A 909,168-nucleotide genomic window follows, 5' to 3' on the forward strand; every position below is an offset into this window, starting at 1 on the left:
TTTAATGCAGTTTGTATTTGGGGAGAGTGAGGGGACCTGATTCTTTCCAGCAAAAAAAGAAATAGGGGAGACAAAAAAGGGAAGAACCCTAGGGATGTGGAAGCCAGCTGGATTGGAACTGCTCTGAAGTGGAGCTGATGGGGCTGGTCCCTTGCTGCTCCCAAAAGTTTCCAGCTAACAGAGGCCCCTCCATACACCCTGGGTGTTGCAGAAGAAGGTATGGAGGTCGCCCTACCCTCAGGAGGCTCACAGCCCAGTGAGGGGCCCTGGCTGGGAAACCAACGAAGTCAGAGCTGCAGGAGAGAGGCGTGTGGAGAGCAAAGCGGGGAGAGACCATCGCTGACACTTGTTTAAACTTTAAAACAAGAGTTAGCAGGGCGGGGAGGTCCGCGTTGAGAAAGGTCAGCTTCCGGAAGACAGGCGATGTGTTTTGGTCATCTCCAAAATTCCTGTGCTGGGCAGAAACCTTAGAATAGACTACTCTTCAAGAAATGGTGCATGGAACAGTCAAGTCCCTTATAGCTTCGCATCAACCATGGAAGACCCAGTCCCCCCTAACTTGTTGCTTCCTTGGAAACCTTTTGGCAACCTTAACAGGGACTCACCATCCCTATTATTCTTATTAATGCTTGGGAGAAGTACGAATAATAGGGATAAACCTGCCCTACACCTAGAGCTCTTGTTGGCTCTGACCAGTGGTCAAACTATTCATATTCCATTCTCACTGAGAGTGTGAGGAGAAGAAGTCAGGTGGTGCCCTGCAAACAGAGGTCAGAAGTGGTCACTCACAGTGAATCCTATGAGTCCAGGTGAGCATCCTACTGTACCTCTGGGGGAAACTGTTACATTGGTAGACCTCAGCGAGCTGCCACCTGGTGTTCACTCTTGTGTCACCCTGTAGTCCCCTCACCTTGATTCTAGAATGATGCTATGGCCAGCTTTAATCAATAAGATGTGGTGAAAGTGACGCCATGGTAATTCCAGTCCCCCCCCCACCCACCCAACCTAGAAACCAGGCAAGTTTTGCCCTCTGGGGATTCCTGTGACACCATATAGGAAATTCAGCTAATTCAGCTACCCTGCTGCAAAAATAAAATAAAATAAAATAACAAGGAGAGGCCATACAGAAAGGGAGAGGCCCTGAGATTACGCAGAGAGAGAGAGAGAGAGAGAGAGCAGCCAAGATGTCCCAGCTGAGCCCATTCTCCAATCAGTTCACTGGCTGGCTGCAGCCACACAAGCAACCATCAGCAAGACCAGCAGAAGAACCACTCAGCTAATCCCAGCCAGAGTGCAGAATGTGAGCAAACAAAACAGTTTTTATGAGTCGATCACTTTTATAATGCTTTATTATAAAACAGTAGGTACCTGGAACACCTGGTCTATGTGCTTGGCTCTTATTTCCCTAGGATAAATATCTGCCCCAGTTTCCTTAGGAATTAAGGAATTTCCAGGACACAGGACTCTTAGTGCTAACAGTGGGAAAGTTCTGAGCAAATTTGGATGAGTCCTACTTATAACACTCCAAGTAAACAGAGGTTTATTTCAGAGAGATAAAAAAAAATCCACCACTTGGTCAACATTCAATGAAAAAGGCTATGCTCAGAAACCAGGAATTTGAGTCACCTCCCTCAAACAGGGGCCTTTGGGGCTGTAATGGTTATACTGAGTGTCAACTTGATTGAATTGAAGGATACAAAGTATTGATCCTGGGTATGTCTATGAGGGTGTTGCCGAAGGAGATTAACATTTGAGTCAGTGGGCTTAGAAAGGCAGACCCACCCTTAATCTGGGTGGGCACCATCTAATCAGCTGCCAGCGTGCCTAGAATATAAGCAGGCAGAAAAATGTGAAAAGAGAGACTGGCCTGGCCTCCCAGCCTACATTTTTCTCCCGTGCTAGATGCTTCCTGCCCTCGAACATCAGACTTGAATTTCTTGTTTTGGAGTTTTGGAACTCGGACTGGCTCTCCTTGCTTCTCAGCCTGCAGACAGCCTATCGTGGGACCTTGTAATCGTGTGAGTTAATACTTAAAAACACACATATATATATGTGTTCCATCAGTTCTGTCCTTCTAGAGAACCCTGACTGATACAGGGTTCAGAATCTCAGCTCTACCTTGGGATCTTGACTATGAGGATACAAGTCTCAGAATGCTGGAATACACCAGAAGTGTTCTAGAGAATATCAATCCATAGTCACTCTTGCACTGTGAGCCCCAGAGCCACCTACACTGGTTTTAGATACAGCTCCCTCTGCAGACATCACTGCCCTCCCTCTGTCAGGCAAGGGACAGGAGTTCCGAGTACCAGATTTACTTTTTTCTGCTTCCTTAGAGCTCAAGCCCTCAGTCACCAAAGTACCAGCTTTTGTCTGTCCCGTAATTATTCCCACCCCACCCAACCACATTTTTGGAACTCAATAAATATATTTTAAAATAAAATTGCAAATTATTAATTTTTCTTATTATTCAGATGCCCAAATCTAGTTCTGTAACATAGGTGGAAAAGGGAGGCTTGTCATTTCTTAATAATTCTATTTGGAATACATGCTGAGCATATTAAAAAGTTGTTACATGCAAACTGTTATCAAAACATTTCACTCCAACAGAAAGGTAAATCGGTGTCCACTTTCAGGTTGCCAGGTGGCTCATTCTAGCCATTCTGGAATATTGACTAAGCACTTTAGCTGGTATTTAGTAGCTGTTCTGTAAATATTTGTTGGAAAATGCATGTATGCATGAGAATAGCTCATGAGCATCCATCATGCAAGATACGATGATGCCTGGCATGCTAGAGTGGGGACGTACCCACTCCTTAAGAACCCTGAGCTAGGATTCATGAATTCTTCCCCAATGTATCTTTAGAAACCTAAAACTGGCATGTTGGATTTGCACAGATGCTCACAGAGTGGATGAATCTAGTTTGCCAAACCTGATAATGCAGGTAAAAGAGACCCCTGAAACATGTGCCAATGTGTAGCTTTGTAGATCTTTATTTATTTCCATTCTTTAATAATGCTGCTGAAACAGAGGTTGTGGGGGAGTGAAGGTCCCAACTACAATGACTTTAAACATTGTTATTCCATACAGCAGAGTTTTTCTTCACACAAAATGTTATGTAAAACCCAAATATATTAATCAGATGGGCCTCTCTGGTTGCAGAAAGTGTTGGGTTCCCAGAGCCCCACCCATTAGGCCACTGTTTACTCCCCACACTCTCTAAGGGCCCTCTGCAGAACTGCAACACTACGCTGCCAAAGGAGGGGGGTCTACAGGACAAGATGATCTCAGCAGGATCATTCAACTCCAAAGTGGTAGGGCCATGCTTTCATGCATACTTCCTTCATTCTCCAACCATAGGACATGTCCACAATTTCTTGATGGCTTGTACCTCTTCCTAGTATTGGCTATCCATTTTTCTCCCCCTTCAGTCAAGGAAAAATACAATCCATCCAATCCCTATAGATTTACTGTTAATGAAAAGTAACCACAATTCTTTCTAATTTCTGGGACATGCTTAGACATCAAATTATATTCAATCTTTATTTAGGTAGGCTTCACAAAAAGTATCACAACACCAACTCCAGATTTTCATCCATACAAGGCAGAATTCCTGAGTCAATTTTCACTTCTGATTCACCTTCCTTCCAAGTTGCACTTCAAATTGGCTGATAAGTCAAAATGTGCAAAATGTGAATTATGACAGATATTGATAATGGATGGAATAGCCCCAAAATTACCACTGTATTATCACAGAACTCATTTTCCACATGTTTTAATGGCACAGAAGTTTATCTCTCTTATCTTTATATCTTGGCAGTCCAATTTAGAGCCTTAGAGAATTCTAGGACTTTGCTAACACTCATAAGAATTATAATATAACACCATATATAATGTGATTTATATGCTAAAACATATTCCAATTAGCTACAAGTTTTTTCTAATTATTGGTTTCTTTGTGTCATTGTGTAGATAATTGAAGAGACATTCCATTTAAATATTTGCAGGACCTAATTGAAATTGGGTTCTCAATCAAATTATGACTACTTGCTATACTTAGCTTTTTGTTCAAAGAATCAAATAACTTTTATTTTCTCTCACAAATGTCACTTGAAAATGGTAGTGTAAGTAGGATGTTTTTCAAAAATATATATTGACTGAGTATCTTCTGCATTTCAGGTGAAAACCATCAAAAATAGACTCAGTCATGCTTCAAATTAGGCCAAGTGTATACATTTTAGCTCCACATATATTTTTACTAAATTGTGCCTGCATGAATACTCTCTTTCTTTCCCAATTTTACCAAATAGGTTTGTTTGTCTAAAAATAACAACTTCCTAATACATTAATAATGCATCACTAATGTATCCTGAAATGCTAAATAGGAAGCAAGAGCTTTGTTTTACACAGAGTCATTGGCCACTAAAGAAAACAATGACACTGTCTTAAATTGCCTAATAACTTAAACATATTTGAATACCATCTTTGATGCTTTTATGCAAAGTAGATGCAAAACGACTCCTATACCCCAAACAAATTGCTTGTGCATCACTTAATAGCTTACAAGCCAATTGAGAGGTCAGGGAGCAAAATAAAACAGAAATTCTAATTAGCCACAACTCTTTCTGAAGAAAGAGACAAGTTCCTGCAAATATTTGATGCTATTTTCCATCCACAAATAAGCTATAAAAATTCCATGTACAATGCGAGAATCAGCACATTTGTGCTACTGAGAGCACCTTTGTAATTGCTTTTATAGCTCCAGCTTGGACAAACCCCAGCTTTGTAACAGTGAGCTACTTCAAAACCTTTTAACAAATGCTTAACTTTATCATATATTGGCAGAGACTTCTTTGGTTCAGGGAACCTATTTTTAGTTAACTTGATCCACATTTATATTTTTGTATGAATATGGCTTTCTAGATGTGCCCACCTTTGCATGGCAGCTCCTGTGCCCTCACCCGGCTGTTTTCTGCCTCCCGCCCTCCTTGAACACAAGGACTCTCCCAAAGCTGCTCCTGGAGCTGTGGCCACCAGCACAGTAGAGGGATTACCTTGCACCATGGGATCCCCCACTACAATGTGCCACCACTCAGAGCCCTTACTTCAGCAAAAGCCCCTGGGTAATGGTGAAGCCAACTCACTGCTCACCCTCATCGGGATTATGGGTATGACTCCATATGCAGGAAGCCTGGATTAATTATGGTGCTCTCCCTTGTGGTAAACAGATCCCAACTTGCTTGCAGTAGAGCCTCTTCCCTCTCCAGAGGCCACACAACCTTCTGGCTGGTCTTACATTGACACTTTCCTCACTTTCTTTACTTCTTTTCTCTAAAGGCCCCGAACACGCTGCTGCTGGGAGCCGCCTCCAGGGAGATCAGGGAGTTAGGTAGTGACGGAGGGAGGAGTTCCTATTTCTGTTACTTTCAGTGTAACTGCTACAGTTCAGCATTAAAGCTCAGGCCTAAAGAGTCTTCAGTGGGCTAATCTAGGAGGAAATCTGTTGTGGATGGAATCGCGTCCCTTAAAAAGATATGTTGAGGTCCTAACCCCAGGTACCCGTGAATATGACCTTATTTGGAAACACGGTCTTTACAGATACAAGACGTAAGTTAAGAGGAAGCCATACTGGAGTAGGGTAGTCCCTTAATCCAATATGATTGATGTCCTTAGGAGAGAAGAAATATGGATACAGACACACAGAGCAGAGAACACCATGTGTAGACAGACATAGCAGGAAGGAGGCCATGGGATGACAGAAGCAGAGATTGGCGTTATAAAGTTGCTCGCCAAGGAACACTGTGGATTGCCGTCAGCCATAGGAGCGAGGAGAAAGGGCATGGCGGTGCTGACTCCTTGATCTTGGACTTCTGGCCTCCAGAGCTGTGAATGAATAAATTTCTGTTGTTTCAAGCCAACCATTTTGTTACAGCAGGCCTGTATTAGAGAACTAATATGGAATCCAACCTGTTTCTTCTCAAAATAGGGCATCTCGGAAAATTCATCCCCCAATCCAAATGACTGACACAGATCTCCAAAAACAAGATCTTCATTAGTTGGAACAGCCTGTGTTCATCTGTTGCTCTCTTTTGAAACAATGTATTTTTTAAGTGTATTATTTGTCCATATTTTCCCTCTTAATTTAGTGGAAAAATCAGTAGCTTTCCAATAAGCCTGTTTCCAGTTGGATTCTTGGGAAGCAGAGGCTGAGATGGAGTTTGGGTACACATTGATTACAGATCAACGAGCCTGTGACAGGAAGCGGGGGAAGCAGGACTGGCAGAGGAAGAAGTCCAGTCCAGCAAGGGCTCCATCCTGAGCATTGCCAAGAGTGTCCCCATCTGGCTGATGTGGCTGAGCCTTTACACCCTGCCCACCAATCACCCCAATACATGTGGCCCAAGGAGAAGCGTGAGCACAGCTGCTGGAGCCAACCCGGAAGGCGCAGGCAGGTGGAGGTGGAGGCTGCTGCTGGCTGTTGAAGTGGCATCAGGGCAGCGGGCTAGTCCCCTTCTCTCTGTGGTTCCAGTGTAGAGCTCTGAGCCCATAGTAGACATGTGTTCCTCAGTTCTCCTCCCCAAAATAGCATCTTCTGTTTCTTCACCCTCCCATATTTTCATGCCTTGTACCTACACTGAGGTGTTTCTGAAGATATCTTAATACTGACTCAGCCATACTCTCAAAGCCCAGACTTTTACATTTGAATATGGGCCATTTGCCTCTAACTGATGAAGTTAATTATAGACACCTGTATTGTCAAGCTTCTCCACTCTACAGCTACCTGCTTCCCAATTATAAAAAATAAGAAAGAAACTCGTAAGGAGATACTTTGAGACTATGCCAATATCTTGTCTCTTGTCACACTCTCCCTCTCCCACTTGAGCATGCATCATGATTCTTGCCTAAATCTCTTTTCACTATGATGGCTTATAATCGGCGATTTTCTAAATCCATCATTGCTACTGTATCGATTAGTCAGCATTCTACTGTATGAAGAGCATTCCCCTTCTTGTCATTCATTTATTAACTTATTATTTATTATCTGGACTCACAGATTCTTATTTTATTGTTGTCTATTATTTATTTACCTTGATATTCCAATTATCCCAGATTTGGCCAGTGAAATCCCCTTAAATTTTTTTTATATATCTTCATCATTTTTGAATACTTTCTTATTTTCTTCTGGTACAATGAGATGTTCCAGGTACATCTTGTATTTTCTCTGCCCCAGCCCTTGAATAAGCACTCTTTCATGGACCCCTGGTTCCTTTGAGTAGTGAATGGTATTTAGAAACCAAGATCTGGTCTCTCAGTTTGCTTATTGCTGCAGTGTGTCATTGTTTCTAGGTTTTTCAGTGGACAACATATATATATACAAATGTGTGTATGTGTAAGTGTGTGTAAAATATGTTTATACTGATGCCTCTACTTTGAATTTGTCCAAGGTTGTTGTTTACCTTCCCCCATTATGTATTTATTTCTATCTCCCATCTTCTGTGTTGCTCTGGCCCCAACAACCTCACTATATTCACTCATTCGCTCAGTTCTACAATACCCACAAAATAGTTTCAGAATATTCATACCACTACAACAAACAAGCCTGTTAATAGTTCAAGATTTGATTACAGGTATTTCTTCAGACCAAAGCCAAAGTACTGTGCTCTAAACTTATTTGGAATATTGGCATAAAATCAGACATAAACCAATGGAATAGAATAAAGACCCCAGAAATAAACCTTTATATATATGGTCAATTGATTTTCCACAAAAGTGCCAAGATCATTCAATGGGGAAAGGACAATCTTTTCAACAAACAGTGTTGCTAAAATGATATATCCACAAGCAAATAAATGAAGTTGGGCACTTATGTTATTCCATATTCAAAAATTAACTCAAAATAGATCAGAGTCCTAAACATAAGACCAAAAACTATAAAAGTCTTAGGAGAAAATGTACGGGAAGAGCCTCATGACATTGGATTTGGCAATTATTCCTTGGATATGACACTAAAAGCACAGACAAAAGAAAAAATAGATAAATTGTACTACATCAAATTTAAATACTTTTGTGCACCAAAGGACACTATCAACAGAATGAAAATGCAAACCATGTAATCAGAAAAAATATTTGCTTATCATATATCTGATAAAGGATTAATGTCCAGAATATTTTTCAAAAAAACCCTTACAATTCAGCAACAAAAAAACCAACAACCCATTTAAAAAATGGACAAAGGACTTGAATAGACATTTCTCCAAGGAAGATATGCAAATGGCCAATAAGCACATGTAAAGATGCTCAACATCACTAATCTTTAGGAAAATACAGACCAAAACCTCAGTGAGATATCTCCTCACATCCATTAGGATGGCTACTATTAAAAAAAAATAACAAAAGAAATATAGCAAGCATTGATGAAGATATGGAGAAAGTAGAATCCTTGTTCACTGTTGGTGGGACTATAACATGGTGCAGCTGCTATAGAAAACAGTATGGCAGTTCCTCAAAATATTAAAAATAGAATTACCATATGATCCAGTAGTTTCACTTCTGAGTATATACCCAAAAGAATTTACAGTAGGGTCTCAAAGTGATATTTGTACACCCATTTTCATAGCAGCATTATTCACAATACCCAAAGGTGGAAGCAACTCTAGTGTCCATAAACTAATGAATGGATAAACAAAATGCATAATATACATGCAATGTATTTGTGTCCCCTTTACAAAGGAATGACATTCAGGTACATGCTACAATATGGATGAACCTTGAAGATATTGTGCTAAGTGAAATAAGCTTCTCATAAAAGGACAGATGCTGTATGATTCCACCCATCTAAGGTGCCTAGAATAGTCAAATTCACAGAGATAGAAAGTAGAATGGTGGTTGCCAGGTGCTGGAAGCAATGAGGAGTTGTTGTTTAATGGGTGTAGAGTTTCAGTTTTGCAAGATGAAAAGTATTTCAGACATGGATAGTTGTGATGGCCTCAGAACAATGTGGATGTACTTAGTGCCACAGCACTGTACACTTAAAAATGGTTAAAATAGATGAGCCAGGCATGGTGGTGCACACCTGTAGCCCCAGCTTCTCAGGAGGATTGCTTGAGTCCAGGAGTTTGAGACTACCCTGGATGACATAGTGAGTCCCTGTCTCTTAAAAAAGAAAAATCTTTTAATAGATACAGATTTCAAATGGTTACAATGATAAGTTTTATGTTATGCATATTTTACCACAATAAAAAGAATTTTTAACTTCATCAGGGAAGTTCCTTTACTAATTGAAAGCCATTAAGTTCACTTGTTACTGTTTGCATTTAGTTTGGGTTTTCCCCCACCATTGAAATTTTATTTCATTTTATTGGATATGTAAAGCATGCACATACAATTAAAAGTCAAAATTGTATAGAAAGTTATACTCGGAGAAACATCATTTCTTCCCCTCCCCTGCAACCCTACCCGCTCATCTCCTTCCCTAATTAGTAACCAGTTTCATTCATTTTTGTATTATCAGTCTTCTGTATCTTTTTACAAAATTATACAGATATGTGTATATTTTCTTGTTTTCTGTTCTTTTTTTTTTCACAAAAGATAGCATATTGCATATGTTCTCTTTTTTCATTTTTAAATAAATTCTGGAAACTTCTCCCTTTCAGTTCATGGAGATGTTTCTCATTTTTTAAACAAGTTAATAGTACCCCATAGTATGCATGTACCATAGTTTATTCAACCAACTATTATTTTTCTTATCTACCTTAATGCTTAAATTATCTCAGACCTGGCCAGTAAAAACAATCTTCTTTATTCTATACTTAGGTGGTTTACAGTATTTTACAATGACAATACTGCAATGAATAGCTTTTGCATATGCTTTTTCACATTGTTAAACATGTGTCTTCAGGGTATGTTCTTAGATGTGAAATCCACAGGTCAAAAAAAAATACATGCATTCGTAGTTTAGCTCAGTATTGCCAAATTCTCCTCCATGGGATAATAGCATTTTATATTTCAACCAGCAATATATGAAAGTGCCTGTTTCCCTACAATCTTGCCAATTTTGTCAAGATTTTGCATTTTTTGTCAGTATGATACGGAAAAAAAACTGAGGGAATTACAAGCTTCAAATAAATAAGAGATTATTCCCTAAATATCTAAGTTAAGAAAAGAGACTATGAAAGTTCATGACTCTTAATTTCAAAGTCTGTGTCATCTGCATCTGTAGGTCTGCTTCTGTGAATGCTTTTTTAAACTAAATTATGAATAACATTTTCCTGCTTCTTCACATATTTTATACTTTTTAAATTTTATGATACATATATCATGGACAAAAGAGAAGAGACTGAATCAAATAACATTTTTCCCAAAAACAGTACACCTTTTTTTGTCAGATAGCTAAAGTAAAGGGATGATCTCTTCTATCTCACTAGGAGTTAAGCTGGGTAGGGGATCAGTAGCAGTTTTGGCTAGTTCCAGCTCAGAAATGGTTATCTTGAGAGTGAGGTCAGGCCCATTCCTCCATCAGGGCTCTGCAAATGTTTCACCAGGATACTAAAGACTATAAGATTTCTTTCTCCTTTCCAGGTTCTCCAGGAGTTCATCTCTTTGATCTCTTCAGGATGTCATCTGGGTGGCATCTGGGGTTCTGATTTAATTAATTTGAGCTATCTTTCAGTTTCAAGTGTTTTGGAGGTGATGTCTTACTTCCCCAGACCATGATGCAGGCACAGTGAGACTAAGGGATAGCTCTAGCCACCACTAACTCAGAAAAAGTAGGAAAGAATTGTTGAATCTGGAGGGGCTAGCTTTACATATGGGGCTACGGTAGTTCAGACATTTTCCCTCAGTTAGCAGAGGAAAGTGAGGAGGTGTAGGCCATCATTTTGTCCATGCTTCTAGGAGTCCTTGCAGGGTAGTAAATTCTATATCTTGGAAGAGTGCAAATATATTATAGACTCTCCCTTACCCAGTCTTATGCTCAGAGTTCCCCTTGTCAAGCACTCAGAATCCAGCCCCACACATGCACCCCTGGCCCCTGCCAGAAGTTCTATCTGGGAATGGCAATCCTTTGTGGTATAGGACTTTTCCTCGATTTTCAGGCCTTATATTGTCTGCATTTTCAGGCTGAGACATCCTGTGACCTCTCCCTAGTGACAGGCCTAATGACAAGGGAGGAGGGAGGGAGCAGATCCTGAGTCACATCCCCACCTCACAAGGGAGAGGCCTTTGGATTGTCTTCAAGGGTCTCTTGATGGGGAAGGATGGACTCCTGAAGGCTCAGAACTTTCAGGGAAATGTATATATTTAAGGTTTTCAGTGTTCAGGGTTTTCAATGTAGATGTCTCATCCCATGTGTCAGTGTCTCTTTCTTCTGACCTTGGCATTGCAGGCCTGCATAGCTAGAAGTTTAACCTTAGGTGCTCTGCTTCTCTGATGATTAAGTCCTGGGCCCCATCTTCAGCTTTCTCTGCACTTTCACTGCAGGCCACTGCAGAGCCTCCTTGCTTCCTACAATGAAAAAATATCCTGATGTTTACATGGATCTTTCAATTGCCAGTTAACTGCTTTTAGTCTTTCCTTATCTTTTTCTAAAGTGTCAAATGAGTTTAGCAACAGGCATCTAATCCTACTGTCCTTTTTTTTTTAAGACGGAGTTTCACTCTTGTTGCCTAGGCTGGAGTGCAGTGGGGTGATCTCAGCTCACTGCAACATCTACCTCCTGGGTTCAAGCCATTCTCTTGCCTCAGCCTCCCGAGTAGCTGGGATAACAGGTGCCCACCACTATGCCTGGCTAATTTTTTTTTTTTTTTTTTTTTTTGGTATTTTTAGTAGAGACGGGGTTTCACCATGTTGGCCAGGCTGGTCTCGAACTCCTGACCACAGGTGATCCACCCACCTCGGCCTCCCAACCATTGTCTTTTTAGTTACTATTTCTCTGGGACTTCAAAGGCTGGCTGATGCGTTTCACCAGCTAGGACTTCCCCTTCTGTGTGTACCGTCAGCATTTATCACTAGTGAAAGTTTTCACAACTGGACTGTCACCTTGTGCCACAAGTTACGTGGCACTTATCACCAAGGATATAGGGTCCTCACTGCCAGCTGGGAAGAAGGCAATTGAGCTCCAAAACCCGACTTGAATATTCGCTTTGTTGGACACTCCAGGCATTAACTGCCATGGGTGAAGTTCCCCAGGCAGCAATCTCTGAGACAGAGTCTAATGGATGGAAAGCTTATTAGAAACCAACATCCGTGGAAGGGAGAGAGAAAAAGCAGATTTAGGCAGAAAGGGAAGTCAACCTGCAATGCAGACCCAATAGCCTCAACCAACCCCACAAAGAGTTCTAGAATAAAATGGCCAGTCACAATTTTCCTGGGTTGGGCCAAAATGCCTCAGTCATTGGATATGGACTGCCCCAAGAAAAGCATGACTTTGGGTGAGTTGGCTTTCTGCAGCTGAAGCAACCCCTGAAAGGATTAATAGCCCAAATCTGTCATCTGACAGCATTCCCAACCGCTGCACTAACAGGTCTTCCTTCAAGGGGTTTTTGAGGGGCACATGCATGCCACCAGACAAGACAACTACTCCCTCACATGGAAATGGCTGCTGGGCATTCCTCACTTGGAAAGAGCTTGCCCTTCTCTGCAACGTCGATCATTTAGACCTCAATGTGTTTACAGCCCTTCAATGTCGTTAGAGAAGAGGAATTTTTAGTTTATCTAACATCATTGTTTGGGCAGAAACAATGATGTTTCACAATTTCAACAGCCTAATCGGTAGTGAAACTCCTTCAGCCTATGAATTTTTAATTTCAGTTTTTCTATCTTTCTGTTCTATAATCCCATTTAATTCTTCTTTTTTTAAGTTTATTTTTCCGTGAGTTACTAGGGTACAGGTGGCATTTGGTTACATGAGTAAGTTCCTTAGTGAAGATTTGTGAGATCCTGGTGCACCCATCACCCAAGCAGTATACACTGCACCATATTTGTTGTCTTTTATCCCTCACCCTCCTCCCACTCTTCCCCCCAATTCCCCGAAGTCCATTGTATCATTCTTATGCCTTTGCGTCCTCATATCTCAGCTCCCACATATCAGTGAGAACATACGATGTTTGGTTTTCCATTCCTAAGTTACTTCACTTAGAATAATAGTCTCTAATCTCATCAGGGTCATTACAAATGCTGTTAACTCATTCCTTTTTATGGCTGAGTAGTATATCATCATATAGATATGCCACAGTTTCTTTATCCACTCGTTGATTGATGGGCATTTGGGTTGGTTCCACAATTTTGCAACTGTGAATTGTGCTGCTACAAACATGTGTGTGTATCTTTTTCAAATAATGACTTCTTCTCCTCTGGGTAGAACTTCCAGTCTGTGCTGATAGTCACCATTTTGTCATTTAATTTCTTGATTGCTTTAATCATTATTTTAACATTCTTGTCTGATCACTCTAATATTTGGATTTCCCATGCAAATATTTTCTTGTCTTTTTCCTCTCCTTTTTCCTCTTCCTTTTCTTCTCCTTTTCTTTCCTTTCCCTCCCTCCCTCCTTTTCTTCCTTTTATCCTTTTTTCTTTTCTTCCTTCCTTTTTTCTCTTTTTTTTGCATGCCAGGTTATTTTTGATTGAATATCAGACATTGCATGCAATATATTGTCAAGATGAATTGAAGCTCTAAACGATGATGTCTTACTCTGAATAAGATTTAGTGAGCAGATAGAGGAATAAAGATCTTCTTAATCCCAATAGAGATTGAGCTCATTCAAACTTTTTTTATTTTTATTTTTGTAAAGGCTGGGCAATTTATGATTTATCATCACTTAGAGTATCTATGCTTTTGGTGATCCCAACTGAATGCTCAAGGTGTTTCTTACCAGGTTTCTTCCTCTTCTGCGGGTCTGAAGTTTGATTGTTATATCCCAGCCCCATGAGACTTACAGAAGTTCTGCTTAGCCTTTTTCTCCCTAAGCTTTAGATTTATCCTCAACTTCCTAGCCTTGCCATCACCTCTTAACCAAAAAGCTTGGAGGGGAAATAATGGTACCAAATGTCAGCCTCAGCTACCTCTCTTCTCTCTGCCTTCTCAAGTACTCACTGCCTTGGTAGCTCTCTGATGCCTTCGGATGGGTGTGTGTGTGTGCTTGTGTGTGTGTGTGTGTGTGTGTGTGTGTGTATGCATGCATGTTAATCTGCTCTGCTAGTCTACACATTCTCAGCAGGAGAATTGGTCTACTACAAAATAGTCCATCATTGCCAGAAGCATGATTCCAAACTCTTGTTTTATTGAATTCATGTTTTTAGTAACTTGTTTTACAGCAAAAAGAAGCTCTGAGGAATTTCCTTCTGTTCCCTGAGTTATATTTTTATCTATATGGTGTTCTGTTTGTCTTTTGCATGAACAATTTCTTACATTAACTTATTTTTTCTCGGTATGTTTACAGGTTACTGTTCTGTTTCTTTTCATCTTAATTATGCTTCCCTGGTCCCACCCTGGCATTCTCTTTTTTCTGATATAATGTAAGTGATTTCTTGACTTTCTTCCCTTTGTATCTAGGACTAAGCTTGTTTTCTTTCCCCCAAGTCCAATTTGAGGACCGAGCAATTCATGTTCTGCCTGCTTTTTTTAATGCTGGAAAAGTGGCAGAGGGTGGGAGAAAGTTTAGGGGAGGCTCTGTGCAGTCTTCGTTTAAATGCCTCCACTTTTCACTTACTCATTCATTCAACAAATATTTTTTCAGTGTCTACTATGTACCAGGCACTTATCTAAGTACTTGAGATCCATTGAGGAACAAAACACATGAAATCCTTGTATTTGTGCCTTATATTCTAGTGAAGGAAACAGACAATACGTACGAAAACATTAGATAAGTGCCTTTGAAGGCGATGAGTGCTATAGATGCATCACAGAGAATAAAAAGGATGAAAAGTGCGGGGGAAGGAGACACTGGCAGTGGCCATTTTAATTGGATAGATAGTGTGAGTCTCACTCAAAGGTGAAATTTGACCAAAGATTTGAAGGAGGAGCCACACGGATAAATAGAGGGAAAATATTCTAAGCAGTGGGAATGGTCACCACAAAAGCCCTCAATCGGGGGATGCCTGGTGTGCTCCAGGCAGAGCATGGTGGCCTCTGGGGCTTGAGTGGAGCAACCAAGAGAGAGAATAGGACAGGGATGAATCAAGGACACAGGGCACTTCACATAGGCTGCTAGGCCATGGTGAGAACTGTGACTTTTACTATGAATGAGATGAGAAGCCAGCCTTTTCCCTCTCCTCTCTCCTCTCCTCTCCTCTCCTCTCCCCTCCCTCCCCTCCTTTCTCTCTTTCTCACTTTGTTTCTCTTTCTTTGTTTCTTGCTTTTTACATTGAGGTATAACATTCATACAGTAAAGTCCGCAGATCTTAAGTGCATACAGCTCAATGGATATTACTGATGTCAACAAATATATAGTCACCACACAGAAGTTATTGAGTGTCAGCAGCACCCCAGGAATCTCCTCATTGTTTCCTCCTGGTCAATACCTTCCCAAAGGAAATGGCTCTTCTGACTATCATGTTCAAAGATTAGATTTCTTTCTTCTGTTTTTGAACTTAATATAAATGGGACCATTCAGTATGGATTCCTTTGTGCTTCTTCCACTGAGCATCATGGCTGTGAAATGCATAATGTTTTGTGGAGCAATAGTTCTTTTTTATTAGATGAATAGCTACTCCAGAGGCTGAGACACGAGAATCGCTTGAACCCAGGAGGTGGAGGTTGCAGTGAGCTGAGCTCGCACCATTGCACTCCAGCCTGGGTGAGGGCAAAACTGTCTCAATAAAATAAAATAAAATAATAAAAATTTAAAAATGAATATTGTATGAATATATAATAATTTATCTCATCTGTTGATGAACATTTAGACTTGTTTGGAGTTGGGGCTATTGAGAATAAAAGCTGCCAGTGACACTTATATGTGTCTTTTGGCACACACGTGTGCCCACTTATGTTGGATATCTGCCAGGAGTGGAATCAAAGCTTTTCTTGAACAGAGTAGTGACATTATCTGATTTAATTTTAAAGGGATCATTTTGTTGAGCATAGACTGTAGGTAGCAAGAGTATAAACAGGGAAGCCAATTAGGCGTCATGATAGTGATGCAGGTGGCATGATAGTGATGATGGTGGCTTGGGCCAGGTGGCAGCACCAGGGGGTTACAAGTGAGGTCTTGGGCAAAAGTGAAAAGAAAGCAAAGATAAGGCTATTCACTCAGGCTGCTTCTCTCTGGGTGGAGAACATTAGTTAAAATCCACATGGTTTTGTTGATTTACCAATATGAATTTTGTGTATGGGGACAGAGGTGGAAGTAAGAGCTCAGCCTGGTGTGCTCAAGAATTTTTTGTTTCTTTCTTTGGACATTAATTTTTGAAATTTATTGAATTAGCTTATAGTCCTTTCCTGGTTTGATTACAATTGGCATTGTTTTTCTGGTTTTAACTATTTTTGCACACTCTGTTAGATACTGAGAGAAAAGAAAATGTTTAGACAAGTTTCAATTCACCATTTAAGGCTAGAACTCATCTTTTTGTTTTTTGTTTTTTAAAAAAGAATATTTTTACATCCATTAAGATGGCTATAATTTAAAAGTCAGATTACAAGTATTGGCAAGAATGTGGAAAAATTAGAACCCTCATATACTGCCAGTGGGAATGTAAAATGCTGCAGCCACTTTGGAAAATAGTCTGGCAGTTTCTTAAAGAGTTCAACACAGATTTACCATACGGCCCAGTAATTACACTTCTAGGTACATACCCAAGAGAAATGAAAACATATGACCACATGAAGACTTGGGCAGAAATAATCATAACAGCCTTGTTCATAATAGCATAAATGTGGAAATAATCCAAATATTCATCAACTGATCATTGGATAAATAAAATATGGCATATCTATGAAATGGAACATTATTCTGCCATAAAAAGGAATCAAGTACCGATTCATGCTACAACATGGATGAAGCTTGAAAGCATTAGCTAAGTGAAAGGAGCCAGACATGAAAGGCCACATATTGTATGAATCCATTGATGTGAAATGTCCACAATAGATAAAGTTAAAGAAACAAAGATTAGTGGTTGCTTAGGACTGGGGAAGCCACAAAGGGATAAGTGGAAGATAGCTAAGAGCCTTTCGGAGGTGATGAAAGTATCCTAAAATTCATGACGGTCATAGTTACACAACTTTGTGAATATACCAGTGATTTCTACACTTTAAATGGGTAAGCTGTATGGTGTGTAAATTATATCTCACTAAAGCTGTTAACAAAAGCAAAAAAAAAACATTTGTGACATATTTAATAAAGAGAAATAAAAATATAAAATGGCCTATAATCTTATCATCCATAGTTCTTTATGACATTTTAAAAAATGAAATAATAAATATACAATCATGTCATCTGCAAACAGAGACAATTTGGCTTCCTCTCTTCCTATTTGAATACCCCATATTTCTTTTTCTTCCCTGATTGTCCTGGCCAGAACTTCCAATACTTGTTGAATAGGAGTGGTGAGAGAGGGCATCCTTGTCTGTGCCGGATATCAAAGGGAATGCTTCCAGCTTTTGCCAATTCAGTATGATATTGGCTGTGGGTTTGTCATAAATAGCTCTTATTATTTTGAGGTATGTCCCATCAATACCTAGTTTATTGAGAGTTTTTAGCATGAAGGGGGGTTGAATTTTATCAAAGGCCTTTTCTGCATCTACTGAGATAATCATATGGTTTTTGTCCTTCGTTCCATTTACATGATGGATTACGTTTATTGATTTGCATATGTTGAACCAGCCTTGCATCCCAGGGATGAAGGCAAACAGAGAGCCAAACCATGAATGAACTCCCATTCACAATTACTACAAAGAGAATAAAATACCTAGGAATACAACTTACAAGGGATGTGAAGGACCTCCTCAAGGAGAACTACAAACCACTGCTCAAGGAAATAAGAGAGGACACAAACAGATGGAAAAACATTCCATGCTCATGAATAAGAAGAATCAATATTGTGAAAATGGCCTTACTTCCCAAAGTAATTTATGATTCAATGCTATCCCCATCAAGCTACTATTGACTTTCTTCACAGAACCAGAAAAAACTACTTTAAATTTCATATGGAACCAAAAAAGAGCCAGTATAGCCAAGACAATCCTAAGCAAAAAGGTCAAAGCTGGAGGCATCATGCTACCTAACTTTAAACTATACTACAAGGCTACAATAACCAAAACAGCATGGTACTGGTACCAAAACAGATATATAGACCAATGGAACAGAACAGAGGCCTCAGAAATAATGCCACACGTCTAAGACCATCAGATCTTGGACAAACCTGACAGAAACAAGAAATGGGGAAAAGATTCCCTATTTAATAAATGGTGTTGGGAAAACTGGCTAGCCATATGCAGAAAGCTGAAACTGGACCCCTTCCTTACACCTTATACAAAAAGTAACTCAAGATGGATCAAAGAGTTAAATGTAAAACTTAAAACCATAAAAACCCTAGAAGAAAACCTAGGCAATACCATTCAGGACACAGGCATGGGCAAAGACTTCATAACTAAAACACCAAAAACAATGAAACAAAAATCAAAATTGACAAATGGGATCTAATTAAACTAAAGAGCTTCGGCACAGCAAAAGAAACTACCATCAGAGTGAACAAGCAACCTACAGAATGGGAGAAATTTTTTTGCAATCTATCCATCTGACAAAGGGCTAATATCCAGAATCTACAAGGTACTTAAACAAATTTACAAGAAAAAAACAAACAACCCAATCAAAAAGTGGACAAAGGATATGAACAGATATTTGTCAAAAGAAGACATCTATGTGGCCAAAAAAATATGAAAAAAAGCTCATCATCACTGGTCATTAAGAAATGCAAATCAAAACCACAGTGAGATACCATCCCATGCCAGTTAGAATGGTGATCATTAAAAAGTCAGGAAACAACAGATGCTGGGGGGGATGTGGAGAAATGGGAATGCTTTTACACTGTTGGTGGGAATGTAAATTAGTTCAACCATTGTGGAAGACAGTGTGATGATTCCTCAAGGATCTAGAACCAGAAATATCATTTGACCCAGCAATCTCACTACTGGGTATACCCCAAAGGATAATAAATCATTCTACTATAAAGACACATGCACACGTATGATTATTGCAGCACAGTTCACAATAGCAAAGACTTGGAATCAACCCAAATGCCCATCAATGATATAGACTGGATAAAGAAAATGTGGCACACATATACTATGGAATACTATGCAGCCATAAAAAAGGATAAGTTCATGTCCTTTGCAGGGACATGGATGAAGCTGGAAACCATTATTCTCAGCCAACTAACATAGGAACAGAAAACCAAGCACCACATATTCTCACTCATAAGTGGGAGTTGAACAATGAGAACGCACGGACACAGGGAGGGGAACATCACACACTCGGGCCTGTCATGGGGGTGGGGGGCTAGGGGAGAGATAACATTAGGAGAAATACCTAATGTAGATGATGGGTTGATGGGTGCAGTAAATCACCATGGCACGTGTATATGTATGTAACAAACCTGCACATTCTGCACATGTATCCCAGAACTTAAAGTATAATAATAAATTAATAAAAATTTAAAAAGAAATTAAAAAATGAAATAATGTATTTATGTAATTAGAACAGTCCACAAATAGAGAAAGGCACAATATAGTGAGAACTTTATATTCCTTTCCTCTCCCCTCAAAGTCTTTAGAAGTAACTACTACTAAGATCTGTTTTACTTTTCTTTCAGAAGGCATTTTATATGTATGCCAGCATATACCCAGTGCACATCACCTTCATCTTCATTTACACAAAGGCTCATACTATCCACATGGCTTTGCACCTGACATGTGCCAGTTATTATTCTTTAGAGACCTTTCCATAGAGATCCACATGCAGCTTTCTCTTTTTTTCCCTTCCCACCTTCCCAGCTGGCCTCCCTCCCTCTCTTCTATCCTTTCTCATTTTCCTTCCAGAAAGAAAACTTCTGGGTTTTTTACTCTTACTTTATAGAAAGTGAAGGGGAAAAGTTTTGTTTTTAATTGTATGCTTTTTTAAATCAGAAAATTCTACTAAAACAATACCCAAGTCTGTTTCTTTAAAGTCATTTACATTTTTTGTTTTTCTTTTTTCTTGGTTTTTTTTTTGTGTGTGTGTTTGTGTTTTTTTTGGTTTGTTTGTTTTTTGTTTTTGTTTTTGAGACGGAGTTTCACTCTTTTCCCCAGGCTGGAGTGAAGTGGCGTGATCTCAGCTCACTGCAACCTCCACCCACCCGGGGTTCAAGTGATTCTTGCCTGAGCCTCCCAAGTAGCTGGGATTATAGGCACCCACCACCACAGCCGGCTAATTTTTGTATTTTTAGTAGAGACGGGGTTTCGCTATTTTGACCAGGCTGGTCTCGAACTCCTGACCTCAGGTGATCCACCCTCCTGGGCCTCCCAAAGTGCTGGGATTACAGGCATGAGCCACCATGCCTGGCATTTTTTGTTTTTTCTGATTATATAAATAATACCTTCCGGTTACAGCAAAATTAAGCAATGTGTGAACATTTAATTAACAAAGACTTATACAGTACTTACTGTGTGCCAGGCCCTCATCTAGGTCCTTTAAATATTGACTCATTTAATGAAATACTCATAACAAACCTATGAGTTAGGTCTTATAAATTTGTTTTACTAGTGGGGAAACTGAGACATGAAGAGATTAAGTAAATTTCATAGTTAAAAGGCAGCTGAGTTAGACTTCAATTCCAGCCTATCTGACTCCAGAGCTCACTCTGCTCCATGGCCTGTCTCCAGACTAAAAAGATACTAGAGACACAGAAAACTCATGTCCTGCAGTAACCACTATTGACTTTATGGTGACAATTCTTTCATAATATTTTTTGTGTATATTTATGAACAAACACATATTTTTATAAAATTAAAACATACAGCTATACAACATACATACACACATATATGTAAAATCAAGGGGCTTTTTGTGGTCATAAATTTCACAAAAATGAGATTATCTTATATATACGTACTCCTCTGCATCTTGCATTTCTAGTTTAACAGTTTCATAAAATTCCTCCAAGTCAATTAGTGTAGCTCTAGTGATGGTCTAGTACCTGCATGATATTCCTTGGTCCAATATACCTCAATTTCTTTAACCATTTCCCTGCTAATGTGTATTTACCTTGTTTCCAGGATTTGGGGGTACCACAATTACGCTGAAATAAACATCTGAGTGCATACTTCTTTTTGTATTGGTAATTTTGTATCTAGGGATTAGATTTCCAGGTGTTAGTTTCCTTTTTAAAAAAAAAAAACAGATTTTGCAGATTGCCTTCAAAAAAATTGAACAATTCACATACTCATCAACAGTGAATGAGGATCCCATTTTCCTGACAGTCTTACCAGCAATAGGTGAAAGTCCTTTGTAATTTTTGCTGATATCGTTGGTGCACAGTGGCAATTCATTGTTAGTTAATGTATTTTCTCCCTGACTACTAGGAAGCTGAAAGACTTGTTGTTGTTGTTGTTCTGCCAGGACATTTGGATTTGCTGTTCTGTGCTTGCCTGCTTATATCTCTGCCCATTTTTCTATTAATCATCTTTTTTCAGTTATAATTAATATAGTTCTTTGTACTTAATATATCCTTCAGCTATTAGATCCATTACACACTTTCCCCAATCCATTATTTGTACTTTACTTTTGTATGTCTTATATTTCACCTTTTAAAATGTCTTAATATTTATAAAAATCAAATCTGACTAATTTTTATAATAGCTTATAGGTTTCCTGCTTCATCAATCTCCAACTTGTACTTATGGTCTCCTACATTTTCTTCTAAAGTTCCATCCTTTTATTCTTTACCTTTAAGATTTTGATCCACCTGAAATTTATTTGTGTGTAAAATGAGAGGCAGGAACCAAAATTATTCTTTCCCAATACATAGCTGATTTTGCCTATATTATTTATTAAATAAACCACTGTTCTGTGATAAATTAATATATATTTATTATCTATTAAATTCTCAAAGGCTGCAGAATCTATTTTTGGGAACTGTATTCTATACAGTTCCACTTATCTTTTTGCTTACTTCTATGATAATATTATGCTGTTTTTATTACAGAGACTTCACTTCATTTTAATGTTTTCTAAGGTCCTTTTTTTCACATTTTCTTGACTATTCTTGAACATTTATTCTTCCATGTGAACTTTAAGTTTATTTAATCCAATTTAAGCACACACGTCAGTGTCCTCATTTAGATTGCATTCAATTTTTACTTAATGGGAAAATTCATATTTTCATAATATTAAATTTTCTCATTCAGGAATGTAGTGTATCTTTCTGTTTATGCATGGTTTATTTTATGTCCTCATATAGAACTGACCTCCATACACCCTTATCTGGAGCCATGAAGGGTAGGCTTGCCAGAACTTTTTCACCTAAGTCAACCCTGCAATAGGAGGACATCTCAGAGCACCTTTTGCATCTCCACGTGTTGTCCCTAATGGTAACTTGATCTTATCCCACACTTTCTTGCCTCTTAGAAGACACTTTTATCTATTCTCATCTTTCATTGTTTCTTTGATCATGTCTGCCTTTCTTGCACCAGCTCTTAATCTTCAGAATTCACTCAAATCTCTTCTTTTCATAAGGTCACCACCTTCCACTCCTCCCCAGCTCTCTCCAGTGTGTGCTGCAAGACCTGTGTGCTGCAGTTGCTCACACATCCAACTCTCCCTGGGGAGTGAATCAGCAGCCCAAGCATTGTCCTAGTGAACTGCTTCCAACAGTCCCTGACCTAGAATCACAAGAGGCTTGGGGAGTGGGGTGGCTCCGACACTGCAGGCCTCCAGAAGGACCCCTCACCGACACGTTGTTCCTGCCACTGTCCTCCAGTGTTCTCATGTGGGGTTCTAATGTGGGTCTCTGGGCCACTGTTTCCTGGGCTGCCATAGATCCTTACAGCTGCCATTTACTGCTTTCAGGATCTTGAACATTTGTCTCCCAACTTTTCTGACACTAAGTGCATCTTCTGAGTATATTCCCATTGTCACTAACATTCAGAACTTTGGCTCTTGTCAAATTGCTTCAATTTTGGATATCTGTGTCACTGGAGAAGTGAATCAAGCTAAATGAAGAATGCCCTTATTTTTTCTTCTGTGTTCTCTCTCTGCAAAGAGGAGAATGATCTTCCCCAGTATTGTGCTTTCTGAGACACACCTAGTGCATGATCCAAATGGTCCTTGATTCCAAGTAAAATGGCAAAGATCCACATGTAGCTGGATCCCACCTGTGATCACAATCTTTCTATGCTCTCAGATTCCACCTTACCTCAATGTTTGAAAAGAAAAAATTTCAGACCAAGAAGCAGCTTCTCCACTCCTGGAATCTCTGCCTTGTTCAGCCTGTCTGCCTCCACCATGTCCATCAGGGTGACCCAGAAGTCCTACAAGGTGTCCACCTCTGGCCTCCGGGCCTTCAGCAGCTGCTCTCACATGAGTGGGCCTGGTGCCCACCTCAGCTCCTTAAGCTTCTCCCGAGTGGGCAGCACCAGCTTCCGGGCTGGCCTGGGCAGAGGCTATGGTGGGGCCAGCAGCATGGGAGGCATCACTGCCGTCATGGTCAACCAGAACCTGCTGAGCCCCCTGAACCTGGAGGTGGACCCCAACATCCAGGCCATGCGCACCCAGGAGAAGGAGCAGATCAAGACCCTCAACAAGAAGTTTCCCTCCTTCATTGACAAGATACGTTTCCTGGAGCAGCAGAACAAGATGCTGGAGACCAAGGGGAGCCTCCTGCAGCAGCAGAAGATGGCTTGGAGCAACGTGGACATGTTCGAGAGCTACATCAACAACTTTATGCAGCGGCTGGAGACTCTGAGCCAGGAGAAGCCGAAGCTGGAGGCAGAGCTTGGCAACATGCAGAGGCTGGCGGAGAACTTCAAGAAAAAGTATGAGGATGAAATCAATAAGCGTACAGAGATGGAGAATGAATTTCTCCTCAGATGTGGGTGAAGCTTACATGAACAAGGTAGAGCTGGAGTCTCGCCTGGAAGCGCTGACTGAAGAGATCAGCTTCCTCAGGCAGCTGTATGAAGAAGAGATCCAGGAGCTGCAGTCCTAGATCTCGGACACGTCTGTGGTGCTGTCCATGGACAACAGCTGCTCCCTGGACATGGACAGCATCATCGCTGAGGTCAAGGCTCAGTACAAGGTGATCGCCAACCGCAGCCTGACTGAGGCTGAGAGCACGGACCAGATGAAGTATGAGGAGCTGCAGATGCTGGCTGGGAAGCGCTGGGATGACCTGGGGCGTACAAAGGCTGAGATCTCCGAGATGAACCGGAACATCAGCTGGCTCCAGGCTGAGATTGAGGGCCTCAAAGGCCAGAGGGCTTCCCTAGAGGCCGCCGTCACAGACGCAGAGCAGCCCGGGGAGCTGGCCATGAAGGGTGCCAAAGCCAAGCTGTCTGAGCTGGAGACCGCCCTGCAGCTAGCCAAGCAGGACATGGCTCAGCAGCTGCGTGAGTACAGGAACTGGCCCTGGACGCCTACAGGAAGCTGCTGGAGGGCGAGGAGAGCTGGCTGGAGTCTGGGATGCAGAACATGAGTATCCATACGAAGACCACCTGTGGCTATGCAGGTGGTCTGAGCTCTCCTACGGGCGCCTCACAAGCCCCGGCCTCAGCTACGGCCTGGGCTCCAGCTTTGGCTCTGGCGCGGGCTCCAGCTCCTTCAGCCACACCAGCTCCACCAGGGCCGTGGCTGTGAAGATCAAGACCCGCGATGGGAAGCTGGCGTCCGAGTCCTCTGACATTCTGCCCAAGTGAACAGCTGCGACAGCCCCTCCCAGCCTGCCCCTCCTGTGGCTGCCCCAGAGCCGGGGAGGGAGGCCGCTGTGCAGGGGAGCAAAGGGAACAGGAGACCCACCTGAGGCTCACCCCTAGCTCTCAGCCCACCCACGGGGGAGTTTACTGCCTGGGGACACCCTTTGCCCATGCCTCCAGCTACAAAACAATTCAACTGCTTTTTTTTTTTTTTTTTTTTGTACAAAATAAAACCTCAGCTAGCTCTTTCAAAAAAAAAAAATCAGTCCCACAAGGTCCCATCAGTCTCATTCTGCAGGCCAATGAGGATTTTCTTCATATTTTCAATGTGTTGAGAAGAATCTGCAGAATGTTAGGACATATATAGACAGATGAAAATACTCACACAAGGAGTAAGAAAACCTTCAGAGGAGGCAAATTTGCAAAGCAAGAACTGTGCCCCTCCCCAGTTCTAAGTCAACAACCACCCCATTAAGAGTCTATCTTAATTCTGGGGCTGTCAGCAGGTTTCCTTTCGCCTGCTCTTATTTGTTCATTTTATGGAACACAGTAGTCTGCCTTTTTTTTCATGTCTAAACTCATTTCCTGTTGAGAAAGTTCATAACCATGGCACAACAGTAATCATCTTGCATAAGTTACTCAGCTCCTTTCTGCTCTTGTTTCCTCATCTCCAAAATAAGAATAAAAATAATACTTCTTTTATAAGGTTGTGTTGAGGATCAAAATAGCTAATATATGTTAAACCCTTGGAACAGTTCCCGGACTATAATCACTGCTATATAAATGTTTGCCATCATCCTTCTTGGATGGTTTCAGTGCCCCTCGGTTACCTTTGCCATGACTCTTATTTATTTATTTATTTATTTTTTGAGATGGAGTCTTGCTCTGTTGCCAGGCTGGAGTGCAGTGGCGGGATCTCGGCTCACTGCAACCTCCGCCTCCTGGGTTCAAGCAATTCCCCTGCCTCAGCCTCCCGAGTAGCTGGGACTACAGGCATGTGCCACCACATCCAGCTAATTTTTTGTATTTTAGTAGAGATGGGGTTTCACCATGTTGGCCAGGATGGTCTCAATCTCCTGACCTCATGATCTGCCCACCTTCTGCTCCCAAAGTACTGGAATTACAGGCGTGAGACAGTGCGCCCAGCCCCCAGGACTCTTATTTTCTAAATCCTATTAGAACATCTTCTTTTTCTTTTTTTTAAAGTCAGGATCTCACTCTGTCATCCAGGCTGGAGGGTGGTAGCACAATCATAGCTCACTGTCACCTGCAACTCCTGGGCTCTAGTGATCCTCCCACCTCAGCCCCACTGAGTAGCTGAGACTACAGGTGCATGCCACTACATGGGGCTAATGTATTAATTTTTTTTGTAGAGATGGAATCTTGCTATGTTGCCCAGGCTGGTCTTGAACTCCTGGCTTCAAGAGATCATCCCATATCAGCCTCCCAAAGTGTTGGGATTTCAGGTGTGAGCCACTGCACCAGCCCTATTAGAACAAATTTCTAAATTATATGGGAATGTACAAAAACAAAAGATAAATCTGCCTGTAGAACCTTAAAACAGTTTCATGGTCCTCATAAGGTTCTTCATATTCAGGAGAGCGGGCATTGCAACATGTAAAGCCTATCTCGAAGAAAGAGACTTTTGCCCAAAGTCTATATAGACTAAGCCTCTGTCTACATTATGTCTTCTTCTCAAATCACCTCCTTGACTTCATATTACCATAATAATCCACATCCCATTATAAACTTTTAGCTTTTAGCCAGATAGGCTGTTTTGCAAAAGAGGAAGGCAATGGGGGGCTTTTGATGTTACTTTTCAGGAGTAGTTTTCCTTACCTTCTTCCTGTTGGGCCCCTGGGATCTTATCTGCCTTTAAGTGTTATAATAATTCCAGGTGCATTAGAGTATCCAATATGCCACTGAAATCTACCTCTCCCCTGATATTAACCATACACCAAATAAAAGCAGCACATAATAAAATCATCCACATCCCAAAATAGAAAAAGCACCCAAATTGTTTAAATTTTACATAGGGAGTAAGTTGTATCACACTCTATGCTAACCATGTTTATAACCATTTATGCTTGCACATATGTAATTTAAACAGCTATTATTGAGCATCTGCTCCATGTATGTCAGGCACTAGACTGGGCACTGGCAACATACTGGAACAATAACAGGGGTGGTTCTGTTGGGGAGGCAGCTAAGACAGACCAAACAGTGGGAGTCCCAGAGGTTTACTCAATAATCATGCTAATTAATACAAGCAAACCTTCCAACTGAGTTCAGTGTTCCAGGTAAAAAGGAATGTAATACAAAAAGCTGACCTGGGCTTGTGGGTCATGGAAAATTTCTCTGCGGAAGAGACATATGACAAATAAAGAATTGTGAAGTTACCCAAGGTAAGAGAAGAAAGAACATATCATGAAGCTAGATCAGGAAGCACAAAGGCCCTATGGTGGGAAAGAAGATGGCCAGTAAAAGATGCGTGAGTCATTCATGAGACAGGAACCACTGGCAGAAGACAGGATTTGTGGGGGAAGAGCCTCAGTTCAGTCTGGGACATGAGGTGTCTGAAATACCTTTGAGACATATCAAGGGAAAATATGAAATAGGTGGTTGGATATATACATCTGGAACTCAAAGGAAATGTCTGAGCCAAAGACATAACTAGATATAAATAGCTTACAGATAGCAGTTAAAATTAATGATCTTGGATACAGTTGCCTGGAAAGAAAGCATATAATGAAAAAAGACCACCTTGACAGACTTCACTTTTAATGGCTGAGTAGCAGATAAGCCCACCAACTAGGTTAAGAAGGAGCATCAGAGAGGTAGAAAGGACACCAGGAGAATGTGGTAGCACCCAAGGCAAGGGGAGGAAGAGCTGCAAGAAGGTGGAAGTTGTTAATAGTATTTAAGAACATTGCTGAATCATGTAGTAAAATAAGGTCTGAACATCATTGGATGTATTTGAGGACAGGGAGATCACTGTTGACTTTATCAGAGCTGGTTCAGGGCAGTGATTGTGGGAATGGGAGAGTGATGGGCCATGACATTCAGCCTTAAATAGGTTGAGGAAAGATTGGGAGTTAAGAAAGTGGAGACAAAAATTTTAGGCATCTCTTTCAAGAAATCTGGTTGTGAAGGAGAAAAGAGATATGCAGTGGTGGGATAAAAAGTGATTTGAGTAGCTGTTTGCCTGGATTGGCAACCTGAGCCGCCCCACCCTTCCCGTGCAGCGATCTGGGTGCAGAGGGGCCCTCTCCACTCCATGCCAGACAGATCTCCAGGCATTCAGACACCTGCTCACTGGAACAGCAGTCTGAGTCACCCCAATCTTCCTGTGCGGAGATCCTGGTGCAGGAGGCCCTCCCCACTCTACACCCAGGCAGAATCTCCATGCGTCTGAAGCACCTACCCTCCTGGGTTAGAAGTTTAGGCTGACCCCAATCTCCAGGCAGAGAACTCAGGGATGAGGAGGTCTTGCAGCTCCATGCCGAGGCACACCTCTGGATGCGAGGTGGCCATCCACTGGATTCTCCCTCAGTGCTGGTACTTGTGCCTGCCATCAGGGGACCTACAGGTGGACCTGCCTGGTCTGGCCCTGCCCATCTTGCTTCCTCCCCTCCACTGGGGCTGAAGAGGGAGCTCAGACCACCGTGCACTCCATGAATCAACCCATTTCCTGAGGCAAGCGAGAGCTTCTTCCAGTAAAAAAAAAAAAAATGCTATGTGGATGGGATCACATATATTCCCATCCACATAGCATTTTTTTTGAGACAGGTTTTCACTCTGTCACCCTGAGTGTAGTGGTGTGATCATGGCTTACTGCAGCCTTGACCTCCCGGGCTCAAGCAATCATCCCACCTCACTGTCCCAAGTAGCTGGGACCCACAGGCACATGCCACCATGACCAGCAATTTTTTTCATTTTTTGTAGAGACAGGGTCTCGCTATGTTGCCCAGGCTGTTCTTGAACTCCTGGACTGAAGGGATCCTACTTCCTCTGGCTCCCAAAATGCTGAGATTACAGATACGAGCCACCATGCCGGGCCACACAGCCAGCTCTTACCCATAAGCGCCATCTATTGGCTTGTAGGTCAAATTGCACAGCCCAATATAAAACCTGGTGACAGAAGAGCATAGGGCTACGCAAGCAAAGCCAAAAGACCCTACCCAGCATTCTCTACAGTCACACACCCTGGGGTGGGAAGGAAGGAAAGGGAAAGAAGAAAAAAACAATAATATTATTGGAAAAAAGGAAAGAAAAAGAAAAAATTCTACCTGCATGAAAATAGTTACTAAAATTAGAAGGGCAAGCATCTCTAGATGAAAAGGAACTAGTGCAAGAAACCTGGCAAAATCTGAATGTAGTGACAGTACCAAAGGATCACACTAGCTCCCCAGCAATAGTCCCTAACTAAAATGGAAACTCAGAAATGATAGCTAGATAGATAAATAATTCAAGGCATGGATTGCAAGTAAGCAGCAATGAGATCCAAGACAAGGTTGAAAGTCAACAAAAAGACATTTCTAAAGCAATCCAGGAAAGGAAGGAAGAGGTAAACATCTTCAAAAGAAATCAACCAGAACTTCTGGAATTGAAAAACTCACCTAAGGAATTTCAAACTACAATTGAAATCTTTATGAACAGACTGCACCAAGCAGAAGAAAGAATTTCAAAGCTTGAAGACTGATTTTTTGAACTACCCAGTTAGATAAAAATAAAGAGAAGAGAATTTTTTAAAATGAACACAGTTTTCAAGAAATATTGGATTATGTGAAGTGACCAAAATTATGAATTACTGGACATTAACAATAGATACAGAAGAGAAGAAAACAACCATGAAAACATTTGAGGCAATAATTCAAGAAAAGTTCCTAATCTTGCTAGAGAGATAGACATCCAGATACAAGAAATCTAGAGAACACATGTGAGATAGTGTACAAACTAAACATCATCAATGCATATAGTCACCAGACTGCCCAAAGTCAATGCTAAAGAAAAAAATCTTAAAGGCAGCAAAAGAAAAAGGTCAGATCACATACAAAAAGAACCCCATCAGGCTAACAGTAGACTTCTCAGAAGAAACCTTACAAGCCAGGAGAGATTGGAGGCCTATTTTCAGTATTCTTAAAGAAAAGAAATTCCAACCAAGAATTTCATATCCTGCCAAACTAAGCTCTATAAGCAAAGGAGAAATAAAATATTTTCCAGACAAGCAAGTACTAACGGAATTCATTACCAGTAGACCTTCCTTACAAGAGATCCTTCAGGAATTTCTCAACATGAGAACAAAATAATGATACCTACTACCACAAAAACACACATAGCCCACAGACCCTATAAAGCACCACACTATAGAAACTACAAGGCCACCAGTTAACAACTTCATAACAAGATCAAAACCTCACATATCAATATTAATCTTGAATGTAAATGGTCTCAATGCCCCACTTAAAAGGCACAGAGTGGCAAACTGGATTTAAAAAAATAAGACCCATTCATCTTCTGTTTTCAAGAGGCCTATCTCACATGAAATGACACTCATAGGCTCAAAGTAAAGAGTTGGAGAAAAAAATCTGTCATGCAAATGGAACACAGAAAAGAGCAGGGGTCGCTATTCTTATATCAAATAAAACAGATTTTAAACCAACAACAGTAAAAAATGACAAAGAAGGACATTGCATAATGATAAAAGATTCAATTTACAGAGGACTTAACTATCCTTAATATATATGCACCCAATATTGGAGCACGCAGATTCACGAAACAAGTACTTCTAGACCTATAAAAAGACTTGGACAGTCACACAACAATAGTGGAGGACTATCAACACCCCACTGACAGCATTGACAGACTATCAAGGCAGAAAACCAACAAAGAAACTCTGGACTTAAATTCAACACTTGACTGATTGGATCTAATAGACATCCACAGAAAACTCCACCCAACAACCTTGGAATATATATTCTTTTTATTTGCACATGGAACATACTCCAAAATCAACCACATGGTAGGTCATAAAGCAAGTCCTAATAAATTCAAATAAATCAAAATAATTCCAAACGTCCTCTCTGATCACAGTGGAATAAAACCAGAAATTAATACCAAGAAGTCTTTCAAAACCACGCAATTACATGGAAATTAAACAATTTGCTCCTAAATGACTTTGGGATAAACAAATAAAGCAGAAATAAAAAATCCTTTGAAATAAAAGAAAACAGAGACACAACATACCAAAATCTCTGGGACACAACAAAATCAGCATTAAGACAAAAGTTTATAGTGCTAAAGACCTACCTCAAAAAGTTAGAAAGATCTCAAATTAACACTCTAACATTACACCCAAAGGAACTAGAAAAACAAGGACAAACTAACTCTTACACAAGCAGAAGAAAAGACATAACTAAAACCAGAACAGAACTGAGCAACGTTGAGACCCCGAAATCCATGCACATAATCACATAACCAAATGTTTGTTCATTGAAAGGATAGATAAGATCAATTGCTGCTAGCTAGATTAGTGTAGAAATAGACAGAAGATCCAAATAAGCACAATCAGAAAGACAAAGGTGGCATACAACCAATCCCACAGAAATATAAAAGATCCTCAGAGACTATTATGAACCTAGAGAAAATGGATAAATTCCTGGAAACACACAGTCTGCCAATATTGAATCAGGAAGAAATTGAAACCCTGAATAAACCAATATTGAGTTCCAAAATTGAATCAGTAATTAAAAAAAAAAAAAACCTACCTACCCAAAAAGCCCTGGACCAGGTGGATTCACAGCCGAATTCTATCAAACATTCAAAGAGGAGTTGATACCAATCCTACTGAAAGTATTTCAAAAAATCAAGGCGGAGAGACTTCTCCCTAACTCCTTCTATGAAGCCAGCATCACTCCGATACTAAAACCTGGCAAAGACACAAGAAAAGAAAACTACAGGTCAATATCCCTGCTGAACATAGATGGAAAAAATCCTCAAAAAATTACTACCAAAGCAAATCTAGCAACACATCAAAAAATTAATTCTCTATGATCAAGTAGGCTTCATTCCTGAGATGCAAAGTTGGTGCAACATATACAAATCAATAAATGTGATTCATCACATAAACAGAACTAAAAACAAAAACCATATGATCATCACAATGTGGAAAATGTTTTTTAATAAAATTCAACATCTCTCCATGATTAAAACCCTCAAGAAACTATGCTTAGAAGCAATATATGTCAAACTAATAAGAGCCATCTATGCAAACCCACAGCCAACATCATACTGAATGAGCAAAAACTCAGACCATTTCCCCTGAGAACCAGAAAAGGATGCCCACTCTCACCACTCTTATTCAACATAGTACTAGAAGTCCTTGCCAGAGCAATGAGGCAAGAGAAAAAAATAAAAGGCATCCAAATAGGAAAAAAGTCAAACTACCTCTCTTTTCTGATGATATGGTTATATACCTGGAAAACCCTAAAGACTCTACCAAAAGTCTCCTGGAACTGATAAATGACTTAGTAAAGTTTCAGGATACAAAATCAGTGTACAAAAATCAATAGCATTTCTACATATCAATAACCTTTAAGCAGAGAGCCAAATCGGGAATGCAATCCCATTCACAATAGCTGCCGAGAGAAGGAAGGGAAGGGAAGAGAAGGGCAGGGCAGGGCAGGGCAGGGCAGGGCCTAGGAATACATCTAACCAAGGAGATGAACTACAAGTTCTACAAGGAGATCTACAAAACACTGCTGGAAGAATCATAGATGACACAAACAAATGGAAAAACTTTCCCTGCTCATGGTTTGGGAGAATCAATATGCTTAAAATGGCCATGCTGCCCAAAGCAATCTACAGATTCAATATTACTGCTATCAAGCTACCAATGTCATTTTTCATGGAGCTGGAAAAAACTATTCTAAAATTCATATGGAACCAAAAAAGAGCCAAAATAGACAAAGCAACCCTAAGCAAAAAGAACAAAGCAGTAGACATCACATTACTTGACTTCAAACTACACTGTAAGTTAACAGTCACCAAAACAGCATGGTACTTGTACGAAGACAGAAAGATAGGCCAATGGAACAGAATAGAGAACCCAGAAATAAAGCCACATACCTACAGCCATCTGATCCTTGACAAAGTCGACAAAAATAAGTAATGGGGAAAGCACTCCCTATTCAATAAATAATGCTGGGATAGCTGGCTAGCCTTATACAAAAGAAAGAAACTGCCCCCCTCTCTTTCACCAAATACAAAAACTAATTCAAGATTATTTAAAGACTTAAATGTAAGACTTCAAACTATAAGAATCCTAGAACAAAACCTAGGAAACACCTTTCTGGACATTGGCCTTGGAAAAGAATTTATAACTAGGTCCTCAAAAGTAACTACAACAAAACCAAAAGTTAACAAGTAGGACATAATTAAACTAAAGAGCTTCTAGACAGCAAAACAATCAATACAGTAAACAGACAACATATAGAATGGGGGAAAATATTCACAAGTTCTGCGTGTGACAAAGGTCTAATATCCAGAATCTATAAAGAACTTACGCAATCGAACAAGCAAAACCAAATAACCCTATTTAAAATGGACAAAAGACATGAACAGATATTCTCAAAAGAAAAAAAAAGAAAAAAAGCAGCCGGCTGGGCAAGGTGGCTCACGCCTGTAATCCCAGGACTTTGGGAGGCCGAGGTGGGTGGATCACCTGAGGTCGGGAGTTTGAGACAAGCCTGACCAACATGGGGAAACCCTGTCTCTACTAAAAATACAAAATTAGCTGGATGTAGTGGCGTATGCCTGTAATCCCAGCTACTTGGTAGGCTGAGGCAGCAGAATCGCTTGAACCCGGAAGGCGGAGGTTGCAGCGAGCGGAGATCACGCCATTGCACTCCAGCCTGGGCAACAAGAGCGAAACTCCATCCAAAAAAAAAAAAAAGAAAGAAAGAAAGAAAACAGAAAAAAAGGAAAGAAAAGCAGCCAACAAACATGAAAAAATTCTCTTCACTACTCTTCAGGGAGCTGCAAATCAATACCACAACACACCAGTCAGAATGGCTATTACTAAAAAGTTAAAAAAAACAATAGACGCTGGCAAGACTGTGGAGAAAACAGAATACTTACACACTGTTGGTGGGAATGTACAATTAGTTCAGCCACAGTGTAAAGCATTGTGGGGATTTCTCAAAGAAAAAAGAACTACCATTCAACCCAGCAATCCCATTGCTGTGTATATAGCTGAGAGAAAAGAAATCATTCAACCAAAAAGACACATTCACTTCTATGTTCATCACAGCACTCTTCGCAATAGCAAAGTCATGGAGTCAACCTAGGTGCCCATCAACAGTGGACTGGTTAAAGCAAATATGGTGCATATACGCCATGGAATACTATGCAGCCATAAAAAGGAATGAAATCATTTCCTTTGCAGAAATATGTATGCAGCTGGAAGCCATTATCCTAAGTGAATTAACATAGGAACAGAAAACCCAATGTTGCATGTTCTCACTTATAAGTGGGAGCTAAACAATGGGTACTCATGGACACAAAGCACGGAATAATAGACACTGGGGACTACTATAGAGGACGGGGAGGGAGTGGGGCAAGGGCTGAAAAAAAACTACCTATTGGACACTGTTCAGTACCTGGGTGATGGGATCAATTGTACCCCAAACCTCAGCATTATGCAGTATGTCCAGCTTGCACATGTAATGCCTTAATTTAAAATGTGAGTTGAAATTATTTTTAAAAACTAATTTGAGATTGAGAGAGGGCTTTGTTTTGCTTTACCTTTTTAATTATGAAAATAATTATATATGAAATAGCATATACAATATGCATATATATGTATGTGTATAGATAGGTGTGTGTGTGTGTGTGTGCAGTTTAAAGAATAAAAATAAATATCCATGGCTTCACATCCACCTTCAGGAAAAGAACATTACCAGAACTTTAGAATTTCTTGTGGTCCCTCGCCAATCGTATCACGCTGAAGGGAAATTATTTTTAAGATAAAAGAGATTCGAGCACATTTATATGGTAATGGGAAGCATCTAGTTGAGAAGAACTGGCTGAATATGCAGTAGATTAAAGAAAAGGATATTTGATAGTGAGGCATTATTGCAATAGCAAGAGTGAATAGGCTCTAAGGCACAGTAGGAGGTGTGGCCATGTATTAGAAGAGGTGCAGGTCTGATGAGGGGAAATTAGATAGGTTTGGTGTTAGAAAGTTCAGGAAGTTCCTTTTTGATGCTTCACAACTCTCAGTAAAATAGGAAATGGGCTCATCTGCTGAAAACAAAAAATCTTCAAGGAAAGATGGGGCGTGATTTGAAGTAGTCATTGTTGAGAGTTGGAGGATGAGTTGCTCAGAGAAGTTTAATAGTTCTGCTGACCAGTGTTGAGGGCCTATTTGAGGCTGATCATGTATTTTTTTTTTATTATACTTTAAGTTCTAGGGTACATGTGCAAAACGTGCAGGTTTGTTACATAGGTATACATGTGCCATGTTGGTTGTTGGTTTGCTGCACCCATCAACTAGTCATTTACATTAGGTATTTCTCCTAATGCTATCCCTCCCCCAGCCCCCCACCCCCCAACAGGCCAGGGTGTGTGATGTTCCCTGCCCTATTTTGGTTACTGTTTTGGTTACTGTATTCTTGTAGTCAGGTAGCGTGATGCCTCCAGCTTTGTTCTTTTGGCTTAGGATTGTCTTGGCTATACTGGCTCTTTTTTGGTTCCATATGAACTTTAAAGTAGTTTTTTCCAATTCTGTGAAGAAAGTCATTGGTAGCTTGATGGGGATGGCATTGAATCTATAAATTACCTTGGGCAGTATGGCCATTTTCACGATATTGATTCTTCCTATCCATGAGCATGGAATGTTCTTCCATTTGTTTGTGTCCTCTTTTATTTCATTGAGCACTGGTTTGTAGTTCTTCTTAAAGAGGTCCTTCACATCCCTTGTAAGTTGGATTCCTAGGTATTTTTTTCTCTTTGTAGCAATTGTGAATGGGAGTTCACTCATGATTTGGCTCTCTGTTTGTCTGTTCTTGGTGTATAGGAATGCTTGTGATTTTTGCTCACTGATTTTGTATCCTGAGACTTTGCTGAAGTTGCTTATCAGCTTAAGGAGATTTTGGGTTGAGACAATGGGGCTTTCTAAATATACAATCATGTCATCTGCCAACAGGGACAATTTGACTTCCTCTTTTCCTGATTGAATACCCTTTATTTCTTTCTCTTTCCTGATTGCCCTGGCCAGAACTTCCAACACTATGTTGAATAGGAGTGGTGAGAGAGGGCATTCTTGTCTTGTGCCGGTTTTCAAAGGGAATGCTTCCAGTTTTTGCCCATTCAGTATGATATTGGCTGTGGGTTTGTCATAAATAGCTCTTATTATTTTGATATACGTCCCTTCAATACCAAATTTATTGAGAGTTTTTAGCATGAAGGGCTGTTGAATTTTGTTGAAGGCCTTTTCTGCATCTATTGAGATAATCATGTGGTAACTGTTGTTGGTTTTGTTTATGTGATGGATTACGTTTATTGATTTGCGTATGTTAAACCAACCTTGCATCCCAGGGGTGAAGCTGACTTGATCGTGGTGGATAAGCTTTTTGATGTGCTGCTGGATTCAGTTTGCCGGTATTTTATTGAGGATTTTTGCATCAATGTTCATCAGGGATATTGGTCTAAAATTCTCTTTTTTTGTTGTGTCTCTGCCAGGCTTTGGTATCAGGATGATGCTGGCCTAATAAATGAGTTAGGGAGGATTCCTTCTTTTTCTTTTGATTGGAATAGTTTCAGAAGGAATGGTACCAGCTCCTCTTTGTACCTCTGGTAGAATTCGGCTGTGAATCCGTCTGGTCCTGGACTTTTTTTGGTTGTTAGGCTATTAATTATTGCCTCCATTTCAGAGCCTGTTATTGGTCTATTCAGAGATTCAACTTCTTCCTGGTTTAGTTTTTGTCCAGGAATTTATCCATCTTCTTCTAGATTTTCTAGTTTATTTGCATAGAGGTGTTTATAGTATTCTCTGATGGTAGTGTGTATTTCTGTGGGATCGATGGTGATATCCCCTTTATCATTTTTTATTGCACCTATTTGATTCTTCTCTCTTTTATTCTTTATTAGTCTTGCTAGCGGTCTATCAATTTTGTTGATCTTTTCAAAAAACCAGCCCCTGGATTCATTGATTTTTTGAAGGGTGTTTTGTGTCTCTATCTCCTTTAGTTCTGTATTTTAAGTGACATCAATCTGCTCTGTTGTGTGTCTTTCTCTTTCTTTCTCCAGGAATATTTGGTGATATGGTTTGGCTGTGTACCCACCTAAATATCATCTTGAATTATAGTTCCTATAATCCCCATGTGTCATGGGAGGGACCCGGTGGGAGGTTATTGAATTATAGGGGCAGGTACCCTCTTGCTGCTGTTCTTGTAATAGTGAGTGAGTTCTCACGAGATTTTCTCCCCTTTTTGCTCGGCACTTCTTCTTCCTGCCATCAAGTAAAGAAGGATGTGTTTGTTTCCCCTTCAGCCATGATCATAATTTTCCTGAGGCCTCCACAGCCATGTGGAACTGTGAGTCAATAAAACCTCTTTCCTTTATAAATTACCCAGTCTTTGGCAGTCCTTTATAGCAGGGTGAGAACAGACTGATACATTTGGCCATTTAAATGTAAGTGTAGAAAAAAAGAAACTTGGAGAGTTGCAGTTCTGCTGGACACATGAAGAAAATACTGAGGATCAAAGTAGTAGAGAATATTAGCAAGAGCTTAAAAAGAAATCCACATTATGATAGAAGGGAGAGGAACAAAAGAGAGTCACAAGACCAGAATTTCCAGTGAGGATGGAGGGTGGTCAGCCAGGAGTAGGAGGCTTGAATGAATGATTTGGAGGTAACAGAAGTTTGGATGATAACACAGCCCAAGCTGCAGTGGGAAGGATCACTCATCCTCCACTCCTGGCACTGCCTTTATTTGGAGTGGTTCTCTTTGTCCTTCATTCACCTCTACTCTGTGAGATGAAGAGCTTCTCTGATTGGTAAGCTGAGAGAAGAAGTTATTCATGAGTACCCAGTTATGTTCTCCCTTGCACTGCCCCAAGGAGCGCATTCTGATCTGCTTTGCTGACTTTCTCCTGGAGAAGCCTGTACCCATTCAGCCAGGCAAATGCATTTAATTCTAGGGCCCACTATCGGGAATCTTATTGTTGGCTGCATGGCTAATTCAGCATCTGTAATAATGATGAGAAATTCATTTCCATCTATCTTGCTCTTTCTTTATCTTATAATTCGTTCAGAACTTAATTAGAAAAGAGGAGTGTAATTATTTATGGCCCATCTTCAATCCAACACCATAATTTTTAGAGATGGAAGCTTGGGAACTGTGGAGGGGAAGGCCATTAGAAACGGAGTGATCAAAGAACAGAGAGACCGAAGTGTTAGATGAGTTCTTCCAATAGATGTTGGAGTCACTCAGGATGTGGGACTTGGGACAGAGAGGAGGGTTAGCAACCAGGTTTCACAATATTTAATCCACGGGGAGGACTGAGCATGAGATCAGGTCAAGGGTATGGTGTGAGCCAACAAAGAGCTGAATTTTGTTTTGTTTTATTTTTTTAAACTGCTCATGTCTAATGTTTGGAAATGGCAATGGGAACAAACAGGAAACCAGCTCCATGACCTATAAATGGGTCAACAGCAAAGTCATGTGGAGCATGACAGAGATGATGGCATAGTGAGATTAACAGCCACGGGAACTCAGGCTTTGGAACTGAAGGAACAACAGCAGGGCTTCCAGGCAGGGATGATTTAGTCTAAACAGTCTGAGTAGTCAGGAGTTCGCTTCCTCAGCCTGGAAACAGAAGATGAAAGGACTGATTCCCAGCAATTGCAGTCCCTACTCACATGGACCAGGATGGGGACCAACCCAAAAGCTGATAGTTTTTGTGTTCATGCACAGCTGACCCTAGAGGTTTCAGGCCTCATTCGTGTGACTTAGGGAGTTGGTCCCACAGCCTAGTGGATTGAGGTGAGCCCTGTGGCTGAAAGCTCACGACGCAGGCTATAGGCACCCCCTCCACCGCTACAGCCATCCTCACCTGTGTACCCATGCACCTAGCTAAAACAGAGTGCTGAACACCTCCAGATGCACTCTCCTTTACTAGGAAATTAAAAGAAACTTGTGGACAAGAAGACTTACCCATAAATCTTCTTAGTACCCATTACTTTTTGGTGCGATTTCGAGAAGGCTTTGCAGCCCACCACAACAGGGCTTCTATCATAAGGACTTCTAACTGAAGTTACAAAGGGAGCTGAGGAAGGCAGGCTGGTTGCAAGGTTAGTATCTTCTACCCTTTAAACAGGGAGTGAGAGTAGTATCAGGTGTGTGACAAAACAGATGTATGCAAATAAATAAAATGAATTTTTAAAAGCAAATCTCGTTTCCCTTTATGCATACCCATTCCTTCTCAGCCATGGATAACTGGATATCGATCTTGTCTTTTTCTGCTATTCTATTCTCTCCTGTTTTAAAACTTCATCTCATTGAGGTAAATATTCCATTGAAGTGAACTATTACCTCCGTGGAAGCTCCTAGCTTCCTCTCTGAAACTCCTTCCCATCCTAAGGTCTTCGCTCACCTCTTATTGACCCCACTTCCATTTCCACAGGCACTGGTGTTCCAATCTTTGGGCAGCATCAGGGAGAAGTGCCTGCTTCCATGCACTGACACACTTGGGTGGAAATGTGAGGGAGTCACACACATCTCCATTTCCATCCACATCGACTTGGCCTTGGCACTCAACTGCAGCAGTTTCCCTCAGCTCCTTCACCCTAAATGTGCCCAGCGTTGTTTTTTTTTGTGTGTGGCAGTTAGACTACTTTCAGGTACCTAGGTGGGCCCTCCTCCAGCCTCATCATTGGGTGACCCTCTGGAAACATAACCACTTCCTCCTGCATTCCAGCGCCTGGTGCGCCCTACAGCTTGAGATCACTTTGTCCGAGCAGCACGGGCTGCTGCAGATTCCATCTCTCACAAAACAAACCCCATCAAGAAGCAAATCCTCGATTGTCTTCAGACAGATTCCCCAAAAGAACACTCGGAGATGAAGAATTGGATGCACATGATTTATTAAGAAAATGCTTTCAGAAATAAAAAGGAAATAAACCAGTAGGGGAGTGAGGGTGGGGAATGGGAGGCAAAGGGGAAGAAGGCAAGCCAGGGTGAGCTTTCGGGCAGATTCGTGGGGAGGATGGCTGCAGCCTGACCCCTCAGGTGAACTTTGGAGTATAAATGAGCCTCAGAGATGCCTGGACCTGAGGCAGGGAGCAGGCAGTCTTCTTCCCAACTCCACACCCACACCCACTAGTCATTGGTAAAGGGCCATCAGGTGGGGCACCAGCTCCCAGCCACCTGGAACTCTGAGCTCCTGCAGAGAAGGCAACTCTGAGAGCATGGGGAAGTCCCCTGCAAGACGTGCAGGTGCAGACCTTTGAAAGCAGAAGAAGCCTTCCAACAATCCCAGGGGACCGACAGGGGACAGGGCAAGGGGGCAGGGCATGATGCTCTTCCCTGCCTCCAAAATCCTGTTCCCCAAACTTTTCCTCATCTTCCAACTCTTCCAGCATAGCCCCATATCTTTACCTTGACGGGCCAGCCAGCAGCTCTTCTGGTGCGTTTACCCTCCCCAGGTCCTTTCATCTCAAAACCAACCTGCTCACCATTGCCAGCTTTGTCATGTTTGTCACGTCAGTCCTTGGTTTTGTGTGTCTCGTGTGTGTCCACGTGTGGCCATGTGCACACACATGTATATGTATGAAAGCATTAGTCACAGGGGAAGAGAAAGCAGAACTCACCATTTTTTGTTTCAAATTATCAGCAATTCACATCTTCCCACAAAGCAGGAGCATTGCCTTTTTTGAAGCCCATCTATCACTCCCACTTCTTCATTGGGTGCCAGCTCATCTTAATCCACGTTGCTGGGCAGGGCCTCAGATAGAACTCACACACTCCCTTTAGGCTGCTCAAGCTTTTCCTCTGCTGTCTGTGCATCCTATCACGCCTACCACAAACTGTCCCGAACAGTTCTCAGTTTATTCCAGCCACACCCTGGATCTCCCTAGTGATGTGCTCATTTCTTTGAAAGTTGCCTTTAAGACACACCCATCACTCCTGCTCACCCCTCGAATCCTGTCATTGGTTGAGGTTGATTCAGTTGCAGTCGTGCACTGCAAAACAACATTTCAGTCAACAACAGACTGCATCTAGGACAGTGGTCCCATAAGATTATAATGGAGCTGAAAACTTCCTATTACCTAGTGATGTATTGATCCTCACCCTGGGTAGGCCTAGGCTAATGTGTGTGGACCTTCATACTTAATTTTAAAAGTTTAAAAGGTAAAAATATTTTAATAGAAAAAAGCTTAAAGAATAGTTATAAAGAAAATATTTTTGTAGAGCTTTACAATGTGTTTGTGTTTTAAGCTACATGTTATTACAAGAGTCAAGAATCAAAAAATTAAAGTTGGCCTGGTGCGGTGGCTCACCCTGTAATCCCAGCACTTTGGGAGGCTGAGGCGGGTGGATCACGAGGTCAAGAGATTGAGACCAACCTGGCCAACATGGTGAAACCCCCTCTCTACTAAAAATATCAAAATTAGCTGGGCATGGTGGCAGGCGCCTGTATCCCAGCTACTGGGGAGGCTGAGGTAGGAGAATCACTTGAACCAGGGAGGCAGAGGTTGCAGTGAGCCGAGATTGCACCACTGCACTCCAGCCTAGTGACAGAGCAAGACTCCATCTCAAAAAAAAAAAAATAATAAAGTTTATAAAGTAAGAAAGTTACAGTAAGTTAAGGTTAATCTATTAGTGAAGAAAGAGAAATATATTTTTATCAATTTAGTGTAGCCTAAATGCACAGTGTTTACAATTTGCAATTATAAATTGCAGTAATGTCCTAGGCCTTCACATGCTCTCACCACTCACTCACTGACTCCCCAGAGCAACTTCCAGTCCTGCAAGCTCCATTCGTGGTAAGTGCCCTATACAGGCGTACCGTTTTTATACTTTGTGCTTAATTTTTACTGCACTTTTTTTATCTTTAGATATGCTTAGATACACAAATGCTATTGTGTTAACAGTTGCCTATGATATTCAATACAGTAATATATTGCGCAGGTTTTCAGCCTAGGAGCAATAGGCCATACCATGTACCCAGGTGTGTAGTAGGCTACACCATCTAGGTCTGTGTAAGTGCACTCTAGGATGCTTGCACAATGACAAAATTGCCTAACAACACATTTCTCAGAACGTATTCCTGTTGTTCAGCAACACGTGACTGCAAATGTCCATTCTGAGTTAAAGGATCAGCCATAGGATTTCCCAGATCTGCCCTATTAGTCACATCCTCTCTTTCCCCATACAAACACCATGTGCCAAAATCATGTCCACAAGGGAGAGTAGCAGAACAGAAACTGAAGTGCCACTTTTGCTAATAGAGATGAGGAGGGCCAGTGTCATAAAGCATCAGCTAAAGTGTTTCTTGTGTTTCCCTGTACTCCTTATCCTTACCCATTTGGGCCACACTGAGACCTCCATTACTCCAGGGGCAGTCCTGATGTCAGAAACAGCAAAGCAAGGCATCAGATTCTTAAATAATTCTAATTTTGGAATATCTTGGGTGCCTTCTGCAGCAGGAGAAAGCCGTCTTTCTGACAACTCCTTTCTTATGATATTGGGATGTGTTTCTAGAGCCCAGATTCCTTCTGTTGTTTCTTGCTCTCTTCAAGCAGTCCCAGCTGAGTTTAAAAATTGGCCAGCTTGTCAGCTGGTCCTACTTTCTTTCTAGCAAATGTAAGGCTAACACTGGATACTGGACCAGACTGCTCTCTACTTCTTTTATTTTTGCTTTTGGAATTAAACATTTCTTTTCTTAACATAATCATCCATAATTTACCTTCTGGGGTTCTCCCCAGTATGAAATATACACGTAGAACAAGTTCTCAGTCCATTTGAGAACATCTATTTCACAAACAAATTCTACCCACTTCTGCACTTCTTCATATCTAAATGAGGTAATTTTATCTAGGAAACATCTTCCCATTACCCCATCATCTGACCCAGGCTGGGACTACATTGCTGTGCTTCACCCTGGCTTGACTTTAACTGGGCTTTTTCTCCTCTTCCCTGCCTCTCTGAGCAGCCCTGATTCCCATAAGCAAAGTGTCCAGGCACACCTACATTTTGCTTCTAGACTTTGACTTTATAATATTTACACATGAGTCAGGACAGGCTAAGCTACACTGCACATCTTAGGGACTTGCAAGATAAAGGTTATTTTTCACTCACATTGTATGTCTTTTGTGAGTTGCTTCTGTTGCATGCCATCTTCATTTTTGGACCAGCTAGTGAAGCAGCCTCCACCTGAAATATTGCCAGTTGCTGGGGCAGAGAGAAACGAGACACAGAGAATCACGTGCTGACTCTGAAAGCTTCTCTGTGAGTAACATGCATTGCATCTGCCCTTATTTCATTGGTTAGTGAAAGTCACAGGACCACTTCTGAGTTCAACTGTGTAAGACTAGAATGCTCCCACAGAAGCATCTAAGGACGAAAGTTAAAATATTTAACCTACGAGAATACAATTGATCAGAATGCACCTTGACTCAGAATGACATAGTCCTTGTATAATAAGTCCCTAGGCACCTTCATCTGTTTCTTGATAAAATAAATTCCATCACCCATAGTGACTGAAACCACAGTTTGATTCATGAAATTTTGAACACACTAAAGGGTTAAATAATCAGCAACCCCAAGTCAAGCGGATACATGAAGAGAAGGAGGAGGTAAATCCAAGACTGCACAAGCCAAATGAAGCCAAGAAGTGAGTCTCCCCACGGCTCCTTTCTTGGCTCTGCAGACACAATCTGGGGATACAGATCCAGGGCCACCTGCCTCTGTGCAACACTAATGAGCCGAAAGCCCTGAATGTCACACACTTGAGCTCCAAGGCGGATGTGTATTGTAGCTGCTTTTTGTAGTTTAATGTCCCTGTGTGCTCTCCTGGCTGAGAAACAGATTAAAGGGGAAAACAAGCTGTGATAGCAAAACAACATTCTCCCCACGGCCGCCTGAAGGCCTGTTGGAAGCTCTGCCTTGTTTTGAAGGCATTCTTAAGTGGAACTAAGAGAATCTCATTTCCCAATAATCTCATCACAGCCGCAGCCACCCATCAGCCTCCACCACTCACTGCATAGTGACAAGTGGGCCTCCCCTGAAGTACGCTGATCCTCAAGTGCTGGTTTTGCCGGTGTCCTTACTTGGCCAGGCACCAGCAAGGCAGAATTCACAACCCACTCCTCATCCTTTCTTTCTCCAGCATTCCCTCTGGAGGGGCCAAGGATCAATAACCAAACAAGGAGCATGCCAATGTCATAAACAGCTAAGCCTATCATTTATCATCTAAACAAGAATGCTTTTGAGACCAAAGAAGTTTGCTAAATTAAATGGGGTATATAAATTGAAATATTCACTGACCCTCAAATAGTTTTATGATGATAAGTTTATAAAATAGTTCTCTGAAACCTATTTTTAAAAATAAATTAATTTCTAACAAATAAAAATAACACAGTCTCATGTACATGAAATAAAATTTTTTGAAAACTTTTATATTGTTTGAGCATTTAAAATAATGTAAGCAAAATGATGATTGTTAGTACATATTCACTTACTGTAATCTGCTTCTCAGCCACATCTGTTCTCTGCCACTGATATTTTTCTAAAAAACTTATCCTTTAAAATGATTTGATTTTTTTCCAAAACTTGTTTAAGTGTGCCTTTTATGGTTAGTAAATTTAAAATTCTTCGTATGTTCACTTGACTCTTCTCTGTACACCATGATGTATATTTAAATTGAGAAAATGCTGTCTTTATATAGGCACTAAAGTGCATCATTTAATGTGCTTATTGGACATTTGTACGTCTTTTGAAGAAATGTCTACTCAATTTGCCCCATTTTTCAATTGAGTTTTGGTTGTGATTGTTGTTGAATTGTAGAAGTTCTTTATGTATTCTGGATATTAACCCCTAATTGGAAACAAAATTTGTGAATATTTTCTCCCATTCTGTGGGTTGCCTTTTTACTCTGTTGTGTCCTTTGATGCATAAAGATTCTTAAATTTGATGTAGTTTAATTTAGTTTTTCCTTTTGTTATCTGTTAAAATTAATTTTAAAAGATAAACTCTTTAAATAATAGGTATCTATGATTCTTTTAAAAGAAATTAAAATTTAGATGATGTAAAATTAGTAGATTTTACCTACAAAGCAAGGTATTGCAAAATATAATAATAGAATTTCAAAATGAAATGTTACACTCCTTTTGAGCTCTCAATGTTTAGTTTTTTCAGTTTCTCTATTGCTTTATTAAGGAAACATTTCAACAGTTTTTTGCCTGCAAATATTGTTTTCAAACTGCAGTTTTTTAAAAAAAACTTCAAATGCTGAGATTGGGGGGGCTACATTTGTTAAATATTTGGAACAAAATGCAGACAGATTTTAGATTACTTAATCACACAAACGTTCAATACCATTTGCAAGACACTACTTAATTTGATGTACAAAGTAATTCTTCAAAGGCTCAAACATTTCTAAACTTCAGTTGATGATGGGCAGCAAAGGATAAAAATCTGTATGCCTTTTCATTAGTGTTTTTAGTTTTCACTCTCAGCTTACATACACACATACAATGCAGTTCAATTGTACTGGTATATACAAAAATTTTCACAAGTAGAGATGTTATTTTGATTGCAACATGTTTGAATGCAATTGTGAATTATGTTTTTCTTAATTTAGTAAGAATTTTTTTTTACCATGAGTGCACTGCATAAAAATTTGTATTTATATTAGTACAGCAAAAGACAAATAACTTATCCCTTTCTTAGTTGAATTTCCTTGAGAAACAGACACCGAGGCTAGGATTGAGTGCACGTAGTTCATTCAGAGGTTCAGGAAACCATCAGGAGAGTGGGAAGATGACATTAGAAGTGAAGGCAGCCAGTAACAGGCTGTTCCTAAGCTAGCTAATATGGTGGGCTTAGCCTTGTAGGAAGCTCTGGGTATCGCTGTAAAACACACTATCCCAGGCAAGGGGCCAGGGAGCTGGGGCATTGATACCCCTCTTTCCTTTTAATTATTGGCTAAGAAATGCTCCTGAGGGTAGTGCCCTAAGTACTGCTGGCCTTATAGGTGTGGCAAAGTGAGTTAGAACAGCTGTGAATAGCAGTCTACTGACAAATACACATGTACCAGCTAGAGCATAAACTGAGAAGGTTTGAGCAGGGCATTCACCGACCAATTTTGCTTCAATTTTTGTTGTTGAATTTGTATCAGTCTAGATCAATCAGGAAGCAAAAAACACCCAGTAGCTTAAATAAAAGAAGTTTTATACAAGGGTCAGCAAACTGTCCACAGGCCAAAATTGGACCTGCTTTTATAAATAAAGTGTGATTGCAACACAGCCACACCCATTCATTTGCATATTGTCTATGGCTGTTTTTGTGTTACAACAGCAGCGGTGAGTAGTCATGACACAGATGTATGGCCCACGGAGTCCACAATATTTACTATTTGGCCCTTTACAGAAAAAGTTTGCCTACTCATAATTTAATACAAAGAATGAATAAGCTATGGTAGGACAATAACTATGAAGATTCAAAGAGAAATCTAAAGTGCAGAGGGAAATATATAAAAAAGAACAACTTTGGGGGGCCCCTCCCCAAGGGTAGGTTCAGAATTCATTGAAGAGGGTGTGGACAGTGGAGAGGTTGCTAGGTTGCCCAGGCCAGAGCTGGCCCACAGTGGCCAGGCAAGCAAGAACAAACGTTTATGTGCAGATGAGCCAAGGCTGGTGGGCCAGTGGGCAGAGTCTGGGTGCCACCACAGGAGCGAGGCCTGGGGCATGTCGTGTTTCAATCTGGGAGGGGGGGGGAACAGAGTCAACCCTCCAGGCCAAAGGTGAGCCAAGGCTGATGGGGGGCACACAGAGGGAATCAGGCACCCTGAGGGAAGCAGGGCACTGCTGAAGTTGCTACTGGAACTGGGAGCTGAAGTGACCACCTTGTGTGGGAATCTACTGCACTATGTGTAAGGCTTGGGTTGGGCTCCATGGCTGGCTGGATGGGATAAAGGTCAGGCAGCTCACTAGATGACCATCCCCATGTGACCACACATGTGCACATGGTTGGGGCTTAGGAAGGAGTGCAGGGAGCAGCGAGCTGGGTAGGCCACACTCTCAGTGGCTCCTGACTGCAGTGCCACTGCTTGAATTGAGGGTTGCAGAAAGCTCCTGGCAAATGCAAGAGAAAGCTGTACCTGTAGGAACCTAGCAGTGAAGAAACAGAAAAAAAAGTGCCCCATCCAGAAGTGGGTAAGTCACACTGGAACCAGGAAGGAAACCCCTTCCTCCTGCAATGTCTCTCCAGTGGTCTCTACTTACAAAGCTTAACATTGTGCCAGCCAGCAAAGGAAAACGTATACAAGGCCCAGATCTATTATCAGTGAGCAGGCAAAAATATGAATCTGGAGCTTAGAGGCAAGAAATTGACAAGAAGCAAAAAGTTGACTCTTCTTCAGTAGCTGAAAATTTAGTACTTAATTTTTCATTAAATATGTACCTTCAATATTTTAAGCAACTGATACAAATGTTTTAAATTAAACAAATATTATTAAATAATAAAATAAAAATAAAATCACTGTGCCAAAACCACACAGACTTTATTCTATGTGTTCTCTAGCAAGACTGCTCAACCTCTATTTCCTCTGCATATGTTCCACATCGCCTATTTATTTTGATGACTAGTCACCTGGAAGCCTTTGTGCATTCTGTACCCCAAAACGTGGGCCAAGGCACAGCCCACTGGCACACGGGCATCCACATAAAATACTTCTCCACCACTGCAGAGAGGGGAGGAGGAAGTTGTCATTGGCTGCTTGTAGCTGAGAACACTTTGTTTTATCTGAAAGCAGTATGTGTCATCATGAAAAAGGAGATGTAAGTAATGTTGTGTCTGTATACATATGGGGAAAGAGTAATAAGTTATCTCTGATTATTTTCACTTGTTAATATGAAAACTATGCTCACTGCACAGGCAAATCACCCATGCCTAGCTGAGATCATGGCAGCAGACAGAAATACAAAGTGCAGGTCTACCAAACCCATCCCAGCTTATTTTAATGTAACTACTAATAGCAAGACTTTAAAACAGATATATTTAGGACAAAAGATAGCCTGGTCATGTTTTAGCCAGGTCTTTCCCAGGCAAATTTGGATGAAAAGTTACCCTACTGATTCCACACTTCAAATGCTGAAAAGCTGACATGGAGATTGTAGTTTAGACCTGGATGACCACACAAGACCTCATCCACCTGTTCTCCTCCCTTGAATCTCAGAGACCCTTTTATCCAGTCCACAGAGAAAAGGGCAGGTCTGTGTTATTCACCCAGGCACAGTGTATCAGAGGAGATGCGGCAGAGCTGCAGCACTGTTCAATGCAAGAACCTAACCCAGTAGTGAAGCTTGGTCCAAAGAGTGGCTGCTTAGGTCCGATTAGATGAGATCAGCCACTCTTTCTTCCATGAGGATGAGTGAGTGGATGGATGGAGAGAGATGCAGAATTATGGGACAAAATATCCTGACATGGCACCACCTACCTCCACTCATTCACGTCTGCCTCATCCTCCTTCAGCACCCACATGCCTTACTACACATCTGGCGACAGTCCTATCTCTCCTTCCTCAAAAACGTACCTAGACTCTATTCCCATTCTTTCCATCCCTTTCCAACTGCTGTGGTTTTGCCTTTCATTTTCTCCAGCCTGAACTCCTACAACAGTTTCCTCACTTGCCACCACACTGACCACATCTGCATCCCTCTACAGATGTGGTCAGCTCCCTCTGATGACCTTGTGTTGTGGATGAGATGAAGCTCAAACTCCTTAGCCTGAAAGATAGTGGTTCCCGAAGCTGCATGTACATCCCAGTTATCTGGAGGTTGTCTTTAAAACTAAAACATGGTGGTCTCCATCTCAGGCTTCCTGAATCCCTGGAGGTACAGGAATTTAATAATGCCGTCCCTACAAGGCCCTTCACAACACAGCACCAATCTCCTTTCATCACCTCCTGCAACCCTCCATACCCTGAAGCCACATAGATTATTTTCCATTTTCCTACTGTGACATGTACTTTCATGCAGTGAGTTTTCATATTCTTTTCTGGAGTATTTTTTTTTGCCCTCTTTGCCTTTATACTTCCAGATGCTTCAACATTTAGCCCCAATAACATCCGCTCTGTGAGGTCCTTACTCATCCACTGTGAAGAGGTAGGCTCTCCTTAGTGTCTTACAGCGCCTATACTTAGCACAAACTGTATTTTTTCTTGGAGTTTTAAGGGGCCCAGAAAGTAACATCACTCTTCCTTGCTTAGTTCAAAGAGAGACACATTATTGAATTCCTGTACCTCCAGAGATTCAGTGAGCCTGAGGTGAAGACCACTATTTGTTAGTTTTAAAGATAATTCCAGATAACTTGAATGTACATTCAGTGACATCAGATGGAAATGAAAATATCAGCTTCATTACTGACAGACTGCACTCTGGAAGGTCAGATTTGTGTGTGGGCATGGGGGCTTAGTACCACACTTTTCTGTCTGAATTACACTCCCTTTAGATGGGCAGAACCTGCCTTGCTATGCTGTTTACCTGGAAGTAGAGTAGCAGAGAGCTTAACAGTAGGAATGGAGTGAGGGGAGAGAAAGAGAGGCAAAGAAGCAAGTCCATTTTTCTCTTCCAAACTCTTCATCAGATAATCCACTGTGACTGACCCCCAGTGAAGGGCTGAGGAGAGGAGAGAGGTGGAGAAAAGCCTAGCGTGGTCTGGTGGAAGTCCCTCATGGAAACATAAGAATTTTAGAATAAATGCCCCCTAAGAGTACTGTAATTATTTTTATATGATCATCTTACTCTATTTCCTAGACTTCTAGAATCCCAAAGATGGGATTTTTTCATTTCTTCTGCCTGGTACTAAATTCAATACATGTTTGTTAAATGAATGCTTAATCCTGAAGTGTTATTTAACACATTAGATTTTAAAGACAGTGATACCTCAAATTTTAAAATCAAACAGCTTCTAGTCATTTCAAATTCCCAGCAGTCTCTCTAATGTAATTACATGGTTTATTGGTTACGTTTGGACATTGTCTACAAGTGTTATTTGTGGTAGACTTTATCCCCCAGATAGCTGTGTCTTCCATCTATTTTTAGTTGCTTTCTTAATTTAAATTCAAATAGGACAAAAGCCAGGACCTGATGTCCTGCTGCTGTGTACATAGCTTAAGAATGATTTCTAAATATTTGCTACCTTTTGTAAGAGAAACAGACCTTGTGAGGCATCACATATCTAGATGGATTGGAGCCAGATGAGAAGCATATGGTCCTTATTTCCAAAATCCTTGTTTGCATTGGAGAGGGGTTGGCAGTTGAAAGCTGAAACCTCTCCTTCTGAATAACCAGATAAAGGGAAAGTGTCTGCCTACTCAAGTTGTGGAATAGCTTGGAAATCAGTAATGAAGAGAGGCCAAAACAGACCTCGGCTATTGGAGAGTAAAGTGGACAGAAAAAAGGCATTGAAACCAGAGACCTTTGGCTTGGAATGTCAGCAGGTCACTTACATCTCAGTACCAGTTTCTTCATCTTGAAGGGGAGTTAATATCACTTTTGCAAAGTTGGCTGTGATAACTGAGTGAGGCCAGGTGTGGTACCTGGCCTAGCAGACACCAGTCTCTGTCACTTATCCATTGGACTAATAGCACACCAGCATCATGGACTAGCAACTCTGCTTCTCTGTCAATGTTTGTGGAGACAGGGGTGGAGATGTTTTCTGAGCAAATTTATTTTTCAAGAACTCCTTCAGAGGCATTGCCCATATGTCCTATGGTTGATATTTTTTCATTTGTGAAAATGTAAACACACGCTTGGGCACTTTCACCATGTTACCATTGCTATACTGTTTACCTTTTTTACTTGAATGCAAGCTGTGAGTTTCAATGCTCATCTGGTCTACTTGGCTAGGATGACATTTATGCTACTTAGGAATGGTTGACATTTAGATCTTAGCAGTAACTGTTGGAACACTTCCAGGTTAATCTTGGATAATTGGTTTAAATCCAATTCTTTTTGTTTTTCCCTGAGAGGAATGATAAGAAACTATTAACAGTGATTCCTTTTGGGTGAAAGACACATGGCGGGAGAGGAGGCAGCCTCTAAGATGGCCCCCAAAGACCCCCACCTCCTAGTGTTCACCTCATTGTGCAATCCCCTCGTATCCAGTGTAGACTGGACTTACTAACTTGCCTCTAATGAACAGAATTCAGCAGAAGCAATGGATGTCACTTCCAAGATGAGGTTTTAGAAAGACTGTGACTTCCAACTTGGGTGTTTTTTTTCTTGCCTTTTCTCTCCTCTGCTCACTCAGAGGGCCTCTGATTCCCGTATTGTGAGCTGCCCTGTGCAAGACTCCTGTGGCAAGGAACCGGGGGAGGCCTGCAGGAAACCGTCTATGAGCAACCCAGGCCCTTAATCCATTGCCTGTGATGGACTAAATTCTGCCAAAAACCAAATGAGTGAGCTTGAAAGAAGACCTTCCCTTAGTCAAGCGTTTAGGTGAGACTGAAGCTCCAGTCAACAGCTTGACTGAAACCTCTGAGAGACCTCGTGCCAGAGACAACCAACTAAGCAGCAGCTAGACTTCTGACCCCGAGAACTGTGACACAATGGTGCTTTGTTATATTAAGCTGCTAAATTTGGGGGTAATTTATTGCACAGCAATAGATAACTAATAAAGGAAGAGATGATGAAAAGGGTAATAAAAAGCAGCTTTTACCTTTTATTTTATGCCTGTTTTACTGTATAAATTTTCTCATTTTATATATGTACAATATTTACTTTTTAAAATATTGTCAACAGGTGTTATTTAGGCCAGTGGATTATGGAAAATCCTGCAAATTGGCTCACTCAGTGCAAACTCCAACAGCTTCTATTGCCTTCCCGTACTACAGAAGCTAGCAAACTAACAAACAAACAAACAAACAAGCAAAAAACCCTGCATTTCCTAGACTCTCTTGAAACTGAGAACCCATATGTGACCTAGTTTTTATCAAGCAAACATACTGCTTAGGTAAAACTTAGAAAAAAATTAGCACTTAGGGATGATGGGATGTTCTAGCCAATCTGTGGGTAGAGATATTCTGCAGTAACTGTAGTGGAGGTTCTATGGTCTAGGTATAAGCTAGACTGTAGTCCTCAAAATCAAAAGTGTGAAGGGATAGTGTGAAGTGGCCATGGAGTTTCCATAAGAGCAGTTTCATAGAACTGTGTTCTATGTGGTGCCATTGTTCCTGTTTGGGCAACATCCAAGATAAGAACTTAACTCACTTAACACTTCTCCCCCCTGCTTTTCTCCTCCTTCCCAAATTTCATTTTGTTTATTTTTTTGAGAGAGTCTCACTCTGTTGCCCAGGCTGGAGGGCAGTGGCATGATCTCAGCTCACTGCAACCTCCACCTCCTGGGTTCAAGCGATTCTCCTGCCTCAGCCTCCTGAGTAGCTCGGATTACAGGTGCACGCCACCACGCCCGGCTAATTTTTGTATTTTTAGTAGAGGCAGGGTTTCACCATGTTGGCCAGGCTGGTCTCCAACTCCTGACCTCACGATCCACCCACCTCAGCCTCCCAAAGTGCCGGGGTTACAGGCGTGAGCCACTGCGCCTGGCCCCCACATTTTGAATAATTAGCATTAATTATTTATATGAATTATTATATAATTATTATAATAATTAGCATTAATTATTTAAAATGTTAAGTTAAATTTCTTTTGGTGGCTTCAAAACCGACAGTATAATGGTTACTATTTTTGTTCAACTAACTTTATCTTAACTTTCCTTAACTTCCTGTAAAACTCTACCCTCTCCTCCAACTTTCTTCAGTCTTGCTTCCACCAAGACTTTTGAGAGTGAAAGAAGGCACTATTTGTAATTACACTGGGACAAGAGGCATAATCAAATCTTATATGTTCATGCCATATAAGTAGGATCATATTCCTGTCAGTTCTCTCCACCTGTCTGAAAATACATGCTTACAATCTTTTATTAATCAAAACGTAAGATCAATAAGTTCAAATATACAGAAAAATATAGAAGTATGCAAAAATGTCGGCATGTTTAGATTCACCATATAAGTGAGATCATGTGGTATTTGTCTTTCTGTGCCTGGCTTATTTCACTTAACATAATGTCCTTCAAGTTCATCCATGTTGCTGTAAATGATGGGATTTCTTTCTTTTTTAAGGCTGAATTGTATTCCATTAAGTAAATATACCACATTTTCTAAATCTAAAAAAGTCAAACTCATAGAAGTAGAGATTAGAATGGTGATTACCAGGGGTTAGGGGTAGGAATTGGGGCGATGTTGGCTAAAGGATACAAAATTTCAGTTAGGAGGAATAAGTTCAAGAGAGCTGTCATACACTGTAGTGACTACAGTTAATAACAATGTATTGTATTCTTGAAAATCGCTAAGAGAATAGATTTTAAGTCCTCTCACCACAAAATAAGTATGTGAGATACTCGATTTAACCATTCCACAATGTATACGTATTTCAAAACATCACATTGTACACAATAAATATATGCAATTTATTATTAATTTTAAAAACAAATGGTTTAAAATGCTAACATTAGTCACTTCCATATGGTGAGATAATGGGCAATTTTTATTTCCTTCTTCCGCATATTTTTTATGCTTCCTAATTTTTGCCATTATCCATGAATTATGGATGGGGGACGGGGGGTTAAAATAATGTTTAGTCTTCTAGGCAGTGGATATTTAGGGCATTAAATCCAGGGCCTGACTCCACAGCTGAGATGCTACTTGTGGCGATCATCTTCTCCCAAGCTCCACATTTTAGCTTTGTACAGAGTGATGTCACTGTAGACCCTGAAGTGGTTCATCCTGTGGTCACGGCGTTCTGGGTCGACCAAGGCTTCTGAGTCCCACCCAATTTCCTGGTTTTCAGTCTGTGCCTCCGGGTACTTCTTCGTTGGCCCCTGGGCAGCATGGTGAATGAGATTCAGAAACCTGGCGTCTGCGGGTTCCTCCAGGTTATCATGCCAAGACATAGGCTTCCTCGTAATCCTGTGAACCTTGCGCAGGGGATTCACATGGTACTGCGTGTGGAGTTTCTGGGTTCGTAACTCTTTGAGGTACAGCTCCCGCAAGATCTGGTTCTGATGGACCTCATCTGTGACCACCCTCTCTTTCGGGTGTCCCGCCATAGCCTTGGGGCTGCTCCGTGGGTCCGGGGCTCTCTCGGCGTCCTCTTACCACTCGCTTGGCTGCGGGCCTTCTGCAGTCTCTAGGCAATGGCACCCCACTCCGTCTCCAGGCAACGGCGTTCGTATGATACCGCTCTGGCCTCTCGGAATCCAGCCTCTTTACTAGAACCGCCTCTGGATACTGCCAGGAAAAAGGCTCGCCATCAACTGGCAAACCCAGGAGATAATGAACATAAAACTAGACCTCACGTTGTCCAATCACCTCCCTCCTTGAGAACAGATTCGATGCTTTTCACTCCCCTACCTTCTCTGCCCCTGGTCCTGCAGTTTGCTCCGTGGTTACAAACCAAGTTCCACGGAGAAGCCAGTTCAAATGCAGAGGCTTGTGCAGTCTGGCTGCCCAGGCAGGAGAGGAAAGGCGCAGGCCAGGCCGAATGTTCGCTTGCCATGGTCTTGGATTCCCCGTGTCTGCCAGGTCGCTGCTGGGAATCCACAAGTCCTGGCAATTCTGGACCGCCTGGGAACTGCCCCAGTAGGAGGGAAACCATTTCTCCAGGGTGAGATTTGCAAGCCGTCAGGTCTGGTTGGGGGTGGCTGGATAGGGAGTGGGGACTAGAGTACAGGGGACTAGAAAGAAGGGCTATGAGGAGGGTGAGGGGGAAAGATAGGGGGACACCGGGAAAGGGGTGCCTGACGAACAGGGCGGCGGCACACGGACGCCCTGGTAGTAACAGAGGAAGGGCCGGGCAGGAAGTTCCTTGAGGTAGGGTACTGGGAAGGGGCGACATTAGTCAGCTTGGGCAAACGGGTAGGGCAGAAAATCGAACAACTTGGACGGCTCTGGAGAGGAGGCTGACGGCAGGAAGTTTGAGGAGTAACGGGGGGAAGGAGGGCTGGAAGACGAGAGCGGGAAGGAACAGAAAGAAAATGAGGCTGGGGTTGAGGCCGAGAAATTGGAGGTAGCTTTCTAGTCATTTTTCCAAATCAGCGCTGTAGTAACTCACTTGTCCAAACGAGTCAAAATGAGTAACTGAGATGTGCTGAGACCGACTCCAGCTTTTATCCCCTCAGGACATTCCATCACAGAATGCCTATTATGAAATGTACATTTATCTCCTTAGGTCATTTCATCACAGAATCCCTATTATGAAACGTACATTCTCCCCTTTGTTCTAGTGAGGAGGCCCCACCAATCAGAGAAAAGATCTGTTTCTTGGTTTAAGAGTGATCATGGGAAATAGCAAAGAAAAGAAATGGGGCTGTAATATTAGTCCCTGTTCTTGGGATATTACGTAGTTTTGCCCCTGGACAGGCAAAGATTGATCAAGGGGCTAACAGAGGTAGGGGCTTGGGGCCTAGGAGAGCAGTTCTGAAGCAAGAATTGGGAAAATGGGAAGTCAGTATCCTAGTCTCTTTCCCTTACTACATTGTTCAAAGCCCTTTCACATTATCTACCTCACTGCGTGAATATGCATGATTAGAGACGTTATGTTCATTTTACCAGTGAGGACACTAAAGACCACAGAGGGAAGGACCATAGGCAGGCAGTGGGTGGGTAAGCAGGCAGGACAAGAACTTGGGCCAAAAAGAGGGGGCAGGTAGGAGAGGCCACAAAATGGCACAAAGCGCTGACCAGCACCATTGCCTCCTCCTGTGTCTCTGGACAGGATCTTGGAGGGGATGTCTCAGAGAAGAGCTGTAGTTTTTGTAGCTTACCTCTTGGTCCCTGTGCTCCCTTGGTTTGATGACTTAATCTTCACTGGAACCAGACACACAGGGTCCAAGCTGGTAGGATGACTGCCCACTCCTGAGCACCTAGTGACTAGATTTGGACTTCCTTGCTCACTACCTGAGATGCCTAACTCCATCAGATGATGAAGGAAGCTGCTGCCCTCCCCTCTCTTTTGTCTGAAGTAGCAACCCTCTCTGCTGAACATTCCTGGTTTCTTTGAATGCCATTCAAATCATAGTCTCCTTTGGTCACCTATTCTCTCCTGTGCTTGTATCATCACAAGATTCTGAATTTTCTCCCTTGGCCCAACACCCTTTTCCTCCCATGCTGCATAAAACTTCCAGTTATGCTTTGGAAGTCCAGCTACATGATTTTTAGCAAACTTCCCTTTTTCCATAGACTGCTTCTTTATTGACAGTTCCTTGCCTCTCCTTATTTTAATTGTAACTTGGATTTCTCTTAAGGACATTGCTTCCTTTTTATCTCAAGTAGAAACTACTTATTCTCTCAAACTCTAAAGTACTTCAGAGTAAGAATGTGGTTTATAGAGTCTCCTCGCTCCTTCCGACTCCTTGAAAACTGCTCTGCATTATTCCTCTCTTCATACTGGAAAATCTCTTGCTCCTTATGAGTTATCTTTAAACTAGGAAAGAAAACTTACTGGGAAATAAAAAAGTAACACCTTCCTTATAATGACCTAAATGAACAAAAATGTTAATTCATAGTTCAGAAAACTTTGTCTATTCAGAAAACAAGTATGTTCTCTATTCTCACTGTGTATTAGTCTGTTCTCATGCCGCTAATAAAGATATACCTGAGACTGCGTAATTTACAAAGAAAAAGAGGTTTAACAAACTCACAGTTCCATGTGGCTGGAGAGGCCTCATAATCATGGCAAAAGGCAAAGGAGGAGCAAAGGCACATCTTACATGGTGGCAGGCAAGAGTGCATTTGCAGGGGAACTCCCCTTTATAAAACTATCAGATCTTATGAGACTTATTACCATGAGAACAGCAAAGGAAAGACCCACCCCCATGATTCAATTACCTCCCACCAGGTCCCTCCCATGACATGTGGGAATTGTGGGAGCTACAATTTAAGATAAGATTTGGGTGGGACACAGCCAAACCATATCACACTGATTGTAAACAACAGCCAATAGATTGTTTACTTTTGACCAGGTTGAGGGAAGAGTCAACATATAGTTCCATAGAGCATGTTGCAGGCAGTGAGGGAAGAGAAAGCACAGGAATTTTTGAAGATCTTTCTAAGGTCCCTTCAATTTGGAGAATAGCACTTAAGAATCTGGGGAAGCCAAGAAAAGAAAGGAGCTCAGTTCCTCACCACAGAATGACACTGGTGGCAGGATCAAGAAATAGCAGGTGCCTACATGGACTTTGCATTATGGAGACCCAGGTCCTGCAAGCAGCCTGACCCATGGCTGGCTGAGTTACTTTCCACTAAGTAGACCACAGATCTGAAGGAAATATATGTGAGGATAAAGTTACCAGAGTGCCTAGTTTTCTTCCCAATCCATCAATTATTTGAAGAACTGGGCTCAGCAGGGCTTCTCCCAAGGTGCATGAAACCTGGGAGAACCACCATGCAGGGAGCCACAGTAGAGGCCAACATGTGGATAGTTTGGTGGCTCTGCCTCAAACAGAGGACAGAACAAATGAAACAGAAACAAATATATTCTTAAAAATATTTTAGAAGAAATTTTCTCTAAAATGAAGGAAGGTAGCGATCATCTGATCAAGAAGAAAATTTACAATGGCTGGCTAATGCCACAACATTCTGGAAAACTTGCTGAACTACCAGGTTAAAGATAGCCTTATGAATGCTCCTGTCACCTATTAAGCTTAAAAACTGAGGCTGAACTCACACATCTTCTAAGTAGCATTAAATGCTGGCAGATAATGGAGCAAGTTTCAGAGGAATGCCACTTGGATGTGGTCTGCAGGCTGGCAGCTTCAGCATCACTTGGGATCTTGTTAGAATGCCAAATCCTGGACCACTATCCCGGACATACTAATTTGAATTCTCTGGAGGTGGAACTCAGAAATCAGTGTCTTAATATGCCCTCCAGGTGATTCAGATGCATGGCTAACGTATGAGAGGCACTGCTCCAAACTTTAGTAAAACAAACACATACAGCTCATGAATTTTACATCATGCTAGGTTGTCATTTGCATATGAAGGTAACAGACAGCCATCTCTTCTTTGTATAAAATCAGGAAGTATATTTCTCATGAGTATTTGAAACAGGAGGAATTGAATAAAGGAATTCAGTTTCACTGTTGACGTAAGAGCTAAGATAACAAATGACATTAAGACACTTCAAGATTAGCCCAACAGCCAGTCCCTGGGCTGTCTGGACAAAGGAGTCAGGCCAGGGGCCAGAGTTGCCTGAAGGAATCTGGAATCCTGGCAGGCCTGTCCAGTGGGGATGGAGATAGTGCTTTAGACAACGGGGAGCTGGTGCCTGAGATGCTGACTGAGATGGATTGGGAGAAAAAGACTCTGCTTCACCTTCCTCCATCCTTCCAGTTTCTTGCAGACATTCCTGTTGGCGAAATCTAGCTGAAAAATCAGCTGAGTCAAGAACCTATGGCTCAGGGCACAGCAGGGGAAGGGCAAGGAAGGACTCTGAGGGCCAGCAGGGCAGGGACTGGTACGAAGTCTATACCCAGTCTACCAAATGATAAATCAAACTAAGTCACAAATGGGGAAGGGTGTGAAAAGACCGGCAGCAGTGCCATCTTCCCAGGCTTAGGATGTGGTTGTAGAGGGCCTTGTGCTGAAACAGGCCTCAAGTGGCTTAATGCTCAGCTGTTGTCATCTGAAAATTCTTAATAATTTTTGAGGAAAGTCTCTACATTTTCATTTTGAACTGGGCCTTAAAAATTCGGTGGCCACCCCTGACTGAGACTAAACAGTAAATTATTTAAAAATAGAAAAATAATGTTCATGGTACAGAATGTAGATGTTATACCTATTTATCGAAAAGCTACATAATGTTAAAAATAACGATAACAGACACATAAAAATCCTAATATGTTCTGACGCAATCTTAAAGCTTATAGAAGGAAGTCTAAGTGGGTGAGCGCTGTCATCTTCCACAGGGAGAAGTAGATTTTGTTTTGCTTTATGAGGTTGAATGAAGATGACTTGGAATGTTCACTTTTAAGTATGTTACTTAAAGTTGAAACAAGATCAGTCTTAATAATTTTCAAATTACCACAGGGAGAAGAGTGAGATGACCTAAAAAAAAAATATATAGGCCATGTAGCAAAGATACAAACTAAGAAAGCACACTTAAACAAAATGAGAATGAAACTGTCTCTGGTAATACCTGCAAATGGTATTTACTCAAGTATTGAATCACAAAATTAAACCCAATGAGTTAATGTCTGTATGAGATACAATTAAAACGGTGCATCTTGTCGACACTAATATTAGTGTCGACAAGAGATACTCCTAAAGCAAGTGCAATCGAAATTTTAAATAAACAGATGGGCAAAATATGTCAGGGGAAACTTGCCAAAGAGTGTTACTTTGTTGATGAAAAGTGTCAAACTCTGTAAAATATTTGAAAAGATTTATTCTGAGCCAAATATGAGTAACCATGGCCTGTGACACAGCCTTCAGGAGATTCTGAGAACGTGTGCCCAAGGTGGTTGAGGTGGAGCTTGGTTTTATACATTTTAGGGAGGCATGACACATCAACCAAATACATTTAAGATATGCATTGGTTCGGTCCAGAAAGGTATAACAACTTGAAGGCAGTGTCATTAGGGGCGTCGAATATCCAAATACAGACAGTGAATCATACAGGTCTGCAGTAACCTTAATTCTTGCCTCCTCAGAAGAAAGAATTTGACTGAGAGCTTAAGGCAGAAAAAGAGACAGAGGCAAGTTTCAGAGCAGGAGTGGAAGGGGTTTTTGTTTGTTTGTTTGTTTGTTTGTTTTTTGAGATGAGTCTCGCTCTTTCGTCCAGGCTGTTGTGAAGTGGTGCGATCTCGGCTCACTGCAACCTCCGCCCGCCCCGGGTTGAAGTGATTCTCCTGCCTCAGCCTCCTGAGTAGCTGGGATTACAGGTGCCCACCACCAAGCCCTGCTAATTTTTGTATTTTTAGTAGAGACAGGGTTTTGCCATGTTGGCCAGGCTGGTCTTGAACTCCTGATCTCAGGTGATCCACCAGCCTCAGCCTCCCAAAGTTCTGGGATTAGAGACGTGAGCCACCATGCCCAGCCTGGAAGTTTATTAAAAAGATGTAGAGCACGAAAGAAAGCAAAATACACTTAGAAGAACAAGTGAGGCATTTGACCTTTGGACTTGGGGTTTTACATGCCGGCATATTTCCCGGGTCTTGCGTCCCTTTTCCCATGATTCTTCCCTTAGGGTGGGCCACCACATGTGCGGTGCCCTCCTTGTGCTCGGGAGGTGAGCACGCACAGTGTGTTTAAGAAGCTGTACAAATGCCTGCCTGAGGCTTTCTTCCCTTTTCCGGTGGAATCCCCCTGGAAGGTCATATTCCACCTTTTGTCTCTTAATTTGCACGCCCCAGCTGACTCGCCCAACTCCTGAAAGCTGCCGATTACCAGTCACAGGTGTTTCCTATCAACATAGGGAGATTGCCTTTCCCTGGTGCTGGCTGCGACCAATTATTATTTTCCAGTGACAGTTAACAACCGCCTGACCATCACCTGATGGTCACCTGACTTTCCTGGTAGGGGTGCGGGGGAAGCCCTCTCCTGCCCGACCCCATGCCTGGCTAGCTATCTCCTGTAACGAGGGGCTTCCAGGTTATACAGGTAGATTTAAAATTTTTCTGATTGGCGGCCGGGCGCGGTGGCTCACGCCTGTAATCCCAGCACTTTGGGAGGCCGAGGTGGGCGGATCACGAGGTCAGGAGATCGAGACCATCCTGGCTAACACGGTGAAACCCCGTCTCTACTAAAAACACAAAAAATTAGCCGGACGTGGTGGCGGGCGCCTGTAGTCCCAGCTACTCAGGAGGCTGAGGCAGGAGAATGGCGTGAACCCGGGAGGCAGAGCTTGCAGTGAGCCAAAATCCCGCCACTGCACTCCAGCCTGGGCAACAAAGCGAGATTCCATCTCAAAAAAAAAAAAAAAAAAAAAAAAAGTCTGATTGGCAATTGCTTGAAAGCGTTATTATCCATAGAAAGGAATGTCTGGGTTATGATAAGAGGTTGTGGAGATCAAAATTGTATCATGTAGATGAGGCCTCCACGTAGCAGGCTTCACAGACAGTGGATTGTAAATGTTTCTTATCAGACTTAGGATGTGTGTTACTGTTAATGCTGGAAGGTATAATGAGGCATGTCCAACCCCAACTTCCCATCACAGCCTGAACCAATCCTTCAGGTTAACTTGTAGACTGCCCTGGCCTAGGAGGAAGTCCATTCAAATGGTTGGGGGGCCCTTAGAATTTTATTTTTGGTTTACAACTTTATGTGGTTGAAGAGTCAAGTTCATAAGAGATTCCTAATTGTCATGAAGCCATAGCATCAAAACATCATGTGAGCAATTCTTTTCATTTATAAGCTATTCTTGAAAAAGTTTATGAAAATGTAATATGCCAAAGCTGATAAACCCTTTAAGTTACAAAGCGAATTTCATTCCAAGAGAGCTACTGTGTGGCAATATTTCTAACTACACCTTACCTTCTGGGTCTGCACCCTCCATTACAACAGCCGCTGGCCATACTTGAGCACTGCAGAGTGTCTGAGAGCATGGCCTGTCTGAAGTGAGACACGCTGTAAATGTAAAATAAATACCAGCTTTTTAAGGCTTAATATGAAAAAAATGTAAATTGCCTTATTAGTAATTTTTTATACCTATTTTATGCTGAAATGATAATGTTTCTGGATCCATTGTATTAAATAAAATATATCGCAAATTTAATTTCATGTGTGTCTTTTTAATTTTTTCTTTTTTTTTTTTTTGAGATGGAGTCTCGCTCTGCCACCCAGGCTGGAGTGCAGTGGTATGATCTCGGCTCACTGCAGCCTCCGCCTCCCAGGTTCAAGTGATTCTCCTGCCTCAGCCTCCTGAGTAGCTGGGATTACAGGCATGTGCCACCACACCTGGCCAATTTTTGTACTTTTAGTAGAGACAGGGTTTCACCATATTGCCCAGGCTGGTCTTGAACTCCTGACCTCGTGATCTGCCTGCCTCGGTCTCCCAAAGTGCTGGGATTACAGGCGTGAACCACTGTGCCCAACCATCTTTTTAATATTTTAATGTGGCCTCTAGAAAATTTAAAATTACCTGTGTGGCTTGTATTATATTCCACCAGACACTGATGTTCCAGTGTCTGGAACTATATTTATTAATATAGTTTCAATGTAGTTCATGTAGTTTCATTAATTTTGCTTTACTTTCATAATAAATGCCTGAAGGAAACTGAGGATTTGCTACTTGGTTACCTCTGATAAATTCCATCTTTATTGCATTAGAATTAATCTTATGAAAAAGCTACAGTTCTTACCATCAGCATCAACCCCTTTATGTTTAGATGTTACGATCATTTTTATAAAATAATAAAGGTGAGATCAAATTAATATTCAGATAATTTCATAAGACAAGAGAGTAATAGTATCAGAAATGAACTCTAAGCCAGGCATGGTGGCTCACATCTGTAATCTCAGCACTTTGGGAGGCAAAGGCAGGAAGACTGCTTGAGGCCAGGAGTTTGAGACCAGCCTGGGCAACACAGCGAAACCGTCTCTGCTGAAAGGAAAAAAAAAAAAGGAAGTGGACCGTTGACTGGCTGATAGGCACCCCCACCATGAAAAACAACTCAGAGAGTTTTGAGGTCAGTTTGTGTAGGAAAGTCTGAATTCAGCACATCAGAGCTGATGTAGAGGAATCAAAAGTCATTTAACAAAGTTTAACTTTTATGAAAATCAGATGTAAAGAAGTCAAGGATTATCTATAAGAATCCTGCTGAAAATATAGAATGTGACAATAATACAAGCATAGTAACATAAATCTCTTCTAGTCATTGACAGATTACACAGTAAAAAATTGTTACAGCTGAATAATGCTATATTATATATACTTACATATATAGTATTATTCATATATGTATAAATAGATACAGATAAATAGATATAAACCTATAAATATCCTATCCCTTTCTTTGAAAATATACCTCCTTTAAGAAAAATATAAACATATCTTCTGATTGGGCCCAAAGATTCAATAATGTGGAGGTGTTCCATTGTATTAGACCATTTTCACACTGCTGATAAAGACATACCCAAGACTGGGTAATTTATAAAGAAAAAGAAGGTTAATGGACTCACAGTTCCACGTGTCTGGGGAGGCTTCACAATCATGGCAGAAGGCAAAAGCCATGTCTTACATGGCGGCAGGCAAAGAGAGAATCAGAGCCAAGTGAAAGGGGTTTCCTCTTATAAAACCATCAGATCTCATGAGACTTATTCACTAAGATGAGAACAGTATCAGGGAAACCGCCCCCATGATTCAATTACTTCCCACTGGGTCCCTCCCACGACACATGGGAATTATGGGAGCTACAATTCAAGCTGAGATTTGGGTGGGGACACAGCCAAACCATATCACCCATCTTCTCAAATCTACAAACAAATTAAATGCAGTTGCAAACAAAAATACTTACTTTTGTGATTTGATCAAATAGTTTAAAAGGTCTTGTAAAATAATGTATAACTGAGAAGTGCCAGAAGACATTCTAAAAATAAAAAATAATGAGATAGGTTTGTCCTTTGCACATAGAAACACATGAAATCATAGCAATTAAAATAGTACAGGGAAAGGATTAGACAATGAATGAATCACAGAAAATTGGTATATGATAAATGATCACTTAGAATAGGTGTGGGAATTCAGTCAATAGCAAACTACTTCAGAAAAATAAAGGCTAATTCCTATCTCACTTCTTAAATCCAACAAAAATACAAAATGGATCAAAGTTTGTAGCATAAAAAAGAAAATCATATATATATTCATCTACATTACCTTGGCTTACTACTACAATTTGCATTTTGTGGCTTGTTTACGCTTATGTGTTTAATCCATCTAGTGATATCTATTTTTGTTCTTCTAGTTCTAAAATGCTTTTAATTTCTGCTATTCTCATTACTGTCTTTTTCAAACATTTCTCAACATTCTCACAGGTTTTCTTTCTAATCACTCACAGGTTTATTCTCATATATTGACTTAGAACTTGTAGAAAGCTGAAACTGGATCCCTTCCTTACACCTTATACAAAAATCAATTCAAGATGGATTAAAGACTTAAACGTTAGACCTAAAACCATAAAAACCCTAGAAGAAAACCTAGGCATTACCATTCAGGACATAGGCATGGGCAAGGACTTCATGTCTAAAACACCAAAAGCAATGGCAACAAAAGCCAAAGTTGACAAATGGGATCTAATTAAACTAAAGAGCTTCTGCACAGCAAAAGAAACTACCATCAGAGTGAACAGGCAACCTACAAAATGGGAGAAAATTTTCACAACCTACTCATCTGACAAAGGGCTAATATCCAGAATCTACAATGAACTCAAACAAATTTACAAGAAAAAAACAAACAACCCCATCAAAAAGTGGGTGAAGGACATGAACAGACACTTCTCAAAAGAAGACATTTATGCAGCCAAAAAACACATGAAAAAATGCTCACCATCACTGGCCATCAGAGAAATGCAAATCAAAATCACAATGAGATACCATCTCACACTGGTTAGAATGGCAATCATTAAAAAGTCAGGAAACAACAGGTGCTGGAGAGGATGTGGAGAAATAGGAACACTTTTACACTGTTGGTGGGACTGTAAACTAGTTCAACCATTGTGGAAGTCAGTGTGGTGATTCCTCAGGGATCTAGAACTAGAAATACCATTTGACCCAGCCATCCCATTATTGCAGAGTGTCTGAGAGTGTTTGCTTTATGAGGTTGAATGAAGATGACTTGGAATGTTCACTTTTAAGTATGTTACTTAAAGTTGAAACAAGATCAGTCTTAATAATTTTCAAATTTATAATCCCAAAGGATTATAAATCATGCTTCTACAAAGACACATGCACACGTATGTTTATTGCATTCAGGGGAACCCCAGCATAGTGGGAGAAGCACAAGTGGCTCGGAAGTTGAGTGCTGAGATCCATGCAACCCCCAAGGAGGCCTCACTCACCCAGCATCAGGGAGAGGAAGGCAGGTGTGGAGTTCGAGCAGTCACACCACCAGTGTCAGTAGCCCTGTCCCAGGATCCCAGAGCTGTCACCTTACAGCTGCAGAGAAACCAGCCCTGTATCTTTATTGCAGCATTACTCACGATAGCAAAGACTTGGAACGTTTATTGCGGCATTATTCACAATAGCAAAGACTTGGAACCAACCCAAATGTCCAACAATGATAGACTGGATTAAGAAAATGTGGCACATATACACCATGGAATACTATGCAGCCATAAAAAATGATGAGTTCATGTCCTTTGTAGGGACATGGATGAAATTGGAAATCATCATTCTCAGTAAACTATTGCAAGAACAAAAAACCAAACACCGCATATTCTCACTCATAGGTGGGAATTGAACAATGAGAACACATGGACACAGGAAAGGGAACATCACACTCTGGGGACTGTTGTGGGGTGGGGGGAGGGGGGAGGGATAGCATTGGGAGATATACCTAATGCTAGATGACGAGTTAGTGGGTGCAGCGCACCAGCATGGCACATGTATACATATGTAACTAACCTGCACATTGTGCACATGTACCCTAAAACTTAAAGTATAATAATAATAAAAAAATTAAAAGAAAAATAAAAAAAGAACTTGTTTTTATTATGTTTTAAAAGCAGTCTTTAGGGATTTTGATTGGAGTTGTGTAAAATACACAGATGAATGTGGGAAAAATTGGTACCTTTATAATTTGTCTTTCCAACCAGAAATCAGAAATATCGCTTCATTGATTCAATTATACAAGTATCTCCGTAACTTTAGTTGTTTTCTTCAATATTCGCCTTTCACATTTCTTTTTCTTTTCTTTTCTTTTCTTTTTTTTTTTTTTTTTTTTTTGAGACATTGTCTTACTCTGTCACCCAGGCTGAAATGTAGTGGTGCATTCATATCTCAATTTTTTAGAGATGGGGGCTCGATATGTTACCTAGGCTGGTCTGGAATTCCTGGCCTCAAGCAATCCTCCCGCCTCAACCACCCAAAGTGCTGGGATTTAGAGGCATGAGCCATCACACCCAGCCTCTCATTTCTTTTTTAATTTGCTTCTAGGTGTCTTACAATATAGGTTTCTATCATATTTTCTTTCTTCCCTGGAGTTTGCTTGCAAAGTTTCGACTTAATCGTGCTCCTCAGTTTTATGGTCGGATGGCTTGTCATTTTTGTGGGTTTGTCTATCCATTAGTTATTAGTTGTTGTGCCATTGGGGGTGCGTACATAGGCAGTGATCTCTTGAATGGCTGCATCAGTCTTAGTCTTCCTGGTTTCTCACTTGCAACATGCACCTTCAGGTACCCTCAAATGTCTCAGTGGTGAATTCCATGCAGGCTAGGGAACTCCTTCCTCTGCAAATTCCCCTCACTTCAGGAACTTGGCTCCTTAATTCCTAGCTGCCTTGGTAGCCCTGAACAATTTGGGCCTGCCCAAGCTGGTGAGACCGTATCAGCCTCTGGTTCATTTTGGACTCTGTTGGGCCTCTACGCCTGCAGTGTGGATTGGCAAATGCTCTGCAGGTACAAAGCTTTGGAGGAGGCCCAGCTCACCTCTGTGAGTTTCCTTTCTCTCTCCTAAGCCCTGACTACCTTGCTTGCCCTCTGATATCTCCAAACAGTTTTGTTTTGTTTTTTCATGGGAGTCCTGGAGGTGGCATTTTTTTTCCAGCTTTTAGAGTTGAGTAAGTCAGATTATCAGCCACTCTGTCAAAGCCAAACACAAGCCCATCCGACCAGCTTCTAATTGGTTAAACTACACTGCATCCTTTCACTTCAGTTCTCAACTGTGATCACATTTTTATCAAGTGGGAAATGAAAGTTAAGGAAATAAATGGTTCTAAACAGGAAACTTGGATAATGTAGTGAAGATCACATGACAAGGCAGACGTCTGTTTTCAGAATTTAAGGTTTTGAAGAATATTTCCTAATTGAAAATCTAGCTTGGTAAGGTGAGTCTCTGCCCTCATGTCCCCACCAAATCCACTTTGTTCCATGATCCTGCAGGTACCAAGACTAGGATAACAGAAAGAGGCCTCTGATAGTGAAGAAAGGGACAATCACTCTATCACATGGTAGCACACAGAAGATATGCCTAAGGCTGGTTGCAGGTGTGAAGGACCTCTGTCTATTGGGTAACCAGCTCCCTTCACTTCTCTGGATCATTCTGACTGAACCAAGTGGAGCTGACAGAAGCTGTCCTCGAGTCCCCGGGGCATGGGTGGCAGCCGGTGGGCTCCAATGAGGCCATTTGGGGGAGAGGAAGAAAGAATTGGAATGGGTTTCCCTGCTGAGTGTGATGGGGAGGCCATGTGTGATTGAGGGGATTAGCTTTATTTGGAGCTTTAGCTATTATACCTGACTGGCTTTGAGTGTGACCAGGTGGCTTCAAATAGGAACACCCTGTGTTCCGAATCAAGCCAACTCATGGGTGCATCTGATTGGCAGGCTATAATTTCCTTGAAGTCTGTTTCAGAAAGGTAGGCTTTCCACAGTGGGGAACTAGTCAAAGCTAGAAAGGGCATTCAAAAGATTTGGAGCACTTGTGAATGATAGGACTCCCCAAGAGATAGAGACACCAGGGACAGAAAGCATCAAAAAATGACTGTTTCTGATTAAAATACAAAGGAAGAAAAAGAAATCTTAAACACTTCCAGAAACAGATGAGGCAATGACGTTTATGACTCATTAAGGGATTATTCTGGGCCAAGCTGTTTAAATCCTTACCACAAGTCTTGGAGGCAGGCATTGTTATCCCCATTTTATAGGGAGAAACTGAGGTGTCAAGAGGTGAAGTGAACCGTCCCAGACCCCACAGGTTATACATGACAGGGCCAGTATAACACAAATGTCTCCGTCTGAAACCTGAGCCACTCACTGCCACTCCATACTGTCTCTCCCTTTGGGGTAGATCTCAGTGGCTGGAGAGTCTCTCTGTTCAACGTTGGTGTTGACAATCACAACAAAGTTAAGTGAGGTTTGGCAAGTGGATGTCCCGTATGTAGAAAGATTTCACTGGACATACTCTTTTTTAAAATTTTTATGACTCCAAGGGAAAATACAAATTACTTTTTAAAAGTTCAGGTATGTGGATAACTTCATTTTTGTGACAAGTGAAAGAATGCCCTGAAATTGTATATGAATGCAAATCAGTGTGGTATTTTATATCAATTACATGACAGACATGACTCACATAAATATGGAAGAAGGAGTGGCCATTTACTAGCATCCTTGTAAAATAGAAAGCAGTGTCCCTTGAACAAAATTTCATTTTACCTGGACTGTGTTTAACTAACAGCCAGCATAGGAATCACCTGGCAACGAGCCTGGGATCTTGAGATCGCAGCACTGGAACTACAGGAACTTTCTCAAGCTCTGTGGAAAAATCTGCCTGGTAAGAGCTAAAAACGTCCCATTGGTCCAATTTTAGAACTTTCCCTCTGAGTCTTTTAGAAGTAACAGAAACCCAGAGGGGAAAGCAGGGAGAAATGGAAAGAGCTGTGACCCAGAAGCGGAGAGGGGCTCCGTCAAGCCTGGGTCTGGTACTCCTTAGCTTCAGCAAGTCACGTCACCTTTCCAGCCTGTTTCCCTTTTCTGTAAAATACAAGTTAATATGACAATATAATTAATATATTAAAATATATAAAATCCCAGATTTTAATAATATGCTATTCAAATATATTAATATGCTTTTTAAATATACTAATATGCTTGTAGTGTTTCTCAAGTTCATCTCACCACATGTCCCTTGTTTTCTGAGCTCGCTGGGGGATTGATGCTCCACGGAGCGCTGCTGGGAAACGCTGGACCAGAGCCAGTTCCAAAGACTTCCTTCTGAAAATCCTAGGTTTGTTCTGCAGGTGTGGCCTAACAGCTCCATCTTTTTTGTGTTCAGAAACATTCATCCTGTGCTATCACATGCGGCATCGCCTCAGGTAAGACAAGCAGAACAGGGAGCAAAGGAAAACTTTCATTCATTAACTCAACACACATTGAGTGCCCACTAGGGTCAAGTATGAGGCCCCATCTTGGCAATGGATTTTAGAGACCACAGACAAGCAAGGGTCTGTGGAGAAGTCTTTCCATCTGTAGTTTCCAAGGAGTCCTGAGACTTGGAATCCACTGCTGTGTTTGAAGGGTTTGCGCTGGGTTGAGGAGGAGAGTTTACCTGGACTATGCTTGTACGGAGGTGTATGGCAACAACATAATATCGAGACAAAAGCAGAGCCAGAATTGCTAACCACAGGCCAAGAAAACCAATGACATATCTAGGGGAAACTGGAAATATTTACTCCCAAGTATTAACAGTGATTACCATGAAGTGTTGTAATTAGGAGCAGCTTTAAATTTTTTTTTTTTTTTTTTTTTTTACTTTTTTTTTTGGAGACAGAGTCTCGCCCTGTCACCCAGGCTGGAGTGCAATGGCGTGATCTCGGCCCACTGCAACCTCTGCCTCCCGGGTTCAAATGATCCTCTTGCCTCAGCCTCCCGACTAGCTGGGATTACAGGCACGTGCCACCACGCCAGCTATTTTTTATGTGTTTTTAGTAGAGACGGGGTTTCACCATGTTGGGCAGGCTGGTCTGGAACTCCTGAGCTTGTGATCCATCCGCCTCAGCCTCCCAAAGTGCTGGGATTACAGATGTGAGCCACCACGCCCGGCCACTTAATTTTTTTTTTTTAATGAACATGTGTAGCTTTTGTGATCAGAGGAAGATAAAACAGCTATGTTTTATCAATACCTCTATGCTTATTAAATACCTCAATGTTCTATTTTTTAAAAAATGATGGTCAAGACACCGGTCTAAGTGACAAAATCATTTCAGCCTCAGGAAGCTTCCAGGGAAAATAGGAAATAGACAAACGATTTGATATTTAGTTTTTAAATAGTATAAAAAGAGACTACAGATGAAAGATTTGGAGCTCTCACCTGAAATCTTATGGGAGTGATTATACATGGCGATGCCAAAGGGCAGGCTGCCACGGTGGACACTTAAAACAGTTTTCTCCCCAACACTGGGCATGTGCCCTAACGCGACATACGAGCTTATAAATATCTACGTTTGCATTTATAAGCTAGACAACTTTAATTACTTTTTTCAGTTATAGCTCTTTCTGTGAAGTCTTACTTCAGTTGACAGCTGAAGTCACCTCAAGTGGGAGGTGTGGCCTCATGTGCCCACTCATGGGCCACACATGCTTGGCCTTCTGACTCCGCACTAGTGTAAACCATCTACACCCTTACATTGGATCCAAGAGCCAACATTGCTCTGTTAACAGCCCACCTCTCCCAGTCTTTGGCCAATAAGCACCAGAGAGAAAGTCACAGTCTCAGAGATGGACGGGCACTGACTTGTTCTCTGACCTCATCAGGCTCCTCACACAGCCTTGCATGACAGCTTATCCTCCATTCCTTGGCAGCAGCCTGAAACCCTCAAACTTGAATACAGCGCCCAGCTCTCCTTTTCCTACTCTGTTTTTAACAAACCGCATCTTCTTCTTTTTCTCGAAGAAACGAGCAGTCTTTGGGCAGAACTCACTCACCTTCCTGCATCCCCCTCTATCAATTGGTCTGTGTCCCCCACTCTCCCCACCGGGGAAGGGACGTCTCAGCACCTCCTGTGCCTGTCCCCTGGGCCACTCCCTCTCACTCCCGTCTCTGCAGGCCCTCACTGCTTCTCTTCACTCTGTGTCTCCAGCCACTCCCTCTACTTGCCTCTTTCCTGCAAGCATTAAAGGTGCTCAAGCCTCCTCCATCTGAAACAAACTCTCCTTCAAGTCCGTGTCCTCCCCTGGTCCTTTCTTCCTTTGCCCTATTCTTTCTGTTTGAGACCTGGTGAGTTTGAAGTGACTGAGAAGGGTCACAGTGGATATATCTAGTAGGATTTGGATATGCGAGTCTGAAGTTTTGGAAGGCTACCTGGGCTAACGGCATGGAATTAGGCATGGAATTAGGGCATGGAATTAACTAGCAAACAAAAGATGATCATCAAAAATGCGAGAGTGAAGGTGATGGCCCAGGGATGTGGTTTAGAGACCAGAGGTCTAAGGTAGTGAAACCCCTCAGGTGCCACAACTTTATGAAGCTTGAAGCCACCTACCCCAGAAGAACTTTCTTAAATCTTTAAAAATTATAACAACAAATATTGAGCAATAAATATGTACCAGTCATTGTTCTAAATGCTTCATAATTTTCACAAACAACAGGTATATATTATCAATGACTTCACTTTACTGAAGAGGAAAATGTGGCTCATAAACGTTGTGTAACTTTGGAAGAGTTGCAGCTAAGCAAATAATGAAACCTGGCCAGGCATGGTGGCTCATGCCTGTAATCCCAGCACTTTTGGAGGCTAAGGCGGGCAGATCACTTGAACTTAGGAGTTAGAGACCATCCTGGGCAACATGGTGAAATCCTGTCTCTACAAAAAAAAGCAAAAAACAAAAATTAGCCAGGCGTGGTGGTGTGTGCCTGTAGTCCTAGCTACCTGGGACTATAGGCGCCTCCCTGAGCCTGGGAGGGGGAGGTTGCAGTGAGCCGAGCCACGGCACTCCAGCCTGGGTGATACAGTGTCAAAATAATAATAATAATAATAATGTCTCAAAATAATAATAATAATGAAACCCATGTCATGGCATTCTAAAATCGGCTTGTGTTCCATATTCTATAAAATAACTTCTTGACAGGGAGCAGATTAGATGATATGAGAGATCAAGAGAGTTTTTACTTAATTTGTGTGTACACATACATAGAGTTAATGATAAAAAATGCTTTATAAATAATTGCTTATAAGGATTAATTTGCCCAAGAACTTCATCAATATACAAACTATAAAGGATCATGAAATTATTTTAAAAATTATTCACAAATTTATTTAGCAACTATTTATTGAGTGTTTTCATAAGTCAGGTCTGATGCTGAATAGCACAAATATAAAGATGGGCTAGAGGCAGCCCCAGATCTCTGGGGGCTCCCTGTCTTGTGAGGGATACAGCTGTGCACATACTGACTGCAATGAGGAAAAAGCCACGAAAGAAGTCACTAGAAGACAAGCAGCCTCGTGCTTGGGCTCCAGAGTCAGGCGGATTGAGCCTTTGTTGTTTTATTCCAACAGAAAAGGAACACTAAGTCTCATTGCATTGTTGCAGAGATTACAGGGGATGGTATGCACAGACTCCCAAAGGCAATCCATGAATGGCAGTGGACACTTTAGGATGATCATGAAAATAATGGTTAGTATTATTAAGTCAGTGTAAACACAATTGTGGTTTTTGCCATTGAAAGTAATGGCAAAAACCACAATTACGTTTGCACCAACCTAATATTTACCAACTCTTCCCAGAGAGAGAGTTAAGTAAGCCTTCTTGGAAAAGGTAATGTTTAGATTGAGGCTAAAAAGTTAGAAGGAAGTTTGCCAAGCAAACTAGGAGGCTAGTTCATCCCAGACAGCAAAGACAAAATGTACAGGATGGCAAAAATGAGAAAGAACATTCCACGTACAGGGACCTCAGGCAGTCCAACTTGCTCAGAGTGCAGGGAGTTGCAGAGGGGTTGGGGAAATGGACTGACCATGAAGAAAATTGCTTAGGAATTTGGATTTTTATCCTTTAAATCAGTGAACTTCAAAGTAAAGTGCATGCCCTCCTAAAAGTTAACAAAATGATTCACTGGTTTACTGAAAGTAAGATTAGAACTTCTGTGAGTACTTCAACACATTTTTACCTTTTTAATGTTTACATTTTGCCTGTTTTAAGATGAACACACTGATTTTGCATAGCAGTACATTTATGCAATTTATAAATAAATATGCATATTTTGGGGTGAATTCTAAAAACTTTTATGCAGATAAGAGTGTGTGAACAAAAATGTAGAAAGCCACTGAGGAGTTCCAAGTGGGAAAATGATGTGAACAGTTTTGGGCTCATGGTGAATCTGTCTGAGAGTAGGGAGGAGCACAGACAGAATGTGGCAGAAAACAAAGGCAAGGCCAGCCAGGAAGTGGCTGCTATAGGCCAAGCAGTGTTTCCAAATTCCCAATAGATTAGTCTTTGGGATTTGTGAACAAAACTGTGGAACTCCCTGGAATTGTCATGAATTCCTCAAATCACAAGCTATTCTGTCATTTTCAAAACATTTTATTTACCTGTTTTTGAATAATAATGAGTAAGCATAATAATATAGGTAAATTATTTTTTCTGGGATGGGTTATACACTAAATATTTTAATTTTCTGCTAAAAACAGATATAATAATAAACAGCTTTAAAAATTGGACCAATATATTGTGACAAGATTATATATTTCAATAACATGTAAAAATGTTCTCTATCTGATAATAAAACATTATAAGCTGAGAATATTAACATGCAACAAATCGCTGTTAAAATCACTTAAAATTTTTAAAATACTGGCTGGGCACAGTGGCTCATAATCCCAGTACTTTGGGAGGCTGAGGCGGCTGGATTACCTGAGGTCAGGAGTTTGAAACCACCCTGGCAAACACGGTGAAACCCGTCTCTACTAAAAAAATACAAAAATTAGCCAGGCATGGTGGCACACACCTGTAATCCCAGCTACTCAGGAGGCTGAGGCAGGAGAATCGCTTGAACCTGGGAGGTGGAGATTGCAGTGAGCCGAGATCATGCCACTGCACTCCAACCTGAGCAACAGAGTAAGACTCCGTATCCCCACCAAAAAAAAATTTTTAAATACCATATTTAATATTTAAAAGTTATTAATTCTTAAAATGGAAATGTTAAATATACCAAACACCAATTGTCCTACTTAATAGCCTCAGTTTTTTTTTTCATGACAAACATTCCAAATGTAGAAAAAATTTCTTTCATTTCACATTGACATTGGTTAATTAAGACTGCACCAAACAGCATCTTGAAGTTGGATATTAGGGCAGTTGCTGCTTCATTTAAGTTTAATCTTTTTTAATCCAACGAAAGGATTTTTTTCATTGCAATGAAAATATTTTGTTTACTTGCCCTGATTTTGGTTTTGTTATTGAAATTTATAATTTATATTGCTTTGCTAATTCAGATTTTTTATCCATTTCTAATTTCCCAATGAAGCATTCCAAAACAATATTCATAGCTTCTTTTCTTCGCATTTCTTCTGTTAAAGTATTTATAAACAACTATAGCTTACAGCAAATGTTCAAACACTGGAAAACATCAGGAAATACAAGTGAGTAGTATTCAAATAACCTAACATTTGGATCTCCTAGCAAGGTTAACACTACTAGACAGAATCAAGTTTCAAAATTGCCAATTTAAAGACTTATTCTACATTCATAATGTATTATTTCTTGGAATCCCCCTCATAAGGTTTATGTAAAGTGAACCATAGGTATACATTTCTTAATATTTATTATGATTTGCAAGAATCCTTGCTTGCAGCAGATAGGACCATAGTACACTCTTGGAACACAGCAACTGCTACGAGCCAGACTGTTGGATTAGATGAGGATGACGTCCCTCCTCCACACTCCCATTCCCATTTCCCAAAATGTTGACCTTAACCTTTGACTCTCTTGTAGGGGTTTCCTGCTCTTAATGTCAATGGATTCCCTTGAAACAGTAATGATCTCTTTGTTGATTATTAAGCTTCAATCATCACAGAATTATAATACTTTTTTCCATTGTCTCAATTTCTTCACTGATTTTTCTCAAGATTTGCAAAAACCAATTTTGCAGTCAATCCTGAGAAAGAATTACTTCATGGGTACACTAAATCCAAGTGTAAAGTCACAAAGAACTAAGCTAGAGCAGCAGTAGTGGGTTACAGAGGAGGGGTGGATTGGGGTGTTCTTCTGAAAGTAGAGACAAGAGCCTGTAGTATCTCCTAAGGGATGTGAAGAGTGAGAGACAGAGGAGATTGTTCTAGAATGACTAAAAAAAAAAAAGATTTCTGGCTGGGTGTGGTGGCTCACACCTGTAATCCAGCACTTTGGGAGGCCGAGACGGGTGGATCACTTGAGGCCAGGAGTTTGAGACCAGCCTGGCCAACATGGCAAAACCCTGTCTCTTTTAAAAATACAAAAATTAGTTGGGAGTGGTGGTGTATGCCTGTAATCCCAGCTACTTGGGAGGCTGAGGCATAAGAATCACTTTAGCCTGGGAGACGGAGGTTGCAGTAAGCCAAGACAGTGGCACTGCACTCCAGCCTGGGTGACAGGGCGAGACTCTGTCTCTAAATAAATAAATAAATAAACAATTTCTGTACAGACAGGCCTGTCTATCGTAGGCAGTGCTAAAGGGAAATGTGATTAATTCATGTTCAGGTTTTCTATTGGCTAGGTAACCAACCATCCAAAAACTTAGTGTCTTTCATTAGGAAAATGCAAATCAAAACCACAGTGAAATACCAAATGATACCCATTAGGATTGCTATTTATAAAACAAAACAAAAAACAACCAAAAACACCCTCAGACAATAACAAGTGTTGGCAAGGATGTGGAGCAATTGGAACACTTATGCATTGCTGTGAGAATGTAAAATGGTGCAGGCAATTCCTCAAAAATTTCAAAGTAGAATTACTATAGGATGCAGTAATTCTGCTCTGGGATATACCCAAAAGAATCTAAAGCAGAGTCTTGAACAGATATTTATACACTAATGTTCACAGCAGCATTATTTATAACAGCCTAAAGATGGAAGCAACCATCAATAAATGAATGGTAAGCCAGTCACAAAAGGACAAATATTGTATGATTCCACGTACATGAGATACCTGGAGTAATCAAATTCACAGAAAGTAGAATGGTGGTTGCCAGGGACTGGAGAGAGGAGGGAATGGGGAGTTAGTGTTTAATGAGTACAGTTTCTCAATTTAGGATGAGGAAAGGGGTCGAGATGGATGGTGGTGATAATTGCACAACAGTGCAAATGAACTCAAGGCGACAGAATTGTACACTTAAAAAATAGTTTTGCCCACGATGATCCTGAGTGATGAGCAGGAATTTAACGATGCTGCTTCTGTTCCCAGTATAGAGTCTTCCCAGAGTGACAGCAGGAATGCCAAGCATGGGTCTTGTCCAGGTCTGTCCTGCTCTGGCTATGCAAGGTGGGCGAGCCACTTCCCCACTCTGGCCTTAGTTTCCTCTTCTGGTGAACAAAGGGAGAAGAGTGGAGGGTTCCCCAGGTTCCCTCAGCACTCATTTTTTCTGCTTTTCCATGGGACAGGCTACTATGAGGCTCCTGACTCACCTGGATTTGAACCCCAGACCTGCCGGCTCCCTGCTGGTGATTTTGGGAGTCACTCTCATGTGTGGTGGTTGATGCTGGCTGTCTGCTAGGGTCTTTGCTGGGGCTGTCATCTGCTCCACCTATGCAGAGCCTCCTTGGATGCAGGACCTGGGCTGTCTTAGAGCTTGAGCATCCTGGTAGAACAAGATGGAAGTGCATGATGCTTTTATGACCTAGCCTTGGTCACCTCTGCCATGTTCCAGTGGTCAAGGCAGTTATATTGTAAGAAAAACATGTGGGATATATTCTAGTAGGCCATTTACAAGTCATTCTTTTCTCTTCTATTTTCTTTATCCATGAAGGGCTTGAAGAAGTCAGAGAGAATCTGAGTCTTTCCCAGATCATAAGTTATCACAAGTGTAACACTGGAGACCATTCCTATTTTGTATGTATTTCAGTGTGCCTGTTTTATTTAAACAGCTGCTGCTGGTGGTAACACGTACATAAGACTGAAACACAGCAAAAGGACAAAGCAGCTTAGAATTTCCACAGTTGGAACAGACAGAAGACATTTGACACATCCACATCGTTCCATATGCTGAGACCCAAGACCTGCTGTCAGTAATCTCAAAATCATTGCAAAATGCTCTCTCATCCTACACCCATATCTGTGATCAGGATTCTGGAATGGACATTTTCTCCTCCCTCTTTTATTTTTATCTAACCATTTTTATAGATCTTCAGTAAATTTCTTTCAGGAAAATAAGATCACTGTTAAAATCATGATTTTGGCTGGCTGATGAAATTTTCCAGATTATCTTCTTTAAAAGACTACAGAAACATGATTTTACTTTCTCTTTTCATTTAGCTTAAAATTAAAAGTCAATTTTTTAAAATCATTGATCCTAACTACTTTTCCAGCATCCTAACACTGGTCACAAGATGCACAGATTGAGAAAATAAAATCACGCCTTCCAAAAGAAAGCCAGCCAAGTTTTGCCGCCTTCTTTAAAAAAGTACATCACCCACGAGCCTGATGAGATGGCAAATGCACAGCTTGAGTTGGTTCTAAGAAAAATGCCTCAGAAGATTCATTCTAAAAGTGTACTCTGACCTTACTAAGCAAGACTACAAAGTCACAGTGATACCTAACGACATCAAAATAGTAGCTGATATGAATATCTTCCTTTGATGTAATTAAGAAATACACCAACCAGTGACACTCAACACAGAGTTCTTTCCAGGTTAGGGTGAACTTGGAATTAAACTGTTGTTAGAAGAACTGTCAAGACAGTTTCATTTCTTACTCAAGTAAAACACTGAGGGAACAACTACAAATTAGAAGATACAAAGCCGTAAGGAATATTTGCTTCCAAGGAGAGAGTCAAAGAGATACAATCTCCTTACTAAAAGAAGGAAACTGATAACTGCAACTATAAACTATAACTGCTGATGATCCTTTTAACACTTCTTATACATTTTTTTAGTCATTCAAGTAATGTATAAATATATTCTTATAAAAAAGTATTAGTTGAGCCCAGAGGTTCAAGACCAGCATGGGCATCATGATGAGACTTTGTCTCTACAAAAACTTAAAAAATTAGCCAGGTGTGGTTGCACACACCTATAGTCCCAGCTACTTGAGAGGCTGAGGTGGGAGGATCACTTGAGCCCAGGAGGCTGAAGTTGCAGTGAACCACGATTGTACCACTGCACGATCACCCTGGGCTACAGAGTGAGACCCTGACTTATAAACAAACAAACAAACAGACAAACAAAGTATAAAGCCAAAGAAAACCTCTCTTTCCCGGTTCTTCCATCAATGCTCACCCCACTCCAGGTAACTTACTGCTGTTATTTCTATGCATTGTACACACATACCTATGCATTTACTTGATTGTATACATACCTAAAGAACATGATTGCTTTGTTTTATTGTCCATAAGTGGAACCAGCTTGCTTCCTTACACTTTACAATGTCTTGGTCCATTTTAGTACTTGCTAGAATTTCATAGCATGAATCATAGTTTATGTGGGCCTTACTGACTGATATTTACAATATCATTGGTCATGGTTTTTTGTTTTTGTTTTTTGAGATGGCGTCTAGCTCCGTCACCCAGGCTGGAGTGCAGTGACACGATCACGTCTCACTGCTGCCTCAACCTCCTGGGCTCAAGTGATCCTCCCATCTCAGCCTCCTGAGTAGCTGGGACTACAGTTGCATGTCACCATTCCTGGCTATTTTTTTTTTTTAATGTTTGTAGAGATAGGGTCTGTGTTGTCCAGGCTGGTCTTGAACTCCTGGGTTCAAGTGATCCACCTGCCTCAGCCTCTCAAGGTGCTGGGATTACAGGTGTGAGCCACTGTGCCCGGCTGTCATGCTTTTTGTGTACAAGTGTGAGAACTTCTCTAGGATACATAGTTACAAGTTGAATTACTGGAATGAGGCTATCTATATTTTTAATTTTAATTAATGTTGTCAAGTTACCTTCCAAAAAAAAAAAAAACTGTGATCAATTTACACCTCCAACCTACAGTATAGAAATGTATCTGTTCCCTGTCCCCCTGCCAACAGCCTGGCAGATTTTATTACTTTTCCCTAAGTATTAGTGAGGTTGAGCTTTTTCTATCTCTTGTTTTGCCATTTGTTTTTGCTGTACAGTGAATCGCTTCTTCCTATCTTTTGCCGATTTCTTACTTGGGTTATTTGACCCTTCTTTTCATTTTAAAAATTGATCCTAGTTGCTCAAGATATTTAGAGGAATTTCTAAAATTCTGGAAGGCAGGAAATCATATCTTCATCCTTTTGTATTCCTTTGGACTTACAACTGTGCTAACTTATTTTTGTAACATTTACAAAATTAAAGATGGGTTTTGCTTAAGCCACAACTACATACAAGATTGCAAAGTGGCAAATACACACAAAATAGGCATAGTAACTACACTAAAAGTTGATGTCTTGGAAAGGACTAGTCTAGCAATGTGTAGAAATATCTGGTCAGGGAATAAAAAAGATTTGGATACATTTTTATTAAGAAATTGGCATATCCTTTTTCATTAGAAATTCAAGCAGGAACAAGAAAAAAAAAACTGAAAGAATCTGTGTTCAAGGACAGACTCACAGATTGATTTGCACCATCAGGAAGCTCCTGGGTGAATGGACTTGAGCCCACTGGAAGGGTTTTAATTCTTGGTTGTCAAGACAACTGTATTCCAACAGACTGTGTCAGCAGAATTCTTCAACAATCCTCACCTTCCCGCTGCTTACAAAGGTCTGTTAATGTCTCCTTACTCAATAGACCAAGCTTTTGCATTGCCGTCTGATTAGGAGGCGAGAAACAGGACTCTGCTCTGAGAACAACCCCTCCATCTCCCAGAGTCACCTTCCTGCACTCCTGATGTGCCTCACTCAGCCTCCCTTCCTGCTCATTGCCCCCAATGCCCTCTTCCTCCTGCTCTGGCATCTCTACATTCCAAAAGCCTTCCTTGACCTTTCCAACCCAATCAATTTTCTATTCCAGCCCCACTAATCATTGAAGATTATGTTCACGCTCTGAAGCACTGCTGGCGAGAGGACCGATTGGTAGAGTCGTTCTGGAAGGCATGTCCCCTTCTCCGGAGTAATTTGGCAAAATGCTTCAAAACTCTTATGGGTATATCATTTGAGCTGTGAAGTTACTGTAAGGACATAATGCACTAAGATATATATAACCAAAAAGAGAATATGGGAAAAGGGGGTGGGGTAAGACGACAATGAGAGGTCTCGCCACAAGATGGTGTCTTAGTTTTTCTCTGTTTAGCTTTTACCTTGAACCAGGGCAGGAAGGAAATAATACCAAAATGTTGATAATCTTGGATATTGGGATTTGGGGTGATTTTTAGAACAATTACACTGTGCATTTTCATGTTTTCCAAATTTTCTTCAATGAAAATATAAAAATATAAATTGCTTTATGATCAGAAAACATATTAAAAACCACCAACAAATAAATTCAAACAGGAAAAAAAGAGGAGGAGGAAACGTATAGATGAAAAGAGAGTTAAGAAATATATCAACGTGACTTACTTGGCTCCAGACTTGAACAAATTAACTATAGAAAACATTTGTAAGATAATCAGGTTAATGTGACCATTGACTGGATACTTGATGACATGAAGAAATTATTGTTTAGTTATGATAATCAGATTATAGTTTTAATATTAAAAAAGAGTTCTTATCCTTTCATGATATATACCTAAATATTTGCAAATGAAATAATACTATGTGTAAGATTTGCTTCAAAATGATCTGGTGGCGTAGGGGGAGGTAGGTGAGTATAGAGGAAACAAGATTGACTACTCAAGTAGGATGGTGAGTACATGAGGATTCATGATAGTATTCTATTTTTGTATATGTTGGAAATTTTCAGTAACAAAACGTTTTAAAAGATAGTAACAATGAATAGCATACAGCCCCATGAAGCATAGCAGGAATAGGTAAGGGTGGCATTGAGGCAGGAGGCTGCGCTTGGAAATTAATTCCCCAAAAGTCAATTTATTCATATATTTCTTTGCCTCTGGCTTCTGACTGTCACTCTCCAACTTCTGGTGCCTCTCATGCTTTGCACCTCAAATTTGAAGCAATTTCATCCCCTGATTCTCAACCCTCTTGCTTCTGTCAAAGGCTTATAAATGATTTTTCTGTCTTGGCTAAGAGCCCCTTGGCTTGATGATCTGGAAAAATATTCCCCTTGGCAGGGCCTGGGGATCCCCATCCTCCCATCCTTCTCTAACTTCAGAAGAAACCCTTTCTAGACATAGTCAAGACCCACAGGATCTGCTCCCTCAGTGCTAAAAGCGTGAAATCAATGTCTCTTGTCCAGGACTTCTGGCAGTGGAATGTTTGTCCCAGCGGCTTCTCAATTCTCTTGCTATGTTGGTGTTATGGCTAATACATATCTGTGTTACCATCCAAAGGAGAATGTCCGCCTTTTAAAGGTAGGCGTTAGTTCTTCAAATATAAATATTGTGTCCAGGAATTCTTGGGCTTACCCGATGGTCTTAGTACAAGCGTAGCCATACACTGGGTACATGTTGTTCCATCATCCAGCCTAAATGACCCAAAGTTCTCATATTAATTTGCACTGATAACAGAAGTAAGCAATATGTTTTCCTTATATACATTTTTTTTAGTGTTTCATTCCTTTGAAAAATAATTACAAATCACAGATGGGATAGGAGTGAGAGCAAGATCTTTGCATCTCACTTCCTGGGCTTTGATAAATATGCTATATTACCAGCAATGTTAATCTTTAAATTGTTCATAAAGACCCATGTTTCTTGCTAAATATATTGAATTCTCCATTTATAAATATTTTTACGTGTGACTTTTTCAAAATATCTGCAGTATCAGTTTGAGTTGGACTATAGTTCTACACGTGGAGCCAAACTCCTATGGAAGATGGGCGGCCTCTTCCACAGGGCACTGTGATCAACACCAGGAAGGTCCAGGTCCCAAGGGCCTGTCTCATGCCTGGATTACCACTGACTTCATGGTCAGTGGTCTAGTCCCTCCTAAAATATTTTCCGCAGTAGCAGCCCGAATGATCTCTGCAGAATATAGGGGTTGGTAAACAGGTCTATACCGGTTAAGTGTATTAAAAAATATATTCACCGTAACTTTTCCTATTCCCAACCTCCTCTCCCCTCTCAATCTATATAGTTTGGATAGGACTGACTCCCATTTAGTGGCTTCAAGTGTCCACATGCAAACCAAGCTGGGCCAATCACAGTTAATAGAGAAAATTTTCTGGGACCATTGGAAAAGGGGCTCTTTTTCTTGTGAACTGTGCCTCAGATGGACTGTAAATGCAGTTTTAGGAAAAATCTTAGCTCAAGTCTCTTAAGGCCAATATGTCTTTTCCATTCAGGAACCTCACTATTTGTTACTGGAAAAAAATGAGATTTCCATTATTTTTGTGGCCACAAAGAAAAATTATAATCATAAAATTTCAGCTGTGGCTACTGCCAGTGACCAGGCTGCTGAGGTTATTAAAGCCATTTTTCTATCTTAAATGAATATAAGAAATTGTAGGCAGTTTGGGAAGAAAACTACAATCTAATATGTTTCCAGGGATCTTGAAGGAGCATCCTAACTATGTATTAAGGATGCACAGCCTTGAATACAGGGTCATCTAAAGGTTATGTGGCAGGGAACAAAGATATTTCAGACAGGACTGAGGTTGCTACTGAGGTGCAAGGAGGAACGTAAGCTAAAAAAGCAAGCAACAATTTAGTTTCTCTGTTGGTCTTCCATATTGGGCATCAAACAAAATGGTACCCCTTGGGAAACTGCCAATTTCATGAACACTTTTTGGATGACCATGAGGCCGAATCATTCTTCACTGTCTGGCTCTGCTTCTGGATTTGGTTAGCAAAATGATAAGATTAGAACGGGCCAGCCCTTACTTAGCAAAGTTGTGTCATCTCCCTTTGGGAGCATTTCAATCAAGAGATACATATTGATAACCCACTGTGTGCAAAGTACTTTGTTTTCCTGCTGCTTCTTTCTCCCTCTTTCCCTGCCTGCTCCCTCTTCCTCCTCCTCCACCTCCTTCTTTTTTAATATCCTTATAGCATAGGAAGGATCATGCCAGACTCTTTGGACCACCTCAGAGCCACAATGGTGACAGCACTATTCTTGGCACTTGAACAGAGAAGAAAGGGAGACTGAATGCAAATTGATTCCAAATTAGGCTTCTGTAGTGACTAAATATACTTCTCTGTCTTAGGTACTAGATTTGGGTCTGAGTTGCCTGGGGCTGATGCAGTTAACTCCACTGTTATCCTGCTAGTCAGTTGTCCTAGTCTGTTTTGTGCTTCTGTAACAGAATATCTGAAGCTGGGTAACTTATTTTAAAAGGAGGTTTATTTGGCTCACAATTCTGGTGGCTGGGAAGTTCAAGATAGGGGCAGCTGCAGCTGGTGAGGGCCTCAGGCTGCTTCAACTCATGGCAGAAAGTGGAAGGGGAGCTGGCATGTGCAAAGTAATCACATGGGGAGAGAGGAAGCAAAAGAGAGAAACTGAGGGAGCCAGACTCTTGTTAACAATCCATTCTCAAGGGAACTAATCACTTACCCATGTCGGGGGGCATTTATCTATTCATGAGGGATCTGCTCCCATCACCCAAACACCTCACACTAGGCCCCAACTCCCAACATTACCACCTGGGGGATCAAATTTCAACATGAGTTTGGGTGGGGACAAACCATATCCAAACCAATCCACAACATCAGTGAACAGATACTTGAGTGTCTTTTACATATATCCATCCCCAGACATTTAACAGAGGCACTGGGGATAGACAAATAATGGCACTCCTTACTCTTTAGGAAATAATAGTCTAATGGGAACAAAATGAATCATTAAATTATTCCAAGGGCTCAAATATCTTTGGATAACTCCAGGTTGCTATGGAGGCACTTAACAGGGAAGGTAGCCTTATCTGGAAAGGCAAAGAAGGCAATTCTGGGGAAGCAATGTTTAAACTGAAGGATGTGTAGGAATTAGCCAGAAGGCATCTAGGGGAGTGCCCTCCTTTCTTACTTGCCATCACTTTCTCCCCTAATATTAAGTTAATACCCTGTCCCTATTTATTGACGAGTATGGCCCTGACTCTAGCTGACACTATTCACAATGGAGAAGCAATATGTGAGAATGCAGCTCAAAGTCCCGGCTTAAATACTGACAAACTGCCCATCCTTGTGGTAAAACTCCTCTGGGCAACCAGTGGTTCTCCGAGGCTCCTCAGTTTGTTTATCTGGATTGTGCATGGATGGCAGGTTGTGGGTGACAACTCAACTCCAGTAAGTCAATCTTGCTTCCTCAGGCTGCACAAGGATCTCCTTTGCAGATCAAGCCCTGGCATCACCAGAGTTCAGGAGGCCCAGGCACAACTCCATCCTTCTTGCAATTCCACTTTGACCAAATTTAGTTTGAGTTGTGTTTCTGTCGCTTGCAACCAAGAGTCCTAATGCAATCATGTTACTGAAAGTTTGTATATCCAATATATATATATTTTGTATAGTATATGTTTTGAATCTAAATTTTAGGCTACGTTTTTTAATTGAAATAAAAATAAATCTTAAAGAAGCTACCTACGTAAAAATGAACTTCCAATCATGGTAATATAATTTACAAATATTTTATTAAAGCTCTTAAGAGCAGCTTTTCTAAATTTTTGGAATTAGAAATGTATGTTCTTGAGCCTTTTCACATTGTTTATAAGTAGGCAATTCTCAGTTATACATTTTGGTGCAGCCTGGCATCAAAGTATAGGAGAGAAAGCGTGGAAAGTCCTACCTGGAGAAATGATAAAGACACATGGCATTTTTGGATAGAGATCCAATGTGTGAGTGGGCTCAGGTGGGCCCCCTTGTGTTTATCAGAAGTTCAGGCAGTAGCCCTTAGGACGGAAGTGGAATTCTGTTCCTATTGCTGAGACAGAGCCCAACAGCAGAATAAGGAATTATGTTGTATTAGTTTGCTAGGACTGCCCTAAGAGAAGACCACAGACTGGGTCGTTTAAACAACCGAAATGTATATTCTTAGAGTTCTGGAGGCCAGAAGTCCAAGATCCAGGTTTGGGCAGGTTTGGCTTCTTCTGAGGGCTGTCTCCTTGGCTTGTAGAGGGCCATCTTCTTGCTGTGTTCTCACATGGTCTTTCCTTTGTGCATGGGCATGTCTGTGTCCAAATTTCCTTTTCTTTTTTTTTATTTTATTTTATGGAGACGGAGTCTCGCTCTGTCTCCCAGGCTGGAGTGCAGTGGCCCGATCTTGGCTCACTGCAACCTCCGCCTCCTGGGTTCAAGCAATTCTCCTACCTTAGCCTCCCGAGTAGCTGGGACTACAGGTGCACGCTGCCACGCCTGGCTAATTTTTTGTATTTTTAGTAGAGACGGGTTTTCACCATGTTGCCCAGGCTGGTCTGGAACTCCTGAGCTCAGGCAATCCACCCACCTCGGCCTCCCAAGGTACTAGGATTACAAGCATGAGCCACCACGCCCGGCCAAATTTCCTTTTCTTATAAGGGCACTAATCATGTTGGATTAGGGCCCACTCATATGACCTCATTTTACCATACTTACCTCTTTACAGGTCCTATCTCTAAATAGTCATCTTCTAAGGTAATGGAGTTAGGACTGCAACATATGAATTTGGGGAGGGCATAATTCAGCCCATAACACTTGTGGTAACATACTCTTATTAATTTTCCTTTTAGGAAAGAACTAGCTTGTGAGAACTAGTAATATTATCGTTGAAGAATGCATTATCAAGCAAAATAGAGAAGAAAGCTGCAAAATAGATGGGAGACACAAGTGGATCCTGCCTTGCGGGGAGGATAGAAGAAAGGACCCTGTAGTGACACTGAATTAATAAGCTAGCCAAAGATGTGGGTATTCAGACACACAACAGATGGGCATAGGATCTGCGTATAAAAATAACAGAGTGTGAGAGTAACTGATAAACCTGCTGTTTCTAGGGGGATTTAGATATGCTTACAGTGGAAAGAGGCCTTAGAGAACAACTTGGCAGCTCAGAGTTCTGTCTGCAGCAACCTGACACATGGTCACCAGCCTTGGCTCAGAGCAGAGCTCCAGGGGGCACACCCATCTGTAGATGGACATCTCCAAATGTTAGAAAGTTTTTTTTTTTTTTTGAGATGGACTTTTGCTTTGTCACCCAGGCTGGAGTGCAGTGGCGCAATCTCGACTCACTGCAACCTCTGCCTCCCGGGTTCAAGTGATTCTCCTGCCTCAGCCTCCTGAGTAGGTGGGATTACAGGCACATGCCACCATGCCCAGCTAATTTTTTGTATTTTTAGTAGAGACGGAGTTTCACCATGTTGGCCAGGCTGGTTTCGAACTCCTGACCTCAGGTGATCTGCCCACCTCAGCCTCCCAAAGCACTGGGATTACCGGCGTGAGCCTCTGCACCTGGCTGATTTTAGGAAGTTGTTTTATGTTAAACCTTTGATGCTACAACTTTCATTGATTAACCTCAGCAACTGGACTTCTGAAACTATGTGAAAAAATGCTATCTTCACTTTCCCCTTTGCATGCGACAAACTTCTAACCCTTGCACATTTAATGTCCTCAGTTTTCATGTTTTTGAAATCATGTACTATCCAATTCCTCCACTAGTTTCTTAAATTTTAAGATTTCAAATTTGATCACTCTCCTAACGACTCCTGTCTGCTTTGTCAAAATCCTTGTTTTAAAAAAATGCCCTAAGCAAAGTGTTCTCAGATGCAGAATGGAGAATGCTACTTTCTGTGAATAGGACGAATAGCCCATTAAAATGCTGCATTCAATTTTCATTTTTAGGAGTCACTGATGGTCCATATTTGTAGTCAAGTAACAGAAACCAGGCTGATTATTAATGGATTGCTGTATTAGTTACCTACTGCTGCATAACAAATTGTGCCCCCCAACTCCCAAATTTAGCAACTTCAAACATTTATCTCACACAGTTCAGAAGATGATCAGAAATCCAGGAATGGCGTAGGTAGGTGGTTCTAGCTCACAGCCTATCATGAGGATATAGTCAAGGTTTTGGCTGGGATTCCTGACTCTGAGGATTTGACAGTAACAGGAGGATCACTTCCAGGTTCACTCATATGGCTCTTGGCAGGGTGCTTCCATTGTTCACCAAATGGGTCTCTTCATTCACAACATGGCTTCTTTCAGACGGCATGATATCAAGCTGCTGTCTCATTACCTAATCTTGGAAGGGATGTTCTGTCCATTCTGCCATATTCTTTTGGTCACACAAACCAACCCTGGTAGAGGTGGGGATCAGGGGACCATCTTGGATGCTGACATTTGTGAAGCATTTGCTACGTGCTAGTTACTCTTCCTGTGCTAGCACTAGCTAAGCATTTTGCATGCATCGTCTCACCTAATGCTGTTGACATCCTCCCAAGTAGATGTTATTATCATCACCCCATTTACATGAGGCAAGCAAAGCTTAGAAATGTTAAGTAAATTGTTGCTTAGTAAGTGATAGAGCAGAGATTAAAACTTAGATCTAACTTCAGAGGAAAATGCTCCAGTTTTCTTACCCAAGGCCTCTTTTCATTTGGACTACTAACCGAGTCTCTCCTGACTCATCCTTGTATGAATAATTTTTTGAGTATAATTGCAGAATTTTGCATTTCATCTCTATTAATTGTGCCATAATTATTAAAAAATTACACAGTAATTTTCATTCTTGAGTCTGTCATTTGTGAGTTCCTTTCACCCTTACTTGTCTCATCTACAAAGTCTCTTATTTTCACACAGAACACGATGTAAATGGATCATAAACCAGGAGGCATAGATGTGTCTATAAAACCAAACACACTAAGATTAGAATAAAATCCTAGTGACAAAATGTATGCAGTTTCTAAACTGAAATGATTTGCCCTCTTTAGCCAGATTTTGTCAACAGAGATAGAAATGTGTAATTTGATGTAGCTGAGTTCACCCAGTCTTTTGAATCCATCTAAAACGGGCTCAATGCCTTTCTCCACTGGTCTTTGGGAAGACTAGTCTCTTGACATTTCTGCAAATTTTAGGGTTTTTACATTCTTCTTGTCTCTTGTGGGCCTAAATTCCTGTTTCCATTCGACTCCAGATCCTGCCTCCTGCTGTTCACTTCTTTCTACTCCTCAGGGTCCCAGATGTGGGACACAGCTAATCAGTTTTCCCTAAAAACTACTCAGAGATGACATCGTCTTTATACCAAACTTTACTGAACATTTGAGGAAGATGGAAGGGTTTAGCAGCAATGCAACATAAAATGGAATATTAGCCTTTCCTTTCTTAAAATGCCCTTTGATTGCTCAGGTTGCTTGATTGACTCTTTCCCTAAAACCCTCACCTCTCAATTCTCCTCACTTTAGAAAGCTTCACTCTTAATCCTCTATGGAACTCTAGGCTAATTCCTGCCTATCTAAAGATTCAATAATTTGCTCTGCTTAGGAGCAAGGAATTTGAGGAGGCTTTGAAGTTTTAGTGTTTCCTCTTCCTCTTCAGCCTCCATTCTGTTGAGCCACCAGTCTTTATAAGTGGAAGTGTGTAGTATAAATATTTCTTTTTTCCTCTGATATGACTTACATAATTTCCCTGAGAAGGCAGAACCAGTTTGGCTTTAAGTAACATTATTTTCCTCATTCTGTTACATGCAGTATTGCATCAATAGAACTACGCAGTGGAGACTGGATGAGATACTTCTTAGGTTGCCAGGAACAGTCATGGTTTCACTAGTTTGCTTGGAGTCATTTATTATATATATATATATATATATATATATATATATATATATATATATATATATATATATATGTATGTGTGTGTGTGTGTGTATATATATATATATATATATATATATATATATATATATATATATATATATATAAACAGAGATGGGGTTTCTCCATGTTGCCCAAGCTGGTTTCAAACTCCTGAGTTCAAGCAATCCTCTCACCCCAGCCTCCCAAAGTGCTGGGACTACAGGCATGAGCCATCGTACCAGGCCTGGAGTCATTTTTAATAATGCCCTTTATACTCTCAAAGTACTCTGATTTGGATCACAAATTATATAATCACTCTACTCAAAGAGGAGTTGATGGAATTTTGAAAATATGTCACTGACATGTCAATATCAAAGCAAAAAAGATTGAGGCTATCTGGAATAACTGGGGCAAAAAGATTAATTTTGGAAAAAAGTGTTTTAACTTGTATTAGTCCATTCTCACACGGCTGATAAAAACATACCCAAGACCGGGCAATTTACAAAAAAAAAAAAAAAAAAAGAGGTTTAATGGACTCTTGGGCATGGTGAGGAAGCAATAAAGATCAACTTGCGTGGCAAAGTCTGCATTTTCCACCATCAGAGCCATGAGGTAGTTCATCAAGTTTTCCCAGCCCAGACAGAGGTGTGGCAGGGGCTTGTCAGAAGCAGCAGGGTTACCGCAAGGACTGATGACCACAGCTGGCTGGGACTGAAGACATCCTAGAAATGATGGCAGCAGATGAAGATGCTGGCAAAGGCCGGTGGGATGATGGCATTCCAGCCAATGCCGGCCTGGACAGAGCTCCACTGAGGACCACCTGCCTCCTTCTAATTGATTCTGGGGCACAAGGAGACCATTCCTGCCACAACACCCAAACTTCAAGGCAACCTAGAAGAGAAGGGGGTGCCTAAACTAATCAAGAAAAGCCTCATTTAGCTGAGTTTACTATGAACTAAATTAAGTTTATGCCACTAGGTAGAATGTGAACTCAAGAGAAAACTTAAAAACCTATTCATTTGTAGACCTGAGTTTGTGGACTAAGATTATACTTGCTTCACAGACAACTGCAATGCAGTGTGACAAGGCAGATTGGTCCCTAGGTACTATATGAGGACAAGTGAGAGGTCTCCTACCCAGTCTGAGGATGTCAGGGTGAGCAAGGAGTCCCGTCTGAGCAGAGTATTGGAGGATGAAGGCTAGCTGCAGTACAGGGGTGAAGGGAACCACAAGTATACTCACAATGGCCAGAGTTCAGGGAGAGAAAAAGGGAGGCAGCGAAGTTAAATGCAATGGGTTGCTTAAGCCAAGCCAAAGACTGCAAGCCCTTTCACACACGGGGCACAAAGACTCCCATGGGACTGGAGAAGGGGAATGGCATGACTTTGTTTTCATTAAGAACCACGATTCTGGGTAAATGTAAAGAAAGGTCTGGAGAGTGGCCAACTCTGGAGACCTGCTTTTGCAGGCTGAGTTTCTCATTCTCGCTCCTGTCTTATCTTTACTATGAATGTTGCATTGATCCTAATGACTCCAAAACCTGTGCTGCATGAGAAAAGAAGGAACTTCATTCCAGATTTCATAAATCAGCATTTAGCTAAGAGCGCCAGGAATGGGTTACAGTTTAGTACCAAAATTGGTGGTTTTAGTAGCCTGTGTCCTGATAATAGAAACCAGAATGAACCGATGTAGTATTTAGCACATAGAAATGTCTCCCACACACATATGTATACACACGATTTAATGTTACTGAGAAAGGGCTTTAGGAGAAACTGAGTAACGTGTACACTTTTATTTACCAATGTTTACTTAAAAGTGACAACTGACACTGCTATGTGCAGCCCATGATCTGATGGTGGTGGGGCAGTGATTCCCTGGGCAGCCCAGTTCTGTGGGGTGGCTTTGTGAATTGCCTGAAAGCTCCCTTATTGTTTCTTTGATTCCCATCAATGATTTTGTAAGCCATTTAACACTTTGTAATAAATCCCTTTCTATTCTAAGAGTGGATTTTGCTTTCTATCCACTGACCAAAACAGCTCAAATAAGTATGTTTTAACAACAAAAAAATCAAATATGCACCAGTTAAGATCAGGCACTCTGAAGGCAACTGCATGGGTTTGAATTTCAGCTAGGTGTTCCACTATCAGCTACCTGACCCTGGACAAGTTACTTAACCTTTACGTGCTTCAGTTTCTTCATCCATAAAATGACGATGATGGTAATAACACCAATTTCATAGGGATACATTAATATAATTAAATAGTATAAGCAAAGTGCTTCTAATAATTCCTAACACATAGTAATTACTCAATGCATGTTTGGTTTTTAATATTAAAATACAGTAGAACCTTGAACAATGTGGGGGATGAGGTGCTGACACCCCATGCAGTCAAAAATCCACGTATAATTCCCCCAAAACCTAACTACTAATAGACTACTGTGGACTGGAAGCCTTACTGGTGACATAAATAGACCATTAACACATATTTTATATTTTATTTATATTATATGCTATATTCTTATAATAAAGCAAGCTAAAGAAAATAGTAAGAAAATCATAAGGAAAAGAAAATATATTTACTACTCATTAAGTAGAAGTGGATCATCATAAGTGTTTCATCTCTGTCGTCTTCATACTGAGTAGGCTGAGAAGGAGGAGGAAGGGGAGGGCCTGGTCTTGCCGTCTCAAGGGTGGCAGAGGCAGAAGAAAATCCATGTATAAGTGGATCCTTGCAGTTCCAACCTGTGTTGTTCAAGGGTCAACTATATATAGCTTTACATTGTAACAACAGCAAAATGAACTACAAATCTGTTGGAAACTTCTCAAAAATTCTCAAGGATGAACATAATTAAACCAGTATGAAATCCCTTTGGCTAAAAACAAAAGCAAACTAAAGTACTCCAAAATAATTTTGCACCTGGCTGTTTTACACTTCAAGAATAGCTTTCTTGGCTGGGCATGGTGACTTACGCCTGTAATCCTAACACTTCGGAAGGCCGAGGTGGGCGGATTCCTGAGCTCAGGAGTTCGAGACCAGCTTGGGCAACATGGTGAAACCTCATCTCTACCAAAGTACAAAAAATTAGCTGGGCATGGTGGTGCGTGCCTGTACTCCCACCTACTCCGGAAGCTGAGACGGGAGAATCACTTGAACCTGGGAGGCGGAGGTTGCAGTGAGCCAAGATCATGTCACTGCACTCCAGCCAAGGCAACAGAACGAGACTCCATCTCAAAAAAAAAAAAAAAAAAAAAAAAAAAAAGAATAGCTTATGAAGTGTGTACTTTGCAACTATGTTCTTCCCCAAAACGAGGGGAATGGGTTTCCTTTTTACCTATATTTTAAATTGGGCTAGTCACACATGAAAAATAATTGACTAACACTTGGATTATTTTGCCATATTTAAGCCCTTATAGGTTGATGAAAAGTAAAAAGGATTGAATATCCTTTAATAAATCACCCAATACTGTTTATTCAAAAGAAAAGACATTCTAAGGAACGAAAGCTAGTGTTTTTTATTAACGATAAAATCTATATTGTTCAGGAATTTTCCAGTGTGTTACAGCAATTTCTGAAATGATAAACGAACATATTTTATTATTTTCCTTTTAAATCAGTTACTTAAAAATGAAGACTGTTTAATTATTTTCTCCTTTTCTATAAGTAGGATTTTCTTTATGTCCAAATAGGACTTGGTAACTAGGATAATTTACCCCTGAAGCAAAATGACTTCACTGAAATTAGCAAATCCTATTGATGATCTTAAAGTAAACTTTTCTGGAAATGAGCTTGCTCAAATCATAAGTGAGGATTAATGTAAATGTAATAAACTGAATCTGTAAATTGGTAATGTTGAAAAGAAAAAACAATTGGGTAAGAACAAAACTGAAAACTAGCAGTGTAGCAGAAAGCACACTAGTCTTGGGATAAGGAAATGCTGAGAAGGCTGAGGGGTACATTCAATAATAACAAAGAGCCTTCCAGTTCTAAGTATTTGTGACTAACAACAACAAAAAAATCTGTTGTTTGCTAGAGAATTCTTAACTCTAATGTGAAGATATGTTCTGTGCATTTCCTTTGAACTTGGCCCTATGATTTCTTTTCTTTTCTTTTCTTTTTTGAGACGGAGTTTTGCTCTTGTTGCCCAGGCTGGAGTGCAATGGCGCGATCTCAGCTCACCACAACCTACGTCTCCTGGGGTCAAGTGATTCTCCTGCCTCAGCCTCCTGAGTAGCTGGGATTACAGGCATGTACCACCACGCCTGGCTAATTTGTGTTTTTAGTAGAGATGGGGTTTCTCCATGTTGGTCAGGCTGGTCTCGAACGTGCGATCTCAGGTGATCCACCTGCCAAGGCCTCCCAAAGCCCTGGGATTACGGGCGTGAGCCACCATGCCCGGCTGGCCCTGTAATTTCTTAAAGGGATCAGAAGCCCTGCTCTGAAGTTAGGCAGTCACCTCTGTGACCTCAACAACATCTCTACATTTTGCTTTCTTTATCTGTAAACCTAGGTTTATCAGATCTTCTTCCTGGCGACGCTGTGACAATTAAATGAACTGCTGCTCATGGGAATGGCTGGGTGACTTCGGTAGCTGGCATGCTGTCAGTACTCACTAGCACCCTGTCCTTTCCCCAAAAAGAAAGAAGCAGAAAGCTGTATTTGTTCCCATTTATGGGACTAAGAGATCAGGAACAATAAGGATGTGTTTTGCGCACTTTTACACTCATTAGAGGATGACCATATATCCCAAGGAAGATGAAGCCAGTAACTGTAAGACACAATTACAAGTTTGACTTTTCTCCCTCTATGATATGCTCTGTTCCATGAGGGCAATGGAGGCACCAGAGAAGGCAAGAGGAAACATCATTAGTCCGTCCTTCAGCATCAGGTGGTCCCACTGCTCCTGAGGCACCCTCAGTTTTCAGGGTCACTGGTTTCCTCCCTCCTGGCAAACTCTAGCCACAAGCGCTCAGACTCGAAGGTGTTGAACTCTCTTTTCTTCCTTACAAGGGTGCCAGAATTCTTAACTGCATTTGTTTATCCCAGTAAAAGTGAGTCCTTCACAATGAGAAGAGCTAACATTTATTCAATCAACAAATGCTGAGTGTCCGCCATGGCCAGATACTCTTTGACAGTCGTCACAGCACACAGAACATGTGATTAGTAAACATAATGGTGCAGGACATCAGCCTGCTAATGTTATTCCCAGGTGTCATCAAATGAGTGACAATTTGTACAATGTTTCATTAAATGCCTATTTAGAGGATAACCATAGTTGATGACACAGAAAAAAGCCAAACCCAGAATGCAAGAATCGTAGCCAGCAGAGCACGTGGAAACAACGTCCAAGTTGCAGGTAGCAGCTTGCAGGATAACCACAGTTGGCGACGCTTTCAGGCAGCTGGGAGAATTCTCAGTTGTCCATTTTATGGTTAAATGGTTTTACTAAGGTCTAAAAAATTCATTTCTAACTCCTAGACTTATGTTTCCATTACTATATAAAGAATGAGCCAAACAAATAAATAACAAAATATTCACTATGGACCCCAAAATTTCAAGGCATGAAGAGAGCCCCAAATTCTCTGTGAACTGCAAAGAGAAACCATTAGTACAGGAATAGATGAAGAAATTGTTTTTGAGTATAATATAAACATAAACAAATCTCTTAACAGCACGAGTGTCAACAAATGCTTTTGTTGTTGCAAAAACAGTCTCAAAAAGAGTGGTGACAAGGAGACTGACAAGGAGAAATGAGCTATTTTTTCATCTCCAAAATTGCACTTCCTGGTCCACGGTTCTTAGCACTGCAGATGTTGCAGAACTGTGCAGCAGAGTTCTAAAAATGCAATTTAAAAACACATATTTAAAAAATGATCTTCTTTTTCTACTCTCATATTCAGAAACACTAAGGTAGCGTTAGTCAGGGGGTGGAGAGGAAGTAATAGGATGGCACTCCTTTCTCTGGAGTTTATTTCTGGTTAACATAGGATTTAGTCTAGATCAGCTGTTACTCTGTGACTCCAAGGACACCCAACAGCAGAATACGTCTAATGTGACCTGGAGGAATATGACACTAAAAAAATGATAGCATCATGGAACACAAATCAGGCTGAGAAACACATAAGATACACAATGGCTCTCTACTGTTGTTGCTCATCTCTACAGCATGACAGCTGTCAACTGGGCCTGAATGAATTCCTTCAAATGGGTATGCTTTTATGTTTACTATAGTACATAGAACATTTCTAAATATTTTTACATTTGAAAACTAGATTAATTTTTGTTATGTGATATAAATCCACATTGTAATTTTTTTTTAACCCATACAGCCATAAGGATGAAGGGTTACAGTTTAAAGCACATTCCTCTAAGTGTGTTAATTTCCCTCTAGTTGATAGGTGCCAAGCTGCCAACTCACCATGCTGGGCATGGGCAGGCACTCCTTGTGGAACATGTGCCGGCAATGGAAGACCACCACGCTGAAGGGCTTAGCTGCATCTGGCGAGGAGGGCAGAGAAAGGAGGAGAACTTAATGCAACAAGCAAGATCATTTTAAACCAATCCCGACTGAAAGTCGAGTTGCAGTTTAATTTTCAGCAATAAGGTGCCTTTAGAGAATGGCTTATTTACAAAAGCATTCCTGAGGGGTGGTATGATCAGACACAAAACAGGTATTATAATCATGTTGCTATGCGATTCACAGGTTACTTGCTTAGCCTCTGTGTCACTTACCCAGACTACATTGAGGACAACTGTAGGAAAACCAGCAAGTGTATGTGCCAATGCGCCCCTAACCCCTATAATCATTATACACCACAGCTGAAGTTGAGTCTGTGGCTTCATAAAAATGCTTTGCCAGTCCACCTGCTACCTTTGCCAAGACCACACACTGACTCAGAGGCGGACCTGGGTTACAAGCCCAGGCTGTGGTGACCTTGCATTTTACTGCACTTGTGCTTGGGCAGATCCCCTCATCTGTTCCTGCTCTGTGTGGCCAGCTTATTTTTGGTAAGATTTAGTGTCATCAGCAGAGTAAATTTGGAGTTAAATCTAACTGTAGAGTGGGAATGTATGTGGTTCCTTTTTGCTGCAACACTGTCTGAAATGCTATGGAAGCTCACTTCTTCACCTGAGCCCATGCAGTTTTCAACAGAAGCACTTAAACATCCAAATCTAATTCCTCTAGAAAAGAACCTAAGTAGAACAACTTCTCATGGACTGCCCCATGAAATAATCCTTTAATCCTAAGTAAACATGAGGTCAACTAGGTCTTTTAGTACTTTGTTATGCTGAACTTATATTTGAAAAGCATTTGTTAGCATCCTAACAATGCTTTGTTAGTTTCCGCTTTTGAATTATGCAAATTTCTTCTGTCATAATAAACCTTAAGAAGGTGCTTTTCATTACAGATGAAGACATATATCTATCTGCCAAGAACTAGAAATAAACAAATGCTTATGTCTTTTAAAGACTCACAGTTCCAATTAGATGGCAGGGATTATGTATGTTTCCACTGAAATGTGAGATGACTTGGGCATGTAGAACCATATATCAGAGAAAAACACTAAAGAAAAGGGAATGCTACCTATAAATTTTTTTTCCCAGACATGTATATGGTTCTTCTACCTTGAAATTTAAATGCTGATGGTTAGTTTTCATTTTGTTTTTACCCTAGACTAGCAGTTCTAAAAGAAGGGCCCCTGAACCAGTGGCATCAACATTACCTGGGAACTTGTTAGAAATATACATTCTCAGTTCCTGCCCTGGAAGTTTGGAACCAGAGACTCTAGGGAGTCTGACTGGGTCAGCGATCTGGGTTCCAATAAGCCTGCCAGGTGACGATGACTCACCCTAGAGCTTGAGAACCTCAGCTCTAAGCAATGGCAGCACCAGCATTCCACTGAGCAGGATGGAAGCCACAACACTTCTCTCCACTGGGTTATTCTGAAAGTTATATAGTTTTATAAACGGTAGTTGGCTAATTCCAAAATTTTGATTCCACTCATCATTAAAATACATGTTTGGGATTTTTTTGGGGAAAACCTTCTTACCTGATGGAAGAATAGGGGAAAGGCACGACTCACAGATGTTCTCCTCTGTAAGAAAACACACATACTTTGGATTATGCCCTGTTTATACCTGCTTGGCCATTTCTGAAAGCAGGGCACGTGGTTCCATATGATTATTTCAATTTTACCCACCATCAACAAGAACACCTTTCATTTGAGTTCGGTGCATTTTCTTCAGTAAGGACAAAGAGTCAGCTACGAGAATCTTCTTGCAGCCTTCACGAAGCAGAATCTAATGCATACATTTTAAAAGAAAAGCCATCTTAAGTAGACTCAAATCTGAGGGGTGAAGGGACACTGTACTGGGGATTCCAAAAGCTGGCATGCTTGAAATACTCAAAAGGGGCACTCACTGATTCTCTTGCCCTCAGTACCCTCTTCCTGCCAAACCACTGCCAGGCTGACCTGGCCAGCCAGGATCCACTCATTACTCTGTGCGTCATTTCATCATTTCTTCCAACCATACACGGGCTCCTGTAGCATTTGTATAATCAAACATAAATTCCAAAGTCTGGCAAAGAAGGCCCTATATTAACTAACCCTATTGCTACTTTAGAGGGCTTCCTTATACAGATCCTCTTGGGCAGACTTTGGCTCCTACATCATGTGTTCATTCCATTCTTCAGATCTTTACCCAGAATGAAAACCTGCTATTCCAAAATCATCAATTTATTTCATAAATTAATCTATTTACTGCACAAATAAGTACTGGGTCCCTATCACGTATAGGGTACTGGGTATAGATAATAAACTAAACAGATACAATCTCTGTCTTAAATCCCCTTGAGGATGCAACCTATCTTTTTCTTTCCAAATCTAATCCAAACCATTCAGCATAGTGCTATGAATGTGGTGTGTGTGTGTGTGTGGTATTAACTGACTATAATAACCTTCAAATTTGGTGACTCCTGGGAGGGGTTTGAAAAATGACCATGAATACAAATATTCTCTCATAAGAGTCCTTTTCTTTATTCTTCATCCCAGCATTATAGCTTTTGTTTCTTTACACATTTTTCTTATTCCCCTGCAGGCTTTTTACTATTTCCTCCCTTCCTGCCTGGAGAATGACAAGAGACATCACAATGCTTTGGCAGCCTCAGAAGTCAGAAGCACACAGTGGAGGATGATGCCCATTTCTGGCTGGTACCAATGTTGTATTTCAGAACTGGAGGCACGATGGGGTCCAAGATCCTCCCCTGCTTTTAGGTGGGGACACAGCAGGGACAGGCGACACTTTACCTTTCATGTCCATTCTGTGGGGCACAGTGTGAGCTCCCACCCTTTGCTGGGTTTTCTTAGGTATTAGTAGGAAACTGAGAGGCTCCAGGAGGTGTGCATAAGCCAGATGTCATTTCATTTATTATTATTATTTTTTTTTAACCAGAACTTGTTGCTGCTTTTTCAGAGGGAGAAACTCAAGGCCTGAAGGACAGAGACGCTCTGGGGCTGTGCCTGTGGCTTCTCCCTTTGGGCCCTATGTGTCTTATCATACGCAGTTATGTGCAGTTACACATGTCACATCATAGAAGTTCACATTAACAGACAGCGCTGTCTCACCACAGCCCAGCTCTGAGGCTGAGAAGCATGTGTCTTTCACGGGCAAGTGCCACTGTTTAGAGGGGGCACTTTGGCTTTCTTCATACTGAAGTCACTCTCGACTTGACAAGCTAGATGGGCATTTTGCTTTCATAAGTTTTAAATTCATGCCACTGGGGAAGAAAAGTAAGGGAGCAGCCAACTGCAGCCCTCTATCCTCAGTGGTCCACGTGTTCCTCTGAAAATCCCAAAGAGCACTGGCTTTGGGTGAATCCAGCCGAAAGCCTTTTTCCCCTAATTATACAAAGACAAATTAATATTCAGGAAAACAAAACTAATGTCTAGATTAAAGTTCTATGCCTGCCATTTCTAGTATTGATGAACAGGAAATTACATGATTTTAGTATTCCTACATTAATTGAGAAACTGCCTATGAAGTTTTATTCTTTAAAATTCTACCAGGAATCAATTTTTTTTGGATTTTTAAAAAAATACATTAAAATTTTAACAGACTGCATTAAAACATACAGGTAGAAGAGAAAAATAACAAATACAGTAAGAAAGATAGCTAAGAAATATGGATGTCAGGAAACTTTAAATAAATTTAAAAGCAAACATATAAAGCTGCTTAGCCTCCAAGACAAAAATAAAAAACTTAAGAGTAATGGTTTCAACCACAACATCTCAGATAAAACAATTTTAAAAAATGGCTCTGACTCTCGTGGGTGCTCCAGGCCCATGGCATGAATTATATAAGAGAAAGGCAGGGCCAGCAGTCTAGACAGAGGCCACTGTGTCTACAAGCTAAAAAAGAAAACAGCAAAATATGCAAACCAGGAAGGAGCCATATCCTCAGCAGGATTACATTTTTCTAAACAGGTACAATCTGTCCGCCTGCAGATAGCATTTTCTAGGAAAATTCATTATTCAGAGGCAAACAGCCAGGAGAGGGGAAAGTACACAAATACAGCTTACTGCTATCTCCTACTTCATTTGGTCAAAATTCAAGGCTCCCAATCAGAAAAACAGGAAAACATTTTAAGTTTCATTTATATGATCCCAGGCAGGTATTTCAAAATATGAGACTATCCTCTATAGAATGTAATCATTTATTCTATAACATCTGTAATAATGTGTAGGCAATTAAAGGTGATAAGTGAAGGAAGACAGTACAAGATTATAATGTACTACAATCTACAGGTATTGCTTTCAACATCAGACATAGGACAAGGCATTATGTTGACTATGGATTCCTAGTAGCAACTCCATCAGTGACTCATGAAAAATGTGCTGTTGTTCACATTCATTTCACCCTCAAAAATTCATACTTGCAATTTCCCATGAGTGTCTTTTTTATAAAGACACTGATGGCCAAAAGTCAGATGCCACAGCAGTTGGCGTAAGCAGGTCATCCTCACCTCTTTTTGACCTTCACACTCATGATTTTGGATGACTGCTATGTTTCAAGGTCATCTTACCCAGCCTATCTTCGCAACCACAGACTATCATCACCTTCCCCATCTCCCTTCTAACTTGCAAATGTGATGTTCTTTACATACTTAGGGCACATGCACACTCTTCTGTTACTCAGGTTTCGATGACCAGAATGGCACTGAGCACTGCTGCTCTTGATCTGAGCACTATCTTTCATTATTTTGTGCTATTTTTCTTTTTAAAATATGAAATATTAAAAAAAAACTGAAAACAAAAAAAGACCCAGTCCCTACCACCTAGATTTAACAAATCTGTTGATATTTTCCCACGTGCTTCAGATCTCATTCCAGAAAATAAAGTATTACAGACACAGCTGACACTTTCTTGCCCTCTACCATTCCTGCTCCTTCTTTTCAAACACAACTCCAACTTCATTTAGTGTGTGTCCAGCTGAAATATACAGCTGGCTGGGGCTCATGTAACATAGATCTGGTCAACAAGATAAACATCAAGCCTGGGAAAGCAGCCCTTTCAAATCAAAAAGCAAAGCCTCATTAGGAAAAAACCCCTTGCTTCCCGCATGTGCCATATGAAGTGTGGATGTAAAGCCTAGTGATACGGCATCTACTTTGTCACCAAGAGGCAACAACCCTGAGGTACACTCTCCTGTTAATGCATGCTGAGGTTATGTCCAGTTTAGGGCTACTAAGGAAATCCAAAGGACATTCTTGTACAGATCTTTTTATGGAACTGATTTTCATCTCTTGAGTAAATACCTAGGAGTGAAATTCCTGGGTCATGGAGTAGGTGTATGTTTAATTTTTCAAGTAAATGACAAACAGTTTTCCAAAGTGGTTATATAGCATTTTATACTCCCACATATTAAGTTGGATATCTAATAAAAATATCTTCCCTCTTGAATAATAATCTTACTCTTAATTTTTATGTTAAGAGTTAGGACCAGTTTATTAATTTCCATGAAAAATTCTTTGGATATTTTGATTAAAATTTTATTGAACATACAGATGATTATTTTAGGGAGAACTAATAACATTTATGATATGGATGTACTTTTAACAATTAAATAAATGGTCAAGTTCAATTTGCTATTGATTTATGTATTATTTTTGCATTTGTGTTTTTAAAAAAAAGATAGGGCTATAATTTTCTCATACTGCCCTCACGTAATGCTGGTATTAGGGTTACACTAGCATTCCATAAGGAACTGAGGAACTTTTCCATTCAATTATCTGGAAAAGTAAATGTAACACAGAAGCTGCTTTTTATTTAGTTTTATTATTTTTAATTAATTTTTTTTGACAAGGTCTTGCTCTGCCACCCAGGCTGAAGTACAGTAGCATGATCAGAACTCACTGCAGCCTTGACCTCCTGCACTTAAGTGATCCTCCTGCCTCAGCCTCCCATGTAGCTGGGACCACAGGCATGAGCCATCACGCCCAGCTAATTTATGTATTTTTAGTACAGACAGGTTTTCACCATGTTGCTCAGGCTTATCTCAAACTGCTGAGCTCAAGCCATCCGTTCACCTCAGCCTCCCAAAGTGACGAGATTACAGGCATGAACCACCGTATCCAGCCAGCTATTTTTTAAAAGGATAAAACTTGTCTCTAAAACTGTCTATGGAATAAGTGCCTTTATTGTAGCTATACATTTTGACTACCAATGTAATTTAGTTAATGATTATAGGTCTATTCTATTTGCTTGAGTAAACTTTTACAACTTATTATTTTCCTAGAAAATTGTACAGTTCTTCTGAGTTTTCGAAGATATTGATATAAACTCGTATTCTTTGTTTATTTCAGGTGTTGAAAACTTAGTCTGCAAGGACTTTGTTTTTTACGGTTATGCTGGTTGTTTCCCCGTGCCTTTTTCTTAAACTTTATGGAATTTGCAAATACATTTTGTGATGTTTCCTGAAGGTTTATAGACTACAGAAGCTTATAAGCATGCAGTTTTGAAGATTATGTCCTCCTTCACACCAAAAGTAGTTTTTGTTTTCCAAAGTATGTCTAACTGGCCTTTCAAAGATCAATCATTTTTAACCCACTAAAAACTTTCTCACCTGTTTCCTCCTGTTTTACCCTGGTTTCTTATTCTCTGTGTTGGACAGCCTCTGATATCACTTTCAGAACTTAAAACTAGTTTGAAACATCTCTATGAAATATCTCTACTTGGTAAATTAAACAGCACCATTATTAACCTTTGCTTTGTAACCTATGTCTCTTATTAGAGTATCACTGACAATCGGATGGTTGTGGTAGCTCACACTTATAATCCCAGCACTTTGAGAGGCTGTGATAGGAGGATCTCTTGAGCCCAGGAGTTCAAGCCCAGCCTGGGCAACATAGTGAGACCCTGTCTCAACAAAGAATTAAAATAAAAAAAATTAGCCAGGCATAGTGGCGCATGCCTGTAGTTCCAACTACTCCAGAGGTTGAAGTGAAAGGATCACTTGAGCCCGGGAGGTCAAGGCTACAGTGAGCTGTGACTGCACCACTGCCATGCTCCAGCCTGGGCAACAAAGTAAGGCCCTGTCTCAAAACAAAACAAAAAGAATTTCACTGAGGATAAACCAGTCTTTTCTTTCCTCAACTTCATAATGGTATTAATTTTCATCTCAAAAAATACTTGTAGGCATAGCTTAGAAAGTACAATATTATCTTTCAGAGATTTATTTTCCTTACAGGACTTTCCTATATTTTTCCAAGATTATTCAAATCTAGGGGTCAATTTCTTCTTACATCCTACTCCAGGATTCTTGTTTTCTTGATATTACTTTGTTTCCTTCCATAGTTCTAAGTTTTTCTAAATTACATATTTTATCAACGTGACCTTTACTCTTCCCTTTTCGTCATTTTGAAGTCAACCAGCTATGGCTTCTATAAACAACCTGTTACATATTATATTTTGTGCTACTGTAAATTTAAATAAGAATGAATTTACAACACGACTGTTGAAAATCAACATGAGAACTTAGATTTGCCTTATCTTCCCCCTTTCTCCTTATTTCTCTGCAGTTCATCATCATTGATAATAATCCCAACCAAAAGCAAAACACCAGACCCACAGAGATTTTATAAAGCAATAAAAGAACTGTATATCAGCAAAGTTATTATGGTTCATTAGAAACAGCGGCCATGCGAAAAATGCCATCAAAAGTTGCCAAGTTTCTGAAATTTTTATTTTAAAAGATTCTTCGAACACTAAACATTTTGCTGACATTGCCTTGTTCATACTGCAATGCTTATCATTAGAACTGCAAATGACAGACAGCTACCTGGTTTTAAAAGCCCCCAATATGACACAGGGTAGACTGAGAAACTTTTCCCCTCATTTCTAATCCTTCCTTTAGGTCACAATGCTATGGGACTTGAATTCTTCTTGAAAAAGCTTTGCTTTCGGCTGGGATTCTTATAAAAATGATGAACTGCAGAGAAATACGAAGGGAAAGAGATCCTAAGGTCTTATGTTGGAGTTCAGAAACAATCTTATAAACACAATTGTATTTAAATTTCTAATAGCACAAAGTATGGATGTACCAAATTAATTTTAAAAGCTACAGCTGGTTGTCACAGGCCACCTATGTCACCTAAAAGCTGTGATAAGGCAAAACTGAAATAATTTCAAAAGGAAAACAACAAATCTCATTTGGTCTTAAAAGTTTATTTCATGAACATATAAATTCAAAAACTCTCTCTTAGAAGAAAATTAGGAGCTTATATACTGAGAGTCAAAAAGAAACCCACGTAGGCCCAAAAAAAGGTTAGTAAGAAAGAAGCCATTATTTCCTCTTATCCCATTTGGATTGCAAAATAGAGATATGGGAAATAAAGGACTATGGGGACTGCAGCAAATGCAAATTTGGGAAAATAACTTTGGAAGGCATGGAGATGTCTGAAATCAGTTTATCAGTTTGGATGAGGTATGTGTGTGTACATGTGTGTGTCTCTGTGTGTGTACATGTGTATATGTGTATGTGTGTGTGTCTGTGTGTATGGTGTGCGTAGTTTAACAAAATGGAAGTGTTAAGGCATTTTACTTCTCCCAGAAACATCAATTTAGATCATGAGCAGCATGAACAAAGGGCTGTGTCTCGCTCATCCCCAGGTCTATGAGACCAAATGGAGGCCCTGTTAGCACAGAACATACTGTCTGACACAGGAGGTACTCATGTATCTGAATAAATGTGTTTATAAGTCATCAAGTATATGGCACTTTGAAAACAACTATTCCATGAGACATTAAGGCCTCTGACAGCCCCTCTGTTAAGAAGACACCCATCAGTGTTGCTGACTTCATCTGAGAAGGGCTGTCCTGCTACCTAGCCCCGGCCAGGGTTCAATCCAAGGGGCAGTTGGGAGGAACAGGGCAGGGGAGGGAAGGGAGTCAAGGGATGGACAATTTGTCATTTTTTTTCTTTAAATAAATGTCATTTTTGAGGCAAAAGAAAAAACCGTGAAAAATAAACCCCAATTATACCTAAAAATCTAAGCTGCTTTATTAGATCCCAAAATAAATATTAAGGCTTACATTAAAATATTAAGTTAACATTAAATATGCAGCTGTATTCAATATGTAAAGAGATATTTATAAAACGCCTCTGTTAAGAACTTTAGAAACAAAAGATATTTTAGAGATCATCTAATCTCAAGGTTCTCAAATTTCAATACATAGACTAGTGCCAGACTAGGTGTGTAAGAAATATCAAGGTGGTTTAAGGACATGCTCCCTAGTCCTTCCCAAGAGAGTCTCATTCAGCAGATCTGGGCTGGGTGCCTGAAACTATGTAACGTATACAAGAATCCAGATGATACTGGTGTGCAGCCAGACTTCACAAACACTGGCTTAATCTAACTGGGAAGCCAAGCTCCAGAAAGCTGAAGTGCCTTACCAAAGTCTCAATAGGCTTGTTAATGGCAAAGCCAGAACAGGAGCCCACGTCTGCAAATACCATGTCCACCGCTCTTTAAAAGACAACAGTTGCCTATTTGTCTTCCATGCCAATTCTGTATGTGACTCTGGCATAAACTGCCAGTACAATGAATGCATCTCCAGAGACCAAATGGGCCCAGCAGTGAGAGATACACAGGATATGATGTGGAAGACCACACAACAGCACTATGTAGATAGTCCCTTTTTATCCAGAGATAACATAAATGAAGTACCTCAAGGCACTTCACAGACACTGCTAGAATAGAAAGGAGGATGAGAATCATAATTGTAAAACTGAAAGCATGAGCACCAAAAAGTTTTGGCACATATTTGTCTTATACATGGATTAAAAACAAAAGCATTCACAAATAGTTAAACCTAATTATAGGGAGTGGCAAATCTCATCTACAAAGCTTCTATCTCAAGAAAAAGAACAGTACAGGGTGGATTTTCCCTCCCTCATCAGGTGAGTTGACCTTATTTTCAATATGCAGAGATTCCACATTCGCACCACTTTTGAAAGTTGGTGGAAAAGGAAGTTGGGCAATGCCTCCCTTAGATTGGTAGCTGGGGAGAGAATTATCTATCTTTAAAAAACTAAAATAAAAACAGGCCAGGCGCGGTGGCTCACACCTGCCATGCCAGCACTTTGGGAGGCCGAGGCAGGCGGATCATGAGGTCAGGAGATGAAGACTATCCTGGCCAACATGGATAAACTGTCTCTACTAAAAATACAAAAATTAGCTGGGTATGGTGGCACGTGTCTGTAATCCCAGCTACTCAGGAGGCTGATGCAGGAGAATTGTTTGAACTAGAGAGGTGGAGTTTGCAGTGAGCTGAGATCACGCCACTGCACTCCAGCCTGGCGACAGAGCAAGACTCCGTCTCAAAAAAATAAAAATAAAAAATAAAAACAAAACTTCATAACCCTAGTCTTGGTCATAGATACAGACAAAATAAAACATAAATCAAAAGCAAGAGTAATGGCAAGCATTACCCATGAAAAGAAAACTTAAAACTGCCAAATTGTAGGAGGCAGAGCAGCACCAAGTGCACAGGCTTGGAATCCTGGCTCTACTGCATGACATGGGCAAATCATGCAACATCTTCTAGCTTCAACTTTCTCATCTGCAAAGCAGGGGCGAGGGCCTGCTGGGAGAACCACGTGGCATGATTCTGCCAAGTGTAAAAGGATACAAATATGGGGGTCGATCACCACAATAACACAAGTCCAGAGGAGTTTCCATCACAGTGGAAACTCCTGAGTGTTGTGTCCATCTTGTAAAGGCTAAGTTTCTGTAGTGATCTTTGAAAGTTTTGTAATCCTGTGACCCAAACCAGTGCCCAAAGCTGAACATCCTGCTCCAGAGAGAAATGTAGAGAAACCTAACTAGGCAGGTGTTGGCCTAAAGGCAATTCAGCTTTGTACCCAATGCCTTAGATCCAGTTAGCCTTAAGAATGTCTGCAGCCCCTAAAGCATCTAAGATGGACGTTTAATCTAGCCCCTGCTCCCTTTTATTTTTCTGGGGAAAACAGAGGTCCAAGGATGTGCAATGACTTCTTCAGGATCATCTACAACTTTCCTTAAGGGTTAGACTCACACCAGGGACTCATGAGGCTTAGCCTGGTGAGATTTCCACTGCACCATGACACCTCTTTAGAAGCAAGTTAAACATGCTTGCTATTTTCTTTTCCCAAGAGGTGTTACCCATAATGAAAAAAACTAAGACCCCACTCTAATTAGCAGATTTTTTAGAGATTACTTGTGGCTGTAAAAGGTAATGTAGTCACTGATTTAAAAAAGGCATGAGATTTAGTCAGAGGATCTGTGATCTGTGTTCAAACCCAGTTCATCACCTTCCCAGACTGGCAAATCACTTAACTTTTCTGAGAGACAACCTTCTCATCTGTAAAACAAAGATGATATTTCCTACAGAAGTGTTGTGAAGATTAAATGTTTGTCAAATAAAACCGTCAAAAGAAGTCTTTAAGAACAAAGATGCTGAAATTCTCAAGGGAAAAAAGCCTCCAACTACAAAAATGGACATAAACGCTCAACAACTACATGCTAAATTTATAATGTTTTAAAAATAGAAAATGTAAAAACATTAGAAATTTGTAGCATAAACTGGAAACTGGTCAGTTTACATAAAAACTGAAGTATAATTGATACCATATTGTTTTGGAAGTTATATCAAAATAAGTGCTATTTGTCCTTGAAATCAGGCCTAGGAACATTTAAAGCTTATGAAGTGCAATACATGCCACTTGCATCTTACTGACTTCATGAAGCTTTTAAAATTTGTGCAGTGATTACACTAACAAGGTAGCCGGGTATAAAAACATAGAAAGTTAAAGAAATTAAACACTGCTGATGTAGTTGATTATACTACTTCCTTAAACTATGTCATGTCATAGGCATCTAACAAACCTAATGATGCTAACCTTCGGTTGAAGAGAGCTGTTACATTTTAGAAAACGTGAAACTAAAAGCAGAAGAGTTACTCATTTCAAGTTTTTCCCACAACATTCTCTAACCCGCTTTTCCAATTAACAACTGGCTAATGAATGATCTCCCAAAGCAGTGCCCAAGTTTTAAATGCTGTATACTCTATTGTCAATCTCCCTTTAGAGATTCCCAATGCATACCAGCAAGAAAAGGTGCTGAGAAGCCCTGTGAGAACATTTCCCCAACATCTGACCATAGATCCCTACATTACTGAATGGTTCTTGATAGCCCCTGGGGTTACTGTCCCACCCAGCCCCATCACACACACAGTCACTTCCAGATTCCTGGAAATTGATGAACATGCAAAATTTCTCCCAAATTTTCAGATTGAATAGGGTTGCTAATTTTTTACTTTGCTAGGTGAGAGTATGTGAAAAACAACATAGTTTTATAAAATACAAAATAAAAAAAGAATAAAATAAAAACATGCAAGTGAAATCCTTCTGGAAATTGCAAAATGCTCTCTGGATAGATTTATTTTTACAGTGAACCCTAATAGGTTGCCTAGAGAAAGGAAACACATTAAGCGGTCATTAATACATTATGTAAAAAGAGCAGAAAAATATTTTAAACTCTTTATCTGTGAGGGAAAAATAATGCCTGGAATTCTTTGAACCACCTGCCCCCGGAGAGCATTTTCTGACTGCATTCTCCAACAAGATGCCTGAGCTCCAGTGGGGACTCCAGATGCAGCAGCTTCCACAGGCTCTGCTGCCTTCCCTGTTCATCTCTCCCTCACCCTCTGAGAAGCCACCCCTTGGTTGGGGGATTCACAGGCAACCACAGCTTTTTGGACCCACTAGCTAAATAATTCTGAACCTCCTTAACACATTACCGAACTACATACTTACATATCTTAAGGAAAAGCTCTAATTAAGAAAAAATATTTAGTAGCTTCTTTAGTAGATATTTTTATGTTAGGCATTCATTTTGCATCTAATAATAATTTCATTTTTATTACCAGCTGACTCAGAATGATGCAAATTTATTTATTAAAAATGAATGAACACTGAGATCACAGTGGTGCCCATGAGCTTGGTTCTCTGGAAGAATGACCTAGTCATAGGGATGCACTATGTGGTCTTGCAGTCATTGCGGAGGCTGGCGAAAAAGAAAGGCACAACTTTTAACCTAGTGCAAGCTTCTTGCACTACAGCTGAAAGGCAGAGGGATAATTATTTACTACTTCCCTTGGGGGAGGGTTGTTCAGAGACACCTAAATGACTTCTCATCAAATGTGGATTTGAAACCTAGAGCATATCCTGGCATGCCTGGGGTTGGTAAGGGTCAATGAAGTAAAGGTCATTATCAAGCTCACTCACACTCAGAGGCTTATAAGTTCTGATACTGAAAACACTTTCACCAAAGCCCAATCTGACCTTCAAAATTAGTGACTTCCCCAGGCAGGGACGTCACCTTTCTGGATTCCTAGGGCGTGGCATGAAAAGCCAGCTCCTCACCTCACCTCTCTTTGCCTATTAACCCATTCCCATATTTTTATTTCCTTCTTGACTTTCTCATTCTCCTTCCAATAACCTTTCTCCTGGGTCATCTGCAAACCTCCAAATCCCACTGGAAATATATGCCTATATATCGTTAAGCTTTTTGCGGAACAGGTAATCTACTTCTTTGGCTTAACGAATACCAATTTCTCTCCCATGAACCCAATTTCCCACAAAGCTCTCCGGAGTGAAGGCTGCATGATCTCTCACACCCCCACCCCCATCTTTAGACTTCTTCACTTTTAAAGTCGTGTTGTCCAGTTAATACTACTGTCCCCTGTGGAGAAGCTGGAGCCTGGCTTAGAGCACCTTGTTTCTTCCTCCTGGCCTTCATGTCCATTAGGATGACTCAGAAAGGCTGTGGCCTCAGTTTCTCTACTAATTCTACACAAATGACCTTTACCATCATCCCACTTTTTGAACACGTATACACCATGACTCCGCTTCAGAAACATTAATGACATCACACTCTCTGGCACAACCTCTTGTCCCTGCAGCTCTGCCATCCCTTTCATCTCTTACATCTGTTTTTGATGCCACCAATGTTCCTGCAATATCTTCTCCTTTCCACCCTGCCTCTTACCTAAGGCTGTCACCCTGAGTGCAGGCAGACCTCTACTTTGCAACCTGCATGGTGAATCCTGGCCCAATGGATCTCACATCATAATGCTCCTCAGCTAATAGCCTTTTCTTTTGGCTTTACCTGCAAAAATTGTTTCTAGGAAAGTAATTTCATCCATTATTAATAAAACCTCATTTTCAAGTAAATTAGAGGAAGAACAACAGTCCGAATTTTTAAGGAAATGTTTTAATTCAAGTTCTATAGAAGTTACCAGCATCCTGAAAAATAGTAATTGCTAGAGTCTTTTTAAGGAAAAGATTAAGATGCTTTGTAATTAGTATAATAATTTATATGAAAATAATGAGTTCCACTGTTCTTATGACAAATTCTGATTTAACAAGGATAATAAAGTTGCACTATTCTAGAAAACAGACAAAAGGTTAAATAAAATCCTATATTTTAACAGCTTTCAGGCAACAGACTACTGAATGGCTTCAAGAAAAATTATTACCTTACTGAAAAACATTTTTGTTAATTCCCTCAAACGGATACAATACTTATTCTCCCTAAAAATGTTGGGGTGGCCCGATCTAATGGCCACTATAACTGCTTTCATACTCGCCTCGATTCCATGTTATATTAACCATACAAATGTAAGAATGTCTGCTCAAAAACAAGTGAAAATTGGAGATGGCTAAAGAATCAAATAGCCTTCTTAAGGCCTTTAAGGTATTACTGGACAACGCAATTTTAAAGGTGATGTTTCTAATTACTCTATTTGAACAGTTTTCTAAATATCTGGGCCTAAATAAAATGTAACCATAAAATCGAAAGTTTTTAACTGATACCTAACATAAACCCTAGAAATATTTATCCAGTACTAAGTCAACTAATTCAGATGCTCATTTGTCCAAGAAAGGATACTTACTTGCAAATTGTAGTCTTGCAGAATTTTAACCAAGGAATCTCTCAAATTGGGGATCTCCATTCCTTCCTTAATACGGTGAATCAGTAGAATTGGGTCAACATGTGTGCCAATGTTGTTTAACAAGCCAGTAATAAATGCTACAAAATACCACATAAAACAATGAACATATAAGCAACATTATAATGCAATTTTATTTGCACATAATTTGCATATAATGCAATTTTAGATCAAAAGTAACTCAAAGAAAAAATTATTTCCTTCAAAGTAAGTGTTAAAACCATTTGAATTTCTAAACTCTTAAGAATTAATCTTCTAAACTTCCAAGAACTAACGCTCCTTAAGACATGAAGGAGAAAGTAAATAAGAACTGTTTTAAAACAGTTGAACAAATGATTACTTGCCTTCAAAATACAGTTTTTAGCATCAAATGGGTGTAAATAATATTTATTGACAACTGACTATGGCTCAGGTATCATATACACTTTCCTCAAATACTGTGCAAGGTAGGAATGCTGTGTCCCCATTTTACAGACAAGGGAAATGGGGTGTTTAATTTTTCCAGGGTCACACGGCTAATAAGTAATGTGCCCAAATTCACTCAGGCCAGCCTCAAGTTTATGATATGTTCTGCCACATCACTTTGCCTCTTGAGATCCTTAAACTACTACTTTATCTTGCTAGTTACAAGTGAGATTCTTTATATTGTCAAGAGGATAGTTATTAAAGTCAATTTCAGATTAAGGTAGTTACATGAACACAAAGACTTCCTACCAAACTTAAAAAAAAAAAAAAGGAAAGAGGAAATTTCAAATCACTACTGCTAGTTATTTTCAAAAGAGTTGGGTTTCTGTTAGGTGACTGCTTTTGTTTTTTCCTTTCCAAAATGGGAGACCCAATGCAAACAGTCAAGCTGAGGACCAACAAATACAAACTCTGGGTGTTGTACTGATAAAAATAGTGCAGGAAAGAGGCTAAATACTACAACACAAACATCCAAATATCATCAATGTCCAGAACAGTTACATGTTTCCAAAAAAGACTGGTAAGGTCTATACACTTAAACTATAAACACTCCCATATACAAGCTAAAAACAAAAAAAAACCACACCAACACAACCCAGATGACATTTATTCAATTTGCTTGCAGCAGGTAAAAATATGCCTCATGGGGACACAATTAATAAACTGTGTAGCCACCTGTTCTTCATCACATGCAGGTAATGCAAAGTGATGAGGCTCCAGGTTTTCCAGCACAGGAGGAGTATTGGAAATCATTACAACACACCTGGCCTATTTTTATTGTAGGTACGCTACCATTTTCTTAACCCAATGTATCTTGAAATAGTTTTTAATCTAGACATAACTGGTTACACTGAGAGAAAAAAAAGTTATAACCAGAGATGGCTTTTATGCTTACGTGGTTTGTCAATGGAATATAAAATCAAATCTTCCCACAGCTCTCCATCATCTTGCTCCTTGGCAAATTCGATTGCTTTATCAACATCATGTAATTCCTCCATAATCATCTTCAGGGCACTTCGGCTATTACCCATTCGGCCTTGGTGGGGTGAAGATGGGAGAAAGAGTTCATTTAAGGTATTTTAATAATTTTTTTAAAGAAATTGCATATCTCTTAATTTGTTTACATAGGTGGAAAGCTAAGACAAGGCTATTTTCTCATGTGACACCAACATTTACTGTCTATAACATAGCAAAATAAGTATCTCCTATTTACTGGATATTTACTCTGTACTGAGTACTCATTTAAGTGCCTCATATAAATGACATCATATAACCATCACTACAACCCTATGAGGCATGTTCTACTAATATTCCTCTTTTATAGAAGAGGAAATAGAAATGTTAGTAGCTTGCTAAGATCATACAGCTACTAAATAGTACACTGTGAATTTGAAGCCAGGTCTGTCATACTCTGACTTACTTTTGATAGACTTATATATATTCTGGAGGTCAATACCTTCACATGCAGATACACTTAAAATGTTTAAAGGCCCTAAAGTCATTCTGCCTCATGAGGTAGCTGTGCATACTGCTTTTCTGATACACTTTGTGCCAACTGCAAACTCAACTATCAGAGGGCTTCCTCATTTTCTTCTCTCCCACGTTCAGGGGAAGGCCTTTCAATAACCCTCATGAGATGAAAGTATTTATCAACCATGCCTTCTATTGGCTAATTGTCTTTACATACTTTGCTCACTGACCTATGGCATTTTAATAGTTTAAAGTTTTCCATGAGTTTTTAATATAGTGCATGTAAGAAAGCCTTACTCAGTGGAGGGACAACAACTGCCTGGTTGTAGGTTGTCACCCTTACCCCTGTCTCTGGGCTTGCAGGAACTAGTAAAGGATCTTGAATCCTTCCCCCTGCACACGGCCATTATCAACTGATAAAAGCTGGCTTGTGAATGAAATGATATCCCATTTGATACCCCTTCCACAGCATTTTGTGTTTCTTACAAATATTATTTCCACAGTTTATGTCTCTAAAAATGGTTAGTTATTTAAAAATGTTTACAGGATTATCAAGTTTTTATAAAATCAGACTATATGTCCCTAATAAGTCCTCTACTGCTTCTAAGACAATATGACAAAAATTTATTCCACCAAAATATTTCTTGGGGAGAACACTGTTTGGAATTAGTGAATTGATGAGCTACCTAAAATTGTGATTAGAACCCCAGGAACATGCTGAAGTAACAAAATGCAGCCCCAAAAGCACTTCTCCTAAGAAGGGCAGGTGCTATAACTGGACAGTTCTGGGTTTGTGGCTGAGCACCCATGAATCTGCATACACATAAAAGGGAATAGAGGATTTGGATTATTTTTCAACAGAGGCAAAGAGGCCAATGAGAGTGAGTGCTGTATAAGGGAAAGGCGTAAAGCGGAAAAACCCTACTGAGGTCAGCAGGGAAGTGACAATGGAGAAACACCAAATATGAATGTTATGTTATATGCTACATTATGCAATCCTCAGTACAACCCACATTGTTGTCATGCACGTGGCTCATTTTGGAAGAATGTGAAAAGATGACAAGTTTTGTTTCTTGGTATGCATGGTACAAAAATTGTGACTCATGTGGAGGTAGGAGCCAGAAGACCAGGAACACTGACACCTAGATTATATTAAAAAGCTCTCCTCCTTCTCCAAAACTATGGTATTCAATTGCATTTCCTCTAGTTATTTAGGGTGTGATTTCTAAAAGTGATTATTTATTTTCTACCAATATGATGGTAATATAAGCTGATTATAATTTTTTAGAAAATGAAAAAACTTGTCAACTCATCTACAACTTAATCTATGTTGTGAGGTATAAACTGATAAATTTTGATATGTTGATTATACATTGCCAATATGTTATTTCAACATTTATGAAACAACTCTTCCTTCTTTACTGTGCTGTGAAGTCTGTTTCATATATTAAATTATTGTAAAAATAGGCTCATATTCTGTGTTACGTTGGTCTAAAACCTATGTCCTTTCTTACACAATTTACTTCATGTTGTCATCCCATTTCTTAGTTTATGGGGACCAAAATGAATAAAAGCTACTTACTCAGAAGATAAACTGTCTCTTCTACAAAGTTTCTCTGTTGACAGATCTCAAGAGCCTTCAATTAAAGCAGGGTAAAAATGTTACTATAGGCGACCAAATAAGAACAAACAGTAATAAAGTCATTTAAACTTACACTTGAAAGAATTTTTCCACAGCTTCTTTAAAAATAAAACAAAGCAAACAAATAAAGAACACATCTCCCTAGAATAGCTGCACTCAGTTACCTCTCAGAGGTACTGGACTCTACACAATTCAATTTAAAACATATTTGAAGCTACTCAGAACATTTCATGAGCAAGAGTAGAAAACAAGACACCAAATGAAAAGAAAGGGCCTTTCCCACTAAGCTTTCTCTCTTTACACTACTTCAGGTTTCCTTACAGCACTGCTTCCTTCCAAATCTGTAGTCATTTGTTTAAGCTCTGTTTCCCTCCATTAAGATGTAAGGAATGTTGCTCATGGTTGAACTTTTCCTAGTATTGTGCATACCATAAGCTCAGGAAATATGAATTCATGCTGCATGAATGAACGAATGAATGATTGAATTTACTAGGAATATTTGTACTGCCAGATCACAGGGGCTGAAAGAGAACTCTGCTCAAGGATCTGTCAAAGGTGAGAAGGAAAAAACACTTTTGATGATCAAGAAGGATCCAAAAAGGAGCAACTATGCAGATGAGAGCATTTCCATTAGTCTTAAAAAAAAAAAAAAGACCTACTATATATTGATAAATTACTTACTAATTCTAAATTAATCAGGATACATTTACTATATTCTCTGTGCTGGGTGCTAGAGGGTCAGGTTAGATAGAGATGCAAAGATGACAATAATAAAAATGTTAGTGATGATTATAGGTAAGAGGAAAACAAAGAAGAGAATAATGGAGGAGGCTTAGTAGGAGCATTAGCAGCATGAGTCCACCCCCGGGAGCTCAGGGTCCAGGAAGTGACAGAGATGTGACAACGCATTATTCCACGATTAGAGTAACATGAACAAAGGGCCATGTGTACAGAGGAGGGACACTGAAACTGTGTGGTCCTCTTGTGAGAAGCTTCAAGGGGAAGTGGCATCTGAACCGGGTGCAGTATGATGAATGAGTGCACCTGGGAAACCTTATCTCATACCCTGCCTACAAAACTTTCTATTGCATCGCTCCACTCAGACTTAAAGCTGAGAATCTCTACCACGACTTACAAGGCATCCACAACCTAGCCCTTAATTTCTGTGCAGCTTCACCTGCCTCTGCTCACCTCTCCATTGCGTCCCCTTGCCTGAAATGCTTCCCTTACCCTGACTCTCCACTATTGGATGGCACTACCTTACGTCATGAGGTCAAGGTCACCCAAGGTGGACGAACAAGAGGAAGGAGCCCCGGTCTCTGACCCCGCGGCATGGTGCTCTCAGCAGGGCCACTCCACCAACACTTCCACGTGACAGAAAAAGAAACTGTTGCTCTGTTAAGCCACAATTATTTTGGGATTTTTATCACTCACAGTTGAATCTAATCCTAGCTAATACCGAGAAAATCTTCCTTTATTTTGATTAAAAATATGGTTTACCTATTCCTATATGGTCTTGCCTGTCAATCACCATTGTAAATGATGAAACTTTCTTACCAACTCTTCACTCTCCTGCAGTGATACTACTGCAGAGACAAAAAACATAAGTAAGAAGTTAAATAATAAAGCAAAATAGTGCAAATACATCAGAGGACACGGGATTCAAACAAAAAACCACTGAGAAGCCAACTGAGTGCCTAGATTTGTTCTGGGTGTTAAGATACAGATAGTTTATAGTTGAGTGGGACTGCCATTCACAGATAAATAGAACACTGTAATACAACTGAATAAGGAGAATGTTTAGAGAAAGATAGTCTGACTAATGATAAGCATTTATGCTGCTTAAAATAATTTATTATTAAAAGGTATCCATGAATCAATTCTGTACTTGGAAATTCACTTACACACTTTAAAATACCATTCAAGATTTCAGACAGAACCATTACCCATTTTCTTCTGCACATGAGAATGCTTAAGAACATGCTAGTCTCAAACCACAAAAGAGTTTGCAGTTTGAAGCCTCACCTGAGTTATCCAAGACAGCAGCCACTTGCTCTATGTGTCTATTTAAGTTTAAATTGATTAAAATTAAATTAAATTGAAATTCAGTTCCTTGGTAGCAATAGCCAGATTTCAAATACTCAATTGTGACATGTGGTTGGTGGCTACTATGTGGGACAGAGTAGATTATAAAACATTTCCATTGCTGTAGAATATGCCATAGAATAGCAAGGCTATAAGATCCTGTATATACTTTCAAAAAGGAAGTCATGTGGGAAGAAATGTCTGAAGGTAAGCTGAAGTTAGGAATGACACGGAATGTAAGCAGATGAGTATCACCAAGTTCAAAGATAATTTGAGTCTCTGAAATTTCAATTTCACATAATTTTAGATGTTTCATGATGAGTTTCTAACAGTATCTTAAATTATCCTCTTCTCACAAATGAGAAAATGGACTTTAGAAATCTCTAGAAATTTTGAGTAAAGTATAAAAAGAAAGCATTTAGATTCTTGAATGTTCCTGGACCATGGTGCTCCCTCTAGAGGAAACAGTAGGGAAACTAAGATTTTTAAAGTAGACACACACAACACATGCGCGCGCGTGCGCGCACACACACGCGGACAATGCAGTGAAAATAGAAGTGAAAAATCAGAATAATAATAGAACTTGAGTAAAAAATGATGCAAAAATAATATTTTAATTCTCCTCTTTCTGATTTAGTATGAAGGTAAAGAATGAAGTTAGAAAACTGAGGGTAACTAATAAGAACCTTATCAAATGTAAATTAAATAATTATTTCTACCTATCCTTGATCTCGTCATCTTTTATCCAATCTTCTCTTTAAATTTCTTTAATGAAAATCTGCAAACTTGGCATCTCTCAGCTTTATTCTTCCGAATTCAGAAATACTGCCACCTTGTGAATACTATTAGATATGAGAGCGATCACAAATTCCGGTATAAATCTGCTGAACTATAAAACTGATGATCTGCTCTTAACCACTCTAGGCACAAGCAAATCAGATTTGCAAAATGAAAACCAGTGCCTGATGACCACATCTGTAAATTACAGGACAGTTTAACAGTTAAAAAAAATAATCTTTCATGATTCTTGCAATACTAGGAAATATCTTATTTCCATTAACTTTTTAAACCTGAAAATGATTCCCCAACATAGTGGAAAAAATACAGAGCCTAAAATTAAGTCATCCAGGTTCTAAGTCTTGGTCCCTCAACTTATTAGCTCTAGACTTTAGGCTTTTTTCCAGCTCCCTAAGACTTGGCTTGTCATGTATAAAACGACTCTATCCACCTAACTGCACTTTTGTAGAGATTAAATAAAACAATATACATGAAGGCACAACATACATTATAAAGCACAAAAGAAATACAAATAATTTTTATTATCTTTAAAAATTGCTGTAGATATTATAAATTCCCACAAACTCTGTATTTCCTTTAGAACAAACAATTTCATAAAAGTTTATGATTAATTTTTGAATTTCAGAGTCGTGGTGATTTTAAATCCTGAACTCTGGCCTTTGATAACTATAACTAGGGCTTTTGATGTGACGTCAGGATCTTTCCAAAGTTTTGGGCCAAATACTATTGATTGTGGGATTTCAATCAATTCAAAATAAGGTTAACCTAGATTCTTGAAGATTTCAATCAGTTGCCAATCTGAAATCACCTCCTCTCAACAATTAGCCAATTGTTGGCAAAGGAAGACAACCAAAGGAAAGACAACCAAAATTAGAAAGATATAGTGTCTTCCCAGTAAAGGAAGACAACCAAAATTAGAAAGATATAGTGTTCTGCCAGAGGTAAATTATAAACAACAGTGGATCAATGGGTTCTGAATATGCCTTTGAAAGCTTAAACACTTCTCATTTAAAGTAGAAACAAAGAACAAAAAATCCTCTTGTACCAATAGGACTCAACAATCTCTAAATTCTAAGGAAGCAGACAGAAATTTCTTTGGGGAAAGGGAGGCTTTATAATTTCAAAGTTCTCAATTTCATATTCAGGAGAAAAAGAGATCACATTTTCTATGAGTCGCTCTTTATACAAAACAGGCAGACAGGTATTCCGTGCCCTTTACTAGCAAGCTTGGGATGCGTTTAATTGGAGAAATCCACTTTGTCATTCGCAAATTGGTACATACGATAGCTTTTCATGTCACATGTAAACATAAAAGGGATTTGTTTCTAAGATGACTGAGTATATACAGAATTCTTTCTTATTATTCTTTTTTATTTATTTAAAGAGAGTTTTGCTTTCTCGCCTAGGCCGGAGTGCACTGGTGCAATCATAGCTTACTGTAACCTCAAACTCTTGGGCTCAAGACTTCCTCCTCCCTCAGCTTCCTGAGTAGCTATGAATACTGACTGGCATGTACCACTACACTGGACTAATGTTTTTATTTTTGTAGAGACAGAGTCTTGCTATGTTCACCAGGCTGGTCTCAAACTCCTGGCCCAAAACTATTTTCCCACCCTCAGCTTCCCAAAGTGCTGGGATTAGAGGTGTGGGCTACCACACCCAACCAGAACTTACTTTAAGGAAAACGGAGTGAGAATCTTGAGTTAGTAATACTGTCATGAACCTCTCCTTTAAGACAGCTTTGGGTACCTGATAGGGTAGAGTGCTATGTTTTCTACAAATATACAGATTTCCCACAATAGGTCCTGACAAACAGATAATCTCTTATGAAGAAGTCTCAGTAACCTGAAACATGAAAACCCATTTAGGGAGTCCTAAAAATATGGATTACTACTTGATTATCTTATAATGGTCTGTTTCACCATTACCACCTCTAATCCATGCTCAAAATTCTCTTTCAGTGGGACACGAGATAAATTTTTAAAAATAACTGTGTCTAAAACATAATTGGTTTTACTATGCTTGTGCTGAGTTCTTTTACATTCAATATGTTGTTTCCAGTGGACCAGAGAGAAAAATTCTACAAGGTCTACACAAATGCTCTAAGCAAGCCATATGTGTAGGAAGCATCACATGCAGGTCTGCAACATTCTGCTGCTCCCTACTGGGTGAAGCAGGGTGTCTTCCACTGAGTACTACTAGACCCGAAAACTTTAAACCAGGTGGGCATAAAGTGTGTGAGAGATATAGAGATACTGGAACCTGGGTGGCGCCTCTGCATCTTGTGCTTAGGGAATGGGAAGGGCTGTTAATCACCCACATGTGACCTCTCTGTCTCAGAGGTCAATGGGAGACTTCAGGAGACTGCCACATCCTCTCTGAAATATACAATGTTCTCTTGAAAAGTGAGAAACAAATGAAGGAGCACTGTTCAAAGAATAAGATTCTCACTCTATTGCCAGGTTATAAAGTCCTATGTTGAGAGAAGAGGGTAGTATCTGTTTTTACTTTTAGAGTAAGATAATGAATTTCCAAATTAAGTCCTCAGAAAATGTCTTAGGGCCCCAAATATAAAATGCTAATGTCGTTTTATAAGTTAACAGGCAGGCAAGATTTTTTTCAATAATTGTGGACTTTAAAAATCCATTGAGCTAAATTGGTTCACAGTACTCCAATGCATTTAATAATCATGGGCTAAGGAAGCATACACGGAAGTTGTAAGTGTACATAAACTGTGTTATCATCCAGCTTCTTTGCACATATCTCTAATGGGTCAAATATGTTTTTTATTTTGTTGGTCCACACAGCTGACTTTCAAAAGTATCTGGCCATCCAAATTTAGTCAGACATTTGTAGATGTTAGTGGTAGATGGTATTGAGAACTGTAGGACATAATACTGTTGGCTTTTAGGCTGCCCAGTTGTTAGCACATATATAGTTAAGTACTTCAGTTTATTTTGAAACAGCAGTCTCATAAAACTTACTAGTCCTTATTTAGCCCGAACTAGGATCTTGCATGTATATAATTTATTCATTCATTCTCTCACTCATGATGCAACACACATTTAGTAAATGTCTAATGTGTGGTGGGTACTAGATTTACCAAAATGAGTAAGACAAATTCCTTGTCTTTGAAGAATTTCCAGGAGACAGAGACTAGTAAGCAGATAATTATAGTGGAATGTAGGATGTAGGAGAAACAAAGAAAAACATAGGGTAGACACTTAAAGAAGATAGGATGCAGGACCTAAGCTATGACCTCAGTTTATCAAACCTGATTCCTGACTGGAGCAACTGCTTCTGGCTTAGGACAGTCTGTGTCTCCCTCCCAGGCTCTTGACTCTGAGGTGTCACTCTGATCCTGGGAGATGGACTGAGACTTCTAATATATCATTTTTGCCTGATGGTTGATTAAGTCCTAGACCCTGGATTAAGCTGTTCTTCCAATTAAACCTGTCACAGAAATGCTTCAGCTCTTCACCAAAGTCTAATCCAATGAGATCTCCTTTTCTTGACAGAATGTCCCAGCCAAAAACCTACTTCTTTGAGAGCAACAGTCTTCCCCCTGGAAAGGGACAGATGAACAGAGATAGAAAGAGAAGAAAGACAAACAACTTACCATCAATGACAACCTCTTCATCCAAAGTGTACAAGTCGGGGAGTCTGTGCCTTACCTTTTCAAGTGGGCAATGGGTACTGTCTCGGAGAAAGGGAAGTAAGTTTGGTCGATCATATTCAGCATAAAGACTGATCTGTTTTTCATGGTAACGCTGCCCCTTATGGTGGTCTCTCTTGAAAAGCTTATGCAAATACTAAAAGGAACAAAAGATAAGCCGTGACCCATTAAAATGAGAAAAGCAATACCTGGCTAACATTGCTATTTTTAGCTCTAAACACCTCCCATGGACAGGTTGGGGGAGAAGCAGTCTTCAGGGAAAACCTCTAGGTGATGGAGAAGTGGAAAGGAAAACCCTTTGGGAGAGCAAAGGATTCCGATAATTTCTCTAGAAGGGCCCCAAAACCTGACTCTGCCACGTACCAACTGTGACCTTAGGCAAGTCACTAATCTCTCTGAGACTCAGTTTATCTACAAAAATTTTATTGAGTTACTGTGACAATTAAACGAGTTGCCATTACGAAATCACTCAGAACCAATGAACTTAGCATACACTAAGAACTACAGAAATGTTAATGACAGTAGTTGTCAATATCATCATTGGTATCTGCTTTGGCTCAGAAATAAAAAGATGAGTGGTCTTCCCAGATCATAAAAATTATTTTACACAAAAGAGGGTAGAGTCCTGGGACAAGCACATATTCTTAAAAACTCAAGTAGCGGGCACTAAACTCATTTCCATACATTCTGCATCTCCTCTTTGTTGACTCTTCAAATGAAATGCTGCCTAAACTGGTAACATCAAAAACAAAAATACAAAGTAAAAATCAAGAAGAATGCAGGTGTTCTGAAACAGTTTTCAAAACTGATTCCTTACCTTAGCTGTCTGAAAAAAAGTTAACTTCACAGGAAATCAGTAATTCACTTTCTCCTCACAGGCAAGATTAAGTCTATCAATACAGTACTCAGAAGTCAAAAAACAATTCAATGTTTAGTTAATATTAAATGTAAACAAAAACCCCACAATCTACTGAAGACAGGAAGACTTAATCACCAATCCCACGAGCATTAACACCTTGGGTTGCTGTTTCCAAGTGGATTGGTTTATAACAGACATAGAGCACCAGCCGCCCTGCAGCTGAGACTGTAAATGCGCTGATGTTTGTTATTGCTGTTGAATCTAGTCACAATGACGCCTAACCATGGACACATGCACCTTAAGAAACCAATCTTCAGGCTTCCTGTTCACTTCTTCCTAAGGCAAAACGGAGCAGTACAAGCAGTAGACTGAACTCATGTGCCAGGCAGAGGTCTGATGAACACCACCGCCAGTCCACTGGCACTGGGGTCAGTGTGTTAGCGGGGATATGTGGTGCTGTTTCCCAGAGTGCAAAAAGGACAGGGAGGCCCTGTCACATGAATGCTGAGTCAAATTTATATATATAGAAACAAGACATTGCCTGGCAGGGAAGATGAGCCATGTTAGTGTGGGCTGTGCCACCACTTCACCATTGCACTGATTACATTGTCGCACAGAGAGCTACTGCCCATAATCCTGTCTCCTGGCTTAAGTAAGTCAGAAATCACTGCTTTATAAATGAATTCCTAAGGTGGTTAGCAATGTGGAGCCTTGCTTGGGAAGCAGATAATCTTGAGATTTCCAATCATGAACAATGCAGCAGTAGCATCTGAGCAAAAGAGAAAAAAAGGTGCCTCTCATTCCCTTCCTGCAGTCTTCAAAAGCTTCAAAGCAGAAAACTGACTTTTGAAAAAAATGCTCTATTCCCTAAGCCTCCTCCTAGGGTGCAATGAGATGGGCAAAGATACAAGTGCACTTATTGTATCTGATACCCATAGTCCTACTGATATAATCCCTAAGTGTGCTAAGTTTTCTCTTGTATAACTTTTAAAGGACATAGAAAACAACTATTCCTGCTTTACTCTCATGATGATGCAATGCAGAGAATTGAAGTAGCCCCCCAAAGAAATCTAGAATAACAGGCCTTAATTACACAACCACCAATAGCACACAAGAAATATGGAATTAGCTATTGTCATGGTGAGGGACAAAAGAAATGAGACTCTGCCCTTTTATCGCTCTGTGGTCTGGATATGGAATGGTTGTCTGACATTTCCTTAGCAGGAGAACTTGGTACAGTATCTGCGGTGCCATACTGGCCTTTACTGTGATATATGCCATGGTTATATTTAATGGCAACTACAGAGGGAGAGTGCTTATTCCTAGACACAACATAACACAAAAACATTCATTATAGTTAAATATATAGTTATGTTACATATATTTATATTATAGTAATATAATAGATAGATTGGTAACTTTTTTCCATCACAATTCAATTGTGGGTCAAAATTCAACTGCCTGATCTACAATTAATCCCTGACCTTGAATTCACAGCATATGCTGCATTTTGGTAATTACAGAACATTGTTTGTGGTGAAACCTCCAACTGGAATATTAACCTCCTTGAAGAATTCACTCCAGTATCCTCCTCGCACCAATACTGAAAGGTGATTCACCCACTGGTCAATCAAAAGGGCAAAAGGAGGAGACTGCCATGCTCACCACATGCTGTAGCTCTGGTCTGTCTTCCAATTCTTCCACTACCTTTTTAATCTAGATAAAAAAGAAAAGTTTCAAGGTGGAGTCATGAGGACAGAAAGACAGCTACAAAATTATCTGATAAACTCTCTTCTTCACAGCTATAGGAGTCCCAGACGTTCATCTGGTAACACATATAAAAACAAATGACACTCACTGAAATTTTATCTTCATTGTCCAAAAGCATGTCAACAGCTTTCTGAAACATATAAGAAAAGCCACAGTCAATGAAATCCGTTATTTAAGAAGAGAAGACTAAACACAATGCAGTGTACCTACCACAGTTCACAGGTGGAAGGCTTATTTTGTATACTTAAGGAGGCCCTTGGCTTTACAATGGCTCTTATGGAAAATGACATTTGTGAAGAACTGCATTTTCAAATGCATCTCAATCTGAAGCCTATGTGTTTTGCACACTACTAAAATGGTGCTTTGCTATAACTTCCCAAATACAAAACATCTTGACTGCCCATATCCTAGCCCCCCGCCCTCCGATGTCTCGGATACCTTCACACCTTCTCATGAGACTCTCAGTAGTTATGGAGAGCATCTCTTTACCAGTATATCAAGAAAATGAGCTTTTCTTCCAGCTACTTCAACCTCGACCTAGTCTCCCTATGAGACTCCACAGACAGAAGGAGCTGGTTTTATGAGGAGAAGGGAATAAGAGTCAGAAAGAGAATGAGATACCTGAAGTTTCATAATGACATAAAGCTTTTGGACTTTCAGAATTTACTTTAGCCACTTTTATCATTCAGGAAACACAAACTAGACAGTTTATGTCAAGAGGAAGAGGGAAAGCAGCACACCAGACTGAGCCTCACACGGAACACCTGGGGGCCCTGTTCTAGACTCTGCTACGACCTAGCTGTCTGCTCCAAATGTTACTTTTGTTCTCTGAAATACGAGGGTGTTGGAGTAGATTATCCCTAAGGTCTCTTCTAACCAGAAGACTCTGATTCCTTACATCTGGATCACATTCTAGAATAGCAATTAGTTTCAGCTCATTCATCTTTTTTCCACAGGAACATATGCAAAACGAGCTCTGGAGAACAATGGAAGGGGGTGCATGAGGGGAGACTAGATATGAGGAAAATGTAATTAATTTTTACATAAGCATCTCATCCTCTGCCAGACAAGCAGAGCCTCTCTACCTGAACTTCCTTGGAGCTACGTAATTCTTCGTAAATCTGTAGTCCCTAAAGACTTGACTCAGTATTTTAAAAAGGGCTAAAGCATCTTTGAGAAAAAGACGTAGCTCTAGCTCCTATCTAAATTAAGTTTAAGTTGGTGGAGATTAATATAGCACACAATATCTCTAAATACAGTACAATATAATTGAAAAATGCATTAATCCTTTTGGAGCCTTTAGGGTTCTACTTTTAGGTTTATCTAAAATTTCAATTTTTTGAATAAGAACACTGTTTTATAAACCTCATTATTTCTGTCATGAGCACTTGTAATTAGATTTCTTTTACACACACACACACACACACACACACACACACACACAGCTTGCATCACTTTGCAAGCACCAATGTGAGCTGTGGCTGGGTCCACTCATTAGGGGGCGTAAATTTATTATTAGGTTATTCAAATTTGTCACACAATAAAATAACATTCCACATGTCCTGGACATGAGCATCACCTCAAACCAGGGGAAACCCCACATGCTGGATACGTGAACACCAAGAAATAAAATAGTAATAAGTCGGTCAAGATGGAAGTTCACTTAATTTTAAAATTCTGGAAAACAGGTTAGGAGGGATAAATGAGTCAAAGTATATACGTGGTTTGTTTCTATAAATTATATGAATTGTTTTAGCAAGAAATTACTTTATATGCGCACACACACAACTTTAAAAGTTCTCTATCAACTTTGAATTGCTTTCACAGAATAACTACATTATGAAAAGGATTCCTGAATGCCAAACAACTAGAATAACAACATCTAGCGAGGGTCAGAGTGTTCTAAAGATTGTCGGCATAAAGCCAAGTTATGTGATTCATTCACCAATCCAGCATTTGGATAGATATCTAAGTATTAAATATTTGGAATAGTAAAAATAATTGACAGTACTAAAATAAAAAGCACATTACCTCTGAATCAAAATCCATTAATAAAACAATTTTATCCTTGATAGAACTGAAAAGATTATGCTTGTGGATCAACTGAAAAACGTCTTTATGTCTTAATGTTAAGTATATTTCCAGAGCATTGCCATAGTTCTTGTCATAGGTGTACCTGGTAATACAAATTTTTTACATTAATATTCATCAACAGTTCTAATTAAAACACACACAGAGAGATCATGGTTCACAATATTAAAAATGGAAACACTCCTTTAGAGAGAAAAGTTAACTTTATTTCAAAAAATATTCCTATTTTTGAATAGGATTTAACTATACACGACCAATAAGTATTTCTTTCTCAGAACTTTGCCTCTCATGTTGCCAAAATTTAAGAAAATTCACAATATTCAAGTAATAAAAATGGTCTTTATTGGGGGTCTCAGTCTCAAAAGTTTTACAAACATCCATACAGCAAAGAAACTAGGATCCAGGATGAAGTTCTCATTTTAGTAACAGAAACATCCGTTCCAATTCTTACAAGCAGTATTCAGCTGACAAATGGCTAATATTCCAAAAGCTGATTTTAAGGGGGCTGTGTCTAACTGAAATGTGTTTTTCCATTGAAACAATGTTTTTCACATTAAGTCCCTAAGTCAGCTCTTGAGAGCTCACTGAACTGAAGCTGTACTGTTGGTCCATTACGAACGTGCTGCAGACTCTAAGGGGTATCTAACAGGACAACGTTTCCAAGAGAAAATGATTAGCATTTCAACTTAGAATGCCATAAACACAACCTCCTCTTGTGGAAAATCCAACACGTCCAGAGTTCTAGGTCATTTTGGTATACCTTTTTTGGTTTTGGGCAAAAGAAGAAAAAACAAGGGAGAGGAGTGGCCTGAGGTGATGGGGGCACTGAGGAGAGGTGGATGCAGGGATGGTCGTCTTGGCTAGACCTGCAGTATACTTCTTGTTTCCCTAGATCGAAGTACTTGAGAGCATATCTTATCTATCTCTGTATCATAAGCGTCTCGCACAAAGCCTGCATCACTGAATGTGCCCAAGAAATATGAAAAATATTAACCAAGCTGCCATTTTCTGAGCCCTGACTCAGGGTCAGGGAGTCCTCTATTATGACATCTCTTTTAAAGTTTAAAATTTTCCCATAAGGAATTGACATTTGAGAGATTAAATTAACTGACTTGAAGACCCTAGAAGAGCAGAATCCAGAGCCTTGCTCATTGGGAAACTGTTATGCTTGAGTGATCTAAAACTTGGCACCCTTTTGTTTCCTAACCACTGCCTCTCCCAAGCGCTGTGCGTTAGGGGTTCTCTTCTCTGGGAAACAGATTACATTGCAATTGTACAGTTTCACACATGTCCTTATCGCCTACTCATTTGAGGTTTATGAGAGGTTTTTACTAAGAAGGAATGTAGGAAAATGGTATAAAATACATCTTCTCCACTTGGAGTTTGCCAAATCTAAAGTATGAAAAACTTTTCAACACAGACTGATATGGAAAAAGAAACACTTAAGTATACTCACAATTCTGCCAGGGTTTTAAGTAAAGTCTTGTTCTGACTATCTTTCTTCAAATGATCCCGAACTGCTTGAACTATGACTGAATTATTATACAGATCTCCAGGCCATTCTCGGATCAATGTGGCAAAACCCTAACCAAAGGTGAAAAACAGAAAAAGAACACTCATTCAACAGAATAATAGTTGTGATATTGTGAAATATACATTTGGTCCTCCTTCTGTTTCCTGGCATATAACTCTCAAAATCCTTAGAATCTCTAAAATGATGTGTCTTCTTGTATGCTAATGAGCTGACTGGTGGCTAGCAGCCCCTAGGTAACTTAAGGATGGGGTTGGGCACAGGATAGACTGAGACAGGATTAAAGGGTTGGAACTTTTCAGCCCTACCCCCACCCCTGCCCCACAACCTCCAAGGAGGGGAGAGGGGCTGAAGGTTACACCGATCACCAATGGCCCAGTGTTTAAATCAATCATGTCTAAGTAATGAAGCTTTCATTAAAACCCAAAAGGAGTGGCTTTGGAGGGCTCCCCAAGAGCTGAACACCTGGAGGTTCCTGGAGGGTGGTGCACCCAAAGAGGACCTGGAAGCTCCATGCCTCTTCCCACATACCTTGCCCTCTGCATCTAATCCATTTGGCTGTTCATCTGTATCCTTTGCAATATTCTTTATAATAAACCAGTAAATGTAAGTAAAGTGTTCCCCTGAGTTCTATGAGCTGCTCTAGCAAATGAGTCAAATCTAAGGAGGTGGTAGTGGGAATTCCAGTTTATAGTTGACCAGTCGGAAGTACAGGTGACAGCCTATAACTTGTGATTGGTATGTCTGAAGTGGGGGCAGTCTTGTGGGCCTGAGCCCTCAGCCTGCAGGAACTGATGCTATCTTCATGTAGACAGTGTCAGAATGAACTGAATTAGAGGACATCCAGCTGGTGTCCACTGCAGAACTAATTGCTTTCTTGGTGTGTAGCGGAAAAACCCAGATATTTGGTCACAGAAGTGTTGTGTTGTGAGAGTATAGCATGAGAAACTGAGTTTGGTTTCTCCTAAATTCTCAAAACAAACCAAACAATTTAAACCATCCCTAAAAGTATTCACTTTTAGTCACATAACAGACCAAACAATTATATGATTAAAAGTTTGTTCAATAAATATTTCATCAATTTTCAGACTATGGGTCTGGGTGTGGTGAAGAGTTGCAGGGAATATTATTGTACAATAAATCTCCATTTAGCATTCCTGGGAGGCAGGTCGTGCCATCTACTTCTGTCCTTAGTTTTACGAAATGTACAACTAAGAAAGCTATCTTGTTCCTTCTATAAAGTGCATGGACAAGAGTTTAGGTTGGACTTGCCCCATCCCCATTCTGGACTAACTGTAACATTTGGATGACAGCTTTAACAGCTTACAGATATTACCCAAGTCAGCTACTTTCCCCACCACCAAGAGTCCTCTAATGCACTTAGGCCTGGGCTGCTGGGTGCAACTGGTTATGCAGTTGTGCACTGTATAGCCAGCACAACTGACCGTGGCAGTCTGCTTGGGACAGGGCTGCTCCCACAGTGAAACTGTCCAGCATTCTATATCTTTAACAAGTCACCATCTTGGTCCTCCTTCCACTTTGGCTTCTAATGCCAGTTTTATGTTGGAATTTGAGACTTTGGCTCAAGTCTTATCCCCTGGCTCTTATCCTGGCTATCTCTAGATCTCAAATTTTGTGGTTCCCCGATTTGATCCTGTTTCCGTCCCACAGCTGATTCTGGGCCAGTATCTTGCTCAGTCTCTACTCCCTGATTCCCGACTTTAGACTTCATGTTTTATAACTCAAAGTATGACAGAGCAGTTTACTTACTGATCCTTGACAATGTTTAGAACAAAAACATGTTCATAAGACAGTAAAGAGAATTAAAAACATCCACGTTATTAAATGTGAAAGGAAAATAAATTCTCAGGACCTCCAATTCACTAAGCCAAAGGGAAAGTTAAGGGAACTGAGTCATGCAAAAATTGCCTTCCTTTTGTTCCCAAACAGAGAGCTGTCATTTCACATGCTTCCTTTAGCTCATGTCAAAGCTAGATCTACTGAGCAAGAGATGAATGCATAATTGACTTTTTCCCCACTTCTCTCTTTTTACATGTAAAACGTAGATTTCCTGAGCTAATCAGAGCATCACTGGAATGTGACCAAGTGCCTCATTGCTTACTCTCCCCCTACTTATTTATTTATTTATTTTTAAAATTTGCTCCTTTGCCTCCTGCTTGCTCTTTCCCCTTTAAATTTTGAAGTCCTCAACAATCTCTTTGGAAAAAGCACAGGACACAGACCCTGTTTCTTTTCCCCAAGTATGTCCCTAACCTTGGCAAAATAAACCTTAAAGTCGATTGAGATCTGTCTCAGTCACTTTTTGGTTTATATAAAAAATAGTACATTATTACTATTAAATAACTCCATTAATACTTTAATGAACTACTGTGAATTTGTTTAAATAATACTTAGAAATGAAAACAATGTGATAGAAGCTGCTTCTGTAATGCACCAGGATTTGGTAAGAAAAGTGCAAAAGAATCAGTAATATAGTTTTCATTAAAGTTCCACCCGATTTCTACCAAAGTAGCCCCTGGAAGGATGGCAAGAGACCAGAACAAAAGACCACATATTTTCCATTTAGATTACAAACTTCTTATATATTAATATGATTGAAATTTTACTTCAGAAATTTGGGAATGGATTCAATCAGAACATTAAAATGTTTGTAGAACCAAAATAATATTTCAGATCAAGTTTCTTTCTTTTCTTCCTTCTCTGTTTCCCTTTCCTTGTCTTTCCTTCCTTGTCCTTCCTTTCTTCCCTCCCTCCCTTCCTTTTCTTTCTCTCTCTCTCCCTCTTTCTTTGTTTTTCTCTCTCTCTCTTCCTCTCTTTTTTTTTTTTTTTTTTTTTTTTTTTTTTCAGGTGGTGTTTCGCTCTGTCGCCCAGGCTGGAGTTCAGTGGCGCTATCTTGGCTCACTGCAACCTCCGCCTCCTAGGCTCAAGCAAGTCTCTCGCTTCAGCCTCCCAAATAGCTGGGACTACAGGTGCATGCCACCATGCCTGGTTAATTTTTGTATTTTTTTTTTTTTTAGTAGAGACGGGGTTTAACCATGTTGGCCAGGATGGTCTCCATCTCCTGACCTTGTGATCCGCCCGCCTCAGCCTCCCACAGCCTCCCAAAGTGCTGGGATTACAGGGGTGAGCCACCACACACAGCCTCTTTCTTTCTTTTTGTGAGAAAGGGTCCCACTCCGTCACCTAAGCTGGAGTGCAGTAGCATGATCACAGCTCACTGCAGCCTCAGCCTCTAGGGTCAAGTGATCCTCCCACCTCAGCCTCCTGAATAGCTGAGAGTACAGGCATATGTCACAGCACTCAGCTAATTTTTAGTTTTTTATAGACAGGTCTCACTATGTTACCCAGGCTGGTTTTGAACTCCTGGGCTCAAGCAATCCTCCCACCTTGGCCTCTCAAAGTGCTGGGATTACAGATGTGAGCCACCGTGACAGCCCTGTTTTCTTAAGACTATATAAGATAAAATAGTCTGTAAAGATTTCTACCCCAATACCAGCAGCTCACAGTAGCCCCTAGACCATTAATAATAATGCTCAGGGAAAGAAGAAAGTTTGGCCTCATTTTTTCTTTTCCCTATCATGCAACAGCCTCATGGTACTGCCAACTTCGAACACAAAATAAAGACAAAATAACCAGTCATCTTGTATGATAAAAGCATGATGACCCCACCATAAACTGAAATAAACATCTATCATATTTCATGTTAGGCTTCTCTCTGTTCAACTGGCTTTGTGTACCCTTGAATAAATGTGCTACCCAAGAAATATTTATAAAATCTATCTGTGGCCATTATTACTAATTAGAGGACACAGGAACAAGGGACCTGTTATGATTGAATGAGCAAAGTTATAGAAAACCTCAGTACCTATCATAATAAGTAAAAGTCTAGAAAGTACTCATGAAATGAAATGCCACAGAAATCATCCAATTTTTAACATGCTTATATGTTTGTCGTTAATATTAAACAAAGCTTAACTGTTTAACTCTGCTGGGTCGTAAATTAATAGGCAAAGCTACAGGCATATGACTAGAAACCCCATACAAAGAAGTCATGAAGCATCTTTACCTCCAATATTACTTCATGTCTTTTTAGGGAGAAAAAAATTGACAAGTCAATATTCCAGAGAAGTACAGTTTGTTTTTTGTAATCTGACCTTCAGTGCTCTGTTTAGCAACACAAAATGTCTCTCCACATAATATGTGATCAAAAGTGTTGTTAGGGAACACAGCTATTTGACTGATAATGTGACAATTTAATTCAAAATTAAATAATTAAGCTGAGAATAAGGGAAGGTAAAACATGAACTATTTATAAGAGCTTATGAAAATAAAAACAAATTATTTACAACCTCCTTAACAGTACTGACCAGACATACATCCTAAAACATTCAGGAGAAAACATCTACAATCTCTAAGGTTAAGTCATGCTTCTTTCCATCTCAATAAAAAGTGTTCCAGATATGAAATCAACAGGGTAACTTTGACGATAAAGGATTTTTAAAAGTTTCATGAAAAAATAAGAGTTCAATCATGTGCAATAACTGTAACAGAATCATAAAAACAATAAATTTTTTTAAATGCTTAAATTACATTACTTTAAAAATAGGAAAATTATAACATACTTCAGCATTTGTAAAGGAAGTTTGTACTCTTCTCCATCATTTTCACAGAACACTCATAATTCTCTTTCTTCTGGGATGATATCAAAGATGGAATAGCAGCTGCTATTGTATTTATGAAATCTACAAAATAGCACTTAGCTCTTTTTCTTTAGTTCTAGAAAGAAGGTAACTTTAAGGAATTCCTTAAAATGCACACGGACTAAGTGTTTTCACTGTCTACATAAACATGAGTTATACTGGAGTTTCTCTAGCTCAGTTTCACCTGCCACATGCAAACTACAAATCTGTTTCCTTTACAGGCATTGCTCCATTGTATTCCTTTCTAGATTTCCTAACACCTCCCATCGAGAACAAGTAAATATGACCACATCAGAACACCATACCTCATAATCACTCTCCAAAAATTCATGTAAGATCATTTCATAGATGAGTGGTTTCAGAACTGGATCACCTCTTGGCAAATAAGGACTAATAGCCTAGGTAAGGAAAAGGGAAAAAAAAGTCCATTAAAATATGAAAAAACAAAACTGCATTCCAATTATGCAGAAAACATAAAGTATATTTTTACTTTAAAAATGTGAGGGAATACAGTACTCTGAAAAAAATGTTTTGAACAGGATTTAAATGAAAACTACTTTCTAACAATAAATTATAATATATTTTCAAAAGTATATACATGTATGAATGAATTTAAAAATTGCCTAGGTTAATCTTTATCTCTCTGTTCTTCCTGATGAGTTAATAGAAATCTAAATAATAGGAGGGAGAAAGTCACAGAGATGAAAAAAGTCGACTTCTTAAGTAATCGAGGAGTACAGGTAATCTATTCATCTTTCCTTCCTTCAACTGGAGTTTACCAACCTTCACCAACTCATAATCATCTTTTGAAATTAGGAAAAATACATCTTGTGTTCTTCAGATATTTTCAGTACTGTGTTAAAAGTCAAATTTACAAATACTGTTCAATGACCCTATAATGCCCTACAATCCAATCACCACACTTTTTACTGGGGACAGACAGAGAAGGTCACCATCCCCAAGGAGCTCACAAGTCCTAGAAGAAAGATATGCAGACAATTAAACAGACAATAACTGTATTGTGTGGTAAGTGTTATAACAGAGGGGTCAGCACAGTGCTGCAGCAGCAGAGGAGAACCATGCCCACTAAAGCCCTGGGTTTCTCAGGAAAAAATAAGAGAGGGGCAGGACATCTGGCAGGGGGAATAGCATGAGCAAAGGCGTGGAGCCATGAACATGCATCTGTGTGCAGGGAGGTCAGAGGAGCCCAGAGATGCGAGATGGCGTCACTGAAGGGAGGTGAGGCTGGAGAGGAAGGGGAGGTGGGGTCTTGAGAGGAATTCTGATTTTATTCTATAGGCAGGAGGGAAGCAACAGGTATTAGGGAAGTGAGAGTCCAGACTTATTTTTTATGCAGATAACTCTGGGCTAGGGCTGCCCACAGATCTATCAGAAGGCATTTGCTATGGCTCAGGCAAAAGTTAAGGCAATGGTACCACAGGGGAAGAGAAGAGCCCCGATTGGTATTGACATGAAAAAAATGACAAGAAGTGGAGATTAAACAGAATGAGGAGGGGTGTAACATGTTCTAATCAAGAACAGTGGCTTTGAGCTAATACACTCTGGGGAATGGGTATATTGTGTATCACAAACACAGACTCAATGGAAAAGGACTGAATTTGGGAAGGAATGGATTTATATTAACTTGAATTATCATCATCAGCAGTATATACAAGGAGAAACGGCCATCACATGATATTCAAAAAAAAGGTCCAAGTTACACAGCCATTAAAGTAAACAGGGAGGCACGACTGGATAAAATCCTCCAGAAACCATCCAATAAACCCAATGAGAAGTGTAACATTTACAGGGCAGACAGGAGGAGTCACACGGTTGACAAGATGAGTAACTGGGAATTTTTAAAGCATATTTATAACTTGAAGAGAGCATTCAAAAGGTCCACAAATACTGAAAAATTTTTAAATGTTTAAAACAAATATAGGAATACTTTATTGATTGATTAGGATGTTGTGCACTAAGTTGAAAGATTTAAAAAAAGAAACATCAAAATTATTCATTAGAGCTAGGTGGTCAATTTTTTCCATCTGTCTTTCAGCAGGTAAAATATTACTTGAAAAATACAATATTATTCAGTAAATCTAAAAAAAGTCTTATGCTTTATAACCTACTGGATGAGATTACACCTATTTTCAAAAGTCATTAAAAAGAGCATGAAAACTTCATCTAAACACAGAGAGAATTGGAAAGAGATAAGTGAACACATTGTATATGTAATAAATATATAATCTTATATATTTTTTTTTACACGAGGCTTATATTTTGAAACTGTCTCTAAAAGTTTGATTTTTCTTTCCATCTGAGATAATAATCACGTCCTAAAAAAGAGCTGAGTACTATTATCTTTGTTTCCACTGCAATATTAATATACTACTTGCAGAAACTGAGAGTTAAAAATAAGGCTTTGCTTACCTTAAGCTGTCCAATTTCTTTAAATTTATAAACTTCATATTCCCAGAGTGCTGCATTTTTCCCAAGAATTTTCTGGCATTTGCTGGCAGTAAAAACATCCCAGGCAGAAAGAAAGTATATATTAAAAAAACAAAAAACAAACAGAGACAGAATAAGTAGACATTTTCCCCAGAGGTTTAGAGAAATCTCTCTTCTCAGAGTTTTGATGAATTTCTATCTCAAGTACCAACGAACATAAAGATATTACTGTTACTCATTTGGTTGCATACATAAATTAACACAACTTATAAAAGTTAATATAAAATGCTTATAAATAAAGATGAATCACTTCAGAAGACTATAACTAGGGGCTTTCCCAACTATCTGCCTGTTCTAAGTTTCCCATTTACCCAGAGGAGCACTGCTGGTTTCGGGAGACCTTTCTTGCCTTGAAGAAAACTTGTCATACCCCAAAGTGCCAGAACCTTTCTAAATGGCTTTAAATTATGCACTACAAAATCAGACTTCAGAAAACTAGAATCCTATCCTACTATATAACCTGGAGGACTGCTTATGTATGAATGAAACCTTACTTTACACATCAAAGAAACACATTTTCTTAAATAACCTCAGGAGACGAGAAGCAGGCTTGAGGGCACTCTTCCAGGACTGCCATGCAGTCATGCAGCGGGCACTGCCAGTTCCAGTGGGAACCCCTCACACAGACTTGCACACCACTACATAACATTTATGTGTTCTGCCCACCACAGACCTCTGCAACCCAGGATCCTGGGGTCTAGTCACTTCTATTTAACTGCCATCCTTAGGTTGGGAAAATTCTCTTTGAATCATAAGCAGAGGCACTTTCTTCTGGACTATCTTCCAAGGATGCTTATAAAGCAAACAGCTCTAGAAATGAGACGACACAAATAGTGTCTCCCTCCTGAGGAAAGGGAAGGTTTCTTACTGCCCAGTACAATAAAGGTAAAATGACGCCTTTAGGACAAAAGGCAGACAAGGTGATAGGGTTTGGCCGTGTCCCCACCCAAATCTCATCTTGAATTGTAGTTAACATTAATCCCCACATCATGGGAGTGACCAGATGGAGATACCTGAATCATGGGGATGGTTTCCCTCAACCTGTTTTCATGATAGTGAGTTAGTTCTCACGAGCTCTGATGGTATTATGAGGAGCTTCCCCCTTCATTGGGCTCTTGTTCTTCTCCTTCCTGCCTGCCTTGTGAAGAACGACACGTTTGCTTCCCCTTCTGCCATGACTGTAAGTTTTCTGAGGCCTCCTCAGCCATGCTGAACTGTGAGTCAACTAAACCTCTTTCCTTTATAAATTATCCAGTATCGAGTATATCTTTATTAGCAGTGTGAGAATGGACTAATACATGGGGTTCTTGGTCACTAGAAAAGATTCAGATACCCTAAGCTCAGGGGTCCTCTTCCGTATCACAACCCACTGCATGGGCAGGATCTCCATGCCCACCCTCTGTTGCATTGTGGGAATTGGGGTTTGGGGATCGGGGCAAATGTTGACACTCTATTTGACTACTATTGTTGTAGCAGTACCTTGGCTGGTACTATTGCTCACAGAGTCCTTTAGCTCTGACCTGGGAGTCTCTTGTCTTCTGCCAGCAACCAGGGAAATGACAGGCTAACTTGTTAGACTGTAAATAGGTAAAGTCTGAGATCCTTCATGGTTCTTGATACCTTTCTCATTAATAATGAGAAAAAAAATTCTCCTTCGGTAAAAATGAAATAGTTGGGAAAATAATAAACATTAAACTGATTCTGTGCTTGGAATCATTAATATTCAAAAATTATAATTTAAAAATAATATTCAAAAATTACCCTCGTTAGAAAGATGTACAAAAATAAAATGTCAACTGCAAAGAATGGCTTATTTTTACTGTTAGCAATGCTCAATTCTATTTATATTAACAAATAATTGTGAAAATGTCATCATTACCGTGCTGCTATGTCATAGTCTCCTCTCTCCACCAGGTGATTTATATATGCCAAGCCAATATCCTAGAGAAAGCCAAATGAAGAAATGTCAAAATTTAACTGAAACAACTGAAAAGTTGAGTCTCGGTTTCTGCACAGGGCATAACATTAGGGTCCTATTAGCTCTACTGACTATAACCTGTTTATACTCTTAGCTTGCTTTATGTAATTACACTTGCTTCTTAAGCATATTCATATTTAAATGTATTTATATTTTCATACATTTTAGAATTCACAGGTCAGGTCATTAAAAAAAGTAAATAATGTTAGTATTTTAAAGGCTCCTAATCTGCCCCCTTTAAGACATTTTTTCATAAAGGAGGTATTCGATATTAGAAACATGATCGAACAATTCCACACTGTTAATGTATATAAAATTGTTTCCTGTGCCTTCATCTGTAGAATGCAAGCTACCTACTTCTTCTACCCCAAGTCTGAAGAGAAGTTATAAGAAAAATGAAATAATGACTATCATACTAAAGGAAATAGGGAATATTAAAGTTGATATGAGCTCAGAAAAACCTGTGATTCAAACCCATCAGTTTACAGAAGAAATTGGGCTGAAAGCAGGGAAGTGACTGGCTTCAGAGTATTCATGTTTATTCGCTTATTCTACCTGGGTTCTGAAAGGATTTGGGGTGGCCAACATCACCAGAGGCATGGGAGGACAGCTCTTGCTTGATCTCCCCATGACTCATCTTCTCATATACTATTTGCACCTAAAAGTATTTTCACCAGAAGCTTAAGCTTGATATATATAAGAAACGTTGGGTGTTGATTTCTACTTTATGTACAAAAAGGTGCATAAGAAATACCTTCTTGGATGGCAAAAAAAAAAATGGCAGGAGCCCATTTCTTCTCTGCATGTTTGGTATGAAATTACATCATGCTAAGAGAAAAATAATCTATTCATAACTAATGTATAGGACTAATGTACAGGACATGCCCATTTCAAGAGTGAAGCAAAATACCCATCATTTTTAGTATATTAAATTTTTACTTTAATAACTACTATGTGAGAAATCATATTTCAAGTCTATAGGAACAGAAGTGAAGAAAGAGTGTCTAACTTCCTTATTTTTCTGGAAACAGATCACACGTAACAATTCTACACAGGTTCTTTCCATCAAGGTTCAGAGAAAGAATGTCTCCTTTTCAGAGTCAATCCTTCCAACCTTTCTCCTCACGTCCATGCTTCTCCACTGTGGAGCTTATCCTGCACTCCTCCTCTTCCTTTTATATCAACCTTTTATGTCAACTCTATTTTACCTCTTTTCCCTCAGCATAAGCATGTTTAAGTGCCTCTCTTACACAAAATACCCAAAAACTACCATCATCCCAGGATGCCATAGCCCCAGCTACAGCCTCAGCTACAGCCTTCACTCTCTTCCCCTTCACAGCTAACCTGATAATCTATACTCAGAACCGTACTTTATAATCTCCTATTCACTTTTCACTCCCTACAACATGTTCAGAATAAATAATACACATACAGAAAATTCACTACTTTCATATCACCAAATCCAGTGTACAACTGACCAGCTGACCTCGTCTTACCCTTCTGACCTGCTTACCTCCACTACTCAAGCATTTAATTCTCTTTACCCTGGAATTCTCTCCTCTCTCAGCTCCCATGAAATGACCTTGCTCTGGCTGTTCCAAATCTACTATGTATGCATCATCCCTTGAATGACAGCATTCCTGATGGTTCCATTCATGGTCCTCTGTTCATGACACTCACTCTAAAATGTATGAAAATATAAATACATTTAAATATGAATATGCTTAAGAAGCAAGCATAATTACATAAAGCAAGCTAAGAGTATAAACAGGTTACAGTCAGTAGTGCTAATAGGACCCTAATGTGTCCTGTGCAGAAACTGAGACTCAACTTTTCAGCCCAAATTTCTTTCCTGGGCTCCACTACGATGTCCCACAGATTCCTAAAACTAATGTGTTTAAAATAGGATTCATCATTTCTCCCAATCCTGCTTCTCCTTCCACAGGGTATCTCTATCAATCAGTAAATGGCAGCACCAAACCAGAGGCCCAAGCCCAAAGCCTGGGAGTCAGCCTAGATTTTTACTCTTATTCTTTCATCCACACAGAGTCAGTTACCACATCCCAAAGATTAAAAGTTTACTGTATCTTCCATCTATCTTCACCTCTCCAATCCTATTGATTCTGTGTAAGTCTCATGACCTTCCACCTGGATTAGGAAGCCTCCTGATTGATCTCCATCTCAGCTGGCCCTCCTCTGGCCCCATCTCCATCAGAGAATCTTTCTAACAGGGAAATCTGATGTCTGAAAGCTTAAATTGACTTCTAGATGTTCCAAGAGAGAAGCAAGCTCTTAATTACGAACGGCACTTCAGGATCTGACCTTTGCTACCTATGTAGTAAACCCCTCAACTGCTGTGTGCAGTGGCTCATGTCTATAATAGCAGCACTTTGGGAGGCCGAGGCAAGCCGATCACCTGAGGTCGGGAGTTCAAGACCAGCCTGACCAACATGGAGAAGTCCCGTCTCTACTAAAAATACAAAATTAGCCAGGTGTGGTGGCGCATGCCTGTAGTCCCAGCTACTCGGGAGGCTGAGGCAGGAGAATCGCTTGAACCCAGGAGGCAGAGGTTGCGGTGAACCAAGATTGTGCCATTGCACTCCAGCCTGGGCAACGAGAGCGAAACTCCGTCTCAAAAAAAAAAAAAAAAGCCTTCAACTGCCCACATAACCAAGCAGGCCAAGCTGTGGCACCTCTCTGCCTCTTCACATATGTTAACTACTCTAAGGGCCGGAATGCATTCTCTTCCATTTCTAGAGAATCCTTGCTTATTCTCCACAATTTTGGCTGGATTTTTTTTTTTTTTAAGATGCTCTGGTTTTCTATTCTCCTGTTATTCCTAAATTATTTTGCTTCTGCACTCTTTGACAATTCAGGCTTTCATGTGGAGTTTTACAGAGAAGTTTACGGTAGGGAAAATGTAGGCAGAAAGAATTTGTACTGAAACCCAAATAGGCATAAAAGACTGAGCTTCCAGTTTTCACCTGTAAAAAAGGGAACTCGGCTAGATGGTCTCCAAGGACCCTTCACATGTGCAGGATGTGAGTTCCTCTGCTCTCCATCTGCACATTCACTGTCACAGTTAACAAGGAAAGGGGCTTTCAGTCATTCTATTTTTCCTGAGTCCAAAATGTAATAAAAATGTATTTGATGCTCTAGATTAGTTTCCATAACAAAATCAATTGAGTCTGTTATTATGGAAACACCAAAGCAATGCAGTTTTAGGAAACCTCTCTTTTTTTGATAAATTTTGTGATAATGTGATTTTTACCTACGATTTAGGGAAACTTTCATACACATAACTAGAAAGCTCTGTATTTAAAGTGTTTTCCACAGATACAGTTTCCAAATTACCTAAAACTGCCTCCTAGCAGGTGTTCAAGTCTCTTGTTTACAAGCAGAAACTGATTTGATAAAATATTTTGATCTCATAGGTTAGGGAATTAGTTTAAAATAAATTCTCAAAAGATAGGAAAAACCTGTTCTTTTCAAATTATTTTCAGTCTCACTATAACTTATTGAAAGATAAAATTATGTTTCAAATAACAAATTGCACACTTACCAGAATCTTATGTCTTTTAATATTTTTTTGGCTAATTTCAGCTGCCATCAATGCTTCCTTTATTCCAAACATAAGGATGATTTAAAAAAAAAAAAAAGCAGAAAAGGAGGGAGGGAAAATGGGAGAAGGTGGGAGAGAAAGATATTGAGGTTATAAACACTATAGTTATTATGGTTTAGCATTCTGCACTACACGAATAAAGCTCCATTTTCCCATGGCTTTTGCTTGAAGCATTGGAATTGTTAATGCTATGGTTGAATGAACCTCACTGAATTCAAACTCAAAGGCAGTCAACCAAAATGAAGACTTCTCCCACTTCCATTTGAATTCATTTCCTCATTAGGACAATGGAATCACATTTCAGACACAAATCAAAATACAACAAAGTCTCCTAGTCTCCATACAAAAAAAGGCAGCTGTCTTCTAGATCTTTATGACATATTGATAAAGGAGCATTTTCCCTTATGTTTCAATAAAAAAGTGAACTATACGCATGTTTATGTATATCTAAAATTAAGTCTTTGAAAAATCTCTGATTTTGTTTTTATTTTGGAAAGTTTACAAATACTACTTTAACATAAATATTTAAAACATACAATTATTTCTTTGAGAAACTACTGGATTTAAAGTAACATGGTAATTACTGGGTTATGAACTAGGTATCGATACCTGGACTTTAAATAGTTTATAAATGAAAAAAAAAATTTTTTTCCAAATCCTTTCAGATGGTGACAAACTTAGTACAACAAATACGTAGACTATTTGTTGTGGATGTTGTTTTAAATTAGTATATAAGCCCATCTAAGAACGTAACTTTGTAGCTATTAAAGTTGAAAAATGGTTTTTTTCTTTTTTTTTAAGCGATATTGGGCATTATCTATTCAAATTAATCTAAGCCAAACCTCAATGAAGTGGACAACATCATTCTATCCAAACTGATAGTTCAAACCATCCTAAGTGAGTAAAAATGTGATAAGTATAAAATAAACGATTTCATTAAATCTAAATAGACACTTCTGAAATACTATCTCTAATTTCTTTGAACAAAATCAAAAAATGAAACTTCCAACAGTCTAGATCTAACTCACCTCCTCCCTCCACTCCCAACTCCTCCCCCACTTAACAGGAAAGCCAGTCAATCCATTGCAATCTTTTGGTTCCCTAATTTCTGAAGGGGGTACTAGAAAGTTATTAACTTCCTACATATTTTTGGCTTGGGAAACTCTACTTTGACTACATAAAAGATTTATTACAAAAACATTTTATCTTCTCTCTCTATGCTGTAGATGAGTCAATACTTTCAAAGAAGTAAAATCAAGGGTACTTCATATTTCTTCTTTTCAAGGAGCCAGTCAATGTGATCATCTTGGTCTCGTTCCTTGGCCACTACAACATCTCTCGGACTCACGATGTAAAAAAGTGATTCCCCTTCAGAGTATTCTGTAGGTGAGAAAAGAGAGGAACGACTTGGTGACTGAACAGCAGAAAACTTGGCAATGGTTTCAGAGGACCTGGTTAGGTTACCCAACCCAAGAGCGAACAGAAAATGTGTCTATCTTTGTTGTGTGTTTGGCTCTGCTGGAAGGTAAGTGTGGGAGACAGGGTAAAGAATGACAGAAGCGTATTTCAGTGCTTTTAAAAATATTTAAGTGTAAAAATACTTGACCAAAAAGCAAGAGAGGGAAGGAGAAGGACAGAAAGGGAGGGAATGACATACTAAAAAACTTGAAAAAAAAATAAGGTGAGTTTAAAATTCTACGTTTAATACATCAACACTCTGACTTCAGCTGAAAAAGTGTTAAAAATTCTCTATGTCTACTGCATATTAGAATTCATCTACTGTATATAAATTTTATTTGTGGCCATTTACAGCATTGTTCTACTTTTACAGAACAATTACACCCCATGGTCAGCGATAAATGTTTCCTCCTCATCAAGGTCAAGGCCACCTAAGGCATAAATGACAGATGCCCAAGCCCTAGGGACATAATCTATCATTTCAGCATGTTGTGCACAATGCCAATCTGAGGGTTTCCTGCAGAATTCAATTATAAAACCTGTTCTGAAGGGTTTCTAAGTGTGCAGGAGAGTTTGCTCTGAGCCAAATACCTAGATTGGACACTTTTCAGTTGTGAATCACAGTTGCTTTTTGCCAAGTCTAGAATATACTCTTATGTTTTTCAATGGATTAGGGTCTTCATATAAGAAAGTTTAAACATATATAGAATATTTCTTCATTTCCTTTGGCCACAATGAGAACTGAAAATATTCTCAACAAATGTCAATTGTGTTTAAAGTAGTACAGCATTCCTACAAAGCTGAACTGTTCTATTTTCATTAATATATTTTACAAGGGTATGATAACAGCCAAACACAGATGTCTCTGGTATGACTAAATATTAATGGTTCTCCCTGTATTTATGAGCAGTGACTAAGTGTATTTCTCCGTCCACTCAACAAATATTCACTGAACACCTAAAATGTGCCAGAAGTCTTTCAGGCTCTGAGCACTCAGTTACAAACAAGAAAGACAACTTCTCTGCCACCCCAGAGCGAACTTTCCTGACACATAAAATGGGAGTGATATGACAACCATGGAGCCATGCAGCTTGACATTAAATTATGTGTCACATTAAATAGTTAGGACAATAGAAAAAATACAAGAACAAAAAACAAGGGGCCCAATCCTCCCCCGGGTCCTGGTCTGAACTCTAGCCTTCCCTTTTACTATAGGAGCTTATGCAAGTTTTGCAACATCTCTGCATCCAAATGTCCTTGTTTTCAGCACACACAGTCTACGCAGGTATTCTCTTAAGATTCTTTCAGCACCTTAATTTAAATTCCATTTATTGCAAGTAGGAAGGGGGAGAAAAAAACATTAAAAAAGCATATCAGCCAGATCTTTCATATCTCCTACCTAAATGATAATCTCTACATTCATTCTCCTGAAAGCCTCTGACTGTCAAAGCATCAGAAGAGATCTCTTCACAAGTCTCAGAAAGTGGCTGGATGATGTCCAGTCTAGGCCTGGCACAGTATTCTCTTTCCTAGTGGGGGAAAAGAGAGAAACATTAATTTAAATTACATTTCTATATATCATACAAATTAATTCTAGTTAGCCATACATATTAGTTTCTTCTCACACTCCTATGAAGAAATACCCAAGACTGGGTAATTTATAAAGGAAAGAGGTTTAACTGACTCACAGTTCTGCATGGTGGGAAAGGCCTCAGGAAACTTACAATCAGAAAACATTCCAAAAATAAAATAGCAACTATAAAAGATCAACTAGTGAAGAAAAATCTATCAGATCTGTGGAGAAATTACAAATTGCTAAACTTTGAAACAACTGAAAAAAAATGGAGAAAACTGAAATATATTTAAAAATTGACCACTGTAACAATAAAAATATCAAAATCAGAATAGCAAAATAAAAAAATATTTTGAACAAAATAAAAAGAAAATCACTTCACTAGACCATAGAAAAGGCTCTTTTATATGTATAAGAAAAGCATCAGCAATGTGAATCTCATTTTATACTTTCGTTCCCTGGCCAAACAGCCCTTGCCTGTGAACTCCCTAAGAGCAGAAATCTGGTTTTGTTGATCTTGGATCTCCAGTGCCCAGCACAATTTCTAACACACATGTGCTTTATCAATGAATGAAAGAAAAGTAAAATACTAGGAGAACACCTTAATAAATTAAAGTGTACCAAGCAGATGGAATAGTACACAACCACTAAACACAATGATGGTGGCAAGTACACAGACATACGCAGGGAAAATGGAATAATGCCCATGAAAACAGGGCAATGCAGAGTAGCATGTGACTATCCCTGCAACTATGTGAAAACATGCATGTACGTGAAAGGTATCACGTGGATATCTGGGGGCTATTTGGGGGATAATACTGAATGATATAAAACAAATTGTATTCAATGTCGCTAAACCACCTTTTCAGTATGAAAAAATAAAGGGGGAAGGGAGCTTACCTCTTTGTTCCTTTTGCCTTAATTTTATGAGTTTATTCTGTGTTTAAGGATTTAAGGTGTACTTTAATGTTCTATAAAATGAGTATCTACATACACTGGCATAAACATGTTCCAGTCATCTCCAAAACCCTCGCTTCTTCTTCTGGAAAAAGTCCATTTTCTACGTGCTCTATGAGGTTGGCCTATCTTTGGCATTTATTCCCTTCAAATACTCTTTTATTAACAAAGGTTTCCTTTCTTTCTTTGCTCAGTTGTTTATTAGGCTTCTCCTTTTTCGTTTTACTGCTTCTTTATTTCTTCCAATCACATTCTCAATCTTTCCTGCATTCCTCCTCAAAAAGCATTCTATTTACTCCCCCAGGAGCCACTGCTTTTATTTTCAAAAAATAAATAAAATAATAGCAAACTGATGTCCTGCAATAGGGCTAGAAGCCAACCCTATTGATTTTAGTAGGTCTGAGTGTTCACTTAAGTCTATAGCATTTCATTGCCTAGCAACATGGGCACCCAGAGCTTCAGGTTACTATAGTGATGGCTTCCTAATGCAAGTGCTTGCTCAGAGAAACGCTCAAGAGCAGCTACCACTTCAAAACCAGGGCTCCCAGGGTTTTTCTCCCCCATTTTATTTCTTGCCATTTAAAAAAAAAAAAAGGATACAAACAAGGATAGTCCACTTGCCTACTTACTGTAAAGGACTAGAGAATCAATTACAATTTCTTCTATATACAGCATCCAAAAGAAAATCCTTTACAGTATGCTTTCCTTCTTTATGCCTTGAAGCCACCCCTATTCTTGTGCTGGCAGGACCCCTGGACTCTCATAATAAAGACAAGCTGGGAATGGGGCCGTCCTCAGCTTCAAAGGGAGACTGGGTGTGGATACCCATCCACTGGGCAATATATAAGCTTCTTCCAAAGACACGCACAACAAAATTTAGATCATCTGCTGCTTTTTATTAGCCACAGATTTTGATGTACCATTATTTGCACTGATAACTGAGATTTCACAACAATCCATTTCAAAGCCATAATCAAGCTACTTAGAATCACCAGCCCACTAGGAAGTAAACAAATATGTCTGGACCAAAGAAAATAATGAAATGCCCTTTCTGTAATTCCCTCTGACCACAGGGACCCCTGTTGTTGCTGCTGATCAAGTTCATTGCTGTCATTTCTGCTAATGCACAGTGTCAGCTTAGTTTCTTCCCCTTTCAGCAAGAGGAATCCTTCATTCCTTTTGACTAATATACCAAGAGAGGTCGAAAAAAAAGACTCTTTTTTGGCTCAGCAATAGGAACAAAGGCAGGCAATGAGTAGAGTTTCCGGAAAGTAAATATGTCAGGTCTAAAGGGTAATCTCTGCCAACCTTATTTTATAGGTCAGAAAGTTCTGCTCAGATTATAGCGTATGCTACTGATGAACAACCTGATCTGGGTGTAATGCTAAAAGTGAACCCCCACATGCCTTTGTATCTGGGGAGAAAATAATTACCGTTTTTTCTGAAATCTCCTTTACATACGAAAGTACAACAAGCTGATCACAGAGAGGTGCAAGTCCACTGATGTAGAATTCAGTTTCAAACTGAGACACTGCAAACAAAAGGGATACAGGAGTCATCATCAACAGGGGCAAACAGCAGCACACATCTGGAGGAACACAATGACTGTGAATGCTAGTGGACCCCTTTTTAAAAGCTAACGTAAAGGGGACACCGTTGAACATACTTTCATAACTCAGCACTGCAAGTGCTTCACAACGATCAATCCTGGAAACGAATATGTGGGAAAGTAGACTTGCAAATTCCCATCACAAACAAAAATGAATCCAACAATAATAGCAGCATGAATGGTCAAGGGTGACACTGTGCTTAGGTAGTTTAAAATGACATAGACTACATGAAGATGCTTTGAAACCCATAAAAAGAAATATAAACCATTATTAGTAACAGTAATAATTTTTTAAAATTCCTGAGTTCGTTTTTCTCAATTGGGGCATTATAGTAGTACAAAGGTCACAAAGAATGTTATCTGTAATTATGAAACACTATTTTGGAGAAGAGGGATATTATTTAAAGAACTTGAAGTTAAAAAAAGATGCATAAATACAGATTACTTTATGATGAAACATCAGTATTTCTTAAGTGAAATAAAGGCTAGAGAAAAATAATAAATTTCTCTTTCCTTTAAAAAAAAATCCATTTAAAATCAAGAAGACATATTGCATCACTTAAGAAGTATGTGACTTTAATTGCACTGGACCCCAAAGATCTGACAGAAAGCTCAGAAGTACACATATTATTATTATATGATTCTAATTATTAGCTGCTATAAAATATAAAAGATCATTGTTTTAAGAGACTGAGATTGGGAGTGGCTTGTTTCAGAGCAGAAGCTAACTGATACAGTAGTGGTATTACAGAGATCCTTCCAGAAATCATACTCTACACTTCACAGATTCATTTGGGAGTAAACTCTTGTTCTGACCCACCACATTTTCTAAGTTTCTTCATTCAGATCATCTCCACGGTTCTGTGGTATTAGCTGCAGATTTAGTTAACTTCCACACTCTTTTCCCAATGAGGGGACCTCAATGTATCATACTGGAACCAATACTGAATGCTGAGTAAGGAAATTTGGGTTATAACTTCCACTAAATTGAACTTGAACAAGTCATTTTAACATTTCCCAACTATAAGAGAAAGGAATGACAGTAGAAATAAAATTCATAATACAGATGAAATACTGAATTTTCCTTTGTCCCCCTCTTTCTTTCCCTTGCAGATTACTTAGTGTTCCTTGTCTCTGCTGACCTTTAATGATCCTCCTTACGCAGCTGTTATCACAATTTAATTTTCGCACCAAAATAAAATTGTGGATGACCAAAAAGATGTAATAGTTAGCAACATAAACTTATAAAAAGATAATATTTCATCTGCTTTGTCCTCAATTAAAGTACCATACAATGGAAGTCCAAGGGCAAGTGCTCTGGTCCCAGTTCTGCCAGGAACACATTTTTTCCTTAATCTCTGTGGGCTTGAACCAAATGTGTTTATCCAGATACTTAAGAATAGTTTTGGTAAAGTGGTAATTGTGATAAATGTTCACAAAAGAGCTTATATGGAGAACCACCTCAACCTCCACCACATGTGCAGAGACAGTGTTTCTAGCGTAACCAGGCTGCGGAAGGTTCTAGAGAAGCTCACAGTGCTGTGCATGCACGTGGGCGGTGAAGCAGGGAGCAGGGGAGAGCCGGAATGTACAGATGATATTAAACAGTATGGGGCCACAAAGGACCCAGTGATGAAAGAGATGGCAGTTTCACATTTTAGAAGACATATTAACAAGAGGTTTTGGTTGTCATCACTCCTGAGGTTACTAATCTCTGACTGGTAGAAATGGACTTGCATTCTGTTTTACTAAATCACATTCCATTTTTGAAATGCTACACATACAGTTCCCTTACCAGCAACTTGGGTGAAGAGCAGAGAATCAGAGATTCTCACAGAAATCACAGGCTTTGCTGTGCTTGTCTGCCACAGACACCTAAGGGAAAACGTCTCCTAATCACAAAAGAAGGGGTGGGAGAAGGAGGTATTCTCCCCACTTGGGATGCCAAATAGGCTGCCTAGTCTCACTGACAGACACTGTCAGTGTTTCTCCTAAAGGTAACCAAATATACATCAAAGGCCTTGGTTCTTGAGAATGAGCTCCAAGATACAGAACAGAGAAACTACGAAATAATCCTACCCAAATCTTTCCTCCTCTACATGCCAACTCCCCAGTCCACAATAGCTTGTATGAGTAAGACAGAAAATTTCCTGTTCTCTAATTAAGAACATGATAGAAACTCCAATGTGTTCTAAAACAAAACAAAGAAAAATTGCAGGTGCACATATCTATTTCACTTCTCAATTCCAGATGTTGTAATAAACGCTTACTTGTTAAGTACTAAACCTTGCCAAATTTTGCTAATTGAGAATTAATAATTTGGACACGGACTATATGCAGTGGCTAAATCACAAGCTGACAAAAATGTTATTCATAAAGAAAAGATGTGGTACATGAAAATAATATTGTCAAGACTTCCAGACGCACAGGTAAGCAAGTAATCAACATTTGGATAAAACTGAAACTAAATTATGTCTTTCTTTTTGTTAAAGTAATTCCCTTATACCAACAAAAATCTCTTATAGAAAACAAAATTGCAATTATAGTAATACTCAGCATGATTCTCAAATTAAGAATTCCAAAATAATGGCCATTTATCTGGTTTCGAGTACTCTCCCACTCAGCAATTCATCTCCATTAATACCCACTGGTAATGATATCATGCAAAAAAGAACTCACTTCTAATGTGAGTTGCTGATTTAGGGAAATGTCTGCAGCCATTCTGCCACAAAGTAAGACATTTTAGAATAAATGGTGGTGTCTTGTTTTTCCATTAGTCTTTACTAATGCAGCGAAACATAATTGCTTTTAGATTTAACAAGATTCTGTTTATCTTTTATAGCGATGCTGAGTCCCAGAAGGGCTGGCTGCAGACAGTGGTGTCAAAATGAACATGAAGGTATAAGGAATATTCTTCATATAGATTTAGAGAAAGAAATGTTGAATGACAATATATATTCTTGTAAAAAATGCACATAAAATATATAAAAGCTTATGGACTGACTTTGTAAAATATATTCAAGTAATTACAGACTTTATATTTCAAATTTTCAGTGGACGAATGGAAGTTTCAGTTTATTTACTTTCACTAAAATTCTATTCTATTCCACGTAAAAATGACTCTATTAATTTAAATAAAATATTTTGTTCTCCTAAAGGAGACTCAGTTTGAATACAGGTGGCTGTCAGTTCTAATACTACAGAAGCTCATTTTCAACCTGATTATCTGGAAAAGATAAATCACAAAGAAAATAAACATAAATTCTGCTAGAGAGGAAATACATGAAAACAGGGAGCAAAAGCTGGACAGGGTGTTTTTTTTTTTGGTTTTTGTTTTTTTTTTTTTGGAGTGAAAAATGCAGGCAGAGTTCCTAAAGGTAGCCACAAAAGACAGTGGCTTTACTTCAGATCAAGGTCATCTAGAAAGCCAGCTGAGGCTCAGCTCGCGGGCCCTGCAGGGAGTGCGCTATGTTCACCTAGATGATGGCCTTATACTATGGTGGGCATTACAGCTGAGGCACAGCCTTCCTCCTCCTGATGGAGGTGGAAGGACTTCTGCATTCTGCTTTATTCAGGAGGATAAAAGCATTCCTAGACATGCTAGAAATAACTCAAGAAAAAAGACAGAGATTCTAGCAGAGTAAGAAAGAGAGGTTCAAAAGGACTATATTCACAGGAAAATTCTATTCAGCAAGGTCTTCTAGATCCAGAATGAGGATGAGATGAATACGATTCTGTACACGGTCCTCATCCAAAAGGGAGGCTAGAGGCCCCTTGATTAGCTGCCCCATGGAAATATAATGTGGGCCAAAACACAAATGACATATGTAATTTAAAATTTCCCAGTAGCCACGTGCTATAGCTTGGATGTGTGGCCCTGCCCAAATCTCATGTTGAACTGTAATCCCCAGTGTTGGACGAGGGGCCTGGTGGGAAATGATTAGATCATGGGAACGGATTTCTCATGAATGGTCATTTCTCATGACTGTTTTAGCACAATCCTCTTGGTACTGTCCTCACGACAGTGAGTTCTCACAAGATCTGGTGGTTTAGAAGTGTGTGGCATCTACCCCTGCCTCTTGCTCCTGCCCTGGCCATGTGAGGTGCCTTCTCCCACTTCGTCTTCCACCATGATTTAAGTTTCCTGAGGCCTCCCCAGAAGCCAACCAGATGCCAGCATCATGCTTACTGTATAGCCTGCAGGACTGTGAGAATTAAACCTCTTTTCTTTATAAATTATCCAGTCTCAGGAATTTCTTTATAGGAATGCAAGAATGGACTACACCACGATAAAGAGTTCAAAAAAAGAGGTGAAATTTTAATAATACATAACATACCTAAAATATTATTTCAACATGTAATAATATAAAAAGTGATTAATGAGATATTTTACCTTTTATTTCTAGACTGTCTTTGGAATTCTGTATGTAGCACAAATCAATCCACACTAGCCATACCACAAAGACTTAACAGCTACAGTGGCTAATGGTTATCACATTTGACAGTGCAGGTCTAGATGCCCAAGTTTTTCGCTTTAAAGTCCAATAATTTCATTAGAACATATCTTGGTGTTGCTCATTATGGGTCACTATTTTCGGATACACAGTGTGCTATTTTAATTTATAATTTCAACTTCTGTTTCTCTGCATTTTCATGAAATTTTTCTTGACATTGTCTATAGTATTTGTCCCATTCTCTAGTTTTATTTTTTCCTCAGGGACTCTTTATTGGTAGACTGAATTATCTTTGCCTGTCTTCAGTATTTATCACTTAACCTTAATCTTTTTGTTCTTATTGCTTTGTGATTTTTACAATTTTCCTCCTGCTCCCCTTCTATTCCTCTTACCAACATTATCTTTGCATCTATTTGTTCTTGTCTTCCTTCAGGTTCAGTCTTCAATTCTGAAATGAGCTTTTATTTATTAATTCTTCCTGAAGCCTGTCACCTAATTTGAGATTTTCAAATTCTGATTTCTTACATCACTTTTTAAAGATGTCTTATAGCTCCTCTGAAACTGGAAATTACAGTTGTAATCTATTGCGTAGGTGTGTCTTTCTGGTATGTCTGCTTCTTACTCACTTTTTCTTAAAACTTATTATGGATTTAACGTTGCTTGCTTTTTAGGTGAAATGACCATTATTGAACTCTTAGAGCTCCCTCTTCTGCTGTTTCCATTTGATATGAAAAATATGGCAGATTGCTTTCTGAGATTTCCTGGCTCAGCTCCTCCCTGGTGTTATCTGGACCTGTTTCTTTTGTTTCTATTGTCCCTGTCTCATTCAGGCTTTATTCTGCTCCCAGCAGTGTCTCCTCAGTGGAGAGAGGAGGCCTGGCTGCTCCACAGTGTGAGTTGCCAGGGGTAGCTGGGCTGCCCAGCCTCTCACACCTAACTGCAGGTCCTGGGCCCAGTTCTCAGAGCAGCCTCTTGGCCTTTCCAGTGAATGCCAACTGGCTATCTTGGAGTTCCCCTGGCCTCAAGTCTGCTAGATGACCACTTGCTCCCCTCTGCTTTCTCTCACACAGATGCTGATATCACCCTGCAGCGATCAGTGTTTTATTTTCCCATTAATTTGTGTCTTGGGGCTCTCAGGACTACCTTTGTCACTAAGTTTTGTTGTAAATGTTGTCTGTGGGTTTTTGGTTTTGTGACCTAGTTGTTCTGCTTTTATGGGAGGACTAGGTAGTTTGAAAAATTATGCTGCCACTGCCACTACATTCCCAGAATCTTCTAACCACAAAATTTTCACATATTGCTGTTATACATGTTTTAATACATCAACCTTACATTGCCCAGGGCAATGGGGTCAGGGTTAGAGTCACAAATAGATCAACAGTGTCTGGCCCTCGATAGCATACACACCATCAGTTGCATAATGAATGCCATATGATTGGTATAAAAATTAACAAGAAAGAACTTTCTCATTCCTTGGGTCTCATAATCTCTGAGGGTTACAACTTAAGTCAATGAAGAGTGACTGAGGCTGGGTGCGGTGGCTCACGCCTTTAATCACAGCAATTTGGGAGGCCGAGGTGGACGGATCACTTGAGGTCAGGAGTTCGAGACCAGCCTGGCCACCATGGTAAAACCCCGCCTCTATTAAACATATAAAAATTAGCTGGCAGTGGTGACAACGTGCCTGTAGCCCCAGCTACTTGGGAGGCTGAGGCAGGAGAATCGCTTGAACCCGCGAGCACCCAGGAGGCAGAGGCTGTAGTAAGCTGAGATCCTGCCACTGCACACCAGCCTGGGTGATAGAGCGAGACTCTGCCTCAAAAAAAAAGAAAAAAGAGTAACTGAGTATCAATTACACGAGACAGTCTTCTAGATGCATCAAGATGACTAAGACCTGACCCTAACTTAAAGGAGATTGTGAGTCTGAATATTTAAAGAAATAATTAGGCCAGGTGTGGTGGCTCACGCTTGTAATCCCAGCACTTTGGGAGGCCAAGGCAGGTGGATCACAAGGTCAGGAGCTCAAGACCAGCCTGGCCAAGAAGGTGAAACCCCATCTCTACTAAAAATACAAAAATTAGCCAAGCGTGGTGGCAGGCGCCTGTAATCCCAGCTACTTGGGAGGCTGAGGCAGAGAATTGCTTGAACCTGGGAGGCAGCGATTACAGTGAGCCGAGATTGTGCCACTGTACTCCAGCCTAGGCAACAGAGCGAAACTCTGTCTCAAAAAAAAAAAGAGATAATTAAAATACCACATGCTATGTGCAAAAACAGGAACAGGTGTAAAACAAAAAATAGCACAGCGCAAGAAAATTTAGCTTCTGAGGAGGTACAGATGAGGGTGGAAACAGCAGCAATAATCATGACCATAAGCCCCTTAAGCCAGAAATGGTGTGGATAACATGAGAGAAAACAACCTCTTCGTTTCATTTAAAAAAAAAACTGTTTAAAACCCTAATGGATATTAGATTACAAAGGATAAAAATCAAAATTTGTTTAAAGTAAAAAACCATCCTCCAATAATTCCCAACTAGGTTATCTCACTTCTTATCTGTGTATTCAAACCTATGAGACAACATTAAATCAATATTTTTATTACTTGTACCTCTGTCATATATGTTTATAGATACATTTTATTGAGAAATGCAATTATAAAACATTATCAATCTCCTCGGAATCATTCAGTAAACCCTTATTTACATCTTCCCCAAATTGTCTTTAAATTACAAATTTTATAAAACACAATTTTCAGATCTTCTGATTTTAAAAGAAACCACTATTTTTCTCTCTCACTGTAACTAAATATAATACTAATATTAATAATAGCTCCCATTTAATGAACATTACTATGCTGTGAGGCAGTATGCTAAATATTTACATACAATATTGCTTTTCACCACAACCACCCTATGGTTATTTTAGAGAGGGAAGGAGGCTCAGAGGGGTTAAGTAACTTGACTAAAGTCACTTAAGTGGAAGATAAGAGAAGTAGGAATCTGAAGTCCTATTTTTCCCAACCATAAGTCACTCTAGAAAATGTAAGTCAGGGCCGGGTATGGTGGCTCACGCCTGTAATCCCAGCATGTTGGGAGGCCAAGGTGGGAGGATTTCTTGAGCCCAGTTTGATACCAGCATGGGCAACAAAAGGAGACCACATCTTTACAAAAAATTAAAAAATTAGCCAGGCATGGTGGTGCACGCCTGTAGTCCCAGCTACTTAGAAGGCTGAGGTGGGAGGATCGCTTTGGCCCAGGAGGCTGAGGTTGCAGTAAGGCGTGATTATGCCACTGCACTAAAGCCTGGGCAAAGAGCAAGACCCTATATCGAAAGAAGGAGGGGGGGAGTTAGGGGGAAGGAGGAGGGGAAGGGGAAGAATATAAGAATACAGAGATGCTTAGATTCAAAGCACACTGCAGTTGGCAAGAACAGAAGTGAGGGCTCTCTGGTGATTCTGCTGCATGCAGTCAGGGTGCCCCAGCCCCTCTCTTGAATTTGCAGTGCTGCTGCAAGGGCTAAAGCGCTGCAGTACACAGAACTTGCACTGCCTCTTTTCCCCCATTTCTTATTCCCTTATTGGTCCCCAAATGTCCATTAGCTAAATGCTACCCAGATTTCTTTATTGAAGTTAAATAAGGTGACATCCCATAGATCTTAGCTTCTATGATTCTTAAAGAAACAAACAAAAATGTGTGTCAAGCAATTTACAAATAAGAACAATTACCCTTCATTGTCTTATATTCATTTATGAAAATGCATTGAGGGCCCTTTATGATAGATAGTGTCTTATTCCCAAGAGATTCTGGCCCCTTAGTCACCAGATATTAGTATTTTATAATCAACTGGATGTAATACCCACAGACTTTTCAATAAGTTTAGACATTCTGTCAGCATGACCACTTATCACTGAAAATACATTTGGAAATAACGGCACTTCAACAGCTTCAGGCTGTGCTAAGAAGCAGACACATTAAAGTAAAACTGACTTCACAATGCTTTACATCAGCAAATTATGGAGAAGATCTGCTACATGAAGTGAAATTGAAAAGAATGGCTAATGGACAAAATAACAAAAACATTCAAATCAGACAGGAGCCGAACAGTACACACAGATAAAAAACTGCTGAAAACAAATTTAGTTTGCAATTTAATTCCGTATTTTATAATCAATATTCAGCAAACTATTGTCAATTAAATGACAACACTAAGCTGATAGGATTATCTCATCTACCAAATTTTAGTCTCCTGAAACAGCACTGATGAGGAATATTTAGTGAGTATGTTACAGCACATTGCTTAGACAAAAGAAAAGGAAAGGCATTGCCAATGACCTGCTAATCACAAGGTTCAAACCAAATGTTACACTTTATTTTATAAATATAAAACTACCTTGTTGCATCAACTAAACTTAAGCTAAACACTAAAAAATAGCAAACAAGGGCTTTTCTTCTTTTTAAAAGGGCTGAAAGAAGCATAATCTAAGTTTGGTTCCCTTTCCTTAGAAACAATTCCAAAGGTCACCCAAGGCAATCAGGTTCTATAAATTATCTAAAAATGTGGAGGAGAAGCAATGAAGAAAAGCTCTCAATCTCAGGATAAAGCAAGTGAAAATATAATTTCTAAGTCTCCAAATGAGATATTTCTCTGAACCAAAATAAAAAAACAAATCTACTGCATTTCCATTTCATCTGGCAGTTCCTAGAAAAGGTGAGCAGCTATCATCACTGATATAGAAAAAGGGTCTTCAGATTCTAGAGCATTTCTGCAGTGGTCTGTATCTGAATGTCTGGAACAAGACTCTGTAAACAAAGGCCAGGGGCTGGGTAGAGGAAACATGGGAAGCACTGTGTGACACCATGATTACAAGCAACAACTTTACGGCTAGGCACACCTAAGTGCAAAAACTGCCTTGTTTATGAATAATCTTGAGCAGGTTACCTAACCCTTCTGAACATCAGCTTCTTCACTTACACCATGGGGATAGTAGCCGCTACCCACTCGCATACTGGGAAGATTAGATGACCTTCTGTTTGCAATGTATTCAGCACTGTGCTTGGTGGTGGTTGTTATATAAGGAACAATATATATTTGTTACTTCAGGTGCTTCAGATTTCTTACCATTACTTATTATGGAGAAACTTCATTAATTCCACTCCTAACAACAAAAACCTGAGTCTACACTACTGAGCGGGGAAAGAGTTGTTACATCCCTCCCAAAAGGAGGAATGAATAGATGAACAGATACGTAATAAAGCAAATATAGTAAAATCTTAACTGCAGAATCCTGGAGGTTCTATTCACTACAAAGTTCTTTTCTTTAATGAAAATTTCATAACAAAATGTTAGAAAAAAAATTCAATGCAGAACAGATTATTACAGAAATTTATACTGAACTATCTATAACAGAACAGAAAACCATACATACCTAGATCCTCAAGTAAAAACACCTTGAAGAATGCCAGCTGTCATCATTTCTATTGAGACTCAGACTAAGAGATGAAACCACATCACTCCTGGGCACACACACACAAAGATCCCACTACTGTAACCCATATAGCTGAATCAAAATGGTAACAGGTGGATAAAGAGAGATACTTAGATCTAGGAAAGAATTATCTCACAACTCTCCTCCACTATGAAAACAGATCACCAATTTTCAGGTCACTGTTTTTTCAGTCAATTAAAAGACTGAAAAAAGAATGATGTGCTAAATTCTAAGACCACAGTATATGATCAATGAAGATACAGACAATACTGAAAGTAAAAAAGATTTCCCTTCTTTTCTCTTCCCTTTCTTCCTGACTTGTCATTCTATATAGATTCTCATATAGTTGTTTAATCTCAATTAAACAAAATTCCACATGAAATTAAGACCAAGAAGTCAATCATTAATTCCTTGCATGTAAGTCAACTACCCCTGGCAGAAAACTCCCAGAAAATGACACACAAACATTGGTTTCATTTCCCAACATCATGATGTCAGCTCTCCAACTACCATACCACAGAGATCATGGAAGACTTTGGTGAAAAGTACCAGAGGCTCAGGGAGTCCTGTGAGAATACAAGAGATGCAAGTGAAGTTAAAACATGGATGCTAGGCACAAACCATAATCTATTTTTAACAATGCAATTTGAAAGAAAATATGATGTCCCAAAAGCCCTATGTATAGAGAATCTCTTCATGTGTTGGTGATTGGCCAAGAAGCTTAATCTTCATTATATTATTATTATTTTTCATTTAACAGAATAAATCAACAGCCTATGTGATAGGAATAACTTTCGTGCTATTTTTGAGAGTCTGAGTTGTAACAGAAAGAGTTATAAACAATTGGCTTCTAAGAAATGTACAGCCATACGTATTTCTTTAATCTTAATGCCATTTTCACCTCATTTACCAAAGAACAGTGGCTCACACTATTCAGGGCTAAAGGAAATTGTAATCCAGACCTCCTAATATTTCCCTTTCTGTTATCCTACTTAAGGACTCTTATCCAAACTATTTTGCCTCCTGCTGTGGAAATGGCTTATATTCTTAAAGGTTTACTCTTAAGAGGGGAAAAAATGGTACTTAACCATTAACCATAGTAGTAAAATGTCAGTAATGTGATACTGTTAGTATCCACATATGGTCTATTTCACGTAAATTACAGTACAGATGAACCACACTGCAATAATGTGATCCCAGGGTTCTAGGCTAATAGGGCCACCACTGAGCCAGCTATCAGCAGTCACAGAGTTGGGATGAAAGTCTGCATAGTGATAATAACCATCATGGTTTAGTGAGCATCTACTGTGTGCCAAGTACCATGTTAGGCACATTTCTTATGCCATGTCTAATTCCCACACCCATCCTAAAAGATAGATATTATCACCTCCATTTAACAGGTGAGAAAAGGATGGTCAAGAAGGTTAAGTAACCTCATCAAGATCACACACTTCAGCAAACTTCCTTGCCTCCCTGGAAGCTTTCTGGTGGTTCTGTAGAGTTAGATTCTATCCATTTTTAACGCTATAGTAGTAAGATCCTGGACAAGTCATTTACCTCCTAAGCCTCAATTTCTTCATCTATAGAATAAAAAGCAAACTACCTGCACTTAAAGAGTTCCTGTGAGGATAAAGTGAGTTACTGCAGTTTATGTAAGCAGCACAATGCCCTCCACCTAGTACATGATCAATAAGTATCAGCTAAGGAAAGAAGATGACAATTGCTACATTTTTATACCTCTCTGGCAATTAAAAATATCCAAATACTAATCTCTCAGGACATTGCATTGAGATGTTGAGAGGCTTTTGTTTTTCTTTTTATTTTCTAGTAGGCAAGGAAAGAAGAAAAAGATATTGAAACAATTATCTATATAGTCTAGTCATAAATCTTGTCTCTTATCTTGGTCCTCAGTTTTTCTCAGCACTGCTACATTCTTCATATACCTACTGTCCATACACTAAGCAATCTGAACTATGTAGTTATACTCCTAAAGTTAAAAAAAAAGATTAAAACTCTACCACCAACTTCTGACTTCAAGTACAAAATAGCCCAGATTTAAATGTTATAACCACATTAGTCATGTGGGTAATGTATGTCTTTCTATTTACAGAAATACAATCATGTGCAAATAATTTATTTCAACTTCACCTTGGCAGAATAACCCATCAAATTGATATTACCCATCCACCAAGCAAATGGGCAAATGAACTTTTCAGCTGACTCATAATATGGCAATTTTTTTTCTCAGATTAATTTTTTCAAACTAAATTATAAAAGTCATGGTACATCATCCAGGGCATACTTCTCCTGAACAGCTGTTTCCCAGAGTCACTGATTCATTCAACTCAATATTAAGCACCTTCTATGTGCAAGTATTGTGCCAGGTCCTCAAGATACAAATGGTGAGCAAAAACAGACCCTGTGTGTGCTCAAAAGGAGGTGACAGTCAGGTAGAAAAGACAGAAATGTATCAAATAATCACAGGATCACTGGAACCCGTGACAAGTGCTAGAAAGGGGAGGAGGCCTGCAGTGCTGTAGTGCCTAAAATGGGAAGACCTGACTCAGTCAGGGAGGTCCAGTGGCTTTCCCAGTGCTTTCCCTGGAAAGCAACACTCTAGCCAAATACTGTGCTAGACAAGGGGAAAGAGAGGCATGGACAGGTAAAAGGTCAGTGTGGCTGCAGCACAGAGACCAAGGAGAAGCTTGGCATAAGCTACAGCTGGAGAGGTGGGTAGGGGCCAACACAGATCCCCGTGATCCACTGAGGAGTTCCATCTGCACTCTGAGAACGATGTGGAGGAACTGAAGGATGATGACAAGATCTGATCTGTATTTTGACAGCAGTGGGGACAGCAGATGACAGTAATTCACAGTGGAAGAAGATAAACCAGTTAGGAGGCTGCTGCAGGGATCCAGGCAAAAGACTATGGCAGTCTGGGTGAGATTAATGAAGACGAAAATTTTGAATGAAGTTTTACATCCACAGAAGGCAAGTGTTGGAGCCATACCTATTTCAACATATCGACTTGGCAAATCCCTCATTTCACTGGCATGCCGTTCCTTCACTGAGCACACCTGGAAAATAAGTTCGCAGGTTATTTTATTCATTTGATGGAAAATTCTTCATAACATTTTATTCAGTATATGGTATCTTTGTTAAATTAACCTTGTAGCACTGCAGATGGAGTACAATCTACCCTATGACTTAAATGACAGAAATTAATGTAAATGACATATAGCAATCACTATTTATATTCACCAACTTTATTCCTCAATAAAGCCTGATTCACATAAGTTCAGCTTTCCTGGTGAGACTGAACCTGAAGTCAAGTACTAATCCAAGTACAACTTCTGTCAGTGATCAGGGATTTTTCCTTTTTCTTTTACATAGTGTTCTTTTATAGCTGCTACCATTAACTGTAACTATGGTATGGAAAATTCTAAAATATAGAAAAACTCAAAGGGGAAAACAAGCATTAGTCATTGTTCCAGCACAAAGAGAACACCATTAATAATCTTTTTTATGAAAGCTACTTTTATTAACCTAACAATTTAATACAAGTAATTCAATATGTTATTTAAAGATTCTTCTACAACATAATTCTGTAAAGTTGTTATAATACAGTGAGCCCTCCATATCCATGGGTTTTGCATCCATGAATTCTACATTCATGGATTTAACCAAACAAGGATCAGAAATATTCAGGAAAAAAAAAAATTCTACAAAATTCCAAAAAGCAAAACTTGACCTTGCTGTACACCAACTACTTCATTAAGTCTATGCAAATGCAGTGATGTGTAGGCATTGTATCAGGTGTTATAAGTAATCTACAGATGATTTAAAGTATACAGGAGGATGTGCATAGGTTATATGCAAATACCGCATCATTTTATATATGCAAATGTTACATCATTTATATAAGCATCAGAGGAGCCCAGGATCCACAGGGGTCCTGGAACCAATTCCCCACAGGCACTGAGGGATGATTGCCTTTTATTACATGAATGTACTATACTTAATCAACCCCCTTTGGGGGCATATTTTTTTGTTTTTATATCTATTGTAAGCAATAGTGCAATCAACATACTTATATATAAAACTTTAGGACTTTTGTTTACTTAGGATAAATTCCTAGAAGTAGAATTGATACCAATGGGTACATAAACTTTTGTAAGGTTTTGTTTTTTAATATACGTAGTATACTGAGTTGCTGCCCAGCAACACTGCAGCGACTCAGTGAATGCAGAGTGCCCACTTTCCCTCAGGCGGGGCTTGAACCCATGGCTGCAGAGGTAGAAGCCTCCACATAGAAGTGACCGGCTGTCTTCTTCCTTGATTGCTTTTTGCCATTTGTCTCTTGTCCGTTTCATATAACTGCCTGTCCACTTCTCCAATTTTCTTCCCTTCTGGTAGACTTTTGAGCTTATAAGTTATCCACTCTTCTTCCCACACTTACTAGGGAAACTACTAAATCATCTAATGGCACATTCCACAATGCCAAATGGACAACTGTTTTAATGTGCTGATATAAGTACATGAGGAACAGTCTTTCAAATGGTTTGAAGTATAATAAAAAAGCAAATGTATCGGCAATATTAGTGAACACTTTTTTGGGCAGTTACTGGCAGTGCTCCTGAGTTAAGGCCTTTGTGAAATAGATATCATTATTTTCTTAAGATTATGGTGCAGTGGGGGAGACACAAAAATAAGGCACTTTACTGAAGTGTGACAGGGAAGTACAGAGCAGGGGCATCTCCTGCTAGGGCAGGAAGACTTCCTGGAAGAAGTGACATGTAAGTTGAAGCAGGAGAGACAACACAGGAGAACACGGTGATATGACAGCATAGGGCCTTCAACTGGAAGCTCAATCGGACAGAAATGAAGGGCATGGGGGAAGAAGGGGACAGAGTTGAGGCTGGAGAGTAACGGAGAGGCAGATCACAAAGAACCTTGGAAGTCATGTTTATGATCAGTTATCCTATGGGCAAGGAGGGGACTGACCTCATCTGACCTGCACTTAGATTATTCTAGCTATACTGTTTAGGATAGGTTTAGGGGGGGTAAAACCAGCACCAAAAAGACTTGACAGGAAGATGAAGTGCAGAGATTTGAGAGACATTGACAGAACTTGAGGGCTGACAGTCTTCCAACACTCAGACACCCCTGAAAGACAATGTTATTATGTTTAATCCAGAGATGAGGACACTGAGGCTCTGTGAGTGATGCCAGACTGCCTGGCCAGAGCTGGAATTCACACCAAGGCCTGACTGGTATCTCGCTGGTCATGCCACAGCTTGAGAACAAGGATGCATTGCACTACTGGTAGCTGGGCATGGCTCTACTGCACTCCTCAGCTCTGTGGTCTGGGCTCACCCAGCACCTGTCTCATAGGTAGGAAGTGGCAGGTAAAGGTGGGTGAATAGGTAAGTGCTACCTTAAGCTCATGTCTTGCATAAGCACAAATCAATGACTGTAAGAGCCCTTTACCACTGATAGGTGGGTTCTTGCCCATGAACTCTAATCTGCTTCCTCCACTTCTCCACATGGGTGGATAACAGGCATCTCTCAAGTAGACACACCTAAAACCAACTCTTGCCTTTTTCACTCTAAACATGCTTTATCAACAGTCTTTCCCATTTCAGCAAAAGGTAGTTTCACCTTCCAGTATGTTAGGTGACTGTGATCTTACACCCCACATCCAACTGTCAACAAATACTGCAGAGTCTACCATCAAAATATATCCAGGATCTGGTCATTTCTCACCAGCTGCATTACACTGACCTGAGACAACATTATTTTTTATGGAGATGACTGCGGTAGCCTAATTGGTCTCCCCTCTTGACTGCCCCTTTGCCGTTTAGCTCCACACAGCAACCAGAGATCCTTCCAAAATACAAGTTAGATCACTTAACTGACTCCACAACAGCTCAAAGCCCTGTGCTGGCTTCCTACCTCAGTCAAATTAAAAGCCAAAGACTTCTCAAGGGCCCCTGGGCTCCAACATCACCTGCTCCTCCACCACACCCTCCCCGACCCCCACTTACATCCCTCTCCTCCACATCTGCTCCACTCACTCTGACACAAACAGCTTCCTTGCTGTTCCTCAAAAGCACACCAATCACACTCCTGCTTCAAGAATTTTTGCACTCCTGCTCCTTCTGCTAACACCTCCTACCCCAGGCCCCCATAGAGCTGTATAACTTTTCTCTCCAGATCTCTGACCAAACAACATATTAGTTATTGGACAGGCCATCCCTGGACCACCCTATATTAAATGGTACCTACCCCAATCCCTTTTCCTATTATCCTGTTAAAATGTTCTCCTTTTTATTTGCCACCTTCAACATGCTATACTTACTTGTTTTTGTCCACCTTCCTCACTAGAACATAAATTTCCCAAGGGAAGGAACTCATTCATTTGTATATTTGTGTTCTGCAACACTAGAACACTGCCTGGCACACTGCAGGCACCTGGTAAACGTTTGTTGGGCAAATGAATGAATGAAGTAAATGGTAAGGTCCAATTGCACACTTTATTTTACTGTTTCTGGTTGCTTCTCCCCAACAAGATTGCTGTCCCTCTGAAGAAAGACCACGTCCTTATCTCCTCTTCCTTCAACAGAACTCACTAAGAGTCTACACTGAGAAGTGCTCAACATATAGAACTGAGTTTGAAGAAAAGGAACCTCCAATAAAATGAAATATTTGACATAAAAATTGTATAGAAGCTGGATCTTAACTTGGGCATAAAGAAAGGGTATATGTTTCCCATGGCTGCTATAACAGACTGCCACACTTGGTGGTTTAAAACAACAGAGATGTTGTTTTAAACATCTGTTACAGTTCCGCAGGCTACAAGTCTGAAATTGGGTTCACTGGGCTAAAATCAAGGTGTTGGCAAGGCTGTACTTCCTCTGGAGGCTCTAGGGGACAATCTGCTGTCTCCTCCAGCTTTCTGGTGGCTGCCACCATTCACTGACCACCTCACTCCAATTTCTGCCTCCACAGTGGTACTGCCTTCTCCTCCTCTCTTCCATGTTAGCATCTCCCTCTGCCTCCCTCTCATAAAGATAAACGTGATTGCATTTAGGGCCCACCCAGATAATGTAGGTTAATTCCCCATCTCAAGATCCTTAACTTAATCATATCTTTTGCTAAATAAAGTAATATTTACCTTTTTGTCATATAAAGAAACATTTATAGGTTCTAGGAATTAGGGCTTGCTATCCTTGGGGCCATTATTCAGCATACCAGAGAAAGAATTTCTGGGAGTAATGAGTAAACTTGTTACATATTTCTACAGGCTAATTTTCCTTGTCTTTCACCATAAGAAAAGAAAATCAGAACTTTAAAACTAACAAGCAACCTGGTCCATTTAAGGGATTTTTAAAATACTAAGAATATAAATTTATTGGATGAGTAACCACACACGTGGGACAGGGAGCCCAGGGAATCCCTTTTTCCATCCTACGATATAGGCACAGTTTCCTTCCTGTTACCCTAAATATAAATCAGGTTGTGTTCATGTAACACATGAAGAAAAAAGAACCTGAATGATAACAACATGAGGGCTGGGAGGGCCTGAAGTGTAACAATGTTTGTTTTGCTAATAACAATCATTACATTAATAATTTTCCACTTTCCCTTTCCAGAGAAGAGTACATTTTAAATAGCCACGTCCCCTTCATGACATTGCTAGAACTTTATATAATAATGACAGCTAACATTTATTAAGCAATTACATCAGATTCTATGCAAAACTCTTTACATGCATTGGCTCATTTATTTCTCCCCAAAACTTGTGATGTGAGAACAATTAGCACTACCACTTTGCAGATGAGGACAGTAAGGCTCACAGAGGATCCCAAAGGAAAATGGAGAAGCTGGACTTGATCCCAGGTCTGTCTGGCCTCAAAGCCTGAGCTCTTCCATGAGACTACTGCTGGGATACTCTCTCATGCCATTTTTATACTTCCACTAATTTTTAGTTTATTTTGTTCGAATTAAGCTGTCTATTTTTTAAAGGGAAACAACTTTTGGCTCTGAAGTATCTAATATAACAGAAGCACTAGTAGGCATAAAATAAATGTGAATGAGCTTTGGGCCCCCTTTCACAGAACAGCTAAATTTCATTTACCCAGGCGCATAAGGGTCAGATAATTAAACTTCAGAAAATATGCCCAAATCTTATTATTGATGATAAGTCTGGGTCTCTACTCTATCAAATTATTACCAAGCAGCAGGATGATTTAATTTTAACCTTCTCTCTCCACTATCAATAACTCTAATGAAGAAGTGAAGGGTCAAAGCTAAGGGAAAATGAAAAGAATAATAAAGAGAAGAAAACCTGACTAAACAACAAAACTAACCCCATGTTCTGTAAATAGCTAAGGCCAGCTGGGATGTGAGAAATTAAAAGAAGATTGAAAAAGACAGCACCATTCTCAACACGAAAAAGTTCACAAATAGTTTTACATGCCATGGAAAAGAAAGAATACATCTTAAAACTTATGCACAGGAAATAATTTGAGCATTAAATGGTAATCACGTCACAATAACATCCAAGTGAAAAGATTTGGGTCCTAGAAGCCAATCAAGACTCACAGTCCTTTGGACCACCCTCAGTGGATCTATAACAACACGGACTTATTATAAAGACAAGCAAAACCACCTTGACAGAAGTCCCCCAGCCAATAATCAGTGTCACATTGTCCTTCCAGCAGAGGCTGCAGGGATACATGTCTGGGCGAAGACTTATATCATCCCGGGGCACATTGGTGATTCTTTGCTTTGAGATGATGTCAAAAATCTTCACACCCTGGAAAATAATACAGCAGTAAGCATCCTCTACTCAGGAGGAAAGTAACAGAAAACTTATTAACAGCCCCTGCTACATACTACCAATAACCAGCACGGAGAAATATTAGCAGTGTTTACTGAGCATGCAAGGAAAATGCTCCTGCTCCACACAAACCCTGTGGGAACTAAAACCACAAGGAAACCTCCACCCTTCTTTCTGGACAAAGGAGATTTTCTTAGATGGCATGGGTGACTCAAACCCAACAGAAACATGAAATGTACAAACATCAATAGCTGCATTTCCAAACTGACAGACAAGTAACATTTCTAATTTTATCGTTCCACCATGAAAAATGAAGTTTGTTTTTTAGAAAGGCTTTGAGTCTGAAAAGCCACCTATATAAAGAAAACTACATCTGACATTTTAAAGTTCTCAAATGAAAACATCAGGCAAGCAGCTAACTAAAAATGAACCAAGAGACCACAGCTTTGTTTTACCTTCATCGTGACCCAGGAGAAGTAAGAAAAGTCCAGAATAAAAAGGTAGAGTCTAGGCAGATTTCTACCATTTAAAACTGAATAGAACCGATTTACTAAATTATACCTTGATGTTTCAAAAGATATGCCAGATGTCAAAAAGACCATTTTTAAAACTTCCTACTAGCCCCAATTCATAGCAAGTAAACTTTAAGTTAAAATGCAGCACTGAAAATTACGATCCACTTTCTTACAGACAGGTCTATACTTCTGTCTATGATTATACTGGGAGTAAAAGAGAAATCAGCAATATTCTGCACTTGTTTCATATCAACTCTTACTTGCCTTTGGCCAACAGGCAAATGATATTTTCAAGACCCATTCCCAATGCAGTCCTTCAATTATTAAGATAGCTTTTCATTTTCTTGGCTACTCTCCATGCCTCAGGTTTCTTACTCTAAAATAGATTCCAGAATATGTTGGGAATTACTATATTATGAAAGCCAAAAGCAATCTAATTTCTTTAACCTCCTAGGTATGATACCAATCGTCCTTACACCCTTTAGAAATCACCACCACAGCAAGTGGCATCTTTTCCCTTCATTACAGCCCTATCAAGTTGGCCATTCTTCTGCCACTGAACAAGCATTAGGAAGACAGAGGCATATTTTTTACCATATTATTGGCCCAAGCAATCAGATGGCCTCTCCACTTCACACTCCTTATGTTCCCTTCCCCTTCATGCAGAACAGCAGACTTCCATCTGTTCATCCAAGACCGTTCAAACAGTAGCAGCTAGGGACAAAAAGCATAAACAAAGAATCTTAGAAACTGAAAATAATGTATCAGGTTCTTTACTTACTAGTTTTACCTATCCTCGTGACCAAATAACAAACAAGTCACTCTCGACGTCTTTAATGTAGACTTACAGTAGTATGTTATTTGTACCTTGGAAAGAATTCCTAGCACATCATATTCTCCCCAGGAAGTTGTTTAAAATGGATGAGTGTTGAAGTTACTACAAGGCCAAGCCACAAGGTGGCACCAAAACACCAAGATTCATGGAAAATAATGCACATTAGTTAATCAAAAGATTTGTATCGCAAAAGTTCTTCAAATGATTGTCCGGGAACTAATTTATTTTGTAAATTGGGAAATCAAAACCTCTTTTAAGTTTTTCACTGAAAATAAGATATTAGTCACAGATTAAACTGTAATAGAAACAGTCTATGTTTTTCATTTGACTCAAATAATTGAACAATGACTTTTGAACAGTAATTCATGTCACAAAATAAAAAAACAATTGGAATTAAGCTTCTTTAGAAATTTCATAGTATCTAGGGTCTTTATTTTAACGGGAAGATTCTATCATTCAAAAAACCTGCTGGATAAATTTTAATATAAAATATAACTGGTCAAAAACCTCTACGATTAATAAAGATGTAATTCTAGGAAGTCATACATTATTAAGAACACAATAAATATTTTTCTTGACATATTCCATTTAAATCCTTTAAGAAAAGACATTTATACAGTATGTAACTTAAGGCATGCAATCCTGAAACACATGTTTATCCTTTCAAAGCAAATGCTGACAACAGATTCCATAACAGAATTACTAAAATTCCTACCACTACAAGCAATTTCAGTCTACCTTAGTATATTTTATGTCCTCTACCCACCCCAAAAGAGGCAGGGGAAACAGGTTAACAGGGGAAAGAGAGTAAATTCACATTTTATTTGTATTTCCTGTATATCTTTCTCAATAGACTAATACAGGCAGAGGAAGCACAAAATAAAATCCCTAAAATTAAATATGATGTCCATCATCACAAGTAAGCAAAGTACAGTTACTTTAAAATGCTACGACAGTTTGAAGTTGTGTGACTTCACAACTTCCACAGGGAGACTGGAGGCAGGGATTCTTCTGACCATACTTAGCCCCATCTTCCCATCAGATATATTCTCAGAGACCTTCTAACCCACCCTGTCCTCTCCTATCCCAGGTTCCAATTCAGAAGTCACTACTACCATGCCTTCCTACCCCCACAGTTAGAGGCCTTCGGGAGTGTCCCCAGACTGTGATTCAGCCTCTTCCTCCCATTTGCAGAAAACAGAGAACAGACCCCAGAAATGTAGGAAAGGGGGAGAAAGGCTGAGCATACAGTTCCTGCTACAGAGAAGATTATGCCCCACTAAAGACAGGCAGCTAAAAACAATTATTTTTATTTATTTATTTTTGAGATGGAGTCTCACTCTGTTACCCAGGCTGGAGTGCAGTGGCACCATCTCAGCTCACTGCAACCTCCACCTCCTGGGTTCTAGTGATTCTCCTGCTTCAGCCTCCCAAGTAGCTGGGATTACAGGCATGCACCACCATGTCTGGCTAATTTTTGTACTTTTAGTAGAGACGGGGTTTCACCATGTTGGCCAGACTGGTCTCGAACTCCTGACCTCAGGTGATCCACCGGTCTTGGCCTCCCGAAGTGCTGGGATTACAGGTGTGAGCAACCACGCCTGGCCACAACAATTAAACATGATGAATTGATAAGATCAAAATGTCTATCTTCTATCTGTGGCCTGGATCTGATGGAGGTGATCGTCCGAAATGGGTGAAGCACAGTGAGTGCTCAATAATCACCTGCTGGAATGAAGGGTTGGCAGGATGGCCGGGAGAACAGCAGGGTGGGACACAGCATCGAATTCCTTTCCCTCACCAATTCCCACCTAGAAATGACCAATGTAGTACTAAGAGGAGAACAGTCTGCACCTGTGTTGAAAAAGTTAAATATGCTCCAAATTTTAAGCTAAAAATTATGTAAAATATGCTAATAATAAGACTCCAGTGAAGGCCATGATTTAACTCATTCCCCCAGAAAAAGCCTGCCTGGGAAGTCAGGCAGGTACTAGAATGCCACAACACCCCCTACACTCAGTGTAATGGGGCAGGAACGAAGGGGAGTGGCCAGTCTTACTCTGAAACACAAAGGGTTGGGTCCCCAAGCATGTAGCCAGCACTGTAGCTGTCCCAGGTAGGAAGGAAAGCAGGCACTCTGACAAAAGGCAGGCACCTATGGAAAAATCCTGCATTTAAAAGAATACAAATTATCCAGGGAGTAATCCCCAACTTGTGACTCCATATGAATAACAAGACATTCAAAAAAAACAAAAGAACTTAAAAGTAAAATCTAATTCTTATCATCATAATTCTCATGTAACAACAAAATTAAGAAATTAATAACGAAGAATGAGAGAAAGAACAATACAAAACAAAAATGGTACAAAAAACATTCTCAATCTTTGGGTAAAAGAGGAATTCATATGGTAACCAGAGTACTTTGAAAATGAGAAATACTATAAACCTAAACTTTATGGGATACAATCAAAGTTGTAAAAAAAAGGAAAATCTAGATTTAAAAGTTAATAATGAACATGACATGTCGCTACACAACAAAACAAAAACATTTCATTGAGGGATACGAAAGGAGAACTCAATAAACAGAAAGGCACATTATTCATGGATAGTAAGACTCCAATTCTCACTAAAGAGCTTAAGTCTCATTAAATTAACCTATAATTTTAATGCAAGTCCAAAAAAATCCAAAGGGATTATTTCTAGAAATTCAAAAAATGCTAAAAATTCATTTTAAAAAATGAGAGAATAACAGGAATTTTTAAAAAATTAAGTAATTTAGGGGGAGGAATGGATTCATCCAGACAGATAGTAAAACATTTTATAAAATCAACACTCAAAACAATACAGCAATGTTTCTAGAATTGATAGATGAAGGAAAAAGAATGAACTGATAAAGACGAATCAAAATGATATGATCAGGCATGGGTATGTGGGGTGGGGGGTACAGTGGAGTATGTGCAGAGAAAGAGGTATCTTCAAACTACTGAACTGCGGTCTTGGACACCGTCTTTCTGGAGGATCATTTGGCATCATGGACTCAAAGCTTTTAAAAAAAATGACACCAGGAAGTTGCTACCTAGAAACTTACGCTAAGAAATGATCAGACAAGTTAGTAAAGATGCATGTAGAGCTATTTATAACAGCCAGAAATGGACTAACAACTGAGGAATGACGGAGCATAATACGATGGAGCACACACAATGAGTATGTATCCATTATTATTTTATGCATGTATCTTCATTAACAGAAAAAGCTATGAGGGCATATTAAATAAAAAAGCAGATGACAAAATAGTATTCAATACAATGTCCTTAAAATAAAATGTGAATGTGTATTCACATATATTATAAAATCTAAAAGATACATGACAAAGTAATCCTAATTCGATAAATGCGTGCTGAAATTTTATATTATTTTTATTTTATAATTATTCTGCACTAAATATATGAATTTTTTATGTTAATACATTAATGGGAATGAAAATCCATTCTCTTATTTTTACAATCAGGAAAACTTAGGGGAATAGTTAAAATGAAACAACAAAGTAATATCAAAAATTCACTGGAGATTGGGTGCAGCGGCTCATGCCTGTAATCCCAGCATTTTGGGAGGCCGAGGTGGGTGGATCACCTGAGGTCGGGAGTTTGAGACCAGCCTGGCCAACACGGTGAAACCCCGTCTCTACTAAAAATACAAAAAAATTAGCCAAGCATGGTGGCCGGCACCTGTAATCCCAGCTACTCCAGGGGGTGAGGCAGGAGAATCGCTTGAACCTAGGAGGAGGAGGTTGCAGTGAGCCAAGATTGTGCCATTGCACTCCAGCCTGGGCAACAAGAGCAAAACTCTGTCTCAAAATAAATAAATAAATAAATAAAAATTCACTGGAACTTAAAGAAGTAATGTTTGAGGCATATTGAACATGTATTAGAATGAATTTACATAAACTGTATATACTTTTCAAATAAAACATTAACTTCTTCAGAAAACTGTTAATTAAATCTTGTTGCAGTTCCTACCAAAATGCAAGCTCACTCCAATGGACCCTTTCTGTTATACTTGGTGTGCTCCGAGCTATGGGAGGAAGCAGAGGTGGCAGAACTCTGGCCTCCTTTTGCCTCCTACTCTACCTCCCAAAACAAGAAACTAAAAACTTCCAGCAGAGGGGAGGAGGCAAAGGAAGGACAGACGAATTCTGAATCCAGGCCATCTCAGGATTGAGTCCCAAAAACCTTGTGGACCCTGCTCTGACATGCAATTAAAAGAGCAAAGAAGCTTCTCCCAATGACATTTCTACAATGCAGACAGGCACATGCCATTCTATGCAACTGATGTGTGCTCAAAAATGGAGGGGGGCTAAAAATTAACCTCTGTAAATGAAACAAATTTTAACTAATTAATATTACAAGTTTTGACAGGATTCACGTTATTTTCTTATGTTTTTCAAATAGCCTAAGTCCCTATCACTTTATATTTTGTGGATGAAAAATAAGAAAATATCTGTAAATAAAGTAGGTCATCATAAACATACTAAGGAAATACTAAATAAAGTAGGTCATCATAAACATACTAAGGAAAGTCATCATTTAAGAGAATTCTTTTGTAAGTCAAATAATTTTCCCCCAATTTATTGGTTCTGTATATGTTTTATGGTCACACTGGTTTTCTCACTGCACAACTAACTATTAAATCTTGTTCACTGAGATTGGTGTGTTTACCTTGCATTTCCCCAACCAGTGCATTGGGGAAAAGGATCATATCTTATACTTTGCTAGACCCATAGGCATAATAAATATTAAATACTAAGTAGGCTATCCGAGTCTACTAGTCTTAATTCTTTCCTTCTCTGACCATACACACAATGCGTTTGCTACAGGAGGAGCTACACGATTTCCCAAAACGTTTCAGTTACTCAGCCTATCTTTACAGTTAGTAATACTCCTAAAATATTTTGAACACAATGGAATCTACTCCAATCTCAAAAATTTAAAGAACCCAATGACTAATTCACACAATCAACACAGCCTTGCTTTTAGAAAGGGCTCACTTCTATGGATCCCATATCCAGGCATGTAATGTCAGTCTATTTCCCTTTGCTGAAGGCCAGCAGATAGAATTTGTGCACAACTTGCCAAAAATTTGAAAGCTGCTTTTAAGGTTAGCCTTCCTCTATTAGGTTTAAGTAATTGCAGCTCTTTTATTTCAGAGACACGAACTGGCCACACGTTTGGCCTGAACGGTAATTTCTGAAATGTGTCTGCAGGCCTGCAGAAGGCTCTCTGGATTGCCACAGCGCCTACTTCTCCAGGCTCTCTCGCATGTGGCCTGCTTCTCTCCTTGATGTTACCTGCCTGGCCCCGTCGAACATTTATTTCTGCCTTTCCTCTCCACCCTACTTTATTCTTCACTCATGAGTCCACTTTTCCTATCCTACATAGTATAAAACCTTAAATGCCTGCTAGTAATTATGGAGTCATTTCTATATCTCTGAAACTCTCATGCAGGATTTGCTTTGATTTGACATAGAGTTTCATACAGAAGGGAGAATGGCCAAATGATCCACTCTCCATTGGCTTTTTTATCCTAATCTCTGTGAATTTCAAGCAGAAACATATTTTCTGACAAGAATGCCAAGGAAAGCTTTGCTTTGGTGATTTAAGAAAACATGAACTCCTTTTCTTACAAACATTCTATACTAATTTAACTACCTCAAAACTACCTGCCTGTACTTCACTGACATTTAATAATATCCATTTTTTCCTTCCAGTCATAAAACTGCCCACAGACCTACTGAGCACGAATGTTCTACAAAGCATTTTATGGGGTAAGCCATTGAAAAAAACTACGCTTAAAAGCAGCTGGTTAATTTATTTGGTTCATCTTCCATACCCTGTAATATTGAATTGTCATTATCACAATACTAAGAGCAATTTAAGCTCAATGGGAGCTAAGTACATAGAGAGGAAAAGCTGTTTCCAAGAGGTCTATTTTTTTGTTGGAAAAAGTATTTTAGGGCTTTATTTCCCATAAATCCACATTCTGGCAGTCAGCACTCTCAATACTTATATTTCAATATGAGCCCTCACATCCTCAGCAATATACTTTATTCTCCTCTGTTTTGTGCTGATAAATCTATCTAGTGCTTTCCTACTCTACAGAGTGGTATAAGGACATGGAGCCCAGAATCTCCCACATGTGTGGCAAGATTCTTATCAGGCTGTAATGAAGTCCCCGATTCTGGTCACCTAACGCCCATCATTACTTGTCACTCACTCTTCCCTGATGGAGTTGAAAAGAGTATCATTGGCCCTGTTTTAATCACCTTGTGATCTTTCAAGTTGATAAATCACTTGGCTCCTTCAGGCTTCCTAAATACTGACCACACTGCTAGCTTTGAGGCAGACAAGAAAGTGGGCAAGATTCAGCAGGGGCTTCAGCCGAGGGTCAAGGCTTAGATACCATGTGTGTTCCCACGGGGAGAACCAAGGGGCTTGAAGAAAACAAATATTTCACAAAGGAGGACCTGTGCTACGTCAGGAAGGTGCAGAAGATCCAGGTAATAAAATAGAGAAATAGAGAATAGTAAAACCCAGCAAATAAAACTGTCTCAATAAAAATAAACAAAGGGGATAACAATGGGAAAGTCTTGTTACAAAAGGATTTAAATATTCAAGATTAGAAAAGATCATGAGCAAAATTTTAAAAGTCAAGAAGGCAAGTGAGAAAAATATGAGTGAGTGTGGAGAAGACCTAGGATGGTGGCTGGCTACTGATGGCAAATGGGGTCTTGAACCCTGAAGGAGGCAGGAATGAATGACCAGGAACCCATATGGAGCAGGTAAGTGTCTTTGTTTTGCTTCGTGCTTAGGCTTAGTGCCAAAGTTTCAAACACGCAGCTTCTCTAAACACCACCAACAGCTCTACTGTGTCCATCAAGATAGAATATAAACATGTGGGAAGAAAAAGAGAACTTCCCAAATATATTATTTCCTTAAATTCAGTGGTTATTTTCTGAACAAGTTATAATGCTTCAATCTCCTTTATCTGAATTTAACATGTTTAAAACCAGTTCAGTATAGACAAAATGTTGGTACGACGGAAAACCTCTGTGCACAAGGGTTCCTAGAGCCCACTCAAATGCCACTTGCTTACAAACAATATTTTAGTAAACACCATTCCTATGCAACACAGACTTTTTTTTTTAACTTGTATTTTAATTTCAGGGGTTTATGTGCAGGTTTGTTATGTAGGTAAACTCGTGCCACAGGGGTTTGTTGTACAGATTATTTTGTCACCCAGGTATTAAGCCTACTATCCATTAGTTATTTTTTCTGATCCTCTCCCTTCTCCCATCCTCCATCCTCCAATAGGCCCCAGTGTGTGTTGTTCCCCTCTATGTATCCATGTGTTCTCATCATTTAGCTCCCACTTACAAATGAGAACATGTGGTATTTGGTTTTCCGTTCCTGCATTAGCAACACAGACTTTGGACATGCCCTTGCAGTTAATTCTGCGAAACCTATATAGACAGACCAATGCTCTGAAATTTAAAAAACACTGTATCAACATAAGGTAACGATCAATTCAGCAACCAAGAAATCCAAGCAAAGCTTCCATGAAAACAAAATAAGTTAAACAACGGACGTGCCATTTAGGAGCAGCTTTCTTTGCATTAAAAAACTAGAGATGACAGCTAGATAAAGATCTACCTACCCACCTATGCAGTATCTACCTACACACCTATGTGGGCTTGGCAATCAAGCCAGCATGTGAGGTAGTCCCCTATTTAGACTACTAATCTGCAATTGCTGCAAATGCAAGCACATAATTACAAGTGCGATTTCAGAAATGACTAGGACACTTTCTAAGTAATTTTACCACTTAAAAAAAATCTTCCATATGGATCCCACAGATTTAATAGAGCTGGCTGTTCATACCAAACACGTTGAGTCTGTTTTTCAGTTTGCAGCTATCTGAGGATACATTTTCCGGGCTGGGCCCAAGGTCAAACACCCTCAGCATCAGGGTAGAGATAACAGAAAAGTCATCCACTGGGTGATTAAACTTGAATTAATGTTCTCTGCAATGAACAAATATCTCTAACTTTAACTACATATAATCTCAATCACTGATGACTGGTGAAAATCCTTGCACAGTGAGTATATCAAAAAGAGATGCAAAATTGCTAAGTCTTGAATAATGCAGACAGTTACCTGAAAACACGGGTTTATGTATTTGAACAAGCCCTTCACACAATTCAAAGTAAAACAGGCCAGGCGCAGTGGCTCACGCCTGTAATCCCAGCACTTCAGGAGGCTGAGGTGGGCGGATCACAAGGTCAAGAAATGGAGATCATCCTGGCCAACATGGTGAAGCTCCGTCTCTACTAAAAATACAAAAATTAGCTGGGCGTGGTGGTGCACGCCTGTAGTCCCAGCTACTCGGGAGGCTGAGGCAGAAGAATCACTTGAACCTGGGAAGCAGAGATTGCAGTGAGCCGAGATCGCGCCACTGCACTCCAGCCTGGCAACAGAGTGAGAGTCTGTCTCAAAAAAACAAAAACAAAAACAAAGTAAAGCCCAAAAGTTGAAAAAAAAAAAAATCAGGAGACTATCTGCAGAAGAAAATGAGTCAAATGAACCCAATTTCAAGCATTATAATCCACTTTCTTACCATCTCTATGAAAAACTGGCATTAACTGGACACACTGGTCAGCATTGATAGCTTTCATGGAAGTGGCAGAACTGATGGTTTTGGGGCAGACTCACATCTACATGGTAACATATGTTCATCCTCTCTACACACTTCAGGGTCTACTCTAAAGCCTCATTTAGACTCCTATATAATGCCTCCCTGGGAACAACAATAATTATTCCAGATTTGGCCAAAATTGGAGAAAAGGCTGCAGGCTGTTCAGTAAGCAGCAATAATTTGTGCTCAAACTGACAGTAAATATCAAGTGGACAGCCTTCATTGTCCTGGCTTCTATGGTAATATTAAAAGCTGCCCTGAGCAAGGAATACAATCAGACAAATCACAAAGGAAGCTACAGAACTAGCTAATAAATAAAAATGTTCAAAATCACTAAAAATTCAAATATACTATAAAATAGAAAAATGGAGTATCTTTATATATCAGATTGGCAATGAGCATGTGGTAAAATAGGTACTCACACATAGCTGATGTAAACTGGTGTAAGTTTTCTGGAATACAATTTTACTTGGCAACACATATTAAATGCCTAAAAAATTATCATAACCTTTGATTCAGTAATTCCAATCCTAAGAATCAATGGTAGGAAAACATTCAGAGGAACAGATGAAAGGCCAAAGATTTCAAGGTTCACCACATCATGATTTATGACAGCCAAACACTGGATATAACCTAAAGGTCCAAAGACAGAAGAATGGTTAAGAAAATCAAATAGATCCATAAGATAGAATATTATGCAACTATTCAATAACACTGAGCTAAGAATAGACATCAATAATGTAGGGAATTTCATATGATGTACAGTGATAAGTTAAAACAAGATCTAAAATAATTGAGATTACTCTAAACATTCCTTTACTTTTTATTATTATAAAAATAATGCATGCTTACTACAAAAAAGTAAATAAAAGCCAATGAAGGTCAGAAAGAACATTCATAATCCTGCCCAGACACAAATATTGTTAATAATTTGGTGTACAGCCTTCCATGAATACATCTACATACATAATTTTATTTCTACAGAAAAGGATAATCAGACCATACATATATTTTAGAAAAGTACCTCAACAGAAGCAATCTAACAAATGTTGAGAATTTTATTTATTCCAACTGAGAAAGAGAAAAGCTGACAACCAGAAGCTAGCCTGGCACCCACAGCAGGGCTCTGATGTTCTCTTGATGAATATAAACAATTTCACACAAAACCAACATCAGCCGAGGCCACTCCATGACCATGAAGGACCAGGACAGAAGCAAGACCACTCCATAATCATGTCTGAATGCAAACAAGACATGAACATTTTCCAAGTCGTGGCAATGACCAAACACCTCCCACTTTGGCTAAAATGACAGACTGCTGCTTCTTTACCAGTTATGACTTTGGCTTTGGCTTAGGCTTTTCTCCTTCTAGATAAGATTTATCAAAATGCCCAGCTGTAGAATTACTCATGCTTCATGACAGCATCCAATCTAGAGCAAAGCCCTGATGCCTTAAACCTCCCCAAAATCACCTCACACCAGCCTAAATCCTACAATTCTTCTAACATCTTCCTAAAACCATATGGGGTACTCCTGGTGATCTTTGGCCGCAGGGCACTGACACAGCTAATTCACTATTGTTAGACAGCTTGTACCAATTTTCACTGTTACAAATATCAAGAAAATTGGCTGAAACTGAGTTAGAAAATTAAAAGGAAAACAAACAAACCATACAGGTCGAGGGGGATCCAAAAGGCTTAAAGACAAATAAAGGACTGTAAATTTACCCCATAGTGTTGTATGTGAATATACAAATACACTCATTTTCCTGTCAAGTCACTATTCTGACTAATGGTCTTATTAACTATATTCTACCTACACCATCCTATCTATATGCTTTTGGAAGCCTACCACCATTTCTGAAATCAAGATCCTGTGTACACACAGCACCTAACATGAAGCATGACACAAGGTTGTATTCAGGAAGCAGATTCAAACCAAATACTCCTGTGAAATGACTGTGATTTAGTTTGTACCACGACACCAACTAACAATGACTGCAATTGTGACCCCTTGCTTTATACAGCCTTCTCTTAAAGCAAAAGAGAGAAAGAGAACCTCTGTGTTAATGAATCAGCTGATGTTAAATCCCACAAGAATATCTAATGAACACCTCTGAACTGGCAATGACACTTGCAGTCCTTGCTCAAAATACTTAAGAATAAGCACAGGACTCTCCATATGCAAAAGAAGATATTATCAGCAAGGAGCAAAAGATGGTTATAAGGAAGAGAGATGGTAGTTTTAACATCAGAGTTCAGGGGAAAGCTACAATCAGTATGGAAATATATGAAAAAGTTAGCTGAACTCATTAAAGAAAAAAGTATATTTTTTAACAGGCATTTGATGGATATGAGACAATGGGAATCATAAAGGAAAATGAAGTTGCTATGGACCCAACTCTCCCACCCTGACCGCTGTAGATACCATTCAAATACTCTGGGAGTCCTACATATTGACATCAAAAAAGCAATCAGCAATGAAGAACACCTGTTTTTCCGACTGAAAATGATTTTTATTTAAGCATTATATTTCTATTTTTAGCCTCAGATAGCTTAGTATACATAGGAAAACTCACCGAAAAATACTTTAAACAGTAGAGCTATTTTATTGCTTGGTTTTTCATATCTAAAAAAATGCTTGTGAAGGTTACATTTGTGTTTTACTTCCTGCTAATCAATGGTTTTTAATCAATTTTGGTACATTGATGACAGCATGAAATACATTTCTAGGAATGAGACCACAATTTACAACACAGTACCTAGAATAAATAAAGGTATGTATTTACAATGCCTCAACGTGCAACCGTTAGATTGGTGGCTGCCTGTGGTGTAACTGTGAATTAACTAGGGAGCCTTAATTTTAATTCTTAAAAATGTTCAGACGATTCACTTGAAAACTACAATGGTAAGTAATGTGGGAAGAAGTTTCAGGTAGAAGGCTACAATCAAGCATCTGAAAACTTGCGGAAATACTATCCTAGAGATCCAAACACTGGACAGGAGACAGAGAGGAACTGCTAATGTCAAAACCCTTCTAGCCACCAAAACCCCAGCTCCAATCTGACCCAAAGATGAACAAACACACGAGGAAGCACTCCTACACTTCATGTTTAGGGATGGCAGTGGTAAGAAAAGGCTCACCGGATTATCTAGATTCTAAAAAGATTTGTAGCCAGGGGACTGGGAGCTATTGGCAGATGCTGGCCAAAAGGGCACAGACTTTCAGTTCTAAGATGAATAAATTCGGGGATCTAATGTACGCTATGGTTACTATATTTAATAATGCCATATTAAATACTTAAAATTTACCAATGGATTTTAAGTATTCTCATCCCCAAAGAAATGGTAACTATGTGAGGCAACTGATAATGTTAATTAGCTTGAACGTGGCAATCACTTCACAATAAATACTAAATACATTTGGTATATATCAAATCATCATTGTATAACTTAAATATGTATAATTTGGCTGGGCATGGTGGCTGACGCCTGTAATCCTAGCACTTTGGGAGGCCGAGGCAGGCGGATCACGAGGTCAGGAGTTTGAGACCAGCCTGGCCAACATAGTGAAACCCCGTCTCTACTAAAAATACAAAAATATATATATATGTATATTTTATATATATATATAATATAAAATTTTAATTTGTCAATTATACCTCAATAAAGCTAGAAAAAAATAAAAATGTTGATAACATGGGCAAAAGAAATAAAATTTAAAAACAATCTTAATAATAATTTTTTAAATATTTACAGTTTTATAAAAAGCTTCCCATATTGAATCCTCCCTCAAAAAGGATTCAAAATCCAATTTATTATTTGCAGACCACTGCTGGAAGCTTATAGAAGCTGGCTGACACTACCATCTCTGTCCTTCAGGTAAAATTTGCCATTTCAAATTTTCCTCATTTCATTCACTCCAGTCCTTTCCTTGTTTGCTGACTGACATTTTCCAGCTTACAAAGCAACTTGCCCCTGCGGCCAGGTCCCCTCATTCTATCCCACCGTAACGCCAAACAGCTGACTATCTGATTTCTAAAAATGAACTCCACTGCAAACAGCATCGCGACAATTTAATGATTTGTCAAAGTAGTAGAACCAGTTATTATAAAGTGTATTTCAGTGTTCAAAAGTAAAGGTCCTATGAAGCTAAAGCTTACCTGCTGACAGGGAAAGCTGGACAATTAAAAAAAAAAATCCAGACAACATTCACTTGACAGATTTATTTCTAAAATAGAAACTTCATTTGCCATGCTCCTGTATTAAAATTCTTGCTACAAAAGAAGGTTACACTTACAAAAAAAATTCATTGGTTCACGTGTTTGAAAGCTCTCTCCAATGGCACTTTTAAGAGATGTGCTTTCTCTTTTTTTTTTTTCAAGATGGAAACAAAACAGAATATGGAATAAGCTTTTTATGCTCATGTGTCAAGCACTGGAGTCCATAAATCCAGCTATGGCATTCAACTACTAAGAAGATACCTTGAAAACCTAAAATAAAAGTTTATGCCAGACAGAACTATAGCCTCCTAGTCCTAGTCCCTGGTGGATAAAGAGCTATCTCTGAACACCTAAGAAGCCAGAACTTTGAAAAGGAAATAGCTGTCAAACTACAGTTTCAGGGTTTCTTCTGTTACATTGCTATGTTCTGCAATGTATGTTGCATACTTTGAAAAGTATGTTCTAATTACTTTAATAATTTTTATAGGAATCAAAAATTGTAATAAGATTAAAGAACTATTAAATATTAATAGACATCTCTCTCAAATTTTCTTATGACTTCACGAATATCTCATAGTGGTCCTCTATTTTTCTACTTAGTTCCTCTAGTCTCTGTGCCACTTTAACCCATTGTTTGTAGAAGGTGGCATATAATTCCAACGATTTATTTGGCTGTCAGTCTAGAGATCACTGTTCTTAAGGGTTAAGAATGTCTTTATTCCACATTACACCTTCATTTGGCTAGTCTTTGCTCCAATTTTTTGAAGATTAAATTATTTCTTAAAGGCAGAAAGTCATAACCTCTCAGTTATCTGACATATGTCTTTATTCTCTTTTCCCCCTATGTGATCTGCCACCTGTTCTCAACAGAGGAGGGATCTTGATATCTATAACATGATTATTGCAAGGTTATAACCATTTGCTAAATGTTGGGCTTTTCAAAATTGTTCTGCCTAGTTTCTGCTGCTAGTTTAAAATTGCAGCTGAAAGGATTGAAGTAGCTACTGAGCCAATGTAGTTATCTCATTTTTCAAAGATATAAACCTCTATAACTCAGTTACAAAAAGAGCAGCTCCTCCTAAAAATTTGCGAACACTTTCAAAATGAAAGTGATCATTTCACAAGTCCTCCTTTCTTAATGTAACCTTCTAAATGCCTTTAGTTTTTAACATCAGATATATTTCTTAATGAAATTAGAAAAATACATCCTAAAATACCTCAACTAAATAAATCTATTTCAAAACAAACAAAACACGCTAATGTCAAAAACATGAAGCATAAATAATCTTTACAAGTACATACCACACAACATGTAGAAAAAGGAAATTCTCTGGAGATTTCTGCAAACCACACCAAGCTGATACACATTTTGAAAATCTCCATTTAACCATATGCAAACAGATCATTATAGTTTATCAAGAAAATGGTACTTTTTAGTACTTAGTAAATACATATTTACATGATAAAATTTAATGGATCCAAATAAATCAAAGTTTGTATGTTACAAGTCATTAAATTGCGGACACAGTTACATGTTTCTAAAGCCTTTAACATAAGTAAAATAAATTATAATGGCTTTTTTAAATAAATTATTCTAAATCACAAACTATTATCACACTTTTAAAAGACTTGTTTTGTCATACACACACACACACACACACACACCCCTCCATATATACAGATAGATAGATATATCTCATTCATATATATATATATCTTCTGTAGTAAGTGGAAATAATTTGCTTGTATTACCCTAGGGTGCTTTGATTGTACTGGGAATAAAAACAGGTTTTCCTTAAAGAATGATGATATATAATGGCTTTTTAAAGGGAAAGAACCCCAAACCAAAGTTTTAAGAGTAGACAGTCTTTGACTTATGATTATTTGACTTAATGATTTTTCAACTTTATGATGGTACCTATACAATGATTAAATTTTTCACTTTCAGTCTTCAATAAATTACATTATATATTCAATGCTTTATTATAAAATAGGCTTTGTGTTAAATGATTTTGCCTAACTGTAGTGTTCTGACTACAATTAAGGTAGGCTAGGCTAAGATGTGATGTTCAGTAGGTTAAGTATATCAAATGCATTTTTGACTTAACAATATTTTTAACTTACAATAGGCTTATCAGGACAACCTCAACTGTAAATTGAGGAGCATTTGTAGTTCATCTGCCATCCCATAACTAATTACAGAAAAATTAGTGGCTTTGAAACCTAAAAGGGGTACTGGCATAAAGATAGCTATATAGATTGGTAGAATTCAGAATCCAGAAATAAACCCTAACATTTATGGTTAACCAATTTTCCACAAAGGGCCCACACAATGGGAAAAGAATAGTCTTTGCAACAGTGATGCTGGGCCAACTGGATATTCACATGCAAAAGAATAAATTTGGACTCCTGTCTTACATCATACATAATGAACTCAAAATATATTGTACACCTAATTTAAGAGTAAAAAATACAAAAGTCTTAAAAGAAACAAGCATTAATCTTCATGACCTTGGAAGAGGCAACAGGCAGTGATCTCTTAGATACAACACCAATAGCACAAGTATCAAAAAAATTAAGATAAATGTGACTTTATTAAAGTTACAAACTTCTGTGCCTCAAAGGATACCATCAATAAAGTGAAAAGACAACTCATAGGCTGGGAAAAAATATTTGCGAATCATGTATCTGATAAGGAATATCTACCCAGAATTTATTTTTGAAGTTTATAACTCTATAATTAAAAAAACCCAATTAAAAAATAGGCGAAGAATCTGAATAAACATTTCTCCAAAGAAGATATGCAAATGGCCAATAAGCACAGGAAAACATGGTCAACATCATCAGTCATTAGAAGAAAGTCAAAACCACAATGAGATATCACTTAACACATACCAGAGTGATTATAATCAAAAAGAGAAAATAAAATGAATATTGGTGAGAATGTAGACAATTAAAACCCTCATATATTTCTGATGAGAATGTAAAATGGAACAATCACTTTGGGAAACGGTTTGGCAATTCTTCAAAATGTCCAACATAGAGTTACTATATGATTCAACAATTCCATACTCAAGAGAAATGAAAACACACAGCCACAAAAAGCTGTACAAAAATGTTCATAGCAGCATTATTCATAATAGCCAAAAAGTAGAAACAATCCAAATGTCAATCAAGCGACAAACGGATGAATAAAACATGATAGATCTATACAATGAAATATCATCTGGACATAAAAAGGAATGAAATACGGATACATGCCACAACATTGATGTACCTAGAAAAATAAGGAAAGAAGTTAGACACAAAGGCCATATATTACATGATTCCATTTATATGAAATATCCAGAATAGGAAAACTTATAGAGAAAGAAAATAGATTAGTGGTTGCCTAGGGATGAGAGGAGGGGAGGAAGGAAGATGGGGAGTGACTGCTAATAGGTGCAAGGTTTCTTTTTGGGGTGACGGAAGTGTTCTAAAATTAGCTTACGTTGATGGTTACACAGCACTGTAAATATATTAAAAACGACTAAACAGCACACTATCATCTGGTGAACCTCATGGTATGCAAATTATGTATCAATAAAACTATTTTAAAACAGCTAAAAAAATAATGACTTAATACCAATTACTTACACTGACATGGGTAATCACGGGATTCCTCACTTTAAAATATCATACATGTGCTTTTCTCATGCCCCATATACTAAGCCTTACATACAATACACTAAGCTCTTCAGTGTATGTTTTCTTTTAAATTATTTTAGTCCCAAATGTCTAAGTTAATAATAAAATCATTTTTAATTCAATTTTTCACCAGATGACCTTAACTGTTTTTATTTTACTCTCATGTTATATACATATAAACTTTTTTTCTGTATGCTTGGAACGAGATGTCAACAGATGCATTTTTGGAGAACTGAATAGGAAAAAAAAATTACTCTCTCATAGAAAACTGAACATAGAACAGCTTGTCAAGTAGTCAGTGACAACCAAAGAGACAAACCAAACCCCTGATGTTCTGCCTGTTCAGCATTTTTTGAATTCTACTTATCTTATTGCTTATCACAATGTCCAACTTTCTATAAATTCCAAGCTCTTCCCATGTTATCTTACCAACAATTAGATGCTAGATTACTCTGTTGTTCCTGCACTGCTCATGGATCTACTCAATGGACTCTGACCCAGACTGCTGCATGCACACTGTCCTTTCTACGGATGTCTGCAAATGATATCAAATGCTAAGTAAAAGGATGAAGAATATGTTACTGACAGTTAACCCAGACATCCTACAGGGAGACAAGACACTCATGCAGCAGAATTAATGTGGCAAACTTGATAAGACTACAGGTATCCCTTGCAGCAGAAAAGCAATTATTAAACTTCACGAATACACTGATTATTAAAGAACACAGGCCGGGCGTGGTGGCTCACGCCTGTAAGCCCAGCACTTTGGAAGGCCGAGCGGATGGATCACAAGGTCAGGAGATCAAGACCATCCTGGCTAACACAGTGAAACCCCGTCTCTACTAAAAATACAAAATATTAGCCAGGCATGGTGGCAGGCGCCTGTAGTCCCAGCTACTCGGGAGGCTGAGGGAGGAGAATGGCGTGAACCCGGCAGGCAGAGCTTGCAGCGAGCCGAGATCGCGCCACTGCACTCTAGCCTGGGCGACAGAGCAAAACTCTGTCTCAAAAAAAACAAAAACAAAAACAAAAAAACATAAACCAACACAGCAAAATCTCTCCTCCAAATCTTCAGTCCTACCACATGGACATCAACACTCATATTATCTCTGGTATGTTCTTTTATTCTAATACCTTCAAGAAATAGGGGACAACTGTAAAATCTCTAACTCTTGAAATTGGAAATTGAAAATCAAAACTGCATCAAAACATGCTAGGGAAATATTTAAACCAAAGTGATTTATCAATATTTTAAGTGTATAGCAGATTATTAAGAAGGCAGCAGACATCTTAGAACCTGACCTTCCAGCCCCGGTCAAGCAGCTCCAACCAATATCCCAATTGAACCCTCATGAGCAACCTTCAGCCAGGGCCTAACAGCTAAGCCACTCTTGAATTTTCTAAGTATGAGATAATAAATGTTTGTTGTTTTAAGTCATTTAAAACAAAAAGCAGTGACCATTCCCAGTGAGAATTAAATAAAATGTAATTCTTTATTCAGCCAGGCATGGTGGCTCATGCCTGTAATACCAACGCTTTGGGAGGCCGAGGTGGGCTGATCACCTGAAGTCAGGAGTTTGAGACCAGCCTGGCCAACATGGTAAAACCCCATCTCTACTAACAATACAAAAATCAGCTGGGTAGGGTGGTGGGCATCTGTAGTCCCAGCTACTCAGGAGGCTGAGGCAGGAGAATTCCTTCAACTCGGGAGGTGGAGGTTGCAGTGAGCCGAGATCATGCCACTGCACCCCAACTTGGGCAACAGAGCAAGACTCCGTCTCAAAAAAGAAAAAAAAGAAAAATTATTTATTCTTACTGAGTTTTTAATAAGAACACCTGGGTTTAAATTTCAGCTATGTGAACTTATGCTATTATCACTGTGATGGTTAATAACAAGTGTCAACTTGATTGGATTGAAGGATGCAAAGTATTGCTCCTGGGTGTGTCTGAGGGTGCTGCCCAAAGGAGATTAACATTTGAGTTGGTGGACTGGGAGAGGCAGACCCACCCTCAATCTGCATGGGCACAATCTAATCTAATCAGCTAATCTGGCCAGGATGGCCAGAATAAAAGCAGGCAGAAGAACGTGAAAAGACTAGACTGGCTTAGCCTCCCAGCCTACATCTTTCTCTCTTGCTGGATGTTTCCTGCCCTTGAACATCAGACTCCAAGTTCTTCAGCTTAGGACTCAGACTGGCTTCCTTGCTCCTCCGCTTGCAGAGATGGCCTATTGCGGGACCTCATTTTGTGATCTTGTGAGTTAATACTCCCCAATAAACTACTATATATATATATATATACACATATATACACACACACACATCTATCCTATTAATTCTCTCCCTCTAGAGAACCCTAATACAATCATACACAAAATTTCTTAACCCAAAAAGTGTTTAGTGAAGAAATACGAGAGGAATGTTAATGCTACTCTTTCCTGAGGCTGACAAAGACAAAGACAAGTAAGGTAGTTATTTTTTCAGGAGTGGATCAGCTGCAGACCTAAGCTAGAGAATGTGAGATTAGGTCTGTAATTCCCACTAATTAGTCCCCTGGACATTTTAACATAAGGTGAATGCAACTACAGCCTAAGAATAACAATGGGCTGTGAGATGGGGGAAGGAGGGGCTCTCTAACAGAAATCAGAACTGGCGTGATCTTGGCTTTATGTTGTGGAATGGAATCAGGATCTACCAACCTGCCACTCATTACAACGAGTCATGTAATGACCAGAAGGTTTTCCCGCCCTATCATTCTATTAACTATTGAACCAAGGGAAAATGACAGATAAGTATCATAAAACATTTAAAAGCATTCAGTAGCTGGGCCTCAAAGCAGCCATTCCATAGCTCTATACTACTACAGAAATAGCTATAGACTACTTCCTTTTCACTGGCTCCAAACCGAATAGTAAATAATATTCGGAGTTCCAGTATGGTGATAGCATTTAGTATAAAAACAGTCTTTAAAATATCTCTAAGTAATAAAAACAGAAAAAAAACTAATTTGACTTATTCTATAAGCAGACAGATTCTTTAATTTGAGAATTTACTACATCTATAAACAGAAAAATGTTAATATATGAAAGTTTTTCTCTCTTATTTCTCTTTACATTTTTTAAGAGACAGGGTCTTGCTCTTTCACCCAGGCTGGAGTGCAATGGCACAATTATAGCTCACTGCAACCTCAAACTCCTAGGTTCAAGTGATCCTCCCACCTCAGCCTCTTCAATAGCTAGGACTAGAGGCATACCACCACACGCAGCTAATTTCTTCATTTTTTTGTAGAGTCGGTCTCACTCGTTGCCCAGGCTGGTTTCAAACTCCCAGCCTCAAGTGATCCTCCCACCTTGGCCTCCCAAAATGTTGGAATCATAGGAGTGAGCCACCATTATGCCCAGTCCAATCTCTTATTTTTTAAATAGCACTGAGATAATAAAATGTGCCATGAACATGTCAGCGAAGAGTAGCCATAACTGCTCTAAAAGTTTATCAAGGCCCGCAAGAGATTTTCTACAAGGAAAAAAAAAATCGGAAAAAAAAAATCAGTAGTTTAAGTGTGCTTTTGTTATTTTTAAATGCTGCCTCTTTTTTGTGGGAGGGGCAATGTTTCAAAGCTCTAGATGTAACAGCTCTCTTATTTTCTTGTCCTATATCTACTTCAAAGAAATGTAGCAAGAGGCTGGGCGCAGTGGCTCACGCCTGTCATCCCAGGGCTTTGGGAGGCCGAGGAGAGCAGATCACCTGAGGTCAAGAGTTCAAGACCAGCCAGGCCATGTCTTTAGTAGAGACATGGCAAAACCCCAACTCTACTAAAAATACAAAAATTAGCCAGGCACGATAGTGGGCATCCGTAATCCCAGCTACTCGTGAGGCTGATGCAGGAGAACCACTTGAACCCAGGAGGCGGAGGCTGCAGTGAGCCAAGATCACGCCACTGCACTCCATCCTGGGCGACAGAGCAAGACTCCGTCTCAACAAAAAAAGCAATGTAGTGAGAAACACTGAAGCCACAACTCCCCCAAGAGATGATGATCATCAGATTTCATTACATTTGTCTTTCTCGAATTTCTCCTAATGAATAGCCAGACATAAAAACATTAAGGATAAATTACAGAGTAAGCACACAACACCCCTCAAGGCTACATATCAAGGTAGAGACACACAGCACTTACCTTCTTCCCTCCGGTCACAAACTGCTTGCAACTGGATCTCACGAAATGTGGGTGCACAGCAATAATCTACAAGAGAAACAGAACCCAACTCTGGTTTAGGAGTCATGGCCAATGCACAGAATGAAAACCCCTGACACAGTTCAAGCAGCATGATCTAAAAATTATCCTGAAACCTTGGTAGGAAGTAATATATTCAAATCATATTTTACAACAACTGATGACATCTGAGTTTTCTTCTTACGTGAAAAGATTTCTTCTCTGAAGCCAGGTCAAAGCTCAAAGAGTAGGATAAGTCAGTTCTAGTTTCTGGCTGAGGACCCCTATAAGTGGATGTCACCTGTATAGAGGCAGCAAGGGAGGTCAAGGGAGGTTGGTCAAGGTAGCAAGATGTCACAACTGTTTCTAACTGGATACAATTTACAGAAAACAAAACAAAAAAAAAAAAACAGAAAGAAGCCAACTAACTCCTTGTCCAAGATGACTCTCAATGATAGACGGCACCAAGTGGCAACGCAGCCTCCCAGACGTTTAGCCCACTTACACCAAGACCCCATCAATGGAGAGAGAACAGAGCTACAGGCCCAAAGAGCTAACCGTTCAGGACTTAGCTTTTTAGATACAACCTGTTCCCCTGATTCTCATCTGCTTCCCACTCATCCAATCTTTCTCCAGCCCCTTGCTACCCAGGTTTCTCTTAAGGTTGCTCCACCACCCTTGTTACTGTTTCCTTCATTTGCAAGGGCTTTATGATTACATAACATCATTAACATCTTGGGGAGGGGATGAAAACAAAAGCCCTCGTGGCTCCACTCAGTGCACCTCCATCTTTGGAGCTCATCTGTTGTGGCTGTAAGCTTGCATAGACTCCACCTCCTTCTCTCTTTATCCCCAAACCACCCATGAAATCACCAACTTAACTAATTTTGTGTTTTTCTAATTTAACATAGAGAATTTTTTTTAGGTAAACACACACACAAAATCTCACACAATTTTACTTCTATATACCTTCAATTAAACATATTTTATACTTGTATTAATTGACACATTTCCCTCCTACAATGGAATAGATTCCTCTTCCTACAATGTCATTTTTAAGGATTAGCATATGATCCTTCATTGCTCTAAACACTCCTACCTCCCAGGTTAGCCCTTCTTCCCTTCAACACTTTCCTAATCCATCCTCAATACCAGTAGTGAAGGATTCACACATTCTATTGTTTCACATTCTTAAACTCTCCCCCTAGCTCTCTCGTAATGCATAACTGTAGATCAGGGACTGATTCCAAACATCTCCTCTGCTCCTCAAACACATTATGTTACCCTTTTCTTCCCTTCAGATGTAAGAAAATAAAGCCATCAGGGTCATTGCCCACAAGTGCTCCTCCTTCACTGTCTAACTTGCAATAGCTAGGCTCAGTCCACTTCCTTCATGCCTGTTTCACAGGCAGAGGGTCTAGGACTCTTCCAAGATTATCTTCCCTACCTAAGCTGTTGATCTCATTGCTTAGTGCTGCTCCAAGAAGCATTCTCTTTATTTTTAATCTTTTCCTCTTCACTGGTTTTTGCCATGAACCAAAACATGGTCGGCAAAAACCTTCCCAGGACACGGCCCCTCTCTCTACCAGATGATCTCTCTTCTTTATTACTAAATTTCTTTAAAGAAGAGTCTCTGCTGATTGTTTCTACTTCCTCATCTCCAATTTATTCCTTCATGTATAGTGACCCTCCTGCTCTGAAAAGAGTCCTCAGCAAGGTCACCAGTAACTTCAAAATCACCACATAGAATGCCCTTGTTTCAGTCCTTCCCCCTATTTAATCTCCACACTGCATTCGACACTGCTGACCACTTCCTCCTTGTAGAAACCCTCTCTCCCCTGGCTTCTCTGACACCACTCTTCGGGATTCCTTACAGTCCCTCCAACTGCTTCTTCTTAGACTCCTTTGCTGTTTTTTCTTCCACAGCCTGAGTATTCAAGTTAGAGTGTTCCAGAATTTCACCATCAGTCTTCTCTTCTCACTCTACAGCTCTAAATTGGATAATATCTTTAAAAATAGCTTCACCTTATTCAACTATGGTTATCACGTTTGTGTTTAAGGGCCAATCTCCATCCTGAGGCCCATATTCATGTTTCTAAAACCTCCGTAACGTCCCCACCTGATGTACTACACTTATCTAAACTCAGGACCAAACTAGCCTAGCCATGTCCTTACTCAAACATACCCTACTGCAACTGATGGCATCCCACACCCCATCCCCAAAGCGAGAACCTGAACTGACCCTGAGCTCTTCCGTCTTTCATCACCCTCATCCAAGCCATCACTAAGGCTCGCTAAGTCTATTTAGCACAGGCTGTCCAAATAAATTTCATCCTTTCCATCTTGAACACTCACTATCATTCTTTTCATTGAGATCCTGTAATGCCCTGCCTAGAGTATTATATTAGGCTTCTAAATTGTCTTTTGTCCCCAATCACTCTCCTGTTTAAATCACCCTCCACTCTGGCAAATTCAACTTTTTAAAACATACATCAGACCCTATCTCTCCTTTACCTGCTGGTCAATAAATGTTTGAATAAACAGGTGAAAAAAATAAATGACCTCTTCCTTCAACAACTATAATAGACACCTCAACTACCATAATTTTTATCTAAAACTAGTCCTCTTGACTCTTATCTGTCCTTCAATCAATACTGTATACAGTCACCATATTAATTTTCTTAAAGCTTAGTTCAGTTTATTTACTTTGTTCTTAAATATTTAGTAATTTCTAGTTATCTACCAAATGGAGTCCAAATTCTTCAGCCTGAATGTAAAGCCAGCCCAATCTTCCTTCACATTCTCTTGTGAAATCAGTCTTTTATGTACCAAATAAATTGGACAATTTGCCATTTCCTGAACACAAGGTGAACTTTCTAGCCTCTCCATTTCTATTATGTTGTTCTTCCACATGGAAAGCCAGCTTCTCTCATCAGTCCTTCTCCATTTATTAAAGCCAAGTTAAACATCACTCCACCAATGAAGCCATCACTGACAAGAACAGCTAAAAGTGATTCCTTTCAGCTTTGGAACGCTTAATATTATTCCTACCTCTTTGAGTCTTTTACCACAGATCGTGTGTGTGTGTGCGTGCGTGTGTGTGTGTATGTGTGTGTGAGTGATCTCACTCACTATAATAAAATACCCCTGAAGACAGACTGAGATCACAGTCACAAAATACACATTCTGTCTTCTTTCACAGCATCTAAATAGTATCCAGTACATCTGAAGTGTTGAACAGACACTTACTGACAAAATTAATACAGAAGTGGTAATGTTCAAATTACTGTAATCCATATTGCCTTACTTGAGAAAACCCTTAGAAAAAGTAAAACTTGCTGAATACTTACTTTAATGGGACAGTCAAAAGTCTCGTGAAATTCTTCTCCAGAATACAGTCCAAATACCTGCACCTACAAAGAAAATGGATTGTATCAGCTCACCATGACAGCAATAGAGAAGGCTACTGAGTCAGTATGAACACATACTATCAATAAGAAAAGTAGAATATTTAATAATTTTAAGGCCCCGTGACCTCTATTAAATATCTAATGAAAACAATCCCATCAGCCACGTACGGTGGCTCACGCCTGTAATCCCAGCACTTTGAGAGGCAGAGGCCGAGGTGGGTGGATCACCTAAGGTCAGGAGTTGAAGACCACCCTGACCAATATGGTGAAACCCCATCTCTACTAAAAATATGAAAATTAGCCAGGCATGGTGGCGTGCATCTGTAGTCCCAGCTACTCAGGAGGATGATAGGAGAATTGCTTGAACCTGGGAGGCAGAGGTTGCAGAGAGCCGAGATTGCGCCACTGCACTCCAGCATGGGTGACAGAGTGAGACTCCGTCTCAAAAAAAAAAAAAAAGAAAAAGAAAAAGAAAAAAGAAAAAAGAAAATCCCATCAGGTTGAGGGTACTTTGCTGCAATTAAGCTTTCATAAGCATTCCATGGATAGAGTTCCCTTCAATCACCACAAATTGTATTAAATGCATGCCATTAAAACAATGAAACAGATTTGAACAAGTTATTACTATTCTTTTATAAACTTCCATAAGCTGTCCCTAAAGGAACTATTTTTTCATCCCTTAAAGGAAAGGGGAGATTTTTTTTTAGTGTCTCTCATATATATAAAATAAACCAACCATGTAGATCAGTGTGGTAAGAGATTAGGTGAACCACACTTCACTCACAACTTATGCTAAATCTACTGAGAATACAGAAATGAAAGATTTAAGTTCCTGCTTATCAGTGTCTCCCTTAAAGTTGTTCCAGGCTACTTTATTCATACTTAGTATATTTTCTGAGTGCTTTACTTAACAACAACAAAACAAAAACAAAACTGAAATATAAAACACATGCTATAAAAAATACAAATCATAAATTTATAGTTTGATGAATTTTTATGACACGAACATATCCGTGTAACCATCACTCTGATCAAGAAATAGAAGCCAATAAGCTCCTTTGTTTCCCTTTCCAGTAAATAACACCCTCCAACTAATCACTACCCTCAAAGCTACTGGCATGGATAAGTTGTGCTGGTGTTAGAATTTTGTAAGTAAGGAATCATATTCTATTTCACTGATTTATTTCATTCATTATTTAACATTTTCTTTGTGAGATTTAGCCACACTGTTGGATATAGTAGAGGTTGCTTCTTTGCCACTGCTGGGTATTATTTCATGTATGAATATATCACAATTCACATATCCATCTTCCATTGATGACCACTTAGGTTGTTTCCAGATTGGGGCTATCATGAATACTGCTGCTAAGAACATGCTTTGCAAATCTTTTGGTGGACTTATATACATATTCATGAAGGGTGTATACCTTGGAATGGAATTGCTGAGTCATAGGTTATGTGCATGTTCACATTTAATAGGCAAACCATTTCACAAAGTGGTTTCAAATTAATTATGCTCTCACCATGAGAAAGTTTGAATGTTTGTGTTCCCCCAAATTCATTACGTTGAAACCTAACCTCCAAAGTGATGGTTATTTATACTCTCAGCATAAGAATTCCATGAGATCTCAAATGCTTGGAGCTAACAAATAGTACTAGAGCCAATGAGAACTATTTCCCAACATTGGAATGTGTTCACTGTCTTTCTAGTCTCTAGTATAGTGGTATTATTCTTCTTTAACTTTTGTAGGAATTCACTGGTGAAGCCATCTAGGTCTCATGGCTTTGCTATGGTCTGAATGTATGTGTTCTCCCCAAATTCACTGTGTTGAAACCTAACCTCCAAGGTGATGGTATTAAGAAGTAGGGCCTTTAGTGAGTGATTAAATTATGAAGGTGGAGCCCTCATAGGTGAGATTGGTGCCCTTATAAGAAAGCTTGGGGTAACTAGCTATAGCTTGAGGTGACTAGCTAGTCCTTTTGCTCTTCTGCCTTCTGCCACACAGGGACACATAATTCATCCCTTCTGCCATGTGAAGTTACAATAACAAGGCGCCATCTTGGAAGCAAGGAGAGCAGCCCTCACCAGATGCCAAATGCTGGCACCTTGAAATCAGACTTCCCAGCCTTCAGAACTGTGAGAAATAAATTTCTGTTATTTATAAACTACCCAGTCTAAGGTATTTTGTTATGGCAACACAAATGGACTAAGATAGTTTCTTTGTGAAAAGGTTTCCAATTATAAATTCTATTTGAAAAATAAATATAGGACTACTTAAACTTTCAATTTCTTCTTATTTTAATCTTGGTAAGTTCTGAGTGGTTCATTCTTTCAAGCCCCAAGCAGGAAATTCACTTATGTTATAATTTTGGGAAATAGATTCATGCATTAAAAGTTAAAGTTTTGGGGACCATCCACTCATTTTGTAACTACTGTTTTTATATACTTGTGCCAAGTTTGTTATTTGGGTTCTACAAACAGGAGATAATATAATGTAAAACAGAAGGAATTTCATTTTTCCTGAGGCTGGCCTTGAAATGTATTCTTCACATGGCAAATACACATATGTCCCCCCCATCACCTGCTGCTCATTGTTCAGAGGGTATAAAGTCATTACTTTTATGGAAATATATAGGCATAGGATAATATAACAAACATCTTATAAAATAATGGCTAAAAAGCACAAAAGGAAAGCACTGCATTCAGGGTTTCACTTTACCTGGGGAAGTTTAACTTGATGGACCCCAACAAATCTAAGAAAATCAGGTGAAAAGAAGGAGGTTCCTGAATCATGGGAATCTTAATGGAGTGAATCAACAAATGGCCACCTTGATGAAGCTACCTCAGTATGAATACCTGCTCAACTAGCAAGCTGAACTTCTCCTAACTTAATCTATTTCTTTTCAGTACAATAAGGTCATGTACTGCATGGTCTTGTGCTAAATCTCATACTACTGCTACTAACTTACATCCCTAAATGTGTCAACATGCTTTACCTTAGTGGTTCTCAAACACACCTGTACAGTTAAAATTCCTGGAAACTAATGGCCAAATCCCACCCTGAACAAACAAACTCAAACTTTCTGGTGAGGCGAAATGATATTTTTGAAGTCTGCACAATTGGCAATGTTTTGCTGTTCCTCATTTGGTCCTCATAGCAAAACTGCTAGGTCTAAGAGCAAATACCATTATGCCTGTTGAACTGATGATTCTATAGAAAAATGACTTGCCTAAGGTCATAAAAATCATAAGCAGAAGAGTTAGAACCAGAACCCGGATTTTCTAAATCCTATTCTTCTACATGCTATCTTTATATAGGATAAACTGAAATTTGCAAAAAAGAAAGATATCTTTTTACCTAAAGTGTAAGAAGAGTAGAATAGAACAACAACAAAAAAACATTCAAAAGCCTTAAATATGTGCCAAACTGAAAAGAACATGAATATCAGACTTTGAATTAAGGACACTCTATGACAGAAATTGAAATTAAATGAAGCTGATTATTCATTCAAATGGATAAACTTCCTTCTGCCTTATAGATGGAATAAAGAAATTTTAGAAAAAAAGTGATTTCTATTATGCAGAAAAGTATATGAGATGTAAACAAATGATGCATAAGCCTGTAGAAAAAGACTGACAGATCAGTAAATGTGTGGATAAATACTGGGACTGTGGATGTAATGCTGAAAATTAAATTAGGAATTGCTGAGGATAAATGTCCCTTCAAAAATTAAAAATGCATATTGAAGGCATAAGAGTATAGTGATAAAGAGGAATAAACAAAAAAGAGAACAAAATCAAACAAGTTCATAGTAAACAGGCACCGATACACATCACTATCCTTAAGAATTCGCCAGAAGCAAAAATGTCACTGTCATACCCACAGTAGGGGCTGGAGGAGTAACTGCTGAAGGTGGCAAATCAAGAATAGAACTCTCTGGTCAGTTTCTATTACTATGTTTAACTGAGCAACATTTTCCTCAAGTGTTCTTATATTCTATTTCAATATAAAAAACATATAACTTCACGAGACAAATCTCATAAGCTTTGTCAGTATCAGCACAAGGGTGATTTGTAAAATCTTCAATGTTTTGGTTCATTTCACTACTATGACATGCCAAACTAGCTGCTCACACGTTATACTACTAAAGATAATAAAATCCAAAACAATTCTCATTTATTTCCCCTCTCTCTCCCTCTTTATTTATTTTGCCATTTTGTCTGTGAAAATCACACTTATCTGTAAAGGGAATCCCTCCGCTTTTGGGAAGAGCTCATCTGAGATAAGAATCACATAATTAAAGGTTACGAGAGAGGACCCTTTTGAAAACGGTATCTCCTGTAGTAGCCCTAACAACTACCCTGAACCTGCTAAAAAAAAATACCTAATGAAGAAAAAGAGAAAATTCCTAACAATGAGCCATAGAACCAAGCTCCTGCAAAGTCCTGGGAGAATTCTCATTAGCTACAAACCAGAGAGCCATGTGAGTACCTTAGAAGTATGTGGTACATGTTTTGTTACCCGAAATAGAGGAAACCTACCCTCATGAAACAGTAAGGGATGTAATCATTCTCCACTTTAGCATGAAACTCTATGTATTTGCCAACCAGAACACTGGGCAACAGCCCTGATGCAGAGAAATGAGGACGGAGGTGGCCAGAGTACTATATGACCTTCCCAGTTAGACTTCCCTTGTAACAGCCTCTCTCAAACTTCTGCTTCCAAACAACACATTAAAAATCAGAATAGGGTGGACATGTGAACTGTCATTATACCTCCAGTGGTAGCTAAAGGGACTCTGGCAGTCAAGATTGCTGGTTTTCATACTCTCCACCCAGGCTGACTAACAGAGACCAGAGAGTGATGACAGAAGCCTCTAGTTCCCCCCAGGGAGCTGCCTTCATTTAGTTACGGGAAACTGAGCTCATTTTAGGGTCCCTGTTGCTGAACTAAGGGGATTCTAAAATACCCAAAACAGTAACAAGGGCAAGTTAGACATTGAATCTGTTTGCTAACCCAGGTTGAGGAAGAGATCTGCCTGTTCTGGAATGGATAAACAAATCAAACAAAAACATAGCCAAGGTCTATTAAAAAAGTCCTGCAGAACATTCCAAAGATTCAAAGGGAGAAAAACCATGCTTTAAGAAATATCTTAATATTAACCAGAAACCAAAGAAAAAACTAGAAAACTGTTTGGCAACCACAACAAGAAGATCAGACCTCTAAGAACCTGGAGCAGAAAAACAGGAAGATGACGACAATGATTATAATAATAGCTCACAATTACTAAGTGATTTTTCTGTTCTAGGTTCTATTCCAAGTAATTTACATATATTAACTCATTTAATCCTCCTAATAATTAAGTAGGTACTGTTATTATCCCCATTTTACAGGGGAGGAAATGGGCTGAGGTAGAGAGAGGTATAAATAACTTAGCAGACATCACACAGCTAAGAAGTGACAGGATAATTCCACTGCTAACCACTAGACAACACCCATCTGACACTCTATGGCATATAAAAAGTAGTAATTTTTGTTTATTTATTTATTTATATTTTTATTTTCTTTTTTTGAGATGGAGTCTCACTCTGTCACCCAGGCTGGAGTGCAGTGGCGTGATCTCAGCTCACTGCAAGCTCTGCCTCCCGGATTCACACCATTCTCCTGCCTCAGCCTCCCGAGTAGCTGGGACTACAGGTGCCCGCCGCCACACCCGGCTAATTTTTTGTATTTTTAGTAGAGATGGGGTTTCACCGTGTTAGTCAGGATGGTCTCGATTTCCTGACCCCGTGATCTGCCCGCTTCGGCCTCCCAAAGTGCTGGGATTACAGGCGTGAGCCACTGCACTGGCCAAAAAGTTCTAATTTTAAAAAAATTAAATATATATCAGGCTGATATGAAAACAGAATTGGGAAAGATTTCAGACAAATTAAAAATGCAAAATGCAATAAAAATCTACTCCAGGAAGCAGTAAGACACAAAACTGACTTTGGAAGAAAAGTGAATCAGAGAAGGGAATAAACAAGTAGAGGAACTCTCCCTGACTACACAGAAATAAAAGGCTAAAAATGAGAAAGCAAAGTATATGTGTGAGACGTCACACAATATGAATGAACAATTTTCTATACAACCTATGTATTGCCAAAAGGAGGAGAAGGGTAAATAGTGCTTAATCATTCACCCTCTTGCCTTGAAAAGTTCAGGTACAATAATGGGAGACAGGAAGAGGCCAGACTGCAATGGATTAAAAATGAATGGTTAGCAATAAAAACAATTAATACATAACTGACAGCTTACCATATCCCCTGCACCTCACAACACTCCTCAGGGGCCTCCCACTGCCAAGATGGGGAGAGGGAGGCACTGCCAGGCCAGCAACATGCCCAACTTCACACACCAAGTGGGAATGCCAGCCCAGGCAGCTGGAATACAGAGCTATGCTCCTAGCCTCTAAGCGATATTGCCTTCAGCTTTATATTACTGAATTTCTTTGAAGAAATGAAAACAAATGCAACTGAGGCAATCATCAAAATTATAACCGAACTAAACTTTTCTGAAATGAAAACAATACTTCAGTGTATGGATCAAAAGGACTGACGGTACTCCAGAAAAAATTAATGAAAAGAGACCAGAACTAGACATAACTTAGCAAACTGAATTACACAGACCATTTATTACTGTTGTTGTTCTTGTTGTAATTATTATTATTAGTCCAAGTTCCAAGGCAGGACCAAAAAAAAAATTGTAAAGGTTTTAGAAAAGAACAAAAGTAGGCTGGTTTCAGACATGTCTACACAAATAAATGTCAGAAAAAAGGGAGCAACATCTCCAAAATTTTGAGAAAAAATATTCCAACCCAGAATTTTATACTATAGTTTACATATGAAAGCAACATATGCAAGAAATCCCAAAATAAACCTTGTATGTACTTATCCTAAAAGTTTTCTAGAAACATATGCCAGTAAACTGAAACTGAACACACACACACACACACGCACACATACGATATGTGTGTCTCAAAATGTAGAACTGCAGAAAAGTCATGACAAAAAAAAGATTGAAAATGAGCACCAGCTGAATAAACGGTGTAAATTTTAAACAACTGCTGGAATTATGACTTGAAAACTGAATGCAAATATCAAAGGTTATCCTTGAAATAACCCTAATAAATAATTATTTATCTAGGAACCTTAACACACTGAAGAAAGGAAAAAATACCCACAAAACCTATTTAAAGATGCATTAGATTTAGATATCTGGAATGTGTTTGTGTAATGTCTTTATATTTTTATCATCACCAACCACTTTACCAGATCATTCTATACTAGCTTCTCAATTTTCACAATACTGACTAACCCATGGTAAGGGGGTAGCTTACATGTAATTATGTGTACTAAAAGATTTACTTTCAATTCTACCAATGTTAATAAAAATACGGGAAGATTATTTCCAAAAATATATCATGGTTCCACACTAAAATAGGCAGCTATAAATTTTACCAAAATAGGAAACCAAAGGTGTTTGACAAGAAGGGTACCATGAGATAATCTGAGGTTCATCTTATCCACCAGATGGAGTAGCTAACATATTCCACTTTGGTGCATTAAATAACAATTCTTCAACATTTAAAGCTCTGAAAATTCCTAGATGAAGTATTTAGTAAAAATTCGTTTCCAATTTTTAATAAAAATGAGTACTATCTTTCAACAAATTAGTTCGGTTAAACTGATTACAGCCCAAAAGGAATTTCTCACCTTTAAGAAAACAAAATGAAGATTATCTTTCTTTACAAATACATGAACACAAAAAATGTTTCAGCGGTGTGGATAATTCTTCTCCATTTCTGCACAAACCAACTCCTCCTTCATCTCTCTCTGATAATCATGACAATCTCAGAATTTCTGAAAGTACTGTAAAATTTGACAGTGCTTTTTGAAAAGCACTAGTGTTCCAATTACTGTTTCAAAAGACTCTTTGGGCAACATTAGGCTTAGATATATAAAATGCATTCTTGTATGTCAAGAGACTTCATGTTGCTTTTTGTTAACAGATTAAATGGGTATATCTCTTTTACACCGGGTATACTGTTTTTAATTTACCCATCTTAATGGCCCACTGACTTTAGGGCACATAATAAATACAAAATTAGATTAGGAAATCTGCTTTACTCAGTAAGGAATATGTAAAGATCTATAATGATTCTTAATGCACTCTCTCAAACTGTTATTTTAGAAAAGTAGCTTAAATACACTGTGCATTAGGATTTTATCATTGCAAACCAACATTAGAAAAGATTTCCATCGACTTAAAAACAAAAAAGACATTCTTATAAGTGGAAAATCAATCACCACAACCATTAAATGTCACAGCTCAACATCAGCAAGAAGCACTGATAATTGTTAGTTATACACTGCACAAATGATGTATGTCCTTGGTCGAGGAAGTAGGCGCCAGGTTTTTAGAAAACTGTACATATATTGATTTTACATTTATTTAATGTGGCCATTGTAAGACACTTTATTCTTCTGATAAACTATGATTGCTTATCAAAAGATTCTATAATTCAAGAGAAACATTCATAACTTGTGTGTGAAAATGAAAACCACTGGCCCACAGAAATCATGCCCACAAAATCCAATTTTGTGGATTTATGGCAGAAAGACATTAAACTACTGTCTTGCAGGAACTGCAGACTAGTCACTGAAGCAGAAGTGGCACGGTAGTAATGATTAAGGTGACACGTCACCCTGCCACAGCTGTTAATCAGCTTAATACTAGTTACATTATTGACATTCTTGTAATTACTTTTCCTAAGGCACATTTGTGCAAAATATATTTTACTTCAATTATGACCAATCAGAAGCAAGTTCAATACTCAGAAAGAATAATCAAGATTGTCTTAATGCAGTTATATAGTAAGCAAGGTGCTGTTCCGATCACCTGGGGCTGGCGCCACAGAACTCTCTGCATGACCACATCTTTGCCATACCTTGCCATCCTCTGAACACACACCCATGTGCTCTCCACTTTCATCCAAGCTAATCTGATTTATCTTCACAGGACTCTAAAAAGAAAAAGACAAAAAGATGTGTAAAACTTCAGGAAAATATATATCAACAATCAATGTCTTTGCTCTTTGTAAAATAGTAAGCTCTTTGTTTTCTTCTTAAATAATGACAGTTTCCAACTATCTTACACAAAGCACAGTAGAAACTATGAGAAGAAAAGTAAGCCTACGGCAGCTACAACATGAGCTTGCAGAGTAGTTTTTAAAAAATATTTAGCCTTAAAATGGTTTGGCTTGATGATAAAATAAATGGAAATATGCAAAGTTGAATGTGGGATCTTCAACTGAAAAATATCTCAGATCAAGTAGGCAAAGGTCAGGGCAGACCAAGGCTCCCAGACCTCAAAAAGGCCACCCACTGATTGATGCTATGGAAAGACATTTTGACATGGAGGATGAGACTCCTGGCTACAAAATCCTTTCTCATCTTGATCCCTAAATCACCACATGAGCGACACCCCTGAAATGCAGTCCATGAAAAATCAGCTAGCTCCTTAAAGTTCCTAGAATGTCAGAAGAGTAAAGGTTCCTTGAAGATAGATATTTGATCCATTTTGTAGAAGAATAAACTGAAGCTCATAGCAGGGAATCAAAACAGAGAAAAGAGAGGAGCCAGGGCTACAACCTGGGAGGAGTGAAGAATACTGCACTGGCAGCAAGGAATCTACAAAGAAAGCAAAAGCTGATCTGGGAAAGCACCTAGGCCAGCATGTCTGGACTTCCGGCTGAGAAGTCTAAATGTTCAACTTCTATAGTCTTTGAATAAATTCCTTCCTCAAATTGAATATCTTCTGTTAATAGTTTACTTATTCAGATCTTGAGTTCATCAAACTACATTTTTTTAAATATCGATTTTAGTCTTGGCAAATATAAACTGCACCTACCTCTGATTGTAATTTCTTTGGCATCTGGTTGTAAGCTGCCTCAAATTATAATTTAGTAAGTGTGTGCAGCCTAGGTTTCCTGTCCAATATGGTACTGTCCACATGCAGCCTTTAAAACTGAAAGTTAAATTAAAATTCGATAAATCAGATCCTCTGCTGCACTAACACATGCCAAGTGTTCAACGACTACATGTGACTAGTACTGGAAAGCATACAGATCACAGAACATCATCACTGCAGTAAGTTCTACTGGAGAGCGTTGTTCTGTGCTCAGAAAACTGAGATCCAATAATGAAAGTAACTAAGACATCAAGCCTTCTTTACAAAGCTCTTCTTTACTGCAAGTTACACTTAGTAGATTTTCCTTCTATATACACGTTTATGTAATTTGTTCTTGGACTCTGGTATTGAAAAGCTCATGGCCTATCCTAATATTCTGTAAATCACATTATATCATTTGCAAAGACCTGGCATACACAAGATCTGTTATTCAACCCCAGAGGAAAGCAGTCAGCTAAGGCTGGTTATCTCCATCTCACAATGAGGAAAATGAGGCTTCAAGAATTTATGTGAGTGGTCTAAAGCCACAGTGCTACTAAGGGCTATGTATGTCACACAATAGCATTCCAAGTGCAAATAAACGAAGTTTCCATTACAACATGTTTCTCACTGAATGGAAACCATTTGTGCCATCACATTAGCAACATTATGGGGGAAAAAAATCATACCTCTAAGGTAAGATAATCCTTTTTCCCACGTACCTCTATTAGCAATAGAAGGGTTTTTTTTCACTTTTTTTTCTGCCAACAATCAATATTCATTGATTCATTTCCCTGACTACTAATAAACTTAACCATTTTTCTTAAGTCTATTGACCAATTAATTTGATCTTCTGTAAACTGCTTGTTCACTTCTCTTACTCATTTTTTTCTATTAACATGTTTGTTGTTTTGTCAATCTATAAGAGCTCTTTTCTATTTTTAGGGTATGAGGTATATTTATCCAGATATTGTATATACAGTCTCCTATTTTTTTGCATGATGGTTATTACTTTATTTCTTATATTTAAGTCTTTTACATTTCAGAATTCATTTTCTTTCTTTCTTTTTTTTTTTTTTTTTTTGAGACAGATTCTAGCTCTGTCACCAGGCTACAGTGCAGCGGCACAATCTCAGCTCACTGCAACCTCGCCTCCCGGGTTCAAGTGATTTTCCTGCCTCAGCCTCCCGAGTAGCTGGGATTACAGGCACGTGCCACCACGTCCAGCTAATTTTCACATAACATTCTGAGTTTTCAGTTGTGGTCTCTTTGTCCATTTCTGTATCAATTCAGCATTGATTTAATTATAGAGGGTGTACATAGTATGTTCTGATATCTAGTAAGTCTCAGTCACAACTTTTCACATTTTCTTTGGCTTTTCTCAAGTACTTATTCTTGTAAATTTTGAGATCAAATGACCCCAATGTTGCTAAACATAATGGTCCTTGTTCAATCCTAACTTACTTCACCTAATTGGAGCACGTAGCACCACTGGTAATTCCTGACTTCCATATCTCATGGTTCAGTCCTTGCACCTCTTCTTTTTTACATCTATACTCAAAACATAGTATTTTCTCCAGGCCATGGAATGACTCCTACATTTTTATCTCCAGGCAGGGCCTCTCCCTATTGCAGACCAGTATCTAAGATGGTTTCTTTTATATCTGTACTTGGATGCCTAATATGCACCTCATCTAAAACATATCCAAAACCAAGATCCCAATATTCCCTCTGGAAAGGGCTCTTCCTGATGGTTTCCCCACCTCAGTTAATGCCTTCTGCTTACCTTTTTCTAGTTGATCTGGGTAAAAACTTTCAAGCTACTTTTGATTCCTGTCTTTATGTCCACTCTATATCTAATCTTTCACAACTCCTATCACCTCTTCTGATGAAATTTATTCAGACTCGGACCACATTTCACCACCCCTACAGCTGCTATTCTGGTCCATCATTCTCATATGGATTACCCTAATGGTCTCCTAACTAGGTGACTTTCTCCTGCCCTAACTCTACTAGAAATCTATTCTCAGCAAGCCTGCACAGTGACACTATGTTAACAGGTTGATAAGAGACATTCCTTTGCTTAAAACCCTCCAATGGCCTCCTATCTCAAGAAATAAGCCAAGATTTTTACTACGACCTGACAGTCCTAAATTATCTGGCCTTTGCCCTCCCTCCAACTTCTGACCTCATCCCCTCTTCCCCTGGTTCTCTCTACTCCAGTCCTGATGACCTTTTGCTGCTTTTCCAGCCTTAAGGCCTTTCCATTTGTCCACCCTCTGCCTGGAATGCCTTTCTGCCTACTCTGTGCTGGTAATCATCTTCTCAGTGAGATCTGGCCAACCAATCTAAAAAGTCAACATTTTACCCAAACATTTCATAACTCCTCATTGCTTTTGTTTTGTCTCCTTAGCACTTGCCACTATCTTAGTGTATCTTTTACTTATTTGTTTTCAAACTCACTCACTAGAATATTAACTTCATGAGAGAATGTTCAAAGAATAAAAAATTCCAATTCAACATAAATTCTTGCAGAGAAAAAAAATAAAAAGGAAATGCTCCTCAACCCATTTTACCAGACCAGGATAACCTTATAATAATAAAACTCAATAAGAATATTAGGAGAAAGAAAAAGTACAAGTAAATCTTACCCACAAACATAAATGAAAAAATCCTAAAGAAACAATTAACAAAGCCAGCCTATAGAGAAAATCCAAGTTTATTCCAAAAATACAAAGCTGATTTAACCTATAAACGCTAATTTTCTATATTGATAAAAGAGAAAAATCATAGAATTATCTCAAGGGCTACAAAAAGTTTTTGATGAAACTCAATATCCATTCATGGTATTTAAAAAAAAAAAAAACTTTTTTAGCACACAAGGAGAAAAATTCCTCAGTCTCTTAAAGAATATCTTCTGAATGGTTAGGAAAATATTGCACTTAATGGTAAGATGTTGAGAGCTCTCCCTTTGTTATCTTTGTAATATTGAATCTTTTAATCCGCAAACATGGAACATTTCTCCATTTATTTAGGTCTTCTTCAGTATCTCTAAATAAAGTTTTATATGTTTCCCCTGAGAGGTCTTAATATTCCTTTGACAGTTTTATTCAAGGAGCAGCAATCACAGAAAGCATCCTTTCCTCATTCCTGACAAGTATTGTGTGATTCCATTTACATAACACACAAAAATAGGCAAAACCAGAGTGTGTAGGGGGAGCACACACAGGTTGTAAAATAAAACGGAGAAGTCAGAGAGTTATTACTATAAAGGTCAGTATAGTGGTTACCTCTGAGGGGAAGAGAGAACACTGTGATTAGGAAGAGTCACATGGTTTACTCTCAACAGAGTGGTAGTTTTGTGACTGTTAGCATGGTGATGATCTGTTTTACTACACGTTTTATGTAAAGTTACATTTCACAAATAAACATTAAAAATTTAAGAAGATCAAAAAGAACTGGCCCAGGAAAATGTCTGAGATCGACATCTTTAATGGGTTATTTCTTAAATTTTGAGATTTTTTTTTCATTTTTTTTCCACTTTAATTGTCAAGCTACTCAAATGTTCTCATTCTAATCTGGTCATTCATATTTTCCAAGAAAAAAAAATAGCACATTTTAAATTCATCAGTGATGAAAATATCTTTTATTTTACTTTTTGTTCGTTCACTGTTTTAATAATACTGATGATATTAATACTACTAAGAATAAATAGTAAAACTATTACTACTAAGTTAATATTTACTATACGGTCATTATACACCAGGCTCTATTCTATGAGTTTTATACATACATCATTTAATACATCAATTCTATAAGGTAGGTACTACTACTTTTCCTATTTCATATTTGCAAATATACAGATATCTTACAGGTATAAGTACTTGTGTTTCCTTTTTTTCTTTGATTATCATTATCAGGTGTTTATCAGCTGTACTAGCCTCTTTGCAGAAACTCAACAATTCACTTTATTTTAAAATTTTTCTATTTTATTAATTTCTTACTATTATTCCTTAATTTTTTCCCTTTTTACTTTAGAACAATTTTGTTCACCATCTTGTAATTTCCAGACATTAATATACTGCCTAATAATTATAATGACTCATTTGTCAGTCATATAATAAAATGCTTTTGATTTATCATTGGTCAAAAACCAAAGGACAAAAGTTAATGTGTAATTACAGTAATTATTTCCTTTTTGAGAAAAGTAACATTTTGTTTCATTTCCAAGGATGGTGATGTTGTATTTGCCCATTAATCTAGTTATTAATAAAGTCTAGTGTGGATGCATTGTGGTCTGAGAATGTGGTTTGTATAATATCTATTTTTAGAAATTTAATAATTTGTCTTTGTAAACCTAAGACATAATTTCAAAATAATTCATATTCTCTATTTTAGGCTCAAAATATGTATTTTAAAATCATGCTATTTATATTATTTAATTTCTCTATATATTTACTGTTTTCTCTTTCATCTATCAAAGACTGATTAAAAACAAGTTTCAAAAACTTCATACTCCAATTGTAGTTTTGTTCATTTATCCTTGAATTTCAAATGAATTTTGGTCCAGATACTAGATGCCCTATAATTTGGCATATCAAAGGGTACAATGATTATACTCAATCTTCCTTTTAACTTGTAAATGTAATCAATATACTATGCCTTCTGCTGGTTAATGCTCTTTTGCCCTAAATTCTAGTTTTTATCACATTTCTACTACCAACACGCTTGATTTCTGTTTGGCTTTTTACTGTGTATTTTGCTCACATTTTTATTTTTCACTTTCTCATTTTGTAAAATATGTGTCCTTCAAAGCTAAGGTTATTTTTCTTTAATCAATATAACAATATCTGATCCATTTAGCATTGGCTTAGTTACATTATTTTATAGTTTTTATGTTTCCCCATTTCATTTTTTATTATTTGCTATATTACTCAAATTCTTTTTCTTTTCTATCCAACAATTAGATGCTGTTGATCTACTTTTATCTTATTCGCAATTACCTTTAAATTATTATAAATTATACTTGATTTATGCCTCCCCAAAATCAATGCAATCACATTATTTAGTACTTAATTATTTACTACAGTCTTCCCTTCTCTGTTTCAAAGTGAAAGTATAAATATTTCCCATTTCTTGGGTCACTTTAAAGAGAATTGGAGAGAAAAGCTAGTTAATACATCAGTAAAAACTGCAGTCTTAAGCTATATTAGTTCTAAGAATGAATCCAGGAGCAGAAACTATTTTACTTTTGAGATGTCCATAATTTTTAAACTGATTTATAAGAAGTAATTATAGGTAAAGGATATTTACCCCATGTCATGCAGACTGCAAACATCTTTGTACCTTATTACACATTTTAAATTTTTATTTGGAGTGATTTTTGAAGAAATTTGAATTTTTTAGTCACCAAAATCAAACCAAGTAAACAGTCAATGTGCATAAATTGTAGGTAAACAAGAACAAGAGTTAATTTAACAAAAAAAAATGAAAACCAAAAAATAACATATTTTACCTTTGGAAACAGCAAACTTTTTAAAATAGTAGTTTTGGCAAAGAAGCACAAAAAAGGATACTCTACTCATCTTACACTGCTGATAATTCAAATTTGGAAAATGTTTCTGAAGGGTATTTGAAAATGTGTATCAAAATTACTTAAAATATACATTATCTATTATGACCAAAGAGAAGCAAAAAGATTACTATTTCACAAAGGTCTTTTCACAACAAGTTTCTTTTGTAAGATACTAAGAAATAGAAATTATCTAAATTTCTAAAAGCAAAGCATCTAAATGATAATTCTTAAAAATTAACTTAACAAAAAGGTATTATGTAGTAAGGTATTTGGCTTTGTCCAGTGAGAAGTCCAGCCCTTGCCCTTGGCTTCTGTGTAATAGACAGGAACATCTTAGGTTAAAGGCAGGGGGCTGGCCAGACCAGACATTAGGGTAGGCCTGCCATACCCAATCGTATTAGCATGGGAGCTGGACAAAGCAAAAAGACCAATCATTTAGTGGGTGGGGGCTTTGGGTCAGAGTGGTATTAGTCAACCTGGCAGCTGAGATTAACCACATGAATAACCCTCAGTCGATCATGCCTGTGTAATAGAGTCTACATAAAAATCCTGAACACTGAGGCTCAGGTGAGCTTCTCTGGTTAGCACACATCTATACCAGGAGGGTAGCACATCCTGAGGACAATGAAAGCTTTACATTTGAAACCATCCCATGCTGTAGCCTGTATGTTCTCTCTTCCTTTGGCTGATTTTTGACCTGTATCCTTTCCCTGTAATAAAGCACCATGAATATAACAGCTTTCAGTGAGTTCTGTGAGTCTCCTACCCATCAAACATGAGGGTGGTTTTGGGAATCCCCACAACTTGCAGTGTATGTCAGAAGTCTTGGGTAGATTTGGCTGTCAGGAGAACTGTGCTCTCAAATCTTGAAGTTTGGTTAACTCCAGGTTAGCCGAATATTACTATACTTACAGTATTTGTATATCACCTATGTGACTGGAAGCAGATACTCCCAAATATTAGCATTGGTTATATCTGAGTGCTAAGTTATTAATGTTTGGGTTACTCCTTTCTATGCTTTACTAGATTTCTACAAAAAAAATATTTATTTTGTTTCTAATCAGAAGATAGTTTTAATATATGGCAAGGTAGGAAATTCATTAATCTAAAAACAAAAAGAAACCAGATATCAAATATAATATTTAAAACCATGATTGCAGGAACTTACATGCATATTTTTGAGTGATAACTGAGTATCATCACTATGCACATTCCATTTCCATAACAGTTCCATAACATTTAATAAAGAACAAATAAACAAGAGGATTTCAATATTACAACTGTCAATGTTGCATGCAACTAGCCTGGCATCCATAATCCTATAAAAGAAACAAATGCCTTACGTACATCTACCATTTCTATACACTGAAAACAAAGAAACAAACAGCAACAACAGGAAAAAAAACAAACAAAAAAAAAATGGAAAGAGAGAAAGGGTACAGGATATTCCCAAACATAGAGGGAAACCTTCTAGTACAGGATTCTGCATAGCTAAAATGACTGATTTTCCTAAACCTTTTACCATAACAGCAATGAGCAGAAACCATCACATCTAAACATAAAATTTGGGGTGTGTGTTTGCAAAGATGTAATACTGGCATAAATGTGGGAAAGTGAAAGAGATGAGAGAAAAGAAGACCAGAGAAAAATGGCCTCAGCTGTATTTTCCATTAGCTACAATTTTATTACTAATGGAGACATGTTTGGAATTCTGGACAATATAAGTGAGTTTGTTCAAAAATCAATAATGTCAAGCTGACACTATAGAACATACAAAAATGTTTCCTTAATGGAATAAAAAAAGAAGTCCGAGTAAGCAGGAGGGGGCAAGGACCAGCACATACCTTCTAAATCTAAGTCCACTACAGGTGGTCTCAAGTTCTTAAATTTAAAGAAAAGGTAAAATTACCAACATGTACACCTCATGTGATAATCAATTACCTAATGTAAGATGCTTGAAATAAATACACTTAGTATGGATTATGTCAGCTCTTCAATTAGGAATAAATTCACGGTCATTTCGAAAGCTGCTTTTAATGGTGTTCTTTGTGGCAACTTCTTTTCCCCTGATACTCCTCATCATCCCACCTTAAGCTATCAGTCCCCCAACAGTGAACCCAAGAAATCAATCTCCTAATGTATAATTTGTAAGGCTCCTCTGACTAACAAATGGATAATTGATTCCTTCAAAAATGCTGCATCCCCACGGACCCAGAGAGGAATGAATAAGAAATAGAAGCCAGGATTTCATTTTTGTTCTCTCAGAGACCCACTAGTTAGCAATCTCAACATCCACATGGTTGCCTATGCAACTTCATGCTCTTTAGTCACAGTTAGCAAGCACGCCACACTTACACTCCATGTGTGAAAAGCAAACGTCTGTTCTTTCATACTTGGGAAAAGCTCATTTTACTGCTTATTTTACTCTCCACTGATGATACACCCAGGAGGGAAGCAAGACCTCCATCTGGACTTAAGAAGCCTATGAAAAACACACCTAATCGCAGGTTTTCTATACATCTACAAAACAAAACAAAACAAAAACAAGTACAAATACTTATTTTCTCACTGACTTATTTTAAAACCAGAACAGTATATTCTTTTTTTCTTTGAAACAGAGTCTCGCTCTGTCGCACAGGCTGGAGTGCAGTGGTGTGATCTCGGCTCACTGCAACCTCTGCCTGCTAACCAGCAGAAGAAGGGATTCTTCTGCCTCAGCCTCCTGAGTAGCTGGGACTACAGGCATGCACCACCACGTCCAGCTAATTTTTTTGTATTTTTAGTAGAGATGGGGTTTCACCATGTTAGCCAGGCTGGTCTCGAACTCCTGACCTCATGTGATCCTCCCGCCTCGGCCTCCCAAAGTGCTGGGATTACAGGTGTGAGCCACTGTACAGGTGTGAGCCACCGTTCTGCCCGGCCAGAACAGTATATTCTTTAACTATAAACTCTCCAATCTTTTCAGTTGCTCTAAGATTTCCTCTCCAGCACTAAACCCTTCTTTGATTCAAGATGGAGAATATATTAATCAAACAAGCAATCCTGAAGTTGGAGAACTTTCATGAAGCTCTCTTGAAAGTCTCACAATACAGGTTCAGTAAATGCAAAAGGGAAGATGGAAGGGCTCCAGCCAGTTCCCCAGGACAGCCATCCACTCAGTGCTCCGGGGCCTCCCATCACTGTCACTCCTGAGTAGCATGGCAGCTGGCTGCTGTCCACCCTTCCATCGCTAACTGCTCTCCCTAAGGTTGCCAAGAACTTCAGAGGCTGAAGCAAACGGGGAATTCTTTCAGCATTCCCATCCTTGACTGCTTTGTGACAACTGACGCTGCTGACCACTGCTTCCTTCCAACTTTCTTTTCCCTCAGCATTGACAACAACGAGCTATATAAACACTGTTGAGTAAAAAAAAGTAAACTGTTGTTATGTTTTTATTTTTTGTTATATTTTTGTTATTTATGGGCCCAACGACAAAAGCGAAATCCATCATTCTTACCTAGCACATCAGTACTCCTTCCCACCAAAAAATAGGCTATAAAAACATGAACCCATTGCACACTGTTTATGGGGAAATTATTTAATGACAGTTACTACAATATGCTTCCCCTTAGGAAAATGGGGGAGAAGACTTTAGCTCTCAAGTGAACAATCATCGCAAATATTAGGAAAGAGACTGAACAAAAATCCTACAAGAAAAAATAATGAATACACGCCTAGTCTGACTTCACAGCAATATTAAATTCTGGATATGTTATAAATGTTAAGTAAATGAAGATTTTTAAATGTTCAACATAAAAAACAGAAACAATGATTACTAAACATATAATGAAAAACTAGTTCAGAATTAAAACAAAGTAATGCAAAATAAACATTAAATGTAAAATAAAAGAGACAAAAATTAAGACGCTGAAAATTTCAGTCCCCATTAGCAAATGGAAATATCATATTAATTACCAGACAGGCTGCTGGCTTTTGCTTAAAAGTGAGAAGAGAGGACTTCCTTCATTGAAACAGTAAAACCATTTAATGTTTTCATACCGGGAACAGATAGTGAAAAGGACCAGACCCACCCACTCTCTAGTCCAGTTCACCACTCCTGTACTTGAAGTACACAAGTTTCTCAGGTGACCTAGCTCTCCTGCCCCAGAACAGCTGAGAGTTGCCACTGTGTTGGCAGCAACTCATCTTCCTTCCCCCTTTTGTTCTCATTTAAAACCAAGTTAAAATATTTACAGTTTGAGGGTTGTAGATTTTTTAATAACTACACATAGAATTGAATAAGTACCTAGGAAGAATCCAGAACCAGACTACAAAATAAAAAAGAAAGAATTTTTGGGTTACAAATACCATTTAAACTGCATCACAGTCATTCAACCAACAAAGAAGCCTGGCTGGCCAGCCTCAGATGTACTTCATTCCTCACGAGTGTGGATGTGGAAAATATATATACACATGACTCACTATTCTCTTGCTCAAGTTACCATTTTTGCCAATTGATGAGAAAAGATACTTCCAAGGAACCAATCATCCAAGGTATACAAAGGAATGGCTGCCTATTTCCTTTCATTCCCTATGTCCATTTACTAGTAGACAAGAAATGGGTCTTCTACCTGAATGACACCACCAAAATGGCTGGGGGAAGGGTCACCAAAGCTTTCTTAGCTTCAAAGTCAGTGGATGCCCTTCAGTCCCCATGGCTTTCTGGCACCTGAAACTCTACTCCACTGGCTTCCATTACACCCACTTCTCTTCATTTCCTTCCTGCCTTTCTACTCACAACTTTTGTTGTTGTTGTTGTTGTTTTGCTCTTGTTGCCCAGGCTGGAGTGCAATGGCGCAATCTTGGCCTACTGCAACCTCCATCTCCTGGGTTCAAGCAATTCTCCTGCCTCAGCCTCCCAAGTAGCTGGGATTAGAGGCATGCGCCACCACACCCAGCTAATTGTTGTATTTTTAGTAGAGATAGGGTTTCACCATGTTGGTCAGGCTGGTCTCAAACTCCTAACCTCAGGTGATCCACCCACCTTGGCCTCCCAAAGTGCTGGGATTACAGGCGTGAGCCACTGCACCCAGCCTCTACTCACTCACAACTTCTCAGTCACCCTTTCAGGTTGTAGATCCTCAGCCTGCCTCTTAAACAGCGGTATTTTCAATCCAGCTCAGGCCTCTCTTTAGAGCTGCATATTCACATTCAACAACTACTCTACAGCTCTGTGTCAAATTGTCAATTCCAGAACCAGTGCCTTCTTCTGTATTCTCAATTTCACCTAATGACTCTCAGTCCACTTAGCTATCTAAGCCAGAGTACTAAGAGTCATCCCAGAGAAATTTTTCTCCCTCATACCCCACACAAGCAATCAAAAGTCACTAAGTCCTATCCTTCTATCTCTCTTAATACCTCTCAAATCCATCCTTTTCCCACTGCTGTAGCAAATGATCTCTTAATTGACACCACTTCCCCAAACAAGCCCCACAAGCACATCCCCCGACACACGCTCGTCTTCTCCAACACCCCATTTTCCACACTGCTAATCCCAAAGTCAGTCTTCTAAAAGCAAATTACACATGTTGCTACCCTGTTTAAAGTAAATTCCTTAATATGGCTTTTAAACAGAACAACCATACATCCCAGTTTGCCCTTGTGTCTATCACTGCTGTCCAGGTATAATTATTAAGAGCTGCCCTTTCATCCTCATTCGAATAGTAAAATATATAGTCGTCCTACTGATAAAGCCATTTTTCACTGCGTGGCTCCACCTATCTCTTCAGGCTCATTTCCAGCCAGACCCAAAAGATTCACAAGATTCTAAACATCCTGGTTTTTTGAAATGTTTTCTTTAACTCTATATATTTGGCTTAGTATAGGCCATGCATAGCCTCTGTCGCCCACCACTTGGCAAATTCCAGCTCTTTCTAAAAGATTCAATGCAAGCATCACCTCCTATGGGAAGGCCCCTAACTTCCTTTCTGCAGGATGGCATACCCCTCTTGTGTGTTCCCACATCAGTCTCTATCCAAGCATTCCTGTTTCAGAACAATAACTCACTTTGCTGCTTGTCTCTGGCACTTAATTGTGAGCCCATGAGAGCAGAAATCTACTTTAAACTCAGCATCTGGCATAGAAAAGCTCGATGAAGCTCCCAAGGGAACAAGAACCACAATCATTCAGAGTCTGAGGCACATCTCATGCAATGAGAAAACAGGTAAATACATAAATAAACAAAAGCTCTATAAAAAGACAACTAAAGAGCAGAATAAAAACAGAGGCAGAGTTTTGTTAAAATGTTATTTTCTTAAAAATAAGAAAAAATTTAAAGGATGATAAAGCCTCAATTAAGTTCAATGGAAAGAGTTAACTTCTGACATGCCCCTGTTCTTTTGGGACCCAAGGTTTTCAATACTCAACTGAAAAGATTTGATCAGATTCAAGTAGCTGATGAAGAGCTGACAGTCCAGATGCGGCAATCATGTCCCCGTGACACTAATTATATTTCAGAATTAACATGAGTATGCAAAAAATGTCTTCTTATGACGTTTTAAAGATGACTCTATGCCTTTAAAACTGAATGACTGGCCGGGCGCGGTGGCTCATGCCTGTAATCCCAGCACTTTGGGAGGCCGAGGCAGGTGGATAACGAGGTCAGAAGATCGAGACCATCTTGGCTAACATGGTGAAACCCTGTTTCTACTAAAAATACAAAAAATTAGCCGGGCGCGGTGCTGGGCGCCTGTAATCCCGGCTACTCAGGAGGCTGAGGCAGGAGAATGGCACGAACCCGGGAGGCGGAGCTTTTAGTGAGCCGAGATAGCACCACTGCAGTCCGGCCTGGGTGAAAGAGTGAGACTCCGTCTCAAAAAAAAAAACAAAAAAAAAAACTGAATGACTATATTAAATTGAAGCTCTTTCAAGACAATCCAGATCTTTACAGAAGCTGCTGTTTCTACAGATAAGAAAATAACTGCCTTATCAGTAACAATTCGTTCCAACTTGAGAAATAATTAGGAAATTCAAAAGGCAGCGATTTATAAGCAGAAGGGGTAAGTGATAAAAAGTGGCATGGCCGGGTTATGTTACATTTAATATACTGCATGAAAATGTGGTTGAAATATCCTTTTATTCCAAAAACAACTACTGATTATCTACTATATATTTATACTTTTAAAAGTTCACCTCTATTTATATGTATAAGCAATGCTGCTTTCTAAGCGAAAGGTATTTATTTAAGTTACATAGTAGCTAAAAATTAGTCATACCAATATTGCTATTTTAATAATATGAAACAATTACATGTCTACTATTTGAGATGATGACTGTTATACTCCTAATACAAGAGTGCACAAATGCTCCCCAAATATCACAGTCTATTGAACTGCAGACGATTCCTTCCCAGTGATTTCAAACTAGCTGCAGTGCTTCAAGTAGCTTTATGGTTCATCAGGGCTGTGCCCTGATGCTACAAAATTAAAGTGAATAATATAAAATCATTACTTTAAGATATACAGACTGCATCATTTATATATATCTCCGTAGAGCCCTAATATTCTCTAACTTCTAACATAGACTGAAAAAACTAAATTTGTTAGGAAACTTGTTAGGAAACTTTAGCCACTTAAACTTCCATTCTAATGACCTAAAAACAAATTACTCTATTAGAATATAAACGTCCTTGATTAAACTTTAACATCTTGGAAATAATCTAAAAAAAATAAAAATCATCTGAGAATGTGAAGAACGGAAAGAAATTTTGAGGAAGAGTCATCTTGTTTGGAAAGAAAATAATTTTGCCCATCCATGTCATCCCTGTTTAACAATGGAGCTTAAATTTTCTGTATTTATGAGAATGCTTATAAATCAGTCTCTGCTTATTCATTAAAATATCCCTTCTTTTTTCCTTAACTTTTCCTCTAATCAAGAGTTTTTAACCATCTCCCCCATAAGAGCATTTATATGCTGTAAACTTATGAGACCATAGAAAATGACCATTTGCAACTTCATTTGACCCCTAAAACCCTAGGCTGCTGTGCCTACTCTGTGCCTGAGACCAACAGCCCCGTGTGCATGGCTGACAGGTAAAAGGCTCAGATATTCACCCCGCTGTTGCACCCACCAGGACGGTAGAACCTCAACAGAGGCAGGGGCACGGAACGGCCTTTCCACCTACAGAAGACTTATTAGATAGACATTGGTTTTCTAAATCCTAACAACCTTTAAAAGCACAGGGAGGATTTGAAGGGTTTGCCTCCTAAGAGGCTGGCATACTGCTGATTCCTTGAGCTGTTTTCCTTTTGTTAAACTTCATCTTCTGCCTGTGCCTGCCACAAGCCCACGGACAATGGTAGAAGCCTGGCTCGCACACAGCACCAGACAGTGACTATGTACTCAAGACAGTTATTCACAATCTGGGAAATGTTCAAAACATTACTTCAATAAAAGGAAAAAAACAGGCTTTTGGTACAAATCATCTCTTTTATTCTCATGCCAGAGACCGTGCTGGATAGCAGATACACAGTGGTACACAAAACAAATGTGAACCTTGCACTTATTGAGCTTACAAATCACTGAAATACCGTTCAAGTTTAAGATAGTCACCTTCCGGGATGCTACAAATCCTGCAGTTGTCCCGTAGGGTGAGGTGGATGAACAGCAAATCTAGAGTTGGAGCTCATTTTCCCCAGAGCTTGCAATGCCCACATCCTACTGCTACTAAGAGAAAGTTAAATTTCTCTTAACAGTTCAGATCAACACCTTGGACAAGTTGCACTGTGGTCTCCCCAAGATGTCTTGAATGGTTGTTTACAATACTAAATTTGGCAGGTAAGACAGAAAACTAATGGGACCTTTTATATAAATCAAAACCAGTCTGAGCAATGGCATAAGGAGCCAACAAAGTTTCTCTTTCTAGTATTCACACTATCAATGAAGAATTGCCAAGCACCTGCTATACACCAAACACTGCATTTGGTTCTGATACCCCTGTGAAACAATCCACTTTACTGGAATACCATTGTTAAAGAGAATAAACTTTTCTTTCCGTATATAAGTAATCTGAAATGAAAGACAACTAAATTTTCAAAATGGTGACACATAATGTGTGAAATATGATTTAAAAATTATTTGTTCTTAAACCAAGTAAATATTTTCCTTGCTTATACATATATCCAACAAAGATACAAAAGAAAGAGTGATAGAGAAAGAAAAGCAGAATGACCAAGTCACTGGATTATTGCAAGGGAATAATGCAGAACAATTCAATAACTGCACTTAACAAAAAAGCAACTAATAGTACCAAACACCCAACATGATATAAAGAGAATTTAAAAAAAATGGCCTGAATACAAGGTGTTTGTGTAGAGTCTGTGACCCCAGTACTTTGAACACAACTCTATTTTATACTTCAACACATTACATTGCAAACCATTGTTTATATGGCAAGTTCCACAAGTGACTTGACTTAAGAGCAGGGTCTGTGTTTCATTAATGTAATATCCCTAGCACATCCTTTGAGACTGTTTGCTGAAGGAGTAAGAAGCAATTACTAAATGAATACCAAACACATACTCTTCTGCATGAGTCATCAAGGGCCATGTCACAGAGAAGATGACACCGATAATTTGCGTACGCAAAGACAAGAAAGTGCATTCCAACGAGAGCCAAAGAATGAAGTCTGGATACAGTGTAGGCGCAATGCAGGGGACCACTGTTACGACAGAAAGCAGAAGTCCTGAGTGCTGCCTAGAAGAGCTGTTTTATTCCACAGGCATCAAGGAGTCAGTCGAGTGTTTTCAGGGAGGGGAATAACAAAATCCTAGCACTGCTTTGGGAAGATTACTTGGGCAGCTGTGTGAAAAAGGGATTAGGGGAGACACAAGGCAGGGAGATCAGTTGGGTTTTACTGCAATAACCCAGGTGAGATTCAATAAAGACATGAACAAGGATGATGGCAATATAAAGAACCAGCAAAGGAAAGAATGAGCTAAAAGAAGCATCAAGAGGATATACGGGGAATAATGGAGGCAGATGATGGAGGATAAAACGTCACAGAGATGGAAGAAAACACTGAGGGTAGAAGAGAACAGGCCTTCTGAAGAGATAATATTCATCAGGAGTCTGGAAACACAGTCTTTGCAACTAGGCAAAGTATGACTTTTTCTTGGGCCCAATATTTAGATTAAAAAAGAGTAGGAGACTTCACCGTGTCTGGCCCAGTAGACCACACCAAAAAAGAAACAAGGACTTAAAAAGATAAGCTGTCAAATAATCAAAAGGGCTGTCCCACTGGCAGGACTTGGCTGGGAACAGTTCAGTGCTGTCTGTGGAGCCAGAACTCTGTGGAGAAGGGACAATCCCTTCCATTCACAAAACAGACATTTTCAAACATCATACAACCAAAATGATCTGAACTATTTTAAATGATAATTTAGCCTAGAAATAAACACTGATGTTTTAGTATCCAAATGGGTTTGGTAAAAAAAAAATACAGCATCCTCTAGTAGTTGGCCATACCCTTAAGATTCCTAGTCCACAGGGCATCTATCACTACAGTTCCAGAAAACAAAATTCTTCCTTTTTTCCCAGAGAACATTCCCTAGAGAGTGTAATGAATTTTTTTTCTCTAACAGTAAGGCAACAGAAATGGGGTTGTCATCGCTGAGACTATATAACTAAAAAGGAAATTATAAGTATGTTAATATTCTGTAAAATTAAGTCTTAGATCCTTAGGCTCAGATCCTTAGGCTACCCTAATCCTAAGGATCTGCTATGCCACACCTTTGAGAACAAACTCCACTAATAAAAGCAGCTAAAGAAAGCCAAACATATAGCAGACCCATGAAGGCTGCAGAGCTTTCTGAACATCTCAGCAGGGCCCATAAATATCCCTGTTTAAGTTCTCAATATACAAGTAAATGATACCATCAATGATAAAGGAAAAATCTGTTAGGAGTAAAGGTGTGTTCTTATTTTTCTCACTTTTATTTTTGATTTAATGATAGCTGCAGCAATGCTAATGCATTCTATTTATCTAAAATCTAAACATTTGAGAGAGTAAAGCCCTTGTTTTCCACATTAGTAAAGTCACTTACCTAAAAAGGGTGGGTAGTACAAATAATTTAAATAACTGAGACCAAGTTATTAACCAAAGAGAAAATGCCTAATTTATTTTTCCAACATATGACGAAGAAAGACTACTTAACACTTCACAAATTTGACTCTACTTCCACCACAGAAATTATTGTTATAATGCTCTCCAGTGTAAAAACACTGCTTTATCAATCCCCATTAAATCATTTTCCAAGCAGTCTCTCAAAACTTTTCAAAAGAAGCATCTTACAAGCCATGTTGCAATGTTGCTACATCGAAAAGACATTTCTGAAGTCAACTCACTAGACCTGCACTGGGATCGACTTCACACACCTAATTACTCAAGCTTAATAATGTTCTTAAAATACTATTTGTGTAATGTGATAAAAGATACCCACTCCTCCCAAATAAACACAGGAGCTGAGGGATAGGGAGGCAGCAAAATGGGTGTAAGAATGGGTGTGTCGCAGAAGCTTCTCTTTTTTTCCCCTTCGTTTTTCTTTCTTTCTTCCCTACCTCCCTTTCAGTTTGCCTACCCCATATACAATTGAACATTATTAAAGCCAAACATATGAATAAATTCAAAAATAATAGTTCTTCAGGAAGTGTAGTAAACATGTTCAGTTGGACTCTTAGCTTGATCCACCTTCTGATAACGACTAATGTTTACTAAGCCTTATGTTACATATTTTACATGTATTCGTTCATATAATTCTCAAAACCATCATTGAAATCAGGTGTGATTATGATCCACACTTTACAGATGAAGAAAGTGTGGTAACACACCAAACTAATGAACGTGTGGCAGGGCTGGCTGGCTGGCGTCTGACCCCAAGCCTGGCCTGCGTGCAGTGCTGCCACCTCCAGAACCCGTCAACCATCCTTCTGCTGGACATTACCGCCCCGCCAGAGTTTCTTCTCTAATCATTATATCACCACTGCTCTTTCTACATCCAATCTGGGATAGTAGATTCCACTAATGCAATGGGGTCAAGGGCTGGACAGGAGCTAAGGAAAGAAAATGGGAAATCAGTAGGTTCAAGGGACTCATTTTCGTGTAATTTTTTTTCTGGCAAGGTAAGAACTTCAGTATCTGTCACAATATCAAGGAATAAATTCTTCTCACAGTCCAGTGAGAATTTTTTTTTCTTGAGGAAAAGTGAAGACAATGTAAAAAGCAAAACTTTAAAACTTTAGAAGGACATACAAAGAATATTGAAACAGGAAAAGTTCCCTCATCTCCTTCACAGGGCATGTGATGGGAGTGTGGCTCACTTCTTCGGTGCCCTGCTGCTCAAACCCCTAGGAGGAACATGCAGATGGGTGGGCTGTGGTGCTCCTGACCCCACGGCAGCATCTAGGGGTGAATGTTTAAGCTTCTGAAGCCCCAGTGGGGGTGTGTTACAGGATGCTCTTTTAGTTTAGCCTTCTGTAGGTGGCTTGTGTTAGTCAGCTCAATCAGACCCCCTGCTTTATAGCAAGGACAAAGGGCTTTCTGTATCCTAGGGTTTCTTGCCTTGAATCAGATCACACCTGGGCTTGGAGAATTACTGCAAGGTTTTATTGAGTGGTAGCTCTCAGCAGATGGGGGAGCCCGAAAGGAGACAGTTTTCTCCTGAAGTCTGGCCGCTCAGTAGCCCGGCCTCTCCTCCAACCTCCCAGGCCAAACTCTGTGTTGTTCTACCAGTTGATGGCCTACCAGCGTGCCGGTGTCTGCCGGTGCCTGCTGGCATGCTCTTCAACCAATGTGCTCCTCTCAACATCCCGCTTGTGTGTTCTTCTGCTGATGTGCTCCTCTGGACGTCCAGCTGCTTGTGTCTCTGCCCACTAGGGCCTCAGGGGTTTTATAGGCACAGGATGGGGTGTGGCAGGACAGGGTGGTCTTGGGAAATGCAACATTTGGGCAGGAAAACAGGAATTCCTGTCCTCACCTGGGTCCTTAGGTATAGGCCCAGGGGTGGAGCCCTAGCCAGAGACACACCCTTCCCTTCCCAGCACTTCCTTGCCCCCCTTCCATATCTTTACAACTTTGTAGAAGCAAAATACAATTTTCCCTTAGAAGACACAAAACACACAAACTGTAAATGAGAAGACTGATACATATTTACTGCATTAAAATAAAAAATTTCTGAACCTAAAACACCATAAATGGGAAACTGAAAGATAAGCCCACAGACTAGCAGACATTTGTCACTCTTCAAATAAGAAGTTGTGTCCAAACTTTCTATGCCTTCCACCCTGGAGGACAGCTCCCTATTCCCTGTCCCAGCACCAGGATCTGGTATTGATCAGACTTTTAAATGCTTTGCCAAGTTGATGGTTATAAAATGGTACCATATTGTCTTACTTCACATTTCCCTTATTATTCTGTGTTACTAAAGAAATCAAGGGTCTTTTCACATGGCTACTGGGCATTTGATGTTCTTCTGAGAAGCACCTGTTCATGTCATTTGCCCAATTTCATTCTGAGTTGTTTGGGTTTTCCTTATGGATCTGTAAGAGTTCCTTATGTAGGTAACATTTTAACAAAAATATATATACTCTTAAAACTTGGTACAAACACCTTCTAATTAAGCTTTTAAATAACTTAAAGATCAAAACGAGTGTACAAGCAAATGAAAAAAATTTCAGATTTAAAATATTGAGTGTGAAAGTCAATGTCTCCCTAAAAGCAAATCGTAGTATTTCATTTAATAATAGGAAGACTGGTAAGTATTAAATTTGACTTGGTAGCGACTTAATTCTTCTGATTTTGAGCCATCACATGAGCCACCCCTGATCAATGTTATTTCTGCTTGTAAACAATGAATTTTTTAATTACAAATCAATTTAGAACTTTACACATATACTGGCAAAGTATATAAACTAACACTTCTCAAGAGTAAACAGCCTCATTAGTAACCAGAAAAATACAAACTAAATTGATAAATTCCCATTTTCTAGAAATCTAAGTGGCAATGAATTTTCAAATAACAACAGCCAACACTGGTGATGCGATATAATGATAAACTCTCAGACTGCTGGCAGGAACATATTTTGGTATAACCTAACTGCAGGGAAATGTAGCAATCTGCAATAGAACCCTAAAAATGTTTACAGCATCTGTCCAGGTGATTTCACCTCATAGAACTTATTCAAAGGACAGAGTCAGTAACAAGATCCCCACCCCACCCAAAGATTTCACATCACTCACTATGTGTACAGGACACTGAAAAGTTGGTTCCTGGGCAACTTAAAGCAGTAACAAACCTGCTATTTTCTGTAAGAAACTCCTTCTATATAATTAGGGTAGAACTCACACACATGTCTGCCACTGAGCAATGAAAAGTGCCCTGAGTAATATATTAATTTTTTTCCACATCAGTAAAGTGAAATCAGATTTTTAGATTACCCCATAGGGCATTTAATTCTTTTCCTCTGAGATGAAACTCCAGGCAACCACTGATCTGCTTTCTTTGACTACAGATTTGTTTGCATTTTCTAGAATGTTATATAAATGCAAATGTTATAATATGTAGCCTTTTGAATCTGCCTTCTTTTACTTAACACAATAGAGCTGAGATTCATCCATGCTTAGCACGGATCAATAGTTCATTCCTTTTTATTTTGAGTTGAATGACCATTGTTTAGATATACCACATTTTGTCTCTCCATTCACCTGCAAATGGACGTATAGATTGTTTCCAGTTTGGGACTATTACAAATAAAACTGATATGCATATTCATGTAGAAATCTTTGTAGGAGTATATTTTTTCATTCTCTAAGTTTAGAAAGGGTGGAATGTATGATAGGTGTATGTTTCATGTTTTAAAATTTTGCCAAACTGTTTTCCAAAGTTGTTACACTATCGTACATCCACCAGCAGTGTATGAGAGTTCTAGTTCCTCCACATCCTAACCAATACTTGGTATGATTAGTCTTTGTAATTTTAGCCATTCTAAAGGTATATTTAGTGGTATGCATTATTCCATTTTAATTAGTTTTAATATGATTTTTTCCTTGCTATAAATTAAACTTAAAAAAAGCTAAAGTGTTAACATTTAATAGCTGCCCATGGAAATAATGAAATTCATCTTAATAGAAGTATAAAATAAAGACTGGGCAACCAAATGACAAGAATGTTGTGGAAGTATAGCCGCACCAGAACAACATGGTTCAACTTCTGGGTGACAAAGTTGTGCGTTTTCAGTTGCCATGGACCCTCAGCTCATGTAACCTGAGCATGCCCAGATGAACCAAGCATGCAACCACAGGGGGAATCTAAGAGCAGGATGAATTAAGAAGCGAACACCACCTAACAGGATCCAGGATCCAATCAGATGGAGCTCTAGCATCACCCCAAGTCAGGATCCAGTAAGATCAGACCTCCCGGCATCACCTCATTGCAAGATCCAGTCAGATCACACCTCATTATCATATGCTTATAAAACCTGACCCAGTCCCCAGCTCCGGGAGACACTGCTTTGAGAACTATCCCTGGTGTTCTCCCTACTTGTTACAAGCAATAAAATCCCTTTACTAAATACTAAATCTTACTAAATCTCCTTGGTTGTGGTCATTGGGTTGATACCTAGCCCAACAATCAAACCAACCTCTTGTGTGGGTAACAAGAACTTCATGTCTTGAGTGGCTAGATGAAAAATATCCATTAAGTATTCAACTATCCTAATATATCATGATCCTATTAAATGAAAAACATTAGAAATTATAGCCAAATAAATAAGTTCTAGAGCAGGTGAATAAAACAAAGCTACACAAACAGAAAAACAGAGCTTGTTTAAGAAAGAAGTATACACTACCATTTTGAAGTATACCCTGTCATGGTTCCCAGAGACTAAGAAGTCTATTATTAACAAAACAAACTCAAGCTTAAAATTATTTATTGTTAAACCATATGCACAGACACTCATACTTTATCCACATATCTGGTCCATGACATCCGATTTACCATCATCCTTCTGGTTCATTTAGTTCCCTAAATACTCTGAACTCCAAAGTCAGTCACCACAAAGACACTCCCTTGAAAACACTCCATTCTTTTTCCTTTGGTCCTTTGGCTAAACCTGCCAAATAATTTGCTCCTATTGCATCTCACCATCCATTCTTTCCTCTCCACTCCCCTACTCCCAAGATACTACTAGATAATTAACACAATATACATGAAGACAAGAAGTCCATGGTAAATGTTCCTCACCCTTTGGTGATTCCCTGTTTCATAAGAAGAATGTGGCCGGGTGCGGTGGCTCACGCCTGTAATCCCAGCACTTTGGGAAGCCGAGGTGGGCGGATCACAAGATCAGGAGATCAAGACCATCCTGGCTAACACAGTGAAACCCCATCTCTACTAAAAATACAAAAAATTAGCTGGGCATGGTGGCTGGCACCTGTAGTCCCAGCTACTTGGGAGGCTGAGGCAGGAGAACGGCATCAACCTGGGAGGCGGAGCTTGCAGTGAGCTGAGATTGCGCCACTGCACTCCAGCCTGGGCGACAGAGCGAGACTCCTTCTCAAAAAAAAAAAAAAAAAAAAAAAGTATCACTGTCTTAACTCCACTCTAACAACCTGGAAAATACACATTCACCTTTCCAGATTCACCTCAAATTTCACTTTCTACAGGTTCCCTGTCTCCCAACTGCAAAGGTGGAGATTCCTCCCCTAGGTCTACACCTTATTCATAATCCTTTTAAAGCTCTTACTTTGCAATAATGGCCTTGAACCCCAAAGAAAGAACCACCAGAACTGAGAGTACCCTGTACTGAAGAATGAAATCCAAAGGCTTCAGACAACTAAGCCCCAGTCTACTACCCAATTCAGAGTCATGTTCCACAAAGTTAAAATTACTTCAACCCTGACTTTGAAATATGTGAAATACCAGGGTAATTTCATTCAGTGAAGGAATATTTTCAGTTTTAGCTATTTAAGGGATATTTGCCTAAATGTAGTTACCACTGAAGGGTCAGATGTTAAAACATTCAGTAAGTATGACACTTTACTCTAAAAGAGAGAAGCATCCTTAATTCTGACCATGTTTTCTTAGCCACTTTGGTGCGTAGAAGCCATCAAAATTATCAAGTTATCTATAAATACTTAACCCACAAACTTGAGATTATTTTTTAATGCAGACAACTGGAAATATGACTTGCCTTGGCATCATTTATCAGAAGTTAGAATGATTTCCATTTAAGTAATTTTCAATTCCTTTGACACATCTCTTATCACTCAAAATACGGGGTTCAAATATAGAAAACAAGTTCTTTAAACACACAAGAATCTGAGACCTGTCAATCAGTCTTAAACAAGTATTACAGGCACTGGCACACTTGAGCCAACAATGAACCACTTTGATCATATCAAAAAGATACATGCCCTGCTTGCCAATTAATGATGCCACATCTAGAACAGCATACTACAGATGGTATTTGCTTCAGGTCGATAAGTGAGTACCATTAGACCAAGAGTAGAGCAGGGTTCTTTGTTCAAGGATACATAGCTTAAGTTTATAGATCTGCTCCAAAGATTCTTTCAATGAACAGTCACCCAACATCACACTGGCCACATTATGAATAAGCCCAAAAGAGTTAGGCTGTTTAGGTGAATAATGAATGTATGGCATCTGTATTAACTGTCAAAGAGATGGTCATGGCCATACAATTTCCTATAATGTACACACAATAATCCTGATATGGGAGAGGAAGGTATGAAAAAAACCTTGATTATCTGGAAAATAGTCTAAATATGTGAAACTGCAGATTTGGAACTATGGATTAGTTCAGCGAACTTCTATCAATTTCTTATTTCTATCAGTTCACCAGCTTTTATGTTGAGCACTGATGATGCAGAGATAAATTACACAAACTGTCCTCAGGAAATTAGCATTCTATGTGGAAAATGACATTGAGGCATATAATTGTGACAAAAGTACCGTACGTTCAAGAAGTGGAGAAAAAAAAAAAAAGCAAAGTGGAGGTAACACAAAGAAGGAGATGGTTAAGCCATGTAAAGGATAAAAAAAAAAAGTGGGCCAGGCGTGGTGGCTCACACCTGTAATCCCAGCACTTTGGCAGGCCGAGGTGGGCGGATCATGAGGTCAAGAGATCGAGACCATCCTAGCCAACATGATGAAACCCTGTCTCTACTAAAAATATGAAAACTAGCTGGGCATAGTGGCACATGCCTGTAGTCCCAGCTACTTGGGAAGGCTGAAACAGGAGAATCACTTGAACCTGGGCGGCGGAGGTTGCAGTGAGCTGAGATTGCGCCACTGCACTCCAGCCTGCTGACAGAGTGAGACTCCCTCTCAAAAAAAAAAAAAAAAAAAAAAGGTGTTTGTGAATACTAAAAATGAAATTTAAGCAGCTTAAAGGAACACTGAATCTTCACGATGATACTGTCAAAGAGAGAGGAGAGAAGGAAAATGATCATTTCTTTTGCTGAAACATGAAAAAAGAGATGGGTGATCCTCCAGACACTCATACATCAATCCAAAGCAAAGAGAAAAGAGGAGCTGATTTATATTAGAAATAAATTCTTCGCAGCCAAAGAAAGCAACAAAAGGTCAGCAATACAGTCCAAAAGATGGTCGAGTCCCAAAGTCCAGGGAGAAAAATGAAACCATCATCACTCACAGATGAGGAACCAGTCACAAAAACATGTTTTGAAACTCAGGTTAGGGAAGTGCCCTAATAAGAATGTTTCGCTACATAAGGGAGGTCTTGAATGTACAAGGAGATAAGGGTGGAAGAGTAGTGGGCATGGAATACATAACCAGAACAGCTCAAGCCCAATTTACACACTTCCTTCCCTGATACCGTTTGCATCTGGAATGATCTTTTAAAGTCTCTTTAGCTTCTAAACTTTGATGACTTTATACATTACCCATAGCAACTAGAAAATGTATGAGTATATATTAAAAACTTAAATACTGCTGAACATAAGGGTTACTTTCCAAAAGTAAGATTTAAGACTCTGATCTTATATTAGTCAGCTTGAACTGCCATAACAAAATATCATAGAGTGGCTTAAACAACAGAAATTCTCCTAGTTTTGGAGACTGGAGGTCCTCAATCTGCCAGTATGGTCACATTCTGGTGAGGGTTCTCTTCCTGGTTTGCAGACAGCCTTCCCGCTGTGTCCTTATATGGCCGGCAGGAAGGGGGAGGAAGGGAAGGTCTCTCCTGTCTCTTCTTATGTTGGCACTAATCTCATCTTGAGGACTCCACCCTCATGACCTCATCTAAATTGTTTTTAACTTGTTTTTGTTTTTAAGAGACACAGTCTTGCTCTGTCAACCAGGCTAGAGAGTGCAGTGGTGCAATTATAACTCACTGCAGCCTAGAACTCCTGGGCTCAAGTGACCCTCCTGTCGTAGCCTCCTGAGTTTACACCATGCCTGGCCCTCATCTAAATTTAATTACCCCCCAAGTCCCCAATTCTAAATACCATCACATTGAGGGTTAGGACCTCAACATATGAATTAGGAGGTGGGGAAGAATTCAGTCTACAGTAGCTCTCAGTATAAAATTTCTAATTATACATCCAATGGACAAGTGAAGGTAGAATAATACACAGGAGAACAGAGAACCAGCTCCCAGAGGCCTCCTGAAAGGTAGTAACAGAAAATCACCAGTTCCATGGTTATGTTTCAAAACAATATTATCAGCCAATATATACTTACTGGATACCAAACGGCAGCAGAGAAAAGAGAAAGGGTGGGGAAGAGGAGAGAAGTATACCAGGAGACATGGCAACTATCCTCCAAGACGTTAAATAGGAATGTGAGGCTGGTACTGACACTATGAGGGGCCACACTACAAGTGAAATAGTAGTAATATAGGAGTTTACAGGAAGGAAACACCTCAGGGCTACAATCCAGGGGAAGTACCTTGCAGAAAGAATGGAGATTCACAGAAGTGTATTCTAGAGAGAAAAGAAGTCATCAAAAGCTTAGAAACAGGCAAGCCCATGGCAATATTTAGAAGGTAGTGAGCAGATAAAAATTACTAGAGAGGGAAGAAATTAAAACTAAGATTAGAAAGGTGGGTTTCACCAAATGATCAGGGTCTGGAATGCTTAGCTAGATAGTTAGGACTTGATGTGGGAAGTAACAAAGAACTGTGAAATGTTCTCAGAGACACAATGGTTAGATGGACAGAGGTCTGGGTTTTTATCAGCACATGAACACGAAAGGTATCAGCAACTAAGGAATACAGTCCATTAGTTTAATCTCAAATCAAAAACAGGAATAGAAATACCAATAGATTCTGCTACCTGACAAGGAGAATCATCAACCCACCTCTGCCTCAAGAGTTTAATTTCAAAAATTTGATATTTATCTTAACACAAAATGGCCACTAAGCTCCTGTTTTGTTTTAATCTCCTTTTTTTGTAATCATCCATTTTATAAATATTTATATAATGTCTCTTACTATAGTGCCTTACAGCAAAACCTCATCATTTTCTATTTCTAGCAAAGAAAGAAAAACACATAAAGGTGAACAGTAGAAATTTATGTTTGATCAGCAAGTTGTTTGCTCTCTCACTAGCACACTTAAAGGAATAAATATTTAAAACACATGGCATAATGCTCCTAAATATTTAACAGAGACATGGCACAATAATTTGATCACTGCTTCAACATAAGTACCCTTAATTAACAAGTTTTAAATTAAAATGCTTAAATAAATTGGAGGCTATTAAAGAAAAAGTAACTACAGTCATGCACTACATAACAACATTTTGGTCAACAAGAGACCACATATACCCACTGTTGACTAAAAAGCCAAATTGTAAAATACTCGAAGAGATTTATTCTGAGCCAAATGTAAGGACCATGACCCATGACAAAGCCTCAAGGGGTCCTCAGAACATGTGCCCAAGGTGGTTGGGTTACAGCTTGATTTTATGTTTTAGGGTGACATAAGACATCAATCAATACATGTGAGGTATATATTGGTTTGGTCCAGAAAGGTGGGACAACTCAAAGAGGAGATGAGAGGAAAGAGGGATGGTTTACAGGTCATAGGTAGATTCAAAGATGTTCTGACTGGCAACTGGTTGAAAGAGTTAAGTTATCAGCAGAAAGAATCAGCAGAAAGGAGTACCTGGGTTACGATAAGGAGTTGTGAAGACCAAGGTTCTTACTATGTAGAAGAAGTCTTATAGGTGGCACCCTTAGAGGTAATATACGGCAAACGTTTCCTATTCAGACCTTTAAGCTACTCTCTTCAGGATCAGAAAAAGACCTGGAAAGGGAAGGGGATTCTCTACAGAATGTAAATTTTCCCCAAAAGAGACAGCTTTGCACAGCTATTTCAAAATATGCCAAAGAAATATATATTAGGGCAAAATACTTTGACTTCTTTCAGGGCTTGCTATCTGTCATGTGATGCTATATTAGAGTCAGTTTGGAATCTGGTATCTTATTTCCTTTCACACTACAAAGAGTCTGTTTTGTCAGTCTTAAGATCTGTATCTTAATGTTAATGCCGGTCAGTTGTGCCTGAATTCCAAAAAGAAGAGAATATAATGAGGCATGTCTGACTCCCCCTTCCCGTCATGGCCTGAACTAGTTTTTCACGAATCCTAAGAGGAGTCCATTCAGTAGACTGAGGAGCTTAGAACTTTATTTTTGGTTTACACCATAGACTACAGTGGTCCTATAAGACTGTAATGCTTTACAAGCTATCTTTTCCTAAACATTTAAATAAAAAAAGATTATAATGGAGCTGGAAAATTCCTAACACTCTGTGTCACTGCAGCCTAGTAACAGCACAGCACAACATGTTACTCACGTGTCTGTGATGATGCTAGTGTAAACAAACCTAGTCAGCTGCCACTCATATAAAGTCTAGCACACACAATTATGTACTACATAATACGTGATAATGACAATAAATGACTATGTTGCTGGCTTATGTATTTACTATACTATATTTCTTATTGGTATTTAGAATATATTCCTCCTACTTATAAAAAAAGAAGTTACCCATAAAACAGCCTCAGGCAGGTCCTTCTGGAGGTATCAAGAAGAAGGCATTGTTATCACAGGAGATGACAGCTCCATGTGCGTTACTACCCCTGAAGGCCTTCCAGCAGGACAAAATGTGGAGGTGGAAGACAGTGATATTGATGATCCTGGCCCTGGGTAGGCCTAGGCTAATGTGTGTGTTTGTATCTTCATTTTTAACAAAAAGTTTTAGAAGTAAAAAAGAAAAAAAAAACTAAACAGAAAAGAGCTTATAGAATAAATACATAAAGAAATATTTTGTACATCTGTACAATGTGCTTGCTTTAAGGTGTGCTATTATAAAGTCAAAAGTTTTAAAATTAAAAAGTTTATAAAGTAAAAAAGTTACAGTAAGCTAAGGCTAATGTATTAGTGGAGAAAGAAAATGTTTAAATAAATTGAGTTTAGCCTAAGTGTACAGGGTTTATAATGTCTACAGTAGTGTACACTACTGTCCTAAGCCTTCACATTCACTCACTGCTCATTCACTGACCCACCCAGAACAACTTCCAGTCCTGTAAGTTCCATTCATGATAAGTCTCCTGTACAGATGTATCATTTGTCATCTTTTATACCATATTTTTATGGTATCATTTCTATATTTAGGTATGTTTAAATGCACAAATACTTGCCATTGTGTTCCAATTGCCTATGGTATTCAGGACAATAATATGCTGTACAGGTTTGTAGTCTAGAAGCAACAGGCTATACCATACAGCCTAAGTGTACAGTAGGCTGTACCACCTAGGTCTGTGTAAGTAGAGGCTATGATGTCTGCACAATGACAAAATTGCCTAACGCCACATTTCTCAGAATGCATCCCACTGTTAAACGACGCATGATTATACTATGATTAATGTGGTTATATGGGCATAAATATCGTGGGAATTTAAAAGGAATCTAAGATTTTATAAGAATTCTGAAGTCACGTTATTTTACTCTGAGTTAAGTAAAATTGCTTTAGCAATTAAGTTTTGAGTTAACATAAAGCTATATCTAGAAATAATCTCAAAAAACCATTTATGGCCAAAGTATTTGAATTAACATATGCTGAATATTCTTTCAAATATTCTGAAATCTGAGTATTAATATACATAATAAAGTATCACTCTAGCAGTTGTCATTCTTCAGCAACAAAAGATGGCCGTATAAAACAGAATCCTGTCAACCTTCTTATGTAACTGTAGAATATACAGCCATGGGAATAACCTCAGTGTCACGATTCATTTACAAAATGATCTCTGAACAGGATGTCAACCTAGGCAATTAGGTATTATTCAATATTGAGTAGCAGAAAGGGGTTGCTTCAACAAACAAGGAAAATTTGAGCACTGCTCAAGCTCAACCAAAGACATGTACACATGTATAGGTGCTTGTGCAAGTATGTGTGTGTTACTGAGGTACAACTTATATAGAATAAAGTACAAAGATCTCAAATGATAGCTTAGTGATTTTTACATATGTAGATCATGAGAAAACCACCAAGACAGTATTTTCAGCACTCCAGAAGACTCTTCTGTGCTCCCTCCCAGGTCAAACCATTATTTGAACTCTATTGCTATAGTTTAGTTTTGCTTTTTCTTGACCACCATATAGAAGTTATCAAACAACATGAACACATTTGGGTCTGGCTTCTTTGGCTCAACATTAAGTCTATAAAATTAATCTATCAATAGGCTGTTCTTTTTAATTTGCTAAGAATGCACCACAATTATCCATTCTACTATTGACGGACATTTGAGTTAGAGGCTATTAGGAATTAAGCTATTATTAACAATCTGTTTGTGTGTGTGTGTGTGTGTGTGTGTGTGTGTGTGTGTGTGTGTGTGGACATACGCATCGCAAGCATTTTTGTTGAATATGTACTTAGGAGTGCAAACTGCCAGGTCGTTAGGCAGACATACGCTTGGCTTCAGTAGATTCTGCCAATGATCACGAAAAAGCCATGGCCTAAAGAGAACTTTCAAAAACAGACTATCACCTTCTTGAGTAAGGTAAACAAACACACAAAAATAGCACCAAACTATCTTCCTCCCTTGCCAAAAAAAGGTGCAAAGCTATAGAGAGCTTAATTTTCAAAGATGTCATATAGTCAGGACTGAAAAAAGAACTGAAGAAAGATTTAGACAAATTTATGGATGATACTATAAATTACCTGAAAGAGGATGGATGTAGGATATACTCGACATAAAACAGACATGAAAGAAGATATAACTGAAGGTTTATACTGAATAGATACAAGGACTGACTTTTGGCAATGGAACCAATGGTATATGTCCATGAACCTTAGCAAGCAAACACTGCAATTTCTATTCAATATCAAAAAGACAGAAACAGAGTGTCAGGGACTCATTTAATGGGAGTAGGAAATGTAAGAAACCACACAGTCAATCTTTTTTAAAGGTGAGGGGGCACGCACAACACCACAAAAACGACACCTGGCCCAGTACCAGGTACACATTTTAATGGATGGCAACTGAAATACCAAATGTTTTGGTCATCAAGATGCATGTCCAGTGTCCAGTGGGTAGAAGAGGGAAGGTCAAAAGTATATTCCTCTTGCCTCAAAGGGATTTGCCTGATGCATGAGTATGATTAGAGCACATAATTCCCTGTCTGTGTTGCTCCAAAGATTGTCCTCGTTCCAGGGTTCCATTTCTTTTCAGCAAAACAAGGCATCCCTTTTTCTTTCCCATACAACGTGTCAGCTTTAGAAACTGTAATCTCCTTTCTAAACTATATCAATAGATGGATATTTTGACAAGTGCTGATGCTTTCTTCAAAAAAGTAGTATTTGTCCCCTGAAATGATCACCTTTTTCATACCAAGTGGTTGTGTCATATTTACACAACCATGGAAGTTCTTGACACCTTTAAGGTACACCTTCACACCAAAATCAAGCTTCAAATTCAATAGTACCTTCATCCTCAATGATTCCAAATCACAATTAAAAAAGAAAGCCTGGTTCTTTGCTTTCAATCAATATAATCCCCTAACAGTCCAAGCAGCAAAACAGTCACATAAAATATTTTAGCTTTGTATATTTAGAAGAGAGAAACCGATCCAGCAAGGTGATCAATCAATTTTCAATTACATTTGGCATCTCAACAAGAAGACAGGGCATGTACTTACAACTGAAATTAGTCACTAAATGAGGGAGTTCATACTTTAAGGATTCCACAAACTTCCAGAGTATGTAAATTTGCACTATTATTCACTAAGAAAGCAGCATTTTTTTCTTTTAACAACAATTCACCTAGACATTCTACATTGTCACAATTTTAAAAGAATACAGGAGTATTCTAAATGCCCGAAATTAAAGCCAAATAGATGACTATAATTAAGTAAAGAATTTGCAATTAAATAGATGTATAGATTTTTACATGGAGTTTGCATATAAAAGATACCCAGTCAAAATATATAATGCATGTATCTAGACCCCTTTCTTTATAAGTTCACCTTTAAGTTTTCAGAATATATTATAAAGTTCAAATTTATACTCTTAGCACTCTGATTGAATTAATAAAGATCCTCTTTATGCTATTAAAACAAACTGGTAAACCAATATTCTAAAACACAAATACTTAACATGAAGTTTAGCTCATACATTATTTTATACAGAATACTTACTACATCAAACTTCTGAGTGATGTTCCCCTGGACATCAAGTAAATAAACCTTGCCATAATGTGTGCCCAATGCCAAAAACTGTAAGAAGAACAAAGAGGCCAGTTAATTAATTAATAATACTATTAATACACAAGTAGTAACAAAACCATTTTTAAAGACAAGATGCTTAATGCATAAATGATCTGCAATGTCTCAAAAGATATGCATGCCTTGGAGAAGGCTTGTTTCCAGCTTCTGGGAAATAACAGAACAGGGCCTATTTTATTGTGATAGTGCAAGCCAGCTGTCAGAATGACTCATGAGGACCCTCATCTACTGACAACTAATGGTGTGTATGCAGTCTATACACAATGCCTGATGGACTGAGGCAGTAAATTAAATGCAGCGGTGAAAACACGACCAACCTACAGTTGAACTCAAAGTGAGAAAAGAATGATTCAGAAACTCCCCCTAATTTATGGCAAATGTGTAAATCAGTGCTATCGCTTAAGCTGCACACATACACAAACAACAAATTATTTTTTCGAATGGAAAATCCATGCCATATTGAGAGACCGAAAATCTCAGGTGTACTTATACCATCAGTTAGCTTTAGGATGCTTCTATAAAAGTTAATATATAATGTTGAGTGTTAATGTTTATATTATCATGCAAAATAAAAACCCTTTTGTGTTATAAAATAACTGTCAAAAAATACTCATTTTATGTCGTAAGTCCTACTGTTTCTTTAATTCTCTGAACTAACCTTAAGTAAACCAGAAGAAACTTTAGGACTACCTGAAATATGACATGAGAGTTTTCTTCCTTTTTATTTATTTCAGCATTACTCAAATAGTCCAAAATTCTCTGTATTTCATTGCATGTGAGCATGCTTCATTGCAACCCATAATGAAACGCTCAAATTTACAGGCACTACTAAGTGTTTCAGTCAAGCAGCACAATCTTTAAAAAATAACCTTACAGAAAGTCAAGATTTAAAAGGATTTATCAAAATGGAATTGCTTAAAATGAAATTTCAGTTCAGGCACTTAAAATATGAAGCTACATTAAAGAGGAGTCACAAAAAGGGAAAGAAGGAGTTCATTAGAAATTCATCCCCTGCAATGCCTTTCACTCCTGCAAGGTTGCCTTTTTTCAGGAAGAAAAAAGTCCCCAGGGTAAAAAAAATCAATACTGGTTAATAAAACATCAGGTGTGCAGACATAACTAGGTATGACGATTCCGCTGCACAGGCCTGCCTGAATGCACCAGGTGCCATGACGATTAGTCATCCAGGGCAGACAGCAAGCCTGGTGAAAACACAATGCTTGGGCGCTGGAAGGGAAAGGGGAAACAGGTAATTCTGGGGGGAAATTAGTCTGAATAGTTAAACCAAACAGGAATGTTTCCTCCAAAGCAAAAGAATGTTCTAATCAGAAACAGAGAACTCAAATGATTGTAATTTTACCTCTACAGTGACACTGACAATATTTAAATAGAAAAACACCACATACGATAAGAATTGAAAACAATACTCCATTCTGAGGCTATCTGTGGTAAAAGAATGGGTCTTAAAAGCTCACTGCTCCCCAAGTATTTCACAATATTGATTCTCCTCATAAATACCGTATTTAGTTTGTTAGGAAACTAAGGGAGAAGGGAGCTTGGATCTTTAAAACGCTTTAATGCTGCCATTCTCTGACACCTCTGTAAAGGCCACTTTTGAACTTCTAATTACATTTTATTTTATGGAAGTCAGAAGTTTTATGTAATTTACCCAAGTTTTAATTCCTTCCCTTCTTTTTTCTAAATTTCTCATTTCATTCATTTAATCTTTAAAATAGAAAGAAAACATAAAATAATTATTTTGACTTTACAGTCTCATCCTAAAACTAAAACTATGTTAGAACATTTTGGAAAAAAAAGATTCAGTGATTTTTATGACAAGCTATCTTGTGTTTAGGAAAACATTTCATTATCAGATTAGATAAATTAGTGTTATCCACTTTTAGAAATATATACTCTTCAAAAAAAGTTTACTAAGCCAATTATAGTTATTTAACTACCAATATTATGGATGAGTCATATTTTCATCATTTGCTAATACTTTCCACTACTTAAAATATAACAAAAAATGCAAAATGGCCACAAATGTGACAACATAAATACAAATTCTCAAATTTTACCCACCTTCCAGCCATTAAAAGCCTTGAACTTTTGTAATTATTGAGTTTTGTTTCTTTTTTTTTTTCACCTGAATGTACTTAAAATTCAAGATGGGCAAAGAATAAATATAATTTCACTAGACCCTTTCATGTTTAATTACAGAAACTTGACTCATTTTCTATACTACCAGATTGGGCATCATCCACTAAGCACAACTGCTTTTACCTTAAACTTCATGTAAGTAACTTAAGTAACTGATAAATGTACATCCATAAAGACTGGACTTTATGTAAGGAAACAAGCAGAAAAGGTGATAAGCAGTCCTTTGGACAATGCAAAGGAAACAAGAGTAGTCCATTTTAAATCTGGTCAACTGTCTAATATCATCTACCTTCACATAGTGTTTTATAGTATTCAAAGCATTACAGCAGGGAGTGCCTTCAATTACACATGAGGAAATAAGCTCAGAAAGTTGATGAGACTTCCCTGGAAACAGTCGATGAGTAGCAGAATTAGGATCAGAATTAAAAGCTAAAACACTCAACTGGATCAGAATCCTCTTAAATAGAAACATGGACTTCAGATAAAGAGTGCATGTTCTAAAAGTTAGCATTGATTACAGTTCCCAAACATCAGGCTCTTTGGCAAAGTTGGTTTACGTACAATGTTAATGAAGTTTGACCTCTAGGCAGGCAAACTTTGTTCTCCATTTCATTCATTCACTGGTTCATTCAACAAACACACACAAAAAAAAACACTCTATAATACGCTTAGACAATGACCAAGTGTGACTTAAAAGGGTTATGGTATAATGAGGGAAACAGACATAAAAATGGATTAATTACAATTAAATTTAAAGAGAATGCTTAAAATGGAAGTATCTCTAAGACCCTATGGAACATAGTAGATGACAGCTGTGCTGAACTTTAAAAAAGAAATTAGAAAATAGACACCAAGGCAGACAGGGTAGGCTTGTAGTAAAAACCATTTTAGGCAGAGTGGCTACAACTTGCTCAAAGGCACAGAGACACATAAAATGCAGGACAAAGTCAAGAAATTATGGATGACACATCTAATTCATGCCCAGGGGAAGAGACAGGTGATAAGGTTGGAAAGGTCAGCTAATAAGAGGCATTCAAATATTTATGGAGAGATGAAAGGCAGGAAAGTAGAGGAAATCAGGGTGGGAAGGCCCAAATCATTAAGTCATCAAGAAGCCAATAAAGAATTCTAAGAAGGAGGATTACATGATCAGGTTGAGGTTTCTGGAAGATTACTTTAGTAGAATGTTATGAACAGACTAGAGTGAAAGCAAATCTGAAGGAAAATAGACAAGTTCACAGTATGTGCATTAGTTCCCAGGAAAAATAAAGAATACCTGAACAAAGAAAAGAGCTCCAGATGTGTGTGGATCAAGCAGAATGTGGTGTTGTGAATAGAAACAGCCAAGTGTTGTGGCCAGAGCACCACACTTATGGCAGAAAGTGGTTAAGACAGAAGCCAATAATAGACAGGGAGCAAGATCTTAGAGAGCCTTAGATACAACATTAACGAGCTCAGGTCTTATTTCGTAGTTGATGAAAAATCATACAAGAGTTTTAATATCTGTATTTTCAGCAGATTATTCTGGCAACCAGGTGGCAGATGGGTTTAAAGTAGAAAAATTAGAGGCACAAGAGATTCTTTTATTTACTCTGTGGAGGCAGTAGAAGATAAGAGCCTAAGCCAGAGCAAGAGTAGTAAGAAAATCACCAGGACTTAGCAAATGGCTGGGTGAAAGCAGAGGATTCATCCGTGGCTTAGGTGACAAAGGAGGTGGTGATGCCACCAAATGGGATAAAGAACAAAGATAGATCCAAGTTTAGAGGGAAATGAAAATGAATTCATTATGGACATGCTGAGGTTCAGGAAAAAAGACAACAGCAGATAAAGATGTTTAAGAGGCAACTAAGTAAATATGCATGCTATTCCAGTGAAGGTCAGTGTGCAGGTGGTCACAGAAATCCTGAGATTTAAAACCAAGATAAAGTATAAATTAAGAAGAAATGTGGATAATGGACCAAATCCTAGGAAAGCCAACACGTAAAGGAAAAGTGGAGGCAAACAAAGGAAAGTGAAAGAAACAGAAAGGAATGTCACAAATGATCAATAGGAAAAGAATGGTGTCACGATAAAGAAGTTTTGAGAAGAAAGGTGAGATCCAGAATTTAGAATCAGCAAAATGTCCATCAGCTGATGAATGGATAGACAAAACATGGCATACCTATACAATGGAATACTGTTCAGCAAAAAAAAGGAATGAAGTACTGATACATGCTACATCATGAATGAACCTCAAAATCATTACATTAAGTGAAAGAAACCAAACACAAGAGATCAAATAATGTTGACTGCATTTACATGAAATACACCAAAATAGGCAAATCTATATAGATACGAGGTAGATTTCTGGTTACTTGGAGGTAGCATTAGGTATGTTCCAATATATAGTATGCATCTCTGGGAAACAAGGGAGGAAATGTGATGAAGTGAAGAACAAAAGATTCATGAATAGGAGAAAGAAAATCTGTGGGTGGCCAGGTGTGGTGGCTCACGCCTGTAATCTCAGCACTTTGGGAGGCTGAGGCGGGTGGATCACCTGAGGTCAGAAGTTAGAGACCAGCCTGGCCAATAGGTGAAACCCTGTCTCTACTAAAAATATAAAAATTTGCCAGGTGTGGTGGCAGGTGCCTGTAATCCCAGCTACTTAGGAGGTTGAGGCAGGAGAATTGCTTGAACCTGGGAGGCGGAGGTTGCAGTGAGCCCAGATTGCGCCATTGCACTCCAGCCTGGGCAACAAGAGTGAGACTCCATCTCAAAAAAAAAAAATAAATAAATAAAAGAAAGAAAGAAAATCTCCTGTGGGTAAGAATGGGTGTGAAAAAGAGGTCAGGAATTGAGGCTGTTCATACCTGACATTTTCAATCTTCTTACATAGAAATGACATCATCCTCTAAGAAAGAAGGGACAATGGTTCAGAAGAGGGCCTGAGGACTAAAGAAACTGACAAAGGACAAATAATTCAGAACAATTTTTAGTGACAACTTTACCTAGGTGTGTGAGTCTATACCAGCACATGGCTGCACTTGTCATGAAAGCACTAATTCAGGGTTGAGAGTATGGCTGAGGGGCACAACGGGAAGACAGGGATGTATGAGAACTGAAGATGCTGGTAAGATAGAGTTAGGATAATCAATCATTTCATAGACACAGAAAAATAAAAGAAAAAGAATGAAAGGATTAGAGATCAGGACTCCATAAAGTCATATAGCTTGTGGGAAAATGAGCACAAAAGCTTGAAGTATAACAAGGGTCAACAGAGAGTGTCACAGAGGCTAAGATCCTCAAGTTCCAGTGCTGACACCATCCAAAGTGTGGCCTTATCAATGGGGAGATGAAACAGAGAAGAGGTAAGGGTCACTGGAATGAAATTTGGTTGAAGAACTACAAGGCCAATATTCAATGAGTGAAGAAAAGGGACCAGAAGTTGGAGAATGGCAGCAATGAAAAGGGGTCGATGGCATTGCAGCCAAATGGCTGGCATCTCAAAGGAGAAGGTTGCTGGTAAAACATGAGAAAGCAGGCATACATTCTAATAAAGTGTTGGGGGTACAGGACTCTATTTACAATGAAACAAAATTTGAAGTAAAAAGGAACTGGGTGGGAAGCAAGCGGGAGGATGAGGCCAACTGCTAGTAACATAGGATAAAGCCAGGAGATGGATCAGACAAGAGCAGTTTGCTTTTTGTGGAAGGAGTAAAACTTACAAGGTCACAGGGAAGAAGAGAGCAATGGGTGAAGCTCCCTGCCCCCCAATATTCTGACTATGACACAAACTGTTTTGGTCCAAGAATAGGCTAACGGTGCTATCTAGTACTTACCCTGGACTCAGAAAGTTGGTGAGAGCTTTGTTACGGCAAGGACCCAGATGTGGAATAAATTCATTCATTCGTATAAGTAATAATTTGGGGCATTTCTACTATTCATAACACCTACAATGTAATCCCTTATACTTTCCAATAATAACTTAATAAAAGAATAACTTAATAAAAGAATAACTTAAAAGCACTGAGCTTCCCATTATTTCTAATCTTAACAGGTTCCTAATTGAATCCTTATAATTTGAGGAATTAAGTGAGCGACAGAGTTGCCAAAACCCGTTTCATATAAATCTTTGACTTTGATCACTGTCTACATTCTACTTAATACAGTCTTGGAGTGTGTTGTATGTGTGTGAATGGGCGCGTACACACATATAAAATATTTGGGGTTTTTTGTTGGCAAGGAGGAAGAGAGCAGTGGCAAGGAGACAGAATCACTGTAAAAAGCCACCACCAAAAACATCAGGACTCCAAAGCACAAGCAAATTTACAATGGAAACAATTTACAGAAGAATCCTCTGAAAGTGCTATCTTACCTTGTCATGGACTGTCATGCAGCTAGCTGCATCCTTCTGAAGTATTTCAGTTACCCCATTGGAAAGCCTTTCATACTTCAGCTTGGGTTCCTCTTCGCTCTCTTCTTCCTGCACAAACGGCAAAGAAAAATGACACCCGTCAGAGATTTATTTGTTTTGAAAACCTCAAAACACACTTCTTACGAGAGAACCAGAGATGGTTCCTTCAATGATGTTAATAATTCCAACTACAGCTAAAGGTTAAAATCTTCATATTTCATCTTGCCTAGGTATATCAATTGCTGTAACTTCACTGGTAAAATAAATTCAAAAGTTGAAAACAAGAGTATACAGACTTGGTGTTATATTGTCACTAACTTTACATGTTCAACCTTACTATTTGGTACGGCTTCATAAACTATTCTTAATCCTCACAGTTATGGAATAAAGTTAGTAATCAATATTTACTATAATGGCCTTGAATTAATAAATCAAGGAGAGTTGTAAAAATTATTATAATAATGATTCAGAGTAAGATTTTATTTTACTTCAATAAGTAATAGGAAACAAAAAGTTTACATATGGAGAACTGTGATGGCATAAAACTAGCCAAAACAGAAGTTCATAAAAATAATCTACTCATTGACATTAGCTAGAGGGTGAAGACTATGGAATTACCGTGGTTTGTAGAGTCAAAAAACCATTCAAACCACCATAATTGCATAGTCTTCACCCTCCAGCTAATATTAGAGTAGCTTGAGGACATCAGTGCTCCCACCACAAATAACCAGAAAGTCTTGATGGAATATATAACAACATCTATCCAAGGCATCAAAGGGCTGCTGAGGCAACCTCAACTAGAAGGATCAAGATTCCAGGGCAGCAGAGAATTGAGCTGGCATTCTACAGCCACTTTCTTCCTGGAGGCATTTACTAATTCTGGGTGTAGGACAAGAGGCTGAGAACCCAAGCTCTGCCTGGGAAGACAGCCACTGCCGGGGGTAGGGAAAGCAGCACACCTTCTGGCACTTGCGGGGATGGAGTGACAAAACTGGAGAGAGACCTGCGGGGCTAAGATATCAGTGGAAGAGAGGCAGAGACATGAGCTTGTTACACAGCTACTTTTCCCTGTAAGACAACTGTCAATTTCTAAAGCTGCAAAGGATGAAGCTAAAAAGCTGAACAGAAAGAAAAATGCAAACCAGCTGCCTTGATGTGTTAAAAAGATAAGAATAAGAGTTCAAGAGGCATCGGGAAATTGGATCCTGGTGAATATCACAGTCTTAGTTGGAACCCCTGGTCCCCAGAGGACACAAAAACTTAACTCCCTTAGAGTTCTGACTCAGCTCAATCTTTGATTGGAGTAAGGTATATAACCCCCAACATAACTGTCTAGTGAAGGAAAGGGTGACTCCTCTTCAGAGAAAGAAAACTACTGGGGCCTCTACAATTTTTCATGTACAGTACTAAGGATTCAATAAAATATTACCAGGTATGCCATAAGACGGGACCAAATGACCAAAAATCAGGATGAAAAAAGACCATAAAAATAAACAAATGGGTGACCTAGACATTGAAGTTAGCAGGGCTTTAAAATAACTATGACTATATGTTCAAAAAAAAAAAAAAAAAAAAAAAAACAGAAAAAGACAGAAAGCTGATGAAAAGATAGAAATTTTCAACAGAATTCTAATCTGTTAAAAAAAAAAAAAAGAATCAAATGAAATTTTTTACACTGAAAATGTTAACTGAATTAAGAAGTCAATAGATGGTTTAATATAAGATTAGCAAAACAGAAGACAAAATAAGTGAAATGAGTAAAAAAAAATATCCAAAGGGAACTCCAGAGAAGAATAAATGGAAGGAAAATATGTAAAGGAATCTATGAGGCATGTAGAACACAGTGAAAAGCTCTAACATACTTTTCATTACAGTCCCAGAAGGATAAGGAAAAATGGAAAGGAACAAGAGCAACATTTAAAGAGATAACAACAGAATTTTCCAAAACTGATAAGACATCAACCTACAAACTCAAGAAGCTCTGCAATAAGCAGGATAAATATAAAGTCACACCTAAGGTGCATCATAGTAAAAAGAAAATTAGGCAAAAGAAAAACGACTTGTAGAGTAATAAGTGCTCTGCCTATGGAAGATTATAAGACTGATGAGACACACTAGGCAGAGACTGCAAACTCAAATTCTTACAGAAGTCTTCACCTGTGGGGCAAGGGATTGCATCTTCACATGGAAAGGGGTTAATCTGTGGATTAATGGAAATGATGGAGTACATCAAGCATCATGCTAGAGACTTAATATCAGATATCTCATTTCATCCTGACTTAAAAGAAAAAACAAACAAACCCTACTGAGAGTTAAGTATAATTATCCTGTTTTACAGATTTTCAGCAAAAACTGGTGATCAGAGATTTTAAGTAATTTCCTCAAGACATACAGTGGGTAGAGGAGAAGCTAAAGTTCAAATTCAGCTATGAGTGCTCTAAAGTCAATACCTTCTATAACACACTCCAAAATCTCCAAAGAAAATGATGCTACAAATCACAACAGAAGCCTATTCTAAACCTAGAAATAATTATAAACTGTGTGATCATTAGAAAATGTTTTAAAATATGTTTATTTAGCAGGTGCATTAGCTAGCTATTGTTGTGTAACAAATTATGCCAACACTTGCTGATTTACTTACTTTATTATTATTTTCTATAAAGATAGAGACTCATTATGTTGCCCAGGCTGGACTCAAACTCATAGGTTCAAGAAATCTTCTCGCCTCAGCCTTCCAAGTAGCTAAGACTACAAGCATGTGCCACACTCCTGGCCACCAAAATGTACTGATTTAAAACAACAATAAATATGTATTCGTTTACAGTTTCTAAGGGTAGGCAATTCAGAAGTGGCTTAGCTGAGTGGTTCACTGAGGACTTCTCACGGCGTTGCAGACAAGATGTCAGCTAGGGCTGTAACTATCAGAAGGCCTGACTGGGTTTAGAGGATCTGCTTCCAAGATGGCTCAATCAAATGGCTGGCAAGTTGGTCCTCACTGTTGGCAGAAGTTGCCAACACTCTTGGATCACTCACTCCGGAGGAAGCCACTTGCCATGTTCTGATCAAGCAGCCCTGTGGAGGGGTCCACGAAGCAAGAGTGATCCAAGAGGAAACAAAGTGGAAGCCCCATCCATGTTTCATATGGCCTCAGATGGAACACTGTCATTTCTACAATATCCTTTCAGTCATACGGGTCAGTCATGATTCAGTGTGGGAGGTGCAGGCACAGAGCATGAATAATAGGAGGTAAGGATCACTGGAGGCCATCATGCAGGCTATTTCGTGTCTACTGATAAGCTGTCTTAAATTCAATTCCCTTGTTATACATAAGCTATTAGCTGTTTATTTCGGATGCAAGTATTAAAAACAAAGATGATATACCTGTTATTAACTTTCCAAGAATAACTTTAAGAACTAATAGCAACAAAAGGGAAGTATATGCACAGTTATCCATAGGGCCTACACATTTCTATGAAAAGGTAGTGATCATCTACCCAACCCAAGGAGCTGTTACACCTCAAAACTGACCTGTTTTTAACAGAAAATATAAAATAGCTAATTAGCCAAGTCTAAAAAATGTGAAAAAAGAAAACTGCAAAAAACAACAGACACTTCTACTTATGTAAATACAAGCAAGAAAGAGAAATCATTACAAAGTTAATATTAAATGTAGCACAGATGATGTGTGCATTCTGAAGTAAACATGTTAAATACAAATTGAATCCTGAGTGTTAGTCTTTATAATAAGATGCCACATGTTGCTCAAGTCTGGACATCAAATGTGCATCCAATGTGAAAAGTTAATTCTAGCCTCTTGACTATTTTGCATAAAAGCACTCATCCACGGACCATTAGATAAAGTTACTGTAAATAAGGTTTCCCTGTCTTACTTATAAGTGAAAACTAAATAATTTCTCACACATAAATATACAAAAATAAATGTTTTCACAACACAGCTCAGTGAAGCATCCTTACGGGGTTTCAAAAACCATAAATAAAATGAAAACTCCAATATTAGGCATTTGATGTATCATTTCACGCTTTTCTGACGGGTATCTTTTATGTTAAGTTAAAAGTAGGGTAAAGGTGAATTTTTTAAGGTTTTTTTTTTCCTTCTTGCTGTAAACAAAGAAAATAGAAAGTGATTGAAAAATACGATTCATGGAGGTTATTCTGCTGCTGCTGACTCTATATCACACTTTAAATAAAAAACATTTAAAAGTCTAGTAGATTATAGAGTTTCTCTTTAACTAAAAAAATAATAATAATAGAAAAAAGGTTTTCATGCAGTTTGGACTTCCACGGTAAACAACCCAGTGTTAATAAAAAGCAAATCAATAATTTTTGTTAAATTTTAATAATCCTACAAACCTACAAATAAAACCATCAACAGTCTGAGTTAAGATGACAGTTAACTGCGTTTCTATGACAACCTAGTGGAATAGTACAAGTCCTGACTTGCAGCTAAGCGAAGATATGAACAGAGTGACATTTACCCATACAAGAAAAATTTGCGGCTTTCTTTTAAAAAGAATCAATTCCTCAACTCACATAGATTTTTACTAAGTGTAGAGCACTTTTAATTAAAGACAAGTCCTTTATACCATCCTACAGAATTCTAAACACTATCTGAAAATAAATGTCACATCATGGTCAATCTTACTGAGTTTTGGACTTAGGAGGAGGGAAATTACTTTTAAGGATAACAAATCAAAGCATTTAAAGACTTCTCCCTGAAAAACTGTTTAGTGATGTTGTTACAGTGTTACCATGGGGTAAATTTTCATGGAGGAAGTCCTGTTTACCTAACTTGGTCTTGTATACCAACAAGAATATTTTACATTTCTTTTCACCTAATAATTTAAAATTTGTATACAAGAAATTGATTTTTTCAGTGTTTACAACCAAAAATAATTGTGCAGAATGGGTTCTACATTTTTCATCTTGTTTAAACATATCTTTCACATATATTGGTACATTTTATATGGCATCACTGTTACAGGCCAAATGAAGACTTGAATTTTACTTTTTAAAAATGTGTGTCACATGAATTCTAGGGGTTAAGAGAAAGATCATCACATTTTCTACTGTTACTACTTACACAGAACTTAAAATGTCACCTCTGGATACCATTTCTTTATTAAAATCCATTTTGTTTTGTTTTTACAAAATAAAATGATACTCAATATACTGATTGGGGAAAGGTGAGATATCTTATAAAGCCCAAATTAGGCTGGTAGAAACCACCACCAGTGGAGCACTCCTCAACTATTCACATCTCACTCTGTGGAGATGACCTTCATCCTCTCCAGCTTCACCTGAGAAAGACCTCAGCTGAACCTCCAGGAATTTTAATAAGATGAATGGTTTAGTTGGTTTCATGTCATCAACTACATCTGACTAGGGGCAAATCCTTTTAATAAATATCCAATGTTTTAAAGCTAGATACAATAGGGAAACACTAATATCCTCAAAAGAAATTCACACACAAACACACACAAAAAAAACCTTTCATGCAGTTTGAACTTCCACAGTAAAAAACCAACTATTAATAAAAAGAAAATCGATAACCAACCCTGGGGATGAAGCTATAAAATACAGGTTTTCTTCCTCTAGAACATTCTTTCTAGAACTCTAATTACCTATGGGGAATTGAAATATCCAAAATTAGTAGTGGACCTTACAAGCTTAACATATAAAAAACAGCTATCAAAATCCTGTATCAGAACATTTGAATTTTAGGAAATTTGCATTTTAAAAAATTCTCTCTTTACAAATAATTCAATTTGTAGAAGCCCTATGACTAAAATATTTCTTTGCTATTACTATTAAGAGGAGAGAATAGAAAGATAAAACACAGTTGGTACCAAATACAAATAAATTTTTAAGAGCATAATTAAAATTAATACAATCAATCAAAACACATCTTGAGTTTCAAAAACATATAACAATATTTTAAGGAATAGTTCCAGTCACTATCACAGGATATTAACACATTAACAACACGCACAAAAGGCAACATACACAGGAGCTACATATTATTGGATATTCACATTTATTTGAAACTATAACATTATCACTAAAAGTACATGAATAATATAGGACATCTCCAAATTTGTCACATTCGTATTAAAGTTTTCCATAAAGTGTAGAAAAGATCCAAGATGAGAAAAAAGAATGCCTAAAAAAGAACCTGAAGGTAAAGTTCAAAATGAATCAAAAAGTCTTCAATCAGCTTTGTATCGCCCACCACACCTCATCCCAAGAAAGAATGCTACTTCCTTAAAAAGACAACTGTAACTATTAATACTGTATGCTATAGTTCTATTAAAGAAAGATCATTTTATTTACACACAAAGATGACTATCTGGTAGGAAAGATGGCTTTATAGATCCTTCTAAAGTGTCAAAACGTATCAAGAAAACTACATAAACAAGCTGAAAGAGTAACTTCTGGTTTCCATTAATAACACAAGGTATTATAGCTGCCTCAATGACCAAACTTTTTAAGAAAGTGACATGAAGATAATGGAATTCATCTACAATAAAACAACTGTGGTCAAAGCTCCCAGCATGCCTTTCCATCAGACTGCTGAGAGATAGGCAATTACATTCTTATATGAATGCAAAAAATGTTGTTAAATTTTCAACTTACAAGCAATATTGCTATTAAGGAAAAAATATATTAATTTTTAAAGTAGCTGAAATTAGGAGCTGATAAATGTAATCTGGATGGCATGGGTCTACTTTTTCAAACAGAAAATTCAGCATGAGTTTACTATACCCACATATTATTATTTAAAGCATAAAATACATACGGTTAAATGAGTAGTTCTCAGCCAGAGGTGATTTTTGTCCCCCAGGGACATTTATTTGGCAATGTCTAGAGTCATTTTTGTTGTCACAGTTGGGTGGGGGAAAGGTGCTACTGACATCTAGCAGGTAGAGGCCAGGGATTATGCTAAACAATTTACAATGCACAAGACACTCTCCCAGAACAAAAAATTATCCAGCCCAAAGTGCCAGTAGCCCCAAGGTTGAAAAATTCTGGATTAAATAAATTTCACAAGATAAAATATTACATTTACATTAAAATCTGTTTTCAAAGACAATTTAATAACAAAAAGAAATGTTCTCACAATGTCTTTCTAAGTGAAAGAATAGGTCATAAAACCTGCTTTGTATGATCCAAATTTTATTTAAGAAATGTATATGCATATATGGGGGGAAGATGAGAAGAATAAACACCAATATAGTAATTTCCCTAAGGTCGGTTTCTTCCTCTGTAGAATGGGGATGAAAATAGAAATCACATCACCCGGTTGCTGTAACTATTAAAGATAGCAAATAAAAAAAATCACTGTTGTGAGCTATTGCCAATATTTTCTAAATTTTCTAAAACAAACATATTTATTATAAAAACGGTTCAACATCCTCTTCAACACTTTGTATCTACTGAGCTAAGATTTTTATCTCTCAAAGCTGCTTTGCTTTACCGTAACACACTAACCAGAAAACTGAGAAGTTGAGCCCCTAATAATTGAGGAGCTCTACTTAAGATTCACAAGATATGCAGTCTTCATAAACCCTGGTCTCTCCTGTGCCCTGTAGTATTAGAATTTCATGTTCAATTCAAGGAGGAAAAAATAAGGTGAAGGTTCCCATGCCCTAAGCCACATACCATAAACAGGATCAACTCCCATCATTTAGTTTATATTGGGAAAGCGATAAGAATATATAGAAGAGGGGAAAAAATGAGAAAAGCAAATAAGCTTTTCATTTCCTTCTAGCCATATGGAATAACCTCACCAATCTTCAAGCTATGCCATTCAGGTGGACAATTTCCGCCACTAAAGCCAACATAACCCTCTTTTCCTCTCTTGCCAATATCCCTTGGTGATCACAAGATCCTCAGAAGCAGAGTTTATGCCTTTTCATTGTTCTGAACTTCACCTAACAGAACTGTGGGTACCTAATAAAGACCAGTGAAAACAAACGTATGTAGTAACAGCAGACCAGGTTTGGTAAGCAGCTTTTCTAAGACATTCTCATTTAGATTTCCACACAGGAAAATCCAAATCATAGAATATTAACCAAAGGAACCTCAGAGATCATCTAAACTATGTGTTACTTCGCAGACACAGAGAAGGAGGGGTAAAAGGGGGAGCAGGGAGGTCGAGGCACCAAACAGAAGGAAAGGGCTGGCAATTTTGAAATACCATAAACTAGAATTATAGATAAATTTATAGAAGTGGAACTATATCATCTTCTAGCAGTAGAAGCAAATAGAGGTCCTGCAAACTCAGTTGTCAGAAAAACTTACACTTATTTCTAATAAATTTATGTTGTTATACGAAAAAGGAAAATGCTGAAGCTCTTCAAATTATTTTGTTTGAGAGGAGATTAAATGCCTCTCGAGCATTTCCAATTGCACATTCCATAAGCCAAGTGCAAAGAAGCAACTTGCTAACCACCCCCACCAAAGCCTCTACCAGTTTCTCAATAATTTCCAAGAAAAATTAGATAAAGATAAAAATTCACTATAGCAGTAAGCATTAAAATGATTACCAAAATCAAGGAGAAACTGACACATTTGTTGAATCTAAATTCCTGACATATTCTGATTTGTTTCAAGAAACATAACCCACCTGAACAAAAGGTATTCAGATGATTTCTAGCTCTCCCACCAACCCTCTGTGCCCAAGACTGGGGCTGAGCTTGCCCCAGCCTCACAGAGCCGACCCCTGCCCTACCCCTTAGCTACTCTTTTCCAGAAGGAGAACTATGCTTGCAGCCTCTGCCCACTGTATCTCCAATCCTCACACATTTTAGCCCTGACCACCATCTTTCTACATCTTTCTTCCACAGGCTGAGACTCTAAACCTCTATCACCTGGGCAGTGCCCTCCATGGTCTGGGAGTCCAGCCTTAAGCAGTGCAGGACCAAAGGACCTCTAATAGCAGGAAGGTGGGCACTGCAGGGACCAGAGAAAACTAACAAAAGTAAAGCTAAAATGAATTAATAAACCAGAAAAAAAAATAGTAAGTCCAAGCATTAATACCTTTTACAGACAAATTGAATATGAGACACACAAAAAAACAGTGAGAAAATAAAAGCCATTAAAGTACTATCTATCTCATGCAGAAAGGTACATGGCTCAGGCTGTTTCAGTGGCAAGTTCTATTAAAAACCTTCAAAGAATGGAAAATTCCCAACTTATTTAAGCTGCCCCATAAGAGGCAAATATAAAAACTTCCAAATTCATTTTGATAACCATGATATCAAAACTCCCAAACAGTACACCAAAAACAACAAAAAATATACATAAAATTCTGTCATCTCATGTAGAAATTTAAATGTAGAAAGTCTAAATATCATAAATCAAACCCCGCATATATTAATAAAAAACATGTAAGATCAAATATTGCAAAAACACAAAGACTGAGTATTAGGAAATCTGACGTCATTTGATAAGTCAGAGGAAAAAGAAAACGCAGGGCCATCTTGACAGACACTGCAGACAGCATTTATAAAGTTCAACACTTGTTTCTGATCTTAAAAAAGCTTTCAGTAAATACAAAGGTTTCTTTACCGAAGAGCTAAGAATGAAGAGCCACGAATGACCATTTGAATTCAGAAGTCAACATGATATGGAGCAATGAAATAAGAGAAACATTCCCATCATCAGCAGGAAACAACGCACAGGTGCCAACAATCACTTCTGCTTTTTTCAAAACCAACTTAGAAGTTTTAGCCAAGGCAAAAGACAAGAAAATGGAAAACGTAATAAATTGATCCTAGTTGGTATGGTCTTATTTGAAGACAGTATGACTAGAAAGAACAAAACATGGCTTCTGCCAAGACAGAGAGCTGACCTGTGCTGCTGGCCTTCTACCCCCAACTCAGCCCTGAAGACATGCTAAAAATGAGAGGAAAGAGGGATTCCAGAAATTAACATGCCCAAGTAAGAAACTATGGAGGCACTGAAACGACCCACAGTGGGGAGCCAGGGGCAACAGTAAGGATGAGGGTCAAGGAAAGCTGGTAGATCCAGCGTTGACCTCTCCCCCGGGTGCCTGGTTTTGCTTCCCCATTCACTACAGAAATGGGCAGCAACAGCCCAGCCTCACAGGGGTGAGGACTGGCCGGCTGCATTCACTCCTCCATTTTCTCCCTTCCTCCTAACAAGTAGAGATGCTTGTTAGGGGCTGCTTCCTCTGTGGATTAACTCAAAGTGCACTTCATGAAGGCTCAGAAGAGTCACCTCACAAATTCCCACACTGAATCGTATTTTTGGAGGAAGTATTCAAATAACAGAAAAAAAAAAATCCAGAAGCTGCTGTAAGACAGTGGTCCCCAACCTTTTTGGCACCAGGGACTGGTTTTGTGGAAGACAATTTTTCCACCAGGGTGAGGGTGGTGGTGATGGTCTCGGTTTGGGGATGAAATTGTTCCACCTCAGATCATCAGGCATTAGATCCTCATAAGGAGTGCAACCTAGATCCTTCGCATGCACAGATCACAGTAGGGTTCATGCTTGTATGAGAATCTAATGCTGTGGCTGATCTAACAGGAGGTGGACCGCAGGCGGTAATGCTCACTCCCCCACTGCGCACATGGACCGGTGGGTTGGAGACCCCTGCTGAAATAGGTATGAGATGTAAGGACAATCAAGTATCTTAATAAAGGTCACTAATGTCATTTCTTTAAAAAAAAAAAAAAGAAAGAAAGAAAATTATCCAAAATCCTACTGAAATTCATAATCAAGAGCCAGTCACAAAACAAACTAAAATTTTTCTTTTGCCATTTCTACCATATGCAGCGCATATACACTGTACTAGTTACTTAAAACCTTGGTTACCTTGCCTTTTGTGAAAAGGAAATGATAACCTGCACCTCAGAGGACTTTTGTAAGAATTAAATGCAATAAATGTACGTAAAGCACAAAGCTTAGTATCTGGTAATACCCAGTGAATGTGAAATACTAAAAATACAGCCATGATGTGTATTACAACCCCAACTTCACACTGCAGAACTCATGGCCTCCCTTCTAAGTTACTTCCTATCACATGACCAGACCATAAAACCAAACAGTAACACTTCTTATCTAATTACCTCATTGTTTTAAGCTATTAAAAGATGAAGATACATTACTTTTTATTTTACCACATCATTTAAAAAAATTTTTTTTCACACACATTTAAGTGTGAATCTTGTTATTAGGAATGTAAAAGGAAATGCTACCCTCTCCTATTTTAGCCAAGAACCTCTCCTGGATGCCTGTAAAGACTAAAAGTAGCCCATGACAGCCCAAATCCCTCACAACTGCCCAATCACTGGTGATGGAAATGATGACAACAGACTAAACCCTTAAGCTCTCTCAGAGGTTTCCCCACTCCCATCCCTCCCTGATGCGATTCTGAGAGACGTATTTAATCTACTCAGGTCTTTGGGGAAAACAGTCATATTCTAAAGTAAAGAACTGTGATGACATGGATGCCTGTGAATCTCTGTATTTAAAAACGGCTGCACTGAAACTGAAATAGCTCATGGATGAAAGAAACCTTTGTGCTATTTAGATTTGTTATAGCATTTCTTGAGCCTGCAGAGACAGGAATGCCTTAAAGCCTTGACAGCATAGAATCAGGCCCTAATTGTCAAGTGAAATGATCATTTAAACACACTCTTGAACAATCATCAGAAAAGACACATTTTTATAAATACAGCTCCCCACAGTATTAGCAGTTTCGTCACAACCATTTTCTGTATGTTCTCCTTGCTGGATGTATTTGACTTCCAAAACTCTGAAATGCGGCCTAATGAAAAGTGTTAAGGAGACAAGGTCATTCAATCAAATTATTTACTGTATTAGTTTCCTATCATTGCTGTAAAAAAAATGTGACAAACTTAGTAGTATGAAGCGACACAAATTTGTTGTCGTACAGTGCTGTAGATTAGAAGTCTGACACAGATCTCACTGGGCTAAAATCAGGGTGTCAGTAGTGCTGCCCTCCCCTGGAAGCTGGGGGGAGAATCCCTTTCCTCTCCTTTTCCAGCTTCTGAAAGCGCCAGCATTCCTTGGCTGTGGGCCCTTCTTCCCTCTTCAAAGCTAGCAAAGGCAGGTTGAATCATTCCCACATCACAGCCTTTTCTCCTGCCTCCCTCTTCCATTTACAAAGACCCTTAGGATTATACTGGCCCTGTCCAGATAATCTCACTCTCCTACAGTCAGCTGATTAGCAACCTTAATTTTCCCTTGCTGTGTAACATGACATATTCACAGGTTCCAGGGATTAGGATGTAGACATCTTTGGGGAACCATTATTCTGCCTGTTACAGAGAATAATATAAGGATCAGAGAGGATAAAAATGATGGTGAGCAAAAGAGTTGGAAGCTCTGAGCCAAACTCAAAGCTAAATAAAAAAACTTCTCATTTGTTTGCTCCTAAATTAAATATTGATCCCTGTGAGGACACGGCATGGGATAAAACAATTCTCCGGTTGAGTCAGGAGGCGAGGAGTGGTCCTTGTTTCTGTTTGACAAAGGCCTCCTCAAAGCCCTAGTTTCACCATCTCCAAAATGAGGACACAACACCAGCTTGACATAATTGTTGAGACGATTAATAAAATCAATTCATTCATTCACTGACGAGCAGCTCTACTAGATACTGGGGCCAGGGTGCCTATCCTCACGAAAGTGCCTTGCATACATATGGACAAAAAATAATAAAATAGCAGCAGCAGCATGCTTTCTGAATACCTTTTAATGCCAGGCAAGGTGTCAAACACACATTATCTTCTTTAACAGTCACTCAACAAGTGTCCCATACAAGCATTCTAGATTGCACCATTTTGTAATACACAGTACAAGAATTTCTCAGGGCATCTCAAAGGTATTTTGCCAACTCAATCTCTCCTGAGCTCCTTCCAGTCAAGCCCCACCACCACAAGTCACCACAAGTCACCACAAGTGCTCTTAGAATCACCGGTGGCCTCACTTTTGCAGATCCAAGAGTGAATCCCTAGACCTCATCTCATTCCTCCTCTCAGCAGCATTTGACACAATGATGGTGTCCTTCATCCAGAGACGGGATCCTCCCTTGGTTTCTGGGGCACCACTCTCTCCTGGTTCTTTTCCTACCTCACTGGTTACCCTTTCTCTGTTTCCTTTGCTGATTTCCCTTCATCTACCAGATCTCTAAAATGTGGTAGCACCCCTCAGGGTCCAGGAATCAGGCCTCTTTATCTGTCCTCATGCCCTAAATGATCTCATCCAGTTTCATGGTTTTGAACACCATCTAAATGCTGAGTCACAAATTCTTACCTCCAGTCCAGACTTGAACTACTCTTCTTCAGGTCTACTAGACAATTCCACTTGGATGTCTAATTGACATCTCCAACTTAAAATATGCAAAGTAGAACTTCCAACCTACCCACCACCACTATTTTCACCCTGAGCACCAAAACTAACTCTAGCCAGAGTCCTCCCCTACCTTAGTTACAGCAACCCCATCATTCCAATTGCTCATCCTTGACTGTTCCCTTTCACTTACATGCCCACATTTTAGTCAGGAAATCTGTTGGCTATACTTTAAAAAACAAAAAGCAACTACAGCCTTCATCGCCTCTAGCCCAGAGTTTTAACAAAGCCTCCCCAATGGTCTCCCCTATTCCTACTTATCCTCCTTAGACATTTTTTAAAACAGCATCCAGAGTGATCCTACTAAAACAAAGACTCTCCAATGCTTTCCAGCTTACAGTAAAAAATAAAGACAAGGGCCAGGCACAGTGGCTCATGCCTGTAATCCCAGCACTTTGGGAGGCCGAGGCAGATGGATTACTTGAGGTCAGGAGTTTGAGACCAGCCTGGCCAACATGGTGAAACTCCATCTCTACTAAAAATACAAAAATTAGCTAGGCATGGTGGCATGCACCTGTACTCCTAGCTATTCGAGAGGCTGAGGCAGGAGAATCACTTGAACCTGGGAGGCAGAGGTTGCAGTGAGCCGAGATCGGCCGCTGCGCTCCAGCCTGGGTGACAGAGTGAGACTCCTCAAAAACAAACAAAAAATAAAAAATAAAACAACAAAGACAAGAAATTGACCTGTAGGGTCAACATTCTTAGCTGCCCATTACTTCTTGGACACCATTTCCCACCACTCTGCTCCAGCCACACTCACATCCTAGAAGACATCCAGCATGACCCTACCTCTGGGCACAGTGTTTGCTCTTCCTTTTACCTATGAGACTTTTTCCTCAAATATTTACTCAAATGTCACCTGAACAGACAGGCCTTCCCTAACCACCCAGGATAAAACAGCAACTCCTCAGACCACTCCATAGTCCCCTTAACTAGTGTTATTTCACTTGGTTTATTATATATTTAAGTTTTTTTGTTTACTGTCTCCCTCATGAAATACTTGTGTATCCTAGCATCTAGGATATAAAAGTCATCAATAAATATTTTTTGAATGAATAAAATGATCAACCAATCTTGGACTGCCTAAAATAATTTTTCTTCTAGGTAGTGAAATTATAAATTCTGCTCAAATATATATCATACCAGGGGAGTTGTTTTCATCTCTTCAATCTCTAAGAAAGGGGCGTAATAGAGATTCAAAAATCTTGCCCCCAGAAAGTTTCTACTAAGTTTCCAAACATATAATTTTTATAATATATGCTTCAAAGGGAATGTTTATCCATGCCTGAATGATGCAATAATCAGCAGAACCTGTTAATATTAATAGCTCATTAAATGAAAGAGCAAGTTTGTAAGCCAAGTGCTATGTGGAAGCTATGTGGACACTATAACCCTATGCTCCATTTTTCTCAGCAATCAATCTCATAACAGGGCACATTACCATTTTTGTTATTAGTTGCCATAAATCTGTTTATTAAAATTAATACATGTAAAGAATCAATTTAATTTTCAATAAATGATTCATAATGTTCTACCCACCAAGTGAGATAAATAAATGACTTTTGTGTGATGCATTTCCTGATTTAAAAAGCTATCTCCTGATTTCTCACAATGACTGGTTTTCATTTTAACAAAACTGAAAAAGAACTCTCTTTGTGGCTGATGCACCTAGAAATTGCATTTCATTTTAAAATTAATTTCTCATTCAACTAAATAGCATACAGGTTTATTTTAAATAATTTCAAGTATTTGTCAGTCCACTTGGTTTTATTAAAATTTACACATCTAACATATTTAAGAACTCCTAACTGGTATTTGGAAGAACTAAACCAGAACTAAATGCACATCTGTTTAGGAGGCATGCTTATTTAATAATGGTAACAAAAATTGTAAAGACAAAGGTAACACAATTTTTTTTTATTTGCTTTTTTTGTAGAGAGGAAGGATCACTATGTTACCCAGGCTGGTCTTGAACTCGTGACCTCAAGCAATCCTCCCACCTCGGCTTCCCAATGTGCTGTGATTACAAGTGTGAGCCACTGCGCCTGGCCTACACCAATTAACTGTTCTGTAACTACCTGCCTTGGCCTGGGCTCTGAGTAATACAATGCGCACACAATCTTTGCTTCAACGGAACAAACTATAGGCAGAATAAGCCTAGTTCAGCTATTTAGTTGCGTTCACAAATCAAAGGTCTCTGGAACCCTCATCTGGTACAAAGCAGACCTCAAAACACTTCACTTGCTATTTGGTGCTCTTCTCTTTCCTTAACACTCCTCTTTAGCCTGTTTTTTCCCTTCTTATTCTTCTCTCTGCTGTTCAACTGTAATCTTGAAATGTTAGGCTAATAATTTGATGCTTACATTGCAAAGTTCTTTGTACTATACTCTAAACTCTTCTGAGAAAGGTGGGATATACTTCTAAATATATAATACACCAAGAACCTATTCAGAGCGCAGGATTTTATTTTTTATTTATTTATTTTTTTGAGACGGAGTCTCACTCTGTCACCCAGGCTGGAGTGCAGTGGCACAATCTCGGCTCACGGCAGCCTCCACCTCCCAGGTTCAGGCAATTCCCCTGCCTCAGCCTCCCAAGTAGCTGGAATTACAGGCGCATGCCACTATGCCCGGCTGATTTTTTGTATTTTTAGTAGAGACGGGGTTTCACCGTATTAGCCAGGACGGTCTCGATCTCCCCACCTCATAATCCACTGAGACGCAGGATTTTTTAAAAAATACTTATCTCCATGAAGCAGAGCTGCTTTAGTCTCCAGTTCTATCACCAATGTATTCCATAGCACATTGTTTATGTTCCATAAATAGAAAAAACCCTACAGAAAATGATCACATTTCTGTATTATTAATCGCTCAATTTCCTCTTCCTGCACTACTAATTCTACTCAGAAATAAATGTTGTGTTAAGATACTACAATTTTGGAACTGTTTGTTACTTCAGCATAACCAGCCTCTCCCACCAAATATACTACCTGATAGGACTGTGGTCCATATTAAATGAGATAATCCACATAAAGGACTCAGCATAACATGAGGCATATAGGAAATATTGAAGCAATTGAGTCTTCATGATTTAAATATTGTCTTGCATTAAAATGTTTATCGTGAGATGAATCCAGTGTTGGAAATATCAAAGTAGCCATTAGAAAAATGTTTCAACAAGTAACTATAAATTCTCTTGAAGCAAGTGAAACAATAGGACATCTCAGAAAATAAATAGAATTTTTTTAAAAAAAGGAAAATTTTAGAACTAGAAAATACAATAACCAAAAGACATAACTCACTGGATGGGCTCAATAACAGTGTGGAGATGACACAAGACAGAACCACTGAATCTGAGGATAGATCAAGAGAATGTATACCCTCTGAATGAGAGAGAGAAAACCAGCTTTTTAAAACGAAGAGTCGTCACTTCCAAGATGGCCAAACAGGAACAGCTCCGGTCTACAGCTCCCAGCGAGACTGATGCAGAAGATGGGTGATTTCTGCATTTCCAACTGAGGTACCTGGTTCATCTCATTGGGACTGGTTGGACAGTGGGTGCAGCCCACAGAGGGCAAGCAGAAGCAGGGCAGGGCGTCACCTCACCCTCACAAAAGGGGTCGGGGGATTTCCCTTTCTTAGTCAATGGAAGCCATAAGTGACTGTACCTGGAGGAACGGTATACTCCTGCCCAAATACTGTGCTTTTCCCACGGTCTTTGCAACCAGCAGACCAGGAGATCCTCTCCCGTGCCTGGCTCGGCAGGTACCATGCCCATGGAGCCTTACTCGCTGCTAACGCAGCAGTCTAAGATTGACCTGGGATGCCGGAGCTTGGTGGGGGGAGGGGTGTCTGCCGTTACTGAGGCTTGAGTAGGCGGTTCTATGCTCACAGTGTAAACAAAGTGGCAGGGAAGCTCAAACTGGGCAGAGCCCACCGCAGTTCAGCAAGGCCTACTGCCTTTCTAGGTTCCACCTCTGGGGGCAGGGTATATCTGAACAAAAGGCAGCAGACAGCTTCTCCAGACTTAAATGTCCCTGCCTCACAGCTCTGAAGGGAGCAGTGGTTCTCCCAGCACGGCATTTGAGCTCCAATAACGGACAGACTGCCTCCTCAAGTGGGTCACTGACCCCTGGGTAGCCTGACTGGGAGACACCTTCCAGTAGGGGCCAACAGACACCTCATACAGGCAGGTGCCCCTCTGGGACGAAGCTTCCAGAGGAAGGATCAGGCAGCAATATTTGCTGTTCTGCAGCCTCTGCTGGTGACACCTAGGCAAACAGCATCTGGAATGGACCTCTAGCAAACTGCAACAGACCTGCAGCTGAGGGGCCTGTCTGTTAGAAGGAAAACTAACAAACAGAAAGGAATAGCATCAACATAAACAAAAAGGACATCAACACCAAAATCCCATACATAGGTCACCAACATCAAAGACCAAAGGTGGATAAAACCACAAAGATGGGGAGAAACCAGAGCAGAAAGGCAGAAAATTCTAAAAACCAAAACACCTCTTCTCCTCCAAAGGAACACAACTCCTCGCCAGCAAGGGAACAAAACTGGATGGATAACGAGTTTGACAAGTTGACCGAAGTAGGCTTCAAAGGCCGGTAATAACTAACTTCTCCAAACTAAAGCAGCACGTTCTAACCCATCACGAGGAAGCTAAAAACCTTGAAAAAAGGTTAGACGAATGGCTAACTAGAATAAACAGTGTAGAGAAGAGCTTAAATGACCTAATGGAGCTGAAAACCACAATATGAGAACTTCGTAAAGCATACACAAGCTTCAATAGCCAATTCGATCGGCTGGAAGAAAGGATATCAGTGATTGAAGATCGAATTAGTGAAACAAAGCAAGAAGACAAGATTAGAGAAAAAAGAGTGAAAAGAAACAAACAACACCTCCAAGAAATATGGGACTATGTGAAAAGACCAAATCTACGTCTGATTGGTGTACCTGAAAGTGGCGGGGATAATGGAACCAAGTTGGAAAACACTCTTCAGGGTATTATCCAGGAGAACTTCCCCAACCTAGCAAGACAGGCCAACATTCACATTCAGGAAATACAGAGAACACCACAAAGATACTCCTCGAGAAGAGCAACCCCAAGACACATAATTGTCAGATTCACCAAGGTTGAAATGAAGGAAAAAATGTTAAGGGCAGCCAGAGAGAAAGGTCAGGTCACCCACAAAGGGAGGCCTATCAGACTGACAGCAGGTCTCTCTGCAGAAACCCTACAAGCCAGAAGAGAGTGGGGGCCAATATTCAACATTCTTAAAGAAAAGAATTTTCAACCCAGAATTTCATATCCAGTCAAACTAAGCTTCATAAGTAAAGGAGAAATAAAATTCTTTACAGACAAGCAAATGCTGAGAGATTTCATCACCATCAGGCCTGCATTACAAGAGCTCCTGAAGGAAGCACTAGACGTGGATAGGAACAACTGGTACCAGCCACTGCAAAAACATGCCAAATTGTAAAGACCATCGATGCTATGAAAAAACTGTATCAATTAACGGGGGAAATAACCAGCTAGCATCATCATGACAGGATCAAATTCACACATAACAATATTAACCTTAAATGTAAACGGGCTAAATGCCCCAATTAAAAGACACAGACGCAAACTGGATAGAGTCAAGACCCATTGGTGTGCAGTATTCAGGAGACCTACCTCACATGCAAAGACACACATAGGCTCAAAATAAAGGGATGGTGGAAGATGTAGAAAGCAAATGAAAAGTGAAAAAAAAGCAGGGGTTGCAATCCTGGACTCTGATAAAACAGACTTTAAACCAACAAAGATCAAAAGAGACAAAGCAGGTATTACATAATGGTAAAGGTATCAATTCAACAAGAAGAGCTAACTATCCTAAATATATATGTACCCAATACAGGAGCACCCAGATTCATAAAGCAAGTTCTTAGAGACCTACAAAGAGACTTAGACTCCCACACAGTAATAATGGGAGACTTTAACACCCCACTGTTAATATCAGACACATCAACGAGACAGAAAATTAACAAGGATATCCAGGACTTGAACTCAGCTCTGGAGCAAGCAGACCTAATAGACATCTACAGAACTCCCCACCCCAAATCAACAGAATATACATTCTTCTCAGCACCACATTGCACTTATTCTAAAATTGACCACATAAGTGGAAATAAAACACTCCTCAGCAAATGTAAAAGAACAGAAATCACAACAAACTGTCTCTCAGACCACAAAGCAATCAAATTAGAACTCAGGATTAAGAACCTCACTCAAAACCACACAACTACATGGAAACTGAACAACCTGTTCCTGAATGACTACTGGGGAACATCACACACTGGGGCCTGTGGGGGGTGGGGGGCTAGGGGAGGGAAATCATTAGGAGAAATACCTAATGTAGGTGACAGGTTGATGGGTGCAGAAAACCACCATGGCACTTGTATACCTATGTAACAAAATTGCATGTTCTGCACATGTAACCCAGAACTTAAAGTATAATTTAAAAAAAAAAAAATGAAGAGTCTCAGGGACCTGTGAAAAAAATAATAAAAGGGCCAACATTCATGTTATTACAGTTCCACAGGGAAAGAGAGTGGGATTGAAAAAGTATTTGGAGAAAAAATGGTTGAAAACTTTCACAATTTGGTGAAGGGCATAAACCTACAGATTCCAGAAGCTGAGCAAACCCCAAATAAGACAAATAAAAGAAATTCATGCCCAAAGACCTTATAATTAAACTTGCAAACACTAAAGTTAAAAAAAAAAAAAATCTTGAAAACAGCTAGGGAAACAGCACATTTCTTACCGGAAACACCAATTCAAATGAAAATGGGTTTCTCATTTGAAATGATAGAAGCCAGAGGGAAGTGGCACAATATATCTTATGTCCTCAAAGAAAAGAATTGCCAACCACAAATGCTGTATCTGGTTAAAAAAACAAAACAAAACAAAACAAAAAAAAAAAAAAACCTTAAAACTGAAGGGAAGATAAAGATACTCTCATATTAAAAAATTTAAAAATTTAAAATAACTAAGAATTTCTCACTTGCAAGCCTATCCTTAAAGAGTGGCTAATAGGAGTTTTCCATACAGAAAGGAACAGTAGAAGATAGAAGATAACAGAAAAAAAGGCTTAGAACTTCAAAAAGGAGAAGAGAACACAGAGATGAGTGAAAACAGGGGTAAATATAATAGATTATTCTTTTCATGAGTTTCTTAAATGACATTTGATAGTTGAAGCCAAAAAATACAATACCAACTGATGTGGTGCTCAAAGTACATAAAGTAAATATTTAAACAATTGCACTTAAAAAGCAAGGAGGGTAAAGGAACTAAATGGAAGTAAGGTTTCTACACTTCACTAGAAGTGGCAAACTGTTGTGGACACCAGTAGACTGTGATAAGTTATGTATATATATTTCAATACCTAGAGCAACCACTAGGAAATTATACAAAGGAACTAAAAAATATTATAAATTAAGATGGAATCCTAAAACATGTTCAAGTAACGCACAGGAAAGAAAGGAAAGAGAAACAAGAGAAATGAAAAACGGAGGATACAAACAGAAAACCAAAAAATGGCAGACTTAAGCCTTAACATATCATTACTTTAAATGTGAGTGGTCTGCCTACAACTAGTTAAAAGACTGGCAGAGCACCAAAAAAAGCCCATTTCCAAAGGTTACGCTCTATATGGTTCTATGCATATAGTATGTATAAAACGACAAAATTATACAGATGGAGAACAGATTAGTAGTTGCCAGGAGTTGGATGTGCGGCAAGGAGTGGCTGTGACCAAAAAAAGATAGCACAGGGAACCTTGTGATGAAACTGTCCTGTATTTTCACTGCAGTGGAGTGGTGGTTACATGAATCTTCACATGATAAAACTGCACAGAACTAAGTACACACAAACTCATGCACACACACAAATGAATGCATGTAATACGGGTGAAATCCAAATAAGGTCTGTGCCTTGTATCAATATCAATTTCCTGGCGTGATATTGTACTAGAGTTACGTAAGATGTTACCCTTTGGAAAGCGGGTGAAGGATATTCAGAATATCTTTGCATTTTTCCCTTTTTTTTTTTCTTTTAGAGATAGGGTCTTGCTCTGCTGTCCAGTCTGGAGTGCAGTGGCATAATCATGGTTCAATGCAGCCTCAACCTCCTGGGCTGAAGTGATCCTCCCACCTCAGCCTCCCAAGTAACCATGTCTACAGGCAAGCTCCATCATGCCTAGTCAATTTTTAAATTTTTTGTAGAGACGGGGTCTCACTGTGTTGCCCCAGCTGGTCTCAAACTCCTGGCCTCAAGTGATCCTCCCGCCTTGACCTCCCACCTCTGTGTTATTTCTTAACTACATGTGAATATACGGTTATTTCAAAATGACTTTTTTTTAAATTTAATATCTCAAGGAAAAAAAAGTGTAGTAGAATAAAAAACAATTTTGGCTTTATATTAACAGAAAATCTTGAATACAATAAAATTGGCTAAGAAATAAACCAAATCTTTCCCCTAACTCCCTTGTTAGAGAGTTTGAGATGGGGAAGGAAAGACATACCATTTCATTCTGGGTTCCATAGCTCTGCAACCCAAACATCAATACAGAAGACACCTATAATATGTATAAAGATGAATATGTTTTGCTAAAAAAAAGTTATTTTGCTAAGTATATAAGTTATGCATATTATAGAAAATTTAGAAAATGAAGGCAGATAATGATAGTAAATAAAATTAAAAAGCACATGTCCCAGTGATAATATGGCCTTGTATGCTTTTCCTTTGTTTATATATGGATTTTGTGGGGTAGAGAGAAACCAGTATATATCCTAAATCGGGAATCAGCAAACTACAGCCTGCAGACCAAATCCAGCCAGGCATCTGTTTTTGAACAGCCCATAAACTAAGCATGATGTTTACACTTTTACACAGTTACATACATGGCAGATACACACATAATATCTGCCATATTGCCTCTGTCTGCAAAGCTTTTAAATATTTACTACCTAGAACTTTACAGAAAACGCCTGTCGACTCCTGTTCTTAATGGCATTTTTATAAAAAGCTTTTTAAATTATAAAGATAACATGAAAAAGGACATATGAATATTTTCTTTACTTAAAAATTAATGCCATTAATCAAGTTAGTGGCAGAATAACAATCCATTATATGGGTTATATGACTAAACCTTTATTAATCAATTCATTTCTGGATATTTAGCCTGTTTCCAAATTTTTGTATTATACAAAGCAAATGAATGCTCTTATAGCTAAATTTCTAAATACAGAAATGAGTATTTTTAAGGAGGTCTCACAGCTAACATTATTTCATAAATATTTTTATAATTGTTTTGTAAATAAACAGCATTATATATTTTGAGGTATAACAGGAACTTTATTAAACAATTAATATTATATATAAATTAACTATTCTCTATTCTCTGGAATAGAAAGCAATTCTGAAACTGGTATATTTTCCTACAAGTTGAACAAATCGAAATCTGTAATATTACCCAAAAATCTCATTATTATACATAGAGAAAATTCCAAAGATTTTTTTTTTTAATCCTGTCAAATTCTATAAAGGTACATAGAAGAAGAGTTTGGCCTAAAAACAGAGAGTCAAAAGGAAGTTAAAGGCAGTATAACTAGAGGTTGGAGCCTCGGAGTCAAACTACGGGATCCAAATGCATTTACCAACTGGGTAGCCTTGCAAAGTTACCGAAAACTTGAAGTCTGTGTTTTTATCTGTAAACTGGAAGTGATCATCATGGCCAAGTCACAGGGCAGATTAAGATACCTAAAGAGCATACCAAAGTGCCCAGCACTGTTTTCTATACTAAATAACTGTTCATTTTTGTAATGATCATCATTATCAGGGTAGACTTCTCACACGATACTTGTTCCATTACATCTTTGCTCCAAAGGGGGCCCAGACCTGCCTCTAACAAGCAGTAACTTGTAGGACTTAAAAAATAAAATTCCAGAAATTAATTTGATCATTTGCTTTTGTTTGAAAATATATTTAATACGGAAGCATATTACTTGTTTCAGCTTGAACAAGGCCATATAAAAGAGGTCACCAATGGATTACAAAGTACCACTTTAAAGAAAAGAATAATCTAAACATAAAGACATCAATCTTTAGGTTCAGAATTCAGGATTAGAACATCTTTTTCCTCTCACTGTTTATACTGGACTCATTTTACTGTAACAAAGCTGAACTAGACACTGGAATCTTCCTGACTCCCCATTTGGCTCGTCTCTTCCACACTATCCTATATTTCCTATTGACTGGACTCAAGAAGCATTTCCTTGGAGTCAGTTCCTCTTTGTCTTCCGCTACTGCCTTGCCCAGGCCTCTACACTCCTCCTATCTCTTATGGGGACTTCCATGAGAACCACGCAAATGGTCTTCCTGCTATCATCTCTCCTTCCAGTTCATCTGTCACCAACCCCTTCCCTACTCTCAACAATCAAACTTTTGGGTGGCTCCCCGATGGCCACAGAATCAAGTCCACACTTCCTGGTTTAATACATTAGGAGCTTCACAACCGCACCAATTTCCTTCACCAGCCTCACTGCCCCACCCTTCTACACTACAGCCACATTGAGTGCCTCATGGGTGGCTAAACATACATACATACTCTTGCATGACTCAGTCTCTGCACATACATTCCCTCCTTCCCAAAGACTCCCAGCTTCGCTGCCCAGACTCACCTCCCAAGATTCTAGGCAGACTCACTCTTGAAGACTCCAACTGAAGCCATTCCTGACCATTCATCCACTCCTCTGTGCTCCCACCTCACTCTGTTACCATTTACACAAGAGCAATCATCCCTAAGTATTGAAAAGATCTTAATGCTTCAAAATAGGAGTGAAATCCTTTTGAAGATAATGTACTTCTTTGTTATGCTCTTCAAAAATAAAACACCATCTAAGAAGTAGTCTGGCTCACAATATCAAGGTGAAATAAACAGTACACTGCATATTTTTCAAAACATCCACGCTGGAAGGACCAGTTTAGTTAGTCTCAAAATTTTGCCACAACCAATTATTACTGTAAATGCAGGACCCTTAACTATGTAGCCTATTAAATGACATACTTAACTATCTTGGTTGTAACATGATTTTGCATTTCTACTTTAACTGCAAAATATATTAAAATTCTTAAAGTTTTAAATATTGACATGTACACCACTTTCCTTTACATTAATAATACTAACTAAACAATTTCATTTCATTTGATTGTAGTTTTCAAGAGTAATGAAAAACATACGGCCAGTTTTTGGTAGACAATATTCTTTTCCCAAACATATATTAAAATAAGACCTTCAGATAAATTTAAAAGTCTTACTGATATAATATAAAAGCACAGTTTACATGAAATGCAACATTTCATAAAATGATATATAAATTGTTATATGGTTGAAAACACTACACATTATTCTTTATGGAAATGGAAATTATCCTAGCACTTGAATAAGGAAAAGGTAGAAATATATAAGGAAAATGCCTGTCCTTCAAAAAAAGTTTAACAGTTACAAAACACGAGAAGAGATGATAGAGAACGAAGAGAAATGGATGAAGGAGGAATCTCTGGTGGACTGAGTGGTGTCTCAAAATATCGCTCCTGGAACTGGAAAGTGATTCAAACTGAGTAAAAAAACTCCAAAGTCTTCAAAGGCTCAACTGCAAACAGGCTTACTACACTTACAAGGCCTAAACCTGGTCCATCAACATCCTGACTACTTTGCTGGTCCATAAACTCAGTAGAATCAGTAATATCTAGGAGAGTAACTGTTTTCATAGAGCTAGAGGCAGCGGGGGGCACGGAGGCTAGGGTTGGGGGGAAGTGGGGGAGGAATCTCTCTAAGCCCTCAGGTTGAAGCACCAAGCTGGAAAATGAGCCACCATGACAATATCTAAAATATAAACTGAAGGTCATTAATATTTAGCAAGTGCTTCCCATGTGCTAGGCTCTATATAAGATGCTTTATGAACATTAATCGTATCTATCTTCACAGCAACCATACAAGGCAAGCAACAAGACCCATTTTTCACACGAGGAAACTGAAGAATACAGGAGGTAAGTGCTATGCCCAGGTCATACAAAAAGCACAAGGTATGGCCATGATACAAATGAGGGTCCACCTCCAGTTCTTTAGCACTATCCCAAGCAGTAGGCACTGGAGGCTAGACAGCAAGAAAATGGAAAGAGCCCAGAGTTGGAACCCCTTTCTCCTCCTCATCAGCTGTAGGACATTAGGCAATCAAGCCACATTTGGGTCTCACTTTCCTCAATCTTAAAATAACTACCTTTTCCTTCCATTTATCTCCTCAGTTTGGCCAAGTCTCATTCCCTAACTTCCTAGTTTCTTTGTCCATTTCTAATATAGTTTTTAAATATCTGATTTAAGGTACTTTACTGTGGCCAGGCACGGTGGCTCACGCCTATAATCCCAACACTTTGGGAGGCTGAGGCAGGCAGATCACTTGAGGCCAGGAGTTTGACACCTGCTTGGCCAACATGGCAAAACCCCATCTCTACTAAAAACACAAAAGTGAACTGGGCGTGTTGGTGCACACCTGTAATCACAGCTACTCAGGAGCCTGAAGCATGAGAATCGCTTGAACCTGGGAGGTGGAGGTTGCAGTGAGCCGAGATCGTGCCACTGCACTCCAGTCTTGGTGACAAAGCAAGACTTTGTCTAAAAAAAAATAAAAATAAAAAAATAAAAAAAACAAACCACGTTAAGGTAGTTTATTGTATCTGCAAATGCTTGTTTATAGACATTCAACTCATGATGGAGTGTTATGTTATTGTTTTCTGCTACTGAAACCTCTGATTCTGACTTTCTTTCTTCCTATAGTAGCTTTTTATGGATGTTACTTGTCATTTCAATTCATTTTTAAATGTCTTGGATTTTCCTGGATAGCAGTAACAGACGTTACCAGGGAAGAAGGGGTGAAGCATCTGTGTGGTTTACCAGGTTTCTGCATTTTCTTTTCTAGGAGGCATCTTTTTTTGGTGAGTAGGTAAGTCTCCTGATCTGATGATGTTCTTTGTTTCTGGGCACCCTTAATTTCCTCTGCTTTGTCCTTTTCTTTCACTGCCAAGCCGCTAAGGATGCCTCCCCCATCTCTGCCAAAAGCAGCACCATCCAACTCTTGTCACCTAAAGCCCTATACACTTTCAAGCTCCTTTCTTTAAATTCTCGAAATCCACCAAGTCTCACATCTGTTCTCAGATCTCCCCACTAAGAATGGGGCCCCCTTCTCACTAAGATGATTTTTATGTGCATTCTGCCTCGGCTGGGTCTCAGCTGTACTCTCTTTATTTCTACCCAGTCTCCATCTGACTGTCAGCTCCAGCGTCAACTCCAGAGCCGACTCTGCTGGCTTTGGATGTTTATTTTCCCACTTGCACTGAAGTTTGTATTACTCCCCATTTGCTAATTATACTAGAGGCCTAGATTGTGTGTGCTTTTATTTACTCTTTGTTGAGCTGTTTAGTATTTGGAGCATGTGTGGAAAGATTTAGATTTAGGTGGCTGCCAACACCCTCCTCACCTGCAAAATGAAATTCCTCAACAGAGTTCCAGCACTGTCTGATTCTGTACCAATGATTCTAAGAACACTGGAATCTTAGTTAATTAGAGATTTCCAAAATAAGGTAACCTAAAATGCTTTTCAATACTGTATGAGAAATTAACAAATATACCCTATCTATAAGCAAACTCAGAAATGCCTTACCAGAAGCCCCACAGTAATGGAAATCCTTATTAATGAAAATGTTAGAAACCATGACTACACAATGACATAATACATAACAAGCTTGTCCAACCCATGGCCCGCAGGCCACATATGGCCTAGGATGGCTTTGAATGCAGCTCAACACAAATTCATAAACTTTCTTAAAACACTGTTTGATTTTCTGCTGCAATTTTTTTTAGCTCATCAGCTATTGTTAGTGTATTTTATGTGTGGCCCAAGACAATTCTTCTTCCAATGTGACCCGGGGAGCCAAAAGATTGGACATCCCTGATATATAATCTGTTCTCTAGAGAAATATGCATAAGTCCAACTTTTCCCTGGAAAAGCAACAAAATTCACATAAGCTTATGCAGTATCAACCCAAATGTAATAGATTATCATGGCTAGAGTCATATCAGTGTGTATTTCTAGCAGGTTATCACAGATACATTTTCATTCCTCTGAGCGAAATGAAATATTAAAAGGAAAAATGTAATTCTTCTTATGAGTCCATCTATAAAATTGATAAGCCAATTACATTATGCTTGGGCCAGGTGCAGTGACTCATGCCTATAATCCCAGCACTTTGGGAGGCCAAGGCAGGCGGATCACCTGAGGTCAAGAGTTTGAGAGCAGCCTGGCCAACATGGTGAAACCCTGTCTCTACTAAAAATACAAAAATTATCTGGGCATGGTGGTGGGCGCCTGTAATCCCAGCTACTCGGGAGGCTGAGGCTGGAGAATCACTTGAACCCAGGAGATAGAGGTTATAGTGAGCCCAGACTGCACCATTGCACTCTAGCCTAGGTGACAAGAGTGAAACTCTGTCTCAAAAAAAAAAAAAAAAAAATTTATATTATGCTTAAACATTTCTTATGCAGACTTGAAAATAAATTTTTTAAAAACTCCTTCCTTATATATTATTCTCCTTAAGAAACTATCTTTATCACAATAACCTAACAACTTTTAAAGTAGCTCCCTTTTTAAGAAGCAAACTCCAGGCCGGGCGCGGTGGCTCACGCCTGTAATCCCAGCACTTTGGGAGGCAGAGGCGGGTGGATCACAAGGTCAGGAGATCAAGACCATCCTGGCTAACACGGTGAAACCCTGCCTCTACTAAAAATACAAAAAATTAGCTGGGCGTGGCGGCGGGCGCCTGTAGTCCCAGTTACTCAGGAGGCTGAGGCAGGAGAATGGTGTGAACCTGGGAGACGGAGCCTGCAGTGAGCCGAGATGGAGCCACTACACTCCAGCCTGGGCAACAGAGCGAGACTCCGTCTCAAAAAAAAAAAAAAAAAAGAAGCAAACTCCAATTTCAATGATTCAAAAATTATACCAACAAACATGTCACATTCATTAAAAGAACAAATAAAGAATAAACATCATAAAACCTACAGTGGCTATTTTTAAAAAGCAGGTGAGGGGGATGTTAAAGTGTTGAGATAAATTTCTAAAACTTTGTATCAATTTTCCAACTGCCAACATGTTTCAAGTTAAAATATTGTTTCAGATGAAAACTTTTTGTTCCTTTTCTTATTTTTTAAGCTAATCCATTTAATCTTTTTTAAGATAGCTGGCATATTAAAAGCTCTTCCCCAAGGCTTAGTTACCTATCGCCCTGCTTTACACCCTCAGCCCCTGGGAATGTTGCATTTAGCAAAGAAGCGCAACTCAAGAGAACAACGTGGTGAGCTACAAATCCGAGGGCTCCTGAGTCACCACCTTACCTCAGACTCATCTGTAGATTCTTCAAGGGACCCAGTTTCCTATAAAGCATAGAAAAAGAAAATGGTCAGAAGAGATGATAAAAGAATAATCATTTGCAAGGGGAAAGAGTCCTCATGTTCCTACTACCACGCATCTGCCCTTTTTGGAAGAGAATCTACAACTATACTTTAGAGGACCACATGCTCTGACTTTCACATGTCTCCTGCAACTTCTCCACACCCTGGCAGGCAGATCCTGCTGCTCTCCCTCAAAGAGTTAACAGGTAAACAAATTACCCCAGGAACTTATCATCTGAGGGCCTGGAAGACTCTCTCCCTTGTTAATAATGGAAACCCATCTGGCAAAGCAGCCTCACTAATCTCAGAAGGGAAGAGGAAACTGCCATCTCATGTTATCTACAAGCCAATTTTTATACTGAAAAGTTCTTGTGCTATTAATTATCATGCTATTAATCTGGTTGAGTTAAAATGACTGTCTTGCTAAAATAGCTTTTTAAAAGAATCTCCTACAGTGGTACCTATCAGACCCTGTGTAAACAAGCTGTATAATTTACATGCACTCTTTAAACCATCACCACTAAGACAAATTCTGCCATTTAACACAGTTTCCCTCTCGCTAGACAATGAATCTTGCTGCTCTGAAGGAAACAAAGCAAAAAGGGAAAAATTGACTTGATCCTGCTAATCTCTCACCTGTCCAGTGAAAGAGAGAATCTGCTGATGCCATGCATCCTCAAAGAGGTCAGCAAAATGAAGATTTACTTAACGTACTTATAGATATCAATAGCAATAAAAGGTTACAACTAATATGCTGACACTGAATGTAAGCACTTTACAACAATCCATGAGATAAACAAAGAACAAGAAAAAAATGGGGCAAGGACATTTTAGATATAACTAATACATTTTCAAGAAAAAAATGAACATTTTAAGGAAGATCGATGCATATATTACTCAATACAAGTTGGACAGCGGGATAAATGTAAATCTAGTGTTTAAAATCATTTTAATTTCATTCATCAAAAATTAGCAAGAGCCTGACAGGTGGCAGGCACCTTCCAAAGTACAGCCTGGAGGACAACACAGTCCTTGCCTTCAAAGGCCATGGGTAAAATGGGGATATGTTCCTTGTAATTAAGAATTTTATTATACTTGTATCATTAACCACAATGAATATTAGAATCTCCTCTGTAACTCAATGCAGCCTGTTTAGCTTAATGTCAATCCAAGTCTCATAAAGTTCTTATTCATTTGAAGCTACAATAATCCACAGTAACATTTTTGTTCTTAGCACTACATAAAAAAAACAATTATTGCACTACATGATAGCTGTCCAGAGAGTTAATGACATGTATCATGTTCCACCTTCTAAAATGTTTCTCCTCTGCACTCACCATCACAGTTCCTGGTTTTAGTCCTCTTACTGTACTGATCCTTCTCTTGTGGACATAGTCCACTTTAACATTAACAATCACTATTCTGACTTCTTTACTGAACATCTATTATAAACTGCTCATTATGTTCCATTCACCACCCACAACATTATAAACTTTCCTAACACCACTGGGGTTGGAAGAGTGAGGCTTAGAGGTTGAGTTTAATGACTTCTAACATCCTTTCCATCTCTGTGAGTCGCTGAATATTATGTTATTAGCATCAGCAATACAAGGCTTTGATAACTATGCCAATAAACCACACTTAAGATTCCTATTTCCTGTATGTACAGTTCTAAAAAGACACTTGAGTACTCTTTCAGGAAAATCACATTAAACCTAAGGAAATTTTTTTTTCCTCATATAGAATCCACTCAAGTATGCACATGAGGTAAATGGGTGAATACCCCATTTATGTTCTTCATTAAAACAAAAACATCTGGGCTGGGCACAGTGGCTCACGCCCGTAATCCCAGCATTTTGGGAGGCCGAGGCAGGTGGATCACCTGAGGTAAGGAGTTCAAGACCAGACTGGCCAACATGGTGAAACCTCATCTCTAGAAAAAATGAAAAGAAAATTAGCTAGGTGTGGTGGCATGCACCTGTAGTCCCAGCTACTTGGGAGGACCACTTGAACCCGGAAGAATCACTCGAGCCCAGCAGGTCAAGGCTGCAGTGAGCTGTGATTGCGTCACTGCGTTCCAGCCTGAGGAACAGAGTAAGACACTGTCTCGATTAAAACAAAACAAAACAAAACAAAATTATCTTAAGTGAAACAACTCAGAAACAGTCAAATATGCATGTTCTTACTTATAAGTAGAAGCTAAATAATGTGTACACGTGGACAAAGAGTAGAGAATGGCAGACCACGGAGACTGGGAAGGGTAGATGATGAGAAAATTATTTAATGGATACAATATATATTATTCAGGTGACAGTGACACTAAAATCCCAGAGTTCACCACTATGCAATATATGTAACAAAATTGCACCTGTACCCATTAAATGTATGTAAATTAAAAAAGAAAAAACAGAAGTCTCCAACCAGCAATTTCAATCCAAAAACTCAAAATCAAATTACACTCTTTCTCCACACCAGAAAGCATGCAGTGCCAGAATTTGACACCGTGAGGCAGGAAGATCTGAGACCTGAATCTTCAGGGAAAACTGGGCTCTGAGAGTAGCTTCTTTGGCTATGGAATTGATGGAGAACATTTACTCTAGGAAACTCTGAGACTTGCCTTCAGCACCACTACGAACATCTCACACAGACAGGCGATCTCAAAAAAAACTTGTTTCCACAATCCTACCAAAGCAATGCATGAGTGATGTCAAGAATTAGGCTGGTCTGTTATTTCTTAGCTTCATTCATTCATCAAGCCCTCTAATTAATATGCTAGAGAGAGAAAGGCAAAGAAGACGTAAAGTAAATGTCCTCATTAAGAAATCCAAGAAGGCTGAACTTTGAGAAAGGTAACAATTTGAGAATGAGTCAGTGGTTTTCAAACTTTTTTTTTAGCTTCACACTCTCATTTAAAGAATCTAACTTCAAATCCTGAAATGTAAGTTATAAATTATGCTGTTTTCAAAGTGAAATAAGCAAGACACAAAAGGACAAATATTGCATGATTCCACTTATATAACACAGAAGTAAAACAGAGGTTACCAAAGGCAGAGGGAGGATGTAGTGGGGAGTTACTGTTAAATGGGTACAGAGTTTCAGTTTGTGATGATTAAAAGTTCTAGAGAGGCAGAGTGGTTGTCTTAGTACATTTGTGTTGCTCTAAAGGAATACCTAACTAAGGCGGGTTAATTTATAAAGAAAAGAGCGTTATTTGGCTCACGGTTCTGCAGTCTGTACCAGAAGCACGGCACCAGCATCTGCTTCTGATGAGGGCCTCAGGCTGCTTCTACTCATGGCAGTAGGTTGAAGGGTAGCTGGCATATGCAGAGATCACATGGCAAGACAGGAAGCAAAAGAGGGCAATGGGGAGGTGCCAGGCTCTTTTTAACAACCAGCTCTCTTGGGAACTAATAGAAAGAGAACTCACTATTTCAAGGATGGGACCAAGCCATCGTGAGAGATCTGCCCCCATTAGATCTCCCACCTCTAATACTGGGGAACATGAGATTTTAGGTGGACAAACATCACAACTACAGCAGTGGTGATGGTTGCACAACAATGTGAGTGTATTTAATGCCACTGAATCATACACTTAAAAATGGTTAAGGTGGGGGTGGCTCACACCTGTAATCCCAGCACTTTGGGAGGCTAAGGCAAGAGGATTGCTTAAGGCCAGGGAATTTGAGACCAGTGTGGGCAACACAGAAAGATCCTGTCTCTACAAAAAAAAATGTTTTCAACTTTTTTAATGGTTAAAATGGTAATTTTATGCTATGTGTATTTTACTATAATAAAGTGCTGTTGATCAAAGCAAAAGTGATAGGCTGGAAGATACCCAGTGACACAAATGTCTATCTGAGCCAATTCTGGGTAACGGATTGACAGTTAAACTCAGAAACATTTCATTTTACCTTTCTTTTGCAAACCAATCCCTTAAGCCCAACCACCTACCCAAACAGCTTTACTGTGTGATTTCTGTGCCTTGACATGTGGCCTCTCTAATGTACTCATCACCTGCCATCAGGATTATCTTCCCAAAGCACAGACCAGACGGCCACTGCCCTCCTCAAACAACCCTCAGTAGTGCTCCAGCCTGAAGAATAGCTTTCAGATTCCCCAGCAAAGTAGTCAAAGTCCTTCCCAGTCTGGCCCCCAACAGACCTTTAGCCTCACTCCCCACTCTCTCCACAAACCTGTGACCCTCCAGCCACACTGGAGGACCCCTCGCCGAGATATTGCTTATATCTCTGTGCCACAAGTGGCAAATCAGTGGCCTGGGGTCTGGATATGGCCTGCAGGTGTTTTGTTTGGCCTAGGTGGTGTTTTTAAAAAAGCTTCCATATAAAAACCTGTACTCCTGACTGTATGTCTACATAAGATCCACACTTCCACATACCATCAGTTGCAGCTGAGCGGTTACACCCAGGACAGAATGCACTCCACCACCCCCACCACTCCCAATTTCTGACACCAAGGCACGCCTGCTCATGTGCACCACCCCCTGCCTGCCTGAGTTTGTGCTGCCTGCTCTGCACTTTCCTCATGTCACTCCCTCCATTTAGAAGGCCCCTGGCCCCATCCTGCACTCATCCTGATGGAATGCTCTACAGGCTCAGTGGGTCTCTCAGGGATACCCCAGGGAGAGGTTGCCAGGCACTCAGCCTGAGGACATTCACTCTCTCTTCAATATCAGAGCTTGGTTTTTACGTTTCTTCCCGTACCCCTCAGCTAGCACCTAATATTAACTGCCTTGTCCTACAAGTTCTCATTTTAAATATGCTGTGGATAAACCCAAAGGCTTTGCCTTCTTTGTCTCCCAGTATCCTACTGGAAAAACATGTTGCTGGTGATGATGATGAGACAAGCTGCCAATCTAAAACAAATTCTTCCTCCTCCATATGTTGCCTTTCCCTTATGAGCAATACCAAGCATATTTTCTCCAGACTCATGTCTGAATTATTAGCTTATGAACTGTAGGACAGTTACAGAAAGGGAACTGCAGGAAGGTAGCACCTTCCAACAAATGCAGCAATTCCAACAATTCCTTGGGCTCCTAGAAGACTTCTCTCATACAGGCTTTCAACCAGCCCCCATCCCTAATCCTCCCATCAGCATAGAACCCTATGACAATGGCCTGGGAGAAGGCTTGGCCCAGCTGGCCTCAGAGGTCAGGAGTGGTGAAAAGGAAGACTGTCAGCCCAGGACAGAGAGGATCCAGGACTTGCCTGGGTTGTGAAGTCCTCAGAATTGTAAGTGCCCACATACTGTTGGGGAAGAAAAACAGAATTTGGGGGAGAAATGGTAGCCTGGGGCCTAAGGAAGGCCACTCCAAACTTTGCAGGAGGGCTCACCTGGGTCTGTGTTGCAGGAAAAAAAAGAGCAGAGACCAGGCTCCAAGAAATCATCTATCTCCATCTATGCCTGGAGGTACATGTGAACACTCACTGAGGTACTGCCACCTTCTCTGTCTTCCCAACAAACTATGCGCCCTAGCTGAGCATAATGAGAAAGAGAGTTCTGATATAGGCACTGTCTGATATAGGCACAGGAAGGAGGAAATATTTTGTGTGGTATGTATGTGATATCCCTGTTGTCACAGAGCTTCAATTTAAAAAACCTCAAAGGAGTTGTGGCCAGCTTTAGACACTCAGGGACTAGGCTGGTTGAGTAGTAAAGATGAGGACTCAGGTTACCAAGCCCATTCAGCCTACTGGGCTCAGCTACTGCACTCATCTTATTCTGCAAATGAAGAAAAATCTTGACGTGTGCCCCAGCGTGGAAAAGAGGGCAAACTTGGTAACCAGGTGACCCAGTCCCAAATCTGCCTTTGCATGAGAATCATCAAAACTCAGTTTGGGGAATTAGCTAATACCCACTAACACACTCCATCTGCACAGACTCTGATTCAGTAGGTTTAAAATAAGAGCCTGGAATCACAAGCCATTTTTAACAAAAACAAAAACAAAAAAACCATAAGGAGGCCCAGGCATCAAGAAGAAACAAAGGCAACAGGGGACTGCACAGCCATGAATGGGAAGTAGCATGAGACACAGAAGCCCCTGATCTGATGAGTGTCCTCTCTCCAAGGTGTTAATGTGGGCGCGGCGGAGGCTACTAATAATCAGCTAGTGAAGTGGCCTCTAGCCGACCAATTCAGGTGAAGATAAGTGGAAAAACTAACAAAGCAATCCGCTAGTCCAGCAAAACTAATCTGTGACTACATTTTAGTTACATGATGGGAAAGAGTGCACCCTCTAAAATCTGTCTGATTCTATACTTTTAAAACTTCTTGTTTGGGTTTTGTTTTTCCTTTAGTTAGTAGTAACACTGCCTTTAAAATATCTATCTTAGCCAAACTGTAAGAAAAGAGAATTGTGCATACGTAAGCCAAGTCCAGGTTTCGATGATTAACCTCTGTCTTATTTATACAACCATTTCAACCTAGCCACTTTAACATACTTTATATTCACAAAAGTTTTAACATACTTCATACTCACAAAAGTTTTAGAGAGTAAAATTCCCAGTTACAGGCAAGAAAATCGAAGCACTCAAATTTGTATTGATTTGATTTTTATTGTAACATAATCACATGGGGATATACATGACAAATATGACATCTAATAATCCATAAGTGATCTACAATAAGGACAGAATTCCCCTAATTTCTAAAATGCAGAAGGAGAATTCAAAGTAGAAACTCTCCTACTTGATTAAGAAATAGATGGTCTAATCGTGGAAATACTTTAATGGACCAGGGTCCAGGTTGGTTGATTAGGAAGATCAAAGGGTACCTGGGGAGCAGGCAAGAGTAAAGAAAGTATAGAATGTAACCTACATTATAGTATAGATGTAATCCACATTACATCTGAATTAATAACTTAAAAAAGGTGCAAGTAAGATAAAATAATTTCACGCAAATCCTACTAATATACAATTTGACAATTTGAAATGCTATTTTCCCCCTAATAAATTCATTTAAACACTTTACTAAACACTTAGTACCTATAAAGCACTAGCCCTGTGGAAGATACAGACATGAGTAAGTTCTTGTTCTTATTCTTGAGGACTCAGCAATCTCTAGGAGAGATAAGACAAATACACAAACAACCAGACTTCAAGCAGAATGTTATTCATAAGAAAGATATGGACAAATACTGTTGGGCATCTGTGAATATGAAGGTCAACTATAAATCGTTTTGGAGCTAAGCAAAACTGCTGGTTAGAAGATTTCCAGGCAGAATGCAGGGTATTCATTTTTTCTGTAAACTATAAAATATATATGTAGTTACTTTTGACAACTACCTTTACCATATTAGGCAAAAGCAAGAATTTCCCAGTGACTTATAAAAAAATTTTCATTCATACCTAAAAAGTGGTTTTAGTTTCAGATCCTCTGAGCTGTTTTATACCACAATAACTCAGTGCAGATGTCACTATTTTGGTTCTTCTGAAAATAAATGGGGAGGGGAGCAATCACCAAAGAAACAACACTCACGAAAGATAATGTGGAGACATTTAGTTTTGTGTTGCTAATCCTGGAGATTACTGGCATTTATGATACATGATACCAAGAAAAAAATGTATGCCAAGTTTTCTAAAAAGTTCAATAGAACAGTTATTTTCTCCATTTTTGGGGGTTTTTTTGTTGTTGTTGTTTGTTTTTGAGATGGAGTCTCCCTCTTGTCACCCAGGCTGGAGTGCAATGGCACAATCTCGGCTCACTGCAACCTCTGCCTCCTGGGTTCAAGTGATTCTCCTGCCTCAGCCTCCCGAGTAGCTGGGATTACAGGCGCCCACCACCATGCCTGACTAATTTTTTTGTATTTTTAGTAGTGACGGGGTTTCACCATGTTGGCCCGTCTGGTCTCGAACTCCTGACCTCAGGTGATCCACCCGCCTCAGCCTCCCGAAGTGCTGGGATTACAGGCATGAGCCACCGCACGCAGCCCTATTTTCTCCATTTTTATACACTTTTAGCTTTAAAAAAATGGTATAATAAAGCCCTACTACCGTCATCAGATTTCAATGGCTTCCTACTGTGAAATGCAAAAACAAATCAGAGAAAAGCCTAACCATTTTTAATCTATAAAGGATAAGATTAGGTACAATTACTTACTTTCTTTTAAAAAAAAGAACTGAACAATTTGTGAATGTGTCTTTCAGCCATTTACAACAGACTGCTGGGTTTTTTTTTGTTTGTTTTTCGTTTTTTTTTTAAACAGGGTCTTGCTCTGTTGCCCAGACTGAAGTGCAGTGGCACGATCATGGCTCACTGCTGCCCCGACCCTCTTGACTCAAGCAATCCTCCCACCTCAGCCTCCCGAGTAGCTGGGACTACACACCACCATGCCTGGCTAATTTTTGTAATTTTTGTAGAGATAGGGTTTTGCTATGTTGCCCAGGCTCGTCTCGAACTCCTGGGCTCAAACAATCGCCCCACCTTGGCCTCCCAAAGTGCTGGGATTACAGGTATGGGCCATTGTGCCTGGTCCACGACTAGTCTTTTTAAGATACTGACACCACTGGAGAGGAGAATGCCCACTCCAACTACATATTGGCTGTTAAAGCATCAAAGTGGAATGGTGGCTTGAGGGAAAATCATTAAAATGGAAAGGGCTAATTCTACTTCATAAAGTAAAAAAACTATTTAGATTTAGGTTCTTACATATATTTTAAAAAGGTAGGGTATTCTAGTGAAAAGTCATGAGCTATGGAGACAGAGGACTGGAGATTTATTATATTATAGATATAAGCCTGAGCACGTTACTCAAGTTGCCTGAATTTCAATTTGTTTATCAGTAAAAGTCAATCATTTAACACAAATTTATTAAGTAACAAGCAATATTCTAGGTATTGGACATACAGCAGTGAACAAATCCTTGTCAGGATGTTCCAAGCTCTGTGGTAAGAGGTACACAGAAATATACAGGGAAAAAAAAAAAAACAAATTTTATAATACAGTATGTCAAACGGTGATGCACATTATAGGGAAAAATAATGCAGGAAGGTTTCAAAGCATGGTCAGGGAAGGTCGCAATGAAAAAGAACACTTGGACAAAGACATGAAGGAAATGAGGAAGCCTGTAAATATCAGGGTTCCTCAAAAAGGAACAGCATGAGCAAAGAGGCCCTGAGATAGGAACCTGCCTGGCTTTTTGAAGACTAAGAGAGCCAGTACAGCTGATGCAGAGTCACAGAAGGGAAGGAGAGTAGTGGGAAAAATGAGGTCAAGAAAAGGTGGCTAAGGGCAGCTGGGTCAAGGTCCTGTGGGACAACCAGGCTACCGTAATGGCTGTGGCTTTTCCTCTGAATAAGATTAGAAGCCCCTGGAAAGTCTAGAATATCAGAGGTGTTTCACCCATGTATGAGAGTAAACATTTACCTCATAGAATTCTTTTGGGAAGACCAAATGCAATATGGAAGGGTTTTTAAAACTAGAAAATAATGTACAAATGTGAAACATTATTATATCCCTAATTTTGTATGTGTCATTTTTATATCAGACAACTTTGTTAAATTCTTCTTCTGCACTAAACAGTGGTAAATATTTCATAGGTTTTTTTCAATGGAAGAAAAAACAATGGTTTTTCTAGGAGCAACTCTCTCCATTTCTATTCCACTATATCTAAGAACATATGAAACTCAGTTTTTTGCTTTCAAATCAAACCATAAAACAAACATTTCAACATGAAATAAAGATGCACAATGTGAAAAACAATCTCACCCTTATTCAAAGGAGCAATGGCAGTCATGAAATGATATGTTCTTAATGAGTGTTTTCCTTTGAACTGCTAGAATGGAAATAGGAGTCTCTAGTGTTAGATAAGAGACTTTGTTATCTTGTTATCACAAGGACCAGCCAAACCAAATTTCTACCTAGTCAAACGTCTCAATTATTGGCATATATAAAATATATACAGAACAAATTTTCACTATGAAGTAAAAACAAATGAAGTATGTTGAAAATAGTAAAAATTATTGAACTAGGTAAATGACTCTTATGATACTAAACAGCCCATCATCAAGTCACTGTTTAGAGACAATGACTGCAACTGACAGCCCTGTTAACTTGTGAAGAAAAACAGTATCCAACTGAAATAACACTGGAAATGGAAACTTAAGTTATCTCCCCCAAGTTCTAGCCTCTTTTTTGGTCTGCTTCTCTTTTTTGTCTTTTTTATTTTACTTCGTCATTTCATAAAATGTGTGATTACCACTACTGCTATATGAAAATAATTCATATTCCCATCACCAATTTCTACCCTAAACTTCAGTGCCACGTTGCCAGTTGTTGACTGGATACTACCAGCAACAAATAATCCCATTTAATTTTTACTAAGCCCAACAGTTCTAAGTACTCTAACTTTGTGTATAAACTCCTCTCTCCATCTTAAACCACCCTCTGAGGACGGCCTTATTATTACCCCCATCTCACACTGGAAAGTTAAATAAGTAGCTCAAAGTAGCACATTGGGTAAGAAAAGGAACCAGCACTTGGACCCCAGGCATTTTTGCTCCAGAACGGATGCATTTAATCCCTGCTGCACCGCAACAGTGCTCCAGCTCTGTACCTAACTCCAATAGATACAAAACAAAACTCATCGTCTACTCTCTCCTAGTTCTTATTGTCCTACTTCAAGTGGAAAGCAACTTAAATTTCAGTCACCCGGCCTCTCTTCCTCCTCCCACAGGCAGTCAGTCCCTGAGGTAGCCGGGCCTGCCTTCATGCCAAAATTTCCCTGGGCAAAGGCCACAGGGATGGGGCCCGAGGAAAGGCAGCCCGAACGCGGGGGTGTGTCAGAGCGCTTTCCCTAGGTGCCCTCCCGGGGCTGGCATCCTCTCTGCTCCCCGAAACCAACTTTCGCCATCCCACCCCGCCCTGCCGCGGACCTGCCTTGCGCTATTCCAGCAGCTCCGCACCTCCACCCACTCCACTCCACCCTCCCCAAACAGCCCACCCTAGTCTCTATATCCCTGTGCCCTCAACTACCACCTGCACCCTTTACCTGCTCCTCTGCTTCCGCCATGGCGCCACGGGAGAGTCACCTGACAGACCCGGAAATAAGAGGAAACCACACACTTGGCCCAGGGCCTTCTGGGAAATGTAGTTTTAGCTTCATCTGAGCCTGGAAATCTCTTCTAGGGGACGGACCTGCTAGGGTTCATTTCTGCTGCCAATTCTCCAAACTCAATGGAATTCTGCTTTGAAGGATGTGAACATAACCATTGCTAATACTATAGCTTATTTTATTGTTGTTCTTGTTTCTCTAGTTATTCTAGTGTTTATTAAGCACTTACTATGTCATGCCCTGGGTTTATAGCTTTGCATAAATTATCTCATTTAATCCTCACAGCAATTCCTACTATCATCCCCATTTATAGGGGAGAATACCGTAGCTCAGAGGTCATGCAGCTAGTAAGAGGCAGAACTAGTAATAGAATTCAGCCCTGCCTGATGCCAAAGTCTCTGTGATTGCCAAATGCTGCTTACTCTAAAAGTGTTCTTGTCCTTTTTTCTCTCTCTTTTTTAAGTATATTCAGTGAATATAAAGCAGTCTTTGCAGTGGAGAGTCAGAGAAAATTTATACGCCAACAAATAATATCATTATTTTTGCTTGCTACTTTGTCTTCTCCTGTCATATGAACATTGATTTAAAAAAAATCTCTGTTGTTTAATAAATTAATTGTTAAACTTTTGTTGAGGATATTCAATAGGTAAATGTTCAAGTGAAGACACAATATGAAGTTGTCCTTGGTCAAAATCTGCACAACCACTGTATTACTTCCAGCCTTCAGAATGACTGATTCCTTCTCCATGTTTCTGAACATTATGAATTCTGTTTCTTAACCCTCAGGAATCTGCAGCACCTTGTCCAAAGACAGACATTTTACAATTTCCATTCACTGGAGTAGCTGGTGACCAGCAGAGGGCATTGCAAATGGCAGCATGTGGTGATTGCCTCAGTACCTTTTTTGACTCCCTGTGCCTCATTGACTCTGACCCAGTAGGAAGTCATGGACTCAGTACTCTGTCTGTAGCTTGCTCAACCCATGATTCCTCAATGGCCCAGAAGCCAAGGTGACATCATCTCTGAGACACCTGTCTTCTCCCCAGGGCCTAAACAGCCTTACCTCCATCTTCTTCCTCCAAGCCTTGCTGGGGTTCCTCTTCCAGTGGGCTAATCACTCAGCCGACAGGATAGACCACCCTGAGGCATTTAAATGTCTATAAGCAGCCAGGTGCAGTGGCTTTCACCTGTAATCCCAGCACTTTGGGAGGCCAAGGCAGTCAGATTTCATGAGCTCAAGAGTTTGAGACCATCCTGGACAACATGGCAAAACCCTGTCTCTACAAAAAATACCAAAAATTAGCCGGGCATAATGGTGTGCGCCTGTAGTTCCAGCTACTCAGGAGGCTGAGGTGGGGGTTAAGGCTGCAGTGAGCATTGATGGTGCCACTGCACTCCAGCCTGGGCAACAGAGTGAGACCCTATCTGAAAAAAAAGAAAAAAGAAAAAAGAAATCCATAAGCAAGCACCCAATGCCCTAAGTATAAACCTAGGGCAAGTATAAACCTAACCCAAGAGTTTCTAAAATCTCTTGCAAAGCAGCCCAGGGCCAAACATTGCTCATGATGAACTCCAGATCCCAGAAAAACTTTAATACAGACCAAAGAGACTGTGGAAGCCCTCAGTCGAGTATCCACGGGAAAGAGAAATAAAATGAGCTCTTCCACTTTTCTGACTTTCCTCACAAACTCCAATTTTCTCTTTTCTGTTATGAGTGACAGCCACCCATAAACCTCTAGGACTACAGCCTCTCCAACTGGGCAATCTCCTCTTCTATGCTGAATGGATGAGATTGGGATGAAGAAGGAAAATAAGGGATTATTACCACTGTCTTAACCACAAGGTCATTTTTGTTTTATGGTTCCATTTTATTTTGGTGAGAAGTCAAGCAGCCCAAGCAAGCAAAGCTGAAGGCCATCCACTCTGGGCCTTCCTGGCCTTTCTACTTTTCTGGAATGAGAATGTTTATTCTCTTTCTCAAGAAGGGTGTTATGGGTCTTATTAAAGATATAGCCAGACTTTATAGGTTTTCCTCTGCTCATTTAACCGTAGAAACTCTCAATTCCCCAAGTTTGTTCCGCATTCAGTATACTCTCTTGATTACAATAAAGTATTATGAGCCTCTTTCCTTTTGGAGAGACTGGAAAAGTGAAGAGACACAGGTATGGAAAGGTGAATTAGAGGAAGAAACCTACTATGAACTAGCAGGTTCGTGCTGGGACAGTGGACAGGATGAAATTCACATGTGACCTCCAAATCCCATTTGCTCATGTGAAGTGAGAGTTTGAGGCTCTCTTATCTAGGTGGTCTTGTATTCTCCAACTACTCTAAGTGTAGTCCAAAGACTACCTGGGAGCTTGTTAAAAATGAAGAATTTGGGGCCCTTTGAGAGATGTATTTAACCACAATCTGGATTTTAATAGTATCCCTCAGTCATATGCATATACTTTCAAGTTTGAGGAGTAGTCAGCCTAACAGTCACTGATTCTGTGTCAAATCACCTGCTCAGTCCACCCTCTCCCAACTTCAAGATACGGAGGTAAAGGGCTGGGCGCAGTGACTCACGCCTGTAATCCCAGCACTTTGGGAGGCCAAGGCGGGCGGATCCCCTGAGGTCAAGAGATCGAGACCATCCTGGTCAACATAGTGAAACCCCGTCTCTACTAAAAATACAAAAATTAGCCAGGCGTGGTGGTGTGCGCCTGTAATCCCAGCTACTCGGGAGGCTGAGGCAGGAGAATCGCTTGAACTCGGGAGGCGGAGGTTGCAGTGAGCCAAGATCACACTACTACACTACAGCCTGGTGACAGAGCAAGACTCTGTCTCAAAAAACAAAAACAAAAACAAAAACTAAAACTAAAACAAAAATGCAGATGGAGGTAAAGGTAAGATTCAACTTCTCATTCTCAGTCTATAGGACCTAAAATTGTTAATAGACTTCAGAAAACAGACCTAAGACCTTATATTTGTAGAGTGGCTCACTGGTTTCAAGGATCTGTCTCATATGTTTGTTTCGTAGGTCTGAAACAGTTTACTAACTCAAATTATAGCCATTTTATTCGTGACAATAGCATTATTTCATTGCTTAAACAATATGAACGGCTTTAATATTTTCCATTATTAAATAGCATTTATAAATTCAGGAAACTTGAAAAATCGGCAAAGTGGACAAAGTTAAAATAATTCACTCTTATGCCCTTGCTAATTAGGGGATGTGTTGTAGATTCTTTTCCCAATCTTCAGCTTCCATTCCTTCTTAGATTGCTACCTTTCTCAATCTACAGGTGTGACAGCTAATGACAAGCAAATTTACACCACATTACACTACTAATTCCAAGCTACAATCTTAGCCTTTATTTAATTAACTGTACCAAATAGCTAAAAGAATATTGATGTTATCTTTAGCAAATTTGGCCAGCCTCAGCTTATTTTGCAGTTTAGTTTTTCCAAAACTGTACCTACTGAAACCTGTTACCTTCTAATATTCTAAATGTCATTTTAAGATATAGCTTATTGGAAATTTCCCTGAGCAACCACATTAGATTTTCTTAATAACATTTTTCTAATTACAAAAGTACTATGTGTTCATAATAGATAACTGGAAAAATACAATAAATTATAAAATAAAATTCTAAAACCACTCATGATTTCTCCACTTAGATTATGATTGTTGGATATATGCCTTTCTTTTTTCTTCTCTTTTTTCTCTCTCTTCCTCCTTTCCCCTCTCTGTCTCTCTGTATTTATTTAAAAACTTGTCCAACAAAGATCATATTACCAAGTTTTGTCATTTTTTTTTACTTAGTCATATTTCAAGATTGTTTCCCAATAACAATCTTGTAAAATATTCTTCTAAAACATGATTTTAATAAAACATGATTTCACATTATAATTCCATCGTATGAAAAGTAATGTATATAATCATTCTATTTTGTTGTATACTTTAAGTACATCTAATTAACATCCCTGTGCATAATTCTGGAAAATGCTATAATGCAAGGTGGTATCAACTGCAGGAATAAAGATCATCCAAATGAGAAATGCCATTGAGGAGTTATTCAGAGCTTACTCTAGAAAGGGAGTCAGCCACCAGCACTTGCGCTGTGGCAGAGACTCAAACACAGGCACAAGAGTGGGAAGGTAGGAAAAGGGAAGGCTTCAGGTAGGCCCTGGTTGGAGGCTGCTGGCATGAGAAAGCTGCAGGTGGGGTAACCAGAAGTGGGGCAACCTATGTGATTGGTAGGGGTGGATATTTGGTTTTCTCTGGTTGCTCTTAGTTGGAAGTGGGAGTAAAAATTAAGGAAGTTGTCAACTACCAATAAAGTCCTGGTCATTTTAGGCTGATTGTTTCAGAGGTTATAGTTAAGGTTCCTGGATTGTTACTAGAGATGGCAGTTTTGACTGTCAGGCTAGATTCCTGGGTTTTCTATTGTGGACAATGGCTTGGTTTCCTGGGCAATTGCTGCAGCTTGCTTCAGACTGTGGGTCAGAGTTCTATTTTAATATCTGGTCTGGCCAGTGCCCCTTTATATATTCAGTCTCTCACAATTTATTCTACAGTGAGCTATATATGAGAGCTCTAAACCCTCCTACCATCAAACATTAGATATTATCATTTTTTACACATTTCATTAATTTAGCTTGGGGAAAATAGTATTAATATTTTAATTTTTGTTTTAACTGTATGTCTTTGATTTCTGATGAGGGGATGTTTTTCATAAATTTACTGGCCATTTTCAACTTTGTTCTGTCCTTTCTACTCTTGCTCTTTACCCATCTTTTGTGGGAAAGTTGATCTTTTCCCTATTTGGCTTGTAAAAGAAATGTTCAGTAGATATTTGGTTATTTGGTTTGAAGCTAGGAGGAGTCTGGTGCTGGATGTAAATAATCTGAGGTCTTCAACATATATTAGGTTGGTGCAAAAGTAATTGCAGTTTTTGCCATTACTTTTAATTGATACTTGAGGTATAGTATTGTGTAGTATTACAACCTAAGAGAGAATCTTTGGAAATACATAGATTTGAGGGAACTTTGAAGAGGTAAAGTTTAGACTCACTGTGGTGGTTCTCTTGCTAGATTCTTGTGAAATTAGTGTGCCTTGATTTGCACGAAGGGGTTTTATTGGTAAAATCAAATAGTCACTTTATTTTCCCAATTCACAGAAAGAAATCAATTGATTAATGGGTAAAATATTTTATTTAGGGTTTTCACATATGCTTTCTTGAAATCTTTGATTTTTTGCTATTGCTTAGCTATAAACAAGCACTGAGACATAAAAATACATAAAAATAGTAAATAAATCCCAACCAAAAAAATCAGAAAGAAACTATAAAGCTTGCTTTGACAACTTCTTACTTTTAAACATGTACCAGGCACCTAGCACAGTGTATGTGCATAATAGGGTCACTATAAATATTTGTTGACTGAATCAATTAATTAATTGAACATCTTTCCATTCATGGTGCTTTCTCAAACTAGACTATTTGGTGCCTTGCCACCTGAGTACGTTTCAGACCTGTTCTATGAGCAAATAAAAAGATATTGAAGATTTAGAGCAGTGAAATGACACAAAGAAAGTGGTATCTGGGACGTTTAAGTCAGCCATTGTGTGAGAGTTTGAAGGTGGGAGTGATCAAATCAGTTGGGAAGATCAGACATGACTTCAAGCAGCACATCAAGTGTTCCTTAAAGGATAGGTAAGAGGCTGATGGTAAGAGGAAAGGGAAAATATTCCAGGTAAAGGGAACAGTATAAGAAGAGACATAAAGATAGGCCGGGCGCAGTGGCTCACGCCTGTAATCCCAACACTTTGGGAGGCCGAGGCGGGCAGATCACGAGGTCAGGAGATGGAGACCATCGTGGCTAACACGGTGAAACCCCGTCTCTACTACAAAAATACAAAAAATTAGCTGGGCGTGGTGGCGGGTGCCTGTAGCCCCAGCTACTCCGGAGGCTGAGGCAGAATGGCATGAGCCTGGGAGGTGGAGCTTGCAATGAGCCAAGATGGCTGCCACTGCACTCCAACCTGGGTGACAGAGCAAGACTCCGTCTCAGAAAAAAAAAAAAAAAAAGGAAGAGACATAAAGATGTGGAATAGCATCCAAAGAGTCAGATACAAGACCAATTAGGTAGGATGGTGCTAGAGTCTGTCAATATAAATTTGTGTATAATTCCACAGGCAGTTGTAGCAGAGACTGCTAAATGCCTGCCTAATATCCATTCACTTCTACTTTATTGGTAAAAGAACTCCTAAAATATTAGGGGCAGCAATATGTTTAAATAAAAGACATTTCCTGGTCTCCATCACAGTTAGGCATGGCTATGTAATTAAGTTCTGGTCAATGACATACAAGTGGAAATGTTATGTGTGCCTTTCAGGGAAGTCTATTAAAGGGGAACAGACATCTGGGGATACCCCTTTCACCATTTCTGCCATTAGATTCTCCAGCAACCACACAGGTCCCACAAGTGACCTTGAGGATGAAAACCAAATTCTAAGGATGAAGCAGAAAGATAGGAGAAGCCTGGGTCCCTGATGACTGAAGCCAACACGCTCCTCTAAACTGCCTGCCTCCAAACTAATGTTTTGTTTTTTTTTCAAACAGGGTTTTACTCTTGTCACCAGGGCTGGAGTCCAGTGGCAGGATCTTGGCTCACTGCAACCTCCGCCTACCCGCTCAAGTGATTCTCCTGCCTTAGCCTCCCGAGTAGCTGGGACTACAGGTGTACACCACCACGCCTGGCTAATTTTTGTATTTTTAGCAGAGACGGGGTTTCACCATGTTGCTCAGGCTGGTCTTGAACTCCTGAGCTCAGGTGATCCACCCACCTCGGCCTCCCAGAATGCTGAGATTACAGGCGTGAGCCACTAAGCCCAGCCTCCAAACTCATTTTGAATAAAATAATAATCCCTTGTGTTATTGTAGCTTGCCTATCACAAGCAGACAGACTTAATACTAACTGATACAGTGGTAGGGAGCCATTGAGGAGTTTTGAGAATAGAAATGACTCAGCCAAAAGACATCACCTACTGCACCTGAGGAAATTATTATTCTTCTACTTGCCCACCTGACACAGGAGAAAGGGAGCAATCACACGCTCGTGTGTGAGAAGAACAAATTTTCAGATTATAAAAGTTTTGGAATCTTGGGACATAGGACAAGAACATTACTGCCAGGGTACCAATTTGCATTTTTTTTTCCAGTTCATTGTGATATTTAAGAGCTTGAGAATCAGATCAGGATTCAAATTTTGTGTGTGCCATTTATAATAAATCTAGGACAAGTTAACTTTTCCAAAGTCCAGTATTCTTAGCTATTAAATGGGCTAAAAGTACCTTCCAATCAGGGTTGTTGCAAAAAACAAATGAGAAAATGTAGGTCAAGTTCCTTGCCAAAGGCTGGGGCCTAGTTGTATTTATCACTGCTGTACTGCTATTTTGTTTCCTGCACTTCAGTATACACATAACGAACACTGCAGTCTCCTCTTCAGGTTCCATTTTTCATGATCCTCATTTAGAGGCACAGGACCACTCTCAAGACTTACTTGTTTTCATAAAAAGAAGAAAAGAAATTTGGGGGAATGTGCAGAGTCGCCCTTTACTCAGTCTCTCAAAGGAGACTGTGCAGTGATTATCAGAAATCTCTTATACATAAAGAAAGAGTATGGCCCAAAAATGTTAGTTTCTGTACAATTACAGAGAACGTGGAACTGTATCTTACTCATAGTGAGGTTAGAAAATGCTACCAGTTACCCTTTTCTATGCAATTTCCCATAAGTGATCGTCCTTCTAGATATGTGTGCTATCATAAGCAATATATTTGGTCTTTATCTCTGGTTCCTGGCACAGAGCACTTAAAACCTTTAGAATTTCCCAAGTGATAGGAGTATATTTTGTTATTGAATCCCTTTTTATCACACTTGAGTTTATACTAATGAGATGACTTAGGGTGGGGCTCCTATATAGCAGCAAGATGGGACTGGTCACCAGAAAGACCAATTGATTATAGGGCTGGAACTTTCAGCCCCCCAGGGAGGGGCGGGGAAGACTGGAGATTAAGTTCTATAAAAACTCTCGAAATGAGATTTGATGAGTTTCCAATTTGGTGAACACGTCCACGCAGTGGGAGCATGGAGTACCCCATGGGGACGGAAGCTGCTGTGCTCCGTACCCTTCCAGACCTTGCCCTGTGTACCTCTTCATCTGGATGTTCATTTGTATCCTTTATAATAAACTGGTAAATGTAAGTAAAGTGTCTTCCTGAGTTCTGTGAGTCATTCTAACAAGTTATGGAACCTTAGAAGGGGTTCATAGGAAGCTCCTATTTATACCTGGTTGGCCAGAAGCACAGGAGGCCCAGGACTTGCAACTGACATTTGAAGTAGGGGGCAGTTTTGTGGGACTGAGCTCTTAAGCTATAGGGTCTGTGCTAACCCCGGGTGGTTAGTATCAGAATTGAGTTAAGTTGTTGAACACCCAGCTGGTGTCCAGTGAGTCCAAGAGTTGATTGTAGGTATTGGAAAACACTCCAGAGTATGTTAATACTTCACATTTATGGATGTCTAGATGGGAAGTATTAGAAATTAATGGAGAAGGTTAATGTCTTTTTAAAAAGAAAAAGGCAATGTATAAATGGTCTGTCTGATATCACTCAGTAATGAACAAGAGTGAGAAGAGACCCTAGGAGGAATTTTGTCTTTATATTCATTGCAGTATTTTGAGGGATATTTTTCCAGATTTTTTTTCCCACAGATATGTATACAAGGGCTTCCTTTATGTGTTTTAAACATAATTTGAATCACACTCTAGAGTTCTGTGGCATTTTTAAAAAACTTATTGCCTGGGCGCGGTGGCTCACACCTGTAATCCCAGCACTTTGGAAGGCTGAGGTGGGTGGATGACGAGGTCAGGAGATTGAGACCATCCTGGCTAGCATGGTGAAACCCCATCTCTACTAAAAATACAAAAAAACTAGCCAGGTGTGGTGGTGGGCGCCTGTAGTCCCAGCTACTTGGCAGGCTGAGGTAGGAAAATGGCATGAACCCGGGAGACGGAGCTTGTAGTGAGCTGAGATCGCGCCACTGCACTCCAGCCTGGGTGACAGAGCGAGACTCCATCTCAAAAAAAAAAAAAAATCAACCAACCGAACAAATAAAAAAAACTTATTAATACATCAACAATGTAATTTCACATAATATAGAGCTACATAAGTACTTACGTTTATATAGTCTTCCATGGAGTTGATTTCTGTGATTTATGTAACCAATCCTCCTCCACTTTTCAATATTTAGGTTGCTTTCAAGTTTTCACTATTATAAACTATGCTGTGATGAACAGTGCATCTTGTGCATATCTCCAAATTATAAATATTTTCTTGGAAAAATGTATAGAAATGGAATAGCTTGGTCACTGAAACATTTGAAGTTCTCTTAAAAATTCTTTAAAAATATCAGGAAATACGTTAAAAAAAAAAAAACCTTCAGAGCTGGGCGTGGTGGCTCACGCCTATAATCCCAGCACTTGGGAAGGCAGAAGTGGGTGGATCCCCCGAGCTCAGGAGTTCGAGACCAAGGCAACATGATGAAACCCCATCTCTACTACAATACAAAAAATTAGCCAGGCATGGTGGTGCGCACCTGTAATCCCAGCTACCTGGGAGGCTGAGGCAGGAGAATCGCTTGAACCCAGGAGGCAGAGATTGCAGTAAGCTGAGATTGCCCCACTGCACTCCAGCCTAGGCGACAGAGTGAGCCCCTATCTCAAAAACAAAAACAAAAACAAAAAACTTCTTCAATACTCTAATGTGGTGATTTTGAATAATGTGGGAAATATTTTATTCATCCTTTGGATTCCTATTATATGTTTACTAAAAGAATATTTCAAAGACCATCTGTTTGAGTTTTCCCCAGACATAGAATGCTTATGTGCAATCCACTTACTGAACTTCTTTCATGTTTTTGACAGAAAAGCACAAAACTAATTTTTAACTTAAAGCATGAATTCAGTCTACTCAGAATCCAGATGTTTAGCTGTGCCAGAAAAATGTATTATTTCATAGAAAATCTTTCATTTTCAATCAAAATTTTGAAACAAAATACTTAAACACATCCTGCCATTGGATCCAAATATCATTTGTGAAACAACGTCCATTTTTCAGCAAGAGTCCAATTTCAAAGTACGTTTGTGGCGTTAAGAGCCTTCTTCTAACATAAAGACATGAAAAAATTGAAAAAGAAGAAGAGCAGAAGAAAAGAGGAAGAAGAGGAAGGGTTTGCTGCACTAAGTGAAAGCAATGGCAGTCATCAATTGTGTTCCAAAATTTAACACAACCAGTATATTAATTGATTAAATCTTAATACTTAATTTTTTACAGAAACAGTAAATTGCACCTTATTTCTGAGCCAGAAAGCTTTTACATCTATAATACAGTTGAATCTATACACGATATGGAAAATAGTACAAACTATTGCCATTGCAGTACCAGTAATAAAATAAAATATGTACCCTACAATGACCATTTCATAGTTTTGTACTTACCTGAACATTAGTTAATCACCAAACTTAATCACCATAGAGTTTTATGTTTTATATTTTATTGTGTTTCTCCTGTACTGCATTCATTTATATAAGCTAGGCTGGAATGTGACAACCTGGGGGCTCATCCACCATTGATGGCATTATTATCATAGAAAAACAACCTTAGTTACGAGCCCCTGACCCAGAAATTACGTTTTGGCTTTTTTTTTTTTTTGTGCCTAGAACTGCATGCAATGCCAAGGTTATGGCCTTTTGATTGTTGCCTTAAGGAGAAAATGGCTTTAATCATTAATAGGGAAGACTTGTCCCCCTAAGAAGGGAGCATACCCAGAAGAACCCAAGAAAGAAGAGCATCATTGTTAGACTCCTGGGTAATATTTCTAACTGGTTTGACAACTGCTGGAGAAAAATACTTATGTGGCAGTACCAGAACCCAAGGCCTAACATCTCCAGCTGATGTATCATGAACTTCTTCTCTGACACATAAACGTCTGGAAATTACTGGAGAAACTCCCCCCACCTTTACCCCAATGCCCACTCCCTCCCAAGGCCATCAGAAATGCTCTTCCTTTGATTTCTTTCCCTCACATTGCTTCCTGTAGATCCTGTGTTCTACTCCTGCTGTTCTCACAAGCTCATTCCTACTCCTTCTCCATTACCCCGCTCTAAAGACACCCTCCCACCTTTTCATTGTGCTTCAGTGCCTGTCATTCTGTGCAGATAAGTGAAAAGAAGGATGGGGAAAGGCTTTTTGATAAGATTGGGCATGGAGTAACAAAACCGTGGGCTTTCATCAGCTGATATAAATGATGGACCTCTCTTTTCTCCTGTTTTTCTCCATCCTGGGTCTGTTTATTGCAGCTGAGAAGGCCTACTAGTGCAGAAGACCTGTTCTAATCATTTATGACACATTGTAATGACAGTCTATTGGATTGTCTGCACAGCACCCATTTTTTAGGACTTGTCTCCCTACCACCCTATGCCCCCAGCCCACCACATACAAGGTACCTGCAAAGTCTTTCCACTTCCTAGATATAGTTTATTGATCTTCATCCCTTCTCTGAGATTTTTGGAATTAAGACTGAAAAAGGTCAAACTGTTTCCTGATGCTTGGACTCTATAAGGTATCCCAGGAAACTTTTTGTTCAAACAAGTTCAGATTCGTTTTCTGATGCTGTCAGAGCCTTAACTGACGTGTTCACACACACATACACATGCACACACATACAAGTTGGCTTTCTTCTCCAAGCAATTTTTATATCGTCTCTTCCCTGCCCTTTGCTTTAGTTAAGTGGGCTTCAGTAACCAGGGAAACAGTCTTGGTTTCCAGCCCTCAGAGATTAAGGAAAGGTGTCTTAGAAAAGACAGAAACAGGCTGGGTGCGGTGGCTCATGACTGTAATCCTAGCACCTTGGGAGACTGAGACAGGCAGATCACTTGCGCTCAGGAGTTTGAGACTAGCCTGAGCACCATGATGAAACCGAATCTCTACAAAAAATAAAAAACAAAATTAGCTGGGTGTGGTGGTGCATGCCTGTAGTCCCAGCTACTTGTTGGGGGAAGCTGAGGCAGGAGGATCAATTACTTAAATCCAGGAGGTCGAGGCTGCAGTGAGTTGAGAGCATGCCATTGCCCTCCAACCTGGGTGACAAAGTGAGACTGTGTCTTAAAAAAAAAAAAAAAAAAGAACAGACAGCAGCAGGGCTGAATTCCTTGCTCATTGGATGATGCGTAGAATTGCCACTCCCATCTTCCCTTGCCACATTTCTTCAGTTGCATGTGGCACTGACAAAGGCTAGGACTTTGCCATTCTTCCAATGCTAGCTGAATTCCAGCCAGCAACTGACTTTACAATGCCTTCTTTGCAAGATTTGGATGGGCAATCACAGATCAGCCAGATTCAGGGTCAGGAGCCATTTTGAAGTTCAGTTTCAAGTTAGGAAAAACTGTAATACTGAACCCCTCAAAGATACTGGCTCAAGTATCTAGTTTAAGGAGTAGGTCAGTAGAGGACTGGCCTTGGGTTCCCACTCCCTGTTGGAGGTGGGATCACTATGAAGCGGAGAGTGTTGAGAAAAACCCTGAGGCCAACCAGCCAGCCAACAAAAACCCTACCTGCAATACCCTGGGAGTATTCCTAATATAATAAGTATTATTCGAGTTAAAAGTAATACATCTCCCCATGTTTAAGTGGCATGTGGTTGGAAGATAAGGTTCTTGCTTTTTAATAGAAAGGAATAAAACACTGAAAAACCAAGACTTGAAGATGACTTTTTGCAATACAACCTTTCCGAAATAAGGCACAGTCTATTCTCAGAGCATTAAATTTCTTCTTCCTTTGAGTTCCCATTTTGTAATGGTTGGTCCTTTTCTACTAACAAACGAATGCATTACAGACTTTTCTCTTTCTAGTGATCTAAAATGTTGCTAAGTTTGCACTGTGGTCCACAATTTACAAATACTATGTAAGACTCTTATGCTAAACTGCAGGATTGAAGAAAATACTCAGACTTAAATAGTGATACTCTTTGCAGACTTGGTGTAATTTCAGTGTAATTTTATATCTGGGAAAGGATTTATTGGTAACAAGTTACAAGCTGTGCTCCAAATGCCACATTGCTGGAAATGGCTGGAAGATCAATGCCTTTAGAGCATCTACAAACCCAAAAAGTCTTTTCATCCTACAATAATGGCTCTTTTCTGTGTTTGCACACACTAAATTCTACGAATTAAGCTAGCCTCATCGAACCTCTTAGAAATCATGTCAGAGGCTGAGCGTGGTGGCTCATGCCTGTAATCCCAGCACTTTGGGAGGTCAAGGCAGGCGGATCACGAGGTCAAGAGATTGAGACCAGCCTGGCCAACACGGTGAATCCCTGTCTCTAATAAAAATACAAAAATTAGCTGGGTGTGGTGACGCACGCCTGTAGTCCCAGCTACTCGGGAGGCTGAGGCAGGAGAACCCAGGAGGCGGAGGTTGCAGTGAGCAGAGATCATGCCACTGCACTCCAGCCTGGCGATAGAGTGAGTCAAAAAAAAAAATTATGTCAGAGTGACTCCCAATTCCACTGTCAAGATCTGTGCTATCTTGTGGATATCATGTATTTCAACCAGAAAGTCTTCTCTCAACTTTAAATAGGATGAGGATTCTTTGCAAAGCAAAGAATCTTTGGCTCCCTGCTTGACATTGCCCCCACTTAGGTGTCAGGAAGCTATCCTTTACTCTGAGCATTCATGTGCACTAAAGCTGGAGGCATGTAGTTAATATTGCCATTATAAAGTCTGTTTAAATGTTTTTTCTCACTGGCTGTAGCAGGAAGGCTTCTGGGAAGACTTATTTCACCTATGCAAAAGATTATCTGGGGCAGCTATTTTTCCTGGAGGTTCCATGATTTAATTTTTGGGCCCTTTACTGGATTCTTTCATCTATGAAATGTGTCCAACATCCTAATTTACCTTTCAGAAATACTAATAATACATTATTACTATGCAATTTATTTTGAAGATTTTTCAAAAGGCATGTTTTCTCCTACTCATTTACACAGATGGTATTCATTTATTTAACAATTAGCATCTACTAAGAGTAAACACATGAATGCAAAGATTGAGAGTTCAACTAAACATACAGTGTAAGAATACTCACTAAATTCACAGAGACTCAAATTGATTGCTGCCATTGATTATTGTATATTTTTCTCTTTTATTCTCTCCTTTTTGAGGATAGATCCCAAACTGAATTAATTATCCATTCTTTAAAATCTTCTCTTGAGTTTCTTTTCTTCTTGATTGGCAGCACCTACATGCCCAAGTCAGAAAGCTGGGAGTCTTCTCAGATTTTTCTCCTTCATATATACTCCCAAATCCCAACACGTCCCCAAGTTCTGTTAATTTCACCTGTTAACTTCTTGCTCTGTACCCTTCCCTCCATTCTCACATCTTTCCTAGTTCAATGCACTATCGACCCTCATCTAGACTATTATAACAACCTCTTAACTGGTCTCTCCATCCCCATGCCTCTCCTTGTTTATTCATGCTGCATCTAGAATGATATTTTAGAAAAGATATTTGATTGTAAACTTCTCTGCCTACAATCTTTCATTGATTCTTCATTGCTGTTAGGTTAAAATACAATTGATTTATATTCACTGCCTCTCCAGCCCCATATGCCACCACACTTTCTGCCACTCTCTTCTCCAGCCACACAGAATCACTTGGCCTGCCCTAAAGGTCCAACTATCTCTAATATCTGAGGGTTTGCTTTATCTAAAAGAATCTCACTCTCCCCTCTCTGCCATCCCACTCCATACTTGATTGATAAAGCCTCAGGCTTCAGAACTGTCATCCATTATTGCCTTAACAATGGCAATAAAAATTACCTATTAAACCAAAACAAAAAGAGACAAATGAAACTACATCAAACTAAAAAGTTCCTGCATGACAAAGGAAACAGTCAACAGCTTGAATATATAACCTGCAGAATGGGAGAAAATATTTGCAAACTATTCATCTGATAAGGGATTAATATCTAGAATATACAAGGAACTAAAATCACTCAACAGTAAAATAAATAATCGCACTAAAAAGTGGGCTAAGGACATGAATAGATACTTCTCTAAAGAAGACATATAAATGGGCAACAGGTATATGAAAAAATGCTCAATATTGCTAATCATCAGGAAAATGCAAATCAAAACTACAATGCAGTATTATCTCACCCCAGTTACAAATACTATTATCAAAAAGACAAAAAGTAAATGCTGGCAAGAATGCGGAGAAAATGGAACTCATACATTGTTGGTGGGAATGTAAATTAGTATAGCCATTATGGAAAACAGAATGGAAGTTTTTCAAAAAGCTGAAACTAGAACTACCATATAATTCAGCAACTCCACTACTGGATATTTATCCAAAGGAAGGAAAGTCAGTAATCAAAGGGATACCTGCACTCCCATGCAGCACTGTTCATAATTGCCAAGATAGGGAATCATTCACAGTTTGTGTATCTAAGTGTCCATTAATGGATGAATGGGTAACAAAATGTGATAGATATACTCAATGAAATGCCATTCAGTCATAAAAAATAAAATTCTGTCATTTGCAGCAACATGGATGGAACTGGAGGACATTATGTTAAGTGAAATAAGCCAGGCACAGAAAGACAAATGTCACAGGTTCTTACTCATGTGTGCGCACTAAAAAAGTTGATCTGATGAAGGTAGAGAGTAGAAATGATGGTTCTCAGAGTCTGGGATGAGTGTATGGTGGGATGAAAAGAGTTTGCTTAATGGAGACAAACATACAGTTATATAGAAGGAGTAAGTTCCAGTGTTCAACAGCATAGTAGATGACTAGTTAACAATGATTTATTGTATTTTTTGAAAGAGCTAGAAGAGAAGAGTTGAAATGTTCCCAGCGCAAAGAAATGATAAATATTTGAGGTGATGGATATCCTAAATATCCTGATTTGAACACTACACATTGTATGCATGTATCTTATGAACATGTACAATTATTATGTATCAATAACGAATTGCCCATGAATCTCTTCTAAAGGAAATTTTCACTTTTGGTTTGTATTTGTAGTAAATTCCCTAAGATTTTAGGCAGTTCAAGCTGCCAGTGTATCTATACCTGGTGACAGTGAGACTATAACCTTTTTTTTGCCAACATAGGATGGTCCTTCTATCTTTGGAAGCTAGAGCTCTTTTAAGCCACTGGGGTATTATTCCACAGACATGTGATGATTTAACTCTGAGTTAAGCCAGTTTCTTTCTGTGACTAATATTGCCTATAACAACTTTTCCTGCTTCCAGGCTATCATTTGACAATGAAAACAACTTAATATTTTACTATATATCTTCCATAAGTAAGTTGTAAGATAACTTAAAAAAATACAAGGCAATTCTGACTCTTGGAACTAGTTTTCTTGAATCTTTGCAAATTGTTGACCTGCTTTGTGAAAGACATTCAACTCTGATGCTGCTTTCCCTACAGTTATTTTAAAGTGTTTTTTTGTTGTTGTTGTTGCTGTTTTTAGAGACAGGGTCTCACTATGTTGTCCAAGCTGGAGTCTAGTGGTGTGATCATAGCTCACTGCAGCCTTGAACCCCTGGGCTCAAGCCATCCTCCAGCATCAGCCTCCTAAGTAGCTATGACTATAGGCAGGCACCACTCTGCTCAGATTCTTACAGTCATTTGACAGAGCATGCTACTTACGTTGTTCTACAACCACTTATATGAACTGCCTTTGAGGTTCTGTTTTCTGAATGTACAGTGCCAATCTCAGAACATTCAAACTATAGGCACTTATTGTTAGGTCCCTAGGACTTTTTGTTTTATTGTTTTCATGGCCAAACTCTTTACAAAACAAATTGGCAAAAAATCATTAAATATGCAGAGCAAATTTGGATTCTTAACAGAAAAGGTTAATCACTCCAAGTGCTAAGTAGAATTAATTTTATCCTCCAAAGAATTAAAAGTACTTGAAAGTCTTACTGATAGGTAGATCATCTCAGTGTATCTGAAAGGTTTTTCTTTGTTTGTTTTGTTTTTACTTACTGCACCCCACAGTAAGAAATTTGCTCTATATCATAACCTAGATATTGACATGTATATTGAAAGAGTATACACACACACACAGAGAGACATAATTGAAACAAAATATCCATGAAATAATACTTACCTTTAGTATAAGTGATGCAAACTGACATTGCTAATTTTTTTTATTCTATTCTATTCTATACTATACTACCCTACAACATTCTAGTCACTATTCATTAAGTTGATTTCATAATCTGCAATTGGGGAACAATCTGCAATTTGAAAAGTACTGGATCATGTTTTAAAAAAAAAATACAAAAATAAGGCAAGTGAAGTAGAGTGGAGTAATTAGTTTTTTACTTTCTGGAACATTTTCGTGACGTTGTAGCCTTTAATTTCTAGGTGTTGCTGGTTGGGCTCAATCACCAGGACTTCCTACCTTCAAGGTGAGCATGTGAGCAAGTTGAACCAATTATAATACATTTCCTTTGGACACAGTAATTCTTCTGAGGACTTTTTTCTTTTCTTTTCTTTTCTTTTCTTTTCTTTTCTGTTTTGAGATGGATTCTCGCTCTGTCACCCAGGCTGGAGTGCAATGGTGTGACTTCAGCTCACTGCAACCTCTGCCTCCCGGGTTCAAGCGATTCTCCTGCCTCAGCCTCCTGAGTAGCTGGGATTACAGGTGCATGCCACCAGGCCCAGCTAATTTTTGTATTTTTACTAGAGACGGAGTTTCACCATGTTGGTCAGGCTGGTCTCGAACTCCTGACCTCGTGATCTACCCACCTCAGCCTCCCAAAGCGCTCAGATTACAGGCATGAGTCACCACGCCTGGCCCTAGGTAAGGACTTTTAACTCAAGGTGTGCTGATCAAAACTTCGTCGCTGAAATGAGCATGGAAGAGAACCTCTTTCTTCTGGGCTCACCAACCTGAAAGAATGTGAGTCTGCGCTGTTTGCCGCCACCTTCATCTTGCTTTCGTGGGGAAAGCCTGACTGAATAATGAAGCCAATCGGGACTGCTCTGCTGAGGACTGGCAAGGGAGAGAGAGAGCCCTGGGATAAATGCTTGAGCAACTGGACCAAACTGTGAAGAATTCTAAAATCATCTTTTATTTACCAGGTACATGAGACGATCTAATTTTCTTTTCTTTTCTTTTCTTTTCTTTTTTTTTTTGACAATGTCTTGCTCTGTCGCCCAGGCTAGAGTGCAATGGCTGGATCTCGGCTCACCGCAACCTCCACCTCCCAGGTTCAAGCAATTCTCCTGCCTCAGCCTCCGGAGTAGCTGGGATTACAGGCATGCGCCACCACGTCCGACTAATTTCAGTTTTCTCACTTGCCAAGTGTAAGAGTCCTGATAATACGGTAACAGAGATGGACACAGAGGGCTTGATATTTGTGACGTAAGTGAGAAGACCACATAACTGTGTCCGTACTGAAAATATTAATAAAGCCTATCTTCTGTCTCTCTTCTATCATCCCTGAGTAAATGGGCTGTTTAGTGACTTATACGACAGGATAGTATATTTTTTAAAATGTAAGTATTAATTTATATGTTCTTCCCTCTTCCTGCACCAGTTCTTTTACCCCTTGTCTTCTCCCGTGTTGTCAGCTTGGCATTCTTTACTCATTTCCTCAGGAAAGGAATGATACAGCAGAAATGCAAAGTCTTGTATTTTCATTTTCAATTGCGCAGGCGTCAGGAGAACATGAAAGAGATTTGATGAATAAAAATCTTTGTAACTCTAAGACCAGAAAGGAATCCCTAGGTTGAGGAGTATGAAGAATGGAGGGAACATGAAGTGGGAGAAAGCTGGGAGAAGCCAGAGGCAAAGCTTTCCCGTTCTGCTCCAGCTCCTGGTCCCATGAACAGAGTCCAATGCTGATGCCTAGGGACTTCCTGGCTCCATTCAGGTGAGGACCATACATCCCCTGTGCTGAGGAATTTTGTTAATTGTTTTTGCATTGAGGCTCAGTAAGAATTTTCTTGCAACAGCAGCTAGCACATCACTTGCTGAGTGTCTGGTGTCCCAGTATCTCCTCTAACCCTGGGTAGACAGCACCCACCAGGATGCACAAAAGCCCCCCGAAGTACAGTGTGAGGCCTTTGATGCACAGGAAGACATTAAAGTCCACTGCATACAGACTTAGATGAAACAAACTGTTACCAGCCAGAAATCGCTCTAGGCTAGGTAGTCATAAAAAAAACCCTATCTGACTTCTAACCCCATTCCCACCCCCAACACACACCATGACCACCACCACCTTTACTTGATTACTATACACTTTTCTAAATAGGGATTCAGTCCATTAGTACTACACTATTTTATACATTTTTGTTTCATGGCTTCTCAACAAACGTCAAACCAGTATTACTTAAGCCCAATGCTAAGTTCCCTGTCCTCATGTGACTCTCACCATGCGTCAGGCGGTGCAGAAATGCATGTAGTTCATCCCATTATATATGGTAAGTGCTGTCAGGTTCAAAGGGCTGATGGAATAGGGTTGGGCTAGGTGGCCTCTCAAGGCCCCTTCTATCATTGGAGAATTTTTATTTGTTGTTTAATAACTATTACCCTGCATTATCATAACTTTCATTCTGGTTTAGCCATAAACATTCAACCTGCAGAGTTCAGTGGAGGAGTTTTCCTATACTGTTTTCTGAAGGGTAAAATTTGGCATTAATTACAGATAAAAACCAGGTGCAGTGGCTCACACCTGTAGTCCTAGCTACTGGGAAGACTGAGGTGGGAGGATTACTTGAGCCCAGGAATTCAAGGCTGCAGTGAGCTGTGATGGTGCCACTGCACTCCAGCCTGAGTAACAGAGCAAGACCCTGTTTCAAAAACAAAACAAAACAAACCCCTAGAGTGAATGATGCACGTAAGAGCCTCTGAAAGAGCACTCCCTTAAACCTCCCCCTGTCCCCATTGACAAAATCCAACAGAAGTGTGGCGCGGGTCCCATCTGCTGCAGGTGCTCTTCACGGGATCTGACCCCTTCAATCATGGCCTTGCCAACCAGATAGCCACTTCCTTCATTACAGTTTCCACTCCAGTGCTGGTATCAATCCTCTCCTTTTCATAGAAATAGGCTGCCCTTCCTATTCCCTCCCTTTCTCCCCAAACTCCTTCAATAATTGGCACTAACCCAGAGACCCGAGGCCCCATACTCACCCTTGGACAGCCCTTGATTATGGAGCTACAGAGTGACTACGTCAGACGTCAAATCCTAATCTCTTCAGTTCAGCTCCACGCCACTAAGTGGTGCTTGAAAGAGACTGTTTAAGTACATGGCTTTGTGGTGTTTTTTTTTTTTTTCCCCTACTTCTTCTCAGTGAATCTTTCTAAAGAAATGCATTTTGAGCTAAGAGCCTCTTCCAAAGTGAAGGGTATATTTGTAGATTTCAAGGAACTAAAAACCAGGCCGCCACCTGCCAGGGTAGTTAAAATGGAGCCGAACAGCACTCCTGGGGGAGGGGCCTGTCCTGATTAAGGAAGTGACTCAGCTTCCTAATTCATTGGAGAAATGAATTTTTCAGAAAGGAAGACATACTATTTTGAAAAGATTATGTAACATTCCAAAGACATACACTTTGAAGTAGAGAATTCTAGTTGGGTGACTGCATTACAAAATAAGTTAATAATTGAAATGACCACATCTTAATAACAAGCAAAGCATTTCCCTGAACAATAGTTTTTCTACATTCTTTTCATTCTGTGGACTCAGAGAGGTCTTTTGATGGATCATAAGCCTTTTATAAACCCATGACCCAGATTTAGAAAAGCTGTAATCACCGCATGCTGACCTTTCATAATAAGCATGCTCTATCCTTCCACGCCCCCAGCCCCAGAATGAACTCTAAAGCAGAAAATTTAGATAGCAGGAACTACATGCACTAGAATTTATAACCAAAGTTTCACATAACCCTGTCACATTTTGGCAATAAATTAACTGGTGAGATGCCATATTAAGTGGAACATATTCCTGTTGATTGTCAAGGACTAGATATTGAGCTTATTTGAGTGCCTTATTGATTTATATTTGCTTTATAGCAACACCGGATGGCTCCTCTCCTTTAAGACAACAAAATTAACCTTATTCTCTTCACATATCTGGCAGCAACTTTATCACCTTAATATGTTCCAAGGTTGGCACTGAAGAGAGAATATTTAAATGGGAAGGACTGGCTGTCCAGCCCTGGCTGCCTCCCTTGGCAGAGGCCATTTTTACACATCAGTGTAGACAGTTGTCAAGCTTTCTTGGAATCCGGGTTAAAGGAAGAGATGAGTGAAAACAGGAAAGGCTGACCTGCAACCATTAATCAAGGCTCAGTTTCCAAGTTCTAATTTCCTATAGAGGAGTAGTCTTACCTTATTCCCATAGGACATTATATTAGAACACAAATGCCCAACATCAGAGTGAGAGATACAGTGTTTGGGTCTTTTCCCTGCATGATCACCGATGATAAATATAGCCATAAAAATTTCTACAAATGTATCACATTCACATATGGTTGCTTCTCAAATTCTCTTAACATCTTGTTGAGTTAGTCATGATCCTACCCCATTCCTACTTAAAATATTCTACTAACTCCCCTTCATCCACAAGATAAAATCTAAATTCTTTGGCATGTCATTGAGGTCCCTTCAAGAAGTACAATAAAAATAATTCAGGAACCAAGTTGCTCAGTGCTGTAACTTTTTATTTGTGTTCATTTCCCTTCTAGAGGAGTGGTCCTTAAGGGCACGGTTGTAGTCCTGTCTTGTTTCTGCCATTTTTCATTCACATGACTTGGGAGAAACAACTCAATGTTTCCACATAAGGAAACCCAGTTTTAGAAACAATTAGTTTTCCAAGGTTACACAGATGGAAAAGAGCAGAGATGAGATTGAGGCCCAATCTGTTTGACACCAGAATCAAGCGCCTCTCTGTTCCTGAGTCAAGTCACTGAAATTTACAGAAATTAGGATCTAGCTTATTGTTAGTTTTATGAGTCCCTCTCCAAACACAGCCTCCAGAGTTAAGCATCTGGCAGTGCATTGCTACATAATTAGCATCCCCATGTATCTTGATTAATGATCAAGTTAATGACTTTCATTTCTCAGATGAGAAAACTAAAATTCAGGGAAGTTACAAGGCCACACAGTTATAGGGATGAAATGCAGCAGAGCCAGGATTAGAACCCCAATCTTTTGATTCTTAGTCTAGTGTGCTGGCCATGCCATATACTAATCATATACTTAAAATTTATAACTGGGGAGAGATATAATTGAGAATAAAAGCATGAATATTTAAATTTTCTAAAAGAAGTTTTTTTTTTTTTTTTTTTTTTTTTTTTTTGAGACAGAGTCTTGCTCTTATTGCTCTGGCTGGAGTGCAGTGGTGTGATCTCGGCTCACTGCAACCTCCACCTCCTGGGTTCAAGTGATTCTCATGCCTCAGCCCCCCAATTAGCTGGGATTCTTGTGCCTCAGCCTCCCAAGCAGCTGAAATTACAGGCACATGCCACCTCACCTGGCTAATTTTTGTAGTTTTAGCAGACATGGGGTTTCGCCATGATGGCCAGGCTGGTCTCAAACTCCTGGCCTTAAGTGATCCACCCACCTCAGCCTCCCAAAGTGCTGGGATTACAGGCATGAGCCACCATGCCCTATCAGAGAAGAGATTTCTTGGAGAGAAATTCATCTTACTCCTCTATTGTCAGGATTGAAAAAATATCCTTTATACTTTTAAACCCACTATCATACTTTTTAAACAGGATTTTTAAATAAAATCTATGCTTCCCTGTAGATTAGTAAAGCTAGATTTTAACAGGTAAACTAGAAGGGGTTAGAATTTAAGACACTTCAGGTAAATATAAAGGAAATCTATGTTTATTGACTCAATCCTTAGGATATCAGAATGAAAATATATGTGTGTGCATGTTTGTGTATTATTCTCCTAGCCATTTTTCCTCCCTTCAATGCCCAGATCACCTACCTGAAAACATGGTGGAAAGTCCAGAATTTACAGTAGATTTCTTAGTGCTTGACTTAAGTAGAATAGAGGAAAGGCACAACCTAAAAAGCCAAGTGTGCCCTTAGCAAAAGCAAATGTATTTGTTTGGTTTTTCTGCCCACTATAATTTCAGGAACTCTTACTCATCTAACACTGAAAAAAAAATATACAGCTTTAAGCTTAAAAAAAAAAAAAAGAAAGAAAGAGAAAAGAAAGAGAATTTTCTCCTCCCCAGTGCTTGTAATACCCCATTAAAAGCTTGGGAATAAAACTTCCTTCCCTATCAATGTTGTCCTTTTCCATTAAGCAAATATTGATTTCCTCTCCTTCCTTCCCCACCTCTACCCCCCTTAGATACGGGAGTCCAAATTACCATTGGCTCTTTTTGTTTACTTCCTTCTTTGTGTACTAACAAGGCTGAGTGTTTGTGTATTGCCTGCTGCTAGGCAGCCAACAGGGGGCGCTCACTGCATATTTTGATGAGGGGAAAAACGATTGGATTCAAAATAATCTTCAGTTTTCCTTGCACTTTCAATGCAAAAGTAAAGACTATAGTTCTCACACACAAAGGTTTTGCAAATGTGTTCAGAAGCAACGTGAGGAAATGTCTAGGTCAGGGAAGGAGGCCTTAGGGAGAGCCAGTATTTATACATGGAATGGGGATTTGAAGTTCCTAGGGACTTGGGTCCCTGAATGATTTGGGTCATTGATCATCAATTACACCTAAATTTTCTGGGCTATAATGACTAAATTTATTGGGCAATTTATCAACTTCTCACTTTGTGTACTTGGACACAGACTGAATAGTCAGAAAATATGTTCTAATTTTGCTTTCCCCCCGTTACTCTGGAGCGTCTCTTAGCATTTAGTTTAGGCTGCTCCATGTATAGGATGCAGAATGGAATCCTGTATTCCCACCGACAGTTTCTCCTAAGAATAAACTTCTCGGTGTCAAAATGGCAAACGAAAATAATAATGACACTTCGGGGTATATAAAATTTTAAGAACAGTCATACATTATAAGATCAAGGAAAAGCTGGGGAGGTGTTAGAATTTTAAAGTAACTCTTATCTACTTTGATTCAGATTCGATTTCAATTGAGAAAATTCCTAAAAATAAAACAACATGTAGCCTATTCAAATATTGTTTGATTTTCATGTTTAAAAGGTCAAGCTTTAAACTTGAAAGGAGTTTAAAAAGAAGTTGTTTGAGCTCCAAACAAATGCTAGCAGAAACAAGTTATTTTGAATTATTTGCTTCTAAAGACAGATAAAAAGAGATCAGACATAACAAGCTCTCATTAGAAGAAAATATAGTATATGGCAAGCCCTGTAAAATTTATCAGGATCTAACATTAAGATATACCCAAATTCATGGGTATATATTGAGATTTTTAAAAATAGTTAATATTGCTTACTGTTGATCACACTAATAAATAAGGTTTCCTATAGAATTATTAAAGCCTTCCTTTTGATTTACACAGCAAAGACTTCAGTAACAGTGATGGCGTTGCTCATTATTCAACAAAAACCACAGGAAAAATGTGCATCTTAGAAACATATTTTGTTCTCTTTCTGAAGCCCAAACAACTTCCAGCTAAAAGACATATTTTGATTAAGATAATATTTTTCCCTAATCAATATTTTTTACCTCTGGGTTATTACTTCCTTGAAGGCTTCTCTGACTTTTTTTTTTCTTTCTAAATTAGTCCATGTAGTTTATGAGAAATCATCAGCACTGCCATACGCTGCCGTTTACATTAAATCTTTCCCTTCATATTTACTGCTGGGTGGCAGGGCTTGTCTCTAGCCTTTATGGTTTGGCATCAAATCTTGAAATGTGTATTTTATACTTAATTGGAGTGGGGATAGGAGCACAGGAGCAGAATTAACCATTAATGAAATAAGACTCCTCTCAACCAACATTCATGCTTCCAATTTGGTTGGCAACATGCCTGAACACTGCTTGGTGTGAAACCACAACCAGTGTGGCGTGCTTGTTTCAAACATGGGCCTAGAATTGTGTGGTATTAGATCTGTGTCAAATTGCTGTAAAAGTGTCTAAAGGCTTACTCTGGATTTCTGTACTTATTGCATTACATCCGGGTGGTAAGTACTTTGCAGACCAACACTGGTCTGTGGACCACACTCGAGGACCCCTGGAGTGCTCCAAAAGAGCAAAGGGAAAAGTGCTTGTCATTTGGTTTTGTGGGTCCCGCCTACCCTGCAGTGTCCTTTGTTTCCCCAAACATTCAGTGGCCGCACATCTCTACACACTTCCACCTACCTCACCCCAGCACACGTGCACGCGTGCACACACACACGGTGGTGTAAGGACTAAAATTAAGGTTCAATGTTATGTACTGCCTTGATATCTGGTAAAACTGGAACAGCTTTGACTCACTTAACCGCAAGCTCCCCTCCCCACAGAGAAGATCCCCTATTTGCCAGTAAGGTGAATCAGATGCAATTACAACACACACACGCGCGCGCACACACACACACACACAGCTCCTGGAAGAAAGGGGTTTAACCTAAGCCTGCATTCTTAGGACAATGCCTTCAATCACAGTCCTGTCCATGGACTCTTGCTCTATATATGGGTGTTTGCACTTTGAAATGGATCTCCAGGTTTAGAATCAGAAGATCTCAGATGAAAAGGCATAGCACCAAAAACGCCCTGGCATATTGTTAGCCTTCAAATAAATGTGCATTCTTTCCTGTTCCTGCAGCAGTATCATTGTGTGATCCAACATGATTTTGGATGTGTGTATTTTTGTAAAATGTTATATGTATATTTTTTAAAGGGAGGGTGGTTCTTAAAATTATGGTTAGCTAACAGTGACTGATTCATTCTGCCTCATTTTCCCACTGAAGTATCCATGAAATTAAACCAAACCAAACCAAACCAAACCAAAAAAACCCGAAGCACTGCAATTGCACTGTATGCAGGGAAAGGTTGGTGTCCCGGCAGGAGCAGGAGCTGAGATACTACGGGTGAGAAGAATCAGGCACATCTCTCCTGCCCTTTCATTCTACTCACCCTCATTTGTCTTCCATATATCCAATTTTTAAAAAATTGTTTAATTTTTAAAAAATTGTTAAATTGTAAAATTAACCATCTTAATCACTTTTAAGAATACAATTCTGGGTAGTACACTCACATTGTGTAATCAATCTCCAGAACTCTTTATCTTGCAAAATGGAAACTCTGTACCCATTAGACAATGACTCCCCCATCCCCTCATCCTCGCCCCTGGCAAACACCATTCTATTTTTTGTCTCTATGAATTACACTATTCTAGGTACCTCATGTAAGTGGAATTGTACAGTATTTGTGTTTTTTTTTTTTTTTTTGGCCTGGTGTAGCATAACACCTTTGTGGTTCATCCATGTTGTAGAAAGTGTCATAATTTATTACCTTTGCGTGTCATAATTTCTTTCCCATTGTGTGTATATACCACACTTCATTCATTTGCCAGTGGACACGTGGGTAGCTTCCACCTTTTGGCTACTATGAATAATAATGCTTCTGTGAACATCAGTGTACAAACATCTCTTCAGATCCTGCGATCCTGCTCTCAATTCTTTTTTTTTTTTTTTTATTCTTTTTTTTTTTTTTTTTTTTTTTTTGAGTCTTGCTCTGTCACCCAGGCTGGAGTGCAGTGGCACGATCTCTACTCACTGCAACCTCTGCCTCCTGGGTTCAAGCAATTCTCCTGCCTCAGACTACCAAGTAGCTGGGATTACAGAGGCGTGCCACCATGTCCAGGTAATTTTTTGTAATTTTAGTAGAGACAGGGTTTTACCATGTTGGCCAAGCTGGTCTCGAACTTTTGACCTCAGGTTATCCACCCATCTCGGCCTACCAAACTACTGGGATTACAGGCATGAGCCACTGCACCCAGCTAGATCCTGCTCTCAATTCTTTTGGGTATGCACCCAGAAGTGAAATTGGTAATGCTATTTAAAATTTTGCGAGGAACTGCCATGCTGTTTTTCATTGTCACTGCAAAATTTTACACTCCCACTAACCATGCACAAAGATTCCAATTTATCCACATCCTCACCAACACCTGTTATCTTCTGGGTTTTTGTGTGTGTGTGTGTGTGTGATGACAGTAGCCATTCTAATGGGCGTGCGGTGGTATCTCCTCGTGATTTGATTTGCATTTCCCTAATGATGATGTTGGACATTTTCTCATGTGGTCATTAGCCATTCGTATATCTTCCTTGGAGAAGTGTCTATTCAAGTCATCTGTCTATTTTTAAATTTGATTAGCTGTTATTTTTTGTTGTTGAGTTGTAGTTCTTTGTATATTCTGGATATTAATCCCTCATCAGATAGATGATTTGCAAATATTTTCTCCCATTCCATGAGTTGTCTTTTGACTCTGTTGATTGTATCCTTTGATGCATGAATAAGTTTTAAATTTTGATGCAGTTCAATTTATCTATTCTATTTTCTTTGCTTGTCTATGCTTCTGGTATTGTATCCAAGAAATCATTGCCAAATCTGATGTCATGAAGCTTTTCTCCTATGTTTTTATCGGATAGTTTCCTTGTTTTAGCTCTATGTTTATGCCTTTCATTCCTGTTGAGTTAATTTTTTATATGGTATAACATTAAAGTCCATGTTGAGTATGTTAACTATTTGGAAAATGGAGAACAAAGATCTTTATCTCTTATCTAGTACAACAAAATACAATACATTACAAGTGGAGTTAAATGAAATTTTTAACATTAAAAAATTAAATGCAATGCTGTACAGGTAAATGCAATTAATTAATCTTAGTATGGAGAAGGACTTTCTGATTATATATGCACATAAAAAGAGATATGATAGATTTGATAAAAAATAAAAATTATGTGCATCCAAAATTCTTTTTAAAAAATCCCAGAGATCTATCAGAAAGTGTTAATCTTTAAAAAGATCACTCACGAATTAGTAGGAAACCATTCCAAAGGAAAGGGGGAAAACAAAAGAGAACTTGAAATTGCCATATAAACCTACAGGGAAAAAAATGTAACATTTTGTATTCACAGAAATGTAAAGTTAAAATAACAATAAAATTGTTATATTTTGCTTGACATGTAGGAAACGGATTTTTATCATGTGAACACCCAACACCAGAATGAATTCAGGGAAAACCCTCTTGGGTATGGCTGAGGATTAAATATTGTATAGACTTAGTTTATACTCCCAGTAGGGAAGATCAGTGGCGGAACTGCATTTTAGGTGAGGAAACAAGATAGTTAAGAGTTTGCAAACACCAGCAAGGAGCAGGGCAGTAGCAAAGAACAATGTCAAGGCATGCGCGGCTGGCAGGACATGCCTCACAGTCAGGAGTCTCAAAGCAGAGAACTGCTAACTCCTCTTCATAAAACAAATCTATTCTATAATTTATTTATCTCAAACATGTGTGAGTTAGTCATAGACTCGTGTCTCAGATTATAATGATATGAATACCTGTCCATATGAAAAATGTCAGTGGTACTTAAAAAAAGTGATAATTCTTTGATCATGGGATGAGATTATAGGTGTGGGTTTTTGTTGTTGATGTTACCTCTGCCAGTACAGGCAATTCTCTTTGTAAAGTGCCTTGCACAGCATTGGATTTAATTAGATGCTAAATACGCTTTTTAGTGAAGAGAAAATTAATGATTCTACTTAGAAAAATACATGTCTTTTTGACTAGAATATATACACAAAGGTTTCAGAAAACTTGTATATGGCAATTTCTGCATTGTGTACCAGCTGCTTTAGGACTAAAATGTAGTATCTCATGTCTTTTGAAGTCAATTTTAAGATCAGTGGAACAATTTTGTATCATCTCAAAATAAAAATCAAAAACTCTTCTGTTCAGAGACTAAAAATGACATTAAAACAACAGTAGAATTACAGCTATGCCAGTCCTCTAACCACTGATTTTCCTGTTTCCATGACATAACTGTGATTCTGGCCCATTTGTTTTGTATTTAAGACTTGGCATTGGCATCTTCCTGCCTCCCTAAATAGGCATGCCTGTGAGTATAACAAATGTGACTATTTAGGACTTATATAGCTCTAATTTGTCTACCCGTGCTCATTTACATTGTCTTTACAGAAGCCTATCAGACCAGGCTCAGTTTCTGTGACAGGTATTTCAAGATAAATTATGCAAGCAAAACACATTGGCCCAAGAGCCTGTGTTTCTTCTCCATCCAAGGCTGATTCCTCACAGAGTTGGGAATTGTGTGAGATGGAAGGGACTTTCTGAGGACAGAGAGCCTTTTGGGAAACATGTAGTAAGGTCACCTCTTTTGTTGTTGTTGTTGCTTCCATAATTATTTACTCAGTAGAGTTATCTGAATGCAGTACTTGCAAACTCAAATACCCAGAGGGGTCAGGCAGTGGACAAAAGTGAATGGTGTGTCTGGAGTCAGTCACAGTGAGAACTGGAGAGGGCTGGCCTCACTGGAAGGAGCAGTTGGTGATCAGCTTTCATCCTCAGATGCCACCCCCGCTGGAATGCAGACCCTGTGTGGCCACACAGCGTTCTTATGAGAAATGTTCTGTTATTTAGACGTGAACGACTACAAAAGTAAACAACAGAAACAAAAATTGTGGGTCTTTTGTCATTAAGATGTAGCTGGTGGCTTTCCAGTGTGTGACCCTTGCTTAAAGTCATGTCAGGGTCCCTTGGCCTGAAAAGGACACAGCAGTCTGCTTAACTGTTTTCGAGAAACGATAGTACTTGATTTCTAGAGTTTTGTTCTAGGATTTGTAGCTGCGGGGAGTTTGTGTGTGCACTTTAGTCTCCTCAGTAAAATGGGGATGTTAATACCTTCCTCCCAAATTTTTGTGAGACCTCATTGAATCCATAATGTACAGACCCGACCTGTTATTTCTCTTCTCTCTTGGTGAGTACCTTAGTCACTTAGCTTCTGCCTCACTAATTGATCACATGTTCTCATTCTCTTCACTCACTGTGGTCATTCTAATCCTCTACCTTTCCTCTTGCTGTACCCCTAGTCTAGAATGTTCACCCCATCTCTTTTACCCATTCTAAATATCCAACGAGATAGAATTCACTTCCCTTTTTGCACGAAATCTCCTTGCCATATTCCCATGCTGATTTCTATAAACTTATTTCAGCATATCCCATACTGATTTGTATAAACTTATTTCATTAATTTTCCTTTTGTAATTTCAGTTCTGGGGATAAAGTAGCATTTATTGTAGCATTCATTCGATGAATAAAGCTTTTAAGCTCAAAACTAGACCATCTACCAACTTGACTATCTCAGAGTAACTCTTCTCTAGGTGTGCTGCGTGTCTGAATCAAATTTTTCTAACTAAATTTAAGACTTCTCATGAGTAGGGCTACAGTTTTGGTTCTTCTTTCAAATAGTCCATAAAGCTTAATGTTATGTTTTCATAATAATGAGCACTAAAAAATGTGGATGGAACAATTTAGATGTTTATATCTAAGGAGGAAAGGTCACTTAGAGCAGACCATCATCTGATATTTCTTCAAGCTTTATCATTCAGATCATCATGATTATCAAAAGTGTATACAAAGTAAAGCAGGCTGTTTGTGAAGGATCTTGTAATGAGTGTTTCCCTCCTTTGACAATCAAGGGTGATGTTTATCTGCTGTTGGTACCAAGATTAGGGGGTGCCAAATATGTGCTAAGTTTAGCATATCCTTAGAGTATGCATAAAAAGTAATGCAAAATTTACCCAAACTGACAATGGATCCAGGCTCACAAAATTCAATGGTAACAAGATTTAAGGTATACCTAGGTGTGGTGGCTCACGCCTATAATCCCAGAACTTTGGGAGGCTGAGGGGGGGAGGATCACTTGAGCCCAGGAATTCAAGATCAGCCTGGGCAACATAGTGAGACCTCATCTCTATAAAAAATTTAAAAAATTAGCTGATTATGGCGGTGCATGCCTGTAGTCCCAGCTACTCTGGAGGCTGAAGTGGAAGATTGCTTGAGCCCAGGAGGTCGAGACTGTAGTGAGCTATAATCATGCCACTGCACTCCAGCCTGGGTGACAGAGTGAGACCCCATCTCAGAAAACAAAAACAAAAAACCCAAAAAGAAACAAAAAAAAAGGAGGGGAGGGAGGGAGCCTGGCCATCAACTTTGTGCTCTATTGTCAATATTGCATCTCTAATGTAGAGATAAATAAGACAAAATCATATAATGTTTGTTAAACATTTGACTTACTAGCTCATTTGCTTAACACCCATGTTTACCAGGTAACTCTTATTTTGACTTATCTGTCCATTAATGTCTTTTTTAGAGCTTCTTTGGCCACATTGATGCTAGAATTTTGGCTCATATTATTTTTATTTCTCATTATAAAGCAACAAATTGACAGTTCTGGTGCCTACCTCAGTTTTCAAACACTTCAGTTTTGCAAAATAGTTTCTTGGACCTGATCACCCCTGCTTGCTGATAAGAGTGTATAATTCAGGTACTCTTCTGCAAGGCCCTGTCCTGAAATAGTCAGCCTGGCTGATTTCACTTCTATTGTGTCCATATCCAAATTTCTACATGACACACCAAAATGATGAAATGAACAAGGAGAACGCATCTTCTTTTTCTTTCTTATCACCTCAGTAACCTAGTTAGATATATGATATGCCCTAGTTATTCATTCATTCCACATTTATTAATCATGCATTATATGTCTAAACATGTAAAATGCGCTGCAGGAGCAGATGGTGACCCTACCACAGTCGAGCTCTGGCTACAAGAGAGTTTGGAACTCATCTGAATCACTTTAGTCATGTTCAACTATTAGGTTCTTTTTGGTAGATATTAGTATTCACTGAAATCAAAGCTCCTACAGAGCTTTAGCTATTCCTCCATGATCTGTTTTATTTTATTTTTATTTGTTTTTTTAGAGACGGAGTCTCGCTGTACTGACCAGGTTGGTCTTGAACTTCTGGCCTGAAGCAATCCTGCTTCCTCGACTTCCCAAAGTGCTAGGATTATGTGCATTAGCCACTGTGCCCAGTTGGATTTTATTTTATTTTTTTTTTCCTTGAGACGGAGTCTCACTCAGTCACCCAGGCTGGAGGCAGTGGTGTGATCTTGGCTCAATGCAGCCTCCTCTGCCTCTCAGGTTCCAGCAATTCTCCTGCCTCAGCCTCCTGAGTAGCTGGGACTACAGGCACCCGGCACCATGTCTGGCTAATTTTTGTATCTGTGGTAGAGATGGGGTTTCACCATATTGGCCAGGCTGATCTGATACTCCTGTCCTTGTGATCTGCCTGCCTCAGCCTCCCAAAAGTGCTGGGATTACAGGCATGAGCCATCACGCCCGGCCCTGGATATGTTTTTAAAGAAATCAAGGTCTAAGAACAAATTCTGTTACATACATACATTTATTAGACAAACATTTTTAGCAAGCAGGCACATAAACCATCACACAACTCATTCTGTGAGTTCCAGAAAGGCCTAGGTCTCGGGTCTTTTGTGCAATCTGCAAACATCTTGAATGGAGGGTTCACTGGAAGCAAGTATAGCAACAGTCCAAAAATAGAATTTAGTTTACCTAGTAATTGGCAACAGACAACCATTAGCCTTTAAAATTGGGACTGGAGTCATGTCCCAGGTGCCATCTCAAAGGCTTGCAGGTGCATACAAGTGTGGCCTATATATCTAAAGTAATTTACTCAATCCACATATCTCTAGTGCCACTTGTTTAACTAATCTAACCATTTCTAACATTCTTTACGCTAATTATCAAGTCAGTAATTTCATATACACAAAGCCATTTCAATACTCAATATGTAAATTAGCAAAGTTTCTAGTTTTGATTGAAGATAAACATATGTAGCCCCTGGATAGCTGTGGCCTTTCTGATTAAATGCTAGCTGATCTCTTTCTCAGTATAAATTTCTAATTAGGATAAGTAACAGCCCTGAAGGTGTAGATTAAAATTAATACACACATTTATTTACATCATGCTGTCTGTGTTAAAGTGTTTTTTAATGAATTATAGACATTATAACACAGAGCTGTAAAAAATACACAGATTTGTGGGGTTTTAAAAAATTTTTCTTTTTGTTTTAAGGTCCGGGGTACATGTACAGGATGTGCAGATTTGTGATGTGGGTAAATGAAGATATACACAGTTTTAGTAACATTTCCGTTTCTCCAAATAGTATTCACGCAAAAAAAACCTTCAGAAGAATGGAGTTTTGGCCCTTTCTCTGGAATGATCTGTGTTAAATATACTCCTTAATGACAACACTAGTGGGAATGAGAAAAATGTTCTTGTAAACCTACTTATTTATTTATTTTGTTTTTTATTTTCAGTTTAAGCTGTCAGACCTGGTGGAAAGTCCAAATTCCTCTTAGGGTAAAATTTTTGGTTTTGTATGGCAAATAAACTATTTGGCACTAAAAGTCGGAAGGGCATGGCCTGAAAAGTTAAGATCAAGGCCAATGAAGTTAATTATGTTGCTTTTCAAAGTAACTGGAATTTTTTCCTCTTGGTAAAAAGAGTTCTTGGGAGAATCTAAGCTGACAGTGGAAGTGGGAGGCAGAAAGGGAGGGATGGAAAAGATGTGTCATGGCTGAGGGAGGGGACCCAGGAAGATGGAGGCAAGTGAAGTTTGGAGGGAAGGACCCACAAAAAATGATCTGCAGTAGAGATGACCTTCGGATCTCAGCACAGTGATATCTAATTCTCAATTTTATGTGGTTGCCAATTCTAACCTCTCTGTATGTAATTCACTTCTGTTAGCCTAAGCCTTCAATAAAATGTCTGCTACACAGAACAGCTGTGGTTAGCGGTCCTTTGAGAAAACGAGGGAAGAGAGGTGGGGTTGGGCATGGCGTAAGGAAGTTCAGAGAGAGGACAGCAGCCCAGGTATTGACCAATAAGTACAGTGATTGAGAATCCAGAAGGAGCATAAATCCAGAATGGGAGGTGTACATGAACTGGTAACGTCCCTCTGGAAATGCCCTAAAATCTTGGGGAAGGCTTGAACTTCCTGCTGTGCATATCAGATAGACGGGTGCCATCTTATTTCACATACTAAAGGAAAGAGTGGCCCCAGGAAACTGGAAGACTTGGGGACTTCTAGACCCAGAAGCTGGTATTAAATAAAAGCAGATCCAAACCTAGAATGCATCTCTTGACATCTAGTTGATCTGTTTGTCACATTTTGTCTTAGACAACTAAGCAACTTGAACTTATAGCAGAATACTGGGAAAAGTTTCATCCAACATTGACTGTACCCAAATGCAGGAAGTTTATTCAAGGAATTTTTGTTTATTTAACCAAGAAAGTAAATTGCTTTCTTACATTGGAGGTTTACTTTTTAAAAACAGGAGCGAAATTCTTCCCATAATTAAAAATATGCTATTATTTAAAAATATTTTGATGCTAAATTACCTGATGTTTAAAGCAAGATCATAACACAAATCATAGCTGCTGAGTCTTAATGTTCTGTCCAGGACCATGGGTCTGGCACTGTGTTAAAGATATACAGAGAAAAGACAGTTGCTGCCAGGACCTCTTGCTGGCAGGAAGGTAAGTACTACTGATTTTCATGGAATTTGATTAGTCTTTATTTAATATGGGCATCCTTCCAAAAGTTAGTAAGATGGTTTCGAGATCATAAAATACATCTCCCTCTAACATGTATCTCAATAAACTTCTTTGCGCCGTGGATATTCTGGTAAGATCCAATCTTAGATTTCAATTCTGAGGAGGCCATGTTTGCCTTATAAACAAAAGTTTATTCATAACAAACCATTTTTAGGCATCTACTCCAAGGTGTTATGATTGTTCTGTAGGTCATTGATCATTTCGGACTTTCCATTGATCTTAGTTGGGTTTTAACATGTCAAAAAACACTGCACTGGGGCCGGGCGTGGTGGCTCACACCTGTAATCCCAGCACTTTAGGAGGCCGAGGCAGGTGGCAGGCAAATCATTTGAGGTCAGAAGTTCGAGACAAGCCTGGCCACCATGGTGAGACCCTGTCTCTACTAAAAATACAAACATTAGCTGAGAGTGGTGGCATGCCCCTGCAATCCCAGCTACTGAGGCAGGAGGCTGAGGGAGGAGAATCACTTGAACTCTGGAGACGGAGGCTGCAGTGAGCCGAGATCACGCCACTGTACGCCAGCTTGGGCAACAAAGTGGGAATTCATCTCAAAACAAAAACAAAAACACTACGTTGACTGTATTTGCTTATTTGTTTGTTTATAAAATTTGATTGTTTTTATCTTATAGGTACACTCAAGATTTGCTCCTACAAATTCAGCACCCACACAACATGAAAAAGGAGTAAACTGGGCCAGGCGCGGTGGCTGGCGCCTGTTATCCCAGCACTTTGGGAGGGTGAGGTGGGTGGGTCATGAAGTCAGGAGATCAAGACCACCCTGGCTAACATGGTGAAACCCTGTCTCTACTAAAAATACAAAAAATTAGCCGGGCATGGTGGTGGGCGCCTGTGGTCCCAGCTACTCAGGAGGCTGAGGCAAGAGAATGGCATGAACCCAGGAGGCGGAGCTGGCAGTGAGCTGAGATCGGGTCACTGCACTCCAGCCTGGGTGACAGAGCAAGACTCCATCTCAAAAAAAAAAAAAGGAGGAAACTGGAAGCTTGGTTGAGTTTCCAGGATGTGAATGATATAATCCAAATAATGCCAGGGAAAGTTATATCCAGTGTTGGGGTGTGATGCATGGGATATGTGTCAGTTACAAGGTGTAGGACAATTTAATACTATAAATCTGAGTAAACATTTAGTGTTGTGGCTTTTAGAACAGAAGTGGGAAGACTGGAAATTTTGAAACGATATTTGTGGATGAATATTTGAGTGGGTATGTTGAGGCAGAGGATGCAGGGGAAGATCTGCAAAGATTTCTGGGTAAAAATGTGAAGTAGCTGATTCATATTCTATTGTTCACTTATGGTTTGTTGTCTACACCATTCTTTGATGGTAATATTCTTTCTGCACCATCTGACCACCCTGGATGAATACCATTGTAGTAACGAGTGGGTTTAAGAGTCAGATTTCAAATTCAAGATCCACTACTTCCTATGTCATCTCTGTGAAAAACATGTTACCTCTTTTAGCCTCAATTCTTTTATCAGTAAAATTATCATATCAAATTGAAAATTTTGGTCGGAATTACTCTGCTTCATAGACTCTCAGATATGATTGATTATAAGACACCCATTATTTTATGTACAACTAAGGAAAAAAAAACACTGCCAGTTGAACTATAACACCATCAACTGTAAGATATATCCTGATTTCAGAGATGCTAAAATGTAAAATGTTTGAGTCAATGAGACACAACAAGTGAAATATTTAATGTCACTGTCTTGTAAGCCTTAAAGTACTATACAAACATATTACTTATTATTATTTATGCATTGAAATGTATAATAAATGAGCTCGATGGATACACAGAAATGATTGACTTTTGTCCAATTCTGACACATGAGAATGAGGAGCTATCCTTAGAAACTTGAGAGGGCAGTGACTTTAGGAAACATCACATTAAAGTTTGCCTCATAAAATCGAAAATAGATTCAAAAGATAAACCTATTCCTACTGAGCCATTATATTCCACAATGAAAATTATGTATGTTTTAGAACATAAATATCTGAGTCCTATTACTTATAAGATCGGGTCATTCTTTTATATCTCTCCCCTAGAGGAAATGGGTGAGATTCAGAGCGCCAGATTTTGCTATCTTCACCTTGAAAGTTCATCCTGAAATAAATGGTGAAATTAGTTAGCTAGCACTCAATCTTCAGGAGTGCAAAGTAAAATTCTATGTTATTTTTCATGTCCTGGACTACTGATACATCTTCCTGTGAGAAATATTCCACATCATTTGTTTTGCTAAGGGAAAGGCAAAACAAACTTTAGCATAGAACTAGAGAGGGTAAGTGGTAAGTGACTTTAGGGCCATTTAAGAACTTTTACTGGTGGTTAACTTTCATTTAAGGACTTTTCTTAGTCAAAATGTGGAGAGGAAAATAGCATACACAGAATTTTTAAAAAGAGGAAACAGAATACTCACTAAAGAGTCCCCTGATCCCTTAAATTTATGAGTACACGGCTACTTCTTAAGTATTGGAGACTGACTGATTCCATTGATAGAGTATCCAAATCTAGAATATATTTACTAACAGAGTGTAATAGAATGATACAAAGTGGTTTTTAATTTTAAAACCTCATGTACATATGCCTCTCACATATGTCAGCCAGGATATTTCTTTTATTATTATTATTAATTTTTATTTTTATTTTAAGTTCCAGGGTATGTGTGTAGGATGTGCAGGTTTGTTACATAGGTAAATGTGTGCCACGGTGGTTTGCTCCACCTATCAACTCATCACCTAGGTGTTAAGCCCAGCACGAATTAGCTATTTTTCCTAAAGCTCTCCTTCCCCTGACCCGACTGCCCTACAGGCCCCAGTGTGTATTGTTCCCCTCCCCGCGTCCATGTGTTCTCATTGTTCAGCTCCCACTTATAAGTAAGAACAAGCGGTGTTTGGTTTTCTGCTCCTGCGTTAGTTTGGTCAGCCGGGATATTTCACTGGGCGTGCACATCACCAACAGCTAAAGCGTGTTCTGAAAACCAGTCACCACAAGATTGAGGAATTCTCTAGTTACTTTTCTCTGGCTTTAACTACTACAAAGCTCCCCTTTACAACCTGGTTCATGTTGGAGGGCATAGAAAACGATCACTTTGAACATCAGACCAAGATACACAGCTCAGTCTCAAACTTTCCCTGGGGTAAAACTATGGCTTGAAGGTGGGAGCTTAAGAAAGCTTTTTTAAGCCTGGATTTTTTCATCAAAATGTTAATAGCATTAGACGTGAGATGGATAAGTGGAGGAGAATGAAGGTAGACAGGCTTTGCTATTTTGCTCTGTATTTAAAAAAAAATTCTTTACATTGAGAAATTACTGTTTATACAATTTCTTTAAAAATTAATCATTCCATGATGAGTAAGTATGGAGAAAATTAGAGAAAAAATATGTGTTGATATAACAATAGTGGATGTGTGTATACTTAATGGAACTTTAAAATGCACAAGAAAAAAACTTACATCATTGACAAATTCACAATTACTGATGGTAATTTAATAACCTTTTCATAAAAGCATAAGTATGTGACCATTACTACAGGACTGAGTGAAGGGGGACAAATGCAGAAATGAAAACAAAGGAAAAAGGATTTGTTTTAAAAAAAAAAAAGGGGTTGGGGGCTCCTTGTTTCTAGTGAGCAAAGGCAGCCCTGAGCTTCTACAGCCCTTTGTATTTATTGGGTAGAAAGAGCAGGGAGGAGGAGGTAAGGATTGGTCAGCTGCTTGATTGATCACAGGTTCACATGATTGCTAACAAGCTTCAATTGTGCCTGTAGATAATCACAAGAAACACTGCCCCTGGGGGTTGACTGCCCTCAGCATTCCTTCTGGGTGGCAGAGGCAGTTTGTCAGTTTGCCAACAACCTGCGTTCATGAGAACAGTTTGCTGTTTGCTCATATAGCCTCCAGTGGTATACTGAGTCGGTCACGACCCTCACTCTTTCGGCCTCCAACATAAGTAGACAAAAAAATTAGGAAAGATATAAAAGATTTGAATGATACTATCAACCAACTTAACCTAATTGACATTTAAAGAACACTACACTCAACAATTGAAGAATACAATTGACCCTTGAACAACAGGGGTTTGAACTACTTGGTCCACTTATACACGGATTTTTTTCAAGAAGAGTTACACTGAGTGTGCCTGCCTCTTCTGTCTCCCCTTTCACCTCTGAAACAGCAATCCCTCCTCTTCTTCTTCCTCCTCAGCTTACTCAACATGAAGTCAATGAGGATAAAGACCTTTACAATGATCCACTTCCACTTAATGAATAGTAAATACATTTTCTCTTCTTTATGATTGTCTTAATAGCATTTTCTTTCCGCTAGCATGCTTTATTGTAAGAATACAGTGTATAATACACATAACATACAAAATATGTGTAAGCTGACTATTTTATTGATAAGGCTTCTGGTCAACAGTTGACTATTAGTAGTTAAGTTTTTGGAAAGTCAAAAGTTATACACAGATTTTCAACTGTGTGAGGGATCTATGTCCCTAACCTCTGAATTATTCAAAGGTCAACTGTGCATATTACTTTCAAGTGTACATGGAATGTGTAACAAGGTAGACTATATGCTGGACTATGAAACAAGTCTGAATACATTAAAAGACTGACATCATACAAGATATGTTCTTTAACCACAACAGAATCAAATTAGAACAGAAAAACAACCAGATATCTGAAAAATCTTTAAATATTTCGGAGTTAGGTAACATACTCCAAATAATCAATGGGTCAAGGAAGAAATGCAAGGGAAATTAGAAAACATTTTGTATGAAATTGAAAACATATCAAATTTTGTGAGACGTGCAAAAAGCAGTCCTTAGAAAGTTTTTATCTCTAAATGTTTATATTGGAAAAGAAAGAAGGTTAATATCAATGATCTAAATTTCCATTTATTGAAGTTTCAAAAGAAAAGTAAAATCCAAAATAAGCAGAAAATGTGAAATAATAAAGATGATAATAATAGAATTTTTAATTAAATGGAAAATGAATAAACAATAGAAAATCTGTGAAACCAAAAGTTGGTTCTTTGAAAGGATCAAAACCCGATACATTTCTAAATAGACTCATAAAGAAAAAAAAAAGAAAACACAAATTATCAGTATCAAGAATGAAATAGAGACATGGCTACAGATCCTATAGACATTAAAAGGATCATAAGGAAATAGCATGAACATGTCAGTAAATTGGATAATTTAAATAAGTCCTTTAAAGACACAGAATACCAAAACTGACACAGGATAAAATTAATGCCGATACATTCAATCACTCGAGAGATACAAATACTGTACTCAATATAATACCTTTACTTATTCCTCAGAACTCAGCTTAAATATCCCCTCAAGAGGTCTTATTACTCCCACAATTTTAATAAAAATATTGAATGCATAAAACATTTATAAACATGTTCATGTTTATGTTAGTCTGCTCAGGCTACCATCACAAATACCACAGACTAGATGGCTTAAACAACAGACATTTATTTTTCTCAGTTCCGGAGGATAAAGGTCCATGATCAAGATTCCTGCAAATTCTATTTCTGGCAAGCACTTTCTCTCTGGCTTGTAGACAGCCAACTTCTCATTGTGTACTAACTTGGCTTTTCCTCTGTGCCTGTGCAGAGAGAGAAAGACAGAGGCAGAGAGAGAGAGAGAGAGAGAAGAGAGAGAAAGAGAGAGAGAGAGAGAAAAACACATGTTCTGATGTCCCCTCATCTTCTTATAAGGACACCAGTTCTACAGGATTAGGGCCCCATGCTTATGACTTCATTTAACCTTAATTACCTCCATAAAGGTCTTATCTCCAAATAGAGTGACACTGGGATTGGGGCTTCAACATACGAATTTTGTGAGGACACAATTCTGTTTATAACAATAGGATATAAAGAAAAATAATATAATGAGCACCTGGAAACCACCACCAAGTTTAAGGAGGAAAGCATTACCTACCTTAACTTGAAAAACCTGCCCCTACCCTTTCAGAATCTCTTCCCTTTGTATCCCCACTCAGAGCTAGCCATTATCTTGAATTTTGAATTTATCATTGTCTTCCTTCTATGTACAATACTACCACGTTTGTGCACCTAAATAATAAGATGCTATAATAAATTTTATGCAAATGGAACCATACTGTAATTTTTCCGAGACATTTCTATTGTTCAACATTATGCTCCTGAGATGCATCATTTTGTTATGTGAAACTCTAGTTAACTCATATATTTTTATTCTGTGTAACAATTTACTATTGATGGACATTTGGATTGCTTCCAGTTTCTTGTTAAAAATAGTGTTGCCATAAATATTTTTGTAAATGTCTTCTGGTGGACAAATGCAAGAATTTCTCTAGATCAAAGGTTGGCAACCTTTTTCTGTTACTGGCCAAATAGTAAATATTTTTGGCTTGAGAGCCATATGGTCTGTGTTGCAACTACTTGACTCTGCCTGTATACTGTGAAAGCAGCCGTAGACACTACATAAACAAATGGACATGTATATATTGCAATATAACAAGACTTGGGCTAGATTGAGCCCTCAGGGCACAGCTCATTGGCCCTCAGTCCAGATTATAAACCTAGGAGTAAAATGCTGAGTCATGTTTAGTGTATATCTACTTTCTACTTGAATAAATCATGCCAAGGGGTTTTCCAAAGTTGTATCAATTTATACCCCCATCTGCTTTTTAGAAGAGTTCTAGGTACCCTACATCCTTGCAAGACTTGACAATGTTAACATTTTTCCTTTTTGCTAATCTAAAGATGTGAAATGGCATCTGTGATTTAAAATACATTTCCTTGATTACTAATGATATTAAGTATCTTTTTGTAAGTTTTCTCTTTTGTGAATTATTTGTTGAAATGATATCCCCATTTTCTAGTGGGCTGTTTTTCTCACTGTCATTAATTTGAAAAAGTTATTTATATATTACAGATTTTAATTCTCTTCCAGTTGTAGTTCTGAAAATATATGTTCCCATTTTGTGGCTTGTCATTTTACTTTCTTATTGGTGAAGTTTGAGAAATGGAAGGTCACAATTTTGATATAGAATTTATCACTCATAACGATTGTTTTTTCTTCTTTGTGTTTAAACTGCCTAGTCTGATAATTAATGGAGACACCTCAGTTTTCTTTTGTTTATAATTTGCATAGGTTATGTTTGTCTGTGTTTTTATTTTCAAACTTATGTTTCTTATACATAACACAGAGCTGGAATTTGATCTTTTTAGCTAATCTGAAAATATTGTCTACTTTCCTGGATCATTTAGTCTGTTTTGCAGTAATTACAGTTATTTACATATATGGATATATTTCTATCATCGAATTTTATGCCTAATTTGATATCCTACCTTTTGGAGAAGAAATATTTAAGCTGAGACCCCAAGAACAGTAAGGAATTAGTCAGGCAAAGCTGAGGAGACAGCGTTCCAGGAAGAGGGCGTAGTGTTTACAAAGCTCTTGCAGAAAAGGTCTTGCACATTTTAGTAATTGAGCGGAAGCCTATTCAACTGGAGATTAGTGAGCAAGAGGGAGAGCTACAAGGGAAGAGTTTTCAAAACTAGTCAGGGAAAGTTTTTGAGTAGTGAACTGTTGTGGACTGAATTGTGTCCCCCGCAAAATTCATGCCAAAGCCCTAATCCCTGGTATCTCAGAATACGCCTGTTTGGAGATAGTGCCTTTAAAGAGTTCATTAAAATAAAATGCAATAATGACTGGGCCTTAATCCAATATGACTGGTATCCTTATAAGAAAAGGAAATGAGGGTGCAGACACAGAAGGGAAGACTATATGGAGACACAGAAGACGGCCACATGCAGGCTCTGAGAAGAAACTAAACCTGCCCACATTTTGATCTTGGATTTCCAGCCTTCAGAACTATGAAAAATAAATGTCTCTACCTAGCCTGTGGTACTTTGTTATGGCAATCCTAGCAAACTAATACAGAGATGTGACAAATTGTGATTTACTTTTTAAAATTTAACTTTTATTACCTTCAGGTAATCATACCAAGATTCAAATGTGTGTCAAGTAAACTTTCCAGGAGCTACACCATGTGGAGAAGTCACTGGCAGACAGTCCAAAGTGGCTTTTTAATTCTCAAATAGTAGAGGAGTACCAGATGAGAACATTTCCCTTTGCCCTTAATCATGGATGAGCTTGGTAGGAAAAATACACCTCTATGGCATTTAACCTCCTATGCTCTGGACTATCGGTTTAAAGTACATTTCACGAAGCAACAGTAGTTAGTAAAGTTACAGGACCAAGTGTTAGGTAGCTAAGTTCTAGTTGATATCTGCGGGCTGGCTTCTGTCTACAGTATTGACTTGCTCTCATATTTAAAAAGGCATCTGTGCATCACATTCTCTCTTTTGGAGGAATGGGGCTGGGTGGCCTCAAAGATTTCCTTTAAATTTAATTTTAGAGGATTCTCCTGCTTCTTTTTTTGTTTGTTTGTTTTGTTTTGTTTTGTTTTGTTTTGTTTTGTTTGAGATGGAGATTTGCTCTTGTCGCCCAAGCTGGAGTGCAATGGCGTGATCTCGGCTCACTGCAACATCCGCCTCCCAGGTTCAAGTGATTCTCCTGCCTCAGCCTCCCGAGTAGCTAGGATTACAGGAGCACACCACCACGCCCAGCTCATTTTTGTTTGTTTTTCTCTCTCTTTTTTTTTTTTTTTTTTTTGAGACAGAGTCTTGCTCTATCACCCAGGCTGGTGTGCAATGGCGTGATCTCGGCTCACTGCAAGCTCCGCCGCCTGGGTTCATGCCATTCTCCTGCCTCAGCCTCCGGAGTAGCTGGGACCACAGGCACCCGCCACCATGCCTGGCTAATTTGTTGTATTTCTAGTAGAGAGGGGGTTTCACCGTGTTAGCCAGGATGGTCTCGATCTCCTGGCCTCATGATCCGCCCACCTCGGCCTCATGTATTTTTAGTACAGATGGGGTTTCACCAGGTTGGTCAGGCTGGTCTTGAACTCCTGACCTCAGGTGATCCACCTGCCTTGGCCTCCCAAAGTGTTGGGATTACAGGCATGAGCCACCATGCCCTGCCGATTCTCCTGCTTCTTAATTTACTTTTTTACCATGCCCAACATTAAGGCTAAAAGGATTTTTGAAATTGCAAATATAAGAAATATTAACCTTCAGATACTTATACATAGTTATAGACAAATGCTATTGTCCCGGTTAGCTGTTGCAAAACTAAGATTTCTTGACATCCAATTCACTGTGTTGAACTGTTAAAATAGTCCTTCTCTTTGATGTAGTTTCAGCCTGCTGTTCACTGAGACATAATTGTGCCCATAGAGGAAGGCGCATTGGAAGTACTCATAGCAGGATATACTTAAAGGAACTCAAGTTGAATGCAATTACATTATTCAAACTGAAAATCCAGTGAGAAATTGGTTTCAGGGTTCTTTAACAAGTTGGATGTCTCATTTGGAGGAAAATGTTAATGATTTGCCATGTGTCATGAACTGTGCCTTTAATATCAATAATTGAGTAAAGTAGCAAGACAAGTCTTGGATCAGAATTTTTCAGAATAGCATCAGCAACTTCAAACACAATGTTAATCATTTGCTCTGGTTGAAACACAAGAAATAATAAAATATCAAAGGTTTTATTTTGATATATGGGTTCCCTCTAGGTACTGAGAAAGCAGTAGATATTCAGGGTTCAGAAGTAGAGAGTCAAGGGATAAAGTTAAGAACGGGTAAACAGCATGAGTTTTGGAGAGTTCAGAAGAGTGTAATATATCCAAAAGCTAAAGATTTACATATCTCAAAAAAGATCCTGGTCATAACAAGAACCAAAAACAAAAGCTAACCAGCAATAAACTTAACAAAAGTTGTGAGGAAGTTAAAACAAGAAAATTACAACATTTAAAGGAAACTTAAAAAAAAAAAGAAAAGTGAATTATGTGTGGATCTTAGTGACTGAAAATGTAATAAAGGTGTCAATTATTTGAAAATTAATGTGATTCTAACAGAAATATTAGTGACAGGATTCTGATGATTTCTATTCCCTTGGTTGTGCTTTTCAGGAGATAATACATTTTTTAAAGTGAGCCTGAAAAGGGGATTAGAATTCTAATATGTTTATTTTAAGTGCTGAAATACCTTTATATGCTGAATAGCAGGATACACCTTGCGATCTGGGAGTCCATTGTCTTTGTTGGAGATTCCAGGGCCACTGTGATACACACTTCTGGAGCTCCATTCTTACAGTTTTTGCAACTAACGCTCTCTGGAGTTGGACAGTGCACAACTTAAGCAGGGTGCTAGTCGGGGTGACTCTGCAGATTGAGAAATTTTTGTTCTTTTTTTTGTTTCCCAACTCCAAGGGAAGTCTCCTGTTCTTTCTCAAAAAACATATTTGTTTTGAATAACTAATGCCTTACCTGAGAGGTCACAACATATTAAAACTTACCCGAGAAGTCAAATAATCAAGATGTAGAAAATTCACCAGACCAAAAACAGTGTTGCCTTAAAGTTCTGAAGGTATTTCAAAGCTCTCCACTGCATTAAAGCAAAAACAGCGCAAGAAGTCAGGACGTTTCTGAACCCTAGCCAAAACTCTGTCTAAAGGGGAATTTGAGGTTGGTGTTATTGGAAAATCAGTCATTAGCTGCCCATCACTCAGCTGACTAGGAGTAACAATGATGCCAATATTGATTACAGATTGTGCTATCCAAAGGACAGATTTCGGTTTTAAGAAACTCACCAAACCATTAGCTTTTGTGAATGAATACTCCTTTACAAGAATATCCAAATAGGTAATAAAGTACAAAATATGTAACATAAGATGTGTCTAAATCTTTAGTATTGAAACATGTAAAGTGCAAAATATGTAATATTAAATATCTAAATATATAATTAATATGTAATAAAGTACAAAATTTTAGTTTTTATCTTATTAAGTTCTAAACAATGTTTCATAATTCTTTCAAATAGCAACATTGCAACTCCTATCCACATTAAGCATACCACATAGAGTTCAATGGAGGACGGGCATGTTTTCTTTGATAGAATCAGAGTTTTAACTTAGTGAACACATTATTTCCTTGATTCTGCTGGAGGAACAGAAATGGTTAGGAAGCATGTATTATCCAGAAGTATGTTTCAGTAATGTCATCATTAGAAAAATGAAAGCCTGAGTAAATGTTGTACATTAAAGGAAAAAAGAGATTTAAATCTCCCATGTCAAACTTTCCTATTGAACATTTAGATTTTTAAAAAGATAAAATTATTTTTAAGAATAAGATGTTTTGGCTGATTAATTTACTAACAAAAATGATCAATTTTCAAATTATTTAAAAATCTGTATCACAAAAATATGAGTGTATAGTTAAAAAGTCAATAGTAATGAGAAATAGCTCTTCCTTCCTGTCCTGCTCCCCAGAAGCAACAGATTTCAAACTCTTAGATTTTTCTCCTGCTATATCGCTTGCATTTTCTCTTACCATCCTAGAATAGTTACAAACCCTGATTTCTGGTTTAGCCAAACACAGGGTTTTATTATAATGACTGCATCGGTTAGGTTCCTCAGAAAAGCACCCACTTGGAGTATCTATGCACCCTGCCCCATGGAACAGCCACAGAGTCTTCTCGTTAGGTGGTCTATTCCAAGTAAGCAACTTTTCAGATCATCTAGTTAATGAGTTAGGGTAGCACATATCTAATACCTAAAGATGCCCATCAAGTATTTTGGCTCTTTTTATGAATAGGGGATGAAAGTGGCAGCAGTTTGTTCTTTACTTTGAAGGAAACATCTTGACATACCCCAGAATATTGAACACTCAAAAACTTCCGGTCACCTCTAAGATCATGTACTTCCTGAGATTTACCCACATGTGCCAGCATGCCTGTGTGTCACTGAGTCATCTAGGGTTCCTGATCCTTTCACCAACCCAAATCTTTTCAAAAAGATGTCATTAAGATAGTGGACCAGTCTGATGTCTTTGTGTGTGTGTGTATGCGTGTGTGAGAGAGAAAGAGAGAGGGTCTCGCTTCGTCACCCAGGCTGGAGTGCAGTGGTACAATCATGCCTCACTGCATCCTCAACCCCCCAGGCTCAAGTGATCCTCCCAACTCAGCCTCCCAAGTAGTGGGACTACAAGCATGTGCTGCCACACCCAGTTAATTTTATTTATTTATTTATTTAATTTATTAATTTATTTATTTATTGTAGAGATGGGGCTCTTGCTATGTTGCCTAGGCTGGTCTCAAACTCCTGGGCTCAAGCAATCCTCAGTCTGATGCGTTGTCTTGCAGGATTAAACTTGTATTTCTCTATTAATGTGAAGCATGAAATAGCACCTATATACTGTGTAGGATGATACGTGTAATATGTTTTTACTTCTTCTAAGTCTGTTGTTTTTGTTAAAATAACCAAAACTTTAAAATCCATATTATGCTTATTTCTTATCTCGTAAGTAATTACTTTTGTCATCTATATTAACAAGCTGCAATACCAGATGTCAACTGGGTTATCATTGTCCTTTAAGATTTTGTCAGAATCTCCTCTAATCTATAGAAACTCTACAGTTTTACCAAGATTTTAAAAAATCTTCTGCAGTGTGCATTCATCCAAATACCCATGGTTGAGTTATGTCTTCTGCTGAATTTTCAAAATTCATTTTACATTTCTGTCCCAGTGTTTCCCAAACATACAAAAGACTGCTTCTCCTTAATTCACCCAGCCTTCAAAGTGCCACTCACTGAGGGAGGAGTAGGTGTCATGTTTCCCGAAGTCTTGGGAGTGTAAAACTGAAAGGTGGTGGTGGGGAGGTGGGAGGTAGTGTTGGGTCCATTTCAGTGTCATAGTGGAGAACTGAAAGCATGCGCTTAAATACATGTTCTTGTGAAGCTTCAGTTCTACCAGCTCAGCTCCAACTTCTCAATGAGGGGCTCAGCCTTTCTTCTTCCCTTCCCTTCCCTCCTACTGCTCTGCTCCAGTCTTCATACTTAAATTTCTACTCACTGATAAATAACAATTGCTAATCATCATCAAGTACTAGCTATGTGTTCACTTAGGGTTTTCACAACCTATGAGGTAGGTACTATTGACCCCATTTCACAAGTGAGAAAACAGAAGTAGAGAAACTGAGTAGGCCAGGCATAAAGGCTCATGCCTGTAATCCCAGCACTTTGAGAGTCTGGGGAGGGCAGATCACAAGGTCAGGAGTTCGAGATCAGCCTGAACAACATGGCGAAACCCCATCTTTACTAAAAATACAAAAATTAGTGGCCAGGCACAGTGACTCACGCCTGTAATCCCAACACTTTGGGAGGCCAAGGCGGGCAGATCACAAGGTCAGGAGATCGAGACCATCCTGGCTAACACAGTGAAACCCCATCTCTACTAAAAATATAAAAAAGTAGCCAAGCGTGGTGGTGGGCACCTGTAGTCCCAGCTACTCGAGAGGCTGAGGCAGGAGAATGGCATGAACCCAGGAGGCTGAGCTGGCAGTGAGCCGAGATCGCGCCACTGCACTCCAGCCTGAGCGACAGAGCAAGACTCTGTCTCAAAAAAAAAAAAAAAAAAAAAAAATTATTAGCCAGTTGTGGTGGCATGTGCCTGTAGTCCCAGCTACTCAGGAGGATGAGGCAGGAGAATCACTTGAACCTGGGAGGCAGAGGCTGCAGTGAGCCGAGATCACACCACTGCACTCCAGCAGCCTGGGCGACAGAGTACGACTCCGTCTCAAAATAAAAACAAAAGCAAAATAAAACACTGAGTAAATTGTCAAAAAAGATATGTTTTATAATTGTCTTTACTTTCCATCTGAAACCGCTTATCAAAGCATTGTTCTAAACAAAAGTAGTTTCTACTTTAGGAGGACGTCTGGTGCTTGTTGGTAAAATATGACTGTTTAAATCATGCACCATGTCTATTTAGACAGCTCCCATATTTAAGAGGTTCCATTGATCTCTACTTCTTCTTTCGCAGCTCTTGGTGCCAATGCTTGAATTTCCTATCTTGGTTACTTTCAGTGAGTTGTAGAACATTTCTTTGGGTCATTTTTTTTTTTATCACGAATATAGTAATGAAATATATCCAGACACTTTACATGTCTGAGAATATCTCTCTGTTGTTCCCAGAGAAAAACACCATATTGACTGAATGCAGAGATGCTGCAGGCATTACTCTAATATCTTTTTTCATTTTGAATAAAAATCTGATGCCAATCTGAATTTAAAATACTTCCAAATATCTCAAAATTACTAATAAAGAGATGGAAAAATGAGAAAGAAATCATGTATGAAAAATTAAGGAAAGAAGTTACAAGTATCCTTGAGAAGAAAAGAAAGCAAATTGATAAGAATCAAAATGTATTAGGCTTATAAAAAAATTTAGATATAAAACTGACCTAAGATAAAAGATTAAGCACATAACCATATGCTTGGAAAAATTAGCTGGGGAGGAAAAGGAAACATCCAGCTTAGAGCCCATCATCTACCCAACTGTGGGAAAAGACCTAGAAGCCACACGCTATTTTTATTTTCAATTACTTGATGAACTTCCCAAGAGAATGGTGGCAGACTGAAGAGCTGGAGAAAAAGGAAACAGAAAGGCCACAATCGGTTTTATAGATACTGGATATAATCTCCTCAGCAAAGAAAACAACACATTAAAGAAAAGGCTAAAATGCAGTAGATCAAAAATTCCACCTAGGGGGATTTGAGCTGTGGCTGTTTTAAGTCCCAATTCTTTCCCCATATAGCCACAAACAGGTAAGTGATTAAACTCAAACACCAATATCCAGCCCCCATACTACTTTTTTTTTTTTTTTTTTTTGAGATGGAGACTCACTGTGTCACCCAGCCTGTAGTGCAATGCTGCAATCTTGGCTCACTGCAACCTCTGCATCCTGGGTTCAAGAGATTCTCCTGTCTCGGCCTCCTGAGAAGCTGGGATTATAGGCGCCCGCCACCATGCCCAGCTAATTTTTTTTTTTTTGTATTTTTAGAGTAGAGATGGGGTATTTCACCATGTTGGTCAGTTTGGTCTCGAACTCCAGACCTCAGGTAATCCGCCCATCTCAGCCTCCCAAAGTGCTGGGATTACATGCATGAGCCACCGCACCTGGCCCACACCACTCATTTTTAAAGGAAAAGATTCAATCGGTTTACAAGCAATGCAGTGTTAAAAGGGAAATTTATAGCACTAAACACACCATCAAAAAAATCAGAAAGATCAGAAATTAGCAACCTAACATCACAATTTTAAAAACTAGAGAACCAAGAGCAAACCAACCCCAAAGGTAGCAGAAGACAAGAAATAACCAAAATCAGAGTGGAACTAAAGGAGATTGAGATACAAAAAACCACTAGAGCTGGAGCTCCTCCCCAATCATTTAACAAGGCCAGCATCATCCTGATAACAAAATCTGGCAGACACACAATAAAAAAAAAAGAAAACTTCAGGCCAATATCCTTGATGAACACTGATGCAAAATTCCTAAACAAAATACTTGCAAACTGAATCCAGCAGCAGTCCACAAAGCTAATCCACTATGACCAAGTAGATTTTATCCCTGGGATGCAAGGTTAGTTTGACACATGCAAATAAATAAATGCGATTCATCACATAAGCAGAATTAAAGACAAAAATCATGTTATTTTTTTAGTAGATGCAGAATAGGCTTTTGATAAAGTTCAACATGACTTCATGATAATCACTCTCAAAAAACTAGGTGTTGAATGAATATACTTCAAAATAATAAAAGCCGTCTATAACAAACCCACAGCCAACATTATACTGAATGGACAAAAGCTGGAAGCATTTCCCTTGAAAGCCAGCACAAGACAAGAATGCCCACTCTCACCACTTCTATTCAACATAGTATTGGAAATCCTGGCCAGAGCAATCAGGCAAGAGAAAGAAATTAAGAGCATCCAAATAGGTAAAGAGGAAGTCAAACTATCCCTGTTTGTAGATGACATGAACCTATATTTTAAAAACCCCACAGTCTTGGCCCAAAAGCTCCTTTGGCTGATAAACAACTTCAGCAAAGTTTCAGGATACAAAAATAAACATACAAAAATCACTAGCATTCCTAGACACCAAAAACAGCCTAGCTGACAGCCAAATCAGGAATGCAATCCCATTACAGTTGCCACAAAAAGAATAAAATACCTAGGAATACAGCTAATCAAGGTGAAAGATTTCTATAATTAGAATAACAAAACACTGGTCAAAGAAATCAGAGATGGCAAAAACAAATGAAAAAACATTCCATGCTCATGGATAGGAAGAATCATTATTGTTAAAATGGCCATACTGCCCAAAGAAATTTACAGATTCTGTGCTATGCCTATCAAACTACCAATGACATTCTTCACAGAACTAGAAAAAAAAACTATTTTAAAATTCATATGGAACCAAAAAAGAGCCTGAATAACCAAGGCAATCCTAAGCAAAAAGAACAAAGCTAGAGGCATCATGTTACCCGACTTCAAACTGTACTAAAGGGGTACAGTAACTAGAATAGCATGATACTGGTACAAAAAGACACATAGACCAATGGAACAGAATAGAGAACCCAGAAATAAGGCCACACATTACAACCATCTGATCTTCAACAAAGCTGACAAAAAGAAGCAATCGGAAAAGGACTCCCTATTCAATAAATGCTGCTGGGATAACTGGCTAACTATATGCAGAAGATTGAAGCTGGACCCATTCCTTATGTCATATACAAAAATCAACTCAAGATAGATAAAAGACCTAAATGTAAGCCCCCAAACTATAAAATCCCTGGAAGACAACCTAGGCAATACCATTCTGGATATAGGAACTGCAGAGATTTCAAGATGAAGACGCCAAAAGCAATAGCAACCAAAGCAAAAATTGAGAAATGAATTCCAATTAAACTAAAGTGCTTCCGCACAGCAAAAGAAACTATCAACAGAGTATACAGGCAACCTACAAAATGGGGGAAAATTTTTGCAAACTATGCATCTGACAAAGGTCTAATATCAGCATCTATAAAAAACTTAAATTTACAAAAAATAACCCCATTAAGAAGTAGGCAAAGGACATGAACAGACACTTTTCTAAAGAAGACATACATGTGACCAACAAGCATATTAAAAAAGCTCAATATCACTGATCATTAGAGAAATGCAAATCAAAACCACAGTGAAATAACATCTCACACCAGTCAGAATGGTTATTATTAAAAAGTGAAAAAATAACGATGCTGGAGAGGTTGCAGAGGAAAGGGAATGCTTATGTATAAGCATTCCCATGCTGGTGGGAATGCAAATTACTGCAATCATTGTGGAAAGCAGAGTGGTGATTCCTTAAAGCGCTAGAAACAGGACTACCATTTAACCCAGCAATCCCATTACTGGGTGTACATCCAAAGGATTATAAGTCTTTCTACTGTAAAGACACATGCTCACATGTTTGTTGCAGAACTATTCACAATAGCAAACACATGGGATCAACCTAAATGCCCATCAGTGATAGACTTGATAAAGAAAATGTGATACATATATACCATGAAATACTATGCAGCATCAGTGGTAGACTTGATAAAGAAAATGTGGTACATATACACCATGAAGTACTATGCAGCCAGTAAAAAGAACAAGATCACATCCTTTGCAGAAACATGGATGGAGCTGGAGGCCATTATCCTTAGTAAACTAATGCAGGAACATAAAATCAAATACTTCATTTTTTCACTTAGAACACATACACACAAAGAGGGTAACAACAGACACTGGGGCTTACTGGAGGGTGGATGGTGGGATGAGGGAGAGGATCAAAAAAACATCACTATTAGGTACTAGCCTTAGTACCTAGGTGATGTGATAATCTGTACAACAAACCCCTGTGAACTGAATTTACCTGTATAACAAGCCTGCACATGTATCCTTGAACCTAAAATGAAAGTTAAAAAAAGAAAAATTTTAAAAAAAGAAATTAGAAAAGAGGCTGCAAAACATAGATTAAGAATATTTTTTGAAAAATAATTTTAGGCAGTACTAGTAACTTAAGGAATTTCAAAAGATATAAATTCCATGGAACAAAAATATCAAAGAATATGACAGAAAAGCAAGACATGAAAATGGAACCATTAGACCTTTGAAAAATTGAAAAGAAAAATAAAATTCATTACATTTTTTGCTTCTAATGTATTTTGCACCAAAATAAATTGAACACTTTAAATACGGCTCAAACCACACCCATTACTGTCCAATCCTTCCATACCCTAATATATCACACTATTTAATTTAATATATTTATTTTAATATATGTAATATATAATATAATATAAATTTTAATATATTTAATTTAATATATTTAATTTGATGTCATCAAATTAAATATATTTTGTTTATATTTTTAATAATATAATATATAAAATATAACATATTATATATAATAATATATAATAAATATATTTTGTTTATATTTTTATACAACAGCATTTTAAAGTTGTTTTCAAATTCACAGGCATAAGGTGTTATAAAGTGTTATGATTCTTGCATCTCTGACACTCTTCACATTTTTATCCCCGATATTATTTGTGCTTTCTCATTTTTTACATTATCATTATTGCCCAATATTGTCTATTTTATTAGTTTTGTCAAGACAACTAAGCAGCTCTTATATGCCAGGAGAGGGACATCTCTTCCTTAGAGAATAATTATAACTAATTATATATAATAGTGATTATATTATATAATATTATATATAAAATAGTGATTATATTATATATAATATTAAAAGAATGATAGAAGAGAAAATTACTATTTGGCAAGCACCACAGTCATAAATTAAAGGCAAGAATTAACTAATGCTAAAATCAATGGATAAAAGTATAACAATAGAATACTTGAATAGTCTTAGAGTCTCTCCCACAAGATATTTTTTAATTACAAGATAAAAATAGTAATTTTACATTAGAGAAACCTGGCAATTATCATTTTAACTGAGTAATTAAAATTAACATCACCAGTAATGAAATGTGTTGACATAATGTACTTGCCATTATGATCCCCTGAGAAAAGCATATTTTGTTTGTGGAATTTTTGCCAAAAATATATAACTAAACTGAGATATAAGAAATGTTAAATAAATTCAAATTGAGAGACATTCTACAATATAACAAATCAGTACTTTTCATAATTGTCAGGTTTATGAAAGACAAAGAATGACAAATGTTTCAGGTTGGAGAATGCCAAGGAAACATAACAGTTAAATCAGATGTGGAATTCTGGGGCTAGAAATAAAAACAAGAATGAGACAATTGGCAAAGTTCCAATAATGCCTATAGGTAATAGTATTGTATCCATGTTAATTTTGAAGACAGACATGGTGGCCTGTACCTGTAATTCCAGCTACTTGGGAGGCTGAGGTGGGAGGATTGCTTTGAGGTGAGTTTGAGATCAGCCTGAGCAACATAGTGCAACTGTCTCTAAAAAAATGATTTTTAAAAATCAGCTGGGCATGGTAGTGCATGCCTGTAGTCCCAGCAACTCAGGAGGCTGATGGGGGAGGATTGCTTGAACCCAGAAATTCCAGGCTGCAGTGAGCTATGATCACACCACTGTACTTTCAGCCTGGAGGACAGAATGAGACCCTGTCTCTAAATCTAAAAAAATAATAAATGAGATAAAAAGTTAGTTTTGTGGTTGCAATAATTATACTATGGTTATGTAAGATGTTAACATTAGGTGAAGCAGGTGAAGGATGTAGGGAAACTGTGATATTTTTGCAACCTTTCTGTGAGTCTGAAATTATTTCAAATAAAAACTTAAAAACACTCAAACCAAGTTATTTGATTTTGTTTCTCCCTTATGTCTGTCATTATCTTTATTATTTCCTTCCTTTTACTTTCTTTTGGTTTACTCTCTTCTTTCATTTTCTTTTTTTTTGTTGTTGTTGTTGTTTATAACTTCATCAGTTGGATATTTAGCTTATAATTTTTAATTATTTTGTTATTTCCTATAAATGCATTTGTGTTAGTTATCTATTCTTAGATAACAAATCACCCCAGAATTTATGGCTGAAAACGACATTTGGTAACCTCCCAGTTTCTGATTGTCAGGAATCTGGGCTCAGTTTAGCTGGTTTCTCAAGTTTTGTGGCTCTAAAAACCTGCAATCTGTGCCAGCCAGGGTTGCAGGCATCTCAAGTCTTGACAGGGGAAGGATCCACTTCTACACTCACTCATATGGTAATTGGGAGATTTCGGTTCTTCATGGGTTGTTGGACTGAGGGCCTCAGCTTCTTGCTGGGTCTTTGTTGGAGGCTGTGCTCAATTCCTTACCACAGGGGCCTCTACATTGGGCAGCTCACCTCCTGACAGCTTCAACAGAGTGGGCAAGGAAGAAGAGTTCGAGAGGGTACATGCAGGGTGGAAGTCAACATCTTTTATACCTTGGCCTCGGTGACATCTCATTATGTGCACCATATTCTATTAATTACAAAGAGGCAATCAGGTCCAGCTCACACTCAAGTGGAAGAGATTATGCAAGGACCCGAATATAAGGAGGTGGAATTCTGGGAAATCATTTTAGAAGTTGCTTACCATAATATTTAAGGTTATAAACGTTGACCTCTAAGCAATTTATATTAGTTGCATTTCACACATTGATTTTTCTCATGGTTAATGATCTCACTGTTAATTTTCAAACATTTTATAATTTCCAAAATAATTTTATCTTTGATTCATTCATACGTTATTTGATTTGTTTTAAATTTTCCAATATATGTTTATTTCTACTGTCAAACTTTCTGCTTTATACTTACAATGCACTCCTTTCATTTTTTTTCCTTTCTTGCCTTCTATTAAATTATACTTTATTTCCTTTTATCTCTCTATTGACTCAAGAAGTTATACTATTTATTAGTGATTACCCATAAAAATGTAACATGCATACTAGATTTCTGGAGATTATTAATATTTAAACCTTCCTTCTGAGTAATAAAAGACCTTTAAATATTTTAACCCCAATCTCCATCCCTCTCATTTTACAAATTGTTGTTATTTAGTAATTAATTCCACCTTAGTTTTATACCTCATTAATGATATCTTACTTTCTCCCTCCTCCAGCCCCTGCTTATTTAGATTTATAGACATATTTGTTAATATTGTTTCAGTTTAGGTTTTTAAAAATTGTTTTCTTTTGTTTTACTTATATTGGTTCTTGTATCCTTCAGTCTGGGTTCAACTTTCTTTTTCCTGAAGTACACCCTTTAGTAGCCCTTTCAGCAAGGCTTCTCATGTATTGGACATATGTTAGACGTCTTTTGCTATACTCCATCTTTCTTAAACTCTTTATGTAATTTTCACCCCTCTGTCTCCTTGAGCTATTCTGGTTAAAGAGTCTGAGGCTTATCTTTCAGTTCATCCACCTCTCTGCACTTCACTTTCTTTGCATAAACCTTGCTATTTAGTGATACATTGAGTTTTTATTTTGGTTATATTTTTTATTACTAAAGGATCTATTTGATTCTTTGACATTGTTCTTTTTCACTGGCTTTCTTCTTTCTTTAAGGTTTAGTACCATTTTTCATTTGTTTAATTATCATTATTATCATACTCCTTTTACAATCTTTTTAAAATCTAAAAATGTGAAGATCCTGTTTATTGTTTCTGATGACTATTCTCATTGGCAAATTATTTTATCATATTTTTTTTAATTATAAGCTCTGAGAATTCCATAGGGCAAAAATTGCAATAGTTTGCATTTGCTTCTGTCAGATGCCCCAGTAAATCATGAACTTGGATCAATTTTCATCATACAGTGTAATTGCAATGTAAACAAACAAAAAAGTAAATTCATACTTAAAACATATACTAGGAGTAGGTTTGGGTTCCAATCAATTGAGGATATGAGCAGTATAAAGGGACTTGATTCCAATTTATATCTACGAGGACCTGGAAGCCTCCATTCCTGTCTGTGCTGGGCATTAAAATCCCAGCCTCTCTTCATTACAGATTCCTAAAATCCCATCCCCCGTGTTTTTGTATTAACTTGAGTGCTTACTTTGTTGGCTTTTCTTTAAAAAAAAAATATGTTTCCCAAACATTCGCCTTTCAAATCAGACCAGGTTTGCCTTTAATATGTATTGTCAAATAATGTTATATTCCATGTGATCATACTTTTCTATGGAGTTTGAAGTGGAAACCAGCTGTCAGAATTACCTATTCAATGAAAGACCCACACATTTGCTGGGACTGGTGCTTCTCCCATTGGCAAAAGCAACTGCACAGTTACCCCCAAGTTTTTCAGATTCTGACACCTAAACGTATCTGTTAGGCACAAAAGCACCTTGTTTATCCTCAAACCCTGTAAGATCATTTGTGTTTACATAAATAACAACCTTCACAATAGGAAAGGGCTCTGTCCTGAAACACAGCTCCATAAATTGTGGGCTGGACCAAATATGCAGAAAAGCATATAGAGGAAAAGGATTCATAGATTTAAAAGATTACATGGCCAGGCGCGGCATATCACGCCTGTAATCCCAGCACTTTGGGAGGCAGAAGCAGGCAGATTACGAGGTCAGGAGTTTGAGACCAGCCTGACCAATATGGTGAAACCCCTGTCTCTACTGAAAATACAAAAATTAGACATGTGTGGTGGTGTGCACCTGTAATCCCAACTACTCAGGAGGCTGAGGCAGGAGAATCGCTTCAACCTGGGAGGTGGAAGTTGCAGTGAGCCGAGATGGTGCCATTGCACTCCAGCCTGGGAGACAGAGTGAGACTCTGTCTCGAAAAAAAATAAAAAAGAAAGAAAGAAAGAATGATTATATAATAGATGTTAAATATGTATAGCACAGAAAGAAGTTTCAAATAATACATATTTTAAATAAATGGAACAAGAAATACTCAAAGATGGAAAATGTAGCCTTCCAACAAATGAAACTTATCACAATGATTTTTATCTTGTTTTTGACTGATAAATAAGTAAAACCAAGAATGATGTTTCATTTTATGAACGATTAGATTTGTAATTCTAAGTTAAAACAAGCAAATAATCATATTAATTTTATCTTGAAATTAAATATTAATCATAGGAGAAAAGAGATACCAGAGATGGAAGTACAAAATAAAGAAGTCAAGGAAAATCTGTACTCTTACATTTTGAATTGGAAATATCAGTGTGAACTTGTGGTTTTTCCTTCCTTAAAATTATTTTTTCTGGCTTTGACCACTGAAATGACATATTATCAGTGGTTCTAAATACCATTTTTCTCTAAAAAGAACCTAGGACTGGTGTAGGAAATGAACAGAAAGATTCTGGAACATCTTGTTGGCACAAAGAGCAAGGAAGCTATCAGAGGCTAATGGGATCATGTCAAAGTACACAAGCCAGCTTGATGGGCTTCCATGGCAAAAGATGTGACAATCTGAGCATCAATGAGAATAATGATTGCAATTGTTTAAAACTCACTGAAAATATAAAAATCTATGAGTTATTAGTGATATTAAAAAAAGAATAAAAAAGAAATAAGACATAACTCATTGTTACAATATTGGAGGTTGCTAGGGCACAAACTCATTACTGTGAAAATTGATAATGAAAGGAAAAGAACTGAGCATTTATTCTGCCTTTGCAAGCACAAACTGTGTTTCACAGGAACAAATATCCTTAGTGAGTGGGTTTTCCTGTACAAAAATCGCTAATAAATTCAGAAGGAATTATGAAAAGTCACCATTTTGTAACTTATAAAAAAAAATCACTTCAGACAGTGGTCATCAATGGGCTGTAAAACTATTAGATGAAATGTCAAGGGAAATGTTTGCAATGAAGAAACAGGTTGTCAGCGCCTGAACCCCGAACTTTCTTACCTCTGTAAGTGAGAACACCAGGCTTCACGTGCTTCCTAAAGTAATGCAGTGGGAAAGTAAGGCATTACTTGAGATGAAATTTAAGCAAGCCTCTAGAGCTAACTTCCAGTCTACAGAAATACAGGAGACAGAGAAACAAGTTAAATCGTACTAAGAGAAAACCATCAGCAAAAGTCAGAACACGGAGTGAACTTAGTCTCTTCAATATTTAAAGCATAAAAAACTAAATGAAGTGGGGATTTTTAATATTACTTTATAAGAAACAAGAGATATAGGCTGGGCATAGTGGCTCACGCCTGTAATCCCAGCACTCTGGGAGGCTGAGGTGAGAGGATCACTTGAGCCAGGAGTTTGAGACCAGCCTGACCAACATGGTGAAACTTCGTCCCTATTAAAAAATAAATACAAAAATTAGCCGGGCATGATGGTAGGCACCTGTAGTCCTAGCTACTCAGGAGGCTGAGCTGGGAGGATTGCTTGAACCCAGGAGGTGGAGGCTGCACTGAGCCAAGATCGTGTCACTGTGCCGAGATTGTGCAACTGCACTCCAGCCTGGGGGACAGAGTGAGACCCTGTCAACAAAACAAAACAAAACACACACACAAAAACAAGAAACAAAAGATATAAGAAAATATAAACAATGAACCTTATTTAAATCTTAATTCAACCAAACAAACAGAAAAAGACATTTTGGATAATATATCAACTTCGAGAGTTTTAATGTGGAATGAATATTATGATACTGAATATTTGATGATATTAAAATTATTAAATGATTGCTAATATTAAGTAATAATAATTATTAATTTTTATAATGGTCTGTGGTCATGTAAGAAAATGTCCTTTATGTTTTGAAATTCATATTGAAATGTTTAGTGGTAAAAGAACATGACATCTGAGATTTGTTAAAGAACAGCAGCCAAGAAAGCCAGTGGGGGTAATAAAAAAACAAGTATGATAGTGTGAATATGGTTGAGGTTGGATGGTAATTACGCAGAGGTTCATTATATTCTCTACTTTCGTGTGTTTTTGGAACATTTCCTAACAAAAAATAACAAGAGAATGATTTATCTCACGGTAAAGTCACCAAATTTCAAAAATAAAGACTAAAACTTTTCAGATATTTTAGCATGTGAAGCAGTTTACCTGCAAAAGACTTTTCCTCTGAAACATGAAATGGCAGGAGATCATGAAGAAATGTCCACAAAGTTGAAGGAAACCTCATGTAACCCCCAAATACTTTACATAATCAGGAACAGCTCTATAGGTAAGGCAACAGAGAACACACTTTTAAATATACAGTAATTCTGAAACTGTAATAGCCTTAAACTCTTATTTGAACACATAATCCTGCCTAATTGAAGATTAATCAGAATCAGGAATCCATGAATGGGGAATTTATGTTATTGAACTGCACAAAAACTGCTAATAAATGCATGGACAGCCTGTGTCCATTTAACCCTAGAATAATTCTAAATAATTGTGCTGAGAATTTTTATAAAACATAACATAATTTTTAAAATGAATGATAGAAAAAGCTAATATTCTCTCATATCTCCCTATTTTCCTGTATAGTATTTATTACAACTAATAATTTATATATTTATTTGCAGGCTTATTTGTTTAAGATCCAATTCCATCATGAGACTACAAGCTTGTTGACAGCAGAGACCATGTTTTTAAAAATGTGCTTAATCTTCATCACAGCATGGACTCAACATTTAAAGCTGCATTTAGACTAACCCCTATTTGTTAAGTGTGGTTTTTGTGTCTTAAGGTACATTCTTGTTATCATCAGATTAATTTTCCCCTTCACTATGGGCCCAGATGAATGCCAATCTTTTTCAGTCCTGTTATTGCACTCTCTCGTCAGCATCCCTTCTTTGGATGAATCCCACCATATCTGGCTCCTTAGTGTCCCTACCAACAGCATCCATAAATTTGAATGCATTCACGAATGCTATAAGTGAAACAAAACAAGGACTCTTCAGTATTTTATTTCTGTTCTTATCATCTCTATTTGTCATGAGGGCTTCAAATTTGTATATGCTGAAGTACGCACAACTACATAGCCATGTCTCTACCAAGATGGCCACCCATTTTTAAATGTTGTTTTATAATTTATAATCTTCTTTCTAATTTAAGAACATCGTGCTTCAAAATTCGGCACTATTGTTTAAACTTCAAATTATATATATTATATTCTGGAGAGAAAAAGAAGAAGGAAAGTAGAAGAAGAAGGGAATTATGATGTGTATGGATCTACTGTTATTTCATGTGCTGTAATCAGTATTCATGAACATTTTCTCTTAATACTCAAAATAACTACCAGGTCATCAACCACCAGGTCAACCTATCCTTTGAGATTTAGTTAAAACGAACTAAAAACTCTTTTATTGTGCCTCTTGCATGGATTTGCAAAATGTCTGTGAATTCTCAGGGGTTGTCGTAGTAGACTTTCTTTCCACCCAGCATTCATTCTCCCTTTCCTAAAAGCCCCCGAACACTGCTTGTAGATTCATGTATTTCCAAGGGTCCTGCATCTGCCTCCAGCTCCTGCAGTATATTACACCGTGGAAGCTAAGCCATCCAGTGTATTCTATCCCCTTGAACACAGACCGGGAGGGTTAGGGGTGTGACCTAATCTGGTCTAAACAAAGAGAATCTTTGGATTTTGTCTGGATATTTGAAATAAAGGGCTCTCCCCTGTTTTAGATGGTATGGGTTGTGGTATGGTATAAGGCCTGGAGTTGCTGCAGCCTTTCACTACCACGAGGGGAGCCAAAACCAATGGATAGATTGAAACAGAGCAAAGGGATTCATGGAGAGATGTAGCTAGAACTCTATTTACATTATTATTATTACCATTATTATTATTATTTAAAGAGACAGGGACTTGCTCTGTCATCCAGGCTGAGTGTAGTGGCACAATTGTAGCTCACTGCAGCCTCTAACTCCTGGGCTCAAGTGAAGTGATCTTCTTGTGTTAGCCTCCCAAGCAGCTAGGACTACAGGTGTGCACCACCATGCCTGGCTATTTTTATTTTTATTTTTTGATAGAGACAGCGTTCATTAGATGTGAAAAAAACCTCTAGATCAAGCCAGACCTGAGGCCCACTAACCTCTGCACTTTTTAGTTTTGTGAGCCAGGAAATTCCCTTTGTTGTCCAAGTAAGGCTGAGTTTGGTTTTGCATTCCTTGCATGATAACAGATACTATTTTATATTGTGTCACTTCTTCAGACTTCGCCAAATATTTGAACACATTACATCTCATTTTCCATAACTCTTCTCTCAGTTTGTTACTGTTGACCCAGATGTGGGATTCAGCCTTCCTTTCCCTGAAAAAATGTCCCTCACACAAGAATTTACATGTGTAGCCGATTTTGCTGAAGGTTTGGGATTCAAAGGGTATGTACAATGCAGGGAAAAATAAACAACAGCAATATATTCAATTAACATTATATATTAGCTATTCCCAGTTGTGAGACTCTCACTGCCCTCATGGGACATGGTGGGGAATTTCTCATCCACTCCTGCACGCTCAGGCTCCAGCTGCCTGGTCTGTCTTGCTTTTCCTCCTCCTCCTCCTTCTTCTTTGTTCTCCTTGACCCATAATTTTATTTCATCTAGCTACGTCATTATTACTTTGTCTTCTTCTACCTTCCCTTTGGACCTGCCTGGCTAAGCTGTGTATCAGATATTTTCTTGAAGAAATAAAATTCGCTTTGCAAGATGATAATCTTGAATGCCATGGCTAGGTAATTAAACAATTAATATAAACTCTGTTCTCTTTAATGAATATCTTTTTTTTGCCTAGTGCTTCAACTATAGTTTTACAGTGAAATGAATGCTTAAAAATTATATATTTTAATCTTCTATGTTCTGTATAGATCTGTTTGCCAACTAACGTGGGGATTTGGTAATTACAAAATATTGTAACTGGAAGGGCATTAAAAATCCAACACCTTCATTCAGGTCCGATAGGAGTGGGTGGTAGAGATGGGAGTAGAACCAGACAGCCTTTAATTCATTTGCCTCTACTTTGTGGCATGTGATAGGGACATTTGATTTACTGGGACATAGGTTTGATGTTGATCATAGATGAGTATCCTTTAAAAAACCTTTAAAAACTTCAACAAAGTGATTTTTTTCCAACACTTCCATCCAGAAGGTATTGCATATCTCAGCTGACTCTCATATAAAATTATTGTTTTGGACATTCATCCCTAACAACCTTTGCATTTATAATATTCAATATAATACTGCCCTCAGTGTCCTCATCTATAAAATCAGGATAAAGAACACATACTTTCTAGGGCCAGGGTGAGGATTAAATGTGTTAGTATAAGCGAAGTGCTTAGAACAGTTGCATGGCAAATTGTAAATACCCTAGGATGTCTGCAACTCTCGAACTTTTTAGTCTTAGTTTCTTTACACTATTACAGAATTATTTAAGACCTCAAAAAGCCTTTGTGTTGTGGGTTATGTTTACTAATATTTACTATATTAGAAATTAAAACCAATAAATTAAAAGTTTACTTACTGATTTATTTTAAATAGCTACATAACATAAATAATTTGTTTTATGAAAAAAATTATGTTTACCACAAACAAAATATCTAGTAAAAAGAGTGGCTTTGTTTTAGATTTTTGCAAATCTCTAGTAAGTGTCTGACTTACTAGAAGATGATTGGAGTCTCATGTCTGCTTCTGCATTCAATCTGCTATGAAATTACATATCATGCAGCTTTGGGAAATGCTACTGTATGCTCTTCAGAAAATGAGAGTGAAAAAGGAAAAAATCTCATTTTAGTGTTATTTTGAAAAAGTTTTGTCCTTCCAGACCCCCTGAAAGGGCCTCATGAACCCTCAAGAGTACTCAAACTACATCTTGGGATCCTCTTCTATGTTTTCCATAATTATTATTGCTGTTATTGTTATTGATGATGATGATGATTACAAAGAAATCCAGAATAGATATAGATATGGGTTTTCCAATGTAAGAGCTGCAAGTTTTGAAGTTCTCTTGATGAATTTCGTTCTGTACAGTCATCCATTTAAAAACGTTTGTCTTTAAAATGGTGGAACTAGGTCTATGTGTTGTGAATCTATCAATATAAGGAATAAAAGGACAGTGGTATTTAGCTTTTTCAGGCATGTGAAGCTATAACCATGAAATAGAAAAAGTCCTCTAGTGTACTGTGGCTGTAAGGAAACAGAATGTGTGTCTCCACCATTGTGGAGAATTTTCATGAGAAGTTACGTGTTAACATTTGGGCTCAGACACAAAAACTACCCAAAGTACAGTAAAACCCAGGAGCATTTCAATGCCTTTTTCCAAGCATATTCAAGCAGAAGAAATATATTCTAGAAGACCTAGAAATGCATAACTATAGCCAAAACATTTCATGAAGAGGGCAAATGGAAATTAAGGAACTGGCTCCATGTGTTGGCTTTTTCTATTTTTATCCTGGGTAAAGTCCCCTGGCAGAAAGGATGACGAAGTTGGAGGTCTGATAATGCATTAGTATATTCACAGGTCTTCCTTGCCCAGAGTCAACAGGCTCTTGAACTTCTCAGCTGCTCATTTTAAAGGCAATATCTTGTCACTGTTTCTCAGGGGAAAACCAGTGCTCCCAAATTATGTTGTAGAAGAAAACTGTAAATCATAGGTCATCACGACTAACGGTGCCTTGGCTCAGCCAAGTCAAGCCCCTCTCAACTCTGTAGTCCCTGGGCTTGATGTGTGAGGTTTCCTCCCTTCTCCCCTTCTCTTTTAAAAATAATCAATCTGTTTTGGGTATTTTTCCTGTCCTCAACTTCCCTAGAAATATGAAAATAACAACAAAAGATCCCAGGTTATAGATCAGTTACACTGGTCAATGTCCTGTGGAATTAAGAGACCCCTAATGTTGCTTAAGGAAACTGATGGTGATTAAAAAGACCATTCCAGAGAAATGCTCTACAAAACTTGAAAGTAGACAAAAATGTAGTGTTGTGGGGGTAAAAATAGAAAAAGCAATGGATCATTCCAGAGGCTGATGGCAGCATATGAAATTCTAGGAAAAACTGACTTTGAAAAGAAGGGCAGAAGCAAAGCCAACTGAAGAAGGGAAAGGGCAGTCAATGAGGAGTCTTGATTAGGGTATGTTGATTCTTGTCCCCCCGTCATCTGATTCCCATGTCAGCCTCAAAAATCACGTGATGACACAGCTATGTGGTGAGTCATGCTGTAGAGAGTGCTCTGCCATGATGCTTAATGTAGGAAGAAGACTGGAGTCTAGTAAACTAGGGGTGGGAGATTTAAAATGAAAAATAAAACGAGTCAGAGGAATGGTAAGTTAGTCTTTTAAAAACCAGGAAAGGTATGTACGCAAAAGCAAGAAGTAACAGAGAAATGAAAAAAAAAAAAGAGTAAAACCGTAAACAAAAAAGCAAACAACTACAACAAAAAGAACAGGTCTCAACAGAGAGAAAGGCATGTCATATCGATTTGTATTACATCTACATGTTATGATAGCATAAGTAGAAATATACTAAGTCTAGTAAGAGTGTCTTGATGACTTTTTGAACCATCTGTTCACTTTTTTTTTTTTTTTGCTTTTGGTCCTTGGATTAAAGAAGCCTCCAGGTATGTTAGCTCTTCTCATCCCTAAACATTGCAAAACATTCATCAAAACAAAGGAAGATGGAGATGACCAACTTCTGCACTTTATCTTGATTCCCAGTCCTCCATTTATCTATCAGTGTCCTCTGTGGTTTAAGAAATCAAGGACATCGCTATCCTGAGAAGCTAGGGACTGGGATTTTGGGCAATGGTGGGACCTCTTTTGGTTTGACTTACGGTGACCTTTTGCCATCACTGCTGCCTTGCCTACAAGAGTATCTTGGAAAAGGACATATCTAGCTGCTTCGCGATCAAGGAGTGGGCTTTAGAGGGCCAGAAAATGCACAATATTATGGAAATTTGATGGGAGGTAAGAAAACAGAGAGATGATGGTAATGGTGAATATTTCACTCAAGGAGTCTCCTTTCCTAAAATGCTACTGTGGGAATGGGAATCAATATTAGTTGGCATACCCCCATTCTCTCCCATTTGTTTTCCATTAATCAAACCTTAGAAGTGTCTGCCACCCACATTGATGGAGAAACAGATGGTTTGCTCATGCTGTTTCCCTTGCCCTGAACAGGAGCTGCCCTCTGTTTATATCACAACCCAAATCTTTTCACCATCTGCATAGAGGCTTCCTCCCTTCCCCAGGAGAATTAATCTTTCCTGCCCTCCATAGACCTCCCATATGGGAAAATAACTAACACTTGCTGGGCACTTACACAGTATAGCTCAATAAGCTTTCACAAAACATTATCTCCCCAAATCCTTACACTACCCTTGAGGGATTATTATCACTGGTATAAGACACAAAATCCATGACTCAGAGAAATGGCACTTTCTCAAGGCCACACTCTCTGAGAGGTCAGGGAGGGAGTCCATCCCAACCCGAGCCCATGCATTATGGTGCCTAAAGTGTCAGCATGTTCCACCAGCTAGCATCAAACAATTCCCCCAGATAAATCTTTTAACCATTTGGTTTATTTTTATTATGTTTCTAAAGCAATCTGTGCTGTTTTGCGCTAACACCAATACAGTACTTGGCACCTAGTACAGGTTCCATAAATATGTGCGGAAGAGTGGGTGCTTCATGTGTGATAGTCACTATTGTGAATGTTACTTGACTCTGTGGTTTCATATGAAGGGGCTCCAGTTTTGGATTCAGAGCAGGTTCAAATCATATTCCTATTAATCATGAGTTGTTACCTTTTTTTTTTTTTTGAGCCTAATCTGCAAAATGGGAATAACCATCTCTGCCTCACTGAGTTGTTATTTCACATGTAACATACTGTGAAGTGTCTGACACAGTGCCTGGCTCAGCCTCCCATCAACGCTGGCTAGTAATAATTATAATTCATACAGGCCAGATGGTCATGTAAACAACTGGAATATAAGCAAAGAGTGTTGTCCCTACGCCAATCGGAACCACCATAATTTGTGGGACAGAGCTTCAAAGGAGGTCTTCGGCCTCATACTGCAGCTTGGCCAGCCTCTCCCACCCACCTCCACCCACACCCCCAGCCCCCAGCCCCATAGGAAGGCGCTTAAGAAGCTTAGATCCCAGGGGAAGTTGAGCCTCCGATCGGGTGGCAGCGCGTGGGGAACCCAGGCTGCACTACAGAGGACGCAGGACGCCAAAACCACCCCGGGGCTCACGCCATCCGCGCACCGGCTCTGCTGCCTAAGTCCGAGGACGCAGGCGGAGGGCGCGGGGCTCCCGGGCGCCCAGGAGGGCGGTGCCGCCGGGGTGCGCTCCAGGCTTGGCTGCAAACCCCCCAAGAATTAGAAAGCGGGGGCGGCTGCTCAGCGGCTGCTGCGGCCTGGGACTGCAGCTCGCCCCTCCTCCGCAACTTCCCACTGGTCCCGTCACCTGGCTTTCTGTCTAGTGTCCGCCCAGGCGGGGTCCCAAGAAGGCGATGCCAGGAGCAGTCGCGCCCCCTGCCCTCTGTGAGCCCGCAGGTTTCGGGCAAGTTTGGCTCAGTCCTTGTCGATGCTCCAGGCTCGGCTTCCCTGGCCTCCCCTTCCCTGGCCAAAGGAGATGATGGGAAGCCTGAGGTTCTGATCTGGGATAACTGCAGAAACCCCCGGGTAGGACTTCAGCGCAGACGGGACATTTAATGATGTTGAGAAGGGCCTTTCCTCAGTTAGCCCTCAGCTCCCAGGAGGGCTACCCAGTTGGTGCACGGTCTCATTTTATTTGGGGATGCTGATTTAACTGTGTGTGTGTCTGTGTCTGTGTGTGTGTGTTTGTGTGTGTGTGCGCGCGCGCTTCGGTCCTTCATTCTTTGCTCCTAAAGATTTCTTTAACAATGTTGAAAATTGTTTTGTTTTTTTTTTCTTACTTGAAGTTCCTTTTGATTAATTTTCAAGCCGTGGGTATTATGCAATAATATACATAATAGTATATATTCTGTATTAAATATTTCTCATTGCTACCCGACCTGTCATCAGTTTAGAGCCTTGAAAAAAATCTCCATTTTAATATTAACACAAGGTTTTCCCATAAATTTGTTTTGAAAAGTTAGGGAGAGTATACTAACTAATGAACTTCAGTTAAAAAGTAGGCAAATGAAAAAAAAAAAGAAAAAAAGTAGGCAAATGCGAATGTTCTTCACTGCCACAAAGCCACCAAGTTAACGGATGGTGTTTATGGGTTTGGGTTTTTGGAGAGCAACTTTACAATACCTGTAGGATTGTCTTGAAAGTCAGGTTCCGATCTTTAGCCTAAGAAGGTTAAAAAGTTGGTAAGTTATATTCTTTTCACCCTTAACAATAACTGACCCATAATGCATTAGCAATCTGTCCCTAGATTGTGAGGAATCAGATAGTTAAAATTAAATTTAGAAAGTTAAAATACTTGTCATCACATTAAAAACACATTACATCAGTTTAGATGAGCTGCAAGTAAATCATCCCTTACCTTTCAGAAGATAAAAAGTTTAGTGACTGCTATTTACACACTTTGAATATTTTATATTACAGTGGTCATCATCATTTACACGGATTATTTTCTATGTCCACTTCCAATTCACAAATATCAGGGTGTTTGTTATGTAGCAGTTCACATTTCAAGCTTCTCTGAAAAGGTGTCCTTATATAAAACAACAGAGATAACTGCATATTATCAAAAGGTCATTTAGAGATTTTAAAAATAAAATCATTAGGGACCCCTTAAGAAAAGTAGAGCAATGAACTGTAATTTTAAAAATGTATATAATAGCACAAAAATCAAAGTCTTAATGGACACTCATTTGAGATAGTTCATTTTGTTTTTGTTTTGTTTTAAACATAGATTTCTAGAGCATTAAAAACAATCCTCATAGGTTTGTTAAACCTTTAGCGGAAGATTACAGCCCATGTTTTTGTCTTTGGTGAATAGCTGTTTGTCTCACTTTATTTACTTGGTATTGGATATTTGTCAATGTCATTTCATATCTACAGAAAATTCTTACGCTCTGTGGAGGTAGTGAATGTGTGTGTGCGTGTCTGCCGGAGGTCACATGACGGTTTCATTCTATTTGGTGGAGCAGCTTGACTTTTTTTCCCCTTGCTTTTGGTGATGGTTGTGAGTGCAGAAGTTGATTGACAGATGCATGCCAGAAACCCCCATTCTCCTTTTCAAAGACAACATATGATGGATTGCTATCTCTCAGCGCAGCAGGACACGGGGACCATGCAAGCTGTAATTGGTCAGGTATGGAGTCAGCCATTTCTCAACTCCCCTTTTTTCCACAAGGGTCTCACCATATGATTCACATAATTCATATTTACAGTACCATCTTTCTATCTGTATCTTCAGCTACCTGCCAGTGTAGTGCTGAAAGTGCGAAAGGCAAAAGGCACCCATTAAATCTGACCAGGGAAACCTCAGCTTAAAACTTCAATGCGATCCTTTTAAACAAAAACTAAAACAACAACAAAAACACTGGAGAATAAATCTAATTTATAATTTGGTCTGAATGTTTCTTAAAAATCTATTTTAGAAATTTGCTTTCTTTTTGGATTTTGATCTCTGAAAGAAAGTGCGAGAAGAGAATCAAGTGTGGTTTCCTAGGTAGTAGTTAATATTTTTCTAATGCTGTTCAATATTTTTATTTTGACTGTGCTCTCTCCTTCTCTCTTTCTCTCCCTCTCTCCCTTTCTCCATATGGGAAATATAAATATATAAATACATGTGCCTTGACTTCTAACCCAGATAATGTGTGATTGAGCCCGGTAAATGTAGTAGTAGTCTTGGCTGCTGCAGAAGGGCAGGCTGCAAATTAAACACTGTCACAATCTTGAAAGGTCCAGGTGGTCTGCTCGCGCTTCCTAATGCAATCCAGCACAGCAGCTTTAATAAACAGCTCCATTTAGTGCCTCCTCCTTGTATCTAGGGAGGTGAGCTGGTCTGGGGCTGCTGTGATGAAATGCCAGAAGAATATCTCTCAGAGGCCTCACAAGCTGATTTTTAGAGCTTTCCCGCTCTGTCGTCTTTGTCTTCCAAATGGGTCAGTGAATCTTGCTCTTTCTGTTTGGTGCTTTCCGTGAAGTCAGTAGTTTATGTTTGTGTTAAAATGTTTGCGTTGTAAGCTAAATCAGAAAACGAAAAGGATCATTGTATTTTCATTTGCCTTCAGATAACTAAAGTGGTGGAAGGAAGGATAGTACCCTCCTGCAAAGGGAGGGTGATTTTTCTGACTATGATGGGGGTGGGGTAAGGAAAAAGGAAATATACATGGTTTCTTTTCTTTTTTGTAATGTATTTTTGACTAAATTTTTCTAAGTTATCTATGTTTACTTATGGATTGTTAACTCATAAACCAGACTATGGTCACGAATATTTATAAACTCCTAAAAGTTTTTTTTTTTGTACACTTTCCAATCAAGACAAGCTGGCAAGGCAATGACATAAAATTTGTTTGCTTTATGTTAATAGCATGGTGGAAAATATATCATCTTATTCTGTTTTCAACAAAATTATAGAAAAGCACTTCAGGGTTCTGAAAGCACATGGTTTATTAATACCAGCATGCTTGCTTCATAATGTATTTTTAGATGGAAAATGTCAAATACATAATACCATGTTTTCACAGGCTCACACTATTTTAAAAGAAGTAGATATTTGCTTCGACAGAGAAATATTTTTTAAAACTTTCAAGTTAATTTTTGTTCTATAAGCATATATAAAGTGAAGTCTCTAGGCAGGAGAAAATATATAAACTGATTTTATATACTCTTAATACCTGTTTCAATGTAAGTACTCACTGACGAGCAAATATATCAAATATAGCTAAAATAATTGTGGTGTAGGGAATGAAATAAATATCTGTTACAATAGATGACTTTTGCATATTGAAATAAAACTTGAGCCCCTGATCACTGTCTTGTCCTGTTTAATAAAACTTTTCTTAGGTTGCAGGTCCTGTCTTCTGTATGGCATAGTTATGGTTCTTAATACCGTGCAGAATTACTGTACTTCAATCTCTAATAAGAATAGGATTTCCTTTTTCTATATATTTCTGGTGAAAAAATCAGGAAAGTCACTTGTAGTTTGTTATTCAGTATTGTTTATTGGAAATCAATTGTAAAGGCATATACTTTTTAAAGGCTCAGGTATATACTTAAAAAAATGAATCAGGACATATTTTTACAGATAGTAGGCTTAACTTCTAATTTGTCAGGATTTAAAATTAGTTATTATTACATAGCTCTGTATTTTGTATGTACTCTTTAGTATAATTGTTAAAGGTTCCACATGTCTAAGAACTCTACAGGTTAATGACTTCTTATGAATACATTGTAAATAGTTGCATCAAAGTAGTCACATGCTTTCTGAAGGTGTTATTTCTCATAATTTGTTAAAAACGCCTCAAAATGCCAAGTCAGTAAATTACAAAAGCAATTGTGCTGAAGGTTGTAAACATTTCTGTGCTAAAATGTACAAACTAGAATGCTGATTTTTTATTTGAAATTGAAACAGTAAGTATTTAAAAGGAAAGAAGAATAGAATATTGTCCTATATGTATACCATAAAAGTCAGAAAGTCTATATTGAAACCATATCTAGAAATATAAAAAAGAAAGGTGGTATACATATTTGAAGTGGATTCATTTCAATAGTTACAGCACAGATAAGTGTATTTACTCAAATGATTACTTCTAACAATAGGGAAAAGAATGTGAAAATAATTTTTATTGCTCTGCTGTCACTCAAAACCAGAAAGGGATGGTTTATTTTTTAGCTCTTGTCTTAAATATCGTCTTATATCTACTCAGCAGGTGTGAACAAGCCCATTTAATAATGCAAATGTTTGTGTTTGTTTCTGCTCAAATACGTTTTGGAATAATTATTATTTTTGTCTTTTTTTTTTCCTGTTCTGAGTGCTGTTCCTAGATGGCTTTGGGTTGGAGGAGCAAATAACCAGTTTTCAGTCAGAATATTGAAAGATTCCCATGAAGTATGAGCTTTAGGTTTTTTCATTCACTCCTAGGATGAAATATCCACAGTTGCTTCCACTGTAGGGAAGAGTAGACTTTTCTGTTTCTGGCCATGATCCAGCTCAGGACACAGCGCTGGCTTCACAGAGTAGAAATTGCTCATATATGCCTTTCCCCTAGGATTTCTCCTCCCCCAAGCAAGCAATTAAGCAGTCTAGTACTTGGAAGAACAAACTCCCTGCCTAGTATATCAAGATGAAGAAACTTGGTTCATTCACACAATTTTTGGAAATCAAATCAGATTTCTGATAGCAATTACCTGTAGTTAGCTTCCTAACCCCTTGAAGGTAGGATGGATTGTTATTCATGGGATGATTTTCAATTCAATTCAATTACACAGTTAATCAGTTTCTGATCGTTGGTTTGATTATCATTTAGAAATGAAGACTTGCATTTCCATCTCTTATGGCCATGTTTAGTGCTTCGTTTCTTTTTTTTGCAGACCTGAGCTTGTGAGTGACAGATTAGTTCATCAGTACTGCGGACCTCCTGTTTTTGTTTTTTCTCATCTCATACAGTCGGGTCACTGTGTCCAATACTCCTTCTGGCACTGCTGTCCCCAGAGGACTTAGGCAGCCCACCATCCTGATGCACAGGCCTGAGGGTCCCTGTTGGCTTCACGTCTATAGACTGACTTTTGCAAATATTGCAGAACAGAGGATATTAAATTAGTTGTTAATAAAAACAACAGATGAACCAAATTAGATGAAAATATTTATCAAGTATATCTAAGAGTTTGCTGGGAGTGAGAGAGAGACAGCTGGATAAAGTGATCATGGATGCACTTCCAGTTGACATTGCTAAAGTACTAGTAGAAGAGAGAAGAGACCACACATTCTATATTTTAATAGCATTAGAAGTGCAGTAAAAAGCTGTTTACAATTTCCCTTACTGGTACAATGGGTCTTTTATTTTTCAAAGTACATTTCGACCATGTGAAGTGTTGTAAAGTTGTACATCAGAAAACTAATGCAAATGTCTCAGACAGTGCTCAGTATGTGTGCATGCATTTGGCTTAACAGTATCTCCATGTATGTTTTCTTATATGGAGATTTTAAAACACACAAATATTTCACCGTTATAGCATCAAAACAATTAATTTTACATAGAGGTTTGTTTATACCATCCCTTGTTCCAAAAAGTATTTAATGTAGATTTAATAATAATTTGCTTACCTAAAATATGCTCAAATTGATGTGTGATGCAAGTGGTCTAGGGAGAGGGGACACTGGCTCTCATAACACATTTGAAGATTGCCCTCTGTCAATTTAGACTGATATTCGTGCCTTACATATAAAAATGAAACACTGGGGCTAACCTAACCCTGTTTTACTCATGTGAAGCATAATTCCCATATACTCTTAAAAAAAGTCATTTTTGTGGGTGTGAATGCCTGTATTTTTGAAACTGACAGATTGCTTCAACAAATTTATGTATTTTGGGAGTGTGAAATTATTACTGCTTTAATTTTATTGAGAATACTTTTTCCCCAAGGTATTATGGATGGATGGTATACTAGAAAAAATACAGATTAATTAAGGATTATTCTTTCTTATACATACTGGTGCTAGTATTCTTTTGGTAAGTTCCAGACTGACCAAAATTGAATTTGTACTATGTATTGTTTATTGACCTAAAAAACTTCACTTAATATTTCATTCATACTTATAGGAAAGTCTTATGTTAACATTTTACATTTCACCAGATGGACTTAATTTTTATTATGTTTAGAATTTTTAAAAATTAAAGCAGACATTTAAATGGTAAAGTCAATTTTGTCCATTTAAGTAAAATTTAACAATATAGTAATACTACTATCCAATAATGTTAATACTAAACAACAATTAGATGAACTTGGGTCTTGAAACTAAATTTTCTTTTCTATCTCTAAGGTCAATTAATGAAACTCTCTGTACCATTCAATTATCATTTTCAATGCTTAAGAACTTAAAACTTTTTTATTCTTACCTCTAACATATGCAGAGAGGTGGCTGCAACTTTTAGAATACAAATGCTTACAAAAGAAAGTTTGCATGTAATAAGTTTCCTGCGTGTAAAATCTATAATATTTGTTTCAGAGGTCAGTGAAGGATGTTTCTTCACTGACCTTTTCTTTGCTATGTAAACTGCATATTACCAGTTTCAAGTATTTTTCTCTTTATTGCTTACAAAAATTGGAATATAATTAACATGTCTGCAAATACTGAAAAACTTCACTTTTCAATTGCATTGTGATATTGTACAAGCTGTTACTCTTTTCTAATGCTTGATTGAGTAGAAAATAAAGTTGGGACATAAAGTGCAAACATGAAAGGATCAGACTTGAAGAAACAATGTGCAAAAAGATAAATATTGACTTTAATTTGAACGCTAAAAGAAAATCCAAATTACACAACTTCTAAATTAATTTGTAATTTATGGCCAAATCTTTACTTGGGAGATAATAGCTGCTCTATATATAATCTCAAACCTGGATTTATGTTCTTTTTCCCTTCCCTCCCTCCCTACATCCCTTTCTTCCTTTCTGCTTTTGTTCCTGCCTCCCTCCTTTCTTTTTTTTTTTTTGTAGGTGAAATGTGTATCCAATAAAGTAAATTACCAACTCAAGTTTGCTCTGTTAGCCTATGTAAATTGCTCTGTTGAGCCATATTGTCTTAAACTGATCCAAAATTGTAATCAAGATTTGTACCAGTTTTGCTTTTTACACATTTCTTCTGCATCTCAATTTGAAGAAGCGGTTGCGAGTGAAACACTATCACTACATTTCAGTAAAGATTTATTTTTCTTTTTATTATTTTCTTGTTCTTCCCAGTTCCACAATGTGAGCCAATTGTGGTGAATATTGCTTAATTTTTACTGGAAAAATTCCTTCCTGGTTTTCTGTATGCTTGTGTTATTTTTCCACACCCCACTTATAAATGATCATATTATTGTTATTTCAGGGATAGCACTTCTCATAAACGTAAAACCATTGTATGTAAGTAATAGCAAAATAATTGAAAACATCTTTGATTATTTACATTAAAGGAAATTCTCTAGGTTTTAAAACACTTGTTTTTCAGGTTGGCTGGTCTTCAGAAAATAGCTTTTTGTTTTATCAGTAGCTTTAAAACCCCCATGGTATGAAAGATTCTTTCTTCAAAAGACAGACATTAGCTGTTGATACTTGGCACTGATTCTAGGTGAAATGCAACCCTATTCCTTTCAACAGCACTTTTTTAATTATAAGACAAAAAAAATTGAAGATCAACTGAGTATTCTCACTTTCACCTATTTTCAGCCTTCCCCCGACCCAGGAGGTACATTTTTCCCATGGGAAAAAGTACCCACATAATTTCCAGCACTTCCCTAGTCCTAGGGTCAAAGATGCAAATAAACGTGTTGACACCTTTAATGAAAAGGATATAGTCGCTCAAAAGTATTGCTCTGACATTTTGTTCTCCTTCTTCACTGCCATTTCTCCATCAGCTTTTCTTCTCTTTTCCACTGTGAACCAGAGTCAGTTTGATGAGTAATAAGTGAAAAGCGAAATCTTTGTGGGCTTCCCAGGCAGGAAAGGGCACTGGAAAGAGAGACAAGACCTCGAGCAAAACAAAGCAAAAAGGCAGCAGAAAACTCACCAATATACTTGCTTCTTTAGTTTATATTTCTAAGTTATTTTGTAAGCTTACCTCATCTCACCTAGCAATTCAAATCACACACAAAAAATACAGTGAAATAATACGTTAGCACAGGAAAACTAGAATTAAAAAACAAAGTCTAAGAAAAGGCCTCACAGTGCTTGTGCTGTACACAAATTTCAATATTAAGGAAAACTTTTCTTTAAATCTTTAGAGTTTTTACAAGAGGTTAGCCAGTGCTCCGATGCTGTGAAATAGTACTTATTATTTCTGGAGTTTAATATGATGTTGACCCTGCATATTTTATGACTTTGATTTTTGATGAATAATTTAAAACTATTTTTAGAAGAAAATATTTATCTCTAACATCTAAAAACTTAGAGAAACAGGTATATTTTTAAAAGAATACATACCTGTTAAATGGTGTTTTTAGCATTGATCAGAACTCAGGCAAATTCCTGTTCAAAAGAACAAAGCACAACATTTATAGGGAGCTTAGTTTTCAGTGCAGAATTCATATACAGATTTTTTTAAAGGAAGTAGGTTTTTGTTGAGAGTAAAAGGTAAATATTGTACCAAGACAGAAGCAAGGATACCAGAAGCCGTAATTGATACTGAGGAAATATGAGAAAAGTAGATATTTCTTAATTCTTCAGTTCTTTTCCTCCAAATTGGAAGGGCAGAATGGGCAAGAATGGAGCTGGACACACAATAGTAGGGACTATGGCACGCCAAACTTGCTTCAGACACAGCTAGTTAATTTTGTAAGTCTTAAATAATACTAGAAAACAAGCCTCTTTCAACCTTTTCTCCAAAAGGTTGAGAGTTAGGACAAATGTAAAATGCTGCTTAATGGGCACAAATAAAACAAGAACATCAAACTCATTTCACTTAGTGTCAGTCCTGATGATTCATCATTATGGTCAGGGCGAACTCTGGTCTTTGGGCCGAAACAATTTTATCCATTAAAAAAAAATCCAGAATGTTCCAGCTTGAATCTTATATCCTTAGGGTTACAATATTGAATTCCGAATCGGGAAACTTAATCTTGCAGCCAGATTTGACAAGATGCTGGTTGAATGGTGGGCAGAAGTGATGATTGTGGGATGAAATGCCCTAGGTCAGAATTTGAGAAAAATAAGAGATTTTGTGAAAGTTTGGCTGTGATATAAGAATGCCAAGTTTGAAAATTTCTCTCTGTTCATATCAGCAGATGGTGTTCCAGGGTCTTAAAAGTAAATCTCTGCTGTATTCATTTTCTCTGTTTCAATATTTCTTGAACAAAGTGAGTCTTTACACATTCTTAGGTGCATTTCTTGGTGTATTTCTAGAACTGCTAATACAAGAGGTGTTTGTAGTAATATTCAGAAGGTTTCTGGGAACGAAGGCTAATATGGCTCAAATCCCAAACAGTCCTACATTGTTCCTAGGTAATATATTAATCCTCAATTCAAGAACTAAAGTTGTGATTTCTTTTCTGAAAACTTTTTTCATTTGTAAACAAACCTATATCTAGATTCCTAGTGACGAAAGAATTTAGAGTAAAAATGAAAATGAGGCAGTCTAGCAATCTAATTCATTAACACACACGCACACTCACAGACATACTTTAAACATTTTGGGAATACTTGACTATTTAACCTCTAATAATCTAAAAATATTTTGTCTCTGTTTTCAATCTTAGTACCTGAAAAAATTATGACAGATGTTTACTTAAAATACTCCTCTCAACTTGGTTGAGAATGGAAAAATACTTTGCAACTTTTTTGTTTTTGTTTTGAGATGAGGTCTTGCCATGTTGCTGAGGCTGGCTGTGAACTCCTGGGCTCAAGAGACGCTCCCACCTCAGCCTCCTGAGTAGTACTTTGCAGCTGTTAAACATCAAGTTTGTGGTAAGAATTCGAGTACATAGTCGATTGGAAAACTGCAAACGTATGAATATTGTGGTTATTTCCTTCCAAAAACAGGGGGGCTCTTTGGTTTGCAATGTACTGCCATTTGTACTAGTGCTGAAACCTATCAACTGCAATTGCTTTCTCCCTTTCTACCTTTATTTATCAAATAGAATTTAAACAGCTAGTTCAGGCAGAGAGTGGAACATCTGAGTAAAAGTGACAGTACATGAACGCAATTCTTATATGCACGTGATTGAAGTGAGTTAATTACATGGTAGACTCCTATGAGTATTTTTGAATTTTTTACTAAAAAATTATAACAGTAATTTCTGCATATGGCAAACCATTGCAATAGCACAGAATAATATAAAGTGGAAAGTAAAGTATCCTGATTCCACTCGCCACAAATAACCACTGTTAACTATTTCTTATATATCCTTCCAGAGATTTTCTGTGCATGTATATGCAATCCTTACACAACCCAAGTAGAACTATACTATACATAGAGTTCTGCAACTTACTTTTACATATAAAAAATATTTTGAACCTCTTCTCATGTGACTATGAATAGATCTGCATCCTTCTCTGTAGTACTCCCTTTTATGGATATACAGTGATTTATTTAACCAGTTCTCTCTTGATCTAGCTTTTAAAAATAAGTTAGTCTCTGCAATCAGTCTAACAAGTAGAGAAGTTTCATTTCTCTTAACATAAAAGATTTCAGAATTTTCCAAATAGGATTTGTTTGAGCAGAAGAACTCATAAATAGTGTCTCCTGAGAGAAGGTTAAGTGTAATGTTAAAAGTGAAGAGTAGCTTTATGCCACAAGAAAAGATACTTATCATCTATATATTGAATACTCAAACCAATTAAAATAGCAATAAAGATCACAATATTTTATTTAGTAACAAAGAGGTAAGAATGACAGAGAATGGCGTAAAGAGCTGGTTCTCAGTCAGACACACTGTGACTTGAAAACCTTTATGTTTGCTCCAAGCCACCAAACTCAACTGAACAAAATGCTTGTTATTTTCTTTCATGAGCCTCAATGCTGTTTATTAAGATAATTGACATAGATGTATGTTTCCAATGCATGATTCAGTTAGTGTATCTAGATTAGTGAAAAAGAGACCAGAAGAAATTCATGGTAATTAATGTCAGTTAAATTTCTGTTTTCTGTATTTCATATTGTCAGACCAATCCTTCAACCCTGATTCATAAGTTAAATAATGCAGTCACAAGCAGGGCTAAATAAAAACATGTAATGAGACTTAGCTCTTGAATTCTACTAATTTAGGGTTCTGAGAAGGTAGACAAAGTGTACATTATTGAAATATTCCAGAGAATGTAAAAAGTTATGTTTTACGTTTCTTTTAGGATATGTCTCTGCTCGTTCTCTTTAATTACGTCACCTCACATATACTAAGAAGACAGTAACGTAGGTGGTAATGAAATCTTATATTTGAATAAAAGATGGGAGTGTGAGCTGACCATGCCATCTTTCCCTACACAGACTTCCAGAATTGAGCCTATGGAACTGTCCATTGGGTAGGTGTGTTCTTTTTCCCTCTTGTTTCTTCCTTCCAGATGCTAAGACAAGTATGCTTCATCTGTAGATTTAAAGGTAGCTGGCTTCTTTGCCTGGAGCTTAAAACGGGCTTTTAAGAACAAATTGCAGAGTATGGCTTTAATATTAATGATCTTCTTTGAACCCCACAGCTTTAGAAGTAAGTACAGATCATCATCCCCATTTTATAGAAGTGGAAGCTGGCTCAGAGAGGTTATGTGTCTTATTTGTAGCCATATTGCTAAGGAGTGGAAGAAATGAGACTTGAACTCATGTCATTTTCTAAAGTTTCACTGTTTCCCTCTGCCTGCCTTTTAGAACCACCAGGGGAAACCTTTAAAAATCTACTGATGTGAAGGACTCATTCTCAGAAATTCTGGTTCTATTTATCTGGGTGGAGCTTGGGTATTAGTATTTTTAAAAAGCTTTACAGGTGATTCTAGTGCACTCTATACCCCTATGAAAATTGAACAATGTAACCCCTCCTGCCCCCCGCCAATCATAAATCAACAGCAGAAGAGGAATGGAGGGAATGTAGTCTGGTATTCATTTCATGTATCCCTGTGTGTCTGTGTGTGTTTCAGTGGGGCTGTTGTAAACTTTCTTGAATGTCTAATGTTTAATACTATTTTTCATCCAGAAAAGGGCTAAATATTTACCCATCCAAAAAACAACAGTAGTAATAATCTACCAATAAGTGAGCACTTACTAGGTGCCAGGCACTTTGCTGGTATAATTTAATCCTCACGCCAGGTCTGTAAGGTAGGTACTGTTGTTATTTCCATTTTAGCAAGTAGAAAGCTGAGGCTAAGGACGTGGCGCAAGGCCCTGCAAGACAGTAAGTGGCAAAGTTGGAATTGGTCCGGAGAATGCTGGAGACCAGGTATAAATCCTTAATCATATGCAAAATCACACAATTGAAACATGGCCGTAACATTACCTGTGGAAAGTGTCATCTCTTTATGAAAGCTGATTTCATTACAGCAACATCTCATTTACTCCCTCCCTGACTTCCTCCTTCCTTTCCTCTTTTTCCTCCTCCTACTGTTGCCATCAATAACTGTTGTACTTGGGCTCCAAATGGTGTCCTGGAAGATGATCCTTTTGTAAAATGTAAAATGGTAGACCCGTTGGGGAGTGGAAGGGTGGAGGAGCAAATCGGTGCTCTTTGATAGCTTTCGTCAAAGAGCTGCTCCTAACTTTGAGGCTAGGAGCCACACTAGCCTCAAATAGTTGATGTCCCAATCCTCCATGAGCTATGCCTTTAGATGTGTCCGACTTCAAATACAGTGTCCCAAGTTATTTTCACAAATAAGTTTGTAAGTGCCCCATGTCACAGTCAGATGCCTTTAGACTTATAAAGTAATCTGAGTACAGAGATGTATAAATTCTCTGAATAAATAAATTATTCTTTTGTTAAATAATAATTATTTAATTGTTTAATAATTAAAACTATTCTTTTATTAAAATTATCACCTTTAGTAAATAGGGCAGCCATAAAACAAATAAGATCAAAAGCTAAGATGGTTTCATAAGTGACATAATAGAATAGATATTTGGGATTATAAAATAGCATTTGAGAGAAATCACACCTTTTCATGATCAGTTTTAATAATTTTTGCAATTTGCTTCACTTTGTTTCTCAAAGCTGGAAGAAATTTTTTAGGGATAAATTATTTGAGTGACTTTAAGAAGTGATTTGGAAATATCTGTTAAAAGTATTCTTTAACTCTCATTTCTGCATATGAGAGTTTACCTATTAATGCATATAGAGGTTATACAAATAAAATATATCCTGAGAAGTAAGATATATATATATATAGAAAGAGAGACAGAGAGAGAGTAGTAGGATATTAGGCACTGTTCTGTGTGTGTTTGTGTGTGTGTGTGTGTGTGTGTGTTTGTGTGTGTGTGTGTGTGTGGAAAATTCCCATGCGTAATTTCAGGAAAGGCTTGAAAACAGGTTCATATCTTTAAAATGCTGATGGAGTCTGAACTATTTGAGATTCATAGCCTCAGGAACTCTTTTATCTTTTGATAAATTAACATTCTGTCAATCATCTATCATCTGTATATCTATCATCTTTTAACTGATTAAGATTCTTGCCTAAATTTGAAATCAAATTCCACTTATTTGCAAGATAAGTTTGTTTTCTCCATCCATTCTTCACAAAAACTCAACAAAATTCTGGCCAAATATATGTTGGCACTTCTAAATTCATTTTTATGAAATAATTGTATTGTATCATTAAGGATTATGGTGATATGAAGTCAGAGGATTCTACCAAAAAAAGTATATCTTAACTCAAATTTTGGAAAACTTAAAAAAAATCCTGTGGTATTTCTCATATTTTGAATTCAATAAAGGGCATCTTTTATCTGGCTGTTTTCAACTAACCTTTTTCCTGTCAAATGGCATTTTAAACATTGTGGCCCTGGAGATGGAGTGGGGCTGAAAAAGAGAACTTTCTTTCTACTTAGTAGTTTGAAATGTTCACAAAATGTTATCTTATTTACATTTATGTGTTATGAGTGTAAGGCCAAATAGAGTGTACTCCTAAATATCTCCTTTCGCTTTTACAAATGATTCAGCCATGCCAGACCTCATGGATATATGGTTAGAAAACAAAATGCTGATTTGGTGAAATAAATCAACATGATCTTCAACAAAGCACTTACTGCTTTGGAACATCAGAAGGGAACATAATGCTTGGTAGAGACAGCGTTGTTCTTTTTCTTTTTTTGTCTGGAGCCTGTAATATAATATATCTTATATCTTGTACCGCCACCTCTCCACACCTGCATCCCTCCTTTCAGTGATCACTCTGAATCACAGGGAGGGGACATGGTCATTGTTCAAACAGATAAGCTGAGCCTTGATACCATCTCCTGCAAGAGCCCAGCAATGCGGGAAATTGGGTTGAATCTTTTGAGAGGGAGTAAAAGAGAGACGTGTGCTAGAATCCAACACAGTAGACAAGGATACGAGTTGGAGATTTTGTGCATTAAGATCTTGGTAGGTTTTCTCGTCTATTCACATCTCCCTTCCTTCAATATTTCTTGGTGGTTTTCTTTCTTTCTAGTTGGACCAAATCTTTATAAGAAATAGAGATTTGAAGGAAATATTGAAGACAAGAGACTATGCTGCCCCCTGGTTATTTGCTTAAAGTCAGCACATTAACTTGATACCATAGCACAAATTATGGGCTCAAATTATTAATATGTTTATGAACAAATGAGCAGAAGAGTATGTCCCTAACTTAACCAATTATTATTTATGTTTAGGAACAATTACCATTATACAATAATAAAAAGATAAATACATGCCTCATGCACTCATTTTATTCTATTAGAGTTTCAAGGGACAATAAATAAGACCCTTTCTTTAATTTCTTAGTTTGTTTTCATTTAATACTTATAAATCTCATTGAAAACCGTGGCTTTAGACCTGCAACCAAATTGGTTTGCTAGCATCTTGTGCCCTGCATTTTGATCTTGGTACAGTCTACCAGTGGAAAGTTTGGGTCTGAGGAAGAGACCCATTTACCCAGGGTTTCTGCTTCCTACTGGGAGTGGGACAAAGAGGAAAAAGATCAAATTCACATATAGGACTAGAGGCCATGAATGTCATACTCTTGTCATGCACCAATGTAATACAGAATTGCTCCTCGCATGGGTGAAAAGTATGTTCACATGAAAACCTGAGCCCAGGGGAACAGAGTGCCTCCTCCCACCTTTCTTTATCTGGACAATTCCTTCCAGCCAATTTTTTTCAGGAAAGAGTGATATTGGTGTATTATTGAGGCCATTGCCAGACTGAAAATCCAAGCAAAGGGGCTTGAATAGAATAGAATTAACGGCTCTTTGTATTTTCAGTTTAGACTGGTGCAGAGATGTTTCTTTTCCTTTCACTTCTCTCTCTCTCTCTCTCTCCCTCTCTCTCACATCTCTATCTTTATCTGTCTTTAACTGTATAACATTTTCTCTTCTCTCTCCATACCCCCTCCTTCCCTTCTCTACAATGGAATTGGCCCATAATCATCTCAGAACAGGTGAAGAGTTGAAAGCATTGCTAGAGACCACACAGGTTGTTGTTTTCTCTTCACACTCAGCATCTTACTCCTTCCCCTTATCTCCTACTTCCCATACAACTCCTAAGTCTCTCTAGAGGTATGTCCTGGCCTGTAGCGGGAGCTCAGTGGGCACTATGGAATGACTGCTTCGTTACAACTATCACTCTCCTAATTTATACCTCAGTAGAATGCTCGTCTCAAGTGGTTTTGAAGCCTCAAGTTGCCTTTGCTCCATTTGTTCCCTCTCAACATTCCTTGTCTGGGAATTTGTTTTTTGCGCTCTGCTCCTAGCTTCATTTCAGAGTGTATAAATGAGGCTATCCTTGAAAACAGTCATTTTCTATTTTCATATGATGTCTAAAAGGAAAGGGCTTCTCAGCCATGGTTCCTTATTCATACTGCATAACACGTTTAATTTAAGCAGCCACCACCATGGTATCCAGCAGATGCTTATTTTTAGGAAGTCATAATGTTGAATCTTAAAACGTGAAGAGGGGACACGAGGTTCTTTGTAACAGATCTTAAAAGACAAAGGGGAGTGGAGAATGAGGACACAGAGTTTGTGTTTCAGGAGTTTACACTGACTAGATTTTAAGTTACATGGGGACCAGATAAACAAGGCATGACCAAAGGAGCATGACTGAAAAACAGCTTATAAAGTCAATATCATTGTCTTCAGGGATTTCATGAAAATATTCTTCTATTTTTTTGCGGCAAAAACAAATCTGAACTAACGCTTTGCCACCTTTAAAACATAGTCTCTGAAATATTACTCCGGGTGGAAATATTGTGTTACTATTCACTTTAGCAATGTTTTATGCAGTACAAGTGACTGTGAATAATTTTCATTTTTCTACAGTCTGGGAAATGGATTATTCAAATCAAGTTTTAAAACTTTTAATACAAAAGGCCACAGAAGAGTATGTTAATTGGCAGCTTCATGCGTACTTACAAATTGACAAAGTTAATGAATAATAAAATATAATGAATAAAGAGATTATTTTGGTAGTACTTGGAAACAGTGACTTGAGGTTAGGATCTACTCTAGTTGGTTCTTGAATAATATTTTCTCAAAATAATGTGTAAGTAAAGTTATGTTAATGGACTATTTTTTATTTCTGTGTATAAAGATAAGCAAATAGTAATATTTGATCACTTGACATTTAATTTTTTCTTGGTTTTTCAGCTCAGTTTTCAACATAGTAGTGAAGCTTATTTATACATATACATATATTCCTATATATATTCTTTTTAATGAAATAAGTATTGCTCTTCTGTATAAGAAATTAAGGAAAAAGGAATATAGGCAAAGGTAAAAAGAAAATAAGATTTTAGACTAGATCAGTAAAAAATGCAGTGTTGATTGGTTTCATTTATTTGAATGAGTGTCATGCATAACGGTTATAATTTTCAAGTTTTAAATTAGGATTGTGTAACATTATAAAGTATAAAATGGTATCTTAAAATGTCAGAAATAATGTCTGAGACTGAAATCGGGATTTCTCAGGGGTTGCAGGTTTAAGTTTATGATTCCAGAAATAACCTAAGGGAAAATCTGTCTAGCACTTGAACTGACACTGATCAACACTGATATTTGAATTGCAGGATTTTAAACACACACACACACACACACACACACACACACACACATCAGTGGTTCATATTTGTTTTTTTAATAGTATATGGAAACCTTTTTTTTTGGTCTTTTCACAAGAAGTCAAAACTTGTGAAATGTGTAAAGTACTCCAAGTTTAATGCATCAACGTAGCATTCCGTGGAAGAAGAACATGCCTGGTGTTCTGAGTGCGTATTTCGGAGCACTGGCCTCTTGCTGGTCCAAAGGAGTAACATGTTCTCAGGGGCTTGAGTTTCTCCCTTTGGAGGCAAAATTTAGCTCAGTCATTCCTTAGTACCTTTCACAGCTGTGGGTAATATTCATTTTCTTATCTCTCCTAGAAGTGATTTTTCCACTTGGTTGAACAAACCTTTTGTCCACCTAGAATTCAAAAAGTCTGAGGCTAATAAAAAGGCGAACCCGTCAATTTTGTTAGTGCCAACTCTTCTTTGTTATTCTCAATTTTCCTATATTCATTGAGCTTTGGATAAATATCATGTCATCTCTTTCTAAAAAACATGGGAACTCCAAGCTGCAAGAGTGCTACCTGATGTGCCTGAGTGAATAAACAACCTGGAAATTGGAAACAGACAGCAGAGTGGGATGGGATGGGTGTGAGGAGTCACTCAGTTGGTCAGGAAAGCCAGGCAGAGGTTTTGCAAAACAGTGTTGTGTCATGGTGGTATAATGACTGGTACTCGGTGGGTTTCAGAGGAGGTAAGAGGAATAGGAGGGAGGCGGGAGAAACAGGGAATTGATTCTGCAGGTCCCAGAGGAGGAAGGGAAGGATAATTCTGCATGGAAGAACTAGGAAAATCCATTTGCCAGGACAAAGGTGCAAATGAGGCTTTGGGCACAGAAAAAAAGTGTCTGCCAGTTTGTTGAACCCAGGGCATGGGGGCAGAGTAGGACTAGAGGCTGACATACATGAATGCTCCTCACCATGCCCGTGACAGGGTTGGTGAGCAGAGCTGGGGAGAGGGTTGAGTCTGGAGGTGCTAATCAGTGACACTCTGAATAAAGAAGAGTTGTGTGGTCAGAGAATCCAGCTGGCTCTGTTTTGTTTTCCCCACTTCCCAGTTTTCTTTACCACTACTCTTCCCCTCCCTGGTTCCCTGGTTCAGTCCCTCCTCACTTCAGAGCTCTACTTTGCTCTCCTCACTCCTTCAGTTCCCATTCCAATTCACAATGCCCTCAATTCCAGATAAAACCTAAAAACCTGCCATTTTGTATCTTGTCATTCTGCTCACCCACCCACTAATGTGGTGAATTTAAACTTTCTACAACCTGCTGCCATCTTACTTCCCCAGTCCTTAACTTCCAAGAATCCCCATTGACAGACTGATCAACTCAGATCTTCTTATTGAAAGCTTTTCAAACATTTCCCCAGAAGAAATCCCTGGAAAGCCATGTATTGCAGAAATCCCTGGAAAGCCATGCATATTCATTATATTGACCATAGAATTTGAAACCCAATGCTTAATTTCAGAGGTGTCTTCTTCATAGCTCAATGTTCCTCCATTACTTGTGTTTTAAAAAGGGATCAAAAGTACTAAGTTGCTTTCCAGAGATTCCTTGGGAATTCATGAACATCTATCCATTCTGTGTCTTGGAGAATGATTAGAATTATACAAATCAGGACAACTTAATTAGAAAAGATATTGTTAAAGAAGCTGTCTTCCAAGAATTTGACCTCTGAAACTTGTCCTTCTCACTGGCCCACTCTCTGGCATTTGTTTCTCCTGCATCTTCAAGGCAATATTGCTAAGTGGTTAAGAGAGGACTGAAAATGACACATGTATACAAATGTAACAAATCTGCACGTTGTGCACATGTACCCTAAAACTTAAAGTATAATACAAAAAATAAATAAAATAAAATTCCCTTTGTGATGAAAAAAAAGAGAGAGGACTAAAATATTTGTTTGGCTACAGAGGGAGAAATTCCCTCAGTCCTTGTAGAATTATAAGGTCCCAATGAATAATTTTTTATTAGCTACTTGAGGCAGGGGCCATATTTTCCCACAGTCTCTAGCAAAATTCTTTATGAGCATTTGAATACCAGGCCCATCACCTTTTATAGCTTTTATACCTTGCACAACTTAGCTCCTCTGTGTTTCAGTTCTTGAACAGTGAAGCAAGAGTTATAAAAATCACTACCTCAGAGGGTTGCTGTGAGAATTACACATAAGATAATTCATGTAGAGAATGAAGCACAGTGCTTGACTCACAGAAAACACTACATGTACATGAGTTAATCTGATTATTGCCACCCATTTACTTCTTGTATCTATCCTCACATTCTTGCTTCTTCAGTACTTAAACTTTCCTTGTGGAAGAAATGGAAGTGCTCATCCATCTTTGCCTTTTGTGCAAGATATTGCTGGTCATGCTTCTTGAAGCTCCTTAGTAAGGGGCTTGGCTTTTTTTTTTTTTTTTTTTTTTAGACAGAATTTTGCTCTTGTTACCCAGGCTGGAGTGGAATGGCGCGATCTCGGCTCACTGCAACCTCCACCTCCCTGGTTCAAGCGATTCTCCTGTCTCAGCCTCCTGAGTAGCTAGGATTACAGGTGGCTGCCACTATGCCTGGCTAATTTTTGGTATTTTTAGTAAAGATGGGGTTTCACCATGTTGGCCAGGCTGGTCTCAAACTCCCGACTTGAGGTGATCTGCCCGCCTCGGCCTCCCACAGTGCTGGGATTATAGATGTGAGCCACTGCACCCAGCTGGGGCTTGGCTTTTTTGACCCTAACCTTCTACTCCCAGTTTTCTTACCTCTCTTCTATTTATTTAACTTGCTATTGCATCCTCCTTCTCTCCAGAAAGAGTCATTCCCAAGGTTTGCTCACAGGTTCTTCTCTTTCTTCAGTATTCCCATCAGCTTTAGTAACTCCAACTATTATTTCTATCTATTCTTTCATCCACTTGCAGCCTTGACCACTTTTTTAGAGCATTATCTACCTAGAAAACATCCATGACTTTCCCTTCACAAGCATCATGTTGGATGCTAAAGGCATCTTTCCTACAAATCCACTCCACCTGAAAGAATAACAGCACTTACTTTTTACTTTTACTGTGTGCCAGACTGTTCTAACAACTCTGCTTGTATATCTATTTCAACATGAAAAAGTGGCAAAGTTGAGGTTCAAGTTCAAGCAGGCTTACTCTATGTTTATACCTCTTGACTTGCTTATATCCGCAAAGGCTGACAGCCTTCCATTCACTGAATCTTGGGCCCTCAGTCACCTTGACTCCCCCCACCTTTAATGAATGGACAGAGCACATGGAATCTACCTGGGTTGAAAAATCTCTTTATCCAGTCTTGCTCCACCCTCCCTTCCAGACTTTTGTTCCTCTTGCCTGAATTATTGACATAATTCCTCTCTAGTCTTCCTGTTCCTATGTTTTCTGTACATCAGTGACCTTCACACATTTCTTTTTTTCAAACAAATTTAACTTCAGAAGCCCCAAATGTAGAGCAGAGAAAGGCAGTGGGGCTCTCACTGAAACTGGGAGAAGAACCCAGATTTCCACCTGCTCTGTGTTGACTTTGTTCACTATTGAGCCAGATTCTGGATAATTTCCTTTAGACATGGCTTGGAATGCATTCTTCCCTATTCTGAAACATGAGGTCATGCAAAGCCCCATCCTGTCTTTTCCTGGTTTGTTTTTTTTCTTTCACTCCTCCAGTTCAGACTCTACACTCTAGTCTAATTGAACTAGACTACTCACTTTTCTCAAACATCTGCAGTTTCTTTCTTCCTTATCTCTGAACTTCCACAACAATTTGTGTTTACTTAAATCTTGTCCATCCTTCTGAAGCAATAGCTCCTGCAGCAATCTTCTACCTGTCTGCCTGAACCAGCCTGGCCTCATCTGAATCCTTAGAGCACATCGTGCCTCTTTTTGGCATCCACATTCTGTTTTCTTTTAGGGGTATTATAAGCCTGTGTTCTATTTCCCCTTGATGATGACCTCTAGGGGATTACCCCCTATGTAGATATGTGTTCAGCACACAGCCTTGAACCTAGACCCACCAAACACAAACATTGGCAGATGGTGAAAAAAATTCATTCACCCAACAAATGCTTATTGAGTATTTGTTAAGCAAATTTCTTAGCCCTCCAGATACAACAAGGTCCCAGCTGTTATGGACTGATGGCACGTATGGGTATATGTAAACAAATGTGATAAGTTGCTCCTTCCCTGAAGAAGGATGAATTTTATATAGTTTTAGAATTTTTAGAGGAAAGAGATTATCAAGTCCAACAGACCCAAGACCCTTGTTTTAATTCAAAGAGATTAACTGATTTGTTCAAAGGCAGTGGCCAAACCTGGAAGAGTCCTGAGTCCTGTTCTCTGGGCACTTACATCACAACTCTCAAGCCACTTTTGACTGGTCTCTAAGCATAAGATCTTGTTGGTTTAGAAAAATGGGAAAAACAGAGAATATTCTTTGCAAAATTCTTTTTATATGTACATTTATTTTCTCCGAAGAATTTTTAAATGATCAAGTCTTTTATCTTTCCCTCCTCTATTTATCTCTCCTCAAGCCCCTTTTCAACAGTCATGTGAACAATATATGCACTTAATTATTGCTTTACTCCTCATTGCAGTTAATAAATTACCTGTGACATCTCCTAGACCTTGCAAGTTCCCAAGATTGGGGTGGTGGAGGGAATCTTCTCCCATGTTCTCTATCAGGTACATTCTAGTTTCAGCTGTCCTATGCGATTAAAGTGTACTTGAGTGAATTTTAACAAGTCAGGAAGATAGGGTTGCAGTGCTCAGGTCCCAATGAAAGGAGTTTCCCAATGAGAGAAGTTTACATCACATACAATATGATCTCATTTTTAAAAATCATACCTATATGTAGACGTACAAATATTTTGATATTTATTGAGATGTCATGGGATACATAAATGCCATTAGGAGATCTGAACAAATTTAAATAAGTATTGACATGTTCTGTAAAGTATTTTCAATGCAAGGAGAATTTTAGGAAAATTTAAGCAGTAAAGATATTCTTGGTGTTAATCACATTTTTTTTTTTTTTGAGACAGTATCTTGCTCTGTCACCCAGGATGGAGTGCAGTGGCATGATCTCGGCTCACTGCAAGCTCCGCCTCCAAGTTCAAGCAATTCTCCTGCCTAAGCCTCCCAAGTAGCTGGGACTACAGGCGCCTGCCACCACACCCGGCTAATTTTTTTTTTTTTTTTTTTTTTTATTTTCAGTAGAGACCAGGTTTTACCATGTTAGCGAGGATGGTCTCGATCTCCTAACTTCATGATCCGCCCGCCTCGGCCTCACAAAGTGCTGGGATTACAGGCGTGAGCCACTGCACCCAGCTGTTGTTAATCACATTAGTTGATATAAGGGTGAGTTGGAAGAGGGCAAGGGAAGAAAGAGTAGACCAACAATTATGCTTAATGACTCAACAGTGGAGAACATAGCAATGGGCTATGTTCTTTAGGAGTCAGATGCTGGAGTTAAGTAGAAGGCATTTTGGGATAGATCCTAATAGCATCTCCCCTATACAGGCTTCTTTACATGACATTTGAAAAATGTGGAATATACTGTTTGGCTACAGAGGGAGAAATTCCCTCAGTCCTTGTAAAACTGTAAGGTCCCACTGGATACTTTTTTATTAGCTACTGGAGGCAGGGGCCATATTTTCCCGCAGCCTGTAGCACAATTCTTTACACATAGTAGGCACTCAATAAAGATTTGTCAAGTGTATGAATGCACAGGGTTTTCATAAAGGCATGATCCAAGGCTGTTCAGGTACTCCATTTTTATCGCCATTCAGAACTTACAGCTCCCATAGCAACAATAACTTGTACCCCTCAAGCATATGTAGTATTTAGTATTTCTGTATGTGGTGTCAACTTTCATGTCATAATATACTATATGTGTAACTGGTTAAGTTACTGTTGTTGTGGGAACCATAGGCTTTTTCCCACCTAAAATAAGCCCTTGCTAGCCATCCTTGTCTATGCAGAGGTGACAACTGTACAATCTTTCCATGCCTAACTCGTCTCTCTGACCCTAGGCCTCCTGTTTGGTCGACATATCCAATGACAGGTTTACGTGCTTTTTGCAATGACAATGCTGTGCTTAATAGTCTTTTTTGCTAGTAACGCTGTGACATTAATATTTTGAAAGCCCACTTTTAGATTTATTATTGCTTTGTTGGGGCGTACCATTTAATTACATGTACATTTTGAAAAGGGGATCAATTCAACAATCAGTCTGGTTATGAGATGTTCCTAGGCACGATGGCACAGAACAAATATGTTGTCTTATCCTGTCTCATGCCACCAAAGATGAAATGTACTTGCTTTTTTCCCTAAAGTAGGTACTAAAACTTTTTATTTTCTGTTCATAATGAGAGATTTTTTAGAGGGAGCTTCTTGAAACCTGGAAAAAATTACCAGCCCTCATTTTAGTTCGTTTTGTAATTCATCTTTGTGAATGGCAAGCTAAGGAAAGTGGACAGTGGACAGTCAGGGGTCAGTTAGGGTAACTCAAGTGGAGTTAAATGCTTCTCCTCTCCAGGTGCCAGCAAGCATGTTTGGGGGGACATTGGAGCACACTGTTTAAGCAGATTGGCCTTGAGCCAGCAGATTTCTGTTTGTGTTACTTGAAGCTTATAGATATACTCTTGGGAAAATCCTCAGAATATGCGTGCTTTTCTAAATGGGAAGCCTCTTACTGTTTAACACTGATTCACTTATAAGGCTTTTACTTCTAGCGATCACTTGGACTGTCTAGTGAAGCAAATACAATATTTTTACCAATGTTTATTACACAACAGCCACTAATATCAGACTGCTCTCCACTGTCTATCTTCTGCTAAATGTTCTCTTCATTTCTTCTACATCTCCACCCTCTCCATTTTCTCAACATACCCACAGACACACACACACACACACACACACACACACACACACCCTCCCAACTTACAATGAGATATTAATCTCTCATATGCATTCATAGCCCTGGCCTCAAGACCAATTTTTGTTTCTCCCAATGCTATAAATTGGGTCACTCAAACATATTTGTTGAAATGGAACAAAAACACTCTGACATTTTGTTTATAGAGTATCTAGAAAAGATCAGGGTCAACAGAGACTTGACTTCCCACTCCTGTCCTTTTTGTATCTTCTCTGCCCCATGCAGAGGGTCTCCTGTGCACTGTTGGTCCTTCCTTATCAATCACGTGGCCTTTCCTTTTCCTTAGATCTCCCAACACCTTGGTCCTTGGCAAGCAAAAAATGACCTGCCCAGTGTTGTTTGTTCAAATAATCTGTAACTGAATTCATACCTAGGTATTAATATGTGAGTAAACATGCAGTATTTATCGTTTAAAATGAGTTTCATGGCATTACAGTATATTATCCTTAAAGATAAATTTAATGGTGGAAATTTCATATTGGGAAGATGAGAGAGATGTTTTTGAGTGAATAGTTCCTTACCTTTTAACCTGTGTGACCTATCAGGTTACTTTTCTACCTTGATGTTCTTGATTGTGCCTGCATAGTTGGTAAATAGTTTAAAATGACTTATGGGTATAGCAGCATTAAATTTCCATAATGAGATGAAATATACTAGAAAGATCATTCTTTGACACAGGCCATTTTGATTTTTTTTTTTGCATTGGGTTAGAGTTTATAAACAAAGAGTTGATAATAGGCGATATATTATTTAATTCATGTGATTTTTATCGAGTACTTGTTATGGGTCAGGCATCTATCCTGGGGATAGAAGATTACTAAGATAACTGTGGTCCCTGTTCTCACCTAGCTTGCATTGTAGACAAGCAAACAGATGAGAAACAAGTAAAAAATAAAAGGAGAATCTCAATTTGTGGTATGCACCAGAAAGGAAATGAAAATTATTACTAAGCTAGTGAATTATGATTGAGGATGGGAAATCTACTTTAGATGAGGATATGTGGGAAGACCATGTCTGAGCTCTCTCCTAAAGGTTGCATGGTCAACCTGTTGACCACGGCTGGTGCTGCCATGGGAGAAATGGTGATAATGGTGGTGGTGATGGTGATGGTGATGGTGATATGATGTTGATGGTGATGTGATGATGATATAATGGTGATGGTAATGGTGATGGTGATGTTGGTGATGGTGGTTATGTGATGGTGATAGTGATGGTGATGTAATGATGATGGTGATGGTAGTGATGTGATGATAGTCATGGTGATGTGATGATAGTCATGGTGATGTGATGATGCTGCTGATGGTGATGGGGATGATGATGTGAATGGTGATGATGATGTTGGTGATAGTGATGATGTGGTGGTGATAGTCATGGTGATGTGATTTGTTGGTGATGTTGATGGTAATGTTGATTATAAGCCACAATGGGGTTTAAAACTAACCTGTGGTAAAAATAACAGGGCTATGTCAAATGTAACTCCTTGACATGTTATCAAAGAAGACCTAGAAATAACAGACAGGATGATATTAAATAAGTTGTTTAGTCTTACCTTTGGCTTTAAACAATTTACTCTTGAATGTACACTTTGTGGCAAAGGAGCAAGCAATACTTCTAGAGTTTACGCATTTTCTTTGATAGGTAATGAATTCTAGGAGAAACAAAGTGATTACTATTACTCTGCTCTTCCTTAGGCAAAATCCAGAGATTTTGAAACCAGTTTGTTAATATAAGGTTGATTTTGCCTTGAGGTTAGTGATTTACAAGTTTTGTTGTTGTTGTTGTTGTTGTTGTTTTCGAGACAGGGTCTCACTCTGTTGCCCAAGCTGGAGTGCAGTGGCACAATCTCAGTTCACTGCAATCTTTGCCTCTAGGGTTCAAGCAATTCTCGTGCCTCAGCCTCCCAAGGGGCTGGGACTACAGGCACGTGCCGCTATGCCTGGCTAATTTTTATATTTTTAGTAGAAATGGGTTTCACCTTGTTGGCCAGGCTGGTCTCGAATCTGTGGCTTCATGTGATCCACCCACCTCAGCCTCCCAAAGTGCTGGGATTATGGGTGTGAGCCACCACACCCGGCCAGTGATTTACAAAGTATTAAGGAGAAAAATAACATTTTAGAGCAATAAACTGATTACTGACTTACTGCTTTGGTAATTTATTGATTTGATCAGTTTCTTCAAGTGACTACAAGTTGTTTTTCCCCTCCGGGGAATTTTTGAATTTTTTCTGATGCATATCTTCTTCCCGGCATTGCCCTTTCCTCTCTTCCTTTTCCTCCCTCTGCTGCCAAAATGTCCTCTGCATAGAAATATGAAGGTTTCCTTTATGATTTAGTATTAATGTTAGACTATGAAAAGAGCGTTTTAAAATTTGCTGAGTTGCTGTTAGTTATACTAAGACTCATTCATAATCTGTGGGACAGCACTTGTGGAAAGCCAACACAATTTAGTTATCTTCGTTTCCGAATCTGGAAGACTTTAATGACATGGAAAGAATCTCAGTTATTTAGTTAACCAGACAAAGCAGATTGTAGTACATTTGTACTACATGCTTCTGTTTTATAAATAATACAGAAAGATGAGATGCATATCTAAATATTTATGGATGTGTACAAAAAGCCATCAAGGACATACTAAAATGTTAATCTCTTGTAGGATATTTTGAAAACATTTTCTTTTTTTTTTCCTTTTTCTAACTTCAAAATTTAAATTCTAAAGTTCAAAGGCAAAAAGACGATTTTTGAAATAAACCACAAAAATAGTAAGTTGTTTTCACCTTTGATCTAGTAATTCTACTTTTAGGAAATACTCAGCGACCTGGATAAAGAAATTATATTAGCACTCACACACAAAAAGGAAGCATCTGATGTCTTAAAAGAAGGAAGTGATTGGGCTGGTCACGGTGGCTCATGCCTGTAATCCCAGCACTTTGGGACGCTGAGGCAGGCGATCACGAGGTCAGGAGATCGAGACCATCGGGTCTAACATGGTGAAACCCCGTCTCTACTAAAAATACAAAAAAAAAAAAAAAATTAGCTGGGCGTGGTGGCAGGCACCTGTAGTCCCAGCTACTCGGGAGGCTGAGGCAGGAGAATGGTGTGAACCTGGGAGGCAGAGCTTGCAGTGAGCCAAGATCGCGCCACTGAACTCCAGCCTGGGCGACAGAGGGAGACTCCGTTTCAAAAAAAAAAAAAGAAGGGAGTGATTAAGCATATTAAATCCATAAATCATGTGACGTTACAATTGTTTTCAAAGAAATTGACCTGGGTATATGCTTATGATATAATGTGTAATGTTAAGTGAAAAAAAATAGCTTATGTAGTATGGTTCTAATTATGTAAATTTTAAAAGTGTAGAAAAAAAGACCATAAAGAAATAACCAAACTTTCGGCAGTGATAATTTTTAGGTTTGGAGAATCATGTTTTTTTTAACTTTTCAATGAATAGACATTCCGTTTAAAATGAGATATACATATAAACGTTTATATATATTTTTCAAAGAATCAGAATAAAATCTCTGATAACAATTCATCTTGATGTTTTGGTAATAATAATTGGGAAGGCCTAGAACATATTCCTTTTCACTGTGTTCACCCAGTGCCTTAAGGAAACAAATAACAAATAAGAGCCTCCAATTTCTTGGACACTTCTTATATGCTGTTTAAACTTCACAGAAATATTTTTAAAAATCTCAAGCTTTAGGGAGTTGGATTATAAAAGTAGCCATAGCTTGGACATATTATTGTCAATATGAGTATTAGGCACATTTGATTATCAATACAGTCAACTCTACTCAGTTGGTCAGAACTGTTCAATCAGATTGATAGACAATAGAAGATTTTCCTGTTTCCTTGCATTCTGGACATTTTGAATGAGAATTTGTTCCACTAAATTGGTGCCTCTGTTAAGCTCCAGGACAAGCCCAGTGAATGAGCTGACTCAATTGTTTAGGCATCTTTGGACCTCTGAGTTAGAGGAAGAAAACTGTGGACTAGTAGTGCCTGTGCAGAGGAGGCCCTCAATAAATAAATGATGGGCACCTAAGGCACATTTAGTCTTGTCCGCACTTCATCCCACAGTTTAACCTGGAAAGTTGGTACTTTATATATGTATATTATTTACATGAATGATACTTGTCTGGGACTAAAAAGTAAAATAGGAGAAGTAGTTGTATTAACAGTAATAAAAATATACTGAAAATCAGGGCTGCCAATTATTGGTCCACCTGCTGTGCTCCGGGCCCTGCAAGAGATCCTGGCATTTGTCTTCTCGTTAATGTGATGCCGCCCTGATTTGCTATAGGACTTGCCCTTTCCTGAGGATTCTAACATGTGAAAAGACACAATGGCCAGGCTCTCAGCACATATGATGTCTAATGCCCTTCAACCCTTTCTTGTTTTTGGTCTGTGCCCTGATGGTTTTCCATCTCATCTGTGGCAGATGAGATTCAAGGTGAGAGAAAGAACAAACCCTATAAGGTAATTCTGTCACTCACCTCATCTTCATAATCTTCCCTGAGCTTCCTCTGCTGCTCACCCTGGTATTGATCGTGTCACTGGCTATAGCAGACCAAGGCAGGGGGCTGCAAACCTTTCCTCACAACCCTCGCCAGTGCGCCTGTTTCAGCTCCAAGAAGAAAAGCCTGCTGTGAAAACAATCAGTGCATTTGCTTTAGATCTAAGTGATTCCAACTAGGTCGATGCTTCATGCTGATGTGTTGAAAACATTTAAAAAATTTCTCAGAGTTTGATTTCCACGGGAACATTGTGGCATGTGTCTCAGTGTCTACAGTTGTTATTTTTCACGAATGCAGCCGACAACTGCTTCCTGCCACAGCACACAAAAGCAGTAGGAAAACGGAGGCTTTTGTCTGGATGGATATTTACTATAAATGCTTTCTGGGGAAAGGGAGAAACCTGTGTGTGTGTGTGTGTGTGTGTGTGTGTGTTTATGTTGTGTGTTGTGTTTGCGTGTGTGCGTGCAGGCATGTGTGCACGTGTATGTAGGTTGGGTTGATAGCCGCACGCTATCTTGACCTGCCGTCAAAGAGGTTTTTGTTTTAGTTTTTGTTTTTTTCACTCCTGAAGTGAGTAAGATCCAATGTTGATAGGGTATAAATGCAAGAGAATGGACTACTGTCTGGTTTGGGTTTGAGTTTTGAGATTTCCTTTGTTTTGGCACTGACTTTCCTAGACAAATAATTCATAATAATGCCAAGAGTTGCTTTATCTTCTAAAGGATCTAACAGATCTCTGCAAGTTTATGTTTATATCCAGAAACAATTGGACCTTTTCATCATATTGTGGCATGCAGCAGTAAAATGGACATTATGAAAGGGAGCTATCCTCACACGAATTCATATGTATTTAATCTCTGACAGAGATCCAGGATAATATTTAATTGTAGAATCTAAGCTAACAAGTTTTCCACCTGAAAAGTAATCTCTCTAAAGAAAAGGAATGCTGTGCCAGCATGTATGTGGTGTATTGTGGTATTGGGGGGACATGATAAGGGGTAAGGGGCCCAGTCTAACAGTGTTGGAGTCAGGGGCATGGACAAGCATCTTACACCTGATCACATTTTTAAGTCCCCATTCTAGTTAATAATACAGTTGGGCCGGGCGCGGTGGCTCACACCTGTAATCCCAGCACTTTGGGAGGCCGAGGCAGGCAGATCACCTGAGGTCAGGAGTTTGAGGCCAGCCTGGCCAACATGGTGACACCCCATCTCTACTAAAAATACAAAAATTAGCCAGGTGTGGTGGCACACACCTGTAATCCCAGCTACTCAGGAGGGTGAGGCAGGAGAATTGCTTGAACCTGGGAGGCGGAGGTTGCAGTGAGCTGAGATTGTGCCACTGCATTCCAGCCTGGGTGACAGAGCAAGACTCAGTCTCAAAAAAATAAAAAAAAATGTAGAGCCTAGAATTTGTTTTAAAAATATAGAACAATGTACCTACAAGCCACACCTTCAAAATTACTTCTTTATTTAGAGATAAAGTCAGAGAGCTGACATTAGGGCTTCTTATTTTCCCATGTAGCTCCACGGAAGATCTGTGGCTAAGTCAGAGTCAGAACCTAGTTGTTTAGTGTTCTGTCTGCCAAGTCCTGTAAAAAGCATGTGTGTCATTTCAGCTGAGTTTTCTTTGCAATGTCATCATTTAAATAAAATGTTGGGGTTTTCTTCTAGGCATGAACTCTCTTGGGTTGTGTTACCCTGTTTGCTGTTTACTGTCAAGATGCTGAAAGAATGTTCTTATAATGATCCAAGAGGAAGTGGCAAATGAGTGCTCTTCTTCAGGTATTTTGTTGATTTTTCAGAATGCCTACCAATAGGAAATTTCCACAAATTTATAATCTGTGAGTTTATTGTATAAAATCGGAGGGAAATAATTGTCATGTTTCCTTGAGTCAAATGAGTGAGATTCCCTTATGCTCTGATGTGCTGCTTCTCCAAAACGTTAGATTTATTTTATGCCAGAATTATTCCTTAATTCATAAGCTGTATCCATGGGTGGCATTACAGTTTGTTTTACTGAACACCTACATTGACTATATATCTCTTTCCTTACTGTTTACGTATTTGACCATTAGAGTTTATATTCTAAATACAAGCTGCACATAAATAATCTTTTATGGAATTTTATTTGCTATTTTTATATTTCATTTTAAAAAGGTAGATGTGGCTTTTATGGGAAAAGATACTCTAGATTTTTGAGTATTACTTGACACTTCTATTTCGAGATATCTGCAATTAGGAGGCTTAAAGTATTTTGGGGGGAAGTTGGGTCAGTAATACCCACAGTTTCCTTATGAAGAAAGTGGGAAGAAAATTTCAGTGGAATGTATTCTGTCTTGAAGGAACAGAAAACTTGAAAGGAGACCTAGGTCACTGATGATGGGTCTAGGAACAGAATTTATCTCCAGTTTTCTAATTGCTTCTTTTAAATTAGATATGTACTTTTTTTTCTTATTATACTTTAAGTTTTAGGGTACATGTGCACAATGTGCAGGTTAGTTACATATGTATACATGTGCCATGGTGGTGCGCTGCACCCACTAACTCATCATCTAGCATTAGGTATATACCCCAATGCTATCCCTCCCCACTCCCCCAACCCCACCACAGTCCCCAGAGTGTGATATTCCCCTTCCTGTGTCCATGTGATCTCATTGTTCAGTTCCCACCTATGAGTGAGAATATGCGGTGTTTGGTTTTTTGTTCTTGCGATAGTTTACTGAGAATGATGTTTTCCAATTTCATCCATGTCCCTACAAAGGACATGAACTCATCATTTTTTATGGCTGCATAGTATTCCATCGTGTATATGTGCCACATTTTCTTAATCCAGTCTATCATTGTTGGACATTTGAGTTGGTTCCAAGTCTTTGCTATTGTGAATAGTGCCGCAATAAACATACGTGTGCATGTGTCTTTATAGCAGCATGATTTATAGTCCTTTGGGTATATACCCAGTAATGGGATGGCTGGGTCAAATGGTATTTCTAGTTCTAGATCCCTGAGGAATCGCCACACTGACTTCCACAATGGTTGAACTAGTTTACAGTCCCACCAACAGTGTAAAAGTGTTCCTATTTCTCCACATCCTCTCCAGCACCTGTTGTTTCCTGACTTTTTAATGATTGCCATTCTAACTGGCGTGAGATGGTATCTCATTGTGGTTTTGATTTGCATTTCTCTGATGGCCAGTGATGATGAGCATTTTTTCATGTGTTTTTTGGCTGCATAAATATCTTCTTTTGAGAAGTGTCTGTTCATGTCCTTCGCCCACTTTTTGATGGGGTTGTTTTTTCTTGTAAATTTGTTTGAGTTCATTGTAGATTCTGGATATTTGCCCTTTGTCAGATGAGTAGGTTGCGAAAATTTTCTCCCATTTTGTAGGTTGCCTGTTCACTCTGATGGTAGTTTCTTTTGCTGTGCAGAAGCTCTTTAGTTTAATTAGATCCCATTTGTCAATTTTGGCTTTTGTTGCCATTGCTTTTGGTGTTTTAGACATGAAGCCCTTGCCCATGCCTATGTCCTGAATGGTAATGCCTAGGTTTTCTTCTAGGGTTTTTATGGTTTTAGGTCTAACGTTTAAGTCTTTAATCCATCTTGAATTGATTTTTGTATAAGGTGTAAGGAAGGGATCCAGTTTCAGCTTTCTACATATGGCTAGCCAGTTTTCCCAGCACCATTTATTAAATAGGAAATCCTTTCCCCATTGCTTGTTTTTCTCAGGTTTGTCAAAGATCAGATAGTTGTAGATATGCGGCGTTATTTCTGAGGGCTCTGTTCTGTTCCATTGATCTATATCTCTGTTTTGGTACCAGTACCATGCTGTTTTGGTTACTGTAGCCTTGTAGTATAGTTTGAAGTCAGGTAGCATGATGCCTCCAGCTTTGTTCTTTTGGCATAGGATTGACTTGGCGATGCAGGCTCTTTTTTGGTTCCATATGAACTTTAAAGTCGTTTTTTCCAATTCAGTGAAGAAAGTCATTGGTAGCTTGATGGGGATGGCATTGAATCTGTAAATTACCTTGGGCAGTATGGTCATTTTCACGATATTGATTCTTCCTACCCATGAGCATGGAATGTTCTTCCATTTGTTTGTATCCTCTTTTATTTCCTTGAGCAGTGGTTTGTAGTTCTCCTTGAAGAGGTCCTTCACATCCCTTGTAAGTTGGATTCCTAAGTATTTTATTCTCTTTGAAGCAATTGTGAATGGGAATTCACTCATGATTTGGCTCTCTGTTTGTCTGTTGTTGGTGTATAAGAATGCTTGTGATTTTGTACATTGATTTTGTATCCTGAGACTTTGCTGAAGTTGCTTATCAGCTGAAGGAGATTTTGGGCTGAGACAATGGGGTTTTCTAGATATACAATCATGTCATCTGCAAACAGGGACAATCTGACTTCTTCTTTTCCTAACTGAATACCCTTTATTTCCTTCTCCTGCCTAATTGCCCTGGCCAAAACTTCCAACACTATGTTGAATAGGAGTGGTGAGAGAGGGCATCCCTGTCTTGTGCCAGTTTTCAAAGGGAATGCTTCCAGTTTTTGCCCACTCAGTATGATATTGGCTGTGGGTTTATCATAGACAGCTCTTATTATTTTGAAATACGTCCCATCAATACCTAATTTATTGAGAGTTTTTAGCATGAAGGGTTGTTGAATTTTGTCAAAGGCTTTTTCTGCATCTATTGAGATAATCATGTGGTTTTTGTCTTTGGCTCTGTTTATATGCTGGATTACATTTATTGATTTGCATATATTGAACCAGCCTTGCATCCCAGGGATGAAGCCCACTTGATCATGGTGGATAAGCTTTTTGATGTGCTGCTGGATTCGGTTTGCCAGTATTTTATTGAGGATTTTTGCATCGATGTTCATCAAGGATACTGGTCTAAAATTCTCTTTTTTGGTTGTGTCTCTGCCAGGCTTTGGTATCAGAATGATGCTGGCCTCATAAAATGAGTTAGGGAGGATTCCCTCTTTTTCTATTGATTGGAATAGTTTCAGAAGGAATGGTACCAGTTCCTCCTTCTACCTCTGGTAGAATTCGGCTGTGAATCCATCTGGTCCTGGACTGTTTTTGGTTGGTAAGCTATTGATTATTGCCACAATTTCAGATCCTGTTATTGGTCTATTCAGAGATTCAACTTCTTCCTGGTTTAGTCTTGGGAGGGTGTATGTGTTGAGGAATTTATCCATTTCTTCTAGATTTTCTAGTTTATTTGCGTAGAGGTGTTTGTAGTATTCTCTGATGGTAGTTTGTATTTCTGTGGGATCGGTGGTGATATCCCCTTTATCATTTTTTATTGCATCTATTTGATTCTTCTCTCTTTTTTTCTTTATTAGTCTTGCTAGTGGTCTATGAATTTTGTTGATCCTTTCAAAAAACCAGCTCCTGGATTCATTAATTTTTTGAAGGGTTTTTTGTGTCTCTATTTCCTTCAGTTGTGCTCTGATTTTAGTTATTTCTTGCCTTCTGCTAGCTTTTGAATGTGTTTGCTCTTGCTTTTCTAGTTCTTTTAATTGTGATGTTAGGGTGTCAATTTTGGATCTTTCCTGCTTTCTCTTGTGGGCATTTAGTGCTATAAATTTCCCTCTACACACTGCTTTGAATGCATCCCAGAGATTCTGGTATGTTGTGTCTTTGTTCTCGTTGGTTTCAAAGAACATCTTTATTTCTGCCTTCATTTCGTTATGTACCCAGTAGTCATTCAGGAGCAGGTTGTTCAGTTTCCATGTAGTTGAGTGGTTTTGAGTGAGATTCTTAATCCTGAGTGCTAGTTTGATTGCACTGTGGTCTGAGAGATAGTTTGTTATAATCTCTGTTCTTTTACATTTGCTGAGGAGATCTTTACTTCCAAGTATGTGGTCAATTTTGGAATAGGTGTGGTGTGGTGCTGAAAAAAATGTATATTCTGTTGATTTGGGGTGGAGAGTTCTGTAGATGTCTATTAGGTCCGCTTGGTGCAGAGCTGAGTTCAATTCCTGGGTATCCTTGTTGACTTTCTGTCTCATTGATCTGTCTAATGTTGACAGTGGGGTGTTGAAGTCTCCCATTATTAATGTGTGGGAGTCTAAGTCTCTTTGTAGGTCACTCAGGACTTGCTTTATGAATCTGGGTGCTCCTGTATTGGGTGCATATATATTTAGGATAGTTAGCTCTTCTTGTTGAATTGATCCCTTTACCATTATGTAATGGCCTTCTTTGTCTCTTTTGATCTTTGTTGGTTAAAGTCTGTTTTATCAGAGACTAGGATTGCAACCCCTGCCTTTTTTTGTTTTCCATTTGCTTGGTAGATCTTCTTCCATCCTTTTATTTTGAGCCTATGTGTGTCTCTGCACGTGAGATGGGTTTCCTGAATACAGCACACTGATGGGTCTTGACTCTTTATCCAATTTGCCAGTCTGTGTCTTTTAATTGGAGCATTTAGTCCATTTACATTTAAAGTTAATATTGTTATGTGTGAATTTGATCCTGTCATTATGATGTTAGCTGGTGATTTTGCTCATTAGTTGATGCAGTTTCTTCCTAGTCTCGATGGTCTTTACATTTTGGCATGATTTTGCAGCGGCTGGTACCGGTTGTTCCTTTCCATGTTTAGTGCTTCCTTCAGGAGCTCTTGTAGGGCAGGCCTGGTGGTGACAAAATCTCTCAGCATTTGCTTGTCTGTAAAGTATTTTATTTCTCCTTCACTTATGAAGCTTAGTTTGGCTGGATATGAAATTCTGGGTTGAAAATTCTTTTCTTTAAGAATGTTGAATATTGGCCCCCACTCTCTTCTGGCTTGTAGGGTTTCTGCCGAGAGATCCGCTGTTCGTCTGATGGGCTTCCCTTTGAGGGTAACCCGACCTTTCTCTCTGGCTGCCCTTAACATTTTTTCCTTCATTTCAACTTTGGTGAAACTGACAATTATGTGTCTTGGAGTTGCTCTTCTCGAGGAGTATCTTTGTGGTGTTCTCTGTATTCCCTGAATCTGAACGTTGGCCTGCCTTGCTAGATTGGGGAAGTTCTCCTGGATAATATCCTGCAGAGTGTTTTCCAACTTGGTTCCATTCTCCCCATCACTTTCAGGTACACCAATCAGACGTAGATTTGGTCTTTTCACATAGTCCCATATTTCTTGGAGTCTTTGCTCATTTCTTTTTATTCTTTTTTCTCTAGACTTCTCTTCTCGCTTCATTTCATTCATTTCATCTTCCATTGCTGATACCCTTTCTTCCAGTTGATCACATCGGCTCCTGAGTCTTCTGCATTCTTCACGTAGTTCTCGAGCCTTGGTTTTCAGCTCCATCAGCTCCTTTAAGCACTTCTCTGTATTGGTTATTCTAGTTATACATTCTTCTAAATTTTTTTCAAAGTTTTCAACTTCTTTGCCTTTGGTTTGAATGTCCTCCCGTAGCTCAGAGTAATTTGATCGTCTGAAGCCTTCTTCTCTCAGCTCATCAAAGTCATTCTCCATCCAGCTTTGTTCCGTTGCTGGTGAGGAACTGTGTTCCTTTAGAGGAGGAGAGGCGCTCTGCATTTTAGAGTTTCCAGTTTTTCTGTTCTGTTTTTTTCCCCATCTTTGTGGTTTTATCTACTTTTGGTCTTTGATGATGATGATGTACAGATGGGTTTTTGGTGTGGATGTCCTTTCTGTTTGTTAGTTTTCCTTCTAACAGACAGGACCCTCAGCTGCAGGTCTGTTGGAATACCCTGCCGTGTGAGGTGTCAGTGTGCCCCTGCTGGGGGGTGCCTCCCAGTTAGGCTGCTCAGGGGTCAGGGGTCAGGGACCCACTTGAGGAGGCAGTCTGCCGGTTCTCAGATCTCCAGCTGCGTGCTGGGAGAACCACTGCTCTCTTCAAAGCTGTCAGACAGGGACATTTAAGTCTGCAGAGGTTACTACTGCTGTCTTTTTGTTTGTCTGTGCCCTGCCCCCAGAGGTGGAGCCTACAGAGGCAGGCAGGCCTCCTTGAGCTGTGGTGGGCTCCACCCAGTTCGAGCTTCCCGGCTGCTTTGTTTACCTAATCAAGCCTGGGCAATGGCGGGCGCCCCTCCCCCAGCCTCGCTGCCGCCTTGCAGTTTGATCTCAGACTGCTGTGCTAGCAATCAGGGAGACTCTGTGGGCGTAGGACCCTCCGAGCCAGGTGCGGGATATAATCTTGTGGTGCCACGTTTTTTAAGCCAGTCCGAAAAGCGCAATATTCGGGTGGGAGTGACCCGATTTTCCAGGTGCGTCTGTCACCCCTTTCTTTGACTCGGAAAGGGAACTCCCTGACCCCTTGCGCTTCCCAAGTGAGGCAATGCCTCGCCCTGCTTCGGCTCGCGCACGGTGCGCGCACCCACTGACCTGCGCCCACTGTCTGGAACTCCCTAGTGAGAAGAACCCGGTACCTCAGATGGAAATGCAGAAATCACCCGTCTTCTGCGTCGCTCACGCTGGGAGCTGTGGACTGGAGCTGTTCCTATGCGGCCATCTTGGCTCCTCCCTAGATAGGTACTTTTTAAAAATGGGGTGACTATTCAGAATGTCTTGTTCTGTAGAGTTTTAGACTTTTAGAATGCTGGAGATAATATAATCAATTGATTCCGGCATGATAATGATATTTTGCAGTGTTCCATAGCATAAAGAAGGCAGCATTTATGTTAAACATGGTCCCTTCCTTTCTATTAACGGCATTTGTCTATAAACACCAAGGGAGTGGAGCTGCTGTAAGTCAATGAGTGGAGGAAATAGTTGTAATATGTCATCTTTCCAACATCATTTCATTCATTTTAAAAATGAACTCCTTGGGTGTGCTGTAGAAACACTATTTTACTTTAAATATACTAGCAAGAGCCCTATTCGTAAAGAATTTATGCACTTAATTTATGTACTCAGCTTGTCAGGTTACTTTGTTTCCAGATTTTTTCCCTTCAGAGGAATGAGAGAGTCCTCATGAGTTGCAAAAAGAAAAACCATAGGCTTATAATAAGCTTTTACTGGCTCATGTGTGAAGCTTAGCCTACTATAGATTTTCCAGAAAATCAAATATGGATGTGGCGGAAATATCTTTTCTGGCTAGGAGAAGCGACTCATTATGAAACAATGAACTGTACATCTCTTGGGAGTGTCTTTGAGTAGTTACTTAAAAGCCAATGTTTAGCAGCAGAACCTTCAGAGAGGCATAACCCAATGCTGGCAGTGTAGGAAAGCAGCTTTAAATGAACATTTCCCACAGGAGATTGTTTCAGACAGGGTGTGGAAATGGCAGGTGAATGAAGGTCTCTTCCAGCTAACTGGAAAAGCATGTTTTCAGGAGAGCAGATGCTATAACTATAAAAATGAAGGTGAACATACTGAAAAAGAAGGGGATAAAATTAATTTTACAGAAATGATAACATGTTAGATGTTGTTTAGCAATTTTTAATGTTAAATCTTTCTCCTACGCCTTGGGTAATACAAAGACAACATTGTTGAGTTAGTTTTAAGAACGTCTATGTGCAAGGCAAGTCTTAATTCACCTGATAAATCCTTGTGAAATATGTGTGGAATCTTATGGATTCAGAAAAAGCTGAATTTTTTTTCATTCTTTGTCAATTTATCTTTTTTCTTTTGTCACCTCCACATGTTGCTATAGCTTAGACAGCTTAGACCTGGAAAGAAAATTGCAAGATTTTTTTTTTCCTGTTTTCTCCCCACCAGACTTCCTCCTAATGTCAAAGGTCCTGCAGATCATTCTCTCACAAATGCTGGAGAGCTCTTTTTCACAGTTGACTATACAAATACATCCTTGGTGTAATAAATGATGGCGCCTCCTACTTCTTAGTTTCCTTTTGGCAAAAGTGGAACCGTTTCCATGAAGCTGTGCCTTCCTTCTTGCTACTGCTGTTGACTCCTCTATTAGTTGGAGACAAGAGCCTTTGGGCAGAAGGATGGTACACCATAAATGATCGTCTTCCTCCTCGTGGTCTCCATTCAGATGACCACTGAGAATATTTATCATCTTGCTTATGGATTTAAAAAAATTATGTCAGTAACTCTGTTAGAATATTCTGTTTTGTTCGGGAGCAGAATTTTAAAAATATATCAATGCCTAACAATTTCTTATTCTTAGAATTTATTTCCTCTTTTAAAAAAAGATGGCTATTAATGGTATGTGTAGGTCTGATTTTATGTATATATTATATATCTGTATTATATATATCTATATTATATCTAGAGATATGGTATCTATTATATAGAGATATATCTATAAATATCTATATATAATAATAGATATAATATATATTATAATATATAATAATAGATATATATTATATAATATATTATGTATAATATATAATAGATATATATTATATGTAAATTAGATATAATATCTATTATATATAATATATAATCTAATATATATTATTATATATAGATATATTATATCTATGTTTTATATAGATATATTATATATTATTATATATATAATATATCTATGTTTTATATAGATATATCTATGTTTTATATAGATCTACATTATAGATATATCTATGTTTTATATAGATATATCTATGTTTTATATAGATCTACATTATAGATATATCTATGTTATATATAGATATATATTATATATAGATATATTATATCTATGTTATATATCTATATATTATATATATCTATGTTATATAGAGATATATAACATATAGATATATATTATATATTATATATAGATATATTATATATATTATATATGGTATATTATATATAGATATATATTATATAGGTATATATTATATATAGATATATAATATATTATATATAGATATATATAATATATTATATATAGATATATATTATATATTATATATAGATATATATTATATATTATATATAGATATATATAATATATAGATATATATTATATATTGTATATTGATATATATTATATATAGATATATATAATATATAGATATATATTATATATTATATATATTATATATAGATATATATTATATATTATATATATTATATATAATATATAGATATATATTATATCTATATTATACATTATATATCTATATTATATATTATATCTATATTATACATTATATCTATATTATATATAGATATAATATTATGTATAGATACATTATATCTATATTATATATAGATGTATATAAGATTACCTATATATAATGCAATATATACTGATTATCTATATAGAAAATACAGTATATACTATATAATAACAACTATTTATTGAATTTCCACTGTGAGCCAAGTAGGGTTCTAGTAATTTGGGATATGATATAGTAATTCCAATTCATTGGTTTAATATGTATTTATTAAGTACAGCATCCATGTGTTTGATCACTAAACTAGGACATGGGACAGAAAGGAAGACACAGTTTCTGCTCCAAAAAGCTCATAGTCCCATTAGAGAGAAAAAACAAGATGGTAAAATAAAAGCTGTAAAATCATATAAGCACTGGAGCATTTTAAAAGGTTAAAAACAATATAGCTCCCCCCCCGCTTACAGTTCAGTAGAAAAGACTCTAGCTAACCAAAGTCAAATATTTATATTTACATAAATATGAAACAGTAGTAAGTGTTACCATGGGGAGATGAATGGTATGAAAGCTCATCACACGAGACTTTGACCCTATCAGGGAAATCATCAGTGAGTATATCAGGGAGGTGAGATTGAAGGAGGAGCTGGAGTTGTGTAGGTCAAGACGGCGTTAAGCGTGCTCTCTGCAGATGGAACAGCGCATGCATAGTCCCTGCAGCTGAAAGGAATGTGGCACGTCCAGTTTAAGGGACTTGAAGAAGGCCGACAGCCACTGTGGCAGAGCACAGAGAGCAAGAGGAGTGTAAATGTGGCAGTAAGCCAGACTGTGGAGACCTTGCCGAAAATTTGGTTTGATCCAAGGAGCTCTAGGGAACCCGTGAATGTCATAAATGCCTTTGGGAGGGGAAGGCTGGAGGTGTTGCCCTCAGATGCTCCTGTATGTATAAGGTTTTACAACTTCTATTTTATCATGTTGTTTTTTCTCCCTTATGTAACTATGAGTTCCTTGGGGCAAGAACTGTGTCCTCTTCCCTATCCCATGGCCTAGCTTAGTGCCTAATAGGTGGATGCTGTACTCAATAAATACATATTATGTCAATGATTTTATATCATTTACTTATTCTTCTTGACTTTTCTTTAGCTATTAGTAAATACAGTTTTACCTAACAATGAGCAAAATATGTGCACTGGGCTGCGTGTGAACATGTTATGTAGATTTGTTAGTGATTTATGTAATCTATCTGGGATCTGTTTACTTTGTACTGCTAAATCTAATTCTACTGCTAAATCACCATCTTTAGTCGCTGTTATTGTTATGTGTATTATCACAATATTCTTCTAACTGTTCTCCTTTGTTTGCCCATGACCTATTGTCAACCCAGCAGCCGTCTTATGATAACCTAAAGCAGATTACTGTATCCCTGGCTGGAAAGCATCAGGAGGTCCCCATATCACCCAGAGTAGGAGTCACTCCGTAGAGCTGCTTCTAAGTGAACTTCCCCACCTCTCTGCCTCTCCTACCTCATCTACTACAAGCCCCCTTATCCACCCTGGGGTAGCCATACCGGGCGTTCCTGCAGTTCCTCAAACATTCCAAGCATGCTGTCATCTCAGAGGCTTTGAATTTTGTTTTCTAACCCAATTATTTGCATGACTCCTTTATATAAAACATTCCAAAATGTTTATTAAGCTCATTCCCAGATTGTGCATGCGTGTGTGTGTGTGTGTGTGTGTGTGTGTGATTTGAGTGGATTTTTTTCAGAATTATCCTATTAGTTTTCTTAATTTATTGATTCTTCTGCATTTTCATCATATTATCTCCAAATAATGTTAATTTGTATTCTTTTCCTATTAGTTATACCTCATTTCTTTTTCCGGCCTTGCTGTATTGGCTAACATCCTCAAGTCAAATGTAGCAAACTTACGGTGATAGCAGGTATCTTTGTTTTCTTCCTAGCCTATTGAAAAGTCCTTGGGATTTGTGTTAAATATAGAATTTGTCTGAACTCTTTTAGTTGCAAATGACAGAAAGCCAGATCGATCAATGGTAATGGCTCACAGAAATCTAGGGATAGAACTGTCTGCAGGCAGAGGTGATTTTTGATGTTCAAAACTTCTATCAGGGCCATGTCTCTCTGTCTCCATCTCTCACCATTATTTTCCTTTGTATACAATCATTCTCAGAAATGCTCTCTCCATGAAGTAGGAAGTAGGGAATGATTCTGATTGGTTTGCAGAGCATACAAGCCCACCCTCTAGTTACTGTGTCAGGTGTGAAGATTGGTTGTGCCGGAAGCCATGACCTGAACTTATTTGGTGACAAAACCTCACCTGAACTGACATGAAGTAAACCATTTACATTTTTTTTTTTTGGTGCAGAAATATTAATCAGCTTAATAGTCTAGAATGTGCTGGGAGTGTTAGTTAATATGTAATCTAAGTACTGCATTATCATTGTAAAATTTATAAAATTCTGAGTTCTCATTTATGTCTTGCTCCAGTGGAATCACATAGGGGATTGTGAGCCTGTATAATTAAATTTTCCATATGTATCTGTAAATTGAATCTAAAAATTTTAAAAATCCAATGTTTCCAATAATCACTATAAAACAAAATAGAATAACTCATAGGTTAAGACATATAACCTTGTATCATGAAAACAGTGCCACTAAAAGTAGAAATACAACGAGTAAAAGTTGAAAGTGGGAGGAATGGAGCAGAGCATTTTTCACTTTACATATTTTAATATAGTTTACCCTTTTCATGAAGAAGGTTCAGTTCTTTTACCTAGAAACTTACTACCTAGAATTCATTTGCTTCTTGGAAACACTCCTTCTGATTTCCCTGCCTCCTTCTTGTATTGCAGCCTTGGTTTTCCAGGACGATTGCATGACCAACTTCTTGGAATTTCCTTTCATTTTGTAGCCTTATTTGGTCCATGGTTTCTTAAACCTTATATTTTCCTCATTCCTACATCCCATTTTTGTTATTGTTGTTATTTGGTGGCATCCTCAAGTAATTCTTTAAGAAAAAATCTGTAGATGGTAAATTTTATGAGTCCCCACATGCCTGAAAATGACTTTATTTTGTCTCTACTCTTGATTGATAGCTAGAATTTTAAGTTCAAAATAATTCTCACTCAGAACTTTTGAAGGCACTGCTCTGATGTTTTCTGGCATCCAACATCACTTATGAAATGTCTGAAACCAATTTGGTCCTTCTTCCTTTGAAGATAAACATTGTAATCTCTTTGGAAGCTTTTAGGACCTTCTTTAGAATCCTTGTGTTCCGAAATTTTATAAGAATGTTCTTAGATTTTTTTTCCTCCATTTTTTTCTGCTCAACGCCATATGGAATCTTTCAAAATGAAGACTTACAGTATTCCATTTGTAGGCTTGTTTAAGCTTTGGGAAATTTCATTCACTACTCCTTTGATAAATTGCTCACATTCCTTTTCTTAGCTACCTCTTTCTAGAGCTACTAGGAGACAGATGTTGGCCTTCCTGGATTGATTGTGCTGAAATCTTTTGCATTTTCTTTCTTTTTTCTTTTTTTTTTTTTTTAAGATTCTGGAACGTTTCCTTGACTTTTCCATGTAGTGTTTCATCAATCTTTCAAATGTCAACAATTACATTTTGAATTTTCAAAAACCTTTGCTCCTTTTATCACTGCAACCTGTTCTTGTTTTGTGGATAAAATATTTTGTCAAATCTTCTTCACATCACCAATTAAAATTATTTTATGATTCCATTCTCTTCCCTGAATTATTTCTGTTTTCTCCAGCATCAGAGAATCAATGTATTCCTTTTGATTCTTTTGGGGTTTTGTTACAATTTTTCTCAGAATCTGGTAACTGTTGGTTGTCCATTTATATGCATGAATGAAGAAGTAAGATAATTATTAAATGCAGCCATCATGGATTTCCTTCGCAGCTTGCATATGTCAGGCTTCATTCTAGGAAGTGTGGAACCAGGAGCAAGTGAGCAGGTTGGGTGCACCCTCCCAGACCCCCCAAAAAAGCTAGCTCCCAATCTGGGGTCTTATCCTTCATTCTAGAAGCCAGTGCCTTTGTAGTGAGAAAGTGTTGACAAGGATCAAAGATTTCCTCAGGCAGGCCCTGATAAAATAATGTCATCTCTTTATAATGCTGCATGATGAGCTATTTAGAATGGTCCAGGAAGGGATAAATCATTTTTATCTACTAAAGATACTCAAATATCTACTTCAAGATATTGTTATACAATAATTGTATCATTCATATTGTGTTCTCAGTCCACCACTGATGTGATTTCTTTCCTTTCCAAAGTTCATGCAGAAGTATTTATTTCCAGAATTACAGCATTGAGGACAAAGTATGGGCTAAATGGTATTTCTTCTTTGGGGGATTTTTTGAGATGGTCATTGCATTGCAGTCTCATCCATGAGTCCTTTTCATTACTTTATGTGGAAATTTGAAAAGAATATGAATTTTACATCTGTAAGATACAATGTTTCCTCTTTTACTCTTTCTCCTCAATAAATCAAACTCCTTAATTGTGTTATTCAGCTACTGTCTATTTTTTATCTACTTGATCTGTCACACTCTGAAAGAGGTGTTATTGCTCTTAAGATTGCAGTTTCTGCCAATTTCTCATCGTATTTCTAAAAGTTCTTTGCCTAATGTATTTCTAGGTTAGATTTTTTTTTTTTAATGTACAGAGTTTTTGACATCTGTTTGGCAGAATGTACCTTTTATAAAAATGAAATATCCCATTTAATGCATTTTGCTTAAGCTATACTTTGATAGTAATATTGCCACCTGCTTTCCTTCTGTTTCCATTTGCCTATTGTATCTTCCAGCATTTTCAATTTTTCCTTATCATTTTTTTTAAAATGTTCTTTTAAACAGTCTCTGGCTGGGTTTTGTTTTTCTTCTCTTAACTCAATTTTGGATCCATTGTCTTTTAATGGAGAAATGTAATTCCTTCTGTTAATTATGTTAAATGATTTGCTTGCTCTTGGTTTTATTTTTACCATTAAAAGTTATATTTTAATTGATGAATAAATATTATATATTTATGGGGTACACTGTAATGTTTGGTATATGCTTACAATGTGGAATGATTAAAACCTTATCTATTTCAATTTATGTTATGTGGTTATTTTCTTTCCTTTGCTATCTTTCTTTGGAATGATCAGTTTTTATTCTTACTGCTTTGAAAGTTTTGCATGTTATTTCTTTCCTACTAGCAGATAATATTAATTTTTGTAGCAAACATACTTGGCCAATTTTTTTTCTAATGGCAAGATCGAAACTCTATTTATAGCCTTACTCCATAACCCCAGACTAAGATAAGCATTTAGTATTTATGTACTCCACCCCATTTGCCATATTTTATTGAAAGTATCTGAAATGTTAGTTCCATAATGTATTAAAAAATAAAATTATCTATTTTTTCTTTCAAGAATTCTTTCTTTGTAATTGATCTAAGTTATAAAACCATATTGTTAACAATTTCTTGAGCTTAATATTCATTTTACTATTTTTTTCCCAAAATGTTTACTACAAATTCCCTCTATTCCATTATAGTTATGTTGATTCACATCTTTCTTAAATAATTTTTACAAAAGGCACATAGATATCATATTAATTCAATCCTTTCATTTTAAAATGTATAAAAAAATGATGATTTACATGGGAATAAAATTCCAGGGAATTAGTTCATCTTGCTTAAGATTTCTAGAATTTGTACTTCATTCCTTAATGTTTGTTTAGAAACTCTTGTCTTTTGTATTGGTTCCTAAAATCTAATTCTGCTAGCCCACAGTTTTAGCATTTTTCTTTGAAGATAATATTTTCCTTCTTTTTTACTACACATATTTAGAATTTTATCTTTATTCTTGGAATCCAGAAATTTGTCAGGATATGTCAAGGGACAGGCCTTAAGAAATAATCTTATCTGGCTCTTAGGAAGACTTTAGGATACAGAGACTTGTGACTTTCTTTGGCTCAGGGAAAATATCTTTTATTATATCTCTGATTAATGCTTTCCTTCTTCTTCTCTTTTCTTTTATGATATTCACTATTTGTTACTTTCTGCATTCTTCTCTCTGGCCTAGTTAACTAGTTTGTCTTATTTCTTATTTGTCAATTGTTCATTTTTCATACTTGGCATCTCTTTTTTTGGATAAAATGCCTTCTCAAAATTCACTAAAATGAAACATATATATATGTATGCTTATTTAATTTTCTTCAGTTTCCTATATTTACTTTTATCTGTAGGTGTTATTAATTCTGATTGCTCAACCTGATTATCCCCCACCCATCATTTTCTGCAATAAAACACACAGATGTGCGCTTCAATCAGTTTTGACACTTGTATGCACCTGGGTAACAGCTACTCTAGCCAAGACATGGGACACTCCTATGGGCACAGAAAGCTCCCTAGTGCCTCAGAGGCAATGACTTTTTAAATTTTGTCATCATAATTTATATTTTCCTGTTCTAAAGCTTCTTGTAAGTGGAATCATGCAATATATATTCTTTTATGTCTTCATTCTTCACTCAGTGTAACATCTGTGATATTCATTGTTTTCACATGTATTGGGACTTTCCCCCGCTTTTTCCATCTTTTTTCTTTTTTGCTGGAGAGATAAGCCACCATGTACATCCATTCATCTCTTGTACATTTGAGTTATTTCCAGTTCTGAGCTATTATGAATAGGCTGCTATGAACATTCTTTTGCATGGACATATGGTTTCATTTCTTTGGGGTAAATACCAAGAGCAGAGTTGCTAAGTGGTAGAGTAGGTATACGTCTGACATTATAAGAAACTGTCAGTTTTCCAAGCAGTTGTACCATTTTACACACTCAACAGTAGTGTATGAGAGTCTACTTGCTCCATATCTTCACCAGCACTTAGTATGGTCAGTCTTTTTACCTTTAATCATTCTCGTAGGTGGGTAGTGGTATTTCATTGTGGCTTTATGTTGCATTTCCTTGATGACTAATGATGTTGACCACTTTTTCATATATTCATTGATACTTTGTATATCTGTGTTTTAAAAGTATTATTCAAGTTTTTTGCCTAGTTTTAAGATTAGTTTTTTAAAAATAATTGTTTTGCAGGAATTTAAAAATATGTATACTAGCCTTTATTGGATATATGTATTGTGGATATTGTTTGCCAGTCTTTAGCTTGCCTTTCCATTTTCTACACAAAGGCTTTTAAAAGAAGAAATTTTAATTTTGATAACATTCATATGCTATATTTTTCTTTTGTTGTTTGTGCTTTCAGTATCTTGGCTAAGATGCTTCCCCATTCCCTCAGTGAACATGTGGCAATGTCGCAACGTCTAGAGACATTTTTGTTTGCCACAACTTGGAGAGAGAAGACTAGGACCTAGCAGGTAGAGGCCAAGAATACATCTAAGCATCCTATAATGTACAGGACAGTCTCCCTACAATGTAGAATTATCCAGCCCCAAATGTCAACAGAGTCATGGTTGAGAAATCTTGGTTTAGAGTGATACACAAAAGTCCAAATACATTTTCCATTTTTCTTGTTGAAGTGTTCTTATCAGAAAAGCATTTCCATCTAATTTATACATTTGTAAAATCTAATGTCCTCCTATGTCACATTATAGCTACTGCTTATTGAACACGTAACTATGATACAGGTTCCATTTTATATATTTTCTATATTATTCCACTTAAGCCTGAGAAGTAGGCATTCTCTGCACTTTACAAATGGAGAAACTGAAGCCAGAAAGGAAAAAGGCCCAATGGTTGGTGAAAGAGCCAGGATTCCTGTTTAGGTCAGTGTGATAGTTTACTAACACTAAAACTTCTTTTGAGTTTATTTTAATATAAAACCTTTGCTTAGGATTGACTTGGAGATGTGGGCTCTTTTTTGGTTCCATATGAACTTTAAAGTCATTTTTTCCAATTCTGTGAAGAAAGTCATTGGTAGCTTGATGGGGATGGCATTGAATCTATAAATTACCTTGGGCAGTATGGCCATTTCCACGATATTGATTCTTCCTACCCATGAGCATGGAATGTTCCTCCATTTGTTTGTATCCTCTTTTATTTCATTGAGCAGTGGTTTGTAGTTCTCCTTGAAGAGGTCCTTCACGTCCCTTGTAAGTTGGATTCCTAAGTATTTTATTCTCTTTGAAGCAATTGTGAATGGGAGTTCACTCATGATTTGGCTCTCTGTTTGTCTGTTATTGGTGTGTAAGAATGCTTGTGATTTTTGTACATTGATTTTGTATGCTGAGACTTTGCTGAAGTTGCTTATCAGCTTAAGGAGATTTTGGGCTGAGACGATGGGGTTTTCTAGATATACAATCATGTCGTCTGCAAACAGGGACAATTTGACTTCCTCTTTTCCTAATTGAATACCCTTTATTTCCTTCTCCTGCCTAATTGCCCTGGCCAGAACTTCCAACTCTATGTCGAATAGGAGTGGTGAGAGAGGGCATCCCTGTCTTGTGCCAGTTTTCAAAGGGAATGCTTCCAGTTTTTGCCCATTCAGTATGATATTGGCTGTGGGTTTGTCATAGACAGCTCTTATTATTTTGATATACATCCCATCAATACCTAATTTATTGAGAGTTTTTAGCACCAATGATGTTGAATTTTGTCAAAGGCATTTTCTGCATCTATTGAGATAATCATGTGGTTTTTGTCTTTGGTTCTGTTTATATGCTGGATTACATTTATTGATTTGCATATATTGAACCAGCCTTGCATCCCAGGGATGAAGCCCACTTGATCATGGTGGATAAGCTTTTTGATGTGCTGCTGGATTCGTTTTGCCAGTATTTTATTGAGGATTTTTGCATCAATGTTTATCAAGGATATTAGTCTAAAATTCTCTTTTTTGGTTGTGTCTCTGTCCAGCTTTGGTATCAGGATGATGCTGGCCTCATAAAATGAGTTAGGGAGGATTCCCTCTTTTTCTATTGATTGGAATAGTTTCAGAAGGAATGGTACCAGTTCCTCCTTGTACCTCTGGTAGAATTTGGCTGTGAATCCATCTGGTCCTGGACTGTTTTTGGTTGGTAAGCTATTGATTATTGCTGCAATTTCAGATCCTGTTATTGGTCTATTCAGAGATTCAACTTCTTCCTGGTTTAGTCTTGGGAGAGTGTATGTGTCAGGGAATTTATCCATTTCTTCTAGATTTTCTAGTTTATTTGCATCAATCCTAAGCCAAAAGGACAAAGCTGGAGGCATCACGCTACCTGACTTCAGACTACACTACAAGGCTATAGTAACCAAAACAGCATGGTACTGGTACCAAAACAGAGATATAGATCAATGGAACAGAACAGAGCCCTCAGAAATAAAGCCGCATATCTACAACTATCTGTTCTTTGACAAACCTGAGAAAAACAGGCAATGGGGAAAGGATTCCCTATTTAATAAATGGTGCTGGGAAAACTGGCTAGCCATATGTAGAAAGCTGAAACTGGATCCCTTCCTTACACCTTATACAAAAATTAGTTCAAGATGGATTAAAGACTTAAATGTTAGACCTAAAACCATAAAAACCCTAAAAGAAAACCTAGGCATTACCATTCAGGACATAGGCATGGGCAAGGACTTCATGTCTAAAACACCAAAAGCAATGGCAACAAAAGCCAAAATTGACAAATCGGATCTAATTAAACTAAAGAGCTTCTGCACAGCAAAAGAAACTACCATCAGAGTGAACAGGCAACCTACAAAATGGGAGAAAATTTTCGCAACCTACTCATCTGACAAAGGGCAAATATCCAGAATCTACAATGAACTCAAACAAATTTACAAGAAAAAAACAAACAACCCCATCAAACAGTGGCCAAAGGATATGAACAGACACTTCTCAAAAGAAGATATTTATGCAGCCAAAAGACACATGAAACAATGCTCATCATCACTGGCCATCAGAGAAATGCAAATCGAAACCACAATGAGATACCATCTCATGCCAGTTAGAATGGCAATCATTAAAAAGTCAGGAAACAACAGGTGCCGGAGAGGATGTGGAGAAATAGGAACACTTTTACACTGTTGGTGGGACTGTAAACTAGTTCAACCATTGTGGAAGTCAGTGTGGCGATTCCTCAGGGATCTAGAACTAGAAATACCATTTGACCCAGCCATCCCATTACTGGGTATATACCCAAAGGACTATAAATCATGCTGCTATAAAGACACATGCACACGTATGTTTATTGCGGCACTATTCACAATAGCAAAGACTTGGAACCAACCCAAATGTCTAACAATGATAGACTGGATTAAGAAAATGTGGCACATATACACCATGGAATCCTATGCAGCCATAAAAAATGATGAGTTCATGTCCTTTGTAGGGACATGGATGAAATTGGAAATCATCATTCTCAGTAAACTATGGCAAGGACAAAAAACCAAACACCGCATGTTCTCAGTCATAGATGGGAATTGAACAATGAGAACACATGGACACAGGAAGGGGAACAACACACTCTGGGGACTGTTGTGGGGTGGGAGGAGTGGGGAGGGATAGCATTAGGAGATATACCTAATGCTAAATGACGAGTTAATGGGTGCAGCACACCAGCATGGCACATGTATACATATGTAACTAACCTGCACATTGTGCACATGTACCCTAAAACTTAAAGTGTAATAATTTTTAAAAAAACCTTTGCATTATCACTTAAATTACTTAATTTTACTTTTAATGTAAAAATATTGATAGTCCCAGAAAAGATAGGCTCCATTTGTACTATGATGATGGAGTAACCTAGGTTGGAATGCAGGGCAGTAAGAAGATGGATATTTTCATCTCCTCTTTAGAAATTGCCAAACTACATAACAGAAGTCAAGTGTCTCCTCTGATACTCAGGGATGAATTTAGGCAATTGACTGGTTTTCCCTCTATTTTTATTTTTGTTTTCTATTTGACCGTCCAACTTTCTGATGATTGAAAGTGGTATCAAGTAGGTTTTGCTTAGGATTAGTAAAAGACATAAGCAATTTTTCCTGACAGCCCAGAAAACAATATAAGTAAACTACTTATGAAGATTATAGTGTACTCCCAGGGTGTTTTGAGCAATCTGAATGAGTAATAGGAAATATATTTGTATGCTTGAGACCTTTGAAGCTTCTTTCAAATACATTGGGTACCTTTGATATTGCAACTGGATATCCTTCTGGAAACCCTCACCATTACTGTACATCAAGCAGGTGTTCTTTAAAAACACTCACTAGGCTTATGCCATCATCCAATCACACTGATGTTATGCGGTGCTTCTATAATGCAAATTAGGTTGTGGCACTGCAGTGCTCAAAACCCTATTGCCCACAAGGGCTTTTAAAAACCTGTGTCCAAGCATTAGGAGCACTGTGGTATGTCCTCAGGGATCTCCATGGAAAGGGAGGAAGGGCTGTTCCCTTTTGGTCCAAGGTCCTCCAATTCCAATCAGAGCAGCTCTGCTTTTCTGTCGTTTTATATTTTTGACTTTCAATTTCAAGGAGTTCCGTGATTAAGAATTCTTGAAATATTTTGGCATGTGGGACAATGTATAAACTTCGTAACATTGCAAAAACAACCCACTGTGAGTTGGCAGTTTGCCAATGTTGCTAATCAAATCTCCTTCTCTTCCCCCATAAACATACACCTCGTGCTCCATCTAGAAAAATGTGCAGTTCTCTGAAATATTCTGCAGGTGCATTATTATATTATACCTCCATTGCTTTGTACATTCTGGATTTTTTTAAATTTGTTTTTGCATTCCATGACATTCTTTTCTACCTGGGGTACAAGTATACTCAAATTTAAAAGAAAATGCCAATTTTTATTTCAGATGCATATACCAATTTATATTCCTACAATGCAATATTTAGGAATCTCCATTGATCCATATACTTTCCAAGACTTGGTATAACCCAATTATTAATTTTTCCAAAACTAAGTAATGTAAAATTGTATCTCATAGTTCTCTAATGGGATTTCCCTAATTATTGAGGTTAATCATTTTTTTCATATATTTATTTGACATTCCTATTTTATCTCTGTGAAAAGCCTGTTCATGTCATATTTTCTATTGTTTTTGCATATTACATATTCATTATATATTCTGAACACCAGTCTTTTGTCAGTTATGTTCATTCTAAAAATATTCTCCCTACTCATGCTTTATGTTTTTACTTTCTTTATGGTGTCTGTTGCTGGGCGGACATTTTTTAATTTTGATGCAGATGAAGTTAATTTTAAAACTATTTCATGTTTGTTTCTCTTACTATCTTGCTTATGAAATCTTAACCCATTTCAACATTTAAAAGACATACTCTTTTATATTTTTTAAACATTTAAAAATATTGCTTTGCTGTCTTAATTACTACTGCCTCATAAAGGTCCTGATATCTGGTAGGACAAGTAACCTAAAAATCTAGTTGAAATTTTGTTTTGAATGTCCTTATAACTTTTAAAAATTATTTATTTACTTATATTTGTTGATATATATTAGATGTACCTTTATATCTTTTTAATAAATTTGGGAAGAATTAACACCTGTATGCTATTAAGCGTTCTAATCCATAATCATGATATATCTTCTCATTTTTACAGGTTTTCTTTAATATCTTTCCAAAATAGTTTATACATATACATAGAAAATTTGTATAGTTCTCTTTGTACAGATATTTTTCAGGCTTATTCCTATGTAACTTGGAATATTGTAAATTTTTTTCTTTTTTTTGAAACAGGGTCTTACTCTGCCACCCAGGCTGTAGTGTACTGGCACAATCACAATTCATTGCAGCCTCAACTCCCAGGCTCAAGCAATCCTCCCACCTCAGCCTCCTGAGTAGGGATATAGGCACTATACCTATAGCTGGGACTATAGGCACAAGCCACCAGGCCTGGCTATTAATAAATAAATGTGTAGAGTCTCACTATGTTGCCCAGGCTGTTCTGGAACTCCTGGGCTCAAAGGGTCTGCCTGCCTCTGCTCCCCAAAGTGCTGGGATTATAGGTATGAGCCACTGCAACTGGCTAGATTTTCTTTTTAACACAAATTTTTCAACTTTTCATATTATTATTAAAATAGTTTTTAAAATTATCATTGCTAGTACATAGAATTGATTTTTATATATTGATCATATACCAGCCATCTTGCCAAACTTTCTAGTATTTTGTTTTATATTCTTTTGGTTTTTCTATGAAGATAATTATGTGATCTGAAAAATAACATTTTTTATTTTTCTTTCCTACTGTTGGTACTTTTACTTTTGTTTCCTATTACAGTGACTTAGATATTGAATCCAATATTTAATAAAAATAGTGATAGTGAGGTTAAGCATATTTGACTTGTTCCTCATTTTAAAGGTACTTGTCATTTTTCATTATCAAAAATAACATTTCTGGGAGGGGGGGGTGGATGATGAGAAATTATATAGTGGATCCAATACCTGTTATTTGGGTGATGGATACCCTAAAAGCCCTGACTTCACAACACCATGCATTCTACCCGTGTAACAAAATTATACTTGTATCCTATAAAATGTATACAAATAAAAAGAAAGAACAATTATGTTTTATGTAAGTTCGTTATAGAATTCCTTTAAAATGGTAAGGATATTCTATTCCTAGTTTGTTGAAAATTTTATCTTATATTTTATAATTGTCATGAAATTATTATCAAATGCTTTTTCTGTATACATTAAAATGATCACATAATTGTTCATCTTTAAATTTAATATATTAAATGGCATTTATAGATTTGAAAATATTAAGCCACTCTTGTATTTCTGGGTTAAAAGTGACTTGGTCATGATGCATTATCATTTTTATATACACTACTAGATTCTGCTTGCTAATAGGACCTTTTGCATCTTTGCTCATGAATGACATTAGCCTAGAAGTATCTTTTGTCCTATGTCCTAGTCTGGTTTGATATGAAGGTTTTACTGTCTTCATAGCTTAGGGGAAGTATTTCTTCTTTATTCTTTAAAAGGCTTTTTAAAAATTAAAATTACTTTTTGAAAGTTTCACTTGTAGAATTATCTGAGTCAATGTGTGGTGTGTGTGTTTGTATGTGAAGTCCTAAAATCATGAATTAAATGTATATAATAATGAAGAAAGATGTTCATGCATTCTATCCCTTTCTGTGTTTTTTGGAAAAGTTTTATTTTCTAGGAAATTGCCCATTTTGATCAATATTTTGCACTCAGTAGCAAACATTTTTCATTGAATTCTTTTATCTTTTCAGTATCTGTTATATTTGTAGTTATATTTCCATTTCAGTTTTTAATATAGTTTACTTGGGCATCCTCTCTTTTTGTCTAGATCACTCTTGCCTGAGATCTGATTATTTATTAGCTTTTTCAAAGGAACAATTTTTGCTAATCTCCTGTATTGAACTTTCAAAAAATACTATATATATATATATATATATATATATATATATATATATATATACACACACATACATATATTCCATTGCCCGGATGTGTAACAGTTTAGCCATTCACCTACTGAAGGACAATTTGATACTTCCAAGTTCTTGCAATTATGAATAAAGCTGCAATAAACATTAGTTTTTGTGCTGGTTGTGTGGACATACATTTTCAACTCTTTGGGGGAAATGCCAAGGAGTGTGACTGCTGGATCATATGAGAAGATTATGCTTAATTTTTAAAGAAATGTCAAACTGTCTTCCCAAAGGGACTGTACCATGTTGCATTCCCACCAATACATGAGAGCACTGTTGCTTCATATCCTCCTGCCCCCCCCAAAAAAAAATTGAACTAAACTTTATTGTTTTTAAAATATTTATTTATTTATTTAGTTTTTGAGACAGAGTCCCGCTCTGTCACCGGGCTGGAGGGCAGTGGTGTGATCTCGGCTCACCGCAACCTCCTCCTCCCGGGTTCAAGCGATTCTCCTGCCTCAGCCTCATGAGTAGCTGGGATTACAGGTGCCCACCACCGCGTCTGGCTAATTTTTGTATTTTTAGTAGAAACGGGGTTTCACCATCTTGGCCAGGCTGGTCTCGAAATCCTGACCTCGTGATCCGCCCTCCTCGGCCTCCCAAAGTGCTGGGATTACAGGCGTGAGCCACCGCGCCTGGCCAACTTTATTTTTATTAGCTCTTTCCTACTGTATTTTAGTTCATTCTGTTGTTTTTATACTAACTGTAAAGATGGATGTTTAGCTCATTAATATACTGTTATATTGATTTTAGGAAAATGATCTGTAAGCCATTTTGTTGGAAGTTTAGTACAGGACAATTATTAGGATCAGAAAAATAAATTTTTGATACTAATGCTTTTCAAATTTAGAATCCAAATTAAAACAATGTCAGTGAATACATTTCATTTTAAGGTTCCATGTGAATGTGAATATGTAACAAAACACCTACTCTATATTTCTATCCATCAGTATTTTATTTACCCACCAGCCTTCATTTCTCTTTTGAAATGTGGCTGACTTAATTCCCTCCTATCATTTAGCTTTCTTAGCATTGCACTTGCCAGCCGGGCACAGTGGCTCACACCTGTAATCCCAGCACTTTGGGAGGCCAAAGTGGGCATATTATTTGACAAGGAGTTCGAGAGCAGCCTGGTCAACATGGCAAAACCCCGTCTCTAATAAAAATAAAAAAATTTGCCAGGCATGGTGGTGCACATCTGTAGTCCCAGCTACTTGGGAGGCTGAGGTGGGAGGATATCATGAACCCGGGAGGTGGAGGCTGCAGTGAGCTGAGATCATGCCACTGTACTCCAGCCTGGGCAACAGAGGGAGACTGCCTCAAAAAAAAAAAATTGCACGTGCCTTATAATGGGTAAGACTCAGAACTCCATGAGATTTACAAGCTCTGACTTGGAGAAATTTGAATTTTTGTATGTCAATAGTTGCGTCCCACTGAATCCGACTTGTGAATCAGGAAGGATGCTACTCATTATTTCTAGATCAATGGTCTCCTTTGGATGCTTAAAGGATGGCACCTTTCTCCAAAATGTTTACAGATACCCAGAGGTCTTATTTCATTTGATACGACATAGACTTTCCTGTTGCATTTTGTTTACCAGTGGGCATTGGATGTTGGACTTTTTGTAGAAATTTGACCTTATTTCTTAGGATTCTTAACATTTTCTGGTCAGAAAACATCACAAAAACCAAATGGTGGGAGGGACTATAACCACAGTGAGTCCTTCTTCATGCCAAAAGAAATTACAGCCCACTCTCTTTTGTACCTGAATGAGTCCATTATTAGCATTATTCAATTAAAAAGAGGGAAAGGAGGCATTTTATAAAATTGTTGGCATGCAGCCGCCATCCCTGATAAGATACTAGTGGATATAATTCCTATATATGTAGACATTCAGTTGAATGAGGTTTGCACACATTGATCACACCTGTTTGCTACAATTTGCCATGCCAGTTATCTTGTTTCCCTTTTTTGCCCAAGGATGTTGTACATGAAAGTAGCGCATCCTGTGGAAGAGCTTTTTCTAACCAAAGGAGCTATCCTATTGTTAATTCTGACATAAACCTGCATAAGTAGAGAGAAATGCAGATTTCAGCCTGCCATGCTGAGAATTTGCTTTGTTTGATCTGCGTATTGCAGGACACATGATGTTCAGCATGCTCTGAGGCCCCTGAAATACCTCGCTACCACACAGGCCATATTTTTTAATAACCACTTTAACACAGAGCAGGGGAAATCTCAGCCACACACAGCTCAGGATGCTATAACCAGAGAGCCTCCTGGGAGCAGTCGGTCCACTCCTAGGCTTGTTTTCTCGTGACACACATCTTCTGTCTAAATTCTTTAGCGAGGATTCTCAGGCCTCAGCGTGGTGAGGAGTATGGACTCCCTAGCTGTGAAACAAATGGCGAATGTGTTAGTGGCCAGGGCTGGTAGTTACTCCCGTTCAGTGTCATCGAGTGTATGTGATAAAACCGGTGTCTAAAGATTTCCTTGGTCTCTGCCCAGGAGCAAAAAGAAACTTTCCTTCAAGGACTATTAACGTCACACGATTCAAAGCATATCACACCCCAGGTGTTTTTAGGCATCAAGAGAATATACACTATACATCAATGATCAGTTGCCTAAAAACAACACATATATATTAGGCTGAGGAATGCCAACAACACATCTTGTGGCTACCCGGCGAACTGATATAGTTAGGAACATATATGTGCGTTGGGCTATAATGACATTTCCTTGTATCACATCTATCAGGTTACAAGCGACTAATAATTTTCTTTTGCTAGTCACAGCCAAACATTATAATGGCACATACCATAAATCAACATCAACACGGAACATTGCTTAGCAAATATAAATGTATGTGCATTGCCGAATGATCTGAGATTACAAAAATATATCAGAAGTCAAAAGTAGCTGGTGGAGAAACGCTATGTCTTTAGTTTATTGAGATTGTTTGGAGGATCCTAATGTACTGTCACTGAAAGAATAATTTTTCCTTTACAATCTACTTAGCAAAGATTTATCGATCCTTTCCCCCTTCATAGAGAATTACTGATCCATTTTAGAAAATCAGATTTTCACACCTTTCATGAGAATGTGCCCAGCGCAGTTCTCAGGGGACTGCCCGGGAAGTTGACTTTGACGTGCAGTCCCTTGAAACTTACACACCACAGCCTAGTGTCTCATCGCTGATTTGTTGCACCAGGCAGTAACAATCTTTCATACATTTATAGAGAAATGATTGTACTGCAAGGACTTATTTTTCCGCGCTAGTGGATGTATTCAGGGTACTGTTATTTGTGTAAACAGCATTTTTCAGATGTGGTGCTTTTTCTTACTCTTTTCTTCCCTGTCTTCTCAGCTGTAATGTTATGAACAGTAAGGTAAGATAAAAGTTGCTGAAAATCGTGCTGCAAAGCCATGGGATGCCGTAGAATTTTTCAGTGTGCGTAAATAACTTTCTTCAAGCCGTACACGTCTGCCCTGCTCTCATTATGGGAGTAACCTAGGTAGCTAAGCAGCCGACATGTTATATTGAAGTATGCATCATAATGAAGGTGATTTATTATAATTAAAACTGTGTGGAGAGGAGCTTTGTGTTAGACCTATTGTTTCACAGAAGAGCTTCATAAAGAGCATTATGATTAGTTATGGATTTGGGTGAGGGATGTTGTTTACTGGGAGTTACGTGAGTATTAGTCAAAGTCTGAAGTTGCTTTTTGAGTTCTTCTGAACTGGGAAGGAAGAAACGTTCAGTAAAGGAAGAATTTTTATACTGGTAGGAGGAGAGTGTGTATGTGTTTGCATGCAAGAGTAGGAGAGAGGGGGGAGGCAGATAGAGAAGAAAATGACGTGCACCTGAAGTGTTCTCGGCAGGAGCAGTTCTAGAATACTTTATTACATATCTATGGAGACAATGGCATGGACTGTAAGTAGCTCCTGTCTCTTGATATAATAATGCACATAAAGTCGGGGTCAGATTGGGTTCGCTCTGGGCTTTGATGCTGCAGAAGGTCACTAGGGGAATCGATGGACCAAAATGAGTCCTGAGTTTCAGGCAATCAATGCGATTTTTCTATTTAAAGTGGACACTGCTGGGTGTGAATCTTGAGCTTCAAATGCGGGTTGGCTCAGCTTTTCAGGTCAAGAGTAGATTGCATTACAAATAGGTTGTTTATGATCATAATTGAGGTGATGTGGTGAATGCACAATAGGAGAGGCAGTTTGCAAATGCTGCTTTCAAGTTTGGCGCCCTGTTATTTTGGCAGCCACATTCATAGCCATTTGGTTGTGAGGGGATGCCGAGTTCTCTGTTTATTTTGCTATTTTTAATGAATCAAAAGTAAGGAAACTCTTTTAAAAATAGTTATTAAAAATAGAATATTTTAAAATATTTTCTATATTCTGTCTGTTCATCCATCTATCCATCTTCAGGTCTTTCTGATTGGAAGGTAGAGAGAAGGATTCTCTAATGTGTGTTTATATGCACAGACACACACATATGTATTATATATGTGTGTATATATATTTTTAATATTTTTAAATAATTATATTTTTTAAAGTTTTTTTTAAAGTTTGCTCTGGTTGGAAAGTGAATGTAAGATTTTTTATTATTTGCAAAGCTAGAAGAGTTCCGATTTTGTGTTGATATCTCAAGCTCTCACTCTGCAGGGGCAAGAAGATCCCTGTTTAAAAGGACAAATTACAAATGCAGTTTCCCCTCCAGAATAAAAGTTCTGGAGTTGCTGAAGGATCTTTTATGAGTTTTTCTTCATCATGTCACATTGCCACTGAGATATGCTGTATGTCATTTAGGGAAACATTACAGAGGGAAGGCACTGGCGTTTTCTGTTTGGAGGAGAAGGCGAGTGAAAAAAATGGGATTTATAAAAATATTCTGGGGAAGTCTATGAAGGACTCTTCTTTTGGTGTATCCCACAGGGGAACTGGCAGCGACAAAGACAAAAGTAACTGGCAGATTCTGCATTTTACTTAGGGTAAAACTTCACTTCTTCCTGCGAATCAGGTTTCTAACCTACGGGGGAAAATAGCTGAATGGGATTCCCAGTTATTAAAGGGCCAGGAAGCTGGAGAAATTAAGGAATATTAACCTTCCATTAAGTTGAAACACATTTGCCACTGAATTGCTACTTGGTGCTTTTTTTTTTTCTCCACTCTAAAAGATAACATTGCTCCCTAGCTTTTAATTTAAACTTAATTTAATTTGAACTTCAAGGGTTTTAATTTATTAAAAGAAGATGAGAGGAAATAAGTTGAAATCACCAGTGACCCGTGGCAGAAGGCCAAGTTCACACTGTCCGCCACAGGTCCTGGCAGCCTTTTGCATTCAAATAAACATTTTTTTTTAAACAAAGAGCTAATTGAGTATATTTGTAATAACATAAGTCACAAGTACAGTTGTACAGAGATCTAAATTTATTTGCCCAAACTGGAAAAATGCCGCCCAAAGAATATGAGGCGTGCGGGAGAGGAGAGGCGTGCTGAGAACAGGTGGAGCCTTTGCCTACAGGATACAGCTCATTTGCAAGGAGTACAGGCTGTCTCTCTGTCTGTGATGAAGGGTCTTTTTATGTAGGGCCCAGATGTAGCACTTTGGTTCACATTACCATCCTTATCCCTGAGTCTTCTTTTAATCATCTCTAGACTTTTGTGCAGCAGGAATGATTAGAGTTCTTAGCCAAACCATTTTGTGTTTGTTTATTTAATTGTAACAGTCCCCAAACAACTCAGAAATAAGCTACCGAAAATAGTCTTTTAGAATATGCTTCCATTGGGTAGCACCTTCAATCTCAGGAATCAGAAATACTATGTAAAGACCTGCAAAGTATGGAAAGAATGATTTAATTATAATTAATTGTCATGAATGATGCCATTTACATTTATTCTACATAATACTAAATACAAAATTTAACTTTTAAGGCAGGATGTTTTTTTCTTTGCTTTACCAGTGACTCTATAAGACATATGCCATTTAAAAATAAGAGGAAGGGGAAGTTTCAAGTTTTTAGTTATGATTCTTAGTTTTCAGAATAAGTTTGTTTGTGAAAGGAATACAATGCTTAAGTTTTATCTGACATAGATTTAAAAAAAAAAATCTTATGTCTTATACTCCAAGAAGGAATACCCAGCAAATGGAAAAATACATTTTATGCATATGAATTTATATGTCATTTTATATTTGACAATATTTCACATGAAATTTGAGCCTCTTATATTTATTATTCCATTTAATTCACAGTGTCCTAGTATTTTAACTTGTAGGTCCATGGTGAAATGAAAGAGTACCTGTTATTATTATTATTATTATTATTATTATTTTAAACCTTTATTTTAGGTTCAAGGGTACATGTGCAGGTTTGTTATATAGGTAAATTTCGTGTCATGGGGGTTTTGTATACAGACTATTTCATCACCCTGATACAAAGCATACTCTTACTGATTATGATTTTGAAATCTTTCTTACATAATCCTCATTTGAAAAATGAATTTGAGAGACTCAGTTGCTGTTTAAAGACCCTGAGGCCTTTTGGGGAGGGTGAATTAAGACTTCCAGTGAGATGCTTCTTCCTACAAAATCACTTTTCCCTCAGATGAGGATACTGAGGTAATGGAAAAACCCTTAATCTCCAAAGCATCCCTGAATGTGCCACCCTGAAAATTAACCTCATTTATCCCTTTCCCCAACCTTCATTTATTTTCTTTTTTGAGACCTCAGAAAAATTGAGCACATAAATTAAAGTGTCCTCTTAGCTGCTCTAACTTATGCAACCAGCATTTACTCAGCAGCACCCTGGGTCTCGGAGACCTTGGTAACATCACTGGGGTCATATTTTTACCCAGACAAACTGCTCATGAGCCATTTTTTCAACATCTTAGACCCAAACTGGCTTTTCTTTGATTTCAGAGATGAAGGTTGTCTTCTTTTTTGTCTTAATTTTTTTTGAAAAGGCATTTATTGTGGCTATTCTGAGAAAAATCTCACTTTCTAGTAACATTTGCTTTCTCCTTTGTGTCTCCAGCAACGTATTTGGCAAATAAAGAGATACAGGATCTTACTCTGTATTTATGTTTTCATTTTTTTATTTGGAGGCACCCTGTCCACGTTTCCAGTACCACAGACCAAATCATGTTTGTTGATATTTTTCAAAAACAGGTCTAGTTCTGAAGAGAGGTTTTGGTTGATTTGCTCTTGGGAGAGGTTCTTTGTGCCATCGGCCTGATTGTTTAGCACTACCATCAGTAGAGGTTAGGATACCTTTCTAGTTTTCTGAAGGCCAAGGGTCAATAAAACATCCCCCGACCATTTACCGCCCCATATTAGTTTAAGCAAGCAAGAGACATGCAATAAGCTATTTTCCAAAAATCTCTCCAAATTCAAATATATAGCAGGTTTATTTTGATGGTCTTAAAGAAAGGAGTTCTCACTGGAAACAGGTAATCTACTCAAGGGACCAGTTGAATGAATGTGTGTTGGTCACAGACCTGTTCAAGCTGTAGCTTAACTGAGCATTCAAAAATTAAGGAATAAAATGGTTTGCCAACTCTGGAGTTTCTCTCTTTTGTCATAGGATTGTTTCTTCCACTTGTAAGAACTGTCTGGAGGACTGACTCTGTCCCACCAAGATGAGGATACAAGATCACATTTTTTTTGACGTACCCTTTTCTTTGGTATACTATACTTTTCCATCATTTATGTCACCTAGTTTTCATTGTATATTAAAATTTGCATTTGTTTCAGGGGAAAATTAAGCTGACTATTTCTAAGGAATTTAAACACTCCTATGAACATTTAAGGCCTCTATTTTTAATATAAAATGGTAAATTTATTTTGCCTAAAATAAATGTATTTGAATCCCAAAAGGTTTAAGTTAGTTTTAGGAAGATAACTGATAGCAAAGACCATTTCCCAAGCACCCGCCACAACACACATACAAACAGCACTCAGATCTCTGAAAATTTAGCCTTAAGGCAATTTGAATCTTGGGGAAATATCTCCTCATTTTTCATTCTGGCTTGACTTTATTATAACCTTGGAATTAAGTGCGGTGTTTATTCTTTCTTGTGTATCCCTTTAAAAACCTCTTTAGTAATGCTGTTAAACTGCTGAAACCCTTGCCTTATCATCCATACCCACTGTAGTTCTTGCTGATATCTTAATTAACTCCTACATTCCTCTATTTAAATCTTGGCTAGTGTAGAATACGTCCCATTGGAAGCAACAGTACCTGGGCTGACTTTAGTTGTTTCTTTGTGATTTGTCTCAGGCATATGAGAGAGCTTCTTCTTACCCCAGTATCTCCTTCTGTCGACAGGGAATATTAGGTCACCACAGAGACAAAAGAAGGGGAAACTGTGGGTGTTTAATAATGAGGGAAGACAAAACTGCTTATGAAGTGCTCTTAGTTCCCAGGGAATAGGTGATATATAAATACATGGATTTAGGGCATGGATTCAAGCCAGTTTGAATTCACATAAGTTTTGTTGGACAATTGTATCACAATATTGACTCAAGTCCAGATTAGGGCCTCTAGGGTGTCCCTTTCTCTACTAATTTGTAGTTTATTGGTTCCAAGATTCCATTACTCTCTATCTGATTTTCTCGACATTTCTCTTGCTATTTTACCATGGTCAAAAGTTCTGTTTGGAAATGGCAGATACAAGAGGTTATAGAATGCTGGCTTCACATTTAATTTCCTTCATTCTTGGAGACTCACTGTGTTCTCTGTAATTTATTAAAAGAAAATGAATCAATGGTAAAAAGGGCTTATTAGTCAATTTCCATTGCAATCTGACTTTTTTTGTCATCTACATCCTCAGATGTCTACATCTTTAATTTTATGAAGTACAGGTGAGCTCCTTTATGGACGCATCAACTAATTGCATTCACTTAAAGAAAAAAAGAGACTATATTTTTTTCTTTACTCTCTCACTATAGACAATCTCCATAATTGCAAAAAGAAAAGAAAGGTAAATAATGATGCCAAGTAATTCTAATTATTTCAATGGATATTGGAACTCTATCAATTACTTAAATAACTTAGGAATGGAGGTATGTTGGATTAAGAACCATCAGCATGTGAGTTGATAGTCGCAAATAAAACAAATGGTTTGAGACACACATAATATCCGGGACTCTGGTCCTGAGATACTTCTGAATCTAGTATCCCATGAAAGGTATGTCTACAAATTTGGATTTTCAGTTTTTGAGTAATGGGCAAAGGTTAGGTGGAGAGTGCATTTGGAAATCATACTGTGAAACCAGAAGTTTGACTGGGGCTCAACTTGGTGTGATATCGGATTAGGTATAGAGCTTGATGCAATGACTTCAAATCTCTGGTGAATGCAGGTGTCTGGAATCCTGGGCTTAAGTGGGTTGTACTGAATTCCCTCACCTGCTTTTTATCAGCAGCTGTATTGACAAGATTTTCATTACTTCCTAAATGTCTGCACTGGCTTGCTTTATTTTTCCTTTTAAAGTTTATATATATTATATACATATATATGTATTATATATATGTATATATTATATACATTTATATATATATATATATAAATCCCAGATTGACTGAGTTAATCCAGATATCCAGATAACTGCACTTTACTTCTATAGCAAGCTTTACAGGGCCAATAATTTTCTTGCATGTAAAATAATGCATAGGTAGTAAAATGTACAAAAAAACATTAATTTCTTTATTTCTACTGCCATAAAAATCTATCTATATATTTTTAGAAAATCTGAGACATAAAATTTCATTACATAGAATTAACCTGAATTACATTTAATATAATGTAGTTATCCTATCTTTAAGACATATTTTGTGATCTTACCTTTAGCCAGTAATTAATGCCACTTCTAAGATAATAAACAACATTATTTCCTAAGGAAATAGTCAGAAATGGAATGAAAATTTTCTGTACAGTTAACAAATTACCCATAAAATGTAAACTTGGTTTTGAAAAAACCCAAAGCTATGTTTTCCAGAAGAAAACAACTGGAAAAAAATGTAGAAAATAGTAATAGTGGTTATTCTGAAATAGAATTCTGGGTAATTTTAATTTTCTTCCCTGTTCTTTTTTATATTTTGTATTTTTCCTATAGTAATCATTTATTATTTTTCAATGATAAAATATGTAAATCATAATTTAAGAAAAGTATTCAAGCAATAATCTTCAATGAAACAAATTCAAATATTCAAGTATGTAAATTACAACATGGTACTTTGCCTCTTGTCCCACTATGATTCTGTTCTAATTTCTGTTTACCCTTCCTGACATCTTTTCTGTGCCTCTAAACTCACACAAACGCATACACTTTCGCATACTTACATACTCAAACACATACAGACTTTTTTAAAAATGAAAATATACTCATACAGTGGTCTGTAGAATTTTTCAAGCCAATTATTAAAGGGTTGGTGCTTGAATCGAGCCATGGTTAGTGTTCACCTCATGGACATCAGCAAACACTACTCAAGGCTTCCTCCTTCAATGAGAGATGGATCCCAACACACCAGTGGTGTGTACTGTATGTTTTATTCAGCAGCTTGCTTTTCACTTAGTAATGTACCACAGGCCTTGTTCCAAGTCAGTACATATAGCTTTATCTGATTTTTTTTATGGTTGCGTGATCTTCTGTTGCATCGATGGAACCATCTCTCTATGGATAAACTTTTGTGCATTTTCCAATTTTTCACTTCACAAGTTATCCTGTAAAGAAGTATGATGCTTATATAATTGAGGTATTTGTGCAAGTCTTTCTGAAGTTCAGATTCTTAGAAGTGGAGGTTCGTTGGTCAAAAGACATGTAAATTTAAAGTTTGACTACTATTGGTAGATTGCTCTCCAAAATCATTGTTCCAGTTTATACATCAACCAATTCTCCATCTTCTGGTGATCTTTTGATTGAAATCAATCTTCTAAATTTTCTAATTTTATAGGCAAAATGATAAGTATACTTTAATTATCTGTAAGGTTAACCACTTTTTTATGTTTATTGGTCATTTGAATGTCTTTTTGATTTATTTATAGGTACCCTTTATATTATGGATACTACATTTTTGTTACATGTGTTGTAAATATTTTCTTCCAATATATTCTTTTTTATTTCCATCTTATTGATGGTTTCTTTTGTCTTATAAGAGATAAAATTTTGCCTTATGATATCTAGCTTTCATGCCAGACTTATAAAGTCTTCTCTAATCTAAGACTAGGACATTATTAGATGATATCTTTTCTTCCACATGTTTTCATGGAAAAGGAGGCTTCCATTCCCACCCAAAGACCCAAGGAGTATTGAAATGATCTCATCTACTTCTTTACTTTTCACCATGCGAGGAGGATTGGCTAATTTGACTGGTAAGAATCACAGGCATTTATTGGGCTGGATTTACAAACGTTATGGTCAGAGTGTTGAAACTGATAGTTTCCTATGACACAGCCTCTTGTCTTCTTGGATACATACTCTGAAGAATGGGCAGGAGAGCATGTGGGAGGAACAGAGGGAAAGTTGTTTTCCATGCCTACATTTTTATAGAGGTTCCATTTCAATGCCCACTGAGACTATGTAAATAAGACATCAAAGGAATCAGAGGAAAATGATCAATTAAAAATGTGAGTGGCCAAGCTGTAAAATAGAAAGAGCAAATTAAATGAATGGTGACTCCTGCAATGCTACTCCCCACTGTGGCATACATACTAGTGTTTACAGCTTCCTGGTTCATGGGAGGATTGTACTTCTCTGCCCTTTAGAAGTTAAGAGGAACCACTGAATGAGTTCTGGCCACTGGACTGTGGTGGAAAAGTGATGTATGTCACTGTATAGCCAGGACATTCAATTGGGATGGTGAGACTTTCTGCTGCAGTGATCATGGAAGGATGTGCTGAGATCCATGCCTCTGTCAGCAGGGTCTCTGAGTGACGAGAGTGAACAGAGCCCTGCTGCCAACCCATGTTTGACATGTAGCATGAACAAGAAAAAAATGCTGTTTTAAGATGCTGAGATTTTGAAGTGAAGTTGTTTGTTACTGCAGACTGACCTAGCCTATGCTGACTGTCACATTCATCAACAAACAGTGTAGACCTCACCCCAGGTGTATTCCCTTTAATGTCAGCCTCTTTAGAGGGGCTTACCTTGCACTGTCAATCTCCAAGTGGTAAATGGATCTTATCAGAGTCTGCTGGAGACCCATTGAGATGCCTGTTTGTACTTTGTTTCAGCTTTTCAGTTCTATGTGGCTGGCTAAGTCGTGCCTTCAGGGCACACTGACCTGTTTTTAACTGGGGCAGGGAGAATAGAAATCTTCTCCTTTGTCTCAGGCTGTCTCTTACACTGCATCCTCCAATCAGAGGCCTTGCCTTTGGAAGATTTGGAAACACCTGCCAGGACATGAATAACATTGGCAATTTGATCCTCACTGGGCAAGTGATTCTGGAGTGTGTGTATGTTCTCTGTAAGTTGGATCCCAGAAAGGATAATGGGGGAGTGTTAGGCTTCCTAACATCCCACAAAAGACATCCTCCTTAATTTTATTCTGGTAGAAGTTTTATATTTATATCATAGGAGTACAGTTTTAACATGCTATATTTTGCACATTATTGTGTTTAACATGACACATTTAATTCAAGCATGCAATTCTGAATTCCACCACCTTTTTATGTAAAAATGGTAAGAAAATACACTGGGAAAAAAAATGGAACTCTTAGAAATTTCACCATCTGACCTAGGAATGGACACCAATACTATAAAGTAGCAAAGACTATTTATGAGAGCAATTTTTGTGACATTATTCTCTGTCTATAAATATGTCCTCAATGCAAGAAGACCAAGGAGGGGGAAACTCCCCTGTAATACTCATTTAGGGAAGTGAAGGACTGCTTTCCAAACCAAGGCAAGTGCTGTTGCAGTAATGGGGCATCAAACAGGCAAAATTGCATGTGTTGTCAATGGCTACAGTGTAATTTTATTGATTTACAATGTTTAAAGTGAAGACATGATTTCTGGCTTATATAAGGTGTCACACTGGAGTAATTGCACACCAACTGGATTTTATGACCAGTAAAGAACATGTAATGCCCACACAGATTCCTCAGGCTGTCTAGCATTTACGGTTGTTCAGTAATCAAGGAGTTGTTATTAGCCGTTGTCTTGCTTGAATAGTCACAGAAAGAACAGATGTTACCTGGCATGGACTTGGTTTTAGCATACTTATTTAAATCCTCCAAAGGAAAACATCCTCAAGTTGCTAGCTTGGTGTAGTCTTGATCCATTCTGCCCCCTTGGTCCTCCATTGTCCAGGTTTTCAGGAATCCCATAATGCTCTCTGTTGCATGAAGGCTGCCATACCCCAGGCTCAAGTACAAAATTATTGGGAAATACATCTGTCTTTAAGCAATTCACCAGAGTCCTCAGAGGCAGTGATTCTCATGCCCCTTCATCAGAATCACCAGGTTTCCAGGCCCTATCTCAGATGCATTGAAGTAGAATCTCCTGGGCGTAGGGACTTAAAGAGTGCATTTTGAACAAACACCCTAGGGGATTCTTACGCACAGGAGAGTCTAGGAACCTGGAAGTGAAGAAAGAATGTACTTAAGCTGTGACCCATTAGAAAATTTTAAAGAACGTATGGGGTCGATTTTCATTATCATTTTGTTTTCCATTTATGAAATACCTTTATTCAGAGAAACTAAAAAATCCAAGTTTACATCCTTTTTCCAAATGATTTTCATGATGCTTTAAGACACATTACATTCAAGATTTGTTGTGCATAAGAATACATGTCCATATATTTCTACTTCTACAGGGATTATAGATATATTTTATGTAAAGATTCTTTCTGGAGCTTACCCATTCCATTTTTGACAATAAAATGTTTTGAGATATTTTGAGACAATTGTGTTTAATGAAGGAGCAGATACTGTAGCATTTTGATTTAAAATTAAAAGACGTTGTTTTTCTGAGACTGATAGATTTATAAAGCGATTTTCAAAATATTGCCACCTTCGTCATGAAATAATAAATGTTTTCTGAGACTGACCAATACTGTGATGGGATTAAATTAGAAATCCATTTCTGTTCTTACAGGTTGTTGTGGTTAGCACAGGATGTCGTTTCTCACAGGCTAAAAATTGCTGACAGAGCCCATGAATAAGTTGATAAATATGAGCATTTTTTTGCAGAAAAAACATGTTCAAGTTAGCATGCAGAAAGAAGAAAAGATATTTTTCCATATGATGTTTTATAAGAAGGCTGTGATTTTTTTTTGTAACTGGTGATTGGCTTAGCTGGGAAACATATTAAAGGGCAATTATCAGTCCTCTTTGAAGGCACAAAAGGTGATTCCTATCTGTGGTCATTCCAGGGGCATGGTTTGGTCCCTTTCTGAACCCTCACCAGATGCAAATCTTATTTGATCAATTTTGCAATGCTTCTTGTGAAAACAGACTGGCATAAGGAGTCTGTGGCCTTCTAGGTAGTGACTTCTCTGGGTACACAGGTATCCATCTCATTACAGTAATGTTCCTTGAGATTCTTTAAGGCTGTAAACCCTGTAGTTATGATATAGTACACTCCTCTATCAGTTTCCATTCCTCAGAGCAATAAGCATCGCGAATTCGCATCCCGTACCTATAGCTCGAACTGAGAAATTATCAGCACCTTAGTCAGCTTCAGGACCCACTGGGTGGGATTTTCACTCCTACCTTTACATGCCCCAAAGCATGAGAGCTTCCTATATAAAAGCCTGTGGCTAACCCAGCTTCATTCATTCCAGAGGTGTGAGGGGAGGGGTTTCCAGCAAGTTATAGCTCTTTATGCTCTCTCCCTGCCAAGATTCTAGGCACATTGCCATTCGTAGACTTTATGGGATTTTTCCAGTATCTGTTTGCCATAAACCTTCTTGATCTCTCTGACTTCCCTTCTAGTATTATTTGTATTCTCACATTGGGATGAGGCTCTTTAGCTTGTTTTTTTTTTTAATCTTTATTGAGGCATAATTTACATGCTGTACATTCACTCATTCAAAATGTACAATGTAATGATTTTTGTTAAATTTGTGAAGTTTCACAACCATCACTACAACCAGTTTTAGAACACTGTCTTCATTCCAAAATGTTTCCTTATTCCCCTCTACAGCCAGTCTCCACTCCTACCCCTACCCCAGGCAACCAAAGGTCTGCTTTCTGTCACTACAAATTGGCCTTTTCCAGACATTTTACTAATCCATTTTTATTTTCCATTTTACTTTAATTTTATCACATTTTATTTACCCATTCATAGTTGACAGACACTTGGATTGTTTCCTGTCTTTTGCTATTAAGAGTAATGTGGCTATGATCAGGCAGATACAAGTATTTGTGTAGAGATGTTTTCACTTTTCTTGGGTAGATTCTTAGAAGTGGGATTTGTGGGTCATATTGATATGTTTATGGTTCACTTTTTAGAAAACTGTTAAACAGTTTTCCAAATGGCTGTACCATTTTACATTAGCATCAGCAGGATATAACAGCTCAGGTTTCTCCACCTTCTTGCCAAAAATTGATATTGTCTATATTTTTTATTATAACTATTGTAATGGATTTATTGTGGTATCTCATTGTGGTTTAATTTGCGTTTCTCAAATTACTAAATAAGTGAGCATCCTTTCCCGTGTCTTTTAGCTATTTGTATATCTCATTTGGCGAAAGTATATTTAAATTTTTTTCTCATTTTTAAATTGAGTTGTTTGTCTTATTGAGCTGAAGAGTTTGTTATATATTCTGGATACAAGCACTTTGTCGGAAATCTGATTTTCAAATATTTTCCCCCAGTCTGTGGCTTGTCTTTTTATTTTCTTAATAGTTTAATTTGAAGTGCAAGAGTTATTCATCTTAATAATCTTTTTTAAAAAATGGGTTGTGCTTTTATTGTCACATTAAGAATTCCTTATATAACCCAAGTCACAGAGCTTTTCTTCTAGATCAGGATTTTGCATAACAGCATTCTTGCTATTTTCTTCTCGATCAGGATTTTGCAATAGCAGCATTCTTGATATGTTGAGCCAGATAATTCTTTGTCATGGGAGCCTGTCTTTTTCATTCCAGAATACATAGCAGCATCCATGGCTTTTATGCACTAGATCCATTAGCGCTTGCCTGACCCCTTCTCACTGGTTATGACAACTGAAAATGTCTCGAGACATTATCAAATGTCCCTTGGCAAGCAAATTCATCCTGATTGAGAACCACTGTTCCAGAAGTTTTATAGTTTAAACTACTAGCATTTAGGGTTATGGTCTATTTTGAGTTTATTTGTGCATGTGGTATGAGATAAAGATCTAAGTTCTTTTTTTCTTTCATATGAATATCCACTTGTCCCAGCACCATTTGTTAACAGACTGTCATTCCCCCCATTAAATTGTCTCCACATTTTTGTCAAAAATTAATTGACCAAAATTGTAAACATTTAATTCTGGAATTTCATTTTGCTCCATTAACCTATATACATACACTTACAGCAATGCCTCACTGCCTTGATTACTGTAGCTTTATAGTAAGTTTTGAAACCAGGTAGTTAGTGCAAGTCTTCCAACTTTGTTCTTCTTTTTGGAAATTATTCAGGTTATTCCAGGCTCTCTGCATTTATGTATAAATTTTATATATTGATCAATTTGTCATTTTTCACAAAAAAAGCCTATTGAAATTTTGATAGAAATTGCCATGAATCTGTATAAATAAAATTGAGGAGAATTGCCATTTTAACACTATTAGGTTTTCCAATCCATGAAAAGGGAATATGTCTCCACTTATTTCTTTACCTCCCTTTATTTCTTTCACTCAGCACTTGTAGTTTTCATTGTATAAATCTTACACTTTGTTAGATTCATCATTAGTATTTTGTTTTATGTTACTATTGTGAATGGAATTGTATTCTTGATTTGATTTTCAGATTGTTCATTACTAGTATTTGCAACGACAATAGATTTTTTGTATATTGATCTTCTATCATGCAACCTTGTAGAAGGCGTGTGGTGTGTATGTGTATATTCCTAGAACTTTCTCCATACAAGATTATGTCATCTGCAAACAAAAAAAATTGTTTTTGACCATTCTTCTTTTCCAGTGTAGATGCACTTAATATTTTTTCTGTAGACATTGAGGAAATTCTGTTTGATTCCATTTAAAATTTTTTAAAAATCATGAATGCATGTGGAATTTTGTCAACTGCCTTTTCTTTTTCTACATCTGTAAAATGGTCATGTAAGGTAATTTTTAGGTGTTAAATCAACTTTGTATTCTTAGGTAAATCCCACTTGGTTGTGGTATAAAATATGTTTAAACTGCTGATTGGTTTGGTTTGCTAATTTTTTAAAAGAATTTTTGCCTCTGTATTCTCAGGGACATTAATCTGCAATTTTATTTTTTTATGATGTCTTTGGCTGGCTTTGTTAAATAGGCCTCGTAGAATGATTTGGAAAGACTTTACTCTTTCTCTATTTTCTGAAAGAGCAATTGAAGGATTGGTATTTAAATAGTTGATAGAATTCATCAGTGAAGCTATCTAGAACTAGGAGTTTCTTTGTGGTAAGAGTTTTAAATTACGAATTCCATTGCTTTATTGGTTGTAGGTCTATACAAATTTTCTCTCTTTTTTTAAGCTTTTATCTTAGTTTCAGGGGTATGTGTGCAGTTTTGTTACATAGCTAAATTGTATGTTGTGGGGTTTGGTGTTCAGATTATTTCATCACCCAGGTAATAAGCATATTACCTGATAGGTAGTTTTTTTTTTATCTTCACCCACCTCTCACCCTGCACCCTCAAGTAGGCCCCAGTGTCTGTTGTTCCCCTCTTTGTGTCTATGTGTTCTAAGTGAGAAAATGCATTATTTGGTTTTCTGTTCCTGTGTTAGTGTCCTAAGGACAATGGCCTCCAGCTCCATATTGCTGCAATGGACATGATCTCATTCTTTTTTATGGCTGCCTAATAGTCCATGGTGTATATGTACCGTGTTTTCTTTATCCAGTCTACCGTTGATGGGCATCTAGGTTGATTCCATATCGTTGTTATTGTGAATAGTGCTGCAATGAACATACATGTGCATGTCTTTTTGATAGAAAAATTTATATTCCTTTGTGTATATACCCAATAATGGGATTGCTGGGTTTCATGGTAGTTCTAAGTTCTTTGGGAAATTACCAAACTGCTTTCCACAGTGGTTGAACTAATTTACATTCCCACCAGCAGTGTATGAGCCGTCCCTTTTTTCCACAACTTCCCAGCATCTATTTTTATGACTTTTTAATAATAGCCATTCTGACTGGTGTGAGATGGTATCTCATATCTATACAGATTTCCTATGTCTTCTTGAGTCAGTTTGCTCATTTCTGTCTTTCTAGAAATTTGTCATTTCATCTAATTTGTCAAATTTTGGGGAAAAAGTTGTTAATGTCCCTTTAGAATCCTTTTAATTTCTGTAGGGTTGGTACTGATGTTACCTCTTTTGCTCTTTATTTTGGCAATTTGTGCTTTCTTTCTTTTTATTCTTAGTTTGGCTGAAGATTTACCAATTTTGTTGATCTTTTTAAATAATCACCTTTTGGTTTCGTTATTTTCTATGTTTTTTTCTATTTCCTTGATGTTCATGTAAATCCATATTATTTCCTTTTTCTTTTTGTTTTTGGGTTTAGGTTGCTCTTATTTTTCTAGTTAGCTAAAGAGGAAGCTTGAATTATTGACTGGAGACTATTTTTCTTTTTGTAAACTATAAACTTCCTTTTAAGCACTGTTTTAAATGCATGATATACATATTTTGATTTTTTTGTTTTTAATTCAGCTCAAAATATTTTGCAATTTTCTCTCACTCATGGGTGTTAGAAGTGTGTTGTTTAATTTCCAAATATTTGGGGATTCATCAGATCTCTTTCTTTCATTGATTTCTGACTTAATTCCGTTGTAGTCATAGAACACACTTTATATTATTTCAATCCTTTAAATTTATTGAGGCTTGCTTTATAGCCTAGCATAGAGATCAGCAAATGATAGCTTGTGGTTATGCATCTTAAGTAATTACAATTTACTTTATCATAATACCAACTTAATTCTGCTCTGTTATATCTAGCAGTGTGCCCCTGAAGTAGAATTTTTATTTTAGTTATTGTACTTTTATCACCAGAATTTCCATTTGGATTTTTAAAATAATTTCTATATCTTTACTGAGGTCCTTTATTTTTTGGACTATTGTCATAATAATTTCCCTTAATTATTTACTGTTAATTTACTCTAGTTCTTTGAACATATATATAAAACTGAGTTGATGTTGTTATCTGCTAAATTTGGCATCTGAGGACACTCAGAGAAATGTCTATTCACTGCTATTTTCCTTCTTTAATATGAGTAACACTTTCCTGTTTCTTTGCATGTCTCATAATTTTTATTGAATGTGGACTATTTTAAGATGCCATATTATAGCAGCTCTTGATTCCAATTTTTTTTGTTCTGGAGGTTATTACCAATATTGTTTTAAAAATGTGTTTATATCTTTGTTTAGTAACTTGTTTGGACTAAATTTTTGAAGTTTTTTTCATCTATAGTGTGTGGACACTACTCTCTGCTTAGCACCCCTTTTCCCCCAACCCCCTTGCCACAACCTTGTTCATATTTTTAAGGCTGACTTCTTAGGAGTCCTGTTTCTGCATAACCTAATGGTCAGCCAATGATTAGTGAGAGATTGGGCCCAAACACTTCAAGCCAGCAAAATCTCCCGCTGAGTTGATGGGTCTCTATGTGGATTCAGGAAAAAGTTTATAGTTCAGACAGTTTTTAGTTCAGGCTGTTTTGCAGTTTCTGGTATCTCCTCTGCAAAACACAGAGGTTCCTGGTAAGACAGGGATATGTGAACAGCTTGGACTTCTTCCAGTCTCCCCTGTGTGTACACATCACCTCCAGTCAACCAAGGGTATCAAGTGTCTCTATGACTGTCTCATTTCCCATATTTTCCTGCTAAACTTCTGGTTGGCCCATTAGGGCCTCAACCAGGATTCAACCTCAGGTATCAAAATTTGTTGTCCTAATTCCCTTGTCTTTGATATTGTTGCTTATTGTTGACATCTCTGCTGGGGATGGGATTGTCCAACTACTGCTCCAAATCAAGTTATTTTCCTCCTACACTTAAGCTGCTATTCACCATGTGCCCTACCATCTAAGAATTACCATGAAGAAAAATCTGGGGGACAAGAAGGGGAGCAGCCCAGGCAAAAATGCCATGGATTTCCACAGTTCTCATGAAAATTTGATAGTTTTTCTTTAATAAGTGCTTATCAGTTTGCTGTAAGTGTTTGGTCAATTTCCAGGACACTGTAATGGTTGTTTCTGATACATTTGTCTAGTTTTATCATTACTGTTTGGAGAAAATATTTGGTGACTTGCTCATTCCACCAATTCATTCGCCTCTTTTTTTGTTTCCCCATAAGCTGCAGCATCTTGAATTATTCACTTAGATCCCACAGGCCACCATGCCTAGCCTATGCTTCAGGACACCTCATATAGCCTAGCCCAGTGCTCTGCAATGGGCCTTAGACATCTAGGAGAAGACAGAATTAAATATTTTTATTATTTTGAATTTTCATGCAAATGAACCTCAGATCATTGCTTAGAGTGAGTCTCTGATAGGCAGAAGTTCTACAGGCAAAGGACACCAAGGGGCAAAGCTGATCCACAAGAGTGGCATCACTGAACACAACCCATATTCCATTTTTTGCTTAAGAGCAAGTAGTAGAGCTGGCTAGTTTTCATGTGTCTTTTATTTTACAGTATATGTTTGAGTAGGTTTGGGTAGAAATTGCTGGTGAGGGCTAATGCTCGAAAATCTACTTGTTACTTTCTATGTACATAATATTCAGGGCACTGAGGTATGTGATAGGAAAACATCAGGACACTTGAGGAATGATTACATTTCCCTACTTAAGCTTTTCACATATACTCTACAGAAACATTAATCTTGAGTATGAAAAGCCAAAGCTCTAGGTGTAGGAATTGAACAATGTTTGAATAAGGCATTTAGTAATATTCTTTGAGACTTTTAGAGAAGATGTTTTTTACTCAGGTGTAGCTATTCCTTTTATTTTGATTGCCATCCTCTCCTGAAAAAGATAGATTATTCTGTTAAAACAGTTACTAGAGCATGTTCTCAGAAGCAATATGGATCTAGTGGGTGGAGAAGTGGACAGGAAGTTTATGAAAAAGTGTTTGACTCTAGATCCTTATTCAAACATAGTGTATCCATGAGTGTTTATTTTTCTAGAATCCATTTATTCTCTGCTTACTGAAGCTGAGGGTGTCCTTGTCATGCACAATACTGTGTGGTTGGGAGGCGTGTAAAGTAACTATACTTACCATTTGTGTGGCGATTCACCTGTCACGTACTCATGAACACTGAACTGGCTAGGCCCTCTTCTACCGATCACTGGCAGGTGTTGGGGGCTGACTGCTGATTATTTGGGTGTCAGTGCTGAAACACCTTCCTATCACATAGCCTATGCAACTTTGGAGAGCCTTGGAACAACAGCAGAGAATAAGCATCACATAGTGTGTCTTTCCAGTGTGACAGGAGCCATACCTAGCCAGTTTAACAACCATTATTCTTAATCTTCAGAACAACTCCATAAAGTAGATACTGCGACTGCAATATAAATATGAGAAAAACTTGGGCCCAGAGAAATGAAATGATAGTAAAATGTCATAAGGCCAGTGTATTAGTCCGTTCTCACATGGCTATGAAGAAATACATGAGACTGGGTAATTTATTAAGAATTGAAATTTAATTGACTCACAGCTCTGCATGGCTGGAGAGGCCTCAGGAAGCTTATGATCATGGCAGAAGACACCTCTTCACAGGGCAGCAGGAGAGAGAATGAATGCAAACAGGGGAAATACCAGACACTTATAAAACCATCGGATCTCATGAGAACTCACTCACTATCACAAGAACAGCATGGGAGAAACGGCCCCCATGATCCAATTACCTTCACCTGGTCCCACCTTTGACACATGGGGATTATGGGGATTACAGATTAAGGTGATATTTGGATGGGGACACAGAGCCAAACCGTATCAGCCAGTAAGTGGAGAAGAAAGGTTTGAAATTTGATATATCTAATGGCAAAGCCTATGTTTTGGTCACTATGGTGCTCTTCTTCCTTGGGCCATTCACGGAAGCATTCAGATAAAAACATTGTTATTTATTCATCCACTTGTTAATTCAGTATTTATGGGGTGCTCAGTGTGTGCCAGAACCACACTGGACCTTGGCTTTGTCCATTCTCCTAGCTCTTTCAAATCATGATTCTACTTCTAAGGTTTTCTGTTCTTTCTATTGGCTTTCAGAATTTCCTGAAGGTCAGGATCCCCAGATTAGCAGCATCAGCATCACTTGGGAACTTACTAGAAAGCACATTATCAGGCCTGCCACAGATCTACTGAATTAGAAACTTGGGCAGGGGTGTGGGGTATATTGAAGAAGTAGAATACATTCCATTTTTTCAAAGGCCTTAGTAGAGCTGATCTATGATGAAAACCCCTTTAAGATGATGGAAGAAGAAGAACTTAGTGCTCCCTTTTCAGAAATGGTCCCAAAATGAAGAAGGGAAATCCAAGAAATTTTTGCATCACAGCTTTTGCATCACATGGGCCATTTATGTTTGTTCCAGAAAGTAAGCATTCACTAGGAAAGTTACAGTGTATTCACTGTCAAATTGCCTTTTCTCATTGGATCCCTGGTAATTTTGCCCAATAAGGTACTTTCTAAAAGAGAATCCTGATAATTCTTGTCTTTTTCCTTCCTCCTTTCTTCTCTGTCTCTCTTTCCTTTTTGTTATCTTCTCCCTACTTTTCTCTTTTTTCATACATATATTAAATATGTATACACATTTGCCAACACCACCAACTTTTTTCCCCCCAGAAGATCCCTGAGGTAAAGAGTGAGTTACTTAAAATATAAAATGTTCTTTTTTTCTGAACATATGAAATGAATATTTCATCTGTGTGTTCACATGCACATTGGCATGTATAATCTGCAAGCATATGTTACAGATAATTGCCCATTTTTTTTCTATTCTTTATCATCAGTTTTACCACTCTTCTGGGGGTTTTAGAAACTTTTCCTCAGGCTGTCACGCTGTAAAAAATCGCTTTGAAGTACTAACATGTCTCTGGCCTAAGAGAAATCAGTACTGGCAAATAGAACAACAAAATGAAATTTAAAAAAAAAGACCAGCCACGGTGGCTTATGGATGTAATCCGAGCACTTTGGGAGGCAAAGGCGGGCAGATCACTTGAGGTCAGGAGTTAGAGACCAGGCTGGTCAACATAGTGAAACCCTGTCTCTACTAAAAATACAAAAATTAGCCAGGCGTGGTGGCACGTGCCTGTAGTACTAGCTACTAGGGAGGCTGAGGCAGGAGAATTGCTTGAACCTGGAGGTGGAGGTTGCAGTGAGCCGAGATCATGCCTCTACACTCTAGCCTGGGCAACAGAGCAAGACTCCATCTCCAAAAAAAAGAAAAAAAGAAAAAAGAAATTTAAAAAAATCTCTAAACACTTTAAAATGTTTATATATTTTTTAGTATCAAAACTACCACAAGGTACTTTCTGTGTCTTACATTCAGATATATGATTAGACCAATAACACCTTTTGAGAATAATAATTATTATTATCCTATTAATTAGTATGATCCAGTTCTTTATAAAAGGTTACAACATTTCTTATCAACCCTGACCCTCACAACAGTCATGGGCAGCGTAATTGCTCCTATTTTATAGATAAGACGAATAAGCCACAGGAAATTTAAGCAACTTACTCAAACCTCCCATACTAGGGTGACATTAAATAAAATGAAATAAGTGAAATCTAAAGGGGTTTGGCTTATCCTTAATCTTTTATGCCTTTAAAATAGCCATGTTTTATTTCATTTTCTGGAATTGAGGGATGGAAAGTAAATGTGAATGAATACAGGTAATGGCCCTCTAAGCATGAATACAGAGTTCAAAGAGACAAATATTAAGAGGAAGGAGTTACAATGGCTCAGAAAAGGCTTCTTTGAGGAAGGTTGCTTAAACAGACACACAAAATTTGAGTAGGAGAGAGCTGCAGCTGCAGTGGGGGTGGGGGAAGAAGGAGGAATGCTCCTACCACAGCACAGGGAAAAGATCAGAGCTTTTTGGAGACACTTAAAAAAAAAAAAAAGAGCAAGCAAACAAACAAAAAACCATGTCTCACACACTTATTCAATGAGTATGAATACGTGTGTGAGCACATGAAAAAAGCTGCAGAAGTTGAGGATAACAGGTGGAAAAGGCCAGATCATGTAATGATTACTCATTACCCTCAAGATAAGAAAAAGCCACTGAAGAGTCATAAGCAGGGTTGGAGTCTCCGGTGGGGGAGATAATTACATGATCATGTTTGCTATTTAAAAAGATCACTTTGGGTGCAGAGAGAATAGATTGGAAAGGGGCAAAAGCTGCTATCTGAAGGTGAGTTGGATTAGAAGTAGTGGATTGTAGGAACGAAGTAGACGTCAAAGTCAGAAGATAGATAGTGAGGAAAATAAATTAATTAGCCTTGGAGATTAAGTGCAGGTGGTGAGCAAGGGGAACTGGTATGTCAGTGTGTGACTCTTGATAAAGTAATAAAAGAGCTAAGCAATGCTATGATTTGTATGTCATCTTTTACAACTTTCTCTTTGGATATGAGAAAAGATGCAATGGTGGGATTTCTTCTTTCAGGGCAGATAATTTATTATTGTAATTTAAGATAGCTCATCATTGTATTCCAGCAATCCACTAGATTAAGAACACTGCCAGACTTGATCTTATAAGTCCTGTTTGCCTGAATACTAATGGGCAGATTCCGCACTTTAAAAAATCTGCTTTTATGAGTGAGAATATTAAACAAATAATGTTAATTAGGTTACTTTAACTTCCTGTTAAAGATGTTTATCCTTAAGCTCTCCAATTAGAAGCAAATAGGAATATTTTCTTCCTTCCAATCATGACTTCTTTGTTCTTTTCATTCTTTTTTTGTCTAGTTTTTTTTCATTTTGTGATCAGAGTCTGTATGTTTGAGCAAGAACAAAAGTACAAAGCAGGTAAGTAATGTTCTAGACGTTGGTAGAAGAAAATACTGAAACTGAAAATAGTAGATTCCTTCTAGATACACACAAACATAGCACAGAAAGTTTTCTTTTTTTCATCTGATAACATGACTGTGTCTTGATGTTGAGCATTCTGTTTCAATTTTTTCTGGGATGGGGTGAGGCTTTGAAACTCTAGATTCAAGTCTTATTTCTAGAAAATGTTATTAAAGCATACTTTATTATTTCCTAATTTTTTGTTCTTTTCATGTTGAATCTTTTTATTTTGGTCTAGATGACTCATCTATCAATATCTCTTTAATCTTTAAAAAAAAAAGCCATTTGGTATTTGCTTTGTTTTATTTGCATTTAATAACTGGATTGATTTTCCTCAATCCAGTTCTCAATATTTTCAGCAATTTTTATTTTCCCATATAAAATATGAATACAGGGCTGTCATCTGTATAAATTTTTATTTACTCTCTATTTCTCAATTCCAGAAAGTGAGATAAAACATGGTTATTGTGAAGGCATCAGAGAGCCAGGATAGATGTTGTATGTTGTTTCAATTTTGTTTTTATTTTTGTGACAATTTTTTAAATTTTTCCCTCTGTCAACTCCTATTTTATCTCTGTGGTCTTACTATCTTCCATGAGCTATTGAATCTTTGCTTTGTATTCTTGTTTTATAGAGGTTATTCTTTCTTTCATTAAGTTTAAAAATGTATAACAATATATTCGAACATAATGCTTTAAATTGCCTTATGGCAAACATTTTCTGGTGAATGTTCTTTTCTTGATGCATTTTCTTTTGTTGTCTCCTTCTCCATCTTTTTTATAATTTTTGTATGGATAAAGTGTTGACTTCTTTATAAAAATTATTACTCTAAAAACTCAGGACTTCCCAGAATTCAGGATTAGAACTCAACAGAAGCTCTCTCCTTGTTTCTCTCTCTTTCTCTTTTTCTCTCTCTCTCTCTGTGTGTGTGTGTGTATGTGTGTGTGTGTGTGTGTGTGTGTGTAGGTGGTGGGGATGGGGTTGCCAATGCTATGTTCTATGCCAGTAGGACATTTTTTAATAATAGAATTGTGCGTATGTGGGTATTTATTTAGACTTTGCCACTCCCAAGTCAACTGAGATCAGCACTTCCAGGTTGCTCACAAGCTGACAATACAGAATTATCTTCTTTACTCTGTCTTATCAGTGGAATGCTCCCTGAAAACATAACTTGTCTGTATGACCCTTTCTTTTCTTCTCATTGGAATCAAACGAGATTCAGAAAATATTCATTTCTCTATGAGCTGCTGCCCTCAGTTCCATTGTTAAAAAATAATGATTGTTGGTTTTGACTTGAGAATGAGCCCTTCATCTTGGAGAAGGGTGCGTTGGTAGTATTTTCTGAGCTCTGAGGTTGTGGCTTCCTCTCTCTTAAGTCTTTCCTTATCACATTAAACTTTCATTGCTTTTATGGTTCAGGGCTTCAGATGTCTTCTTGTTTTGTTGAAGATGGAATTTGTGCTTCTGTTTCTCATTCTCCTTACTACTTTTGCATGCTTTTAAAAATGGTAACTGGGAAAGGCCATTTTTATACCACCATTCTAAACCAAATATAACAATTTTTAAAAAAATTCTCTCTAAAATTTGAAAAGAAAAAGTGGTAGATCATCATTTTTTTCTGTTTAATTTACATTTCCTTTAATGCTAGTCAGTTTATTTTTGAAATCTTTTTCTATTTCTTTTTATGTCTTTTGTTTCTCATCTTCACACACTTTTATTGGTCTTTTTCAATTTGCAAAGGATGTTAAATCGTTGTATGTCTAGTTTGTTGCAGTTATTAGTGTCAGCTTTTCATTTACCTCCTAATTGTTTATAATGTTTTCAACATGTAAAAGTTCAATAGTTTTGTATTATTAATATTTTCCTTTTTTATTTCTTCCACTGCTGTATGCTTAAAAACTACATTCCTATTCCAACACTAGTTAATTTTCACATTTTAATTCTATTTTTGTAGTTTTACTTTTTTTGTTTACCTCTTTATTCTGCCTGGATATATTTTAGTGTTTAATGTGAGGTAAGGCTTTTCAGTTGACAGTTCTCCAAGTAATCATTTTCTCCTAACATCATTAATTGGAAAATCTCTGCTGTTTCCAGTGATTTGTGATATTTCTATAGTAAGTGGTTTTTACTAGTCTATTCTTCACAGAGTGAGGCCTCACATTGGGTATTGGTTTATTCCTCCAGAAGGAGTTCAATACTGTCTCCTGCTCTCTTTCTGTCCACCAGGCTCCTGGATGACCAGAAATGTTAACAAACAGAACCTGTCCACCTCTGGGGCCCTGCGGGTACCCAGTCTGTTAAGTTCTGATAAACTCAAGTTAATGTCTCTCCTGCTCCAGCTCTTAGACTTTCTCACCATTCCATAAAGCTAGAAACAGCATCTAATTCCTCCCCCCTTGTTTAAATGTACTATCTGAAAGCAGCATATTTCAGCTTGTATCCTCTTCTCCAAGTTATCTGCAGTTCTGTCATTGACTCAGTCTCCCGGGGAACAATACACTAACATCCTGGTGAGTTCTGTACTAGGAGCCAGTCAATGCCCCCGGATGAATTTGGAGAGTGAGAGGAACCCTGATGGGGGTTAGGGATGAGATTAGGAAGGAAGAAGGGAAAGATTCCAAATGATGAACCCCTGTATATCAGAAGTAGAGTTAGGTAGAGGTATGAACCAATCAGTCTCCTGCACAGTGCAGAGGGTCCCATTTTGGGAACACATTTCCATAGTGATCCTAATTCATTACCAGTCACTGATACTGCAATTGTTATACATTTCCGCTAGAATTTGGGAAATCATCTTTTTCCATCACTCTGCATTCTTGTTTCCAGTGTCTAGTCATTTTCAATCTCTTAATGGTTATTTTCACTAGACATTGGAGATGAAGAATCTATCACCATGGAAACATGGAATTACAAGTAGTAAATTTAGATGATTCTAATATTTGCAAAGTATTAGGAGAATAAATTATTCTTTACATGACTAGATACGTAAATGGGTTTATTTATTTATCAGTTTTGTATTGGAAATGTTCATTAACATTTTTATGTAATACAAATGATGGAGGGAACATCTACAAAATCTAAATTGTGGGTGATTTACACAGGGGCAGGGAGTTTTATTAATTTGCATACTCACAGCTGCTGACTACAAACCAACACCCAGAATCTTCATTTAAAAAATTATATTTATGAAAACAACCTGGATTGTATGAAGATCAAGTGTTTAATTTCTCAACAAGGTAAGAAATAGTCTCAAAGACTTGGGAAAATAAAAATGTAAAAAATAAACACCTTTTAGAAAGATGCTGTCATAGCAAATAAAGGTTCTTGGAATGCTTTTATACAATATCTTTTTGGAAAGCTGACAAAACAGCATGGAAATAATGAATCAGTATAATCATTTTTATAACGACTTCTCAGAGGTGTGCCCTATCAGCTCACGTGTTCATGTAGGAACTCAGTCGTAAGCTTCAAAGAAGAGAATTTTAAAATATTATGTTTAGAGATAAGATAATTAGGAAAGGAAAGTAATGTTGAGATCTTTTAAATTAAGTTCTTAGATAAATGTATATATACTTCTAGGAGACTCAAGAGAACAAAGAAAAGAATCAAGGGGAAAGGATTGATTGAAAAGCTTTAGAAACTTGCATGTGATATTTAAAGTGAGTGACCGGATCTCATTCACAAATGTAATACTTAAAACATGCTCAGTTTCCCAAAACCACAACGAGATACCACTTCATACCCACTAAGATGTCTGTAATTAAAAAAAAAAAAAAAGGAAAATAACAAGTGCTAGCAAGGATGTGGAGAAATTGAAACCCTCATACACTGCTAGTAGGAATGTAAAATGTTGCAGCTACTGTGGAAAACAGTTTGACAGTTCCTCAAAATGTTAAACCTATAGTTACCATATGATCAAGAAATGATATTCCTAAATCTATTTCTAAGAGAAGTGAAAACATAGGTTTGTATAAAAACTTGTATATAAATCTTCACAGAAGCATTATTCATAATAGCCAAACATGGAACTAACCCAAATACCCATCTATTGATGAACAGATAAAGAAAATGCGATATAGTCATACAATGAAATATTATTTAGTCATAGGAAAGAATGAAGTATTTATACATGCTACAACAGGGATGAACCTTGAAAACATTGTGCTAAGTTAAAGAAGCCATACAGGGGCCAGGTGCGGTGGCTCAGACCTGTAATCCCAACACTTTGGGAGGCCAAGGTGGTGGATCATGAGGTTAGGAGTTTGAGACCAGCCTGGCCAAGATGGTGAAACCCCGTCTCTACTAAAAATACAAAAATTAGCCGGGCGCGGTGGCGGGTGCCTGTAATCCCAGCTACTCGAGAGGCTGAGGCAGGAGAATCGCTTGAACCCAGGAGGCAGAGGTGGCAATGAGCCAAGATTGTGCCACTGCACTCTCGCCTGGGCAACAGAGCAAAATTCCGTCTCAAAAAAAAAAAAGAAGCCAAACAGATAAACTCATATATATTATATGATTCCATTCATATGAGATGTCCAGAATAGGTAAAGCTGTAGAGACAGAAAATCAGTAGTTTCTTAGGGCTGGGGTATGAGAAGATAATGGAGTTATAACTCAAGGTATTTTTAAGGTGTTGAAATGTTGATTCTGGTGATGGCTGCACACATTGTGAATATACTAAAAACAACTGAATTATACACTTTAAAATGGTGAATTTTGTGATGTAGTTAAAAGAAAAAAGTTCTCAATTTTCACTACAAAATATGAAGTAACTAAATATATGAAAATCTACAAAATCCCCAGATAGGTCTAACAGTCCACCTATGTATTGTCCGAGTATGAGAGAAACGTTCACTACCTTCAAGACAGATAAAATGTTGATGAAAAATGCAGCTGGTAGTCCAACAATGCTGTGTAGCTAGACGCAGAAAGTAGAAAGTTGTCCCTTTCTGTTGCTGGTTCAGAAACTCAAAAAACTCTGCACAAATAGAATGATGGTTCTCAAAGTGTTTGATCTCAGGATTCCATTACATTCTTCAAACTTATTGAAGACTGTTGGGTATGGTGCCGCATGCCTGTAGCCCCAGTTGCTTTGGAGGCTGAGGCAGGAGGATCACTTTAACACAGGAGTTCAAGGCTGTAGGGTGCTATGATTGTGCCTGTGAATAGCCACTCCATTCCAGCCTGGGCAAAATAGACACCATCACTAAGCTTAAAAAAAAAAAAAACTTATTGAAGACTGCAAAGAGCTTTCATTTACATGGGTAATATCTATTGATATTTATTAAATTATAAATACAAAGAAATCTTACCAGATTTGTATATTAATGCATGTTAAAATAAACTCATGTGTTAACATAAATATTTTTATTAAAAATTATATTTTCCAAATAAAATAATTTAGAAGACTGGTATTATTTTACATTTGACATGTAAAATAGAATGACATTTTAATAGGATTTCACAGGAGACAGTTGTGGTCTTATGTCTACTTCTTTGTTTATTCTATTATGATATGTTTATTTGGTTGAGTTTTATGAAGAAAGCAAGAAACATGCAGATATGTAGTTGGAAAAGGAAGGAGTATTTTGATAGCCTCTTAGGATAATCGTGGCTAGTCTTTGATACAGTATCAAAATCTGACTAGTGATAGTTTTTTCAAGCTTAGTTTCAAAGTAGAATTAAAAACCCATGTTAATAAACTGTTTGAACTCATTTACAATAACATCCATTGACCTATTTTGCACTTTAAATGAATCTTTTACCAATTCATAATTTTGCAATATCATGCAACTGGTCATTTGGAAATTATTGGTTCACTGTGTTTTATAGCACTTCCAAGTGTTGACATATTTTATTACACAATATAAAAAATCTTGTTTGTTAATATCACCACTTATTTTAACAGAAAAGTCTTTTTGTATTGGGAAGTTGTTAAACTTTTGGTGGTGAATATAAGTTTTCCAAAATTCTAATTTTTTTCTTTCTGAAAGCTTAAATTTTATCATCAGCAACAAATACTTTTAGTTGTTTTCTTTGAAGTGACAGGCTCGCTTCATTCATTTTTCCCCAAAAAAGTCTGCCTGTCAAATACCAAAGACTGAAAAACCAGCTTGTTGCTCTTTTCTCAAGAATGCAGCTTAAACAATTGCAAGGTGCCTCGCTTTGAAACAATCATTATATTTCAGTATGCAGCTGAGGTGCTTTTGTGCACTTTCCAGTTCATCACACAAAATATTAAGAAAAAGTACACAAGGGGTGCAATTTAAAAATTTTTTATAAATTAATATTTTCACCATTACATCAAGGACTTTTTAAAGTGAAACTGGTCTTCTCTTCTACTTTTTAATCTTAGTGTGAGTTCATGGATACTACACGTGTAGCTTGAAGCCATTATTAGGATTTATACCTAGATACCAGCAATTTGGTCCACCATTGTTTTGCATCCTGAATACAAATGTCAACACAGTGAAAAGGCAAATAATGTGTCAGTACTGTTAAAAAAATACTTATTACAATAATATTATATTACCATGAAAATAATTTTTATCCTGCAGACCTCCTCAGAGTATCTCAGAGATCTTAGAGATTTGCAAAATCATGCTTTGAGAACTGTCGAATGAGAAAATATGATACTCATGGGGTATCATATTAGGCAGTTTGAACACGATCTACCTTCCACCCACTTCTTACCTTTTATATACAGTTAGACTTTGTTATTGCCAAAAGTGACTACATAGAAAGTAGAGAGTAGAAGGCAATTGCCCATTCCATCCTGAGCTAGGAAGGTTGCCACAACAGCACCTCGTGGGCCTGGCTGCAAGTAGAGCCCTAGAATGCACACTAGTGATTGTACTTTGTCATGTGCAACATCAGAGCGTCAGGAAGAGGGGAGGAGAAGATCCAGTTTTAGTCCAGCAAAGCCATACTAGATAAAACCTTAAAAGATATATAATCATTAGTGTGACAGTGGTCATTGGAGGGAAACACTCATAGAAGGGACAAAGAAAAAATATTAGAAGATACTGGGGGGCTGGGTTCATTGACTCATGCCTGTAATCCCAGCACTTTGGGAGGCCGAGGAAGGAGGATCGCTTGAGCCCAGGAGTTTTTTGTTTGTTTGTTTGTTTGTTTGTTTTTTACCAAAAAAGAGATGGTGGAGGAGTGGGGAGAATAAGATCAGGAATTATTTTTAACAAACTCCTGTTCACTGTGGATCTGAGAAACAGACATGGCGATCAGCTTCAGTGAGCTTCTGGAATGGGGTCAAAGTCACTTATTAGCTAAGTAAATGATAGTCTGGATAGCTTTCTTCTGGTGGACAGATACACAGAAAAAAAGAATATTGGACTCATATAAAGGTGCTACAAGACAAAAAGAAACATTATTATGAATGCTCTATAATAGCAAGCCTGTAAATATGATTTACGGTAAAAATCAGAAGGTTTTAGAAAATTCTTTGGCATCCTTAAATGTGTATTTAAGAACTTAACGGATGTGGCAGCTCATGCCTGTAATCCCACCACTTGGGAGGCCAAGGCAGGAGGATTACTTGAGCCTGAGAGTTCGAGATCAGCTTGGGCAACAATTATAGCAGAAAATAGGGCTAAGAGGAAAGACAGCAGAGTGAGATGCAAAAAAAGGAGTTCCTTGAGGAAAGAAAGCATTTCAGTGACAAATCGAAATTCACATTAGAAGATGAAAGTATAGGCTTCCACTGGCAAATTAAACCAATGTGTAATGAAACACGTAAAACTCTTGCAAAACAGAGACAAAGCCACAGGAGCTTAAACGGATGAGAGAGACAATGGATATGAAGGACAGAGAATGAAGAACAATGCAAGACTTCTGGAAGACTAGAAGAAAAGAATTTAAAGCAATGTTAAATGGAGGTGGGGAATCCCTGAGAAATCAAGATTGAGAGGGTTCTCTCAGTTCTAAGAAAATCAATGAAAAGAGACCCACCCTAGAGATATCTTGGTCATTTTTTTTAAATGACAAAAAGAAACAATAATTTTATAAACATGAAGCAAGGAAAAAAAATATTATTTGTAAAAGAACAAGCAGCAGATTAGTTTCAAAACATCCCCATTTGGAAATAAATTTCAGTAGACACTTAAATAATCTCAATAGAATTTTGAGCCAAAAGTAGCAATATAACAAATTTAGTTAGTGAAGACGCCTTTAATGTGTGAAGGCAACAGAAATACATTATCAGATAAACAAGGATTCGGCTGATACACCACCCACATAATCTCTTTTAAAAAATTGCTAAAAGACAGATGAGATGAATCAAAATGAACTAAGGGAAAGGAACATCGTGAAGTAAATGGATTGCTGCTGAACTTTGAAGCCAATTAGATATGAAGCAGACTGAATAACTTAGAAATTTAGTTAAGAAATTGAATACAAATACAAAATAATATTGAAAGAAAACATTTTAGAGTATAAAATATTTTTATAATAATAGTAAATTTGATATAAAATTCTGTATTAAAGACTTAGAATGAGATGTGTGTTGGTGGTTGTATAAAGCTACAGAAACCCATTTTCTTAACACACATTTCATTGAGAAAGGGTGCTTCAATGATATCATTATATTCTCAACTATGAGAGTTGAAAATGAAAAGCTAGTAAGTGTATTTAAAATAGTAGTTACCACTTGAAGAGCTAAAAGCAGAATATAAAACTTTCAAATTTTTGGCAAAGATTAATACAAACATGCACAAATGAAACAAAAAAACAAATGAGACGCATAAAGAAACAAAAACTCCAAATGACAAATGAAGCAGAATGACAGAAAATAAAAATAAAAATTAAACTGAAAATAATAATAAAACTACAAAAACAACTGAGGTAATCAAAATAAGATCAAATATATTAATTATGGCAATAAACATGAATGTTTTAAATTTCTCTGTAAGATATGAATAGCAACTTTGCATTAAAAATATGACAGCAGACATCTTAGTTATAAGAGACACACCTAAAATAAGACATAAAACTGGTAAAAATCAGAGAAGAAGCAAATATTTGTCAGTAAAACTCAAACAAAAAAACCCAAAGTAGAATTCAGGACAAAAAGTACTAAATGATAAAAATTCCATTTCTATTGATGGGAAGATGCAATTGACATCTAATTGAAACATTACACATCAAATAACAAGACTTAAAAATACATAAAGCAGAAATTCTTAGAAAGTCAATGCGAAGTTGATTAAAAACCAGCATTGTGAGAAATATTAACTCATCGGTCAACTTTAGCTAGACCAAGGAGACACAAAGTAAATAATAACTTAAAGAATTAAAACCATAATTTCAGATGTTTAATTTATATATTAGGCTCCCTTATAAACATAGAAGATACTTTGATCTTACGTATCTGTAGATCATTTAAAAGCTGACCATAAAACAAGCCTTAATAAATTCTCCCAAAAAAGAATTCAAAAACACAGTCTCTTCCATAATCGGTTACAATTAAAAATTAATAATAGAGAACAAATTTGTAAAAACCCTCCACTAAATTTAAAACATCTCCAAAATAACTGTTGGGTCAAAGAATAAAATAACATCACAGGATGGGCTATTTATTAATTTTAAAAGTATTAAAACATGAATATGATAATTCACAAGATAGAACAAACTCATAACCTTACATTCTCTCATTATTTTTTAAACGGATAAATAAATTCACAAAAGTGTGAAAATCAAGAAGCTTAAAGACATTGGGTAGAAAGATAATGAAAATAAAAGAAGAAATCAAATTCTTTAAGTTGATAATTGTAACAGGTCTTTGAAAAAGAAAGCCAATAAAATAAATATTTGCTAAATCTAAACAACATAAAATAGGGGAAAAAAAGCATGAGTGAGATAGAAGATTTAACAATGAATATGAAGGATGTTAAAGTGATAAAATAATATAACATACAATTCCATTCGGATATACTTGAAAATCTTGTATATAGATGAATTTATAAGAAAAGATGAATGATCCAAATTGACCAATAAATAAGTAGGGTACTACTATAGTAAAATTATAAAATTATTTAAAAATCCCTCCAAGAGGAAAAAGAAAGAAAATATGTGGCTGCTAGTACAGATAATTTTACTAGTAAATAATCTCAAATTTTCAAAAGACACATATTCTTATGCTTCATAAATTATTCCAGAGATAAAAAAATATTGAAAAGGACTGGAATAATTTTATAAGCCAATTGTCTTGATATTAACCCACAACAGAGCAATTGAAAAAACTTGTAAACTAGTTTTATTTATAAAGGTATCAATGCAAAATACTCAATAAGATATTCTGAAACCCAAATTCGGCTTGACAGTTAACTCAGAATATTCCTGGATCCGAAGATGCTTTACTATTAGGAAACTTATCTGCACGATACTTTAGGTTAACTCGAAAGAAAAAAAGAAAACAACTGATAAAATACAACAGCCATTTCTGGTTTAATTTTTTTGGATGAATTGGAAGTTTCTTACCTGACAAAGCTAATCTCTCTTAAACCAACACCAAATATGCTTCAAATATCTTACTTCAGTGAAATGCAAGAAGCATTCCAATTAAAATCAAGGCTAAGACAAGAATGCCTTATATCACTATTGTTAAGTATTATTTTGCTTAGTGTTATGAGATATGAAATAGCCATAAATAGTGAAAAGGGGACATCTATTTTAATTTGATAAAAATAGGAATATATATGTGTACAGTCCTAAGAGAATCAACCGAAAACTCAATAGCTTTTCTATATAAGAGCAATGACCACATATAACTTGATTATAGAAAAAGAAATTGATTTCATTCACAATATAAACAACACATAAAATATTTGGAAATTTTAAAACAAAAATGTCTGTAGCAGGTATGGAGGAAATGACAACATCTTCCTGATAATAATAAAATAAAATTTAAATAAATAGAAGAAGCAAGTGTTGATGGTAACACTGAATATTATAAAGATGACATTTATTCCCCCCCTTTTTATTTTAGAATTTGACAAAATGATTCTAAAGTTCATCTGGGAAATAAAGAGCTGAGAATATCTAAGACGTTTTTGACAAAGAAGAATAGCATATAGATGATTTTTGCCCTATTATATAGGTTATATAATATATGTAGCATATTATGCATTATATATAGTGTATTATATAATATATAATATCATATTATTATAACATATTAATATAACAGAAATATACCATTAAAATATATGCATTATACATCATCATATATATGCATTGTATATAATTCATATATTAATATACTTATTTATAAATCATATTTAGAAATATAAAATGTATATATTATGTATATGGCATATATATACACTTAACGTATACACACATATATATGGCATTATATATCATCACACTATATATGGTTCAAAAATAGACCTGGAATTTCATTAGAACTTACTTTGACTAAAAAAAAAAAAAAGCAAGCATAATATGCCAATGGATTATTCAACTAATTATGCTCTAAAATTTGATTATTTGGGAAGACGTGAGATTTGCATTTAATGCCATATACCCATTCAAATTCCAGAGACTATAGAATTATTTTTAAACTAAAATAATAGGAAATTTAAAAATGGGTGTATATGCATGTCTTTTTGTGGACAGGGAAGTGATTTCTTTTCATAAAAGTAATAAAATAAAACATAAAGGTTAAATATGACTGGATAAAAATTTTAAAATCTTTTTTAAAAACTAACATTAATAAAAATCAAACGGAAATAACAAATTCTAGAAAAAATATTTGGGATGCATACAATTTGGAATCAGAATTACAGCTAAATTACATTTTAATTTTCACTAATCTCAATGTCATCATCAATAAAATGGGGAAAATAACAATACCAGTCTTTGTTGTTGCAAGGTGTCAAAATCAAGTATGTATTTATAGCCCAGGCAGTGTGCAACACAATAAATGTCAGTTATTACATTTTTATAATTATTGCTTTTATAAATCTATATAAAGTTCAATGAGAAAAATACTTAGACCCCCAGTGGAAAGACAGGTAAAGGATGTGAGTAATTTATAAAAGAAGAAACTTAATTAGCTAATAAACTTGAAAAATTTAACCTTGGTAATGAGATGCAAATTAAAACATTAATAAAATGCCACTTTCCATCTAATAGGTTAGAAAAAAATTTTAAGGATAATACAAAAGAGAGGCTTTCTCATACACTGAGAACATAAATTTTCCACCACCTGATCTTGAAGGCAATTTGGCAATGGTCCACGTTCTTTTAACCCGTAATTTCACTCCTGAGAATGTATTTAAAACTGTCAAAATTTTATTTTTTGTGTGACTAATTGGACACATCTTAAATCAAGAGATTGCCTGGTTTTTTGATAGCCCAGCCTTATCAATGAAAATAATTTTTACCATGCACTCTTAATATATTGATATTTATCTATGTAGTTCTTTTTATAGCATACATTTTTGCCACTAAAAAACACACACAAAATAAAATTACAAGAAGTGAAATAAGAGGAGAAATTCTAATACTTTCTCACTGTACATCAGTGCCCTGTCTCGCAACATCCCCTAACGTGCACAGGCCTCATTTTAAAGACCACTGTCCAAGACCTAGTTGGAAGCACATATTAGGCCCTTAATAAATATTTATTGAATGAAAAAGTGAATTATAAAAGCAGGATGCTAACTTGTACATGCAGTCTGATTCTAAAAACACCAAGAAAGATAACAGAGATTATATATACACCTAGTACATGCATATATATATATATATAATTTTCATAAATGTCTACAGTAAGTTCCATAATCCTAAACTAAAACTCAGGGAAAATATGGCTTTAAAAAATAAATGTAGACTGTCAAGTTGAAGAGCAATTTTGAAAGGTTAAATGATAGAGTCTGAAATATAAAGAATATGAAATAAATAGCTCAAGACTCCAAATTTTATAGCCCAGAGGACAGAATAACAGGAACTCATGAAAAGTTTTCTTCTATTTAGAAGTTACTACAAAGCTGTGTATTGCTGTGGCCTGCTTTCTTTGGAAATGCTGGGAAACTTGATAACTCTTCTTTTCTGATTCCTCAGAATATATCTTTAGGATAGGGGTTCCCACTGTTTAGCATTCATAAAAATTTTCCAAGGAACGTATTAAAAGCATAGATTGCTGAGCCCTGCCCTGTGAGATTCTTATTTAGCAGTTTGAGGAAGGATCCGGAAATCTATATTTAACCCCCTGACTCCCCTGGGGTTCTGATCCACAGGACCTGCGGATCACACATAAAAATTGTGGAGAGTGGACCAAGCATCTGCCTTCTGTACAGAATATAGAACCTCTGCGACATTGCCCACTGTGGGTTTGAGTGGCTTAGAATAGTTGACAATGGGTGGGGAGGATTGAAGTTGAGACTTAAAAAGCACAAGCTCCTTGCCAGTGTCACCACAGAGCTAAAAGCTGCATTGAGACAAGGGCTCTTAGAAGCAGCGGTCCCTAAACTGAGGTCAGTACAAACCATTAGCAGCTGAAAAGGGGCTTTTTATCATGTGAGACTAGGTCAAAAAGCCCAGAATGCCAGGGACTGAGTGTTAGAGAAGAGACTTGCTTGGGAAGGTGGAGCAGAGGGCTTTTCCGGGCTGATGCCCAGGCTGTGAGGAAGGGCTTTCATGCCCGGAGAGTCCCGCAGGTGATATTCATTTTCTGACGAGCTCAAGACCGTGCATGGTTTTTAAGTCCCACTGGGAAGTGACAGATTTTATTTTAGCTGAAGGAAATAAAATTGACCCTTGAGCAGCACAGGGGTTGGGGCATCAATCTCCTTGCAGTGCAAAATCCACATGCAACTTTTGACTCCCCAAAAACGTAACTGCCAATAGCCTACTGTTGACCAAAAGCCTTACCAATAACATAAACATTCGATTAACACTTATTTAGTATGTTATATGTATTATATACTGGATTATTACAATAAAGTAAGCTAGAAAAGAAAAGGTTATTAAGAAAATCTTAAGGAAAAGAAAATATATTTGCTATTTATTAAGTACAGGTGGATTATCATAAACGTATTCATCTTTGTCCTCTTCACTTTGAGTAGGTTGAGGAGGAGGAGGAAGGGTAGAAGCCAGTTTTGCTGTTTCAGGGGTGGCAGATGCAGGAGAAAATTCACGTATCAGTGGACCCTTGTGGTGCAGACCTGTGTAATTCAAGGGTCAGCTGTATTCAGATAAGTTAAAGTGGCTTTTTTAAGACTGCGCTGGGAGCTAGTCCAGAGTCAGGAAGAACAGACTTCAGTGATGTTAGGGACTCACTCCCTTCCTCACTGGCCACACGTGCCCAGGGAGCTTTGGTAATAATCCAATTAAGCCTGACAGGCAAGAAGGAAGCAGCCAGTACTGGTTCTGCAAAGGCAGCTAAAGCTGAGAGATGATTTATTTGATTCTCAAAAGGAATTTGGTTGATATAAAGACCGTTGTGGTAAGATAGTAAGAAAAAAATGACTTAAATTTGAATTTTCGTAAGATATGGGTTATTGAATTTTTTCCCTAGTTCTATGAGAATAACAGCTTTTTTATGGCCCAGTAAACCTTTTAAAATCTTTTATTTCTAATTCAAAATGTGTCTAGTGCTTAAACTACCAGGCATCTCCCTCCACACTTCTGCTTTTGCCTCCACACTTCTGCTTTTGCCTCCCCACAAAGCAGCCTTTTGGAAGGCACATCAGACCTTGTCATGCCTTGCCCAAAACCCTCAAGTGGTTTTCTCTCATGATTGGAATTAAATTCCACGTCCTTGCAATGGCCAAAAAATGGCCTACTAGATCTGGCCATGGGCCACTTCTCTAGCACCCATGCCCACCCACTTCTCAGCCCCACCAGCCTCCTCTCCCCAAGAGGGCACTAAACAGGCCTCCAGCGCAGGGCCTTTCCCTCCACATGGCCTTGTGATGCTCACATGCCCTTCCCCTCAGGCACTGTGGCTGTGCCCACGGGTCCCTTCACTGTGAGACCTCTCTGATCGCCTTATGTAAGTTACATACCCACACCCCTCCAGGTCACCCTATGCCCTGCTTTGTTTTTGTTCATAATACTCGTTACTACTCAACATCGTATTTACTTATTTCGCTTTTGCCTGTCTCTCCCACTGTAATTTTAGCTGCAAGAGGGCCCTGGACTTGATCTGTCTTGTTCAATGAGGTGTTCCCATCACTTAGAGGAGTGGATGGTATATAGCAGTGGTCCCCGTTTTTGGCACGAGGGACTGGTTTCATGGAAGACAATTTTTCCATAGACTGAGGACAGTTTCAGGATGATTCAAGCACATTACATATATTGTGCATTTTATTTCTTGTATTATTATTACATTGTAATATATAATGAAATAATTATATAACTCACCATAATATAGAATCAGTGGGAGCCCTGAGCTTGTTTTCCTGCAACTAGAAGGTCCCATCTTGGGGTGATGGAAGACAGTGACAGATCATCAGGCATTAGATTCTCACAAGGAATGGGCTACCGAGATCCCTCACACATGCAGTTCAAATAGGGTTTGTGCTCCTACGAGAATCTAATGCCACCAGTGATCCGACAGGAGGCAGAGCTCAGGTGGTAATGCGAGCTATGGGGAGTGGCTATAAATACAGATGAAGTTTCACTTGCTTGCCCACCGCTCTCCTCCTGCTGTGTGGCCCAGTTCCTAACAGGCCACAGACTGGTCTGTGGCCCAAGGGTTGGGGACCCTTGGCATATAGTACTCACTCAATAAGCATGTTGGATAAATAAATAACATTAAAAACACTACCAAAGCCAGGTATGGTGACTGACACCTGTAATCCCAGCACTTTGGGAAGCTGAGGTGGGAGGATCACTTGAACCCAGGAGTTCAAGACCAGCCCAGGCAACATGGTGAAACCCCATCTCTAAAGAAACACACACACACACACACACACACACACACACACACACACACACAATATCAAAGTTAAATGAGAAAAAATTTCTAACAGTCTTTGTGCAACAACAAATCAAACTGTTTTCCACTGGATTTTAAAAATGTATTCAGGGTTTAAAAGTCTATTGAGGTTGACTATTTTTATATCAAAATTTGGGCATTTATTTCCTCGTTTATCTTAACACTAATTCGGATTTTTCTGCTTATTTTAATTCAAAAGATGATTTCTTGCTGATTTACTTTAACGAAGTATTCAGCAGGCTTGATTAGAGTTTTGCTTGGCATACTAAGGAAATAAGTACTCACAAGATTGGAACACCAAGGGCAAGACTTGCAGACAGAGCTCAAATCTCACAGGGCATCAGGACAGGAACCAGCTGCATGGAGAAAGGTAGATACATGGGCCCTTGTAGTTGAGGTATGAGAGAAAGTAGGAGAACCCAGCAATATTTCATCTCTCATTTGTGTTGTGGGGAAACAGAAAACTTTTCAGGCAAAGTGCATGCCCCTGTGGAGTTATAGTGCAGAAGCTCAGTGGAGTAGCATGAAAGAGGATTGATTGTGTAATGAGGCTAAATTCCAGCCGTGGAGGATCAAGCTTTCTTGGGGCACAGGTACATCAGTTCATAGGAACAGACCTCGCTTACATATTAAAATTTGGGTAATTCAGTCAGCATTGAGTTGTTGTCTTTCTTCAATCTATGATGCATTTTTCCCTTAAACAATTTGTCTAAGCAAATTAATGTTAGCAAGTGGATATGGGATAAGCCCCTAAACCCACTTAACAGAGCCAATTGTTTATGAAGACTTCGGCTCACCTGTTTTTACATGCTTTTATGAAGGTGTCTTACTGACTTGTTAAAATGGGTCTGATTTTCCCCTTGACAACACGTTAGCCATTCTAGGTGCTTGAGGATATTAAGTCAGCAATTCTTTACAAATACGCAGGGAGAAACAGCAACTCAGATGCTTCATCTGTTCCATCCAGCAGTGCCAATCTTGAATGGCTGTGTGGAAACCTCGTTTCACTGTGTGAGCTTCAGAGTGTGAGATGGTGGGTTGTCAGTTGCCGATTATCTCCCTAAAATGAGAAACAAAGCCTAGAAAACCAGTCAAAACTCCCTGCGTGGAGCGACATGTTTATTTATTAGCAACCATGATGAGGTCAAGACAGTGCTTCCAAGAGAGGGCATTGTGTTTGTGTGTGCACATGCCTAATCTACATACATAGAACACATTGCGTAAACATGATCAGGGTGCTAAGAAAATGTTATTACTGTGAAAGTAGACAGGCACAAAGAAGATGCCGAATACAATTACTCTCTTCCCTTTGCTGATGTCTACTAGATGGTGACTTTTTTTATGGTAGCTAATGTTTCTAGATCTTTACATTTCTCATTGTCCCTAGCACAACACCTGGTACTGATGAACTGTCAATAAATATTTGTTGAATTGCATCAGTTTTGTCTTAAGTAGGCTCTGATTCAGAGCCATCCCCAATCCATGCAAACTAAAGAGGATGTAAGTAAATATTAATAAAGGCTGGCCTGGTTTTTTAATTGCCCTCAATTTCAAAGGCTAGAGATTTAAAGAAATATTTACTTAAGCCTCTGTTTATAGTTTGAATTGGAAACAAATCTGCAAAATATTTTTAATAGGAGCTAATACAGATAGCTGACGGAATGGGGAGAACCTATTAAAAAAAAAAAAAAAAAAACCTTCTAGTTCATGTTTTCCTGAGCAGCCAAATCCCCAGGAATGAGAAGATTTAGCTAATCTTTCCAATCACATTCTTCCTTCCTCCCCACCCCCATCTCCTTGGAATTATGTTATCTCTGCTCGTCTTAAAAGCTCAGAAGCCTTTTGAATTGGAGTGGCATTCAAAGGACAGTCAAGGGTCACCCTTGGAATATTAAAGGAGAGTGGATTACAAGAGAGGGAGGGACGGAGCAGCTGGCGCTGGGCGCAGCCGTGTACAGACCCAAGGCAGAGAACGAGAGGAAAACTCCATAGTATCTGGTGCTGGCCAAGAGAAAGCTGCCCAGACTGCTGGGAAGCACAGGAAGCAACGCTGGAGCAACCAAGCCACATTAGCAGTTCCCAGCGTGTGCTATTGCAGCTTGGGAACAGAGGGAAGGAAAACACTTATTGGTGAAATCAATTAGGCAGTGGCCTTTTGAACAGAAGTGGACTGGCTTATTTAGAGAATGTGGAGTTGTGAACCTTGTAGAATTAAAAGCCAGATACTGTTTTAATTCAGAGAGAAAATTCTACAGAATTTACAGCCTCCTGATAGTTACTTATTTCTTAAAATCATAAGATGTTAGGATTTATAGAGTTTCCTTCTCAAAAGACTTCTGAGTAATTTTATTTTTAAAAATCTAAATTGGCCGGGCATGGTGGCTTACGCCTGTAATCCTAGAACTTTAAGAGCCCATGACTGGCAGATTGCCTGAGCTCCAGAGTTCGAGACCAGCCAGGGCAACACAGTGAAGCCCCATCTCTACTAAAATACAAAAAATTAGCTGGGCGTAATGGCTCACACCTGTAATCCCAGCACTTTGCGAGGCTGAGGCGGGTGGATCACCTGAGGTCAGGAGTTCGAGACCTGTCTGGCCAACATAGTGACATCCCATCTCTACTAAAATACAAAAAATTAGCTGGGTGTGGTGGCAGGCGTAGTCCCAGCTACTTGGGAGGCTGAGGCAGGAGAATTGCTTGAACACGGAAGGCAGAGGTTGCAGTGAGCCGAGATCACGCCACTGCACTCCAGCCTGGACGACAGAGTGAGACTTGTCCCCCCCTCAAAAAAAAAAATCTAAATTTAAAAAATGTCTTTCTTCTTTTATCTTTTATAGATATCAATTCTTATTTTTGTTTTTCAAATGAAAGCAATAGATATTTAGTGAGAGTTTATTATGTGCCCAGCACTGTCCTAATATTTGAAGTGTGTGGATATAAAGATAGTGTATCCTTTTTAGCAGTGGTTTCTTGTTGAATTTTTTTGGTGGGATGTGGGGTGGGGAGCAGATCAGGCAGCAGATCATGAATCCCTTTAAAATCTGATGAAGGCTAAGGAGCTTCTCCACAATAAACTACACAAACAGTCACACTTTGTCGGAAGGGTCGCGGACAGCAGGGAGCAAGCAATATCAAAATTTCTTATTATTACTAAGCAGTCGGCCTGCTATGAGCACTGTTTGTGAATTATTTATTTAATCTGCTAACCCATCCATCCCATGAGGCATATACTGTTATTACCCCATTTTCCTCTCGGGAAAATGAAGGCTCAGAGAACTGTGCCCTTCAGTGAGTAGAAGGTGAACCCAACTACAGGCTCTTGGGCTCCAGTTCCCAAGCACCCACTCTGGCACCGTGGGACTGGGGTGTGGGGCTGTTCGAGGTCGCAGGTGAGGCTGGCCACAGACTGTCTGTTATAGGTCAAAAGGCATCTCTTTGGAGCTAGACCAGGAAGCACCTGGACACTTAATTGCCACATGACAGAAAATTGTCTTAGCAATTTTACCATCATTATAATGTGAACAACACATTCCCTGGTGTTGAAGTGCCCGGTCCAATGTCACAGCCCAAGAAAGCTAGACCAGGCTCCAAATGGGGAGGGCCTGGCATGGTGGGTTGGAGTTCTGGCCCAACTCAGAAACTACTCTGGAAACAGTCAAGTTTTGAGCTGGATTTTTAGGAATATTAGTCTGTCAGCAGGGGGCAGGATGGATTTTTGTATTTATTTATGGAAATCTGAAACCATAAAGAGCTGGATGGTTTTTGAAGAAAAAGTTTTTCTTCTCAACTTTGTCATCAGAACAGAAGGACAGGATTAGATGTATACACATATTTCATGTAATATTCATTTAAATAAATCTCTTCTTCTTCTAAGAAAAATCCTACCAAGAGAACACTTGTAGTAAAATCACGCTTCTAATACGCTGTGTGTTTGATGATACTGCTCCTGAAGGCCACAGGGAGGCTGGGACCACAGTTAGTGCTGTAGTAGTGCTGGCAGTGGCCAGCTTCCCTCAGTGACATGAAGATGCTTCCAGCTGAACAAGGAGACAGAGCCCAAAGGCTGAGCCCTTGGGGCGTGGTCTCTGTGCACACCTGGGTTCCCCTGGGGCTCTACTGCCTTTGCTTTGTTGGACTAATCCCCGGACTAGCTTGGTAGTAGCTCTTCTCCCATTCAACTTCAGTCCTGGGGGAAAATGAGACTTTCCTTTTCCTTTCCAGTGTAGCTATGACATTCTTCCATCTTGTCCTGTGTTACAAGTAATGCAGTCACACAAGCTGAACTCACTTCTGTTTCTGGAAGCAGCATATGGGTCAGTATGTATGTGTGTGCAGAGTCAGAGAGGTAAGATAGCTGGGTGAGGCCTCGGCTTCATATTATGTAGTTTCAGACACAGCTGAATGTATGCTGAAAATATCAACCAAAGCTAACCTTTGCTCTGAACTTCCCTTTTTCCTTTCCTTTCTCCCTTTTCTCCCTTCCCTTCCCTTCTCTTCCTTTCCTTTCCTCTCTCCTTCCTTCCATTCCTTCCTTTTCCTCCCTTCCATTCCCTCCCTTCCTTCCTTCCTTCCTATCAATCAACCAGTCAAACACACTTACTGAGAGCCTATTTTGTATCAGACATAGTGCCCAGTACTGGGAATTTCAACACATGTCTGCCTGCCAGGGACTCAAACATCTCAGCTGTAGGGTCTAACACCTAAGTGTTTTGGAAAAGTAAATCATTGATAGGTGCAGCAAACCCTCGTGGCACGCATTTACCTATGTAACAAACCTGCACGTCCTGCACATGTATCCTGGAACTTAAACTAAAAATAAATTATATTTTTAAAAAGAAAAAGAAAAAGAAAATGGTTAGCTAACAGACAAAGTATCATGATTGTTATCGCATCTGTGATGCATTGCCAATATGCAATATGGGCAGATCTGTGGAACGCTTTCCTCAAGTACACTAAAGACTCCATGTAAAATAGATGGGAGGAGCCAATATGGTCTCAAAAACTGGGAGTGGGCACTTAGGTCTTCCCCTATCTCCCTTTGAGGTCCTGGAGGCACCTCTCTAAAACCCTCAGGGCTTCTCAGAGCAGTTTTAAAATGCTGGGACTAGAGAACAGGTCTTTCCATTCTGGAAACTATCTCACTTTTGCAAAAGGTTGCAAATGTTGAGATACACACACACACACACACACACACACATTAATTAACAGTCTCTGCTAGAGTTTTTAAGATGCTAGAAAGTAAGCTCTTTTTAGGACAGAGATCAGATGTTCTCTCTTTGTAACTCCCAAGCAACTCTACATTCAAATTGCTAAATGTAAATTCACTTTAATCTGTGTTGTATTCTGATTAAATCCTGATAGCTATTTGAAGCCATCAGATTATGAAGAGTGTATGAATATAGGGTATGCGTATGCAATGTCAATACTGCTGTATAACCCCATTACCAAAAGACCAGATCTAGATGAGCCTGGATTGAACTCATATTGATGCTTTTTCATAAAGGCAGCAGAAATTGAATTGATGGTGCTATTAGGTTGTCAATACCAGTGTCTCCCTTTCTTCCCAGATAAGTATACATGAAGCATGGTTCATACAGTCATTTTAACCTCCTAGGGCCAAAGAAGCTTGTAGAGGTTCAAGGTGAGGATTCCGAGGAGGTGTGTCCAACTGTGTGCTAGATACTTTGTAGAAGTCCAGAACTGGCAAACTCCTGTCTGATTGATTGTTATGTTGTTATTTCAGTCTACAGGTTTGCATTGATGAGCGGTTTGGCTTAATTGCTTGTCTGTGTTTAAATACAGCTGCATCTGTTTTCATTATCAATTGGAGTAGGCTCTAGAGTATAAGCATAGTTAAGAGGACGTGGCATTCATGGTGGGACTTGGAGAGGGATAGAGACCCTGTGTGGATACTGACAGGAGAGGAGGACACTTATCTGAGGTTCAACAAAAAGACAAGAGACCCTTAAACTGCCCATATGTGCACACTCATTGTTAGTAATGAAATAGCATCCTGTTACACCGAAGGAAATCCTATATTTGCTGTATTATTTTTTTTCTTTCAAGATGATTCTGGACATTCACCTTAACCAAATATTCCCTAGATAAAGTATTGGGGATTAGTGGGAATAGCAAATAGTATAATTTGCCTAGGACATCCTTTTAACAGAAGCTCTAGACCTTATTTTACCGTGTAACTAGCTTGCTTGCCTCTAATACAGTGTTCATCTGACTAGGGGTCATCACCCGGTGCAGTGGGTTGTGTTGCAGATGGCCTGGGGCAACACTTGTATGCACAACTATTAGGTTATTTTTGGTAGATAATGGTAGGCCACCAAAACTACCATATGGTTAGAGATGAGTGAGGGTTTGCTACATCGTCCTCAAAGCCTTGCATTCTGGTTATGATGAAAACAAGCTCTCAGACCAAGAGCTGCCACACATTCAGATATTTATTAAACACGCTTTTATTGCCAATTATTTCCAAATAGTTTACTTGACTTGTCTGAAAGCTTAATGAAGTCATAGTTCTCTGTCATTTTAGATGAATCTAGCATACCTTGCATGAAGGTTCATTAAGGTAGATATGGCAAAGTTCTAGGAGCAAGATCTATAAGCACAGGCAAAAACACTTGCTAGACCATTAATATTCTCTGCTTGCATACAAAGGTGGGGAAGGTCTCCAAAATATTTTAGCCAATACACATATTTTGAATATGACTAATTTAACCAAATGAGAACCCATTTCTAACCTCCATTAATGCTGGTCAATAAGGTACTAATTCTACCCAAATTAATATAAATGATACTAAGCAGCAAAATGCAGGGTGAAGGAGTGGTGGTCAGTGAACTGTGTTTGTAGTGGCCACGCCTGGAATGTGGCTTTTGTGATTGAACGCTAGTATTGGAGCATGAATATCAATTAAGGCAACTGATCAAACCTGGGGCGGAGCTCACGGGTCAGCAAACTTTTTCTGTAAAGAGGTAAATGGTAAATATTTCAGGCTTTGCAGGCCATAAAGCAAAATCCAGGCTGCCCCAGAGGAACAGATATGACCTTGAGAGAGGCAGCTACTTTCAGGCAGGAGCAATTCCTGAGAAAGGACTCCTCTGCTGTGAGCCATTGAGGGGCAACATGCCTGGCTACTGGGAAATGAGTGCCTTGGTTCTAAAGGCGCCATTGCACTCCAGCCTGGCGACAGAGCAAGACTCCTTCTCAAAAAATAAAAAATAAAGGGAGGATCTGGGCAGTACCCCACAGCATCCCCTACAGCATCTATTTGAGTCTTCAACTTCAATGATTTGGTGACTCGTGCTCCAAACTGAGAGTGTGGAGAGAAAAGTAACTCCCAGTCAGTTAGATACCTTAATGTGGGAAGCGGTATTGTAGAAAATAGTCTATTTGTGTAATACTTTTATATCTTTCAAAACATATTCATACACATTATCTGTACATTATCTCACTTGAGTCTCACAATATCTTTTTTTTTTTTTTTTTTTTTTTTCCGAGACGGAGTCTCACCCTGTCACCCAGGCTGGAGTGCAGTGGTGCGATCTCAGCTCACTGCAACCTCCGCCTCCCAAGTTCAAGCGATTCTCCTGCCTTAGCCTCCCGAGTAGCTGGGATTACAGGCGCCCGCAACCACGCCCCACTAATTTTTTGTATTTTTAGTTCCACCGTGTTGGCCAGACTGGTCTCGCAGTCCTGACCTTCTGATCCGCCCGCCTAGGCCTCCCAAAGTGCTGGGATTACAGGCTTAAGCCACCGTGCCCGGCCAAGTCTCACAATATCCTTCACGGGATATAGAAAGCCACATTGGTATGGGAACCAAGATGGAAGAGAGAGCAATTCATGGTCCTGCCAGTAATTAGCGCTAAAACAAGCAATATCCATGGGGTCCCCTCTTTAGTATGCCACTGTTAAACGCAGCATTTATTTTTAATTTTGAATGTCCTGCTTGATTTTCACAGAAATCTTATATATTTTGGGATAGGATTAAAGAAAATTTCAGCCACACTAACTGCAAAATGGAGAGACACAGAGAAAGAGATAGCAGTTGGGAATGTTGAGTTGAGGAAGGAAGTGCATGCTGGGATCAATATTTGGCTGTGAAAATCTACTGTGGAGCAATCAAAGGTGTGCATGTATACGCTTTATAGTGAAGTGCATTATAATGGAAATTTTTGTCTGTTGAATATTTGCCAGAAATGTGGGATTTTCCACTTTTTTTCCAAAATAATTTTTGTTTGCAGCCCAAAAAGTGAAATTTAAAATAAAATAATCCGTTGTGGGTGAATTTATAATACTTTTAGCATCCTTCTTTGATCTTCCCAAATTTTCAAAATGTTCTACAATAAATACGTATACTTACGTCAATAAAAAACACATAAAAATAAAATATGGTCTTATTTCAGAAAGTCAAATAGAAGTTCTTATTTTAAAAAAGTCCTGAAAAGGTAAGGAAATATTGAATGATGAAAAATTAGAAATGTTTTATAACTTTTGGGAGAAATACTCATATTAAATATCATATCAAGAGCTAAACTAATTAATAATATTTGGTAATTAATAAAAGAAAGTTTGTTTTTCTTCATGACTAAGGTAATGATATTCATACTTGAAGTTACCCTTTCCCCAAACCTACCAACGCCTTGTTTCTTCCTCTTAATTCTTTTTGATTTCAATTTTTACCTCTTCTCCGTGGGAAAAACTAAACACAAAATATGACGGTGTGTTTGCATCTTAAATTGGATGTAGGTAATTTGTTTCTATCCTTTCTCCCAAGTTGAAATGTAGCATTTTGAGAGGAGGGAAAATCCAATACATTTTTTTTCTTTATAATGAATGCAATTTTTCTATTGAATTCTAGGAATAAATCTGTTGTGTATTGTATAACTTTACCATACTTGAGTGCTTCACAACCAAATGAATTGTTTCCCTGGATTTTTGAAGCCTGCCTGTGTTATTTGCATTTTCCTCAAAGCTGTTCTGATGGACTGTTTCATCATTAGTTTGCACGTACATAAAAATATGCTGGACCTCTTTCAAGCTCAGTGTAGAGAGATGTGGGTATTTCCATCATGTGGCTGCCACTGGACACGGATGCTTTGCTGAGTTAATTATCTCGCTATCTTTAGTTTCTCCGACTATAAAATGAGAATGAATATGCTTATCAAAACTCTGTTGGTTAAATTATTGAAGGTCTTTAGCCAAATTACATATTTGTTTATGTGGTATTATTTTTAGCAGCGTGGTTAAAAAAACACAAAGCCCAAGATGAATTCTCCTTCTTAATACAGTACCCCATATCTACTCTTTAAAGGCTTTATGATAGAAGTACACTGGGACATCTCTATTTAAAAATTATATGAAAGTACATCAGAAGTTAGCATATAATGACAGTATATATGGTTAGTATATAGTAAATCATATATCATATATGCTAACTACACATAAATAAACTAAGAAACATTAATTAGGTAAAAGTTGTTAGAATGTGAGAAGCACTACACAAATATGTACTTGTAGAAGTGTTTGAGTTTAGTATTATAGAATCATTAAAAATTAGTGCAGTAATTTACAGATAATCGAACCTTGCCCATTCCAGATCTATTAGATAATATAAGAGTTATAAGGCAAAGACCTCCCATGGTCAGATAATCTTGGGAAAGTGCTAGAATAAGAAAGTTAGATCGACTTCTTTCCTGGTAGACTTCCCTGCTGAGTTTTCCACATGGGTATGACTGCAGAACTCTTTCATTGTAGAGTATCTTTTGGGGCAAGTGTTTTGTGGAATGTACTTTGGGAAATATTGTTTTATTATAGCCTTTTCATTTTCTAGACAAGAAAACCAAGGCCAAAGGTGGTTAAGTGGCTTGCCATGTTTATCTAGAGGGTGAAGCTGAATGCAAGCCTGGGTATTGAACACTATCTGATGTCCTGTCTACTATACCATATTGCCCCATAGACTTCATTCAAGCAATGTCAGCCAGAGAGCTGTTTTGTTCCTACATTCTGTAGGGAAGATAATACTACACACAGTATGTCTGGGACTAGGTTATCCAGGCTTTAACACCCTTCACAGCCACTGGCTCTGGCTCATCATCCAAAATCTGGGATACCCCATGAATTACTAAGTCCATAAGCCTTGAATTTTTCACTCAACGCCTACTGGGTAAAAAAGGTGCTGACTTTTGGAGATGAATTGGCCAGGTTTGAAAATGCAGCTTTACCACTTAGCTGCGTGCCTTTGGGGCAAGAAATTTAGCCCACTGAGCCTCCGTCTCTTACCCATACAATGGGGCTAATACCTTGCATAGCTGGGGTAACATTAGATCCATCTGAGGAGACTGTCTGGTAAAGGCATTCAATAAGTGGGACCTATATTTATTCCTTCATAATGCTTGAAGGAGACAGATAATCACTGTGTAGTTTCTGATGGAGATTGCAATCCTCTCTTTGTAGGACACGGTGAAAATTTTTGTTGTGATTTTGCTAATAGAAACTACTTCTGCTTCTCCTTTTTCCACCGTCTGGTTCTTGGGTCTCTGATGGCCCCGTGAGTGTCCTGTATTGGCACATGCCACATCCTATTGCACACATGCAATACTGTTCCATGGTGGACTAGTCACTTTCTTCTGTCGGGATTGATAAATGAATTGCAAAGAAGTCTCAACATCTTCTATTGTGATAGTAACAATTTCAGAGTTTCAAGTAAGAAACTTCATCAGCTCTATTTTACTTCTCACCTGCACTAGCTACTTCTGTTCCTGTTTACCGCTGCAGAGATCCTTGTACAGGTTGAAGTTGCAGGTCTCTTACATTTCTACAAGCACCTACGTAGATGCATGTTGGAAAATCCTCTCTTCACTACGACAGAAAGGATTTCACAGACTGCTATGGCTCTTGGCAGAGAGAGAATGACTTCCAAGCCGAGTGCTACTTGAAAGAGGCACTCCCCCATCACTTATAAGTCTGTACTCACTGGTTACTGCTTGTGACACATTTTCAAATGGACCCCCCAGTGGCTGCAGCTGTGATTAAAAGCTGTCTGCTCTCTGCCTCACTAGGGGTTTGCTGTTTAACCATGTCATGCACACACACACACACACACACACACACACACACACACACACAAATATATATATGGGCTAGAGCTGCATTATGGAAAACGTAAAGTGTTTTGTAAGACAAAAAAAATTAAATGAGTACTTGAATGACAAACTCTTGGATTTTCAAAGCTCAAGTTGGTGAGAGGCACTAGTTGGGAACCTAGCCATGTATGAGGTACATAAAAGTAATTTAAGGAAGAAGAGCTAATGGTCAGTGAACATATACCATCTGCCAGTGCATGTTTTGCACACATCAGCCAGACAGAACATCTTAAAGATTTAAGTACACTTGAACTCAGCAGCTGCATTTCAGCTCGTCAGTGTGATTCGGGATTCAGTTTGACCCTTCACAAATAAGGCAAGAGTAGAATATTCTTTCTTAAGTTTACCCAGATATTCACTGGCACATTAATAATCATGTCTGTTTTATCATAAGACTGCTATTCTCAACATAAGTTTATCATTAACATTATCTTAAAAAATGCTCAGATGAGCAGTACAGTGACAGAGACTGGGTGTCTTAAAGGTATAGGTCACACCCCTTCCTCTAGATTAGAGAGACTGAGGATTCAACCTTTTAAAAAGTAAAAAGAGTGGACTAGAATGTAAGCCTGGGATCTTGACATCACATGACGAGTATACTTAGGAATGCCACGAGGTCAACCAATGAGCGTTGTTCCCTTCCCTACCCACCCACCCACCAACTGAATCAGAACTCGAACATGCATGCTTTCTTAGATATTTAGGAAAGAGATCCAGAGAAATCTTGAGAATTGTGTGTCTCTTTTCCCTTCTGCCTGCCTCCCCCATCTACCCCAAGTTTCAAGCGCTCCAAATCCCAGCAACAAGACCCAGTAAACAAAATGCAAATCTATCACTAGCAAATTCAAGCTGACAATACTGTGAATCGACCGCATTGATTACATTGATTATATTTCAAATATTTACAATATGGTGAGACAAGTCTAATTTCTTTTCTAAAGAGTTCAAGGTAGGTATCACCATTTCTGAGGGGGGAAAACAATGGAGAAATGTTTGTGGTTGCTATCTGCAATAATCTGGTGCTGACAGAGAGTAGTATTTTATTTAGTAATTAACAGTGTAAAGGGGAAAGGAGCTGTCATGTTGGTTCTTAAGCTGGGGAATGTGATGAAAGATGATATCTGCGATCTCATCCTTTCCACTTGTTTAGGATTGTCAGGATGAGAAATGTCAGCATTATGAAAGCTCGGCTCTGCTCTTGATATGATAAAACCCTTCAAAAGCCAGTCTTTCTCTCTCCCTCATCCCCCTCCTTTCTCGCTGTCTCTCTCTGCACTTGCTTTTTTATTTATCCTGTTTTGTTAGATGGCAGAAATATAATTCTTTTCTTTCTTCCTATTATAAGCCACCATTTTTGTTTTATTATATGTTTCACAACCCCTAATGCCCCACTGAAAATTACCTTGTTAAATGACAGTGTTTCAAAGCCATGAATCCTTTCCACCATTCCCTCAGAGGTTTGAAACAGTCAACAGACTGTAAAGAATAAATAATAAAAAAGTATTGATTATTTTGATGACTGTGAGATTCAATTAAGTATTAATTTTGCCCTCCAGTGGACCTATCAAGGTATTCAAAAGGGAGGATTCGGCTCAGCTAAATGCGTGCTGAGTGCTTCAGCCTTAAATAGGGAGAAAATGTGTTTACCTACAGTATTTGAAGAAGAAGTGCATTGATGCACAGAGTCCAATATTTAAGTGCTGTGTAAATTAAGCCCTGGTGACAGTGACATTGTTTTCAATGGTATGAGTATTGACTAAAGAAGTGCATTTGATGACAGCTTAAACTATTTGTATTGATTAACATTTTCATAGATTATCATGTGTCATATCAAATTCACTTTTCAAGCATGAATACATTAAAAAAAAATAAAACACAGGCATACCGCAACCAATGCAATGGTGGGACCCGGGAGCATGCCGCCCCACCTGCTTCTGTGCTGGTCACCTGTTTCCTGCTCAGGAACCATTTAGGCATGAACTTGGCAATAAATAGCTCCCAGATCTCGCAAAAAGGGCACTTCTTGCTCTCCTTTCCTTCTGCATCCGATATTGTGCCAAAACAATATTATGCATCTCAGTTTGCAAATGGAATAAAAGACTACACTTGGAAAATATTTCTGATCCTAAAATGCCCTCCTTAATGAGCTGAAGATAAAGCAGATCTAAATAATTAGGGGGGAAAGTTTGTCTTTTCTGAAGGCGATTTTTGTTTTCTTTTTCTTTAATGCTCTGGGTGTACGATGCTCTAGGTATCCGAATTATTGAACACAGTTTGTAAGTATTTTCCCAATTCCTTAAAAAAAATTTAAATCAATTTTCGTGTATTGTGTTGTGTATTATTTGCTTTAAAATGTTCATTTGATTTGGGGTCAGCTCCGGTTCCCAATCTGGGACCAGTGAAGCCAACTTCTAAGGGTGCTTATAGAATTTACATAAGAAATATCTTTTATTCCATTGAAAGCCTTTCGAGGTCTCTTTTCTCCCTATCTTTTTTCTCTGCTCTTGGGATAGGGTTTAATTGCTTCTCCCCCGGGGAGAAGGCTTCTTAAAATAGCCCGTGGTTCCTCCATAGGGTGCTCTTCCTTTTTAGTATGTTGCTGAAGTACAAACCCAGCACTTTCTTTTTTCTTACTGCATTAAAGACAGAACAAGGTGTAAAAACATTCGCACAAAAGCATATCCCACAATTAAAGCTGTGTTGGTTAGGTTGCTTTCAAAGAAGTTTTTTTTTTTTTTTTCCTCCGAAGCCTCCTGAATCTCTCACATGCTAGTTGAGCTTTAATAGGGTGGGGAGTAATGGAGAACTCATCGGATCTGTAATAGCTCTTCACTTGACTGCAGCCAGCAATAACAGCGGGAGCAGCCAGAGATAAGAGAGAGAGGAGAGAGGGAGAGTGTGTGTGGAAGAGAGAGAGAGAAGAGAGAGGGAGAGGGAGAGAGAGGACACGCACTCTAAATCTGCCACTTTTTTTTTCCTCCCCTTCACTCTTTTCGCCCATCCTAGGATCCAATGATAGCTGGACAAGTCAGTAAGCCCTTGCTGTCAGTGCGGAGTGAAATGAATGCGGAGTTGAGAGGTGAGGACAAGGCTGCTACTTCAGACAGCGAGCTGAATGAGCCCCTGCTTGCGCCTGTGGAATCAAATGACAGCGAGGACACTCCCAGCAAGCTCTTCGGTAAGTCTGTCTAGGTATTTCATTTCAGTACTACCATGTTGTCCGGAAGAGCAATCCAACCCCCCCAACCCCCCCTTTTTTTCTGTTGTTCATTCAGTTTTCCCGTAAGTACTAAAAAGGAGCATCTTGGAGGTGCTAAGCCACTGAAGCTGATTCCAGCCGGCTAGGAGGATGTCCTCCAAACTTTTACCAACAAGGAACTTATTCGCTGCCCATTTTGACTTGTCAAATATTGCTAGAGTCCCCAGGCTGGAAATTGTTTGGAAAAAAATAGAAAGTGGTAATAATAATCAGGAAATCGGTTCCATTGTGAGAATTGGTTAACATTTATTGAGTAAATATCGACTCGGTTTCAGGTTGCTTCGCAGCCTTTTGTTAAGGGGAAGGTGAGTAAAGACATTATCTATCGTCTAAAGATGGGAGAGGAGAACTGAAAAATATCAATACAAGTCGTGCTATGCCAGGTAAACAAAGGTGGACACAGGAATTGCTCTGAGAAATAACATTGTGTCATCACAATCAGAATGAATATTTCTTCTTTTTTTAAAAAGGTGATGAGGAAAGAAAACAGGTTCTCTGATTCCCTCCTCTACCCCTCTCCTTTTCCACATTGTGTTTATAGCATCATAACTAAAAGTAGAGGCAGCCCAAGACCTTTTAGGAATCTTTGTTTCATAAACAAAACAAGAACAAGCAGAGTGCCACTCCAGCAAAGACATCTGTCATTCAAACAGATGACACTCTGTAAGCCAACTCATGCAACTGTGATCTCTAATCAGAAAGGGGAGCGGGTTGTTGAGGCGCGTGCCTGAGTGATAGATGTTAATGGATGTCTCTGCTGGAGAAGCACTTTAGGGTACAGAGTGACGTTAGGTTTTCAGAACAATTGCTCCTGAAACGTTTGCTTTTAATTATTTTCAAGTGCGTGTGTGTGCACACACACATAGACATATATATACATACTAACCTGACATATATATATCAGGCAGAGTACTGCTTGGTCTCAGGTAAGAAACAGTCAAGCACCTGAACTTCAAAAAAAAAAAAAAAATCATTACATAGACTACTACTTTGTTAAGAAAGTCAGCAATTCGGCTTGAAACACAGGCTTTATTAATTAATTAATTAATTTATTTATTTATTTATTTATTTATTTATTTATTTATTTTAACCGACAGAAAGCAAGCTGCCCTGAGAGTTTGGCAACTCTAGGCTAGCGTGCTTCAACCGACAATCTTTTCCCTAATTTTAAATGCTTACTCAATCAAACATTAGAGAGATGTCACAGAGAAACTCTGCTTTTCAGATCTTCTCTGGGTACAATACTGTTTTATGCTTAACAATATACTAGATTCCAATTTCAAGAAATTTTGGTAGCATCCCTTCTTTGAAAAGCAGCAATGCCACCTCTGACATGAATTTCCAAACCTGCACATTAGAGTTTTAGCATTTTCACCCTAAAGAAATATTTTTTATAGTGTAAGTTTTTATCCATATAGGAAGAATTATGTACTAAAACCTTTACTTCAATTTTAGGAGGGTAGTGAGAAAAGTCAGATAAAATGATAAATTACAGAAAGGTAAAAGCCATGCCCATGCCCCTCTAATGTTGAGTATGCTAAGTAAGCACTTTGACTTTTAAAAAGTAATCAATTTTGAGTTCAACAAGCTACAGATAATACATTTTTGTTCCTAAACTTTGCATGCATTTAAAATAAAAGCAAATGGATTTTGTAGACTTGAGCTTGGACCTCTAACTTGTTTTCTTTCAAGTAATCCAAAAGAGGGGTGATTGATTTTTTTCATTTGTTTAGGGTTCCCAGTGTTGAACACTGTTATAGATTTGTTATGCTACGTCTTACTGATTTGCATGTGTAGAGAAAAAAGCTTCAAAATTCCAAGAGGGTCAAAGAGATTTGAATTAAAAGTTTAATGGCATTTACTAAGGATTTGTAGTTTAATGTTAAAATCATAATGGATTTTAGAAGGAATCCACTTTTCATTTTGAAATTCTCAACTTCTGAGTTTGTGTGAGAGAACACAGCAAAACCTACATCTTACATTCCTTTTGAATTCACTTAATTGTCTTTGGTCTCTAGACTGTTTTTCAAACACAATGTGAGAATTTCCCAGTTTCCAATTAGATCAAGAAGAAAGCAGTAGATTAACAGTTTTGAGAACTTGAGAAAAAATTAGAGACAATATGAGAAAGAAAGAATAGAAAGGATCAGGAGGAAGACACTCTAATATTCTCATAAGGTTTCCTTTGCAGGGGCCTGTTTTGCTCTTACTTTTTAATATTACTGGGACTTGGCCTTAGCAATTCTAGTTTACGTAACTGACTAAAACTTTCCAGAATAATTCTGTCCCAGAATTTTTAGCAACTTTGGTGACACAATTTAAGGAACTATGATTTTCTTTGATATGCATATGTTCAAGTCTGTTTTTTGTTTTTAGATGTAGTCCTGATTGTACCCTTTACTTGATAATGAAGAATTGCATTCTTCCTGAGTAGTTGACAGCATCTATGTTTTTATCTAAACAATAATTTTCTAACATACTTTCTTTCTCAAACTGTCATTCTTCTATATATACACCGTATTATTGAAAATTGGGCTTCTCTAATGAGATGGCCAGATTATGACAAATCATGTGCATCTTGATATGTTTAGTTTCATGGAGAGACATTAACCAACAACAGGAGACAAGCAGAGCTCAGGGTTTTTTTATTGTACCTGAAATTTCAGTATAAATGGATTTCTTTGAAGCCTCTTCTCCCATCTGTGTACTGTTCAAATTAGCAGTCCAGAGGACAAGTCTGTTTCCCTCACAGTATGGTACCTTCAGCCCAAAACTGCAGGAGAAGGGCTAATACTGATGCCCTCTATGGATAAACAAAGGAAATTCCAGGAACCACTGGGCCTTTTATGCCTCTCCTTAAATTGCACCTCTGCACTTAACAGCATCCAAAGGGAAACATACTGTGCAGAATGTTTCAGTGCTCTGAGCAGCTCAGAATACCAGAAGGAGAAAGGAGAAGCCATATGCCAGCCTAAGTAGAAAGTTCAGAAAAGGGCCCTTGTGTTTTATAAAGTAATTACATCAGTGGTAACGTTTTGCTTAACTTGAACAGCCATGGAAACTAAAGTACACTTAGGAGAGATGAATCCACATTTCACTGAGAAACATGTGGTTAGGTAGTTCTCTGTGATATCATTAAGTGATGCATTATTTATTCTTCTAAAGCCTGTAGGATAACTATCTCCTTTTTCAGTTCATGACTGTATTATGCTAAGCTCTGAGCTGTAAGAAACAGTATAGAGGAGAACAGGCTTGCATGTGGTTGGGGGTGGGGGATTATCAGAGAATCTGGCGCTGTGTCTCACAGGGCTTTAGCTGTGTGATCAGATGAGTGATGCTACATAGAGCCAGTCATTTAATATGTGACTAGTGATGTACATATTGGAAACCATTCTCAAAACTGGCCTTTGGCAAACAATCTTAAAGGGAAGAGGTTGCTGTGTTTCTCTAGTGACATTTATAGTACTCGTGTCAGTGTGGTGCTTCACTTTTAGTTATGCCCATCAAGAATTCAGTGTTCCACATTCAGTCAAGTTGGATGCTAAAATTCAAATGGTAGCATCAACAACTTGGTCGGGAAAATGATCACAGAAAGGATAAAAGTAATATATATCCTTGGAAAAAATATGTGTGCTAAAGTTTTCCCATGCACTCTCAGCCGAAGAAGTGAGATCTCATAAAACATGCCCTAAATATTTTCTCCCATATATATTTGAGATTTGAAAGATGATTTATTAACAGTGTTTCTCCTGGGAAAATGTTTATTGTTTGAAGTTAAACCTCATGATTTCCTTCCTTTAAGTCCCAGCTATCTTGGGTGGCTGTGTTAGTCTCGGTGGCCGGCTTCTCAGTTGTACTACATTGTGCATGAATTGGGCACACAGCTAAGAGCCTTGAGCTGAGATGGAACTGCAAAACCACGTATAAGCATTGCATCCAAAGTAAAAAATTTGTGGTTGATTTTCTCTTCTGATATTGTGCTTTCCTAGGATAAAAGAAATTGCATGCAATGATACTTGTAAGAGTGGGTATTTTCAATGCCATTTATCTGTGAGCTGTTGAAAAAGGCCTTAAAGTTGGCTCAGGGATTCCTCCATGCTATAGAATGTACTATATTGTGTATTTCTTTTCCTTTCTGTGATCTTTCTCACAGAAACATGCATTATAAGATTTTTTTCTTTCAAATTGCCATCCAGTTTGACTTGATTAGAATTTATGGCAGTAGAGTCGCTTTCAATGACAAAAGGATAAAGAACTAAATTGTCACCCCTTGAGACAGTGGTCTCTGCAGGTCAGCGTGGAGGTCATTGCAGGGCATTATGGGGACTGCACTTGGGGGTGAGGCTGCCTCATGCCCATGCATCAGTGGAGGCCTTCATTATGGGATCACTGTCTTCATTACTTTATTTAAACGTCTCTCTCCAGGCTTCAGTACCTTGGGTATTTATAATATTCTGATTAACTATTCTGGAGCCAGTAATCAGTACCAAGAGCTTAAACCCAAGAGGGATTTAGCTTGGAGGTGATGAGGTAAATTCCCTAGAGAAATGTATTTATTTAAAATATGTATCATGCTTCTATATTTTTAAAAGTTTCTATATCAATTGAAAATTTATACCCCTTTTCACCAAAGAAAGTTTTGCTAAAGAAATATTAAAAGTGTATTTTTTAAATCAACTAAATAATTTGGTAATAGATTTATGCAAAAACTGTTATTTAAAAGAAATCTGTAGAAACCTGTATTTGTGGAAGTAAGTGAGATGCATAAGGTATTTGTCAAAAATCAGTTATGGTTTAATAGTCAAACAAACCCTTGTCATGCTGCTGACTACTTGAGTGAAAAAAAAAATGCACATTTGGATACAGTTCTTCCATTTAAGAAAATCTAATGCACTGGGGTATTTTTAAAAAAATCAGTGAGAGGCTGTGTGCATTTGGACAATTTTAGTTTAGTAGATTCCCCGCCCCGCCCCAGAAAAACCACCGTAATGCTGCATTGATAAATAAATCCACTTTAAATAACATTCATTTGTAAGCTTTGAAATAAAAATAAATCCATAGAGAGAGGCACTGGTGTTCAAACTTTTCACCATATTTGTTTGTGGAGCTGCTCATTTCTAAGTGCACTTCAATGGGGGACAGTGCACAATATGTGTCAGAATCGTCAGTGGGGACCTTCCCTTGTGCCTGCCTTTGCTAGCTCTTTGCTATGCCTGGGGTGCTCAGGCCAGGCCTCTGTTTAAAGCAGGAAGTTCAATATTGCAGTGTCCAAGGATACTCCATGGTAGCACATTAGCAAGTCAAAATACTGATATGGTTTTACTTTTTTCTCCCCTTTTATTTTGATTACTGTAATTCTTATATTTTGTTGTTGTCATTAAACGGTCCTAAAAACAACAGGAAATAAGGTATTAGAAATGAGATTAATCTGTACATCATCCCTCCTTTAAATGATCCCATTTTAGTCTCTTGAATGTCTTGGATGTTTCTGACTTAAAGGTTACATGGTATTACAGTGTTTTTGTAGTTCACCCAGCCCAGTTTATGTCATAATTAATAAATAGAGGTGCATTCCAGATTCAAGCTCCCAAGGCTCAGCCCTTAAGAAGATTGCTTTCGCTCTTAATTACCTGCTTTAATTATACAGCTAGCATTCCCCTTCTCAAGAATTGACCAAATACGTTTTTCTCCCACTTCAACGTTGAGATTTCACTTGACCGTTTCAAGTGGACCTTGTTTGTTATGAGACAGCCAACAGTTAATTTGTGAGAGAACTGGCACTTTCTTTGATTGACGACCTTGCTGGTTTATATTTGGGGATTAATAATACATCAGACATTCACACATTAAAGAGAAAGTAAATGTGAAGAGGAAGGGTAGAAGGTTCAGTTCTGCTACTGGGCTGCCCTGATTATTCAGGCCTTCCCTGGGAATGCAGAGGCAATCGGAGAAGCAGGCACATTTGCCCAAATATGCACCTGGCTCCATTTAACATGTTTCTTGATTTTTTATGCTAAAGAAAAAGATAGCAAAGTGTTTATACCAAACTGGCACCCTGTCAGGGGGCAATCTGTATAAAGTTTCCCGCTGTCAGGTTAATAAATTTTTAAAAAATATCCAAAGGCAGAGGTAGCTAGAGAAAGCTCATAGTAACAGTTGCCATTCTCCAGCGGATGGGTTTCTCTTTAATATCCAGCCTGGCTCTGGAATTTTCTTGTTTGTTGTCTTCCTGGGTTCTGTACTTAGCTGGTGTTTTTGTTCAGCTTTTCTTTTATTCATGCCATTTCAGTCTTACTTTTTAAATGTTTATCTTTTTAAATTTCAAATGTCTTTTCTTTGAGAAACAAGTAAGCATAATTTGTTTTAATTTTTTATATGGTATTTTGTAGTTGAACATATACTTTGTCATGCTATGACTCTGAATGAGCTTCTAAATCTATCAACACTGGGCTTTTCTTTGGGAATACCTTCAAGTAATATTTATTCATAAAGGAGTATCTGTGCTTTGACAATATGGGGGCTTCTGATGAAGTCGATTATTAAACATGTTGATCTGATTCTTAATCTTTTCAATGTAAACTTTCACCTCCTGATTGTCAAAGTCAGATTTCATAAAAAGGAAACAAGGGTGGACTTGTTTGGAGACATCTCCTACTCTGTGCTGTGACACTTTATGAGCTATCAAAAATGGATTAAGCCCTTTTAGTGTGAATGCAGAGGTCAGAAAGAATAACATTAGATCTCTTGAGGCTAAAGAAAGTTTGTCATTCGCAGAGAAATGGAAATTAACTTTGTTTTATAAGTATTCCAGGATAATTTTTTAAAACTACCTAACCAAGATGCATACCCCCAAGATCGCTTCTTAATAATTAGCTTCCACTTTAAAAAATTTCCTAGTATGTTATATGAATGTCTATATTTTATTTGAGGATGGAAAAGAAAATCCATGCCCAAACTTCTCTTATAGTTTTTCCTTCTTAAGTGATTTTAAGGTCTTATATGTAACAAGAATATATTGTGATTTTTTTTAAATTAAAAAATTAGCTACCTGGAACAATATAACTAATAGTCAAAGCAAGTCACTATTATTGGAGGACCACACTGCCATTAAAACTATTTGAAAATATAAGGGGAAAATGATCAGATTATAATTAGAGAAACTAAGTAATATAATTATACATGAACTAAATGCTTCAGAGATTTTCTATACAAAAGACCATTTGAAAATGGGACTGTATAATGAAATCTGCATTCATTAAGATGGTTAAAAATGTTCTTAGTAAATAACCAAAATAAAACCTGTTAGTTTAGCTCACAAATGAAGTAGAATATGAAGGTATTTTTAGGATACTTATGATGTCCCAATGATAGCCAACATGAAACAGTTTCACAATTTAATGAATACGTGTATCCTGCCATATATTGTTTGGCATTAAGTAGTTTTCTTAGTGTTTCATCTTTTCCTGTAAAATAATTAGTGTTTCTTGGGATTGACTGATGTACCTTCCAAATATTTTGTATTTCTTTAATTTCATCCTATTAATGAGAAAAAAAGCATAATTATGACAGAAGTTTGTGAAAGCCAAGAAATTCATATTTAAAGACTGATATTAACACAGTGTTTTAAAATAGCAATGCAAATTTATCCATTTCCTTACCACTTCCATACTTTATTTTTGTTTCCCTATATTTTCTTTCTTAGGCACTGTGAGTGCACAGTGAAAAAAGTGTAATGCTATCTGTATAAAATATTTGTGTGTGTCTATGGTCTGCTTTTCTCCATATTTTCTTCATGCACATATAATGCTTCAAATTGTCTTACTGAATCTGTAGTATGTATGTATTTTCTCTATTATAAAACTAACAAAGACTTATTTATAATAATAAGCTTTCTTTTAGTTCATGCTATCCATCCATCATTCAAATGTACTTCTCCTGTATATTTAAAAAATAGTTCCCTGATAAATTTATCAAAATTAATAGCTTACCAAAAAAGGGAAACTAGTTATACTGTAGTATTGCTTCAGCTATACTTGGGCTAGAATCCAAGTTCCAGTGTCTTCTTCGATGCTGCTATTTACTGAGCACGGGAGACAAGAAGATTCCTCAGGATTTGCGCAGTTTAATTCAGTAAAGAAATCTGGGGTTTTTGGACAACTTGACTTATAGAAAATATATGTATTTTTAAAGCATACCAACTTACCCAAGCTAGGGAAGACTCTTGGGATCTAAATATTGGGAATCTAAATATTTGTCTATTTCTGGGATAGACATATATCACAATATAAATATTTATCCTTTTCTTTTTTTAAGTCAAAGGCATTTTATTCAATAGTTATTAAGCACAATTTTTTGTTACACATTCCTGTAAGGATTATATGCGCCTATATATCAAGGTAGAGTGAGTGATTGGTGTACAATAAAGAAATCATATTTTAAACATTTACTATTAATGTGGTATTATTAATCTCCTTTTGCAGTTCTTCATGACCACATATGTGGTGATTTGTCTTTTAATACCAATATGGCAAGATTTATTTTTACAAATTAATGATTTGGGGTGACTTCCTGCAGGAGGGAATCATCACTCTCAAAGCAGAAGAGAAGCTAAGGGGTTAATATGATTTAAAAATGCAAATATTTGAAGCTGTTTTAAAAGCATGAAAAATTATTATTGCACATGACTTTTTGCTCAAATTGACCCAGGGTAAAGGAGAATAAAAAGTCAAATGGAAACCCACATGTTCCTGTATTTAAAAATGTATACACATGGAAGTCATGTGGGGAGTGAAATGCACTTCATCAAAACTGGCATTTTTTTCAATATACCTACATCATTTCCCAAAATATTGCAAAATAGAAATGTGTCAGAAAGGACGCTTGCTATTTGCAAAAGGAGAAGCATGCAAAAAATATTGCATGAAACTCCTATTTCAACGGATCCATTTAATTAAATCCATACACTATTCTATAATCTATGAATGGGTAAATATCCAGAACAAGGATCCTCTCAGTTATGAGGGAAAACTTTCACAAACTTTTGGAAGGAACATATGTCACTGTTTTAAGTGTTGATTGGCTCATTTTATTCTGATTCCTAAGATGAAGGCAGGTTTTAGTCTTAAGCCTTACCCAAGAAATTGCTCCAATTTTCAGGTAGCCTAGTTGATTTCTTTGCTCTAGTTTGAATATTTACTTCTCCCATTAATTATATCCTGTACTCCTAGTAATTTTCTAACAAGCCAACTGGAATCTGCAGGCCATCAGAAAAGTGTTAAAAATTATGCCTCGTGTTCTAAAAGGAATTAATGTCTACAGCTGCCTGCTTACAAAAAAAGAGCTGGTCACATTGGAGATTGCTGATGGCATCGAGGTGGTTGCAGTAGCCTAGAATGGTGGCTACACGTCTTGTCATCTGTAGAGTATCAATATGTTTTTATAATGATACAATAACCTGAACCCTGTAACGGTTTATGGTCCTTTTGAGAATTCTTATGGATTCTTAGAGTGACAGAGGTCTGAGAAAAGATCTTGAAAGCTTTCACAAAATCTGGCTGGGTGACAGAAAACTAGCAGGACTGTGATTTAGCCGCTAAGAAATCCTGTTGACCAGGAACATCATTAAACTTTTAAGTTAAAACAAGAACCACAAAACAAATGGTAGATGCAAAGGGTAAGGGGTACCCAAAGTGGCAGCAAAAATTAAAACGTGCCGAAGATTCTTAGATAAAAGGCAAAATGCAGCAAGCCCATTGTTGATCTTGATCTCCTACTTAGAAATAAGCATTTTTTAATATACCATTCTGAATATTGCAATGTGTGTTGGAAATCTGTATTCATGCATTTCCTTTATGGAATCTGTCAGAACTGATTGTTGCTCTTTCATTTTCTCTGGCTATTTTTAGTCAATGATAAATAAAGAACTTGAATTTTGAATCTGGCACCAGTGAGATATAGAACCAGAAACAGCAGGAAATAACCACGATGAGTAACTTCACATCAGTATCTGCACGGAGAGCTCAGTCCTCTTAACATTTGTAATACTGCTAATTTCTATGGGCTTTTTAAAATACTTCCACATGAGCTCTCAAAACCCATAAAAGTGTGGCATGTAAAGTAAATTGTTTGTCACTTGCCGACGACCTGCCATATTTATTGTCAGGAGAAATGGACATTAGTTGGAAAAGCAGTTGTTAAAGGCCAAACAATTTTTAAAGATGGCAAAGATGCACGAGGGTTTTCCTTTTTCTAACAATGAGCCACCCCTTCAGACATCAAAAGACAAGATAATAAGACACTTCAAGCACAATTCAAGATTATATTCAACATCTAAAGGCTCATCTCTTGTCAGTTTGCATTTACTCTCCCAGGGATGTGATGCTTCTATCATCTTTCTGTCAAGAGGAGTCTGGCAGAAGAAGCGAGGGCTCTTATTTCACACACTTAGGGTTTTTTATCAAATGGCCCACACTCGTTCTGATTCAGCCAAAATGGGGGCATAATTTGAAGAAGGTCATGCACAAGTACAAAAATCTCATATTGATTTGTGTGATTAGAAGGCATTAAAATTGCACATTTACGTTAGTTGCTGAGATGTTTTGTCAGTTTATTTGGTAATACACTTTTGCAGCCTAGAAAAAAAAAATGACTTAAAATTTAAAAATAGATGGCTGAAAGCCGAAATGGTTTGTTTTAATGTGGCTATGTTTGAACGTTTAGCAAGTGAACATAAAAATAATGTAAAGCTTTTAGTTTAACAATATTTGAAATTAGCTTATATAATGAAATACTTCATGCAACATAAAAGCAAAATTGCACAACTGTGCATATCAGGTGAAACAAATATATATGTGGAATTATTTTTTAAATACTTTAAAAATTGATTTCATATCTTTAATATATAGATAAAAAGTGATGACATTTTCAATATAAATTTAATTATGAAGCTGTTTTACAATGGTTATCAAGTTTTTAACATTTTGCACTCTTTGAAATTACAGTGTCATTATATTTGTCATTTTATGCCATTCTTAGTATATATGCCCTTTTCCAGAGAGGGTACTAAAGAATAAATAAAAGGGTTATTATTATTATTATTATTCTCTGTCAAAATTCATCACATTTCCTTCTTTGCTCTCTGACAGTCACAAAGCCATACAAAGAAACATTCTATTTTGGTAGGGGCATGTTTATAGAAGTTAGAAGAACAATCTTTTCCTCTCAAAATAAAACAATTGATGAAAATAAAACCATGATATCCTGGGATCATTTCTATATTGAATCTTTGAAATTACTTTTCCTAGGAATTTTCATCAACTCTCTGTTGTCTCCACTTCTTATGTTTTTCTCCTTTGCTGTGAAGTGTTTTGAAACTGGATTTCTCACTTTTGTGCCACTTTCAAAACAAAGGAGAGGTACATATATACTGTGTAGTTACAGTGTAGAATAGAAGTGAAAACCCATAATTTGCCCTATTTATTAAATGAGTTTTTTCTATTCAATACAGTTTATGTATTCAACATGGAACAGTGAATTGATCCATTCAATAAATGTTTGTTGAGCACCTGCTCTGTGGTAGGGGCTGTGCTGTGTCCTGAGGACTCAGTAGAGAAGACACCACATAGAATTGATCACCTAGCTCACCCACTGAAAGGTATACTGAAGATGCAAAACTGAACAAGACATGGGGACCCCACCCTGAAATAGCCCACAATCAGCATCATACATTGACATTCTATTTTACTTGATCATTTCTGGTAGCTTTTTAGGCAATTTTAAGCCTTCGAAACCATACTTTTCAAGAGTTGTTTGTTGGTTAGAAACCTCATTTGAGAAAAAAACTATTATCTCCAAAAAGTAGGGAAGAAGAAAGGAGTATTAAGCGGTTTGTGACAAATGACATTAGCAATGTTTTCGTCACAGGGTTTGGTGCATATGCCGTGGAACACAATTGCTCTTCTTTAGGGATTGTCTCTTAATCATGTCCAAAAGGAGGATGAATTAGATTATTTCTTCCTGCCTGTCTTTTCTGCCTTTATTCTCCTCCCAAAATTCTTGTTTGTCTTATATATTTTTTATTTTTTTATTTTTATTTACTTACGTTTTTACATGTGTTCTCTCAGAAGCCAATACATTTTATTTATTTATTCATTCATTTATTTATTTTATTTTTATTATTTTTCTGAGACAAGGTCTTGCTCTATCACCCAGGCTGGAGTACGGTGGTATGATCATGGCTGCAGCCTCAATCTCCTGGGCTCAAGCGATCCTCCCACCTCAGCCTCCTGAGTAGCTGGTACTACAGGCGTGTACCATCACACTCAGCTAATTTTTTTTTTTTTAATTTGCAAGAGAGGGGGGGTCTCACTTTGTTGCTTAGGCTGGTCTTGAACTCCTGGCCTCAAGCTATCCTGCTACCTTGGTCTCTCAAACTGTTGGGATTACAGGCATGAGCCACTGCACCTGGCCATTGTCTTATACTATAAAGTAGTGCTTCAAGGCTCTGGAGTCAGGTTGTGTGGGCTTGAGTCCGGCTCTACCACTTTTTCACTGGCTGGGTAAGGTAATAACATGTTGAAGCTTCAGCTTCCCCATCTCTGCATGGAGGTATTGCTGGTACGCCACAGGGCAATCTTGAGCTTGAAGTGAAATGACACATGTAAAAGCCTATAGAGTACCTGGAATGTAACCAGAGCTCAATGAATATCACACGTTGTTAAGAGTTGAAAATGTACTTGCTATGTTTAGAAAGAATCTGATTAATTTTGGGCAGCAGATACCATAAAACCAACAAAAATTGTGGCCTTTGGAAGTAACCATGCTTCTCCATAAGGAAACATGAGCCCCCAAGGGTCCTCCTGATCAAAGAAAGGTTCTGGGGATCTTTGCTTCCTAATGGCAACACCCCTTCTTCAGTCTTTGCTTTCTCTTCAAGTTCATTCAGGAAAGAATTCAGACTCATAAATGGAGGTTCTACAGGGGACAATAGTTCACTCTCTTCATCTTATGGAGAGTACATAAGTGAGGTGGTGAGCAAGGATGGAACAGGGCAGTTACACATCTCACTCTTCTCTAAATTTAAAATGTTGGAAGGTGTGATTCTTTCAAATAATAGCGATTTTAAAAATAATGTTGGCCTTGAGAAGTGTTATGAAGCCAGATGTCTGTGGGCGGCAGCAAATGCCTTTCTCCCTGGTGGTGTGGTCAGATACCCTGGGGGCAGCCTGCCTTTGGGTGGAGTTCCTCCCAGGGGCATCCGCTGTCCCTCCCTCCCTCCAAGGGAATTTGCCAGCTCCAGGCCAAGCACTTCTATCTCTCTGCCTTGACCACACTGTTGCCCATGTTGGGAACAGAGCATTTGTCTCTAGTTAAATGTCCAGAGATCTTTCATAGGATGCTTTTGTGACCTAATCAGGGTAAACTACAGAAAATTTCAGAGAGAGAGAAACATTCCATTGAAGTGTTATGACGATTTTAGAAAAATGGTGCTGCAGAACGATGGTAACCTGGGTTTGAATCACCACCCTTGACCTAGGCACAAGGCTATGAGCTTATGTCTCCGTTTCCTCTTCTGAAACATGAGTGTTAAAATACCTATCTGATGGGATGTTGAAGATTATGTAAAGGAAGGCAAATAAGATGCCTGCACATGGTGGTGTTTAATAATGAAAGCCCCTTCCCCTCACTTCTTAGCCCAATGCGTATTTTTCCAAGGTCTGAGAAGTGACTTATTCTGATGGGGGTTCTCTTGGGAGCGTGGATCAGAGATTAATGATCAGCAGGGGCTCTGAACGTTAAGATCTCTTTTCTCAACGTAGCTTTCTCCATGAAAGCCAAAACTCAAGCTAGATGTAGAGAGCATAAGCTTTGCTCTGGAAGCAAGGGATTTGACTAGATTGTGGGTCTTCTCTGTCCCAGCAGAGAGCTCTTTTCTGCCCCTAAATGGAAGTGCTTCTCTCAAAAAGTTAGTTATGTGTTAGGCATGGGAACATGCCTTCAACTAGAAATTCATGGAGTCCTCATTCCTTAAGGAATTTTCATAGCCAATGTTTAATTGGAATTTTCAGATCTTCAACAATGAACCCTTTTCATATATTTTTCAAAAGGAACAAACCAAAAATAAGATGGCAACCTCAAAAAAATCTATCAGTGCCACACTTCCAAGGGTTTGAACATGCTGTGAATATTTAAGTAGCTTAAATTGACATTTGGAGCCATCATTGGGAAGAAACATGTTATAACCTTTGTTGGGAATATTTACACATTTTGGTTGAGATCCGTAAAACCTAGTTCCTCTTATATACACCAAAGTCATCAGGATCAGTAAAAGAACATCTTTCTGTTGTTGTTGTTGTTGCCATGGCAACCCCACACATTTTTAATTACATATTCATGCCCTATGCTCATTTCTTAGAAATCATTGGCACTTCTAAAACCACTCATTTAACATGTGTCGATCAATGTCAATAAATATATTGTGATATTGAAAAATATTAAATCATGGTTTCAGATTGAATTAATGTACATGTTTGTGTTAATGTTAAGTAGAAGAGACAAACTCTCTTTTAAGCCAGTGGCAATGACCATCCCCTTCATATAATGTGACAGTTTTGACTTTCCTCACTGAATTTATAGCTGTATCGCCCCTTAGATGTCCCAGATGTTACTACTGTTCCCTCTGTGGTTTTGTCATTGGGTAACCAAACTTAAATCTGTCTCCACTTGGCTGCACCCCTGAGCAGTGTCAGCGTGGAAAGAATGATGTTGGGAAAACAAATACAAGGTTGGGCTACCTCGTACACAGGAATGAAAATCCACATCTTCATTCTATGGCATGAATTGGGTCTAGCCTTCTTTACTGAGCCTGTCACCCAGCTCTGACCCGCCTTTCCACACCATTCATTTCCAACCACCATCTAGATCTTCCAATTTTTCATATTTTTATAAAAGTTAAGTGTATTCTTTTTTTTTTTTTTTTTGAGACAGAGTTTTGCTCCTGTCACCCAGGCTGGAGTGCAATGGCGCAACCTTGGTTCACTGCAGCCTCCAACTCCTGGGTTCAAGCAATTCTCCTGCCTCAGCCTCCTGAGTAGCTGGGATTACAGCCACCCGCCACCAAACCCAGCTAATTTTTGTATTTTTGGTAGAGACGGGGTTTCGCCATGTTGGCCAGGCTGGTCTCAAACTCCTGACCTCAGGTGATCCGTCCGCCTCAGCCTTCCCAAAGTGCTGGGATCATAAGCGTGAGCCGCCATGCCAGGCTGTGTATTCTTTTCATAATCAGTCCTGACTAAAAGTCAGCACTTAAGAGAAGAATTGCTTTTTCTAGGCAAGATTTTTTTTTTTTTTTTGGTACAGATTTCTCTTATATGTTCCATGGTGGTTCAAACATCTTCCTTCCTTGGGGTCCTTGAAATTTTTACGGTCTTTGACATCCCTGAGAATTTGCAGGTTGTGGGATTAGGGTGGGGAAAGGGGAGATGTCGGTCAAAGGGTAGAAAGTTTCAGTTAGGAGGAATATGTTTCAGGGACTATAGTTAATAATAGCATGGTAACTATAGTTAATAATCATGTGTTGTATATTTCAAAATTCTCAAAAGAGTATATTTTAAATGTTTGCACCACAAAGAAATAAGTATGTGGTATGATGGATGTGTTCATTTGCTTGATTTAATCATTCCACAATGTATACATATAACAAAACATCACAGTGTATTCCATAAATATATATGGTTATTATTAGTCAATTAAAAAATTTAAAACAAAATTGTAGCTTACCTTTTTAATTAAAAATATTAAAATAGGCTTCCTCACTCTAAGACTTTCTTTACAACAATTTGCTCATGAAAATGGCAATACTTTTACACTATCTTTTGGAAGGACACCTTATTTTTTGGTCTTCTGATCCTCCAGAGATGTATTTCTTTTTTCCTAACAGCTATCAGCCTTTATGAAAAAATCCACAGAATCATCAGAGCAGTACATTGTTAGCTAATAACACTTCAGTTTCAATTAGGTGAAAGGGCCAGGTGCAAATAACCATTTAATATCTTGACGTGCTGTCTAAGTCGCTTATAATGAATTTATTGAGAGGTTAATTTATTCAAAAATTAACACCTATTAAGTGTGTCCCCAGTTGCTCTTCCCCCTTTCTTGTGGTCAAAATATTCTGGCTAAGCTTTTTGATTTCCAACATTACAATGACTCTTGCCTTCTGCTGCTTTCCAACTACTTTCTCATTTTTTACAGCCTCTTTTGCAGCCATTTCCACTGTTTGCCTAGTATTATCATGACTCGTGCATTTGTCTGCCTCCTTGCTGGGTAGCTAGCCCCTAGAGGACAGACAATAGATCTTGCATATATTAAGTGCCAGATAAATGTTTTTTTAATTGAACTGCTTCTGAATTCGATGTTTCTGGACATCATCCACACTTAGCCAATATTTACTGAATATTAAGGGAAAATAGACTCTACCCACAGGAGTCTACTATCCTATCTAGGGACAGAGGTAAATATATATATATATGTTTATATATGTATGCATGTGCATATATATACACACACACATACATACAGTGATGTGTCACTTAATGACAAGAATACATTCTGAGAAATGTGTTGTTAGGCAATTTCATCATTGTGTGAATGTCATAGAGTGTACTTACGTAAATCTAGATGGTGGAGCCTACTACACACTTAGGTTTGTATGGTACAGCCTGTTGCTCCTAGGCTACAAACCTGTATAGCATGTTACTGTACAAATACTGTAGCCAATTGTAACATGTTGGTATTTGTGTGTTTAAGCATAGAAAACGTACAATACAAAATAAGATATAATCTTATGGGACCACCATGATATGTGCAGTCTGTTGTTGACCAAAACTTTGTTCTGTGGTGTAAACTGTATATATCAACAAATAATAACAAAACAAAGATAAAGTGCCTTTTCACATATCCAACAAATATTTATTGAGCACCTTGGTGCTAAGTATTGGACTAGGTGCTGAGACTATGGTGAGAAGTTAGACAGAATTGGTCCCTCCTCTCGTGGACTTCATAGGAAACTCAAATCTTAAGCAATGATTATCCAGAAATTTAATAATTTGTCATTGTGAGAAGTGTTCTAAAAGAGAAGTGACAGAAGCTAGAGGGATGAATAATGAGAGCTCATGACTTTGTTGGTAGCATCGCCTGTTGTAGTGGACACTGGGTGGACAATATGTAGATGTGACTTTGGCAAATGACTCCTCTCCCATTGGAGGGAGATGGAGTCTTGGTGGGACGATCAATCAAGACACTCCATCTTCCCCTAGACAAAGAGATGTTACATGGCCCAAAGTAGGCAATAAAGTGCTTTTTCCTGGGAAGCTAATTCTTGAACTGAGTGATCCAAAGACTGAAAAGCCATGAGGCTGTGTCTAGCTGGTGTTCCCCTAGAAAATGTCCACTGGTTTCTACCACCTTGACTCCTGGAAGAGTCTTGGTTACTATCTCTTCAGAGAAAACTAGATCTTTAGCTTTTTCCTTGAATTCTGTGATCCATCCTAAACCCTTACCACAAATTCTTTTCTCTCTGTTTCTAGTTTTTGCTTTAGTAAGCCAGGGTAGTTTTGTGTTACTTGGAGCTGGAGAACCCCTGTACTGGCAAACCCCTGTACTGGCGAACCCCTGTACTGGTATGTTCATGACCTCCAGGCTTCACTTAGATAAGACATTTTTCTAAAACTGATATTTCAAGGCTAGAACAGAGAAGGCATCCCAGGTAGGGCAAACATCATGGACAAATATACAGAGTGAAAAGAGTTATGTCCAGCTATAATTACCTAAAGGGAAGTAAAGAATTAGGGCTTCCTTATGGGAAAAGGGGTAGGACCAGGAAGAGTGTTAATGACAAATACTGAGATCTACCTTCTGAATGAGCAAAACTGGGAAAGCTAGAGCAAAACTAGATAGGCTCGAAATTCTGGAGCTGCCGCTCATTCCCCCTGCTTAGCCTGAGACACGGTGGGAGCACCTACCACCAGCTCTATGCTCCTCTGCTAATGTGTTATTTGAAGTACAGCTGATTCTTAAAGTGCAGGTGCTCTAGTTACAATTATAGGGTTGCTCCCATTATTTATTGCTGCACTAAAACCCACTCCAGAACACAGAGGTTTACATGATGACAACATTCATTTTGCTTACAAATCTTCAATTTTGGCAAGCCTGGTAGAGATAGTGCATTTCTGTCTGACTTAGTGTTAGCTGTGGCAGGTTTTGGGTGGAGGGCTAGAATCATTTGAAGTCTTGTTCTCACACGAGTCTTGTGATTGATCTGCCCGGTGGCTGGAACCTTAGCTGGGCTTGGTGGCCAGAGTAGCTGTATGTGTTTCCTCACAATGTACCTGGGATTCTTCACAATATGGTGGCTGGGTTCCCAGGGCAAGCATGGAGAGACAGGGGAGGGGGAAGGGAAGAGGCACTACATTGACTCTGGCTTTCATAAACTAGACTTTTCTAACCTAGCCTTGGAAGTCAACAGCATCATTTCCACCACTGTCTACTTATTAGAGAGTCAAGTCATTAAGGCTGTTCCATATTTGAGAAGAGGGGAATTAAACTCTACTTTTGATAAGTGTCAACAAATTAATGGACAGGTTTTATAATCACCACAAAAGTAATATTACTTCTACATATTTATTTCTTTTCTGTCTCATAAACTTAAAAGAAAGCACTTTGGAGACCGTGTCTTCTTATTAGTGAAGAGATATTTGAATGGATAAGATCTTGTTTGAAGCAGAGTTAAATGGGAGATAATGTCTGCAACATTTAGTGAGCATAGCTCAATGTCTTATAGATATGTGCATGTTTAGTTCTCCTGAAGGTTACCTTTTTTATCACTTTTATTTTCCTCACAGACATTAAGAGGTTTAGTTTAAATTTTGGAATCTGGGTTTTTACTCAATAAGCATATAAAACATGAAGTCTATCTTAGGGCATCAAGAGCAGAGGGCAGATGGAATCTAGAAGTCCACCATGTCACACTTATGATAGACCTTTGGTTATAGCAGATGAAAATAGATTTCCCAAACCTAACATATTAAGCTCAATACATTTCTCTTTGGTAATAACAGACAGAAATTTCTGTTATAATAAACCATTTCCAACTCTTTATGTCTACCACTAGACATTCTAAAAAAGGATAGGCTGAGAAAAACAAGTTGGTGTGTTTGAAGATATTTCATGTAATTGTTATTTATAAGAAGATCATCTAAGTCATAATTTTCTATAAATATTTTTAAATTAAATAAGTTCTATGTTTTAGAATTTTTTTTAACCTCAGGTTTTTTTTTTTTCCTGGTTTTATCTAAGAGACTCGCTCTTCAAGTGTCTTGAATTCTTGTAGAAGTTGATGCCACATTTCCCCATGTGTGATAATATCTATCAAGAAGTCTCAGCACAGGCAAGAATAAGTATTCTTGGTGCTTTAGATAGAAGGATATACAAATAATTTCTGGCTCTGTTGATTAAAGTGGGGGGTGGTGCAAAAGATCCCATTAAGACTCAGAATTATCTGTAGTTATTCTAAGTATGGACGTGGTAAACTAAAATGTGCTTAATTGCTATGTGTTTTTCAAATAGTGGCCAGACGAAGAAGTTTTTATTAACAGAAAAAGTCATGAACTTAGTACTGAATTCTTTTCACTATTCTAAGAATTCTAGCCTGGAATCTTGTTTTCCTGAATCAATATCCTCCAGCCCTCCAGTACCCAGGGGATACATGGAAAGCCAAGATGGAACCTAGTTGGATGCCAGCCTTCACACACAGTACAGCCAGGGATGTTCCCAAGTGGGGAGGTGGGTAGGGTACCAGAACATGTTAAGCTCAGTGCTTGTAACCACTCTCTGTAGATCATGGTGTGTGGTGCAAAGATGCAATATGAAATGCCAGTCTGCAGAACTTTTCACAAAAGCTCTTCCTTAAATCCCAATTGTAAGAATTTCATAATAAAATAGATATCCAAGTGCATCTACACACTCGGCTTTACTGTTTCCAGATGTTTATAGTGATGATGATAATGATTGCATAGACTAGCATTTTTGAAGTTTTGTCATTTACAGAAACTCCATGAGGCAGATATTTACCAGGATCTGGCTATTAGACCTAATACAGAGTTGATACCATTATGACCATTGTTGCTCTCTACTACTTGGAGACTTATGGTGGTTTCCTGTTGAACTCAGAATAAATTTCAAACACCCACAACATCCCCTCCATGTTCCAGATGATGTGTAATAATCTACAACCTAATGCTATAACTGTGCTGTAATAATCTATAGTCATGCAGTAATAAAATGGGTTTGTAGTTTGCTTTTTTCATGTTTAGTTTGTTTTTATTGAAACTATAGTATTGGACATTTTTTCTATGCAGACATATTTTGTAGCAATAGCTTAAATGATGTGAAGTATTTTGCTCATATGGGCATGCTATCATTTATTAAATTAAACTCCTATTATTGGACAGTTAGATTGTTTCCAATGTTTAAAATTGAACATTTTTGTAGATAAAACTATTTTTTCATCTTTAATCATTTTCTTAGAATAAATTAATAGAAGTAGAATTACTAAATCAGTAGGTGTTCACATTTTAAGGCCCTTCAGAAAGGATATGCAAATTTATACAACTATGAACAGTGTTTCAAGCCTGAACAGTATTTGAGACTGTCCGTTTTTTGATTCCTCACCAAATCTGATTTTTATCAGTATTTTTGGTGTTGGAAAATTTGGTACAGGAGAAATAGTATTTCTTTTACTTTGCCTGTCTTTGATTACTAATTAGGCTTGAATGCTCTTTTTGTGATTTTTGACCATTGGTAATTCTTCTGTGAATTGCCTATTTTTCACTTCTTTTGCTGGGAAATCCACCTTTTTTCTTTTTCTTTCTTTCTTTTTTTTTTTTTTTCTTTTTTTTCAAACAAGGCCTACTCTGTTGCCCAGGCTGGAGTGTAGTGTTGTGATCACAGCTCACTGCAGCCTTGACCTTCTGGGCCCAAGTAATTCTCACACCTTAGCTTCCCAAGTAGCTGGGACCACAGGCATGTGCCACTGTGCTTGGCTAATTTTTTAAATTTTTGTAGAGACAGAATCGCCCTGCATTGTCCAGGCTGGTCTCCAATTCCTGGGCTCAAATGATCCTCCCACCTAAGCCTCCCAAAGTATTGGAATTACAAGCATTAGCCACTGTGCCCACCTTCTTATTGTTTCATATGAGCTCTTCATATTAAAAAAGACACCAGTATTATTTTTTCCCATGTTTTTTCAACTTTTGTAGACTGTTAGATAAGAGCAAATAAAACATATTAACAAAAGTATGATGAGAAAAATATTTTCTTTTGAATTGGCTAGTTATCTAAAGACCAACAATTTGTTTATACGTGGCAGAATATTATAGTATTTTTGTAGTCAGGATTCTGGCAGGAAAGAGATGGCATACTTAAACTGGGTAAATGGAGGAAAGTTTAATAATGGTACTATTTACAAAATTTTCAGTAGAATGTAGGGTAACACAAGGGATAGTGGAACCACCCCCCGCCCCCTACAACACACAAGCATAAGTAATGCAGTGTCCTTATTGCCCTTGGGCCCTTGTCCTCTCTCTTTACCTGAAAGGGACCAGGGAGAAGCAGACACCCAAACCCAGAAGGAGAGAGTCAGATGAAAAAGTTCACCTCTATTGTGGGATGCAGCCATCCCCAAGAAGACTCCACCAGAAAAGAGACAAAGGAATAAATGTTCCAATTTTATTCTCTCTCCCCTTCCTTTGACAAAACCCAAGTGGAAACAGCAGAGCAAGAAAAGCCTTTGATAGAGTCCATAGAGATCAGCCTCCCAGAACACAGAGCAACGTGGAAAGGGTAGAGTGTAAATCTGTAGCAACAGATGGTTTCAACACAATGGGCTATAACTGTGATTCTGAAATTGCTCTCAATTCTCCAGCCTGGACATTAAACTGTTATTTAACATGGGATCCTCATCTGTAAGATGAGGGCGACCATAGTAACCGCCTCATCTGGTTATGCTGATAATCAAAAGAGTGAAGGGACTTGCATAGTCTTGGCATGGAGTGTCTAGATGCAGTTGTTGGGAGGAGGGAGTGTAAGGAAGTTGAAATGTTTCCCTTCAATTATTTTTTTTTTTGCTCTTTCCCTTTTTTTCTCTCCTTTGATGATCCCAATTTCTATCCTAGCCTGGGTGCTGGTTGAGATTTAACTAGGTACCAGCAGTGTAAATTACCAGGGGTCAACCCTCTTTCTTTCCTTCGACCTCAGCTGGACTGCTCATGGCAATGGCTCCCACACAGCATCCAGACAGACCTGTGTCTCTCCCTAGGGGTCTACACCTCTGATCAGTGGCCCAGGGGAGGCTCTGGGGTACCCTGTGCCACATCCCCAGAAACTTGATCATGTTCCCCCAGCCTAGGCTGGTTGTGTACACCCAGGGAATATTTCCTAGAGATATCTTCATTTGCCCAGAGAAATTATGAGATACAGTGAATGCATTCCCCAAGAGGAAGTTTTTTTTTGTTACTACACTAACCATATGAGATGAGTCTTTAGTATCTATCTACAGATTCTAGTTTTAATGTTCTCTTTCTAGATAAAACAATCATTAACCAATGAAATAAATATGTGGAGAAGTTTGTGTATGGAGTATGCAATAACAAACAGATTTATATGCACTCTTGAGATGTTTTTAGGTTATAATTTGCAACACAAAGTATATATTTTTATGAAACATTAGTAGAAGAATTTCCCAATCAAAACTAGAGGAAAAAGGTTAAGTATACAATTGTAAGCAAACAACAATAACAACAACAAAAACTTATTGGGAGTCTTTAGTTGTCTGTAAATTGGGTGCCCCAATTTTGCTGTTAATTATTAGTTTTTGGTTTTGCTTTTGTGTTTACTTTTTGAAACAGGGTCTCACTCTGTCACACAGGTTGGAGTGCAGTGGTGTGATCATGACTCACTGCAGCCTCAAACTGCTGGGCTCAAGTAATCCTCCTGTCTCAGCCTCCTGAGTAGCTGGGACTACAGACATGTGCTGCCACTGCATCTGGCTAATTTTTTGTAGAGACTTTGCTATGTTGCCCGGGCTGGTCTTGAACTCCTGGGCTCAAGCAAACTTCCAACCTCAGCCTCCCGAAGTGCTGGGATTATAGGTGTGAGTCACCACACTCAACCAGTTATTAATTTTGAATGAAGTAAGAATAATTCCATATACGATTATTACCATTTTAATACTCATATGAAAGCACCACAGTTGTATGTGCTGGGTATTAATCCAAGACACTGATGTCTCACCTGAGTTGGTCTTTGGAAAGGAATAAATTCTGCCTGATGAGTGGTAGCATAATGTGACCCTGCATCCAATGAGGCATCCTTCCATTTGCTTGATGGAGATTTTAGCTTATTCTCTTAAGTTAGTCCTGGTGTATGAGCTTATAATATTTTTATAGGATTGGTAAAAAGTATTGTTTAGTTTGATAGTATAATTTATACTGTAATTTATTGGTGGAATAAATATTAGAGCTGTATGTCTGGTATACTCATTACACAGTGGAAAATGTAAATCGTATAGGTAGCATTACTGATGAAGTTATATTGGCTTTAAATTTAGAGTGATATTTCTGATTTGAATCAATGATTCCAGAGCTCAGAGAGGCGTCTGGTAGATCGAAGTAGCTCTTGAAAAATTATGTATCTCTCTAATTCTACCATGAGTGGTGTCCTGGAGCCAGCTCATGCTGGCTTGTGAGAGATAATTGCTATATTTTTAGGAATTTTGTGAGCTAATTGTTAAATATAGCTGCTATTAAGAATTAAATTATATAATTGGCTGGGCGCGGAGGCTCACGCCTGTAATCCCAGCACTTTGGGAGGCCGAGGAGGGCGGATCACCTGAGGTCAGGAGTTTGAGACCATCCTGGCCAACACGGCGAAACCCCGTCTCTACTAAAAATACAAAAATTAGCTGGGTTTGGTGGCGGGCGGCTGTAATCCCAGCTACTCAGGAGGCTGAGGCAGGAGAATCACTTGAACCTGGGAGGTGGAGGTTGCAGTGAGCTGAGATCGCATCACTGCACTCCAGGCTGGGACAGAGCGAAACTCCGTCTCAAAAAAAAAAAAAAAAAATGAATTAAATTATATAATCTTATAATTATATGAATTATATTAAAAACAAAGCTAAAAATATGAAAACTGATCATGTTCTAAGTATTTTACTTTATTTTATTGGTTTCTATCCTCTTGAGGTTACTCACATTTATTGCATCTGCATGGTAGGAATACTACATAATGATGTGCTATTATATGTCTTTTCCCATTCCTACATTAAATTATGTCACGTTGGTAGCTTGAAATTGGCCAGGGAGAGAGTATTTACACTATGGAAATAGGCAAATGCCTTATTTATTGTTTGGTTGATTGTCTAAACTTGAGAAAAGTGACAGAGGAAATACTAATAATATAGATGAAAGTTAAAAGTGTGTTGTCTCTATAGGTATTATACTATTAATAGCACAAAGAAATTAGAAAATACTTTTACAGTAATCAAAAGATGTTATATAATTCTTCAAGGAAATCACTTACATCATTGATAAATGAGTGAAGCTCTAATATATATCTTTGTTATTTCACTTTTATCTTGTTGACATAAATGAAAATAGCAATCAACATTCACACAGAATGTTTGTCAATGGAGTGAATGACTTCTTGCTAAATCAGATAGCAATCCAACATTTATTTGAAGTCTGATTTTATAACACTATCATTGGTGATAGAATTATAAAAACTGATAGTGGATTTTGTAAGAAATAGTATGTCACAGAATTATATGTGTAAAAAATTTTAAATAAATTGTATATTTTGTTATTTTTGTAAATTGTGTTATACATTCTGTGTATCAATTTTTGATAAATGTGTATATGTGTATATATGTATACTTTTGTCCCCAGGAGGCTAGCTGTTAAACAATTACCACTACACAATTGGTTGGATATTATTAATTCTAAAAACAATTCTGGGAATGTCTGCTACTTTGGTTCCAACATATCAGTTTTAGGTTTGTGAGGCCCCACAAGGAGATGAAGTTTTACTAATAATTTTTTGACCTCAGAAACATCATGAAGGCATTTAGGCAGGATTATCATGGTAGCATCTTAGCTCCAACACCAATTTCTTTTTTTTCTTGAGAGAAATTGTTTATGAATTATTCTTAGTATTTAGATTTCTGTGGATGGTAAAACGAAAGTGAAGAGTTTTACCTTTACTCAGATTAAGAAAAATATGACCTTTTAGTTATATGACCAAAATATGACCAACCATTTTGGGTTTTGTTCTTTTTGCTGTTGTTGTTAATGGTTCTCTGCATAATTCATTCAACAAATATTAAAATAATGAATTTTCATATTTTATAGCTGCATCATAATTGTAGATACTTAAATACATTAGATATAGGTACAGATAAAAAATAGATATAGAGATATAGGCAGACAGACAAAATGACATTGCATGGTCTTCAGAGTGAAGAGCGTTCAGTTTGGACAGTGGAGAACTATAGTACATTCAGATGACCCTTGGAAGATAAAGGGTTTTACAATTATATCACGCAAGGACTGAACAATGAAACAGTCAACCTGCAGAAATGAACACTTAGAAAGCCATTGGAGGTATTTCCAATATCTGCAAATATTGGCAGATTTTTTTTTTAATGTTGGAGAAAGACTGGACTTATTCTGGGTGGTTTCAGAGGGCTTACCAAACCCCAATGGGTGGAAGCTTTAGGGAATTGAATTTGTCATGATGCAAGAAGAATTATAAAATAGCTAAAATCGTTCAAAATTAAATGTGGCCTGTTGAGAAGGTGGTGATTTCTTCATCGTTAGAAGTCCTTAGGCAGGGATGATAGTTGCTATAGATGGGATTCAGATGACCTCTGTTCTTACCCTTCCAGTTCTATAGTTCTGTAAGTACCTGACTTCTCACCTGTGTATTAAACCCAAAGCAGTAGCCAGCCCTTGTCAACGTGTCTGCACAGTTGAAAACTGGCTGAACATGTTGGTTCAGAAATTTAAGGACTGAAATTAGTCTTTTAAATATGATACAGGTAACTTAAAAGTACTACTTTTAAGTGAGCGAATTCAGGTAAAATCTCATTGGAACAAATACCCTTACAAAGAAGTGCTCGCTATAACAAAATGTTTCTGTATACTGGAAATAGCACATAGCACAAAACTTTATGATCTATTAACAGTACGTAATATATTATTGCATGCTTATACTATTGGTACTATTGCTTGATCACAGATACCCTGTTGTCCATTCTTTTTTCAATATGCTTATAACCAAAAATAAAGGCAGGGCAGAGAAGTAACATTCAAAACTGCTGTTTAAACTGAGTTGCCACTGGCAAGCTATTTCAGTTAATATCCACATGAAATTGCTTACAGCATAAGAATTGAGTGTTTTTTTTTTCTTCTACTTTTTAAAATACATCATCCCCTCTAGGGGCCAATTATAGCCCCCCAATCAGTGTTTTACTTGAGAAAGTTCATAGATCAAATGAATAAAAATGAAACTTGACTGGCACTCTGGAATATTAATTAGGCTTGGCTACGTAGCTATATAATAACTGTGTGCTGAAAGGATTTGTGTTGATTAGCAATGCTAATCAGATTTCTAAAGTTTCTGTTCCCCAGAGAAAAGATACTGCCATCTTAAGCTATTATGGATTAGATGTTTATATTTTAACCCCCTAATTAACTATTCTTGATTTTTATAAGACAGCTGAAAATTTTGAATTTTAATTGCATTTTTACAAAAAAAAAATTATTTCCAGAGACCAGAAAACTCACACGAATATCTTGATTTTATCCTTGAGTCAGCTTAGAATATAAATTCCAAAGAAACACAGTATATAAAAAGAAACATGAGAAAAACTTTTGAAGTATATCATTGTCTTGAATTTAAATTCCAAAACTATGCTCAAGGAAGGGCCTCTTGGTACCCACTTTATGAGAATGTATCACCATTGCCTGCAAAAGTCCAGGAGAAAGTGCTCTGTTTTTTTCGTTCTGTTTTATTTTATTTTTTAAGCAACAGGAAAAGAAAAGAGAAATACTCTAAGTTAAATGAATGGATAAAATTTGCTAGAACCTTAAAACAACACTGTCAGACAATCTCATCCTGGGGTCCGGGTTACTGGCTCAGAGGTTCATGGCTACAGTAATGGGACTACTACTTGGAGCAGCTCACCAAGGGAAAAACAAACTTCATGTTTTCTCCCCAAATCAAAATTAAAAGACAGAAGAATATGCAAGGAAATGACATAATCAAGGAATTAGAACATTCTCCCTCAAGTTACATAGACGAAACAGGAGCTAAAACAAACAGAGATAAAATCAGGGCTTCTAAAGATCTGGCCAGCAACCTAGTCAACTCGAAACAATCTGGAAATTTGAAGAAGTCGTTGTGATATTATTACATCTCTCTTCTTAGGTTTGTTTCTTTTTATTGCAAATTGGCTGTTTAGGGACTGGGCCTCAGAAATAGTTTATCTTTAGTTTCTGCAAACCAGGAAAATGCCTCATTTCCACAAAATCTACCCTGGACCAAAATAATTTGTGAACACATGGAGTTGCTTATAATGGAGATTCACGAGAGCACATTTGCTTCCAACATGGTGCATTGCTCTTGGTCACAAGGGCTGATGGGAGGTGAGTAAGGGTGGAGAAAAGAGCAAAAAGACATGGCCATTATTTGGGGGAAAATTCAAGGAATACCCTTCTGGCTAGGTCCATAGCATACTTTTTTAATATTTAGAAGTCAGCAGAGTGTATCTCTTAAGAAATGGTTTAACTGAACGCTAATTTGGGGCCCAGCAGGATCCTAGGCTATACGGTTTATAAAAACAAACAAACCAACCATGAATCCATGCATGTACCTATAGGTAAACATCCTGAATATTGACATGGAATTGCTAGTACTGAGATTACACACATACAAATAAACATTACAAAGGAAGATAATGAGTGAATCCAAATTTCTTTGTCATTTTTATCATTGTTAACAGCCATGTGATGGTTATGGTAGTCATGATCATCACTTTTCAACTGATAGTAAAAATCTTATCCATCTCACGGTAATTTAAATAAGAGGGAAGCTCATTCATCTCTTCTGCAGGGTTAGAGTGAGTATTTGACTGTGGGAATTTAGCATTTACCCTTCATGGGTCAATGCATAGGTGAGTCTTAAAACCCCTTTAAGTGAAGATTATTTTAATAGGAACTTCCTCCAGCCCGCTGCTTTTCAAAGGCCCAAAGCAATATTCCATATTTCTTAGAAGAAAATAAGGTCACATGTGGGGAAAGTACTGATAAACAATATCATTCACATGGAAATCACCACTTGAAGTTAATAAAAAGGTGATTTTTTTTTCTGGGTAAAAAAGAGATGAAACTGATTTTTGATGGTATTAAAGACCAGCAATTTTATTTTAAAAATTGCCATTGGTCAGGTGCCAAATTACAGTTTTTATACCATAAAAATGAAGTTGTTAAACCTTGCATGAAAAGAAGAGTATCATCTTTTAATGTTTAATAATATTTTTTGTATTGTGAGCGCTTTGCTGCTAATTGGAGAAATCATCACATGTATCTCAGCTGAAGGAGATTTTTAAATTTTATAAAAGATGCATAATATTAGTTACTCACATACATATGTGAGTACACATGCAGACAGATAGGTGAGCACATAGACATGTGTGTGTTTGCATTATATAGGCCTATATTCCTTTGATTTACATAGGTATAAATCATAGTGGTTTAGGGAGCTAAAATGCCTATTACTAGTTAAAATATATATAATTAGCAATTTATATTCTCAGTTGTGTAAAGACAAAAGTGATCTCCCCAATGTCAGGTGCGTGTGGAAAGCAAACCTTTGAGGGTTTTGGCTTTGCCTTTCATTCAGCAGATGAGAAATAGGAGATCCAGATGGATGCCCATGATCATACAGCCAGAGAAGAGAGCCAGGCCCAGCCAGGGTCTTCTGTCCTCATCTCTCTTCCAGTGATTGTGTGGAGAGATGTCAGAGATGGGACATGTAACCATATCTTTTTTCTTAACAAACTTCCATTTTTTTTCACTCTCCCATTAAATCTCAGCTTTCTTTAAAACCTTCAAAACTTATTTATTTATTTATTTTAGGTACCTTCTATTTCCATTGCTTCCTACTCCTTCTCTGCTACTTCTTTTCTGGTACTTTGGGCTCCAAACAAGGTTGACTTCTCTCAGGAGTCCCTTCTTGCTGTCCTGCCACTGTTCCCTGGGCCCAGTAGAGCCTGCTGGTCTCCTTCACATGAAGTTCCTTATGGCTTTAAAGCCAGCCCAGGTCTTGCCTACTACATAAAGACTTCTAGGATTACATGGAAATCTTAGAAGTGAGAACAGAAACTGTATTTACTGACATATTACTGAGAGCAAAGTCAAAGAAACCCCTAACTTGGGCCAGTGTGTTGGTTTTGGGGAAAGATGAGAATTGATCAAGTCAAAGCTTCCGGAGCTCAGTATCAGGCCTGGTATGTTTGTTTTTTGGATGCCGCCATTTGAAACAGGTAGAAGAAGTAGAGCATTTGGCAAAAATTAAGTGAAATAAAATCTTTTTTTTTTAAAGACATGCTCTGTTTGTATAGTATACTTATGTAGCTCTGGCAACAGCTTCTCTTTCCTGGATTACAGAAATATTTCTTTGATTATAGACTGAATTCAAATTTGAGTACTTTACTCTCATTTGCAGATTATAAAGTAAGAGATTGTTCAGAGGTTAAGTAACTCATTCACTGTCCTACAGAGGATTTGGGCAAAACCTACTCAGCAGACTCGCCTCTCCATCTGGACATTATCTTTTTATTCTCCTGCACTCAGGGCAAGCTCCAGTTAAAATTATGAAGCGAGCCGGGATGGTGGCTCACATCTGTAATTCCAGCACTTTGGGAGGCCAAGATGGAAGGATCGCTTGAGCCCAGGAGTTCAAGACCACCCTAGGCAACATAGTGAGACTCTGTCTCTATAAAAAATTTAAAAATTATCTGGGCATGGTGGCATGCACCTGTAGTCCCAACTGCTCAGGAGACTGAGGTGGGAGGATCTCTTGAGCCTAGGAGGTCGAGGCTGCAGTAAGCCGTGATCATGCCACTGTACTCCAGCCTGAGTGACAGAGTGAGACTGTGTCTCAAAGAAAAAAAATCATGAAGCAAGTTATCATTATCACTCATATAATTAACTAGTGTTTATTGAATGTTTACAAGGTGCCAGGTACTTTGCTAAGCATTTTTCATATGTAACCTCATTTAATCCCTTTGAAATAAATATTATCATTCCTGTTTTGTAGATAAGAAAATAAATAGGGAGGCTAACTGTTTAATATTATGCAGCCAATAAATGGAAGTGAGTTTTGAACTCAGGTCTCTCTGGCCCCCAAAGGCTTTCTCTTAACCACTAAACTATTTATCTGTGTAACCAGATGGCTTGGGTGTTTGATGTCTTCTAATCTACCAACCTTCTTCCTCTTCTCTATGACATTTTTGTCTCCCCTCCCTCCAGTGTTAGATATCCTGATGACCTCCCTCCTTCCAAATAAAAATCTTCAGATTTTTTTTTATTTACACCAAGATTTTTGTCTTTACACTTCCCAAGAGTAAAATTGCACATCACTTTTAAGCAAAAGAAATTTTAAAACTAAATACAGAATTTTAATCAATAAGTCAGACAGGCACTAGGAAGTTCAGGGGTATATTAGGAGCCTATCGTGATTTCTCTGAAATGACATTATGTAGTGGCACCTTCTTGTTTGTATGGTGAGTCTGAGAGAGCTCCTTTTTTGAGGTGAATTATAGCCAGAGGGACCACCTATGCAGTTGCATTTCAATCTCATACATTTTGAAAGATAGGTATGTTTCAAATGAATTCAGCAATGCATACCCAGAAAATTACTTAATAGCAAATGAATTATTGCTTCACTTGTTACATAGTAAAATCATTATGATAATAAATCTTTAGTGTGGTTGCTGAAAGCTTCAGCTTGGGGTGTCGAGCAAGGGAAGAGTAAACAACCATGCCTCACAAGGCAGTACAAACTTGAGTTACAAAATTATACTTCCTAGGGAAACCAAACCAGCTCCCATATTGATACTACTAGGGGCTAGACAAAACAAATTAAAACCAAAAATGTTAGAGTGGACTCAGAGTTAAACATGGGTGATTGAAAACATGCATTTTTCTTCACTGTCTTCTGAAACCCAATAAACATAACCATAAAGGGATCTAAAAAGACATAAACCTACGAGGACAAAGAGGAGCAGGAAAGAGATGACCCTGAACAAGACAGTTCAGCAAACTTTTGGAAGAAGGAAAATGGATGAGTAATAACTGACTTGGCTGAGTAGAGAAAGGTGAGCCCTTACTGCAGGCAGGAGGAGAAGCCGACAAGAGGGAACCAGTCCTCACAGCAGAGCCACTGGTCCCCTCAGGAACTGAGGCACCTAGTACCTCTGCACAGGAAGTGTTCAGGTACAGCTGAAAGTAAGAGGACTGGTTGAAAACCTATAAAAAGCAGTCAGAGCATGAAGATCTCTCCTGCTTCTCTCTTAGAAGGTGAGCAACTCTCCCCCACCTATCGGAGACATGAGCCTTACTGTCTGGGGAGATTGAAACAGAGAGGTTCCAGTCTCAGGGACACCCAGCCCAGCATAGGAAACCCAAAGGGCCAAAAACAAAGGCACTGAGTGAGAACTGGACCCTCACTTGGAGGGTTGGAGTTGTTGAACTCCAATGGAGTTCACCAATGGAGAAGTTGAACCCTCAGTTTCCTTCCCCTGCTCACCTTGTAGAATGCTGATAGCCATCCTTAGACTCTTATAATACCGCCTTTCCCATGTCTCCAATTAGCAGAAAATTACAGGGTTCTTCTCTGGAGAAATGAGCTGGTCCACTAGAAAAGGCCTCCAGATTTTGACATTGAGTGTTCTCCAGCAAAATGACTCCTTCTCAGCCTAATAGATCCTAAGTCAATAAATCTCACCTATGCATACAGAGCATCCAATCAGCTTTTTAGTGTCCTTCTTTTAAATAACAACTGATAGCCAAAGATTACCAGGTATTTGATGAAAGCCTTCAATATGAAAGATAGATAATAAAGAAACAGGAATGGAAGGAGGAGCTCTGGAAAAATAGAAGCAATGTATACAGCAACATAAAACTTGGAGAAAAAAAAATCCCCTCAACAACATAAGATACTACAATTGTGCAGCAGGAAAAGGATGCCACAGAGAAGAGACAAAGACCAAGAAAGAGCTCTTGGAAATTAAAAAATATGATGACTGAAATTAAAAAATCAACAGAAGGTTTAGAAGAGATAGTTGAAATCTACCAGTTGTTTTCAGGCTGTACACAGAGATCAAACAGGATAGAAAAAATTAATGAGAAAGTTAGAGGTAGAACCAGAAAATTCATTCTCTGGTTAACAGGAGTAACAGAAGAAGAACAGACAAATGAGAAAGGGAGGAATTATCAAATAAATAATACAAAAATAATTTCTCATAAACAAAGGATATGAACTGCCAGATCAAAAGGGCTAGGTAACCCACACACAACGAACATAAAAAGATCACACCAAAGTAAATGACCATGACATTTTAGAAGATTCTAATCATTTTCAGAAACAACAAAAGGGCGTATATCAGGAACTAGAGTGACATCAGTTTTCTCAATAATAACTCAACAAGTTAGAAAATGATCAAGCCATGTGTCCAGCCAATCTATGCAGCAAGTCATAGTTTTCATTCACTCATGTTCAACTTTAAACAACTGCATCTCCTATGTACTGCTTCTTGGGAAGCTCCTGGAGGATTTGCTCCAGCAAAATGAGAGGATAAACCAAGAAAGAAGGCCTGAGAGCCATACAATGAGACGGGACCCAGGAAAGAGGTGGAGGGAATTCCCAGCCACACAGGGGAGGCAAGGTCTGGACAGCAACCAATCCTGTTAGGAATAGAACCCTGGGATGCCCCTGGGAAAAGGGCACAATTAGATGCCTGACATGTTCAACAACGTTGAGGGCAATTGGCAAAGAGTTTGAAAGAAGAAATAATGATTTACAGATAGAAAATTACTAAATAGACAATTATTAATTACCAACAAACTGTCAGAAATAATTAAATATCACTGTACACTGTGTCTTAATTGTAAAAAATAAATACATAATGGTAATATAAACATCACAAATTGATTTATTCAAAGATGGTGATATAATTTGCTTTGGGAGAGAGTCAAATGGAAGGATGGTTGGAAGAGGGGAGGGGAAACGGGGTGGAGAGAATTCAGTTCTCACCCTCCAAAAGAGAAAGCTATAAATAGTGGCTAAAATAGATAATCAAGGAATAGCATGGCAAGCCTGTTATTTAGAAATACAGGCATGGAGGGGAACTAAAGAGTGAGGAAGGATTGGGCAAGATAAACAGTTTTCTCTTTAAGCATTTTACTGTTTGATTTTAAAAATGTGTTGTATTACTTTTGTAAATATTAAAAATGAATTTTAAAAACCAGACCTAAAGAATAGGTATTCTCATTTATGACCCAAAATAAATTAATAGTTGGTTTGGTTCCTTTTGCTATAATTTCTCCAGGTCAATAAGAATATATGTCATACCTGGTTCAAACATGAGACAATGCGTTAAAACAAAGGGCTTGCAATTCACAGAATTAGAAGGCACATACGATGAATTGATGTTCTTGGGGTTGGGGAACACAAGGCTCTCATTTGATGCTGTTTGAAATGAAATAAAATAAAATCCAAGCCAAGTCAAAGTGCCACAGGTAGGAAGTGATTATAAACCAGCACTTGTCTGTAAGAGTTTCACAAATATCACATCACTTAATGACCAGAAGCCTGTTAATTGTCTGGGTACCAGAGTATTGTATCAGATAAATTCAGTTCTATATTATACTTCATATATCTGATTTAAAAACATTTTTTAATAGAGGTAGGGTCTCGCTATGCTGCTCAGGCTGGTCTCAAACTCCTGGGCTCAAGCAGTCCTCTTGCTTTGGCCTCTGAAAGTGCTGGGATTATAGGTGTGAGCCACCATGTCCAGCCTGTGTATCTGATTCTAATGCTGTGTATAACTAAAATAAAAAATAATTATTTAAAGCACAGGAATAGGGCACTAACCAATGCAATGAACTATTACCTCTCTCTTTCATGAAAAGTCATACCTTTAATTAAAAGTAACCCAATACTACACATAATATATTTATTGGGAATATGTCAACCTGTTGAGCAATGAAACATACTGATTTTCATAGCTAGTCTGTAATAAAACAGCTTAAGAGAAAACATAAATTTTATAATTTATTAACAACTCAACAAGGTGATCTTTGTATTAAACATGTTTCTATTCCATTCTTCTCTATTTCATGTTTAAAATGTTGATTTCCATCCAGTGTCATGAAATCAATGTAGTAGGTTAATAACAGCATTTATTTTTTAAAATGAAATAAAATACAATATTTCAGAATATTCTGGAATGAATAGAATTGAGTAGTTGTGGCTGTAATTGGAAAAACACTGCACAATTCAATATTGCTTTCTTACTAGAAACCCTGTCCTTTATACTTTTCAAAAGCCTTGATCCTCATTGGAATCTGATACAGGAGTGCCAGGACTGGTGAGAATCACATAAACTGGAGAAATTGGTAAGCCAGCAGTATTCTTGGTGGCTCTTTCTAGTCCATTTGCAAGATTCTGCTAGGCCACTAAGCTAGTTTTTCAATACTTAAAAAATGCTTTCACTGTTACCCACGGTGAAAAAAATGTCAGCATATATCATATGTAAGTAAGGGTGATTACTGTTTTGTGAAACTTCTATTTTAGTTCTATATAACAGAGAGACAAATTGAGAGAGAGAGAGATGTTGGTATGAGAAAGGTTTAAAAAGTCACAAAAATGTCTGTTAAGACCATAATTTTGACACATGAATCTTAGTTGCAACAGTTACAAGCTGTGTAAACTCTGAAAAGTTGCTTACTCTTAGAATCTCCGTTTCCTCATCCATTAAGTGGGAATGATAATATCTTCCTCAGATGATTCTTGCCAAGATGAAATGCAATAATAATCCATGTTACATTTTTCCCAGCTCACAGTAGAGAAGGCCCTTAGTAGATGCTGGCTTTCATTACCAAATGTATTCTCCCATCCATACTTATCACTTGCCAGAATCCTTTGCCAGGTGGCACAATTAAGAATGGCAGTTTAGGAATGATTTTCCCAACTGGTTAGAAAAGATTGGTCAACATTCTCTGTCAAAGTACGTATTTCTCGTTATTATTTCTCACTCATTATCTTGTAGTAGGTACATACTATATTTGCTGTTTTCTTTTTTAATTTATTCTTTGGCCAGCATAACTTTTTTCAGAAATTTGTATATCTACCTAGGAGAAAAAGATTAATGTGTACCAACTTAGTGTATATGAGGCCATATAGAGATACTAATTATTATTTATTTATTTAGAGATGGAGTCTCACTTTGTCACCCAGGCTGGAGTGCAGTGGTGTGATCCTGGCTCACTGCAACCTCCACCTCCCGGGTTCAAGCGATTCTCCTGCCTCAGCCTCTCTAGTAGCTGAGACTAGAGGCATGTGCCATCATGCCCAGCAAACTTTTGTATTTTTAGTAGAGATGGGGTTTCACCATGCTGGCCAGGCTGGTCTCAAACTCTTGACATCAAATGATCCACCCGCATTAGCCTACTAAAGTTCTGGGATTATAGGCATGAGCCACCACACCCAGCCTACAGATAGTATTTAATAATCAGGTGTAGGTGATGATGGTGACCATTGATAATATACCCAGAGCAAGGGATGTGATGCCATTTCCATTCTCACACCTAATTTGTAATGTAATCTTAAACCTATCTTTTGGCAAATAAGCCATTTTATGAAATGTGTATATGTATTTTACAGAAGGATTCTGTACTTCCTGAAAGATGGACTACAGATTACCTTTAAGTCGTGAGCTTAACTTGTGCATTTAGAACATGGCTAATGTGTGAAATTAGCACAATTCACACACACAGTAAGAGGAGCAGCATGACTGAGTGGAAACAGCACATGCTCTTGTGCAGCCAGGCCAGCTCTCAAAAGCTAGCTTCACCACTCTCTGTGAAACTTGGACAAGTTAATCTCTAAAGAAACTCAATTTTCCCATCACCTGAATGGGCATGTTCATAGGCCACCGGTGCCAAGTAGTGTGTAAAGTATTTAGCACACAGCCTTATGCAGAATAAGCAAACACAAGTATTTTAAAAGACAGCATGAAGTGTGCATATAACAGCAGAGGGGAGGCAATCTAAGGAAGAAGGAATATTGCCTTTCCCTGATGCTCCATTTTCTGTTTTGTCTTTATTTTAGATTGACTGCTATCTTAACCTGCTTACCTGCTTGCTTATTGGGGTCCAATTTAGAGTTAAACTGGGGAGGTCATAAATATGCATGCCTATTTTTTTTTTTTTTTTTTTTGGAGATGGAATCTTACTCTGTGGTCCAGGCTGGAGTACAGTAGCGTGATCTCGGCTCTCTGCAACCTCTGCCTCCCAGGTTCAAGTGATTCTCCTGCCTCAGTCTCCCGAGTAGCTGAGATTACAGGTGCATGCCACCATGCCCAGCTAATTTTTGTATTTTTAGTAGAGACGGGGTTTTGCCATGTTGACCAGGCTGGTCTCAAACTCCTGACCTCAGCTTCCCAAAGTGCTGGGATTACAGGCATGAGCCACCGCACCCGGTGATATGGATGCCTCTTAACATGCCACCAGTTACACACTGTGTGGTTTGGGCAAGTTATTTAACTTCTCTGAGCCTCAGTTTCCTCATATATAAATACTGAACCTAAACGGTGTTAGTTATTGAGCAGACTAGAGCTGATGTGTGCAAATCAGCTGTCATGATGATTGACAAATATAGTAGGTCCTCAATCAATGCTAAATTTATGCAAATGAATTTTCGAGGCCATGGAAGCCATTGTTTCATTGCACTGTATGTAGTGTGCACTTGCTCTGCCTTGATTATCTTATGTTCCTATGGCAGTGAATACACATTCTCCATCCCCTAGGGAAAACTGAAAGGTTGGGTGCTTCTTCAGAGAAGTAGGACAATCCAAAACACAGACAGGAGTTAATAACCAAGGAATCAAACATTCAGAAAGTTGGTGAGAAATAGAACATGTGTTTGATTAGATACTTGTGAAAATTATATCTTCAATTTTCTTTGGTTTGTGCCTGAATTAAAACATCCTTTCCTAAAATATACTTCCTTACAGTCAAGCATGATTTTCCCAGATATTAGAGCATCAGTTGCTTGCTAATTTGGGGCATTTTAGAAACTATTCTGGAGCCATCTCTATTGTCCTTTATGGCTTGGCCAGGATTTAAAATACACTAACAGCACTTCTATTATCTCTTGCTCATTTTCAGGATGTCTTGGGTATTTTTAAGGCTTCTATTATGACTGCACTGCCTCATAGCAATGACTCCTCAGTTTCTTGGAGAGTTTTACCTTCCCTTGATCTGATCTTTGGTTTTTTTTTTTATTCTTTATTTTATTTACAGTTATCTTTTCTGACATTTCAACAACTTCACATATGTTAAGAAGAAAAATCAAGTAACTAGTAGTAAAATCTGTAAATTCATGATAACAAAAGTATTTGTATACATATACAGAATATAAATTGCATAGATGCAATATAAATTGCATACCACTGTGACTATACATGACTAAGAAACCAAATACATGCTTCATTGCTACATACCCTTGTTTTACCTTACTTTCCTCATCCATAGACTGGGCCTTTTTTTTTTTTTTTTGAGACAGAGTCTTGCTCTGTCACCCCGGCTGGAGTGCAATGGCGCAATCTTGGCTCACTGCAACCTCCACCTCCCGGGTTCAAGTGATTCTCCTGCCTCAACCTCCCGAGTAGCTGGGATTACAGGCGTGCACCACCACACCCGGCTAATTTTTGTATTTTTAGTAGAAACGGGGTTTCACCATGTTGGTCAAGCTGGTCTCGAACTCCTGATCTTGTGATCCACCCGCCTTGGCCTCCCAAAGTGCTGGGATTACAGGCATAAGCCACCGCACCCAGCTGGCAATTCTATTTATCTGTGCACATTTTCAGAGATGAAATTGTCCTATGAAAAGTTGTATTTGGTGATCAACAACTATATTTTTATGAAACAGCCAAATTGTATTTTGAAATAAATAAGAATAACTTCCCAGACGGTGGGAAGACTTGTTATTGTCATTATAGCTGTTTTCGCTTAGGTGACAAGAGTAGTTTCTGAGATGTATGGAAGTATTGAAGAGTTTAATTATATTATTCTCCTCCTACCGGGGGCTTAAACACTCATACTGAGCCCTCCTTTCATAGAAGCAGATTCAATAACAACAGCAATAACAACAAGCAAAACCCACCGGTGAAGACTGAGTCTTGCCACAAAACAACCACGTTTCGGGGACACAAATTATGTGCCCCACAGAACAACCCTGTTAGTGGAAGAGGTGCATCTTACAGGTTTTCCTATCTCTGTACAGCCAGCTTTTTCAGAAGTTGAGTTTGCCTTCATTTTGATTAGGACAGTTAGTTGAAGCACAGATAGATCCTTAAGCCTTTATTTTTCTCTTCTTCCGTTCTTTATATTTTCTTTGTATGTGCGTTTGTGTGTGGAGGAAGGCCAAGTTTATATTGCCTATAGGAACATTGATAAATTTGCCAAAATATGAGGGCCTTAATGTTAGATGTCCTTTAATATGTCTATGTATTATATAATTTATATAAAATATAAAATTACTACTGGGCCTTGATATAAAAATACCTACCACAATCCTTTTTTTCTTTTCCTTTTTTTAAATTGCACTTTAACTTGTATAGAAAATACTTTGATTCAGTTTGCAAATGAAACAATACGACACTGTTTGGCCTGAGATCACGGACTAGCCTGGTACTTCTCTTGAAACTTTGAACTATGTGTTTGTGAGGTGAGCATTTATGTATCTGTGGCAGTGTGTTAGCAGAAAGATTCCTATACAGCTAGAATTCAATGTTAGATGGTATTTTTAAAGCTGAAATTAGATTCTCTGCTTTGATTATTCCATTGTGGGTCCCCAGTTATATTTTAGTGTCCTTCACCCTTTCCTCCTTTATTATTTATAACCTGTACTCTTTGAGCAATGACCAGTACTAATCTGTAACCTTCTGTCCTTCTGCCTGATTCGCTGCCTTTTTTGAAACTCCAAGATTGAAGCATATATTCTCAGAGTTTCTGTTAAAAAATATATTACATTTTTTTCATATTTCTGAGCCTGAAATAAGAATCATTTCTGGATTTTCTAGTCTCATTCATTTTCAGTAGGCCAGCTTCAAAAAAGAGAGCAAGAAAGAGAGAGGAGGAAGCATAAAGAAAGCCCATTTTTGCATTTTTTGTATTTATTATCTTATAATATCTCTCACACGAACACACAAATATACTTTTGCATATACATTTGTTAAAAAAAAATATTGATTTCTAGATTAATGCACTGGGTCTTTCTCTCTTCCCTTGCCTTGCCTTTTCAAACCTCCACCTTCCATCCACAGGAGCTGGACCTAAATAATAATCAAAACAAAGAATAGCAATTCATTTGTTCTTGAGGTGCACTAAAAAGAAGTGGGGCATAAAGCAGCATTAGCAGCAAATTCCTTAAGGACCAAAGACTCCCACTGGTTCCAATCTCCTGAATGGTGCCTGTCTCTCCCATGCAGCTAATGACTGAAATGGGATCCATTGCCACCGGGAGCTTTTAATTTCTTTACATTGTTCAGGTCCCTGTGATGCAATGCAAAGTGACAGCTTCCATTCCAGTCTTGCTCATTATCAGCTCTTACACGAGACAGCAAGGACAGATGTCTTTATCTGCATGTTAGACCTAACCTTCGTCACCATGTAAGCTGAATTCAGCCTTGGCTAAGGTATAAGGTATACAGCACTGTGGGCATGCTTATAAATCATCTCATATCCAGGGGGATAGGGAAAGGAAAAGGAAAGTGGAGGCAAACTTTGGTTTGGTTAAAAGCCACCACTTGGAGGGCAGGGAACTTCTGAGGAAGGTCCAACTGTGAGAAGGGCATGCAAATTTCAGGTGTGGATTGGGAAGTGAATGAGATGTGCCTTGGTTTGTTCTGGTGTCTAGTCTTGACTGTCATATTTGGCCATGAGCACTCCGTCATTAAGTAGGATGTTGAGTCAGTCCCTGCTAGTTAAGTACGTGTTGTGAGTTTCTTTTACTTCTTCTAGAAATGGCTGCATGAACTACAGCAAAATTTGTAGATTTCTGCCATACTCAGTCTATGTTTAGAAATGAAAATAATTAAGACTGGCCTAAGATTTTCCTAAGCAGACCTCAGCCAACAAAGATGGTCCAAATTCTCGGTATATTGATGATTCAGATCTATCTCCTGAAAGCTAACACTCTCTAATGCTGCATGTGAGAAAGCTAAAACCAATAGCGTATGTAATTTGTCTTAAATGTATATGGAAATCAGAGATACACATAGATATTTACAATCCATACCAACACATGCTTATCTGCAAGGTGGCTTATTGGAATCAAATGTAAGTAGAATAATTTATTAGACCAGTGGGCTAAAGAAATAGATTAAAGACTTTAAAAGCAGTGAAATATGGTTTTGACCATCACAGCCCAGTAGAAATTAAATGCAAGCCAAGTATGTAATTTTAAACTTTCTAGTAGCCACATTAAAAAAATAACTAAAGACAAACAAGGAATTAATTTTAACAATATATTTTATTTAACCTCATATATAAAAATGCTATCATTTGAAGATGTAAATTAAATGTATTCATTAGATAAAAATGTAAAGATTATTAGTGAGATATTTTACATTCTCTTTTGTACTTGGTCTTTGAAATCCAGTATGTAGTTTACACTGATAGCATATCACACTTGAATTTGAGACGTTTTAAGTGCTCAGTAGCCACATGTGGCTTGTGGCTGCGATAATAACACAGCATAAGACAGACATGGTGACTCATAAGAAGCCATGTTTCCTTACCAAAAACGTGTCTATTTTAGAAATGATGAAGAGGATCTTGGTAGTATCTTGGCTTAGGTAGGGAATATTTATTCATTCATTTAGTCATTCAAGCAATATTCAAAGTGTATCATGTACTAGGCACTGGAGTAAAGAATGGGGACCATGTATAGAAACGAAAAAGACAAGCAAGATCTTTTCTACCAATGAGCTGACATCCTACTGGGGGAGACAGGAAGAAAGAGATAACTAATATATAATCCATCAGATGGAGACAAGGGCTATGAAGAAAAATAAAGCAGTGTGAAGAACTGGAGCGTGATGGGGGTACCATGCTAGATTAGCGGGGGCTGACAAGGTGTCACATAAGGGGACATTTGAGCTGAGCCCTGAATGAAGGGAGAGATTGAGTCACGTGGAGATGTGGGGAAAGTTTGTTTCGGGAAGCAGCTGGAAAGGCTGTGAGGCAGAAAGGTGCATTTTATATGATCCTGTAGGCCATGATTAGGATTTAAATTTACTCTAAGTAAGATGAAAAGCCAGTGGAATTTTTTTTTTTTTTTTTTTTTTTTGAGACGGAGTCTTGCTCTGTCGCCCAGGCTGGAGTGCAGTGGTGCAATCTCTGCTCACTGCAAACTCTGCCTCCCGGGTTCACGGCATTCTCCTGCCTCAGCCTCCCAAGTAGCTGGGACCACAGGTGCCCACCACCACGCCCGGCTAATTTTTTGTGTTTTAGTAGAGATGGGGTTTCACCGTGTTAGCCAGGATGGTCTCGATCCCCTGACCTCGTGATCCGCCCACCTCGGCCTCCCAAAGTGCTAGGATTACAGGTGTGAGCCACTGTGCCCGGCCGCCAGTGGAAAGTTTTGAGCTAATATGTGACAAGATCTGGATGCTTCATGGAGAAGAAGCAGCTTAGAAAATATCATGTATATGTATATGCATACTTTTATATTTTAAAAAATTTATTTCCCTTTTAACTACATCATTTCTATAAGATTAAATTCAATATTCAATTCAGTCACATTTCTGAACTCTGCTAAAACAATGCTATTATTAACCAAAAAATTAATGGTGAAATCTGCCTCCCAAATGTACAGGAGCTGAATCCTAGACATAAATTGCATGTTAGGGTGGTGCAGAGCTAGGCAGCTAGCCTGAGCATTAGCAAAATTTGGCACATGTGGATTATTACATATAAATGGGTTACCATAGATGCATATCTTAATTTTATGATTATCTGTGGGAAATATTCCTGCATAAGGATGTTTGGACTTTTTGGTGTGTAAATGCAGAATTCTAGTCTACTGTCAGTCTTTACAGAAAAGTCTGATTATTATCAGTGACGAATGTGCACAGGATGAAATTGGTGGTATTTTATTCTTATTCAATGTGTTTATTGCTAGGAAACAAGAAAGAAAACCAAAGATATCCAGTTGCTTGGATCTATGATCGCCATGTGTTCTCAGGCAGTCTGGCAGCCAGATAGAAACCATTTCTTATCTCCTATTAGAATCACAAGTTATTCCTGGTCTCCAATTTAAGTTTTCTGTAGAGTGAAGAAAGTACATTTACCTCTGAAAAGGAATTCAACTGAAATTCAGTGGGAGTATATTAGACTCTAAGAACAAATCTCTTGCTAGCATCCTTATTTAGTAAAAGACTCTCTTAATGCAGTTAGGATGAAATTCAGGATCAGGATAAGAGTGGATATTGCTTTTGGAATATCATGGTGAAAATAAACATACCTGAAATGACATGAATGCCCCTCAGGAGTTCAGACTGAGTAAACGGTGCTGGCAAAGGATTCAAAAGGGAGATTCTTTATCTTAGTAATTGGTCATTTCTTAGTGTGTTCAGAAAAATTGTCTTTTGAGTTGTGTCTGGCCATCATTTCTCTGCTTTCTTAGGAGAATGGCTTTCTCCTTGGGAATCTCAAGGTTAGCAACTCCAAAGATGTGAGTTCAAGTCCCAAGCTTCATAAGAATAGAAATTCTGCCTATCTTGTTCACTATTGCATTCTTATTGCCTAGAAAGGTGCTTAGCATATAGTAGTTGCTCTATGAATATCAGATAAAGGAAATTTGACCTAAACTGATTTAAATATACATTGTTATGTAGGAAAACCTTAAGAAGTATAACTGATTCCTCTCTTCTCACACCCTCCCAAAGCTTTGCCCTCAGCTTAACTGACAATGGACTTTTACAATTTAATTTTGAGATGATGGGCATTCTTTGGCATTTAACCCCAATGCCTGTTTGTTAATTGTGATATTATACTCAAACTGGTAACAATTTTTTTTCATGTGTCCAGGTGGCTGAGAGACAATAGATATATAGATAGATAGATAGATAGATAGATAGATAGATAGATAGATAGACTGATGGCTCCATACACATCATTTTTTAACACAATTTGAAGGATTTATCTTTCACTAGGCAACAGTTCAAACTTCAAAGGGCATTATTATAATTATTTAAAAAATTTTTTTCGGCCGGGCGCTGTGGCTCACGCCTGGGATCCCAGCACTTTGGGAGGCCGAGGCGGGCAGACCAAGAGGTCAGGAGATTGAAACCATCCTGGCTAACACGGTGTGAAATCCCGACTCTACTAAAAAATACAAAAAAATTAGCCGGGCGTGGTGGCAGGTGCCTGTAGTCCCAGCCACTTGGGAGGCTGAGGCAGGAGAATGGCATGAACCCGGGAGGTGGAGCTTGCAGCGAGCCAAAATCGTGCCACTGCACTCTAGCCTGGGCGACAGAGCGAGACTCCATCTCAAAAAAAAAAAAAAAAAAAAAAAATTTCACAGCATGCACTTAAGTAAAATACCATTTTTTTTAAAGTAAAGAAAGGGGTAGGTGTGTGTGTGTGTGTGTGTGTGTGTGTGTGTGTTTTAATGTCTTTTCCTTTCTATAGGATATTTATTAACTATAGGAAAAATTATATTTAATATCAGATGAAACAAAATGAATGAAGGTAATGAAATTCATATAATTACTCACCACCCGGAAGGCAGGAGAACACTGCAGTTACAGAATTAGAGACTTGCATTTTTCCTTAAGGATTTCAACTCTTTAAATACAGGATGCCTGATTTAGACGCACATGGGCCATCCAAATGACTTAGTTGACAGTACATGGAACAGCATCATAGCTGCAAAAAATTCACTTGAGAGAAGCTACGTAAGCACAAGCAACCTGCTGAGCTAAGTGTGCTGTGGCTTGGACTTTTATCTCCCTACACAAAAGGAAAATGAAACTACATACAGCAAATAAGGGATTCCTTCATAGATTGTGTTTTTCTTGAAAAAGAAGTTCTGCAAATATATGTGGAAAACTCACTGAATCATAATAGAGTTTATTACTCAGAAGAACACTTTTAAAAATCAGATTTTTTTTTTCAAACAGGAGGAAAATAATTTGTTTAAAAAACATCTCTTCTGGGCCATGTCCTCAAATGTGCCTGCATTTTTGGATGCTAAGTAGAGTCTGGGTGGAATTGTCAGTCACCCCAAATGAACAAGTGGTATCTGAAAAGTCACTGTTTAATGAAAAGGGTACACTTGGGATTTGGCCGCCTTGGCTGGAGGAGGAATCCGGCCTTTCGGCGTTCCCACCTGCTGCTACGGGCGCCGGGAGCCTAGTTGCTGCGTCTCACGGATGCAGGTGAACCCAGCGCTGAACCACTTTCACAGTCCAGAAAGCATGACATTCCTTGTTACCAGTGGGAGGAAAGGCTAATTGAGAAGTGTGTATAAAGGCTGTAATGAGTAGCATTTACATGTATTGATTAGAAGTAGGGCCACCGTTTCTCATTTATCACCACCAGCAGCTGTGAAATTTTCCCCACGTCGATTGGCACGGCTCAGATTCCCGCTCCTCCGGTCCTTTATTGCTTTTTTCCCCTTCCCCTCCTGAACCAGAGTGGTGATCCACCAGCTGGAATGGCCTGGTAATTACTCCAGCTCCTCCACCAGCTGCCACAATTGCCAAACTGCTGGAGTGAAAAATTCCATCCCGCATTTCCGATTTTTTACATTACCATTGCATAATCATATTTGACGAATAATTAACCTGGGTTAATACTTCAGGGAGCCATTTGCAAGTAAATTGATAAGCTGAGTGCTGTAACGGCTCACAAGGGCCGAGGACTTTGGCGGTGGCACGCTGCTGCTGGTCCTCGCTGCCATCAAGGGAGTGTTCTTTTTGACTGCCTGAACTGACCGAGGCGGCCACCCTTTAAGAAGAGCCCTTGATTCGGTCGAGTCGGAGGAGAAAAGACCCTAAATCTACGGCCATCCTGAGTGGCTGGAATCTCCTCCTTCTTAAAGAGCTAGACCCATTTTCTATATCCTGGCTGTGAAATGGGTATTTCAAGTGCCATAGCCCATGTTGAGAAATTCACTAAGTCAGGAGGTTGTGAGTTGGTATTCAGGAAATTACAACCTTTATTTTATCTTCTGATCTTTCTCCTGCACAGTGGAGAGGCTCCTTTGACTGGCTAGAGAGTGATTTGCTTCCCTTCCGATGAGAGGCATCTATTTTGTTTTATATTTTTTTTTTATGTTTTTAAATTTTTAAATGTTGTGGGTACATAGTAGGTGTGTATCTTTATGGGGTGCATAAGATGTTTTGATGCAGGCACACAATGCGTAATAATCACATCATGGAAGATGGGGTATCCATCCCCTCAAGCACTTATCCTTTGTGTTACAAACAATCCAATTATACTTTTTAGTTATTTTAAAATGTACAATTAAATTATTATTGACTATAGTCACCCTGTTATGCTATCAAATACTAGGCCATATGAGAGGCATCTGTTTTGGAAGCAAAGGAAGTGTGTGCCAGACAGAGGGAATGAGTGAAAGTAACGGATAATGACCATAGTTCCAGATCAAATGTAATTTGTCTGGTCATTTTGGAAAACTGTAAGACTACAGCAATAGAAGAGCATCACAGTTTAACCATCTGAATTCAAATTTGCTCATAATTCCATTTGTTGTGGCCAGTCAGAACACTGAATTTTTTTTCAGTTGCTTAGTTCTCATACCTTCTAATTTTTTATCTCTTCATCCATTCATTTCAGGCCATACTCTCGTTCAAGGCTAATCAGAGAGGCAAATGATGACCCTACAATTTCAGAAATAATGTTTGCATCATTTGTGGTTGAGCTTTGGCATGTGAGCGAGTGTTCCTAAAGTGGAACCAGTGTGTACCAGCCCAGCACAAAGTCAGCACTCAGCATTTGTCACCGTGTGAGGTATGGCAAGGAAGAGCAGCTCCTTTCAGACTCAACTGTAGCTCTAAGTGAAATCAATGGCCGAACAATCTAACACAATTGGTCACATATTGATAGAATTAAACACTGCTGTTAACGTGGCTTGTCATTGATCTGACAAAAATAGAGTTCAGAGTAAAAGTAGCCTGAAGCCTTTGGACTCTGTGTTTATGGAGAAGAGGTGTGGGGCGAGGAAGGGGAAGGGGAAAGGAACATGAGAATTATTTTGCTCCGCCTACTTAAGATGGATTTTTTTTTCTTCACTTACCGTACTTCACTCTGGAACACATTTTCAGGACTGCCTTTTTTCCCCCTCATTAGTGACATGGAAATGGAGACTAGTTTAAAGTTAAGATATGATGTCGAACTAACATCTGTCTCTATTAAGAACATCTCCTTGATGGTGTATGAGATTACCTCTTTGACAAAAGTCCTGTAGATTCTTGTGGACAATGAAACAAGTCAATCCCGCTCATAAAACATCACATTCTACTATGTCAGATAGTAAGTACTGCCTACAAGCAAGGACCTGCCTATCAAATATAAATTCTGAAAGTGTTTTCTGTCATTTGCATGCAATCAGATAATATTGCAAACTACCTGGGCCAGGAGAGCCTGGCCGTGTCATTCCTTGTGATGTCTCTGAGTGTTGTAGTCAGCTGTTGCTGGGGCTTCATCTGCCACAGGCACGCATGTGACTAATACGAGAATGTCCCCTTGTCAGAGAGCGGCAGCTGCTGCATGTATGTAGCCTGTGTGTTGTGGTGTGAGTCAAAAGCACCAACATCAATAGCTGTGATTTCTAAAGTGCTGTGTAAAAGAGAGCAGGGCTGTGTCAGTGTCTTATCTGCAATGAGTAGTCAAGAGAAGAGATGTGTTTCAAAAGTTGGGTCTCCTTCTTTACTAGGTTTCAAAATGATTATGGGTTCGTTGGTGAATGTACTCAAGAATTTGGATAAGAAATGTTTTTCTCTACGATGTTGCCTGTTTAGTTTCTTTAAAGCATTCTCACAATCTATAATTATCTTCTGCATTTGTTTACCAGTTTAATGTGTGTTGCTCCCAGTAGAATGTAAACTCCATGAATACAATAACATTGTCTTGTTCTCCTTAGTGTCAACCTAACACCTACCCAGGGGCACAGCCACAGCCTATGGCTTGGTAGACTGTGCACTGTACAATTCACTGTACTATGTGATATTCACATAGACCACAATGTACAGCCTGTGTAAGCTCTACATGGCAGCCCTGAGGGGCTGGAACATAGTAGAAACTCAATAAATACCTTAGAAATAAATGCATAAATTTTTTTCTTTCTGTTTTTTTAGACCGTCTCGCCCCATTGCTCAGGCTGGAGTACAGTGGCATGATCATGGCTCACTACAGCCTTGACCTCTTGGGCTCAAGGGATCCTCCCACCTCAGCCTCCTGAGTAGCTGGAACTACAGGCGTGTACCACCATGACCGGCTAATTTTTTATTTTTTGTAGAGATAGAGTTTCACTATATTGCTCTCAGGCTGGTTTCAAACTCCTGGGCTCCAGCAATCCTCCTGCCTTTGTCGTCCAAAATGCTGGTATTACAGGCATGAGCCACCAAGCCCAGCCAGATTTTTTCTGATATTATTTTTCTTATGTTACAGTGGACAGAAACTATCACTTACTTTATTGCCGAATGATGAATAACTATAAGGCAGTGGTTTTTAGCATATATGAGAATCACCTGGTAGGCTTTTAAAAGCAGGACTAGTTGTGCCCTGCCCTCAGGGGTCCCTGATTCAGTAGGTCTGGAGTGGGACCAGCAACCTTCTTAGGGGATGCTGGTGCTGCTCTTCTGGAGCCACACTTTCAGAACCATTGCTGTAAGATCCACAGATCATGATAATGATAATGGTGATGAGAGATCATGCCAGTGACAGTCTTTCTCTTCCCTTCTTCATTCTGTCTTTACATTGGAGCTCAGTTACTGTCTTGAAAGTGTGGTCTAAACTTTAATCCTGCTGCCAACTTTTGATGACTACTTGTATCTATAGCTCAAAGTCCAAATTCTTTCATGTGGTGCTTGAAGCCATCTTCCACCTTTGGAAGGCACTAGTCATTCTCCAATACCCCACTCCAATCTGTGTGCAAGCTCCAGGCAGGCTTAGACCCACGTACCCCAACTCTGGCTATATATCAGAATCACCCAAGGAGCTCTCAGAAAGTACAGATGGCTAGTCTCTGTTCCGGAGATTCTGATTTGATAGGTCCCAAATGAGTCCTGTATTTTTTAAAAGCTTCGCAAGTGCATTAAACTACCAACTTATGAGATGTGGGCAAGATACAGTCAAAGGCAAGTTCATAATTTTGTAATATTTCTTCATAAAAGAAGAATGAATAAAAATAAATGAAATAGGCAATAACCTTAAAAAGTTATGAAGAGAACAATAAAAGAAAATGTATAGACTGAAATAAAAATGAAGACGAGTAAAATTCAGTAACTTAGAGAACTAAAAACAAATAGAAGGAAAAATTCAATCCAGGAAGCAGCTCTTAAACTAACAAGACATGAGCTTCTGATAAATATATGAACAAAAATATATGCCAAGATATCTGAAAATCTGGATGAAATAGACAATTTATGTGAAAGCAGTTATGAGCATTGACTCAAAAACTTCAGAAATATCAGATATAGTCTATTAACTCAAATATTTATCAAGTACTTACTATATATCAGGCACTGACCTAGGCAGAGGGTCCAGCACTGGACAAATTAGGCAAAAATCTCAGCCATTGTGGCATTTACTTTCTGTGAACCTAAGTCTGACAGCCCACATACAGAGGGCAATAACCCAATCACATATATTGGGTTGGAAAAATGTAAGCACAAGACCAGGAAACTATATTCAAAAGTACCTTAGAATGACTACTCATCCACACTCATTCCAGGGTTATGATAGTTTAATATTTTTAACAATGCATTAATACATCAAGTCAATAAGCCTACTAATTTAAAAAATGTTTATCTCGGTGGATATTCAATAAAATTGAATATCTATTCCTGATAAAAAACCTCTTGGAACACTAACAGGAGGATACGTTCTCAACCTGATAAAGAAAATAGAAACTAAGGTCAACATCACATTTCATTGTGAAGGTATTTCCATTTAAAGCAGAGAAAAGAAATGAATTCTCACTGTCACCATTGTTATTTAGTATTGTCTGAAAGTTCCAGTAAATACAATAAACCATGAAAATAAGAATAACTATAGAAAAGGGAAGTAAAATTATGGTTCTGTGATGACAGCATGATTAGACATACCTTGGCAATCCAGGAGCACCGCTAAATAATGTTTTGAATTAATAAGCAAGTTCATCAAAAGTACAATGGCTGCAGGATAAATATACAAGAACCAATGACATTTCTATATAGCAGCAATAAACATTGTAGAATATATAGTAGCAACTACAACTATGAATTACCAAAGAATGTGTGACACCTATATGAAGAAAACCACAAAATTTTATTGAGCAATATGAAAGAATATTTGACTAAATGGAAATGTATATTGCATTCTTGCATGGGAGTACTGTAAAATAATATGATGTTACTTTTGCCCAAATTAACAATTTTCACATAATTCCAAGCAAAATATATAGGGGACTATCTGGTTGGCTTGACAAAACCTAAATAAAAAAATAAAAAATTTAAATACTGTAAAAAATTTGAAAAGTAAATTATTAGGGTGAAGGTGGAATAGAACTTACCCTACCAGATACCAAAATGTATTGTGGTGCTATAAACACTGGAACTGCAAGGTACCGTCTCAAGAACTAAAGGTCAAATCAAAGAACAGTTACAGACACTTCTGAGATAGATCCTAGGATATGTGAATGTTCCAGGCAGTGTTATTAAAATAGTATGCACCAACGTCCTGGGGTAGAAAACAGTGGGAATGTTAAAGAACTGAAGGCTGATGTGGCTGGGGTGTAAATAAGTTTAGTACACATTTGTACAGGCTTTTAAGAAGGCAATTTTAATATGCTTGTAAAATAGGCAATTTTAAATATATGATAAAGAGTGCTTTTTGTCTCAATGATTGTTCCTTAAATAATCTTAGAAGGATGTAATCCATAGTGCAGATCAGCTATTAAGAATGGAGGTAGCTGGGCATGGTAGCTCACACCTGTAATCCCAGCACTTTGGGAGGCTGAGACGGGAGGATCACTCGAGACCAAGAGTTCAAGGTCAGCCTGAGCAACATAGCAAGATCCCATCTTAAAAAAAAAAAAAGCCAGGTGTGGTGGTGTACGACTGTAGTCCTAGCTACTCAGGAGGCTGAGATGGGTCCCAGCTATGCAGGAGGCTGAGATGGGAGGATCACTTGAGCCCAGGAGGTCAAGGCTGCAGTCAGCTGCAATTGTGCCACTGCACTCCAGCCTGGGTGACAGAGTGAGACCCTGTCAAAAAAAAAAAAAAAAAAAAAGAGTGGAGATGTTCCTTACAACATTGTTAACAGAAGCACTAAAACTCAAAATAACTTAAATATTAACTATAATTTATTGTATATTATCAGAAAGCTAAAAGAGGATTTTAAATGCTCACCAAGCAAAGAAATGATTAATGTTTGAAATGGTGGATATGCTAATTACCCTGATTTGATAATTACACACTGTATCAAAATATCACTCTGTATTTTATAAATAAGTACAATTATTATGAGTCAACTGAAAAGAAAAAAGGAAAGTTAAGAAGCCAGGTACACACACCAAGAAATGACTTAAATGGTAAGCAACAAGGGACATGTCAAATAAATTACAGCACCTCCATACATTGGAATATTTTGAAATTATTTAAAAAGTATGATTTGAATGACCCAAATATATTGTTAAGTGAAAGGGCAGGATTCAAAACTATATTTGCTATACAATTCCATCTTCCAATCAATATACACACATGAAATATCATAGAGAGAAATATAACACGTTGTTAACAGTGATTACTTAGAGGATGGTGGCCTTACAGATTCTTTTATAGTTAAAGAGCTTTCAACTTTTCAAAAATTTTAATTGGTTGTCACAAAAAAGACAACATACAGAAAAATAAACATTAAACACTCCTGATGTCATTTCATGCCCAGCTCAACTATCACCTCTTCTCTGAATTCTTCAGAGATTCCCCAATAGCATTACTCTTTATAAACCCTATGTACCTCTTTATAATCCCATACTTTACATTCCTGGATGAGTTACAGTTCAACCTGTGCATATTGATCTTCCCACTTACTTCCAAGCTTCTTGGGGGTGCAGGCCTTAACCAGGAAGTCCCTGTGAGAAATATCACAAAACCCTGCAGAGAGATTCCTATAAGCCTACAGTCCTGTGAAGAGGCCTACACCTAACTTGAGGACTGAGTAATGTGAGCACAAATCTGGTGGGTGTCATCATGTGTATTACAGGAATTGGGGGTCTGTAAGATTTTGCTATTAAATTAGGCAACAGTACTTTTCTGCATGCTTTTTGAATATAAGGAAACAGTATTAAGTAATAATTAGAAGAAAAGCATTCAGACATTAGACCTTAGAAAAATTAACCTTTATAAACCTCTGTTTCCTTATGAAACTATAAAATGAGAAGAGCAATATTACTTATAGGTGGATGTTGGTGAGAAATAAATTAGGTGATGCAAATTTGTAGGCGAAGTGCCTGGCCCACAGTCAGTCTGTTACATAATACATATATCACCAAGAAAATTCTATTATTTAAATAGGGGTCCCCAACCCCTGGATCATGGATCAGTACTCGTCAGTAGCCTGTTAGCAACCAGGCCTCACAGCAGGAGTAAGCAGTGGACAAGCAAGTGAAGCTTCATCTGTATTTATAGCAACTCTTCATCACTCACATTACCACCTGAGCTCCGCCTCCTGTCAGATCAGCGGCAGCATTAGATTCTCATAGGAGCACAAACCCCATTGTGAACTGTGTGTGTGAGGGATCTAGGTTGTGCACTTCTTATGAGAATCTAATGCCTGATGATCTGTCACTGTCTCCCGTCATCCCCAGATGGGACCATCTAGTTGAAAGAAAACAAGCTCAGGGCTCCCACTGATTCTACATTATGGTGAGTTGTATAATTATTTCATTATATGTTACAATGTAATAATAATAGAAATAAAGTACACAATAAATGTAATGTGCTTAAATCATCCCCAAACCACCCCTGCCCCCCAGGTCCATGGAAGAAATGGTCTTCCACCAAACTGGTCCCTGGGATTGCTGATTTACAGTGATCTAATTGGCACAGCTCATCTTTCCCTTTCACGTCATGGAGTCATAATTTGACTCTCCCCTCCTTCACCTCCTCTTGCTTGAACCTAGTAAATTAGAATTTATCACCTGTTGGGAGAGAGAGCTATCATTCATTGCAGGGTCAGCTTCATGGGCAAGAAACCTGTGCAGTCGCTTGGCTTGTGCACAGAGGGGCCTGTGTGTGGTTGAATGCTCTGTTGTCACCCTCTTGAGCTTTTTAAGAATTTTTGAACCAGGGGCCCTGCAGCTTCATTTTGCACTGGGCACTGCAAATTATGTAGCCACTTCTGTTAAGTAAGCTATCCCATCTTACTGATCCCTAGCAGTTGCTGAAAGGTATGCTCACTGATAGAAATGTAATAGTTTCCAGATTATTGAGGCATTAGAGGTGTTTGACTTTTCTAACTTTGCTCGTGTATAATTTGAGAAAACCGCCTTTGCCCCAGAGAGGCAGCATCTAGGGAGACTGGGCTTAGGAGATCATTTCACTGCTGATGGGCTGATGTTTGCTGTTGATTTTATGAGTCCCAGTTTAGATTTCTTCTGCTCTGCCTGCCCTGTCTGTTACCTGAGTTATTTATAGAAACAACCATCACTCTTGCTACAAAAGCAAACTACTATTTGTTTTATCTTAGTTTTCTAAATAAATTGCTAAAAGCCACATTGCTCCTGGTTTTGGTGGCTTTTGCTGTTTTCCAATCCTAATACTCTGGATGCTGTTTTGCAAGATTGGAACCAACTCCGGCCACGATTTGTGCTAGATTCTCCTTCTCAAGTGATGTCTATTTCAGAAGCCAGGCTGGGAAGGATTTTTGCAGCTCTTTAATGTGCAAACAGAAGAGGATTTCTTTGAATCAGGGCAGATTTCTGGGTGGTTCCACATGGCCTCTAAATCCAGACAGTGTGGACATGAGGGATGTGGCCCACCTTCCTGACTTGGTCTGACTTCTTGATTTGCAGATTGATCCTCCTGGAAAGGTATTTGAGTCTTGTTTGCACTTAACGGCTATTCTGGCTCTAGGAAAGACTCAAGAACAATCAGTAGTAGCTAGATGATTTGGACTAGGGTTGAAAAGTAGATGTCAATGCCATTTTTATAGCATTGAAGAAGGCAGGAATTCACATTAGAGACAGTCAGGAGACTAATAGCTTCATTAACCAGCTACCGTGAGATCCACTCTCTGAGCCTCAGTTTTTGTCATACATAAAGGGTGATCTTGTTACTTATCCCTCCCCACATCATAGGGTTGTTGTAAGGATCAAATGGGATGGGAAAGAGCTCTTTATTAATCCTGCAAATGTATCAGAGCTGTACTCTGTGATGCCTACTTTTACAAATCTAAGCACAGAATTAAAGTTTTTTTCAATTTTCCACCCTGGTGTCCCTCCACCTCCCAATTTTAGGTGGACAGGAGTCTCTTGGCAGAGTGAATAGCATATGCTAAGGGGTGGAGGCTAAAGTGGCACCATCTGTTTAGTTCCAAAATGGCTAGGGCATAGGGGAGTGCATTAGTTTTATCTAAGGACCACCTCAAACTGGATGGTTGAAAATAACAGAAATTTATTCTTTCACAGTTTAGAGGTGAGAAGTAGAAATCAAAGTGTCAGCAGGGTTGATTCCCTCTAGGGACTCTAGGGGACAATCTGTTCCTCTTTCAGTTTCTGGTGGCTGCTGGCAGCCATTGGCTTGTGGCCACATCATCCCAGTCTCTTTTTCCATGACCTATTTCCTCATCCTTTGTGTGTGGTCAAATCTCCCTATGCCTCCCTCTTTTTAGGACCTACCTAGATAATCCAGGATAATCTTCCTATCTCAAGAGTCTTAACTTTATCACATCTGCAAAGACCCTTTTTTGCCACAACATTCAGAAGTTGCAAGGATTCAGAAGTGGCCATCTCTGTGGGGCGCTATTCTGCCTGCCATGGAGAGGGAGATGGAAAGATCTCGAAAGATCATTTAAGCCTTGCTCAGGTATTTGGAATGTATCCTGAGTGCAGTGAGGAGTCACCAGGGGTTTTAAGAGTCTGTGGAGGTGGGCTCGAGGGTCAGGAGCAGAGGCAGGATGTCTGGTTAGGACACCACTGCAACACAGGGGCCCATGCCTACAAGTAGGAGGAAGCCTTGTGCTCCCTTTTGGGATTGTGGAGAGGCTGCAGCTTGTGGCCAGTCTTAACGTCAGAAGTTATTCCGAGCACTCCCTGAGCCTCCTGGTGCTTTGACTTAACTCACACTAGGGCCTCTAAACCTCAATGTCAAACATTCAGGGGGTTGTGTTCTGGCAAGAGGTGCAACTGTTTTTGTGTTCTCTTCCTTTTGCTTGGAAAAGAATGAGAGCGCATAAAAGCTCTCATTATTGATAATTATTGATTATCAATACAAAATCTCACCTTTTTCAGGAGTATTTCTGATTGAATGAGTAACATAGTCTTAGGAAAGCATCTTGGTTGGGATTTCAGATATAAGGAAGCAGTTGGAGGGAGTTTGGGGGAAATAGATTTTCCTGCCCTCTGTGGGCAAAGTCTACCCTGTTCTTTGGAGTTTTCCAAATCCCAGCTCACACCCAGACATCTGAACCTACTCAGTTTGATGAGGAAAGATGAAGAGGCCAGCCTAAAGCTCTGATTTATATTTATTCTGCAAGATATCAATGGCCTCATTTTACTAAAGTCTATTGCATTCTTTGTATGTCTTAAACACAGTTCCACAGAATTTTAATGCTTTCCACTTCAACCCTTAAAACTTATCTATAGTTCCAAAAGTATATATCTTAATACTGCTAGGAAGGATGAAATATCATGGTCTTAAATTTCTTTTCTCAGTCTCAAAATAAACTATCAATAATAACCATAATGAATATTTGTATTATTTTTAAAAAAGATGTTTACAGATGGAAATTTAGGAATGCCACGAAAGAAGACTGAAAAAAGTATTAAAAATATTGTCACACCAGACCGGGCACGGTGGCTCATGCCTGTAATCCCAGCACTTTGGGAGGCCGAGGTGAGCGGATCACGAGGTCAGGAGATCAAGACCAGCCTGGCCAATATGGTGAAACTCCATCTCTACCAAAAATACGAAAAATTAGCCAGGTGGGGTGGCCCACACCTGTAGTCCCACCTACTCAGGAGGCTGAGGCAGAATAATCACTTGAACTCAGGAGATGGAGGTTGCAGTGAGCGGAGATCGTGCCACTGTACTCCAGCCTAGGTGACAGAGCAAGACTCGGTCTAAAGAAAAACAACAACCAAAAAAAAAACAATATTGTCACACCAAACCAAGCCTTGCTCTTCTAATAAAACTCCAAAATGTCTTCTAATGTAAGGTCATCTCTTTAACTCTTTTGTGAAGAGCAAATGGTACATGCTGAAGCATGGAGGCCTGGCTTGTGGCTGGCAGCTGCACTGTGCCTTTGCAGGAATCTCTTGGTTATTGGTCTGCTCATTGTTCTCAGAACATTATACCGTGAGCCGTAGAAAAGAATGTTCATGTGATTTGTTGTACCATTGTGTTTATATTTTCTGTAGGGCAGGAGAGGTGGGTAATGAACTGCTGAAAATTGTTTACAAGCTTGTAGATGTCCCTATGCATTTAGCTGCAAATCTGTATTAAAGGAAGAGAAAGAATTCACTTTGGTAACTAATGAAAAAGAAAAGAAAGGTAAGAGCTGCTTTTTGGGAACAAATAAAAATATTACCTAATAAAGTTCAGCACACAATGAAATTAGGTTTTCCATGAAACTTCATAAACCTTTGATTTTCTTTCCTTATTGATATTTTTTTGTTGAATTGTAAATTCTCTTGGCTTTCAGAAATACGTTGAGTCCTGGCCCTGAAAGAACTTAGTATTTGTTAAATTCCTGCTTATTTGAGCTTCTCTTTTGCTTTAATACAGTATAAAAGAAAAAAAGTTATAGCACCCTTACACCTTCTTTCCTGTAATTCATTCCCGAGTTAATGAATGTTAGCAGTTTTGTGTGTAATCTTCCACATGTCATATGCTTTTGAAACATTAAAAAACATGTAAATGTATATGGATCTATAAAATCATATGTACATTTATTTATCTAACAGACAGTTAAAGCAATAATTTGCTAACTAAACAGTTTTTTATGAAATTGTTGTATGTATCATCTCTGTTCTAGATGCTGAAGATACAGCATGGAACAAAACTAGTATAAACCCCTGCCTTCATTTGCATTCTAGTGGATTGTTTTTTTCTGAAGAAAATCTCAAGATCAGAAGTAGCTGTGGCATAGAGAAGTACATGCAATGAGGATATTATGCATCAAAACCACTTTAGGAAGTTCTCTCGCCTTTGGTGGTCTCCAAGTTGGTCCTCATAATGGTCAAGTTTAGCATCAAAAGAGGCTGCCAAAGGACCTAGTGAACTGATAAAACGAAATGATTACCTCATTGTGTTAAGCACTATTCTCTTTGTGGGCAAGGCAAGAAACCGAGTTCCGTATACAGAGCTCACCTTCACAGGGTTTGGCCTAATTGAGGAGATAAAATGTTTACTATGGTTTCCTGAGAACTGCTGAAGGAGCATGCAGAAGAGTTGAAGCCAGGTCTAGTTGATCAGTGAAGCTGTCTGGGAAGCTCTCTGCTCATTAGAAACTTCAAAGATGATAGAGAATTCTAAATTTATTAAATAGCATTCTATGCAAAAGAGATAGCAATGTTTACCCAAACAGTGTCTGCTTTATAAGCAAGATGGCTTGACTGACCAGAGATGGACATTTGGGGAATAAGAGGCACTTAAGGAGTGAGGGAGCTGAAGGAGTGAAGACTCCCAGAGCTGAGGTTTTTGTATTAGTCTTTGAACTTCCAGGACCAACCTAGGGCAAGTTTGGGCCCATTGCAGTCACCCAGATAATTTTTAAAATAAAATAAATGGGCTGGGGTGAGGGTAAAAGGAGGAACTTTATTGAGGATCTGGACAGTTAGATTGAAGAGTTTAAACATTTATTATTTTATTCTATGTAGAAGGATTATTGAACTACGTCAATTATTGAAGAAACTGAATTCCTGAGAAATCTTCAAAAGATTTCAAAAGTTGAATCAAGGAACTATGGACAAGGGAGCAAAAGAGGCTGACATATTTAGGAAGTCTAAAGAGGAGGATCACAACCACAAGCCAAATAGCACATCCCATCAAAATAGGTCTTCCTTCTTATTTCTCTTCCTCCCTCCCTTCCTTCTCTCTTTCCTTCCTTCTTCAAATATTTATAAAGTACCTTTGAGGTGTCAGGCACTGAGAATACGAAATTGAACACAACTTGGGCTCTTTTAAGAATTTGCCTTTTAAAAAGAAAACTACTGTATCTCCTTGCTTCTGAATAAAGTCACAGGATAAATAATATAAAAAGCTCACTTATGATAAGAAGTATTGAGATCTTATCATCATATATAGGAAATAAAACCATGTTGGACTGGAAGAGTCTGTTATTTTAAAAAGTTTCTCATATTGCATAATTGGTTCTGAAGAACTATGGATAAACCTAATAATTTCAAGGTAGTGTCCTATTTCCTATGATATGCATTATAATTTCTTTGGAGCTATATCTTAATTGTTGATGGCCTTTCAATATGCTATAGTGTCTATCAGTTTCTTTTAGGCTTATTCTATCACAATTTTCATTCTCTATTAATCCCCTAAGTGTCTCTATAAGTAAATAACTAGATTATTTGGAAAGTTGCTGTTTAAAGAACTACTTGTAAGTTCAAGTGGCCTTTGGAGTGTGAATAAGTACCCATAATTCATCTATGATCAGGCAACACCTTTGTGAGTTTCTCTTATGGTTTGAATGGTGTTTACTGCTTTCTAGTACCTCCACGGGAATCATCAACTATCTTTCTAAATGCTTACTTTTTATGTGAAAGATCTCAGGCAAAACTGTCATTTGGTGTAATTATTATAGCAAATCCTTTAGAATTGTCCAAGGGTATATTCTTCTTCCAGGGCATTAGACACACTGCAGGAACACAGCTCTGGAGATTTCAAGGGTCCTCCTTGCTCCTCCTGGAGGAGTATTTGATCTATGGTAGCCTCCTTTCTCCACTGGAGTTCAAGTGGCCCAGGTCATTATTGACTCATGCGGAATTTACAATTTACAGGCAAGAGATTGATGGCTTCTGCAATGAACGCTTTCATTCCTTCACATAGCAGCACATTTGGTCACTTAGAGTGGACATTTCATGCCAATTTTTTAGTGGCACCTTCTTCAGATTTCTCTCTCCACTTAAATCTGATATTTCAAGAGAAAATAAAAAAGTAAACTATTTTTTGCCACTCTAGAGTATCTCTAGTGTCTTTTTACAAAAATTCACTCAATATCAAAACAAAGAGTTTATTTCCTCCATAAGTTAAGAATTAATAAGTTCATTGAGAAATCTGCAGTGAGACAAGGTACTATGCTTACAAAAAAATCTACTTTGAAAACAACTACATTGCCATTTTAGAACATACTTGGAATTGGTGAGCATATGATGTTTATGAGAGAGAGAGAACCAGATCACACAGTTTCGACCAGTGTATGCCATTTATTATAAGTAATCAAATAAAACCTGCCTGAGCAGAGAGAAGTAACTCCTTGGCACATTTGTTGAGCCTATTTGCAAATGTGTAGTGTTGACTGACCTGCATTGTAACCTTCTTACTTCTAACCGGCAATGGTTTTAACAGGTCCTAATGTAACTGGAATGACTCTTAAAGGGTTTTCCAAGTGTTTTTATTTGCTCCGAAATATTCTCACCCTTTGACTGCAGTTAGGTATTTGGGTCTGGGGCATTTTGAGTTCCTTGGGCAATTTGTAGGGAAAGAACAGCTCCAGTGGAAAGGTTGGTACCCCAGACTTCTCACCCCTTTCTCAGAAGCTGCTTTGTACAGTTTTAAGGGTGTGGGGTTGTGGATGATTCTTATTGTATTATGTTTTCTTTAAGAGAGAGAAAGAATAACATAACCCATCCTCTATTCATTTTTACTTATTTGCTTTTCTCATCCTGGATCCAGAAAGGGCATGAGGAAGCTTACCTGCACAGAGATCACACAAGGAAAACTGCAATTTAAAATAGGTAGAGGAGGAAATTACAAAGAGAAAATGCACTCATTTTTAAAACAAATACCTATTGAGTGCCTGCTATGTGCACAGAATTGAGCTGAGCAGTAAAGCTTCAGGGATGAGCTGAACACTTCTCTTGCATGGAGCTTACAGTCTAAGGGAGAAACAAATGCTTATCAAATAACCACATGTGCTAAATGTTATGGGAGGAAGAGCACTGGAAATGATGATCTAATTTACTTCAAAGGAGGGAGGAGGCATATGATTAACTTTCCCTGAAGGCTGAATAAGGATGAACTGCTTTTGGAGGGTGGGCATGGTAGTGGTGGGAGAATGTTAATGTGACTGTAATGGAACCATGGATGCCAAGGCCTAGGGGACACAGGACTTGATGCTTTTGAGGAAGCAAAGGGTGCCTGAGGGCAGGAAGGCAGAGGGAGGCAGGGTGAGGAACTAGGCCAGAGGGTAGGTGGGGCAGCTCAGGAAACCTCTTTGTAAGAGCCATCATGGGCCATTGGAGGCAACAGCAGGAGAGTGATATGATTAGATTTGGTTTTACAATGAAAACAGGAAAGATAAAATGAAGTTCTGGGTAAGGTGAGCACACCCAAATCTAAACTGTATAGTTTGATAGCCACGTTTGATAGCTGGGATCGCAGTTTAGAGAGAGAAAAGCAGGAAAGTGCTTAGCAGTGGTTGGGAAGAGATGTAGCTCAGCCTGAGTTAGGAGGCCCCTTCAAGGCCCCAGGGAGGGCTGGGCTTCAAGTTGTGGGTTTCTTCAGTGAAGGTGATGGTGGTGAGTTGATAGAAATTATTTTATTTCTGATTCTCATCGAGGCACAGGAAACTGAGACTCAGGAGTAGAATGAGTTGCCCAAGGTCACACTACATATTCAGCGCACAGTGGACTCTTTATCCCCAGGCAAGGGGTCTTTCCACCAGGCTGCTTTCTATGCTCCAAATAATTAGTTCATACCATTTAAGTAATTTTATAGAGAACTTAATGGCTTGAATATTTTTAAAAATATATAATATTATCTGGAAAAATTAGGTTATAAAAATATAGGTACAAAAAAGAGCTTAACTGCATAAATACATTTCCATATATTTCTATGTGAATTTGCATATACACATAGAAAAAGTCATAGAAGAATGTGTATTAAAACATTATATTATCTGAGTGGTGGGACTACAGACAGGGTTTATCAAATTCTTTATTTTCTTTTATACTTTCTAAATGTTCTACAATAACAATGTTATTATTTAAAAAATTCTTAGGTTGTATATTCGGTTGGTACAAAAGTAATTGGGGTGTTTGCCACACTTTTAATGGCAAAAACCACAATTACTTTCTTACAAACCTAATGGACATTTTCTGTCTGATAAAATTTCCAGGAAAACTAAGTATAACATAATCAAGTGAATCCTACTGCAAGTATAGGGCATATTTATGTGTATTTACTTGTAGGAGACGTGTGAGCTGTTTGGACATGAGTGTACAGAACAAAAAGATTCTGGAAAAATACAAATTTAACCTATATGGGAGTTGAGGTCGCTTGTAAACTAATAAAGAATGAACAAGGAAACAGGTTTTCATTTGTAAACATTGATTTTTATGAAACATACTTTGAAAGGGATGGAGAAAGTCCCAGGCCAGGGTAGGTTCTCTCCAATCTCTTTCCCTTTTTTGTCTTCCATTGTAAAAACACTCCAGTGTTTTTGCATTTCTGTTCTTCTTCCAACTCTTCACATGGCAACTTAGAGAAGTGGGAAGAGTTGGATTATTGGAGGAACATGGGATGCTCTGGAAATTTCAGAGGAAATCAACTTCTCTCAAACCAGAGTACAAACAGGTAACCTTGGGATATAGCTTGTCTTAGATTGCCTGATTTGTGTCCTATACTTCATTTCAGGGAGACCTCCCTGCTGCAGGAGCCCCACACACCTAGAAGAGATGGAAATCTGCAGCCCACACTCACTTTTATGCAGTCTATGACCATACACACTCATGCACACTCTCCAAATCTTCTAAAGTAGTTTTTAAATACTTCAAATGTTTTCCAAAGGAGGCATCACTTCTTTCCACCCCTAGGCACTGCCCACAACCATGCCCTATTTAATTACTTTCACCATACATGAATATGGCAGAAGCCCTCTCAGGACAAGAGAAACCTTTTAACAACTAGGGTGGGCCCTTCTGCCCATCAGCAGAAAAGCTGGCACAGAACAGAAAGGAATTTTCATCTTACCTAGGATATGGTTGACCTTTTTGCCAGTGGGCACTTTTCTGTAGACTGGTGGCTTTACAAGTTCAGGTTGGACCTTCTTGAGAATTGACAGGATTTGACCAGGGGCCAAACCTGTGACATCTAGGTTCAGAAACTAGTTCACCTTCTGATCATGTTCTGAACTCTGGTTGCCTCTTATTTTCTACCCACTTCTTGGGTTCAGAGTCCCACATTTTTCTTCTGAGTTTTGATACGATAATTTCTAGTTATCTCTGGCATAACCATGTGCTTGTCCCAGCATCTATTCCTTGGGTTGACACTGATTTTGGATATCCTCCCCAGGAATAGAGGAATAGTGTTAACTATGATGATAATGATGTTGATGATGATAGTGATAATGGTGATGATGATAATGATAATGATGGTGATGATGATGATGATAATGATGATAATGATGGTGATGATGATAATGATGATTACCACTTCATGAATGCTGTCCATGGATATTGCTAAATGAGCTGATGTTCATGGCAACTGTATTAGAGAATATTGTCATCCTCCCATTTGCAAAAGAGAAACAATGAAAGAGGTTAAGTGACTTGTCTAAATTAACCTAGCTAGTGAAACACAGATCTGCCATTCCAAACATGTGTCTTACTCCAGAGATACTGCATTATCAAAATGGTTGTGGGAAACATTGAGTGGCAGGAGTTGTGTAGTGATCGCGAGATGATGTGGATCCTGTGGATACTGACATGTAAAAATTTTGTCAGTAAAGTGTGGAAGGACGGGGAGTTTCCTGGGAAGGATGAGGGCATACTTTTTGATAGTAGAACCTTGAGCATATTTATTTGCTGAGGAGAAAGCACTGATAGAGAAGTTGAAGATCCAGGAGAGGGAGGGAGGGGATTGTTGATGAGGGAGGACTCTGAGGAAGCAGCAGAGAAGGGGTCAAGGGGTTATCAGACTTGCTGAGGCTCTCCTGAGTTCTGGATGATGTGGTGCCTTATTCTCACTCCATTCCTCACTGTCTCCCTCGGTACCTCAGGCAAGTCACCCCATCTCTAGACAAGATGTGGACTTTGCAATCTATTGTTGATTATGAACTTCCATCAATTAGCTTATGCAGAGGTTCAGTCTATATCCAGCCATGTACTTACTTGCAGGGAATATTATGGCAAAATCTCATCAGAATACTTCTTTTTTTAAGCATTAATATCCAGTGTTTTTATTTATTTGTTAATTTTTAAAATAAATTTTATTGTGTATAATCGAAGTTTACAACTTGATGTTATGCGATACATAAAGATAGTGAAATGGCTGCTGTAGTGAAGCAGACTAACATATCTGTCATCTCACATAATTATAATTTTTGTGATAAGAGCAGCTAAAATCTATTTATTTCACAAAAATGTTTAATACAGGACAACTTTATTAACTTTAGTCCTCACGTTGTACATCAGGTCTCTGAACTTGTTCATCCTACTTATTTGCTATTTTGTATCCTTTGAACCACATCTCCCCATTTCCTCACCCTCTACCTCCTGCCGATCGTAACCACTGTTTCATTCTCTGTGTATTTGAGCCCTTTATATATATGTGTGTGTATATATATATGTGAGATCAAGCAAAATATTCCCCATATAAATGAGATCAAGCAAAACTTTTGTGTTTCTGGCTTATTTCGCTTAGCATAATGCCTTTCAGTTTCATCCATTTTGTGGCAAATGGCAAGATTTCCTTTTTTTTTTTTTTTCTTGAGACGGAGTCTCGCTCTGTCGCCCAGGCTGGAGTGCAGTGGCACAATCTCGGCTCACTGCAAGCCCCGCCTCCCGGGTTCACGCCATTCTCCTGCCTCAGCCTCCCGAGTAGCTGGGACTACAGGGGCCCGCAACCACGCCCAGCTAATTTTTTTTATTTTTAGTAGAGACGGGGTTTCACCCTGTTAGCCAAGATGGTCTCAATCTCGATCTCCTGACCTCGTGATCCGCCTGCCTCGGCCTCTCAAAGTGCTGAGATTACAGGCGTAAGCCACCGGACCCAGCCGCAAGATTTCCTTTTTTAAGGCTGAGTAATATGTCTGTGTGTGTGTGTGTGTGTGTGTGTGTGTGTGTGTAGCATCTAGGTTGTTTTCACCTATTGGCTATTGTGACTAATGCTGCAATGAACATAGGAGTGTAGATATCTTTACAAGGTGGTGATTTCATCTCCTTTGGGTAAACACCCAGAAGAAGGATTGCCAGGTCATATGATAGTTTTACTTTTATTTTCTTTGGGAACCTCCACACTGTTTTGTATAACAGCTGTACCAAGCTACATTTTTTTTTTTTTTTTTTTTTTGAGACAGAGTCTCACTCTGTTTCCCAGGCTGGACTGCAGTTGTGTGATCTCGGCTCACTACAACCTCTGCCTCCCAGGTTCCAGTGATTCTCCTGCCTCAGCCTCCTGAGTAGCTGGGATTACAGGCGCCCACCACCATGCCTGGCTTATTTTTTGTATTTTTAGTACAGATGGGGTTTCGTCATGTTGGCCAGGCTGGTCTCGAACTCCTGACCTTAGGTGATCTGCCTGCCTCACCCTCCCAAAGTGCTGGGATTACAGGTGTGAGCCATTGTGCCCAGCCCAATCTACATTTCTATCAACAGTGTACTGGGGTTCTCTTTTCTCCATACTGTCGCAAACATCTGTAATCTTTTGACTTTTTGATAATGGTTATCCTTATGGGTATGAGATGATATCTCATAGTGGTATTAATTTGCATTTACCTGATGATGAATGATGTTGAGCGCCTTTATATGAGGTTATTTATAGAATTGAAGAAAGATTCCTCATTCTGAAAAAAAAATTCTTCTGATAATGCAATTTATTCTTGGTGAACTATGTGGAATTGACTTTTTTCACTTTTTTTTTTCCATAGAACTCTTTCAACCTATGGGAGGTAGGGACTTCTGCCCTCCAAGTTTTCATCGTGATTCCAAATGCACTACTGAAGTGGCATTGCTTTCTTTGCTATTAAACATGGGTTTTCTGCTTCTTCTAGAGAGTTCTTTTCCTAATGGAGGTCAGCAAACTGCAAGGCCTAGCAATGATTGATCCCAGTCCCATACAGCATTTTACAAAGCCAAAGTAACAGCAGCCTGAGCCATGGCACAGTAAAAGTGGTTTTACATTTCCAATGCCTGTCCTAAAGTAGTTTTAGAGGTCAGCATTGATCAATAAATCATTCTGATCACATGTATCCTCTCTGGGGGCCCATTAGCTAGTGGTGATGACTTAGTCATCTCACCATCAGCTTCATTAGTCCAGAAGTCGCTGGGACCACAAGTTCAAATCCCTGTTGAGCTGATGTAGCTCTTGGTCTTCCTGAAGTAGATAAATTGAGCTTCACATAGTTTGTCGTGCAGAGATTTCTATGATGCATCATCTGCTCTCCGGTGGCAGTACAAGATCTATGACCCCTTTTTTTAAAAGGAGACAATGCCTGATCCTACCCTAGTAACTTCTCTTTTCATCTAACTCAAATAAGGCAGATATATGGCTTCTGAAATGATTAGATTCATTAATTTCCTTAAAATGCCATGTCAGGGCAATGATGCCCCTTTGCCAATAATCCCATGCCCTTAACTGTGTGAACATTCTGTGAGGGCTTGGTAGAGGGAGGCTTTCAAATCCAGTTCTTCCAAGACTCCAGCAGAGGACTGGAGTCTGGAAAAAGTAAGGAAGGGGACCGCTGGTAACCCTTTTGAATGACAGTAACAAAATGTCTGTATTTTTTCTGTTTGTGCCTTGTGACTGGTAAGATTATCAGGATGAGAGTAACATCAGCGTGGCTTATCTTCTTTCTGTAGCCAAGAGGGCTCACGATAGAGAAAAAGGTGATCTGCAGGCCAAGGACATTGTCCACACTGCCTATTTATGCTTGTATACTCATGCAGTGTTGGAAAATGCAGTGAACCGTGAGTTTTAGTTGGGTAGGGCTTTGTCTGAAACTGGAGTCCAAAAGTATCATGAAGATTCTTATCATTGAGATGCTCAGGGTCCTGTAAAAACTCCTCAATAGTCAGTACCTGGTTAATCCTCCTCCAAGAGTTCCTGACAAATCAACCAAGAGGCCAAATTATCTTCCAGGCTGTGGGTGGATAAGTGACCCCCCAGCTAGTTGTTAGGGACTGGCTGTGGCAGTTATTTATTTTACTGGGCTGGAAAAAACCTTTCTGTCCCCAAAGGTTCCTGCTTCTCCTCCTGGCCACTGGAGAGAGATACGAAGGAAGGCTGGTATTAAAGTTCTCTACCCGATCCAAACCTCTCCTCCCTCGTCCCTGTATTAAGAGGTTTCCCATACCTGTTGGCAGACCCCCATAAAAGGTGGCAAATGGGCAAAGCAGTGAGGGGTGCCAGCCCAAGAAGTCTGGTCTTCTCCCTGTGGCTGGATCGGCTGAGATTCCTAAGGTCATTCAGTGATTTGCTGCCAGAGTGGAAATCACTCCCTAGGTCCCCTGACTCGGCATCCAGCTCTCCATCCATTAGATCGTGAAGCCTCTCACCACCAGCGAGACACACTCAGGACACTTTAATTTCAGAGTTTGATTCTATGTCTATTTTTCAGCTATTTGCTGCAACATTCTGGGAAAGTAAGGTTTAAATTTCCTACAATCCAAATCATTTTCTAGTTTACTTATAAGTGATTCTGAAACAGTTGGCCCTGGAAAGCTGACAACTTGATAAAATGTATCTTTCAAATCAACCTAGTGCTGCCTTTATATATAGTTAAATCATCCAAATCCAGGGTGCCGAGTTAAGAAACGGAGATCTTCTGTTCCCAGGCTGCCTGTCACTTTGGGTAAGAAAACACACAGAGTTATGCTCGCTTACGCTTACTCAAGTGAGGTCTCTTGGGAAAGAAATAAGCACTGGCTTTTGGCAGGTTTATCTGCTTTTAGCCTATAAGAAATGGTTTCTGCGGTGATGTGCGTTGGACAAAGGTGGTTTGGGGAGACTTAGTGTCAAAACTAGCAGCCAGTATAATGTTGATGGAGAAAAGATTTTATATATATATATATTATTATGAAGGTTGGAGGGTTGAAGAGCAATACTGAGCATTCAACACCAATGATGGCAGTTTCTATTGCTTTAAAAAAATAGATTGATCTGTATTTGAACTGATGTGGCATTTATTCATGACAACAAGCTGGGATTGATGTGACATGCCTTGCATCTCTCTACACCGACCCAGGATCTCAGACATGGTGGCTTTTCTGATTTTGCTACACAATACGATCGCATCCCACCCTTTGGGGGAAAAATGGGGTCGAGAGCATGAAAAAAATAGGGAGTCATTTCAAAACATCTACATTTATATCCAGAGATTCTAGATGTCAACAGAAGGGTTTTGATGCCTTTTTATTTCAGGGTAAATCAGTGAAATGAAATCATTATCCTCATACTACTATTGTAGTTAACAATTAATTAAAAGATTAATTAAAAGAAATGAACAGATACACTGATTAAGCTGATTTTTTTATTTCAACAGCCCAGATAAAGTCGTGGTGCTACTTATTCAGTTTTTTCCCTTCATCTCTGTACGTTGCTTGTTTTTCTAAAGAGTAGGAATGTAAAAATCAGTACTGTAGTTGAGTCCCTTAACATCCAGGCCAAAGAGTGCAGTACCATGAGAAGCCTTGCGGGCAAAGGGGACGCACTTGGAAAAACAGCCGGGTTGCTGGGAGGGTGAGAGATCAGATGGGTACCCTTGCCACTGGTGTAAACATGGATGACAGCTAATTTAATAAACTCTGCCACCTATAATGTTCACAAGTAAGTGGTAGGGACACATAAACATCAATAGTAACTGTTAGAAATCTGGCTGTTCACAGTGATAATTAGCTTTAAAAATGGAAGATGATTTAGATTTTGAGAAATACTGTTGTAAACACAATGAATAGCATACATTACTCATAGCCTTGTTAGCCAAACATTTCAAAGTACAAACATTAATCTGGTTAAGTCATTTAAAATCAAGTTAAAGGGATGTGTTTCCTACTTTCCCCAGTCATTCCCACACTCTGTTGTCTGTCTCCTTGGCCAAGTAGCTGTGCTGGGCATCTAAGACAGTAGCTGCAGCATGCGCTTTGGAGTAAGGTAGACCTGGGTTTGCTTCCTGCTTCCACTTTGCTTTAGGACCCCGGTATATAAGCTCTCTTGGCCCCAGCGTGATAATGCCTGTATAAGGCATTTATAGAATTAAATGAGCAAATATACATATAGCTCTTTGCTTAGTTACTAGCACAGCAAGTGCTCCCTTAACAGCACTGTTACTGTTATGTGCTCATGTGTCTGAGCATTATGTCTAAGTTCATTCACATCTAAGATCCTTAAAGGCAAGGCTTATGCCTTGGTCTTCTCTATAGTACTTCCCACATTGCTAATAGTTGATCCGTTTTATTGAAATTAATTGGATTAGAAATTGCAACCGCAGGTAGAACCACTTTCTAGGGTTGATAACCCTGAATGAAACATGAATTCATGCTCTTCTTTTGTATATAGGCTCTGTGGGTGAGGGTGGGGCCTCCTAGCCAAGTTGAAAAAAAGATGACAACTGGGGAAGAGAATATCACTACTGCAATGAATGTACCGATGACTGCCCTGGCTCAAGGCATAGTAATCTTTCCCTTTGTTTACTGTGAATCTAGGCAGAACCCCAGCAAAATGGAGAAGGTGGCTGTGTTTCTGTAGTAATCCCATGGCCCGGAAATAGTAAAATAGTTCAACATGTGCTGTTCAACTGATACTATGTGCTGATTCATGCTTTCAGGTTGTAGGACAGTTGGAAATTGTTCAAGAGGGGTGGACCTGTGGAATAAAATGATCCCGGTACACAGGTTCTCCCCTCTCATCCATAAAAGAACCACACCTGAAAGTGAAAGTTGAGTAGTGACTTTCCTCAATGACCAGTGTGGTGGAATGAGGGATAAAGCAATCTCATATCCAAGCAGGCAAAACAAGATCAGATTAAAGAAAAAGCATTTGGGGGTTCTGAAAGGAACTGATCAACTTTTAAAAAGAAATAATTCCAAACAAATATTTCTCTTGCTATTACTGAGTTTTTTTGGGGGGTGGGGGTTGGGGGGGAGTTCAGTCCTAAAGCTTTTTTTTTCTTAGTAATGAGATAGAGCAACCTTATATGAGAGGAAGAAGATGAAGAGGGTGAGATGGAAAGGGTATTAAAAATCTTTTTCACTATAGCCAGGATGCCTTGCTTTCCAAACTTGTGTGAAAATTGTGAAAAGTGGTTTTATTTTTGGGAAAAGAGGGAGGAGCATAAGAGAATGATTTGTTGAAGACCAATCTGGAGGAGTATAATTCCCATTTAGAAAAACTCAACTTGCAAATCATAAGCTCTGAAGTTGCAAATACCTTTGAAAAACTTTGCTAGCAAATCTACATCAAATGTATCCTGTAGTATTTGTCTTAAACCAGGTTCATGTGTATTGAAATGTTTTACTCTCAAGACAACTACATGTTGTGTCAGAGGATGCATAAATAAAAGGCAAACATCCAATTTTATAATTTACATTATAATTCAGTGGTCTTAATTTTTGTTCCCTAAGCTTTCTGAAAGGAAGATAGACTTGAAAGAGAGAAATTTATTTTTAAAGTTTATCTGTTATTTTAGCATGAAAGTTTTATCTATATATTTTTATATAAAATGTGTAAATAGCCATATGGCAAACACTATTCAATTAGCCACCCATATTAAACAATGTAATAGTACCTATTGTTGAAGCCCCTGAGGATTCCTTCTTGAGAAAATTCCCCTTCCTACTCCCAAAATGTAACTCCTATCCTGAATTTGATGGGTCACATTATTTTTCATATTAAATAGCTGTTAGTTTCCAAAAAATACATATTAAATACACATTTTGGCTGATAGAGACATAATGACCTAAGAAAATGTCTATATCTCTCTCTAAATGACCAGGTAAAATCCAGATTGTGAGTTTCTTGCCTAACACAGGAATGTAGCACCAACAATGAAGGAATGTTTATGCTGTGTCTAAGATTAGTGGATTACAGTATGATCGTAAACATGTATTTTACAAAAGACCATATTGACTACAGACCCCCATTAGATCATTTAAGTTAGCTGAATGATCATGAAAGAATTGGGCAAGTGTTCATTGACTTTTGAGGCTTTTCCATTATTCAGTAGATATTTTGCAATTTCACATGTTTTTTTCCCTTTTAACCCTGTCTCTAGTCTTCATTTCAGCTATGTAGTTTATGTCAGTACTGTGCTTTAGATTAATTGAGATAATATATAAAAAGAGTTTAGGAAACTATACAGCATGAAATGAATGCTGTTATAATTGCTCCATTACTGAGAAAGCCAGAAATTTGAGAGATACTGCTTAAAGGGTAATGAAAAAAATCTCAGAGTGGGATTTGCAAACTAACTTTAATACATGGAGGACTTCCTTCTAGATTTTTCGAGTTTTATAGCTGGATGGAATCTTCTAGACAGTCATTCATCTTGTTTATTTAAAGATACAAAATTAAGGTATAGAGAAGTTAAACGACTCAAAAGCATGCAAGATCATTCAGGAAGATTCAAGATGAAAACCAGTGTTCCCAACCCCTCATTCATTGCTCTTCCCTTCCCTGCTTACCTCTTCAGGAAAAGGAAGCTGGGGAGGAATGTCTAGATTTCAACCATGCACCACATACGTGCACAAACCTTCACCTAGCATCAAAGTAATGCTTTTGTGTCACTTGGCCTGGCAGGACTGAACAGAATGGTTTTCTTCATGGTCAAAACTTTAAGGGGAGTTTTCTTTTGTTTCTACTGCAAACAAAATAGTCTCTCTTTTCCTAGTGCCACCAGATATGTCTTTAGAACTTCTTTGTATTTATTGTAATCTGTGAATATTGTGTTTTACAGCCTGTAAATTAGATATAGAATTGAATACCGAGGCAGAGCACAGGCTGTTAAAATGTTCAATTCCGGTGGGGGAACCAGTGAGCAGTTAAGGCCTGGTGCATATAATGTTAATATTACATTAAGTACTATGTTATTGCATGAGATGCTTATTGTTAATGTCTGTGGGGAGGATCCGTTCCAAAGATTTCAATTTCAATAAACAGATTACGCAGTTCCACCATACACAATTAGGGAGGTGGTAATGAAATGGTTATAAAGTCCCTTGTGGATCTGTCATCTTTTTTTTTAATTTTGTAAATATCATCAGAAGCATTCTAGAGGGAAGTGCTTATGCATTTATTTATTATCGATTTTTTAAAAATACATTTAACATTACTGGTTATTGCAAATCCAGTCTCAGTGAGTTAAAGAAGATAAGCTGTTTCTAGATTATTAAATGCTGAGTGTATAGGGAATTGTGAAGTGGCATCCTTCATATAAATATATTAAATATTAATAAACAGTGATTGTAAGGAATTAATTTACAGCTACATTTACTTGGCAAATAAAACCGTATTAAGGTTTTGCCCTTTTGTTGCATGCAATGCATGTTTTAAAGAAACCCCTTTGGCTAATGGTTTGGATGACTGCAAGTGATTCTGTCCTACAGCTGAAATCATGCACAACTGCAGATAATCAAGTCGGGTTAAACATACATTCTTTCAACAGGCAACGAATTGTTGGAGGTGCAACTTCAATAAACTGACAAAGTTTTGAGGGATCCCTAAATGGTTAACTGTTATTCCTTCTGGGGCCTATAATAAAGCAGTAAAAATGAATGCTGGATGGTTAGTAGCCGAAATATCTCCTTGGAGTAAGATGTTTAATATAGCAGACAAAAATTCAGGATGCTAGCCGTTCATTCAGGAAGGCATGCTACAGGCTGAAGAGCAGGGATCTGAAGCAGGCTGTCTGGATTTTATTTTTTCCAACTTCAGCAATTCATGTAATTTCTCTGCGCTTTAGTTTCTTCATCTGTAAAATGTGGATAACTATGTTCCATTCTTCCTAGAATGTTGTGATTGAGATTAAAGGAAACGTATATAGTAAGCACAAAACATAGTATGTTGCTCATAGTACTCAATAATTATTAGTAATTTTTTAAAAGCATTCGTCATTCACTCCTGAATTCAGTAAGTGATTATTAAATATTCTAATTGGCAGGATTGAGGATACAGTGTTGAATCGCAGTCCTCAAGTTTCACAGATTTTGCAAAATTTCTAGACATGATTGGGAAATGCCAAGGAATTTAGATACAGTATTAGGTTTTTCAGAGGGACATAACCAATAGGATATAGAGAAAGATAGACATATGTGGGTGTATTTATTAGGGGGCTTGGATCATATGATTATGGAGGCTGAGAAGTCCCATTATGGGCCATCTGCAAGCGGGATAACCAGGAAGGTCAGTGGCATCACTCTCGGTCTGAGGCTGAAGGCCTGAGAACTGGGAAACAGCATGTGGAAATCCCAGAGTCCAAAGGCCAGAGAACCTGAAGTTCTCATATCCAAGGGCAAGAGAAGGGTGTTCCAACTCCAGGAGAGGAAATTCGCCTTTCCTCTGTCTTTTTGTTCTATTCAGGCCCCCACCAATTGGATGGTGCCCACCCACATTGGATGAGGATGGATCTTCCTTACTCAGTTCGCTGATTGAAATGCCGTCTTTTCTGGAAACACCCTCACAGACATCCCCAGAAATAATGCTTTACCAGCTATCTGGGTATTCCTTAATCTAGCCAAGTTGACATCAAAAAATTAACCGTTGCAGGCTGGGTGCAGTGGCTAACACCTGTAATCCCAGCACTTTGGGAGGCCAAGGCAGGCGGATCACTTGAGCTCAGGAGTTTGAGACCAGCCTTGCCAACATGATGAAACCCCGTCTATACTAACAATTAAAAAAAAAAAATTAGCCAGGTGTGGTGGTGCGTGCCTGTAATCCCAGCTACTCAAGAGGCTGAGGCAGGAGAATTGCTTGAACCTGGGAGGCGGAGGTTGTAGTGAGCCGAGATGGTGCCACTTCACTCCAGCCTAGGTGACAGAGCAAGATTCTGTCTCAAAAAATAAAAAATAAAAAAAATAACCATTTCAGATGCCCTCCTCCAGTGTCACATTATTGTTTTTCTATAGGATTATGTTCTTGTCTATGTTCTATGTCTTATCTTTCATTGGCAGTTTATAATTACACAAAGATATATAACCGCTTTTTCTTTCTCTGTTTCTTCCCCAATCCATTCTTCAACGCTCATCCAAGAAGAGGTATTAGACAAAAGCTCCCCTGCATCTAAGCACCGTGGAGCACCTGAATATATAATTAACCCAGTCAGAAGTTATTGTCCAAAGACTTACACTTTTATAGCTTTGACTACCACATTTAATTTCTATGTAGTCTTTTTAAAGTGTTGAAACGTACACGCATTTCTGCTGGGTAAACACATAAGCATATCTAGCTCAATCCAGATAATTATTGCATACCTACTCTGTGCAAAGCACCTCAGGAGAAAATGCATAGAACATATATTAAAATGGGCATTATACTAGGTACTGTGGTGGGAAGAGGTAACAAAAAGATGATAATAGATAGTAACAGAAGGGATGTAAAGAGGGTAGGAAGGAAAAGAAAGAAGGGAGGGAAGAAGTAAATAGGCAAACTGTGTTCTTGAAACTATGAATTTGTCAATGAAACAGAAGAGAAGAGGAAGAAAAGAAAAAAAGGAGAAGGGAAGTGAGGCCAGAGAAGAGAAAAATATCTACCTAAACCCGTCAGAAAGGAGAAGGTAGACTTGTGACTCTCAACCAGAAAGACACGCCTTCCCAGAATCTTTGGATGGCATGGGCAATTTAAATAAGCCAATCCTGAGATTCTGACATAACATGAGAGGGCCGCTATCTTGATTCAGTGTCTCTGATGGTGTGGACAGAAGTGGAATTACCAAGGGAGACTGGGAAGTACGAGTTGAAGAACTATCAGCAAACATAGGAGAGGACAGCGTCCCAAGTTGAGAGAGGGTTTCCGAAGGAGGCTGTGGCCAATATGGAGCATATGTCATAGAGCTCCTAGCACACAGTGAACACTTACTGAATGCTAGTTATTAAAATAATTTACTAATTCTGTATGGAGCATCCAGTAGAGGAAGACTGAGAACAGCCAAATGGATTTTATAATTTCAGTAAACCAGTGGTGGAAGGCTTATTTCAGAGCTCTGGTAGGAGCAGTTTACAAGAAGGGTCCCTCCAGTCCGTCTTGTACTTTTCCGTCCCACAGACACTCTTCTGGTTTCTTCTACTTTAAGGTCTCCAATTAGCCTTTCTGATTGGAGCCTCTGTCCCAGTCCGCACCTATGATTCTCCTTGTTGCCACTCATCTATGACAAACACCTCAGCTATCAACAAGAGAGGGCCATTCTGTGTGTCATGAGACACTGCTTCTTTATTTGTAACTGATATTCATCTAAAACTGACCTCCTGCTTTCCTGCTTCTGGACTTTTGCTCCAGCCTATTCTCATCTCCCTTGGTAGAAACCCTGCCTCTACCATCAGCCCTATTTAAAAATCAGCCTATTTCATGAAGACTTTGTTGATTAATTCTTTGGGATTAACTTGCCTCAATATTCTTAGCACTTATAATATTATATCTTGTATGGTAGTTGTGAACTTGTAAATCTCCTTGCTAGATTTAGGACTCTTAAAGGAGTGCCCACGTGTTATAATGTCCAGAGGATAATTTTTGTCAGTGACTTGCTAAGTGAGAGCATTACCTTTTTTTGGGTGCCTCTTTCAGTGCCAAACACAGTGTTTTGCACATAATAGTTACCTGTTAAATAGATGTTGAATTGAGTTCATGGCAGCCGTTGATATCTTTCATTAGCCTTTTAGTTCATATTTTGTGCACAGAGTAGTAGTAAATTCTGATGAAAGTTCTGGGTCAGACTATCAGAACTGTGAGAGCCCAGGAGAAGCCAATGCACAAGGGTAAGTACCAGAGAGATTTCCTGTTTCTTAGTTATCTATTCTAATCATCACCCACTCCAGGCACCACCTATTCCTAACTACAATCTCTTGCCTTCTCTCTTTTCTCCTGTTTGCCTTTTCTTTCCTCTGCTGAGATTCATCTTCACAAATCTTTTTATAGGGAGATGGTTTAATACCTTCCACTTCATGTAGTACTTTATCTTTTCAGAAAAACATTTACATGCATCTCATTGAAACTGATACGCTACTTGAGTCACTTCCGTCTGCCTGAAGTATATTTCTTTGTTCTAACTTAGTCTCATTTCTGCAAAGGTCAGTAGAATTGTAGTACTAGAATTTAGTATTTCTCCAGTTTTCAATCTTCCAAAGACAGCTGTATGACAGATATGTTGGTGTAGGTATTAACCCTGCCAGGCAGATCCAGGCTGGTATCTTTGTTTTATAGATGAGAAAATAGGAGCCCAGAGAGGTCAAGTGATTTGCTCAAGGTAGCTGACTTCGGAACGGCCCATGTAAACTGATAAGGCATCTTTCAAATCCTCAGACCAAAGCCATATGAGTATTGCTTGGCTCATGGCTCTATTGGTCAGTGACAGGCACCTTGTCTCCCCACAATTTTATGATACAAAAGCGGTACTATGCAAATCAGGGAAGAACATCCGGAGACAGAATAATGAAGAATAAGGGAAAAGAAAAATAGATTATGCAAAACAGGAGGTAGACTGCCCTGCATCTGTTTAAGTACATTTTGCCATGACATTTAGGGACCAAGAATTGGGTGTCTTCTCATGTGTCGTCATCTTACGTGGTATACTGGCCATCTTCTCCAATGTTTATTTCACCTGCATGGTAGAGTAACGCTGTCCTTGGATCAGAAAATAAGGCACTTGACCCACCATTCATCATAACACGTGCTTTGGATGTATTTTTCTATTTGTGGGGATGCCTTTCTGCTGATCCATTTATAACCTCTCATGGAGTTTCCATGGTGACTAGGAGGCATTTTTATAGGACATGTGGTCAGGGGCTGTGGATAAGACTGTGTCTGTAGAACACAGAGAGCCTAAGTGTATGTAGCAGGAGAGAAAAAGAAACTTGGGAAATGAAGCCATGTGATAGAAAAAGAGCTCCAGAGGGAAGATAAGAAGTGTGCAGATAAGACTTAGTGAGGAATATTTACAGTAGTTAGGATATTTTAATTTGTATTTTAATTTCTAACAACAGATGCTCTGTAGAAGAGTGGTACACGTTCAGTAAGCAGGCTTGGTTGCAATGCCAACTTGAGAAGGTTTAACTGGTAGACCTAGTTACTCTATGCCAATAAATACAACAAAGTTTTACATCTTCCAAAACGGTCTATAGTTTCAACGGAATAGGTCTTAACTTAAATTTCATTCACACAGTGAGGTTTTGTTGTACCTGAATTTTGCTTTTTCCACGATCAGATAGTCTCCATTTAGCAAGTCAGATAAATCTCCATGATGCAAGTTTGATGTGAGTCCAATGGAGCCATATTCCCCAAAGTGTGTTCCTTGGTGGTCCACTTCACCAGGGTGCTCATAAGTAACGTGCCAAACTATAGTTCTGTGGACAAAGAAGTTTAGTATAAACAAAGTTAAACACTCTGGCTTTCTCAGAGCCATGATGCCATTATGCTGGTAAATGTCTAAGTGGGGATAGTACTCAGTATTTCCCAGACATTTTAATAAATAAAACATTTCTTCTACTACCTTAGTATCATTCCGAAAACTGAGTAATTACTTGGGTAAATGCTGTTATAGAGCCTGGGTTTTCTAGGCATCTGTAACATGGTTTGTCATATCATTCTAGGGACGACTGGGGCATGAACAAAGTTAGAACCTTTTAGCTGTGTGTCTCTACTATTACCCCACACTCTGGAGAATCTCTATCATTCATAGAAGCACCTTGTTTTGCTTTCTGATGTCTGGCTTTAACTCATACCAGTATGAATTTAACCCCTTTCTCTTAATCAAAGACAATTTTAAATGCAATGTGTCAAAGAGTATATGATCAGCTAGAATCTGACAGAGAATATCAAGCCCTGATCTACCTAAGGAAGTTTTGTGGACAATTAATTAGATAATTTCTAAAAATCAAGAAATCATATCTCCCAAGAATCATATCTAACCCATTAGTATTGACTCAGAAAATCTGCTTTAATTCTCATGTTTGAATCTCTAGTGGAGCTAAGAAGCTGTCTATTGTAGCTATGAAAATTGTGGAGAAGTTTCTGGAAGTAGTTTCATGGAAGGAGTAACACAGAGAACACGGCATTATCAAGCATTATCTGTAGTGGGAAGTGTTCTGGATGGAGATTCAGAGACTTGGGGGCCTACTCCCTGCTTTGACACTTATGAGGTGATTTTGACCAAATCCCTTAAAACCTCTTTTGGGACAGCACATTTGGCATCCTGTGGATCTGTCTCTTGCGTCAATAGTGTTTGGACAGAACAGATCCAGAGACTCTCTATTAAAATAAAAAATAAATAAACCTCTCTTGGTTTCAGTTTCATCTTTAAAATTTAACGGTTAAAGCAATTTCACTACTGGATATATTTCCAAAGGAAATGAAATCAGTATGTTGAAGAGATGTCTGCACTCCCATGTTCATTGTAGCACTATTTACAATAGATCAGAAATGGAAACAACTAGGTGTCCATCAGTGGATGAATGGATAAAGAAAATGTGGTACAGATACACAACGGAATACTATTCAGCCTTAAAAAAGCAGGAAATCTTGTCATTTGTAACAGCATGCATGAACCAGAGGGACAATATGTTAAAAGAAATAAGCCAGGTGCAGGTTACCAGAGGCTGGGAGAGGGATGAAGTCCGGGGAGAAGGGGAGATGTTGTTCAAAGGATACAAAATTCCAGTTAGGCAGGAGAAGTAAGTTCAAGAGATCTACTATAAATCATGGTGACCATAGTTAATAATGATGCATTGTATACTTGAAAATTGCTAAGAGGGTAAATTTTTAAGAGCTCTTACCACAAAAAAGTTAACTATAATGTGTACATTCATTATCTTGAATTAGCCATTCCGCAATGTATACATATTTCAAAACATGTTGTATATATTTATGATATCATAAATTTTATTTGTCAATTAAAAAATAAATAATAGTAAGTTTCAAACATAGCAGTTAAACCATCGATTTTTTTTTTACCGTCTTTTCCTTCCTACATCCATGCTTTTCAAATGAAATCATTTCTATAAAGTAGATAAAAGCACTCCATAGAGTCCTGCTGGAAGGTCACAGGGAGGGACAGGGTGGCAGGGTAGGTGGAACTCTGAGCCCACTTCCATCCCAGAGTTCCACCTACTCTGCCACCCTGTCCCTCCCTGTGACCTTCCAGCAGGACTCTATGGAGCAGGGTAGGAACCCATTGTTCTGGAAGGTCCCCATTAGCAATAAGGCTCTGGGTGTGCTAAGTCACAATTTGTGCTGGGTGCAGTGTCATATGGGAAGGGATGCTGTGGAAGCATTTGCCATCCAGAGCTGCTGGTGGTCCTTAGGGTGTGCACTGAAGCAGGGTGGAGTTCACAAAAAGAGCTGTGGCCAGCATGGGGGAAGCCAGGGACAGAGCATGCTGGCCTCACACATGTGAGCGAAGGAAAGGAATGAAGATGAGAAGGAGAAGCTAAAGTCTAATACTCCTGTAGTTAAAGGTGAATATCTGCTAAGAATTTTGTGTCTGAAAGTTATTTCTTTACGGCAGGCTTTACAAGGAGATGCTGATCCTCTCCAGTAAGCCAGATAAGTCTTCTTTACCCTCATTCACTCCATTCCCAAGTCTGCATTAGGTACATTAGATATGGTCCCACTTTTCCTATTCATTAATATTAGCATGGTGCCACCCATTATTTTTATTTCTTTGAAGTCATCCTTGGCCTATTTATTTAAATTATGCAAAGGGTTTGTATTTCCTAAGATTACAACTCCACTAGGATCAATGATTATGTCATGCTTCCCCGGGGATTACAGCCTGCCCTGACTGGCGGCGCACTCAGTGTTTTCATAGGACTTTTCCATCCTGGTGATAATCTAATGCCCTTGATTAAAAGGCAACTACACTCCCCCCAGCCCCTCATAAAGTGGTGTCTCAGGTGAGACTAACCCCTCCTTCATCTGTTAACCCTTTTAAGCCAGGCTGTGGCTACCCAACGTTGCTTACTCTTTGTCCTCAGTCTCAACTGAAGACCATGAATTTATTTCCACTAAAATTTGAAACGTTGAAACTAGACCAACTATGAAATTAATTGTCTAAGACAGTGATGCCTTACATGAGTCCCTGGACCCCTAGAGATTCTGAAGCCAATAGTGGCAGTTTCGTTAACTATTTTTATTGTTTCAAAAGTCGTCAAATAAGAATTTACTCATGATAAACAATTAACAGATCAAATTTCTTTCATTAGGCTGAAGTTATATTATTTTTGTGGCTTAATAGGCTGATCTGTAACCCTGAAGGATAGTCATATATGTTTCGATAAATTAAAAATGAGATCAGAATATTATCACCTTTAAAGAAGTTCAGTTTATTTGACATAAAAGTTTTCCAAGATCAAGATGCTTAAGATAAAAGAGTAGTCAAGCTCTTGATGGAGGAAAAAACCTGGCAACTTAAGAAAAAGAAGAGGGGGGAAACAGGAGAGTTTTCTAAATAGAGGATCAAGGTGAATAAAAATCCAGAGGCAAAAAGTAATAATTAGCCAATAAATACAATACAAATTAGGAACTGACCAGCCACACATGAGTAAAACTTTCTCAGTCCCAAACTTTCCAAATCCATGTAGTACATTGCAGCTCCTAGGTGATCATTCTTGCTTTGTAGTAAGCAAACCACATCCTTCGGAGAACCTTTTCCATTCATTCCTTCTCCCTACTCTAGGATGTTTAACATCATCCCTGTCATTGCACCTCACTACTCAGCAGCACAAATACCTGTTCATGTTCATCTTATCCACCAGACTGTATCCTATGTCTTGACATTTTCTGTGTCCAGCATAATGTCCAACACAAACAAGATATTTCACCAATAGTGGTTGAATTAATAAATAAATGAATGAGTCTTGCTGCCAAAACCTAAGACATTTTATCACTTTTAGGTCTGGTTTTTCAAACAAGGATTCCACAGACAGTGTGGAAAACTTGGTTGGTTCCACAATTAAAAATAACTTTGGAAAATGCTATATCCTATAATTCCTTCTCATATTCACAGTCCATTTTACATATTAACGGGAGTTAGACTTTCTCTCCAAGTTCAATTTGGCTTGACCTCTAGTATCTCCCAACCTTATTTGATCACGTAAACTTTCTTCGCCTGCTGAATTATGGATACCAGAGAAGTAATGTTCTCTAAGACACTGATTGGGAAACAGTTCTTTGGAGAAGGAGGGTGTGTTTAGGAAGAGGTACAATGGGCATCATTTTGACAAAGCCCAAGTGTCAGCCTGACTGTTATCTGTGAAAGCCGGAGCCTGTCACTAGCCCTTAGGAAAGTCACACTTCCAAGGGACTGAGGGCTTGTCCCTACCTCTCTAACCCCTGGGGCTCTCTGGAGCTTTTTTGTTACCACTGTGATCCTTGTTTATCCTGTTTACCTTAATGGATCCTGTCCAACTGCTGAGCCTACCTGTGGAAGGTAGTGCTGGAATGTTCACCTCGCCCTAGTAAGGCAGAAAGCCTCTTTCCAAGCAGGTGCACTTCTTGGGGGATAAAAGACACATTTCATGACCAGTAGTGTCCCAAATTTGAGTGGGGTTTTCCCGTAGACTAATGTTAGCTCTGTAAGTTTTCTATATGGAAATAGACAAACTACATTTTGGGAAATTTTTGTGGGTTTGGCTATTAACTCATTTCAAAATAATACATATTCTTTGTAGCATATTCAAATAATATAGACATCTTTCCTCACACCTCACACCCCATTCTCCAGCAAACATTTAGAATAGTTTGATTTAAATTCTTTAGTACTTTGTGTATATCCAAACAAACTTCATATGCATAAAGACAGACAGATAATATGTTGTATATATAATATCTATAAGGTATATTATATAAACATATATACCTACACTCATATGTATATGAATATAATTTTATTTGGCTAAAAAACATACTTGTCTTATGCATGTTATTAAAAACTTTTCTTTTGTACTGCATAAAACATCATTAATATCTGCCTATAGCAGTGCTCACTGTTTAACAGCCACATAGTATCCTACATAGTACTAGTATCCTAGTATCCCATGTTAGCAATTACTCATAATTTACTTAGTTTTCTATTGATTAATTTACCTTTGGGTCATTTGTAAAATATTTACAAATATTAATTTACCTGTACAATATTTCTATGAACATTGTATGGATATCTTTGCGTCAGTGTGACTATTACTACCAGAAGGTCATCCAGAAATGGAATTCCTGGGTATCATGCATGAAAATCTTTCACTTAAGTCGGTACTACAAACTTTCCCTTCCCCATGACTGTAGCATTTTATACACTTCTTTAATTACTAGTGATATTAAATATCTTTTTCTTTATTAGCTACTTGTATTTCTTTTACAAATTGTTTATTCATATCTTTTACCAATTTTTTGTTAGGTTATCTTTGTATTGTTGGTGTATAGGCAATGTTATATTTTATGAATATTAATGCTCTAAATATTATATATATAGATATATTTTATACCAATTCTTCATTGTCTTCAAAGTTCATTTGTGCCTCAGATAAGTTACATATTTTATACAGTCACATATGTTATACTTATTTTTGGCTTTTAGGTTTTGGCTTTTGTGTTATGTTAAGTAAGGCCTTTTCTAATTCAGGCCTGTAAAACTATTGCCATATTTTTTTGATACTTTCTCAAATTTATTATTTTTAAAAATAGATATTTAATCCAGCTGGAATTTATTTTTTTGTGTCTGGCATATCTAAGAATTTTCAAATTGAGAAGGATACCACAGAAAACATATCTACAATGGTAATACAATTTATTAGATCTTATAAGAGATTTTTTTTGTCTTGGAAAAAACAAAATTAGGAATTTTGACCAAGCATCAATAATAGCCTATTTTTATTTCTCGAGAGCCTTCAGATGACAAAATGCGCTTTGTATTTGTGTAGCACCTTAAAATTGTCCGAACATTTTTGTATCTGGGTTCTCTATTTGCAGCATCATGACAACCATATGAGGTACATGGAGCAGGGAGTATTATCTGTTTTAAATGACTTGTCTAAGGTCTCTAATTAATGGCTGTGTTGATTCTGGAAAACAGCTCTGTTTACATTCCAGTATTCTTTCTACTAATGTAACAATCATAACCTTTCTACCAGGCGTTATTCCACATGCAGAGAAATCCCAGGGCAGAAAGTCTTGACTGTAATCAAAGTGAGAGGCTTAAATAAGTTAAGCAATACAGATTTGTTAAAATCATTGGTCACGAGCCCTTTCTCCCCACCTCTGGCCTGACGTAATGGTTGTGACTGAGTTGGAAGCCTGCTGGAAAGAGTCTGGGGTGGTTGTCCGATACAGGCTTAACTGGAGTGGTGCAAATTGTGCCAGTATAATTCCTAATACAAGACAGTGGAAAATTGCTAGCACAATTGAGAGTTGTTAACACAATAGAAAGGACGCTAAAGAAAAACCTGATGTGTCTCTCCTGCATGTTTTTTTGTCCCCACTGCCATTTTCTGAGGGGATAAAATGAGATGACATTGGGAAGAAAACTACCACACCAGAGCCGGCAGTGATTGCTGCTTTGAATGCTGTACAGCTGCGCCCATGTGGCCAGATTGATCCATTTCAAAGCAATGGTCATTAGATTGCGTTTTACTCTGAAAATGCAGTGCCTTTCTGTTTCCCAAGTTGACTGTTATGATGGATGGTGGGATGCCCTACCTCAGTACATTATTTTATGTTTAACAATCTTGCATTGTGGAATTAACTGAGTTGTACATTTTGATAGTATTCTATGACAAATTCTGGACTATGAAGAGAATGTGAATTATGGAAGATGAACTTTGTACAGTAGGAAAGTTTTATTTTGTTCAAACAACTGTACTTTAGATCTGATTAGATCCAGCATCTAACTTTAACACCTTTATTTTAATGCCTGCTGATTTTTAGTCACAGAAGAAAATTCTTATTCTTTTAAAAAGTTGACTTGAAACTCCCTTTAATTTCTCTCCTTTACTACTTCACTATTTTAAAGCCATTATGCTTTGAGAATGAAAGTCTTTGGGAGAAGAACTGTTAGGCTTGTTAAGCCTGTGCGTGAACTGCAACACGCCCATAAAGTGTCTGGGCCCCTCCAAAACAACAAAAACCAACAACCAACAACAAAAACCTGTTCAAAGGGAATAGAGTTAACCTGTACACACTCATTGCAGTGAATAAAATTCATCAAGTCATACAATGTTTAAAACTCTCAATTGTAAAAATGTAATTTCTGCATTCTTTTTGGGCCTAACGTAGACACATGATCAGACTTGAACTAAATATACCTAGAACATTCACTGTCAGATTGTGATTAAATACACCTGGAACTTCCACTACACCATTTGAAAACTGATCTGTAGTAGCCCATAGAACAATGTCCAGGATGGTACAACAATTATTGGTTGAATGATTGGATAAATTAATAAAATAAGGGTTAGTACTCAGGATAAAATATTTATACTTTTTATAATAAAATTATTTTTCATAATGTTATGTCACATTATGAAATTATAATGTGATTTATAATCACATTTGTGATTATAAAATTGAATTCAAAGGTAAGGCTGGGCGCGGTGGCTCATGCCTGTAATCCCAGCACTTTGGGAGGCCAAGATGGGCGGATCACTTGAGGTCAGGAGTTCGAGACCAGCCTGGCCAACATGGCGAAACCCTGTTTCTACTAGCCGGGCGTTGTGGCAGGCACCTGTAATCCCAGCTACTCAGGAAGCTGAGAAGGGAGAATCGCTTGAACCTGGGAGGTGGAGGTTGCAGTGAATCGAGACCTTGCCACTGCACTCCAGCCTGGGCAACAGAGCGAGATTCTGTCTCAAAAAATAATAATAATAAAAAAAATTGTATTCGTTGTTTTTGTTTAGTCTTTACATATTTCTATTGCTTACTATACTTTCTTAACTTTGCAGATTGGAGAGTTAGATTGGTAAAAACACATATTCTTACATTTTGTCTTTTTTAAAGAGAAAAAGGAAGTAAAAAGTTAGAAAATACCCAGAATCCTTTGCAAACTACATGCTGTATATTGGTTGCAATAATAATTTTATTAAAACCATCAGGTCTAGGTCTGTAGATGAATTCATATGGCTAGGACAACTAAAAATTTCCCAATTTCCCAACTTTGAACAACATAACCATGCAGTATTGCAATATCATTATATATATTTAATCATAAACTAGGAACAATAGAGATATAATAGATGAAGGCTTACCTAATCCTCATTTAACTAATCAAAGAAGCTGCATAATCCTATAAAATTATTAACCATTTAAAATGACTTTTAAGCAACTCTGGAACAAAAATCAGAATTAATTTTATAGTACAGTGGTAAATTATAGTTAATAATAATTTATTATATATTTCAAAGTAGCTAAAGGAGAAGAATTGTAGTGTTCCCAACGCAAAGAAAAGATAAATGTTTGAGGCGACAGGTATCCCAATTACCCTGATGTGATCATTACACATTGTATACATGTATCAAAATATCACATGTGGCCGTTCTGCCTATGAAGTAGCCATTCTTTTATTCCTTTACTTTCTTAATAAACTTGCTTTCACTTTACAAAAAAAAATCACATGTAACCCAATAATATGTACAACTATATCAATAAAAAATAAATAACAATTTTTAAAGAATTAGAATTTAAATGTAGTTCACATATATCTTTTTTTTTTTTTTTTTTTTTTTTTACTTTAAGTTCTGGGATACATGTGCAGAACGTGCAGGTTTGTTACATAGGCATACATATGCCATGGTGGTTTGCTGCACCTATAAACCCATCATCTAGGTTTTAAGCCCTGCATGCATTAGGTATTTGTCCTAATGTTCTCCCTCCCCTTTACCCCATCCCCCAACAGGCCCTGGTGTATGATGTTCCCGTCCCTGTGTCCATAAGTTCACATATATCTTATGTGTATTTTATAATATATATTTATCCTGTAAGTTCTGCTATAAAATACTGCTGCAAGTTCTGCTATAAAATTATTAATTAGAAATTAAACAATTTTCCTTAGTCAAAATGTTTTAGTAGTTATACTTAAAGGTGGAATATCCAATTTTTAAGTGTCAGAGCTCCTTTTAATCAGGGAAACAATCTGTAAATGATAAGATGTCTCTTATTTAGATTTAGATTTTTCTTAGACATTGTTAGCAAGCATCTCTCAGTATTGTCTATCTTCCCAAAATATTGAGTCAAAAAGAGAGAAACAGAAGTGGTTGGATTAAAAAGAAAAAAAGATGTTCACCTATAAAACAAAAATAATCCCTCAACTGGTTAATGGCCATCCCTGATAGACTTGTGCAAGAAATCCAAATTTCGGAGCATTTAGCCATAGGACACCCATCATTGCTCCTTTTCCTGCAGTCTCAGGTAGGAAGGGATGCTACAGTGTCCTTTGCCCTGTGTAGACAGCAGCACCATCCACTCAATCTGCTCTTTGAAAATCACTTCGGTCTCGTAACACATCTAAGTGTTAAAAAACTTTTCAAGTCAAGAGAGACTTCTGTATATTTAACTTACATCTTTCATGCTCAACAGTTTCATGACTGTTAAGGAGTAGGGCCATCAGGCAATTTTTGTGAATTGCTTTTTTGTTTATTTGTTCTTATTGGAGTGGGGGAGGAGAACAGAGAGTCTGCAAAATGAAAAGTGGTTCACTTTGCCAAAGCATCATTTTTACAAAAGGAACACTTGCTCCTTTTAGAGAAATCAGAAAAGTGTAAAAAGATTTGTCTTTTAAAATCATCTCAAACCTCATCTTCCCCAAGAGATAGTCATTACTAATATTTGATGTACTGTCTTCCAGTTTTTCTTTGCACATTTGTGTTCACATATTTAAGATAATATTATATATTTAACATTAGATCACATACATTTTTTAGTATCGTTGTAAACTCTTTAGTCTTTTTAACATTTTACTTAACATTCCAGCTCACTTATATCCCATAATTTACATAACCATTTCCTCCTATGAGTCACTGAGGCTGTTGCATCATCCAGGTAACATCATTTTGGACCTGAACTTCTACAGAGTAATTCCTTGGTCACATAGTGGCTTATTCTATAGGATTTATTGAATTACCCTATAGAACTTAACATAGTGAAGGTGATTCTTCACTAGAATCTTGTTATTTTCAAGACATCTGTAACCCAGGAATTGTAGGAAAATTATACTTGAGATTACTACCCACCCCACCCCCACCTTCATGTTTTAGAAAATTGAAGACAGAAATTATCAGAATTATCAGAGGCCTGACTCTTCAGGTCCCCCTCCTTTTTTTTTTTTTGAGGCAAAGATTCATGCTGTTGCCCAGACTGAAGTGCAGTGGTGTGACCTTGACTCACTGCAACCTCGACCTCCCCGGCTCAAGTGATCTTCCCACCTTAGTTTCCCAAGTAGCTGGGACTACAGGCACCTGCCACCATGCCTGGCTAATTTTTGTATTATTTGTAGAGACGGGGTTTCTCCATGTTGCCCAGGCTGGTCTTGAACTCCTGGGCTCAAATGATCCACCCGCCTCGGCCTCCCAAAGTGCTGTGCCATTACAGGCGTGTGCCATCGTGCCTGGCCTCCAGGTCCCTTTTTTTTTAATACTTTAGAGAAGTACTGTCCAATAGAAATATGATGTGAACCACAAATGCAACCCTCAGATGTTACTTTTAAATGTTCTAGTAGCCATATGTAAAAAGTAAAAGAGGAAACTAATTTTAATAATGAGCTGAATGCAATATACCCAAAAGATTATCATTTCAATCTGCAATGATATAAAAATTACTAATGAGATATCTTATAAATCTTCTTGTGTTAGAAATGGACCTACGCATTCTATATTTAACACATATCTGTTTTCAGTCTAGCTACATTTTAAGGCTCAGTAGCTGTATGTAGCTAGCTGCTGCTACTACTTGGGATAGCACAGCTGTAGAGAGCTAGCTTAAGCGGTAGATAAGGTGGATTCCATCTGGAGTTTCAACTAGCTCTGTGCTTATTAGCTAACCTCAGGCAAGTTACTTAACTTTTCTATGCTTCAGTTTGTCTGTCTGTAAAACAGGAATAGTCATAGTAACTATTGGGTAGAGTTGCTGTAGAGTTTGATGAGATAATCCACGGAGACAGTGCTCAATAAAAGTCCTGTAAAGAAATGTTGAAAAAGTGTAGCTAGTGATCCTACTCTAACTTAACCAATGACTTTCAGCATCCTATCATCTTCCCCTTTCATCTTGTCACTGTTTTTGGTAAGAATGAATTATTTGGAAGCTAATCACTGCTCTCATGCTCTGGAGAAAGGGACTAACATTTCACCCATAGCCTAGATGCCCAAAGCAATGTGGAATCACGTACCTCTTTGTAATGTTTAATCTATGTTGATGACAGGGCTTCTCCAGGGCTCCTTTTGGTCCTCCTCTAATAGAGGCCTACACTATTTCCTCCTGGCCTGTCAGACAATATGTTCTGATCTCTTCCAAGTGGTGGATGGGAATGTAGAGGGAACCACAGGTTCTTAGCATGGCTACATACTCTGTGGCTGTCATGGTAGTTTGCAAGGGTTACTTAGTGGAAATTTAGGGCTATTCTACCTGTCTTCTCAACTTCTAATATTCCAGCCTCAGCATGGAGCTGAAACAGAAATAACTGAAAAGAGAGTTTGGCAGAGATTTCTGAGCCAGAAAACTTGCTTCTCATGCTGATCCAGGTGTATGTGCCTCAGTGGTTCTGCCATAGGATGGGAAAGATCTACCAAGTGGGGGTGTGATGGAGAAGGCTCCCTTCAGTTCACCCTGGAGGTGGGTTGGATTTCTTTAAGCAGGAAGACACCGGCTGGAATCCCAAGTCCTTTGTACTTAGAAAATGTGACCAAATCTCACAGATAATGCTGTATGAAAGGCAAATGCTCTTGCTGACCAACAGGCAGGCTGTCTTCAGGCACATCACAGTTAGAAAACACACCTGGAACCTTTTGTTGAATTCTTGTTGGTTGCCACTTCTCTGTATTGACTTTTGTGTCCTGATCATTGAGTGTTAGTGCACAATATTTTTATATTGTGGGTGTGATCAGGACTGTTCTTAAGGGTGACTATAATTAGAGAACAGCCATCTATACCTGATTTTCATTGTATTCATATATTACTGTGATCTCTTTATTTTCATTTAGTGCTGAAAACACCTGCAAACTTATCTGCAGTCACGTGTGTCTTTTCCTCCTGTTCCAAGAGGTATCCTATCACGGCCAAAGCCCTTAATCCCATTCCTGCCCACCTCCTCCTTCCTTCACCCCATGGCTTGTCCCCTCTCTCCTCAGTCTTCACCTGATCACTCACCTGATCTCCTCAGTCCCCTCTCTCCTCAGTCTTCACCTGATCACTTGGCTCCTTCACATCTGTTCTTACAACCACTCAAGTCCTTTCTGTCTTCCTGGACCCCACATCCTCTCCAGTTGCCTGATCTCTCTCTTCTCTGTCATAGCCTGATACTTGCAAGAACTGGTCTCACTTGTGACATCCCTGCCCTGACCCCCATGTACTCCTCAAGCCCCTGTGATCTGGATTCCACCCACCATCACAATGGCACTGTTCTCCCCAGGTCAGCCATGTGCTCCTTGTACTCTTTATTTCTCTTCTCCTGTGACCTCTCTCCAGTGTTTGATGCTGTTGTCTATTCCCTCCATCATCAAATTACTTTTTCCCTTTGGTTATGGTGCCACACTATCAGTGTATGTGTATGTGTGTGTGTGTGTTCACCTACCTCTTTGGTTTACTAGGTTCTCCTCCTCTATCCATCCCTTGAATGGGTGCCCTTTTCTGTCCTCTATTTTTCTTATACCTTCACTCCTTTGGCTTTAATGATATTAAACACTGATAACTCCACTCCATACTTTAACTCCAAGTCTTTCTTCTGACTTCCAACCCATACTTCCAGCTTTCTACTAGACACTTTCATTCAGACATCCCAGTAGGCACCTCAAACTAAGCATGTCCAAAATTTCGTGCATCAGTATAGGGTGACCATATATTTTATTGTCCAAACTAGGTCAACTTTTGAGTGTGAAAAAGAGGTACTACTAGTAATTATGCCACAACAATAGGCATAGACAGATACTGTTCCAGGAAAATCAAGACAGGTGTCTAGGGCCTACTTGTCCCTTAGGCACAGCAAGCACAGTGCCCAGGCCATGGTTATGATACTTTTAGGGGCCCCTGAAAACATTTTAATTTTGTTTAAAATCAGAAGAAAAATTAATATACTGCTAATAAAGTAATAATGAACCCAGCTCTGTCTTTATATCAATGCAGTCATAAAGTATAATTTTGAATTTTTTTAATGAAGAAAGGGGCCCACAAAGGCCAGTGTGCCAGAGAAACCATGAAAATCATCATGTGGCCTCATGTATGGCCACCCTTAACACCCACTTCTCCAGATGTGCTTCCTTTCTTGATTTATCTCGCAGACTAGCATCCTCACATTCACTCAGAAGACCCCACTCCAGAAACCTGGATATCATCCTTGAGTCCCCTCCACCCATCCCTTCAGCACCCACTCCACTGAGCAGAAGGATTACCTGTGACTCAACAGTTCCCTAAGCTTCTCCTTCCATCTAGGAAGACTGGCCCATGGCTGCCTTTATCTTAGGTCAATCAGCAAATCAAAGAAGCAGACTTTGGCCAAATGTTTTCTCATTTTTCTTTTTGTTTTCTTCCTTCAGTGTATTCCCTCTTCTTCCTTTGTAACTTTCAAGTGCTTTTATTGGCCAGCAACAAAGTGCTTAACTCCGCCAAATAACCACCCCTGGCCTGCAGGCTCTTCTCCATGCAGGACCCAGTCTCCTCTACCACCTGCTGTGAATTTGTTCTTGGGCTGTGAGGAGCATCTCTCAGCATTTCAAGATTCAGGTGATGGTGCTTCTCTCTTTGTCAGAGAGAATGAGCATGACTTAACTGGCAAAGCAGCCTCATGTTTTTCTACATTATCCTTAATGCTTAAATTCGAGGAAAAATTGCTCTGTAAGGAATGTTAATTTTATCTTTAATGCTACAAATAATGAGAATGAGAATTCTGTACAGTGCCTAGACATTGCCTGCGTGGATGGTTACTCAATGCCCTCATGAAGCCCCCTCTGCTCTCACATTTCATCTGATGAATTCCCATTTGCTCCACAGGTTGGACCAATGAGGCAACACTAGGGGAGAAGCGTGTCTTTTCCAGAAAGATAGGGAGAGCCTTTTCCTTTCCAAAATATGCTTCCTGGATCATCGCTGCTCTACTGATCATAACTTTTACATCATGGCCTTCAAATGTTGTTTTATTCACAAATGAGTATAGAACCAAAGAAAGGTCAAAAAGAAAATGCATGCATACAAACACATACCCCATATCTTGTGTTAGCAAGAAATAACACATTTTCCAAATTCCTGAATGTTGAAGTTTTCCAAATACCGTGAAAACATCATGCTAGAAGAGTCCATAACATTAAGCATGAGAAATAAATCACAGTAGCCTTAGTCTGTTAAAAACTAGAAACAAGTTGATGCCTACCAAAATAAAAGTTAAGGGGCATAATGAAACCATTGGAAGGAATGGACCTTATTTAGAAACTTGCCCATAGAAAGTCACAGAATTCCTTTGCAGCCGCATCTCATGACTTACTCTTCAACCAGCCTATTCCTTCTATGCTATGGCTCACTCAGTTTAAAATCTTTTTTCCACTCTTCAAACACAATGCATAGTTAACTGCATTTTCTTATAAAATAGTTTATTTTTAGAATGAAAATCAGGTCACTATAGGAGGATCCACATGCAAAACCCAGTGTCCATCATTCAATGTATTTGTCCCTAGGACACTGGCCTTTTGTCCACTCCCCTTGCCTCCACCCTCCTTTTAATGATTCAGAAGCTACAAGAATTTCCTTGGGACTTCCTGAGTTCTGCCTTCACACAGAGTTCAGGGCAGGGATGGAAAATCTCTTTCAACCTCCGTGCCAACCGTGATCAAGTGGGGGCACCTGTGTTAGAGGAATTCTGATGGGGCATCAGGATTCACTCCCAGTGTCTGCCATTGGCCATATGGGGGAGTGGAAGCTCAAACGCACTAAATTGCCATCTCTGGGATAAGAACACCTGGATGAGACAATCCAAGGATTGGGAAAGAAGCGAAAGAAAAATGCCTTCTGAGATGTAAAGTTTAAAATCAACACTATTTGTGTTGCATTTCATCTACATTGCCTCCTGGCTTAATCTGAAGCTGGTAGTGTCCTTCTAAGCACTTCACACGGAAGGGGCTGGCATGGCCTGTGAACTTGGCCTGAAAGGTCCTATAGTTCTGAATGAGCTTGGACTCAGAGAGACTGATGCCACCAAATATGAAATTCCCAGTTTTTCTAAGATTTGTAACATTCTCAAGTTAGGAGGTGTCTCATAATCAGTTCTACTTTTGATACAGCATTTTAATATGAGAAGTTATTATATTGATGCTACATTTTAAAATTAATGATTTCCCTGAATAGGAAAAGCCCAATAGGTACTCTACTCCTCTTGCTATAAATTCACAAGCATAAGTTTATAACTGTAACTTGTATTCCATATAATTATATCTGTATCAGTCTTTTTTAAGCTTTAAAACTTTCTTCAGCCAGGCGTGGTGGATCACGCCTGTAATCATAGCACTTTGGGAGGCCGAGGTGGGTGGATCACAAGGTCAGGAGTTGAAGACCAGCCTGGCCAAGACGGTGAACCACCGTCTCTACTAAAAATACAAAAATTAGCCAGGCCCAGTGACAGGCACCTGTAATCCCAGCTACTCGGGAGGCTGAGGCAGGAGAATTGCTTGAACTCAGGTGGCAGAGGTTGCAGTGAGCTGAGATCATGCCGCTGCACTCCAGCCTGGGCAACAGAGTGAGACTCCATCAAAAACAAAAAAAACAAAAACTTTCTTCAGATATAAACATTTTACTATTCCCCATTTTTATATGCCTCAATCTTCCCTGAATATCCCACAAGAGTTTCTCTTCTATATGCCCCTATTGAATATAGAAAGTATTCATTGAGTTTTACATTCTATAATTTGATTATAAAAGTAGTCTTTATTTTCTAAGTATTATAACATTTTATAAGTATAATACAAATTATATTAAGAGTAATAACATTAAATATGCTTTTAAAACTACCCATGCAGAAACTCTCTCAATTGGGAAGGATAGCCTACCCGGAGAGGCTGTATTATTTTTAAATTTAATTTAACAACTTGTCATTTTGGTGTCTACAAACCTTGTGATCTTCATAAAGTTGAGTCTTTTCATGAAAAATATCTCCACCCTATGAACCAAGAGAATCATAGTAATCAAGTTCAGAGACAGCAAAGCCAAAAAACAGATCTTGGATGATGGTGGCCTCATAAAAAACAGGAGCACTGAGAAGGCTGCCTGGCTCTCGTGTCCTCTGTTGACTGCCAGTTTACCTTCTACTTGTTGGCTCTGATGGAAGAAGGCTAGTCCTTTTCCAGATAGTTCCATCCCATCAGGGCATTCCTTTCTGTACCTGAGGCAAGCTGATCAAGTGTTTGTTTGGGTACAGGGCATTCTCAGCTGTGTTTTATTAGGTGAATAAAAGCTGCTTTTTTCCTCATTAAAGGGATGAGACGTGACGGTTTTTTTAATCAGCTATAGGTTCTGCTCTGGAGCTCTTCTGGAAGCCTGTGTTTCAAGGATGCTGGCCTCCAGATACCTGGAGTTTAGATTCCATAAAGATAACATGATTGTATTCCACCTTATTATAGCATTATCAGTCAGTGAAGAAAATTTAAAGTCACTGCTACTATATCAAGACGATTGTCTTAAGTGCCGTGGAATGATCCCAAAAGACCAGAGAGGATGCTCCTTCATTCTTCCGGTGAGGTGGAACAGCATAATCCTTAAGAATGTGCATGTTGGTGCCACACTGCCTGGGTTCAAATCCAATTCTGCGACTTTTAGTGGCTTAGGCAAAGTTACTTTACCTCCCAGGGCCTTGCTTTTGTTGTTTGTAACATGCAGGTTGTAGTGGTATCCTCCTCTCTCCTAGCTAGGGTTGCTGTGGGGGTTAACTGGGTTAGAATACGTCAAGCATTTAGAAGAGTCTGGCACTTGCTAAGCCCAATTGAATCTTTGCTATTATTATGCATGGGACTGAGACCGCACGCGCGCACATGCGCGCACACACACACACACACGCACACAGTCTACAGAACTGATCTTTGATACACATAGAAACCACCTGGGGATCTTAAAATGCAGATCTTGATCCACTGGATCTGGGGTGGTCTGAGGCTCTGCAGTTGCCGCCGGCTCATAGACCATGCTTTGAGTAGGAGAGATGGAGAGCAGATGTGTTTACAGAAAATATTAGCAAGAGTGACAAATCAATGTGGCTCTGGTTATAATCACTCCTTGTCTACTGGAAAGTTCCCAGAGCTGGTGGGGAGCTGGGAGGATGAGGTTCTGGCCCTGACTAGCTGCACGTTATATCACTTAAGGCCCACCACTTAAGCACGTTGTATTTCATTTCTCCCATCTTCCAAATGGGGATAATAATACTTGCTCTACCTACTTCATGGGATTGTTGTAAGGGTCAAATGAGAAAATGTATGTGAAAGCTCTTTGAAAAATTAAAAGTGCTGCCCAATAGAAAAGGGATCAATAGTAGCAGAAGGAGGGGTGGACTGGGGGACATTTGACTGGGAGTGGAGAGCTCCCCAGAAGAGTAAATTCTGAGCTGAGGTTTGAAGGAGGCTGGAGAGGCAAATTGGCTGTTATTCCAATGTAGCAGTAACTGCTAATGGAGGAAACAGCACAGAGACAGAAGCAAATACGCCCAGGTGTGTATCCATGCATTCAGAGAGCCAAAGCAAACTAGCATGCTTTCTCAGCGGAGGGTCTATTCCGAAGATTTAATGAGATATTAGATTTTTTTTAAGTAGCCAGAGAAAAAGAGCATAAAAGGGAAGGTAGAACATTCTATCTGAAATCTCAATCGAAGCTTTTTGAGTGGATGCAAAGACAATAGAGGAATTATTTTACACAGTATTTTCAATGCCACTCAATCAGCAAATGTGTCCCCCACCACTTCTTGGGCACACAGCACAGAAGAAGCCTCCCAACACCTGGCCACTAATTACTGCCTCCACCAGGCTTTGATGCTCCCAGGGATTAGCTTGTGTCTGTGCCAAAGACTTCATTCCAAAATTGTATGGGAAACTCCAGCCTCGTGTCTCCGCTATTCCCAGTCATTTGCCTTTTTGGGTCATGGCTGGCTTCATGGCTGTGTGATTCATGCAGGCGCTTAGGACCCCAAGCTCAGACGGGCTCTGTGTTTAGTTCAATGCTCTGCTGTCACTGTCCTGAAATGCTTGATATTTTTGAACAAGGGACCCAGCACATTTGTTTTTGCACTGGGCCCCATTACTGGCTTCAGTTTCCCTCTTCTCCCTACCAGCTGCCCACTGCTGACCCTCCTGCCAACCTTTTCCCTTTGCCTTCCAGAGCACCTTTCCATAAGAACCCCTCCCACCCATGGTTCTCATTGACTAAGCATCAGTGTCAACTAAGGCACTTTAAATAATACTAACGTCTAAGTCCTACCCCAGACAATTAGAGCAGAATTGCTGGGGCTGTGTATTTCTGTGATGATGTGCATGTGATTCTAATGTGCCCCCATTCAGGGTAGAGAAAAACAGTCCTGTTTGCAGAAAGCATCTTCTCTTCCTGGCTTTAAGCAAAACTTTGCTGTTCTCTGTGAACATGGCTCTCTGCAGTTCTTTCAGGAAGAGACTGTTCACTCGTGTCCACCCTACACATGATGGCATCAGAAGGAGGTTGGGATTGTCACATCCCCCAGATGCCACTAACACACCATAACTCCTCCACTGTGGTCCTTTGAGAACCTTGCTCCTCTCTGATATGCCGCATCTCTTGCCTCATTTCTGTCACTGAAGGCAATGTTCTTTGGCCACCTCAACTCTGGCGGCCTTCACCTTCTCTGTGGATACGTACTCTCATTTCTAACTCTGTTATTACCCAGCACTCTTTACTCCAGAGACCATATGTGGAGCCTAGGCTTATTCTGCATCATCTCTCAGTGCTATCTTTGTTCCTACCATATCTATTCTCCCACCCCAAATAAAGGAACATTCACTTGCTTTGGCGAATAGGGAACAGATATATCTTTTGGGAGGCAATCATTCAACTCATTACACAACTTGCGCAACTTTGCAGATTGGAGCCACAGAAAATCCATGGTCTCCAACCTCTTCAACTATCCTGTTACTTGCTCACAAAGAGCTCCTGTTCCAACTCCTTTCAATGACTGTCTAAAACGTCACAACCACCCCTCTCCAACTCAAGCCATCCCCACCTCTCTCACAGCAGATGAGCTGGTGTCCTTCATTCCTTAGAAAATTAAAGTCATTAGGTTGCTTTTCCATCACCTCCCTCCATCCACACTCATTCTCTTCTCTTCCAGCCCCAAAGATGATGTTTCCTTCCTCTTGTTCAAAACCAACTTATCATGTGAGCTCTCAGTTCATTTCCCACCTCTTTCAGAAGCTTATTCCATCAGGAACTTCTTACATATATTTTTAACCTTTCTCTCTTAACTACCTCCTCAGATTACAATCTCTACTCCTTAAAAAAGAAAACAGAAACAAAAACAAAATATTATACTCCATATTATCCTTTTCTGCTTTATAAATCAGAAGATTTCAATTTTTTTACTTCATCTTAAAGCACATAAGATGTTTCACATTGCTTATAATATTGACATTGTAAATGTCACATTTTAAATAATACGAATGACACATTGCAAATAACATTTATCCTTAATATGTGCTAAGCACTCAGTTATTTCTGATTTTATTCCACTTCATTCTATTATATATTTTACTATTCTATGTTTTGTAAATGCTGGTTGCCACTCACAAACCTTTTTTCACATTCCTCAAATGGACTACAACCTATAGTTTGAAAATCATTGATCTAACCTGTTTTGCCTGTTTAAACACATTGTATACATGTCTTCACTTCCTATGCATCTCAGCCCTCACTGAAATGCAGTCTCAATTCTCATTATTCCAATGGAACTGCCCATGCTAGGGCTTATTCATACAAATAATATTTTAAGTACTTAGTACTTGTTAACATATTAACAAATCTAGTAGGCATCTTTCTCTTCTTTTCTCGATCCCTTTAAAGCATTTGGGATGACCAGCTGCACTGTCCTCTTGCAAAATCTGTGTACTGTTAACTCTCTGGATTCTTATCTCACCTAATTGAATGTTTCTCCTCGGTTTAACTCCTGGGCTCTTTTCTGCTGCAATTGTAAACCATTGTATTCCCCAGAATTGCATCCTTAAGTCATTGTTTTCTAACCCAGTCTTCCTGAGAGCTCATCCATTCTGTGGTTGAAGTATCACCTGTTTGTTGATTGTCCCTGAGTCTGTGTCTCTTTCTTGAGCATCTTGTGGTATCAACATCACCATCAGAGTCCGATAGGCACTTTACACTTAGTATGCCCAAACCTGAAATTTTTATTCCAGCAAAAATGCAGCAAGGAAAATCATGTTTTCTGGGAACCTTGCTTGGCAACAATTGACATATCCTTTAGACTAGGTGTCCCCAACTCCCAAGCTGCAGACTGGGACCAGTTCATGGCCTGTTAGAAACTGGGCTGCACAGCAGGAGGTGAGAGGCAGGCAAGTGAGCATTACTGCTTGAGCTCCACCTCCTGTCAGATCAGCAGCTGCATTAGATTCTCATAGGAGCATGAACCCTATTGTGAACTGTGCATGCGAGGGATCTAGGCTGTGCACTCCTTATGAGAATCTAATGCCTGATGATCTGAGGTGGGAGAGTGTCATCCCGAAACCATCCCCCACCTGCTGTATTAGTCTGTTCTCACACTGCTATAAATAACTACCTGATACTGGGTAATTTGTAAAGAAAAGAGGTTTAATTGACTCACAGTTCCACAGACTACAAAGGAAGCATGGCTGCGGAGGCCTCAGGAAACTTACAATGGTGGCAGGAGGCAAAAGGAGAGCAGACAGTTCTTATGTAACAGGAGAAGGAGGAAGAGAGAGAGAAGGGGGAGGTGCTACACACTTTTATAAACAACAAGATCTCTTGAGAACTCACTCACCATTACAAGAATAGCAAGGGGGAAACCTGCCCCCATGATCCAATCACCTCCCACCAGGTCCCTCTTCCACATTGGGGATTATAACTGGACATGAGATTTGGGCAGGGACACAGACACTAACCAGATCACCACCCTCTTTGGTCTGTGGAAAAATTGTCTTCCACAAAACTGGTCCCTGGTAGCAAAAAGTTTGGGAACTGCTGCTCTAGACCAATAATTCTCACATTTCTTAGCCCTAATAATGCCAAGAGTTCATACAAACCACCTTTTTCTATAGCTTCCATTGACAAAGAGTGAATTTTAAGTTTATGCAACTATTCGTTATCCACAATAACAAATATAATTCCTCATCATTATAACACAAAACACACTATGCAAATCTAGATTATTATATCATGCTCCAAGCCAAAGTACAAACATTTTCATATTTCCAACATAAAATCCACTCAGAGTCCAACATTCCAACCACCTGATTAAGGTCCGTAAGTCCAGGCTGACACCTGCATTCCCCATTAAGTCTTGCAAATGCCAGGGTCCTCCCTTCCTAAGAGGCCCAGTTCTGTTTTGATAGATACTAAAGAGGGGCAAATTCATGTGTTTAGTCTATGGGAAAGGACAAGCTGGTCCATGCAAATAGGCCAATAAATTATGGATTTATTTGCACAGCAATAGAATCATCATAAAGATTACAGTGACCCAATCTGTTAATTTTTCTTTTTCTCTATTTTGGTTATCTTTCCCCCTTCAGGTGCAGAAAAAATTGAATCAGTGCCAATTTGTTTAATTGGATTTTTAAAATAACCACAAAAAATATCAAGTAGTCCTTTTAAGCTTTTTGAGTGAGCTCAACAAGGGCCAAATCAATTAAGCAAATTGCTTTAAAAAATAATCTACTAACTCCAAACAAACCTCTTCCCTATTTCAGAGGTGGTATATGCCTAAATTTACGCCCAGCACATTTTTCCAGCTGAATTACCAGCTTCTCAACACTAGGGATTTAAAAGGGAAATGCTGACACAGTCTCAGCCCTGGTAGCAAAATGGTGCAGCTTTAATCCAGCAGGGCTCTTTGGACAGCAACTGTGCGGCAAGGCAACAGTTTGCTGAAGCTTACTAAGCCCGTGGCTGTCACCTGATTTGTTTGTGGCTTGGGTGGGGCACTCATGCTCAAAATATCTGCACTCTGACTTACAAGACATTTTTCTCTCCTCTTTGGTTTTCTTACATAAATATATGTGAAATATGAAACACACCAAATGGGTGGGAGATTTAATGGTTTTCTTTTTCCCTTTGTCTGCCACCTCCACCCTCACCTACAGTTTAATAAACAGTAGCATAAGAGCTGTATTTTCTTTTGAGCAGTAATATGTAACCAGAACAAACAGAGGACATAGGAAAGGTGGAAAAAAGTTAGATATACAAGCAAGAAAAAGTGAGTTATTGATTTTATTGACTGGTCTGTTAACTTCTGACATTGCAATGAAGTCTTATTTATTTGTATACGGAAGACTCAATTACATAGATACATATCATTTTAACAACTGGGTTATTTACAGGAGAATTGCAGCTTCATAAATAATATAGACCTGGAATTTTTCAAGCTGATGTTTATCCATTGTTACCTAAAGAAGTTATGATGGCTGCAAGTACACTTCAGTGTAAAGTCATTAGAACAGCATTACAATAGGATGGGTGGCGGGATGGGGGAGGGGGGTGAAGGACAATAGTGTACTAAGGACAAGAATGCTCAGTCCAGTGACGATATACAGCAAATACTCCTGGGCTAATCAGATCCAGGACAGCGCCACTGGATTGTCCTCCCTCCCACCATAACATGACAACCAGGAAAATTGTCAATGGAGACAGTTGGGTTCAAGCAACCAGGTTTTTAAACTTCTGTTTTAACTGTTTTTACAAACCCTGAAATATAATGCTAATGACTTAAAACCGAAGTTTATGAAGGATATGTCTAAAAACAAAGCCTACGTCTCAAAGAAGGTTTTATAAAAATAGAACCAGGTATTCCCAAATATCTTCTCTTGATGGGGCAACTGGTAGACATGTAGGGGAATATTCTAGTGCTGCCCTGCGTTCCCTGGAATTTCCTAGATCCTCTTTCAGGTGATCTCCTGAAATAATTCCTTGTTTAACCATTAGTTTAATGGTAGCTTCATTGCCAGGTTGTAGGCCCCAGAGGCTCAGGGAGCATATCTGGCCATCATTCAGTAAATATTTTTGGGAATTAGTAAATTAATTAAGTAATGAGAAGTATGACAACTTGGTATACATATATATATGTATATGTATATGTATATGTATATGTATATGTATATGTATATGTATGTGTATATATGTATATATGTATATGTATATATTTATATGTATATGTATATATATGTATATGTATATGTATATTTGAGATGGAGTTTTGCTCTGTTGCCCAGGGTGGAGTGCAGCAGCACGATCTTGGCTCACTGCAATCTCCGCCTCCCAGGTTCAAGGGATTCTCCCACCTCAGCCTCCTGAGTAGCTGGGATTACAGGCACTCACTACCACGCGTGGCTGGTATATTTTTTATGTATCCCTAGCATGTTGCAAAATACGTTCCACCTGGCAAGAACTTAATAAATATCATGTTGAATGAACAAATGAACAAATTTCAGATGATGACTATGACTAGAGCTCATAGTCAGTAGTGAACTTGGAACTCAGACCAGGGTCTTAGAACTGGGAATCCCCAAGCATAGCTCTCCTGCGGGGCAAGGACTGAGAGCTACTGGGAATGGAGTGCAGGTAGATAAATGACAGCTGCAAGAAAATACCAGCAGAATCCAGCCTGGGCTCTGAGCAAGCGTTTGCTACTTGGTTAAGCATGCAGGCTGTCACTACCTCCCTGGTGGCTGTCTCCCTGGTCTTTGTTTATTTATATGGCCCCTATCATTACAGTCCACCTATATCTACATGTGTGCTTATGCTCCACTTAGGACCTGAGTTATTTTGGGGATGCACATTCAGACACCACCTCAGCCTTTGTATAGATTCCTCAGCACCAACCGAGCCATTTTTGCCCAAAACCATCCCTGTGAGACATTGCCCTGAAAATGATATCTTCCGCACCGGAAATATAATTCCTTTCATTCTTCTTCCACTACCGCTCATACAGGACTGCATGGATTTCTGTCCTGAGCTCTATGTCCCTTGTCTCTGAGCCCTGAGTAGTGCCTGTCATCTCCCCTCCCGCAGATTCTTTGCAAATCACTGGGGGAGGTGCTGTCAGGGTCTGCTCCTTCCCCAGCTCTGTTTCTTCCCCTCCTGACACACCTGTGGGCTCTACCCTGCCCCCAGGCATTGACAATGCTTGAGGCTAATGCTCAGAATCTCAGTATCTTGTCAGATCAAACAGCTGTGACCCGGTTTCCCAGGCCTGCCGCCTGCTCTGTGTTCTGGAGCCCTGCTGGGTGACATGCCTACTAATGTGATCGCCAAGGTGGTCTCTTGTCTCCCTTCAAATATAAGGTAACAATAAGAAAGCTTACATTTATTGTGTGTTTACTATGTGCCAGAAACTGCAATTATGCAATTTATTTATTTAGCGCACTGCATCCTCACTCTATGAAGGAGGTAGCATTTTTATTTCAATTTAGAGATGACAAAACTGAGCCAAGAAAGATTAAGCAGCTTGCTGGAGGTCCCATGTCCATTAAGTGGTGGAGACAGGCAATCCGCCCTCAGAGCCTGTGCTCCTCGTCCTAAGGCTCTTGCTAGATCCCTGCCTGGGGCTGGTGCTTAACCACTGACAGGCATCCTGATGGAGGCTGTGTCTTCGCCTGCCTGTTCCACCCCAAACCCCAAACCCTGACTGCTCAATCTCCTGACTCAGCTGTCTGAGAGTAAGCACCAAAGTTGCAGGCATTGGCTAGGCTTCACTCCGTGGTGGCATGGACAAGTCTTTACTGCCATCAGAGGGTAGGGTGGACAAGAGACAGGACAGAGCAGAGGCATGCAGCTATGCTTGTGGTCTGCACGTCACCGAGGGCCGCTGAAGGGGCCGGGGGACAGCTACCAGCAACAGTAGCATGCAGCATTTTGGATTTGAGAGCCGCTACTTCTGGGGGTGAGGCAGAGAAACCAGGCAAAGGTAACTGACAGATGGGCTTTTTGAGCATATGTGGATTAGAAAGATGAACATGAATGGAAATGTGAAATTAGGAGGAACCAGAGCTTTTGAGAAGAAAATGCCGAGTTTTTTTGGACCTGTGGGAGATTACGCTGTTTCGGAACACCGGATACAAGCTCAGAGGAGTTTTTAGATGTGGCCATTTCAATTTGAAACCCCCTTGTCCTCTGGTCTTCCTACATTTTTTTCCATATGCCTGAGTTAATTCTTACATATTAGCCATATGAGTCTTTGATTTTACAGGTTCCACTAAAGTGTCGCCTTGTTAGAAGGCATCCTCTGTGGCCACAGTGATTTCTTCAATGCTTCCTTCTTTCCTTCTTTATCATGACCATTTGTGATTGAACAATTGTATGTCAATGTCACTTGTAAAAATAATTGATAATGACAGCCAACATTTGTTGAGTATTTATTATGTTCCAGGCACAGAGCTGGGCTCTTTTTATTCAGTAATCTCTTTAAGTCTCACAATTATGATGCAGGTGCTATTATTACCTCCATTTTAGAGTTGAAGAAACTAAAGGTCAGGGAGGTTAAATAACTTATCAAAAATCACACAGGCAGTGCATGTGAAGCAAAAAGGAAAGCACAAGTCAGTCAGATTCTACATGGTGGTCAGAATCTTTTTTTAAAATTTTTTTTGAGACAGAGTCTCGCTCTGTTGCCCAGGCTGGAGTGCAGTGGCATAATCTTGGCTCACTACAACTTCCGCCTCCTGGGCTCAAATAAGTCTTATGCCTCAGCTTCCCAAGTAGCTGGGATTGCAGGTGCACACCACCACCCCTGGCTAATTTTTGCATTTTTAGTAGAAACAGGGTTTCGCCATGTTGCCCAAGCTGGTCACAAACTCCTGGCCTCAAGTAATCCACCCACCTTGGCCCCCCAAAGTGCTGGGAGTACAGGCATGAGCCACCATGCTGGGCCAGAATCTGATTTTTAGAGACTCTTTTTATCTTCTAAGGGTTCTGGTTACGGGATTATGTGAATGATCTTCCTGAATTTTGCAGAATCTAATTTTCTAAAGTCTAGGCACATCTGCCTCTGCCTCGCATTCCCTTTCTGGATAAACAACCCGTCTAAGGATATTCAGTCACATTATCCTAAGGATCCTATTACAGCAACGTGGCCCAGTTGTTCAGAATTAAGTCTAGACTGTGCTCCCTGAACTCTCCAGAGAGATGAAACTGTCAGACAGGTCAACCAGAAATTTATCAGGTATTCTGCTTTCAGCTGACATTTCCAAGAGAAGCTCTTCATTACCAAATGTATCTCCCTGTACAAAAATTGTATAATTAGCATTAGATAGCATTATCCATACCTCCCACATGGTTTGGGGTCCATCATATACTCTCAAAATGAACCTTGTACTCTTTAACTGAGAAAGAGAAGAGCAGCCCCTAACACCTAGGACCTGGCCTGGTGCTCACAACTGAGGTCTTGATATTGTCCCACTGAGCACAATTTCATAGAATATCAACATCAGATGAGGCCACAACATCAGACAAGGCCACTCTGACCAGGATGGACCATGGCAAAACCAGGTGCACTCCATTATCATGCCTGAAGACAGACAAAAAACCAACATTGTCCAAACCACAAAATGACCAAATAGTCACTCATTCTGACTGATATGAGTGCAAAGTGTTCTTTTATCAAATAGTTTGTTTTTGTGGTATTTTTTGTTTGTGTGTTTGTTTGTTTGTTTGTTTGAGACGGAGTCTCGCTCTGTCGCCAGGCCGGAGTGCAGTTGCATAGGCTGGAGTGCAGTTGCATAATCTCTGCTCACTGCAACCTCAGCCTCCCAGGTTCAAGCTATTCTCCTGCCTCAGCCTCCCGAGTAGCTGGGACTACAGGCACGTGCCACCACGCCCAGCTAATTTTTAAAGATATTTTTAGTAGAGACAGGATTTCACCATGTGGCCAGGATGGTCTTGATCTCCTGACCTCATGATCTGCCCTCCTCGGGCTTGCAAAGTGCTGGGATTACAGGTGTGAGCCACCATGCCCAGCCAAATAGTTTTAAATTGGCTTCATTTTTCCTACCTCCTGCAGAAGAATTATTATTCAGTCATAACATTGTCCCACTTTCAGAAAGCATCATCCAATCCAGAGTGAAGCTCCACTTCCTTGAACTCTTTCCAAAATCACTGAATGCAAGCCCAAATCCTATCAATCATTCCTTCTACCCCCTTCCTACTGAGATGCCCCCATGGTGTATGTATGTCGACAGGGCCTCACTCCCTCACCCAGGCTGGAGTGCAGTGGCTCGATCATAGCTCACCAAAGCCCCGACTGCCCAAGCTCAGGTGATTCTCCCACCCCAGCCTCCCGAGTAGCTGGGACTACAGGCATGTGCCACCATGCCTGACTAATTTTTTTGTGTTTTTTGTAGAGATGGGGTTTTGCCATGTTGTCCAGGCTGGTCTCAATCTCCTGAGCTCAAGCGATCCTCCTGCCTTTACCTTCCAAAGTGCTGGGATTACAGGTGTGAGCCACTGTGCCTGACCCTTCCTTTCAGTGAATCTATAAATCAGAATGTGCTCCACCACCTGGTGGTCTGTGACTAAAGTACATTGACATACCTAAATGCTCCTCATGATACACATTGATAGACTTGCATATAATACATAGATTTGTGTACAATGCAGCTTGGGATTGAAAGAGCACAAGAACTTGACCAGCCTCAGGTTTGAATCCCAACTCTTCCTTTTCCTCCTCCTCCTTTTCTTAAAAAAAAAAAAAAAAAAAAAAAAAAAAAGGTTTGAGTCAGTTACTTGAATTTTCTAACCCTTAATTCTAATATTCTAATATCATAGGTTTGTTATGAAGATTAAATGAGATCACAGATGCAGAATTTTCTAGATAGAATATTGCCAGATTCTAGGCTGATGCTCAAGGACTGGGTGTTTCTTTCCCTGATCCCTTCTTGTTTGAGTCAACTTCTTTTTTTTTTTTTTTTTTTTTTTTTTGATGGAGTCTCGCTCTGTCACCCAGGCTGGAGTGTAATAGCATGATCTCGGCTCACTGCAACCTCCAACTCCTAGGTTTAAGTGATCCTCCTGCCTCAGCCTCCTGAGTAGCTGGGATTACAGGCATGCACCACCATGCCTGGTTAATTTTTGTATTTTTAGCAGAGACGAGGTTTCACCATGTTGGTCAGGCTGGTCTCGAACTCCTGACCTCGTGATCTGCCTGCCTCAGCTCCCAAAGTGCTGGGATTACAGGCATGAACCACCACGCCCAGCTGAGTCAACTTCTTCTAATAAGGCATTTTACCCAACTGCCATACTCCAGAAAGACATTTTAACCCACCAAACCTTGAGGATCTTTAGAAATTGTACGTCAAAATCTCCAGTTTGTTCGACTTCCTATTGTCTGTGCCATAACTCACTGATATATAAAGCCCATTGACTAATGAGTACTAACGTATTTTATTCATTCTAAGATATACGGCCTTTTAACCAACACTTTAATAAGGCATCTTAAAAGGAAGATTTGGGGATGCAAATTGGGATGTGCCTTATAATTAGCGGCATGTCATGGTTTAACTGGCAGCTTTGTTTCTTTCCTTGTGGAACAAAATATTCATGAATTTTACATCAATAACATCTTGGATTTAATAAAATATGACATCTATTTTTAAACTATTGGATACTTTTTTTTATTATTTCACCTTTTCACCATTGTATTTAGGGTCATTGTCTGTGTCTTATTTCAATTCTGACCCTAAAGTTCTAAAATCAAATGTAAACTCAAGAAGTAAATTTTTTAAGAATTTGGACTGAAAACCTGTAAGTTATAATCAGAGTCCAAGTCATGGTTAGTAGGGATATTTACATAAGATGAGCTCTGACACAGACCCAAAAATAAGTTGATATAACAAATGGAAATTGCTACACAATTGATACTATCATGTAATGGTGTTAAAATAATGATAAAAAATAATCTGAACAAGTTCTGTGGAGCTTTTGTTCTATTTGACTTTAAGTGGAACATAATCTTCAGAACAAGAGGACAACAAAATAATGCTTTGCTAAAAGGATAAAAGAATATGACCTAAGTCTATTAGTAATATAACACTCTATGAATGCACTCAAGTTAATAGCATCTTTTAGCAATAGATACTTTTTCAATTATAGTAATGTGAAGAAATAGACTAAGTGAGGGAAAATGGTAAGAGACACATGAATTGGACTAATTGTTTGGCTGGTTGGTTTTTTATAACCAACTCTTGGGAAGGAAAAAAGTCTCCAACAATCTCTTGATGAGACATTAATTTGAGTTTTCATATTCTAGATCTACTTAATCTTCGTAGGAATGCAATATTTTGTTACCCCATCTTTGAAGAAGGTTTGAAACTCTTGGTAATTTGCTTGTAGTGAGTTGTGCGACATCTTTCTCTTCCTGATCAATTTTGTGGTGTTGTCTGTTATAGAAGCTCTATTACCATAAGGGTTTGCTAACTAGGTGTGATGCTACAATTTCATGCAATGTAATTCCTCTGGGGGTAGGTATTTCCTTCCTGTCCTTTACTGAGTTCTAAATGACCCTCCTTTCACCAATTTTGAGTTGCACACAAGAGTGGATTGCAAATGCTACCCTTTTGGAGTATCTGTGTAGAAATGCTGTTTTATTTCTGCTTTAAGGGATTTAAAATTTTCATTCCCCTAATTTAAAGTGGTGCTTTGGCTACTTTTGTAAAGAATGTGGTGTTCTGAGAGCAAATAACTGAAATGGATAGGCCAGACTCTTATCTTCATGGACCCTCACAAATGGAAAAGTAAAGATATGGATATGGAAGGAGAAAGTGGTCAGGAAAATTGCCATAAATAAGAGAGCAATGATATTGGGCTACATTTGGCACCAGTTTTGTTGTGTTTTAAAAAGGATAAATATGGTTCCCTTTAAGAGAATATGGGAGCAGCTCTTCCTGCTGTGAACCTCTTCCTTGGGCATCCTCCCAGCAGGTTGCATGGGGTGAGAAGTGGCCCAGGTTATTACTGTGATTGAGAGCATTCCTCCAGCACATTTTCTTTCTCCACATTCTCACGCCTCCCCCTTGACTTTTGTGGGATAGGATTTAAGAGTCTACTGCAAATGTCTGATACAAGTTAGGAGCTGTGGGTGCATTCCTGCTTTTAGTACTGCTCAAATAAAAAAGAAAGGGAGGAAGAAGGAAGGAATGAAAAAGAGAGAAAGGAAACAAGAAAGGGAGGAGTGAAGGAGAAAAGGATGGAGGAAGGAAGAGAGGAAGGACAAGGAGAAAGGGAAAGAATTATGAACTCAAACCCAGTGCTTCTTGCACTTTACCGTGGGCATTGTGCATCACCTAGGGGCTTTGTTATAATGTAGATTCTGATTTGGCGGGTCTGAGGCCTGGCTTGACTGGGACCTGAGCATCTGCCTTTCTCACAAGGTCCCAAGGGATGCCAATGCTGCTGGCCCAGGGGTCACACTTGACTATGGAGACCCTAAACTAAGAATGCAGCTGCACTTAGCTCATTATTAACATTTTTTTAAAGACGATTGCGGGGGGTGCTTATTTCTTAGGAATTTGGTCAAGTTTTCCTGGGGAAAAAAATGGGGCACAGGAAAAGGATGTCTCTGGTGGGACCCACTCTTCCCCTTCCCCCACTTCTCTGCCATTTCCCCTCCACCCACCATACTGGGAATGTAGAGTGCTCTGGGGCCAGGTTCCATTAGATGCAGAGGAAAATATCTGAAAAATGCAATTTGTATCATGATATTGGTGATTTATTGTGGTCTGTCTTTTTGAAATATTTGCATTTTATGTATAATGTAGTGTAGTCTTGAAGTCAAATGGAATTGCATTCAGATCCCAACTCTATCACTCACTAACTGTGACCACACGTGAATTACTTAACCTGTCTAAACCTTAGTTTCCACATCTGCAAAATGGGAATGATGGTCCTGATTACACAGACCTTCTGTGAAGATTTAATGAGAAAACAGATATAAAATACTGAGTATAGTGGCTGGCACATGGTAAGTATTGAGTCGATGGCAGCTATTGCAAAATGTTTGAGCAGTAGAGAAACCTAATTGGATAAAGACGTGATCCTGCCATCAGTGAGAAAGCCCGGATACACTCATCTCTCTGCTGCTTCCTCATTGTGCCAAACAGGCAGTGAGTTAATTTCTGTCTATTTATTTAGACAGTTTATACAGTTTTGTTTCCTGTATAAATGAATGGAATAATCATAAACACCTAATAGGGTTATTGTAAGAGTTGAAGAAATAATATATACAAAGTCATTAGTGTATGACCTGGCACATAGAAATGTGTATATATGAAGGAAATTATATTTTTGTCTCTTAAAAATAAGGATTAAGGGAAGAAAGGAATTCTTTATTCAAAATTATTTTGAATAAAGAGGAGTGTTGGCCACACATTCCTGTGCCTAGAAGAATAAAAGCAGTGAGCATGCTGTGATTCCTCAAATCCTACCTTGCTCACATGAAACACATGAAACTCCCAAACACTCCAAACAGACCAGGGTCCATCTACGATGAAACAGTCACTGGTCAAAAGGAAAGTGAAAAAGAAAGCAGGATGCTGCGAGTTTTTCATTAGGCTGAAATTCTTCATTTTAAAGGATTGTCTTGAGATCGAGAACACATCCTTGGGGTGGGAGAAGGGCATTAAAAATGTCTTGTTTGATCATGATAGTGAGAGGTGAAGCCAGCTGGGCTTCTGGGTCAGGTGGGGACTTGGAGAAGTTTTCTGTCTAGCTAAAGGATTGTAAATGCACCAATCAGCGCTCTGTATCTAGCTAAAGGTTTGTAAACACACCAATCAGCACTCTGTAAAAACGGAGCAATCAGCACTCTGTAAAGTGGACCAATCAGCGCTCTGTAAAGTGGACCAATCAGCGCTCTGTAAAATGGACCAATCAGCAGGATGTGGGCTGGGCCAAAGAAAGGAATAAAAGCTGGCCACCTGAGCTAGCAGTGGTAACCCACTCCGGTCCCCTTCTACGCTGTGGGATATTTGTTCTTTCGTTCTTCACAGTAACTTTTGCTGGTGCTCCCTCTTTGCTTCCGCACTACCTTTATGAGCTGTAACACTCACCGCGAAGGTCTGCAGCTTCACTCCTTAAGTCAGCGAGACCACGAACCCCCCCGGGGAGGAAGAAGCAATTCTGGACGTGCCACCTTTAAGAGCTTAACACTGTGAAGGTCTGCAGCTTCACTTCTGAAGCCGGCGAGACCAAGAACCCACCAGAAGGAGAAACTCCGGACACATCTGAAGGAACAAACTCCGCACACACCATCTTTAAGAACTGTAACACTCACCACGAGGGTCCGCGGTTTCATTCTTGAAGTCAGCCAGACCAAGAACCCAGCGGAAGGAACCAATTCTGGACACAGTAGCACATGACAATTAAAATTTTTTTCTTGGAAAAATTAAATTTCAAGATTCATATTCCTATTGTCCCAATTATTAATGTTCTCATTTAATTTGACTGCACTGTGAAATCTCAAAATCTGGGCAGGTCCACGGTCTGTGATCATTTAATCACCTGCCCTTTGCAGACACAAATGCAGCTACTGCCCAGGAAGAACCACTGTCTTCTGTGTTGAAGGTCTCTGAGGTCTTGTACCATGCATATTAGCAGAAGTGACTGCACCCAGAGGCTATCATTTTCAATTGAAATAATGGCTTATTCTGTTGTAACTCATGCTTAAATCATATTCTGCATGACAGATTAGTACCCTCCTTGCTGCTGAAGGGTTGTGCAGCGTTCAGACTTCTGGAAGGCATCTGGGGTCTTGGAGGAGAAGAGGGGAATGAGATATCACTGTCATTCTCACGATAATTTTGGTCTGAGCCAAGCGTGCGGATTCATGTCACCACAACACAGGGATCTCTGTTCAGTCCCCATCTCCTCTTTAGGCTTCGGTTTCCAGTATCCATGTGGGGCCACTTGGTTAACAGTCTCGGTGAGTAAAAACAGTTGAAAATCTCGTAAGAAGGTGTCAGATGGGGAAGTCCTGTAGGTCTGTAAGGCTGCAAAGAGAGCCTTGGAGATATTAGAACACAAATCAGAATGTTTTAGAAGTGGGCTGAAGGGTGGGATCTTGCAAAAAGAACTACAGCGTTCTCTAGCCTTGCCATTTCCACATCACAGTACTGTAATGCAGGTAGCAGGTAAGAAAACATGGACTAGCTCTCCTCACTTCGCCCACATCTCCTCACCCCCAAAACGCTCTTCTCTCTCTCTCTCCTCACCTAAGCTAGTCCCACAATTTCAAAGATTATTTAACAGCTTTGGCCATTTTTCAAGCACATTTAAAGCCAGCTCTTGGTAATTCTTGACTGTTTTACTATAGGTAGGTAAACTGAAAACAATTTAAAACTAGGCCAATTACACTGCCTTGCAGAATCTAGATCTTGTCCCCTTGTCAAGCTCCACAGTGATTCGGCGGCCAGCCAGGAGAGAAAAATCTGTGGTGGTGGTAGTGAAAGCGAAACACTGTTACAAAGGTAGATCTACAGCTGAAGAAAGGCAGGTGACACCTTTCGAATGCTTCCTTTTTTGAAGAATTCATACCTTGTCTCTCTATTATCAGCATAGATAATGAGTTAGAAAACAAAATCGTATTTTATCAATTTCCCACCAAATGATATGTTTAGGAGGTCATTCATAATGACCTGTAATAGACATGTTGATGATTTGTAGATTTGATTTCTTATTGGGGAAAAAAAGCCATGTTTAAATTCCTCTGTAGATATAAGCATTCTTAAGAATTTGCACTAATTTGGGCCGGGCGCAGTGGCTCACGCCTGTAATCCCAGCACTTTTGAGAGTCTGAGGCAGGCAGATCACCTGAGGTTAGGAGTTCCAGACCAGCCTGGCCAACATGGAAAAACACTGTCTCTACTAAAAATACAAACATTAGCCAGGTGTGGTGGTGTGTGCCTGTAATTCCAGCTACTCAGGAGGCTGAGACAGGAGAATCGCTTGAACCCAGGAGATGGAAGTTGCAGTGAGCTGAGATCAAGCCACTACACCCTAGCCTGGGCCACAGAGCGAGACTCCATCTCAAGAAAAAAAAAAAGAAAAAAGAATTTGCACTGATTTAGAAAAGCAACTTTCTTGAAGCAGTTTCAAGTGCAGGGACAATTTTCAAAATTTGAGGATCCTTTCTGAGGTTTCTTGAAGGAAAACTAGTAACCCAAAATTGTATGGAAACCGAGTCAGTGGAATCGGCAGCGAGCTATGGGGAGGGCCCCTTTCACGAGCAGGTGATGGCTGCAGTCTCACAGAGCCCGGCAGCCCCCAGAACCCCATGGCTGGGATTTAATGCCCTGAGGTCACCATCCTGAATTTCTTTAGAATTTGTCTGTGAATTTGTGTTTTATGAGTAAAGTCCAATGGGACATCTGAGCGTGTAGGAGGGTGGAGGGGGCTTAGAGTTTCCTCACCTCCCCAGGACAGGACGGGCTCTGGCTGCCCACTCTCTGCCCCTGGAAGCCTCAGTGTGGCTGTCACATGCTCCACTCTGCCCTTCTCAGGGGGCTTGGGCTCAGGTGAGGGGAAGGTCATATGCTCAGCATGCAACTCCTCAAGGGTCTTCCTGTCCAACCCGATCCAGGTCTCCAACACATCCCAGCCGGAAGGTTACAATCCCTTGGGTTCGCCCATGTGCGATAGGTTGGGGTGGTGCCTTGGGGAAGGAGGGATTGATTTACCAGCCGCAGGCCAGGACCTGCGTTTGTAATTTGCACTGATCCCCACAAATTATTTAACCCCATTGGCACAGGGTTGAGCAAGGACGAAGCAAGAGGGAGGCTGCTTAGATGGGCATGAAAGCCCAGAACATGTGTGGCTGCACCATCTGTGGATTCCAGAGCCCAGCTATCAGTTGTAAGGAGACTATCCAGGGATGGAGCGCAGTGTTGAGGGTGCCTCCTAGCAATGACCTTGTCAGAGCAAGTGTGCATTTCCTGGGAGAACTGTGTTGAAATGAGCAAGGCTTCTTAGACTTAAAAAGGCATTTTAAAAATCAGACAAACTATTTTTGAATGCTCTAAAATCTGTGTCTGACTTCGTTCCGCTGATTCTGACACACACCTCTATCATTTTAAGGATTTGAACTCACTGTGATGTACCTCAACACCACCATACACACATACATATAGAGATACATACATATGTATATTCTTACATATGAAGGCCTGGAGCTGGCCTGTGGGAGATACAAAATGAGTTAGAGACTTTTCCCTGAAAGAACTTACACTCTTGTAGAGATAGCAGTACTCAAGGAATAATTTCTACTCCCAAAGTTCTCTAACTGCCTAAAGTATGTCATGGAATTTTGCCAAAATACATTTGATGACTATCTCCTTTTTTCCTGTCTCTCTGAGAAAAAGTATTTACAGAAAATGAGACCTTTATTGGGCTGGATATCACAGGAGTTTCGCTCTGCTTTTATTAGATAGATGTGAAAACAAATGATAAAAAATTATTGGAGGAAGACTGAGGGATGTTTAGTAAATTTTGAAGAAAAAAGTCATTAAAGTCTTCTATAGCACAGACTAAATCTACCTATAAAAAATGAAGCAATTATTGAGGAATTTTGGCAGAAAGTACAAAAACATCTTCAGTCCAAATAAGAGATTTGTAGAATTTCTTTTTGTAGTTTATCTAACTGTCCCAAATCTCCCTTTGGCTTTTCATGTGTAGATGCAGCCTTAAAATAAAGATTTAGAACCACTTAGGACCTAGACCCCTCACCCAAAGAAAGCTGGACTTCCTTCTGCTGGAGCCAGATAAGTCACTCACTGTAAGAATAAAGAAATGCATTTTTCATATTAATGTAATCAGACAGTCTTGGTTCTCCAGGTCTCAATAGGTGAATTTACAAGTACCTGACAATGTAATTTGCAAAAACGTACAAACCATTTTGTGGATTAATGAATGTTTGATTTCCAAGCATGGCTTGTAGAATTAGCCTTAGAGTCTCAGATTCTACTAAGGGTCTCTACAGTGTTCTGTACATAAATACCTGTGTGACCAGTATCATAAAGAAATTCTAACTGGCAATAAAAAGTGGCAAACAGTGGCAGTAGCTCAGCAGAGATTTTTATAGACACCTCCACTCCCTCCTTGGCATTTAGTAATCTTGAAAAAATTGAAAGGAAGAAAAGTTTAATTTAGAGGGGACTTTTGCTCTGCTTAGCTGGGATTCTCACACCCAACATGAAATAATAATGCATCCAACTGTCCGTCTTAGAATAAGTAACCTTTGTGTCACCTCCTTCACTGGTGGAAACTGCAAACAGTCGGTGAGAAAGGTATGAATACCAGAGAAAGCTGAGGGATCTCTGTGACCTTCATGTGATTATGTTTGTGCTAATGCAGAGAGCACAGAAACCCAAACTCTCTATCCAAAGAACCCAATTCATAAAAAATGCATTGGTCATTAACCAGGGAATCTTAAGCACTGTACTTTGGAGGGATCGCTGACACATGGGAGGAAGTGGAGTTGTTTTGCTTGGGATGAGCAATTCGTATTTGCAGTTCTGTTCCTTTCTCAATCTGCCCTGGCCGTCATATCCTCTTTGCAAAGGGTAAGGCTCCAGAAAGGAGTATATACTCTCGGGATTAAAAAGAGTATATGTGTTTCTTAAAATGACTTACTTGGAAGAGTCAACTCCAAAAAGAGGGAACAATTCAAAACTCTGTGCAAGAGTGAACATCTATTTTACTTTTAGTGTAGCTAAGAGATGCTGAGACTGGTTTCCCTTGGTGAATGAAAATCTGTTGTACCAATTTTTTTTTAAAAGAATTGGAAAACAAAAATGAACTTGCTATGAGGAGTGCGGTGACAGTTATTGGTGACGGTTCTTCAGGGACTCAGCTTGAGCTGGGTGGAGAGAATGGAGTGTGGGAGGCTTGGTCCTCAGGAGGGCACTGAAGAAAGGAGTGTCGTGCTCAGGTGGTCACCCCCTCACCTCTGTGGGTCACAGTCCCTTCAGAGCAGAGGGATCTGCAGGCACCCTGTGGGTTTCAGATGTGAGATCAACCCTGGGACCAATGGTGTTGAGTGAACAAATGCCCTCTGACAACCAGGTCTTATAACAATTAATAATAAGTTGTATCCAAGTGTACCATCCAAACTCCTAATCAGTATTTTGATGTCTTCACCATTTATGACCTATCATTTCCATAATAGATTCAAAACAGGGTTTCTTGTATTTGCAGAGAATTAACTTCTATTATGTAGCTATTTTAAATTTTATATTATGATCCCTTTAAAATCAGTTATTATATTTTTAAAATTACCTGTGAACAAATCACAATTACAAAACAGATGTATCTGAGATGATTCCTCCCTTGCTAAGCTAGAAGTCAGTCAGGATTATGATGAAAGAATGGTGCAGATAAAGAAGCTTGGAAGGCCAAGGGGATTACACTAGCTGCAGACCCATCTGCCATTCAGAAAACGGATTGCATATGGCAGTCTTAGCGCAAAGGAGATTCAGCCTTGCCTGGGTAACGTCTAAGCCACTGCTGGCTCCCTGTGGTCTTCAGTCACAGGTAGAGTTTCATAAAACATTCACGTGAGCTACGCTTTAGATGCTCTGTCAGTAGCCTCATGAGGGATATCAACCTCTGTGTTCAGGAAGCTCCACAAATGATTCGCAGGCCTGGGTGAAAACCACTTCTATAAGCCATGGTATATGTAAAAATTTGGAAACTTTGCCACTATCTTTGTGCCATATTTCCTGATTATGCTACCATGGACTAAAGGAAGCAACTCTATATGTAAACATCTTGCTTTGTAGGCTCTTCAGGACCCAACTATTTAGTCGAGTTCCAAACGTTCATCCAGTGGTGCCAAGGACAGAGTTAGAGTCAGCGCACAGTGGCCACCTTTAGTCAGTGTGCAAGAGAATGTAAATTCCACACAAAGGGACAGAGGGGCAGGAATATGAATTGAGTTGACTTGGGGCAGGTCACTATTATAGACAAATAATATTAAATATTATTAGATTAAATACAATTTAGGCTGGGCATTGTGGCTCATGCCTAAAATCCCAGCACTTTGGGAGGCTAATGTGGGAGGATCACTTGAGGCCAGGAGTTCAAGACCAGTATGGGCAATGGAGTGAGATGATTTCTGTACCAACAAGAAAAAAAGAAAAAAAAAGAAAAAATTAGCTGGGTGTAGTGGCTCGCTCCTGTAGTCTCAGCTACTCAGAAGGCTGAAGCAGGAGGATTGCTTGAGCCCAGGAGATCAAGGTTGCAGTGAGCAATGGTCACACCACTGCACTCTCGCTGGAGCAACAGAGTGAGATACTGTCTCTCTCAAAAAAAAATACAAATTAAATATTTTCATTAAATAATAATAATCAAGAGAAATAGCACTTATATGGCAAGCATGCGCTGTTTCATGAAAGTTACATACATATTAGTTCATTTAATCTTCACAACAGCAATGCTGTGAGAGGGGTACTGTTGTTATCCCTGACTTTTACAACGTGATGCATGAAGTTGGAAAACAAGCCAGAGTTCACATTCTCAGTTAAGTGGTAGTGCTAAATTTAAACCCAGGCAGAGTTTAAATTTTTTTAGAGTTCTTGGTTTTAACTCTTACACCAAACGGCTTTTAATATCTAAATTGGAATCGAGGTGGAATTTGCCAATAAGCTAATAATTTAAAGATATTTCAAAGGTTTATGTTAAACAACAGTGAGTAGTCACGTGGATGCCAGTACCTATCTTAAAGGAATTATATCACTGCTGAATTAAAAGCCAGACCCCTATTTCTATTGAAAAAGAAATGTGAATGAAATGACAGCATAAAGTGATGAACCAGCAGCACAGCCCCTGTCCCATAGAGCTCATAGTTGCTGCCTCAAAAGCATAGGCTGCTAACTTCAGAACAGACTTCAGAGAGCTTTCCTGGAATTCCTTGGTCTCAGAGATGTAACATGTTTCCTAGGCTCCTGGTCAGGAGGAACCCACCCAACCCATTCAAGTTTGTGTTTTCATATCTGTGCCCATGAAAATATCCAATGTCAAATTCTCTGCAAACGTTCAGCTAAGTGTTGCTTCAAATCTCTCTGAAACCCTTAGCCAACGCCATTTATTCATTCTGACTTCCTGATTCCCCCTCTGGCTCTGAGAAGGCCCCTGATTCCAGAGCCGCCTTCCAACCAGACGGATTAGTTTATGGTCCTGCAAGGTTATGCGTGATACATCTGTTTGGGGAAAATGGGGATGCACACTAAGAAGAAACATTACTTTTGGATCCAGGCAGGAGAGCATACATAATCTCCTCTAGAGCCTGTGAAAGACTTCATTTTACACATGAAATTGTGTGGAATTGCCCTGGACTGCACTGAACGTGGTTTTTGAGAATTAACCAGCCTCAGAACAAGCTACTGAGCACCAGCTAGGCCTCAAAGCAACAAAGAATAAATGTAAGCAAATGTAATCTGTGTAAAGTTGAGGGGAACAAATGCACAATCTTGTTGACACAGTGCCTGTGTGAGACCAATCCTAAACATTACAATGGCATGCATTAGAAACAGAGTCAAAAAGTGGGCTTGGTATGCATGAAAGAAAAAAGAGACAGAAGGGCTTGGCATGGTATAGAAATTTTTTAGAATGCAGGTATTCATTTTCTAATTGCTTAAAAGGGCTTTTCTATTTTTCTGTGCATTGTAAAAACACTCTTTTCATAGTCTGGTATAAAAACCCATGCCTGGCAAGTATGGGAAAACAACCAAATTTTTAAAAAATTGTGCATTTTTAGCCATTTGAGAATTTGCCTAATCTGAATATTTGACCAAAACATCACTTTGAAACCTCATAAGCTCTTTGAAGTACATAAATTTCTGCTGAGAATTTTAGGGCAAAATTGGACTTGGGTATATAAGAAAGAACAGAGACTTGCAAGGTTTGCACTGCACAAGCCATCTCCCAGCTTCAAATGCCGTGCTTTTAAGCATAATAGGTAAATCACATCTAAAAAATTTAGAAGAAAGGTCTTCTGCACATTATGAGGAAGTGGTTGGCATCTTATGATGGGTCATCTTACCCTTGTTATTAAATGACAGCAATCATTAAAATGCCAAACATATTTTGTCAGAATTCACTTTATAAAATGTCAGCAAGTCTGTGTTTTTATTAGTTTGTTCCAAATCAATTTAGAAATTTCAATAGAATGCTTGTAAGTATTCTCCAAGCAATGTCCATTCCTGACTTTCTGCACAAAAAATATTACAAATTAATCAGATTTTCAGATTTCTGCATAATGGCTTTGCACATTTATTGCTTAATCCTATTATAAAATGCTGTTATGATTGACACATTGTGGTAGAGATAGAAGTCAATTGAATAATATGTAGCAGTCAATTTTATTTGTAGCTTAATGTGCTGAAGTATTTTCCCCCATTTCCATTATTTATAAGTCTGTCCCTTTGGAGAATATATAGGAGAATTTGTTTTAAATGAGCCAATAATACCTTCTTTAAAATTTATAAGTGTGACAGAGTCATATCTTTTTTTCTGGGTTGTCCATGGCATGCCGGTAAACAGGGTTTGAATTGTCTTCCACTTGTTATTCATAGGACAAACATCAGGAAAAAGGATCTTGTTAAGGTTTGCTTGGAATTGGATTTCAACCACCCATTAGAAAACTCCAAGGAAACAAAGCTACCAAGTAGAAATTCTCAAAAATTGCCACTGGTTTTATTTGTTTTGTTTGTTTGTTTGTGTATCTATTGTTTCTACCACTATCTTACCTGCTATAGTTTGTCCTGAAACAAAGCACAGAAACACACGTAGAGAAATGACCATGATAAAAGGGTTTGAAGGATTTGCTCTTTGGTGGAATTTCATTTTTTCTGCTTTGCTGTCCAGTAGGATTCTGGTAAAGGAAGCAAGTTGTGTTCTGTGCTTAGCATGGCGGAGCTCCCTGGAGCTATTGCGGGATTCCTACTGTTTCAATTAGCACCTGGGACACTTGCTTGGGGAGAGCCATATTCTTTTTAGAACATTTTATAAGGTGATATGGAAAAAGGCTTTGTTTTCAGGAAAGCGATGTCATAAGATTCAGTGTTCAAAGAGTACGGAATAAGAACTTGGGAGTATGAAGGAGATGGGGAAAGCCATATTAGGGAATATGAAGGAGATGGGGAAAGCCATATTAGGGGAAATATTGATAGACTTGGTCATATCTGAGATCACATTTTGTTTAATTTTAGGAAACTAGATTAGCTGTGGCTCGCCTGTACTTAAAGGTTGCAGCTTCCCACACATACAACACACTGGCATACTCTATGCAAACTGACTGTGCTACATTCCCTGCTGTTCTATTCTTCTACCTCTTGATGAACTTGGCCATCCTGAATGTCTCTCATCATTATGTATGCAGTTGATAAGTGATTTGAGCACTGGAGATATTGATAAACCACTCTGTCATATCATCTATGCCTTAATGTTATGTGACATCAGTTCCCAAGCTGGATCATATATTAAGGGAGTATTTCTCTTTTGAATTCCAGGGGCTAGAGGAAACCCAGCATTATCAGACCCAGGCACTCCTGACCAACACCAGGCCAGTCAGACCCACCCCCCATTTCCAGTTGGGCCACAGGTCAGTATCTCTCAACTGCTTTCCACTGGGCTGCATTTAGGATGGTTTAACCATATAAATCACCAAATAAATAATAATGAGTTAAATCCAATTGACTCCAACAGAGCAAAGATGGTAATAAATTTTCGTATGAAAAGCTGTATGACTACATTATTTATTAAATACCACCAAGAAAATATGTGTTTGCAAAACTCTTCTCTCTTCTTAAAGGAAAGGTTGGCTTTAATCATGTGGAAACACTTTTTTTTTTTTATCTTAAAACCCACTACAATTGTGCTGTTGGTTACCGTGCAGTTTCCTGGAAAGTAAAACTTTAATGACTGGAGTGTGAAGAAAATTAAGTTATTTCAACCTTACTATAGCCATTTTTGAAATAGAAGATGTGATTTAATATAAAAAAGTTAATGCAATTTTAATGCAAGTTCAGCTTATTGGGTTTGACAATACTGTACATCACACATAGCTCTTGCATTAATAAAGAAATACAATCATTATTTTTTAAAGTCCAATATTTGTTTTTTGCAGCCTGGTGTGGGCTATATGGAGATGTAGAACACAATTATAAAAGGCTGGGCTTTTTTTTTTTTTTTTCCTTTTTACCTCTATCATTTAGTGTGAAGCTTTCAGAGTTCATCCTGCTTTTTTGGAAAGAGAAGCTGAGACTTGGGCCTTTCTCTCCCTTTTATTGTCATTATTGCTCCTGGAAGTTAATGACTTTAAGCACATTGAGGGCTCACCCAAGTTTAGAGTGAGGGTTGGCCTTGACATTCTTATTCCACTCGCCACCAAGACTCCCTATGGCCTCAGATCCCGTAGTCCATCTCGGAGGACAGATCACTCTGTGCCTGTGGACAGAAAGCCTGGGGAAATGTCTGCTGGCTTATGGAAGCCTAGAGAGTTTTCCTGGGACTCTCAGGAACAGGATTTTTGGTGTCATACGCTTTATAATTTTATGCTTGTAACATTGTGTGTGTGTTCATGTAATTATGTGTGTCTGTGTGTGTGTATGTCTGCACACCTGCCTGTGAACATACTGGGGGTAACACACTCTAATGCCTTCAGGTTGGGTAGGCAGCCCCACAGGCCCAGGTCAGTGAGGAGTGGTGGCCCTCCGACAAACTGGAGAGTGCATGCCCTGCCTTGAGCCCACAAATCCTATTTTTAAAATGCTGCAGGCCAAAACCCCCAAATCTATGACCCATATATGGTCTGAGAGCTACTTATTTGCCTTCCCTCTTACCATAATATCACTATTGGCAGTGATGTAACACCTGGAATCTGAGGGCCAGCATATAATTTTGTATACATTCCCGAAGTATATTTATTTTGCTCATTAGAATAACTGTATTTTTTTAAAAAGGGAAGCACAGTTACTTGGTGTGAATTTAGCAAAGTGCACAAATACATTAGGAGCAAGGCCTGTGGGGTCTAAAGCAGCAGTTCTAAACTCAGCTGTGCAGAATCCTAGGGCTCTGCAGAGTCTCCCCCAAAGGGTCCTGAAAGGAACACTGCAGGGAATGGCCAAGTATGGGCTTAGCCCTCTCCACACCTCCCCTCATTCTTCAGATAAAGCAGCCCCACTTCTCTAAATCTGTTCTTTGTATTGGAGGGGATACAAGAAAGGGGTAAAACATGGGCTGTGGAGCAGCCTTCCTGGGCTTGAACTTGAACCCCCTCTCAACTAGACATGGGACTTGGGCAAGTTACTAACCTCTCTGTATCTCATTGGTAGATTAACTACAGCATTAGAATAGTGCCTGGCTATTATACATTGAGCTTAGTAGTATGCCTGTATTTAATTTCCTACCCCTCACATAAGAGTTTTGCATTGGTTCTTGTAGAAGAACAACAGATACAGGATTATTATGTTCCACATGGCTCCCACAAGGCTGCAATGAAAGTCCTGAATCAAGGACTCTAAGATCAAATGACTCTTGTGGTCATCTGGCTTGACCAGGGCAGGAATCCTTCCCATGTCATCCTGGTGAAGAGCCCACGTGCTGCACTCAAAACATGCCGAGCAGTTGCCTTTCCCTACCAGAGAAGGGCTGTTCCATCCATAGTGGATGTAAACATGTGTTTGTATAATATCATTTTAATTGGGCAAATGATGTTAGAGTAATAACAAAAGAATTATTTTCAAAGATTTTAAGTTTTATCCACATCAAATATTTTTATGTCTTACATTCTGTTTTAGATCTTGTCATTGTACATACATAATTCTACCATTTTAACAATAATCATTCAAGTTTACTTAATAGTTATCCAGCTTACTTTCTATTTTATTCTCATATTATAAACATTTTCTATTTTTCTAAAGAGGTGTCATAATGATCCATTTTAATGACTATGCAATATTTCATCTAGTTTAGTACTGTAATAAGCTATTTTCAATATTTATGTATTTTGAAACAATACATGTTTTTATGCAGTTATCTTATTTCCTTTTGAATAATATCTTCAAGCTATATCCTAGGAGTATATTCTGAGTTAAAGGGGGATAAATATTTTTGCAGCTCTTGATAATCTATTTCTAAATTGCTTTCCAAAAGGATTATGCTAGTGTACATGTCCCCCAGCCATAGATCTGCATAATGGTGTCAATACAGACTTTCCAGCATTGAGTAAATTTTCTACATTATTTTTGTTAATTTAAAAGTCAAAAGTAGTATTTCGTTGCTCTTTTTGAATCAAAAAATCCCACTGATCCCAATGAGTTCTTTCTGGAACAACAGAGAATAAATTAGCTGAGAGCTTCAAATATATGAAGATAGGATCAAATGGAAACTCAATGGAAGAGTAGCATATAAACGTAAGTTATTACTTGTAAAGATATTTGAGTTCCTCACAAGAAGTCCAAACCAAATGAAATTTTCCAAAGAAATCAATGAAATGCAACTTTGAAAATTTTTTTCTACCAATCATTTTTTTTTAATGAGATAGGGCATGTTTTTTGGTACTTCTTCGGGAACTTTCTGACCCTACTTAAGTGGAAAGAAGATGTTTTTAAAACCCATGCCTTGGTTCCACAGGAAAGTGAGCTAGCTGTATCTGTTTCCTTGCAGCCACTTCTGACGGCACAGCAGTTAGCTTCTGCTGTGGCCGGCGTGATGCCGGGAGGCCCCCCAGCCCTCAACCAGCCAATCCTCATTCCCTTCAACATGGCGGGACAGCTAGGAGGCCAGCAAGGACTGGTTCTCACACTGCCAACAGCGAATCTCACCAACATCCAAGGGCTGGTGGCAGCAGCTGCAGCCGGAGGCATTATGACTCTGCCACTGCAAAATCTACAAGGTAATCCATAATGTCCATGCGCCACGTAAGGCTCTACCCGTTGGCCAGTATTCTCTGAAGTGGGCAAAAAAAAATGTGCCTAGAATGGTGAATGTGGTTCAGAGTTGCTTCTGCCCTAAATGATATGGAAGGCTTCCACAGGAAGCAAAATTTTCAGTTGTCTGTGAATCCTGAGCCTGCACAAGCCATTGGTTTTATCAATCCTCATTTCCTAACATTGGTATCAAAACTTTTCAGGACTCCTGGAAGCATTTATGAGTCATCATTGCATGACATATCAGAAACTTAAAAGTAAAATTCCTGTGTTGTTATTTGAAGACCTGAGTTATCATCTCACCAATTCTTCAATTTAGCCATGGGTAAAGAAAAGTTAGAGGTTGCTTTTTTGTGTTTGAAGTGATTGGAACATCTCAAATACAAGATATTATTTGGAATAATTTATTAATGATTATTTTGCTCTACAAAGTATGTTTTAGTTATAGTTATTAAACAAAAATTGTGTTATTTGAGCTCATATTTTGCAATGAGAAAAATAGACTTGTATGTTGAGCCTTTATACTACAGGGACATATAACAAGTCAGACTCTAATTTTACTTAGGAAGGGTAGTTGTCTTGATATTATGAAGGTTTTGACTTTTCTTTAAAAGATTTGGTAGCATTGACTGATAGATTGATTTACAAAAGATTCTGTCAGAGGAGTAATTATTTTGGTGGAAAATGACCTGAATATAAATAGGATGCCTGCTAAAGAGAAAATGAATTTATTTTGGACTAGTCAAAGATGTTTGTTTTCTTCATATATATATAAAATTAACAATTAAAATTTTTGCAGAATGAGGGCCTGTCTGGGTAAGTTATCAGAATAGCAATTTAAAATACTTTTTTAGCTGGTCAAATGTTAGGGCTTCATATAATTTATCGGAGAATCAGTCCACAAGACTAAGAAACAGACCAAGTAAGAACTGTTCACTCTTGACCCAAACTTCTTTCCGTTCTCTATGTTCTGTTACCCCACCCATTGTTGCCACTTCTTGACTTCCATTTTGATGTTTAAAACGAAGTCTCTCTTGTACCATTAAATTGTGCCAAGAAACCTGCCATTCATAAATCATGCATGCCCAGGATACGCTAATGCACAAACTTTGCTTGTTTCAAATTTGAGAGTGCCTGGGAAGCCAGATCTCAAGATTAAGCAAATAAAGCAGGAATACACAAGGTGAAAGCCGAAGCAACAAAGTGTAGGGAGAGGCGTTTTAATGTAGGTGGATGATGAAATCTTAATGAAGAAATGGGCATTATCAAAATGCAGCCTTCCGTTTGGAACATTTGTGCTTATGGGAATATTGAATATTATAAATAAACATAAGCTCAAAGAGCTCCTAGGCCATGAATTAATCCTGCTTGGTTAAGATGGTTGCCAAAAATCAGAGTTTAAAAAAAAAGTAGGCTTGTTATTTCTTGATCATAGTTTGATATTCTTAAGATATTAGTACCTGTTTTTTTAAGGGTTCAAAATTAATGATTGGTCCAACGTGGACTTCTTCCACCAAGATTTTCCCTTTTGTTTTTGTTTGTTGTAAATATCAAAGTTCATTATTAGCGTATAGTTTGGAGTTTGGTTCTTTGAGTCACCTCTGGTTTCAGAAAAGGAATCCCAAGCTTTGTAGCCTGATTAAGTAGGGGAAACAAAAGTTCTTGCTTTTCTTATCCCTGGGCACTTCTGACACAATTTCCCTCTCAGCATCATCTTCAGAAGTGGGTTGGAGTTGACGCCCAAGCTCTTGTCTGCTACACAAGCACAAGTGAACATTTCCCCCTTTGTCTTCCTCTTTGAAATTTGACTGACGTTGGAGGGAAGGTGATGAGGTTATTAGAATAAATCACCTCCCAGTTGCAAATCAGCTGGTTATAGGAAAAGCTTTCTAATTAGTATAAGTCTCAGGTAACCCAGAAAGAGGTGGTCATCCTAACGAGAAGTTCAAGGGCAATAAGGATGGTAATCAGGAAAGTCTCATGCCTCAAAAGTGCCCAAGATAAATGTCCACCACCTAAAGGGCAAAGCCAGTGGTCACCTTGTAATCAATCCACCAGCAGCCATCCCAAAGCTGATTTTCCCACCTTTAGGCGACCTATTGCACAGCCCTTGATAATCCCTAGGCAGAATCAATGGCTTGTGGAGCTTTCCAGGTTATGTTGCAGAAGCAGTGGGACTCGGGATGGTGAGTGAATGTCTGACAGGCTGAAAGGTCATCTGCAGGGGTTCTGAGACTGAGCTAGTCTTCAGGATGACCTCAAATCTCATCCTCTCTCAAAGGTGAGAGTTAAGGGTGAGAGTCTTGTAAATGGACTATCAGTACCTTAGAAGGAATCCTTACATGCATTCATGCAGTCAACAGCGAGGGGAGAAGGCTGTTTCCTTTCCCCCATCTCTTTCCTGTACAATAAATACAGTATTTATCAACCCAAGGCTTTTCAGAGTCTTTAAAAACAACTCTTAAGTCTGCTCGTCTATAATAAACACCCCACTTCTCCAGTGATTTTATAAAACATATTTGGTGGGTCATTGTGAGGGGCAGGTTTCATACCTAGTCTGCACACCTAGTCTGAAGCACAGCCTGTTACCATGTAACATGCTTGGTCATGAATAGTGCCCTTTTCCTCATTGTGAAGTGTTAAGCTTTTATTCATGAAACAGTTCGGCCAACTGGAATTATCTCCAGCCTTCCTACCCAGCCCTCTAGCCTGTCTATTCTTCTAGCTCAAAAGTCACAAATTTGCTAGGATGAAAGGAAAAAAAAAAGTTGCTGACATCAGTCTCTTAATGGTTTGGAATTCAGGGATAAGTTTTCAAATATTTTCCTTTTTACTGAAGTGATTGAGAGCGTGTTCATTTACATCCCCTATCAAGTCACACAGAATAGCTCTCAGAGCCTTGGAGGCCATGATTTACACATGTATTTTAATGAGCACTCATGACATGCTGTTACACTGAGAGCAGCTCTTCTCGACTCTGACAGCGGGGGTCATATCACAATCTCCTCTTAAAACATGGTCCCCAGACCAGCGGCATCAATGTCTCCTGGGAGCTTGCTGGAAATACAGGATCTCAGGCTCTACCCGAGATACCCAAGACTCTCGGAACAGAATCTGCATTTTTAAAAGATCCCCAGATAATCCCCATGCACATTAAAGTTTAAGAAATGCTGATCTAGGGAGATTATTCAAAGTTCATTAGGCAACTCCCTGCCTTAGTCTGTTTGGGCTGCTATAACATAAAAACCATAGGTAGGGTGGTTTATAAACAACAGATTGTATTCCTCACAGTGCTGCAGCCTGGGAAGTCCAGGATCAAGGCACAGGCAGATTTGGTTCTGGTGAAGGCCCACTTCCTGGTTCATAGATGTCTGTCTTTTTACTGTGTCCTCCCACCACAGAAGGTATGAGAGAACTCTCAGGGTTCCTTTTATAAAGGCACTAATTTCGTCATGAGGGCTCCACCCTTATGACCTAATCAACTCCCAGAGGCCTCACCTGCTGATACCATCACCTTGGGGGTTAGGATTTCAACATAAAAACTTGGTGGGTTGGGAGGAACAAACACCCAGTCCATGGCATCCCCCAATATCACCAGCAGCCAGAATCAGAGACTCTTATGACAATGGATGACCCACATGAAGGCAGTGAATGTCCTTATTAATGCTCCCGCTCTCACTCACCACCCCAGGCCTCCAGATGAGAATGACAGAAAGGAATAATGTGTGGGAACGTTTTTGCTTCTGTTAGGAGTTTCATATCCTCAAGACCAAGGGAAGTTCTCTTACATAGTGGAAGCCCTCTTGAAGTCCTTGCTCTGAGATTTTATCCAATGAAAGTTTTGCTTTGCTGATAAAAAGACCTTATAACTCAGCAGAAAACCTGTATGTGTGGCCTGGGAATTATTTTATCTTTCTCTCAGATCCTTCCCAGCAAGAAAGAGATTGATTCCTGTCTCATCAGTGATGAGTTCTTATTGTAAGAAGATACACAGTTGTAAGGAGTTAGACATCTTGCAGGATCCTAGGAACAGCCCTGTAACCCAGCCTCATTGGAACCTGGAATGAATTTGGGCATTAGAGCATCCAGCAAACCACAAGGCTGCAGGCTGTATCATCCTCTCCTCTGCAGGAGGCAGGCATCTAATCCCCACACCCAGAATGACTAATGACCCATCTCCCTGTCTTCTCCTGCGCCCTCCAGGACGTTTCTCTACTGCATTGGATGGCTTTTGGCTGAACCATGATTCCGGTTCACTCATGTTCCATTTTGTCTCCTCTAAGGTCAGGCATCTTTCCAATTCATGTACCTGTCAGGAACTCTCCATTTTTCTCTGTCTCCATCATCTTTATCCTTATCTCCATGTCTGTCTAAAATTCTGACTATCCAAGAGAGAAATTACCATGAGGCTGAGCCTTTTAATTTAAGCTATCTCATGTCACTGGCCAGACTGGAGATTGACTGCCCCCAGACTGAGATGTTCGTTTCTGTCCTCTTGGCTATGATGTGGGTGGGAAGTGGGAAGCCAGAATGATGTGGTATGGAACATGGACAAGCGAGCTTAAGAAACAAGCTGAGCCTCTCTCATCAGCAGAAGGGGTGGCAGGTAAGGCAGGCTGGACATTGGCCTTTCTCTTGGGAACAGTAAAAGCCAGTAGGGCCTCTTATGAGCAAGGACTGAAACAAATTCTGAGCTCAGGAGATGCCAATGGTGAGGTTTAGGTTCTGAGTGTTTTGAACGAAGACCTTGGAAGCTCTGGGTGGGATTCAGAAATGCTCTACTCAGAGCATTCAGATGAGATCTAGAAATGACCTCCTCCTCAAAGCCCTGTGTCCCTATGTGAAATAAGTGAGTTCTGTGCCCTCTCGTACCTTGCCTTGAGTGCCCCTTTCCCCTTCCAAGTACCATCCATCATCAGCTACACTGGGTCTCTCCATCCCTGCGTCCTTTATCCCATGTTTATTGGGCTTTGGCCTCTGATGACTGTAAGCAAGCACACACCTGTGAAATAAGACGAATAATAGCCATAAACTCCAAAGAAAGAAGATAATTAAGCTTGCTCTGTCACATATTCCATAAGCTCCTTGAAAAGTCAGTGTCTTCCCTTTTACTATTACTTTGGAACACAGATAGCTGTACTAAAGATGTGCAGTCCTAGGGTAAAAACAGAGGTTGTTAGTTGATGTAGCAAAATAAAATCCCCTTTATGGAGCTCATGCAAATGTGTTGGATCCTTTGCTTTTTTGAAACATAGGCAGGAAATGAAGATATATACAGCCTCGATGTGAGTGACAACAGGCAGCAAAAGGGTTAATGGAACGGTAGAGCTGAGTCTACTTCTGGGACAGATGGTTCAGGTTAGTGACTTGTTCTCACAGCACAGGCCAGAATGACCTACTAATCACTGTAGGCAACATGAATGGAGAATATAAATGTGCTACATAGGAGATTTATGTCAAAGTGTGAACATTCCAGTTAAGTCAAGCATAACATTTAAATTAATGACCAAAAATACATTAAAGAGTGCTGCTAAACCTGAACATGGAAAAGCAATTAGGTTCAAGGCCAGTTGAAAAATCAAGGCCAAGGATGGTTTTTCTTCCCTTCACTCTAGCAGGAAACCTGCCCCGGTTTTCTCTGACTCCCCAAATTAAAGCCTGTGGATGCTGAAGTACCTGGGAATAGTTTGGGGATTAGGGATTTCATGTGCAAGTTACATTATATTCCATTTTGTTTGTATGATTGTTGTTTTCACTGAGGTATCCTTTACATACAAGAAAATGCATGGACCTTACTTGCTTAGTTAAATGAGTTTTGATAATTGCATCCACCCATGCAGGCTCCATCAATACAGAAAACATTTAATTATCTCTAAAAGATTCCTCTGTGTCCCTTTGCAGTCAGTCCCCTCCATCCAACCAGGTAATCTGTTTTTTTCCTGTTCTAGAACTTCACATAAATGGATTCATATTATATGTATTCTTTTGTGTCTGGCTTTTCTCATTCGGCATAATGTTTTTGAGGTTCATCCATGTTGTCGTGTATACAACAGTATAGTAGTTCCTTTCTGTTAATTTCCAAGCAGTGTTTCATCATAAAAATATGCTACATTTTGTTTATCTATGACCATTCCAACATCCCAGTGGGCAGACATCACGGAGGTTCCTTGATTGGGTGTCTCTAGGGAAGCACCTTTGGCCACTGTTCTCTTTGGCCCTTGGCCACACCCCTGGGAGATTCTTTCCTGTCCGTTATCTTCCTTGGCCACATCTGATGAGGAAGTTGAGGAATATACCTTTCTTCGGGGAGTTTCTCAGTCCCTGTATAGCTTATAGATGCTGGAGATCTAATGGGCTGCTTGATGTTTCCAACAGATAGGGATGTGTAGCTCCTTTGAAAATGCAGTCCCTCAGAAAAGGGAATGCTTCTTTTCTTTCTGCTTCCAGTCAGTTCCCTGTGCCAAAGTTTTTTCCAAGACAGACATCTTGAATCTAATTTATTTTGCTTTCTTGTTCCCTACACCCTTCTCTTTCAATTAAATCAGCCTTGATGTGAGGGCATTCTGGCCTCCTTGGTGTTCTTTGCACGTACTCCTAGCCCAGGGCCTTTTGCACAGGCTGTTCCCTCTGCCTGAAGCACTCTGTTCCCACCCAGAAAGCATCAAGCCTTCCTTCCTCCTCCTCCCCTGCCCCAGCACTCCTGTCTCCCTTACTCGCTTTCTGCATTTTCTTTTTCCCTAACACTTAGGACCTTTTACAAAATCTCAAAAGTGTTTGGTTTTCTTTATTTGGCCTTTCTGAGCATTTTGGGTGATGCCTACTGTAGCCATCGAGGGCAAGGTCAGCAGCATTGTGATGCTTGGGCCTGCTGCTGTAGAGGAGAATCTCTGTGTATGATGTATTGCTAATGTGCATCATTTATGTCTGACTCTGCCCCTAGAATGGAAGCCCTGTGACAGGCATCTTTATTTGGTTCAATAAAGTGGCCCAAGAACAGAGAAAGTGCCTAGCTTACTTGTAAAAGGTGCTCAAGTGTGAATGAGTGAATTTTAAAGACTAAGAGTCCAGTAAAGAGAAGTAAAGAGAGCATTCAGTGTAGAGAAGAAGGCATGAGGAGACTAGAGTCTACAGGTTCTATCAATAGCTCTGTCTGTTCAATGAAAATTGGGAATCCAAGGTGGCAAGAAATCAGACTACAGGAGCGGGAAGAAGGCAACACTGAGGACCTTGTATGCTTTGCCTGTGTGTGAGCGTGGCCATCATAGAGCCTGAAATGTTAGAGATGAACATACTTAAAAACAATGCAGTTATGCTATAATTTTTCATGGATATATGTTTGCATTTACTTACTTATGCCTGGGTAATCTCAAGAATTTGAAGCAGCTTGTAATGTAAGAAGCAGGAAGGAGGCCGAAAGTGGTAGCTCATGCCTGTAATCCCAGCACTTTGGGAGGCTGAGGCAGGCCAATTACCTGAGGTCACAAGTTCAAGACCAGCCTGGCCAACATGGCAAAACCCCATCTCTACTAAAAATACAAAATTTAGCAGGACATCATGGTGGGCACCTATAGTCCCAGCTATTCAGGAGGCTGAGGCATGAGAATCGCTTGTACTTGGGAGGCGGAAGTTGCAGTGAGCTGAGATCACGCCACTGGACTCCAGCCTGGGCAACAGAGTGAGACTCCATCTCAAAAATAAATAAATAAATAAAAACAAGAAGCGAGAAAGAGCAAAATCTTTTTAATAGAAAAAGAAAAAACCTAGAGTAAGTTTTGGAACTAGAAGACAAATCAGAACTATATATCGAGTTATATAGTTTTAATTATCTGACAGTAAAAGACCACACCAGTTTGATAAGAAACAGACCTATTTATTTTTGTTTTTCTATTAAGGCAACATTTATTCATTTGTTCAATGAATATTTACTGAACTTTCAAAGCATTAGAGGTAGTGATCTGGACTTAGGACATAGCAATAAACAAAGAGTTCCTTAATGCACATATACGCTACTGGGGGAGTGAAGTAGATGGAGGTGGGGAAGCGTGGCAGGGATGGGGATGTGATGCATTTTATGCAAGGTCATAAGTTGTGGTCTCTACACTGCACAGAGACCCAATGGATGAGAGGGATTAAGCTGTCCAATATCTGAAGAAAGAGTGTCCCAGGGAGAAGTCCTAAGTGCTAAGCACAAAATCTCAAAATCTCCAACAGGAAGGTGTGTTTCTTTGTTGATTTCATATTACATATGGGTCATAGGTGTGCAGTGACTCTGCTGCACATCCTTCACCTTCTAGGATCCAGGCAGAAGAAGCAGCCCCTGTCTGGGATATGTTTTTTTCGTTACAAAGGGAGCAGGGAATGCCAGAACTGCAGTGGCTCTTAAAGCTTCAGCTCAAGAGCTGCTCACATCACTTCCACTCACACGCTGTTGGCCAGACAAGTCACCTGGTCAAGCCAGCTGCTAGTGGTGTGGAGGAGGAAAATAAATAACCCTAAAGGAAGAGAGGAGGAGCACAAAATTGGAAACTATATGACAAGGCGCTGTGTCCAACAGTCATTGCATTAACGATACACTACAGAAGTATTTGACTTAGGTGATTCTTTCCAACACTGAGATTCTAGAATTCTATTAGGTGAACCCATTAGATCACATGGTCTATTCATGTGGTTTTTCAGAACACACACATTAACAATTTCTAACCATAGAATTCAAATGATAAATGTAAAAATGGGTAACGAATATATGGGCCAATTGGAGACGGTTTAAAATAGCAAATTAGGGCATACGAAAGAATGAATTCATTAATGTAACATTCAGGACAAGGCAAAAGTAGAGGGATGACAAGCAGATCAGTGGTTGCTGAAGTGGGGGACAGGTGAATTTAAAGGAGTACAAGGGAATTTGGGGGCTGATGCAACTGTTCTCTGTCTAGATCGTGGTGATGGTTCACTATTTGTGTTTGTCAAATTTGTACAAAAAGGGGGAATTTTATGGTATACAAAATATGTTTCAGTTTTTCCCCAAAAGGAGAAAATATAAGTGAATGCTCTAGGGCTTCACAAAATACCAACTTTCTTTAAAACATAAAAAAAGTTTAAATACAAAACTGCTAATGAAATTGAAACTAGGAAAATCTTTATGGAAATGGGAGACTCAGGTTCCCCATTAAACAGTGTTGTTTGCTCAGTTTCTCAGATACAGAAGCTGACAGTAAAATAATCAAGACTTCAGATGCCTGTAATTTGATCCCAATTGTTTAAAGGAAGCCCCCTCCCCACCCACACACACACCCACAGAGAGAGGGAGGAAATGATAAAAGATAAATACTGTATATAACAAAGTATTACTGGTAGGTGCCAGACAATGAGAAATTCTTATATTAATAGGTTTTATTTTGAAATCCGAATACTTTCTATTCATTAAGGTGGAAGGCCATATCCACAACATAATTACTAGTGTTGCCAAGGTTCGGTTTATGGGTCTGCTGTCTTGACCTTCTAACCACCTTCTTTAAAAAAGCAACTCTCAACACAAAGTGCATTAATTCTCAGATTAAAAAGAATACAACCGCAAAGCAATTCTATGCATTCATTATGTATGAACAGTATTTAATATTAATAAAATTGTCTTTAAATGTGCTTGATTTTGTTGATCGAAGGAGAAATTGCTGGCAGGGAGTGGGTGGGTGGGGATGGAAATATGTGCTAAACCTTCTGGTACCATTCTTGAGGAAGACAAGTAGGTGGCCAGATGCACCACTTTTTCTTGTGATTTAATTTTGTGCTATTCTAGTGATGACCACACTCAGAAAGTTGCATCTCCGCTGACATCATGAACTTGACAGCAGAGATCCGTTACCACTCACAGAAAAGGGCCATGCAGTACCTGCCACAGAAATGAGAAGAAAGGACTTTGGTTCTTAGTATGCAATGATACGTGGCTTGCTGTCACAAAGCTCAATATTGAAAATACCTAGTGCATAAATTCATATTCACAGTGTTATTGAGAAGAGCTTCACAAGACACGCCATACAATAATACCAAATCCACCATAAAGAAGTTATGAAAAGTAGTTGCAATGTGTCTTACTTTGGCAGTTTTTCAAACCTCTGTATCTCTGAGGCTTTAGACTTTTTATTTAAAATACCTGGAGAGCCTGTTCTGTAGTACATTATCCTTGAAGCGGGTGTCACTGAGGCACTGGGGCATGGATTAAACTGGAAGCACATGAATGAGGAGTATGACTAGTATACTGCGTATTTAAGAGATACTGTCAATGGAATAAAGCATTGTCAAAGGATAATGGTTTCCAGCTGCCACATAAATGTCAAAGCAAAGCCAAAGCATTTATTTTCAAAGCAAAATGCAGGAAAGTAATGTGATCCCCAGTTTGCACATAATAAGGCTGTAAATCAGGGCTTCTGATGGAACCTAGCAATGATTCTACACTAGGATGTGCAAACTAGATTAGATTCCAAGCCAGCCATCCGAGTTGGCAAAAGTGAGTAGCTCTTTTCCAAGATGGCTGCCACTAGACTGTCACTGATGCCTAAAAAAGGAAAAGACTGTGTTTGAAATTCACAATCTCACTCCATTACCATGGATGGAAGGGAAGCAGGTTTACTTGCTCACTTCTCTTCTGGAACCAAAATTCAGAGAATTTCTCCATCTGAGGGAAGTGTGGGGACAGAGAGTGGGGGGGTTATTGAAAATAAGAAAATCGGAGACAGTTCCCAATTATTCTTGGCCCACTGTTTAGAGAATGGAGAGCTAATGCTCTCCAAGAAAACCGTATCTTCTCTTACGTGTGTAATTCTTGCAGGGTAGATTCCTAGTGAGAGGTCACAGCTATTATTTCTCAGCTCCCTCTCGGGAAAAGCTAAACTTCATTTCCTCCTATGAATTGTGCCCAAAGATTGGTTGATCGATTTCACAAATACTTACTAAGCATCTGCTATTTGCCAGGCACTATAGTAGGCACTCCAATCTAGTTAGGAAACCATTGCAGGAATCCAAGGAGAAGAGGTCCTGGTGGCAATGATGGAGAGCAGGGGACTGATTTAGGAGGCGTTAACAAGGTGGGTTTGATAAGACTTGGTGATGGGTTAAATGTAGAGGGATAAGAGGAAAGAGAGAGGAGATCCCTACTTTAAGCTGACCATGATTCGTTCAAATTTGCTGTAGAATACTGAGATGGAGATACCACTAGCCAGTTAGTAATACCTAGATCTAGAACTCAGAAAAAGATTTATACTAGAGAAAACCAGTGACTGAAGAAACCATGACTGAAGCTAGGGAGGGAAGAGATTTCTGGGGGAGAAGAGGTTAGGGAAGGAGCACCATTCTTCAAGCCCTGGAAGAGGAAGGGACAGGCACAATGGAGGCTAAGGAAGCGTTTTCAACTTGTCTAATCGTTGTGCACCAGGTTATGTGGGGCTCCTGTAGATACCTCTTGCGTTTGAATTCTCTTTCATGGACATAATCTCCGCATTAATGTGGGTCTTTTTGATTGTTGCTTACCCCTTATTTAGCCGGAATGCAACAAGAAGGAGCCCCCCAAAAAAGTATGTCAGTTTGCTTTTTAATCTTCTAAGGATTTGCCAGGTTTCCATGTATAAAGAAGCTATTTTAAGAGCGTCTACATAAAAGTTTCAACAGTGTTTGCTCTTTTGCTGAAAAGTAACTCAACTGAATTAAATCTATTATTTAAAAAACGTAGTTGTAGCCTTAAAATCTGAAAATGAAAATGTTTGAGTCCTTTTTTCCCTTCCTTTCTTCTTTTTAAAGAACCTTTGGGTCATGCCTGCTGTCCTCATGTAGGGCAGTGGAAATGGCACCATTATGTTTAGATCTGGTGCTATAGGGAAGGATATTTGTGCTTGTAAAAACTGTGGTTTAAATAACACAGTTTTAATTTTCTGAAACAATTTCCCTTGAAAACTATATTTTATTAATATTGTAAGCAAACGTAATCTCTGAAAAATACTTGGCTCCACGTTAACCTTTTACTTTGGTTTAGTGTTATCTCCTCCCAACTGTGCTTACCAAGTTTATAGCCAAAACTAAAAAAATAAAAAAGAACACAGTATGTTTGTCATTTGTCACTGGATTAGGATTAGCGCAAATATACAGGTCCATTAACACATTTTTATGCATCTCAGTTCCCTTGTGTGGCATTATTTTAGAAATTCTTAGCAGAACATATATATATATACAACATTTGACATAAGATAATTTGATTTTGCTGTGCTTGGAAAATAACTCACACGGGAGAAAGTTGCATTAAATAAATAATAGAGATAAAATTTATACTTCCATATATTTCAAAGTTAATGCTGCTAACTTGCAATAGAATGGTAACATGAAGACACAGTGCTATAATTTGATTGATTTGTTTTGACAGCAGCCAAATAATTGAGAGTGAAAGGTGTCAGCACAGATGAAATATTGTATAAGCCACATTCAGAAGGCAACCCCAGCAGCAGCCGCGACTGGAGTTTTATTTCCTTTGATTTGGTTCTGTTACTCACTTCCAGTTTATTATGAAACCGTGAAAGGTGTGCCACTTCCCCAACTAGGGAGACTTTTATGGAAAGAATAGAAATAGGAGTTTGTCAAATAGCTGAACAATGGTTATAGACAAAAGAATCTAAGATGGCAGTAGCATACCAAGCTAAATTATATCAGTCTCTCTCTTTCTTTTGCAACTTGATGCCCTAGTACATTTTGTCTCATTGTGAAGTGATTCTGAGTCAAAGCATTTTCCAGCCCCTTGACAAGAGATGGGGGAAAAAGAGGGGTGTACTTGGCACCATCTCTGGGACCAGATAAGGCATTTATGCAACCGAAAACCCGAGCACCTGGTAAGAATAAGATCTGAGATGTTTAGTTAATACAGAAGCTACATGGTCAGGAGAGGATCAGTTAGGACAAAGACTCTGCACTCAGGCAAACATGGATCATGGTAATTAATAGAGTGGCCTGTGAATCACACTGACCAGATTTACTTCCAGCCCTTCTGCTTGCTGGCTATGTAGCCTAGACAAGGCACTCTGATTTCTGAGATTTGCTTTGCTTGTCTATTTTTTAGGGTTGTTTTAAAAGTTAAATGTGATACTATATGGAACATACCTAGCATGGTGCCTGATACTTAGTAAGTGCACAATGAATGATGGCTACTTTTGTTATTTAGAGCTGCAAAATCCAATATGGTAGCCATGAGCCACACATGGCTATTGGGCATTTAAAATGTGGATAATTGAAACTGAGATATGCTGTAAGTGTAAAATTCACACAAATGCAAAATATCTCATGAATATTTATATATTGATAATGTGTTGAAATGATATTTTGGATATATTGAGTTAAATACAATATCTTATTAAAAATAATTTCAGCTTTAAATTTTTTTAAAATATGGACACCAGAAAATTTTAAATTGCATGGGTGGCTCCCATTTGCAGCTTACATTATGTTTCTCTTGGGCAACACAGGCCTAGAGGATCTGCCTATACAAATGGCACTGGTTAAAAGCTATGTTCATTAAAAATAAAAATAACAGGTACATGTAAATTGTGGACCTTCAAGCAGAAAATCACAAAGGATCCACTTTGGTAACACAAATTAGAGACAACACATTTTGTAGGCTCTCTGCCATAGTATAGGAACTACTTGGGATGCAGTTTTATGCGCAATTTCCATTGATCAGAATCTAAAATTCTCTCTCTCTCTTTTTTTTTTTTTTTTTTTTTTTTGAGACAGTGTCTCGCTCTGTCCTCCAGACTGGAGTGCGGTGGCATGATCTCAGCTCACTGCAACCTCCACTGCCCAGGTTCAAGCAATTCTCCTGCCTTAGCCTCCCCAGTAGCTAGGATTACAGGTGTGTGCCACCACACCTAATTTTTGTATTTTTAGTAGAGACCGGGGTTTCACCATGTTGGCCAGGCTGGTCTCGAACTCCTAACCTCAGTGATCCACTCACCTCGGCCTTCCAAAGTGCTGGGATTACAAGTGTGAGCCATCGCACCTGGCCTAAAAATGATCTTGTCTTTTTAAAAATTAGTACGCTTTTTACTGTGAAATATAGAGAAATTATGTGCTTCAACTGTATTTGTAATATTTTACAAAAACAATATAAAGCAAGAAGGACAAAATGTTAGAATTTGTGAGAACAGTGTGATGAGTACACAGGCCCTCTGTATGTTATTCATTATAGTTGTCTTTATGGTTTAAATATTTTAAAATAAAAAACATTAAAACGTTTTAAAATGCTCCTTAAGAATTATCCTTCTATATCCTTAATAAATTAACAAATAAGCTATATTTTTTTCTGGGATTAAAAAAAAGTCTTAACTCATTTGCAATCTCTGTTAGTTACTTATTTTCACCACCAAAAGTTAGCTGAATAAAAGCCTAGGCATCCACACAGAATTTGGTTTGTTTAAAAAGAACCATAGGCAATGCTGTCACTAAAGAATGTTTCAGAGGGAATGCTAGACCACAACATCAGACATATTTGCAAGGGGCCTGTTGCTTTCTTTTGCTAAAAGCTTCCAATAATTCCACAAAGGGTATTTGCAGATTTCTGAAAGTTCCAGAAAAAAAATTAAATGAACTACCAAATTCAGTTGAATGCTTGAAAATTTTAGGAGTTATCTATTTGCTAAGGATCCATTATTCAGTCTGGTCTAGTTAGAGAAGTTGACAAAAGGAAGAGAAGAGACTTTCCATGGCAAAATTGGAGTAAAATATACCTAACATAAAATTTATCATCTTAACCATTTTTAAGTGTACAGTTCTGTGGCACCAAGTACATTTACATTTCTGTGCAATCATCATCACCATCCATCTCTCTAGAACTTTTTCATCCTCCCCAGCTGAAACTCTGTACCCATTAAAACACAACTCCCCATCCCCCTCCCCCAGTCCCTGGCAACCACCATTCTACTTTCTGTCTCTATGAATTTGACCACTCTGGGTACCTCATAGAAGTGGAATCATATAGTATTCGTCCTTTTGTAACTGGCTTGTTTTGCTTAGCATAATGTTTTCAAGGTTCATTCATGTTGTAGCATATGTCAGAATTGTCTTCTTTTTGAAGACTAAATAATATTCCATTGTATGTATAGCTACTCATCTGTGGAATGGACACTTGTGTTGTTTCCACTATTTGACTATTGTGGATGATGCTGCTACAAACATGGGTGTAGAAATATCTATTTGTATCAGCTTTCAATTGTTTGGGGTATATACCCAGAAGAGGAATGCTAGATCATACGGTAATTCTACATCTAATCATTTGGCGAGTTGCCATACTATTTTCCATAGCAGCTGTGCCATTTTACATTCCCACCAACAGTGCACAAGGATGCCAGTTTCTCCACATCCTTAACAACATTTACAATTTTCTGAAGTTTTTTGGTTTGTTTTGGAGGCTTCTTGTTTTGTTTTGTTTTATAGTAGCTATCCTGTTGGGTGTGAAGTGATATCTCATTATGGTTGAAGGAGCATTTTTGAGAGAACAGTTACTTACTGACTTCTCCTAATATGGCTTAATCACATTCAAGTATGATATCAAATATTAAAATAACCTGAGGAGAAGGCACGCTTCAGAAGTTGTGTTACTTCTGCTTTGTGCCCTTCAAATTGTAAATATCATCATTACGGTATTTATATAATTGCAGTTGGATTTACACTTTAGGTATATACAACTGTGTTATATATGCAGGTGGATACTCACGTGAAAGAACATTTCTTTTTACCATGAAAGAAATTCTTGCAATGCAAATCCTCTTTTTCTATTGAACTCCAATACAGTTAAAGGCTACACTGGACAACAAATAAAATACTTAGAGATTTGAGGAAATTTTTCCTTAAAGATTTTCAAGTTGTGACTTGCTCAGTAAAATCCTGACTGTTGGAATTCAACAGAGGACCTAAACAATCATCCTGTTTTTCTTTGCAGCATTTTTCCCCAACCTTGAAATCTTCCCTACCTTTGAGAGCTATCTAAATCCCTTCCTGAATCACAAGAATTTCTTCCATGCCAGAGTATTGCCTTATTTTCTGCTTTGAATGTCAAGAACGTGTCTGCCATATTCATGCTTTAGCCTAGTGGGAGCTACTCTCTCATCAGTTTGAAGTATAATGTTTACTTTTCTAGTAAATTTTCTATTCTAACTCTTGTTTTACTCTAGCCTTAATTTTTGTAGTTAAAGCCTTCAAGTTATAGTAACAAAATTAAGTTGGTTCTTCACTTGAGCACTTCTATCCAATCCTATATATCTATTAGACATTTTTGGTGTATTTTGTGTTTAGAGTTTTCACATGCAATAGATGATTTTGTTTAAGTCAAGTGTGATGTGCAGTTAGTAGAGCTGCACTTCACCAGCAAGCGTTTGACATTTATATCATCTGTACAGGCTGCCCCATACTCTAGCCACAAATAGAATGCAGGATAAGGTAGCCAGGTCACCTCAAAAGAAAAGAATTGGTGTACAAAAGCCCCTCAAAATCATAAAGTCACTGGTGCTCATAAAATGATATTGCATACTTTTTCAGGAGATTAATGAATGGGTCATAAAATAACATTAATTTTTTGGCCAACTTCCAGCCAGAAAGTTGTGTGTTTCCTAGGTAGTACTTTTCCAACTGCGAAAGCCTGGCTCTGAGAATATTTGCATTTCAAATCATTAATGCTCTTGCATTTCTTCACTTAAAACCAAAAAAAAAAAAAAGAGGAAATAAAGCTATTGAAACCCCAAACTGCTCCAGCATTTCTGCCCAGGTTATGTCTTGGGCAGTTATGTCTTCTTAGCTAAATTCTCCAAGTCTTTGGAAATGAGGATGAGGCAGTTGGAGCAGAATGCTACTGAGAGTTCAGTGGGTCCACGTTCAGGGGTTCCACTCCCTCAACACACATCTTAGAACCACCAATGACTGCTTTACTTTACGCCAGTTAGCAAACTTGAAAATTTATTTATTGGTCAAAAGGGTGATAATATTATGAAATACAGGCAGAAAAAAAGCAAAAACAATCACTGCTACTAGAAGAAAAACAATTACCCCACACCAGTTGATCAGCCTCATGAATGTCTGTAATGACTGACAGCACATTCATTCACACAGTGGGCACAGAAAAAGGACATGCCTATTTCCCACCACAGCTTTTCCAGAATTCTGGAGGGCCCCTCAGCAGATGTGACTGAGTCTGTAAGTGAAAGTTTCTCTCTGAAACCTGGGACAGCCTTGTCAGTGCTTGCCTCTTGAATGTTCCAGAATATCATATGACCATGTGATTTACTGATTTGCAGCCAGCTGCCAACTGTTTTTTAAGATGGAGAACTCCAACCACTTCTCACTTGAAATATTTCAATATTGTGTTCACATAGAAATACCATTTATGAATGAATTAAAAAACAAAAACCTCAAACCACTTTGAATTTCATAGACTCTTGGGAGAAATCAGGAATGTTATCAAACATAAACATCTATTTAATTCAAAATAGCATTAAAATAATAAACTTTCTTTTTTTTTTGAGACAGTGTCTCACTCTGTCAACCAGGCTGGAGTGCAGTGGTGCCATCTTGGCTCACTTCAACCTCTGCCTCCTGGGTTCAAGTGTAAAATAATAAGCTTTTAATTAAGGAGCTAAAGCTCGAAAAGAGGGCTGTTTTATAATACATTTTTTTTGGTTCCTAACTGCCCAACTTTCCCCTAACTTAAAGTTGTTTTAATCAGGCTATGTTGAACTCTCATAACAAAAGCACAAGATTACCTTTTCTAACTGAATATTTCTGAAAAATTCTCAGTGTACTGGGGTTGAATTTCTTCATCCCCTACCAAAGGGAAACCTGGATTTCGAAGCATGTTACCTTTTCTGTCTGAATATTTCTGAAGAATTCTCAATGTACTGGGGTTGAATTTCTTCACCCCCCACCAAAGGGAAACATGGATTTCAAAGCATGTTCCCATGAAGGGAAAAATTCCACATCCACGACATTCATAGAATTATCAGGTATAAAAGAGACTTTGTCTAAAATTTGATCTATAATTTTCTCTTAAAAACTAAATGATATAGCCACATGCTGTGTATGTAATAGATGTATGTGAATGTGCGTGTGTTCTTCAGCAAAACTGTTGTACTTTATGCAGGTATAAAATGTTGCCATATTCGTTAATTTTGTCATAACAAATGTTTGACCACATGTGATTTCATGCCATAAAAACACACCCGCGTTTTTGGGGGAAAATAGAATGCTTCAGGTCTCATGCCAGGTTTTAATGTAGAATTAATTCCTTTAAAAAAAAAAGGTTGTTTTTTTTTAAAAAAAACCAACATTTTTCTAATGTACATTAAGGATGTTGGAGAATTCACTGAAGCATATGTTCTGAGCTTTCGGGAGCAATCTGTAGTCAGGCATTTTAAATGAAAATTGATTTGTGATTTACATGGTCAGTGGAAAGAAAATTAACTTATGGAAGGTTGTAATGAAATATTAGACAAGTAAAAAAGTAGATGGTGATCTAGTGGAACTAAAAGTCCCATCTGGAAGAATTCTGTGACATTTTTACATTTATCTGTGTTCTGCATGAGTTGTAATGTTAGTGGTAATTTTATGGGACTGAACTGAAATGAAAAGGGTGTTATCACAGATTGCCTACAATATAGGATTGTGTTCAGTGGAGAGGCCTGTATCCTTTTCTCCATTTTCCTATAATATGACTCATTGCACTTTTTTCAGCTACTGTTGTTGAATGCATTCAGCCTTTTACTTGAGGTTATTAGAAGAACATCAAATGCTCACAAATACAATCTAACCACACATTTAAAAGCAACACAGAAGCTTCTCCTTAGTTCTTCATTGTTTAGGTAATGTCTAAGAAAGACCCTTTAAAATGTACATGAAAGAAGCAAGTGCATTGAATGTAAAGCTTTCACTTTAAACCATTTTTTTGTTTGTTTCAAAAGTATGATTAACACCTCACCAAAAACCTAGAACATGTTAGCAGTATGGTAAATTTATATCTTCCTGAAAGTAGGTCATTCAGAAGTTGCCCATTTTTCTCCCTTTTTATTCCAATTTTGTAAAAGTACTCATAATTGTTTCCATGATCAGAGAAGAGTGTTCTAGGAAAGAAAGGCCAAGACTCTTCCTTTTCTGTTTGATAAAAAATAAATACCTATCATATTTCAATAGTAATGAGCTGATGTGAATTTTGAACGGGAATGAGTTGCGGGCTTAATTTCACATGCTATTCTTCTTCCCTTTACACTGACTATTTTTGACAGATGGTCACGACTTTTTGAAATATATCACTTCTAAATTATTGTGCCTTAAATATTTGATAAAATGTAAATACTTTGACCTTGTACTAAAGCATAAGCTGTGAAATTATTTGCCTTCGAATTTCAAAATCCATTTTCTGTCTCTTTTCTTTTCCCTGCTTTCATCTCTTCCTCCATGAACCACAGCTGAATATAGGTAGAACTTCTAAAAATTCTAACTATTAAGGTCTTTGGCTAAATTGTTACTTGTACTATATTTAAATAAATCCACTAAATGTGAGAAATCTTACTTTTAGGATAGATTGCTTAGAACGTCCTCTTTTATTTTCCTTTTTTTTTCCATCGAGTTTTGTTCTTTTGTGAAGTTTTCTCGTCTTTATTTTTCTATTTTCTCTAATAAGAAAAGTGCTAGTCATTTCAGGAAGTTAAAATTGTATCATGTTGATTTCAACCAGAGTGGCAGCTTCCTAGCTCTGTAACTACAGAGGTGCTTCTCAGGTGGGGCTGCCCATGTAGCATCACCTGGGCTTTGTAAAAAAGAGCAACTCCTAGGCCCCTTCATGGAGTTCTGATGTAATGAATCTGAGGTACCTCGTGACATTGGTACCTTTTTTTTTTTTTTTTTTTTTGAGACGGAGTCTCGCTCTGTCACCCAGGCTGGAGTGCAGTGGCGCGATCTCAGCTCACTGCAACCTCTGCCACCCGGGTTCACGCCATTCTCCTGCCTCAGCCTCCCGAGTAGCTGGGGCTACAGGCATCCGCCACCACGCTTGGCTAATTTTGTTTTGTATTTTTAGTAGATACGGGGTTTCACTGTGTTAGCGAGGATGGTCTCGATCTTCTGACCTCATGATCTGCCTGCCTCGGCCTCCCAAAGTGCTGGGATTACAGGCATGAGCCACCGTGCCCGGCAACATTGGTACCTTTAAAAAACTCCCTGGTTGAGTGTCCTGTGCAGCCAGGGTTGAGACCACAGCTCTGTAAGAGCAGGTGGTAGGGAAACCCTTTGTGAAGTTGCTCTATTTTAGGTGAGGAAGGGAAGGAGAGAGGACGGGGTTGGTGGGCCTGGATTCATCCCTGCCTTACCAGAAGACACAACTCTACTCTTCCTCTATGCAGCTTTTACATTCTAGGAATAGTTGTTTGACTCACAATATCTGGATTTGTGTCTTTGACCTAAATACACATACACAAATAGGTTATAGGAGAATTATGCATTATTTATTTAATTGCATTTTCAAATCACCGGCTCAAAATATATACTTTGAGTCCATTGTTTTTGTGTAGGTTTGATGACTTGAATTGAGATTTCTATCCCAATTTAATATAAAATATTTTAAAACTTTTTCCTGAGAGCTGGCTAGAAATGTCTGTTTTTGTAGGCAGAGGATGGCCTATTGACGCCATCCTTTTGACTTGGTTTTTTGTTGTTTTCTTGAAGTAGAAAGCACATAGCCCTCCCACCAAAACGTCCTCTAACGTCAAAACCCAAGGCTGTAGCTGTGGGTGCTGATGTAGCATTTAAGCAACCATTTGACATCCATCCCTCCTGTCATTTCTGCTGCATATTCGGTTCATAACATTTCTAGGGAAAAGGTCACGGATCTGTCACCAGCAGTGTTTGTGGCACTCAGAAAATAAAGCGGGGTGGTTAATGATAGCTGGGACAGCCCATGTAATCACAGGATGCCGCCGAGGTCAATATTCCTTATTGGCTTTCCATCCTGTCCATCTGAAACAATATACTGGAGTAAATGTAATCAGTAAGTAGTCGCAAATGAATCTTTTGGAGACATCAGCATTACAGAAACAAGAGATTCAAGAAGAGATGCTAAGTGGAACCTTTTGGGTTGTAATTGCAGCCCTGGGAATAATTACCTTAATTAATAGCTGCTAAACCTGGGACCCTTGCTCCCAGGCTCATGGATGAGTTTGCAATTGCTGTTCTGGGAATGTCTTTCGGGCTCTGCAGAAAGTGTCAATGGGGTAAACACACTCTGGGGACCAGGCTTAGGCACTGAGAGCCTCCTGGCCCCATTTTTTCCTCACCACAAGTACATCCCTGCTGATCAGATAGCCATCTCCATAGACCACAAAGTAGTGAGCCATGGTTGTGGAATTGGATGAGGAGATCCATTTCAGCACCAAGTTCCTGTTTAGTCAAGAGAGCCTTAAATGCATGCTGTTTCCAGTGGATTGATGGCTCTGGTTAGAAAACAGCAGCCCTCTTGACATTTGCCTGTGAATACATAAAGAGCTCAAGAAAGAGAAAACAATAGGGCAGCATTTGTTTGCGCATCCTCCAGCCCCACTTCAGTAGGCTGTCTTTAAGAGCTGGCAAGCTTGTCTGAAGGATCAGCCACAGGCAAAATTGTGGTTTGTTTCCCGACCTCGGACTTTCCTTTGCCCTCATTAGCAATGCTCCCTCTCTCCCCTTCTCATCTGGCATCAACTGTCTGGGCCATTCTGCCTTCTCTCCTTGGTCTAAACCTCCTCTAGAGAAAAGTCCCAATGCACTTGCTCATCCCGAGGTTTAATTTCCCAACAATGATTCCAGAAACACGTACAGGAAAGCAGCAGCTTGGGCCAGCCATCAGGTAACTGGATTTGGGAATTATTTAGGAAAAGAGAAAAACCTCCTCCCCCTCATACCCTTATCCTATAGCCTATATGACTTCACTAGTAAGATACTAGTTTGTGAGACACTGATGTTAAAGTTTTCTCAGTAATGATCCAAATATTACCTACACAAAAGATTCCATTCACATGGAAAGTGTGTTAAAGAAACAGGCAGGTATCTCTTAACAGCAATAAGTCTCTCCATTTACTTTGCAATCTTTGCCCTAAACAATGTGTGTAATCCTGGACATTGGGATTGGGAGACAAGGGGAGATACTAACTGACGTTTTGAGGATCTCGATGTTCGTGTGTGGACTCACATGCAGCTCACGTTTATTGAGCACATACTAAATTCTGAGCACTCTCAAAACTCATCTCACTTACTTGCCACAGGCACCCTGTCCAGGCATTATCCTCCTCACTGTTCGTGGTAGTCAACCAAGGCACAGATGCGATTAAGAGATTTTTCCAAAATAATAAAACTAGGAAGCAGTGGAGTCCAAGTTTGAACTTGGGCTGTCTGGCAGAGATGCCCTGTCCCTTCCATTGCTCCAGTAACTGGGAATCAGGTTTACCTGCTACTGGTTTGGAACATTTAAAGTGGCTCCCACAAGATCTACAAGAAGTTCAAGGTAGGCCAGGCATGGTGGCTCATGCCTGTAATCCCAGCATTTTGGGAGGCTGAGACAGGAGGATTCCTCGAGGCCAGAGTCCAAGACCAACCTGAGCAACATAGTGAGACCCTGTCTCTACCAAAAATTAAAAAAAAAAATTTAGCTGGGTGTAGTGGTGCATGCCTATAGCCTCAGCTATTTTGGAGACTGAGGCAAAGGACCACATGAGCCCAGGAATTCGAGGCTGCAGTGAGCTATGATCACACCACTACACTCCAGCCTGGGTGACAGCATAAGACCCTGTTTTAAAAAGAAAAAAAAAAAAAAAGTTCAAGATAGCATGGTTTGATTACAAAATTTTGGTATGCTGAGATAGTAATACTTGCTCAATAAAACCAGATGAATTGATTAACTGGAACAACCTCATGCCTCTAAATACGTCTCCTTCCCATAGCAATAGAAGAATTTGCAGGTAAATCTAGAAAGGGGGAAAATCATAAAGGGCCCAACAGAAATATCAGAATTGATACAAATAGTTTCTGCCATTCTTAAAATGAATAAGTGAAGGGAGAATGCCAGTTAGTACTGGTCAATATACTCAATATATAGACACACACTTTTCTGTGTCTGATGAATGTCATTACTAAAATTTTAATTAGAATACAAGCCCCCCCAATGCATCCCAAATAGATTTGTGTGCTAATGGGGTCAGAAGGTGCTAGACAAAGAATAAGCACAGTAGTTTTCAACTGGGGGTGAGTCTTCCCCTACTCCCCCAGGGTCACTTGGCAATGTCTGGAAGCACTTTTTGTTGTTGTAATTGGTGGTGGTGGTGCTACTGGCATCTAGAGGGTAGAGACCAGTGATGCAGCTAAATACCCTGTGAGGCACAGGACAACATCAAAACAAAAAATTATCTAGCCCCAAATGTCAATTGTGCTGAGATTGAGAAACCTTGGATCAAAGAACTAATGTTGAGGGTGAAAAAATAACAAAGGGTAAAGAAGCCTAATTGACTTTACAATCTGAAAGTGTAAGTGTGTTCTGGCTAGAAATTGTGATAAGAAAAGCATCTTAATATTGTTAGCATGACTGAAAAATTATTTCAGTATTCTTCACAGTCTAATGGGATTGACCTTATGATAAATTTTAAGCAGGGATGGAATTAACTTCCAGGAAAACAGCAATGATAATAGGTAGCAGTTTTTGACCCCTACGGCATGCCAGGCATTTACTATATGCTTTATTGACATCATATTTAATCATCACAACTCTATGAAATATATATAATTATACCCTTTTATATATGATTAAAAAATTGCTATAAGAGATTAAGTGGTATGGCAGAGATATTTCTGTTCTGATCACTTCATTTCCTTTTCCTGATTGACACATAGACCCTATTTTCCATCCTTTCTTAGAGTTAAGCGGGTCTCTATGACTGATCCTGGCCAATAGAATGTGGGTACAATACGATATGTTCTTCCAGAACTGGCTCCTAAAAATTCCTTCTATTCAATCCCCTGCATGTTCTCTCTTCCTTCGGATCCAGTGGCGGACTCAGGGGTCCTAGGGAATAGCCTGGATCCCTGAATGACTGTGTGCGCCCCACTGGCCCTCGCTGGACATAGATGTGAAAGAAAAAAAAATTATTGTATTTATCTACTAAAAGTTGGGGTTGTTTCTTGGAGCAGTTGAAATGCCCTAATTAATACATGGGGCTTTAAATAAGCTGGAATTTGAATCTATGTTTTTCTAATCCCAGAGCCCCTGTCCATGATGACTACATTGTGTTACGAATAAATGATTATAAGCCATTTCAAAACAAGTACAAATTATTTTCAAGAAACAGTTGTAAAAAGATGTCTATAATTTTCCCTGCATTTCTTCTAGATAGAAAAGTCAAAGTATAAAATTATCATTGAATTTTCTCATTATAGAGATATAAATTGATACAAATATGTCCCTGAAGTATATAAATATTCAACAATTTTAGAAGCAGATAAAAATGTATGATGTTTATGATTACATGTGAATAGATGCTATTCTTTACATGTTCTTCTGATATTAACTAGATGTTTGTTAGCTGTTCTTCTTTCCAAGCACAAAGGACAAGTAAATAGATAACAAAAGGTTTTTAGGAAAAAAAAAATGGAGAGAAGATAACCAAGTGCTGCTTACCTGTTTCTATTCCAAACCAAAATAAAACACTGACTCTTGATGAATGATCAAAGTTATCAACTAGAAAGACAATCATTTTACTTCCAAGGAGGAGAACAAAGGAGGTGTCTCTAAAAAGACTATCACTCATGGTCACTAGGTTGAGAACCCTTTAATAGAAAACATCCAATTTTTTAAGAATGTGTGTAGCTCCCTCCAGCATATAGACGGTATTCAAATACTTACTAAATTAATCTGAATATTTATATTATTGCAGTTAGAAGATCTAACCAGAATGAATACATACTGAATTTGTTGGTAGGTTTCCTTTAACTTCTTGCTACCAATGATTTTATTGAACTCAACATATCAAGCAAATATTATTGCAGTGGCAATCATTTAATGTTGCCATGACATGCTAAGATCAGAAGTAGTTATGGCCCATGTCGTTTGCCTGAACTAATGCACATGCTAAAGGCAAGGAATCTTCTGATTTGGGATCAATTTCCATGGCATTAAACTAAGGACTTGCCCATGAAATGAAGTTTTGTGCTCTCTCAAGGACATCTACAGAATTTGACTCTGTGTGTAATATATTTCCATTCTCTCCAGGACTATTCCTTGGTTTTTAAGCTTTTAAGCTTATTGTCAACAATATTTTAGCTTATTTAGATCACATTGTAGCATATTATATATTTTAAATGTTTTCTGACAAATTACGTGCAATTTATTAATTAATTCATTTATTTATCAGGTGTTTTATTAACCACTTATCCTATGCTGTGCTCAGGTATACCAGTTGTCTGGAACCTCAGCCCACATTCTCAATATTATATTCTAGTGTGAGTAATACAGAGGTCATAGTTTAGTGAGGAAGGTAGACCTGAAAACAGGTAATTTGCAAAATAATTTGATAGAATATTGTAAAATAAGAACTAAAGAAATAGTGGTATTATCTGTTTTACCAAAAAAAAAAAAAAATTCTGCTAAGTAGTATCCAGTCTGAATTTAGCATTTGGCTTTTCTCAACATTATCACTAGCTGCCTTATTAATTAAGTAATTAAGGTGCCAATATTATCAATAATTTAATTAATAACTATTTTAGAAATAAGATACTGCAAAGCTTCTTGCATTGCTACATTCTCATTCTCTGGGACTTGTAGGAAGGGTCTGTCCCGAGGCTGATCTACTTCCCTCCCTCCCAGCACATAGGAGGAATCCTGTCCGGAGGGCTAGAGGATGATGATCTGGGTTATGGCAAAGTGGAATTAGGACCTGGGTTTCTTCATCTCTTCCCAGGCTCCCTCCACATGGCTGCACTACTAATGCCACTGGCCAGAGTCCTGTGATTGTTAGCGGACCCCCAGAGAAAGCCAGCATGTGAATGCCACCCCCCAACACACAATATGTACACATTACCGAACTTCCTGGTAACTCATTTTCTCCAGCATAGCAGAGTCTTTCAGAAAGTGTAAAACCCGGTCACTTTAATTATATCAATCCATCTGCGTGGTTGTCCTCCTCTTGTGTTTTCCGGGCTTCTGGTTGTGAAATCAGAGCATGGGGATATTTCCTCTGAGGCTTTTCATTAAATGGTATTCGGCGCAGAGAAAGGCATTGCTGAATCTTTAATGTTCTGCTACCAATAGTCATGTGGGCCTTCTATCCTGCTTGTTTTAACATAAATTTTATGGAAACTACATCTTTGGCACGCATATGCTAAGCATACAGCACTATAAGAGCCCCATTTTGTAGACAATCAGCCCAGGATATTGTAATCCCTCTGTTAGATAAAATGCATGTTTCCCTTTTAATGATAAATCAGTCTGTTCAAGTATTGAATAAGATGGTACCCTTGGGAGTCTTTATGATTAAAATTAGATTATTAAGGGAAAAAAAGGACTCTGAATGGAAATATTTTCTGGCCTCTGATTGGCACTTGGATGCTTTCAGTACTGCCTGGTTGAGCAGCTGTCACTGTATTCTTACAAAGTGACAGTCCCCTACTCTCCCCAACCCTGTCCCAGAGAACACGGTAGACATGGTGCCTCCTGGTATTGTGCAGTGCTGAGGCCCTGAGTGCTCTTAAGCCTTAGACTCTATGAGTTTTGACCTGCAGAAAGTTAATATCAATGAGTTATTGGATTTAGTGATTTTTTTTTTCAGGTGAAGACAAAATGCAGCCATGTTGCTGTGTGTTTATCTCTGGGAAGGAGACAAAGTAAAGGAACAAGATCACAGTGTGATCCTTCTGGAAACTCACCTCTCTTTTGTGTTTTGTTTGTCTATTGGCTGCTTCATATGCAACCTATCTCTAGGTGCAAAAGCATCTTTTGTTCCAATGATTCCACTGACCCCCTCTTCATAGGAGCGAACTACTATTTTATAGGGACTGTTAGAAATTCATTTTCTACTAATGTCAATTTTCTTGCCAACACACTGGATTTCTCATGCATCAATAGTACCATTGTTCCATTTTTGTTACATTCTGCTATAATGTTATTCTAGAAGTAAAACTATCCAGATAGGGCATCAAAATAATTCTTTTGCCAGACTGCTAACTGAGTGAAATTCTCTTAGGCATTCCTCCCTAGGCGTGGCTTTCTCCCTATGTTCAGAAGCCATTTCTTTCACTCTAATGCAACAGAACAAGTGCCTTCCCACTTTCAGTTTATGCGTTTGTAGCGCCTTGTAGATTCTGTCTCTGCTGTCTTTAGGATGCTAAACTCTACACCACCAAGGTGCTTTGGGGTCAGCCCCTTATGTTCCAGGATTTGCTACTTTTACCTTCTTAATTAATATTACACCATCTTTTCCTTTCCTTGCTGTGTAACTACCTGCTGCTCACATGCTCATCTTCTTAGTAGCCTGCCTTTGCCTGACCCAGATCTACAGCCACTCATTTTTAGAAAAGGAAAAGGAGGCAACAAAGGCAGCATAATAGATGTATCTGGGCAGATCATAATAAAAATAGCTCCTGAATATCAAGTACTGTGGTTAGAACTTTTCATATTATTATCTCATTTATACACATAATGATTTTATGAGGTAGTTGTTATCATCTCCATTTCGCTTGTTTAAGGTCACACACCTGGTAATTGGTGGTGCTGAGATGAAAGCCAAGGTCTCCCTGCCTTCACCACCGGGCCACCCTGCCCCTTCTCCTGCCAGTCCACTGGGCTTTCTCCCCTGAGAGTCAAAGTTTCAGCCTGTTTCCCCTCTGAGGTCCTTGGTGTTGACAAGACCTCAGTCTAGATCAGATTGCATTTTATCCCTTTACTCTCTGTGCCTTGTATCCCCTGAGCTTTTTAACATATGGGGAGCCCTTCCTTAGAATAGCTGTCACCTAGGCGTATTGTAATTTATACCTATTGACACTATGCTGCAGATAATTCACCTTTGCAAACTGTCACTTTCCACCGTCACCAGAAGTAGCTAGCAAACGGAAATCATATGCATGGTGCCCATCAACAGAGGACCTTGGTGTCACTTGATGCAAACACATGTGGGGGAAAATGAGCCTGTACCTCCTGGATCACACAGATGTCTTCTTTCCAATCGAGAGCATCATTTGATGACTTTGAAGGAGCCAGAAGATGAGATAAATAACTCCTAAGATATGATCATTATTGAAATAGATTACTGAACAGGTGCGTCTGCATTTTCTGGAACGTCTCTGGAGTAGATCTTTTATTCTTTGGTTAAGTAGCAAAATGCAATTGCAACATTTTCCCAAGAAACTATTAATATAATACATATTGAAAACCAAACTGCACTCACCACTTCCTTTGAGGACTCAAAGGTAAGACTCAGAGAACCACGGAATTTTCTTTAAATAGAACACACTTCAGAAATTATTTGTCCCCACCTTCTACATCACAGCTAAAGAAATTGAGGTACAGAAATATTAATGGATGCATTCAAGGTTAAACACAGTGATGAGTACTCTGAGAATATAACTAAGCGCCTCTAAAATTAATATCATAGCACTTATATACATTTCAGTACCTGTCATTTTTCTCTGCTTCCATGGCATTGGTAATAATGGAAACGTATTCCTGCCTTCAGATTGTGTTTGCATTTTTTTTCTCATCTTTGTGGTTTGAAATAGTTAAAGCATCAGCCCCAACCAATATGCACTTGAATTTGAAATTTGCTGTATGATGCTGCCGCTTTTCATTTTTTACCATTTCACACCTTGTCCGCATCTTGAGCAAGCTTGTAAGTTTCCAGTGCATACATTTCTTGTGATGATATATTGTCCTGGTGGAAAATTTCATTTACTGGCTGTGCCCTTTGCTGAACCTGTTGCTAGTCAGGGAACATGATAAGCGTATAAGTAGCATGCTACTTCATTTATCATACATCGTTTTAGACACTCAAATATCTCATATACAATTCTGCATTCTGCACAAAGGGAAACTACCCAACTCACAGAAAAAAAAAGATCTTCAAGTAAATTGTCACTTTATGATACACAAATGTATCCTCTTAACAAAAATTAATCGTAGTTTATACTAAAACTGTAAGTATCCTTTATTTTTTATAAAACTGCTAACCACATGCTATCAAACATGAATAGGAAGATCTTGGCTTTTGTGATTTGGTGTATAAGAGAATTGGAAGATATAAAGACGCTATTTTCAATAACTGGATCACATTGTGAAATAAATCAGGGTATTGGGAATCCCAGCAGTGTCTCAGGGGCCGTCTGGTGCTACACTCCTCACACACAGAAGCACTTCAACATTTTCCTCCTTTTGCCTTGAGGGAAAACAGCCCTAAGTCAGAGCCAACACTTGCAGAAGCCTGAATGAAGCTGGAGAGAGAAGGCGCATCAGCAAATGGAAAACCAAGGAAAACAAAGCTCTAAGCGTGTGCTTGGAAAGTCTTCTTTTTAAAAGGGTTATTTTCCTAGGCTGCTCCAGGATGCTGGGCCTACCTAATTTCAGTAACTTTTCCTCTATTGATTTCTGCTTTTCCCCTGCCTGTCAATGCAATGTTTTACTAGCACCCATGTTTTATGTGTAGCATTAAAAAATCTACATTCTGTCAGAATGGGGCCCTTGAAATTTTGAAAGTGAAACTTGATTTACATTAAACACTGCTTAGACTAATTAGGACCTTTCTCAAAGGAATTGTGAACATGAAATACAGCTAACAATTACGTGTTCGCTGTGTCCCTTTCTTTATGGTCCAGGAAGTACTTTAGCTGAGTGGAACCCATAGACAGATAAGAGCTATGGACACTTGTAGAAAGGTGTCCATAGATGGAGGCCTGGACATTTTTATCCATATAGGACTACTGCCCCTCAGAAACAACAGTTAGTGTATTTCAACATGGTGCATTTCAGCAGCAACTCACTTCTATACCTGTAAATACGACTCAGCTAGACCCGGCCTTGCAGGGGGCACCCATACAAAAGGGAAGAGCCTCTCAAATGAAAACTCACTTTTAAACATTTTTTTTTAATAAAAAAGCATGTCCCTTTCTGAAATGCGGGATTGGGATGCAGAATTTAAATGTAACATTACTTCTGGCCACTGTGAAAAAGCCCTTACTAAATATACAGCAACAAACCATTTGGTTTTCTCCATTTCTCGTGTTGATGGAACTCTCTCTAGGCCCTGGTTGTTCTTGCTCTTTGAATCGCAGTCTTTGAGATGTGAATGAAAGCTGTGGATCTTCCCTACAGAAAAAAGCGCACATCCCCTGAAAGACACAGATGTCTGCATGTAATTTCAGGGGGGTATAAATACTCTGAGGTTCGCTCACGGGTCCCTAAATGTGCATGGAAAGAGCACTGGATTCAAATCACCAGTTACAAACTGAGGCAGTTTATTAAGCCTCTCTAAACTCAGTTTGAGCATCTGTAAAATGAGCACAAAGATAGTACTCGCCAAGTGGGCTGCAGCGGAGATTAGAGACAATGAACATATAAGGACAAACGCCGCCTGACACATGGTAGTTGCTTCGCCAGTGTCTGTTTCCTCTCCCTCCTTAGACTAACTTACCAGAAAGCAAAGTCATCAACTAGAAAACAGGGCTTGGCAAACTTCAGTCTGCCGGCGGAATCTCATCTACCACCTGTTTTTCTAGATAAAGCTTTACTGGAATACAGCCACATCCATTTGTTTACGTATTGTTTGCGGCTGCTTTTGTGCTACAATGGCAGAGTTGAATAGTTGTAACAAAGATTATGTGGCTCGCAAAACCAAAAATAATTGCCATCTGGCCTTTTCCGGAAAAAGTTTGCCAACACTTGCTCTATAGCTCTTAATCCAAGTCAACAGCATTTGCAGGCAGTTCCCTTCCTCCTGATTGGAGGCATCTGTTTATTGCTATTGTGACCATGCCCTGTTTGGAGGTTGGATCTGAGGTAGATACTGACAGTTGTTGGCAGCAAGGTCTGATAGTGAAGACTCCAGCTCCAAATTGGAATCAATTCAAATGTCTATCAAGAGGAAAATGGGTGAATACGTTGTGGTGTAGTATTTGTGCAGTCAAAGAGTACAGTAATAAAAAGAATGAGCTATTGCTACACACAGAAACGTGGGACCAGCAAAGAAAACTGAACATAGAAGGGTACATAATGTACGGTCACATTTATATGTTCTTAGAACATATAAAACTAACTCTTGGTGATGCAAGTCAGAGTAGGGAGGGAAACCTCTGGGCTGTTGAAGCATTCTATACCTCCATTACTTAGCACAAGATGGTAATTACATATGTAGACATTTTTGAGCTATATATTTAAAATTAATGTACTTTCTGCACTTGGGAGGTTGTATCTGAAGTGGAATAATATGAAAGACAGAGAGACAGAGAAGAGAATGCTCTGGGCTGAGGCTGTCAAGGGTCAGATCCTGATTTTCCACCACTGACTAGTGATAAGACTTGGGACAGCTGTCTTCATAGTGCCTCAGTTTCCTCAATGTAGAATGGCCAAATGGTTGAGTAGGTTTAAATTTCCTTATCTACAATTCCAAAATCCAAAAAAATCTCTGAAAAGCGAAGGTGTTTTCATAACTGATTTAGCAGCACGACTGACCTTAACTTGTATCAGAATATTTATGGTTTTTATTTATCCCACTTAGTATGAAAAGTCATAGGTCTTGTTGCAGAAATATTAATGTGCTTCATTGTGGAATGCTGCTACAGATGATACTGGGAGTATTATTAATATGTGGTATATGTTTTCCATATTAATTTTCTAAAATATTAAAAATTCTGAATCCAAAATTTCTGGACCAAGATCATTAGGGAAGGGATTGTGGACTTATATCTGCCTCATGGAGTTTATGAGGATTAAATAAAATTACAACTGAAGAGCACTTAGAACAATGCCTGTCTCATGCAAAGCACTTAACGAAGACTAATATTATTAATTGTGATTTCTGCTCCCACTCCAAGGAAGTGTATGACAACTGTTTTCCTTAGGGCCAGATGACACTAATTATGGAAACTATCAGGAGTCAAATTTCTAAAGACAGTAGCCTATAAACCTTCCCTTGAGCAAACTTCATGACAAAGAGGTGGAAAACTGTGGCTTCATAAAGGGGGCAAAGTCCTGAATTATCACTCAGGATAACTTCACAAATGGGACTATCTTATGAGAGGCTGTTTTCTGTCACATCTCCAAGTAGACACTTCCACTATGATGAGAAACTGCTAAGTATTCTTAAACAGAATATGAGGGTTTCTTTGAAGGACCAGGAAAGGAGTTTTATTTAGTGCTGATTCTACCTGAGTTTTAAAAATACTCCATTTCCAGCATTCCTGCTGGGCTGTGTGTATTTGAAGCATTCTACTGAAAGGACCCCTCTGTCTCTGACATCTTTGTTTGTACCGGAATTAAGGTGGCCATGTGCAAGGAAATTACCCCAAATCGGGACAAGGAAAGGAAAAATTAAGGGAGAAGCAAGTCACATAAATGATCCTTCAAAAGGATGTTGTGTCTAAAAATAATCTAAAGAACTTTATGGAAAGGGCAGTGGCTCTGAGTACCAAATTCTGGTTCTTACATCTGCCACTACTTGCTGGGTGACCTTAGACAAACCACAGAATCCCTTTGTGCCTCAGTTTCCTCATTTGTAAATCGAAAGGGCCTTATAAATGGAAAGTTGATTTCTAATATGCCTCTCAATTCTGTGAATTCTAACTGCCCCAATTTTGTAAGGCCAGAAACCAGTTCCTACCAATCAACTCAAACTCCTGCATAAGACCGGAGGAATCTACAGAATGAGAAACTTTACAAAATGCTTATTGATTTAAAATACAACCTTGTTTTGTTTACTCTGGCATCCCCAGTATCTAAAATAGCAACTGGCACAAAGTAGGTACTAAAAAAGTATTGCTGCATGAAAGAATGACTATTTTAATAATAGATCTGTTACTGAGACAATAATAGTTTCTTTGATAAATAAATACTAATGAAGTTTTTGTTATTTAATGACTCTTGCGAGTAAAAGATATGATATTTTCAGCCATACAGAAAATCGCAGCTCAAAATTATTTACCAGGAAAATGTCTCATCTCATATGTTAAGAATTCAAAAGGGAGACAGCATCTTTATTGGCTCATTTATTGGCATTTTTATTGGCTCAACAGTGTCACTAAAGACCTAGGTTTCTTCCTTCCTCTGCCCACCTTCTTGGGCATATTAACTTTCTTGCAGCTGACTCACCTTGTGGTTGCCAAACAGCTGCTGCATTTGCAACATCATGTAACCTTCTCCCTTCCCCGCAAGACTTCAGCAGACTTCTCACTTCTTATTGGCTGGAATTAGGTCGCATGCGTACTCTTAACCTATTCCTGGCAAGAGGTCTGGGATATGTAATTGTCTTAGGTAGTTTAGGAGAAATGGGTATGTTCCCTGAACAAAATCAAGGTTTTCTTAGAAAGAAGGAGGCAGAGGAATAGATTTACATAATCAATGGAGAGTGATTGCTCCAGAATTAAATATCTGTTTAATAAATAGCTGTTCAATAAGTAAAAGAAAGAATGAATGAATATAGAAACAAATGGCATCAAGATAAAAAGTCAGATGTTAAAATGCCAAATGGATGATCCAAAGATTAAGTGACAGAGGGATTTTCTGAAGATGTCACTGTGTGCTGGTGTGGTGAAGGTGTCACTCGGATAGTGGCACATGGCCTGAACTTGGATGGTCTGGATATGGGTGAAGAGCTGGTGAAGGCATTTCATTTGTGGGGAGAGTTTGATCCAATGAAGGGAAGTAGAAACATATATAACATGTATTCGTAGGAAGAGAGACACTGAATGAAGAGAGGAGAGGTCAGTAGGGGACAGTTATTAAGGATCAGTTTGGAAAAATAAATTTTTATAACTTGGCTCTTTGATTAGGCCTTATTCTATTGGTAATGGGAAGTATTTTTTTAGTTAAATGTGTTGAGCTATACTTTACATAAAGCAAAATCCACTCTTTTCAGTATACAGTTCCATGAGTTTTGACAAACACACACAGTTGGTGTAACTGTGATACAAGATAGAGACAAATTCCTCAAATATTTTCTCATCCCCTTTGTAATTAACTCTTCCTTGACCACCAGCCTGAGTGACCACTGATCTGTTTTCTGTCTCTATAGTTTTGCCTTTTTCTGAACGTCATGTGTAGCCTTTTGAGTCTAGCTGCTTTCCCTTAAAATACATATTTGAGATTCATCTATGTTGTATGTAACAGGTTAGTTCCTTTTTCTGTGAGTAAGGTTTCACTGTGTGGATATACCACAGTTTGTTAATCCATTTGCCAGTTGAAGGATATTTAGATGGTTTCCCTTTTATTTTGGCAATGATAAACCCACTGTAAACGTTTGCATATAGGTTTTTCTGTGAACATAAATTTTTATTTATTTTGGGTAAATACTTAGGAGTGGAATTCCTGGGTTATATGGTAAGTGTGTGTTAACTGCCAAACAGCTTTCAAAAGTGGTTGTGCTGCTTTGCAATCCCACCGGCAGGGTATGAGCATTCTAGTTCCTCCACATCCTGTCAGCACTTCATGTTGTCAGTTTTTGTTTTGCTTTTTTTTTTTTCTTTTCTTGTCTTTAGTTTAGCCATCGCACTAAGCATCTATTGGCTTTAACTTTCATTTCTCTAATGACTAATAATGTTGACCATTTTTCTTGTACTTATTTGTCTACTCTGTATCTTTTTCAGTAAAGTGTCTAAAAAGAAAGGCTTTTTTGGGGGGGGTCATGATATGGTAAAATCAAAGCTTTAGAAAGACAAACGTGGGCTGGAATTAGGGTCTTGTTATGAAAATCAGATAGGAAGCTAATGCATAAACCAAGTCTGAGGGGATGAGAAGGGTAGTATACCTATAATTACATACCATATTTGTTCTAACAAATAGACACTGAACAGAGAAAACACCTTGCACTGTGCCTGCCAGTATACTGAAAATAATAATTACTGCCATGTATGATGTACCAGATACATGCAGGCACACGTGTACACAGTCACAGGTATGAAGTAACTTAATCTTCACACCACCTCCATCAGGTTCTAGTTCTCTCCTCTACCCTTCATATGAGGAAACCGAAGTACAGAGAAGAAAATCACTCACTTAAGTTCATACAGCTATTAAGAGTAAGTGACATCTGGAGGATTGGAACTCTGTAACCACCACACAATACTGTCCTCATAGAAGTACCTCCATTAATGTTTGTTGAATTAAATGAATTTTAAAACTATAAGAAATCACCAAGCATACCTATTTCATAGTTCTGTTTCTTAGAATCAAAACTGGTTTGACAAACACACTAAATGAAACTCTTCTCAATAACACATAGCACATATTATATTATTTGAACAATAATAAAATGGCAGTATTCTTCCTTATTTACCAACTGGATCAAGAGTGGTGGCCCCCAAAAGTAGCAGACTATAGGGTTCATTATCCATTTCCTGTGGTTCTTTCTCAAAACTGTCCTCCCAGTGATGGAAAGGCAAGGACCACTAAATACAGGCTACTTTGGGGACATACCTCCACTGCACCCCCTGCACCCCTTAACCAGGGCATAATTGAGCCATTTCCTCAGTCAGCTGGATGCAGGCTCTTTCCACTCCACTCACCAATGGAAGACCCAGCCTCATTGCTTGGGAACAATTATGCCCTGCCAGGGTATGAGAGCATCCACCTTTGAAACCACTTCTGCAGAGCTAGAAGGATGAGAGCAAACAAAGAAAAAATATAACAAAAAGCCCTTTAATCCTTATTTCTTGGCTCAGCTCTAGGAGAGTTATTTTACTGAGTTCTCCAAGAAGAGATAAGAGATGCTAATTGTAGTATCAGTAATTTATTCTAGGAACCAAGACAGTTCATGCTACTAGATCAAAATAAACACATTTTTAGAGGTTTTATATTGTAAGGGTGTGAAAACCCAGCTCTGTTAGGATAGTACTCTAATCCCCAGAAATGAAGTCCCCAGAATCCATCTGATTTGTCTCTTGGTCAGTTGGAAAACTCAGAATTTGCCCATTTTTTAAAACTAAGTACCAACTTTGAAGTACAGCCTATTTTTAGTGCTGGAAAGTCCTACAGGTCATTGACAGTTCCAGACCTACAGTGTTGTCTTCAAGTTCTTAAAGCTTGTTGAGAGAGGAGACTTGAAGTTTTTGATCAAAAAGGTATTCATATTTGATAACTTTCCATTAATGGCAGTCTTTCCCTGGTAATGTCCATTATAAGATTAGAGACAGGTTCTCTCAAGGGAAAAATGTTGGTTTACTGTATTTCCAGAGGAAGTGGGACTACAAAATAGAAAAAGAGAAATTCAATTAAAACTTCATATAAAAAAAACATTTTTGTCATGAGACATTAGAATAAATTTCAAGTACTGTCATTAACTTTAGATTGTGATGTCTTTCTGAGGCATAGGCATATTTTAAGGTGCTTCTAAAAGGAAGACAGAAAACAGCATTTTGCCCCCAAACCATGCCCACGCTGCAAAAACATCTCACAACTACAGTTGGGTTCACTGTGGAAACAGTCTGATTCTGTGGCAAGAGCTGAGCCTGAGTACCACTCGTTGCCCGTGTGACCATGATGAATTTCTTTCTCTGAAACTGAATTTCCTCTTCTATAAAGCAGGAATAAGAATATTTATGTTTAGAGTCATTGTGGGGATTAAATACATCAATGTATGAGAAATAGCTGGAACTGGTATTAACTTACTGGTGGTAGTTATTGGTAGCTCCTTTTCCCTAAAATTACAATATCATGAAATCCCAAGAAATTCCATCAACTAATCATTCATTTCTGTATGTACACTCACACACACGCATTTCATACAAGCAGTGTAATGTTAATATAGAAAAATCATAGCCTGTGGTCATCTATCCCATGAAGGTCCACATTCTGAGCCAGGTGTTAAAATCATGGTTCTCATTTATGCTTACCATGAACAGAATCACCATCCCCAACTCAGAGGATCTAAGCTTACCATCAGTTCTTCCTTGGCATTAACTTCACAGCTGCCCCTTACCCAGAAATGATTCTTCCATTGAAAAGGATATCATTTATAAAAATTATACATTTTAATGAACCAGAAGAATTCAGTAACAGCCACGAATACTCCAAATGGCCTTTAATATTTCCAGAGGGATATGAGAAATCTCTGAACTTCACAGCAGCCCATGAAAAAAGCTATCCTGGAGATGTCCAAAGTCTATAACCTTATAGGTATTTCACAGAAATAATGTGGGGCTTAGATAATGAATTAGCGAAGTTAAGGATTTTGTTGAGTGAGTTACCATCAAGCAAAGCTAAAGCCTACTTTGGGTCTATAAATCACAGAAATGAGTATCTTTAAAGTTTAAACCTGCTTGGAGAAAATATCTGGCCCTGCATTAAGATCTTGAGTTGAAGATAATAGCAAATTAACTTATTCAAAAGTGAGCAGACAGCTTCGTAAAACTTGACCCAAGTAGAATTTTCATAAGTACTGACTAGTTCTCCTCTAGTTCTGAATTCTGAAAAGTGAAAATGACATATGATTATCTACCTTTCACTTTTACACCTAGGCATTGGGGTCTCTTCATTCTGTTTATTATTTAGACCCACTGGGAAAATATTAGCTGAGCCATTGGCCCAAGAGGTTGTCTTGATAGCAATATCTACCAGTTAGAAAGAAAATCTTATTTTATGACTTGGTTTTTTATCAACTTTTTACCTTCTTCTTAGACTTATTAAGAAGAGGCTCCTGTCTGCGTCACATCATTCAGTTTGTTGGAAAGACTATTAGTTCTACATGCTGGATTAGGACTGAACACTAATGCAAGTCTCTTTCCATCTAGGAGGAACTTAGTTTTTGCATGAAATCATGTTATCATCTGCAGTAAAACCTTAGAGGTCTCCAGTATATAATACATGGGACTGCACATAGTTCCAGCTAGATTCAATAGGAGCATCAGTGGGGAAAGAATCCTGAAAAAGTAGAAAGAAGACCACGTAATTTGACCAAGAAGATCATGGTTCTGATGCCTTTTGTTGCTGCCCTCACCACTATTTCCAACCCTTTTTCCACAAGCATAGTGATGGCAGCAAAGTCCAGATGGCATTTTGAGATAAGCACTAGATATATAGATGAGACACTGAAATATTATTCATGATTTAGCTACTTTGCTTTCCTCTCACTGACCATTTCAGGGAGCCATATATCAGGAAGTCTTGGGATAAATGCTCAGAGAGAAAGAAACAAGACGTTAACCAAGTTGAAAGTGAACCCAAGGCTTTTCTGTCACCTGCTACTACCTTTTAAAATTGTCTCATTGGAGAAATGTTGGTCAACCTTTAGGAATATAATCTATGAAATCATGTTTGACTTCCACAAGCAAATATGTTCTGAGCCCCTCCTATGTGTCAGGCATGGTGATGGGCACTGGGACGACAGGAGGAGACCAAGGAAGGCCTGGTTTCTGAGGGGACATTCTGCTGGGAGGGCTGACATTTAACTAAAGATGTGCACAGACAGCACATAATTGCAAATTGTGATTAGTACTACCAAAGGGGAAAACAGTGTCAGGACAGAGAAAATAGAGGACACAGTGTAGATTGAGATGGTTTAAGCTGACCCCCTACTGAAAGCGACTTTTAAGGAACATTAGTGGAAGATGTGACCAAGTGGTTAAGCCAAGCTGTCTGGCATCAGGTGTCAACCCCAGCCCTCCTTTGACCTTAGGCAAGTTATTTAACCTGTGTGAGCCTTGACTCCTGTATGTAAAATTGGGATAAAAGAACAACCTAACTATCCCATGAAATTGATGGGATGACTCTGAGAATGAGCTAATTCCTCTCAATGGTTTAATAAATATCAGCTATAACCACCATCCTCATCATCCATGGTGTAATTGTCAGCAGTAATAGCAGTCATAAACTGGGGCCCTAAGAATCTCATTCATGAACCAGGACATTTTTTTTTTTCATTCAGTGTTTACTTAGCCAATTAGTCTATGAATATTTCTAGCCAAAGAGAGAGAGAGACTGATAGTCTTCTCTCTGCTGTTTTGAGACACAATCCAGCTCACCCCAAATCCAGGGTGGCTTTTTTTTTTTTTTTTTTTTTTTGCGACGGAGTTTTGTTCTTGTTGCCCAAGCTTGAGTGCAATGGCGCGATCTCGGCTCACTGCAACCTCCATCTCCAGGGTGGCTTTGTTAGCCTGTAACCACTCTGACTGAGAAACAAATTGAATAATGAACAAGTCTTCAGTGCTCCTGATGGTCCAAGCTCTGTGCGTGGGTGCTTCCTCCTTGAATATTACCATGTAATTTACAACGATTTGTGGTTAAGGATTATTATTTTCAATCTACAGATAAATAAATGGAGGCCAAGCATGGTGTATCATGCCTGTAATCCCAGCACTTTGGGAGGCTGAGGCAAGTGGACTGCTTGAGGCCAGGAGTTCAAGACCAGACTGGTCAACATGGCAAAACCTCATCTCTACTAAAAATACAAAAATTACGTCTGTGATCCTAGCTACTCGGGAGGCTGAGACATGAGAATCGCCTAAGCCCAGTAGGCGGAGGTTACAGTGAGCCAAGATCTCACCTCTGCACTCCAGCCTGGGAGACAGAGTGAGACTCTGTCTCAAAGAAAAAAGAAAGAAAGAGAGAAAGAAGAAAGAAAGAAAGAGACAGAGAGAGAGAAAGCAAGCAAGCAAACAAGTAAGCGGAGGCTCAAGAAGTTTTCTTAGTGTCATATGGCTAATAAATGACAGAGAAGGATTCAACTTGAGGACTCAGAACCTCAAATCCAATGCTCTTTCTGCTGTAACGTAGTCACTGAAGTATCAGCCCATTCATTGATATATGGGTACTTGTCAGCTACTATTTAATGACCAATCCCACTTTCATAAGAGACCATGAAGGAACTCCAGAAGTCACCCTATCCCCCAGGCTAGGACTTACTTCAAGCAAATCAAGAAGTCACAGACTTTTAAGTTAATGGTCAACTGTAACACAGTATTCCAGGGCAGCTAATAGGTAGGACCCCTGTCAGAGCCTGGAAGTTTCCGCGGTTTTCTTAGCATCTCTACAATCTTTATTTTCCACTCTTCTTTCTGGGTAGAGGTAGGTCTTTCCTGACAATCTGGGATGGATCCTTTTCCTAAGAAATTATACAGTACATTTAATTTCTTAGTATGTATCCCAGGTGGATGCCTCAAAATACATCCAATATTAAAGACAGGATTTAGTGTGTTGATTTTGGTAGACTTCCCAGTAACTGTTCTCTTTTCCAGGAAAAAAAAAAGAAAGAAAGCACAGTGGCATTACTACTCTGGGAGAAGTGGACATATTGACTTGTTAAGAGATATTGTTGACATTTTAAGTGCCGTAAAGATATTTAACAGGATATGGGATTAAGATAGCATTTCTGGCTAATGAGCTCACTCTCAGACTAAGCATCAACAAAGGGAAAGTTGCTAAAATGGCATCTTCCTAATTAAACAAAACAAAGCCAAACAAAACAGCTTGAGAAAGAATTCTGATCAGGGAGATAATAAAATCAAAATGATGAGATGTGTTCAAGGAAGGCCAGAGAATCATCCTTGCTGCCCCCATCGCCTTTCCCCTCCTCAGCCCATCACAGAACTCCTGCATGAGGCTGCTACTGGGTGTGTCCAGATGTCTGTGCCTCTCCACTACAGCGGGCGCCCAGAGATCACAGAAATCCTTTCTGCATTGAATTCTTAATCCCCAAAGGATCTTCTCTGTGCATGCATGGATAAAATTCTTAGGTGGGTAATTTTCATGAAATACACCCACAGTATGTGCCACATCCATATTTAAATCCTTATCATCAGAATAACCATTGTGCTTCCAGTAGTTTGGGGCAATTCTGTTGTTTACTGTTGGAGTGCAAACACAAAGCAACCTTAATACCATTAATTTAGAGACTAAACTACTTGCCCCATTGTCCCAGAGTAGTTACGTGTCACGTGGGTGGTAGAGACAGGTTAGCCCAGTTAGTCCCTATCCCCACTGAGCCGACTTTGCCCATCTTGCTCAGTGGTTTTCAGAGTCAGAAACAATAGCATTTCTCACACTGCCCCTGGGACATTAACACAGAAGCATGCTTTTTCATGGCTCACCCCCAAGGAGCTTTCTCAGGCCACAGTTTAACTGCCAGATCCCTGTGACAATGACTCATTTTAGCCCATGAATTTTTTCTTTCTACCTGGTATATATTTGTTCCCCATGCAGGTCTCCATATTCCACCCATCCATGCCTCCTGACATCTAGGCCCCAGTGTGGCTGTAAAATCTTCATTGCAACAGGGTTTGAAGACTAAAAGAAAATCTTATCTGCATTGTTGCTGACTCCTTAATGTGCTGTCACAACAATCTTTGAGTTCCTTTCAGAATGAATTAATTTTAAGGATTGTTTTTCTGCTTCATCATTAAATGCCAACTGTAAGCCTCCCTAACCCTCCACTTAACAGATGCTATTAGCATTTTAAACCTGGGTTCGGCCCTGGTCTCTCTCCTGAGCTCTGCAGCACCCCTGGAATGTGTGCCCTTCCAGGGAACCACAGACGCTATAATGCATCTCTCTTAAAACGTACAGCACCCACCACATTTCTGCTCTTTCTCAAATCATGTCTGGGGAAACTGAGAAGCTCCTTTTGAAGGATTACATTACGCCTTTGATTTTTATTTATAAAACATAAAGGACTAATATATATCAGTTAGGACATTTTGCTTGCAAAGTGCATTGTAGCAAAATAATTGGAAGCCAGTTGCGGTGTGAAATATATGACAGCTTTACAGGACATAAAAAGCAGCTTTTTCTTTGTAATAGTGTAATTGCCTTAAACCCCACAATCATAATTGTTATCAAAAAATAATCCCAAGGAAAGGCTAATATAAGGTGAGCAGACTATTATAAGAGCTCTAATACACTCGATTCCTTGAACAGCAAATGCAGCTCTCAATCTCCCGGTGCTTTTAGTGTCAGTCAGAGAGTACTCAGTCATTTCTGTGCATCAAACCTGCAGTATTGATTTTTCCACTGACTGAAACAGCCATATAAGCATAAATTTTGCATGAGCCTTTCACTTTGTAGACTCTCCTTTGGTCAGATGACACATGATGTGAACATGAAGACTGTATAATAACAATGCATGGTCAATCTGCAGGCATTAAAGCGTGGGCTCTCGCAGCACTGAAGGACAAAAGCTGGATCGAGAGAGGGCCGCATCAGCAGTGCCAGAGAAACAAATATCAGCTCCATCTTGGCAGCCCGCGTGCAATTTTATTTTCTACTTCTCTCCTGCATTTTCACGTGTCTTATTCAGAAAACCCCTGCAACCCACACACACCCACTCACTTGCACGCATCTTATCATCTGCACCCACTTCAGGTAAAACTCAGCTTTATGGAAAACAGTGACCGTGATCTTGACTGTGCAGCCCACCCAAACCCTCTCATTGCACCGCCTTTGGTTTTCTCCAGGTTGTTTTTGTGTGTGTTCTGTTGGGGATGTCATTTCTTTTGTGTCGCTGGCCCTAGAGACTAAATAGTGTGTAACAACATTGGATAAGATCTGGTATCCTGATGAGAAAGCCTTATCTAAAGATGTGGCTCACTGATACACAGGTACAAGGAAAACAAACCCTTCTTAATAGCCACCTTCCATTTAACCTACTTTGGCCCTGTTTGAGATCTCCTTATTCACTAATAGTTCTTTATCTCATCTCTTTATGATAGAAAATGTTCTGTTTGAAGTGCAATCATTCTGTTTCAAGATTTTGCCAGTGGAAACGAGAGAGGAGAGTATAATCCTACCCCCATGGGGCTGATAGCACCTTAATCCCAGATGGCAGAATTGCTTAGCCACCGCTACTCTGCTCAGTCACATTCACCTCGGCCATTTCATGTAATTAATTCATATTATGATATGAAGGATTCTCAAGATTAAGTTGAATTGGCCTGAGGGAAAAATTATCTTTATATAAAAGAATAAATCCCTGTTGGCCAGATAGAGTCAACCAACATTTTCTTTTCAGTAAAAAATCACGGTGCCAAGCAGGAACTTGCTATCATGAATAACTGCAAATGCGTTCATGTTTTTGCTTTGCGTCTCCATTTGGAATAACAATAATAGCATTCACCTTGAGGCCTGCTAACCTGGAGGGAGAAAGATGCTAGGCTCAAAATTAAACACTTGAAACTTCTGCAGCATCTAATTAAGGGTCTAAACTTCACACATAGGCAACATTCATTTACGTAAATCTAAACACGATTTGGTTTATTTTTAAAGCTAAGTGGTCCCACATTCATCTGGAATCTCTCCATTGCTCAGAAAAGAGATATGGGCTCTATCATTTTTAATTCTTTTAATGTTTCCCCTCTCCAGAAGAGGCTGCCTGCTTTTTGTGATCAGCCTGGTCTGTGCTGCTTGCTGTTTGAAGAGAGTTTTGAGAATTATTCTTTTTATTTCCAGTTGATGGCATCACAGGAGATATTTCCACTTAAAACCCAAGTTATTATAGTGAGCAGTGTTCTCTGAAATGAGTTTTGGCCAAAGAGAATGAACAAAATGACACTTGTGAGCCTAAGCTTGGAGAAGAGCTGGGTCTCCAGGCCAGAGTGTGGAGGAGGAAGAGCTGGTTTGTTTGTTCTTTATAGGAAACTAAAAATCTGTGGAGAAAATGCAGTAAGCTTTCTTGTTAATGCTTTATTTGATGGCCCCTACCTTTAAAATAGGCTCAAATGCTAACTGGTTAGCATAAAGATGCATGCGTGTTTAATGTTAAGTAGAAAGAAATAAAAATAAGAAGACATCTCCCCAGCCCAGCTGAGCTCCTGTTTCTGAGACTCCTCTCCTCATGTAGCAAATGCAGTCTGAACTGTAGCATCCTGGGAGATGTTGCACAAAGACACCGGGGCCTTGGACATGCACTAAGATTACATGCTCCGGACACCACAGTCTGCCCACCAGACCCCCAGCATGGGCACAGACGTGTTGCAGGGAGAGTTCCTCCTTTTTCATTTCTTTCTTCCCTCCTTTGACCACCCTTACAATCCCTACCCTGAAGTTTGATCATAACCAGGGGAGAAAAGTAAAGGGACTCAAAATATATGAAAGGGCTAGTAGCAGAATCTTCAGTGGTTCACATCAGTGCCTGTTGCCTCTGATCCATCCCTGTGTCTAAAAATTGTTCCTGTCCGCCCAATTTCTATCTGAAATGGGAGGGCCAGCTCTACATGCCGCGAGTGTGTGGCTATCCCTGTTGTTTCTCTCATGCTCCTCAGATCTCTGTGGAAAGATCAGCACATCATGAGAAAGAACACTAAAGGAGTTGACAGACAGGGTCTGTCCCTGCAGCTCCAGGAGGACCACTCATCACTGGCGTCTGGCCTGTCCTCTATTTACCTGTCCTCTGTTTGAGTGTGGGTCCCCTTCCAACTGAGCCAAAGAGGACCCCGAAGATGTTGGGATAATCCTACAAACCAGTTACAAAGTTTAGATTCATAAGTTTTGCAGCCTCTCCAGAGTCACCACACAAACACACACACATACAGACAGACAGACAGACACACACACACACACACACACACACACACACACACACGGAATCCTGAGCAACACTAGAAAAATATCTGAATAAAATCTAACTAACCAACAGCTTGAAATAGAGACATCTTTGCCACTGTGAAATGAAAAGCATTAACCCAAAGCATGTTTGAGGGTTCACGCAACTTTCTCTCCTATGGAGAGGGTCCTTAACATCAAGTTATAAATGAGCTTCCTGTTTGCAGAGGTTGAACATTTGTGTTTGGAGAAACCTAACAGCCTCTGCTTTTTTGCCACACATGTTCAGAGTCTTTGTGCTTGCTGTTCCTTCCCTTGGAATGCTTTTCCCTCAGATGGGCACATGGCTTGCTGGCTCAGTCCCTCCAGAGGTCCGCTCATGGCATCTTATCAGTGAGAACTCCTTGAACCACTATGTAGAAAACGGCACCCCCAAACTCCCACCCCACAGGCACACCTTATGCCCTGACCCTGCTTTATTTTAGCTATAGCTCTTAACACTATGCGATAGACCATGTATTTCCCTGAGTATTTGTCCATTTTCTGTACCACCTCCTAGCCCCCAAAGAATGTAAGCTCCAGCAGGGCCATGACTGTGTGTGGTCTCTGCTGGCTTCCCAGCTTCAGAGACACCTCTCATAGTGGGCATTCCATGAACGTTAGTGCAGGAAGGAATGCATCCACGGCTTGCTATTATCCCTTCTCCAGCACAGAGGAAAGAACCCACGCAGAGGCAGAAATATTTGTTAAATTCCTGAGCTGCTGCTCTGTGGTGTTGAGCTCAGCAGAACCGCTCCCAGGAGCTACATGGAAGGGTGGTTTGGAGGGTGGAGAATTTCCAAAAAGTTGCAGGAATTTAGATGTATCTCCTGCCTTCTTTGCCTCATGCTAGAATCTGGAATAGAGAGGACCTGTGTGCTCACAGAGGCAAGAAGCAGGGTAGTAGAAGGTTTGTTGAGTGAGGTGCTGGGGAGCACCTGGTTAACAGAGCCTCTACCCTATAAATGCACATGGTGGCTTGTGATAGACAAGCTTTGTAAAATAACAGCAATAATAGCCTTTATTTAATTTTGGTATTTCTGTATTTTTTGTACATTGCCTTTGGGCAGTGTGCGGCTTTAATAAATAAACACACAGCTTCTAATGAGGGAATGAAATTACAGAATTGCTACCAATCCCAGAACAACAGCTGATCACTGCTGCCCATCGCCTAAATGAGAAGCATGTAATGTAGGTCACAATATTGAGAAGCTGAAGACCCCAGCGTCATGCAAAGTGGAGGGTCGGGTAGAGGAGGGCACAGAGCAGGGAGGAGATGAGGCACAGTGATGCCTAGAGCAACTGCTGAAATTGGGGCACTGCAAAGAAACTTCTATTTTCTTTCTCGGCTAAGCTTCTGATGAAGTTATTTAACAGTTTGTTTCCTATTATGCTTCTTTACGATAGCCAAACCATTATATTTTTCTCTTAGAGTTTAGTCATTATCAACATCCTGCCTCTTGGTATCTGGGCTAAACTTTATCTTGCCTAGAATGCGATACCTGACCAACTATAAGGAGTTGTCATAAGCCCATTTGAAAGTCAGGACACTTAAGGGCCATTGGAAAATCAGTACAAGGAGAGTGTCCATTGATCTCTGCTTCCTTCTGTCATTGCACATGCTACCTCGTGTCATAATTTTCTCACTCTGTGCAACCTACCCAAACCCTCCCCAGAGCTCAGACAGCTCCAGAGATAGGCACTGGATTTGTGACCCTCAGCACAGATTCTTGCATATAAAAAGGCTCACAAATATTTGCAGAAAAGCTGGAAGACTGAGTAATTTGGAGGCCAATGACAGTGAGATTTGCCTCTTTCTTATTTTTTTGTTTAAACATTCGCAACGGCCTGATATCCATTAAAATACCGTCCCATCAGAAAAGAGGGCAGCTCTTGCAGTACCAAAAAGAAAATGGAAGAGTCAAGGTTTGTAGAATGGGCCCACTCCTGTTTCCATGCTAGTCTGGATTTTAGTGTGAGAAGCAGAGGTTCACTTAAGCTGCTTCAAGAAAGAGGGTGTCCATTATAAATACTAATGAGGATCTCCTGGGAATCTAAAGATACTACAGAGCAATCGAGTCTCAGGGAACCAACCTTGAGAAGCCACCAGGAACCAATGTCACGCTTCCAGCATCCGCAAGCTCCTTATCACAGCATCTCATCCCTTGCCCTCCTTAGCAAACTGTAGGACTCTGACTCTTCATAATTTCTCCTATATTTTTGGCTTCCATACCATTTTGGCCATCCTCAATCTGTTTTCTGGCTCCTTCCCATAACTTCAGCTTTGGTGTCTGTTGCAAAAGGTCTCTCGGTACCTAATTTCAAATTTTAGAGAGAAATATGATCTGCCCTGCTCATGCATTTCAGCCACAACACATGTATCTTCTAAGAGAGGATTAATTTTGAGCTGAAGAAAGTGGGCCCAGTTTAGGGCCGCAGCAGCAGCGTACACAACACAAGTGTTTCCAGATCTTCTTGTGATTCTACTGAACTCACCCGGGTCATTTGACAGCCCAAGAAAAACAATACAGATTAATCTAAGAGAATGTAAATAATGGGTAGATTTGTAAAATGTCTAAACAACTTTTGAGTGTGAATATCCTTTTATATATATCCTTTATATATATCCTAGACAACTTTGAGTATGACTATATCCTTTTATTATAATTGAATATACAAATGAAAAGTTAGTTTGAAGCATTCCTAAAACAATGACACTTTGATTCTAAACAAATGATCACTTTAAAAAATTAATGTGGTTCCTCTAAATACAAGTGCCTTCTTAATGATAAACATTTACTGTTGTGAAAATTATTTTAATTGGAAATAATACGTGGTGAATGAGAAGGTCACAGCTATTATATTAGAGCTATTAAAAGACCAAAACAGGAAAATTTAAATTATGAAAGTATTCCTGCCCAGAGTAGATGAGAATATGCTCCACTAAATTCTTACATATGCCTCATGGAAAGAAGACACTTTATTCTTCGTGTTACGACTCAGGACAAAGAAGCACGCCTTTCTCATCTTTGTGTGTCTGGTGTCACATGAAGAAGCTGACATGTATTTGGTGGTCAATAAATGTTTGGGGTATTAATAATAAATGACTGCAGTCTTAATATTTCGGGAAATGGAGCAGAATGCAAACTACTTTGGAAAGTATAAAGGTTTTAACTCAAGTTATTTAAAAATTAAGTGAGCTAAATGCCTGGTTTGGATTAATCGGTTGCCAAATAAGTCATCATAAGCCGTCTAACTTTAGAAGTGACAGTAACGACCCTGGGTGAGGAAAGGGATTTAGGGCAGTGTGTCTGAAGCTGAGGGCCTTCTGGCAGATTCCAGATGACTTCATTTTTAAAAGTCTGTGTATGTGAATTTGTCTTCTCAAATCTCCTTTAAAAGCAGTACTGCCCCTCTCAAATTTCCAGCCATGAGCTCCTCCAGGTGAGCAACTGTATCTTCTGCTTTTCTAGCCTCTAGCACCTGCCTAGAAGTTTGCTGAATTAATAGATTGCTCCACACAGAAGCTACATTAAAAAATCACCTAGTAGTAAAGAATAGGGTCTCAATGTACATTTACCAATGGATTGATGGATTCAAGAAGGTTACAAGCGTGAGAATGATTTCTGCCTTTCCCGGGTACATTCCTTGAATCCCCCAGATGTTTCTCTGTTCCACATTGAGATTGTCTGATACACTGCTTTTTTTTTTTTTGAACCCTGCCATTTTGCTCTTCCATAGCTTTCATTACTCTCACCTTGTTATATGTATGCATCTACTTCCTTTCATAAAGCATGTGACCTTGCACACAGCAGGCCCTCAACGAGTGCTTAGAACAAGAAGGGTGGAATCTGGTGGGGCAAAAGGACAACATGCCCATAGGCCAATAAGCATAGGAAGACCGGGGTATCAAAATCCCCAGGAGAGGATCCCATCAGGCTGGGGGAAAAAGAGGGACAGTACTAATTCTTTAGGGGGAAAGAGGTGAGCTGGGAAGATCAGAGTGGAATTAATTCCTCATTAAACTCCCTCTTCATGCAATAGGAAGAAAAATGCTCCCTCACCAAAGATGTCTATGTCCTAACCTCCAGAACCTGTGAACAGGTTGTTAAAAGGTAAATAAAAATTAAGGTTGTGAATGGAAATAAATCTGCTAATCTGCTCACCTTAAAGTAGAGAGATTATCCAGGATTATCGAGTGGACTCAATGTAATCACAAGGTCCTTTAAAGCAGAAGGAGGCAGAAAAAAGTCCCAATTAAAGAAGGTGTGATGATGGCAGCAGATCAGAGTCAACCAGTGTAGAAAGACTGGCCCAGCCGCTGCTGCCTTTGAAGTTGGACGAATAGAGCCCCTTCCAAAGAACATGGGCAGTCTAGAAGCTGAAAAAGGCAAGGAAACAGATTCTCCTATAGAGCCTCCAGGAAGAAACATAGCCCAGCCGACACTTGATGTTAGCCCATTAAAACCCATTAAAACCCATTTTGCATGTTTTACTTCCAGAAATGTAAGATCACAGATTTGTGTTGTTAATAGCAGCAAATAGCAAACTAATACCGCATAGGAGTCTATTATTAACTACATAGCACATGTATACCTAAAAGTTTACCAGCTCACTTATGAGGAACTCCCGTCAACCCTCTCAATGGAAGGTTTGTTGCATCTGTTTATTGCCACAAGCTAAGCTAAGCTCACAAGCCGCATACATTTATATTTTGGGAAATAGTGCAGATACAAAGGAGCATGGTACCCAAGGGAAGGAAAAGGTGGAGACTTTGAGACTTTCCACTTTCTAGGATCCTGACTAATATACTTCCTAATACTTTGGGGAAATACATGCACTTGGAGTTAGGAGTAACAACTTCTGAAAAACCTAGAAATTATTTAGTCATTGTAAAGCCTAGTTAGAATTTCAAATTATTTAATATGCCTTAGATAAAATTTTCCATTTTTGAAGGGAAAAAAAATCTTCTTGTTACAGTGAACTTTTAAATTCCTATTCGTATTGGTTTTGCTTTTCCTGTTAGCACATCTGAAAATAATTGTTTGTTATCTAGAAACAAAAGCTTTAAGCCGCTTACATTGTGTCTCCGTAGGATTATACACCCACAAACCAGCTCAGGGTGGGTGTCAAAGGCACAAACTCGTGCTCCATATGTACCCACCCTGCTTTGTGAAGACACATACTTGCAAAGAAAAAGTAAAACTAAGAAGGCAAGAGAACTAGGCTTAGAATGGAGCTTTCAACTACAACTCCAAGCCTAAAGCATCTGAGATAAAAAGATAATACTTATGCATTTGAATCAACATCACATACAGCATCACAAATTCCACCGAGAAAACCCACACTTCTGAAGTTCTGTGTGCCCATTGAGGCAGGGTACACACGGGGGAAATTTATACATGCATGGCACTGCCACACTTACTCTACATTTTTCCCCATAGACGTGTTTCATGTATATCAAAGCTTTCAGATATCTATAACTTTTATGCAGAGGGAACATAAAATTCTTAAAAGAAAGTACCAGTGCTTAATACTATTTACGTGTACATTTTTGAAACTACATTGTTTGGGCCACCACTGTTTCCCCCCATTTCCTACAGATGCAAGATTACCTGGGGAGAAGAATGTGCTATAAATTGAGGCTGAACATAGATTAAATACATCACAAATTCTTAGCTCTCATATCCTTGGGTAGTGGAATTAACTTTCAGATAATACCACGTAGATGACTTGGTTATGACTGTAACTCACAACAGAAACAGTAGTTACATATTTTTATTTTTTTATTGATTTGTCTCCCAATATAAAAATAAATACCCAGAGGCAACAGCACTATACTGGACTCTGAGAGATTTGAAGGCGGCAGCTCTACCTTTTACTTTTTGAGAGCATTCACTGAGAAAAAGAGAAATATTAAAAACTGTGTTCTGGAGCCTGGGATTTTATCCAGACATTTTCACATACTGGTTTTAAAGTGTGTGTCACATTATTCTGTCCTCATTGGTAGCTGGTATAAGCCACAAGTTTCACATTTAAGAATCTTATGCCTAGACCCTGTATATGATAAATTAATCAACCCACCTTTTTCCTGGTTGCTTCATTCCATAGAGATCCTTCTGTTGTGGTAACACAATTGTTGGTTGCTAATTTCTTTCTGGGCTCAAATTATGTTTAATAGCTTTTTTGACATTTCAGGTGTAAAATTCACCAATAGCCACAAATTGTTTTCTGTCTGCTTTTTGGATTTTTACTCTAGATGTTTAAAAAAAAAAAAAGAAGAAGAAGAAGAAGGTGGTAGGGGCACCGCAGAATCTGTGATATTGTAAAGTGGTCCAGGTGGGCAGAAAATCACAGTGGCAGCTACAAACCACCTTGCTCATTTCACGTGACAAAGAATGCAAAGGTAAATGGAAAGGAAGGAAGCTGAAAAGAAAGGAAGCTAATTGCAGGCCATTTGTAACTGTTAGGAATGGGTAAACATATTACACTTCTCCCAGTATAACGTAGCGTTCTGGGTGAATTGCACCTAATTTTTTTCTTATTATGCCATTTGAAGGACAAACTCATTCTTCACAGAAATTGCTTCAGGGCCTGAAGGCTCATGTAACTTGTTTAATCATGATTGTTATTTGATAGCATTACCTGGTAATCACTCTATCAAAAGTTGGATGATTATCTAGAAGCCACATTAAGCAAAGACATTTAAAGACTATAGATATTAAGAGCCCAGTTCTGCCTCCATCACAATACATTTTATAAACTTAAGCGGCAGCTGATTTTTGTTTTCCAGTTTCAATGTTGTTCTCTATCGAGAAAAAAATAAAACAGTGGGCAGCTTTTTAAGCCAACTGTTTACTCAGATGTAATCCTGGGTAAGTTATTCGGCCTGACTTTGTATTGAGAAGTTTCCGGCCTTTGGAAACAGATCATCCCCCTAAAACATGCACAAACGACATAACTTGTCCTTGAACAGAGAGAAAAACAAAATGGCCTGTTGGGCCCCGAGTAGGGAGATGACTGAGGAGTCCAAAGACTGTGGGAAGTCAAAAGGCAAGCGAGAAGCAGAGAGAGCAGGACACCCAGCCCTGAGCTCCAGGAGCCACATTCCTCCTTGAGCACGTTCCAAGGGCCGTGTTGCCCTCCTGGAGTCAAAGGATGATCAGGCGGCACAGGGACACACAGGGAGCCTGGGCCTGTGCATTCCTAACTTTCCTGGGCGGTAAGAGCACACTTGTGTATGCACTAAAACTTTTTATCTCAGCATCCTCCCTGGGCTGCTCCAGATTCTCTCTCTGCTGGCCTCCTCGTCCTCTCCAACAGCCTCCCCTGCTCCTTCGGGAAATCTGTGGGCTGCTCCCCACAGCCCATGAGCCTGCCCCAGCTCTCAGCTTTCCTAGGCACCATGCAGACAGAGCCCAGACGCCCAGGGTCTGGCTTCTAAGTGTTGCTGCAGCCTCCGGCCTGTGGGACACTGGAGGGTGGGAGTCCTGTGTGTGTGCATGCCCTACACGTACATGCACCACACACACACATACACACACACAGTCACCACAAGCACACACCACACCACACCATACCATGCTCACACCACACATACAATACCACGTACACACTACATAATCCATACACATACGATACACACACCACACGCATTCTCCATACCATGCTCACACCACACACACAATACCACACACACCACACACTCTGTACTCATACACACACCGCACACACTCCATACTGTGCTCACACCACACACACAATACCACACACACCACACACTATACACATGCAATACACACACCACACCCCCGACACACACACTCCATACCATGCATACACCACACACACTCTCCATACCATGTTCACACCACACACACAATACCATGCACACACCACACACTCTATACACATACAACACACATACCACACACACATTCCATACCTTGCTCACACCACACACACAGACACCACACACCAGAAACACACATATACACACACCCCATACACATACATACCACACACATACACACCATACCACACACAAGCCACACACACATCATGCTTCACACACACCACACCACATTCCACACACATACCACGTTCCACACACACCACATTCCACACACATACCACATTCCACACACATACCACATACCACACACACACCATACACACAATACAGACACCACACACCACACATACATCACATGCATACACATACCACACCATACACACCAGATGCCACACATATACCACAAGCATACATACCGCACACCACATATACTACACCACCTGCACACAACACACAGACACCATGCCACATACCACATATACCACACACAACACTTAAACACACATATATGACATACATACATCACATTACACATACCACAGACACACACAATGCACACATAGGTACCACACCACATACCACAGACTCCACACACCATACACGCCACCTACACATATATATCATATTATACACATCTCACACATACACACACCCTACATCACATGCACACCACACCCACCACCATTCATATCACACACACATCACAGCACAGCACATGTATCACACATACACACTACACACATACCACACATCTACATAACACATACACACATGCACACACACACACACACACACACACACCCCACGCCACAGATCTGTCTCCTGCTTCCTTTGGTCAACAATGAAAGCTGCCACAGAGACAAAGTTAGGCAAAGGTTCTGTGACCACTAATTCCACAACTGCCAGGGCTCAGCCAGGCCACCTCTCCTGCTCCTGCAGGAACCTGCTCCACTGGGATGCTCTTCCTGCACTGCCAGCTCTTCTTCCGACACCCAGGCATTTCCCTGAATCCTCCTTCCTCCATCACATCTTCTCTGTTAACTCCTTAGGTCACCTTATTAAAGTAGGTCATTCCAGTGGTTGCCTCTTAGAACATATCCAAGTCATAATGTGGATTTGTCTAGTTGCTTGAAACTGACTTTCCATTTTTGGCCATGATGAAGAATCAGCTTTTCTGGCTCTCACTTTTTATAAGGCATTGTTCTCATCCATTTATTTTAAGTATCTCATTGAATCTTCCCCACAATCCTCAGGTAGGAACCGTTATCAACCCTGTTTTACAGATGAGAAAACAGGCACAGAATGTTTACGTGCCTTGTTCAAGGTCACACAGCCTGTAAGTGGCAGAGGCGGGATTTGAACTTGGACCTGACCACACTACACCATGCTGTCATTTCCCATCTAAGAATGGCAAAATGGACCTCATAATTTCTAGGGCCCTTTTCATCTCCGTAGTTCTGTGATTTGTTTTCTACTATGTTGTTCAGGTAAATGAGTTTTCATTTTTGTCATGTTTATGCAGATTGCATATTTTCTGGTTTAACTAGAAAATTCACTAGTACTTATGTCTTTAAGACATCAGAGTAGATGTAAAGGAAATGAGCCAGTAAATCTAAAACACATTCAGTGTTTTCTCTCATCGTGATTTTAGGCCTGTGGGAATCAGCTGGGAGGGAGAGCTTGAAATGTGTTTTCTGAGTTGGCTGCTGCGGGAAGCAATATGGAAGGGTGGAGAAACACTGGAAAAGGGGTCTGGGAACAACAAAAAAAAGTTGCTCAATGGTGCCAGTTTGGGGAGATCTGTAAAGGTTCAAAATCTTTCACCTTAGACCAGTTTATAGCCAAATGTAAGCTTCATATATTACATCATTATGCTGAAACAGTGGTTCATAAGGTTCCTGTTTGCAGTAGGAAAACAAGGTTGTTATGAGACCTTGGTGGGACATCAAGAGGAAGAGACCTAACTGGCAACTGTCAAACATGGGGAAAGGATGGCCTTACAAAACAGGAATGAATGGTGGATCTGAACGGCTCCAGTGAGCTTGTGCCCATAGTCACAGCGGCTGGAGATCCTGACAAGCCCAAGTCCCAGCAGATGCTTACTGGAACTCAGTTTTATATCCATTTTCTTTTTCTCAGAGCCTGATTTTGTAAAAGTTCAATGATGGCATCCACATTGGATCACTGTTCAACTCTTCATTCTACAAATGCCGAACATGCAACAACTGCTATACAACTGTGTAGAGCAATTTTGTGCTCCTTCTTTTTATAAATGACTAGGGTTTTTTAATATTTAAGAAAAGCATAATAATATACTGATCAATATCACACTGGGGAAACTTTAAAGTTATTATCTTCAAAATGAGTAGAATTGCCATATCAGAACATAAGCATCTTTACTTTCAGGTCTTGTGGTATGCATTTTATTTATAGCATAGTTGTAGTTTGTTGTTGTTGTTGTTTTTTCCAACCAACATGAATCACGGAGTCGGACTTTTTTTAAAAACATAAAATGCATTGGAACCTATAACATATACTTAACAAAATTACCCAGTGCATTTTCTGTGAATAGTACCCAGTTCCCTTTCCCTTCTTTTCTGACAACAAGAGTGCTATTGCTCAGAAAATCACCATTTCCCATCACTTTTATTTGACTGAAAACAGACGGGTTTCCTAAGGTACCATGTTCTGCTCATCTGATATAAGATCACGTTAAAGATGATTGTGGCAATTTGTATCCTCTTGTTGTGAAACCACATGCTGTCCCCAGAAATTCAGGCCACATTTTTAGAGACCTCTTTTGTGTGCTTTTTATTATTATAAAGACACATATGCACAATTTTAAAATTCAAAAATGTAAAAAAGTATTAAAAAGAAAACTAGAAACATCCCTAATTTGTCATAAGATTAAGGAAAATGTTACTTTCTTTTTTCTCTTTTCAGTATTAAAATAAAATATGTGTTTTGAAATCACCCAGAGTTTTATAACTCAGACTTATCTACTGATAATGTTTTGGTGTTCCTCCTTTCAATATTTTATCTAATCACACGTAGTGGACCCACGTTTTTAAAAGTTTAAATCACACCTTCTATAGCAGTCAAGGTTTTTTTCTTTTAGCATCTTATTCTGAATGTATTCCTGAAGCTGTACCTTTGGTCTAAACTTCACTAGACCTTTTAAGATCAGAGGATTGTGTCTTTGTTTAATTAAGATACACACGGTTGTATAATTTGGGTATCTTTTGGATACAATGTTCTGAACAAAGAAAAATAGAAAAAGTCAAAAGAGGATATTATAATTTGTATTGGCTTTTGTGTTGTGAAGCCTACTGGACATGCATACAATTACATGTGTGTGCATGCGTGTTCACGCACACACACGCACACACACACACACAAGTCACACGCCCCACTTCATCTTTCTAATTACCCTTATTGCAACCTGATAGAATGCAGAACAGCATTTTTTTATTGTCTATTTTCCCCCAGCCCCTATCACCATGGTCCATGTCCAGATGTGACCTCCCCGAAGGCAGGAACTGTTTTTACTTCACTGTTGTCTCTCCAGAGCCTCTAACAGTGCCTGGCACTACAGAGGCAGCCTTTCAATAAGTGCTGATAGAATAAAGATGTGTGCATGGCCATTTCCTGTCCTGAATTCTCTCAGTTCTCCCAGCTCCTCAGTCTGACTTCCAATGTCAACTTGCTAATTTTCTGCTCAATGGCAGGAAGGACTGGCATTAGGAGGTACTTCTTGACGGTCTCAAGGCCCCTAAGACATCAAAATGGAAGTCCAGGCCTCTCAGCATGGTGGTGAGGACCATGGGCCCTAGAGCTGACTTCCAGCGTCTGAGCCCAGCTTCCCCACTTCTACCTGGGCTGTGTGGGCAATTCACCCACCTCAGCTGTGGGAGCATTCAATGATTTAGTGTCCATAAAGCTCTTAGAATGAGGCCTGGCATACAGTAAGTGCTCTATTGGTGTTAGCTGTTAGTGAAGGAAACCAGGGAGCAAGGAAGTAAGAATGTGGACCCGTCATTCAAATGCACTTGGACGCCCAGCCATCCAACTGGGCCCTACTGAGTTATGGCCTGGTTAGATGATTCAATCCCTGTTATAATGAAGATTTGAGGAAACCATTCTGACTGCAAGAGTGGGATTGTGGCCCCAAGATTATTTCCTGAGTGTATCATTTGGGATGGTGAGAGTCCCAGCTGGTGTCTAAACTTTGTTCATCTCTATAATTCTGCCAAACCTGGCCACTCAGTCCTCTGACAGACTAAGATGTGGTGAGGTCATCAGTTATTTACCCGTCTGGCTCCCCTCCTATGGTGTAAGCCTATACTCCTGGTGCCTAGCTTAGTATCTGCCACAGGCTAAGTAGTCAATAAATGTTGAATGAATCAGTAAATAAATAAGTACATTCAATATATAATTTAGGTGTTCAGAGGATATATGTGCAAATATGCATAATATATGCATATATACATACATATATGTGTGTACAGATATATATACACATATGTATGTGTGTGTGGAGACGGCTAATATATATACTCCCTGCATACCACAAAGAACTGTTCTAAAGAATAAATCCAAGAAAGTACCCAAAATTGGTTGGAAAAACTGCAAATGTCTACACATCAAAAAAGTATTTGCTCTTATTGTCAGGCATGGTCAGAGAAGGATTATTAAAGGAGGTTGTTAGGCCTTGAGCTGAACTTTGAAGGAAAGGTAAAATCTGGCCAGGCAGAGAAAAGCCAGCCTGGTGAAATAAACAGAAAAGGTCAGAATGTATACCTCAGGCAGTTCTCACTTTGCTGTTTTATAGAAAATATAAAGATACTCTCCCCCACCCCCAACACATACACACCCTAGTAAAAATTCTGGGACCCTCTGGTTCTGAATTTGGGATAGGAAATCCAAGCCTGTGTGATCCCCCAGGTCTGGGGTGAAGGTGTTTAAACTGCTCGGCCATACCCCAAGCACAGGACTACCCACCCAGGCCAGCCTGCCTTACCAGAGCTTCTGGAGCCAGATGGGCTTTGAGGAAGTCTAACAAAAAGCATTACTGTCCCTCCACCCCAACTTCCCTCAGAGAGAAAACCAGAGTTTCCCAAATCTCACACCTAACCCACATTATTATTACTTATGTTTGGCTCATTTGAAAGTATGTACTTTTCTTAATACATTTAAACGTTTACATGTGCATTTCAAGAGGGGCATGTGGTTTCAAATAAGTTATCCATAGTTTTACCGTTGAAATACTCCACATTTTAGAATGTGCTATCAAAATTAAAATAATAATTTATTTCAATCGGCCATAGTTTTTTCCCCAACCTGGTACCGCCAGAGCTGGGTTTTATGCTGGAAGGTAGCATCTCAGGCTGCCAGAAGAGATTTCCATCTCGCTTTGACTCCATTAAAGTAAGCTTCTATAAACAGACATCAATTACAACCAGTTTTAAGGGTTTTAAAATGTAATCCTACAGTGCTGCTTAACTAAATGAATCCCAGGAAGTGATCTCCAGTGAATTAATAGAGCGGTGTGCAGACGACTCACTATGAGTCTGAGTTAATGACTGAAGAAGATCAAATTAATTACAAGTGTCTCCAAGGAGTTTCCAGGATGAATTCTCCCTTATCAGTTAAAGTCTGTTTAACCCTTCATGTTCAAAGTCCGTACATTTTCTAATTGCTAAGATATCAATAATAATGGGAAGAGAAAGGCTGGTCTGCCTTCTCCTCGGAAGTGGAGGTTTTCAGATGTATCAAAGCATCTCACCCACTGGGAGGGAAGCATCCCATGAACACACTGATTCACCAGGCCTTTTTCATGGATTGGAATCCAGCTGGGTTTCTGTCTGAACCATCAGGGAAGTTCCCTTGGCAAAGAGCCACAGGAGATTTTTAAAAAGTTTTTATGCTTAAAAAGTGTCCAAAAAAGATAACTTTATTGGAGGCGGAGGATATCCATGTGAACAGGATCAGATACACGTCTGCATTGACCAGGAAGAAGGGTTCAGGGTCAACATCAACATCGTTTTGCACCACAAGGATGTGGTAGTTGATCAGCAAAGAGCTCCTGAATAAGCCAATTTCCCCAGGAAATCACAGAAGGGCAAAATGCTCAGGCCCTCCTTGGCAGTGTTTACGTAGCCTTATGGAATCACCCTCAACCCAGCCCAGGGATTGGTCCCTTGCATCTCCCTGTGTGGTGATTTTATTTTCTTTCTTATTTCTTTCTCTTTTTAGGGGGAATGGGGACTTGCTATGTTGCCTAAGCTGGGGCACAATGGTGTGATCATAGCTCACCATAGCCTTGACCTCCTGGGCTCCAGCGATCCTCCTGCTTCAGCCTCTTGAGTTGATGAGATTACAGGCATGAGCCACCGCACCTGGCCTTTTTTTTTTTTTTTTTTTGAATTGACACATTGTAAATGCATATATTTATGGGGTACAATTTAACATTTTGATATATATATGTTGTATAATAGTCAAATCAGGGTAGTTAGCGTACTCATCACCTCATGCATTTATCATTTCTTTGTAGTGAGAATATTCAAAAGCCTGTCTTCTAGCTATTTTGTAATATACAATACTTTCCTGTTAACCATAGTCACCCTACTGGGCAATAGAACACCAGAACTTATTCCCCCTATGTAGTGGTAACTTTGTACCTGTTGACCAACCTCTTCCCCTGCGTAGTGATTTTGAAATGAAGATTCTATATTTTGTAAATAAGCTGCCTTGCATTTTATCACTAACATGACCAAGAATTATTTTGGAGGGCTCCAGGGATGGTGTGCTTGTTTGAATAACATAATTGGAGAAGAAAACGGCAAAAGTCTAGAAAACTAAAGAAGAGGCAAGTTAAAAATAAGGGGTGAATAGAACTACGGGAGGAGGCTGTGGAATAGGAAAGAGAACACACACACAGACGCCCATAAAATTACAGTGTAGGAAAAGCAAATGGGATTGGGCTCTTGGATTCTCTGCTCTTCAGATATACAAGTGTCATTTTCTGTAGTTTTCTTATCCTTTGAGCACCCCTTATTTTCAATCGTTCAGGAATTAATTCATTTATGTATTCAATAAATGTTCATTGAGTGTATATTTCTAAGCCAGACATGTGCCAGGCCCTAGGGAGGCAGCAGGGAGCCCCGCATCTGTTGCCTGTCACTGAATATCCTGGATAGGGCCAATTTGTGACAAACCTGACATAGGGAGAATCCCAGTGACATTTTATAATTTACATGATTTGGAAAAGATATTCTTCTGCAAAGTAATACGCTTAATGAATGAGTACTAGCTGTTAACTTTTCATACATTTAAAAATATTTTATTTATTTTTTTTTTTTAGAGGCAAGGTCTTGCTATGTTTCCCAGTCTGGCCTCAAACTCCTACGCTCAAGGGATCCTCCCACTTCAGCCTCCTGAATAGCTGGGAGTTCAGGTGTGGGCCATTGCACCTGACTAAAATTTCTGAAGTTTAACTGAGCACACACTGTTAACCCTAATTAGCTAGTCTGCTGACACTCTTCATTCCTCATGTCAGAATTTAATTTAATTTCAGTATTTAATTTATTCATACTATGAGGTTTACCCTCCCCAAGCCCTTTGTCTATCTGTCAGTCTTTTCCTAAGGTGGGTAACACACAGCTTGCTTGTGAGGAGAGTTTGACTGGAAGGGGTTACTCAGATTGATCCTGAAGGTGCACCCCACAGCAATCCCACAGACAAGCTTCTCCTTAAAATATACTAATTCCAGAGAAGCATTCGCTTTTGATGACTTTGTCAATTTCAGCCCCTGAGATAATACACCATGTTTTTATGTGTTGTCTGCATAGGGAGATGTGGCAACAGAGTGTGAAAGTCACACAGTCACGTGCCCAGATTGACTGTGATTTTGTTGCTGCTGTAAAGTCCATCAAAGATAATGGAATGTAGATAAAATAAAATCACATTGCCCATTCTGCACCCACCCAAGCTGGAATTTCGGTGCAGGGACACTAATTGGTGCCAGTTTAGATCTGCCTGATGTTATCTTTATGAGTGTCTGTACTTGTGGGACAATCATACAAAACATGTCAGGGTGATGGCTTACACCAGCAGAAGGATGGCAGTACATAAAGTACTGAGGCGGAAGGTGCTTGATGACTTTCAGTGGCTTTTTTTAAGCGGAGAGATAGAACTGCTGTTAAGTTGCTCAAGCAGAAGTGTCTATAGGGCACTCCAAATGGCAGTGTTTAAAAAGAGCTCCTTTGTCACTTTGTATTCCGTAGAAAAATAGGTAAGGGAAAGAGAAGCTAACATGTGGCCAGCCTTGCACATGAAGATGGATACAGCGTGGCTCTTGACTGTCCTGCCAGACACTCACGCTCATGGAAAAATCTTTCTATGATGATGTGAGCAGAGAACCTTAAGTCCACTTTATATATAAATCCAAACAATCTTTTTATACAGAATTAATACACATTACATTTTCCAGGAATGCAACCACCCTTGACATCAGGAGAGGGCTAAATTTTGTTTTATTCAGATTTGCCACCAGAGTGACTGAGAGTTTTCACCACTTTAAATAAGTCTCCACTTCAAGTGTTGCCGGGGGTATTTAAGTTGCTAATCCCATGCTCCTGGATCCCTCTGATTAATAGTTGTAATCCTCACAGGACTCTGTTTATAAGTACAAAAAGTCACTACATCTTTCAGCATAGCCATGCATGAGCATTTACAGATGGAAATACATGGTATTTTATTATAAATTAGCTTCCTTTTATTTCTTTTTTGTTATAGTTGAGGGGTTATATTGATTTTTTTAGAAAGTCTGTGTGTAGGTAGGTTATATTGTTTCAATTCAGGCTAGTAAGGGAGTGTTATGAAGTATGTGTTATAAAGAAATGGTGTGGGTGTGATGTGGGTGAGAACCACTGACCCCAGGGGAGAGAAGGAAGGTTTCAGGCTGGCGCACACACAGCCTTCACCTCAAGCCAGGTGCAGCATCAGCCACTCCTGGCACATGGGTTGTCTCATTTCAGCGTGATGTTGACTCTTCCTGGACAGTTCCTCCTAGTAAAGGGGTCAGGAGAAAGGCCTTGATTCTCTTGAAATGCTGCCTGGGACCCTCCCCAGTCCTGTGACAGCCCCCCAACACCCCCACCAGATACAGATGGTCGGCTGGGCGGCAGGGCTGGAAGCCTGTCTTGGCCTCCACCAGCTGACAAGCTGGATAGTTGAGGCTAAGCTATTCCCTTTAATTTACCATGCGTCTTCTCATCCTATAAGTGGTTCTTTCTTCATCAGCTCCTATAGATTCAGGTCATAGAATCTGCCTTCCCAGGTGCCTCTTTTTTAGAGTTTGAGGCAGGACTGGTTGCCTGGCAGGTCCTCTGCAAGCACCCCCTGAGCCTGTTGAAGTGAAGCCTGCTAGGGCTTTGTGTTCACTTCTTGGTGCAAGCCAGGAGCTTGGGAAACCCTCTTTTGTGTATTGCTTGCATGGAAAAATGTGGCATCACAGTGTGAGGGTCATATAATCATGGGCCATATTGACTGTATGTGTGTTGCTATTGTGAAGACCATCCAAGATAAAGTAGACAAAATCACACCATCCCATTCCAGACTCATCAAGGCTGGAATTTCAATGTCAGGACTAAGTCAAGACGAGCTCTCAATATTTTCCAATAATAGGAAGATGTTTTATCAGTAGTATAGTTAAAACAAAAGTCATGAAGAAAGGACTCATAACTGTGTACAGAAGAGCACTTGAGGGTGTTTCCCTGTAGATCTCGTTTATTTCTCCCTGTCTTTGAGAGACAGGGCACCATCACAGATATAGGAATGAGCAGACTTAGCTTCAAATTCCAGCGGGGGAGACCATTGACAAGTCACATGCCTAAGGCTTGGTATCCATACACGTGGTATCCATGTGACTTGTGACACGTGATTAATAATGCCTGTCTTTAAGAGTCATTCTGAGGATGACATGAGGGAGCAAACACATGAAGTAGCACCATGGGTGCTTTGTAGATACAGACTGAATCTTTAGAACAATTTTATTTTACAGATGAGGAAACTGAGGCACAGAGAGGTTAAAGGATTTGCCATAGGAAGTATGTGATAGGCGACTTGAATCCAGACAGTTTGATGTCAGAGATCATGCTTTTAACACATGCTATATTGCCTCAAGGAAATGGATTTAGTAAATGGCAGTTGTTATTATTGTTATTGCTATTTTTAGTCTCTTCGCTTCTCTTCTCCTGCAGAGTGGAAGGTAAGGGAGGGTGCACAAGTGTTTGCAGGTAATGAAGTGTATGTGGGGCTTTTATCACCTCCACAGCCTAAACCTGGATCTTGTCATGCTAGGAAATCAAGCTACAATGGAACATTGATTTTTGCTGGTCACTATGAGGCCTGGAGGGTCGCGGAGTCCCCTGGTGCACTCAAACTTTATCTTTCTATCAATTAGCTTACACATCTCTAGAATGTGGATGGATAGAAACCCTCCTAGATTACAGAATCAAACCACCAATATTCTGGCCCCAATTAGTGACATAACTTCAATTCAGCTAGTAACTTCGAGGCTCACTTTCTTCCCCTTGGCTTCAAAAGGCTGTTTCATTCCAGTGTTCTACAAGACCCCTTCCGCCTTGAGGATTCTAGGATTCTCTGTCAGAGTCCTGGCCCAGTTAGCTTTGCCCTCACACACCCCACAGAACACAGAGCAGTCTCTTCTCTAGCCAGGGGCCAGCTGGGTAGTGTATCCCTCAATGTAGATCAGTGGTGACCCAACCACGACCAGCAGCCCTAGATCCAGGTCCCCACCTATTATTGTATACCTGTGAGCTAAGAATGGTTTTTACATTTTTAAATGGTTGAAAAAATTCAAAAGGAGAAAAGCACTCATGAGACATGAAAACTATATGAAATTCACATTTCGGTGTCCTTGGATAAAGTTTTATTGGAACCCAGTCTTGCTCTTTCATTTACATATTGTGTTTGGCTGTTTGTGGGCTGTTGAATATAAGTAGCAACAGGGACCAGATAACTACCAAGCCTAAAACCTTTATGATGTGGGTGCCTTACAGAAAAAGTTTGCTGACATGGACCTAAAGGCATGGCAAGAGAAAAAGTTCTAGTTTGGCTTTGTTTTATTTTGTTTTGTTTTACAAAGGAAACCCAGGTACTGTCTTGTGCTCAATCAGTGAAAAAAAAAAAAAAAAAAACCCTATGACCAAGGAGCAGCTCCTACAGCCAAGGAATCACAGAGTGCCCGGGCCTGGCCGTTTGCCAGCAGAAGTGGTTCTGGCAGCTGTGTGAGCCGTGGGGAGCAGCAGATTATCCCAGCAGCGTGAGCTTTGCAAAATTCCCGTCTCGTGGCTGAGCAAACCTGCTCGATGTGCCACAACTTTCCGTCAGTAACATGCCTATATGCTCATTTTCAAACATTATCTCTGCCAGGAGGGATAATTTGCTGTAATATGAGGATGAGACATCCAGGAGCCGTTCAAATCGTCATTCAACTTATTTTATTCTTTATTTTTAAACTATAAAAAAAAAATCCTGGAAATGGAAATGTTTCCAGCAAAATCAATTTTCTGCAGAAGAAAAACTTTACAGATTTTATTTCTGATCCAGCAAAAGGCTGGGTTCCATGGGATCCATACGGTTATGAAGAGGATGAGGAGTTGGGGTGTGTGTGTGGGGGTGGGGGAGAGGGGGTTGTTGTTAGATCAGATTACAGAAAAGCTAGTGCTTCGGAAAAACATTTAGATGGTAGATTTGGAGATAAATTTAAATATTATGATTGCTACAGAGAAAACTTAAGAAGGAAGTCCAGAAATAACCCAGGATCATAGGGAAGAAACCATTCAGTGGTTTTTAAGAAAACACAGCACTTAGTAGTTGCTCAGCTAGAGATAAGTCATAAATACCAAATAGAAATGTATTAAGAACTAGTCGATTCATCATCCTCCCACTACTGTAGAGAGATAGAGACTCCAGGCTAATCCCTCCTCCACTCCCATCACAGTTCAGCTGCTGGAGTCTTCCCAGTCAGCCTGATCTGGCCTCCTCCCTCTGGACCAGGGGGCCTTTCTGTCCTTCTTCCCTACCAACCAGGAAGCCCCTGGAGACCAGCATAATATTTTATTCCTCAGTGAATCCAAGGACTGCTTTCAGGGACAGAGCTGTAATAGGAGCCCAATAAATAAATGTTAGCTGAAAAAAAACAAAAACACCTATTTAGCTCAACTTTGGGAGTGGGGAGAAACCTTTTGTTGAGTTTGGAGCTCCCTGAAAATAAATATCCTAAGTATTATGGCACCAAACATTCTTGAAACTGAAATTTCCAAGATAGAGTTTCTCAAACATTGGCTAAATTCATACCAACTGAGTCAATTTGCTAATGTGGGACTTTTGGATTCTTAAGTATATATTTTTAGGAAGACCTATTTTTAAGCAGAAAGGATAATAAAGGTGATTTATTTAGTGACAGTATAGCTCTTTTCCCAAATTATTTTCTTCTATAACAAGAAGGAGAGGACTTAGCACTTAGATTATATTTACTGAACAAATAGTCACTCAACTCTAGTCAAACAATGAGCAATGACAAAGTCAGAGCCACTGCCCTCCTTCCAGAATTCCTTGATAATGAGGATGAAAAGACAACTTTAAGCAAACTATAAACATTTTAGGGAATGAAAGAAGGGGAGATGATGGGAGAAAGTATGAGAATATGATATTTTGCAGGATACTAGCCAAGAAATTCTGAAGCACTAACTTAGACAAGTCAAAGAGAAGAAAAAATAAAATAAAAAAGAATTTCAGATCTTTCTTAAGGAAGAATTTCAAATAACATATAGAGATATTCCACACCCTCCAGGATGGGGAACATAATTCTGCTCTTTCCCTACCCTCCCCCTTGCCTCCAGGATGGGCTAGACTCTGTGACTTGCTTCCAAAGAACAGAGTGTAAAAATGGAAAAATACTGTACAGTGAACAAACCTAGAAAACATGACTTAACCAAATGATGAAGGTTAACATTATCAGCGATGCCATGTGGATGTCATGTACCCTCTGATAGGATGTGATGAGACAGGCAGTTTGCCTCTGTGGTGTTCTTTCCAAAAACTCATAACCCCGTCGAATCAAGATTAAAACATCAGGAAAACTTAGATGGAGGGGCATTCTACAGGTAACCTGGCTAGTACTCCTCAGAATTTTAAGGTCATGAAAAACATAGAAAGACTGGGAAACTATCACAGGCCAGAGGAGACTGGGGAGACCTGACAACTAAATATAACATGGTACCCTGCATTGGATCTTGAAGCACAAAGAGGATGTCAATGGACAACTGGAAAAAGCCTGTAAGACTAGAGGTTTCTTGGTTTGTTTTTTTTTTTAAAGAGTATCATCGGGGAACAGTGAGTACTAACTAGGTCCCTCCTCCCTTTACCTCAGTAGATTGCAATTTGTCACCTACTTTCTCAATGTAACACTTTAGTTGCTTCAGAAAAGTTAAAGGCACTGCCTTAGAGAAGCCTATGTTGGCAACAAAATTATAGTGATAAAACCATGAAAAATGTAAATGAATAAAAGATTATACAGTTAGAATGCTTTTTGGAATAAACTATAAAGAGTAAAAACAAAAATATTGAAAAAATATTTATAATAACTGCATGACTATGGCAACTTTGCTTATTTTTAACAAATTTAATTTATATAATGTAAACTAACAGTTGTATTCAAGAATTTGGTGACCTTCTCATTTCACCTTCAAACTACTTACCAAAATATTTATTCTTGTCCATTAACATTTAATTTGAACCAGTCGTATAAAAAATTCTCTTTCAAGACCGCTAGCAAGACTAATAAAGAAAAAAAGAGAGAAGAATCAAATAGACACAATAAAAAATGATAAAGGGGATATCACCACCGATCCCACAGAAATACAAACTACCATCAGAGAATACTACAAACACCTCTATGCAAATAAATTAGAAAATCTAGAAGAAATGGATAAATTCCTCAACACATACACTCTCCCAAGACTAAACCAGGAAGAAGTTGAATCTCTGAATAGACCAATAACAGGATCTGAAATTGTGGCAATAATCAATAGCTTACCAACCAAAAAGAGTCCAGGACCAGATGGATTCACAGCCGAATTCTACCAGAGGTACAAGGAGGAACTGGTACCATTCCTTCTGAAACTATTCCAATCAATAGAAAAAGAGGGAATCCTCCCTAACTCATTTTATGAGGCCAGCATCATCCTGATACCAAAGCCAGGCAGAGACACAACCAAAAAAGAGAATTTTAGACCAATATCCTTGATGAACATTGATGCAAAAATCCTCAATAAAATACTGGCAAACCGAATCCAGCAGCACATCAAAAAGCTTATCCACCATGATCAAGTGGGCTTCATCCCTGGGATGCAAGGCTGGTTCAATATATGCAAATCAATAAATGTAATCCAGCATATAAACAGAACCAAAGACAAAAACCACATGATTATCTCAATAGATGCAGAAAAGGCCTTTGACAAAATTCAACAACCCTTCATGCTAAAAACTCTCAGTAAATTAGGTATTGATGGGACGTATCTCAAAATAATAAGAGCTATCTATGACAAACCCACAGCCAATATCATACTGAATAGGCAAAAACTGGAAGCATTCCCTTTGAAAACTGGCACAAGACAGGGATGCCCTCTCTCACCACTCCTATTCAACATAGTGTTGGAAGTTCTGGCCAGGGCAATTAGGCAGGAGAAGGAAATAAAGGGTATTCAATTAGGAAAACAGGAAGTCAGATTGTCCCTGTTTGCAGATGACATGATCGTATATCTAGAAAACCCCATTGTCTCAGCCCAAAATCTCCTTAAGCTCTTAAGCAACTTCAGCAAAGTCTCAGGATACAAAATCAATGTACAAAAATCACAAGCATTCTTACACACCAATAACAGACAAACAGAGAGCCAAATCATGAGTGAACTCCCATTCACAATTGCTTCAAAGAGAATAAAATACTTAGGAATCCAACCTACAAGGGACGTGAAGGACCTCTTCAAGGAGAACTACAAACCACTGCTCAATGAAATAAAAGAGGATACAAACAAATGGAAGAACATTCCATGCTCATGGGTAGGAAGAATCAATATCGTGAAAATGGCCATACTGCCCAAGGTAATTTATAGATTCAGTGTCATCCCCATCAAGCTACCAATGACTTTCTTCACTGAATTGGAAAAAACTACTTTAAAGTTCATATGGAAACAAAAAAGAGCCCGCATTGCCAAGTCAATCCTAAGCCAAAAGAACAAAGCTGGAGGCATCGTGCTACCTGACTTCAAACTATACTACAAGGCTACAGTAACCAAAACAGCATGGTACAGGTACCAAAACAGACATATAGATCAATGGAACAGAACAGAGCCCTCAGAAATAACGCCGCATATCTACAACTATCTGATCTTTGACAAACCTGAGAAAAACAAGCAATGGGGAAAGGATTCCCTATTTAATAAATGGTGCTGGGAAAACTGGCTAGCCATATGTAGAAAGCTGAAACTGGATCCCTTCCTTACACCTTATACAAAAATTAATTCAAGATGGATTAAAGACTTAAACGTTAGACCTAAAACCATAAAAACCCTAGAAGAAAACCTAGGCATTACCATTCAGGACATAGGCATGGGCAAGAACTTCATGTCTAAAACACCAAAAGTAATGGCAACAAAAGCCAAAATTGACAAATGGGATCTAATTAAACTAAAGAGCTTCTGCACAGCAAAAGAAACTACCATCAGAGTGAACAGGCAACCAGAAAATGGGAGAAAATTTTCGCAACCTACTCATCTGACAAAGGGCTAATATCCAGAATCTGCAATGAACTCAAACAAATTTACAAGAAAAAAACAAACAACCCCATCAAAAAGTGGGCAAAGGATATGAACAGACACTTCTCAAAAGAAGACATTTATGCAGCCAAAAGACACATGAAAATATGCTCACCATCACTGGCCATCAGAGAAATGCAAATCAAAACCACAAAGAGATATCATCTCACACCAGTTAGAATGGCAATCATTAAAAAGTCAGGAAACAACAGGTGCTGGAGGGGATGTGGAGAAATAGGAACACTTTTACACTGTTGGTGGAACTGTAAACTAGTTCAACCATTGTGGAAGTCAGTGTGGCGATTCCTCAGGGATCTAGAACTAGAAATACCATTTGACCCAGCCATCCCATTACTGGGTATATACCCAAAGGACTATAAATCATGCTGCTATAAAGACACATGCACACGTATGTTTATTGCGGCACTATTCACAATAGCAAAGACTTGGACCCAACCCAAATGTCCAACAATGATAGACTGGATTAAGAAAATGTGGCACATATACACCATGGAATACTATGCATCCATAAAAAATGATGAGTTCATGTCCTTTGTAGGGACATGGATGAAATTGGAAATCATCATTCTCAGTAAACTATCGCAAGGACAAAAAACCAAACACCGCATGTTCTCAGTCATAGATGGGAATTGAACAATGAGAACACATGGACACAGGAAGGGGAACATCACACTCTGGGGACTGTTGTGGGGTAGGGGGAGGGGGGAGGGATAGCATTAGGAGATATACCTAATGCTAAATGACGAGTTAATGGGTGCAGCACACCAGCATGGCACATGTATACATATGTAACTAACCTGTACATTGTGCACATGTACCCTAAAACTTAAAGTCTAATAATAATTTTTAAAAAATTCTCTTTCAAAACATAACTCCCAGCATGTGCTTTGGGAGAAACTTTCAATTGTAAAAACAATAGCTAAGATTGAAGAAACAGTACAGTTTCAAGTAAATAAAGGTAGACAGGAAGTTCTCTGGCTCTTAAATCCTGTCACTAATAAATCAATATAATCAGAAAAACACATTTTTAAATTTAAATTTAAGTTTAAATTTTAGATTCAAGGGGTACATGTGCAGATTTGCTACATGGGTATATTGCGTGATGCTGAGGTTGGGCTTCTATTGATCCCAACACGAAGATAGTGAGCATAGTCCCCAGAGGGAAGTTTTCCAGCCCTTGCCCCCCTCCCTCTCTACTTTCTTTTGGAGTCCCCAGCATCTATTGTTCCCATCTTTATGTCCACGTGTACCCAGGAGTTAACTCCCACTTATAAGTAAGAACATGCAATATTTGGTTTTCTATTTCCGCAAAAAGCAAGTATTATTGAGTCTCCAAGCACCAGTGCCTTGATTTCAGCCCTGGGGAAGTATGGAGTGTCTAGGATGTCAGATCCTTTGTCATCATCAATTGAGCGGGGAAAGACCCAGGGAAAGGGAAAACATTGGTGCTTTGGTTAACTTTCCCTTAACAAACTTTCAGAGGTTGGGCCACCGAAGTGGTTAGGGGGAAATTTTCCTAAGGAAGCTGTTGGAGCCAAGCTGCCCTATAGAAAAAGGTCGGGGGCCAGGAGCGGTGGCTCACACCTGTAATCCCAGCACTTTGGGAGGCCATGGCGGGCGAATCACAAGGTCAAGAGGTCGAGATCATCCTGGGCAACATGGTGAAACCCCCTCTCTACTAAAAATACAAAAATTACCTGGGTGTGGTGGCACGCGCCTGTAGTCCCAGCTACTTGGGAGGCTGAGTCAGGAGAATCGCTTGAAGCTGGGAGGTGGAGGTTGCAGGGAGGCAGAGGTTGCAGTGAGCCGAGATCGGGCCACTGCACTCTAGCCTGGCGACAGAGTGAGACTCCGTTGAAAGAAAGCGAGAAAGAGAGGGAGGGAGGGAGGGAGGGGGGGAGGGAGGGAGGAAGGAATCAAATGGTGGGGGACGTAGATGAGAAGCAGCTCCTCTAGACCCCACAGTGCAAGGAGAACTCTGAGGAAAAGCAGAGAAGGCGTTTCGGAAAAGCTCCTGAGATAGGATCCATGGGACACTTTGGCATCACTGTGATCAGAAACTGGAAGTAAGCTCTTTCCATAGATCCAGGCCCAGGAGACACAAACCAATGGCATTGAGCCTGTTTATGGTCACCTTCTGCATGGTGTTGGGGGTAAGGGGAGTTGGCGCACCTGGTTTTGCTCATTCTCCGCATCGATCAGACAGAGTCCAAGTGGCCAATATTCTTCCACTCTGTTCTTCATGAAAAAAGCCCACCCTCTAATGAGGATGCCTGGCAACTTACCTTTTATAGAGGAATGCAGAGAACAAAGGGTATTGAGTAGATTCTGAAACTGATTTCCAGACCTTCCTTGTAAGTAGAATGCAGGCAGGTGGCCCAATCTAGACACCCACCCGTGCTTGTCCCACCCCTGTGTAAGGGCTCTCCTTTCTGACAGCTGAGAAGTCCTTGGATTTCTCACCTCAAGAAAGCCCCTGTAGCCAGCAGCTCTGTGTCTGTGCCCACTCTTCACGCTGGCATACAGGGGGCTATACAGGCAGGAACAGTGGGATGTGTGCCTGTCACCAAGTCCAGCATGTAGCTCAGCTGAGAAGCATTTTTGTGCATGGCATCCTGCATATTGCCGTTCTTAGCCATCACCATCCACATGTTCCTCAGGCTGGAGAAGTGAAACTCAAACCTCCTTCTCCCTCATTACCAACTACTTCCAACATTCTAGATTCTGTCTCCAAAACAGCACACAAACACACCTCCAGTTCCCTAACCTGACTTTTACAGCCTTAATCCCAACTCTCGTTTCTAATTGGAATTAGGACTGCCCAGTCTCCCAGGTGCACCATGGCCCCAGTCTCTCCGGACTGCCTGGTGTGTCATGCACGGCCATTCAGAATCGGCTCCAGCCACTCTTGCCAATCTCACCTCATGCCCTTCTTTGCCACTCATCCTATACTCCAGTCACTCAGAACTTCTGATCCCCACAATCCTCTTCCTTCACCTCACCCTGGAGTGCACTCCCTTCTGCACCCAGCAAACATCTACTCGAGTTCCAAGCCCCAACACAGGTGCCACCTGCCGACCTTCCCAGGTGTCCTAAGCAGCATCTGCCTAGGGGTTGCCATGCTGCTCATATGACTTTTGATTCAGTCCTTACCTTTCTGAGCCTCAGTTTCTGCATCTGCGAAATAGGAGAAAATAATAACATCATCCCATGGGGTGATTGTGGAAATGAAATGAAATAATACATTGTTTTCCTAGGGCTGTCATAGCAGAGTTCCACAAACTGGGTGGCCTAAAGCAAAAGAAATTCATTGTCTCACAGTTCTGGAAGGTTGAAGTCTGAAATCAAGGTGTCAACAGGGCCACACTCCCTCTGAAACCTGTAAAGGAAGCCTCCCTTGCCTCTTCCTCACTTTCAGTGGTTTGCCAGCAATCTTTGGCATTTCCTGGCTTGTACATTGTATCACTCCAATACTCCATCTTCCCTCTGTGTGTGTCTGTGTTTGTGTCCAAATTTTCCCTTTTATTTTATTTATTTATTTATTTATTTTGAGATAGAGTTTCACTCTGTTGCCTGGGCTGGAATACAGTAGAGCGATCTCGGCTTCCTGCAACCTCCACCTCCCGGGTTCAAGTGATTCTCCTGCCTCAGCCTCCTGAGTTGCTAGGATTACAGGCGCCTGCCACTACGCCCAGATAAGTTTTTACATTTTTAGTGAAATGGGGTTTCACTATGTTGGCCAGGCTGGTCTCGAACTCCTGACCTCATGATTAGCCTGCCTTGGCCTCCCAAAGTGCTGGGATTGTAGATGTGAGTCTCCGTGCCCAGCCCAAATTTTCCCTTTTATTAGGACATCCATTCATATTAGGTAAGGACCCCCTCATGACCTTATTTTAATGTGATTATCCCTGTAAAGACACTCTTTCCAAGTAAGGTCACACTCTGAGGTACTGACGTCAAGACTTCGACATATCTTTTTGGGAGTACTTAATTTAACCTGTGACATATAATAAATGCAAAGTTTTCATATGTGCTAAGCCCATGCTCCCCCAAGGTGTGTGCAGATGGCTTGCCCACTCCACTGTCAGGCACAACCCTGGCATCTATAATAGGTGACCCAAAGTGTGTGTTCAACCAAGGAAACACAGTCCATGCTGCTTCCTTTCCCTCCTTCTCTCCTGAGCATTCCCATCTGACCTTATAGGAATGCTAGAATCTTAAACTATGCCACTACATATAATACAAGTTCCAAGATTAAAGATTCAAACAGACCATGTCTCTGGAACCTACTCTCCTTTCCATTGCTTTCGAAAATTGCTGAAGAGGCAATTACAGCTGCATGTTGGTAATGGAAATAATTATGACTACTTTCTGAAATTAGTTATCTGATACATTTCTCATAGGTAATTTAAGGGGGGCAGTGAAGTGGGATAGGTGGGTTCTTTTACTGAAAGCTTCACACTCTATAATTGAACAGCATAATGGAGGAAGAAAACTAATGCAACCAAGATAATGCATAAGATAATGCAACCAAGAGAAAATAAGTTAACATAGCGATTGCTTTGGGATTTCACTAAACTGAAGCACTGGGAATAAAACATGAATGAAGACATCTTCTGCCTACAAAGTAATCATCAGATCCTATATTTGCAGTCTCTAAAAAGTGATGATGCTCACAAGTTGGCAGACACTAGCGAATTTCCAAACAGTTATGATCTTGCCAGAAACCGGAGCACCCTCGTGCAAAATCTCCTAGAGTAGCACCAAAGGACACTTTGCTAGATAAATGCATCTTTTAAAAGTTTTAGTATTTATGAATGGAAAGTACCAGGGAAATAGAGAATACAAGACATATGAAAACACGTTCATTTAGAAATCATGCCATTTTAATGTTTATATTTTTTTATTTTGATAAAATATACATAAAATTTGCCATTTCTTAATTTTGTTTTTGATTGATATATAATAACTGTATATACTTGTGGGGTATAGTGTGATGTCTTGATACATGTGTGCATTGCATCATGGTCAAATCAGGGTATTTAGCATACCTGTCGCCTCATACATTTATCATTTCTTTGTGGTAAAAACATTCAGAAGCCTCTCTTTTAGCTATTTTGAAATATACAATACAATATTGTTAAACACAGTTACCCTACTGTGCAATAGAATATCAGGACTTACTCCTCCTATCTAACTGTAACTTTGTACCTGTTGGCCAGTCTCTCTTTATCCCTCCTCCTCCCTCCCCTTTCCAGCCTCTGGGAACCACTATTCTACTTTCTATTTCTATGAGATCAACTTTTTTAGATCCCACATATGTGTGAGAACATGCTGTATTTGTTTTTCTGTGTCTGCTTATTTTACCTAACATAATGTCTTCCAGATTCATCCATGTTGCTGCAAATGACAGAATTTCATCCTTTTTTATGGCAGAATTAATATTCCATTGTGTGTATATACCACATTTTCTTTATCCATTCATCAGTTGATGGACACTTAGGTTGATTCCATATCTTGACTGTTGTGAGTAGTGCTGCAGTAAACATGGTAGTACAGACATCTCTTCAACATAGTGATTGCATTTCCTTTGGCTATATACCCAGTACTTGGATTGCTGGATCATATGGTAGTGCTATTTTTAATTTTTTTAGTAAACCCCATACTGTTTTCCAAAATGGCTATACTAATTTGCATTTACACCAACAGTGTATAAGAGTTCCCCTTTCTCCACATGATCATGAGCATTCATTATTTTTTGTAGCTATTCTAATTGGGGTGAAGTGGTATCTCATTTTGGTTTTGATTTGCATTTTCCTGATGATTGGTGATGTTGAGTATTTTTTCATATACAGGTTGGCCATTTGTATGTCTTCCAAGAAATGTCTGTTTGGCATTTTATTCATTTTTAAAATCAGAGTATTTGTTGCTTTGCTATTGAGTTGTTCAAGTTGCTTATATATTCTGTATATTAACTCCTTGTTGGATGCATAGTTTGCAAATATTTTCTCCTATTCCGTAGGTTGTCTCTTCACTCTGTTGATTATTTCCTTTTCTGTGCAGAAGCTCTTTAGGTTGGTATAGTCCTATCTGTCTATTTATATATTTCTGTTGCCTGTACTTTTAAGATCTTATCCAAAAAACCCTTGCCTAGACCAGTGTCATGAATCATTTCCTCTATGTTTTCTTCTATCATTTGGCGTTTTACATTTAAGTCTTTAATCCAGTTTGAATTGATTTTTGTATGTGATGAGAGATGGGGGTCTAGTTTCATGTTTCTGCATGGCGATATCTAGTTTTGCGAGACCATTTATTGAAGAGAATGTCCTTTTCCCAATATGTGTTCTTGGCACCTTTATCAAAAATCAGTTCGCTGTAAGTGTATGGATTTATTTTTGTGTTATCTATTTCATTCTGTTGGTCTTGGGGTCTGTTTTTCTAAAAGTACCATGCTGTTTTGGTTACTATAACCTTGTAGTATATTTTGGAGTCAGGTAATGTGATGCCTCCAGTTTTGTTCTTTTTGTACAAAATTGCTTTGGCTGTTTGGGTTGTTTTGTGGTTCTATATGAATTTTAAGATTGTTTTTCTACTTTTGTAAAGAATGTCACTGGTATTTTAATAGGGATTGCATTGAATCTATAGATCACTTGGGTAGTATGAACATTTTAATAATAATAATTCTTTCAGCCCATGAACTCAGGATATCTTTCCATTTATGTGTATCCTCTTCAATTTTTTTCATCAGTGCTTAAATAGCTTTCATTGTAGAGATCTTTCAACTCCTTGGTCAAATTTATTCTTAGGTAACTTCTTTTTTTGGAACTATTGTTAACGGGATTGCTTTCTTGACTTCTTTTTCAGATAGTTCACCATTGGCATTTAGAAATGCTATGATTTTTGAATGTTGATTTTGTCTGCTGCAACTTTACTGGATTCATTTATTAGTTTTAAAGGATTTTTGGTGGAGTCTTAAAGTTTTTTTATATATAAGATTATGTCATCCATAAATACGGACAATTTAACTTCTTCCTTTCCAATTTGAATGCCCTTTATTTTTTTCTCTTTCCCAATTACTAATCATTTTTAAGTGTATATTTCAGTCGTACTAAGTACATTCACATTCGTAAGTAACCATCATTGCTATCCATCTCCAGAACTTTTTCATCATCCCAAACTCAAGCTCAGTACTCATTAAACAAAAACTCCCCATTCCCTCCACTCCCAAGCCCTTGACAACCACCATTCTACTTTCTGTCTCTATGAATTTGATTACTCTAGGTATCTCATGTAAATGGAATCATACAGTGTTTGTCCTTTGGTGACTGGCTTATTTCATTAGGGTACTGTCTTCAAGTTTCATTCATGTTGTAGTATGTATCAGAATTTCCCTTTTAAGACTAATAATATTCCATTGTATGTATACACAGCATTTTCTATATCCATTCATCTGCTGATGAACACTTGGGTTGTTTCCACTTTTTGGCTATTGAGCAAATCATGACTTTTTAAGCTTACTTTATTTTAACTCATTCCCAAGACCTGCTGATTTTACCAAATGAACATGTTAAAGAAACACTGCTTCTGGATAGCTCAGCCAAAAGACACTTAACTTATTTTCCTTTCTAACTTTTTAAAAATTTAGCACCTGTACTCTCTCAAAGTGTGACACGTGCATTATTAAATTATTGCAGATAATACAAAAGGATACAGATAATACAAGAGGATGCAAACGCTTAAACCATTTAAGTGATTTGCTTAAGCACACATCTAGTAAATGACAAAAAAAGGATGCAAATTTCACTCTCTGCCTCCAAGGCCAAACCTTTCCCCTACACCGTGAACCAAGCCTCTCCGGTATTATCAAGATCCTATGGTCTAGAGAAGGCTGGAAATCCCTTTGCAAAAGAGATTTGGTAGTAAGATAAATTTTTCTGATGTACACATGATTAAGATAGATACTTGGTCTGTATATTGGAGATCTGACTGATTCCATTTAACACATCTCAGGCTGGGCTAGTGCAACTCTTTCTGTATAAGTGCATGTTTGTAGCCCAAAGTCTTCACAGTAGGGAGCAAATTTACAAGGAAGTCATATAATAAACTCCTGTGAGCTCTGGCTTTCTGTGGATTTTGTAGCTGTGGTAGTAGCTGTTCACAAGATAAAGGGATTTGGTGGGGTTTGAAAAGGCTGCTGTTCTTACATGTATTTTCTCCAATGAATGTGCTGGAGGAAATTTCTCCTGACAGGTTATTATAACTACTTTAATGTACATATGACCAGCTGTCTGGAAAACAGTTCAAATTTTGAATTGTTCATAAATATACTGACATACTTGGTGACAGCACATGAACATTTAATTTGATCTTTGTTCTTTAAAATAGTAATATTGCCTTCTGAGTGGGAGTAAGACACTATATCCTTTGGAGAAATACACAGCTCTTTCTCTGTGCTAGCTTTCAAATACTTTCTGTTTGGTATTTTAATGTGTTTGCCATTAAAATCATAGCAGGTTTGGGCTTTTCCATGCCACTCAAGAAATAAGAAATGGCTTTTCTTCCTAATTCAAGTTAAATTCAGTCAAGGTTGGTAAGAATATGATGTTATTTCAAGGTCTGTTTCCTCCTCCTCTGACCATATAAGATGCCCAAATATCTGTAGTCCCTAACAATAAAGATGGTCTGGGTGGGTCTAGGCATCATTGCTTCTCACAGGCAAGGTCCGTAGGATCCACAAGAAGGCTGGAGGCTTCACTCCCCGTGGACCTGGGTCAGCCATGGGGATCTCCGTGAAGCTCTCAAGCCCACAGCTTGCATCCCTCACAGGGGATACCATTACATCTTACAGAGAAGGAAACCTAGGCTGTTCTAGTGGCTTGGCCAGAAAGCGACAAATCCTGGATTTTATCCCCAAGTCTTCAGACTCCTAATCAACAAATTTTTTTCTAATTTGTCACAACTGTATTTCTTGGACTTTTCCTCCTGCAAGGATTGGAACTCATCTTCTATCACCTGTAATATACCCCCTCACTGCAGATAGTTCCCACTGAAAACTCTGATGCCATGTTTGGTTCCATGCATGATGCACAGATTGACAAAGGGACAAGGTATTTTTCAAGACTGCCCATAAAACCTGTAGGATGTATGGCCACCATGCTCATCGTATGTCGTGTATTAGTCACTCACAGTTTTCTGCCCAACTCACCCACTAGCAAAAAGGCCCTTTGAATGTGTGGTTTGTTTCCATAGCCAGTAGCAATGGTTCAAGAATTCCCTTTTGTGAATATAGGGAAAGTTGCCAGCTTGTTTTAAAACATATTTGTACTGGATCCAATTGCTACATGTTTCTAAAACTTGCATGGCAATGATATGGATTTCAACATTTTGTAAAACTAAAACACTCCCCAGGTAAGGACCAAAAACCTTATGTTTTAAATCATGTGAGTTAGATTTTGAAAAAAATACATATTTCAATCAGCCATAGAGGAAAGAAATCTGAAAATTATATAAAATGTTGTAAAAAGACTGGCCCTTGGCTTTACACAAGATGCTGAAGTTTCTCAGTAGCATCCCCAGCAACTCCATGTTCCCCCATCTGTCAGCTCCTCTGCTTTCTTCCCACTCCTGGTGCCTTCCTCCCCATCCTCATATCTAAACCTGTTTTCAGGATTGCATATGATCTTAGCATTTATTCCCAGAAGGGAGGAAGCATGTAGCTCTATATTTCCAGCACAGGACACACGTTGATTCGCAATAAATGCTGATTGATGGAGTGAATTAGTGAGCAAAAGGGTGAATAGGAGTCCATGAGCTTCTCTTCCCACCAGCATCTGTACTTAAGCCTCATCTCTACTTGTTGACCAAACAGTTTTTTCTTTTAAACTTTAGCCCCAGAGAGCAAGTGAGAGAGTTAACCTGGGAAGTGGGAAGTGGGGAGGGAACCTCTGAAATAATGATTTATACGGTCATACATCTATCCCACTTACCAGCAAGATGGGGCTGGGGGCTACATTACATAGATTCAAAGACTCTAGAGCTGTTAACCAAGCCAAGGATCACAAAAGTATTTCTGTAGCAGGATGGCTGGGGTACACACAGTTTACAAGGAGGAAACATCCTGGCTCAGCAGTGAATCCAAAATAATTTAACTACCTACAGTACTTATATAATATTATTTCCTAATGTCATTGTTTTAGAAACCACAGCATGGTTTAATCTTACTGTCAAATTAAGGGGCAGAATTAACAGGACAATGTAAAATGTTCGAGTTACCCGTTCTGTAAATGGTGTGTCTTTCCAGATGTGCTCAGATTTCTCTCAAATACAGTTTTCTGGCCTCTCCTTGAACATTCCTGGTGATGGGGAGTTTATGTTGGACAGGTCAGATTGTTAGAAAAGTTCTTTATATTACTCTGGAATCTCATTCCCTGATGTGAAACTTTCATTCCTTGGCCCTATTACGCCAGTTGACATCAGCATTTTCCAAAGTGTGTCCCAAGGATGCAAATTAGTTTCATAGAATGTTAAAAGGTATCATCATCATTGTCATCATCATCATCATTATTAGAGACAGGGTCTCGCTCTGTCTCCCAGACTGGAGTACAGTGGTATGATCCTGGCTCACTGCAGCCTCAAACTCCTGGCCTCAAGGGATCCTCCCACCTCGTCCTCCCAAAGTGCTGGGATTACAGGCATGAGCCACCATGCCCAGCTTTTTGAGGTATCTTTTTTTTTTTTTTTCCATAAGGCAGAGAGGGAGTTTGTAGTCGAATAAGAATGAAATTCCTAACTTAAAAGATGTCAAGCGAGTCTGCTTCCCCAGGGACTTTTCAGAGCTTTTAATAGGCTAATGGATGCTGTGAGTCTCTATGAGGAACAGGCACAAAGCCTGCTTGTGCCCACAGCATCACTTTTTACCGACACAGCATCTCTCAAGATTAATAGCCCAACAAGCAATGTTTGCAAATAGTTACCTAAATAAACATAAAATAAACCTACTTTCCCTTCCTCAAACCAGCTCATCGAATAACTGAAGAAAATGATAAGGAAGATAAGTTCTAAATCCAGGCTAAATATCGTAGTTCCCTCAAGGCTTGTGCGCGTGATATGGCTTTTAGACCTCAAAGTCCCGGTTCCCTCCCCTGGATTCTTCTCCCTGTATGTTACCCCTGCTTTAATGCACAACGCCTTAAAGCTAACGTCCAGATTTCTAGTTACTATTAGCTATTGTTCACCCTCCCAGGCCTTAGCTTCTCATCAAAAAATGGGGAAAGTCATAGTCTACCAACCTCACTGAGTCATTTTGAAAATTAAATGTGTTCATGTATGCAGAGTACTATGTAAGTGTTAGCTGTGTGTCATTCTATTCAGGGCCTATTCCCTCTTAACTGTGTTTGGTTTTGCCTTTCACATTCAGATTCCAGGAGACACACACAGAAAAAAACACTTGGGTCAATCATCTGATGATCTAAAGTCTTACCTGTCCAGGGTCATTCTTTGGTTCCCAGGTGCTTTGCTACTCCAAGATCACCTGGAAGCTGGTAAGAAATGAAGAATCCCAGACCCCAGCCAAGACCCACTAAATCAGAGCCTGCATTTTCTCAAGAATGTCAGGTGATTTCTGGGCACATGAATTGAAAACCACTGGCCTTGACGGTATACGCAGCACCCAGCCCAGGGCTCTGTATATAACAGATGCTCAGGGGGGCTTTCTGGCATCTGTGTATATTGACTGAACCTGTATACTGTCAGTAGGGGAGATTGCTGACTGGGAAATTCTGGAGTCAAAGGCATGTAAAGGGTAAATGGGAAGGGGCTTGGTTCGTAGCAATTAACACTATTTGCCTAAATAAGATCAAAGAGCAGGTACATTTTAAACACTAAAAAATAATTAAAGACCAAGCTTTTGAATTATGCTTTCTTTTTAATTGTTTAATCTTCTTTCAATTATAATCAAAGCTCTAGCTTTTGTGAGAGATAATGTTAACAATTCAGGGGACTATTTATCCTCAGAGGCAATAAGCTGCAGTGTCAAGACCACCATCTTTGCAATAAGACAGACCTGAGTTCAAAGCCCACCTCTGCCCCTCTCAGCTATGTGACATGGCAAATAACCTCACCTCTCTGAGCTTCAACATCCTCAGCTGTCACAGGGGCATAATCATGCTCATCTCATAGGACAGAGGAGGATAAACTAATATAGAGCTTCTAGCATAGTGACTCACAAGTAGCAGACATTCAGCAAACACTAGTTCCTTTCTTCTTCATCACATATCAGCCTTCTGTTCACGAACACCTTGGTCAAGTGAAAAATTGCAATGCTTTTTGGAGATACAACCACCTGGTCCATTGGCTTGCAAGCCCATCATTTAAGCAGATCGTGAATCATCTGTCCTACAGTGCCCATAGTCATCATAGTTTTCAACCCATTCCCTAATCGTGGTCAGTAGAGACCACATAATAAAAAAGCAGTGAATGAACATATCAGGTAGATGCTGACAACACCACTAGGTACTTCATTGAATCAGAGTGTCTGGCACATAGAAGACGCTCAGTCAATGTTGGCCACCGAAACTGATAGTGACATACAGTTGTGGAGGACATCTATGCCAAGCCCCCATGCAATTTCAGCATCCTTCCACACCAGGTGCTCTTCAGCCTCTGCCTATTCAGCCCCACCAAGAGGTATTCAAAGATTATCAAGACAGCACATTCCATCCTTAGAATAAAAGATTAAACCCTTATTTCATTTTGAGCCCAAAACGGTGCGTTTTCTCCAACTTCCAAACATTGCTTCTGATCTTCCCCTAAACTGGAGCTACCTAACTATAATTCCTTCTTTTCAGGAGAACATCTTGAAATATGTTAGGGTAGCACTCACACCTCCCTTTCTGCTTATTTTCCCCCCATGAACCCCTCCTCATTGGTTCCTCCTCCCAGCTGCCTCTGGAAGGCATCACTGGCAGCTCTGCCTGGCCACAGGTCCTCCTGCCCCAGCATTACCCAACACAGGCCACACATACAGGGGGCCACTCCAGCCCCAGCACTGGAAACTAGACAGCAAGACCCAGAAGGGCTGGTCCAGCCTTGCTATGAACTCCGTTCTAGCTATGAAACCACCCACCACGTGACCATTTTATTTTCAAGTCAAACTGTTAGGTTATATAATTAAATAAAGTTTTTTGTTTGTGTCATAAGCCAAGTTTTGCTGATCTTGCAGCTATACAGTTTTGTTTTGTTTTACCTAAAAGCGGGACTTCATTTTTTTTTTCAGTTGATGCCCACATTAAAAATTGTCAAGGTCTTTTAGTATTCTGATTCAATTGTGAAAAATATTAGCTATCAACTTTCACTAATAGGTCTGTCTGTGATTCAGTTCCAAATTGTTTGAAATTCTAGTGTAGCTCTTGATCATTCAACAACATCAAAATGATGTTTTAAAAGAAAATGTATACAGTCAGTTTTTAACAGTTTTCTCCAATAATCTGAATTTATGGTTCAAAATAGTTGGCCTTGGTTTTGGTAGTCGATTAAAACAAATACCCTAGCCCCACAGTATAGCACGCAGGTCATTTTCAGTCAGAGATGTTACATTTCCATTATTATTTGTAGTGTGGGGCAATCCTCATGGGGCTTGTCATGTCATCTCTGGACCGTGTTCCTCCTCACAGTTGCTGTCAGTAGTGTGAGCAGTGTTGCTGTTGGACCATCTCAGCTTAGTCAGACGGACTTGGGCCTCAGTTCTCACCACCCAGTGACATTTACAAAGAATAGGCATAAGACTCAGGATGACAAAATGTAAAATCATTTCTCTTTAATTAGAAATGATAAGATAAAGCACCATCCAAAGTTAGAAAAAAAATATGACTTAAGGAAAAGTATTTTTTAACGTGTTTATGTCAGCACCTTTCTTGTACACACAGATATACAAGTTTTAAAAATCCATTTCATATTTTGGGTTGGACAACATCCTCTTTCATATTAGTCCGTCTCCTGAATTGCTCTTCACAACTCCTTCCCCAGGGCTACTTGTCCCCACCCATCCCCATTCAGAATCCAGATCTCACCGGAAACATTCTTGTTGCCACAGCCTACCTCTCCCTTGCACCTTTCGCTTGAGTAGCTCCCTGGGACAGTGCTAAAAGCTTCAGGCTGCCTAGACAAGTCTCCCCACCAAGCCACTCCCTGTACAGAATCTGTTCTTGAGCTTTGTGCTCTGATATTCTCGATTCTAAACATGGGTAGGCTATATTCCTTTTAATCAAGTTCTTCAAGCTGAACCTGGTGAATGGCTTTGCAAGTGCCATTTTTCAGGGACTAAACATATCGTGCTACAAAATCAATAGATGTTATATTCAAAGTTAATTATCATTTCTAGGTAAATTTAAATTAACTGAGAATTTCCTTGAACGTTTTTGTTTGTTGTCATCCTTATGTTTTCCTCCTTAAGAGGCAGACCATGTGTCAATCTTACAAATCCAGCTATGCCCTCTCTTTGCAACCTCCTGAGATGCTCTGCAGGACTTTATGTGGTGACTACCTGTCCTCCTTCAGGGACTGCAGGCCTGTGATTATGAAATAGAAATAAAGCAAAATTCCCCAGCTCATAAAAGACTTCACTCACACCACGTGGCTGCCAACCAATAGGAGTAAGATGGGCTAGTGAAAATTGCAAGTACTTGTGGAGAAGATTAGATGATTGATTCAAATAATGTCACTACTATAAAGAAAATTTTAATCTGGATTTATCAAGCCCCTTTGGTCCAGGTCTCTGAACTAATATTTAGAGGCAAAGAGGACAGAAAAAAAAAAAAAAAAAAAAGCACAAGTTTACAGAACAAGGAACTCAGCATCATTGCTTAAGGTTTAAACTTTAAGTTTTTATCTGGCTGTGGATATAAATTTGGGTTACCTCTTCTAGCTGATAACGTATAGCATTTGGCAAATCTGTGCTTAAAAATTCACAAATTAATTCCCATCTAATCACCACTGTCTTTCATTTTAGAATAATTAAACATGAGCTAATTAAATGAGTCTTTTGAAAGTGAGATTATTTGATAGCATTAACCTACATTTGACCTGCTGAGGATGGCACATTAGATGCCAATGCATTATTTCAGGTTTTGCATTATGTTGTTGTGACCTGCTATAATTATAAGAGGAAAATTTTTCTCTTTATTTATGACACATAATTTTAGATGGCTTCCAGATATTACATCTCATCTTGTTTTGCTCTTTATGAGATGCAAAGATATTGCCACCATCCAATTACACTGGATCACAAGCTTTAGACCGGCTATGATTTAATTACATTTTTGTTCATTCAAACATTTATACCTCGTGTGTGTTTCCAAATCATTCTCACTCTAGTGGCAATTTCCCAACGTGGCTGCAGGAGAAAATGGCCTTTGAAACAGTGCTCTCTCTGCAGTGCTTTAGAGAGAGAGGCAGCACATGAAGAAGAACCTCAGAAGATGAGGGCTAGGCTTGAAGCACGGTTTCATTAATACCGGATGGCAGAAAAGGAGCCAAGTCCCAGATAATGAGGAAGGAGTTGCAATTTTTTTTAAAGCTATCTGGTGACAGGGAAAACAAAAATGACATTCAGCTGACGAATGAGCGGAGTTTGACCTAGCCTTTTGACCCTTGACAATCAATCTTACCTGCTACTTCATAAAGAATTATAGCTCTGCCACTCACATTTGACTCTGTATTTTTACTATTCCCTTTACCTTTTTTTTTTTTTTTAATACATGGTCCAAGAAGATAAATGTTTATGTTGGATATAGCAGAGAGGAGGAAATATGGGATACTCAGAAGGGGGAAAAAAACTGAGAAGGAGAGGAGAGAGCAACAAGACCAACAGCCATAAAATGGTTTATACATGCAATTCAGAATTGTCAGGGATATTTTTTATGTGGCTGACCAAAATAGCAACTGGAAATAACTGATGACCCTACACACCTTCCACCCGGCGCCGGGCTAGATGTGAAACCTATAAGAGTGGGGGTGAGTCCCGAGCTCATCTTCCTGTCTGCCTCTCTGCTCCCCACCTCCACCCTCTCTAAAATGCATCCAGTGAATTTTGATGAATCCATTCCCCGTCCACGGGCTCTGATTACCATGTTCATTGTGAAGGGTTTTGGTGCCATCATTATGGGAAAGAAAGGGCAGGGAGTCCTGGCCACTGAGCTGTTTTCATTATCTGTTCAAGGCACCAATGCAAGCACTAAACAGTTTGTGCTCGGCCCATCTTTGTGTCCACCAACAGAGCGTAAATCAACAGGGGTGAAAAGTAGCTCACTGGGGAGCGAGAGGAAACACCTTAGGAATAAGAGATAAGGTCTTCGTTGGCATTTGGGATGCATTGTTTTTATATATAATTTGATGCGGTTTGTCTCAAGACACTAAAACTGAGGCTAGTCAGCAAGAGCAACTTTATGGAGCTTGCCCTGTACATAAGCTGACCATGGGGAGTTTTTCTTGCCTTTATAGAGTCGAGAATCTTTTCATGACTGTACTGGAGACTTCAGCAAAAACTCAGTCTCATAGAAGCGGAATGCAATTTTTGACCATTCAATCCATCCTGGATCACTGGGAACGTTAAGCTGTTTTCCTCATCTAGCCTCAAAGAAGATAATTGGGTTGGGGGGCTGCAGGGATGGCTGGGGTCTTGCAGTGGCTCTCAAAACCAAAAAAGAAAACATCAGAGTAGGCTGTGCGCAAATGAGCCGTTTCGTACCTCCCTTCCAAACCCCGAATCTTGCTTGGGCTCTGGCCGCCTCTGTCTTACCAAAAAGAGAAAGCATCCAGGCAAATAAAAAGAACCTAGTGATTGCGTGAAAAGCCACCAATCTAGCTCTGACACCTTTCTCGGTAAGCAGGGATTACACTTTGCTGTTAGCCGCTTCACAAAGCCAGCTGTGCGCCTGCCTCTGCCCGGCCCCGACGGTGCCAGGCTCCTCTCTGCTGCGGGTCAGCTGGCTTCTGGGGGGCCACCCTCCCTCTCCTTGGCATGGAATTCGTTACTTCCAGAATTACAAGGCTGACAAGCTGTTTATGAGGTGTTTCCGGGCTGTGTGTTCATAAAGAATCTCCCCTCAAAATAGGGCGAGCTCGTTAATGGAGGAAGTGAGGTCAGTGTGCTTCTGACAATCCTAACAAGATGACAGAATTTATGAAGCGCTGCGGTAGAAAGATGTAGTTATCTGCAGTCTATTCATATAATAAGGCCGCTTGGGGCCCGTCGTTACTCCCCTTGAATTTATTTTCCTTTCTTCATTCCTTTTTGTTGTCCGGCTCTTCCTTTGGCTTTCCTTTCGGATCTACCTAGAACCATTATCGCTTCAGACCACGTGATAGCCGAGGGAAGCAGGCCCACTTCCTGTTAAGGATGGGTGGCCCGTTCACTGGACTGTGTGTGAACCCCGGTGACAAGGGAGGGTGGAGTGGGCCAAGTCTTTGGGTCAGCTTTGCATAAAACCTAAATGTGGTACCAAATCAGCAGCACCTGAAGACCGAGTTCACATTTTAACTCAACCCAAAAAAGGAAACCCGTGACTGTTTTTAAAGTCCAACTCTTTCTCATCCCAATGAACGAGGACATCTCTTTTTCTACAACCCTGTGAGGTGAGGTGAAATTGCACTGTCCCTGGGGAAACTGAGAGGCATGAAACCATCCTGGCCTGAGTGATCAGCGAAGACTGGATGGGGAGGTCCAGCTTGGTCTGCACAAGACTGGAGCAAAGGATGAAAAACTTTGAAAGGGAAAAAGGAAAAAAAGTAAGTTAAACCCTTTTGGTATTAAAATTGAGAGGCAATTTGTTAATAGCATTTATTAGTTGTAAAAACTAATAACCAGTTAAGTTGATTAGTAAAAGGAAATAAAGTAGTGCCTGTATTCAAACTATGAGAATCAGGTCTAGTGAGATCATTTCACTGTGGGAGAAAGGTCCCTTCAGAAACCTGAAACCATGATGGCAACAGCTGTCTCTATTTTTTACTCTGACTTGATGTTTCTGGTTAGCCAGAGGAATTAGAAGTAGGTTTTTCCAGCCAATTTGTTAACAAGATGCATTCATTTGTCTAACAATAGTATTAGGTTGGCGCAAAAGTAATTGCGGTTTTTGCCATCAAAAAGTGATGGCAAAAAGCGATGGCAAAAACCACAATTACTTTTGCGCCAACCTAATACTACACAATCCACTGGGGAGAAGGAAAAATAAAAAGAGTTACTTTGGATAAGCAAAACAAAAACATGCTACTGTTTCCTCTGCCTATCTAGACTGAAAGAGCTGTGAAGTAGCAAAAGAGCCAAACTGTGTGTAAGTACAAAACAAAATTTATCTCAGTTGATGTTTTTATAAAACAGAGTCCATCTTACCTTTGAATTTTATGGACCAAAATGTTGTTTCACTAGTTGCTGTACCATTGAAGTCCACCAAATGCACCCTGATTCATTCTAGAGCTCAAGAAAGGGATGGGCCAGTCTTGGTTAAGCCAGATCACCAAGAGATGGCAGGACCTGTGCCACTCCCAGCAGGGGTGGCTAATGTTTATCCAGCCTGATGGGTGTAGGGTGGCTGGGCCATTCCACCTCCCACCTCAAGATTGACTTGTATTTGACCCCAGGGAAGACCTCTTATGGGATGCTTGCTGGACTGAGCCCACAACATGAGAACATTTCAGAGTCAGGCCTGGGACTTATGTTGAAAGACACTCTGCATTGAAATCAGGGGCGGGTCCTGGGGGAATGATCATTTCATTTGGCGAATGAAACAGGAATTCCACAATACTTCATGGATTCAGAGAAACAGATTATGAATAGATTCTCATTTTTCGGTCATGCCATGAACTACTCTAGGGTTAAAAAATTATATTTCTTAGTTTGCATTCTGGTAGTCCTAAGCAAGATTGTTTTAAATGCTTGCTTGCTTGCTTTTTTTTTTTTCAAAATATTTAGTCCAAATTGTCTTTTCCACAGTTATCAGAGTCCTAAAATGAAAACCTAGGGGGTATGCGTGATTGAGTTCTGTAAGCAACACACGAAAATCAGTCTAACTGCTTTCTTGGGACTCATGGGAGAATTGTGACGTGACAATAAGAAGTTGGATATGGGGAGGCCCAGTGCGGTGGCTCACGCCTGTAATCCCAGTACTTTGATAGGCCGAGGCGGGCAGATCACTTGAGGTCAGGAGTTTGAGACCAGCCTGGCCAACATGGTGAAACCCAGTCTCTACTAAAAATACAAAAATTAGCCTGGCGTGATGGCACATGCCTATAATCCCAGCTACTGGGGAGGCTGAGGCAGGAGAATCGCTTGAACCTGGGAGGTGGAGGTTGCAGTGAGCCAAGATTGCCCCATTACACTCCAGCCTAGGAGAAGAAGTGAGACTCCGTCTCCAAAAAAGAAGTTGGATATGGGAAAGAAGAGTGGCAGCTCAAACCTAGTATTTAGATAGAGTAGTCCTGTGTGTTGTTATATCTTGATATCAAGAAGGCAATGCTACTTAAAATGATTTCTACAAACTTCATAGACAATTGTCTAAAATTCATCCACTAGAAATTTCTTCCAATATATAATTAAACATATTCTTTCAAAACACAAGTAACTTGAGAGAATTAACCCAGTTTTATTTCATATCAACAACATGTACCAGACACTAGACTAGACCTGAGGAATCTTGGTACCTGCCTCTGTAAAGCTGCATTTCCCTGTTATCAGCCCTTCACACTTTAGCAGAAATTAATGAGGAGCTAGTGCTGTTATCAGACCTTTGCACCCTAATGGGAGTGCATTTATCACATAAATGTCATCTGTAATAGCTTTATGAGAGCAAAGTCACATCATAGATTTAAGGAAATTGAAACTTAGAGATATCTATTAAGCTTATAGTATTCTAGTTAATAATTTCAGAGTGGAGCCCAGTCTTCCTACATAGATTCCTGCTGTACATTCTCTGGGTTTTTATCTTTTGTGAGAACAAGAGAAAATGGAAGAGTTATTAGATGCTCATTAATTACAGAAACTCTAAAATTAATTATTTATGAGAACTCTAAAACTAATTAATCTGTTTTCCCTACCAAACAAATTTTAAATCTGAATTTTTGCCTTCCCTACTAAGTATCATTGAGAACAAGATACAATATCTTAGTCTAATTGTAGCCCTAATACTCACATTTACCATGTATAGCATTTCAATAAGCTACCATCCCTTCTCCTCTTCCTCTCCTCACATCCAATCTGTTTTCCACGCTGCAACCAGCGTGATCTTCTCAAAATGCAAATTTTAGCATTTTGTACCCTTGTAGCTCTTGGGATAAAAGCCAAAATCCCTAAACACAGCCTCAAGGCCTCCTTCCCCAGGTCTCCTGACTCCCTCCCACTGCACAGTCTGTGCTGGTGGTGTTCCCTCTGCCTGGAACCTCCTTCCTCCCCACCTCATTGGCACCAACTCATCCTCAGGGAAGCCACCCTCCTGCCAGTGCCACCCCAGAGGGGAACAGATGTAACTTTACATTCCTATATGTGATTATTAGCTTAACGTGTTTTCCCCTCTTGACGCTTAGCTCTATGACAATAGGTTCTACACCTGGTTTTGTTCACTATGGTTTCTCCAGTGCCTGGCCCATGTCTCTCATTGAATGCATGAATGAACGAATCAATGAATGAATGAGTTTAACTGCTTCATAAAAGCTCAGTGCATTTATTTATTCAAAGCCACAGGAGTTTTTAACATTAACATGCTCTGTAACCCCAAGGTATCAGAACAATATGTACAGCCCGGAGAGCTTTTAATTCTAAAATATATTTGAAAGCCTAGGTCTGTTTGTGCCTATGAGACAAAAGAGTTAAATTAAGCAGTAATTAAGAAGAGTTGATGATTAGAGTAAAATCTCTAATAATAATGCTTTTTAAATTGTATTCTTTAGTGTTTATGCCTAATTATTTTAATAGGGGTGTTTACAAACACACATACACATACACACACACACACACACACACACACACACACACACACACATGAATTCACATATACGTGCACATTTTTTTCCTGGACTGAATTCAGCATTCCTGTATGAAGTCTGAGACTTTGTACTATGATACCATCAGCATCACGGGTTTCCTATTGGCATTTACCTTCACTATAAGACAAAAATCACTTGAAACTCACATTTAACAAGTGATGACGTGGGCCACGTTATTATAATACAAGAAAAACTTGGTTAAGTGTATAGTTGCCTCAGACCAATCTCTTATCTGACTACTACTTGAACCAAAAAGTAGGGAAACCGGAAATCTATTGCTTTAACATATATAATCATGGCCTGAATTAGTTTGCAAGACCACTGTGACATATATTGCTCCCCTCTTAAGTCCAGTCTTAAATAAAAGTATGTGTCTTGATGGATATTTCTACAATACAGCTGCTAGGCTGCCATCTGTGAAATGTCCCTGACAGTATGGGATGGGATTCAGTGTAGTCAAATTAAACTATCCTCAACAAAGCTGCAGGTATCACACTACCTGACTTCAAACTATATTACAAGGCTACAGTAACCAAAACAGCATGGTACTGGTACCAAAACAGACATACAGATCAATGGAACAAAACAGAGACCTCAGAAATAACACCACACGTCGACAACCATCTGATCTTCGACAAACTGACAAAAACAAGCAATGGAGAAAGGATCTCCTATTCAGTAAATGATGCTGGGAAAACTAGCTAGCCATATGCAGAAAACTGAAACTGGACCCCTTCCTTATATCTTATACAAAAATTATCTCAAGGTGGATTAAATACTTAAATCCAAAATCCAAAAAAACCCAAAACCATAAAAACCCTAGAAGAAAACCTAGGCAATACCATTAAGGACGTAGGCATGAGCAAAGACTTCATGACAAAAACACAAAAAGCAATTGCAACAAAAGCCAAAAATGACAAATGGGATCTAACTAAACTAGAGAGCTTCTGCACAGCAAAAGAAACTAGCATCAGAGTGAACAGGCAGCCCACAGAATGGGAGAAAATTTTTGCAATCTACCCATCTGACAAAGGTCTAATATCCAGAATTTACAAAGAACTTAAACAAATTTACAAGAAAAATATCAACCCCATCAAAATGTGGGCAAAGGATATGAACAGACACTTCTCAAAAGAAGACATTTACGTGGCCAACAAACATGAAAAAAAGCTCAACATCACTGATTATCAGAGAAATGCAAATCAAAACCACAAGATACCATCTCATGCTAGTCAGAATGGCAATAAAAAAGGCAAGAAACAATAGAATGCTGGTGAGGCTGTGGAGAAATAGGAACACTTTTACACCGTTGGTGGGAATGTAAATTAGTTCAACCACTGTGGAAGACAGTGTGGCTATTCCTCAAGGATCTAGAACCAGAAATACCATTTTACCCAGCAATCCCATTACTGGGTATATACCCAAAGGAATATAAATTATTCTACTATAAAGACACATGCACATGTAAGTTTATAGCAGCACTATTTACAATAACAAAGACATGGAACCAACCCAAATGCCCATCAGTGATAGACTGGATAAAGAAAATGTGGTACATATACACCGTGGAATACTATGATGCCATAAAAAAAGAATGAGATCATGTCCTTTGCAGGGACATGGATGAAGCTGGAAGCCAACATCCTCAGCAAACTAACACAGGAGCAGAAAACCAAACACCACATGTTCTCACTTGTAAGTGGGAGTTGAACAATGAGAACACACGGACACAGGGAGGGGAACAACACACACCAGGGCCTGTTAGGGGGTGGGGAGTAAGGGGAGGGAGAGCATTAGGACAAATACCTAATGCATGTGGGACTTAAAACCTAGATGATGGGTTGATAGGTGCAGCAAACCACCATGGCACATGTAAACCTATGTAACAAACCTGCACGTTCTGCACATGTATCCTGGAACTTAAAGTAAAATAAAATAAAACAAAAATTAAAATTAAATTAAATTTTAAAAAATTTAAACTACCCTCACCTGCTTTTGAAGTCGGGCCAGGCAGATGCTTGCAGTTTTATTTTTCATCACTACTTCACATATTTTTCTTCATCTTTTTTGAATAACCAGACAGTCTTATCTGTTGACCCTTTTGGCTACTGCTGTGTATTTCATCTATTTCATAAAGATCTGTTTGGGTCCACTTAGAGAGGGAACTCAAATAATTAATAAGCCCAATTCCCTGAATTGTGCCTACAGCATTTGATACTTCCGAAAGACACTGAAATAAACAAAACAGAAACAGCTAGAAGTGTGTCAATTTCACAGCAGGCCATGAAAAAATCCTCCCTGCCCAGCAGAAAACTACTTGTAAATAGGTAATGAGGGGCTTGAGTTGTTTCAAGTTTGATATGGGCTTCATTCATAATTGAATGTTGAAATCTAAAAATCGTGAGAACTAAATAAACCGGATTTAAGGAGCATTTGGTTAGAAACTAAACAACACTCCTAGATTACCCATCTCACTGGCATTTTTGCTGTTTCTGCACGTGGGTCTTCATTCAACTCCAAAAGGGCCTTTGCTGATGTCAAGGTCCCTCAGGCAGGAAAGGCTCGGGAGAATTCTCAGCCAGGGAAAAAGTGATGAGCCACAACTTGATTAACTTAGCACGCTGGCATGTGCCCCGAGGCAGCTTCCTTCAGGCCATGCTTTTTGCTGCCAAACAGCCACTGTTGTTTCATGCCCCCAGCCAGGAGGCAGAGACTCCTTCTCAGCATCCAGCCCACTGTTTTTGTTTCCAGCAGTCCCAGTTAGGCCGCCTTACTTCCCACTGCAGAGCCACATCTCTTCCCCTCCCAAAGGCAGGCCAAGCCCACGAGGACCCACCATATACTGTATTTTCCAGTGCCAATCACCTTCAGCCACTGATGAAATCCTGAAACCCAAGCATAGGAAACTGTGTCCTTCACAAAAATGTTACAAGAGAAAAAGGTAAACAAACGTGACTTTATAAAAGTTTAAAACTTCTACATGGCTAAACTAAACATTGTGATAAATAACTAGAACTAAAGTGGAAGCCAGAATTCAGTTGTGTGGAATGGAAACCATGCAGATAATCAAGGATGTATCCAGATCCCCGAAGACCAGGAAGGGAGGGAAAGTGGGCAGAGGAGTGATAGGGACCTTAGGAAGGTGTTTCAAAGTGCTGGGGAGGGACTTACAACTCTCAGGCCAGTCCTCACGGCAAGTGACGAATGCTGGAGCTGGCCAACAGCCACCCTCTTCAGCCCTCACTTAACTTCGGCATAGTTGGCTCGGGCTGCTGTAACAAAGTACCGCAGACTGGGTGGCTAACACAACAGAAATTTATTTTCTGACAGTTCTGGAGACGCAAAGTCTGCAATCGAGGTGTCAGCAGGGGTGGCTCCTTCTGAGGGCCATGGAGGAAGCATCTGTCCCAGGCCTCTCTCCTTGGCTTGCAGATGGCTGTCTTCTCCCTGAGAGGTCACATCACCTTCCCTCTGTCCACGTCCATGTCTAAATTTCCTCTTCTTATCAGGACACCAGTCACACCAGATTAGAGCCCACCCTAAGGACCTGATTTTAACCTAATGTCTGTCCTCTTTAAAGATCCTATCTCTGAACACAGTCATATTCTGAGAGTCCTGGGGGTTAGGACTTCAACAGAGAAACTTGGCAAGAGGAGACATAATTCAGCCTCTAACAACTTTACCGGGAAACTCACTACCACTTTTGCAAAGTTATTTTCCTTGAAATGCTGTCTTTCATTTTACAGGGAAAATTGTATCCCATTTGTGTTTTGAGGAAATGCCATAGAGTAACTTTGCCTTTCTTCTTCTCAGGATTTTTATATTTTGGTCCACTATGATGGCTATCCAGAAGGCTATCCAGATGCTCAAAAGTGGTTTTTCAGTGGCTATTTAATAGTTTTTCGACTCCTTTTCTTTGCTATCCTGTAAAGCTAGAATTGATGCATTTCTAGAAGTTTGGGTTGTGTTTATTTCAGAGTCTTCCAGCATCAGGAAGAAATGATGAGATCTTCCCAGTGCCCTTGCAAATCATGGCATCCAGAACTGAACACAATATTCCCCTGTAGGATCTGTCAGTCCACCGTGCAGAGGGGTTTTACAGCCTTTCCTCCAGGCACTGTTCCTTTATCAATCACATCAGCGCTGGCCAACAGCATCATTCTGTTGTTGAATCCATTGTAGCTCGTTGTCATCCACAACCTGTAAGGCTTTTTAACATGTGCTGCTGTTACCCGTAGATCACACACTAGCAATCTTGCAGAGGCACAGGTGTGTGAGTGTGTGTGTGTGAAACCACCACAAAGATTGCTAACTGTGCCTTCATTAAACTTTATGTGGTCAGGTTTGTGTCATCATTCCACCCTGTCATGAATTTTTTGGACCCTTATTCCATCAGTCATTGCCCTGACAGTCTGTCCCTCTATGCCCTTATTCCAGTCACTAATGAAATGTTAAATAGAAAAGGGCTGAGGACAGATCTTTGAGGCAGTGCATCAGAGAGAGCTATCTGGGCTGACACTGCCCCATTAAAAAGTCCTCTAGACTTGCATGCTCAGTGATTTGTGGATTTTATGGAGCCACCAGTAGCCTATATTTTTCCAACTTAATCACACAGACATACTTTGTTGACTTTCTGCCTAAATCCACATAATGGTAGTAATTTGTCTATAGTTTCCTCCAAGTCTACAAAGCTAATGTTTCTCAGGGGAAAAAAAAAAAGAATTCTTCCTCTTTATTTGTTCATGGATAAGATGTGCCAGCTCTGTGCCATTGCCCCCTTTAAGCAGTTACAACCCGCTTATTTAATACAGTTGCTGTGAGTTTTGCATGAGAATGAAGTCAATTTCTCCAGTCTATAGTTTTCAGAAACCATCTTATTCCATCTTTTGAAATTTTTTACATTTTCTCAATTTCACACCCCATTCTCCTATGCAAATTCAAAAGTTATGAGACAAGTTTTGTTCAAATAAGCTTTGAACTAAGGTAACCTAAGGACTCTTAAAAAAGAGGGTAATGGACAACAGGGGGGATCTACCCCACCACAGGAATAAAGATCATAATAGATGGATCTAATACCAAAAATGCACTGTTGGGGGGTGATATTTATTTCCCTCACACTCTATGCACTTGTGGATTTTGTTCCAAAGATAAAATGTTTGGGTAAGAGTCATTTGAAGACTAATAGAGTGTAAAAGAAGAAACTCAATACTCCACATTGGTATCACTGAATTCAGTAGTTGAATCTATATTCTAACCTGGCGCTGTTTATTCCCTGCATGTTTGATTGGTCTCAATGAAACTATGAGATCCTTGAAGATAGAGGCTATGTCTTATCATTGCTTGGACTCTCTACAGTGGTTAGCACAGCACAAGACATACAGAATTTCAATAAGTACATTTGTCTTGACTTGAAAGAAACAATCAATGAGAGCCAGGAAACTAGAGTAGAATCAAAATTACTTCTTAGATAAGCAATATGCGTAACCACATCCTTTCTTCATCGCTTGAGCATCTATCATACAACCAGTTCCATTAGAGTACAGTAAGTGTTTGTAGAACTGAGCACACAGTAGGCATACAACAATGACTGAGTGATGAGTGACTGAACGTCAGAGACCTAGATATGAGGTCTAATCCAGTCCAGTGGTTGTCAAATTTGAATGTGCATCAGAATCACTTGGAGGACTTTTTAAAACACAGATTCCTGGGTCCTACCCAGAGTATATCAGTTGCTCCAGGCTGGGGCCTGAAAATTTACATTTCTACTAAGTTCCAAAGTGATGCTCATGCTGTTGGCTGGGGATTCCACTTGGAGAATCATTGCTTTTGCATCTGCTTGAAAAGGCACTGGATATTGTAGCACAGACATAGCTGTCACTACAGTGTATTGCTTTATGTTTTTGTTTTGTTTTTTGTTTTTTTGGTTTTTTTTTGAGACGGAGTCTCGCTCTGTCACCCAGGCTGGAGTGCGGTAGCACTCACTGCAAGCTCCGCCTCCCGGGCTCGTGCCATTCTCCTGCCTTAGCCTCCTGAGTAGCTGGGACTATAGGCACCCTCCGCCGCGCCTGGCTAATTTTTTGTATTTTTAGTAGAGACGGGGTTTCACCATGTTATCCAGGATGGTCTCAATCTCCTGACCTCGTGATCTGCCTGCCTCAGGCTCCCAAAGTGCTGGGATTACAGGCGTGAGACACCACGCCCAGCCCTGCTTTATGTTTTAATTCCTCTACTTGACTATTTTAATATGGATGTGTAGAAACACAACATTCTCAGATTATAATTTTTATTGTCCTCTATTTTTCACAATATGCTTATTCCCTGGATCTGTTGGAATATTAAAAAGAAGTGATCCTCTGGTTGGATGGGATGGAATGATGCTCTGGAGGCTAGGCTCACTTCCTTCCTTCAGTCAATGTGGGAGCAAAGCTTTAGTACCAACTATGACAGGTGATGATACACACAGCACACCTAGCAATGGCCTGCAGACTTAGGAATGGACATGCAATCTATATATTTATAGGAAAGGAAAGAAGAGAGGAAGAAGTTCAATAAATTCTAAGAAATTGTCTTATTAATTCTTCTCAGAGGGAAAAAACAAAGTCAAGAAATATAATACATGAAATACCACCTACTTCAGACCTTTATAATTTCTTAACAAAATTATTAACTTCAGCCTTCTCCGTCTTCCACATCAATCCACTTCAAACTATCCCAAATATGGTATCAGACTAATTCACTGAACCACAGTTCTGATAATGTCACCCCTTTGCACCAACACTTTCAGTGATTTTTATATCATTTCAAATGGGATTAGGTGTTTCTAGAACTAAAAGCAAAACAAATCCATAAAGGAAAATTTTCAATGATTTTATATGTAAAAATGTAAAAGAACTTTATATTAAAAGCCCACCGAAATGAAAAGATAAAAAACAAACTGAGAAAGCTGCAACACATATGGTAGACTGTGAAGTACCTTTAATATATAAAGAAATCACAATCAGTAACGAAGGGGCTGTTGCATCACAGGAAAACATGAGCAAAGACATGAAAGAGAAAACAAACTACAGAAACAGTCTCTGGAGAGCTTTTGAGAATTCGAATCGACATATCTTGAGCCAACATTTGGTGTGTCTCTTGGACGTCTGAACAATTCGGTAACCTCAGACGGTTCACCATGACTAACTCCTATCAAACCTCTGCTCACTAATCTCTATAACAGAAGTATGTGTATCACAAGATCTCTCCAAAATCCTGACCCCAAATTAGAAGATTCTGTAAAACAAAGCCAATTTAAAGACAGGAGAAAAAAAATCAAGAAATAATCTTAAATCAAGTTCCAATGGAAACCCATAAATAGGGCTCGCTGGCAAAGTAAATGGAAACCATCAACTCTGGCTTAAACAGAAGTCCTCCATCCAAAGATTAAAATAAAAATAATGCCCCATGCAAGCTGAGAGTACGCACACACAGCATTCCTTTCTATTTGGAAAGGAAGTCCCTAAATTTTTTGGTATCTTGCAGAAAATGTCTAAATTCCTGGACAGTTTTACTGAATTAAGATACTTAGCTTAGGTAGTGGCTCCAAAAGTAAGCCTAAGGCTAAAAGTCCCTGAGCGATGATTAACCATAGCCACCAGAGTGTGGTAATAAATTCTAGAAAGTGGACTCATACAGAGCATGATTTAGTTAAAAGTCTTTCAGTTAAGTAAGGTATGTTAGAAGACGCAACACATACCTTCAGGCTAATGCCTGCCCAGCTAAATTCTTAGCCTGTTTTCAAACAAACAAACAACAAACTTTCTGCAATTATGTATACTATACAAATTCACAAGTTAACATGTGTGATGCTAAAAGCCAATATGTAACTTACAGGCTAAAATCATCATCATTACCATTGTTGGACATCTAGTGCTGAGATAGGCTCTTTAGAAACATGATTTCATTTCATCTTCACAGGCACTTTACTTAAGAAGGTATCATTTCCTCATTTTACTCTTGAAGAAGCTAAGGCTTAATTAAATCAAGTAACTTGCCCAGGGGCATACAATTAGGAATAATAATGTCTCTAATTTTGCACTTCTTACTGTATAATCAATGACAATTCCTATCTTGTTGTTTTCTAAAATGTGATTAAATCAAAATGTATGTAACTCAAAAATGCCTTCTTATAACTCTTAAACAGTATTTTTTTTAAAAAGTCAGAATGGCCCTCCAGCTTTATATTGGGTTTATTATCACAAGACCAAGAGGAGTTAGCCTACTCACAAGCATTCATGCCGCAATCAAGATGTGTAGACAGATGTGCAGCAAGTGTCTGCACATTTCCTGGTATTTGTGGTTATTTGCTGTTATAGTCCTCAGCGTTAAAATTCTGAAGTTTCCAGGTATTATAATTGCATGGGAGGACTTCTGTAGAGGCTTTTCCCCTGCTGTGCAATTCCAATGAGAACATACAGTACGACCTGAAGGAAAACAGTTGGCTTAAATTGACAATATTATATCTCTCTGAAAATGTAAGATGGTAAACAGGCCTTTGCTAATGTTCTTCAATGTGCAGAGAACATCCTGAAGCCTGATACTTTGAATTGTCATGTATGTGATTTCCACTGAATATTTGTAAAAGAAAAAGAGAAATGAACTAAATTTACTCTTAGAAAACTTCTAAGTTGGAGTAGAATAGTAAATCCTTTAACCACTCTGAAATATGACTCAATTTCTTTTCCTTCCAGAATAGCCCTTCTTACAATTTCCTTTTCTTTCCCTTTAAAAAAAAAATCTATAGTTACTTAACTGTAGAGAGAAACATTCCATTTGCAAATTTAGTCTGTGAAATCCTATATCCATGAGCAATGTCTAAAATTTCCCAGCTTCTAATAAATAGAAACCAGGTTCACAAATCAAGAGAACCCAACACATTAAATCAAGAACTGCCAGCCTGTCAGTAGCCAATAAATTAGCATTGTTGAAAATAAAGTCACGCTTGCTTATAAAAGCAGCTATTATGGATGAGTCTAAGAATTTGACCTTCCAACAGCCGTGGTGGCATAAACTCACAAAGGAAATAATAGCTATCACTCATTGAATATCTTCTGGTATCCAGACACTTTACCCACAGCATTGCATTCATTCGTCCTAGCATTCTTGCAGGTGGGTATCATTAAGCTTGCTTTATGGATGAGGAAACCGAGGTTCAGGAGGTTAAGTAACATAGCCAGGGTCAGATTTAAACATAGATCTCCAAAACCCATGCTCTCCCAGCTACGCCATCCTACCACTATTACATCACTAACAAGGTGCCAGTTGGGGCTCTTCTGCCTGGTTCTACTTTCTAGAATGTATTAACCACACTCTGTCATCATTGTAATTATTGCCTTCGAGTTTTTAGGTCTAGTCTCACTTTTGGGGTCACTACCTAATCTAGATACCTAGCTAAATTCAGAAAAAGTGGCCAGGAATGTAGGATTTCTGCAGAATACCAAAAGCCTAAGGACTTTCTTTCCAAATAAAAGATATGCTATTTGCATACGCTTTCAGCATGTCTGGAGCATGATTTTATATACTAATCCTTGGATAGGAGACCTCTGGCCAAACTGGAGTTGTTGCTTTCCATTTACTCTGCCAGAGGACCCTGTTTCCATCCACGTTAGGATTAAGATTGTTTCTTGATTTCTTTGCTCCTGTTTGTAATGGGCTTTACTATTGCAATCTTTCAGCTCTGAATTAGGATCAGAATTTTGAAGGGATCCATTAGAAGGGGTGCAGGGGATGTCACTCCACTGAAGTGTTTGAGGACATTGGATTGTTCAGATGTCCAAGAGACCCACCAAATGATGGCTTGAGAGATGTTGATTTGCATTATAAAATGCCCTCAGAAGACTGTTTCTGCAGTGACTGTTACACATTTAAAATAATTGTTGGCCAGCCACCACCTCTTAAAACATCTTTTTGCTAGGTCAATATTTAATAGGTCAGAATATTCTTTCTACAATGGCAGCTTTGGGATTGTAGATCATGAAGCATGTATAATTTTCGGAACTCTCTTTAAGAAAAAGAGTACCAAATTAAGAATACAAAATTATGTATTAAAGTTAATATTTTTTAGAATAAGAAAAAAATCACAACAAATTACAAATGTAAAAGTTAGAAAGGCCATAAACATCACAAAATTCACAAATATAATCTATCATACTCGATAATATTTCCTAAGTTTTTTGGTTAATACCTTTTACTGCCTCTTCAGATGACAAAAATTGTGCAATCTCAATTTCCATAGAGATGATTGAAGATAATTTTATACTTCCTCTGTCATGATTAATCTTTTTTTGAAAAATTATTCATTCTTACAAAAGTTTCTTAGAGCTTCATGTGTTATTGGTAAGTAAAGTTTTAGGATTATTGTCAAACAAAAAAAGTCCTCAATTAAGTTACTTTCATTATAAAAGTTACAAGATTTAGACCAGGCATGGTGACTCCCACCTGTAATCCCAGCATTTTGGGAGGCCAAGGTAGGCGGGTCAGTAGTTCAAGACCAGCATGGTCAACATGGCAAAACCCCGTCTCTACTAAAAATACAAAAATTAGCCAGGCATGTAGTCCCAGCTACTCAGAGAGGCTGAGGCAGGAGAATCCCTTGAACCCAGGAGATGGAGGTTGCAGTGAGCAGAGATCGCGCCACTGCACTCCAGCCTGAGTGACAGAGCAAGATTCCGTTTCAAAAAAAAAAAAAAGAGTTGTAAGATTTAGAAGAATATTTCATAGACTAGCTTCTGGCTTTGCATATATCAACTGTTGCCTCCACTGTCCACCTACTTCCAGTGCCAGGTGCCACCGAACAAAGTCCTATGGCAGTGCATATCCATGTCCCAAAGGGGTAGAAGGACTTTCTACACCAAGATATTTCACAGTAACTCAGCTATTCATAGAAGGAACTGCAAACCACGTAAAGACATCTCAGTCTTGACAACCATTGCTGAATATATCCCCAACTCAAGTTCCTCACAAATGCCCACAACCATTCCAAGTACCCCCAACCTAGGGCAGTGTTGGGGTGGGGGCACGGATGGGGATCAATGTGGAAAAAGACAACAGAGGCTGCCACCTGCAGTTAAATATCTCAGTGAAACGTGTGATCAGGAGGACATGGTGTGAGGGCCTCCCCCAGGTGCGTAAGCTTCCCATGAGGGGCCCTGGGACGTAAGCTTCATCAGCTTCATGGTAAAAAGGAGATTGTCAGCTCTGGCCCTACACACTTCCTAATCTAGAACCCACGGAAAGTTGGTCCTGGACTACAGATGTGAGTAAGAATTGAGCTCATGTCTCTAGGTAAAAATAACCTCAGAATTCCAACTGGAATATCAGAACATTATTCTCAAAAACAATAGGATTTAGGGTTTCCATTCTTCCTGTCCCCTCTCTCATACCAGGCAGAAGAAGTAGAACGTCATCCAGCTCAGACTGGAGGCCATTGCTCCTGGGGGCAGCCAAAAAAGGTGTATTCTGCTCCACTAAGCCAGGGCTGAGGCACGGCAGGAAGTGGGCGCCCTGTGCCATGTACCCCACCCCATCCCAGGAAACATCATCTGACTGCCCATCACTAACTCACTTCCTTCCCCCTGCGGGTGCCAGGAATTGATCCGCCTACCTTCCTACCCACTTTTCACGTCAGCCCAGGGTTCTGATGGCCATTTTGGAAAGCAGCATCTCAGAACTTCTCCCTCAGTGTCCTGTGGCGCAGCCACACGCAGAGACACACGCCACCTTTATGAGGTTTTCTACACAGATGTTACTGCTCGCAAGCGGCCATTCAAAGTCTTCTTCTGTGTCACCCACCCTCCTGTTTGTTTGCCCCCCATGTAGATAAAAATAAGGCACTCCTGGTTATAAATCAGAACGAGGGGGAGGGAGTCGGGCACAGAATATAGCGAGAACGAAAAGAGACTCAACTGCCTTTGAGGAAACTCAGGACTTGGAGAGGGTCCAAGGAATTTTCTTTAAGAAGCAACGCCGGAGCCTCCACAAGGGAGGAGATGGTGCAAGGAATCCTACCTACCATTGTCACGCTGGGTAGACTGAGGTGGATGGAAAAACATTTGCTCTCTGTCCTCTCTCTTCCCTCTTCTACCTTCTAATCATTCAGTAGAGAAGAGGCAGGGTAGGATGGAAAAGAAACTTCCTGGAAGAAATGAAGGAGTAGAGATGGTGAAGGAAACCCTCAAATAATGGCAATGGCTCCTGGCTGGGACAGCCGATCCCCATGGCTGTCCATAAAGAAGACATGGTTAAGAAGGAGATTGCTAGCTCTAGAAACTCCACACCTTTAAAAAAAATTTTTTTTCCTCAGGTTCACAAACTGAAGGGCATTTAAAGAAAACTGAAGGGCTAGTATAATGTCAAGGTTAACATTTTAATTGCATAAAACATGAAGAAAGCCTACGCTTGTCATTTTTACAAGGTTACCTTTCCTGTACAATGGAGGCTTTTATCCAACAACTATATACGAGTTGGTGACATGACATAGAATGTGACTTACATAAATGGAAGAGCTCACACTCTTTTTTCTCTATAGCTCCTCCAGAAGGCACCAACAAGTAGCTAAATTGTGGCCTTTTAAACCTTTTCTCGCAGATAAGAAATGCACATATATGTGTCATTTTGTAGTTTTGAATGCACAGGGCCTAATTCTCCTATACTATGTCTGGCCCCTCAGTGCCCAGAGCTCCATCGACTTCAAAGAGGGTTTTGCAGGTGGAATGGCAGATAAGCGGTGGAGAATTTAGCTCTTTTGGATGATGTGATCACATAACAAAAGCCTGCCGTAACCCCGCAAGAAGGCAAAGTTAAGGTTACTATTGGAGCCTTAACTCTGAATTCCCTGAATCTAGGGCAATCCAGAGTATATAGCCCCACAGTGCAATACTTCACAGTGCTTTACAATGAGCGGAAAAAGAGAAAGAAAAAAATCTTGTAAAGGATGGGAAGCCTTTCAGATCTGTGCATTGAATCTAATATTTTTTTGAAAAATAACTTTCCAAGGTTGAAAAGTAGCTGAAGTTTCAACACGTTATACACACTTAGGAAATAACAGCTTTATGTATAAGGCGTGGAAGGGATAAGTGTCCTTATTGATTTATACACAAATATCTGTTTAAGTTTTCATTTTACGAGACTCAGGAACACAAAGGAGATTGTCCCCTAGAAGCACAGACTTTTTAATAAAAGACCCTCATTTTCCCAACCAGTGATAGATATCCAAATCCTCAAGTGTTGGTGAAAAACATTTGTCATTGGTTTAAGTATCAAAATGAAAATTTGATTCCCTTTAAACAGATTCTTTTTAAAATTAAGAAAACACCATTACGCATCAGTGTGTACTTTGTGATGCTAACAAATAACCATTACATGATGTAAGTACAACATACTAGTTTTGTTCTCCTAGCCAGGAGGAAGGCAGAACTATTGTCATCACCTAGAACTAAAAGAAAGGATTTTGCAGAATGAAAGGCAAGAGGGCACACCAGAGCCAAGAGCCACCAGGGGAGGCTGCGACCCAGCGGCAGGGTGCTGGTGAAGTCCCCTGCCTTGCCTCAGAGCAGGGGCCCCGCTGGCTGCCTGCCTTTCCCCATCCTGTGTCCAAGACAGAGGTGAAGAGCTGCTTGGGAAGGGAGGGAAGAGGCATGAAGCAGGACAATGGCGACCTCAAGCCGACTTCCTTTGTTTCCAGTGAAAGCGACTCATCCTGAATTGGGGGGACAGTTAGGAGGGTGATCCTCCAGGGAAGCAAGTCACATCCCGGTTGGATAGAGTCATCCTGGCATGCAGTTTTTAGCAATATTTCCGGAGAGCAGGGAGTGGGTTACCAAGTGGCTGTCTCCTCCTCCTCACTCTTTCAGTCAAAGAAAAGCCCCAGTCTTCAACAGAAACTCTGAGAGGCAAAGGATCCCTGATAAGGAAAAAAAAAGTTCAAGGAGAACCCATTCACACTATGCAGAGTGGTCACATTGGGTACATGTTATACAGGCAAAAAGCAGCCAGGTTCTAAAAAATTAAAAAAAAAAACAAACACCAAGTCATATCACCCCTCTGCTCAAAACTCTCCTGTGGTGACCCATTGCACTTCTCATCACCTCACCCTGCCACAGTCTTGCCCATCACACTGATCACCTTTTTACACATTATATAGTGTACCTACTTATGAAGCTCATTATTTACTTTCTGTCTTCCTCCGCTAGAACGTAAGCTCCGCATTGGCAGGAATTTTTGTCTGTTTTTATCGCTGATTTGTCTCAGTATCCAAAACAGTGCCCGGCCCTTACTAGGTAGTCAATAAGTATTTGTTGAATTAATTAGTTAATTAGTGGATGGGTGGATAAATGATGTTACAGCATTAGACCAGGCAGAAATAATTCAATGATCTAGCTATGTAGGTGTAGGTATAAACATAGAGAGAGAGCAGTGGCTATAGCTGTAGATAAAGCCACAGGCGAAGGCTGTGATAGATAGAGACACAAATGACAAGTTGTAAAATAAAGGGACAAAGTATGCAAAGGGCAAATGAAGAATTTATCCTGAAAGTTTTTAAAAACATAAAAAATTCCTTACAAAAGGAATGAAAGAGAACATAAAATTAATTAAACAAGACCTCAAAGAGGTAATGGCAACATTGAATGAAACTTCTAAAGAAAGAATTAGGGGCTACAGAAACACATTATGAACCAGAATAACATGATTAGAGAATGGAATAATAAATTAGAAACATCAGTGAACAGAATACACATAGCTGAAAACAGAATTAATAGCCCTATATTTCTATGCAGTGAAAATAGAAGAAAAGGAATTGCAGATTAAAGCAACTCACAGAAGAAAAAGATACGGAGGATAGACATTGGTGATCCAACATAATATAAAGGAATTGATTTTCCAAAGAGAATGGACGATGTAGTAGAAAAAAGAAAAAAAAAACACCTGGAAATGAAGAAAGGACTGAATCAGCATGACAAAATAAGTTCTGGGAAAAATTAATAGTGAATCTTTGCTATAAGGCATGTTTTGGTACTGTTAACTGAACTTAAAGGTTAGTTATTCAGGCATGCAGGTGTCAAAAGCAAGCTGTCTAGAAAGTACCCATAGTAAGCTGGTCTCCAGCTTTTTCACAGAAACATTCAGTGCCAGAAGACAGTGGTGCAAGCTCAATAAAGCTTCGAGAGAAAACGTGACCTAAGTATTTTGCACAAAGCCAAGCAGTCACCTAACCAGTAAAGCCACTACAGGAGTTCCCCCTTTATCTGTGGGGAACACATTCCAAGACCCCTAGCTGCCTGAAACCGCAAGTAGCATCAAACCCTCTATGTACTATGTTTTCCCTTATTAAGTTGAGAACTTTCACCTTTTCACTTCAAGTGAGCACTTCACTGCTTCTCTTTGGCAAATGTGAATGGCCAGCATCACTACTCTTGCACTTCGAGGCCACTATTAAGTAAAGTAAGGGTTACTTGAACACAAGCACTGCGATACTGCAACAGTCAGTCTGACAACTAAGATTGCTGAGTGACTAACAGGTGGGGAGTGGGTACAATGTGGATCTGCTGGACAAAGGGTTGCTTCACTTCCCGCAGGGGACAGAGTGGGACGGTGTGAGATTTCATCACGCTACTCGGAATGGCATGCAATTTAAAGTTTGTAAGTGGTTTATTTCTGGAATTTTCCATTTAATATTTTCTGACCACTGCTGACCACGGGTAATTGAAAGTACAGATAAGGGGGGACTGCTGTACTATGTGAGAGCCCAGAGAACGCAGCAATATTGAAAATCCACTCAGCAAACAGAGGAGTGGAGAATCCACCTCACTCAGAGAAAACCGAAAGTTCTTTCCATGGTTTACAAGTTTCTGCCCCTTCTGGTTTCCCTTATCTTTCCAGCCCCATCCCCGACTCCATTCCCTCTTGACCCACACTCTCCAGCCTCACTTCCCTCCTCCTGATCCCCAGACCCATCAACCCAACCACACCTCAGGCCTTGCACCATTGCCTCTGCCTCAAGGGTTCTTCACCACTTGTCTTATTCCCTCACTTATTTAATGAGACCTTCCTTGCTGCCTTACCTAAAATTCCAATACCCCCAACACCCTCTTTTTCTCTTCTCTGCTTGATTTTTCTCCTTGGCAATTATTCCCATCTAGCTTACTCTATCTTTACATATTTTGTTTCTTATCTGTCTCCCCCAGACTACAATGTAAGTTCCCTGAGGTTGCAAATTATTATCTGTTTTCTTTTTCTTTATTCCTACAATAGTGCCTGGAACACAGTAGCCATTCGAGTATTTATTTAGTGAATAAATAAATCAGGGTCTAAGTCCATTCCTTCCCCGTCCATCCCCTTAACATTTTTGAACCAGAGTGAACCTAGAGGGTAATAGCAGTTAAACGGAGGGGTCTGAAAACCAAATCTTATCAGGACAATCTGACGAATACCTAGCCTTTGTGTTAATTAACCCTAAATATATTAGAAGAAATGTCAACAATGACTTTTCAGATATTGCTACAGAAACAGAATTTGAACACTTACAGAAAGGTAAATTTTTCCGTTTTTCAAGAAAATTATCTTAGCGTCAGAGCTAATGATAAAATCAGCGTCTTCATAAATGCTGAGCTTCCCTGCCAATGGAGATTGTGAAAAAGATGCCGGATGTTTGCTGTCAGGGACCCTATGGGAGAATTCCCTACCATCTAAAGGAAGTTTAGTCCAGAGAGCCCCCAACTTCTTCTGCTTTGAGATTCTGTGATGCTATGCACACATGAGATTCTGTGATGCTCTGCGTGCAGCTTCGATTGTTCTATTGTGTGTGACGATGATTTGCAGACATTTGCGTTTGGGAACTGTGACTGTACTTCTGCCTGCAGGTCAGGTCCCTGGCTTCCTCACCCAGTTCCTACTGGCTGCACTTTGAATCACAACACTCCCGGCGTGTGGGAGTCCAGCACAGTTGGTTGACTGGCCTTTCTTGAAGAGATTTACAATTCAGCAGTAATTCCAACAGGAGGAATTCATTTGCTGTAATTGAGCAAGCAGATCATCCCCTATTTCTTTTGAAAATTGTCATTAATATGATCTTCAGGCAACTCCTCCCAGCTAGGCATGGGCCTTGGTTGAAGCAAGCTTCAGTATTTCTTTGATGTAAGGGTAAAAGACCTTATGTGAGTGAGCTAAAGATTCTAAAAAGCATTGAGTTGGTTTAGGGCATTTTGATGAGAGGGCATTTTTGCTGGGAGTGGTAAGGAAGAGCATGAAACAAACATTTGTATTTGTTTGCTTTTCTGTTTTGTCACTCTTATGTTCCTAATAATCATGTTTTGTAAGGCTATTGCTGTTTCTGAGTCCAGTTGGCAAGTTATAGAATTCATAAGAACATTCCATGCCACAGTAGAAACATAAAACATTTATTCTTACATTTACAAAAACTTATTTTTTGTTGGAACCGAAATTAATCACACTTTGATTCTAAAGGATACATGAAGTAAACTCTAGCAAAGGCATTAAAGAGATCTAAAGCGCTGAATAAAAAAAGAATTGTTCCTAGTTCTTTAGAAATGTACCTGCTTAAGCCCAACTGAGGTAATTACTCTTCTGAACTTTAAAGTAGATAACTTAAAAAAAAAACAAAAAACCTCTTAGTCATGGCACCGTGACAGTAAAGAACTTCTGAAAGATGGTCTTCAGGTGATCAAAATCAAAACATAGCAAAACTTCAACCTCTGTGGTCTTACCTGTAACACTGCACTGTTACACGTAACATTTCACAGCGTTTCCGTGACTTGAGATTTATGGTGCTGTCAGTTTTAGTATCATGCTTTATAGCATAGAAAGAAAAGTTTGTGCTTCCCATTTGTTGTTGAGTAGGGGATGGCTGCTATGTACAGCTATGTATAGGTTAGGATTTTTGAGAAAGCCTTGCTACTCTAATTCTATCAAACCTAGGAGAGAATCTTCTTTTCACTTTTAAACATCTCCTTAACATTTACAGTGTTAATTTTTCCAGGGAAGTATCCATACTCGAGGGTCACTGCAGGAAGGATTTTCCTGGCTTGGCTTGCAGCTGGTCATTAACACAAGTCCCTTAAGTCATATGTGCAAATGAAGCCCCAGGGGTTTTTGCAAGGGTTAGAGGAGGTGTATTAAGTGTGACACATAATAGGTACTCAATGAATGATCCATAAACATTTTGATTGCATTAGTTTAGTTTGTGTTTTGGGGCCAGTAAATCTGTATTGTTAGAAAAATAAATGGCCACTGGTTTATGGTCAGTTCCCACTCTCCTCCATCCTCCGGCAGGCAGCCTTACTATCTGAGTGGCCCCTCATCATAGCTACTAGAGCAGGGCAGCTCTGCTTTAATCCTCTTTATTCCGTTCCCCTTTCTCCTTCAAACTCTCCCACTTATCCCATGGATCTCTCCCTTAAGTCCTGGTTGGAGTCTCCAGTAGCAAGAATGGCAGTAGGTTGGGGAGAAAGAAAAGGAAAGAATGAACACGTTCAGTGTTTCGACTTCATGGGTGACACGGACCTAGGACTTTACATGCACAACTTTACTTTGGCTTTATAACACCCATGTGGAGTGACGAATTTTTTCTAATTATATAGACAAAAGATCTAAGATTTAGTTACATAATTTGTCCCCAAATTAAATGGTTTTTCTTTTTGATATACTTCTCCTGTGAGAAAAATTCTGCCAGTTAAGATGAGAGAAGTTGGTTGGGAGCAGCTTGAGGAGGCCCTTCCTTGAGTTTAAGTTCGATTTAGCACTGTGTCCTGGTAGTAATATTGGTAGCAGTAGGAGTAACAGCAATGAGAGTGGTCACAGTCAGACCAGGAATAAGAATAGTAACAGTAGTAATGGCAGTAGAAATCTCAGAAATAGCATGCCTCAGTCTATTGACAGGGTTCAATATTCAACTTGCTATCTTTTCAGCATTCCTGTTTTAAATGCCCAAACCATACCATTTGGGTCACCGGGCTGACAGATTTGAATTTATTTTGCTTCCAGGGAGCCTCTGAACACTGGCAGGGACTTAGTGTTTTGATTTCCTTTTTTAACTCTAACACTAACAAAGTGATCTTATTCAGAGTTTCATGTGACACTCGTCCCCAACATATCCAGGGACCCACATGCGAATACCTGACAGTAAAGGGTTTGGACCTCAGGCAGTGTGGCTGAGAAATATCCTAGGAACCTAGCTTGCCCCTGAGCCCCCTGAGTTTTCACCCAGTACCCACTGATTGCAGTGTGAGTGAGTCTCACCACCACAATGTGGAGTCAAGCAGCTCTGGGGATACCCAGCAGTCCCCATGCTTGCCAAGTTCTTTGTGCTATGTTCCATATAAGACTTATGTCTTGGGAGCCCCTAAGTTGGTGTAGCTCACAGTCCTCTGTGTATTGTCTCCTGTGAAAGACTTTAGGTTTCCTAGTTCCCTTCCTAAATGGATCTTCAGACTTTTAAAGTATTTATTTGTAAGACAAGGCAACAGGCCACTTCATCCTATTGCTGCACTTTGCTGTTGCTGGAGGAAGATGAAATGTTACAATTATTAGTTTCAGAATAGAACTTGATTTTGTTAACCACCTAATAATAAAAGAGAAATAAACTCATGTGGAGGTGAGTCTTTTTGAATATCCATTCTCTTTCAAGTCTTTCACTTGAAAAGTGAGGGGCAAAATCAGAAACATAGCCTGAGATTAACAAAAGCTTCCCAGTGACATGGGATTGTCTCAGCCTGAGAGGGAAGACTCTGATGTTCTTCCCAAGGCAAGAATCAGGAGCTCACCTTCCTTCTCACGATAAGCCAGGTGCTTTATTCCAGAGCAGGAATTTCTTTTTCTCAAATCCCACCCCCTCCGCAGTAAGTTATCCTTTATGCTACAAGGAAGTAAGTGTCGCTGAGCTGCTTAACCTGGCCTTGCCATTGGAGGGTCAGTATCTCTCAGAGAACACCCTAGCTCAGTGGCATGTAAAACTGACTCCCCAGTCAGCTAAGCCTGCACAGAGGCTGCCAACATGATGGGAACTCGCCGATGGCTTGTAAAAAGCCAGCACACACCCAGAGGGAGCTGTGTCCTTTCTAAAGTGGATCCCTCTTTCATAGTCCACGTTGGCTTGGAAGTCATCACTGGTTGCCTGGAACATAGTAGGCTCTCAATAAATACATGGTGCCTGAACAAATGAAGATGTATTCACAACTCAGTTTTTGTGCCAAAGATATTTTTCAGTTTTAATAATTTATGGTCAAAAGCTAAGACATAATACATTACCATGGGGGTTTCTTTTCACTTACTTGTTTTATCTTAGACAAAATGGTTATTTAAAAAGAAGTTTTTGGAGGCCTTTCTAATTATATTCCTCATTGAATCATATATTTACAGGGATTTTAACTATTAGGTACAGAACTGCCTCCAGAATTCTAAGCCAATAAATGACCCACCTTGGCATAAGTGATTATTGGTTCAACATATATTCAAAATGTATCAGATAAACAATCCTACCTTCTTCTCTGTGTGCACTTGAGCAAATCATTCAGGGTCTCTGGGTCTCATTTTCTTTATTTCTCAAGGGTAAAATTGGGTTTGATGAGTTCCAAGGACCCTGACATCTCTAATTCTCATACATTTGGCAGAATGCTGGCAAAGGAATCCTCAAATTACTAGTCACTCTTTCACTGTGGTGAGCCTCTTAAAGACTTCGCCCTTCATTTTCCCTTTCTTCGCAGCCTGACTGTCTCACTAGTAGGAAACGTTTTTTGCTTGGCACTTACAAGGGTTTTTTTCTCTCTCTTCCCACACTAACCCTATTGCTGTCTCATGGTTTGTAAATACTTCCAAAGAAACACATGCTCAAACACGTTGATAATTTACAGGCCAGCTACATATGCCACCAAACTGTTAGATTTTTGAGGGTAAGAAATATGCCTGATTTCTTGTGATATTTAGGCACCCAGCACAGTGCCAGGAAACCAGTAGAGACCAGCACTACTCACGGTTGGACCAAGGACCCCTGCACCAGAAGCTTGTTTAAAGGCTGCCAATTCCTCAGCCCACTACAGGGTATGTAATCAAAATCTGCATAGGTGGGGCCCTGGAATCAGCATTTTTACAAGCACCCTTGGTGATCCCTCTGTACCCTGAGGCTTGATAGCCTCTGCAGTGCACAGTCAATAAATATGTGCTGAACACTGAATGAACATTTCCAAAGAAAGAGAAACTTACCCCTCTCCTCAACAAAGGTCCTAGACTCACAAAGACAACACCAGAGAGAAAAGGAGGAAAGGCACAGAAGAAAATACAGTGCATTTAACCCAGTAGTTCTTATGTGTCTGCTGCAAAAGAACCCTTCTGCTCTCTTAGGAAAAAAACAAAGCAAGGCTCAGTTCCTCTGAGGTTAGTGCAATCACTACATGACTTGTTCAACTCACTGTGGCCTTCAACTTATTCATTAGGGCTGGTTCTTCCCTTACCCCCAAATGACGACTCAAGGAAGTCCTGTAACATCCCAGGCTACTGCTAGGTAATATAAACACTACTTTGCTTTAATAAGTAGAACATACAAACCCAGGTAATAGTCAAAACTCCAACTTGGGGCCAGGCGCAATGGCTCACACCTGTAATCCCAGCACTTTGGAGGGCTAAGGCAGGAGGATGGCTTGAGCCCAGGAGTTTGAGACCACCCTGGGCAACATAGTGAGACTCCATCTCTAAAAAAATTAAAAAATTAGTTGGATGTGGTGGTGCATGCAGGTACTAGAGGAGCTGAGGCAGGAAAATCACTTGAGCTTGGGATTTTGAGGCTGGAGTGAGCCATGATCACACCACTGCACCTCAATCTGGTGACAAAGGGAGACCCTGCCTCATAAAAACAAAACAAAACTCCAATTTGATTTGAGGTTTCAGACCCCTTCACCTCCCACGTCCTACATGTCAACCAAATTGTAAGCAGAAAGCCTGTAACTGGGAAAGGGAATCTCTCTTTGTTCCCCACCTACAGTTTCAGCTCCTCCTCCTCTATCTTTAGTTTCTGACTCTTTCAGAGGAAAAGAAAGCAGGGATGGTTCCTACTGATGGGCACTAACTACTGTTGGCTGGCTTCACGCTCGCTGGACTTGGAGATATTTACAGATAACTCTTTCTGGGGGATGGTATTGTGGTTTTTGGAAACCTCCCAATCCTGGCCTCTCAAATACAGATCCTTTAATGTGGGTGATGCCCTACCTCTAAATTCTGCATGCTGAGATATATTCACCTCTGCACGGGACTCTCTCAGACACAATCTCAGGTGGGCCATGCTAGGGTTTTGTCACTCATGTGACCCACATCCAGCCCCGAGGAAATTCTCATGCAAGCCTCAAGTGCCAGCCACCAGGGCCACAATCTCTCCATAGCCTCCCTGTTAGAGCAGCTAACCAGCCTGTCTTTTTACCTGTGGCATTTTCCAACAAGAGGCCAACACAGGTCTGATGTGACTCCCTACTGCAGGGACATAAACCAGCTCCATGGAAGCCTCCTTTTCTTGGTATGAAATGAAGGGGAAAGAGTCCCTACTCCTTCAGAGAGTGGGACTCACAGAACACCAATAGCTCTTTCCAAAATTACTATTTAAAATCATATTTCTGTATAAGATAAACAAAGCATGAAGAGATGTCTACCTAATTCTCAGACATCCTCTATGCATCTTGTTTCAGCAATGCACTATAGTGTCTGATCTGAAGGCCCATAACAGAATGAGACTAGGCTAGACTATTTAAACATGACTTTAAGCCGGCTCAGAGGGTAACCTCCCATCAGATAATATGGCTTGCACCTTTAGCTCACTCAGAATGAACCTCCATGGGGCAGAGAGGCTTTAACTCTTCTCACCTGGGAGGTCCAGAGGCTAGATAAGAATTCTTAAGACCTGACTGAAGAGAATAAAAACCAACAAGTGGCCAGAGTTCCCTCAACCACCGTGGCCCACCTTCCAGATTCTGAATCTCCGTCAGAAGACCTACCTCTCCCCATCAATGGATGCCAGGAAGGGCCATATGTTTCAGGGACAGATGCCCTTCACCCGGACCTGTAGCCTGGTCCCCCGCAGATGCTGTCAGTCATCAGGTGGATAGGTGTCTCTGGATGAACTTTAGAAGGGTCTGAAATTCCCTGAGAAATTATGTTAAATTTATAAGTATAAACACATCTCTCGGTAAAGGGTACATTTTTTTTATCAGATTCTCAAAGGGGTTCATAATCCAAAAAGTGTTTTTGCAGCCCTGGAGTTTCAGCATGGTCTGAACTAGGACAATAGTGTTCTAATGTTGGCTAACAACTATTAATATAAAAGACATAGAGTAGTTGCTGCTTTTCTGAGGGGGCACATGTTCCAACACCCCCAGTGGTTACCTGAAGCTGCAGATAGTACTGAACCCTCTATATACTATGCTTTTTCCTATTTATACATACCTATAAAGTTTAACTTATAAATTAGGCATAGTAAGGGGTTAACGACAACAACAATTTTTGGCCGAGTGCAGTGGCCCATGCCTGTAATCCCAGGACTTTGGGAGGCTAAGGTGGGAAGATTGCTTGAGGCCAGGAGTTGGAGACCAGCCTGGCCAACATAGTGAGACCCCATCTCAACCAAAAATTTAAAAAATTAGCCAGGCATGGTGGCATGCACCTGTAGTCCCAGCTACTTGGGAGGCTGAAGTGGGAGGATCGCTTGATCCCAGGAGGTCGAGGCTGCAGTGAGCCATGATCACACCACTGCACTCCAGCCTAGGCCACAGAGTGAGCCCTTGGTCTCAAAAATAAATAAATAACAATTCTTCTATAACATAGTACTATTATAACAATATATTGTAATAAAAGTTATATGAATGTGGTCTCTCACTCCCTCTCTCAAAATACTGTAATCTTTTCAGACCACAGGTTACTGAAACCAAGGAAAGAAAAACCACAAGATAAGGGGGCACTATTGTGTGTACCATAACCAGGGCATCACTTCATTATACCTACTTTGTGTAAATGGGAGCGGAAGAGGCTGCCCAGAAAGAAGAGCTGAGCTTTGAAAGAAGGGTAGGATCATGACAGAGGGAAATAGAAGGAGGGGGAGCTAAGGGGTCATTTCAGAAAGCAGAACAAATCATGAGCAAAAGCCAGGTGTGAGTGTGAAATGACGTGCAGTGGGCAGCTGGAGTGTGAGGTTACACCCAGAAGAATATTGGGAGCTAAAACCTGAAAGTGGGCTTAGAGCAGAGTCGTGAAGGGCTTTCATGTGAAGGGAGATGATGTGTACTCTCTGGAGATGTGGGGAGACAGTGAAAATTATTAACCAAGAAGAAATATTGACATATCACCTTGTGCTTGAGCATTTGCATGTCTGTTTTCCCAGATAGGATGTGAATGAAGTGCAGGAAGGCAGAATCACAGTTGAAGTTATGTTTATAAGTTCAATTGTGTGCACATTCCCCAGCCTAATGCAGGTGCTTAATAAATTTTTAGAGTAAGGAGAGAAGATGCATTGGAAGGAAGGGAGGAAAATGGAGGAGGAAGAAAGGAGGAAGGGAGAGGGAGAAAGAGAAGTAGGGGAGGAGGGAGCTATACTTTAAGAATAAACATTGTATATATTTATATATATATAGAGAGAGAGAGACAGAGAGAGAGATAGAGAGAGAGAGAAAATGGGAGACTATTACATGAGTCCAGACAAACAATGAGAGCCTTCATGAAGTAAGTACCTTATAGTTTTGAGTTGCTATCTTGCCGTAAAACTCAAATTCTCATCCTCCTCTAAATAGCTTTTCTATAAACTGTTTGAAATTAGTGTTAAATGTTCTCATTCATTGTGAGTAGAAGGGATCTTTGTGTTGCTTTACCCGTCCTATTAGCGAATCTGTGCTCATCCATCCTATACTTTTGCCTGGTTCCCCTTAGGGACAGAGCATGCAATTGCAGATGGCCAGGAGTGGAGCGTGACCAGGGGAAGAGAAGTGAGTAACTGACCCATGGGCCTCACTTGCACCTTATGCTTTGGCCCTTCCGCCGCCTGCTCACTCAACAGGGCAACGTGTTTGTTATGCCTGGCTGACTTTTACATCCTGCCAGCCCAGACATACTAAAAACCTGACCTTCAACTCAAACCCTCTTAATCCATGTGCTCTATTATGTTTCTCTCCAGATTGAGTGGAATTTGGGTCAGCCCTTGGTTAGGATGACATTTTTCGCTCTTTTAAGATTATGATTTAATCTGTCCATCTCAGACCTACCTGCAGTACTTTTCTGTTTATCCAGATAACCTTTCAGGGCTCTCCAAGCTTGTCATTTCCTCTTTAACCACATTTCATATACATATTTCCTATTGAATTCCTATAGCACACCTTCAAATCCTGGATTCTTAGGTGGTGTTCATTCACTTCCTTTAATAAGTTGTTAGTTCATAAACAAAATTATTTTACAGAATTTTTAGGATATGGCTCCAGATGCATCCAGATGGCTGCCTTGGCCTGTACAGTTATATATTTTCAAGAAAGGAACACAAGAATTTGATTTTTTAGAAAAATAAATCTATACCATTCCCCCAAATTAACTGCAGCTCCATTGCAGGCTCAGAGGTCACATGATTTATAGGTAGTCTCCTAGAACCCTGAGCAGTGGATCTTGGGAACCTCAGAAATTCTCCAGTGGTATCTCTACTTTTGTGAACTTAACCAAAGCAAGCACATGATACATGTTAGGTAGGAAGAATAAGCTGAAGTCATCAAGTGGCCAATCAAATTACAGCTCCCTACAATTATAATTCCTAATTATTTAGTGAACATCTGCTATATGCAGGTTGCTGAGAGAGAAGACAGGAAGATTTAAAAAAAAAAAAAAAGTCCTGCATAAAAATGGTTACCTTCTTTAGGGAGCTAGTTGGTAAAAGAACCATCCAGGGACACATTAATTGTGGTGCAATGCACAACAGGATGTCCCCTCATAGAATTTCAGGAGAGGGGGCAGTTCATTCTGGCTGCCATGGATCCCAGCAAGAGGACAGCTGCACTCAGCTCCAGTCCCCATGCAGGGTCATGTTGCCAGACCTTCTGGATGTGGGGTTGTGTTTTGTTTTGTCTTTAAGAAAAATGGACAATACATATTTTATGGAGGCTCTCCTGATTTTTTAGTCTTGTCAACCCATTCAAACTTTTTTCAAGCCCTGTTTCTATGTGTGGAAGTGGGACATCCCCGTCTGCTGGCTGTGGATGGCCATGCACCATCAGCTTCTACCTCTGGACTAGAAGTGAGGTTCTCAGAAGAGGTCAGAGTGTCTCTAGAAAAGTGGGTTGAAGTCAAAGTGCCCCCCCTCATTCTCTAATATTGGGCTGAGCACTATGGTTTAATTCCTTGGGCTGAGAGATATCATATTCCCTTCTTTAAAAAAATTAATACGATAATCCTATCTGTGTTTTACAAAGATAATTCTGGTGGCAGATGGGCACTTGGCAAATGGCTTGATAACATTAGTTAATTTAATAAATGAGAGAGAGAGAGTGAGGAAGGCAAGAGATTAGAGGTCAGTTAAAAGGCCCTTGCACCGCCAGGCAAGGTGGCTCACACCTGTAATCCTAGCACTTTGGGAGGCTGAGGCAGGTGATCACCTGAGGTCAAGAATTCAAGACCAGCCTGGCCAACATGGTGAAACCTCATCTCTACTAAAAATACAAAAATTAGCCAGGCCTGGTCGTGGGTGCCTGTAATCCCAGCTACTTGGGAGGCTGAGGCAGGAGAATTGCTTAGACCCTGGAGGCGGAGCTTGCAGTGAGCCAAGATAGCGCAACTGCACTCCAGCCTGGGGACAAGAGCAAAACTACATCTCAAAAAAAAAAAAAGAAAAAAAAAAGGCTCTTGCAGTGATGCAGACAAGACAAAATGAGGTTAAACAAAGGGAAATGAAAATGGAAAGGAAGTGATAAATATGGAAACCATCTGAGGGGCAGAGTGAGACCTTTGTGGAGGTCACTAATGTAGTTCCCCAAACTTCCCTGGCTCTCCCGCTCTCTGAGAGTTGACACTTTGGCACTTCCTGGTCTCCTTGCATTCAAGTGGTGCCACGTGACCAGTGCTGGCCAGTGAGTTTCAAGAGAAAGTGATGGGGGCTACTTCTGGCCCAGAGCATTCAATTCTCACTCTCAAAAGCTCTCTTTCCTTCTGGTAATGTTCAAGATAGTAGGTGCTCCACCAGCTTGGCCACCTAAGTGACTACAATGAGCTGAGCCCCCTGATGATTTAGGACACGTAAAGAAGTAAACTGTACTGGGATGTTGAGGTTGCTTGTTATCGCAGCATAACCTAGCCTATCCTGACTGATCCATTTCTATTTGCCCCTTTTGTCCACATTGCAGTAGACAAAGTAAAAATAATACTATTTTACTTCTCATAAGCAAGACCAACCATCCTGGCAGAAATCCATGAGACATTTGCAGAAAACACTTGTAATCATATAGATGATGCAACCATATTACATCCTAGCCCCATTAATAGTCCAGTATTGTATTGCTTTTTATGAATTTTCTTAGGATTCTATTTTTGATGACCCTTTTCTCGCAGCAGAGTGTAGAATTAATGTAATTATTTTGTTAAAACTGTCAGTTGCGTTCTTTTTAGCTTAGTACATATGAAAGCCTTTAAAATGAATGCGTGAATTGAATGACTAATTTGCACATCAATACAAAATAACCAAATTACTCACCCAGTATCTTCATAATCCTACTAAAGAATTCTATTGTAGAGATGGAAAGAGAAAATAAGAGTGAGAATAATAATAATATTTATGATATGAGTAACTTTTAGCATTAACACGAGTAACATTTTGCTATACAATTAAAATCATTTTATTGCAGGTTTCTTCTCAAAGAATCTGGAACAGAATTACAAATCTGGCAAAGGTATATTTTTAATCCTATATCTCAAAATATAAAAAGAGATGTAGCTTAAGAGACAGTATTATCATTTATTGTGTATCCCAAGCAAAGCTAGGATCCATGTGGTCCTAGAATCATGTCTTAGATTTCATCTGTAAAGTGAGGAAATATATGCTATCTCCTCTTCTTAAAAACTAAGCAAGAGCCAAAGAAGTAAGATCTGGAAACCCTTTTTGGCAACCCTGAAATTGTTGTATATGAACAAAATTGAATTGCCTGTTTAGGAAGTTTAAAGTTCAGCCTAGATAAGAAAGATTCGTGGCGATGTGAGAGAAATTAAAGAGAGAACATAGTCAGATCCTTAAAAAGAAGTCTCTTGCTGTATACTCCAGCTTCCACAGCCTTCTAAAGGAATCAGCCACTGCATCTTTGTCACTTAACTTTTTTTAATCTGAACTGACAGATCACTGGAAAATAACTGTAGGGAATAATCCCCACACTGGCACAGGGGATGGATTAAATCAACCATGAAAATAAGCACTGGCCCATGTGTCTATAGTCTAAAAGAAATTTGAGTGAGCATAGTGCTGTGTTTAAACCAGGCACAGTAGCCATTGAATTGTCTGTAATATTTTCTCCTACAAATCTCCATTTGAAGGAAAAGTCAAACACTGATGCTTTGAAAGCCGGGGTGCATCTTGCTTTGCTGAATTTAAGGAATTATTTTATTAACACAGGAATATAAACTGAGCATACTTCTCCCTTACCCCATACCGGTAGCATAATTTTTAGTGAATATGGCTTATGGGTTCTCTTCTACCTTAATTTTTATAAAAGTAAAAATATCCCTGGAAAACCCATGCTCAATAAATGTTAGCTCTAATTTTAAACCTTTTAACCTCCAAGGTGGATTGGCCTTCTAAGAAGTCATCAAAGATGTAAATAGGTCTTTTTCACATTAATGGAGGAAAAATAATGGGATTGAATGTGAGCACTTTTTTGAGCTGCTTCCTATCTCACCCAAATGTATATTCTGTCCTTAAACTCATTTGGTTTCAAGAAGACAGTGAGGCATAGACAGTGAATCTCAGACTTCTAGAAAAACAACAACAACCACTTGGTTATCCACGTATTGGAGAATTTGCAAAGCACAAAGAACCGTTATCCAAGGAGAGTCCCATTGTTTCTGCCATGTTCTTCACCAATCCTCTGCCAAACTCTGTAAGGAAAGAATACTACTAGTTCTTGTGTGAAGGCAAGATTCTCTGATGGATAAATTTGGTCCCATCTGCTGAGCAAACAGATTTCAAATCAAGAATCAATGTTTCCATAAACAGTCTATGGATTCCTTGCAGGTTATCCAAACATCAATTAAGCAAAATCAAGGAACATGTAGAATCTATCCACCAGAATTAAGTCAAAATGCCCACTCAAACCCTAGGAGTTCTAATTTGCTATTGCATTAACACCTGGAAAATACTTGAAATTTGATGGGAAAAGGCAGAAGAGGGTTATTTAAATTTTTTGTCTTAAAGAAGATCTTGTTAAAATGTTTAGTATTGATAGAACTGCATTTTTTTCTTTAACTCATGCTGTAGGCTTATTCGAGGAGCAGAATTTTCATACCAAGCTCCTCACAGCTGAAAATCCATAACAATGATGCTTTCCCAGAGCCTGGGGAGAGTTCAGCTAAGCCCCAGGTTGTCCTAGTTGGTCAGAAAAGTCCCAGCTCCAGTTTCCCACCTTTGCACACTTTAAGACCCTATTTTGTATTTCTTTCTCCTTTCCTACCAGACTATCTGAAATACTTTGCCTTCATGAAAACTGCATTTATTAAGAAATTCAGGACAGGCATGGAGGCTCACACCTATAATCCCAGCATTTTAGGAGGCTGAGGTGGGCGTATCACGAGGTCAGGAGATTGAGACCATCCTGGCTAACACTGTGAAACCCCGTCTCTACTAAAAATACAAAAAATCAGCCTGGCGTGGTGGCGGGCGCCTGTAGTCCCAGCTACTTGGGAGGCTGAGGCAGGAGAATGGCGTGAACCCAGGAGGTGGAGCTTGCAGGGAGCTGAGATCACGCCACTGCACTCCAGCCTGGGTGACAGAGGGAGACTCTGTCTCAAAAAAAAAAAAAACAGAAATTCATACGCACATACCCACTTAACACATATTTATATTTTAACACCTTCGTATTTTTTATCAGTCAAGGATGTTTATTACCTTCAAAGTTTCTCTTCAGTGTGAATTCGCCAGTTTCATCACACTGGATAAGCTTGACATATGGATTAACACATACAATCTTCTTAGGGGTAAAGAAGAATATCAATAGGCAAACTAGGTATGGTGGTATATGCCTGTAGTCCCAGCTACTCTGAGAGGATTGCTTGAGTCCAGGAGATCAAGGCCAGGCTGGGCAACATAGTGAGACTCCCCACTCTAAAAAAGAAAAAGAATTTTATTATGTTTATTTTATATTGAAAATAGTTCATCATGTTCTCCAGAGATCCTGATATAAAATATATAAATCATATATATATAAAATTCTGTGTACATATATATATAGACATATATATAAAATTTCTTCATTTGTAAAACAGTCATGTCTGACAACAAAGACAGTGACACCTTCAGGTTATTTCTAAGTGGACCCCCCCGCCAATAATATTAGTTCCATATATGTATGCATTAGTTTGTGTCAAAAAAAAAAAAAAGATGGTGTTCCAAGGTCAAATGAGTTTGGTCAGTATTGGATAGAAAATGCTAATTGGGTTTCTTTTTTTTGAGACAGAGTCTTGCTCTGTCGCCCAGGCTGGAGTGCAGTGGCATGATCTCAGCTCACTGCAACCTCCGTCTCCCAGGTTCAAGCAATTCTCCTGCCTCAGCCTCCCAAGTAGCTGGGACTACAGGTGCACACCACCACACCCAGCTAATTTTTGTATTTTTAGGAGAGATGGGGTTTCACCATGTTGGCCAGGATGGTCTTGATCTCCTGACCTCGTGATCCACCTGCCTTGGCCTCCCAAAGTGCTGGGATTACAGGCGTGAGCCACCGCACCCGACCGAATCGGGTTTCTTTAATGCTGAAATTCTAGCCATTAATATTCTAATGCTCACTGGATTTCCAAAAATAGGATGAAACATGCAGGATCTCCCAAATAATTTTTTTGGCCATTGGACACTTGTTTTTCATGGAACATATGTGGCAACTAGCATCCTGTGGAATAGTCCTAGGGAATATTTCTTAATCTATCGGGAACAAATATCTATTGTTGACTTTTCAAGAGAAGGTTCATGCCACAGTTGGTATCATCAGTGGAGCCAAAGATGAATTTGGTCCTGTATAGGGTCTAGATCTCAGCCTATGGCAAGAAACTCAATTTAATTAGTGTCCTAGGCTGGATCAGAATATCACAATGCTGACTCAAACTGAAGAAGATAGATTATAAAACCAGAATGCCCGTTTTAATTTACAAAGAGAAATATAATTGTCAAGGGGCGCTAATATTATTGCCCTTTGATCAACACCTTCTCTACTTGTAAAGGACAATTCCATGAAAATCCTTATCTTGTCAGAAGGTTGCAAGATGAGTATAAATACAGGACTTGACATGTCAATTTATTCAGAGATATAATGGCCACATGTGTCTACACAGTGGGATATGCCTGCCAGCTGGACCAGATAGGGCATGGCCTCCGACCACCACTCCAACCTCAGAATTGGCTTCTGTGATGCCGTCTTTCTGTACTTCCCGTAATGACTAACCTTCATCTGATAGACACTTAGTTTCTGTCAATATGTTAAAACCTTCACCAGTTCAAGGATATTTAGATATACTAGACAGAAACAATGTCTAGTCCATGCAGAAGATATGAAAACGGTTACTTCATCTCAATTTACAGTGGCTCAATATTATTTTATCCCATGTGTATAATTGCTCATATCACAGTGAGACTATAAGCAGCAAATAAATGGGAAGCCATCTGTGTCTTTAATATGGCTTGGTGTAATATATATATTATACATAACATTGTAAATCTGTATAAAATATAATTACATGGTATATATTATTGTAAATATATATAATTGTATAATATATAATAAATATAATAATATATTATTATTATATGTCTGTGTATATGAGACAGAAAGCAAGCCAAGAAGACCTGATATGATTGTGCTTTCACCAACCCATTATAAATTTGCTCCATGGAAATTCATAGCTTGCCTCTCTGAGGGCAATTTCTACTTTCTTAAGAGTACTTTAACATGGCCTGTTACATAGTATAAACACCTCTGATAATAGTTTTAAAATATATACTTTGATTCTTAGAAGTCATTTGATTCTTAGGCACCGAAGTCACCGCCCCCTTACGGAAAGTCAAAATGTTTTGGAGTTTATGCCCCGTCCCCAGCTGGAATCAATGATTCACTGGTGTTGGGAGAAGTCAAGGGAATAGAGGGACTCTGTGAGGCAGGATAAACCTCAAGGTGTCATTTATGCTTCAGAGCTCCCTGGAATCAGGATGAGGCTGGGACTTGCCCTGAAATCCTGTCTTTGCTTGGCTTCTTGCCCTCCCATCCTGCTGTCCTCACTCCCCTCCTGGTTTTTCTTGGGAGCCCTTCTTTAAATCATTTGCACTCAAATCCTTAGGTCAGGGTCTGCATCTGAGAGAGTCCAATTTAGGAGACTTACTTTATAAGGTTGTTGAGAAAACCAATGAAGAAATTAACGTCAAATACTTAAAACAGTGCCTAAAACATAGGAATTTGCTGTTATAATATAAAATGTAGCCATAGTTTTGAAACTAATTTTTGTTTAAATTTTTTATCAATGTAATACATGCATGTGGTTAAAAATCAATTCAATCCACAAGGCTTCTGAAAACATGCTAAGTTCTCAGCCATCCTCCTCTCCACCCTCAGGATTACTCCCCAGGAGAATCACATTTAACCGTTTCTGGTTTTAGGCTTTATGAGTTTACCTCCGTATTTCCAAAGACTTCCAGTTTATCTCTGTCTTTTATTAACTTGATATATCATCTGTTCATTTCCTGCTATGGAGTATGAGGGTTTAGTTCACTTACAACATCTCTCACTCTCTTTTTCTCCCTGCTCCAAAGAGAAGCATAGCACGATTTTTAGTTAACTGTATAATTTTAAGTAGCATGTTTAAGTCTCTATTTGTTCTGTCAACTGCAGAGCCATCTCTTTACTCTCCACGTAGTACCCCGGTCCTCCCTTCCCCTCCTCCCTCCCACCAAGCATTCCCTTCCACGTGGTCAAGGATGATAGCTTTTGTGTTCTCGTGAAATCTTTCATGCTTTGTTTATAGGTTGTTCCAAAAATTGCAAGTCAGTAAACACTCTTGACTTTAATATGGCTACCTTATTATTTCCTGCAGAGCCAAAAAAATACGCAGTGATCAAGTATTCCTCTCAGTGTGGATTTTAGTGCCACTCAAAGAAAACACCCAAGTGCATCATCCTTTCATACTCCACCAAATGCTCAAAATCACACCACATTTTACTTTCAATTAAGTTGTTTATTTTAATTGACATTGAAATTGTACATATTTGTGGGTTACCATTTGATATTTCCATGCATATCTATGTTGTATTCATTATTTCGTGCATTTATCATTTTCTCTTCTAGCTACTTTGTAATGTACAATACCTTACTGTTACCCAGTCACCCTACTGTGCAACAGAACACCAGAACTTACTCCTCCTATCTAATTTTAAGTCTGTACCCATTGACCAAGCTTTGCCTCTCCTCCCCTGACCCTTCCCCACTCTCTGGTAAACACTGTTCTACTCTCTGCTTCTATGGCTTTTCTTTTTTAGATGCCACATATGAGTGAGATCATGTGGTATTTGTCTTTTTGTGTCTGGTTTATCTCACTTAACATAATGTCCTCGGGGTTCATTTATGTTGCTGCAAATGACAGAATTTCATTCATTTTATGGCTAAACAGTATTCCGTTATGGATATGTACCACATTTTCTTTATCCATTCACAGTTGCTGGACACTTAGGTTGATTCCATATCTTGGCTGTTGTGAATAGTGCTGCAGTAAACATGAGGGTACAGATGTCTCTTTGACTATATTGATTTGTCTTTGTATATACATCTAATAGTGGGATTGCTAGATTATATAGTAGTTCCATTTTAGACTTTTTGAGGAACCTCTATGCTGTTTTCCACAAAGGCTGTCTTAGTTTGAAATCCCACCAATAGTATGTAAGTGTTCCCTCTTCACGTCCTCACCAATGCTTGTTTTCTGTCTTTTAGATAATAACCATTTTAACGGAGTGAGGTGGTATCTCACTCCGGTTTTGTTTTGTTTTGTTTTGTTGTTGTTGTTTTTGAAATGGAGTCTCGCTCTGTCACTCTGGCTGGAGTGCAGTGGTGCGATCTCGGCTCACTGCAACCTCCACCTCCTGGGTCCAAGCGATTCTCCTGCCTCAACCTCCTGAGTAGCTGGGACTACAGGCACACGCCACCACGCCCAGCTAATTTTTGTATATTTTTTAGTAGAGACGGGGTTTCACCACGTTGGCCAGGCTGGTCTCGAACTCCTGACCTCAAGTGACCTGGCCGCCTCGGCCTCCCAGAGTGTTGGGATTACAGGCGTGAGCCACCGCGCCCGGCCTCGCTGTGGTTTTGAAAGGCATTTCCCTGATAAGTAGTACATCACATTTTATTGCACAATTGGTTTATGTTTGTTTCTCCTATTGTTTCTCATAAAACCATGCATTTGTTTCTTATGCTGTTTGTTTGTTTTGCCAGAAATTTCTTATTGCCCTTCCTTTTGAAATCATTATTATTAGTGTTATTATAAAAAGAAATGTGTATCTTCTTTAGGAAGTGGCTAGCATCTTTTCATTTCTTACTTTTTCTTCAGCATTGAATCCAACAGTTTTTCTCCTGGAAGCTCAATGACTTCTTGTTTTAATTTGGAACAGCTGCTTCATATTTGGATTGTGACTTTCCCTGACAGCTTTGATTTTTCCTGAATTTTCTTGTTTCTTTTTTCACATTCTCAGATTCTTCCAAAATCTGAGATATTTTTTCATTACTATGGAATCCCCCTTTTTTCTGCAGATTTTTCCCCTTACAGCCTCTGCCCCTATGCTCTGCTGTGGACTGGCTGCTGTCTAGAACTGCTATACAGCTGTCACAGTGGGGCTCCCTTGTGTTGCTCTCTTGAGTGACTTCAACGCTGTTTCCTGGGTCCTTTGTCTTCCTCTTCCTTAGTTCATAACCTTATTTTGCTGAAGTACCTATTCAACTTTGTAAGAAAAAGTATGTAAGGATAAAATTATGTAAAGAGAAGATGTCTAAGTCTTTGTAAGTTCCAAAATGGGCCTTCGTCTGCTCTGGCCCTGGCCAGACAGTTGAGTTAGCAATAGAATTCTTGGTGGGAGATAACTTTCTCTCAGAACTTTGAAGGCATTGGTCCTCTGATTTTAGCTATATAGTTTTGCTATTGAGAGGTATGATAGCAGTTTGATTTATGTTTCTTTGTATGTGGCCCTTCATTTTCTCTCCAAAATCTTTTTGGATTTTAAAAGATCTTTATCTTTGGTGTCCTGCAGTTTCATGGGGGAATAGTCTAGGTGTGGATTGTTTTTCTTTCATCTTGGTTGGCACTCAGTAGACAACTGGAAGGACTGGGAAAAGCAATGGAGAGCTCAGTGTTTTGGGGTGAGATTGTAGGCTGACTGGCTTTTTTAGGGTAGGTGAGAGGAGAAGCACTTTACTTTGGGGTGCCCACATCCACATTAGAATGTTTTCTCAATTTCTTTCTCTTACTTTTTTGAGATTTTAGGCCTAGATGGGGTTATTCTGCAGGTGGAAATAGTGGGGAAGTCAGCTGTTCCATAAAGAGACCTCAGCAAGCACCCCCTGGGAACTCATGGGGGACTTGCCACCTCTGAGTGCTTAGCCCCCGCCCCCAACACTTTGCTGAGCAGGTGCAGCTCCCCTGGGGTAGTCCTGCATAGCTTCTACATTCTACTTTACATCCTTCGCTTTTTATCTTTCCTATTTAATGAGGTATCTAAAAGCTAATATTAGGTCTCAGACTTAACCTGTCCTAAAACATTCCAGTAAGTGTGCCCTAAAATGTCAACAAAGGCGGTAGTGGTTGGTGAATTCCCCTAATTTCCAAAACAAAAGGCACTAAAGAACACTGGGTGATTTCCAGATGTCTATTTCTTTTCTTTCCAACCAATGATCTTGTTTCAATTTTTTTTTTCTAATGGCAGAACAATTTGTTTAAAAGAAATAGTCTCAGGCCGGGCGTGGTGGCTCACACCTATAATCCCAGCACTTTGGGAGGCTGAGGCAGGCAGATCACGAGGTCAGGAGACCAAGACCAGCCTGGCTAACATGGTGAAACCCCATCTCTACCAAAAATACAAAAAATTAGCCTGGCACAGTGGCACGCGCCTATAGTCCCAGCTACTCGGGAGGCTGAGGCAGGAGAATCGCTTGAACCTGGGAGGCAGAGGTTGCAGTGAGCCAAGATTGTGCCACTGCACTCCAGCCTGGGTGACAGAGTGAGACTTTGTCTCAAAAATAAATAAATAAATATAAAAATAGTCTCAGTGTTGGGGAGCTGCATTTGCAAGCTGATCTGGTTGAAAGTCAAGGGAAAAGTCGCACCCTCCCCACTTGCTGCAGCTCCCTGTAGGGCTGCTAGGAGCCCCAAGGGTAATGGTTCCCAATCCCCTGAGGTAGGTCTTTAGAATGCAGATTTTGCCCTACTCCCTGGAATCTAATTTCCTTACAAGCTCCCTTGGTGATTCTGGTCCACAATTTGAGATAGGCTGCTAGAGTTGGCAGAAACAATCAACCTAAGAAAGAAGCTTGGGTGGCTCAGACAATACAAGGAAATGTGTAGGGATGTTTTCATTAGAAGAATTTATCTTTATTTTCCCCTGACATCTCAAGAGACACTTAGATCTCTGCCTTAAATGCAAAAGAAGCAAAAAGACAGATTAAGGACATGTGTAGCAATACTTCTGGAGCTGATAACACTGACCATATGCAAGATGGTCACACATCATAGACTCTGAGGCAGAATTGACTTTGCTTGTTTCTGACATTGTTGCCAAGAATAAAGACAGAATTCTGGGTACACATGAACATAAAAATAGAAATAGTAGACACTGAGGACTCCAAAACAGGGAGGATTGGAGGCATATGACAGATGAAAAATTACCTCTGGAGTACAATGTTCAATATTTGAGGAATGGGTACATTAGAAGCCAAATTACCACTATTATACACAATCGACTCACGTAACAAACATGCACATATACCTCCTGAATCTAAAATTTGAAAAATTAAAAAAAAAAAAGAATAAAGGCAGACCTCCCAGCAAGTTTTCACCTTCTACACTTTTTCAAAATCCCCAGTCCGCAGCCATCTACCTTTTCCCATCGACTTTGCAAAACTTCCATCTGCGGGTGCAGGCTAGGGATACCCTTACTGGGGACACCAGAAGGGGTTTCTGATTTGCATCCTTGGTTCAGCTCCCTGAGATATTCTTACCTAATGGGCATGTGTGGATGTTCCATTTACTAATTCAGATTCCTCCTTTTGGGATGTTCAAGATTCCTGTTTTTTCTTCTTCTAGAGATCTTAGTGGGGAGCAAAAGCACACAATAAATACAGAGTTAGGGAGGCAAAGGCTACATCAGGGAACACAGGTTTTTCCATGGGCCCATTGATTCTTTACAACTGGGGCTGATCTGGGAGTTGCTTCCCCCAGTTAGGGACAAATCCAGCTGGGGAAATCTTAGATGCCACCCCGGAGATACTCTAGAGACAATATGTCACAGAGTTCTGTGGACAAGGTAAACTGATGCCTAGTTACTTTCCTTAAACTGGCACCAAGCCTGAGCACAGAGCTGCTGCCGCCCTATGTCTAAGCATGGAGGAGGCATTTTCTTACCATCAAGGTAAACTAGTGGTATGAATAACATGTACCATGGCCCTTCTCCACCTCCCTTCCATTCATACCTCTCACCTCCCTTCCTGCAACCACTCTGTTGCTTATAATAACAGCCATGTTTCTCTGTTCCTTATAATAACTCGTGGCTCATACTCAAATTAGCATCTTTATCTTTGAAACACACATTTACATTTCTCATCAGCAGGCTTTAAACAAATGATTTGCCTGCAGTAGGACTGAGGTACAACTGTACACTTTCCCAGGAGCCGAACAAGCAGACCCTTCAATTTAGGCTCAATAATGAGATACCTGAGCCACCTCTTCTCACAAGCACAGCCACGGAGCGCATCTTTCTGCATGTGAGCAGTCTTCTGTGGTCAAACCCTTAGGAGAAAATTGGTTGCCTCATCATTACAAATAATCCTGTCATGTAAGAGGTTTTGGGAAGTGCCCAGGGTATTCACTGGCTGTGTAAACTTGGGAAGGTCACTTAACCTTTCTGAGACTGAGTTCTATATGTATAACATGGCAATAACACCATCTATCCATACAGTTGTCTTGAAAAGCTAATTCATCATATTAAATGAAGGTATCTTCAAACTGTGAAGCACTGTCTTACTTTTAACCGAAATTTCCTTGGCTGTTCTGTGCCTGCTCAGTGTCCAGCTTCCAAGTCTTCCCCAGCATTTCTCGAAGCCATTGGGGTGGGGTCTTGTGTGCACCTGAAAATGAGTCCACAGTTCCCAACGCCCTGCCCTGCCAATCCTGTGCCTTTCCAGTAGGCACAATGTGTTTCTCCCTGTGCCGGCATCCTGGCCAAGGCTCTCCTGTGGCTCCAACAGGACAGCCCTTGCTGGTGGCTGCCCTGACCCCTCAGGACCATAAAGCCATGAAGAGCAAAGGAGAAGTATGCTCTTGCCCTTTGGCTTCCCAGGGCAATGTAACTTGGTCCCCAGTGTGTGAATATAGACAAACAGCTCTTTTCTTGTAGTACAATACACATAACATACAACTTGCCACTTTAACTATTTAACACTTTATTAAATCTATTTTAACTATTAACTAAATGTATGATTCAGTGACATTAAGTATATTTTCAGTTTTGTCCAACCATTTCCACTGTCTAGTTTCAGAATTATTTCTTCACCTTAAAAGGAAACTCACACCCACTGGCATCTCCTCCCCATCCCTTCCACCTTCAGAGCCTGGCATCCACTCCTCTGCCTTCTGTCTCTATGGACTCACTTATTCTGGACATTTCATATGAATGAAATGTGGCCAAGGCTGTCTGGCTTCTTTCACTTAGTGTCATATTTTCAAGGTTACTCTTCTTGTTTTTCCTTGGTGTTCTTTCTCTCCTTAGGACCAGGCTTGCACCGAGGGGCTGGGATGAGGATGGGTTTGGATAAGCATTACCACAAGGCTTCTTTCCAGGATTCCTGGTCACTTTCAGTGATAAGCCCTGCTGCTTCCTTCCTCCTCAGCGTGGGTTTTCTGCCCTCTGTAAACATATCCAGATGAGTCTACTCCAGCTCCCAGACATACCTGGAGGTATGTGAACAGCAGTGAGTAATGGCTGTTCTCCTTCCTAATAGGCTTTCACACCCAATCCACCAGTTTGCCAGCCATGCCCACATTTGCCTGAGCCTGAGAAGTCCAAGTAAATGCTGAAGTGGAGATGCTGACTAGAGTGCTTATAATAGTATGGTCTTATATTTTGGCATAAAGTAGGTTAGGATGTTGCTAGAAATCATACTTCCTTTAGCATTTGAGCACCATTTTTCCTTCTGTACATTGCTAAGTATAGAACACATTTGTATTTTTCCAGAATCTTCCACAGACTTGCTTTTCAAGTGCTTTTGACTTTTCTTGTGTAAATCCCATCCGATACAATTCTGCTACCTCTGATGATGTGGCTCCGTTTATGTGTAGGGGTTTACTGAGGAAACTTTTAACAAAGATTCAATATGAGAAATTGTTTACAATTTACAGCTAATATATAGAAACTGAACAAATTGAGAAATGCAGGATTCTTGGCTTCTTTGTCATGTTAAATTATTTATTTGGGAAGTTTCAAGACACGGCTTTACCGTAACTCTCTCTTCTCTCTAGGAAATTTGGTTTGATGAAATTTTGTTTTGTGTTTCTTTTTCAAAAATTTAAAGTAAATTTTCAGAATGTATTTCTGTGTATCCCTTTTCCTTTCATAGCTGCTGTTTCTGCAGTTAAATTTTACATTTAACATTGGCCTATGTCGTGTATAGTAACAAGACAGAGAGGAAACCATCATAAAAGGGAATAAATACCAGGGAAGAAAGTAAAGTCTTTAACCTTCCCTGCTTAGGGTCAGAATTTTACCCCAACAAGCATCATTTTATCTGCAAACATTCTTTGTAGTTCAAATATTAATACATCCTTGAACCTTCCTAACTGTACTCATCTTATTTTCTCATTCTTCTCTGTCATATTTCACTATGCTTTACACAATGAGCCACTTCGATGCACTATATTTTCACATTTTTTAACTCTCATTTTCATGTTAGTGTGTAGGTGGCTTTGGTGTTTTTCAGACCCAAGTTACGTTCATATATGCCCCTCCTGCTTTCCTTTGCATCTGGTGTATACCTGAACATATTTAATTCTGTATTATTTTTTGCTTGCAGATGTCAAATTAGTCTATGTAACTCAAAGGCTTAGGTTTATGCCTTTCCAGTCAAGCTGCTGTTATGGAAAACAAATACCCAAGCAATATGAACTTACGGATATGGAGGAAGGGAGACATATTTGGGACCAAGGCTCATTAGTAGGTTAGGGTCTGCTGTACCTACCCGTCTGCCAACATCTATCTGCCAATATTCCCAGACTTTCCTGTTTCTAAATGCTGATTTAGATAAATGCTTTTCTAACCAAAATGAAGCAGTATGGTATTTAAGTCAACCATGGAAATAAGCATTAACATATGTGCCCCCACCTGAAAGACATCAGGTTAGGTTCGATTTGAATCAGGCAGGAGGCCAGATGCAATCAAGTCCCTGAAGTCTGGAACTCCACCAGAAGAAGAGATCAGGCTCCCCTGCCCCAGGATCCTCCAGACTGCAGAAGATCTAGGGAGGTCAGAATAGAGCAGGGCTCCCACATCTTTGATAAAATGTGATTTTGTAAACTAGAAGAAAGGGGGAAATGGCAAAAGCAGGCCTTTCTCTAAAAGGTCTAATAAACGGGATGATGCCGGGGTACTTTCCAGGCCTCCCTCATGCCATCTCTATCTCTACGATTACATCACAAGCCCCAGAACACCCTGGCTCTACACGCAAGGCAGGCCACACACTGGACTGCTTGCATAGACCTAGAGCAGTTCAGTGGCTCAGTGAGGACTTGCTATCCCAACTGGACCAAGTTGGAAGCCCTACATGGTATGTGAGATCACAGAATTGGTATTTGATACCCCTGGAAATGGTTGCATCGTCATTTCACCAATACAGCTACACTTTCCTCTAAGGCCTGTGGGTTTGACATTGATCCTTATATGTTTATTTGTTCATGGGCTTGTTAGAAAGCTTTTAGATTGAGATTTAGGCAAAAAAGAAAGTGAACTTGGTTTTTAGCCGTAAATTTCTCTAGACCATTCTTAGGTCAAACTAACCAGCTTCCTTCTGCAGAAATTGTTCAGTGCTACATGGGCATGTGAGAACAAATTTTGCGTGCTCAGTGCTAAGACACTTTCTCCCACCAACTCTACCTTTCTCATAACAAGATCTTAAAAGATGATTTCATTCCCTCAGTCCTTAGGTGCTGTCCTGTCCTCAGGTGCTGATGTCTAATCACCACACTGTTTGGTTCAGTCACCTGCTATCATCCCTCCAGTTTAGGGGTTCTGTCTCTTTAATCAGCAGGCAAAAAATTCAGACTCAGGCTTTTGACCCTGCAAAATGGAGAAGCATGTACTGCTTTTGAATTTTTAAAAAAAAAAAAAAACAGTTAGAAATTTGACACTAAGACATCTAAGCAACTGGGTGGAGATCTGAAGTAGCAAGTGAAAATGATACCATTAATGATATTGATGATGGATGTAAAGGCAATTGCAAACAATTGGTTTTTTGTTCTTAACTCCAGTCAAACACTTACCAAAACAACTAAACTGGTTGGACTTCAACAATCTAAATGAAATCTTGAAGCATGAATGTATTTCCCATGCAGTATGGAAAGGAAGAGAGAGAGAAAGTAGTTAAAAAACAATCTCCATTCCTACCACACACCTTTGGCTTGCATTGTTCACCACCTTTTAAAGTAATGCCTGATGTGTTATATGCTGGTCCTCCAGAAATTCTAAACTTTCCCCAGAAGTGACCTTTGTTCTCCCAGTGCCTCACAACACTCTTAAATACCAAAGAGCTTCAGGGGGCAAGGACAAGAATTTTCTAAAGGAAACCCTTCTCCACTTGCACTGGACAGGCTGTCAAGACCCAGCAAGACACTTTGTCATGTTATCTCACTCCACATTCGCTTTCTCTCCTTGTAGCTACCTCATCCCTGAACTCCCAGCTCCAGCAGCTCCAGCTCCAGCTCCAGCAGCAGCAGCAGCAGCAGCAGCAGCAGCCTCCCCCGTCAACCAACCAGCACCCGCAACCAGCCCCACAGGCGCCCTCGCAGTCCCAGCAGCAGCCGCTGCAGCCCACCCCACCCCAGCAGCCACCACCCGCCTCTCAGCAGCCGCCAGCTCCTACATCTCAGCTGCAACAGGCGCCTCAGCCCCAGCAGCACCAACCCCACTCCCACTCCCAGAACCAGAACCAACCATCTCCAACCCAGCAGAGCTCCAGCCCCCCGCAGAAACCTAGTCAGTCTCCAGGACATGGCCTGCCTTCACCGCTCACGCCACCCAATCCTCTACAGGTATGCTCCCCGTGCTTCCCGTCTGCCCCTAGGAGCACCAAGGACCTTTCCATGGGGTGGTGCCATCCCCAAAGGCAGAGGGACCACACAAAACTTAGCATCCAGTTCTGCAGCATCTAATTCAAATTGATCTCTTAGACATAGGGAAGAAGAAGCAACTAGAAGGCAACTGGGGATGCATGTAAACGAAACAAATAGAAGCCCATTTCTGTTGCCCTCCAAAGGATAAATGTTATCTGTTTCCTTCTGTGAGAGGCCAGCACTATAAGTGCATTTGGAGCCTGTAATAATTCCATTTTATGATACTTTTTGAAGGCAGCAAAGATAGCATCCAATTAAAATTATTACTAGCACAGTTTTGTAGCCCCATGGAGAACTGCATCTACTGTCCATGAGGCATGGTGGTTATTTCTCTATATTATGAATACAACAGTGTCTCACCTTAAGTACTTTGTGCTCTTTTGTTTCTATTTTTCTAAAGACTCTCTGGGGTTAGGAGGGCAAAGAAATTTAGCCCCAGTCTTATGTCCCAGATTCCAACCATTACTCCACAGACTAACAAGTACTCTAAATTCATGCCAAGAGCCTCAACCAATATGCATCTTTATAAAGGAATAAAACTTCTATAGGTTTACTTTATTACTGTGAGGCTGAGAGCTTCATAAATAGATATTTCAGGCTAACCATGAGAGCTCATCTATAACCTACCTATTGAGAAGGAATGGATAGGTGCATTCATATATATATATATATATATATGACTTTAAACTTCAGAAAACCATTTTTAACTTAGGTGTCTTTAAAATAAATTAGCTTCAAAACATAATGACTGTGATGTCATCATATCAGATCCAGAAATTAATAACTCAGCCAAGCCATCCATTCTTTGACTTGCACAATGACATTTTTCCCTGTGAGATTTCAGACAATCTCGTGTATTTGTAGTACTGTGACAAAGTTAAACAGAGTGAGCAGCCTGTGGACCTGTTTCAAGTGCCATCTCATCCCCTTGCCATAGTGGTGGGTATAAACCTCAGTCAGTCCGGCTCTCCCCAGCCTGAGAATGACAGTAGCGATGGTATCCTTGGCTCCTAAATAGAAAAGTATACAAAATAAAGACAGGTTGGTACACGGACAGAAAGGCAGGTGGATTAGAGACTTGGTATTTTAGAACTTAGTTTGTTGTCCCATAGCTTTGTCTCTTCCAATTTGGATTCTCAGTGGTGTGGCCCAAAGCATTCCTAGAAATGAACACATTTGGGAGAGATGAGTCATTGTGTTTTTCTGGGCTCTTGGGCCAGGGCTACTTTCAATTTGAACATTTTCATGAGTGGAGTTTCAAGATGTATTTATACAATTCTTACGATGGTGAGACAACGTAACACCTTTGACCTAGGACTAAAATGAACATGGTCCAAAAACGTCTTCATTGTCCACTTGACACCTACTGAAAGAGCAGGTGTCATCAAATTTACAGAAGGCATGATTACAGCAACCTTAATGTTGGCAGCATTTGGGATTCAACTTTATTATTCCAAAAAATTAATTTAATGCTTTTTAAGAACACTTACATTAGATGTACCTATATACCATCTAATTTCTCTATTCCAGGCACCAAAATAGGTAAAATTACCAAAGAAAAATATTGCCCTTCCTTGAGGAGTGAAATTACTTAGGTGTGTCCCCAGTTGTCCGATATAGTCCAGTATTCCTTCCTGTTAGGTGAAAGTTTTGAGCTCTGTGGACCTCAGCCTTCCCTGAACACTGTCAGTGTTTTATAAATTTCTGTTGGCCAGTGAGATCCCAGTGAAGACAAGCCCTGTTGAATGACTGTTGACAGGACTTTAGATGAAGTGACCACGCAGCCTCATGAAAATAAACTTAGGGGAATTTCCGAAAGTTCTCCTAACAGTTTCTCGTGGAAATCCCAGGGCTGTTTGTTTTGTTTTGGTTTTGCAACAAATGAAGGCTCAGAGCTACATTTCTTTCTTTGTAACACTGAGAGAATATTCTAATTTTTCATTTTTGAAGTTTTAACTTATAAACTTAATAAATATGTTTAGAGTACATTTAAATATAGAGGAGCTGTTACTCTAACTTCTGTGGATCTAACAGATGACCACCAAATGAGTGACTTGCTACAAATTTTTTTTAAAACATTACTGAGAAGATGTTAAACAAATCTGTGTCGGTAGGCATAAAAGGACTTTTTTCCTTTACTACAGGCATGTATAAAGGAAATAGAGAATATTTTGGTTTAAAAAAAATTTTTACACTAGCTGCAGGCTTTTTGAGTTTGTGGAACATGGAATGTTTGAACTTTTTAAAAAGAAAACTGTTTAAAAGGAATTGCAAAGATATTTAACTCTCCAAACTAATGATCTTTATAAAGTGTTTTTGTTTGAAGATTATTAAGGGAATAAAGATCAACTAAATTCATGTATGATAGCCTAAATTTTATTTTACAACCCTTTATTTTCATGTGGGCTTTATCTTTTTACATTATTCAAAAATCTGCTGGAGAGATATTAGTTTAGAACTATGCAATGTAGATTACCAGGGAAAGCCAGTCAATTAGGTTTTTTGCTTTAAAAACAAAACTTTGGAGGACAACAATTATTTCTAAAACTGTGCAGATGCTCCCATATCTTTAGAAAAAAATAAATGTAAGTAGGTTGTGTGTTATATTTGGGTGAGGTCATTTCCTGAGATGAAAAAAAATTAATAGTGTTGGTAGGTAGTAACACTCTAAACAAAAATTATCCAAATACCTCGTATCAGGCTTTTCTGCAATATTGCAGTGTAATTTTATTTTACTCTTTTACTGAATTCTGTGAAAAGGATTACATTTACAAAACCAAGTTGTTTTAAGATAGATAGGAGTCTAAAGTATTATCCTTTCAGAGACGCACAGGTAGGGGGATCACTTTGTTTATTAATTTTGATCACTCAGCATTATAGGAGGTCTGGTGGTCTAAAGCAGACTCTAGAAGCTGCCCCTGGAGATCTGTCTATAGATTCTCCATTGAGACTCAGGACCCACCCACCCATGGCTTCGTTCTTGCCCAGGAGGCTTGAGGAGAGAAGTTCTAGACAGGAAATGCAAGGGCAGAGGTCTTCAGGGCCTAGCAGTCCCTGTAAATAAGTAAAGTAATCTTGGTTGTAGAACCCAAAATCAAATTTATAAAAACAGTGTGTGGGACAAACAAGATGCACTGTGAGCTGAATTTAGTCCTTGGGTGCCAGGATGGAGAGCAGTCCATACTCCTTATTTTTGCTCAAACCCACAGTCCACAGGCTGTGCCTGAATCTAAAACTAAAAATATAGACTGTGTTTGATAGAAGCAGAAACATAAATGGAAGCAATCTTTTGGGGCAAAAAACATGATCTAGGTAAAAAAAAAAAAAAAATTCAATACGTAATTTTAATCTGGATAGAGACCCCATAAGCATAAGAATGGTGAAATAAAAGCCTCCTTTCTATGACCTTTAAGAAGAATTTTCTTGAAAAGAAAACTCCTTGGGAGTTTTTATTTGCACTGGTAAAATTTCAGACATCTTATAAAAGCCCTATTGTGCACATATTCCCTCTTGAGTGGTCTGGAGATATGCTGGGCATGGTTGGAGCCCAGTCATGGTGTAGGTGGAAGAGGGTAACCGGAGGGCTTGAGTCCCCCTTCTAGTTCTGACCCTGCCTCCAACTAACTCATAACTTTGGATAGGTCACTTTAGCTCTCTGGACTTCATTTCCCTCATCCGTGTGGTCTGAGGTCTTTTTCAGGCCTATGAATCTATAATCTCAATGTTAGTAGGCCTCTGGAATTTTATTGGCTATTGAAAACTTGATGGTCCTGAAGATTCTCTGAGTATTCTTCAAGGTCAGGTTAATTTCTTCCCACTCAGCTGGGTGGCAGAGTGAAAAGAGAGTGGAGGACAAACATAAGTGGGATAATGATAGCAGAAGCAGATTTTATCTTAGCCAGAGAGTCCAAATTAAAGTCAAGTTTTTATCCTCAGAGAGTCACTGCTATAAGCTCTGGTCCCAGATTGCTTTTCCACACCTATACATTAGAGAAGCTTAAGAAACCAAATGCTGCATTTAACCTTGGCCTCCCACGTACCATCTTGCATGGCAGGACGCAGGATAATCTTTTCCTTTTCTTGTTCTATTGCACATTTTAATAAATAACAGAGGGAGAGAGAGATCAGTAGGAATTGGACAGTGAAAACTATCTGTGCTTATATGAGGAATGAGGGGCACGGTCACCTCCTCGGAGGTGAAGTTGCTTGAGAGCGTGAAATGTATTCTCAACCATGTGCATTTGCTAATGGAAAGGTCTAGTTACCACTCAGGCACAGCAGAGTAAAACTGCATCGGAATCCCACCTCTGTTGCGCAGTGGGCATTGCCTTCTGGTCTTCCCATTTGAGATATTTTCCCACTGGCAAACTTAGTACTAAGTTCCAAAGTGCATACATAATGGGAGAAGGTGGTACATTATCACTTTTTAAAATAAAGAGCCCAAAGCCTTGGGAAGGAGCTAGACCTACGGGACTTTCAAGTTCTCTAAAGCAAATGGTCTCCAATCATGGGTCTGCCCTATGGAAAAGACCCAGTGTCCTAGGCCAAACCCCCTCCCCCCCCAGCAATTAGTCTTAATCGGTTTACCACAATATTACTCAAGGCTCTGTGGGACTAGGTTTGTTTTTTCATCTATAAAAGGGAGGGGGTAAAATTAAATACTTTCTAGAACTCCTTCAGTTCCATTGGAGTTTTATGTTACAAACCCCTAAAACTGTGTAGAGTTGGGTGACTCTGTGGGTGTATTCATATAACTCCTTTGTGTGGCTACTGTAAATATAGAACTCAGACATCTCTCTACCTACACAGGGCTAAATCACTACGCAGAATTCTCCTAGCCAGGACTGAGATGATGGTGAGGCTTGGAAGCACTCATCTCAGATGCAGAATTTAAGGGTGTACTCAAAAATTCAGATAATGTTTGAATGAAATATTTTCAAAAATCAAAATGAACGCCAAAAGTCTATGAACAACAAAATTTCAAATTTTTAAATGCAGGATCAGTAACAGTATTGAGCCATATTGGAGTCTGAGGCAAAAGAAAAAAATCAGTCATATGAACATTTAGTGATCATGAATTTTTGGCACTCATTCTTAAAATATTGTAGTAAGGTCTTATTCATCTTGATTACTACGTTTCTGGACACACCTTTAAATTTGGTTCCTGAAATGAGTGCCTCATTCATCTCACCCTCATCCCTCTCAGCTTTGCTACTGGCTGTCTAAATGATTTAGTTAGCAAAAATCCGCCAAAGTCAATGACATTCTGTCCATTGTAAATTTCGGCCAGGTCTTTGATCTCACTTTCTAGTTGAACTTGAACATTGCACCAAATTTTGCACAGTAGAAAAACAAATGCATGTTGGATAACAAATTGGGGCAAGGAAGGGGCTAGAAATCCATCTTCTTCATTGCACAGATCTAATAAAGCAATTATTTTTGATGGAACTGAAATGTTATGACAATCAAATAACTCTTTTGGCTGACATTTTTCACTGAACTAATTTATGATTTTATGAAATTAAGTAAGTTTAGTAAAAATAATGGAAGTATCACTATGTAGACAACATTCTCTCAGAGCAATCCGAGTTCTGAGGACCTTTGGAAAACTGGAAGAATCCACATGGGGTAGGCAAGGTTTCCTCTTGGCTAAAAAGCCAAAGAAAACTTTATTACTATGGAAAAGAAAATCCATCTAAGCTCAGAGAGTTATGAAAATCAAATATAACATACTGATGAGAATGCTTTTGTATGCTATAAATTTGTTAAGCAAATGTTGATTAGCCTAAAGATATAAAAGAGTATGAATTTATTTCTGTTTATACTACCTTCCAGAAAATTGAGGGCTTCATTCATGATTCACTCATTCAGTGAGAGATCGGGTGGGAAATGAGAATCCCTTTACCCAACTGTATTAAGTACTGAATAAAATAAACATAACATATTTATCCATATACTCTGCAAGGGACAATTTTTCCTTTTATGAAAGAAAGAAAATCTCCTTTAAAAAACTCTCAGTTCAACATTACTGGCATTTCAAAGAATTTATTACACGCATTTGAGATCCAGGAGGAACAACAAAGTTTATATTGCTTTGAGAGTGGCAGGGAAAAAATTAGTTTACCAAGAATCTACTCATATACTGTAGTGCTTCTTTGTCGTTGTCTAGATTTACCATTCCTGGGTACTGCTCCGTAGATTAGTCAAATCATGTAGAAAGGGGTTTAACAAAGCAGGAAGCATGTTCACACCACTGGCTATGGAAACTCACGTCAAGTAGCGATAGATGATGAGGGTGCCAGACTCAAAGGAGGATGGGAAGATTCTTGCAGCGTTTGAACATGGCAAGTGATCACTTCTCAAAGAAAAGAGAACCACTCTGATCCTGACAGTGGGGGTAGAGCAATGGTCTGTCTGCAGCAAGCTCAGCAAAGAGCCTAGAGCCACATACACTGTCCAGTCCCTTCACTGTTGGATGGTGGTTGATGAAACTAATCCCAAAGTCTAGCTCAGAATGCTTCTGAAACAGTTTTGCCTTCATGTGCATAGATGCAGGGTCTAGTGGCAATTTGAGATGCCCAAAATATGCCGGCTGGCACTTTGCTCTGAATGAGCAGTGCTTGGCCAGTATTTATGTGAACTTAATACAATATTCTACTGCTTTCATGATCACAAGTTATTTCTCATCTTGTAGCTTCAATTCATTTCCCACAAGTTTGGGGTAAATTTTCCACTGGTTTTTAAATTAACTTCCAAAGCATAGACTTGCAAGTGAATATTCTCCACGTTGTAAAGAAAGCACTTTTATCATGATTTGTAAATATTTACTGAGCACCTGTGCTGTGCATTGTCCTGGAGAAGGTTTGCAGAACAGACAAGATGATGCCTCAGAGAAAGTGTGATCTTGAGAAGCAGATGGGCCTGGGTTTGAATGCTCGCTGTGCTGGACATTTGAGTCAAGTCAGCACATCCTTCTGAGCCTCAGTTTCCTCACTGGTCAGACAGTTGGTGTGGGGATTAAATGCAATGGCTTATGTGAGGGTATCTAATTTGGTTCCTGATAGATATCTGGCACTCAAAAAATGTTAGTATCCTGCCTACTTTTTTTCCATCCTCGACTATAGATATTATAACCTGTTGGGGAATATGAGACAAACACATGCACTCAAAGTTGAACAAAAAGCAAATAGTCACAGGAATGTAAAAATGCATGTGCACACAATAAAATGATGCCCTGCAAACTACACAAAAACCCATAGTAGCTAGAATGAGGCTAATAATTGCATGTCAGTTTCGTAGCGTCATCCTGAGTCAGAGAGGTACGGGGCATTTCTGAGGAAAGGGGTGAGGAGCACACACAGTACAGGGCAAACCTACACTAAAGGGCATCTCAGAGCTGTGGAGCTCCAAGGGGTTTAGAACAGAAAGAAAGGACTGTAGCCATGCACTCACATAATGCTAATATTGCCTAATCATATAATCTTAAAGACTTCCAACTTAAACCTCAGTTTCCCCATCAATATTATTATTACTATTATTATTATTATTATTATTTGAGAAAGAATCTCACTGTCACCCAGGCTGGCATACAGTGGCACAAACACAGCTCACTGCAGCCTCGACCTCCCAGGCTCAAGCCATCCTCCTGCCTCAGCCTCCCGAGCGTCTGGGACTACAGGCATGTACCATCACGCCTGGCTAATTTTTGTATTTTTTGTAGAGATGGGGTTTTGCCATGTTGCCCAGGCTGGTCTCGAACTCCTGGGCTCAAGTGATCCACCTGCCTCAGCCTTCCAAAGTGCTGGGATTATAGGTGTCAGCCACTGTGCCCAGCCCATCAATATTATTATTAAGAATGAAGAATTTTTTTATTATACTTGATATAGGATAAAGATGCCATCACAAATTAATAGGGAAATAACATATTGTGTAGTAGTCAATAGTTGGGAAAATTGGTGTACAGATATTAGGCTGGGAGAAGACAGTTGTTACATCTAAAACTTTCAATATATGAACTATACATAATAAACTCTTGAGAAAACAACAAAAACAAACAAAAAAGAACCAAGAATTATTTTTTCCTTGTAAATTCCCAAAGTTGTGGTTTTTAGTATTTGGGTAAAGAAGAAGAATCTTGATGATCTCACTTCTGCCAATAACTAGATCGCTAATTAGTGACCATGGGCAAGTCACCTAATCTCTTTAGGACTCAGTTGTGTCACTTATTACATGAAAAGTTTATATTAGATGATCTTTAAACCCATTTTTATATACTTATTTCATGCATTGGCCTCATGAGTTCACAGTTCTAACTGGAGTAACCATGATCCTTTACCTATGTATCTTTTACTAAGTTCTTTGGTCTCTCTTTTTCTCATCACAACCCAGAAGAAGCTAAAATTGCCTTCATTCCAACCCAAAGAAACTAAGTCTCAGAAAGTTCAAGCAAATTTCTCAACATCACTAACAACGGCTGAATTGGGATTCCAGATCTAGTCTGTCTGACTTCAAAGTGTCTCTATTTATATCTTACCACCTCTGCGATGTTCATTTTGGTTATTAGTGAAATATATATTCTTATTTCCTTATTGGCTCCCAGCATTTTCCAAGTCAGCATTTCTCAAATTTTCTTCCACAAAACACTGATCCAAAGAAATTTTATTAAAAACAGATTCCATGGTGGGTAGGCAGGTAGAAAGATAGATGGGTAGATAGAAGTGCTGCATGCTATATCCTGTTCCTGTATATTTTGCAAAGATTATTTGAATACTGAAGGCTAAAAGACATCCTGCAGTAGAGATGTCTAGTTAACACGATTTAACCAAGAAATTCTGAAACCTGTGAAACCTCTAGAGCCTTTTATTTCACATAATGCTAATTAATATCTCCTGTGAAAAATCCTTCAGGAACCACTGCTCTAAAGCCTCCTTAATTGTGGGGTCAGCACAACTAAAATAACCTCCATTTCCTTATCCAGGACAGTATGTAGAAATCCACAGACTAGGTCCAATAGGCTGGGCCGTGGAGAAAACCAAGTATAGAAAGGTGAGAAAAGAGGGAAGGAAAAACTTAAAACTAAGGCAAGAGACGAGAAAGCTGAAACGGTATGGTTCTGATAATTGACAGTGAGGAAAATCACTTCATAAAATACCTGGCTGGGTTGCTTCTCGTGGCAGCTGAAGTCTTGGAGACCTTCTCTTCCAGATAGTCCTCCCTTCTTCCTTCCTTTTCTTCACTGCCCATTGTCTCTAGTGCTCACACAACCGGAGTCCTGCCTCCTCATGCCACAGCATGAGAATCACGGCCAGGGTGCCCCTGGACCACGTAGCCCCTGCAGACCCACGGGACCGACAGAACTGGGAGAGTGCATGCCTTCTCCCCTTCTCACTTGCACCCTCCTCATCTTTTGACTGAGGAATTTCCAATGGTCAGGAGATCCCCCAGCCCCTGGCACCCTCATTCTCCACCCCTGCATTTTAAGAGGGTCTGGATTCCAAACAACAGCTCACATCAGCCTGAAATCTGTATGGTAAGCCAGGACTAAGTCGTCTAGAGCACCAAGCAGTCAAAACTCCATGTCTGTGGGGCATTGTCTTAGTTACAAGGCTCCTATCCTGCTCTTTTTCTATTTCCTGTTTTTAAAAATAGACTCTCAGAATCACTGGTGTTTTCTTTCTCTTTTGTCTTCCACTGTTGAGAACTAAATTGGGCATTCTGGCTGAAAACACCAGTCCTGGGGCCCTGTGAGTGCAGAGCCAAGGCAGAGAAAGGCACCATGTTGAGGCATGCAGGACAGGTTCATGTGCCACTTGGAGTGGCTGTCTCCTGGATAGGGCAATTCTGTGTCCTTGGCCACTCGGTAGGGATGCCTTCATGGCCGCAGATGAATGCAGCAGTGGAGGGGTGCCCTGCGTTTGTATGCTGTCAGCTCTGTGCTCAGAACTAGTAGCTGTGTCTGAAGGCTCAGTTGGGCTCCGATCAATGCAACCCTTCCAGCCCGTTTTGTCTGAACTGTAGTTCGACAGGGCTCAGCCCAGCACCTCCACTTAGTTTTCTACACCAGGAGATATTTAACTGTCATAAAAAAGAAGTAAAGTTAGAGATTCCTTTTTTTTTTTCTCAGCTGGACTCCATATCCTGCCAGAGACTAGCTGCTCTTTCCAGACATGAGTTCTCTGTCCTTGTATTTTGATGTTGTGACTGTGGCGTTTAAAGAGAACAAAGCAACATTTAGGGGTCCGGGGAGAAGATTTAAGAGAAACCCTCTCACTTCCCCCAAGGAAAGCTCTCTGGAATCTGGTTGTCTTGGAAACTTGGTTTTTTGGGGTTTTTTTAATTAGATAAAATATAAATAATCTTGAACTCCTGTCTAAGGTTTAAAAAAGGAATATTCCTTAGAGCAGTTCTCACCTCCAGTAGTCTGCACTCCATGGAAGGAATCTGACCAATCTAAGGCTAAAGCCAAGTGGTCTTTGGGACCAACCTGAGGCAGAAAGTTATGAAAGGCAGAAAGCAAAAATGGATGTTTTCCAAGCTCCCTGCATGCAATGATCACATTAAAGCCATTTGACACATCTTCAAGGCACAGCCTACATGTTATTTTCATTGCTAGTGAGCCTCTCAAGTGAAAAAGTGAGTATCTTCATACCAGAAAGGAAGACCTGCATGTAATCAAATATTTTCAGGGCCACTGGGCCTTGCCTGGCAGGTGACTGTCTCTCCCTCTTCTTGTCTCACCCAAGCCACACCATCTTCAAACAGCTGAGACCACGCCTGCGCTCCTACAGCCATATTTTGTTCAATTCCTTTGTATTCTTTTCCAAGAGAAGATTTTCCAAGTTTACAGCAGTGGTTCCCAATGTTGGCTGTACGCTGGGAACACCTGAGGAGTTTGTTTGCTTGTTTGTTTGTTGTTTGAAGATACCAATGCCCTGGGGCCCACCCAAGGATTCTAATGGAACCGCGGTGGGCACCAGCATTTTTTAAACTTTCCAGGAGACTCCGTGTGTGCAGCCAGCTTTGAGGACAACTATGTATGATCTTGTAAATAGGCTGCCAGTTATTCATTTATAAAGAACAAAATCCTACCCTTTGTTTATGCAAAATGCTTTTTGCCGTAAGTATTGATTGCATGAGTCAGCACTGACTTTATTTTATGATATAATAAGACTGGGTCTTCATTTCCAAAAAGGATGAGCCAGCATCATTTGTGCTCTACCCCTCCCCAGATTCACAGCCCATCAGGAAAGGAAAACAACCCTGTCTGTGCTTTGTCAGCCACCTGGGCCCCTCCCAGACTCTGGAGTTGAATTATTAGCCCGATATCTGCAGAAAAAGTTCAAACCTGGTGATTCCTATTTGATATTTAAAATATAATAGGGAAAGTAAATAATCCTTTTCATAATCTTTAACATCTTCTCAAAACAAGAACAATTGCTACTGATTGAGAGCCCATTAGATGCCCCACTGCTGCTAGATGTTGTCTCATCTAGTTTATAGTAGGGCTTTTCAAACTTTTATTTGCATATGGATCCACCTGAAATGCTGGTAAATGTAGATTCTGATCCAGAGCCCACCCCAGATGCTGCATTTCTAACCAGCTCCAGGAATGCTGATGCAGCGGGTTGCTCACCTTGAATGGTAAAGTGCTACTCAATGGACCCACCACCCTCCTGCCCCAGTACCACCAGCTCCATTTCACACATGAGGACGTTAGGTGTGAGGACTTGTAAGAAGTGAGATTTAAACTCAGATCTATCTGATGTCAAAACCTCACCCACTGCGCAAATCTGCCTCTTGTTAGTCTTTTCTCATGGTGGGAGTTTCCTCCTTCTAAAGTGATGTTATTTAAATTACATGACTCCTGGAGTCATGGAGGTAGATAGCACTGTTGGAGGAAAGACTCTCATTTGCCCACCTCTCTGACCTTTCTTGTAGCTTACATCTTTCTCATAGCTCCTGATCTAAATCTTGATTGATTATTGCTCAGCAATCAGTAACTCTAAGCTTGGGGTTGAGGACAAGTCTGTTCTTTTTGTTTAGTAAATATACTAGTTTTGTTGAAGCCATTTCTACAAAACTGAAACACCAGTGCAGCGATTAAAGTGGTCTGTGGCCACTAACTAAATTAGAGCTGAGATAGCTAACAGAAACCCTGTGAGAAGTCAGAGGGTCTTATGATAATTTGTAGGCCCCAAATCACCTTGCTATAGGACTGTGAAGATCACACATACCTGTCCCCACTGTCTTTCATGCAGCAATCACAGTGCATTTGAGATTGCCTGCCTCAGTGAGGGGAGGCGGCAGCTTCTCCTAACACCATAGCTTCAACACTCTTTTTCGAGAGCAAAACACAAGATACATGCAAAACAGTAACAAAATGATCCTTAAAATGTAGAGGCCATACACAGAATCAGACTGTGGTTCTTTTTACCTGATTTCAGATCCTGTAGTGGTGGTTCGGAGAAATTCCTTAACCTCTTAAGGGGGCAGGGGTGCAGGAGAACTGTGTACAAAATGACATTCATAGTAAGCATACTCCAGTGATATGTTTGTTTTCAGAAATAGTCACTCCTGTTTGAATGGGGAATTTACTTTATAATAATTGGAAGTGCTGCCATCATTGCAAGACAATGGTTTCCTTTTTTTTCAATTTTCATTTTTATTTTATATTTGGGGGTACATGTGCAGGTTTGTTACAAAGGTATATCACAAGGTGCTGAGGTTTGGGCTTCTATTGCTTCCATCACCCAGGTAATGAACATAGTGCCCAAAAAAAGGAACTTTTGCAGCCCCTGCCCCTTCCTACCCAGCCACCTTTGGAAGCCACTAGAGTCTCATGTTCCCCCCATCTTTTATGTCCCTGTGTCCCCAAGATTTAGCTCCCACCTGTAAGTGAGAACATGGAATATAAAAACACGTTTTCTTGACAAAATGGAAGAAATGTCTTCAAAAACACCTGCCCTTTCAAAGGTCTTGGCCTGACTTTGCATTTCCTGCAAGGAGGCAGGTGGACCTAGGAACCCAGGCACAGCTGGACCTTTGTCCAATGTCTGCCTGCCCCAGATTGGACGGGCAGGTCCTGCTGATGATGGGCTTTGGGAAGAAATCTCATTCACACTTTCATCTTCAAAGAACAGAAACCTACCGGAACTTGTACAAATATCAGCCTAAGGATGCATACATGAATGCATGGGTTGACCTAAAAGAAAACAAATTGGGAAAATAAACTCTTATGTCCTGCCAACCCCCACCCAATATGTATATAGTTGTCTCCTTGCACTAAAGGGTTAAACTATTATGTACATGTGAACGACAAATCCTCATAGTCACTTACATGTATTTTCAATATTTGTATGTATGCATACTTGCGTTTGCTTAATATATACGTATGCATGGATTTATTTAAAATGCTTTAAAATTTATTTAAAATCATCTAAGGGATTCTGTAAAGCATCCACTTATGGGGTGATCCATGTAGTTTGGGCAAATCAGTGGAATGGGGAAACATGACATTGTCTAGGGCTTTTCTTCCTTTCTTTTCCTGCCTGGGACGTTTTGAGAGAATGACTAAGCAGTGCTGGAGATTATGAATTTGCTTAAGTGTGAATGGCTGATTGCCCAGCAGGAGGCCCGGCCCTCCCCAAAGGTGATGGACTGGGGCTGCAGGTCTTCACACTTGATGCCTGGATTTGACTCGGAAAGTCTGCCAAGTCTTTTACTCGGAAATTTATCTTAATTAGATCTGAAAGACCTGCCACAGCAGAATAGTCACACCGATTAAAATGAAAAACAGGAGAAATTACTGATCAAATTAATCATAATGTCGGGTTACAGCTGTAGGTCTGATGTAATTTGCCACTCCAGTGAGTTACATCGGCCCAGGCCCGGGAAAGGAAGCTGGCTTTACGCTGATCCGTAACACCCGCCCGCTCCAGGCGGCCCGGCAGGAGGCTGATTCCATTCATTTTTCCTGGCTTGCTCTGACCTCCCTGCTGCAACTGGAAACAAATCAGGCACCAAACAAATGGGAGGTGGGGGGAACAGGGAGGGTAAACAAGAAATATTTTCTTTTCCAAGAGACTGTACTATTGTACTATTTCAAAATGGTGAGCTTTTTAATCTCAGCCGGGCGGGCCTGGGGCCCTGTGCTTGTTTGGCTTTGTGCTTTTGTTTTTTCCATTTAACCTCCTTTTAGTTTTACGTGTGGTGACCTGACATTGATTAGATGCAGAGTGGGAATCAAAAGGTCAGAGGACAAAACCTTTAGCTCTGAGCAATAGGAAAAAACCTTTAGAAAAATCTCCTTGCCAACATGGTTCTTCAACTAGGACATGGATTGAAATAATCTAAAGTGTCACAAGAGAGGAAGAAGAAACCTAGGCTGTGAGATCTGATTGTTCCAACATAGATATGGTCCTGGTGTTCTAATGTTTAGATAAACACCACTTTATACCATACCATGTGTTCAGGGTTGATGTGGACGGCGTATAGTATTTTTTAAAGAAAACACATCAGAGTCTAGATCCTTTTCATTGTATCTCCTTGAATCTCACTGTAGTTAATTCTTATCTCCCCATTAGAGATTCAAAGGAGACCCTAAAACACAAAGAAGGAGACCCAGTCTAGCCATTTCATTAGGAATTCTCAGAAGTTAGAATTTAGGAGGAATGTAAGACTTCTTGCTAACTATTTCTGCTTTATCAGGAAACTAGATAAAGAGAGTTCAGCCTTTCCTGAAGGAAATCATCTTAAAACAGAGATTATTGGAAAGGAGCAGGGAGAGGAGGTGTTCTTCCCAATCAATAGTTATCAGTTGCCTTTGGAGCAGTAAGAGCTCTCTTCTTGACCATATGATAGGTTGCCTAAATCCCATTTATTCATCACTGGGCCAGATGTTTATACTCTCTGCCCCCAGTCTGACAAGGCTCTCCCTCCCACCAGGAATGAATCTGGCACATTTTTAAAATGAGGATCCCTTGAACCAAGGAATAGGAAGACAGGCAGTCATGGAAACAGGCTGGCCCTGGCACTCAAGAGGCTGTGCCTTGGACCTTTCTAGGGATCCTTGTGAAGGATTAGGTGGGACCATGTGCCCAGATTGGGGAAGGGCATGGTGTTTTTCATGACATTGTGAGTGATTGCTAAATTGGTTTAGTAGTTTGTAACTAGCATTTTTAAAAGAAAATAATAAAAAGGAGTAGAAAATGCCAGAGCACAGAAAGGCTACAAATTTTTTTAAGGACACTTTCCTTTAAGTGATATACAAATGAACATATATAGTTACATGTTGAGAGATAGATCTAATTGTACATATATATTTTGTATGTATATATGTGTTGGCCTGAGATGTAAAATGTGTTTCTTCTTATGAGACAAGATCAGAAGAATTTGAAAAACCCTAGCCTGAAAGACCCAGCTTTTCAGGTAGACAGAGATGGGATTTCTTAGGTGTATAGCAGGCCAGGAAGCAGGTATATCAGTATCCCAACATATTGCATGTGATATGAGCCCCTAAACACCAAACACCCTTCCCAACAGTCAAAAAGAACGAAAAAGAAATGCCCACCACCCAGCCCCCCAGCCTTCGCCCACACACACGTATCTTCCAGGGAACTTCAAGTTTCAACATTATACCACTGCCTATGTGGTTGAAAACACACAGCAGATTAGTGGTTTAACAAGCCTATTAAAATGAGAGACTAAGTAATATATTAAAAGCTGACAAGTAGTCCCACCAAAAATGAGTAGATAATTCTAAAGAGAAAGTGAAAGGGAAAGAGAAACAGTGGGAAGGAAGCACAGAACCCCACAGGGATTAATTGGCTAATTTAGGCCCCTGGAAGCTGTGTCCCTCAGGAAGGTGCAAGTCGAAGGCCAGGTCCACAGGCCCCTGGTCAGAGAAGTCAGGGGCTGTCGAGCTTCACATCCAAAGTACCTGGAACTTTTCTCACTTTTCCCACCTACTCTGGCCCCAAGGCAGAGCTATCACCATCTTCCCTAACTTGGTCTTTCTACTTCTGTTTTCTCTCTAATCCACTTTGCAAACCACTGTCAAGTTAATCTTCCTAAAAGAACATTTAGTTTATATCACCTCCATGCTCAAACCCTCTGCTGGCCTGTTTAGCCTGGACACTCTGGCCCTACTCATCACCCCATCCTCCAACTCCCTCTGCCACATTCACCCTGGCCTCCCACCATGCCCAGATGTGCCTGACACAATCCCTCCCTCGCTTTGCTGGTCCATGCCCCTTGCCTGGAATGTCCCGTCTTCTCATCACTGACCCCTCATGGCTCACTTCACTTCCTGCTCCTTCCATGAAGTGCCCACAGTGGCCCAGCCCTCAACAATCACTTTCCTGAACTCGTATATTGGGCACTTAGCATTTGCTCTTTAAGTCTTTTTCTTTTATTTTCATCTTTTTTATGAACAATTTATTATCTCATTTGAATTATAAGCCCCTTAAGAACAGACACAATGTCTCACACCTCTGTGTATCCCAGGGCTGTCAATAATTGTTGTATGTGACGATTTCTGATTTAACAATTATTCATGTCACAAATATGTAAGTGCCTGTGATCAGACTGTCTTAAATTTCTTTGCAAAATTTCTTGACGAAGATAACGATGACTAATGAAAGAAGAGCTATTTATTGTTATAATTAGAACCATGCTTGGCACATCATAAGAACTATAAAAGCCTTAGATGCTACGATGACTCCTTTGAAATTGTTTCAACCCCATCCTTCTCTGCATTATCTTCACAGTGGGTTTTGGGAAATGGGGGCTTGATTTAAATGCTTTAAATCAGTTTATTTTATCTGGGAAGAAATGTACATCAAAGTAAGGACCATCATTTTCTAATTAATCTGTTTCCTTTTCCCTACCATCTCAATAACACATGGTAGTTCTTGCTATTCAGAATATAATAGGCAAAGAAGCAGGTCTTGTTAATACTTTATAGATCTGATTGATCCGTGGGTTAAATCATGTTACCCAAAGCATAAACATATTATAAAGAAGATAGGGAGACCCAAAGAAAATGAAAATGGATCTCCTACCTTGAGTGCACCTCACACCCCACTATTGGATGCCTGGGACTCTCACATGACACAGCCTGGCTGCTTCAAACCCCACTGCAAGAGCAGGCAAACACACATGGAATCTCCCAGTATGAAAACAAGGATCCAGTTTAAAAAACAAAAACACTGCTGGGCACTTAACATATGCCAGGCACTGTCCTAGGTGTTTTGGGTATGTTTTTCTACGAATGCCATGCAATTACTTATGAAAGCGAGGAAACTAGGGTTCAGAGGAAGCTGGTAACTCATCAAAAGTCCCACAGTTTGTAAGAGGTGGAGCTGGAGTTTGAGCCCCGGTCTGACCCCAAGGGATCCTCCCACCTCCTTTTAACCGGGGTAGTCTCTGTGCAAGTCTACCATCCAGGTAATCCCTAACATTTCATTCTCAGGACTGTTCTGGCTTGGAGGATAAATTATTGGGCCTTTTACCCCAAGCCCATCACCATGCCACCTCCAACATTTTTCCAAACTGCCACCTGATTTCACTTGGCTTGATGCCACAAAAGCTAAGAAGTTTGGATGACTTCTAAATTTAATAAGAAGATGGAAAAAGTAATTCTTATAAATGTATCATGTTCTCTCTAGAGCCAAAAATGCCATGTTATGAAAAGGTTTGCAGGTGGCACGGAGGGGAAGGGGCAAAGGGTTTCATAAACAAGGGTGGGGGCTTCAGAGTACGAATTGCTCTAGCGCCCCCTCTGGTGGCCTCTGAGGGTGCTTCAGAGCAGTCATGATTCCCAGATTGGCCACATATCAAAACCACCTGCAGAGATTTCTTCTCAGATGAATTTTGAGAGAAAGAGAGAGAGTGAGCTAGGAGAATTGGACCTGTAGATCAAAAGACACAGCACCAATCTCATTATGTGAGCCTTATTTAGATTACAATTCAAGCAAACTGTAAAAAAGAAAAAGCATGACATTTATGAGACAATTGGAAGTATGACCACTGACTGGATATCTGATGATACGAAAGAATTATTTTTAATATTTTTTGGTGTGATAGTGATAGGTAGTTTTTTTTTAACAGTAGCTTTTGAAGATACCTACAGAAATACAAATGAAATGATGGCATGCCCTAGGATTTTTTTCTAAAATGATATTGAAGGAAAAAGAATAATGTGGGTGGACGTGTTTGGGTGGGGTACAGATGAAAGAATATTGGCCATGAGTTGATAATTATTGCAGCTGGCTGATGGGTCCATGTGACCTAATTATACTATTGTGTCTTACTTAGATGTATTTAAAATTCCTCATAAGAAAAAATTAAATAAAAAAGTTTTAATCAGATGGGGACTCTTTAATAACACAAATTCTCCTCGCCCAACCCAGTAACTGCAAAATCAGAATGTCCTGGATGCAGCCAGTGATTCTGATGATCAGCAGGGTTTAAGAACTACTGCTCTATAAAGTTGTAAACAATTTATTAATAAAGAGATGTTATTTAAGGCTCAAGGGCAATACACAAACAAATGGTTAATGGGTTGAGCTATAGCATTGTGAGAAACTGGGGTTTTTAACAGAAAGATTGAGTAACTGAAGATGATTGTTCATTAATATCAGTTAATATTTCCTCAGTGATTCTCTTGAAGAGTAGAGGAGTCGGATCAGGTGTGCTTTATGGTCCTGTCAGACTCTGAGATCCTCTGGCTAACCCTGAGAATAGGACAAAAGAAAGTGGAGCTGTACTTCTGTATTTAAAAAAAAAAAAAAAAAAGAGTATGACAAGAAGATGCTTTTATTGTCCCATGAATTAAACTTTGGAACAGATAATAAAGAAAAGTTAAAATGTCTTCTTGGCAGCATGTTAAACACAGGCCAAAACCTTACTGCATAGATCTGTGAGTCTTATTCGCTTCTGTTTCCTTCATGCCTAATATGGAACCTAGAACATGGTACATATTTAATGTGGCTATTGAGTGCTGTGACGTTCTCAAGTTAGTTTGCTTCTTAAGGTGATTCCCTTAAGAAAATGATTTTTTTTCTGGGTTTAGTATGAGAGCAGAAAGAAGGAAAGTAATACAGAAGAGGTACCTAACAACGTGTTAGACAGTATGTAAAGGATTTGCTCATCTACACCAAGTTTGGTTTTGCAAAGAGAGGTACCACTTCTAAGCCTCATTGTTGTTTGATCATCTCATTGGCCCCAAGGATTAGGCATGGCCAGTAGAGAGAAACACCATATAACCCAACAAGATACTCATATATTTTAAACATCCTCTGGATTTATTATAGAAAAATATTTTATTATAAAAGTTTACAGTTTGGGGTTTTCTCTACTAGAACTGTAAACAGCCTTTGTATTAAAATATTTTTATGTAAAATATATGCTCTCCTTCCTAATTTATGGAAATAGGAAAATTGGTACATTGGAGGCTTTAATTAATTAAATTATCACATTTCTAGACCAAAGAGATAGGGAGACATAGCAAAAAGCTGGAGGAATGAAGTCTCGTTTTATTTTTTAGATTCCAGATGCTTTCTGTAACAGTTGATCAGGGAGCTGTCAAATGCACTGATGAGAGGTTTCCCAAAGTTAATTTTTCTCATAATACAATAACCAAATTTGCTTTAACACTTGAAAAGGCCCATCCATACTAAAAAGAATCAGTTGCTTAATCCTAAAATTAAAGGTTATTGCATGCAAGAGAAAATAATTACATGCTCAAAGTATGGAAAAAAGAAAACTTTTTTTAATATGTAGGTATTTGTATAATTAAAGACTAATCAAGCATGAAGGGCTGCTGACTAAACCAGAAAATGAGGTTGTTGGCAAGCAATATTGTAATGTAAATGCCATTTTTGTTTAACTACTAAGAAGCTGGAGAAATGATATCCTGAACAGATTAAAAGCAAACAGCATTGATAATAAATATTTATCAGATTTCAAATGCAACACAGAGAATTTTTATATTTTACATGCAAGATTTGTTTGCAGTGAAGTATTCAGGTACTTTTCAACAGGGTAGTTAACATCCTTATTTAGAATTGCATTTTCAGATAGTATCTTCCTACGGTTAAGGTACATGTGAAATATTAACCAAGGGAAAGTGCTCCTTTTGAGATATACTGCCCACAATGCAGTTACCTATTAATTATGATTTTGAGAATTAATTAGTACTAGTTAACTTGGTGTTAGGCAAATACTTTCCAATGAATATACTGAATGTACTTTTAGAGGGAGAGAGACGAGATACAAGCCATACACAGTTGTTAAAACAAAGAAAATAGAAACGTTAATGTAAAATAAACGATTTATCTAAACTTCAAGCACATGATTTAAAGTAGAAAGAGTAGAAACCTTGAAGTTACACATAAACATTCTGAGGCTTTCTACCGCTACCCTGTAAAATATCACGTAGGGCACTCGTTTTGTTACCAGAAAGGGGTCCAGATCCAGACCCCAAGAGAGGGGTTCTTGGATCTTGTGCAGGAAAGAATTCAGGGTAAGTCCATACAATAAAGTGAAAGCAAGTTTATTAAGAAAGTAAAGAATGAAAGAATGGCTACTTCCATAGGCAGAGGAGCCCCGAGGGCTGCTGGTTGCCCATTTTTATGGTTATTTCTTGATGATATGCTAAACAAGGGGTGGATTATTTATGCCTCCCCTTTTAGACCATATAGAGTAACTTCCTGACATTGCTATGGCATTTGTAAACTCTCATGGTGCTGGTGAGAGTGTAGCAGTGAGGACAACCAGAGGTCATTCTCATGGCAATCTTGGTTTTGGTGGGTTTTGGCCGGCTTCTTCACTGCAACCTGTTTTATCAGCAAATGACCTGTACCTTGTGCCAACCTCCTATCTCATCCTATGAGTTAGAATGTCTAACCATCTAGGAATGCAGCCCAGGAGGTCCCAACCTTATTTTACTCAGGAATTCAACAGGAAAGAAAGAACATACCCCAAACAGGCAAAAGGTTTTAATCTAATGAAGCCCTCACTGTCTATTTGTAGGTGGTGATTTCCCTGTATTCAACTGTGCTCAGCCTTGATTTCTCTTATAAATCAAGATTGGCTGCATAAATGTAGCTGTGAGCTCTGCAAAGCGGACTCCTTGACCCACTGATTAAAGTATGAATGCATTAATTTAAAGTAGCTTTTAAAACTCAGGTATTGTACTCAGCAAGTATGCTGTTTTTCTCCCACCACAAAGCATAATTAAAGATAAGTTTTCAGGAGAAGAGGCAAGGCTGTCATTTTTTTAACCTTCAGAAACACTAGAAGATTCACTTTTCAGTTTCTAAATTAGAATCCGTCAGTTTGACTGCCTCTGTTTCTTTTGGATGTAATGCCTATGATATGTGATCCAGAAAGCTGAAAGCATGCAGACCTACTAAAATGCATTTGGGGATTTTCAGAAACAGATTATTGAGTGACAATATGATAGCCTTCAGGCTTGCTGCTGGAAATTATTATTTAACTTATTTTCCTCCTAATGTGTTAGTAACATGTACCTATTTTCTGAAGACTGCCGAACACATCATCAAATGACAGTTCAAAAAACATTTTTAAGTTTATTATTTTTCTTTTTATGTAACATACTTTGAGAGCCAGGAAACAACATTAAAAGATGTGTTTCTCTCACCATTTCTCCTTACTCGTGCTGTTTGAAGAGGTCACAATGAAATTGCAAGTTCTTGAGTCTGAATAAAGAACACCTACAAATGTTTGAGCTCGGGTGTTTGAGAGAGTCCGAGGTTATTTGCAGAAGTGAGTGGGTTAGGCAAGGGGGAAGAGGCTACAGAGAGTGATTCTGTCTCATGGATGTAGCATGTCCCTCACAAGCGGCCAGCAGACAGGGCACCCAGCCACATAGGACAGTGCCAGGTCCCCTCTGGCTGCCATTATCTGGTGGTGATGTCTGAGAGTATACAGTGGTATTCAGTTTCCTCAGCCTCCAATGTCATGGTAGCCCTTGCTATCCCCTTGTTTAAAACTATGAAGCTGCTCTTTCAGTAAATCTAAACAAAATTATAATCTAGTCTTAAATTGCTCAAAAAGCATCTACTAAAATACATCTTGAAGTTTCTAGTCTGGACCAAAATTCAGATACTGTGCATTTAAGCAATGCCTTTTTATTTCCTCTTGAAAGCTATCAATGGCCAGAAAAAAAAAAAAAAAAGTGGGGAGGGGAAATGCAATTTTTTATTCTAGCACATATAAGGAGAATTGAGTAGCCCAAAAAGAACCTGGAGAATCCCCTTGTTAGGACCCTCCCTTCTGGTCAAGCTTGCTTACAGTACAAGCAAGGTCAGAAGGACTCATGGAATACTAAGATTTACAGAGGATTCTATGGCAAAATGACCCAGACCTCATCCTCTAGGGAACTTTTTTCAGTTTCCTGATACCATTTTAGTAAACTTCTGATCTACAGTTCTGGTATCATTTTAGTCTTATGAGTCATTTGTTCATTTATCAACTGTGTGTTAAGCACTTACAGATGCCAAGCACTATTCTAGGAGCTAGGGCAGGAATCAAACATGCATACAAATATTAAAAAAAGGCAAATAAACAAACACATAGTGTATCAAACACTGATAACTTACATGGGGGGAATAATAAATGGGGTCAAGGTGAAAGAAAGTGCTAGAGTAGGGGGTTACTCTTTGATGTAGGTTAATCAGAGACGACATCTCTCCTGGGACCAGCAGAAAGGGCACACTCCAGGGAAGGGAGCAGATGGAAAGCCCTAAGACAGGAGGATGTTTGAAAGGTTCCAGGAAGCACAAGAAAGGCCAGCAAGACCGGTACAAAGTGGGCAAGGGACAGAGAGGCAGGAGATGGGGCCACAGAAGAAGCAGAGGCCAGATGACGCTGGGTCTTGCAGGCCACTGTAAGAACTGTAGCTAGTACTCGGAATAAAACACGAACACCCGTAGATGCTATAAAGAGGTCAGACTGCCGAGAGTCAGGAGCGAACACAGGAAGTCCAATTAAGAGACTACTGCAGCAATCCAGACAAAGACAATCATGGTTTGTACCATGTTGTACGTGGTGGAGATGGTGAGAAGTAATCAGACTCTGAATATATTTTAAGGAAGAGCTGATAGAATTTGCTGATGGATTGGCTTTGGAGTGTAAGGAAAACAGAGGAGTCAAGGATGTCTGCAACGATTTTGACCTAAGCAACTGGTAGTATGAAGTTCCCCATTGATCGAGGTAAGGAAGACAGTGAGAAGAGAAGGTTTGTGCACGTTTTGTTCTTAACATGTTAGTTTTAGACACGTCATGTTTGCAAGATCACTAAATGTTTAACAGGAAATGTTGAGGAAGCAATTGGATAATCAGGTTTTGGAAAAAGGTCCGTGCTGGAGATATAAACTTGCAAGTTCATCAGTGTACTGCTGGTATGTAAAGCCAGAGGCCTGGATAAGATTACTTTGAGAGCGAGCCTGGATGAAACAGAGGTTCAAGTACTGGACCCTGGAGCACCCCAACTTTAAGGATTTCTGAGGAGGAAGAGAAATTGGCCTACGAGATTAAGAAGAGGGCTCAGTGAGGGAGGAAAAGGGGGCTCCTAGAAGAAAAAGTAAATCAAGTGTTTCAAGGAGAGAATGATTAACTGTGTCAACCAGTTTGGGTAGGTCAAGTAAAAAGAAATTTGAGAATTAACCATTGGAGTTTTCACCTGGAAATAAGTAGTGACCTTGACAAGAGCTTCAGTGGAGCGGGAGCGATGAATTGGAGTGATCAAAGTGGATTCAAAAAGAAATAAAAGAAGAATTGGAGACATCAAGAATAGACAATTCTTTTCTGGCATTTTTCTCTGAAAGGAAGCCAACAAATGGCATAATAGCTAGAGGGGAGGTTGGGTCGAGAGAGGTTTGTTTTTTAAGATGAAAACAGAAACTTCCTATTTATATCTTAGCGGTAGAGATCCCGTAGAGGGAGGAAATTGATGAAACAAATCAGGGATGTTCTTGAATAGGCAAGAGGCATGGATGCACTGAAGCAGTGGGGGTTTTCTCTAGAGAGCAGCTCAGCATTGTCATCCACAGGAACGGAACACAGACATAGTTGCTGCAGGTGAGTATTGCAGCAATGAAAGGGCATGGAAGTTTTCTTCTGATGGATTCTCTATTCTCTTTTTTTTTTTTTTTATTTCCATAGGTTATTGGGGAACAGGTGGTGTTTGGTTACATGAGTAAATTCTTTAGTGGTGATTTGTGAGATTTTGGTGCTCCCATCACCTAAGCAGTATACACTGCACCCAATTTGTGGTCTTTTATCCCTCACCCCTTTTCCACCCTTTCCTCCTGAGTCCCCACAGTCCATTGTATCATTCTTATGCCTATGGATCCTCATAGCTTAGCTTCCACTTATGAGCGAGAACATACCATGTTTGCTTTTCCATTCCTGAGTTACTTTACTTAGAATAATAGCCTCCAGTTTCATCCAGGTCACTGCAAATGCCATTAATTCTTTCCTTTTTATGGCTGAGTAGTATTCCATCATATATATATAACCACAGTTTCTTTATCCACTCGTTGATTGACGGGTATTTGGGGTGGTTCCACGTTTATGCAATCACGAATTGTGCTACCATAAACATGCGTGTGCAAGTATCTTTTCCGTGTAATGACTTCTTTTCCTCTGGGTAGATACCCAGTAGTGGGACTGCTGGATCAAATGGTAGTTCTACTTTTAGTTCTTTAAGGAATCTCTACACTGTTTTCCATAGTGGTTGTACTGGTTTACATTCCTACCAGCAGTGTGGAAGTGTTCCCTGTTAACCACACCCATGCCAACATCTATTTTTTTTCTTATTTTTTGATTGTGGCCATTCTTGCAGGAGTAAGGTGGTATCACACTGTGGTTTTGATTTGCATTTCCTTGATCATTAATGATGTTAAGCATTTTTTCATATGTTTGTTGGCCATTTGTATATCTTCTTTTGAGAATTGTCTATTCATGCCCTTAGCCCAAATCTGGAGGCATCACATTACCTGATTTCAAACTCTACTATAAGGCCATCGTTGCCAAAACAGCATGGTACTGGTATAAAAACAGGCACATAGACCAATGGAACTGAATAGAGAACTTGGAAATAAACCCAAATACTTACTTACAGCCAAGTGATCTTTGATAAAGCAAACAAAAACATAAAGTGGGGAAGGGTCCCCTATTCAACAAATGGTGCTGGGATAATTGGCTAGCCACATGCAGGAGAATGAAACTGGATCCTCATCTCTCACCTTATGCAAAAATCAACTCAAGATGGATTAAGGACTTAAATCTAAGACCTAAAACTACAAAAATTCTAGTAGATAACATTGCAAAAACCCTTCTAGACTTAGGCAAGGATTTCATGACCAAGAACCCAAAAGCAAATGCAATAAAAACAAAGATAAATAGCTGGGACTTAATTAAACTAAAGAGCTTTTGCATGGCAAAAGGAACAATCATCAGAGTAAACAGACAACCCAGAGAGTGGGAGAAAAATCTTCACAATCCATACATCTGACAAAGGACTAATATCCAGAATCTACGATGCACTCAAACAAATTAGCAAGAAAAAAACAATCCCATCAAAAAGTAGATTATCTATTCTCAATGGAATAAGAAGCCAGGTCAATGGCTAAGAGTGAGAATGAGAAAGGAGGTGCTAGAGGTCTGAAGAGAAGCAAGAAGATGTGAAACAGTCCTTCTAGGTGTGTGGGTAAAATGTCCTAGGATTGCTGGGTGGTGTCAGGGTGTGTCTACTTGAGGTTAATGGTTATGTATCTGAAGTCAGGTTGATCAGCACAGTTATAGGTTTTTCTCCAGCCACATTCAGCTGTGTAGGTGCAGGCACAGAGCAGGTGCAAAGTTGAACAATGAAATGTTAAGCTGGGTAAAGAAGGAAGAACTCTAGGGGATGGGATGCTTATGGGGCAATAGAAAGGTGGTGGGATTTAAGTGTTATAAATTCCAGTGGGGTTAAAGAATTGTTTAACCAGTAACAAACTCCAGTTGTTTCACCATTGGAGTTTGAAGTAGTCACAGGAATGAGCTGGAAACAGGCAGGAAAGGCCAGAGAGTGGAATACTTGTACCTGAGACAAGGGAAAGGGTGTGGTCATTGACAATACCAGAGCATGACCTTGGGAGATACGGCTGAGGTAGAGCAAAGGACATCCTCCCTGAGGAGAGAAGGGCAAAGAACTGGGAGACCACAGTATTGGAAGGAGATAAATATCACAAACACACACACACAGATGCACACACACTCTTCCCCCAGCAGTCATAATTCCACAAGGCATGACAGAGAGCCAGGAGCAAAGGCTTCAAGGAATGAGGTGGGGTGACAAGGACTTTAAGGGTAACAAAGGGTAGCAAGTGGTATAGTCCCTGGGTATGAGCTTCTAAACTGTGGTCTTCAAGGAGATGGGAGAATGGTCTGAGAGCAGCAACGACCAGCAAGCAAGATCCCCTCCTACCCAGGCCCAGAGACACTAGGAGCGGGTAGGGAACAGCCACCACCTATGAGGTCTTTAGGAAAGCAGCGTCCTCGGGACAGCCAGACTTCTGCTGGGGCAAAAAGGTGTGGGGCATAGTCTGAGAAGATATTGAGGAGTTGGGCAACTTGGCTAGTGAAGGACCAGGAATTCCAGAGAGCCCAGAGGGAGGTCTCAGGAGTTGGGGAGGCAGGGGAGGAGATGGAGTGTGCAGATGCCATATGGGAAAAGATGTGCGGATGGAGCTGGGATTCTTGGGCTTCTTGAGGTGACCAGCACAAACAGGGATACAAGATGTCAGGGCTTACTTCCGGTGGCCTCCAGGGTAGACTGTGGTGCCAGCTTTGAGAACCAGAGGAGAGAGGAGGGGTGAGTTTTTCAGGAATACAAAAAGTTTTGGGGCTCATCTTTACAAAGATAGAGGGGGAGACCTGAAGAGGGGCAATATTTTGAGAATCACAAGAAAGCTTTGGGGTCCTTTTCACCCATGGCAAACACTATTCACCACAAGTCATTTATCCAAAAAAATTGATGAATTAATCTTCATTAATTTAACCATTACCAGTAACAGTAGTTTGGGAATTATTTCCTTTCCTCGTCTCAGTCAAAATATTCATATATATTTAAATTTGAACCTTTAATTTTAAATTTAAACGTTCAAATATACAATGATCTTGGGAAGCCATTTGTCCGATAGCCACCACCCATGCTGTGAAAATAAACACAATTTTAAAATCTGTGAATAAACATATTTTAAAAGACACAGAATGGAAGAATATCAGAATAGCACAGGAAAACCTTGGCTATCCATCACCCTCAAACAAGTAAGTTTCTCTTGATAGATGAGTTTTCCCAGAAGAGGTAAGGGTTAAACCTTTTAGTACTAGCACTATAAAAGGTGTAAAATGTAAATCTTTTAAAAGCATTTTGCCCCCATCCCCTGCCTTCTTAAACAGAGTATCATAGTAATAAAAATCTTCTATTTGTATCTTGCCTGTGGTTTATATGGTACTGTCACAAACATGATCTCATACAGGCATACCTCGTTGTATTGCACTTTGCTTTATTGCTCTTTGCAAGTAGGGCAGTTTTTACAAATTGAAGGTTTGTGGCAACCCTGCATCTAGCATGTCTATCGGCACCATTTATCCAACAGCACGTGCTCACTTTGTGTCTCTGTGTCACATTTTGGTAATTCTTACAATATTACAAGTTTATTCATTATTATGAGATCTTCTATGGTGATCTGTGGGCAGTGATCTTTGATGTTACTATTGTAATTGTTTTGGGGTGCTACGTATCATACCCATAAAAGGTGGCAAATTTAATCGATAAATGTTGTGTGTATTCTGACTGCTCCACCAGTGAACCATTTCCCTGTCTCTCCCCTTCTCTTCAGGCCTCTCTATTCCCTGAGGCACTACAATGTTGAAATTAGACCAATTAATAACCCTACAATGACCTCCAAGTTTAAGTGAAAGGAAGAGTTGCATGTCTCTCACTTTTTAAATCGAAAGCTAGAAATGACTAAGTTTGGTGGGAAAGGCATTCAAAAATCAAGAAAGGCAGAAAACTAGGCCTCTTGTACCAGTTAGCCAAGTTGTGAATGCAAAGAAAAAGTTCTTGAAGGAAATTAAAAGTAAAGTGAAGCAGCCTTATTGCTGATATGGATAAAGTTTGAGTGGTCTGGATCGATCAAACCAGCCACAACACTCCCTTATGCCAAAGCTTAATCCAAACCAAGGCCCTCTCTTCAATTGTATGAAGGCTGAGAGAGATGAGGAAGCTGCAGAAGAAAAGTTGGAAGCTAGCAGAGGTTGGTCCATGAGACTTAAGGAAAGAAGCCATCTCCATAATGTAAAAGTCAAGGCGAAGCAGCAAGTGCTGATGTAGAAGCTGCAGCAAGTTTTTCAGAAAATCTAGCTAAGATCATTGATGAAGGTGGCTACACTAAACAGATTTTCAATGTAGATGAAACAGCTTTCTATTGGAAGAAGATACCATCTAAGGCTTTCATAGCTAGAAAATTCAATGCCTGACTTCAAGCTTCAAAAGACAGGCTGACTCTCCTATTAGGGGCTAATGAAGCTGATGACTTTTAAGTTAAAGCCAGTGCTCATTTACCATTCCTAGGGTAAAATCCTAGGGCCCTTAAGAATGATGCTAAATCAACTCTACCTGTGTTTTGTAAATGAAACAACAAAGCCTGGATGACAGCTCATCTGGAATGAGGTGAAAATAACAACACTAAGGGGAGTTTGAAAGAAGTTGATTCCAACCTTCATGAATGACTTTGTGGGGTTCAAGACTTCAGTGAAGGAAGGAACTGAAGGTGGGGTGGAAATATAATAGCAAGAGAACTAGAATTAGAAGTGAAGCCTAAAGATGTGACAGAATCTCATGTGACTGCAATCTCATGAGAAAATTTTAAAGGATGAGGAGTTGTTTCTCAAGGATAAGTGAAGAAAGTGGTTCCTTGAGATGGAATCTACTCCTGGTGAACTACTGTGAACATTGCTGAAGTGACAACAAAGGATTTAGAATGCTACATAAACTGCTGGTTGCTAAGACAGCAGCAGGGTTTGAGAGAAGTTCTACTGTGGGTAAAATTAAAAATTTCCACAGCCAGCCCAACCTCCAGCAACCACCACCTCTGTCAGTCAGCAGCCATCAACATCGAGGCAAGACCCTCCATCAGCAAAAAGATAAACTCACTGAAGGCTCAGTGATTGTTAGCTTTTTTTTTTCTTTTTCTTTCTTTTTTTTTGGAGACAGAGTCTGGCTCTGTTGCCCAGGCTGGAGTGCAATGGTGTGATCTCGGCTCACTGTAACCTCGCCTCCTGGGTTTAAGGAATTCTCCCGCCTCAGCCTCCTGAGTAGCTGGGATTACAGGCACCCACAACCATGCCCAGCTAATTTTTTTTTGTATTTTTGTAGAGACAGGGTTTCACCATGTTGGCCGGGCTGGTCTTGAACTCCTGACCTCAGGGGATCTGCCCTCCTTGGCCTCCCAAAGTGCTGGGATTACAAGCATGAGCCACCATGCCCAGTCAATTGTTAGCATTTTTTAACAATAAAGTATTTTTTTCAGAGATGTGGTCTTGCTCTGTCATCCAGGCTGGGATGCAGTGGTGTGATCATAGTTCACTACAGCCTCGACCTCCCAGGCTCAAGTGATCCTCCCACCTCAACCTCCCAAGTAGCTAGGACTACAGACACACACCACCACTCGCAGCATTTTTTTTTTTTTTTGGTGGGGGTGGTTAGAGGCAGGGTCTCACTATGTTGCCCAGGCTGGCGTCAAACTCCTGGGCTCAAGCAATACTCCTGTCTCAGCATCCCAAAGTACTGCCACCGCACCCAGCCTAAAGTATTTTTATACATTAGACATAATGCTGTTGAACACTTCATAGACTGAGTGTAAACATAACTTTCATACTCACTAGTAAACCAAAAAACATGTGACTTGCTTTATTGCAATATTGACTTTATTGTGGTAGTCGGGAACCTAACCCATAATATCTCCGAGGTATGCCTGCATTATCCTCCAACAACCTGGTAAAGTAGACACTTCACAGATTTGACAGATTGATGAGATTTCCCAGTGTAAATGAAAGGAAACCTAAGTGCAACTTCCTGATGACTTGGGGTCATTTTTACTGATACAGATTATTAGGATGTTTCCAGAAGGCAAGACTAACGTGCAACATAAGAGAACATAGTAAAGGATAAACGGTGTAGGAAGACAGCAGTTGCTCTCAAAGACCCAAAGAGGAGCCAACTGAGAACTGAAAGTGTCCAAGAGGACTTCCTTGAGGTTGTGGAACTTGAGCAGGGCTCTGAAGCTCTAGTATAATTTAGAAGGACAGGAAGAGCCAGAGGAAGACATTGGTGCGTGTGCTCCTGGATGTCTGAATCAGTAGTAGTTATTCAATTGGATAATTTCTCTTTTGCTGCAAATGGGTACCACTGCTTTGGCCAACTATGCCCCCTCCCCACCTCTGCCTAAATTAATTCCTGCAATGGCTAATTTATGTGTCAACTTGATTGGGCCACGTTGCCCACATAGCTCAAGTGTTATTCTGGGTGTTTTGGATAAAATTAACATTTAAATTGGTGGACTGTGAGTAAAGTAGATTGCCTCATAGAACAGAAGACTGACCTTTCCCAAGCAAAAGGGAATCCTGCAGCAGATGACCTTTGAACTTGAACTTCAACATGGGCTCTTCCTGGGTCTCCACCCTGTAGGCTCAACCTGCAGATTTTGAATTGCCAGACTCCAAAATCTTGTGAGCCAATTCCTTAAAATAAATACATCTCCTTCTCAATATGTAGGTAGACAGACAGACAGAGATATCTCCTATTAGTTCTGCTTCTCTGGAGAACCCTAACTAGTACCATCCCTTTCTCATAGATTATATGAATTTCCAGAAAGATGAAAGGAATACAGTTCTCCTCTGCAGGGCATAGACCTGTGCAGTGGTGGAAGGAAGAATACTTATCTTTACAGTCAATGGAATCAAGGCTGTCTATGTGTTTTCAGGGAAAAAGAAGCCAGACTCGGAGAATGGTTTTTTTTTTTTTTGAGACAAGAGTCTCGCTTTGTCACCCAGGCTGGAGTGCAGTGGCACGATCTTGGCTCACTGCAACCTCCGCCTCCCGGGTTCAAGCGATTCTCCTGCCTCAGCTTCTTGAGTAGCTGGGACTACAGGCGCCCACCACCACACCCAGCTAATTTTTTTGTATTTTTAGTAGAGACAGGTTTCACCATGTTGGTCAGGCTGGTCTCGAACTCTTGACCTCATGATCTGCCCACCTTGGCCTCCCAAAGTGCTGGGATTACAGGTGTGAGCCACCACGCCCGGCCGAGAATGGTTCTTAAAGTTCAGTCTGGGGGCTCGGAGCACTAACGGCCAGTCCTCTCTCCTCCTCCCTCCATCCTTTACCCCTGACTGCTCTAACAGTCACTGGCTATTGATCAAGTCCACTGGCTATTCTGTCACTTCTACAGATGTCCCCTTGAGCCAGCTTTGTGGCTTTCCCCAATACCACCCAAGAGGAGTCATGCTGGACACACTGTGGTTACCCTCTGTCATTTGACTCCACTGATGATTCTGCCCAACACCCACTCAAGGTAGACAATTAGTTAATCAAAGTAATTAACTAGTTTACGTTCAACCACGGGCTCATTGCTATAGCGCAGGAGCCAGCAGACATATTATGTAAAGGACCAGATTGTATGTATCTTAGGCTTTGCAAGTTAAGGATATTCTTTTTGTTTGCCTGTTTGTTTTTTGTGTGTGTTTTGTTTTCTTCTTTTTCAAGACAGGATCTTGCTCTGTCACCCAGGCTGGAGTGCAGTGATGCAATCATGGCTCACTTCAGCCTCCAAATTCTGGGCTCAAGCAATCCTCCTGCTTCAGCCTCCCTCCCAAGTAGCTAGGACTATAGGCACGCACTACCATGCCTGCTAATTTTTTAAAATTTTTTGTAGGAATGGGGTATCCCTATGTTGCCCAACCTTGTCTCAATCTCCTGGTCTGAAGCAGTCCTCTGGCTTTAGCCTCCCAAAGTGCTAGAATTACAGGCTTGAGCCACTGCACCTGGCCAAGGATATTCTTTATGTACTTATATAAAGAGAGAAAACAAATTTCCACAAAATTTTTATTGATGAAACTCATAATAATAGGAATTGAGTAGAATTTTTATAATACAGATTTACTAATGAGAAGAATGGAATTCTTTTGGGGGACATGTATTAGTCAGTGTTCTCCAGAGAAAAAGGATCAATAGAATATATCTATCTATACAATTCCTTATAATGGAGGCTCTCAAGTCCAAAATCTGCAGAGCTGATATACCAGATAGAGTCTGAAGGTGAGCAGGCAGAAGAATTCTCTCTGGCTAGGGGGAAGGTCAGTCTTTTGTTCTGCACAAGCCTTCAACTGATTGGATGAGGCCCACCCACATACTGAAGAGTAATCAGCTTTATTCAGTCTACCAACTTAAATGTTCACCTCATCCAAGCATGGAAACACCCAGAATAATATTTGATCACACATCTAAGCACCCTGTGGCCCTGTCAAGTTGACACATAAAATTAACGATCACCAGGGGATAATGTATCACATCATTAGAGTACAAACTTAGTGCTTCTCATTATCAAATCAATTGTAAATGTTCATCGATAAAAATCATTCTTAGCTTATGGGCCATACCAAAACAGGCTATGGGCCAGATTCGGCCCATGAGCAGTAGTTTGCTTACCCTTGCTACTGAGTAATAGTAAGGATAATAATAATAATAATAATGCCCCCTAAAAATAAAGATATTTAAAAAATTAAAATATAATAAGAGGCAAGATGTATAGTTAGGAGAGCAGACTGAAGCCTGACTGCTTGGGTTTGAATTCTGACTCTCATTTAGTAGCTGTGTGATCTTAGGCAAGTTGCTTAGCCCTTTTATGCCTTCATTTCCTTCTTTTAAAAATGCAGATTAAAGTGTCAGCGTCATAGATTTGCTATCAATCAGGATTAAATTAGTATTTGTAAAGTTCTTAGAACAATGCCTGACGCATAGTGAGTGCTATATAAGTACTAGATATGACCATAGTAGCAGTGACGTTGATGACAGAAGGTGAAGGAAGAGAGGGGTACAAAGAAGATGGGAGATAAGTTCTGATAATGTTGGGACGCTGAGCGGTTTCCACAGATTGTAAGTGCTAGAAGATCGACTGATTGACCTACGAGGCTGACCAATGCTATGAGCAACTCAAATATGATAATTAGTATGCCAAGAGCCAACAGTCATGTTCCTGTTCTGTAGCCCAGCAATCAAAATCATAAATGTTTCTTTTGCTCTGAAGATCCTGCACCCAAGGAGGAGTATGGACTAAGGGAGAAAGGTGGATGGAAGAATTTGGTACTTCACTTCAGAAATGATTCAGAACCAAGCACACAGAAAGTGGAGAACTGCCTACCTAGTCTAGCTAACTGTATGCATTTACTGGAGAAGCAATAATTTTACAAAGAGGCTGGGAACTGGTCTCCTTATTGAATAAAGAATAAGCTCCCAGATTTACATTCATTGATTTTCTACCCAGTTGCTATCTATGTTCATCATGTTGAATTTCTTCTCAGTATCCAAAAATCAAGGTGTTGAGAGAGCAAAGGTATCTGTATCTGTGTCCTCTATAATGCCCATACTCTTTGTAAATATAGGCAACTTTTCATAGATCTTAACTCTTAATTATATTCATTCCAAAAAGAAGTTTTTTTTCAAAGAAATAATGGATTTTGAAAAATAAAAAGATCTGGCCTTATTGCTTTGATAAAGATTTGCCACCTGTGACCCTTTAAATATTGAACTTGGACTATAAAAATATCACTTCTTATTGATCACATGGTTATTAAAGTCAGTCAAATGCTGAACTTATATGTCAAACACTTGTAATATTTCCTGTAAATATTGGGGCAAAGGGAGATGATGATAATGCCACTGTGAAAAGTCGCATTAGATTTGTTCAACTTTACGTCACTGAGAAATAATACAGCTGTCATCAAGAATTTCATTATACATGCCAAGCACTTGTCAAAAACTGCTGCACATCATTTATGCATGTATATGTGTCTGTGTATGAGCCCAGAGAACGTACACAAGCTTGTGGCATGGAGGAGAATGGAATAAAAAGCAATCTGTGTACCTAACCACCTGCACTGGACCTGTACAGTATAGCTTCTGACAGCAGCTAGGATTATGTGGGCAGCCCCTGCACACAAACACATTTGGGTTCGCCTTTTCTTGAACTCCAATCTACCGTGAGATACTGACAGCTTTCTGGGTCTGGAGGAAAGCCTGGGAACTCAAGTCAACAAATTCTAATTACAGGTTTAAGGCAGATTCTTAAAGCCCCCCAGATTCTTAAAATCCCCATCTAAAGATATTCAAGAATGCTTTTAGGGAGAAGTCAGCATAGAGATCCAGAGATTTCTAGTTTCCCCACAAGACACCTTTCCATATAAGCAAATGTTTTCAAATGAGTAGCAGAAAGGAACCGTCAGTCAACCACGGGGGAGTCTTCACCAGGACTCTTGGATTGAGTGGAGGAGTGGGGAGGCATTTCTAATGGCATTTTGATGTACATGCACAAAATTGATGTCGGAAGGATCATTGTAAAGTCCCAAACAGCGGAATATTGAGGACATTTTCAGGTGGCAGTCAGATTCTGGCTGGGTGAACCCAGTATATTTTCTCATGTCACAGTTGATTAGGTTCACAGGGAAGTGGAAAGAGTAAAAAATTCTCTTATTACTGCAGCAATGCCGTCTCAGCCTCTTTTCCCTTTGAATGCAACATTAGTTTTTGTCCAGAAGTCTAACTGCTTTCTACAGTTTGGGGAATTGTAAAGCAGAAACAATTTTCCCAGCCAGGCTGACCTTCACAGTAATGAGAAATGACTGGAATTTCTCTCTATTTCTCTAACATTTGGGGAGGTTTTGGGAGGGGGCTGGCGGGAAGATGAAGGAATATGCTTGTTTTACCTGATATTATGTTGTGGGCATCCATTTGGCACTTTGAGCCTAATTTTTTTCCATTCAGGGGATTACATGGACTGTTGCACCATATGACCCGGGAGCGAGACCACAAGTGTATTGAGAAACGACAGTAATGCACTTTAAACCTTTTGTTATCACAACAGAGATGGCATTTTGTTTCAGCCATTAAATGAATAAATATTTTTCTCCTAGGGATGGCTATTTTCATTTACTCTCCAGCTCTTATTCAGGTGATGACCAGTGGGACTGGGAAATTCCACCTTCATTCAGGTCATGCCGCCCAGTCCCTGAAGCCGTGGGAGTCCTCCCAGCCCCCCAACCTTCCACGGAGGCACCCCCAGAGCCAGCCATGCAGTCCTCTTTTGCGGTCCCTTCTTCCTGGCTTACTGCTCACCACTCACCTTTCCCTTTGCTGGGACACAGGGACTCGATGGCCAAGACCAATGCTTCCTCCTTGATTTTTTTTTTTTCAAATATTTAAGATTCCTATTTAAAGCTGCAGCAGTGTGGAAACTCCTGGGAGGGGAGGCAGAAGATAAACTTTAACACAGTCCCCACAGGAGAAGCAGTTAGCCCTAAAGGAGACATTTAGCCCCAAGAGACATACCCAGAGCTGTCCTGTGACTAAGTGTTCAGGTTGGCAGTCAATAGCAGGAGATGCTTTGGCAGAAAGAGCAATTTGGGGGTGGAGTTTTTTGTTGTTGTTGTTGTTTCTCTCTGCTCCCAAACCCCATCCCTGCCCCTTTCAAGTAGGCAGTAGGGGATCATGACTATATTGAATTCAAATCCCACTCTGCCATTCACTAGCTGGGTGACCTTGGGCAAGCTACTTAAATTCTCAAAACCTCAGTTTCCTCATCTATAAAATGGGGCTATAATAGTACCTATTTCACTAACCTTTTTTTATTTGAAGGAAAAAAATCCCACTTAGCACAATGCTGTTGGGTGCTTTCAATAATTGTCCTCAACAATCTGTAGCTTATATTATTGACTTGATTCTGTTCATTTTCAATGTATTGCAAATTGGTGATTAATTTGCCTTATAGGGTCATATAAGACTCCACAGTTTATCCATTCACTGATCTATACTATAGAATAGCGCTGTTGGATGCTCACTTAAGGACAGCAAAGGAGATTTGTGGCTTGAGACTGAAACTTTATTTTTTTCTGGTCTGCTAAAATTAAGTATGAAAATAAACTGTGTTGGAGGAGTGAGTAGTCAGGAGGGGTATTCATAGGAGGAGAAGCAAAGGAGAGGAGCACTGAGGCTAGGAATTGTGGAGAATAAGGTCTCCAGAAGGGAATCTTAGTGCTGGCTCCATCACCAACTCAGTGCTGTGCTTGGTGCTGAAAAAGACTCGGTCCAGTCTGGAACTGACACCTGGATAACATTCTCATGCTCTCTCATTTCACAGATAAGGAAAGTAAGACCCAGAGTATTTGAGAAACATACCTAAGGCCACATATGCCCAGTAAGTAGATGATCTCCAGGGACTCCTACAACTGTAAATTTATTATCTACTTGAATATCATTTGCTATTAAAATAGTGGCAATCACAACACTGGAAAAGCCTCCAGTTCCTAGAATAGATGTCAAACTCAAAATGATACTTTAAATATATGAGTATCTGTGATGGACATAGCTTTGTTGTTTATTTTTAGAATTATTTTTGCTCTATTTTAATATTACTTTAGTATATTTTAATATTAGTGTAGTTTAATATTTATTCAGTATTTTTATACTTATATATTTAATATTTATTTAGTATATTTTAAGTGCATATTTACATATTTCATTATAAAAATATATTTTACTTATGTCGATCATATAAATATATTTGTTTAACTATATATTAAATATATAAAGTGAATTAAAATCAATTGTTTAATTTATATAATTATATTTAAATTAGGTATTAAATAACTTAAATATTAAATAACTTAAATATTAAATATATTTATAATTATATATATATTTTTTTGAGATGGAGTCTCATTCTGTCACCCAGTCTGGAGTGCAGTGGTGTGATCTCGGCTCACTGCAGCCTCCGCCTCCCGGGTTCAAGCGATTCTCCTGCCTCAGCCTCCCAAGTGGCTGGGATTACAGGTGCACACCACCACACCTGGCTAACTTTTGTAGTTTTAGTCGAGACAGAGTTTTGCCATGTTGGCCAGGCTGGTCTTGAACTCCTGACCTCAGGTGATCCACCCACCTCAGCCTCCCAAAGTGCCGGGATTACAGGCATGAGCCACCATGCACGGCCTATAATTATATTTTAATTACATATAAAAGAAATCATTTCCTTAGTAAATGAAAATGTTTGCCATACTTAAGAGAATGATTCAAAGGTTGTCTTCCTGGGCCCACATCTCCAAGATTTGCCAAAGCATATAGGCGTTGACAGCTTTACAGGAAGAACTTCCAGAGCTTCATTTAGTGTTCACATGTCAGTAACTAGCTCCCTGCTCCCCCCTCGCTGTGTCAACCTTGGGGCAGAAGAATTTAAATATACTTGTTTTGCCATGTGTGTTCCAAGATGGCTTTAAGACCTGAAACATGTAGGTTTAACCCCAGAAATTCCCCCAAAGAACTAGGAGTAGACTAGGGAGGGGGAACTTGCAGAAAGGTAAAGAGTTGTAAAAAAGCAAGTGAAGATACAAAAACCATATTCACTTTAAAAATTAGTTACTTTTAAAAATAACCTGCATAAGAGCCACAAAAGGTAGGTACCTCTAAGAAGAGCTGGTTCAGGAGAGGAACTTTTCCTTCTCCTCAAACTTTTCCTTCTCCCTCTTGCTTGGAGTCAAATCTCTTGACTAAGTTTCTGCCAGCAATCTGCCCCTCAAGGTATCTGCATCCCTCAGAATATTTTGTGCCACTAATTGGTCCAATGATATAAGTGGGAGTACATAGCCCATCTCTTGACCCAGGTTTTGATGGCATCTGAAGAGTGACTTACTGACCACTACCTTGGAAGACAATCCATCTCTTATAATGATGAGAATATATTTCAAGAGACCATCTCCATCCCAGGAACATCCTTGAGCAAAAAGAGTAGTTTACGGGTGCAGTCATGTTCTCTTTCTCGAATTTATTCCCTTCTCTCTGTCCCCACTGCCACCATCCTGGGCTACCCTGCAGATGTCATAGCTCTTGAGGCTCCAGCACTGACCTCCTTCCCATCCTTCCTTATCCATGCTCCCCTGAATCCCCTCCAATCCCGTCTACAGACTAAGTCAACCTTCCTGAAACTTTGGTGAAACATGTTGGTTTCATGATGTGGCATATTGGTGGCATGATGTGGCATGAGGTGGTATGATGGAGCATAGTGTGGAATGGAAGAGCGTGAACCAAGAGTCAGAAGACAGAGTTTAAGCAAGTCCTGACTCTGCCTCAAAGTCTATGCTCCGTCAATCTGTTGCTGTCACTGATTGCTAGTTTCTGCTTCTGAAAAATGAGCCCATTTACAGATCTTCTGAAAAACCCCTTCTTTCTCCAACATTGTAATATTTATCCAAGGCTACATTGGTTATCATCCTTGCAACTTGGGTTCAAAAAGTGGCAGAAACTCTTCAGATTCCAGGAACACCAATGTGAAATCCTTATTAAATTGTTTCTGATCATGTGAAAGGTGAAATCAGCCATTCTTGGCAATTCATGTGCATATAGAAGTGTCTGATGTTCATATTATAACAGAATTATGTAGTTCTTTAAGCTCTCTTGATGCTCACGTTATAACTGAATTATGTAGTTGTTTGAGATTTTCCCTTGTGGGGAAGATTGATTAAACATGAAAGATGCTAGAGGTGGATCAAGAATGACCTTGCAATAGTCCAAGGTCTAGTGGAAAAGAGGAGGACAAGCAGATGGATCCTCAAAGTCAAAATGGTAAGATAAGTCATTGATGGGACCTAGAAGTGAAGAGAGGAGCCAGGCCTGAATGACTCAGGAATCGGGTAGGAGGGCTCTGGGGGAAAGAAATTGAGTCCGTTTTGAACAAGCTGAGTTTTAGGTGCTGCGCATCATTCTCGTGGAAATACACAACAGACCTTTGGGATTTGTCTGGAGGTTAGGCCCAAGTTGGAGCTAGAACCACAGATTTTGGCATAGAATCATATGCATTAAAATCTCTTCTGGTGGAAAGATATTTTACTATATTACTCTTCCTCCAGCAATCAATCCGCTGTAAATCAATAGTGCTTTACAGTCACTATTACATTTTGAAAGTCCATGTACTCAGCTAGCCACTTCCCCTTCTGTCTTCAAACCACCTCCCCTGCTCTTCACCCTGCACCCACCTGCCTGCAGAATCATTTCACCTCCCTTCCTCAAGCTCCAATCCTCCTAACTCAAATGTTAAGGGACAGGCACAAATTATTTCTTTTTCCTGTTTTGCATGACTCATTACTAAATGCCCTTTAGGTAAAATTCCACCCAGTTTTGTGATCCTGCAGTAGAGCCAGACAGTCTACAAGCTCCGCTATTTTCCACGATGATTACTATCGTTCTCCTTTTTTCTTTTAAAAAAAAATTTTAAACACAAATCCAGGGCTGGTTTCTCCTCATCGTTTTCCCATCCTGCCTTGCCCTCCTATCACCAACACCAACTCCCCTGGTTTTCAGAGAGAACTGTTCGCTTGGGCCAGAGTGTGAGAGGATATTCCTTCTCAAAATGAAAGCCCTCGTCATTTTGAGGTAAAATGCCTTTCTAGACAGAGCTGTATGACTTTCTGAAAGAGGGCATTTATAGAACCTCAAATAGATGAATCGTTTTCTTTCAAGCAGGGAAATGTATTTTACTCTTCTTGCTTCAACTGGGATTGAGCCCATTCATTTCATTTTTTATGCTCTCCTGTTTTATTTAGAAATGATCTATTCATCCCAACCCAATTGAAGAAATATAGATAACTCAGGAAAAAATTGCCATATTATTCACATGAGAAATATAGATGCTCCCACTGAATATTTTCATGGCTCCATTTAATTTGAGCTGTATAAACCTGGCCTAAAAAATTCTCTTTTATTTGTTATACTCTAAGAAGGCAGTGTCATCCCTGGAGTGAGTGAGACCCAGATTCTAATTGCAGCTACTCCCAGGCCTCTTGGACAAGGCATTTAACCTCAGTTTTTTCACCTGAGAATGGGAATAATAGAATCTATTTTTCAATGTGTTGTGGGATTAAGTGCAGTAATTTGTGTTGGGTATCTGGCACATACTGTGTTACATGGTAAATATTATTACATGTATAAAAATCATCCTTTGCAGGAATCTTTTTGCATCTCCAATAATGTTGATGTAGGCCACTCTGCTAGCCTAGCAGAAGGATGCTCTGAAAACTCCTTATTTTCAGATTAGCACTGCTTCTATTACAAATTACAGGAGGTTTTTAAACTGTAACAAAATAAGGACAACATCAGTGTGAGAATACTATATTCTAGCAAAAAAAGTCACCTCATTATAAATTGAAATGTCTTTTACCTATTTTGTATTATTATATTAGCACATATCCATTTCTATGATAAATATCTGTACGGAGGCAAAGTATGAAAAGCTGCCGAAGTGCTGCTCCTGCCTTTTGGCTCCTAGAAGTCTTCCCTTCTTGGTTCTCTTCACAGTGATATTTAGTAATGACTTCGCTGAGACAAGTTTCCCGACAGATCCCCAAGTCCTGCTTCCTCGTGTCGTGTGCACCAGAAATTCTACTCGTGCTCACCCACTAGTTTCTCCAGTGGGCCCAGGTAGAAGCACTGTGTGGCATTCAGGAGACAGGTGGACTCAAAGTCCTTAGATTATCTCATCCCCTAAAAAAGGAGAAAACTGTGGGGCAGCCCACAGCATGGAGTGACAGGAAAATTGTGATCAAACATCCAGCCTTCTCAGCCTTTTTTGTTTTTTGTTTTTGTTTTTGAGACAGAGTCTCACTCACTCTGTCCCCCAGGCTGCAGTGCAGTGGTGCGATCTTAGCCCACTACAACCTCTGCCCCGCCCCGGGTTCCAGTGATTCTCCTGCCTCAGCCACCTGAGTAGCTGGGATTACAGGTGTGAGCCATCATGCCCAGCTAATTTTTGTTTCTGTTTTTGTTTTTCAAGATGGAGTCTCACTCTGTTGCCCCAGCTGGAGCGCAGTAGCACGATCTTGGCTCACTGCAACCTCTGCCTCCCGGGTTCAAGCTATTCTTGTGCTTCAGCTTCTTGAGTAGCTGGGACTACAGGCACGCGCCACCACACCCAGCTAATTTTTTGTATTTTTTTTAGTAGAGATGGGGTTTCACCACGTTGCCCAGGCTGGTGTCAAACACCTGACCTCAAATGATCTGCCCACCTCGGCCTCCCAAAGTGCTAGGATTGCAGGCATGAGCCTCCATGCCCAGCTTCATTTCTTTCCATTTTTAAAAACTTCTTTTTCCACCCCAGGCACAAGGCATTTCACCTTGGGTCACATTTCACCAACCCATCCAAAGCAACTTTCAAGAGAACCCCAATGAAGTCTTTTGCTATGAGTTGCAAAAGACTGATTTGTACATATAGGTGTTTCTCAACCTAAGGATATTTGCATGATTGCAGGGGACAATGCCCATGTTCCAATTTAAGCAGAAAAATGACCTAATTATGAAATGGATTCCTATAATCAGTTGATTAGATTCCTGGTTTCCACTTACTGACCCAGTTTCTGTCTGTAGTAAAGTTATACAAGCTCTTCTGGAACCTATTTATATCTTTAACAAATCCCTTGAGCTAATAGCTATGTAATTTCATGACAAAGTGTAAGAAAAAACATTTTTTTCACCCACAACTAGGGTAACAACTCCCCTGTTAGAAATTCCTCTGTCCAGCAACTTAGCTCTTTGTAGCAGTTGAGAATCAACACACAAGCAAATAATAATAATAATAATAATAATATAAAAATGGTTCAATCTTTGTCAAAATGTCATGTACATTATTTAAAGGAGAGAAATCACTTAAGTTCTGACCCAGATCCAACCAGATTGGTTATCTGGCTGCAAAAGCATGGAAGATTATAATTAACAAGTAACAAGAGAAAAAGGTGCTTTTCGAAGCAGACCCAAGGACACCTGAGACCCTGCCTATCAGAATGGGAAGATACAGAACAGAAACATACAACAGAGAGACAGAACAGAGGTTCAGAGAGACAGAACCTCTAGGCCTGGGAGCTTGAAGCAAAGGGTGGAGGTCATCCAATAGAAAGAGAGCACCAGCACAGAGACTCAGACCTGGGCCAGCAGGATGGGGGAAGACCTAGAGGAACCGAGGCAGGCGAGTGGACCAGGGTGAGGCAGGCAACTGGAATAGACCCCACCCCAGCCACGGATCTCAGGGAAAAGAGACAGAGTGCTGGACCCAGGAATTCATGTGGTGGGCCCACTGGCCCTGGTATGCAGGATGAGGCAAGCCTTTAGGATAGAGCTGGCTGTCTTGGGAGGTTGGAAGATTAAAGGTTGGAGGAGGCTGTCAGACTGGAAGGAATTGTAGCTTGCAGGTTTTCAGGGAAAGAACTCAAGCAAGAGCAAATGTGATCATAACCCAGTTTGAAGAGGCTGGTTGCCACCTAGAGCCTTAGAATAGGGCACTAAGTCAGAAAAGCTTGAATGTACTGTTTATCTGACGGGCAAAGCTCCTCAGGTGGAGATCCTCAAACACCCCAGAAACAGGACTGGGGGCAGAGAGCCAGGCAGGTCACACTATGACTAATTGATCTTCATAATAATACCCTGGAGTCATCAAGAAAATGAGGAATTTCATTAAGTATAGGAAGGCACAAAAAATTATTGGTGTGGAAAGGTAATGAATAATATATCATGTAGTTTTTAAAAAGTGAATTTAAAAATTACCTTTCCGCAAAAAGTACTTATACTGTGCTCCTATTGTTATTAATATGCGCATTGCCAAGGAGAACTGCAAGAGGACAGGTACCAAAATATTAGCATTGTAATCTCTGGGATTGATGTGGTTTTAATTTAAGTTTTATTTGCTTGTCTTTACAATTTTCTACAACAAATTTGTACTTTGTGTGTAACAAACGTAATACATGTTAAAAGAAGGAAATGTAGTTGGCAATGCATTTTGTAATATTTCCATGCACAAGATTAAAATTGTTTTTAAAGCCTCTCAGCCATTCAAAAATCCTGGTGATCTGATGTGATTCATGCCTCTAGGAACCCCAAACAGCTATTTTTTTTGTCTATGACATAAGAACCTCAGTCTGAATCACCACTAACAGAAACTTTCTATGTTCCTATTTTCTGCAATATTTTAGTTTATTCTTATAAGGAAAATGTTAAATTTCCTTTATTCAGGAGATCTAAGACCCCCAATTAGATCAATCCAGTGGTGTAAACTCTTCAGCATGAAGAGCTACATCTTTGACCTCTTTTGTCTCCACCAACAGAGTATTAAAATCAGCACTGAGTTCATATCACTCAGAGATGCTTAACCATTGACCAAAACCCAAAAAGACTGCATGAAGGTGTCCACAATCACACAACAAACCAGTCATGTGATGCAGTGCTAGAGTGCTCGGGGTGTGCTTAGAGTGCTCGAACCAGACCTCTGAAGATGAATTACCATTTCTCTCTGTGAAAGCTACAGCCATTACCAAACCTACTGAGAAAGTACATCTTTTCCAAAGTCAGGAGTTTCTACACCTATAAGATCTGGGCAGCTTCTCTGAGCTTCTGTTTTTTCATCTCTCAATTGCCTATCTCTCAGCATTGCTGTTACATTAGATCTCATGGAAATGCTTCTTTAATTCTGCAAGGGCAGAATGATTTAACTGTATCATCTTCTCCCCAGAACGTTTAATTTGAATGTGATAAATGGCAACCCAGATAGGGGTCTCAAAATATGTGGTAAACAAATCATTGAAATGTAAGGAACTCAAAGATATTTGATCCTGAAGCTGATTCAATAATCCAAAGCACTGCCCAGTTAGAGGTCAAGGAGGGGAGGATAAATCCAAACCAGCCCCAGTGGTTCTCATTTGTTCCACTAAAGTCTGGAGAAAGGAATTTTATTGGTCGTGGCTCATAAAATAATAGATACTCTGTCCTGAGAAATACTTGCAATTGGTTTGGATCAAATGCTCCTGGGCATGGACCAGACAACATGGCTGGGCTGTTTCCTTTTTGTAATAGCGGTGACAGATGACCGTTAAAAACTATATAAAGTTTTTAAAAGTTTTAACAAAATGCACTGCAACTCAAAGCACGCTCTTATCAATGATCATGTCTGAAGACTATAGAAATGTAGGGCAACAAATGAGTTAAGAACTAAAGAGTTAGTTGGAATCTGCAGTTCTTTTGTGTTTCTTTTTAACCAAAGTAAACAAATTTGCCACATGTATTTGCTATAAATTAAAATAATGAATATGCAAAAAATGACAAAAAAAAAGCCCTGCTTGTTTCTGCCTCAGGGCCTTTGCACTTGCTGCTCCCTCTCAGCACTGTTCTGCACCCAGATATTTCCATGGCTGGCTTCCTCTCATTTCTAAACTCTCACCTTCTCAGAGAGATCTCTCCTGACCACACAATTGAAAGTATCTTTTCTCTCTTCCGCAGTTAGTCCTTTTCTTTCTAGCACTTCCCACTACCTAATATTGCCTTGTCTGTGGTTTATCCATTTGCTATTTGTCTCTCCCGCAGCTCCTCATACACACAGAATGGAAGCAAAATTATTGAGTTAAGTTGATTCAGAACACATTTGGAAGCTTTGTGTCCTCTAAATAAATCCTCATAAGTAGAGGGATAAATTTTGATCAAATAATAATATCCAAATGTTTTTGAAGCCAGGATTTAGAAAATGTTGTTTTTTGTATATATGTGATTTATAACCTGCCTGCACCCAAAAGGGATCTGAGAGAACTTATAATCAAAAACATATAATACTCATAAGCAGAGCCAGTAATACAAACACCAAAATCCATGCAGAGTGACAAGAAAATAAGATACCAAATAGCTAGGCTTATATCATTTCTATAATTGCTAATTAAATTTAACCCTGAGCTTCCTGAGGGTTAAGTTAGAAAATGAGACACAGTAAGTTCTGCAAATCTCAAATCTTTGCAATGGAAAGAGTATCTGTGTGTCACGAATGACTGCTTTTTCCCTCTTGTGTTTTTATTCATTCAACAAACACCCATTGCTTGCCTAACAAGGCATTGCGTTCAGCACCAGGGGCAGAGGGAGGAAGTAAAGATGAATAAGACATGGTCTCTGCTCCTGAGTTGCACACGGTCCTGGGAAACCATCACCAGTGAGAGAGAAGTATGCTAGTCAGAGGCTTGGAGGTGTGAAAGAACATGTTGGGTTCTAGGAGCTGCCAAGTTGCTCAGAGTGGTCAGAGCATTAAGAACCCAATAATCACCCTTGTGCGACCTGCTGTGTGCCTGAGCATTGAACTTCATACCGATGTCCCAAGGTAAATGCTTTTTATCACTCCCCATTGAGACTGGAGGAACTTGAGGCTTAGAGAGGCTTGGTATGGGGATGCCGTAGTGCCCCAGGTCCCTCTTCAATGGAGAAGTGTTGCTCCAGCTGTCCGGGAGTGCTCTTGGCTCACAGCCACCTGCTGTCAGCAGCCCCTCTCAGAGGGTCTCAGCTGCAGAGTCTTCTCATCCAGAGCTTTGCCCAAGGCCATGCCCCTTTCTAGGGTGGCCTACATCCAATGACCTACTCACAGGGAGCTTTAAAGAACCAACTTAGGGCAGATCACAAGGTCAGGAGATCGAGACCATCCTGGTTAACACAGTGAAACCTCATCTCTACTAAAAAAAAATACAAATAATTAGCCAGGTGTGGTGGCGGGCGCCTATAGTCCCAGCTACTCGAGAGGCTGAGGCAGGAGAATGGTGTGAACCTGGGAGGCAGAGCTTGCAGTGAGCTGAGATCGCACCACTGCACTCCAGCCTGGGCAACAGAGCAAGACTCCGTCTCAAAAAAAAAAAAAAAAAAGAACCAACTTAGGCCACTTTTACAGACCATTCTGGCTCCAAAGCTTCCCCGTGGGGCTGCCAGAGATGCCAGGCCTGCACCATAGCTTGATTTCTCTCTGCTCACTCCAGCTGCCACCTGCTCTCTTCTTCAGGGGTCAATCCCAAGGTCCCTCCTCCATTAACATCCTACACACTAAACTCACAGAGTCTGCTTCTGGGTAAACACACCTGGAACTCTATCTAGGTGACAGGGTGGCAGAGCCTCCTTTAGAACCCAGACAATATGACTCCAGAGCTCCACCGTTCTATTATAGCTCCCTCACACTTGGTGCAGAGTGCAGATGAGGTTAGAATTGTACATTTGGGGCAGTCACAGTGAGATGAGAGATGAGTTGCTCCTCTGAGGACAAGGGAGAACCAGCAAAGATTTTTAACAGGAGGGTGATCTCAGCAAATGTTTCAGGATGGCTGCTCTGGCAACAGCACAGGGACTGGACTATGATGGGAAAGGTCACCTTATCTCTATAATATTAGGCCATGTTGAGCTAGAGTCCCACTTTATTTTATTTATAATTCCTTCTTTAATTTTCTGAAAATAATGCAAAAAAAGAGCAAGAAGAAGTTGGATCAAATAGCAGTGGCACACAATTATTAGCACACTTATCCTGTGTATAAATCCCTAGATAGGTGGTTGCCTTCCAGTCTGTCTTCAACGCACACACAAAAACATCTTTAAATACACAGCCGGCAAGCCAGTTAGGAGATGATGGTAATAGTCAATGTCGTGCTCCCCTCTGCAGCGCCCCCTTGCATTGGGCTCATGACATCAACCCTGAAAGTGGGGCAGAAACAGTCTAAGCTGGAACAGCAACTGCTCAGAGAAGTTGTATCTCAGCTGGAAACACTAGCTGCCCAGGGCCATTGCAGCAGGGGACCCTGTGGTAGGTTGAACTGCCATGCAGCACCCCGTGCTGGGGGACAGGAAGACAGTGGACCCAACCCGCTCATCCCCAGGAACCCAGGGTCACCCACTGGATGGTTCTGCTTGTCTCTCCACAGTGGTTGTCTCCATGACAAGACACACACAATCCTTATTTTATATTCCATCGTGCCATCTTTGAAATAGACACATATGGACACGCATGAACACACATGGCCCTGTTCCAAATCCCCACCTACCAGTACTAAGAACCATTTCATAGTTTTCCCCTCCTAAGAGTTTTTTGTCTAATACGTGTGCATCCTTTCCATTGCAGTCCCTGCCATTCAGACTTCTTCTTTTACAGACCACAATGGCAGAACCCAGGAAAACCTGACATTTGTTTCACAGTTTACGTAGCTGATTGAATGTACTCTCTACAGTTCCATTACGTCTCTAACAAATACACTAGTTTTTCCCTTTAGAGAATAGGGGATTATATTGGAATGTCAGGATCAAGTTAGTACGTCAGGTGCGCATTCCATCCACATGAACCTCCACAATTCGGTGGCTCCTGGCTCCACACAGCAGAACTGATATAATCATCCACATACAGTTATTCAGCTTTGTCCATTTGGATACAGGACAATTTCTGCCAAAAACAGTTGTTTTCATTTGCTACAGATGCTCTCGAGCTGCTGTCTTGATAGTCATGGAACATTATGCTTTAATCAATCATTGATGGAGTCCATTGGCTGTCAGGACTGAGCCTCAGGTAAAGTCACAGAATGAATCTAAGATCCAGCCATGGCCTCGAAAAGTGCACATCTAACATGTTCATGTGATTCCTGAGGCCGCTCCTAGTTCATGGAGGGAAAGCCAGACCTCCTGCCTCGAGCAGTCATCCAATCCATCAACAAGGCCACTTCATATCCTTTAATTGTAAAATAAAAATAAAGGGACACCAGCATCAGTTATTTCTAGGAAATTATAAATCCTCAGGTTATGACCTTTCAAAGAAGGAGCAGAGTAAATGTTTTTCAATCTTTATAAAAAGAGAATGGAGAGGTTTTTTGGTGAAAGCAGAATTGACCATGTATCTGTTTTCATGGCCCAGTGTTTCACTGTCCTGCGACAGTGCTCACATGGAAAACTTCACCATCACAGGAACAGAGAAGGGAACTTCAGTAGGCGTCATCACAGTCCCCATCAATCAAAATCACCTCCTTGCTTCCATTGTTTGAATGTCCTGTTGATATCCTTGTTTGATTATCAAAATGATTTTCTTTCTTTTTTTTGAGTCAGAGTCTCACTCTGTTGTCCAGGCTGGAGTGCAATGACACAATCTCAGCTCACTGCAACCTTTGCCTCCTGGATTCAAGTGATTCTCCTGCCTCAGCCTCCCAAGTAGCTGAGACTACAGGCTCCCGCCACCACTCCCAGCTGATTTTTGTAATTTTAGTAGAGACAGGGTTTCACCACGTTGGCCAGGCTGGTCTCGAACTCCTGACCTCAGGCGATCCACCCACCTCGGCCTCCCAAAGTGCTGGGATTACAGGCATGAGCCACTGCACCTGGCCCAAAATGATTTTCAAACAAAGAAAAGTTGGCTGTGGAATGATTCTCATAATGGTGAATTGAACTTCCTGGGCTTAGTCTTCTGAGAAAAACAAAAATCAAAAAGAGAGAGAAAAGTCTTTATTTTGCTGTCAAGTGCGTCTATCTATTCTGGTAAATTAACGGCTAGTACATAAACTCTATTTCATATTTGAAACCATTTCTACTTGAGATAACCTATTTTTTAATGTATTGCATGATTACTATTCGAATACTAGGTGACAAAGTTCATGAGAAAGAAACACATTAAAAATGTTTAGAAAAATATAGGATTGTTTCAAAAAGTTTTTGAAATGGAATGCAATTTTTTCTACATTTCTTGGGCTTATTTACCATAATTTTATTGTTTTATTTTGATATCTGTACACTTCAGTTTACTGGCTCCTCCTCAAGAAGATGTTTGTCACAGAGAAATATATCTGTATTGGTCATAGTGTTACTAGCAATGGCCATAAGAAACACAAGTAGTGTCATTCATTTTCAGAAATATACAGCAAGCCCCCGTGCCATTTTACTTTTCTAAACACATCAGTGAAAATTTAGGGGAAAGAGTGTAGCAACATGACTATATCATGTCTTGAATAAATGTATTTCCAAGAACAATAGTTCTACATGTTTTAGTTTTATTCTGACATGCTTCAAAACAATCTTGTCACTGATGAATTCTAAAATATCAAAATGATTTATTTTAGAGCCAGGCTTTTAACTGTAATATTTTATTATAATTTATAATGACTATACTTTGGTTATATCCAAAGTTTCTCAGAAACTGGATATAAACTTCTTCAGTTCTGAAAAACTTTGGATATAACCAGACCAACAGTTGTGAGTAACTTGCCTTGATTGCAGTTGTGAAGGATAGCAATTGATCTGTAGGTGCAAATCAATCTCTCCACCAATATTTCTAAGGTTAAAAAAGAAGCTGTGGTTACAGAAGCTAAGGAAAATAGAGGACCAAATGTAAATTTGCTCCTTCATACAAAAATATTTTTTCCTAACTGTAATATCCAATACATATAAAAATTTGTGTTTCTTGGTTTTATTTAATGTTGAGGTTTCAAAAACAAAATGAGATTCTTAGTGGCCATTTTTCCCCTGTGTTTAACAATTATATTAAGGCACAAATGAATAGAAAATAATGAAAAGTATTACTCCCAAGCCAGAATTGGGCAAGTCAGCCACAGATCCAGTTCAAACCCTATGACTTTTAAAATAGACACATATGGCCACAAATGAACACAGATGGCCCTACTCCAAATCCCCACCTACTGCTGAGAACCACTTTATAGTTTTTCCCTCTTAAGAGTTTTTTGTTTAATACATGTGCTTCCTTTCCATTGCATTCCATTCCATTCAGACCTCTTCTTTTTTTGGAATGTAAAAGATGCTACATCAGGTAGGTAGTGATAGTGAGGACACCATCAGATACGATCATGCTCACTTAGTGATATTTCAATTAATAGCTGGGTGCAGTGGCTCACTCCTGGAATCCCAGCACTTTGGGAGGCTGAGGCAGGTGGATCACTTGAAGTCAGGAGTTCGAGACCAGCCTGGAAAACGTGATGAAACCCCATCTCTACTAAAAATACCAAAATTAGCTGGGCATGGTGGTGTGTGCCCATAGTCCCAGCTACTTGGGAGGCTGAGGCAGAAGATTCGCTTGAAAGGGGGAGGTGGAGGCTGCAGTGAGCTGAGATAGTGCCACTGCACTCCAGCCTGGGCGGCAAATCAAGGCTCTGATAATTCTGACAAAGCAGAAATATCACTGTGATGGTCGCTTAATGGTAAGGCAAGGCAGATGTGTTTGTGAATTCTTAAAGCTCATGCATCTCCATGATTCTTGTTAAATCAATAAATCTTAACCAATTTGCATGAACATTAACAAAAGCACCAAAAGGAATGTTTTCCAGACCTAGATGGTTTGAGAAGCATCTAGGTTTGGAAGATAGAGTCCTTCCTTTAGCTGTAGTTGATGAGAAAAGCCAAGGTGGATTACAAATTTCTTCCATTAGTGCATTCGTTAAATCGGCGGATAACAAAGTAATACATGACCCAGCTTTTCCCAGAGTGTATAACATAGAATATAAGTTCTAAGGGATGTTAGTGGCGTTACATGAGAAGTGGGTACTATCATCAAATAATGTTGGGCAACGCAGAGTTAAACAAGCTGAACAGGGTTTTCTTGTTTTTTGTTTTTTGGTTTTTTTTTTTACCTGTGGACAACTTTCAGAACCATCAGTGTCCTGACATGCATTATAAATCACCAAGAGGTAGATGCTTCATGCAGTGTTCCCCAAACCTGTTTCATTCCCAAACCTTTCATTCCGAGCAAACCCTGGGACTAGGGTCCCACAAAACACACCTTGAGGATTGCTGTAATTGTCAAGTATTCTACCAAAATATCATTGCTTGCTAACATGTATAGCCACTAGCTAAAAAATACATTATTCTTAAAACATTATGAACTTCCATTTTATTTTGGTAAATTCTTGAAAAATCACATTTTCTTCTTGTTACTTGATGGCTTTTTTTCTTGAAACCTCTGATGACTATCTTGGTCAATTTGTCCAAGTTCTTAAAGCCAAAATCTTAGAAAAGTAAACATGTTTATATGTTGTGGTTTTTACTTCATTTTCTATTTCAATATTTTATTTTAATATTTCCTATATAATAATTATATGATCACCTCCTAAACTTGCTTATTTTCTTTTCCTCCTTTTTTTTACACTGAGCCATTTGCTTTATTTTTCCTTTAAGTATGGCAATTGAGAAGTATAGAGGCATAATGAATAATAAGATGTGCTCTCATTTTTGAAAATATAATGTACAAAATAAGAACTCAGTAGTGTACATGTTATTCTGAAAAAAATCAAAGTATGAGTAAAACTTTCTACCATCCAGGCACAAGAATATATCCCCTCAAAACCTAAATTATTCCCAAGTTTCATACCAAAGTTATCCTGATGAAAATCCCCAGCAGCTGTGTCTCTGTCAACAGAGATGGCAACCCTCTCTTGCAAAGCGACAACCAACCCTTTCTCTTCCTCCCTTCTGCAGTACTGTCCTTCAGTACACAGGCAAAACTGCTATGCCAGTTCTAAGTCTTTGCTATAACCTTGAAAGCCTTTGTCTGGTCGACTTGCAGTTACTTATCTTTTAACATTAGGTAACTAGTTGTTATTTAAAATCTATTATAGATTTAAAGTTCCATTGTTTTCCCTAGGATAGAACATTGTGATAGCTCTGATCATGTTGGAAAGGCCACTAGTCCCATTCCCAGCCCAGAGGTGTTCACGTGCCTCTTGTTGCTGCCTGTGGGCTGCTGGAAGCCAACCTAGAAGTCAATGAACAGCCCAGTTGTTTTAGAAACTTGCTAAAGCCTTGACTCACTAAATATTTATTTTTAGCCATATGTTCCTACTTGCTGAAACAGACTTAGAAAATTCTATTTAGTTAATACATTTATTTAGTAATCCCTCTAGGAGCAGGACTCAAAAAATATAGCACTGTTCCAAATTTTATTCCATTTTAGCATATCGTAGACTTTTATCATTTGAAGAACCTTAAAAAATTATCTGATTCAGGGCTTCTCAGACTTTAGCATGAATTAGCATCACCTAAAGAGTTATTAAAACCCAGATTGCTGCTCCAGCCCCCAGAGTTTCTGAGTCAGCAGGTCTAGGGTAGATGCTGAGAATTTGCATTTTTAACAGTTCACAGGTGAAGCTGATGTGATTCATTCCAGGACCACACTCAGTGCCACTGTGGGAGAAAGCCCTTTCTTCCAGGTCTGCTTCAGAGAAGCTGAGCGTTCTTGGAACTAGCCTTAGACCCAACACCCCACAGAACTCTGGAAGGAGGGAGCAAATCTGGCTTTCTCCCATCCTTGGAGCAACACAAGGGATGATTGATGGGTGGACCTCAGTGTGTATCAGAGGTTTTCGTCAGGGAAGGGTAACTCTGTAACACACATCCCTAAAACTGCTGTGGCTTCTTTGCTGTCTGGGACTACATTTTGAGAACCACGGATGTAGTTCAACCTTCTCAATTTACGGACAGGAACATGGAGGCTCAGGCGAGGCAGGACGGCATGACCAGGGAGCTGCTGATGCAGGAAGACAGCCCAGGTGCCCAGACTTTGAGCAATTTTACATTCTCTCCTGCACTACCAGTTACCTAGTTTCTGCTCATAAGTGCACAGCCAAACATTTCTCAATAGTCACAGGATTGCCAAAGCATTTTTTAAAATATTTTTCTCTTTGCTGATTGGGGAGATGGGTTTCTTCCATCAGTGATTCCCTGCTCTCTTCTTCCTAAATGTAGAAAATTCCCACACAGCCTTGCTTTTGCTCTTGGTGAGATTAAGCTTTATGTTTTTAAACCTATGTTCGGTTTTATTAATGGAAACTTCCCAAACAATCTATACAACAATACAAAAACTTTTTATATTTTCTTGGCTTACGGCTTCTACAGGTAGTGGTTCTTACTGTTAGCTTAATGTGTTTAGAACAAACTATAACCAATATATTTTGTGAGCAGAGAAGGATTTTATTTCCCTCTGAGCATTCTAGTCATGTTTTCTGCTTTCCGTTTCATGTACTTATCTTCCCACTTCTACACAGTCGTATTTTCTCTAATAATTTAGACCATTTGTTTTTCCTAACGACATAGTTCTCTTTTGGGCACTTAATGCTGCAGCACCTCTGGCACGGGTGTGGCAGATACTCCTGGAATGTTCAGCTGCTTTTCGAATCATCTGCCAAAAGGACCCCCTGGGCTCTTTACAATGAAGAAACCTTCATGGATGTGAACCCAGGGCTGCTTACAGACACCCACTTAAGATGGGTGTGACATGACCAGAAATGGCATTTTCTTCTCCCTATAGTTAAAATGATATATCTGACCCTTATTGTGAATTCAAGAGGGTAGATGTTCTAAGGTTCAGCGGCAGACCAACAACAAATGGCTTCATTTCTACTGGTCCCCTAAAAATATATATCGTATGGCCCAAATGTAGTATTTTTTGTGGGATGGCTAGCATATCTCTGGCTAGCTTCCTTCTACAACAGCTGTTCAGTGGATACATTTTATGAGGCAAGCAAGCCATTATACATAATAATAAAATTCAGTAACAGCTTAACAAGGCTCTCCATTTGCCCATGGACTGATAAAACAAAGATATTATGCATAACATTTGTTACAAGCATATTTTAATAACCAATGTGGTTATTGGGATGGAAGGAAGAGGAGGCATATGCTTTGTTCCTTATAAGTAATTAATTGAATTAGCTGGACTTAAGAAAAGTTTCTTGGGTTTCAGTGGTACAAATAGAATCTGTAGAAAAGACACAATATTCTGGAGTAAAATACATCAGAATGCTCCAGTACTTAGTCCCCAAATAAATAAAAGACTTCCAGCTATGCTGGGCAGACTCTCAGGAATCTGAGATCTCATAATAAACTAGTACAGCCCTTCTAATTAATTTTTAACATTATCCTTTATAAAATCACAGCTCAGTCTTAACACGTGCACCCAGCCATGGGGGTTCTTCATCATCTGTCTATGTAGTTTTTTGTAATAGAGAACATTCTGTATTTTTAAAGATGATGCCTTTGGTTTTATTATTCAAAGTTCAATTATTAATTTTTGGTCAGTCAGCAGTTTAGCGTTCCCTTTATATAAAATAAATGAAATTATTTTATAACTTGATGACTACCAATTGTTATTGTTTCCTGGGCTGCAAAGCTGTTAAAGCTAGCTCTTTAATGTTGCATGAGGATGTGAACATTGAGGTGTTTTCATAACAACAGCCTGCAGGGGAAACGCTCTGTGGGCACTCTGCCATATGAACTCAAGCACACCACTCATACATGGGCTTCCTATTTTCCTTCTCCCACCTTCTTTCTCTGCCTTCAAAGCCCATTTCAGAAGGTTCCTGAGCTCCATCTCCTGTCTTAGGTGTGCTGTGGACATTCAGAGCATAGCCAGCTTTCTGACATCCCACAATCCCATAATTATTCTTTTTTCTATTCCAACTGTGTGTCTTTCCCATCTGCTCAATTGGTCTGTGATTTATCCAGGATTGAGCTGCTATCAGTTCTTTTGTGAAGCATCCATGACACCCCTCCTCTTTCCCCCACTGAGCTAACCAGTTCCCCAGTATGTCCACGGCTCACTTAGCATACCCCTACACTGGCTTGTACCCATTGGCTCTTGTCTGTCTACTTATCTGTCTCTCCGATACTCTAGAAGCTTGCAGGGAGAGACCACACCACCATACCTGACACACAGTCGATGCTGTGTTTGATGAATGAATGAGTGGTGAACCATACCGTGCTTCTGTGTGCAGTTACCCCCAGCTGCACTCCCTCCCTCTGATTGCCCTATTGCTCCCAGCTACCTCCTGTTCTCATCTGCCTCCAGTCTGACCCATCTCCACCCAGTCCAACTCAGTCTCCAAGGTGATTATTCTAAAGTTCACATCTGATCATGTCCCTCCATCATTGCCTATGAACAAAGAGGACAAGTCCATAAAATAATATACAAGGTCCTCCCTCTACAAGCACGTGCCTTACCCCATAATCTGCTGCTTTCCTCCTTCTACTTCATGTTCCCCAAAATATCAGAAGTGCCAAACTAGCAGCTCTCTATACACAAAATCCTATTTCTCAACACCACACCTTTGATGATGCTATTCCCAGTGGGTGAGAAGCCTGTTCCTCTCACCTTCTCACTGCCCTCACAATCAACTCTGAGCCATCCTTTACGACTCAGTTCCAAAGCTGTCCTCCCCAAGAAATCTCCCACACTCCCCACAGCCTGATGAGGATCCCTTGTCTGGACTCCCTCTGCCCTTCTCTTAAAGCATTGGCTACGTAGGGTAGACTATATGGGCAGTGCCTCAAGGCATGAGGCTCTTGTCTTGTCCATCTCTGTGTCCCTGGGGGCTGGCACAGAGCCTGCACCCTGGTTTATTAGAAAATATCTGATAAACAACACTGTGTTGAAGCTCCAGAAAGAACCTGTGTCTCAGCTTTCTTGGAGCCCCTCATCCTTCCTGGTCTTTTTTCTGCACTCAATAGCACCTATTGTCCCTTGTAAGAACTCAGCAAGTATTGGGAACTAAAGTAAATTAGGCACAGGTGGGTAAAGAGTGTATTGTGCTTTTCTGTAGCTAGAAACTAGAGTAACACCCACTGCTATACTGTGGCAAAATTTATTTCCAAAAAAACTTTCATCACAAGAGTGCCCCCAATCACTTGTTTAAACTGGATGATAGAATATAAAAAAACAAAACCAGAAAGAGTAATTTTGAAATATCAACAAATTCACCTAACTAATGTGCCATGACAATAGGCAATTGGTAAGAGTAGCACTATTGTATGTAAGTAAGAAAATAGCATGAAACTCAATAAAAACATAGATTTTTCAGGTTATTAAATGGAAGACTAGACAGAAAAGGAAATGAGATGTGTAGGCTTGTAGTAATACAGTATTTGTCTACATATAACTTGGATAAAATCTGATTTAGAGTTGGTGTGTCTCCATAATGCTGACCTCTCTACTTCAAAATCAAATCAATGTATTGGGTTAAGTTAAAAGCTAGTTTTTCCCTTCAACTCTGGGCTTGACTATTTTGTCAGTAAATTTAAAAATAAAAAGAAATGCATCCATTTGGAGAGCTTTCTAAGAGTTTGCCACCAGATCATTGTGTGTCAGCCAGACTCATTTATTTCCTTCCCCTCCCTCAAGTGCTCCCAAGCTCCCTAGGTGCAGAGCTCATTGATAACTCTGCACAACTTGGACCTGGGCCCCATGTAGGATATAGCTCTCTCTCCAGCATACTTCTAGAATAACTCTTCAGCGTGTCCACAAGTGCTCATGGAGAGTCCCCTCTGTCCACCTGCAATGAAGTCCAGGCTTCGTGAAGCCATCTGAGTAGAGCCTCACTTTTCACTCTGCATCCAATGACCTCCAGGAGCCACAGACCATCTCAGTGCCCAAGTGGCCTGATAACCCCCAGAAATCCCACCTCCTTAACTGATGTTACTCTCCAGCGCCTGGCCTCAAAGCAGCAGCACTTGTGCCTAGGGGCACATAGAATCCATCCTTATCTGGGGAAGGCAGCCTCTTCAGCTTAGGCCCATGCTGCTGTCTGTGGGGCTTTGGCCTAGTTCATGAGGCAGGGGTGGGGAGATGTAGCCTCCATAGCCGGACTCTGTCTCCACCACCATAACCAATCATTAAAAAAAAAAAAAAGACTTGTTCACTGCCACTTTATCCTTCAGCTCCCAAATAACCTCAAACCAAGAGATTAAGCCCTCAGCCCAGCCCAGCCCCACCCAATTCCAGGCAAAGAATTTCTAGGGACATCTGGGATGCAATTTCTTGGTCCAAAATGTCCAGAGAAGAGCTAGGTCTTCACCTTTGGCTGCTGAGTTTTTATGTCCTGGAATATTCCCAACTAGTATGAAAGACTGCTCGGTGCCAATTTTGACCTTTCAGGACTCTGCCTGTGCAACTAAGAGGAGGGCTGCATTTGTTGGTGCTAACTCACATGACAGATTGGAGCACAGGCGTTACACAGGAGCTCTCAGGACTGAGTCACCAGATGTGTGAGGCTCTGGCCAGTTGGTCCAATGTGGTGTGAGAGATTGTAAAGTATATATATTATATATATATATATAAAATATATAGACATATATAGACAAATATATAGAGAGACAAATATATATAGACAAATATATATATAGACAAAAATATAGAGACAAATGTATATGTATTTATATATAAAATATAGACATATATATAGACATAGAGAGAGACATATATATATATATATATATATACACATTTTGGAGACAGAGTCTCGCTTTGTCACCAGGCTGGAGTACAATGGCGCAATCTGGACTTACTGCAACCTTCGCCTCCCGGGCTCAAGTAATTCTCCTGCCTCAGGCTCCCGAGTAGCTAGGATTACAGGCACACGCCACCACACCCAGCTAAATTTTGTATTTTTAGTAGAAACGGGGTTTTACCATGTTGCCCAGGCTGGTCTTGAACTCCTGACCTCAGGTGATCCACCCGCCTGATCCACAAGCGTGAGCCACTGCAAGTAGCCTGTAAAGCATATATATAATATGTATTTTATATATTTTGTGTATATATATATATATATATAGTAGAGACGGAGTCTTACTCTGTCACCAGGCTGGAGTGCAGTGGTGCGATCTCGGCTCACTGCAACCTCCGCCTCCCGGGTTCAAGCAATTCTCCTGCCTCAGCCTCCCAAGTAGCTGGGATTACAGGCATGTGCCACCATGCCCAGCTAATTTCTTTTGTATTTTAGCAGAGTTAGAGTTTCAGCATGTTGAAGCACGTATTTTTAAAAAAAAAACATTCAGACAAGTTTGCCTCTAAAATTTCTACTCTTTTCTGTAAATATTAAAGAGTGAAGCTCCCACTATGTTCTCAGTCAGGTAGAGAGATTTTCAACTCACTCCTTCACTCGATAAACATTTATTGAGGGCCTACTGGATGCCTGGCACTGTTGAAAGAGTCAAAGATACAGCAGTGAACCAAAATGCACTTTTAGAGAGCGGGAGAAAGAGGATAAACAAGTAAGTGAATAATATAATATCAGACTCTAATAAGTTGTGAAATAAACAAGACTAGATGGAGAATTGAAGGGTTTCTTAAAAACTTTTATGATGGAAAATTGTGAGCATATATAAAAGTAAAAAAAAAAAAAAAAGTCTAATGAGCCATATAGATCCACTATCCAGTTCCTACAATGATCAAATCAAGACCTGTCTTCCATATCCCCACCCACCCTCCCACTTTGGACTATTTTGCACCAGATTCTAGACATCATATCATTTGCTTATAAATCTTTTGGCATGAATCTCTAAAAGAAAGGGAATGCTATGTAGATAAGGTAGTCAAGGAAGGTGGCTCTAAGGAGGTGATCTGGGAGAATGGGAAAAAGAGTTCCACTGGTGGAAACAGCAAAGCAAACAGCTGAGGTAGTTGAGGATCTGCAAAAAGGCCAGTCGGACTATCCCAGAGGGAATGAGGAGGAGAGAGGACTCAATCCTAAAACAGCAATATGACCAGAAGTTCCTAGAAGGAATACAATTATTACAGCAAAACTTATATGGGGCTTATTATATGGCAGGAGCTCTTCTAGTATTTTGCCTATATTATCTCATATATTCTTCACAACAACCCTACAATGTCATTACAACTATTATAATCCCATTTTACTACAACTAAAGAAACAGACACAGAGATGTGCAGCTAACTACGGGCAGCCTCAGAATTTGAACTGAGGCAATCTAGTTCCATATTTCAAGTTCTTAATCGTTTCACTGTGCTGCTTCCACTTTCAAGGTAGAATGGTGCATTAATTGCAAGACACATTTCTGAGCAACTCTGTGCTGCCTCTTCCAGATCTCTCTAAACCACCACCCCTTCTCCCACTGACCCCTAACCCCAGATTGCCGCCCCCTCCAGGTCTGGATACTGCTTCCTGGCCAGCTTATTTTTTCCTACTTCCCTTCTCTTCCCACCCAAATTTTTTTCCCTGTTAGCTATACTCCCTATGAGGGTGGAGAACATGTCAGTCTGTCATTCGCACTGTATCCCCTCACACAATGCCCAAAACATAGTGGGTACTGAATAAATGCTCGGTCCCACAAGACTGACCCCCACTTCAGCTGCCTGTTGCAAGTAGGGGGTCCCCAGATTACCCACACTTCTGTCCGACTTGGCTACAAATTGGAGATTCCCACCATTCCCTCCTCATGCACAATAATTTGCTGTAATGGGTCACAGAATAGAGGGAAACATGATTATCAGTTTATTATAAAGGATACAAATGAGTGATCAAATGAAGAGACACATAAAGCAAGGTCTGGGTTGGGCCCAGTGGCTCACACGTATAATCCCAGTGCTTTGGAAGGCTGAGGCAGGAGGATCACTGGAGCCCAGGAGTTTGAGACCAGACTGGGCAATGCAGCAAGACCCTATGGCTACAAAATCAGAAAAAGGCAGGAGAGGTGGCATGAACCTATAGTCCCACATACTTGGGAGGCTGAGGTGGGAGGATGGCTTCAGCCCCAGAGTTCGAGGCCACAGTGAATTAGGATTGGACCACAGGACTCCAGCCTGGGCAACAAAGGGAGACCCTGTCTCAAGAATGTAACAAAAAAAAAAAGAAAGAAAGAAAGAAAAAGAAAAGAAAGGTCTCAAGGGGTCCAGAGTGCAGGAGCTTCTGTCGCCAGGGAGTTTGGGGTGTACCACCCTCCCAGCCCATGGATACATTCACCAAAGAGAAACTCTCCAAATCTGTTGTATAGGGTTCCATTATGAAGACATGATTGCTGAAATCATTGGCCACTGGTGATTAGCTCAGTCCCCAGCCTCTCTTCCCTCTCCTTCGTTCGGGAGTGGGGCTGCAAGTTCTATCCCCATAGTCACAGGGTTTGGCTACTCTACCAGCCAGGTCGAATTCTCCTAGAGCCACCTCATTAGCATAAAGTTGGGTGTGGTTGAAAGAGGGCTTCTTAAGAATAACAAAAGATGTTTTTCCTACCCCTATTACTCAGAAATTCCAAGGGTTTAGGAGTTCTGTGTCAGGAACCAAGGATGAAGACAAAATATATATTTCTTATTATGTCACAAAATGATATGTTCCACCCAGATCCCCTGGAATCCCTCTTTTTCCATGAGTTGCCCCCACACCTTGGGCTTTCAATGACCTGCATCTGAAGGCTTTCTTCCAAGGACTCCCTCAGGCTCCAGGATCCATTTGACCCCAAGAGCAAAGGGCCAGCAGTGCCTGAGCATTGCCAACCCTCATCTTCACCCCACGGGCTGTTAACCAAGGACTGTCAGGTATAGGGTATGACAGCCCAGCTTCCTTCCCATAGGGTGGGACAACGCTGAGACCCTACAAACACTCCAGAGCCTCGAGCTGGGTCAGTTTTCCTCCCTTCCCTTTTCTGTTTCTGGGAAAGCTGACCAAAAACCTTAGGTTACCTTAAAAATTCCTCTGTTAGCCAATATGGCTGTATATTGGAACACTCACAGAAAATTACTATACTTCCAATTTTACCATTAAGTGAAAATAAAATATAATTAATTCTGAAACTATACCAAAATCATGGGATTTTACATTGGTGAGTCAAAGCGTTGTAGGACTATCTCCTTAGTTCAGCTAAAGATGAGGTCCTTGTCATACAGCCATGAAAAATTAGGACCACAGACAATTTGAAGGGTGAGATAAACAGGATTTATTGGGCAAAAAGGGAAACAGGGACTCTCTGCAAAGCCAGAGTCCCTGCTGGTGCACTTCCTGATTGAATCCCAGCTTCCACCCAGGAAGAGGAGGGGCCAGGCTCCTCCCTGCTGCAAACAGCGTGGATTTCTGTGGCTCCACCCCAGTGCACATTCTTCCCAGTGCGCAGGCTGGTTAGTGTTTCTCTGGGGACTCCTTTCCACCTGGCTGTCTCAAAAGGTATTTTAGGATGTTGCAGTGCCTCAGAGGCATCTCTCAATCTCAAGCACCCCAGCCCCAAAAATCTCTCAGCAGTGGTCAATGGAGACAGTTGGCAGAGAGTGGGAAGGTCAGCATCTAACACATTGCCACCACTACAGGGAAGGGTGGGCAGACAGTGAGCAGCAAATCCTGGCTCAATACTGGAACTCACAAAACAGGTTTTCTAACTGTTATGAGGGTGTTGTTATAACACAACAATAATGATGAGACCCGGGGGGAAAATTTAGTAGGATAAAACACACATCAACCACGTTGTTGAGATAAATATGGTCACTCTTCCAGTATTTGTCTACTGATAATTTCTTGACTTTTTAAGAGAAGACTTGAGGGTAAGATGTGGAAGTACTGATTTGGTTAGAAGAATCCCAAGGAACCAAGAGACACTTTTTCATACACATAGGAAAAGTCAAGGTCCTAATGTATGTAAATGAACTCAAAAGCTGCATTTGCCCTGCTGTTTCTAGGCATCCACGGCCGAGTCATTTCAAACCTTAAATGAAGAGTGAATAGTGATGAATGCGTTTATGAATATCCTCATTTGAAAACAATGACACCGTAGTCCCAGGGTTCTAAATTGAAAAGTTAGTAGCAAAAAAGAGCTGCTCCAAAATCCATACTCTATAAAATCCACATAGCTCATGAGGAGAATGATAGAACTATAGATCATGGGCAATTATGCTCCAAAGAAAGGTTTTGAGGCAGCTGCATTCATAAGTCCCTCTTAGAATGAAGACATAAACATAGGAATATAATACCATAGCTAAATTGCCTCATCATGCTGCCGTATTTTTGTACATGAGATTTATAATAATAGAATCATATAATCAGCCCATTTGCATGACAAATATTATGACTACTAATGTTCAGATTTAAGGAAACTGAATTCTTTTCAGGATACAAACTATGCATCTTTCAGAGAAAGAGAATATGGGACATGACTTAGAGAAAAACTTTCTTCCATCATGTGATACTATGTATGGTGACATCCATATGACATCATCTAAGGGTGCTCCCTAGGGAGACTTTATCAAAGCTTTTTTTCTCATCACCATTTAGTGTACACAGACAGCAAGGAGATGCACAAAGTATATAGATTTGGAAATATGGATTTATTCTCATTATGAGATGAGCACCAAATATCCATATTGATATGTAGACATAGAAATAAATCACTGTAAATCCTAAAGGAATTTTTTTTTTTTGCAAATCTTTTTCCTGCATTCCCTCACTATCAAATCAGCAACTGTGAGATGGACTCATTCACAATATTTTGACATGAGGCAGGAATTAGACTCCAAAATGGGTGCCCTTATGGAAACCTAACGAATGTTGCAAACTAAGGATGAGGAAAACGTACTATAAATAAGGTAATGTCTTCTCTTGCTGTCACCTGCTGACCCTGGCTTCAGACTCTAGGCACTACTTTCTCTACAGATGAGCTAATCCCATCAAATAGGACAGGCCCAAGACAAGCAGATGAAGCCCTGTTTTAAATACTTGTTGCTTATGCTCTCTACTCTAAAATACTTTTACACATTCTTCAAGCTGATCTTTTTTTATAAGAAAAAAAAGTAAAATAAAATTGCTCTAAAAATAGGGAATAGTTACCCATGTTCCTATTATTTCCAAAGAAAAAAGATATTTATGGAGGTGAGTTCTAATTCCAAGTTGATTAATTCAAAATCTTCATGCACAGTATAAACCATCAGAACATTAGCTACCATTTATTAAGAAAATAATGTATGCTAGGTATTAATCTAAAACTTTTGAGTGCATTATCTCATTTAATTCTCATCCTAACCCTGTGTGTGATATTCTTTTCATACCCATTTTACCCCTAAGAAAATGAAGTGTGGTTTACTTAAAGTCACAAACCAAGGCAGTCTGTTTTCAGAGCTGATGCCCTCAGCTGCATTAATGGGTGAGCAGGGGAATGTGAGGCTTGGAGCCCTTCCTCACTGGCATAAAACTACTTCAAAAAATTATTCTGTTGTTGTATTCTCTAAAATTCCAGGGAGGAGAAAACTGTCTTAAGATATCAATGCTTCTCTTAGTGGGATTTAGACTCCAGAAGTAGAACTTGATGTATTCAAGGCCCAGAATCCATTTGTATACAACATAAGAACTCTAGCCCTCTGCAAATCCTTCCTTTAGAAAGCTTCCACATTTATCAACAAGCATACACCAGAATTCATCATGTCTTTTAAGCTAGTCTGTTGAAAACAAGACCATGTATTACAGTCAGACTTCATTTGGGCCATCCTTTGCTGGTTAGGTACATTGGCAGTGAAAGATCTGAAGGCATAAACTTGGCAGCAGCTTCAAAATATCCAGTTGGTCCCGGAACAATAACATGCTCATTATGTGCATTTATTGTTCCTGGGTTCCCTGCTGTCCAAATCTACCCGGAGTCTCCAATCAAGAAATATCGATAGGAGCAGTGCTAACATGATATGACTGGGGACAATACAGAGTGACATGACCCGAGGTGATGAGAAGAACACGTGTGGTTTCCTGACCAACCCCTTCACTTCCCTCCCACATATTTTAATGCATATTACATCCCTGCCTTGGCAGTCACAGACAGAGAAGCCAAAAGATATGTATGTATAAAGTTACATCCATCAACACCACCAGTGGTCCTCCTGGAATGCCGTCAGCTTACAGATTGGCTTGCACCCACTGTCTGTGCACACCACACTCCGTGACTGTGGTTCTAGCTCTAGTTCTACAGGAACAGCAGGGCATCTCCCCAGAACCCAGACAACTTCCACAAAGACCTACTGGAATGACGGTAGGAAGTAAAAGAGTCATCTGAGTTGGCATTTGCTTCATTAAGAGGGAAAGGCAGCAAAAAGAGGACCAAATTAGGTTTTAAGCTAGGACCAGAATACAGAGGAAATAAACATTAAAAATAAGCCAAACCTATATATTTGTGGTTGCCAAGGCAGCCATCCAAAGCAGTTGAAATATATCCATTTCTGACCCCAAAACACAAAAGCTTAGAAGCCCACTTTTAAGTAGAGACTTTGTTTTGTATTCAGAATAATTGTTTATCCTTTATGCAATACCTGAATTTGCAGCAAACTGCATGGGACTATATCTGAACAACACACTAGTGTCCTAAATGTAGGAAATTCTCAATCTATGCTATTTGGTATCCAGAGAATAATTCTATAATTTCCTATATGAATTTTTGATCAACATAGATGTTAGGGAAATGCCTTGCAATTAATAAAAAATATTTTCTTTTCATTAAATATAAATAATTGTCTATCTTTTTCAGAGAGCATTCTGTATGTAGATACTTAAATTGTTCACCCAAAATTCATGGACCAAATCCATAGTCAACATTAAGATCCAACTGAACATAATTTAATCATTTGTTGAGGATGAAGAAGTTTATTTTGAGATATTCCTGAAACTCAAGAAATTCATTATGATTTCAACTTGTATTGCATGAAAGAAATGCAAACATGGCAATTGACAGATGACCTAAAAATATTGTACCAATGGGCAGTGTCTGTACCGGCAGTTCGGAGACAGTATTTCCCAAGCAGTCTTCTCACTTCAGAAGTTAAAAAAAAAAAGAACACATTATGAACTCTTCTCACTTTAGGTAGTCTACAAACAAGGAGAGTTACTTCTGGATGCATAGTTACCCCACCTATCCTTTAAAGACATACTCCAAAAATCAAAATCAAGACCAACCTGAATTTTAAATCCCATGGTGGTAATCTGGGATAAGACAGGGTTTCTCTTTAGGCTGATGAGTGAGAATTTTTTTCTCCTTAAAAAGAAAATCATTATTGTCTTTTAGGAGAGAGATAAAGGCAAAAGACATAAAGTAATCAACTTAAAATGGATTCTCATTTTTTTTAAAAAATGTGCTGGGTCAGCAGAATTACTGAAGAACAGTTGTGTGAAATTTAGTTATAAATGAATAAAGAAACCGATAAGATAAAGATACCACATTAATGAAAAAATAGTTATTAAATTCCTGTCCTTTTTGATGTTTTCTCTGATAATTAATATTTCCTTCTTCATAAGATAGTATAATCTCTAGGCAAATTTCCAAAGAAATTAAGAAATAAAATATGATTTGAAGGGAAGAAGGAAAAGAGAGAGAGAGAAGAGAGACTGAGACAAAAAATGAAGAAAGGAAAGTTTTAAAAGTGGCATTTTTAGAAGAGCTTCCAAGACTTGAATTAGGTATGGCATTAATTTTTTTCCACCTAGTCTTAGTCGTGGCAGGTTTCTGAAAAAATGCAGGAATTTCATGGATGTGGGAACTGGTGATGGAAAATGCATTATTTCCAACACAACAATTGTTGTACTTGAGAGAAACTATATGGGGAAAAAAATAACACCCTAGAATAAATACAAATGAAATTCATGTATCAAAACCAATACTGTGAAAATAGTTTAAATGTTTCTTGAATTTATATCTAGTCATTAACCTAAATGCAGATTTTAGTTGAAGCCACACTTCTGCCTCATGGTCAGAAGGCCTGAAAACCTGTGGCGTGGAAAATTGGCAGGAAGGAGAATATTGAATTGGTCTCCATGGAAAAACAGATTTTGGCAGCCATAACCTCCTCCCCGGCAGGTCTCTCTCCCACTCTCTCTTTCTTCCTCCCTGTTTCACTCTTGTCCCAGGAAAGAGGCTGAGGAAAGACCATGTATCAGCTACAACAGCAAGCAGTTGTCAATCTGACCATTCATCGAACAACCTTTCTCATTGGCATTGAATCCTGTGGTTTAGGTTAAAGCCCCAAAATTGTCGCAGCCCTAGACTCACCCTCTGAGAGCACGGAGGCCATAAATTCCATTTCTACTGGCTTTGGTTTCCTTCTCCCCTCAAACAAGAAAGTGGGGTGGAACACCTGCCTCGCTCGATGTCCCTGAAAGAAACTGCAATTCACAAATGGAAATGATAAATTCATTCTTAGAAATCCTAAAAATCTATTCCTCTCTTTCCCCGATCCCCATCCTGTTTACTCTCCTATTCTGTCTGGTTACCTCAGGGAAAGCAGATATTTCCTGAGTTTTATTTAGTCTAGAGGGCTTCTGCGAAATCATTTCTCCACCCCAGAAGGTCCTAACAGCCCACCTCACCCCTGAAGTTCAGGCTCGTTCCCTCCTGGGCTAGCCCTAAACCCAGACTCCACCAAGCTCCCCAACATTTTCCTTCCAGCCTCGTTTCCATCATCCCCCTACCCCAGAGCTTCCGGGGGAATGTTCGCCACGCCCCTCCGGTGGGTTCCAGGCCCTTTGCATGAGCGAATTGAGGCGAGAACTACCTCCCCAGAGTCAATGTTGTGTCCGTGTGCTGTGCCTGTGCCTCTCGGTGGTTTTCACGGTGATCTTTTCTCTCTTTGCAGCTGGTTAATAATCCACTAGCAAGTCAGGCTGCAGCGGCTGCAGCAGCCATGAGCTCCATAGCAAGCTCACAGGCCTTTGGCAATGCCCTCTCCAGTCTTCAGGGGGTCACAGGTCAACTAGTTACTAATGCACAAGGACAGGTGAGTGGGAGATGGGAACAAGAGTGCATTTTTATGGCAGATTGAACTCGGAAAGGAATTGAATTTCTTTTGCATGACAGTGATATGTAACCGCATCTATTCGAGGCAAATAAATAATGTTTACTAGCAATGTCAAGAATAGGAGAAGGGTTGGGAGGTGTTTCTATGTTTTAGAAGCAAGATTTTTTTCCTACCTCTAGATTGCCAAAGTTTTATTTTGTTTTTATCTCTGTACTATGACTCATGTTATGACCTTATATGAAGAAGTTACTTTGCATTACAGGGGGCATTCTTTCAAAAAGAAAAAAGTTACATCTTAAAAATAAAATGTCAGTTTTGCTTTTTTTTACTTTTCACTTAAGGAAAAACTTGGATAATGAGGGAAACTGATCAGTTTCCTTCCATAATTGCTGTGAGAGAGATATCAAAATTAGTCTTAACAAAGCCAATTTTTGAATGTATGGGAAGGTGATGAAGAAGTCTTGTAAAAGCAACAAAGAAAAGGGGTGAGTTAGAATGAAGCCAATTGCAAGTCAGCCCCATGGTCCCTGGCCTCCTGCCAATTCCTACGGAAGCCAGGCAACCTCTGGCATGCTTGTTGATTTACTTCAGTATGTCAGGGGTAGTAAACTTTCCTCATGTCATGAGAGAGGGTCTGTCCCCTCAACGCTGCTAATGTGCCACATAATGTTCATACTAGATCCTGGAAGAGCTTCAGACAACCCAATAAACCCAAAAGCTGCATAAAAAGCAAACGAGATGAAGCTGATGATGTCGGGGTACCCTCCATCTGAAGGCCTGTCTCAGAGCCCAGTGGTTAGGACACTTGGTTCTCCAGTGTGACTGATCATGAAATCCAAGGGAGAAGGAGCTAGCATTCTCACAAAGACTTTTCCCCCCAGCCTTATCTATTTGCCCAGCAGTGTGTTTGCATACTCCCTGCTTGGCCTGTTCTGTGGAGAGCAGGCATTTTGATGTCTTGAACCCTGTTTTTATTTTACATAAAGAGTAAACAAAGATGCATTATAAGCTAAATCGTCTCTGTCTACATTCCAGGGAAAAAAAGCTGACCTTGTTTTATTTCCTGGGCGGGTGTGGTATTGTCCCGTCAGAACCCCGAGGGCTGAACGATGGAGCTTGTCAAAGAGAGGCCCCATGTAATGAATCATCTTATCACAGGTGCACACCGCACATATTAAAGGAGGGTTGTATGAACACTGTGCCCTCTACAGTAACCTTTCAATGTCTGCTTTAACCCTTGTTCCAATCCCTTTTCATCAAAGGATCATTTTATGCAGCCGGCTCTAAATGGAGGCTCTCAAAAGCCTATTAAGATTTCTGGAGGGACGGGGTATTGGTGTAGAGGAAAAGTTGGTTTTAATGTCTGTAACTCATACTCACATCAGGTCGCTGCTTCGTAGAGCTGTGCCCAGAAATAGGACACCCTGCCTCACTCCTGCCAGGGAGCTGGCCCTTGAGATGTAAATTTTAGGAGTTCAAGATAGAAACCATATCCACCGACAGATATTTCCTTCTGATTTTTTTGTTCCTACATCTAAGTAAAATACACTGATATGCTCCATCACTTGAATACTTGTGATGCAGAAAATCCATTATTATTTAGAAGGAATTATTAGGAGTTTATTCTTCTGATGATTTAAGGGCTGATTACTTTGCCAATTAGATATTCTCAGGAGCTAGAGTTACTACACTTGCTTTTTTTGGCCTTTGCCAAACCCCAGGGATAGCTTTCCCAGCCCATAAGTACCCATTAGAAAATGATCTTCCAAGTAGAAGATTGATTGGTACTGTGCATACATTGAATAAGAGTTGACTTTAAAATATCTTATTTTAGAAACTGTGGTATGATCGTTTATTTGATGTGGCATACAAACCTCTTAAAGTGGAAAAAAAATTACATTCACAGAGAAATCAATAATGCCTACTCATGAAATCTTAAGTTTTAACACATGTGCCCAATGGGGTCATGTCTTCCACCTAGTGCAGAAACAGTTCAAGAGTTAAAATACTCAAACTTCCAGTGGATAATTGGCCATATTCATGTAGTGATATGGTTGGTTTTGTTTGTTTGTTTTTTGTTTTTTTGATGTTCAGAATATAAACCCGGTTATCTTCCCAGGAAATGGTGCATGTCCTACAACTGTTGGCACAGAGATACTTGTGTGACCCTATGAAGTGAGGTGAACAGCCTGTGGTCAAATTACACCAAAAGAGATAGGCAAAAATTTTGTGTTTTTTGTTTGTGTGTGTGCATATTCCTTTGGCTTATGTTAATGTGGCACAAAAGGTAGCAATACATTGGAACCAGATTCTTACAATTAGCCTTTCTCAAAATACCATGTAAAGTAGGATTACTCCACCCAGCCCATTTTCAATTTCTTAAAAATCTGCATAGCACTTTCCCAGAAAAGGTACAAAGAGAAAACTCTGAATATGTTTAAAGATTCTTTCACTTGAGTTCTTGACATCAACTATTGTTTACATTTGGAAGTTCACCCAAGAGTAATCACGTTAAAACCTAAACCTAAGTGTGGAAAGCATGTTTTACTCTACTGATAGTTTGGTGAGGTTAGGTCTGTTGAGAAGGGTGGGGTGAGATGGGGGTTCTCTTATCAGAAATGTTCTGATCCTCCCCTTCCTCTAGATTCTTTTGGCTACCCGGAAACAAAAAGCAAGATTCATTAGTTAAGACTTTGAATTCAGACCTACCTGGGATTGAGTTTAGGCCCCACCTCTTTCTAGTTTTATGATCTTGGAGCCATGACTTAACCTACCTAAGCCATAGTTTCATTCTTAATGTTCAAATGGAACCCACATGAGGCAGCCACGAGACATACCCAGTGTCTCACAGGGCCCACAGCCTATGCCAGTGGTGCACTTTTGCAGGGCAAGCAGTCCTAAGGCTGGGCAGATGTCCTCGGCTGGGCAGATGTCCACCCCACGTGGGGAGACATGCCAGAATCTTCCGTCAGGGTCTTGGCCCTCAACTCTCAACAGAAAGAAATCCCCCCTCCTGGGACTTGGCAGTTTTGCTTCCCTATCTTGGCATCTGACTCTGTTTCTGTTAACTGGATATCAGTAAATTTAAAGAGATAGGAAATCTCCATATATTGAAGAATTTTATTACTGCTCCTTTTTTTCCCCAACCAGTAGTTATTTTGAGCAAACATGGAGGAAAAACTTCAGTTGTTTTTGTAACTTTCTAACCCCACCCATTCGTGTGTCATTCATTCAAAGAACAGGCACTATTCAATAGAGTTATGAATTTGAACAGAAATACTGCATTCTAAGGTCATAGAGTAGAGGCCAGGCATGGTGGCTCATGCCTATAATCCCAGCACTGTGGGAGGCCAAGGCAGGTGGATCACTTGACTCCAGGAATTTGAGACCAGCCTGGACAACACGGCGAATCTCTGCCTCTACAAAAAAATTAGCTGGGTCTGGTGGCAGGCACCTGTAGTCCCAGCTACTTGGGAGGCGGAGGTTGCAGTGAGCCAAGATTGTGCCACTGCACTCCAGCCTGGGTGACAGAGTGAGACCCTGTCTCCAAAATAAATAAATAAAATCATAAAGTACATATCTTACCCAGGGATGTTAAAGGCTCTAAAGTTATATAGTACCCAACTCCACTCTGAGGTGGGAAGGTAGCATGTGTCCTCCTGAAATTAGTAGTCATGAAATTGATCATGACTATGGCATTGCTGAGAAAAACATCCTAGTTCTCTTTGTTTACTGGATCTGGAAATCATGCAAGTGTGGCAGGTGGGCAATGGAACGGGTGCTAGCTGTGGACTTGTTTGAATTCCAGGTTGGCCCATAACTGGCTCTGTGACGTCGGGCAAATTACTTGAGCTCTCTGAGCCTCGGTTTTGCCAATTATAAAGTAAGGATAATAAAATCTAAGCTCCTAGGTTATGAAGATTAAATGAGATAATGTGTGGGGAAAGCCTACCACAGTGCCTGAGTACACAGGTATTCTCAGTAAATGATTGCATAATTATCATCATCATCATTGTTAAGAGTTTTGACTCATAGTTTCCGGAAAGCTATATTTGATCTGGACATGCAGCAAGAGGCAGTACAGTGTACAAGCAAAAAGAAAGAGTTCTGGAGCCAGACTGCCATCCACCAGCTGTGAGACTGGGCAGTTTCCTTATTCTGTGCTTCAATTTCTTCATCTGAAAAATGGAGATAATAGTAACACCGGGTCCTAGGACTAAAGTCCTGAGAATGGCATCAGGCACATAATCATCACTCAATAATGCTATCATCCAATAAATGCTACCTATTAATCAAGATGGTATGTGTTTTCAGTTCATAACTGTGCACAAAAACCCATGCTGAAGTCTGTGTATGTGTGAGGAGTTTGAGAATGTGAAAATCTTAGTAGTAGGACATTAAGTTATTTTAAGGAAATCTTACCCTTATCTTGGATAGTTCGGCAGGGAGGAGGGAAAATGTGAGTGTATATATGTGCTCTTAACACTTATTCAGTGGGTATGTTCAAGATTTGGCAAGTAGATTTACTATCGATTTGTTCAGCTATAGAATTGGCTTCCCTGGTGCCCCTGGCAATATCTCCTTATTGGCGTTATTGCAGAAAAGTAAAAGCAAATGAAATTTTATTATATACTGGTGCTAAAGAAAGCATTCTACATTTTAACTGAAGCTCAGAATGTTTCCTGATGAAATTAAGTCCTAGACCACTGTGAAATTTTCTTAAGTGGCAGCAAGTAAAGTCAAATGCGTTTGTCCTTAAAAAGCCAGTCAAGGGGGGGGAAGTCAACTAAACACTATTATTTCAATGTATTAAAAAGAAGGAAAAGTAAAGAGACTTACCTAGTCAGGTTACTCAAGAACGCACATACATATGACAGCTGAGCAGAGTTGGTTTGGTGAGATTTGGAAGGATTTTCTGGATCTGTGTAGGATAGGGGCTGCCTCCTAAAATGACCACAAGGCCGTGATGAAAGAAAAGCAATCAAATGGTTCTAACAGTAGCCTATGCATTATGACCTAGAGGATATGCCTTTGATTGTACAAAACCATTGATTGCCACTCAACTCTATTCAAAAGCTCTAGGCTGGAGAGGGGTGGATGGAGAGGCAGGAACACCACCAGCATCATAGATGGACACATCAACTGGAAGGCCATCCCAATGTCATCACTTTCAAACATGGTTAAAAATACGTATCTTAGAATTGAAGCAACATGACGTTCAGATGGAGATGTTGCTCTGGGTTGTAATAAGACAAATAACATCTCCAGAGAGCAAGAGAGTAGCTAAAAGAATGGACTTTTATTGGAACCCAAACACTGTCACTTCTTAGTTGTGTGGACCTTGGATATGTTATAAAACCTTTTTCTGGGCCTCTGTTTCCTCACCAGTAAAACAGGAATGATAGGCTTCTCACATATATTTGTTGCGGGGTTAAATGTGGTAGAAAAAGTGCTTGGCACAGTGCCTGATATATGCCATAAGCATTTAATAAATCATGGCTATTCTGTTAGGATGAAAAACCAGCAATTAACCCTGAACTGTGGGTTGCTAAAGTAATTAGCCCATCATTTAAATACATGAGAATCTTTTAAAGCAAATCACTGCAAAATAAATGAAAATAAAGTTGTAGTAAATGCAAATCTCAGCCAAAGGATTGAGATACAATGAATTTATTCAGTGAGTGTTGAGTCCCTCTCTAGGTTTTATTAGATCTGCCAAAAAGAACTAACAAAGCCATAGCTTAACACATTTGTAAAATTATTTTCAAACCCCATGGAAAAGAAATATGTGTAATTCTGACTATGTGACTAAATAAATGAGGTGCATTAGAAATATCCTGCCAAAGCCAGTTGATCAGGAGTTTAGGGAGATTCACATATATTACTTTATTTCATTTTAAACAATGAAACATGTTAAATGTATAGAAAATAATTTTTGCAAAACAATACAAAAGGCACTCTTGTTTAACCACCTAGATATTAACAATTTTTTCCGTATTAGCTTCAGTTTTCTTGCCTTTTTTTTTTTTTTTTTTTTTTTTTTTTTTTTTTTTTTTTTGAGACGGAGTCTTGCTTCTTGCCCAGGCTGGAGTGCAGTGGTGTGATCTTGGCTCACTGCAAGCTCCGCCTCCCAGGTGCATGCCATTCTCCTGCCTCATCCTCCCAAGTAGCTGGGACTACAGGTGCCTGCCACCACGCCTGGCTAATTTTTTTTTGTATTTTTTAGTAGAGACGGGGTTTCACCGTGTTAGCCAGGATGGTCTCGATCTGCTGACCTCGTGATCCGCCTGCCTCGGCCCCCCAAAGTGCTGGGATTACAGGCGTGAGCCACCGCGCCCGGCCTTCTTGCTTATTTTTAAAAGAAACAGAGGGATAGGAGCCGCGGGAAGCAGCCACAAAAAAAATAATTAATTAATTAATTTTAAAAAATTTTAAGAAAAAATAAGAAACAAAACATGACAGACACAGCTGAAACCGTAGCACCTTCTTCTCCCATTCCCAAGGTGATTACCATGATAAAATGAACACTTTCCATGCACGTTCTGCATTTTTACTCCAAAATATTCATTGAAGAAGCAAGATACGAAATAATATGTACAGAATAATACCATTTTTAAATACAAAAAAGGCAAAAGAATATATTGTTTCTATATTTTGAATAAGTAAGAATCAGACATGTTTTGTTGAAAATTCAGAGTTGGTGTCTGTATGTTTTCTCACAAATATTATGAACAGAGCAATCTATTCATATCACCTTGCTTAACTAATGGTTTTGGCCATCTTTCTTTTATAAGCCAAAAAAAAATCTGAAAAAGCTTGTATTGTCTCATTTGCAATGTCATTGTAGCAAATTTTATTTTAAAAGGTGTAAAAATTAAGTCACGTTGTGTGAACTATATACTTCAAGTAGCATTTTTTTTTAATCGAATAACATTTCTTAAATCAGCTCTTTCTAGAGACTGGGAAATATATATGTTCATGGGATTAGTAACATTATAGGAATTTTACCCTGACTTCATCTGAGTTATAAAGATAAAACAATAAACCTCAATCTTTCTACTAACATATCAAATTTCCCCTTAGAGCCCAGTTGAGAGCTTTAGTTCCTCATTTCAGGAGAAACAGTTGCATTAATGCCGTTTTTCCCTAAATGTGCGCTTCGGGAAAATAACGAGCCCCTCAAGATGCCCCACAAACGACGGTCCCCTGGTCCGAGGAGCCGGGCAGCGCCGCGCAGCCGTCTCGCGTGGGACCCACCCGCGGGCGGAGCCAGGCGGCAGGGCTGCCCCACCGAGCTTCACCCCAGCAACCCCTTTAACTTTCTTAACCCTGTATTCCCCAACCGAACACTTCCCAGAGTTCACGCTGGCAGAGCCCACTTCAAAAAATGCTGCAGGAAGCCATTCACACTCATTCCTATCCACGTTTTTAAAAATGCGAAATAGTGATTTAAATCAGAACAGAACCTCTTCCAATGGGGGTTTCCTTTGCAACCGGGGCTTCGCGGTGATTTCTGTGCTGTTTTGAGGGCACACACCTACATAACACGTTTGCAGAGATAAGGGATCTCAAACTGTTCCCAAAAGTCCCAGGGACTCGTAATATGCAAACCGAGGGCAAATGAACGTGGGAGGATCCGAGGCGCTCGCTGAAGGGGCTCTCCTGCAGTGCCCAGGCAGAGGGAGAGTGGAGGGGGCGGCTGTGGAGTGAAGGGCGGAAGTGCCCTCGCCGTCCTGAGGCCTGGGACCCTCTTGATGGTAAATGGCGCTGTTGAGCCCCGATGCGCAGGGACTCCGCGGGCGGCGGACTTGACAGGAAGCTTTGCTGCGGGGCGGCCCAGCTGCGGACGCGCGGGACGTCAGGGCCCCAGCAGAAGCGCCGGGCTGTGCGTCCTTAAGACTGCGGGTGCGGCCCCGCCCAAGGTCGCCCCGCCCTCCATCCTTCTACCCCGCCCCCCCACCACATTTCTGAAATGAAAGAGTTATCAATCGCTTTAGGGTTAACTTAAAGAACTGAAAGGAAAGCCCTCTCTGAACTCTTTCTTTCTACCCTCCTTCCCCAGCAAAACTCAGCAGTGCAGGCTGCCATGTACCATAAAATGGGTGTGCGGGAATGCACAGTGAGAAATCTAGTTTGCAGGATTCTCTCTGAAGATTGAGCTAGAGAGGACCAAGTTCTCTCTCACCTAAAGCAGAACTGGGATGCTGTCACTTTTCCCACTTCTGGCTGCTGCAGCGTTTTGTTTATCTTTTTAAATTTTTTGTTTGTTTTTGTTTTTTGAGACGGAGCTTCACTCTTGTTGCCTAGGCTGGAGTGCAATGGCATAATCTCGGCTCACTGCAACCTCCACCTCCTGGGTTCAAGCGATTCTCCTGCTTCAGCCTCCCGAGTAGCTGGGATTACAGGCGCACACCACCACGCCCAGCTAATTTTTGTATTTTTAGTAGAGACGGGTTTCACCATGTTGTCCAGGCTGGTCTAGAACTTCTGACCTCAGGCGATCCACCTGCCTCAGCCTCCCAAAATGCTGGGATTACAGGCGTGAGCCACCGCTCCTGCCCCATCTTTTTAATTTTTATCCATGAGTATTTCGTTTTCCTGGGAATTGGGAAACGTTTTCTTGTGGAGGCTCCTAAATCTAGTCTGTTGGCACATCCTGTCTGTCTAAAGGATAGGAGAGGACCAATTAACTAATGAAGCAACCTAAATAACAGCTATAATTCTAAACAGGTACTACGTAACAAGATGCCATTTACAAACAGCTCCCTCAGAGCTAGTCTGACATATTAGATCTTTCTTTCATGAGCATAGTTTACATTCCAATTAGTGCCCACTTATGGCAAAATACTGTAACGAATGTTCACATGACTTCTTACTGTGTGCAAAGCTCTTTAACTGGCTTAATTCTTAGAGGAGTGCTAGGCTTTAGCTGAATGTTCCTTTGGGCCAAGTGACTTCCAGAAAAGAACAATGAAAATAATATCTCCCATGCATTAAGCCTTCACCCTGGGGCTGGTATAATCTATAATCCTAACAGAGCAGTTCATGGTAGGTTTGACTATCTCAGCTGCACAAATGAGCAAATTCTCAAGACATCAAGGGTTAAGTGACTCCCTGGGATAACATCTTCTGGAAGTGGCAGAACTGAGATTTGCGTTCCAAGTCCATTCCCATCCTTCCATATCACCCTGATTTTCTCGGGTTCAGAGTCCTGGTTCATTTCCTGGCTGTTCCGCAGACATGTCACAAACTCCAGAACCTTCATTTCTCCATCTGCAAATGGCAATTGTAATTCTTGCTCTGTCAACCTCACAGATTTCTCTCGAAGGCATACACACACACACACACACACACACACACACACACACACACACACACTAGAAAACTGTAAAGAGATGTAAACCTTACCGAATAATTACAGGGTATTTTGATTGGTATTTTTACTATGATTATTTTTGCTAATCAAAGAAACCAGACAGGTAGTGTCAGGGAATTGTCTAAAGCAATGAGACATTCTTGAAAAGTCTGTATCAGATCTCCACTTCTTGCCAGAGAAAATCGCCTTAAGGTGTCCATAGGTGTCCTGGCTTCCAGTGAGGCAACCTAGCAATGAGGAAAGAAATGCATGGTGAGTGCTTCGTATGGGCACTCATCAAATGAGCCTTTCAGAGCTCAATAGAAAACCCTATCCCAGTGAATCTTCTGTTGTGCTGAAGATTGCAGCTGAAGATTGTTGTCCCACACAGCACAGTGATGTTAGAATTGGTTGAGCTCCTAATGTGGCAAGACCCCACACATTTCTAGATCCACCCAGAATGAGGTAAACCCTTCCAAAGAAAAAGAGAAATATCGAATGCTGTATTTTGAGTCTTCTTACTCTGTGGGATTGATAGAGCAAGAATTACAAGAATTCTTTTGAGTCTAAGACACCACTGATTTTAAATTACACTTAAAGTCATACCAGTGATTTTTGGAGAGGAGGAAAGAAAATACCACATTTAACAAGTATATCAATTGTTAGAAGTAGCCTAATTTCAAAAATGTTAAAAATGTAAAAAAAAAAAAGAAGTTATCATTGAAATGTTGTAATTAAGGGGGATACTATAATTGAGGAAATATGTTATTTATATCCTGAACCAATTCCAGTATCAATAAGACCATACAATGGGCTGTTGATGATGGCTCCTTTTTAGTATTTAACAAAAAGTCAGGGATGGGAGTGGAAGCCATTTATATCTCAGCTTTTCCAACTATAGAATGAAAATTAAACTTGATTTGAGTAGAAGGAGGGTGGACAAGAAAAGGAGGAAGTGCTGAATTTTGATTTAGCGTCCTAGAACAACATCAGTTCCTTCTGCAAACTATGTTTATAGTTAAGATGAGCATTATCGGAGAGGAGAAAACATTAAATTCACATGTGAGCGACATTAAACTTTCAAATAAACATTCAGTATATCATTTACCACACCATATGCCCAATAATGCACCCAACTTTCTTATTGGTCTGTGAGCTGTTGACATGATGAATACTCTTAAAGATGTCATCAACTCACAGAGCCAATAAGAAAGAAATGAGAAATAAATCAGAGTTAGGTAGGAATGGAAAAGTCACAACTTACAACAGTGAGAGGAGCCAGATTAAGTTCAAATGTAGGCCTTTGAATGACCCAATTGAATTTAGTGCACTAGCCATTACTCCAAATTGCCATTTGTCTCATCAACTAAGCTTTCCTACCTGTATAACTAACAATATAAATAGATCCTGAGAAGATGTCATCAGGTGGAGGGTTCAGAATACTACAGTGAAGTCAAGATGTGATGCAGCTTTATATTTGTAAGTAAATGCTATTAATCAAACAACACAAAGATACACAAACAGGAAAAAAAATGTTGCACACTCCCTAGATGAGATACTTGCCAATAGATACAATAAACCAATCTCCTTAGAGTAACAGAGATGGACAGTGCAAATGTCCATGTACTCACATGAAAGGTGGCCCAGGATAAAGAACATGGACTTTCAAATCAGACAAATCTGAATCCTGACTTCATCTGCAAGCAGCTCTGCCCCCGCTGGCAAGATATTTAATCTTCCTCAGCTAAAGTTATCTCTTCCATGAAATGACACTAATATATTCCTCTCAAGTTTGTTAGGAGGATTAGTATTAATAGCAATAATAAATTAATATGTTGCTGCCACTAATTGAGCACTATTTATGTGCCAAGCAGCTATTTATGTGCCAAGCACTTGATATATTACTTTTTCTTTACTACCACACACAATATGGTTTATTCCCATTATACAGATTAAGAAACTTCCAATATCACCCAACTAGAAATGGCTGGATTCAAACTCAGTTATGTCTAATAGAGATTGTTTTTAATCACTGTACTGTAATAATAATTTAAAGTATTTTGTTTTGTTCACTGCAGCTAGAACCAAATGGCTAGAACGGCATCTGGCACATAAAGACCATAAATACAGTAATAAAATCTGTGGCCTGAATGGAGTATTTCATATATGCTAATATGCTAGTCAATAAGCATTTTTGCATAAATTCATCATTTCATTTCATTCTCACAATGATTTTGCACTATCATCTCTAATTTACAGCTGAGGAACTGAAGGCTCAGAAAAGTTAAACAGGTCAGGCACGGTGGCTCACGCCTGTAATCCCAGCATTTTGGGAGGCTGAGGCAGGCAGATCACTTCAGGTCAGGAATTCGAGACCAGCCTGGCCAACATTGTGAAACCATGTCTCTACTAGAAACACAAAAATTAGCCAGGTATAGAGGCAGGCACCTGTAGTCCCAGCTACTTGGGAAGCTGAGGCAAGAGAATCACTTGAACCCAGGAGGCGGAGGTTGCAGTGAGCTGAGATCGCACCATTGCACTCCAGCCTGGGTGACAGAGTGAGACTCTGTCTCAAAAAAAAAAAAAGAAAAAGAAAGAAAAGTTAACCAACTTTCCAGAGCCATACAGTAAATGATAGAGCCTGGATTTGAGCCCAGATCTGGCTGCTTTGAAGCCCAGCTTTCCTCTGAAGCAAAGCTGCTTTCAGCATAACGTGTGTAAGTGCCTAATACAGTGCCTACCATATAGTAGTCATTTCATAAATATAGTGCTCTCTTCATGTGTGTGTGTGTGTATATATATATGTATATATGTATATATGTGTATATATGTATATATGTATATATATGTGTATATATGTATATATATGTGTATATATGTGTATATATGTGTATATATGTATATATATGTGTGTATATATACATATATATGTATACACATATATACACATATATACACACATATATACGTATATGTGTATATATACACATATATACGTATATATGTGTATATATACACATATATATACGTATATATGTGTATATATACACATATATATACGTATATATGTATATATTTTTTAACCCACTCAGGGTGGCTGATCTAAAGTAGAGTCTGTTTGGGTTTTTTGCTTGTTTTTTGGGACTGAATCTCACTCTGTCGCCCAGGTTGGAGTACAGTGTTGCCATCTCTGCTCACTGCAACCTCTGCCTGCTAGGTTCAAGCGATTCTCCTGCCTCAGTCTCCTGAGTAGCTGGGATTACAGGCACGCACCATCACGGCCCACTAATTTTCGTATTTTTTAATAGAGATGGAGTTTCACCATGTTGTCTAGGCTGGTCCCAAACTCCTGACCTCAAGTGATCCGCCCACCTCAGCCTCTCAAAGTGCTGGGGTTACAGGAGTGAGCCACCATGCCTGGCCTAAAGTAGGGTCTGTTTAATATATTGAAGTTTTATGTGGATATGCTTTTAAGTGGGTCATCCAGCATTACTATATCTCATGAAAATGGCAATTGTTTATTTAGTTAACTCACTTCAATTGTTTTAACAGCTAACATTTTGGGGTTGTTGTAAAAAGTAAAAGTAACAAAGGATGTTAAATCCTTGGCACTCGCATCTGTCTTGAAACCCATGGTCCCGCCAGCATGCAGAGAAGACCAGTTTGATGATTTTGAGTCAGCTGCCCACACATTAGTGACCGGGTAAGCTGGACAATCTTGTTTTCTTCAGATTAGCAGCAGCAGCAGCAACAGGCTAGATGATGCCTAGCTTGCCTCTATGACATGACTATGTGGCTGCTAGACATAATAGCATTCACTTTTCTCCGTAACAAAATGTTGTAATTTATTTAATCAAAAGGCAGGGCCACAGAGATATTACCTGCTAGGCTCATTTAACAACTGTTGATTTCCTCTGATGGTCTAGAATGAAAACATTCCCATCTGCCTTCAGTAAATCTGCAAGTAATGTCAGCAAACTATCCTAGATAACCAAAAGGAAGGAACAAATAACATGGACAAAACCAAAAATCTGTTTTAAATTCACATGGAATTTGAAGATTTTCTTGCAAGTTTAGAATGGAAGCCTTCTTTATATGAGGATCTTCTCAGTATTACTGGGTTATAAAAGAACTATTTAGGATTTTTAATACAAAGGGTAACATTACTGAAAGAAAGAATGTTTATGTTTAAAAGGTGATACACAAATTCCTTAAATGAACACAAAAGGAAATGACATAGTGTGCTACTCCAGACTCTGAGAATTCATTTTGATTTCTGAGACCATAAAATCATACACATTTCTAAATATTTGAAAAGTAGAGTTTCTGCCCCTCTAGGCTCACATGGAGATAAGGCAGTAGAAATGGGAATAGTATCTATGGTTTTGCACATCTAGACTGGTTCCTGAAATCCAGAACCTAGGTGAATCAGAAAGTACTAAAAACTTACCTTCTCAGAAACCAAATATGATACTACAAACATTGCTTAAAATGCTCCAATTTTTTTAGCAAAGTTAAATAGATTTTTTTAAATTCTGAGTTATGGATTAAGTTAATGGTTTTGTAGCTAAACATGTCAATGGATCTTTGATGTAAGTATCATTATTCCACCTTTTCCATTACTTAATAATATATAGGGCTAGTCTATGAATGATATCATCTGGCAAGGCTGTGAGACATGTTCCTGACAAGGCTGTACTTTGAAACTAACTTTTGAGATTAAAAATGCCAAAATTCATGCTATCAGCATAAATTATAAATTATTGAGCTTAAAACAGGACAGTCAGAAAATCATTACATTTATCGATTGGTTTATTAGCAATAAGAAATCATATTTCACAAGGACCAAATTTGAAGTGCCTTGCAAATACTCTTTTTCTGAGGGACATTTAAAGTAGGAATTAGAAAACTATGAGAAACCACAATTGGAAGAGTATATCCAGCCCTCTTTCCATACATCTATCAAAAACTGCCTAATCATTAGGGATAAGGCTGCAGATTGTTCACCTATGAAAATGGGGATGCAATTTTACGAGAAAAACTCATCAGCGTAATTCTTATGAGTTACGGTCTTTGTTGTGAGAAATGAGAAATTCTGTGGTCTCACCCTAAAGAACATTAAAAAAAATTACTAACAGGAAATTGAAAAAGTAATATATGTTTGAGTGATGAGGACAACTTTTTTCTGATTGAATAGATAGATAAATATTGCATGCAAGTATCAAAATACATTTAATTTTGCCACAACAATGGATATTCTCTTCACAGAAAGCATATGAATCATCTTGGACTCATGAAACTGAGTGGTGATGAACAGATGCATCTTTAATGGCACTTGGCACGCTTCGTTCCCCACCCTCTTTTTTTCTTAGAGGCTTGTTTTGTTGTTTGTCCTAATTTAAATTCAGCTTTACAGCTTGTATGTGCTCACTGAGTATAAACACAGCACAAAGGGATGCTAAATTTGTACAGTATTTTCTTAAAGCAATTGCCAAACATTTTCTTCACCAATTCCTGTTGCTCCAAAAAACTTGGAATATTGGAGATCACTGGTCCAAATTTAGGGTTTTGTTGTTGTTGTTTGTTTGTTTGTTTGCTACCACTGCTGTAGCTCTTTTTTTTCTCATTTGGGAAGAAAAATAATATAAACATTTCATAGGTCTAATGGTTTATTTAGGAATGTTTACTAAAGCTTCTAAGGACCAAAGCTGAGTGAAACTAACAGGTGTTCTCCCAAGCAATAAATAACTTTAATCTGATTTAGTCACTTAATCTGGCATCAACAGGCAGAAGCAGAAATACTTCTGCAAATTCTAGATATTTTTGCTGGTATTAAAACTTAAAGTTCAGGCAAAGCCATATAAAGGCTCACGAAGTTGGTCTTTCCGCAAAATGATGGCTTCACCACAGTTGTGCTTCTCTTTTAAGGGGGAAAAAATGTTTCAGCAATTTGACAGTGTTGGCAGCTACCAAGAAAATGAAAAGAAACCATAGTTTAATTTGTAGTCACTGGGGAAAAAAGGAAAGAATGATGAAAAGAAATGTTTGCAGTTTATCCATAAAAATGTGTCTTTGTTTTCTAGTACCTGGAACATTCTTAAACTTTCTAGTGGACAAATATAATCAAAACGTAAAACCACTAAGAAGAATTGGAAATTGAAGCATTAGATCATATTTACAAATATTTTCATTTCCTCCCACTGAATAAGTAATATTCAAATAAATAAATAAGTGAGGAAAAAAGAATAAGTAAGATGCTAGAAATGGAAACCAAGGCCACAGTGGCTTGAAGGAATTCATTTTTATGCGATATCTCATGTGCCCTTGTTATAAATAACTGTGGGTGGAAATGTCCACTCACTTTTATTCAAATTAGAATTCTACAGATAGGAAAATTAAAATATATCCACAGATGGGAAGTTTTTGGGAGCGTGATGGAGCTGTGCCATTGTTTACAAGTAAGAAATGCATAGGATCCTTGTGATGGACTAAAGATGTGCAGAGGTTATGACTGTGGTGCGGCCACTGAGGAGGAGAATTGTGCTATGCAAAGTTGAGGTCATTTTCCACCATGTGCCTGCCATGTCTACTCTCCAGTGGGAAATCAGTGGCTTCAATTTATGTCCTTAGAGACCAGAAGTCCCAGTAGATCGACTTCCCACCTACACCCCATAAAATAACTCAGTCCGGATTGTTACCTGACTTACGTAGGCATTTTGGTCATTTTCCTTCCTACAGAGTGGCTTTAAAATGAAATTCAGAATAGACAGATATTTCTCGGACTCTCAAGATCTAGAAAACTGCCTGACAGTGCCATCAACAATGGTGCAGCAACATCATCTTCCCAAAAAGTTCCCATCTATGGATATATTTTAATTTCCATATCTGTAGAATTCTAATTGGAATAAAAATGAGTAGACATTTCAATCCACAGAATAAGGTCATATTTCAATGAAGGGTTAACTCGGCTGTCCAGCAGCAAACACATCTGAGCATGTAATTGGTCTTCAAAAGGAGAAACTTTAGGAGATCACCTAAAGTCATTGACAGTTGCAGCAGTTTCCAGGAGGAGAAAAGAGCCTATTGAACTCTTGTCAACAGTGTGGGTTTCAGTTTTATGTAAATTGCTGCCATCTTGACTGTCCTGCCTACAGGGAGCCTAGGTTTTCTTCTCCACTGGTGGGCTGCTGGTGCCTTAAGAGAGGATTTACAGAATACTCCTACTAATCCAAAAGAGAGTGTTTACACAAATTCAGATGGCTGGGTAACATCCTGGTCTTCTATAGTGGGAACTAATACAATGTGGTATGCCCTGCCCCCATGCCAGGCACACAGGAGGCCCTCAGAAAGGATTTGCTGAGTGAGTGAGTGAGTGAGTGAGTGATGAATTTGTACATGAGCAAATGCATGAATAAAACAACCTCTTAGTTTTGAAGCCATCACAGAATAAAGCAGAGGGATTCTGCCAGTGAAAATGCTGCCACTGTCTATACTGGCGTACATTTAATATGTAATTATTAATATTTGTACAAATATAACCAAGCTTATATACTTAAAGCTTCGAGTATATGTTAACCATAAGCAATACATTTCCCAGGAGAAGATAGGCATGAAACAAAATGGCAAGTTCTCTGTCCATTTCCAAAAAGATGCCTGAAATTCCACTTCCCTTGCCCAAACAGAATTACATATAGTGCTGAGCATCTTGCTTATCTGGCCCTTTCTGGGAGAACTACTTTGTATCCCTAAGTATTTCCCCTTAGTTACAGAGAAGGCCAGTCAACGTTGATTCCAACATCGTGCCTGTCTTGGTCTGTTCTGGCTGCTGTAACAGAATATGGTAGACTGGATGGCTTACAAACAACAGAAATATATTTTTCATAGTTCTAGAGGCTGAGAAATTCAAGATCACAGTGCCAGCAGATTCAGTGTTCAGTGAGGACCCACTTCCTGGTCACAGACAGCTATCTTCTTGCTGTGTCCTTACATAGTGGTAGGGACCAGGGAACTCTCTGGGGTCTCTTTTATATGGACACTAATCCCATTTGACCTAATCACTTTCCAAAGGCCTCACTTCAAATACCATTATATTGGACTTGAGGTTTCAACATGTGAAGTTTGGGGGAACATAAATCTTCAGTCCATAGCAATGCCCAGCTGAACCTTGACAATAGCTGGAGATAACATTTTGCACAATTGACTCCCCCATCTCCTATTTTCATCGTCCTACTTTCTAGTTGAGTAAAAAGTATTCAGAGCAGTAGAAAGAAAAAAGTACCGTAGAGAAATCAATTAGCCTTAAGTAATCCAGAACTTTCCAGTATGCTTTTCATTATGCCAATATATAATTCAGATATAATTTTAAAACATGTGTTCGTGGCAGGCACCTACACCGTGTTCAAAAAAATGATACATTTCCTAGACACCGATTGCTGCCCACCAATCACTCCAGGAATAGACCAAGAAGGTGGTTACAATGACTCCTCACTTAATTCTCATCTCAATGTAATATAATCTTGTGTAAATTTAATTTACTCTTTTGATTATATTCAGGATCAAATCCTTTTTCTATCAATGTTTCCTAAAGCTCGAGTGGAAACCCAGATAAAAGAGAACATGGCAAATCTCATAATTACAGTAAAATATGTAACCCCAGATACTATGCTGCATCTTAAAATTAAAAATTTGAGGAAAAACAAGCACACACAAAAAAAAAAAACACAACACCTGCCTCCAGAGTGTGGAGTGTGCTAGATTCAGTTGTAGTATTATTGTAGTAGGAACTGTCAACTGTTCAGAATGGGGCCGAGGCTGCTAACTTTATTTTGCCAAAGGACCCGAGAAATATTCAAGTCCGATAAGAATGATCATTGTATCCACTGAGTTGACTCCTACCTGGGAGACGTGTCAATTCCCTGAGATGTGGACTTTCCTCTACGAGGTTTGCTGCTCATGGGCTGCATAACTAGGGTTCAGGCCATACTCTATATGCAAATTATTCCCATAAAGCACTTTTGGAATTGGCATTATTCATCCTGTCTTAACATCATTAAGATCTGATAGAATCTCTTCTCCCTGCTTCATCATTTGTAATTGGAAAACACAGGCAAACATACTAGATTACTTCTTCCCCAATAACTACACAAACAAAAGACTGTTCAAGAGCGTGTTTGGGAGTTTGGTATTTAATTAAACATAATAGAGGAAATGAAGAGCCACAAAAGCACATCTTTGTTATACCTTGTAAATATTTCTGGTTACTAATGGGAATAACCTTGCTAACCTAACTGTCAATGACCATGTCAAAACTTCTCCTGACTCTTCTGACCTTTTTTTAGATATCATAACTATTGTCCCTGTTGGTAGGAATTGACTGTTCCTGTTATTAAGTTTAAGGTTTCAAAATCTTCAGAGGAACTTCAGCAACTAATGCATTCGAATAGTATACACGTTTAAGTCAGCTGAAACTTCAACAATCAGTATTATAAATAGCAGCCGCTACCTCTCAGAAATAAACCAAATTCATAGTTTATGGGAAAATATATTCTGCTCACAATTTAAAATGCTGTACCTCTGCTAGCTTCTTAAATTATCTCTTCTCTCTTTTCCCTTGTCTCCTTCTTGCCTTCATTTCTCCTCTGTTTTTCAAGCATTCTTAGTTGACAAAGTCCTGATGCTCATTATGACTCATAAAATGTCTTTTCTGTGTATTATTGGCCTTAATATTTGAGAGCAAGGCAGCCCCTTTCAGCCTTCTCAATGGTGATGTTCCTCTGCCCTGGAACGAAAGCTCAGTGGCTTCTTGCTTCTTGACTTCTCTGGGTATCTCAGGTAACACAATCTTGTATAGCCACTTTAAATTGCAAATAAGATGTCCAGTTCCCTGACAACAGTCCCAGCTGCAACCCTAACTTAAAACGCCGTTAGCAGCCCCAACTGGGGCTCCTTCCTGCTGCTTGCTGCTGTGGGAAAGGGTAGCCGGCCCCTCCTGCTCTCCCTGTTGGAATGGTTCCCATCCTGCTCCAGCTTGCTAGTGATGCTCTCGACCAGTCAGGTTGAGGTGAGGAAAGGAGAGACCAGCGGATAAGAATAGCAGAAGGCTTCCTGCTCTCTGGACCAGCCATTGGCTCAGGCCAACTCTTGGGGGCACTTTCATGAGTTCTTTTGAGGCCCAGCTGAGACCTTTCATTGTTATGGGCACCATGTTTTCTTCCAGCTGCCCCTTTCCTGCTCAGAGCTTGGTTTTCTCCAGATCTACTCTTCAAAGCCCTCTCTGGTGTTGTCCCAGTGGCCATTCCCCAAGGGGTCCTCTGGGACAGGATTTTAAATCATTCAGACCCATGATATTGAGCCCAGAGAAACACTCACACATCCTTACTCCTGCTATCATGGGAGAGTAGCTAGGGTCAATGGCAGGCAGTGATCTTTCTCACTCTCTTTGTGTCTCCCTCCCTCCTCTTCCTCCCTCTTCTTCTTCTCTCTCCCTCTCTCTCACCCTCCCTTTTTCTCTCTCCTCCCTCCTCAGCTCAAAAGCCATAGGCTCTCACCTTTTCATTCCTCAAGAATATTTCCCCCAAATTTGAGAGCACAATATTTATTCAGCCACTTTCATTATCCTTGAGGTAAGGAGAAAGCTCCCCATGCTCCACCTCTGGAAGTGAGGAAGACACAGATTTTTCAAAAATTCTGTGTCTATCCTCTTTGTCAAGGTCTGAGTTCTGGAACTGTCTAGCTGGTTTTCAGTAACCTCCTCTGTAAATCCAGCACATAGTCTAGTCCCTCCCCTGGAATGCAGCACCAGTTGGGTCTTGGTGCCCCCATGGAAACTTCCAATGTAGCATTCTATTATAAAACAGGGAAGATTAAATTATATTTCATAATAAGTTATTATCTTCTATTCATCATGGTAAACAATTTCCACTTTAAAAAATATAACATTCAGAAGAATTCAAAAGAGCTTTTGCAATTTAGTGTAAATGCCCAGGAGTTACCACACAAGCATGTAAATAAAATTAAGCTACGAATGACCATTTATTATTGAACACTTATTTGGCTGGTAAACCACAGTGTTGAGTGCTTTGCATAGATTATCTTAGTTCTCACAGTAACCTTATGAAGTGGACATTACTATTCCTATTTTACAGGTGAGTAGACTGAGATCCTAAGAGGTAAAGTAATTCACCAATGATCTCCTACTAGTTGGTGGCAAAGCCTGGCCTTAAATCCAGCCAGTGGGGAATTTTTTTTTCCTTGGTACACATCTTAAACTCTATTAAGGAGAATTACCTTTAATGGCTTTTAAGAAGCTTTTAGGGGAGAGGATTGTTTTTATTATTGTTATTGCTGTTTAAATAACATCAGTTTTCACGCAAATTATTCCTCTCTTAGTGTGACAGAAAGTGCCATTTTAAGGATCCTGACACCTCCAAGTTCTTTACTCTTGTCTGTGAGTGTGTTTCTAAAGTTGATACCAAACAGTATCAAGAATGGACAGAATGATGCTAGCGTTAACAAAAATCTCTTGACCAAAATGTGCTGAGATTGTACAAATATTTGGGAAAGAATTGTCTCTGCTGATGGATTGAAAGATCTGAGGAAGTCACCGATTTACAGCATTGATAGGTCTCCTTTTCTTACGTATATGGGCAACAAGATTACTTGTCAATTTGACGTCTGCAATCACATTCTCCATAACAGAGTTTAACAACATATCATTGGCTATAACAATATGTGGCCTATCAGATGACTTGTCTGAATGCCCTGGGCTTCTGTGACAGAACCCTCAGACTGCTGCTGATGACATGAACCCATCAGCAGTGAAAACACTCAGGACACTTTACCCACCATCAGTCATGATTCATCTCTATTGACTACCTCAACTAGACTGAGGCACTTGAGGGCAATGTAAGGATAACCTCATGACCCAAAGGTGCTCCAGAGCCCTGAATTGCTGGGGTTTGCTACAACTGCAAGCTAATCTTCATTATGGCTTAAGTTATAATAGCTGCTGAATTAGTGATAGTCACATTTGGGCATAAGTCACTCAAGTTCTTATGGAAATGGGGATCTTTCAAATATGTGTGCTAGCAAACACTACTATTTGAATGATTTTTTTTAGTTGCTCTTATAATATGAACTTTATTCCTCTTTTGTGACTTATGCTCTTAACTCATTTAAGGAAAGAGATAGATGGACATTCACAGCAACAACCAAGTAAGTCCTGTTTCAGAGAAGCCAGAACTGTTTTAGGTCACAAATTATTATTACAATTACTGGTATGGGCCTTGGCCTGGTTAAAGCATTTTTCAGAGATGAATCACCACTGGTGGAGAATCGGGGCAAAGACATAGAGGATCATTGCAAACAATGCCTGAGCTATTTGCTGTGAGATTTACAGGGCAATAACTTAACTGAAAAATTTCTAATGTTGCAACCTAGGCATAGAGTAGGCCATGCTTTTTGAATTGAAGCAAAAGTTAGTGAATCAAGCAAATCCTATGCCAAGGAGTCATTGAGGCATTTTGCTTCACACTTGGACACTAAGCAGCATCCTAGGTCTACAACTGATTTCCAGATCTGTAGTCCCTCACCACTTGAGTCCATTCTGTCCACACAGTGACATTCACACAGAATAGCCCCATTTCAGCACTTCCCTACACTCCCGTCAAAACTCACTCATCAAGTTCATGTCCTTTGTAGGGATGTGGATGAAGCTGGAAACCATCATTCTGAGCAAAGTATCGCAAGGACAGAAAACCAAACACCGCATGTTCTCGTCATAGGTGGGAATTGAACAATGAGAACACTTGCACACAGGGTGGGGAACATCACACACCAGGGCCTGTCGTAGGGTGGGGGGAGGGGGGAGGGATAGCATTAGGAGATATACCTAATGTAAATGATGAGTTAATGGGTGCAGCACACCAACATGGCAGATGTATACAATGTTAGAAACCTGCACATTGTGCACATGTACCCTAGAACTTAAAGCATAATAATAATAAAAAAAAAAAAACTCACTCATCGGAACCCCTTGGCTGGATGGAATTTGACCCTCCCAAGCTAACCTGTCTCAACCTTTTCTTGCATTCAACTCCCCATCCCCCATGTTTCTCACCTTTAGGCTGATCTCTTGTTTAGAATGGTTTCTCTGCCTTCCCCAAATCGTACCCAATCTCCAGACCCTGCTTGGCCCCCATTTCTTCTGTGAAGGCCTCTTGGACCATCCCCACCTTTCTTCCTCGGAAGTGACTCATTCATTCCCAATAGTCTTTTGCACAGTCACCACGTGGGTATAGAGATTTTTCTCAAAGAGTACTTGCTAACTCATTTGGTGCTCATCATTTCCACCCTTGGATTGTTGGAATCTCTGCATTCAAGGTACCTGTCTTGTTTACCCCTCCCCTGCCCCAGCTGCATCTTCTTGGCATCCTTCATGGCATTTGACACAGTGTTTACAGAGAGAAGCAGTATTAGGCTGCTCTGCAGGAATCCTCGGCATTTCAGGAGAACATAAATCTGTCTGGTACATTGAGTGGCTTGAACAGGAGTCACAGCCTAGTTGTCCGTGTGCTCAGTGGCAAATCCTTCCATCAGGACTTCTCCTAGCAGTAAATCTTAGCTTCTGGGAGCTGGGAAGTCAAACTCCAAAAGCATCCTGTTTCTACCTTCATTCTCAAAGAAGAGATTCCCCTACAGCCTTGTCAAACCTCCATTTTCATTTCCTGATTTAGTTGAAACATATGTAGATGCAAATACTTCCCTTGAATATCAAAAGGCCTTTAATTTAAAATATGATTTCCACAGATGAAATGGACAACTTCTCATGAGTACAGAGTCTCAGATCTTTGCCATCTCAGCTCCCCCGGTTCCATTCTTGCGACCTCTGTGAAGTCAAAGTCCATGGAGGAGTTCTGATTAGATCTGTGGCCGTGCTAAAAGGAATCAGAGCCAGCATAAGCGAAATAGGCACATCAGAGAATATTTAGATGACACAATGTGTGACCATCTTTACCCTTCAATGAATGGGAGCCAATTGAAACCAACATATTGTGATACATTCGGGAATATGACGAAATTCCCCATAATGCACTACTGAGTTTTTGACACGTTGAGATGGTGACCCCAATGCCCCTGAAAGGGGAACAAAAATAAGAAATGCATAGTGCCACCAAAGGCTTCCTGACTTTAGAACTGCTCCTGACCCCCCACCTCCACCTCCAAGGCAGACTGTCTTTGTTAAAGGCACCAATAGTCAGGTCATTACAGATTCCTCTGGCTCTGACACTACTGTTATCCTATCCTTGATAAGTGATGCTCAGGCCTAGAAAAGAAGAAAGGACAGGGTGGGGAGGAACATAGGCAGCGCCATGTTTTAGTAATGTGCTGGCACAGTTGAAAGTGAGGTTGTGCTTAAGGAAGAGGCTGATGACTTGTTTGCATTTGCCTTTCTTCTTTCCACCCAGGAAGTAGGCAGAGTATTTCATTACTGCAGAGGTGAGCACAGGCTGGTGTCAATCTTCCCGGGACAGAACGCCTCTCTCTTCATCACAGTGTGTTCTGTAACTGTCATGTGCTGTGCTCACCCTGAACCATTCTCTCAGGCTACTTGCTCCCACTGGCTCTTAATCGCACCGACACCCTGCCCCAAACAGGACCCACAGCCCTGCCCCGTAGATGCATCCAGCTTCCACAGGCTTTCAGCTCAGGCTGATAGGATGAAATGAGGCTGCAAAGGCCTAAGACACTGGGGAAGGCCAGAGTGGATGGGTCAGTGGCTGAGTTTTCATTGTGCATGTGTGGAAAGGGGAGTTATCCAACATAAGCTGAAGATGGGAGGCCTGTTCCTGGGCCTCTCTTACCTTGCCTGTGGGGTCACAGGAGCCAGCCTTTGAATCCTGGCTGTTTAATGCAAGACCACTCATCAATAAAGTACTTGCTATGATCTATTGATGTGGACGCCTCCTGACCTTGCCCACACTGATGGGACGTGCTCATTGCTGATGCTGCGGGCCAGGCATTGCGGGCTTGCTCAGTGAGACTGCAGCCCTGCCACACTCCCTAGGGGACAGCTGACCACTCTCACAGTAATTACCTGAACTTTATTGGCCTCCATTGACAAATGCCGTTGATACTTGACATCCGCACAAGTCCTCCATTAGTGCCATCCCACAGGGGCTTTTGTGGTGGAAGCAATGGCATAGGGATGAGGAGGCTTTCTCCAGCAAGATCTGTCACTGAATGGCATGGTCTTGCAATTCTCCTGTGGTTCCAGCTGCATCTGGAGTCCCAGTGACGGCTGAGTCTAGAAACCACTCAGTCAAAAAACATTTACTGAGAAACTATGTTCAAAGCACTGCTCAGGGTATTGTGTGGGTAGAAAGCAGTATCACTTACAAACCCAGCCCACCAGCAGCCTTTCATCTAGTGGGAAATTGCAAACAAGACACACAGTGTGTTTTCTAAGAGCTGGCACCCTCCAAGGTCCTCCATGCTGTGGGAGCTAGGGGGAAGGATGGAAAAGCGAGCACGTGGGGTCAGCCAGACCTGGACTGTAGCCCCAGATTGTCACTTACAAACACTTCTGTGAAGAGACTCAGCTGAGTTGCTTGGCCTCCCTGTGCCCCTGTGTCTTGTCTAGTAAGCAGAGGCATGACAAATATTACTTCACAGAGGTGTTGTAAGAATATAGAATGCAGAGGAATCATATGTGTAAAAACACTTCCTGAGATCTTACTACTGTGTCCTGGTGGCCCCCAGGCCAGGTCACCAGATTTCACCTCTGAGAGCCAGAGCCCTTGAAGGCAACCGGAAAGCAGAGCTAGGTAACCATCCTACCGTGTGTGGAGGCAGAAAAGCATCCACACGGCCAGTGCCACGTCGCTTCTCAGGAGATGCCACCACAGTTGGAAATAGAGATCATGTTTTAGGTTTTTACAGATTACATCTGTCACTAACAGTGTGTCCCTAACAATATGGTCTCTATGTCCAGATTCTATGGACACCCAGTCTGTCCATTTGCTGTTTTTCTATTCATGGTGCCTTTCTCCTTGGCACAGTAATTGGATCTGGCCAGGCCCCTCCTGTGGTCAGTCCCCATGGTCCCTCGTTGAAGCCAGAAGCCACTGGATGCAGAGAAGAGCCTCCCCTGCCACCTGCCACAGAAGCCCCAAGCCCCTCACCTTTAGGCCCTGGCTTTAAAACACATCATTTAAAAGGCACTTTCTTTCTGATTTCAGTCCTCAGTAGTCATTTCACCTCTATTTTAAGAGTTTCAAAAGCTTGTTTATAATCTCAATTCTCTCAAGCCTTCAGAAAGCTTAGGTCCCTTGACAAATGTGCCACAGTCAGTAAGTGGCACAGCTGGGAATGGAATCCTGTCACTCTGTCTCCAGAGCCCAGACTCTCCACCACTGTGAACACCAGGGTGTGTGAGGCCCCTAATCCTGCTGGGGGTATCGGGGAGCCCCTCCCCCGACATTGAGAGAGGAGCTGGATGTTGGTGGAGGGAAGGAGGCAGAGGAAAGAATGTCAAAGGATCCCCTAGTTCAGAAAGTGTGGAGCCCCCCGGGGTTGGGGGGTGGTGGGGATGCACTCTTCCCAGGTGGAAGAGGGCCTTGAGTGCTGTGAGAAGCCCATCCTCCCTCTGGTTCTGAGAGAAAGCAGATGTCAGACCTGCCCTGGCAAAAACCGCATGTTTATACCTTAACAGATGCTTGATTTTATTTTTAAATAAGATGTTTCTCCCTTCCATCACATGAACTCAGTTCGTGTGTACTTATCTCTGCTTTAGATGCCTGCCCCTGCCACCTTCTTCCACCACACCCCCCTCCAGAGCTGCTTGCAGATTCTGAGTCGGCTCCCAGGGAGCATCCTAGAGAGACCAGGCACTGCATGGTCTTCAGTTGCATGCACAGACCCTTCACCGAGCCAGCTCCTCACCTTTGGCCCTCTCTTGCAGATTATCGGGACCATTCCACTGATGCCTAATCCAGGGCCATCGAGCCAAGCAGCAAGCGGCACTCAGGGCTTGCAAGTGCAGCCAATCACCCCCCAGCTCCTCACAAACGCCCAGGGCCAGATCATCGCCACAGTCATTGGGAACCAGATCCTGCCCGTGATCAACACCCAGGGCATCACGCTGTCACCCATCAAGCCCGGCCAGCAGGTAAATGTTCCAGGCCAAGGCAGCCATGGCACAGGACACTGTCCTTACCCAGCTTCTCCTCTTTGGTCTCAATCAATGAAAAGTAACTTTTACATTACAAAATAGTTGATCTCACTCATCTGAACATATCGATACTTATAAAATGGCATGTAACTCTTTTTCATTCTTAATGAATATGGGTGATAACTAAATACCTCTTTAATATAAAAATAAGAATATATTAAATTACAAACAGAGAGAGTGCCCTAAAATTCAATAGGGATGTATTCTTATTAATCTGTGCTCAAGATACTTAATTTTCAGATTTTCAAAATGAGGTCAAAAAGAAACCAAGAACACTCATGCCTTAACTGTGAATGAAAAAATTATTAAATATTAAGAGATCCCAAGGTGCTGCTGCTGAAACCACTGCCTACAAATGAGGAAATGAAAAATAGGAAGTTCTGCTTGGTTGAATTTCACAAAACCATGATGATCCGGTTAATTTTTCCATTCAAATATCAATTGAGAGCTTCCTGTGTATTTGTGCTAGAGATTGGGTCCACAGCACAGAAAAAGGTGTGGTCCCTGACCTCATGGAGTGTCTGGTTAATTGGCTCCTTCAACAAACATTTTGTGATAACCTACTGTATAGCAGGCCCCTGATAAATGTGAAGAAACAGAAATAAAGGAGAGATGCTTTCTGATTTTAGGGAGCTCATCACCCTGTAGAGGACACAGATTTATAAGCAGAATCTGTTGTGCAGTAGAGCAGAGACTGTCCTGTGACAGGGCAGGTATCACCACAGAGTTGGAAGTGACCAACTCTGCCCGGACAGTTTTTAGTCATCCCAGAGATAATGGCTTGGGAATGGAGTCCGGACAGCTGGGTATGAGTTAACCAAGTAAACGAAGGGTTAATAACATTCCAAGCAGAGGGAACAGCAGGCACAAAGGCAGGGAAATGGGAAAGAGGATGGGGTGTTGAGAAACAGGAGAAAGGCTCATGTGATTGGAGCAGAGAGGAGGCAGAGGACATTCATAGAAGGGCTCTATAAACAATCTAAAAAGGATGGACTTTTTCTCTGTGGGACCTTGAACACACTACATATCATCTTTGTGCCCCTGTTACCTCATTTGTAAAGTGGGGATACGCCAGTAGCTATCTCACAGGGTGGTTATGAGGATTAAATGAGTTAATATATATATGAAGTGGTCAGAATAGTGCCTGGCATACAGTAAGCACTAACATAGTTGTGATGATAGTGATGATGATGATGATGGTGATGATGATTGTGATGGTGATGATGATGGTGATGATTTAATCTGCAGCCAAGCCCTGGAGATCTATGAGAGGTTTGTTTTTGGGTTTTTTTTAAACTTCTTCTAAAAAAAAAAGCAAAAACAAAAAACACAAAAAAAAATGAGATTCATGTGCAGAACGTGCAGGTTTGTTACATAGGTATATGTGTGCCATGGTGGTTGCTGCATTTGTTGACCCATCCTCTAAGTTCCCTCCTCACATCCCACCCCCTAACAGGCCCTGGTGTGTGTTGTTCCCCTCTCTGTGTCCATCTGTTCTCAATGTTCAACTCCCCGTTATGAGTGAGAACATGAGGTGTTTGGTTTTCTTTTCCTGTGTTAGTTTGCTGAGGATGATGGCTTCCAGCTTCATCCATATCCCTGCAAAGGACATGACCTCATTCCTTTTTACGGCAGCATAGTATTCCATGGTGTATATGTACCACATTTTCCTTATCCAGTCTATCATTGATGGGCATTTGGGTTGGTTCCACGTCTTTGCTATTATAAATAGTGCTGCAATAAATATACATGTGCATATGTCTTTACAGTAGAAAGATTTATATTATTTTGGGTATATACCCAGTAATGGGATTGCGGGGTCAAATGATGTTCCAGGTTCTAGATCCTTGAGGAATTGCCATACTGTCTTCCATGATGGTTGAACTAATTTACATTCCCACCAACAGTGTAAACATGTTCCTATCTCTCCACAGCCTCGTCAGCATCTATTGTTTCCTGACTTTTTAATAATCACCATTCTGATTGGCATGAGATGGTATCTCATTGTGGTTTTCATTTGCATTTCTCTGATGATCTGTGATGTTGAGCTTTTTTTCATATGTTTGTTGGCTGTGTAAATGTCTTCTTTTGAGAAGTCTGTTCATATCCTTCGCCCACTTTTTCATGGGATTGTTTTTTTCTTGTAAATTTGTTTAAGTTCCTGGTAAATTCTGGATATTAGACCTTTGTCAGATGGATAGATTGCAAAAATTTTCTCCCATTCTGTAGGTTGCCTGTTCACTCTGATGCTAGTTTCTTTTGCTGTGCAGAAGCTCTTTAGTTTAATTAGATCTCATTTGTCAATTTTGGCATTTCTTGCCATTGCTTTTGGCATTTTTGTCATGAAGTCTTTGCCCATGCCTATGTCCTGAATGGTATTGCCTAGGTTTTCTTCTAGGGTTTTTATGGTGTGGGGTTTTACATTTAAGTCTAATCCATCTTGAGGTAATTTTTATATAAGGTGTAAGGAAGGGGTCCAGCTTTAGTTTTCTGCATATGGCTAGCCACTTTTCCCAGCACCATTTATTAAATAGGGAATCCTTTCCCCTTTGTTTTTGTCAGGTTTGTCCAGGATCAGATAGTTTTAGATGTGTGGTGTTATTTCTGAGGTCTCTATTGTGCTCCATTGGTCTATATATCTGTTTTGGTGCCAGTACCACACTATTTTAGTTACTGTAGCCTTGTAGTATAGTTTGAAGTGAGGCGGAGTGATGCCTCCAGTTTTGTTCTTTTTGCTTAGGATTGTCTTGGCTATATGGGGTCTTCTTTGATTCCATATGAAATTTAAAATAGTTTTTTCTAATTCTGTGAAGAATGTCAGTGGTAGTTTGATGGGTATAGCGTTGAATCTATAAATTACTCTGGGCAGTATGGCCATTTTCACAATATTGATTCTTCCTATCCAAAAGGATGGAACGTTTTTCCATTTGTTTGTGTCCTCTCTTATTTCATTGAGCAGTGGTTTGTAGTTCTCCTTGAAAAGGTCCTTCATATCCCCTGTTAGCTGTATTCCTAGGTATTTTATTCTCTTTGTAGTGATTGTGAATGGGAGTTCATTCATGATTTGGCTCTCTGCTTGTCTATTGTTTGTGTAAAAGAATGCTTGTAATTTTGCACATTGATTTTGTATCCTGAGACTTTGCTGAACTTGCTTATCAGTTTAAGGAGTTTTGGGGCCGAGACGATGGGGTTTTCTAAATATAAAATCATGTCGTCTGCAAGCAGAGACAATTTGACTTCCTCTTTTCCCATTTGAATACCCTTTATTTTCCTCTCTCGCCTGATTGCCCTGGCCAGAACTTCCAATACTATGTTGAATAGGAGTGGTGAGAGAGGGCATCCTTGTCTTGTACTAGTTTTCAAAGGGAATGCTTCCAGCTTTTGCCCATTCAATATTATATTGGCTGTGGGTTTGTCATAAATAGCTCTTACTATTTTGAGATATGTTCCATCAATACCTAGTTTATTGAGAGCTTTTAACATGAAGGGATGTTGAATTTTATCAAAGGCTTTTTGTGCATCTATTAAGATAATCATGTGGTTTTTGTCTTTGATTCTCTTTATGCAATGGATTACGCTTATTCATTTGCATATGTTGAACCAGCCTTGCATCCCAGGGATGAAGCCGACTTGATCGTGGTGGATAAGTTTTGATCTGCTGCTGGATTTGGTTTGCCAGTATTTTATTGAGGATTTTTGCATCTGTGTTCATCAGGAATATTGGCCTGAAGTTTTCTTTTTGTGTTGTGTCTCTTCCCGATTGTGGTATCAGGATGGTGCTGGCTTCATAAAATTAGTTAAGGAGGAGTCCCTCCTTTTCAATTGTTTGGAATAGTTCCAGAAGCAATGATACCAGCTCCTTTTTGTATTTCTGGTAGAATTCAGCTGTGACTCCATGTGGTCCTGGGCTTTTTTTGGTTGGTAGGCTATTAATTACTGCCTCAATTTCAGAACTTGTTATTGGTCTATTCAGGGATTTGACTTCTTCCTGGTTTAGTCTTGGGAGGGTGTATGTGTCCAGGAATTTATTCATTTCTTCTAGATTTTCTAGTTTATTTGTGTAGAGATGTTTATAGTGTTACCTGGTGGTAGTTTGTATTTCTGTGAGATCAGTGGTGATATCCCCTTTATCACTTTTTATTGTGTCTGTTTGATTCTTCTCTTTTTTCTTCTTTATTAATCTAGCTAGTGGTCTACCTATTTTGTTAATTTTTTTCAAAAAACCAGCTCCTGGATTCATTAATTTTTGGAAGGGTTTTTCTTGTCTCTATCTCCTTCAAATCTTCTCTGATCTCAGTTATTTCTTGTCTTCTGCTAGCTTTTGGATTAGTTTCCTCTTGCCTCTCTAGTTCTTAATTGTGATGTTAGGGTGTCGATTTGAGAACTTTCTAGCTTTCTGATGTGAGCATTTAGTGGTATAAATTTCCCCCCTTAACACTGCCTTAGCTGTGTCCCAGAGATTCTGGTACGTTGTGTCTTTGTTCTCATTAGTTTCAAAGAACTTCTTGATTTCTGCCTTAATTTCCTTATTTACCCAGGAGTCATCTAGGAGCAGGTTGTTCAATTTCCATGTAATCATGTGGTTTTGAGTGAGTTTCTTTTTTTTTTTATTATTATACTTTAAGTTCTAGGGTACATGTGCACAACGTGCAGGTTTGTTCCATATGTATACATGTGCCATGTTGGTGTGCTACACCCATTAACTCATCATTTACATTAGGTATATCTCCTAATGCTATCTCTCCCCCATCCCCCTACCCCACAACAGGCCCCGGTGTGTGATGTTCCCCTTCCTGTGTCCAAGTGTTCTCATTGTTCAATTCCCACCTATGAGTAAGAACATGCGATGTTTGGTTTTTTTGTCCTTGTGATAGTTTGCTGAGAATGATGGTTTCCAGCTTCATCCATGTCCCTACAAAGGACATGAACTCATCCTTTTTTGTGGCTGCATAGTATTCCATGGTGCATATGTGCCACATTTTCTTAATCCAGTCTATCATTGATGGACATTTGGGTTGTTCCAAGTCTTTGCTGTTGTGAGTAGTGCCGCAATAAACATACATGTGCATGTGTCTTTATAGCAGCATGATTTATAATCATTTGGGTATATACCCAGTAATGGGATGGCTGGGCTGAAATGCAAATCAAAACCACAATGAGATACCATCTCACACCAGTTAGAATGGCGATCATTAAAAAGTCAGGAAACAACAGGTGCTGGAGAGGATGTGGAGAAATAGAAACACTTTTGCACTGTTGGTGGGACTGTAAACTAGTTCAACCATTGTGGAAGACAGTGTGGTGATTCCTCAAGGATCTAGAACTAGAATGAGTTTCTTAATCCTGAGTTCTAATTTGATCACACTGTGGTCTGAGAGACTGTTATGATTTCAGTTCTTTCACATTTGATGAGGAGTGTTTTACTTCCAATTATGTGGTTGATTTTAGAATAAGTGCCATGTGGCACTGAGAAGAATGTATATTCTGTTGATTTGGGGTGGAGAGTTCTGTTAGGTCTATTAGGTCCACTTGATCCAGAGCTGAGTTCAAGTCCTGAATATCCTTGTTAATCTTCTGTCTCATTGATCTGTCTAATACTGACATTAGGGTGTTAAAGTCTCCCACTATTATTGTGTGGGAGTCTAAGTCTCTTTGTAGGTCTCTAAGAGCTTGTTTGATGAATCTGGGTGCTCCTGTATTGGGTACATATATGTTTAGAATAGTTAGCTCTTCTTGTTGAATTTTTCCCTTTACCATTACATAATCCCCTTCTTTGTCTTTTTTGATCTTTGCTGGTTTAAAGTCTATTTTATCAGAGACTAGGATTGCAACCCCTGGTTTTTTTTTTGCTTTCCATTTGCTTGGTAAATTTTCTTCCATCCCTTTATTTTGAGCCTACGTGTGTCTTTGCACATGAGATGGGTCTCCTGAATACAACACACCGATGGGTCTTGACTCTTTATCCAATCTGCCAGTCTGTGTCTTTTAATTGGGGCATTTACCCCACTTACATTTAAGGTTAATATTGTTATGTATGAATTTGGTTCTGTCATCGTGCTGCTATTTTGTTATTTTTCACACTAGTTGATGCAGTTTCTTCATAGTGTCATTGGTCTTTATATTTTGGTGTTTTTGGTTTTTGTTTTTGTTTTGTTTTCTTGAAACAGATTTTCGCTCTTGTCACCCAGGCTGGTGTGCAAAGGCACAATCTCAGCTCACTGCAACCTCTTCCTCCTGGGTTCAACTGATTCTCCTGCCTCAGCCTCCCGAGTAGCTGGGATTACAGGCATGCACCACCACACCTGGCTATTTTTTGTATTTTTAGTAGAGACAGGGTTTCGCCATGTTGGCCAGGCTGCTCTCAAACCCTGACCTTAGGTGATCCACCCACCTCAGCCTCCCAAAGTGCTGGGATTACAGGTGTGAGCCACCACACCCAGGCTTTTTGGTGTGTTTTTGCAGTGGCTGGTACCAGTTTTTCCTTTCCATATTTAGTGCTTCTTTCAGGAGCTCTTGCAGAGCAGGTATGGTGGTAAAAAAAATGCCTCAGCATTTGCTTGTCTGGAAATGATTTTATTTCTCCTTCGCTTATGAAGCTTAGTTTGGCTGGATATGAAATTCTAGATTGAAAATTCTTTTCTTTAAGATTGTTAAATAGTGGCCCCCAATCTATTCTGGCTTGTAGAGTTTCTGCTGAGAGGTCAGCTGTTAGTGGGATGGGCTTCCCTTTGTAGGTGACCTGGCCTTTCTCTCTGGCTGCCCTTAACAGTTTTTCCTTCATTTTGCCCTTGGAGAATTTAATGGTTATGTGTCTTGGGGTTGATCTTCTCATAAGATATCTTAATGGTATTCTCTGTATTTCCTGAATTTGCATGTTGGCCTTTCTTGCTAGGTTGGGGAAGTTCTCCTGGATGATATCCTGAAGTGTGTTTTCCAGCGTGTTTCCATTCTCCCTATCTCATTCTGGTACTCCAGTCAATCATAGGTTTGGTCTTTTGATGAAGTCCCGTATTTCTTGGAGGCTTTCTTCATTCCTTTTCTTTCTTTTTTTCTCTAGTCTTGTCTGCATGCCTTATTTCAGCAAGATGGTCTTTAAACTCTGATATCCTTTCTTCCACTTGATCAATTTGGCTATTGACACTTGTGTATGCTTCACGAAGTTCTTGTGCAGTGTTTTTCAGTTCCATCTGGTCATTTATGTTCCTCTCTAAACTGGTTATGCTAGTTAGCAATTCCTCAAACCTTTTATCAAGGTTCTTAGCTTCTTTGCACTGGGTTAGAACATGCTCCTTTAGCTCATCATAGTTTTTATTAGCTATCTTCTGATACTTCTGTCAATTAGTTCATCTGATCCTCCATCCAGTTCTGTGCCCTTGTTGGAGAGATGTTGTGATCATTTGGAGGAGAAGAGGCACTCTGATCTTTTGGGTTTTCAGCATTTTTTCATTGATTCTTTCTCATCTTTGTGAGTTTGTCTAGTTTCAGTCTTTGAGGCTGCTGATCGTTGGAGGGTTTTTGTGAGGGCTTGTTGTTGTTGTTGATGATGATGATGTTGTTGTTGTTGCTTTCTGCTTGTTTTCCTTTCAATGGTCAAGTCCCTCTTCTGTAGGGCTGCTGCAGTTTGCTGGGAGGTTCACTTCAGGCCCTACTCATCCGATTCACTCCCGTGCCTGGATATGTCATTCAAGAAGTCTGGAGAACAGAAAAAATGGGTGCCTCCTCCTTCTTCTGGGACCTCTGACCTCAAGGGGCACCAACCTGATGCCAGTAGGATCACTCCTATATAGGGTGTCTGACAACCCCTGTTGGAGGGACTCACTCAGTTGGGTGGCATGGGGAACAGGACCTGTTAAACGTGTAAAAGGTATTTTTAAAGCTTAGCTTTTTTTTTTTTTTCAAGAAAATAACTCTGATAGCACTACAGAGGTTGAACTGAAGTAAACCATCTACTGTGAGCAAACCATTTAGGAGTCTATAGCAAAACACAAAGAAGAATTAATGAGAGCATGTACTTGGAGTTGAGTACATGGGAGTCAAGTCATGAGTACATTTGTTGTAGCTGAAAACAATTGAGACACCAGAGAAAGCAAGAGGAGCAAGGGAAGAAAAAAAATCAGAAAAAAATATGAGAAGCAAGGGAAGGAAGACTAAGAGTCCCTCTTGGGAAACATCAGCATTTAAGGAATGGAAGAGGAAAAATGAGAGAAGAAATGGTTGGGTAACTAAAAGAGAAACCCAGAGTGTGGTGATCTAGCATCCAAGTATTTCAAAAAAGTAGGAAGTGGACGAGCATCAAATGCTGCAGAAATAAAATTAGGTAAAGCAATGAAGAAACATCAATTCCTCTGTTTCTCTGTTACAACATTTTAAAGTCTGGATTGTCCCTGTTTGAAACATGTTGAAATGAGCTCCTTAACTGAGTGAGTTAAGAAGTAAGAGGTGGGCAAGGCTAAGACCCAGAGTTAAAGCTGGAGTGTACACTAACAAAAGAAAGGTGGTGGACAGGAATGATGAAGACTAAGAGTGAGTGTATGACCGAGCACATGGCTTTATGTGAAGTCAGAAAGCTGTATAATGTAAAGCAGTTAGCAAGGAAATAAAATATAAAGAGAAGGGAAGAAGAAAGTCCCAATATTATCATTTATCTACAACAATGCAGAAATATCCTTCCAGATACCTCAGCCATTGCCTCCATTTGGCTCCTGATCCAACCACGAAAACAAACCCATTCTTGGTGGCTCTCAGAGACTATGCTTGGAAAATCCAGTTGCTTGTTCAATGAGTACAAAAAAATCTATTTAATGGAAATATTTATTGATCACCTACCATGTGTCTGGCATTGGTACCAGGAAGCTAGGCTGTGTTGGTGGGCAAGACAGATGCCATGAGCTCTTCCTTCATGGAGCTTATGGGGTAGTGAGGAAGATGTACATTCACCAAAGACTTATACAAATATGTCACTAAGACAGCAGTACGTGCCATGAGGTAGAAGTGAAGGGATCTATTAGAGCATTCAGCAAGGGAACTTCACCCAGCGAGGGAGCCAACATCAGGAGAATCCCAGCAAGGTCTGAATCTGTACACTTTCTGGAGACAGAGACTTTGTCTTCTCACTCAAAATCTAAATCTGTAGCCTGGGGAGCCACCTCTTCTTCCTCAGCTTTATCCCAAGCAGTCTCTGTCGATCTTATCATTAAGGACTTTTCTTCCCCCCATCTCTCAGCTGGTTTATTTATTTCACTATTTGCTATTTACACTATTTCTGTTTGATTCTCTACCTTCTAAGTGGTTCCTCAAATAAGGCAAGGTTCTCTATCTTTCATTGGCCTTTTAAACCCTAGTTTCATCTGGTCCAACTATGTTCAAAATTATCTCTGGGGGAAAATATGGGGAAATTGGCCTCTTTTGCTACAATCTGCTAAAAACCTTTTCTGTCAGCAAAGCCAGTTGTAAATTGCCAAAAAGGTGATGAATTAGTTAGAAATCATTAACATTTAATATAAAGTAGCTCTCACTCTCACCTTGAATTTCAAAGGTGAGTGTGGGTGATAGACTACAGCTGTGACACAAAATTGCAGCTCTAGTTTGGGAGTAGTACAGTTTTGATCCAGGAGAAAGGCCTAACCAAGAAATGGCAAATAAGAGGCAGGAATGGTGCCACTCCTAACCCCTTGCTCACAGCAGATATCAGTAATCCATTTCCATAGTCTCTCTCACAGGCCCAGACACACCTCAGGAGCCTTCTCACGCAGCATCTGTCAGCCCCGGAATGAAATCTTGTTCCTACTGCAGCAACATATGGTCAGTCCTCTGCTAGTCTAACCACCACCACTGTCCTCTTCACTGCAGGATTGGAGATTAGCAACTGGAAAAAAAAGCCAGCTTCTTGGGGATGTACCTTGCAAATCCAACAAAGTACACCCCAATCAACATGTCAGCTACAACCAGCATCCCAAAGAGCGGGCTCCCTTCACCAGTACACATATGTGCACCTCTCAGGTATGTGCACGCTGAGAGAACACGTGAGCGCAGCGGAAAAGAGCAATGCGGGAACCATCTCAAATACCCAAGTCATGGCAGGCACCAATGGGCCTGTCCCTCTTGCTCAAGGCATGTGCCAGTGGTCTGTCCTAGTCCCAGGAATATCCAGAAAACTGATGGTGAACCTGGTCAGAAATACCAGGGAAATGGTAGAAATGAATGAATGACTTTATTTCTTGGCATTGGCTCCAGTTGAGACACCATGAGAACACGCAATCAAGCTAACAAGTTGGGCAAATTGACAGGAGATGCACAAGTGTGAGTCCCAGATGTAAAAGCTGTGATTCTGAGGCTTGCCAATCATAAAAACCCCTGAGTCAAAAAGTTAAAAGCTCAAAAGGTATAAGGATAGTGGTCTTCAATTTTTTTCTTTAAATATTACCCTTTACATTGAAGAAATATAATATGGACAACCACTAAAAAATAAAGGATTTCTGTCACACATTAGAGAAGTTTCTCAATTTATTTTTTCATGTGATTTACGACAAATGTGTGATCTCACAAGAGCATAGTTCTGAAGGTAAAATATGTCATAAATTACAGGAACATAGAGTTCCCTAACTCATACTCAGAAGGAAGTCCACTTTCATGAAGTAAAGTATAGGACTGTCAGACCAGATGACCTGGAATGATTTGTTTTAATTTAATAAAAGTAATGACATCTTTAATGAATTTTCACATCTGCCTACCATTAATTAAGAGCCTGAATCTAAGAATGTAGTATCCAACACACTGATGATGATTCTTTCCAATGATGAGAGAAGAACATGCAAAGTTATCATCTGAAATGTAAACAGTATTTTTTTAAAAAAAACACCGGTATTTGACAGCCCTAAATATAGCTTCCACAGTATTACATCAGAAATCCTTGGTGAGCAATACCAGAAAACAAATTCAGAAAAAAACCAGATGAAGGCCGGGCGCAGTGGCTCGCGCCTATAATCCCAGCACTTTGGGAGGCCGAGGCAGGCAGATCGCCTGAGCTCAGGAGTTCGAGACCACCCTGGGTAACATGGTGAAACCCCGTCTCTACTAAAATACAAAAAGTTAGCTGCGCATGGTGGTGCATGCCTGTAGTCCCAGCTACTTGGGAGGCTAAGGCACGAGAATCACTTGAGTCTGGGAGGCAGAGGTTGCGGTGACCCGAGATCGCACCACTGCACTCCAGCTTGGGCTACAGCGTGAGACACTGTCTCAAACAAACAAACAACCAGATGAAAGTAAGAGAGTGATGAGAATCTTTGTGTGCATGAAAGAAAAGTTACTTAATACAAAAATATTTAGTGGAGCTCAAAAGCAACCTTTTGCTTCCTCCAAGGGATTCTACAGCTGTTGTGGCATATGGTGAACACCTCCCAAAGTCAGGGTCTCTTCAGAGGCCCTGTTTTCTTTCCCCTAATTGCCCCGTGCCTATGAATTAGTAGTTTCTTCATAAGCCACACAGACATTATTTTTGTGTAGATTTATTCTCCTTTTGACTAAATCCAGACAAAAGTTAACAGGACTTTTCAGTATCATTAAGGCAGGGAGAGAAAAATGAAAGGAAAAAAAATCTGCAACTTGCAAAATCAAAGCATTAAGATTTTTCAAAAATTAAATACCATAGCTATAATACTTGGAGACTACCATCCATGAAGGCACTCAATTTTTCCTCAAAAGGTAATCTTGGTACTAACAGAAAACCAATGAGAGACAGCTTATTCAAATTAGCTCTCTTAAAATGCCATGCAATTATCAACATCCATCATTATTTTTCAAGTAGATACAAAAATGTATTCAGTTACTAATTTTCAAAAAAATCAATGTTCCTTCCTAGCCCTGGCCTGAATCACTGATTCTCAATTTTTTCTCAAGCCACCCAGAATGAGATAGAAATGAGGCATTCCCACCCACAAGGGATCTAAAATAGAGTAAGGGTTTGCCTAGATGGGTGAAATCTATATGGGTGGTCCCAATGCAGAGCAGTCCTTTGACCTTCCAGTCATGTATCTGGATAGCTAACTTCTCTGGTCTCACCTTCTCACTCCCTGCCAAGTTCGGCTGATGCAGTTCATTCATACTTTCTGTGCATTCTGTGCCCCTGGCCTAGAACCTCTTCCCACCTTCCGTGTCTGGCAAGCTCCTGCTCATCCATTCTTTGGGGTCTGGATCCACTCTCCCTCCTCTGTCCTAAATCCCTCCCTCCTCTGTAAAGCCTCTCTGAATGCCAAAAGGATAACTTCCTCCTCTTTTCAAATTTTCCACAAAGATAGCTAAAATCTCTCTTGTATCATGTTCCAGGTCCTCCAAATGTTTGAAGGTAGCTCATCCTGATGTCAACAATAAATCTCTCAGCAAATTTAATTTGTGCTCTTGTCCTGTCCACAGTAGAATGAATTCCTCAGTAAGGCTCAGGCATTCATTATACCCTCCTAGTTAATCAAAGTTCTTATTATGTCTGGGCTCTGGCTTCTTTTGTCTAGACATAACAGATCCACTTGCTCTAACTCTTTTTCCAAGAGGAGCTCCTTCCAAAATCTGTGTGGTCCTCCAACCCACAGTAGCAGCATCACCTGAAAACTTGTTAGATATGCAAATTCTTGAGCCCCAACCCAGGCTTACTAAATTAGAAAGTCAGGGTAGAGCCCAGTGATCTGTGCTCTAACAGCCCTCCAGGTGATTCTGATGCAACTAAATCTTGAGAACCGCTGATTTAATTTCTCTTCAAGCTATTCCAAGGTACACATTACTCAGAAAAATGCCAACTAGGGCAGGCAGGGAGGGCAAGTAATGATGCCCTTCCCACATACTCTGGCTTCTGCGAGACCCCTCTGGGTTGTATTCATTGCCTCCATTGCAGCACGGGGTGGGTTCAGCCTGGGGTTCACTATGGCTCTCTGACATCTTTGTTGAAGGCCAGCCCTCCTTCATTTTGCCTTTGCAGATTTAGAGAGATTTTTCCTCCCCAAGTGAGTTTCTTTATATTTAATCCCATTTGAATTTTCTGTTTATATGCATTCACTTTTCCAACTTGCCTAGTACATTCTGCATTTTAGTCCATTTTCCAAGACACTTGCCACCCCACTTATTTTAATATCAATGACACATTTAATTAGAAGATGATTTATTCCAGAAACTAAAACATTATTAACGATATACCGCATAACACACAGAAGATACCTGGGGATCAGTGGCACAGAAAACCAAGAAAGCCTTTACAGTGTGCTGTTATTTCAGTCTATTTTTGGTGAATATATTAAACACCCTGGCAGTGCCAACCAGTAAAAACAAACCAAGAGAGCAAGCCTGTGAGAGCCAGTAGGACGTAGAAAGCTTCTCAGACACTGCATCCTGTGCTCCATTTGTCATTCTGTGTGTGGGATGGACATCCGGTCCTCCTCCTCTGGAAAATCCACAGCCACAGGCTCACATGAGCTGTTCCTTTTCTCTTCTTTCTTGCAGATTCTCCATGCTTTCAGCCTATTTACACTGGGCTCACAGCTCAAAAAAGGGCAAGAAAGTGATTATGTAAACTCAGACGGAGAGAAACTCAAGCTCCTTTAGGCAGTCTACTAACAGTAGGGCGAATAAATAGAAAATACGATCATATAAAGAGGATACAATACTGAGAAGAGTAAGTTTGGGGGTAGTACAGATAACTAGAATTAATTATATCAAGCAAAGAACAATCTGTAGGCAACTGCATCTGAGATGTGTCCCCAAACTGCACTAAAATCATAACATTATTTTTGGATAATCTTCTAGCCACCTGAGAGTACCATGTTTTTTTTCAAACATGGCATTTTAAATAGGGAACTGCAGACAATAATTCTTAAACCAGAAAAATATTTGAAATTTTATATTAGGGAAAAGAAACACATTGATAGATCATGATGATCTACACTATGGCTGATCAACTTGAAAGTGTAGCTCACCATGATCTATCAGTTTGAACATACCTCATTTGTTCCCACAATTCCCAGCTCCCTGCTGTTTCCCTGACCTGTAACTGCTCATCTCCGATGATCGTGGAGTTGAGAGGCAGCGGGGCATAGTGGAAGGAGTGCTGGCTCTTGAGTCAGACTTACATGGATTGAAAGCTTACTTATACCAGCTGTGTAATCCCAAGTAAGTCATTTCATCTTTTGAAGTCTCTGTTTCCTCTTCTGTAATGATATCACCAATACCTAAAAAGGAGGACTATTGCCAGGATTTTAAATAATATACACAAAAACAGGTAGGAAGCATCCAATAAACATTACTCACATATTTGGCCTTTCAAAAATTAAGACAATGTAATAAAACATCTGCCTTTATAGAAGCATCTAAGTTTCCCTTTCCCTCCAGGAAGGAAAGGAAAGAAACTTTTTCTTCTGCTTCTAATTATTCCCTAACTCCCTGCATTTTCTTTTGGTAAATTATTCCAATTTTTGTGTCCGGTTATGTTTTAATACTTAAATGTCTATTTCTTTTGCCAATAGTTATGCAATACAAGTATATGTGATTTTTACAGTTAAGTCAGTGTCCAAAACAACAACATAATTAAATCAAATTAAGTAACATATTCCTAATGCTGCTTATTTAACATATATTAAATTTTTATATTGAACCCGAGAGCTGTTTCATAAAGTAGCTTAAATCTCTGCTTTGCCTTTTCTTATTTGATATATTTTAAGCACAAAATTTCTAAAGATTAATACACCAAAAACATTAAACTAAGAATCCCAGTGATGTAGTGCTATATTTCATAGTTTACCTGAAAGAATTACAGTTTTAGAGATGGAATTTCATAGAAGTGGTACTTCTGAAGTCCTGTTTTTCTAAGGAAAGACGTTATGAAGGCGAGAGGTCAGTATCTGGGCTGATTTTGACATGTACAGAAGGCTATTCTATCTCAGCTTGCAAATGATTCTAGAATTAACAGATACACATTTACACTGGCAATTGGAATGAAACCTATGGGCTCCATTGAGATGCCACTGCTTATATAATCTTCTTGATCCTTGACAAGTAAGAAATTTGAAGAATTTGTATTGGTTTTTCTGAACTGTTTGGTTGAACTCTAGAGGTAAGCAGAACCCCAGTGTCCTAAAATAAATGATTATTTACTTTGGAAGAAAAATATCTTTCTTAGATTCTTAGACATCTTAGATTCCTTTTGACTCTCCTTTTGACTGTATGGACATGGAACAAGTTCTTAAAATAATTATTTTATTTTCATCTGAAATTTCTTCTCTTGCCTAGAAGCCCTAGCTTGCTCTAGTGACTCTTAATTTAAGCAATATTGCAGTCTAGTAATTTTTTCTTTATTGTGTTGTGTCTGAGGAAGAAATATTTAAATTGGTGTCTTTTCCAGTTCCTTGATGGTTCTTTACCACACCCAGGGCCAATAAAATATTGATGCAATGGTAAAACCGAAGACAATCTAATGATTCAGTTACTCAAAACTGTAAAAAGCTTTTGCCAAGTAACAGTATTTAGAAGGACAACTCAATACGTTATAGGGGGTAGATTGACATGCAAATATCCATCACACTTTATTAAGCAAATTAAAAATAGATTTAATCTTTAATATGTGTCCCTACAGTATAAAATTTACTGGATTCAATTGTTGATTATGTGCTCAGCAGTTTGGCTAATTACCTTTGGCAGATGCTTGATGCATATTAATTTGGGATCCCATGTCAATTGTAACTGTCTTTGGTTTGTAATCTAGCCTCTACTTCGCATAGCTGAGCAACAATACGGGTGTTCACTTGAAATGCAACCTCAGGCAATTCTGTAGGAGGCACAAGGTGGTTTCCTGGGAAGATCCCTGCACTATGGGGTGGGAGCCTGGATTCTCATGTTCAGCAGCCACATAGGCTGGTTATTTATGTCACATAATCCTGCCAGGCACATCTGCTGCATAGGAATGCCATGTGAGTAGGGGAGCCATTATTAATTACTACCACAGGGGACCAGAAGGGGAAATAGCTCCTTAAGCACATTTCTGGAGTAGCCCCTAACTAACAGTTGTTTGAAGGAAAAATATTAATTTGATAAAAACACTTTAGGGAATTAAAAAGCATGATGATCCTAAATGTTAGTGAGATTGTGGAGCAACTGGAATTCTCATACATTGCTGGTGGGAACATAAAATGGTACAACCACTTTGGAAATCAGTTTGAGAGGTTCTAAGAAAGTTAAACATGCATTTATAGTATGATCCAATAGTTCCACTCCTAGGTATTTACATTAGAGAAACAAAAACACAAGTAGACACACAGCCTTATTCATAAATGTTTATATAACACCTTTATTCATCATAGCCCCAAACTGGAAACAACCCAAACACCCACCAACAGATGAATTCATGAACAATATACCATATTCATATAAGATATGGAAGGGAATACTATTCAGCAATTAAAAAAAACTGAACTACCAAGGCATGCAACAAAATGAATGAATCTCAAAAACAGTATGCCAAGCAAAAGTAGCCAGATACAAGAAGAGTACATATTGTATGATTCCATTTCTGGACTCAGACAAATGAATCCAGAGTGACAGAAATCAGGGTAGTGGCTGTCTAGGGCAGGAAGTTGAGGGGAAATTGATGACAAAGGAGAGGAGGGAACATTGTGGAATGATGAGAAGGTTCTATATCTTGATTATCGTGGTGGTTTCACGTGTGTACACATTTGACAAAACTCATCAAACTCTGTGTTTAAAATGGGTTTATTTTATTATGTGTAAATTATATCTCAATAAAGTTGAATGAAAAAATGAACACACACACACTGGGAAAGCAGTGACAAATATGAAGTTGAAACACCCCAGGCTGGCTCTTAGGTGCTAACAAGGTGGTAGTCCTTCTCAGACTGGTGCCTGTTTTGGGGGTAGCTCTCCCACCAAAGTTGAGGTCCTGACCTAATTCTACTCACAGGCTGATTCCTTTTTACAAAAGCCTTGCTACACCTCTGTGAGAATGACAATGGATATGAAAGCACTTTACAAACCAAAAAGTGCTACATCCAATCAACAAAGATGGCTAATGCTGAGGCTCCTTGTCTACCTGCTTGGTGTCCTGGCCTGCCCTTATGGCAGCTTTCCCGGAGAAGAAAAAAAAATGATGGAGAGACATCCTTCCTGGGCCTCCAAGTAGACCTAGAACCTGCAAGCATTTCCCTTCCCTCTCTCGTTTCTCTCCTCAGCTGAGCTCCTCTCACTTCTCAGAGCAACAGTCCTTTGATAACCTGTAGAGGAATCATGAATAAATGGATATAAAGACAGCCTTCCTTAACACACACACAATTTTTAAAATTAAATTAATTCTTCCTTGTGGCATCATAACTAAGAGCTCGGGTCCCAGGGTCAGACTTCGTGTGTCCAGAGACCAGCTCCTCCGCACTTGCTGGCTGAACCTATAAAATCCTTTAGCTTCTCTGTGCCTCAGCTTCCCTGTTTGTGAGAGAGGGGTGGAAATAGTACCCACACCACAGGCTGATAGGAAAATTAGTCAATGTCCTTAATACAGTGGCCGGCCCAGAGTAAGAAAGTAACAACTGAGAGCTAGAAATCCTACGGGATATTTTTGTTCTGACTCCCCATCTTCTCTCTGAATTTTCCTTAGGATATCAGACAGCATTTTATCAACTCCACAGAAACCCATCCGGACTCTAGAGTCTGTAAGAGGAGGAAGTTCCCACACACACTCAGCCTACATTGGAACTTTTCTAAAAATACCAGTTTACATAGGATAAAATGGTGGGGCACAGCCACACCTTTAAGTTTTAGTTTCCCAATCTGAGTTGATGGTGTTATATTTTATCTATACTTACTTGAGAAGCCTGTCAAGTGTGCTGTAACTGTATGAATAGACAGAAAGGTCCAGCCACATGCCAGGGTCGAGAAATGTAGAAAATTGGGTGCTCTAACAAGCCAAGTAGGGAATTAATAATATATTTAGAATTACTAATAAAATGCCTGTCAAGCAAGTGGCAATATGTGCTCTACAAAAAAAAAAAAAAAATGACTGCCTGCTGTGTAGGGTGCGCACTCTTCCTGAGAAGTATATATTCTTGGAAATAAAATGATTCACTCCCAGATAAAACTTCTGTTCCCTGGCATTTTTCCCCTAATTTTTCATTCATTTGTGTATTTTTTTTACATCCCCTCATGTAGCTCCACCAACCCTCCCAGACGTCAGTGGGTCAAGCAGCCTCCCAAGGCAACCTTCTGCACCTGGCTCACAGCCAAGCATCCATGTCTCAAAGTCCCGTCCGGCAGGCTTCCTCTTCTTCCTCCTCATCCTCCTCTTCTTCAGCTTTGAGCGTGGGCCAGTTAGTCAGCAGTAAGTATCCTTTCTGGCTCGGTTTAAATCGTGGTGGCCTTCTTGTTGCCTATTTGCAATGTCTTCCTTCTTGTCTCTCTCTCACTCTCTCTTGCTCTCTCTTTCTCTCAACCCTGCACAGGAATTTCCTGGCACTGCTAGGTCAATATTGAGATGAAGTCCGTCCCCAGGACCAGATGGTTCCTTAGGGAAGCAGGTCCCCAAAGCACACTCCCTGAATTAGTGGCTATCAAGGACCGGGTTCCATCTTAAGTAGTTGCTGATGTGCTGAGTCAGTCCTGCCACTTCAGAAGGTAGCAACTGATCAGCTTTCAGGGCATGAGCCACATAGCTCACAACTGAAATAACCAACAACAGGCACTCAGCTGGCAGGTCAAGCTGCTTTTATGTGTGTTTGAAGTCCCCTGCCATTCTATTTGTAGGTGTCAGAGGAAATAAAAGAGAGCATGCCTGTGGGCGGGTGGGTGTGTGTGTACAATAAGCCACCTCAAGTGGCATGTGGGGGAAGCTGCATGGGCCGGAATCAGATGAGAAATCTCTGAACAACCATTCATAAAATAGGATAAGCCTGCAAGTCTGCCTCCCTAAATAGCCTATATATATGTATATATAGTTTTTAGAATGGTATTTGGCCCTAGGGATAGATAGTATATTTATCACATGCAAATAACAGCATGTTAAGATGGATGGGACAATGGTCTGATTTAATGTCAGTCACGTTTAGTGCAGTTTTTACTTATATATAAAACTGCAGAACATGTGCATAGATTGCAATTCACCAGGGACCAAAAATCCAGTAGCTATGGGTGCCTGCATAGGCATCTGTGCCATAAAATGAGGACATGTGAGGATCTGTGTTTGGTCAAGTGTCATGAATGACCTGTTATAGCAGGAACAGTAGGATCCTCACATATCATGGGGCAATTCTTAAAACAAAATGGATGGTTGCCATGACCTCCCCGACAAGTAATCCTCCTCAAAAAAGAAAAATAATTACATACATATATGTCTATATTCAATTATACTGATAATTAAGGCAAGAAAGATGCTTGTGGGTGGGGAAGAAAATGGAATGAGGCATTATGGAAAGATGTTAAAATGCCCAGGTAGGCCGGGCACAGTGGCTCATGCCTGTAATCCCAGCACTTTGGGAGGACAAGGCGGGCAGATCACCTGAGGTCAGGAGTTCGACACCAGCCTGACCAATATGATGAAAGCCAGTTTCTACTAAAATACAAAAATTAGCCGGGCGTGGTGGCATGTGCCTGTAATCCCAGCTACTCAGGGCGCTGAAACAGAAGAACCACTTGAACCTGGGAGGCAGAGGTTGCAGTGAGCTGAGATCGCACCATTGCACTCCAGCCTGGGCAGCAAGAGCAAAACTCCATCTCAAAAAAAGAAAAAATGCCCAGGCACTTCACCAGACTAACCTGGATGCTGTTGATCTTAAAGATGGGTCAACACCAGAGTTTCAGGATACATATGCATTTTCCATCAACTGTATTTTAGGTTGTTTAGATATACAACCCTCTCCAGAAACTCTAGTCTGACTTGCATAAAGTTAAGGATAAAGTGAATTTAATTATAGCCAGATTTCCCCTAATTAAAAAAAAAAACTTTTCCTCGGGAAGAGTCAAACTTTGTTACAATTCAATATTCTGTATAAGTTTCTGCAAAATACTCCATTTCTAAATGGCAGCAAGGTCATAAATTTAGGATAAACTGTTAAGCTTTGGTCCTGAAAGAAAAAGAACCAAAGTTAAGCATCTTACAGAGAAGAAATAAGTTAAATATGAAAAAGAAGTACAAACAACCTCCTACTAATACAGTGTTTCACACAAGGTAAATAGTTAACATGTGTAAGATGGACAGAAAGATGAATGAGTGGATGGGCAGACAGCAGACAGTCAGATGGATGGAACTGGGTTCTCTCTAGTCACTTGTCACAGCTGGGCAGTGAAGGATTAGCCTTTTTCAGAAATCAATAACAGAGATACTTTAATGGGCCAGATAGAACTTTCATTGCACAGTAGCCAGTGGGACATATAAGTTCTAGGTTTATGATGAGTGAACCATATTACATATCCTCGGTATGAAATATATAGACGTGGGAAAGAGAGACTCTTTTACCACATGCAATTGAAGCCGGAAACTTCAAACCCATATGCAGAGACTGAATGACACCAAGCTAGCTCCACAGTTGTCTCTGCAGGCCAGGAGAGTCTAACAGTACCACTAGGGGTCGCACTTTGCCCTAACCCCTTGCTGGACTTGAGTTGCCACAAATTTTGAGCATGTTGTTTAGTTAAATCCCTTCTGTCTCAAAAGCAACTACAGAATGAATAGTACATGAATCATATCACTCTGGTTCCATAATTTGCTATGATGGCTCACAGAACTCAGAAATACATCTACTTGTTTACTATAAAGGATATGATAAAGAATACAGATGAACAGCTAGATGAAGAGGTACGCAGGGCAAGGTCTGGAAGGATTCCAAATGCAGGAGTTTCTGTCCCTGTAGAGTTGGAGTGCACCACTCTCAGAATGTGGATGTTTTCACCAACTTGGAAGCTCTCCAAATTCCATACCTTAGTGATTTTTGTGGCAGCTGCATCATGTAGACATGATTGATTATTAACTCAATCTCCAGCCCCTCTTCTCTCCCTAAAAATGGAGGTGGGGCTAAAAGCTTCAAGCTTCTAATCATAGCTTTGTCTTTCTGATGACCAGCCACTATCATGAAGCTATCCAGGAGCCCCTAAGAGTCACCTCATTAGAACAAAAGATGTTCCTATCATCCAGGACATTCCAAAGGATTTAGGAACTCTGTGTCAAGAAGTGGGGTCAAAGACTAAATATTAGAACAGAAGATGCTCCTAGCACCCCTATTTGTTAGGAAATTATAAGAGTCTTATGAGCTCTGTGCCAGGAACCAAGGATGAAGACCAGGGATATATATATATATATATATATATATATATATATATATATATATATATATATATATATATATATATATATATAAAATAAGATATATATATATCTTATTACATCACAATATCACCAAAACTTTGGTCAAAACCATGGCCAATGACTCCTCCACGTCGTTGTCAAAGACTGTCATCCTAGTGTTGGCTAACCTGCCATATGCCAGATGAACTAGAATAGGTGGATCATACAAAAGTCTTGCCAACTACAAGCAAGAGAATGCTGGGTTAATACCTTAGTAATGATACAAGATGTTCATATGCAAAGAAAGCACGTCTGGGCTCAGAATTACCAAACATGCAGATTATTAGAAAATCTGCACAATACTTATTTATAGCACCTACACACCTTGCCTTGTGTTAAACCTTGCTCAGTCTCCATAATCATCAGAGGTGGATATGGTTTTTATAAGCAGGGTTTTCAGAAAATCAGAAGAAAAGTCAAACAAGTACTTGACAAATGTCCCAATTAGGTTTAAGATTTACAGTGCACTGTTTAGAAATAGGTAGGTTTAGGGTTTTGATCACTTGCTGGATTTTTTTCCAGTATACATTTTCTAAACACCTAAGCTCTATCCTTAGACAGCAAATGACTTATAGTTAGCTCCAGAAAAAAAACAAAACTATAAAGTGAACTTAAAGTTGCATGCTGATGGCATATAGCACAGTGAAACCCCTGTTTCACAATCCATGCCATTTTCTACATCCCAAAGAGGTCACCATATTGCAAAAATACTGTTCTCCCAAATTGCATTGCAAACTCCCAAATGGCTTCCTATTTCTCAGAAATATGTGGTAAATATGCCCATTATTTGCTGTGAGAATAGCACTAAAAAGCAGACAGCTATTTACATAACATAGTTAATTAATTCATACCTTTGGAAGCTTCTTTAAAGGTGTATATTACTCTCATAACAATCCCACAAATCAGGAATCATAGAAAGATGATGTTGATGCATGGTGACTATTCAACCCATTTAGCAGCACCTTACACTGATGCCCGGGCTAAGAGTGGGAAGGAGCTAAATTTAAAAAAACAAACAAACAGCAAAATAAAGCAAAACTCTGTCTGACTGATGCATCCTGAGCATTCAATTCAGTATGTGCCCAGTGACCACGCAACCAGATTCTACAAAGCAGGTTTGTTTTCACACAGTTTGCATTTAGCACCCATAAAAATCTTTTTTACTTTCAGTCCATGCATCCCAGGCTTGATTTTGGAAACATCATCATTATGTTTATGAGTCACTGCCAGTTTTCAATGCCATGTTAGCCTAAGTCCCCAGGCCAGTTAATTCCTCTATAAGTTGATCAAGTGTCAGACTCAGGGTGGACCCTGGCCATCATTGCTATTACTTTCTGGCCCTGTCTTTAATATATCAGGCTCATGTAATCTGGAGCAAACTTCTATAAAAGATGTCATTTCCTCCACCCTCCATAGAAACCTGAGATTGGGTTTCCCTAGAGCTGGTTAAAAGTGCTGGATCCACCTTGTGAGAGATCTGAGGATTTTACCTGAAGTTCCCATCAAGGTGGCCTTCAGATTCATCCTTAAAATGAACCCAACCTCCCCAGAGCCAGGAGAATAGATGACAGAAAGCCAGATTGAACTATCCCAGGACAGAATGTGAAATTCTGAGCTGAGGGAGCATTCCAGGGAGGACTCTATTTATCACAATCACCTCTTATTTCCCCTTTTCAAGCTGAAAAGTATATATTCCTTAAGGAAGGGAAACTCTTCTCCCAGTGAAACAACCTCAAGAGTTTAAGACAGAAACTTTGGGATTAAAAAAAGAGCATTCGTCTTTTGATGAATTCAAAACATCTTACAGACAGCATCTAATGAATTCTCCCAAAGTGTGAAGACAAGTCCCACAGGTAGTAATCAGGGTAAAGCTAATGTTTATCTAGAAGTGGACCCCATTTTGAATGGGAAGACTTTTGTAGTCTCAGAACCCATGGAGCAAAACGGTAACAATAATATTTTGCCATCTGAGTTTTCTGGATAAGAACACTAATATAAAGAAATCTGAGTGTTCACCTCTGGCAGTCAACAAATTTTGCAGAGAGATGCTACTTTGTCCAATGGACCATCACCCTGTTTAAATTTCATAAGAATTTCTATTTTATCACGGAGCTAAGTAGAACCAGGAGAAAATACAAGAGTGGAAACTGTCAGAGGAAGAAGAAGGAATTCAGTTTCCTGGTGGAATAACTGTTTCTTGGGGGCCTCATGGAAGATACTGGGCTCAGTAGCCCAGGCTCCCATCCCTCTGAGCTTTAAAGTGAAAGTTTGATAATCCACACAACAGCATCAATGCACACAGACTAAAAGTCCACAGCTTCCTTTTCAACTCTTGTTATTGTCAGTGATCTGACAAAAAGCAGCCTGCACGATCACACATACGGATTTAGTTGATAGACTCAAGGAACTAGTAAGGACACATAAACAATAGAGACGGCAGAGGAAGGGAAGAAAGATTAGAGGACACATTTACATAAAATGTCAGCCCAAGTCATTGGGCTGCCGAATCCTGTGCCAGTGTCTGGTGGCAACACAGGCCTTGGGACTGGAGTAGACCATGGAAACCCTTCCAGATTAAAGACCTGCCCCTCACATACTGGTTAATCCAACTGAATCTCGCTGATCTAGAGATGGGGCTAACAAAGGCAAAAATTTTACTTTCCCAGCCCGCTGATTCCCAGATCTTGGCCACTTGCCATAAGTAGTGACAGTGGGGTAAGGAAAGGGCCAGGGTGGGATGCCTGCTCCGGAGCCCCTCCTCAACAGACCTGTCTGGCCCGTCAGTCCTATACAGGTGAGAGAGCAAGTTTTCTGTGTAGTGAAGCCTGCTGAATAATGGTAAAGGATCAGTAAAGACAATGGCACACAGAGTGCACCACACCCAGACTTGGTCAAGCCAGGGCCACAAAGAAAGATTTCTTTCTGTAGTTGTCAGCAGATCCCCTGCATCAGAATCGCTTGTGTTACTTGTTAAAAATGCACATCCCTGGGCCCAAAGCAGTGACTCTTATACCTGCCAAATTAAGAAAATCACAGTCCTAAAAGTGATATTGTTACATGGAACGTCTCCAGCTTTCCATCTTTTCAGTTTCAAACCTCCATGCTCACACCCTTGCAAGACTGCCAAACCCTTCTTCCCTCTCTCAGAGAGGCCAGACCCCTCTCTCACTGTACCATTCTGTACTCTCTGCTCTAAACCAGAGTTTCTCAGCTATTATTTTATTATCACCCCACTCCCCCTGCAAGCAGCATTTTTAGGTGTTTTGTTTTTATCTTAATTGCCCTCCTTCCTCCCCACCCCGCCCCCCCATAACATTTTAATACCACAGATATGTTGCACATCTGCCCTGTTGATGTACTATGGCCCTTTGGGGGACCACACCATTGTACTAAGACTTTTCCTGCCTCCCCCTCAGAACCAATATCAGCCTCACTGGAAACGCATGCTTTAAACGCAGGGTCACAAAACGGGCTGAGCAGGGAGCAGGTTGGAGGCTGGGTGGTGTGAACATGAGGAGGAGCTGAAGGAGCAGCCAGAATCAGTTCCAGCCCACTGGACATTACCAAGTGCAAATGTACATCCGGAGCAGCCAAATCTTCTAACATTCAGAAGAGTTTGGGAAATGAAGATTTTCCTTTAGAAATAAATGTTTACATGTTAGCAAGTGCTTTTTTTTTTATGTAAACACTAGGAAAGCTGGGTTTTATTTGCACACTGCTCATTTGCAACTTTTGCTCTAGGGATTTCTTTCACGGGGAAAGGAAAAAAGGGCTCGAGACTGCGACTGCCGAAGTGAGCTCCCACAATCCTTAGCGAGCCCGGAAGCAGCTCCAGGCTGATGTGCTCGTGGGGTTTGGAATCCAGAGCACAGCCTCCACTAGGGACGGCCCGAACAAATCTCATTAGCCAAGGGTTGCCTGCCTTCTGGGAGTAGTTTTGGGAGAAAAAAACAGGACTTCCATTCATCTTAACAGTCAAACCAATTTTATAGTCACTGCCCACCCCTGCCCCGCCCGAGCTCATAGATTCTCAGTGTGCTACACTGAAATATTCACTACTCCTAGCACGAACTCCTGCTTCACCCTACCAACCTGACAGGTCCCTACGGTGCCCTGCTCCTCCCTGCATTTCTGCCTGTGTGCACGCTGTCACCACTGACCAGACTATATGGCTCCTTCATTCTCTGAAAACTGCCCATTGGGAAGACCTAGATGAATCCTCCCTCCTCTCCACTCTCCTGTCTCTGCACACCCGGTGTGGATGTCATACCATTAGTTCTTGATTATACTCTGCCTGACACTTTTCTCTAATTGTTTCTAATGCATTAGCATTGGATGCCAACCCCCTATAGACTGTAAACTCCATAGAGGCTGGAACTGTTTCTGAGGCTGGAACTGCCCCTCCCTCCATTCCAGACTCCCAGAAGTTACTTTTCAAAAATAATTAGACTGATTGCAGTAGTTGTACCACTTTCCAATCTTTCTACAACAAAATTATGAGTAATGACATTCTACAGGACTTTTGTCGTTGTTGTTTTAATGTGAAGATAAAAGACAATCTATACCTGTTTTGCTGATTCTGTTGACAGAGTCCATTTTCCTCAGGCTGGAGAAGATCCCTCCCCAGTAATGAGAAAATCTGTACATGAAGCTCCAAGCTCCCCACAGATATTAACATCTTTATTTAAAAGTCCTTGAAAATGGGCATTTGGCGTGCAAATGTTCTGGTTTTGTGGGTTTTGTTTTGTTTTGTTTTGTTTTGTTTTGTTTTGTTTTGTTTCACGACAACTAGAGTTTCCATAGTTCTCAGCCCAGAAGAGTAATATAGTCTGCCACAGTCCTTGGACAAGTACTCAAATTTACTGAAATTGATGGGCTATTGCGCAGAAAAAGGAAGAGAAAAACTTTTCACCTAAGTCCGAGGAATGAGGTGAAGAACAATAGAGTCAGCTCACAGGGAGAATGGCTTTGCTACAGGCAGGATTGAGTAGCACTTTGAAATCTTCCACCATCCCCAACCCATGCTGTCTCCAGCTTGGTGTACGCTTTCATTTATCCAGGGATCAGTAGCCAGGGGGGGAAAAGTTTCATTCTCCAGCTGTTGTGTCATTTCCCTTGATAAGTCCTAAATTGACCGCGTTATCAGGCACCAAAGGAGCTTTCCTGTGGTAGGCATTTTTTATTATGTGCCCTTTCAGGGGACAAAGGCGTCTGTGTCAGTAAACTGCTATGGGGGGAAAAAGACAATATCATTCTCGCAGTTTCATAAGCATGCTCTTCTGAGGGACTAATGTGAATGTAAGAAATTAGGCAACATTATCATCTGTTAGCCTAGCTGTTAGCCTGACTGCTTTGGCGATCAGTTGAAGGAAAAATACAAAATACTATTGTCTTCAAGAGCAATTTTTAGCACTAAATATGCTAATTAAAACATTTCAAATGGAAACCTTTCCCTTTTTATATTTTTGCACAATATTTGAACATACTTATGGGCAAAATGGAGTCGCATTCCCATAGCAAGTGCCTCCCAGTGCTGGCTGTTATTTGTTAAGCCCTAAGGAACATGCTCTGGCATTGGGGAAGTGGCAGTGTGAACAAGCTGTGGTTTTATCTGGGACAGAAACATCTCGAAGGATGATTTGTGGAGGTGTAATGAGTTGCGGATGGAGTGTTGGGTGTCTCACCTGGGAGACAAAGCGAACATTCTCTGAGGTTGGTTTCCTCACTGCTCTGCTGTTAAAGAGAGCCACTTTCTTATAAACCGTAATAAACAGATATTGCTCGGCTGTGTGTTGACGTATTGATCCTATTTTTAAAAACATCTCCACAGATCCTCAAACGGCAGCGGGTGAGGTGGATGGGGTTAATCTGGAGGAGATCCGAGAATTTGCCAAAGCTTTTAAAATCCGGCGCCTGTCCCTTGGCCTGACCCAGACTCAGGTGGGACAGGCTCTCAGTGCTACAGAGGGCCCCGCGTACAGCCAGTCGGCCATCTGCAGGTAACGCGCGCCTGCATGCTGTCACCTCTTCTAGCCGCCCTGGGCCTCATTTGTCCTCGCGGTTCAGCTTTTCTTCGTCGGGTGGGCAAAGCTGGAGGGGCAGAGAGTGGGAACAAAGTTTGGGGGCAGCTATATGTTGGGATTGGTGATCTTGATGCAAACGACGCTGCTGAAGCAAATTTGGGGGTCCTGGCTTGATAACTCCTGTCAACTCACAAAGAACTTCCAAGGCAGTCTCATTGGAAATACACTACCCCAGGGTCAGGGGCCTTCCTCCTGGGCCCACACTCCTATGCAGCTGAGAGCCACCGACTTTGTCTGCACGTAGGTATTCTGAGCAAATGTTGTAAAGCTGCCATTCCTAATTTGTGTTAACGCCTTTGCTATTTCTGCCCAGAGATGGCTATCAGGATTTTCCAAGAAAACACACATTTTAAAAAAAAATTAACTATCTTGTGACCTTGAAGGTTTTAACTTGCCTTCCCAGACACAGCTTTAAAAGCACATTTATAAGAAATAAAAAATAAAAGAAAAGAAGCGGTGGCTGCTTTAAATGGCTCAGAAAAGGGTAGTGAGAATCTGGCCTAACCTTGCTCATCTCCCCCAAATTAAATAAATGAATAACAGAATCCAGCCTTGGTTGTGTTCAAGTTGATCCGGGTTAAGTGGTCAGAAGCAGGCCCCGTGCATGCATGTGTGTGTTGCACTAATCCCATGTTTATGCATGAGGTAACAAAGGCACTTCGGTAAGAGCTTTTTCCTCTTGGGCAATACCTTATGAGTCCTCCTCCAACAGGAAAAGCCAAGAAACCAACTCTAAACTCATTTAAGTGGATTTTGTTCTTGGTGATCCATGAAATGCTGTCTTTTTATCTGCTCTTTATACTTTTAATGTATTCCCCAAAGGACGGAAGTGTACTTTTCCTGCAGTTTAAGACTAAGGTTATAAATAACATCAGTATGGGGTAGTAGCTTGCAGCTCACATTTTGCTCAATGATTTCCCATAAAACCCATTGATTGTTGTTAAATACAAAAAGCACCATAGGATCCTCTCACTTCTATGGCCTCCCCTACTGTTTTTTCTTATAAGATACCTCCCTGTAGAAAATAACCTTTATTCAGTCTATACAAGGATACTACTGCTGGGAAATTTGTTTCAAGGCTTGTATATGTTATTCCAAACAACATGTACAGAAGTGTCAACACTAACAAACAGCATCCATGATATGAATACCATTGCTCCCTGTTGGGAAACATTAATTTTGTTTCATCTTGACAGCCTTGGGATAAAGGCAGCCACAGGTTTTTAAGTTGTTGCCAATTTTCTATTGGTGCTAAATTCCTGTTTTGCTTATTTTTAGTCCTAAAACGTGATTTTCTTTTATTGATACAAGTGCTGGCTAATGTTTAACTCATACACTTAGCACTTCTTGGGCATTCCCAATAAAGTATGTTGATTTCTAAAGTCTACCCCCAGAGAGAGGTCAAAAAAGCTGTGGCTGAAATGTGGAGACTTTGGGAATTTCTAGTATAATAGAACATGTCTGATGCCTTGACTTTTGGGCCTTTCTCTAGCTTCCAGTATTTCAGTGAGATCGTTTTAGGAGCTATCTACCAAGAAAAGAAAGAAAGACCGAGATCTTATATTGGAACAATTTAAGTGAATTCAAAGGGTGGTGAGGAACCTGCTTTGGAGGCTGCACACTCAGGCATCGCTTGTCCCTCATGAGCTGCAGTGACTCCTAGGAGCTGCTTTAAATCCCTCCTTATCAGAGGCACAGAGAAAAAAGCATTACCAATACACTGATCAGCCCTATCACAACCTCTGTCCCCTCGTGCCTTGACACTGTAAAGCCTGTTGTGACGCTATCAAATATTTAAGCTTTGGGGATTTTATGGCAAACGATGGCAAAATGTGGTATGTGGCAAATTAGCACAACAATGAGAGCTTTTGAGGAGCTTGCCATAAAGGACAAGTTCATTAAATAACATTAAATGATCAGTTCACTCTGTATTGAAAGTAAATGTACTCCTTCCGTCCTTGACCAGTACTGGAAGCTGGGTTTTTCAAAAATAAACAAATAACCCTTGAGTTCTACATGGAAGGGAATGCTATGGAAATTGCATTAAAATTTGGTTCTGTTTGTGCTGCTTATCACATTATAAGAGATCTAAAATGTGCTGCCAAAAATAAGATTGTGGCACATAAAGAAAGCCTATCCTTTTCTGTCCTTTTGCAAGCATCCTTACAAAACATATTCTGAGTAACATGGGCTCAGTTTAGCTCTATGAGAACAGACCATTGAAATAAAATACACTCTGTAGTCAGAAGTTTTTCAACAGCATGGGACACTGTAAAAGGGAGAGGAGAATTCTGTGTATCCAAAGCTGTCATACTGGAGAGTTGTGAATTTGGATTTAGAATAAACAAACAAACGAATAAAAGGAATTCCTACTTTTTTTGTACTTCATTGAGAGTGAGTGTGAGTTTGGTACCAGGGCGACTTCTTAAAACACTCTATATAATTTTGTCCAAGACGCTTCATATTTTTTAAAGTCAATGTAGCAAAGAATTGCTGATGGCAGTTGATATATAGAAGACCTCATTTACAGAAAATGATATCATTCAAGTACAGTTTGCAGATATCACACATTAAACACAGCTTGGTGCCCTGGTGCAAAAGTACACCATTACACCGGCTGGTGTTTGGAAGGCAGGAGGTGGCCTTAGTACACCCAGAGGTGGGGTGTTTTATAGTAATTACAATGTGTCCAGCTGTTTGAGCCAGAACAGGAAAGTAGCAATGGGTAATGTTTTACCTGGAAAAAGGGCATGTTGTTAACTTACATACGGTGAAAATTGTTTGTTCCCAGGGAGAGAAAAAGAGAGAGAAGTCAAAATGAGACACAAAAGAGAGATAAAAAGAGAGCCATATAAAAGTCCCAATGGCCATCAGTGACTATGATAATAGCAATAACATTTTTATAACCAAGTCAATGGGGGTAATTTAAAGAAAACCAAATGTAAAACACGTAAAGAATCATTTTAAATGAAAGAATGTGACAACTGTCATCTTTGATGTCACTTCTTAGCGTTAATTTTTGCCTTCATGAGTCTGAGGACTGAGAAATGGAGCTGGTACTATTCAAATAAATGCTTAGATCTCAGAGTTTATAGGGAAAAGGCCTGTGAGTTGTTTGCATGCCTATGATATGTTATGATAGCTCATGCATCCTGCTGTCTCTGCTTCTCATCACCCCTGTCTGTGCACCTGTGTGGTTTGCATGGTCTGGCATGGAGCACGCTGGGAGGGTGGGCGCTGGCTTGGGCAGGGCTGGCTACCTTGCAGCTGGCTATTAACCTGCAGTAAATTCGCCCTGCCAGGCAGTCAGGCAGGCAGGCAGGAGGCCCACCCTGGCAGAGGACTCAGTGTAAGACTGTTCTTTCTCAATTTTCCCCCCCAGACACACCATCCTGAGAAGCCACTTTTTCCTACCACAGGAAGCCCAAGAGAACACTATAGCTAGCAGTCTGACAGCCAAACTGAACCCTGGCCTTTTGTATCCTGCCAGGTTTGAAAAGCTGGACATCACCCCTAAAAGTGCCCAGAAGATCAAGCCGGTGCTTGAGCGGTGGATGGCTGAGGCTGAGGCCCGCCATCGAGCAGGTATGCAGAACCTGACCGAGTTTATCGGGAGTGAACCATCCAAAAAGCGCAAGCGGCGCACCTCCTTCACACCCCAGGCCCTTGAGATCCTCAATGCCCACTTTGAGAAGAACACACACCCTTCTGGGCAGGAAATGACCGAAATTGCTGAGAAGCTGAACTATGACCGAGAAGTAGTTAGAGTTTGGTTCTGCAATAAGAGGCAAGCCCTGAAGAACACAATTAAACGCTTAAAACAGCACGAGCCGGCCACGGCAGTCCCTTTGGAGCCCTTAACAGACTCTCTGGAAGAAAACTCCTAAAGAGATGCCCACCCATAATCAGAAGCAAAATTCACAGAAACTAAACTCCACCCTTGGGACTCCACAACAACAACAACAACAAAATTTAATTTAATTTAAAAATAGCCCCAGTCGTCATCACCCTTGTAAGTAAATGACTAAGAAAACTACCAAGTGGACAGAATGGTTTCTACATGTCCGTTGGTTTTCCAAAAAGGAAAGAAGAAAATTTTTAGAAAATTTTTAAACAAGGAATACACCACACTGAAGGTGTGTGTGGTAGGATAGTTCCCTTCCCCCACCTGTCTCCCCCAAAGCCAGTTTTTTAATGGACTTAAAGCAAACCAAATAACCACGTACTTTTTTCTGTATATTATGAAAATGTGAACACATTTTAAGGAAAAAGAAAAAAAAAAACTAAACCAAAAACCAACAACGAAGGAACAAAAACTTTGATCTGTTCAAAGCGAATACAAGCCTGCCACCTGGAGGAAGGACTGCACCCCTTCAGGTACTAAGTGCTGATTCACTATGAAACCTATTAACCAAAGTCAGAAACATGGCATTGCAACGCGATCGTTCGTCTACGCTTCTCCGCACGTAAAGTTGTGTTACGAATTTTTACATTTGTACTAACAGAACAATAGGAAGCCTGATTTCTCCCATCTTTCCCATCTACTGTCTCCACCCATGGGGTGGGTACCATTGTTGAAGCCATTCTGTGAGGCTCACTATTGGGTTTTTTTGTGGGGGTGGTAGGGAGGGTGGTCTTTTTTCTTTGTCTTTCTTTTTGACGGGAGGGCATCCTGGATCGTGTGCCAAAGCATTTGTTGCTTTTTTCTCACTATGACTTGTGGGTTTGAGAAAAGAAAATGGAGCTCGCATTTCTCTCTTTTCCTCCATTTCTCCATCTCCCTCGCGCGTGGCTCCTGGGGTCTGCTGGAAGGCCACAGAAGTGGGGAGAAGCAGTGTCTTTTCCACTCAGATCCTAGTGAAATGCAGGAGAGACTCCAAAATAACTAGGGCTTTGCTCGATGAACTGTCAACACTGGCATAAGCTGTAATTGTGCTCACTGTCCACACCAGAGCTTGGGATTTTTCTCAGTCTGTTGGCCACGTACATGGAGAGCTGACCAAAACTAATTTTGTAATATAAACATAAGCTGCACATTTGGTTCAATACTTACATCTATGTTATGCTTCTGTGCAAAGCAATTTCTCTCAGAAGTCTGATAGCCAAAGAAATGTCTCAAGATTTCAGTCAAATACACACATGACATGCACACACCCATAAACACACACACAAAGAAACAGGCTAAAAAGAAAGTGATAGCAACTGGATCATTAAAGGCCATCGTGTATCCTGTTAATCTCATCTTTTCTGCTACTTCTTTCATTCCAATAGCGATGGCAGACTTTTTTCAGGGGGAATAATTACTCTTCGGGATATATAAATGGAGCAGAAAGGTGGCGGGCAAATTTAAACAACTGGAATTGGGGGCCAGGTTCTTCAGGGGAAAGGAAGTTTGAAGAAGCTTTCACCAAAAGAAAAAAATATAGAAGGGGCTTATCTAACAATCAGAATAGCCTGCAATATGAGAACTAGAGGATTATTTCCTTTAAAAAAAATAACTTAAAAGATCTGTGGGCCACAATAACCTAATAAGCAAGGACATGTTGGGATGTGAGGACGGCTGTGCAGGTGAGCACTTGGCAGCTGCCACTGGTGTTTTCACCCAGGTACAGGCAGACGGTGTTCCATTAAAGGAGCAGGCAAAAGAGAGCTGTCAATTTGCTTGCTGTTGAAATGTACATATTTATGCATAATTTATAATCATGCTAATGTATTATCTAGAAGTAAGTTGTGAAAGAAAAAAGAGAAACCCAATCTCAAGTTGCCCAACTGATTAGAAATGCCATCTCCTTCCCCTAATACACTCCCTCTCCCTGGGGAGTTTGAGTTTCTTCTGTTGGCTCCTTTGCTGTTTGTGTAAATGCTACAGTATAATTGTCCCCTCCAATGATTCATGCAGCAATCAAGAGACTACCAGCAAGGAAACTCTAAAAGGAATCCTGGAAGTGGAACAAGTCACTCGTAAAGGTGTTTCCATTTTACCAGTCAATGCTAACTGGACCACAGCTAACTTGATCTTCAATGCCAACATCACAGAGCCCCTTTCGCCACCTCAAAAACTGCACAAACATGGACAACCCAGAAACCCAAAACTTTATTGATTAAAACAGATTTTGGATTCTCCTAGGACCTGCTCCAAATTCCATCAAGAAAAGCTCCCTGCGAAGAGAAGTTAACAAGATAACATATGATGGATGCTAAATATTTAAATATATGCCGGCAGCGGTTACATAAGGCCTGCTCAGTTCTGAGATCTATAATTGGGAGGGTCTAACTAGGACAGGGAAAATATAAAATAAAAGTAATCTTCCAGAGTGGAACAAAAAAGAAATATATTCATCCGACAGTCGTAACACCATTCATGTGCAGTGATTTTTTTATAGTTTTATAATTTTGTATTGTTTTATAAATTATTTATAAGGTGTTGTAATGCTTCTTATATTAATTTTTTACAGATAAATTTTTTGCTACAAGGCATAAAAAGGTGCCTGAACCGATTCTTAGGAATATAAATTATACTGTGTAACTCATAAGTCTTTGGGACCACACCTAATGCTTAATTTTATGATGACATTTCTCATGTCTACTTGTAAACAACTTCATATGCCAATGGCGTTTAAGTGTCTTTTATGTTTCCATGAACTGAAGGTTAAGGTTGCCACCCACAAAAAATAAAAGCCACTTTGGGCATATGTGATTGTATTTCAAGCTTCAGTATTTTTCTCACATAATTTTTAATTATTGTTATCTGCATTTTCATTACTTCATGAAAAAATGACAGTGGATATTACATTTTACACTTGTTTATAGATTTTCTTTCTTTTTCAACCAAGAAAATATTTTGAACAATTGAAACTTTTAATTGCATTTGCAAGGTTTTGGCTTCTTTATGTTGTCATCACACAGATGCACACACACATACACATACAACACAAAAGAGAGAACAAAAAAGCAAAAGGAGCTAGGAAAAAAACAAAACAAAACAAGTAGAGGTGTATCAAAGAACTCAAGCTATAACCAAAAAGAAATCGTAAAATGCCTTTGCTCGTTTCTCTACGCTGGACCAAAGCTCAATATTTGTAGGTATATGCACATTGTATAGATATGGCTAAATGTTGCTGACAATCTCGCAATACTAAACTGTTCCTATTTTAAGAAAAAAAAAAGAAATACAAACTGTTCATCAATGTTTTACCTCAGCACTCTACTTGTACCCAGTTAATGACCAAGCTTAAAAAAAAATTGAGATAAAGGAAATTGATTTTCATTTCAATGTTTGACTGTAAAATCTGTTTGGATAACATTTTGTAATGAGCTTTTTGTCATGTGATTTGCTTGTCTTCAACTTGAAATTATGTGAGGCACATTTGTTTATTTGTTGTTAAGAAAGTGATTTTTTTTTTTTTTTGTCCTATGTGCTGTGATCTAGACTGGTCACCGGGGTCACTTATGAGGCACCACAAAGAGATCTGCTTCTCCGTGCCCGGAGCAGGCAGCAGGAGGGAGGGCAGGAAACAGGACTGGGTTGCTTTGGAAAAATCATCATGACAAGAAGTTGACATGATAGACTTGTGACCAAGAAGCCAAACTGAATATTTAAAAGCTCCTTACTTGCTCTGACATTGAAACCAAAGCTGATTTTATCTGCACAGGTTGCTTAATATTTAAAAAAAAAAAAAACTGTACTTAATCTAGAGCAATATCTGTATGGTCAGTAAAGCTGCACTTTGTGTATTTCTTAACAGCTTCAGATCTGTCACTTTTAATTTGTACCATAAAAAATAAATAATTGTTTGACATGAGCTTCTAGGCTAAGTGTGTCTCACACTCAGATATGTCATTTAAGTTGTCAGCATTTTAAAAACTGTACATTAAAACCCCAAATGTTAAGGAAAGGAAGGGGTTCAAGACAGATTGGTTAATATCATGATTATTTTAACTTTTCAAATGACATATTGTATTCATTGGGACTCTTTTGGTTGCAAGTTATAGGAATTCAACTGAAACTTGCCTACACATAAAGGTACTGTGTTGTTTGACTTAATGGGAAGTTCCGTTGTGGACCTGAAGCACAGCTGGATTCAGTGGTTTCAAAGATGTCATCAGCCTGTCCTGCTTGGCTTCCTTCTCAGATGGATTCTCTAACCATTGACTCTAAGGCTTTGAATCATTGCGCCCTTCTCTAAACTAAGCACTGGTGCTGCGGGGTGATGCACATAAATTCATGGTCACAGGCTCATTCCTGTCTGTGGGGGGAGGGTGGGGCCTCACTCTGACGACCCTGTGGGACCACAAGGATTGAAAGAGGAGTACACATAAGAACCGGAAGACAAAAAAATAGAGCCATGGTAATGAGCAGACAAAACCCAGAGCCACCACATTCTACGACTAACACCCAGCTGTGTGCCAGGTGTCGTAGAGAGTTCTGTTGGTGAAGAGTGATCTGCTAGTCTAAGTAATGTCTGTAATGGCATGTTCTGGAAAATTGGACATTTGGCATATGTTCCTGCTTGAAGTTTAGTGTGGGTAGGAGGGGAGAGTGAATGTTGTTATATAATTCACTAATTCAGAAAATAGGATCATCTTGCTAAAATACCAGTAAAAAAAATTTAGAGTCATAATCGCCATACTTTCAGTGACCTTTAGCAAACATTTTTTATGCTACATGGAAATCTGTGTATCAACTTCATACTGTGATTGATAAGAAGTGCTTTGGAGTGAGCAACAAAACCAAAAATCCAAATGACCATGCATTATAAATGAGCCATGAAGGGGCCAGGGAGCTCCAAGCCTGACTTTAAAAGGGGCAAAAGAAAAAAAAATGCTGATACTTCTGCCTTGAAGGGTGGGGAAAAAACAAAAAATAAAGTCATTTTCAATGGCTTTCTTTCCATATTTAATATTCTACAAATATTATTGGCAAAGGTCCTGCCTATGATTATGCCTATTATGAAATATGTTTGACCTAGGAAACTCTAAAATGTCTTCTTTAAAAAGGACAGACATCATTTACATTTAATCATTCCATATTCCACAAATATCTGCTAAGCATTTAATGTGTCAGAAAATCCTGTGTGCTGAGGACTCAGAAATAAACAAAAAGAATCTTTGCCTTCAGTAAACTCATATTCATTGTGCAAAAACCAGTGATATTTCTCCAAAAAGTAAAATAATTCCATGTTTCTTATAGTATAATATTTCAAAAATAAATTTCAAAACTAAAATGATAGGAAGCAATTCTGAGGCTGACTTCAAAACTGAAAATGGATGGGTAGGAACAGCCTAAGCTTAGAATACAATCACAAGTATCTTTTAAATGATTCCAAAAGCTGTTCCGATAACAATTTTCTACTAAACCAACCATATGCACACAATATATTCAGTGTAGCAGGACAATGGGTGATGAGTTTAATAAAGAATCTATGCTTGGAAAGAGTTCAGAAGCAACATGTAGATAAAACTAACACGTAACAAAGACAAGTCTGAGCTCCTCATCCATTGTTCTGCACTTCGAAAGGAGTCCAACCAAATGCACCCATTTGTCTTACCTACCAGACATTGAGGAAAGCCATGGTCAAGGGAAGAAGATGACACCTAAGGAGAACTTCAGTGCACTGCATGAAAACCTTTCTAAAACATGTGAAATATTTCCCTGTTTTCTTAAAACAATTATTAACATCACTTATCCTCTTCAGGGCCTTTCTCCTATTTGCTTTATCCTTGTTAATGGCTCTATCCATCAGCCACCCAAAGCAGAAGTCTAGAAGTCATCCCAACCCCTTTATACACACACACACACACACACACACACACACACACACACACACCCTAAGTCACTAAAGTTCTGGCAATTCTGCCTCATGAATTCCTTTTGAATCTGTCTCCCACTCTCCATCACCCACTTCCACTACTTAGTTCAGACCCACCTGCCTCTCACCTGGATCACCATGATATGCTCCTCCTAGCCTCTACATCCATCATATGTTTACCCCAGAGTAGTCAAAAGGCCAGTATAAATAAATTTCTCTTTTGTTTAAAACCTTTCCTACGTTACCTTCAGAAAGAGAAACAGACTCCAGCACAGAACACAATACCTTTTGCAACCTGGTCCTTGCCTACTTCTTTAGCCTGATCTCTCATCAATTCCCAGTTCATAGAGTTATGTCCTTGCCACACCAAACTTCCTAAAATTTCTCCAATGCCCAAAGTACTTTTGATGCAATACCCTCTGCTTGGAATGTCCATCCACAGTATTGTTGACCTATCTAATTTCTATTCATTCTTTAAGCCTCAATTATGTTCAATTCCACAAATAGTTATGTGCCGGGCATTGTGCTTCCTTCATCAGAACATTTATCAAGTTTGCATGTTTATTAGCCACCTCTGAAATATTAAAAAATGACTGCCATTGATCTCTGAGTGGCCTGTGGACTTGGCTTACGGGTAAGTGTAGTTGGCAATAAGTTCTTTTAACTAGTTGTCATTTGCATGTGACAGATCTTCCTTGTCTAATAAGAGTAACAGTCATATTTGTATCCTTTTCAAAGCTCTCTCGTATACATTATTTTATTCGCTCCTAACATAAACCCAAAGAAGTGTGGTGATTCCTGTTTTATACATGAGAACTAAGAATCATAAAAGTTAATAGTCTTCACCAAGATCCCAGAGTTCATAGATAGAGCTGGTTCTTCAATACACTAGGAACTAGAATATTCACCAAGGTGAGGATACATTGAAACACAGTAAACTCTGATACAGCCATGTCTTTGAAGTGTCAGTGAAAACTACAGTATCTGATATATGGTAGCAGTTCAGGAAAGGCTTACTGCTGTGGATAATTACCAGTTATCTAATTAGCAAGTCCACTGTGATTTGGGTGAACTTAGTCTGAATGCTTACTGCTTGGCAGAAATAGTAAAGGACACATAAAGGGAAATTAGAAATGTCTATATACATTGTATTCTTTTATTATCACTGAGATTTAGGGTCTCCACATAAGAAAACAATTCCAATGATTCCAAAGGTAAATGAGTTAAAACCAGTTGAAAGTGAAAGAGAAAATCAGTGGGCCCTAGTCACTAATCCCACTAGCAAGTAAAGACCATGCGATGCATGTGGAAATAGGAAGCTGGCCTGGGACCTGGGCTGGAAGGTCCATTCCAGAACTTTCTTTGATACTCTTACGTCACTTTTAAGAGTTTTAGTTGGCTGGGAATGGTAGCTCATGCCTGTAATCTCAGCACTTTGGGAGGCCAAGGCAGGTGGATCACCTGAGGTCAGGAGTTCGAGACCAGCCTGGCCAAAACAGTGAAACCCCGTCTCTACTAAAAATACAAAAATTAGCCAGGTGTGGTGGCAGGCTCCCGTAATCCCAGCTACTTGGGAGGCTGAGGCAGGGGAATCGCTTGAACCCCAGGAGGTAGAGGTTGCAGTGAGCCAAGATCGCGCCACTGAACTCCAGCCTGGGCGACAGAGCAAGACTCTGTCTCAAAAAAAAAAAAAAAAAAAAAGAGGTTTAGTTGTGCTCCTGACCATTTGCCAGACCTGAGATGGTCATTCGGGAAGAAATCACACTCTTCCCATTGCCTTTTCTATATCACTGAAGTCTGGGATCTGTGTAAAAGGATCTGTATGGGTTAATGGGCTTTGTTACTGAGGTCACTGGGGCATCACCTCTAAAAGAGGGGACGTTTCCAGGGTGTTTGACTATTTGCACATATGCAATGGTAGGAGAGCCAATATAACAAAAAAGATCCAGAACTGAAGTAGTTCCAAACAACGAACTTCAGTCAAAGAGCAAGAAACTCATATGCAATAATAACACTCATGGTGAACTATAATATTGAACTCCTTTGCAGATGCTCTTATTAATATGCTAGATAAAAGAAGCAGAAAAGAGGCTGGCATTTCCTGGATACCTACCATATGTAGGTATTACTGTCCTCATTTTCAAATCCTGCACTATTTTCTGAGATTTGAGGCCTGCTTAGATATACTTATGCTACTAATAAATGTTCTCATAAAGGAAGATTCACTAAGACTTACCTACATTTAGACTGACTAAACTCCTGAACTAATGCATCATTGAAGTGGATCACTGGACCTCAGACAATGGATTTTTGATCCATGGATCTGGTCACCACTTGGGCCACATCTGTGACTACAGATGAAGGAAAAGAGATCATTTGGGAAACAGTTTTGCTTCTTTTACCTTCCAGTTTTTGTTATTGTTGAAATCTTTTATTGTATAAGTAATCTATTTTTATTATAGAAAAATCAGAATATACAAAGAAACAAGATATTTTCATTATAAATTATTATAATTCAGCTGTTTTTCTTTATATTGCTCTTTTAACATTCATGGGCTGCTTTAATTGTTTGTCTTGAACTTCAGAGACAGAGGGTAAATTAGAAAACCAAAAATAGAACTCACATATCTTGAAATCCCATTTCTGTGAAATGCCACAGCTGTTTGGGTTGCCAAAACTCAGTCATTATTTACCCAGAATCTTAACTTGACCCACCATGCAGCTAATCCTGGAAGAAAACACAATAGCCCCTGGTTGTCTGTGGGGGAGACACAAGGCCCGAGATCATTTCCACACAGGCTTTGCTAACCAATCAAGAGGTATGAGTGAAGAAAAGTGGATTTCAGTCATGGAAACATGCACCCCTAGGTACTGGCAGGCTCATACTGGCTGGCATGATGATCTCTTACTTAAAGTAAGCCTCTCCACTTTACATTCAAAGAATGGTTTTATCTTCATATAAGTCCAAACCGTATCAAGGCCTTCAATAGCCAATACCATGCACACAGTGAGCATTGTACACATGTCCTTTTGGGGAGCCAGTCTGTGATACAAAGGCTTGGGGAAATGACTTAAACCCATCAAAATCATTCTCTGCCATCCAATTTGATAAAACACACCCTGACATACACACACATTGAACATTTGTATTGCTTCTTTCCAACAGCACAAGCTTCACTCTTACTTTTTAACACACTCCTACTGTGTCCTGAGTGTTCAAATACTTACTTTTGGGTTTTTTGCCGCTTTGAATAGAGGGGAAGAGTCCACACAGGCTCTTGGTTCTGTTCCTGGGAGGTCACAATGCAACCAGTCCTTGAAAAACATAATGTGTGCTCAAGCACTTGCATGTGTATTCTTTATTTCTGCTTCTAGAACCATCAGACTCCCCAGGAGGAACAAAAATCAGAAAAATTAATATATCTGCAGTCTCCCAAGAGTATAAGAGCCTGTTTCTCCATTTTTTCTCTTCAGAGGAAGCATTCAACTCTGAAGGGGTCCATTTAAACTTCCTGAAGAGAGCAAAATACTTGGGGACACATCAGTGCCACCTGCCCGTCCCTTGGCAAAGCAACGGCCCCATCCCTTATTCTCCTCCTCCAAGTCCTTTATTTTCTGATTCTCTCCTTTAAACTTACTTTGCCCTTATTTTCCTCAAAACTGGAAGGGTGAGAAGCATCGTCAAGTTAGCCAGACAAGACCATTCAATATTTTGTGGGTGCACCCCCTCAACTTCCTCAGCCAGGAAACTCTACTTACATTTTGTGTTCTCTTGGCCTGTTGCTCCTCCTTTTCCTGACCTCCAAACTCTGATCAGCCTCCAAGATCCAGATGAAAGGCCTAAGACCTGAAAGCATAACAGTGAAACACTGTTTAGAGTTGAGGTCAGGATGAAGATCTATCACAGGGACTGGCAAATAGTAAGTATTTCAGACTTTGAGGACCATACTCTGCTGTTGTAGCACAAAAACAGCCATAGGCAGCGTGTAAAAAATGGTAGTAGCTGTGTTCCAATAAAACTTTAATAACAAAAACTGACAGTTGGCTGAATTTGGCCCAGAGACTATAGTTTATAGACCCCTGCTCTATTGGGCTAAGCTGGTTTGGGGCCACACAGTCCCCATAAGTCTTCCATGGACTCTGGGCATGGGCCCACCTCCTAGCCGTCCATAGTGATGCTGTCTGGGCTCCACCCAGAACCCCTAGGATTCTTTCACCCCACTTCTGTGTACCCTGCCACCTGCTTCAAAAAGGTTTGGCCCCCACACATTTTGCACCTTCTGGAGGACTTCCTCCAGCTACCAAGTCACTTTGGTCTGCAAGAGCACAGAGCCCCAGGTGCCTGGAAGTTTATGTCCCCAAATCCCTACCCCCCAGAGCTGGGAGGATGACTTCCCCGGCCCCCACAGCTCCTGGCCTGGGTACTTACTTCCAAGGCTCATGCATATTCCAGATGGAGGGACCAGGCTGCAGCCGCCCACCCTGGAAAATGACCTGGAATTGCTCCCTCACTTACCTTGCATCTCCACTCCCTTCCCAGGTTTTCCCAAAGTCCTTCCTTAATAAATCGCTTACACCCAAATCCTCATCTGTGGGGAAGCTGACCTCCGGCACCGTCTCAAAATGTTCTAAAAACCTCTTTCTTGCCTCCCTGAAGTGTTTGAAGATCCTGGAACAGATGCTCAAACACATCCCTAGATTTATCCGGGGCCCAGGAACCCTGTGGGAAAGACCTCAAACCCGGCCCTCAATTGAGGTTCAAACACTTGCAGAAGGTTGAGATTAGAGTTCCCCTCAGGGACACAGATTAGAGGGAGAGGGGCTTTTGAGGGAAGATGGCTCTGAGTCGGGGGATCAGCAGAGAGAGCCCTGGGCAGCCATGACTGGGAGATCCTGTGAGTGCTGAGAAGGGAAGAGGAAGGAGAGAGCTGGGGCATTCCAGATTAAATAGTTCAGCACCCTTAGAAGCAGAGCCAGGCCTGGGTGATGCAAGCAAGGCCCACAAGGGACAAAATTTTTTAAGGAGTCACTCAGATATGCATAAAATTTAAATATGACATCCTAGCACCTCTCCCTTGTCACGGCCCTTCTCCAGGGGCTGGTTCCAAAATGGGGAAGGAGACTTCCTCCTGGCCAGAGAAGAGCTCCAGAAAGTCAGCTGCCTGGCAGAAGTTGGCAGCTTGAAAGTAACAGCAAGGGCAGTGGCTCTTGGGAAAAGGCTGCTCATCTGGTTGTGCCCCTCATGGGATGCTAGTGGATTCACCTCCTGGCTTTTCCTGGTGCCCTTCCTGGGTCATCAGCTTTTCTTGAACTGTATCCTTTGCCCAGAAAGTTCCTACTCCCTGGCCTTCTTGAAGTTTTTGCTCAAACCTCATCTTTTAAGTGGCTTACGAGGGCCACCTTAATTAATATTGCTATCTGCACCACCACCTCCTAGCACTTCCTAAACCTATAACCTACTCAACATTTTTATAGCACTTGTAATCATCTTATACGCTACGTAGTTTAACTATTTAATATATTTGTTGTTTATTATCTGCCTCTTCCTAATTAGAATATAACCCCCTCAAAGTCAGCAATCCTTGTTTGATTTATTTTTCATAAGCCCCAAAACAGTGCCTGGCCCAATAAACATTTGTTGCCTGAATGAATGAATGAATGAATGAATGCAGTTTTGGAACATACTGGTGTAGGGTTGCCAGATTTAGCAAATAAAAACACTGGACACCCAGCTGAATTTGAATTTCAGATGAATATTTCATGCAATATTTCAGGCATATTTATAATAAAAATGTTTCATTGTTCATCTGAAATTCAAATATAATTGGGAATCTTGTTTTTTACCTGGCAACCCTATGCTGGTTGCAACTACAACAATAATAGTTACCATTTGTTGACTGCACAATTGCAACAGGCCAGGCACTGTGTAAAGGGTATTGCCCACATTTAATCTATAAAACAACTCCAGAAGATACTAGCTTCTTTCTTTTGCAGAAAAGGCAACTGAAGCAGAGTGAGTGTAAGTTCCTAGCCCAAAGTCTCACAGCTAGCAAGAGGGTGAATGAAGATACAAGACCAGGTCTGTCTGGGCTGCAAGGCCTAAGAGCAGTTTCTCCTGGATCTAAGTGCCCGTGGCATTGCCCAGGCACTCCTCTTGTGACACTTCTCCCTCTTTCTTCCCAGCATCACTGTGTTTCTCCCAGCACCTGCCACAGTGGCTTTTTACCCTTCTAGTCTAATCCCAGTGGAACAAAGCATGAGAACCCAAATTATAAGTGGAAACCCTGGAGCTGCCACCGTGCTTCCTTCAGCTGCAGATGCTCATGGCCAGTCCCTCCTTGCCCAGACCTCTAAGAGAAAGGAGGCACCTGGCCAGCTTGAGAGATGATGAATGTCCAGAATCCAAATGATGACAATTTTTCTCAGAAAAACTATCATAAATGATACCAAAATGGTTCAGCCTTTCTCTCTAAACCAAAGAGAGTGAGAAGGAAATTTTGATCCCTTGTCTGTGATTTGGAGGCTCTCCATGTTGTTGCAAGACTTTACTTCAGCTGAAGACTGGGTCCTTGTCCCATGGCCATGAAAATTTAGGCTCACAGATGATTTGAAGGGTGAGAATAATGGGATTTATTAGGCAAAAAGGAAAAAAGGGGGAACAGGGACTCTCTGCAAGGCCAGAGTTCCTGCTAGTGTAGGCTTCCTGCCTCACAGATTGAATTCCAGGTACCACCCAGGAAGAGGAGGGGCCCAGCTCCTCCCCGCTGCAAATGGCATGAACTTCTGTGGCTCTATGCCAGTGTGCATTCCTCCCAGTGCGCAGGTTGGTCAGAGGCTCTGCCAGGGAGCCCTTTCCACCTGGCTGTCTCAATGTGAGATGAAATGTCTATTTTGGTACACTTTGGATGAGGTGTTGTTAAGGACAATAGGAACAGACTTGACTTCCATTAAATATCAATAAATAAAAAATTAAAATTTAATTATTCATTGATGCAAAAATCCTCAATAAAATATTGGCAAACCGAATCCAGCAGCACATCAAAAAGCTTATCCACCATGAAGTCGGCTTCATCCCTGGGATGCAAGGCTGGTTCAACATACGCAAATCAATAAATGTAATCCATCACGTAAACAGAACCAATGACAAAAACCATATGATTATCTCAATAGATGCAGAAAAGGCCTTTGACAAAATTCAACAGCTCTTCATGCTAAAAACTCTCAATAAACTAAGTATTGATGGGACATATCTCAAAATAATAAGAGCTATTTATAACAAACCCACAGCCAATATCATACTGAATGGGCAAAAACTGAAAGCATTCCCTTTAAAAACCAGCACAAGACAAGGATGCCCTCTCTCACCACTCCTATTCAACATAGTATTGGAAGTTCTGGCCAGGGCAATCAGGCAAGAGAAAGAAATAAAGGAGGCTGGGTGTGGTAGCTCACGCCTGTAATCCCAGCACTTTGGGAGACTGAGGCAGGCAGATTACCTGAGGTCGGGAGTTCGAGACCAGCCTGACCGACATGGAGAAACCCCATCTCTACTAAAAATACAAAATTAGCCAGGAATGGTGGCGCATGCCTGTAATCCCAGCTACTCAGGAGGCTGAGGTGGGAGAATTGCTTGAACCCAGGAGGCAGAAGTTGCAGTGAGCCAAGATCGCACCATTGCACTCCAGCCTGGGTAACAAGAACGAAACTCCATCTCAAAAAAGAAAAAAAATTTAAAAAAAGAAATAAAGGGTATTAAATTAGGAAAAAAGGAAGTCAAATTGTCTCTGTTTGCAGATGACATGATTGTATATTTAGAAAACCCCATCGTTTCAGCCCAAAATCTCCTTAAGCTGATAAGCAACTTCAGCAAAGTCTCAGGTTACAAAATCAATGTGCAAAAATCACAAGCATTCCTATACACCAATAACAGACAAACAGCCAAATCATGAGTGAACTCCCATTCACAATTGCTACAAAGAAAATAAAATACCTAGGAATACAACTTACAAGAGATGTGAAGGACCTCTTCAAGGAGAACTACAAACCTTTGCTCAAGGAAATAAGAGAGGACACAAACAAATGGAAAAACATTCCATGCTCATGGATAGAAAGAATCAATATCGTGAAAATGGCCATACTGCCCAAAGTAATTTATAGATTCAATGTTATCCCCATCAAGCTACCATTGACTTTCTTCACAGAATTGGAAAAATACTCCTTTAAATTTCATATGGAACCAAAAAAGAACCCACATAGCCAAGACAATCCTAAGCAAAAAGAACAAAGCTGGAGGCATCACGCCACCTGACTTCAAACTATACTACAAGGCTACAGTAACTAAAACAGCATGGTACTGGTACCAAAACAGATATATAGACCAATGGAACAGAACAGAGGCCTCAGAAATAACACCACACATCTACAACCATCTGATCTTTGACAAATCTGACAAAAACAATGGGGAAAGGATTCCCTATTTAATAAATGGTGTTGGGAAAACTGGCTAGCCATATGCAGAAAGCTGAAACTGGATCCCTTCCTTACACCTTATACAAAAATTAACTCAAGATGGATTAAAGACTTCAACATAAGACCTAAAACCATAAAAACCCTAGAAGAAAACCTAGGCAATACCATTCAGGACATAGGCATGGGCAAGGACTTCATGATTAAAACACCAAAAGCAATGGCAAGAAATGCCAAAATTGATAAATGGGATCTAATTAAACTAAAGAGCTTCTGCACAGCAAAAGAAACTACCATCAAAGTGAACAGGCAACCTACAGAATGGGAGATAATTTTTGCAATCTATCCATCTGACAAAGGGCTAATATCCAGAATCTACAAAGAACTTAAACAAATGTACAAGAAAAAAAAACCCATCAAAATGTGGGTGAAGGCTATGAACAGACATTTCTCAAAAGAAGACATTTATGCAGCCAACAAACGTGAAAAAATAGCTCATCATCACTGGCCATTAGAGAAATGCAAATCAAAACCACAATGAGATACCATCTCACGCCAGTTAGAATGGCAATCATTAAAAAGTCAGGAAACAACAGATGCTGGAGAGGATGTGGAGAAATAGGAACACTTTTATACTGTTGGTGTGAGTGTAAATTAGCTCACCATTGTGGAGGACAGTATGGCGATTCCTCAAGTATCTAGAACTAGAAATACCATTTGACCCAGCAATCCCATTACTGGGTATATACCCAAAGGATTATAAATAATTCTACTATAAAGACACATGCACGTATGTGTTTATTGCAGCACTGTTCACAATAGCAAAGACTTGGAACCAACCCAAATGCCCATCAATGATAGACTAGATAAAGAAAATGTGGCACATACTCACCATAGAATACTATATAGCCATAAATAGGGATGAGTTCATGTCCTTTGCAGGGACATAGATGAAGCTGGAAACCATCATTCTCAGCAGACTAACACAAGAACAGAAAACCAAACACTGCATGCTCTCACTCATAAGTGGGAGTTGAACAACTAGAACACATGGATACGGGGCGGGGGATATCACACACTGGGGCCTGTCGGGGTGTGGGGGCTGGGGGAGGCATAGCATTAGGAGAAATACCTAATGTAGATGACAGGTTGATGAGTGCAACAAATCATCATGGCACGTATATACCTATGTAACAAATGTGCATGTTCTGCACATGTACCCCAGAACCTAAAGTATAAGTTTTAAAAAAATCAATAGATAAATAAAATTTAATTATTCATTAATTATTTAAGTAAATATGTATTAATTGATTGTTTAATTAATAAAAATAAATTTATGATTTATCAGTATTTATAATTATTTATGAGTATTTTATGTTACTCGAGTAACATGTTACTCATTTGACTCTTATTTATATATTGCTTTTTGTGAAAAGTAAAGTTTAATAGTGATTATAAACTCAAACGCTCACAAGGCTGGAAAGTAATGTATATGAGAAAAATGGACCCAGGAGAACACTATAAACACAAGGATAAAAAGTACCTGACACTTGGCCTCAATGTCAGAGACAATAGGGAGTGGTGGAGAATGTAGTGAACAGGAGAATGCATGCCTTATCGAAAGGACATAGCCGTGGCTCAGCTCTGACCTATTGTTGCTGTGTGGGAAGGTAGAGCCAGTGCTGTCAGACCTTTTAGTTTTCCCAGAGAGGCTGAAAATCTTTATTTTTGTGTGAATTCTCCTAATTTATAAATATTGGCAACAGTTTTTTAAATTTAAATAAACAGAAGAAAATCTATCTAAACACTACTGGTTTGTAACCTCTGAATATAAAAACTAGACAATTCATAAATCATGACATCCAGCATCCTTTAAGTAATTTGTTTATATGTCCATGGGCTCAACTCTGTGGTGGCAGAGACCATGTCTTATTCATTTTTTACTGTCCAGCACCTACACTGGGTATATGCTAATGATTAACAAATGCTAACTGAGTTGAAGTACAATACAATCATCAGGGTTGGTCCTTTAGTGCCTGTGGTTCTTGGGGACTACTAGGAAAAAACCCATGGGCATGGACTCCAGATATGTGGGAAAATCTGCTGACCTCATGATGCACACCACCACCCCAGGGGAGCTTAAGTGGCATCTCAATTCCAGCTCAGGATCTTCTCTAACTCTTTCCAATTTAACCCCCTTACCCACAACTTCTAATATCAGTGACATCAGTCTTGCATAATTATCAGAGCCTTTATCAAGAAGAGGAAAAGGGAAGACCTGGATATCTTATTATTGACAGATTAGAAACATTTACTAATACACATTGATACACTTTTTGGTATATTTAGGCCATTCACATTTAAAGTTATTATTGACAGGTGGATTAGTATTGACCACATTTCTAACTGTTTTTGGTAACTGTTTTCTATATTACTCTTGTTCTTTGTTTCTTTTCTTTTTTTTTTTTTGTCTTCCCCTCTTTTTCTGCCTCCTCTAGTTTTAAGTGACCATTTTATACAATTCCATTTTCTCTCCTGTCTTAGCATACGAATTATACTTCTTTGTAATTTATTTAGTGTTTTCCCTAGAGTTTATAATATATATTTACAATTAATGCAAGTCTACTTTCAAATAATACTGCTTTACAAATAGTCCAAGCGCCTTATAACTGGGTATTCCCAACTCTTCCCTTCCCTCCCTTATAACATTGCTATCAGTCATTTCACTTATTCATAAGCTATAGTTTGCTGCAAAAGTGATTGTTGTTTTTGCCATTACTTTTAATTATAAAAGTAATTAACTAAAAGCAATCACTTGTGCACCAACATAATATAATAACTGGCTACATTGTTATTATTATTTTGAGGAAATTATTGTTAGATCAATTAAGAATAAGAAAAATATTTTATTTTTCCTTCATTTTTTTCATTTTCTAATGCTCTTTTGTTACATAGAGTGGAGTTTCTGACCTATGTTATTTTTCTTGTCTCTGAAGAATTATTTCAACATTTCTTGCAAGGCAGGTCTGCTGGTGACAAATTCCTTAAATTTTTGTTTGTCTGAGAAAGTTTATTTCTTCTTCACTCTCAAAGGATAATTTCACTGCATCAAGAATTCCATGTTGGTGGTTTTCTCTTTTGACTCTTAAAATATTCATTTCACTCTCTTTTCACTTGCTTCAATTCTGATGAGACGTTTGATATAATCCTTATGTTTGCTCCTCTCTAAGTAAGGTGTTTTTTCCTCTGGTTGCTTTCAAGATTTTCTCTCACTGATTTTCTGAAGTTTGAATATGATTATGGCCACAATGTCAAGGGCAATTGATTATGCCTACAGATTTTTAGTATTTATCCTCCTTATGTTTGTAGTTTCATGGATCTGTGGTGTTCTGTTTGTCATTAATTTTGGAAATTTTTCAGCTATTCTTACTTCAGATTTTTTTTGTTCCTTTCTTTCTTTCCTTCTGATATTCCCATTACACATGGGTTGCACCTTTTGTCATTGTCCTACAGTTCTTGGATCCTCTGTTCCATTTTTTTTTGTTCCTTTTTCTCTTTACCTTTCAGTTTGAAAAGTGTCTGTTGACACATCTTCAAACTCACTAATTCTTTCCTCAGCCATGTCCAGTCTACTGACTAGCCCATCAAAGGCATTCTTCATTTCTGTTACAATATGTTTTATTTCTATCATTTTCTATTGATTCTTTCTTTGTGTTTCCATTTTTGCTTACATAACCCATCTCTTCTTGCAAGTTATCCACAATTTTTATTAGCGCCCTTAGCATATTCATTATGATTATTTTAAATTCCAGATCTGATAATTCTAAAATATCTGCCATAAGTAAATTTCGTTCTCATACTTACTGTGTGTCTTCTTTGTTTTGTTTTGTTGCCTTTCACCATGGCTTGTAATCTTTTGTTGAAAGCCAGACATGATGTATCACATAAAAAGAACTGAGGTAAATGGGCCTTTAGTGTGAGGTTTTGTGTTTTTCTGGCTAGAGTATAGGCAGTATTGACTGTTTGCCATAGCTGTGGTGTCAGAGGCCAAAATTTCCCCTGATGTCCCCGTTTTTGTCTCTCCTGTTGTCTTTATGTTTTCCTGGAGACTGTCTCTTAAATAAAGTCTGAGATTTGTAGTTCTTTCCATTATGATCGCTTGTTATTATACAGGGGCCTGTTGGAAAAGTGTTCTTTAATCCTACGATTAGATCTCAGGCTTTTAGTGAGCCAAAGTTGAGTTTATCCCTTGTCCCACATTAAAGGCTAGAGGAGGCTGGAATTGGGTATTTGCCTTCCTTTTCCCCTAGTTGGTTAGGGTCTGGTAAAACAGTTTCCCTTGAGGGTACGCATTGTTAAGGAGAACAAAGATGTCTGAGCTATTTCCAAATGATTGCTCTCCCCCTCTCCCAGCAAGAAGCATAAGGGATTTTTCTCCAATCTTCACAGTAGGAGTCTACTGGGGATCCTGGAGGTAAAACTCAAGATAGTATGTCCCCACAAGATTGGGAATTTTTTAACTCTCAAGCTCCTCCATACTGAGCCTCCAGCAATTTATCTATTACAGTTTAAAGTGTTCTCACTGATACTGGTTCCACTGCAGGCTCTGCTCTGGTAATTCTCTGTATCCACCTGTCTCTCCAGTTCTCAGGGCAACAATTTTCCCTGTGACCTCAACTCTCTGATGGTTCTTGGGAGAGTTGCTAATTTTCAGTTTCTTCAGCATTTTTCTTATAAAAATGAGAGTAACAAGTTCCAAGCTCTTTACATGTAGAACTGGAAACTAGAAATCAGCACACTTCTTACTAAAAATCAGTAGAAGTTTCAGATAAACCCAGGACAGTATTTTGACATCAATTTATACTCATTCAAATATATTAATGTCATTGACAAGATCCAGCATTCAAACATCAATTCCTGAGTTCAATAAATCCCGTATGGTTGATACATATACCTTAATTTCAAATCAAAGGATGATGTTGTGGGATAATATAAGGTTTGAAGTCAGAAGGCTTGAGTTCAAATCCTGGCTTTGTCACATATGAGCTGTGTTACCTTGGGCAAGTATCCTAGCTCACTGAGTTTATTTCCCAATCTGTTAAGTAGAGCCAATAAACAGTAGCTTTACAGATGATAAAATAATAAAATTCACATAAAATCAATATATAAAAATGAAGTACTCTCCTATAAATATCTAATTAATAGAAATAAGGAGTTTTCTTCCTTATTCGTAATCCTCTTTGTAATGTCTCTTTAATCTCACAAAGGTAGATATACGGAGCGGCATTAAATACTGTCAAGGGATTTAAACACGGTTCTTTTTTCTTTTGTTTTTTTTTTACTATTATACTTTAAGTTCTAGGGTACATGTGCACAGCGTGCAGGCTCATTACATAGGTATACATGTGCCATGCTGGCCCACTGCACCCATCAACCGATCATTTACATTAAATATTTCCCCCATGCTATCCCTCCCGCAAGACCACCATGACAGGCCCCAGTGTGTGATGTTCCCCACCCTGTGTCCAAGAAACACAATTCTTTTTTCAAAAAAAAAATTGCACAGAATATTAGAGCTAGAAAAACCACAATAGAAGGGAAGATAGTTGAACTTTCTAAAAATTAATTTAGGTCCGCAAGGAAAAAATACGCAGAACCAAATAAAAGACTCCTGGGACTACCTTTTCCCCAAGGATAGTAGTCATGTCACCTCTAGGGATGCCCTCAATGAGCTTTGGTCAAAATAAAACCATAGAACACTGTCACATGAACTGCTGCTAGTCAGCTCACTACCTCATGAAATTGATGTATGTGTTTAATCCAAATGCAGATTTTAGTTGGTTTCGGTCCATATCCTAGCCTGCCAAGGTATTTCTCAGTAATGGTTTTGTCAATTAACAAAAACACCTGCTTGCTCTTAAAGTTTGAGGCCAACTTTTTTTTTTTTTTTTTTTTTTTCAAAACAGAAAAAACAATTTAATCTAGGTTAGAATTGTTCAGGAGTAGGGTAGGAAGACCCCAAGGGATGGCTGGAATACCAGAGTGAGTTCATAGTCTGCTTTCCAGCCCTAGAGGAGACCAAGGTGAGGAAGTCAAGCTGTGCTCAAGGCTAGAGAAGGCAGTCATTGGTGCTTTTATCACATGGCCCCTCATTGAACCAGAGACCAACTTTTTGTAGATCCTAAGTAGATGCCTTCAGGCACAAGTTACAGAAATCATTTCTGACTCTCTTGAGTAAAAAGGGAAAATGTATTGAGAGGGAATTGGGAAGTACAGGAAACACAAGTATCTTTCAGTAGAAATAGTCAATTTAAGATACTTTCACCACCATCATCCCATGCTACTGCCCTTGCCCCAAGATATTGATACTGCCTCCATCTTGAATCGACACTAAAATCTCTTTGCCTTGTTTGGATTTGCTCAAGAGAGCATCTGATAGGCCAAGACTCTGCCACATTCTTGGAACTCAGAAAGTAGGGAAAGAAAAAACTCTTCTGATAACCTCTCACCATGAGTAGTGAGAGGCTGGATGCTACCCACTATATCATGAAAACCACACATGATGGGGAAGTCTCCTAAAAGAGCAGCTAAAGTTGAACACTGGAAAGTCAAAAAAGATCATAGTTCACCATAAGGGGGGGGCATTTTTATTTTTCAAAATGTTTTGGAATAGCATAAAGCAAAATTGATATTCGGAGGCTATATATTGCTACAGGTATATCTGTTGGTTATAACTATCATCTGTTTTGACTGGCCTGTGTTATAAAATATTTTCACTATCAACCTGCATTTAAATGCATAAGAAGCAGATTTAATTAAATAATATGGATGAAAGTGGTAATATAATCTTGTGTCAAATAAAAAAGTGGGATTATGAAGCAATGAGACCAATTTTCTGGTGTGATTTATGAATAAGCTGTAAGGGTAATTTCAACAGATGAGTCCAGAATTTTGTTGTTGTTGTTTGTTTGTTTGTTTTGAGATGGAGTCTGGCTCAGTTGCCAAGACTGGAGTTCAATGACACGATCTCGGTTCACTGCAACCTCTGCCTCACAGGTTCAAGTGATTCTTCTGCCTCAGCCTCCCAAGTAGCTGGGACTACAGATGTGCAACATCACGCCCAGCTAATGTTTGTATTTTTAGTAGAGATGGGGTTTCACCATGTTGGCCAGGCTGGTCTCGAAGTCCTGACCTCAGGTGATCTGCCCACCTGTCCCTCCCAAAGTCCTGGGATTACAGGCATGAGCCACTGCACCTGGCCCAGAATTTTTTTTTTTTTTTTTTTTTTTTTTTTTTTTTTTTTTTTTTTTTACCGTTGGCAGTAGCATTGGAATAAAGAGGCTATGGTGATGGACAGCTTGGTTTTGGTTTTTGTTGTTGTTGTCTGTAAATGCTGACATATTCGTTTAGGAATCAGTCTTTTTACCTCACAGTCCCAAAATGTACCACATACAACAAACCATCCTTCATGTACAAAGACAAAATAACTGCTCCTAGACATGAACTTTTCTAAGAACAGCAACAGGTAACTTGGGATAGGAAAGTGAGTAAAAGAAAGGTCTCTTTCACAGGGTAGTTATTGTGTTCAAATAGCTGAGTGTCCAAGCCAGCAAGAGAGAGTTTCAAGGAAAAACATCAGAATAAATAACATGGGCATGTATGCAATGAACCAAAAGGATCTACACAAAGAGGAAGACAAACTGGACTTGCAAGACAAAATTTTAAGAAGAGACAACCATAGGCATAGGATGGCAAGGAGAGGAAAGAAATGGAGCAATCAAAATGAGTCAACACAAAATCTACAAAGAAAAGCAGAATTATAGATCTTACGGCTGAAAAAAACACAACCCCCTAGGGCCATAGAAAGCCCCTGGTGAAGGCGGTACTGCTCACTGCACTAAACCCTTCCATTTTTCATCTGTTTGGCTCTGAACACCCAGAAAAGGCCTCTATCTACAAACCTCTCCACACTCCCCAGTGTTAGAATTGGATCCTTAGAGCTGAAAAGTTTCCCTGGGTCTGACAAGGCTCATTATCCCTTGCTGTACTTTTAACCACAGTCAATAACGTGTCCCTTTCCCTTCCGTTATTATTCCTCAGTATTTATAGATGCATCAATGGTTTCTTCCCTTCAAAATGTGCATATTCAATTCCCTCGATCCCAGCTGCCTTCAAAATGTATGATTTTGAAAAGTGTGGGAAGGAGAGAGAAACAAAGGTTATCTTTATGAAACTTTGCATATCCCCAGCCATCAATGTCTCCTCAATAATGAGAAAGGCCAACCTGGACCAGGCATTTAGTCCCCTAAGTGGGCACATCTATCAGCCTTCCCTGCACATTGATTAGTTGATTGATTTTTAAGATTTATAGAAATGCACTCACTGCCAAGTTCTCTGGGCACCTCTACGACAGTAACATTAAGCAACATAAAGAGGTGGACATTCCTTGTCCCAAAGGCTTCCTCTTACCCTTCAAGAGTTTTTTAAATGCACGTTAAAAGGTAGACTTTCTGCCATGCACCGAAGGTCATCCAAAAAAGGTTTGCTAAGGGATCAAAAGGAAAAAGTTTCCGATGTCATAACAAGCTTAGACAAAAAGCCCTCTCTCCAGCCTTCAGAAAATCAAAGAATCATGATCTTGGGAAAGACCTTAAAAACCATTACTGACAGTTCCCACTACACTCGTGGTGTAGTGACGGTTTTCACTGGTCCACATGAAGTTAGAAAACAGAAAAAAGCCAACATAGCAAGTTTTCTTAAAAGTTAACTCAATTTAAGGAATTAATTATTATTCTGAGATAATATCCTTCCTAATTTTGGTATTAAAATATATTTTATTGCATAAAATGATGGTGATAGTAGTTGGTAGTTATTTTAAATAATATCTTTACTTAACAAAGCAACAAATTGGCAAGATATCTATGTTAATTCCCAAAATTCCCTTTGAAATGTTATTGGTCAATGAAATTCAAACTCTAGAAACCGCTAGATTTTGTAGATAGGAAAACTGAAGCTCCAGAAGGCTGAGTGACCACGAAGGTCCCCAGCCCGTTAGTAAGACGGTGTGCATGAAGAGACAGACCTCCTAACTCCCACTACTCCGTGCTGCCTCTTCCAAAGCTCCAGGGCTCTGAAAAGTCCACCTCAGCCCTCAGTAGTGGATATTTGTCATTTCTTGACACTCCAATTCAGAAATTTTTCCTCTTTGAGGAATTTCTCCTCACTGTTTAGGTCTTGGTGGGAGGTAGATTCTGACACTTCCATCTAAACCTGACACGCTCAAGATACTGGACAACTGCAGTAAGAAAGAAAGAGCTGGCATAGGCACAATAATGCAAAGGATTATGGAAAATCTAAGAAATGTGTCTAGAAAGGAATCGTGGGTATGGCAACATGGAACTGACATAAATCAACATGTGAGAAATGGACATCTCTGTGTTGCAATAAAAACTTTATTTACAAAAATAAGTGTCGGCCTGGATTTGGCACACCCGCTGTAGTTTGCTGACTCCTGAACTAGATTTTTAAAAAGCCTAGTAAGCTTTGAGGGCACCGGTACAGCCAAGGAAACCACAGCCCAGACTAGAAACGTCTGTGACTAACAATTTGAGACATAAAGCAACTCTACCTGCACTGCTGCTCCACAGAGTTCTGCTCTCATTGTGTGTTCTCTCCCTGGTGAGCTTCATCAAAGCTCCTTTGGTTGCAAGAAACAGAACCCACTTGAGCTCGATTGGATGCAAAAAGGAAGAATTAATTACAAGGACACAGGGGAATGCCCCAGAGCTCAAGAGCTAAAGGGAGTTAGGATCTTCATACATTTCTCACTCCCTCTCCCCTGGCCCTATCTCTCCCTCCCCTTCTCTCTGCACATGCTGATTCAGTTCTGCCTCTATGCAACAGCTTTCTTTGCCCTTATGTGAATATTATGGACCATGATCCTTAGGTCTGATCAGCTGTGACTGGCAAAGCACAGTCAACATGACACGAACTTGGACTCTGGGCTCTCCCCTTGATGGTGAGGCAGTTTCGTGGTGGCCAGCAGGGACTGAGCTGGGTAGAGAACTGTGAACATATCCTATAATACCCCATGGCCCTTCCTGACATAGCCTTTGCCAACCTGGCCAGCCCTCCTTCCCTGCTCCTCTGCAGTCCACTACACTCCAGTCACCTTAAGCTGGCCTTGCCATTCTTTCTCTCTTACCTCAAAGACTTTACCCAAGCTGGTCCTTCTGCCTGGGAGCACACTTGCTTCCCCCTTCCCCTGGCTAACTCCTTCTTGCCTCCCAGGTCCCCATGTAGGTGCTGTCTTGGAAAAGTCAGATGCTTGTTTCCAGAAGTCTTGGAAAACTCAGGTGCTTTTCCAAGATGCATTTCCTTCAGCAGTCTTGGAAAAGTCAGCTGCTTCTCTTGTCTACTTCTACAGCTCCCTAGACTATTGCAGCAGTTAGCACTCTATAGTATGATTTACCTACCTCTCCAACCTGCCTGCAAACGTCTCAAAGACAGTTTTCCCAGAACCTATGCCTGTGCCTGCCCAGCACATTGTCAGTGATCAATAAATACTTGCTAAACAAATGACTCTCTCAACTCCCCCACCCTCCCCTTCCTTCTCTGCACCACCAGCTGAGCTTCAAAATCAATCATTCCAACAACAATGTTAGAAACTTTTTCAATCCCCTCACACTCTGTATTACTATGCCTTACCAGCCCTGCTCATCCTCATCCCTGATTCAATTCAAACCTCTCTTTTCTTCCTGGGCCGCCCAACGCTGCTGGACAAATTGCACACAGATGCTGGACGGTACCATTCCAATCGAAGGGCTCCAGTCTCTAAGGAGCAATGAGTGGAGTTTAGCAATTTTATAACTTTCTCTAGTCTGGTACATTTTCCATCCCCTAAGCAGTTATTCTAAAACTTTCCTAGCATAGAGTTTAACTTAAGTCTTAGTTTGCTGCTGTCATGATCCCATCTGTCTGGAAATGTTGATAGAGCTATTAAGAAAGGGTCCTCTGAAATCTGCTGATATGGTGGCTTGAATTGTGTCCATAGCTGGGGTTTAGACTGCATAGTGAGGGGAATGAGGGAATCTGCAGATCCCTTCAAGAAGAATTATTGTAAGGCACAGCGATGTTGAGCTAATAACAGAGGCTTAATCATTGGAGCATTCTCAGGGATTCCAAGAATAGCAGGTGGCTATTATCCCTAAGCCAGTCTCTGGGTGCTTGTCTGTATATAAGAGAGAAAGATGCTATGAGTAAAAACTGAAGGAGCAGTTTCTCTTCATATTGCAGCCCATCAAGGCCTGGGTAACACAGCATTGGACCATGCCAACACAGAAACTCAGAGGGGCCAGGTGGCTGCAGGCCAGAAGGAGCAGTGGGAAGGACTGTGGCCCAGAGGAGCTGAATAGCATCAGAGGAGTGACCTCTGTACCTGGTCATGCAGCAGCCACCCATGCAGGCCACTGGGAGAAACCCATGGTGGGTGCCCAGTGGGCCTCATGGACGCCCTGACACCAGAGGCGGAAGGGGGTATGCATGTATCTCTAAGCATGTAAAGACATTCTAGTAACCCCTGAAACACCTGTGGGGCTTTTTGAGGGGCTGATGAGCCTAGTGAAAAAGGAGATACTGAGCTAGAGTGACCTCGGTTACAGTTTACTACTTTTCTTAATCTTTGCACTGAATTTGCCTCCTACTTCACAGAGCAAATAAAGGCCATTAGATGTAGGCTTCTACGATTTCTTTTCTTTCTTTTTTTTTTTTTTTTTTTTGAGACAGAGTCTCACTCTGTTGTCCAGGTTGGAGTGCAGTGGTGTGATCTCAGCTCACTGCAATCTCCATATCCCAGGTTCAAGAAATTCTCCTGCCTCAGCCTCCCAAGTAGGTGGGATTACAGGCACCCACCACCATGCCCAGCTAATTTTTGTATTTTTAGTGGAGATGGGGTTTCACCATGTTGCCCAGGCTGGTCTCAAACTCCTGACCTCAGGTGATCCACCCGCCTTGGCCTCCCAAAGTGCTGGGATTACAGGGGTGAGCCACTGTGACGGGCCTACAATTTCTTATCTCCTCTCCAAATACCTAAGCCTAAATCCTTGTCTGCATCACTGTGACAGGAGTGATGACCATTAGGAGAGAGAGAAAGAGCACAGTGGAGCTCCCACAGGGGAGTGAGGGGCAATGCTGATGGGAAGAAGAAAAGTGTAGTGAACATGTCTGAGGCTAGGGCAGATGGTCTCAGGGAAATTCTAAAGAAAATCTAAACTTCGTTCTATAGCACCACTGAATCCGTTAAGAATAGTTCCTTCTTGAAAGGAGGAGACATGTCTTAGTAATCTTTGTATTGCCAGTGACAAATACAAGTTCTGGCACCTAGTAAAAGCAAGATGGATAAATGAATGAATAAGTAGAGGAATTAAGGAACCCCCTAACTAGGATGACTTGATGTTTCCTACAGAAAAGAAATTTAAGAATAATAGCTTTCATAGCTGCAACAATCTGAATGTCCCCCAAAATTCATGTGTTGAAACTTTATTACCAATGTGACAGTATTAAGAGGTAAAGCCTTTAGGAGATAATTAAATCATGAGGGCAGAGTTCTTTTGAATGAGACTAGTGACCTTATAAAAGAGGTGCAAGGAAGCATTTGCCCCTTCACCATCCAAGGCGCTGTCTTGAAAGCAGAAAGCACCCCTTACCAGCCTCCAAATTTGCTGGTGCCTTGATCTTGGACTTCTCGGTCTTTAGAACTGTGAGAAATACATTTCTATTATTTATGAATGACCTAGTCTCTGGTATTTGATTATAGCAGCACAAACAGAGTAAGACAATAGCTAAAATAATATTCACCCAGGGACTTCATTTAGTTCTATGAATATGAATACAAGAGATACAGCCTGGTCTTCAGTGCAGAACCCCAGACTCTTGGGAAGGAAGAAAAGCTCACTCAGATCTGGACTATGTCTACATCAATACTTCACAATATTTTAAAATCATATACCCACCAGGAAAAATCTTACTTGCCACAGTCCTCCGGCATAAGGGTTGAGGGTTGGGAGGGAACGGTCTGCCAGGGGGCAGTGGGCTGGGCTTTGAAAAGTTAGTGAAGGAAGAAGAAGGAACAAAGAAAATGGAAGAAACAGCAGGCTTCACAAACACAAAACCAAGCCACCATGGCAGCTTTAGTTTGGGAGGAGGCTGAAGTCTAACTCAGGAAGGAAGAAGTGGTGCCACCCATTGAAATCTCGTCTGAATATCTTTGCCAGTGGACTGTTGCATCAAAATGCCCTCCCAGAGAATAACTTTCCCTGGCGTATAGGTAAGATGAACTAGAGTTCCTCTTATGTCACATCAAAAAAAAAAACTTAGATTGGTATGGAAAGGCAATAAACTTAAAAGCAGTGTATCTGTTATGTTTTTCTCCCAAGATTGACATTTATCAATAAATATCAGCTTCTACCTGGTCCAGACATGTGATATTTAGTCATACATGTCACATTTGCAGTGAAAAAGTTCACTGACCAAAAAGATAAAATGAAACAAAGTAAATCATTTAAATTAAATATTTTCTTTATTAGATTTCATTTTCCAGCTGTTTTAACGTAATAGAATTTTTTTCCTTAATTTCAAACTACATAATGCTTTCTGACTGAATGGTGATTATCTTTCCAGCCCAATGGCCTTTTTCTGTCAATGGCAATTAAATCCACAAAGATGATTTCTTTCTAACATTTGAGATTCTTGCTTTCCCATTGTACAGCAGACGTTTCGCTCAAGTCAACCAGATTTTGTTAGGAAATTTTATTTGATAAGACAGGATCCAAAAGTCCCAAATTCAGATGCAAACATCTTAGGGGCGTGCCAATGGCAAATGTTTTACTGTGTAATTACTACAGGTCTTTGCATATTGATAGAATGAAAACCAGATCTGCTGATATTGTATTTTCTGTTTTGTTTTCTTTAGGTGTATTTTCTGGATTCCCATCTCTCTTTGTTTCAATAAAGACATCTGCAACATTTCCTTAAATGTTATTTACTATTGTGGGGCTACATAGTTTTTTACATGAGAATTTAAATCTCATCTCAAATGATCATTGCCTACCACTTAGTGAGCATGGGTGCGTCTTTTAGAAAAAGGTGAAAGAAATAGACCTCAAAAACAAAAAAACTCTGCATCTTATTTTCAGACCATAAAAAAATAGCCAAGTCACAGTACAATACTAAGCTTTAATTCTTCCTTTTTTCCCCTTCTCTAAACTATGCAAATCAATTCTAACATGTTGATGTGCTTTAAATGGTTTTTACAGTCTCACAACTGCAGCTAGAACCCTTCACTTATTCCTCTGACAATAGATGAAACTCATTGAAACAATCCAATTGATCCTATGCTTTCATCCAGAATGTCATTTTTTTCTACCTGGTTTTTATTCAGCAATCTAAATACAATTAGATTCTACCAACGACCAATGAGCAGTATTTGATGCAGGTGTTTGGAAAGAAAAAAAAAATTAAGAAAACTCTTCTAGAGTCAGATCTTTTTCCTAAATGCCCAGATAGGAAAGACAAATCAGCTCACATTTTATTAGGCCTACAGAAGGAACCTGACCAAGAGGATCTGAAGTGTTGTTTTTCCTCCATTTCGCTTTAACTGAGGATTACACCTTAGGCAATCATATTTTTTTGTTTGGATTTTTATATTCTATTTGAGTATAACATTATTTTATCTGGGCCACTATAGACATTTGAGCAAAGCTATTTAGCTTTAATAAGAATAATAACTGCCACTTATTAAGCTTCCTGCCAGGAACTGAACTAATATCACCAAAAAAATTATGTGTGTATGTATACACATGCATTTGTATGTATTTAATTTTCACAACAACCCCATGAAGGAGATCTTATTACCTCCATTATAAAGATGAGGAAAATAAAGTTTAGAAAGCTTAAATAACTTACCCAAGAAAATATCAGAGGTAGAAATTAAAGCCATGCCTGTCTGATTAGAGTTCATGACCTGAATCTCTCTGCTAAAGGCCATATGGTATTCATTGTATATTCTTCATTCCTAAAATGCTTGTCATCCAAGAACATAGGCTTCTAATCCCAGAATCACTGGTGTAAGGTCTCTAATCCACTTGAAACCCAGAGCAAAACTTCTCCAAATTTTGAGCTTTCAGAAACTTCTAGCGTTTCCAAAAATGTAGATATGCATGGGCAATGAAGATGACATATCATATGTGTTCTCTGGCAATCACTCATACCTGGTAGTCAGGGGAAAAGAAATAAAATAATAATAACCTGTGTTTATCTCCCTGCAAACTTCTCCCACCCCGTAGGCTCAGAGGAATAATTAGCTGCTCTAGCTGTTTTGAAGAGTGGTTCCAAAAGTAGCTCAAATCACAAATATAACAAAATGTTACTATCTTTTGAGAATCAGAAAGTGGTTTCACTCAAATCTAAATATCTTGATGTGCAGTAGAATCACTGATATGTTTTTTAAAGGGAGAAAGTTTGAAATTTACAATCATGAAACCTGCTATTTACCTCCATGGTACTTGCATATAATAGAGCACTTTGTAATCGTGCACAGTGAAGATCATTAAAGCACTTCACTAATGTACAGATGCACTTTGATGGAAAAAAAGAAAAAAGGTGGCACTCTTTCAACTGAACAGAAGTTTTCTTTAATTTGTAAAGAAAAAAAGAGTTCATTCTAGAATGATATCCTGCATAAAGCTGTTGAAATACGCTATTTCAATCACTGTTTCAAACACAAGGGATTTTCTTTTCCTAACAGTTCCTCCTTTTTAAAAAAAAATTATTCTCACACCTGTAATCTCAGCACTTTGGGAGGCCGAGGCGGGTGGATCGCAAGGTCAAGAGATCAAGACCATCCTGGCTAACATGGTGAAACCCCATCTCTACTAAAAATACAAAAAATTAGCCAGGCTCCCAGCTACTCAGGAGGCTGAGGCAGGAGAATGGCTTGAAACCGGGTGGCGGAGCTTGCAGTAAGCCGAGATTGCACCACTGAACTCCAGCCTGGGTGACAGAGCAAGACTCCATCTCAAAAACACACACACACACACACACACACACAAAATATATTTTTTTTTTTTCATTTTACTTTCAGTTCTGGGATACATGTGCAGAGCGTACAGGTTTGTTACATAGCTATACATGTGCCATGGTGGTTTGCTGCACCTATCAACCCATCATCTAGGTTTTGAGCCCCACATGCATTAGGTATTTGTCCTAATGCCCTTCCTCCCTTTGCCCGCCACAACAGGCCCTGGTGTGTGCTGTTTTCCTCCCTGAAACACAAGGGATTTTATATAGCCATTAGTTACAACTTATAGTTTAACTTTCTCAAAACCCATTCTATACTGTTCACTTGTTCAAATGACATTTGATCTGTGTTTTTAATTAAACATTTTGCTATTAAACTGAAATTTTAGAAAACAAGAGAATGAGAATCAGGCATAATAATTGCAGCTTTCCCCTACAGGTGAAAAAGCCAAACAGTCTCCCACCCTGAAGGCACTAAGACAGGAAGATGAAGATTTCCAAGAATTTTCGAAACAATAATTGATGTGTTTTGCCCATTTTTGAAAATCTGTAATTTCCAAAAAATTATTAAACATAAACTTGTATATTCATTGCTCATTTGTGGAAAATGTGGATAACTTCTTTATTTTGATGATAGAAGAAAGCAAAGAAAAAAATGAAAGTGAATTGTTAAAAAACAATCTCAATATTAGCGATGAGTTTGTCCTCAACCATTTGGAGCTTTGGATTTCAAACAGGGCAAATAAACATGATCTGAAATAGCTTAAAACAAAGTCAGTTTTCATTTTTTAGCATCCACCAAAAGAGCTTTTTATATAATCAAAAATACATTCTGATTTAGTGATAAAAACCATAGGTTGGTAATAATAATGTTACTGATGATTAAGAATCTACCAAAGGCCAATTACATACTAATTGTATTATAAAAATTATCTCATTTAATTTAATTCTCACTTTACATATGAAGAAACTAATGCTCATGGGGTCACAGCACCAGGCGGCAACCCAGTGTGTTTGTAAGGCCATCTTTTTGGCTTGGTTAAGATGTGTAGTTGGCCTAATGGAGTAATTTTGTGATTGTCCCCGACAATAACAACCTGATGCACGACCAATGCAGAGAAAGAAAAAAGGCTCAAATCTAAAGGGCAGGATGGCCACTCTTCAGAGTGCAGCATAGCCATGGCCAACCACATGTCATGTTTCATAAGAGCCCTTGGTCAACACGGAACGACTAATAAAGGAAAATGTTGGGAGAGTTTGCCACTCTTCCCTCCCTTAGATCTACTCCCTTCCCTTTGATGAGGACATTTGGGAATGCTTTTACAGAAACTCTTCATGAGTTTTCTTCATCAGCAACTCAGACCATTCAGCCCTTTGCTCACTTCAGTGGGATGACCTGTCTACCTCCTCTTTACCAGTCTCTTGCTCCCTCTGGGACCCAGCTCTCAGGTCTCAGAAAGCCTCCTCTGACCTGCCACTGCCCAAACTGATCACTCCTCAGTTGCCTTCTTTCCTCACTCTGTACAGTGCTTGCAATCTTCCTTCCCCGCCCACAAGTTCTTCAAGGGCCAAAATTCTACTCCCACTTCTCCTGTCTCTCCAAGTGCCTACTAAATTAATGCATTAATATTAATTTTATTCTTCAACCTAATGGTTGAAGATTCAGAACCCAGAGGATACGATCTCTAAACCAAGCTAATCTGTTAGGGTGCCCATGACTCAGGGACTCACTCAGACTGCTTAATGCATTATTCAGCCAGAGTATTGATTCTGTTTTCCATCAGTAATAAATGTACATGCCCTGTTTCCAAACAATATCTCAGTAAGTATGAGATAATTCAACTTCAGTTAAAACCCGCCACTGGTTTCATGAGCTGCTTAAGCACTACTTTTTATGAGCTCAGTGCTCCTGGGTTCATCAAAATTCTTGTCTGTGAATGAGCCTTCTTAATTACGTCTCTCTGGATTTTGGCGTCACTCCTCATTATGTAATCCTACCCATCTGTATTAGTTTGGCTAACCAATGCTGTGATATTAAGCAGGCCTAGATTTCTTAGGAGTTCTTTTTTGCTTTTTGTTTTTTGTTTTGAGACTGAGTTTTGCTCTTGTCACCCAGGCTGGAGTGCAATGGCACGATTTCGGCTCACTACAACCTCCGCTTCCCGGGTTCAAGCGATTCTCCTGCCTCAGCCTCCTCAGTAACTGGGATTACAGATGCCCAGCTAATTATTGTATTTTTAGTAGAGACAGGTTTAGTAGAGACAGGGTTTCTCCTGACCCCAGGTGATCTACCCACCTCAGCCCCCCAAACTGCTGGGATTACAGACATGAGCCACCACACACAGCCTTCTTAGGAGTTTTGTAGCATGAAAATTTGTTTAGCTTACGCAAAGTCCAGTTTGGACTTCGGAGAACAAGGTTGTCCTCCATCTAGTCACTGTGGCAGGGGAAGACAGCAGATGAAAGGACAACTGCTTCCACCTAAAAATGACTCCTATGTCTTCCATTCATAGTTCGTCAATTGGCCAAAGCTGGTCACATGGTCCCAACCTGCTTGCAAGGGAAATTAGGAAATGCTCCCAGTTCTCACCACCCCACTGGCTCATGCCCATGTTTTCCGTTATCTATGTTCTGTCATAGATGGAATGTGCTTGTTTTATCCATACTTTCCTAACCCTACGTTCCTTGAAGTAGGGGCTTTGTCATATCCAGCACAGCTTAAGAATGCTTATTGGGTTCACAACAATCAGAATGGATCCAAAAGTGTCTCTGAGAAAACAGAAACAAGAAAAAGAACAACATTTATTGAAATTCAAAGGCAAAAGCCTCTCTTTAGAAAACGCTTCCCCATTTTCTCATGTTTGGTGGGTAGAACAAGACGGCATCACTTGAAAACATTGGCCATAACTGAACAATATATTACAGATTTGTTTAATATTGGCAGTTCTTTAAAAATGTTCCTTTGAACAGAATCTCAGCAAAGCGAAGCTTTCCCTCCCAGCACTGCTTTAAAAGTTAGGAGGCAGCTTTCTGCCCATTCCAAATCACCAAAAGTAAAGTATCAAGTCATAAATGCCCCCCAGTGACTGACTGAGCTAGCCAGGCTGTTTTTTTCCCTTCTACTTCGCGGAAAGAAAAGACAGTAAAAGTTCCTTCAGCAAGCTGCCAAGGTGCTCCCAGGCCATTGTGCAGAATCATTGTCAGGTTAAATTAGGGAGTACAGACTCCATGAGTGTAAAAAAATCAATACTTGATGGAAGATTGCTCCCCGGAAAATCTGTTTTGATTCCAGGATTAATTCGCGACCAAAGGCTTCTGCAAAATGACATGCCATTAGTCAGAAAATGAACACATTCTATCCTTGAAATTGGATGGAAATATGTCAGCTGATTGACCCATTCTTTCTCTTCACTCTCTGGGCAGAAAGAGTGGGTGTGGTAGCTGTGTGAATTAGTGCCCCAAACCTGGTCCATTTTCAAAACAGGATAAAAAATATATTTTTTTAAAGTCCAATGTGAATTGTGAGTAGTCTCTAGGCCATTGTTGGAGAGCTATTGCAAATGTGTTTCATCAAGGCAAATGCATTTGTCTGGAAGGCCCAACTCTCCTGAGTTTTCTATGCCTCAGAATCAACCCTGCTAAGAATCTGAAAATAAAACAAGGATTTTCCCCCTCAAAGCAGTGACCTGCAATATTAATGACAATGCAATTTCTTTGTCATATATAAAGTAACACTCCTCACACTCCTTGTCTGTTAGGCTTCTTCAACTAAAAACTTTTTGGAAGAAGCAAGTTACAGCTCTTCAGTTGGGCTAATGTCACAGGTCTTCAGGGCCTCTCCTTGTGCAGTGAGATGGGCAGCAGGGATGAATGTGATTCCACAGACTTTAACACATGTAAAAGTCACTCTCTTTATCTCCTTTAAATCAAACTCAATCTGATTCTGAAGCTATCAGTCATCATTAGGAGTGTTTCTTCCTCCCCACAATGATGAAAAGGCCCCAGGAGCTTTGACAGAACAAATGGTTCAGGGACACCCTTCACCCTTCTCATTATTTACTTATTTATTTATTTTATTTATTTATTTTTTGAGACAGAGTCTCCCTCTGTCACCCAGGCTGGAGGGCAGTAGCACAATCTCAGCTCACTGCAACCTCCACCTCCCGGGTTCAAGCGATTCTCCTACCTCAGTCTCCTGAGTAGCTGGGACCAAAGGCACACACCACCGTTCCTGGCTAATTTTTGTGTTTTTAGTAGACATGGGGTTTCACCATGTTGGCCAGGCTGGTCTCGAACTCCTGACCTCAAGCAATCTACCTGCCTCGGCCTCCCAAAGTGCTGGGATTACAGGCATGAGCCACTGCACCCGGCCACACACCTTCTCTTCTTCTATCTATTCCAGTCACCACTGATGGTCTCGTGGTCCAAGCCTGCAGTCTCTTGAAGGCACGTGGTCCTACTATTTTACTCAGGCACAGAAAACCTTGTCAACCTTGGAGTTCTGGCACCTAGATTCAGACTTCTCTCTCCTCTCCACTTCCACACACCCACCAACTGCTCTAAAAGACACACATGTCTCTCTCCTGTTTCTCCTCCTCCAGTCTCCTCAATAAGCTCATCATTGCAAAAACTAACAGAAGAAAAAGAAGTTGTTTTCCAACACCAAGTTATCTGGCCTTTTTGCAAGTGAGCACAAATTCCTTGTTTGCTTTTTGGAATTTGGGAGGGGGAAATTAAAGGAAGACGAAACCCACTTAATATATTAATAATTCATATATCTACAGACACACCCTGAAAGGCGAGTTCTGCAGCATCTCCATCAAAGCTTCCCAGGCTGTCCCTGCCTCTGCCCACTGAGACACAGGCCTCATCTCCTGGGAGAAAAGGGCATTTTAATCTACTTGCTGATGTCCTCTGGGCCTGCACCATGGCTGCTAACAGTGTCAAACATGCTGAATGTGTGGAACCAGAGGGGGGTCACGACATCAGCTGTTTGTATTCATTTCGCTGGGAGAGAATTTGCCAAGGTGAAGCTCACCTCCTTCTCAGAGCCCTTTCCCTGCAAATACCAAAGACAAAGACAGAAATCACACAGCTAACAACCAGGTGGCAGAAACAGTCCCCTCAGGAGAGGACTTACGGGACTGAGCCTCATTACTCATGGTGACTTCATTAGAATCCTTCACTCGGAGTAAATGAAGATGGCAGGAGATTGTCTCAAAACCAGCATTTAAAAAAGAAAAGCTTCAGCATTACTGCAGAGGCACTGGTACTCCAGAGAACTCCTTGTTATCCCAGCTTAACAGTTGGCCCTCTGGACTATAGTCTGTGTTGACAATATTCCATGTTCAGGGGGGAAAACGAACCTTACAGAAGAAAACAGATGCCAACAACCAAAGATGGCATATCAGCCAACATAAGGCATGTAATTTCAAGACTTCAATTTGCCAGACCAGCCTGAGCCTTTAGGCACCCGAATTAGTGGCCCCAGGGTGCAATTACAGTAGCATGAATCTTCGCTCTTTAAAAATGTGTGAATTATTGTGAAATGAAATAAATAAAGTAAATGACTAAACAGTTCTATCAGAAGGTTTTCTCACAGTTGCTTGTAAATGGGAAGAAGAAAGTATCGAAGTCACATTAAACACCAATATGTTCTAGTAACACATAATAATCATGTTTATTCTTTTGCATGGTTACTGATACGCTAGGATTATCATAAGCCAAAAATAAAACTTCTGAACAAATGGAAAGAAAACTGTCAATATCCAGTCCCCTCTAAACATGAAAAGATCAGTTTCAACTGGAATTAAGACCACATCTCTGAAACCTTTCCCAAGTAAATAGAGATTGAAGAAGTTGGCGTTATAATTGACTACACCATAACATTTCCCCTTTCCCACAAGGATCTTAAATATTAATGCTCAGTTGCTGAAAATCTCTCTCTCTTATTTCTATTTTTGAACATCACAATCTCATAGACTAGAAACACACCCAGCCTTTGCACAGCAGAACATAGGGACTGGAATGCCAGATAAGAAATCCAGAAACTTGGCTCCTTTGGCCAAGTCTTCCATGAGCTCAGAATTTTAGGATCTTCTACAAAGTACAAGACTTTCCTAAATCATAGACAATTGGAAAGATTTTCAGATCATGTTCTCAGAACTCCTCGTATTCTCTTTTGCACACACATTGAAGAACACACACACGTGTGTGTGTGTGTGTACACACAAGTTGGGGATGTGGTAATTTATGCGTTGAGGAAGAAGCATTTGAAGTAAGTGCTGTGGTATCTCCAAATGTGTGAATGGTAAAATGATTACTGAAAATGATGATTAGGTCCCCTCTGACCTTTTCAACTCTAAGGCAACTTGATGCCACAATGTTTGACTGATGAATAATGTTTCATGGCAGAGCTTAAATAACAGTGACTGTGCATATCCTTTGTTTATACTCAGATAAACCTGAACCAAACCAGCCTTGAAACTCTGTTGAAAGGGAAAGAAGATATTCGAGATGCAGCTGCAACTAATTCAAAAGAGTCTCCTTAGGCTGGGTTCAGTGGCTCACACCTGTTATAGCGCACTTTTGGAGGCTGAGGTGGGTGGATCACCTGAGGTCAGGAGTTCAAGACCAGCCTGGCCAACATGGTGAAATCCTGTCTCTACTAAAATACAAAAATTAGCTGTGCATGATGGCAGACACCTGTAATCCCAGCTACTTGGGAGGCTGAGGCAGGAGAATCACTTGAACCTGGGAGGCAGAGGTTGCAGTGAGCCAAGATTGCGCCATTGCACTCCAGCCTGGGTGACAGAGCAAAACTCTGTCTCAGAAAAAAAAAAAAAAAAAGAGTCTCCTTAAACATTCTGAAAGCATAGAGCTCTTGGTTATTCTTCTCGCCAAACTATACAGTGAAAATGTGGAAGTTTTAGGACTGGAAGATGAAAAGATGGTTTCTAGAGAAAGGTCTTACCCACTCTTAAGTAATATCCATATGTACCCTCTGAAAAATCACTGACTTATTTGAATCACTTGTATTCAATCTTTTGAATGACCAACTTCTGCCCAAATAACAGAATCCACAGGGAGGCAGTAAAACTTAGTAAGGCAGCCATAATCCCCCAGGTGGGCCATTTTCTGGTCTGGAATGTTTTGTCCTTAGCATTGTTTAGTGAGGGGTTAAAGAGATGTAACCCCTAGAGGGTTAGCACAGGCAGAATTGCAGACAGCCCAGAGCTCCATGAGGAGAACCTGCTCTCCTGCCACCTTTTCTTTGTCCTCTGGCTTCCCAGTCACACTCAAAAGGCTGGGGGTCATGGAGGCCACTAGAGAGCTGTGAGGGGAGCTGCCACAGAGTCCACTCTAGGTGCACAAATCACTATATACACACACACACACACGCTCTCTCTCTCTCTCTCTCTCTCTCTCTCTCCTTCTGAGATGCTTTCTCGGCTATGGAAAGGATAGCCATGCCGTTGGCGTCAGAGCTCAGTTCAACCCCGGCTATATCGCTCCCGCCTCCACTTTGGCTCACACAGTTCTACTTTTCCTAATTAACTTGACTCAATGTCCTTTCCCTTCTTTCCACCTCAACAGCACTTACCAGGCACACAGACAAACATTGTTCCTTGACAATATTTTTTGGAGGTCTTTGCTGTAAGTTGAAGCATGAAGCATCTCAGGAGATATAAGATTTGACATCAGACTGAACCTGAATCAAGCTCTGATTGGGAGACCCTTGGAAAAATTACTTAAACTTGCTCAGCTTAACTTACTGGCCCATTAGCCATCTGAGAGAGAGGCCTTTTTCCAAAGATGGTCTTTAGCACTGCTTCATAACAGGTGCTCAATGCATCTTAACCCTCCCCCTGCACTCTGGACCCTTCTCCATGTGCCTACTCCTTGTCTTTCCAACTATAGTGTGAGCAACTCCAATGGAGTGACCACTTCTGTTACCAGGCGCTTCTAAGTGAGCACGGCATGGTTTGATGTTAAAGATAAATGGGTCCAGATCCCAGCTGCCATTCTCTGCCCTTCCTGTGAAAGTTGGAACGAGTTATTTGACCTCTTGAAGTACCAAATTCCTTATCAACTGGGGATGAAATAATCATCATTCAAAGGGTTGATGTGAAAAATCCATGACATGAGTACCTAGCACATTAAGGGCACTGAGTAGGTGGCCCATAAAAGAATCATCTTTTTCCTAATAAATGTTCTTTCATTTTATAAACTGTATCTAAATAATGTTTCTGGGCCAGGTGTGGTGGCTCACACCAGTAATCTCAGCACTTTTGGAGTCTGAGGTGAGTGGATCACTTGAGGTCAGGAGTTCAAGACCAGCCTGATCAACATGGTAAAACCCCATCCACTAAAAATACAAAAGTTAGCCAGGCATGGTCATGGGCGCCTGTAGTCTCAGCTACTCAGGAGGCTGAGGCATGAGAATCGCTTGAACCTGGGAGGTGGAGGTTGCAGTGAGCCAAGACTGTGCCACTGCATTCCAGCCTCGGCAACAGAGTGAGACTCTGTCTCAAAAATGAAAGAGAGAGAGAGAGAGAGAGAGAGAGAGAGAGGGAAAGAAAGAAAGGAAGAGAAAAGAAAAGAAAAGAGAAAAGAAAGGAAGGAAGGAAAGAAGGAAAGGAAGGAAGGAGAGAGAAAGAAAGAAAGAAAGAAAGAAAGAAAGAAAGAAAGAAAGAAAGAAAGAAAGAAAGAAAGGAAGGAAGGAAGGAAGGAAGGAAGGAAGGAAGGAAGGAAAAGAAAAAGTTAATTTCTGGCAGCCCCTCAATACCAAGAAGGATGAAATTCACTTTTGAGTTTGTGATTAAAAGTTCTCCCAAAATATGATATCTCCCCATTCCTCGATCATTGCAGGTCCCTGGCCCAGAGAAGAGCAACTGGACGAAGCATACAGCAGTCTAAACCCAATTCATTGAATCAAAAGACAGCTATTTTTAGTATTTATCTTTCACTCCAATTTCTCCCTTTCTTTTCTCCCCAGAGTCATCTTTACGGATGTAGCAAGAAGTCAACCTTAAGAAAAAGTCCATTCACTCATTCACTGTTCTAAGTGTTGAAAGGGATATACAGATGAATTACAAAAGCAAGAAAAGAAGATTGGCTGGATTATGAAATTCCATAAAGAAAAGCTTGAGTAAATCTCACCCCCAAACTACATTTCCTCTCCAAAGCCAGACCAATGAAACTTTGGATGATAATAAGATTTCAGCCTTGAAGTTCATTTAAGGCATTTTTTAAAAGAATTAGTTTGTGAGCTTTTCTACTTTGTCTTATAAAAGACAGTGAACTTTATGTGTGACTTTCCATCAGAGTTTGCAGATGTAGCTCATGGGAGTTAATTACTTTTTCTCTTCAATTTCACCTAGCAAGATAAAACAGAGCTGCCCAAGAGTTTTCCTATAGCAGGGTGACTGGTCAATACCTTGCTACTTGCTCTGTCAATGCCATGAAAATATTGTTTAATAATTTAGGAACAACCATGTAATTTTCTTCCCTAGCAAGAGCAAATTAGGCACTTACTAAATAATTGACAAAAATACTTAATTCTAGGGATTTCTTGAGAATGTGCTATTATTCAAAAAGAATTTAAAATAAAATTTTCTTTCACCTATTCAACATGTTACTTTCATTTTCATGCCTGATCATATCTTGAAAGCTATATCCGAGTTTGTCCCCCCAGTCCTGATTTCCTTACACCAAGGTGGTCCACAAGTGAACATGTCAAGAATGCGTGTGCTGTCCTTGGTCAAGACCACTTGGAAAGGTGGCTGGGACTTAAGTGTGTTAGACAGACCCCCTCTCCTCCAGGCCTGTCCCCACCAGGGATGCAAACAGGTGCACCAAGAAGTTTGAGTCTTTAGAGTTTTAATCTCAAATCTCAAATGATGAGACATTCTCATCAGTGGTACTCAGACTTGGAACCCTTTGCCCTGGCCATCTGCCAAAGTGGCTGCTTACTCATCATCAGGCTCTTGGGCAGAGGTCTATCTGTTCAGTCAGGCATTCTAAATATCCCATTTGCGGACCTTCAGACAGTTTACTTGACACTTAACTACCAAAATGCCCTGGGTACACTTACGATGCCTAGGGCAGCATATTAACCCATGACTCTTTACAAGTTAAAAGGTTGGGGAACGAGTAGTACCAGGTCTTTCTGCCCCTATTTCAACAAGCAGCCATTTTCTAGAATGTTCTCTTCTCACTGTATTCTCCCAAAAGATCAAGTCCAATAATAATACTTTATTCAAATAAGAGCCACCTCTCTCTCTCTCTCTCTCTCTCTCTCTCTCTCTCTCTCCCTCTCTCTCTCTCTCTCCCCCTCTCCCTGTCCCTCCCTCCCTCTCTTTCCCCCCCAGTATTTCCCCCATTGACCTACGATTGGGGGAGAGCCTCAGTTTGCCTCCCCAGCACCATCTATACCATCTTCCTTCTGCCTGGCTCATGAACACTGCAGTCTCCCTAGGAGATAACATTTCTTCAGTTCTCATTATGTGCTGAGTACTGTCTAGCCCCACTGGCAGCAGAGTGAGGGGCTGTTCCAGAATCCTTAGTTATAGAGACCCAAAAGTAATTCTGTATTATTCTAGGGACTACCTTTATGGAGACTGATACACAAAACCAGAATTTCAGCAGAGGACGGTGTTCTAACAAGGCCTACCTCTTGGATTGTGAAATCCAGGCTACTTTTTACATAGGGCATCATGGTCATATATACACATTACTGCAATCAAAATAATTAAAGAGTACTTTCGTCTTTTCCTGAATCTCTCAAGGAACATAAACACACCCAATAGCACTTCTTTAAAAGTGTTGTTCTTTTCCCCTCTTATTGTCACACATCTTGTGGCCCTTCAGAAGTGTTTCCTCTACAAACCTACAAACCTCCCTTTCCTAATTCCATGCCCCAGGTGTTCTTGGCATCTGCCCTGTCCAGGCAGTTTTGGTTTTTGTTCCCCTCCCCTTTTCCTTCCCCGTCTCCAATCCACCTACCCTATCACTAAAGCCTGCGAACATGGTTGACAATAAAAGCCTAGAGTGATAAATACAAAACTTGTGTTCTAGTGAAGGAACACAGACAATAAATACATAAGCAGTAAACCAGAATTATCAGATAGAATATGTTTTCTGATAGACATGGTGCCACAAAGAAAACAGAAGATGGTGAAACAAGAGAGCTGGGAGTGGGGGGACAAGGCCACTGCAGATTAGAAACAGGAAAGACATTTCTGAGGACGGGATTTGAAAGCTGACATCTACGTGACAGGAGAAGGCTAGTCTTGCAAATATCTGGGAGAAAAGTTCCCTAGGAAAAAGGAACAGCTAGGGTAATGTGCTTAAAGTAGAAATAAGCTTAGCATGATTATACTCACATAGCAGAAGAGGAGAGAGATGCCTGAAACAATTTGGTAGAACTGCCTTCTTCTTTTTTTTAGTCTTCTAAAGAGAACCTGGTTTAATATGATTAAATAAAAAAGGTGTTCAGACCTTTAGGTGAACAATTAGGACAGTCTATAATATAAGATATATTACTGGGTTTTTCCAGTTGAATGCTCTGCATGAAATGATAGGCTGGGAGCAGTGGCTCACACCTGTAATCTCAGCACTTTGGGAGACGAGGTGGGTGGATCACTTGAGGTCAGGAGTTCGAGACCAGCCTGACCTACATGGTGAAACCCTGCCTCTACTAAAAATACAAAAATATTAACCAAATGTGGTGGTGCACGCCTGTAGTCCCAGCTACTATGGAGGCTGAGGCAAGAGAATCACTTGAACCTGGGAGGCAAAGGTTGCAGCGAGCCAAGATCGTGCCATTGCACTCCAGCCTGGGCAACAAGAGCAAAACTCCTTCAGAAAGAAGGAAAGAGAGAAAGAGAGAGAGAGAGAAGAGAGGAAGGAAGGGAGGGAAGGAAAGAGAGAGAAAGAGAGAAAGAAAGAAAGAAAGAAAGAAAGAAAGAAAGAAAGAAAGAAAGAAAGAAAGAAAGAAAGAAAAAGAAAGAAGGAAGAAAAGAAAGAGAGAGAAAAGAAAAGAGGAAAAAGAAAAGAAAGGAAAGGAAAAGAAAAAAGAAAAGAGAAAGGGAGAAAGGAAGGGAGGGAGAGAAGGAAATGTGGTAGTGCTGTGTTCTTGGCTAAATTGTGGCCCCAAAAATTTACGTGTTGAAGTCCTAGCCCCCAGTAACCTCAGAATGTTACTGTATTTATAGATTTATAGATAGGGCCTTTAAAGGGGCAATTAAGGTAAAATGAGGTCATATGGGTAGGCCCTAATCCAATATGGCTGGTGTACTGGAGATTAGGACACAGACACACACAGAGGAAAGATCATGTAAGAACATAGCAAGATGGCCATCTGCAAACCAGGGCCACAGAAGAAACCAACCCTGCTGATGCCTTGATCTTGAACTTGCAGCTTCCAGAATTGTGAGAACATGAAGTTCTGTTGTTTAAGCCACCCAGTATGTGCTATTTTGTTATGGCAGTCCTAGCAGACTACTAAGTGATGTTTAATGGAATCATTCGGATCATTTAAAAATCTCTGATGGTCACTTTTCCCCTTGACAGCCAGCCTAATTCATCAGGGAAAAAGAAACGGTTTAATGCATACAATTTGTTTTCTACTACAGTGTGCTGATGTGGTGGTGGTAAAAATGATTAAGTACCAAACATAACAAGCACAACTGTATTAGTTATCTATTACCACATAATAAATTCTCTCAAAACTTGCTGGCCTAAAACAGTAATACATGATTATTTCACAGTTACTGTGGCTTAGCTGAGTGGTTCTGGCTCAGAGCCTCTCGTGAAGTTACATTCATAGTGTTGGTTCATTCATCTCAAGGCTTGACAGACTTAATGAGGGCTGGAGGGTCCTCTTCCAGGATGGTGCTTTCACTTGGCTGTTGGCAGGAGGCCTCAGTTCCTCACCACGTGGACTCTTCCCAGGGCTGCATGAGTGTTCTCATGACATGGCAGAAGCTGGCTGGCTTCCACCAGAGCAGGCAATTCAAGAGAGCAAGACAGAGTGTCTTGTATGACAGTTTTTGAAGCTAGGAGGTCCAAGGTCAAGGGGGCGCATCTGGTGAGAGCCTCCTGGCTGGTAGGGACTCTCTGTGGTGTCCTGAGGAAGCAAAGGACGCCACATGGTTAGAGGGCTGAGCATGCACCACTTCCCTCTTTCACCTCCTCCTGTCAATGCCCGGAAGCTGAGGTGGAGCCCGCAAAGGAGGGGCTGGAGTAGACCTTACTACTCTTTACCAATGTTCTCTGCCGCACCCTACAGGGGGACTAAACTACCCACCCCACTCAACTCAGGTGCCACCATGTAACTTGTTAGGGCCAATGATGTGCAACATGTGTCATTTCCAGGTAAAAGTTTTACAGTCGAATTCTGCTTCCTCAGGTTCTTTCTCTTTCCCCTCTGCCAGGTCATCAGCAATGTTCCAGAAAGTGTCTGCTCTATTGGACTGGGTCCTGATGTGAAGAAGGGAATGAAGTGGAACAAAGCCCTTAGCCAACCCACCATGGAAGTAATGTGAACCAGAAATAAGCCTTTGTTGTTTTAACCACTGTGTTTGGGGGTTATTTGTTATTGTGACATAACTTCTCCCAACCTGATAATACAGAGTCCTTGAGCAATACCCTAAACTGATTTTAATTCTAAATAAAAGCATTTACCCCACTGGCCCCTCAGAACTCTCGCCCTCCAGCCACAATTATCTCTGAGAGGGAATATCACATGTCGCCCATCAAGAAGTCCTATTATGAGGCAGTTACCACACCACCCCGAACTGCACCCCCACCCCCCAGCCCCCTTGCCGTCTCTCTCACAGACTCCCTCTACCTTCTCTCTGAGGGATGCTGCCCTCCTCGTCAGCACTGCAGCTTCTGCAGCAACGTCACTTCCCACCAGGCCCTGCACACCGGCGGCTGTTCAGGATTCTGGGACACAGGTAGGAAGAATACAGCATCTTTCTCTCTCTTTTTGTGTTGTCTCTATTAGAAAGAATATGAGGCCAGTCATGGTGGCTCACACCTATAATCCCAGCAGTTTGGGAGGCAGACACGGTCAGATCACCTGAGGTCAGGAGTTCGAGACCAGCCTGGCCAACATGGCGAAACCCTGTCTCTACTAAAAATACAAAAATCAGCCAGGCATGGTGGTGCACACCTGTAGTTCCAGGTATTCTACTCAGGAGGCTGAGGCAGGAGCATTGCTTAAACCTGGGAGGCGGAGGTTGCAGTGAGCTGAGATTGCGCCACTGTGCTATGGCCTGAATGACAGAGTGAGACTCCATCTCAAAAAAAAGAAGAAGAATATGAAAATGGTGCTGCTTGTGTCTTCCAGGAATTTTAGATTAATCAGCTCTTTTGTTTGTTACTTGTGGCTTTCTGGTCTCCTCGTTCCTCCCTGGGACTGGGCCAGGAGGCGGAGCTGAGGGCTAGGTAGGAAGCCCTACTCAGAACTGCTCCCCCATCACGAGTGTGTCTGTGTCTGGCTCATTGGGCCGGACCATCCCTTCCTTTGATGAGTTCTTCCTTAAGAGGCTCTTTAGTCCCTCCTACAAATAGTATTCTAGCAAGCCTGCTCCACTAGAAGAGTCACCCATTGGTGAAGACAACTCAGGCATCAGTTATACCTCACAGATCTTCATATAGGGAGCTTACTTAACCATAAGGACCCCAGCTGCTGTGCTCTGAAATCCTTCATGACTTCAAGGCTATGGCCAAAGTCATACTTCCTATGGGCTTGCTATAGCCAACAACTCCATGCAACAGAAATACTAAGGTAGGCCTGTTCCTGGGAGACATGGAGCTCCCCTAACAAACAACTTTGCCTCAAAGACACCCAAACAACTGTGCTGAACATTTTCACCCTCCCTTCCTCCTTTCCTTCCCTTCTTCACACAGGATCAGACTTGCTTTGTGGTCTGATGGTTCTCCCGGCTTTATTCAGAGCCTTCTGTTTTCCCTCACACAGGTGTTTCCTCCTGATAAGTCATTACACTTTTAGTGCTTACTTCGCATCTGCCTCTCAAAGCACCTTAAACTAACATGCCCTGCCACAGTACTGAATATTTAGTGACAAAAGTGGAACATCTATCAGTTGACAGAAGCATCACAGTATCATTAATTTGAAATTCCCCAACTAATAAAAAATTAACCAGTAATCATTGTTTTAGAAAAACAAACACTATAAATAAGATTCATTGGATCTTATTTAATGGATGAAGCTGAAAACCATCATTCTCAGTAAACTATCACAAGGACAAAAAAACAAACATAGCGTGTTCTCACTCATAGGTGGGAATTGAACGATGAGAACACCTGGACACAGGAAGGGGGACATCACACACCGGGGCCTGTTGTGGGGGAGGTGGGGGGGGGTAGCGTTAGGAGATATACCTAATGTTAAATGACGAGTTAATGGGTGCAGCACACCAACATGGCACATGTATACATATGTAACAAACCTGCACGTTGTGCACATGTACCCTAGAATTTAAAGTATAATAATAAAAAGAAATTTAAAAAAAAAACAAAAACATGAAAGGGCAAAGAGAGAACAGTGACTGCCACCATTAATGTATTTGGCTCTTGCAAAAATGTAACATAGCTGTATTAGTCCATTTTCACACTGCTATAAAGAACTGAGACTGGGTTATTTAAAAAGAAAATGAGGTTTAATTGACTCACAGTTCCACATGACTGGGGAAGCCTCAGGAAACTTACAGTTGTGGTGGAAGATGAAGGAGAAAGAAAGCACATCTTTCATGGTGGCAGGAGAGAGAGCGTGGGCAAAGGGGGAAGTACCACACTTTAAAACCAGCAGATCTTGTGAAATCTTGTGAGTGAGTGGTCTCACTCACCATTACAAGAACAGCAAGGGGGAAATCTGCCCTGTGATCCAATCACTTCCCACCAGGCCCCTCCTTCGACACATGGGGATAACAATTCAAGATAAGATTTGGATGGGGACACAGAGCCAAACCATATCAATAGCCCATGCTCCTATTATCACCAGACTCATCTAGAGACAAGGAGAAGTAAAACACAAGATTACAGGATGAGTCACCCATCGAACATCCATACATCTTCTTGGTATGCAGGCTAACTAAGAGCTAAAGGTATTTTCTTGGTCAACTTAGTGAAGTAAATGGTCAGTTAAGCAAAGTAATTAGATTTCTATTCAGAAGAATTTTGATTTCCAAACAGGAACATCATATAGAGAGTTTGTCAAGCTTACTTGATCTTGGAACAGTCTTAATAGCTTGAGAAACTCTAATGTTTGGCACAACACAATTCAGGAAACCTTGCCCTGGAGAGATTAAATTGAGATGTCGCTTCTCATACATAGTCTCTCCCTCACACCTATTCAATGCCAGCATGGGCTAAGAGCTGAAATCTCTGGCTGGTTTCATGAAGTTACATCTCCCTACCTGTTTCCAAGTTGTTTTCCTGGATATAACCTTTCCTTTCCCCTTAGTTCCCAGCTGATTGGTCCAGCCTGGATCATCTCCATCCCTGCATAGGAGCCACTGAGCTGGCTTGTTTCGATCCATGTAGTCAAATACTCATTCAGAAGGAGCTCAGAAGTATTCTAGACAGTGCTGGTCTCCAGGCCGAACCACCGCCAAGCCACAGGCAGTCTCCTTATAGCAAAGCTCTTAAAGCTGTTCCTGGATAAATGTTCCAAAATCATTTCACACTGGGCTGAAGGTTAAAAATAGAATGTGCCCATGGATAAACAGGCCATTTATAAGACTAATTAATGAATTCATTCCAAACCTCAGAGCTACACTCCAAAGGCAACTCACAACTCCGATATCCCACCCCAACCTTCTTCACCAGCCAATTCTATGTTTCCAGTGGTAACAACCTGGCAAGCCTGGAGCAGTGCTGACAAGAGAGATTATCAGAGAAGTCCCTCTAACAGAGAATGTGTCTCCATCCATTAGATGAGTTGGGCTTATCAGAACCCAAAACTTATCAGTAGAGCTTACAATCTCTATTAACCGCCATCTATAGACCTAACACTACTTGCCTTCAAAGCACCATTGTTGGCCAGCGCAGTGGTTCACACCTGTAATCCCAGCACTTTGGGGAGGCAGGTGGATCACTGGAGGTCAGGTGTTTGAGACCAGCCTGGCCAACATGGCAAAACCCCATCTCTACTAAAAATACAAAAAAAAAAAAATAGCAGTTATGGTGGTGGGTGCCTGTAGTCCCAGCTACTCTGGAGGCTGAAGTACAAGAATTGCTTGAAACCAGGAGCTGGAGGTTGCAGTGAGCTGAGATTGCACCACTGCTCACACCACCACCACCACAACAACAAAACCACCACCACAACAACAAAAACCCAAAACACCATTGTTTAATAAATAAATTTCTTGGGACACAATATTTTCTTTTTTTTTCTTGAGAAGGAGTCTCCCTCTGTCACCCAGGCTGGAGTGCAGTGGCGTGATCTCCGCTCACTGCAACCTCCGCCTCCTGGGTTCAAGTGATTCTCCTGCCTCAGCCTCCTGAGTAGCTGGGATTACAGGCGCGTGCCACCATACCTGGCTAATGTTTGTATTTTTAGTAAAGACGGGTTTCACCATTTTGGTCAGGCTGGTCTCGAACTCCTGATTTCGTGATCTGCCTGCCTCAGCCTCCCAAAGTGCTAGGATTACAGGCATGAGCCACCGTGCCTGGCCGGGACACAATATTTTTAATTTTTGTTTTTGTTTGAGGCAGGTTCTTGTTCTGTTGCCCAGGCTGGAGTGCAGTGGTGCAATCATAGCTCACTGCAACCTCCAACTCCACTCCAGCAGTCCTCTGGCCATGGCCTCCCAAAGTGCTGAGATTATAGGTGTGAGCCACTATACCTGGCCTATATTTTACAATTTGAATATAGACTTTCCAGAAATATTTCACTGTGAAAGAGCATGACTATTAAGGGCCCACAATTGCTTCAGAGTGGAAATGCAATTCAGATTCTTAAGCCATAAATATTAGGGTAAGTCTTTCACCTAGTATGCTTATACTGACATTCACAAGGAAAAGCAGAAATACAGTATTTGGGTTATAATTTTGTCTAAGGTGGCTGCACAGCTGAAGACTAGCAATGTAGACCAATGTCGTCATCACTAACCTGGGAAAATGACAAGCCTCTGTACCTCCATCTTCTAATCCACAAAACAGAGAGCATCACAAGCGCTCCAACCACCTTACAGGTTCTACACAGAATAATCATACACAAGTCGGTCAAGTTTATCTGTGATTCCCCAGCCCCTAAGAGTTGTCCCAAACACAAAGTTTTTATTTGTTTGAAAGCTTTGCTAATGAGGCCAGGTACAGTGGCTCACACCTGTAATCCCAGCACTTTGGGAGGCCGAGCCGAGCGGATCACTTGGGGACAGAAGTTGGAGACCAACCTGGCGAACATAGCAAAACTCTGTCTGCTAAAAATACAAAAAATTAGCCTGTCGTGGGGTGCGTGCCTGTAATCCCAGCTACTCGGGAGGCTGAGGCATGAGAATCACTTGAACCTGGGAGGCAGAAGTGACAGTGAGCCGAGATCGCGCCACTCACTGCACTCCAGCCTGGGAAACAGTAAGACTCTGTCCCCACCACCCCCACAAAAAAAAAAAAAAGAAGAAGAAGAAAACAAAATAAAAAAAGCTTTGCTAATGAGGGAGAATAGTGAAAGTTAAAACAGAAGGAAATTATAAATAATAATAATAAATAATAAAAATAATAAAATAATAAAAAACATCATACTTCTTATTTCCCAATCTTACCCAGAAGAATAAAATATTTAATTACTAATTTAACACCCAGACTGAGATATGTGGCTCTGAAAAGACTGCAGGCGCATGCAAAGTCTCATTTGCTAATGAAACAGCATCTAGCAAGGGTGCCACCATGGAATTAAAGGTCCAGGGATGCTTACCTTCTGGCTGGTGTCTGAGCTGCAGAAAAGAATCTCTGCATCTCCAAAAAGAAAAAAAAAAGAGTTATAAAAATAAAGCCACCATTACAAGAGGGCTGAACAAATATCCTAGTCGGGTACCTGCCTCTGGCTCCGAATAAAAGAATGCAATATATATCCCAGCAGTAGAAACAACTCCACAGTGCTGGCTTGGGCCCTCTCTCCCATTGCAAGTGATTATGACTACCCTTCACTTCACAGCTGCCCCAGTCCCACCCACCACACTCACACTCACACTCACACTCATACTCACACTTTCTATTCCAAAAGACCTGAGCAGGGTAGTCATTAGACCAAGCAACATTCAGAAATAGCTTCAAAATCAAGCTTCATATCTTTTTCCTTGGATCCCCCTGGCATGGCTACATAAAATACCTTATACGGATATGGAGGTGCCTGGAGAGAGCAGAACTTTCATATTTGGGTGATGATAGGTACAGTATTAAATTTAAAAAAAACAACAATCCAGATGGTTCAGCTAATAGAGTCACAACAGTAAGCCCATATCATACCAGAGGGGACTAAGATTACTAAGAGAGAAGTAAAATGCCTCAGGATTAAGCAAAGCTCTAGTTGTTTCGTTCTGCTAGGAAAATCTCAATGGAGCTGCATGTTTTAACTTCAAAAATTACTCAACAAAAACAAGTAAGGATGAAGGGAGAGAGAGTGGGGAGAGAGGGAGACAGACAGAATTTGATCACAAAAAGAGTTGGAAAAATTGTTGAAGATAGTTGCACAGAATTAGAGGCACAGGACCCATTCTTCTACCTACAAATGAAGTGCTGTTATTACCCATATATATTCAGCAATGCCAGAGAATTTGCCAATATTTTGGATAATCACAAAAGGGTGTCCCATCTTTCTCACTCTATCACGGTGGAAATTAGAAAGTTTATGTGGTGTTCTAAATCATCACTTAATTTTTAATCAAGGTATGTTTACAATATAAAGTTTATTCATAAGCAGTATAAATGGGGTTTGATTCTCACAAAGAAAATGGCAATTAATCATTAAGTCTCTTTTGCTTACGTAGGTGAGAACTAAGAGTGATTTTTGCATTTTGCATGCTAGCTTCACACCTCACTTTGTTATTTTCCTGTTCTCATTTTGTAAGCCCTGATTCCAATTGCTTTTTCTTTTTTTTTTTTTTTTCACACTTTTTCACAAGAAGTAGAGAGAGGATCTCACTGTGGTGCCCAGGCTGGTCTTGGACTCCTGGGCTCAAGCAATCCATCCACCTCAGCCTCCCAAAGTGCTAGGATTACAGGCATGAGCCACCAAGCCTGGCCTCTAATTGCTTTTTCTAATATTATATATTGTATTTAATTTTGTTCACCACATTTAAAATAATTTTTAAAGGCTTAAACCATATGGCTTATATTTAGCTGTGGCTTAAAACATATTGCTAAATCCCTTTTGGTTAACGTTTGTTACATTCCAGAATCATACAATGCATGTTCATTTATGATATCACAGATAAAATCAACTGCCAGGGGAAGTTAAACTATAATAGCAGTTCTCAAAGTGTGGCCCCGAACTAGCAGCTCAGCCTCACTTGAAGATTTATTACAAACACAAATTCTAAGGTCCCACCCCAGACCTACTGCTTCAGTTTTTTATCTCTGCATAGGTTACCACGAAACACGCACATGCATTATCTCACAGTTTCCATGGATCAGGAGTCAGGATACAGTTACTGGATCCTCTACTTGGGATGTCCTCAGGCTGAAATCAAGGTAGGGCTGCAATCTCCCCAGAGGCTTCAGGTTCCATATTCCCTGGCCATGGGAAAAACTTAGCTCCTTGTGGTTATAGGACTGAGGTCCTCACTTTCTTGCTGACTGGCAGCCAGGGCCTATTCTCAGCTCCTAGCGGCCACCTGCCACTCCCTGTCACGTGGTCTTCTTCATAATCTGGCCATTTGCTCCTTCAAGGCCAGTAGGAAGTTTTTCCTGCTCTGAATCTCTCCACTCTGCTAAGATGGAGCCATAAAGTAATGTAACGTAACTTAACATAATGCTGATGCTCTTATCACCTTTGTCATATAACCTAATCAAGAAAGTGACGTCCCATCCCATTCCCAGGCCCTGCTAACCCTCAGGAGAGGAGACCACACTGGGTGTGTACACCAGGGGGTAGGAATCGTGGGGGCCATCTCAGAACTCTACCTGCCACACCTACTGAATTCGAGTGACCAATCAGAGATCCCAGATGATTTCCCCATTCTTCCCAACCCTTCAGCAGAGACTGAGAAACTGAGGGAGACAGAAACATTTAAAGATCGGTCAAATGAATGCTCACTTAGTGCTTCCAAAGAAACTTCTCCCCCAAAAAATATTCAGCCACCTTGAGTTTATGGGTACATCCTGCTGTGTGTGGGAATTCAGCCCTCCCCCCCGACAGCTGAAAGACCAGATCAATCAGGGGGTTAATTATACAGATCATTTTCCTGGCTCCCACGGGCATAAAGGTTATAGATGGCTGCATATTTATGCAGCCGCTGTTAAAAATTCAACCGCAGCATTTATTTCAATGAACTCCTTTGACTACATGTTCAACAGATGCACTGAGGGACTACATAAAACATTACCTCTATTAGTTCAAATTTTCTGACTCCTTAAAAGCTTCTGGTAACTGAAGGAAAAATGCATCTGTAATATGTCCCTTGCCATTACAAATACATTCATTAAAATACAAACAGCTTGACAATACTAAGTGAGCATTAAGCACGTGCGTGCATGTGCAAGCCTGCTCTCGCTCACACACATGCACACACACACACACACAGACAACAGCTTGAATGTGGCAATTTTTAAATAGCACATTATGTTTAAGACTTTACAGTTATTAACAGAACCAGAGAATATATCTATCAAACTATCAAAATGCCATTTTAAATTGTAGTGATCCCTTTAATGTCTTCGATGTTTTCTAAGAACCCTTTAATCCCACATGGATGGTGCCACCTGTGCCATCCCCTGAGAACAGTAACTGCTTCCACTCTACAGGACTCTGTGCAGACAGAAGTGAGGCATGAGTTCCTGGGGGTCCTTGGGATGCCCCTGCCCAATTTCCAGCCCCAGATCTCCTCCCAGATGGTGGTAGTCTATAGAACAATATTAATTCATAAGGGTTGGTGCCACTCAAAATCTTTCCCAAAATCTACTCTGGGAGAAGTGCCCACAAAGATCAAGGCCCTTGTCAGAGAGGTGACTGACACAGAAGGAAGTTGCCTTTGAAAGGAGAATAAAAGACATGCCTTTCAACACTGTCTGCAGCAGCTTTGCCAAGACACGACACAAAGTCCAGATCACCTCACCTCTTCCGGAGTGCCTATGCTACCTCACCCTGGCTATTTAACCCAATAGACTTAGAGAGGGCAGCTGATCACAACCACTTCAGGACGACATACTCAGAGTGCTTTTCTGGACCTGCCACCCTAGTGTGATGCTGTCTCTTTGTAACCATCTAATAGCAAGTTGCCTCAAAGGGAACCATTGTGCAAAAGTGTGAAGGGACTGGCTGCTAAAATAATAACCTAGCAGACACGACCACCATGAGGGAAACGGCTTCGCCTACGGTGCATTCACCGTGTGGTATGTGTACTTCTACTCATTGGAACTGAGCTGGTGTTGTCCAGTCATTCTGCTCCTCATAATAAACAAAGAGTGCCAGGGGCTCTCCAGACCCAAAGGGAAGAGCTTGCAAGCTCAGTTCCAATGAGTAGAAGTACACATACCACATGGTGAATGCAAAGTCCCCTGTCCATTAGAAAGGCTGGATCTGAGGACAGTAAGTAAGGGGCTGTCAATATAGGCAAGTGATCCCTCTTTCCCAGTGCTGACTAAGGTGGGGGCAACATCTGCCTTGCATTACATTCATTTTGCTGCTGAGAAACTGACACCCAAACCGTTTACACCACAGCACATCAGCGGCGACACCAAGACTCACGTTTGGTCTCCTAATACCATGTTCATTTTTCCATGTGATTTTCCCATCTTAAACCTATTTATACTTCAGTCTAGATGAGCCCATGTTTATAGAATCCTTTTGAGGGCTTGAATAAATGAAAACCTAGAAAGGTGGAGTATGTTTTCCTGTAGAATCACTGGCTATCTGTGGGAAGAAGAGATATTCTTTAACACTTTTTTTTTTTCCCTCAGACAGGGTCTCGCTTTGTCACTTAGGCCAGAGTGCAGTGACATGGTCATAGCTCGCTGCAGCCTCAAACTCCTAGACTCAAGCGATTTTCCTGCCTCAACCTCCTGAGTAGCTAGGAATACAGCTGTGTGCCACCATGTCCAGATAATTTTTGCATATTTTTTCTTTTGAGAGACAGAGTCTCACTATGTTCGTTACTCCTGGCCTCAAGTGATTCTCCCACCTCAGCCTCCCAAAGCACTGAGATTACAGGCATGAGCCATTACACCCAGCCTCATCACCACATTTCCAACCTTAGGATCAACTGTTGAAAAACTAATAATACCCCTTCTTTGATCTTACAGTTCTTACAGGCTGAATGAATTCCATTTAGCAGCAAAATATCTTAATGGTTTCACATGAGAATGTTGAAATAAATGAAACAAACACAGAAGGCCTAGGAGGAGAAAGCCTCTCCCGGTTGGCCAAGGAACGACCTGATCTCCAGGTTACGTGAAGCAAAATGCTTAGAACTAAGCCAGAGACATTGGGACACTTAGCCATTCCCACCGCCTTCTTCTCTCCCTTGTCTCATGGAGGTCCTTGAAATAAGGAGGGAATGGAGTGGGGACAGAAGGGATAAATTGCTTCATTCTAAGCCCACAATGCAATTCCTGGTGCTACTGTACTTGGAATACTGCACTCAGGAGTTTCCATGATCAGCCTCCCTAAGACAGCAGAAAAATTCCATAAACAGGGAATGGCAGCAACATCTCGCTCTATGTGGATGCCTGGGTCAGACTGGGTTAGACTGGCTGGTGGATTGCTGACATAAGTGAATTACTTGGCGCAAACCTTGTATCACAAATGGCCCGTAGTGATGCGTATTGCAAGAGATTTATGTAAATTGAGCAAGATACTTAGCTATTGGTCTGGTTTTTTAGTAGACTTGACTTTCAGAAAAGAAAGAGCTGATGGTAGAAATCTCAGGCACTTTTTTAAACATCTTTTCTTTCTCAATCTACCTCCGAAAGTCGCTTTCCATAAAGCCTCCCTCTCAATGTCCCAGTAACTCTGCCCAAGGAAGGAGCCTCCCCTGTGCCTGACTCCTTGCAGGAACTGTTGCCATTCTTTAATTTGGCAGCTTCTGTTTCCCAGGCTCCCGGGGTTTTACGTTTACTTGCAGCGAGGCTTTTTACTTCACTTCCTGTTCTTTCTCCTGCTATCCCCTTAGAAAGCCGGTGGAAGGATTTTATTTTTATTCTTATATCTATGGTCTCCATTCTGAGATTTTATCCTCCTGGTAACAGCCAGAGAGAAAAACACTTACGAGCACATTGGAAATGTCTAGGAAAGGGGAAGTGCATTAAATAATAAACCCCAAACTGGTGGGAAGGATTTTGCACTGTCTACTCCCGAGGCAAGGAATTCTGGGAGATGTTTTCTCGTTTGGCTACCTTTGTCCAGTCTCCATTCCTGGATACCTACAAAGGTGAGAGCAAGACTAAACGCATTCCAAAAAGCAATTTCATGTGATATTTGTTTTCACTTTTCTTTAGAAAAACTATGGGGCCTTTTGTTCACTTGAGACCACAGTAAGGTTACTGTGTCTACCTTTAGGGAGTTCAACTTTCCAGGGAGGGAAACTAGACAATGTGACAGGCGCAATCCTAGCATCTGTTCGTAACAGGGCATAGGAAGGCAAATGCTTGTCCTTCCTTCCTGTAACACAGCCATTAAACCAGGAGCATCGCCCTTCCCCGGCCCTCAGGTAAGAGGACCAAATACCGTAGCCGTTTCCAATTTCAGTCCTTTAGCGCCACCTGGTGCTAACTACTCTATCACGCTTTTATCCAATAACTACCTTTGTAAATTTCCTTTCAAAAGTTCTGGCCGGGCGCGGTGGCTCACGCTTGTAATCCCAGCACTTTGTGAGGGGTCAGGAGTTCGAGACCAGCTTGACCAACATGGTGAAACCCTGTCTCTACTAAAAATACAAAAATTAGCCGGGTGTGGTGGCGCGCGCCTGTAATCCCAGCTATTCAGGAGGCTGAGGCAGGAGAATTACTTGAACCCAGAAGGCAGAGGTTGCAGTGAGCCGAGATCATGCCGCTGCACTCCAGCCTGGGTGACAGAGCAAGACTTTGTCTCAAAAAAAAAAAAAAAAAAAAGTCCTAACGACACAAATGTTTGATTTTAACACAGTGCCAAGTTCACATACGTAGGCAAAGTCCAGATTAAAGGACAATTTTAGCATTGAGTTCATTTAGTGAATCACAGGGCCTTGGCACACAGCAAACATGAGAGCAATCTTAGTTATCTCTATTGTCATGGCTGTTGTTACCAAAAGAATTCAAAAGAGGGGAATTTAGGAAAATTTATAGTGTTTAAGATATAGTAGCTTTTTCAAAATATCAATGAAGTGCCGTTTATGCGGCACAAGTAATATTTCCTTGAAAATCTAATAAATATAGTGTTACTTATTAAAGAGATTCTACCTTGAGTAATTAAACTGCTTGAAGAAAGGCAAGATTTCTCAACTTGAACTTTATCCATAACTCAGGGTTAACCAATATGCCCAGTTTGTTTCTTTTTATATTTTAGAATATTCCTGCCAGACATGGTGGCTCACGCCTGTAATCCCAGCACTTTGGGAGGCCAAGGCAGGCGGATCATGAGGTCAGGAGTTCGAGACCAGCCTGGCCAACATGGTGAAACCCCTTCTCTATTAAAAATACAAAAATTAGCAGGGCGTGGTAGGGCGCGCCTGTAATCCCAGCTACTCTGGAGGCTGAAGCAGGAGAATCACTTGCACCCGGAGGCAGAGGTTGCAGTGAGCCGAGATCATGCCACTGCACTCCAGCCTAGGTGACAGAGCAAGACTCTGTCTCAAAAAAAAAGAATATTCCTATAAGACAGTCAATGCCCATCCTTCCCTGAGAAAACACAATAAATAATATAACTTTTTATTGTTTCGTAATTATCTAGGTGCCTTGAAGTTATCATTCTGAAAATAAAAGTATATAGTCTGAAGGGCTGCACCTATTCGAGATGTATTTGTTTTATCATTATACTTGTTCCTAAAATTAAATGAGCGAAATGTTTCTAAATTAAAGCCAAACTATGCTACACAGGAATGGACTTTGTAAGTGAATCCATATTTGTAAATTCTCACACATAATCAGTCCCAGGAACTCCAGGCCTGAGAGAAATTACTGAAGGCTCTGATCTGAGCTAACCACTGTGAAAATAGGAAAAACTCGAAAAATAGGTTCTAGAGTGGTGTGTAGTTCCAAATGGAGCAGGAAAACTAAGAGGGGATTGGTTAAACAAATATGATTATAATCAAAATAACTTTTTAAGCACTTACTATTTGCCCAGCATTGTCCTCAATGATTCACATGTGTCACTTCGTTTAATCTTCACAACTTCATGAGGCTGTTACAATGCCTGATCCTTGCTGCAAATTAGCTCATACACGGTTAGTAAACAAGGGAGTGATGTTTATAACACATCTTGTAGTTCATATTTGATTCTTCCCAGTACATTAATGTTTTAAAATGATCTCATGGCCAGGCGCAGTGTCTCATGCCTGTAATCCCAGCATTTTGGGAGGTTGAGGCGGGTGGATCACCTGAGGTCAGGAGTTCAAGACCAGCCTGGCCAACATGGTGAAACCCCGTCTCTACTTAAAAAAAAAAAATTAGCCAGGTGTGCTGGTGGACGCCTGTAATCCCAGCCACTTGAGAGGCTGAGGCAGGATGAGGCAGGAGAATTGCCGGAACCCAGGAGGCGGAGGTTGTAGTGAGCCGAGATTGCGCCACCGCACTCCAGCCTGGGCAACAAGAGCAAAACTCCATCTCAGAAAAAAAAAAGAAAAAAAAAAGATCTCACAAGTTTTCTCACAATGAAAGAAGAAGAGGCATGATAATAAATGAAGACTTAAAAAAAATTAAAAGTGCATCGAAGTACTTTTTCTTAGTGCAAGTGAAGGCTGGTTTAAAGACTTCAAGAACCACTAGGTCATGGCCAGGCATGGTGGCTCATGCCTGTAATCCCAGCATTTTGGGAGGCTGAGGCGGGCAGATCACTTGAGCCCAGGAGTTTGAGACCAGCCTGGCCAACATGGCAAGACCCTGTCTCTACTAAAAATACAAAAATTAGCTTGGGGTGGTGGTGCACACCTGTGGTCTTAGCTCTTCGGGAGGCTTAGGTGGGAGGATGGCTTGAGCCCAGCAGATCGAGGCTGCAGTGAACTCTGATGATGTCACTCCAGCCTAGGTGACAGTAAAACCCTGTTTCAAAAAAAAAAAGAAGGAAGGGAAGGGAGGGAAGGGAAGGGATGGGGAGGAAGAAAGAAAGAAAAGAAAAGAGAAAGGGGGGGACGGAGGGAGGGAGGCAGGAAGGAAAAGAGAACCACTGAGTTTTCTGTTATGTATATCCATTTGGCAAAGCTACAAGTGTTGATGAAAAAGCTGTGAAAAAGTTAGCTTCCGTATTAAAGTGGTAGATTAGTGATGATTAGAAGCATGCCCTCCAGCACCTTCAACTGAGGCACAAGCCCAGTGGTGAAGGCTGCAAACGGTTGATTGCCTGAGATTCCAGCTGCCAATTCCTGCATAGAACCGTGCAAGTACTTTCATCAGGAGTGTTACTGTTTCTGTGAGTACTCTGATTACACAGTTCCACAGGTTTCGTGTGGTTTTCCCAGCACTATTTTTCCCATTGGTCCTGTTATTTTTAGTGCATGATGTTTTTATAATTAAAAAATAATAATTTTTTTTAATTATACTTTAAGTTCTAGGGTACATGTGCACAACGTACAGGTTTGTTACATAGGTATACATGTGCCATGTTAGTTTGCTGCAGCCATTAACTCGTCATTTACATTGGGTATTTCTCCTAATGCTATCCCTCCCCCAGCCCCCCACCACATGACAGGCCCTGGTGTGTGATGTTCCCCTCCCTTGTGTCCAAGTGTTCTTGTTCAATTCCCACCAATGAGTGAGAACATGCAGTGTTTGGTTTTCTGTCCTCGTGATAGTTTGCTCAGAATAATGGTTTCCAGCTTCATCCGTGTCCCTGCAAAGGACATGAACTCATCCTTTTTTATGGCTGCATAGTATTCTATGGTGTATATGTGCCACATTTTCTTAATCCAGTACATCATTGATGGGCATTTGGGTTGGTTCCAAGTCTTTGCTATTGTGAACAGTGCCGCAATAAACATATGTGTGCATGTGTCTTTATAGCAGCATGATTTATAATCTTTTGGGTATATACCCAGTAATGGGATCACTGGGTCAAATGATATTTCTAGTTCTAGATCCTTGAGGAATCGCCACACTGTCTTCCACAACAGTTGAACTAATTTACACTCCCACCAACAGTGTAAAAGCGTTCCTATTTCTCCACATCCTCTCCAGCATCTGTTGTTTCCTGACTTTTTAATGATCGCCATTCTAACTGGTGTAAGATGGGACCTCATTGTGGTTTTGATTTGCATTTCTCTGATGACCCGTGATGATGAACATTTTTTCATGTGTCTTTTGGCTGCGTAAATGTCTTCTTTTGAGTAGTGTCTGTTCATATCCTTTGCCCACTTTTTGATGGGGTTGTTTTTTTCTTGAAAACTTGTTTAAGGCAGAACACATTTTTTTCAGGGATGAATAGATGTTATATGATGTTATATATAACAGAAATGTATGTCATCATCCCCATTTTACAGCTAAGAAAACAGGCACCAAGAATTAAGTGATCTTTCTAATGCTACACAGCAATTAAATAATGAAACCATAATTTTAATACACTTTGCCTTCAGATTCTGCCTTCTGATGGACTAATATGATATTTTAAATGAATATTAACATATCTGGAAGTTTTTAAATGTGTCCACAAATGCTTTGACTCTTCTCCCTTCAAAAGGTAGATCCACTTCCTAACATTGGCCTTAGCCATGATTTCCTGGATATGACCCCAAAAGCACAGGCAAGAAATGGAAAAATAGAACAAGTGGACTATATCAAATTTAAAAGCTTCTGCACAGCAAAGGAAACAATCAACAGAGTGAAAAGGCAACACACAGAATAAGAGAAAATATTGGCAAGCCATGTTTTTGATAAAGTGTTAATATCTGAAATACATATATATGGGACTTCTTCAGCTCAAGAAAAAAACCAAATAACTCAATTTAAAAATGAGCAAAGGACTTCTATAGATATTTCCCCCCAAAGAACCCATATAAGTGGCCAACAGGTATGTGAAAAGATGCTCAACATCACGAATCATCAGAAAAATGCAAATCTAAACCACAATGAGATATTACTTTATAACTATTGGTATGGTTTGGCTGTGTCCCCACCTAAATCTCATCCTGAATTGTAATCTCCATAATCCCCAAGTGTTGAGGGAAGTACCAGGTAGAAAGTGATTGGATCAGGGGGATGGTTTCCTCCATGCTGTTCTCATGGTACTGAGTGAGTTGTCACAAGATCTGATGGTTTTATGAGGCACTTTCCCCTGCTCTTGCTACTACTCTCTTTCCTGCTACATGTGAAGAAGGTCTCTGTTTCCCCTTCGCTTTCCATCATGATTGTAAGTTTCCTGAGGCCTCCTGGCCATGCAGAATTATAAGTCAATTAAACCTCTTTTCTTTATAAATTACCCAGTCTCTAACAGTTCTTTATAGCAGTGTGAAAATGAACTAATATACCTGTTAAGATAGCCATTATTTAAAGAAAGAAAAAGAAAAAGAAAACAGCAAGTGTTGGTGAGGATGTAGAGAAATTGGAACCCTTGTACATTATGGGCAGAATATAAAATGACACAGCTCCTATAAAAAGCAGTATGCAGGGTCCTCAAAAAATTGAAAATGGAACTACCATATGATCCAGCGATCCCACTTCTGGGTATTCAGCCAAGAGAACTGAAAACAGGATCTTGAAGAGATATTTGCGCTTCCACGCTCATTGCAGCACTATTCACAGTAGCCAAGAGGTAGAAACAACCCAAATGTCCATTGACAGATGAATGAGTAAGCCAAATGTGGTATATACATTCAACAGAATATTATTCAGCCCTTAAAAAGAAGGAAATCCTGCCATTTTTGACAACATGGATGAACCTTGAGGACATGATACTAAGTGAAATAAGCCAGTCACAGAAGGACACATACTGCAAGACCCCACTTAAATGAGGTATCCAAAGCAGTCAAACTCACAGAAGCAGAAAGGAGAATGGTGGTTGCCAGAAGCTGGAGGAAGGGAGAAATAGAGAGTTTCTGTTCAATGGGTACAGAGTTTCAATCACTCAAGATGAAAAAGTTCTAGAGATCAGCTGTACAACAATGCACATGTATGATAGTTAACAATAGTGTACTGTACAGCTTAAAAGTTTGTTAACAGGGTAGATTTCCTATTATGTGTTTTGTACTATAATTTTTTTAAAAAGCAAAAAGAAATAGAGCTTAATCCTCAGTACCCCCTTTGAGTGCACGCCAAATTTAATAACTCATTCTGACAAGTAGAATAGGTAAGGAGACTGTTCCACAGCAACAAAGAAGACAGTGTGGCTTGGGCTACATCAAAATTAGAAACATTGTTCCTGCAAACAAGAAACTACCAAGAAAGTGTAAAGCCAACACACAAATGGAATAAAATACTTGTAAATCATATATATGATAAGGAACTTGTATCCAGAATACATGAAGAACTCATACAACTCAGTAATAAAAAGACAACCCAATTTTTTAATGGGCAAAGAATTAAATAAACATTTCTCAAAATATCTACAAGGGACCAGTAAGCACATTAAAAAGTTGCTCAACATCATTAGTCACTAGGGAAATGCAAATCAAAACCACAGTGAGATTCCACTTCACTAGGATGGCTATAATCAAAAAAACAGTTAACAAGTGTTGATAAAGATATGGAAAAATTGGAACCCTCATACACTACTAGTGGGAATGTAAAATGGCACAACTCCTTTGGAAAACAGGCAGTTTCTCAAAATGTTAAACACAAAGTTACCTTACGACTGAGAAATTTTACTTTTATGTATATACCCAAGAGAAATGAAAACAAATGTCCACACAAAAACTTGTACATGAATGTTTATAAGCAGAATTATTCCTATTAGCCAAAAAGTGGAAACAACCCAAATGTCCATCAGCTGATGGATAAGCAAAATGTGGTATATCCATACAATGGAATGCTGTTCAGCAACAAAAAATAAAATCAATATATGCTACAACATGGATGACCCTTGAAAACTTTAGGCTAAGTAAAAGAAGCCAGACACAAAAGGCCACATATGTGATTCCATTTATATGAAATGTCCAAAATAGGCAAATCTATAGGGACAGAAAGTAGCCAGGGGTGAAGGGAGGAGGGAATGAGGAGTGACTGCTTTGCATTTTGGAGTGACAAAAAAAATTCTGGAACTATTAATAGACAGTAGTGATGGTTGTACAACCCTATGAATATACTTTAAAAAAAAAACACTAGATTGTATACTTTCAATGGGTGAACTGCATGTCCTGTGAATCATATCTCAAAACATGTCTGGAAAAAAAAGACAATGTGGTGTTTGCCTTGTTCCTCCTTTCTCCTGGATCACTTGCTCTGGGGGAAGCCAGCTGCCATGTTGGAATAAGTCCACATGGTGAGGAACTGAGGCCTCCAGGCAAAAGCCATGTCAGGGAACCATCTTGAAAACAGATCTGTCTTTGTCTATTTGTGTTGCTATAAAGAAATATCTGGGGAGGGAGAGCATTAGGACAAATACCTAATGCATGCGGGGCTTAAAACCTAGACAATGGGTTGAGGTGCAGCAAACCACCATGGCACATGTATACCTATGCCATATATATGCACATTCTGCATATGTATTCCAGAACGTAAAGTAAAATTAAAAAAGAAAGAAAGAAAGAAAGACCTGTGGCTGGGTAATTCCTAAAGAGAAGAGGCTTATTTGGCTGATGGTTCTGCAGGCTGTCCAAGGACCATGGCATCTGCATCTGCTTCTGGTGAGGACCTTGAGCTGCATCCACTCATGGCAAAAGGCGAAGGGTAGCAGGCATCACATGGCAAGAGAGGAAAGAAAAAAGGGAAGGGAAGGAGGTGCCAGGTTCTTTTTAACAATCAGTTCTTAAGGCAACTAATAGAGCAGAATACTCACTCATTACTACAGGCAAGGTTCCAAGCCATTCATGAGATATCCGTTCCCATGACCCAAGTACCTCCCATCAGGCCCTACCTCCAACAATGGAGATCAAATTTCAACATGAGATTTGGAGGGAACAAATATCCAAACTACATCAAGATCCTTCCTTCCCAGCCAACACTTCAGATGATTGCAGTCCCAGCCAACATCTTGACTATACTGCCATGAGAGACCCTAAGCCAGAACCACCAGCTAAGCTACTCCTCGGTATTCCTGACCTTCAGACTGTGTGAGATAATAAATGTTTGTTTCTCTAAATTGCTAAGATTCAGGGTAATTTGTTTTACCACAATAGACATACTCTTAAGTAAAAAAGCACGTAGCAAAACATTATGCACACTGATTTCTTTTTTATTTAAAATATATCTGTGCCTGTGTAGAAAAAAATCACAGATATTGCTATCTCTAGGTGAAGTAACTATTTGCTTTTTTTAACTTTATTTTTCTAATTTTCTACAATGACTATTTTTTGTTTCTGTATTAAAAAGCAATTCGAGTTACTTTTAATTTTTTATAGAATAAATATAGTACAAGGTAGGGAAAGGTTTTGACAATGACTCAGACATGAGATGAAGCCTTGCACCAGATGCAAGAACAGTGTGAAAAAAGAGAATATATGCAATGTTCTGAAAGAAGAGAAAAGGAGGACTGATGGGTGACCTCATACAGGAGATGAAGAAACAGGAGGAAAAGCTGGGTCTACACAGTTCTCAGTGACTGCAGTTTAGTCACTCCATTCTGTGATTTAAAAGTGTGGATTCTTGGGAGGCTGAGGTGAGGGGATCGCAAGGTCAGGAGTTCAAAACCAGCCTGGCCAAGATGGTGAAAACTCTTCTCTACTAAAAATACAAAAATTAGCCAGGCGTGGTGGCAGTCACCTGTAATCCCAGCTACTCAGGAGGCTAAGGCAGATAATTGCTTGAAGCTAGGAGGCGGAGGTTGCAGTGAGCCAAGATCATACCACTGCACTCCAGCCTGGGCAACAGAGAGAGACTCTGTTTCAAAAAAATAAAATAAATAAAATAAAATAAAGCATGGATGCACCAGATGCAGTGGCTCACGCCTGTAACCCCAGCACTTTGGGAGGCCAAGGCAGGTGGATCACTTGAGGTCAGGAGTTTGAGACCAGCCTGGCCGACATGGTGAAACCCCATCTCTACTAAAAATACAAAAGTTACCCAGGCGAGGTGGCGCATGCCTGTAATCCCAGCTATTCAGGAGGCTGAGGCAGGAGAATTGCTTGAACCAGGGAGGCGGAGGTTGCAGTGAGCTGAGATCACGCCATTGCACTCCAGCCTGGGCGACAGAGCCAGAATCTGTCTCAAAATAAGAAAAGTGTGGATGCATGTGCCTACTATTCAGGCAAGAATGCCCACTCTCCACTACTAAGATGTTTATCCAACCACCCTCAGGACCATGAAGAGCCTCTTCAGCCACTAGGCCAAACCTCAAAAGAAAGTTCTCTCATTTCTTAAGAAGGATGAAAGAGTACCATCTTAGGAACACTTGCCTTAACTCCTATTATCATAGCCCAGGGCCAGATGGAGGCTTCAAATATATTCCATCTGTTGCATAGCCACAGTTTATTACACAGTTTCTAGGCATCAGCACTGAGCTCCATACTTAAGTATGTTAGCTCAGTTATTCCTTACAACTTTTTGTGTAAGTGTTCCTTCCATATTTTAGAGAAGAGAAAACTGGTCTTTAGAGAGGCTACATTACTGGCCAGAAGTGTCACAACTAGTTAATAGCTAAGCTTGGCCCTGAACCTACTTCTGACAAAAGAAACAGAAGAACCCCTCTAGCAGCTGGCTATATGAGCACCTCTCCCAGGAAAGGGTAGGGATGTAGAAGGCAACATGACACCTGCTCCCTTCCTGAGAAGGTTTGTGGGGCTGGATCCCACCTTCAGTACTCCAGCTGCTCCTAGTGCCACGACCCTCTGGAAGGCTTTGTCTCACTGGCAGTAGCTATCATGGCATTAATCATTCAAAGCTATGAGCACTGACAGGCTGTAAATAATTTTAAAAGTATAAACCCTGTCTATCCTTACTACCGGAAACCAGTTGGACTCAAATTCCTCCTATATTCATTAAAATGAAGAAATGTGTTTATTATAAAGGCTAAGACACAGGAAAAAAGTAATACCTCAGGTGAACATTTCTTCAGTTTGAAAACCAAACTTGCACTGTGGCCAGCGAGGTTCGAACCCAGCAGCAGAGGGTGGTGGGTTGGTTGTGGGTTTGTCATTCTGGTTTTTTTTCCCCCACTTTCACTAATGTGAAGGAGGTTGGCAACTGTTTGGTGATAAAAGAGGAGGAAATTGCAGCACCTCCAAACAGCAGGTGCCAAAGTTCTATCTGTGGGAATATCCCAGAGAAGAGGAGCCTCATTAAACCATAGAAAAAAAGAAAAACATTAAATAAATAATGATTTCCAGAAAAAGGAAAGCTAGAAACAGATGTTTCTCAGTGCTCGCAGGGATGTTGTACTGGAATATGAGTAAAAGAGAAGTAGAAATGTGTTCTACCAAGCATCCCTCAACTGGATGAAAAACAAAGAACAAAAGGAGGGAAGGAGAGTAGTGAGGAGGACGGAGAAGGGATGGGCAGGGAGGGAGGGATGTGGCGGGTGGGTGGAGGAGGCTAGAGAAAGCAAGAACAAAGATCAAGGAGAAAGGAAGGAGAAGAGGTGGGGAGGAAAATGAGAGAGAGCCCTTGAGTTCTTGCTGGAACTCCCGGAGAGCCCCTTCACACTGGAAGAAAGAGGGCCTTTCTCAAAGAAGCCTTTACACTTTTTCTCTAATGTCTTCATTTCCCGCAAGCGATTTCTGAGAGGGAAAAAATCTTCCAGTCTTCAATGAGCACCAAAAGTTTGAGAGGGACTCTCTTAATGAGTTTCTTAACCTCTGGAGTGAGCAGTGAGTTTTATGCTATAAGCAGCCCTCTCTCTGATCCTACACACACATATGTGCACACACGTGCCACCATGCATACACAGGTATGCACACCCACACCTGCATACGAACACATGCACATGCACACTCACCCTCTACTTTGGGCAACCCTGGAACCCACCCCTTTAAGCACCCATGGCCCCCTGCTTTCCCTACAGTAGTCCGCCCGGAGCCTTGTCTTCCTCTGAAACTGCACCCAGTGCCTTGGAATTCCCATACCTTCCCATACCTGCCCCAGGAAAATATTTTTGTCCTGTATACTCCCCCTAGAAGAGCAGTTTAAGATTCCTACCAGAAAAAAAAAAATCAAAATGATCAATCACTTTTCAAAAAATAAAAGGAAAGAAAGCAGTGGGGAGAGAGTAAAAAGGAGGGAGGGAGAGAAGCACGCAGCCCTCACAAAGAGCCTGTAATGGGTACCTGCTGTGCTCAGCGTTTCATGCAGACCCTCTCATTTTTCCTCAAAACAATATAAGGAGGTGGATTTTATTATCCTCTTTTGAAAATAAGGAAACTGAGGCCCAGAATTGTTCAATAACTTGTCCCAAAGTTCACAGTTACATCAGAACCCAGATTTAAACCAGACAAACCTGCCTCTGAATATGGAGATAAGAGACTCGTGTGAGGGGAGAGGGGGCCCATAGGAGCAACTGAGTTAATTTTTTCTGAATGTAGAGATTGCTGCTGAACATGGCACTCCCTGAAAGAAGTTAGACGGGTCTGGCCTCTCTGGCACCTCGTCAAAGGGTGGCAAATTCCCAAGTCCATCCTTGCTTGTGTTTGCCTCGTTGCTGACTCCGTTTTGATCCCCTCTTGTTTTCTTCTTTCCCATGTTCCTGTGCTGTCCGGCCAAATTCCAAGTGTTCTTTTAAGCCTCCGTAAATCTCCAGTTTAAAAAGCCTCCTTAGAAAAGCTACGTAGAGGCCAGGTGTGGCTCACGCCTGTAATCCCAACACTTTGGGAGGCTGAGGCGGGCAGATCACTTGAAGTCAGGAGTTCAAGACCAGCCTGGCCAACATGGTGAAACCCCATCTCTATTTTGAACTAAAATGCAAACATTAGCCAGGCGTGGTGGTGCATGCCTGTAATCTCAGCTACTCGGGAGGCTGAGGCAGGAGAATCATTTGAACCCAGGAGGCAGACGTTACGGTGAGCCGAGATCATGCCCCTGCACTCCAGCCTGACAACACAGTGAGACTTCATCCTCCCAGCCCCCAATAAAAAAGAAGAAAAAAAGCCACATATAAACAAGTTAGTTTTTTTAAAAATGTGCCAACACAATATAGATTCCAAATCACCTAGGACCAGGGTGACCCAACTATAACGACAGTTGATTGTGATTTGGGTCTGACCTGCGAGAGGGGTCTTGAGTTCGGCTCCATTTCTTCAAATCAAACTTACTCTGCCATTGATTTTCTGAATGAGTGTGGTCAGTTGTTACTCTGTAAAGTGTGACAATGGGATTTTCCATGAGGTGTTTTAGAAAGGTTTTTGAAGTGCTTGGGTGAAGAGAACCACAATACGATCTTTTTTTTTTAATGTCAATACCTCACACCCACTTTTCAGTAACCTTTTAAGAGCAGCTGAAGCGTGCTATGCTCTGAAGCTGCTGATCGCAGAAAGAGAAATCGGTCACAGCAAGTACTTTAGGCTCTTTAAAATCAGCTAACAGAGCCCATCTAAGAGCTCTCTCCTGAGTCCCAGTGAGGCCCTCAAGGCCCCAAATTTTCCTTTGCAGGATAGATTATCCTCACCCCACAATAGAAGTTTGGCCCTCAGGTCACAAACAGGCCTCCAGCCTGTTTTGAAACCTGTGTTCAAATCCTGACTTCACCACTTACTAGCTACGTGATCTTGAGCAAATTATTTCACCACTCTAATCTCTATTCCCTTGTCTGTGAAATGGAGACAATAACAGTACTCACCCCAAATTTCATCATTGTATTAAACCAGATAATGGATGTAATGTGCCCAGCAAACGTGCACTGCAACTCTCCACATTATGAGCAGCAGCTGTGTGCTGCCCTTCGGTCGTGTGCTCATCTTCTCTCTTCCACAAGACCCTTCTTAGGGCAGACACAACAGAAGATTGGATGAAGAGGGGGTTTATTTTGGACCTACAGACTGTGCTGGAAACTCAGTTTTACTGACAGAATAATGAAAGTCACACCTTTTCACCTTTTCAAGTTACCCCTTTCCCTAGCCTCTGCCAGAGATTGGACATTATCTTCCTCAAAGCCACTACCAATTACCCTCAATACTCGTGAGGCATCCTCCATCTTCCTCCCTGTGGGGTTCAAGCAGGTCACTGTTGCATGTGGAAACCAAGAGCAAGTCTCCACTCAGCTGGAAAGTCAGGACTGGACCATCTACATCAAAGGCAGAGGAATTAAATACCCAGGACTTCCCCCTCTGCCTCTTGGTTCCTGCTCTTTATAGAATGTGAGTCCTTGTTATGGGGTTTGGGAGACCGCAGATTTAGAAGGAATTGTGGGGGAAGCAACTGCCGTTTGCACAAGCGCTTGACCAGGGCTGCTCCTAGGGTGTGTGGGGCCCAGGCAAATATTTTTTTTTGCAAAGCCCTTATCTACATAAACTATTTGAGTCACCAAATCAGCATATCCACACCACCTGGCAGCCCAATTCTATGTGATCCTACAAAAGAAATACTAGCTGGCCAGCAGGAACTATCTGCTCTCCAGGCTGCCCCCCTGGAACTGGATTCCTAGTCCTAGTCCATGTCCATGTCAAGACAACGTGATTGACACAAGCCTCAGTGGTCCTGGGCCATCTGGTTAACCCCAGATCCAATGGTAGAGAATGGGAGAATGCCCAAAAAGGGAGAAATGGGCACCAGGAATAACATGGGCCCTGAGACAGAGCCAAGGAATCCCACCTGGTTGGTTCTGCTAACTCCTGCCTGTCCCAGGCATTAAAGGGAAGTTATTTAATAGAAAAGTTCAAGGGAGTCACTCCAAAAAGTAGAGCCCCCTGAAGTGCAAGCCCATGCCAGGAGCCCAATTTATCCAGGTCTCAGGACAGAACTCTGATTCCAAAGCCTCCATGAAAGTGTGCCTCTCAGAGTCAGGCTAAAATTCTAAATTCTATGCCAGACAGTCTTTCTCTTCTTTTGTTACCCCAGCATCTCAAGGACTATAGCTATGGACTAAGAGGACAAGTGCTATCACTGTGAACTATTTGCTGTGAACTATTAGTGACCTGGCAGATAGAAGTAAAAGCAATTGGGGCTGAATCTAGCAAAAGGGCAAGCCAGCTCAATCTTATTAGGAACTATTTGCAAATCCAGTGTTTTTGCTTGAAAATTTCTAAGCTTGGACTCCCATTCGGGCCTACCCCTAACATTTACAGCCCTGGGGCAGTAATACAAATGGAGGCCCCTGGCCCACAACCCACCTCTCATGCCTTTCTCTCATGCCTCTTCTAGTTCTGCCCAGATCATAAAGACCTCTTCCATATACATGTGTACATCTCTGTCTCCCTGCAACCACGGTCCCTGCCAAACAACCACTTGTCGGCCACCCTCTAGGCACACAGATGGCACTATTAGCCCTCAAAAGGGCAAACCTTAGTGTTTGGGCAGGGAATCCCAGTGTCCCTGACACTGAAGGATGGTCTAGAACAGCAGTGTCCAATCTTTTGTCTTCCCTGGGCCACACTGGAAGAAAAAGAATTGTCTTGAGCCACACATAAAATACACTAACACTAAAAATAGCTGATGAGCTAAAAAAAAAAAAAAAATCAAAAAAATCTCATAATATTTTTAGAAAGTTTACAAATTTGTATTGGACCACATTAAAAGCCATTCTGGGCCGCCTGCGGCCCGCGGGTTGGTCAAGCTTTGTCTAGAAGTAGTGGGGGCATGGGCTCCAGGTGGGCATAATCCTGGTCTCCTGAACTTCTCATCCCATGGGGAAGGCACAGCCAGAGGAGAGCCAGAGCCGGGCTCTGGAAAGCACGGGCCCAGAGCAGAGGCCCTGCCAGCCTGGGTTTAAGGATGCCACACCTCACCCGATGATTTCCAAAACCAAGTCCTGCTTTTCAGTTTCTGCTTCCTCAGCCCACTCCCCAGCTGCCCCTTTTCTCTCAAGTGTAAGAATTCCTACTTCCTGGTTTTGAGCCATCCTGAATCTGACCTTGAAGCTAGTGTTATACAAGAAAGGAGATAACATATCTTTTTTAAAAGTCTACAGAACCTGAATATTTATGATGTGACACATCAAGATGTCCTGGTAAAGAAATGTAATTCTTGTCACCTATGGCTACTGAAAAATGACTTTCTGGATACACTGGTAGCACTTTTTATCTTTCACAGGCTGACAGATAATGGGACTGCGGGTTTTAAGCCATAATCTCCTCATCTATTGTGGTTCCTGGAAACAACAATAACAAAAAAATGGCATTGTAGCTAAGCTCTGTAGTGGACAGAACAGACAGGCAAATAAAATAACACTCTATGGCAAGAAGCCTCAGTCCTGTAAGAGTTCTGAGGTACTTTACACTCTTTCCAGGGGAATTGATTTTGCTCCATTTCATGGACTGAGGATACTGATAAAGAAGCAGAAGGGTAACTATGAGATTTGCCCCATGAGTCAAACCCAGTGTTGGCAGAGTCAAAGTTCTTTACCATCACAAGATATTGCAATATGAGGACTTAACAAATGGATGTGATCTTTCTTCTCTTTGAAGCCACATAACACTTTCATTGTAACTTCCTTATGGTGGTTGGGGTGTAATAAAGAAATAAGTATTTGATCTTTACTCCTGGTTCTTGGTACACAGCTCCTACAACCTTTGGAGCCTCCAGAGTGATGAGTGTCTTGTGTGTGCTAATGAGATGACTGGTAGCTGGGCACCCCAGATAGCTTTGGGATGTGGATTGGTTGCCAGAAAGATCAAGTCTTGATTAGAAGCTTAAAGCTTTCAGTCCTACTCCCCAACCTCAAGAAAAGGGAGAGGGCTGGAGATTGAGTTAATCACCAAGGGCCAGTGATTTCATCAGTCATGCCTAGATAGTAGAACCTCCAGGGTTCAGAGAACTTCTGGATTGACAAATGCATCCATGTGCCAGGAGGGTGATGCACTCTAACTCCATGGGACAGAATTGAGTTATTGAACTCCTAGCTGGTATCCAGAGAATTGGTTATTGGTGTTGAAAAACACCCCAGAGTGGTTACCTGGCGTTGGCCTATAGTACGTTCTTTTTTATCCTTGTTTTTCCCCTCCCACCCTCCTATTGGTTGTATTTTCTTTGAGGGCAAGAACCAGGTTGTACTAATCTTTGTGATTCTTATGGCACCCAGCACAGGGCCTGGCTTATAATAAATGAGTAGTAAATGTGGCTGAACAAGTTTGTGTCCTGTTTTGACTCCTCCTTGGGTCTTCTTTATGATGGTGCATGTTTAGGAAGGCTGGGCTGGGCTGGGCTCAGCTCGTAGTCATGAGGCAATTAAGAATCATGGCATTCACCAAGGATATGTCTCCCAAACTTCTCACACAGAACAAGGAAGAAAGAACAAAAAGGGCTTCTGTAAGACATTGAGGCTAAGCACCAGCTGGTCTGGTTTGGTCACTACGTAATGGACTCTCACGCACAACTACTCAGCAATGTTGTGATTCAAATTCATGCCTTGGCAAAGTTATGCATCTTACCTTATAGAATGGACTTCTAGTTCATGTTCAAGTGGCTGAAACTTTAAATGTTACAGTCATAAATGGCCAGAGTCTACTATGTGGGAAAATTACAGCACATCCCAATCAACTGAGAAAGTGTGACATACACTCAAGTAATGATGAGAAAACTCCCCAGGAACTCACTTACGAGATCCCCTCAGCCTCTCAACTTGCCCAGGCCTCTGTGCTTGTCTCAGACCCAGTTCTGTAACTATATCAACAACTTGTCCCAGCTACAGCTTCAGAGACTGTCCCCGAATATATTTTTAGATCAATTGCCATTAATTAGGAGAAGAAAGAAGAATGAGCAGCAGCAGGTCTTCAACAGTTCACTCTGGAGTCTCAGAGCTGAACTTGAATGACAGATTTGGTCTGTCCTTAGGGAATTAAAACCTCCCTTCCCTCTACCACCATCAAATCCTTAACAATAGCTGTAAAACAGAGAAGACCCAGAACCCCCAGCACATCTCTGGGCATCCCAGAGCAGGAACAGGGAGGGGTTTTCCATAGCAACTCAGCAGGCTTTGCAGGGCCTGTCCACTTGTGCAATGGTTGGCAGCCCTCAGCAATTCCGTGTCTCATGTTGCCTGGTGGTCTTAAAGCCATATTCTCCTTCAAATGCCAAACCACGGTGCAGTGAGCAGCAGAGAGTAGGCACTGCAACAGGAAGACCAAGGTGACTCCTTCTCTTCCTGAGGATGGGAGAGGAGGGGGAGGGGAGAGGAGGGGGAGGGGAGAGGAGGGGGGAGATTGCACCATAAACCTGTAGAATTCTGTAAGACAGATGCTACATCTGATTAGCCTCTTAGCTGGCCAGGCCACAGGGATGCAGTCCCACCAAGGCTCATACTCTAAAGTACAATTCTTCAGTTCAGCTTAGGGAAATTCATACTGGTTGTAGCAAAGGATTCAATAAAGCAATACCTGACTGGACTCCCAGAATCATAACCACAAAAGACCGTTTTGTGGTTTTTGTGGCTATTTTAGTTCACTCCCTGGACCAGAGTACATTTGACTCCCTGCAGGATAATCTCCAGTACATCATCCAATCTGTTCTCAAATGCCTCAAGTAGTGGGATTTTCACAGCTTCCCTTGGGAAGTTATTCTTAAAGCTGAATGGCCAGCATACTTTTCCTGATATTGAACATTCATCTTGCTTTTTCTTAGCTTCATCTCTGTTATCCTGCAGAATAAACTCCTGCCCTCAGCATTGTCTTTTTTTCTCAGTGTTTACTGATGGGTTTCCTATGCACACTTACGGTACCACTTCAGCATCCATGCACTGGAGCTGCAGAGATCAAGAAATATCTGAGAAATACAATGACAAATAAAGGCTCTGCCATCTGGCAGGCATAAACATAAATGAGATGTGAGCCCAAAATCTCAATAAAGAAGGGATCATCATCAATCCACCCTCCCCACAGAGCCCTACAACAACGGCGGAATTACTGGGCCGTGAGTGATGCTCTGCCAATGGGACACTGTTCTCACGTTGATTCATCTTCACAACCTAATGAGTTTTCCTGCCCCCAAAATGATTTTCTGAAACGCCAAATTTATTTTATCATATGTATCTTTAATTTCATTTACCCAACTTGTTGTATTTTGTATCTTATTGCGGTACTGTGCAGAAACGGGTGCCTGGTGTCTAAATTCTCATTGTACAACCTTTTAAGAGTTGAGAGCTTGGCCGGGCGCGGTGGCTCACGCCTGTAATCCCAGCACTTTGGAAGGCCGAGGCAGGCGGATCACGAGGTCAGGAGATCGAGACCATCCTGGCTAACACGGTGAAACCCCGTCTGTACTAAAAATACAAAAAATTAGCCGGGCGAGGTGGCGGGCGCCAGTAGTCCCAGCTACGCGGGAGGCTGAGGTAGGAGAATGGCGTGAACCCTGGGGGGCAGAGACTGCAGTGAGCCAAGATCGCGCCACTGCACTCCAGACTGGGTGACAGCGAGACTCTGTCTCAAAAAAAAAAAAAAAAAAAAAAAGAGCTGAGAGCTTGCCAGCTCCTAACTTTAGGGGGAGGATTCAAATGGGGCTCTGAGAGTGGTGCTGCCCAAAAGGCATTTGCTTTGTTTTTATACTGATGAATGTGGCAGATTCAGCTATTTTCTCCCTACACGTAGAACCTTCTTTCATGGCCCAGAAAAAAAAAAAAAACTCCACTAATGAAAAATTGTGGGCCAGGCATGGTGGCTCACGCCTGTAATCTCAACACTTCAAGAGTCCAAGATGGGAGGATCACTTGGTCCCCATAGCTTAAGACCAGCCTGGGCAACATGGAAAAACCCCATCTTTACAAAATTAAAATTAAAAAATCAACCATGCATGGTGGTGCACACCTGTAGTCCCAGCTACTTGGGAGGCTGAAGTGGGAGGATCGCTTGAGCCAGGAAAGTCGAGGCTCCAGGGTGCCATAATCACACCTCCACACTCAAGCCTGGGTGAAAAAATGAGACCCTGTCTCAAAAAAAAATAATAATAATAAATAAATAAAAATTGCTATTGAACCAACTAGCTCCAGTCAAGCAATTCTCCCTTTGTCTACTGTCCACATGGCTCCAGCAACAACACAGTCTGCTCACCCCACTCTCCTTCAGACCTCCTACTTAGACCTCTAAAATGCTCTTTCTACTCCAACAAACATGGCTTACAGAATTTTATAGTCTAGGCCGGGCACAGTGGCTCACACCTGTAATCCCAGCACTTTGGGAGGCCAAGGCAGGAGGATCACCTGAGGTCAGGAGTTCAAGACCTGCCTGACCAACATTGTGAAACCCCATCTCTACTAAAAATACAAATAAATTAGCAGGGCATTGTGACGGGCGCCTGTAATCCCAGCTACTCGGGAGGCTGAGGCAGGAGAACCACTTGAACCTGAGAGGCAGAGGTTGTGGTGAGCCAAGATCACCCCACTGTACTCCAGCTTGGGCGACAAAGCAAGATTCTGTCTCAAAAAAAAAAAAAAAAAAAAAAAAAAAAAAAAAAGAATTTTATAGTCTACTTAATGGGGACTTTTTATTTGCCAGATGAGATAACTAGAGACCTAGAGAAAAAAGTTGGATCCGATATTTACTTCAAGGCATGTTTTTTCATTCTTTAAAAAGTACATTTATTGAACACCTATTATATGAAATGGAGATAAAAGATACAGTCTCCACTGTGGGAGGCCAAGATGGGTGGATCACTTGAGGTCAGGAGTTCAAGACCAGCCTGGCCAACATGATGAAACCCCAACTCTACTAAAAATACGAAAATTAGCCGGGCGTGGTGGCAGATGCCTGTAATCCCACCTACAGGGGAGGCTAAAGCAGGAGAATCGCTTGAACCCGGGAGGCAGAGGTTTCAGTGAGCCAAGACCATACCACTGCACTCCAGCCTGGGTGACAAAGCGAGGCTCTGTCTCAAAAAAAAAAAGAAAAGAAAAAAAGAGGCACAATCCCCACCCTCAAGGAGCTCTCAGACTGGTGGAAGCAACAGACAAGTAAACAGAAAATTGCGACCATGATTAAAAGCGCTATGCTTAAATAAGCACCAGGTGCTTCAGGAATGTGTCAGGGAGACTCCTAAGACAGAATGAGGCACCATCATTTCTTTTCACTGTTGGCTTCCCTGCAAGACATTCTCCAAGTTGTAGCCAGAATGGTCTTTTTAAAATGTGAAGGAAATCAAGTCATTCCTCTCCTCAGAAAGCTTCAGGGACTTCCTATGCATTCAAATAAAATCCAAACTTTGTATTGGGGCATACACAGTCACACAGGAGCTAGCCTTCTGTCCTCTGCAGCTCCACCTCCTGTCACTCTCTCCATAGCCCATCAATTCCAGCTCCACTAACCTGCATTCCGGTCCTACAATGCACCAGTGATTCTTCCCTGCTCAGGCCCTTTCTGTGTGCTCAGTCCCTTGGTTCCCTCTGTCCGAAATGCTCTCCCCAGCACCATCCTCTCTGCGACTTCCCACCGCATCACCTAGTTTACCTGACTAGCTATTGTCATTCTTCAGGTATCTGTTTAATTGTCACCTCCTCAGCCTCCTCCTTACAGTAGACCCGTTTCCCACCCCATCCCCCATCACTACCCTTCAGCCGTTTTTGTTGTTCTCTGGTTTTTTCCTTCAAGGCACTTCCCACGATTTTTGCTATATATTTGTTTGGGTATTTTCATATCTAGTGTCTGCCCTTCCAAACATTAGCACTTACTACTAGACATAGGCTCCACAAGGACAAGGATTTTGTACATTTTATACACAAAACACCTAGCTCACGGCCTGCAAAGTCTAGCTCAGCAAATATTTGTGGAAAGCCGGGCTTCCTGAGGAGGTGACCCTTGAGCTAAGTCCCAAGGGATAGGCAGGAGTTAACTAACAAAAGCAGAGGAGTGGCCATGATGCCATCTGGTGAAGCTTATGCAAACACCTGGAAGCATGACCATACGGGAGCCCTGAGTTCTTCCATATCGCTTGGACGTAACACACAAAAGGACGGATGGTGGGTGATGAGGCCGGAAATGCCTGTCAAAGAGTGTGGACACTCTCCTGTAGAGGAATGGTTTTAAGGGAAGCAGCAATATAGTCCAATTTGTATAGTCCAATTTGTATACTCCAATTTGATTTAGTGATCAATTAGATGTTGTGGGGAGTGGTGGAGAAAGAAGGAAGAATCCATGATAACACCTAGAGAAATTTCTGACTTGGCCAGGCATGGTAGCTTATGCCTATAATCCCAGCACTCTGGGAGGTCGAGGCGGGCAGATCAC

At 39.4% G+C, this 909,168-nt stretch overlaps 2 protein-coding genes, 5 long non-coding RNA genes, 1 other non-coding gene and 2 pseudogenes across 18 annotated transcripts, besides 19 other annotated features; 2 read left to right on the forward strand and 8 right to left on the reverse strand.

Moving 5' to 3' along the window:
* On the forward strand, positions 23,409-25,127 carry KRT8P20 (keratin 8 pseudogene 20; annotated as a pseudogene).
* Positions 53,611-55,354, reverse strand: CFAP144P1 (CFAP144 pseudogene 1; annotated as a pseudogene). Its single transcript, NR_028347.1, has 2 exons — positions 54,575-55,354; positions 53,611-54,477 (listed from the first exon to the last, which is right to left on the reverse strand). The product of NR_028347.1 is annotated as a CFAP144 pseudogene 1 (transcript).
* Positions 55,355-91,238: 35,884 nt separating this feature from the next.
* VPS41 (VPS41 subunit of HOPS complex) lies at positions 91,239-277,456 on the reverse strand. 4 transcript variants are annotated; one of them, NM_014396.4, is made up of 29 exons: positions 277,419-277,456; positions 266,356-266,394; positions 237,411-237,518; positions 230,810-230,887; positions 198,519-198,593; positions 189,468-189,530; positions 186,082-186,147; positions 165,010-165,129; positions 163,730-163,876; positions 158,066-158,132; positions 144,944-145,041; positions 142,380-142,509; positions 140,787-140,902; positions 139,463-139,519; positions 135,802-135,863; positions 133,845-133,926; positions 131,720-131,812; positions 126,619-126,746; positions 125,103-125,247; positions 123,160-123,201; positions 122,967-123,017; positions 120,441-120,578; positions 113,824-113,878; positions 111,667-111,807; positions 110,250-110,386; positions 96,957-97,056; positions 96,807-96,851; positions 95,174-95,253; positions 91,239-94,591 (listed from the first exon to the last, which is right to left on the reverse strand). In NM_014396.4, exons 1-29 carry the CDS (start codon positions 277,437-277,439, stop codon positions 94,511-94,513), a joined length of 2,565 nt encoding a protein of 854 aa, NP_055211.2. In that variant the 5' UTR covers positions 277,440-277,456; the 3' UTR covers positions 91,239-94,510. The 4 variants fall into 4 exon arrangements, 3 of the variants coding, with proteins under 3 accessions (NP_055211.2, NP_542198.2, XP_016867477.1); XR_007060008.1 differs by lacking the exon at positions 91,239-94,591 and adding an exon at positions 96,606-96,699; NM_080631.4 differs by lacking the exon at positions 198,519-198,593.
* Positions 201,541-201,741: a silencer, noted in NCBI's record as "peak6495 fragment used in MPRA reporter construct". NCBI's record gives its function as "represses an SCP1 promoter by STARR-seq MPRAs in K562 erythroleukemia cells {active_cell/tissue: K562}" and the evidence as "EXISTENCE:reporter gene assay evidence [ECO:0000049][PMID:32103011]".
* Positions 254,199-254,715: an enhancer, noted in NCBI's record as "H3K27ac-H3K4me1 hESC enhancer chr7:38925534-38926050 (GRCh37/hg19 assembly coordinates)". NCBI's record gives its function as "activates a minimal SCP1, AML or CMV promoter by ChIP-STARR-seq in naive and primed H9 embryonic stem cells {active_cell/tissue: H9 hESC(naive and primed)}" and the evidence as "EXISTENCE:reporter gene assay evidence [ECO:0000049][PMID:30033119]".
* Positions 254,716-255,232: an enhancer, noted in NCBI's record as "H3K27ac-H3K4me1 hESC enhancer chr7:38926051-38926567 (GRCh37/hg19 assembly coordinates)". NCBI's record gives its function as "activates a minimal SCP1, AML or CMV promoter by ChIP-STARR-seq in naive and primed H9 embryonic stem cells {active_cell/tissue: H9 hESC(naive and primed)}" and the evidence as "EXISTENCE:reporter gene assay evidence [ECO:0000049][PMID:30033119]".
* Positions 277,464-277,563: an enhancer, noted in NCBI's record as "active region_25874". NCBI's record gives its function as "activates an Ori minimal core promoter by ATAC-STARR-seq in GM12878 lymphoblastoid cells {active_cell/tissue: GM12878}" and the evidence as "EXISTENCE:reporter gene assay evidence [ECO:0000049][PMID:35858748]".
* Positions 318,511-319,710: an enhancer, noted in NCBI's record as "CDK7 strongly-dependent group 2 enhancer chr7:38989846-38991045 (GRCh37/hg19 assembly coordinates)". NCBI's record gives its function as "activates an origin of replication core promoter dependent on BRD2, BRD4, P300/CBP, MED14 and CDK7 cofactors, with strong dependence on CDK7, by STARR-seq in HCT116 cells {active_cell/tissue: HCT116}" and the evidence as "EXISTENCE:reporter gene assay evidence [ECO:0000049][PMID:35650434]".
* Positions 346,174-836,866, forward strand: POU6F2 (POU class 6 homeobox 2). 5 transcript variants are annotated; one of them, NM_007252.4, is made up of 11 exons: positions 346,174-346,323; positions 375,022-375,132; positions 454,125-454,296; positions 572,500-572,591; positions 575,657-575,885; positions 707,907-708,280; positions 774,865-775,005; positions 801,342-801,548; positions 819,798-819,966; positions 828,812-828,980; positions 832,447-836,866. In NM_007252.4, the coding sequence occupies exons 2-11, from the start codon at positions 375,115-375,117 to the stop codon at positions 832,949-832,951; spliced, it is 2,076 nt and encodes a 691-aa protein (NP_009183.3). In that variant the 5' UTR covers positions 346,174-346,323; positions 375,022-375,114; the 3' UTR covers positions 832,952-836,866. The 5 variants fall into 5 exon arrangements, with proteins under 5 accessions (NP_009183.3, NP_001159490.1, NP_001357888.1 ...); NM_001166018.2 differs by having other exon boundaries at positions 832,555-836,866; NM_001370959.1 differs by lacking the exon at positions 375,022-375,132.
* On the reverse strand, positions 348,160-381,832 carry POU6F2-AS2 (POU6F2 antisense RNA 2). The gene is made up of 7 exons (NR_138047.1): positions 381,678-381,832; positions 373,328-373,477; positions 370,385-370,483; positions 356,900-357,018; positions 353,142-353,186; positions 352,515-352,670; positions 348,160-349,771 (listed from the first exon to the last, which is right to left on the reverse strand). It is a non-coding gene; the product is annotated as a POU6F2 antisense RNA 2 (long non-coding RNA).
* Positions 385,701-385,901: a silencer, noted in NCBI's record as "peak6496 fragment used in MPRA reporter construct". NCBI's record gives its function as "represses an SCP1 promoter by STARR-seq MPRAs in K562 erythroleukemia cells {active_cell/tissue: K562}" and the evidence as "EXISTENCE:reporter gene assay evidence [ECO:0000049][PMID:32103011]".
* Positions 410,711-411,335: an enhancer, noted in NCBI's record as "NANOG hESC enhancer chr7:39082046-39082670 (GRCh37/hg19 assembly coordinates)". NCBI's record gives its function as "activates a minimal SCP1, AML or CMV promoter by ChIP-STARR-seq in naive H9 embryonic stem cells {active_cell/tissue: H9 hESC(naive)}" and the evidence as "EXISTENCE:reporter gene assay evidence [ECO:0000049][PMID:30033119]".
* Positions 627,470-628,003: an enhancer, noted in NCBI's record as "H3K27ac-H3K4me1 hESC enhancer chr7:39298804-39299337 (GRCh37/hg19 assembly coordinates)". NCBI's record gives its function as "activates a minimal SCP1, AML or CMV promoter by ChIP-STARR-seq in primed H9 embryonic stem cells {active_cell/tissue: H9 hESC(primed)}" and the evidence as "EXISTENCE:reporter gene assay evidence [ECO:0000049][PMID:30033119]".
* Positions 639,398-639,898: an enhancer, noted in NCBI's record as "H3K4me1 hESC enhancer chr7:39310732-39311232 (GRCh37/hg19 assembly coordinates)". NCBI's record gives its function as "activates a minimal SCP1, AML or CMV promoter by ChIP-STARR-seq in naive H9 embryonic stem cells {active_cell/tissue: H9 hESC(naive)}" and the evidence as "EXISTENCE:reporter gene assay evidence [ECO:0000049][PMID:30033119]".
* Positions 639,899-640,399: an enhancer, noted in NCBI's record as "H3K4me1 hESC enhancer chr7:39311233-39311733 (GRCh37/hg19 assembly coordinates)". NCBI's record gives its function as "activates a minimal SCP1, AML or CMV promoter by ChIP-STARR-seq in naive H9 embryonic stem cells {active_cell/tissue: H9 hESC(naive)}" and the evidence as "EXISTENCE:reporter gene assay evidence [ECO:0000049][PMID:30033119]".
* Positions 678,603-679,106: an enhancer, noted in NCBI's record as "H3K4me1 hESC enhancer chr7:39349937-39350440 (GRCh37/hg19 assembly coordinates)". NCBI's record gives its function as "activates a minimal SCP1, AML or CMV promoter by ChIP-STARR-seq in primed H9 embryonic stem cells {active_cell/tissue: H9 hESC(primed)}" and the evidence as "EXISTENCE:reporter gene assay evidence [ECO:0000049][PMID:30033119]".
* Positions 679,107-679,608: an enhancer, noted in NCBI's record as "H3K4me1 hESC enhancer chr7:39350441-39350942 (GRCh37/hg19 assembly coordinates)". NCBI's record gives its function as "activates a minimal SCP1, AML or CMV promoter by ChIP-STARR-seq in primed H9 embryonic stem cells {active_cell/tissue: H9 hESC(primed)}" and the evidence as "EXISTENCE:reporter gene assay evidence [ECO:0000049][PMID:30033119]".
* Positions 695,822-707,385, reverse strand: LOC105375239 (uncharacterized). The gene is made up of 3 exons (XR_927187.3): positions 702,985-707,385; positions 698,406-698,532; positions 695,822-695,858 (listed from the first exon to the last, which is right to left on the reverse strand). It is a non-coding gene; the product is annotated as an uncharacterized LOC105375239 (long non-coding RNA).
* SNORA20B (small nucleolar RNA, H/ACA box 20B) lies at positions 697,268-697,399 on the reverse strand. The gene has a single exon (NR_145730.1). It is a non-coding gene; the product is annotated as a small nucleolar RNA, H/ACA box 20B (small nucleolar RNA).
* Positions 721,687-722,264: an enhancer, noted in NCBI's record as "OCT4-NANOG-H3K27ac-H3K4me1 hESC enhancer chr7:39393021-39393598 (GRCh37/hg19 assembly coordinates)". NCBI's record gives its function as "activates a minimal SCP1, AML or CMV promoter by ChIP-STARR-seq in naive H9 embryonic stem cells {active_cell/tissue: H9 hESC(naive)}" and the evidence as "EXISTENCE:reporter gene assay evidence [ECO:0000049][PMID:30033119]".
* Positions 722,265-722,842: an enhancer, noted in NCBI's record as "NANOG-H3K27ac-H3K4me1 hESC enhancer chr7:39393599-39394176 (GRCh37/hg19 assembly coordinates)". NCBI's record gives its function as "activates a minimal SCP1, AML or CMV promoter by ChIP-STARR-seq in naive H9 embryonic stem cells {active_cell/tissue: H9 hESC(naive)}" and the evidence as "EXISTENCE:reporter gene assay evidence [ECO:0000049][PMID:30033119]".
* Positions 768,839-769,339: an enhancer, noted in NCBI's record as "H3K4me1 hESC enhancer chr7:39440173-39440673 (GRCh37/hg19 assembly coordinates)". NCBI's record gives its function as "activates a minimal SCP1, AML or CMV promoter by ChIP-STARR-seq in naive H9 embryonic stem cells {active_cell/tissue: H9 hESC(naive)}" and the evidence as "EXISTENCE:reporter gene assay evidence [ECO:0000049][PMID:30033119]".
* On the reverse strand, positions 772,863-774,611 carry POU6F2-AS1 (POU6F2 antisense RNA 1). Its single transcript, NR_046711.1, has 4 exons — positions 774,599-774,611; positions 774,282-774,384; positions 773,192-773,270; positions 772,863-773,048 (listed from the first exon to the last, which is right to left on the reverse strand). It is a non-coding gene; the product is annotated as a POU6F2 antisense RNA 1 (long non-coding RNA).
* Positions 782,756-782,885: an enhancer, noted in NCBI's record as "active region_25875". NCBI's record gives its function as "activates an Ori minimal core promoter by ATAC-STARR-seq in GM12878 lymphoblastoid cells {active_cell/tissue: GM12878}" and the evidence as "EXISTENCE:reporter gene assay evidence [ECO:0000049][PMID:35858748]".
* On the reverse strand, positions 784,545-842,720 carry LOC105375238 (uncharacterized). Of its 2 annotated transcripts, none has more exons than XR_927186.2 (3): positions 842,633-842,716; positions 842,102-842,188; positions 784,545-784,629 (listed from the first exon to the last, which is right to left on the reverse strand). It is a non-coding gene; the product is annotated as an uncharacterized LOC105375238 (long non-coding RNA). The 2 variants fall into 2 exon arrangements; XR_927185.2 differs by lacking the exon at positions 784,545-784,629 and adding an exon at positions 841,453-841,601 and having other exon boundaries at positions 842,633-842,720.
* Positions 830,746-831,247: an enhancer, noted in NCBI's record as "NANOG hESC enhancer chr7:39502080-39502581 (GRCh37/hg19 assembly coordinates)". NCBI's record gives its function as "activates a minimal SCP1, AML or CMV promoter by ChIP-STARR-seq in primed H9 embryonic stem cells {active_cell/tissue: H9 hESC(primed)}" and the evidence as "EXISTENCE:reporter gene assay evidence [ECO:0000049][PMID:30033119]".
* Positions 833,267-833,768: an enhancer, noted in NCBI's record as "H3K27ac hESC enhancer chr7:39504601-39505102 (GRCh37/hg19 assembly coordinates)". NCBI's record gives its function as "activates a minimal SCP1, AML or CMV promoter by ChIP-STARR-seq in primed H9 embryonic stem cells {active_cell/tissue: H9 hESC(primed)}" and the evidence as "EXISTENCE:reporter gene assay evidence [ECO:0000049][PMID:30033119]".
* Positions 842,721-876,002: 33,282 nt separating the features above from the next.
* Positions 876,003-890,767, reverse strand: LOC105375237 (uncharacterized). Of its 2 annotated transcripts, none has more exons than XR_927183.2 (4): positions 890,726-890,767; positions 889,912-890,001; positions 877,269-877,420; positions 876,003-876,545 (listed from the first exon to the last, which is right to left on the reverse strand). It is a non-coding gene; the product is annotated as an uncharacterized LOC105375237 (long non-coding RNA). The 2 variants fall into 2 exon arrangements; XR_001745174.1 differs by lacking the exons at positions 876,003-876,545; positions 877,269-877,420 and adding exons at positions 881,576-881,646; positions 882,363-882,403.
* Positions 876,280-877,479: an enhancer, noted in NCBI's record as "CDK7 strongly-dependent group 2 enhancer chr7:39547614-39548813 (GRCh37/hg19 assembly coordinates)". NCBI's record gives its function as "activates an origin of replication core promoter dependent on BRD2, BRD4, P300/CBP, MED14 and CDK7 cofactors, with strong dependence on CDK7, by STARR-seq in HCT116 cells {active_cell/tissue: HCT116}" and the evidence as "EXISTENCE:reporter gene assay evidence [ECO:0000049][PMID:35650434]".
* Positions 890,768-909,168: the final 18,401 nt, after the last annotated feature.

This window comes from Homo sapiens, chromosome 7, assembly GCF_000001405.40.
Source record: "Homo sapiens chromosome 7, GRCh38.p14 Primary Assembly".
Lineage (NCBI taxonomy): Eukaryota > Metazoa > Chordata > Mammalia > Primates > Hominidae > Homo > Homo sapiens.

Coding starts and splice junctions, on each gene's coding strand:
- POU6F2 (NM_001370959.1), top strand. CDS start 346,219: ATGCATGCCAGAAACCCCCATTCTCCTTTTCAAAGACAACATATGATG. Junction 572,592..575,656: donor CATTTCCAGTTGGGCCACAG/GTCAGTATCTCT, acceptor GTTTCCTTGCAG/CCACTTCTGACGGCACAGCA. Junction 801,549..819,797: donor CCATCAAGCCCGGCCAGCAG/GTAAATGTTCCA, acceptor CCCCTCATGTAG/CTCCACCAACCCTCCCAGAC.
- VPS41 (NM_014396.4), bottom strand. CDS start 277,439: ATGGCGGAAGCAGAGGAGCAG. Junction 133,927..135,801: donor GACTATGACATAGCAGCACG/GTAATGATGACA, acceptor TTTTACTGCCAG/CAAATGCCAGAAAATTCTTG. Junction 125,248..126,618: donor CTTAAAACCCTGGCAGAATT/GTGAGTATACTT, acceptor TTGTATTACCAG/GTACACCTATGACAAGAACT.